The 1,153,433-nt window shown below is 38.3% G+C and overlaps 2 protein-coding genes and 4 long non-coding RNA genes across 7 annotated transcripts in view; 5 read left to right on the top strand and 1 right to left on the bottom strand.

Moving 5' to 3' along the window:
- Positions 1-239,239, top strand: part of USH2A (usherin) — a 785,755-nt gene extending 546,516 nt beyond the window's left edge. Inside the window, exons 46-72 of the mRNA XM_079900731.1 lie at positions 246-358; positions 18,596-18,794; positions 22,470-22,638; positions 31,473-31,694; positions 42,799-43,022; positions 47,627-47,831; positions 52,953-53,150; positions 53,885-54,039; positions 56,648-56,846; positions 67,973-68,080; positions 74,791-74,974; positions 76,332-76,489; positions 91,313-91,471; positions 93,159-93,321; positions 106,214-106,568; positions 152,464-152,691; positions 157,057-158,573; positions 161,926-162,247; positions 184,801-185,010; positions 187,037-187,275; positions 188,147-188,355; positions 194,651-194,827; positions 196,220-196,303; positions 198,046-198,290; positions 236,422-236,493; positions 237,220-237,441; positions 239,067-239,239. Coding sequence (XP_079756857.1) covers positions 246-358; positions 18,596-18,794; positions 22,470-22,638; positions 31,473-31,694; positions 42,799-43,022; positions 47,627-47,831; positions 52,953-53,150; positions 53,885-54,039; positions 56,648-56,846; positions 67,973-68,080; positions 74,791-74,974; positions 76,332-76,489; positions 91,313-91,471; positions 93,159-93,321; positions 106,214-106,568; positions 152,464-152,691; positions 157,057-158,573; positions 161,926-162,247; positions 184,801-185,010; positions 187,037-187,275; positions 188,147-188,355; positions 194,651-194,827; positions 196,220-196,303; positions 198,046-198,290; positions 236,422-236,493; positions 237,220-237,441; positions 239,067-239,156 — 6,426 coding nt within the window. The 3' untranslated portion in view covers positions 239,157-239,239. The remainder of the gene's footprint in view (positions 1-245; positions 359-18,595; positions 18,795-22,469; positions 22,639-31,472; positions 31,695-42,798; positions 43,023-47,626; positions 47,832-52,952; positions 53,151-53,884; positions 54,040-56,647; positions 56,847-67,972; positions 68,081-74,790; positions 74,975-76,331; positions 76,490-91,312; positions 91,472-93,158; positions 93,322-106,213; positions 106,569-152,463; positions 152,692-157,056; positions 158,574-161,925; positions 162,248-184,800; positions 185,011-187,036; positions 187,276-188,146; positions 188,356-194,650; positions 194,828-196,219; positions 196,304-198,045; positions 198,291-236,421; positions 236,494-237,219; positions 237,442-239,066) is intronic.
- Positions 239,240-245,591: 6,352 nt separating this feature from the next.
- Positions 245,592-316,688, bottom strand: KCTD3 (potassium channel tetramerization domain containing 3). Of its 2 annotated transcripts, none has more exons than XM_079945126.1 (18): positions 316,444-316,688; positions 312,538-312,591; positions 312,242-312,287; positions 310,550-310,623; positions 305,145-305,203; positions 304,793-304,873; positions 303,680-303,820; positions 303,131-303,221; positions 290,676-290,866; positions 280,482-280,597; positions 271,465-271,552; positions 271,213-271,329; positions 269,149-269,319; positions 265,068-265,223; positions 252,527-252,623; positions 249,024-249,208; positions 248,806-248,944; positions 245,592-248,069 (listed from the first exon to the last, which is right to left on the bottom strand). In XM_079945126.1, exons 1-18 carry the CDS (start codon positions 316,524-316,526, stop codon positions 247,508-247,510), a joined length of 2,451 nt encoding a protein of 816 aa, XP_079801252.1. In that variant the 5' UTR covers positions 316,527-316,688; the 3' UTR covers positions 245,592-247,507. The 2 variants fall into 2 exon arrangements, with proteins under 2 accessions (XP_079801252.1, XP_079801253.1); XM_079945127.1 differs by lacking the exon at positions 316,444-316,688 and adding an exon at positions 315,821-315,878.
- A 17,394-nt stretch (positions 316,689-334,082) lies between these two features.
- On the top strand, positions 334,083-863,582 carry LOC307198306. Its single transcript, XR_013831609.1, has 3 exons — positions 334,083-334,328; positions 791,320-791,379; positions 863,311-863,582. It is a non-coding gene; the product is annotated as an uncharacterized lncRNA (long non-coding RNA).
- A 704-nt stretch (positions 863,583-864,286) lies between these two features.
- On the top strand, positions 864,287-901,194 carry LOC307183096. Its single transcript, XR_013827357.1, has 3 exons — positions 864,287-864,330; positions 877,888-878,043; positions 901,048-901,194. It is a non-coding gene; the product is annotated as an uncharacterized lncRNA (long non-coding RNA).
- A 22,404-nt stretch (positions 901,195-923,598) lies between these two features.
- Positions 923,599-934,118, top strand: LOC307183091. Its single transcript, XR_013827356.1, has 5 exons — positions 923,599-923,635; positions 924,821-924,943; positions 926,170-926,257; positions 927,799-927,854; positions 934,012-934,118. It is a non-coding gene; the product is annotated as an uncharacterized lncRNA (long non-coding RNA).
- A 122,962-nt stretch (positions 934,119-1,057,080) lies between these two features.
- On the top strand, positions 1,057,081-1,064,694 carry LOC307191158. The gene is made up of 3 exons (XR_013829626.1): positions 1,057,081-1,057,201; positions 1,062,845-1,062,918; positions 1,064,577-1,064,694. It is a non-coding gene; the product is annotated as an uncharacterized lncRNA (long non-coding RNA).
- The last annotated feature ends 88,739 nt before the right edge of the window (positions 1,064,695-1,153,433 follow it).

Genomic DNA, 1,153,433 nt, shown 5'->3' with positions numbered 1-1,153,433 from the left:
TGGAACCAGAAACTAAACATCACCATTTGAATCACTAGATCAATTGTTCTGAGCTCATTTCTGTGCTTTGTTTTGACCTTTCCCACCAGACTCAATTAACGTAAAAAATTAAGATTGATTAAACCCTAAGATGCTGTAGAGAACTATGAGACTCCTGTGAAATGAGGGTGGGTGAGGTTCAGTCCATCAGCAATCTGTATTTTGAAAGTATTTGCAATAATTCGTTTCTAAACTAACATTTGCAGGTTGAAGTCTGCACAAAATATGCCTGTGTGAAAAGCAATGGAACCCAAATCACCACCATGGAAGATAGTCCAAGTGATATACCAGCTCCCACAATTCATGGCATCACTTCAAGGTACAAATTTTTTGTCAATTAATCTAAAGAACTGATCATAAACAATGAAAATAAAAATCAAAGGTATCATCCCAGCCATGATAATCTCATTTAGTAGATTACTATAAATATGTGTGTAAATCAAATGTTTGATATTATTAGGTATTGATCTCCAATAGACACGTCCCCTAACATTTAAACTTTGATATCCCTGATTGCCCAGCTTCACTTCCTTTTACTCAGTAATTGTGAACAAATGCTGAAGTGCATGGAAAAGTTGTCCTTCAGTAAATCCTTTCGTGAGGCAAATAATACAACTTTAACTAGAATGACTACCTTCTAACTTAATCTCTTTGAAAAAATTAGATTTAGAGATATCAGATTCCCCTAAAGCTAGAAACATCTGTAAAATAATTACGGGAGATAAATTATTGAATAACTGTTACCAATTTTACCAGATTCTTCATAGAATCCTTTTATTTTTCTGTATACTTTTGTTGCTGAGTGGTGATCAAAGTTTGAAAGTGAGCCTCTTTTCAATTCAAAATAGCAATAAGAAGAAAAAGATTTAACATCAAGTTTCCCAAGCCAAAAGTGATATTAAGTTTTCATCTCTCTGTATCAAGCCAAGGCTAGAGAAAGAAACCTGAGTATTCCCATATCATACTTTTGCCCCAACCAAATGAATCACCCTTCATCTACACACACATACACACACCCCATGTACACACATGCACACTGGCTAAAATAATCAACCTGTTATAAAATATTTCAATTCTGAAGGATTCAGAATTGAAATCCGTATTGAAATACGGATTATGACGTATTGAAATTTCTAGGTCTTTTTTTTTGTTAATCAGTTCAATAGTACCTGTACTGATTTGGGGAACTAGTGATTAAAATAATTAGAAAAACTCAAGTAATTGTATTCTTAGATGTTCAGAGCAAAAGTCATATCTTGTTTTCTTGAGTACATCTATAAAACACATGATGATATCTATCTAATGTAGGATATGTTCATTAATCGATAATTCCCTCAGCAGATTTTGCCCACCTTTCCACAGGATTGCCTACCTTGTAGGGGGAAAATGGTCAAGTTTAAGGGATACCAAAAAGCTTTATTTAATTTTTCAGCAAACACACTTGTGGGTATAATAATATAAGAAGTGAAAGTAATACAAAGAAATATAAGACATGGTTCTAAATGTTCACAGTTCCAGTCTACTGTGGCAGACACTTCCCTAAACAAATATTTATAGAACAGTGTGAGAAACACTACAACAGAAGCTTATAATGTGCAAGAAGTGCATAAAAAAAATACCAAGCTCTACCCATGATTATCAGTGAAGGCATCATGAAAGACGTGACATTTGAGTTCCTTCTTAAAGAACTCAAGGAAGAAGTATAGGTAGGTGGGTGGATGTTGTCACATTTCTTGCCTATTAGCATCCTTATGACTCAAGCTCAGGTGAATGGCATAAGGGAATATGTCTTAGATTACATATTTACATGTAGCTAAAAATAATACGCAGGCTTTTTTAGAAATAGAGCAAATACCCATATGTTTCTCTGCCTCTAAGATATTTTTTAAGAAGATGCTTGCAGATGATAACAGAGAAAAAATATTTTTTAGTTGTGGTTAAAGACTGCTTATCCCCAAATATAGTAAATTGGTGGCAAAAACATTAAAAAGGGTATACAACAAGAGCAAGGAAAATAGCAAAGCAGATGACAATAACAGAAGAGAGATTTTAATACAATTTTTGAAAGCAGTATTTGGCAGGGAGAGGCAAATGACTTTGTACGGTGGTGAAATTTACAACCAAAGTGTTGGTTGGCAGAGGGAGATAATGACATAAAACGAACTAATTTGCTCTGCCGGGAGAACCTCAATGGCTGAGCACTTAACAAGCTTTCAGAATTGTGAAGAAGAGGAAGATGGGGTAAAGTTCAAAGCTGATAGTTTACAAAAGAGTGGTTGGGACCTGTAATTAGTCAGGGTTCTCCAGAGAAACAAAACCAAAAGTGAAGACTCAGGAAAGCTGGGGGTGTAGTCCCAGTCCGGGTCCAAAGTTTTGAGAATTAGAGGTGCCAGTGGTATAAATCCCAGTCCAAGTCTGAGAGTGAGAGAAGACTGATTAGATCAGGTAGTCAGGCAGAGAGAGGAAATTCTCCCTTCCTTCACCTTTTCATTCTACTCAGACCCTCAACTGATTGGGTGATATGCCCACCTACATTATGGAGAGCAATCTGCTTTACTGTGTCCACAGATTCAAATGCTAATCTCATCAGAAACAACCTTGCAGATACACCCAGAAATTATGTTTGGCCAAATGTCTGGACACCCTGTGGCCCAGTCAAGTTAAAAATTACCCATTACATAAAATTAGCCATTACAGAATGAAAGGTTGCCTACCTCTGTATTATTCATCCATGTGTCTATTTCTCTTCCTCCATGTGGCATATTCCATCACAAGGAGATTAGAAGTTTTTTTTCTCAAGAAACTGAACAGAGGTATTTAGAAATTAGGGCTACTAGGCACAGTGGAAATCTGGGATGAGGGGCAAAGGTAAAAATCATGTTAAAGTGGTTAGACTACAATTAGAATGATGGCACCTCAGTGGCTTTCCCCAGCTCTGTTCTTAGAAACAAATATCTAGTCATAAATGTTTCCACACAGGAAGGGCATTCTTCTCTGGAAAAGTTTGAATGACTCCAAATAAAATACTTCCGGGAACTAGCAGATAGGGATCACCTAACAGAAAAGGTAGCTAACCATCTGGTCACACAGTAGTAAAGCACATCAGTCAAGAAGCCTCACTCATATACAATATAAAGCTTCTAGTCATCTTTTTTTAAAATCTCAAAGATGAAAAGAAAATTAAAACAGAGGAATAATTCAATAGACACAGGGACAATGCAGGATGAGGAAAATATCCATAACAATCTCAGAGGGATAAAAAGACATCCTCTATCTATAAAACAACACCAAAAAATCCTACTTGGAAGAAAGAATCAAAGTAAAGCAGGATGTGAGGGGGGGGGTACCTCATGGAAATTAAAAGTGTGAGAGCTGAATTGGAAATTTAAGGTAAAGTCTCTGAAAGTGCAATAAAAAGTAAATATGTTAATACAAATGAAATTTTTAAGAGAAAGTTTTAAAATCCAGGAAATCAAATATTTGGATAATAAGAGTTCCAGAAAGAGAGAACAGAGGAAAAAGAAGGGGGAAAATAATCAGAGAAAAATGACAAGAAAATATGCCCCCCCCACCAGAAAAAGGAAAAGACAATATCCCAGAACCAAAAATACCAGTATGTAGATTAAAAGCTACTATAGATACTAGCACAGTGATTGAAATAAGAGCCAATAAAGGGATATCATCAGGAAATTTCAAAATACCAGGTTAAAAAAAGCACATCCAAAAAACTTCTAGGAGGAAAAGACAGATGGTGTACATACTGCATTGGGAATTTGAATGGCATTATCAGACTATAAACAGTAACATTCATTGCTAAGAAAACAATGAAACAATGCCTTAAAATTCTGAATTAAAAAAAGAACCTTTTCGTCTTATAAATTCCATACTCAGTCAGCTATCAACTGATATTGTTTTGGATTAGCAGAGAGGCAATTTAAGACAGGTGAAGAGAAAAAAAATATAGATTCTGTAAAAACTGACAAGGGTGTGAAGAGAACTGCCTAATTTTAACAATGAATTAAACTTCCAAAAAGATTCTGGGTTTGCTAAATTTGTTTACTTTTTAATTATTCTCTTAATTTTTTTATTTTGTTTTTAATTTACATAGAGTAAAATACACTCTTTTTTGCTTCACAGTTTTATGAGTTTTGACAAGTACATATGAACTTGTCAAACATATGAACACCACTACAGTTAAGATATAACACTGTTCCATTATGTCAGAATATTTCTTCACACTGGCCCCTTTATAGCCACTTCCTTCCTCCTCCACCCTCCTCCAAACTGAGCAAACACTGCTCTGTTCTGTTCTCTATAATTTTTCCTGTTCCATGTTGTCATATAAGTGGAATTATACAGTATGTAGCCATTTAAGCCTGGCTCCTTTCACTCCGCATAATGCATTTAAGATTCATCCATGTTATTGCATATATTAATAGTTTGTTAATTTTTGTTACTGAATAGTATTCCATTGTATGAATATACCACAGTTTGCGTACCATTTGGGTAGTTTCCAGTTCTTGGTGACTATGAATAAAGTTGATATAAACATTATGTACATAATGTGAACGTAGATTCTCATTTCACATGGGTAAATAACTAAGAGTTGGATTGCGGAATCATAGCATAAGTTTACATTTTACTTACTTTATAAGAAACTGCGAGGAAAGGTGGGGAATGGGATGAATTGGGAGATTGGGATTGACATATATACACTACTGATCCTACGTATAAAATAGGTAACTAATGAGACCCTACTGTATAGCACAATGAGCTCTACTCAATGCTCAGTGGTGACCTAAATGGGAAGGAAATCCAAAGAAGAGGGGATATAGGTATACTTATAGCTGATTCACTTTGCTGTACAGTAGAAACTAACACAACATTGTAAAGCAATTATATTCCAATAAAAATTAATTAAAAAAAAAGAAACTGCCAAACCAATTTCCAAAGTGACTGTAACATCTTGCATTCCTACTAGCATTGTATGAGAATTCCAGTTGCTTCTCATCTTTGCTAGAACTTGATATTCTGCAAGAATTTTTCCTCTCTCTCTCTCTCTCTCTCTCTCTAGCTCTTTTAATAGATGTTTAGTGGTGTGTCATTATGGTTTTAATTTACATTTATTTCCATGATGATTAATGATATTGATCATCTTTGCAAATGCTTTTTTGGCATTTGTTTTCTCCTTTGATGAAGCTCTTTTTCAAATATTTTATTAATTTTTTACTTGGATTTGTTGCTTTCTTATTGTTGAGTTCATATTTTTGAAGTATATTTTGGATTTGAATTTTTGTCAGATATATGATTTGCAAATATTTTCCTCTCATTTATGGCTTGTCTTTTCATTCTCTTAATTGTTTTTATTTAGAGCAAAGTTTTAAATTTCAATAAAGTTCAGTTTATCACTTTTTTCATTCATGGACTGTGCATTTGGTGTTGTATCTAAGAAATCCTTACCTGAGTCAAGTCACAAAGATTTCCTCTTATTTTTTCTACTAGAAGTTTCATATGTTTACATTTTGAATTTATGTCTATGATTCATTTTATGTTAATTTTTCTATAAACTGAGATGTGGGTCAAGGTTAACATCTTTGCATAAGGATATCCAATTTTTCCAACACAATTTGTTGGAAAGACTATATCTTCTCCTTTGGACTGCTTTTAGACCTTTGTCAAAATCAATTTAACACATTTTATAGATCATTTTTGAACTCTCTATTCTGTTCAGTTTATCAATGTGCATATTCATTTACCAGTATCATACAATCTTAATTACTGTAGCTTTACAGTAAGTTGTAAAATCATGTATTATGAGTTCTTCAACTTTAAGCTTTTTAAAAATTTTTCTGATCTTTCTCATTACTTTGCTTTTCCATATAAATTTTAGAATCAGCTTGTCAATATCTATAAAATCCTTCTGTCATTTTGATTAGGACTGCATTTAATCTATAGTTCAATACAAGGAGAAGTGACACCTTAACAATACCACATCTTCCACTTCATAAACATAGCATATTGCTCGTTTATTTGCATCCTCTTTCATTTATTTCATCAGTGTTTTGTAGAATTCAGTGTTCAGATCCTACACATATTTCATAAGATTTATACCTACTATTTATTTTGGGGAGTACTACTCTTAATGGTTCTTTAAAAACATTGAAATCCAATTGTTTATCGCTAGGGTGTAGAAACACAATTAATTTTTGTATAATGACCTTGTATGCAGCAACCTTGCTAAACTCATTATGAGTTTTAGGATCTTCTAGGAGCTTTTTTGTAGATTCCCTGGGTCTGCATAGATCCTCTGCAAAAATAAACAATTTATTTCTTCCTTTGCAATCTGTGTGTCTTTTACTTCTTTTTCCTGCCTTATTGCCTTGGCTCATTCAGTAAGGCGGACACCCTTGACTTGTTCCTATTCTTTTACCATTACATGTGATGTTACCTATGAATTTTTTAGAGATACCTTTTATCGGGTTGAAGTCTTCTCTTTTATTTCTAGTTGCTGAGAGTTTTTATCATAAATGGATATTGAATTTTGTTAAATGCCTTTTTTGCATATAATTTGTTAATATGGTTAATTATATAGATTGATTTTCAAATAATTAACTAGTCTGTATTATCTGGATAAACCCCACTTGGTTGTGATGTATTTTCCTTTTTATACATGCAATTTGCTGTTATCTTATTGAGGATGTTTATGACTATCCTCATAAAATATATTGAACTGTTTTTATTTCTTGTAATGTCTTTGCCTGGTTTTGGTAACATGGTAATTCTGACCCCATAAAATAAGTTGGAAAATATTCCCTTCTCTGCTATTTTCTGGAAGAGATTGTGTGAAAAGGTATTTATTTCTTAAATGTGGTAGAATTCACCAGTGAAACTCACCTTTGCCTAGAGTTTTCCTTGTTGAAAGGTATTTTACTCAGAATTTAATTTCCTTAACAGTGTAGGATGATTCAAGGTATCTATTTCTTCTTGAGTGAGATCTGTAATCTTGTGTTTGCAAAGAATTGGTTAATTTCACCAAATTTATCAAATTTATGGGCAGAAAGTTGTAATGTTTGTAGAGTCTGGATTTATTTGCATTCTTTCATTTCTGATAACAGTAATAAGTGTCTTCTCTCTTAGTCAATCAGTCTAGAGTTTTATCAATTTTGTGGATCTTTTCAAAGAACCATCTTTTGGTTTTATTGCTTTTTCTCTATTGTTTTATGTTTTCCATTTCATTGATTTCTGCTCTTTATTGATTTTTTTCTTCTTCTTCCTTTGGATTTATCTTACTCTTCCAGTTTCTTAGAGAGGAAAGCTACATTATTGATTTGAGATCTTTCTTCTTTTTGACTAGAACCATGTAAAGTTATGAGCTTTCCTCTAAGCCCTGCTTCAGGTGAATCTCAGAAAGTTTGAAATGTTGCATTTTCTTTCATTTAGTTCAAAATACTTTTTAATTTTCTTAATACTTCTGCTTTGACTCATGAATTATTTTAGAAGTGGTTTGCTTAATTCCCAAATATTTTGAGGTTTTTCAGATAAGTTGTGAATGTGAATTTCTAGTACCATTCTGTTATAATCTGAAACATGGTTTTATAATTTCAGTTCTTTCACATTAGTTAAGGTTTATTTTATGGCCTATAATATGATCTGTCATGGTGAATATTCTATGTGTACTCAAGGAGAATGTGTGTTCTGCTGTTGTTAGAGCATTTTATAAATGTCAATTAGGTCAAGGTCAGTGATAGTGATGTTCAGGTCATCTATACACTTAATGATTTCCTGCCTGGTTGTTCTATCAATTATTGTGAGAGGCACGTTGAAATCTCCAAATAAAACTGTGGGCTTATCTATTTCTTTTTTAGAACTATCAGTTTTTGCCCCGTGTATTTTGTTGCTTTATTATGAGGTGCATATATATTTCAGATTGTTGTGTTTTGGTAAATTGATCCTTTTGTCATTGTGTAATATTCCTTTTTCTTCCTGATAATTTTCTTGTCATCATGTATACTGTGTCTAATACTAATACAGCCACTCCAGCTTTCTTTGGATTAGTGTAATTTTGAGTGATTTCGAATTGTGTCCTGAACATTTTACATATCAGGTTGTGATCTGAGTCCTGTTAAAATCCTCTGAAGAAGGTTGGAGTTTTTGTTTCAACAGGCAATCAACTGGTTAGCTTCAGACTGAAAATTCTGTCTTGGCTTATGTGGTCAATGGCTGTAATATCAGTTCATCTTTCAAAAGCTTTGCTGCGCTGCTTTATATCTGCCCCACGCATGCACCTCTCATTGGCTAATCTGGTATTTAGTTGGGGGATTATGTAATGGTTCAGATCTCAAAGTCTTTGCTACAGTGCTCAGATTTCCTTTGCCTGTGAGGCAATCATGCATGTGCAGCTTGGAGTTGAGTTAGAACTTGTATTGGTTCATGTATAGAATTAGTAGACTGCCTAGCTTTCTCTTCTCTGAGATTTCCCCCATGTTTTTCACATCACTTGGACTTCCTTTCCCAAATCTTTGGCTAGAAAGACATGGTTTCTCTTGTAATTTTAGCGTCCCAATATACCTCACAGTTTACGTAAATGGGGTTGTTTGGGGGACAGTGAGATTAGAGAGAAAATAGAGGAAAAAATAAACGAGATTTTGGACCACAGGGGTGCTTTCCCCGATTCCTCTGGTCAGACAGCTTGTTTTTTCTCAGGATTTTAGATTCTCATTTGGCCAGGACTGCCATCATGCAGCTCCTTGGCTGGAATCATCCTCAGAGCAGGAAAAAAGAGAGGAAAAGAGGAAATAAAATGAAACAGGAATACCCATCATACCCTTTGGCTTGCAAGGCCTTCTTGTACTCTGGCCAGAAAGATTGGGTTCCTCTCATAGATTGTGCTTGCCCAGTGCTTGGTTCCACACTGGGGCTGCTGTTGGGTTAAAGATGGGAGACAAAGGGGGGAAATGATGGTAAACGCATCCTGTAATGTTTGCTCTTTAAGTTTTGGCTCCCCTCCCGATCTGCCTCTATTGTTAACTTTTCAGAGTCCTGAGTGATTGCTTTTTGTAACTAGAGCAGACTTTTTAGCAGTAATCAGTGGGAGAGAGAGGCTATAACTGGCTTTCTCCATGTTGACCAGCACAGAAAGTACGAACCCCTCCATATTTTTCTTTATTCCCATGCCTTTGGCAACTTTATTTCCTTTTTTTTTCTTTTTGGTCAAAGATCTGGCAAAAAAACTGATGGAAATCATTCACGACCAAATATTGGCATGTACAGTCTTTCCTTTCTTAAATTGATCTATCGTAGCACGGCAACATTTTCCAAAGGCAAGACCCTAATGAGCAGATATAGGTGCCAAGCCATTAATCAAAATTACACCAACACCAAAGCAGTTAGCCTCCTGTGTGCATGTTATTGTTTGTGTAATTTCATTATACTTCTGGCAGTGTATACTTGTTAGTTATGTTTCTATTTTGGTTTAAGAAAATCTCTTTTATATTAGCAACATGCAAAATCACATGTGAAATCCTTCCAGACAAATGTCAGTAGACAGGGTTTGCTTCTATAGCATTTAGAATATCTTGGGTTCTAATAAGACACATATTTCTTAGAATCTTTGTTTATTTTTGGTAAAAAGCAGTCATCATCAAATTTTAACTTTTATGTATTTTCGTAACATATACCAATAGGCTACCAGCCTGTTTGATTATAAGCATGGAGCATGTCATTTTCGTCTTTGGCCTTAACTTACACCTTGCTTTTGACTACAACATCTTCAGTACAAGCACTTACACATGTTTTTTCCATTATATATAAACCAAAGATGCCATAGCACACAAAGTTATTTAGAAAGATCAGATGAAACCTTCTAGTTTTATAAGCTACTCCTCCAGAAACAAGCTCTGTTTCTACATCACATTTTCCATACTTGTCATATTATCATCAGCTGATTCTATATCCCCAAAGAATGCTAACGACTGATCGATAACCCAGACATGTCTGGCCGTGGCCTACACGTGCCCTGGGTAGTTCATTTATTTGCCTTGGTGGATTTGCTAGAGTAGAATTTAATCAATAGCTAATTCATTAATTCTGGTCCTCGAGAATGTAGAGACTGCACTGGCTGAAGATAGCTAGCTGGCTCTGGCTTTGATTGAAATATGACAAACACTGCAACTGACAGCTTTACTGGGCACTGTAAAGTTCGCTCCAATAAGTTCACTTATTTATTCTCCATAAATGGATAAGCTAAGAAAAGAACATAAACAAGGAAGAGTTTTTATTACATGACTGGACTGCTATTCCAAGATGCATGATTTCCAGGCATGAAGCTCAAGGGAAAGCAGAAAGAGAGAACACGGATCATGTCTCTCATTGCCTTTAATGGATCCATGGCAGTTTTTACAGTTCCAAAGCAGTTTGGGGCTGTATTATTGATGAGAAGGCTGAGGCATAATGACTTTGTAGCATTCACAAATAATTGTTTAAATGTTTGCTTCAAGCTCCTGAACGATATAAATAATATTTTTACACACCAGCTTCCTTATGATAGCAGCACGGGGTCTGTGTCTCTAAATGAAGGTTAAACCACTATCTTCATCTAGAAAGCCCCCTAGCTTTTCAAAGTACATAGCTGGCGGTTGAGGATGGCATGACAGGCCATAGCTTGTGGAAAAAGAACTTTCCCCTTTTTGCCTCACCAAATTTGGGTGAAACTTTGAGGCCTCTATATTTTTATACTATGACATTGGATATCAGGAAATCTCTTCTATCGTTATTTTCCCTCTCTGATTTTTTTCAGTGACTGATAGCTTGAATACTGAAGTAATAATTTTACAATTAAAAACAATTTTTTTGAGCCATGTTTTATTTTTTTAAATGGGGAGTGTGCTGGGCTGTAGATGTAGAATGTCAGATGACTTCTTCGTCCATATTCTCAACTCCTCTTCTCGCCGGTATGGTTAACTTGAGACAGCTTTTCATTTGGACTGGAACTGTCTACTTGAGTCTTCGAAGGATATGGGAAGACCTCTCAAAAGAGATCATTTAGAGTGTATTTAGAACTGATGTACATACCCAGTCAATAGTCTGATAATCATAATGGCTTTCAGGAAATAGTAGTTCTGATGGCCAATGAATTCTGATCATCAAACTCAGTGTTTGATTAGGAGACCTTACAGAATATTGAGCTTATTCTTAAGACTCTGCCAGCACTATTTCCATCTTCTCACTTTTATCTCTTTCCCAAACTCCTTTTAACTTCTTGACTTCTTTCAGTTCCCACAGAAGCAGCTCAATCACTAAGCATTTGAGAGGCCTTTGTATGCATCTCGACAAAATCCAGTTTTTCCCCCCAATTCACTTTGGCCTTTAACTGCCGCTCCATCCCTGGCTCCCTGATCACTCATTGGTTTCTTTTATTGGTTTCATTCTAATTCCATTCATTAATTGTGGGTGTCCTCAACAGAAAGACTCCCTCTGCTACTCAAATAGTTCAAATGTTCTCACAGTTTTCATCATACTGATGTCTCAAGATCTCTGTCCCAGTTTTCTCCCTAAACTCCAGTCCCATATATTCAATTGCCTATTGATGTTCTATAATGATAGGCACCCATCACTTCCATAACCTCAAGCCTTAATTCTCATCTAACCCAATTTTTCCAACATCCATTTCTGCAAAGGCACCACCACCTTGCATATGATCGCAGACATCTAGCTTTGATTTTTTTTTAATCCCCTGATTTCACTCAATATCAATTTTAGTCTATTTTCTTTTGGAGCATCTTCTCATGGCTGTTCCTCTTCTCCATTTCCACCACTGCAACCCTAGCTCATGCTTTATCATTTATGTTGATGTACTTGTCTTAATTCAGTGAGATACAAGGAGGAAACGCTTTACTTTTTGCCTACTACTTGCTGCCTAAACATAATATTTTGGATGTCCTTTCCTCAACTCTTGAAAAACCTTTCAGGAATACCTTATGGCCTTCACATTATTTTTTAGTTATGAGTCTCATTTTAGTCATTAAGATTCATGATCAAGTATTAAAAAGTCCATTCTGGGAATTCCCTGGTGATCCTGTGGTTAGGACTCCATGCTTCCACTGGAGGGGGCATCATAGGTTCGATCCCTGGTCAGGGAACTAAGATCCTGCATGCTGCACAGTGTGGCCAGAAAGAGTCTAGCAAAAATTTAAAAAAAAAAGTCCATTCCATCTCCAGCAAAATATTAAGCTCACATGTAGTTCAAATATTCTACCATTTCACAGGCTCAGACCTGATCCCAGTTTTCCCTTTCTCCCTCCTTGCTCTTTCTTGCCTATTCCCTTTCATTCAAATGTGCCTCTTCCCAATGTTACTATTTTACTTCCATCACTGGATAGCCATCCAAGCCCTCTCTGTGGAAGGTGGCACTTTTTTGAACAATTGTGTTTTCCTTGAGAGAACCCATGAGGATCTCCCCAAAGCCAACTTCTCTCACATGAGTGTTGCCCTCTGCAACTGATCTATGGTGCCAACAGAGCAGGACACACCAAACACTCTTCTTGCTGGAGCCCCCTCCCCCCAAAACCCACCGTCATGGTCAGTGTAACTTCAAGGGAGCTCAAGCCTAGCCATCTTGCAAGACATCCACTGGCTCATAGGAAATGCACTCACGTGCGCCATGCTAAAGATCGACGGTGTGGCAATCTTGTCTCACCCTATCATTAGAGCGGCTCCAGACAATACCTGGCCATTAGAATTCTCTAACTGAGAAGCAAGCACCTTTTCTTGTGGTCATCTAGGCTGCCAACCCCCATGTCAAGCTGCCCCAAACTCCTTTCTATACTTCCCTCCAGGGACAGCTGCAAATTGGGCTTAGATATTTCTGCATCTCAGGAAGTACCAACCAGGAGAAGCAAGTGCTTCCAGTTTCTCTGAGTGATGTGTTTAGAATTCCTTCCTCAGCCTTGAGAATGTTTAGGGGTGGACTGGGGGTGGATTTTAATGTCACTCTTCACTAAGTAAATCATTCCTCTTTCACTCCATGGCTCAAAAATCTACAGTGGTTTTCCAATGCACTCAAAAATGAATCCAAAGTTATTTCCATGTTCTATAAAACCCTACAGGATCTGCAGTCCCCAAACCCACACTCCCAACACTCACCTGATTCATTTTCCATCATTCTCTTGCTCAGTCCAGCTCTGTCCCACCAGATTCTTTGATTGTCCTTCAACAAGCCATGTGCACGGATGTCTCAAAACCCCTATACCTCCTGTTCCCTCCGCCTAGAAACTCCTGTTCACTTGCTTCATCCCCTCTTTCGGATTTCTGCACAGAAGAGCCAGGCCTTCTCAGACAACCAATGTAACATATTGTACACTTACGTGTTTGTTTACTGTCCCACCTTCCCCCAGCAAAATGTAAGTTTTATGAAAGAAGGAACTTTGTCTTGTTTATTTGTAAGTATAGAACAATGCTTTACATATAGGAGGTACTTAATAAATATTCATTAAAATTCAAAAACTCTCCTAGAGTTCTGTTTATTTTGGGTTGGTTTGGGTGATGGGTCAATGTTAAAAGGCAGCTTTATCCTCAGAACTCAGCAGAATCTTTTTATTTGGGGGGGGTGTTATTTTTTTAATTTTTTAAAAAATTTTATTGGAGTATAGTTGCTTTACAATGTTGTATTAGTTTCTACTGTATAGCAAAGTGAATCAGTTATATGTATACATAGATCCACTCTTTTTTAGATTTCCTTCCCATTTAGGTCACCACAGAGCACTGAGTCGAGTTCCCTGTGCTAAACAGTAGGTTCTCATTAGTTATCTATTTTATACATAGTAGTGTATATATGTCAATCCCAATCTCCCAATTCGTCCCCCCTCTTCCCCACCTTGGTAACCATGAGTTTGTTCTCTACATCTGTGACTCTATTTCTGCTTTGCCAATAAGTTCATCTGTATCATTTTTCCAGATTCCACACATAAACGATATTATACGATATTTGTTTTTCTGATACCAGTCAGAATGGCCATCATCAAAAAATCTACAAACAATAAATGCTGGAGAGGGCGTGAAGAAAAGGGAACCTTCCTACACTGTTGGTGGGAATGTACATTGGTACAGCCACTGTGGAGAACAGTATGGAGGTTCCTTAAAAAACTAAAAATAGAATTACCATACGACCCAGCAATCCCACTCCATATCCGGAGAAAACCATAATTTGAAAGGATGCATGCACCGCAATGTTCATTGCAGCAGAATCTTGCTGTTTGTTCCCTTTTAGAAGCAAGATACTTAACGGAGGAATTCGTCATCAGTCATCCTCAGTTTGGGGCTATAGTTTTAAGTTCCTAAATAAGAGAAAACCCCATTAAACCGTCTTTCATAGTTAAGTTACTGCAGAAGCTCACTGATATTTCTCCCTACCCCTAGTCTCTTCTACTCTAATCTGCCAGGGTATTACTTCTAAAAGGACTTTATATTCTGCTAGTGATACCACTGCACAATCACCCTATTTCACCATCAAATTCCTCAACATGGTATTTGAGGGACTTCATAACGTTCTTCTTAAGTTCAGACTGACCTTCCATTATTGCTGGATGTAAATCGTTCGGTCGTCAAGTTGGTCCCATTACTCTTCTCCATATGGCTAGGCAGCTTCTCCCTCTTATTTTTGCTTATATGAATCTTCCTTCTCAGAATTCTTCCCATCCTCTTATTCCAGTTCAAGTCCACATCCACTTTTCCCATGAAACCTTCGTTGTTCGTCTAGACACAGTGATCTTTGTTTATGTGTTTCTGTAATACCTGTAGCCTCAACTACACACTTAAACACTTGATTTTACACTGCTGTACAATATTTCACCTGCTTCAGGTATGCATGTTTCACATCTCCTCATACTCAAGGACACAGAGTTTTTACCTTTTGATATTTTACTGACTCCAAGTTATGCTAAATATTCTAGTGGATAATTAAACATTCAATTATTTGATTTGAGAGCAGAGAATTAATACTGTTATCATATTACATTTATTTAGTTTTATATTAAAAGTGTCCTGATCATTTTTGATAATCACAATCTGGAATAGTATTGAAGAACTTGAATGTTATATAAATGATTGACAAAAATGACAAAGCTGAATAGGAATTTTTTTTTTTTTTTTTTTTTTTTTTTTTGCGGTACACGGGACTCTCACTGTTGTGGCCTCTCCCGTTGCGGAGCACAGGCTTCGGACGCGCAGGCTCAGCGGCCATGGCTCACGGGCCCAGCCGCTCCGCGGCATGTGGGATCCTCCCGGACCGGGGCACGAACCCGTGTCCCCTGCATCGGCCGGCGGACTCTCAACCACTGCGCCACCAGGGAAGCCCTGAATAGGGATTTTTAAAAGGCCTCTGTAAACATGATCAGGGAATGTACAGCTATTTATAACAATTTAGATGGATGTCTTAAAGTAATGTGAAGATTTTTTCCTTTGGCCCAAACAAGAACATTTTGACAACATTGTGATAAAATGTTAGAATAAAATGTAGAGCACCAAGGGAACCGTAACTCTCCATAGAAGTTTTTTCTGAACTGTATCATTTTAATATTTACCAGTAAAGGTAAGTGATAAAGAAATGATTTTCCCATAATTATTTCTTTCTTCAGTGTTATTTTGTACTTCTTGAGCTGAATGTGATGATTATTGTGGTGACGGTGGCCACAGGGATATATAGCAGTAACAGAAGTAGAATAGTAAATCTACTAACAATATGACAGACTTAAAAAGAAATAGTCAATAGCTCTGACTAGACTTTCTAAACACCCAGTGAATCATGCTAAAATGTGTGTAAACATTGTGGCCTTTATTAGAAGCTCTATGAAGGTAGCTTAAATTTTATTCCTTAGTGCTCTGGAAACTAAGTGAACTCTAATTGTCACTTTATGAACAAATCTACCCCCAAAAAAGAAGATCTATTTGAGGATTCATGATCATGTTTCTGCATGAGCCTACCTTTACTGATGTATTAAAACAAACAAAAAGAAACCCTTCAGTTTGTTTCCCCAATATTTCACATTAATTCCTGTGGTTTAAGAATGTTCCATCTATTTCACTCTTAAACATCAAAACAATGAAACCATTAATCCAGTTAATAACGGTGTGCATTTCTCAGAGATGTCTTTCATTTTAAATCAACAGCCAAAAGATTTTTCAGTGTTACTCCCATGGGTTCTAATGAGAGGTGGACAGGTGTTAAACACCCTATTCTTCTTTGATCACGTACATTAGTGTACCTGACTCAGATCCTCAACATCAAAACTGTTCTTGCTATTATTAAAAATATAGGTGGTCTCACTTCACAGTTATTCTGTGCAACACAGAGAAGTTACGATGGCATGGTTCTACATGGTGTTTTCTAGACTTTACTAGTTTGCCAGCTTTTGTGGATAAGTCCGAGCTTTGAATGTCACTTAAATGTAGTCTTTCCTGTAGTTGGTTATGCAATGAATACAAAAGAGGTATCTGCAAAACGTGGAATTAATTTTGAGAGTTGGATAAAGACCTTGGAATAATAATGGTGACTATACAAGTCACCTGTGAAACTGTTCTCTCATAGGTGACATTAATTTCTTATCGATAGAGTCTTATTAGTGAAAGTGTTATGTTTGTACCTCCAAGAAAAGGAAATAATTTTCTTTTTTAGCAGTCTATTAAAATGTCAAGATTTATCTTGACTGCGGCTTTTGAATGTAAATGTTTGGGCCTAATTGAATTCCTAGCATGTGATGTCACCTAGAATTCTGATAGGGTCCAGTAAAATTTGGCCTGTAAAGACATACTTCTCCTGAAACTAAAAGGTGTAGCAAGAATATTATTTTACACAGTGGCAGAAAGATGGTCCACATAAGTTATTGTGATAATTTTATTTTAAGATCTTAAAGTATAGGGACTAAACTCATATGTGCTTACTCTTCTCCAGAGTATTTACTGGAAGGTTTTATATAAAAAGCTAACCTCTAACTATTTGTGAATGGTTGTTATAGTTGAAAATTCTAGAATTCAAACAATAAAAGTAATCTTGAGTATCAGAGTTCCATCCTCTTTTTTGAAAATAATAAGAAGAAAAATAATTATTTTACATTTACCTAGTGTTTTGCAAATAACAGACTTTCCTTGCTGTGCTGAAATGCGAAAATATGTCATGTCCAAATCTCTGGGGCTTTATTAAAACTTTAACTACTTTCTTCTTATAGACTTCTTAAAAATATACTAAAGATAGTACAGGTATGTCATCTGGACTGTGTCATTCTGACAAGTAGACCTAAGTGCAGAATTAAGGTTCTGCACATTAACCTGAGAGTCGATCATTTTATTCAGGATTCACTCTTCTGTGAACAGCTTTATGTTATGATCTCACTCAGTATAGTAGATGAAATGTTAATAGACCATTGAAAATGCAGTAAAGTTTTGGCGCCATGTTATGCCTTCACTGTATGCCAAACCACCCAAAACAGTATATTTATATGTTTAGAAAAAACCGTGGCTCAATTTTTAAAACTCAGACATCTTCAAGAACATAATATTATAAAGGAGTTTGTTATGGGAATCTCTAATTCCACTATTTCTGACCACAAAACATATTTGATCATGGTATATAAAGAACTATTGCAGAATTAACTCTGTTTCTATGAGTCAAAAAATTAAGATAAAGTATATTTGGAGGGAGCTTATCAATTTTATCAATTGTTAAAATTGATAAATGTTATGTATCAATAAATAAATTCATTGATAAATTTTATCAGTTGATAACTGATAAAAAGATTTTATCAATTTGATCATGTACTTTGGCTGTAGGTAACAAAACAACCAACAGTAGAAGCTCAAGTAAGTAGCTCTAGAGGTAGATTGTTGTTGGCATTGGTTCAGTTATAACATACCGCAGAGGCGTCTTTGTGATTCTTATGGTCTTTCCCAAATGGTTGCCAGAAGAATGAGATGATTGCCAAAGTTCCAGACATCATGTTTAGCAGAAAGAAAGAAAAAGGGAAAAGGCGACAGCCACATCAAGGAAGCCAAAATTTCCTAGGGACCTTTGTTAGAATCGCACCATCTTCTGGTTGCATCTGTTTGAGCAGCTATGGGTCACGTGACTAGTCCTAGCTGAGGGAAGGAAGGCAAAGGAGAAGGGGATTATAAGTAGGGATTAGGTCTGACACATATTCTAATTTCCACCCTATTTACTAAGTCAAATTATTTGTCTTGTTTTTACTTATCAACCAAAATTTCTGTTGATTTTCTGACTAGCCGCAAACAATGACAGTTGCTTTTTGCCTCTGAAATTTAAAGTGGGGACCACCGGACTCATGTCATGTGTTATTCTCCCAAAAGCTTAAATGGTTTTGATTGATTCTCAAAACATAGTCTATGGTAGTAGCATATATCAGAATATATATTAGGATATGTATTCTTTTGCTCCAGCTTTTTCATTAGGAAGTTGTTGATGAAATAGACCAAACTGGAAGGCAGATGAGACTGATAACAGCAATGTTAAATGTTGTCTTTTCAGAAATACTGATTATTCTGTCCATTGCAGATCCCTTCAGATTGATTGGATGTCTCCAGGGAAGCCAAATGGCATCATTCTGGGTTATGATCTCTTACGGAAGACATGGCGTTCATGCCTTAAAACCCAGAAGTCAGTGAAGGACCACAGTCATGAACTCTGCAGAGCAGTGAAGTGTCAAAAACCTGAAACTATCTGTGGACCCAGGTGCTACTCCCCTGAGGCTAAGGTATATCTTTTCAAACTAGTCAGTGACATATGTTTTTCTCAGTAAACTCCAAGTGAAATCACTTGCTTTTTTTTTTTTAACATATATAATTTTATTTCTCAAGTATACTTCAAGAAAGCTGGGGAAAAAAGAAATTACTATTCAACATAATAAATTAAAACTATGACTTAATTTTTTAAAGATTATCTGCTATGTCTATGATAAATGGTATTGCTATCAAGTGACCTCCAGAAAAGTGAGAGGATACTTTTAACATTTTACATTTGTGTCTGAGGAAATCACTTGCTTCTTAAACCATGATTTATCATGATCAAGATTTCCACCTATCAAGAAGACCCCATGGAAAAGGAAGGATGCTTATACAAATCCTATCTTCCTGATGAGCATTTTAGCCTTCTCATTTTTCATCACCTTCACAGGAAAATGAGTTTATTGAAATGATAAGGAACCTCCCGAATTTGTTTGATTGAGTGAGTTGAATTTTCTTTACAACAAATCCATTCAGCTACAAGTGGGTGTTTGTTTACATGACACTGATGAGTAACTGTGATTGGGACCTTTCATGGTTTGACTGAAATATTTTTAAATTATGGCCATTTGCCGATTAGTGTTCATATTTGTTGCAGTTTAAGAATCAGATCAATAATACAGCCAGACAGAGGGGTTTGTAAATGGTTTTTATTGATAAATGATGCAGAAAATCCTTAGTTTGAAGATAGGATTTCACATAATGAAATAATGTTCCTATTTGTCAACAACATCACACATGTAATGACTAAAGCTACGACTAAATTCAAAAGATTCACTGCAAAAGGACATAGTAATTATGAAAGTGAGTGGTTGAAGCAATATGGATCAAAATACAAATTATTATGGGGCTTCCCTGGTGGCGCAGTGGTTGAGAGTCCGCCTGCCGATGCAGGGGACACGGGTTCGTGCCCCGGTCCGGGAAGATCCCACATGAAAAAAAAAAAAAAGATTATCCCTCCAGAAAAATGAAAACAATATTTTAAAACAATTATTATGGCTGACACTGGCTAAGCAGTTGCTATCATCTAAGAAATGTCATAAAGCTAGTAGTTACTACCTGTACTTTTTTTTGACACCTAGGCTCCAGAATTGTTATTATGCCTAAGTTTTACGTCATTTTAAGGCATTAAATGTGTGCCATCTGACGAGCACACTTTCATAAAATGAAATGAAATTTAGGATTTCTGAGCGGAAAAAAATTGCTAGAATAAATTTTCCCATTGCAATTCTCCAGGAGAAAAAAAAAAAAAACTTTGATGCATTAAACAAAGTCATTTTGACTTTAAGGATTAAGGACACACACAGGTATTGTCAGCAAAAGATGAAGTCAATTAAAGTCTCAGGAGGAAAAAAGTTGTTTGTAAATTTTGTTTGGGGTTAACCATGAATATATATTTCCTGGGTGAGAGGCTGGAGAGAGGTAGAAAATAGACTTATTGTGAGTCTAAGAGTCTTTTGGCTAAATCACTACAGGAGCATCTGTAATAGTTATACAAGCTTCCCCGTGTGATTACAGCCATGGGTGTCAAACGCCAGTGAGTATCACACCTGGAGGGCTTGTTAAAACACACACAGCAGGTCCCACCCTCAGAAGAAGTCTGGGGTAGAGCAGGAGAATTTGCATTTCTAACATGTTGCTAGGTGATGCCTCTACATCTGGTCCCGGGACCACACTTTGAGAATCACTAGATTACAGAATTACTTTTGGAAAACAGAGAGCAAGGAACAGGCTGCCTATCTGAATATTAGCTACACACTTACCAGCTCAAGTTATTAAAATTGTTTTCTGAGACAACGAACTTGAAGACTGAATTCGAAGATTAAGAAATACTCTGTTGGGCTTCCCTGGTGGCACAGTGGTTGAGAGTCCGCCTGCCGATGCAGGGGACACGGGTTCGTGCCCCAGTCCGGGAAGATCCCACATGCCGCGGAGCGGCTGGGCACGTGAGCCATGGCCGCTGAGCCTGCACGTCCGGAGCCTGTGCTCCGCAACGGGAGAGGCCACACAGTGAGAGGCCTGCCGTACCGCAAAAAAAAGAAATACTCTGTTCAGGAGGAGACCTCTCAAGAGAAATAATCTCCTGAAAATGTCCCCTTTGGGGACCCATCGATGATCTAAACCAGAGTTGGTTAGAAGAAAGGCACAAGTTTCACGTGACTGAAAGAGCTTGAGAATGGCACTGACACTGAAAGTATGGAAGGGAACCAGTCCTAATGGCCCATCACTAAATAAATGCTTGAAAATTTAAAAGGATGATAAGTCCTAGCGAATCTTGCTGAAGGAAAAGCCTGGATGTTCTTCGATGTCCAGAAACTCACTATACGTGAATGGGACTTGAATAAATTCTTTAAGATTGTACAACAAAGGGCAAGATTTTAGGTCACTGTCATAAAACAAGAGGAAGGTGTGTATTGCTTTACCCTGAAAGCAAAAATGACCAGCATTCCTAAATCCCACATAAACACAAAGAGAAGAGTTTTTGCTTAACTCTTTTAAAATGGGGCATAATTTGAAATTTTACTTGTCACATAGAATCTGTCATCAAAGCAAGGAGTCATGCAATTTAACCTTGGAATTAGACTGATTGTGGACCCTCATTGCTAATAACCTGACACAGCAAAGCCAATTTATTGCAGTTCGTTTACCAGGGCTACCTGAGGAAACATAGAAGACTTCTGCCCAGTTTCTTTGCTCTTGGGTCACTTTTGAGAAATGAATGAAGTACTAAGCTAGTCTTCAGACTTAGAGATTCCATATTTTACTGCCCTTGTATTAAGCATGAATCAAATGTCGGTGCAGGCTGGAAGTAGCAATGAGCAAAAAAGTAGAAGAGAAGCACCTCTTAAACAGTGGTCGATTTTGTCTGCCACAGGAAGCATCTATCGAATTAATGCAACTTATGCCGAGTATATGTTCTGAGGCTACATCTCAGCACTGTTCCGTGTTTCATTTGTTCTAGATACAGAGTGTCAGTCTCTCAGACCTCAAGTGAGCATGCAAAATAATTATTTGATTGCTGAAGCACATAATTTCTTCCACAGCTCCTGGAGAAAACACTGTTAAAAGGGCTTTTCAAAATTAATTTCCATATAAATTTCCTTTTCTATACATACACACACACACACACACACACACACACACATAAAAATGTTGGACACTGTTGAGATTGCCTTGTCTGAAGATTGGGTTCATAAATAAGTGATCATATAAATTAGTATAAGGAAAATGCAATGTATTAAAAAAAAAGATCAATGAGAGACAGGTTTCCACAGATGCAATGTTTTTAAATTAAACAATCATTAAAATAAAAACATATATATGAAGGAAATCATTCATTTACAATTCTAAATCATCTTCTCATTGGAAGCACTGACATTCAAAAGATAATTCATATTTATAGAGTATTATAATAGAGCACAAAGCATGGTTGAAGGCTAAAAGAAGCTACATTGTATCAAATAGCACTGGTAGAATTTGAATGATACAGAGAAAATGTATTTTTTAAACCTTTAAATTTTTATCAGAAATATGCTACATTTGGTCTCAGATCAAGTCCTTATTAAATAATAACTGTATCACATAAGATATGGTGGTACAATACTCTTAATAAAACGATTTCTTTATACCTGATTCTCAAATTTCAGGTGTGTTGTAATGGAGTTCTCTACGACACCCAGCCTGGACACCGCTGTTGTGAAGAGAAGTACATCGCATTTGTTTTGAACTCAACTGGAGTTTGTTGTGGTGGCCGAATACAAGAGGGACAACCGAATCATCAGTGCTGCTCAGGGTATTACGTTAGGATTCTACCAGGTGAGGATCATTTCCAGTAGTACTCGGTAATCTTGGGAACCAGAAAAAACAAATATGTGACTTGTGTCAGTGAACTATTTGAAGCACCTCCCCACCAAAGATTAAACCACTAACACGTAGCCAATGGCCGGCTTTAGGTATCATTTCTTCTCTCCACTTTTTTGAAATATAAGCAAGACTAGGTACAAACTGGAGAGGGAATAGAGACTCATTATATGTATTACATAAAGAAATATATCTGGAGAGCTGGATAATTCCCTTTTTTGTGACTTTATTTTATCCACATGGCTGAGTATTCCACCATAAACTCTGTGAATTGCTTCGTGTTCCACTCCATGACGCTGTTCTCCATTTTCTCCATTTCTGTTCTGAAGGATGTACGCATTGTTCCTAGTGGGATCCTAACCACAGATTCCATTTATCTGAGGCCCCCTAGTTGCTCTAGGTCTGGCAGGGGAGGGAGGGATGTAGCAAAGAGTAGCAATCAGGAATTTTTCCCTCCTCACCTTCTTTTCTTTCTGTCTTATCAGCCAACCGAATAAGCCATTTTCCAAATTCAACTACACAAAACAATGTCCAGTGAATATAACTGAAAATAAAGATAACAACAATTGGCATTTATAAGACAACAAGTTTCTGGCACACTCTGTATTCAAGGCTTTACATATGATATGATACCTTATATTTTTTTCACAACTGTAGGAGACTGGTATTTTACCTTAAGTTTACAAATAAGGAAAGAGGTTCAGAGAGAATCAGTAACATGCCCAGATCTACATAGATGGGAGTAGAAGAGCTGAAATGCAAATCTGTGTGTCTTTCCAAAATCCATGCTCTTTGGAGCAGTCTACTTAATAGGTGTTAACATAATTATTAAACAACTATTCCAGACTTCTAAAAGCTTCATTACTGTTACTGTCAGTTACTATTTATTCTAGAAAAGCCATTGAGAATACAGATTTTTTTGTCCTAGTACCTAAGTTTAATGCCTATTTCTTCTTTAAAAGCACAGAAAATAGATATGGGAGAAAGAGAAGAAAGCTAAATGTTTGGATGCCCAATGCTTTGAGATATCTAGTTTAACATGAAATTTATGCCAAACGTGTAGTAAATTCAGGTATTGTTCAGTGTACCTTGTGTTTGGTACAAATATATCCATCCAAGATATCTGTGTCGAGAAATTGTCTCACCCAGTATATCCTTTACAAAACACTGGAGCAAACAGGGAAGGTGAAATGATTAAATACTATGCAGGTTTATTCAAGGCAGAGATCTTCTATTCTTCATAATTTGTCCTTAAAATTAATAGAAGACTCTGCCCTTGTAAAAGTACAGTTATTTCTGATTCTTATGCAAAAATACTTTCATAATTAACTCTTAATCAACTGGATTTTCCAAGTAAGAAAATACAACGGTGACAGAAACAAAGATTTTGCAGAAAAGCCTTAACTTCGTTATACTACAAATCATAGTGTTAGGCAATGAATTAAACACTGTCAAATGCTTTACTCTCTCAAAATAATTTACACTTTGCGAGTTTTCAACTATATTTCACATCTTCCCTCCTTGCAAAAAAATCTGCCTTGAAAATTCTAACTATAGAGGTGAGATGGAAATCTTCTGTTGTTCCGTCCTTCCCATTCTTCAGACCAATAGGTCATATTAGGCTTTTCTCTAAGTCTAGCATAGAACTAAACGATTACGTTTTCATCTCCAAGTCACATTAAAATTTTTGGTAAGTTATGATTTGCCATGAACTGTCCCAACTCTGAAAAATATCCACTATGCCTTAAAACTGATGAAAAACACTTGGTTGCATATGTCATGGCTGTGAACACCTAGGATCTTTACCTGTCACCTTTCTCAATCCTAGCACAAAGTGTCAGATCTCCAACGAAGAAATCAATCTACTCTTGTTCTATTTCCAGATGAAATTCAACTTTTTTTTCCCCCAAAACTGAAATAAGTCATGGAAGCTCAAAGGTCGTTTATTGATACTATGCAAAACTTTTTAATAAGTAATTTTTAAAACAAGAGTTTTTAAGACCTCCATGATCTGTATATTGACACATGCTCATTCAGACCTCAAGCATTTTATTTTTTTATTATATATTTTTTATTTAGTTAGTTATTTATTTACTTTTGCATCTTTATTGGAGTATAATTGGTTTACAATGGTGTGTTAGTTTCTGCTTTATAACAAAGTGAATCAGTTATACATATACCTATGTTCCCATATCTCTTCCCTCTTGCATCTCCCTCCCTCCCACCCTTCCTATCCCACCCCTCTAGGAGGTCACAAAGCACCGAGCTGATCTCCCTGTGCTATGCAGCTGCTTCCCACTAGCTATCTATTTTACATTTGGTAGTGTATATATGTCCATGCCACTCTCTCACTTCGTCCCAGCTTACCCTTCCCCCTCCCCATATCCTCAAGTCCATTCTCTAGTAGGTCTGTGTCTTTATTCCTGTCTTACCCCTAGGTTCTTCATGACATTTTTTTTTCTTAAATTTCATATATATGTGTTAGCATACAGTATTTGTCTTTCTCTTTCTGACTTACTTCACTCTGTATGACAGACTCTAGGTCCATCCACCTCATTACAAATAGCTCAATTTCGTTTCTTTTTATGACTGAGTAATATTCCATTGTATATATGTGCCACATCTTCTTTATCCATTCATCGGATGATGGACACTTAGGTTGTTTCCATCTCCAGGCTATTGTAAATAGAGCTGCAATGAACATTTTGGTACATGACTCTTTTTGAATTATGTTTTTCTCAGGATTGGGTCTTCGTTGCTGTGCACGTGCTTTCTCTAGTTGTGGAGAGCGGGGTCCACTCCTCATTGCGGTGGCTTCTCTTGTTGCAGAGCAGAGGCTCTAGGCACGCAGGCTTCAGTAGTTGTGGCTCACGGGCTTAGTTGCTCCATGGCAGGTGGGATCTTCCCGGACCAGGGATCGAACCCGTGTTCCCTGCATTGGCAGGCGGATTCTTAACCACTGCGCCACAAGGGAAGCCCTCAGACCTCAAGCATTTTAATATCTACCAATCTGTTGAGCATGGCCCACATTTGGGTCTTTTAAGTGGTTAATTTTTCACAGGATTAGAATGCCTACCTTGATGTCAAAAGGAGAAAATGCAATCTTACTGGATAATCAAAGAATCTCAATATATCAGTACCGAAAAGAAGAGATTATATTGGGACCTCTGTTTTCAGCCAATGGTCTTTATTAACTGGTTTAACACTGTTTACATTAAGAAAGAAAGCATATTGACCCCAAACCATCTTATATTTCAATGTAATTAAAATTCAGTCAGTAGTCTGCCAGTTCAAGGCTGAGACAGGTATAGGCATTTTGATATTTCTAGACAGGTCTGAAATATTGGTGAATAATATTTACTTCATTTTGTTGGATAATATTGACTTCATTTTTTCTCACAGCTTTCCTCCATAGAACCCCTATAACAAAGAACAGCAGAGGAAAGAATGCTCTTTCCAGTCCCCTTTTTTTTATAAATGTGCTAATGACCTCAAGCTAAATGTTAATGCGGGTCATTCTTTGATAAGAATAACAATTAACTGTTAAGACTGCATGGTAGCTTTTAGAGAGAAAACATTTTCAAGCCTGTCGTGAGATAGATTCATTTTGAGAGGTTAATGAGAAGGTGACTGATCCTTGTATCTTATGTCTAATAGCCCTTTTTTGAGCGGGGGGAAATCAGTTTTACTTCTCATTGATATAATCCACACCTCTTGTTATGAAGCCTTCTGTCAGTAACTGAATAACATTCTGAGGGATTCCAGAAAATATGACTAAAATATCCAATCGATATTTGTTATACTCAAAAGTGGAGGGTTTTTTCTTTAAAAAGGGTTGGTTTTCCCCAGTATAGGTGTGTACACTGTTCCTCTAAGCCCACCATTGTCCTAAGTGATGTTTAATTAACTGTTGCTGCCCCTGGACCTTGTGACACATTATGTTAAAGAAAGTTTGCCAACAAGGGACACTGAGCTCTTTAGCCGTAAAGATTTAAGAAATGGGAGCTACATTGCAGACCAGACAGGAGAAACCTCTCACCCAGAGAAATGTAACAAACACAGCAACTGCACTGTTCACAGTAAGATCATGTCTCCATTTCTCTAGGTACCTCATGTAAGTAGAATCATATAATATTGGTCCTTTTATGACTGGCTTATTTCACTTAACATAATGTTTCCAAGGCTCATACATGTTGTAGCATGTGTCAGAACTTCCTTCCTATTTCAGGTTGAATAATATTCCGTTTGTGTGTATATACAACGTTTTGTTTATCTGTTCATCTGTTGATGGATATTCGGGTTGTTTCCACCTTTTGGCTATTGTGAATAAGGCTGCTATGAGCATTGGTGTACAATTATCCGTTCGAGTCCTTGCTTTCAATTTTTTTGGCTATATACCCAGAAGTGGAATTCCTATATCATATGGTAATTCTATGTTTAATTTTTTGAGGAACCGCCATAGTGTTTTCCACAGCAGCTGCACCAACAGCAATGCACTGGGTTTGAATTTCTCCACTTTCTTGCTAACTCTTGTTATTTTTTGTTTTGTTTTTATAATAATCATAACTGGGTGTGAAGTGGTATCTCATTGTGGTTTTGATACACATTTCCCTAATAATTAATAATATTGAGCTTATTTGTGCTTATTGGTCATGTTCTTTAGAGAAATGTTTATATGTATGCTTTGCCCATTTTTTAATTGGATTGTGTTTGTGTTATTGAGTTGTAGAAGTTCTTTATATAGTCTGGATATTAATCCATTTTTAAATATGTGATTTGCAAATATTTTCTCCTGTGGGTCACAGCTTTAATCAGTTGATAGTGTCTTTAGATGCACAACACATTTTAATTTTGATAAAGTCCAAATCATCTATTTTTCTTATTGTTGCCTGTGCTTCTGGTGTCATATTCAAGAAATCATTGCCAAATTCAATGTCATTAAAATTTTCTCCTATGTTTTCTTCTAAAAAATTTATAGTTTCAGCTTTTATATTTAGGTCTTGGATCTATTTTTATTTAAATTTTGTATATGGTATAAGGTATGGGTTCAACTTCATTCTTTCCATTTGGATATCCAGTTTTTCCAAAAAATTTGGTCCTTTCCCTATTGAATGGTCTTGACATCCTTGTTGAAAATCATTTGATTATACACCAAAGGTTTTATTTCTGACTCTCTGTTCTATTCCATTGGTCTATATGTCTGTCTTCATACTAGGATCACACTGTTTTGATTCCTGTAGCTTTATAATAAGTTTTTCTTTTTTTAACCTCTTTATTGGAGTAGAATTTCTTTACAATGGTGTGTTAGTTTCTGCTTTATAACAAAGTGAATCAGCTATACATATACCTATATCCCCATATCTCCTCCCTCTTGCATCTCCCTCCCACCCTCCCTATCCCACCCCTCTAGGTGGTCACAAAGTGCTGAGCTGATCTCCCTGTGCTATGCAGCTGCTTCCCACTAGCTATCTATTTTACATTTGGTAGTATATATAAGTCCATATAATAAGTTTTGAAATTAGGAAGTGTGAGACCTCCAACTTTGTTCTTTTTTGAGATTGTTTTGCTAGTTGAGGTACCTGGAGATTCCATTTGAATACTAGGGTGGATTTTTCTGTTTCTGCAAGAAGTATTGTTGGAATTTTGATAGCAATTGCATTGAATCTCTATGAGGCAGGAGATAGATGGGCCCCAGGCTGAACAGTTTCCCGCCTGTGGACAGAAACTCCATAATAGCAGAAACTCCATAAAAGCAGGATGGAGAAGGCTGGGCCCCACCCAGAAAAGATATAAAAGACCACATATTCCTCATTCTTGAAGTCAAGGAGACCTCCCCAACTACACATGTGCAGAAAGGCTCCTTGGAGGTCAAAAGAAGGGGGAGCCACCCCATAGTAAGTGATGTCAACTACCCATAGGCCTCTTCACTAGAATCCATCTTGGCTAGGAGATGCTCACGCACACGTGAGAGGACCCCGAGATAAACCATATATGGACTCAGAACCAGGCAAAGCAAGATGAGTGGCCAAAGGAAGCCTGGAAGAAATGCCCCATAAAAGTGATTCCAACTACCATGAGGGTGAGACTCTCTCGCTCTCTCTGAGCCCTCCCATGTGTCTATCCACACATACTGTACTCTTTTTCCTCCTAATAAAGCCTTTACTTGCTTCACTACTTTCCGTCTCTATGTGGAAATTCATTTTGACACCGCTGACAGACCAGGGCTTTGTCACTGGCCACTGGTCTAGTGGCTAGGATTCAGTGCTCTCACTGCTGTTGACCAACCTCAGTCTCTGGCCAGGAACTGAAATCCTGCTTCAAGCTGCTGAGTAGTATTGACATCATAACAATATTAAGTCTTCTAATCCTTGAATACGGAATGCTCTTCTATTTATTTGACTCTTCTTTAATTTCTTTCAGCAGTTTGTAGTTTTAACTGTACATTTTCTTCACCTCCTTGATTAAGTTTATTCCTAAGTATTTTTACACTATTGTAAATGGAATTGATTTTTAAATTTCCTTTTCTGATTTTTCATTTTTGTTTTTTATAGTGTGTGAAAACACAAGTGATTTTTGTATGTTGATTTTGTATCCTGCAACTCTGCCAAATTCTCTTATTAGTTCAAATGGGGTTTTGGGTGTGGAATCTTTAGGGTTTTATACACATGAAGTTATATTGTCTGTGAACAGAGATAATTTTACTACTTCCTTTTCAATATGGATGCCTTTTATTCCTTTTTCTTGCCAAATTTCTCTGGTTATACTTTCAATATTATGTTGAGTAGAAGTGGTTAAAGTCAGCATCCTTGTCTTCTTCCTGATCTTAGAAAAAGAGCTTTCTTGAGTATAACATTGAGTATAATGTTAGTTGTGGGTTTTTCTCATATGCTCTTTATTATGTTGAGGTATTTTCTTCTACTTCCAGTTTGTTAAATGTTTTTATAATAGAAAAGTGTTGAATTTTGTCAAATGCTTTCTCTGCACCGGTTGAGACAACCATGTGTTTTCCTTCATTCATTCTGTTAATGTGGTGTATTACATTGATTGATTTTTGTATGTTGAATTATCCTTGTATTCCAGGAATAAATCCCACTTGGTTATGTTTCCCACTTGGTATCATTTTAATGTGCTAATGAATTGAATTCAGTTTGTTAGTATTTTGTTGAGAATTTTTGCATCAATATTTATAAGAGATATTGGTCTGTTGTTTGCTTTCCTTGATGTGTCTGGTTTTGTTATCAGGCTCATATATTTGTTATTCTGGCCTCATATATTGACTTAAGAAGTATTTCTTCCTCTTCAATTTTTTGAAAGAATTTGAGGATTGATGTTAACTTTTCTTTAAATGTTTGGTAGAATTCACCAGTGAAGCCGTCTGGTCCAGGACTTTTCTTTGCTAGGAGGTTTTGATTAGTGATTCAATTCTGTCACTAGTCATAGGTCTATTCAGATTTTCTATGTCTTCATGATTTAGTCTTGGTAGTTTATAGTAATTTGTCCATTTCACCTAGTGGGATGGGTTTTTGCCCAATGAATTTTGGATAAGACCTCAGGGATAACTGCTAAGAGTTCTTGCCCTACTTTTGTACTCTTTCTATATCTATCTGTAGTTAAATATTGTCCCATATTTTAAATATCATTTTGGTTAGCAGTTCATCTGGCTTTTACTAACCAAGTTTTGGCATATCCTGTCTTCACAAGAGGATGAGCTAATTGACAGAGATCAGGGAGTCCAGGACTATAAATCGCTGAGGCAATCCTAAATTCTTCAGGGAACTTGTGCCTTTTCCTAAGAAGGTTTGGCAAGTCATTAACTAGATTATGTAAATCTTATCTGGACAGTGGTTTAAAGCTATAAAACCTGCCAGATTGGCCATCATATTCACATACCTCATAAGATTTAATGAAGGGATAGTGTCCAGGGAGAAAGATATGTTTAAGAAGGGGCAGTGGGGGAAATAGAAGAGGGTCTCTTGAAGGTGTAAGAAGAAGAAGAGTAGTAAGGCAATGGGAGGAGGAGGTCAAGGTTCCAGGGGCAAGGAAGGCGTTGGTCATGAGATAGACAGGAAAGATGATGTTTGATTTTTACATCTTCCAAATTCTTATTAGTCCTTTCTAAGATATCCTTAATAAAAGCAATTAAAATTTTTTTTGTCTTTTAGAAGCCACTTCATACCAAAAAAAATGACTACTGATATTTAGAATATTTGAACCCTTTGATCCCAAGGCACTAGGCAAAAATTATTCTATTCTTGTCTCAAGTTTCTCAGAATATCATATAAAGGGGAAATGTGGGTGGAACTACATCAGTGAAATGCAGTGTCTGCCATAGCTCAGCAAAATACTAGTATGCAGATATGAATATAGTATTTTTACCTCCTTTCATTTAATTAACCTTTCCATTGGAAATCTTTCATTTGGTTAAAGAAATGTAGTTTGGTTAAAGAAATTATAATCAAAAGCAATACAAATTTATCAAGAATTGATTTCTGAGTCCATCCCACTTTCCAAAAATATATATATACATATATATATACTAAATAGATAGAAAAGTAATCGTAGACAAACTTTTTTTGTTGCCTCTAAGTTGGCATAGACCCATGTTTATACACGTGTTTATACAACTTCAATGCAAACATTTTGAAGCGGTATTGAGATTTTGCAACTCCAGTATGACGATACCCTGTCAACCAGTTGGCATCTGCAAGATCATTGTGATAAAATTTAGTCGTGAGTCAAAGCATATTTTTTTAACTCATACAATGATGGTTATTGTGCTAAATTGACAGGTGAAGTATGCTGTCCAGATGAACAGCACAATCGGGTTTCCACTGGCCTCGGCGACTCCTGCTGTGGCAGACTGCCATACTCCACCTCCGGAAACCAGATTTGCTGTGCTGGGAGGCTCCATGATGGCCATGGCCAGCAGTGCTGTGGTGGACAGATTGTGAGCAAAGATTTCGAGTGCTGTGGGGGAGAGGAACAGGGTGTGGTGTACAGTCGCCTTCCAGGTAAGGGAGCCTCATCTACCTTTCAGTAGAGGGAGAATCTCAGAAACAGAGACGTTGAGAAATTTGCCCTAGATATAAAACACATAAGTAATGAAAGCTCACGTTAATTACATCGAATGTGGCAAATAGCTACACATTGTCTAACAAAGAAAAATGTAACCTCACATTTTTTATGTGCATGTGATGCGTTTCATAAAAGCAGACCAAAACTCTTTCTTCTTGAAAAGTGTCATGTCCACCAAAAAGCAAACAAACAAACACATCAATGCATTGGTTCTGGACCAAGAGAATAATTCATAGCAATACTGAGAGTATACAAATTATTATTGATGATGTTGTACCATAATTCTTTCACTCCTTTATTTTTCTATAGCTATTAAATTAGCATTAATAGCAATCATTATCATTAAATGAGTACTTACTATCTAGGAGGTACTATGCCCAATGTTTTATACATTATTCCCTCAATTAATCTGTACAAAATAGGTACTATTATTATTCACATATTTAAAATGAGGAAGCTGAGGCACAGAGATTAGACACATGCTCAAGATCACACAGTCAGATCTAGATTTGGGGGTGCCAAAATTTATAAAATTTGGGAGATGCTTTTTAAGAAAATAAAACCAAATGATGAAGACAAGATAAAATATAAATATTTATTTATAAGGGGAAAAGAAATGACAAGAATTATACATGTAGAAGGATAAACCTGGCAGATTCCACTAACATAAAAATAGTATATTTGGATTATATAATTTCTGACATCCCTCTATATTTTTTTCCCTGACATGTTTAACTGACACCCTTGGTCACCTCTTCATACAGCCATGGCTTTGTACTATAATTATCTGTAGAGAGAATAGAAAGATAATTCATTCTTTCCTGTCACATAGTTAATCAAAAATTTGTTTAATTATTTAAAGTTTAGAAAAGCGACTTTACACTTCACAACTCATTATTGTAATATTATGGAAATATAGGTTATTTTCAATTTTAGAGAAATACCTACAAAGGGTTTTTTAAGATTTTAGGGCATTTTAAGTTTTCTTGTCTTAAGGTGATTTGCAGTGACTTGTCTTAAATATTTGTTGAATTGACAGCATCATTACCAGTTTTCATGGATATCCTTATTGTAGGACTGAATTTAAGTTGTATTTTATCATAGATGCCACTATTTTATCTACAAATCAGTAAGAAGTCTAGATTTTTCCAATATAAGTTACTTCTTTTCATAATTTATCAAAGTAATCATATTGCTTATGCATTGCTTCAATCCTAGATCCATCATTTTCTTTTAATAGTTTCCTACTTTGAGTATGATTTGAAATTTATTTTGTTACAATTCTCTTCTTGATGTCAGAATATTTCAGTTGATTTCATTTTCACAGCTTTTATTTCATATTAATTTTTCTAACTGATCTTTTTCTTTAAACCTTCCCTTTATATGCATACAAATTAAGAGTCTATAATTTCTCACATTCCTTATCTTTCCAAATTGCAGTGAAAATGACATATTTAAGCCTTAACAACTTTTTTATGAAAGTGGCTGAAATCATATAAATTTAGCTACTGAACCCAAACTAAATATTCCCCAGACTCAACTTCCCCTTAGTTTGAGTCCATAAATGTCCATGGTTACCCTAATCTCAATCAATATGAGGCCATGTATGACAGAGGACAAGTTAAAAGGGCAAGAGATAGTGGCCATAACAAATTGTAGTTAAATATTATACATTCACAAATTTTATAAAAATATATCTATGCTTGCCTTGGAAGGGGCTCATACAAGTGAAGGGCCTTGAAGATCAATTTTCCTGAACTTCAAGATAAACCTACCCCTGCAACTAGTATGCATTGGAATCCCAGTCCCTCCAAGTTAAAATTTCAGGACATCATAATATCTTTTTTTTTTTCATCATAATATCTTGATGGAGATAAACTATGAACTCTCTGCTGTCTTTCTTTAATTTCTTCTCAGAGTTATCCATAATACAAGTAACAATTATTTAAATTATTATAGTGTTATTGTTAAATACCATGTTCTTGTACACATTCTCTTCTGTGTAAAATTCTGATGGGGAATTCCCTGGAGGTCCAGTGGTTAGGACTCCGTGCTTTCACTGCCGAGGGCGCGGGTTCAATCCCTGGTCAGGGAACTAAGGTCCCGCAAGACACACAGCGTGGCCAAAAATAAAATAAAGTAAGTTCTGATGAGAACTATTAAGAAGAGCACTTCAATAATAAAACTAAATAATCAAAACATATTAAAAGTATCAATCCTGGATGTACCAGAATTTTGTGCCTTAATAAGGATACTAGACTCTCAGTATTTTGATAGCCCTTAAATAAGTAAGAAATGCCAAATTAAGTTATTCATAACTAAATTTCAATCCTCCCAGTGTGACAAAAATTCATCTCCTTCTTTGAGTCAAAAAAAAAAAACCTGATTTCTAGTTTCTTATTTTATCTTTGTACAACCATCAAGTGTATTTCCAAGGCATTTACTATTCTGTGAAGCTATAAATCACCTTTCTGGATCCGCACTGTATCCATCTTATGCCTTTTTTCATCCAACCCAGTAGGACATATTTAAAGGAAGATTTTAATGTATATATTGTCAAAGTGGTTGATAGTCCCATGTCATTATGTTGATCTCCATCAACTGTCCAGAAAATAGTAAGAGTGGCTAGTTGTCCTATAAACAACAGAATTAGATTTCAATTCTGACATTTTCATTGACTAAGGAATTTAAGGATTATCTCCAAGAAATGGCACAGGGCACCTGGATCTGTACTATAAGGTAACAAGAAAGTTGAGTTTGCCAGGTAAGACCAAAAAAACAAAAACAAACAGCAAAAACCAACCTCCCAAGATCTTCTTAAAAAATGAATGATGTATTAAATCATATAATACACAAGTGTCCGGTATAGACACAGAAGTCATTTCAGAAATATCCCCTATGGATTGTAGACGTAAAAGGTTAGCATTCTAAAGATAACTAAAGTCCAGTCCAGAAGTCCAGCTCAGTGTTTCCTGGACACTGCTTATTGGCTAGAAGATGTATACGAGCAGCAGGAGACAAATCACAACAACAACACGTAGGCAACATTCCATGTTCACTATTTGCCAAGCTGAGTTCTGTGTGCTTCACACACATTAACACATTTAAACCTCACCGCAACCCTAGGAGGTAGGTACTAGTATTATCTCCATTTTACAGATGAGGAAACAGAAGTACAGAAGTTAAAAACTTTTTCCAGATCACACATCTAGTAAGTGGCTGTTTTACTTCAGGTAACACTGTTACTGTAAGTGAACCTCAAAATATATAAAGGCTCAAAGATAATAGAGGCTCATTTCTTTCCCATATAATAGTATTGTGGTGTGAACATATCTTCAGGGTGAGATCTCTTTCCCACAGTCATTCTGGCTGTTGGAAGCACTGTCATTTTCAACGGGTAGCTTCTCGGGTCACCTGGGAGTTGTCTGCAGTCAGAAGAAGAAAAGAGTATGAAATAACAGGTGTGGGGTTTTTTTTTTTTTGGTTTTGTTGTTGTTGTTCTTGTTGTTTTTGGCCAGGCTAGAAATAGCAGATAGTTTTATTGACATTTCATTGACTGGAACTCAGCTATCTATCGATACCTAAATACAAGGGAGTCTGGGAGATCTGCCCATGAATTTCTTGCCACTGTGACTAAGAAGAGTTTCTAACTCCATTCATAGAGTCCATGCTCTTAACATTCCTGAGCATTCTGATACCTGAACAAGCCCTGGATACTCTCCAACCCAAACCATATCAATGTTTATCAAGTCTGATGAACAGGCCCAGTGTAACTACCAAGTTGCCAACATTTTCTGATGACCAGAAAAAAAATGAGACGTTGACTACACACCACAAGTGTGCCCAAGTTAGAAGAAAAGGTGCTGTGTATGTGCGCTAAGCTCTAAGGCAGTGACTTTTAAAGTATGTCTCGGGGATTTCTGAGGGTCTCTAAGACCTCAGGTGGTGTCTGTGACATCAAAACTATTTTCACAATAATACTAAACTATTATACGCCTTTTTCACTGTCATTCTCTCATAAGTATACAGTGGAGTTTTCCAGAGGTTACATGACATGTAATATTGCAACAGATTTTTTTTTAATCGACGTATAGTTGATGTACAATATTGTATAAGTTACAGGTGTACAATATCACGATTCACAGTTTTTACAGGTTGTATTCCATTATAGTTATTATAAAATGTTGGCTATATTACCTGTGCTGTAAAATCTATCCTTGTAGCTTATTTATTTTATATATAATAGTTTGTACCTCTTAATCCCCTACCCCTACCTCACTCCTCCTCCCTTCCCTTTCCCCTCTGGTAACCACTCATTTGTTCTCTATATCTGTGAGTCTGCTTCTTTCTTGTAATATATTCACAAGTTTGTTGTATTCTTTTAGATTCCGCATATAAATGATAACATACAATATTTGTCTTTCTCTGTCCGATTTATTTAGCTTAGCATAATGCCCTCCAAGTCCATCCGTGTTGCCACAAATGGCAAAATTTTCGTTCCTTTTTATGGCTGTGTAGTATTCCATTGTGTATCTGTACCACATTTTCTTTATCCATTCATCTGTTGATGGGCATTTAGGTTGCTTCCATGATATTGCAATAGTTGAATGCAGAAGCAGGTAGGAGAATCCAGTTACTTCTGTTAAGGTAGACATTAAAGAGGCTTGCAAAAATATAAACAATGTCATTCTTCTCACTAATTTTTCTCAGTTTGGAAATATGTTTATTTTTTCATAAATATTTATGTTAGCATGTTATATGTTTATCATTATTTTAAATGAATTAATGAATATCTATTTCAAACGTTTCAGTTTTAGCCTCTAACCCAGTAAATGTCAACAAATCTTACCCATATAAACAAAAGCTATTTGGGGTCCTCAATTATTTGTGAAAGTATAAAAGGGTCCTGGCACCAAACTTTGAGAACCACTGCTTTAAGGCTTAGTAATCAGGTCTGCTAGAAATTCATGGCCATTAGTTAGTTATCCTGTACTATGACTAACCAGTTGAGTACCTCTTTCTCCTTTAGATGTGTTAGCTAAAAACAGGTCCATTCAAGACAGAACCATGGGGCTTCCCTGGTGGCGCAGTGGTTGAGAGTCCGCCTGCCGATGCAGCGGACACGGGTTCGGGCCCCGGTCCGGGAGGATCCCACATGCCGCGGAGCGGGTGGGCCCGTGAGCCATGGCCGCTGAGCTTGCGCATCCGGGGCCTGCGCTCTGCGGCGGGAGAGGCCACAGCAGTGAGAGGCCCGCGTACCACAAAAAAAAAAAAAAAAGACAGAACCATGGTCATGGAGTAGTGGAGATGCAAAAGTGCTGCCCGCCCACCCCAACACCGTAATGAGTGAGAGTTTGAAAACAGCAGTAAGCTGTCTCATTTTAGCATTGTTGCTCATCTGTTGCTTTTTTTAAGTCAATTGCCATATTCCTTCATTCAATAAACATGTACCATGTAGTGACTATATTCAAAATATCATTCTTAGTGCTTTGTGAGTGTAAAAATGGCTAAGATTCCATTTTTACCCTTAAGGACTTGCAATCTAATCAAGGAGAAAAGTGCCTGTAAGATTAAACACAGGCATAAGAGAGGGATGAATACAAGCATAATCTTAAGACTGAGTGATCACTCCAGCCAAGATGATGAAGAAAGCTAAACCGCTGATCGGAACCGCAAACGACGAGTAGGATTTTGAGACACGTGGATGGAAGAAGGACGTTTCAGCTAAAGGGCATGGCTTGAGCTGAAGTGTGAAATTAGCAGCCTGCAAAGCATGTCTAGGTAGGAGTGAGCAGTTGGGTTGATTGGAGGAGGATGCCGTGTGTAAGGAAATAGAGGGAGATAAAGCCGAAAAGCCGAAAGGATTTGAACGTTATTTGGTACTCAGGGAAGAGTCAATGCGATGATGAGAACTGTGATTTATGGAGATAAATTAGATTTGGGTGGCAGAATGGATGTGAAGGAGAAGGAAAGATAAGTCAGTTAAAACTCTTGCCAAGGGCCTCCCTGGTGGCGCAGTGGTTGAGAGTCCGCCTGCCGATGCGGGGGACACAGGTTCGTGCCCCAGTCCGGGAAGTTCCCACATGCCGCGGAGCGGGTGGGCCCGTGAGCCATGGCCGCTGAGCCTGCGCGTCCGGAGCCTGTGCAAAACAAAACTCTTGCCAAAAGTGCCTTTTCTAAGAAATGGAATAGAGGTCACTGTCCACTAGGACAAAGACTCTTAATCTTTTGGAGGTCAGACACTCCTGGTAGAATCTTTTGAAAGTTACAAACCCTCACCTCAAATAATAATATGTAGGATACACACAAAAATTTTTTTGCCATTTCATACACCCTTGAAGTCCATCCATGGGCCCAAATTTCAGAATCACTGGTGTACTTCAATATGATATACATGCTAGCCAACTATTTCCTAAGCAAACTGCCATTCCTCAATTCCTGTGAATCAAAATTAGCTCCAGAGTTTCCCCTGACCTTCAACAGTTCCACCAACTCTGGTAATCATGGTGGACTGAAAGAATGAGCCTTTTAAAAAGGAAAAAAAAAAAATCTCTTTTTAGTCTCTTGACCTCCCTGCAGGTTTCACTGGAAACAGACACGTTCCACATGTCTTTTTCCTGTCTCTGTTGCCGCGCCCTCCTGTCGCCCCTAATGATCGTGACCTTAGTGACCTTCCAGAATATCCATATGGCCCTTTCTTTCCTCGGCCTAGCAATACCGTACCTGCTGCTTGAGGGTTTGGATCTCATAATATTGTTCCTAAGCCTGGCCTCTCTCCCTGCCTGGCATTGTGGGCCTGCCACGACACCGGGCTGGCTCGTAAAACATCTCTTTATGTACTTTATTACTTAAACTCTTTTATTTGCCTGCAGGAGCCCTTTAACAAAATCACATTGAATTGACTTTCTCACACCAAATCAAATCTCCCTGGTCCCAGTTCAGTTGTCTTTGTCAATATGTATTTTATAAATGGAGTGAATTAACAGATGCTGTTGGAACAGAAGTGCTGGAGTAGCGTTTATGTTTTTAGTGCTCTCTCTGGGCGGATGAGTTGTGTAGGAGTGTTACACAGGTACCTCGGGATGGAAGTCATGCTCGTCATTTCAGTGGCTATGTATTCTGAACCATTTTCTTTGAATATATTTTAAACCCCTTTATTACTCTTTTTATTTGTAGTGTTTGCCTATATGGTTTTATCATTTGTGCCATCAGTCTTAGATTGGACCTGATTATACCCCTTCATATTAAAAGATGAACCTTAAAGCCTCTCTATCAGGCAAAGAGGACAGGATTTTCTGTTAGCCATGAGGAACTAATCATGACATACCTTTGGAACATATTGCTTTATTTCTATTATCTGTGTTCTCCATGCAACCTTGGATATGAAACTCTGGGATGAAACTGTTCTAGAATAAAGTACTGACTTTCCGTGTCCTAGATTCTGACATCAGTCGAATGAATGACTACCCCTGTTACATAAGATGGAATGTGGGGACTTTTGCAGAGAGGGAAATACATCATAGAAATCCATTGTGTAAGATGTGTATTGAAAGATTTCCCAGGAAGATTTCCATATGATACAATGACCTTTTGAAACGTGTAAAGTATAAATGCTATAAAATACATTGCAATGATCTGGGGAACATTTTTACCCTACCCTGTCTCAGTTTTGTGGTGGTAGCCATAGAGCCAGCTGCTAGTGAAGACAAGTTGCATTTCTTTTCTTTCATGCTCTGCCATCAACTTTGTTTGTCCTGAGGATGACTAATCACAAACCTGTTTTTTTTTTTACATTCTTCTAGGCCTGAAATATAATTCCTTGGCTTAAAATGTGGTCCCCATGGTCAATCCCAGAGTTCCACAATGATTTGTCATATTCTAGACTCTGTTTTTTATGACTGTCCTATTTTTAACTCAAAAGCATGATAATCCTTGGATAATTTTTAGAAAAATGGCACACTTGTTGTACAGAATTAACAATTTAGAAATTCATCAGGACTGTATGTTTATAAATGCTCTCCTTTCAGCCATGGACATTTAGTAAGTGTTAGTAACATATTGGAAGTATTCATAATATTATGAGTCAAAAAATGCTTTCCTTCACTCTTTTCTCAGGTGTATCCAATGCAACGAAAGCTATCCATTGGATATATGCACTATTTGCAAAGACAATATAGGCTGTTTGATCTCAGAAATAAATATCTAATAGTTCAGTACCTACTCTACCCCTTTAATAACATCTGCATCTTGTTCAAAGAGAATCTCCACCTTTGTACAAATTTAATGAAGAGCCTCTGGAAGTGTAGATCAATCCATCAATAATACATGACCTGTGTTGTTTTTCTTTGGGCATATTTAAAACTGTGATTTCTGTGTGTCACAGGTCAAAAGTCAAGTGCTCCATGTGATAAATTAGGTAGGGTCAAAAGTTATTGCAATGCAGTTTCAGAAGATTGTCTGTCTCTGAATTTGCAGCTCATTCATGCTGAAGTGATGCACTATGGGAATTACTACCAAGCTCTGCTCGGCAACATCTGCTCTCCCTAAGTGAGTTAGTGCACGTCAGACATCTTTATGTCAGAATATTGCAGTGATGGATGCAGTCTTCAGAAAATGCTGCATAAAAATCTGGTGTGCCGTTCTGGCCATTAAGTGAAATTACTATTTAAATTAATGGCACTGTCACAGTTTATCTGTGCAAAGAATGAACGCTGATTAGGGTATTAAGTAATTAGCAATTTATCACGCTGGAACAAGGTTGATAATAATTAAAGAAGTAATGGTTTACCAAAGAAACTAGAAAGGGAGTCACTTCTTGTTATGTGAGTGAAATCTTGGCTTTAAATTTTAATTCAGTGAAACAAAGATGAAGCTCTTTGTGAAAGAAAGCATCCTTTTTTTCTAGTGTAAAAACAGTTCATTATCAAAATTTTAGTTGACCTGTCAAAAGTCCCTCAGAGCGATCAGATGACTGATTAGGAGTTTGGAATTAGGTCAATGTCTGCATTTTGATTTTATACTTAAAGCATGGTGAAACCATACAGTAATTTGGGAGTAGAGGTGGAGAATGTATTCTGCTCCCTAAAGGGCCAGTGTTCAGATTTTGATTGCTCTTTAAAATAGAAACATGAATTATTTTAAGAAAACTGCTGGAGAAAAAAAAAAATGACAGCAAAGAATCCAAGGTTGTATTTAAATGTCTGATCAGAAAGCAGCAGGAAAAAAAATGCCCAGACAGTATAAAACTTGAAGCTGTGGATTTTTCTTTTGTGTGTGTGTGTGTGTGAGAGAGAGAGAGAGAGAGAGTGTGTGTGTGTGAGTTTTACCCATCATAATCAAAAGTCAGACTACAATGATAGCCCTGCTGTGTGTATCTATTTGAAAGAACTTTCCCTGGCAATGTTAATACAACTAAAATTATTAATAAAGCACCAAAGAAAACAATTTACTTTTTTTTTTTTTTTTTTTTTTGCGGTATGCGGGCCTCTCACTGTTGTGGCCTCTCCCGTTGCGGAGCACAGGCCCCGGACGCGCAGGCTCAGCGGCCGTGGCTCACGGGCCCAGCCACTCCGTGGCATGTGGGATCTTCCCGGACCGGGGCACGAACCTGTGTCCCCTGCATCGGCAGGCGGACTCTCAACCACTGCGCCACCAGGGAAGCCCAACAGTTTACTTTTAAACCAATTACTTTGAACCATGATCACCTTTAAACATGATGTCAAAATGCAGTTATGATCAATGTATATCATTAATCATAAATAAAAAAATTTTAATATTGAGAGATATATTTTTAAAGTGGAAAGATCAGTGAGAGTGTTCTTTGGAGTCATGTGTGGATAAACATCTTTCTTAAGGCATGTGCCAAGTCAGTGTCTACTTTCAAGGATTTTTTTTATAAACTGGAAAGCACTTAAAACTCATTGGTCTATTATTAGGAGTGTCTTTCATAATGTAGGTGTTTGTACAGGACCAGATTGAGCAATTCGGGACCCCAGGGCCCTTTGAAGTTGAGGTTCTTTATGTTATCAGTCAGGACTAATAATAAATAGACAAAATTCTAATTAAAATAAATCATTCATCACATTGCGCTGCTATATAACTGGATATAAATTCTACTATGATAGCCCTGTGACGTGGGGTATAGGCATCTTAATTTCTAGCTTAATCTGACTCTAGTACATTGTTTATTTATTCAGCCTTTTATGTCTATATTTCTGCTGTGTCTCTTCTACGGCAAGATCTAAATGATGTGAACACAAGCAGTTAACACTGAATTGGGTGGGAGAAAGGAGGCTGTTTGGTATCTCAGGCACACCTGTCTTTCAGCGAGAAGTGGAGATCAACGATCTTCCCTGCAAGGTCTTTCGGCCACCACCCCAACCTCTTACCCACGTCCAGTGATGGGTCTAGTGCAGCTTGAAGAATGGTGGCCAAATGGTTCACCTGATCTGTGAGTGCACTCAACTGGTTCTGGATACAGATCTATCTCATGACCAAAGAATGGTTACAGTTGCTGCTGGATTCACAAGAATCAAATATCTGTATCTTAGACAAAGGCAGGCAGAAACTTACAAGATGCTTACGCAAAGTCTCCAGTTCTACCTCTCCACTGTCTAGCCTCTTATCCCAGAGTGCTTGGGTGACCTCTTCTCCCTTGTGAATTTCTAAAGATTTCTTCTGGGTTCCTGTGGTTTAACTACCCCTTCTGCAACAAGATGTTATCATCACAAAATGGGCAGGCAGTTCTCATGACAGAAATCATATCATTTTTTATGGCGCTTAGGAGAAATTTGGCCCCCTGCTGAATGATTTTAGAACACTTCCTCTTGTGTGTTCTTTACCTAATTAGTGTCTGGTGCTCTTGGTCAGAAGGACCCCTCCCTGTACATTTAAATCACCTTGGTAGGGAAATGCTACCTGAGCTCTCATACCCTTTCAGGAACTGCCTGAGTCTGACATTTTTATACCAAACTTTATAGCAGCCTCAGTCTTCTTCTCTTGTTTTATTTCATATTCATATATAACATTTTATTGTTGCAGGGATGTTCTGCTGTGGGCAGGATTATATGAATATGTCAGATACCACATGCTGCTCTGCTTCCAGTGGAGAATCTAAAGCACATGTTAAAAAGAATGACCCAGTGCCAGTAAAATGCTGTGAGACTGAACTTATTCCAAACAGCCAGAAATGCTGTAATGGAGTTGGATATAATCCTTTGAAATATGTTTGCTCTGACAAGATTTCAACTGGAATGATGATGAAGGTAATTGATAGAAAACCTCTCGGGCTGATTTGACAATGGAAAGAGAAATACATTGTTCATAACTATTTTTCTAAAATAGGAATATAAAAACTCCTGTGTGCATTATTCATTTTCACATTACATCCATATTAATACCAAATGAGTTCGCTATGATTGATGTTATTGCAATGAATTCTAAAGGAATTAATAATGATTAGCTGTTCTCAGGAAGCTTTACCAGCACTTCAGATTACTGCAGACAGAAAGTCTGAGCCGGCATGTTGCTGTGGTGGGAGATGAAGGGAAATTCAGCTTCTTTTCTCTAGCCCCCCAACCATAGGCCATTGCTTTCCTTTCATAGAGAACTTACATACAGCAGATTCACTTCACTGTGTTTCTATCATATTCCTTAAGACAGCGCAAGATCAGCAAAAGCCAGCCAACCACAAAAATGAATAGGCCTGTGGGTGCATCATTTATGTTTGTACGTTGAGATGCTCCACATACAGCCATTCCATGTTTGTTAGCATTAAACTTGACCCAGCACTCTAGAAACCTACCAGTTTAAGGAAAGGATTATGGGCGTTTCAAAAACAAACACCCTACTACGTTTGGTAGTAATTTGTCACTAAGAGGTGGCTAAAAATCGGTGCTTTGGTCACAGACAATAGAAGAGCTCTTGCTGAGTGAGGCAACTACACAATCATTGTGTGGACATCATGGTCTGTCGAATGGACCATAAGTCTTGAGATTTTTAAGGCCCCAGCAAGCACTTTGTGGCAAGGAATATTAAGATATGCATAACTGAATCACTTTGCTGTATACCTGAAACTAACACAACATTGTAAATCAACCATATCCAATAAAATTAAAATTAAAAAAAGAAAGGAAAAACAGATTACACATAAAATTGTGGAAGAGAGTAGGTACTTCATGAAGTGAATAACCATACAAAACACCCAATAAAAATAGTAAGGTTTTGTCTACAAAATTTTTTAAGAATCGATCTGATTTGAACACAACTTCAGTCAGTTCTATGAAAGAAATCTATCCGACACTATGTTCCAAAATTTATTCCAGGCCAGTGTTTTCAGAAGTTTTGACTAGGATATTTTTCTTAAATACTTAGGATTTTTTGGTCTTAAAGAGCTGGTGATGTTGCAAGAACGTGCCTTTAAAATAACGAGCTAGGAAGCATCTGTATGAAAAAACTCTCCTTAGAGGGGCACTCATATTTGAAGAATGAAGATAGAAAACCTGTTGGTTTCAGAAATGACACCATCACTCACAACTATCTGTTTCATTATTGCCCACCTCACATTGGATTCCCAGGCATCTCATTTTGGTCAAGAAGAGACAGCTTCCACTATTTAAGGAGGATGTTCAGGATATAACCATGATCTTTTAAGTTGGCTTGAATTGGCTCTATGAAGGCCAATTAACAGTTGTATTTAAAATTCATATTTAAATGATTATGATTAGAAGATTTTCTGAATGCTGAATCACACAGTGTGTTATAGGTAAATTTCAATCCATAGATTCCATTTTGTTTCCTGAAGACCTCTTTCCTGGAGTCTTCCAATTCCTGCTCCAATCTGGACTGGATCACTGTGGGATTTCTGCACAGCTGTCCCAGCCCTTCTTCCCTAAGCTGTCAGTTTGGGAATTCCTTTCACTCCTCCTCTGTGTTGGTCTTTCTGTGTTTGAACTCCAGTTGTCCCTTTTTGCCACCTTCTTTTGAAAAATTATCTCCCTTGATACAGGTGCATGAAAGGTAAATGTTTTGAGAGCTTGAAGTCTGAAATTATTGTAATTCTATTTCCCATTGGATTGATAGCTTAGCTAGGTATACAATTCAAGGTCAAAAAATATTTCTACACAGGATTTTGAAGGCATTTCTGCATTTTTAAATTTTCATTGCTATTCTGAGTCCTGTTTCTTTGTAGGTAACCATGTTGTTTTTCCCATGACAGTTTTTAAGACATTCTCTTTATTCTGCTTTTCTAAAGTTTCATGGCAATGTGCCTCTATATAGATGTTATTATCATCATTATTATTAATATTCATAATGATATACTTTTTGTGGACTTTTGCAGGGTGGGGTCTATGGCCTTCACTTCCAGGGACTGTTATTTTATTATGTCTTTGATAATTTGCCCCTTCTTTTGTCTGTTTTCACTGATCACTTTGGTGTTGGACTTCCTAAACTGATGTTTTAATTTTTTCTTCTTCTTTCTTGCCTATTGATTAACTCCTCATCTTTTTCAATGTGATGAGATATTGCCTTAACTATATCTTTCCACCCTTCTATTGATTTGTTGTGGGGGTGTTTTTAGCTATCATATGCTTTTTAGTTTTTAAGTGCGCTTTCTTGTTTGCTGATTATTACTTATATCATCCTACTCTTGTTTCATTCATGGAATGTCATTTTTTTAATCATTCTGGAAATATTAATTCCATTGTTGCTTTTTTGAATTGTTTGCTTTATTCTTTGAAATGTCTCATTTGTTTGGTACTATTTTTGCCTGTAAAATTTTAGTTTTTTTAATTTATTTTATTGAAGTATAGTTGATCTACAATGTTGCATTAATTTCTACTGTACAGCAAAGTGATCCAGTTTTATTTTTATATATATATATATATATATATATATATATATATTCTTTTACATATTCTTTTCCATTATGGCTTAAGATTGGTACTATTTTAATACTCAAAGAAGTATCCTTAATACTCCATCCTACATCGGGATGGCATACATGCCTGGCTGGCATATGGAGTATCCAGTAGCAAAGAGGGCTGGGGTTCTCACTATGCAATATGCAGAATTGCGTTTAGCTTTCCCACTCTGGCTCCTGGCTTATATCTTCCAGTGGACCCTCTCTTTTTTTTATTTTTTTAGTTTCACCAATTATTTTCTACGTTTTTCTCATTTTTCTAATCCTTGACCAAATGCAGCTCTAACAGCACACATACTGCTCACGTTCTAAGCTATGATGTCTTCCCCAGAGTGGTGAGCTCAGGAACACTTGGCTTGCTTTGACAGTTATCCCAGGGCAGAGTCTGCAGAATATTTAGCCATAGTACAACAGACCTCCCCAGCTTCCCAAAGCCCAGTACGTATTTCTTTGCCATGGCCTGCTTAACCCTAAGCCAATGCCACATACTTTAGGGTTTTGTTATTGTTGTTAAGACAACATCCAACTTCAAAGTACTAATTTGTGTTTTTGCCAGAATACACTGGACTGTGCTGAGGTGAAAACAGACATACTCATGTATGGAATGGGTCAACAGAATGAATTTTTTTAAACCTTTCTTGTGACAGTCCAGTGTGAGACTGGCAGATCTCCTCCATGCAACATCTCAGGAACCCAAGTCGCTTCCATCTTGTGGGGCTTCACAGTGGAAAAAGGGAGAGAGTGGATGATTGCACATGTATGCGTCTTCCCTGGATGCAGAAGGCATCTCTCCTGTACACAGTCACACAGACATTTCTAGTCACATGGCTCTTCTTATTGTAGCTGGACTTGAAAATCTAGCGTTCCAGGGGAGAAAAGGCAAAAATGGGTATTCCTGGGCACATAGTCTTGTCTCTGCCACATCCGTCCACTTCCCAGCTGCCAAAAACGTGTGTTACTTCCCTTCCTGTTTCGTTGGACTTTCCATATTCCTTTATTTTCATTTGGTTGGGCTTTAAGAGGAAATGACGATAAATGCACATGTTCGATCCACCATACTTAAATGGAAATCCAACTATATTTTTCTGAAGCAGCTTTACTTTGATCATCGTTGGGAAAATAATTTAACTTATTTTAGGTAAAGAGACAGATTGAATGTAGATCACTTATAAATAACAAAAATGATTTAAAATAAGTTATGCTACCTATATAAAGGGAAGATGAAGTAGAGCTTTGCCTTATAAGAATATTGCCTTATTTATATCTCCTGTAATTTGGGATGATGAAGTATTTCATTTTCTGAGATTAGAGCCTACTAGTATTTATCAATAGCTATAAAATGTCCAGAGATTCACCAGAGAAAAAGTTTATAAATATAAATAATAATGATTATAATGACAGTTCATGAAATATTTAAATTTTCTAAAACTTGGGTGCAGAATACTTCTTATTAGTCCAAATTTCCCAAGAGCACAAGTGCAGATTCTCAAATTTCACATTCTTTATTTTGTCTAAAACTCCATTAGGAAAGTGTCAAAGTAACAATAATAAAATAATGACTCTTGTTATTATTTATAGCATATCTACTAAGTGTAAGGCATTTACGTTATCTCATTTGAGTCATTCAAACAAACCCGCATAGTAAATTGAATTTCCATTCTTTCACGGAAGAAGCTGAGGCTTTGAGGGGATAAGAGACTCGTTCAAGGTCACAACACCAACAAGTTGCAAAACTGGATTTTGAATCCAGATCTGTGTCATTTCAAAGTAACTGCTCTTTCTAGTATACACACTGCCCTCATTTCCTTTTATGAATTTTGAGGTGTTCATTCATGAACTCAGCACAGGAAAATTTTATTTGAGAGTCGTAAAAACCTATGCCACACGTGTCTAAATGAGCGCTTTCAATTCCCTTCCCCCCCGCCCCACCTCTACCGCTTGACTTAGGAAACCAAAGTCTGCGGAACCGTCTGCCCGGCGTCTATGGAAGCCACAGCGCACTGCGGCAGGTGTGACTTCAACTTTACCAGTCACGTTTGTACTGTGATGAGAGGATCTCACAATTCCATCGGGAAGGAATCAGTCGAAGAAGTGTGCTCATCTGCTGAAGAGCCTGTTCATATGGGAAGTGTAAACACACTCTCCTTCACAGGTAACAGAAAGGGAGCCACCTGCCCGCGGCTTAGAAGGGGGAGTGAAAAGCTGCTGAAAACGCAGATTTATTTCACTCTGACCTCAACTCCCTCCTTCACCTCATATCAATTAATTCCATCATACTTATGAGCCAGAGAGTTACCAGACAGTTAGAGGCACAATCTGGATCTGGTCAAAGTTCGTAGTTTAAAGTTTTTCAGAGTCGAACTTTAAACAAGGATGTACTCTATTTTATTTATTTATTTTTTTTTTGTGGTACGCGGGCCTCTCACTGCTGTGGCCTCTCCCGTTGCGCAGGCTCAGCAGCCATGGCTCACGGGCCCAGCTGCTCTGTGGCATGTGGGATCTTCCCGGACCGGGGCACGAACCCGTGTCCCCTGCATCGGCAGGCGGACTCTCAACCACTGCGCCACCAGGGAAGCCAAGGATGTACTCTATTTTAAAGTGAGCCTGTAGAGAATGAAGAACAGAGAAATGAATTAGTTATGTGACCTTTAATGGTATATCCAGTTAATTTGCAATGAGCCTACTTTTCTTTCTCAAAAGTTGGAATGCAGGCTTTCAATAAGTGTCATGAATGAATGTTGTTATTCTTCCAAGCAGAAAAGAGGTAGAAACCTGTCTGGTCACTAAGACCTGGCGGCATCATTCCAAGGAGGAGACAGACTGCGCAGTGAAGTCAGTATCACTTTCCTGATCTTGGGTCTGGGGCCAGAGACTGTGCTCTCCTGCAGCCTGGTGTTTCCCCAAGATGGCCATCATCTTGGGAACAGGAACCTTCATGGTTATTGAAAATAGTCATTTCCAAGCCCCATCTTAGTCCCTACTGCATTAGTCCAAAATAGTGATTCTTAGGCTTGGCTAAGTCAGGTGAAAGACGCTGTAAATTTTAGGATCATCTCCAAAATAGTTCTGCCACCTATTACATTTTTATTATTCATCCACTTACTTAAGTCCCTGCTTAAGTGTCTGTGTTTTGAAAAATTAGACGTGTGTGTATAACTGTGTGTGTACACACACCTATTGTTTAGAGTCAAATGGAATACATTTAAGTGACATAATTCAAGCCAGCTGAGGTCAAATAAACAATAAAACCATTGTATTCCATCATGACTCATCACTCTGCCTTACCCAGCCAATGGGGGGTGATAATGACAAACCTTGAGAAGGAAAGCAGTAAAGCAGGATACTGGGATGAGAGGGAGTAGTTAGGAAGGGAAGGAAGGAATAGAGATAAAGTTTACTGAGTATTACTTAGTTCCAGTGCTGTGCTACACAGTTTTTTTTTTTTTAAGTACAGTTGATTTACAGTGTTGCGTTAATTTCTGCTTACAGAAAAGTGATTCAGTTATACATCCATACATTCATGTTTTACTATTCTTTTCCATTATGGTTTATCACAGGCGATTGGATATAGTTCCCTGTGCTATGCAGTAGGACCTTGTTGTTTATCCATCCTATATATAGTGGTTTCAATCTGCTAACCAAACTCCCAGTCCCTCCCTCTGCCACTCCCCCTTTGTGCTAAACATTTTTAAACCTTATCTTAAATTACCCATAAAGCAATCAGGTAAGTATGATCATTTCACAGATGAGGAAACTGAAGGTCAGATCTGTAAAAGTAACTTGTTGTGGTAATAGTCAGGTTCAAATCATGTCACCTTTAGGAGCTGCGGATGTAGTGGACTCCACATGGTATAGGGCTCCTTTCGGAGGGCTCCAAACCTCCCTCAAGCAGTTCCTTCCACCTGCAATGTTCTTCTTAACCATCACACTCAAGGCCAAGGTCAGAATTCACGTTCTCAGTTTAGGCTTCCTGAGTCCAGCCCCCTCTCTCCTCTGTGCTCCTGTGACACACGGCCATGCCATTCACCACTTCTACCACGTATGTGTCATAGGCATCTGGGCACTTGTCTCGTCTCTCCTACCAGATTGAAGTATCCACGTGAATAGAACATCCCTGTTTAATTTTACCTTATTTTTAGATTTAGCACACTGTAAGCAAACAAAAAAATATTTATTGGAATGCCTTTAGGCAGGAGAAGCCTCGGATAGAAAACAATTGGACCACTAATCTCTTCCCACTCCCAGTTATAGATTTAAGTCATGAACCCTCATTTAAAAATTACTTGGGGGCTTCCCTGGTGGCGCAGTGGTTGAGAGTCCACCTGCCGATGCAGGGGACATGGGTTCGTGCCCCAGTCCGGGAAGATCCCACATGCCGCGGAGTGGCTGGGCCCGTGAGCCATGGCCGCTGGGCCTTACGTCTGGAGCCTGTGCTCCGCAACGGGAGAGGCCACAACGGTGAGAGGCCCACGTACCGCAAAACAAAACAAAACAAAACAAAACAAAAATATTAAAAAAAACAACTCCCAAATTACTTGGTTTTCTTCTAAGACAGGTCTCTGCTTTTATCTGCCCTTGGTAATCAAGGTCCAGATTTTGAAGGGTTTTTAAGACATATTTGCAGTAGACGTCTCCAGAAGAGAATAGCTGTTTCCACCCACTGATATAATGTTGCAGGGGCTTTTAACATCCATATTTCAGATCGGTTTGCCTACCACAAAACACTATAAATTGAATATGAAAAATAACAAAATTTTACTTTTCATGAAAAAAAATTAAGCACTCAAATGATGCTCAAACAAATTCCACTGAGACCAATTTAGAAGAAAAGTCAACCATTTTTAAAATTGACAATTAAAAGCTACAACCACCAGTGCTGACCAAAATTCATTTGTTCTTACAATCATTTATTTATCAAAAATATTTATTAAATCCTTACTAATAACCAGTCAGTACATGAGGACCAATAACTTGAAAACTAGTAGGAAATTCCATCAGGATTTGAAGCTAATATGAAGAGATAGGGAAATTAATACATAATTACCTCTAATATGAGAAACGATGTGCAGGTAAGTTCTATGATAGAGGTAAGCATAGGATGCTTTGGAAGACTATTGCAAGGACACCTAACCCAGACTGGAAAGACTTCAAGAAGGATACTGTGCCCAAAGAAAGAACGGAAGGGCAAGTTAGAGCCTATCAGTTTAAAGGGAGGTCGGCCAGGCAGAGAGAGCAACACATGCAAATTGTGGAGCCTGTGCTCCGCAACGGGAGAGGCCACAACAGTGAGCCTGCGTACCACAAAAAACAAAAACAAGTAAATATTGAGCAAACATACCACCCCAAAACTCAACACCCTCATTTATCAGAATATTAGCCCCATGTAACATGTAAAATGATTTTGAGATAACAAGTTAAAAATAAAAGAAGAAGAATAGTTGGAAATTCTGGCAAAGAAAAAAAGAGCTCTGAGAAATGAGAGGGATGATTGAAGAAGGGTAAAATTTCAACAAGTGATTCCTTATGTTAAAGCAAAAAGAATGCTTTTATGGGCTGGGAACAACTTTGAAAGACCAGGCCTCACAGGAAAATAGAGAAGTAAAGCTAAGACTTGAGAGAGTCAAAAAGGAGAAGAATGAAATACAGTGGAGGAAAGGACAGGAATAAAATGTGGACAGTTGCCACAGCTGAAATTAGAAATGGCAACATGGGCTTGAAGGCTACACAATAACAGTTATTCGCAGTGAATAGTTTAATCTGCTATAGCAAGAGGTTCAAAAATATAGTTACCATCTGTGGGTGAGTGGACGGACGGTCTGGGCAGCTCAGCCTCACAAGGTCATTCAGGATCTGGTTTCCTCATCATGCTTCCAAGTGGTACAGCCTGAGTTGTCCCAACACCTTAGTTCCAGCCCATCAGAAGGGGTAAGAGTGCTAACAGAAGGCAAGTGATTTCCTCTTCAGAAAGTCATGCACAAATTACCCACGTCACTTCCACACTCCTTCCGTTGTTGAGACCAGTCGTGTGACTGCACCAGACTGCAAAGAAAACTGGGAAATGTAGACTCTGGCCAAGAGGTCTCTGACCAGGAAAGAAGGGGGATCTGGGGACCCACTGGTGGTCATCACAGATACAAAGCAGCAAATACCCTCTTACTGGAAAAAATGAAGACAGAAATACATTTGTATAGCAATTTACATTTTATGAAGTTCTGCAGCATAACTTATTGCATTTTATTTTCATACTAACTCTATAAAAGAGGCAGGGCAGGCTTTATTGTAAGGAGACGCATGTAAGGAGAATGTGGTCAAATAACCCGAGTGGATGGAATGAGAATTAATGCTGCATCCAATGGAGATAGAGCAGGTGGCCAGGAAGTCAAGGAGGACCTCTTCTGATCCCCCTGTCTGATTATCATCCAGAAACTGCCACACAAAAACACAGATGTAGATCTTCGAAATTCACAGAACTAAATAAGTGGAAAGCAGATTTAAATTATTAAACTTTCAAGGAATATTTTGGTAAATTTGTAGCATTTGTACTTCCGAAGTTATTAAAGCTCAAAACTGAACTAAGATGTTTGGGACACCGTTGAATTACGTGGATCATTATCTAATAAAAGTTTTGCCAGGCCAAAAATCTCAGCAGGTTGGTTTTGTTGTTTTAATTAGATTGGTTGTTTTGGGGTTTGGTTTCAGTTCTGGTTTGGTAGAAGATGAAGGAAGTGTATATAGTACACTATACATGGTACATATAGTAGAGTGTGAATTCATTTTTATTCATTAAAATTGTACTATGATAAGCTAAGTTACAAGTCCTGTATCTCATAACAACTACATTATAATTCATGTAATAATTTAATATTGACAATGTAATAATTGGTAAAATTTATAATAATAAAACTATAAAAGAATCTTGCCAAACCTGCCTCATACAGAAGTAAAGAGGTCATGAACTTGGGAAGCATTAACATCTAATGTACATTAGTCTAGCACTTTTACTTTTCAATCATTTCTTTAATGTATGCATATTTCTCTATTCAAATAGGTGAATTCTGTTCTGTGCAGTTTCATATCTCCGCAGCTAATAAGCACTTGTAATATTTTTTATGACTCAGAAAGTAAAGATTTTACAGCTTTATTTACATACAATAGGATTAGTGCATTGAGCATTTATTTTTAAATGTTTAAGGTTTTGATATTTATTTTCGATATGATGGTAAGAAAATAAAAATTTTTAAAAACCCCGCTGTCCGATTCTCTGTCTTTCCAGATGTGAACCTGGAGCCCTACATGACATACGAGTATAGGATTTCTGCGTGGAATAGCTATGGGCGAGGATTCAGCAAGGCTGTTAGGGCCACAACAAAAGAAGATGTGCCTGAGGGAGTGAGCCCCCCCAGGTGGACCAAAATGGATAATCTTGATGATGTAATAGTCCTCAACTGGAAGAAGCCTATACAATCAAATGGTATTAAGCTATTTTTAAAATTCAAATAACATAATCCCGTAAATCCATAAGGAAATTGAAATTAGTGTAGTCTACGTTTAATTGGCATGCATCTAACCACTAAAAAGTATTTGCTGGTAAAGGAAACTTCAGGTATGTGTCAACCAATCATTCATTTTGTGAAATAGCCCTCACAAATTTTTAGCCAAAAATTATTTTCCTTGAATCCCAGCATATGCCTGAGCTGCTTTCAAATAAGCAAAGCATATTATGGGAAGGCAGAATAGTTTTGAAAGTAAATGTTTGATAGGGGAAAGAAACAACTGACTGATTATTTATGTCAAGAATCCATCTCCTCCATAAGAGTGAGTGTAATTAAGAACTGCTTGAACATAGCAAAATAATAGCAATTTAAAATTAAATAATGCAGGCTTCTCTGGTGGCGCAGTGGTTGAGCATCTGCCTGCCGATGCAGGGGACACAGGTTTGTGCCCCGGTCCAGGAAGATCCCACATGCCGTGGAGCGGCTGGGCCCGTGAGCCATGGCCGCTGAGCTTGCGCGTCCGGAGCCTGTGCTCCGCAACGGGAGAGGCCACAACAGTGAGAGGCCTGTGTACCGCAAAAAAAAAAAAAAAAAAAAAAATTAAATAATGCTATATTATCCCATTTCTTCAGAACTCTAAGCCATCTGATTTGTTTGAAAACAGCTAAAAGAGTCTGACACTCAAATTCAGGCCTTCCTCTGCCTCTTTTAGGTCCTATTATTTACTACATTCTTCTCCGAGATGGAATTGAACGTTTTCGAGGAACATCGTTGAGCTTCTCTGATACAAAAGGAATTCAACCTTTTATGGAATATTCATACCAGCTGAAAGCTTGCACGGTTGCTGGCTGTGCCACCAGCAGCAAGGTAGGAGGAGTTTGTCTAAACTCTGGACAGAATCATCCAATGTTAAGACTATATGAAGGTCCAGGTTGTAATGCCAAAAAATGTAGGGCATCCATATGGTGTCTCAACTGAGTACCAGCACTTCCTCCTGAAAGGAGAGATCACCACAAGAAAAATTTATTCAAATATCAATGTTTCATTCATCAAAAGAAAAAACTTGAACCAGTATAATCCCCTTAATCCGCTTTTCCTCCACCAACTCTTTTTAGATGGTCTTCTATAAATCCATAATAGTTCCCAAGCCATTTCTCAGTTTAAAAGCTTAGAAATTCTATTTAAATATCATTTCAGCAAAAATTGCCTGCTCTTGAAGAACAGAGAAAAGGACAAAGGAGCCTGACGTAGAAAATAAAATAGTTCCAAGGCTTCTGCAACAGCCTTGACAAGAAATAATGAAGATCTGAATTCATGCAGCAGGGGTCAGATGAAGAGTATCTGAAAGATACAACAGATACCAGGGCACAAAAACTACAGGACTCAGTAGTCAGCTATATGTAGGGGAGTAAAAGGAAAGTATTATGGGTATTTTCAGCATATCTGGCTTGACCAGTTTGTCGGTCATGGTGGCATTCTGCAAGCAAATCAAAAAACAACAGAGGAATATATATATATATATATATATATATATATATATATATATATATATATATATATAATGGAATATTACTCAGCCATAAAAAAGAATTAAATAATGCCATTTGCAGCAACACAGATGGACCTAGAGATTATCATACTAAGTGAAGTAAGCCAGACAGAGAAAGACAAATATCATATGATATCACTTTCTGTGGAATCTAAAACAAAAAAGAATACAAAGGAACTTATTTACAAAACAGAAATGGGCTCACAGACATAGAAAACAAATTTATGGTTACCAAAGGGGAAAGTGGGGAGGAGGGATAAAATAGGAGTTTGGGATTAACATATACACATGACTATATAGTAAAATAGATAAACAACAAGAACCTACTGTATAGCACAGGGAACTGTGCTCAGTATCTTATAATAATCTATAAGGTAAAAGAATCTGGAAAATTATATATATATATGTATGTATAACTGAATCATATTGCTGTATGCCTGAAACTAACACAAGATTGTAGATCAACTATACTTCAATTTAAAAAAAAAAAGGAGGAAAAGTTAAAAGTAAAGAATAAGATTAACATTTTTAAAGCTTTTAAAAATATATTCAAGGGGCTTCCCTGGTGGTGCAGTGGTTGAGAGTCCGCCTGCCTATGCAGGGGACACGGGTTTGTGCCCCGGTCCAGGAAGATCCCACATGCCGCAAAAAAAAAAAGAAAAAAAGAAAAAAAGAAAAAAAATATATATATATATTCAAGAGGAGGAGCAGATAGCAGAATTGCGGAAGAAAATATTATTTGGCACTTTAAGTGAAAATGTCTAGTCAGAAGCTGGAATAAGAAGTGACTGAAATTTTCTGGAAAGATCTATGAGGGAAGTTGAAGCAGGGAGTTTGAGTGTGGTCATGTAAGGAGAATAGAGAGAGAGGCAAAAACCAAAGACCACAGATGACCAGCCCCCTTGGGGATGCTACTAAGCGAAAAATGGAAGAAACAATCAAACAAGTTAGGAGGAAAATAAGGAAAGAGCCATTTCACAGATGCCAAGCTAGTCAGAGGAGACCCAGTTTTCATATGGTTTAAACTTGAGAAGTGCAGCATCTTCACACACTGTGCAAAAAGCATCCAAGTAAAACGTTCAATCACACACATCAGCCGCAGCTCATGTGAGCTGCTTTTTATTCAACAGACCCCAGAAGCATCTCTGAGTGCCCCACCCACTAAACAGAAGGCAGCTGATTGGCCCAATCAAAAGTTAGGGTCCGAACGGTCCTAGAGCCATTCCGTGCTTTCTGCATAGCAGAATTCCTGCCTACCAGTTGCCAGAACAGTTGGTGAAAAAGTGAAATCAGACTTCATTCTGTGAGAAAACAAAGGCAGCCAATTTTCTCCCAAAAATATATTTTGACAATATTGAGTAAATCACTGGTTGATTCTTTTTTTCTTCTCACTTGGTTCTCTTTCTAGAACATTGGTGCAGACACTGTACAGTCATCCTGGGTGTCATAGGAAGAGTACAGAAAAGGCTGCCCGTTTATACTGTTCAAAGTGTATTATATGCAAGCAAGTTCAGATGTGGGTTTTGCTCCAAATTTACTGGTGCTTAAAATGTACAAAATCAGGCTGTTAAAATGCAAAGACACCGATGGGCCATATGGAAGTTATCAAGAGTTCTCTAGTAAGACAGTCTGCCAGCCAGCTTTTACTTGTTTAAACTGAGAGCTGCAGTCTGCCATCAAAATTGTTGTTGAACCCGTGGTGATAAATGGTAGTCAAAGACTTATAGGATATATTCAAGGTCAGATTTCATTGTTTGAATAGGATGCGAGAGAAAGAATTTTAAAAAAGAGGGAGTGCTTCACCAAGCCCTGCTAATGATATGCCAGGCCAGACAACAACATTTTAAAACAAAAGTGACATTCTCATTGATCAGAATACCTAGTGTACTATTCCAAGAAATTGCTGTTTAATTCCTGTGTTTTCAGGTCGTTGCAGCTACAACCCAAGGAGTTCCGCAGAGCATCCCTCCGCCAAGAATCGTGGCCCCCGGTGCGGAGACTCTGCATGTGAGCTGGGATGTCCCTCCTAAGCCAAACGGCGTCATTAAAGAGTACCAGCTCTGGCAGGTTGGGAAAGGTCTCATCTACACTGACACCACTGACAGGAGGCAGCATACGGTCACAGGTGAAAAAAAAAAAAAAGAGGAAAATGTACCGGAAGAGTCTGTCATTGTGGTTAGGGGGCCAAAGCCTCCCAGGGGTGTGCGTTTGATATATGAGGTCACTTCAAAAGGACGTGTTCTCTTGACATATGGTCAGGTCCCACTTATCCATGCTAATAGAAGAGCCCACACTGGCAGCAATAAGCCACAACAGCAGATAACTTCAGAAATAATTTATAGTTGGCTTTGATATGCATTATGTGTAGGGTTTTTGCATCAGTATTAAGTTCTTTTTCAGACAAACAGTAAGATGCATTTTCATTCCCCAAGGATATACTCATAGATAATGGTGCTAGGATAGCCAAGAATGTACTGGAAGGCAGTAGAAAAATCAGCCAGAGGCTAACAGTTGTCTGCTGCGTGGGTAATTAATACACAGAATAGTTGATAGTTGACTGGTTATGACAATTTGTTGTTATTATTAGTAACATTAATTAATAGTAATTGTATTAGTTTTGTTGCTTATTATAACATTAGGTATTATAATTAGCTTTAATACTATAATAATAGTACAGTATAATAGTATAGTGTCAGATAATTACTAGCGATGATTATAATAATAATTAACATGTTTTAGTCTGAATGTCATTTCTGAAGGGAAACATCTTCTGACTCACCAAGTCTAGATCAGCTTTCCTGATACACCATCACATCACCTTTCACTGCCTGATAGTGTTTGCTTTCTATTTGTCTCTTTATGTCCCCCTCCACTGGAACGTAAGCTCCAGAATCGCAGAGACCGTCTCTACCTCGTTCAATGCTGTATCTTTAGCACCTAGAACAATCCATGACATTTCAGTGAGTGCTAAATAAATGAGGAATAAGTGAATTTAATATGTATCAAATACTGTCCTAAGCCCTTGACATTTACGATCTAATTTGATCCACATCACAAACCTATGGGGCAGAGAGAATTATTACCCCCATTTTACAGAAAAGAATATTTCAAGAGATTTAGTAACTTAGCTCATTATTTAGATCTACTGAATCATTCCAAGCAGTGGTATAAGTTTAGATCCTGAGAACACAGAGAAGAGTTTACAAACTTTTACTTTTTCCCTATTGCCAGGAGCCTCTCTCCAAGGCCTCCTGAGTGAATGCCTTCCTTCCATTAGACCCTGTGCTTTGCAGGGAGCAGTGATACCAGAGATAACGAAACTCACATAGAAGTGCAGAAAGGCCTGGAAAAGCATGCCTGATTTTTCCTTAGAGGAGGCCCCGGCCTTGCTACACAGGTGGAAAAATAAATTCCACAGTTCCCTGACACACAAGCAAGTACTCATGGACAAATGTCCACTGTTTTCCAAAAGTGTCATGAGCCTACAGAAGGTGCTTAATAAATATTTGCGGACCAGCACATGGTGATCGTGATCTGAAGATCCCGAGCTAAGCCCAGGATAATGGGGATGGAGAAAGCCCTCATCCATTTACATGATCAGATTTGTTCCTTAGATCCTAGTTCACTAAAAATGAAAATCATCACAAGCCATTGAAATGATGTTATTTTCCATAAAAAAAACTTAGCATGTATACAGTGCTTTATAATTTTAACAAACCATTTGCATTTTGACTCCTGTGATTCTCATCACTTCCCTATAAAATGAGGGATGTTTTTAATATCCACATTTGAAAGATGAAGGTGATAACTGGCCTACTCGGGGTCCCCAAGGCATTCACTGCCTCCATCTATAAGGAAATCAGAATACCATTTAATTACAAAAAAAAAATATATGTAGCCTGCTTGCTATGTTCTAGATAGTATATTAAGTGCTCCAAAATAAGATTGTTGCTCTTAAGAAGCTCCCAGTACTACTGACAAGTTAAGGAATAGCTTGTGTAATGATACACCAACAGAACTCCGTACAGAATGGAGTGGGAGAAATCAAAAGAATGACTGAGGATGGCCATGGAATGTTAATTACAGAGTTTTGAAAGCCAAGTTAAGGCCCATTAAGACTTTGTAGCAGTAAAGGTTTCACAATAAACTGGGATACAAGGATAAAGAATTCTCTTCTTACAGAATCCGTCTACTCAACCAGCAAGGGCTTTGGACTATCGCCAGCTGTACTGGTTTGCATTTTTTAGAAAACCAGAATTTACGTGCCGACGTACCAAATTCAATTGTGAGGTTCAAACCAACAGGATTGATAGCCTCCTTAATTATAAAAGTATTGCAAATCTTTTTCTTTAAATACCTTCACTCTACCAGCTCTTCCTTTCATTATCATTTTTAATGGATATTTTCATGTCAGAGGATTTTATATGCATAACGTAATGGCAGAATTCCTCTTTTATTAGGATAAACATTTTAAAGTTTTTCTACCTAATTTTATTTTTTGTAAGATTATAAAGTGAAAAAATAATCTGTTAGAATTCATTTTAAACAGATTTAGAGAGTACTTCACTTGAGCACTGCAGCCCTAAAGAGCGATTTCTTTGTTAAATGAGGAAATAAACCTTCATTCAACAAAACCTTACCAAGTACAGTATCCTAATATGCAGTTCCTATGGGACAGGAATGGTGCCTGGCATTAGAGGATCTAAAACCCAAGCTCTGTGTAGTGTTCACACATTTTATCTGCCAGGGAAAGTTCAGTTCCATGGTTAGCTGACTGATCAAATTCAGTAGGGAAGTATTTTATGATGAGAATGACTATTTTATTGAGTTCATGGAATTAACTAAAATAATCAAATTTATTTCACATTCCATCTCAAACATTTGATCCAAGAGCTGCCTGAACCCTCTGGAGATAAAGGTTTTGCTTTTCTCATCATTTCCCAAACCTTGGCATTCCCTAAGTTACAGTCGAATACTGATGAAGCCGTAGCTCTAGTCATCCAGGAGCCTGAGAATCTAGGTCCTTACAAATGACAGAAGGGAGAGTGGGCACCTAGCATCAGCCGCATTGTCTCCATGCTTATTTTTAATTACCTCAAAGCTTTAGAAACATGATCCCGTAAATGCTTTGTGGGAATAGTGGCAAATGCACTCATCATGTGAAATCCATAAATTGCTTATAATCCTCTCAAGATGTTAAAAAAAAAAAAGCATTAAGTAATTGAAGACAGGAAGTCCTCAGTTAATTATTTAGAGGTGTTATCAATGCTCTAAGTAAACTGAAGCGTTTTCTGCTATCTCACGGAGCCCAATACCATGGGGACCAAGGGGTAGCAGCCATCATCTTCTCATATTCGCTAATGCAAACAGCGCGTGGCAGCTTGTCAATAAAAGACCTTTTCATATCATTTATTACTAAACATGCCCACGGTCCTGCACAGAGCAATCAGGATGTCAGTGACGGCATTGTTTTACTTGGGTTGCCACGTATGAAACGTGGGCCTCCTAATGTAGCCATCGGGATAGAGGAGAGGAGGAAAGGATTAATGAAATAATTGGGGCCACCGAGAACAAAATGAATTAATCATGTCGTCTTTAGCAGCAGACATGATAAGAGCTTATGTGTCTCTTAACTCTGGGGGAAATGTTTTCCAAATAATTCATTAAAAGTTGCTTATCGTTTCATTGCACTTAAAGGGGAAGAGTCACCAGCATTAAGTCAACAAGGAGAGAATACTTTGTCTTCCTTTCCCATCCTGTTAGAAGCTCATGAACACCTCCTGTGATAAAATAGCATAAATCCTAACAAGGCTAGTTGTAGCAGAAAACGTACTGTTATTGCACTAAAACAGATATACTACATACCACTTTTGAAAAAAATGAGGGCATAGTTTGACCATCAATATCCCAAAATGTGGACATTTTTACATGAGGATTTTACATTTAAATAACTCTACCATATGCTCCCATCATGTGCTACACTTGGCTCTCATGGTATTTATGATACTTTATTGAATATCCTTTCTCTTTGTCTCTGTTCCTCAACCAGGAGTTAAAGCTCTTTAAGGACAGAGGCAACAGCTTCCCGTTTGCCATTGTGTCACCTGTACTGTGATCTATCACAGAACCTAACATATATTAAGTTTTTGAAAATCTTTGTTGAATGAATAAATGTTGACTAGTAAACTAGTATCTGAGTGACTAGATTACACGTTGGTTGGATATAAAAATCACATTGTCAAACACAGCTAAATCTCAGCCAGGATGGGTGACAATTTGTGGGAACCAGTGCAAAATGAAAGCATGGGGTTCCTTGTTCAAAAATTATTAAGAATTTCAAGACGATAAGAATAGATTCAAGCACAGGACTCTTCTAAGCATGGGAGCTGGGGTGACTCAGCTTAGAGCATAGCTTGTGTGACCATGAAGCCAGCCCTGGTCTCTGGCAATCTGGATTTATTGGCAGTATAATTCTTTTTTTAATTTAATTTTTATTTTATATTAAAGTATAGTTGATTTACAATGCTGTGTTCATTTCAGGTGTACAGCAAAGTGATTCAGTTATACATATACATATATGCATTCTTTTTTCAGATTCTTTTCCCTTACAGGTTATTACAGAATACTGAGTAGAGTTCCCTGTGCTCTACAGTAGGTCCTTGTTGATTATTTATTTTATATATAGTAGTGTGTATCTTTAACTGAAACAGATGGGATGAAAACTGGGATGGCCCTCGTGTCCTCAGAACAGCTTTGGGAGCTTCTGTTGTCATGTGTGATGCTCTAGGCTGCATTTCCCCTACTACCACCTGACCACTGACCGCCAAGCATCAGACCTGTGAAAGTAGATGGGAGAATTCATTTTATTTTCATTTTTCAAATTCCGAGGAAAACCTTGAGCCTAAATACTTGCAAAAATAATAGCACAACATCAACCACTATTTCTCCCTTTCTTTTACCTTTCTTACATATATAATATTATAGGCAAAGAATAATAAGCAACAGCTGCCCAGACACCAATATTTAAAGGAAAAAAAAATTCCCCCGGAATCCCAGATATTTCAAGGTACTTTGCCTGGGCAATCACTACTTCTGTTTAGTCATGACAGTTCTAGCCAACTCCCTTCCTCAGAGATGTATGTTCTTGTTGTGGATCATTTGAGCATCAGACTTTGCTGCCACCTGATGCCACATTTGGTTTCTAGAGCAGAAAATTCTGCTTGAAAATGTAGGGTAAAAGAGGTTTCAGTCTAGTACGACACCAGACTCCAGGGAAGAAAAATATTTATCAAAATAGTGTTACAAAAATCAAAAGCACAAGGGTCTTTCCTTGGATTACCTTAATAATAGTCTTAATGTTAATATATTTGGAAAGAGAGTCTGCCAAAGAAGTAACTCGTTAAGGAAGTAATTCTTGGGATGAATCTGATCACTATTATATTGGGAAGAGGAACCAAATCTTTGGTCTAGAATTTCACACCAAATACAGAATTAAGAATGCAAATAAGCTTGTAGCAAGTAGTCAGAACTGGAAGCCGTGAAGTTGTTTCACTGGCATTTGCAAATGCAAGAGCCTCTTCGTTTTGATGTTTTGACATCCGATTCATATGAGACATCAACTGAACTCCTGTGTCAAAGCCTTGATACAAAAATGGACAGTGCTGATGGCTCCTCTCAAAGAGTCAAGAACTTGGCTTGACTAAGCAGGATGGGGAACTGCTGAGGTCATGCTGGATGATACTATCAAGAAAAGGGGACTCTAGCATGTGAGCTCCTGAAGTATTTTACAATCAAATTTTGTAACACAAATCATAATTTAAATCACCTTAGAGGTGATTTAATTTAAAATATTTAATTTAAATTATGATTTAAATTAAAATCATAATTTAAATCACCTTAAAGTGATTCCATGATGTCTTGGTGTACCAGTTTTGAACATTCCAGATTTTCACATGGAATGAGATTAATCTAAAATCGAACCCTGGTGTAGCTCTATCATCACAGACAAGGTTGCCGGTAGATGCTGGAAATTCCTGGGAATCTCCATGAGCAGAGATCACTCTGGGGGGAGTGAGATCCTGGGGGGAATCACTTAGTGAGATCCCAGGCAGGTGGGAGTGAAAGGGAGCTCTTTTCAGCAGCAAGACTAGATGTGTGGTTCAGGTGGGCCGGGGCAAACATCCAGTTTGGGTGAACTGATGCCAGGACAGGTAACCTGCCCACCGGGTGGACAATACTTGGTAACCACCTAACAAAACCTTTTTGAAGTAACTCAAGTCTCTCAGCACTTGACCTAATTATTAACCAGGTTGATTGAGGAACTTGTGAAATTACATATTCGTTGGGATTATTTGATAATCCTTCAGAAAATAACAGATGATACTTAGAATAACTGGATGAATGCTTTGAAGTAGCGCTAGCTATCTGAAATTGGAATGGACAAGAAAGCCTTTTCCTGACCAGCTGGAGATTAAAAATTAGAAACAAGCTGTTCTTTGTAGAGTACATCCAATGTAACTTACATAGGTATGGATTTTGTTTTCCAGATCATCTTTTTATGATCCATAGGCAGACTTTTTGAGGTCCCTTTTTAACACATATTTAGTCTTGAAAGGAATGTTACTTGAAAGTGTAATTGTAACGAGTTTGGTTATAGTATGCCTCTTTCCTTGATAAGAGAACACGATTTCCTTTAGGGAAGTTCAAGTAATTGGCAGCCACAGTAATCCCCACTCCACTGAAATGTTAAATACTTGACTTTTCTCCATGCATTTGTCTTTCTCAGTTCTACCCCCGCTATTCTTACTCTTTTAGTTCAATGCTGAGCAGTTGAATGATGTTTTCCTTTCTCCTTCTACTCTTTGACTTTAGGATTAAGTTACAGTCGGAACAGTTCCTTGGAGACATCTCTTTATTTCCCTCTTCTCATCCTGATCAATTCATGAGTAGTTTTCAATTGTTGTGCCCTTTCCATTGCCTGTTGCTAATATGTCATATGTATCTCATTTGAAGGACTACCAATAGGGGCTTCCTTAAAATGACAGCAAATTCCAGTTGAAATGTGTTGATTTTTTTGAGTTTTACAGAGTCATATATATGAAAGGTCATCCAGTTCATGTAAATCATCTATGCTTCCTGGCAGTCCATGCTTTCCTTACTGACTGAACCAAGCCTACTAGTAATCCAACCCTCTAACAATAGGAAAAACACAACACCCAAGAAAGAGAATATAGAAAATAATGGATTCATCTATTGCCTTCCCTCAAGTTAGGCTGTAGTCCAATTTAGCAGTCTATACTGCCATGCCTGCAGTTTACAGATATGGAAACTGAGGCACCTAGAGGTCAGAGAACTGGCCCATGGTAGTAGTTAATAGATAGGTAAGGATGAGACCCAAAGAGTCTAACCTCAGACTCTGTTCTCCTAACAGCTATGCTGTACTGCCTCAGTACATGAATTGTGGTCATATTCCAAATGAAAGTATTTAAATACCTAGTCCCACATGGATTTTTTACGTTACTGGAAGTGTCACTGGGCTTTGAGCTACCTATGTCATTTTCCTTATAAGCCTCAGAAGACTGACCCAACTGTTCTGGGTCACATTTCTCAGCCCAACTGCCCAGATCTGTATCCTGACCTCACCCTTTCTTATCTCTGTGATCATATTGAATATAGTTCCCTATGCTATACAGTAGGACCTTGTTGTTTATCTATTTTATATATAGTAGTGTGTATCTATTCATCTCAAACTCCTAATTTATCCCTCTCCCACCCTTTTCCCCTTTGGTAACCATAAATTTGTTGTCTATGTCTGTGAGTCTATTTCTGTCTTGTAAATAAGTTCAGTTGTACCCTTTTTTTAGATTCCCCATATAAGTGATATATGATACTTGTCTTTCTCTGTCTGACTCACTTCACTTAGTAGGATAATCTTCTGACTTCTTGACCAAGGCTTTCTACTCAACACTCAGTTCTACATCCTACCCACCACCCTTAATTCTAGTACTCCAATAGCTCCAAAAGATACATATTCCTCCACTAACTATGGCCCCATCCTCTGCTAGACCAACCCACCCCACCAATTTAAACACCTGTAACAAACTCCTTGGTACACCTTCCTTGGTCTACCAAAAATCCCTCAAGGGCTAGTTTCACACTGTTGTACCATTTCCAAACATCTGTCTTCTAGTGTTCTGGGCTATTTATAAAATGGATGGCACTCAACCCCCTCTGAAAAATTCTGTTTAAAAAAAGACAATCACTACTTTTTTTTAAAAAGTATTCATTTATTTATTTATTATTTATTTATGTATTTATTTTGGCTGTGCCAGGTCTTAGTTGCGGCACATGGGATCTTCGTTGCGGTATGCAGGATCTTTAGTTGTGGCATGTGGGATCTTTAGTTGTGGCATGTGGGACCTTTAGTTGTAGCACGTGGGTTTCTTAGTTGTGGCATGCATATGGGATCTAGTTCCTCGACCAGTAATCAAACCCGGGCCCCCTACATTGGGAGCACAGAGTCTTACCCACCGGACCACCAAGGAAGTCCCTCTACTTTTATGTACAGTATATTTTCTTTTTAGCTACTGTCCTCGCTGCAAATACCCTCAATCTTCTAATCAATCTTAGTACACCTCTGCAATGACATTTTCTTTTCCTTTCCTAAGACCCATCCTAAAATGTCCTGCAACAGTCTGAAACCAGACCAACAAGAACACAAAATGAGAAGCAGAATTAAGGCTTTTTTTTTTTGGTTAGAATATGCTGGAGAAAAAATCAAGTATCGCTTCACTTTTACTAGCCATACTTAAGTCTGACGTTCAGGAAAAAGATCTGGAAAATATTTATTGTTCATAAATTATATTAACTTTTTATATTATTTTAGTAATATTCTGCAACTAGAGAAGAATCTCCTACTCAGTGAAATAGATACTGTGGGCAGGAGTCCCTATGGAATTATGAGGAAGGCCCTGTTTGGTCAAATCACACTTGTGATGGATACATGGACATCATCGCATCATAGCCCTGCCATCCTTATTGGGTACTTTTATGCCTCGGTCTTCCTTAAACAATATTTAACAGACATTGAATACATCAAATAGGCACTATTGGGAAAAAATGATTTAAATAAGAAACACTCAGAGATACCATCCTTACTCTCAAAGGGCTTACATTCTAAGTGAGAAAGTAAGTTATTCAGATAAAACGGTGTGACAAGGGTCAAGACCCCTTTTTCACTAATGGAAGTAAAGAAAGGGACATCGTCAGACTACACCAGTCACTGCAGTTTCTGACCTTCATTCTTGAATATTTCCTTCCATTTTCTCTTGAGCTCTATATTCTATCATCTTTAGCCTTTTCCCATAAGCTTTTATCAAACACACAAGGCTTGGGTATGGCTTAGATCTTTCATCATATTCCTCATCCCTAAATCAGGTAAATATCACAATTATGTAAATCCTCCATAGCAACCTAATGGAAGATTATAATCAAATAAGTATCCACATCTTGTCATTAAATTGATAAGGAAACACAAAGGGCTTTGAAGCTGAATCCTGGAGCTGCACCAGCTACAGAACATTATGGCTTTAGCAGAGAACCCAGACTACTGCTTCAATTCTAAATGAACCAGTTAATTAATTTTTTCATTCACTTAACAAGCACCTCCTCTGTGCCTGTCACCATTCAAAGGATACGGTTGTTGCCAAAACAAAGTCCTTGCTCTTTTTGGGCTTACATCATGGAGGTGGAGACAAACAATAGATAAACAGACATATAATCAAACATCAGATAATGTCGAAGGCTATGAAAGAAGAAAGTAATTTGAGAGGATAAAAAGTGCTGGTTATGGTGTGTAGACAGAGCGGTCAAAATCTTTTAAAATGTAGCATTTGAGCAGATCTGTATAAAGTGACAGTGTGACTTTATAAATGTCTCTGGAGGAAGAGTCACCTCACCAAAAGAACAAAATATGTGAAAATGTAGTTCTAAATTCATGAAAAAATAAGTGTAGTAATTATTGGATCCATGTTATAACTTAGCCCAATATTTGACGTTAGAGATTAAGTCCTATTCTTTTTTTAAGAAAATATTTGTAAAGCATTGTTTGAGTTTTCCCAAGAATCAAGGCGAGAAATGTTAGCCTCTATGTATCCTTGTTGAATGCTGCTGAGTCTTAAGGTTGCGTCTGCTAAAATAAAGTACTTCTCTAAGTAATCCATCCCATCTGCTTAACAGCCTTAGAAGCTAGATGCAATGGTTCCCCACTTTACAGATCAGCAGATGAGAGCAAAGTGAAGCTAAGTAACTTGTCCAGGGTCACTGGCCACAGAGCATTGAAGTCTGACAATACGTAACTTCTATTGTAAATGGATTGCCATTCTCTTTTCCCCTGAGAATTTATTGAGCTATTATTGTGCTACACCCTACCTCATACATCTGAATACAAAAGAAGTAATAAGCAGTATCCCTTCATCAAAGTGTATTTAATCGACATGTAAAGACAAAAGCAACATATCCCAAAAAAAAAAAACTACAGAAGTAAGCGTAAGATGGTACAGTATGGGAACATATGGTGAAGAAATGCAAAGTTTAAAAAAAAAGAGTTAGTTGGTGTTAATATGAGCTGAATATGGCTTGGGGCTAAAAAATGTTGACTCTAACCTTCTTTTTACTTTTTTTTTCTGCCCCTGTTCATATAAGAAGCAATTGAAGAAACTGGGGTGGTTCGCCTAGAGAAGAGAAAAGTCAGGGGGGATTTGATAACTGTCTACAAATATTTGAAGAACTGTCATGTGGAAAAGAAATTAGATTTGTTCTATAAGTCCCTAGCGGGTGGAAGTGATAGAAAGAGTCCACCACAATATAAGGAAGGACTTTCAAACCAAATAGAGAACTGTAGAGCTCTCTAAAGATAGAGGGGGCTATTTGGGAGATGGACTACTTTGATCCTCTAGCCAGGGGAGCCCCTTCAATGACACCTTGTACAGGGGAATCGAGGGTAAAATGGGTGGATGGATGACATGAATTTTCAGATCTCTTCGAAGGCTGAGAATTTATTATTTTACCAGTGAGAAATGAAATTTCTATTAATACTGAGCTGCTTATGAAGTTCCTCTCTCCCTTAGAGAGTGTTTTCTGCTCTTAAAATTTTTGGATATCGTATCTACAGCTCTGCATGTGACTGCTCGTGCTTACCTGATAATAAATAATCCTCTCAAGAGGTACTTGATTTCTTTTTGCTCTTTCTAGGTCTGCAGCCATACACCAACTACAGCTTCACACTTAGAGCTTGTACATCTGCTGGATGCACTTCAAGTGAGCCTTTTCTAGGTCAGACTCTGCAGGCAGCCCCTCAAGGTAATTAAAAAATACCCATGACTGGGGAGAAGAAGTTTTCATTTGGTATTTTGATGTGAACTCTATAAACTCTTTCCTAACAAACAAGGAAGAAGGAATAAAGTCTGTAAGTGCAAAATTAAATAAAATTGTAAGTTCCTATTTCTCAAGTTTAGTTAAACTATAAGCTTCCCAAGGCAGTTTGCCTTCAATTCCTTAAACCTTTTAGATGTGGTTTTACATGGAAAAACACTATTATCTACTTGGATACGAAATGCCTCCCAAAATCAAGGATTAAATATTCCCAGAGCAGCTAAAATATAACAAGCACCATGCTCCCTATTGAAGCTGATTAAAATATCACTGCCCTCAAGAACTTACAGTCAAATAGAAGTGATAGGACAAGTACCCAAGTCTGTATGAAGAGAGAGAATCTTAAAGGTGATGTGAAGAAAGAATAAATGAACAGAACGCTCAGGTTAATCTATGAAGGGAGAAATTAGAACCCATCACAGGCATCAAGAAAGATTTTAGGGAGCAGATGCCTTCTGAGATGGACCACAAGGAACAAGGATTTTGACAAATGAATGGTAGGAGGAGAAATACACAGCTTGAGGGAATGTAAAGTGGGACCATCACCTTGGAGATCAAATTGGTGATGTCTATTAACCATAAAATGTTTCCCCATGACACAGCAGTTTCAATTTCATTATCTATGCCAGAAAATAACACTTCCACAACTGCACAAGGAGGCATGCACCAGGATGTTTATTGAAGCCTTTTTTGTCGTTTGGTTAATGGCAAAATACTGGAAGCAATTGAAATGTCTTTGAGTGGGGGCATTGCTAACTAAATTCAGGTATATTCACATTATGGAATTCCATGCATCAGTTTAAAGGAATGAGATGATCCATACATATAAAATAGAAGTTATAGAACTACATTCATGTATGGTGTCCTTATAAAACAACACATAGAAAACGATATTCATTTCTATAGATAAATAAATAAATGCATAGGAAAGATTCTGGCAGCATACGCACCCAAATAATAACAACGGTCTGTGCGTTAGGAAGTGGGATGGGTAGTATCATTTACTTGCAGGAGAAAAATGTGTGCAAAAGCTTGGGCTAGTGATCAACTAATTCTTTTGTTAATCTCTACTATCTGCCTGTTTTCCATGTGGGGAAACAGAGGCATAACTAAGTTTCTGAACAGAAATATAACGTTAATGATCATCAGACAGTCCTGAACTACTTGTCCATTACTCTTCTAATGAAGGGGTTGTTGTACCTCAGAATATTAGACCTGAACTTCCTACCAGTAAATGGGGAATAAAATGGAAAATTCCACATATGGGGCATATGGCTCCTCACCAGGAATTCACTAATGATGTTTTCTATATAAAGAATGTTTCATGTCAAAAAGCTTAGTGTTCCTATGAAAGGAAGAAACCAGCAGTGGATTTTTTGGAAAGGTAAACTGTCAAATGGATACTTTGATGATAATGGATAATTTCTAAAGAATCTATCAACCAGTTTTGGCTGAAACTCAGCCAGATGAAAGAGCAGGGTCTCTCCAGTTTACTCATCCAATCCATATATTTAAATTCTTAGAAAATATGCATCTCTATTCTCACTTTGTCCAAAAAAAAGAAGATTTCTTGAAAGAGCTCAGATTTCATGACTTAAACATTATAGCTTTCAACAGTGCTGGGGAGTATGAGATGAGAAATGTTTTACTTGATTTCTGTTTTTAACTTTATGCACCTTTACTTTAACACAAATAACTGTGCAAAGGAACAATAAACTAAATGAGCTTTCCTCTGCAGAACGGACATGGATTTAGAATCCACTTTCTGGCTGTGTAAGTGCCAATTGTGAATAACTTGTATGAGAAATAAATGTAGTCGGAGTGCTTAACTTGGAGGTTGTGAGGGAACTAATCAGCAGTAACATTAAGTTGTGTTGTTTTGCTAAAGTGGAAATAAACATATCATTTTAAATTAATAATCCCAATATAACTAATTTTAAAAGGTCTCGTTGAGTGAATCAGCCATAGTTTGAAGGTCTAACATTTGGGTGTCTAAGTGGATATGGAGAGAATTAAAAGAAGCATTTGTTCCTAGCTACCCTGAGAGCTCCTCATTTCTTTCATTTTCAATCTAAAAAAGAAAAAAAAAAAAAAAGCACATTATGACCCCATTGGTAAGTTGGACCTAATTCTCTCCGATTTTAACCTACTAGAAAAATGGCGTTTCCATAGTCAAATAGTGGGAAGAGCTTGAACTGGATTATTGCTCTCTTTTCAGGATTGCTGCCGTACCGGCAAGCTCTCGTTCATTTTTAGAGTTCAAGCATGCAAAATTGCAGGCATGCGTTCCTCTAGCATTGATAATATGAAAAAGCAAAAGGAAAAGAAGACCAGTCTTTTTCAGTTTCATTCCGGATTCCTCTTCCTCTGCCCTTCTTTTATGTGTTGATGCTCTCCCTTGGAATTCTCCAGTACTAGCTGGAATTCCTAATGAAGGTGGAGAGCTCCCAAATTCTAGAGCTTTCACAAAGCCTACACTTGCAGATTTAAGGCCCGTCTGTCTACCAGTCTACGAGATGTTTATATTTAAGTGTTTTACAAATATTTCAACCTCAGTATTTCAATGTTTAAAATCGCTCTCCCCACTAACTTTCTTTTCTTCCCTTTTCCCTCTCTCAAATACCACCATCTAATCATCTAAGCCCCCAAACTGACATTCTTAATGCTTCTCTTTTCCTTAAGTTATAGTAGACAATTCTTCATAGTTTTATTAATTTTAAATCTTAAGGATTTTTAAAATGTTGTTCTTCCTTTCCATCCCTTCTGTCGCTGCCTTAGTTCAGACACCTACAACTTCTCCAGAGCCTCCTAACTAGTCTCCCTGCCTCTGGCCATTTCTCCTCTTTCTCAAATCACCATCCCAATTCTTTTAACAGTTTTGCCAAAATAGGCATAACTCACATTAATTACCTCCATAAAAATCCCATTTCTTTCCAGGAGGAAAGAAATCCATATCTTCTTAGTAAATCAAATTAGACCCCTCAAGTTTTAACTTCTGCCAGTCTGGCAAGACTTTTGGTCTTTCCCACATGCAATTTAATATACCAGTCATGCCAATATACTTGAACTTGTACCATGCTTTCCCTATCTCTAGGACTTTGTGTGGGTTTCCCTCAGCCTCCAGATACCCTTCCCTACATCCTCACTCAGCTAACTCCCATTTTTTCAAAATTTGGCTCAGATGTCACCCATTCTGAAAATCTCCTCTGACCCCATCCCCTTCCCATCCATCCCCATTTCACTCCCAGCCTGTTTTAGGTACCATGGCTAAGTGCTCTAATAGCACACTGAGCTTCCTTTTCTTAAAGCACTTATCAAACTGGACTATAAATTGTTATTTACCCATTTTTATTCATCACGATACTATAGGTTCCTTGGAGGATAAAGACTATATATCTTTATCCCCACATTCACAGTGCCCAACATAGAAAATGACTAACTTGAGTAGAATGTTGAATCCACAAATGAACAAATAATAAATGGCCCAGAATTCAATGCACTTCTGACATCAGCCAATACAAAACTGGTTCCTTTGATTAACTTCCAAGGGAAAGCCAATCCACAAAAAGTGTTGGGATTTTTGACTTGGAATTTGTAGGGACATAAGGAATGGGTAATACTGCATGACACTCAAGACAAAGTTAAAACAAAGCCAGTGGACATGTTCCTTATTTAGTAGCTATTATGTCAAGAGACCAACCAAGGTGTCCTTCTGACCTTTCCCTCTTACACCTCTCAGCTAGTTTACCTGCTCCTCACCCCACTTCTAGATGATTTCCCTCATGACCATCCATTTCCTTCCCTCGAACAGCCTCAGTTCTGCCCTTCCATTACGTAGAATAGGTTTTCTGATGTCACTGAGACCCAGGCTCAGCGAGGGAGGTAGATTCTTCACCTGGGACTTACTAAGACCTCTCACCGAAGGCGGGTCTTATCCTATCAAAGATTTCTTGCAGCTGCCAAAGATAAGAGAGTCTCCATAACATGATGTAAGTGAAAACACAGGGCTTATTCGTTTTTTACACATTCCAATTTCATCTTATAAATCAAACCAACGGACACAGGGTTATTGCCAACATGAACAGAGCTTTCACCAGCTTATCTAAATATAAAACTCAACTTTTATTTAAAACACAAAGCAACACCAAAATGTGGCTTCATTTTATCTCATTAACTCCTGCATTTCCACAGACTGCATTGACTGATTCAAAGCAGAAACTAAGCAGTAGCCTTTCTCACACCTTGGTGATTTTTAATACATCCTTCAAGGTAAGGAAGACAGGACTGCAGGAAGCGGGTTATGAACTACAGCCTTATACTTTATCTTTTAAATCAACAAACTAATATCACGATTAAATCAGAGCTCTCATTAGCTGGGTGAGTCATCCAGCAGCTGTTGGCAGAGAGACCCAAACATAAATGTATATTATGATTTGTGGATTTGTTCAAGTACCTAACATAGGGGTGAGCTTTCAGAACAAAATGAACTACTCTCTTCTCAGGATTAAGCTGTTCTTTAGAAAATCAGTAAGTTTGAGCCATTTTTAAATCGATCTTGATTCTTTCAGAATGCTGCTAAGTAAATAGCATTTGAATGTCCTTTTCTTATAGAAGTGTTGAAATCTTACCCTTTCCTGAGTAACTTACACAGGAGGTACAATCAACCGAAAACTATTGATTATTGAGAACTTAATATTGAAATGAGTTTTTAAAAGCTGAAGAAGAGAGTTACAGAGTCTATTCAGAGCATGACCAGATGACAACATGAAAATCTTTCTCATCGCTAGGTTCTCCATCAATACATTTTTACACTGATAAGACTACTTAAATATTTGACCTTGAATTACAGTTGTTTGTGTACACATTTTATCTTTTATACAGAAGGTATAAACTCCTCATAAAAATGAGCCATATCTTAGTCGCATTTGTATTCCATAGAATACTTAACATAGTAATTTGTGGGACATAAATTTACAACAAAATTATTCAATATTTATGCGGCATTGTGCTATCCATAAAGATACACAGAGTAGACCCCTGCCCTCATGCAGCTAACTTTGTATTAAAAGCAGGAGAAAGAAATAGACCACACAGTCATAAAAACAAAAAATAATGATGATATCAAAGGAAGAAGATGATTATGATGTTATGAGCATTGAGAGGAAAATAGAAAAGGGCATATGATGGAGAGGAACAAGGTTGGGATCACTTTAGATAGGGTTAAAGTTATAGTTAGGGAATAGTGGTCAATAAGACCTCCCTGATAAGGTGATATTTACACGGGTCACTGAAATCTGAGAATAAAATGCACAGTTGTCATGGTGTCATGAACAAAAGTGTTCCAGTCAGAGGGAATGGAAGTGCAAAAGCTCAGAGGTGAGAAAGAACTTGAAACATTCTGAGGCTGGAAAGGAGTCTGGTGTGGCTGGAGCTTCGTGAATGATGAAGAGAATTGTGCCAGAAAAATGTAGGGCCGTACAGGTTATCGTAAGGAATTGGAATTATACTATATGAATAATTTCAAAAGGGCTGTATATTTTATGAATATTATACTAGGTTACATATATACTATATATGCTTTTATAAGTGATAGAGAGAACGACAAGATTTAAAACACAGACACTAGTTTACAGGCTATCACAGGAGTCCATGAGAGGGAGAAATGTAGTTTGGATCAGGAGAGGTAAAAATAGAAAGGACTATGCACATTCAGGGTAGAATCTGCAGGACTTGATGATAGATTATATTTAGGGGTGAGAAAAGTAAGAGCCTCAGGGATAATTTTTTTGTGTTTTGCCCGAGAAAATGAATAGTTGGATAAGATTTGGAGACAAACAGATTGTAAACCAGAAAACCAAGAGTTCTGTTTTAGATGTTTTAGGTTTTTGATATGTTATTAGTCATCTAAATGGAGGTAGGCAAGTAGAGAGTGGAACTCATGTGTCTGAAGCTCAGGAGAGAGTTTTAGTATAGCGATATGTATCAGGCAGTGTTCAACATAGAGATAATGTTTAAAACTGAGACTAAATGGAGATCAACTACAAAGACAGTGTTGCCAAACAAGAGGAGAGGAAAGGAGAAGAAGGGAGGGAAGGGTAGAGGAGAGAGCCTAGTTCTCCGAGGCACTACATCATTTTGAGGTCCAGGAAGGGAAGAGAAGCCAGTAAATGAGGCTGGAAGTAGCCAGAGAGAAAGGAAAAAACAAGCACAGCATGTAGTGTCAGAGAGGCACAGGCAAAGTATGTTTGCTCATCGAATTTCATAATTCAGGCAAATACTAGATTATGATTCCAAGTAAACAGGCATCAAATTTGAAAATTCCTGGATATTTTCTTAGGTCTTGATTACACTCAGAGTAACAGCCAAGATAGAGAAAGTCTCCATCACTAGTTGTCTGGCATTCCTTTTCTAAAGGCAATTCAAAACTAATAATAATTAAAGCATTAGAAAAGTATTTATATATTTATACCCAATTATATACTTTACCTCCAGAACAAATAAAATGTATTTTTGTTGCTCACCATGAGATTTTTTTATCAACAGATAAAAATATCATAGCATGTGGAGTGATGGTATGACTTTTGATATGGTGCTTACTGTATCCTAGCAATAAAACTTCCTTGTGTTATTTTTGCCAGGAGTTTGGGTGACACCTCGACACATTATCATCAATTCTACAACAGTGGAATTATATTGGAGTCTGCCAGAAAAGCCCAATGGCCTCATTTCTCAATATCAATTGAGTCGTAATGGAAGCTTGGTTTTCCTGGGGGGCAGTGAGGAGCAGAACTTCACTGATAAAAACCTAGAGCCCAACAGCAGGTAAACTAAAAGAAAACTTCACCAATCATACAGTGAGAATTACAGATTTCTCAGGGTTGAGAAAGAGGCCATCTCCAACTGAAACAATATTAAATGAATGGGTTAATTAATCTCATATATTAGCCATTCCATAGCTGATGAAATCTCTTAATCCATTTCAGATGATGAAGATCCAAACACTAGCTCATTACAGTAGTCTTCAGAGGACATGATATTCCTTAGAACTGTAAACAGCCCTTTATTTGACATGAGAATTTTTTAGTATATGAAATACACAAAGTATTCAATTTTAAGAATTATCAAATGATCTTCAAAATCATGCATCCCTAAACTAGCAAGAAAAGAGATTTAAAGAGGTGTGTTTTGCATCAACAACCTTTACTTCTGGGATAATGTTTTCTCTACTTGCTATACTATATATAGACAGGAGTCGTTTGAGGGGGAAAACTTCCACATATTTGCAATTCAGTCCCATTCATTTCTCAGCAGAGATCAAATATATCTTAGATCAACAGATGTTTTCTTACAGAGAGTAGAGATCAATTTAGTTTTATTGTAGAGAGTAGCAGATCAATTTAGAGACATCTTTCTCTAAACATATTTCCCTGAACTCTAACCCATTTAAAACTGGAGAACATTCATTTGAATCCTCCACAATCCACCAGCACACTCCAAGACTTTCCTGAAATCTTTAAGAAAAGCAATGAATTACTCGACGGTTAAAAATAAAATGGGGGGGGACTTCCCTGGTGGCGCAGTGGTTAAGAATCCACCTGCCAATGCAGGGGACACGGGTTCGAGCCCTGGTCCGGGAAGATCCCACATGCCACAGAACAACGAAGCCTGTGCGCCAGAACTACTGAGCCTGTGCTCTAGAGCCCTTGAGCTGCAACTACTGAGCCCACATGCCACAACTACTGAACCCCGTGTGCCTAGAGCCCATGCTCTGCAGCAAGAGAAGCCACTGCAGTGAGAAGCCCACGCACCACAACGAAGAGTAGCCCTGCTCACCACAACTAGAGAAAAGCCCACATACAGCAACAAAGACCCAACACAGCCAAAACTTAATTAAATAATTAAAATAATAATAATAAATTTACATTTTAAAATGCCCATATTTAAAAAAAATAAGAAAAAATAAAATAAAATGGGAAAGGGTCCGAAATAGTGATGTCCTGGAGAGAATGTTCCCTGTGCTAGAAAAATTATAAGGTCTATGGTAAAGTCTCTGGATGGGGAACAAAGAATTTGCAATTTGTCACAAATTTAGAACCAAGCAATAGATAGAAAAGCCAGCAATCACTGTCCAATTATCGTGTGCATTGCCTTATCACAATTCTTTCTTTTTTAAATATAGGTACATTTATAAGCTGGAAGCCACTACTGAAGGTGGCAGCAGTCCCAGTAATGAGTACATTATACAGACACCTATATTAACACCAGAAGAAATCCAGCCTCCATATAACATCACAGTAATTGGGCCTGATTCCATATATGTAGCTTGGACCCCACCAGGTAAGAAATAAAACCTGTGTGTGTGTGTACACGCATGCGCACGCACGCGCATGTGTACATAAAACATTTCAGAGGAAATTAATTGGAGATAGGACTGGAAATGTGAATTTAGTAAATCAGAAGGACATATTCTGTCTCCTGGATAAATATAAACAGAATAAACCAAACTACACTCACGGGTGAATACATGTGTAAGCATTTATGTACATACATATAGATAGATATAGGTGTAGGTGTATAGATAAAGATATATAGATACCTAGATATATACTTTTCTATCAAAGCAACGCTTTCTTTCAAGGACCAGAGCCTAAAAATCTCTTTTCTTATTCATACATATGCAAGGTAAGTCACATAGGTCTGAACTACCTTGAGCATCCATTTCTACAGGATTCCCTAGATTGAATCATTGGCATTATATTATAGTAGTGAATGGAGAATTCAGAAAGAAAATAGACCGCTCCACCCATGTATCTTGAGTTGTGACCAGTTATATAGTAGCTGAATTTTACCTCTCTAAGCTGCGTAGCCTCCAACAAACCATTGAGTCCCTAGTAGGTTGCTTTTGTGGTTTAGTGCAATATTATATTTGGAATATAATCACCATCCTCAGGTCAAACTCTGACTGCATTAACACTGTGGATTAAGGATTAGAGTGAAATCTGCTTGCTCTGTCTTTTAACATTAGGGATATTTGGAAGTTTTGTTTCAGTAAAATTTAAAACTGATTAAGGTGTTAAATGAACTTCAAAGATATGTGAGTTTATTTTTAATATCTAGCCTTAACATGAAATTGAAACATGAAATTAACACAAACCCCTGTTGTCCCCATCAGATTAAGTTTAGCCACATTTCAACATGGTACTGAAAATAATTGGTTAACAGTCATTTGGGCTATCAGCAGATCCATTCCATAAAATAATTAACAGACATATTTTGCATTGAACTGAACACATAACTCAGTCAAAACATGTAATTTAGGCATAAAGATAACATAAAGGCATAATATTGGATTGGCTAAAAAGTTTGTTCGGGGTTTTCTGTAAGATGGTATGGAAAAACCTGAACGAACTTTTTGGCCAACCCAGTATATAAAACTTAAATTCTCATGAACCAACATCCTTCTGATGTCATAATCTCAGATCAAAGAAAAAAAGGATCTTTTGGGGGACAAATTTGCAGGAGAAAATCTCTGAAGAGCTTTCTAAGCAAAGAAAAACTTAAGTTGCTCTAAGATATAAAGTATAAATGATTTCATCCACCTTTGTATTAAAATGAACATGCAACATATTAAACAAAACAAGAAAGAATAATCCATAGCGCCGGGATGTGTCATAAAGTACTATAATTCAGATCTCAGTATTAGAAGCATAGCTGTTCTTGAACTCTGCTCTTAATTTTAACAGGAATAAATACAAATCTCCTGCTGTGAAAAATATACAAACTTACATATCCTTTTATGGAATTGATTTCTACCTTCATGGAAGAGCATGGCCAACTTGCAGCCTTTTAGCGTATTTCTCCTTGGCATTCTTATAGTACCGTGGTATTTTTGCTCCACAAAGTAAAATGAGGCATCACAGAGCCAGCCTGAGACCAGATTCAGCCTATTGACTGGAGACTTCTCAGATTCAGTCCAGGGTCTTTTACCATACAAGTTTGCAAAGAGCAATAAAGAAAATCCAGGGTGATACGCAAAGTTGATGATTTTCTAGCCAAGTGACCAGGAAGTTCCATGGTTTATCACAGAGGTCCCCAGCCTTTTTGGCACCAGGGACCGGTTTCGTGGAAGACAATTTTTCCACGGATGGGGTGGGGGATGGTTCAGGCAGTAATGCGAGCGATGGGGAGCGATGGGGAGCGGCAGATGAAGCTTCACTGGCTTGCCCACCGCTCACCTCCTGCTGTGCAGCCTGGTTCCTAACAGGCCACAGACTGGTACCATCTGCAGCCTGGGGTTTGGGGACCCCTAGTTTATCAAATTACATATCATTTTCATATTATTACACACCTAAATTGTCATTGCTAATCCGAAGATTTCACACTTAGTAAGGATTTGAAAACATCTTTCTTTTTAAAAAAATTTTTTATTGGAGTATAGTTGATACAGTGTTATCAACTATAACAATGTTGTGTTAGTTTTAGGTGTACAGCAAAGTGAATCAGTTATACATATACATATATCCACTCTTTTTTGATTCTTTTCCCATGTAGGTCATACAGAGTATTGAGTAGAGTTCCCTGTGCTATGCAGTAGGTTCTTATTAGTTATCTATATAGTTATACTATATAGTTAAACTATATAGTTATACTATATAGTTTTATATATAGTAGTGTGTATGTCAATCCCAATCTCCCAATTTATCCCTCCCCCGCCCTTTCCCCATAAGTTTGTTTTCTATATAAGTTTGTTTTCTACATCTGTGACTCTGTTTCTGTTTTGTAAATAAGTTCATTTTTTTATATTCCACATATAAGCGATATCATATTTCTGTGCCAGCTATTAGCTGACTTTAAATAAGTCAGTTTCTTTGAGTCTCAGTTATCTCCATCTGTAAAATCAATCAGAGAAGAAATCAGAGAAGAAAAAGAAATAAAAGGAATCCAAATTGGAAAAGAAGAAATAAAGCTGTCACTGTTTGCAGATGACATGATATTATACACAGAGAATCCTAAAGATGCTACCAGAAAACTACTAGAGCTAATTAATGAATTTGGTAAAGTAGCAGGATACAAAATTAACACACAGAAATCTCTTGCATTCCTATACACTATTGATGGAAAATCTGAAAGAGAAATTAAGGAAACACTCCCATTTACCACTGCAACAGAAAGAATAAAATACCTAGGAATAAACCTACCTAAGGAGACAAAAGACCTGTATGCAGAAAACTATATGACACTGGTGAAAGAAATTAAAGATGATACAAACAGATGGAGAGATATATCATTTCTTGGATTGGAAGAATCAACATTGTGAAAATGACTCTACTACCCAAAGCAATCTACAGATTCAATGCAATCCCTATCAAACTACCAATGGCATTTTTCACAGAACAAGAGCAAAAAAATTCACAATTTATATGGAAACAAAAAAGACTATGAATAGCCAAAGCAATTCTGAGAAAGAAAAATGGAGCTGGAAGAATCAGGCTCCCTGACTTCAGACTGTACTACAAAGCTACAGTAATCAAGACAGTATGGTACTGGCACAAAAACCAGATATATAGATCAATGGTACAGGACAGAATGCCCAGAGATAAACCCATGCACATATGGGCACCTAATTTACGACAAAGGAGGCAAGAATATACAGTGGAGAAAAGACAGCCTCCTCAATAAGTGGTGCTCGGAAAACTTGACAGCTACATGTAAAAGAATGAAATTAGAACACTCCCTAACACCATACACAAAAATAATCTCAAAATGGACTAAAGACCTAAGTGTAAGGCCAGACACAATCAAACTCTAGAGGAAAACGTAGGCAGAACACTATGACATAAATCACAGCAAGATCCTTTTTGACCCACCTCCTAGAGAATGGAAATAAAAATAAACACATGGGACCTAATTAAACTTAAAAACTTTTGCACAGCAAAGGAAACCATAAATAAGACAAAAAGACAACCCTCAAAATGGGAGAAAATATTTGCAAATGAAGCAACTGACAAAGGATTAGTCTCCAAAATTTACAAGCAGCTCATGCAGCTCAATATCAAAAAAAAAAAAAAAACAACCCCATCCATAAATGGGCAGAAGACCTAAATACACTTTTCTCCAAAGAAGATATACAGACTGCCAACAAACACATGAAAGGATGCTCCACATCACTAATCATTAGAGAAATGCAAATCAAAACTACAATGAGGTATCACCCCACACCAGTTGGAATGGCCATTATCAAAAAATCTATAAACAATAAATGCTGGAGAGGGTGTGGAGAAAAGGGAACCCTCTTGCACTGTTGGTGGGAATGTAAATTGATACAGCCACTATGGAGAACAGTATGGAGGTTCCTTAAGAAACCAACAATAGAACTGCCATATGACCCAGCAATCCCATGGCATATACCCTGAGAAAACCATATTTCAAAGGTGTCATGTACCACAATGTTCATTGCAGCTCTATTTACAATAGCCAGGACATGGAAGCAACCTAAGTGTCCATCAACAGAAGAATGGATAAAGGAGATGTGGCACATATATACAATGGAATATTAGCCATAAAAAGAAATGAAACTGAGTTATTTGTAGTGAGGTGGATGGACCTAGAGACTGTCATACAGAGTGAAGTAAGTCAGAAAGAGAAAAACAAATACCGTATGCTAACACATATATATGGAATCTAAAAAAAAAAGAAAAAAAATGGTTCTGAAGAACCTAGGGGTAGGACAGGAATAAAGACGTAGATGTAGAGAATGGACTTGAGGATGCGGAGACAGGGAAGGGTAAGCTGGGATGAAGTGAGAGAGTGGCATGGACATATATACACTACCAAACATAAGGTAGATAGCTAGTGGGAAGCAGCCACATAGCACAGGGAGATCAGCTTGCTTCTTTGTGTCCACATATAGGGGTGGGATAGGGAGGGTGGGAGGGTGACGCAAGAGGGAGGAGATATGGGGATATATGCATATGTATAGCTGATTCACTTTGTTATAAAGCAGAAAGTAACACACATTGTAAAGCAATTATACTCCAATAAAGATGTTAAATAAATAAATATGTATTTGCCCCAAAATCTTCTAGGTCCCAAGGCCTCCACTTTCAAAATCATAAAACTGCATATTGCAAGATCGGGTTTGTAAATTTTTAAGATTTCTTTCAAATTTCCCAGAATTTTGTCATTTTTTTTCTTTGAGTTCAATATCATATTTTCATGTTTAAAGTATAATGTTTCTATTTAGAAAAGAATCATTGTGAAATAAGGCATAAGTTTTGCTTTTTTAATGTCACCTTAACTCTTGTCTACCTCAATTTTGTAGAAATTGTTCATTCCCGTCCAGCCTAAGGGATATTGTAGAAATGCTTTACACACTAGCTCTGACCATGTAACCAGCGGTTAATAAATCCATAATATCCAGGCCTGTCAATCTTTTAGTTTCAGATGCACAAACTCCATGACAGAAACCCTGTAATATATGGAAAGATTAAAGTCTTAAATTAAACTTTTTTCCTGGTGCCTAGAAGGATTTTGAACTTAGTAAACAGGGAGATGATTTTGACTTGTGTATAATCTACAGTTGATTTTATTGGAAAGTACCTCATGCTGTGTTTTGATTTGGATAATAAAAACATTTTCTGTTCCTGAATAGTCACAAATATATATTTTAAACAGGAAGAAAACAAACTTGTTATAACTTGAGGTTGTTTATTTGCTGACAGTCGAGAGCTTTCTAGGTATTCATCATACCCTCCTGCCATTGCAAAGTGATTACATCATACACAGAGCTGAAAAATGGACAAAACAGTCCATACCTGTAGTTCCCAAACCTGAGTGAACATTAGGATCACCTGGAAAGCTTGTGCAAAGACAGATTCTCAACCCCAAGTTTACTGAATAAGAATGTCCTGGGCTAGAGTTAAGTTCGGCAGATGACACTGATGTGCTCCAAGTTTAGTAACCATGGATCACCCACATCATGGGTGGTCAAAAGTGGTCAGTTACAATAAATCTCTGAAAATGCAGATCAAACCAGTTTCCCTTGAATGTCCAAAGCCAAAATAGTGGTTAACTGATTGTTTTTCACACGTATTTTGTTTCGTGGTCAGTAAGGACAGAGTGACCTTACACAGGTAAGTTGCTGGGAGAAAACTATCTCTGTGGTTGCCTGGCAACAGAAAATGACCCGTGCAATTATGTGGGCTTTCAGTTTACACATTGTTAATGATCAGTGTTATCTATAAATTGCCTTATTGTTTATAAATCCTGTTAGTAAAAGGGGTTCAGGCCAGAGAGTATATGAGAATATTCAGGGGAAGGGAAATTGTGATAAATATCATATATTCATTAACATTACTTGTGTATATTTGCCATTTTTTAAATTCCTAGTATGTGCTAAACAATTTGATAAGCACTTTCCCTGCCTTACTGCAGTTAATTCTCATGCAAACCATGGTAGACAAGTAATATCATTATCAAAATATTAAGATAAGAAACTTGAATCTTGAAGAAGTAATATAATTTACTCAAGGTCACACAGCCTGAATTCAAATTCATGTCTGCGCTCTTCTGCTGCCTTATAAGAGCAATTCCTTCCTGTCTTTGGCTTAACTCTTAAATCCAAATCATACTTTCCATTTATTGCCCAAAGTCTTTTAGATTTACGATAGAGCAACTAGGTTTTCTGAAATAGTAGCCTAGAGGGCCAAGAAGCAGAGCTAGGTGTTGGGGAAAACCAAACGATTTGGGGAGAAAATTTTTTGTGTGGGGCGTGTCATGACCAGAAGAATTAATGGTGGAAAATGATGAGCCCCTGAAGGGAAAATATCTACCTGGCAATAGTTATCTCCTGAGGCGTGAGGGAACTAGTAACCAGAAGCCATTACTGACCCATCTAGAAGTGCAGAAAGGGTAGACGTGACTTAGCAAAACTAGATTCCAGGTCCAGGAAGATTTTAATTAGGTGGGAAAGGAAAAGAGTCATTTCTCAAATAACTACAGAGAGATTATTCAAAGACTATTTTAAGCCCCTTGTAGACTGTCTTTTACCTCCCAAGTAAATCCTGGTTTACTTTCTCTCATTATTACTTGACAAAAGTTAGCGGTAAGATTATCAAAACTCTCCGAACTAAAAAAAAAACAAGATTTCCGCTCTTCTGTACATCATTTGTACTTTCAAATCAGATGATACACAAACAACATGTCCTTATAAAATGTTTGCTAAAGTATTAAGGAACAAAAATGTTGAGTAAGCTTCTAAACTTTATCATTCAGGCAAATATAAATAAATTTTGGATTTTCTGCTGTTTAAAATTATTCAAACACTTGATTTCCTATAGAAGCCCACATTCAGTGGGCACTGGGTATATGCTGGCTGTTCTTATTTGAATCTACAGACAACGTAAACCAGATTAGTTTATTCCTAAACATTTCTTCTCACCTTTTACAAGCTCTGAACCTTGGGTCAGAATTTACACATTCATATTAAAGAGAAAAAAGGATATATGCTACCTTAGTGGTTGAAAATGTATAGAAAAATGAAAAAGAAAATACTTCATGGGACGTAAGTGGTTTACTCAGAGTAAGAATGGAGATAGGCATCCCTGCCATTTCAGAATCCAAACATTCAAAATTATTTAAACTCTGAAGGTAATAATGGGACTTTCTAATTTATCAAGATGACGACTCTGTTTTGATCTATCCTAGCCCTTAATCATCTTCTAATTAACAATATCATTGGATTCAACACCCGCTTTTTCTCACTAAAGATGGTGAGTTATTTAGGCTTAATGCATAATATTGAAATAATGGTGCTTTTCCTGTCACATTTATCTCTTAGTCCATTAAAGAAAAGAATTGGCAACAATTCTTCTACTGAGAAATCATTTAAATTAATATTGCTTAGGAATATAAATGATTTTTATTAATCAAGTTTTGATTAAAGGGTAGCTAGCCACAATATGGCCTGCGGGTAGACATTAAGCATCTTGGTGTTCAGTGAACTCATCAACTGCAGTGTATTACATCAGATACTATCCATTTAAAGTCAAAATTGGCATTAAGCTTTTTAAAGAATTCATGTTGCATTAATTGGGATGATTCAACATTGGTAATTGTTTCGGGTTTCTTATAAGGGTAATAACCAAGTGACAAGTAGTGGTGAGTTTCAGAAGAAAATGTAAAACTCATTTCAATGATTTGTAGTTTATTTTGCATATTACATTACTTCACTTATCTTTTCACTTTTACTGAGGTATAATTGACAGATAGAATGGTGATATATTTAAAGTGTATAACATGATCACTTGATACACGTATATATTGTGAAGGGATTCCCACCATTGATTTAATTAACACATTCATCATCTCATATATTTCCTCTTTTTTCTTTTCTTTACTATAGTCACCGTGTTATACAATAGATCCTCAGACCTTATTCATCTTATAACTGAAAGTTTGCACCCTTTTACCAACCTCTCCCTATTTCCCCCATTCTCTCAGCCCCTGACAACCAGCATTTACTGTTTCTATGAGTTCAACTTTGTTTTTAATGATTCCATATATAAACGATACCATTAGGTATTTGTCTTTCTGTCTGTTTCACTTAACACAATGCCCTCTAGGTTCATCCATGTTGTAGCAAATGGCAGGATTTCCATCTTTTTTAAGGTTGAACAACAGTGCATTGTATATATATCACATTTTCTTTATCCAGTCATCCATTAATGGACATTTAGGACATTAGTTGTTTCTAATCCTTGACTATTGTGAATAATGCTGCAGTGAACATAGGCGTGCAGCTATCTCTTTGAGATAATGATTTCATTTCCTTTGGATACATACCCAGAAGTAGAATTGATGGATCATATTGTAGTTCTACTTTTAATTTTTTGAGGAACCTCCATACTGCTTTCCATAGTGCCTGTACCAGTTTACATTCCCAACAGTGATATACAAGGGTTCTTTTTTCTCACATTCTCATCAGCATTTATCTCGTCTTTTTGGTAATAGGGATCCTAACAGGTGTGAAATGATATCTCACTGTGGTTTTGATTTGCATTTACCTGATGATTATTGATAGTGAGCATCTTTTCATGTACCTGTTGGTTGTTTGTATATCTTCCTCGGAAAAATGTATTTTTAGGTCCTTTGTCCATTTTTCAATTGGATATTTTTTTTTTTTTTTTGCTATTGCGTTGTAGGGGTTCCTTGTATACTTTAGATATTTAATCCTTCATCAGATACGTGGTTTGCAAATATTTTCTCCCATTCCATACGTGGTCTTTTCATTCTATTGATTCTATTCATTCTTTGCTGTGCAGAAGCTCTTTAGTTTGACGTAGTCCCATCTGTGTATTTTTGCTTTTGTTGTCTTTGCTTTGGGTGTTTAATAAATTTATCTCACCTTATTGAGTTCTAATATGTGCTAGGCATTTTCCAAGAGATTAACACATATCTATTTAATGTTCATAACAACGTGTAGTACATCCAATGTTCTCCCTGTGTTGCTAATGAGAAAAGTCAATTTCGATGTTAAAAGCTTTTTTCTCTAGGTGATTCATCACATAGGTGTCAGAGCCAACCCACAATGAATCTGACTCCAAATTCTATGAGCAAACCCACTGTACTATATTTTTTCACTAAACAGTACATAAAGCAAATGATTTTTTTTTCTGCATTGTACTATGATCCAGTTCAAAACTTAAAAAAAGAAAAATGGCCATAGATACAGCAAACGTAAATGAGGACAAAGTAGTTCAAGGGCAGTTCATCCCATAACCCAGTAGAATCATTTTGTTTGCAGCTTAAAATTTCAAAGGATGTAATTCATTTACGTTTGAGTGGATCGATTCATCTGTTCATTTTAACAAACGTGAAAATGTTTACTGGGACCCTCTCAGGAGTGAGGCACGATGCGACATTTTGAGAGTTAAAAAGAATGAATGAGGCATCGTCCTTCTTGTCAAGAACCCTACCATCTAGTTGGGTAGAAGAGGCATAAAATGATAACTATTATACAAACTACGTAAAATTTCCATACAGTTGGTATGGATGTGTGTTCAAGAGGGTCTGGTTTCACTTCCATGGCCCCCAAAGGACATAACCAAGATACCCCTATCTCTACAAAGGAGACATTGGGCTAATTTGTTAAAAGCATAGCCTGTGAAGCACAGCCCGTGGTTTGAAGCAAGCGTGGCTATCAAACCGAATTAATAGTTTTCCTCTTAGAATCGTTCTTGTTCCAGCTCCTAAAAAAAGATTTTAGAAAAGCTTTATTTGATTGACTTGTCCCATTGTGAAGTATGCACCTGCTGTGAAATGAAGCCACAGAGGAAAAAAAAGTTGAATAATTTAACTTTTTTATTTGTAAAGATAATCAGGGTTTTTCTGATTACATCTTAACTTCATAAATGTTAAATAACCTATCAGCATCTAGTTGTTGTAAATTATGAAAAGGAGCCTCGCCAGGAATATTAACCAACGAAATCCTTGTTCTTTAGCGAACAGGAAAATGTGTTATGGCAGCTTGTCATCGTGCAACTGGTAACTTTGACACCAAATAACAAAACTGCCATTTGCACTTCGGGTAAATTGGTTCACGTGAGTTTCCACTGCTCGTCTTGCTCTGACATAAATTTATGAACTCAGGAACTCACCAAGTCGTGTGGCTTGCCAGCTGACTTTAACAAATATGCCCATTTCATTTCATTTAGTCATCAGAATACCAGGGGGCTAGGTCGTTTCAGACTCATTGCAGATGGTCTAGGGTTTGCAGGAACACAGGAGGCTTTCATGTCACTGTCCTATAAAGTATGACAGTGGAGGGGGCCCTCTTCCTAAATAAATGCGTGTCAGTGCTTGACATGTTCACAGCTTCAAGGAGCGTTTTCTGTTTCAACACCTCATAGGTGTATATAAAGGACATTTATTAACCAAGATGTGGAAAATTGCCTTTTCTGGGTTCATGCTTTGACCAGCCATGATCAAGATTATGTCTATATTTGAGATGTGGTGGAAGTACAGTTTTGTTTCCTGACCTCCTAGGAGTCCTGTCCTTTTAAGCAGAGAAGTTACTGGAAGCAGACCAGTAGGTACAGACTAAAGACATATAATGAGGTGCAACCTCAGACAAATCAAAGGGAAGACCACTCTAAATTACTTCTGAGAATAAAGACAAGGATATCGTTACAGGAAGACAAGTTGACCACATCCAAGTATATGTAAAAAATAAAACTAGCATAACAAGATAGTTATAAAGATATTTACTTGATTCAATATAGCATTGCTGTAATTGTAATTAGAATAGCAGCTTTATATAAAGATGGGTTCAGAAGTGTTAGAAGGCACATGAAAACAGTGTCATAACTGTGGGTTTTTGGGGGGTTTTTTGCATTTCGTTCCATTTCCTTTTGTGGAGATGTCTGTCATTTATTCAGTACTTTCTATTTGCAGTAATGACCTAAAATGCTTTACATAAATTTTTTAATTTAATCCTTTCAGCACTTTAAGATGTGGCTATTAGTGTCATCATTTTACAGCTGAAGAGACTGGCATCCGTAGAGGGTGGGTAATTTACCAGGGACAAATGAAGGCAGAAGAGGGATTTGATCTGACTCCATTCTGTGGTTTATCTAGTTCAAGACTCATGGCATGTTTTTCAAATGTGTGTTTGTCAAACTTTTCTACAAGTTCTACCCTAAGATCAGAGAAGACAGAATGAACATGCAGTCCCAGGTGGTTTGGAAAAAACCTGAAGCAATCACCATAACCTTGCAACTTTTTTAAGGTCTTGCTTTTTATCTTAAAAATTCATGCAAATTTGGCATTGAATTCCAATGTGTTTGTCTCCATCCCCCAATAATGTATTGTATAATTTATCATTCAGGGGTACATTTTCTATTAATCTCTTTAGTTAAAGCATGGTATGCTGTTCTATTTCAGGATATTAAGTCAATCTGAAGAAAGCCGACCCCACTGTCCAGGCAATTCTTCCTCTCTTCATTTCATCATATATATGTGTGTACAAACAGCAACCTTTTCTTCCCACTGCTTTATAGACTATGTCAGGGTAACGATAAGGAGAAATGCCCAAATCTGAGGTGGGATGCTGTGACATGCCAAGATACTCTGGATGGATATTCCCATAAGCATATCTTCCTGCTGTGAAAGGTCAAATTGCAAACCAAGAGGGTACTGATTCACTCTTCAATCTCTTTTACTACCTCAAGCAATTCTCCCCAAAGAACATCTTTAGTGGGGGGGAAAAAAAAACCTGATTATATTGCTCTTTATTTTACCTCTAATACAGTACTTAAGTTTTCCTCACCTATTAATAAATTCAGAGTCTCCAATGCTCTCTGTAATCAACCCCCTTCATACAACTCTCAAACTTCGTAATTATAGCAGTCTTGTTGGGAGCAGTAAAAAACATTCCCAGTTTTGTCTTGCAGTTGAGAATTAAGCCTTGAAGAATATCTTCTAAATGAGCTAATTACATGTACTCACTATACCATTAAAGAGAAAATGAATTTACTTAAATTTTCTACATATTAATCTTTGTTGTGATATCTGAAAAAAATAATATAGAATTGTCTATTACCTGACACTAAGCAGAAGCATCGTGGTCCTAGCCAACTTCTCATCCCATGTCTGAGGAAGATTACACATAACAAATTCATTTTAAAGCAATAGTAAGTGACAAAAATTAAATTGTGTTTTGACTGCACCACGAATAGTATCTGTACTTGTTCAACACACTGGTTATGTCTGCATAAACGTTTTCGGCTGGTGTACAGTTCACTCTGAAGTGACGATAGAGTTAAAAAAACTGAGTAGAGAAAGTTCCCATCACTCACTACACATAAAATTTCCTAGTCTTGTGCTTTTTAGGGAGAAAAATCCACACCCAAATTTTGTGAACAAGGGATAGCGGGATTCTGCTGGTTTTCCCTAGCTTGGGCAGGGGAGTTGTGTATTTCACAAATTTTACAAGTCAAATTGATTTTGGGAAAGAGGACATGTTTGTCCTTGTCTCCAAAAATACTTGGACAAAAGTCCACAAATGTCCAGGGCGTGTGTATCCTGGTTTGGGAAACCTGCTCTTCAGAACTTTAAATATTTACCTATAATTTCGTTCCATCAGTGGTCATTCTAATTCCTCCATCACTTTTTTCGCTGTATCTAATCAGTGTCCAAGACCTGTTCTGCCTGTCTATACGTGTTCTCTTAAAATTATCCTTTCACTTTTTCCCCCGATTGTCCTAATCCAAGTCTTTATTATCAAGAGACAGCATAAATATAGAGATAAGCTTTGGTATCAAATGGGCCTGAGTTCAAGTCTGGCCACCCCAATTAATCTGTGTGATATCTGCAACAGGTTTCTCCTCTGGCCCTTGGTTTTCTCATTTTAAAAAATGGTAGTGATATTTACCTTACAGTATTGTCATGTGGTTTCATTCATTCATTCAATCAACATTTGAGCTACCGCTCTGTACTAAAATCTAAGCACTGAAACTACCTTCAAGAGAAGAACAAAGTCCCCAGCTGTATGAAGTTGACATTTTAGTGATGTGAAATGAGATAATGTGTGTTGCCTGGCATAAGACAGGAATGCAGTAAAATGCTGTTCTTGTTTTGTTATTGCTACAACCATGCAACCGCTTTCCAACTGGTAACCCTACTTCCTGGCTCACATGTTTTCAATCCATTGTTCACTGATTATATATAAAACCCAAACTTCTTGAAGACACAAATGATAGAATATACTTGTCACTTGAGCTTGAGAGTGAAGAAGGTAGGGTCTACTCTAAGGGTCTTACTCCAAGGCCTCCAGCATAGGGAAATGGAGAGAGGAAACCAAAGAAGAATAACAGGTTTGGGAGTGGAAAATAGTGTAATTCTTTTTTGGACCTGTTAAGATTGAGGTCTCTGGGAAGGAGGCTGTTCAAAATACAAATCTGGAACACGAGGAAGGGTATAAAGCCAGAGAGAAGAATTTAGGAATCGATGATAGAATAACAGTAAGTTAAGCTGTAAGGACAAAAGCAACAGTTTCATTAGGATGCTCTAAATTTAAAATTAAAATTCTCAGCCTGGGTTGCCAAATTCAGCACCATCTAGCACCTTTCCAAAGGAAATGATTGATGAGTCCTTCTGGTGAAGATCCTTGTTTTCATCTATCCTACACAAAATACTGAACACCTCTGGTATTTGCTAGCTCTTCTGCCCCTCATACATTGGAGTTGTAGCTACAAAAAGCAAAACCACATTTCATTCTTTAGACCTCATTCTTTAGTCCTGTGCTACAGATTTCCTTGTTTCTGTAGCAAAGAAACTTACTTAAGCATTACAAAGGTAAGTAAGGAAGCCCACATGTTAGAAGCTGTCAGATCAATGAGAAACTTTAGTGGGCCTAAAGTTTCAATATATTCTTCATTCAAGGCTTATAATCTCTCCTTAAGAAAGTGTGCATCTTGTTCATGGCCAAATAAAACTTACAGGCACTTAATTCTATGAATAGATTGTAAAGAGGCTAAACTGACAGGACCTTCTTTCTTTAGGAGGCATTGTGAAAAATGACAGTTTTTGAACCCAAACTTCATATACATTTAGGTCCGTAAGTCTCACTGACAGAGTAGACTGTCCTGACTCAATAATTAATGCACTGGGAATTCTCTAGGTAGACTATGATTTGGATACTTTATGGGCTATTATGTCAAGGATCCGTGTCAGATGAGATGCATACACAATGCCTACAGAAAAATTACTGTCACAAGCAAAACTGGTGGGGTTTTTTATGTACTTTAAGAGTAAGTAAGCCTAGGAAAAATATATGACCATTTCTAATTGCCTTGTATTTATTTGCCTTGAAATATGCCTTCGTTTTTATTTGCCCGTAGAGTATATCTTTGAAGAGAATTATTGTATTTCATTTGTTTTCAAAAATGGGTGATAAACATTTCTTACTTTTGGAATAGGCATTCTAATATTTTCCAACTTAAGTTTCATGCAGTTATTAATCACTATATTAAGCAATAGTATACATTTAAGTTTAAAATTTGAAACATACATTTTTCTTAAAAGAGGAACATTTTTTAAAAAAAAGAGGAACATTTGTTGACCAAACAGACATACATGTTTTTATTCTCTCTCTCTTTAAAGGGATCCTCACCCCCAAAATACCTGTGGAGTACAATGTCTTACTCAACGCTGGAAGTGTAGCACCTCTGATCTTCTCTGCTGGTCATCATCAGTCCATCCTTCTGGAAAATTTGACTCCATCCACACAGTATGAGACAAGGATACAAGCATGTCAAAATGGTGAAAGTCTTTCAGCCACTCGTCCAGGGTTTTTTTTATTTAAAAGTATTTTATTTAAAAATAAATTCCTTAAAAAGGAAGAGATTCTCAATTCAAATACAAAGACTAACATTTCATTTCTTATTGGTACTGGACTGTTTACCCAGACAAATCAGAGCCTGGCATTGAGTGAAGCATTATGCATTTCTGCACATTAAATCATGAATATTTAAATATAGGAAAATGGTGGTTTTGCAAAGTCTTGTTTTTTGTTGTTGTTGTTGGTTTTTGCGGTACGCTGGCCTCTCACTGTTGTGGCCTCTCCCGTTGCGGAGCACAGGCTCCGGATGCGCAGGCTCAGCGGCCATGGCTCACGGGCCCAGCCGCTCTGCGGCATGCGGTATATTCCCAGACCAGGGCACGAACCCGCATCCCCTGCATTGGCAGGCGGACTCTCAACCACTGTGCCACCAGGGAAGCCCCAAAGTCTTGTTTTATAAGGCCCTTTAAAAGAAAAGCACCTAGAGCACATACAATAATCATTGGTAATATAAAACAAAATAGGCATTACAAAAATCTCATAGGAAATGTACTCACCTTGGTTCTATTTCAGTTTTATTTAGGGGTGGGAGAGTAGGAAGGGAGACATTATTTAGAAGTTGAGTTACATTCAAATGAATCAACATATTTTACAGTGCTTCCCTGATACCTGTCTCGTGTACCTAACCTGTCACCTTGAGTGTCATGGCTTAGGCTAGTGGTCAATGAAGTCGTCATCTATCTGTGTGGTCTTAAGGAAGAGCCTCTCTCACTTCCTAGATACCTCCAGGTGTTATATAATATGTAACACCCAACTGCTAAGAGAGAAGAAGTATAACTCAAAACAAGTTGCTTCACCTTAGATTAAAGAAATTTACCAACCTTATACTCAACATGAAACTCCTGTCCTTAGGAACTTCTGTTTCCAAATGAGTACTATTTCCCGTAGAGTTGGTTAGGACTAGGGGGTCTGCGATTTTCCTATGCTTCATCTCTGAAATTGAGTCAGTTTGCCCACTTGTCTCTACAAACCAGACTCAGACATTTTGTGTGAAGAGTATTGCTTTACCTGATCCACTCTTCAGCTAATCCACATGGAAATAGCTTTAAATTAAGGTTTTCTTGATTTAAATGCAAAAATCAACTTCTGCCTCTCTGTGTCCCTAAAGCTATGCTGTGAAGAAACAATATCCTTGAAATTCATTGTTTGACTTTTGTGTGTTGAGGGAACAATCATTATTTTTAAATATTAGCAAAAATAAGATACTATTAAGAGCATACATGATGTTCAGGTCACATATACAGTTACAAAATTGAAGCACATTTTCACTTTTTGGCTAGAATAACTGCAGTAAATTAGAGAAACCTCAGTTCAGACAAGCATAAGCTTTATTGTCTATGCCTGTGTAAAAAATGTGGTTAATTAATGGATTTCCCAAATCCATTTCCCAAATCCCAAATTAATGGATTTCCCAAAAGTGATTCCTTATTTAAATGTTCAAATCCTGAAGAGATTTAAATACTAGTCTAAAGTATGTTTACAAAATTTGTGTGTATACTAAATTTCAGATAAAATGATTGTCATGATATTCGTACCCTTCTATATGTACATGTAATTCTTTTCGCTGCTTGACAAGTTATTAAAGTCTTGGGTTTCTTTTTTTTCAAGGAGGTTGTGGAGTTAGCAGTAGGATATTTGTCAAAACAGCTGAAGGAGCCCCCATGGATCTAAATTCTCCTGTTCTTAAGGCACTGGGATCAGCTTGCATAATGGTTAAATGGACGCCACCTAAAAAACCAAATGGAGTCATCATCAACTACTTTATTCACAGGTAACATTGACTATTACTATTATTGTTGATTATTTAAGAATGTGTACTATTCCAGGACTGTAAAATCAAATACATTTTCTATTTCCATAAGAGAATTGATGGGAATTCATGTGTTTTGAAGCACCTACTAGAAACTAAAATTGGTATTGGAAACTTCTACACATTATCCAAGGAAAAAAGCCACAACTACCATGTAACATTTTTGTTTGAGCCCTCTTTGAAAGATGAGACCTCATAGCCCAAGAAGCCTTACCTTTGATAGAAGGGTACAGCTGTCCTCTGGAGGTTCATTGACCAAGAGACATACTCATTCCAGAGGAAGAACCAGGTCTAGGACAAAAATTCTAATTATATCTCACCACCTAGTATGTGGAGATTGGAAAGGCTTTTTCTCATCCTTAAAAGATGACACTTTTCACTTTGCAGTTCCCCTCTGTTTTGAGGTTTCCACTCACCTGGCTAGATGGTGTTAATGCAGCTTCTTTTCACCATGATACAGAGTTAATTAAGTATAACCACCTAAAAGGAAGAAAAGAGAGAAGGGAGGGGAAGAGAAGGAGAAAAAGTGAGGAGAGTGAGAGTGAGAATGAGAGGGGGAGAAAGAAAGAAAGAGAGAGAGAGAGAGATGGTGGTTCCATGGGCATTTTGGTTTGAAGGGTATTGTGCTACTTGATCCAGTTTTCATTTGATCAGCATGGACATAGTTTTAAATTAATGTTTTCTTCAAATATATAATGAGGAGAAAGAGGAAAGAGAGAAAGAGACAGACAGGGAGAGATGGAGGGAGAGGGAGGAAGAGAGAGAGCAAGAAAGGAGAAAGTAAAACAAAAACAGAGGAAAGGGACCAGAGAACCTCTCAACTGAGAGTTTGCTATTCAGGCTGTTATAACAGAAATACCATAAATTGTGTGGTTTATAAACAACAAACATTAATTTCTCACAGTTCTGGATTCTGAGAAGTCCAAGATCAAGGTGCTGGAAGATTTACTGTATGGTGAGGGCCCACTTCCTGGCTCACAGATGGCCATCTTCTCACTGTGTCCTCACATGGCAGAAGCAGCAGGGGCCGTGTGGGGTCTCTTTTATAAGGGCACTAATCCCATTCATGAGGGCCCCACCCTCATGACCTAATCACCTCCTAAAGGCCCCACCTCCTAATACCATCCCCTTGGAAGTTAGGATTTCATCATATGAATTTGGGGGAAACACAATCATTCAGATCATAGCACTGAGATGGAAAAGACACTTTCTAAGAAAGACACCGGCAGACAAAAAATTTGCAGCTGAAAACCCCATTCCAAAAGCCATCTATTTAAATCAGGCATACAAAGCCCAACACATTTTTTTCTCAGATCCTCATCCCACTTCAGCATCCTTTGTTAGTCTCTCCTGCAGCTTCATGTCTTCCCTTGTTTAGTCCTACACCCTGGACACATCGTGAAACTTAGTTTAGGCTCGTCTTACAACTTCAGATATTGAAACCCTTTCATTCAGACCAATCTTCAGCTATGGGAATGTAAGGAAAATTATGAAGGGAGAAAGTATTACTGCATTTCTGGTTTTGTAAATCACATTGCCATAAATGAGCAAGCCAAATGTTTTCTTCTCAGCAAACATTAATTTGAAGAATAATATTTCTGATTCAAATACACATGAACATGTAAAAATGGCTAATGTGAATTTACATTTTACATTAAACACATTAGTGCAGCCTTTACAATGCCCATCTTTGGAATAGTTTTCTTTCATCTACTCAATGCTAATTGTATGAGAAAAGCACATCAAATTCCTATTCTGAATAAAGGGAAATAAAGTATCTGTTATAGACCAGGAAGAGGCTTCTCTCTGTTGGTTTTGTAAATAATGCTCATGATTACAGTGACTATTCCATGGCAGCTATAGAGAGGGAAAACAAGAAATATAATGCAGAAAGCCCGCTTCAATGAAAAATACTGTAAATTGAATTTGACAGCATTTGATGGCATTTGATTATTCTAGTCACAGCCAAACAATGATATAAAGAGTAATATGAAACAGAATGTGTTACTGCCTAGCAGACTCAAAAGCAATAAACCTTCCTCCAGTGTGACACAATCATTTCACAATCATAATTGTAGCCTGTTTGATACCTCTGAGTACAGGAGAAGGGCACTGACTGACATAGATACATTTTGTTTTTTATTTAAAGTGAAATGAAAATGGTGCGCTGGGGCTCCAGATACAATCGTTATATTCACCTACATAGGCATGAATCACTTGGCAGTTATTTCAGCTGAAGTTTAAATGTGCTTAGACAACAACAATATCAAATTTTTCTTAGATAGCTGCAAAAAAAAAAAAATCAGGAATTTGTAAGGACAGAAATAGAATGTAGACACAGAGTTCTTTTTCATTCTGGGACTCCATAGAGCCCCGCGTATAGTTATAGACACAAGCCTACGGTATTTCTGGGGAGGTTAGGGCATGTAATTTCTGTTTCATCATTTGCCTCCTCTTTCTTCTATCGCCACCAAAGGAAATCCATTTAGCTCAAATCAAAGACGGGGTTTGACCTATGCAGATATTTTCATTAAATTGCGGGAAGCCAACTTGCCAATCCCATCTTGAAGATGTTCGTCTCTGCTCTCTCCAAGCCCCCAAATCATTTCCCCTCAGTAATTCCCATCTATTGTTTAAATGTTGCCTCTAGATAGCATCCTGTTAAAAAGGATCTGCCCTAATAAACAGGTAAGATGTTTATGACTTTAAAAAACAAAACAAAAAATAAGCTAGTAAGGACAAGACTATTCATGTGATTGCTTCTGGTTAGTTCACCTGTTAACATGATCTTATATTTAGGCTACTTTGTTGACCAATGTGAGTTACAAAAGAGATTTCCTACAATAGGGACAACCTTTATGTTGGCGTTTTGCAACCTGTTTACTGATAGGGCATACATAAGGCCATCTTGGGCATCTGCTTTCTTCTCATAGCAAGTTTGGCTTGTATAATAAAGATTCTTCAGTATTTCCCCTTTATTTTATATCTGTAATCTTGTAAATGGCAAAATCCACCCACAAAATCCAACTTCCATCTACAAAATCCACCAAACTCTTTTTCTTAAGACTTTACAAAATACGTAATAAAATGATCTCCCACTAGGAGATTCCATTTTAAGAGAGACAAAAATGCATGGGGTTTTATTTTCAAAAGCAGGCTCTAAATAAAGAAAAAGATTGGATCAATGTTCAGTAAAAGACAAAAATATATTAAAACACCTTCTAAATGCCGTAAAAGTAAAAATAAGTGATGAACCTTCCAAATATTCAAATAACTAAACATTCCGAAAAACTGAGTATGGTTTTGAAGGATAAAATCTGAGACAGTTTGAATGGATGGATGATATGGAAGAACATTCCAAGCAGGGTACCATAAATAATATTTTTTTAGAATGAATAATTAAGCTGATTGAGTAAACTAAGAAAAAAGGGCATTGATTCAAAGGTGAAGGAATTTTTATGCAATCAGTTTGTACTATGTGGAAAGACAGTATGGATGTGAAGATGGATAGATAGATAGATAGATAGGTACAGATAGATAGATGGATAATAGATGACAGATAATATTCATAACTACTGTAAGATCTGAGCCCTATTACCAAGGACTTTTACTATAGTAGGAGATGTAAGTCAAACTAAGCAAACAAAACAATGAGCAATATAATGTGAGAAATATAAATATTTACCAAAATATTTACAGGAGACAGGGACTCTTTCTGTCTGGAATATTTATGGAAGACTTCCATGGATGAAGTTGATGTCATTGAAACTTGGCCTTACAAAATAAAAATTTAATGACTGTTTAAATTAGAAATAATGTTTTTAAAAAAACTTTTTAACAGTACAGAATATTACAAAGGTTATGCATCCCTTTTTTATGACTTACCCATGTATATAGTTCCCATTGATAGACATAACTACTATTAATTTTAATATATGTAACATTGATGTTTTCTATTTATAGTTTCCCTTAAATAAGGAATTGTTCAAATTTTCTTTGACCATTTGGACACACACACACACATACACACACACCCCCCTCATTTCTTTTAATGACTCAACAATATTTTATTATATGGATGTGTATCATGTATTATTTAACCAGTCTCCTATTGTTGGCAAAATCAGTGATTTCTAAGTTTTCATTACAAAAGCAATTCTCCAAAAAAATCTTTACAATAAACATATGGAAAATTATTCTTAGTACTAGAAGTGCAGGATCCAATTTTGTGCATTTTAAATTTTGGAGATTGCTAAATTGTCTTCTAAAAATGGTATATGAGAATTTCTAATTCTGAAAACTCTAATCAATACTGGGACCAAACAATCTTTCAAATCTTTGCTAGTTCAGCATTTCATAAATTTATTTATTTGTTTGTTTATTTATTTATGGCTGCGTTGGGTCCTCGTTGCTGCTCACAGGCTTTCTCTGGTTGTGGCGAGCGGGGGCTGCTCTTCATTGCGGTGCATGGGCTTCTCACTGCGGTGGCTTCCCTTGTTGTGGAGCACGGGCTCTAGGCATGCGGGCTTCAGTAGTTGTGGCTTGCGGGCTCTAGAGTGCAGGCTTCAGTAGTTGTGGCACACGGGCTTAGTTGCTCCGCGGCATGTGGGATCTTCCCAGACCAGGGATTGAACCTGTGTTCCCTGCATTGGCAGGAGGATTCTTAACCACTGCGCCACCAGGGAAGCCCTAGTATTTTAAATGGCATATTATTGTTGTTTTAATTAAAATTTTGGTCATTATAAGTCAGGCTGTTCATTTATTTATTTCTAATATATATTTGTGTGTGTATAGTATATATCTTTAGACTATTTTCTTTTAGATTGTTTCTTGTTAATTTATCCTTTTTACATATTATGGAAATTCTTTTAGTGATCATATTAAACATAACACATCAATTATTTCTTCCAGCACTTTTCTGGCTCTACTCCTTATATCTAAATATAGATTGGATTTTGTTTTTTGTTTTCTTGAAGTATAATTAACACATTATTATTAGTTTCAAGTGTACAGCATAATGATTCAATATTTGTATACACTTCAAAATGATCACCACAATAAGTCTAGTTACCATCTGTCACCATATACAGTTACAAAATTTTTTCTTTATGATGACAACTATTTTTTTACTTTCTTAGCAACTTTCAAATTTGCAACATAATATTACTGGCCCTAGTCACCATGCTGTACATTACACACTTATTTCTTTTATATCTAGAAATTTGTACCTCTTTTCCCATTCTGCCCATCCCTCAAAGCCTTCCCCTCTTTTAGCCACCAGTCTATTCCATGTATCTGTGAGTCTGGTTTTGTTTTCTTTTTTTCATTTGTTTTGTTTTTTAGATTTCATATGTGAGTGAAATCCTATGGTATTTGTCTTTCTCTGACTTATTTCACTTATCATAATACCCTCAAGGTCCATTCATGTTGTCATAAATCGCAAATTTTTATTCTTTTTTATGGCTGAGTAGTACTCCTTATATATATACCACATCTTCTTTATCCATTCATCCATAGATGGACACTTAGGTTACTTCCATATCTTGGCTATTGTAAAAAATGCTACAATGAACATAGGGATACATATATCTTTTCAAATTAGTGTTTTCATATTTTTTTGTATAAATACCCAGAAGTGGAATTGCTGACGTTCTATTTTTAATTTTTTGAGGACCCTCCATACTGTTTTCCACTGTGTCTGTACCAATATATGTTTCTATCACCAGTGCACAAGGTTTCCCTTTTCTCCACATCCTCACCAACATTTGTTATTTCTTGTCCTTTTGATAATAGCCATTCTGACAGGTGTGAGATGATATATCATTGTGGTTTTGACTTGCATTTCACTGGTGATTAGTAATGTCGAGCATCTTTTCATGTGCCTGTTGGCCATCTGTATGTCTTCTTTGTAAAAAATGTGTATTCAGACCCTCTGCCATTTTTTAATTGGATTGTTTGTTTTTCTGTTGTTGAGCTGTATGAGTTCTTTATATATTTTGGATATTTACTCCTTATCAGATATATGACTTGAAAATATCTTCTCCCATTCAGTAGGTTGACTTTTTATTTTATTGATGGTTTCCTTCCTTTTTAGTTTAATTTAGTCCCATTTGTTTATTTTTGCTTTTGTTGCCATTGCTTTTGGAGTTAGATCCAAAAAGCTATTGCCAAGAGCAATGTCCAGGAGCTCACTGCCTAACGTTTCTTCCAGGAGTTTTATGGTTTCTGATCTTACATTAATAGACTGATTTTGTTTTAAGGAATGAGACAGGAAATCTAGACATTTGTGGGGTTTTTTCTCAGAAAAATTAACTTTTAATAATCGGAATTCAGATCTTAATTATACTTATATAAAATAACATGGAGAAAATTTACCTTCAATAGACTCATGCATTTACCTCAAATAGAATATCATTCAGTGAACTTCTAACAAGTGTATTTCAGGATGAAAGAGAGTAAGTTTAGAAGGAAGATCTGAGATGGAGGAAAGAATAGTGAACACTGAATCAATTTGTTCAATGAATATATAAATATTTAAAGCCTTTACAAAGTAATTTTTTAAAATAATGGCTAAGTTGCAAAGTTTTTAAAAAGCAGGAGTAAAAGTGTTGTACAAAAATAATTTGAAGACCCCATCTATCTGTAAGAGTGGTTAGGCAGAGCTAGAAACCTCCCAGGAAACCTTGCTTTTCCAACTGTGCAGGCTTAAGCTTCTCTGGCTGATGTGACAAGGACTCTACAGGTTGCAACCAAAAGCTCTCTTGATTGGTGAATGTACTTCCCAAACACTCTCACTTCATGTCTCTTTTTGTATCAATTAGGCATTCGTTATTTTTTTTTAAGCTATCTAGTTTGTCAACATTATTTTACAATTTACTGATTTGAAAGGCCACCTATACAAAATTCCCGTGTGTCGTCTCATCCATTGCAGGACTTTGTATTCTGTTTCCTTTGTGGTAGATAAAATATTAGTAAGCAAAGACTGATGGCAAAGACATCGCAGGTGAATAAAATGACTGGAATAAGCAAAATTCCCAACACCGAAGGCATAGGGTTCCGTGCTCAGGCTTGGCTGGAGACTTTGTTATTTGTAGGGAGAATTTAGAAGGTCGGCTTGACAGTAGATTTTGGAAGACTTTAAATACTAGGCTGAGGAGTTCAGGGTTTTGATTTGGAAACAATGAGAGCCATTAAAGATTTGGAGTAAAATAGAGAAGCAGTGTGACAGAATGGACAAAGCATGGCATTTGTAGTCAGAAGATATGGCTTCCAGGTCCTGGGTCTGCCACTTACAAGTTATGTGACCTTGGGCAAGTCACTGTGTTCCCTAAGCTTTCACTTCTATGTAAGTTAGGCTGATAAACATAGAAAATAATTAACCTCTAGAATTTCATAGGAATTAAATGAAATCATGTATGTGAAAGTACTGTGTTAAACATAAAGCACAATAAAAAATAGAAAGTTATCCAAGATGGACCATCCACAGCCATGCTTGGGGAAGACAAATCTGGCAGTTATATGTGTATATTTAAGGACAAGGAAAGAGGTTCACGATAATAAAAGAAGCAGATTGCACGACAGTACACCTAGTATGATTCTGTTTCTCTTTAAATACATGGAATTTTTTTTACATTTATATGTGCACGAAAAATGTCTGGAATGTTAAACACCAAAAGAAAGTTAACGGTGCTTATCTCAGAGATAGGTTACGGATGATTCTTGTGTTTTTGCTCATCTTTATTTTCTAATTACTTTTTACAATCAATATGTAATATGGTGTGATAAAGACAAAATGATAAATTCAGTGAGTCCAGATGCAAATCTATCATTACCCTCTTTACAATTTTCCTATTTCCCTCTTTCTGTGAACATCATCCTCATTTTCTGTAGCAATCAAGGTCTGCTAGGAAAGAGAAACCACACCAGTTATTTTATTTTATTTATTTATTTGTTTATTTTTTTTGCGGTACGCGGGCCTCTCACTGTTGTGGCCTCTCCCGTTGCGGAGCACAGGCTCCGGACGCGCAGGCTCAGTGGCCATGGCTCATGGGCCCAGACGCTCCGCGGCATGTGGGATCTACCCGGACCGGGGCACGAACCCGTGTCCCCTGCATCGGCAGGCGGACTCTCAACTACTGCACCACCAGGGAAGCCCCACACCAATTATTTTAATAGAAAGAATTTAATATAAATAATTACTACCTGATTGTAAATTTGTTAACTAGGTAACTGAAAGGATGAAAGAGAACTCGAGGATATCATAGAGGTGGCAACTGCAGGAAAGAGCTAATACCCTTAGGACTGAGGCAACAAAGAGAAACGGCTTGAATTATTAAAACTTAGAAACTTAGAGGGGAGCACCTATGATGCTGGAACCCAGACATCCAAGGAGGGGGCACCTGTCAGCTGGTGCAGGTGTCTGTAGGAGGAGGCATGAGATGAAGCTGGATTTCCAAGTGTTGGAAAAATGTCATATTTGAATCATCTGCTCCTAAGGGAGAAGGATCTACTGCTTACAAGGTGAAGAATCCTTGCTGCAGAGAAGCTCATGTAATCAGCAAGCAAACAGGAAGCAAATAGGAAGGAGCCCCTTCCCTTTTCCTTTCAGTTCTCTAATCACCCTCTGGCGCCCCCTATTGGCAGATCCCAATATAGAATCAGCTAGTAAAGCAGGAATGTAGAGGGCAGAGTCCCAGCCCCACTGTCATAAAGCCAAATATAGAAGGGTAGGTTTAGAGCTGAGAGACAATAACTTAATAATGAGAACATTTTTGTGGTTCTTGTTGGAACCAAAATCTTGGATTATTCTTGTCAACCAGTCAGTCATCCAGTCATTGCTTCAAAAATAAGATGCAGTCTGACTTCAGGGAACTTGTAGTATAGTAGGAGAGATATAAAAAAAAAAAAGTCTATTACAATACACTGTGACAAGTGAGTCCATAAAGAAAAGACTAAGCACATAGAAGGATATTGTAACCCTATTTGAGAGAGAAGCAAGGGAAAGACTTTCTATTGGATTTTGACCAGAATGTAAAATGGGAATAGAAATCTCAGAAGGTGAATCTGCAGTGGTCAGCACAGGCCAGTTCTATGGCGAATCACTGAAGAGTTTTAAATGCAATTAAGTCCTAAAATTTTTGAAGGGTATTTGAATCTCTTTCCTCAACACCAGAACAACCACCCACTCAGGAAAGCTGGATGATTCAACCTTCCCAAAGCATTTTTTAAATCACCCATGTTTCCATTTCCTCTACCATCGACCTAGTTCAGGATCCACATTTATTCTCATGTGGACTGTTGAGATGACCTTTTCACTGTGTGACTGCTGTCACTCCCTGTTCAATGCAGCCTTTACGCAACTGCTGGATTTGTCTTCCCAAATACAGGCTTTGGACATCGTTTCTTTTTTTTAGTTATAGTATAGTTGATTAATGATTTTATGTTAGTTTCCAGTGTACAGCAAAGCAATTCATTTATATATATATATATATATATATATATATATAAAAGTGTGTATCTGTTTATCCCAAACTCCTAATTTATCCCTCCCCCAACCTTTCCTCTTTGGTAACCATTAGTTTTCTGTGTCAGTGAGTCTGTTTCTGTTTGTAAATAAATTCATTTGTGTCATGTTTTAGATTCCACATATAAGTGATGTCACAGAGTATTTGTCTTTCTTTCTGACTTACTTCGCTTGGTATGATAATCTCTAGGTCCATCCATGTTGCTGCAAATAGCATCATTTCATTCTTGTTTATGGCTGAGTAATATTCCATTGCATATATGTACCACATCTTCTTTAACCATTCATCTGTCACTGGACATTTAGGTTGCTTCCCTGTCTTGGCTATTGTAAATAGGGCTGCAGTGAACATTGGAGTGCATGTATCTTTTCGAATTAGAGTTTTCATCTTTTCCAGATACATGCCCAGGAGTGGGATTGCTGGATCCTATGGTAGCTCTATTTTAGTTTTTTAAGGAACCTCCATACTGTCCTCCATAGTGGCTGTACCAATTTACATTCCAACCAACAGTGTAGGAGGGTTCCCTTTTCTCCACACCCTCTTACAGCTTTGGACATCATTTCTATGATAACTTCCTTTGTATTGTGTATTACATTTGACCCAGTAATTTTCACATGCATTACTTGATTTAATTCTTACCAAAATTCTAGACATTATACCCTATAAGATCATTGACTCCAGTTTACAAAGTGAAATGAACACTAGAGAACACAGGTGAGTTTGCCCAAGGTCATTTAATGATGTGTCAAGGCCAAGGCTTACAATCCATCTCCTCTGACTACAGGTGTTTCTGGCTATTTATTTAAATTAAGAATATTCTTAATATTCTTCATAAGGTAAGGTTGGCAGTTTCATAATGTTAAATTGTTATGGGAAATACACTGAATTATAGGATTTTGTTTTAATTACTTTTGAAGATAAGCACTGAGAACTTCTGGCATTCCAAGAGAGCAGGGAGTTCTTTAAAAGGTTATACCACATGAAAACAACAGAAGTATGAATGCCCTTTAAAATATATAGTTCCTAGTTTAATAATTATTTTTGTTTTCTTCTTAAGTGTTAAGCAACATTAAATTAACTCTAGTTGGAAAAGTGCATTATTGAAGTAGCTCCCCAATGAACTTAAGTATAGAAGAACTAATCATTTGACTCTTCAGAGAGAACTGAAAATGTGATTTCCCTAAACATAGACTGTTCAGGAGGAAGCACTTCCAGTTAAACACAGTTGAAGCCTACATCTTAAATAAATTAGGAGTAATTGTCATCTACTCAACATCTTCTGTTCAAAGTTCATTTAGACATAAAAATGTTCTTTTTTGTTGTTGTTGTTGTTAATACCACAAATGGACTGTTTACCTCACTGTAATATTAATTAAATATTCAGTCGTGATAAGAAATACTTAACCCAGCTGCATCCTTTAACTGTTTTGGTGGATAAACTTGGGGCTAACATAATACTTAATCTCTTACATAGTATAGATTTTTAAAATTCACACTCTGAGGCAATTTTTTAAAGAATTGTCAGTTGTGTGTGTGTATGTGTGTTTTTATGTTTTTTTCTTCTTGTTTTGTTTTTTTTTCTTTTTCTTTTTTTAATAGAACGTCAGTTTTAAGACAACCATGGCTACACCTCGATGTGGGAATTCATGAGAATTTAATAAAGTTCATTGACTTGTCATAGAAAGTTTGAAGCCAGACAAAATAGAAAGTTTTATTTACCCATAGAAGTTCATATGTTTGCCTGCTATATTATGTTCCCAGCAAACACCTTTTAAAAAACTGACTGAGAGGAATACTTGGCTGTGAGCCCTGTGGTCCTCATTAGAATGGATCCCTCCCAGTGACACATCTGGTACCTGGTATCTGCAGCAGGTACAAAGGCCAAACCCTGCAAACCTACACGGAGTGCAGAGTCTGGCCCAGGCATGGTAGCAAGGAATAATGTGGTGGGTGGACTAACCATAATTGCAAGTCACGGGGAGTATCTGTGAAGCCTCCACAGCCTCCAGCAGGTAGACTGTCATTGCTCATACCTGGGTCATAGTGACTTATCAACTTGAGGATCATCAAATTCCCAAAGCCAAAGATTTTAAATAGCCTGACTTTTCGTGAAAGGTACTGTCATTGACTTTGTCTTAATAACCCTTTCCGTTTTGATGGTTAATCTGATGTGGCAGCATGTGAATATGCCAGCATCTGAAGAGTGTGTTAATTAAATACTCCTAACAGCCTGGAAAATACTGATTTATTCATCACTCTCTTCTCAACTAGAGATGAAGCTGAAAGAGGAAAGGGTCATCCCTTGGGTACATTCTTCCCCAACCTAGAATACTTACCCTTGTAGAAAAGTAGAGTTGATAGAGACGAGGCAAAGATGCAGAAAAGCCATGGAATTATATGCCTTTTGGCCATTCACTCAAAAAAAAATTTTGACTGGAATTTTGATGTTAGTAGATGCAAACTATTATATATAGAATAGATAAGCAACAAGGTCCTACTGTATGACACAGGGAACTATATTCAATACCCTCAGATAAACCATAATAGAAATGAATATACAAAAGAATGTATCTACATGTATAACTGAATCACTTTGCTGTACACCAGAGGCTCATACAACATTGTAAATCAACTATACTTCAATTAAAAGAAAAACTATTAAACCTACTGGGCTTAGATGTTGAGAACACAGAAAGAGACCAACCAGGATTCCTCAGGAACTTCCAATTCTGGTCAGGTCTGCATCATGATTTTACACCCAGATGAGCAAATATCTGTTCCAAATGAAATATTAGCTATCTGGGGTCATTCCAGCAACTGACAATTCCATTTGTCTTACTTAGATGTTTAATGCTCTATATGTTAAGTGCCAAAAGAGTTTGCATGGGACTTGGGGGGGAGGTTTGCGGGGGGGAAGGGGAGGAGTGAAGTATAGTTGATTTACAATATTGTGTTAGTGTCAAGTATACAGCAAAATGATTCAGTTACTTTCTCTGTGTGACTTACTTCATGGGCCCTAGTTTTAACATCAATAAAATCTAAAGATGGACCTAAACAATCACCTTCTCAGGTAGTTGAAAGAATTTTTTGAGCATACTCTGCGTTTTACTAGGTTTTGGAGAAGCCATAGGAAATAAATTTGACTTTTACCCTTTAAAGAGCTCTAAAGCAAATTCCTGTTATTAGACTTAACATGTTCATTTCATTAATGGGACTGTTGAAAAATTGAGTTTGTAAAAATTTCTTCTAAAAAGCAATTCCTTACTCTGTCTACAAACCTTCTTTTGAAGTGTGCCGTGTCACTGATTGTTTTGCTGGTTTCCTTCCAGACGTCCTGCTGGCCTTGAAGAGGAATCCCTTTTGTTTGTCTGGTCAGAAGGAGCCCTTGAATTTATTGACAATGCAGATACTTTGAGGCCTTTCACGCTCTATGAATATCGGGTCAGAGCCCGTAACTCCAGGGGCACTGTGGAGAGTCTGTGGTCATCAGCACGGACTCTAGAAGCCCCACCTCAAGATTTGCCAGCGCCCTGGGCTCAAGCCACTGGTGCTCATTCAGTTCTACTGAACTGGACGAAGCCAGAATCTCCCAATGGCATTATCTCCCAGTACCGTGTGGTCTACCAAGAGAGAACCGATGACCCGACGTTGAACTTCTCTGTTGTGCACGCTTTCACCGTGACGGTAAGAACTTCAGAAAAAAAGTATAACAGATACTTAGATTATCTGGTTAATATGTTGACATTGATTTTCTTATCTGCCTTGTCATTTTTCTTCACTTGGGGCTTAAACATATATATGAAAATGGTTAAGTGCAAAAAGTGCAACGTAGCCATGGACTAAGTATAAGAGATATTGGAGACCAGTTTTCAAACCACGGTTAATTTGTGTTACCTCCAGCAAATACGTGAATCTCTCTTTGCGTGATTTCCAAATCCATTAAATGGGAATATTAAATGTGTCCCTCTACACCTCATGAGGATGAGGCTCAGATGAAATTAGACATGTCACATATGTCGATGTGATACTATTGGCTCTTTGAGGAAAAAGAAAATTAAATTTCTAGGTAGACCTGTCTAGGTACGCAGAGTTATACATATACATCACATGCACTATAACTTAGTGGTAATTTTTCAGGGTTGGCCTCCTCTGGCCCATAACACAACTTAATTCAGTCTACCTTGTGTCTCCTGAGAGCTTTCTTTACCCCTGGCATAGCCTGACATTCTATGGGAGATACAAAAATAGGATGATCCTTATCTTGGGGAGCTTTCTCTGTTATAATACTGCAGAGATGAGAACTGAACATAAAAAGGTAAGAGTAGTAGTGGGTTACAGCCCATAATATCCACCACACTGGGATTCAGGTCCCAAACCCTACCACCTACCAGCTGCAAACCACAATACAAGTGAGAATATCATACACCAAAAGTGTTAGGCAAGAAATGCTCTGGAAAGTGTGTAAATGTGACATAATTTGTGTAAAACATTCTGGAATATTGTAAATAGAGAGAGGAGACATACTGGGACAAGGGAATACTCTGCAACTTACCCATAAAGCAACGTGTAGGGAGAGGGGGTACCTTTACTTTTTACTTCATATGATTCTTTAGTTTTGACTTTTTCCAGTGACGGTTTATTCCATTATTTTATTTAAAAATATTTTTTAAAAATCTTAGTGAAGATCTGTGAAACACAAAATTAACCAAGTTATGTCTGAGAGATATTACTTGGCTGCCCTGACTCTCCCCAGCATTGAGAAAAATGACTGGCAGATAGCACATATTAACAGAAAAAGAAAAGAGAAGAAAAGAAAGAAATGCTCTGGGAGATCAGCAGGAAACCCTCAGATTTCCTTCACAGAGATGAAACATTGTGGTCTTGGGAGTCAAATACATAGGGTTTTCAAAACGTGCCAAGACCTTGCTAAGTGTGAAACCCCTCATAAGTAAGAAAGAACAGACATCGTAAAGCACCATTGTCAAAGACCAGACCATTTTCTATGCTTCCAGTTTTGGCAGCCCACTTTATATGAAGGTTATCTTATAGAGTATAACATCTATCAAAATGTTTAAATAAGATGAGGCAAACATATTTTCATGAAACTCCAGAAGAATCTTCGTAAATGAATGAAGTACAATATTTTCTCACCGTCCTATGTTCAAATTTCTCATAGAATTAAGAAATAAGCAGTGTGTAAATTAAAGAAATCTTCAATTTTTTAAATTTAATCTTTATTTTATATTGGGAGTATAGTTGATTTACAATGTTGTATTAGTTTCACAGGTACGGCAAAGTGATTCAGTTGTACACATACGCATATCCACTCTTTTTCAGATTCTTTTCCCATATTGGTCATTACAGAATATTGAGTAGAGTTCCCTGTCCTATACAGTAGGTCCTTGTTGATTATCTATTTTATATATAATAGTGTGTATATGTTAATCCCAAACTCCTAATTTATCCCTGCCCCCCACCTTTCCCCTTTGGTAACCATAAGTTTGTTTGTGAAGTCTGTGAATCTGTTTCTGTTTTGTAAATAAGTTCATTTGTATCATTTTTTTAGATTCCACATATAACTGATATCATGTGATATTTGTCTTTCTCTGTCTGACTTACTTCACTTAGTATGATAATCTCTAGGTCCATTCATGTTGCTGCAAATGGCATTACTTCATTTTTTAAGGCTGAGTAATATTCCATTATATGTATGTACCACATCTTCTTTATCAATTCATCTGTCACTGGACATTTAGGTTCCGTGTCTTGGCTATTGTAAATAGGGCTGCAGTGAACATTGGGGTGCATGTATCTTTTCGAATTATGGTTTTCTCTGGATAAATGTCCAGGAGTGGGACTGCTGGACCATATGGTAGTTCTAGTTTTAGTTTTTTAAGTAACCTCCATACTGTTCTCCATAGTGCTGTACCAATTTACGTTCCCACCAACTGTGTAGGAGGGTTCCCTTTTCTCCACATCCTCTCCAGCATTTATTGGTCATAGAATTTTTAATGATGGCCATTCTGACCAGTGTGATGTGATACCTCATTGTAGTTTTGATTTTCATTTCTCTAATAATTAGTGACATTGAGCATCTTTTCATATGCTTTTTGACCATCTATATGTCTTCGAAATGTCTATTTAGATCTTCTGCCCTTTTTTTTTTTTTTTTTTTGAGGTATGTGAGCCTCTCACTGTTGTGGCCTCTCCCATTGTGGAGCACAGGCTCTGGACGCACAAGCTCAATGGCCATGGCTCACGGGCCCAGCCGCTCCGCAGCACGTGGGATCCTTCCAGACCGGGGCACGAACCCGTGTCCCCTGCATCAGCAGGCGGACTCTCAACCTCTGCGCCACCAGGGAAGCCCCCTGCCCATTTTTTGATTGGGTTGTTGGTTTTTTTTTTTTTTTTTTTGATATAGAGCTGTGTGAGCTGTGTGTATATTTTGGAGATTAATCCCTTGTCGGTCACTTCACTTGCAAATATTTTCTCCCATTCTGTGGGTTGTCTTTTCATCCTGTTTATGGTTTCCTTTGCTGTGCAAAAGCTTTTAAGTTTCATTAGGTCCCGCTTGTTTATTTTTGGTTTTATTTTCATTACTCTAGGAGGTGGGTCCAAAAAGCTTGCTGCAATTTATATCAGAAAGAAATCTTCATTTTATTTAGAATTCAGAATTGGTACTTTATTTTTTTATTTGACATTTAATTATCTTTATATATCAGGGTCTTTCATATTACATATTCTAGTGCCCTCATTATAAGCATCAGAAGCAGTGTTCTTAAGTGCAGAAATTCTTTTTTAGTTGATATGTGATCCATGGGGAAATCTATTACTTCTCACTATATTCCTGGAATTCATGTTCTTAACTTCCACCCTGAAAGAAAAATATTGAAAAATCCTTGACAAGATCTTTCTGAATGAGGCAACTTAATTTAAATATATTTTTATTGAAGGCATCAATGTTGCAATGCTTAAACCTCTGATCTTTCAAAATATGGCTTTCAGAGGTTTCAGCCTAAACGTTTAATCTACCAAAAAGTTCTATGAGAACTCCCTTTTGATATATCCTCTAAGTCATCCCTTCATAGCCAGTTTCATTTTACAACCCAAGACTCAAAGTATCCAGTGAACTCTGTTCTTTATTTAATCTGCTTGGTTCTATTTTTATCACACTAAAAAAAGTTCCTGAAAAAGTGGAAGGCCTATGGCCTCAAGCTTTAAGCTTTACGTGGCCCTTTGTATATAGCCCTCCCCAACATAATTTCCATTTGCCAGCCAAGTATTGCTGTCTTCCTCCATTCTTCTAAAGATTAATCCTTGCACAGCTAAAGAGAAGACCCATAATAATCAAGAAACAATATTTCTGCATTCCATTTTTGAATGTGTATGTGTGTTCAAAGTAGCTCCCCAAAATCCGGATCTTTGGCCCTAGGGTCCCAAGAGAAGATTTCATTAGGTTGATCAGGAAAAGTCCCATTTGAACTTATTGTTAGCAGTCGAGGACATATTCCACAGAGCAATCGGGCCAGTGTTATGTCGTTCTGGTCACTAGGCCAAGTTTCCAGAGCAGGAGGCCACTATGACTCTTTATAGACTGACATCTTTGAAAGAAATAATCAGGAAAATAAGCTGTTGTCTTTGAGTTTCATCCATTCCTACATTCCCAAGAGAATGTATTCAACCGTTTTTTAAAGATACCTAAAGAAGGAGGTTCGGGAGTTTCTTAATTCCAATTCCTCACCATCAGAGAAGAATGTTCCTTTTATCCTAGCCAAATCCCTCCTCCTGTGATTTAGGTCCATCTCTTCCTGTTCAGAACAGCATGATTTCTCTATACTAGCATACTGGGCCCTCAGGGTCAAGAACAGGTTATCAACAATTCAATCCAATTTGGCCAATAGTCATTGAGTACTCTATTCAACATGTCAGTACTCAATACTGCTCTTATCTGTGTTATCAGTGTCTCCCATGCAGCTGGTCTATTGGGCAGAGACTCTGGGGGAAGATGAGTAGTCAAGTCTGAGGCACAGATTTTTACTACTAGGCATTTCAGGTTTTTAAGTTTCTTTGCTTCCGAGTTTCTACTGCTCATGTGTTGATGATTCCCTTTTAAATCTCTTGGAGTGCCTTCCTGGCTATACTTACTATTTCTTCAATTCCTATACCCACTAAACATCTTCACTGTCTCTTTCCATTTCTGTGCCTGCCCTAGGAAATTTTTCCAACTTTTTATCTCATTGACCACTTTGGCTGAAATTTACCAGAGCAAAGGAATTACATTTTTCAGTTAGCGAGATACAGAATCCATTCCCACAATCCAGGATTACAATTCAATCCGCAGACTTGCAAGAAGTGTCACTGATGCCCCTCCTTTAGGCTCTTGTTTATCTTGGGATCCCATCCCTGCATGAGAAGCCACCAATAAATTGCCTGTAGTGTACTGCCATCCCTAGCTTGTCCCAAAGTCCCCCCGGAGCTGTTTACAGACAGGTGGATGTGGCTGGGAGAGCCACATAAAACAGGTGCAATGAATGCATGAGTCCTCCTGATGGTGGCAGTGGATGGAGAACTGGCAGTGGGGGCCCTCCATGGGGGTGGAGAGCATATGTGTTGGCAAGAGCTGCAGCATTAGCAACAGAGGCAGCAGGAGAGAAGAAATGGAAAGAGCTGTATCACCAGCTTTTCTCCCAACCTCATGAAAAGTTTCATCTCCTTTTTGGACCTACGGAGATCCTTCTAAGGGGAAGAGATATATCTAGTTCCTTAGGGTCTCTTCAGACCAATTCCCTCCACTACTGAAAACCAGCTTTAGGTTGAAGTCCTTAAACCCCCTTCCCAATTAGTTCTGCGATGAATTGTGCGGTGTCAGGAGAGAAACTGCATTTATCCTTGCTTGGCACACGAGAGTTCCATGGTGGTATTTACAGGGAACACTCCTGGCAAGGTTGGCGGTACTGTTGCCACCATTAGGATTTGTTTGCTTTTTCTCCCTGGCACCTGCCATCACACTGGCAAAAATAACTTGGGATGGAAAGGAAAAAGTGGTTTACCTGTTAGTCTGTGCTCTCAGTATATCCCTGCTTACCCCACAGGGTTATAAAACATCAAGCCCAGATCAGACACTTGCCCAGTCCCCAGAAAGATAGATGGTCCCTCACTCTGTATGTAGAATCAAACATACGGTGTTGAGGGGTAAGCAAATTATATGGGTCACTAAAAGTTGGCTTCTAATCTGGAAATAAAATCCAGAATTACAAACTCTAGTTTCTAGATTCTAGTTGCCAAACTCCCTTGCCCAGTGTCAAGGAGGAGGTATTCAAAATGTCCCCATGTGGTTGTCGCAGATCTCTTTACCATTAGGTAGATATGTAAAAGGAAAAAATGAGATATTTTATAATTGCCATATCATGGAGAGTCTGTGAGTACATCGATGAATTTATTTTTAATCCCATTTTCATTTTGGCTTAGTATGATGTAAAACATTATTGCTCTTTACATATGATCTTGAATTAGTTGTAGCTCTTACAGTTTGATGGTTCTTGGCATTTTCCCCCAGATCCACTGATAAGTCAAAAGAAATGCTTTAGGAAATCTAGCTATCTAAAACAACTCCTTTGGTAACTGTTGTTCTAAAATCAAGAAAAAATAGTAATAAAAACAATAACTCTACTTTCTGTATCAATTCTATTAGCTGGGATTTTCAGTTTAGAATATGAGTACCTGCATCATTCATTCTTTTATATAAAAGATACAAAATATGGGTGAGTAGATGTGACACAAAACAATGAATACTTGTTGGAACATCCCATTTTTTATTGTAATGTTGTATTTTATTTGACCTCAACTTTTCATTTATTAGCCTTACCTTATCTTTAGCCTTGTTTTCTAATAATGCTCTACCAAACACAAATATATAGTGGGGATCTGCTTTTTGCTCGGTTTTATTGGGGATGAAATACCATGTAAGTCTTCTTGAACTTTGTATAACTACTTCCTTGAAAGGGCTTTATTTTTCTCCAACCACTTCATTCCAGCAAGCTTCATCAGGACTCCCTTCCTTGCTCATCAGTAATCTCTAGAGCAGGTCCCATGGTTTTCCAGTCACTTTCAGTGACAAGGACCAGCCCGGTTTTGGTAAATGGGACTCATTTCAGGTGTTAAAAAAAATCCAGTCTAAAGCCTGACTTGTGTTAAGGGATCTACAGTGGGGAAGAGAAGGCATGTCCATTTTTCTTCCTTTTCTTCAGTTCCCTTCTCTTCTCTTGTTGACTTCCTCAGGGTCATGGAAGAAAAGATAAAATTAAACAAAAAGTAGCAGAGTCTAACTCCTTAATATTGTTCTAATGCATCTACTGTTGCCTTCTTATTTGTAGGTGTCTCATGGGATTTTTTTGTGTGGATTCCATAGAGGTCTCCCATGGGAGATTCCATGCTTCACAGTTCCTGATGCAGGCGACACACGCTTTGGCAAATTTCTTGCACCCCTATCCATTACTGCCTCAAAAATCCACCCACAACCTTCTACTTCCGTGTTCCCGTTCCCGAGCAGTCAGCCAATATCAGGTCCTATCATGTTGACAAAACTCCTTGCTTTCTTGGCATCCACTAGGCTTGCAGAAAACTTGTTCTATCAAAAGAGGAAAGTACAACTAGTCCAGCACTATCTTCTCTACTTGCCTCACCACTGGGTAAGACGCAGCCAGCCTCAGAACTTCAGAATTTGTTGAACGAGCTGCAGGTATCAGCTTCTGCATTAGGCCATGATCCCCAAATCCTGAGATCATATAAGAATCTCGGAAGATCCTTCTTCACCCTAGTGGCTGCATCAGAATTACCCTATAAGTCTTGTCACCTCCATAGCAAGCCTCTTGAAAGGAGTGGAATGTCCATCTCACCTTTCTTGCAGACACCCTCAATTTCTTCATGCTGTTCTCTAAGATATCCTTCATATGCTTTGAGAGAGGAGTATGGAGTATCCCCATCCTCCCTCAAGTGGTAAGGAGATAACCTGGAGAAATTTCTCTACTGAATTCCCCTCTTGAACTTGCTTTTCATGAATCTTCTTATATAGGAAGGGTCTTCTCTTATATAAGTTGTCTTTTACAGATCTTCAGAGGAAGATGGGCTTGAAGGTGTAAGGCTGATTCTTTGTGTAAGTCCTGCAGACATATGTCTAACAGTGCCAGTGGAGTTACTTATCACCTATTTTTCTAAGCTCTACTCATCATTCTCCAGTACATCCTGCTACATAGCTGAATGGCTCCATCATCTTTCTAGCTGCTCAAGCCAGATCATCCTTGAGTCCTCCCTTACCTTACTTCTATATCAAATCCTTCACTAAGTCCCATTGAATCTAATTCTAAAGTATATGTTGAATCCTTTTGCTTGAAGGCCCAATGTTGTTCCCTTCTCAAATGATCACATTCGTACACTTCAAATGGATCCGCCTTCCTACTTAATTGTCAAGTTTGAACTAAAATATTACTTATCTCACAAGGCTGTTGTAAGGGCTAGATAAATTAATGCATATGCAAAGTACTTTAAGACTGTAAATAGCAATATAAATAGGCTGTAGAACTTCAGATATCCTACTATTTATTTGGAATAACAGAGGCTGAAAGAAATGAGCAAATGTAGAAAAAAATTGGGGTTTGGATAAAGCAACTGTATGAATTTGGTCATGATTGGGAAAATGTAGATTGTGTTTATTTTAAGCAGGCCTTGCAACAAAATTCTGAGCTTGCAAATTTAGACATTTTCTAATACCATACTGTGCATTTCCAGGTAGTTTCTCAGATATTGGATTAGGCTCTATTTCCTTTCTAAATCACCCTGAGTGAGAATGCGCTTTCTGTCTCCCTGAGGTTTAGTTCTGACCCGTCTCCCCTCATGACCATAAACATCTCATGCGGACCACCCTAAGAGTCCTCCTCAGGCCATTTCCACTCTACGTGCAGCTCAGTTTACCCACCATGACACTCACAGGACCCTGCCTGTTCACTTAGATCTGAGATCATGTAAGCAAAACATGCAGTCTTTTGGCAATACACACACACACACACACACACACACACACACACACACACTCTCTCTCTCTCACTCTCTCTCTCTCTCTCTCTCTCTCTCTCTCTCTCTCTCTCCCCCAAAACCACACAGATGCTGCTAAATTGGCATCCACCCACTTCACCTTTACCAAAGAGCAGTCTATCAGTTTACGGGAGAAGTGGGTGGGAAGACTGTTTGCCTTTTGACACAGGCATGTTGTTATTTTCTGGCCTTTAACTGAATTATAAGGAAACCCTTGTTAGACACCCAAGAATCCCACGGAGCCTTGTTAAAAAAATATATGAAAGTAAAAGGAACTAGTCCACACTGTAACAGGCCCAGGCCATAAATTCAGAATATGTGCCATTTAGCAGAGACAGCAAGCTGTAAGTGGCAGTGAAGGGCAGAAGTTAATTGAACTACTGGGCTCTTGTCACCAGTGGAAAGTAGCCACTACCTGAGGCAAGATGGCTGCCCCCGAGTCCCCGGTTGCAGCCAAGAGATCACATCCTGAGCTCCGCAAGGGCTTCTGGGTGAGGGGGAAATCATACACAGACGACCAATTCTTTTATGGTTCACAGCCGATCAAAGTGAAATTCAGCAGCTGTTCAGGACAAGTGACCACTGTAACGGCTGTAATATAACCTACTAAATAGAGAGGGAATTGCATTAGAGCAAGAGGTTAGCCGTGATTATCGGCAGGTGAGTGCTTTATTGAAGTTGAAAGACCATTAACATTGATAGAGTAATTATTTCAACTTGAAAGTAATTACCTTGATGGGTGATAACTTCTCCAGCGTTCCCAGATTTGATTGGGCCAAACAATGGTGAGCTCCTGAAGCCTAGAAAAATATTACAACAATACTGTGATTTTTAAATTACTGAAACCACTGTTGGAGTATTTTAATTATGCCAAACAGTGAAAAGATTTTTGTCTTATACCAGCCAGTGACCTCTCATGTAGAGAGAGACATTTGCTTTTTAATCCAAATGCAATGACCCACACCCGCCACCTGTGAATACATATGTGATGGGTTTGCAAATGAATCTTTTTATCTCGTTAGAATGTTTAAGGTGAAACACCTTGTTAGTGCTGTAGCTGGATGTTACTAAGTTCCAATGGCTGGCCTTAGGGATCATATCTATGAACTGGGATGCCCTAAAAGAGTATTTTCTCTTTGTCACAGAGGGTTTAAATTTGTATATATTAAATATCTTGATAATGCCATCCTCAAAATTGAAAATTCTGGATGCCCTATATCGTGGATCCCAAATCTCAGATTTTAGTCCTAGAACTCATTCGTTGAGACAGCTTTCTTGCTTGATGTGACGCAAGTCCACTAAAAACATGCCGTGGTCAGGGTGTTTCTGTTCATCCATACTGAACATCAGTTAAACAAAATGAAATTGGAAAACCTGAGCTTCTCTGAAAACTAACGCATGTACGAAAATTGCGAGTCATTTGCAATTGAGGACCAAGACACACAAAATCTAACGTGGTTGATCAAGACCAAGAAATACTATGGGACTCTTCCAGTCATCAGTTGTTCACCTTAAATCTCCTTTGATACTCTATCATGCCCAGAAGCTACGACAGAGACAAAGAAAGAAGAAATAGTCTCTTCCCTCTGGGACCCATGGTGGTCTTGGAGCACATGAGGAAAGAGACGAATTACAATATGATAAGCAATTCTTTGGTCATGCGTGGGCATTGACTGTACTTATAAATTCTCCAAAGAACTTGGGGGAGCCCTTACTCATACCCCTGCTTCCAAACCCAGCACTCGCCCTACAGAACCGCAAAGCATTGACTGAACAAACACAGCATCGTGAGTCTTAGTTCTGCTGTCAGAAGAGATGGACGTGGCATCACCTTCAAGTTCCCGGATGGTTCCTTAGACCTTTCTATCATCTTGGCAGGATTTGATCAGATGCTCAGCCAATGAAGGACTGTCTTTATGGCAGTACTTCCCGGGATTTGTCTCCTAATGAAAATCTTAGACTCTCCTAAGGGCAAAACAGGTTTCCACCTGTTGTCTGCGAGCCACTAAGGACTGCTTTACCAAGGAAGCCATAAATTCAGAATGTGTGCTGTGGGTTGCCACCGTCTCCCCATCTCTGCTCTGAATTCCTCTCCATAGACAAGGTCATTGGGTCTGTCTTTCAGAGGGAATCAGAGTACAGAAATCCCTGCCTGCCAAGCCAAAAGAGATTTGCTAACTGAAAAGTGAAGAACTCTGACCCACGTGATGTCACATCAGAGTTCTCACCACAGCAGGTTTGCCGTGTGTCATACAGGTTGGGCTAAAGATCATCTTAAGGAGCCCCTCAGGTACTCTGAATTTAAAATAAGTGTAATAGGGCTTCCCTGGTGGTGCAGTGGTTGAGAGTCCGCCTGCCGATGCAGGGGACGCGGGTTCGTGCCCCGGTCTGGGAGGATCCCACATGCCACAGAGTGGCTGGGCCTGTGAGCCGTGGCCGCTGAGCCTGCGTGTCCAGAGCCTGTGCTCTGCAACGGGAGAGGCCACAATAGTGAGAGGCCCACGTACTGCAAAAACAAAATAAAATAAGTGTAATAACTCATTTTTAAACATTTCCTATGATACTTGGATTATTAAATGTTCACATTACAAAATCAGAGAGTTTTCATCCATTCCAAAAGATGCATTGTCTACTTCTGAAAGATAATGACCATGTCTAGCTAGTAAAATTACGGTATATTTTTAACGCATGTAAATGTTACTTTTTGACAAGACACAAGTAATGAGTTTTCTCATATAAGTTCCTATTGGGTGATTATGATACAGGGTTTTATTTTTGCTAAAGCAATTACTAGTGTCATGGCTGGATACCTGTGCCCATTAGTGGTTGGTTCTGTGTTTTTTTTTTAGGATGGTTATTGATCTCTTGCTGAGCTGACATTCAGGTTTTATGCCAGATAGCTTGATTAATGGGTTGGTTTCAATAAGTGGACTGAATGGGGATAGAAAGCAGGGGCAGCCTTCTCTGCCAACCCCAAATCCGTCAAGACGCATCGCTCATTATGAAACAGTTATCAAGGGTACGTGAAAAATTAACGGGGCTCAGTTTGATCCTGAAAAGAGTCGGCTTTCTACTTGGCAGAGCACCCCCCACTCTTTCCAGATGTTGTGCACGGGCCCCTGGAGAAACAGCAAAGGGAGATGTATTAATACATTGTATTGATTAGATCAAGACCCCTGACAGCTATTTGTAGAGATACCATCTGGCCGCTGTTCGAATTCCTTCACCAAAAACAGGACGTGACATGTTATTAATCTCAACTCTCTAAGTATAGACAGTTGCCTTTTCTCCTAAACCACATTTTACCATTCCGTAGGAGATAGAGGCAGACCTGAAGGGTGCAGAAATTAAGGTTATTACACAAATTGAGCCATATGGTCCAAATATTTCAGCAAGAAAATTGCCAGACAATAAAAATTGCTCCTGCCTTCCTAATGGTGTAAATTACAGTTTAACCATGCCTCTGATGATGTCCTTCTGCCGCACTTAACTACTGTTACATGAAGGACATTGTTTTAAAAATATAAAAAACAAGTAAATGCCAGCAGCGTGTTTTACAATCTGTTAGTGTGTCATTAAGAACACTGTCAGAATTGCATAAACATAATGGCAGGCAAGCCAGCATACAAAGGAACTCGTATGGAAATAGAAAGGGTCTTGAAAACTCTCATCTTTAGCTCTGTATTGTCAAGAGCATGGTCCCCTCTGGAAGTTTTCCAGAGAGAAAAACCCTGTCCAGTGCTTTACTCTCATTCTCTCCTGTGCCCCGACGGCAGTGTTTTTCCAAACAAGGCTCGCCAGAACTTGCGAACCTCTGTACACATCCTGCCCCAAGTGAGGAGAGAGCTAACCAACTCTGAATGGATTGACAGAAGTTGGCCTTTTTAAGTATTTCTGCTGGTGGAGGAAAGTGTTCAGACCCCACCATCTTCCTAAACGGCGACAAATAGTATTTAAAACACAAATTATGCTTTTTTTTTTTCCCAAAGAAAGTAATCTCGTTCTTTGGGGCACAATATTAAGGGGATACTTACCCAAGATAATCATACAGTAAAGACCCTTCATAGCTGAGGAAGACTTGAACCCATACAATGTTTTTGTACCTTTTATACCAAAGCACCTGGCATTTAAAATATATATATATATATACAGGTCATAAGAATATTGATGTTTTACTCTAAATTGCGCACTCTGCCAACCTTTTGGACTTCTAAGATGTTCAAAACCCAGTTTAGGGTAAAAGTCAGGAGAGACATTTATCATAATTAGATTATCCAAAATTTGAAGGAAAACTACTTTTAAGTCCTAGTGGAGATTTTTCTTTCAGCACTTTTTTCTCCTCCGTCTCCCTGAAGGGAGAAGGCCTACGGTATATTTTTCCCTTTAAACTAAAAGATTAAAAAAACAGGAGAAAAACAGCAAAGATATAGATATACGTATACACATATATCTCTCCTATTTTGTAAGCATGCATTAAAATTAATGAGGACCAGTTATTATTTCCTCATGGCTCGAAGGGCGGGGGTAGCGATCTGTTGACTGGAGCATTTTCCGCCTGGAAAGCTCCTCCCCAGGTATCCCCATGGCTGACTTCCTTACTTCCTTCTGGTCTTGATTAAAGTGTCACCTTCTATCATTCTCAGGGAGAACTTACCTGACCTACCTAGCTATCATTTCACCCCCTCCTCCACCACACACAGACTTTCTATCCCTCTTCCCTGCTTTATTTTTCTCCTTAATATTTAACATTATATAGCAGTATATATTTTTGCTTATTTATCTTGTTTACTGTCTGTCTCTCCAACCAGAATATAAGCCCCATGAGGGCAGAGGTTTTTTTGCTTACTCAGTTCCCTTATTCCCAGAACCTAGAATAATGCCACACTTAGACAAATATTTGTGTAATGCGTGAAAGGATTCATGAATTGATAAACTCTGTAATGAGCATGAGGCAACTTGCATGTTTTTTCTTGTTTCTATTCAAACTGTAATCATATTCTAGAGTCTCTTGCAATTTCTTGGTAATGCTATAGAGGAGAGCTTAAGAGGAGATCTACATGTTCACAGATAAATCCAACTGAGGTGGAATCATTTATATCTTCCAATTTTAATCAATAAGCAGTTATTGGCTGATAACTTTCAACATAAAACACGTTGTGGGCACATTACACATGTTATCTTATTTCATCTTAATAACCATTTTGTGGAGTGAGCATTATTATCTGCAATTTATTAGTGAAGAAACAGAAACTCAGAGACATGCCCACAGTTACACTGTGATTCAATTTCAGGTCTCTCTGCTTCTGAAGTTTGTTCTTTCTACTACCCAGTGCTACTTCTTGAGTTACCAGCCCAGAGGAAATGAGATATTATTTATGAAAAGCTAAATATCAATGAAAGCCACAAATTATAGTTCAGTGCAACACAAGTGAGAAGTGCCAAATAGCTTGATATGATTGTCTAAAAGAAATACAGAAAACCATTTATAAAAGATTCAAAGAATTAGAGGCCAATCCCCTGCCCTCCAAGGCCCCCACTTTGCCCCCCAGCCGCATTGGTCCTGGGGGCATAAGAGGAAGGCCGGGGAGATGAGGAGAGGCAGGCAGGAGGAACCCTCCCAGACCCCAGACCAGAGGAGCAGGAGAGGAGAGGAGGGCGTTTGTCCCACCCACTCGAGCCCAGGAAATTTGCTGGGCTCCCAGGTGAGGTTCCCTGTCCTCTGAGACCGGGGGTGGGGGGCACGCCTGGGCCCCTTCTGTTCCTTGAGCCTAAGCCCCACCCCCCACAGCCCACAGGGCCTTTTCCAGCCCTGTGGGTCCTGAGCTTTGGCCCCGCTCACTGCCCAAACCTTGCCCTTGCTTAGGCCCCTCCCTCCACAGCCAAGGCCTTCCCCCTCTCCCTTTTTTTTTTTTCCTTTCCCCAGCTCCTCTTTTTTACTATTGTGGTACTGATGTACCTTCCAGTTGTTGATTCATCATCTACATTTTTATTTTTACATTCTTTCTAACATATCTGTTAGTTTCCTAGTATAATTTTATTTTTTACTTTGTTATTGTTCTTTTTTATTTATTCATATATATTTTTTGCCACCCCACATGGCTTGTGGGATCCTGGGTTGTGAGCCCAGGGTTGGGCAGAGGCTCCCATGGTGAGAACTCCAAGTCCAAACCATCGGACTAACAGAGAACCACAGACCCCAGGGAATATTCATCGGAGTGAGGTCTCACAGAGTTCCTCATCTCAGCACCAAGACCCAGCTCTACCCAATGGCCTACAAACTCCAGTGTTGGAAGCCTCAGGCCAAACAACCAATAAAACAGGAAGACAATCCCACTCATAAAAAGAAAAAAAAAATGAGATGGAAAAAAAATATGTCAGGGATGAAGGAGCAAGGTAAGAACCTACAAGACCAAATAAATGAAGAGGAAATAGGCAATCTACCTAAAAAAGAATTCAGAGTAATGATAGTAAAGATGATCCAGAATCTCAAAAATAGAATGGAAGCATCATGAGAGAATACAAGAAATGTTTAACAAAGATCTAGAAGAACTAGAACAAACAGATGAACAACACAACAACTGAAATGAAAAATACACTAGAAGGAATCAATAACAGAATAACTGAGGCAGAAGAATGAATAAGTGAGCTGGAAGACAAAATGATGGAAATAACTGACAAGGAGCAGAATAAAGAAAAAAGAATGAAAAGAATTGAAGACTATCTCAGAGACCTCTGGGACAACACTAAATGCACCAACATACAAATTATAGGGGTCCCAGAAGAAAGAGAGAAAAAGAAAGGGTCTGAGAAAATATTTGAAGAGATTATAGTGGAAAACTTCCCTAACATGGGAAAGGAAATACTCACCCAAGTCCAGGAAGCACAGAGAGTCCCATACAGGATAAAGCCTGGGAAAAACACAACAAGACACATTTAATCAAACTAACAAAAATTAAATTCAGAGAAACAATATTAAAAGTAGCAAGGGAAAAACAAAAAATAACATACAAAGGAATCCCCATAAGGTTATCAGCTTATTTTTCAGTGGAAACTCTGCAAGCCAGAAGGGAGTGGCAGGATATACTTAAAGTGATGAAAGAGAAAAACCTACAACCAAGATTACTCTACCCAGCAAGGATCTCATTCAGATTCAATGGAGAAGTCAAAAGCTTTACAGACAAGCAAAAGCTAAGAGAATTCAGAACCACCAAACCAGCTTTACAACAAATGCTAAAGAAACTTCTCTAAGTGGGAAACACAAAAGTAGAAAAAGACCCACAAAAACAAACCCAAAACAATTAAGAAAATGGTAATAGGAACATACATATTGATGATAACCTTGAATGTAAATGGATTAAATGCCCCAACCAAAAGACACAGACTGGCTGAATGGATACAAAAACAAGACCCACATATATGCTGTCTACAAGAGACCCACTTCAGACCTAGGGACACATACAGACTGAAAGTGAAGGGATGGAAAAAGATATTCCATGAAAATGGAAATCAAAAGAAAGCTGGAGTAGCAATACTCGTATCACATAAAATAGGCTTTAAAATAAAAACTGTTACAAGAGATAAGGAAGGACACTACATAACGATCAAAGGATCAATCCAAGAAGAAGATATAACAATTATAAATTGCACCCAACATAGGAGCACCTCAATACATAAGGCAAATGCTAACAACCATGAAAGGAGAAATCGACAGTAACACAATAATAGTAGGGGACTTTAACACCCCACTTACACCAATGGACAAATCATCAAAACAGAAAATAAATAAGAAAACAGAAGCTTTAAATGATACAATAGACCAGATAGTCTAATTGATATTTATAGAACATTCCACCCAAAAGTGGCAGAATATGCTTTCTTCTCAAGTGCACATGGAACATTCTCCAGGATAGATCACATCTTGGGTCACAAATCAAGCCTCAGAAAATTTAAGAAAATTGAAATCCTTTCAAGCATCTTTTCTGACCACAACGCTATGAGATTGGAAATCAATTACAGGAAAAAAAATGTAAAAAACACAAATACATGGAGGCTAAACAGCACGCTACTAAATAACCAAGAGATCACTGAAGAAATCAAAGAAGAAATAACAAAATACATAGAAACAAATGACAATGAAAACACGATGACCCAAAACCTATGGGATGCAGCAAAAGCAGTTCTAAGAGGGAAGTTTATAGCAATTCAATCTCACCTCAAGAAACAAGAAAAATCTCAAATAAACAATCTAACCCTACACTTAAAACAACTAGAGAGGGGCTTCCCTGATGGGGCAGTGGTTAAGAATCCGCCTGCCAACTTAGGGGACACGGGTTCGAGCCCTGGTCCAGGAAGATCCCACATGCCATGGAGCAACTAAGCCTGTGCACCACAACTACTGAGCCTGCACTCTAGAGCCCGCGAGCCACAACTACTGAAACCCGTGAGCCACAACTACTGAAGCCCGCGAGCCTAGAGCCTGTGCTGTGCAACAAGAAAAGCCACTGCAATGAGAAGCTCATGCACCACAATGAAGAGTAGCCGCTGCTTACCGCAACTAGAGAAAGCCAGCACTCAAAAACAAAGACCCAATACAGCCAAAAATAAATTAAAAATTAAAAAAAAAACAACTAGAGAAAGAAGAACAAAGAAAACCCAAGTCAGTAGAAAGAAAGAAATCATAAATATCAGAGCAGAAATAAATGAAATAGAAACAAAGAAAACAATAGCAAAGATCAATAAAACTAAAAGCTGTTTCTTTCAGAAGATGAACCAAATTGATAAACCCTTAGCCAGATTCACCAAGATAAAAAGGGAGAGGACTCAAATCAATAAAATTGGAAATGAAAAAGGAGAAATCACAACTGACACTGCAGGACCACAAAGGATTATAAGAGACTACTACAAACAACTATATGCCAATAAAATGGACAACCGTGAAGAAATGGACAAATTCTTGGAAAGGTACAACTTTCCAAGACTGAACCAGGAAGAATTAGAAAATATAAACAGACCTGTCACAAGTAATGAATTTGAAACCATAATTAAAAACCTTCCAATAAACAAAAGTCCAGGACCAGATTGCTTCACAGGCAAATTCTACCAGACATTTAGAGAAGAGCTAACACCCATCCTTTTCAAAGTCTTCCAAAATATTTCAGAGGGAGAAACACTCCCAAATTCATTCTACGAAGTCACCATCACCCTGATACCAAAACCAGAAAAAGATGTCACAAAAAAAGAAAATTATAAAACTATATCACTGATGAACATAGATGCAAAAATCCTGAATAAAATACTAGCAAACAGAATCCAACAGCACATTAAAAGGATCACACACCATGAGGAAGTGGGATTTATCCCAGGTATGCAAGGATTCTTCAATATACACAAATCAGTCAATGTGATACACCACATTAACAAATTAAGGAATAAAATCCATATGATCATCTCAATAGGTGCAGAAAAACTTTTGACAAAATTCAACACCAATTTATGTTAAAAACTCTCCAGAAAATGGGCATAGAGGGAATCTACCTCAATATAATAAAGGCCATATATGACAAACCCACAGCAAGCATCATTCTCGATGGTGAAAAACTAAAAGCATTTGCACTAGGGTCAGGAACAAGACAGGGATGTCCACTCTCACCACTCTTATTCAACATAGTTTTGGAAGTCCTAGCCACAGCAATCAGAGAAGAAAAAGAAATAAAAAGAATACAAATTGGAAAAGAAGAAGTAAAACTGCCACTATTAGCCAATTATGTAATACTATACATAGAAAATCCTGAAGATGCCACCAGAAAACTACTAGAACTAATCAATGAATTTAGTAAGGTTGCAGGATACAAAATTAATGCACAGAAATCTCTGGCATTCCTATACACCACCAACAAAAAATCAGAAAGGGAAATTAAGGAAACACTCCCATTTACCACTGCAGCAGAAGGAATAAAATACCTAGGAATAAACCTACCTAGGGAGGTGAAAGACTTGTACTCAGAAAACTATAAAACACTGATGAAATAAATTAAAGATGACATAAACAGATGGAGAAATATACCATGTTCTTAGATTGGAAGAATCAATATTGTGAAAATGACTATACTACCCAAAGCAATCTACAGATTCAATGTAATCCCTATCAAACTACCAATGGCATTCTTCACAGAATTAGAACAAAAAATTTTACAGTTCATATGGGAACACGAAAGACCCCTAATAGCCAAAGCAATCTTGAGAAAGAAAAACGGAGTTGGAGGAATCAGGCTCCCCAACTTTAAACTATACCACAAAGCTACAGTAATCAAGACAGTATGGTACTGGCACAAAAACAGAAATATAGATCAATGGTACAGGACAGAATGCCCAGAGATAAACCCATGCACCTATGCGCACCTAATTTATGACAAAGGAGGCAAGAACATACAATGGAGAAAAGACAGCCTCTTCAATAAGTGGTGCTGGGAAAACTTGACAGCTACATGTAAAAGAATGAAATTAGAACACTACCTAACACCATACACAAAAATAAACTCCAAATGGATTAAAGACTTAAATGTAAGACCAGACAGTATAAAACTTTTAGAGGAAAACATAGGAAAAACACTCTTTGACGTAATCCACAGCAAGATCTTTTTTGACCCACCTCCTAGAGTAACAGGAATAAAAATAAAAATAAACAAATGGGACTTAATTAAACTTAAATGCTTTTGCACAGCAAAGGAAACCATAAAGAGGACAAAAAGACAACCCTCAGAATGGGAGAAAATATTTGCAAATGAAACAACAGACAAAGGATTAACCTCCAAAACATACAAACAGTTCATGGAGCTCAATATTTAAAAAACAAACAATCCAGTTAAAAAATGGGCAAAAGACCTAAATAGACATTTCACCAAGGAAGACATACAGATGGCCAAGAGGCACATGAAAAGATGCTCAACATCACTAATTATTAGAGAAATGCAAATCAAAACTACAGTGAGGTATCACCTCACACTGGTCAGAAAGGCCATTATCTAAAAAGCTAGAAAAAATAAATGCTGGAAAGAGTGTGGTGAAAAAGGAACCCTCCTATACTGTTAGTGGGAATGTAAATTGTTACAACCACTATGGAAAACAGTATGGAGGTTCCTTAAAAAACTAAAAACAGACCTACCATAAGACCCAGCAATCCCACTGCTGGGCACATACCCTGAGAAAACCATAATTCAAAAAGAGTCATGTACCCAAATATTCACTGCAGCTCTATTTACAATAGCCAGGACATGGAAGCAACCTAAGTGTCCATCAACAGGTGAATGGATAAAGAAGATGTGGCACATATATACAATGGAATATTACTTAGCCATAAAAAGAAAAGAAATTGAGTTATTTGTAGTGAGGTGGTATGCTAACACATATATATGGAATCTAAAAAAACAAAATTGGTTCTGAAGAATCTAGAGGCAGGACAGGAATGAAGACGTAGATGTAGAGAATGGACTTGAGGACATGGGTAGGGGGAGGGGGAAACTGGGGCAAAGTGAGATTAACATCGACATATATACACTACCGAATGTAAAATAGACAGCTAGTGGGAAGCAACCGCATAGCACAGGGAGATCAGGTCGGTGCTTTGCGATGACCTAGAGATGTGGCATAGGGAGGGCAGGAGGAATGCTCAAGAGGGAGGGGATATGGGGACATGCATATGCGTATGGCTGATTCGTTTTGTTGTGCAACAGAAACTAAGATGGTATTGTGAAGCGGTTATAATCAACAACCCATGAAGATCTATTAAAAAAAAACATTCAAAGAATTAAAGGATCCGTTGGACTGAGAAGTTTAGACTTTGGGGAGAGGTCTGTGTCTTAAACAATGGGTTGGATTCAAACAGAAGGAGAGGAGAGAAACTGACATTTCCTTATTCAGGCAAAGAAGCAGGAGGCTGGTTTATAAACATCCAATGGCACGTGTCTGCTTCAGGAGGCTGAGAGGGAAATATTTTTCCAATCTGTCCCCATTTGCTGGGCTGATACTCATTCAAAATGCTCCCAGCAAATGCCTAGCAAAGCTGTCGAGTGAGGGGGTCAGTGGCTTGGGTCTAGGGGTCCAGGCATGTGTGGATTAGTGACTGTCTTGGCGTTTTGCGGAGGTTATGTGTGGTGATGTCTCCCTCAGAGGGGCAGCTCCCCATAGGGTAGCAGGAACAGAGTAGATAACCCAGTGAATGGTGGTTGTTATGACCTGAAGTAGATTGATGGAGAGAAAAATCAGTACACGAAGATGTCATTGTGCTCATGTATTGAGAGGGTACTGTCTGGACTCAACCAGAATATTTTTAAAGGGAAAAAAAGAAAAGCTTTTCTCTCTTTATTCCCCCTTCCTTCCCTAACAACTCTTTCCCAGAAGCATGTACCACTTAACAAATCACATTAGTAACAGAATGGTCTTGTGGCAGTTGACCCAAGAGTCCAGGTGACAGCAGTGGGGAAGGAAAAGGCAGGCTACTGGTTGGGAAAATTAGAATAGGCTTTGTCTCCAAAGCTGACTTGCGATACTAAACTCACTTAACATATCACGTAAAGTTCACAGCATTCAGGTGATGCCTCACTGTGCCAAGGACAGTGCTGGGTCCCAACCCAAACCTCATCAGGTAAGCCTGTGAGGTCTTCACTGGCTTTGGGGAACTGCCTGGGGCCACCTCCCCAGCATTCACATCTAGAGCACTGACCACAGTCAAGTGGGTGAGGACACAGCCCCGAGGCCTGCCCTTGAGATGCCACAGAGCCGCTTGAAGAACGAGGGGAAGGAAGAGCCAATCACTCTTCTGAGGTTGTCTTCTAGGCTTTCTCTGTGTAGGACCTGTGCCACCATCTTTTCTTACCTTATCCTGTGTCATTTCTGATTTACAAAAAATCTTAATGTATACCTAAAATTAGCTTCCTAAATATTGCTGTGTACATTAAACTGTGATAATGTTCTTCCTTTGTGACCGACCATATTCTAGAAATACAATAATAACACGTTTAGGTTGAGCATAGTCAGGGCCTCAGGAGGGCCCACCAATTTGTCCTTTCTGTCCAGAAGTACCTGGTCATCGTACCTCATGCCTTGGCCTTGGCATCCTTTTCTTAACAGAGTGATAATTATGTATTAGTGGAATATATGCTTATTATATCCAGAAATTAAAGTTGTGAGAGGCATTGTGCATCCAGGTCCCTGTGGCTGGATGGTCACATCTGTTAGAAATAAATCACTTTAAAAAATTATATTAGCCTCACAGACGGTCAAGAAATGGAGGGAGGTGAGGGAGGGGCGACTGGGGCGAGGACGCTTGATTTTAAATCTTGTGAAATAGAGTGTGGTCAGTCTGCTGTCAGCATATTACAGCATTCAGACACCAACTCTGTATTTCTGCTCTTTGAACCCCAGGTGGCCAATTAATGGTATGTGCTATTTATTCATTACAAAATAGGCAGGATAAATTGAATGGTTAGATTGGCTGATAAGAATTCTTAGCAAGGAGTGGAATAAAAGATGATAGATGACGAGAGACACCCCCCCCAAAAAATAATAAAATTCTTTGGGAAATTCCAGAAAAAATCTGGAGTCATTTTCCTCTTAAATGTACCTGGAGTTTCAACTGGAAACAAGGAAATTTAAATGGAAAGATTCTCTGGTAAATGTTCTTCCTAAAATGTATTCTCTTTAATTCTCTCATTTGTGTTTCCTTAGAGTTTCTTTCCTTCCTAAGGCAGAAAGACAGTCTTAAATTCTTCCCAATTATTAGTTTCATTAGGGTGTTTTGGTGCCTCTTTTTACGATAAGCAATGCCATCTTGCAGACTCTCTATTCATCAAGCTGCAAGTCAGCAAATGAGGAGCCTGTGAGTTTACCTGATGTTGTGAACACCCATTTTTGCAAATATGAATGAACTAAGGCAGGGATTATAAAACAATCTGTCTACATAATTAAAATTCCGTTTAAATATATGTATTAAACATATTAACTTACAAATATTCATTTTGTGGCCAAAGAGTAACGCTTCTACTAGCTGACATTTATTCCTATAAATAATGTTCTCGCTCTCTCTCTCTCTCTTATTTCAAAAGGTACATCAGAAGAATAAACTAGAAGAGAGTGAATTTTCGAGGGTTTTCTTTTAACTGATGCAGTAGTGGCATACCATGCAGTGTTACTAGATTGTATGCCTTGGGATCTGTAGAAGCTTGTAGAGGTTCCCAGAAATAAGAAATCCTTACCTCATCTTCAAAGATGCAAAAAGATAGTATGAATGCTCTTTGTTTCCTAACTTTTAAATAACTTAGTAATTCTAATAGTTCAGAAAGATAAAGTTTCCATCTGACAGCATCTAGAAGAAACGATTCAATTGGGTACACCGTTGAAAGCCAAATATATCATTTTAGAAGTCAGCATTTGTTTCAGCAGTGACTGTTTCTGACTATTTTAGGGTGTGTGGTCTACTGAGTATTTTCATTTTTGAGCCCTCCTGCCGGGTACTCCGTGGAAAATGGTCTGACCCTTTTCTTTCCATGAGGAGAGTGCCCTCTGCTGGTTATGTGTACATGCCACGTGCCACTGCTAAGACAAGAAACCACCTGTGCATCAAACGGGTGAGCAGTTAAGATGCATCTGAGCATCTTAGGAAGGTTTTTGGAAAATCCTTGCCTCTTCTTGTACTAGAATGATTGCAAGTGTGAAAGTGGCCATAGTTCACATAGTTTTCTTTTTACTGCTGTATTATTGCACCCTGTTGGGGGATACATCTAGGCATTTCATGTGTCCTGCTTTTAAAATGCCCAGATGGTGACTACGTGCTCTGGTTTGAATTGAGCAGGCCTCATCTTTCATGCGCTGTAGTCCGCCTGGTTATCAGAGAGACACGAGACAAGGAAAATTCTTCCATTTTTCAGCTCCTCTTCATCTGTTTCGAGTCACCCGCAGTGAATGATGCACTTGCACAATTGTTAAGATGACAGTCACCGTGATAACTGAACATCGCTTCCCTGGGATGGGAAATGCCCTGTGTACCCGGAGCTCCCTGCTTCCCTCCCAGCCCAGTACCTTTTGTGGTGTAACTGATTACTTGCAATCTTGTAAGTAACACGGGAGTGAGAGGCGGTGTAAATATTTTATACCTTGCCGAAACCACTTACATTTGCACTGGTCTTCTTCACTCTAGACTTTAAGCTTAACAGAGAATTTAAATCAAATCATTCAACCTGAGAAATAGTCAAAAGAACGAATAAAATACATGTAACAGTGTAACTGGTTAAAATAGCCCAAGTGCATAATAGAGGTTTAGGATGAGTTTGTGACATGCCCATTTTACAGGGCTTTCGTCTCCAACTATATTCTTCAAAGTGCCATCTGGGCAATGACCATCGGTATCATTTTTATCAGTAATAGTCAGCACTTCCCACTGGGAAATTAGTCAAGGGGATGAGATTTTTTTTACAAATCATCCTTAAGCATTTATCTTCCAAAAAGCGTTGTAGGACTTTGTCCATTACAAGGCCGGGACCTAAATGAGTTCCTTGTTCTTATTTTAGAACTTTATTCATGATAAGCTAGTGATTGGATTGCATTTGATTTTTCAGAGAAGGAAATGATATTGCTTTGTTTTCCTTCTTAGTAATAGCTTTTCTGAAGGCAGAATGTTAATATAGTCCAGTTGTCTCCAAACTTTTTAGAATGTGCACTCCTATAAATAACAATTTTGGGAGTACACATTTCCATTATATGTATGTTTACTTACTTATAAATTATAAAATATGTACTAGTGAACAAATATTATTTACACTATGAAAGTAGAAATTTTTTTTCTTATAATTTTATTTTATTTTATTTTTTAACATCTTTATTGGAGTATAATTGCTTTACAATGGTGTGTTAGTTTCTGCTTCATAACAAAGTGAAATCAGTTATACGTATACATATATCCCCATATCTCTTCTCTCTTGCATCTCCCTCCCTCCCACCCTCCCTATCCCATCCCTCTAGGTGGTCACAAAACACCGAGCTGATCTCCCTGTGCTCTGCGGCTGCTTCCCACTAGCTAGCTATTTTACATTTGGTAGTATATATATGTCCATGCCACTCTCTCACTTTGTCCCAGCTTACCCTTCCCCCTCCCCGTATCCTCAAGTCCATTCTCTAGTAGGTCTGCATCTTTATTCTCTTCTTGCCCCTAGGTTCTTCATGACCATTTTTTTGTTTTGTTTTTTAGATTCCATATATATGTGTTAGCATACAGTATTTGTTTTTCTCTTTCTGACTCACTTCACTCTGTATGACAGACTCTAGGTCCATCTACCTCACTACAAATAACTCAATTTCATTTCTTTCTATGGCTGAGTAATATTCCATTGTATATATGTGCCACATCTCTTTTATCCATTCATCTGTTGATGGACACTTAGGTTGCTTCCATGTCCTGGCTATTGTAAATAGAGCTGCAATGAACATTGTGATACATGACTCCCTTTGAATTATGGTTTTCTCAGGGTATATGCCCAGTAGTGGGATTGCGGGGTCGTATGGTAGTTCTATTTTTAGTTTTTTAAGGAACCTCCATACTGTTCTCCATAGTGGCTCTACCAATTTACATTCCCACCAACAGTGCAAGCAGGTTCCCTTTTCTCCACACCCTCTCCAGAATTTATTGTTTGTAGATTTTTTGTTGATGGCTATTCTGACCGGTGTGAGAAGATATCTCATTGTAGTTTTGATTTGAATTTCTCTAATGATTAGTGATGTTGAGCATTCTTTCATGTGTTTGTTGGCAATCTGTATATCTTCTTTGGAGAAATCTGTATATCTTCTTTGGAGAAATGTCTATTTAAGTCTTCTGCCCATTTTTGGGTTGGGTTGTTTGTTTTTCTGATATTGAGCTGCATGAGCTGCTTGTAAATTTTGGAGATTAATCCTTTGTCAGTTGCTTCATTTGCAAATATTTTCTCCCATTCTGAGGGTTGTCTTTTCGTTTTGTTTATGGTTTCCTTTGCTGTGCAAAAGCTTTGAAGTTTCATTAGGTCCCATTTGTTTATTTTTGTTTTTATTTCCATTTCTCTAGGAGGTGGGTCCAAAGGATCTTGCTGTGATTTATGTCATAGAGTGTTCTGCCTATGTTTTCCTCAAAGAGTTTGATAGTGTCTGGCCTTACATTTAGGTCTTTAATCCATTTTGAGTTTATTTTTGTGTGTGGTGTTAAGGAGTGTTCTAATATCATTCTTTTACATGTAGCTGTCCAGTTTTCCCAGCACCACTTATTGAAGAGGCTGTCCTTTCTCCACTGTATATTCTTGCCTCCTTTATCAAAGATAAGGTGACCGTACGTGCGTGGGTTTATCTCTGGGCTTTCTATCCTGTTCCATTGATCTATATTTCTGTTTTTGTGCCGGTACCATACTATCTTGATTACTGTAGCTTTGTAGTATAGTCTGAAGTCAGGGAGCCTGATTCCTCCAGCTCCCTTTTTCTTTCTCAAGATTGCTTTGGCTATTTGGGGTCTTTTGTGTTTCCATACAAATTGTGAAATTTTTTGTTCTAGTTCTGTGAAAAATGGCAGTGGTAGTTTGATAGGGATTGCACTCTATCTGTAGATTGCTTTGGGTAGTAGCGTCATTTTCACAGTGTTGATTCTTCCAATCCAAGAACATGGTATATCTCTCCATCTATTTGTATCACCTTTAATTTCTTTCATCAGTGTCTTATAGTTTTCTGCATACAGGTCTTTTGTCTCCTTAGGTAGGTTTATTCCTAGATATTTTATTCTTTTTCTTGCAATGGTAAGAGGGAGTGTTTTCTTAATTTTACTTTCAGATTTTTCATTGAAAGTAGAAATTTTAAAAGCAGTAGACATAGATAAAATCATCAGAATATTAGAATATTTGCTTAATCAGGAAATACCATCATTAGCTAGTACCTCAGGGCACAATATACACTTATTAAAAGATTCATTGTTAAATACTGGATGTCAATCCATTTTCCATGTGGTCTCCTTGACAATATCAAATTTTTTTGTAAATCTCTGGTCAACTATGATTGGACTATCAGTGCTTATATCTCATACTATGGCTGGTAAAGAGCTTGTCTCTTAAGTAAGAAATATCAAACCGGACTTTTACTTATTCTTTATTAATTATGAATTTAAGTATTATATCTGAACCATGTTTTTTCCTTCTTTCGGGAATCTTGAAAGTCACCCATGTTTCCAAATGTAGTATAGTTAAAACCAGATAATATAATTCATGAACCCACTTAGCATGGAACCATAAACTGTGCTGAAAAAAAAGCATAAAGCATGATGTGCTAAAAGCAAATAAATGAGATAAATATTTCCAGCTCCTCCACATTGTAAAACTCCCATTCTTCCCTTTCTAGGGACTGATCCAGAACTTCAGTTATTCATTCACTTATCCAATCAATATGCCACCTGGGTATGCAGCAGTGAATACACTGGACAAAAATTCTTTCTTCTTGAGGCTTTTATTCTAGTGGGGAAAGACAATAAACAGGATAAGTAAGCAATTTATATATATATATATATATATGTGTGTGTGTGTGTGTGTGTGTGTATATATATATATATGTATATATTGATATGGTATGATAAGGGCAATGGAAAAAAATAAATCATAGATGAGGGATCAGAGGTTCTGCCCTGGCCTAGTAGGGGAGTGTTATATTGGCCAAGCATGGGACTGGGAAGAGTGTTGGCCTGTTGGGATAGGGAGGGTGGTATTTAACGTAAGGAGTCCAGGGAAAGCCTCACAAGAAGGTAACATTAGAGCAGAGATTTGAAGGAGAAAACCATGCATTTAACTGGAAGAAGAATCTTAGTTCTGGAATGGGGATGCATATTCATATTCTGGGCTTCAGAAGTCTGGGTTTGGTCCCTGGGTGTTCCTTTAATTCCCAGAATCCATCGTATGTGCATTGACCTTCAGCCTAGGATTCCTAAAGTTCACGTTCAACCACTGACATCCCTTTGATGGGTAAATACTTCGTTGCTTGGGGACTTAAGGCTAAACTACCAGATGAGTTGTGTAATGTAGACATTTTCCCAGTTTCCAAATCTGCTCTTTGGGTCCATAACATTCACATACTGGTAATGAAGTCTTCCTTGAATGCCAGTCCATCCTCTGGCTATCTAACAACCTTCATTTCTTGCCATACACTCTTTCAAAATGTCCTCATATTCCAGGTAAACCAGAATAAGACACATTCGTTGCAAAATAGAGAGAAGTTCTTTCCAATCACTATATCCAGCTTCAAGCCCAGGAACTCTTAACAATGTTCCATATCTTTCTCTAGTGTTTTTCCTAATCCCATTTTAATAATCTATAGCCCCCAAAATAAATGGTAAGTGTAACTACCCCAAAACATCATATATACGATATTGGACTAAAAGAAGAGAATGCATATTTATATGCATGACACAACAACAAAAAAGAAAACAGTACAGTCCATAGACTTTATTTCTGTAACAGGTCATGAGGCCAGTAGTGATATTTATGATTTCCGTTTCTTATCTCCCTAATGAATTGGGGTTATTTGGCTGATGAGCTCAATCAACCAAGCTCATTTCTGAAGGATCTGAGTTCTTGGTGGTCTTGCATCCATAAGCTTGCAGTGATCTTCCATTAGCCTGGCGAGGTGGTCAAAAAAAGAGAGGGAGGTCTCTGTTTTATCCTATCAATCACCCCAGCCACTGCATTTTTTTTTTTTTTTTTTTTTTTGCCTCCTTGCCTAGTGGCAGAAGGTAATCCAAATGATGAGACAACAGTTTTCTAACTTCAGTTCAGTGAAACCATTATAGAAGCATTTCTCTTCCAAATTAGCAGATTCCAGAGTCTCAGTTACAGTAAATAAAACTTTTGCAAATTGATCTTTAGTCTTATTATATTTGAAAGGATGCCTCCCCTCCCTGCCTTTCTACCCTCAGTCTTCTGGGATTTCTGCATCATATATGAAGGTCAAATGGTTAACTGTAAATTCTCTTCTGACTCCAAGACTCTAGGAATTTTAAATTTGTTTTAATTTGCTTAAATCTTGCGTTGAATGATACTGTGCTACTCTTCTATCTAATATACGTAGTACACTTCCTACCTATTGCTATTTAAAGCCCATCCTGTCTGTGGAGTTTTTTGTGACTGCTTAATTTAAGCCCATGATGACTTCTTACATGTATACCTTTAGTGCTAGTTTTCATGTGTTTTTACAGTGCTTTCACAAATGTGAGTCTTGCATTCCTAACGGCTTGCAGTTCCAGAAATCCAAGATTTGCATGCTTTGTACTTCTTTTCCACTCCCTTTAGTGCCTAGCACCATGCTAGAAAAGAATAGTTGTTAAATCAATATTCGACTGTGGATTTGACTCTCAGACCATAAACCAATCTCAGCATTTTTCTTTGCTGAGATTTTTTTAAACAAAGCATAAAATCAAATTTATAAATAAATCAACTATACTTCAATTATAAATAAATAAACAAGTGCCCTTTGAAATCCCCATACCCCCTCCCCTCCATTGCCTTAGCTGCTTCTATTAGCAAGGGTCTGATTCAGAGCACTTTTATTGAGTGCCACTATGTACCAGGCACTTTCAGAAAGGTCATCTCGTTTAATCCTCACAAAAGTCCATGAGAAATAGATTAACTGTTAGAAACCAAGACTCAGAAAAAGTAGGTAATTTGCCAAAGGTCCCTCTAGTATGAGTGACGGAGCTGTAACTTGAACTCCGGTCTTCTACGCTGACTGCTTTTTTTATTAAAGCACTTCGACTCTCAGAGTTTACCTCATTCCCCAGACATTAGTCACAGGGCTTCTCAGAGAATTTCCTCCTGCACTAAAGACATCATTTCTGGCTTTTTGCTAAGACAAGACAAGCAAAATGATAGATTATAGAATAATTTTAATAATGCATTCAAAATACCGAACTCACAGCACACTGTCTATCCTCAGTGAGAAAATTTTTTTTCTGTTTTGTCCAAGGGTCTAATAAAAATGATTATGCAAAATTAAAAACAATCTTTGATTTGCCTAAATGAAAATAAGAACCACAACTTCTAGCTCTCAGAACCAATAAAAGTTGTTTTCATTTTTAATTAAGTATGCTTAGCTTAAGTACATTTTCTCTTAAGGTGTAATGACTAAACCGTGATCATTTCCTTTTGTTTATTCATTTAAAGTGCAAATAAAAGCAGATAATCAATAGATCATAATCTAAAACTAGAGGATTTACAAGTTAATAAGCTTGAGTCAATAGATATTCCATGCCGAAACCCTCAGTGCTGAACCTGACATAATTTGCTTTGCACTAAGCTGGTTGACTTAATGCTTTAATTTAATTCCAGTATTACCTGAAAAATCCAAAGAAAAGGGGAAATTTTAAATCCTATTAAAATGTTTTCAAAACAACAACACAACTGCTTCAGCGTGCCACCAGCTTCTGCAGAAAACACCTGGGCTCTGATTGTTGATAACAGTTAACCCCTTTGGAGCCTGGCACAAATGAATTGTGGAAGACGGTCTACCTTTACAATATCTTTTCTTAGCCTCAAGTGTTATCAGTTTTTAGTCTTATAACATCTGCTTTTCCTGACTTGCAGGCAAACTATTGGCGTTGTGTTTATTTGGAAGCAAGTTTTCTATTCCCCTTGATTCCTCTTGAGATTATCATTCAGTCTGACATCCCATAAACCAGAACATTAAACAGGTCAGAGAGCAGAGGATGCCTTTCCTGGGTCCCTGGAAAGAAGAAATGAGACCCTCTCCATATGAAGAAGTAGCATAGGCTGGCTTCCACCTTCCAAAGTCTGGTGGGACTAATGGGGGTACATTCAAGGTTATAAGCCCAGACTCTATAGTCAGAAGGCCTCAACTCAAATCCTGGTTCTGTCCCTTATAATTATATGACCATGGACAATTTGCTTCAACTGTCTTTACATCTATTTCCTTATCTGAAAATGAGGATAAGAGCAGTGTCTATCTCATGAGGTTGTTTTAAGGATTAAACAATGTAATATACATTAGGCACTTGGAAAATGCCTGCTGTATAGCAAGCACTCAGTGTGATTAACCCTTGAGAAACTCTTTAGGAAAAGGATGAAAAAGTACACAGAACATATGCTAAGAATAACTTTGAAAGCAGCAGCAGCGCTGAATGTAGTGGTCAGATGTGTCTTTCGGCACTGTTTTGTGTGCACAGCCGAAGTCCTAATGTATTCCATTTGTTACCATCCTCACAACATCATCTGTGAGTTCTCAGTCTGGTTTTCATTTTGTGTTATCACTGGTCCCATTGTAGCCAGAGTGGCGGTATGTTTCGGCTGCCCTTTAACTAGACCAGCTTCAGCTTTCTCGTCCCATCGTTGTCGCCAAGAACAAGTCAGTTCACTTTGCTAAAATAAATGGGCTAGAAGTTGTGCACTGGCTTTTGACCATAGAGTACACTTTTCTATTCAGGAAGGATACTCAGAAAACAGAGAACAGAAAACTCCTTGATTTTTATGGTGAACATTTGTTCACATTTCTCCATCTCTCTCTGAAATCACATGCATCTAAGTCTTACCATCAACGTAGGTGACAGTTGTTACATACTTGTTTCCTGTGCCTGCACGGACTTGATCAATGCCATTCACACTCCTGTCACTTCAGTTGAGCTATGTATGCTGTCGGTACTACACACGTTGAGTTTAATTGCCACTTAAAATGTCTTCAAAAAGATTACACCATGATTTCGCATTAAAATGAAAAGTTATTGTATAAACAGAAAGGCACAGAAGCAGCAGCTTAATATATAATTTAAAAAAAAAAACCTATACCCATGCAAGTCTAAAGGTGTCTTTCCACAAATATAAAACAAAAACTCCAAGTGTTAAAAAAGCATTGTATGTTCATTCAATTGGAAGTATTTTTTCCTTTCTTAGGTATACATAAAATAACAGTGTGTCTTGGATTCCTTCAAATTCAAGCATTCAAAGAAATGAGGTATATTCCATGACGAATTTATTTTACTAAAGTACAGTTGATTCACAATGTTGTGTTAATTTCTGCTGTACAGCAAAGTGATTCAGTTATACATACATATATATATATATATATATATATATATACACACATTCTTTTTCATATTCTTTTCCATTGGTTTATCACAGGATATTAAATATAGTTCCCTGTGCTATACAGTAGGATGTTGTTGTTTATCCTTTCTATATATAATAGTTTGCACCTGCTAATCCCAAACTCCCAGTCCATCCATCCCCCACCCCCTCACCCTTGGCAACCACAAGTCTGTTCTCTATGTCTGTGAGTCTATTTCTATTTTGTAGATAAGTTCATTTGTGTTATATTTTAGATTCCACATATAAGTGATATTATATGACATTTGTGTTTCTCTTTCTGACTTACTTCACTTAGTATGATAATCTCTAGGTCTATCCATGTTGCTGCAATGGCATTATTTCATTCTTTTTTATGGCTCAGTAATATTCCATTGTGTATATATACCACATCTTCTTTATCAATTTATCTGTCAGTGGATACTTAGGTTGCCTCCATGTCTTGGCTGTTGTAAACAGTGCTGCTATGAACACTGGGGTACATTATCTTTTTGAATTATAGTATTCTCCAGATAAATGCCCAGAAGTGGGATTGCTAGAGCATACGGCAACTCATTTTTTAAGGAACCTCCATACTGTTTTCCATAGTGGTTACACCAATTTATATTCCCATCAACGGTGTAGGAGGATTCCCTTTTCTCCACACCCTCTCCAGCATTTGTTATTTGTAGATCTTTTAGTGATGGTTATTCTGACCGGTGTGAGGTGTTACCTCGTTGTCATTTTGATTTGCACTTCTCTAATAATTAGCACTTCTCTGATGACCATTCTTTCATGTGCCTGTTGGCCATCTGTATGCCTTCTTTGGAGAAATGTTTGTTTAGTTATTCTGCCCATTTTTCTATTGGGTTGTTTTTTGTTGTTGTTGTTATTGAGTTGTATGAGCTGTTTATATATTTTGGAAATTAAGCCCTTACTGGTCATATCGTTTGCAAACATTTTCTCCCATTCTGTGGGTTGTCTTTTCATTTTGGTTATGGTTTCCTTTGCTGTGCAAAAGATTATAAGTTTGATTAGGTCCTGTTTGTTTATTTTTGCTTTTATTTCTATTGCCTTGGGAAACTGGCCTGAGAAAAGCTTGGTATGATTTATGTCAGAGAATCGGGTTTTTTTTTTGGTGTGGCATTGCCTAGATTATCAGTACAATAATGAATAGAGGGAATTCTGGCTTACCTGATTGTTATATTAATGGGAAGGTTTCTAAGGCTTTTATGTTAAATATGGGTTGGCCAAAAAGCTCGTTTGGGTTTTTTCATAAACCGTTATGGGAAAACTCAAACGAACTTTTTGGCCAGCCCAATATAATTTACTGTATGGTTTTAGTAAATGTTTTTGATCAGACTAAGGATAATTTCTTCCATTTTCACCTGGCAAAGAGGTTTTATCATGAACGGGTGTTGAATTTTGTTAATTCTATTAAGATGGTCATATGGGAATCAACTTTTCTAAGGGCTAAATCTTATACAGTCATGATATCTCTTTTAAATATATTGTTGGACTCTATTTGCTAATATTATGACTTTTTCATCTCATCTCAAGTGATTTTGGTCAACAGAAACACATTTTTCTTGTTATGTTCTTGTCCAATTTTGATATTTTCTTGATGACATGTCATGAGTTTGGTATGTGGCCCAGTTTACCTCTTTTCTGGAACCCTTTGTCTATACATAATATTATCTGTTACTTGCAGATTTAGTTAAAAGCAATAACAAAAAACTTCACTGGTAAAACTCTCTGGACCTGGGCCTTTTTGAAGTAAGGGGCTGATTTAGGGCTTTATTTATTTTTATTTTAAGACTGATTAATATATTTGAGTACATTTGTTTAAGTTCTCCTATTTTTCTCGAATTGCCCACTTTATGTACACTTTCACATTTACTATCATAAACTGGTTCACATTTTCCTATTTCCAAGGATAACCTGGCCCGTGAGGACTAAATGAGTATCTGCCATCCTAATACCCAAGACCCTCTGAAAAGTATCATTTTGAGTTTATTAGCACCAACCTCCCTTTGTAAATGTCCCATACTACCTAATAGTATGATTTATTCTTCATTGGAGAAAGACATTGTCTTTTTCAGCTCAGCCCCCAAAGTCAGGGTAAGAACACAAAAACGGTATCATATTCCATGCCCTATAGGTAAAAGCGAAAAATCATGCTCATTATTATATGATCCAGTTTTTATATATATATATATATATACACACACATATATGTATATACATATATATGTAAATACATTTCTAAAGACCAAATAGCTGACGTCAATAACAAGGAAGAATTTACTCAATTAGCCAATGCATATTTATCCAGTACCTACTAGGTCTTCACAGCAAACATTTACAAAGGTAGTGTTTATGGATTTAACCTAAAAGATCTACTTACATTCATAAGATGCTACGCCATTTTTCAAAATCATTCTCCATATATTCTCCATATAAGCCAGGGTACTATGCACTAAAAATACCTTGTGAGTTATTCAGTACTTTAGACTCAACCTTTTATTTATGCATAGCTTCCAGAATATCTATTGAATATCTTATGCATAGAAGCATCTCTTAGATGCTTAGGATAATAATAAAACCTAGCACTTATTAAATTCCTACTGCATAACAGAAACTATTCTACAAGTTAACTCACTAAAACTTACAAACTGAAAAAGATAGGTACTATTACTATTCCTTTTTTACATATGAAGAAACCAGAGTAAAGCAAGGTTAAGAAACAGTCCTGACGCGAAGCGTTTCGTTCACTTTGCAGTGGGAAGACAAACAAGTGAACAGACAGATATAATACAGTAGAAGATCCATTAATAAAGGAAGTAGATCTGTGAATAAATTCAAACCCATTCTCTGTCACACGGAGCAATGCTTTTGACGAAGAAATTTGGGACAACTTGTTTCAAACAAATAATTTGAATTGAAAAGAGTGTGTACATATGAGTTGGGAATCTCAAGTTCAGTTGCAAATCTAGTGTTGATGGATTGTAGGACCTTGTACAGGTAATTTAGGCCGTTTGGATTTTAGTTTCAACTACAAAATTAGCCTGTTGGAGTAGAATCCAGTTATAATTTTTTGACTCTTTACCCTTAATTAAAAGTTTTACTAATAGGACTTATGTATACATGGATATTTCATATTGAATCACAAGTACTATGAGTGTGTCTATCAAAAGTTGGAAATATAAGACTCCTCCCTTCACTGCATAAAAGTTCAAACAAATCTTTGATTAATCTTTAATTGGAACTGTCAGTTAAAGCCAAGTATAATGCAGTTAAGTGGTACAGTATAGTTCGTGAACCCCTTAGAGTCCCAGAAACGTTTTCAGGGATCTGCCAGGTCAAAAATATTTTCATAATAATATGAAGACATTATGTGTCTTTTTCACTCTCATCCCCTCACAGGTGTACAGTGGAGTTTTCCAGAGCCTACATTATGTGTGATGATGCTTCTTCTCTGCTGGCTAACAGAATATGTGCTTCTGTGTTCTTTTCCTTTAATACTTTCTCAATTTTAACTTTTTATATAGCAAATATTGGTAGATATAAATCACAGAAACAAAAGCTTTTGGGAATCCTCTATTATTTTTAAGAAGTAGGGGTCCTGAGATCAAAACATTAGGACCACTGATGCAGTTGACAAGAACATTTGAAGTCAATATAGTACAGGAGTAAAAGCATAACCCTGCCACTTACTAGAACTGTGACTCTGGGCAAGTTACTTATCTAAGCCTCAGTTTCCTTATCTGTAATGTTACCACCCTCAGAACTTTGTTGTGAAGATGAAATGAGATTATGCATGTAAAGTCCTTTTTACACCAGGTCTGACGCAGTAAAAGCAAAAACTTTTATCAAAAATAATGATCCTGTCTTAGAAAGGATACACAAGAAAATGGTAAACTGATAACTTTTGTTACCATTGGGCAGGGAACTTGTCATTGTATCCTATTCACATGGAAGTCGCAATTTATCAAAAGTAACGATTTAATGAAAACTCTAAAAATTTTTTTTAATTACCTTGTTCCTAATAGATAAAGGCCTTGTTCATTTCTGATGAAATTTTATCTCTGAAAAGAGCATTGACCATCAATGATGGTAGCTCTTAGTATATGCATTGTTTTGCTGTGGAGACTACAGCCAACTGCAAGTTAATTGGCTGATACCCAAGCATACCTGTATCACTTTGCCGCACACAGAATTTTAGCTAACCTAGTTTCCACATGCAAAGTGAAAAGGAAGTCCTGATTTCTAAAAAATAGTATACCTCTCCTACATCATCAGTCTCTCTCTTGTTATTAGAGAATTCCCAACAGTATACACACATGCTCTAGCATCTCCCTTGTTTTTTAAATGTGATCCCACAGGCCCCTCCAGCTACCATCCTATTTCCCTGATCTCCTTCACAGCCACACTTCTCAGAAGACTTATGTTACTATTCTGTTCCTACTTCTATACATCTGGTTGTCCCTTCCTCCCACTCCAACGGATTTCTGCTGGCTCTACTTCCAAAGTATAAGTCCACTCAGTTAGTTTCATCTCTGACATTATCACACTACTCCAAGCCACTATCAGCCCTCCCTGGACTTCTGCAAAAGCCACTCCCTCTTGACCCCCATTATCTACTGAATTGTGTTCCCCCCAAATTCATATGTTGGTCCCCTAACCCCCAATGTGACTTTATTTAGAAATAGGACTATAGGGAAGTAATTAAGGTTAAATGAGGTTGTAAGAGTGGGGCCCTAATCTGATAGGACTGGTGTCCTTATAAGAAGAGGAAGAGACACAAGAGATCTCTCCCTCTCTCCATGTGCACAGAGAGCAAAGCCACGTGAGGACACAGCGAGAAGGCAGCAGTCTACAACCAGGAAGAGAGCCCTCACCAGAAACCCTGATGGCACTGTGATCTGGGTGTTCTAGCCTCCAGACTGCAAGAATATAAATTTCTGTTTTTAAGCCAGTCTGGTATTTTTGTTATGGCAGCCTGAGTAGACTAATACAACCCCCTACATATATTTTTCACACAGCAGCCATAGTGATCTTCTTTAATTTATTTATTTTTATTGAAGTACACTTGATTTACAATGTTGTGTTAGTTTCAGGTGTACAGCAGAGTGATTCAGATATATAGATATATAGATATATAGATGATGTGCTTTTTCAGATTCTTTTCCACTGTAGGTTATTACAAGATATTGAATATAGTTCCCATGCTATACAGTATATCCTTGCTGATTATCAATTTTATATATAGTAGTGTGTATATTTTAATCCCAAACTCCTAATTTATCCCTCCTCACTACCTTTACCCTTTGGTAACCATAAGTTTGTTTTCTATGTCTGTGAGTCTGTTTCTGTTTTGTAAATAAGTTTAGTTGTACCATTTTTTAGATTCCACATATGTGATATCATATAATATTTGTCTTTGTCTGACTTACTTCACTTAATATAATAATCTCTAGGTCCATCCATGTTGCTGCAAATGGCATTATTTCATTCTTTTTATGGCTGAGTAATATTCCATTTTATATATATATATATATATATATATATATATATATATATATATATTCCACATCTTCTTTATCCATTCATCTATCCATGGACATTTAGGTTGTTTCTGTGTCTTGGCTATTGTAAATAGTGCTGCTATGAACACTGGGGTGCCTGTAGCTTTTTGAATTAGAGTTTTCTCCAGATATATGTGCAGGAGTGGGATTGCTGGATCATATGGTAACTCTGTTTTTAGTTTTTGAAGGAAGAATGATCTCTTTAAAACCTAAATCAAATTGTGTCACTCCCTTGCTTAAAGGCCTTCAATAATTTTCCATTGAAATTAGCATCAGACTCTAACTCTTATCTTGGCCTGAAAGCTATCCACCATCTGGCACCTGCCCATCACTTTGACCATACCTCAGGTCATCCTCCCTCACAGGCCTCACTCACACTAACTTCTCTCTGCCAGCAAAAATCTCAAGCTCATCCTTCTGCCTAAAAGTTCCCCCTGGGGCTTCCCTGGTGGCGCAGTGGTTGAGAGTCCTCCTGCCGATGCAGGGGGTGCGGGTTCGTGCCCTGGTCCGGGAAGATCCCACATGCCGCGGAGCGGCTGGGCCTGTGAGCCATGGCCGTTGAGCCTGCGAGTCCGGAGCCTGTGCTCCGCAATGGGAGAGGCCACAGCGGTGAGAGGCCCGCATACCGCAAAAAAAAAAAAAAAAAAAGTTCCCCCCTGGTTTTTCACATGGTTTCTTCTGTAGTCTTGCCTACATGGAACTTCCTCAAGGATCTTCACCCACCTTTCTTAAACCAAGACTCAGTCTTCCCTACCACCTAAAAAACACTAGTTCATCACTCTAATTATTTCCTTCATAATTTATCACAGCTTCTAATTCGCTGTCTCTGTCTCTCTCTCTCTCTCTGACCCACACACTCCCTCTCTCTCCATTTTCTTGTATAAATGTAGGACTCCTTACTTTTTCCCTCCTTACAATGTAAGACTCAGGAGGGTATGTCCTTGTCTCCCGTGCTTTCTGCTGTGTCCTCAGAGCTTAGGAGGGTGCCTAGTACACAGGAAACCTTCAATAAATATGTGTTTAATCAAGGGCTGAATAAACATAAGACTGGCTGGAATTAATGAAATTCTGTTCAATGCAGTTTAGTACAGTTTTACTGGTATTGCCATAAAATAGATTGCCAGAGTGGAATTGCTGGGTCACAGAGTATACACATTTTTAATTTTGATAGATCAGAAGGACTGCTTTTTAATATTTAGTGTGACTGATTTGCCACTTTAAAATTTAATTATCACAAATTTAATTTTTTTTCCTCTTCTCCTTTGAAAAATGAGCCATTTCAAAACCTTTCTTTTTTCTCCCCCAGTTTTTATGGTAACTGAGGCTTCATCGTCCATTTGCAAGAACCCTAGCTTTTGTTTTATATGGATAGATTAAATTGATAGAGCCCATTTATCTATAAATGCGTTATCTATAAATGAGTTGAATCTTCTTGTTGCACTGACCCCCCCATTACAAAATGAATGATGTACTTCAATGAGAGAAGAAAATACCCCCTTTTTCACATGTCATTCTTCTTCTCTGAATGTAGATATTTGTGGAAGACACGAAAGTACACACAGCACTAACACATGAAAACTCTAAGCTGAACATTTTAAATTTGAAATTTACAGTTGTTACAACAGATGACCCCCGACTAATCAGTTATGTAACAATACATATCACAATTACTTGACGGGAGGATATGCATTTATACTTTCTTGAAATCTTTCCAATTGAGCCCTCTGACATCAGTTAGAACCCAGAGCTAGGAATGCTTTCACACTTGTTTGAACTTTTGAATTAGCTTCATTCTATTTTGTTGTCATCAACAGTATCCCTAAACTTTTCCAGCTGCCTTCTAGTTGTTTGATGTGTATAAAGTATAAGGGTATGGATGGTTCCACACAAACATGTCCCCACTACCAGCAAAAACCATAAACCAGGTACATGTGATTCAGGACAGAGGACAGTATAATTGTCTTCAATTCAGTCCAGCTGTTATAATCCCCACCTTGAGTTCAATCAAAAGACAAACACTGCAAAGAATAATTTCAAATTTTGAAATGGATCAAATATTCAATAAAATTTTTTTAAATCTTATTCCTTTTTTTAAATGTTATCATGTTTTAATTTATAGGAGAAGAAATTTTGTCTCTGAAGATTATGAGCTGAACAGGCACACATTTGGCCTAATTATATACAGTTGAGGAATAATGGCTTCCACCTCTTTGTACAACTGCCGTAGTCACTCATGTATAATATCTCTGACCATGGGCATTTTTTTTTTTTTTTTTTTTTTTTTTTTGCGGTACACGGGCCTCTCACTGTTGTGGCCTCTCCCGTTGCGGAGCACAGGCTCCGGACGCGCAGGCTCAGCAGCCATGGCTCACGGGCCCAGCGGCTCCGCGGCATGTGGGATCTTCCCGGACCGGGGCACGAACCCGTGTCCCCTGCATCGGCAGGCGGACTCTCAACTACTGCGCCACCAGGGAAGCCCCATGGGCATTTTTATGTTAACATTATTTACAATGTTCCAATTGTAAGTTTACAATGTATAGCATATCTATTTTTTCTCTTTTTTTTAATTGAAGTATAGTTGATATATAATGTTGTGTTAGTTTAAGATATGCAGCAAAGTGATTCAGATATATATACATGTATTCTTATACATATATATGTATTCTTTTCAGATTCTTTTCCCTTATAGGTTATTTAAAAATATTGAGTAGATTTCCCTGTGCTATACAGTAGGTCCTTGCTGGTTATCTATTTTATATACAGTAGTGTGTATATTTTAATCCCAAACTCCTAATTTACCCTTGTTGTTCATCTATTTTATATTTAGTAATTTATATCTGCTAATCCCAAACTCCTAATTTATCCTTCCCTGCCTCCCTTTCCCCTTTGGTAACTATAAGTTTGTTTCCTCTGTCTGCGAGTTTATTTATGATTTAAGTTCATTTATATCTTTTTTTTTTTAAGATTCCACATATAAGTGATACCGTATGATATTTGTCTTTCTCTGTCTGGTGTACTTCACTTAGTATAATAATCTCTAGGTCCCTCCATGTTGCTGCAAAATCGTATTCCTAAGAAAATACTCTCCTATTACTTTTAAATATGACAGTCTGTACTTTATTGGCTGAATAATAATTAAATGAATGAATGAATTCATCTTAACAGATTTATTATTTTATCAGTCACTAACCATGACCAAAATTTAAACGTTCTTCCATTATTCCTTCAAATTGCATGGCAGAGTTCTGTTGTTCATTGTTTCCTAACAAATGTAGTCCAGAACCTTTAGGGTGACATTCACAGCCCTGTCCAATCTTACCACCAGTCTCTTCCCTTCCTTAATCCCCACTATTGCCCTGTATCCACAACCCTTCAGCTACGTTCAACTCTTAGCTCTTTTCCAAATGTATCCTGCATTTTTTCCTTCTGTTCTTTCTTCCAATCCCTCACACATTTTCATCTACTCAAACTCTACATCTTTCCTGTCCTACATCAGATGCCAGCGAAGTTTTCCCCCGCCCCTCACCTTCTTTCCCAATTAGAAGTATGTATCTCTTCAGTATTTCCCTGATTTCCCTGGCGCTCAGTATAGCATCTACTACACTCTGAATTGTGTGCATCTGTATATATTGTTGATCTGCTCTATTAGATTAAAAGTTCCTAAGCATCAAAAGCCTGTGCTCGGGTTTCCCTGGTGGCGCAGTGGTTGGGAGTCCGCCTGCCGATGCAGGGGACGCGGGTTCGTGCCCCGGTCCGGGAGGATCCCACATGCCGCGGAGCGGCTGGGCCCGTGAGCCATGGCCGCTGAGCCTGCGCGTCCGGAGCCTGTGCTCCGCAACGGGAGAGGCCACAACAGTGAGAGGCCCGCGTACCGCGAGAAAAAAAAAAAAGCCTGTGCTCTCCATCTCGTATCCCCACACCAACTTTACTGAATCTTGTACATATCAGATGCTCAAAAGGGTTTAAAGAATTGAATGGAGCTGCTGGCCGACAATACTAAATGTTTCCCCTGACCATTTTGGCAACTCTGTCTTGCCACTTAGCAACGCCACCTAACATAGACACACTGTTCACACACATGGCAATAGATCATGAACCCAAAGGGTGTTTTCTTCTTCCTTTCTTGTACTGTCAGTCGATCTTTCATTCTGGAGCAACTCTACGTGTATGTGTGTGTCATGAAAAAATGTCTTCTTTGTCCCACCAGCCAGGAGCTCTGTAGACAGAGATGGCATTTTATACTGACCCATAAAGTCAGTATACACGTGAAATCAGTGGAAATTTTCTGACTGTGTTAACATTTTGCAGGCTTGGAAGTCCATGCTTAGATAACCATGGATAAGCACTTAAGGTTGATATTTGGGGATGGGTAACAAAGAGCATTTCTGTATTAAGACTGATTGGATTTTTACAAAATAAGTACTAGATAGAAATATGTTGATGAACTTTTGGAGAACTCAAAAATTAACTTTATGAATGGGAAGGAATATAGATTGACAATGCCTCAAATTATTTGGCTTTCAGAAATCTAGAAAAATATTTTGTGTTGATTTTTTAGGCACTAAAATATGTAAAAGTCATCCAATTGACTGGATGTACGCGGCTCAAAGCCATGAATTTCAGGTGATGCTAAATGGGAACTTTTCTCATTTCTCGTGTTTCAGTGGTAACTAAACCAGAAGCTTGTCAATAACCAGTCCTTTATTTTATCATTATGACAAGATAAACTGTAACTTACGATAAAACGGAGACGCAGCATCCAAGTGGTTCAACTGAAGAAAACAAAAGTAAATATATTTAAATCTAGATTTCCCTGAAGTTCTCTGTGCAAAATAAGCAAACTTTCAATATGAGGTATTCTCTGGGTCTTGGCATTCGTGAGAATTAAGGAGGCAAAGGAATCCTACAACTGGGTTAGGATTTATAAGCCAAGAGTCACCCATTTTTAAATACGGAGCCCAAGATAAGGGGTGAAGCCAGAAGAAACCCCATTGGCTGGAAATGAAGTTGATGGTGACCAGGAAGATTAACCCCTTCCAAATGCAATAAGCACACATAAGACTCTGTTGATGAACACAGCAGTGCCGAGACATCACTGTTTTAGTTCATTACCAGGAGCAGGGTAAAAAGAGTCCTTAGGGCCAAGGTAAATGGGTTCAGTGAAAATGCACCTTAAAGACCAGAGGGAAGGCTCTGGAAACTGCTGGATCATCAGATCAATGGACTCAAAGATGACTAAGTTAGGTTGCTTTATGCAGTTTAAACATTTGTGCAGGGAGTCTCCCCATGCAGCCTTTTATTGACAGCTACAGATCAATGGTAATTTTTGATCATTTTCAACCTACATAAACCTATTGACCCCATGGCCACCTTTGGGGCACTTCAAGTAATCAAAAATAATCAGAGGAGATGGTGTAAAATTGTCTGACTGCCAAAGACTCCAAGTAGTTTCACGTGCCCCCAGGAGCAGAGTTGAGAGGTTAAAGTGTAGTTCACATTGCCAGCAGAACCTCAACTGGCGGAGTGTTCCAGAGAGTCTTGTCTTTATGTCTCATTAAAGGACTCACTGATCTGTATGTATTAGATTGCAGAGAACGAATTATTCCTGTTTTCCTTTGTTGAGTCATTCTTTTCTTCGGCTGCCTAACAGAAGTGGTTAATATACTTTTAGAATTAAAAAAAAATTAGCAATATTATGTGGTTGTAGACATGGACAGGACAAAGACAAAAGGGAAGAAGGTATAAGTTAGGTAGCCCAAAGGTCAGGGATAACAAATATATATATATATATATATCTCAAAAGAATCAGTAGGACAGAAAAGGGAAATAACAAACAAAACAATGACAATGAAAAGAAATCTTATTGAATTAAGATAATCTCCAGAGGGAAGGAAGAAAAGGGGCAGCAGCGGAGCGAAAAGAAGGAAGTTTTTAATGAGGACTTTCCCAGTCAGTGGGACAGAATGCTCCGTCCCCAAAGGAAGGAATGGAATCCAAATCACGTAAGGTCAACAGGGCTCAAGCAAATATTCTGAATTTAAGGAAAATCACAAGTAACTGAGTAAACAAACAAGACTCAACCTAATCCATAGAGTGAACTGTGCCCAGATTTTACAGTTGGTTTCTAAAATAGTGACCTCTGGGGTTAGATATCCATTCAGGGAAGAATAATATAAAGGATTTCCTAAAATGTCAAAGAATAAATCGGTTAGGGATTGTCTTGCCATTTTGAAGTTTTCTTTATTTTTTATGTGGACTTAACTAAATATTGACAAAAAGTATGGCTATCACTGAGGTTTATTTAAAGCATGTGTGTGTGTGTTGTAGTTTTGCAGAAATAACAAGTTGACATAATATGGGAACTTGTCTCAGTATAAATTTATGATAGAAAAATTCTCCTTCACGTTTCCTGTACATTTATGATATGTGATTATTTCTATATTTTAAGAAGATATATAGACCAAATTAAGCAAAACAACTGTTGTAATCACCTTTTGTAGGAGTCTACATGTAAACATTTCTGTGTCAGGCAGGCGTGAACTTCAACTTGAGACCTGCGGGTCATATTTCCACATTCGTTGGTGGAGGTTTTGAAGCCAGAACATTTTCAGTACTTCTGCTTTCAAGGATCTGGCTATAAATGTTTATTAAAAGAATCTATAATGAAATCAGTTTTGTTATTTTTTAAATGGCGGCCTGGAGTGTGTTGGATAACTGAATGTCAGTTAATCATTGAGCACTCATGCCACCGAAAGTGCTTGGTAGTATTGCCATCTAGGGGCTGAATGGAATTCTCAGCTCTGAAATAAACTGTAATGGAGCAGGTGCTGCTATGGACAATATACGTATGTTTTTGCTTTACGGCCCACATGCTTTTCGTGTTTCTTATGACAAAAGCTATCTCTAAATGTCGCCCAGCAGCCTACCTTTTTTCATATATAATCTGTTAGAGGTGATCACTGTTTGCTTTGGAGCTGATGCTTTTTTGGCATCTACTACTGAATATTCTGAACAAAGAATGGTTCTTTTTTGCATTATTAATCTTGCCCGTGTTTGCCCTATTTCCACAGAAAAGGAATCATTTATCAGAAAAGAATGTTTGTCATCGGGACTTGTAGCATATTCAACTTTAATATTCACTATGGTCATTCTATTTCTGTGCTGTATTTATCTAAAAGACCAATCCAATGTTGTTGGAGAAATAAGTTTTAAATATTTATGATCTAACTTTTAATATTTTAAAAAAGAGAAATTAGTATTTCTGTATACTTTTTTTCAGAGCCTGGTCGCTTAGCAAATGTTTAAATATTAAAAGATTTCAAGAGTTCAGCCTGTAATATCATAATAGGACCTTACTGAAACAGGAAAATTGACTTTACAAGTTTTTGATAAGTAAAGGAAATTATATTTCCCCTGCTTGTGTTTAACACATAATAAGAAACATTAACTAATAGAAACTTATAAAACTTACAACCAAGAATGTGGGGGAATGGTGTCAAAAATTATTTCTATGGTGTGTTTTGGTTTCGTCTAAGCAGTTTTTTTGGAAAGTGGTTCAGTTGGATTTTGCCACCTGGGTTTAGATTTTATTCAAAATGAGATTTGGATTCCCTCAAATTAAAAAGAATTTCCATACACATAACTTTGTCTGGTGCTTTCGGGTACTGCTCTCAGAAATAACTTTCTCTTCTTCATCTCATCTTCCTCTTCCTGTGCCCACCAAGAAAAGGACAATTGAAGATGATCTGTCACATTTAAGTGTCAAATAAACCAAAGCTGACCTCACATACCATTAAGTGTATATATCCTATTAAACCAGTAAAAACTTCTTCATGATTATTCACGTCCAATGGATATGGTACACAACAGAAAGTGTCTGTGTGTGTGTGTGTTTACCTATACACACATTACTGGTCCACTTGCAGACATAATTCCTATGTGTAAACAGACACTTCCATCCAGCCCAGATGTACAAAGAGCACCCTGGGCTCTTTCAAAACATTAGGATTCTTAGGTCCAGTTTAATTATGCAAAATATGGTTAGTGCTGCTGTCCAAGCAGGAAAAAAACGAATTATGCTATCATTTTTTTTTCTTTTAAATTAACAAAGACCAAATACTCAAAGCCTAGCTAACAATTACTTTTGGTAAATTTCAGAGTTTTAGTTAGGGTGTTTTTAACAAATGAGAATATTTTCACGTTGATATTATTAGTAGACTGCCCTCAGGGTGCTTGTGCATCTATAGTTTGGTTGACTTATTGTTGTTTCCTTGTGTTTGTTTTATTGTCTTTGTAAAATGTAAATACACACCAAGAGAATGAGAGAGGGGGGAATTGGGGAGAGTCTTATGTAAAAAATAGTGTCAGGGTTTAATGAGAGAGAATTAGCGTTGCTCAGTTTCAATTTCCAAATCCTTAAGATTATTCCATTCTCTGCCACTCAACTTGGTACCACTGATTTCCATCATGAAATCATGCTACACTGACCTGAGACATCATAGATTTTTTTTATTGCTTTTGTAATATATTGCATCCCTTGGGTCGCAAGCTCTGAAAGGGCAAGGATCCTATCTGATCCAAGCTGTGTGTGTGTGTGTGTGTCTGAAATCACACAACATTAGGTAATATATTTAGCATGTGAAGAACAAGAAAAAACCATATTGTTTTCTTAATAATTCAAATCTCTGTTGTGATATTTGTGCTGTCATTGGTGAGGCGTCTTGGCCAAAGAATGACCTTCCAGCAATTGGTAGCTGTTTCCAAAAGGAAACTAAACTGTTCATTTTCTTCCAGGGGACGAGCCATCAAGCCCACCTGTTCGGCTTAGAACCCTTCACCGCATATCACATTAGCGTTGTGGCCACAAACCGGGCGGGAGAAGTTTCAAGCCCCTGGACTCTAGTTCGAACCCTAGAATCTTCCCCCAGTGGACTGAGCTACTTTACGGTGGAGCAGAAGGAGAACGGCCGGGCATTGCTACTGCGGTGGTCAGAGCCTGTAAGAACCAATGGTGTGATTAAGGTAATGTCTACCCTGAATATGCGATCATGTTTGGTATTCTACAGATAAATAGATGAGCCCTGACATGCCATCAGGTCACTGTGGGAAAACTCCCTTCACAGTCTGGTTAATTCTTCCTGATAGTTCCTCCAGGCGCTTAATCATAGATCAGAGAAAACTAGCTCACACGTGTTAAGCTTCCTATGAACCCAACGCTGTCTAAGTGCTCTCTATGGATTATCTCATTTAATCCGCACATCAGCCCTACTCTGTAGGTACCACTAAACCTCACTGGGCACGTAAAGGCTAAACCACTGTCTGAGGCTAAACAACATTGCGACAACCGAACTGGGATTTGAAGCCAGGTAGTCACACCAAAACGGAACTCTAAATGACCATGTTCCTAGTGCCTCCCGAATTGTCCTTCCCAGCTCTTTGCTTAAGCTTTGCCTAATTTGCACTTTGAGCAGAGCTCACTCATCAGGAAACAGGAAGCCCCGCATGTCTGCTAAGTCCACGATGTCCCTATGTAGCCATGAGAAGCAGTCTTACTAATGTCACATCTAACCCCAGCTTCACCAGTCTGTGAGCGCCCAAATAAGGTTTCCATTATCATCCACATTTTGATGCTTTGAACCATCACCCACATAAGAGGCAGCATCATCACCCTTCTGATGTTCTTCTCCAAGGCTGCTGGCGACTCAGCTGTCCATCTATTACTGCCTCTGCCTCTAGTCTCCTCTGGCCCTGGACCACCACTCAGGCCCTCATCCATCACCTCGTGCAGGCTGGGACTGCCACCCCCTGCAGATGCTGTAGACACTCTGCCTCTCCTTTACCACTCCCTCTCAAGGTGGCAAAGACTCCCCCACTAATTCCACATAGAACTTCTAAGACTAAGCTGTGACTTTTGATAAACCTTCCCTGAAAACCCCATAGTGGGATGCTGGCAGGAAATTACCTACAGCAGTGCCTTAGATCTGTAACTAGAGCTCACAGACCCAGGCCCATCCTCATGGGCCTCCCTGTAGGCTGCCTCACTGCCTGGTACGGCGGCCACCTCTCTGCCCACCTCCAGGTATGCTACAAGCTGCTTTCTACTAGCCCCTGGCATGTGACTGAGCCGGACTTTGGCTACTCTAGGACAGGAGGCCTGAGCCCTAGGAACCATGGCCTTAAAATCCAAGCCTCAGCCCTAAGGTCCCCATCAGAGCAAAGAGTATCTCTCTCACACCCATCAAAGCACCCCTCCTTGTGAGTGTTTATTTCCCATCCCAGTGTCTGCCTCTTCCTGGAATGATTGACAATAGAAATATCTACTCCTTTTACGTGCGTTTGTGGTTCCCCAAATATTTATTGAGGCTTCTACTAAGTTCCAGGCAATTATTCAGGAGTGAACAAGACAGGCAAGGTCCCTGCTGTCATAGACCTTGTGTGTGTGTGAGAATACATGAACAGTGGGGCTGAGGCAAACAAAAAGCTAGTACACAAACCAGAGAATTTCAGAGAGTGGTGAATGCTATAAAGAAAATTAAACAGAATAATGTAATTATGCCTGCTCGGGCTGTTTTAGCATGGATGATCATTTGAATTGAGTTGACGTTTGAGCTGAGCCCTGAATGACAAGACAGAGTCAGTCATGTGAAGATACGAGAGCAAAATGTTCAGACAAAGTGAACAGCAAATGCAAGGCCTGAAGCCAGGGATGAACTTGGTTTCTTCACATCAAGGGAAGAAAGCCAGTGTGGTTGAAGTTTGGGAGGGTTGGGGAGGGAAGATGATACTAGATGAGATTCAAGGGATTGGTGAAAGGTGGACTGTGTGCTCAACCTTGTGGGCTGTGATCAGGAGCTTGGGATTTATTCTGAGTGTGATGAAAAACTACGGAAGGGTTTAGGCAAAGGGATAGCACAATCAAATTTATGTTTTTCCAAATCACTCTGGCTCCTATGTAGGAAATGGGCTATAAGGAGACCAGTGCAGTTTGGAATCTGTGAAAGAAGTCAGGGTAGAATTGACTGTGGCTTGAATTAGAGGGGGAGTTGAGAAGGTCAAGAAATGTGAGTGGATTGGGGATGTATCCAGAGGTAGAGATGACAAGGTCTGTTAATGGACTGAATGTGATACATGAAGGAAAAGTAGTACTTCAGAATGACATCTGGACTTTGGCCTTGAGTCATTGACTGGGAAGGGAAGGCTGGAAGATGTACAGATTTGAGGGGATAAGTAGGTTGTTGGAAGTACAAGTCTAGAACACTCGAGAGAGTTCTTCATGAAGATATATGTATTTGGAATTCATTAGCAGGTGAGTAGTATTCAAACCCATGGGCCTGGAGGACATCACCTATGGAGAGGATCTAACTCGAGATGAAGAGAGCCTGGGATCAAGCCCTGGGGAATACAAAAATTTAGAGGTCACGAGTATGGCGAGGAGCTGTCAAGACACATGAGGTAGAAGGAAAAGTAGATGAGAGGGATGTCCCAGAAGGGAACAGAAAATGTGCCAATGGTGTTGAGAGATCCAGTAACATGAGGGCAGAGATGTGACCCTGTATTTGGAAACCAGGAGGTCACTGTGATCTTCACAAGAAAATCAAATGTTGAAATGGGAAACCTGGTCGGGATGGTTTGAGGGAATAGGATAGCAACTCTTCAAAGAAGTATAGATGGAAAGAAAAAAACAGAGAAATGGGGCAGGAGCCAGGGGACTATGGTGTCAAGAAGTTTTATTCAAAAATCAGTGAAAGATCCTAGAGTGCATTTAAATGTTAATGGAAATAACCCAGTAGAGGGAGATAAATCAGTGAAGCAAGAGATGATGAGAATAATTGCAAGAGTGAAATCTGTAGGAAGGAGGAGAGGACAGGATCCAGAGCTCAGGTGGACTTCAGTGGGGGCAGAGGTACTTCATCCATAGGAAAAGGAACAGAGGCAAATAGGGTACATCTAGATTCACATGCCTATGGCAGTGATAATCTATAACATGAGAACATTCCTGTCTGACTGCCTCTACTTTCCTCAGTCAAATATATGGTTATGTCAACAACCACCTGTGAGGGAGAGAAGGGGGTATTGGCTGTTAGTGGGGAAAGGAGAAGATATTTCTTACTTTGAAAAATGAGAGAGCAAACATATGGTTTTATAGTTGGTAATCATCTATTTAAAAGTTATGGTAAGAAATTTAAAGTGAGACCAGTCAATATATTTGAGAGTTTTTCTCCAAACCCAGTTAGAAGCTAAGGTCCAGAGGGAGAGCTGAATTTAACACTAGTTAGAGATTTGCCAGGTGAATATGGGGGAGGGGACAGAGAGTCAGAGAGACTTTCAAATTGATTGTGGAATCTAAGCTGTCTTCAGAAAATACTCTATTCCCCTTCCCTCAGGGGTATGATCTTGCCCTGAGACCCCCAACAAGAAAATCACACCAAAATACAATAGTCCAACATAAATAGATTTCCAGATCTAGGCTATTTAATCTTAAATAACATTAAAGTATATCAACAATCCAGGAACAACCTGTGGGAAGATTTGCCTCTCAAGGGACTCTGGTATTTGTCCATCTCATCTTAAGAGACATAATCACAGGGTCACGACCATGGACAGGAAGGTCTCCTGTCTCTCAGGTACACTGAAGCATGAAAAGATGGGGAACCATCATTCAAAAACATCTACATTCAAGCTAAGTTACCTCTCATCTTCCCCAAAGAACAATGAATAATATGGGTTGGAAACTTGCTCTACGTTTGTATCATGAGCATTCAGATGGTTTTCCCTGGAACAAAACAATACTTTGCTCCAAAGAAACCATCTATTCTTCTATAACTGGTAAGAGGAAACAGGGTGGGTTTTCCATTTTCTGGTCATCAGTTTGTACCTATGTTTTTGTATATGTGTATAACATGTATATGTACCTATGTACACGTGTGCATGTGTGCCCACACCAGACACTCACACATTTTCCGCCCTGGCACCCTGGTACAAATGATTAAGCATTATAATTCCATTTCCCAGTAAATGCTGTGGCAATAGACAATGTGGATAGGCCCAATTTAGCCTACTCAGGGTGAAATTAGAAGCTCTTAATTTTTATAAAATAGGGAATGTGAATACTATTCCCCACTTCTAAAAGATAAAAATGGGAAGAAACCCCGTGAGCGCTCTTTAAGTCAACGAATTAATTTCAGTGACTCTTAGCTTTTAGATATATGCTTACATGATATCCAACCTTAAAAAGAGAAAAGGCAAAGATCACATTCCCAAAATTCATATCAGAATGCTTCTTCTGGGTTAGGATCATCAAGGTGAGGAACAGGGGGCAGAAGGGGTTAAAAGGGACGAAGTAGTGACACCAAGAAATCATATGCTTTGTTCCCCATCTTCCTGCAGACGTACAATGTCTTCAGTGATGGTGTCTTGGAGTACGCCGGCCTGAATCGTCAATTTCTCTTCCGACGCCTGGACCCCTTCACGCTCTACACGCTGACGCTGGAGGCCTGCACCAGGGCGGGCTGTGCACACTCGGCACCCCAGCCTCTGTGGACAGAAGAAGCCGCACCCCAGTCTCAGCTGGCTCCCACCATCCAGTCTGTGGGGTCCACCAGCGTTGAGCTGAGCTGGTCAGAGCCCGTTAACCCAAACGGAAAGATAATTCGCTATGAAGTGATTCGCAGATGCTTCGAGGGAAAAGCTGGGGGGAATCAGACAATCCAGGACGATGAGAAAATTGTTTTCACAGAATATGATACTGAAAGGAATACATTTGTGTATAATGACACAGGTCTGCGGCCATGGATGCAGTGTGAATATAAAATCCACACTTGGAATTCAGCAGGCCGTACCTGCAGCTCTTGGAGTGTGGTAAGGACCAGGCAGGCACTTCCAGAAGGCCTCTCTCCACCTGAGATAGCCCAGGTATCTGTGAATCCCCCCAAACTGATGATTTCCTGGATCCCACCAGCACAGCCTAATGGCATTATCCAGTCCTATAGGCTTCAAAGGAACGGGGTGCTCTATCCTTTCAGCTTCGATGCCGAGACTTTCAATTATACTGATGAAGCGCTGCTTCCTTTTTCCACGTACAGGTATGTAGTCACAGCCTGCACCAGTGAGGGCTGTTCCACTAGCACGCCTACCAGCATCACAACCCTTGAGGCTGCCCCTGCAGGGGTCCGCCCTCCAGCTCTTTGGACCATCAGTGCCACTCAAATAAATGCATCTTGGTCACCGCCATCAATTCAAAATGGAGAGATCACTCAGTATTTACTCAGACTGGATGGTAAGGAGTACCTTGCTGGGCAGAAGCTGTCCCTGTTGGTTTCCCACCTGCAGCCTTCCACACAGTATAATCTCTCCCTAGTGGCCTGCACCAGTGGAGGTTGCACAGCTAGTGTGGCAGAGTCTGCCTGGACGATGGAGGCCCCGCCCCAAAACATGGACCCTCCAAAACTACAAGTCACGGGCTCAGAATCCATAGAAATCACCTGGAAACCGCCAGGAACCCCAAATGGCCAGATCAGAAGCTATGAACTTAGGAGGGACGGAACCATTGTCTATACCGGCCTGGAAACTCGCTATCATGATTTTACTCTCGCCCCAGGTGTGGAGTATGGCTACACAGTGATGGCCAACAACAGCCAAGGGGGTGTTCTGAGTCCACTTGTCAAAGATCGAACCAGCCCCTCAGCGCCTTCAGGGATGGAGCCTCCAAAATTGCTGGCCAAGGGCCCTCAGGACATCTTAGTGAGCTGGGACCCTCCAGTAAGGACAAACGGTCATATCGTCAACTACACCCTCTTCATCCGTGAGCTGTTTGAAAGAGAAACAAAAATCGTACACGTAAACACAACTCATAATTCTTTTGGTACACGGTCATTCATAGTAAACCAGCTGAAGCCATTTCACAGGTAGGTAACTGACCCTGGCTTTCCTGAGAACAAGCCACTGCCCCTTTCTATGGCGTGAGCCCTCGGTCAGTCCCAGTGGAGACTCTAACAGCAAGATGTGTGACGTGCCCAAGCCCCATCCGTTTAACCATCCAAGTAGACTAACTACGTCCTTATCCAGCCCAAACCTGCTTGATTACTTCTGGAGAGCAAAATTCTTGCAGGTGACATTTTGAGAGTCAGTTTTTTTAGAAATGTTTGCACTTCATCGCGATGTCTGGAACCAAGGAGTGGAGAGGTAGGGCCACTTCCCTGAGTCTGGTCCCTCCTGGAAACATGCCAGCCCCCGGTCAGTTCTGAGAACCCCAATGCGGTTCTCTGAACTAGACTGTGAGGCAAAGGAGGAGTATTTTAAAGAATGAAAAAAGGGGCCGTCATTGAGAGCTATTGCCAGCCAGAGTTGGACTGATCCGAAATTTGCTCTGGGGCCAGCCCTCCTTATTGAATCCAGCACGTCTTCCAGGAATAGTGAGGCTCCTCTGACTATTTCCCCAGCCCTTCAGTCAGCTCTGATCTCGTGGTTTCTTGGGACGGTGCCACTCTGCCAGCTCCTGTTTTCTTAGTGGTCCCCTCTGAGCTCTCTGATGAGCAAGGGTGTGTGTTGCTTTCCACACAAAGGAATCTGACCACCAGCCCTCTTCCCATACTTTAAAGAATTGCTTGGCTTTTTTCCCCATCACATTTTAACTAACATACATCCCCAGAGAGAAGAGTAACAAAGGACATTGTATTCTTAAAATTTAGTAAAATGAACAGAACCACTTTAAAAGAATTAAAGGCTGGGTGTTGATTACCAACCACCATTGATAAAATTCATCTATTATTGTAATGTACTGATGTGTAGATTAGATCTCTCCTATAATTATCTCTGATATATAGTGCTGTTGAAATGAAACATTCGCAGTCTTATGCATATCCTAATGACAATTATCTAGGGTTGCATTAAATATTAAACAGTGATTAAAACTTCTGCAAGTATCTTCCATAGCTAATCCACATGCTCTGTGAGCTGGCTTTTATCTTACTCTGATGCAGGGCATAAAAAAGGCCCATGTTAGCTGCAGAGCTGTACATTTCATCCCGGCTTCCTCTTTACCTGACTGGTACTTGCACGTTTTAAAGATCGTATCAGCTTGCTCCCCTCCGAAACTCTTATTCAAAAAGATTTCTAGGGAAAAAAAAAGTCTCTGGATGTGAGAGGGGCATTTTTCCCAGGCTGAAAAAAGAAAGTCTGATTTTTGTGAGAAACTTAGCCATGGGATTTAAGGCAATGAGAGATGCCCCTTCACCGTCCACTCTCATCGAAGATGTAAGTGACATTAACGACTTAGAATATCAACGGAATATTACTCAGCCATAAATAAGAATGAAAATTTTGTCATTTGCAACAATATGAGTAGACCTGGAGGGTATAATGCTTAGTGAAATAAGTCAGACAGAGAAAGACAAATACTGCATGTATTCACTTATATGTGGAATTTGAAAAATAAAACTAATGAATGGATGTAACAAAAGGGAAACCGACAGATACAGAGAATAAACTAGTGTTACCAGTGAGGAGACGAGGAGGGAAGGGCAAGATAGGTGAGGGGGGTTAAGACATACAAACTACTGGGTGTAAAATAAATAAGGTATGTGGACGTAATGTACAGCACAGGGAATATAGCCAATATTTTATAATAACTTTATATAGAGTATAAACAATAAAAACATCAAATCACACACACAAAAATAAAACCAGGGCTTCCCTGGTGGCGCAGTGGTTGAGAGTCCGCCTGCCGATGCAGGAGACACGGGTTCGTGCCCCGGTCCGGGAAGATCCCACATGCCGCGGAGCGGCTGGGCCCATGAGCCATGGCCGCTGGGCCTGCGCGTCCAGAGCCTGTGCTCCACAACGGGAGAGGCCACAGCAGTGAGAGGCCCGCATACCGCAAGAAAAATAAGTAAATAAAAATAAAACCAGAATATGACTTCTATATGAAGTTGGGATTCATGTCATTTGGGGTTTTTCCAGCAGCTTAATGTTTACTGAGTACTGCAAATTAGTGTGTCCTCCTTGAGGTACCCCCGAGATGGTCAGTAGGAAGAAGGATCCTGAGAATACCCTAAGAAGCAGGAGGAATCTGACCCAGAATTTTAAAACCACCAGAGATAATCCAGAAAACAAATAATCCAGACGTGGAAAATCAAAACTGAGTTCTCAGAATCGCTTAGAAGGCAGATCTGCCATTCACAGCTGTAGATCTGTTCACCAATGAACTGGCAGCCCATCATGGTGAAAATGGGCGTGAGAGGAGAGGGAGGGAAGGGGAAGCAGAAAAGGGAACTGGGAGACTCCCCAAAGGGAGAGAGAAGTGTAATTAAGAAGAGGGCAAGGGGAACAGAAAGAAAGCGAGGAAGTGAGCACAAGGCGGTGATTATCTGGAAGAGCGAAAGCAGAAAGTAGAAGACGGAAAAGCCTGGAAGCAAAAGAAATAAAGGGAGAAAGGGAGGTGGCTGGGGCTTGAGGGGAAATTAGGGGTGTCATAATATCATAAAAATTAGGGGCATGGAAAAGAGGGGGAAGCACTTATTTGCAGCCATAGGCACTTAAGACTAACAAAAGCCCCTTTTGTTGGAAGGGAAAAGTCCCTGTTATGTAAATAGACCTTTCCCAGTGGCAGGAGACCCGCTATGAAGCAAAACATAATTGATTGGTTGAGTTTAACTGGGTGGTGATAAGGTGTCTCCATGATTGATAATCTGGTGTGTAGCTGGGTTAACTTTGGCCCCGGAAGTTCCCCATGTGGTGTAAGGGAGCCTGTTTTAAGATGTCAGGTATCAGGTGAGGGGGTTTATTAGCACAGAGACCTTGATTCCATGACGTTCCTTCCTGACCTGGAAACGTTCCTGGGGAATCATTTAGCTCCAGCTGCAGAGAGAGGAGCTCAGGGCTGCTGAAAACTCGTTCAAACTCCCAAGATCTGTATTCTCCCTCACTGTGTTAAGGAACTCTACAGCGTACCAGAATTTTCCTGCTGGAGAGTATCTTGAAAGTGTATTCATTCTATACATTCCTGTTTAGGGAAGAATCGTGCCCACCCTTTCCAGACAGGTGAGCATCTTCCTTTAGTTTGGAAAGCCAGGAGGTTTGAAAATGTTCTAAAATTTCCGTGGAAACATGACTTTGTTGTCCTTGAAAAGGGTTCGTTGTAGGTAAGAATAGATATAAACGTGTCTGTCTTTTTTTCAGAAAACACTTGGCCTTTTAAAGATTCTTCCCACGAAAATCGATTTTGCCAATAATGGGTTATTTCTGCCTTGTGTCCTGAAGGTATGAAGTTCGAATTCAAGCCTGCACCAGGCTGGGATGTGCATCAGGTGACTGGACATCCATACAGACCCCTGAGGTTGCACCTCGGATGCAACCGCCTCCACATCTAGAGGTCCAGACGGCTCCAGGGGGATTCCAGCCCATGGTTTCCCTTCTGTGGACAGGACCACTGCAGCCAAATGGACAGGTTTTATATTATGAATTGTACAGAAGACAAATAGCAGCTGAGCCTGGAAAATCAAACCCAGTGCTAACCTATAATGGAAGCTCAAGCTCTTTTATGGACATGGAACTACTGCCTTTCACAGAGTATGAATACCAGGTAAGGAATGTGTGTTACCAACAACTCGCACTGGGATGGGTGTGGGTACACGTCAGCGCCTGTCTGGAAAAAAATTGCTTGCAATCTAAAAAGCCACTTAAAGAAACATGGGACTTATGTCGTTTAATAATATTCTTTAAAAAAAATTTAAGCAGTAAATGAGGGAAGAAAGGCCATATTCATTTGCCTTCTTCATTTTCTCAGTTCTTGGTCCGTGTGATATAGGCTTGTTATTCCTATGCAGATTTCTGGTGAAGTATTTTCATTTCTTATTAATGAAGTGGTTTCTACCATTAAGCTTCTCTCTGTCAGTGTTGCCTTGGCTGGAAATACTCCTTGTGAAAAGATCACTTTGAAAATAACTCAGGAATTGTACCTAGAGAAAATAAAATCGAATGGGCGAGCATCTCTAGCCCCTGTGCTCAAGACAGACATAGACTGCTGAGAAAAGTCTAGAGGAAAACAACTAACCTGTGCATGGAGATGAATTAAGTTTTGTAGGAGGACAGCCTAGAAAAGAGGACTTCGCATATCTCTGAAAAGTCAGGAATTAAGAACACTATTCTGAAGGTATTTTGAAATCAATAGAAGACTTCCGTTAGGTTTGTTTTGTTTTGCCGTCTGGGTGCATTTGCAGTTTTCTTGTAAGAAGCAGCTCCAGTTCCTGTGGGGGGATGATTCCTCCACCCCGTGCTCAGCCTTGGTGGGAGTGTCAATCAATGTGTCAGGCTGTCACCTAGCCAAGTGTTGGGCACCCAAGCGCTGCTCTGCCCCTCAGACTTGCCTGGGGCCTGATCTCCAGCAAAGTGACTCAGGATTTTAAAAGGTGGAGCTAAGTCCTGATAAAATATCTCTAACATCAATCCAAAAGCTTTTCTTATCCTCACCATTTCCAAGCCTGGTTCTTCAACTGTTCTTTTAATTACATATATAGTTGTCCCTCGGTATCCAAGGGGGGTTGTTTCCAGGACCCCTGCAGACACCAAACTCCTCAGATGCTCGAGTATCTTGTATAGAATGGTATAGTATTTGCATATAACCTACGCACATCCTCCCCTATACTTCAATTCATCTCTAGATTATTTATAATACCTAATGCAATGTAAGTGCCACGTAAATAGCTGTAAATACAATGTAAACGCTATGTCAGTAGTTGCAGGCAGGCAGCAAATTCAAGTTTTGCTTTTTGGAACTCTCTGGAATCCTCTTTTCAAATATTTTGGATCCACAGTTGGTTGAATCCACGGATACAGAAGTCATGGAGAAGGAGGGCTGACTGTACCCCCAATAAATTCCCTGTTGCTTAAGTCTCTTGCTTGCAGTTTCAAAGGAAACTTCCTGAATGATGCAAGCACCACGTGCCAAGCACAAGACCAAGTGCAATTTTCTAGAAGAGGAAACGGAACCTTGAACAGCTTACCATAACCAGAAATAATAAGATCACGAAGTCACCAGGAATATGGCGAGGAAATCAGTGAGGGCAGTGATTAGAGGTAACAGTTTAGACGTGAAAGGAATGTGTTTTAGGCCAGTAATGTACAGGACAAATTTCCCAATGAAGTTAGTAAGAATTGAAAATATAAATTGATTCTTGAATGGTGTGGAGAAATACATAGATATAAACCCATAATCCCTTGTTTGCAATTCCAAATCTAAAAATCTCTTTAAAAGAAGTTGTTGGGTTTTCTATCTCTCTTTTTGTTTTTGGCCAAGCTGCGTGGCTTGCGGGATCTTAGTTCCCCGTCCATGGATCGAACCCAAGCCCACGGCAGTGAAAGCGCCGCATCCTAACCACTGGACTGCCAGGGAATTCCCCAAAACAAGTTTTTATCTAGGTTTGGTACAACTCATTCAGCAGCAAAACCCAGTTTAAACAAACCACACTATTTACAGCATTTATTTATCTCATTTAATATGAATAGTTATATATTTTGCTACAGAAGTATTGTATTCTATTACAAGGGCATTCTGCAGATATTACAAAATATACAGTATATGCATTTTATTAACTTTCCCAAATCTGAAAAAATTAAAAATTATTTAAAAGCACTTCAGGTCCCAAGGGTTTAGGGTAAGGATTGTGGCTTATGTCATGAAGGAACAAAATATCTATTGATGTCACAGTTGGAGAAAGAATACTGTTAGAAACAGCCAGAACCTATGTGGCCACTTTTTTGTTCTTTATCATTATCTTTACAGAAAAGTATCAAGTTATCAAAGACCTTTCTATTCTCAATTGTCTAGTCCCCTTTATGAATAAAAGTGCACCGTTGTAAGAGAGCTGAATGGAATCAGCATGAAATATTTGACCTCTAACTAGACAAAACTAAGTGACCTGTGGATACTGAAAGCAAACCAGTGATTGTAGCTTCTTTGGCATCATACTGTGTCATTGGGTTAAACAATTGGCCATATCATCTGTAAAGTCTTCCCTGAGTTTTCTAAGGAATGGTAAACTCCAAGCATGTATCTTAGCTCTGTCAGTTTTCTTACTGTTGGAGGATGGAGAGAATGAAAAGTGCCCACCAGACTGAGAAGGTATCTTGAGACCAAAAATTGAGACAAGCAGCTCCGTATAATCGATGGATCAGTTTATTACACTTACGCACAGGGTGGGATTGAGCGGACAATAATCCTGAAACACTGGCAGCTGCACTCTGCACCGTCAAGGGACCAATGGGACAGTTTTATAGTTAACCTAGGGTAGGGGGTACGTGCTTGGAAACAGGACGTGCATTCCTAAGTCAAGATTTATGAATCGGTAACTAGTTTTGTGGGCCCTGGGAACATGTCAGCGAAGGTCTTCATCGTTGTTTGGGGACTAACAGATCATAGAGGCCGCCTGGTCCTAGTGATTATGAAAGAATATCTACTAACTACAAAGCCCTTGAGGCAGAGAACTGATTCACTGCACAGACTGCACAGTTCAGTCCTGGGTAGGGGCAATGGAAGGCCAGGAGGAAAGGTACGAACCCAATATGGCAACAGTGATGCTAACAGCCATACACTCACCAGAAGCTAAGGACAACCAGTTACCAAGGGACCCACATTTCAGAGGGGAGACAAGTTAAGGACCTCAGGCTATGCTCTTTTTTTTTTTTGCAGTACACGGGCCTCTCACTGCTGTGGCCTCTCCCGTTGCGGAGCACAGGCTCCGGACGCACAGGCTCAGCGGCCATGGCTCACGGGCCCAGCCGCTGTGCGGCATGTGGGATCTTCCCGGACCGGGGCACGAACCCGTGTCCCCGGCATCGGCAGGCGGGCTCTCAACCACTGCGCCACCAGGGAAGCCCCTATGCTGTCTCTTTTGTAACTGTTACTATCAGCCCTGTGTCAGGCTCCTCCTCCATACTCACATCACCCAAATGAAATTACTTAATTTGGTTTTCACAGCAGACTGACCTCAAATTTGCATTTACTAGCTAATCCCATGTTGTTACAACATAAGAAGGATAGAGAGCAGGAAAAAAAAAAAATCTAGTCTATCAGCCCCAAAACCAAGATTTTACAGGAAATATTTTGAAAAATATAGATTAAATGCTGAAATAAATGAACTAAACTATTGGATTTATTTAGCCTGTGCAAATGCTAAGTCTTTATAGATCCTGAGTTATCTTCCCGAAGTCATTTAGGAAGTAATGTACTATAAGAATTGATTTCCCTTTAACAAAAGAACATTTTGTCTTTGAGATGAATTTGAATTGCTCTCAAACCTGTCTGAGGGTTACTTTATCCACAGGCTGCTTTTCAGAAAACACCTTTATTGTCCTAGAGTCATTGGTTCGCCCACCATATCTGTGATTTGACCCTCCTACAGAGGATTGTGTTTTTGAGACAATCCATATATTCGTAGGGGATGAAAACAAAGAACCGAGAAACTGCCCAGAGATGGAAACCTATTCATCACAAGGATGGTGAGGACCCATGGTCGGGTAGGTGGCCGTCCACCTGGTGTGCCTGGAGGGTGTCCAATGTCCCTCCCCACACCCCACTACCTGGCCCTACGTCATTGTATTCATTTCTGGTTTTGAGTTAAATCATTGAAGATAGCTCCCAAGCATTCCCTATGTTATCGAATGGGGGAGGGTGTCCTGCTGCTCCAGGCTAACAAAATCAATTACATACAAATGTAAATAAAACGGAAAGGTGCCTTTCCTCAGAATGCTGGCCATCTGGGGATGGTGGACTTAGTGTCCCCAAAAACCACCTCCAAAGATTCCGCTTGGCCATGAAAGCTTTTCAAGGGAAACAGAGAAGTAATCTCAGTTAATCATTGACATAAGGGGTCAGAGTCTTCGCCATCCCCCACTGCATGCAGGCGTGTGATCTTCCTCTAGATCTCATCTTGGTCACACAGTTTGTTTGGGAGATTACTGAAGGGGAAGGTAGGGAAGAGATCTGGTCATCTGTTAGTTACTTATTCTTCATTTCTACTTCTTTGATCTATGGAAAACAAGTTAGGCCAGGTGTTGTGTGATTAAAAGATTTGAAAGGTGTGCTTGGACGGGAGATGAGTAGAGCACGGGGCCGCCTGGTATAAAAGTTAGTTACAATATAGCTTTGCTAAAGTGACAAGAAAAGGGGCTCCTTGCTGAGGGCGGTTTCCTGCAAAGAGCAGCTTACAACCCCCACTTGTCAGACATCATTCCATTTCTATGGGATTAGGGGCAGAGGTCTATCTTCCGTAACTTTTTCATGCTGACATAGGCACCATATTCTTTTTTTTTCCTTAATTAATTTTTATTGGAATATAGTTGCTTTACAATGTTGTGTTAGCTTCTGCTGTATAACAAAGTGAACCAGCTATATGTATACATATATCCCCTCTTTTTCAGATTTCCTTCCCATTTAGTTCACCACAGAGCATTGAGTAGAGTTCCTTGTGCTATACAGTAGGTTCTCATTAGTCATCTATTTTATACATAGTATCAATAGTGTATATATGTCAAGCCCAATCTCCCAAATCATCGCCCCCCTTCCCCCCTTGGTGTCCATACATTTAGGCACCGTATTCTCAGAGTGGAAGATGTCAACATGGGTCTCTTTGCTGACAAATTTAGTTGTAGCATCTCTTTGCTGACAATTTTAGTTGTCTGCTTACATATACGGGCAGAGCAAGCTACAATTATTTTGATGCACGCAAAGATATAGATTATTATGAGCAATAACGTTAATCCCATTGTCTTGAGGCCAGTTCTTGGAATTGTGCTAGCCATAGATTCAGTACTACTCAAGATGGAGCAGTTATGTCATGGCTACACTCTGGTCATCATGCAGTTAGCTTTTTTCCTCTGGTGGCAGTTACAGTATCTATAGAACAACTCAGGAATGTGCATCAGACACCGAGTCTATGACTCTCTTGCCCTCACCATTAACTGCTCGGTTTTGTAGTTGGAGGGTGAGGAGGCCCTGCAGGATTCTGCTCGGTTCCACCTAGTCTAAATTAATTCATCAATCTGATGACCAATGATAGAGCTCTGGGGAAAAGAATACAGCACGGATAAATTCTGCTGAACGGGAGGGTCAAGAAATACCTGGAGAAAGAGATTCTCACTGAGAGAGGGGAGAATCATTTGCTACAGAAGATCTTGGAGGCAAGGACCAGCAGATGTCACCTCACAGTGACTCACACATCAGTATGGGAACTGGCATGTTTGGTGGGCAGAAGCTGTGCGATTTTACAAGCACCTTCTAAGTTTTCAGTGATACCTCAAAATTGAACGCCCTAAGGCGTTAGTAGCTCTCGGTGTTTATAGTACAAACGGATTGCCCAAAGAGCGCATTCAAAATGCAGATGCAGAGGGGTGGGATGGCAATTCCCAGAAATCTGCATTTTTAACCAGCAGCTTCGGTGGTCCACAACCTACTTTTTTGAGAAATACTGTCCCGGAGGATACAGCCATGTCACTATGCTACTTGAGCCTGATTTTCTGGTGCGGCTTTCCTAAATCAGTGTTCTCAGCCCTGACTGCACATTAGAATCACCTGGGGAACTTTAACAACATTCTGGATGCCAAGGCCCCATCCGCCTGTAGTTCTGCTTATGGGGTGGGTCCAGGCATCAATGCATTTCAAAAGGTCCCTAGGTGATTCTAATGTACAGTCAGGGCTGAGAATCACAGTCCTAAACCATCGTAAACTGATTGCCTAAGTAAGTGAAGCCAACTCCCCTCAAGTGCCTAATTTACATGATGATAATTGATGACCAACCTATTTACCTTGGTCTGTCCATGGCTTTCCTGAATCAGAGTCGTATTTATTGTTTTGGATGAAGCTGGAAAGGTAGACAGAATATATTACCTGCTAAGCTCATGTCTTCGATTCATCAAATAACTTCTTTCACTCTTCCTCCTGGATTTTATTTGGTTTTGGTTGTCATTGTTTCATTTTGTTTTGTGTCTCACTTGGGAGGCCTGGATTTTGGTTGGAAGAGTAACATTCACCATCGTTTAAAACAGGAACTTTCTAGTTTTGATCCATTTCAACACAGCTTCTACAATTCTGGGATTCTGAAGGATCAAACTCTGAATGATCAGCTTTCATAAAACGAGTAAAGATCTGAAATTGAAATCACAGAAATTTGGAATTTTTAAAAAACTATTTCACAAGGATGAAAGGGCTGGCTTTGCAGAGTGACGCAGTGCAGGGTCTCATCAGAGAACAAACATTTGTGAATTTCAGATATAATTTTATTTACCAAAATCCTACTTTCAAACTACTCTATAAATGTGTGATTCATACATCAATGAGGTGCCTCTTTACCAAATGAAATTCTTCCCATGCACAGACCTTTTCGTTCAATGCAGATTACAGGCTAGCTGTGCAGAATACACACGCAGCAGAGTGTTTTTTTCACAGACAGTACTCATTTCTATCATCAACCCTCTCAAAATTGGAATATATACTAATATATACGATATAAAGCTCCGAATTCTATGTGGGGAAGTTTCTAATTGTTCAGCAAGAAGATTCAGACAGTGGTCCCTGCAGGTTTCAGAGACGGACCTGGGTGTGAGTCTGCTTTTATAAGAAGCTTCCGTTTTGACCTGCGGGGAGAGAGCTGAGACCGCTGAGCAGTTCTCAGTAATTGCGCATTCACATTCATACTCTCGCTGAAGGCGATGACTCACCGCGGATTTGCTCGGGCCGCCATGGCCCCCCTTTCATTGAATCCTGCTGTCAGTGACTTAATTCGTTTTCCTGAAACTTCCCCACTCTGACAGATTTTTTTCGATAAGCACCCACGCACACCCAGAGTCTCCAAAGGCTTCTGGGGTCCCGGGGCTGGACCACTGAGACCCGACAAGTCCGCCTGGGAGGAAACCCCGTGTATGACGCACTCGAGTGTGGGTCTGATCTTGGAGCTGCTGCTATGGAAAGTTCCCCAGGACGGCAGCCTGCTACTTACTAACAGACCAACGCTGGCCCCGAACAATTCAGTCTGAAGGTTTACGCGGGAGAGGATGGAGGAATGGTTGGAGGGCAGACAGTCAAGTGGGTCCTCACTGTTCCTGCCAAAAGGAGCTGTGTGGCGACTCCAGCAGGGGACAGCGGAGACGTTCTCTGTGCCAGCCCCACGAAAGGCTGCAACAGCGTGGACGACAAGCTAGAAAGGAGAAGCAGAAAAGACAGCAGCTTTTAGTCCTTTGCCCCTATTTCTGGATCCTTGAGTAAATTAACCTCCTTCAGCCTTTCCTCACCTGGGAATGGTTCACTCCAGGGCTAGATTCTGGGGGCGTAAGTGAGGGTCGCCTACAACCATATGCTTTTAAAAATTCTCATCAAACACTGGTTTCTCTTGATTGGCCTTGGTCATCTATGATTTGTAAAACCTCACAGAATATTTTCTGACCCTAAGCGATTTGATTTTCTAACAGTTTTTAGCTTTACGTTGGATCAAAGCAAGTGACTATATAAACAACAGAGTCCTACTGTGTAGCACAGGGAACTATGTTCAATGTCATATGATAAACCATAATGGAAAAGACTATGAAAAAGAACACATATATGTATAACCGAATCACTTGGCGGTACAGCAGAAATGAACACAACATTGGAAATCAACTGTACTTCGATAAAATTTTTTTTAAAAAAAGCAAGTGAGGGTATGAGACCAGCTTCATACACTGATAGTCGTGTCATTATCCACCACCAAAATAGATATATGGAAGGATCAGTAGCGGTGTTTCTGAAACCTAATTTATTTATGTACTAATAAATTTATTGAATGAATTAGAAGTATATTATAAAATATAAATGTAAATAAATAATAAAACTAATTTTTTTAGTTTACTAAATAAGAGTCCCACTTAGACCCTCGAGAAAACCTACATCATCAGTAAGGTGTCAGGACTATTTCTCTCCAAGTGAAAGCCAACTTTCCCTTAAATGGAAGAGAATTGTTTCTGCTCACCTGTCTGGGAAAGGGACTAAAGAAGTTCCTTGAAACCAAGGAAAAGGTGCAAACACTTTTTTCTCTCTCAAGAATCCCTCTGGGAGCCTGAGATGCAGGATTTGACACTGTTGGATTCATTCCTTCTCTCCTTCCTTCACCTCAGGTTGCCGTGTTTTGGCTTCATTTTTTTTGTTTTTACATCTTTATTGGAGTATAATTGCTTTACAGTGTTGTGTTAGTTTCTGCTGTACAACAAAGTGAATCAGCTCTATGTATACATATATCCCCATATCCCCTCCTTCTTGAGCCTCCCTCCCACCCTCCCTATCCCACCCCTCTAGGTGGACACAAAGCACCGAGCTGATCTCCCTGTGCTATGCAGCTGCTTCCCACTAGCTATCTATTTTACATTTGGTAGTGGATATATGTCCATGCCACTCTCTCACTTCGTCCCAGCGTACCCTTCCCCCTCCCTGTGTCCTCAAGTCCATTCTCTTCATCTGCGTCTCTATTCCTGCTCTGCCACTAGGTTCATCAGTACCATTTTTCTAGATTTCATATATATGTGTTATATTACGGTATTTATTTTTCTCTTTCTGACTTACTTCACTCTGTGTGACAGACTCTAGGTCCATCCACATCACTACAAATGACTCAGTTTCGTTCCTTTCTATGGCTGAGTAATATTCCATTGTATATATGCGCCACATCTTCTTTATCCACTCATCTGTCGATAGACATTTTGGTTGCTTCCATGTCCTGGCTATTGTAAATAGTGCTGCCTCATTCTATACCAGACTCTCTCCAGGCATCAGAGAAAATCAGTACCCCAGCACTGCGTGATTCCACCCTTCTCTGTGCTTTGGTTTCCTTGTCTTTAAAATGTCGATAGGAGCACCATTGTACTCCTGGGCTTGCTTTGGGATGAAATGTGTTGATATGTGAATATGCTTAGGACAGCAACTCATATATAGAAGCTATTCAACTAGCATAATAATAACAGGTGTTATTATTATTACCCTCCCACCTCAGAGTGGAAAGAGGACTTCTGTCATCCAATATCCGTAAACCAACCAAGGGCAGGGTTCTTACTAACATCCTAGCACCATGTACTTTCCTGTGAGCAAGAGAATAAATGACCATGATTGAATAGGCCTGGGCGTGGGGCCCCCTCCTTCAGTCAGGGTTTCATGGGTATGTGGGAAACACTTTCAGCCAGAAACCAGAGCTGCCCCCACAACTGCACACAGCAGCCATGCTACCGTGAAATCGTTAGAATCCTGGTGCTCTTTCCCATTTGATGCTCACAGCCATTCTGTTTTCCAGATGAAAGAACTGAATGAAAATCATACAGTTTGGGCAAGATACTTTACTTCTTATAGGCTCACTTGCTCATTCAAAAATGGGTATATTGGGGACTTCGCTGGCTGTTCAGTGGTTAAGACTTCGATTTCCCAGGCTTACCCTGGTGGCACAGTGGTTGAGAGTCCGCCTGCCGATGCAGGGGACACGGGTTCATGCCTCAGTCCGGGAAGATCCCACATGCCGCGGAGCGGCTGGGCCCATGAGCCATGGCCACTGAGCCTGCGCATCCGGAGGCTGTGCTCCGCAACGGGAGAGGTCACAACAGTGAGAGGCCCGCGTACCGCAAAAAAAACGACTTTGTCTTCCAATTCGGGGAGTGCAGTTTCGATCCCTGGTCGGGGAGCTAAGATTCCACATGCTTCGTGGCCAAAAATCCAAAATATAAAACAGAAGCAATATTGTAACAAATTCAATAAAGGCTTTAAAAATGGTCCACATCAAAAAAAATCTTTAAAAAAAAGGGTGTATTATGAGAACTAAGAAATTTTGTGTGTCCAGCAGGATGCCTGCTACACAGTAGGGCCGCCTCCCCACTCTACCCTCAGCCTCCCACTAAATAAAAGAAGGAGGTGCTTTCTTCCAAGAGGGAAGAGAGCCAGGTTAACAAAATTCTTATGTCACTAACAGTCATTAAGCCGGTGTTAGAATGTAAACATCTCTAACCAAGAGCACAATTGGCTCTGAAGGTGTGATGCCCCTTTGATGAGACAGTTCAACCTTCCTGGTCCTTGCTACTCTCTTCCCAGGAAAAGAATGACTTGCCCATGTTCCCACGGATAAGATTCTCTCGAACTCTGATAGTCTGATTCTACATTTCTGTGACTGGTAACTTGCTTCAGATTCCTTGTTTTCTCTTGCCATCACCCTTAACTCATTCCTCTCTTAAGAGATTTTTGGTATCGTATTTAGAGAAAATTCATTGAGCATGTTTTCTGTTTGGCTTACGGCTTGCATTTAATCAGGTATGAATCCCCCTAATGTATTTCTGACTGGCGTGGAGGCTGTTGTCTGGTTAGTTTCTCCTACGGGATCTAAGCTGCTCCCCCGCCACGACTCCCACAGCTCAAGGTTTTAAATGATTTATTGCTATTGGCTGACTCAAGCCGTGCATGCGTTCTGACACCTTAGAGCCTGAGTGCCACAGCTTAGACTGAAGACCATCAGGACATTTCGTGAATGGAAATCTGAATTCTGGCACTCGGGCCAGGGACCGTGTTCTTTTTGGCCATCAGGTCTTTTGTTGCAACAGGAGGTTATCTCTACCTGTGAGGGCGCACAGGAGCACGTCTGTTCTTTTTCTGTCCCTCATGGCACCCCCTAGGGCTCTACTCCTAAGCCTTTTGTCAGCGATCTCTACGTTGCCTTTGAGACAAGTTACTCGTCTGAAGATGGGTTGCTTCTCACCTTCCTGTTGACCCAACTCACTTAAGCCATGATTGATCCTCCTGTCTCTGTGTTGGAAGCTTGTTGGCTGGGCGTAAAACGTTCAATGCAACCAAGTTTTCTCCGAGTGAATGTAGGTAATGTAGAATTCCAACCTGCCCTCATGGCTTTTCACAAACGGTTCCTGCTCAGCGAGGTAGCCATAAAAATGAAGGTTCTCCAAAGTCACCTGAAACTTAGGAAAGGGTGAGACATGTTTTCCTTCTTTCCCTTTATCCTCTAAGTTGAGGATTTACTAACTTGTAGTTATTAAGCAGCCGCCAAGTTCAGAGTGTATGTCTAGTTGCTAGGATTGGTGCAGGAGGCTAAAAACCATGGACTCTGCCGCTCAGGGACTTAAAGTTGAGTTGATAAGACAAAGAAACAGACAACTCCTCATCTTCAGGGACAGCCCAGTCCCACACCAAACTCTCCTGGACACTCTCATTCCACTCTCTGGCCAGATGGTCTTGAGGAGCACGCGTGGTTCCTTGACATTAAAGACAAGAAGCATTCCACAGAGACATGAGGAGGGACTATTTCTCTATTTCTGCAGTCTCACAAAAGATGCTCTTTCCAAATGTCTCCATCCTTATGAGCAAATGCATCTCTCAGCCTGTACACTGTTATTGGTACCTTGGAAGGGTTCAAAATGTTCTCCCCTCCAGCAGTCAGAATCTCAGCAGGAAGCAGTTAAATGTCAAAAGGACATTTAAAGAGAATGTAATGAAAAGACTTTATGGAGGTATGGGCAGGATTAAGAGAATCAATAAGGGATATTAACATATTCTGGGACTAGCCATAGCCAGAAGCCATTACCTCTAGACCTAAAAGGACAAGAGGAAGAAGCTGTTTCTGGAACCCAGTAAATGCTATAGCCAGTGGGGTGGGGCTGCCATTCAGAAGCTGTGCCCATAGAGAAGGAACGCAGCCTGTTGCCAAACCAGGATGCCAAAGAGAGAGAGAAAGGAGAAAACAAAACCTTTCCTCTTCTTTTGTAAAGCAGTTTGCAGAACCAGCTTCACGGGCTACAGAGAGGAGCAGGGAAGGGCAGAGAATGGATCTGGGGACAAACAGAGAATACCCAGCACATCCCCTGTACCCCAGATTGGCACTGCTTCTCACCCATGTTGTGGCAATACCTTCTCCAGTAGAATTCTTTTTGGGCTAGAGGATCACCTGGCAAGCTTTGGCTTGCCACTCTGCGATTATTGATAAAACACTAAGTAACTCTGAAGGCTTTAGGAGGATTGCACTTAAGTACTTGGGCTAATGGTGTATTTCCATTAAGTTCCAAATAAATGTCTCTGTCTCTAGGAAGCAATCAAATCTACAGATGGTGACAAACACGTTAACATATTGAAGTAAATCAGATGCCGTCGATGAAAATCTTGAAGAAGATGGTCGAGGTTTTCTCTTGTAAATTGATTTATCTATCTGTTGGTGAATCTGATCATTACTAAGATGCCTATAAGTGTCTAGGAAACTGTACAGTTCTCTCCCAAAGGCATATTTTCAATGGAAATTGGAAACAAAATTCTTCACTTCGAAGAATCCATTGAATTGCTTCACCATTTTCTTTTTACATACTTTGGGGTGCTTTTGAGAAATGTTAATTCATAATAATGTTAAATGGAGGATGCCACCCAATCAACAGATTTTGACGCAGCAGCAGTATTTCTGAAAAGCCAGGCTTTTATTTATTCTAACCCTCAGAGTTCTAGAGTGGAGAAGTACCCAGAGACAGAGACACAGAGAGACGAGGGCTGACCTCAGAATGTAGTGAGGGTTTTCAGATCTATTGTTGATCCATAACAGCCAAATGGACCCAGAAGTGAGTTACAGAATTGCTGTTTAGTCTCACTTTCTCTTCCAAGGGGTCATATCCTGACTTTTCACACAAATAATATAATAATAACCATCGTTATGTATTTAGTGCTTGCTTTGTGCTAAAGACTATGTTAAAAATTTTGCGTACATTAACTCATAATAATCATTTGAGACAAGGATTATTCTGAACAATTACCCTTAGAAATCCGAGGCACTGCGAGGTTAGTTAACATACCCAAGGATGCAGCCGGTGAGCAGGAGAACTCGAATTTGAACATAGAAATTCAAGTTCTACAGACTGTGTTCTTAAATTCACCCTCCGGTTACTCCAGATTGTGTTTGTGTACACCTCTGGGGCTTTCAAAATCTTAATAAAATATTTACAAATGTACTTATCCACCACTGCATTCCTCAAAGTTTATAGCAACTTTATTGCATGTAAATCTCAGAATAGTCCTGTGAGGTAGAGATTATTTTTTCCATATAATCAGGAAACTGAATGACCCAGTGAGGTGCCCAGTCAGAAGATGTTAGAGTCAGAACTTGAGTCCAGGTGTTCTGATCCCAAATCCCATCCTCATTCTGCTGAAGCACAGTGTCCTCAAGTCACACCCATCAGGAGCATGAACTCCTGACTCTGCAAAGATAAACTGACTCGAGTTGTCATCTAGGCTGCATGACTTACTGGTTCTGTGTTCTCAGCCAGTAATTTATTCTCTAAGCCTCAGTTTCCTTACCTGTAAAATTGGGAATGAAAAAGCCTACCTTAGTAGTTTTACTGACCAGGGTTCTTAGCCTCCTTAGTCAATATAAATTGATCAGAGGCCAGACAAGAAATTCAGGCAAGGCTTTACTGGGGCCCCTGCTGCAGCAGGAGGGGAGCGAGAACAAGCAACAGGTCTCCTTGCTTGCTCGCCAAGACAGCGGGGAGCTGGTTCCTTACATGGGGTGAGGGTAGGGATGTGTCCGTGGATCGGGTCAGAGGGTGGCTTAGGTGATCTGTCCACGCCTTTGGTGATGTTGAGTGCAGGGGGCATGTGCAGTCCCCCACTTTTGCTCCTGGCTCTTCAGAAGTGGCAGTTGGCTTTTTTTGGTCTTCTTGTATCTTTTTGTCCGTAATTTTGCCCCAGACTTGCATGCACATAGTTATTTTTAGTCCCTTATAGTTTCTTTGTATTTTGTAGCTCAAGGAGACGTTTGTCCAGATGCAAGAACTGCAGCAAAGGGTCCCAGGTCCCAGCCTGTTTCAGTAGGATTGCTGTGAGTTTTAAATAAGTTAATTTAAAGGCCAGGACAGTGTCACTCACATATAAAAGTAAAATTTAAGATATAAATATATAGGAATTAGTCAATATCCAGTTATCCCTCTACAATGTAAGTCAGATAGTCGCTCCTTTACAGGGAACCCTCCCTTGGCCTCCCATGAAATGCAGACTCCTCTCTGGCTCAGTGAGGTCTCTCATGGTCTGACTTTTGTCCACATCTGTCATCATCCTGTCACTCTCTGGCCCTTACTCTCCAAGTCCAGCTGCACCAAACTTTTTTGAGACTCCAGCCTCATGGTCTTTTGCGCTTGCCCTCCCTTTGCCTAGAATGTTCTCCCCCCAGGTCTTCATATGGTGGCCTCCTTCTTGTCCTTAGTATCCCAGCTTATCACCTCCTGAGAGCACCTCCTGGACGACTCACCCATTCTCTACTCCATTGCTGCAGGCTGTAAGTTGTTTCCTTTCTAGCACGTATCATCACCTTTTTGTCTTGTGTTTATTGGCTGGCTCTCCCTAACAGGGTGTTAACTCCAGCCTTGTTCCCTGTTGTCTCCCCAACTCATAGAATAGTGCCTGGAACATAGAATGGCTCAGTGAGTACGGATGATAAATAATCTTACCTAGTTAACTATACTGTCACTTCTTGAGAAGTTAATCATGATGGGTGATTGTGAGCTTAGCTTACTCTAGCAACTAATTCTGGAGAAAGGATATGTTTCCAGTGTTACGTTAGTAGGGTATAGTTATGATCTCAGTTAACACAGCGGAATTTTTACACATGTTTGGAACAGTAGGGAAAGTATTTGAGTAGCATTTGCCTCTGTATAACATGCAATGTTGTTTAAAGCATGACACGTGGCAGCAGGTATGGATGCTGTGATGTTTGCGGTCATTGTCACCACCTCACTTTGGGGCTGTTCTCTGCAGAAACAGCCAGCCCGTGCAGGGGTCAATGACAGCTCTAGGGCAGGATCTCAAACACTTACAAGATGTGTCCAGACCCTCCTTCAATAGAAAAAAGTAGAGAGTTCAGGCTTTTACATCCCATACCTGTATTAGAAGGCTGGCCCTGCCACATACCAAGGTGCATAAACTTCTCCGTACCTCTGTTTCCCTGTGTGTAAACTGGTGATGATGCTAATACCAGCCTCATAGGATTGCTGAGAGGATGAAATAAACGAGTACATGTAATACCCTTATAAAAGTATACGCGCTCAATAAACCCATGACCTACTTTTACGTATCCTCCATGAGAGCTGGATGGGACTGGATTCCTATTTTCTCTCAGGGAGAGCAGACACAAGCAATAAAAAGGAGTATGATAAATTCCAAATTTTCATTATCATTACGAACATCACATGGAAGCTAGTTTCAGTATTCCCCACTAATGCTGAAGCCAATTTTCCCCTCCTTATATTTTAGAAGAGAGCCATTAATATTTGTTGAGCACCCACAAAGGGCAAGGCTGTGTGCTCAGCAGTAGTGACAGAAGACACCCATTTCTAGCAAGGAAAACGTCTTATAATCTCTTTACTAGCTTCACATCTCTGAATTTCAAAAGCACCGGTAGAAAGGAACACAATGTTCTGCTGTACCCTTCGTCCCCTGGGTCCCAGAATTCAATTAAAATTGTGTTCCATCTTGCCCGATCCAAAGTGTTTTAGATTAAAGAAGCCCGGAAGGCAAGGACCCTATCTGTAAAAGCATAACTATTAATGGACCCAGCAAGGCACCATGCAAACAGAGATGCTGAGAAAAGTCCACCTGATGAGGAAAGAAAATCAGATAGGTAGATGGTTAAACAGATAGCTACACAGAGCTTTTCAGCAAGTTATTCCTTTACGACTGCAGCCTACAGGACTGTTCATGAAATTTTTTAAAAAAATCTTGTTATCGTTTCAGATTTATTGCCTTCCCTTTTTAGCCACGAGGCTCTCTTAACCACGTGTCCGTTTTGGCACGTTGCTCTTCGCACATATTCAAAACCCACGGCAAGCTACCCTTTAAAAGACATTAGCGTGAGTGCCATGGGAAAATATACTCCAAGGTTGTAGATGAATTGATATGATTTCCTTGATTGTATCTTTTTATTTATGAGGCATAATTTATGAGTGCTGGAGAGCAAACTGCAGTGAGTGATGACTAACTACAGCCCAAGTCATAAATCAGGAGCAGTGAAAAAAGAGGTGATTTTGATCGAATCTATTGAATTAGCTGTTGGCCTCAGCCAATACAGGTATCGGAAAGACCTTTTTAATATCTATTTGTCTCTCTTCTGGGAGTGTGATAACAATCTCATTACATGCCCCTAAGAAACAAATAATTTAATTGTTTGCCTGTTAACATGCAACCTATTTACTCTTCTTATTAATTACTGGCATGGCTGTTCATGTTAGATTTTTGTTTACTTCTGATGTGAATCGTCACAAAAATATATTCACATTCTCCAGTTTTTATAATGATGTTGCCTCTCTAACGCTGCTTGATATGAAACAGTATTGTTGAAATGTCTCTGTTTCATCAAAAATTATCATTATTCCACAAGGAAGTGTGTTTTAGAATATCACAGAAGTTGCAGAGAACTGAAAAATCCCTCCATGTATTAATCCTCTGAGAGTAGCAGTTATACTGCAACTCATAACAAACAGCCTGGAAGAAAAAGCAAACTCTCAAATTGCTTCAAGGACAAGGATAGCCACTGTCACTTACATTAGGAGTCAGCAGATTAGAGGGTTTTTGTGAAAGATCACTGGCTGAATTTGGTTATTCCTGTTATCCATTTTTATATGGAATATGATAGCAAATACAAGACCAAGTAGACATCAGCTGGATGCTAACAGTATAGAACACATCACTAGGTATGGCCTCTTGGTCTCATCAAGACTTGTAGCACTTCCCTAGCCAAAAGAATCATAAGGTATTTTTACCATTAAGGACTTTTTTATTCCATGATAAAGGAAAAACACATCAAGAAACCCTGGAAATGTGGAAATGTACATTAAGAGTTTCTCTTTGCAGTGAGGCTACACTTGGAAAGTATCAGTCCTGGGGAATGTTATTTTAGAAAGCTATGAGCCATTGAGTGAGACAACGCATTGAAATGAAAACTGCTTTACAGTTAAGTGTGGAAATTGTGCTATAAGCGTAACTAGGTCAGTAACATAAGCACCCAACGGGCCACCACTCTAAGAGGATTTCTGAAGCATCTCCCCTTCTCCCATCCTCGGCAGAGTCATGGGTCCTTCTCTTTCTCTTTCACAAAATTTATTACAAGTGCTTCCATTCACAAATCTTGCTTTCCTTCTGGAATAAAATTAGAAGGAGAAATGTTGTAGGAGAGGAATTAGGAGCATTTTAGAATAGTTAATACTATTCATCTGGGCTGTAAAGAAAAAATAGACCCAACAAGTTCCAGAAAGATCAGTGTTTCAAGAAATTTGCACCTGGAGTGAAAACTAGGCAGCAAATGGTTGTTCTCCAAAGCTAGTGAACTCTGGTTCTGCTTGGAACTGTGGCCACAGTTCCAATAACTCAGTGGTGATCATTGCAGTTGTAACATACGCAGCCAGATACATGCTGTGTGCTTATTTGAATGGCTGAAGGTAATGACAAAAGTAATGCAAAGTACAACTCTAAATAGACAACCCACGAACAGAAATTGAAAAAATGTATGGTGCCTAGATTTGTGTACCTGGTTCTATAGAGAAGAGCTCTCTATGTTTCTCAAATAAGACTGGGCACAAGAATCACTTGGAAATCTGTTAAAAAGGCAGGTTCCGAGATCTTTTCACTATAAATTATCTTACAAGAACGCAAGATGATTTTGATGATTGTAGCCAAGGAACACATTTTGACAAAGACTCCTCTGAAGGAAGATTTCTAAGAGGCAGTTTTCAACAGAGGACACACAACGGAGCCCATTGTTTCCACAGCAATGAGATCTGGGCAGCGTGGTGACAGATGCTGACATCTCATGTAATTAAAACTTTATAAAGCAAACTACAGTGATTAGACCTGGGGGATGGGAGGGGAGCAGAGTAAATAAAAGAACAGTTTTATTTTTTAATGGAAAACAGCATAAAGATGGTGATAGTCACTAGTTAGATATCAAAAATTAGATTGAGAACAAATAGATCTATTCTTTCACTAGTCAGTTATAGAATTTATGGTTAGATCACTTTAGTTATTTTTAATGTATTCAAATAGTTAACCTGTGTTTTCCATGACATCTTCTTACATTGTAACTCCTTTCGCTGTTTCACCCAAAACGTTAGAGAGGAAAACACCCCAACTTGGCCAGTCCTGACTTGTTCTCATTTTTAACAGCTCTGCATTGGGAAGTTCCTAACTCTTATGTGTGTGTGTGTGTGTGTGTGTGTGTGTGTACACACACATGTGCAAGTGTTCATTAAACCCAAATAATAAGTTACTTTAGTGGAAATTTTAATCATCTAATTTTTTTATTATAAAAAAATATGTTCAATTCCACTAATGCTGTGGGTTTAAGGATATTCTGAATAAAAGAAAGATAAAAGTATCCTTACATTTTTTTCTCTTGGCCATGGAATTCATAAGCTGTACTTCTGTTTCCAGCTCTTAAAATGTCCCTTCTTTTTTGTGAGTAGCTCACACACTGTTTATATACTCAGTGATGATGTGAGGGAACCTTGGGATACAAACCAGGTGGATTGGCTTATCAGTTAGGTAACAAGTAGATAGATAGGCGATAGATGATAGATAGGTAGATAGATAGATAGGATAGATTGAGATAGACAAAGTAGGCAACTCTACGTCTGTTCTCAAGATATTTAATTTCTTGATTGGTTAAAAATAAAAGATCAGGGCATATTGCCCAAATTTTCCCACTCAAGATCTCTGCTTTTTCTTTCTCTACCATATAAAGATGGACCCAAATCTTGGGGCCATTATTTCTCAGTAGAAGTAAATCATAAGCATAATCTGTTAGTATTTTTATCCTGAACCTTGAACTATACTTTAGTTCCTTTATCTTTTTTTAATAAATTTATTTATTTTATTTTATTGTTTTACTCTATTCTTTTTGGCTGCGTTGGGTCTTCGTTGCTGCGCGTGGCTTTCTCTAGTTGCGGCAAGCGGGGGCTGCTCTTCGTTGTGGCACGCGGGCTTCTCATTGCTGTGGCTTCTGTTGTTGCGGAGCACGGGCTCTCGGCGCGCGGGCTTCAGTAGTTGTGGCTCGTGGGCTATAGAGCGTAGTCTCAGTAGTTGTGGCGCACGGGCTTAGTTGCTCCACGGCATGTGGGATCTTCCCGGACCAGGGCTTGAACCCGAGTCCCCAGAATTGGCAGGCGGATTCTTAACCACTGAGCCACCAGGAAAGCCCTAGTTCCTTTATCTCTTGCTTAGTTGGGCATAGACAAAAATCTACAGCGATTTTTGGATAAAGGACTTTTTACCTCGAGAGAGAGAGACAGAGAGAGAAAGAAAGAATATCACTGACAGTTTCTTTTTGACTTTTCTTCTGGTGGTTTGGTATAAGATACGATGCCTTGTTGGTGCAAGATCTGTGAAATCCATAATGCTTCATTAGCACAGCTTTCTCTTCATTGTAACAGCTTTCATTTCCAGAGGAGCTCATGTAAATAGGCTGCTCCTGCTTTGCATAAGCATGTTGATTTATATGAATGCTATTTTGATCTGAAATTGATTGAATACTAAAAAGAAAGACTAGGAAAAAAGCACTGTATTATGAAGGTCTCCTGTCAAAGACAAAAGACACTAGATCCTACATACATTTCCACTTACTGATGGGGAATTCTGTATTGCCTAGGTTTTAGAAGAGAATATTTCTAAAGATCCGTAGCAAAATACCACACTATTGAGATGCAAGTATTTGAAAATACCATGGATTAAATTACGTTTTGGAACTAGGACTCCTCCACCCCCGTTTGCCCATGTAACGCAGAAAGGCATGAGGTCTAGTCCTATCTGCCAACAGCAGCATTAAAAAGCCTTAATAGATGGAATGCTCAGTAATTAATTGGCAACTTGCTGAATTTTTGTCAAGCCCAGTTGCACTTTCCTCCTTGCGTTCTCTATCCTTTGTGGTCCCCACTAAAATTCTGTATACCCTTAAATCACCAACCAACCAAAGCCCTTCTCTTGGCAAAGAATTTGATATCAATATGTGCACCTTATTTTGCATCCCTTTCTCAAGAATATTTTCCTTTCAGTCTTTGTTACTCGTCGTGTAATCAAAAATCCTCCACCGCAAGACATCAGCAGTAACAGAGGTTGGTCTGGAGCAGACTGGGGAGTCCACGACTCCTTCTCATCAGCCCTGAAATCTGACCTCCTCACCAATTACCTCCTATAGCGACCCTCCCTGTTGGAAGACTGACCATGGCCATTCCAGAGCGGATGCTAAGAGCAGCTACAGTTGTGTTCTGCCCTGTACTCTAGTTTCCATGGAGCCTAGCTTTCCCATTGCTAAGACAGTTTTCTGGGCCTATCAAAACAAACCTCTATCATTCGAGACAACCTGGGCATGTCTGTTTACCCTTGCAAGCTAAGAGACTTTACCCAATCCAGAATTGCAGGTAGGTAATTGTCTATAGAAAAGTCATTTCATATTCATGATCCTGAGTATCTTATTTATGTGTATGGATGACAACAGATCAAAAGCACAGTTTACTGGGAAGAGCAATAAAGTTTATTGGCGAGTAGAATTCTAGTTTCAGCTCTAGTGACTTCTGTCACCTTGAACGAGAGTCACATTTCAGAGCCTTGATTTCCTCATCTGTAAAAGGGGCTAATAATACATTCTCCAGCCACCTTACGAGGTTGTGTTGTGAGGACCAAGTCAGCGAACGTTTGTTAAAGTGCTTTGTAAAGTATAGAATTTATACAGATGTTAGTGGTTATTATGCAAACTATGAGAGAAATGGATCAGATCTCTGAAAAGGACAGGTTCTGCTTTGTAAGTAGGTTAGTTACCTCTTTTTAAAATGTGGCATGTATGTCAACTATTTCTCAATAAAACCGGGGGGAAAAACGGGGTTTCTGGCAATCCTATCAGCAAGAGGAGATTTGCATTTGACAGCAATCCAAGAGCAATTCAACATCAGAAATTTTACTTTTACGAAGAAATCTGCAAAAAAAAAAAAAAAAAGTACAGAAACACTGATAGAAGTTAGCCTAAGTACTGAAAATCTCTCCAATATTTATTTATTCTCTTAAAATTATTATTGATGCGAAAGCAAAATAAACAAAAATGAAACTAAACTCTCACTGCAAAGTGTTCTCCTACAGTGTTTTCTAAATATCTCGTATTTTGAACATTCTGCATGCTCTTTTAACACCGCACACCTAGAACGTGTGTACTAGAGAATCAAACAAGTTTTCCAGACTTGTCTTTAAAAGCTCAGAACAAATTTATACATATATATATATACACACACCTATATAATTATATAAAACATGTATATATCATATAATGGTATATATTGTAATTATTATCTATAGCGTATATATTGTATATATTGTAATATTTGTGTGTGTGTCTTTACATATATAAATACACAGAGACACCAAATGAGGGAACAATTTCCTGAGGTCAGACCTGCACAACACGAAAGCTTACTAAGAAAGACTCCTAGACGTGCAGACAGTCTGCTCGGATTGCCGTTTAGATCTATCATCCTGATTGATCACTGTGTGGTTGGCTATTATTGGGCCTAATTTAACCCTATCCACTCACACATCCATCTCCTCTGTCTATTGTACCTGACATTCTACAAATCACTTACTCATGCAAATGATGACCTAAGGCAACCTCTTAGGATATTCGTGTTTAATTATACAAATGGTGCTTGATAAATAAGATTACACCTCCTTCCATATGTTTATTCCCTCCTTGATGAAAGGAAAATTCAATTTTCATGCAGATTGGGTGGGGCCGGGGTTTAAGAATTGCTGAGTTTTATGGAGTCTGCAGATCCATCCAGTCTGCAGAAGCTGACAAAATCACTCCACACCCCGCACAGAGATGAGCAGTTTTTCATTAGGCTTAAATCAGCCATCAGCCAGCTTGCGTTCAGAAATCGGGACTCTAATAGGACCCCCTCTGTGTTCACAGGGTCAAAGGCTAAACACAGGAAGGACCCGCCCTCCTTTGCAATTACGAAGTTGCAAGATGCAAGTTTATCTCATTCTGTTGTTTTCAGTTGCTCTGCGTTGCCAACTTCTCTGCAGCCTGAAGTTTTCTGGCTTTTGACTGGTCTTACTGATTTCTTTTTGAGGTCTGGGCCGTGAATTCAGCAGGAAAAGCCTCCAGTAGCTGGACGCGGTGTAGAACTGGGCCCGCCCCCCCGGAAGGTCTCAGGGCCCCCAAGTTCCATGCCGTCTCTGCCACCCAAGCAGTGGTCAACATCAGTGCCCCGCAGAAGCCCAACGGGATTGTCAGTCTCTACAGATTGTTCTCCAACGATACCAGCGGGGCCCAGACGGTGGTGAGCAGCAGCATTCTGATCGGTTTATTTAAAACAAATCATAGGGGCTTCCCCGGTGGCGCAGTGGTTGAGAGTCCGCCTGCCGATGCAGGCGACGCGGTTTCGTGCCCCGGTCCGGGAAGATCCCACATGCCACGGAGCGGCTGGGCCCGTGAGCCGTGGCCGCTGAACCTGTGCGTCCGCAGCCTGTGCTCCACAACGGAAAAATCATAAACCATGGTGTCCTTGCTTTTTCTTATCCATCTGTTCTCAATTGCCCTGTGGTGACCTTAGTGGCCCAAAGATCCCTCTGCAAAGAAATAGCGTTAGGAAACGTACAGAATATATGTAAATGCTCTGGGAGAGGAGGGCTACATGTGGTATTAAAGACTCCACAGATCTTTTAAGGAACCTAAGACTTTAGAGAGAACCAAATTAGTTGAATTAATTGAATTAGAAAACACATGTCAAGCACTCAGCGTAGTAGTGGCTTATAGTAAGGGGCCAACAAAGGGTCTCTGTAGGTGGTGTAAATCTTAATATGAAAAAGGAAAACGTAGAGCAAAGGATATCCTCGGAATCCCCATTTTGGCACGAGCAAATCTCTAATAGCACACTGAAATCTCAGACTTTGTTTTGGTGACTTCTAGAAAGTTCTAGGTCTTTGGAAGAAACAACAGAACAGCTCAGCTCAGCCCTACTCCGCTGTTCGTGTATTAACACATTTGGGGCACATCGAGGAGACAGGATGGTCTGTGGAGGGAAATCATCTTTCACACTGTGTTTTAGCCCAGCCGTTCACTGAAAGGGACACTAAATAATCAACTAGACCAGTTCCTGCATTATTTAAATGAAGAGACTACCTGCCAGGGGATGAAGTCTCTTCTCTCTGCAGGACAGCTGGTGTCACTCTCACATTTCTCATAAATAAGTATAGATTAGAATACTTTGTTCACACAAACCTCATAGAGAAATTGCACAGATCCTGGTATGACATGATACATTATTTAGACCAATCGAGGGAACAATTTTGGCAAGTGTGGAGAAATCCTCTGAGGCCAGCGTAGCAGGTAGTGAAACACAATTTCAAAAGATAACTCACATGCAAGGAAGGCTTGTATGGAATGTTAAAGAAATATTAGCATATTTTCTACAAGGCTTCCGATTCAATAAATATAGATGATGTAAATACAATCAACCCTTGATTATCCATGCTTATAAAATGATAATATTAATAAACTCAAATAATTTCTATTTGGAGTGCCTTGTATGCATTTTTTTAAACAACAGGTAGCTCTTCTTAATTAAATGTTGCTTATGTCAATGTGAAAATGAGTTTCTAGTTTCTGAGCTCTTCTATTCCAAAGAGCACTTAGGAAAAGCACAATAAGGTAAAAATATTTGCTCCAGAGAAACCAAAAAGTTTATAATGCAACAAAGATAATTGAGAAAAAACTATATTTCATACAGATCCATACCCTTAGAGGAAGACATGGACTTTCAAACTCTTAACTATGTAAATATACAAATAGATAATATATATTTCAAGCTCTTAAATACTCAACTCTAAGATTTGAGGGGAGTTTTGACCCCAAAATTACATGCAAGTAACAATGGCAGAATATGGACCTTAGTGAATGTTGACTTAGAAATATAATATAATAAATATAATTCAAATATAGATTTTGTTTTTCGAAAAGGCATCATTCTGAGGGTCACAGAACTCGGTCAGTATTTTGTGATTTTTGAGTCATTTTCTAATACCTCTTTATGGTAATAGACAACATTGTTCCCTGTGATTTCTACCCTGTTGCCTCAAACTTCTATCAAACTGTTATCTCATTGCATGTTTTTGCATGTTTAAGCCATGCCTCTCCAGCTGGATTGGTCATTCCTCAGGGTAAATATTGTGATAGATGCCAGGGTGCATCTCCCAGAGTAACTAGCACGGCACTCTATTCATAGAACGCATGGTACACGGTAAAAGTGAACCAACTGTCTGTGACTTGCCACTGGGCCTCATCTAGTCTTCTCTCTCCTCCTGCAGCTGGCTGAAGGCCTGGCCACCCAGCAGACGCTTCATGGCCTGCAGCCCTTCACGACCTACTCCATTGGGGTGGAGGCCTGTACTTGCTTCAATTGTTGCAGCCGAGGGCCAACAGCAGAGCTGAGAACTCCTTCTGCTCCGCCATCAGGACTGTCCTGTCCCCAGATCCAGACACTGGCCTCGAGGACAGCCTCCTTCCAGTGGAGTCCCCCACTGTTCCCCAACGGCGTCATTCAGAGGTAGCGTGGGAGAGCCAAAAGGACAAAGAAACCGAAATAAGGCATGAACACAGACATGCAGCTACCCAGCCCTCCCCAAGGAAGACTTGCTGATTGAACAGACACCTATAGCAACTTAGACAAATCAATTGATTTGAGTGGTCACATTCCCCACAAAGTGTTTCAATCATAAATCAGCTAAGGATAGAAAGGTGAACAACAAAATTTTCTTTAAATAAGAAAGGCGAGGCAAGGACTTCCCTGGCGGTCCAGTGGCTAAGACTCAGCACTTCCACTGCAGGGGGCACGGGATCGATCCCTGGTCCCTCATGCCACGCAGTGCATCCAAAAAATAAAAAAGGACAAGGCAGTGTGTTCCCATTCATTGAAAGGATGTGCTCTTCCTCATAGTTCCCTGGAATGTTTCATTCTACAGGGCTCAGCTAGAACATAAGGAACTTCTGTGACTAAATCAGAATTTCCTTGATCTAATTTAAAATGTCGTAATGAACCACTGTTTGAAAGACCACAGAAGTTATTTCACTCAAGATAATCTGGAGGAAAAAAAGATATTCTTTATTTTCAACAGAGAAGAACAGTTTTATCACTCTCTTCTAAAAAGAGAGAAATATCTTATCTCTACCAACAAGGATTCCTGGCTGCTGGGTGGACAGCAACATGTGTATACATGTGACTTCTCTTATCATTTCTCTGGTTCCATCTGCTGCCCATTTCCAACAGCATTAAATAAAGTGTTTCTGAGAACAGTCTCCCACCAATGGGAATTTGAAAGAGCTGGCAGTTCAGTGAGAACAAAAGATCAACAGGTTTAAAAGAGAGTGAGACTGATTCCTTTGCCCGTTTTCTCTTTACGTGTCCATTCTCATTCCAGCTATGAGCTCCAGCTCTACATGGCCTGCCCCCCGGATTCAGCCACCCCCTGTACTCCTAGCCAAACCGAGACAAAGTACGCTGGGCCAGGGCTGAGAGCCAGCCTCGGGGGTCTCCAGCCCTACACCACCTACAAGCTGAGGGTGGTGGCCCACAATGATCTGGGCAGCACGGCCTCTGACTGGATCAGCTTCATCACCCAAAAAGAATGTGAGTAGAAGTGGCTGCCGCCATAAGCCAAAAAGCTAGGAGGGCAGCCGCAGGGGAAGCTTGTCCTGAAAGGTAGGGGGAAAACAGTTTGCTAAAAGGGCTGAGTGTTCAGTTCCTTCGAATGCTACTGAGACATCAGTGAACATGACTATGGGGGAAAAATGCCCATTGGATTCAATAATAAGGAGATCAAGAGTGCATTTAGGAAGATGTTTCATGTAGCAATGGGATGAAAACCAATTAAGAGAAAGCTATTACATGGGTAAGATGACTTCTTTTCTTTCTTTATTTTGAGCTAACTTTTTAGAGAAGTTTGCCATTCCTTTTCTTTTCAAATGACGTGGCGTCATAGCTCGCATTTCTGGAAAGCTTTGATATACGGCGCTGCCAGGAAAAGCAAAAGGGCTACTGAGTGCAGAAAAGGGCAATTAGCTAATCCGTTGGGGCCTCCTGACATTTCTATAAAATAAGTCCTTTTCAGATTTTATAAGGTTTATATGTCTACTGTTTAAAAATGGCAAATACAAAAGGTATTAAGAATAAAATAAGTACTTGTAATTAGAGCCAGCTACGTCATTTGTGGGTTCCACTGGAAAATGAAAATATGGGGCCCCTTGTTCAAAAATCGTTAACAATTTCAAGATAATGACAGCAGAGCATCAAACTAAGTCCATAATTCTTCTACATGAGGGATCCTGGCATCTGCACAGGTCACACAACCATGAAGCCAGTCCTGCTTATAATCCCACCACACCCAGAGGCAACCACCATTAATATTTTGGCGTAATTCATTCCTTTAATCCCTTTTCTATGCAGAGTTGTTATTACATGGCTGAGATCATACTCTAATGAAAATTTCATAGTCTGCTTTTTATACTTGACATTATTTTATTTGCATTTCCCATGGCATTAAAAACTCTTTAGCCACCAAGGTTAATGGCTATATAACATTCCATCCTGTGAATAAATTGGGCATTTCAGTTGTTTCTAATATTTTCCTTTTATAAATGTGGTGAGAAAGTTTGTGAACAAATCTTTGTGTGAATGTCTGGTTATCTTCTTAAATGGCAACAAATGGAATTTACTACATCAGGAATTTTAAGGCTTTGCACACTTATTGCAAATTTGCTTTCCAGAAACATTATATCAGATTATGACCTCATCTTCGGTATTTGGCACTGACATTTTTAGAAGTAAGAGTTATGCATTCGTGAAAGTTCACTGCCTCATACGAAGACTTTAATGTACCCGAGCAGTAACATGGCAGGATGTTCGCAAGAGGTCATTTTTAGAGAGCACTTGCTCGTTCCTGGCACTGTTCAAGCGTTTTACAAATAATCCTTACCACAAACCTATGAAGTTAAGTACTATTATTAACCAAATTTATAGGTGAGAAAACTGAGGCAGGGCTGTGGACTGTGCACTACAATTCCAGGATGCCATTCACATTGATTAGAATCTGAAGTGAGGCTCCTGGAGCTATATGATGAGCTAAAGCCAGAGCTTAAGTCCCTCCAGTTTCCACACCTAGAAGGTAGAAGTGTTACTCTAAGTTCAGTTACTCTAAGTTACTCTAAGTTACTCCTAGCTCAGCAGCACCCTCAGTACTGCTGTGTTAACCTGGTCAACTCACTACCTACTTTCTGTAATAGAGATTTCAGACCTTCTCCACCCTCCTCAAACCTTCCACTTCTTCTCATCCCTTTCCCGCAAGCCTATACAATCCTCACCCACCTCTCCCTAGAGTCTTGGCAGAACTCCTTGCCTTGTAATTCACCAGGAAAGGAAATGTCATCAGTCAGTAATTTGCTCCCTTCCCACCCTAGACAGCCACGTGTCCTGCATCTGCATCATTCCCGCCAGGGACACGGCAGGAAGGGGTGGTCCTTCATCTGAAATAAACCTGCCTCTTGTGCTTTGAGTACCACTTCCTTCACTACTATTCATCATTTTTCTATCCTTAATCTTCAGTGTATCACTGTTGCTTCTGCCTTTCTAATGTTAAAGCGAACAGACTCCATTTCCCCTCTGGTTCCTGCCCCAGCTCCTCCCCACAGAGACAACTCTTCTAAAGAATGGTCTTCAAGTGCTTTCCCATTTTCTTTCTTCCCACATGTTCTTTAACTTCCTCCACACTGATTTCCACCTCATCCCTGCATGAAAATCTCTTCCTAAATTTGCCCTTGACCTCCACACTGATAATCCAGTGGGCTTTTTTGGGAACATTGGGGAACGTTGGGAACATTCAACGTGATTGAAGCCTCCATCCTTGGTAGAAAGTGGCTCCCCTTCGTTTTCATGACAAGTCTCTCCTGGGAAACCTGCGTCTTTGGATGTTCAGTGTTAGTCAACTTTGTTGCTTGATCTTCCACCAGCCAAGGTTTTTAAGCCTCAACCCTAAACTTTCTCTGCTCACACTTTCCCTTTTATCCCCTTCCTTCTTTTTTCCTCTCCTTCCCGCCTCACCTCTTCCCTCTTCAGCTGAGTTCATCTCCTCCAGGGCTTCAGTTCCGAAGGCTGACTCCCAAATGGCCACCTCCTCCCGAGCTCCCTGCTTGAAATCCAGACGCTCACACCCAGCTTCCTTGCCTCCCTTTGAACTTCTCATAACCAGCTTGAGTTGGGCAGACCCCCGACAGAGGGCGCATCTTTCCCCTTGAATGTGCGCTTCCTTTGGCTCTCATTCTCTCCATTTTATCTCCAGCACTGGGCAGAGTCAGTCTTAGATACCCAAAATGTGTTGTTTAGTGAGTGAGTGAACGCATCCAGAACGTCTCACGTTTACCATTGGCACCACGCAATCAGTGTCCTTTGTCACCCAAGCTATAATCAAAGCAAAGTGTAATCGTTCTTCATAACGTCTACTGCCTAATTGTGTAACCTCCTTTTACCTTTTTGCCTATTCCTCTCGCTATCCTCCCTTCACAAACCCATAAAGAACTGTGAGAAACACTTATTCCTGAAATGAAAGTGTAGTCAAATGAATTCTGACTTAATAAAAAACGCTACTCCATACAAGGAATGGGACAAAACACCACCACCAGCTTTGAGAAGCAATTACCGTTTACAGTACAGACTGTCCCTTATGTACAATGGTTTGACTTCACGATGGTGCCAAAGTGATACACATTCAGTAGAAACTATACTTCAAACTTTGAATATTGATCTTTGTCAGGCTAGCGATCTGTAGTATGATTCTCTCTCATGATGCTGAGGGCAGCTCCCTGTCAGCCACGCCATCAAAAGGGTAAACCACCAATACACTTACAAACATTCCATACCCGACACCCATTCTGTTTTTCACTTGCAGTACAGTTTGCAATAAATTATAGGAGATACTCAACCGTTCAGTGTAAAATAGACTTTGCGTTAAATGCTTTCTGCCCAGTAGGCTAATGTGAGTGTTCTGAGCACGTTTAAGGTGGGCTAGGCTAAGCGATGATGTTTGGTAGCTTCTGTGTATTAAATGCATTTTCAACGTAGGATATTTTCAATTTATGATGGGCTTATCGGGCGTAACCCCATCCTAAGTCAAGGGAGATCTGTATATTTATAAGCCAATTTTTCTACTTGTTCCAGGTTTTGTGTGTGTATCGCCAGAAGGCCAGGCCAAAACAGCTATGTGAGCTTTGCAGGTTGTCACCAATTCTCTTTTTCAACATGAAACTTAGTCTTTGCCAGACATTTTCCCCTTATGCTGGAAGAACACAATGAACAGATTTAAGATGTCCTGCCTTTCTATTCTTCCTTGACATGGAAGAAGTGGCTGAAGGTTGCAGTAGCACTGAAGGAGAAAGCGTTCTCTTAATCTGTTTACTGGATCCACAGACATGGGAAAACACAATAGTTCACTGGCTGTTGTATGGGGTTTAAATACCATTTATGTTCCTTTTAACTCATTATACAAACTAGCAGAGAGAAAATGTGGATCGAAGAATACAAACCAGAAGATGCTTTGAAAACAGTATTTGCAATTTTATATAAACGTGATCAGAAAAGGGTCTAGAGAAGCATTAGCAACATATTCCGCCCCCTCTGCCTGAATTACACCTGCAGTGGAAGAGCAGAGGTGAGGTGTAAATGTTTAACAACTGGCCTCCATGAAAGAAAAATGTCCTGACTTGAAGCGCTCACCAATTTCCATGGTGTAAAGTACTCCCGCTTGGGTGATTTCAAGTTTCCAACGTGACAGCACTGAACACAGAGTTGGGAAAAGATTGTGTACCATTATGTAATATTTCCACCATCCCGATACAATAGATTTAAACAGCATGAGAGCATAGATAATAAAAGGTAGTGAAATAATTAAGAAGTTACAAAGTTTTAATATTTATTATCTTTGTTTTAATATAATTTATTTAGGTTTATATGATTTAATTTTTAATAGTGGCTGGGTTTAATAACCAACTCACAAAATTCCTGAATATTTAACCATCAGGATGAACCCACTCACCACTGAAGAGCACCCATAAAGTGAATTAGTAAAGCATGCTCCTTTAAATACATGTGTACTGATTTTAACAAAAAAGCACGGGCTTTGGCGTTAAGCAGGCCTGGGTTCAGATCCTTTGTCCCCTACCAGCTACTGACATTAAGCAGATTATTTGATCTCTCTAAACTTCAGTCTCCTCACATGGAAAATTAGGAACTAATTCTTACAAGATTGTTTTGAGGATTAAATAAAACAAAGTACATCAAGTACTTTATTGTACTTGCATTGTACTGCTTTATTGGCATAGTAGCTGTTATCATTCTCTCAGTCTTCAAATCCGTTATTCCTGATTATTTTGATAGTTTGATCACTCTTTTTCCTCAGGAAGATCTCCAAATCCTGCAAGGCAAATAAAGCCCCTTCCTTTTCTATTTTTGTACTGTTTATAAGCCTTCTCTTTGTCTGTACTGTTATGATGTAGGGGAGAAGTGGAAATCTACTGAAATTAAGTGACAGAAGGAAGCCACAGACAAATACAATAGTATGTTCCATTGTGATATTAGGCACAATTTGTGTTAAAATATATATATTTAAAGAGGGCTTGATAGCTCTTGTTTCAGTATTTGCAGAAAAATTTTCCTATAACTTTATGAAAATATTTTAAAAGATGAGAATCAAATTTGTCTTCATGGTTGAATCTTATGATCACAAAAGCGTAATTATTCCTTATTTTGTTATATTTCCTCACATCAGCAACAGATGGATTTAATTTTTAAAGGATATCCAATTTATTTCTACTGCTCACTTTTTTTTTCTTTTCTTAAAAGCCAATTTCATATATAGCTGGATCTTAATGCTCTTACAAATGTATTGATTATTTTGGAGAAAATGAGATCTCATGAAATAAATCTCTTCTGACTTGACAAGATGATATGGTATCCCTTCATTTGTTCCTACAGAAATGATTCATTTAAAAGATGAGCCTCAGTTAAGGATTATTCTTCCTTTATTGTAGTAAGGAGTTGAAAAACGAAAAGTTCTCATGCCTGTTAAATGCACACAACGTTGCTTCTCTATCTGATACAATACTTAGGAGACCTGGGCTTGATTATATACTAATGTACTGTGCTATTGATTGATTAGTCAGGGCAATGAATTATTATACTCGAATTGCTATTTGCAAGGCTTTTTAACTATCTTAGAAAACAAACGAACGGCTCAAGAAAAAGCTTTAAAAATAAATGGGTGCCAAAAGAACATAATTCACCATCTAAGCAGTTTAGTTAGGAGAAAATAAAATATTAACTTCATCTAGTCCTTGGGGCTTTGTAGCAATAAATATTGATTTGATATGAAAAATAGCTATCCACTGTAGTTAATAGTGTTAAGGATACTTTACCTGTTAAAAGAAGGAAAATGCAACAAAATATAAGCTCCGGGGCTATGCTGATGAGCAGAACCATTGTATGTTAATAGTTGTATTTCATAAAACACCACTCTCCATTGATTTTTGTTTGGAAAGCAGGTGCGACATTGCTGAGAAAGCATTTCACATGCGTTCCCATGGTTTTCTTTTCACCCCCAAAGCCAGTTTTTTCCTTTAAGCAGTAAGGGAAATAGGAAGGGTTCCAGCAAGGACAAAAAAAAAAATGTGTGCTCGTATTTTAAAATAAAAAGCACACTATTTTTAGGACTTACAACCTTCTCCCACATATTTTTAGAACTTACAACCTTCTCCCACTTATTTTTAGAACTTAGAGACTTCTTCCACCTCTTTTTAGAACTTGCAACCTTCTCTCAACTATTTTTAGAACTTGAACCTTCGTCCAACTATTTTTAGAACTTACATCCTTCTCCCAACAGTGCCCCAGTACCGTGCCCCTTTCTCGGTGGACAGCAATCTATCCGTGGTATGTGTGGACTGGAGTGGCTCCTTCCTGCTGAACGGGCGGCTGAAGGAGTTCGTCTTGACCGATGGAGGGCAGCGCGTGTACAGCGGCCTCGACACCACCCTCTACATCCCAAAGACGGCGGACAGAAGTGAGTTTCCCACTCCCATTTCTCAGGGCACAAGAAGCTGGGTTTCCCAGCTTTCCGAGATGCTCAATCTGACGATCTGAAAGGTGACCTCCGATGGTCATCGTTAACATGTCCTGGGTTAAGTGGTCACTTCTCGTGGGAAAGCGACTGCTCGGTATCAATCAGGTTTTCCTGATGACGCTTCTGATGTGGTCCTCTGAGCACTGCCTCTGCTGACGTGAGGGTCCCCAGGAACAAGACCAGAGGGCAGGTTATGTGCCCTAGAGAGATAAAACCCACAGGCAAAGAGTATCCCAAAATAACACACTTTTAGGGACTTCGGAGACTCTCTCGATGCATCCACAGCCTCCAAAGAGAGCATAATCAGGCCATGACCATCCCCAAGTCTTAGACCCTGAGTAAGGGCTTTCCTTAACCAACATCGGTATCTGTTCTTGAAACAACAACGCTCTTCCCTCTAAAACTGAATACTTTCTCCCTACTTAATTACATGTCCTTCTTCTGTTTGTCTTGTTTTTAAATTGAAATGAGAAAAAGCTTTTCAAGGTACTAAGTATCTTCTAATGATAAACATGGCCACAGGACCAATAGATGTGAGGCCCTTTTGGGCAATCTGGTCTTATACAGTGAATTCATTAGTGGTTGATTTTTTTTAGTTTCCTTGAAACTATGTACTATTTCTTTTGGCTAAAAGGGGCAGGTAAACAATGAGCTCCAGCATTGCATTTACAGCATTTGAAACTTATCAGTAACATCTTTACAACAATTCAGCTCCACATTTTCATGGTCACAGTTCTTGGTCACCTGGGCAGTTTGTTGGGATGGGGAGATGGCCTGAAAGTTGGGAAATACGGGTTCTACCCCTGGCCAGACCTCTAATCATCTGTGTGACTTACAAGACTCACTTCCCTCAGGCTCCTGGCTACTGTAAGAGGTATTTAGACCATTTGATTTCCCAGATCCCTGTTGAGCCTTCCTGCTTAGTAGAAAACTCTGGGTTGCCTAGTGAAAGGAACACCTGTAAGTTTAAAGGAACAGGTTCAGATTATATGCATAACAAGATACATTCTGTGAATTAGCCTTTATTCTTCAGATAATTCTTTTCCTTTGCTATATAATCTCTAAACTTCTTTAGCTCTGTTACATATATATATGTTATTATATAGGTAACATATATGTAATAACATATATGTTATATACATTATTACACTAATGATAGCTGTTTTTCTTGATAGTTTTTAAGTTAGAAATAAGTTTGCATAATAGGTAAAACCTCATAACTTGATGTGGAATCCTGTTTTCAGACTTCTTCATGCTATAATACATTGCTTTTCTGGAACTGTGCCCACTGTTTGTAGATGTTGAATAACTGACTCATTTACCTTTGTCTAGCTTTCTTTTTCCAGGTCATCTGCACTACAGATGAAGGAAGTGTTAAGACACCTTTGATTCAATATGATACCAGCACTGGATTTGGTAAACATTTAACTCAAATCCTATTTAGTGTAGTATCTACTCATTTTCCTAAAGAAACATGCATGTTTGTTTATACGTATTTGTGTTTCTTTATGCATACATGTTTGTTTATACATATGTATCTATACATCTTCCATACACCATATGGAAGAAATTGTGTTAAGTGTTGTAAGAATTTTTTTAAGTCCTCTTGAAACTTACATTAGGCAAGGAGTTAGGGTAAACTCTTAAAATGCCAAATCATTGAATTGTAGATGCAGAGAGATATGACTAAAGTTCTCTCCTAACCACAGATTCTGTCAATAAAGAGCTATATGAATTTGTGCACACAAAAAAAGTGAATTTATAGAGAAAGCCAGAGGAAAGAGAAAATACCCTAATGCCAATTTGTGTTGATAATAACGATAATATTCCAGATTCAGAGTTAGGGTTAGCAAAGTGTAGCCCCCCTCTCATGGAGTTCAATTTTTAATTTTAGTCACCTTCTCTCCCTCCCTTAAACATCCTCACCCCAGTGCTAAATGCTTCCCCTTTAATCAACTTGCCCTGACAATGTGGGTGTGAAGGCCAAGCAGACCCATCCAGTCCTTGAGGGGCTGCAAAGGGGGAAGGCTGTCAAAAGAGTAGGCATTTACAGCTGTGTCTGTCCTTCTTCCTCTTGGCCACGAGCATTGGCTTTAGAAGAGCAGCTCCCTGGCCTCTGCTGCATGCCAGCCTGCATGGCGGCTGCGTGGATCCAGAGGCTTCTGAGCTGGTGCTAGCAAAGGGCTGGGATGGAGATGATCTCTGAGACTTTCTCCCACTCAGATTGCCAGGCCGACGGCGATTCCACAGCTTAACGCTGTTCTGCAGTGATCCCATAAGCCTTTCCGAGTCTGCCCCGCTCATTCCAGCTTTCCCACAACCACAGACTTGACAGTCCTGCTACTCCCCATCCTTCGATCCTGCATCCGTGGAAAGCCCTTACTTAGCACAGGGACTGGCACAGGGTAAATGCTCATTAAATGTGAGCTACGTCTATCAGCCTCATGTGCAGAGAATCACATCAACTGAACTCTTAACACCTGAATAGAAATGAAAGGTAAGTGGTCCCTTTGCTAAAGGATTTCCATCCCTAGGAAGCTCTCCCAGGGCATTTGAGTGATGACTTGCAGAGCTTTTGTTACTTAACAGAGAGGCCAGAGTACAAGAAGTACTATAAAGACCACATGTTAGTGAGCACAAGCTGTTAACATCCCAATGGAAAATGGTATCTCACGTCTCAAAATCCAGTTTGCAAGAAACGTCGCAGGAACAGGGCTGTTGCATGAAGTGAGGGAACCCTGGATCCACACAGCATTGACTGTGTATGTAATGGGGTTTCTGTAGCAATATTAGTCTGGGACCCAACCCTCACATGAGCCCAGAAAGGACTGCTCCCCAGGCACACAGCTGTGAAGTAGGCTTTTCCCAAGGTTACTTTAGTAACCCTCTTAAAAAATCCCCTCATCCCCCCTCCAACTGTACTTCCCGGGAGCGTGCCAAGGCAGCTGCAGTTTCCAACCTGAGAGGTGTCAGCAAGGTCTCCCAAGGGCTGTAAACGTCTCCTTACACCCACCGACCCACTGCACCATTTCCCCAGCCTGAACACAAGTGCAACAAAGCACTATACATGCCTTTCTAATTTATTAAACAACAGAGCAAGAAATCACAAAATTGCCTTCTGAAATAGCATTTCCTTTTTCTGTCCCTGGGTTTTGCAGGCCTGGTGCTGACAACTCCTGGAGAAAAGAAAGGATCAGGGAACAAAAGCACGGAGTTCTACAGCGAGTTATGGTTCATAGTGTTAATGGCAATTCTGGGCTTGATCTTGTTGGCCATTTTTCTGTCCCTGATACTACAGAGAAAAATCCTCAAAGAACCATATATAAGAGAGAGGCCTCCTTTAGTGCCTCTTCCAAAGCGGATGTCTCCATTGAATGTATACCCACCGGGGGAAACCCATATGGTATGTCTCTAAAGGCGGCCTCATTTCTCTATCACTGGACTAAAATATTTGTTTGTATTTAGAAGGAAATATTTTCAGAGCCATAGTAGCAAGGGACTAGATGACACTTATGTTTGGCTAAATGTGGAGACCAAGGGAGACTAACCCTAGAAGAGCATTCTCAACTTTGGCTGCACGTTAGAATCACCTAGTGCTACAGACTGAATATTTGTGTCCCCCCAAAATTCATGTGTTGAAACCCTAATCCCAAGTGTGATGGTATATGGGGGAAGGGCCTTTGGGAGGTAGTTAGGTCATGAGGGTGGAGCCCTCATGAATGGGATTAGTGCCCTTATAAAGAGACCCCAGAGAGCTCCCTTGTCCTTTCCACCATGTGAGGACGAGGAAGTGGGCCCACACCAGACACTCAATCTGCTGGCACCTTGATCTTGGACTTCCCAGCCTCCAGAATTTAAGAAATAAATTTCTGTTGCCTCTAGGTCATCCAGTCCATGGTATTCTGTTATAGCAGCCCTAACGGGCTAAGACATCTGGGAAAGTTTTTAAAATGCTGATACCTGGACCTTATCCCAGAAATTCTGATTTCATTGGCCTTGGATGGGGCCTGGGGATTGGTATTCTTTTTTTAACTCCGAAAGTGATTCTAATGTGCACCAGGGGTGAGTATTTCTGCTTTGTAGTTGTAAGTCAGGAGATGGTGGAGGAGAGTTGTATATTGAAATCACCTGGAGAATTTATAGGTTATATTACTGTGTAACTTGGGGAATTAGAAATAAAAGGGGAGATAGGGAAGGACTTAAGTGCCAGCAGTCCTGGGTCTGTTCTTGACCCTGACACCCTGCGCCAGTGCAGATGGATGACTCCTTGTGGCTCCAGACCACGGACCACCTACTGCCAAGATGGAGGTCAGGCAAAGATCTGGGGGGTGAAGGTCACACGGAGGGTGACACAAGGCATCGCTGCACCAACCACTCATTGAAGAGGTAAAAGATGACTGAATCCCATGGTGCAGTCTGGCCTGGGGCTGTGTCTACCTGGGCAAGGAAAGGCTGTAATTTATAAATCCCCCAGGTACCAGTCTGCTCCCCAAACTGTGTGCCAAAATGCATCTGCCCAAGGGGACCCCTTTTCCCCAGTTTGCACAAAGGTTCTATATGAGCTAGTGGCCACCCTGTGCAGCTGAAATTCTGATCACCAATTCCAATGTGTGGGGAGGCTTTCCACACCAACAGGCAATTCTCTGACACCAGCTGGGTGTCCTGCAGTTCAACTAAATTCTGACACTGTCTACCCAGAGATAGCATCAGATTCCACAGGGGAAGGGCTCAGTCCTACAAGACTCTTGTCCCCTCTGTGTCCCCTTCCCCGCCAACCTCAGATGCCAATCACAAGTCCAGATTGTCACCTGTGCTTCTGACCTACTGGCTACAGATTGGGGGTTCCAGTGACCAAACCCTTGGGTCTCTTATTTCGTTAACGAATTTAATGAACAGTAACGAATTTTAAATTTGTTAACATTTTCAAGATCACAAAGCATAAATTGAGTCCAGCTAAGTTTAAGTGCAGATTCTACTTGTACAGTCAGCCCTATATATCTACAGATTCCACACCCACAGACACAGAGCGCTGACCATGAGAATTGAGCATCCTCGGATTTTAGTACCCATGGGAGGGAGTCCTGGAGCCAAATCCCCTTGGATACCGAGGGACAGTTGTAATTACTGGCTTGCAAATCCTTTCATTCTCTGCAATACTAAACAAATAATGCAGTATCACCTCAACACTTAGCAATTAATTTCTACTCACTGAGTGATTTAAATTGCCGAACTCTTATATTATGAAAATGCATCTCCAGATAGTATTAATGTGTGGGTATGATTATACTGTCCTTGGAGAAACATAAAGAATTTGGGTTTTGTTTTTTTTTTTTTAATTTTACTGAAGTATAGTTGATTTACAATGTTGTGTTAATTTCTGCTATAGAGCAAAGTGATTCACTTATACATATATATATTCTTTTTCACATTTTTTCGATTGTGGTTTATCAAAAGATATTGAATAGAGTTCTCCTGCTGTACAGTAGGCACTTGTTGTTTATCCATCCTGTATACAATAGTTTGAATCTGCTAATCGCAAACTTCCAATCCTTACCTCCCTCATCGCCCTGCCCCTTGACAACCACAAGTCTGTTCTCTGTGTCCTTGAGTCTGTTTCTGTTTCATAGATAAGTTCATTTGTGTCATATTTTAGATTCCATCATAAGTGATACCATATGATATTTGTCTTTCTCTTTCTGACTTACTTTACTTAGGAGGTTAATCTCTAGGTCCATCCATATTGCTGCAAATGGCATTAGTTCATTCTTGTTTATGGCTGAGTAATATCCTCTTATATAAATATAGCACTCTTCTTTATCCATGCATCTGTCAATGGACATGTAGGTTGTTTCCATGTTTTGGGTATTGTAAATAGTGCTTTTATGAACATTGGCGTGCATGTATCTTTTAGAATTAGAGTTTTGTCCTGATACATGCCCAGGAGTGGGATTGCTAGACCATATGGCAACTCTATTTTTAGTTTTTGAGGACCATCCATACTATTTTTTATAGTGGCTGCACTGAGTTACATTCCCACCAACAGTGTAGGAGGGTTCCCTTTTCTATACTCGCCCTCCAGAACTTGTTATTTTTAGACTTTTTAATGATGACTAGTCTGTCCAGTGTGAGGTGGTACCTCACTGTAGTTTTGATTTGCATTTCTCAAATAATTAGCAATGTTGAGCATCTTTTCATGTGCCTGTTGGACATATGTATGTCTTCTTTGGAGAAATGTCTACTGAGGTCTTCAGCCCACTTCTCAGTTAGGTTGTCTGTTTTTTTTATTATTAAGTTGTATGACCTGTTTGTATATTTTGTAAATTAAGCCCTTATCATTTGCATCATTTGCAAATATTTTCTCCCAGTCCATAGCTTGTCTTTTCACTTTATTTATGGTTTCCTTTGCTATGCAAAAGCTTATAAGTTTGATTAGGCCTCAATTAGTGACTTTTTCCTTTTATTTTTTTAACATCTTTATTAGAGTATAATTGCTTTACAATGTTGTGTTAGTTTCTGCTGTATAACAAAGTGAATCAGCTATATGTATGCATATATCCCCATATCCCCTCCCTCTCAAGTCTCCCTCCCACCCACCCTATCACACCTCTCTAAGTGGTCACAAAGCACCGAGCTGATCTCCCCATGTTATGCAGCTGCTTCCCACTAGCTATCTATTTTACATTTGGTAGTGTACATATGTCCATGCCACTCTCTCACTTCGTCCCAGCTTACGCTTCCCCCTCCCCATGTCCTCAAGTCCATTCTCTATGTCTGTGTCTTTATTCCTGTCCTGTACCTAGGTTCATCAGAACCATATTTTTCTTTCTAGATTCCATATATATGTGTTAGCATACAGTATTTGTTTTTCTGACTTACTTCACTCTGTATGACAGACTCTAGGTCCATTCCCCTCACTACAAATAACTCAATTTCATTTCTTTTTTTGGCTGAGTAATATCCCATGTATATACATGCCACGTCTTCTTTATCCATTCATCTCTTGATGGACACTTAGGTTGCTTTCATGTCCTGGCTATTGTAAATAGTGCTGAAATGAACATTGTGGTACATGACTCTTTTTGAATTATGGTTTTCTCGGGGTATAGGCCCAGTAGTGGGATTGCTGGGTCATCTGGTAGTTCTATTTTTAGTTTTTTAAGGAACCTCCATACTGTTCTCCATAGTGGCTGTACCAATTTACATTCCCACCAACAGTGTAGGAGGGTTCCCTTTTCTCCACACCCTCTCCAGCATTTATTGTTTGTAGACTTTTTGATGATGGCCATTCTGACTGGTGTAAGGTGATATCTTATTGTAGTTTTAATAATTAGTGATGTTGAGCATCTGTTCATGTGCCTCTTGGCCATCTGTATGTCTTCTTTGGAGAAATGTCTCTTTAGGTCTTCTGCCCATTTTGGATTGGGTTGTTTGTTTTTTTGATATTGAGCTGCATGAGCTGTCTTCTGTATTTTAGAGATTAATCCTTTGTCAGTTGACTCGTTTGCAAATATTTTCTCCCATTCTGAGGGTTGTCCCATTCTGAGGCCAGAAACTATAAAACTCTTAGAGGAAAGCATAGGAAGAACACTCTTTGAAATAAATCACAGCAAGATGCATTTTGTTTTAATTTTATTGCCCTGGGAGACTGACCTAAGAAAACATTAGTACAATTTATGTAACAGTATGTTTGGCTTATGTTCTCTTCTAGGAGTCTTATAGTGTCATGTCTTATATTTAGTCTTTAAGCCATTTTGAGTTTATTTTTGTGTATGGTGTGAGGGTGTGTTCTAACTTCATTGATTTTTATGCAGTTGTCCAACTTTCCCAACTGGACTTACTGAAGAGACTCTTTTTCCCATTATATATTCTTGCTTCCTTTGTCACAGATTAATTGACCATAGGTGTGTGGGTTAATTTCTGGCCTCTCTATTCAGTTCCATTGATACCTATGTCTTTTTGTGCCAATACCATGCTATTTGATTACTGTAGCTTTGTAGTATTGTTCCAACAACCTACTCCTTGGGTTCAATTAATTTGCTAGAATAAGTCACAGAACCCAGAGAAACATCTTACTTGCTGGATCACCAGTTTCTTCTAAAAGGATATAAATCAGAAACAGCTGTTAGAAGAGATGCACAGTACTACAGATGGGGGAGGACGCAGAGCTTCCATGCCCTCTCTGATCACTCCACTTTCCCAAAATCTCCAGGTGTTCGCCAACCTGGAAGCTCTCTGAATGTCATTTTGGGGGGTTTTCTGGAGGCTTCATTACACAGACATGATTGATTAAATTATTGGCCACTGGTCATTGATTCAACCCCCATTCCTTCTCCCCTCCCTGGAGATCAGGGGGTTGGACTGAAATTTCCAACCCTCTAATCAGGGGGTTGGTTTCCCAGGCAACCAGTAGTCAACCTTTGGTGCAAACAAAAGTCACTTCATTAACATAACAAACGACACCTGTGTCAGTCTAATCATTTAGGAAATCCTAAGGGTTGTAGAAGCCCTGTACCAGAAACGGGAGGAAGACCTAATATATATATTTCTCACTATAAATCAGTTATCACAGCAGCACCCAGATAGAGCACAGAAACCTGGTCAAACTGCTTAAGTTTCGATCCTTCAGAAAACAGAGATGAGGGAACGCTAGCATTGTCCACCTTCCATATCTCTTCAGTCTTCAAGGACACAGCAATGACAGAGGTCAATGCCCTGATGAAGCTGTATTGTGGCCAAGTAGCAGAATAGGGAGGGCATGAGAGGGCAGCTGGTCCTCATAGACCCGTGGACTGTGGTGGATGCAGAGGCAGCTGGGGGAAAGTGACGTGGTGGCGGGGAAGCAAGGAAGATGGCACCCATGCCCCTTAGCCTGGGCTCCCTCGCCATCCACATCTCCCCCGTCCACTCTCCTGGCTCCGTCCTCCGAACCTCCTTCCTCTCTGAGCACATCAGGCTCTGCCTGCGGGGCAGCTGCTGAATGCAGGGCTGTTGAGTGGGCTGTTCAAGTGCTGGGGCCGTGTGCTTCTATTCAGGGGAGAGCCCTGAGGAGGCTCTCACTGAGGGGCTGACTCTGCAGAACTTTCCCTTGTTGCAGAGTAACGTTCTCTCTCCGACGAGGCTGTGCTCTTAGACAGAGGATGCACCACTGCTGGAGGGAAGGGCATGGAAGAGCCAGGCAGGCCGGAGAGGTCTCTTAGGTGATCTGGGAAATGAGTTAAATCAACCCTGGGGTGCATCGAGTGTGTGGAGAAGGTGGATGGGATCACCCGGGTTTATCGACACTGTAACATGACGTCCAGTTACAGGAAACTTACCCACGGACCAGTAGCATCCAGGACTGGGTTCAGTGATCAGTTCTGTCCCTCCACCCATCCCTACAGCCCAGCCCCTCTGCCTCCCAGACCTTCCTGAGGAGGAATCCAGTTTTGCCCATTTGGTTAGGTTAGTGATCAAGAAACGAGCAGCTCATCCCTGTGGGCAAGTTACACTGGATGGTTCCGTTGCTTGGAGTTATCCTGAGTCTTGTTAAGCTCTGTTTTGTCAAAGTGAGACCCCTGAATATTGGTATCAGCATCACATGGGAGGCTGACCTGCGTCTCAGAGGAAGAAACCTGAGAGTCTGCCGTTTCCACCAACCTTGGAAAGGCTGATGCTCAGTGAAGTTTGAGAACAGCCCTGAATGAATGAAAAGATAACACAGTTGCTGTGAGCAGTGTGTACAGTCCGATGACCAATAAGACCCAGTTGGGGGTGGTGACTGCGTGATTCCACTTAGATGAGGTTTTTCAATAGTCAAACTCAGGGAAGCAAAGACTAGAATGGTGGTTGCCAGGGGCTGTGGGAGGGGGAAATGGGGAGTTGATAATGAACAGGTGGAAAGCTTCAGTAATGCAAGATGACGTTCTAGAACTCTGCTGTACCACATGGTCCTACAGAGAACAGTGCTGTATTGGTGAGAGGGTAGATCTCTTACTGCAAGACAATAAAATTAAATTAAAAAACACGTGAGACTGCTGATGAGTCCTTGCAGTCCTGACAAGATCCAGGCCCAGCCCCTTGTGGGCGGGGACATAGGCTTCAGCTGAGAGGAACAGGCAGAGGAATTCAAACTCCCTCCTCCTCTCCTCCCCTGACCACCCCAGCAAAGCAGAGTGGCACCCACCTGATTGACCTCTGCCGAGGGGCCAGGACACAGTGAGGAAGGGAAGGGGAGGGGGCTGGCTGGCTATGGGGGCTCTGGGCCCAGAGAAGGGGCTGGTCATCAGAAGGGAGGGTGCTACTTGCAGGCCCTGGAGCATTCCCAGGAGTGAAATCTGGGGTCTACCGGGGTGCCAGGCAGTGTTCCCCAACCCACTGAATCAGTTTAGCTCTACCCAGTGGACGAAAGTTCCGTACAAGCTTGCTTTTGTAAAACCTCTTTGAAACTAAACTATTCTCACAGTGTTGGAGAACTGGATGATTATTAGCAAAGGTTAGTCAAACTGAAGAGAAGACACTTTGCATTAATAGAACAAAAGCAAGAGCTGATGCGGATGTCCGTGCGCTCTGGAACCTGCAGGTATGAATCTGAATAAGAGCAAGCTGCATTCACCTGCTCTGTTTCCCAGGCTGACTTGCTTTTCCCTTGAATAGGTCAATGCTAGCTACCCCTACAGCGCACGCGTGCGCACACACACACACCCTCATCTGATAAGCCCTAGTTTCAGGGCTGCTGCAAACCTGTCCCAGGCACTCCTGTCCTCTGAACAGGTAAGATACTCTTTAATATCAGAGTCAAATTGGTAGAAGGCTTTTCAGCTCAACCTTGAACAGAGAAATGGGGCAGAGGTGCCCGAGAAAGGGAGAACTTTTTCTATTGTTTAACTCTAAATGTGTTAACATTTTCAAGATCACTCAGCGTAAATTGAGTCCAGCTAAGTTTAAGTGTAGGTTTTTGGGTTTTTTTTTTTTTGCGGTACACGGGCCTCTCACTGTTGTGGCCTCTCCCGTTGCGGAGCACAGGCTCTGGACGTGCAGGCTCAGCGGCCATGGCTCAAGGGCCCAGCCGCTCCGTGGCATGTGGGATCTTCCCGGACCGGGACACAAACCCGCGTCCCCTACATTGGCAGGCGGACTCTCAACCACTGCACCACCAGGGAAGCCCCATGTAGACTTTTTAATGATGGCCATTCTGAGCAGTGTTAGGTGGTACTTCATTGTAGTTTTGCTTACCATTTCTCTAATAACTAATGAATATGAGCATCTTTTCATGTGACTCTTGGCCAGCCGTATGTCTTCTTTGGGGATATGTCTATTTAGGTCTTCTGCCCATCTTTCAATTGGGTTGTTTTATTTTATTTTTATTATTATTATTTTGTGTGTGTGTGTGTGTGTGTGTGTGTGTGTGTGTGCTGCTTTGTGTGGCTTGCAGGATTTTAGTTCCCTGACCAAGGATTGAAATTGGGCCACGGCAGTGAAAGCACCAATCCTAACCCCTGGACCACCAGGGAACTTCTGGGGTTGTTTTTTCTCACTGAGTTGTTTGTACATTTTAGATATTAAACCCCTATCAGTTGCATCATTTGCAAATATTTTCTCCCAGACTGTAGGTTGTCTTTCTGTTTGGTTTATGGTTTCGTTTCCTGTGCAAAAGCTTATACGTTTGATTAGTTCCCATTTGTTTATTTTTGCTTTTATTTCTATTGCCTTGGGAGACTAACCTAAAAAAAATCAGTATGATTTATGATTTTAGGTCAGAAAATGCTTTGCCTATGTTCCCTTCTAGGATTCCACTTAGATGAGGTTTTTAAATAGTCAAACTCAGGGAAGCAAAGACTAGAATGGTGGTTGCCAGGGGCTGTGGGAGGGGGAAATGGGGAGTTGATAATGAACAGGTGGAAAGCTTCAGTAATGCAAGATGAAGTTCTAGAACTCTGCTGTACCACATGGTCCTACAGAGAACAGCGCTTTATTGGCGAGAGGGTAGATCTCTTACTGCAAGACAATAAAATTAAATTAAAAAACAAACAGGTGAGACTGCTGATGAGTCCTTGCAGTCTTGACAGGGTCCAGGCCCAGCCCTCTGTGGGCGGGGACATAGGCTTCAGCTGAGAGGAACAGGCAGAGGAATTCAAAGTCCCTCTTCCTCTCCTCCCCTGACCACCCCGGCAAAGCAGAGTGGCACCCACCTGATTGACCTCTGCCGAGGGGCCAGGACACAGTGAGGAGGGGAAGGGGAGGGGGCCGGCTGGCTATGGGGGCTCTGGGCCCAGAGAAGGGGCTGGTCAGAAGGGAGGGTGCTACTTGCAGGCCCTGGAGCATTCCCAGAAGTGAAATCTGGGGTCTGCCGGGGTGCCAGGCAGTGTTCCCCAACCCATTGAATCAGTTTAACTCTACCCAGTGGACGAAAGCTCCTTACAAGCTTGCTTTTGTAAAACCTCTTTGAAACTAAACTGTTGTCACAGTGTTGGAGAACTGGATGATTATTAGCAAAGGTTAGTCAAACTAAAGAGAAGACACTTTGCATTAATACAACAAAAGCAAGAGCTGATGCGGATGTCTGTGGGCTCTGGAACCTGCAGGTATGAATCTGAATAAGAGCAAGCTGCATTCATCTGCTCTGTTTCCCAGGCTGACTTGCTTTTCCTTTGAATAGGTCAATGCTAGCTACCCCTACAGCGCACGCGCACACACACCCCCTCATCTGATAAGCCCTGGTTTCAGGGCTGCTGCAAACCTGTCCCAGGCACTCCTGTCCTCTGAACGGGTAAGATACTCTTTAACATCAGAGTCAAATTGGTAGAAGGCTTTTCAGCTCAACCTTCAACAGAGAAAAGTGGGGCAGAGGTGCCCGAGAAAGGGAGAACTTTTTCTATTGTTTAATTCTAAATGTGGTAACATTTTCAAGATCACTCAGCGTAAATTGAGTCCAGCTAAGTTTAAGTGTAGGTTTTTGGGGTTTTTTTTTGCGTTACGCGGGCCTCTCACTGTTGTGGCCTCTCCCATTGCGGAGCACAGGCTCTGGACGCGCAGGCTCGGCGGCCATGGCTCACGGGCCCAGCCGTTCCGCGGCATGTGGGATCTTCCCGGACCGGGACACGAACCCGAGTTCCCTGCATCGGCAGACGGACTCTCAACCACTGCGCCATCACGGAAGCCCCATGTAGACTTTTTAATGATGGCCATTCTGAGCAGTGTTAGGTGGAACTTCATTGTAGTTTTGATTACCATTTCTCTAATAACTAGTGAATATGAGCATCTTTTCATGTGCCTCTTGGCCAGCCGTATGTCTTCTTTGGGGATATGTCTATTTAGGTCTTCTGCCCATCTTTCAATTGGGTTGTTTCATTTATTTAATTATTATTATTGTGTGTGTGTGTGTGTGTGTGTGTGTGTGCGCGCTGCATTGTGTGGCTTGCAGGATTTTAGTTCCCTGACCAGGGATTGAAACTGGGCCATGGCAGTGAAAGCCCCAGTCCTAACCCCTGGACCACCAGGGAAGTTCTGGGGTTGTTTGTTTTTTCTCACTGACTTGTTTGTACATTTTAGAAATTAAACCCTTATCGGTCGCATCATTTGCAAATATTTTCTCCCAGACTGTAGGTTGTCTTTCTGTTTGGTTTATGGTTTCATTTGCTGTGCAAAAGCTTATAAGTTTGATTAGGTCCCATTTGTTTACTTTTGCTTTTATTTCTATTGCCTTGGGAGACTGACCTAAAAAAAAATCACTAGTATTTATGATTTTAGGTCAGAAAATGCTTTGCCTTTGTGCCCTTCTAGGAGTTTTTTGGTGTCGCGTCTTATATTTAAGTCTTTAAGCCATTTTGAGTTTATTTTTGTGTATGGTGTGAGGGTGTGTTCTAACTTCATTGATTTTTATGCAGTTGTCCAACTTTCCAAACAGGACTTACTGAAGAGACGCTTTTTCCCATTATATATTCTTGCTTCCTTTGTCAGAGGTTAATTGACCATAGGTGTGTGGGTTTATTTCTGGCCTCTCTATTCAGTTCCATTGATACCTATGTCTTTTTGTGCCAATACCATGGTATTTGATTACTGTAGCTTTGTAGTATTGTTCCAACAACCTACTCCTTGGGTTCAATTAATTTGCTAGTACAAGTCACAGAACCCAGAGAAACATTTTACTTGCTGGATCACCAGTTTCTTCTAAAAGGATATAAATCAGAAACAGCTGTTAGAAGACATGCACAGAACTACAGATGGGGGAAGGACGCAGAGCTTCCATGCCCTCTCTGATCACTCCACTCTGCCAAAATCTCCAGGTGTTGGGCAACCTGGAAGGTCTCTGAACGCCATTTTGGGGGGTTTTCCGGAGGCTTCATTACATAGACGTGATTGACTAAATTAATGGCCACTGGTCATTGATTCAACCCCCATTCCTTCTCCCCTCCCTGGAGATCAGGGGGTTGGACTGAAATTTCCAACCCTCTAATCAGGGGGTTGGTTTCCCAGGCAACCAGTAGTCAACCTTTGGTGCAAACAAAAGTCACTTCATTAACATAACAAACGACACCTGTGTCAGTCTAATCATTTAGGAAATCCTAAGGATTGTAGAAGCCCTGTACCAGAAACGGGATGAAGACCTAATATATATATTTCTCACTATAAATCAGTTATCACAGCAGCACCCAAATAGAGCACAGAAACCTGGTCAAACTGCTTAAGTTTCGATCCTTCAGAAAACAGAGATGAGGGAACGCTAGCATTGTCCACCTTCCATATCTCTTCAGTCTTCAAGGACACAGCAATGACAGAGGTCAATGCCCTGATGAAGCTGCATTGTGGCCAAGTAGCAAAATAGGGGGGGTATGAGAGGGCAGCCGGTCCTCATAGACCCGTGGACTGTGGTGGATGCAGAGGCAGCTGGGGGAAAGTGACGTGCTGGCGGGGAAGCAAGGAAGATGGCACCCACGCCCCTTAGCCTGGGCTCCCTCGCCATCCACATCTCCCCCCTCCACTCTCCTGGCTCCGTCCTCCAAACCTCCTTCCTCTCTGAGCACATCAGGCTCTGCCTGCGGGGCAGCTGCTGAATGCAGGGCTGTTGAGTGGGCGGTTCAGGCGCTGGGGCCGTGTGCTTCTGTTCAGGGGAGAGCCCTGAGGAGGCTCTCACTGAGGGGCTGACTCTGCAGAACTTTCCCTTGTTGCAGAGTAACGTTCTCTCTCTGACGAGGCCGTGCTCTTAGACAGAGGATGCACCACTGCTGGAGGGAAAGGCATGGAAGAGCCAGGCAGGCCGGAGAGGTCTGGTAGGTGATCTGGGAAATGAGTTAAATCAACCCTGGGGTGCATCGAGTGTGTGGAGAAGGTGGATGGGATCACCCGGGTTTATCGACACTGTAACATGATGTCCAGTTACAGGAAACTTACCCACGGACCAGTAGCATCCAGGACTGGGTTCAGTGATCAGTTCTGTCCCTCCACCCATCCCTACAGCCCAGCCCCTCTGCCTCCCAGACCTTCCTGAGGAGGAATCCAGTTTTGCCCATTTGGTTAGGTTAGTGATCAAGAAACGAGCAGCTCATCCCTGTGAGCAAGTTACACTCGATGGTTCCGTTGCTTGGAGTTATCCTGAGTCTTGTTAAGCTCTGTTATGTCAAAGTGAGATCCCTGAATATCGGTATCAGCATCACATGGAAGGCTGACCTGCGTCTCAGAGGAAGAAACCTGAGAGTCTGCCGTTTCCAGCAACCTTGGAAAGGCTGATGCTCAGTGAAGTTTGAGAACAGCCCAGAATGAATGAAAAGATGACACAGTTGCTGTGAGCAGTGTGTACAGTCCGATGACCAATAAGACCCAGTTGGGGGTGGTGACTGCGTGATTCCACTTAGATGAGATTTTTAAATAGTCAAACTCACGAAGCAAAGACTAGAATGGTGGTTGCCAGGGGCTGTGGGAGGGGAATTGGGGAGTTGATAATGAACAGGTGGAAAGCTTCAGTAATGCAAGATGACGTTCTAGAACTCTGCTGTACCACATGGTCCTACAGAGAACAGTGCTGTATTGGTGAGAGGGTAGATCTCTTACTGCAAGACAATAAAATTAAATTAAAAAACACGTGAGACTGCTGATGAGTCCTTGCAGTCCTGACAAGATCCAGGCCCAGCCCCTTGTGGGCGGGGACATAGGCTTCAGCTGAGAGGAACAGGCAGAGGAATTCAAACTCCCTCCTCCTCTCCTCCCCTGACCACCCCGGCAAAGCAGAGTGGCACCCACCTGATTGACCTCTGCCGAGGGGCCAGGACACAGTGAGGAGGGGAAGGGGAGGGAGCTGGCTGGCTATGGGGGCTCTGGGCCCAGAGAAGGGGCTGGTCATCAGAAGGGAGGGTGCTACTTGCAGGCCCTGGAGCATTCCCAGGAGTGAAATCTGGGGTACACCGGGGTGCCAGGCAGTGTTCCCCAACCCATTGAATCAGTTTAACTCTACCCAGTGGACGAAAGTTCCGTACAAGCTTGCTTTTGTAATACCTCTTTGAAACTAAACTGTTGTCACAGTGTTGGAGAACTGGATGATTATTAGCAAAGGTTAGTCAAACGGAAGAGAAGACACTTTGCATTAATAGAACAAAAGCAAGAGCTGATGCGGATGTCCGTGCGCTCTGGAACCTGCAGGTGTGAATCTGAATAAGAGCAAGCTTCATTCACCTGCTCTGTTTCCCAGGCTGACTTGCTTTCCCCTTGAGTAGCGCAGTGCTGGCTACTCTTACAGCGCGCGTGCGCGCGCGCACACACACACACAGCGTCATCTGACAAGCCCTGGTTTCAGGGCTGCTGTAAACCTGTCCCAGGCACTCCTGTCCTCTGAACAGGCAAGATACTCTTTAATATCAGAGACAAATTGGTAGAAGGCTTTTCAACTCAACTTTGAACAGAGAGAAATGGGGCAGAGGTGCCCGAGAAAGGGAGAACTTTTTCTATTGTTTATTTCTAAATGTGTTAACATTTTCAAGATCACTCAGCGTAAATTGAGTCCAGCTAAGTTTAAGTGTAGGATTGCTTTTTTTTTTTAATTTTCTTGAAGTAGAGTTGATTCATTGTGTTGTGTTCATTTCTGCTGTACAGCAAAGTGACTCAGTTTTATACACACACACACGTTATTTTATATTCATTTCCATACTGGCTTATCTGAGGATATTGAATATAGTTCCCTGTGCTATAGAGTAGGGCCTTGTTGTTTATTCATCACATATAAAATAGTTTGCATCTGCTAATCCCAAACTCCCCATCAATCCCTCCCCCACGCCCCTTCCCATTGGCAACCACAAGTCTGTTCTCTGTCTGTGAGCCTGTTTCTGTTTTGTATATAGATGCATTTGTTTTGTATTTTAGATTCCATCGTAAGTGATATTTGTCTTCCACTCTTTGACTTACTTCACTTAGTATGATAATCTCTCCACCCATCCATGTTGCTGCAAATGGCATTATTTTATTCTTTATTATGGCTGAGTAATATTCCATTGTATAAATATACCACATCTTCCTTATCCACACATCTGTCCAGGGGCATTTAGGTTGTTTCCATGTCTTGGATATTGTACATAGTGCTGCTGTGAACATTGTGGTGCATGTATCTTTTCGAATTAGAGTTTTGTCTGGATATATGCCCTGGAGCGGGATTGCTGGATCATATAGCAACTCTTTTCAGTTTTTTGAGGAACCTCCATAGTGTTTTCCATAGTGGCTGCACCAACTGACATTCCCACCAAGAATGTAGGAGGGTTCCCTTTTCTCCACACCCCCTCCAGCAGTTGTTATTTGTAGACTTTTTTTTTTTTTTTTTTTTTGTGATACGCCGGCCTCCCACTGTTGTGGCCTCTCCTGTTGCGGAGCACAGGTTCTGGACGCACAGACTCAGCGGCCATGGCTCATGGGCCCAGCCGCTCTGAGGCATGTGAGATCTTCCTGGACCGGGGCACAAACCCGCGTCCTCTGCATCGGCAGGCGAACTCTCAACCACTGCGCCACCAGGGAAGCCCCATGTAGACTTTTTAATGATGGCCATTCTGAGCAGTGTTAGGTGGAACTTCATTGTAGTTTTGATTACCATTTCTCTAATAACTAGTGAATATGAGCATGTTTTCATGTGACTCTTGGCCAGCCGTATGTCTTCTTTGGGGGTATGTCTTTTTAGGTCTTCTGCCCATCTTTCAATTGGATTGTCTTACTTTTATTTAATTATTATTATTATTATTGTGTGTGCGCTGCATTGTGCGGCTTGCAGGATTTTAGTTCCCTGACCAAGGATTGAAATTGGGGCACGGCAGTGAAAGCACCAATCCTAATCCCTGGACCACCAGGGAAGTTCTGGGGTTGTTTGTTTTTTCTCACTGAGTTGTATGAGCTGTTTGTACATTTTAGAAATTAAGCCCCTTGGGCTTCCGTGGTGGCACAGTGGTTGAGAGTCCGCCTGCCGATGCAGGTGACGTGGGTTCATGCCCCGGTCCGGGAAGATCCCACATGCCGTGGAGCGGCTAGGCCCGTGAGTCATGGCTGCTGAGCCTGTGCGTCCGGAGCCTGTGCTCCGCAACGGGAGAGGCCACAACAGTGAGATCTGTTGTGTACCAGAAAAAACAAAAAAGAAATTAAGCCCTTATTGGTCCCATAATTTGCAAATATTTTTCTCCCAGACTGTAGGTGTCTTTCTGTTTGGTTTATGGTTTCGTTTGCTGTGCAAAAGCTTATAAGTTTGATTAGGTCCCATTTGTTTATTTTTGCTTTTATTTCTATTGCCTTATGAGACTGACCTAAAAAAAATCAGTATGATTTATGATTTTATGTCAGAAAATGCTTTGCCTTTGTTCCCTTCTAGGAGTTTTTGGTGTTGTGTCTTATATTTAAGTCTTTAAGCCATTTTGAGTTTATTTTTGTGTATCGTGTGAGGGTGTGTTCTAACTTCATTGATTTTCATGCAGCTGTCCAACTTTTCCAACACCACTAGCTGAAGAGACTGTCTTTTCCCCATTGTATATTCTTGCCTCGTTTGTCAAAGGTGAATTGACCATAGGTGTGTGAGTTTATTTCTGGGCTCTCTATTTCTGTTCCATTGATCCATATGTCTTTTTGTGCCAATACCACACTGTTTTGATTACTGTAGCTTTGTAGTATTGTCTGAAGTCTTGGAGGGTTATGCCTCCTGCTGTTTTCTTTTTCCTCAAGATTGTTTTGGCAAGTCTGGGTGTTTTATGGTTCCATATAAATTTTAGTATTATTTGATCTAGTTCAGTGAAAAATGTCATGGATAATTTGATAGGCATCGCATTAAATCTGTAATCTGTAGATTGCTTTGGATAGCATGGCCATTTTAACAATATTCTTCCAATCCAAAGACATGTAATGTCTTTCCAGTTCTTTGAATCATCTTGAATTTACTTTATTAATGTTTTGTGTTTCTCAGCATGTAAATCTTTAATCTCCTTGGTGAGGTTTATTCCTAAGTATTTTTTTTGGGATGCAACTTTAAAGGGTATTGTTTGTCTGCATTCCCTTTCTGATATTTCATTGTTAGTGTAAAGAATTGCAACCAATTTCTGTATATTAATTTTGTATCCAGCTATCATGCTGAATTTGTTTTCAGTTCTAGTAGTTTTTTTGTGGCATATTTTGGGTATTCTAGATATAATATCTTGTCATCTGTTTATAATGATAATTTTACCTCCTCCCTACCAATTTGAACACGTTTTATTTTTCTTGTCTAATTGCTGTGGCTAGGACTGGCAATTCTATTTTGAATAGAAGTGGTGAGAGTAGACATGCTTGTCTTTTTCCAGATTTTAACAGGAAGGCTTTCAGCTTTTCACCATTGAATATTATACTGGTTGTGGGTTTGTCATAAATAGCTTTTATTATGTTGAGATATGTTCCCTCTATACCCACTTTCATAAGGGGTTTTATCATGAATGGATATTGAATTTTATCAAATGCTTTTTCTGCATCTATTGAGATGATCATGTGGTTTTGTCTTTTCTTTTGCTGATGAGGTGTATCACATTGATTTGCATATGTTGAACCATCCTTTTGACTCTGGGATGAACCCAAATTGGTTGTGGTGTATGATCTTTTTTATGTGTTGTTGGATTCAGTTTGCTAGTATTTTATTGAGAATTTTTACACCTATATTCATCAAAGATATTGGCCTGAAATTTTCTTTTTTGGTAGTGCCTTTGTCTGATTTTGGTATCAGGGTGGCAGTGTCTTCATAGAATGTCTTTTGAAGTGTTCCTTCCTCTTCAATCTTTTGGAAGAGTTTGAGAAGGATCAGTATGCATTCTTCTTTGTATGTTTGTTAGAATCCACATATGAAGACATCTGGTTCTGGAGTTTTGTTTGTAAGGAGTTTTTTGAAATTACAGATTCTGTGATCTTCTGTGATCTTCTAGGGATCAGTCTGTTCAAGTTATCTATTTCTTCTTGATTCAGTTTTGGTGCATTGTATGTTTCTAGAAACTTGTCCATTTCTTCTAGTTTGTCCAATTTGTTGAGATAAATTGTTCACAGTATTCTCTTATTTCCCTCCCCCATGGTATCAGTTGTGATTTCTGCTCTTTCCTTTCTTATTTGTTTCTTTGTGTCTCCTCTCATTTCTTCTTGGTGAGCTTGGCCAGAGGTTTGTCTATTTTGTTTACTATCTCAAAGAACCAGCTCTTGGTTTTATTGATTTTTTTTCTATTGTCTTTTAATCTCTATTTATTTCCTCTCTGATCTTTGTTATCTCCTTCCTTCTGCTGACTTTAGGTTTTCTTTGTTCCTTTTCTCATTCTTTTAGGTGGTGGGTTTAGGTTTTTCCTAAAGAAGACCTCTATCACTATGAATTTCCATGTAAGAAATGCTTTTGCTGCATCCCATAGATTTTGTATGGCTGTGTTTTCATTGTCTCATTGCTTCAAGTATTTTTTAATTTCTTCTTCTTTTTTTTGGTTTTCAGGGAAAAGTTTTTATTTTACTTATTTATTTTTTTATTTATTATTTTATGTTGGAGTATAGTTGATATACAATGTTGTTTCAGGTGTATAGCAAAGTGATTTAGTTATACATATACATATATTTATGCTGTTTCAGATTCTTTTCCCATGTAGGTTCTTACAGAGTATTGAGTAGAGTTCCTTGCACTATACTGTAGGTCCTTCTTGATTATCTATTTTATATATAGTGGTGTGTATATGTTAATCCCAACCTCCTAATTTATCCCTTGCCCCACCCCCACCTTTCCCCATTGGTAACCATAACTTTCTTTTCTATGTCTGTGAGTCTGTTTAATAATTAGCAGTTCTTTAATAATTAGCAATACAGAGCATCTTTTCATGTGCTTTTTGCCCATCTGTATGTCTTCTGTGGAGAAATGTTGATTTATGTCTTCTGCCCACTTTTTTTTTATTGTGTTGATTTTTTTTTTAATATTGAGCTGCATGAGCTGTTTTTATATTTTGAAGATTAATCCCTTTGTGGTCACATCATTTGCAAATATTTTTTCTCATTCGGTGGGTTATCTTTTCGTTTTGTCAGTGGTTTCCTTTGTGGTGCAAAAGCTTTTTTAAATTTTTATTGGAGTAGAGTTGATTTACAATGTGTTAGTTTCACATGCACAGCAAAGTAAATCAGACTAATTATATATATTTTTTAATTTTTATTGGAGTAGAGTTGATTTACAATGTTATGTTAGTTTCACATGCACAGCAAAGTAAATCACACTAATTATATATATGTGTGTGTATATATATAATATATATGCATATTATATATATATTTTATATATATATAAAATGTTCATTCTTTTTCAGATTCTTTTTCCATATAGGTTATTACAGAATATTGAGTACAGTTGCCTGTGCTATACAGTAGGTCCTTATTCGTTATTAATTTTATACATAGTAGTTGGTATATGTTAATCCAAATCTCCTAATTTATCACTTACCCCAACACTTCCCCTTTGGTAACCTTAAGTTTGATTTCGAGATCTGTGAGTCTGTTTCTGTTTTGTAACTCAGTTCATTTGTATCATGTTTTAACTAGATTCCACATATAAGTGATATCATATGATATTTGTCTTTATCTGACTTAATTCACTTAGTATGATAATTTCTAGGTCCATTCATGTTGCTGCAACTGGCATTATTTCATTCTTTTTTAAAATTTTTATTTTATATTGCAGTGTAGTTGATTTACAATGATGTGTTAGTTTCAGCTGTACAGCAAAGTGATTTAGTAATACATATACATATATCTGTTCTTTTTCAGATTTTTTTCCAATATAGATTGTTACATGGTACCGAGTAGAGTTCCCTGTGCTATACATTAGGTCCCTGTTGATTATCTATTTTATATATAGTAGTTTGTATATGTTAATCCCAACCTCCTAATTTATTCCTCCCCCCACCTTTCCCCTTTTTGTAACCATAAGCTTGTTTTCTAAGGCTGTGAGTTTGTTTCTGTTTTGTAAATAAGTTCATTTGTATCATTTTTAGATTCCACCTATAAGTGATATCATATATTTGTATTTTTCTGTCTGACTTACTTCACTTAGTGTGATAAACTCTAGGTCCTTCCATATTGCTGCAAATGGCATTATTTCATTATTGTTTATGGCTGAGTAATATTCCATTATATATATGTACCACATCTTCTTTATCTACTCATCTGTTGATGGACATTCACATTGCTTCCATGTCTTGGCTATTATACATAGTACTGCTGTGAACATTGGGGTGTGTGTATCTTTCTGAATTAGAGTTTTCCTCTTTTCTGGCTATATGTCCTGGAGTGGAATTACTGGATCATATGGTAGTTCTATTTTTAGTTTTCTGAGGAACCTCCATACTGTTTTCCACAGTGGCTGCACCAACTTACAATCCCACCAACAGTGGAGGAGGGTTTCCTTTTCTCCACACCCTCTCCAGCTTTTGTTATCTGTAGACTTTTTAATGATGGCCATTCTGACAGGTGTGCAGTGGTACCTTGTTGTACTTTTGATTTGCATTTCTCTAATATTCACAATGTTGAGCATCTTTTCATGTGCTTTTTGCCCACCTGTATGTCTTTGGAGAAATGTCTATTTACATCTTCTGCCCATTTCTTGATTGGGATCTTTGTTTTTTTGATATAGAGCTGCATGAGCTATTTGTAAATTTTGGAGATCTATCCCTTTCAGTCGCTTCATTTGCAGATATTTTCTCCCATTCTGTGGGTTGTCTTTTCATTTTGTTTATGGTTTCCTTTGCTGTGCAAAGCTTTTAAGTTTAATTAGGTCCTATTTGTTTATTTTTGGTTTTATTTTCATTACTCTAGGGGTTGGATCCAATAAGATGCTGCAATTTAAGTCAAAGAGTGTTCTGCCTATATTTTCCTCTAAAAGTTTTACAGTGTCCGGTCTTACATTTATGTATTTAATCCATTTTGAGTTTAGCTTTGTGTACAGTGTTAGAGAATGTTCTAATTTCATTCTTTTACATTTAGCTATCCAATTTTCCCAGAACAACTTCTTGAAGAGACTCTCTTCTCTTCATTGTATATTGTTGCCTCCTTTGTCATAGATTAATTGATCATAGTTGCCTGGGTTTATTTCTGGGCCTTCTATCATATTCCCTTGATCTCTATTTCTGTTTTTGTGCCAGTACCATACCGTTTTGATTACTGTAGCTTTGTAGTATAGTCTGAAGTCAGGAAGCCTGATCCCTACAGCTCTGTTTTTCTTTCTCAACATTGTTTTGGCTATTCAGGGTCTTTTGTGTTTCCATACACATTTTAAGATTTTTTGTTCTAGGTCTGCAAAAATACCAGTGGTAATATGATAGGGATAGCTTGAATCTGTAGACTGCCTTGGGTAGTATATTCATTTTGACCATATTGATTCTTCCAATCCAAGAACATGGTATATCTTCCCATCTGTTTGAGTCATCGCCGATTTCTTTCATCAGTGTCTTATAGTTTTCAGAGTACAGGTCTTTTGCCTCCTTAGGTAGGTGTAGTCCTAGGTATTTTATTCTTTTTGATGTGATGGTAAATGGGATTGTTTCCTTAATTTTTCTTTCTGATCTTTCGTTGTTAGCATATAGAAATGCAACAGATTTCTGTGTATTAATTTTGTATCCTGCAACATTACCAAATTCATTGATGAGCTGTAGTTATCATCTGGTAACATCTTTAGGATTTTCTATGTATAGTATCATGTCATCTGCAAACATTGACCATTTTATTTCTTCTTTTCCAATTTGGATTCCTTTTATTTCCTTTTCTTCTCTGACTGCCATGGCTAGGACTTCCAAAACTTCCAAAGCTAGGACTATTCAAACTATGTTGAATGAAAGTAGTGAGAATAGACCTCCTTGTCTTGTTCCTGACCTTAGAGGGAATGCTTTCAGCTTCTCACCTGAGAATGATGTTAGCTGTGGGTTTGTCATATATGGCCTTTATTATATTGAGGTATGTTCCCTTAATTCCCAGTTTCTGGAGAGTTTTTATCATAAATTGGTGTTGAATTTTGTCAAAAGCTTTTTCTGCATCTATTGAGATGATCATATGGTTTTATTCTTCAATTTGTTAATGTGGTGTATCACACTGGTTGATTTGTGGTATTGAAAAATCCTTGCATCCCTGGAATAAATCCCACTTGATCCTGGTGTATGATCCATCTAATGTATTGTTGGATTGGGTTTGCTAATATTTTGTTGAGGATTTTTGTGTCTGTGTTCGTCAGTGACATAGTCCTGTAATTTTCTTTTTTTGTGATATCTTTGTCTGATTTTGGTATCAGGGTGATGGTGGCCTCATAAAATGAGTTTGGGAGTGTTCCTACCTCTGCAATATTTTGGAAGAGTTTCAGAAGGATAGGTGTTAACTCTTGTCTAAATGTTTGATAGAATTCGCCTGTGAAGCCATCTGGTCCTGGACTTTTGTTTCTTGGGAATATTTTAATCATTGTTTCAATTTCAGTGCTTGTGATTGGTCTGTTCATATTTTATATTTCTTCCTAGTTCAGTTTTGGGAGATTGCAGCTTTCTAAGCATTTGTCCATTTCTTCTAGGTGGTCCATTGTATTGGCATAGAGTTGTTTGTAGTAGTCTCTTATGATCATTTATATTTCTGTGGTGTCAGCTGTAACTTTTCCTTTTTCATTTCTAACTTTCTTGATTTGAAAGTTCATTTCTAACTTTCTATCTTTTTTCCTTGATTGAGTCTGCATACGTTTTATCAATTTTGTTTATCCTTTCAAAGAAACAGCTTTTAGTTTCATTGATCTTTTCTATTGTTTTCTTCTTCTCTATTTCGCTTTTTTCTGCTCTGATCTTTATGATTTCTTTCCTTCTACTAATTTTGGGTTTTGTTTATTCTTCTCTAGTTGCTTTAGGTGTATGGTTAGGTTGTTTATTGGGGATTTTTCTTGTTTCTTGAGGTAAGAATGTATTGCTATATAATATTCCCTAATAAAACTGCTTTTGCTGAATCCCAGAGGTTCTGGATCATCGCATTCTCGTTTTCATTTATCTCTAGGTATTTTTTTATTTCCTTCTTGATTTCTTCAATGATCCATTGGTTGTTTAGTAGAATATTGTTTAGCTTCCACGTGTTTCTGTGTTTTACAGGTTTTTTCTTGTAGTTGGTTTCTAACGTGATAGTGTTGTGGTCAGAAAAGATACTTGATATGATTTCAGTTTTCTTAAATTTACCAAGGCTTGCTTTGTGGCCCAGCTTGTGATCTATTCTGGAGAATGTTCCATGAGCACTTGAAAATAATGTATATTCTGCTGCTTTCTGATGGAATGCCCTATAAATTTCAATTAAGTCTATCTGGTCTAACATAACATTAGAGGCCTGTGTTTTCTTATTGATTTTCTATCTGCATGATCTGTCCATTGATGTAAGTGGAGTGTTAAAATCCCCCATATTATTGTGCTACTGTCAATTTCTGCTTTTATGACTATTAGCATTTGCCTTATATATCGAGATGCTCATATATAGGGTGAATATATATTTAAAATTGTTATATCTTCTTCTTGGATTGATCCTGTGATGATTCTGCAGTGTAATTTTTTTATCTCTTGTAACCGTCTTTATTTTAAAGTCTATTTTGTCTGATACGAGTATTGCTACCCCAAATTTCCTTTGATTTCCTTGTACATGGAATAACTTTTTCCATCCTCTCACTTTCAGTCTGTGTTTCCCTAGATCTGAAGTGGTTCTCTTGTAGAGAGCATGTATATGGGTTTTGTTTTTGTATCCATTCAAGCAGTCTATGTCTTTGGTTGGAGCATTTAAACCACTTATATTTATGGTAATTACCAGTATGTATTTATTGCCATTTTGTTGATTATTTTGGAGCTGTTTTTGTTGGTCTTTTTGCTCCCCTTCCTCTTATGTTCTCTTCTTTAGTGATTCAGTGACTATCTTTAGTGTTGTGTTTGGATTCCTTTTTCTTTTTTGAGGGTATATCTATTGTAGATTTTTGATTTGCGATTACCATGAGGTTTTGATATAGCAGTCTATGTATATACAAGACTGTTTTAAGTTGCTAGTCTCTTAATTTCAAATGCATTTCCAATATCCTGCATTTGTACTCTCCTCTTCTCATGATTGCTGGTTTTGACAGCATATTTATGTGTGAGTGATTTCCTACCTTTACTATATGTTTACATTTACCAGTGAGCTTTCCCATTTCATGATTTTCTTGTTTCCAGTTGTAGTTTTTTTTCCATCTAGAAACGTTCCTTTAGCATTTGTTTCAAACCAGATGTTGCATTTAATGTTTAAGAGATATCTTAAACTGTCCTCATTTCTTTTTTTTAATTAATTAATTTATTTTTAATTTATTTTTGGCTGTGTTGGGTCTTTTTTTTAAGACTGCACTTTTCCCCTTTTTATTTATATAAACTTAAAAAAAATTTTTCACATCTTTATTGGAGTATAATTGCTTTCCAATGGTGTGTTAGTTTCTGCTTTGTAACGAAGTGAATCAGTTATACATATACATATGTACCCATATCGCTTCCCTCTTGCATCTCCCTCCCTCCCACCCTCCCTATCCCACCCTGCTAGGTGGTCACAAAGCACCTAGCTGATCTCCCTGTACTATGCGGCTGCTTCCCACTAGCTATCTATTTTATGTTTCATAGTGTATATATGTCCATGACACTGTCACACTTTGTCCCAGCTTAATATCCCCCTCCCTGTATCCTCAACTCCATTCTCCAGTAGGGCTGCATCTTTATTCCCATCTTGCCCCTAGGTTCTTCTGAGCATTTTGTTTTCTTTTTTCTTTTTTCAATTACATATATATGTGTTAGCATATGGTATTTGTTTTTCTCTTTCTGACTTACTTCACTATGTATGACAGACTCTAGGTCCATCCACCTCACTACAAATAACTCAGTTTGGTTCCTTTTTATGGCTGAGTAATATTCCATTGTATGTATGTGCCACATCTGCTTATCCATTCATCTGTTGATGGACACTTAGGATGCTTCCATGTCCTGGCTATTGTAAATAGAGCTGTAATGAACATTTTGGTATATGACTCTTTTTGAATTATGGTTTTCTCAGGGTATATGCTCAGTAGTGGGATTGCTGGGTCGTATGGTAGTTCTACTTGCAGTATTTTAAGGAACCTCCATACTGTTCTCCCTAGTGGCTGTATCTATTTACATTCCCACCAACAGTGCAAGAGTGTTCCCTTTTCTCCACACCCTCTCCAGCATTTATTGTTTCTAGATTTTTTGATGATGGCCATTCTGACTGGTGTGAGGTGATACCTCATTGTAGTTTTGATTTGTATTTCTCTAATGATTAATGATGTTGAGCATTCTTTCTTGTGTTTGTTGGCAATCTGTATATCTTCTTTGGAGAAATGTCTATTTAGATCTGCCAATTTTTGGATTGGGTTGTTTGTTTTTTTGATATTGAGCTTCATGAGTTGCTTGTATATTTTGGAGATTAATCCTTTGTCAGTTGCTTCATTTGCAAATATTTTCTCCCATTCTGAGGGTTGTCTGTTCACCTTGTTTATGTTTTTTTTTTTTTTTTTTTTGCTGTGCAAAAGCTTTTAAGTTTCATTAGGTCCCATTTGTTTATTTTTGTTTTTATTTCCATTTCTCTAGGAGGTGGGTCCAAAAGGATCTTGCTGTGATTTATGTCATAGAGTGTTCTGCCTATGTTTTCCTCAAAGAGTTTGATAGTGTCTGGCCTTACATTTAGGTCTTTAATCCATTTTGAGTTTATTTTTGTGTATGATGGTAGGGAGTGTTCTAATTTCATTCTTTTACATGTAGCTGTCCACGTTTCCCAGCACCACTTATTGAAGAGGCTGTCTTTTCTCCACTGTATATTCTTGCCTCCTTTATCAAAGGTAAGGTGACCATATGTGCATGGGTTTATCTCTGGGCTTTCTATCCTGTTCCACTGATATATATTTCTGTTTTTGTACCATACTGTCTTGATTACTGTAGCTTTGTAATATATTCTGAAGTCAGGGAACCTGATACCTCCAGCTCCATTTTTCTTTCTCAAGGTTGCTTTGTCTGTTCGGGGTCTTATGTGTTTCCATACAAATTGTGAGATTTTTTGTTCTAGTTCTGTGAAAATTGCCAGTGGTAGCTTGATAGGGATTGTATTGAATCTGTAGATTGCTTCAGGTAGTAGAGTCATTTTCACAATGTTGATTCTTCCAATCCAAGAACACGGTATATCTCTCCATCTGTTTGTATCATCCTTAATTACTTTAATCAGTGTCTTATAATTTTCTGCATACAGGTCTTTTGTCTCCTTAGGTAGGTTTATTCCTAGATATGTTATTCTTTTTCTTGCAATGGTAAATGGGAGCGTTTTCTTCCCCCCCCCCCCCCCCAGTATGTGGGCCTCTCACTGTTGTGGCCTCTCCCATTGTGGAGCACAGGCTCTGGAAGTGCAGGCTCAGCGGCCATGGCTCACGGGCCCAGCCGCTTTGCAGCATGTGAGATCTTCCTGGACCAGGGCACAAACCCATGTCCCCTGCATCAGCAGGCGGACTCTCAACCACTGCACCACCAGGGAAGCCCGGGAGCGTTTTCTTAATTTCACTTTCAGATTTTTCATCATTAGTGTATAGGAATGCAAGTGTTTTCTGTGCATTAATTTTGTACCCTGCTACTTTACCAAATTCATTGATTAGCTCTAGTAGTTTTCTGGTAGCATCTTTAGGATTCTCTATGTATAGTATCATGTCATCTGCAAACACTGACAGCTTTACGTCTTCTTTTCCGATTTGGATTCCTTTTGTTTCTTTTTCTTCTCTGATTGCTGTCGCTAAAACTTCCAAAACTATGTTGAATAATAGTGGTGAGAGTGGGCAACCTTGTCTTCTTCCTGATCTTAGTGGAAATGGTTTCATTTTTTCAACGTTGAGGACGATGTTGGCTGTGGGTTTGTCATATATGGCCTTTATTATGTTGAGGAAAGTTCCCTCTATGCCTACTTTCTGCAGGGTTTTTTATCATAAATGGGTGTTGAATTTTGTCGAAAGATTTCTCTGCATCTATTGAGATGATCATATGGTTTTTCTCCTTCAATTTGTTAATATGGTGTATCACATTGATTGATTTGCGTATATTGAAGAATCCTTGCATTCCTGGGATAAACCCCACTTGAGCATAGCATATGATCCTTTTAATGTGCTGTTGGATTCTGTTTGCTAGTATTTTGTTGAGGATTTTTGCATCTATGTTCGTCAGTGATATTGGCCTGTAGTTTTCTTGCCTTGTGACATCTTTGTCTGGTGTTGGTATCAGAATGATGGTGGCCTCATATAGTGAGTTTGAGAGTGTTCCTCCCTCTGCTATATTTTAGAAGGGTTTGAGAAGGATAGGTGTCAGTTCTTCTCTAAATGTTTGATAGAATTCGCCTGTGAAGCCATGTGGTCTTGGGCTTCTGTTTGTTGGAAGATATTTAATCACACTTTCAATCTCAGTGCTTGTGATTGGTCTCATCATATTTTCTATTTTTCCTGGTTCAGTCTCGGAAAGTTGTGCCTTTCTAAGAATTTGTCCATTTCTTCCAGGTTTCCATTTTATTGGCATATAGTAGCTTGTAGTAATCTCTCATGATCCTTTGTATTTCTGCAGTGTCAGTTATTACTTCTCCTTTTTCATTTCTAATTCTATTGATTTGAGCCTTATCCCTTTTTTTCTTGATGAGTCTGGTTAGTGGTTTATCAATTTTGTTTATCTTCTCAAAGAACGAGCTTTTAGTTTTACTGATCTTTGCTATCGTTTCCTTCATTTCTTTTTCATTTATTACTGATCTTTGCTATCGTTTCCTTCATTTCTTTTTCATTTATTTCTAATCTGATCTTTATGATTTCTTTCCTTCCTCTAACTTTGGGTTTTCTTTGTTCTTCTTTCTCTAATTTCTTTAGATGTAAAGTTAGGTTGTTTATTTGAGATGTTTCTTGTTTCTTAAGATAGGCTTGTATAGCTATAAACTTCCCTCTTAGAACTGCTTTTGCTGCATCTCATAGGTTTTGGGTCATTGTGTTTTCATTGTCATTTGTTTCTAGGTATTTTTTGATTTCATCTTTGATTTCTTCAGTGATCTCTTGGTTATTAATTAGTGTGTTGGTTAGCCTCCGTGTGTTTGTATTTCTTACAGATTTTTTCTTGTAATTGATATCTAGTCTCAGAGCGTTGTAGTTGGAATAGATACTTGATATGATTTCAATTTTCTTAAATTTACCAAGGCTTGATTTGTGAGCCAAGATATCTATCCTAGAGAATGTTCCATAAGCACTTGAGAAGAAAGTGTATTCTGTTGTTTTTAGACAGAATGTCCTATAAATATCAATTAAGTCCATCTTGTTTAATGTATCATTTAAAGCTTGTGTTTCCTTATTTATTTTCACTTTGGATGATCTGTCCATTGGTGAAAGTGGGGTGTTAAAGTCCCCTACTATGATTGTGTTACTGTCAGTTTCACCTTTTATGGCTGTTAATATTTTCCTTATCTATTGAGGTGCTCCTATGTTGGGTGCATAAATGTTTACAATTGTTGTATCTTCTTCTTGGATTGATCCCTTGATCATTATGTAGTGTCCTTCTTTGTCTCTTGTAATAGTCTTTGTTTTAAAGTCTATTTTGTCTGATATGAGAATTGCTACTCCAGCTTTCTTTTGATTTCCATTTGCATGGAATAACTTTTTCCATCCCCTCACTTTCAGTCTGTTTGCGTCCCTTGGTCTGAAATGAGTCTCTTGTAGACAGCATATATACAGGTCTTGTTTTTGTATCCATTCAGCCAGTCTAAGTCTTTTTTGGTTGGAGCATTTAATCCTTTTACTTTTAAGTTAATTATCGATATGTATGTTCCTATTACCATTTTCTTAATTCTTTTGCTTTTATTATTGTAGGTCTTTTCCTTCTCTTGTGTTTCCTGCCTAGAGAAGTTCCTTTAGCATTTGTTGTAAAGCTGGTTTGGTGGTGCTGAATTATCTTAGCTTTTGCTTGCCTGTAAAGCTTGTAATTTCTCCATCAAATCTGAATGAGATCCTTGCTGGGTAGAGTAATCTTGGTTGTAGGTTTTTCTCTTTCATCTCTTTAAATATGTCCTGCCATCCCTTCTGGCTTGCAGAGTTTCTGCTGAGTGATCAGCTGTTTACCTTATGGAGATTCCCTTGTGTGTTATTTGTTGTTTTTCCATTGCTGCTTTTAATTTTTTTTTTTTTGTATTTAATTTTTGAAAGTTTGATTAATATGTGTCTTGGCGTGTTTCTCCTTTGATTTATCCTGTATGGGACTCTCTGTGCTTCTTGGACTTGATTAACTATTTCCTTTCCCATATTAGGGAAGTTTTCAACTATAATCTCTTGAAATATTTTCTCAGTCCCTTTCTTTTTCTCTTCTTCTTCTGGGACCCCTATAATTCGAATGGTGGTACATTTCATGGTGTCCCAGAGGTCTCTGAAACTGTCCTCAATTCTTTTCATTCTTTTTTCTTTATTCTGCTCTGCAGTAGTTATTTCCACTATTTTATCTTCCAGGCACTTATCCGTTCTTCTGCCTCAGTTATTCTGCTATTGATCCCTTCTAGAGAATTTTTAATTTCATTTATTGTGTTGTTAATCTCTGTTTGTTTGCTCTTTACTTCTTCTAGGTCCTTGTTAAATGTTTCTTGTATTTTCTCCATTCTATTTCCAAGATTTTCGATCATCTTTACTATCATTATTCTTTATTCTTTTCAGGTAGACTGTCTATTTCCTCTTCATTTGTTAACTCTGATGGGTTTTTATCTTGCTCCTTCATCTGTGGTGTGTTTTTCTGTCTTCTCATTTTGCTTAACTTACTGTGTTTGGGGTCTCCTTTTTGCAGGCTGCGGGTTTGTTGTTTCCATTGTTTTTGGTGTCTGTGCCCAGTGGCAAAGGTTGGTTCAGTGGGTTGTGTAGGCTTCCTGGTGGAGGGGACCAGTTCCTGTGTTCTGGTGGATGAGGCTGTATCTTGTCTTTCTAGTCAGCAGGTCCATGTCTGGTGGTGTGTTTTGGGCTGTCTGTGTACTTGTTATGATTTTAGGCAGCCTCTGTGCTAATGGGTGGGTCTGTATTCCTGTCTTGCTAGTTGTTTGGCATAGGGTGTCTAGCACTGTAGCTTGCTGGTCATTGAGTGGAGCTGGGTCTTGACGTTGAGATGGAGATCTCTGGGAGATTTTCGCCGTTTGATATTACATGGAGCTGGGAGGTCTCTTGTGGACCAGTGTCCTGCACTTGGCTCTCCCACCTCAGAGGCACAGCCCTGACACCTGGCTGGAGCACCAAGAGCCTGTCATCCACAAGGCTCAGAATAAGAGGGAGAAAAAATAAGAGAGAAAGAAAGAAAGAAAAGAAAGAAAGAAAGAAAGAATAAAATAAAATAGTTATTAAAATACAAAATAAATAATTATTAAGAAAAAAATGTTTTTAAGTAATAAAAACAATAAATGGACAGACAGAACCCTAGGACAAATGGTAAAAGCAAAGCTGTACAGACAAAAGCACACATAGAAGCATACACATAGACACTCACAAAAAGAGAAAAAGGGAAAAAATATGTATCGTTGCTCCCAAAGACCACATCCTCAATTTGGGTTGATTTGTTGTGTATTCAGATATTCCACAGATGCAGGGTACATCAAGTTAATTGTGGAGATTTAATCCGCTGCTCCTGAGGCTGCTGGGAGAAATTTCTCTTTCTCTTTTTTTTGCACGGCTCCCGGGGTTCAGCTTTCTATTTGGACCTGCCTCTGCATGTAGGTCACCTGAGGGCATCACTTCTTCACTCAGACAGGACAGGGTTAAAGGATCAGTTTGTTCAGAGGCTCTGGCTCACTCAGGCTGGGGGGAGGGTGGGGTACAGATGAGGGGCGAGCCTGTGGCGGCAGAGGCCGGTGTGTCGTTGCACCAGCCTGAGGCGTGCTGTGCGTTCTCCCAGAAAGTTGTCCCGGGATCCTGGGACCCTGGCAGTGGCGGGCTGCACAGGCTCCCGGGAGGGGAGGTGTGGATAGTGACCTGTGTTCACACACAGGCTTCTTGGCGGCGGCAGCAGCAGGCTTGGTGTGTCACGTCCGTCTGTGGTGTCCGCACTGATAGCCACAGCTTGCGCCTGTCTCTGGAGCTCCTTTAAGCAGTGCTCTTAATCCCCTCTCCTTGCGCACCAGGAAACAAAGAGGCAAGAAAAAGTCTCTTGCCTCTTCGGCAGCTCCAAACTTTTTCCCGGACTCCCTCCCGGCTAGCTGTGGCGCACTAGCCCCCTTCAGGCTGTGTTCATGCAGCCAACCCTAGTCCTCTCCCTGGGATCCGACCTCCTAAGCGCAAGTCTCAGCTCCCAGCCCCCTCCCGCCCCAGCGGGTGAGCAGACAAGCCTCTCAGGCTGGTGAGTCCTGGTTGGCACCGATCCTCTGTGCAAGAATCTCTCCGCTTTGCCCTCCGCAGCCCTGTGGCTGTGCTCTCCTCCGTGGCTCCAAAGCTCCCCCCTCTGCCACCCACAGTCTCCGCCCGCGAAGGGGCTTCTAGTGTGTGGAAACTTTCCCTCCTTCACGGCTCCCTCCCAGAGCTGCAGATCCTGTCCCTATTCTTTTGTCTCTGTTTTTTCTTTTTTCTTTTACCCTACCCAGGTACGTGGGGAGTTTCTTGCCTTTTGGGATGTCTCAGGTCTTCTGCCAGCGTTTAGTATGTGTTATGTAGGAGTTGTTCCACATGTAGATGTATTTCTGTTGTATTTGTAGGGAGGAAGTTGATTTCCACGTCTTACGCTTCCGCCATCTTGAAGCTCCTCCCTGCTGTGTTGGGTCTTCGGTGCTGCAAGTGGGCTTTCTCTAGTTGCGGTGAGCAGGGACTACTTGTCGTTGCAGTGCATGGGCTGCTCATTTCGGTGTCTTCTATTGTTGTAGAGCATGGTCTCTGTGTGTGCGGGCTTCAGGAGTTGTGGCACATGGGCTCAGTAGTTGTGGCTTGCGGGCTGTAGAGTGCAGGCTCAGTAGTTGTGGCGCACGGGCTTAGTTGGTTCGCCACATGTGGGATCTTCTGGGACCAGGGCTTTAACCCACGTCCCCTGCATTGGCAGGCAGATGCTTAACCACTGCACCACCAGGGAAGTCCCTTAAACTGTCCTCATTTCTTTTCATTCGTTTTTCTTTATTCTGTTCTACAGCAGTGATTTCCACTATTCTGCCTTTGAGCTCATGTATCCAATCTTCTGCCTCATTCATTCTGCTATTGATTCTTTCTAGTGTATTTTTCATTTCAGTTATTGTATGTTCAACTTTGTTCTTTAGATCTTCTAGTTCTTTGTTAAGCATTTCTTGTAACTTCTCTGTCTGTTCCTCCATTTTTTTCTGAGATCTTGGATCATCTTTACTGTCATTACTCTGAAGTCTTTTTTCGGATAGATTGACTAGCTCCACTTCACTTAATTGTTCTTCTGGGGTTTTATTTTGTTCCTTCGTCTGGAACATATTCCTCTGCCATCCTATTTTGTCTAACTTTCTGTGTTTGCAGTCCCACAAGCTGCAGGATTGTAGTTTCTCTTGCTTCTGGTGTCTGTCCCCTGGTGAGTGAGGCTGGTCTAAGAGGCTTGGGCAGGCTTCCTGGTGGGAGAGACTGGTGCCAGCCTACTGGTGGTTGGAGCTGGGTCTTGTCCCTCTGTTGGGCAGGGCCATATCAACAGGTGTGTTTAGAGGTGGCTGTGGACTGAGGAAGACTTTAAACAGCTTGTGTGCTGATGGGTGAGGCTGTGTTCCTGCCCTGTTGGTTGTTTGGCCTGAGGCGACCCAGCCCTGGAACATGCAGGCTGTTGGGTGTGGCCAGTTCTTGGCATCAAAATGGAGACCTGCAGACAGCTCATACCAGTAAGTGCTCCCCAGTACCTTGACACCAGTATCCTTGTCCCTGCAGTGAGACACAGTTACCCCCCTACCTCTCCAGGAGACCCTCCCAGACCAACAGGTAGGTCTGACCCAGGTTTCTGTGAAGTCACCGCTTTTTCCCTGGGTCCCAGGGTGCACAAGACCTTGTGTGTGCCCTCCAAGAGTGGAGCTTATGGTTTCTCCAGTCCTATGGAGTTCCTGCGATCAAGTCCCATTGGCCTTCAAAATCAAGTGCTCTGGGGGCTGCCCCTCCTGAGGCCAAACCCCCAGACTGGGCAGCATGACATAGGCTCAGAGCTCTCACTCCTGTAGGAGACCCTCTGTGATATAATTATTTTCCAGTTGTGTGTTGCCCACCTGGCAGGTATGTATGGGATTTGATTGTATCGTGAATGCACCCCTCCTACCATCTCATTGTGCCTTCTTCTTTGTCTTTGTACGTAGAATATCTCTTTTGTTAGGTTCCGGTCTTTTTTGTCGATGGTTGTTCAGCAGTTAGTTGTGATTTTGGTGTTTTCTTGAGAAGAAGTGAACTCAGGTCCTTCTACTCTGCCATCTTGTCCTCCAGCCAGGCATCTATTTCATTCTTTTCTATGGCTCAGTAATATTCCATTGTATAAATACACCACATCTCCCTTATCCATAAATCTATCAATCTGTCAGTGGATGTTTAGGTTGTTTCCATGTCTTGGTTATTGTGAATAGTGCTATGAACATAGGGGTGCATGTATCTTTTTGAATTATAATTTTGTCTGGATCTATGTCCAGGAGTGAGATTGCTGGATCATATAGCAACTCTATTTTTAGTTTTTTGAGGAACCTCCATACTGTTTTCCGTATTGGCTGCACCAATTGACATTTCCCACCAACAGTGTAGGAGGGTTCCCTTTTCTCCACAACCCCCTCCAGCATTTGTTATTTGTAGAATTTTTAATGATGCCCATTCTGATTCGTGTGAGGTGGTACCTCGTTGTAGTTTTGATTTGATTTCTCTAATAATTAGCAATGATGAGCATCTTTTCATGTGCCTATTGACCATCTGTATGTCTTCTTTGGAGAAATGTATATTTAGGTATTTTGCCCATTTTTTAATTGTTTGTTTTGTTGTTATTGAGTTGTATGAGCTGTTTGTATATTTCAAAAATTAAGCCCTTTATTGGTCACATCATTTGCAAATATTTTCTTGCAGTCTGTAGGTTCTCTTCATTTGGTTTATGGTTTCCTTTGCTGTCAAAAGCTGATAAGTTTGATTACGTCCCACTTGTTTATTTTTGTTTTTATTTTTATTGCCTTGGGAGACTGACCTACGAAAATGGTATGATTTATATCAAAGACTGTTTTGCCTATGTTCTTTTCTAAGAGTTTTATGATGTCATGTCTTATATTTGTCTTTAAGTCATTTTGAGTTTATTTTTGTGCATGGTGTGAAGGTATGTTCTAACTTCATTGATTTGCATGTGGCTGTCCAACTCTCCCAACACCACTTACTGAAGAGACTTTCTTTTCCCCATTGTATGTTCTTTCCTCGTTTGTTGATAATTAATTGTCCATAAGTGTGTGAGTTTATTTCAGAGCTCTTCTATTCCATTGATCCATGTGTCTTTTTTCTGCCAATACCACACTGTTTTGATAACTGTAGCTTTGCAATATTGTCTGAAGTCTTGGAGGGTTATGCCTCCTGCTTTGTTCTTTTTCCTGAGAATTGCTTTGGCAATTCTGGGTCTTTTTAGGTTCCATATAAATTTTAGTGTAATTTGTTCTAGTTCTGTGAAAAATGTCATGGATAATTTGATAGGGGTCACATTAAATCTATAGATTGCTTTGGATAGTGTGGCCATTTTAACACTGTTAATTCTTCCAAGCCAAGAGCATGGGATATCTTTCCATTTCTTTTTATCATCTTCAGTTTCCTTTATTGATGTTTTGTAGTTCTCAGCATATAAGTATTTTCACCTTGTTGGTGAGTTTCATTCCTAAGTATTTTATTTTATTTTTTGATGCAACTTTAAAGGGTATTGTTTGTCTACATTCCCTTTCTGATATTTCATTGTTTGTATAAAGAAATGCAACCGATTTCTGTATGTTAATCTTGTATCCTGCTACTTTGCTGAATTTATCAGTTCCAGTAGTTTTTGTGTGGAGTCTTTAGGGTTTTCTCTATGTAGTATTATGTCATCTGCATATAATGACAATTTTACCTCTTCCCTACCAATCTGAACACATTTTATTTCCTTTTCTTGTCAATTATTGTGGCTAGGACTTCCAATACTATGCTGAATAGAAGTGTTGACCATGGGCATCCTTGTCTTGTTCCAGATTTTAGCAGGAACGCTTTCAGCTTTTCACCATTGAGTATTATATTGGCTATGGGTTTGCCATAAATAGCTTTTATTATGTTGAGATATATTCCCTCTCTATCCACTTTTGTAAGGGTTCTTATCATGAATCGATGGTGAATTTTATCAAATGCTTTTTCTGCATCTACTGAGATGATCATGTGGTGTTTGTCTTATTTTTTGATGTGGTGCATTACATTGATTGATTTACATATGTCAAACCATCATTGTGACCCTGGGATGAATCCAAGTTGGTTGTGGTGTATGATCTTTTTTATGTATTGTTCTATTTGGTTTGCTAATATTTTGTTGAGAATTTTTGCGTCTATAGTCATCAAAGATATTGGCTTGTAATTTTCTTTTTTGGTGGCGTCTTTATCTCGTTTTGGTATCAGGGTGATGGTGACTTCATGGAATGTCTTTGGGAGCGTTCCCTCCTCTTCAGTCTTTTGGAAGAGTTTGAGAAGGATTGGTGTAAGTTCTTTGTATGTTTGGTAGAATTTGCCTGTGAAGCCATTTGGTCCTAGACTTTTGTTTGTAGGGAGTATTTTTATTACAAATTCTATTTCATTTCTAGTGACTGGTCTTTTCAAGTTATCTATTTCTTCTTCATTCATTTTTGGTGGACTGTATGTTTCTAGAAACTTGTCCATTTCTACTAGGTTGCCGAATTTGTTGGCATATAATTGTTCATAGTATTCTCTTACGGTTTTTTGTATCTCTGCAGTATCAGTTGTGCTTTCTCCTCTTTCCTTTCTTATTTTATTTGAGTCTTCTCTCTTTTCTTCTTGGTGAGCCTAGCCAGAGGTTTGTCAATTATGTTTACCCTTTCAAAGAACCAGCTCTTGGTTTTATTGATTTTTTTCTATTGTTCTTTTTTAAATCTCTATTTTATTTATTTCCTCACTGATCTTTATTGCTTCCTTCTTTCTGCTGACTTTAGGTTTTGTTTATCCTTTTTTTCTTTTCTAATTCTTTCAGGTGATGGGTTAGGCTTTTTGCAACTTTTCTTGTTTTATGAGGAAGGCCTGTATCACTATGAACTTCTCTCTAAGAACTTCATTTGATGCATCCCATAGATTTTGCATGGTCGTGTTTTCATTGTCATTTGCCTCAAGGTATTTTTAAATTTTTTCTTTGTTTTCATTGTTGGCCCATTGGCTTTTTAATAGCATGTTGTTTAGTCTTCATGTAATTGTTTTTCTTTTTTCCTCATTTCTTTTTCTGTGGTTGATTTCTAGTTTCATGCCATTGTGGTCAGAAAAGATGCTTGAAATAATTTCTATACTCTTAAATTTGTTGACTGTTTTGTTCCCTTGTATGTGGTCAATCCTAGGCAGTGTTCCATGTGCACTTGAAAAGAATGTGTATTCTACTTTTTTAAGATGTAATGTCCTGAAAATATCAATTAAGTCTAACTGTTCTATTGTATCATTTCAGAGCTCTGTTGCCTTATTGATCTTCTGTCTAAAAAAAATCTTTCCATTGATGTGAGTGAGGTGTTAAAAGTCTCCTACTATTATTGTATTCCCATCAGTTTCTCTCTTTATGTCTGTTAGTATTTGTTTTATGTATTTGGGTCCTCCTACACTGGGTGCATATATGTTGACAAGTGTAATATCCTCTTATATTGATCCCTTTACCATTATACAGTGTCCTTCTTTATCTTTCTTTTTAGACTTTGTTTTAATGTCTATTTTGTCTGATATGAGTATTGCGACCCCCACTTTCTTGTCATTTCTGTTTGCGTGAAATATCTTTTTGCACTCCCTCACTTTCCACCTGTGCGTGTCCTTTGCCCGAAAGTGGGTCTCTTGTAGGCAGCATATTGTAGGCTCTTGTTTTATATCCAATCTGCTACTCTATGTCTTTTGATTGGAGCATTTTTTCCATTGACATTTAACATAATTATTGATATTTTATTGCCATTTTAAACCTTGTTTTCCCATTGATATCATATTTCTCTTTGTCTCTTTCTTTTTCTTTTGTTTTTCCTTTTGTGGTTTGATGATTTTCTTTTGTATTATTCTTGTGTTCTTTTTGGTTTTTGTGAATTCATTGTATGTTTTTTATTTCTAGTTACCTTGTTTTTCAAGTATATTAGCCTCTTCCTATATCTACTGATTTTAGACTGGTAGTCATATAGTCTCAAACACATTCTGGAAAAAAAAATCTTCATTTTCATACTCTCCTCTCCCACATTTTATGATTTTGATGCCTTCTTTTACACCTTCATGTTCATCCTTTTTTCATCCTTTTGGTTATCATTGCTTTCACAGAAATTTTTTCTTTTAATATGTGTACTGGCTTATTTAAGTGATTTAGTTTCAAACAGATTTTCTGTTTCCTATATATTCTTCTTTTCTATTTAGAGAAGACGTTTTGATATTTCCTTTAGGATAGGCTTAGTATTGCTGTATTTTTTTATTTTTTGCTTGTTTGAGAAATTGTTTATCTCTACTTCTATTCCAAATGATAAGCTTGCAGGCTAGAGTATCCTAGGTTACGTATTTTTCCCTTTCAGGACTTTCAATATATCTTGCCACTCCCTTCTGGTCTGCAGCATTTCTGTAGAGAAAGCAGCTGATAGCCTTATGGAGGTTTGCTTGTAATTAACTCTTTGTTTTTCTCTTGCGCCTTTAGATATTTAGCAGGCCTCCTCTTTGCTCTGTGGTTGTCACTGCCCTGTCAGGGGCAGAGTCTGCTCCTGAGTTGTTGGAGTAGAAGCCCTCAGAACGGTTTCTGAGCTTCAGTGTGAGGTAGACAGGAGTGGAGTGTTCCCGCTGGGAGAGGGGCCACTGAGTCTTCCTTTGCGGGAGCTGTCTACCAGGGAGTGTGCTCTGTGGTGTCACCTGTGCAGGCTCGCAAAGTACACTGTGGTTGGCACTGCCCTCGGCACCACCTCCACTGTGGGAATTCAGGCAGTTGTCCCTCAGGCACTGTTTTCACAAAGCCACCAGCACAGATCCTTAGGTGCCGATCCACTGAAGTTGGGTACCAGGACCGCAGTAGTCACACACCTGGACCTGCCATGGGAGCTGTGGAAGCATCCCAGACCCCAGCCCCGCCTCCAAGCACATTGACCGCAAAGCTCACAGCTGCTGAGGCCGGACTTGTCTGAACCATGGGAGCACCCACTGTCCTGCTGCCAGAACTCGTAGAGGCAGCCGGGAGAAGGAGGCTGTTATGGCAGGCTTCACCCCTCCCTTCACACGCCCTTTAGCAATGGCACTCTGCCTCTATGGCAGGCCCAGGCTTCTTCTGTGTACACCCCAGTTGTGGCCCATACCACACTCCAGCCCCTTCAGGCTGTCTCCATGCTGCCAACCCCAGTCCTCTCCCTGGGTCTGTCCTCTGAAGCCTGAGTTTCAGCACCCAGCCCTGCACATACCAGTAGGCATGCATCTTGGGCTGGGGATTGCCCCAAGGTAGCACCGATCCTCTGTGCCCATCTCTCTCTGTTCTGCCTGCTGCCAACCAGTTGTTGTACTCTCTTCCAAGCCTCTGAAGCTCCCTTTCTGTCCCAGCTGATCTCCCCACCAGTGAAGGTGCTTCCTAGGATGTAGGAACGTTTCCTCTTTCACAGCTGCCTCCTAGAGGCGCAGGTCCATCCCAATTTCTTTTTTTTCTTTTGCCCTACGCAGTTTTGTGGAGTTCTTTCTTGCACTTCTGGGTGTCTGATATCGATTGCCCTAGTTCAGTAAGGTATTACATGAGCATTATTCTACATGTAGATGTATTTTTGATGTATTTGTGGGAGGAGGTGAGCTCCACGTCCTTCTATTCTGCCATCTTGATTCCTCCCTCCAAAGAATTTGTTTAAAAACGTTCCAAACGCTGATACCCCACTTTTGTTTTCAGTTTGACTCCGTGGCTGATGTATCTGATGTGTCAAGCAATGTTACCCTAAAAAGTTACACCATGCACTTTGAGGTACCTCTGTGTGCTGCATGAATGCACGATCTTTGCATGGTGTGTCGGTGGCACGGTGAAAAGCAGAACACTTCACTGATTGGTTAAATCAGCTAAATCAGAACCCTCAGATGTTTAGAGCAGCTACACTTCCTAATGGAACATTCTAGATCCTAATCAAAGAGTGCCTTTGTCTTTCTGATGTCTTTGTGTGTCCTCCTTATTTTGGAGGCTGGAATCCTATAACAAGGGGAACAATGTGGAATGAGAAAAGAGGGAGGGAGGAGTCAGGTTCCCTACATAAATCCAGGAATTTTAAAGTGAAATACAATTGTGCTCACTTAGTGACTGACCATGAGAGAACATTGCTAATTTTGCTCTGGGGAAGAGCTGTTCTCAAGAAGGAGGCTCTGTGCTGACACCCATGAAGAGACTACCTTGCTAACCCGACCCCTCACCCTACTGCTTTGTGATGCAGCAGCCCTAGTCCACAGGGAATAATAGCCAAAGCACCAGTATGTGAACTCTTGGGGCACTAAGAATGCTGGCCATCTAACGTGGCCATCAGCTTATTATCTCACCTTTACCAAGAATCCAGGGGCCACAGGATTCCAAATGAGCTAAGTTCCATAGGAGGAGATGGGGACAGCGCTCCCTTCATTGGTGACACATGACACATGATTTTCTATCCTACTTCAAGACTATTTTCTTTAGACCTTAGTCACCAACAGTAACTTTTTTTTTCAGGGCTTAGCTGATACCAAAATCCCCCGGTCTGGGACACCTGTGAGTATTAGGAGCAACCGGAGCCTGTCTGTACTGCGCATCCCAAGTCAGAGCCAAGTCAGCCAGACCTATTCCCAAGGCGCTCTCCACCGCAGTGTCAGTCAGCTCATAGACATTCAAGACAAGAAGGTCTTGATTGACGACTCGCTGTGGGAAACCATCATGGGCCATGATAGCGGACTGGTGAGTCAATTTCCTCGTCCAGAGCCTTTGCTAAACATTCCAGAAGTATACTGATAAAGAGGTGGCATGGAGCTTCCTGTACCTCATTGAAGGATGGCCGCACGGCACTCAGCGCATCCCTCTGACCATTTACCCAATTATTTTGCAACAACTTGTTTACCTGCTTGATGAGCAGGGTAGAAACTTTGTCTTGTTCTGGCACACAATAGATGCTCAAAAAATAAACTCATGCATAAGTGAATAGACAAACAGGCTCTACTTCCTTATCTTGGGCAGAACATGACTGAAAACATTGGAACTGGCCTAAAAGAGGCATAAAGTACAAGCACCTGTTTTACTAAAGGGAAAAAAAAAAAGAAAAAAGAAAAGGAAGTGTGTTTTCCTTCTGGTTTATGGTTAGAGGAGAAAAAGAGTCTCTCAATAGGATCAATAGTTTCTTTCCAAGAAACTCAGAAAATTATGATAAATAAGGGCATTACTATTTATGAACTTTGTTTTTCATAATTTCAGTCCAGGGGGTACAAAAGAGTTAATGTCATCATTATGTAATATTTATTTTGAGCCCCTAGTGGCTGAAATGAATAAAGTCCTAGAGTTTTTAGCAACCATCACACTTCATTGTGCCAACTACCTACATGTCTGAGGGAGTACCATTCCTTTGGAATAGTTGGATAATAAATAGATGGTCAACTAAGACCTTAGCCCCTCTGCTTACTCCTCTGAGCCAGAAGTCGTCACCTCCATTTCTTTCACTGTCTGCTTCTGCATTTGGACTCTCATCGCTCTCTCTCTCACTTCTCACTTTTCCTTCACTGAAAAGTTGATGACTTCCATGAAACCTTTCTTAACTAATGGCAAAGAATAAAGCAAGTTTCCTGGCTCCAGTTTCCAATCACAACAAAAACTAAAATTTAGTCTTTCTGGTTTGCTTAGAATGATGATAAATAATAAGCATTTAAAAATCATGGGGCTGTTTGAAGTTGTTACAACTATTGAATTCCATGATTCCATTTTGGATCTAAAGTTTCTAAATATCAGGAATAATTATATTGGGTTGAAACGTAAATAATTAATTGATCATATTTGACATGCAAAATGGCAGTTTCATATAGTTCAACATAATACATTGAGGGCTTAGATGAATGTGTGCCCTTACCCAAGAACACACAGCTAGTAATTTTTTTGTGGAATTGGGATCTTAGAAACATTGTCTGATTACACTGCCCCCATTCTTCACTATTATACTATATTGCCATTTTGCTGACTTTTGACCATACTGGTAATAGGCAGTCTGCAAAGTGATTCAGTGAAAGCTTTTCAAGATGCCCATACTCAGCAAATTATCTGTTCATTATAACATTATAATCAATATTACTAGCCCTATTCAATAAATATAAAATACAGTAAGAGAGTGAGACACAATGGAGCATAACAGCTTGCATTCTGGCTCTTCTGTTTAATTTTGAACGAAATCATATAAAACGTCCCCACTTTACAGATGAGGAAACTGAGGCTTGAAAGGTTAAGATATGGTACAATGTAACGCTCAAATGATATATTAATACATTTTGCATAAGACTATTGCCAGCAACATCCTAACCAGTGATGATTGGTGTCTTTTTCAGTATGTGGATGAAGAGGACCTGATGAATGCCATCAAGGGTTTCAGCTCTATGACTAAGGAACACACCACATTCACCGACACCCACCTGTAAAGGATGGAAACCTGTAAGATATAAAGCTGGATGAGGGCTCCACACCCCATCCCCACTGGGTTATCACACATCATAAATGCTAAAAAGCCATTGCTTATTATCCTATAATCCTTGAAAGAAATGAGGAGTGTTTTTGAAATTGTTCCTAATAGAGGTCTAAGAACTATTATTTTTCTGGCTGTCTGAAATGTGGGGTTTCTGAAATTTTATGTCCGTATGAAAATACTTATTTTGCTCTCCTTATTTTGTGGATGCTAGATAAGCATATAACTTTTACTTGGCTCATCTGGCAGTGACGCCATTGTTTAAATGAATAATCAGTGGCAATTTCGAGTTGGCCCACAGTTGCTACTGGTAAATGAAGTTACTAATTTAAAAACTAAGGATTCTTCTGAGGGGATGTCATTGCTGCTTCTCTGAGCAGCACAGCACTGTTTCTGCTTTCATTCCCCTATTTCCATGAAAGTTGACATGATCCTGTGAGGAACAGTTCTAATAATAGCTGCAAAATCAAGTCCCAATTTCAGATCAAGCTGAAACACATAAGAGAAGAACAAACTCTGCATTGAGGCTACACGTTTGGCTGTAGGTTCTAGTTGATTACAATGTTTAGGGATAAATATTTACCAAACCACATAAACTTGTAAATCAATGTCCGTTCTTACATTTATGAATCTTCTAAAAAACTAAGGAATTAAACAGCTGATTTATAGATTTCAAGGAGAAAAATGAAGGGTTTTGATAGATATTTTACATAGTTTTGAAACTCCAATCAGTACTTTACATAAAATTCTCTCAATTCACTGAATACCCAGGAATATTGATATCTTCAACTTGGCACATTTCACATGGAAACTACTGTTTTATTTGCATTTTTTAACTAGCCTACGGGAAATTAAAAAAGGAAAAATTTTGTGTTCCTTCCAGCCTTGAAATTATAAAATTAACATTTATATGTAAATGAAGGATTACATATATGAATATATATATCTGTACTATATCCCTTCATTTCAGAGAACTGCTAGAATCACTAAGCGCAGATATTTAACAGTACCAATTTCCATGGGTCAAAAGTTTTTGCTGTTTACTCTATTTGGATTATAAAGCTGTTGGTGAGTCCTACATCAAGAAGCATTTTTTTCCCCAAGTCAACATAAAATGAAACGTATTTAAGTTTGTGCTTTGCGGAAAACGATGGACAAAAACCCCTTCTTCATTCCTAAAGGTCTTAATGACTCCAGGAAGTTATTTTGAATATGTATGTCTAAAACACAACTGTCGGACATACTTTGTGAATTACATTCAGAAATAGGTGGATTTCCCCAAAGCTGAGATGGCAAAAACTTGTAAAACAAGGAATAACCTTACTTAGTCTGCCTGAAAATGATGAATTACCCTAAATGTCCAACAGTCAAAGATCATGAACTTTGGGGGTACTGAGACTATCCACATCTGCAGAAGAGCAGCTCCTCAGAATGACCAACTCCTGGACAAGCCTTGCCAACCTCAAGTGTCAACAGCACAGACCAGTATTAAGCAGAAGTTCTGCCCCCTTGTTAGAAATGCGACAAGCAAACGAATCTGAAATAATTGTGCACATTTGGCAGTGGATGTTCAAATTATATTTTTTCCTCGCCAAAAGTTTTATACTTTCTGAAATGGAAACAGGATTGGCTAATTTCGTTTACAGGTTTTAATTCCCACTTGCTGATTCAGTCTTAGCTATTTAGAGCTGGCACAGATGAGCCTTGACCAACCAAGGCTGAGTTTCTGATGCATGTGAGCTACTTAAGGTATATACAGAAAAGTGTTCCTTCCCAGTCCTGTGCTTGCATCCTTATCCTTGGTCTACTCCTCTGCAAATATGATTGGCTAGTCATGGGTGGATTCAGGAGAATGAGCACATCCTCACTGTTGAAAAATTAACTAGACACTATTATCACATTCTAAAGCTTCAAACGAACATAAAAAGAAAATTGCAGGGGGTTTTATCTTAAGTTTTTCTCTACTTAATCACCTGTTTAGACATCTGGTTATTACATGAATTCGTTTAGCTGAATCATTTACATTTTGATCCCATGGCTCAGAGTGGACAGAAGCCTGCACAGCTTCCACCCACAACACCACCGTTGTAACACTCTGAACTCTACTTGTATTTACTTCAGAGAAGCCCAAGATATTGTCTTGCTACTTTAAGTGGTAATGTGTGCCAAGCCCCTGTTCAACAGTTGGACTCACCCCTGGAGATTCTGATTCAATTGGTCTCGGGTGGTGCTGAGGCATCAGTACCTTTAAAAGCTTCCAGATATTCCTAATGTTGAGAACCAGTTATGTAAAGAACCTGGAAAAATACATGCTGTGCACAGGGACTCCAGTACTGGCCCACTTCTCCTTTACAGAGACTACAACAGGTGGCTCTCTCTAAATCTGACTCATGTCCCCTCACTTGAAGAGGCCACATACTCAGCTTAAATTTTAAGAACTGCTTTGTTATGCCTGATATTAACTGTTTGATAAGAGTACACACCTATGCTTTTATAAGCTCTACCAAGAATTGTATTTATAGATGACCTATTGCCATTTCTACTAAATGGAAAACCTAAATATGAATCTGTTATGGTACCTTATGCTGATCTAAAAACCATGTTGGCATCAATATAATTCAATCTGAACAACCTGTAAATAAAACATAGGCCAGGTGGAATAATTCAGTGAGAAGGAATTAATTATGTCACACATGAATAGTTTATTTCCAATGCACAAATATCATGTAAATTAATCTAAAGATGGTTTGCTTAATAAATATTTAAATGTGAGCCGTCTGATTTAATATATTTATGAAAAAATACTAACAGCTCTGAATTGTATTTACAGTTTACACATAAATGATAAAGGTGAGCCCATTTAAGAAAAAAGGATGTTCTGAATAATCTCTCAACCACTGATGAATTAGATGAACGTCAGAATCAACTCTTAACACTTTTTTTCAAAACATGAGTCCCGACCACCAGAGATTCAAATTTAGCAGGTAACCTCAGGTGACTCTGATACAGAAGCCTGGATGAGAAAGCCAGGAAAAGACCATAGGCTACTGAAACAGATGTGGGTTCACAAGATGGCTCAGGAGCTAAGGAGCCTTATGGTGAAATTATTTATCCTCAGTGGGTCTTGGTGATCTCATTTTGAATGAGGATAACAATACTTATCCTAGTGATATGAAAATACTTGAGTGTTGTTTTGAAGTAATTTCAGAATTCCTGGAAAAACTTTTCATCATGAGAATTATAATTCTGTTGTTTTTCATCAATCACATGAAGTATATACATATTTCATTTTTTTTCTCAATGTATTTGTTTTTTGAAGTTTTTCCTTGTAGTTGATTTCTAATCTCATAGTGTTGTGGTCAGAAAAGATACTTATGATTTCAATTTTCTTAAATTTACCGAGGCTTGCTTTGTGGCCCAGCATGTGATCTATCCTGGAGAATGTTCCATGTGCACTTGAGAAGAATGTGTACTCTGCTGTTTTTGGATGGAATGCTCTATAAATATCAATTAAGTCCATCTGGTCTAATGCATCATTTAAGGCCTGTGTTTCTTATTGCTTTTCTGTCTGGATGATTTGTCCATTTAGGTAAGTGGGGTGTTCAATTCCCCCTGTATTATTGTGTTACTGTCGATTTCTCCTTTTATGTTTGTTAACATTTGCCCCATATATTGAAGGGCTCCTGTGTTGGGTGCACATATATTTACAATTGTTGTATCTTCTTGGAATCATCTCTTGATCATCATGTAGTGTCCTTCGTTGTCTCTTTTAACAGTCTTTATTTTAAAGTCTATTTTTCTGATATGACTATTGCTACTCCTGCTTTCTTTTGATTTCCATTTGCATGGAATACCTTTTTCCAACCCCTCACTTTCAGTCTGTGTGTCTCTAGATCTGAAGTGGGTCTCTTGTAGACAGCATATATACAGGTCTTGTGTTTGCATCCATTCAGCCAGTCTATGTCTTTTGGTTGGAGCATCTACTCCATTTATATTTAAGGTAATTTTCTATATGTATATTCTTATTGCCATTTTGTTAATTGTTTTGGACTTGTTTTTGTAGATCTTTTTTCTTCCTTTCCTCTTTTGTCTTCTTGTGATTTAATGACTATCTTTAGTGTTGTGTTTGGATTTCTTTTTCTTGTGTATATTATAGATTTTTCTTTGGTGGTTACCATGAGGTTTTGATATAGCAGTCTATATATATGTACATGATTGTTTTAAGCTGCTGATCTCTTAATTTCAAATGCATTGCCAGTATCCTGCACTTGTACTCTCCTTCTCTCACGATTACTGGTTTTGATGTTATATCTGTGTGTGAGTGATTTCCTACCTTTACTATATTTTTGCCTTTACCGGTGAGCTTTCCCACTTCATAATGTTCTTGTTTCTAGTTGTGGCCTTTTCTTTTCCACTTACAGAAGTTCCTTTAGCATTTGTTGTAAAGCTGGTTTGGTGGTGCTGAATTCTTTTAGCTTTTGCTTGTCTGTAAAGCTTTTAATTTCTCTGTCAAATATGAAGAAGAGCATTGCTGGGTAGAGTATTCTTGGTTGTAGGTTTTCCCCTTTCATCACTTTAAATATATTGTACCTTCTGGCCTGCAGACTTTCCACTGAAAAATCAGTTGATGGTCTCATGGGGATTCCCTTGTATGTTATTTGCTGCTTTTCCTTTGTATTTTTTTTGTCTTTGTTTTATCAGTTCCTATGTGTCTCGGCATATGTTCCTCCTTGGGTTTATCCTTTATGGCACCCTCTGTGCTGGGTAACTGTTTCCTTTCCCATGTTATGGAAGTTTTCAGCTATTAGCTCTTCAAATATTTTCTCAGGCCCTTTCCCTCTTCTCCTTCTGGGACCCCTATAATGCAAATATTGGTGCATTTAATGTTGTCCCAGAGGTCCCTTAGACTGTCCTCTTTTCATTCTGTTATTCTGTTCCACGGCAGTGATTTCCACCATTCTGCCTTCCAGCTCACTTATCCGTTCTTCTGTCTCATTTATTCTATTGATTCCTTCTAGTCCATCTGTTTATTCTTTAGATTTTTCTAGCTCTTTGTTAACCATTTCTTGTGTCTTCTCAGTCTGTGCCTCCATTCTTTTCCTGAGTTCTTGGATCATCGTTACAATCATTACTCTGAACTCTTTCTCAGGTAGATTGCCTATCTCCACTCAGTTGTTCTTCAGGGATTTTATCTTGTTCCTTCGTCTGGTACATATTCCTTTGCTGTCTCATTTTGTTTAAATTTCTATTTGTATTTTTACATATGTAGTAGCTTAGTTACGTTTCTCTATCTTGGAGAAGCGGCCCCCTGTAGGGGATGTCCTACGTGTCCCAGCAGTACACTCTCCTCTTGTTACCCAAGGGCCAACGGCTAGCTGGTCCCAGGGTAGGTTCTCATCTGTGCTGTGGACTCAGTTCTACAGGCTGCAAGACTGTAGTTTCCTTGCTTCTGGTGTCTGCTCCCTAGTGGGTGAGAATGGTAGAGAGGTTTGTGCAGGCTTCCTGGTGGGAAGGGCTGATGCCTCCCCACTGGTGGGTGGAGCTGGGTCTTGGCCCTCTGGTGGGCTGAACCCTGTCAAGCGGTGTGTCTAGAGGTGGCTGTGAGTCCAGAAGTCTTTAGGCAACCCGTCTGCTGATAGGTGGGGCTGTTTCCCACCCTGTTGGTTGTTTGGCCTGAGGCCTCCCAGCACTGGAGCTTACAGGCTGTTGGGTGGGGCAGGGTCTTGGTGCCAAGGACTTGAAATGTCTGACTCCATCCAGAGTTTACACAGGTCCCCACATCAGCCACCAGCTTTTATGACCCCTGAGAGCCACAGCTGCCCCTGCCTCCCCAGGAGATGCTCCAAGACTAGCAGGTAGGTCTGGCCCAGGTTCCTACGGAGTTACGGCTTTTGCCCTGGGACTGGTGAGTGTGGGACCTTGTGTGCACCCTCCAAGAGTGGAGTGACTATTTGCCCCAGTCCTGTGGAGCTCCTGCAATCAAGCCCCACAGGCCTTCAAAGGCAAATGCTCTAGAGGTTCCTCCTCCCAATGACTGACCCCTAGGCTGGGGAGCCTGGCGTGGGGCTCAGAGCTCTCATTCCTGCAGGAGAAGTTCTGTGATATAATTATTCTCCAGTTTGTGGGTTGTCCACCTGGGTGGTATGGGATTTGATTATACTGTGAGTGCACCCCTCCTACTGTCTCATGGTTTCTTCTTTACGTCTGGATGTAGAATTTTGGTTGGGGTTGGGGGGAGATTCTAGTCTTTTTTACTGATGTTTTTTCAGCAGTTAATTAGTTGTGATTTTGGTGTGCCCAGGAGGTGAGGGTGAGCTAAAGGTCCTCCAACTCCACCATCTTGTCTGAAATTCTCTGTTCACGGTTCTGGAGGCTGTAAGTCTGAAATCGAGGTGCTGTCAGGGTTGGTTTCTGGTGAGAGTGCTCTTGTAGGTGGCCATCTTCTGAGTCCTCACATGGCCTTTCTTCTAAAATCTGCCTCTTCTTCCTTACAATGATGGACAGTGTTAAAGATGTTCCTGTTCTCGAAGTTCACAGCACAGATGAGGAAGAGAGGAGGTTGTGGCGTGCAGGTGGCTGTGGAGGTTTTTTTCCCCTTTCAGTCTCAAAAACTCTAATAAGGTAATTATCCCTGCTATGCCTAAGTTTTTTCATTATAATCTGCTCAAGGTTACAAGTTAAGTGCCAGAGTAGACTCAAGTTCCTGCTATAACATCAAGGTTCAAGCTCTTGTTAAGTGAGAGATAAGATTTGTAGTATAATGCAAATATAGTACGGAATAATGGTATAGTGAACTGCCTTTTTATAAGATTTTACTACATAATTCTTTAAAAGAAACTTCCAGTGGCCTTTTACTCTTGGAAAAGGTTGGGTAAAAACAATCAATTTGTAACGTTTTCTTACTTGCCCACCTAACTTTAACATGAGTATCATAATGAGAAAGAAGTCTGTAAGAGATAATTACAATCCTTAGTAATAATGAAATTATGCTTTACCTAACAATATTTCCCCTCATTGGTAATACAAGTTAGTTTGTTTTCATACATATAAATTGCTCCCTCTTCCCTTCCCTTTTATTATGGGAAAAAGCAAAGACATGAACAAACTCACGGTAGGTGCACTTTAAACAGGATAACTGTTCCTTGAATAACTTGAAAACACAGTCTTAATCACTTTTGACTTAATTGACAAATAAATACAAGAGAATGGCTGTGAAACCACTGGCAATATAGGAAACTTTATTTATTTTGACTTGATCCACTTATATTTCTCAGAATGGGAATATATACATTATTCACCAATAAATGCTTAATGCTTTAAATTTACAATTACCTTATTTGCAGAAACTTGGAAATCATTCCAGTTAAATGGAAAAAAATACAAAAATTTTTTGTTCTTATAATTCAAAATATATTTAAAATATTTCTACAGCAGCCAAAACCTTTAACCAAAAAATTCAGAACTGCAGTCTCAAGCTTAACAAAATGGCCACATTCTAATTTAATTATCTTGATTATTAACACAGGAAAAAAATATGGTGGCTCCTAAAACAAGGCAGACTAGCAACTGGTACAGTTTTCCTCTGTGGTCACTCAAAGCTGTCTTTATTATTTTTACTTCATCTGTTCAAACACAGACAATTGCTCCAACTTTAAAGAAAGTTTAAACTTTTGACCTATTTAATATTGGTGATGCTTGCTAAGATTTAAGAACTCCAACAATGAGAATCAGAAAATGACCACACTTAAAGTAAAATTATCCTAAAGGACTTCCTACTACACAGAGTAATCTGGTATTCAATAGTGTTTTTGAATTACATATTTTTTCACAAACATAGCACCTCATTAAATACCTGGTAAACCACTTTGCAATCACAATAAGGGTTGGGAGACTAAGCTCCAAAGAGAATTATATAGTTCGCTTAATATAACATTGCAAGACAAATCTCAGGCATGATCAACATTAGGAATGTTGGTTCCCACACTCTAAGGGGACGCTCATCTATATGGGCACCATCTTATTAAGACATGGTACTATGGTTCCAAAATCCACAGAGTAAACACTGAAGTAGACTCCTGCTTTACAAATGATCTATTAAATGTGCCTGTAAAACTAAAAAAAATTTCCAACAGATCTGAAGAGATGATATGGTTATTTTATCTCCTCACCCCAGGTAATTCTGTCAAAAAGATACTGAATGAAGTCCAATCTTAATTTGTAAAGTTTTGGTGTAAAAGCTAGTGTGTTGAACTCCAGTAAAGTTTAACTCTCCTCTAAATTAATGAAACTACTCATTTTGCTGAGTTTTCACAAGCTGTATTCTTGACCTGAAGAATCACTTTTTTTGTGCCGAGGAGATGGAGTAGTCTTCGTAGGAGATGGGGATGCAGTACCAGGTGAGTCAGTTCCTCCATCAGAGGTACTTGGTGAGGATGCCAGGTGGGGGACTTTCTTTCTTCCAAGGAATCCTCCTCCTTCAAATCCTCCTTTCTTCCGTAACTCCACTTTATTTTCATTTTCATCTTCTGATGACCTTTTCTTGGATTCTAGAAAACCTTCAGCTATTTTATGCACCTCCACTCCACTATCTGATTCTCTCAAACTTTTAACTTCGGTTCCAGGAGACTTTCTCTCATACACATTACATTCCCCTGTTGCCCGCTTCACTTCAGCTTGTACTGGACCCAAGTTACCATCTTCAGGGACAGCTCTTTCTACATTTCTGTTCAAGTTCACAGTCTGGAAGTCCCTGTAACTGTGAAAGCTCTCAGTCCTCCTTGCTCTTGCTAACAAGGGACTTTCTCTGTAAGGCCTCATGGAACCGTAAGTAGCTGCTTCATGGATGGTTTCATGGTGCTGGAGCTGAAGACTGAAATATAGTTAATAATTACAGCTCACATTTCTTTCTGGGATTTTTCAGGGGCACATCTCATTCATTAAACTACCAGTTAAAACATATAGATTTTATAATGAATGCTATAGCCTTATTTACATATATAAAAATGTATTTTAAGCACGCTATATACTGTATGTGTGTGTATAAAATTAACAATGCAAACAATACACCATACATATATATTCGCAATGAAGCTAGATTTTGGAATAGCTGAAAAAAAGCTGGGGAAAACACCTTTAAAACCAATGTGGAACCAACAGTTTCAGTATTTGGCCCTTAATTCAGATTTTGGAATTTTTAAAAAATATGGTTAACTAAAACAATATACTAAGGCATTATGTACTTTTAATACAATGACAAAGTAAGATTAGACCAGATAATGTAATCATTTTTATTAATATGTCCCTAGGCAATAGGAACACCAGTTCCACATACCATCTAAGGGGACATGTGATTTTTCTAATTTCCTTTGAATGAATTCTTGATCACATAATAATTCAAATTGGCAGCAATTCACAAAATAAAAGGGCCAAAAATGGTTTTTTTATGAAAAGAAAGAAACATGCATATAGATGAGAAATTTAGTAAAAAAAATTAAAAAGCAACATAAAGTATGAATTTAAAATGTACTTTGAAAAATTTGGCTTTAAAGAACTATGTGGTTACAATAGCTCAGCCAATTTTCCCAAAGCAATCAATTCAGACCTACCTAGAATTTGATTCACGAAGACGGCTGTGCTGAACCACAGAAGTTGCTGGACTGATATTAGGAGTAGCGCAGCGAGATGTGCTCAGATCACACTGATCCAGTAATTTGAGTAGCTCCTCTTCAGTCGGACCACCTACATCTTAGGAGAACATACATCACTATAATCACTTATGTCAAAAGCCTACCCTGTGCCAAACACCTTTCCATATGGAACCTACCCTTATCCTCACTCTTGTTAACCATATCCATGGCAGTGGTCAGATCCCACATCTGAATGCTGCCATTTGTGTGGCCCGTGAACAAGTAGCGCCTTGGCCTTGAGCCCATCCTACTGGAGCCCTCACATTCTCTCACTGTAAATGAGGATATTGTAGTACAGTCAACAGCTTGGATCTCACAGATTCTGCAAAAGATATTGTACAGTTGTAAACCATGAGGAACAAATTACATTTTATAATTCAGATTTTTAAATTAATTGTCTCTTTGCAAAGTTACAGTTGACTCTTCCACACATATAAAACAGATTTAAAGGAGTCAAAGAGAGTCAACGGGAATAAAATTCAAGCCTTGTATCTCCAATATATTAATACTCAACTTTTTCAAAGCATTTTTATAGCTATCTTCATTGATTTTTTTCATAAAAGATAAAAGAACCTGACAAAGAGCAATTATCCACATTTGACAAATGAGGAGACCAAGCAATAATGTCAGTAAATGATGTCCCAAAGCCATAGAAGGGTTAACAGAATTGTACTTGATTGAAACATTTATCCCAGCCTACTTCAAATCAAAACAAAGTTGAGGAGGCTTATTTAAAAAAAAAAAAAGAAGATTATTAACAATTAGTGCCAGGCAAATGCAAGGTCCGGAAATAAAGGAGGAAGAGGAAAAACAACTCATATTAATGTGAAAAACATAGGAACAGAATATGAAGCTTAGCTGAGCTTCCTAGCAGGCAGGGAAAAGGATGGTGGAGGGTAAGGGGGGAGTTCATTCCTGCAATGCCCACATATAGCGAGTGACAGAGCCCATCCCAGTCTCATTCCCAATCTCAAGGCAAAAGCTAGTATTTCACCATTGAGTATGAGGTTTGCTACAATTACTTTTGCAGATATTATTTATCAGATTAATAAATTTGCCCTTTATTAAGTGCTAGGATTCTTCTTTAAAAATCATAAATGGTTGCTGAACTGTCAAATGTTTTTTCTGTGTTTATCAAGATGATCACTTTTCTATTTTTGTTAATGTAGTTATTTTTCAATAATATCTGAATTGACAAAATATTTTTAAAAATCTAGATTCCTGTTTCTGTTTAAAACTACAGTCAGCCCTCCATAATGTGGAACCCACAGACACAGAGGGCTGACTGTACTACACCAGTTTATATAAGGGACTTAAGTATCAAGGGATTGTGGTATCCACCTGCAGGGGGAAGTCCTGGATAAAGATGTCCCCCTGTAAATAATAATTAAGAAAACAGTTGCGACAGCCTCATGCAAATCAATGACGGTAAAACATGCCCTCACATCATACACAAAAATAAACTCAAAATGGCTTAAAGACCTTAAAAATAAGACATGATACCATCACATTCCTAGAAGAGAACACAGGCTAATAAGCATTCTCTAGCATAATTCGTACCAATGTTTTCTGAAGTCAGTCTCCCAAGGCAAATAGAAATAAAAGCAAAAATAAATAAATGGGATCTAATCAAACTTACAAGCTTTAGTACAGTAAAGGAAACCATAAACAAAATGAAAACACAACCTACAGACTGGGAGAAAACATTTGCAAATGATGCGACCAACAAGGGCTTAGTTTCCAAAATATACAAACAGCTCATACAACTTAATACAAAAAAACAACCCAATCAAAAAATGGGCAGAAGACCAAAAAGGGAACCCTCCTACACTGATGGCAGGAATGTAAGTTGGTACAGCCACTATGGAGAACAGTATGGAGGTTCCTTAAACTAAAAACAGAGTTGCCATATGATCCAGCAATCCTACTCCTGGGCGTATATCCAGACAAAACTCTAAAAGATACATGCACCTCTATTTCACAGCATCACTATTCACAATAGCCAAGACATGGAAACAACCTAAATGTCCATCGACAGTTGAATGGATAAAGAAGATACCTGTATACAATGGAATTCTAACTCAGCCATAAAAAAAAGAATGAAATAATGCCATTTGTACCAACATGGATGGACACAGAGATTATCATACTAAGTGAAGTCAAAGACAAATCTCACGTATCACTTTTATGTGGAATCTAAAATATGACACATGAACTTATTTATGAACTAGAAACAGGCATAGAGAACAGACTTGTGGTTGCCAAGGGAGAGGAGGGATGGATTGGGAGTTTGGGATTAGCAGATGCAAACTATTATATATAGGGTGGATAAACAAGGTCCCACTGTATAGCACAGGGAACTATAGTCAGGATCCTGTGACAAACCATAGTGGAAAAGAATATGAAAAAGAATATAAGGGCCTGGACTTTAAATGAGAGAAAAAAACATTTCCAACCTGGCTCCTTGGCTTATACTATCTTTACAACTATAGCTTTCCCTCTGGAATCATAAACTTAAAAACTATATAAAACTTGTTTTATCATGCAGAAATTGTAGTTGATTACAACACTCTGCTATTGTTGGAAGTGACAGAACCATACTTAGGGACAGAACAACACTGGAGAGGACATGAGCACTGAAGAAGACTGAAAGACTACATTGTTAGAGAACGCTGTTGTAACAGCAGCTTCAAACCACTGGGCAGCTTCTTCACCCAACACGTACACCAACACTAAAGTGCAGGGACGCATTTCTCCAGATACAAATTTGGCCTGTAACTACACTGTAGCTTCCTAATAACATTTTCTTAAAAAAAAAAAAAAGTTTAGAACACAAAAATCATTTTCTGGAATCAATTCATTTAACAATCACTGATGACTACATGCAATGAACTTTGATGGAAAGAAAATTTATCTCAAAGACTTTATCATTAAAATATTAAGAAATCAGTGATCACATCCTGAAGATAATAGAGAAATTATTTAAAATGTCACTAGCATTAGTAACATTGATATAAAAATTTGTAACCTACTTAGTAACTACTAATAGGAATTTTACTTTTTTCACTTCCTTGACATACAAAAAATTTTGTTCTTAAAGAGGAGAAATGTTACAGCACAATATGTTTGAGGCTGTAAATAATAATTTTAAGTGAAGTAAGATTTTAGTCAAATGAAAAAGAGGAAACTAACTCCTATTGAGCATCAATTATAGTCAGGGACTATGCAAGGTGTTTTTGCATGTTTTTCACTCAGTGAAATCTTGGCAAGGTAGTTAAACTTTAAAAGAAACTGAGGCTCACAGAAACAAAGTAAGTTAAGTTGAATTTACATAGCTAGTAAGAGGAAGTGCCAGAATTAGAATTTCACTTGTCTACCATCCAATTCACTGTGTATCTGTTCTACTATATCACTAGTCCTTCCTAAAAGTCCACAGCAGTGAAAATCATAAGTAGATTGTAGAGAATAAGCACTAAGTATACTGTATTAACTTTAAGTTAAAATGACCACAAGATAAAGAATAGACGTCTCTCTCAAAGATCTGTTTCTGATACCACTATTTATAAGTGTCAAATGACGTAACGTGTTTTGCAAGACAAATGTGACTTCTGAATATAATATCTTTACAGTAAAGTGTTACCTCTTCCCAGTAGATGAGAGTCTTACAAACAGTTTGTTAGTGATGGGAACAACTTTCTGGATAAACACCTGTTGATCATCTCGCTCTCCAAAAGGCCCTTGGGTCAGAAAACAAAATGGCAAAAGTTAATTAAAACTTAACAGGTTTCATTTAAAAAAGGAACATTAATTTTGAAAAAAAAAATTCTTCATGCCTGTCATTGTGGCATTGCATTCCACGTCAAAATCAGACACAAAATGCAACACTACAAGTAGTTCACCTTGCATCAGAAATTTTTAAAAAAAATAACTCAAAATGGATCAGAGACCTAAATGTAAGACTGGACACTATAAAACTCTTACAGGAAAACATAGGAAGAACACACTTTGACATAAATCACAGCAAGATCTTTTTTGATCCACCTCCTAGAGTGATGGAAATAAAAAATAAATAAATAAACAAGTGGGATCTAATGAAACAAAAGCTTTTGCACAGCAAAGGAAACTACAAACATGGACGAAAAGACAATCCTCAGAATGGGAGAAAACATTTGCAAACAAATCAACGGACAAAGGATTAATCTCCAAAATATATAAACAGCTCATGCAGTTCAATATTAAAAAAAAAAAACCAATCCAAAAGTTGACTGAACACCTAAATAGACATTTCTCCAAAGAAGACATACAGATGGCCAGGAAGCACATGAAATCTGCTCAACATCACTAATTATTAGAGAAATGCAAATCAAAACTACAGTGAGGTATCACCTCACACCAGCTAGGATGGGCATCATCAGAAAATCTACAAACAACAAATGCTGGAAAGGGTGAGCATAAAAGGGAACCCTCTTGCACTGTTGGTGGGAATGTAAACTGATACAGCCACTATGGAGAACAGTATGGAGGTTCCTTAAAAAACAACGAATAGAACTACCATACGACCCAGCAATCCTGCTACTGGGCATATACCCAGAAAAAACCATAATTCAAAAAGACACATGCACCCCATTGTTCATTGCAGCACTATTTACAATAGCCAGGTCATGGAAGAAACCTAAATGTCCATCAACAGACGAATGGATAAAGAAGATGCAGTACATATATACAATGGTATATTACTCAGCCATTAAAAGGAAGGAAATTGGGTCATTTGTAGAGATGTGGATGGACCCAGAGACTGTCATACAGAGTGAAGTAAGTCAGAAGAGAAAAACAAGTATCATATATTAATGCATTTATGTGGAACCTAGAAAAATGGTACAGATGAACCTGTTTGCAGGGCAGAAATTGATACACAGATGTGGAAAACAAACATATGGACACCAAGGGGGGAAAGAGGCGAGGGGGTGATGGTGTGATGAATTGAGAGATTGGGATTGACATATATACACTAATAAGTATAAAATGGATAATAACCTGCTGGGGGTTCATTCAAGATGGCAGAGGAGTAAGATGTGGAGATCACCCTCCTCCCCAAAAATACATGAGGAATACATCTACATGTGGAACAATCCCTACAGAACAACTACTGAACGCTAGCAGAAGACCTCAGACTTCCCAAAAGGCAAGAAACTCCCCACGTACCTGGGTATGGCAAAAGAAAAAAGAAAAAACAGAGACAAAAGAATAGGGACGGGACCTGCACCAGTGGGAGGGAGCTGTGAAGGAGGAAAGGTTTCCACACACTAGAAGCCCCTTCACGGGCGGAGACTGCGCATGGCAGAGGGGGGAAGCTTTGGAGCCACAAAGGAGAGCACAGCAACAGGGGTGCAGAGGGCAAAGCGGAGAGATTCCTGCACAGAGGATCGGTGCCGACCAGCACTCACCAGCCCGAGAGGCTTGTCTACTCACCCGCCGGGGCGGGCAGGGGCTGAAAGCTGAGGCTCGGGCTTCGGTCAGATCCCAGGGAGAGGAATGGGGTTGACGGCGTGAACACAGCCTGCAGGGGGTTAGTGCACCACGGCTAGCCAGGAGGGAGTCCGGGAAAAAGTCTGGAGCTGCCAAAGAGGCAAGAGGCTTTTTCTTGCCTCTTTGTTTCCTGGTGCGCAAGGAGGGGGGATTAACAGCACCGCCTAAATGAGCTCCAGAAATGGGTGTGAGCCATGGCTATCAGTGTGGAAACCAGAGACGGGCATGAAATGCTAAGGCTGCTGCTGCAGCCACCAAGAAGCCTGTATGCAAGCACAGGTCACTATACACGCCTCCCCTAATGGGAGCCTGTGCAGCCCGCCACTGCCAGGGTCCCGTGATCCAGGGACAACTCCCCCGGGAGAACACACGGCACGCCTCAGGCTGGTGCAACGTCATGGTGGCCTCTGCCGCCGCAGGCTTGCCCCACACTCCATACCCCTCCCTCCCCCCGGCCTGAGTGAGCCAGAGCCTCCGAATCAGCGGCTCCTTTAACCCCGTCCTGTCTGAGCGAAGAACAGACGCCCTCAGGCGACCTACATGCAGAGGCAGGGCCAAATCCAAAGCTGAGCCCTGGGAACTCTGCGAACAAAGAAGAGAAAGGGAAATCTCCCCCAGCAGCCTCAGGAGCAGCGGATTAAATCTTCACAATCAACGTGATGTACCTGCATCTGTGGGATACCCGAATAGACAACGAATCATCACAAAATGAGGGGGTGGACTTTGGGAGCAACGATATATATTTTTTCCCTTTTTCTCTTTTTCTGAGTGTGTATGTGTATGCTTCTGTATGTGATTTTGTCTGTATAGCTTTGCTTTTACCATTTGTGCTAAGGTTCTGTCTGTCCTTTTACTTATTTATTTTTTTAGTATCGTTTTTAGCGCTTCTTATCATTGGTGGATTTCTGTTTTGGTTTGGCTCTCTTCTTTCTGTTTTTTTAAATTACTTTTTAATTTTTTTAATTTTTAATCATTTTTTTAAATAACTTTATTTTGTTTATTTATTTTCTTTCCTTTTTTTCTCCCTTTTATTCTGAGCCATGTAGATGACAGGGTCTTGGTGCTCTGGTCAGCTGTCAGGCCTGTGCCTATGACATGGGAGAGCCGAGTTCCAGACACTGGTCCACCAGAGACCTCCCGGCTCCATGTACTATCTAATGGCGAACATCTCCCATAGATCTCCGTCTCAACGCCAAGACCCAGCTCCACTCAACGACCTACAAGCTACAGTGCAGGACATGCTATGCCAAACAACTAGCAAGACAGGAACACAACCCCACCCACTAGCAGAAAGGCTGCCTAAAATCAAAATAAGGTCACAGACACCACAAAACACACCACCGGATGCGGACCTGCCCACCAGAAAGACAAGATCCAGCCTCACCCACCAGAACACAGGCACTAGTCCCCTCCACCAGGAAGCCTACACAACCCACTGAAACAACCTTTGCCACTGGGGACAGACACCAAAAACAGGAACTACGAACCTACAGCCTGCGAAAAGGAGACCCGAAACACAGTGAGTTAAGCAAAATGAGAAGACAGAGAAACACACAGCAGATGAAGAAGGTAAAAACCCACCAGACCAAACAAATGAAGAGGAAATAGGCAGTCTACCTGAAGAAGAATTCAGAATAATGATAGTAAAGATGATCCAAAATCTTGTAAACAGAAGAACTAAAGAGCAAACAAACAATGATGAACAACACAATAAATGAAATTAAAAATTCTCTAGAAGGAAACAATAGCAGAATAACTGAGGTAGATATTCCAGATAAGTTACCTGAAAGATAAAACTGTGGAAATAACTACTGCAGAGCAGAATAAAGAAAAAAGAATGAAAAGAATTAGGGGCAGTCTCACAGACCTCTGGGACAACATTAAATGCACCAACATTCAAATTATAGAGGTCCTAGAAGAATAAGAGGAAAAGAAAGGGACTGAGAAAATATTTGAAGAGATTATAGTTGAAAACTTCCCTAATATGGGAAAGGAAATAGTTAATCAAGTCCAGGAAGCACAGAGACTCCCATACAGGATAAATCCAAGGAGAAACATACAAAGACACATATTAATCAAACTATCAAAAATTAAATACAAAGAAAAAATATTAAAAGCAGCAAGGGGAAAACAACAAATAACATACAAGGCAATCCCCATAAGGTTAACAGCTGATCTTTCAGCAGAAACTCTGCAAGCCAGAAGGGACTGGCAGGACATATTTAAAGTGATGAAAGGGAAAAACCTACAATGAAGATCACTCTACCCAGCAAGGATCTCATTCAGATTCAATGGAAAATTAAAACCTTTACAGACAAGCAAAAGCTAAGAGAATTCAGCACCACCAAACCAGCTTTTCAACAAATGCTAAAGGAACTTCTCTAGGCAGGAAACAGAAGAGAAGGAAAAGATCTACAATAACACACCCAAAACAATTAAGAAAATGGTAATATGAACATACATATCGATAATTAACTTAAACGTAAATGGATTAAATGCTCCAACCAAAAGACTTAGACTGGCTGAATGGATACAAAAACAAGACCCGTATATGTGCTGTCTACAAGAGACCCACTACAGACCTAAGGACGCACACAGACTGAAAGTGAGGGTTTGGAAAAAGACATTCCATGCAAATGGAAATCAAAAGAAAGCTGGAGTAGCAATTCTCGTATCAGACAAAATAGACTTTAAAACAAAGATTATTACAAGAGACAAAGAAGGACACTACATAATGATAAAGGGATCGATCCAAGAAGAAGATATAACAATGGTCAATATTTATGCACCCAACATAGGAGCACCTCAATACATAAGGCAAATACTAACAGCCATAAAAGGGGAAATTGACAGTAACACAATCATAGTAGGGGACTTTAGCACCCCACTTTCACCAATGGACAGATCATCAACATGAAAATAAATAAGGAAACACAAGCTTTAAATGATACATGAAATAAGATGGACTTAACTGATATATATAGGACATTCCATCCAAAAACAACAGAATACACTTTCTTCTCAAGTGCTCATGGAACATTCTCAAGGATAGATCATACCTTGGCTCACAAATCAAGCCTTGGTAAATTTAAGAAAATTGAAATTGTATCAAGTATCTTTTCCGACCACAACGCTATGAGACTAGATATCAATTACAGGAAAAAATCTGAAAGAAATACAAACACATGGAGGCTAAATAACACACTACTTAATAACCAAGAGATCACTGAAGAAATCAAAGAGGAAATCAAAAACTACCAGGAAACAAATGACAATGAAAACACGGCGACCCAAAACATACTGGATGCAGCAAAAGCAGTTCTAAGAGGAAAGTTTATAGCAATACAATCCTACCTTAAGAAACAAGAAACATCTCAAATAAACAACCTAACCTTACACCTAAAACAATTATAGAAAGAAGAACAAAAAAACCCCTAAGTTAGCAGAAGGAAAGAAATCATAAATATCAGATCAGAAATAAGTGAAAAAGAAATGAAGGAAACAATAGCAAAGATCAAAAAAACTAAAACCTGGTTCTTTGAGAAGATGAACAAAATTGATAAACCATCAGCCAGACTCATGAAGCAAAAAAGGGAGAAGCCTCAAATCAGTACAATTAGAAATGAAAAAGAAGTAACAACTGGCACTGCAGAAATACAAAGGATCATGAGAGATTACTACAGGCAACTATATGCCAATAAAATGGACAACCTGGAAGAATTGGACAAATTCTTAGAAAAGCACAACCAGGAAGAAACAGAAAATATAAACAGATGAATCACAAGCACTGAAATTGAAACTGTGATTAAAAACTATCCAACAAACAAAAGCCCAGGACCAGATGGCTTCACAGGCAAATTCTATCAAACATTTAGAGACAAGCTAACATCTACCCTTCTCAAACTCTTCCAAAATATAGCAGAGGGAGGAACACTCCCAAACTCATTCTACAAGGCCACCATCAACCAGATACCAAAAACAGACAAAGATGTCACAAAGAAAACTACAGGCCAATATCACGGATGAACATAGATACAGAAATGCTCAACAAAATACTAGCAAACAGAATCCAACAGCACATTAAAAGGATCATACACCATGATCGAGTGGGGTTTATCACAGGAATGCAAGGATTCTTCAATATAACAGACCAATTAATGTGATACACCACATTAACAAACTGAAGAATAAAAACCACATGGTATCTCAATAGATGCAGAGAAAGCTTTCGACAAAATTCAACACCCATTTATGATAAAAACCCTCCAGAAAGTAGGCATAGAGGGAACTTACCTCAATATAATAAAAGCCGTATATGACAAACCCACAGCTAACATCGTCCTCAATGGTGAAAAACAGAAACCATTTCCACTAAGATCAGGAACAAGACAAGGTTGCCCACTCTCACCACTATTATTCAACATTGTTTTGGAAGTTTTAGCCACAGCAATCAGAGAATAAAAAGAAATAAAAGGATTCCAAATCGGAAAGGAAGAAGTAAAGCTGTCACTTTTTACAGATGACATGCTACTATACATAGAGAATCCTAAAGATGCTACCAGAAAACTACTAGAGCTAATCAATGAATTTGGTAAAGTAGCAGGATACAAAATTAATGCACAGAAATCTCTTGAATTCCTATACACTAATGATGAAAAATCTGAAAGAAAATTAAGGGAACACTCCCATTTACCATTGCAACAAAAAGAATAAATTATCTAGGAATAAACCTACCTAAGGAGACAAAAGACCTGATATAAACAGATGGAGAGATAGACCATGTTCTTGGATTGGAAGAATCAACATTGTGAAAATGACTATACTACCCAAAGCAATCTAGGGATTCAATGCAATACCTATCAAACTACCACTGGCATTTTTCACAGAAGTAGAACAAAAAACTTCACAATTTGTAATGAAAACACAGAAGACCACGAATAGCCAAAGCAATCTTGAGAAAGAAAAACGGAGCTGGAGGAATCAGGCTCCCTGACTTCAGACTATATTACAAAGCTACAGTAATGAAGACAATATGGTACTGGCACAAAAAAAGAAATATAAATCAATGGAACAGGATAGAAAGCCCAGAGATAAACCCATGCACATATGGTCACCTTATTTTTGATAAAGGAGGCAGGAATGTACAGTGGAGAAAGGATAGCCTCTTCAATAAGTGGTGCTGGGAAAACTTGACAGGTGCATGTAAAAGAATGAAACTAGAACACTCCCTAACACCATACACAAAGATAAACTCAAAATGGATTAAAAACCTAAGTGTAAGGCCAGACACTATAAAACTCGTAGAGGAAAACATAGGCAGAACACTCTATGACATAAATCACAGCAAGATCCTTTTGGACTCACCTCCTCGAGAAATGGAAATAAAAACAAAAAGAAAGAAATGGGACCTAATGAAACTTAAAAGCTTTTGCACAGCAAAGGAAACCATAAACAAGACGAAAAGACAACCCTCAGGGCTTCCCTGGTGGCGTGGTGGTTGAGAGTCCACCTGCCAGTGCAGGGGACACGGGTTCATGCCCTGATCCGGGAAGATCCCACATGCCGCGGAGCGGGTAGGCCTGTGAGCCACGGCCACTGACTCTGCGCATCCGGAGCCTGTGCTCCGCAATGGGAGAGGCCACAACAGTGAGAGGCCTGCGTACCGCAAAAAAAAAAAAAAAAAAAAAAAAAGACAACCCTCAGAATGGGAGAAAATATTTGCAAATGAAGCAACTGACAAAGGATTAATCTCCAAAATTTACAAGCAGCTCATGCAGCTCAATATCAAAAAAACAAACAACCCAATCCAAAAATGGGCAGAAGACCTAAATAGACATTTCTCCAAAGAAGATGTACAGATTGCCAACAAACACACGAAAGAACGGTCAACGTCATTAATCGTTAGAGAAATGCAAATCAAAACCACAATGAGTTATCACCTCACACCAGTCAGAATGGCCATCATGAAAATCTACAAATAAATGCTGGAGAGGGTGTGGAGAAAAGGGAACCCTCTTGCACTGTTGGTGGGAATGTAAATTGGTACAGCCACTATGGAGAACAGCATGTAGGTTCCTTAAAAAACCAAAAACAGAACTACCATATGACCCAGCAATCCCACTACTGGGCATATACCCTGAGAAAACCATAATTCAAAAAGAGTCATGTACCACAATGTTCACTGCAGCTCTATTTACAATAACCAGGACATGGAAGGAACCTAAGTGTCCATCAACAGATGAATGGATAAAGAAGATGTGGCACATATACACAATGGAATATTACTCAGCCATAAAAAGAAACGAAATTGAGTTATTTGTAGTGAGGTGGATGGACCTAGAGTCTGTCATACAGAGTGAAGTAAGTCAGACAAACAAAACTGGTTATGAAGAACCTAGGGGCAGGACAGGAATAAAGACGCAGACCTACTACAGAATGTACTTAAGGATATGGGAAGGGAGAAGGGTAAGCTGGGACAAAGTGAGAGAGTGGCATGGACGTATATACACTACCAAATGTAAAATTGATAGCTAGTGGGAAGCAGCAGCATAGCACAGGGAGATCAGTTTGGTGCATTTGGACCACCTAGAGGGGTGGGATAGGGAAGGTGGGAGGGAGGGAGACCCAAGAGGGAAGAGATTTGGAGATATATGTATATGTATAGCTGATTCACTTTGTTATAAAGCAAAAACTAACATACCACTGTAAAGCAATTATACTCCAATAAAGATGTTAAAAAAACCTGCTGTATAAAAAAATAATTCAAAAACTCATAAAAATTTTTATATAACTTTTCAAAATTATATTTTATGCACTAAGACTGTAAAAACTGAAGGCAATAATTTGCTTGAGACTATACATTAAGAGTACTAGAAGGAGACCTGTTAAAATAGAAGCTCTACATTTACTATCTTTCAGAATGTGCTCAGTTTCTTATCACTTCAAGAAAGGGATGTATAAATGAAGTTACTTTATGTATTGATGTTACTTTTTTTGAAAACTTAACATGCAAAATCTTAAAAAATAAAGTACAACTTCATTAAGTAGAATTTCATTTATCAGAGCCTGTTGTACCCTTCAAGGATTTCAATCTAAAAGGTAAATTCAATTATTTTTACTTTATTGTACTTGGCAAGGTAGGAAAATGGCTCATATGTTTTAGAAAGAATGTGAACAATATAAAGTGTTTTTATGCAAAACTTACACATAAAATTTTAATAATTCTTTCCCAATACTCATTAGCTAAATATCAACTCATCATTCACAAAAAGTATGTGATGTACAACACATTTTTTAAAGATAGTATATCCCGTTATCTTATGTGAATCATACCTAATTAATAAACAGAATAACACTCTTATTAGTTAGCAAATACTTATGCTTACTATGTACCACACTACATGCTTTACAAATCACTCATTTGAATCATCGTAACAACCACATAAAGGATGCACTATTATCATCTCCATTTTACAAACGAGAAGAGTAAGGCACCAACAGGTTAGTTAACCAAAGATCTCTTAAGTTCTACTTGATGGAACTGGAATCCAAACCCAAGCTGTCTGGCTTTTCACTAAGCTATGCAGTTGCCCAATTCCTGCACAACTCTCTGAAGTCTAATTCTATTGAAATGAAAAGACAGTCCTCACTCAATAACCCATAAACAAAGTCAAAATATTGACGACGGGTGAAATAACTAGGAAAGAGGATTACGGGACTATATCTTCCCTCCCCCTCAAATTTTATTACTGATGTGAGATTCTCACATAACTTCATACCTTAAGTAATTATCCATACCTCCCCTCTTATAGTTTCCCCAACACTTTTGCCCTAATTAGCACCTTTCCTTCAGAGAACACAAAAAAATATCCTTACATCTCTGTTATCTTCAACGGGGAAGAAGAGGACTCAAAAATATGACCTTTGAATGTACTCACCTTCTAACTAGCTCCATTTCTTTCTGGCACAGCTGTTTCCAGTATCTGTTACTCCATTCCCCTTTACCATCTACACTCCACCCCAACCACCCCCACTGACACTGGACTTTCTATTCTGTTCCACTAGTCTACATGTCTACCTCTTAGGATATTTTTTTTAAATGAAACTATGAACAGAAAAGAAAAAACATCTCCCTGGCCCTTTTAAACATTTTACATATGACTGTCTTAAGTAATTTACAGGGCTGCTTCTAAATATCTTTTATTCACATTACACATGTGCTCCCTGATCTGACGCCTGCCTATCTACCTAGTCTCATGTCCTACTATTCTCAGCTACATACCAACAATTAATGACGTTCTTGACATTTGCCAAACCTGCCAGGTTCTATTGGCCTCTATCCTTTTAACATGCTGCTTTCCCTTCCAGGAATGTCCCTGTCCTAGAACTTACACCTTCACATCTCAGTTCAAACTCCTAGCATCACCCCCTGCCGCCTCTCTCAGTTCCAACATTAAGACCTCTGTGAAGTGCTCTGCCTGAACATTGGTTTCTGTCAAAGTTAAGTGGGGATAAGATCTACCCCATAAAATTGTCCAAAAGATTAAATGTGAGTGTATGCTACAACACCCAGCACACAGACTAGCACTCTCTCCTGGGGGCTTTCCGCCCTATGCACTTGAGCAGTGTGCAAAATACAATCGTTTGCTTTTTATTCCCACCGCTCACTATAGTGTAAGTCGATGTTCACTGCAATTTTTTAGATTTCTAATGCCTGGAGCAAAAGTACACAATATCTGTTGATGCTACACCTTTACCTTACACTATGTTATATGTCAATTATATCTCAATAAAGCTGGAAAAAAAATGTTCAAATAAAACTTTCAGTGCCTATCATCACACTGGGAACTGGAATCGCACAGCAACTGATAAAAGTGACAACACTGAGCAGTTCTCTTTCTAAAAATACTAAGACTGTGGTACTACAATTCTCTTCAGAAGCTTACATTTCTTAAAGATAACTATTTTTGAAATCTTTACTGTGGGAGCAAATATCCTGATGGACATACATTTAATAGTTTCATGCATAACAATTCTGATCCACTCCTCGTTTTCCATCAGTGCTATAATTTCTGCTTATACAAGATGATCTACAAGGTGCATTAGTTCCTTCAAACAGATCCTTGAGGAAAATGATCTACCTCCATGAAGACTGTTTGTGTGTATGTATGGTGTAGGGAGAAATTGATTTGTTATAACTAACTTTATATACCCTTTGCTGAAATCAGTAGAGACATCCTACACTGTTTACTAATGGATGCCATCAAAACCACTCTCAGTATGTAAGAACACCAGCCCTTTTCCAGCTTCAAATCTATTTTCAGGTTAATTATTAGCAACGAAGGAAAAAAGTATTTCAAGTTTCAAATGTGTACAGCCATTATGGCTTTTAATTATAAACAAAAGTGGTTAGCATTTGGAGATAATATCACTTAAATCAGGAAATGCTAGTAAGATAAAAAATGTGCTCTCAACTTTTATTTATTTTGGGCTGCATTGGGTCTTCATTGTTGCACGTGGGCTTCCTCTAGTTGCGGCGAGCGGGGGCTACTCTTCGTTGCGGTGCACAGGTTTCTCACTGCGGTGGCTTCTGTTGTGGCAGAGCACAGGCTCTAGGCCTGTGGGCTTCAGTAGTTGTGGTGCACGGGCTTAGTTGCTCCACGGCATGTGGGTTCTTCCCGGACCAGGGCTCGAACCCATGTCCCCTGCATTGGCAGGCGGATTCTTAACCACCGCGCTACCACGAAAGTCCTCAACTTTTTAAACAATGAAAAATGATGCTATAATACAGATTTTCCTCAACTTATGATGGGGTTATGTCCCGATAAATTACTCCTAAATTGAAAATATCCTAAGTCAAAAATGCATTTAGGGGGGCTTCCCTGGTGGCGCAGTGGTTGAGAGTCCGCCTGCCGATGCAGGGGACACGGGTTCGTGTCCCGGTCCGGGAAGATCCCACATGCCGCGGAGTGGCTGGGCCCGTGAGCCATGGCCGCTGAGCCTGCGCGTCTGGAGCCTGTGCTCCTGAACGGGAGAGGCCGCAACAGTGAGAGGCCCGCGTACCGCAAAAAAAAAAAAAAAAAATGCATTTAGTACACCTAAGCTACCAAACATCATAGCTTACCCTAGCCTACCTTAAGTGTGCTCAGAACACTCACATTAGCCTACAGTTGGGCAAAATCATCTAATACGGAGTCCATTTTATAGTAAAGTATTGAATATCTCATGTAATGTACTGAATACTGAAAGTGAAAAAGAGAATGGCTATGTGGGTACAGACTGATTCTAAGCACATCACTTGTTTACCTTTGTGGTCACGTGGCTGCCTGGGAACTTTGGCCTGCTGCTGCCGCCTGTCACCACGAGAGAATATGGTACCACATATCCCTAGCCCGGGAAAAGTTCAAAATTCAAAGTACTGTTTCTATTAAATGTGTATCATTTTTGTACCTTCATAAAGTCAAAAAAAATGTATATTTTGTGACTTCATAGAACTTAATCAGAAAAAGATTAAACTTCTGTTTTAAATGAGTTTCAAAGTGAAAATGAAAAACCTATATTTAAAACTCCTTTTTAGGTTTCTACTACAGATAATATACTTCTTCAGCATTGCCTACACAGTACTTGAAAATGTCCCCCCAAAAGATCTAGCTCACCTATGTCGTTTCCAGAGGAATAGCTTCCATGGCTTTCTGTCTCCTCCAGGGACAGTATCTTGAACGATGCTAGAGGAGTAGAACCTGGCTGAGTAGAGATCATTCCTCTGAATCGTGTTACCGTCCATGTCCGGACATGATTATTATCTGCACAGACTAGGAGAGAAAGAGAGCACACAACAGTTGTTAATAAATATAGATTATGAGAGCACCAACAAAATCACCTTTATAAACATATTTTAACTTTTTTCACTATAATTTACAGAAAACAGATCGTAGCACATTTTGAGTGGCAAACAGCTTACTTATCTTAAAATTACACTTAATTTGTACCTAGCCAACAAAAATGAGATAACTGAATATGGTTTACCTTGCTGCAAATATAAGGTATATAAGTAAAATCTATGGATCCTTATAAAAGTAGCCTGTAGGGTATGAATTTAGAGAAGGTTAAAAAAAATGTGTATGTAAGAGAGAAGATGCTGAATATTTTTCTGTTCTGTGGCTAAACTCCATTGTAAACAAGTTGCCTAGTTTATTTTTTCCAACCATATAAATTGTTTCTGCTTATGTTACTCCAATATTAAACAACCAAGATCAGGAGCTACTGAGAATTTACTGGCACAAATAACATTTGTCAAAAAGCTTATAGGAACCAGTTATTTATTGCTCATTCACAGTTGCATCAAGAAAAATTAAGATTTCAATACTAAAGCTGAGAATTATTTTTATATGAGAGTCTGCATTTAAAAAACATATTCCAATTAGCTTTATTTTTTCACGGTAATATTAAGTGGGTATATATTGAGATATCTCCTAACAAGTAATCTATTTCTGCTGTTTTTTCTGTCTGAATAGATACTCTGCTAAAAACTGTAAACCAAAAAAATGATATCATTAATGTAAGAACTATACTTTTGCGGCGTGCCTTAATAAAAAATGTATTAATTTGCCATTTATTATGAACTCATCAGTATCTACTAGGAAAGTATCCAAAACTTCTTATATGCACACAACATTTCCTACTGGATAAAATGTCACAGTTGCATATTTTAAACAAAACTTCAGAAATTTAATTTTGGCAGACAGCAATAAGAATAAAAAGTGTACATATGTTACTTATACAACAAAATTCTCAGTTCTCAGGATGCCAGTTTTCTGGTGAAAAAGAAGACATTTACTTCTAGGCTACTGAATCAGCTTCATGGGAAATAATTTCCTAATTTCATTATTAAGCTTACTAGGATTCAGAAAAATAACAAATACTTCTAGCTGACTCAAAAATGCAACTATGGGATTGACATATATACACTAATATGTATAAAGTAGATAATAAGAACCTGCTGTATAAAAAATAAAATTCAAAAAATAATGCAATTATGCAATTTTGTTAGTATTAATCATTATCTAACATTTCAAACCTACATGAAATACTTGTTGTTAAAATGCAAATTTAACTACGTAGCTCTTTGACATCACATCCAACAATAACATCATTACCATCAAAGTAATATCAACTGCTACTGAGTATGGCATTGTCATTTAAACATCAAAACAATCTTGCAAAGAAATAGTCTATTTTCTCACGGGACCAAATTACCTCATTTTATACAACATTTATTCGTAAGGACTATGCTAAGTGCTGAGAATAGGGTGGAGAACAAAAGCTTCTGCTGCTGTAGAAACTTACTATATTCTAGAAGAGGGAAAGAGATGATAAATAAGAAACAAAGCGATAAGTCTGTGAAGAAAACAAATCAACATACTGATAGCAGAAAGTGCCTGTTAGACAGAGGGCTGGCTAGTTTAGACAGGGTGGCCAAGGAGGCCTCACTGAGGAGGTATTTGAAATGGGACCTGAATGTCAAGGAGAGACAGCGAAACAACCATCTAAGAAAGAAGATGTCAAATGAAAAGAACAAGTGCAAAGTTTCTAAGGCAATTTTAAGAAATAGAAAAGCCAATGAGTTAGGTATCATGAGCAGTAAGAAAAGTGACATGGGAGGCGTGGTGAGCAGGTGAGCAGGATCCGGAACAGGAAGAGCCGTATTAATCTGTTCATTCTGTTCATTCTATAAACAGAAAGAAGCCATCGGAAATCAGATCTGCTTTGCATTTCTTTTTCTTTTTTTTAAAATAAATTTTATTTATTTATTTATTTATTTTTGGCTGTATTGGGTCTTCGTTGCTCTGTGTGGACTTTCTCTAGTTGCAGTGAGCAGGGGCTACTCTTCGTTGCGGTGCACGGGCTTCTCATTGCGGTGGCTTCTCTTGTCGCAGAGCACGGGCTCTAGGTACACAGGCTCAGTAGTTGTGGCTCGCGGGTTCTAGAGCACAGGCTCAGTAGCTGTGGCACACACGGGCTTAGTTGCTCCACGGCATGTGGGATTTTTCTGGACCAGGGCTCGAATCCGTGCCCCCTGCATTGGCAGGCGGATTCTTAACCACTGCGCCACCAGGGAAGTCCTGCTTTGCATTTCTAAAGATATTTCTGGCTGCTGTGTGGAACATGTACCATAGAGAGCCAAGACAGAAACAGGGAAAGAATGGAGTAACCTAGGGGAGAAATGCTGATTTGAGCTAAGGGGCTGGCAGCAATGGACACAAAGTGAAGTAATCAGACTTGTGATGTATGTTGAAGCAGAGAAACGGGACCTACTGATGTATTACACGTTATGTGGAGGGCAGGGGGAGGCGGGTGCAGTGAGAAAAAGGGAAGAATCAAGTGTGATTCCTAGATTTTCAGCTTGGGTAAATGAGTAGTGATATTGTATACTAAGATGGCTTTTGAGACAGAAATCAAAAGTACTATTTTATCTAGGTTAATTTAGAGATGCCTATTAAACATACAACCAAATACTAAGCACAAGCACTGGATATACAATTTGGAACTCTGTGGATGGTCACAGGTGAAGGGCAAGTCTGGGAGTCACTGGCATGTAGATAATAATATTCAAATCACCAGGGAAAGTACAGACAAAGAATGGAAAATCTAGAAAGAGATCTGAGGCAATCCAACACTTAGTAACTGGGCAAAAGAGGAGGAACCAGCCATACAGAGTGAGAAAAACTCCTCAGCGAGGCAGATATTAGATGAGTACTGCTCTATGAAAGATTAAAAAAGAGACTGTTTCAGAAAGGCATAATTACATCCAAAACAATGAGACATTCAATAAAAGCATATTCATCCATCCATCCATCCGTTCATATATGGACAAGGTATTTCAGCTCCATTTGGTGTTTAATTAGTGAAAGATGCAGCATCTTTTTATATTAGGTAGTCTTCATATAAACAAAGCTGATGCATGAAAAGGATGTTTATAAAAATTTAAGTTAGGCAGGAGCTGATCTACAAAAGATTTAATGCAAGATTGTTTTAAAAAAGCAAACTACTGATAAACCTGACTCAATTCAATTTTCATCAACGCTTTCAGAAATCATCTATCATAGACATTGAATCTCATGATGGAATTTTACTTTGTGATCATTTTATTTTGTGTCAGGCTAATTTTGCTTGAAAATCTGTAACTAATTTTTTAAGTATCAAATTAGTATCTAAATGTTAGAAACGTATATGACTATGAAGAACAACAAACCCACAAATGTTATTTTCTTCACATCTCTTTACACATTTTACTAATTTTTAACAGTAGTTGATGTTAGACTACTAACATTCTACTAACTTTAGCATTAAACCTTAAGACAACACAACCAAATTTATATTATATTCATACTTGAAAAATTTCTCTAATAAAACATTCTTCAACAGGATTATGATAAATATTCTGAAGTAAAATATGCCATAAGAACCAAATATTAAAATAGAGAGTAAATAAAAGATATGATGCCTTCTAAATTTATGTATACTACAACCAGACAATATCAAAGAAACCTCAGAAGACAATCATAGTATTTCTTCAGTTATTAAACTTTTCTACCACTTTTTCTGGTGTGTTTTTCTTACATAAAACACTGCTTTTATATTCTTTTAATTTGTAGGAGTCTAAAAAATAACACCCAAGGCAAGGTTTTACATGACATGAGGTAGACCTCCTTACCAGTACTAATAAAATCACTTTACCTGATACAAGATGCTTCTCTGAGAGCATGATTTTTGTGACGGGACTTCGGTGAACTGTGAAGGTCTGAAAAAGCTGAGGGCCTGACCCAACCGTCTCTGGGTGCTGCACAATTACTCGTACTGCTCCAGAGCTCGTACCATAGGCAATCTCAATCCAGTTACCACTGACACCTAACCAAAATCAAAAATTGAAAGGTGATATAACAGAAGACAATAAAAAGAAAGCTGCCCTTGCAAAGTGTTCCCTGTGATAGAAGAGGCAGAGCTGGATTCAGCACTTGTTATCAGCCCCAAATCCAGCTCAGCAAAGAAATCTTAAGACTTCTCTGACCATCTTAAATTCATTCTTTCCTTTACAAATCCTTTCCTAACACTCACTCCAATATAGAATTGTTCACTCTCTCCCTTGTACTATGTATTAGGTTCTGTCAGAGCAACTGTAACACCCCAATTCTCTATTTCCATGTCTATCTACCTCTACTCTTTATTGATAAGAGACTGAATCATAATCATTTTTTAATCTATATCACCTTACAGAGTGCCTGAGACATAGTAGGTACTCATTAAATGTTTAAGGAATAAATCTGACCTGCTAAGAACACCACTGACACAACACAGTATTCCTAAAGCAATACTCCATATTATTTCTAGCCTCGAATGACCATCTGTTTTACTTCTGCCACAATATTGAATCTTCTCTTTGAATAATCAAGTAATCCATGTACTATTCAACAGTTTCAAAACTGTTATAACTATGGGAAAATATATCCATTCCATTGCTTACATCACATTTACGTATGTTGTTCTCTTCTAATTATATACAACTAGCTCATGACGTCAGGTTCATCTGTGGCTTTTTTTTCAAACAAGTGCCCAGATTCCATCATATATTTAAGACAGAATGGAGTTCAGTGACCTACATTCCTTAAAAGCGTCACAGAGAACCTCTTAGCTTTGATAGCTGTTCTTTCTGATTCACGTGAAAATACTGGAATCGAAGGAAAAGGGCATGCTATGGAAAACACTTCTCAAAACTTAAAAGGCAACTCCATTCTTGTGTCTTAAAAGAAGACACTGCCACCACAAAAGAAGTTTTATTCTCCCTTTTTAATTAGACTGGGGCCGGGGAGGGGAGCATATCTCATTCTAGAGCAGGGGTCAGCAAACTTTCTATAAAAAGCAAATAGTTTAAACTTTGCATGCCACACTGTCTCTGTACAGCCACTCGACTCTGTCACAGTTGCAGAAAAGCAGCCAAAGACAATACATAAAACTATTAATAAAAAGAGCATGGTTTGCTGACCTCTGTTCTGGAGCAACATAGTTTAAATCCTACAATTTCAATCAAAATCATCTGTGCACACCAGAATCTTTCTTTCTTTCATACCGAAGATAATGATTTATTACAATGCATTCAATGAAATGATTACACAAGTAACGTATTCAAACTATTAATATTACTAGCCACATGTAAGTATTTCCTAGAATTCCTTTCATTACAGATAAATTTTGAATTTCCCATTTATGTTTATCTTTCACTCTAGAATATAAAAATTCTTAATAATTTACAGAGCTAGTTTGTTAATTTCATTGCAATGGCCTTTGAAAAAGCAATAAGTTATGGATACTGAGGTTTTCCAAAACTTAAATTTAAAATTTCCCAGAGAAATTTTCAATAGAGATTAAAAGTCTAAAAGCTTTCGTTGTTGTTATTGTTGTGAAAAAAAAAATAAAGCTCTTAATTCCAAAATGAAATCAGCTGTCATAGGAAGGTAAATGTGCAGATAAGTTTAACAAATAATTTTAGTTATTATTATAATAGTAGGGCTTAACAATACAATTCACAAGAGGGAAAGTTCTAACTTCCCACCTCAGATTATGTTTACTGGTCATGTCTGACTTCAGTATAAAACCAAACATAAACATTAGACTCTAAGAGATGAAATCCTCAGCACTGCAGTTCACCAAAACAAAGGGCCAGATTAGTGTTACAATAAACCAACGAATAAACATACATTATCAAAAGAACTCCAACAATTTATAATAATTTTTCTATGCACTAACTTGTTTTGGGTGTGAGGTAAACACTCAGAGCAGTAATAGCATCATTTGAAGGATCATGATAAAGTTCAGTTACAAGAAGATCGTTATCCTTCATTCGCAAAGGGAACTTCTGCATATCTAAAAAGTAAAAAAAAAATTAAATAGCATTAAAATAAATAGTGAATCTATTTAAAACTAAAAAAGGTAATATTTTCTTGTTCTCATTTTAAAAATCATACTAAATAGGACCATACTAAGTGTCTGACCACTTACCTATATAATATATTGATCCATTGTTACATCCCAGGAGAAGGAACGACCCAGCAGTGTCATAACTAGTTATAGGAACAACGTCTTGAACCTGATGTAGTGAGAATATTGTTAGATGTCAGTTATTAATTACAATCTATATTTTCTGCTCAATTTCCTCAAAATTTTTGAGTCTTTTAATAAAAAGGATACTAATATCCGATTTAAGTAGGGCTTAGAAAATACTTTCTTTACACACACACACACACACACACACACACACACACGCACGCACGCACACCTCCAAGGGGAACTCTGACCTTTTAAAGCTTTTCTAAAAAATTTTTTATTTCCAACAGCAGCACTTTCCTTTCAGAATTTACTCATTTCCTTTTTCTGCACATGACTGTGAGGTCACAGCACACTTTAGGACTGGAAAACCAAGTCTGACCAGGCCCCTTTCTCCCTTGTCTCTCTCATAGAAGAGATGAAATGACCTGCCCAGAATCAGAACTAGAAAACAGATCAACCGATTTCTAGATAGCACTTGCTCCCTTGGTAGTTCATTACCATTTCTTCGAAAAGGCAGTCTTCTCTACTTTCATATTCCCCACTAAATACTTCACGTCTATTTCCTAGGAAATGGCCAAACAAGTTCTCAAATGCTTTTATTTTTTCAAGTACTAGAATTAAAAAAAATCAGTTTTCCAAGCAAATCAGTCTAGTTACAAATTAATGAATGCCTATGTGTGTGCCAAGAGAAAAGCAAAGGGCATGATTTTTACTATAAAACAAAACGAAAAACAAACAAAAAGTGTTATTGTACTGGCGATGAGATCAAACTGAATCATCCCAATGTACAGCCAGGCCAGACATGCATGTGAAAGTTTACACACAACATTTAAATGAAACACTTTTTATGTACCAGATATTATCCAGGTGAACAAGTACTGGAATGGATAAGGGATGTGAAATATCACTTTTGCTCTGTAGAAGCTTAGAAACTTGTGGGCAAGAAAGAAAAATAAAGACAATTATAATGTGATAAGCACATTAATGCCTATCACAGTATACATTATACATTATTTAATGTATAAACAGGGTGTGCAATACAATCATAGAAGAGGGAGAAAGGATTCCCATCTCAACCCCAGTCCAGGGAGAAGCACAAAGATCAAGGAAAAGTTCAAAAAGAAAGTAAAGCTTGAAAACTAAAAAACTAACTAGGAGTTAGGTAGAGAAAGGGAAAAGCACACTTCTGACAGAACAGCAAATACAGCAAAAGAGTCTAACTAAAAACACAAATTTAAAAACAGCTAAAACTTGGAAATAATGATTCCTAGAAGCCGTTCATGTCCATGACCCTAATTTCTGTGTGTGCCTTCTGGTGTCCTGCATGGTTGTAAGTTACACTAGAAATCTCTCTGCAAAGACTCAATGATCACCCCCAACCCCAGGTCAGGTTTCTGTCTCATCAGAGCCAACACGTTTCGTAGCAGGTAAACACCGACAACTTCTCAGTGATATGAGTAAAGATGTCTGAAAAATGGAGGGAAGGCTGCTTCACTGACCAATTTTCTTACACCAAGTGCATCATTTTAGCTCCAGCACTCCAAGAAGAGCTTCAATTCTACCCAGAATCTTCACAGTCAGAGGCTGGGCATAGGTAAGGCCATGAGATTCCTCTCCCTCTGGATCCATTTTTCAGTGAAAGAGCAGCAGCGGCCTGGAGCTTTCCCAGGCACGTCCAAGACAGATATCTGACCTTTCAGTTCCCTGGGAGGATGGGCTCCAGGACTAGAGCCTTCCTACCTCTTTTCCTGCAACCCCTGAGCACGTCCTGCTTTTCTGCTCATGTCTACCCCTCAGTACAAGGAGAACAGGGAAAGCAGAGGATAAGTAAAGTTAGGTTACAGAGGAGTTGGTACTAAGTTCTTCTCTCCCAGCATAAGCAAGGAGCCAGCCTTTCATGGCCTCCTCTTCTTTACCCCAACAGCTTCACGTCAGGAACCTGAGACACCATACTGATTAGTATATTTGGTTCAGTCACGGTGGTCACAAACCTAAGGTGGAAGTGGGTTTTCTCTCCTAACGTTGCATGCAGTGATTATCATTAACTCCTATGTAAAAATTTAAATGATTTACATTTTGAAAATCACTATCTTCCCAAGCAACACAAGGCCCCTAGAATCCTTTAACCACAATCTCTACCTGCATGATGACCACTGTTTTTAACATCAGTATGTTTTAACCCTCACCCATTACTTTTTAGACTTATTTAGAGTCACCAACACATCTACAAATTCTTTGGCTAGTCATGTTTATTGTATTCCACTACTTCCTCTTCTAAGTATAAATAACCTTATCAAAGGGCATTTCTATAGAGGTCCTTCCACTGAAGGTTATAAGTGACAAACTTTGTCTGTATTATCTGAAAACATCTCTCATTCATGTTTGAATGATAGTTTTGCTGGATATGAAATCCTAAGTTGAAAGTTATTTCCCCAACTAACTTGAGAATAGCCTATTGTCTTCTGGATTCTACTGCTGGTGATGAAGAGTCTGTTTTAAGTCTAACTACAGTGTACCTCTCATAACTCTGTGGACACCTTTATGATACTTTTATCTTCTATTATTGGTTGGCCAAAAGGTTCGTTCAGGTTTTCCCGTAAGATCCTATGGAAAAACCCTAATGAACTTTTTTGCCAACCCAACACATCACCATGTGTGTCAGTGTGACTCTCATTTTATTTGGCCTTGATGTATTTCTTTAATCAGTAGAGTCATGTCTTTCTTCAACTCTCCAAAATTGTTAGCAATTATCTTTTCTAAATTGCCCCACCTCCACTGTTCCTTTCTGAAAGTGATTTTCTCATTTTTTTCTTTTCATATTTTCTCACTCTTTCTGCTTCAGCGTGAATGATTTTTTTCAAATGTGTCTGTCAATTCATTGTCCTTCTATTCAACACATTAAGTCAGAATTTTGTTTTTAATTTTCAGTGACCTTTAAATTTCTACTCTTTCATTTTGCTTCTTTTCTGACTGGTCCTATTCCTTCGTTATAGTCTAGTCCTTCTTCTATCTCATTAAATAACTTCAGAAATTTATTCTACATTAGTTGTCTAATTGTTCAATTATTTTCAGCTTTGGGGTACATCTGTACTCTAACTGCTAACATTTGATGACTCTGCTAACATTTGATGACTTTCCCTCATTTGCTTTCATGTTTCATGTGTAGTTTACAAATTTGGGGAGGTTATGGGCTCACTTTCAGCAGAAAATATTTCTTCTGCAGAGTCCTGTGCACCATATTTGTGAAAGTTCAGTTTCATGTCCACATTTGGAAATGCAAATGGCCCTAGACCAGCTTTTTACATTAATTTCTCAAATTGGAGTTCCCATACTTACCTTTGTGTTTTCAATTTGCACATTTGTACTCCTAATTTGATTATTTTGGTCTCAATTTCTCATTGATGGTTTTCCCCTGCACCACCTCTCCCCAGTCCAAGACACTAAACACAGGTCAAGCTTTCTTGTTCCAAAATTGTTGAGCAAAATTTTCCCATTCTTCTTCTCAGGGACTGAGGCAGACCTTTAAAGCGTCAGCTTTTTGCAGGAGGCTGGTTTACACTGTCCCATGAAGCCATGCCTCCTATGCCTGGTAGAACCCCAGACCCCAGAGCCTTTACTCTGATACGTGACATGCAAATATGTATAAACAAACAAATAAATGTAATTCAATACTTGATATAGATACAATATATGCTGTTTTAATATTTTTACCCAATATTTCTATATGTCAGCTGATTTAGCTATGTTACTGTAAATCCTAAGTAAGCAAATATAACATACTCAGGGTAGTGGTCAGTACATAATAGACACCAAAATATCAAGTCTTCTTACCAATAATTGATCTAATTCAGCTACATTACTGTAAATCCCAAGTAAGAAATACAACGTACTTGGGATAGTGTTCAGGACATAATAAGACACCCAAATGTCAGTCCTCTCCAATGAATTCTGGGCCTAAGATTCCAATGCCCACCTTATTCTTGTTCCTAACTTGCAGGGGTTCATAAACCTATTATAAAAACAAAAAAGTAAATCCCACCAAACCCTACTTGTGACATCAGTGCTACAAGTGCATTAGAGCACAAAAGAAGAGAAGCTACATCAAATAAGCCTCCCTAGTTCTTGTCCGGCACAGCCCATAAGAGCACAGAAGTTCACTCTGACTCCTTGTTCCCACAGCCAGTATTTCCTCCTCAAGCTCGTCCTCCACTGTTCATTTAGAGGCCGGCTGTGACTCAGATGGTGACTCTGGCTGAAGATCTCTCGTCTTTCAGAATGAACACAGACAGAGCTCTCTGATCCTTTAGCAATCACGATACACAATGACTTTCCAGGACTAACTTCCAACACTGTCTCTCTGCTTTGATATGAGAATGAAACATGTATAATCTATGTTTCCAATATACATCTAAATTTAAACTTGCACAACTTGGGAAATAATGCCTAAAGTTACTATTCTGCCACGTAACTCAGCCTAGGCCATGTATCTGAAACACTAATTCCTTATTATTAATCTTCTGAAGTCTAATGAAGAGGAATTAAACAAAAAAAAGAAGAAAACACTGAAACTTTCCTTCTAAAAATATTTTTCTTTTTTCTTACCCAAATCAGATACAATACTCTTACAAAATTTTCATTAACATTTTATTGAAGCTGTCCTAATAAGAAACTGCTACACCAAAATATCACAACCGCTTTTAGGCTCAAAAACGCTTGCTCTCTCGCTCTCAGGCTCGTTTGTCTGACTCAAATACCTCAAATCAATCTTGACTGTACAGTGAGAGTCACAAACTACACTAGTTGTCCTGTGTACCTTCTGTGTCACTCATGGGCAGAACTGTTGCTAAAGGCCAGATCAGAACCCGCTCATCCAGTGCCACAGCAGCCAGCCTCAGGTCAGAACTGTCCGTTGAGGTTTGCAGATCAGACACTGAGATTTCATTACATCCTAGCTCTGCACTGCACCACCAAAAAAATAAATCATCTATCTGGGCTAAAAGTTGTAAGGCTTGTTTGCTGCATGAATGCTCGACTTACCCCAGGTCTTCCTGAAATGTAATAACAAACCTACTTTGTCAGCTATGGTTTTCAACTCATGCATACACCAAACAAGAAGCAACAGGTTATACATACAGGACTAAACGCTTAAGGTGAAGTATCCACTTTGAGGATGCTAGTATAGTTTTTGGGATCTCAAAATATGAAAACTTTTATATGCAGTTGTGACATTAGTAAAAAACAAAGAAGGTAATAAAGAAACATGTTCCTGGGCTTCCCTGGTGGCGCAGTGGTTGAGAGTCCGCCTGCCGATGCAGGGGACACGGGTTCGTGCCCCGGTCCGGGAAGATCCCACATGCCGCGGAGCGGGCTGGGCCCGTGAGCCACGGCCGCTGAGCCTGCGCGTCCGGAGCCTGTGCTCCGCAACGGGAGAGGCCACAACAGTGAGAGGCCCGCGTACCACAAAAATAAAAAAAAAAAAGAAGGAAACATGTTTCTTTAGAAACCTAAATGCACCTTGGGAGTTCTACGGCACAGATAGCACAGCTTCTCAGAGCCACTAAAAGCTCGCTGGACATAATGAGCCACGCAACTTACCTGAGAGCAGATCTTCCATAAACCATTAAAATCCACATTCCTCTTTACAGAAATATCACCAGCTGAAGAATCCCTCTGATCGACTTCCCTCCACCTCAACTTTAGATTAACCTCGATCAGTCCTTCCCCACATTCCTTGGCCCATCACTTTCATGGTAACAACCTTTATAATGCCTTTTCTGTGCCTATATGGAAGGTCCACTCTTGGCTAATAGATTTTTTCTACAAACATGACTTCCATGTCTCCATCTAGAATGAAATTTAACTTTCTCCGATTGCCATCTCTCTCATCGGAAGTCATTCATTCTCTCACCATTTCCCCAGCATCTCAGGCGCGGCCGTACGCCCTTAAGAATGTCCCTCCACAAGCTCAGCCCAATCACGACATTCAATTACCCTACCTCTGCCCAGACTGCAGCTTCCAGATCAACACACCACTTCTGCTGAGGAGCTGGGCACCTGGATCAGTTAGCTTTTTGTCCCATTCTCCATTACTGTTCTGGCACCTAAATGTTCACCCTGATGACCCTTACAGTTCTCTGACCACTATTTTAACTACTTTCATCTTTAAGTCAGTTCAACACATGATTTAAATGGCTACGTCAATGAGAACTGCTCCAACTCCAAAACCTTAACTCCAGTCTTTGACCACAACAATTCCCACTCCTTGTAAGTCACCAACCTGCTTTCACGTCCCTCTAGTCCCTTGAATCCCTGCATCCCCCTCTGCTGACCTGGCACTCCTTCATTTCTTGATCTTACAGTTTCAATTACTTTGCCACTTCATGTTTTCTCATCCCTTTGTGTGTCATACCCATTTTATTACATCTCCAATCCTGAATCAGGCCGACACTGTTTTCTCTTGCTTCTGTTCCCAGTACTGAGGATTAAGGAAGAAACTCACATAGCTATACCAGCCAGGTCCATTATAAAGATTTATAATCTCTGCAATCCTTGAAACACACTTCCAATGTCTTTCTCCTCCACAGTACGCCTTCCTCACTCTTCCATCGCAGAGAAAGAAGTCTCTCTACTCTGTTGGGGCAACCCCTCCAGCTGTGTTCTAGACCCCATTTGCTTCTAGGGCACTAGCAACCATCTTCATTCTTTCAACCTTCAAATGCTTTCTCTGTCAACTCCCCTCTCTGACTAACAAGCATGCTCAACTTCTCCCGTCCTAGAGAAAAAGTAAAATAAAGCACTGAATATCTTTTCCTCCATCCAGTCTTGATCCTTAAACTATCACTTTGTTTCTCTGCTCTCCTTCACCACCAAATTTTTTGAAAGACACTCTGAATTTGCTAACTCTAATCTCTGATCTTTTAATTCCTTAGTTCCTGCAATCTGCCCCCCCAATCAAAACCTAATTAACTTATTAATACATCTGCAAATGATATCCTACTGACAAAACCAATGTCATTTCTCAATCGTATCATATGTGTCACTTTGGCTCTCGGTTTCCTATCTTGTTCCCTTAAGAGCTAATGTTCCTCAGGATTTTAACTTTGGCTTTTCTTTCGCTGCAGATATCCTCTCAATGGAAAATCTCACCAATTCCCATTTTTAAATTACCAAGTATTATGGTTTCCAAATACTTTTTTCTAGCCCTTTTCTTCTTCCCTAAATTCCAGAGGGGTGCTTCCAACTATATATTGAGCTCCTGTATATGGATACCCACAGGAATCTCAAAGTAAACATATTTAGTCATTCTAATTATTCCTCACACTATCTACCAGCATATATGATTCTCCTCCTCCGTTCCCTATCAATGTAAAATATTACCAGCCACTCAACTGTCAGAACTAGAAATCCATCTCTCTCTCCTTTAATTTTTCTCCATCGAATCAGATACCAATCCTTTTAGGAAGGCTTATGAAATGGTTTTCAGCTAGTCTCATCTTTGCCATCTACTCATTTTAGTTGAAGCTCTGCCTCTTTTGCTGCATTACTTCCCTGATCTCCAGTCCACTTTTCATATTAGCTAGCACTGTTCTCTTTCTAAAACATGGATCTGGCCAAGTCACTCTCTGCTTAAAGTCCTTCCATTTTTCCCCTCTCCTTCAGAATCAGGCAATAACCTTTTTTTTAGTCTTAGCTCCTTCCTGTTCCTCTCAAGTACTTGAAACCGTTTAGCTTGCTATCTTTTCCTTGAACAGGCTATGTATTTTCACACAGAAGTGTGCTCCCACTCAGGAGATGAAGTTTGCCTGGACTACTATTCCCAAGGCATGAAACTTAAAACATTTCAAGGAAATAAAGAAATGTCAAACCAGTTTAAAAACTCACTCATTTTCCAAAGTGACTTAAAATTCTTGAAAATGTAGTCAAACTTGTATCCAGAAGCAAACTTAGCAGTAAATATATTCAATATTTTATACAGTAAGTCCCCTACATGCGAACCTTCAACTTGCAAACTTTCGAGGAAGCAAATGTGCGTTCGAATGTCCAATCACGTAAGTTAGTTCACATGTCTGGCGTGCACTGTCACGTGCATACATCCTCTACAAGTGGTTGTGCTTTTGTGTACTTTACTGTACAGTACTGTACAGAGTACAGTAGTACAGTATCTTTATTTCGAGCCCAGGATATCTGGAAGCAAGCGTAAAGGCAGCGGTGATGTAGCTGGTACTGCTAAGAAGAGATTCATGACACAGGAAATGGCAAGGGGATTCTCTTTATCTGAGGAGGCACTGTTAAGTTTCTGAGGCACAGGACCCAAAAGTAGAACAGCACACCAAAGTTGCAGCAGACGTTCAGAATGCATCCAGTGCTACCGTGTCATCTATGAGGAGAAAAAAAGAGCTACTACCTAGACATCACTGGATCGCTTTTTCAAGAGGGTAGACAGAATTGAATCCAGCAAGGAACCAGACCCTGTGCCATCCACGTCAGGCGTGAGTGAAACTGCAGCTTGCCCTCCATCTCCTATTGCTGAGGATCCTTCAGCTCTACCATCTCCCACCTCCAATCCCTCCTCTAGTCAGTAACTCTTCCTGCCTGTTCACTCGATGCCAGCCCCTGGATGCCAGCTGTTGTAGTCCTACTGTACTTTTCAAGGTACTGTACTGTAAGATTAAAAATGTTTTCTTTATTTTTTGTTTGCTTTTATGTATTATTTGTGTGAAAAGTATTATAAACCTATTACAGTACAGTATTATATAGCAGATTGTGTTAGTTGGGTACCTAGGCTAACTTTATTGGACTCACAAATTGGACTTACAAACACACTCTTGGAACTGAACTTGTTCGTATGCAGGGGACTTACTGTATAATCAAAACAGAAACAATATGAATTCCACAATAAAGCAGATGCATAATGAGCGTGAGTTTCAGAAATAATTTCATTTCTGCAATATGCATTAGTTAAAACCAACCTGCCAGTGCTGGGTGACAGCATTCCACACTCCCACTTTCCCTGTATGACTCGTGGCCACCAACTGGTTACCGATGAAGAAGAGAGCATCTACAGGAACACCAAGGCTGAACACTCCTTAAATGATAATGAAGAATAGAGGTTAATCAGTCACCATCTTTCGAATTAATCAAAACCCAGATTAAAAACATCTTTTAAAGGCATCTCATTTCTACAAATTATGTTCCAGACACTTTGGGAACCAGAAATAAGAAACCTGTAAGCTCTTAAGCGGCAGATAGAAGTCTACCCCAAGTAATCCCACTCTGACTGAACAGCTTGTTGCCTGAAGCTGTGGCTCCCAAACCTAGCTGATCATCAAAACAACCACGTAGATTTAAAGTGAACAAAATAAAACAGAAAGAATCCTGGGATTCCTGGATTCATGCCAGACTCGCTAACTCAGAAAACCCACTGCATTTCTATAAAATCCACAGGAGATTTAGCTGCAGCCTGCTCATGGACCGACACAGACTTGGCAACCTCAACTATCCAGAATGTATCTAGAAATCTGGAAATAGGCAAAAAAGAGAAAAGAACAAAACAAAACAGCAAGAAGTCACACTGTATTCAAAACAAACATTCAGGCCTTTATCAGAGCTTATTTTAAACCTCTTGTTTCCCAACACTGCAGATCTCAATTTAATTCACTCCAAAGACACTAACTATACTAGGCCATGGGATTAAAAAATATGAGAAGATAAAAAACAGGGATTTAGTGTATAGCATGGGGAATTATATTCAATATCTTGTAACCACCTATAATGGAAAAGAATGAAAAACAAGTATATATACATATATACATATATATATATATATATATATATATATACGAATCACTCTGCTGTATGCCTGAAACTAACACAATACTGTAAATCAACTAAACTTCAATTAAAAAAAAACAAATAAACGTAAGAAGACTGGATATTACTAGGAACTTAAGATTTAAGGGAAAAAAATACAAACAACCAATTTTAATGCAATAACAACAGAAGGATGCACAGAGTACAGTAATAACCAGAGGAGTAAAAGAGGGCAGGAAAAGGAGCTTGAGAATATTTCTAAGAAGCCATCTGAGTTGGGTTTTTTAAAAAGGTGAAAAGGAATTCGTCAAATTGGGGGATCAGGAATGGGTAAGCCTAGGGAACCTGAGAAACAAGGGAAGCGGGGTTGCAGGTGAGGGACCTTGTAAGGATAGCCCACATTAACAGCAAAAGAGTCAAGAATGTCTCGGCTCACCTTGGTACAGCATGTATGGCCCTACACAGCTGTCTCTCTTTAGCTGAGTGCTACACCAGCAGGGAGGAGATCCTGGGTCAGAATCCTGGCTCTGACAGTACCTTTCTTTGCCACCTTCAGGTTCCTACTTCGCCACCTTCAGGTTCTTACTTACCTGATCTATAAAATTGGGTCCAAGCTAAATGTCTCAAGGCTCACTTTCACCTTAAAAATGTTATAATCCAATTTTGACATTTAAATAGTGTTCTATTACTTGAAAAGCACCTTATGAGAAATACCTTTTTACCTAATTATTCTAGAAAATAAGCCTCACTATAAAATATTGTTTTATGTGTATCTTTAGCTGTTTCAAGTATGTTTTTTTATTTTTAAAAAAGTACCCCCCAAAAATAAAAGTACCTAATGTGTGACAACACGAACAATTTTCTCAGCATCTAACTGAGAAAAACAAGGATTCACAAGGCTTTGAAGATCTCACGGGGAGAAACAAACCAATTAAATGCGACTGTAATATGTTAAAAAGCATAAGCCAGAAAAGATAACTGATTTCTTTCGAATCTTACATGAATGAGGGATATTTCTTTATGTTCAGAAGTGTACTATATACAAGACCAGTGGCAATAAACAACACCTTGAAAATTCTTAACCAATCTTGAAAAAGCCAGGCATCTAGCAAAAAGAAAAATGATATACGCTGGACAAAAATGAAAAACAAACAAATCTGGAAAATATTGCTAAGAATGTCTTCCACATGTACATTTTAACTTTTATGTACTCATAAATACATATTTATACACATGAATAGATCATCTCAGCCCAACCTGTCAACCAAAAAAACCAGAGCAAAATAAAACACAACACACATACAAAAGCTAATAAGCTCTCTGATCAGAACTGGCTGAGAAATTAACTTCCCACTTCAAAGCAGAGAGTAATCATTTCACACGCAACTTCAGGGACTCTCATGTATTAGTACTTTAATCTTGATGCTAGACAATTTTTCAGAACATGTTAAGATAACTATATTCAGTACTATGGGCTATCTGAATGGTAGAAATAAAAACAGGAAAACCAACAAACACTGATTACTCGAGAGAAGAATGAGATTCTGGGAAATCAAGGAAGACATTCTGAATGATCTCAAGAAATTTCAAGTGTCACCCCTGCTTAGACTCAACAATGCTGACCCCTATGCACAGGGAGGACACCAGTATAAGTAATGACGAGCTCCTGTCTTAAGGGGCCCTGCTTATGGCGGCAATCCAGCAGCAATGTCTTATGTAAGTTACAACAAAGGCGCTCAGCCTCTGGGGAAGCTCTATCATGGATACACCAGTCCTAACAATCTTCTTCGGATGGTGCCGTCAGGTCCTAAAGGATATTTGTAACAACAAATAATCTCTTTTACATGAACAAATTACCATCTACCATCTCATAAGGTAGCTACTGACCACACCCTTTGTTTTTGGGGGGGAAAGAAAGCAAGGCATAAAATCTCCTTCACTAATTGGTATGTTACAAGTGGCAATTTGAAAAAAACAAACAAAAAAACCCCACAACTGATTTCTTTTCTGTATACTTACCAGTATATTATAATTTCAAAATTTTTAAAGTATTTTTTTTTTCCCTAAAGTTTTAGGGGGGACTTTCACTGCCAGTCATGATGGAATAAATGGCATCAGACTATTCCTCACCATACAAAAAACCTGGCCAAAATACATGAGGCAACTGTTTTTAGGCACCAGACAACAGGGAGCAGAAGACCTGAAACAGTAAATACATAAGATAAGCCCCATGGTCACACTGGCTTTCTGTATAAGCTCTCCCGACCACAGCGAGGTGAAACCCAAGGGAGAATCAAGTGAGGGTTTCTCTCAACTGAGAAAGCTGAGATCAGAGTCTAGAGCTGTTGAGGCAGCTAGAATTTATGAACAAGGTATAAGAAAGAAAGAAGCGTGGGAGTGGAGATGGCGCAGAATTTGTATAGGGGTTTTCCTATGCCTTGGCTGAGACCAGGCTGCACCTGGGCTGGGCGAGAATCCCCGAGGAATAAAAGAGAGAGGCTGCTGTAGGCCTGGGAGCTAAGTGGAAATAGCAGAGGTCATTTGTGGGTGGATTCAATAGTTCCAGCACAGGAAGACTCACTCTTCAGGCATTCAGTTAAGACTCCAAAAAGATAACACCACACCCTGAGTAGGAGTCATGCCCTAAAATAAAAAATAAAGGTGAAAAAGGCTACCTATCCTTAACAACGCAAAAAAAACAAGCCTAGCAGGATAAAGATCCTCTGGTAATTTAACTGCCTGCCAGAATAAAACTCACATCTTTTAAAAGAAGACAGCATTGTTACTCCCTACATAATAATAATAATAATTCATACTCCCTACATAATGTATCATGCACAAGCCCAACATATAATTACAACTTCCCAGACATGTGAAGAAGCAGGAAAATGTAACTCAAAATAAATGAGGTGGTGCAGACAGTGGAATTAGCAGACAAAAACTAATAAAACAGCTATAATGAATATGTTGCATTTAGCAAAAAATAAGGCATGAGTGAATAGACAAGAAATCTCAGCTGAGAAACAAACTAAAACAGAATCAAAAAAGGTAATTTTAGAGTTGAAAAGTCCAGCATCTCAAATAAAAAACTTACTAGATGGGCTTAACTGCAGATTAAATGAATACCGCAGCAAAAGGGCAAAAGACAGTAAAGATATTGATCTAAACTGAAGAAGGGGGAGAAAAGAAATTGGAAAAAAAAATAGCGCTTCAGTGCCATCTAAGGCCAATATGAAGTAGCCTAAAATGTAACTGAATTTCAAAAAGAGGAAGAGAGAAGAGGGAATGAGGGAGGGATGTTAGGGAGAGGGAAAGGGAGTGAGGTGGGGGGAGTTGGAGAGAAAGAGAGAAGAGTCCTCCCTCAATGGTGTCAACCAAAAATGTCTCCAGACATTTCCACAGGTCCCCTGGAGGACGACATTATCCCTCGTTGCAAACCACTAATCTATGTACAGACCTATTACAAATCAATAATAGGATGACAATCTCATAAAAAGAGGGCAATGATTTTAGGACACTTCTCAAAAACACAGTACAAATGGTCAATAAGGACATGAAAAGATGCTCAATATCATTAGTAGTTAGGGAAATGCAATTAAAACCAACATTAAAATCACTGCACATCCACTAGAATGGCTCAAATTAAGACTGACAATAAAAAAGTGTTGGTAAGGGTGCAGAGCAACCAGAACTCTCACACATTGCTGGCAGAAATGTAAAATGGTAAGAACCACTTGGAAGACAGTGGCGCATTTTCTCATAACATAAACCATACGCTTTTCACAGGTCCCAGAAATTCCACTCCTAGATATTTAATTTAAAAAACGTCCAAAGACGCAGATGTAGAGAATGGACTTGAGGACACGGGGAGGGGGAAGGGTAAGCTGGGATGAAGTGAGAGAGTGGCATGGACTTATATATACTACCAAATGTAAAATAGATAGCTAGTGGGAAGCAGCCGCATAGCACAGGGAGATCAGCTCGGTACTTTGTGACCACCTAGAGGGGTGGGATAGGGAGGGAGGGAGGGAGGGAGGGAGACGCAAGAGCGAAGAGGTATAGGGATATATGTATATGTATAACTGATTCACTTTGTTATAAAGCAGAAACTAACACATCATTGTAAAGCAATTATACTCCAATAAAGATGTTTAAAAAAAAAATGTCCAAAGAAAGATTGCTACCTTCATAGCAGCTTTATTCCTAATATCTCCAATCCGGAAATAAACCAAATGTCTACCAACAGATGAATGGAGAAACAAATTCTGGAATATTACTTCAATGGAATACCACTCAACAATAAAAAGGGATGAACCACTGATACACTCAACAACATGGATGAATCTCAAAAGCATTCTGTAGAATGAAAGAAGCCAGAGACAGAAGAACACACACTAACTACATAACTCCACTCATGAAATTCTAGACAAAAGAAATCTAATCTATGCTGACAAAAAGCCTAAACTGCTGTGTAAGCAATGTCCTCTATCCTGAACATATGCTTCCTTTTGGGAATCTGGAATCTTGGTACAGGCTAGGCAGAGGGTACTTAAGTGACTAGCCTCTAGTAATAACCTTGGGTACCAAGTCTCCAGTGAGCTTCTTCCCTGGCAGACATCTCACAAGTTTGTCACAATTCACTGCTGGAGGATTAAGCATGTCCTATGAGATACCACTGGAAGGGAACTCTTGAAAGCTTGTACCTGGTTTCCACTGAACTTCACCCCATGTGTCTTTTCCCTTGCCAATTTTGCTTTGCATGCTTTCACTGTAATAAACCATAGCTCTAAGTACCTCTAGGTGCTGAGTCCTCTAAGTCCTCCTAGCAAATCACTGAACCTGGGAATGATCTTGAGGACCAGACACAGATATAGAGGAATGAAGTCCAAGGACTGAGCCCTGGGGCATGCCAAGATTTTGAAATTAGGCAAATAAGGAAGAATTATCAAAAGGAACTGAGAAGAAACAAAGAGCTATAATAAAAATCAAGGGGCTTCCCTGGTGGCACAGTAGTTGAGAGTCCACCTGCCGATGCAGGGGACACAGGTTCGTGCCCCGGTCCAGGAGGACGCCACATGCCGCGGAGCGGCTGGGCCCGTGAGCCATGGCCACTGAGCCTGCACGTCCGGAGCCTGTGCTCCACAACGGGAGAGGCCACAGCAGTGAGAGGCCCGCGTAACACAAAAAAAAAAAAAAAAAAAAAAAAATAAAGACAATAAGGTGTCCTAGAAGCCAAAGAAAGAAAGTCTTCAAATGGAAAAGAGTAATCAACTATATCAAATATTATCAAATGACAGTTCTAACCAGATGAAGACTATAAATTGATCCTAGGATATAGCAGAGTACAGATCATGGGTCACACTAACAAGAACAGTTTTATAGAGTGGTTGGGGGCATAATTAGAGCAACTTCTAAAGAGAAGAGGAGGATATAGAAACAAGATCAGATAACTACTCTCTCTTGCTTTAAGAGGAACAGAAAAATGAAGTAAAAACTGGAAGAGAACATAGGGTAGTTTTTGCTGTTGATTTTAAGGCAGAATTAAAGCACAGCTGTATGATGATGGAAATGATCCAACAGAGTGGAATAACTTCTAGAGCAATGTCTCCAGTAGGTAGAAGGAAATAGGACATAGTACACAGCTGGATATAAGGAGCTGGCCTTAGGTAAGATCAGAGACAATTTAATCACAGTAATAAATGTGATAATAGATTATATGAGCACAGATACACGTAGATGGGCAGATATGATTGAAGGAATTTAGGAAAAGTCTCTCCTGGTTTTCTCTATTCTCTCAATGAGAATGACAAGATGTTGGAAGTTTAAGGAAAAAGAAAAAGGTATGAAACAGTCATCTAGGAGAGTGGCAGAACTGACAGGGGTAATGTAGTAGGATTTCTGGGTAGCCTTTAAAGGCCCACTTGAGAGTAGAGGCCACGGACTGAGAATATTGTTTTGTGTGCATATGCATTTCTTTTTCCTCACCGCCTTTAATATTCAGGGGGAAAGGTCGATTTGGCCAGGGATGTGGTTTCTCCAGGTAGGTAAGGCAAAGGGAAAGATACAAGAAAACTGAGGCTCTATGCTAGAGTGATTATAATGATGGAATCCAAGCCTATAAAAAGGGAAGTAGTGAGTGAAGATCCCAGTGGAGTTAAAGAATTTTTGAGTTGGAAAATCAGAGTTAGTAATTTCAAAGGCATGAAGGATAGTAACCTAGAGGGCAGCTGAGGACTACATCAAGCGTAAATGCAGATGGTATGAGATTCGAAATGTGGGCAGGCGCGGGGACTGGGGGAGTAGCTGGGAGAGAAGGGAAGGAAAATGGCCTAGAACAATGATTCTCTTTAAGTATAATCTAGGAATCCTTGGTCTCCGAGAACCCTCTGGAAGTCTGAAGTCAAGACTATTTTCATGGTGATATTAAAGCACTACTTGCCTTTTTTTTAACAAATTCTCATTATCTCAAGAATGTACAGAGGAGTTTTCCAGAGGCTACATGACATGTGATGAGGTCACCATTTAGACAATGGCATCTGCATATGTGTTCTTATATTCTCTAGAATGGTTTATGATGGTAGACTGGGGTATAACTAAGTTTCCCAAGACTAACTTAGTCTCGCCTAAATACTTCCACTATGCTTTTATTAGTCATCTTCAGTTACATCTGCTATAATTATTTTAAAATACAAGTTTTCCTTGTGCCTACAAAGAAACACAAGAAGTACACTTTGTTGTTTTGCAATATTAGTTTTTAAAATGTTCTGAAAACCTTTCTTAATTTTTAAATTTTACCTAAAACTGTTTAAAATATTTTATTCTAAAATAAATTATTTTTAATGTATTTTTCTTATACTTAACTTGCCTTTCAATCCATAGCTGCACCATCTAAATCTAACAGTGCTGGCAAAGATACATATGACATAGTACAGTTCTTTGATTCAAGGAAAGGAGGACTCTAAAACAAACTGAGCAAAACTGTATATAAAAATTTTAAATAACAAAAGTAATCTTTCCTTCAACTATATAGATATTAATAACTTGCCTTATTGTGCCTATGCAACAGAACAATTTTGAACAGTATTATAAAGCCAGCTGTGGGTTCCTTGAGACCAAATACTCAGAGTTTAAAGAAATATTTTAAATGAAGATGGAAAAAGTGTTTTAAAAGCCACAAATTGTTACAGATTTTCAAACTAGATATGAAAAAGCCACTGAATCATCCTACAGGGTAAGTTATGGCATTGCACTGGCTAGAGGAGGGCACACAATCACTGGGAGACTAAGAAAGCTAGGACAGATGGCGATGGTGAAAGCCTGCCAGATGAAATGTCAGTAAAAGAAACCACAACACTGGCACTTTTCAATGACACAGTAAGTCCTCGAATTAAAGACTGGTGCAGACAGTAGGCTGTCTGCAAAACTGCATTTTTGTCTTACAAAAACGAATACACAGATGTGGCTGGACCTGGTGTTTTGTTTCTGTGCATCCAGTATCAGTACCAGCCAGTCATCAGAGATCTTCTACCTGAGTATCGGCCACAAACACACATGGTGTTGAAATATTCAGAGTGTTGAAAACGTATGACTATCACACTTTATCCTAGAACATTCCTGTTGATCTTTGCACTAATGGTGCAAAGCAATGTTGGGTAAAAAGAGCGAGCACCTTAGCATGAATCAAAGCAGTGGCAGTAAACTGTACTGGTAGTGATTCAATTCCTCTCTGCCGCACACTTTCAATGGAAGAAAACAAGGCCAGCTGAACTTAAGAATTTCCTGGATGAAGCAATCTGTGTAAGAGTATGTACTGACTAAGTCTCAATTTTGAGTGTGTGTCTTCTGAATATTCCGTGTGACTAAGTACCATGACTGTGTCGAGGAGAAGCATCTTCCCAATTGCTGGAGCTGAGAGGAAACCAGCTGCTCTTCTCTTAGCGTACCATTTTCATGTGAAAGCATGACTAACAAACTATGGTAATTCAGATTTGGTTATTTGGTAAACTTTCCTAAAAAGGGAGAAAAGTGGACCTGTTACTTTAATGATACAAACTCAGTGTTTCAAGTGAATATCAGAATTCTGGAAAGCGTTTATCTGCCACAGCGAGCATGACAACTTCCTAACACAACAGAGTTCAGAGGTGTGATCAGTGGTTATAGTAAAAAAATGTGATTTTTTTTTGTTTGTTTGTTTTTACTCTATTGTACAATGAAAGGTATCAACACTTGGAAGATTTACATGACTCAGAATAAACCAACACTTTCCAAATGACCAATGCATCATGTTATAAAATTATGTAAGGACAAAAGATCCATTCAAAGTACAAAACAGATTGATGGATTTTAATTTAACAGAGTATGATCTGTATGAACAGAGTTCATCGATATCATTTCAAAATTTGGGGACAGAAGCAAACACTATCCACAATTATCTGAAAAGACTATATAAAAATATGTTTTTTTTCAACTGTGTATCTGTGTGAAGCCAAATTCTCTTCATGTAGTTCAACCAGAGTAACAAAACGTAGCAGACTGAAAGCAGAAATAAGTATCAGAATTCAATAAAACATTAAAGAGGTTTACAAAATTGTAAACCATTGCCACTCTTCCCACAAAAGTTTTTGGAAATATAGTTATTCTTCATTAAAAATGTTATTCGGGGGCTTCCCTGGTGGCGCAGTGGTTGAGAGTCCACCTGCCGATGCAGGGGACACGGGTTCGTGCCCCAGTCCGGGAGGATCCCACATGCCGCGGAGCGGCTGGGCCCGTGAGCCATGGCCACTGAGCCTGCGCATCCAGAACCTGTGCTCCGCAACAGGATAGGCCACAACAGTGAGAGGCCCGCGTACCGCAAAAAAAAAAAGTGTCATTCATGTTACCATGCAATGGGCTTATTTATGTTATATTTTTAATTAATAAGCAGTTATTAAAATTTCAGTTTTAATTCCTATTATGGTAAATATCATTAGATAAAACCTATACAAACAAAAACTCTTAATGGTCCTGAACTAGAATGTCAAGTGAAATTTAGAAGAGATTTAAAAGCTTGAGAAAGTTATTCACCCAATCTTCAGGCCCAGTGGTATGAAAGAGGTGGAGAGAAAGCAGCCACCACTAAACAGGATTCAGGAAAAGCACATCCTTATAGAGCAGTCAGGTTTCAGTTTTCTTCCCTCCTTACCAGATCATTCCTCTCACATTGAGCAGCCCTGTATATTACTGGACCCTGAAAATAAGATGCAGCAGCTCTAGCTAACTAATATCTAGTCCAATAACCAGTTCTAATATTTATGGGCAATCCCTCTTAAACTTCAGAATATTACGTGTCACAGCGTACACAAGATTTTTCCTACCAATTTCACTTCCACTTCCTCCATCTTGGACACTCCATAAGATGATGCTACTCTCTGAGGCAACGGCGACCATTTTGTCTTTGTCTCCATGTGGACCTCCAACCACTTTTGCATTTAGAGCGACTCGTTCAATAGTCCAATCCAAATATGGGCTTGTAAACACTTGTTGCCATCCTGAAGATTCTTTGATTCTGTTAAACAAGAACAGACACATAAGTGAGACTCAGCAGCACTTAAGCAAAAAAACACAAATCAATGTCCCAAAATAACTTGAGTCACAGCTATTTATCTACCTTTATATTTATTAAATATAAAATTTTGTCGATCTATATCCTCTACAAAGCCAGATTACTCCTGAGGTACCTTATATTTACATACATAGAACATATAAACCACTTAAAAGGAGCCTAGAGTTCTATACTTCTCCAAAGAATAATTTAGCCAAGTCCTTCAAATTGTAAAATCTTTAGTAATTTTAAGAAAAAAAAGGTAGTACCTTTCACTTTTCTACACAAAAATTTGGTACTGTGATTATCTATGGATAGAAATAGTCAACAAAAATCAGAGTTTCAGGCTAATTATTATTCCTTTCAGTTACTGATCAGTTATTGTTACTCTTATTAACTGAAACTCAACCAATCGTTTTTTTTTGAAACTTCAGATGACAGTCTATTCATGGAAACTAAGATAATGGAGTGATCTGGTATACGATGTAGACTCCAACACCTTGGCACAATCAAGTGAATAAAATGTGGGGCTTTGGAAACCATTCTCTGAGGACTGGATTTTAAAGGTTTTATTCTAAATGAAAAAAGTCTCATGAGCCTATTCATTCCCCATATGTAAAGACTTATTATCATGATGCAGATTTGCAGTTGACTGAATAAAAATGCTTTAATATTTAACTTCTGATAAACACACCTGTAAATTTTTAATAATTTTTTCTGTTCTAACTGAATTTAAGTCTTTCAGACATGTATTCTCTGTGATTATACAGTAAGTCTTCATACACTTAAAACCTACAGTTAAGCAATCATGACAATAAATGACCTGAACTTTAACTATGGAGTATCTAGTTTTTTAAGTTATACCAAACAAGTGATACAAACAAAATTGTAAAGATTCTCTTTGCCTTACCTAAAGAGAACAAATAAATGTGAAGAAAATAAGTGCTCCTTTATATACTACATGACATATTCACCACAAAAATCAAACTTTAGTATTCATAAATGATGATCACCTAACCTAAAATCACTTTAGCTTCATTTTTGTTTAAAAATGCACAATAAATACAACTATAATTCACAAAAATATGCAATTCAACCTTCTTATTAATTTCAAGAACTAATGATTTGCTTAAACTTAAAAGCAATACACAGAAATATGTATTATTTTTTCCTAGGCAATGGATGGTCTGTAATTACCCACTTCAGCCACCAGATGGGATTCATGTGTTGAAACACACAAATGGAAATAATTATCTAATAAACTCTAAATACTGACAAACATTGAGAAATGAAATAGAGATGGCTCTTAGGAACTGTCAGACTGGACAAGCAAGAATTGCCAGCACTTCAAGAATAATGATAATATGCTGCTATGTGGATGCAGACATATACTAGGCTCATACACTGTTCAAGAAAGAGATGCTGTATCTATTTAATGAGGTGAATGATGTAATCTTGTGATCATTAATTGAGGAATATAAATAATAAAGCTAAATACGATCTAATCTTTTTAAAAATAATAAAACTAAATACGATCTAATCTTTTTAAAAATACTATCTAATCTTTTACAAAGAGTGTACTTCTAAATAATTTTTCTCTAGAAAAATTAGGGGATTATAAAATAAAGAGATGCCAAAAAAGAGTAAAACAATCAGGACAACATATTTGAGAGGGATTATAACAATTACATAATTTAACTCAATAAGATATGTGAATTTACTTCTATTTTTAAGTTAAAATTAAGTACAAAGAAAAAGCAATATTTGCTCTATAATTTTCCATACATGTAATACAAAATTTCACGTAAGTAAAACAAGACAGAACAAGCTCAATTGATATTATAGCACTCCATCTCCTTACTGCTGCCTAGTAAACCAGTGCTCTGAAGTCGGAAAAGCTATGCAAAGAATATGGTTATCTTCCACATTACAATCTCAAAGAAAGAGAGTGGAGGGGACATGCCTTACAAGATTTTGAAATTTACTATAAGCATGCTGAACCGCAAATTGTATGACAATAGATATATATGTCAAAGAACCTAAGTGTCTAAAATGGCAATAAGAACATACATACCAACAATTACCTTAGATGTAAATGGATTAAATGCTCCAAACAAAAACACAGACTGGCTGAATGGATACAAAACAAGACCCATATATATCCTGTCAACAAGAGACCCACTTCAGATCTAGGAACACATTCAGACTGAAACTGAGGGGATAAAAAAGGTATTCCATGCAAATGGACATCAAAAGAAACCTGGAGTAGTAATACTAGTATCACACAAAATAGACTTTAAAATGAAGACTGTTACAAGAGTTAAAGAAGGACACTGCAAAATGATCAAGGGATCAATCCAAGAAGATATAACAATTGTAAATACATATGCACACAACATAGGAGTACCTCAATATATAAGGCAGATGTTAACACCATGAAAGGAGAAATTGACAGTAACATAATAATAGTGGGGACTTTAACACCCCACTTACATCAACGGACAGATCATCCAGACAGAAAATAAATAAGGAAACACAGGCCTTAAATGACACATTAGAACACATGGACTTAATTGATATTTATGGAACATGCCATCCGAAAGCAGCAGAATACACATTCTTCTCAAGTACACATGGAACATTCTCCAGGACAGATCACATGCTTGGTGACAAAGCAAGCCTCAGTAAATTTAAGAAAACTGAAATCATATCAAGTATCTTTTTCTGACCACGCTATAAGGTTAGAAATCAATTAACAAAGAACAAAACTGTAAAAAAACCCGCAAACATGTGGAGGCTAAACAATATGCTACTAAACAACCAATGGATCACTGGAGATATCAAGGAGGAAATCAAAAAAATACCTAGAGACAAATGACAATGAAAAGATGACAATCCAAAACCGATGGGACACAGCAAAAGCAGCTCTAAGAAGGAAGTTTATAGCAATACATCTTACCTCAGGAAACAAGAAAAATCTCAAATAAATAACTTAACCTTACACCTAAAGTAGTACGAGAAAGAAGAACAAACAAAACCCAAAGTTAATAGAAGGAAAGAAATCATAAAGATCAGAGCAGAAATAAATGAAATAGAGACAAAGAAAACAACAGCAAAGATCAATGAAACTAAAAGGTAGTTCTATGAAAAGATAAACAAAACTGATAAACCTTTAGCCAGACTCATCAAGAAAAAAAAGAGGGCTCAAATCAATACAATTAGAAATGAAAAAGAAGTTACAACTTACACCACAGAAATACAAAGGATCACAAGAGACTACTACAAGCAACTATATGCCAATAAAATGGACAACCTAGAAGAAATGGACAAATTCTTAGAAAGGTACAACATACAACCTTCCAAGACTGAGCCAGGAAGAAACAAAAAATAAGAACAGACCAATCACAAATACTGAAATTGGAACTGTGATTAAAAAACTTCCAACGAAAATCCAGAACCAGACGGCTTCACAGGCGAATTCTATCAAAATTTAGAGAAGAGTTAACACCTAGCCTTCTGAAACTCCTCCAAAAAATTGCAGAGGAAGGAACACTCCCAAACTCATTCTACGAGGCCACCATCACCTTGATACCAAAACCAGACAAAGATAAAACAAATAAAGAACATTACAGGCCAGTATCACTGATGAACACAGACACAAAAATCCTCAACACAATACTAGCAAACCAAATCCAACAATACATTAAAAGGATCATACACCATAAGTTAAGTGGGATTTATCACAGGGATGCAAGGATTCTCCAATATCTGCAAATCAATCAGTATAATATACCACATTAACAAACTGAAGACTAAAAACCATATGATCACCTCAACAGATGCAGAAAAAGCTTTTGACAAAATTCAACACCCATTTATGATAAAAACTCTCCAGAAAGTGGGCACAGAGAGAACATACTTCAACATGATAAAGGCCCTATATGACAAACCCACAGTTAACATCAGTCTCAACAGTGAGAAGCTGAAAGCATTCCCTCTAAGATCAGGAACAAGACAAGGTTGTCCGCTTTCACCACTTTTATTCAACATAGTTTTGGAAGTCCTAGCCACCACAATCAGAGAAGAAAAAGAAATAAAAGGAACAGAAATTGGAAAAAAAGTAAAACTATCACTGTTTGTAGATGACACAATACTATACATAGAAAATCCTAAAGATGCTACCAGAAAGCTACTAGAGCTCATCAATGAATTCAGTAAATTAGCAGGATACAAGATTAATGCACAGAAATCTCATGCATTACTACATACTAACAACGAAAGATCAGAAAGAGAAATTAAGGAAACAATCCCATTTGTCATTGCAACAAAAGGAATAAACCTACCTAAGCAGGCAAAAGACCAGTACTCAGAAAACTATAAAACACTGATGAAAGAAATCAAAGACAATACAAACAGATGGAGAGATATACCATGTTCTTGGATTGGAAGAATCAATATTGTGAAAATGACTATACTACCCAAAGCAATCTACAGATTCAATGCAATCCCTATCAAATTACCAGACATTTTTCATAGAATTAGAATAAAAATTTTACAATTTGCATGGAAACATGAAAGATCCCAAAAAGCCAAAGCAACCCTGAGAAAGAAAAAATGGAGCTGGAGGAATCAGACTTCCTGACTTCAGACTATACTACAAAGCTGCAGTAATCAAAACCTTATGGTACTGGCACAAAAACAGAAATACACATCAATGGAACAGGATAGAAAGTCCAGAGATAAACCCATACACCTATGGTCACCTAATCTATGACAAAGGAGGCAAGAATACACAATGGAGAAAAGACAGTCTCTTCAATAAGTGGTGCTGGGAAAACTGGATAGTTACATGTAAAAGAATGAAATTAGAACATTCTCTGACACCATACACAAAAACAAACTCAAAATGGATTAAAGACCTAAATTGTAAGGCCAGATACTATAAAAGTCTTAGAAGAAAACATAGGCACAACACTCTAGATATAAATCATAGCAGTATCTTTTTGGATCCATCTCCTAGAGTAATGGAAACAAAAACAAAAATAAATGGGACCTAATTAAACTTAAAAGCTTTTGAACAGCAAAGGAAACGATAATCAAAATGAAAAGACAACCCACAGAATGGGAGAAAATATTTGCAAACAAAGTGACCGACAAGGGATTAATCTCCACAATTTACAAACAGAGCATGCAGCTCTATATAAAAAAAACAAACAACCCAATCAAAAAATCGGCAGAAGATCTAAATAGACATTTCTCCAAAGACATACAGATGGCCAAAAAGCACATGAAAAGATGTTCAACATCACTAATTATCAGAGAAATGCAAATCAAAACTACAGTGAGTTATCCCCTCACACCAATTAGAATGGCCATCATCAATAAATGCTGGAGAGGGTGTGGAGAAAAGGGAACCCTCCTACACCCCTGGTGGGAATGTAAATTGGTACAGCCACTATGGAGAACAGTATGGAGGTTCCTTAAAAAACTGAAAATAGAACTACCATATTGATTCAGCAATCCCACTCTTGGGCATATATCTGGAGAAAACCATAATTTGAAAAGATACATGCACCACAGCGTTCACTGCAGCACTATTTACAATAGCCAAGACATGGAAGCAACCTAAATGTCCACTGACAGAGGAATGGATAAAGATGTGATACTTATATACAAGGGAATATTACTCAGCCATAAAAAAGAATGAAATAATGCCATTTGTAGCAATATGGATATACCTACAAATTATTAGACTAAGTGAAGTCAGAGAAACTATCATACAATATCACCTATGTGTGGAATCTAAAAAAAAAATAGTAATAATACAAATGAACTTATTTACAAAACAGAAAGAGACTCACAAACTTTGAAAACAAACATGGTTACCAAAGTGGAAACACAGCAGGGGACGGATAAATTAGGAGTTTAGGATTAACATATACACAATACTATATATAAAATAGATAATCAACAAGGACCTACTGTAAAGCATAGGGAACTCTACTCAGTATTCTGTGATGACCTAAATGGGAAAAGAATCTGAAAAAGAATGGATATATGTATGTGTATGACTGAATCAACTCTGCTATATACCTGAAACTAACAGAACATTGTAATCAACTATATTCCAAAATAAAAAAAAAAAAAGACCTGTCTCAGTAGGTGTCTTGTACAAGCTAATTAAAATCCAAACTAGAAGAGTAATATTCACCTCCAAGTTGATGTCTGTCCTATCCATCTGAACTATGGCACTCCTCACCAAATGTGGTAAGCAGAATAATGGCTCCCCAAACATGTCCTCATCCAAACTGCTGAAGCCGGTGAATATGTTACCTTATATGGCAAAGGGGCTTCGCAGCTGTGATTAAATTAAAGAGATGGAGGGATTATCCAGTTGCAACCAATGTAATCATAAAGGTCCTTATAAGCAGAGGTAGGAGAGTGGGAGTTAGGGAAGAGATCTGAAGATGCCATGCTGCTGGTTTTAAAGACAGAAAAAGGAACTGTGATCCAAGGAACACAGACGGCCTCTAGAAGCCGGAAAGGGCAAAGAAACAGATTCTCTGCTGGAGCCTCCAAAAGGAACCCAGCCCTGCCAATACCTTGATTTTAGCCCAGCAAGATCTAGTTTGAACTCTTCTGAACTCCAGAACTGAGTGATGATAACTGTGTTGTTTTAAGAAACTAAACGTGTGGTAATTTGTTAGAACAGCAGTAAGAAACTAATACAAGTCACGTATGTTATTTTCTTTTCTTAAGTCTCTGCAGCTGAAACTTTGTTGTTCAGTTGATTTGTTTGTTAGATGTTTCCACCCCAGTCCACTCCCTTAGGAATAGAAACCATAGGTGAGGAGGGGTAGCCCTCAGACTGAGCCCACTGCCTGTCCCACCGAGTCAAAGAATTACTAATAATGTTGTCAAAATTGTTTGACGTTACTAACACCAGAGACCAGGAACACAGCATTTATTCTGATGCATTCTTAGGTATCTTCTGTGTGCCAGGGACATGGGAAGCATTGGGATGGAGAGAGGTATTAACAGCTCCTGACACCCAGATCTCAATACAATCACATGGAGCAACAAGGTAATACTGATTGTAAGATGTTTTTGAGCAATTAAAATGCAAATGGAATAGCAATGTTTGGAAGGCTGTAATTTAAAAGAAAGGCATGGTGGGCACAGTGGTGAAGAGCAGTGGCTTTAGACTCAGGATTTAGTTGAGAATCCTGTCACTTCTTTCCTCAGGATGACCTGGGGTACTTTTTTCTCCAAACTGATTTCCTCACTAGTAAAATGGGGACGATGAGATCCATGCCACAGGTTGTTGGAATAATTAAATGAGAAAATGTATACAAGCGCCTTTAGTGTAATGCCTGGCATAAAATAATACCCCAATAAATCATAACTTAAAAGTCCAATTCATTTCTCAATATTTAGAAGCCATTTTTATGGAACTAGATGGTTTCCCAACCTTTTCTCATCCGGAGCCTCTAGAGCTGAGTTATTATTTGTTTTTTAATTGGAGTAAAATTGCTTTACAATGTTGTGTTAGTTTCTGCTGTACAATGAAGTGAATCAGCTATATGTATACATATATACCCTCCCTTTTGGACCTCCCTCCCATGCCCTCCCACCCCACCCATCTAGGTCATCACAGAGCACCAAGCTGAGCACCCTGTGCTATATACAGCAGGTTCCCACTAGCTATCTATTTTACACATGGTAGTGTATTTATGTAAAACCAAATCTCCCAATTCATCCCACCCTCCCCTTCCCCCTGTGTACACATGTCCGTTCTCTACGTCTACGTCTCTATTCCTGGCCTACAAATAGGTTCATCTGTACCATTTTTCTAGATTCCACATATATGCATTAATATACAGTACTTGTTGTTCTCTTTCTGGCTTACTTCACTCTGTGTGACAGACTCTAGGTCAATTCACATCTCTACAAATGACCTAATTTCGTTCCTTTTTATGGCTGAGTAATATTCCATTGTATATATGTACCGCATCTTCTTTATCCATTCATCTGTCGATGGACATTTAGGTTGTTTCCATGTCCTGGCTATTGTAAACAGTGCTGCAATGAACATTGGGGTACATGTGTCCTTTTGAATTATGGTTTTCTCAGGGTATATGCCTAGTGTTGGGATTACTGGGTCATACGGTAGTTCTATTTTTAGTCTCTTAGGGAACCTCCATACTGTTTTCCACAGTGGCTGCATCAATTTACATTCCCACCAACAGTGTAAGAGGGTTCCCTTTTCTCCACACCCTCTCCAGCATTTACTGTTTGTAGATTTTTTGATGATGGGCATTCTGACCAGTGTGAGGGGATACCTCATAACTCTAGAGCTGAGTTATCTTATTTTGAAGAGCTCTCCCTCCTTCCCACATCTCCCCACTCCTTTCCCCACTCCCAAATCCATAATTTCTGCTCAGTGCTGAAATGATTTGTCACACCAGATTCTGTCAATTAGGGTTTCCCTTTGCCTATTTTCCTTCAAGAGATGGACCCCAGCCAGAGAGAGGGATTTGGAGGTTAGTTAGGAGACCCTCCAACTAAAAACACAACTGTGGTTTGGAGAGGGTACCATACGAAGGCAGAAATATAAGGACACAATGATTCTTTCTTCGTGGTCAAGATGGATGAGCTACGTTTATTAGAGCAATTTTGTTTGCCTATGTTGTTGTTCTTTTTTTTGTAAAAACCACACTGTATATCAGCATAAAATCCCTCACTGTTTATTTTCTACTGGACCTTTCTCAATATAACTTTCACTGTTTCTTTCCAACACCTCCCTGCCAAGTTGATTAGAAAGGCAGTTGATTCTACCTCTCAAAGGTTAAGCTGTGAAGTTAAACATATATGCAAGTCTTTCTCTTTAACACATAAAAATGCTTTATCTTGTTTCTCTTCCATCTAACCCAACACACAAAAATACTCAATCTCCTATTCTGAATTCTCAGCAGATAATGAAGGGAATAATAGGAACAAATAGGCCTATGAAACAGAATCAAGAGCCCAGAAATAAACCCAAGCATACGCAGTCATCTAGTATTTGACAAGGGAGCCAAGAATAGTGTCTGGAGAAAAGGCATTTTCTCTTCAATTAATGGTGTGAGGAAAATTGGATATTCACATGTAAAAGAATGAAATTTGACCTGTACCTTACAACACTCACAAAAATAAACTCAAAATGGATTAAAGACTTAAATCTAAGACCTAAAACCATGAAACTCCTAGAAGAAAACATAGGAAAAATGCTCCTTGGTAATAATTTTTTTTTTGAAAATGACACCTAAAGCACAAGCAACAAAATAAAAAATAAGTGGGACTACATCAAACGAAAAAAGCATCTGCACAGAAAAAGAAACTATCAACAAAGTGAAAAAATAACCTATGGAATAGGAAAAAATATTTGCAAACCATATATCTGATAAGGGGGTCAATATCCAAAAAATATAAAGAACTCATACAACTCAATAGCAAAAAACCAAATAATCCAATTAGAAAATGGTACAAAGGACTTGAATAGACATTTTTCCAAATATATACAAACGGCCAACAGGTACATGAAAAGATGCTCAGCATCACTTGTCATCAGGGAGATGCAAATTAAAACCACAGTAAGATATCACTTCACACTTGTCAGAATGGCCATCATCAAAAAGACACGAGATAACAAATGCTGGTGTGGATGGGGAGAAAAGGGAACCCTTGTGCACTGTTGGTGGGACTGTAAACTGGTACAGCCACTATGGAAAACAGTGTAGAGTTTCCTCAAAAATATTAAGTATAGCTCTACCCTATGATCCAGCAATTCCAGTTCTGGGAATATATTCAAAGGAAATGAAAACACAAGTTTGAAAAGATATTTGCACCCCCGTGTTCATAGCAGCATTGTTTACAATAACCAAGACAGGGAAACAATCTAAATGTCCATCAATGGAAAAAAAAAGTCTAAAATTAGATTCAAGTATATAAAAATAAATATAAAGCAAGATAAAGGGGGCTTTCATATTCAATGAGAAAGGATGATTTATGTAATAATCAGAACATAATTAGCCACCCACTTGGAAGAAAATAAAACAGATTGCTAAATCTAACACCATATACAAAAAGTAAATTCCACATGGATTAAAGATCTAAAGTGTAATATAACCTCCAAAAGGGAAACAATCTACACAAATACTCTTCATTAATACAAGTGACAGGTTGTAAACTGAGCAAGAAAAAAGAAATATAGAAGTAAAACCTAACAAGGTAGAAAATTAATGAATATAGGTGAAAAATATTTCACTGTGCTACTCTTTCCTTTTTTAAGGTTTTAAATTTATTGATATAAAAAGCTGTGGAAAAACAATTTATTAAAATGATTACACTTAAAATAATTTGAATATTTTCCTTTCTTCTGAAATCTTTTTATTGGCATTGTGTTGAATGATTTAACTGTACATGAGAAAATCGAATATGTCCTTAATTCTTTCCCTTTGTCACTTTGCATGGGCATATTGCTCTGAAATCAACACTCAGTGAAAGCAAAGAAAAGTCATGGTCAAAAGCAAAAACAAAGAATGGAATATGTAACAGCATCATCTCTCTTACATTAGTCACTCAATGAGTGAAATTTTGTGCAATACTATGTGTCCCTGTCTGGCAAGTCACAATCTTTAGCACTGCTGTGCAGTAACATAAATTATGCTGTTACACCTGGATAACTTGGTATAATCATTATACAACTAACTCCTTTGGAATCCCCTATCAAAAAAATGTACATAATATTTAAACAAACAAAGCAAAATCTAAAATCATTTCTCAATTTAGGTCCATAAGCTGGTAAGTTCAAAACAACACTCTTAAAAAAAAGTTCGGGCTTTCCCTGGTGGCGCAGTGGTTGAGAGTCCGCCTGCCGATGCAGGGGACACGGGATCGTGAGCCGGTGAGGGAAGATCCCACGTGCCGCAGAGTGGGCTGGGCCCATGAGCCATGGCCGCTGAGCCTGCGCGTCCGGAGCCTGTGCTCCGCAACAGGAGAGGCCGCAACGGGAGAGGCCACAACAGTGAGAGGCCTGTGTACCGCAAAAAAAAAAAAAAAAAAAAAGAAAGAAAATCCCTTTTTCAAATCAGTCTTGCTTCATATAAAATCATCCCTGAAAGAAATCATCCAAAAAATATTTTTCATACTACTCAATAAATAATATTAAAAATACATATCAATAGAACGTTCTCAAAATGAAAAGTGTGCACCAAATCTCTACTGCAATGAAAATATAAAGTGCAGATTACTGATATGAGGTCTTTTTTTTTCCTTTAACACATATGGCAAATCTCTCATAAACTGAGGGGGTTTTTTCTTTTATTCAATACATCTGGGATCCTTTAAATGTATCTGTAAACTTTAGAAGACATTTTAAATATTTTTAATCTATTGTGGCTACTTTTTCTTAACTAAATTCAATAGTGACAAAATATTTATATGTTTTTTGATATTTTGGCAATTAAATTCAATAGGATCATAGTCTAAGTTAGTATATCCTAACCATTTTTGTTCTTCTACGCCATTTCCTGTCATCAACATTCCTCATTGCATAGTGATTTTGAACTAATAATCCTACCTTTTTTCCAATTGAAAAAGAGAAATCACTGGTGTACACTTTTCCTTGTTCCCTGTTAGTTACTGAGAATGCAAGAATTAGTAAAACCAAACTACCTCTGTGTAAAGATCACACATTATAGATGTTAAACTACATCACTTCTGCCTACAACTGTCCTGCTTCACCTCGTTCCCAACCATATGGCAGTCATGACCAATGTAGGGTCCTATTCTCCCCTACCGTAGAGTACAGAAGACTCAATCATTATAGACAAAAAACACAGGGCTCACATTAACAATCCTGCCTCATCATTTAATACAATAGTTAAAAGATTCAGAAGCTGGATATACTAAGCAAGAAGATGTAACTTCAAGATATCTCAGTTATATCACAGTTCACATTGTATATGCAATATTTAAGACATACTAAGGCTATCAATAATATTTACCAAATTAGTTGTGAGAATAAAAGCAAACTAAATCTAATCAGGAGATACAGAAGTGGGCAAAATATGAAGGAAAAATATTTGATGACTAAAATAAATAGCTCTTAAATCTATAAAAATAAAATCACAATATTAAAAAATACCCCCCAAAATAAAAAGCAAACCATTATTAATTATACAATACCTGTAACACACAGCAAAATGGGCATATGCAGCTACAATCCAGTTGTGATGGCCAGCTACTATTAGTACCTTTCGTGGATCCACAGGAAATCCTGTTGATATTAGCAAAAGAAATCTTTTACGTTCTAAAGAAGGAGTTGGCAAAACTATGACTAACAGGCCAATTCCAGTCCGCTACCTCTTTTGATAAAGAAAGCTTTGCTGGAACACAGCCATTCACATCTGTGCATACATCCTCATCGCTGCTTTCATGCCACAATGAAAGCTGAGCAGTTCCAACAGAGACCCTTCAGCTCATGAAGCCCAACAGGTTCGCTGTCTGGCCCTTTCCAGAAAAAGTCTGCCAACCTCTGTTCTAAAGATTTAGAGCTAACAGAAGATCATGAACTTTCTAAATAAAAATTATGTTAAGTGAGATTCTTCAAGATATAAATGGTAGATCTAGATTAAAAAGAGATAAAGCAAAAATCACATCTTTAAAAATAATTACTCAATATCATCTAGAACTAAAAACATACGTACTTTTAAAATTTATATACTCTTTGCTTACCTAGCCTAACAGTCTCTTCCCCAGCTCCAGAGATAACAGGCTGTGTACCATTTCCTCGAGCTTCACCTTCTGTAAAATTTAGCCCATTTCTAGAATCAGCAGAGGATCTAGTAGTGTTGTTTATTTTACGACTAGGAATACCTATAAAAGGAAAGAAAAAGCTAAGTTTATTTCTAAGTTCACGTACCAAAAATTTAAAATTTCACATTATGGCTAAGAAACAAACAAATGTGAATTTCATTATAGCCAAAATTTATCTTCCAATATACCAATTTACTGCAAATAATTAACTACCATAGAAAACAAGATGAGATTTTTTTAAAAATAAAATTCATTCAACAGATTTGATACTTATGTTATATATATAAAAAGTAAGACTAAGACTTATCATATTATACTCTGTATCTACCTAGCTCTAGGTTACCAAATCAATCAATCACTAACTCATTCATTCTGTCACTAGTCTTCACATTTATGGAACAGTTACTATGCGTTAGGTACTATTTACTAATTTAAACCGCTCTACAGCTGAATTGCCTTATACTTTCAAACATCTCTTATTTGGCAGGAGAGCCTTTTTCAAAATGAAATCTTGTTCAAAAGCCTGCTACAACACAGGTGAAGACCGAACTCTTCTAACTCACTGAAGAGGGGCAGAGATGACATGCACCTCACACTCCTCTGCCTGTACACTGCTAAATCTCTAAAAACTCCTGGGGTTCCACAAAGGAGATCGACAACCAATTCTCAAACACGGGAGTCAGCAAATCTGGCCATGGTCAAGTCCAGCCTGATGGCTCTTTACGTAAATAAAGCTGTTATTAGACACAGTCTCACCCATGCATTTCTGTAGCGTTTATGGCAGAGCTGAAGAGTTGCCACAGAGACCTTTTAGCTCACAAACCCATCTGGCCCTTTACAGAAAAAGTCTGGCAAATCCCTACCCTAATACACAGTATGACTTAACTTCTGTTAATATTAAAGTTCTCACTTTTTCTAGATTTACAAAGGAAACTCAATAATCAAGAAACAGATTTTCCTACTCACACATCTGTACTTACTTAATGATAAAAAGACTTAAAAAAAAGAACTAAATAAATAAAGCAGAAGTACCTGGTGGAGGCAAGTAACCATGAAAAAGGACACTGCCACAAGATGAACGCTCCAGTTCTTCACATAAGAGAAGCCTTCTTACTAAAAACATTTCAAAGCAAACTTGTCAAGAGTACATGCAAACACAAAAATAGTACTCCACTTTTATTTTCTCTAGTTAAAGAGGATAAGGAAAGAAAAGGAAAATGTTTAAGTTAAATCAGCTGACAACACCTTTTTACTATGAAAATCCACAAAAAGCAAGCACTGAGTAGTCCATCAAAAATTAGAACCTGATATAAAACAGATTTCATTTGGGCAAGTTTAGTGCTCAAAGGGTCAAATCATAAATATAAAATACTAGAATACATACCTAATGGAGTGATTCCATAAAATTCTGCTTCATGCCTGAGAACATTAATACTCACTCCCCTACAAAGAAACCAATGAATGATGTAAGTCCTCTAACACTGGCAACTCGGATTATCATCTGAAGCAAAAAGAAAAAGTACTAGGTTCTTAATGAACAAAGTCATAGGGCTTTAAAACTTACTTTTTTCCTAAGATCCTTAATTATTTGAAGAAGTATAGATAAAAAAACTGCACACCACCAAGAACGTTTTCTTACTAAAAGAACCATTTACATATAGATGAATTGGATGACTAAATGAGAGATTAGGGCTTTATAGGGTTAATACAAGTAATTATCAGAAGTATCTAATAAGGCAAACAAGAGTGGAAATCATTCCTATGGTATTAATTGCTTTTAACCATAATTTCCATACATATTTTAACCTCCCCAATTATCCTATAAGCTCCCTGCAAGCATGTTCTCCTCTGATCCATGTTTGTATGCCTCATGCAGGGCCTACCACAGTGCTTGTATGTAATTGTTATGCAATCCATATTTATTGAACAAATAAATTCAGATAAATGACTCTTCTCAACAGAAACCAAAAACAAAAGCAAAACAGAAGGCGGAGGAAAACAAAGATCAGCCTTAAGAAGGGCTGTTACCCAGACAAAGATGTTACAAGAAAGTAATATGAAAATAAGAAGTAAAAAAAAAAAAAAATAGAAGCTTAAGAGTTTAAAATGATTCATTTTAGGTTTCAGTTATAATCTGTTCTTACTTTAAAAATATTGCCTGGGCAGAAAAAAGAGGGGACATCACTGCAAATTCCATGAAAATTAAAAGAATAAAGGAATACTATGAACAACTCTATGCCTACAAACTTGATAGCCTAGGTGAAATGGACAATTGCTTGAAAGACACCATCTGCCAGAGCTCACACAAGAAAGACGATCCATCTCAATCGGTCTACATGTATTAAAGAAACTGAATCAACAATAACCTTCCAACACAGAAAGCACCGTGCCCAGGATTCACTGGTGAATGCCACCAGACACTGAAGGAAGAAATTAGACCAATCCTCTACACTCTCTTTCAGAGAAAGAAGCAGAGAGAACACTTCCTAACTCATTTTATAAGGCCCTCACTACTTTAATACCAAAACCAGACAAAGACATTACAACTACAGACCAATATCTCTCATGAACACAGATGCAAAAATTCTCAACAAAATATTAGCAAACCGAATCCAACAATGTCTAAAAAGAAATATACACTACAACCAAGTGGGTTTTATCTCAGGTACGCAAGGCTGGTTCAATATTCTAAAATCAATTAATGTAATCTATCACATCAACAGACTCACATGATCATATCAATAGGTGCAAAAAAAGCGTGTGACAAAATCCAACACCCATTCATAGTAAAAAGTCTCAGTAAACTAGGAACAGAGGGGAACTTTCTCAACTTGATAAGACTATTTAAAAAAAAAATCCTATAGCTAGCATCATATTTAATGGTAAGAAATTTGAAACTTCCCACTAACATCTGGTTACAAGACAAGGATAGTCCCTCTCACCACTCCTTTTCAACTTCATACTGGAAATCCTTATTTACACAAGTCAAGAAAAGAAAAGAAAAGGCATACAGATTGGGAAGAAATATATAAAACTGATGATCACAGATGACATGATTGTCTATATAGAAAATCCAAAGGAATGGACAAAAAACTCCTGGAACTAATAAGCAATTATAGCAAGGTTGCAGAATACAAGGTTAATGTACAAAAGTCGATTGCTTTTCAATATACCAACGGTGAACAAGAGAAACTTGAAATTAAAAACACAATACCATTTACATTAATACCCCCCAAAAAGAAATACTTAGGTATAAATCTAACAAAATATATACAAAATCTATATGAAGAAAACTACAAAACTCTGACGACTGAAATCAAAGAACTGAAAAAATGGACAGATATTCCTAGTTCATGGACAGGAAGACGTAGTATTGTTAAGACATTAGTTCTTCCCAATTTGATCTGATTCAATGTAATCCTATTCAAAAGTCTAGCTAGTTATTTTATGGATATCAACAAATTGATTATAAAGTTTACATGGAAAGGCAAAAGATCCAGAATAGCCAACACAATACTGAAGGAGAAGAACAAAGTTAGAGCACTACCACTACCCAACTTCAAGCTTTATTATAAAGCTAGAAAAATCAAGATAGCACAGTACTGGTGAAAAGAATCAACAACAGATCAATGGAATAGAACAGAAAGCCCAGAAATAGATCCCATACACATAGTCAACTGATCTATGACAAAGGAGCAAAGGCAAAACAATGGAGTAACAAATGGTGCTGAAACAACTGGACATCTGCATGCAAAAAAAAAGAGAGAGAAATTAGTCTAAACACAGACCTTACACCCTTCACAAAAATTAACTCAAAGGGCTTCCCTGGTGGCGCAGTGGTTGAGAGTCCGCCTGCCGGTGCAGGGGACACAGGTTCGTGCCCCGGTCTGGGAAGATCCCACATGCCGCGGAGCGGCTGGGCCCGTGAGCCATGGCCGCTGAGCCTGCGCGTCCGGAGCCTGTGCTCCGCAACGGGAGAGGCCACAACAGTGAGAGGCCCGCGTACCGCAAAAAAAAAAAAAAAAAAAAAAAAAAAAAATTAACTCAAAATGATTCACAGACCTAAAGGTAAAATGCAAAACTAAAAAGCTCAAAGAAGATAACAGTTAGGAGAAAACCTCAGTGACAGTGGGTATGGTGAAACCTTTTTAGATACAACCAAAAGACATAATCCATGAGAGGAATAAGGATAAGCTAGATTTCATGAAAATTAAAAACTTCTGCTCTACGAAAGACAATGTCAAGGAAATAAGACAAGCCACAGAATGAGAGAAAATATTTGCAGAAGACAAATTTGATAAGGGACTGTTATCCAAAATATACAAAGAACTCTTAAAACTCAACAATAAGGAAACAAATTCAATTAAAAAATGGGCCAAAGACCTTAACCGAGGAAGATACAGAGGTAGCAAATAAGCCTATGAAAAGATGCTCCACATCATATGTCATTAAGCAAATGCAAATTAAAACAATGAGTTTCTACTACACATTAGTTAACATGGCCAAAATCCAGAATCCTAACACCAAATGCTGGCAAGGATGTGAAGCAGTAAGAACTGTCATACATTGCTGGTGGGAAAGCAAAATGCTACAGCCACTCTGAAAGACAGTCTGAGGGCCCTATAAAACTCTTACCATACGATCCAGCAACTGCACTCCTTGGTATTTACCCAAAGGAGTTGAAAACTTACGACCACACGAAAACCTGCACATGGATGGTTTTATAGCAGCTTTATTCCTAACAGCCAAAACTTGGAAGCAACCAAAATGTCCTCTTTAGTAGGTGAGTGGAAAAATAAACTGGTATATTCAGCTAATGAAATATTATCAGCATTAAAAAGAAATAACATGAATAGACATGGAGGAAACTTAATTGCATAATATTAAGTGAAAGAAGCCAATCAGAAAAGGCTACATACTGTGTGATTCCAAATATGACATTCTGGAGAAGGCCAAATTATGGAAATAATACTTTGTACAGTATTATAAAGATGAACACGTGTCATTATACATTTGTGCTAACTCATAAAATGTACAACACCAAGTGAACCAAAGGTAAACTATGGACTTTGGGTGACTATGATGTCAATGTAGGTTCACATCAATCGTAAAAAAAAAAAAAAATGTATCATTCTGGTAAATGATGTTAACAGTGGAGGAGGTTGATAATGAAGGCAGGGGGCACATGGGAAATCTCTGTACCTCCCTCTCAATTTTGTTGTAAACCTGAAACTGCTATTAAAAAAAGAAGTCTTAAAAAACAACAGACAAAAAAAATTCCGTAGGCCTAATGAACACGTGTAATTGCGATATTAAATTGCTTTTATTTGTGAAATTGGTTGTAACTAGTATAATAAGAACAGTTAAAACTTTCTTATTCTATTTCAAAACTACTTGTGTTAACAGTACAGTAGCACTGGCTAATTATTTGTCTGGGGAAGACAGACAAATATGATAATGATAATACAGTGTGATAAGTGCAATACAAGAATTTTATGCAAAAAACAGAAGTAGAACATAGTATTCTTTTTTCAATTCCTTCCCACCTCCTTTTAGAAGGTACTACTCAGAGAACTTAAGTTTGCTAGGCTTCCCTAAATGAAATAAAGAAGTAAGTTGAAAGAAAAGCAGTGAATACAAATATTTAAACTATTATATTTCTGCCTTTCATGGGTGATTTAGTCGTGGATTAGTCACAAGGACACTGACTAGGAGTAAATTTAGGCTTTAATCAAATGCTAAAAATAATTTTACCCCAAAAGTAAGTAGTTAGTAATATACTTCCCACTTCCACCCCAGGCCAAAAAATAGACAAACAAAAAGCCCCAACAAACTCTTTTATTCATTCAATAAATATCTATTGAGCAGCTGCTATACGTGCCATTTTAACAACACTGGGAATACAGCAAGGAACAAACCAAACAAAAAAATCTTTGCTTTCAAGGAGCGCATATTCTAGTAAATAGAAGCCCCAAATTATACAATATTATAAAGAAGCAGCTTAAAGAAACAATTAGAATTCTAAAAGGTGTTATCTCAAAAAGTATTAATAAGTCCTTAAGTGAAAGTTCATTAGGAATATATGAAATAAAACAATAAAATACAAATTAGATTGTAGCTTCCATTGTAGATTGTAGACTATGGCAAAGTTAAAGAAATAGTTTAAATGGTCATTCATTTACCCACCGAAGAAAAGTATCCCTATGCGTCAAGCACAATGCTCGATCCTACAGGTATACAGTAAACAACTTGTCCTTTTAGAATTTAAAGTCTAATGGAAGATAGACGACTGGGGTAGTGGCAGTACAGGAAACTCTGAACACCTGCATCAGGCAGACACAGCAGGGATCATTGAAATGATCAGAATCAAGCTGAGAGCAGAAAGAGTTGAAAGTGTTGAAGCAACAGAAATGAAGCAGGAGCTAGATTAGAGAGAGCCTTAAGAAACAACAGGAAGTCCAAAATCCTTAGCCATTAATCCAGTAACACGTAAGAGTTGTAAGCAGAGGAATAACCAGATTAGATTTACATTTTCAGAAGTTAATTGTGGCTACAGTGTGAAAAATGAATTGAAGGGATATAAGAATGAAGACATGCAAATTGGTAAGAAAGCTATCAGAGTAACCCAGAGGAAGGGATGATGGTGGCCTGTATCTATGACAGTTTAATTCTGATGAAACTTTTAAACAAAAATAATCTTGGGGCAGGGAAAAAAACTTTTCTTCATAAAATATACCCAAAACCATACCTTTGAATAAAAAATTTACTTTAAAAAAATACATTTCTTACCTTAAGTCTAGTTCTTTTGTCCGAAGAAAATTTAAAATGGGTGCAAACGCTGCTGGATCTCTATCAATAAATATCTGTAAATAAAGAATTACAAATTTTACTTTCAAATTATAAATTAAACTTCTAACTTTAATATCTGTAACACTAACTTAGGGAACAAAAACTGAATTATTTAAATACTATATTTCCTTGACTCCACTCTTATTAAATTTTAATGTTTCTAAAATTGAAACGTAGTTATAACCGTGTGCATTTATGTGGTAGTAGTGGTGTCTTTTCTCCACCTGAAAAGCTGTTGTTAGATTGATTATATTTTAAGGTGCAGGAAAAATGGTATCAAGTAAGTCCACTTTCTCATTTCTATTTAATTGATATATTTGGTGAAAGGGACACCAAAGGGAAAATTTTTATCTGAAATAGTCTAGAATTCAATAAATACTCTGAAAACATTATGCATGAATAATACTTTCTTACGTCATCTGATCACTAATTATTGGTGACAGTGATTGTGATTTACATAATTTGTGATTCATAAGTGAATAATTAAAACAACAATGTACTTTTATAATACACACCAGGCAATCAAGAAAAGTAAAACTGCATACTGCTGTCTAAACTGGAAAACAGTAACACTTTTACATACGACTATCTCAATTTCCTCAAGGGCTGGGTGTAGGGTGAAGGGGAGGGTGACAACAACAACAAAATTTTTTAAAATAAAAAACACAGCACCACAGAATACATATGGGGAAAATAAAATGCTTAAAAAATATGAAATACATAATTGATAACTTTTTACAGGAGTGTATGCCAACACTATTCTGAACCAATTACAAAAGCTCTGAACACCTTTTAAAGCTTATGTAAGTCAATTACACAGCAGAATGGTAGCAAATAATAAACCTTTTTATATTATAATCAGTTACTATAGACAGTGAATGAAGTTCTTATGGCTTCATAAATTCTTGCTTTTGTTTTTATTAGAATCAATCAGAAGTTGAAGAAAACACCACAGATTTGTAGAGATCTAATTACTGATGTCCTTTTTCTAATCTCACATGGACATATCTACTTGTGCTGCTTTATTCCATCTGCAAATCTCATCACAGCAAATAAACACCTCTGGTCACTTTGTTGCCTCCCAAATGAAAGTCTTACTTGCTTTTGTGAGCCCTAGACATTTACTTTACATGCTATTATTCATATTACAACTGCTTTTTAAATTTACAAACCAATTTTTTTTAACTGAAATTTAATAGTTCTTTACTACCCTCACTCCACCATTGCTGCACAAGTTCATAAGGTTATTCTCCAAAATAAAAAATTGTAGAACTTTTTGCAACATCTTACCAATATTGAAATATTTTAGTATTTACATTCATCTATTTACTGTTCGAGTTTCAATTACTGATTAAAAGAAATATTTCCTCTCTTGACAATGTAAGCTCAGATCCTACAATCTCTCTAATCATGATTACTTAAATTGCTATATGCAGTATTCCCAGTTTCAAGTTCTCTTCTATAATTACAGAAACACTATTCATGACAAGAAATCAAAATCTTTAAGTACATATACTTTCATTTAGTAGTTATTAAAAGAGTAGTTTCCCTGTCTTCTTAGAGTATAAGGATCAAACATTATAAGCATTTTTTCATCTAATTTAGAACATACATCAACATTGTTATACTCACAGCACCAGTTTCATCTCGAAGTGTTGAAATTCTTCCACTCAGCAAACTAGAAGTCATTAACATTAAGACAGAGTTAGTTTTTAAAATCTGAGTATGAATAAAATGCTCTAAGTCTTTCAAACATCAAAGACCAACACAAATGAATCATCCTATCTCCAAGGTAAAATAACAATTTAAAAATTATATTTTAAGAGTTAAGCTTTTGTATTTGATACATAAAAATATTTATTTTTTACTGTTTTAATAAATAATCAACTGTATTTTAAAAAAAGGTACTAAAGAATTATATGAAATACCTGGAAAAAAAGGAATCTGGAATCCACATAAGTGTTTGTCTTGAGGTACTAAACCTGCAATTAAAAAGTAGCTGGTATTATAAGAGAGGACATGATTTGAAATTTCCATGTTAGTTAACTTGCTTTAATACACTGGCTAATGATTTACAAGTTGCTGCATAGCTACAGCTGTATCAATTATATTCATTACTTTTAATATCTTTAAATTTTGCTACTTTCAATTCAGAGTTAAGTTTATTCCAAGAGCTGTCAACAAAATCAAATAATTAATTTGCTTACATATAAAGCTTCCTAAAACACTACTTTCTAGCATGCCAATCTACTGAAGAATCAATAATTAGCGCACCACACCAAGTCTAAAATTCTCAACATAACATACTATCTTCAGGTCACGTTTCATCTCTCCAACACAAACTGGTTTCCCCTCTAATAAGACAGTACTTCTTAATATCCCCAAACAATCCATGCTTACACCACTTCAGAATCTCCATCCCAGCTGCATCAACCTCATGTTCAATTATCTAAGTTCCACCCATCTTTTTTTTCATAAATTTATGTTTTTATTTTTTAATTTATTTTTGGCTGCGTTGGGTCTTCGTTGCTGTGCGGGGCCTCTCTCTAGTTACAGCGAGCGGAGGCTACTCTTCGTTGTGGTGCACGGGCTTCTCATTGCGGTGGCTTCTCTTGTTGCGCAGCATGGGCTCTAGGCGCACGTGCTCATTAGTTGTGGCTCGCAGGCTCCAGAGCGCAGGCTCAGTAGTTACGGCTCACGGGCTTAGCTGCTCCGCGGCATGTGGGATCTTCCCGGACCATGGCTCAAACTCGTGTCACCTGCACTGCCAGGCGGATTCTTAACCACTGAGTCACGAGGGAAGCCCCGCCCATCTTTCTTGATACCATCCAGGTTCTACCTTCTCTTTAATGGCTTTCCAAATATACTACCCTATACTATCTTTCTGAGCTCACATTAATCCCACTGCACATAATGCATTTAACATTTCCTTTATAGTCTTGGGCTATTCACAACTGTTGCATTCACTCATTCAAAAATCACTCAGTAAACACTGTTTTGAGGTTAACTGCCATTTGATCAAGTCTGCTTATTACCACCAATTTGAGGGGAACTTTATCAAAGCCACGTGTAACAGACCGAGGCAAAACAATCAGTAACAGATGTGAACTGGCATGACAAAGAATTCGATATAGGGCTCATCCAGTCCAGCACTTGATGTCTGAATATTTTCATTTTAAGACTCATCACACTGCACTATGTATTTCTGACTCGCTGCCCCATCACCACGTGTCCTCACACAGAAGAGAGCCCAACAGACCCTTTACTTTCCCTCCACATTCATTTTCTAGCATTACATGACTGTTTTAAAGTAGCTCCTGTGCCCATTAATCAGGCTAAGAAAGGAGCCAGTTTACTCAAGAAAATATGGCAAATTTTCCCAAGCACATTTCTTACCAGAATCTTAAGAAAAAAATGAGAAGTAGATTACAACTAGTTAGAGGAAACTGACTTGGTCAAATCAATAGAAGCAAACCCAGTAAATACGGTAAACTGAAATATCTAAGGATCCACTGCAAAAATGAGTCACTGTGTTTTGGAGGCAATCAAATTAATTCCAAATAAGGATCACTTCTAACTTGTGACCTTTCACATTCACTGCTTATTCAGCAAATTGTTTGCCAAATAACTCAAATTTTGTGTTACTTAGAAAATTACCCAGGTCTGCTTAAAGTCATATTAGCAATTTCAATTAAAATCAGCAGTTCGGGGTGGGTTTAGTAATCTGGAATTTCTGGGCAAAGGGATTAGACTCTCATCCCCACCAATTTTTTTTTTTCTCCAAACAAGTGGAAGATAGGGGGAGAAAATCCCAGAGCTCTAAAACTGGTTCCAAATATGACTTCATGAAAACTACAACATTTAAAATTACATATGACAAGCATAATTCTCTGAAACGTATATATATGAAAAGCCGTTTCTATGTTTTTATCTCATATCTACAGTATGCCAAGAAAAAGATCACGTGCTATCTGGCCTCAGCAAAACATATCCACATTTATACTCCATGCTACTTGCCTCCTAAATTTACTTGTAAACAATCTAGTTAAAATTATTTATTCCGCAGTTACTGTTGATAGATAATGCCACTAACCTTGTATTTCCCATTTATTGCTTCAAATTTTTTTATCAACCCTGGAAGGTTGTACTATTATTGTCATTACACATTTTAGGAAACTAAGCACTAAAAAATAATTTGCCTAAGGTTGCTAAGCTTGTCTCCCACTGGCTGGTCCCAGACTTCTCTCCTGAGGCCTCAAATCATACTCATTCATAACAGAATTAATCACGAATGGAGCCACATTGGTTTTCTTTCACTTCATTAAGGTTCTTCTGGTAAATAATAACATTAACAATTCTAAATGAAACCTCATCTTCTCTACTTTCTGAATCATCCATTAAGTGTTAAATAAATGATAAAAATTGGTCATTTTTTTGATTAGACCCTACGTATACCATGTGCTTCTCTGCTCATAAGAAACTCTCGTTTGAGTGTCACACTATCACTTCACAGCTGAGTTCAATTCTATGCCACAGGTGGTTCTCCCAGTGGCAATTACTCAACTTCAAGGAAATTAGAAACTAGGGCAGGGATTTTAAATGACTATAGTGCTACTCTTCTGAAGGCCAGCTCTTGCAGGGTATTCCAGTTTTGCATTCATAAGTTACCAAAGCGGCAAAATTTTCACGTGATTTTAGGAAAATATCCATGTCTTGCATTAGGAGACACCAATCTTCCCCTCCATAAAACCAGAATCTATATAGCAGCAATAACGTTGTAAACTAATTAAGTTTTTCTTGGGGGATGAGAGGGGGAAAAAAAGAGTGAGCGGAGAAAGCATTACTGTTTCCTGTGTTGAATTCTCCAGCACACTTAGAAAACCATTCAAACACTATACATTTTTACCACTATGGTTCACAGTGCTGCCGTTCTGTATTTTTAAAAATACTAGTAAAAAGTCCTAGGTGTTGAGCATAGCAAAATACACTACCTCCCAGGGTGCTTCATCGTTTATCTCCCACCTAGCCTAAAACTCAACTACCCCTTCCTTGAAACAGCTGGCAAACTCCCATTTCCGAGAGGAGTGACTCATAAACCATAGCAAATCCACAGAAGTATGATTCCCCCCCCCCCCAACAAGCTTATTAAAAGATACAGTAAGGGAGTGGAAGGCCAAAGAGAGATCAGAGAAGAGCTTTCGGTCTGCTTACTAGGAGAGCGCAACAGGGTGTCACTACCCAAAGCTTCCCAGAACCAACTCTTCAAACTGCAGTTTCTGGACTCGCTGCCCTACAAGTTGAACAGATCCTTCAGAGCCACGCATCAAGAAACTCTGAAAATAAATAACAAGGTACCGCGCATCTACGGCACTCCCTCCACCGAAATTCTTGGAGATTTCAAACAGCCCTTACTGAGGCATTATCGCCCGAGCAAATCGATTTACCTTGTTGACCAAAGAGAAAGGGAGGCAGATGCACCTGCAACAGTCAAACCACAAGGCCCGGCTTCTACAAAATAAATTCCTCAAGTACGCGCCAGGGTTAGGTAAGGAAGGCTATAGAATGTTCCTCTCGGCCTGATCCCCTAGAAAGGGGGAGGGACGTAGCTGATATTCTAGTAAGGCAGCAGCGCGGCCAGATAAACCCTGGTCTCGGTGATTCCCAAGGCCGCCTGCCCCTCGAGATCCGCGGACCTGCACCCGCCCGGAGGGCCCTGCACTCCCCGCCGACTCGGCGCCCATGCTCGCCCGCTATCCCGCCCCCCGGGGCCCGGCCTCCCCCGGAGGTCGCCCGCCCGCTATCCCCCCACCCCGAGCCCCTTCTCCCCGACTCACCTGGTTCCTCCCACGTTCAGCTGCACGATCTCGCCGCTGCCGGCCGCCGCCGCGGCGAAGCTGCCGCAGTGCCCTCCCGACATGTCTGGCGGCTCCGGCGGCACCCGCCGCCCTCCCTCCCCGGCCGGGGCCGTGGAGCCCGCGGCGGGAGCCCGAGGCGGAGGCAGCGGCAGCGGCGGCGGCGGCGGCGGCGGCGGCGGCGGCGGCTGCAGGGCCAGCAGGGCTGCGGACGCCGGGGGGCGGGCGGCGCGCGGAGCCTCCCCCACGTTCTCGGCGACCGGGCGGGGCTGGCGGGCGTCCGCCTCCTCCCCTCCGCTCCCGTGCCGCGGGAAGGCGGCCGGGCCTCCACCTCCCGTGGCCTCCAGGCCGCCCAGCCGTGGCCTGCCGTCAGCTCTCCGCTGCCTCCCTCGCAGCCGCTGCAGCCGCAGCGCCGGCGGGAGGAGGGGTCGCCGCGTGGGACAAAATACCGCGGCGTTCTGCCCTTCGCCCGCCACGGCCACCGAGCTTGAGGCGGAGGAAGGAAACGGGGAGGAGGAGCTTCCCAGCCCAGCGGCCGGCGCGGAGTGGGGGGTGGGGGAATGCGCTCCTGGACCAAAGCCGGGTCCCGTGGGATCCTGTTTCTTCCATCCTACCCACGCAATCCCAGCACGTTTCTCTTTTACATTTCAGATTTTCCAGCCCCGGGACTCAGATTTCCCAGGTTGAGGGCAAGTCTGGGCAAGTTTTCCTAAGCATCCTTATTGTCTCCCTTCTCCACGTGGATTTGGGAGATGAAAGGAAAATTTCTTAGAGGAAGTTATGCTTAAATGTTTACGTTGCTATTTATGGTGGAAATGCAGTGAAAATTGGGGGATTTTAAAACTTTATAGCGCTTATCTCAGCAAACTCGTTACCTTACCCTCTTCCATCTCATCCCTACTCTCCCAAGCAGTTCGATTTTGTTAAGAAGGGGAGAAAACAAAAGACAAAAACAAGGAAAAAAAAAAATACCCCTAGGCAGTGTAGGGCCACACGTTTCCGGACTATAGTAAGTACTCAGCTAATGTTACACACACAAATACCATTTTTTAAAGTTTATTTATTTTTGCTTTAAACAGTATATATTGGAACTGGAAACCTTAATGGCTACTAAAATATATTTTTAAAATGGTAACACTATAATACCTGGTGAAGTAAAATTCATATTTTATGGCAAGAGGGGAAATATTTAAACATAAAATTTTTCTTGGCTTCCTTCGTCCCTTTGGGGCGGAATGAGCATCTGCATTCCCCGGACCTCCTTAGGAGGTAACGTTCCTTCTTAATCTCATCAAGGGTCACAATTCTTTAGGAGATAATCTTCCTTCTTAATCTTGGGGCCGCTCACTTTGTACTCGTAGATCTGGATTGTGTAACTGTCAGTAATACATCATTTAATGTACAACCCTCTGTCTCAAAAACTTGTATAGCTATGCTTTGACCTCATAGGCAGAACAAACCTCGAAGCTTTCCGAAAGGCTGTTCCTGGGTTATAATTTTCAATTTGGCTCAGATAAAGTTTTTCATTTCTTTCTTTTTTGTCTTTGGAGATTTTCTAAATTCTTTTTTATTTAATGTTTTTACTGTAGTATAGTTGATGTATCCATTTCTTTCTTTTATCGACTAATTTATTTTGTTAACCTGATGGCTCCACGAGCTAACAAAGACAGTATATTATGTTTCAGAAGTCGTTTGTGGTACTAAAGCCTTTGCATGAATCCTGTTTTGCTATAATTTTACCATAAAAATTCAAAATGAAGATCTACATGATAGTATATTTTTAATTTTCATTGTCATATAATTTTTTTAATCCTCTGCTGGCAAATATGCCAGTGATATGATATCCAAATTTGACTTAAAAGAGGATAGCAGTACTTACAGATATAAGATAAATATTATTTACCCCAGTTAATGATGATGATAATAATAATAGCTAATCTGTATTTATTAAGGATTTATCATATCTAGGTGGTTTAGATATTTTCTGTCATTTTTTTCTTCACAACTATTGTTTCACTATTTTAAAAATAGAAACATGGGACTTAAAATGATCAGAAAACTTGCTCAAAATTATGTAGGTGGCATATAGCATAGCAAGAATTTGAAGACAAGCAGTTTGAAATCAGTGCACTATAACTCGCTATATCTCATATATTCACTTGATACTCAGAAGATCAGATTAAAGGAGAAGCGAACTAATAATTTTTCACACTTTAAACAGTATTAGCTGTCTTTGTTCTAACCCTTAATATCTATTTCTATAAGGATTGGAAATTTTGCTTTCAAATTTGCAGGATAGAATTAGATGATAAAAAAGGCCATTTAATTATCCCTGGGCGTTTAATTTTCCATTGGAAGAATGTAAAAGAGCACTTATTAACAGATTTTTGCCTTTAATGAATTCAAAAGGCAGCATAGAGTTATTTGTGACAAGGCTTCTTATCCTTCCTGAAATAAATAAATGAAACCACATTCATCTCAATGTGTAGTAATTATTAACTCTCAGCAAGACATCTCATCAGGAGAAGAGAGGACTCACTATTTTATAAACCAAATGGTCAGAGCTTCTTGATGTATCCAGATCAATGTGAGTCTGAAGGGATTTGTTACTCATAAAACTTAAAGTTAGGATATTATTTACTTCTTAAGAATAAATTGAAACATTATTATCAAAGACAGCAGAAAGGGAAAAAATATTTACAATATCTATCAGACAAATGATTAAAAATCCACAGCACTTGGTTGTATGTGTATCACTTTACAAATCAACTGAGGAGACAAAAAGGGAAAAATATGGAAAGTATATCAACAGGCAAGTGATGGGATGATAACTAACGAAAACACTGAAATGCTTGCTCAAACAACAGAAAAGGATGTAATTTTCACTCACGAGGTTGGCAAAAATTAAGAGATTTGGTAAAAATCCAGTGTTGAAATGGTCACACTCATGCATTGTTGATTGGCATTTAAAGGGTATGGAGTTTTTGAAGACAGCCTGAGAGTATCAACTTTTGAAATGTATATACCCTTGACTCAGCTCTTGTCTTCTAGGAATAGATCCTACAGACATATCGTAGAGATGCACGATGTGCAAATCAAGAAGTGCATATTCATTGTAGCAGTGTTTAGAACCAACTAGACTGTTCAACAATAGGAGGATGATTTTTAGAAGTGTTGCATATTATGATTATTATGGGGCAAATCTGTATGAACTGACCAGAAAAGGTCTCCAAGTATATTAGTGGGAAAAAAATCGGGTCACAGAATAATGCATTATGAGTGCAACCTCATTTATTAAAAAAAAAAAAAGCAAAACTAAAATTGTCTGTGTCTACTAATTTCTATCTAAAAGCACATGTATTAAACTGGGAAGAAACCTTAACTCTAGAACAGTCATTAGAATCAGAAAGGGGAAGTCAGCAGTGATAAACAGAGGTAGAACCTTTCATCTCTGTGGACTTTCACATTGCTTAAAGTGTTTACAGTGGGTTTTCATTCATGTATTACTTGTATGTATGTATATGTGTATGTATGTATGTGTAGAGTAGATTCAAGGTTGTCTGCATGACAGTTTTTTAAATTTATTTATATTATTTAAAGACTTATGCATGTAAAAATATAAATTAAATGTTCTTTAAATACCATTACTTTTTTTAGTAGATGTGTTGAATTTGAGATGTCTACTAAACCAGTACTTCTCAAACTGTCTTAGGTGAAGGACAAGTTTACTTCATTTCCAATTCATGGAGATCAATGTTTTTTCCTACTGCACATGATTGGAGCTCACCTCACACCACATGCAACTTATCAAGCAAATTTGACAACATATGAACTGGTCTACACCCTGTGCAATGAGATAAGACCACTGCTCGCATCAAATTGCTATAAATGTTGTTAAACTCTTTCTCTCATTTTTATACTTAGTTTGTTGCAGACTGATGACAAATGATTTGTGGATGGACCACACTTAAGGCGGCACTGTATTCAATATTGAAGCGAGATGTTGAGTAGGCAGTTATATATAGGAGTCAGAAGTTTGGGAGGGAGACCCAAACTGAAACTACTGTTATCTTTACTAAAATAAAATTTTGGAAATTAGCAATATATAGATCGTTTTTAGAGCCATGAGGCTACCTGAGATTGTAAGGGGGTGAGTGTAATATAAAGAGACAAGAATAAGAATTAGGAGGGAGCCCTTGACTATACAATATTAGGATATTGGGAGGAGAAGGAGATACAGCCAAGGAGACAGAAAGGAGTACCAACAAGAGGAGGAAAACCAAAGGAGTATGGGGTCCTGTGAGATAAGAAGTCTAGTAAAATAAAGACTGAGAATTAACAATTGGTTTTAGCAACATGAAGGAAATTGGTGACCTTGTAAGTAAGGGTAATTCTAGTGCAGTGATGGGAGAAACAGCATGATTGGTGGGATTTTGCTGTAAAGAACAGTAAGGAGATGGATGGTAGCAAACAGACGAAAGTAAGGTCAAGAGAAGGCTTCGTAAGATGATAAAAAAATAATAGTAATAACCACAAGCCAATGGAAACCATTCAATAGAGAGCAAAAAAAACAGGTAATTCAAGAGAGGCAGAAGATAATTTTTGGACTTATGTCTTTGAGTAGATGAAAGGAGACAACTTCTAGTTAACAAAATAAAGAAACTGAGCCAGAAGGAGAATGGGTAATTTGCCCAGTGTTTGCAGTTGCCATTATTATTATTATCTCCTAACCCACTCTAAGTGTAGACACACCCCTTATTTGGGGTATGACCCTAATGATATACTCTATATATCAGATTTTAAAACAACATCTTTTAGATTACAAACAACGATAGGGGAAACTTCCTCAAACAGATCTGTCAATATCCAAAAACATGCCTTAAGAAAGGGGTAAAGGACTTGAAGTTTCACTGGGTCTCATCGATCAAAGCTAGAAAAATACACATTCCTAGCCTGATGGTATACTCACCAAAGATGTTCGTTTAAGGGAAATGAAGGACAATAATTTGGAGGCAGTAGCGAAGGGCCAGGATAACATCTACCCTCCAGCCCCATGGTATGAGGATTACAGGGAAGAAACTAGCCTACATTTGAGTGAACAGCAAGGGAATCAGCATCCCCAAGGCAGCCTCCTTTCAGTCTGTAAAGAAAAATTTTTTCCTTGTGATGAGAACTTTTAGGATTTACTCTCAACAATTTTCATGCATAATATACATGATTTCATATATAGTCAATAATCTACATGATTTGTTTGTTTTTGAAATATAGTTGACCTACAACACTACGTTAGTTCCACATGCACAACATAGTGATTTGATATTTCTATACATTACAAAATGATCACCACTGAATAGCTTTATTTCTGTAAAAGAGTTTGAATTTGTAGTTTCAGATCTTCCCACAAAGAAAACTCCAGGCACAGTTGGCTTCACTGGTGAATTCTTCTAATATTTAAGAAATAAATAATATTAATTCTATATAACTCATCTACAAATCATAAGGATAGAGAATTTCCAACTCATTCGCTGAGGCCAGAATTACCCTGATACCAGAATCAAAAAAAAGACATTACAAGTAAACTACAGACCAGTATTCTTCATGTACATAGATGCATAAATGTTTAAAAAAATATTAGCACACCGAATCCAACAAAATGCAAAAAGAATAATGTTTTCTACGATGAAGTGGGATTTATCCTGGGAGGGCAAGGTTAGCTTAACATTTGAAAATCAGTCAATGTAATTCACCATGTTAAGAAATTAAAAATTAAAACCACTGTTTATGGGACTTCCCTGGTTGTGCAGTGGTTAGGAATCTGCCTGCTAATTCAGGGGACACGGGTTCAATCCCTGGTCCGGGAAGATCCCACATGCCGCGGAGCAACTAAGCCCGTGCACTACAGCTACTGAGCCTGCGCTCTAGAGCCCACGAGCCACAACTACTGAAGTCCAGGAGCCTAGAGCCCGTGCTCAGCAACAAGAGAAGCCACAGCAATGAGAAGCCTCCACACCGCAACGAAGAGTAGTCCCTGCTCACCACAACTAGAGGAAGCAAAGCAATGAAGACCCAACACAGCCAAAAGATTAATTAATTAAAAAAAAAAACCACTGTTTATGACACAGAAAAAACATTTGGAAAAAATCCAATATCGATTCCTGATTTTTAAAAAAAACCTCTCAGCAAACTATTAATAGGATACACCCTTGAAGGACATCTGTGAAAACCCAGCTATTATCATACTAGTGGTTAAAGAGTGACTGAATGCTTTTCTCCTAAGACCAGGGACAAGATGAGTATTATCTTTCCGCACCAACTGTCCTCAACATTGAACTAGAGATTTTAGTCAGTGCAATAATGCAAGAAAAACACACAAAAGACTCCAGATTGGAGAGAAAGAAACAAATTATCCTTACTTAAAAATGACACAATCATCTATAGAGAAAATCCAAAGGAATCTATTTTTTTTTAAGCTACTAGAAAGTGCAAGTGAGTATAACAGGTTGGAAGGATACAAGATCAGTATACAAAATTCAATGAACTTTTTATATACTAATAATAGAAAAAAATTTTGAGGCTCTACTATTTTCTTTTTTCTTTTTTTTTTTTTGCAATACGCGGGCCTCTCACTGCTGTGGCCTCTCCCGTTGCGGAGCACAGGCTTCAGACGCGCAGGCTCAGTGGCCATGGCTCACGGGCCCAGCCGCTCCGCAGCATGTGGGATCCTCCCGGACCGGGGCACGAACCCGTGTCCCCTGCATCGGCAGGTGGACTTTCAACCACTGAGCCACCAGGGAAGCCCAAGGCATTACTGTTTATAATAGCATGAAACAATACTTAGAAATACATTTGGAAAAAGATGTCAAAGACTTGTACACTGGCCATCACAAAACACTGTTGAAAGGACTTGAAGAGGACCAAAAAAATGGACAGATGTACTAATCTGTCTCAATATATCAATTATCCAGAAATTCATCAATAGATTCAATGCATCAAAATTCCAAAAAAAAAATTCCAGCGCACTTTTTAAGTAAAAATTGACAAGCTGATTCTAAAATTCATATTGATATACAAAGTCCTAGAATAGCTAAAATTACTTTTAAAAAGTAGAACAAAGTTCTACTACCTGACTTTAGGACTGATTTAAAACCTATAGAAATCAAGATCATGTGGTGTTGGTGTAAAGATAGACAATTGATTCAAAGGAACAGAATAGAGGCCAAAAATAGAACCACAGATTTCAATAATGGTGCAAGGGTAATTCAGTTAAAAAAAATCAGTTTTTCAACACATTTTACTAAGCAATTTGATACTTGAAAAAAGATGTTTGATCCAGAATTCACAGTTCATACAAAAAAATAACTGAAAATTCACTACACCTAAATATAACTAAAAATATAAAACTTTTAGAAGAAAACATAGGAGAAAATTTTGTGACCTCCATTTAGGCAAAGATTCCTAAATACAACACCAAAAGCACTATCCATAAGGTACAAGTTGATAAACTTCATCAAAATTAAAAACTTCTGGGGCTTCCCTGGTGGCGCAGTGGTTGAGAGTCCGCCTGCCAATGCAGGGGACGCGGGTTCGTGCCCCGGTCTGGGAGGATCCCACATGCCGCGGAGCGGCTGGGCCCGGGAGCCATGGCCGCTGAGCCTGCGCGCCTGGAGCCTGTGCTCCGCAACGGGAGAGGCCACAACGGTGAGAGGCCCGTGTACCGCAAAAAAAAAAAAAAAAAATTAAAAACTTCTGAAATTTGAAATACACTTTTAAGACAATGAAAAGACAAACTATAGATTGGGAGAACCCATTGCAAGTCATAGAGCTGATAAAGGACTTTTAATCAGAATATATAAAGAACCCCAAAATCAATAATAAGAAAACAAATAATCAACAAAATATGTGCAAAAAATTTAATAACATACTTTAATGAAGAAAATATACAGTAGGCAAAATAAGCAAAGGAAAAGATGCTTCGCAACATTAATCATTAAAAAATGGAAATTAAAACCTCAATTAGTTTTCTCTATACCCATAATAGACTGGCTGAAATTTTAAAAACTGACCATTCTACCTGTCGGCAAAAATGTGGAACAGCTAGAACTCTCACACAATGCTGATGAAAGTGTAAAATGGTACCACTTTGTAAAAAACAGTTGGGCAATTGCTTGGATAGTTAAGCATACACCTACCATATGATCCATTCATTTCACTCCTAGGTGTTTACCCCAAAGTAATGAAAGCATATTATATTAACCTTCTATATATAGAAGGCTGCTATAACAAACTACCACAAGAGTGGTGACTTCACAGAAATTTATTTTTACAGTTTGGAGACTAGCAGTCCACGATCAAGGTGTCAACAAAATTGCTTCTGAGGGCTGTAAGAAAGAATCTGTTCCATGCCTCTCTCCTAGCAGCTGGTGGCTGCAATAATTCTTGGCATTCCCTGGCTTGTAGATGCATTACTTCAATCTTGGACTCTGCCTTCACATGGCCTTTGCTTCTGTGTCTTTGTGTGTCAAAGACACTCCTTCCTCTTATAAGAACATCAGTCATTGGATTTATGTCCCATAAATCCTAAATACAAGATGATCTCATCTCAAAATCCTTAATTACATCTCCAAAAAATTCTATATCCAAACAAGATCACATTCACAGGTTTCAGGGATTAGGTCTTGCACATATCTTTTGGTGACCACCATTCAACTCACTCTTCATATGTCCCTACAAAAGCTTTCACACAAATATTCAGAGCAGGATTATTTGTAATAGCCAAAACCCAGAAACAATCCAACTGTTCATCATCAGGTGAATGGATAAACAATTCCACCCCTTATAAAGGAAAACTTCTCAGCAATAAAAATGAATGAACTATCTCTATACACAAGAACCTGCATGAGTGTCAAAATAATTACACTCAGTATAAAAAGCCAAATGAATAAGAGTATGTACTATGTGATTCCATTTATATAAAATTCTAGAAAATGTAAACCAGTCTTTAGTCTTAGAAAGCAGATAGATCAGTGGTTTTCTGGGGGAGAGAGATGGAAGGAGAAGGGGATTACAAAAGCGCACAAGGATAATGAATATGTTCGGTATCTTGATGGTGGTGTTGGTTTTCTGAATGTACATGTGTGTCAAAACTTACCAAAGCATACACTTTAAGCACAGCTTATTGCATTTTAATTATACCTCAATAAACTGTTAAAAATAAGGCTTCCTCTTTATCTTGCAGTGCTCTAGTCCTCTGCGGTGATTCCTGGAAATAATACTGAGCTACTCTCATACTCTTCAACTTACTTTCTGCCTTTTCTTTCTTCCTGTGTGCCATGAGAAACTGATCTTAGGGACTGCATCACCTGGGTTCCCTGGCCCTTCGCTTCCAATTGGTGTCAGCCAATGGGAGGAACCAGCGAGAGATCCAGGTCACAGAGAGACAGCAGTCAGGGCGTTTCCTGTTCCCGTTTCTCCCTAATTCTGGAAGTGCCTGTGTTGTTCAATGGTCACACACCATGTAAGGTACCCCTCTTTCAGAGTTCTAGGTCCGATTAGGCTCCTGCAGACCAGGTCTTCCCCTAGTAAAGGGAAAATGGCTTTCTGTCATTCCTAGTCCATGTATACATTAACATCTCCTTAAAATCCCTCAAATCTGACCACACTTCTCTCAACTGTGCCTTTATTCAACTCCCTTACTTGGTATCTTTACCCCCACGTTTCTCTCTCTCTCTCTCTCTCTCTCTCTCTGACACACACACACACACACACACACACACACACACACACACACTCCTCCTAAGGTAAAACAAAAAATTCTCAGCGATAATACTCATAATAATGACACTATAATCTCCTAAAAGTTCCTGGATCCACGGTGGAGATAAACTTTACATGGAGGAACTGTTTCAATTCTCCTTTCTTTACCTTCTTATTTCTAGACCAGTCATCGGTAAGCTATGGCCCACAGGCCAAATCTGACCCGCCACCCGTCTTTGTAAATAAAGTTTACGGACACATAAAGTTTTATTGGGACACAGCCACACCTGTTTGTTTCTGGCTGCTTTTGCACTACAATGGCAGGGATAAGTAGTCACGACAGAGACCATATGGTTTGAGAAACTTAAATTACTTGCTATCTAGCCTCTTATAGGATAAGTTTGTCAACTAGGCCATGGCCAGTGCCTACCAATGCTTAAGAGATCAGTCCTATTTTTGTAACTTTCCAAGGGATAGTTATATCATCACCCCTAGACAAACAATTGGATGAAGTTTTGAAATAAAATTTTCTTTAGCTTCAATCAAATTCTTAGGCAGGACTTTTCTTCCCACATTGTCACCATAGGTAGAAAGGAAGCAATATAATGATTTCACATTGTCCAGAGGGAATTCCCATGGTTGGGGTTGTTCTTCACATTTACCCCTGATGTTGTGCAACATATTTAATTTAAATTTCTGATTTACAGAAATGTGGGTTAGTTATTGAAATAGGACACAGTAGATTGGGATATCCCATAAAGTTTGAAATTTTAAATACAACCAGATATAAATACATGGTTCCTTCTTATACAAAACTGAATACCAATAGTGCCTTTAAATGTAGCAAGAACTAAAACCTAGACTATGTTGGTGATAATAATACGTCTATTTTGGAGCAATGTCTCTGATGATGCTATTGATTAATATATTCAGTTGAGTACTTTTAAAAAATCTTATTAATGAGTAAAAGTCTCTTATAACCATTAGTCAATATATATTGAATTTTCACTAAAGGTTAATAAATCATTATATAAAAGTGTTTGAAAATTATGAATCCAAATCCCATTCCATTATCACAAGGTTTGGGGAAAAAAGGAAAGGAACCAAAACCATTCTTCAAGTGTTTAAATTGTAACATTATGCCCCATGATCTGGTTTGTCCCTATAAAAGCACAAAATATAGAAGCATTTCTCCTATAACTGATACTATTTTCTTTATGTCATTTAAGAGAGCATTAGTTCTGCCTCACGTTCTTGGAAGAAATATTCATGAATTTCGTTATTTCAGAGGTACCACATTTTCTTTATAGCTTTGCTAAAAGTCCAAGAATCTAAGTGTAGTGGATATCTTAATAAAAAGAATAACTTGGGGGACTTCATTTCAGTAAGATTTTTAACTAAAGTTGGTTTCTGTGATGAGGATTACTTAAAAAAAAGTACCACCATCTTATACTTAATTTAGTAGAAAATATGTGGATAAAGAAATCTGTACCATTATACATGAAATTTTGAGAAAGCACTTCTTAACTCTATGTTTTAAAGGAGAAATAATATCACTGTAGTTTGAAACTGTGATCGCCTTTATCTAAATCAGAAATAGTCTTTCTTCAAGTCTCAGATTGAGTTCACATGATGAAGAGAAAAAGTTAGTAAAAGAAGATTTTGTTAACATATCAGCCAAAGTATTAGACTACTTAAATGAATAAATATATCAATGCTAAATATAATTTGAATATTAAACATTCCCAAAGAATCTGAAAGGTTGGTCTAGGAAAAATTTCATCCTATTTTATAACCGTTATTTTGAGAACAATTAGGTAGAGAGAAGAGTATTACTCCAAACTTTTCTCCATTCAGCACATCCTAATTATTCTTTTCTGGTTGACCAATAGCTCAGGCTTAATATCATTGTATAATAAGTTATTATAATTTTGTGGTTTCTAAAAGCCATTAAACAGCCATTTTGCAGAGAACAGGTAAAGAAACTTTTCTCAAATTTTTCTATAACTGTTAGTAAGTGGTAGATTTTAATCTGAATAATATATTCTTTTCATGGTGGTCACTGTTTACATAAGTCTGATATTCATTTAATTCTACCAGTGAAATAAAAGTTCTTTGTCCACCATACAGCTGTGGCAGAGATTAAAATGATAAATGATACATCAAGCATATCATAGTTTAAATTACACTATGAGTCTCCATTCCTTCTCAACAGAAAAGATCTTTTTCTTATACCACACATCCTTATTGACTGGGTTGTAACTAGAGACAGCCATGGTTCAGTGAATTCTGTATCACATCCGGTTTGTGGACAGACCATATTCCAGATATTGGAGTAAAGGTTTTATACACATCACATTCCAGGTTTCATTATATAATACTATCTGTCTACTTCCATAGGGGTGTCGTATTGTTTCTTTATCTGTCCAATTCTAATACCTTGCACCTCCCTTGCACAAGGGACGATAATCCTCTTGTTATCTATTATAGTTGGTTCATTAGGGAATATTACTGAAGGCCTCACCATCCAGTCATATGTTCTGCTACATTTAGTCTTCATCATAGTTTACACACAAACTCATTTATTTACCTTGATTTCTACCAAACCTGGTAACTGACCTTTAAAGACAGAAGATCCACTAGTGACTAGAATGTCCAATAGTCTTTCCTGGGTGAGGGGGTAATGAGCTCACTGTCAGCATTATTGAAGGGGATAGTGCTCCATTAGAGTCATTATTCAGTTAACTATTCAATTAGAGATTTTCTGTCTTCCCAAGCTGATTTCCAGACACATACAACCTCTGGGCAGAAGTTGGCCACTTTCTACGGTCACAATCTGCTTTCCATCATACCCAGATAGCTGTTTTAACAACATATCATCTTGACTTATGGTCACATAGAGTGCAAACCTCTGCTGTTCAGCACCCACAACTTCTGTCCAACTCTGCTACAAATCTGAGGTTTCCATAACCCCATCCTCGGGTTTGATTAATTTGCTAGATTGGCTCACAGAACTCAGGGAAACACTTACTTGTACTTACCAGTTTATTACAGAATGTGGTAAAGGACACAGATAAACAGCCAGATGAAGAGATACATAGGATGAGGGCCAGGCGGTTCCCGAGACAGGAACATCTGTCCCTGTGAAGTTGGGGTGCACACCTTCCAGGTACATGAATGTGTTCACCTACCTGCAAGCTGTCCGAACCCCATACTACTGAGATTTTTATGGAGGCTTCATCACGGAGGCATGGTCAACCAATTCCATTTCCGACCCTTCTCCCTTTTTGAGAAAATGGGGGGCAGGGCTGAAAATTTCAAGCTTCTAATCATAGCTTGGTCTTCCTGAGTGACCACCCCTCATGCAGGAGCCATTCAAGGGCCCATGAAAGTCACCTCATTAGAACAAAAGACACTCCTATTACTCAGGAAATTACAAGGGTTTCAGGAGTTCAATGCCAGGAACTGGGAGCAGAGACTACTATGTATATGTTTTCTATTATTACACACATGGTGATTGTCTTGGGTTGGGTGGCGCTGGGGGTAAGAACTAAGGGAAAAGATGGGTATGGTAAAAAGGAAAAATAGAGAAATAGGATGCACATTATAAAGGGCCTTGTATGCCATGCTGGTGAGTTGTGACTTAGTGTTATATTTTATAGGGAAGAAAAGGAATTTGTTCCAAATTAGAACTGCTAAGAGCTTTGTGGCTACCACATTCCAGACTAAACTTTTTGAATTTTCTTTGCTCTTAGAAAATTTTCTTAGTTGAGAGAATAAAAACCCAAAATGGATCTTAAAAGCAGTTTGAAATTGGAACAGCTTTTACTAAATGATGTTTTGATGAATTAAGATTAAGCAAATCAGAAATACATGTCTTAAATTTTCCTTGGAATGTACATAAGTACCACAACAGCACAGTTTATTATAAATCTGGAACTTTTTTGACTTAAACACAATAAGCGGCTAATCACAATAAGCAATGTATCTTCATGCATACATCACACGCAAATTCACACACGCATTTACACATACACACACATGCATCCACACACACATATCTACACACAGAAACCATCTCTTAGTTCTATAGTGCAATATTGTATCATTACCACCTTCAGCTAAAATATATTTGTAAGAAACCCCCTCTGATACTAGGATTGTGTCACCATATTGAATCAACACCTTGAAAAATTAATGAATTGAACATTTTGAGAAGCTTCAATAATAAAAAATAGGATATTGGACTTTATAAACTTGTTATTCTCCAAGATATATGTACAGACTTCAGAAACTGTGCCCTTGTATCAGTGTCTGTCTTTTTAAAATAAATTTATTTATTATTGAATTTTGGCTGCGTTGGGTCTCCGCTGCTGCGTGTGGGCTTTCTCTAGTTGCAGTGAGAGGGGGCTACTCTTCGTTGCAGTGCATGGGCTTCTCATTGCGGTGGCTTCTCTTGTTGCTGCGCACGGGCTCCAGGCACATGTGCTTCAGTAGTTGTGGCTCACGGGCTCCAGAGCTCAGGCTCAGTAGTTGTGGCCCATGGGCTTAGTTGCTCTGTGGCATGTGGGATCTTCCTGGACCAGGGCTCAAACCCGTGTCCCCTGCATTGACAGGTGGATTCTTAACCACTGCGCCACCAGGGAAGTCCCTATCAGTGTCTGTCTTGAAACTACATACCATGAATTTGTTCACATCAGCTCTGTCAGCAATGTATAGTGACTGAATAAAAGACTAAGGGTAATTTTTTATGTTCTCACATATGTTCAAACAATACCTTTCTTTAAAGAAATATATTGCTTTGCCAGTACTACTTCATTAAAATTAGAATCATCACTACAGGAAAATAATTCACATTGTCCCACCAAAGAAAAAGGACTAAAGTTCACCAAACAAGTTTCCTGGGACTTACTGTGAGTTCTGATTTTGACGCTGCTGTTTTATTAACTCTGTAACTTCGTGCACGTTTCTTTCACTTTCTGAGTCTCAGCTTTTTTTTTTTTTTGCGGTACGCGGGCCTCTCACTGTGGTACGCGGGCCTCTCAAAGAGAAGTATAAGATGCTCTATTATCAATATTACTCTGAATTTTCATTCCACTGATCAATTTTTCCACTGTTGTTTTCCATCAAAATCCTTGTCACATTGCTTCCTGTGCCTGCATTCCATTGAAAACAAACAGGTTAATCCTGTAACTTTTTCATACAGCACTCTCTCTATCAACTTGCTCTAACGGAAGCCTGGCTCTGTCCTCTCCACTCACCCCACCCACATTATACCACTTGTCTTATAGTTCTCATGAGTAGAGGCTACCCTATTGGGTCAGACGGCATTTTTCTTACTCACCCTCACCCCCCAGCCTGGCCCAACCATGTTCTGCTTCTACTCCAAAGCTTTTGCAACTTCAATCTATAATTCTACCTTTAGAACTTACATTAAGTGTTTGGAAAGAGCATTGTATAATCAGGGAACTGAGAGAAAGCCAACGTGGCTGGAGTATTGAGTGAGGGAAGCTGTTTTTATGAAATGAGGCTGCGGAGACAGGCAGACCTCAGACCATGTGGGCCCTGCGGGCCATGCTGAGGTGTTAACCTTTAACATACGAAAACCAGGTGTGTAGAGTTCAGCTGAGTTGGAGAGAGCTGAGCCGTCAGGTGTCCTCCAACTCCAAAAGTGAGCCAAAATGAAAGCAGCAGCCAAGCTTTTAATCACGGACTCTGATAGTATAAGCAAAGGGCTAAAGCAGAGAAAAAAACTGACTCCCAGTTTCCATTCCCCCCACTGAAATGGAGCCCGCACAAGGTGCCTGGATTGGCACGGCTGTGTAGGGGTGGTCTCACTTCTGAGGGAGCCCCCAACAAAAGGCTCCTGCGGTTTTATGAAACCTGGGGCAAGAGGAGGGGAGCCATCACCCTGAAGACACATAGCTTGGGAACTCTGAAACCTTGCATGGTGGAACCAAAGCATCCTGGATGAGAGACACCTTGAAACCTGGTTCTTGGAGAGGCCTGGGACTCATGAAGCAGCAAAAATCCAATGGGATTGACTGTCACCACCTCTGCAGCCAAAGCTTCATATAATGTGGCCAGGGTGGTCCCCTCCAGCCAGGAGGATATCCGCACAGGGGGGCCTGGCCATGGTCCCACAGGACTGTGTGTGTGGGAGGCCCAGCTGCCCAAGGCCTGGAGAGAGGGTCATACTCTGCATGCTAGTGAAGCCAGGGTTCTGGGACGGGTCACCAGTCAGCAGAGGCCAGGGCAACTGAGCAGGGTATTGGGGAACAAGGCATCTGCCTGATGCAAAGTCCTAAGCTGCTCCAGTGCTGGCAGGAACTAGCCTACCTTGCCAGAGTGGGTCGGGCTCAGGCTGGCTGGGGTATCTCAAACTTAACCGCAAGGTCTAAGCTACCACATAAAGAATATTCCTCCTGAAGGCGAAACAAAAGGGCACTAATATGCCTTGCCAGGGTGGGGCTTAGCGGGCTGGTCAATATTTTCTCCAATAAGAGACACTCGGAGCCCTCTTTGTTGGAAAGCCTGGGACCCTATCAGGCAGCAAACGGAAACGGGGACTGACGGTCGCCAATTTGCACCTGCCCCCTCAAGACTGATTCTGCAGGGTGGGTGCGCTCCAGAGTGGATGCTCTACGGGTGTTCGGGGCCTGGAAAGCTACAACGGCCGGGGGAGGAGGTCCCGACGGCCCAAGGAGTGCTGAAAGGATGCGTAATGCGCATGCGCCCGCAGCACAGTCGTGGGTAGCCAGGGCCCCTGCAATTGGGCAGAAGTCGGCAGAAGCCCGGTCACGGTAGCCGGCGTCAGGGGTTCAAGAGGTAAGCCTAATCGTAGGCCTAAACTAACCAATGGGGAATATTACCCCTAAAGGTAAAACGCAAGGTTACTTGACGGTCTTGGCTGACTAGAATATTCTCCAATAAGAAACACCTGGGAGCCTTATTTACTAGAGAAGCTCGGGATCCGATCCGAAGCAAGTCCAGATGGGGGCTAGGGGTAATCTGACACTGCCATCTCAGAGTGATATTCGAGGGGGTGGGCTCGCTCATCCTGGAGGTTATGCAGGCATTTGGAGCTTGGAGTTCGCTCCAAAGGCTTGGAGCGCGGGTCACCAAAAAGGCAGGCTGAAGTGGTGCGTACTGCGCAAGCGCGTCCAGCGCGGTTCAGCTTCGCCAGGGAACTGGAGACGTCAGGTCACAGGGCCCGGCTCTTGAAGCACAAGGAGCATGTGTAATCGCAAACCCAGACCTCTCAACCCATTCCCCCTGAAGACAAAATGCAATGGGAAGCCCAGGACCACATCAGGCGGCAAGTCCAAATGGAGACTGACCGTGGCCAGTTTGCCACTGCCGCGTCAGAGTGATTTTGAGTGGTGGGTGCCCTCCACTTGGTAGCTATGCAGGAGGTTGGAGGCCGGGCTCTGGCTCCACGGTCCCGGAGGGCCACAGCTGCCGAGGCCGGCTCAAAAGGTGCACGCTGCCCATCCCAGGGTAGCCGGGGACCTGGAACAGGGCCGGGGACTGGATGAGGCCGGCGCACAGGAGCGGAGTATTGAGGGAAACAAGGCTTCTGCCTAATTCCAAACCCTCATCTACACGAGTGAACGTGATCATCCTTAAGGCAGAGCAGGTGGGCACTGTACTGCCTTGACGGAAAACACCTGGCCAGGTATCCCAGCGACTGCGGGGAGGGAGCCCTGGTTGCTGGGAAGCCCAGAGCCCAATCAGGCGGGGAGTTCAAAGGGGAACTGAGGGTCGCCAATTTGCATCTGACGCTTCACAGTGATTTTCACTTACCCAACGGAGAGTATTTCCCCTCCGGCAAAACGCGAGCGTACTCGACTTCCGTTTCAGGGAGGGGCCGCGCAGGCTCGCCAGGGTTTGCCCCATAAGAGACTCCTTGGAGCCGTGATTTCGCGAGAAGTCCCAGCGCTGATCCGGCAGCAGGTCTAAATGAGGCCTGTCGGTTGTCGGTTTGCAGCTGCAGCCTCAGAATGATTTTCGGCGTGTTGGCGGCCTCCACCGTGGAGGCTCTGCCGGTGTTTGGAGCCTCAACCTGGCTCCACAGGCCTGGAGAGCTCCGCTGCCCGAGGACCGCTAACCAGGTAAGTCCTGCGGATGCGCGTGCAGGACAGGGTAGCTAGGGACCTTTTAGAAGGTAAAAGTCAAGGGAAAAGGGGTCACAGGAACAGGCTCTTGGGGGACAAGAGGAGAGATGGTCGCCATTTTTTCTCTGCCGCTTCAGAGAGATTTTCCTTGGGTGGACTCCCTCCACTCTGGAGTCTGTGCTGGAGTTTGGGCCGCGACCTGACTTCAGAAGCTGGAGGGCTCGGGGTGCCCTTGGCCTGCCGAAGGGGTGCTACTGCCCCTGAGCGTGCAGAGCAGGTTAGGGCGCCAGAACCTGGAACAGGGCAAACGTAGGGAGACGCTGGCTCCCAGGAGCGGGCTCTCGGGAACAAGGTGCACGTGTAGCCACAAGCGCTAACCTACCCAGTGGGGCCTATTCCTCTGAAAGGCAAAACGCAAGGGAACTCGACTTCTTTGCCAGGGCAGAGTCGGCCTTCGCTCCACCTGCTTGAAGGGCCCGGGTGCCAAAGGCCTCCAGGAGGGGTGTGTACTGCGCATGCGTTTGCAGCTCATTTCGGGGTACCCAGGGACTTGGAACAGAACAAGTGTCAGGAGCTGCGTCAGTAGTGGGCATTTGCTGGAAAAGAGGTGTAACCCTAATCGAAAAGCCTAACCTACCCAATGGGGAATGCTTCCCCGGAAGCAATAACGCAAGGTTCCTCCACTGCCCTGAAAGGGCTGGGGCGGGCGTGCTGGCCCGCACCTGGGAGCCATTCAGGCAGCAAGTCCAAGTGGGGACTTAGGGCTGCTAATTTGCATCTGCCGCCTCAGCGAGCGCTCCCTCCACCCTGCAGGCTGTGCAGGTGTGGGCCGGGACCTGGCTCTGCAGGCCTAGTTCAGGGCTACATCATCCAGGGACTGCTGAAGGGGCGTGTACTGTGCGTGAGCATGCAGTGCGGTTGTGGGAAACCCGGGACTTGCAAAGGCAGGGAGATGCCAGGTCACCGAAGCAATCCCTTGGGGGACAAGGCATATGCCTAATCACAAGACCTAATTTACCCGTGGGGACTATTCCCCCTGAAGGAGAAAGGGAAGATTGCTTTACTGCCTTTGCAGTGGCGGGCTGGCGGGCGGGCCGTGATATTCCATTAGATGCTCCTGGTTGCTGGAGAAGCTTGGGACCTGCTCAGGCAGCAAGTCCAAGTAGGGATGACGGTGGGCAATTTGTTACTTGTGCTTCCGAGTGATTTTCGCGGTCTGGGCTCTCTTACCGTAGAGGGTGTGTAAATTTGGGGGCCGGGCCCTCTTTCTACAGGCCTGGAGGGCCCCGGCTGCCTAAAAGCTGCTGAAGGGGGTGCGTACAGCATATGTGCGTGCAGCGCAGTTCAGGGTGGCCAGCGACCTGGAACAGGTCTCCAGTTTGCAGCTGCCGACTCAAAGTGATTTTTGTAGGGTGGGTGCCCTCCATCTTGGATGCTCTGCAGGTGTTTGGAGCCTGGACTTAGCTGCCCAGGGCCCTCAGTTCGCATGAGTGGCGGTCAGGGAAGCCAGGCATCTAGAACAAGGCGAGGACTGACTGTAGCCCGTTTGCGGATGCCACTTTGCAACCATTGGAGGGAGTTGGCTCCCTTCTCTCTTGAGGCTGTGCAAGAGGTTGGAGCCTGGTTGCCCAGTGTGTGCTGTGTCTGCCTGTGCCAGACAGTTCAGGGCAGCCAGGGACCTGGAACAGGGCAAAGGTCAGGAGTGCTCAGGTCAGAGGAGCACGATCTGGGGGAACAAGGTGGCTCTCTAATTCTGAGCCCTAACCTATGCAAATGGGCATGTTGACCTCGAAGGCAGAGCTTAGGGATTCTGTACTGCCTTGCCAGGTTTCGTGGGGCAGATTGGGTTGGTTATTTCCCATAAGAGAAATGTGGGAGTCCTGGTTGCTGGACAGTCTGGTTGCCTGCACCTTGATGTTGGGGGTCTAACTGCTCTGGTGGCCTAGTGAAGCTCTCCATGTAAGGGTAAGAGGATCCGACCCTGATACCTATACAGGGCCAGGGCCCATTCAGGTGTGGTGAGTTTTTTTTAACTTGTTCATTTCCTGTGAGATATGCTGTTTGTGTTTTCCAGTATCCATTTCGTCATGTTTAAGTAGCAAGAACCCAACTTCCAAACATATCTCACACATATACCCCAAATTGCCCTGACAGCCTTTAGATGCTGTATGTTGCCAGCTTCCAAGTCAGTAGGTCATTACTGGAAATAGCACATGTGCTACTCTGCAGTTTTAATTTTCTCACAAAATTCAACACAATCAAAGCCTAATTCTTAAAAATGAGTTATTGGCAACACAGTGCATGTTATCTTTGTGTGAATTATAGCAGCTTTTGTTAATTGCCTAAAATCTGCAAACCTGTGGGAAACATTTTCAATAAACTGATTTTTCCAGATGTTACCTCAGTAATAAGGTAGTCAGTGGTGATTAACAAGTGCCCCTTCTTTTGATTTTGTTCCCTTGTATTAAAAAAACCTGAAGACAATCAAGAGAAATCTCAAAACTACATCCATCAAAATATCACAGTAAGAATACCAACCAGGGCTGAGGTCTGAACTTGTTCTTACCTTAACTTCCACTGTTGAGACTCTTTCATTTGCGAATGACAGGAACAGAATTTATATAAAGTAAGCAAATAAATCTTAGGGCTGTGCAACTGGGATTTTTAAAGGAGATTTTGTTTAATTGGAGTATAGTTGGTTTACAGTGTTAATTCCTGCTATACAACAAAGTGATTCATTTATATATATTCTTTTTATATTCTTTTCCATTATGGTTTATTACAGGATATTGAATATAGTTCCCTGTGCTATACAATAGGACCTTGTTTATCCATTCTATATATAATAGTTGGCACCTGCTAACCCCAAACTCCCACTCCATCCCTCCCCACCTCCCCTCCCCCTTGGCAACCACCCACAAGTCTGTTCTCTGTGTCTGAGTCTGTTTCGTAGTTTCATTTGTGTCATATTTTAGATTCCACATATAAGTGATATCATATGGTGTTGGTTTTTCTCTTTCTGACTTCATTTAATATGATAATGTCTAGTTCCATCTATGTTGCTGCAAATGGCATTATTTCATTCTTTTTTATGGCTGAGTAGTATTCCATTGTATATATGTACCACATCTTCTTTATCCATTCATCTGTTGATGGACATTTAGGTTGTTTCCATGTCTTGGCTATTGTGAACAGCACTACTATGAACATAGGGGTGCATGTATCTTTTTGAATTAGTTTTCTCTGGATATATGCCCAGGAGTGGGATTGCTGGATCATATGGTAATTCTGTTTTTAACAAATGGGAATTAATACAGTTTCAGGTTTGGTTGGATCAGAGATGTGAAGGAAGTCAGAATATGTCACCCCAAAGTATTCCTCTTTGACATAAAACTATTTTGAACAGCAAACCCAGGAAAAGCTCCCCCTTTTCTGCAGGAAATAAATTCTCCTTTTACTGGGGACACATTTATCAGCCCAGAGACCTTCCGGCGGAATCAGCAAACAAACCTTCCTTTAGTAGTTGCTCCCATGTATTTATCTCCCTTCAGTATGCCACCCTTGGAAGCCTGAAACTGCTGTGCTTTGTCCTGTCATTTCTCTATAAAGTGTTGTTCTGTGTTAAGGATGTTATGTGAGCTGGAATCTAAGCAGCACTTTGAGTTACTTTTCCTTTAGTTTTCTTCCACGTGATAGGCACAGCTGCGTGTTGATACACTGCTTGCTCTTCTCTTGTTAATGTCTTTTTGTTAAGTTCCAGCTGAACACTGAAGCAGGGTAAAATTTTGTCTCCCCTACATACCTTTCTCCCCCTTGGTCTCTTGGTTCTTATCTTTCCTTGGAATCTTTCTCATGTTTTCCTTTTAGTTGGCAAAGAGCTAGCCTCAGACTAGCCCTGCCCACATCATTCCTATAACTCGTGGACCTAGACAAGGAACGATTATCTTTCTCCTTGATTCCACATATCAACTTTCAGGGCTGAACCCTGAAGTCCAAGTTGTATATGCCCACTTAGGATGTGGGCCAAGGTGGGGTTAGTGTTCCTGAGCATCTGAAATATGCCAGGTATTGCCCCAGGTACCGGCAATGTGATGTGAACAAGAGAAATGCAGCCCCTACTCTCCTGAGGTTTACGTCCTGGTGGGGGTGATGGGACATAAACTAAACAACCAGCCAACCAATTTCCAAGAACAATAATAATTTTATATCATAAATGTGCTTTGAAGGAAATTAAAGCAAGTAAAAGGGCTGAAAGATCATGTGGTATTTCGGTGGTGGTATCGGTGCCTAATTTTAGATCGTGGGGTCAGGAGAGAACTTGGTGAAGAGGTGACATCTGAGTAGCAACAGAGCACGGCTTCACATACTGTGGTGTGACTTTTTGTTTACTCTGGGTGAAAAGCCAGGAGGGAGACATTTGTCCCCTGGGCTCTCGAGAATATACATTGTAAGAAATCTCCCAGACATGTAGGGTTGGGTGTATAAAAAGACAGAGGAACTTCCCTGGGACTTCCCTGGACTTCCCAGTGGTTAAGAATCCTCCTGCCAGCGCAGGGGACACGGGTTCGAGCCCTGGTCCGGGAAGATCCTACATGCCACGAAGCAACTAAGCCCGTGCGCCACAACCACTGAAGCCAGCGTGCCACACCTACTGAGGCTGTGCTCTAGAGCCCGTGCTCGGCAACAAGAGAAGCTACGGCAACAAGAAGCCCATGCACCACAAGGAAGAGTAGCCCACCACTCGCCGCAACTAGAGAAAGCCCTCATGCAGCAATGAAGACCCAACATAGCCAAAAATAAATAAAATATAAATAAATTTATAAAGACAGAGTCTTTATAAACTCTGTTTAAAAAAAAAGACAGAGTCAGATGTAGGAAGGACTATTTCTTCTTCTTGGAGATGTAGCACCTTACTCAAGACACGTGGCTTCTCTAGATGGAAGGGTGTATGAGTCCCAAGGTCTTTTTCAGCTCTAAATTCAATGATTCTGAAGTCATTCTACAAGTAATTCATTTTCATATTTTCCTTTAACATTCAATAATGTTGGAATGAATGATGCAAGCAGGACAAAATTGAATTGTAGAATCATCATTTAAATTCGCCAGTTTTTAGAAGGACATTATAAATAACCTTACCTAAAAAAAGATAAAGTTCTATTCATTAATGACTTTGTGTCAATATTTGTAAATTCTATTAAATAACTTTAAAAATGCCTAGCTACTTTCTAGCTTCCAAGCAACTGTGATTAGCTTAACATCTTTTTGATCAGTAAACAGCCTCTAAGTATAGTTGCTATAACCTTGGCAGCCAGTAGAACAAATATGTAAAGAAAAACAGTTGTAAGTATTATATTTTGTGCCTATACCTATTAGTACTACATGATTTAATGAGACTAAAAGAACTCCCCAGAGAAATGTTACCTATAAGAAATGCTTCCTTTTTTACTTTTTAATATTTTATTGATTTACAGTGTTTCACATTTACAGCAAAGTGATTCAGTTACATATATGTGTGTGTGTATATACATATATGTTTTTTCAGATTCTTTTCCATTATAGGTTATTACAAGATACTGAATATAGTTCCCTGTGCTATACACTAGGTCCTTGTTTATTTTATATGTAGTAGTGTGCATCTGTTAATCCCCAATTCCCAATTTATCCCTGCCCCCCTTTCCCTTTTGGTAACCATAAATTTGGTTTCTTTGTCTGTGAATCTATTTCTTTTGTAAATAAGTCCATTTGTATCATATTTTAGATTGTACATGTGATATGCTATGATGTTTGTCTTTCTCTGACTTACCTCACTTAGTATGATAATCTCTAGGTCCATCCATGTTGCTGCAAATGGCATTATTTCATTCTTTCTTATGGCTGAGTAATATTCCATCGTATACATTGTACCATATCTTTATCCACTCATCTGTCGATGGACATTTAGGTTGCTTCCATGTCTTGGCCCTTGTAAATAGTGCTGCAGTGAACATTGGGGTGCATGAGAAGCTCTTCCTTTTATTGACCAATCATGCTTACAAAATAATGATAATAATCTCTAAATAATTATTGTGTTAAGTAATAACAACAACAATAGTAGTAGCTAACACTATATGTCAGGCACTTTTCTAGAAGCTTTACATGTTTAGTTTACTCTCAGCAACCCTATGAAATGCTGCTATTAACCTACTTTTCAGATGAGGGAATTGAAAGGTGGAGGGGCACTTGCCCTAGTTCACACCTGGTTGATAGCAGAGCAGGGTTTCAAATCCAGGTGTTCGCGATCTTCATTTAAGTTCTTAACCACATATGATACTTTAGATATGTTTTAAAACTGAATGGGAAATGTTATTTTGTCTGGGGTGGCAAATTATATTCAGAGACTGAGATTGTCTTTGCCATAGGTTGTCTGTGCCGTAGGTTGACATAGCATAGGCTCGGTCATTCCTAGTAGAATCAGGAATTCTACTAATTTCACAAGCCAGTAGCATGCAGGATAATATCTCTTACTAAGCCAATAAAGAAATAACATACTCTTATACTAATCAAACAGGGAAATGATGGTTCTAGGACAATGTGAATGTTTTAAAGTAACAATGTAAACGTAACACAAGTAACAAATATGGAGACACGGGGGCAGGTGGAAAGGGTGCGACACATTAGGGGTGAATGTTTTCATGCTTCATAGAGGGGCCTTCAATACAAGATTGAAATTTTAAGGCTTCATGTTAAAATGGTATCTTTGGAATGATTCTATTTTGATAAAACTTTTTAATCCTTCTATCTGTGTTTATATTCTGCATGTATGCTTAGAAGTATATTTGGAATGACATTAACCCAATGTTCATGATGGTTATTTCTGGGTGTTAGGATTTCAGCTGATTTGTTTTTATACTTGATTTTTGCCCTATTTTCATTATCTGACATACAAATATACATACACACATACATGAATATGTGTGTGTGCATTATAAAAACAATGCCATACTTTAAAAAAAAGACTGAAAGTAAATATGGAAAGTTGTCTTAAAAAAAAAAAAGTACTCCACACCAATACTAGATTAATCACACTATTGTTCCACGTCAGGGGAAGAGGAAAATAATTAAAGTCCAGATTTAATTGAGATGTATCTTTGGCGAGCTGATGTCCAGCTGCTAGCACAAAAGTGCAAGTCCTTTGTTGCTAGGGAATGAAGATGCCAGTGTTGGCAGGCAAGATGCTCTCCTTGGGCTGCTGCATGGCTTTTACCACTACCTGGCAAAGAGTCGTCTTGCCCAGGCAGGAGCTAATGCCCCAAGGTCTTTGGATCAGCAAACCCGGATGGAACACTTTTGGGTTGCTGGTGAAACCTCTTGGCATTTGGAGCTTAATGTCCCCCAGCCATAGTTGCACCCCTACGTGTTCTTGTCCATACGTGCCCATCAGTGCTGACCTGCTCAGTACTTGACCACAGGTGTAGGCGGTAACAGCCTGACACAGCTTCCTCAATGTAAACAACTTCACTCAGAACAAAACGACTTCATTCTTAGATTAAAAAAAAATCAACCCCCCAAACAAGTAGATTTGAAATAATATAAACCAATATTCAACAGTGTTTAAATCTAGTTTAGGAAAAATTGGGCCATAAGTGACATTTACATACTGCCATTTTCTCTTTTCATCTCTACTCAGTTGCCCACTGCCCATTTCCCTCCTGTAACTCCCAGGGCTCTTTTGCTGTGTTCTGTCACCCTTAAAATGTGTGAACCCACAAAGAAGCTAGTATTAGTTGATTGTAATTTAGTATCACTTTAAGTAAATGGTTTGCATCTTTCAGGGGGACTTAAAATTTATACTATATCTTATGTAAGAACAAAAGGCTTTTTTTCTGCTAAAGGGATTTCAAATTGAAGCCAGGGCATGGGAGAGAGATTTGGAGGGTCAGATTGCTTCTGCAGTATGGTTTCAGAGCTTGGAAGTCCATCTTCTACCCTACCTACGTAAATTGTTTCCCAGTATTTGACACTGTAGGAAAGGGTATTTAAGCTAATTATATTAAATATGCAAAAGTATGGACGGGCAAAGGCTGGCACCATTACTTCGACATCGTTCCCCAGGACGATTTTAGACTGCAATGCATATCGAAAGGTCTTTGAAAAGAATTGGAAGAAAATGAAATAAAATTCTAATAGTTCAGTGGCCTTCTATTGTGATGAGACATAAAACCTTTTGCTCACGAAACAAGAGGGCTAAACACCTCGCCTCCTAGATAAGTGTTTCTGGTTAAATTGATTGTTGGTCAGTCAAATTTCCTTTCCCTGAGCAATTGTGTAGGTGCCTCGGATCTCCCCAGCTCCTATCCCACCTGAAGGGCAGGAGGGGCGATGTTGAGTTTAGACCACCCCTCAGACAGTTAAGAACCCCTCAGTCATTGCTTTTTTTTTTTTTTTTTTTGCTGTGCGCGGGCCTCTCACAGCTGTGGCCCCTCCCGCTGCGGAGCACAGGCTTAGCGGCCATGGCTCACGGGCCCAGGCGCTCCGCGGCATGTGGGATCCTCACGGACCGGGGCACGGACTCTCAATCAGTGCGCCACCAGGGAAGCCCTGCCTGTGTATTTTCTATGTATTTTGCTTCCTTTATCTTTCGAACGCCATGTGCCTATCCAGGTGACCGTGTTTTCTAGTGGGGAGCCGTTGCCTCAGATGCTGAACTTTGGGGGAAATCAGAGGCAAGCAGAATTGGCAGAGCTTCCACCCTCTCTCTTTTCCCAGTCCTTTTTTTCCTTTTATGATTCTTCTTTCAGTCCTTCTCTCCCGTCTTCCTTCCCTTTGACCTCCCTCTCTTCCTAACTAGTGCTCTGGAGCCCAGCTGCCTCCCTTTGAATTCTGGCTCTTATGCCTTCTTGTTGGGTGCCCTCGGGCAAGTTCCTGAACTTTCTCAGTATTTACCTCACAGGGTAGGTGAAAATATTAAAAGAATTTAAAAAGCGTAAAGCGCGTCAGATAACGCCTGACGCATAGTAAGTAGTCAAGTGTTAATCATTCTCATCAACATCACGATTACTGTTCCCTTCCATAAACATTTACTGAGTCTTACCTATGTTTTAAATGCTGTGCTAAATGAGCAAATGAACAAAATATTTCAGTTGAGAGCTCTTGGACTCAATGCCGAGTCCCCCAAGTCACACTGTCTATTTCCTTAGAGCATCTTTACTCTTTTCCATGTCAAATCATACCTGTTCTGTTTTCTCATTCCTTAGAGAATCTCATTGCCAAGTGGCAGTAGGTGGTAAAAATGTTAGTTTGAATCCAGTAAATATGGGTATGTTTCCAGAAGGCTTTCAAAGAACCAACCTTGGGCTTCCCTGGTGGCGCAGTGGTTGAGAGTCCGCCTGCCGATGCAGGGGGCGCGGGTTCGTGCTCCGGTCCGGGAGGATCCCACATGCCGCGGAGTGGCTGGGCCCGTGAGCCATGGCCGCTGAGCCTGCGCGTCCGGAGCCTGTGCTCCGCAGTGGGAGAGGCCACAACGGTGAGAGGCCCGCGTACGCAAAAAAACCAAAAAAACCAAAAACAAAGAACCAACCTTGTGGTCGTAGTTTCAGATGTCACAGCTACTGTACTTTTAGGACTTAATTTTATTCATGTTGGCCACTCAGTGACACTCAAGTCACATCCTAGTCTATTAATTATTTTGCTTGCACATTTGGACAGCTCTTGCTGCTAACTTACTTTTTCTTTGGCCGTGCTCTGCGGCATGTGGGATCTTAGTTCCCTGACCAGGGATCAAACCTGTAGCCCCTGCAGTGGAAGCACAGAGTCTTAACCACTGGATCGCCAGGGAAGTCCCCCTGCTAACTTTCTTTTGTAATTGACATAAAGCAGATAATATTGAGGAAGAAGGAGATGTTCTCTACTTGCTTTTCATGGTCTTTTCAACTCTCCGAGGTTCCCAACATTGTTTTTTGATACATTTTTTTTTGTTTAGAATTTGAGGGTTCATTTTAATTCCTACTAAATAATAGGTCTTGCCACCATGCTTCAAACCCTTTTTATCAGATTAATGAAAAAGAAAGTTTGTAATCCTAGGGCCATTTTCTGTGTCCTTTGTTAGGTTATTTATAATTCCCATGGTAAAAATGATCACAATTACTGGTCTTCAGAAAACTACGTATATCTATACTTTACTAGTTCACTTTGGTTGAAGCACTCCCTAAAGGGAAAGTACATATTTTCAATTTTTTCTGTTATTGATTGGTTCATGGATATGCAGTGAGGGTCTGAATGTCCAGTCCACGTTGCAAGATACATGAGACACTCATTGGGTTCATCCCTAGTGATGGCATTTATGCTGGAGGGTTTTCCCCTAACTCTCCTTTTCTTGTCAAACAACAGAATATCCAATTCTGGTCCCTGTTTTACTCAATTCACTAGAAGCAGCATTTAGGGAGGATGACTAATCTGGAAGCCAAAAGAAGCTTGTTCTACTAAACAGAAGCAGCCTCTGATACAAAGTGTAGGGCGAAGTAAGAGGAAGATGACAAAGCCTGCTCTACACTCGTACTCTTGGTTTGAAGGCTGACACTTAGGTGATCTTCCCAGCTTTGGGGCTTCTGCCTGTAAAAATTTTAAACAATTAAAAAAAAACATTACCCTGAAAGTGGGTTATGCAGGCAAGTGGATCTACGTAACACACACACTCTCAGCTGCTCAGTTTAGACGGTGATTTCAGACGCTTCCTGAAATTGTATTACATCCCGTTTCACTGATTTTTTTTTTCCTTCGATTAACAATTCAGTTTTGTGTAACCTGCCAATGAGTCAGAAGTTTCAGCAAGAGAAGGGGCCTGCCAAGATGATGACAAATTACGAGCTATATGCCGATAGGGTCATTGTGGGGATTAAAATGCATAATCCGTAAAAACATTTACAACTGTGTTTGGCATAATTTTAAGCGCTCACTGCTCGTTAGCTCCTAATAGTATTACTACTATTAGGAATTTCTCTGGGCTCATTTTACCCTGTGGCACTGCCTTGCAATTAAAGGGACAAAAACCGATACAAACACAAAGTAAGAGCCTGATTAAAAAATGATGATTTTAATATGGACTTACATTGCTCCCTGGGATATTTAGCAAGTTCTATCAGTAGCATTGGAAAAGTCAATTTTAAATCATTTTGAATTCAATTATACCAGTTTATTATGGTGACTGTGTCAGGCAATCAGGTACGCGTTCTACCTATAATTAACCCCTTTTATAGCTGAGACAACCAAAGCTCAAAGAGCCTTTAACTAAACTTCCCAAGTCACACAGCTAGAGAGTGGGTATTACATTACCACCCTAGTTTACAAAATGTTTTGAAATTAACTCTTTATTGTATTTTGAGTTTCACATTGTCTATTAATTTTCCTCTAGCTACTTCTGTGTGTGGTTTTAACTATTGATGATTTCCTTTAAGTACCTCGTGAATTCACATTGTTTCCCAGGAGTCCAGATTGCCTGTTACTCTTGCTGTTGCGTATTGACAGTTACCTCAGCGGGAGGGGTAACAGTGGTCCCTCACAGGTGTCCACATCTCATCCCTGCAACCTATAACCATGTTACCTGCCAAGGCAAAAGAGATTTTACAGATGTGAAAATTGAAAGAGGGAGGCAGGAGAATCAGATATGAGGACGGATGCAGAGGTCAGAGTGCTGCAGTTGATAGCTTTGAAGAACCGTGAGTCAAGGAATGGAAACCATCTTTAGAAGCTGCAAAAGGCAAGGAAACCAGTTCTCTCCTAGGGCTTCAAGAAGAAACACAGCCCTGCGGACACCTTGGTTTTAGCCCTGTGAGACCCATTCTAGACTTCTGATCTCCAGATCAAGTTTATGTTGTTTGTAGCCGCTCAGTTTATTACAGTGGCAATAGGAACCTTATGTACTCTCTTTGCAGTGTTTACAAAGTATCCCACCTTTTATTTTAATGCTTCTATAAGTTAGGGCAGTTAGCTTTTTATTATTTAGATCAGGTTTCTGACCAAGTTGTTTGCAGTGATACACCTGTATCAACCCTTTTTTATCATTTTTTTTTTTTAATCAGTAAAGACCTTTGGGGTGGGTTGATTCAGTATGTGAGTCTGGGAGAAGGAAGGAAGGGAGATGGCAGCTTGACACACTAGAGATTGTACGGGATCTTGAAGGGAGGAAATGGCTTCAATTTGAGAGTTTCTCAGGAAATCCTGATTAGGCCTGATGAGGGCCTTGTCTCACCCAGTTGAAAATCATTGACCCAATGGGACTAGAGACAATTGAGCAATTCTGTGCTAATTGCAGTTCTAAGAGCTTCATATATTGACTTATTTTTTCCTTATACTGTAACAGCCCTGTGAGGTAGATACTATTGATAATATCTCCTTTTACAAATAAGGAAAGTGACATATAGGGACATAAGTTTTACTTAATTAGACATTTTGCTTATAATAGAATTAATACTGAACTGGTTGCCAAATTGTAAAATACAAAAAAAAATAATCACAGAATTATTATGTTCACATTTTAAGCCTTTAAGCATTTTTTCCCTACCGCTTTGTAATTAACTAGCTGTTGGGTTACTGGTTTGCCATTTAGCAAATAACTGTTAAAGGTAGGTTTAAAAACAGCTGTATTTAAGCACCTTGTCCATCAAGGCATTAAGCAAGAAGCTGCCTTTGCATAAAATGTCCACTGGGTGGCAGTTTTTCATAAAAAGTACACGGCCTTAGATTTCACATCATAGTTTCCCCAGATTTATAAAGACCAAATGAATCATTTATTTTGGGTTGTTAAATAGCTAATTTTGGGGCTTCTTAAAGGGGGGTGCCCTTGTACTGTATTTAATACCCTTTCAAAATAGAAACAGAGCCTTAGCAGCTCCACACATTTGAGATATATATCCCTTTAAGTAAGAACTTACTTTGAAATGCATTTTACACACAAACTAATTATGACATACTTCAGCACTTGAGCCCACGGGCAAACTTGTAAAACTGTTCTTGATTTTTTTTAAATGAAACTATAATGATAAAAAGCCTATATATGGTCTTACATCTAGTAACTTTATACTAGAAAACATAATTTTTTAGGAAAGACTAGCAAAAGATTATACACTATGCGCTTATTTACATTTAACTGCATGAATTTCTTTCCTGCGTGCTTAAAGTTTTCACATTAAGGACAAATTTCCTCCCACTAAGAATTTTCAGGGTTACAATTTGAGGCCAGATCAAAAGTTATTAGCTTGTTTAGTGATGTAATTCAGGAAAAAAAGGTACTTTGAAAACTACTTAGTGTACCTTTAAATACTATTTCTATAAACGTGTGCTTGGTGCCATTGTCAGCAGACGCCCCCTGCCTGCCCCCCATCCGCCACTGTACGGAAGAAGGTGGCCACCAGGGGGCGCTGTACCTGACACCAAGGAGTGCCCACTTCCACCTTCACCTACGCACAGCTTATTAACAAGTAGCTTTGTCCTCCTCCTCTCCTGCTGCTGCTGCTGCTTTAATCGGTTTTCTTTTGGACTGCGTATCAGGTTGTTAGCACAGTAGTCTAGGTGTTTCCAAGACATCACAGACTCTTCTGTCTTTGGTAGATGCTATAAGCTCTGGCTCACTAGCTTTTAACATGTAAATATGCCAATTTGTGAATTTTAACCTCCTTTACAGTGATCAGTTCAGTAGTTTGCCTAATCATGAAAAAGAAAAAAATTCTGCCACTAATTGCCAAAATGCCAAAAATGCCCTAATTTAAATGTCAGTGCCTACACATTTAATGGCTCTTATCTATTGAACTGAATTTGTGAACCTAAATTTTGAGGTACAAATATTCAAATACAGTTGAACTTTGAGCCTATCATAGCACATGTGACACCCAACACAAGTAACATGAAGCCAACCAGAGTATTCTCGACATCCGTTAGCTCTGCCACACAGCTAAAAGGTGAATTCCCCTGTGACAGTTTACTCATATCGGTTTGGACAGTTCTCAAATCTGAAGCTTAAATGTAAACATCAGCACTTTATCTTACTTTATACTGGTACTAAATTTAAGCAGTGTTTTAAGTTGAAATGTCATGATTTCCTTATCAGAAAAAATAAAGGAAATGAAAAAATCAATTACTGATCCCAGTTGACAGAAAACATCATAATCAATTAGGGGGAATATTGAGTATCCATTCAATGTGGAAAATACAGAAGATACTCAACTAATACTCCTCTGCTGGTTGATTGATGGTGCTTCTTTCTGTCCACTAGCCTGAGGCATTTGTGTTTTTTTTTTTTTAAAGTCACTGCAAGGGAAAATGTAAGCAAACAGTGGTAATCGACTCTTCATTTTAAACTTTTAATTTTATATTGGAGTATAGTTGATTAACAATGTTGTGTTAGTTTCAGGTGTACAGCTAAGTGATTCAGTTATACATATGCATGTATCTATTTTTCAAATTCTTTTCCCAATTAGGTTGTTACAGAATACTGAGCAGAGTTCTCTGTGCTATACAGTAGGTCCTTGTTGGTTATCTATCTAATATATAGTAGTGTGTATATTTTAATCCCAAACTCCTAATTTACCCTTGTTTATCTATTTTATATATAGTAGTTTGTATCTCCTAATCCCAAACTCCTAATTTATCCCCCCCGCCCTCCTTTCCCCTTTGGTAACTACACATTTGTTTTCTATGTCTGTGAGTCTATTTCTGTTTTGTATATAGATTCATTTGTATCATTTTTTTTAAGATTCTACATGTAAGCGATATCAGACAATATTTGTCTTTCTCTGTCTGACTCACTTCACTCAGTATGACAATCTCTAGGTCCCTCTGTGTTGCTGCAAATGACATTATTTCATTCTTTTTAATGACTGAGTAGTATTCCATTGTATACATGCACCACATCTTCTTTATCCATTCATCTGTCGATGGACATTTAGGTTGCTTCTATGTCCTGGCTATTGTAAACAGTGCTGCAATGAACATTGGGGTTCATGTATCCTTTCGGACCATGTTTTTCTCCAGATACATGCCCAGGAGTGGGATTGCAGGATAATATGGTAGCTCTATGTTTCCTCAAATTGGCTATCATCAAAAAATCCACAAACAATAAATGCTGGAGAGGGTGTGGAGCGAGGGGAACCCTCCTACACTGTTGGTGGGAAGTACATTGGTACAGCTGCTGTGGAGAACAGTATGGAGGTTCCTTAAAAAAACTAAAAACAGAGTAATCGACTTTTGTTTTTAGCCAACTATGTTGTCTCATTGTCTGGAATCCTAGAAAGTATAGGTTAGCGTTAACTTTAAACACAACTGTGGGAAAACATTTAGTAGAGTCCTTTATGCATTGGGCAGTTGTTGAGTTTTTTGCTATGCTAAGTCTGAGTTGTGCTTTTGCTTTTTTTTTTTAAATTACATGGCTCATTGAATACCATCAAATAACTCACAATTTTTGGCAAAACGACATACACGAACTGGACATCTGGCTAATGAAAGAGGACAAAGTGTAACTGTTAAAATGTATAATGTCCTAAAACTCACAGCAACAAGCATCACAATGCAAAGCAAATATCCAGGTAGACCACTTCGCTCTACAGAATATCTAGGTCTAATTTTCTTTAAATAAAACACTTATGTGTTGTCACTTTTCAAACTCTAAATGAATGCAAGTTCTAAATGTAATTTTATTGCCTAAGTCTTTTCTACTCATGATTTTGAAGTACAGAATAATTAGCATTTTTCATTTTTTATAGCTCCTTGGAGAAGTTAGCACATCATATAATACATGGAAAATACATTTCAGAGAAATCCTCATCAAACTTACTAATACTTAGACTTAATTTTACCCTGCAGACTGGCTATAATAATAATAAAAGTCAGCACCTAAGGCCATATTTTATTTGGTCTAATTATTTTTTTTGCATTCTGTAACTCTCTTCCCTAGTTTTATTGGGTGCTTTGAGCTTTTCTTACCCGTTTGGTGGCTGCGTTGTAGGCCGAGGACTGGGGAGGCCTGGCAGGAGGCAGAGATGGGCTGTCCTTACCCATCTCCTCGGGCAGTGCTTGCTCCCACTCTCCAGACGTGGCAGGAACATTACACAGAAACGACTGTCAGAGGCAGGATTCTGTTTCTTCCCTCAGGATTTAATGGAGAAGGTTAGTACGTATTCTGTAGTTCCACAGCTCCAGGATGGAAAGCAAATGACAGAACCCCCAGTATTGTCTGTTGGTCCACTCTGATGTTCCAGCGCAGGATCAAAAGCATGAAATCAGATGTCCCCCGCCAAGTAATGAAGAATTAATGAAACTTACTACATTTGAATTATTTTTATTTATTTATGTATTTTTTGCGGTACGCGGGCCTCTCACTGTCGTGGCCTCTCCCGTTGCAGAGCACAGGCTCCGGACGCGCAGGCTCAGCGGCCGTGGTTCCCATGGCTCACGGGCCCAGCCGCTCCGTGGCACGTGGGATCCTCCCGGACCGGGGCACAAACCCGTGTCCCCTGCATCGGCAGGCGGACTCTCAACCACTGCGCCCCCAGGGAAGCCCCCCATTTGAATTTTTTTAACTTGTGTTTAGAATCACCATGCAGTGTGACTGTTGCTCCAAACCCACAACATTTTATCTTCAAATGTGTGTATAAAATGCCACATAACACTAGAAAATAACTGATTATTCCATTTTCGTAAGAGCTCAGTTGAGGGCCAACCCTCCTGAGGCAAAATCAATATGCAAAGCACAAACTTGGTTCACACGTTTTATTTATACAGTCTTTGTTAACCTCATTCTCGTTTATGCATCTAGCTGTCTGGATACTACAGAGGTAGAATATCTTTGGATGTTGTACTGGAAAAAAGCAAAAATGTTGGAGAAAGGCCAACCGTGGTTAAATCCTGCCTCTTTCACCTGTTTAACTATGTGATCTTGGGCAAGTTGCTTGAATTCTTTTAACTTTTTTCCTAATCTGTAAAATGGGCTCAACAAAACCTACCTTATGAAATTGTTGTGAGAATTAAGTAAGAGTAGATATTAAGTTCCTATATGGTATATACTCAACAAGGTAGTTTTTTCTTTTATATAGTTAACTCCACTCATTAAAAATAGTGATACACATACAATTATACATTAAGCAGAGAATCTCAGAATGGAAGTAAGCCTTTAATATTTTCTAATCAACTTCCATCTCAGTTTTCGCTGTAACATTATTGGAAATTTGTGTGCAGACATCAGGGGGTCCCTGGATAGCATATTGTCAATGGTATTTTCATCTGGAAGACTCAAACTGGTTTAAACAAAAAGAAATAGCACATTATGAAAAGTTCATTGGTCAGGCAGTTTGGTTAATTTAACAGCTCAGGACCCAGACTTTTCCCCATCTCCACTTTGACTTCCTTGGCCTGTGGATTTTACTCTGACCCATGATCTCAAGATAGTTCAGCTGTGCTCAGCATCACAGGCAAACAGTGACTACAGCTGGAAGAAAAAGACCTTTTCTCAATGTCTGTTAACTTACTAATTTAAGAATGAGGAATTCATTCCTGGAAACCCCCCTCGTCTAGATTCCCTCTCATTCTGACTGGCTGAAATATCCATTTCCAAATCAATTACTTGCAAAACAAACAAACAAAAAATCAAATGAGTTTACTGTGACTATTGAGAATAATCATGTGGAGAGAAAGACTGATGATGAGTCAAACTTATTATTTCGCTGCTTTTCAAAGCAGCTCCCTGTCAAAGAGTTTGCTAGTTGTCACCAACTTGTCCTCCTTTGTTCCAGTTAAGACAAGCAAAAGGTCCTTTAGAAAGGCAAGGTCAGCTTTGAATGATTGTTGTAAAGGTTCTGTAATGAAGCAGCACACAGGTGTCATGGTGCGCAGCCCAGACATCCTAATAAAGGGTGGTTCGCGTCGGTGCTGACCTTGTGATTTACTCTTAATTTCTTAAGTTTCATCAGTGAGCTCCCTCAACTTTAATTCAGAGAAAAATTCAGAAAGTTGCTAGAGTGAATTTTGGGTCTTATCTTTCCATTGAACCTTAACACATTATCTTCAAAATTATCTTTGGATCTTCTAATCATTTTTTGTGATGCGTAGGGGAAAGGGTAGTAAGTGAGAATTTAGGTATTAAAGAGGCAGCTTTATTTTTCGGGTAGACAGTGGTGGGCAGCAGGGTGTGCTTACTGTTCCTTTTCTGCTGGGGTGTGGTACAGCCCAATCCTGTTCTGTTTCCTGGCAAAGGCAGCCCTTAACCGAAAAAAGACATCATCACTTACACTTTCTTTTTAAAATTGAAGTTTAGTTGATTTACAGTGGTGTTAATTACTGCTGTACAGCAAGATGACTCATTTATATATATATAAATAATAATATAGTATTTTTCATATTTTTTTCCATTGTTGTTTATCACAGGGTATTGACTATAGTTCCCTGTGCTATACAGCAGGACCTTGTTGTTTATCCGTTCTACATATACCAGTTTGCATCTGCTAATCCCAAACTCCCACTCCATCCCTCCCCCACCCCCCTCCCCCTTGGCAACCGCCAATCTATTCTCTATGTCTGTGAGTCTGTTTCTGTCTCATAGGTAGTTTCATTTGTGTCATATTTTAGATTCCACATATAAGTGATATCATATGGTATTTCCCTTTCTTTTTCTGACTTCACTTAGTATGATCTCTAGGTCCATCCATGTTGCTGCAAATGGCATTGTTTCATTCTTTTTTATGGCTGAGTAATATTCCATTGTATATATGTACCACATCTTCTTTATCCATTCATGTGTTGATGGACATTTCGGTTGTTCCTATGTCTTGGCTGTTGTGGCTGCTATGAACATAGGGGTGCATGTATCTTTTTGAATTAGAGTTTTGTGTGGATATATGCCCAGGAGTGGGATTGCAGGAACATATGGTAGTTCTATTTTTAGTTTTCTGAGGAACCTCCTTACTGTCTTCCACAGTGGCTGCACCAACTTACATTCCCACCAACAGTGCAGGGAGGCTTCCGTTTTCTCCACACCCTCTCCAGCGTTTGTTAATTGTAGACTTTTTAATGATGGCCATTCTGACTGGCAGTGTGGCATCGCTTACGCTTGAATGAAAGAATTACTGCACTCTGATGTGAGTCTGTACTCGGGCTGTGAAATAGATGGAGGAATGAAGAGGCGGATTCTGCTGTTTGCTGTTTCTAAACAGAAAAAAAAAAAAAAAAACAGGAAGAAAATATTACTTGAAGGACAATTATATGTGGACTGTTTTCCCTGTAAAGTTATTTTAAAATGGTAGTGATAATACTGGTTATTATAATATCAGGAAATAGAAGGCTTCCATTCATAATTGCATAAATTCCTGAAAGAAGGGCCCACTTAAAATATTCACCTATATTTATATATTGTTTCCAAATACTAGTGTCCTGATTGTCTTTAAAGCAAAAGGTACCCCAAACACTGTACTTCCTTCATCAGAATGGCCCGTTGACGGCAGATATGCGTATTTTGCTCAGTTAGTCAGTGGAGTGCGTGCTGGTGGGGTTTTCATCCCCCAGTTTTCTTGCTTTACAACAATATGAAGTGACCCAGATTCCTGGTTAAATCAAGTGCCTGAACTTTCTCTCCAAGTCTTTTCTACCCACATTGTTGATTGAGTGAAGGAAAGACCTAACGAGGAGATAAGAGAGGTTAGGCAGTGCTTATTAGACAAATACATGGCAGTAGCATTTATTTAACAAATGCTTCCCCGACAATATAAAGTTTGCACACAAAGTGAGACCATGGATATCTTCACTAATTACATGCCACTATTTAAAAAAACCCGCATAATTTAAAATGATGTGAAATAAGACCTTCTGTGTTAAGTGCCTGCATTCACGCTGGGTGTCAAGAATTGCGAAGGGGTTGAAATGTCACCCTCCTTACAGTAAACAAGTAGCCTACCACTGTTTCCTAGGCGTGGGATGAATACACGAGACTGCTGGGGGAGAGACGAAGGATGTTATTACTCAGGGCACAGCCTGAGCATCACCTATCCTTGGGTTCCCCCTGACCTCCGATTCCATGCGGTGGTGATGGTGATACTTGGCAGACTCAGGGGGACGCTGTGCCGTCCGTCTGTGCCACCCTGAAGAGAACCAAGCTTAGGAAATTCCCAGCGTTATAAGGGGCCACTCACCAACCCACCGATCCTTTGCCCTGAAGGGAGGCTACATTTTTACTCTGGTCATCAGGAGACACGTGTCCTCCATCCCAGAGGGAAATACTCTATTTTTTCAAGGCTGTTTGCTCTACAGACATTCTTCAAAAGATAGTCTGGAATAAAAGCTGTCACAGGGTGTGTGAAAATGGACAGACCCATGGAGAATTGTCGCCTAACACTGTATTACACGTCTGTATGTGGTATGTATGGTGTGTGTGTGATACATATGTATACCATTTAAGTCTCTCAATAATTCTGTAAAGACAGCTCATAATTCTTGTTTTAGATGTAAAGAGGCACTACCAGCTAAGCACCATGCCTGATGTCACAGAGATTGTAAGGGACAAATGTGGATATTCAATCCTTTGTTCTGCTCAACAGCCCATAATCTTTCTGATCAACCAATACACCAACTGCCGTGAAAAACACAGATGTACATATGTCTTCTGTGACACCGAGTTCTAGAAAGAAGTCCCTTTGGCTTTTTATATTACTTCTAGTAGAATTAAAGAAATACCCATGGTGCTGCTGTCCTCATAATTGGACTTATTATAAATTGTATCCTGTGCAGTACCATTCAAACAGGTATGTAAAATGGTGGTCAGTGAAACAGTATGTTTTTTTTCCCCCTTCAATCAAACCAGTTGCTCAATGTAATTATTATCTTGGAAGGTATAGTTAAAGAGATGTTGAATTAAATTGAGCTTTTGAAAATTGCTCACCTCATGATTCCTTCTGATTACATTGTGGCATAATTCCACCAAATTTCAATATGTAATTTAGGGATAATGTATAATTGGTACTGGAATCATTGCAGCTTCTCCACATTTAAATGAGAGGCCACTTTTATTAGTAATAACTATAATAACTCTGCTAAATAGGTTCTGTGACTTAGTCACTCATTAGGAAATTATTTCTCAGCAGGAACATGTTACCTTTATATATTTAATACAGATTTTAAGTAGGAAATTTATTAGCAATGGAAGTGTTTGCGGGGAGATAGTTTTTACAAATACTATATTTGGGTGCTAATCAATTATTTCCTGTGGTGTTAAACTCAACAGTTTATTTTTCATTAAGTTTTATTTTTAAAAAACTTTATATTCACTTGAGACATTTAAAAAATAAGCAATGATGTTTAGACCCTGCTATCAAAATGCCAGAGAGGTGACAAGACGCCCTCCAATTTTATCACACAGTGTTTGGTTGATACCTTTTATTGGGGAAAAACATTTTTGTATTAAAAAAAATTACAGGGACTTCCCTGGTGGTCCAGTGGTTCAGACTCCCCACTGCAGGGGGTGTGAGTTTGATCCCTGGTTGGGGAACTAAGATCCCACATGCCACATGGTGTGGCCAAGAAAAATTTTAAAAATTTTAACAAAAATTACTACAAAATATGTAGCTAGACACTGGAATCCATCATATACTAAGCTAAATGATGAGTACTCTAAAAGGAGTCTCTCCAGTGAAATGAATTTGGAGAAAAGCTGGTTAAGTTTTTACAGGAATTATACTGCATATTAAACAATGGCGCTGAGAGGTCCTGCTCAGAAATTTGTTTTCTCATCATCTTTGAAATGTGTTTCATCACAGAGCCCTTTCACTTTGTAAGCCTCTCGGTATTTGAGGAAGTCCTGAACACTCTTTAATGATCTTTTTATCCCACTAGAATGACAGGGATCATAACCTTAGTTGTTTTGGGGTTCTCACGTTATTGGATAAAACTTTCTTCAGTCAAAAAAATTCAATGAGTTTCTATCCGTTCCCAGGCCTCATGTGGACTTGAGGAGGGATGTGAAAAGATCATTATAGCAGGTGGAAGAGGTGACCTAGGACCCTGACAGATTCAGAAAGTGCTAGATTGATGCCAGGGAATGAACGATGGGGATTTCTTGGTCATTGCCTCTAAGCTGTGTCTTGATTTCCTTATCTTTAAAATAAGAATAATGCCTTCTTGGTGTGTTTACTATAGATATTTGTAAAAGCATCTACTTTGGAATATTCGATAAATGGCAGCTATTATAATTACTCATTATTTCAGCTCTTAAAAAGTGACTCTGGAAGTTACATAACATGGAAACATGGAGTAATTTTTTTCCCCTAAAGGTTACCTTCTTCTTAGGATTTCGTAATACTTGTATGAAGCAGTGTACATAACTCATCTAGCACTGTATCTAGCATGCAGTACGATACACGTGTACTTGACTTTCCTTGGAAATTAGCACTGAATTGCGTTACATTTTGCTCAGTAAATTCAGCAATGTTTTTGAGCTACCATGGGGCAGACACTTCTCTAGTCGCTACAGATACATCAGTAAATAGAAAGCAACAAAGTCCCTACTTTCATACAGCTTATGTTTTCAATTGTAAGCTAGTTCTTACACTTGTAGTAAAAGCAAAGAAAATTACAGAAAATTAGAAAAGCATCTTGACAATAGCATGTGAGAAAGGCTTACATTCAATTGCCCTAGGAATAAGCAAGCCTTCCTGTTAAAAGCAGCTTGATTAATTTCTTGACAGAGACAGTGTGCTTTGGTGTGGCAGATTATCCGCAAGAATGCTCTCACGGCTCTGAGCTGCTGACTTTAAGATGGAATGTTTTTATATTTGTAAATGACTAGCTACTTATTTTTCCACCTAACTCTGCAGACATATTTTTATTTGATCTTTAAATCTCTTCTTAGATGATAGACTATGTAAGGCTCATTCCGCTTTGCAGATTTGAACCGCTCGGCTTAGAGAGGGGCTCCCTGAGTTCACCGAGACAAGCAGCTCTGTAGAGCAGAGGGAGAACAGAAACCAGATCTGACTCCTGATGGAAGGGAAAGTGATAATCTTGCCCCTGACAGACAGTTACAGCAGAGGATGACTGAGGCTGCCTTTCAGCATGCATACGGTCTAAACATTCTTCAGAAATCATTTTTCCCTGAAAAGAGATAATTACATGTAAAGTGAAACCTTGAGGATGAGAAACAGGTTAAGGTTGTATCGCCTTTGGTTTTATGTTACTAATTATTCTAAATATAGTTTGCAACTTTACATGTTTTGAGTGAACTCTAACAATTTGTTAATTTTTTCCTATACCATGAAGGAGGGCTACTAGATACATCACAAATATGGGTAAGCCCTGGGTTTGGAATGGCATTCACACAGGAAAGGAATTACTCAGCTACAATGCTGGTTAGGAAAATCAACTTGGTAACGTTTCTCATTTGTATAATGTGACCCCTCTTTGTGAAGTATAGTGGTTACAGCGCCTGTGGGTGGACTCAGGACTGGGCTCAAGTCCTGCCTCTACTAATGGACATTATTTCACATCCTTAAGCCTCATTATTCTCGGTGTATAGTAGACATACAGTGATGTCTACTTCATGGCATAATTTTAAGGTTTAAATGAGATAATGTATTTACCTGATAATTAGTGGTCACTCAGTCAAATATTAACTGTTAATATACCGCTTTGAGGTTAATTGTTCAACTTATGTTCAACAAAATTACCAATCTGTTAGACATCCCATTCTAAGTTACTCTGCTCAGAAATTTACCTTGAAGGCGTTTAGTGCTTATGGAAATCTCAAATACTGATAATTTTAAGAAACTGAAAAAGAATTGTGTAAGACAGATAAAGAGGTGACACGCAGCCAGGAAAGGATAAGTCCATTGTGAACATGACTTCTTATATTTGTCTCATATTTATAAGTTTGATTTTATACTCATATGAGTAAGTTCTCGAAGTTTGTTTTTCATAGGTCCTCTTAAGAAGAATTTATGCCATCAATGAGAATGACAGTTAAGCAGAACATTCCATTTCCGATTTGTCTTAACAGTCTTAATTTAATTCCTAAGGAGGTAGAAGTAGGAAGAAAAGAGAATCTGTAGAATGCTCCATGACTGTTTTTAGGCCTGAGCATGAAGGAAAGATACGTGTTATCCTGAGGATGCTACAGTGGCAAAGTATGGGATCCTAGTTGACAGCTTTGGTGAGGAAATTACCCTGATGACTCCTTGTCAAAAGATAAGGCATTGACTCAGCAATCCCACTCCTGGGCATATACCCTGAGAAAACCATAATTCAAAAAGAGCCATGGACCACAGTGTTCACTGCAGCACTATTTACAGTAGCCAGGACATGGAAGCAGCCTAAGTGTCCATTGACAGATGAATGGATAAAGAAGATGTGGCACATATATACAATGGAATATTACTCAGCCATAAAAAGAAACGAAGTTGAGTTATTTGTAGTGAGGTGGATGGACCTAGAGTCTGTCATACAGGGTGAAGTAAGTCAGAAAGAGGAAACCAAATACTGTATGCTAACACATATACGTGGAATCTAAAAAAAAAAAAAAGGTTCTGACGAACCTAGGGGCAGGACAGGAATAAAGACGCAGATGTAGAGAATGGACTTGAGGACACGGGGAGGGGGAAGGGTAAGCTGGGACGAAGTGAGAGAGTGGCGTGGACATATATACACCATCTAATGTAAAATAGATAGCTAGTGGGAAGCAGCCGCATAGTAAGGGAGATCAGCTCGGTGCTTTGTGACCACCTGGAGAGGTGGGATAGGGAGGGTGGGAGGGAGGGAGATGCAAGAGGGAAGAGATATGGGGACATATGTGTATGTATAACTGATTTACTTTGTTATAAAGCAGAAACTAACACACCATTGTAAAGCAATTATACTCCAATAAAAACGTTAAAAAAAAAAGTTCAGGTGGGACCCTCCTCCCTGACAAACTAGCAAATTGAAATTCAAAGAAATCCAGTGACTTGCCCAAGTTACATAGTTATTAAATGAGAGGGTTGATTCTCTAATGAAATGTCCAGTCGCATAGACTTTCTCCTTTAACGTCCTCTTTATCAGGTCATGCCTGCACCGTCATCACAAGTGATGATTTTACCACCGGATAGATACTTGACAGAGTTAACAGATGAATGACATAAACAGCAAAAGCTGAGGTTTCAAGGGAAGGTCGGGTAGAATAGCTAGACTGGAGAGCTGTGGAAAGACATCAGGGAATGAACTGCTAGAATTGGGTCTTGATAAAATCTTGGAAGGCATAAGAAACACACTGCAACATGGCTGGTACATGAATGCAGGCTGAAAATAAAGTATCAGCTAAAATCGTAAAATATTTTAACATGTAATTAAAAAAAGAAATAATAAATGCTACAGTATATTATATAATGATTAGTTTCCACATATCCAGAAACATCTAATTCTCTATTTTGTTCTTAGCTTTGTAAGTTTGAGAAGGAATCAGCCTTTATTCTAATATGTAAGTTACCCCATCACTCAGTATAAATTGCATGCCTTCAACAATTATGGAAGATATTAGGCACAGCAAGACAGGGAGAAAATTAAGTCAGTTCTGCAAAAGGAAATATTGCCTTTTCAGTAGCTTTTTACTAATGTCACTTGGAAAAATCTTGAATATCTGTTTTCCTGTTCAATTATTAAAAACAATATGCTCGTGAGACTTCATCCATTAGTTTCGAATTTTGTTTCATGCTGTTTTGTATAGTGAGACGCTACTCTAATTATCCTGGGCAAAAACTTAGCCCTTCAGTATTTTTCTTTTGACTTGTTACATGCTGCCAATGATTTATAAATATTCAAGTATAATTACTGAAATCTTTTCTTTTTGTATGTTTAAGAATAATTGAAAAGGGTGAAGCAATATCTGGAAAATCTGTGATTTAAACATAAAAGCTTTGTGTCCCAATTAAAATTTCTGCATATACCTAAAACTACAGGCATACAAACCTCTGGAAAAGGAGATGCAGTTTTTAAACAAAGAATAAAATACTTGGCAACATGCATAATGCCATTTTGGAAATATTAAAATGGATCTAATAAAATAAAATTTAGTGAAATTTTGGTCCAATTAAATTTTACTTAGTGATAATATTATTACTATGCAAGCAATGTTACTTAAAATTTATTTTTTAGCGTAAAACTTCTAAGAAAACGTAAAAGTCAAAGCCTTTTCTTTTTTATCTCTAAAATAAAATTAGCATCTCAAAAAAATTGTGATACTTTCATTACATACTATATTTTTGCCACCAGGTATCAGCTACCACAATGTCAGATGTAACATCTCAGGAAGATAAATTCAATGTTAAAGAGAATCATTTCTAAGTATATTTAGATTATAAATCCTTTTGAGACCCTGATGGGAGCTACGGCACCTCTTTCCAAAAAAATGCACATAATGCGCTGTGCGTTTTAGGTTTACAGGTGAAATAACTTTTGCCAAAGGAAATTTGCCTTGTGATTTAACTGATTTGAGTCAATACATATTTTTAGTGTACTGGGTCTGGAAAATATGGAAGAGAGAAGGTTTACAGCTTTTCTTGGCTAGTGTGGCAGGACAGATAACAGCCTCTGAGGTCATGGAAAAGAATTAAAAGAAGGGAATATTTAGAGATATAGGGAGGGTTTAAGAAACTAATAAAGGATGGTAGAGTTTATTTTCTTAAAGAAAAAGTCCTGTAATTTGTCTTGGTATCTATTTGGTAAGAGAAGATATTGCATCCATTAAGTAGGACCTGGATGCCATCCAAATGAACAATCAGATTAAGAGAGCTCTTCCAAATTAAACTGCTAGTTAATATTTTTAAAACCATGAATAAAACTGAGCAAGAAAAAACTGAGTAAATCTCCTCAAATTAGAAAAACGTACAAAAATGAAAGACAATTAAGAAAACATTAGAGGACCAATCCAAGAGATATACTATCGAAGGCTCAAGACAGTGGGAAATACTGTCAGAATGCCAGGAGAAAGTAATATACAATCTATAATTGCATACCAGGCAAAGTAGACACCAAGTATGGGGGTGGCATAAGGTTATTTTTATTACGCGAAGCTTAAACGTTTCTTCCATGTAGTATACCCTTTTTTAAGGAAGTTGCTGGAGAATGTGAGCCATCAAATGAAGAAAACAGCAAAGACTTGGAGTTAAAAAGAAAAAAAAAAAAAGGAATGACCATGGGTAAAGGTGAAGGTTTTGTCCAAAATGACAGCTCTTTAGAGGCTAGAAGGAAGCAGGAAGTTTAGACTAGAGCAGAGTTCCACAGATCTGATTGTGTGGAAAAACCATATTGAGGGGAGTGCTACAGAACTATGGCAGGATAGGCAAGGACTTAGCCAGAAGTACAAAGACAGAACAGATTCTAAAAATGAGGCATATTGACTCTAGAAAAAGTGAAAAAAAATTCTATAAGAAAGGAAATGTAGTCATTGTACTTGACTCAGCTATGATCAATAATGACATAGTTATAAAAAATGAAACCACTAAAAACTGATTTAACCAAAAATTGAGATGTAACTATATTGGAGGTTGGGGGAACCATGAACTTGAGTAATAAGTTAATATACTTACCATTCAGTATCTGTTTACTAGTGCTCTTTGGATGTGTCTGAGTTTTGAATTTATTGTTTTGATATTAATTCTCTGATACCAACTGGGCTTCTGTAATTCCTAAAGTTAGCATAGACCACATAAGTTAAAAGCAAATTCTTCCACAAGACTGCCCCCACTTCAGACACCAATGGCAAGTCTCAAATCCCACCCACATTTCTGACTGACAGGCTATAAATTCTGGAGTCCCATGACCCCCTCACTTTCCCTCTTAGGTTCAGTAATTTGCTAAATGACTAACATAACTCACTAAAAGCCCTGCACTTTCGATTATAGTTCTACTATAAAGGATAGAACTCAAGAACAGCCAGATGGAAGAGATGCTTAGGGTAAGGTCTGGGGAGTAGAAGGGAAACACAAAACGTTTATGCTCTCTCCTACTGGAATTAAGATGCATAACCGTCCAAGCACATTAATGTGTTGACCAACTAGGAAGCCTTTGAGTCTTGGTGTCCAGGTATTTTCCTGGTGTTTTCACTATGTAGCTGTGATTGATTAATTCATTGGCTGCATGATCAAATTTGATCTCTGACCTCCCTGAGCCCTCCTCCAATCTCTCCCTGGAGATCTGGCTGGCCCAAAGTTCCAATCCTCTGATCACTGGTGGTTGTTGGTCTTTCTGCTGAGCAGCCCCTACTCTGAGCTATCTAGGGACCCACCAAGGATCACTTCATTAACATAGCAAAGACACTTCTGTCACTCAGGAAATTCCAAGGGTTTATGAAGCTCTGTGCTAGGAACCTGGGATGATATATTCTTTATTATATCACAAAAGTTAACCAGTTAAGCTCAGTAGATTCGGTTTCTAGAAATGCAAAACAGATGATAGAATTCCGGGCTGTACAAACAGTAAAACCACACCCACAGGTCCACCTCCTATAGTGCATATTACTTTCTTCTGACACATATCTACAGTTTGAGAAGGAATGTTTTAAAAAGGCAATCCTGGATTCTGTCCCCCTTTGTAATGGAAAAAACAGTTAATTACCCTGAGAAAAAGTTGAAGCTGTTTGTCACTCTTTAGGATGAAGGGAGGAAGAAAAGCCTCAGGAAATCTCTATCTCCTGGGTACCAGTCAGCCAGCTCTTCTAATCTGGGTAGGTCCTCAGCCTCCCTTGTCTTGATAGGGATTTGATATGGTTGTCCACTCCTGTCCTCCTCTGAGCATCTCAGATTTGTGGGGACAAACTTGTGGTCCCTTAAGGACTATACAAATCATTTATCATTCTGATTCCAGGAACAAAGTGTTCATGTGTTCTTCTAAATGATATTTTACACAACACTTCATCTAGAAAATTATAACACAGAGGTTAAGAGCTTGACCTTTGGAAGCACACAGACCTATCTTCAAACCACAGTTCCACTACCTATTTTCTGTGGGACCAGGAATATTCAAATGATGATAAAGTAGAAAAAATATTATTTATAAGGTGACCAACTTGATATCATGCTGTTTACTTTTTGTCATGCAGGCAGACCTCAGAGATATTGCAGGTCTGGTTCCAGACCACTGCAATAAAGCAAGTATCACGATAAAGTGAGTCACCATTTTTTTTTTGGTTTTCCAGTGCATATAAAAGTTACATTTACACTAGACTAGTCTATTAAGTATGCAATAACATATCTAAAAAATGTACATACCTTAAATAAAAAAATTATTGCTAAAGAATGCTAACTATCACCTGAGGCTTTAGCGGGTTCTAATCTTTTTGCTGATGGAGGGTCTTGCCTCAGTGTTGATGGCTGCTCAAGGTTGGGGTGACTGTGACAGTTTCTTAAAATAAGACCACGGTGGAGTTAGCTGCATCAGTTGACTTTGTCTTTCACGAACAATTTCTCTGAGTGTGCAATGCTATTTTGGTACCATTTTACCCACAGTAGAACTTCTTTCAAAATCAGAGTCAAACCTCTCAAATTCTGCTGCTGTTTTATCAGCTAAGTTTATATAATATTATTTAAAAAAAAATTTTTTTTTTTTTTGCGGTATGCGGGCCTCTCACTGTTGTGGCCTCTCCCGTTGCAGAGCACAGGCTCTGGACGCGCAGACTCAGTGGCCATGGCTCACGGGCCCAGCCGCTCCGCGGCATGTGGGATCTTCCCAGACCGGGGCACAAACCCACGTCCCCTGCATCGGCAGGCGGACTCTCAACCACTGCGCCACCAGGGAAGCCCTATATAATATTCTAAATCCTTTGTTGTCATTTCAACAGTCTTCAAAGCATCTATACCAGGAGTGGATCCCACCTCAAGAAACCCCGTTTTGCTCATCCATAAGCAGCAACCCCTCATCTGTTAAGCTTGTATCATGAAATTGCTGCAATTCAGTCACATCTTCAGGCTCTGCTTCTAATTCTCTTGCTATTTCTACCAAATCTGCAGTTACTTCCTCCACTGAAGTCTTGAACCCCTCAGTCATCCGCGGGTTGGAATCAACTTCTTGCAGACCCCTGTTGATGTTGGTATTTTGGCCTTTTCCCATGAATCACAAATGTTCTTGATGGCATCTAGAATGGTGAATTCTTTCTGGAAGGTTTTCAATTTACTCTGCCCAGATCCATAAGAGTAATCACAATCTATGCAGCTGTGTAGCCTTACAAAATATATTTCTTAAATAATGAGACTTGAAAGTTGAAATTACTCCTTGAAACGTGGGCTGCGGAACAGACATTGTGTTAGCAGGCGTGAAAACAACATAAATCTCATTGTACCTCTCCATCAGAGCTCTTGGGTGACCAGGTGCATTGTCACGGAGCAGTAATATTTTGAAAGTAATCTTTTTTTCTGAGCAGTAGGTGTCAACAGTGGGCTTAAAATATTCAGTTAACCATGTTGTAAATAAATGTGGGCTTCGTTGTTCCATTTAGAGAGCAGAGGCAGAGCAGATATAGGGTAATTCTTAAGGACCCTGGGCTTTTCAGGTGGTCAATGAGCAGTGGCTTCAACTTAAAGTCACCAGCTACCCTAACCCCTGATGAGAGAGTCAACCTGTCCTTTGAAGCTTTCAAGCCAGGCGTTGAATTCTCTTGAGCTATGAGATTCTTAGATGGCAATTTTTCCCAATGTAAGGCTGTTTAATCTACATTGAGAATCTGTTGTTTAGTGTAGTGACTTTCATTAATTATCTCATTGAGATCTTCTGGATAACTTGCTGCAGCTTCTCCATCAGCACTTGCTGCTTCGCCTTACACTTTGGTGTTATGTAGCAGTTTCTTTCCTTAAATGTCATGAACCAACCTCTGCTAGCCTCACACTTTCCTTCTGCAGCTTCCTCACCTCTCTCAGGTCATAGAATTGAGAGCTGGGCTTTGCTCTGGATTGGGCTTTGCTTTAAGGGAGTGTTGTGGCTGGTTTGGTCTTCCCTTCAGACCGATAAAACTTTCTCCGTGTCAGCAATAAACCTGTTTTGCTTTCTTATCATTTGTGTTTTTACCGGAATGGCACTTTTAATTTCCTTCAAGAACTTTTGCTTTGTTTTCACAACGGGGCTAACTGTTCGGTCCAAGAGGCTTAGCTTCCAGCCTATCTGTTTTCGACATGCCTTCTTCACTAAGCTTAAGCATTTCTAGCTTTTGTTTTAAAGTGAGAGATGTGCGACTCTTCCTTTCCCTTGAACACGCAGGGATAAGTGTAGGGTTCTTAACTGGCCAAATTTCAATGCTGTTGTGTCTCAGGGAATAGGGAGGCCCAAGGAGAGGGAGAGAGATGGGGGATGACGGGTTCGTGGAGCAGGCAGAACACATTTGTCCAGAACGATTGCAATAGTAACATCAAAGGTCACTGATCACAGGTCACCATGACAAAAATAACAGGAATGAAAAAGGTTTGAAATATTGTAAGAATTACCAAAATGTGACACAAAGACATGAAGTTAAGCAAATGCTGTTGGAAAAATGGTGCCGAAAGACTTGCGTGATGCAGGGTGGCCATAAACTTTCAATTTGTTAAAAAAAACAAAACAAAACCCCACAATACTACAAAGCACGACAAAGCAAAGCGCACTAGAACAAGGTAAGCCTGTATATATGTTCACATTTTGTTGAACAGTTTCTCTGTTCCTGTACTAGGGATAGAGGAAAGACAAAGATAAATCAAGAGGACAGTGAAAATCAGTAGATCCATGTACACACAGGCACGGACACAGGAAAGGTCAAAGTTAGCAGCCACGTTCTCAGATGCCTGTTAGAATAAGAACATCTTCAGAATCAAAATATCCTCAGGGTCAAAATGCTGAAGCAACCCACCTGCTTCAGGAGTCCTAAATGTATGTGTCATTACACAGATCAATAAGGCTGTGTGTACACGAAAAGCAGAGCACGAGTAGCAAGTTGGCTTGAGAGGATGTGTTAGTCTATATCTTTGAGTGCCTAACATGACACTCTGCATACTTGGAAATCACGAGTTGATACACCCGGAGATACAGTTCACCTTGGGAAGCCAAAGTTAAACATTTCAGGCTTGCCTCAAAGAGTCCTACGGAGAATACAGGAAATACCTTTGCCAAGAAAATTCTGCCTGTGATAGCAGATTGCGGGGCTGTCAGAAAAACAGGTTTCCCCTGATTGCTTACAAATGAGAAGACCAAGCAAATTACAGGACAGCTTGAAATGACTTTTAATATATACTTTAAGAGAACCATTTAGCTGTGAATGAAACAAAACAATCAGCTTTTGCTATATAGTTCGATACCTGGTGCAGAGCTTTTAAAATCTTGTCACTTTTCAGCTGTGCAGCATCTGAAGGAGAAGCAATTTGGCTATTAGCTTGCCAAGTTTGGGTTCATTTCAGTCTGACTGAAGGATTTTCTGCTTTCAACACATTAAAAATTGTTATGGATGTTTGGATCTCAGATATACAAAGGTCATTGTTCCTTTTAAGCTTCAAAATGTCTTTACTGTAAACCCTTGAAAATGTGTCGGTTTTCAATATTTTATATGTGTACTCTAAGAGGGAAGCTTTGAACAGTCTCTAAAGTTTGAGATCAATTACAGAATGAATGGAATATTGGGAGTGGGGATACGTTTGACTCTTGAATGCTTTATTGAGCCCATCTTCTGCTTATTTGAGTATGAAAATGTTTATAATAAAAGGAATGATAACACGAAAAAAGAGCAACAATGAAAGAATCAATGATGCCTTTCCTCTTGGGTTCTAGATTGAGAGCTCAATTTGACTATTAAAGGTTCAAGTGGCAATCTCACGCACAATTCACTCGAACCTAAGTTCCATTGCAGAGAGATTTTGACCTCTTCTCCTATAATATAACAAGCTGTAGGAGAGGTAAATATGGTTAGCTGTCATAAGATCGATTGCAGAAGTTTTGCAGACAACTATGAGGCATTTGACAATTTCCCCTATGATGATACCTGCAACTTTCCTTCTCTTGCGTATATTGTTTGGATCCGTCAGAAATTCCTACAGTTGGAAAGAGTCAAGGTGCTATCCATCTAATCTCACCATCCACACCCATAAAACCTGTCAGAGTCCCAAGCCTGACTCCCATTTTAGGGGAGACAGAGATAGTCTTCACAGTAACTCATCTTTATTTATTTAGTTTTTGGTGAGCCTCAAGAGATATTTTGCAAACATGTTTCTGCATTTACAATTTTTTGTGTGTCCTTTAAAACAAAACAAAAAGAAGAAAAAAAAAGACATCACAGAAGCTTTACAGTTCTGTGGTGCTGTAATAGAAAGTTATTATTTGTGGGAAGCGTGTGATTCAGTTATGTAACAAAATTGAGTATGGATTATAGGGGAAAAACGAAGCTCTAGTCTTTTAGTCTTGCCTCTGGCATGAATTCATGATGTAACCTCAGGACATCCCTCCTTGGTTTCAGCTTTTCAACTCCATAAAGTGAAAGGATTGGATGCAATAATTTCTAAAGTCTATTTTAGTCAACTTAATTAAACAGTTCTAGTTATGCTGCTGTTTCTAGGCAAAGCAGTCATGAGCTTGGTAGCTATCGGTTCAACTGATGTGTATTTAATGTATCCTTTAGGAAACTGGGAGAGGAAAGCTAAACTGAACACTTGAGTGGCAGGGCCATTTCCTTGCAACCTGCAGTGACGTGGCCGTAGCTCCTGGGTGCCACTATTCACTGTTTTCCTCCTGGTCCCAGTTCCAGGATAAATCTGTGAAGGACGGGGATATTCCTCACAATCTCCTTCCCAAGCCTCAGTTAATTACAGCTGATTAAAAGAGCCAATAGATTCCAAGTGGTAGGCATTTTTTCAAATACATTTACCCTAGGCCTCTTATATTATAGTACCAGGTCTTTGTCTCTCAGGATGATAGAAAATAGAAAAGGGAAAAGAGTAACTTCAAGCTTACTATCTCAGGTGTGATGGGAATTGCTGACACGTTGGTTGTGCTGGAAAACTAGAGCAGAAGAACACATGGCAGCAGCGGGGAACTTCTCCAACTATCTTGACAACTTGGTACTTTGACAGTTTCTGCGAGAGTCCCAGCTGTGACCAAGTAAGTGGGCTGGTGTCACTTTGACACTGCAGCTGCCCTGTTGGCAAATAGAGTTCTGTGGGATCCTTAGGAGGACAAAATATGTAACATTTCAAAGAGGGACCACTTTATTACTATAGCAATCCCTACAAGTCTTTAGTGACTTGACTGATGAAAACAAAGTCTTAATTCATTGTTTGAAAGGGCTGGGCTCCCCAGGTGGCTATGAACTCCTCAGTTTTACCAGAAGCAAGGAGACTAAAACCGAAAGACAGATGTTGGGCCAATTAGGTATGTCAGACTACTTCCTTCACTTTATGCCTTATGTGAGTTCATAGTTTTCCAAATCCATTCAAAGTTAATGGACAAAGAAGGTGATTGACACTCAACTATTGAAAGGCATTAGATCATAGCTGAGCGGTTACTTTAGGCCAGTTTGGAGAGCATAATAATCTATAATTATTTGCAGCCTATAAATATTGAGGCAGGAGAGGAGACATTTAATAGGGCATTTAAAAAGAGTAGAATAATGAGAAGTGAAGTAATGCCTGGAGCCAGCGATAACTACATGACATTTAAAGCTCCTAAGAAAGGGGATATTCTCATAAAGAAGGCTGCCGTAATCCCACTCTTGCCAAGTTTGCCACTGAATTGGGGGAATGGAACAAATAAAGGACTAATACAAGAAAAGCAGATTTGTGGGTGGCGTCATAAACAGCACATTCATAATTTGCCTATAGACTTTACAATCGGTGTCTACTCTGGACAAATATTTGACTCCCCTGCTCGTTAAGAGACACTCTGTCTCCTAGGACCATAACAGCAGGTAGCCTCCTCTGCCAGGCTGTCCCCATGATTGCTACGTGTAGAGCACTGATTCTCTGAAAGGGAGCTGCAGACGCTGCCTGGTGAGCAGTAATTAGGGTCTTCTTGGCAACCTTCATAGGTGAGCAGTTCTGCACATCGTTCCCTGTAAGGACTCAGATCAAAATCAACAAGGATCTACTGTAGAGCACAGGGAACTCTGCTCGATATTAGGTAACCACCTAAATGGGAGAAGAATTTGTAAAAGAATAGATACGTGTATATGTATAACTGAATCACTGTTGTACACCTTGAAACTAACACAATGTTGTTAATCAACTATGCTCCAATATGAAATAAAAAGTGAAACAAAATCTAGACTTTTCTGCTCTCCCTTCAGTTTACTGGATGTGTTGATAAAGCTAAGCTTAGTGTTAATCATAGGATTCCCCTATTGAGAGAAAGAAATATTAGGGCAGTACATATCAGTCTTACGCTAGGGATGGGTCGTTTTTATTGTTTGCGAGTTTCCCACCTTACACACTCTGTGGTGATGGCTGTTGAGGGACAGAGTCCCACTTCTTCCCTCTATTCTTCTTCCCCTCTCTTAATTCTGAATTTAATATTCTGAAGTAGAGTTTATATTAGAAGATACCAAGTTGCAGGAGTGAAATTCTCAAGAGGTGTGGAAAGAACTCCGGCTAAAATTATTGGATTTCTCATGTTATTATGGGGGAAACAATCATACCATCTTACTTTTACGTTAGACTTCTGTGTCAAAATTTATATAAACTAAAATTCATCATGCAATTTTTAGACAAACGGCTAAGTTAATGATGACCCAATTTAAAGCCTAGTTCTGAAGTGACATAGATGAGATTATCCCAAGTTCCCCATTTGTTCTGCTAAAAATGGAAAAACTAAAGCAGTTCATAATCGCAGGGACGGATATTTCAGTGTCTCTGTCCCGACAGCTATGGGCTTGACAATTACCTGCTCATTTTGAGTAGAGGTTGGCTGATGGCCGGATGAGATGAAGTTCACTGAAGGAAGTTGATAACGGTAGCTCATGCATTTGAAGTTGTCGAAGAATAAGCTGGCATGTTAAAGGAGTTATAAAGAGATACCTTCTTTTTGGATTTAAAGAGTCATCAAGAAAAATATGCACAAATTGTTTTAGGGCAAATAGTAATAGAAGAGTGAACATTATGAACAATGACAAAAAAGCTAAGTATAATAATAGCAATAGGTAAAGGATACGAACTTAGGAAAATACAAGAGGCTTTTAGGATTCATCAAAACGTAATACAACTTTGGAATTCGCTGCAATAGAGAAGTTCTGTACAAAACCAAGGTTCAGTTATTCCCAGGGAAATTGATTACAAGTATTCTAGAATTCAAGTTGAACTTTTAGCGTCTGTTTTACATAATTAAATCTGTTACCTGAAGAGTACCAGTCAATTTTGAAAAGCCGTCCTAAGGTTTTATTGGCATACGAGAGTAGAAAGTTGAATGAGAATTGCTCAAGAATGTGCACCCTTGGAGAAAGCTGCTGTGGGCTTGAGTTTGGAGTGTAAAGTGGTTTAGTAAGTCTCATCGAAGGGAGAGAATGTGTACTTAAATGATCCTTCTGGGAAAGAGAAGAAAGAGAACAACATTTCACTTATAAGACTCCTTGCTATGACCTTGGAGTTCCAGAGGAAGCAAGTGTGCCTCTCAGTGAGGATATTTGCCCCTTTCTTGGAATTGGTTGATCAGGACCAAAAAATGTACAACTTCTGTCATATCAATTCATGCCTTTTTTTTTTTTTTTTTTTTTTTGCATGTTAGACATCTATAAAAGATCTAAGCTTTAGAAAGAGTATTTTCTTTTTCTTAGGCCTTCTATTAGCTTGCTTGGGCTGTTATATGAAAGTAGGGGCATACCTTGCTTTACTGTGCTTCGCAGATACTGCACTTTTTACAAGTCAAAGGTTTGTGGCAACCCTGTGTCAAGCAAGTCTCTTGGCACCATTTTCCCAACATGTGCTTACTTTGTGTCTCCGTCACATTTTGGTAATTTTTGCAATATTTCCAACTTTTTCATTATTATTAAACAGGATTTGTTCTGGTGATCTGTGATCAGTAGTCTTCGATGTTACTACCATGACTCACTGAAGACTCAGAGGATTGCTGGCATTTTTTAGCAATAAAGTATTTTTTAATTAAGGTATGTTCATTGTTTCTTTAGACATGATGCTATTGCACACTCAATAGACTACAGTCTAGGGTAAATATGACTTTTACATGCACTGGGACACCAAAAAACTGGTGACTCACTTTGTTGTGATATTCGCTTCACTGTAGTGGTCTGGAACCAGGCTCACAATATCTCCGAGGTGCACCTGAGCCACAGACAGCGTGGCTTAAACAGTAATTTGTTTTCTCACAGTTCTGGAGGCTAGAAGTCCAAGATCAACGCTTTGGCAGGTTAGGTTTTCCCGGAGGCTGCTGTCTGCTTGGCTTACAGATGAATGTCTTTTTGCTGTGTCCTCACGTGGCCTTTGTGAGTGTGTGTGCCTGGTGTCTCTTGTGTGCCCTAATCTCCTCTGCTTAAAAAGACACCAGTCAGATTGGGTTAGAGCCAACTGTAATGACCTTTTGTAAAAAACATAATTACCTCTTAAAGGCTCTGTCTCCAAATTGACAGTCACGTTCTGTGGTACTAGGAGTTCAACATACGAATTTTGGGGACATAGTTCATTCTATAACAGGCGCTTTGCCTAGTAACAGGGAAAAAGAAACATGACTTTAGGTGCAGGTCAGTGGAGATTGGTCTCTGATATGTGTCATATTCAGAAATATATTTGTTAAGAACTTCCGTCAACCTATTAGGAAAAAATTAGCTGTTTCATTTTTCTTTCCCACATTAGACTGATTATGCCTCTCCTAAATTTCCTTGAGGGGATAAAAATATTTTCCCTTAGGGAATATTTGAATAGTAAACTGTCCCAGACCTAGAGAAACCTAGAAACTTTAATGATTCTCATAGTGGTGTTAATGTAGCATTATAATCAGTTAGAAAAGGCACGTGAGATAATCATTTTGTTTATTTGAGAAATACAAATAGGAGGCTAAGAGCTAAGGAGAGAAGAGTGACAGAGGGAAATGAAGAACCAGGCATTCAGGTGCTTATCCTAGGGAGGGGGATGGAGGCCGCCCTACGTGCAGGGTTGGGGTAACAGACCTAGAAAAAGACCATCTTGGGGCACATGACAATGCATGTTCTCACCAATGTGGTGAATATCTGCAAAGGCAGAGTACGGGGTAGGTATTATTTACGGTGACAGGAATTAGCACGCAGATCTATGGTTCCTGTCTGTCCTATTCCCACGTCAATAAAACACTCCCCAAGGAAGTAGTTGGGGGAATTGGACACTGTGAGTGTATAGGCCTCCTCCCCATGGAGGTGTGGGCAAACACTCAGGCTGCACCCAGAGTGCTTGTGTGTCATCAGGTGAGTTGTAACCTGGGAAGGGGGTGGGGTGAGGGAGAAAAGTGGAGAAAGGAAACTTAGCGCGACATCGAGCTGTGGTGTGTGATTAAGGAAGAGAGCTCCTCAGCGATGCGGCCAGGGTGTCTCCACAGGCATTGGAATTTAGTGTGGAACTAGAGGAAGTAAGAGTGTGGTAGCATGTTGTACCACTTAGTACAGTATCTGGGGCAAAAATCAGTGACTGTTAGTCTTTGTTCTTGGGAAGATTCCACGTTGGCTGTTGTTATTTGAGGAAGGAGAGGACCTTAGAATTAAGCGTGTGTGTGTGTGTGTGTGTGTGTGTGTGTGTGTGTGTGAGAGAGAGAGAGAGAGAGAGAGAGAGAGAGAGAGAGAGAGAGAGAGAGGGTCTTCCATCTCTCACCATCTTCCCAATAATACTTTTGCAAATAGAGTTCAGAGTCCGATGACTTTGAAACACTCCAACAGTCAACTCGTGACTCTCGGTGGGAAGTCTGTTTCTGAAACAGAATCTACTTCCTGGCATTTCACTTTGGCATCATAAAACTGAGGGAGGTTTGTTATGAGCCAAGCTTCAGTGCTGGCTAGAGGGATTCCTCGAACTTATTATCTCGGTAATAAATAGGTTCCCCGATGACTTACCTTTCTTGCTAATCCCAAATTGGAAACGGAAAAGCAGTCATGAAATGCAGGCAGATTCAGTGACATCGGTTTTGGGGATGTTTGGATGATTCTAAAAGCATGGGGAGTGGTAGCTCCATTATTTCTTTTGCTCTGGGGGAAATGTCCCCACGTGTTTAACCCTTTGATTAAATATTTCTACTTGGGGGTGAACTTTAGAGAGGATAAGAGGAAGTTATGGGTTGCTCAATTCCACTAGCTAAAGTAATTCCTAAAGCTAGCAGCTCCAGAATCCACCCCCTTCATTCTGTACTAGGTGAGTGGTAGCTGGAATGCTTTGCACTGGAATATTCCCAGAATATTGACTTCATTTTTCCTACCAGTGACTTTGATAAGGAAAATTATCCCAGGTGACTTCAAAATAGTCAGGACCTGCCAAAGCGGAGAGCGAAGGTAGTTCTGAGCACAAGTGGAGAGCTGTTACCCTATTTCAAAAGGTAAAGAGAAGGGGTAGAGAGAAGAGGCTGGGATGGGGTGAGACACACAGTGGGGACATATCCGGAGGAGGATGTACATGTGGCTTAAACAGTTCGAGGGGCACCGGGAATGTCTGTGTGACTGTCACTCCCTAAGGCACAACTCCATGAAATGATCCATTTGAATGGTATTCCTGGATGTGTCCATTAGACTGGCCCGGGAATCTGAGGCCCTGAGGAGAAAGGGATTTTTTTTTCCCACAACGAAATGTGTACATTGCTGGAGAAATGCGTATATGTCCCATCAGTGTATATTAGATGTATAGAGATTCATCCCACGGAGTCTGCACAGCCGGGTCTGTAGCATTCAGCTAGTTCTCTTCCTGTTGTCAGTTATTAAAAAACAAAACAAAACATCATATTGGAAAAGTAACGTCCAGGGGATTCCTTTCTGGAAATTATCAAATGTTTCAGTAAGAGGGAGTGGTCTCTGGTAGTGAACCATGGCGGGACCCTCCTCCTCTCGAGGACCACAACTATCCTTATGTTCTGTTGCTTTGCTCCTGAAACACAGACAGAGAGCAATAAAAATTTATTGAAAGAGATCTTTGTGTTAAAGGTTCACTCAATCAATAAGCAAATATTTATTGTCTATATGAAACTCAGTAGGGTAACTTGTTTTTCAAGGTGCTTCTGAAATACAGACTTTTTATTTGATGGCTACACCAGAAGGAACCTGGTTAAAGCAACAAGTATTGACCATGAAGAGGTATAGTAGTAGAGAGATGGGTATGTCTCAGATATCCCAGCAGAAGCAAGTAGGTCTTCCATAGAACTGTGCTGAAAAAAGTCATAAGCATAAACCATGTTCGGTGTCTAGTGGGGCTAATATCTCCATTCTCATTTTCTCTCTCTCTCTTTCTCACACACGCACACACCCCCCAAGATTGTATGTAGGAGGGAAAGTTAGATGCGAGTGTTGGATGCTTGTGTTGTCGGGAAATCAAGAAAAGAATTGAAATCCCACTTACAAGCCTGGGATGGATTGAGCCCAGGTAGGATAGTGAGGTGCTCCAGCAACCTCCTTCTGCAACCACTGCAAGAATTAGTTGGCTTAAAACAACCATGTCGTTTTATCTTACGAACATGTCGGGAGTTCAGGCAGGCTCAGTTGGCTCTTCTTTTATTCTATGTGCATCAGTTCATGGAGATCACTCATGAGTATTCCCCTGGCATATGGGCTAGACTGGAGGGCCCAGTGTGGCTTGAGTCACATGGCTGACACCTTGGTAGGGAGGCTAGAAAGCAGGGCTCATTTGGGGTGGTTTTCCCGAGCGTCTTCTTGTGGACTCACCAGCATAATGGTCTCATGGGGGTCTAACTGATTACATGGTGGCTGAGGGCTTTCAGAGGCAGTGTTCCTACAAAGCTCAGAGGAAACAGAAAGACTGTTGATTATACCTTAGCCTCAGAAATCTCATTTTCTCACTGCCACTGCACTTTATTGGTCAAGCTAGTCACTAAGGTCAAGCTAAGATTAAAGGACAGGAGATTGAGAATCTACTTCTCTAGGAAAGAGACGGCAAATCGTTTACTGTTGTCTTTAATCTGCCACATCAGGCTGTCCATAAACAAAAAGAATTCAGTGGGAGTGGGAGGTTGAAGCCCAAGATGTCTTTAAAAATATTCACCACTCTTTCCCCATCATTTATTTTCAGAAATCTTATTTCCATAGCTCATGGGAGAGGGTTTTGATCAATCTGACCATTTTATCTACATTCTTTTTCTTAAAATGTATTATCAAAAAATTTGGTTCACGCTTCAGTATTTCTAAGATACATAGATCTCAGGGTTGAATAAGGCTTCAGTTACTGGCTTTGATTACTGTCTCAATTAGAGCTAACTGCAGGTATCCGCTTTAAGTAAAGCAAAAGAAAGCCAGCACCTGTGATTTTTACCCATTTTTGTCTGTGCTCATTAAATGGTGTTGCACAAGGGCATGACCCCAAAACCACCACCACTGGGGACAGGTCTTCCTGTCCCCAGGAAATAGACTTCAGCCATAGATCTTCAGATAGCTTGGGGATGGAGGCTGTGATCTGGAGTTGAAGAGGCAGACTTCTGCAAAGCTTAGTTGTGATACATTTGAGACTCAGTAGGGGTGCTAAAGTCCCCTGCAGTCACTAAAAGGTTAGTCAAATTTTTGAAAGCGGATGGCGGAACTGATGATACAACTATGTGGAAGTTTATATGGTGAGTAATGAGACAAAGTTGTTAATGAAGACTAAAATAGAAAACACTGATGTTTAAATACAGGGTAATTGGTGACTTGGAATGAGGCAGGAAAAAGCCAGGGGAAGACAAATGCAGACAGAAAACTGTTCATATAGGCTATTGCCGCCACCTCAAATTCTCTTTGGAATGAGATGAGGTATAAGTCAATTGATGAGTAAAAAGTTGTATAACTCAGAAAGACACAGACCCAGAGAAATGCAGACAAAGACGAACAAAGGCATATTCATTAGGGAGACACAAATGGACAGATACTCCTCTCCCCTCATACATACATCCCTAGAAACCATAGGCATGAATGCAGAAGGACTTACTTTAGGCAGTTTTTGGAATGAAATGGGCTATCAATGTATGAATTAATAACTAAAAGTATTCCATGAAGAGAGACATTCCAAGGCTGATGGGGACTGAGAAACTTAGATAAAAATACATTGACACACACCTCACAGACAGACATACCCTCGCCGCTCTTTCTTGTAATGAGATCCCTACCCTGGAGTCTTTTAGGATTTTGCCATTAAAGTCATTTAAAGCTATGCTTCTTTTTAGCATCATGTGACTCTTGGCATTTGCCAAATAAACTGTGTTAAACTCATCAGAGTGAATTTTGGCCCAGGAATGGGAGAGTCCTTACTTCTGGCTTACTTTCAGTAATAAGATAATGTTTATTACCGTTAGCTCACAATTACTGGAGTAGCTTAATACACCTTAAAATGACAAGAGTAGTTATTAAGGTCCTGTTAATAAACTATTAATGATTAATCATTAATAAGCTATTAATGATTCTGTAAGCAATAAGGCAGTCACATGGTGTAATTGCTTACATATATTTTTCAGAGCACAGCAAATATTAGTGTGTGATTTGAGAAATCATTCAATAATTATAAATTTTACCTTCTTGAAATTATACATTACTACGGACTGATTTTAAACATCACCATTTTTTTCTTTAAAAGTAAATATTAGGGCTTCCCTGGTGGCGCAGTGGTTGAGAGTCCGCCTGCCGATGCAGGGGATGCGGGTTCGTGCCCCGGTCCGGGAGGATCCCACGTGCCGCGGAGCGGCTGGGCCCGTGAGCCACGGCCGCTGAGCCTGCGCGTCCGGAGCCTGTGCTCCGAAATGGGAGAGGCCACAGCAGTGAGAGGCCCGCGTACCGCAAAAAAAAAAAAAAAAAAAAAAAAAAAAATTTTAAACTGCAATATTGTTTTTCTAGTCAAAAATTTAAAAATCTTAACATTCTTTGTCACCTAAAAAAAATGCTAATACATATTTTGCTTCATTACTGAAGTTCATGACAATCTCAGACATGAGAATTGATCGATCCCTAGCATGCAGGCGATATGCTGATGTAGATCACATGTCATGATCAGTGAGAAAAATGATCTTACTTACTGTGGGTAGAAAATATTGCATATCTTGTCAGAGGAGGAAAACTGTTTTTTAATGCTTTTAAAACAAAAATAAAATTTCTCAACTTAAAATTCTCAGATCACTGAAAAAAAAAAAAAAAGATGGACTTTTAAGGTAAATGCCAAAAATGTCAAATGAGATCAATGCAGGTTTTGTTAAAGCAGCATAAGTCATTGAAACTATGTATTTTTAAAGCTCTATTTTCTTAACTTGTTACTAGATGACGCATTGTCAAATAATGAAATATCAAGTGATGGTAAGACATGAACTATCGTGTTATCTGTGTTAAAAACTTAACTGAATTGTAGAGGACTGCCAAAGACCTAAAGTTTATGATTTATTTTGAGCTAAAATGGGAGGATTTTAGCTCATTTTAGATCCCTGTGGTGGGCAGTCTCCAGGATGGCCCCCAATGGATTCTTGCTCCTTGGTATTTGTGCACTTGTGTGTTCCCTCACACAGTGGGTAGAAATGTCTTGCATAACTAACAGGATATTGCAGATGCTATGGAGTATGGCTTCCAAACGTCTTTCATAAAATAGAACAAAATGGGATCTATAAACTCTTAGAACACAAGCTCTAGGGTAAGCAGGCTGCCAAGTCATGAGGATACTAGAATAGCCCAATGAAAAACCCCTGTGACAAGGAACTGAAACCTTCCGGCAGCTCCCCTGTGAGGGAGCCATCTTGGAGGCAGGTCCTCCAGCCCTGGTCAGGCCTGCAGATGGCTCTAGACCCGATGAGCATCTTGATTGCAACCCCATGAAACGCAGTGAATCAGAAGGGAAGAAGCTGTGCTGTTCCTGAATTCATGATGCAAGGAAGCTGTATGACATGTATGAGATTATGAGTGTGTGTGGCTTTTTAAAAAATAAGGTTGCTAAGTTTCTAATTTCTTATGCTGCACTTGATAATGAATATAGAACACATTGATGCTATAGGACTCAATCTAACACTAAATGGCTGGATGGTATTGTGAAAAATCACTTGATTAATTCTGTCTCAGATTTATTATATATGAAATGAAAAAGTATAATTAGGTGATATCTAGGATCCCTTTTAGATACAATAAGTATGAATCTTTCTAAGTCTTTCAGACTGAGTGTTGAGTTAATCAAGTCCGATGATCTGGCTGGAATATTGCAAGAAAATTTTGTTTAATCCTAACAAGCTATTTTCATTTGATGTTTAAAATTACTCAAAAGATAATAGAATATTTTATTTTATTTTTTTCAGTCTATAAAAAGATTTTTTCCTTACGAACATCTTTATTTCAAGTGTTCTTTTTTTAATAATGATTCCTCCCTCCCTCCCTCTCTCCCTCCCTCCCTCCCTCCCTCCCTCTCTCCCTCTCTCCCTCTCTCCCTCTCTCCCTCTCTCCCTCCCTTCCTTCCTTCCTTCCTTCCTTCCTCCCTCCCTTCCTTCCTGCCTCCCTTGCTTCCTCCCTTTCTTCCTTCCTGCCTCCCTCCCTCCCTCCCTCTCTTTCTCCTTCGGTTGGGTCTTCATTGCTGTGCGCAGGCTTTCTCTAGTTGTGGTGAGCAGGGCTACTCTTCATTGCAATGCACGGGCTTCTCACTGCGGTGGCTTCTCTTGTTGCGGAGCATGGGCTCTAGGTAGGCGGGCTTCAGTAGTTGTGGTGCACAGGCTTAGTTGCTCCGTGGCCTGTGGGATCTTCCCAGACCAGGGATCAGCCCTGTGTGCCCTGCATTGGCAGGTGTATTCTTAACCACTGTGCCACCAGGGAAGTCCACAAGTGTTCTTAAACACTTCTGTACATGCATTACAGAAAGGCTGTCACAACCATTCATGGATACAGTACTGATTGTTCTTAACATGACAAGCAAGTACCACTCTTAGAAGCATCTTTTTTATGTGTTCTTAAATGCTTCTCTGCATGCTTTCTTTTTACAGCTTTTTTATTAAACATCTTTATTGGAGTATAATTGCTTTAGTGTTGTATTAGTTTCTGCTGTATAACAAAGTGAATCAGGCATATGTATACATATATCCCTATATCCCCTCCCTCTTGCGATCCCTCCCACCCTCCCTATCCCACCCGTCTAGGTGGTCACAAAGCACCGAGCTGATCTCCCTGTGCTATGCGGCTGCTTCCCACTAGCTATCTGTTTTACATTTGGTAGTGTATATATGTCCATGCCACTCTCTCACTTCGTCCCAGCTTATCCTTCCCCCTCCCTGTGTCCTCAAGTCCATTCTCTACGTCTGCGTCTCTATTCCTGTCCTGGCCCTAGGTTCTTCAGAACCATTTTTTTTTTAGATTCCATATATATGTGTTAGCATACAGTATTTGTTTTTCTCTTTCTTACTTCACTCTGTATGACAGACTCTAGGTCCATCCACCTCACTACAAATAACCCAGTTTCATTTCTTTTTATGGCTGAGTAATATTCCATTGTATATATGTGCCACATCTTCTTTATCCATTCATCTGCTGATGGACACTTAGGTTCCTTCCATGTCCTGGCTATTGTAAATAGAGCTGCAATGAACATTGTGGTACATGACTTTTGAATTATGGTTTTCTCAGGGTATATGCCCAGTAGTGGGATTGCTGGGTCATATGGTAGTTCTGTTTTTAGCTTTTTAAGCAACCTCCATACTGTTCTCCATAGTGGCTGTACCAATTCATATTACCACCAACAGTGCAAGAGGGTTCCCTTTTCTCCACACCCTCTCCAGCATTTATTGTTTATAGACTTTTTGATGATGGCCATTCTGATGGGTGTGAGGTGATACCTCACTGTAGTTTTGATTTGCATTTCTCTAATGATTAGTGATGTTGAGCATCCTTTCGTGTGTTTCTTGGCAATTTGTATATCTGCTTTGGAGAAATGTCTATTTAGTGTTCTGCCCATTTTGGGATTGGGTTGTTTGTTTTTCTAATATTGAGCTGCATGACCTGCTTGTATATTTTGGAGATTAATCCTTTGTTAGTTGCTTTGTTTGCAAATATTTTCTCCCATTCTGAGGGTTGTCTTTTGGTCTTGTTTATGGTTTCCTATGCTGTGCAAAAGCTTTTAAGTTTCATTAGGTCCCATTTGTTTATTTTTGTTTTTATTTCCATTTCTCTAGGAGGTGGGTCAAAAAAGGATCTTGCTGTAATTTATGTCAGAGTGTTCTTCCTATGTTTTCCTCTAAGAGTTTTATAGTGTCCAGTCTTACATTTAGGTCTTAAACTCAAAATGTTTTAATTTTTGTGTGTGGTGTTAGGAAGTGTTCTAATTTCATTCCTTTACATGTAGTTGTCCAGTTTTCCCAGAACCATTTATTGAAGAGGCTGTCTCTTCTCCATTTTGTATTCTTGCCTCCTTTATCAAAAATAAGGTGACCATAGGTGTGTGGGTTTATCTCTGGGCTTTCTATCCTGTTCCATTGCTCTACATTTCTGTTTTTGTTCCAGTACCATACTGTCTTGATTACTGTAGCTTTGTAATATAGTCTGAAGTCAGGGAGCCTGATTCCTCCAGCTCCCTTTTTCTTTCTCAAGATTGCTTTGGCTATTTGGGGTCTTTTGTGTTTCCATACAAATTGTGCAATTTTTTTTCCACTTCTGTGAAAAATGCCATTGATAGTTTGATAGGGATTGCATTGAATCTGTAAATTGCTTTGGGTAGTAGAGTCATTTTCACCATGTTGATTCTTCCAATCCAAGAACATGGTATATCTCTCCATCTGTTTGTATCATCTTTATATTCTTTCATCAGTGTCTTATACTTTTTTGCATACAGGTCTTTTGTCTCCTTAGGTAGGTTTATACCTAGGTATTTTATTCTTTTTGTTGCAGTGGTAAATGGGAGTGATTCCTTAATTTCTCATTCAGATTTTTCATCATTAGTGTACAGGAATGCAAGAGATTTCTGTGCATTAATTTTGTATCCTGCTACTTTACCAAATTCATTGATTAGCTCTAGTAGTTTTCTGATAGAGTCTTTAGGATTCTCTGTGTACAGTATCATGTCATCTGCAAAGAGTGACTGCTTTACTTTTCTGTTTTGGATAACTTTTATTTCTTTTTCTTCTCTGATTGCTGTGGTTAGGACTTCCAAAACTATGAGTAAAAGTGGTGAGAGTGGACAACCTTGTCTTGTTCCTGATATTGGAGGGAATGCTTTCAGCTTCTCACTGTGAGAATGATGTTAGCTGTGGGTTTGTCATATAGTGACTTTATTATGTTGAGTTATGTTCCCTCTGTGCCCACTTTCTGGAGAGTTTTATAATAAATGGATATTGAATTTTGTAGAAAGCTTTTTCTGCATCTATTGAGAGTATCATATGTTTTTTATCCTTCAGTTTGTTAATATGGTTTATCACATTGATTGATTTGCTTATATTGAAGAATCCTTGCATTCCTGGGATAAACCCCACTTGATCGTGGTGTATGATCCTTTTAATGTGTTGTTGGATTCTTTTTGCTGGTTTTTGTTGAGGATTTTTGCATCTATGTTCATCAGTGATCATTGGCCTGTAGCTTTCTTTTTTTGTGACATCTTTGTCTGGTGTTGGTATCAGGGTGATGGTGGCCTCGTAGAATGAGTTTGGGAGTGTTTCCTCCCTCTGCTGTATTTTGGAAGAGTTTGAGAAGGGTAGGTGTTAGCTCTTCTGTAAATGTTTGATAGAATTTGCCTGTGAAGCCGTTTGTTCCTGGGCTTTTGTTTGTTGGAAGATTTTTAATCACAGTTTCAATTTCAGTGCTTGTGATTGTTCTGTTTATATTTTCTACTTCTTCGTGGTTCGGTCTTGGAAAATTGTTCTTTTCTAAGAATTTGTCCATTCCTTCCAGGTTGTCCATTTTATTGGCATATAGTTCCTTTTAATAATCTCTCATGATCCTTTGTATTTCTGCAGTGCCAGTTGTTACTTCTCCTTTTTCATTTCTAATTCTGTTGATTTGAGTCTTCTCCCTTTTTTGCTTGATGAGTCTGGCTAGTGGTTTATCAATTTTTGTTTATCTTCTCAAAGAACCAGCTTTTATTTGTATTGATCTTTGCTATTTTTTCTTTCATTTCTTTTTCATTTGTTTCTGATCTGGTCTTTATGATTTCTTTCCTTCTGCTAACTTCTGGGGTTTTTTTGTTCATCTTTCTCTAATTCCTTTAGGTGTAATGTTAGGTTGTTATCTGAGATTTTTCTTGTTTCTTGAGGTAGTGTTGTATTGCTATAAACGTCCCTCTTAGAACTGCTTTTTGCTGCATCCAGTATGTTTGGGTTGTCATGTTTTCATAGTCATTTGTTTCTAGGTATGTTTTGATTTCTTCTTTGATTTCTTCAGTGATCTCTTGGTTATTTACTAGCATATTGTTTAGCCTCCATGTGTTTGTATTTTTTACAGTTTTTTTCCTGTAATTGATATCTAGTCTCATAGCATTGTGGTCGGAAAAGATACTTCATGTGATTTCAATTTTCTTAAATTTACCAAGCTTTATTTGTGACCCAAGATATGACCTATCCTTGAGAATGTTCCATGAGCACTTGAGAAGAAAGTGCATTCTGTTGTTATTGGTTAGAATGTACTACAAATATCAATTAAGTCCATCTTGTTGAATGTGTCATTTAAAGCTTGTGTTTCCTTATTTATTTTCATTTTCGATGATCTGTCCATTGGTGAAAGTGGGGTGTTAAAGTCCTGTACTATTATTGTGTTACTGTCGATTTCCCCTTTTATGGCTGTTAGTGTTTGCCTTCTGTTTTGAGGTGCTCCTATATTGGGTGCAGAAATATTTACAATTGTTATATCTTCTTCTTGGGTTGATCCCTTGATCATTATGTAGTGTCCTTCTTTGTCTCTTGTAATAGTCTTTAGGAGAATTGTCTGATAGGAGAATTGCTAGACCAGCTTTATTTTGACTTCCATTTGCATGGAATATCTTTTTCCATCCCCTCACTTTCAGTCTGTATGTGTCCCTGGGTCTGAAGTGGGTCTCTTGTAGACAGCATAAATATAGGTTTTTGTATCCATTCAGCCAAGTCTATGTCTTTTGGTTCGAGCATTTAATCCATTTACATTTAAGGTCTTTTTCGATATGTATGTTGCTATTACCATTTTCTTAATTGTTTTGGGTTTGTTATAGTAGGTCTTTTCCTTCTCTTGTGTTTCCTGCCTAGAGAAGTTCCTTTAGCATTTGTTGTAAATCTGGTTTGGTGGTGCTGAATTCTCTTAGCCTTTGCTTGTAAAGGTTTTAATTTCTCTGTCGAATCTGAATGAGATCCTTGCTGGGTAGAGGAATCTTAGTTGTAGGTTTTTCCGTTTCATCTCTTTAAATATGTCCTGCCACTCTCTTTTGGCTTGCAGAATTTCTGCTGAAAGATCAGCTGTTAACCTTATTGGGCTTCCCTTGTATGTTATTTGTTGCTTTTCCTTTGCTGCTTTTAACATTTTTTCTTTGTTTTTAAGTTTTGATAGTTTGATTAATATGTGTCTTGGTGTGTGTCTCCTTGCATTTATACTGTATGGGACTCTCCATGCTTCCTGGACCTGATTCACTATTTCCTTTCCCATGTTAGGGAAATTTTCACCTATAATCTCTTCAGATATTTACTCAGCCCCTTTCTTTTTCTCTTCTGCTTCGGGGACCCCTATAATTTGAATGTTGGTACATTTAATGTTGTCTCAGAGGTCTCTGAGACTGTCCTCAGTTCTTTTCATTTTTTTTTCTTTATTATGCTCTGTGGTAGGTAGTTCCACTATTTTATCTTCCAGGTCACTTATCCGTTTTTTGCCTCAGTTTTCTGCTATTGTTTCCTTGTAGAGAATTTTTAATTTCATTTATTGTGTTGTTCATCATTGTTTGTTTGCTCTTTAGTTCTTCTAGGTCCTTGTTAAACGTTTCTTTTATTTTCTCCATTCTATTTTGAAGCTTTTGGATCATCTTTACTATCATTATTCTGAATTCTTTTTCAGGTAGACTGCCTATTTCCTCTTCATTTGTTTGGTCTGGTGGGTTTTTACCTTGCTCCTTCATCTGCTGCGAATTTCTCTGTCTTCTCATTTTACATAACTTTCTGTGTTTGGTTACTCCTTTTCACAGGCTGAAGGTTCTTATTTCCCGTTGTTTTTGGTGTCTGCCCCCAGTGGGTAAGGTTGGTTCAATGGCTTGTGTAGGATTCCTGGTGGAGGAGATTGGTGCCTATCTTTATGGTGGGCAGGGCCACGTCCGGTGGTGTGTTTTGGTGTGTCTGTGAACTTAGTATGATTTTAGGCAGCTTCTCTGCTAGTGGCTGAGGTTGTGTTCATGTCTTGCTAGTTGTTCGGCATGGGGCATTAAACACTGGAGCTTGCTGGCCATTGGGTGGAGCTGGGTCTTAGTGTTGATACAGAGATCTCTGGGAAAGCTCTCGCTGATTGATATTACATGGCGCCGGGAGGTCTCTGGTGATCCAGTTTCCTGAACTCGGCTCTCCCACCTCAGAGGGCCAGGCCTGACACCAGGCCAGAGCACCAATACTCTGTCAGCCGCACAGCTTAGGAGAAAAGGGAGAAAAAAGAAAAGAAAGAAAAAAAGATAGTTAAAAAGAAAGGAATACAAAATAAAATAATTAAAATAAAAAAGTAGAAAAAAAATTATTAAAATAAAAATAGAGGTAACAAAAAAAAGAGAGCGAGCAAACCAGTAAATAAATCCACCAATGATAAGAAGTGCTAAAAGCTATACTAAGATAAACATAAAAATCAGAAACAATGCAGTCTCAGACAACAAACCCCATGTCTACATTTGCTCCCAAGGTCCACCGCTTCAATTTTGGGTTGATTCGTTGTCTATTCAGGTATTCCACAGATGCAGGGTACATCAAGTTAATTGTGGAGATTTAATCCGCTGCTCCTGAGGCTGCTGGGAGAGATTTCCCTTTCTCTTCTTTGTTCTCACAGCTCCTGGGGCTCAGCTTTGGTTTTGGCCCCACCTCTGCATGTAGGTTGCCCTCAGGCTTCTCTTCCTGCCCAGACAGGATGGGGTTAAAGCAGCAGCTGATTAGGGGACTCTGGCTCACTCATCCTGGGGGGAGGGAGGGGTACAGTGGTTATAATTGGAATGCGGGGCGAGCCTGTGGCGGCAGAGGCCAGCATAACGTTGCAACAGCCTGAGGCACGCTGTGCGTTCTCCCGGAGGACTTGTCCCTGGATCACGGGACCCTGGCAGTGGTGGGCTGCACAGGCTCCCGGGAGGGGAGGTGTGGATAGTGACCTGTGCTCGCACACAGGCTTCTTGGTGGTTGCAGCAGCAGCCTTAGTGTTTCATGCTGTCTCTGGTGTCCCTTCTGATAGCCACGGCTCGCGCCCATCTCTGGAGCTCGTTTAGGTGGTGTTCTGAATCCCATCTCCTCGCGCATCCTGAAACAATGGTCCCTTGCCTCTTTGGTAGGTTCAGACTTTTTCCTGGACTCCCTCCTGGCTAGCTGTGGCACACTAGCCCCCTTCAGGCTGTGTTCACGCAGCCAACCCCAGTCCTCTCCCTGGGATCTGACCTCCAAAGCCCGAGCCTCAGCTCCCAGCCCCCACCTGCCTCAGCAGGTGAGCAGACAAGCCTCTCGGGGCTGGTGAATGCTGGTCGGCACTGATCCTCTGTGCGGGAATCTCTCCGCTTTGCCCTCCGCACCCCTGTTGCTGCACTCTCCTCCGTGGCTCTGAAGCTTCCCCCCTCCGCCCACCCACCGTCTCTGCCCACGAAGGGGCTTCCTAGTGTGTGGAATCTTTTCCTCCCTCCTTCACAGCTCCCTCACAGAGGTGCAGGTCCCGTCCCTATTCTTTTGTCTCGTTTTTTTTTTTTTCTTTTGCCCTACCCAGGTACGTGGGGAGTTTCTTGCCTTTTGGGAGGTCTGAGGTCTTCTGCTAGCGTTCAGTAGGTGTTCTGTAGGAGTCATTCCACATATAGATGTATTTCTGATGTATTTGTGGGGAGGAAGGTGATCTCCATGTCTTACTCCTCTGCCATCTTGAAGGTCCCTAGAATATATTAAAAGGTTTAGTTAGCAAGCTAACTCATGCTGGAGTCACTTTATAATTGACAGAGCTGTTGTGGAAGACGAATTGTATGATATACCTGGGCTTTTGATAAAGGGTAAGGGTGAGATGAGTAAACAAAAGATACTGATTCTTAACCTCGGATGGACATTTGAACTAAATGGAGAACTTTTTTTTTTTAAGCATACTGATGGTGGGGTTTCACTGTCAATCAATTAAATCAGAATTTCTGGTAAGGGAATGAAGCAATCAGGAAATTTCTTTATATATTCTGTAGTGTATGTAGCCAGAATTGAGAACTACTAAGACACTCATGGGAAGTAGTTAGTTACCAGATTGAAGAGAGATTAGAGGGGGTCTCTTGTGGGTAGAGAGCAAGGATGCTGAGAAGCTCTGCTGGAGACCTCTCGTGGGAGAAGCCCGTGGTCCTGGTCACCCAGCTCATTAACTGGAGGCCGTTCAGCTTCTATATGTGGATAAATCAAGTTGCTAATTAAGAACCTCTCAGCAAGAGTGGAAAAGAAAGCCTGAGGGGTTAGTGTTCACCTGGTGTCTATAATTATAAGTTGAGGATTATAAATTAGACTGAGAAAATGCCAGAAGTTGAGTGTATAAAAGGATGTCACCTGGGTTGGTAGGTGATAAAACATTGCCTGAGCTTTGGGATAGATATTATTAAAATAAAGTATTTCGTTCCCTTTTATGGACTAATTCAGAAAATATTCTTCTTGTTCTTTTAAGTGACTTTATTTTCTAATCACAGCAATAAAGGTATAGGTCTGCCTTTCAGATCTGACGGTCCTCACTGTCTCTAAAGACAACAGGGCCATCTGGCCGTAACCCTTCATGTGTAGGGAGAAAATCTTTGTAACTTTCCAAATAGCATTAGAAGTAAGCACTTTGCGTAGTAGAAACAAAGCACAACACCATTTACAAATTAAAAAGACTAATGAGAAGTTGGAATAATTCCCCAGCATGAAAAGTAAAGAGCTCATAAATCAAAAGAAAAATAGATCATACCTATAGAAACATGGGCAAATAACGTGAGTTGACAATTGAGAAAAGAAAAATACAGATGGTCAATAAATACAAGAGATGGTCAACCCCATATGTCAATGAAAATTTGTCATCTGTAGAATCAGCAATTAAAAAAAATGTATTAATGATACAGCAATTAAAAAAATGTATTAATGATAACACATAATGTCACTTTTGTTCACTTAGGGAGTTAAGTGTTTCAACTGAAGAGCAGTTTAGCATTCTGTATGCCAATTCAATATGTACAAATGTATTTAACTGTGAAATGCTACTCTGGAAATTTATATTTAACGTAAGTGGATAAATATAACTATCTCCAAGGAAACTTCATCATTGTTAAAATACAATTTGAAATGGTTCAAATGGCATTAAAAAGAGGATTAGTATTATAGCATGTCTATAAGATAGGTGCGAGAATATAGCATATCAGTAAAATGAAATCATGTTCAGCCATTAAAAATAACGTTATCGGGCTTCCCTGGTGGCACAGTGGTTGGGAGCCCGCCTGCCGATGCAGGGGACATGGGCTCGTGCCCCGGTCCGGGAAGATCCCACATGCCGCGGAGCGGCTGGGCCCGTGAGCCATGGCCCCTGAGCCTGCGCGTCCGGAGCCTGTGCTCCGCAATGGGAGAGGCCACAGCAGTGAGAGGCCCGTGTACCGCAAAAAAAAAAAAAAAAAAAAAAATGTTATCAGTGAGTTTTCTTTGAACCTAGTATTAGAAAAATCCAAGTTATATCCAAATCATGGATCGTGAGGACCTGAATATACGATAGCCAGGCCATGTGTGACAATAGAATTCTGACCTTCAAACTCTGTAGCTAAGGGATCTTCAACCAGCTCGGGAAGGCAAACCAGAACTTCTGCAGCGCATAGCTCAGAACAGAGAGGGCTTGGTTCGCAACTTCCAGGTTCCTTTTTCTTTACCCCTGCTTCTAACTGAACTATGCAGAGAAAGCCAAGTCTGTTCTCCTCAGCAGTCACATAATAGGCCCTGCTTCTAATAGTTAGCCTGCCTGGAGCTTCCCCAGGCCAGTCACCTCAAGTCAGCATGCCTGAAAGTTGCTTTTTCCCGCTCTCAGGCGGTCCACATCCCTGCCTGCCTCTGAGTCTCTGCCAGATGCAAGCGGCGGTGGCTGAATCCCTTGCTAGAGCAGACTCCAAATAAATAACCTATGTGCATTCTTCTTTAAGTAGTCTTTGGCTGTTTCCAGAATAACATACATACTAGTATGTACATTTTTTTGGTGTTTGTGTGACCCACATCTATTTCTGAGTGTATGCGTGGGGAAATATCTGAAAGCTAGTCACGAAGATATTAAGTTTGCTTTTCTCTGGAAGGTAGGATGGAGGCTATTTTTAGTTTATAATATTTTGCATTTGAATTTTTTCAGTGAGTGCACACCATTTATATAAACGGAAATAAAGCTATTGTGGTTTACAAAGCAGTTTATTATAATGTTTAGAATTATTAAAATAGAGTTCCATATATATAAAGCATAAATATTTATCTATGTATAATATATGGGATGATGCTCAGTTAATTGGACTTACCCAATATGAGGAGTTATTTTTTTTATCTTTATTTTTTTTGCGGTACGCGGGACTCTCACTCTTGTGGCCTCTCCCATTGCGGAGCATGGGCTCCGGACGCGCAGGCTCAGCGGCCATGGCTCACGGGCCCAGCCGCTCCGCGGCATGTGGGATCTTCCCGGACCGGGGCACAAACCCGTGTCCCTTGCATCGGCAGGCGGGCTCTCAACCACTGTGCCACCAGGGAAGCCCTGGAGTTATTTTTTAAAAAATAATTGAGAAAAGCATATCTAGAAAGTTTTATTCTGATAAATATTTTTTGCATATGAAAAATAGACCGAGTTGGGATATTTATTTTTAATTATAAAAGTGATTAATGAGCGTTAACCGTAGGGGACTCCCTGGTTCCATAGTCTCCATTATCCAGCCACAACTCAAATAACTTATCATTCCAGGGCTAGAAAGAAATCCCCCTAGATTAATAAATATAAATCTTTTTTTTTTTTTTTTCCTGTGGTACGCGGGGCTCTCACTGTTGTGGCCTCTCCCGTTGCGGAGCACAGGCTCCGGACGTGCAGGCTCAGCGGCCATGGCTCACGGCCCAGCCGCTCCGCGGCATGTGGGATCTTCCCGGACCGGGGCACGAACCCGTGTCCCCTGTATCGGCAGGCGGACTCTCAACCACTGCGCCACCAGGGAAGCCCAATAAATACAAATCTTTATGGTCATCAGTTTTCCTTGAAGTTTCTTTAACAAAGGCCAGAAAGATTAAATTTTTGAATGGAGCAGTGCTTCATTTCCATCAACATCTGGTTATTTATCCTTCTATATTAAACAAAACCCTGGATTTGACAGAGACGAAACTTTGAATGTGTCTGCAAACCTAACTTATCCAGCCAATGGGGAAAAGGAAGTGTAGATATATGGCCAATTTCTCTCAGCCGAGCACATTGCTGTTCTTAATTAATGATGGTGCTACTAGGCCACTCACAGGAGGAGACAGGCTTAATCCATCTTAAGGCAACAAGTTTCTGCTCCTTTGTCTCTCCTTCCTCATTTCCTGTTGTGGCTTTTGACCTTTCACCCATAGCAAGTGAGACAGCTCTCCGGGCCGGGCTGGTCACCCGGGAAGGACAGACAGTCCTCAGGCATACCAGACCTTGCTTTTTCTTTTGTCTGTGCTGTGTTTTTTTTTTCATGTCATAGTATTGTTGTGAGGATTAAGCAAATACATATATATGCTTATATAGCGTATATATGGTTATATAGCATATGTATATTGTTAGAGATACAGATAGAGGGAAATATCTTTTTTTAAAGCTAAGGTCGTTATCTTTTTTTTTTTTTTTAATTTGAGGAACACTCTTTAAAGACTTTGGGATACCAGGATGGACATAAAGTATATGAAATGGTTTAAAAAATTACCATTATTCAGCCTCTGAGATGATACAGTATCTTGTCATTTTTCTCAGTAAATAAAAAGAAAAATGCCTAAAATTTTCTCTAGTAAAATATTTTGGAAGGGTCTCGTCCAGTACTTCCGAAGTGTTAAGATGTATTGCGTTAACCCTGGCAGAGGGATCCCTGAGACTCTTTACAACCTTTCTTAGCCCAGTTTGTGACTTTTGTCACAATAGCTCAAGTATTGCTGTTGACCTGTTTTTGTTTGTTTGTTTTAGGTGACTCACTGCTCAAACATTCCACAGGCCAAATCAGTTCCCTCGATCTATTCCCAGATAGATGCAGTAAACAGCTGTATTATATCAAAATGACAGTATATCTCTCCTGGGCTGTATCTTGCTGATATAGATATTTTTCTGTTTTAGAAGCTAATATAAGCTCTTCTCTGGGAAACCCAAGATTCGTATGTGAATTAAACATGCATTTGGGGTTAGCGTCTTTGAATTATTAGTGGAAGGATAGTTAAAAAAAAATTTAAAACATTTTCCTTTGGAAAGCCATTTCCTGAGTAGTGTGAAAAATTAATTAGGAGAAAATCAGCAACAAATCAAAGTAAAGATAGCAGGAAGATTTTATAACATAACATCTAAAAGTAAATCACAGAGTAATTGAAAATTGTTGTAAAAATATTATTTATTCTTATATGAGTCAACAGCCATGTAGGAAAAAGCAAGCAACTTCTCAAATGAGAATTTTCTCATCAAAGTAATAACTAACTTATTCCCTCACTAAGAAAAACAGATCTCCTATATCTGAAAATAACGCACTCTAAAGGTACCTATTTTGAGATGAATTAAGATACATTATACTCATTATACCCATATTTAAGACAATTTTTTGTTTAAATATTAGAAATTTATGTAACAGTTTGGCATTGTATATTTCGTTTAATGAAAAATGACATTTAAATGTTTTTTTGAAAACAATGCTGGTGATGAATCTGGCAAGTCAGTGTTACAAAAGAAGGGCAAAAATAATAGACTCTTCTGCCCTGGATTCACTTACTCCAGCATAAAAGCACGTTTCCCCTGTGACTCTCCTTTCCTCATCGATGTAGCAGCTTAGCGTATAAACCTAAATGTACAAAAAATTATTTTTCCGTAACAATTTAATTCCTGTTTAGACCTTCCACTCCACCAGGAGTAATAGTATCTTACTATCAATAAACCTCTCTCCCCTAACATATATGTATACTTTATCCTGAGTTGCATCTAATCTCAGGGCTTTATGTATCCGTAAGGGTTCTCCAGAGAAACAGACCAATAGAACAGTAGGAGGTGTATGTGTATCTTCTATCTCAGTCTCTAATCTCGAGAGAGATTTATTTTTAGGAACTGGTTCGTGTGTTTGTGGAGGTTCAAGTTCAAAATCTGCAGAGTAGGCTGACAGGCTGGAGACCCAGGGAGCAGTTGCAGTTCAGGCCTGAAGACAGTCTGCTGTGAGAATTCTCTCTCCTGGGAACTGCCATCTTTTTCTATGAAGGCCTTTAACTGATTGCATGAAGCCTACACACGTTATGGAGGGTGATCTGCTTTACTCAGCTTACTAATTTAAATGTTAATTTCATCTCAAAAATACCTTCACAGAAACCTCTAGGATAACTGACCAAATACCTGGGTACTGTGACCTAGCCAAGCTGACACACATAAAATGAACCATCACCGTTTATTTAGCATCATTGAGGTGGAGAGGTAAGACGGGGGGACCGTCTCATCTTTGACGCCATCGGTCCATGTTGACATCCACTGAGATAGCCAAGGCCACTGTCCGCTTGGTCCTGCTTCCCTGACCTATCAGGTGTGTGGTCTCCTGTGGTCCTATGAGTGCAGGACCTTAACTGTGCTGTTTCCTTAACTGCTGGTGCAAAAGAATATCTGCAAAACTCTCTGTGGCATCATTTGCTGAGACGTGAGGGGGGTCATTCCCTGATGGAGTCCCTCTCCTTGGAAACGGCCACAGCGTGGAACAGCTGAACCTGATGAGCTCATCAACTTCCTCTCTCTCTTCCACTCTCTCTGCAGTTCTCAGAAACCTCCTGCTGCCTGCCCACCCACCCAAGAAACTTTCCCTGTCTTAATCTGGATCATCCTTTCACACCTGCATCTAAATCCTCTTGTGGATTAGTCACAAGTGTTTAGACTTTTTGAATCTCAAAGCTAGATATTAGATTTCTTTATTGTCATGGTTGTTGCCATTTTGTTCTTTTGTTTTTCCAAAGTTGCCCCTTCTTTGGCAATGATGAAAAGAGTAAAGACGAAGAAAAGAATAAAATGTGCTTTTCGTTTATTGATTGCATAAATTAAACATACTATGTTAAGAAGTAGTGAGCTACTAGGGAGGTGTCTGCAGCCTATTCAAAAAATATTTCTTTGGTTGGTTTCTAGATCCTTGGAAATTCTCTTGATTATTATGAAAACTTACTTTATAATCCTCTTTGCTTCCTTGATCCCCCCCATACCTTGGTAAGAACCAAGTCTCTGTAATGTTGTTTATCCTGCACTGGCTATGTGATGCTTGAAGACTCATGTGGTCCTAGAACGTTCAGTTACTCTAAGCAAAGGCAGACATTTTTTAAGGTGTCCACCAGGTGTCACTGTTGGCCAGAGAAACGTGACTAACTTGCTTCAGCTTTGAAACGAAAAAGTGTTAACCCTGACTTAATACCAAAAAATTGAAGGGGGAAAATGTCAGAAATAGGAACAAGTGGATCCATCCTGATCTTAGGCAGGAAGTAACAACCCTTCACTTCAAGCCAAGGAATGACAGTCCTTTAGGTACTTTTACATTTTGCTTGCACGTTACCCTAAACATCCTGTTAGGCCGACAGGGCAGGGGCTTCTTGTTAAGTCTATTCAATAGCTAGACCACTGGAAGAGCAGGACCTGGGTTCTACCGGAGGCTTTGTGACCAGAGCATCAGCATGCCTGGGCAAGTTCCGTTTTCAATGTCTTTATCGATAAAATAAGAATTTGAATTTGGTAATCGCTCGTGGTTTGAAAATATAATCCTTGCTTCACAGATAAATTTCAGAGAAATGCCTTTTTCCAGGTCACTGTTTCTTAGTTTATGAGTTTGCACTAGAACTTGGGTCCTACTTCACTCCTTAAGACAGGCCAGGGTCCACTGAGACGTGAAGTTTTCCTGATCTGCTCCTTCTGCAGAAGCAGAAAAGATACCCACTCACTGAGCAAACCACCTTCCGTAGCCATTTTTCCTTTTGTATTCTTACTGACATTGATAATAATACAAAAAAATGGAACCAGGTAGTTTTTATTGAAATACTTCTCTTTTAGCTTTCAGGTTCTTTTAAGTGTGGGAAAAATGCCTTGGCTTTTTAAAAAATGAGTTTCTAATGAATCAACATAGAATATGTGCAATATATACGAGTAATAAAACGAACACACATTTACTGACCATCAAGCAGTAGAACTTCTTTCCTACCTTATTCTACAAAGAAATTCAATCCTTTCTTATCCACATAAAAATCATATGGAGCTCTAATTTGACTGCAGAAAGAAGAATGGCCTAACAAAGGCCATTTCTTTCAGGATTTTACCCTTGCATTTACTCTTAGCTCATTCATAAGCTTCAGAATATAGAGGCAATGGTATGTTCCCTTAGTCTTCGTTCCACTGTTTTCATCTCTCTTCTGAGAAAAATCAAGTTAATATTTAAATTGTACTTTGTTCCTGCCTGTAGTCTTTATTTTTTTTACATTTTTGTTGGAGTATAATTGCTTTGCATTGTTAGTTGCTGCCATATAACAAAGTGAATTGCCTATACGCATACATATATCCCCATATCACCTCCCTCTTGCATCTCCCTCCTACCCTCCCAATCCCACCCCTCTAGGTGGTCACAAAGCACCAGGCTGATCTCCCTGTGCTATGCAGCTGCTTCCCACCAGCTATCGGTTTTACATTTGGTAGCGTATATCTGTACATGCCATTCTCCCACGTTGTCCCAGCTTCTACTTCCCCTTCCCCGTGTCCTCAAGTCCATTCTCTAGTAAGTCTGCATCTTTATTCCTGTCCTGCCCCTAGGTTCTTCATGACCTTTTTTTTTTTTTTAGATTCCATATATATGTGTTAGCATATGGTATTTGTTTTATTCTTTCTGACTTACTTCACTCTGTATGACAGACTCTAGGTCCATCCACCTCACTACAAATAAGTCAATTTTGTTTCTTTTTATGGCTGAGTAATATTCCATTGTATATATGTGCCACATCTTCTTATCCATTCATCTGTTGATGGACACTTAGGCTGCTTCCATGTCCTGGCTATTGTAAATAGAGCTGCAGTGAACACTGTGGTACGACTCCTTTTGAATTATGGTTTTCTCAGGGTATATGCCCAGTAGTGGGATTGCTGGGTCATATGGTAGTCCTATTTTTAGTTTTTTAAGGAACCTCCATACTGTTCTCCATAGTGGCTGTACCAATTCATATTCCCACCAGCAGTGCAAGAGTGTTCCCTTTTCTCCACACCCTCTCCAGCATTTATTGTTTCTAGATTTTTTGATGATGGCCATTCTGACTGGTGTGAGATGATATCTCATTGTAGTTTTGATTTGCATTTCTCTAATGATTAATGATGTTGAGCATTCTTTCATGTGTTTGTTGACAGTCTGTATATCTTCTTTGGAGAAATGTCTATTTAGGTCTTCTGCCCATTTTTGGATTGGGTTGTTTGTTTTTTTGTTATTGAGCTGCATGAGCTGCTTGTAAATTTTGGAAATTAATCCTTTGTCTTTTGCTTCATTTGCAAATATTTTCTCCCATTCTGAGGGTTGTCTTTTGGTCTTGTTTATGGTTTCCTTTGCTGTGCAAAAGCTTTGAAGTTCCCATTTGTTTATTTTTGTTTTTATTTCCATTTCTCTAGGAGGTGGGTCAAAAAGGATCTTGCTGTGATTTATGTCATAGAGTGCTCTGCCTATGTTTTCCTCTAAGAGTTTGATAGTTTCTGGCCTTACATTTAGGTCTTTAATCCATTTTGAGTTTATTTTTGTGTATGGTGTTAGGGAGCGATCTAATCTCATACTTTTATATGTACCTGTCCAGTTTTCCCAGCACCACTTATTGAAGAGGCTGTCCTTTCTCCACTGTACATTCCTGCCTCCTTTATCAAAGATAACGTGACCATAAAGGTTTTAATTTCTTCATCAAATCTGAATGAGATCCTTGCTGGGTAGAGGAATCTTGGTTGTAGTTTTTTACCTTTCAGCACTTTAAATATGTCCTGCCACTCCCTTCTGGCTTGCAGAGTTTCTGCTGAAAGATCAGCTGTTAACCTTATGTGGATTCCCTTGTATGTTATTTGTTGCTTTTCCCTTGTGCTTTTAATATTTTTTCTTTGTTTTTGATAGTTTGATTAATATGTGTCTTGGCGTGTTTCTCCTTGGACTTACCCTGTATGGCACTCTTTGTGCTTCCTGTATGTGCTTATTTTCTTTCCCATGTTAGGGAAGTTTTCAACTGTAATCTCTTCAAATATTTTCTCAGTCCCTTTCTTTTCCTCTTCTTCTATGACCCCTATAATTCGAATGTTGGTGCGTTTAATGTTGTCCCAGAGGTCTCTGAGAGTGTGCTCAATTCTTTTCATTCTTTTTTCGTTATTTTGCTCTGTGGTAGTTATTTCCACTATTTTATCTTCCAGGTCACTTATCCATTCCTCTGCCTCAGTTATTCTGCTATTGATTCCTTCTAGAGAACTTTTAATTTCATTTATAGTGTTGTTCATCATTGTTTGTTTGCTCTTTAGGTCTTCTAGGTCCTTGTTAAACATTTCTTGTGTTTTCTCCATTTCTCCTTCCAAGATTTTGGATCATCTTTACTATCATTATTCTGAATTCTTTTTGAGGTAGACTGCCTATTTCCTCCTCAGTTGCCTGGTCTGGTGGGTTTTTACCTTGCTCCTTCATCTGCTGTGATTTTCTCTGTCTTCTTATTTTGTGTAACTTTCTGTATTTTGGGTCTCCTTTTTGCAGGCTGCAGGTTCTTAGTCCCCGTTTTTTTTTTTTGGTTTCTGCCCCCAGTGGGTGAGGTTGGTTCAGTGGCTTGTGTAGGGTTCCTGGTGGATGGTACTGGTGACTGTGTTCTGGTGGATGCGGCTAGATCTTGTCTTTGTGGTGGGCAGGACTGAGTAAGGTCATGTGTTTTAGCATGTCTGTGAATTTATTATTATTTTAGGCAGCCTCTTTGCTAATGGATGGTGCGGTTGTGTTCCTTTCTTGCTAGTTGTTTGGCAGGGGGTGTCCAGCACTGGAGCTTGCTGGCCATTGAGTGGAGCCAGGTCTTAGCATTCAGACAGAGATCTCTGGGAAAGCTCTCACCGATTGATATTACGTGGGGCCAGGAGGTGTCTTGTGGTCCAAAGTCCTGGACTCAGCTCTCCCACCTCAGAGGCTCAGGCCTGACACCTGGCTGGAGCACCAAGACCCAGTCGCCACATGGCTTAGAAGAAAAGGGGAATAAAAAGCATGATATAAAAAAATTTAGTAAAATCAACAATTTAAGAAGTTATTAAAATAAAAATATAAAAGAATAAAAAAAAAGAGAGCAACCAAACCAATACACAGATCCACCAATGATGACACACGTTAAAAACTATACTAAGGTGAACATATAAATCAGAAACTAGTCAGTTGCATGCAGCAAAGCCCAAGTCTACAGTTGCTCCCAAAGTCCACTGCCTCAATTTTGGGATGATTCGTTGTCTATTCAGGTATCCCACACATGTAAGGTACATTAAGTTGATTGTGGAGCTTTAATCCGCTGCTTCTGAGGCTGCTGGGAGAGATTTCCCTTTCTCTTCTTTGTTCTCACAGCTCCCAGGGGCTCAGCTTTGGATTTGGCCCCGCCTCTGCGTGTAGGTCGCCCTCAGGTGTCTGTTCTTCGCCCAGACAGGAGGGGGTTAAAGGAGCGGCTGATTCGGGGGCTGTGGCTCACTCAGGCCGGGGGGAGGGAGGGGTACAGAGTGCGGGGCGAGCCTGCGGCGGCAGAGGCTGGCGTGACGTTGCACCGGCCTGAGGCACGCCGTGCGTTCTCCCGGGGAAGTTGTCCCTGGCTCCCGGGACCCTGGCAGTGGCGGGCTGCACAGGCTTCCGGGAGGGGAGGTGTGGATAGTGACCTGTGCTCGCCCACAGGCTTCTTGGTGGTGGCAGCAGCCTTAGTGTCTCATGCCCATCTCTGGGGTCCGCGCTTATAGCCGCGGCTCGTGCCCATCTCTGGAGCTCGTTTAGGCGGTGCTCTGAATCTGCTCTCCTCGCGTACCCCAGAACAATGGTCTCTCGCCTCTTGGGCGGGTCCAGAATTTTTCCTGGTCTCCCTCCCGGCTAGCTGTGGCACACTACCCCCCTTGAGGGTGTGTTCACCCCGCCAACCGCAGTCCTCTCCCTGCGCTCCGACCGAAGCCCGAGCCTCAGCTCCCAGACCCCACCCGCCCCGGCGGGTGAGCAGACAAGCCTCGGGCTGGTGAGTGCCGGTCAGCACTGATCCTCTGTGCGGGAATCTCTCCACTTTGCCCCCCGCACCCCTGTTGCTGTGCTCTCCTCCACGGCTCCGAAGCTTTCCCCCTGCGCCACCCACAGTCTCCACCCGCGAAGGGGCTTCTTAGTGTGTGGAAACCTTTCCTCCTTCACAGCTCCCTCCCAGTGGTACAGATCCTGTCCCTATTCTTTTGCCTCTGTTTTTTCTTTTTTCTTTTGCCTTACCCAGGTACGTGGGGAGTTTCTTACCTTCTGCGAAGTCTGAGGTCTTCTGCCAGTGTCAGTAGGTGTTCTGTAGGAGTTGTTCCACATGAGATATATTTTTGATGTATTTTTTGGGAGAAAGGTGATCTCCATGTCCTGCTCCTCCGCCATCTTGAAGGTCCTCTCGTAGTCTTTATTTTCAATTATAAAAGATTGTAATTCTCGTAATGCTAAAATATAAATGTGTCAACTGAAAACAATGCACAGCCTCCAAATTATGTTTTATTTGGTGGAATTTCTGACGACTTCAAGGCCAGGAGACAGCCTCTCAGATTGCTCTGAGGGACTGATCCAGAGCGGTAAGGGATACTCCTGTGAGTTTTGTTACAAAAACCAGGTAGTCCGAATATCAAAAGATTATTATTATAGAAAACCAGACATCTCAAGTTAATGAATGTAGCACTTTTCTATGTATGGGAAGATGCAAAAGTCTGGGCTCACTAAAGTCATTTCTTATATATGTACCTCGGCTATCTGGGGCCAGTATCCTGTGTTTTCCCCTCCTGTGTCGACCCAGGGTGCCCCGATGAAGGGTAGCTACAGTGGCTTTTAGGTTGACGGCTGGCATTCTGTTTCCATCCTGAGTTCCCTCAGGGCTGACCATCGGGGGAGCTGCAATGTGATGGCTTGATGGCTGTAACATCCTTTGTTTACTGGTATGGCAGGAAATATTTTTCATTCACGAATTGTTTATTTCTGGGAGAAGCTTGGAGAAGAAAGAAGAGCAAGGGTTCATAGTGGCCCAGAGAGGAGAAAGAGCCCATGAGAAGTTTCTAAGGAGGTGGACATTTTCAGGGAAATTTTTAAGCTGGAATGTCTACATATAACATCTAAATTTATCTGCCTTGAAGTAGCTTAATTCTTTGATTACGCATGAGCTGTCAGTTGAGGGCCACGTTGTGTGGAGGTTGTCCTTTGTCGGGGGTGAAGGAACCAGGGCAGTATTGGAGCAAAAGGTACAGAACAAAGAGAATTCATACAAAGACAGGAAATTGAATACAGAGGATGAAGAAAAATGTAACTTCTGCAGATTTCAGTATACTTAGGGTGGTTTTATTAACCATTTGAATTTAAATATTACAGAAAGGTTATCTTCGTTATGTTGAAAGATTCTCAATAACTAGAGAGCAGGTACCTGAGTTCCATATATGCAGAAATGTAATGTGCATTTATTGGAAATATCAGAGTGTCTTCACGTTAACACACACATGCATGATAAAGTTCACCAATGAAAACCTTTCGTTCTCTAGGACATTCATATTCTTTGAGCTTCTTTGTGATTTACTTACATTTCTCCCTATTAAATTTCTTGGCAATACTGGAAGGTCAGGGAACTTCTGTGATTGATTTAAGCCTGAAAAAATTAAAAACTGTGCACTTTCTTAGCTGCTGGCCATTTTGGCAGCCTCCAAACCAAACATCTCCACCACTATCCCAAAGGGTTATGAGAAAGCCTGTGCTAGATGTTGAGCAGCAACTATGTCCTTACTGGGAAAATTGCCAGCCATTCCTGGTCTCTGACCCTCTCTACAAGGTGCCCAGCTCCTCTGCCTTTGAAATTTGTACCTTAACCAGATTTCACATTTGACAGCGTTTTGCAGTTTTCAAAACATTTAAATACATCCTTTCCCTTGAATATTATCCCCAGTGCAGACCTAGATTGCTAGGGCAGATATTATCAACTGTCTTTTGCACATGAGGGTCTAGGATAAAAAAGGTAAAACTTCTTGCTTAAGGTCACTCGAAGCTCAGAGAAAACCCATATTTCCTTTCTCAAAGGCTAATGAGTGTCCAAATGCAGGAAGCGCTTTCTGTCTCTAAACATAACCTTCTTCATTGTTGATGATCTAAGTCACCAAAGCCAGGATACCTTTAAGTCTCAGATCAGAGCTATCACTGTTTTCCCCTCTGTATCTTCTCTTGCTCTGTCCTTTTTCTTTCTGCCCTGGGAAATAAACTCCAGGGAAGTTAGAATCAAAAGATGAATTAGTTGTTTTTGCAAAATGAGTAGTGAAATTTGTGATGGGACTTTGAGCCCAACTTCCAAGTTTCCTCTTTAAATTGAAGCCTCAGGATCATTATTCAGAGTTGCACAAAGTATCACAGATTCGGGTTCATGTGAAATGATAATGTGGCATTTCCCCAAGTGTGATATTAGTATTTTATTTTAAAATAGCTTCCAAGTTCAAATTAGCCGAAGCCCTTTGTTACAGGACCTGTCCCGACATCTCATATTTGTGTTACCCCTTTGCTTATGAACAGGGAGATTGAGAAGTGCATTTCCCTAGTTTACTTTCCCACAGAAATTTTTACAGAGCTGGGTTTTTGTTGTTATAGTTGTGGTTTTTGTTTTTTCCCCAGATCATTCTGTGTGGAAAGCTATGTCAGAGAAAAGAGTTTTGTGAGGTGTCCGACACTTTTTCTTAGCATCACTCTTTCTAAAAGTTATCCCAGTTGTATATATTTCAGAATAGTATTAAATCAAATGATAGTTGAATAAAATCTTCAGGTAAATTTGGATAAATTTAAAATGGAAAATATGCCAAGGTTTACTTTTTGTGATTTATTAAAGAAAATAAAGCAAGGGGATTTAATTTGTACTACGTATCTATGCAAATCACAAATGCCCCACATTATAAAAGCTAAACATGGCAGGGTTTTAGTACTCACTTTGGGTGAGGAATGTGATTAAAAAAAAAAAGGCAAGTTCACCAAAAAATGTAATTTCCTCAGCTGTCCTCCGTGGAGGGCTGCATCTGAACAATCAGGAATCCTGATGGGCCTGTTTATTCCTCCAGCTTTTGTCTCTGGTTGAGATTGAATTTCCTCGTTCATCCAAGAGGCTGGCTGGGAGCTTATGTTTCTCTCCACAGCTTTCCTTTCACTGATTCCGGGAGCAAATTAACGGTGTTCCTTCCCAGGTAAAGCATGTTAGGTTGGATTGCAAGCTTGGTTTTCTCTTTGAAGGGCAACGCTTTAACTCCCACTCCTTCAGGGCCCTCATGACTGGTGCAGTCTGGAAGGAAACAGAATCACAGTGGCTTCCGTGACACTGCATTTGGTGGTCGCTCATCATAATGATTCCAGACATTGTTCTAGAACCTTAAAGTTTTTCATAACACGTTCACTTTGAACTGTCTTTTCCTCTTCACAAGAGGTTGTGTGCAAGACAGGGGTGATGATCTCATTATACAAGAGACCAAATAACTTGTGCAAGAGAATGTGGATGGTGATTGGATCTCTGACCTCTGTCCTTCCATTCAGTGTTCTGTTTGTTTTCATTACACATATGAGCCCACTTCTTGGAGTAAGGCACCATTTCTAAGATAACATCATAATAAAATGTTTTGGTTGTCAGGTTTGCCAGCCACTGTGCTAAACTCTATTATGTATCTAGAACTGTGTTAAGAACTTTATATAACGATCAATGAAATATGTACCATTTTCCTTTATATATTATACCTATATTACTTTTTAACTTCAGGTATTATCTGTAATATAATAACCTTAGGTATTTGGTTTGTTGCGTTTTGACTATTGCATATATCCATGCAACCATCACCTCAAACAATATGTAAAATATGTCCATTATTCCAGAAAGTTGCCCTTTGCAGTCAATTTGCACCCCTCTCAACGTCAGAGGAGCTATTTTCTAATCCCTTAGCTAATTTCTATTACCTTAGATGTTCTCAGACTTAGTATAATTATAACCACGTGTTGTGTGCTCTTTTGCGTCAGGCTTCTTTCACTCAACATAATATTTTTTTGGACATTTTTCTATGTTGTACTATGTGTCTGTGGTTTGTTCCTTTTAATTGATGAAGAGTATTGTATTACTATACCATACATTATCCAGTCTCCTGTTGATAAATATTTGGGTTGTTTCCATTTCCGGCTAGTATGAATAAAGCTCTTTTGAACATTCTTGTACAAATATTTCCGTGGATATATGTTTTCATGTCTTTTCAGTAAGTAACCAGGATTGGAATTTCTGAATCATAGGGGAGGTGTATGTTCAACTTTATAAGAAGATGATGTTTTTCCATTTTCCATTTCTACCAGGAACAATATGTGAGTGTTCTGGTTGCTCCAAAGTTGATAATGTGATTTGATTTTAGCCATTCTGTAGGGTGTGATGTGGTACCTTCTTGAGGTTTTACTTTTCATTTCTGTGATGATTAATGATGTTGAACATCTTTTCAGGATCTAGTGGCCATTTATCTTCTTTTGCAAAGTTGAGTGTTTAAGAATTTCGCCTGTTTTTTTTCCACTTTTTAAAAAAATATTGTTGATTCCAAAAAATTCTTTAGGTGTTTTATGTTTGTATCCTTTGTCAGCTTTGTGTCGTAAATGTTTTTTCCTAAACTGTGGCTTGCCTGCTTATTTTTTCAGTGGTATCTTTTCATGGACAGAAATTTAACATTTTGATAAAGTCCAGTTTATCATTTTTTTCTTCTATGGTTAGTGCTTCTACAGTCTTGTTTAAAGTACTCTTTGTCAACTCCAAGGTTGTGAAGATACTGTCCAAAGTGTTTTTTGGAAGGTTTATGGATTTTTTATTTAGGTTCATTGTCTGTGTTAAATTGCTTTTTGTGTGTTGAATAAGGGACGGTCAGGTTTCATTTTTTTTTTAGTATTAGGATATTTATTTCAGTGCATTTGTTAAGAAGATATTCCTTGCCCTATTGAATTGTTTTTCTGCCTTTCTGAAATACCAACTGAGGTTAAATGTGAAGATCTCTTTATGAGCTGTGTATTTTGTTCCATTGATTTCTATTTGTCCATCCTTAGGACAATCCCAGACTGTCTTGATTACTGTAGTATCATAGCAGCTCTTGAACTCAGGTGATAAAGTTCTCCAACTCTGCTCTTCTTTTGCACAACGAGATCTAGATACCTTGAATTTCCATATAAATCTTAGAATCAACTTGTCATTTTCTAAAAAAGTGTGCTGACATTTTGATCGTGTTAAATCTTTAGAGAACTTTGGAAAAGAATGGGCATCTTAACGGCATAGTGGTCTTCAGTACATGAGCAGTGAATACATATGTCTATTTATTTGTTTATCTTATTCAGTTTTTCTCAGTATTTCCTAGTTTTCAGTTTTAAAAATGTTCTTGTAAATTATATATATTATTAGATTTTATTTTCTAATTATTGGTTACTAGCATATTGAAATACAATTATGTTGCATGTTGATAATAAGTCTTGTATATTGACTGCTCAGTATATCTATATAGACTGCTAATTATAATGTTACCTATAGATTTTCATAGATGTCCTTTAACAGAGTGAAGTTCCCTTCTATTCTTATTTTTCTGAGAGGTTTTTAAAAATCTTGAATGGATACTATTAATACTTTTTTATGCATACCTTGAGATATTTATATGGTTTATCTCCTTTATTCTGTTAACATCATAGCATATTATGTTAATGTCATGATACATATTAACATACGTGATGTACTTGGACCCTTTTCATGTGATGAAACAACTTTTGCACTCCTGAGATACATTCCATCTGGAGTCTATCCTTTTTACAAATTGCTGTACTTAATTAGCTAATTTTCTTTTTTTTTAATTGGAGTATAGTTGCTTTACAATGTGGTGTTAGCTTCTGCTGTACAGCAAAGTGAATCAATTATGTGTATACATATATCCACTCTTGTTTAGATTCTTCTTCCATATAGGTCATTAGAGAGTATTGAGTAGAGTTCCCTGTGCTATGCAGTAGGTCCTTATTAGTTATCTATTTTATATACCGTAATGAATATATGTCAATCCCAATCTCCCAACTTATCCCTCCCCCCTTTCCCCCCACCCCCCGGTAACCATAAGATTGTTTCCTACGTCTGTAACTCTATTTCTATTTTGTAAATAAGTTCACTTGTACCATTTTTTTTAGATTCCACACGTAAGCGACATCATACAATATTTGTCCTTCTCTTTCTGACTTACTTCACTTTGCTCCTTTTCTGAAAGGTTTTACGTCTATGTTCACGAGGGTCATTCAATGATGACTTCATTTCTTCGTATTATCACTGCCAGTTTTTGTCCTGCACTTGACAGTCGTCCTGGTCCTGAGTTTGGGGGGGTCTCTTTCAGCTCTCATGCCCCCTCTCAGCCTTTAGCACACTCACTCCTACACTTTGTGAAAGCCTGCAGGAAAGGGTTGGCAGGGGGTTGAAGACTTTCTCTGTGATTGGGGAGCCTTGGGAATGTAACCTGACCGGGAAGCCCAGGTGTAGCGATGAAACGTTGTTAGAAATGTGACTGTGTAAGGTGGTGTCTTTTAGCCACTGTGTGTGGGATGAAAGCACACAGGTCTCTCTTCTCCTCAGAAAGGCTCATCACTTTCTTGACTTCAGTTCACTTAGGTTTCTTTGTATCCTCAGCTCTTGAATGTTTCTAAAAACTATAGCATTTTAGTGTATCCAGCTGATTCTAACTATTAGGGTGGGAGTGATGGTGTCATTGATTTTTCTGCTTTCTGTTCCAGAGGCCAATTCAGAATGCACTTCTGTTATCTCTATATTATGACTGGAGAAACAGCTTCAAGGTCTCACAGCTTGGAACTGTTAAACTTGCACCTGGAATTTAGTTCTTTTCTGATCCCATTACTCATGTCTTAACAAATTTACAGAGTCTGTATTCACCACTTTCCATTTAGAAAAGTAAAAAGAATTACATTTGTTTTTTGGCAAACCTCACACTCTCTACTTTTACCCTTTGCTGAAGCATAACTTCCATGCCACGCAGGGATTTTCTAAATTAGATCTACTTTGATCTTCACTCATCTACCAAAAATTTGAAGGAATATTTGAAGGAGTCACTGCTTACTCTCTGCAGGATACAGGTGTGGAGAAGAGTCAGCAGGTACTCTATTTGCACCTCTGATTAAATTGAGCTTTTGCTCAAAAGGAAATAATGGGTCTCTAACCTGTGAATTTTGGAGGGAAGAACGTCTCTTCCTATATGTGTTCATTGCTAGGAAGTTGCAGTGTCCAGGACATCAGTTTGTGGATTCATGCAACTGGAGAATTTTTGTTCAAATATAATCAAAACAAAACACAACTCTAGAGTCTTTTAAGTGAACAAAATAATTAACATAAAAGGCATCGTGTTGTTGTAAATAGAGGGAAGGTTGGCCTGTTTTTGCTTTGCTCTGTGGCCTCTGGGAAGAGACAGGAGAGGGGTGGTGGTTTTCTTCTCATTATAAAGGACCCCTAAGTACTTTGGCCGGATCACTGGAGCCAGCGCCCCCTGTCCTGGTAGCCCAGTCACCAACTGTCCTCCGTAGCCCAGGAAACAGTGTTTGTGCACCCTGTCTCCTGTGTGTGAAGTCTAAGGTCATTGGGTTTTCTGAGTTTCAGGGAAGAGCTGAGTCTAGAAAGTGAGACTTTTTTCCTGGGATGGCTGGGTTGGAAGCTGGACAAATTTAGAGAATTCTAGGCAGCCGGGGGAACACAAAATTGACTTTGATAGAAAAGAGCTGAAGAGATTTTAATTCAAAGGGAATAAAACCTATAAAGCTTACCTTCTTTACAATTTGTCCTGTGACCAGCCTGCAGTTGTGACTAGAATAGGGATTCAGTGTATTTTTAATAGCCACAATGTAGGAATTCCTTTAACTCTGAGTAATGAAGTGAGATTAAAAAATGATTCTTCTTCACTTTGCTGTACACCTGAAACTAATGTAACATTGTAAGTTAACTACACTTCAATTTAAAAAATGGGTAAAAGAAGAATTCTTCTATGTGTTCATCCAGCAGCCAGCCATTACTTACTATAAGCCAGACCTCTCCACCCTCGGCCTCAAAATCCATCTTCTTTTGTGAGTGAAAAACCCACTGAAACATAAAACACAAAGTGAAACCACATAGATTACATGCTGTAGGAGAGGAAAAAGTAAATGTTATCTTTTCAGAGGAGGAGATTGGAAAATCATTCAAAGAAGTGAAAGTTGATTGGCATTTGAAACTACTGCATAAGCACTTTATAAGGACATGACAGGCAGAGGGAGCTTCCAGGTAAGGGGGAAGGACCTCCTCACTGTGATGCCTAAGTAAAGGGACAGCTGGGCAACGGTCTTGGTGCACACAGAGGAACAGAGGTGGTTCAGCGCAGCCAAGTATGATGGCCTTGAGGCTGGAGTGCGGTGAAGAAGGTAGGTAGTGAAGGGATTCCTGGGGGTTGCACTGTGTTCTGTAGACAGCAGAGGTAACTGGAGGAATGAATGTGAGCTACTACTAGAGAAACTGAGATTCCCTAGATATCCTAAAATAGAAAAGAATGTACGTATAAACAGAATGTCTCGGTTAGAGCAACAAGTGTGGCTGTCCTGGATCCCAGCCTGGTGAGTCGGAGAGAAACAGTGGGGTAAGGTTTGGGGACCCCTTTTCTTTTTTTTAACTCAAATATGTTTATATTTAAGAGGTACATAACATTGTTTATATTTAAGAGGTACGACATGTTGGTTTGATACATTTATACTGTAATGTGATTGCCATCGTAGCCATAGTACTTCTATTGTGTCACATAATTACAATTTTTTTTGTGTGGTCAGAATAATTAAGATCTAGTCTCTTAGCAAGTTTAATGATGATAGTACAATATCGTTGCCGGTATTCACTGTACTGTCCATTAGATCGCTTTCTAAAACCGGCACTGTCAGCGCCTGTACTATCTTTGTATCTTCTATCTCCATCTTCTTTCTCTCCCTCCCTGACTCTCCCCGTCTGTCTCTGTCCCTCTCTTCATCAAGAGAAGGAGCCTTTGAAGGCGGGCCCAGCGTTTTAGGCGTGACGTCAGGCACCGAACCCTTCTTAGCAGAAGTCCTGACTGGTGAAATTGGAATTGTGATCATTCACATTTGGAGTCTTTCTTCAGTACAACTTACATAAAAAACAAAAGCTGCAGATGCTAACAGAGCAGAGGATTTGGATGCAGACCGTAAGAGGTGTCGACTGAAAGGAAACAACGCACAACCTAAAAGCGGAGAATTATGTTTTATTTGGTGGATATACTGAGGACTTAATCCTGGGAAGCAACCTCTCAGATGGCTCTGAGGGGCGGTTTCCAAGAGGTAAGGGAGGAGCCAGGAAATATAGGAGTTTTTGAAGGAAAAAAACACAAAAAGACAGGTAGTCAGCACAACAAAAATGACTGTTAATTAAAGAAAAACAGACATCTCAAGTTCACGAATGTAGCGCTTATCTGTGTATGGGAAGATGCAAGAGTCTGGGCTCATTAAAATCATTCCTTTGATAAGCATCTTAACTAAAAGCAGTAGCCTGCTTTTCCCCATCCTGCATCCCCTCAACGTGCACAGTCATAGGTGGCTACAGTGGCTGATGGCTGCAACACCCTGTTTACTGATATGGCAGGTGACAATCTTCGTCCACAGAGTCAGTGAAGAAAGGGCACACTAGCCCATCTCTGGCTGGCAGACACTTTAGAGGCTCAGTTAACCTGTTAGCGTAATTGTTTTGATTTACTGACATGTAAAAAAAAGAAAAAGAAAAAGAAAGAAGCCATTTCATTTGTGGTTAGTTTTAGGTGACATGTAAGGCAAACAAAGGTGTTGGGATTATGTCCTAGCTGGAAAAAATAAAATAACTTCATTCTTTGACATTGACAACAAACTACAGAGAGGGAACACCTGCTGCAGGCATTTGTGTTACCCACTGGGAACATCCCCAGAACCCTAAGGGGAAGTGTGCACATATATTTACCTCCTCCACAGAAGTCATTCTTTTCTCTCTCAGGACTCATCTTAATCTCTTCTGTCTTCATTGTAGGTGCAGATCCTTTATGTAAACTTTTCCTTTCCTCCGGCAGCTAATGAACAACTTTCCACATAGATAAATATTAAAACCTATTTTAGTAAATTTCAAGACCTTAAGAAAACCTAGACAAACACCAGCAAGGTTCTGAATGTGAACTGTGCTGTCAGTGCAGTATGAACTAGATCAGGATTTTACATCACAGGTAGGTGGGACCAAAGTGTTATTTTCTGCTGGGTTTTGATTTGTTTCTATATCTTTCTACTCTTTTATTTTACATTTTGCTGCTTCTGAAACTGATTTTGGTTATATATTCTGAGATAACCTGGGTCCTTTCAGGCCCTTTAGGGACAGACCAGTCGGGCATGGCATGGTATTAGACACTCCTTTAGTGCTGGAAAACTCTGATGCTTTGGAAACTCACGTGTAAAACTGAGACAGCAACTGATTTCCTGAAACTGGCTGACAAATTCTTGGAAAAAGAAGCTCAGGAAACAGTATATGCCCTAATGCACACTTTAAAAAATCCCTATCCTTCTTTATTCACATCTCCCTTTTTCATACTCCCCTTTTCCTCTCCTTGCCCTCAGTGGTAGGTCTGATTATGTATCGGAGACATGTCACTTAGTGCGAACATTATTTGGCTTGGTTGGCAGAATATTTGACAAGGCATCACGGCATATGAATTTTTTATTTTAAATGTCAGAGTCAATGTATAAATTAGGAATCAAAATATGATGTAGGGGTTTCTCACAGATTATGTGCTATTATTTTAAGTGGGCCATTACCTAAATTGGTCTGTTTTATTTTTTCACACAGATGACATTTTATATTATTTAATGTTACCTTTTTTATACAATGAGATTTGAAAAGAGTAGACTTAATGGTAAGACTAGAGAAGAGCACAAGATGGGACAAAACAGCAGACATAGTAAAATAAAGGGAAAAACAGAATATAGTATTTTATGGGGGAAAGTCTATTTCCGGATGCAGAAAACACCAAGGGGTGCATAAAATTAAGTGTGTATGTCCTGAATAATAGACAAAAACCCTGGCAACAATATTGTACGGTTGCATATAGTGACGTTCCTTTCATAGGGCTCCAGAGATATTTCGCGTGGACCACTAAACTTAGTGCAGCCTTTTCAGTATCAGAAAAATGGAAATGAATTAGAAAAAGGCTCATGGGCAGAGAGACAGGTAAGGGCCTTTGGAGTTTACCCATTAGGAAACATAAGTGAGTGAAAAATATGGTTTGACTCGCCACTGATATAAGATAGAGCCTCTAAGAATGGGATGAATGTGAGTAGCCCAGGCCCCTGGATTTGAGTGAGTATTTTAGGAGCCCTATGGGGTGAAAGCGTTTTTCCATCTCAGGGACAGGGGTAGTCCTAACTAGACAGCACTGCTGGATGTATATTGGCCTTTAGGCGTCTGTGAAAGTGACCGGAGACTTTAAGGCTAGATTCTTAGCCTTAGAGGAGAGGTGGTCCCTTGAGGAATCCTGGCACCTAGTTAATGGACACTCCTGGAGACGCTCGGGTGTATCCAAGAGTCTTTATCTGAATGGATCCACCCTGGATGTGGACACGGAATCTCTCCAAGAGTGTCACGTTCCCCAACGTGGGGACTTGTAAACCCGAGGTTATGTGGTGGTGACCAGGGAGCAGCAGTAACTCCTGTCATCTTTTTAATATTCTCCTGCAAATCAGTGTCTCAAGCAAGGCCTTTGCTTTCCAACCAGGCTGTAATTCACCCTGGGCATCATGATGAGGGTAGCAGAGACTTTCAAACCCCTGGTAAGATCAGAGGGCCATGGTGTCAGCAGTCGCCGTGGCAGACGTGGCGGGGGTGTGAGTTACAACCAATGTGGAGGAGGATGGAAGGCAGAAGCACGAGGGGGGTGACATTGGGGAGCGGTGTACTGGTTGTGACACAGGGCATCTCAGTAGTGTGTAGTCCCTGACTATTCTAGAGCGCTGGGGAATTTGGGAGCAAATTGGGCATCAGTGGTACAAACTGCTCTTCCCCTAGAAGGTGTTGAATGAGACCCATGGGTCATGGGTGGCCCTGGAAGCTACTGCCCTTTTGGATATTAGAAAGAGTGACACAGAAACTTTCAGAGAGCTGATTTAGTAGGTCAGAGATGACGTTGTCTGACCTTGGGGACCCTGTACAAAAACTTGCCTTGGTGCTGCTTATGTCAAAATGTGCTGGAACCAGGCCTTTGGACAGAACTGTCTCCTGGAAGACAATCTAGGGATTATAAGGATCAATGACAAAAGCCTCCTTTACCAGATAATGCAGTTTGGTGAGCAGGAGGTGATCACAGAAGCAGGTGCTGGTCTGTAATGGGCTGCATTGTAGCACATTCGGAATAGATCTGTGTTTCCTATCTATAGATATTTTTAACTTTAATCTCATTTCATTTTCTCAAATGCATTAGTCATATTCTTGTGTAACAGACTACATAGGAATATTGATTGTTTTTATAATTCTACCTCTTAATGTGTGTGTGTATGTTTGTATAATGTCATACATGTGGAAGTGTTTGACACATTTTACTATACACAGCGGGAGTTATCACAGTCTTTATTTTCACGTATAGCTCCAAATTGTACTGTTTGTTTGTATATGTGGATATGTGATTATTATAAGTAGTGATGATCTTTACACAGGCTGAATAATGATGTGACTAATTGAAATATAGGTTTTATTTAAAAAATAAAGGCAAGGGCTTCCCTGGTGGCGCAGTGGTTGAGAGTCTGCCTGCCGATGCAGGGGACACGGGTTCGTGCCCCGGTCCGGGAAGATCCCACATGCTGCGGAGCGGCTGGGCCCGTGAGCCATGGCCGCTGAGCCTGCGCATCCGGAGCCTGTGATTTTTTGCCCGTGTACTGCAAAAAAAGGGCAAATATTGATGTTTTCCAGTTTTAGATACACTGATGTTTGTCTCTCCACAACCAGGCAGCCCAACTATGTAGAAATCCTCCTGGATCCAGGGATCTCGTTTATGCTATTAAGTCTGCACCGCTACTATTCCCTACACACCAACGAGGAGAAAATATGCTATTCTCGCAAGTGAAGCAGCAGCTAGACACTCGTATAGTCAGGAGGAAAGCTTTAGAAGCTAATAGCAGGGGAATATGGAGGGAACAGGGTATTTGGTACATTCTTTTAGAAACAGAAAATGGAGGAGGGGCTGGAAGCATGAAGGTTATGTGCTTTACACACCTTTTCCTCAAAGCAGAACATACTACAGGGGATGAAAAGATGAAACTTGGCTCTTCACAGATGTGCCAATTTCAGCTGACAGGAGTAAAGGATTTTGTTGACTGATGCGCGGCTTAAAGAACACTTACTGGTTCTTGTGCTTTTCTGTAGAGAAGTTCTCTGGAACCTATTTTGAAATCTAGAAAACATTTTATGAGAAAAACAAGGAAAAATGTCAAGTTCTTCAGCAGTGTGGCTCCAGAGATACTGGTTTATAAATAATATTTCAGATGGAGTATTTGTGAGGTTGAAAATAGATTATTATTAAGTTATCCTAATGGATAACAGGAGAAATTGGAACCGTTATAAATCAGTATATTTAAAGACGATTCAGGTTTTTAGCTGACCTAAGCAAGGCAGTTGCAAACAGTTTCAGAGATACTCTTCCTACATGTTTCTTGGGGAGGGAGGTGAGTTCTGAGGGAAGATTTATCTTTGGCTGAAAAAGGATTCACTCTTGGCAGTGAACCAGCATCTTAAATCAAAGGAAACGAGATCATGCTGGGGAAAAAGAGTTGTGTTCCCTAGAGGGCACTGCAACTTTATCTTCATTGTTTCATTGATTTCACCTTGAAAGACAGATAAAGAAAACATGTTACCAGTAGTCAACCTGGGGTGATGGAAATCTGGACATTTCTTGTAGTATTTTCTGTACTTTTCTATAGTTTCAAATTTTAAAAAACGATGTATAGTTGATCAAACCAGAATCATGATATAAGAATCTCTTATATTTTACATCTACACTGGGTGCATGTGAGTGTAAAAAAAAAAAAAAAAAAGACAGAATTTGCAAATGAAAGCCATAAATAAGGACTTAATGTCCCATGTTTTATCATGTTTTCTACCACCTGAAATGATCACTACACATTCACAGGTTCTGTTTTTCCTGTGTGACCCTTATACTTAGTCGAGCCCTTGATGATGAAATGGAAGCAGAGCCAGTGAGTGTCCTTGGACCATGTCCTGTGTACTGTGTTGTGTGTGTCACTTGGGCTGAGACAGGTAGGCATATGGCCTGGTGGGTCCAAGTCGGGGTCTGGAGCCAGCCTGCCTGCCTGCCTGTGAAGCCTGTCTCGGCTCCCAGCTGGCTGTGTGTGTTGAGAAGTTTACTTCATGTTCTACACCTTAATTCCTCATCTGTGCAGTGTGGAGTCAGCTCTTAAATTCTGAAGCTTAAATCACTGTTAAGAGGAAATGTGTTAATACACATTTAGTACAAAGGGAAAGGGGTCTGGCTTATAAGAAGCATTCAGTAAATGTTCCTATTATCATTATGGAACAGAGACTCCTGTTCTCAAGGGGAGGCATCTAGCATCTCCTATGTTTCACAATCCTTTTTACGTAGAAATCATTTTACCTAGAAAAAACCCTACATTCTTTAAATAAACTAAAATCTCAGGGGGAAAGCTCTCCTAGATCAGCTCCTTTGAGAGGCTCTGAGAGCATCTCTGTTAAAAATGAAAATGGAAAAAAAAATTTTTTAAAAGAGCCCAAGATCATAAAGAAATTAATGACATTAAAGAGCATTAAGAAACATACTAATCTGATACATGCCAGAAAGTATTAGCATCATGGCTAGGAAAAGGACTAAGCTAATGGAATGAATATTAATTAAACTTTTTTTTTGCGGTACGCAGGCCTCTTACTGTTGTGGCCTCTCCTGTTGCGGAGCACAGGCTCCGGACGCGCAGGCTCAGCGGCCATGGCTCACGGGCCCAGCCGCTCTGCGGCATGTGGGATCTTCCCGGACCGGGGCACGAACCCGTGTTCCCTGCATCGGCAGGCAGACTCCCAACCACTGTGCCTCCAGGGAAGCCCTAATTAAACATTTAAAAGAGCTTTCTACTCTTCAGAACAGGTGTCCATGTTTTTTATGTTGTTTGGAAGAAGGGAAGGGAAAAATGTATTTGCATGGAGAGGAAAGAAATAAAACATTCAAGCTGGTTTTGATTTAAGGGGGAAAACTGAAAAAAAAGTTCTTTAAATCAGCAGCCACTCCCGTCCCTACACACAACACTCACGGTGGTGAAGCCCTCCCATTCCTCTTGGATGTGGCCTAGCCTGGTATAAATTACTGAACGAACACATTCCCCCCCCCCCCCTTTTTTTTAACTTACACAGACAGTAGAGTCTTGAAATACAGTCTCACTCACTCCATTCATCAGGCTTCTAACGTCGTCTTGTGGACAGCAGACTCCAGTCCCTCGGAAAGGTGGAGAGAAGAGGAGCAATTAGAGGTGGGCACAGCGTGAAGGCGCCACGCGCCTGGTGATGCCTGGGGGAAGCACATCCACTGTCAAAGGGGACACAGCCACTTCTGGCCAGGATTCAGGCTAGATGTTCTAGAAACTGGGATTTTTTATTTGACATCTTGTGATTTTATTTTATTATTAAAAAAGAAATGTTTTGGGGTATAGTTGATTTACAATGTTGTGTTAGTTTCTGCTGTACAGCAAAGTGAATCAGTTATCCATATACATATATCCACTCCTTTTTAGATTCTTTTCCCATATAGGTCATTAAAGAGTACCGAGTAGAGTTCCTTGTACTATACAGTAGGTCCTTATTAGTAATCTATTTTATATATAGTAGTGTGTATATGTCAATCCCAAATGTTCTAGAAATTGGGATTTTTATTTGAAATCTCATGATTTTAAAGCCTTACTTAAAAGAATGAGTTAAACACCATTTTGCCTGATTTTTTGTTTTGTTTTTAAACAACTGCCCCAATATAACATGACTCCATGCCTTTGGTTTTCCAGTTATGACCTGGGACATCACAAAGACTGTCCATATGTATCAGTTTGCAGACAAACTAGGTGGCTTGCTGTTTCCTAACTATGCCCAGTCCTGTCCTGTATCTGATGCTTTTCTCATAATACCAAAGGTTTTCCTACATTCATTCTCTGATAGTCTAAATTCCAGCTTGCACAAATGCCAGGGTCGCCTGAAACTTGATGAAGTTACTCTCAATTGGTAGCAACGTTTCCACCTCTAAATCCTCAGCATTTTATCTATGTCTCTTAAGATATTCTATAAACTTCTAAGTTGTGCTGTAGGAAATTGCAGATTGGCTTTAGGGTCATATTCTAGCCAATCTTGTATGAGCAAAAATAATGCTTACATAGTGCATGCTACAAAACTTTAACCACTGTTTTCTTTTTTGGTATATTTTCTTCTATTCTTCAAGAAAATATGGCAGAATAATTGATTAGGCTGTAAGGTGGTTAACCAAGTTAGCCCTGAACCAGCAGAGTGAGAAGATGCTGATTCAACCATCCCCATTCCTTTAACAGCATTAAGTATTTTCATTGTTGTTTAATCCTTGCTTTTTCGATAGGGAAAACAGTATGTTGATATTTTGAAATTATTGAAAGAAAAAATGTCCTATCTATTCAGATTTAATCTATATCCAGGTAATAGGCTGAGGGCATATTTATAATAGATCATATGATAATAATAGAGTAACATCAAATATGTGTGTTTCAGTTGTTATCCTAAGTACTCTATAAAAGTTAATTCTTAGGAAAGTCTGTGATATATAGACTATTATCATTGTAATATTACGGAAGATGAAACTGAGATACCAAAATGTTAGATAGCTTATCTGCAGTCACAGAGCCACTAAGAGGCACAGACAGGATGAAAACCCTCCCCTGACTTCAGTTTTGAACAGCATCTCCCAAAACAACACTTTCAAAATCTGTACTGTTTTTTGTGGATACAACTTTTCAAGCAGTGGCTTCTTAGCACATTTAGGACACAGGTAGGACTTTAAAAAGCTTAGAAGATCAGTGGCAGTTCCTCTCCAGCTTAGGAAGTTGAGTTTATTTAAAATTTCCTTCGAACAATTTTACCAGACAGACATCTGATATTTTTGCAGATTAATAAAATAATTTAAAAAATAATTTGGGTTTGGAATTTTGAGGGTTTGAAGGTACCCTGGAACCATAGTCAGTGTGGTATTTCACTGATTTTCTCGTTCTCCCTTCACAGTAGATCTGAGCCCAAAAAACCTTCTGAGAACAGAGTTCTAAGGATGAATTTTACCTGCAGTGAACATTAGATGCATAGCATGGGTGAAGAAGTAAACAGCTCAACAATATCTTAAAGCCAGGATGGTAGGAGGTTTCTAATACCATTTATTGGGAAATTATTTTGTTTGTATATTCCTAAACTTACTTGGAGACTTTCATATTTCTGGCTTTGTTTATTGCTCCTTGGAGTAAAAATTATCCTGCTATTCTTTTTTTTTTTTTTTTTTTTTCGGTACGCGGGCCTTTCACCGTTGTGGCGTCTCCCATTGCGGAGCACAGGCTCCGGACGCGCAGGCTCAGCGGCCATGGCTCACGGGCCCAGCTGCTCCGCGGCATGTGGGATCCTCCCAGACTGGGGCACGAACTTGTGTCCCCTGCATCGGCAGGTGGACTCCCAACCACTGCGCCACCAGGGAAGCCCCTATTCTGCTATTCTTAACAGATTTGGAAAACACATTCTGTTGAATTATTAAATGCATTCAGTAAAAACAAGGGGAATACTGGGGAGACTGGAAGATCTCAGGAGGCTTCCTTATAATTCTTTTGCCCCACCCACCAACATGAAAGGAAAAAAGAAGCCTGGTAAGCTGACTCAGAAGAGCTATTGACAAGGCAACATCTGTCTTGGTAATAGTAAAACATTCCATATTTTACCTACTAACTTCTCTGATAAGTCATCTCTTCCCTCACAGCATCTTAAGTGTGTCATCTTTTATGACATGTGGGTCAGTCATACTCCTTTGTATTCTAGTGTTTCGTCTTTTATTACCATATGCTCCAGCAGTGCACCCCTCTCTACCCCACCCGGACATCTTCCCTGTCGACGTGCCTAGCGTGTGACAGTCTTTCCCTTTAACGTGTTCAGGGAGGGACATCTCTTTTCAGCATGTATTCAATTTGTGACACTTTTATGTCCTTGGGGCATCCCCATTGAAACTCTTTTTCCCCAGAACGGAGTACGTTTACTGTGAATGTTGTTTTTAAGTTTTACTTGGCAAAACAAAAGTTCGCATGTTATTTTACGGTCGTGAGATTGATCAGCGGCCTTTCATTTCACTTTGGCACGCTGAATGTTGCGTTGGGTCGGTAGATACAAATTCCCCTTTGCATTTGGAGGTGGTGCTGAAGAATATGGGTGGGGGAGATGGGGTATCTCCTTTTCACATTAGGTAGAGATTTAATGTTCCTTCCCAGGCGAAAGAAACTTTCCCTCATTGCCTTTTGAGTCTTGACTTCATTGTCATTCTCTGGAACACTCCTGTTTACTATGCGTAATCTTGTGACAGAAAGGGAAGAAAGTGTGTGTGTGTGTGTGTGTGTGTGTGTTCAGTGAGGATTAGAAGAAGGGGAGAAGGAGAAAAGACCTGGTTATGCCCACTATAGATAAACACGCTAATATGTGCTTTCATATGTCAATTCTCATTTCATTGATCCTCTGTGTAGCATAATAGATAAAAGCACAGACTCTGAAGCAGAAATGTTTTAGTGTCCCAGCGTCACTTTTTACCAGCTGTATTATAATCCTGGGGACTTCTCTTAAGCTCTCCAGGATCCAATTTCTTTATTTGTAAGAATGTAAACATTCTCATTTGTGAAGAGTGTTGTTGTGGAGTTTAAACAAGTTAAATTCAAACCAATCTACTCAATTTTGGTCCACTTAGCATAGTATCTGACATTTGCTCTGGAATCTTAAGCTATTATTGCTCCTTGGAGTGAAATAATAATTGCATCCACTTTTAAAGCGGAAATAGTTCAGTGGGAGAGTATAAAGAATTTCTTGCTATTAGGTTCTAAGGTGGTTAACCAAGTTAGCCCTGAACCAGCAGAGTGAGAAGATGCTGATTCAACCATCCCCATTCCTTTAACAGCATGAAATAATAATTGCATCCACTTTTAAAGCTGAAATAGTTCAGTGGGAGAGTGTAAAGAATTTCTTGCTATTATCAATAAAACCCTATAAGTGACAGTGATGGAATTAGGATCAAAGTTTGTGTTTTAGTTAAGATATAAGTTTTAGGCACAACATTGTAAATCAACTATACTTCAATTAAAAAAAATTATAGGTTTGGCTGCTGTGAAATAGACCGGAAATAGTACGCTAGAAAATAACAGCCTTTTGATCTTCTATAAAAGTCTAAGCTGGTAGATTTCAGGCACCCACAATTCTTCTTACTTCTTTTTTTTTTTTTTTTTTTTTTTTTTGCGGTACGCGGGCCTCTCACTGTTTTGGCCTCTCCCGTTGCGGAGCACAGGCTCCGGACGCGCAGGCTCAGCGGCCATGGCTCACGGGCCCAGCCGCTCCGCGGCATGTGAGATCCTCCTGGACCGGGGCACGAACCCGTGTCCCCTGCATCGGCAGGCGGACTCTCAACCACTGCGCTACCAGGGAAGTCCAATTCTTCTTACTTCTTGCTCCACCATTTTTGAGGTTTGTCCTTGTTTGCACAGTCCAAGAGGGCAAAGGTCAAGAGGGAGGGCTGCCCCTGCCTTTAAGACAGTAAGTTCTCAAGTTCAGGTTTGCACATTAGAATCACTGGGGGGAGTATTTACGAAATATTGATCCCCAGTCCCCTCCTCCTCAGAGATTCTGACTCAGTTGATCTAAGGTTTCTGTTTCTTCTTTTTAATTTGTTTTTAGGCAGATGTTTTAACTGCTTCCTATTCACCCTATTAATGAGGGAGGAATTCTTGCTCTAGGGTTATGGGGAGGGTCAAACACAGACACCTGACCCTGCACAGGTGAGCCTGCCTGCAGTTCACAGGAGCTCAGAGCCTGGTGCAGGAGGATATGCACGGTGTGCAGGGCTGCATGGGGGTTGCACCTGGGAACTGAGTGAACAGCCAGGGGCTGTGGGAGACAGGCTCTGTAGACTCATGAGGATAGGGTGTCTCCTGGTTCCAGTGGGAAGATGTGGTTGCCTTATTTGAATGATTTCGTGGACCGGCAGGAACTGAAACCCGCTCCTTGGGGGTCAGCAGGAACTGTGCCTGGTCCTTCGAGGAGGGTCGTCTGGCTGGGGCACCCTCAGTGCAGGAGCAGAGTGGGAGGGGAACCTACAGCAAGGCCGGCCCAGACCCTCCCCATCTGACAGATGTCAAAGCAGCGCAAAATATTGAGCCTTACCTTTAGGCCTTCCACCGTGACGGTCCAGGAGGGATTTTTCAGGTTTCCTCCATATGGTGACCCAGGCATTCAGGCTCCATCTGTCCTGTGGCTCCTCCGTCCCCTGTAGAGCAGGCACATCCATTTTCTAGAAGCCTTGAGCCAGAAGAATCAAACGTTGCTCAGTTCTCATGGCCACACCTACCAGCAAGGAGATTGGGGAAGACAGTCTTGACTTTGCAGTTTTCCCCAGTGGACCTCGATTACTGTTGAAGGGGGAGAGGGGTTTGAATCCACTATCCGCCATTACCTTAACATCTCACCTACAGTCTAGGGAAGTATTTATTTATTAATTTTTTCTCTTAATATTACTCAGAGTTTAACCCTTTATCTGTTTGTGCTTTATTTTCATTGTTTCTGTCTTTAGAATCCATAACCCTTGCTGGTTTTTTTCCACCCATAGGATGAACTGCTGCTTTCCTTCCAGGTTCAGCTAACTGGACTTTCTTAAATCTTTCTAGGCTACTCCAGAAATTTTGCTCTAAATCCTTCTATACTACTCTTCTTTTGAATTATTTGATAATAATGATCACAAGAAATTGTCATATTTCTAACATTGCTTTATTATACAAGTCATTTAATTCCTTTGTTAGTAACCCATTTTTCACATCCACTTTGACCGCTCAATTAGGTCAAAAATGCCTAAAAGTTACACACAGTATCTTGGGCTTAGTTTTGTCTTCTCTGGCACTTAGGTTTTGGCCATTTTACAGAGGAGGTGGGCAGGTTCATTTGACATACATATACAAATACGTATCCATGAACACTCACACCAATAATGAATAGATTTAACTGGTATGTTTAATGTACGCAACTTGGGGGATATAATTAAAATGCAATGTTATTTTGGTCTCTCACTCTCCATTTAAATTGTATTCAGCAGGAAGATTTTTTCCCTGCCATTAAATAAAAACTGGGCAGACCTCATGGCTTTTATGATCAATCCTAAATCATAGAAAAACTTAGTTCTTTTTATTCACAGAACACTCTCAAATTTTAAAAAATAGAGTTGCTCATTCAGTATATTAATCTTCTTTTATCTGCATTCAAGGATGTCATTTTTTTTTCTTGTCTCCCACTGAGTGCTTTCAAGAGGCTGGCCACCCGCATGGGGAGAGGTGAAGGCCTAGTGTCTTTCTCTTCCTCTGGGTGCTGTGCTTTTGTCCATCATCATTGCTTCTCATTTCCCATCTCGGCTAAAGAAACCTGATTTTGAGAACTCTCACACTTAGGTAAGACTGTAGATCACTCTCTATAGGCATTAGTTATTTCCTATTTTACTCTATTAAATTTCATCATAATTTTCCCCTTTATACTCTTTTGTTACTGAATTTACTTATATTTTCATCTCCCCTACCTGCTCTCAGAACTCTCCTTTAAAAGTTTTACTCCTTTTCTCAGAAAAGCATTGAGTATCCTGAGCATAAAAAGTTTCTTTCCACCTTCCCAGTGGACAGTCTAGAAGAGCGATGTTTTCCTTCTCATTTTTATACGTCTGGTGCATCCGGTTTCCTCACACGTTTATCAATGGATTTCTCACATAGTGCCTAAAGATCAAAGCATTTCCTTTTATGCATCTGGTGTTCTCTTTGTTCTGCATGCTATCAATATATACCTTGCCTTCTTTGAAACTGTTTTTTATCAACTGCCTGTGTTCTTGTTTTTGAATGAGGCTGGAACGTCTCTGCTCTGCTCCTCTGTCTAGTGTCCCTTCTTTCGTTGTAGGAGGCCGGCTCTTTCTTCCTGGCAATCCTTCCTTTGGCTCCCGAAGCAGCACCCTTCCCTCCATGAGGCTCTTCTATTGTATCCCCAGTACTAGTGTTACAGCCCCACCGGCAAATTCTTCCCTTTATCTTTCAGCCTGGGATCCTCTATTGAACTCTCTTCAAGCTCACAAAAGTCTCTTCTCTTCTCAGTATATGAAACCATCACTCTTTCTTCCTCTTGTCCCAAGTTACATGTTTTTTTTCTCCCCCTTGCTCAACAGATGGATTACCATTTCTCTTCTCAGGCTGAATAAAATTTATCATCGCTTCTAGTATTCATCAATTTCAGATTTCATATGACGTCTACGGTTTGGGACTCTTTCTTACAATTTGAGGCTACCGTATGTACCCTCGTGTGGTGAAGAGTTTCAAAGCATCTCATGTCTTGGGCTGCCTTATAAAACTTCTTTTTTTATTTGACACATCTGTCAGAATGCATTATACTCTCCCATTTACACAGCAATCACTTTGCTACTCTCTTGGCAGTACATCACTGTTTCTTTTTCCCTAACACAGAGGTATATTTTACTGAAGGTAAATCTATATAGCTATCATTTTCTCACACAGTCTTCATGATTTTTGTGCATAAATTTTAGATATTTTTTGCCTATACTTAAACAAATGGATTACTGTTTTGACACAGTGCTCCAATTTAATAGGTAATTATTGCATTTTGCTATTTTGACCTCAGGACACTAACTTCTATAATTTAATTTTTCTTTTAACGTCTGCTCTATTGTTTTTCTTCCTTTGTATTTTTAGTGCATCCCCGTTTCCCCCGGGTGATTTTTATCCAATTAATCTGTGCTGCACAGATGCAAAAGCAAATATCGTAAGCTGACTATACCTTACATTTTACAAAACGTTTGAGATTAGAAAACTATGTAAGAATAGTCTCCGCTCTCAAGAAAATCGCAATAAAGAAGGGAAGGCATATGCTTAAACAAATAATTAAATTCCAGTGTGATATGCACAGAGGCAAAAGCTTATAAACAGACGGGGAGACAATTACTGACACTGGAGAAATGAGGGAATGCTTCCCAGAGGCATTGAGGCCCTGAGTAGCACTGCTAAAGCAAATGGTAGGTCACTGGAGAGACAGAAAACCCATACATGTATATGTGTGGCCGAGTCGCTTTGTTGCGCACCTGAAACTGTTAACAACATTGTTAATCGGCTATATTCGAATATAAAATAAAAAGTTAAAAAACCCTAAAACCTTAACAAGGCATTCCCCAGCAGAATGATGGTTTACATAAGCTAATAAACCCTGAGACAAATATTCAAAAAAAAAAAAGAATAAGAAGAAAGGGACTGCTGATGGATGGAATGGTCTGGGTACCGAGGTCTGTGCTGGCTGACAAGGAATTCGCTCTTGCTGGAGCATTAACTGGGTAGGCAGGTGTGGGTGAGCCGTGAGAGGTGGGGATGGAAAGGCATATGGCTGGAGGAGGTCAAGAAATCTCTTGCCTATCATTCTGGGTAGGAGTGTAGACTTCATTCTGTATGTGAGAAGAAGCCATTAAAGGCAGATAGGCGGGGGAATGATTTTGTCAGATAGGATGAGATCTGATCACTGCGTAGGATGCCGGGAGGGCAGCAGTCGCAACGCAGAGGTCAGCCAGGTGAGTTATGAAACTGTTGCCTAGAAGAGAAACTTGGAGGGTCGGGGCAATAGTAGTGGCAGTGGTGATGGAAAGGAAAAGGCTTGTTCCTGACTGGACATGAACCCAAGCAGAAGATAGTGTAGGACACAGGCAGATTTCTGGCTCCTGGAAGGAGCTACCAATCGAGGCAGGTGACCCTGGAGAAAGAGTGGCACGTCCTGAATGTCAGTCTTTTTCCTTCTTTGTACTGTACCTGCAGAGTTGTATTCTATCAGAATGTCTGACCTCTTAAATTTCCCACCTTCTCAGGCCATTCACTTTCTGTTTCGTAGCTCAACACAGTATTTTCTGTTTAAGCAACACAGGCTCACACTCCACAGAGGCAGCTGGGGACAATTCCAGGGCAACAGTAAGTGATGGATCCTGGAATTGCAGTAGCTGTATTTCATGGCTACAGCTCATGAAATGACTTACATGTGTAGTCACTCTATCCAAGGATTCACCCACAGAATCAAATTTTTGGTGATAGGTGGGGAGAGCATGACTTGTTATATTTGTACCCTCAAAGCTGAATCAATGCTATTTCATATTAAGCAGTTTTGTTAACATTCTAGGGAAGTGGTTGTGTCTGTGTTTCAGACATGCCTAAGTGTGCTGTCAGGGTGAGTGCTATGTCATCCCAGCAGTATTCCATAAATTGCCATAATTGTGTGATGAAACTCGTACATGAATGCTTTGACAGTCTTATATTTTTCCCATTCAAAATCCGTAAATCTTAAAAAAAGTGGAATCTGGGTTACTGTGTTCAAGAAGAGACAAACGGCATTCATATTTATTTGGGATATACCATCTGTTCACTCTCATAGCTCATGTTTTTGTTTTTTTCCTCAGTAAATCCCATGGGTATTGTTTTTTTCTACCTAGACACTGGAAGTACTTTTAGTTATCTGTCAAAGTTCTGCAGAAGTTTTAAACCATCTGCTAGTGCTTTCCAGAGTTTTCTTCTTTCCTCTTTGGTAGACTTTTTTTTTTTTCTAATCATGTTTCCCATGGTTATATTTTTCATCTTTCCTTCTGTGGGCTTGAAACACTCAGCTGGAATGGAGTCCCTGTTACACACCCGTCACCAATGCACAACCTATGTCAGCTTCCCTTTGCTTTATAATTAGCATTTCCATTCTCGACATATTCCTCAAGGCTTCATTTGTATCCACGCTTCCCTAACAGTGTTTGCATCTGTCAGCGAGCACAAAATCCCTCATGTGCCCCTAGTGAGACTCAGGAATATTTACTTTTCCCTCAATGTTCCCGTGAGTACCGTCCTTGCTGGAAGCACTTATCAGCTTCACTCCTTCCCCCACCTTTGTGGACTCCAGATGCACCCCCCCCCCGATATGTTTCATCTGTTCCCAGTGTGATCCAGATGCTGTGTATTTCCTTCCCAGGAAATGCGAGATCTTTATAAGCCGTCCCCCAAGAGCCATCTTTCTGCCTCTGTGCCCAAGCCTGTTTTATTTTCCCCACATGCCAGAGGTGCACATGGCTCCACTCCTTCCCAGTACAGACGTGCCAGACCTCCACCTTCTGTTCTCTTAGCACTGCAGTTCTCCGCACCCCTGGTACACCTTTTTACCTTGCACAATGCCCGGCTGGGTTATCTTTTCTCATCGCAAGCATCTATTAATGTTTCTTGCATTAAGGATAGAGCAGGTCGCTTCTCTTGCTGTAGGAGGTTAGGGATATACGACTTGATTCGAACACATAGCCTGTGGATTTTACTCTTTGGTACTGCATGTGTTTCTTGTAATCTCTACCATCCCAGTAGGAATATGTAGTATCGTACCATTCTTTGGAAACTCTGAGGTCATTATTTGCCTTTTCATTTATATTCATTATAGCATGAAGTAAACACTTGTTCAGAGTAGGCTAAGAGCAAGGCCTAGTGCCAAATCCTGTGCTCATCAAAATGAAGAAGACATAGTTAATGTGCTGACTGTTGTGTACAATATAATCTCACCCCTGAGCTTTTGGAGACATGGGTGAATTTCTCAGACAATGGTTTTGTGTCTATCAGAACACATGAAACAGAGCTCTGTATGTCTATAATTTGCATAAATTATATGGCTATTACTCATAAACTAGTTATTCTGAATTTGTTCTTTTGAAGTGCCTCGATTTGGTGGAGCTGGGTTGTTTTCTGTCCCTTGTTCCACAATGACCTGGCCCTTCAATTTCCTTAATTCAGTTTGCTCATCCATCAGTGTAAGGGAGCAATGCTTTAGTGATGTCGGCTCTCCCCCATCTTCAGCATATTTAATTAGTTTTCTCAGAGTCTTGCTTAGAATTTTTCCTTAGATAATCAGAATTTGTACTTTTCGTTCTCTGTGGGGTGCCTTATGCATCATTGTTTCCATAAGATTTATAAAATGTAAACTGTGTTCATTAACTTTTCTGTCTTATGTCAGTATGCTTCAGTTCATGACAGTTCTACCTGGGAACATTGCAACTTTTCTCCCCGTGCAGAAAATATTTCTAAACAGTTGTCATCATCTCCTTTAGTGCTATAGGGGGGATTGTTTTTCTTCTTAAATATTAAGTCTGTATGGAACCTTGTTCTTACATCAGCTTTTATCCGTTTGTTTGGTTTTCAGCTAAGTAAATCAACTACACAAATTAACCATATATTATTCTTAGGGCATGGAACCTTCAGTCTTTTTCTATTTGAAGACTAAACTGGTACATTGTTTATATTTTTAATATCCATCCATTCTGCAAGTATTTATAGAGCACATACGTGTTCCAAGCAGTCTTCTAGTCTAGATAATACAGAAGTGAGCAAAAATTCCTGCCTTCGTAAATCTTACATCTTAGGTAGGGAGACAGAAAATGACTGAATTACTAAGCAAAATCCAGTTAATAGTGTTGGGAAAAAAATCATAACAAGGAATAGTGATAAGAAATGTGTATGTGTGTACTGGTGTGTGTGTGTGTAATTTTGATGTGTCCAGGAACATCTCAGTTGAGGGGTGGGGGGGTGAGGAGGGGTAAGTCATGTTGACATCCGAACGAAGACTGTTCCAGGTGACAGGGACAGCATTTCACATGCCACAGCCTGGGAGGATGACGTGCCGTGCTTGGGAAACCAGAGGAAGGTCGTGGAGTTGGAGTGTGGTTGGTGACGAGGGGGAGGGGTAGGAGGTCAGTTTAGGGAGATGGTGAAACTCAGGTGGGATAAGGCCTTGCAAGGCGCCTGAAGTTTCATGAAGTGTGTATTGTGAGACCTTTCCCCAAGTGCACACTTTTCTTTTTTTTAACATCTTTATTGGAGTATAGTTGCTTGACAATGGTGTGCTAGTTTCTGCTTTATAACAAAGTGAATCGGCTATACATATACACATATCCCCATATCCCCTCCCTCTTGCGTCTCCCTCCCACCCTCCCTATCCCACCCCTCCAAGCGGTCACAAAGCACCGAGCTGATCTCCCTGTGCCATGCGGCTGCTTCCCACTAGCTATCTATTTTACGTTTGGTAGTGTATATATGTCCATGCCACTCTCGACTTTGTCCCAGCTTACCCTTCCCCCTCCCCGTATCCTCAAGTCCATTCTCTAGTAGGTCTGTGGCTTTATTCCCATCTTGCCCCTAGGTTCTTCATGACCATTTTTTGTTGTTGTTTTTTAGATTCCATATATATGTGTTAGCATACGGTATTTGTTTTTCTCTTTCTAACTTACTTCACTCTGTATGACACACTCTAGGTCCATCCACCTCTCTACAAATAACTCAATTTCATTTCTTTTTATGGCTGAGTAATATTCCCTTGTATATATGTGCCACATCTTCTTTATCCATTCATCTGTTGATGGACACTTAGGTTGCTTCCATGTCCTGGTTATAGTAAATAGAGCTGCAGTGTACATTGTGGTACGTGACTCTTTTTGAATTATGGTTTTCTCAGGGTATATGCCCAGCAGTGGGATTGCTGGGTCGTCTGGTAGTTCTATTTTTAGTTTTTTAAGGAACCTCCATACTGTTCTCCATACTGGCTGTATCAGTTTACATTCCCACCAACAGTGCAAGAGGGTTCCTTTTCTCCACACCCTCTCCAGCATTTATTGTTTGTAGATTTTTGGATGATGGCCATTCTGACTGGTGTGAGATGATATCTCATTGTAGTTTTGATTTGCATTTCTCTAATGATTAATGATGTTGAGCATTCTTTCATGTGTTTGTTGGCAATCTGTATATCTTCTTTGAAGAAATGTCTATTTAAGTCTTCTGCCCATTTTTGGATTGGGTTGTTTGGTTTTTTGTTATTGAGCTGCATGAGCTGCTTATACATTTTGGAGATTAATCCTTTGTCAGTTGCTTCATTTGCAAATATTTTCTCCCATTCTGAGGGTTGTCTTTTGATCTTGTATATGATTTCCTTTGCTGTGCAAAAGCTTTGAAGTTTCATTAGGTCCCATTTGTTTGTTTTTATTTCCATTTCTCTAGGAGGTGGGTCAAAAAGGATCTTGCTGCGATTTATGTCATAGAGTGCTCTGCCTATGTTTTCCTCTAAGAGTTTGATAGTTTCTGGCCTTACATTTAGGTCTTTAATCCATTTTGAGGTTATTTTTGTGTATGGTGTAAGGAAGCATTCTAATTTCATTATTTTACATGTAGCTGTCCAGTTTTCCCAGCACCACTTATTGAAGAGGCTGTCTTTTCTCCACTGTATATTCTTGCCTCCTTTATCAAAGATAAGGTGACCGTATGTGTGTGGGTTTATCTCTGGGCTTTCTATCCTGTTCCATTGATCTATATTTCTGTTTTTGTGCCAGTACCATACTCTCTTGATTACTGTAGCTTTGTAGTATAGTCTGCAGTCTGGGAGCCTGATTCCTCCAGCTCCATTTTTCTTTCTCAAGATTGCTTTGGCTATTCGGGGTCTTTTGTGTTTCCATACAAATTGTGAAAATTTTTGTTCTAGTTCTGTGAAAAATGTCATTGGTAGTTTGATAGCGATTGCATTGAATCTGTAGATTGCTTTGGGTAGTATAGTCATTTTCACCATGTTGATTCTTCCATTCCAAGAACATGGTATAACTCTCCATCTGTTTGTATAATCTTTAATTTCTTTCATCAGTGTCTTATAGTTTTCTGCATACAGGTCTTTTGTCTCCTTAGGTAGGTTTCTTCCTAGATATTTTATTCTTTTTGTTGCAGTGGTAAATGGGAGTCTTTCCTTAATTTCACTTTCAGATTTTTCATCATTAGTGTACAGGAATGCAAGAGATTTCTGTGCATTTTGTATCCTGCTACTTTACCAAATTCATTGATTAGCTCTAGTAGTTTTCTGCTACCATCTTTAGGATTCTCTATGTATAGTAACATGTCATCTACACACAGTGACAGCTTTACTTCTTCTTTTCCGATTTGGACTCCTTTTATTTCTTTTTCTTTGACTGCTGTGGCTAAAACTTCCAAAACTATGTTGAATAATAGTGGTGAGAGTGGGCAACCTTGTCTTGTTCCTGATCTTAATGGAAATGGTTTCAGTTTTTCACCATTGAGAACGGTGTTGGCTGTGGGTTTGTCATATATGGCCTTTATTATGTTGAGGTAAATTCCCTCTATGCCTAAACTTTCTGGAGGGTTTATATCATAAATGGGTGTTGAATGTTGTCAAAAGCTTTCTCTGCATCTGTTGAGATGATCATATGGTTTTTCTCCTTCAGTTTGTTAATATGGTGTATCACATTGACTGATTTGCGTATATTGAACAATCCTTGCATTCTTGGGATAAACCCCACTTGATCATGCTGTATGATCCTTTTAATGTGCTGTTGGATTCTGTTTGCTAGTGTTTGGTGGAGGATTTTCACATCTATGTTCATCAGTGATATTGGCCTGTAGTTTTCTTTCTTTGTGACATTTTTGTCTGGTTTTGATCTCAGGGTGATGGTGACCTCATAGAATGAGTTTGGGAGTGTTCCTTCCTCTGCTATGTTTTGGAAGTGTTTGAGAAGTATAGGTGTTAGCTCTTCTCTAAATTTTTGATAGAATTTGCCTGTGAAGCCATCTGGTCCTGGGCTTATGTTTGTTGGAAGATTTTTAATCACAGTTTCAATTTCAGTGCTTGTGATGGGTCTGTTTATATTTTCTGTTTCTTCCTGGTTCAGCCTCGGAAGGTGGTACTTTTCTAAGAATGTGTCCATTTCTTCCAGGTTGTCCATTTTATTGACGTATAGTTCCTGGTAGTAATCTCTCATTGTCCTTTGTATTTCTGCAGTGTCAGTTGTTATTCTCCTTTTTCATTTCTAATTCTATTGATTTGAGTCTTGTCCCTTTTTTTCTTGATGAGTCTGGCTAATGGTTTATCAATTTTGTTTTATCTTCTCAAAGAACCAGCTTTTAGCTTTATTGATCTTTGCTATCGTTTCCTTCATTGCTTTTTCATTTATTTCTAATCTGATCTTTTTGATTTCTTTCCTTCTGCTAACTTTAGAGTTTTTTTGTTCTTCTTTCTCTAATTGCTTTAGGTGTAAAGTTAGATTTGAGATGTTTCTTGTTTCTTCAGGTAAGATTGTCTTGCTATAAACTTCCATCTTAGAACTGCTTTTGATGCATGCCGTAGATTTTGGGTTGTCTTGTTTTCATTGTCAGTTGTTTCTAGGTATTTTTTGATTTCCTCTTTGCTTTCTAAAGTGATCTCTTGGTTATTTTTTTTTTTTTTTTTTTTTTTTTTTTGTGGTACGCGGGCCTCTCACTGTTGTGGCCTCTCCCGTTGCGGAGCACAGGCTCCGGACGCGCAGGCTCAGCGGCCATGGCTCACGAGCTCAGCCGCTCCGCGGCATGTGGGATCTTCCCGGACCGGGGCACGAACCCGTGTGCCCTGCATCGGCAGGCGGACTCTCAACCGCTGCGCCACCAGGGAAGCCCGATCTCTTGGTTATTAAGTAGTGTATTGTTTAGCCTCCATGTGTGTGTATTTTTTTTCAGACTTTTTCCTGTACTTGATATCTAGTCTCATAGCATTGTGGTAGAAAAAGACACTTGAAACGATTTCAATTTTCTTAAATTTACCAAGGCTTGATTTGTGACCCAAGATATGATCTATCCTGGAGAATGTTCCATGAGCACTTGAGAAGAAAGTGTATTCTGTTGTTTTTGGCTGGAATGTCCTATAAATATCAATTAAGTCCATCTTGTTTAATGTGTCATTTAAAGCTTGTGTTTCCTTATTTACATTTTGGATGTTCTGTCTGTTGGTGAAAGTGGGGTGTTAAAGTCCCCTACAATGATTGTGTTACTGTCGATTTCCCCTTTTATGGCTGTTAGTATTTGCGTTATGTATTGAGGTGCTCCTATGTTGGGTGCATAAATATTTACAATTGTTATATCTTCTTCTTGGATTGATCCCCTGATCATTATGTAGTGTCCTTCTTTGTCTCTTGTAATAGTCTTCGTTTTAAAATCTATTTTGTCTGATAGAGAATTGCTACTCCAGCTTTCTTTTGATTTCCATTTGCATGGAATATCATTTTTAATACCCTCACTTTGAGTGTGTATGTGTCCCTAGGTCTGAAGTGGGTCTCTTGTAGACAGCATATATATGGGTCTTGTTTGTATCCATTCAGCCAGTCTGTGTCTTTTGGTTGGGAGCATTTAATCCATTTACATTTAAGGTAGTTATTGATATGTATGTTCCTCTTACCATTTTCTTGATTGTTTGGGGTTTGTTATAGTAGGTCTTTTCCTTCTCTTGTGTTTCCTGTCTAGAGAAGTTCCTTTAGCATTTGTTGTATATCTGATTCGGTGGTGCTGAATTCTCTTAGCTTTTGCTTGTCTGTAAAGGTTTTAGTTTCTCTGTCAAATCTGAAGGAGATCCTTGCTGGGTAGACTAATCTTGGTTGTAGGTTTTCCCCCTTCATCACTTTAAATATGTCCTCTCACTCCCTTCTGGCTTGCAGAGTTTCTGCTGAAAGATCAGCTGTTAACCTTATGGGGATTCCTTTGAGTGTTATTTTGTTGTTTTTCACTTGCTGCTTTTAATATTTTTTCTTTGTATTTAATTTTGATAGTTTGCTTAATATGTGTCTTGGTGTGTTTCTCCTTGGACTTATCCTGTATGGGACTGTCTGTGCTTCCTGGGCTTGATTAACTATTTTCTTTTCCCATGTTAGGGAAGTTTTCAACTATAATCTCTTCAAATATTTTCTCAGTCCCTTTCTTTTTCTCTTCTTCTCAGACCCCTATAATTCGAATGTTGGTGCGTTTAATGTTGTCCCAGAGTTCTCTGAGACTGTCCTCAATTCTTTTTTCTTTATTCTGCCCTACAGTAGTTATTTCCACTATTTTATCTTCCAGGTCACTTATCCGTTTTTCTGCCTCAGTTATTCTGCTATTGATTCCTTCTAGAGAATTGTTAATTTTATTTATTGTGTTGTTCATCATTGTTTGTTTGCTCTTTACTTCTAGGTACTTGTTAAACGTTTCTTGTATTTTCTCCATTCTATTTCCAAGATTTGGGATCTTTACTATCATTACTCTGAATTCTGTTTCAGGTAGACTGCCTATTTCCTCTTCATTTTTTAGGTCTGGTGGGGTTTTATATTGCTCCTTCATCTGCTGCGTGCTTCTCTGTCTTCTCATTTTGCTTAACTTACTGTGTTTGGGGTCTCCTTTTCGCAGGCTGCAGGTTTGTAGTTCCCATTGTTTTTGGTGTCTGCCCCCAGTGGCTAAGGTTGTTTCAGTGCATTGTGTAGGCTTCCTGGTGGAGGGGACCTAGTGTTTGTGTTCTGGTGGATGAGGTTGGATCTTGTCTTTCTGGGGTGCTGATCCACGTCTGGTGGTGTGCTTTGGGGTGTCTGTGGCCTTATTATGATTTTAGGCAGCCTCTCTGCTAATGCGTGGAATTGTGTTCCTGTCTTGCTAGTTGTTTGCCATAGGGTGTCCAGCACTGTAGATTGCTGGTCATTGAGTGGAGCTGGGTCTTGGTGTTGAGATGGAGATCTCTGGGAGATTTTTGACATTTCACATTATGTGGAGCTGGGAGGTCTCTTGTGGACCAGTGTCCTGAAGTTGGCTCTCCCATCTCAGAGGCACAGCCCTGATGCCTGGCTGGAGCACCAAGAGCTTGTCATCCACATGGCTCAGAATAAAAGAGAGAAAAAAAAATGAAAGAAAGAAGAAGATAAAATAAGAAAAAGTTATTAAAATAAAAAATAAGTATTACAAAATTTTAAAATAATAAAAAAAAGAAAGAATGAAGAGAGCAACCAAACCAAATAACAAATCCACCAATGATAACAAGTGCTAAAAACAATTAAAAAAAAAAAAAAAAAGAAAAACAAAGAAAAAAACCGGACAGACAGAACCCTAGGACAAATGGTAAAAGCAAAGCTCTAAAGGCAAAATCACACACAGAAGGATACATATGCACCCTCAGAAAAAGAGAAAAAGAGGAAAAAAAAATATATATATACATATCGTTGCTCCCAAAGTCCACCTCCTCAATTTGGGATAACTCGTTGTCTGTTCATGTATTCCACAGATGCAGGGTACATCAAGTCGATTGTGGAGATTTAATCAGCTGTTCCTGAGGCTGCTGGGAGAGATTTCCCTTTCTCTTCTGTGTTTGCACAGCTCCTGGGGTTCAGCTTTGGATTTGGCCCCGCCTCTGCGTGTAGGTCCTCTGAGCGCGTCTGTTCTTTGCCCAGACAGCAGGGGGTTGAAGGAGCCGCTGATTCGGGGGATCTGGCTCACTCAGGCCGGGGGGAGGGAGGGGCACGGATGCGGGGTGAGCCTTCCGCGCCAGAGGCCGGCATGATGTTGCACCAGCCTGAGGTGCGCCGTGCGTTCTCCCGGGGAAGTTGTCCCTGGATCCCGGGACCCTGGCAGCGGCGGGCTGCACAGGCTCCTGGGAGGGGAGGTGTGGATAGTGACCTGTGCTCGCACACAGGCTTCTTGGTGGCGGCAGCAGCAGCCTTAGCGTCTCATGCTCGTCTCTGGGGTCTGCGCTGATAGCCACAGCTCGCACCCATCTCTGGAGCTCCGTTAAGCGGTGCTCTGAATCCCCTCTCCTCGTGCACCCCGAAACAATGTTTTATTGCCTCTCTGACAGCTCCAGGTGTTTTCCCGGACTCCCTCCTGGCCAGCCGTGGTGCACTAGCCCCCTTCAGGCTGTGTTCACACAGCCAACCCCTGTCATCTCCCTGGGATCTGACCTCCGAAGCCTGAGCCTCAGCTCCCAGCCCCGCCCGCCCCGGCGTGTGAGCAGACAAGCCTCTCGGGGCTGGTGAGTGCCGGTCGGCACCGATCCTCTGTGCGGGGATCTCCCCGCTTTGTCCCCCGCACCCCTGTTGCTGTGCTGTCCTCTGTGGCTTCGAAGATTCCCCCCTCCGCCACCTGCAGTCTCCGACCCTGAAGGGGCTTCCTAGTGTGTGGAAACCTTTCCTCCTTCACAGCTCCCTCCCGAGGTGCAGGTCCCGTCCCTATCCTTATGTCTCCTTTTATTCTTTTTTCTTTTGCCCTACCCAGGTACGTGGGGAGTTCCTTGCCTTTTGGGAGGTCTGAGGTCTTCTGCCAGCGTTCAGTAGGTGTTCTGTAGGAGTTGTTCCACATGTAGACGTATTTCTGATGTATCTGTGGGGAGGAAGGTGATCTCTGTGTCTTAGTCGTCCGCCATCTTGAAGCTCCTCCCCACATGCACACTTTATTTCTCATGGCCCTAGAAGCATGACTAATCATTTCTTTTTCTAAGGGCTGCTGGCTTCCTCCCAGTGGGCTGTGTCTCCCTCCCTCCTTCCCTCCCTTTTCCTTCTTTCCTTCTTTTTCTCCTTTCTTTTTGCCCCATGTTATTCCTATTTCTTCTTTCACAGTTTATCCCAGCACAGTCTCTCATCTTCATTTACAAACCCTTTCTTTCTGCCCATGATGACCCTGGCATATCATTTTTCTGAAGACATTGTATTTCTTACTCATTCTCAGGTCATATGAGAACTCGGGCATTCAGTAAATACTTGGCGGCAGGAATGACAAGAATGGGGCTTTTCTCTTTCTATATTTCAGGCCCAGTCTCTGATTTCCAGCTGCTTCCCTTCGTCCTTGGCTCCTTTAGTGCTTTCGATGCACGACAGAAATCAGACTCTCACCTTGTGGACTGTAGGTCCCTCTTCTGCACTTTTTTTTTTTTTCACTTGGCTTCTGCATGCCAAGAAGCACACCTTTGTCCTCACCCTTCTCAGTTACCTCTGGGACTGTCAGAGGCACCCTGTCTTTGCTCGCTCACCACCTTCACTTTGTCTTTGCTTCCCTTTTGCATCTCTGTGTCGGTCTAATTTTGTGTACCTCCTTGGTGGTTTTTTGGTTAGCTCTCTAGTGGAGTACAGGGTGGTTATAGAACGCTGGATTTATGGAGCTAGAAGTGATTCTGTGTAGTCCAGCATCACCTAATACATGAACAGATAGTGCTTTCCTCATTACCCCACATATATGAAGGCAGAGGGCCTGGGGTTGTAGCTGTGTTGTCATTTTTCTCATGTGCATTTGCTTTAGGTGCTGTTTCTTCTCTATGGCAAAGGAATAGTGATGTGATCTTCAGGTCACCCTAGGTGCCTTGTCACATTGCTTTCCCCATTTTTTACTCTACAGGTGATATTCAGAATCCTGTTTTCTCTGGGAAAAACTTTCTGGATAACCCCAGCCCTTCACTCTTGCACCTTGCTCTCAGCTACTTAATCCTTCGTGGTTGATACTACTTACTTGATATTAACCCAGTATTGCCTAATACATATTTGTTTATGCATTTATATTTGCATTCATTTATATTTCTTGTTTCTTCGGTTAGATTGATAGATGCTAAGGGCAGAGTATCTCTCTCTCTCTTTCTCAAAATCTTTCTGTTATACCCACCATGACACTTAATGATTTTTTTTAAGTAAGTGCTCAATAGTATATTTTAAAAATGATCTTGGAACATGATCTTTTTACTCAGCTTTAAAATTCTTCTGTTTACTGCCCCCCTCCAGTTGGAACTCTTGGTGTGTCATCTTTAAGCCTAGTTCAAGCATGGATTCCTGTCCCCTACTTTTGTGGGGAAGGCTATTCATCATTATTGACTCAGCAAAATCAACTTTGATCTCTCATTTCATTTCCTCTATGTTTACTTTTCTTGAAATATTCCCCAGGATATTGTTTGTCTCCATAACCACATTAAACCAACTTGTTCTTCATGATTTTTCCGTTCTCTGGGTTACCTTTCTTTTTCATACCATTATTCACACACAAAGAAAGCTTTTGCAGCTTGTGTGCCTTGATTTTCTGCAAATATCAATTTAATAACTGTTGTACCTTAACAAAAAGTGATTCTTATTCAGTAATATTTTTCAAATCTGATACAAAAGTGATATCTACTTCTTGTGAACAATTTGGAAAACTCACCCATTGAAGTAGCCTGGAATATAATACAGCTTCCCAGAGTTAACTAGGCTGTGTTGGGGTGTGTGTGTGTGTGTGTGTGTGTGTGTGTGTGTGTGTGTGTGTGTATGTGTATGTGTGTGTAGTCTGTTTTTCTTCATAAATATATATCCTGTCTTCTAACTCATTTTTTTCTATGATAAGTTGTTTCTGCCAATAACTTTTTACGTTGTTTGTCATATTACTAAAACTATGCTTATTTATTGGATTAAATATTATATTCAGGAAATATGTAAATAAGAAAAAAATAAAAATTGCTTATAACCAAGTACTCAGGATGACCACTATTTAAATTTTCATCCATGTAGCATATTGTGAACTACATTACATGTCATTATATTTCCCACTACATCATTTTTAACATATTAGGCCAATATGCTAGGACAGTATTTTATCCTATGTTATATTGGGTGATTTGTTTGGTCAAATTAGATGATTAAATATTAGTTTCCAATATTTTTCCTTAGAATTCTGTAGTTAGCGTTGCTGGAGAAATGTTTTAATCACATTCCTGTTTTTTTTACTCTAGGTAAATTAGTGTCTTGAATTGAATTGCTAGACTATGATATGTGTTGCTATTTGTCTTCCAGTTAGCTTACATTAGTTTACATGTGACTCGGGTATATGGAAATGCCTGTTTACGTGAGATCTTAATAGTACAGAGTTTTACCTCATTTTTTTTTTTTTTTTGCTTTTCCAAATTGTATGCATAACAAGATATCATATTATTTTATAACTTTATACTTCCTGAAATAACAATGAAATTAAACTTTTAAAAAGGGTTCTAGGTTATTTACTTCCCTTCTTTTGTGAATTGCTTGTTCTCATTGATTAGGGTATTTTTTTTCTTATGTATTTTAAAGAGATCCCTCTATATTAAAATTGGTAACTCTTTGTTGTATAGGTTGTAAATGGTTTTCCTAGTTTGCTATAAACTTACCTTTTTTATTTCTTCATGATGATTCTTGACATGCAAACACTTTTTTAGTTAGTTTATGGATTTGACATATGTGCTCAGGAAGAGTGTTCTATACCTGAGACCAGATGAACATTCACTATATTTTATATTAATTGTATTTTATTTTTTTATATTTAAATGTCTGCCATATTTGACAGTGAATTGGGTATACAGTGAGAGGTATGGAGTGTTTTGTTTTTTTTCAAAATGGTCCAAACTGCATTTTTTTTCCCTGTAATCTATTGTACTTCACAGAGTTGAAGTTTATTTTGTATAATATGTGTACAAAATACTTTTACAGGTTTACATAGTCTCACCCCCTTTTCCCCTTTATTTACTTTGGTTATTTAATTTAATGCAACTTTCTTCATTTGATTCTTAGCCAGGTTTATTTTTCCCTATCCAAGATGTTGGCCCATTATGCCTTTGGCATTTGTATAATAGGAGAATTCTTCTTTTTCCTGTCCCCTTGCCCCACCCTTGCCATCCCATCCTTAAATTACAGAGGGCCATTCGCTGTCCCTGTTTGAAATTTGAAGACATCTTGACTTTCTACCATGGTAATCTAATGAAGACTTTTGCATTTGGTGCGACTTTGTTATTTCAACTAAAAGCTCTTCTTTTCCCCCCTAAAATGTCCTAAGACAATTTTTCTTAAATTCATTTTGTACCAACTGCACCCCTTCCATTTTTCCCTTTTAACCCTGAAACCTTCCTTTGGCTCCTTGTCAGTCTCAGATTGTGTTTTGCTTTTCTGTGTTTCAGTTATTACCTCGGCCCCCTTTTCTCTTCTTTGTCTACGCCGTGTGTGTCATCTTCACTGTCTTTGAGTCCAGTGCATTGTTACCTCTCAGTGCCTCTTATGCAGGCTCAGCTTCCTGTCTTGTCCACGTTACACATCCTGTGATCGCTTCTAACTCCGTATGCGTTATATAGCCTTAAATGTGGGCTTCGTAGTAACCAACCTTTCTCCTTTTGTGTGGTACAAGTGCTGTATTTTTCTCTGCAGACAACTGATTCTCTTTGTGTCTCATCTATTTTTAAGTCTTTCAATTTACCCCCAGGTTATCTTTAATCTCCTCTCCGTATCTTGGCTACTTCACTTGATCTCAGTGTCTACCCTGTCTGTCAATAATATTCTGTTCCTTTGTCCCAGGTAGTTCACCAGATTTAAGACACTTAGTGTTTGTCTCTCTTCAGGTAAGTCTTCTTTTATTTTTTGACACTCGTGAGAAATGTGGATGTTTTTCTTCTTTATACAGTTGTCCTTATTTTCTGTGTCACCCTTCAATACATGATTTATTTTCGCCTTTACTGTTTTTTTTTTCCCATTTACTTTCTCTCTGTATTGTGAACTCTCTTGTATTTCCCATCTCAATTTCTTTTTATTCCATGTCTCCTGTCACCTTAGTATCTGAGGAGCATTACGTTGGTCCTTAATCCTTCACATATTGTTGCAGCCAAGTTAAATCATCTTTGCTTTTGACAGATTGTCCACTTTTCCTTTTAAAAATCACAGTAAATAGTCTTTTTTCCTACTCATTTTTTAAAGTGATGGTGCGTCTGATCTTCCTTTTGTACCTCATATCCTTTTATTTTGCTTCAGTTTTAGTGTCAGGCATCTGTCACCCTTTGCACTTCTTAGTGATTTATGGATTCTGTGTTTCTCTCTTTTAAATGTTTGAAACATATCGGTCTTTAATAGATTCAGAGTGTATTATTTTCTTACTCCTTAAATACTAAATGGCCTTAGTGATTAAAAAATAATCTGTTCAATACATACTTAGAGAAACTTATTAGCATGCCAGGGACTATGAGGGATACATAAGAATGGTTTAGGGGAAGCTCAGTCCGGACCAGATCAGCTAGGGAAGCCTTTAGCGGGGTAAGAATTGGAGCAAGTCTAAAAGAATTAGTAGGTTTCAGATAAGTTAAGAGGAAGAGCGAATGCCAGGCACCACAACCTTTCTTTTATGCTTTAGAACAATTCACAGTTTTGGAGAAAGACTAAACCACAGTGATTCAAAGATAGTCAGACACTAACAATCATCAGCATCTCAAGTCCTTTTTTTTTTTTTTCTTCAGTGAAGAGATTGAGGGAAAAAACAGAGTGAATTGAAAAAATGACCTCATTTGACGACGCAAAGATTCAAAGCTTTGCAGTGATTTGTCCCAAATGGTTAGAGAGCTACACCCTCCCTTCAGTTATCACTATTTTTTCTTAATTTATAAATTGTTATTGTCAGGTTTCCACTTTTAATCTATTGATACTATGTTAAATTCATCATCCACCAATCTATAAATCAATGAATATTGCTTGATAAAATGTGATCTATAGTAGCAGATATGAAAAGGACTGCTTTCGGGGAGTTTTTAGTCTCTTGGGCAAGCAAGTAATTGAAATTTTAATTTTGAGTGGGTGAAGAATATACAGTGAAATGTTACACTGTACAGAAAAGCTCTCAGGCTGTTTGAAGTCAGAAAATACAAAAATTAGTGATGGTGGAATTAGTCACAGTCATTATGCAGGTACAAAAATACAGTTGGGCCTTGAGGGGACTGGATAAGTAGAAGAGAGGAAGAGAACATTCTAAGGAAATCTCTCTAAGGATCAATATGTGAAGATAATTACATGTCTTGGCACATAAAGTCGGTGGGGTTTTTTTTAAGATTTTTTTGATGTGGACCATTTTAATTAATTAATTAATTTTTGGCTGCATTGGGTCTTCGTTGCTGCGCGTGGGCTTTCTCTAGTTGTGACGAGTGGGGGCTACTCTTTGTTGCTGTGCGGGCTTCTCATTGCAGTGGTTTCTCTTGTTGCAGAGCATGGGCTCTAGGTGCACGGGCTTCAGTAGTTGTGGCACATGGGCTCAGTAGTTGTGGCACATGGGCTCAGTATTTGTGGCTCATGGGCTCTAGAGCACAGGCTCAGTAGTTGTGGCATATGGACTTAGTTGCTCTGAGGCATGTGGGATCTTAGTGGATCAGGGCTCGAATCCTTGTCCCCTGCATTGGCAGGTGGATTCTTAACCACTGTGCCACCAGGGAAGCCCCCATGATGTGGACCATTTTTAAAGTGTTTATTGAATTTGTTACAATAGTGTTTCTGTTTTATGTTTTGGTTTTATGGCGGCAAGGCACGTGGGATCTTAGCTCCCCGACCAGGGATCGAACCCGCACCTCCTGAATTGGAAGGTGGAGTCTTAACCACTGGACTGCCAGGGAAGTCCCAAAATCAGTGGTTTGTATGATGTGTTTATCCATCCATTTGTTCATTTATTTAACCATCCAATACTGAGCATGTATCACATGTCAGGTATTCTTTTAGGCTCTGAGATGCAGTGGTGAACAAGACAGACTAAATCTTTGGACAAATGGGGTTTAGATGCTTGGGGACAGACACTCAATGAAAAATCAAGTAAGGAAAGGGGCTGATAATGGGGACTATAGTTACTAATACTTTATTGCATATTTGAAAGTTGCTAAGAGAGCATATCTTAAAAGCTCTCATCACAAGAATTTGTAACTGTATGCAGATGGATGTTAAGATCATTTTGCAATATATACATATAGTGAATCAGTATGTTGTACACCTGAAACTAATATGTTATGTCAGTCATACCTCAATTAAATAAAATTTTCACATTGCAAAGCCAAAAAAAAAGAGAAGGAGGCTGATATTAAACAGCAGAAGTACTACGAAGAAATTAAATCATGTGATGATGTGACACAAAGAGAGAGAGAGAGAGAGAGAGAGACTGGGGAAGAATCGAGTTAGTGTGGGTAATTGATCCAGAGCTGCCTCTAAATCATGAGGAGTCAGTCTCATGGAGATGTGGGGCAGCAGATTCCAAACAAAGGCAGAAGCTTCTAGGCAGGGCTTAGGGCAGAAATGGGTTTGGATTTGTTGCAAGAATGGAAAGAAGGATCGTGGTTGGGATGGAGAGTAGTAGGAAATCAGCTATGAGATGGTGACTTGGGCAAACCATGGGAGCCTTGCTGGCCATGGTAAAATGCCTATTGGCCACTGGGTGTACAACTCTGGGAAGAGTTTGTTTAATATTTTTGCCCATTTAAAAAAAAAAGTATGGTTTTCCTATTATTGTCCTGATTGAGGTTCATGTAACTTCTTAAATCTGAGACTAGATGTCTTTCATCAGTTTTATAAAAATTTTCAGGCAATGTCTCTTAATATTGCTTCTGTCTAATCCTTTTCTCTCCTTCTGGAACTCCCATTACATGTACGTTATACCTATTCACCCTGACTCATGTGTTTCTTAAATTCTTTTCTGTATTTTATACCCTCTAATCTCTTTGAGCTTAGGTCTATTTCTGTCAAATTTTTCATCCAGTTTACTAACCCTGTATCCTTTCTGCTGTTTTTTTTAATTTAATTTTTTCAGTTCTGTGATTTCTACTTGATGATTTTTCTTATCGATTCTGGTTCTCTAGTGAACAGGTCCAATTTTTTCATCAGTTTTTCTGGCACATATTAAATAGTTATTTTAGTCTATTTGCTTAAACACATTATATAGTTAAAGTCCATGTCTCGTAACTTCAGTAACTGTACTCCCTCTGAGTCGGTGTGTATTTACTGTTTATTTTTCTAATTGTGATCACTTAGTCTACTTCTAGGTGTGCTTGATAAGTTTTGATCGAATGGTGGGCATAGTGTGCTGACAGTTTTAAAATCTTCAGGTAATACTTCCTTCTTCTGGAGAGGATTTGATTTTTTTCTCAGGCAAAAAGAAGACAGTCTGATCACCTTTAGTCAAGTCCTTTTTGAGTCTGCCTTATTCTTAGGGTTTAGCCCTTTACGGGTCTTTACTGAGTGGCTGGGGTGTCTGTCATAACCCTTCTTCATCAGGTGATCTTGAACTCCACGTCCAATCCTGGGAAGTTGCTAGTATTTCCGTTTGGCCCTTCGCCCTTTTTTTTTTTTTTTTTTTTTTTTTGCGGGCCTCTCACTGTTGTGGCCTCTCCCGTTGCGGAGCACAGGCTCCGGACACGCAGGCTCAGCGGCCATGGCTCACGGGCCCAGTTGCTCCGCGGCATGTGGGATCTTCCCGGACCGGGGCACGAACCCGTGTCCCCTGGATCGGCAGGCGGACTCTCAACCACTGCGCCACCAGGGAAGCCCTCTTTGCCCTCTTAAAGTTACTTTCTGTTGGCTTTTGGCAGCTGTCCTTGTACGTGTGAAATTAGGAGTTGGCCAATGCTTCTAGGAGCAATTTCATTTAGATTTTGGTTTCACATATTTTTAGTTCTCTTTTTCTCCAGCATCTTGAATTCTCAAATTCTGTCTGCCTTATAGTCCTTAATTCATTCTCCCCCCGCACCCTCCCAGTCTAGTGAGATACTTCCAAACTGTAGGCTACTTCTTTCTGGTACATCCCTATGACTAAAACTTCAAATGAACTCATACCTCTGCAGACAAAAGCCCTGGCACATGTATGACTTATTTCTGTGAATTTCCCTTTTCCCTGGAATTTTGGTCACTCAAGCTGTCTTTTGCTACTTTCTAATTTCTTCTAGTAGCTGGGTTTTTTTGTTCATTCTGTTTTGTTTCATTCTGGTGGATAGATTAGTCAGGTAGCAGCTGCTCCATCATACCTAGAAGCAGAAGACCCCCCTCCCCATCATCTTTTAAATAATATTACTTAGGGCTTCCCTGGTAGTAACGGGAGAGGCCACAGCAGTGAGAGGCCCGCGTACTGCAAAAAAAAAAAAAAAGGATTGTTGTTTTTTCTAATTGGGAGAGATTTTTGCCTGCTTGTGTGTGAGAAGGTACTGGTGAAAAAGAGGAAAAGATGGAGTGCAGGAGCAGGCAGTTGTCAGTAAAGAAGGAAGGCCAGGGAAAGAGTTCAGTGCATTCCTGGGGAGATAGGAGAGCCACCTCCTCCATTGTTGCAGGAGGATTATGTCGCTGTGCTGGAGTTGAAGCACTTCCTAGCTGATGGCGTCTCTCTGATCTGTGAGGTGGGAAGGGGAGATGGTCTGCTGAGTTAAAAATGCAGCGGACTGAAGAAAGTGGCCTGTATTTTGAGATCTGAGAAGCTCTCTGTGAAGGACCGGTGAGAGAGTCCTCAAAGAGATTAATGTGAGTTTCACTGCTGAAATGGACAAGCTGGGCCACTGGGTTTATCAAGGTCAAGATTTGCCAGGGGGAGAATAGGGGAAATAAGGGTATTGAAAAAAAGTGTGGTTGATGTCATGGGCCGTGACCTCTAAGCTGGACAGGAAACGAAGTGAAGGCAGTGGGACGCTGGTACATAAGGAGGAAGCACAGGGGTGGCTGATGGACTTCAAATCCTGATAAGGTAAACTCTGTGTGGTGAAGTAATTGAGCGCGCAAGGTGGAATAAATAGGAGGTGGGGCTCCCGTTTTTTTTTTTTTTTTTTACAGTGAAGTTATGTCTCATTTGCCATCAAAACCATAACCTCTGCCTCTTGACATCATGTCAAGAATCTTACGATCATACTCGGGAGAGCTTGGGAATGAAGCCCCTGAATCTTTCTTTTTCACTGAACAGATGTTGACAGTGGGCAGTGGCTACTGCAGGCACAGATAAAGTACTTTGTGAGGTTGCCAGGAAGAAGAATGCAGCCAGGATGGAGCACCTGAATTATAGGAAGCTCTCTGTTAGAGGGAATGAGGTTTCCAAGGCAAGGAAAATGTGTGTTCTCAGAGAGTACTAAAATACTAGTGTTGGCTAACTGTGGAGCACACCGGGGCTCTTTCCACGGCTTGGCTATCACGAATACAGCTGCAGTGAGCCTGGGGGTGCAGAGGTCTCTTCAGGATCTGATTTCATTTCCTTCAAATCTATGCTCAGAGTGAAATTGCTGGGTCATACGGTAGTTCTGTTTTTAACCTTTTGAGAAATGTAAACCTCCATCCTGTTCTCCACAGCGGCTGCACCAATTTACATCCCCCTCAGTAGTGCGCGAGGGTTGCTCTTTCTCCACATCCTTGCCAGTACTCGTCATCTCTTGTTTTTTGGATACTAGCCATCCTGACGGGTGTGAGGCAATAACTCATGGGTGAATGTGGTCAGAGGGTATAGTTTTCCACTTAGAAGATGAATGAGTCCTGAGGATGTAATGTACAGCATGGTGACTATAGTTAACCACACTGTTCTGGATATTGGAAAGCAGCTAAGAGAGTAGATCTTAAAAGTTCTCACCACACACACACGCACACACACACACACACACACACGACACATATACATTGTGACTATGAGACGTAGTGGTTGGGTTAACTAACCTCATTGTGGTAATTATTTTGCAATATGTACGTCAAATCATTACGTCTCGTACTCCTTAAACTTACACACTTTTATATGTCAATTATACCTCAGTGAAGCTGGGAAAAAAGTGAAGCCTGCCTGTTCTCAGGATCGGCATTAGATACAATTATTGACGTGAGTAAAGTTTTGATGTAAGTGGGGTTTGTTTCCATTTGCCCCTTAACCCCCTCTTCTGTGCTTCTTTCCAGTTTTTGGTAACCTTTCTCTTGATTAGATACCTAGAGCACCCTCACCCCAACCTCAGGGCTGTATTGTTTTTTAGCTATAACTCAACTCAGGGATACTTTCCAGGCTTTACCTGTTGCATATGATTATATGGTGAAAACTTTCTCTTGAAATTTGCTCTTTCCTTGTAAATTCTTTTTTTCTGTTGTTGTTGTCTTAGTACACTCTTCAATGATAAAGATGATGGTAAAATTAATTTAAAAACTTACTTTTATTGGAGTATAGTTGATTTACCATGTCGTGTTAGTTTCAGGTATACAGCCAAGTGATTCAGTTATACAAATATCCATTCTTCAGCTTCTTTTCTCATATAGGTCATCACAGAATATTGAGTAGAGTTCCCTGTGCTATACAGTAGGTCCTTGTTGGTTATCTATCTTATATATAGTAGTGTGTGTCTGTTCATCCCAAGCTCCTGATTTATCCCTCCCCCCACTTTTCCCCTTTGGTAACCATAAGTTTGTTTTTGATATATGCAAGTCTGTTTCTGTTTTATAAATAAGTTCATTTGTACATATGAGTGATGTCATATGATATTTGTCTTTCTCTGTTTGACTTCACTTAGTATAATGATCTCTAGGTCCATCCATGTTGCTGCAAATGGCACTATTTCATTCTTTTTTTATGGCTGAGTAATATTCCATTGTATGTATGTGCCACATCTTCTTTATCCATTCCTCTGTCGATGGACATTTAGGTTGCTTCCATGTCTTGGCTATTGTAAATAGTGTTGCTATGAACATAGGGGTGTATGTATCTTTCTGGATTATGGTTTTCTCCAGATATATGCCCAGGAGTGGGATTGCAGGATCATATGGTAGTTCTATTTTTAGGTCTTTAAGGAACCTCCATACTGTTCTCCATAGTGGCTGTACCAATTTACATTCCCAGCAACAGTGTAGGATGGTTCCCTTTTCTCCACACCCTCTCCAGCATTTATTGTCGACTTTTTGATGCTGGCCATTCTGACTGGTGTGAGGTGATAGCTCATCGTAGTTTTGATTTGCCTTTCTCTGATAATTAGAGATGTTGAGCATATTTTCTTGTGCTTTTTGGCCATCTGTATGGCCATTTCTTTGAAGAAATGTCTATTTATATCTGCCCTTTTTTTAAAAAAAAGGTCTTTATTGGAGTATAATTGCTTTACAATGGTGTGTTAGTTTCTGCTCTATAACAAAGTGAATCAGTTATACATATACATTTGTCCCCATATCTCTTTTCCTCTTGCATCTCCCACCCTCCCTGTCCCACCCCTCTAGGTGGTCACAAAGCACCGAGCTGATCTCCCTGTGCTGTGCGGCTGCTTCCCACTAGCTATCTATTTTACGTTTGTTAGTGTATATATGTCCAAGCCACTCTCTCACTTCGTCCCAGCTTACCCTGAGAACAGTATGGAGGTTCCTTAAAAAACTAAAAATAGGACTACCATATGACCCAGCAATCCCACTCCTGGGCATATACCCAGAGAAAACCATGATTCAAAAAGAGTCATGTACCACAATGTTCATTGCAGCTCTGTTTACAATAGCCAGGACATGGAAGCAACCTAAGTGTCCATCAACAGATGAATGGAAAAAGATGTGGCACATATATAAAATGGAATATTACTCTGCCCAGTTTTTGTTTGGGTTGTTTTGGGTTTTTTGACATAGAGCTGCATGAGCTGTTCGTATATTTTGGAATTTTAATTTGTTTCACTTGCTGTTGCTCTGCATTTCACATGGTACTTTTTCAGTCCCCTTAATGGGCTTCTCTTTCTCCATTCCTCTTAAGTACTGATGAGCCCCAAGTCTTGATCACTGCTCACCATTATAGAAGACATTGCTGGTTGCTTACCCAGATCTATTGCATTTCCTGTGTGCTGGTCGCATTTCCATTTTTCCTTTCCTTAGCAGCATAACCTGTTTTTAACTGAGTTTGTTGTTCAATGGATTGAAAACTACTTGTTTCAGCCTCTCTTGCCATGCGATATGATCATGTGATTAAGGTAACCAACCATCCTGACTTCCCTGAGACTGAGGGGTTTTCTGGGTTGTGAGACTTTCGGTAATAAGCCTGAGAAAATCCCAGGCAAACCTGGATGAATTGGTAACCTTACATCTGACTTACTTCCAGCTAATGGTAAGTGAAGGAAATGTCACGTGGGATGTAGCTTTTTCTTTAAAAGAGTATGGGCATGGTCTCTTTCTCTTTGTGCCCAATGAGAGATTATTGGAGCTCCAACAGCCATCTTGGAACTTGAGTTGACCTTGAGGAAACAGAGCAAAAAACTACGTGCTTGAGTCCCTGATGATGGTGTGGTCTTCCCAGTATTACACTATTGCCATTCTTCTGGAATTTTCTCTTTTCTTTTTGTAGCTGAACCTAGTCCCAGGGATTATGGCTTCCTTGCCTTGCTCTGCCTCTGCCCTTGCCCTTCCCGCTTCCAAAGTGAAAGGGTAACATCTTCCACTCGAATGATGTAAAATATCGCTTGTTTGGTCTTACGTGGAGCTCCAGATCAGTGTGTAGCTCTGTTAGACAGCTCTACTTAAATACTCCATGTGCCAAAGCAAAGTTGAGTGTCTTTGTGTGAAAGTATGTTCCTCTACTGCATTCCTTTTCTTGTTGCATAGACTGATCTTTGAGGTATACAAGACAAAAGTCTGGTAGTCATTCTTGAATTTCTCTCTTCTTTGTAACTCATATCCAGTTGATGGCTGGTCTTTCTTCATTATATATCTAAAGTCTGACCTTCTTACTCTACCTAAATGTGTCTTGGTTTAGCTCTTTGTTATGTCTCTCCTGGGTCATTAAATCATCTCGAATATTTATAAAGTACTAAACTGTTATTAACAGTAATGCCAGAATTATCTTTTTAGAATGCATCTCTGACCATGTCCCTCCCCTGTATTAAAATCCTTTCTATTGCCTTCAGGGAATAATATCAAATTAATAGGTCTATAATGTCCTTCAGAGCTGGCCCAGCCTGTCTCTGCCAGATCGTCTTGTGCCAGTCCACATGGATAGTAGTGTCTTCTTGCACTGAACAGACACATTGATCTAAATATCAATGAGATAATCCCTCACAGCAGAGCTGTTGCACATGTAGCTTCTTCGACTGTAACATCCTTTTCCCAACTGTGATTGAATGTTAATCAAAGGTTCCCAAACTTCCTTGGTTCATGATACCTTTAGTGACTCAGTAATTTTTTTACAGTGCCCACAGGCGTTAATACATATTTATGTCCTGACAACTCAGAAGCCATTTAAAAAAGTAATATGCTTACACTGACAGAAAAAGATTTTCCATTTCTTTGTTCACCACGATTACTTATTAATGGGATGTGTGCATCTGTTGGGTATATACCTTCTCAAACCTTATGATTAGATTAGATCTGGCCACCGTCCTTTCTCATTCCACACTGATTTTTGCATGTTAGTAGCATTTTAACCCCAGAAATCACAGCTCTACAAAGATACATCATCAAGAGGAGGATACCTTTCTTAAACCTAATGTTAAAACTGAACAACCTTGAGGTAGTATTTCACATTCTGACATTACTGTGATTCCTTAAAAAATTTATTTTTAAAAGCACTCTTTAATTTATATTTATTTATTTATTTTTGGCTGCGTTGGGTCTTCATTGCTGCATGCGGGCTTTCTCTAGTTGCAGCGAGCGGGGGCTACTCTTCGTTGTGGTGCACGGGCTTCTCATTGCAGTGGCTTCTCTTGTTGCGGAGCATGGGCTCTAGGCACGTGGGCTTCAGTAGTTGTGGCGCATGGGCTCAGTAGTTGTGGCTTGTGGGCTTCTAGAGCGCAGGCTCAGTAGTTGTGGCACACGGGCTTAGTTGCTCCGTGGCATGTGGGATCTTCTCGGACCAGGGCTCGAACCCGCGTCCCCTGCATTGGCGGGCAGATTCTTAATCACTGCACCACCAGGGAAGCCTGATTCCTTGGAATTTTAAAAGTATCTCATGATTCTCCGGTGAGTTTGAGGCAGTGCCTGGAGTGCCGTGGCACATAGTTCGGAAACCGTGATACTAAGACTGGCATTGGATACAGTGCCACAATAATTTATTCTTTGATTAAAAAATGTAACGATTGTTCTGTTCAAGACATGGTAACTGGTAAATCACTCTGAGCTAAGAGTCTGTAAGTCTTAACATTCTAATCTTAGAATTCACTGTAAGTCTAAGAATTTCTATAAAAAGTGGTATTTGAGTTTAAAGGTATATCAAATTAGTGAGGAAGGCTAAAATTAAGGCCGACAATATAAACAACAGGAAACTCTTCCTGATCTTCGCATTGGGATGCAGTGGATGTTGAAGGGCATCCCCAGGTTGCCCCCCAGGTGAGAAGCATTCATTCGCCAGCTGCTGCGAGTACTGACCGCTGATAGATCCTGGGACTTGCACTTGGTCTGAATGAGCTGCCTTGCACAAGGTTATATCCTCTCCCTGGGGGTAGCCCACATTCAGTAGCTACTCAGTGTAGCCAGACAAGGACCTAGGTCCCCTGGCTAAATTTGGGGCAACGCTGAGGAGCCATCGCTGCTCCTAAGCTCCCCAAGGGATTGGCTTGGACCTTTGTTGACTGCATCACAGTTCAGCGTCTCCCTCTGCCTAATCCCCCTTCCTCCATCCGCTAGAGGTTTTGGTACCAGATGTGTTCCTCAGTAAACTTGCCGCACATAACTCTCCATATTAGGGTGGAGCCGGAGACTGTGACCTAAGATATGTTGTTAAGATGATCACATAAAATGTCTTTGAATCAAAATATTATTTTTACTTGTGAATGTACCCTTTGGAAGTAGTATGAATTTCTTTCTTCTTTGAATTTGTACTGTTCTATTAATATCATCACACTATATTACATGCAGACTCTTAGGAATAATAGATTGAGCTATGTGTTATTTCCCTAATAAGTTTTCAATTTTTTTCTTCATTTAATGAAGAGAGAGAGAGGTTTAGTGTCTCACATGCTTCCCTTTCCATTAAACATCAACACATACATTCCAAGATTTGGGAAAATTTTGTACCACTGGAAATTATGGTCCACACATTTAGTATTATAATATTTTAGCATTAAAGATAAACGTAAAGTTCTTGTTTCCAGTGAACAAATAATCTTCAGTATATTTCATCACATGCAAACACAGGTATAAATAAGAGTATAACATAAATAGAGGTTTTTTTCCCTCATTTTATTGTCTCTCCAGACATGAAACACAATGATCTTACTACATTTGTGCAACTCAGAGTCCTCTTAGAAGTTGAATAAATATACATTTAGGTGTTTTTGCTTTCTGTATTGATTTTTAAAATATTAAATAGTTGGGGGTCTAGTAAGAGCAAGGGCTTTCATAGTGTCACAGTAGAAGTGTCCCAGTAGTAGCAGTGGCAGTGAAGCAGTTGGCATTGGCAAGTACCGTGGAGAAAGGTAGAGGGCTGGAATCCACGTAGCCTTAGAACGGAGTTATTCTGGGCCGAGTAGCATCAGTGGTTAGTGGATCGTCCTCTGGGGACACTGGCAGGATATAGGGTAATTCTGCAATAAGATCTGGGCACGCATGACAGAGCAATCAGGGAGTTAATGCTCTTATGTGAATCTGGCATTTTTGGATGGATATATATTGTGAGCAGAAAGGTACAAGCGTTCTGGATCCACAAAATATATTATTAAACTATATCCCTGCTATTTATTGTTCAAGTTATTGTGGGAGGAATGAAAGAAGTTGCTTGGTTCATTCCTTCAAAGCTAAAGTCACTTGGAAAAAAAATTGACGATGTACCTGTTTCAATGTCATCTGCATCTGAGTCAGTTTTAGTATGACCACCTACAAGATAGGAGTTGAAAGAAAGCCGTTAGGAAAAAAAATTAAGTTCATGATTCATGTTTGCCAAAAGATGGTGCTCTTGTATCTGTTAAGATCATTTAGGCAGCAAGGAAGAGGAAAAACAACATCCTTTCAAAGAATCCGAAGGCATGATTCCTAAGGCTGTGGAATAATGAGAATATACTTGCATTTTGCCATGTTGCGTTTGAAATATAAACAACTTAATTTAAGAGCTAGGCTTTCCTGAAAATGTACTATTAAACAGCAGCCTCCCACAAGACAGTAAACATACCAAATTAAAGCACTTATCAAAGATGCAGGATCCTGCAGTCATTTTACTGTCTTCCTTTCCAAGAACAAAGCTGGAATGAAAGTGCAAGAATGTCAAAAAAAAAAAAAAAAAGGAGATAGTAAAATAATATATCAAAGGCATACATGCTAGTTTGAAACCCAGAATTTCATTGTTTTGCTATGTAAAGATGAAGACTGGGTTTTCTGTGTTTTGCATTAAATGTGTAATTTAGCATCTCCAATACAATCATTGTGCATCTTCTGTACACCTGGCATGCATTCAGGATTTCACTTCATTCTCAAAACAGCTTTAAGAAGTAGGTATTACTCCTATCAAATCTATCTTAGCGAGGGGGAAGTGGAACTAGTTAAGAGACAGCAAACATTTGGAGCCAATAATTGAACCCATTCCAGCTGATTTCAAAGCTCACTGTCTTAACCACTAGGCTCTAACAGCTCTGTAAAGATTTTACTTAAAATTTGAATCCCAGGTTAATAGAATATATTATTTAAACTTTCCCAGTTTACTGTTACTCTTGTGTGTAGTCAATTATTTTTCATAAACGTTTGAAAGTAGTTGGCATATCTTCTAGAGTCCTACATCTTTGGACAAAATGCCACTGATGCCAGACATGAGTGCTGTCATCTAAGACAGGTTTCTCTATCTGGAAAGTAACTGCAGTAGTGCTTACTTTAAGGACTGTTGTAAGAAATAGAAGTAATTCACATATAGTGCTTACATTCAGTATACACTCAGGTTATGAGAGAATTCTTTTCAAAAAATATCTAACAAAATGTGATTTCATTCTACATGCAAACTCTAAATCATCAGCAAGAAAAATTCTTATGAATAAAATGACCAAGGCAAACATTCTATCCTTTGAGCAAAATTAGAACATATATTTCTAGCATAGGTCTGTTCAACTCTAAAACATTTGTTAAGTGTGTAGCTTCAGAATTATCCATGTGGGGATTATCTTTTAAGTTGCAACATCATCCTTTACTAAGAGATTCATAAAATGATACATTTTGAAGTTGTAGTTTGTTTTAATGCATAAATAATGTGATAAAATTGACTTGTTTTGTAAAGTGCGATGAAAGTTAAAATGATTATTCTAAATCATCAAATTCTGGTACTTTCATTACTGAATCAAGATTATGTAAAATATTATTTTGCCTATTTCTTTTACCCATAAAGTTCTAGATTCGTTTATTTCCTGGGGAAAAACCCTGTGGTGAATCGTAACTGAATCAAAATTTTACTGAATTTAAATAATTATCTTGGAAGTAATGAGTGTACCACAAACTTAAGTGAGGGCTATGTATACAATTAAGGTATTCAGGTTTGTTTGTGTATTTTGTGTTTTGACTAATATTTGACTTAATTTAAACCCACATATGTATTTCCAAATACCTCATAACAGCTATTTTTATTGTGATTTTCTTCCACTATAATTCCCTAGTGTAATTTAAAGTTGAGAGTTGCCCAAAGCCATATCATAAACGTATGTTTAAGAAATCCTCAGTCCCTTGGTGAATTTAACACATCACCTCCTGCATTTCATTACGTGGATTAGTCTCTAAAAATGGAAAACAGCTGGCCTTTGCCTGCTGTGTAACCTCCTCCCATACTCTTCTCCAGGTTACATAACCCCAATTCCCTTAGCCTCTCGTCCTAATTCCTATTTTCTAACGTTTAAATCACTCTGCTGATCAACCTGGCCCTCTTCAAATTTACTCACCTCTTCGTTATGCTAAGCCGTCATAATTCACTAACCAGTTCTCAATCAGTAAGAAAGCAGCTGCCACTCACCATGTCCCCCGCTGGGTAAGAAGTGGCCCGTACAGAAGAACAGCCACTGACACATAAAATGGAGTTGTTTCCAGCTACTCTTTGGACCGATGCATTTGTTTATATTCATATCTATCAAATTACAGATTTATGTCGTATGCCCTGGGTGTCAGGCCTGTTGCTCTCAGTCAACAGACTTGTTCTGGTATCTGCAGGGTCCCTGGCTGTGCTGGTGATACAGGGTGAGCAATACAGGCTTGTCCACCTGGTGCTCATATTCTCATGGGGGAGTCAAATAATCACTGAAATAAACTGTAGTTACTATGAAAAAATTAAGTATTAGTGCTGAGAGGAAAATAAGGCACTTATAAAATAGAAGGATGCTGAGGCACAGGGCACAAAAAGCAGGAAGTATGGTTATTTCTTCACTTTATTGCCTGAGAGATAAAAGCTTGAATCTCTAATAATATAATAATAATGATGCTGATAGAAGCTAACGTTCGTTGAGTGCTGGTGGGTAATCATGCATTATATTGACTGGTGTATATGAATTATTTCACTGACTCATCGTTACCGAGTCCAAGCTTGTACTGCTCACTGCACAACAGGACAGTAAGTTGACAGGTGAGTTGTTGGGGCAGGGAATGGAGGCTTTATTTGGAAAGCCAGCAGACCGAGAAGAAGGTGGACTAGTGTCCCAAAGAACCGTCTTGCCTGGGTTAGAATTCAGTCTTCTTTTATGGTAAAAGGGGAGGGAGTAAAGGCAAACACTTCCTAGTTCTGGTCAGCCTCCAGAGGAGATGTATTAGTTTCTAACTCCCTGCAGTCATTCACAGGTGGGCCTGATCAGGATGTTTTCTGTGAGCCAAGCAAAGGTATTTTCGCTTAATGCTCATTACCTGGGAGGAAGGGTTCCCAGAGATGGGTCCTTAGGTATAATTTAAGCTTATAGGGAACATCCCTTTAGTGATTAACTTGTAATAGAACACAAAAGTTTCTTCCCTATTACATCATCACAAAAATTTTACAAAGCAGATACTATTACTAGTCCCATTTCCTAATGATAAAAACTGGGGCTGAGTAACTTTGAAGTTATGCAGCCGCTAAGTAGCATGGCCTGGAAACAAAGTCAGGTCTTTTTGAGTCTAGAGCTTAATCTTTGAATGGTGCTGTGGAGATAAGGGTGGGAAAGGAAATTCTCTGCTTTGTCTGTAGCTTTGTCCTCCTAAGACAAGACGCACTCTTCCCAGAAGGCTATTTCATGACTATCTTTTATTCTCAAGTATTCCCTTGCGGCGGGGTGCGGGGGGCAGTCTCACACCATCACCCTACTCCAAGTAGTTCTATAAAATATTCCTTCTAACTCTGACACTATTCTCCCTGAGATTATTAAAGAAGATTTTCTTCTTAGGGAGTTAAATCAGCTCAGTACATGCCATTTTTTTTTCTTTCACAGTAGCAGTTGATATGGGCAACTTCACTGGATGGTCTGCCCCTTAAGCGGGCTGCTACAGGGGCAACAGGATCAGTAACATAAGGCTTAAGATCTTGAGTGTTGTTAAGGTCTTCTGTCTACTTGGGGCATATGAATCCCATGAAACAGACTCCACTTTTCTGGAGAATTTGTGTCTGGGTTGTCCGGACTCCTAGCTAGACCACGCACATACACTAATAATGAAATTCTTCACAAGTGGGAATTTTAAGTTAGGAGACTGTAGTCTTAATCATATGATCTAGTTAATTTCCCTATAATACTTGTATTTGAACAAAGCTTGTGTGAGGAAATAGAGTACTGTAAGGTAGTTTATCTTCTTGGCCATTGATGATTGCATTTAAATCACAGATAATGCCAAGATCAACGTCCAAGTCAGGACTTCCTGTAGTCCCCTGCTCCCTGGTTCCCCATGGAAGGTATGATGTCATTCAGTTTCCACTCTTACCTCTTCTCTGTTTGCTGTATTTACTGAAGGACACACCCTTCCTGCATCCTTGGTCCTGCGGTCTTCACTCTCCCATCCATTCCTGTTTCTTCCCACCACAGACCTCCACATCCACACTCTTCCCTGCATTCACTGCAACACATGAGCTTCCTGGGAAAGGAAAGCCGATACTTCTTTTTACATGGATGCCCTTCAGTGAAAACTCTTCCCTCTGGCTCTGCCCCTAGTCCTGCTCTTGTTCTCACTGGCTATGCCTCTCTTTGGGCATTTTGCCTTTATAAATTGGGCTTGGCTAGTTTCAGATCAGTGATCCTTTTCTGGCTAAGTTTATGATATTCTGCTTTCTTTCTATAGGAGACAGAGTCAGGCTCATCATGTTGAATTAATGGTTGCTGCTTAAGAGTTCTCCTGTAGAACGTGGAGCTCTTCAGAGGAAAGAAAACTGTATAAATCCAATAAAAAAATAAATACATAAATAGTAAGAGGCTGGCCAGTGCTGAATACAGTGAGATTTTTTTTTTTTTGGTTACTGTGTAAGAGACACTATAAATTACAATTTTTCACAAGTGTGGCAGTCTTACTAAAAGGAGTAAGATTATCAGGAATTTTCCCTTTCTCCCGAGGATAAAGAGAGAATATAAATGGGCTTAAATTGTAGTAGAAGGAATTTGGGTTCGACACAGTTTGTTTCTACAGGGCTATTCTATTTAAGTAGATCTGATCAGTATGTGAAGGTCATTAAAAATAAACTGATGAAAAATGGACCTGCACGTGATGCTAATCCTCCTTTCCCCAAGCTGATTGCCATGCTCTGGGGACATTCTTCATATGCTGGGTGACTGTGTGCGTGAAGGAAAGACAAGTGTAGCACATTGAGTTTCGTTTCTGACTCGTAAGTTGAGGTGGCATTGTGTTACAGGCATAAGCTTGGAGATCAGAAAAACCAGTATATTCCAAAACCAGTTTAATTTTGTGAGCTCGGGAGACTTACTTATCCTTCCAGAAGCTTGCTTTTCTCAACTTGAACTTGGAGATGCTATCTCCTACCTATTAGGATTATTAAGTGATTTACAAGAGGATATATGTGAAGTGCATGGCATAGTGATTGGCACACATCAAAACTCCAATAACTGTAGGTTAAATCAAACCTGCAGTCTCATTGTTCACATGTCTCTAGATCTTAAATAAGTTACTGAGAACAAGTATCCCCTTTCCCTCCTCACTCTTTCCTCTTTCTCCTCCTACCTACCTCCTTTTCTCTGCCCAAAATTAACTGGCCTTCCACTAGGTATCATATTCTATACTAGGTACTCCGAACAAAACTGAGGACTCCACATTCTAGTAAGAGGTTGGGGCAAACATCTAAAGGAATATCTTCAGTCAATGGTTCATGAAATCATATTGCCATTTTCAGACTGAAGAACGACCAGCCAAGGGCATAGTAAACACATGTGCTGATATTATTAGAACTACAGCTCCTTAACATCTTTTCCTGTGGCTTAAATTCAGGTGAAATATCAACAGGGTTTCTCAAGACAACTTGCTCTCTTCTTCAGTGTTTTGATGTTATCTTGTGGCCTCTAGGTTGACGTTCTTTATCAATCATCCCTAGTCGAATTTAGAATCCATAGGTGGGAGATTTATGATTAAGCATTTAGATTTCATGTAAAACCTTTCAAAAATTAGAAAGGACAAAAGGACACGACTACACAAGAGAACAGGGTGGCAAAGAGATCAGGTGATGCAAGGAGTCAACCTTCTAGAAACTGGAAAGCAGATGATACGTGATGATTCAGTCAACACACAAGAGAAATCTATTCTGTGTTGTAGGGGGGTGGGGTGACCCAAGAAACAAGCAAATTTCCTCTGCTGAAGTACAAAATTCCAGGGAGACTCTGAAATTTGAATGATCAGAAGCAAGAGTACAACTTGGGGCTGGAACTGGGACTCATGGTATGTTTTTAAACTTTCCAGCTCCCCTCCCCAACTTCCCACAGTCAGCTGATTCCATCTTTCCCATGGGCAGAAGACTGGAATTTTACTTTTCAAAAAAAAATTATTGAAGTATAGTTGATTTACAATATTGTGTTAATTTCTGCTGTACGGCAAAGTGATTCAGGTATACATATATATATATACCTTTCTTTTTTAATATTCTTTTCCATTATGGTTTATCACAGGATATTGATTACAGTTCCCTGTGCTATACAGTAGGATCTTGTTGTCTATCCATCCTATATATAATAGTTTGCATCTACTAATCCCCAAACTCCCAATCCATCCCTCCCCCACCCTCACCTCCCCCTTGGCAACCACAAGTCTGTTCTCTATGTCTGTGAGTCTGTTTTGTAGAGAAGTTCCTTTGTGTCATATTTTAGATTCTGAATATAAGTGAGATCATATGGTAATTGTCTTTCTGACTTTCTTCACTTAGCTTGATAATTTCTAGGTCCATCCATGTTGCTGCAAATGGCATTCTTTCATTCTTTTTTATGGGTGAGTAGTATTCCATTGTATATAGGTAACCACATTTTCTTTATTCATCTGTCGATGGACAGTTAGGTTGTGTCCATGTCTTGGCTGTTGTGAATAGTACTGCTGTGAACATGGGTACATTATCTTTTTGAATTATCATTTTGTCTGGATATATGCCCAGGAGTGGGACTGATGGGTCATATGGCATGGAATTTTACTTTCTAGAGATGTGAACTTAGAAGTGCACTTGGGGCACTAAACACACTCTAGGGTGGAGGTGGGACTTGCTATTAAAAGTAGAGATTTAATAAGTTTACTCACATAATGATAAGACCCTGTCTCACTGCTTTCCCCTCTTCGTTGCTTGGATGTGGACAGTTTATCTTATTGATATCCTCGTCCTCTGCCTCACCTGATTCCCCAATCCAAGGGGACAGAAAAAATTCCTCCCCTGAATAAAATAACTAGCCCAAGATAATACCAAGAGTCCCTCCAAGATCAGTTGTTTTCAAAGTTACACGTTAGGATCTTCTGGGGGAGATTTTAAATATTCCGATGCCTGTGTCTCACCTCAAATACCAGTACTTAAGGCACCCAGCAGCCAAGTTTGGGAAGTACACCCTGGAGGGAGACCCGTCAGTCAACAATCGTGCCCTTATCCCTAGAGCTGCCACTTTGCCGTTAGCGTTCCCCTTATTATCACTAAGCATTTGAAGAAAGCTTTAGTGTGAAAGAGACAAAAGAAAAAAGAAAAAAGTTAGAATATGAGATTCAGAGAAACAATGTACAAAGGAGGCAGGCACTCCAAAATCTGTAAGTGTAAAAATAAATATATGGCACATATGAGAAAAGAACAAGTCATACACCGAAGACAAAATGAAAGAACCAGAGAGAACCCTTTGAAATTAGTACAATTTTATAGCAGTAAAAAATCATTTGAAGATTTGTAAAGCCAGTTGAAGCAATTTCTCCCCAAAGAGGAAAAATGATTAAGACGCTAGCTTGCTACTTACTAGCTGAGTGACTTTATGCTAATTATCTGTCATCTATCCTCAGTTTCCTTATCTGTACAATGAGGTAATAGTAAATGTTCGTTATAGGATTGTGAGAATTAAAGGAGTTAATAAATGTAACTTAGAACCCTGTACTATTATTAGTAATAAGAATAAGAGGAGAGAAAGTATAAGAACATGAGATTATTCCTTGTTGTCTAATATGCAACTGAAAGGACTTCCAGAGAGTAAGAACAGAGATCATAGAGGAGCCAAAACTATTAAGGAAATAACATGAACGCATTCTCCAGAATTAAAGTTTTCAGATTGAAAGGGCTCACTGAATACTGACATAGGAAACAAAAATAAAACAAAAGCAATAGAGCGCATCATTGTGAAATTCCTCCAGAATGTAAGGAAAAAAGAGATTGTAAAGCTTTTTAGAAGAGAAAAACAGATCTACAAGGCTTTTTAGACTTCTCAGTTTTAATCCTGGCCGCTGGAACATGGGAAAATTATTCCCGGCCTAGAATTCTATACCCAGCTAAATTAATATACTTGTGAAAGTAAAATAAAGACATTTGAAACATGTAAGGAATCGAAATAATTATTCTGACTATCCTAAGGGTATACTGGAGGTTTTGCCACAACTAGGGGAGAGAATTTAAAAATGAAGAAACAGAAGGATCCAGAAAGCAAGGAACTGAACATACGGCAAACAAAGTCATCATTCAATGGTGCAATGAAGATTCTTGGAACACATATTTGAGTATAACTGTAGAATAATTTTCTTAGAAGTAGAGTTACTGGGTCAAAGGATATATGAATTTTAAATATTGACAGACTTTGTCAAATTGGCCACCAGTAAGGTCATGTCTTTCTGACTTACACGATCTGACAGGCCGAAAGGGTACTCCACTTTTAGTGTGTTCCTATTTCTCTTAATATGAATGAAGTTATGCATATTTTTCATATATCCATGGTCATTTATGTTTCCTTTTCTGAAAAAAAAATCTTCAAATATGTTGAACATTTAGTATTTTTACTAAATGTCCAACCAACACATCCTATAATATACCAAGTATTAAGCTAGTCACGGAAACCATTTACTTTGTAGGCAGGGGTGAGATGAGAGCGGCAAATAATGAAACCGCTCGGTGACAGGTGATATGACGTCTATACATAATGTGCTGTATGGAACCATATTTTAGCCTTTTCATCTCTGATAGTATTTTCTAATTTTGATGGCTCCTAAGTTATATTACTTTATTTGGAACAGTATTTTATCTATTTTCCAGAGCAAAAGCCTTCAGTTCATATCGATTTTGAAACGTTTAAAGTTTACATTATTTAATATGCTGTGAATAGAGCCCCACCCCCATGTCCCCAGCCTCATCATTCTAACCATCCCACCCCCTTCCCGGAACTGTGGTTCTCAGCTCCATTCGTGCTGAATGCTGGGCTCCTCCCCTCCCCAGGCCCACGTGCCAGACTCTGTGCTACCGTGGAGTTTGCCTTCACGCCGTCCCATTTGCTGGAATGCCCCATCCCCGCCTTAGTAGCCCTCTCCTCATCTTGGAGACGGGGCACAGATTTCACCTTTTCCAGCATGTTTCTACCCTCTTCCCAGGTCGTAATAAGGTAAAACTTCTGCATAATAACTTCCCAATAAAAATGTATGCCTCTCCTATGACTGACTTATACCGTAGAGGTTGAAAGCACGTTTATGGAATCAGACAGATCTTGGGCCTCTGCCATTTAACTATATCTGAATACTGTGTATTCTTGACCAAACAAGTGATGTCATTTTTGTGAGCATCATTCTTTCTAAATGAGGCAATTATTACTAATGCCTACATTATAGTGTTGTAGTGAGTATGAAATGCAGTATGTACCCACTGCCTGGTACATAGTAAGCACGTTGTTCAGTCCCCCTAGGAAGCGAGTTATGGGGCTTTTCCATGCCCACTTAAAAAAAGTTAATTATATTTATTTTTGGCTGCATTGGGTCTTAGTTGGGGCATGCGGGACCTTCGTTGAGGCATGAGGGATCTTTCCTTGCGGCGCGTGGGCTTCTCTCTAGTTGTGGCGTGCGTGCTCCAGAGCGCATGGGCTCTGTAGTTTGTGGCCCACAGGCTCTCTAGTTGAGGCATGAGCTCAGGAGTTATGGCGCGTGGGCTTAGTTGCCCCCATGACATGTGGGATCTTAGTTTCCTAACCAGGGATGCAACCCACGTCCCCTGCATTGTAAGGCAGATTCTTTACCACTGGACCACCAGGCAGGTCCCTCCATGCCCACTTTGATGGTCCACTGCCCTGGGTGTTAAACTGATCCATCCTCTTTTTTTTTTTTTTTTGAAAAAATTCATTTGTTTTGGTGCTGGTGTAGTGATGTTGAGCCGTTAAAAAGGAAAATGTCAGCATATGGCTCAGACAAACTTAGGGTCATTTACAGGTAGCTGTTGATGGAGGTGTTCTCAGCCAGCAGTCACTGGAGGACCAGCGCCTCAGCTGTTGTGCAGGTTTTGGCTTCCGCTCAGCTGCCAGGAGTTGGATGCGAGTGGTGTTCCGAGATTCTTGGGCGGGCCCTCCTCCTTTCCTTGCCGTCCGCCTGTCCAGACCTCTTAACTCTGTCTCCCTGAGATTACACACCCACCTCCTTACTCCTTCCCACCTGGAGGGAGAAGGACTCTTAGAGGTACTCTTACCCTCTCTCTTTGCCATTTGGTCTGCTGAGGTCACTGCTGTGATCTGCTCCTCTCCACACCTTTCATTTTCCCTCCTCTGCAGCCTAGTTGGAAGATCAAACAACAGTGACAATAGCAACAATCTTTTTTTTTTTCTACTGTTTCTTGGCCATCTTGATATAATAGTCTAAATAGACCCTGACAAGAGGTGGATGGAAATGTTGGAGAAATGGGTAATATTTCAGAATAATGTATCTCACTATATACACTCCAACTGGTTATGATGGTACTTTTAAAATTATAACATTGCTTATTGGTCCGTATCTCCCATCAGAACATAATCTTACTGAGGGCAGTGACGGTAGCTTTGACATTTTTGCTGTCCTGGTCCTTTATCACAGTCACAGGCCCTGAATTTTGATGTCCCACTAGGCTTAACACTGTTTTGTTCACTTATGTATTATTTATTGCAGAAAACATTTAAGGGATGTAAGTTTGCCAACATCAACATAACTTTTTAAGTTAACACAATAATTGCGATACAGTTCTTTTCTTTCACTTTAAAAATTCGGTTGCAGCAGTTCCCAGGTTCACATTACAAATTCCAATAATATGCTCACGCAGTTATTGCTCTAGGGTAGTGGTTCTTCAGTCTCCTTTCAAGTCACCAGGGGATCTTGTTAAAGAACAGATTCTGATCCAGGGGGCCTGACGTTTTGTGTCCCTAAGAAGGGTTCATGTTATGCTAATCCTTCTAGTTCATGGATTATACTTTGAAGCGCAAGGCTCTGGATTAAAAAAAAAAAAAAGCCTCATGCAATACAGAAACAAGGCAAATGGATTGCAAATTCTATTATATGATGTCAGTATGCCATCAAAGCATAAAGAAAAAAACCCATAACGGCAAATAAATAACATCATAAAGTGTTCAGTAACAATTAGTGAAATTATATGCAAATAATATTCAAAACATAAGCAATAATTCTCTCTCTTAATAACTGGTAGCTGCACGGTAACTATTTATGGGTGATTGTTGAAATGCCTGCTGATTGTTTTCGAATTTCTTCAGGTGTTATGGTAAAATTTAGACAACTAGTTTTTTGCTAATATAGTTGACAAAATGTGTATTTGATTTTCAAAGAAATTCTACTTTATTACAAATGGCAATTATAAAATTACAGGGATGAAACAAGTCCTGAATAATCTGATACTTGCTTAGATTATGAATCATTTACAATTAAACCACCACAAGCAGATTTATTCTTAATTGTACTAATGAGAAACAGCAGTGTCTGTCGTTGGCAAAACAGGATTTAATTATAGTTCTAGAGAAAATCTCAACATTGATTAGTTCCTATTAAAACATCCAATATATGCAAAATCAGGCAAAAAAAATTCTTAGTGAATGTTTTAAAAGTACTCTGCAGGGCTTCCCTGGTGGCGCAGTGGTTGAGAGTCCGCCTGCCGATGCAGGGGACCGCCGGTTCGTGACCTGGTCCGGGAAGATCCCACGTGCCGCGGAGCGGCTGGGCCCGTGAGCCATGGCCGCTGATCCTGCGCGTCTGGAGCCTGTGCTCCGCAACGGGAGAGGCCACAACAGTGAGAGGCCCGCGTACCGAAAAAAAAAAAAAAAAAAGTACTCTGCAAATAATAAATAATTTTTATCATGCTGTCATGATTTTTATGTGTACTATGCAGTGGTGAAAATTAGAATGTTTGCCAGATGATAAAGTGGCATTTTGTTTGGTATTGGAAAACATCTATGGAAAAACATTTGAGCATTTTGCTGCTTGAAAGTTGAATTAATTTCATAGGAATTAAGAAAACTTAATAAGCTTAAATGTCTCATAGAAGTTGTTCAACAGATCACGAAACAAATGTCTCGTCTGATGTAAAGAGGTAATTTCCAATAATGTTTAATGAATTGAAGAAAAATTGTACTGCTTCCTCTAGCAAGGATGCTGCTGAATTTCTAGGCATACATGCTTGCTCTTTGCCCTCCGTATTTCCCACATCTGTTCCTTTCCACTAATTCCCATCTCAGTAAAGCAGCAGCAGGTTTGCTTGATTACACATGTGTACTTCCCACTTGAGGGCATGTGTGTGTGCACACATACCCGCACAGCACTGAAACGTTACTATTTTAGGTGCAAATTGAATAAATTTTGGGTCAAAGGATGCAATTCTTTAAGAGAATTATATCTATTACTAAAATTTCCAAGAATTAACATTTTTTCTAAACAGTTCTATCAGTGGGAATTTTGAGAGCTAGTTTTTAGTGTTTACTTGTCTATTTATTATAATTTTATTTTGTTTACTAACAGCATTCAGGTCCCCAACGTCCATTTGCAGGCTTCGTTTGTCCGAAGCACTTAACTCATCCAGAGGAGACTTGAGGTTGAGGAATAATTATTTTTTTCTTTTTGAAGTTTTAGAACAGCAAAAATGCAAGTCTTTTTTTTTTTTTTTTTTGCGGTACGCGGGCCTCTCACTGTCGCGGCCTCTCCCGTTGCGGAGCACAGGCTCCGGACGCGCAGGCTCAGCGGCCATGGCTCACGGGCCTAGCCGCTCCGCGGCATGTGGGATTTTCCCGGACCGGGTCCCGAACCCGCATACCCTGCATCGGCAGGCGGACTCTCAACCGCTGCGCCACCAGGGAAGCCCGCAAGTCTTAATGTCATGTCATTTACTTGTGAGAAAGTCCCCTTAGCTCTCACTCCAAAGTCTATTTATTTAGGTGTACCCCCAGTGGCTTTAGTTTTCTGGATTCATAAGCTGAGGTAGAACAGAAGCAGCACATTTGAAGAAACTTGGGGATGAGCGATGTCCTAAAAACAGGTATGCTGACAACAGGAAGAGAAAGATATAACTCATGGCAAAGCGTAAGAGACGTAAGTCTAAAAATGATTATACAACATGCAAGCAAGCGTGATCCCACACTTCAGTAGACTTCAAAAACACGTCTGTAGCAACAGTTCTAAATAACGATCATGAGTCAAAAAGGTAAAATTAATTTCACTATACTCTGACTAAGAAGACAGGATGGTCATAATATGGAAATGAAAACATGCTTCTAATTATTTCAGGTATCAAGGATATATTCTTATCTGGAACAAAGCCTCCCCCAGCAAAGCCAGACCAGTGCCATGGCCCTGTGCTAGTAGGACTATGGCATGGGAAAACCTACAGTTACATAAGCTGCAGTCCTTAGCTGCCCACAGTCTAGTGGGACTTGTCAAAAATAATAGTGTGGTAACTGCAACTAAAATTGTATACAAATATGGTTTGATCATAGAGGAGGGAAGGATCAAATCAGTTGGGATTCAGGAGGTCTTTATAGAGATTACTAAACTAGGTCTTAAAGGAGTAATAGACAGTCACCAGGGAAGAAAGGTACATAAAACATGGAGGTTTTAATAAAAGTATATATACATTTCTTCCATTAATTTCCTCTTTGCATTTAGTCAATTATTTGTTACCCTAGGGATAATTAGGACTATTACAGCAGGAGGAAATGGAATAGATATTATCCCATAAATGGTAGCTCATGCATGCCGACCACCGATCCAAACACCCATCCATCCATCCATTTATCATTATGTACTTACTTTCAGAGAAAGATTACCACCCCCAGGTAGATTTGGTGTTGTGTTGCTCAGGTGGATGGTTGGGAGAAAAAGCTGATAAGGTGCATTGCTGGAGAAGGCTGGCACCTGCCCAAGGCAATGGGTCAGGATCTGTAGGTAACAGGTGAAGGGGCGTGTACTCAATACAAAGAAACTGTCCTCTGTCATCCCATCCCACATGCTGTGGCCTGAATGTTTGTGTACTCCCCCCACCAAAAATTCATAAGTTGGAACCTAATGTCCATTGTGATAGTGTTAGGAGGTGGGGTCTTCAGGGTCGTGAGGGTGAAGCCCGCATGAGTAGGATTAGAGCTTTTATAAAAGAGACCCCACAGAGATCCTTTTCCTCACTGAGGGCACAGTGAGTTGGCAGCCTGCAGGTGGAAGAAGCTCTTACCAAGATCTGACCAGGCTGGTACCTTGACCTTGTGCTACCAGCCACCAGAACTGTGAGAAACACATTTCCATCTGTGATGTTTTGTTATAGCAGCTCACACAGACTAAGACAGCACACCATTGTCCTTCTCCACCCAGTAGCCAAATTAGTACCTGCAGATAATCAGTAATGAGAGCTGATAATCTTGGATGACTTTATTTTACCCTCATGAAAGGTGAGGAATGCACCCATGGATCATTTCTCAGAATTTTTCTTCCGCTGTATAATGAGGCTTTGCCGAATCCCACTGAGAAACCCTCTTTTAAGAGGTCCAGACTATTCACTAATCCCACTAAACTGGAAAATGGTACTTCCATCTACCTAGAAGTGAGGATGGCAGTCTGAATAGGAAAGCACCCAGCATCTGTATTTGAACCAACTCAAGATTTCTCCTCAGCAGGGAGCACAGCAATCACAACTCCATTTAATCAATAGCTTCTAGTTATTCCTTAAAATTTAACAAAAATAGCAAGTTTTCAGTGCCTCCCATCATCTCCTTTAGTGGATGCTCCACTGGGCTCACATAATAATTTTTTTTTTTTTTTTGCGGTACGCGGGCCCCTCACTGTTGTGGCCTCTCCCGTTGCGGAGCACAGGCTCCGGACGCGCAGGCTCAGCGGCCATGGCTCATGGGCCCAGCCGCTCCGTGGCATGTGGGATCCTCCCGGACCGGGGCACGAACCCGCGTCCCCTGCATCGGCAGGTGGACTCTTAACCACTGTGCCACCAGGGAAGCCCTCACATAATAATTTTTAAATGCCTTTATTAAAAATGTATCACTTTGCATGATACCTATTGATTTATGTGCTTGAATTTTCACAAATTACGAAGTCTTTGCAGAAAATCACATCGTATCTGACTTTGGATCCTCAGCACCTCACATAGTACTGGGCATAAAATAAGCTTGAAATACATGATCTTATTTTTTAAATTAATCTGCATTGGAGTATAGTTAATTTACAATGTTGTGTTCGTCTCTGCTGTACAGCAAAGTGAATCAGTTATACATATTTCCACTCTTTTTTAGATTCTTTTCCCATATAGGCCATTACAGAGTATTGAGAAGAGTTCCCTGTGCTATACAGTAGGTCCTTATTAGTTATCTGTTTTATATAAAGTAGTGTGTATATGTCAATCCCAATCTCTTAATTTATCCCTCCCCACCTTTCCACCTTGGTAACCATAAGTTTGTTTTCTACATCTGTGACTCTATTTCTGTTTTGTAAATAAGTTCATTTGTACCCTTTTTTTAGATTCCACATATAATTGATATCATATATTTGTCCTTCTGTGTCTGACTTCACTCAGTATGACAATCTCTGGGTCCATCCATGTCGCTGCAAATGGCATTATTTCATTCTTTTTTATGGCTGAGTAATATTCCATTGGGCTACATGATCTTGAATAACTAAGGCATGTAGTGAGGATAACACGTGTGCAAAGGCAGGAATGGAGAGAACCAGCCTGGCACAATGACAGAGCTGCAGGGCGGGCATTCACTTGAAAGGAGATTACAGGTAGGACAAATAATATGGGAAATAATATGAGAGAAGAAAAATCAGAAGCCAAGGCATAAAAGGCCTTTTGTACCACAGTGAGGAATTTGGACTTCATTTGGCAAAGGAGTCATGAAGTGTTTTTAACCTGCAAGTGTCATGAGTGTGTTTGCACTTTTGAAAGATAACAGGCTTCAGTGCAGATGACGTGTTACAGTGGGATGCGGCTTGAAGCATAAGGGGTGATCAGAACCTGAACTGAAGCAGTGGCAGTGGACATGGATATGAGCTGTGACATTGTGTCAACACTGTCACAGCTCTTTAAAAGGTAGAGTCACTAACATTGATGTGGGGAATGGGTCATGGGCCACTATGTGGAGGTAAAACCTCAATAGATCTGGTGATTCAGTAGGAAAAATAGCACAGAAGTATGTGCCTGGGATGCAGGGCACAGTTATTTGTATGGTAATACGGGGAATTCTTTTTTTTTTTTTTTTTTTTTGCGGTACGCAGGCCTCTCACTGTTGTGGCCTCTTCCATTGCGGAGCGCAGGCTCAGCAGCCATGGCTCACGGGCCCAGCCGCTCCGTGGCATGTGGGATCTTCCCGGACCGGGGCACGAACCTGCGTCCCCTGCATCGGCAGGCGGACTCAACCACTGCGCCACCAGGGAAGCCCAGGGGAATTCTTGAGTGCTGTCACGACCCCTCCAGTAGCCAAAGACTACAGAATACCCACAACCCCCAAATCTGGGCTTCTCTAATTGGTAGATTTTTTTATTCCACGTGACTAGCATTGACCATCACTCTTCTGGTACATCTCTGGGAGGAATTAAGGAGGCCATTGGGCAGTCAAGTCCAGTTACTTGGGTCCAAGTTTACTTGTGTATCACCTTGGCACTTTTTACTGTTTGTTTAACAGATAAAGTGAAATGAAAGTAAATTTAAATTAAGTCTTTGTGGACTGGCTGGCTGAGCTCACTGATGAGTCATTATGTGGAGATGGTGAGGAAGACAGAAGACTTGGTAACAACTCCCAGGTCCTGTATTAGAATGAAGCTCCATTAATTAGAATGAAGTGGAAATGTGGGAAAAGGAACAGATGACTGAAGGATGGTCACAGCGAGCTCCACTTTTGCTCTGTTGAACTTGAACTCTGGGAGCTCCAGAAGGAGACATCCGCTCTAAATTTCTCATCAGTGGAGCCACAGTGAACATTCCATTCTGGATAGTTTTTTTTGTTTGAGGGGCTCATTTGAGCATAAACGTTATTTAAAAGCCTTCCTCCTTCTCAAAGTGCTTTCTATCTTGCTATTTCCCTGCTCCATTTTCAACTGGAAATTCCAACTGAGCTGGTGACACACCAGCATTACCATGGTGAAAAGCCCCCAAATTTGCTGACTGAAACCTTCTCCCAGGAGGCTTGAGGTATGGTAAATGGTCACCACTGGGAACATGGTACTTGAAGAAACAAGTGAAGGAAAAGTTGAGGTAATGATTGTGGTCCAACTATGACTGTATTAGCTTTGAAGACTGTTTCCACCAGGTCATGGCTAATGATGTGTGGGATGAAGAATTTCAAACAGAAGTCTGCATAAGCATCTTTTGCTCTAGATCTAAAGAAAAGCTGCAGTTCCTACCTGAAGTCTGCTTTTGTGGGTTTGTTGCTGAGGAAGGTGTTTTCAAGTCTTTAAGTGCTGGAATCAGTAAAGCCATGTGATTGTCTTTCTTTTTTGTTTAGACCTCGGCGCTCATGCCTTATCAAAAGATAATGGGAAACTAATGCCGCTGAAGAGGGATGATTTTCATCAAAGGCCAGTCAGAACCCATGGTAGTAATAGAGCTGTTTAAAATCACCTGAAGCAGAGACTAAAGAAAGCTACGCACAGGCGGAGAACCAGAGTTTCTGATGCTTGGCTGCGACTGCAGTGGGCAATTGGTTTCCATAGTGCAAAATTCTCTCTCTGGAGGTGATTTAACTCTTTAATGCTTATAACAAAAATAACTCTCTTTCTGTCTGAAACAAATGGATGCAGTCAATTAGAGGTCTGTGATTGCATCTGAAGTGAGAGAAATTAGACCCTTTGGTTGGATACTAGGAAAAACAGAAAATGGCTGGTCTCATCCATCTCCCAAAAAGCATGAAGGGTAAGAGTTACATATTCAGTGGGAAAATTATTTTTTTCCCTGTTCTGATGGGCAGATGTCCTGGAAAAAGACCCAGGCAGAATTTAAACTGGCGCTACGGAGCCATTTAGAGACTGTTAAGTTCTGCCCATACTTTAAAATATATTATATGTGTTACTAGCATCCAGAATCATGTCTGACAAATAATATATGCTCAGTAAGTCCTCAAACGCCAAAGTAAATTTACCGTATCTTTTAATATGCTGTTTCCCTAATTAGACTCTGATCTTTTTTTCCCCTTTTTAAGCTAGTTCCAAAATGCTTACAGAGACACTGTAGTTAAGTATTTGTTGAACTTAACTGATATGCTGGAGACAAAGAAATAAAAATCAGTTCCCTCTTGGGAAATCTGCATTTGCCAATGAAGAGATTTCTTGGATATCCAAAGAAGGAGCTCTGTAGTACCTATTTTTTTATTCCTAGCATTTATCACAATGTCTGACATGTAGTAACTGGGGTGACCAACATGTTCTGGTCTGCCAGGACTTTGAAAATTTTAACACAGAAGGTCCCACATCTTAAGAGCCCGCCTCAGTTCTGAGCAAACTGGGATGGTTAGCCACCCAACATCAGGATGTGTATCGAATGAAAGAATAAATATAATAATTAGCTTTATTCATCTCGCGAATCCAGTTCCTCAGATTCCACATGGTAAGTTCGTTCTCTCACTGCATGTATTACATAGGAAGTCGAATCTGAATTTTAAGCCCCACTCTGTGTGATCATTTTTACCATGTGAGCAGATGTCTGGGGGGGTCAAAGGTTGGCTGGTAAAAGTGGGAGCTGACAAGGGTCAGTAGAAGAATTTAACGTTAGTGACATTAAGCTAAGGTAGCCTGAGCCAGCTTGCGCACCACATCCCCTGGGGGGCTGGGCATCCTTTGCAAAGGCTCCTCGCAGAAGGCAGGGGACACTGATCAATCCTGTGTCAATGATTCTTCATGCCTTCATGTTGCTGCTTGCTACCCCCCTTCTTTCTGATACATTCTCTCTTAATATTTGTGAATTTATTAAATTTGGGCTTGGTCTGGAAACTACACTGTGTAACTGTAGGAACTTTGCATATCTGTTCCTTTATAAATCTTCCCCCTGTGACCCGCTCATTCCTTTATTTATTCATTCGATAAATAATTCTAGAGTTTCCACCTTGTGTAAGGCACTGCCTTGGTGTATATATATATAGGTGTATATACCACAGTGAACAACATAGACAAACTTATCTGTTCTGAAGGATCTTTCTAACAGGGAGAAACAGATAATAATGAAATACATAAAATATATAGTCAGGTAGATGGTAAGAGCTATGGAGACGAATAAAGCAAGAAGATGAATGGGTGGTGGGGAGAAGAGGTCGAGGGTGTGTTAGTGATATTTAAAATAGGGTTATTAGGGAAGCCTGTCCTAAGAAGAGGGCATTTGAATCAAGATCTAAAGAAAGTGAGGGAGCATGGCAAGAATCTAATTGACGTAAAGTGCTCCAGGCACGGGGAATGGCAACGCCTCTGTTTCTGAGACAGGACGTGGCCTTCTGAGTTCCACGAATAGCAAGAGGGTCAGTGTGGCCGGAGCAGAGTGAGAAAGAGGATGGGTAGCAGAAGTAGCAGAAGGGAGTTGGTAACGGGGGCGTAAGCAGGGTTTGGAGGGTGCGAGATCCCACTGGGTCATTTAGGTCATTCTGAGGACATTGACATCTCCTCTGGGTGACGTGGGATGCTTTGAGGTTAATTTCTGGAAGAAACGCAAATTTTCACAGGTTTCTCACTTCACATAATAGGAAACTTTGCTTACTACTAACTTCAGTTGTGTGTGGTACCCTGTAATATTAGACATATATTTCTTTCAAGTAAGCCCAGCTGACAGAATATTTATTTTTCCAGTTCAGCAATCAATCATTTCACACTGGCTTTTTTATTTTATGTTTCCAAGCACATCCTCAGGATTGTCTTTGTGATTTGTTGATTGTGTGAAACTTCACTTGTAAAAATAATGTGGAGAAAGTTAGCAAAAACAAAACACAAAAAACCCGAAACCAAATAATCCCTCTACAGTCCATGTTAGAATGTATTCAAAGCATGTTAGAATGTATTCAAAGGTAATGAGAAAATTTTCTCATTACCTGTAAATTTGACAGCGTAATTACCTTTAAGGAGAGTTTAGGTGTGTAGTTTTATTTTGCCCTCATAATTACCCACATGAAGTAACACATTGGATAAATGCCATGACAAATAGCTCACTGAAGAGGTACTAACCATCAGAAAGATAATTACATGACTAATGCACTATAGAACTTTCTGTAATAGGAATAGTTCACCCCGATGATGGTAGTGCAACTTATTTAGGTTTGTTTTAACTCTTAAAAGACCAGACAGATCGCTTTTATGTTAGATTGTTGACCTTGGTGAAGCCTTCTAGGGCTTCAAAACTTACGCAATAAGGCTGAATCTTTTCTGTTCTAAAACATGAGAAAGAATCTCCATTAGGTTTCTTGTAAATGGAAGTCATTGCCTGTAATGGAAGATAACCGTAAATCCCCACTCTTCAGAAGATGAAGTAGAACGATGCATTTTTAAAGGTGTGAAAGCATGTATTGCGGCCTGAGAGAAACCAAACCACAGATTCTGTCTTGCTTAAAATAGTGGCCTAATATTTCTTAGGTTGGAATTTTAAGTAGCAACAAAATAAAAGATGAAAGACCCATTAACTGGGAAACACAGGGCACAGAATTGTGAACCCCATTCACATAACACAGACTTATGCAAGGAAACTTCCTTATAACCTGTGTAAATACACATAATTAATTTTACGTACTTAACATGTTTGACTGCTACCAGTATCTGAAAAGTATCAGTTAATCTATTTTAGGGTCTCTTCAGCGGACAGTTCAGATACTCAGATTATTTACAGTGTCCAGTTGGGACCCTGGAACTAGATGGCACTTTATTTACTTGTTTGTTGGTTTGGTTTGTTTTCAGTGTGTCACAAACCGAATTCAGTTATGGGCCCCAGATCGTTAAAGTAGGTACTCTGTCTGTATTAGTCATTAATGATACGTATCTGTTGATGCCAACACAACAGACTGAAAAGTGCAATCAGTTGCTACTTCGCTGCTTCTTTGACTTGGTATGCCTTCTTGTTTTAGCATCAAGGAGGCACCTTAAATGCCAAGGGTCTGGCATTCACCAATAGAATCTGTGTTCTCTCTAGCCTCTAGAACATGTCTTCTTAACCTTTTATGTGTCTTAGGTCTTTTTGGCAGTCTGATAGAGGCTATATGGACTCCTCAGAATAGTGTTTTTAAATATATAGGATAAAATACATAAAAATACAACAGAAACAAAACACATTGAGATTCAGCCCTATCCACAGACCCTTTGGGAACCCATATTGAAATCATCTGTTGCCTTAGCCTGTTCAGGCTTCTGTAACAGAATGCCATAGACTGAGTGACTTATAAACAACAGAAGTTTATTTCTCACAGTTCTGGAGGCTGGAAAGTCCAAGATAAGGATGCCAGTAGATTTGGTGTCTGGTGACAACCCGCTTCCTTGTTCATAGACGCAACTTTCATACAGCAACTTCACATGGTGAAAGGAACAAGGGAACTCTTGGGGGCCTTTTCTATAAACGCACTGTAATTGAAATTCAGCCTCTGCACCTTGGTACAAAATTGAATCTCGGGAGACAGAGTTTGGGGTGAAGTAGAAAAGAATAGCTTTATTGCTTTGCCAGGCAGAGGGGGCCACCGCAGGCTAATGCCCTCAAAACTGTTTGTCCCGACCTGGAGGGAGTAGTGAGTTCTACAGTAATAGTTCAAAGAGGAGGGCGTGATCAGCTCGTGGACCTTCTTCTGATGGGTTGGTGGTGAGGTAAGTGGCAGTCAGCACCATCAACCTTCTGGTTCCAAATTGTCTGGGGTCTCCGTGCTTGTGGGCAGCATACAGTTAACTTCTCCCACTAGATGGGGGTTTCAGTATCTGCAAAACAGCTCAAAGATATTGTCATGTGTATTCCTCAAGGGGGAACCAGGACCCTGCCCCAGGGCTGCACTATTGTTTCTTGACTGTTCCTCCCTTGTCTCCGCCTCCCCTCCCTTCCCTGATTAGCAACTGTTTGAACCTGGCCTTTGGAACTCTGGGAAAGTCTTGGAGGCTGAATGAAGCCTATTTCCTGCAAACACAGAATGGGGGACACAGAAAGGCTTTTGTGCCCAGGAGCCCCACAGGGTCCTGCTTGATTTCAGCACTAATTCATACGTGAGGGCTCCACCCTCATGACCGTATCACCTCCCAAAGGCCTCACCTCCTCATATCATCACGTTGGGGATTAGTGTTTCAACATATCAATTTTGGGAGGACACTTTCAGTCCATAACATCTGATTTAGCACAGTATACAGAAGACATTAGAGTCTGTCATTAAATTTGAGGGTAAGAGGTCAGTAGAGCAAAAGCCTTTATTTCTGTTTCCAGTTTATCTTTCTTACTGAGAATAACCAATCCTTATAAAGTCTTGTGTTGAAAATCAAAGGGGAAAAATTTAGTATTTCAGCACATATTTAAGGATGGGACATGATGGAGAATTTTAACAAGGACACAATTTTTCTTTGTGGAATGATCATTTTTGACTCATGAAGGTAAAACGTGTTGCCTCCTGAATCCTTGTTAATTTGTTTCCACCCCCTCTCTCACAGTTTAATGCTATATGAATTGGCCTTAATGGTACTAAAACTGGGAAAAACGAGTGGATGTTTCATCTTTCTACTCTGTGTACTCAACATTTAGTTTATTCTGTAGATTGCATCAAGCTAATGGGACAAATGCTGAAAGGAGAATTTTTCCCCAGATTATTCAGTTATTAAGTCAGTGTTATCAGTGTCTGAAACAGCATTGTTTCTGGAATTTTATAAGGTTTGGACATAGTCAATTGATATCTACCTGCCTGGGAGTGCTAATGTCAGATTATTTAACATTGTGCATTTAAGGTACCAAAATGGGAATATATTTTGTAAAAATTCGTCTAGGTTACTCTAAGCTTGTTATCCCCCAGCTCTGAAATGAGACCCTGAATTCACCTTTTGGTCTCTAATCTGGTTCTGTCCTTGGATTTTAGTTTCTTGACTTTCTCCACCACCTTTTCACCTTCATATGACCTTTCACCTTCTATATGTGAACTCCCTGTGCCAACATAGTTCTTTCAGACTCTACTCATTCTCCTATTAAACTGGCTATCCCTAGATATTATCCTTAGCTGTCCCTGGTCACAATTTCTAATGAATAACAGATTATAAAAAAAAAAAAAATTCTTGTGTACTACAATCTAGGACTTGAAAACAGAAGTTGTAAAGCTGGTTATGTGATATGAACCTCACCAAAGTGAAAAATCCAAGCAAATTTTTATTGCTTACAATTTTTACTTTTGGAAGCCAACCATTAGGAAAATACTTAGAAAAAAAAGAAAAAAGAAAACTAAGTAACAGTTCTCAATGACTTGCGATTTTTAAGAAACATTTTACGGGGAAAAGTAAGTTTGGTTGTATGTCCTGAAGGCTAGATCCCTTGTTCAGACCTTTGTTGTCTTCCGTTTCTAGTTCATCTTGGCATATCACAATGCAAATGGCCAAAATAATGATGACAGATGGGCAGGAGGAGAATCACGCCAAGATTCTAGGCTGTGTACTACATTTGAATAGCTAATAAGGAATTTTTGCTCAGAAACATGCATGTGGCAATGTTGGGCAGTAGTCCGTATGTTTGAGTTGACCTAAGCCAGCGGACTCAAAAAGGACCTGAAATTTGCAAAATCCGGACATGCATATATAATAAATATAAATTTGTCAGACAAATCATAGCTTCAGGATAATCTCAAATAATTGAAGGAGAGACATTTAACTGATGCCGTGAATACAAACATTTATTAACCTCTTCTTTGCAAGTTGTCTCTAAATGAGTCTAGAGTCCAGATTTATGTTTTGTCAAGCAGATCAAAGAGAAGTAGATGCAAAGCTGAATCCCACTGTGAGAAACAATGAAGCAGACCCTATTTTATTATTTGTTTTCCTCTGGGATATCTGTCGAAAGTCAAAAGAAATTTTTGTAATACACACATTCATGGATCATGGCTGGCGGTTTTCATATCGTTCATATAACATATGCAATTATGGAAGTTGTATTTCTCATTTTTTAAGTGAACTTGCTATTCCAGTATAATTACTTTGACAGACAAGATCTCAATAGTCAGAAAATAGAACATAAATGAAGGTAGCTGAAAAAACATTGCTCTGGTTAAAAAAAAATCAATCAAAAGAAGCATAAAGAAATTAACTTGCAAAAAATGTATGCCACAACCGTGGATAAGTTAGCTGTAGGTAAAATGATTATTGTTTTGCTGAAGATCGAGGATTGTAACATTTGCTGTTCTTTTAAACCATAAGTGAATTTTTCTGCCTGTCTGACTTTGTAATCAGAATCGGCTAGAATGCTATTTACATGTACCATCATTTGCAAAAGCAGAAACACATTCAGGGCATCAACGTTGATAATACATAAAGTCAGGGCACTTGCTGCTTTACTGAAACTTTGTTATTTAAGTGAAATACTGACTAAGATGAATTGTACTACTTGAAATTTAGGTTAGTCCGTGCACAATTGGGCAACTTTCAATTACAAAGCTTCCCTTGAATAGGATTGTCCTCACACTGAGATAAAACTACATTTTTAGTCTTAAAGTACTCACGGTGTATAAAGCACCACTGCTGCTAGAGCTTTTCTAGTTTCTACAGCTCAGGCTCTCTTTGTCAGCACCATGAGGAATTTAGCCTTTGTGAATGCTCAGTTTATTGCATTAGGAGAATGTAGAAGAAATGCTGCATGGGTAGTGCATAATTAATTTAGTCCCCATCATTATTGTACCCTTGCTTCCAAAATGCAAACTTTTATTAGGATAAAATGTGCTATTATTTTTTTTGTCCAAAAGAACTCATTTCTTCCTAGGAGGAGGAGAAAAAAATGTCTAAATGATCATCATGGAGATTTAGGGCAGCAATTGAAAGTAGAACTAGTTTTGAACTGCTTCTCTGACTCAAAATTTGATCATCTATCAGTTCAATAATAAGAATTCATTAGGGTTACTGAGAGTTAAAATGTGATATAAAATTACTGTTGCTCAAGGGAGTAACATCTGTTTGTTTTCATTTGGTCAAAAATAAAGGGAAGTAGATAATTTGCCTGTCATGCAGAACAAAGCTCTACCCAAAGTAAACAAGAAGTTCTTTTAGGTTTTTGCTGCTTTCTTGGTTCTAATCTCAAGAAGATGTTCTGTTAAAGCTTTAGAAATGAAGGTGTTTGTAAACCCAGAGGACTCGAGGAGTAGTCATTATACGCCTGGGTCTTTAATGTGAACATCAGGTTGAACATTAGAAGGATAGTAGGATCCAGTGTTCTTTTTCTCTTTAATTAGAATGTGATTCACAGAAAGGTGAAATAAGGGGAAAACGCCTCAGTTGGAAATGTACAGACATACGTACTACAAGGAGTCACACTGCCCTAAAATTAACCTAGGCCTTTTACAGTGAGGAAGGCTTGAAAAAAAAATTTTTTTTTTGAAATCAAGTGCAGTTTAGAAATCAGAAATCACTGAACATGGATGAATCCAGAGGAGTAGGGGCTGGGGAGTAGGAACTTCCCCATTAGCAATCCTTAGCAATCCCATGCTCTATGACAGGGGAGTATGTGCTGATTTTAGACTGTGGATCCTAGTACTCTTGTATTCAGTTTTATAATCTTTCAAATTCCCGTGTGCAGATTTCTTGACAGTTCAAAGAAATAAGGAAGGCTTCCGATAACTTTTAGGTCACTAGCCCAATGAAAATATTAAATAAATGGGGAAGATTATCATGCTAAAGAAGCAAAGGACAGTAAGTGACTATTTTATCCCAAGAAGTTACACTGTTATACTCTTTGGAAGAAAGGAAATTTATTAGACTGTGTTTGCTTCATGAAGATCTCCCTTCAGACCACACTTTTTCTCTGATTCTAATGCACATAAAGCTTCTGATTTTTATTTATTTTCTTCAGGTGGCTTCACACTAGGAAACAAAACAGCAAAGGAAAAATCACCACCTTCCTGAGTCGAGTATATTTTTCATTAAAAATGGAAAAAGTTGTCATTTTTGCTATATAAATAAGTCTTTGTGGAATTTGATGAGAAACATAAACTGAGTCACTTAGGCTACAATAACCCACCAAAATAACATTTAACATCACTATCATTATCTAGTGTGGAGGTAAAGATATGTTTTGGAATACACTCGATAGATGCTAAGTTTAAAATATGGAACTAAGCACCCCTTACCACAGTATAGAAGAAGGATAAAGTTGTTGTTTGTTTCACACAGTTTTACACCCATTGGCCTAACATAACAACAGGGATCATCTTACGGGAGAGACTAATCAAACTAATATAATTTTCTCAGAGAAGATCCAAGGCTAGTGATATTTTTATACTGCATGTATTGATTTGAAAAAATACACAATATCTATACTAGTCTGTATCTATTTATATATTTTGAAATTTATGGATTATTTCCCCTTTCATCTTCTTTCTGATGTTAAGCACACCAGTGAAGTTTTTATCTCAGAGATTGCAATTTTCAGTTCTGGAATTTCCATCTGGTTCCTTTTTATATTTTCTACTTCTCTGCTGAGATTTCCCATCCCTTTATTCATTAGGACCATAACTTTATTTGTATCATTGAGTTTAGTAATAAAAAGCTGCTTTAAATTCTTGTCTGCTAATTCTAACATCTGGATCACCTTAGTGTTGAGCTCCATTTATTGTATTTTCTTTGGAGAATAAGTAACATTTTCCTGGATTATATCGTGAACATGGTTACTGTGATGTTGTAGAGGCCCAGAATCCTGTTGATTTTTGTTTTAGTGAGCAGTTAATGTAGTTGGATTAAATTGCAAACTCAGTTTCTTGGGTGGCAGCTCAGAATAAAAGTTGAGGTCTGTTATCCTTAACTGGCTGCTTTGAATTTAGAACATGCATAGTTGCATGGTCAGCCAAATAATTTAGTAAGTTTTAGTCACAGAATTTTGGACTCCCCCTCTTGCTTTCTCTTTTCTGAGATTTCTCTTACTTTCCAGTGACGGTAATTGGCATGAACTCTTGTCCTCTGACTCTTAAGACTGAGGGTTTACTTGCATGGTGCCAACTGCAACTGCTCCCTCAGACTGTAATTCTAACTTTCATAAACCAGAATCTTTATTGACAAGTGCATATAGAGCCTATCAACCATAGCTAATGAGTTAGTTTTATTTTATTTTTTAAAATTGGGGTATAGTTGCTTTACAATGTTGTGTTAACTTTCTGCTGTACTACGAAGTGAATCACCTATATGCATACATATATCCCCTCCCTCTTGGACCTCCCTCCCACCCCCGCATCCTATCACATCTCGTCCCATCCCATCCATTTAGGTCACCACAGAGCACTGAGCTGAGCTCCCTGCTCTATACGGCAGGTTTCCACTAGGTATCTGTTTTACACAAGGCAGTGCATATATATCAATCCCAGTCTCCCAATTCATCCCCCCACCGTGTCCACATGTCCGTTCCCTACATTTGCGTCTCTATTCCGGCCCTGCAAATAGGTTCATCTGTACTGTTTTTCTAGGTTCCACATGTATGCATTAATGTATTTGTCTTTCTCTTTCTGACTTACTTAACTCTGTATGACAGAATCTAGGTCCATCCACGTCTCTACAAATGACCCAATTTCATTCCTTTTTATGGCTGAGTAAAATTCCGTTGTATATATATATATTACATCTTCTTTATTTATTCATCTATTGTTGGACATTTAGGTTGTTTCCATGTCCTGGCTATTGTAAATAGTGCTGCAGTGAACATTGGGGTACATGTGTCTTTTTGAATTATGGTTTTCTCAGGATATTTGCCCAGTAGTGGGATTGCTGGGTCATATGGTAGTTCTATTTTTAGTTTTTAAGGAATTTCCATACTGTTCCCCATAGTGGCTGAATCAATTTACATTCCCACCAACAATGTAGGAGGGTTCCCTTTTCTCCACACCCTCTCTAGCATTTATTATTTGTAGATTTTTTTGATGATGGCCATTCTGACGGGTGTGAGGTTATACCTCATTGCAGTTTTGATCTGCGTTTCTCTAGTAATTAGTGATATTGAGCGTCTTCTCGTGTGCCTGTTGGCCATCTGTATGTCTTCTTTGGAGAAATGTCTATTTAGGTCTTACACCCATTTTTTGATTGGGTTGTTTGTTTTTTTGATATCATAAAAACCAGAGAAGAAATAAATGAAATAGAAATGAAGAAAACAGTGGCAAAAATCAATGAAACTAAAAACTGGTTCTTTGAGAAGATAAACAAAATTGATAAAACTTCAGCCAGACTCATGAGAAAAAGGGAGAGGATTCAAATCAATAAAATTAGAAATGAAAAAGGAGAAATTACAACTGACACTGCAGAGATACAAAGGATCATAAAAGACTACTATAAGCAACTGTATGCCAATAAAATGGACAAGCATGAAGAAATGGACAGATTCTTGGAAAGGTACAACATTCCAAGACTGAACCAGGAAGAAATAGAAAATGTAAATAGACCGATCACAAGTAATGGAATCGAAAGTGCAATTAAAAATCTTCCAACAAATAAAAATCCAGGACCAGATGGCTTCACAGGCGAATTTTATCAAACATTTAGAGAAGAGCTAACACCTGTCCTTCTCAAACTCTTCCAAAATATAGCAGAGGGAGGAACACTCCCAAACTCATTCTACGAGGCCACCATCACCCTGATACCAACACCAGACAAAGATATCACAGAAAAAGAAAATTACAGACCAACATCACTGATGAACATAGACATAAAAATCCTCAACAAAATACTAGAAAAGAGAATCCAACAACACGTTAAAATGATCATACACCATGGTCAAGTGGGATTTATCCCAGGTATGCAAGGATTCTTCAGTATACACAAATCAATCAATGTGATACACCATATTAACAAATTAAAGAATAAAAACTATATGGTGATCTCAATAGATGCAGAAAAAGCTTTTGACAAAATTCAACACCCATTTATGATAAAAACTCTCCGGAAAGAGGGCCTAGAGAGAACCTACCTCAACATAATAAAGGCCACATATGACATACCCATAGTAAACATCATTCTCAATGGTGAAAAACTGAAAGCATTTCCTTTAAGATCAGGAACAAAACAAGGATGTCCACTCTCGCCACTTTATTCACCATAGTTTTGGAAATCCTAGCCATGGCAATCAGAGAAGAAAAAGAAAAAGGAATACAAATTAGAAAAGAAGAAGTAAAACTGTCACTGTTTTCAGACGACATGATACTATACGTAGAAAATCCTAAAGATGCCACCGTAAAACTACTAGAGCTAATCAATGAATTTGGTAAAGTTTCAGGATACAAAATTAATGCACAGAAATCTCTTGCATTCCTATACACTAACAATGAAAGATCAGAAAGAGAAATTAAGGAAACAATTCCATTTACCGTTGCAACAAAAAGAAAAACCTACCTAAGCAGACAAATGAGTCAGTTTTAAATATTGAATTTGTAAGGACCATATTTCCAAAGTGACAGTAGTTTATGTAAAAATGCAACTACAAATCTTACAGCTAGTTCTCTAAACTCATAAGAATTCTAAGATAAGTTGGTTTAATTTGTATGGTTAATTTTTAAAAAATGGCCCATTGAACCAGTTGCTAGTAGTTAAATCTTGGCCTGTGTTCAGTGATCTATCCTTAACTGCTCTATTTTTAAAAGATGATTAAAACAGAGGAGAGGGATGGATAAATACAGGAATGATTTCTCCTAACTCTCAATTCTGAAAGCAGGTTTGTTAACCTCAATTTGGGTAGATATTTCCCCTTGAGGCACAGCTATTTGCCATCATTGTACTTGAAAGAGCTTAGCAACAACACTGATCTTGATTTGAATTCCAGATGTTGAACAAGTTAGGGAGCCTCTCTGACCCTCAGTTTTCTCACGTGGAAAGTGGAGTCCTAACCCTTACCTGGCAGCATTTTTCAGTGATTGGAAATAACATACAGTGACTGTTAAAATGCTAGGCCCACATGAGCTGCTCTATTTTCTTATTTGTCCACATAGCTTATTGCTTACTGGGTAGAAATTAATGACAGTGAATAGTTTAGGTACTCAATAATTATTTGCTGAATAAATGAATGATTGGTGTTCAAACTGCATGTTATGCTCCATATTCCATGTCTTCAGAACTGGCAAAAAAAATTTGCTAAAAGCAGAATTTCTTGGTCATAAATCATAATTTTTGACTTATGTCCACACATTTCTGTTTTTAGTGTTTTTTGTCTTAACTCCATGTTGCAGCTCTAACTATTCTGCTTCCTCTTTTAGATCCCATGATGTATGTGTCTTATGAATTAGCATCTCAGGTTAATAGAAGTTTATACTGAATTTAGTTATTTATTTATAATTCCAAAGATAAAGAGAAATTTAAAAATTAAATTAAAAATTTTATTTTACTGAAGTATAGTTGATTTTACAATGTGTTAATTTCTGCTGTACAGCAAAGTGATTCAGGTATACATATGTATAACTTCTCTTTCATATTCTTTTCCATTATGGTTTATCACAGGATATTGAATATAGTTCCTTGCGCTATACAGTAGGACCTTGTTGTTTATCCATTCTGTATATAATAGTTTGCATCTGCTAACCCCAAACTCCCACTCCATCCCTCCCCACCCCCTCCCCCTTGGCAGTGAAAGGCTGTTTTCTCTCTCTGTGAGTCTGTTTTGTAGATAAGTTCATTTGTGTTGTATTTTAGATTCCACATATAAATGATAACATGTGGTATTTCTTTCTCTTTCTGACCACTTCATTTAGTATGATAATCTCTAGGTCCATCCATATTGCTGCAGATGGCATTATTTCATTCTCTTTTTTTTTCTTTTTGAGAAACACTTTTTAAGAACAGCAACAGATTTCCCCAAATAGGATAAGTTCCCTCAACTATGTATTATTTTCTGATGTAACATTTTGTTTTTCTGTAAGTATGAGAGAGTGATTGGGTCTTTTCACCAATATACCAGTACCAAAAATTGATGTCATAATGATATTTAATTTTATGGTTGATTTTATAAAGACAAATGTCAAATCAGGCCACTTTAATAGATAATTTTGATTAACTGCTGTATTCCTTACTGCTTACCAAAATACTTTCTTAATATACTCATTATTTTCCTTTATGTGAAGAGACATCCCATGGAAACCAGTGGGATGTTTTCCCACTGCTAAACCTGCATAGTGCTATGTATGTAATTAGCTCAAAGGCAGACATTTTATAAATATGCTTAATTGAGCCCCTTCTACTTGAACTTTTTCTTTTATATGCTGTTACACTTGCTGGAATGAGCAGTTTCTAAAACACAAACCTGGGATCGATGATGAAAAAGTTGGACATCTTGCCTCCTTTTGCTAAAATTTCAAGAAACTGATCCATTTGATTTTAAAGTACATAGCCATGAAACTTAAAATATCTCTGGACACTGGATTTCTTTTTTTTTCTGTGAAAATGTGTGGTTTGTATGAGAAGACATGCACTGTCTCATCAGTCAGCATTATTTTAGACAGGGTCTTTGCTTCTCCCTGGGTGACATATATGTCACTTATCCAGAGGAATTCAATTCTGTTCCAGCTGCTTCTAGGTCTTATTTATAGGCTCGATTATCTGACAGAGCATTCCCAAATAAGTAGCTAGTAGTCTCGAAATGTCATTCTCCCCTCTCCAAGACAAACAATTTTGATAAACACTGCATCTAAAGCTTCGGAAATAATCCAAAGGAGCATAAATGGCCTTGATATTTTAAAAAATTATATTTTTGATAAATACTTTTGAAACATAAACACTCCCATAAGAATAGTAGTAATAGAAACCAGTTTATGGCCCTAAAATTGTACATTGTGTTCATCTTTGAAAATGCTCATATCCTGTAGTAATAACTATCAGCGCTCGGAATAGATCTTTTATCTTAGATCGTCAAACTGCAATCGTCAGTCTAAATGGTGAGGTAGATGAGTATGATATTCACTTCTTAAGTGTTTATACTAAAGCAACTACAAAATCTCAAGACAACCAGTTGGAAAGATAAGAGGATTTGGTCAAAATGGTTGCCCATTGGCCTCAGCAAATTTAGATGATTTTACTTCCTTAATCTGGTTTCACAGATTTGACGTAACTGATTTTAGGTTTGAAGTTCAGGTTTTAATCTGTGACCATATACATGTAATAATGTGGTTCTGAGAACTGTGCTAACGTCTCTTAATACCAATAACTATATAATAAAGACCTACATGGAGTTAGGGCAAACTGGTCATTGTGGTCACTCTGCCATTATCAGTACAAGATTGGTAATTTGGCTCAATGTAGGATCAGAATATCCTTAGAATGTTTCTACTATTGTTTGTATAGACATGATTTTGATATTTAAATGATTTTAGAATATTGTAGCAGATCATTTCAATAGATTAATAGTGAGGAAGACTTGCTTTTCGTTTTCTTTTTTAAAATGTTGCCAATTTTATATAGTATTTATCTAAGTCTGTACCATGCACTATTTGTGAAACACTTTGCAAAAATTAACTTTAATTCTGACAAATAACAAAGTAAATAGATGCTATTATTTTCCATTTTACAGATGAGGAAACTGAGGCACAGAGTGGATAAGTAATTTGCCTCAAATTGAAACCTCTGTTAACTGCTAAAACCATGATTCTAACCTAGACAGTTTGACTCCAGGTTTCCTAAGGATGGTTTTGATAATGAAGCTTTAATAAACAAACATGCCTTCCATTATGCTGAGTGAAATTAGCCAGTCACAAAAGGACAAATACTGCCTGATTGCATTTAGATAAAGTATCTGAATAGTCAAACCATAGCAACAGAGCAGAACACTGGTTACCAGGGGCGGAGGAGGAAATGAGGAGTTGCTCTTCAAAGGGTATGAAGTTTCAGTTATACAAGGTGAATAAGTTCTAGAGATCTGCTGTACGGCAGTGCGCCGATTGTCGACAACACTGTATTTTGAACTTAAAAATTTGTTAAGAGGGTAGCTCTCGAGTCGTCTTACAGTAATAATAATAATAGTAATAAAAATAATAGTAAAAGAATCTAATAAAGCCCATTGTTATCTTTCAAAAAATGCTCTAAATTTGTTCTTAGATTCATGTATATGGGTAGAAAAGAGTTACATAAAATGTATTATTTGACTATTACCTTTCTTAAAAGTAATCCATTTGAATAAACATGAATATTTTAGTTTTACTTATTTAGAAATTATTCTACATCTATTTCTAAAAGTTAGATCCCCCAAAATGTCATTTTGGATAAAAAATGAATAAAACCATGTGAGATGTTACATGTTATCTGAAAAGAGACATCTGGTTTAGCTCTAAGTATTAAAATAGTTAAGGAGAAGAAAGAAATGATTTAGTCAGAAGAATTAATGGCAAAGGTGGGGAACTAGCGCATCTATTTTTTTTTTTATTAATTAATATATTTGGCCGTGCCTTGCAGCTTCCGGGATCCCAGTTCCCCGACCAGGTATCAAACCCAGGCCCTTGGCAGTGAGAGTGCAGAGTCCCAACCCCTGGACCACCAGAGAATTCTGTAGCATACCTTGTTATATTGTATTTGTCAAGTTCTTTGAGTATACTTTCTGATTAAATTTTCAATAAAATCCTTTCAGGAAAGGATATCATCCCCAGTTTACAAAATAGCAGGATAAGCCTCAAGGAGATTAAGTGTATCATCCAAATTCACAGGACTAGGAAGTGACAAAGCCAGGATTTGCATCTGCTCGACAAAGCCCACAATTGTTCCATCCTACGGCACCTCCAGTGTAAAGACAACATGTGTGTAACTTCATTACTAAACATAAACTTTTCAAAAACTAAATTTACCATGAGATTTGTCCCATGAATCCTTATGTAAGTTGTGATGGATATAAAAGTGGACGCCTTTGGCTGATCTGTTGTAAAACCTATTATGTGACAGTTGAAATAGATGATTCTTGTATCTAACCCCTATAAATGCAGTTACATTAAATTGTTAAGTCAAGATACGTCTGTCGGAGGGTTGAGTGTAGAAGAAACAAACACGAGGGAACCATAAAGAATACAATTCATATGGGATGACCAAAGAAACATTGACGATAAGGTACAATTTGTCTGGCTGGTCAAGGATGGGTGAGACAAAATGACCAGATAACTAGAGAAAAGCATTCAAAGCATAAGAAAGGGAATAAACAGATCTCCAGGGCTAAGATGTGCCAGTACAATACAGAAACATCAGTGACTATCACCACTTTCAAACATACTTTATGGTTCAGTTACTTATCATATATGATCTCTAATGTTTACAACTTCCTGAATGATAGGTATGATTATCACCATGGTAGAGAAGAGGGAACTGAGGCTCGGGAAAAGTAGTGAATGAATCCAGGAGAGAAGTAATGAATTACGAGAACACAGAAGTACATAGCAACGGAATGCTAGCACAAACCTCTTGAAATTGTATAAAATTTTTGTGCAGATTGGTTTACATGCACTTTCTGGGGAAAGGTTAGGTCGCTGGTATCGGCTTCTCAAAGGAGTTCATGATGTAAAAAGAAGTTAAGAAAACAGAAAAGAAATTTCTGTATTCCTAATTTAAAAAAAGAAGTAAGAACCACTGTGTCGCTTCAAGGAGGGCATTGTTGGGAACTCCCTGGCGGTCCAGTGGTTAGGACCCTGCCCTTCTATTGCAGGGGGCTCGAGTTCAATCCCTGGACAGGGAACTAAGATCCCACAAACTGAGCAGCGTGGCCAAAAAAAAAAAAAAAAAGAAAAAGGAAGGCATTGGTGCAGAAAGGCATAATAGTCTGGCAGGGGTGCAGTCCACAGAGGGAAGATTCTGTGTGACACGGCTACCTGGTAGAGTCTGGAGACTGTCTACGTAGAGGAACATTGAACAAATAAGTAAATTCCTGTAGATGTTTGGAGGCAGGCTTCTCACCATTGGAGAAGCGGGGGCGGGTACAAATACGAAAGGGTTGAAACTAGGATGAACCCTACTGTGTTGGAGTGGAATTCATGGCATGGCTGTAAACTCATGTTGTCAATATGGAGAGATAGGTATAGAAATAAATACAGATACATGTGTGTATAAATACATATATATTTTTAGCTCTCCCCACCCTAGTAGCAATGAACATACTAATTGGCAAAGACTAAGAAACTTGTCTAGATTTCCAGCCAGTGTAGGACAAAACCAGGGTTTGAACCTAGGCAGTTGGGTTCTGTGTATTTACAAATAAGTATTTGTATATGTGAATCTAATGGTAGAAATTAAGTCATTGCTAAATTTGTAGAAAATAAACAACAACAACAAAAAAATCCAGACAGTCTGGTAACTCCTTTACATACATTTTCTCAATTGCACGACAGCAGCCTGAATTTAGGTCTTTTAGCATCACTATTTTATTAATAATGAATCTCAAAGAGTGGTTAAATAACTTGTTTCAGTAATTTCTCTCAGAGGACGCTGTATTTTGCAAGTAATTATTGTGGACTCACATGCATTCATCTGTGATATGTGCTACTATGACTCAAACTTCCTGGGTATCTACAAGAAGAGATGAAGCTGAAAAAAATATCACTTTGTCAAAAACAAAGCCTTTTGTAGAAAGTGACTGCCTGACCCCCTCTGTAGTCTGTTTCACCCTGGACAGAGGGAATTTTGTGATATTATAGGAAACTGTTTGGGGGAATCTAAGGATAGTTCAACATGAAAGCACATATTGACTTTTGTTACCAGACTTTTTTTTAGACATTGTATCACACCGTCCCCCAAAGAGGTACTTTATCATGCAGAGCTAGGCCTGGAGCTAATGTACCCCACACATCTGTCACTGACGCAGGGACTGGTCAATTGGCAGAAATGTTAGTGAACTTAAAACAAGGCTTAGAAGGGCTTTCAGGAGTTCAGCACTGAACTCACTGAGGAAGGTGTACAGGTGTAAGCGCTAAATGACTCCACTGAAATCCCAGTAGAGATTTGAACCAACTGCAGTTAGAAATACAAAGTACAACCAGTGGAAAACAGCAGAGATGAAAAGCAAATGGTACCCTAAAGCAAACAGAGTCAAATTGGAAATCAAAACTGTATCATCCAGTTGCCAGTGCAAGGAAAAATAGTGTCTGAAGTTTGATCTCATAGGGCATAGAGTAGGGCACATAACCCTGAATAGATATAAGTGGCGCAGCCACGTGAGACTGTAGGTTTTTCATAACACGTCTACTTTATTTAAATGATTATTTTCCATTTTATTGGAGCGTTGATGAGGATAGGTGGGTGGAACTGTTGAAAGCCTATCTGTGGGTATAAAATAAGAGAAGTTTGTGAATCCACATCATCAAAACAGAGCTGTGCCAGGGAGGCTCTGGGTTAAAAAGCAGAATAGTCCAGAATTGATTAAGATTTAGAAAAGTACCATTAAAACACCTTGCAGTTTTCATAGCTAGGGATGACTGTAGACAAAGATATGTACCTTTTAAAATTGACTTTCTACCTTCCCTACTTCGCAAGGCTTTGTTCCGCTAGGTTTTCCAAGCACAGGACTCTGATTCTCTCTGAGCTCATCATTATGGCTTCTGGCCCATATTATGCTGAAAACTGTTGCTTCCTGCTTCCTCCACTTCTCCTGTAGAAAGACTTATGCTTCAAAATCAACCAGATCTGATTAGACACCCATGTTATGCTACTGACTTAGCCTTACGGTTTGAGCAGGTAACATAAGCGCTCTGGGCTACCATTTTTTTCTCTGAGAGAGAAAGTAATCATTCCTACCTTTGAAGTTTACTTTGAGAATTGATTAGACACAAATCAAAAGCTTAGCACAATATATGGAACATATCAGGGTGTCAGTTAATATTAGACAATGATAATAATAAAATTTGCCTATAATTTTGCTGCTCTTATGTTAACTGAACTGTTCATGTTTCATTTCCATGGGTATTTGTGCTTAAAAAGATAAAAATGTTTAATCCGATGAAGTCACTGATATATCAAATAATTTTCAAAACATTTAGGAGAAGTGTTTTAATGTTCTGGACAAAACTCATGTAAGTCTGTGTAGGTTTCGACTACTTTTAATACAGATAAATTATAGGCATCCTCAGTATATATAGTGGTAAATTTAGCTCTGAGTAGAGTTCTTTCTTTTTCTCTGTCAGAAATTAAGTGTAAAAGACTGTTGAAAAATATTTTAAAATCAAATATGTAGATACACTAAATTCATGTATATGGAAACTCTAGTTAATAAACCCTCTTCATATATTCACATCCTTGAAAACATAAACCTGTAAGGCAAAATGATGTAATATGCTCTCCACAAAAGTGTTAAAAGATGCCTTTACGCTGCACTCAGTCAGGTTGATATAAATTTCTGTAGCAGAACTAAAATATAACAGGGTAGAATTTCTAAGAGGCTGGAAAGGTGTTGGGTCCATGGTAAAGTGGGGTATATATAGACGGGAAACTACAGGGGGTGATCAAGAATCTATTTGTAAATAATACATAGTGAATGGATATATATTACTAAACAGGAAGGAATGAATGATAATATTCACGTTGCCATTCTTCTTCTTTTTCCTTCCTTCCTTCTTTCCTTCCTTTTTCTCTTTATTTCTTCTTTGTTGTTGTTATTTTGTTTTTGATATGTATCATACTGTATACATGTAGTTTGCAAATTAATAGTAGTAAAGTGGTAATACACTCAACATCTTTCCTACTTTAGATAAGCAATTGATCATTGCAGTATCTCAGGAGCACCCATGTGCCCTTGTCCAAAATTTTCCCATCTTTTTTATTCTTTCCTTGGTTGTGTTTCTGCCCATGTACATAAACTTACATAAAATAATATATTTAATTTTGAAAAATATGTGGCAAAGACAAACCTAGTTGCAAAAGGGAGTAACAACAGCACCACTGTTAGAAGAAGGATCCAGAAGAAGAGAAGCTTCTGCATCATAGTCTGACTTCAGCTTCCTTAAGAGTTTAATAGAACTCTTAACTCTCGGGCTTCCCTGGTGGCACAGTGGTTGAGAGTCCGCCTGCTGATGCAGGGGACGCGGTTTCGTGCCCCGGTCTGGGAAGATGCCACATGCCACGGAGCGGCTGGGCCCGTGAGCCGTGGCTGCTGAGCCTGCGCGTGTGCTCTGCAACGGGAGAGGCCACAACAGTGAGAGGCCCGCATACCGCAAAAAAAACAAACAAGCAAAACTCTTAACTCTCAGTCAGTGGGGAAGTCAATGGATAGAGACCTGAAACAGTCTTAAGAAACATAAGTCTTAGTAAAACTGGGTCATCTGACAGATCTAGAATACAGGCCAGGTACTGAAGTCCAGAAGTGATATGGAGTCTCCTGCTTCTGAGTTCCCATGGTCTACCTTTTGTTCTTATATACAGTTCAATGATGACTACTTACTTTGAGAGAGAGAGAGAAATGAGCATTATCAACAGATCCAGGCAGCAGGACATAAAAAAGAGAGGAGGAACTTCAACGCTAGGTCAAGTTAAGTGCAGATATGCATCTGAGTGAGATTCATCAAGGCATTTTGTTTTGAGGTTATAAAGATGGTACATACAGTGGCAATGGGGATCTTGGTGACAACCCTCATCCCATCTGTTTCTTGAGTCACAGTGTTCTAATCTGGACCCGTCACCCTATTTATCATTGATGTGTATCTGTCAGTTTTGGGCTCTCCCTTCTCCATTTTCCCGGGAATTCCATTGACGTTTCCTTTTTACAGCCTCTCTCCTCTTTCTGTAGCCCAGGTCTTCCTCTGTCTTGGTTTGTGTTCTATTGGGTTGGCCAAAAAGTGCCTTCGGTTTTTTAAGTGAAGATAAAAGACACATTTTTCATTTTCACCAAGAACTTTATTGAAAAATGTATTCACCTTTTTGTTCCACTGCCTTCTGCCATTTTCCAGGCAATCTCATAATTCCATCTTCCCAAAACTTTTTATGTTTTTGAGCAAAGAATTGTTCCAGGTGCCTTTTACAGTCTTCCAGGGAATTGAAATTTTTTACATTAAGAGAATTTTGTAAAGACCGAAATAAATGGAAATCCAAAGGGGTAATGTCTGATGAATATCGCAGATGAATCAGAACTTCCCAGCCAGGCTGTAACAGTTTTTGTCTGGTCATCAAAGAAACACACTGTCTTGCATTATCCTGATGGAAGATTATGTGTTTTCTGTTGACTAATTCTGGACGATTTTCATCGAGTTCCACTTTCAGTTGCTTTTTTTTAAGTAGCTTACTTTAAAAAATAATACTCAGGATTATCATTTTGATCATTTATAGTACGGTGATTTATTTATTTATCACTGCGTTGGGTCTTCATTGCTGCATGTGGGCTTTCTCTAGTTGCGGCGAGCAGGGGCTACTCTTCGTTGTGGTGTGTGGGCTTCTCATTGCAGTGGCTTCTCTTGTTGTGGAGCACGGGCTCTAGGTATGTGGGCTTCAGTAGTTGTGGCTCGTGGGCTTAGTTCCTCCACGATGTGGGATGTTCCCGGACCAGGGCTCAAACCCGTGTCCCCTGCATTGGCAGGCGGATTCTTAACCACTGTGCCTCCAGGGAAGTCCCTCAGTCATTCTAATTGGGAGCAGTACTTGTTGGAATTAATCGTCTGGTTTTCCGGAAGGAGCTCATAATAGAGGACTCCCTTCCAATCCCACCATATACACAACATCACCTTCTTTGGATGAAGACCGGCCTTTGGTGTGGTTGGTGGTGTTCATTTCGCTTGCCTCTTGATCTCTTCTCTTCCACATTGTTGTACAGTATCCACTTTTCATTGCCTGTCACAATTTGTTTTAAAAACGGAACGTTTTCATTACGTTTCAGTAGAGAATCGCATGTGGAAACATGGTCAAGAAGGTTTTTCTCGCGTAACTTATGTGGAACCCAAACATCAAAGCGATTCACATAACTAAGCTGGTGCAAATGATTTTCAATACTTTGGATATTTTGAATATGTCGGCTATCTCTTGCGTGGTAAAACATTGATTGTTCTCAATTAATGTCTCGATTTGATCGCTATCAACTTCAACTGGTCTACCCAGCAATGTCCAGCGAGAAATCTCCAACCCGAAACTTCGAAAACCACTTTTGTCACGTTCGATCAGTCACAGCACCTTCTCCATATACTGCACAAATCCTTCTGTGTGTTCCAGTTGTGTTTTTACCTTTCTTGAAATAGTAAGTATAATTTACCGAAAACATTGCTTTTTTTCTTCTATCTTCAAAATTAAAATGGCTACACAAAAATTCACCAATTTAGATATCTTTTTTTAAACGCACGCTGATACGACAGATGTCACAATCTAACAAAATTGTTTTGAATGAAGTTAAAGACAGCTAAGTGCTACTAGAGCCATCTTATGGAAAAAACTGAATGAAACTATTGGCCCACCCAATAGTCCCAGTGGAATACCTCCTCAGTGGCATTTTAAGAAAAGGTACATGGGAGATAAATTTTTCAAGATTGTGCATGTTTGAATGCATTATTTGACTATTGACTATTTGTTGGGTTTAGAATTTTCTTTATAACTTGAAGCTCCATTATCTTCTCGATTCTCGTGCTACAGTTAGAGTCATTCTGATTCTTGATACTTTATATATGATCTGAGTGGTTTTTTCCCTCTCTCTCCATAACTTATAAAATCTTTTTTACCCTCAGCATTTACAAAACTCACAATGTATAGGTCTGTTTCCATCCATTGTGCTAGGCATTCAGTCTGGCAACTAATGTTTGTCACTTCTGCAGAAATTTCCCAAACTATTTCTCTGATAAATTCCTCCCCTTGATTTTCTCTGTTTTTCTAAAACTCCTTGTACTTTTCTATTATTCTTTTTCTTCTACCTCTTTGATGGTTTGCTTTTCTTTCTGGGAGATTTCCTCAATTTTATCTTCCTAATCTCCTATTAGAATTTTAAACTCTACTGTGATGTTTTTAAATTGCAAAAGCTTTTTCTTTTTCTCTGAATGTTTTGTTCTTTATTCCTGTACCAATCCTGCACCATGGATAAATGATCATCTTTCCTGTCATTGATAGTGTTAATAATAATGTTCTTACTTTTGAAGGTAATTCCTTTTTCCTCTAAGATGGATTACGTGTTTTTTTTTTTACTTGTCTGGAATTGTCTGTAATTTACATGTTACAAGCTTTCTTAGGATGTTTGATCATGCTTTTTGTCTTCTCCTATTTAAGAGTGTGGAAAAGCTGACTGGAAGTCACGAATATGTGTGTGTGTGGTGGGGGAGTGTTTTCAATATGATCTTATAGAGTATTCTGAATAGGCTTGTTTTGTGTATGTGGTAACAACCCCTTGGATGTTCAGTATATTTGTCGCTCAGTATATTTACTGGCCGGTCAGTATATTTAGGTCTTTAATCTTGGTCTGGTTATAGTCCCCAAGAAAGTGTTTTTCAGTTTCTGCCTGGATGCTTCTGCATCCGGGATTCTGACAACATAACAGGGGAAAAGGGCTGGAGTTCATTCGGTATTCGGTATGTACGTGATCGCTTGATTCCTTTGTTCCTCCTTCAGTCCCGATGGCCCGTGCATGCCTCGCAGTACCTAGTTCTAAGCACTCTACTTTACCCTGTATGTGCGTTTGGGGCTAATGTAACTTGTGACCTATTTTTCTCTCTCTTAGAAGGGTCAAGACCCAACTGGTCATCTTTCTCCCCGCCCCCCACCCCCATCCTTGGCTCTTGCTGGTTCTGTGGACCCTGTGAGGTTGGATTGGGATCTTGGGTGGGAACTGCTTTACCCTTGTGATGGTGACCCTCCTGGAGCCAGTGGCCCAGCCAGTACCTTGGCTCATTTCCGGGCCTCCTCCTTTCAGTGTCTGCGGCCCTCCAGGTGCTGTCCATGTCTAGCCCCAAGAGCGCCCCCCGGGAGCAAGCTAACCCAGCTCCTCCCTGAGATAGCCACGCTGTCCTGCCGAGATCACTGTCAAGTAGCATCCTGCAGACTCATACTGGTGTAGGAGCCACCCCTGAGGCAAGTCCCCAGGGTCTTAAGTGGGAGGCATCTCCCTTAACACACCTCCCTTCTCCAGGAATCAGGCCCAGAAAATGGAGAGATGTAGACATGAACGTATTTGACCAACACTACAGAGCATTTCCTGTGTATCAGGCAGAGTTGAAGTGTGTTGTTTTTCATTGCTTTAGCATTTAATCTTGACAACCATCTTATGAGAAAATGACTTTAAAAGGTAGCCATTATCATTAGGTAATAATAGGGCTGATAATGAGGAAACTGAGTCTCAGAGTAATTTGCCTAAGGCCATGGGCCTAATAACTATTGGGTAGGATTAGCTCCTCATTTAAACCGCTATGCACTGCTCTCTAGGTTTATGTCCCCTTTGTCTTCATTCCTTTCACAATGCCCCCCTTCCTCTTTTTGCTGAGGCCCATCTGCCTACCTTATATCAATGATCTAGTCATTAGGCTGAGTACATGTTATCTTAAACAGGAACTAATGCACTAAGAAATCTGTTTTTCTCTCTTGACAAAGCCAGGTTCTCATGACTGCCATCTTGCTAAGGAAGTCCAGAAAGCTTGCTTGCTACCCTAAAGTGAACCCCAAGCTGACCAAGGAGTTGTTTTGGTGGCAAGATTTGCCCTCATCCTCTTTTCGAGAAAACCTTGGGAAAGGAGGACTTAAAAAAAAAAAGTACGGTAGTTACACATTTGCAAATCATTTTTCTTGTTATATTAAAGTGATTAGAAAATGACCCTGAGTGACGTAGCATCATCAGCACCATAAAAAGTCATTTGAGATGGAGAGAGTGATTAAGCTTTAGCGGAGGTTAGGGAGAAAGTGGATCGATATAACTCCCTTCTGTGTGGTAAGAGGTGACCTTGAAGAAGTTCATTGCCAGGTGATGAGAACAAAGGCTGTAGTTGGGGGTGAGGTAGTAGGGGAAAGAGAAGGTAGGCATGCCTGGCACATACAAGGTGTTTAACTATGGAAGAGAAGATAAACTCACACTTAAAGAAAAATCAGGTGCCAGACATTGGCTTTATAAATTCAATGTGCACTTCTGACAAAGAAATTAAAAAAAAGAGGAACACAATTACTGAGGAAATAAAATAAAGTTTGGTTGTAAATGCTCAGCAGCTGCAAACCTAATTGTTCCACTTCAGCGGTTCTCTAATTATTTCTCTCAAGTTTTCTTTATGTCCTTTTGCTTTAAACACTGCTGTGTTTAAAAAGTCCATGTCAGGTCATGTCAGGACTGGTAGGGGAGAAAGGTCAGGAATGTCTATTGATTTTTTCATTGCATTGTTAGTTTGCCCAGGTTTTCCATGCTGTTTAATAAAGTACCAGTTTAGGAGGCTAGCGAGAACATTTATAATTTGTGCTTGACATTACTATGCTAAACTTGACTGTTTAATTACCAAATTAATTTTACGGTTATAACCATAGTATTGCACAGTGTTTATGGTGTAAACATTTGGGGACTTTTAAATATAAAAATACTTAATGTCACTAAACTGTCCCAGCGTGTAAGTAGTTATCAAATTTAAAAGGTCTAAAAAACATGCCGACAGCTATAAAATAAATATATGCCCTTGATACAGAATTACAATTTGTATAGCACATTTGCCTTTCTAATATCATTTGCCCTTGGATCTCAGTTGTGTTGTATGTAGTATTTGATGTACTTGAAAACTCAGTATTGTCTTAACAACAGCTGGCTTGGACATGAGGTGATAATAGTAGCATTTTATGACAGTTATGGTGAGGATAGCTTTTTTTTTTTAGGATAGCTTTAATGAAAGGTTGTTTCCTGAAGTTAGTAAACCCTCTCCAAAGACTTGTTAACAGTCAGAATTTTTAACTATACTATTATTAAAGCAAAAAAAAAAAAAAAGCCAAAAGGAAACAAAAAACCCCAAAAAGCAACAACAAAAATCTACTTTGCTGAGTATTCAGAGGACAAGTCTACATAATTATGTCAAGCCAATTATGAAGACAATGATTTTCTCTTCTTGATTAAAAAAAAAAAAAGCAGAAATTATTTTTTTTAAATGGCCTGAATTGTATGCATCAACTTTCCATTATTTTTTGTCGGGAAGGTCATGGTACCAAGTACCATTTAGTTGCCCTACCCATAGGGATATAAACAAGTGTGAAAGCAACTGTGGATGACATGTCATCCCATAGGTTTTGGATCGTGGTGTTTTCACTGTCATTTGTCTCTAGGCATTTTTTGATTTCCTCTTTGATTTCTTCAGTGATCTATTGGTTGTTTAGTAACATATTGTTTAGCTTCCATGTGTTTGTGTTTTTTAGTTTTTTTTTTCCTGTAATTGATTTCTAATCTCATAGTGTTGTGGTTGGAAAAGATGCTTGATATGATTTCAGTTTTCTTAAATTTACCGAGGCTTGCTTTGTGGCCCAGCGTGTGGTCATATCCTGGAGAATGTTCCATGTGCACTTGAAAAGAAAGTGTAGTCTGCTGCTTTCAGGTGGAATGCTCTGTGAATATCAATTAAGGCTATCTGGTCTAGTGTGTCATTTAAGGCGTGTGTTTCCTTATTAATTTTCTGTTTGCATGATCTCTCCATTGGTGTAAGTGGGGTGTTAAAGTCCCCCATTATTATTGTGTTACTGTTGATTTCCCCTTTTATGGCTGTTAGCATTTGCCATATATATTGAGGTGCTCCTGTGTTGGGTGCATATATATCTATAATTGTTATATCTTCTTCTTGGATTGACCCCTTGATCACTGTGTAGAGTTCTTCCTTGTCTTTTGTAACAGTCTTTATTTTAAAGTCTATTTTGCCTAATTACGAGTACTGCTACTCCACCTTTCTTTTGATTTCCATGGAATTCCTTTTTCCATCCCCTCACTTTCAGTCTGTATGTGTCCCTAGGTCTGAAGTGGGTCTCTAGTAGACAGCATATATATGTTTTTTTTTTTGGTATGTCATTCAGTGTATGCTGTGTCTTCATAAACCATATATGTTTTCTGTGGAGACCCCAAAACCAATAAAGAGAATAGGAAACAGTGAAAGGTGTGGGCTGCCACTGTTGCCATGAGATTGAGAGCATAACGTTTCTTAGGAAGCCCTGTTCTGGCCCAACCCTGTTCTTCCTTGGGTCATGAAATCTTTATCGTAGGGCCTCACAGCAAGTTGATGGCAGAGCTGTGCTTTTAGGAATGTTATTATTGCCATTTGAAGTTTGGTTCTTTATGTTCTGTACTTGTGCTATCCAATATGGTAGCCACTAGTCACATGTGTTTATTTCAATTTAAATTAATTAACATTAAATAAAATGAAAAGTTTAGCTCCTCAGTTGCGTTAGTTACATTTCAGGAAATAAATAGCCATGTATGATTGAGGACTGCCATATCACAGATATAGACCATTTCTATCATCTTAGAAACTTCTCTTGGGCAGTGCTGCTCTAAATGCTAAAATGATGCACACATTTCAGATTAACACAGTAGTCTTATTTACTATAGCCTATGAAAGTGAAGTTTCAGTATTACACAAAGCCTCTCTGCTAAAGGTCCATGGAAATGTAGTAAAAAATGAGAAAAATAAACACTAAAAAAATGGTTGGAAAAAGTAGATAAAAATAACATTGCCTGAATAAAAGTTTGAGTTATACTGAAGTGATTCTTTGGGGGAATTGAAATCTCAGATGTAGGAAGCCACAAAGGAGAAAGCAAATCTATTTTTCTGCCTTTGTGTGATTTTCTTTCATTAAAAAAAATCCCTTTCCAAAGGTCTCTAAGCTCAGCTACAAATGTTGAATAACACAGGACAGTTTTGAGCTAATCAAAATTAAAATACGTTTCATAAAAAAATCTAAGTATTAATCACATTTGGATTCTGTATTTGCCTGAGGAAATGGCAAGAAATAAAAGGTAAAGTCATTTATAGCAGATGAGTGGGAAAGAAAGCCTTTGTTTGTTGATTTTTTTATTACCTGTTTAGCTTCAGGGACTCAGGAGTAATAAAAACAGTAAATAGTACCTTGGTGGCCTGAATAAGTAAGTGATCCTTCCAAAGGTACAAACTCTCAATGAGTGATTAGTTTAAGCCTAGCAAGACCCTAGCTCACCAAATGTAATTTATAGTAATTATCCCAGTTCTTCCCTATAGGTCTTTCCAGATGATTTGTAATAAAGTCCAACTAGATACTGTTTAAACACATACTATCTGGAATAAGTGGTTTATAGTATAATACACTAAAAAATAAACATGTTACTTTCCTTTAACTATTATATAATAGAGTTTTTAAATAACACATGTAGTGTGTAGGAGAGTTATGCGTAATTTTTAGTGGATGAAGAAACGGCATTTTTAAAAAGTGTTTTTCAATAATAGGCTAGGCTTATAGGAGGAGGGCAAGTCAGGTGAGCACAAGCTGGGTTCAGAGAAAGTGCGTATATGTCGGAGAGGAAATGGCAACATTATTCTGAACATGTTTGGGCACCTCTCCTTCAGATAAGCCCATAAGCCAGTTACCATCGTCTCGTGTCCTACGGGAGACATAGATGACTTTTAGGAGGTGGTTACAGTAGGACAGTAAGTGAAAGTCGAATGAAACTTGTTTGGCTAAAATGCTGATTGGATATGTGTGGCACCAGGTCATTCACTAGTGCTAACATCAGTTAAGCAAGAGGTTGTACAAGGATCTATAGAGACGGTACCCTTTGTCCTTGGTCCAGTCGTTATCATTTCCAGCACCTGGATCCCAGGACAGCAGGAATCAGCAGCCTTAGCACACACGTCTGCATGTGCCCTCAGTGTTCATGACCTAGGCAAGCGTCAGCGGCCCCTTGCCACTTACAGCCTGAGCAGGACTAGAAAGCAGCTTCATGGCAATTCAGAGAACAAAGAGCAGACACTTCCAGTAGCTAAGGGGCCTGAGAACTCCTGGAATCATTTGTGGTGGATTCTGAAATTTTTATCATGGAAAATTTCAAACAAAGGGAAACAGAGAAAATTATGATGAACCCGTGGTACCCACTTTCAACAATTACTAATTCATGGCCAAATTTGTTTTCACTTTTCCTTCATCTACTCTTTTCCACCTTCTGGTTTGTTTCTAAGTAAATTTTAGAACATTTCAAGGAAGCATGCTTTTCTGTACAGTGAATTGGCACAGGTAAATAATATTCTTTGACTGCTGTCATGACCATATTTATACCTTAAGGACATCGGGAGTTACCAGGGAAACAATAAAGTACGTTAAATGGATTCACAGAGGTAAGGACAGGGGACTGCAGGATTGGACGATGCCATGGCGGGCAGGAGACTGAGGAAAAAATCCTAAGAACGTGACATCGAGACTGAATCACGGCTGGCAAATAGGTGTCAGTCAACAGAAGAAGGGAAGAAGGGAATTCCAGATAGAGGAAACATTAAATAATTACCTACTTAATGAGCGCATTTACAGAAGTTTTGTTTTCTGCAGTGTCTTATGTACTGGCTTAAAAAGGCGGGGAGGCCCTAATCCCTCAAGGATCAGTAGAGTGAATGTGTGTAAGGCACGTGTGAATCTGTATTGAAAAGATGGTCCATCAGGATACTGTGTGCCTTCAGAAATATTAGAGAGTAAGGTATATGGAGGTGGTGGCAGTGGTAGCAGTTGTAGTCATGGCCCAGCCAGACAGTGGTTCTGTAGCGGCAGCAGCTGGAGGAGAGTGAGACGTGTGATGACAGTGGTGGTGTCCACAAGAGGAATTATCTAGAATGTAGTGTTCCCACACCATGAAATATTTTAAAATCTACCTTCCAATATGATTGTGATCTTTGGAAGATTTTAGTGGATACTTTTTATTATGATAACTGATGTTTCTATGAGAATAAACTGTGATCCTTTCTTTAGAGGAAATAAACTCATTATTGTAGACTTGCAAGATCAGGTCAGAGAAAAATTTTCAGAAGTCCTAATTTATTAATAGGTTCTAAATGTTTTAATGTATTCTCCAAAGAATAATAAAAATAATATAAAAATTCTTTATCAATTAGCTATCAGTGTAAGAAGACGTAAACCACTCTAGATTTTTCAAGCAGAAGGGAATTTAATAAAGGGAACTGGTACTTATGCACATTTATTGGAAGGTTTGAAGATAAAGAAGTTGGCGGAAAGTAGGTGGGCACAAGTAGGTTTTCAGGTCCGATGGAAGCTGCAATCAGAGCTGAGGGGTTTGTTGGTGGTACCAACATCACAGCTACCCTGTAGTCCCAAATCCAGTGGAGAGTCAGGGAATGCAGAGGTCACCAGACTGCTGAAAAGTTTGAAGCACAGGCTGCTAAAGCCTGTGCTTCAACTGCTGCAAGAGAAGGAAGGGCCCCCAACCCAGTCCAGTCCATTTCCTTGGAAACACCATCATTATCTTCACAGTTCTGGCGCCAAGGGTATTTGGAAATGCATTTCCCAAGGTTCCTGTCCTGGCAATACAAAGAGAGAATACACGTAAGAGAGAAACGAATTCTGATCACCACCAGACAGTAACCAACATGCTATTTAAATCTGAATCTAACTATTCCAAAGAATTTCATATTATCATCCAATCTTCATGCTAAAATGTATAGTACTGTCAGGTTTACTTGTGGACCCTTAGGATAATTTTCTTGGCCCAGCTAGTTTTCCAAGGAGTCTTTTTTTTTTTTTTTCAGAGTGGAATGGTATTTAGAATGGGACCTACATATGCTCATTGCTGTTATGTGACACTGCTTGTAGCAAACGGAGCTTGGAGATTATTATTATTTTTGTCATCATTATTATTATTGATCATGATCCTTTGCTAATATTTCCAATTCAAATTCAACAGTACAGGTTTCTTCCTCACCTATCCCATTCCATATTCGTGTCTGTCTTCTTTTACAGGAGAAAGCTGCTTGAAAACACACACACACACACACACACACACACACACACACACATATGTGTATATATATATTGATTTGCTTTATCCTAGTATGCTTATACAGTAATTTCGGATTATTATACAAACACCACCACTGCCAAAACTACTAAGTTCAAGACATTTTCTTTTTTGCAGTTCTGTGTGTCCTTAGTATGCTTCAGAGTATTGGTGCTTGGTTTAAACTATTTCTTTCTGTTCTTATACTCTTATTTTGGTGTGCAGTTGGTTTTATTTCTTTCTCTCTGTAATAAGTTTTATATTTTTTTCTTTTCTGTTCAATTTTAAAGAATGTAAAACATACATGGTTCATAAATTTTAAAAGCTATAAAAACATGCTCAGAGAAGTTTCACTTTCATCTGTGGCATCCACCGTATTCCTTGTCAACCCCACATCTTTTTCTTTTTTAATAAATTTATTTATTTAATTTATTTTTGGCTGCATTGGGTCTTCATTGCGGTGCATGGGCTTCTCATTGCAGTGGCTTCTCTTGTTGCGGAACACGGGCCCTTAGGCGCGTGGGCTTCAGTAGTTGCGGCCAGTAGGCTCTAGACCGCAGGCTCAGTAGTTGTGGCACATGGGCTTAGTTGCTTCGCAGCATGTGGGATCTTCCCGGACCAGGGCTCAAACCCGTGTCCCCTGCATTGGCAGGCGGATTCTTAACCACTGCACCACCAGGGAAGTCCCAGCCCCACCTCTTTTTTCTTAGTTTCTGGTTTATCCTGACTGTGCTTCCAGTGGGACTGTTGTCCCAGTATCTGACTTTTTCTCCAGGTCCAGAATGTTTAGTGGGAAAAGATTTACTCTCTAGCAAAATACATTGTTTCCCTTATCCATTGAGTGAGGAACTATTATAACATGAATTGCTAAGTGGATACTCCTGGAACTGTCTCTGCTCCTGCCAAAAGAAATATCACAACTCAGAGGGGAATTGACGAGATTATGCAGGACTGGTGTTTCCAATCACACATCCGTTAATTTTACCTTTTTGCCCTGAGCATAAACCGTGAGCCATGGAGAGTGATTGTATCTTTTTTTTTTTTAACATCTTTATTGGAGTATAATTGCTCTACAATGGTGTGTTAGTTTCTGCTTTATAACAAAGTGACTCAGTTATGCATATACATATGTTCCCATATCTCTTCCCTCTTGCTTCTCCCTCCCACCCCTCCAGGCGGTCACAAAGCACTGAGCTGATGACTTAATCAGGTGGTAATGCCAGTATTTGTGGTTCTAGATGTGATATCTTTACTGGGGCTGATCAGCATCCATCCTGACAGCTGGTGTATGAATCCCCAGATGCTTTGACCTTACCTCGTACCTATTGTGAAAGAAAAGCAGAAGCCTTTTGCCTTTATATGGCAGACACAAGTCTTCCTTTATGGTGTTGCCTCAAGACTATGTCAGATCACTGGCTTTCTTTCTTAATATAGTTGAGTGCTATCTTGATCATCTTGATATCCAACAGAACATCACACTGGTTCATTACGTTTATGATATTATGCCAAAGGGAACTGATGAGCAGTAGAGAGCAAACCTCCTAGAAGCTTTGGTAAGGTATGTGTGTGAGAGGTTGAGATATAACCTCAGTGAAAATTGAGGGCCATGCCACAGTTGTGACATTTCTGAAGGGCCAGTGGTCTATGGCAATTTGAGATGCCCTTCAAAAATGAGAAAGAATTTGATGTGCTTGGAATCACCAACCGCAGGAAAAAGAGGTATAACACTTGCTGGGCTTCTTTGAATTCTTTTTTTTCAGTTTTTTTTTAATTTTTAATTTTTTAAATTGAATATAGTTGATTTACAGTGTGTTAATTTCTGCTGTACAGCAAAGTGATTCAGTTATACATATATTTACATTCTTTTTTATAGTCTTTTCCATTATGGTTTATCACAGGATATTGAATATAGTTGCCTGTGCTGTACAGTAGGACCTTGGTGTTTATCCATCCTGCATGTAACAGCTTCTATCTTCTACCCCCAACCTCCCACTCCATCCCTCCCCTCACATCTCATTTGTCATTTGACTCTAGCCTACTTTCTGGACATCCCAAAGGCTGCTAGTTCTTATGTCTTAGAGCAAGAAAATGGGTCTGCATGAAACAGATGCTGCAATTCAAGCTCCTCTGACACTTGGCCATATGAGTCAGAAGTCCCCAGTGTCTGTGGTAGATGCTGTACAGCAATTGCAATACTAGCTTAAGAGCCAGACTCCTTGGGGTTTTCAGAAAGGGCATCTGTCTCCTCTTCTGGTAACAAATTTTGTTCATGGAAAATCAGCTTGGTTTGCTACTGTAACAAAGTGACTGTGCACCCCCAGTTGCCCACTATGAACTGAGTATTACCTCGTCTACCCAGCCTAACATTGGATGTGCACAGCAGCATTCACCTGAAAATGGAAATGGCCTGTAAAGGCTGGGACTAAGCGGGGTCAGAAGGAATGAGTAAACAGCACTGGCCGGTAGCTTAGACTTCCATCATACCTGCTCTGTGCTGTGGATCCTTCCTTGCCGGATAGGCTTCACCATATGAAGAGTTCCCTATGACTAACTAACAGAAGAAGAAGCTCAGGCCTGATCTATGGATGCACCTGCATGATACACTGGCATGAACTCAGAGTGGATGGCCACTCCCTACAACCCCACTCAGGAGAAGCCCTGGAGAGCAGCGGTGCAGGGACTCCTCCCAGTGGGTGGAACTTCCTGTGGTTTACCCAGTACCATACAGAATAATTTTTCTTGTCCTAAAATACCTACTATTCTTCACCTATTCAGCCATTTCCTCTCCACCCAATCTCCTGGAAACAGATTATTTTTTAATCATCTCTATAGATGTTATTTTTCCAAAATGTCAAATATTGGGATCACAGTGTATATAGTTGACTTCTTTTACAGAGCAATATGTATTTAAGATTTACCCATGCTTTCTCATGACTTCATAACTCATTTTGCTTTTAAAAAAATTGTAAGATATACATAACACAAAATTTATCATTTTGACCACGTTTAAGTGTACAGTTTGGTAGCCTTAAGGGCATTTGTACTGTTGTGCAACCATCGCCGTAATCCATCTCCAGAACTCTTTTCATCTTGGAAAACTGAAACTCTGCATCTGTTAAATGACAGTTCCCCACTATCCCCTTCTCCCAGCCCCTGGCCACCACCCTTCTACTCTCTGTCACTGTGAATTTGGTTACTCGTACCTCAAGTGTGTGGAATCTTATAGTATTATACTGTATTTATAGTTTTCTGACTGGCTTAATTCACTTAGCATAATGTCCTTAAAGTTTGTCCGTGTTGTAGCATATGTCACAATTTCCTTTTTAAGACTGAACAATAGTCCATTGCATGTATATACCATGTTTTATTTATCCATCCATCAATGGACACTTTGGTTGCTTCCACCCTTTGGCTATCAACAGTAATGCTATTAGAACATGGGTGTATAAATATCTGTTCGAGTTCCAAAATATATAGGCATATATTTTGGGTATATGCCTATATATATATATATATATATATGTATATATATATATATATAAGCATATATATGTCCCAGTATCTGACTTTGGGATATATGGTAGTACTAGTTTTATTTCTTTTAGAGGAACCACAATACAGTACTGTTTTCCTAGAAGCTGCACTGTTTTACATTTCTACCAGTAATGCACAGGATTCCAGTTTCTCTGTATCCTTGCTAAAACTTATTTTCTGGTTTTGTTGTTTTGTTTTTGTTAATAACAGCCCTTCTGATGGGTATAAGGTGATATCTCATTGTGGTTTTCATTTGCATTTCTCTAACGGTTAGTGATACTGGTAATCTTTTCATCTGCTTTTGGACATTTGTATATCTTCTTTAGAGAAATAACTATTCAAGTCCTTTGCCCATCTAAAAATTGTTTTTATTTTAAAGGTAATATGCATTTAAGATTCATCCATTTTTTTATTGTCATTTTGAGTTGTAGTCATTCTTTATATATTCTGGATAGAAACCTCTTAGCAGATATGTGATTTTGTTGTTTTTGATTTGTAGGGTTTTTTTAATATATTCTGGGTAGTAACCTCTCATCAGATATATGATTTGCAATTTTTAAAAATTCCATGGGATATCTTTTTATTAACTGTGTCATTTGACAAACAGAAAGTTAATTTTGATGTAGTCCAATTTACCTAGTTTTCTTTTGTTATCTGTGCTTTTGGTGTTATATCCGAGAAAGCATTGTCAAATCCAGTGTCATGAAGATTTCCTTTATGCTTTCTTCTATGTATAGGTCTGTTCAGATTTCCTATTTCTTTATGATTTAATCTTGGTATGTTGAATGCTTCTAGGAATTTGTCCTGAAATTTTCATCCAGGTTATCCTATTTGTGTGTACAATTGCTCTTAGTACTCTGTTATAATCCTTTTTATTTCTCTATAATCAGTAGTTATGGCCCTGCTTTCATTTCGATTTTAATTATTTTGGTCTTTTCTCTTTCTCTGTTTAGCTAATCAAGGTGTAAATGTTTATTAATTTGTGGACGTTTTTAAAGAACAAACTCTTCATTAATTTTCTCTCTTGTTTTTCTAGTCTCTAATTTAATTGTCTTTGTCCAAATGTTTATTTTTTTCCTTCCTTCTATTAGCTTTGGATTTAGTGTATTCTTTATCTAATACTTAAGGTGCAAATTTAGGTTGTTAATTTTAGATCTTTTTTTAATAATGTAAGCATGTATAACTATAAATTTCCCTCTTATAACTGCTTTTGTTGCATTCCGTAAGCCTTGGTATTCTGTATTTTATTTTCCTTTGTCTCAAAATATTTTCTAATTTCCCTTGTGATTTAACTTTGACCCATTGGTTTCTCAAGAGTGTGTTAAGTTCCACATATTTGTGGATTTCCCAGTTTTTCTTCTGCTATTGATTTCTAGTTTCATTTCATTGTGATCAGAAAAAATTGTATTATTTCAAATTAATAAGGTGTTTTTGATGACATAACATATAACATATCCTAGAGAATGTTCTGCATATCCTAGAGAATGTTCTAAGTGCACCTGAGAAAAACATGTTTTGCTTCTGTTGGGTGGAGTGTTCTGTATATACTTGTTAGGTCCAATTGGTCTATAATCTTCTCTTTCCTTATTAATCTTCTCTCTGGTTGTTCTACCCACTATTAAAAGTGGGCTATTGAAGTCTACTACTTTTACTGTAGAGCCATCTATTTGTCCCTCTTGTTCTGTCAATGTTTGCTTCATATATTTAGGGGTTCTGATGCTTGGCACCTATATGTCTAAAATTGTTACGTCTTGGGACTTCCCTGGTGGTCCAGTGGTTAAGACTCTGTGCTCCCGATGCAGGAGGCCTGGGTTTGATCCCTGGTCAGAGAACAAGATTCTGCATGCCCCAACTAAAATTCCTGCATGCTGCAGACAAATAAATAAATATTGAAAAAGATTGTTATGTCTTCTTGGTAAGTTGATCCTTTTATCATTATATACTGTCCTTCTTTGTCCCTTGTAACACTTTTTTTTTTGCGGTACGCGGGCCTCTCACTGCTGTGGCCTCTCCCATTGCGGAAAACAGGCTCCAGATGCGCAGGCTCAGCGGCCATGCCTCACGGGTCCAGCCGCTCTGCAGCATGTGGGATCTTCCCAGACTGGGGCACGAACCTGTGTCCCCTGCATCGGCAGGTGGACTCTCAACCACTGCGCCACCAGGGAAGCCGCCTTGTAACACTTTTGACTTAAAGACTCCTTTGTCTGATGTTAGAATAGCCACTGCTGTTCTATTTTGGTTACTATTGAATGGAATAACTTTTTTCCCCATACTTTCTCTTGCAATTTATGTGTGTCCTTAGATCTAAAATGAGTCTCTTATAGACAGTATATAATTAGATCCTGGGGAGTTTAATCTATTTACATTTAGGTTAATTACTGTTTGGGAAGAATCTACTGTTGCCATTTTAGTGTTTGTTTCCTGTATGTTTTATATCTTTTTTTTTAATCCCTTATTTCCTTTTACTGCCTTCCTTTGTGTCTATTTGATTTTTGTAGTAACACATGTTGATTTCATTTACTTTTGTTTATATTCTATAGATATTTTCTTTCTGGTTATCATAGGGATTATATACAACACCCTAAATTAATAACAATCTGTTTTAAACTGGGAACAACTCAACTTGAATCACATACAAAAACTACTCCTGTTGAGCCTCCCTCCCCAATTTGTTATTTGTGTTACAAGTTACATCTTTATATATTGTGTATCCATTAGCATAGATTTATGATTACTTTTTCTGCTTTGTTCTTTTAAATCCTGTAAAATAATCGAGTGGAGTTATGAACCAAAATTATGATAATACTGGTCTTTATACTTGTCTTTGTGTTTATCTTAAATAGAGAACTTTATATTTTCACGTGGCTTTGAGATAATGTAGTGTCTCTTTGTTTCAACTTGAAATATTCCTTTATCATTTTTTTGTAGGGATGTCTAGTGATAATAAATCCCTTTAGCCTTTGTTTACCTGGGAATGTCTTAACTTTTACCTTATGACTTTGCTGTGGAGGCAATAGCTCTGACTTCACACTGGTGGCTTTAGTCCCAATTTCATGGCAGCAAGCTCTAGTTATTGCTCAAGCTTTGAGTGTTCTTCTTGCTTTTAGCTTGCCTAGCAATTTCTGGTCATAACTTGGACCATACTTGGAATTAGCATATTTCTTTCTTTCTGTGTGTGTGTGAGTCATTGGGATGTGTCTTTATTGCAATTTTCAGATACACTTGTATAAAGCTTATGATTTAGTACAGGGGATTTCAATATTTGCTTAGTCTTATCTTGATCCCCTAAGTATCTTGTACTCTTTGACTGCATGATCATAAAGATATGTCATTATTGAAAAGCCTTTGGAACACACATTCACATGATAGTTAGAAGCTATAAGACACAGAGTCTGTTATGTCTTGGAACATTTCTTTTCGAATTTCATTTGTGTTCTGTTTTTCTTCTCTGGATCATTATTTTACCGATGTTTGTTCTTTATTTTCTAACTTACTAGGATCTTCTCTATAATCATTTTTATATCTTTGCCCTTTTACATTTCATTTTGTGTGGCTTCTCAAATCTAGCTATTTTCTGTCTTTATAATATTTATTTTATACACGTTACTCTAGTTATGACTTTTATTGCTATACTATTTTTTATTGTCTTCAACTTCATGCTGAGCTCTGACAGCTCATTTTTAATTTTCTCTTTTTGTTTTAGAGCTATTGTATCTCTATTTTGAGCTCCTTCTCACTTCATAGAAATGCTGTCTTTATTTTTCATGACTAAGCTTAAACAGTTTTTGTAGTATCCTTGAGCAAGTTATTTTTTCTGCTGTAACATTTGTTCAAGTTATTTTGCTTAAGCTTGCTTCTTTAATTTCAAAAATTTATCATGCTCTTTTTTTTCCTTATTATTTCTTATATTTGAGTAAGGTTGGCTGTTTGCTCAAGAATAATGTGTGTGTGTATTAGGGAAGGAAGATATAATGCTAACAGTTCATTTCAAAGGTTGTTTGTGGCAACAAATCTCAGTGGGGTCATAAGATCTTTTATATACATTTTTTTTTTCCTTGGGATAAGTCTTATCTTGGCTTTGGTGTTCAGGGGGTGTCCATGGCTAATAACAGGGCTTGAAAACTCTGTTTTGTAAACTCACAATTGTCTTCAGTTCTTCAACCTTCATCCCTGATGGTCTGCTTCTCCCAGAAATTTCATGTCAGTAAGTTTTTTCCTTCAGCTTTTCTTTCTGTATCATTCTATTGCATTGAATTTAGTTTTTTTTCAAGGACATTTTCTTTCTCTCATTGATCATCTTCCTGTTTTTCGTTTTTTTCTTTAATCAAAATAGATAGGACTTTTAAAAATATAACGCTTTTAGGCACCTTTTTTTTTTTTTTTTCATGTTTTGGCACTTAGAATGTATAACCAGCTCTTAGAACCCAGATTTCCAAGAACTTACTGGAGTTCCTGTTTGAGGTTCTGCTTCTTTTGCTTCACTGAAGATTAAATTTTTTCTATTTTTCAACTTTTATATCCGTTTAAGTGCGTTTCAAGAAAAGAAGGGCAAAGTAAAAATATCTTACATGACATTTTTAACTGAGAGCCCTGATTCAAGTGTTTAAAAATATGTTCTCAATTCTTTTATCATAACCTCTTCTGATAAATAGGTAAGACGTGCATTGTTTTACAAGTAATAAAAGCCACAGTTCATTTGCTAAAGCTGAGATTATTAACATATAACATGGAATCAAAGTCTTAGACTCTATATTTTCATGTTTGCTTTATACAAAGTTCCATTCAATATGTTAGTAAACAATTTTCAAATACATGGATGAGATGTGATAAAATGCTCAAAAATGCTTTGCAACGTTTTTACTGCAGCTTTGGCTTCTCCTGCCTGTCAGGTATTGTTTGTGTCCCTAGTGCTTCTGCAAAGAAAACTCCATTATCAGGAAGTTAAAAGCCACTGGTTCCTCATAGCCTTCTTAGAGTTGATGAAGTAGAGTCTTTCCAGGCACCAGGAGTTCCTTAGAGCCTAACGGTTAGGTTTCCTTCTGAAACCAATTTGATCACAGTACTGCTTGTGGATGTCACTCGGGCTTGGCATAGATTTCCCCAAGTGTATTGCAAAAGCTTATAAAATTGAATTCCAAACTCTTAAATGTGGTGATGGACAGAGGATCTTCATTCAAGAGGGTGGCTGGATGATGCCTAACTCTTAACCTCTATGTTTCTCTTTCAGAGAAAGAGATCTCTCACCAGTTTATTTAGTTACCCATGGCATAGTCGATCCCTGTTCTTAGAATATCTACCTACTGTTTTACTAAGCCTAGGGAATAAAGAAAAAAATAGCACAGAGAGGAATAGAGAGGTAAGTAATCTGGTTTATAATTAAAATAATTAGTTGATCCACTTTCTGTTCCCTCCCTGGTTTTCTGATTTCCTACATGTGGCAGAGGATGTCTTTAGCCATTGTCCCTCAGAAGTGTCCTAGGGAGGCTCCAAAGACCAGATCCAAAGGGGAGAGACTCGAAAGGAGATAGAGATTTCCTTTCCCGCTTAGGGAAAAGTAACGTTGACAGTTCCACATTCCTCTCTAAAATCCTTATTTTCTTATTATTGATGTAAGGACATACTTCCTTTATGAGCAACAAAGAAATGTTACTTATCCTGTTGACTCAAAAAGCTAACCATATCAGAGTATATTGCAATAAATGAAACATGTATATAAGGGATATGTAGTAAAGTGAAAATATTATTTCAACACTCTAAGACTTTTAGGGGGAAGTAACGACATCACCACCAAGCACTGACATTTACTGAGCATTCCTCTGTGTAAGATGCGTTATCTCATTTGATGCTCAGAACAATGACATATGAGGTGGCTATTAGTATTGCCTCTGTTTGGCAGGGTGGAAACTAAAGCTTAACGAGGATATATAAGTTGCTGAAGGTGACACAGCTTTTAATAGTGAAGTCAAAACTGTACCAGTTTGTTGGGCTTGGCTATCCAAGTTCTTGCAGTCCATCCCTAATTTACGTTTTAGGACTGGATGTGTCTCTAACTTTCTAATTTTTTCAGTGTTTCCGCTGGGACTGGGCAGGACATGGGTAAGCAGCTATAGAATAGTGTTATGGATGACCAGGAAAATACTCCTTTTCCATGAGCGAGGGTGCCAAAGCCTGCATTATATGGGAGACTCTAGTCAATTTAGTGTGTGGCTTAGCAGGCCAGTATCACCAGCCTTTTCACTGGTGTGGAACTCTGAAAGGAGTGGTCCTCAGGGCCTAGGTGGCAGAAAATTAATGTACCACTCCAAATAACCAAATTTCTTGCCTTACAGTAACATAATCTACATTCTTTAATCAAATTTTAATTATATTAAATAATAATTATCAGGATGACGGATATTTATGTGTACCTAATAGAAAATCTAGGTCGATAATGGGTGTTTACATTGAGCTGTGCTTTTTCATTTTATTAATATTTAATGATGAATTCTTTTTTAAAAAAATTATTTATTTTATTTTTGGCTGTGTTGGGTCTTTGTTGCTGTGCACGGATTTTCTCTAGTTGTGGCGAGCGGGGGCTACTCTTCGTTGCGGTGCGTGGGCTTCTCATTGCAGTGGCTTCTCTTATTGTGGAGCACAGGCTCTAGGCACGCAGGCTTCAGTAGTTGTGGCTCGTGGGCTCTAGAGTGCAGGCTCAGTAGTTGTGGCACACGGGCTTATAGCTCCGCTGCATGTGGGATCTTCCTGGACCAGGGCTCAAACCCGTGTCCCTGCATTGGCAGGCCGACTCCCAACCACTTCGCCACCAGGGAAGTTCCTAATGATGAATTCTTTATGCTTGCCTTTTTTGATGTAACAAGTTATTCTAAGTGGGGTAAAAAAGCTAAACAATATTGATTAGATGATGAAATTAAGATGCTTACAAAAAAGAATGCATAGGCTGTGTTCACAAATAATATTTATATTTTTAACTGATTAGATACATAAACCCAGGAAACACTCAAATTGGTTTTTTGTATTGTTATTTTTCATCATTAGGAAAAAGTGGAAGTGTTTTAAAGAGGACATGCCAGTTTTTAACAAAGATTTTCTGAAAAACATCTTTGAAATCATCACCAATCCTTGCAGGTTTGGGTTCAGATAGAGTCGGCTGTGATGGAAATAAATTGATACATGGTAAAAAGGAGTAGCAGGAAATTTATATTCAGCAGAAGCTCAAATACTAATTCAGAGAGAAGATTTCAAGATGAAATGTAGCCTGGAGTTAAAAAAAAATCGAATTATCCTGACTACTGCATTTCTTAGCAAACCAAATTTTACTTTTGTATCTGTGCTATGAAGGCAGGGTCTAGTACGATTTAATGGAGTTCGTTTTTCATTAAAATCTATAGATTTTGCTTATTTTTGAGAATAAAAAATAAAATTTTCAGAAAAGCTGATGCAGAGTAGTAATTTTTCATGAGTATATCTGTCTCCAAAACCAGATTCTTAACTCATCTTTTCTTCAGTCATTACATTTACTTCAAGTTTTACGAGGAGAAAAAATTTAAAATCATACACTCTGAATAGCAAGAAATAAAAAATACTTTGTCTATTTTTATTATATTTTTTACTATATGCTAGTGATATACAGTTTTAGGTCTCATCTTCATGGAGTTTCGTAATCCCATTGTTTGTGCATTTTGCTAATCCTTCAGTTTACAGTGTATTTTAGATGCCCTTCCCTGATGAAAGCACCTGAACAAATTGCAGCCAAGAGAAAACACATGTCACCATTGCAGATTTTTAACTCTCATAATCTTCCACTTTCTTCTCAAGGAATTCTTGTCTTCCTTTTGTGCAAATATTTAATTGCTCAGGATAATCCGATTTATGTTGTCAGGAGGAAGGAAAATATAGTGCATTCTGAATATGACCTTCTTTATTAAATATTCTGCTAGCAACACTCACGGTTGCTGAATTGTACAAGCTACTGAAATGAATCTGGGAGCCAGCAAAAACCCTGATTACAAATAACGAGCCATGTTTTATTACTCTTCCAAATAGCTACAGAAATGTTCTTTTTTCCCCAACTTCTTGGAAGAAGAACAGCACAGTGGGTAGATCAACGGAGTTAACAACAAAGAAAAGGACGCCCTCCTTTGATTTTTAAAGTTACAGTCCATTCTTCTTACTTTAATCTTCTTAGCTTCAAAGCAACTTAATACTCTTTCTGCCTTCTTATGCTGTTGCCTTTCTTGAGATTAAAAGGTGAATACTAAAAGATGTACACCTGTAGGACAAACGATTTTATATTTAAATATATCTGTACAGTGTTTTCATTAAGTTTATTATATTTCAAGAGAAATGTCAGAGCCTAATAAATGATAGCAACAACAAAGGAATGATTCTGCAGGCAGAAGTCAAAGTATACGTGTTAAAATCCAAATGCAAGCAAATGCTTAAAGTGCAGATAGGAAGTCATTATGTCAGAATCATATAAGACACAATACCTAGAGAGCACTCAAAAGCGAAATTGGCATCTAATTTAAGAGTCAGCAAAGTTTTCAGCCTTGAACTTAATCAGTAGAATGGCATAATGAATAAGGAGCCCTCCACCAAGCCAGAAACACAGGAGGGCAAGAAGTAAGAACAGCAGAAAAGATACAAACTTAGAGGAGTCAAATTAAAATGAGTATTAAGGAAGGAAGGATGAAAGGGGAGGAGTAGAGATAACGTATACAGTGACCTGATAAAATGCATGCATTTTCAGGTATTAATAATATAAAGTATATGTATTGACTTTGCATTTTGAACCAGTGTCTCTTTAGGGTAACCAAAAGAGATATGGTTACATCTGTTTTATGTTTTTTTTAAAATATGTAATTAAACATTAACATCAACTTTAATTAATTGCACCCCCCTTGTGTTAGATATTATTATGTGTTATCCTTTTAATTGTTACTGTATATGTGTCCCTAATAAGATATCCCTTTTATTGAGCATGTATATCCAATTAACATATATGCAGATGTTAATTAATTTTGTATGCCTTTAGTGGATAGGAATATGATGGTAAAGTGACACAGATTGTTCCAGAAATCAGGAGACTTAGATTCTAGTCCCGCCCATTATTTACTGATCTTAGTTCTGTCCATTATTTACTATGTGTGAAGCGCTGGGTATCTTTCTCTGTTATAAAATGGAAATCATAATACCAGCTACACCTACATGGGAGAGTTAAGTATGTAAGTCTGTTACTGGCCGTCTGAGTCCTCCTTCACAAAGCTGCCCTCTGCTCATATTCTCACCTCCCACAAAGCATATGGGAGAATGTTGATATTCTTTACTAGCTTATGATCCTGTATCTTGTTACCCTATTTCATAGATTCTGAGATGCAGTTTTTAAAACAATTTAATTTCTTTGAAATTGGGATGTGTTTTATCATGTGTGGGAGCTCATGCTCACTGCTGGCTGGTCAGCAGTCATGGGTTAGCTGTCTCCATACGTGTGAATTTGTTTTTCCTGATTAGACAATGACGCACCCCCAGCGTTTCAGTCCGCAGACCATTTTAGAACCACTCGAGGAAAGATTACGTGTCTCACATTGACACCTTCTGGGATGAGTAAGAAAGTGACAGCATCAAAACCTGGAAAGCTTGGAACACAGTTCCATCACCTACTTATGTAACGATATTGTATGAAAAACACAGACATAAGTTGCTCTGAGTTGCAGAGTTATTCAAAAGAGTTGGACTTGGAAAGTAATGTTGGAAACATTCTAACCAGTTCATTTTGCTCCTGTTTATATATGCACAAGAGTGCTATCTAATATATGTAAAGACGTCCACTGTAGCTTTTACAATGAGGAAAAAAATACAGATTCCAAGTTATAGGTAGCATTGTGTTGTAGTTTAATTGGCAGCATTTAAAATTTTGTAGTGGTAACCAAAGTAATGGTGCATCTAACAGATGATAATTGCTAGGGCTTTATGTGATACATAGGTGTCTTAAATGGGTTTACTAAACCAGGTCTCATGCTTCAGAAGTTTCTTTTCTACTCTATCCATTAAAGAACACAGTTTTTCCTAGGCTCTGTTTTTCCTGGGCCTTCCTCTATGTAGATTAGGCAAATTAGACATCAGTAGCAGCCTTAGAGCTTCATAGGAGTAATAGTCATGTGCTGATAGACCAACATAATGTATTTGCATTTTATCAATAATTTTTGGAGCCCAAAAGCCCAAGAGAATGACTCTCATGATCGGTATCCCAGGTACCATGTTTACACCAACAATTGCTTGTCAATAATAGCTGTTCTCGGGGTCTTCCCGTGTGCCCTCATCTGGGATCAGTGAGGGACGATCTCTTTATTATTATTTGAAAATTAAAATGTAGCTGTATGTTTATATAATAAAACCAGGTATATTTCAGAAAATGTGGAAACTATAGAAATGTCGAAGAAATGGCAGAATATTCATCTTACAGAGAAGGCATCTATAGTTTACATTTTCTTACATATCTTTCACGTCATTTTGTCTTTATATAATTGTGATCAATATGTACATAATAGCGTTTCCTCCTCTTTTAACCTAACACCAACAGTTTATCTTGCTATGAAACTCATTACACCTTATTTAAATATCTGTATGTTATTCAGTCAAATACATAGATTTCATTTCCCTATAGTTACAAATTGGTGTTATTTTTAATTTATATCCTTTAGTAAAGATCTTGAACAGGAACCTTTTTTTTTTCCTTGCATAATTTCAGGTCATTTCTTTAGGATAAATATATGAACTCTCAAAATCCATTGTTAAAGTGGATAATTTTCTTCAAGGTTTTATGATTTTATCACCAAATTCCCTTCTGAGAGCTTTAAAATAATGTATAGTCCTAACAGGAATGAAGAAGTGGACATGGGCATGTTTTTCATCAAAGATGAAAAAAATCATTTGCCTAACATTTTCTTTTCAAAATTCTTTGACTTTTCTATCAATATTAATGAGTCCTGATATAATCACGGGATAGCCTGACCCAGACAAGCTGTGGCCAAACAAAACAAAGCCAACAAGCAAACAAAACAAAGGAGGACACACAGCACAGGATGGAAAATAGAATTTGGACAGTGTAAAAGTAAGAGAACTTCAGAGGGGACCAGGCCTGGGATTATATTCTTGAGCAGTTTTGGCTAAGAACTTTGCAATCCTGAAGTGTGAAGGGAGTTGAAAATTTGGAAAATTAATGAGAACTTTCCTATATAATATCTGGGTTCTGTGTTTATATTTCTGCTCAAATTGTATAGTATGGTGCTGAAGGAACTATCCATAGTTTGGCTGAGATGGCACTCTGTACTGTCAGAACTCCTTACTTATGAAGAGTCTGTCCCTCCCTAGATGTGCAATTTTTTTGTTTGTTTGTTTTTTTTGTTTTTTTTGCAGTACGTGGGCCTCTCACTGCTGTGGCCTCTCCCGTTGCAGAGCACAGGCTCCAGACGCGCAGGCTCAGCGGCCATGGCTCGCGGGCCCAGCCGCTCCGCGGCACGTGGGATCCTCCCGGACCGGGGCACGAACCCGTGTCCCCTGCATCGGCAGGCAGACTCTCAACCACTGCGCCACCAGGGAAGCCCTAGATGTGCAATTTTTAAAGTTCACTTTGAGAACCGAATCTTCCCGTGGACTTTTTCCATTTCAATACGGTTGGCAAAGGTTTGCCACTAATCATTTATAATGATGGGGATGTTTCATTGCCCATTTATAGAGCCCTGTTACCTGAAGCCTTTTCTATTCTGAATATTTTGTGTTCTGCATGCTGTGACTATGGGATGTATTGAATATTACTGCTTTAGTTGGGAGGGTGATTTTTGAGATTTTGAGATTGAGGCACAAGCATGGACACTGTAACTCTTTCTCTAAGTGATGAAATGTCCTCACTAGCTTATGGAGTTCAGCATTTTCATGCTTTATCACTCAAATTCCCATTCCACGTCACTTCCATTTATCAAAATCCTAACCTAGCTTGTGATCCGTAAGGAAAATGCGTCAGTTAGTCTCCTCAAAAGAGGTTATTATCATTTCAGTTGAATATTCCATAAATCTGTGTATTGTTTCCCCAAATCTTTCCATTGTCGCAATCATACCTTTGACGTTTTGACATACTTATAGAGAATTTCAAATATATACTTTTAATCCATATCAAAGTTTTTTTCAATCCACATAACTGAAAATTTTAAATTTTGCAACAATAGTATTTTGAATCTCTTCTTTTCCACCCACTACTTCCCTTCTGCCTACAAAACATGGCAACATCTTCCCTTGATTCTGGTACATTTACTAACTATCCCATTGCAACAATTTGTAGTATATATTTATAAGAAAACAAGCAAATAGATATTGATATGTGACTTCTGAGTATCACTGATATTACATATCACATGTAGTCTGGCCTGTGTACTCACCATTCTTCTCAAATTATTCTTTCCAGCCTCACTATTGATTCTCTAGTTGGAGAAAGGATTTATCTGTCTTCATTTAAATTGCTAATAAGCGCCAACTCATTCTTAAAACTTCTTTCTTCCTTGATCTCAGTGACATTGCACTTTTTGATTATAATTATACCGTTCCCTAATCTCCTTTAAGACCACACATAAATCTTCAAACTGTAAAGCACTCTACCTCTTCCCTATAAAAATCTTAGGCAAAAAGCACCAATCTTCAGATCTGGAGTTCTCTCCCTATTGCAAAAACTTATTTGCAAAACAGAAATGGAGACACAGATGTGGAGAACAAATGTATGGATACCAAGTGGGGAGCGGTGGGATGAATTGGGAGATTGGGATTGACATATATACACTATTGATACTATGCATAACAGAGACAAGTTATGGGAACTGACTGTATGGCACGGAGAACTCTACTCAGTGCTCTGTTGCGACCTAATTGGGAACGAAGTCCAGAAAAGAGGGGAAATATGTATACATATAGCTGATTCGCTTTGCTGTACAGCAAAAACTAATACAGCATTGTAAAACAACTGTACTCCAATAAAAAATAAAATCAGTTCCCTTACTTGTTTTCTGTTTTTGACAGTGTCTCAGAATACTCTCTTCTAATTCATTTCCTATTTTGTGCGATCAGTCTGATTTTGTACTCTCCATCTAATGGACTCTAGTGTTACTCTGTCTGGTTCCTCTTTTTAAATTACAGCATTACCTGAGTAATCAAATCCTTTCCAAATTCTTAACTTCCACCATGTATCTCTCTTTGAAATTCCATTTATATGCTTCCAACTACCTACTGAATATTTCTAGGTAAACATGAATCTGTTCTTTAAATTCAACATATACCAAACCAAGCTTATCATTTCCCCCTCCCCACTCCATCCTGATCTTCCTTTTATATTTTCATTATTGATAACTGGAATTACTGTCTCTTCAAGTTCCCAAAGCAGGAAACTGAATATATCTCTCTTTCCTTACATCCAATATCCAATCAATCACTAAGTCTCCTTTTTATTTCCCCTCTTTGATGATTTCATTTAGACCATCATCATCTCTCACTTAAAAGGCTGCATAAATTCATACCCAATTCCCTGCCTTCCTTCATAATCTCCCTACAAATCATTCTCAACAGTGTTACTAAAATTGTCTTCAAGAATGCAAAAAGGATCATGTCTCCCAGTTATAAAAAGAAAATATCAAATTCTTTAACTTGGCACTGAAGATTCCTTGGGATTTGGACCCAGACAATCTCTCCAAATTCAGATCCTCCAAACTCAATCTCTGTTCCAGAAATAAAAGTCAAGACGTCAGACTACCTGCTCTGCCTTCTCAATCACTCATGTCCATGCTCTAACACTGGCTGGGGTACTCATCCCCTTCTTATTGGCCTGATTTCTTTAAAACTCTATCCAAATATTTCTTCACAGAGATATTTCATGTAGATCTCTTTCTTTATCTTGAGTTATGTCTTCCTCCTAGATTCTCTTATAGCATTCGTATCACGCCACATTATAATTATTCATTTGTTTCACCCACGCAAGCACTCTATAGGACTATAGAAACGAATAGGTCCACTCTATTCATTTCTATATTCCTATAAACTTGTACAGTCCATTGCAATTTCCATTATGGCTCCTGGGGGGCTGTTTGTTGAGGCCTCTTCCCCACCACTTGCAACACTGCAGGGACGCTGATGTTGAAGTTACTTAGCACCCTCCCAGGTCACGTAGATTTATGATCCTCTTCATGGGGATGTTGGAAATCAAACTGCAATCCCAACCGCCTATTCCTTTAATGAGAGAAGCCATTTGCTGTGGTCTGAATGTTTGTGTCCCCCCAAAGTTGATATATTGTTGAAATCCTGACCCTCAAGGTGATGATATCAGGAGGTGAGACCTTTGGGAGATGATTAGATCATGAGGCTGGAGCTCTCGTTAGTGGGACTAGTGCGCTTAAAAAAGAGGCACAAGAAGACTCCCTTGCACCTTCAGCCATGCGATGTTACAGTGAGAAAACAGCCATCTATGAGGACGCGGGCTCTCACCAGACACCAGAGCTGCTGGTGCCTTAATCTTGGACTTCTCAACCTTCAGAACTGTGAGAAATACATTTTTGTTGTTTATAAGCTATCCAGTCTATGATATTTTGTTAAAGCAACTTGAACAGATTAAGACAGCATTCTTTTTTTTTTTTTTTTTTTTTTTTTGCGGTACGCGGGCCTGTCACTGTTGCGGCCTCTCCCGTTGCGGAGCGCAGGCTCAGCGGCCATGGCTCACGGACCCAGCTGCTCTGCGGCATGTGGGATCTTACCGGACCGGGGCACGAACCCGCGTTCCCTGCATCGGCAGATGGACTCCCAACCACTGCGCCACCAGGGAAGCCCCCAAGAGAGCATTCTTTTTAACAAAAACAAATGAAAAAACTTACGCTGAGATAAAGACCCTACATATGAATAAAGAGGTGGTCTCAGCTTTTGTACTCTGGGAAAAGTCACACAGCTCAGTTTTGAGAATAAATAATCATCCAATGAAAAAAAAAGTTTTTAAAAAAAACCCACTGTTTTCCATATAAGCCCCTATGTTTCTCTAGGCCAAGAACTAGGGCCATTTAAACATTTTTATATAAAAGACACCTTACTAGGGAAAGATCAGGATGGATGGTCTATACCAGACAAGTATTGAGTAATTCCAAACCATCTTCCAGAGATTTTCTCTTATTGCCCTGAATCTGAGTCCTAGAATTTTATCTAACACATCTCTAGTTGTATTTAAATCACTTACAGTTTCTCAGACCCTTATTCCATCAGTTTTATTACTATTTATCTTCAGTGAAAAAAAATAAACATCAACTGCTTTTCCTTTACCTCCTTCCAAATTTCAAGTACAAAGTTCTGTTCTTCATAGGCAGCATGCAGAATTGGAAAATGATCTTTTTATTCGGGTAACTCTATTGTTCTCTTTAAAAGCATCCTTTTCAGAGGCAGTGAAACTAGTTGAGGATCTTCAGTCTGACAAACCTAGTTTCAATTCTACTCTTCATGTAGGATCCTCTCAGACTTATGCCAACTTAATAAACCCATCCAACCCTAGTTTTCTCATTTATAAAATGGGAATAAGCATATTGACCCAGTAACAGACCCTGATGCTTCTTGCTTACTATCCCTCCCCAGCTCCTTCTTTCTAAAAAGACTCTTGACGTTATTCAGATATTTAGCCTTCATTTATGTAGTCTCTTATCTCGAGTAAAGCCGACCCTCAAATATATGTCTAATTGTAATCTCACTTCCCTTTCCAGTGATTGTTTTAAGAATAGACATATGTACGTATGTCTCAATTCCTAACCCTCTCTGGACCCTGATGAAACTTTATTCAACACTGTGTTGAAATGTGTAATTGTCCCAAAGCTGTACATTCTCTGGGCGGGTAAGGTGATGAAAAACATTTGCTAAACCGTCACACCACCCAGCCTCATTCTTCCATCTCTTCCAATTAATTATTGGCTCTTACAAATGCTAAAAACTGAAGCTCCCTTTGAATGTCATTGATTTCGGCTTAGGTTACGGGGTCGCCATAAAGTGGAGGAAGTTTGTCTGATTCCAGCTCCTGCTGGCTCTGCTGACGTGGAGGTGGGGGGAGGGTGTGAGTGGAATGGGTGTTGGTAAGAATGGAGGGTTTGGCCAGTGACTACAGGTGTTTTTGTGTTTTCATAGATTTGTTTAAAGATTTAAAAAATAACTGCACAAGAATGATATTGTTTTGATGCCTCCTTTATCAAATCGTGTGTATGTATACACGCACACACATTGTTTGGACCCCATATCCTGCAGAATAATAACTCTATAAACGTTTTCCATGAGGGGCACATTCATCTCCCTGTGTTCTCATCAGGGCCCCCTCACACGGAAACACAGTGGTTGAAGCAATGGACCAGTCAGCTGTCTCTAACCCCTAAGGTTAGAGACATGGGCTATGATAGCAAGAAATTCAGTTTGTTCCGTTATATTTTAGTCATCACATTCTGTTGTCTATGTTGCTCTTTGACATTCTCTCTAAACATATACCTAAACAAATGTTCTAGGCCAACTTAGGTTATCATTATCTTCCAAATATATTATTTGGCCTTTCTTAACCTGAGTTCCCCTTCCACTCCCCCAGACCATCTCTGAGTGTTATTTTTGCTTCCCCACGTTTCTGAGTGTTCTTTGCAAAGCTGGTCCCTGAAGAGGATATCAGTAAAATCTTAGAAGTAACAATCTTGCCCTAAGCCCTGCCCCCTGAGAGTTGAAGTTATATAGAGTTGTCAGAGTGGGATAGGCCCAATGAGGGTCCTTAGCAGAGTCAAGCAAAGAATTCACCGAAATAGTAAATTATCTCGTACCTAGGAAAGGGGCTGTCTTGGCTGGAAACCAGAGCTCAGAACATGGGTGTAAGAGTTCACAGAAGTAGGGCATTTTCTGGGAGAGAGAACGGCTAAAGCTGAAAGGAGAGAAATGGAGGTGGGGGGAGAGGGAGAGAGAGAGAAACCCACCTTTAGGAAAGAGGGAACCAGTGTCAGTGCTGTGCTTTGGGAAAGATACCTGAGCAGTAGTGTTAGGAACTTGAGACCCAGTGATTGGGCTTCTCTGCAGCCTGCGTAGGGACTTGAAACAGTAAGAGTCATCTCAGACAGACGGACTTCAAGATCAAGCTTCAGTTTCAATACCTTAGGACAAGAAGAAGCAGTGGAAGTGGAGGACTAATCAAACTTGAAATTTTAAGCTACTTGGCATTTAGAAACAAACACACTTCATTTGTGTCTGATAAGAATCTGGGGGTAATTTAAGGTAGACTCAAATCTTCCAGTTATGGACTGTGGGTGCTTGGATGATTTCATCAGAAACTAAAGTAAAGCTAGCTATGACCCAATAGGATTGTAGAAAATAAATAAGGGGATGTCAAACTATCTGTAGCTAAAATATATTTTGAGATCAAATTCATTTTCCACTTTAAGCAGAAAAAAGAAAAGGCAATTATAAAACCGTTGCAGTAGGTCCTCCAGCCAGTGAAAGAAATTGCTTGCCTATGAGAGGTACAACTTTAGGAAAGGTTCAAAGCTGGTTAACATGGTGTGAAGGTATGTATAAGACATATGTCACACTGTAAGGAAATGTGTTTTTAAAAATATTTCATAGAAGTATAGTTGATTTACAATGTTGTGCTAATTTCTGCTGTAGAGTAAATGATTCAGTTATACATATATATATTCTTTTCCATTATTGTTTATCACAGGATATTGAATATAGTTCCCTATGCTATACAGTAGGGCCTTGTTTATCCATTCTGGGTGTACTAGTTTGCATCTTCTAATCCCAAACTCCCAGTCATTAAGGAAATGTGATTTTGAGGGAAAGAAGCCTGTAGAAATATTTCTGTGAAGTAGTCAGCAGTGAAGCCTCCATTATGCCAACACAACTGACCCTTACTGTCAGAATGCTAGGTTCGAGAAATTTTAAAAGTAATGTTTTTTTTTTTTTGTATAATATGAACTTAGAAGGGTCTGCATCTGATAACTGTGCTATTGCAGAAGCAGTTTCTCTTGAGAATGTGAAGCAAAACTCATAGTGGTGAAATATTATAGGTCAGAGCAAGTGGTCAACACAGAGGAAACTGCCTTGGACTAGAAGAAAATGCCTAGAAAATGTGTATTCAAGGAGGAGAAGGAGGCCATTGAAAACAGCCCAACTTTGTGAAAATACAGCTGGCATTTTGATTCCTTTTGGCTCTTCCAATCCTATTATATTAAAAATGAAGACAAAACCTCTTTCACAATCTAGCGAAAATGCATTTTATTGTGGCATCACTCTTTCTTCCTTGTTCGTAACATTTTTGTGCGGGAAGGAGAAAAAGTATCACGCTTCATACAACCTTCAGGTTAAGATTATGCGTACAATAGATTTTTCTACATCTGTGTGAGAAAAATTGTGTGTTTTAGTGGTCCTCAGAAATCTGGGGATTAACAAATTCCTCAAGATATATTTTTCATGACAGTCAATGATCTTTTTTTTTTTTGGAAAAAAGGAAACACCTAATTACTGATAAAGTAAATTTGCCTAAAGTGAAAATGAATGGTACCATTCAGTACTACCACAGCTTTGGTAAGAGGCTGCATTTCTGAATGATGATAAGGGGTCCATCTGAGTGTCTTAGTAGATTTTGTTGTGCTCTAATATGGACATTTTCTGAGCAAACCAATAGCTTTATGATTCTCTGCTATGTAGGAAGTTGAGTATCTATATATATGAAGAAGTGTTTCTCCTTACTTGAGCTTTGATAAGGTCATCCACAGATATCAATTAAACTGTTTTATGTGAAGCAATTCTAGGGACCACCAACTTCTTAAAGGAATGGCCCTAGAACTATGAACATGATCCAGTCAGGGTACTAATCAATGTGGACTCACCACTGAAATATACTCAGGCATTTTAATTAGACACATTACATAAAAAGAGCTTATTTCAGTGTTACATAAAATTACTAATAAATGTGAACTGTAGATATCCACGGAAGCCAAATGGTCAGAGGCTGTCAGTTACTTTTAGGACGTTCCCCCCCCAAAAAATAAATAAATAAATGAAAAGAAAGATGAAGAGAGAAAAGAAAAGAGAAAGAAATTGGACCCACTGATATGAGTCTACTAACCTAGAATTGGATTAGTTATGTGATAAATGTCTTCAAGGTCATTTATGTGGTCATATTATGTGGTATTCATTACCACATAATGCCCTGAATATCTTAAATACTTTTTGCCATTAAATCATTTGCCTAACAAACACACAAAGGTAAGCAGCACCCCTGCACTTCTCAAATTATCTGTTTTTTTCCCCCAAGAGAACAAGTCTTTAAAAATAAATAAAAATGAATACACAGAAAATAAAAATGACATTCTTGGACGTCTTGGAAGTACCATATTGTAATAAAAAGTTCCTATGCACTTAGTCTCAAATAATTTATTGATCTTGTCATGAACTGTATTACTTTTTAGACTTCCACTGGCCTGCAGATCAGACTGTAAGAAGCATTGCTTTAGATAATTTTTTTTTTTTGCTAAGACCTCCTGTGTGGAGTACTTGCATAATTACAGAGTGAATGCTAGAGAAAAAAAGGTCTCACATCTTATAGCACATAATTATTCAGATTTTATATTAAGGAATGAATTTTCAATCACTTTTTTGGCATATCCAAAGAGTATGGATCTGACATTTTTAGGAGTGGAATGCTATTTAGATAATGGTGTTATGTGACAAAAACCAAATACCTTCTTTTATAGCTTAATTTTATAAACTGATTTGTATGATAGTACATTGTGCCTTACAGTTTGGAAAGACCAAATTTTAATTATAACCAGAAGGAAAAAAATCTGATTAAGAAAGGGTGATCTTGTTATCCAGACCCTTGTTAGTAGGATAATAAGTTTTTCATCCCATCAGCATTAATAGACATGGTCCATAACCACACAGCACTTCATCCGACAGCTTATAATGACTCTGTAAGGTTCTCACCCTGGCTAAAAGCTTGTCGTGGTTTTATATTATCTCAAACTTGCTGCATTTCTACCCAAGTAATTCTATAATTGCTGCATAAATTTACATTTTAAGCTTAACATCAACTTAAACAGCTTTGAAACACCATTGATATTCAGGATGGTATCTAGCTCATAAGACAACAAAATATTTTTTGAGGCTCAGAAAATTATCCATCCATTTCTTCTATAAATTTATCTCAAACAATTATTGAGTCAGAATTATTTAATCTTTGCTTTTTTTTCCTTGAACTTCTTCACTCCTGCACTAGATAAAAGTTATTAAGGGTCTGTCCTCTTAAAAAATAGTAGATTTGGGATAACTAATTCATATATATATATATATATATATGTTCAAAATACTCAATATTTTAACATTTTGTCTAAAGGAGACTAATATTGTACTTAACTAAATGATAATTCACTATTTATGAAAAATATGCACATGGACTTACCTTTGGGCAAGTTTAAGTTGTAGGACAAACCACCTTTAAGAGAAATACTGAATAACCTTGAGCACACATTTTCGTCATCATAAATTAAGATATTAATGCATTCTGAAACTGTAGAGAAATTTGATTCTGGGATGGAATATATTTCACTATATTGTTGTCATTCTCCTCAGTACCAATATAGTTATAATATGTATGTATATGCATGTGCCTATATGTGTGTATATAGGCAATTTCATCATACTACGTGAACAAGCCTTTTAACCTCATATATTTGCCGTACTTCTGATGGAATCTATATAAAGTTTTAGCGGAATAATTCATGTAAAAATTCCAATGAAGTCACTTACACTGATCTTCATTTTAATTGTGTACATTTTTCTCCGAACGTTTAAGGCACTGAATGTGTGATCTTGTTGCATACATTTATGTCTATTGATGCAATGAAAGGGTGAAATGGAAGAAATTCTGACAATCAATTCAGACTGTTTTCATTATTTAGTTATTATTCGTTGTATGGAAAACGTCTTACCTTTTACACCAAAGCTTCTTAAAGGTAGTTGTTACCTCCTGGTTAATCCTGAACCTACTGCCTTATCCCTTCAGGAGATCCCAATAAAACTTCTCTCAGGGAAGTCATCACTGATTGCAGTTTCTAAACTCAGGGGTCGCTTTTCAGTTCTCAATTCATTTGAATAGTTTGTATTTAATTCTGTTTCTCCCTTGAAAGTCCCCCTTTTTTTGCGTGTATGGCACTTCTCGCTTTTACTTAAAAGTAAGTTTTCTTTCAACTGCTCCTACTTAGTGACATTTGAAGACATTTATTGATCGGTCCTTCAAGTGATGGTGTTCCATCCACAGGCTCTGTTCTTAGAATACTTTACTTCTTAGACACTCCTAAGAAATCTTATCTGCTTTCATGACTTTAATTCCCACACCTAAGAGGATGATAGAAAATTTCTTTATTGATAAGGAGAGACTAGGCTTTTCTATAGTAATAAGCTAGGCCCCAATATCTCAGTGTGTTAACTCAATAAAGTTTAAATAAACTTATCAGCTGGAAGTCAGCACTCTTTATGTCCACACAAAGGAAATGGTAAATTACACATTCTCTTAAAACATCTTTGCAGATGAGACATACATCAATGCTTATCACATTTTGTTGACATGGCCTTGCTTTCCAACAAGGGGACAGGGATGTGTAATGCTACGTGAAAAGAGCTGGAATATCTGTGAATAGTTCTAATAGTATCATGGCCTCCAACCTCAATCTCCAGTTCAGATCTTTTTTTTTTTTTTTTTTTGATGCTAACCCTATCTTGTTATTAACTTTGTAATCAAAATTTAATGTTTTTGTTTTTATATTTAATCATTTTACTACTAATAATCGTAACGATAATTCAATCAGAAAGTAATTTTCACACTTAGAACTTTATGGAAATTTTTACAGAGAAGTCTTATCTACCAATGGTTACAAGACGTAACAAATTTACACTTAAAAATATACGCAAACTTTTTTTTGCCAGAGAAATATTTTAGTAGGCGACCTTAAAATTTTTTCAAGTACAACAGTACATAATATTAAATATATTTTACAAAATAAGTAGAATAGAAATATTAGCTGAATAGAAAAAGTGTAAAATTCCTGACTCTCAAAGAAGCACTTGATCAGGTTTATTTTTTTATTGTCACAAAAGTAACGGTCGTTGTCTTTATTTATTTAAAAAAATTTTTTTAACATCTTTATTGTAGTATAATTGCTTTACAATGGTGTGTTAGTTTCTGCTTTGTAACAAAGTGAATCACTTATACATATACATATGTTCCCATATCTCTTCCCTCTTGCTTCTCCCTCCCTCCCACTCTCCCTATCCCACCCCTCTAGGTGGTCAAAAAGCACCCAGCTGATCTTCCTGTGCTATGCGGCTGTTTCCCACTAGCTATCTATTTTACGTTTGGTAGTGTATATATGTGCATGCCACTCTCTCACTTTGTCACAGCTTACCCTTCCCCCTCCCCATATCCTCAAGCCCATTCTCTAGGAGGTCTGTGTCTTTATTCCCGTATTGCCCCTAGGTTCTTCATGACCTTTTTTTTTTCCCTTAGATTCCATATATATGTGTTAGCATACAGTATCTGCTTTTCTTTTTCTGACTTACTTCACTCTGTATGACAGACTCTAGGTCCATCCACCTCACTACAAATAACTCAATTTCGTTTCTTTTTATGGCTGAGTAATATTCCATTGTATATATGTGCCACATCTTCTTTATCCATTCATCTGTTGATGGACACTTAGGTTGTTTCCATGTCCTGGCTGTTGTAAACAGAGCTGCAATGAACATTTTGGTATATGACTTTTTTTTTTTTTTTGCGGTACACGGGCCTCTCACTGTTGTGGCCTCTCCCGTTGAGGAGCACAGGCTCCGGATGTGCAGGCTCAGTGTCCATGGCTCACGAACCCAGCCACTGTGAGGGATGTGGGATCTTCCTGGACCAGGGCATGAACCCACTTCCCCTGCATTGGCAGGTGGACTCTCAACCACTGCACCACCAGGGAAGCCCCATGACTCTTTTTTGAATTATGGTTTTCTCAGAGTATATGCCCAGTAGTGGGGTTGCTGGGTCATATGGTAGTTCTATTTTTAGTTTTTTAAGGAACCTCCATACTGTTCTCCATAGTGGCTGTATCAATTGACATTCCCACCAGCAGTGCAAGAGTGTTCCCTTTTCTCTACACCCTCTCCAGCATTTATTGTTTCTAGATTTTTTGATGATGGCCATTCTCACCAGTGTGAGATGATATCTCATTGTAGTTTTGATTTTCATTTCTCTGATGATTAATGATATTGACCATTCTTTCATGTGTTTGTTGGCAATCTATATATCTTCTTTGGAGAAATGTCTATTTAAGTCTTCTGCCCATTTTTGGATTAGGTTGTTTGTTTTTTTGATATTGAGCTGCATGAGCTGCTTGTAAATTTTGGAGATTAATCCTTTGTCAGTTACTTCATTTGCAAATACTTTCTCCCATTCTGAAGGTTATCTTTTTCTCTTGTTTATGGTTTCCTTTGCTGTGCAAAAGCTTTTAAATTTCATTAGGTCCCATTTGTTTTTATTTCCATTTCTCTAGGAGGTGGGTCCAAAAGGATCTTGCTGTGATTTATGTCATAGAGTGTTCTGCCTATGTTTTCCTCTAAGAGTTTGATAGTGTCTGGCCTTACATTTAGGTCTTTAATCCATTTTGAGTTTATTTTTGTGTATGGTGTTAGGGAGTGTTCTAATTTCATACTTTTACATGTAGCTGTCCAGTTTTCCCAGCAGCACTTATTGAAGAGGCTGTCTTTTCTCCATTGTATATTCTTGCCTCCTTTATCAAAGATAAGGTGACCATATGTGCGTGGGCTTATCTCTAGGCTTTCTATCCCATTCCATTGATCTCTATTTCTGTTATTGTGCCAGTACCAAACTGTCTTGATTACTGTAGCTTTGTAGTATAGTCTGAAGTCCGGGAGCCTGATTCCTCCAGCTCCGTTTTTCTTTTTCAAGATTGCTTTGGCTATTCAAGGTCTTTCGTGTTTCCATATAAATTGTGAAATTTTTTGTTCTAGTTCTGTGAAAAATGCCATTGGTAGTTTGATAGGGATTGCATTGAATCTGTAGATTGCTTTGGATAGTAGAGTCATTTTCACAATGTTGATTCTTCCAGTCCAAGAACATGGTATTTCTCTCCATCTATTTGTATCATCTTTAATTTCTTTCATCAGTGTCTTATAGTTTTCTGAATACAGGTCTTTTGTCTCCTTAGGTAGGTTTATTCCTAGATATTTTATTCTTTTTGTTGCAGTGGTAAATGGGAGTGTTTTCTTAATTTAACTTTCAGATTTTTCATCATTACTGTATAGGAATGCCAGAGATTTCTGTGCATTAATTTTGTATCTTGCTACTTTACCAAATTCACTGATTAGCTCTAGTAGTTTTCTGGTAGCATCTTTAGGATTCTTTATGTATAGTATCATGTCATCTGCAAACAGTGACAGCTTTACTTCTTCTTTTCCAATTTGGATTCCTTTTATTTATTTTTCTTCTCTGATTGCTGTGGGTAAAACTTCCAAAACTATGTTGAATAATAGTGATGAGAGTGGGCAACCTTGTCTTGTTCCTGATCTTAGTGGAAATGGTTTCAGTTTTTCACCATTGAGGACGATGTTGGCTGTGGGTTTGTCATATACGGCCTTTATTATGTTGAGGAAAGTTCCCTCTATGCCTACTTTCTGTCATAAATGGGTGTTGAATTTTGTCGAAAGTTTTCTCTGCATCTATTGAGATGAATGTATGGTTTTTCTCCGTCAATTTGTTAATATGGTGTATCACATTGATTGATTTGTGTATATTGAAGAATCCTTGCATTTCTGGGATGAAACCCACTTGATCATGGTGTACGATCCTTTTAATGTGCTATTGGATTCTGTTTGCTAGAATTTGGTGGAGGATTTTCACATCTATGTTCATCAGTGATATTGGCCTGTAGTTTCTTTCTTTGTGACATCTTTGTCTGGTTTTGGTATCAGGGTGATGGTGGCCTCGTAGAATGAGTTTGGGAGTGTTCCTCCCTCTGCTATATTTTGGAAGAGTTTGAGAAGGATAGGTGTTAGCTCTTCTCTAAATGTTTGATAGAATTCACCTGTGAAGCCATCTGGTCCTGGGCTTTTGTTTGTTGGAAGTTTTTTAATCACAGTTTCAATTTCAGTGCCTGTGATTGGTCTGTTTATATTTTGTGTTTCTTCCTGGTTCAGTCTCAGAAGGTTGTGCATTTCTAACAATTTGTCCATTTCTTCCAGGTTGTCCGTTTTACTGGCATAGAGTTGCTTGTAGTAATCTCTCACGATCCTTTGTCTTTCTGCAGTGTCAGTTGTTACTTCTCCTTTTTCATTTCTAATTCTATTGATTTGAGTCTTGTCCCTTTTTTTCTTGATGAGTCTGGCTAATGGTTTATCAATTTTGTTTATCTTTTCAAATAACCAGCTTTTAGTTTTATTGATCTTGCTATCATTTCCTTCATTTCTTTTTCATTTATTTCTGATCTGATCTTTAGATTTCTTTCTTTCTGCTAACTTTGGGGTTTTTTTGTTCTTCTTTCTCTAATTGCTTTAGGTGCAAGGTTAGGTTGTTTATTTGAGATGTTTCCTGTTTCTTAACATAGGATTGTATTGCTATAAACTTCCCTCTTACAACTGCTTTTGCTGTATCCCATAGGGTTTGGGTTGCCGTGTCTCCACTGTCATTTGTTTCTAGGTATTTTTTGATTTCCTCTTTGATTTCTTCAGTGATCACTTGGTTATTAAGTAGTGTATTGTTTAGCCTCCATGTGTTTGTATGTTTTTACAGATCTTTTCCTGTAATTGATATCTAGTCTCATATCATTGTGGTTGGAAAAGATACTTGATACGATTTCAATTTTGTTAAATTTCCTAAGGGTTGACTTGTGACCCAAGATGTGATCTATCCTGGAGAATGTTCCATGAGCACTTGAGAAGAATATGTATTCTGTTGTTTTTGGATGGAATGTCCTGTAAATATCAATTAAATCCATCTTGTTTAATGTTTCATTTAAAGCTTGTGTTTCCTTATTTATTTTCATTTTGGATGATCTGTGCATTGGTGAAAATGAGATGTTAAAGTCCCCTACTATGATTGTGTTACTTTTGATTTCCCCTTTTATGGCTGTTAGTATTTGCCTTATGTATTGAGGTGCTCCTATGTTGGGTGCATAAATATTTACAATTGTTATATCTTCTTCTTGGATCGATCCCTTGATCATTATGTAGTGTCCTTTTTTGTCTCTTCTAATAGTCTTTATTTTAAAGTCTATTTTGTCTGATATGAGAATTGCTATTCCAGCTTTCTTTTGATTTCCATTTGCATGGATTATCTTTTTCTACCCCCTCACTTTCAGTCTGTATGTGTCCCTAGGTCTGAAGTGGGTCTCTTGTAGACAGCATATATACGGGTCTTGTTTTTGTATCCATTCAGTGAGTCTGTGTCTTTTGGTGGGAGTATTTAATCCATTTACATTTAAGGTAATTATCGATATGTATGTTCCTATTCCCATTTTCTTAATTGTTTTGGGTTTGTTATTGTAGGTCTTTTCCTTCTCTTGTGTTTCCTGCCTAGAGAAGTTCCTTTAGCATTTGTTGTAAAGCTGCTTTGGTGGTGCTGAACTCTCTCAGCCCTTGCTTGTCTGTAAAGGTTTTAATTTCTCCATCAAATCTGAATGAGATCCTTGCTGGGTAGAGTAATCTTGGTTGCAGGTTTTTCTCCTTCATCATTTTAAATATGTCCTGCCACTCCCTTCTGGCTTTCAGCAGAGTTTCTGCTGAAAGATCAGCTGTTAACCTTGTGGGGATTCCCTTGTGTGTTATTTGTTGTTTTTCCCTTGCTGCTCTTAATTTGTTTTCTTTGTATTTAATTTTTGATAGTTTGGTTAATATGTGTGTTGGCGTGTTTCTCCTTGGAATTATCCTGTATGAGACTCTCTGTGCTTCCTGGACTTGATTAACTATTTCCTTTTACATATTAGGGAAGTTTTCAACTGTAATCTCTTCAAATATTTTCTCAGTCCCTTTCTTTTTCTCTTCTTCTTCTGGGACCCCTATAATTCAAATGTTGTTGTGTTCAATGTTGTCACAGAGGTCTCTGAGACCGTCCTCAGTTCTTTTCATTCCTTTTTCTTTATTCTGCTCTGCAGTACTTATTTCCACTATTTTATCTTCCAGATCACTTATCTGTTCTTCTGCCTCAGTTATTCTGCTATTGATCCCTTCTAGAGAATTTTTAATTTCATTTATTGTGTTGTTCATCATTGTTTGGTTCCTCTTTAGTTCTTCTAGGTCCTTTTTAAACGTTTCTTGTATTTTCTCTATTTCCAAGATTTTGGATTATCTTTACTATCATTATTCTGAATTCTTTTTCAGGTAGACTATTTCCTCTTCATTTATTAGGTCTAGTGGGTTTTTACCTTGCTCCTTCATCTGCTGTGTGTTTTTCTGTTTTCTCATTTTGCTTAACTTACTGTGTTTGGAGTCTCCTTTCCGCAGGCTGCAGGTTTGTAGTTCCCGTTGTTTTTGGTGTCTGTCCCCAGTGGCTACGGTTGATTCAGTGGGTTGTGTAGGCTTCCTGGTGGAGGGGACTAGTGCCTGTGTTCTGGTGGATGAGGCTGGATCTTGTCTTTCTGGTGGGCAGATCCACATCTGGTGGTGTGTTTTGGGGTGTCTGTGGCCTTAGTATGATTTTAGGCAGCCGCTCTGCTAATGGATGGGGCTCTGTTCCTGTCTTGCTAGTTGTTTGGCATAGGGTGTCCAGCACTATAGCTTGCTGGTCGTTGAGTGGATCTGGTTCTTGGTGTTGAGATGGAGATCTCTGGGAGATTTTTGACATTTCACATTATGTGGAGCTGGGAGGTCTCTTGTGGACCAGTGTCCTGAAGTTGGCTCTCCCACCTCAGAGGCACAGCCCTGTCACCTGGCTGGAGCACCAAGAGCCTGTCATTCACACGGCTCAGAATAAAAGGGAGAAAAAAGAGAAATAAATAAAATAAAATAAAGTAAAATAAAATAAAGTTACTAAAATAAAAAAATAATTATTAAGAAATAAATTAAAAAAGTAAACACAAATAAAAAAACGCACAGACAGAACCCTAGGACAAATGGTGAAAGCAAAGCTATACAGACAAAATCACACACAGAAGCATACACGTACAAACTCACAAAAAGAGAAGAAGGGGAAAAATAATATATCTTTGCTCCCAAAGTCCACCTCCTCAATTTGGGATGACTTGTTGTCTCTTCAGGTATTGCACAGATGCAGGTACATCAAGTTGATGGTGGAGATTTAATTCACTGCTCCGGAGGCTGCTGGGAGAGATTTCCCTTTCTCTTGTTTGTTCGCACAGCTCCCGGGGCTCAGCTTTGGATTTGGCCCCGCCTCTGCGTGTAGGTCGCATAAGGGCATCTGTGCTTTGCTCAGACAGGACGGGGTTAAAGGAGCAGCTGCTTTGGGGGCTCTGGCTCACTCAGGCCGGGGGGAGGGAGGGGTGCGGAGGCGGGGCGAGCCTGCGGCGGCAGAGGCCGGCGTGACGTTGCACCAGCCTGAGGTGCGCCGTGCGTTCTCCCGGGGACGTTGTCCCTGGATCCCGGGACCCTGGCAGTGGCGGGCTGGGGTGGGGAGGTGTGGAGAGTGACCTGTGCTCGCAGACAGGCTTCTTGGTGGTGGCAGCAGCAGCCTTAGCGTCTTATGCCCGTCTCTGTGGTCCGCACTGTTAGCCGCGGCTCGCGCCTGTCTCTGGAGCTCCTTTAAGCAGCGCTCTTAATCCCCTCTCGCGCACCAGGAAACAAAGAGGGAAGAAAAAGTCTCTTGCCTCTTCGGCAGCTCCAGACTTTTCCCCGGACTCCCTCCCGGCTAGCCATGGTGCATTCACCCCCTTCAGGCTGTGTTCATGATGCCAGTCCTCTCCCTGCGCTCCGACCGACCGAAGCCGGAGCCTCAGCTCGCAGCCCCGCCCGCCCCGGCGGGTGAGCAGACAAGCCTCTCAGGCTGGTGAGTACTGGTTGGCACCAATCCTCTGTGCGGGAATCTCTCCGCTTTGCCCTCCGCACCCCTGTGGCTGCGCTCTCCTCCGCGGTTCCGAAGCTTCCCCCCTCTGCCACCCGCAGTCTCCACCCGCGAAGGGGCTTCCTAGTGTGTGGAAATCTTTCCTCCTTCACAGCTCCCTCCCACTGGTGCAGGTCCTGTAGCTATCCTTTTGTCTCTGTTTATTCTTTTTTCTTTTGCCCTACCTAGGTACATGGGGAGTTTCTTGCCTTTTGGGAGGTCTGAGGTCTTCTGCCAGCATTCAGTAGGTGTTCTGTAGGAGTTGTTCCATATGTAGACGTATTTCTGATGTATCTGTGGGGAGGAAGGTGAACTTCGTGTCTTAGTCTTCCGCCATCTTGAAGCTCCCCCAAATCTTTAGGCTTGTGTATTTCTTTGTCTTTTGGAAACATATATATATATATATATATATATATATATATATATATACACACTCCTTTATGAATTTGAAACACATGTCTAAAATAGAACTCTTATGTTTTCACTTTTTTTTCACTCACATTAGAGCATCCTCTTTTTATTTCCTGTCTCAGTGAATGGCATTGATTACCTATCTGGTTGTTTAAGCTGGAAACCTAGGAAACCATCCTAGACATTGCCGTCAGAGTGACCTATCTAAAATTAACTTCCTCACACAAAGTCCTTTACTTTGACACACTTTATAAATAAAATACAAATTAAGTCATTACCATGCAAACAAGGGCTTGCATTACCTTTGCTTGAATTATCTGAGAAAACTTAAGACCTACCAGTATACAATTCGCAATTTATGCTCTTGCCAAATTTAGCTATGGATTCTCTCTTGTTACTGAAAATTTGTCGTGTTATGTTTTTGCCTTTGGCATGAAGGTCTAGACGATCTGTCGCACAACTGTCTTGAACTGACTAATTCCCGCTGGCCTTTCCAGGCTCAGTACATGTTATTTTCTATGGTGAACCTTCTCTGACCTCAGATCTCCCTTCCAATCTAGTGCCACCTCTGCATGCTCAACTCACCTCCTTTCTCTAATTTTACACACTTAGATAGTCATTTGTTAATCACAGATGTTTATTGAATACCTACCATAGAAATGGTCCCTTTTCCTCATAGAAAAATAGGCAGAATGACTTAGGGGTAAGTAAGAGAATACTCAATAAATAGTTAAAGAGAAAAGATGATTACATGCCAGGGTACAAATTTTAAGGAAATAAAGAGTTATGTGATAAAGAGTATCTGGTGGTATTTGGGAGTATTTAGTGATCAAGAAGCAGGTTCTCTGAGCAGACAATAGTTGAACTACCCATAACAGAATGAACCAGCTTCATAAAAATTAACACAACCAGAGGTTATAAGGCATGAAAGACCTTGTTGCATTCAAGGAACAAGTTGGAGACTGTGTGGCTTCCTGGGTGAGCAAGAAAGAGAGTGGCTTGAGATAACTGCAAACTGATAAGCAGAGTAGTATTCGGTGGGGACTTGGTGGTCGAAGTGGGCTTTAATTAAGAGTAATGAAGGCCCTTTGAAGGCATGAAATTGCAAGAGGTGTTGGTGAAATAATCTGATTAATAGTTTTGAAAACTTTACTCTTGCTTTTTTGTAGTGAGGAGAGAGACCACTTGGAAGTTGATTGTGTTGATCTAGGGGATAAAAAGGTCACGTACTTAGCATGTATCATCATATGTGCTATGGCCAGGATGGAGCACATCATAATGTTCTAAAATTTTCTATTACATCTATGCCTGTGAACTTCATGTGGGCAGAGTGTTGGCATCCCAGAGGTATAGCATAGTGACCCATGGATAAAAATCTCTTAATATTTGTTACACGAGTTAGTATATTAAAGAGAAGGAAAAGACCAAAGAGGAGTGAAAAAAATTGTTGATACGTCTGAAGTGTGTTTTTATAATATGACATTGTTTTTCTTATAAAATTGTACATGAACTATAAATTAAAAAATAATTTTGAAGAGCTGTTGGTTTACTTTTCAGAGAGAATTTCAAGAAACCCTTAAAATTTGCCTATGAAGTGGTCATTGACTAGCTTTGGAAAGTTTACCTTTTTGTTCTGGGAGGGATTGTGAATAAGACAGAGCAGAGGGGCAGGTGTAAGGCTTGCATATATGAAAAGCTTACAATAGACTCACATGCCCCAAATAGTTGCTTTTTGTACATATAACAACTCATGGGTTTGTAAGCAGCTCTTTAAAAAAAATTAAACTATTATTGATTTACAAAAACATAGTCATTCAAGGTTTTTATAGACTTTATACCATTTAAAGCTATTATAAATATTGGCTATATTTCCCTGTGCTGTGCAGCATATCTTTGTATTTGATTTTGTAAATAAGTAGTTTGTACCTTTTAGTCCCCGCTCCTGTCTTGCCCCTCTCCCATTCCTCTCCCCATGGTTACCACTAGTTTGTTCTCTATATTTGTGAATTTGTTTCCATTTTGTTATATTCATTGGTTTTATTTTTTTAGATTCCACATATAAGTGATAACATACAGTATTTGTCTTTATCTGACTTACTTCACTAAGCATGATACCCTCCAGGTCCATCCATATTGTTGCAAATGGCAGATCTTCAACCAGCATTTTTTCTGTTTTTCTTTCTTCTTATTCCTTTTTTTTTTTTTTTTTTGCGGTACGCGGGCCTCTCACTGCTGTGGCCTCTCCCGTTGCAGAGCACAGGCTCCGGACGCGCAGGCTCAGAGGCTATGGCTCACGGGCCCAGCTGCTCTGCGGCATGTGGGATCTTCCCGGACCGGGGCGCGAACCCGTGTCCCCTGCATAGGCAGGCAGACTCTCAACCACTGCGCCAGCAGGGAAGCCCTCTTCTTATTCCTTTTAAAGTTGATCCACTACTAGGCATTTCTATCAAAATGATTTAATTGGTCATTTGTATGAAATTAGAACTGGATAGGTTGTTAGACTGAGACAAGGTCATAAGATTGGAATCAAACGAAATGTACTCTTTAAGGATAAGTGTGGACTTGAAATGAAGAGGTTCATAGAACAAGTCAGATTAATAAGGAAAGCACATCAGAATGTTTAGTGATGTGGAGGCATTGAATGCAGAAAATCCCACACCTACATGCAAGAAAATTGTATGCTTCTTGAAGAAATTGATTGTATCTGTGGATTATTGCATCTTTGACAATTTCTGGTTTATTCACAAGCACTAAAAAATATTTGTTGAATTAAATTTGGAGATGAGAAGGACCTATGAGGATGCTTGGCCTTATTTGATCTTAATTTTAGGAAAATGGCAGTAATTTCAGAAGTAAAAAGAGGCTATAGTTATAGTCTGATGTTTGAGAGGAAATGTAATACAGAGTAAAGCAATGGGCACAAAATAACTTAGTGAGTTTTTGCACCGCTGCTAAAAATTAGAAAAGTGAATTAGGAAACAGTTTGAGGATAAGAGGAAAGATTTAATGAAGTGGAATAGATAGTAAAGGAAATAAATAAAAGGTAAAGGAATTTTCAAGGCGATGAACATAGATTATGGACAGTCAAGGGTAAATATTGATACGTGAAGAGGAAAGAAACAGTCAGTTGTTGCAAAAATTTAGAATGTTTTTAAAAATATAAATTACTCCTCTAAATCTGATCAACATTATTAAATATTCTGCATTCTTAGAAAAAGAAAGAGACATGGGTTTTTGATATATCAATATAGTTATGAACATTTTGGAGATACAGTCATAACCTTTTTATTGCACTTTGCTTTATTGTGCTTCGTGGACTGCATTTTTTTTTTTTTAAAGATAGAAGGTTTGTGGTCACCCTGCAGCCGTCAAGTCTATTAGCGCCATTTTCCCAGTAGCATTTGCTCAATTTGTATCTCTGTGTCACGTATAGCAATTCTTGCAGTATTTTAAGCTTTTTCATTATTATAATATTTGTTTTGGTGATCTGTGATCATGATCTTTGATATTACTGTTGTAATCGTTTTGGGGCACCACGAACTGTGTCCACACAAGTCTGCGAACTTAGTTGATAAATGTTGTGTGTGTTCTGACTGCTCCCCTGACTGGCCATTCCCCCCATCTCTCTCCCTCTCCTTGGGCCTCCCTATTCCCTGAGATACAAAATTAGGCCAATTAATAACCCTACAATGTCCTCTGAGTGTTCAGGTTAAAGGAAGAGTCTTATGTCTCTCACTTTAAAAAGCTAGAAACGATTAAGCTTGGTGAGGAAGGTATGTCGAAAACCGAGATAGGCCAGAAGCTAGTCCTCTTGTGCAAACAGTTACCCATGTTATTAATGCAAAGGAAAAGTTCTTGAAGGAAAGTAAAAGTGCTACTCCAGTGAACACTCAAATGATAAGAAAGCAAAACAGCCTCACTGCTGATACGGAGGAAAGTTTTATCTGTCTGAAATGAAGATCAAACCAGCCACAACATTCCCTTAAGCCAAAGCCCAATCCAGAGCAAGGCCCTAACTCTTCAATTCTATGAAGGCTAAGAGAGGTGGGGAAGCTGCAGAGGAAAAGTTTGAAACTAGTAGAGGTTGGTTCATGAGGTTTAAGGACAGAAGCCGTTTCTGTAACATCAAAGTGCAAGGGGAAGCAGCAAGTGCTGATGATGGAGGAGCTGCAGCAAGTTGTCGAGAAGATCTAGCTCAGATCGTTCGTGATGGTGGCTACGCTAAACAACACCTTTTCAGTGTACACGAAACAGCCTTATATTGGAAGAAGATGTCATCTAGGACTTCCATAAGCTAAAGAGAAGTCAGTGCCTGGCTTGAAAGCTTCAAAGGACAGGCTGACTCTTTTATTAGGGGCTGATGCAACTGGTGACTTTAAGTTGAAGCCAATGCTCATTTACCATTCTGAAAATCATAATGTTCTTAAGGATTATGCTAAATCTCCTCTGCCTGAGCTCCATCAAGGAACAACAAAGCCTGGGTAATAGCACATCTGTTTACAACATGGTTTACTGAATATTTCAAGCACGCTGTTGAAACCTACTGCTCAGAAAAGATTCCTTTCAAAATACTGCTGCTAATTGACAACATACCTGGCCACACAATGAACAAGATTCTTGCTTGTTTTCATGCCTGCTAACACAACATCCAATCTGCAGCCCATAGATCAAGGAGTCATTTTAACTCTCAAGCCTTGCTATTTAAGAAATACATAATGTAAGCCTACAGCTTGCAGAGATAGTGATTCCTTTGATTAATCTGGGCAAAGTAAATTGAAAACCCTCTGCAGGGGAAGGTTTTCTAGCTGCCATTAAGAATATTTGTGATTCATGGGAAGAGGTCAAAATATCATTAACTCAGTTTGGAACAAGTTGATTCCAACCCTCATGGATGACTTTGATGGGTTCAGGAGTTCAGGTGAGGAAGTAACTACAGATGTGGTGGAAATAGCAAGAGACCTAGAATTAGAAGTTGATTCCAACCCTCATGGATGACTTTGATGGGTTCAGGAGTTCAGGTGAGGAAGTAACTACAGATGTGGCGGAAATAGCAAGAAAACTAGAATTAGAAGTGGAGCCTGAAGATGTGACTGAATTGCTGCAATCTCATGATAAACCCTTAACAGATGAGGAGTTGCTTCTTATGGATGAGGAAAGAGAGTGGTTTCTTTAGATGGAATCTACTCCTGGTGTAGACACTGAAGATTATAAAAATGAAAACACAGGGTTTAGAACATGACATAAACTTATTTCATAAAGTAGCAGTAGGGTTTGAGAGGACTGACTCCAATTTTGAAAGAAGTTCTACCATGGGTAAAATGCTGTCAAACAGCATGGCGTGCTACAGAGAAATCGTTCGTGAAAGGCAGTCAATGGATGTGACAGACTTCATTGTGGTCTTATTTTAAGAAATGGTCACAGCCACCCCAGCCTTCCGCAGCCACTACTCTGATCAGTCAGCAGCATCAATATCAAGACAAGACTCTCCACCAGCAAAAAGATTATGACTCGCTGAAGGTTCAGGTGGTTGACATTTTTTCGCAATGACCTATTTTTTAATTAAGGTATTTACATGGGCTTTTTTTAGACATAATGCCATTGCACAATTAATAAACTACAGCATAGTGTAAATATAACATTTATATGCACTGGGCAACCAAACAATTCATGTTTTTACTTTATTGTGATATTCACTTTATTTCAGTGGTCTGTAAGCCAACCCACAATATCTCCAAGATCTGTCTGTAGTTTAAAACTGTCAAGAGCCAAATGATACAATCTCTCATTCAGGGATATTCAGAGAAATCATTTGGCTTCATGTCTCGAAGTTTTATAAGATGAAATTAAATTATTTTAAGTTTATGAGAATCTTTGTAGTCAGATACGTTTATTACTGTAGTACTGTATTTAGTGAAAAAAAATCCACATATGAGTGGACCTGTGTAGTTCAAACCCGTGTTGTTCAAGGATCCACTGTACTTTTGGTTTTTTATTATTTTTTTAGGTAGTTTTAAAAAAGATTTATTTATTATTTAATTTAATTTATTTTTGGCTGCGTCAGGTCTTAGTTGCAGCACGCGGGATCTTCACTGAGGCATGTGGGATCTTCGTTGTGACGTTATGATAACATTAACTTGTATTAAAAAAAAGAGGTCAGTCTTTAGGAAAACCAGTTCAATTCATTACACAGAGCTTATACATATAGTTCAATTCAATAAAATTTCTCTAAATTTTAAAAATATATGCTTATTTAGTGAAAAAAAGAGGTCAGTTTTTAGGAAAACCAGTTCAATTCATTACACAGAGCTTATACATATAATTCGAATCACATACCTTTCCAGCATAAGAATTATCCACTGTGGGCTTTCTTTTTTAATTAAAGAAAAACAATACAATTCAAGAAGTTATCATCATTTCTTAATATTTGTTTAAAGAACAAGTCACTTAAGGATCTAATTTATTGGGAGAGACCACTCTGTGGTGTGTTTGTGTAAATGTGCACAGAAAATAAAGATACTTAGAGTAATAACTCTCCCTCTCGCATTCATTTTCTGGCTTTTTCTCTATAAAATAAACACTTCAGTAATTTGACTATTAGCTTAAAATTTCTGATAATTTGCTTAGGAACTGAACATTATCTTATATTACATATGAATGAATGTAATTTGGATATCATATTTTAAAATTTCTCTAAATATTAAAAATATATGCTTATTTAGTGAATACAAAAGAGTGTGAACAGATTACCTTTGTTCCCACCATCCACAGGCAACTGTTCTTGACATTTGCATAATTTTCCTTCTAAATATTCATCTGTGTATTTACAAATAAATGTGATTACTATTGATTAAACAATCTTGTATCTGCTTTTTCACTTAGTAGTTCCTCACGTGGACAATGGCTATTTAACAGTCTTTGAAAACATAGTTTTAAGGCTGCAGTGCAGTTCGGTCATGACCTACTGAACTATGCTTTCACTGTTGAATGTTTCATTTTTAATTTTTCATTGTATAAATAGTCCTAATCAAATAGCTTTATATACTTAGCCCTTGATCTTCTCTGTTGGACAAGACTCACTCTTTTATTTGTAAATGCCATAGACATTAAAACCAGAAGCAAAAATAGTGTGTTGGAAGGACATTTTGACAGTTTGTTGGGTCACAGAGTCCAGTTGTCCATAGTGGAAGGGGTGGCATGAGGACTCCAAAACATTTGGAGCTTCTGACTCAAAAAAACCCAACAAAACGAAACATTAATCCTCTGAATTTCTTGTTCTTCATAAGGTTGTGTATTAACTTTCCTCTTCTTTCCTTCCTCTGCTTCTCTTGGGTACATGGAATACAGATGCTGCAGTTGCTGTCCTCTTAATATTTTTAATCACTGGTAAGAAGGTCACACGAATTTCTCTCACTCTGTCTCCAGACACAGAAATTCAGGGAGGGTGCTCTGAGTCAGCTTGGGTCTCATGCTCATGGCTGAAGCGCCCACACTTGCTAGGAGGGCAGCAGGGTGCTGTGAATAACCGAGCTTGAGCCAGGTGTCCACCAGTGGATAGCGTTTATATCCATATTATAGCATCTTTGCTTTTTCTTAAGCTAAGTGTATATAGGAGACATAAACCATTCGGAAGGACCCTGTGACAGGCAAGTCATACTGCAAGAGAAATCCCCATCATTCTGCTACTAGAAACCAGATCCTTCCTATGAGGGCAGGGCCTGGCTGTGAAAGCTTGCATATTATGACTTTTAAAGTGGTATGGTACAAATTAATTGTTTGGGGAAAGAGGAATGTGGGTGAGATCTTCTGATGGTTAAAATTAGACCTTCTGATGAGCTCAGTTGTGAAGTTTAAGACTTAATATATTACCAGAGAAGTCAGGAACACGGTGTCTTGAGCACAATTGAAAACATACCTGCATTAAGCTGTTAAAATGATGGCAGTTGAGTGGTAAGGATGGAGACCTTCACCTGATCTAGTTCTGGAAGATGCAGCATGTACAGAATGACATCTGGAGCTTCATGCATGGTTTCTCCATATCTCCTGGGATGTGGCCTTTAACTTTAATGCAACCAAATGTTTTCCAAACCAGGGGCTCCTCCCTGCTGACTAGGTTTTAGTAACATAGTACATGCAACAAATTTTCTTCTTTGCACTCAACCAACCAACTAAAATCTATATGTAACAACACGTCTGGAATAAGCAGATATACCTACCCTGCTAATGAAGTTAGGGATACATTCTTTATGCCAGGCCTGTGCCCCCCACCCCCATCTTCAGATGTACCCTATACTCTGAACCTAGTACATCTTAATAAACAGTAACTTTTTCATAAACTTTATGATATTGGATGTGGCTACATTTCTCAACTTGCATGGGCCCCAAGACACCAACCAGAAAGAATTTGAGCTCTGTTTTCCCATTGATATTAAGTATGCCCAGACATGTATTATAAACTACAGGACCAAAGGGAAAACCAGAGTGTGGGGAGAAGCGATAGACTGGTTAAGAGAAAATAGCCCGGATGAAGGAAGAGTCTGGCAGGTAAAGTGGGATGAGTGTCAGGTCATGGAGGTTTAGATCATTGCTCTTCGATAACTCCTGCCTCGTGCCACGCCCCCCAGTGCTTTGGGGATTTAGTGCTTTGTTCTGGCCAAATATGTGATTAGTTGAAACTCCAAGTGCTCTGTAGTGAGAACAGTCCTCTGAAACTCTGGGTAGAACCATCAAATGTTTTTGGTAGAGACGGTGACCCAGGGATCTTAGAGCTTCCTAGGATAGAGTAGCAGACACCACTGAAAAGAGACTACAGATGCACAGGGTCTTATGAGGTGTGAGACCACTCTCTGTTTTCCCACCAGGTATAAGCCAGGAATGTGAGCCTAACTAAGACCCACAATACAGTCCTGTGGATGTCCTAGGATTCTTGGCAATGTCTGGGAAAGGAGAATCTCTGGATGACGTAAGACTTCCTGAAAGACAAATAGATGAGGCTAGGATCAAAGATTCAGGATATAATTGTAAATGTGACACATTGTGTACACTTCTTGATGAAACTCAAGACATGAAGAGAGAAGTATTTATTAAATCTGTGTTTGAGAAGAATTTTCTAAGTTTAAAAGCAGTGGAAGATTTAGTGAAAGCCTAAGCACATGCATTTGATTACCTAAGAAGGAAAAAGCATTCTTGCATCATAAAAATCCACCCCAAATGAAAAAGTAGTGAACAAACAGAAAGCAAACTGCTGCAAACACATGTAACAAAAGTTACTCTTCTTTATGTACTGAGAATTAGTTCAAATCATTAAGAAAGCATTTAATGAGAAAAACATGAATAGTGTAAATACTATAGGGTGAATACTTACCGACTTCAGAGAAAAAACTATTTTCAAACCAAGTTTGTGTATGATTTTCATACCCACTCTCCACACATGCATATATATGTGTGTGTATATATATTGATACATAGCAGTATATTTCCATGAATATGGGTGATCCTCATTTCTTACGTGTTTTCTCTGCTTTTGGCAATTATAATGTTTATTCTTTTTTTTCAGTACATCTCCTTATTTTTATTTTATTTATTTTTTATTGAAATATAGTGGATTTACAATGTTGTATTAGTTTCAAGTGTAGAGCACAGTGATTCAGTTATATATATAACCTTTTCCAGATTCTTTTCCCTTACATGTTATTACTAAATAGTGAGTATAGTTCCCTGTGCTATAAAGTAGGTCCTTGTTGGCAAAAATGTTTATTCTTTTTTTTTTTTTTTTTGCGGTACGCGGGCCTCTCACTGTTGTGGCCTCTCCCGTTGCGGAGCACAGGCTCTGGATGCGCAGGCTCAGCGGCCATGGCTCACGGGCCCAGCCCGCTCCGCGGCATGTGGGATCTTCCCGGACTGGGGCACGAACCTGTGTCCCCTGCATCGGCAGGTGGACTCTCAACCACTGAGCCACCAGGGAAGCCCCAAAACGTTTATCCTTAAGAAATAAATATGGTTTTATTTTAATGAATATTTTGAAATTATATCTCCTTAAACATATTCTCAGGTTACTGTTTTTCCCTAATCCTCATGTGTCAAGCCACATTTATACCTGGTTGAAGCATAGACTCCTTATCATCTGGATTAGCTGATGTGTAGAGACGGTAAATTACACTTCCTATTTCATGATTTCCAGGGCTTTATCTGGGAGTGAACAGTTCAGTAATAAAGGCAAAAAGCTCACATACTTCAGGAGTATATTTGCATTATGATGCCCTAAGAGGGCTGTATGATTCTGGGACTCAATTCTACAAGGCCAGTAAGGACTATTATCTGTAAATGTGGATACCTATTAGCTTTGCACTGATAGTAGGGGTTCATTCCTCATGAATCTGTTTATGCAATAAATAGGTATCTGGTTCTTCTCTATGTCAGACATTGCACTAGGGTGCACAGATGAATAAGAGTGTTTTCTAATTGCCTATGATGAGGAAAGATTAAAATATATGAGTTTCTTTTGAGGTTAAGTCAGTATTTTGTCATCATCTTGAAGGTTATCATTCTCTTGAGGCTTGTAGTCATTATGCTTTCTACTTACCTTTTCTTGTACATTAATACTAGGTTCATTACCCCAAAAGGTATATGGAAGTTCCAGACTAGTTCACAAAATATAATGTTATGTATTTTTTGCTCTTTCCTAAATTTTATGATGGAGAAATGTTGGATGCATGCAGTTTTCTTTTTGAATTTTATTTTTTATACAGCAGTTTCTTATTAGTTATATATTGTATACATGTTAGTGGATATATGTCAATCCCAGTCTCCCAATTCATTCCCCCACTGCTTTCCCCCCTTGGTGTCCATATGTTTGTTCTCTACATCTGTGTCTCTATTGCTGCCTTGCAAACCGGTTCATCTGTACCATTTTTCTAGATTCCACATATATGCGTTAATATATGATATTTGTTTTTCTGTTTCTGACTTCACTCTGTAGGACAGTTTCTAGGTTCTTCCACATCTCTACAAATGACCCAATTTTGTTCTTTTTTATGGCTGAGTAATATTCCATTGTATATATGTACCATATCTTCTTTATCCATTAGTCTGTTGATGGGCATTTAAGTTGCTTCCATCACCTGGCTCTTGTAAATAGTGCTGCAATGAACACTGGGGTGCATGTGTGTATTTTGAATTATGGTTTTCTCAGGGTATATGCCCAGTAGTGGGATTGCTGGGTCATATGGTAATTCTAGTTTTAGTTTTTTAAGGAACCTCCATACTGTTCTCCATAGTGCCTGTATCAATTTACATTCGCACCAACAGTGCAAGAGGGTTCTCTTTTCTCCACACCCTCTCCAGCATTTGTTGTTTGTAGATTTTCTGATGATGCCCATTCTAACTGGTGTGAGGTGATACCTCATTGTAGTTTCGATTTGCATTTCTCTAATAATTAGTGATGTTGAGCAGCTTTTCGTGTGCCCCTTGGCCATCTGTATGTCTTGTTTGGAGAAATGTCTATTTAGGTCTTCTGCCCATTTTTGGATTGGGGTGTTTGTTTTTTAATATCGAGCTGCATGAGTTGTTTATATATTTTGGAGATTATTCCTTTGATTCATTTGCAAATATTTTCTCCAATTCTGAGAGTTGGCTTTTTGTCTTGTTTATGGTTTCCTTTGCTGTGCAAAAGGTTTTAAGCTTCATTAGGTCCCATTTGTTTATTTTTGTTTTTATTTCCATTACTCTAGGAGGTGGGTCAAAAAAGATCTTGCTGTGATTTATGTCAACGAGTGTTTGTTCTTCCTATGTTTTCTTCTAAGAGTTTTATAGTGTCTGGCCTTACATTTAGGTCTTTAATCCATTTTGAGTTTATTTTTGTATATGGTGTTAGGGAGTGTTCTAATTTCATTCTTTTATATGTAGCTGTCCAGTTTTCCCAGCACCACTTATTGAAGAGGCTGTCTTTTCTTCATTGTATATCCTTGCCTCCTTTGTCATAGGTTAGTTGACCATTGGTGCATGGGTTTATCTCTGGGCTTTCTGTCCCGTTCCATTGATCTATATTTCTGTTTTTATGCCAGTACCATATTGTCTTGATTACTGTAGCTTTGTAGTATATTCTGAAGTCAGGGAGTCTGATTCGTCCTGCTCTGTTTATTTATTTATTTTTTTTGGTACACGGACCTCTCACTGCTGTGGCCTCCCCTGTTGCGGAGCACAGGCTCCGGATGTGCAGGCTCAGTGGCCATGGCCAACGGGCCCAGCCGCTCCGCAGCACGCGGGATCCTCCTGGACCAGGGCACGAACCCACGTCCCCTGCATCGGCAGGCGGGCTCCCAGCCACTGCGCCACCAGGAAAGCCCTCCTGCTCTGATTTTTTCCCTCAAGATTTCTTTGGCTATTCGGGGTCTTTTGTGTCTCCATACAAATTTTAAGATTTTTTTGTTCTAGTTCTGTAAAAAATGCAATTGGTAATTTGATAGGGTTTGTATTGAATCTGTAGATTCCTTTGGGTAGTATAGTCATTTTCACACTATTGATTCTTCCAATCCAGGAACATGGCATATATCTCCATCTGTTTGTGTCATCTTTGATTTTTTTCATCAGTGTCTTATACTTTTCAGAGTACAGGACTTTTATCTCCTTAGGTAGGTCTATTCCTAGGTATTTTATTCTTTTTTTGCAGTGGTGAATGGGCTTGTTTCCTTAATTTCTCTTTCTGGTCTTTCTTTGGTGGTGTATAGGAACGCAAGAGATTTCTGTGCATTAATTTTGTATCCTGCAACTTTACCACATTCATTGATTAGCTCTAGTAGTTTTCTGGTGGCATCTTTAGGGTTTTCTATGTATAGTATCATGTCATCTGCAGGCAGTGACAGTTTTACTTCTTCTTTTCCAATTTGTATTGCTTTTATTTCTTTTCCTTCTCTGTTTGCCATGGTCAGGACTTCCAAAACTATGTTGAATAATAGTGGCAAGAGTGGACATGCTTGTCTTGTTTCTGATCTTAGAGGAAATGCTTTCAGGTTTTCACCATTGAGAATGATTTTTGCTGTGGGTTTGTCGTACATGGCCTTTATTATGTTGATAATAAAGGTAGGTTCCCTGTATGCCCACTTTCTGGAGAGATTTTATCATAAATGGGTGTTGAATTTTGTCCATGCTTTTTCTACATGTATTGAGATGATCATATGGTTTTTATTCTTCAATTTTTTAATATGGTAATCGCATTGATTGATTTGCATGTATTGAAGAATCCTTGCATCCCTGGGATAAATCCCACTTGATCATGGTGTATGATCCTTTTAATGTGTTGTTCGATTCTGTTTGCTATTATTTTGTTGAGGATTTTTGCATCTTTATTCATCAGTGATATTGGCCTGTAATTTTCTTTTTTTGTAGTATCTTTGTCTGGTTTTGGTATCTGGGTGATGGTGGACTTGTAGAATGAGTTTGGGAGTGTTTCTTCCTCTGCAATTTTTTGGAAGATTTTGAGAAGGATAGGTGTTAGCTTTTGTCTAAATGTTTGATAGAATTCACCTGTGAAGCCATCTGCTCCTGGACTTCTGTTTGTTGGAAGATTTTTAATCACAGTTTCAATTTCATTACTTGTGATTGGCCTGTTCATATTTTCTATTTCTTCCTGGTTCAGTCTTAGAAGCTTATACCTTTCTAAGAGTTTGTCCATTTCTTCCAGGTTGTCCATTTTATTGCATAGGGTTGTTTGTAGTAGTCTCTTTGGATGCTTTGTATTTCTGCAGTGTCCATTGTAACTTCTTCTTTTTCACTTCTAATTTTATTGATTTGAGTCCTCTCCCTTTTTTTTCTTGATGAGTCTGGCTAAAGGTATATCAATTTTGTTTATCTTCTCAAAGAACAAGCTTTTAGTTTTACTGATTTTTTGCTATTGTTTTCTTTGTTTCTGTTTCATTTATTTCTGCTCTGATCTTTGTTATTTCTTTCCTTCTACTAAGTTTGGGCTTTGTTTGTTCTTCTTTCTCTAGTTCCTTTAGGTGTAATGTTAGATTGTTTATTTAAGATTTTTCTTGTTTCTTGAGGTAGGGTTGTATTGCTATAAACTTCCCTCTTAAAACTGCTTTTGCTGCATCCCATAGGTTTGGATCATCATATTTTTGTTTTCATTTGTCTCTAGGTAATTTTTGATTTCCTCTTTGATTTCTCCAGTGATCTCTTGTTTATTTCGTAGCATATTGTTTAGCCTCCATGTGTTTGTGTTTTTAAAATTTGTTCCCTGTAATGGATTTCTAATCTCATAGCATTGTGGTCAGAAAAGATGCTTGATATGATTTCAGTTTTCTTAAACTTACCAAGGCTTGATTTGTGACCCAAGATGTGATCTGTCCTGAAGAATGTTCCGTGTGCACTTGAGAAGAAACTGTAATCTGTTCTTTTTGGTTGGAATGTCCTATAAATATCAGTTAAATCTATCTGGTCTGTTGTGTCATTTAAATCTTGTGTTTCCTTATTAATTTTCTGTCTGGATGATCTGTTCATTGGTGTAAATAAAGTGTTAAAGTCCCCTACTATTAATGTGTTACTGTTGATTTCCTCTTTTATAGCTGTTAGCAGTTGCCTTATGTATTGAATTGCTCCTATGTTGGGTGCATATATATTTATAATTGTTATATCTTCTTGGATTGATCCCTTGATCATTATGTATTGTCCTTCCTTGTCTGTTGTAACATTCTCTATTTTAAAGTCTATTTTATCTGATATGAGTATTGCTACTCCAGGTTTCTTTTGATTTCCATTTGCATGGAATAACATTTTTCCATCCCCTCACCTTCAGTCTGTATGTGTCCCTAGGTTTGAAGTAGCTCTCTTGTACACAGCATATAGATGGACCTTGTTTTTGCATCCATTCAGCGAGCCTGTGTCTTTTGGTTGGAGCATTTAATCCATTCACATTTAAGGTAATTATCGATATGTATGTTCCTATTACTATTTTCTTAATTGTTTTGGGTTTGTTTTTGTAGGTCGTTTTCTTTGCTTGTGTTTCCCACTTAGAGAAGTTCCTTTAGCATTTATTGTAGAGTTGGTTTGGTGGTGCTGAATTCTCTTAGCTTTTGCTTGTCTGTAAAGCTTTTGATTTCTCCCTTGAATCTGAATGAGATCATTGCTGGGTAGAGTAATCTTGATTGTAGTTTCTTTCCTTTCATCACTTTACGTATACTGTGCCAGTCCCTTGTGACTTGTAGAGTTTCTGCTGAGAAATCAGCTGTTAACCTTATGGGAGTTCCCTTTTATGTTATTTTTTGTTTTTACCTTGTTGCTTTTAATGATTTTTCTTTGTCTTTAATTTTCGTCAGTTTGATTACTATGTGTCTCGGCATGTTTTTCCTTGGGTTTATCCTGCCTGGGACTCCCTGCACTTCCTGGACTTGAGTGGCTATTTCCTTTCCCATGTTAGGGAAGTTTTCAACTATAATCTCTTCAAATATTTTCTCAGGTACTTTCTCTCTCTCTTCTCCTTCTGGGACCCCTATAATGTGAACGTTGGTGCATTTAATGTTGTCCCAGAGGTCTCTTAGCTGTCTTCAGTTCTTTTCATTCTTTTTTCTTTTTTCTGTTCTGCAGTTCTGCAGTAGTGAATTCTACCATTCCCTCTTCCAGGTCACTTTTCTGTTCTTCTGCCTCAGTTACTCTGCTATGGATTCCTTCTAGTGTATTTTTCATTTCAGTTATTGTATTGTTCATCTCTGTTTGTTTGTTCTTTAATTCTTCTAGGTGTTTGTTCCTTAATTCTTCTAGGTCTTCATTTCTTGCATCTTCTCGATCTTTGCCTCCATTTTTTCCCCAAGGTCCTGGATCATCTTCACTATCATTATTCAGAATTCTTTTTCTGGAAGGTTGCCTATCTCCACTTCATTTAGTTGTTTTTCTGGGGTTTTATCTTGTTCCTTCATGTGGGACAGAGACAAAATGAAAAGGAAGAGGAGAGTCTTTCTGTGAATGTCGTTTTCGTTCCGCAGGCTGCAGGACTGTAGTTCTTCTTGCCTCTGCTGTCTGCGCTCCGGTAGATGAGGCTATCTAAGAGGCTTGTGCAAGCTTCCTGATAGGAGGGACTGGTGGTCAGTAGAGTGGGGTGTTGCTGTGGTGGGCAGAGCTCAGTAAAACTTTAATCTGCTTGTCTGCTGATGGGTGGGGCTGATTTCCCTCCCTGTTGGCTGTTTGGCCTGAGGCGACCCAGCAGTAGAGGGTACACACTCTTTGGTGGGGCTAATGGCAGACTCCAGGAAGGCTCACACCAAGGAGTACTTCCCAGAACTTCTGCTGCCACTGTCCTTGTCCCCACAGTGAGCCACGGCTACTCTCCACCTATGCAGGAGACCCTCTAACACTGGCAGGTAGGTCTGGTTCAGTCTCCTGTGGGTTCACTGCTCCTTCCCCCTGGGTCCTGATGTGCACACTACTTTGTGTGTGCCCTCCAAGAGTGGAGTCTCTGTCTCCCTCAGTCCTGTCGAAGTCCTGCAATCAAATCCTGTTAGCCTTCAAAGTCTGATTCTCTGGGAATTTCTCCTCCCCAGGTTGGGAAGCTTGATGTGGGGCTCAGAACCTTCACTCCAGTGGGTGGCCTTCTGTGGTATAATTGTTCTCTAGTTTGTGAGTCACCTACCCAGTAGTTATGGGGTTTGATTTTATTGTGATTGCGTCCCTACTGCCATTCCATTGCGGCTTCTCTTGTGTCTTTGGATGTGGGGTGTCTTTTTCGGTGAGTTCCAGTGTCTTCCTGTCAATGATTGTTCAGCAGTTAGTTGTGCTTCTGGTGCTCTCCCTAAACCTGAGGACACATCTTGCTACTGGGTGAACAAAATAAATTGAGATAAAGCACAGATATTCACAGACACAGTTCGTAGCTATGGCAACTTGTTGCTGAGTGTATTTCCCAGGGAAGGAGCTTGGTGGTGCCACTCTTGATGTTCAGGGAGCATGCTACCTCTATAATGGCTCCCTTCTTGAGCGCTGAGGCACCTTCCAGTCAGCGTTTGGACCTCGCGCAGTTGACCCAGTGGTCTTTCCGGCCACTTCCGGCCTTCTCTGCGGTTTTTAATAAACATAATTATGAAGAATGTGAAGAATGCAGTGTTGCTTAATAATCATCATAATAATATCAATAACTGGCATTGTGCTGTGCTTTCACTGTGTTCCAGGCACTGTTCTGTGTGCTCTAACACGTGTATCTCTTTGTATTTTTGCAACAGTCCTGAGATAGGTATTCATATCTGTTATCATAGTTCTGATAGCCAAGAACCTTTGTTAAGGACTGAATGTGTCTTTTTAAAATTCATATGTTGAAATGCTACCCTCACAGTGTGATGGTATTAGGAAGTGGGACCTTTGAGGGGTAACTAGGATTAGATGAGGTCATGAGGGTTGAGTCTTCATGAATGGAATTAGTGCCCTTATAAGACTCAGAGAGAGCTTGCTTCCTCTCTTTGTTCTGTCATGTGAAGATACAAAGAGAGGTCAGCTATTTGCAACCCAGTAGCAGACTCTCGCCATAGCCCTAACACATTGGCACACTGATCTCAGACATACAGACTACAGATGTGTGAGAAATAAATTTCTGTTGTTTATAAACCAGTTAATCTGTGGTACTCTTTTATAGCAGTCTAAACTGACTAATACAACTTCTGATAACCGAAAGCTGTTTTCATTCATTTTATGTCAAAGTATATTTGGTGTTAAAATTCTGAGCTGAATTGATCTGAGGTTAATATTAGTCTTTAACCAAACCTACTCTGTGTGAATATTTATATGTTTAACTGAAAAAAAAATTTGTCTTTTTTTATGGGTACCGCTGTAGTTGTTATATAATACATGGAATATAGAGTGAATTACCCGAGTATAATACGGCTGACGTTGAGAAATACATCTGGCCATAGGGTTTTAGAAAAGGAATTGTGGAATTGTTTCTAATCCCCGCTTACTAAGGAAACTGAGGCTCAAAGTGCTCGAGAAATCTGACCAGAGTCACACAGTCTGTGTATAGTACTAGTATTGAAACCCAGTCTTAGAAGGCTAAAAGTCATTTTCCTGTCTAGAGTTCATAAGTGACTAATCGAGTTCATGTATGAATGAACTCGATGATTGTATGCAAGTAATGTATGAATAGAGATTAATGAATAAATGCTGTCGAAACATTGTAATTAAGAGGAAAGAGTTTTGCTTGGGTATCTTAAAAAAAAAAAAAAAAAACAACTTCTAACCAAAGTTCTATTACTAACTGGCTACGTGACCTTGAGCAAGTCTCTTAAATTATCTCTGTCCTAAATTCTTGATCCTGTGTTGAGGATCATTATACCTGCCTTACAAAAATCTTGTAAAGCTACAATGCTGTAATTGTGGTGAGAGCACTTTGAAACTAATTAGTGCTGTACTTATATAAGATGTTATTATAACAGTTTCATAATATAGAGATATTTTTACTCCTTTAAATTGAAAAGAACATTAGAAATGTTTCAAACTTAAAATACTCAAGAGAAGCATTTTCCAAAGTGTGTTTCACAGGACACTAATCTGCAAAATGCTCCAGGACTAAAAGACTATTGTGATCCAATACAGTTGGAAAAAGATAACTTATTATATCTCCCTCTTGAAGATTCACAAGGCTAATGCAGATACTAAAGGCTTTTAGAGGCTTGCTTAAAGAGAGCTTTTTTTGTCATTTTCTCTTTTTTTTTTTTTTTTTTGCTGTATTTAACCCAGGATTTTATTAAGCTGCCTTCCAGTAGCACCTTTAAACATCTTGTGGAACCATGTGGCTGAATATGTTATAGGAAATTTTATCTCCACATGGAAAATTATTTAGCTTTTTTATGAATACCATCAGTTCTATTTATATTTAGAAAAGTATACAGTTTTTCCCCTCATGTGTTTTTCACCAAGACTTCTTCAATAATGATACAGTGGTATAGTAACTCATTAGAATTCATTAACATTGTTGTAGGCATGCAACATACAAATCTCATCAACTTTTAAAGGGTTCTCATTTATCCAGTTTTTTCTTACTTTATTTATGGTAAAACACTGTATCCACCATTCTTTGGAATATTCTTCTTGGAGTAACTCTGATGGTTAATTTTGTGTGTCAACTTGACTGGGATACAGGGTATCCAGGTATTCGGTCAACCATTATTCTGGATGTTTCTATGAGAGTGTTTGTGAATTTAACATTTAAGTCAATAGACTGAGTAAAGCAGATTGCTGTCCCTAATGTGGGTGAGGCTTGACAATCAGTTGAAGGCATGAATAGATCAAAAGGCTGACACACACACACACACACACACACACACCCCCAACCTGACTAAGAGGAAGTTCCTTCTACCTAACTGCCTTCAACTTGTGACAGAGGTTTTCATACTGCCTTTCAATATACTGCCAAAGTGAAACTTTGACTCTTTCTGGATACTGATCCTACCAGCCTTTGGAATGGAACTATACCATAAGCTTTCATGGTTCTCAGGCCTTCAGACTTTGACTGGAACTATCCTTTGGCTCCCCTTGGTCTCCCTTTCTCTCTATCTCTCTGTCTGGAGAACCTAAGACATATTTTGGTGCTGAGACTGGTTTTAGAGGATCAGAATTTTACGATGAATTTTATGAATTGGTTCTGGTGCCTCTGGAATTGACTATTTATATGGTTAGATGTAAAGATGCTAATGACCCTATTTCCAGTAGTAAAGAGAGCACTGATAGTCTGTGGCATGATTTGGCCATAGAGATATGCAGAATATCTCCATAGGATTTTCCTAATTGACCCCTTAGAAGAAGCAAGAATCTGGATGTCTGTGTACATGATACTTTTGAACATTTTTCTCAGACAAACAGATATAACAAGACTGGCTGGTTTCTCCTAATATGGATGGAAAAGTTGGGAAAGAAAAGGATGAGCTCAGGGATGTGAATTCCCATTTCAAGCACTGCATAAATGACCTAAAGCTTTTGTGTGTGCCCTAAAGGAGACCCTTATCTCTTGTAGTCTTAAGCCTGAGATTGCTAAAAAAGTCAAACAAAAAAAAATCTCATCCTTTCAGTGGCTAAATGCAATTTGAACTGCAACCTCACAGGGTATCTATTGCTAAGTGAGGGCATTAATTGGGGCAGAATGGGGTTCTGAATGGCAACATGTAGGAAGACTCTGATGAAACTGGGGAGATTAAGCCCCTAAATTCTGATGAATCTTCTTTCCAATGGAAGAGTCCTCTCTGTTCCCAGTGGAAGTGATCTCTCCACCCCGATCTGAAGGGATAAACCCTGCATTGCCTGAGGAAATGGTGTTGGTCTCTCCTGAGGCAGTTGCCATGCAAGATAATACTGATTCTTCTCAGGACCCACACCGATCACCTGTCTTTGCTTCTATACCTATAATTAGACTCAAGTCCTAGCAGGTCTGTACAGGTGAGGGATAGAATGTGACCCATAGGAGATGTGCTACATTCCAAAAGAACTACTTGAGTCTTCTAATTTATACAGATGGAAGTCTAGGGAACCTGTGAGGGGGTAGATATCAAAAGTGTTGGATAATGGTGGAAGGAACGTAAAGCTGGGTCAGGTTGAATTTACTGATTCACTGAGGGCTCACTGAGCAAGGATTCTGTGTTTAGCGGGTCAGCTGAGCTGTCAAACCGAGGGCTATGACAGTTCGGTTGGTTGACTGACTAAAGCAGGGATCAGAGGGTGGTCCACAGTGAACATGGTGAAAGTGCCTGCCCTACCTTGCTTTAGTGGAGAGGAAGGGATGCAAAGACTTAGGGAGACGGGAATGTTAGAGTGTATTTGTCATATAAGACTTACCCACACGGAGAGCATCCAGAAGACATGGCTTTCACCACGACTGTGAGAAATCAAGTTGTGACGAAAGCCCCAGCATCTTTGAAGAGCTCCATGATTGTTGTCCTCTGCAGCCAAACCTCACCGCGGTCATTGAATTGGTAAACGTAAATGCCACTGGCATAATTGGATCCTGGGTAGCAGGGGCCAGTTGGTGGCAGGCAAGGTGGGTGTGGATACGGTCATGGACAGCAGAATCAAAGCAGCAGTCAGACTAGCCTGACTCGTGCAGACCATGGCCGTGGCTAGTTCATCATGGTGCCCCTAGAAGTGAAATAGCTAGGAAGCCCGTTCCATTCTCACTTAATCTGTAGAACCAGACATATTTTAGGCCAAGTGAACAAAAGTCTGACGTAAGTCATAAAAACAGAGTCATGGCCTCTCAGTCAGTCTCAGACTTGAGCCAGTTTACAGACTCCACACCCCTTGAATGATGGGGAGGTGGGGTCCCCTTAAAGAAGAACCCCTGTTGCCAAAAATGTATACTGTTAATCTTTCTCTCCGCTTTCCCCAAAGGGATCCATGGCGTTTTACCAGGATCCACTGGGAAAAAGGAAGTAATTGGGCCTTTGGGGGAATATTGGACACTTATTCCAGAGATCCAAAATACCACTGTGGCCCTCCAGTCAGGCTTATGGAGGTCAGCCGAGCAATGGAGTTGTAGATCAGGTCCCTCTCAGTGTTGGCCCAGTATGTCCCTGAACCCAGTCTGTAACTATTTCCTCAGTTCTGGAGTGCCTAGGCGGGGCAGACATCCTTAGCAGCTGGCAGAATCTCCATATTGGGGATTCTGACCAGTGGAGCGAGGGCCATTATGGTGGGAAAAGCCAAGTGGAAGCCACCACAACTGCCTCTACCTAAGAAAATACTAAACTAAAGCCATACTGGATTCCTGGAGGGATCGCAGAGATTAGTGCCACCATTAGGGATTTGAAAGATGCAGGGGTGGCGTCTTCTAATTTATCCCCATTCAACTCACCTATTCAGCCTGGTGCAGAAGACGGATGCATCCTGGAGAATGACGGCGGATAATTGTAGGCTTAACTAGGCTGTAAATTCAATTGCAGGTGCTGTGCCAGATGTGGTTTCATTGTTTGGGCAAATTAAGACATCCCCTGTACCTGGTTTGGAGCTATTGATCTGACAAATGCTTTTTTTCCTCTATCCCTGTTAAGAAAGACCACCAGAAGCTGGTTACTTTCAGCTGGCAAGGTCAGAAAAATACCTACATTGTCCCACCTTAGGGGTATATCAGCTCTCCAGCCCTATGTCATAATTTAGTTTGCGGGGACCTTGCTTGCCTTTCCCCTCCATAAGATATTACACTGGTCCATTATTACACTGATGACTTTATGTTAATTTTTTTTTTTTTTTTTTGGCCATGCTAAGTGGCTTGTGGGATCTTAGTTCCCTGACCAGGGATCGAACTCATGCCCTCTGAAGTGGAAGCACAGAGTCCTAACCACTGGACTGCTGGGGAATTTCCCCCCCCACCTTTTTTTTTTTTTTTTTTTTACTTTACGCTATTGAACTTAGTAAGCAGGAAGTAACAATTACTCTAGACTTATGAGTAAGACATTTGCATGTAAGAGGATGATAATAAAACTGACCAAAAATGCTCAGGGGTCTTCTGCCTTTCTAGGGGTCCAGTGGTGTGTGTGGGGCATGTTTAGATATCCCTTCAAAGACGAAGGATAAATAGTTGCATGTGGCCCTTTCTGGTTGCAAAAGGCACAATGCTTAGTGGCCCCCTTTGTATTCTGGAGGTAATATAGTCCTCACTTAGACCTATCACTCTGACCCATTTACTGAATAACCCAAAAAGCTGCTAGTTTTGAGTGATGCCCAGCACAAGAGAAGGCTCTGTATTGGGTCCAGGTTGCCATGGAAGCTGCTTTGCAATTTAGGCCTTATGATCCGAAAGATCCAATGGTGCTTGGAGTGTCAGTGGCAGCTAAGGATGCTGTTCGGAGCCTTGGTGGGCCTCTATAAATGAATCATAATGCAGGCCCTTAAGATTTTGGAGCAAAACCCCTACCATCCTCTGTGGGCAATGACTCTCCTTTCAAGAAATAGCTCCTGGCCTGTGACTGGGCCTTAGTAATGACTAAATTCTTTACCTTGGACCACGAAGTTACCATGTGAGCTGAGCAACTGCCCAACATGAGCGGGGTGTCATGTGATGCATCAGGCTATAATGTTGGGCATGCATAGCAGCACTTCATCATCACATGGAAGTGGGATGTACACAGTTGGTCCCAAGCAGGCCCTGAAGGTACAGGTGAGTTAGATGAAGTGGTCTAAATGCCCATGGACACCACTCCTTTTATACTGCCTTCTCTTTCCCAACCTGCACCTATGGCTTCATGGGGAGTTCCCTACAATCAGCTGGCAGAGGACGAGGAGACTGGAGCCTGGTTTACAGAGGGTTCTGCATGACTTGTAAGCACCACCTGAAGGTAGACAGCTGCAGCAGCCCAGCATCTCTCTGCGACATCCCTAAAGGACAGTGGTGAAGGGAAGTCCTCCCAGTGGGCAGAGCTTTGAGCAGTGCACCTGCTTGTTCACTTTGCTTGGCAGGATAAGTGGCCAGATGTATGATTCATACCCATTTATGGCCAATGGTTTGGCTGGACGGTTAGGGTTTTGGAAAGAACATGATTGGGAAATTGATGACAAGGAAATCTGGGAAGGAAGTCTATGGATAGACTTCTCTTTTTTTTTTTTTTAAATAAGACTTTTTTTTTTTTTTTTTTTAGATGTTGGTAGGCGTTTATTAATTAATTTATTTTTGCTGTGTTGGGTCTTCGTTTCTGTGCGAGGGCATTCTCCAGTTGTGGCAAGTGGGGGCCACTCTTCATCGCGGTACGCGGGCCTCTCACTATCGCGGCCTCTCGTTGTATAGCACAGGCTCCAGATGCACAGGCTCAGTAGTTGTGGCTCACGGGCCCAGTAGCTCCGCGGCACGTGGGATCCTCCCAGACCAGGGCTCGAACCCGTGTCCCTTGCATCAGCAGGCAGACTCCCAACCACTGCGCCACCAGGGAAGCCCTAGACTTCTTTTAATGGGCAAAAAAACATGAAGATACATTAAGTCCCCTACATACAAATGAGGTCTGTTCTGAGAGCGGGTTAGTAAGTCCAATTTGTTCATAAGTCCAACAAGGTTAGCCTAGCTCCTCAACTAACACAATTGGCTATATAGTACTGTACTGTAATAAGTTTATAATACTTTTGCACAAATAATACATAAAAAACAAACACAAAAAATAAAACATTTTTAATCTTACAGTACCTTGAAGAGTACAGTAGTACAGTACAACAGCTGGCATACAGAGGCTGCATCTAGTGAACAGGCAAGAAGAGTTACTGACTGGAGGAGGGTTTGCAGGTGGGAGATGGTAGAGCTGAAGGATCCTCAGCAATAGGAGATGGAGGGCAAGCTGCGATTTCACTGACGCCTGACGTGGATGGCACAGGGTCTGGTTCCTTGCTGGAACCAGATGCATGTTCGTATCTTTGAAAGTTTGCAGCTGAAAGGTTTATATGTAGGGAACTTAACTGTATGTGATTGCTCATTAAAGGGTAACCTCAGCAGAGGAGGATTTTAATAAGCAAGTGGTAGGATGACCCTTTCTCTGGATACCAGTCAGCCTCTTTCCCCAGCTGTCCCTGTGATCTTCCAGTGGGCTCATGGACAAGTGGCCATGATGGCAGGGATGGGAGTCATGCCTGGGCTCAGCAACATGGACACCTACTCAACCAAGGCCAACTTGGCTGTGGCCACTGCTGAGTGGCCAGTCTGCTAGCAAATGAGACCAACACTGAGCCGTCCCCAGAGGAGGTCAGCCTGGTCTGATCTACTTTCATTACGGAAGGGCAGCATTTTGTTCTTACTGAAATGGGCACTGTCTTCCCTGCATGCAATACTTCTGTCCAAACTACCATCTATGGACTTACAGAATGTCGTATCTTCTGTCATGGTATTCCACAGAGCGTTACCTCTGATCAAAGAACTCACTTCATAACAAAAGAAGGGTGGCAGTGGGCCCATGCTCATGGGATTCACTGGTCTTATCACGTTCTCCACTATAGTAAGGCCCCTACATACGAACCTTCAAGTTGCAAACTTTCAAAGGTGTGAATGTGCGTTCACATGTCCAGTCATGTAAGTTAGTTCATGTGTCTGGCATACATTGTCATGTGCATGCATCCTCTACAAGTGGTTGTGCTTTTTTGTACTTTACTGTACAGTATTGTATAGAGTACAGTAGTACTGCATCTTTACAGACATCAAGCCCAGGATGTCCGGAGGCAAGCGTAAAAGCAGCGGTGATGTAGCTGGTACTGCTAAGAAGCACCAGCTGTTGTACTATACTACTGTACTTCTCAAGGTACTTACTGTGCTGTAAGATTAAAAATGTTTTCTTTATTTTTTGTGTTTGTTTTTTATGTATTATTTATGTGAAAAATATCATAAACCTATTATAGTACAGTACAATATGGCCAATTGTGTTAGTTGGGTACCTACGCTAACTTTGTTGGACTTACGAACAAATTGGACTTATGAACGTGCTCTCGGAACAGAACTTGTGTGTATGTAGGGGACTTACTGTATCCTGAAGCAGCTGGCTTGATAGATAGAATGGGGGAATAGGCTTTTGAAGAATCAGTTGTAGCACCGCCTAGAGAGCAATACCTTTCACGGCTAGGGAAAGGTTTCCCTAAGGATGTAGATGCTCTGAATTAGTGTCCAAGATATGGTGCTGTTTCTCCCATAGGCGGGATTCCCAGGTCCAGGAGTCAAGGTATGGAAGTGGGAGTGGCACCGTCTCTCTAGGTTTGTATTAAACCTAGAGACACACTAGCACAAGTTTTGCTTCTGTTCTTATGCCTCTATGCTCTGCCTGCCTAGAAGTCTTAGTTCCCGTGGGAGGAATGCTTTCACCATGAGACACAACAAGAATTCCATTGAACTTGAAGTTGTGACAGTTACCAGGCCACTTTGGACTCTTCATGCCCCTGAATCAACAGGCAAAGAAGGGAGTTACTATGCTGCCTGATGTGATTGGTCCTGACTACCACGGGAAAATGGGACCGCTGTTCCTCAATGGACGTCAGGAGAGTATGTCTGGAATACAGGAGATCTATTAGGGCATCTCTTAGTATTACCATGCCCTGAGATTAAAGTCAGTGAAAAAGTACAGCAACCCAATACAGGCAGGGCTACCAATGACCCAGACCCTTCAGGATGAAAATTTGTTTCACCCCACCAGGTAAAGGGCCATAACCAGCTGAGGTGCTCACTGAAGGCAAAAGGATTACAGATTGGGTAGTGGCAAAACACAGTTATAAATACCAGTTATGACTATGCGAGCAGTTACAGAAACGAGGACTGTAATTGTCATGAGTATTTCCTCCTTATTTTGTTATGAATATGTTTGTGTGTCTATATTATGTGTAATATATATTATATATTACATGTGATAAAATGTATATACAAACACAAATGTCTTTGTTTTCTTCTCTCTTTTATTCTCTGTTCATGTAACATAAGATTATTGAATTTATGTTGTAGTACTTAAGTACTGTTAACTTTACATCATAGTATTTAAGTTACAGAATATCAAGGAGAATAGTAAACATTACTGAAAGAATTTACCTCCTCTTCTAGAGAAAGGGCTAGTATGTTTTTGTATGTAGGGGAGTGGTGTCATGTAAAGTGGAACTATGATCTGTTGTTATCTTCATTGGGAGATTAAGTATTGTTTGAAAAGATGCACATGGGTGCCAAGTTGACAAGGGGTAGACTGCTGATTTTTATTTTGTGTCAACCTGAGTGGGCCATGGGATGCCCACGTATGTGGTCGAACATTATTCTAGGTGTTTCTGTGAGGGTGACTTTGGATGAGTTTAACATTTGTATCCATGAACTGAGCAAAGCAGATTGGCCTCCCTAATGTGAGTGGGGTCTCATCTAGTCATTGATGGTCTGACTATATCAAAATACTGACGCACCCTGAGTAAGAAGGAATTCTTCCAATATAGCAGCCTTTGGGTTGGAACACTGATCTTTCTTCCTGCCTTTGGACTTGAACTGAAACATCAGCTCTTCCTGGGTCTAAGTTTTGGACTTGAACTGAAACATCAGCTCTTCCTGGGTCTAAGTTTTGGACTTGAACTGAAACATCAGCTCTTCCTGGGTCTGAGTTTACTTGCCCTCACCTGGAATTACAGCAGCAGCTCTCTCGTGGGTCTTCAGCTTGCTGACTGCAGGTCTGGGGACTTGTCAGCCTCCATAACTCCATGAGCCAGTGCATTAACATAAATCTCTCTCCGTCTCTCTCCACACATACAAACACACGCAGATCCTATTGGTCCTGTTTGTCTGGAGAACTGTGAGTAATACAGATCCTTAGAAATAAAAAACTTACATCTTCATTAAAAAAAGGGCGTCTCTAAATAACTTCTTAATAGTTGATGTTTATGTACCTTTCCAGACTATGCTATCATACGTCAAACGATTATTCTACAGCTTCATGATTCCCAACCCATACATTCCCTTCGAGGTAGAGGGTCAGGTTTCTCCCTTACATTTTCTTATTAACGTATGGTACATGTGTAAATATAAGACTATAGTAGATTATTTGGTCACTTATTTATTTCTCCACTCACAACTAATCTGCAGAAGAGGGACCAATTTATTTATGTTTGTTGGACTATCCAGTACACATCTCAATGCCTGACAATTAATTGGTAGCAAATACAGGTTGACTTCTTAAAAGGAAGGTGTAGTATATGTCTAGGTAAGGTCTTTAAAATCCGAGTCCTTAAAATCTTGCCTTTTCACCCCTTTAAAATAGCATTTCACAGGATACAAATGTCTTAGTGTACTAGATATTTTGTAGCATAAATAATGTTTCTGGCCAGTGACATTTTATGGTGTTGTAGAAATAAAGACTGCTGGGGCTTCCCTGGTGGCGCAGTGGTTGAGAGTCCTCCTGCCGATGCAGGGCACACGGGTTCGTGCCCCGGTCCGGGAAGATCCCACATACCGCGGAGCGGCTGGGTCCGTGAGCCATGGCCGCTGAGCCTGTGCGTCCGGAGCCTGTGCTCTGCAGCGGGAGAGGCCACAACAGTGGGAGGCCCGCGTACCGCAAAAAAAAAAAAAAAAAAAGAAAAAAAAAGAAATAAAGACTGCTAAAATGAGAACAAAGGGAGGCTATTTACTCAGCGCCAGCCACCATCACTAGCATTTGGCAGTGACTCAAAGACACGCATTGTAGTGGGAAAGCTTTGCAGAGCGTAAAAAGGAAGGCTTCAAGTGGGCTCTTATTGGAGGTTGTTGGCAAGGGAAAGCTGGAGTCAGGCTAACTGGAAGGGGGGACTCTTATGTGATTGATTTGGGGGGCCTGTTTGGCTTCCTGTAGTTGGTCCAGAGACAGAAGCAGAGGCATAAATGAAGGAAGCTGGCAGCCATTGACCAAGTCCTGACTATTGTCACCCGACTGCTGTAGACCTTGTGTTTTGGCTTTTTGGACTGGGGGCTGCAGAAGTTTTGGATCATAGGTCTGTTGCCCTATATTGTCTGTCCATTTGTATACTTATTCTCTCAGAATGAATTATTATAATATCATAGTTAAATAACTTAAAAAACAAACATGTGAAGTTGCACATCATTTACATTAAAAAGGGGAAGGTATTTTTGCACATACATAGTGATGATTAACTGTCTGTCAAAGGTACCTCATTGATGATTGAGAATATGAACGCACAGGTTAAATATCTTGACAGCGGTAGAGATGCCCTCACGGGAAATTCCTGAAAATGCAAACTATGGTTTTGAGTAATAAACGAAGGGAACGCACAACCTCCCTTTTCTGTAAAAAGATGCAGTATCTCTTCTGGTGCACGTTGTTATAATATACCTTATTCTGATCGAACTTTAATTATGGCTGCATCAGCAAATTCCACACTGCCTCTCCAATTTAGAAGATTTTTCTGGCTGCCTTGAGCCAGTTTATCCCAGCAGTTGGTCTACTAATTCCCATTAGCCCTGTGGAAGAGAAAATTGTGCTTAAGTGGAAGAGCGATGTGTTCAAATGATAAATTTTCACATACTAAATCCTTCAATTCAGGAATATGAAAACATGAGAAGCAGCAGAAACATCAATTACCCATTTTTTTCTTCGAGTTATCATTTTCATCAATCATTTTCAGAACATAAATGGACACTGTTCTCACTCAACTGTATCTCCCATATATTATCTAAGAAGAATATGCATGTCATGATTGTAAGAAAATGATGTATATGTGAAGTAGAGCATTTTTTTCAAAAGTAACAGAGGAAAGAAATATTTCTCCCCTAGCAATAAGGTTTTTTTTTTTTTTTTCCTAAAACGAAGGTGTTGGATGCTTTAGAGTCTTTTACAAGCACTGACTAATACAACTATATACAGAATGTGTTTGTTACAAATAAAATACTTAAAGTTTTTGTCTTTCATTTTTGTACTTGCTTTAAATAAAAGATTATCGTTTATGTCTTCAATTCCTCTGGCAAGTCTTTGAGAGTTTCAGCTCTGTAAACCTTAAAGTTGCAAAACAATACAGCTCCTGCCTTACAAACTGAAATGCCCTCACTAATAGAGAGTGACAGAGAGAGTATTTAAGTCCCCAGGTGCCAAGGGGGGCTACTTATGGAACTAGTAACATTTTAAGGGTTCTCTAGAGGTTCAAGGCTAGGTATTATCTATTTCTTAGAGTTCAAGTTGTTTGTGTCTTTACATGGCTGACTTAAGGGTCTCTGATCAGCAATTTTAGGGAAATGACCAGGAAAGTCTTTTTCCGTGAAGGAAGAGGCCTGATAATGTTACTTATTTCACCACTGATGCTGTAGATTTCACGTTCAAAATGAACTACTAGTTTAAACAACCCAAACGTGTCTTCATCTCTCAAATTTAATTTTCACTGTAACGATCTTGTTTCCTTGTGTGACTCAAAGGTCTCTGATGTAGGGAAACATTAAAATAAATGATAAACAAAAATATTTAGCTTTATTTTTCATTGTTGATTGAGACTGTTCCTCTTTGGAAAACTATTCATTAAATAAACTGCCATCTGACCCTTTTCACTAAACTTGTATCTGACGTTTTATTACTCAGATGTTACAGGTATTTGATTTTCCATATTTCCTTTTATCTTTTGACATGCAATCTTTTGTTTCAGTGTGAAGAAAGTAATGAATTAACTGGGTATTTAAAAACTCATAAAAAGCCAAATATATCCCTTTTTATTGTCCAGTATTGTTTTCCAGTTACTATAAATTGGCCTAAAAAGCTGAAACTTCAAATTAGTCTTTTTTAATGTAATTCATCATTTTTATAATCTTAGTTGATGAGAGGAAAAAAAATGTGGGGTGAAAGAATATAAATAAATGATAAAACGGCTCATGGTGCATTTGGCTACTGTACAGGCAACTATGGCCCCATTTTTGCCTGTTGGTACTGTTGATACTGAAAAGAATTACCTTATGTATCTTCTGAAATCTATTCACTAGTTGTGTTAGCATCAATATTTTGTAAATAATTGCATTTTTTTTTACAAACATCATCACTTTAAGGGATTAAGTTTAGATTGCTAAAATTGCTGAATATTGTTTCCCTAGCTTTCAATCATCTTCTCTGAGATGAAGATTCCCATTAACTGCAGGCTCCCAGCAGTTAATTGTATCATCTCTGTACAGTGGGCCCTGCTATGGACTGAACTGTGTCCAGCCCTAACCCCCCAGGTGACTGTATTAGAGAGAGGAATTTTAAGAAGATGATTAAGGATAAATGAGATTAAATGAGATCATGAATATGGAGCCCTGATTTCACAGAAGTGGTGTCCTTATAAAAGAGGAAGAAATACCAGACCCTTCTCTGTCTCTCTCCGTCACACACACACGCACCCAAAATGCAGCCATCTGTAAGCGAGTAAGAGAGCGCTCACCAGAAAATGAGGCCTGCTGGAACCTTGGTCTTGTACTTTCCAAGCTCCAGCACTGTGAGAAAATAACTTTCTGTTGTTGATGCTTCCCAGTCGATGGTATTTGTGTTATGGCAGCTTGAGTAAACTACGGCAGATCTTTTTAGTTTCTATCAACAAGGGCATCTTTTGTAGCTTGGTGGCCTGTTGTTTTTCTTTCTTTTTTTGGGGTACCTTTGTTTATTTGCTGGTTTCTTTTATTCATTCTTCTTTCCTTTTTTTAGACTATTTTTTGTATCAGTTTTAGGTTCAGGGCAAAATAAGCAGGAGACGCAGGGGTTTCCCATATTCTCTGTGCCCCCCACTCATTCATGCACAGCCTCTCCCATTATCAACATCCCTCACCAGATGGTACATTTGTTGCACTTGATGAACCTGCATTGACACATTATCATCCAAAGCTCACAGTTTATGTTAAGGTTCACTATTTCTGGTGTACTTTCTATGGATTTAGACAAATGAATGATGTCTGTATCCACCATTATACTATCATGCATTGTAGTTTCACTGCCCTAAGGATTCTCAGTGTTCTACCTGTTCATATACCCTCCCTCTCAAGCCCTGGCAGTCACTAAGCATTTTACTATCTCAGTAATTTTGCTTTTTCCAAAATGTATTTAGTTGGAATTATACAGTATGTATCTTTTTTAGATTGGCTTTGTTTTTTTAGTAATATGATTTAAGGTTGCTCTGTATCTTTTCATGACTTAATAGCTGATTTCTATTTAGAGCTGAATAATATTCTATTGTCTGGATGTACCACAGTTTATTTTTCTGTTACTCACTGAAGTACATAGTGGTTGCTTCCAGGTTTTGCCAATTATGAGTAAAGCTATTGTAAACATCCACACACACAATTTTTTGTGGGCATAATTTTCATCTCTTTTGGTTAAATACCAAGGAGCACAATTACTGGATCATACGGTAAGAGTATGTTTTGTTTTGTGAGAAACTGCCGAAGTGTCTTGCAAAGTTGCTGTAACTTTGTATTCCCTCTGGCAATAACTGAGAGTTCCTGCTACTCCACGTTCTATTCAATGTTTCGGTTTTGTCACTGTTCTGGATTTTAGCCATTCTAATCTGTATATAGTGGTATCTTGTTTTTACTTGCATTTCCTGATGACATATGATGTGGAACATCTTTTTATATGCTTACTTGCCATCTGTGTACCTTTGGTGAAGTGTCTGTTTAGGTCTTTGGCCCATTTTTTAATTGAGTTGTTTGTTATTGTTCAGTTTTAAGTGTTCTTTGTATATTTAGATGACAATGCTTTATCAGATACGTCCTTTGAAAATATTTTCTCCCAGTCTGTGGCTAGTCTTTTCATTCCCTTTACAGTATCTTTCACAAATCAGAAGCCTTTAATTTTAATGAAGTCCAGCTTATTATTTTTTTCATGGTTAGTGCCCCTGGCATTGTATCTAAAAAGATACTGTCATACCTCAGATCATCTGGGTTTTCTCCTACATTATCTTCTAGGAGATATATACTTTCACATTTTGTATTTAGGTCTGTGATCCGTTTTGAGTTAATTTTTCTGAAGGTTGTAAGGACAGTGTCCAGATTCTTTTTTTTTTTTTACACTTGTTTTTTCAGTTGTTCAAGCATCATAGAAAAGACTATCTTTTCTCCATTATATTGCTTTTGCTTCTTTGTCAAAAATCAGTTGACTATATATTTAAGAGGGTCTGTCTCTGGACTCTGTGTTTTGTTTCATTGATCTTTTTGTCTGTGCTTTCACCAATAACACACTCTCTTGATTACAGTAGCTTTATAGTAAGTCTTGAAGTTGCATTATGTCAGTCCTCCAACTTTGTTCTTCTTCAACACTGTGTTGGCTATTCTGGGTCTTTTGCTTCTCCATATAAACTTTAGAATCAGTTTGTTAATATCCACAAAATATCTTACTGGAATTTTGTTTGCGATTGCATCAAGTTTATAAATAAAGTTAGAAAGAACCTGACAGTTTGACAATATTGAGTCTTCCTATCCATGAACATGGGATATCTCTTGACTTAGTTCTTTTATATCTTTCATTCAAGTTTTATAGTTTTCTGCATATGGATCTTGCACATATCTTGTTAGATTTATAACTATTTCATTTTTTGAACGCTAGTATAATTGTTTTGTGTTCTTCAAATTCCACTTGTTCATTGCTGGTATGTGGGAAAGCAACTGAGTTTATTAACCTTCTATCCTCCAACTTTGCTGTAATTGCTTATTAGTTCTAGGAATTTTTTTGTTGATTTTTTTTTTCAGATTTTCTACATAGGCAATCATTTATCTGCAAACAAAGACAGTTTTATGTCTTTCTTGCCAATCTGTATATCTTTACTTTCTTTCTTATTGCATTTGCTAAGACTTCCAGTGTGATGTTGAAAGCACTGGTGAGAGGGGAAATCCTCTATTGTTCTTTACCTTAGTGGTAAAGTGTCATGCTTCTCACCATTTAGTATAATGTAAGCTATAGGTTTTTTGTTGGTGTTTTTCATGAAGTTGAGGAAGTTCCCCTCCATTCTTAAGTTTATTGAAAATTTTTATCATAAATGGGTGTTAGATTTTGTCAAATGCTTTTTCTCCTCTATTGATATAATCATGTAATTTTTCTTCAGCTTATGGATATGATGGATTACATTAATTAATTTTCAAATGTTGAACCAGCCTTGTTTACCTGGGATAAAACTCACTTTGTTGTGATATATAATTTTTTCTGTACATTGTTGGGACTTAATTTGCTAATATTTTGTTGAAGATTTTTGCATATGTGTTCATAAGAGATATTGATCTGTAGTTTTCTTTTATTGCAATGCTTTTGGTTTTGGTATTAGAGTAATGAATGCTAACCTGATAGAAAGAGTTAGGGGATATTCCCTGTGCTTCTATCCTCTGAAAGAAGTTGTGGAAAATTGGCATAACTTCTTCCTTAAATGTTTTGGGGAATTCACCAGCAAATCCATCTGGACCTGGGGCTTTCTGTTTTGGAAGGATGTTAATTGTTGATTCAATTTCTTTAACAGATATAGACCTATTCATATTGTCTCCTCTTGTGTGAGTTTTGGCAGATTGTCAAAGGAGCAGATTTGGCAGATTTCAAGGAGCTGGTCCATTTCATGCAGGTTATCTATTGTGGGCGTAGAGTTGTTCGTAGGATTCCCTTATTATCCTTGGGATGTGTAGTGATATACCCTCTTTTATTTCTGTACTCTATTTATTTCAGTAATTTCTGTCCTCTTTTTTTTTTCTTTAGTTTCACTGGCCACAGGCTCATTACTTTTATTGATCTTAAAAAAAAAATGGCTTTTGGTTTCATTGATTTTCTGTGTTCAATTTCATATGTTTCTGTTCCAATTCTTATTACTTTTTTCTTCTTTTCACTTTGTATTTAATATGCTCTTCTTTTTCTTGTTTCCTAAAGTGCAAGCTTAGACTACTGATTTTAATCTTTTTTCTTTTCTAATATATGCATTCAATGCTATAAATTTCCCTCTGCCCACAAATTTCAGTAAGTTGTGTTTTCCTTTTCATTTAGTTCAAAATATTTTGAAATTTCTCTTGGAATTTTTTCTTTGACTCATGTGTTGTTTAGAAATATGTTGTTTAAAATCCAAATAGTTGGAGATTTTTCAGATATTTCTATTATTTCTAGTTTAATTCCATCGTGGCTTGAAAGCAGACATTGTGTGATTTCTGTTCTATTAAATTTGCTGAGGTGTGTTTCATGGCCCAGAATATGCTCTCTCGGTGAATGTTCCATGAATTCCGTGGCCGCAGCTAATTAGACTAACAAGGGTCACTTGTTCCAAGAACAACTAACATGTAGCTTGTACAGTAAACCAATGACCTAATTAACCTGATGAGGTAGAGTAATCACATTTTCTCTGCTAGGAGGATAACGAAAAACATGTAGGAATTTGACAGTTTTAGGAGCTACAACTGCTAGTTTATGGGAGCTAGTTGAGCCTAAAAGATGTATGATGCTTCATGCATAAGTTGAAGTTGCTCAGGAATGGGAGCTAAGAGGAGAAAGTTACTTTTAGTGGGAAAGAAAGGAAACAATCGGAATGCAGTTTAATCAACTTAATGGTATAAAATGAGAATGATACCCACACTTTTCTTCTTTGCTAAGACTATTGCAGCACCCCTCAATCCACACTCCCCCTCCCACTCCTGTCTTCCTGAGAATGGCTGCATTAGGACTGCTGGCTTTGCAATTTCAGGGTGGGGGGTCTCAGCTCCCTTATTGCCCTATGGTTATGCTTGTTACCAACTCCACCATCTTAACTAGTCATTTCTTTCTTTTTCTTTTTGCAACAGAAGTAGCCTCATAAGACCTGTTGAATACCGTCCTTTTGAAGAGCAAAATTTATGCAAAGGCATGTCTAGTGGTGTTCTAACATTATGGAGTTTTTGTATTAGGTACCTCATTAAAATTCTCCAATTACTCCATTAAATTTGTCCATACATATTTCCCTATATTGTACCTATATGCTGAATCATATGGCATAGACTATCGAATAACATAACACGAAATTTCAGTTTACACAAGGCAGAATTTAATTAGAAAAAACAGTTTATTTTGTGAGAATAGAGGAGATTAACCTATATAAGAGTAGATTTCAAACATGACGTTAAATAAAAACAAAAAGTTACTGTGTATGTACTTCTTCCAACCTCAAAGCTCTAACCTTCTGATCTTTTTTTTAAAAAAAAAAACCTCAGAGTATTTAGTGATATGTCAGGTTATTCTCTACAAAATATTTTCTTCTTAAGATCAATATTACTTTAGAGTTGAGCAAGTTGGGAGTAACCAGAGACATAGATGAATAATTTTTACATCTCCTTTTAGTTATCACAATTTTAGATTGCATTTTGAATATAATCCCCATCATCAGACATTTTCTTTAAGCAAAAGTGTTGTGAGATATCTTTTCCTGCCTAGAGGGAGGAAGAGCACCCATGAGAATCTTTATGAGTTACGGGAACAGACGCCAGCCTAGAATCTCACGAAGAGAAATATCTGGCAGCCCTCGTGCCATAGAAAATTCTGTTCTCTGGAATCACCAACTGTTTGGCGTCCGGGTTATGAATGATATTAACTTGTCTGGAAGTGGCAATCTAAATGGGTCAAGTCCAGTTGCTGCTGACTGTACCTGTCCTAACACCGGGATATCTAGGGAATAGTGCCATTGAGAGAAATGGAAAAGCAAAACTGAAGTATAAAATGACTTTGTGTTCGCTCTCTGCTTTATTCACACTGGCAATTTAAAAGCCCCACATTTTGATCTTTTCTGGCACAATACCCCTTAAATGCATTCTTCCTCGGTGTCTTCAGGGTGGGGGTGATGGGTGGCGATGCATTATTTTAAGTGTCTGTTGCTGTGACCTGCAGAGGCTTAAGACAAAACCCTTTTGAAAAGGACCAAGAGACAAAGCAGATTAGTCCTCCCTGTGAATGCCTAGATATGCAGTCTAAAGAATGTGTTTGGCCCACCGTTGGCAGACTATTTAGTTCCTGCCAGCAATGAATTCTCTAGCGTGACAGTAGGATTTGTCAGTGACTGCTGCTTGACGAGATCGCAGCAGTGAGGTGCAAGAAGATGGAATGAAATCACCCTGGAGCACAGCCTCCAAAGGTTCAGTACGGTCCCGGGATGCAGGACACCGTGGCAGCCGAGCCTGCAGCTAGACTTTTTCTTTCTTTTTTTTTTTTTTTTTTTTCCCAGACTGGAGGTAGACGTTGCAGGCGACTCTTCTCAGCCAAGATAGTGTACCATTTGTCAGAGGAAGAGGCTTCACAACTAAAGCTAAATTTTGAAATGGCTTATCTTAGAACTCAGAGCTGTAAGGGCACTCTGAGGTCTAGTACAGTCAATATCATGGGAAATTTAAATGACAAAAATTCAGGAGTTCAAATTTGGAGGTGGGGAGAAGGAAAGAGTGAGCATGGAAAACATGCCTTTCTGAAGTATGGGTGATTTGATGAGTATATACCCTGGAGTGAACGTGATGTGGGAATGGGGGATGCAGCTGTGACCCTAGGCCTCTCTGGTGGGGAGGTCATCCCCATCTTCAGGCAGCCACTATGATCTCAACATGCAAAGAAACACAGTGAGTCCCGTACATATGAACCTTCAAGTTGCGAACTTTCAAAGATGCAAACGCGGGTGTTCACATAGCCAATCATGTAAGTTAGTTCACGTGTCTGGCGTACGTTGTCACGTTTGTGCGTCCTCTACAAGTGGTTGTGCTTTTGTGTACTTTACAGTACTGTATAGAGTACAGTAGTACAGTACCTTGATTCCTTGCCTGTTCACTCGATGCCAGCCCCTGTATGCCAGCTGTTGTACTGTACTACTGTACTTCCCAAGGTACCGTAGTATAATATTAAACATCTTTTCTTTATTTTTTATGTTTGTCTTTTTTGTAGTATTTGTGTGAAAAGTATTATAAACCTATTACAGTACAGTACTATATAGCCAATTGTGTTAGTTGGGTACCTAGGCTAACTCTGTTGGACTTACCAACCAATTGGACTTACGAACATGCTCTCGGAGCAGAACTTGTTCTTATGTAGGGGACTTACTGTACACGTTTACAGCAACTTTCCTAAAAACAGGCCAACTCCTGTAAATCATTTCACCTTATTGTGACTAACAAGGTATACCATTCTCGAACCACTTTATAATCTATTTGTAAGGGACATTTTGTTCAGATATAATTTTCATCTTATGCACTGACTTTAGAATATCACCTTTAGGTAACGTGAGCACCATTTGGTAAGGCTACATATTTCACGGGACAAGGGAAAGAGGACTTTTAAAACTTGCCACCATTTGTGAGTGACACTCAAGCAAACAGTGCCACCCTTCCTAAGAAGAGCACTGTGCACATCAGTTTGTGCATTTTGGTAGTATCGTGTGAAATGCTTACACACCTTTACATTACTATTGCATATGTGGTAAAATTGCCACCAAAGATTATTCCTTCACACAATAATGTCAAAATAATAACTCTTATTATCTCACATACTTAGAATGTAGCTGGACCTCTGGGTGAGTGCTAGATGGCCCATTGGAGTAGGGAAAGAAAACATTAGAATGTGTATTTTTTTAATATAAAAAAAGAAGAAATTGATCTTGATTTACTTTAAACATAAGTGGACAGTTATACCGTCAGTTTTTATGTCCAACAAAAGTGTCTTGTGTACAACACATGAGTGCACTGGGGAATATTGGGAATTCCATAGGAATCAAAATATACAAATGCTTGATATTATTGTTATTATTTATTTTAAATTATAAATCTTAAGCCTGAGGTACAATAAATGTTTTCCATTGTTTAAGGATCCGATCTGGACAACAAATATTTCACGGCTGGTGTTTTAACAACTAAATATTGATTTTAATGATCTAAATATCTGATTAATTAGCACTGTCAGGACAAAAAAAATTATTTAACTACTGTGATAACCTACCTTCCTTTCTATAGTTCAGTTGCTATTTATTTCCTCCTTTTAGGACTGTCTGATTGTCTGGAATCTTCTACATGTGTTTAGGTAGAAATGTTTATCTTTTGCAGTGTGATAATTTAGTGGCTTTCAATTTTCAGAAGTTTTTTGGGAGGGTGCACAAATTTCACTGCTGTTGAACACAAAAGTGGCTGTCTTTTTTTTTTTTTTTTAATATGGTCATTGATTTGCTAAGGGAAGTGCAATGCCCTTGTTTCTTTTTACATTGAGGTAGTACCCCTGTTATTAAAGTGAGGGCACATGTTCTTATAAAAACTTAGAGAGCACGTTTAAGAGAACCTTTCACTAATCTGTTCAAGTGCGATTTAAATAGAAGAGCTAAATATACTTGTCTTTTGTTCTCAGTGGAAAACGATGTAACTTCCCGAAAAAGACAATCTGTTTCCACATGTCATAGTGTTAGGCTGATAAGTTAACAACCAAAAGAATATTGAATTTAACATTATAATAAATATTCATATCCGTAACATAGGAGTGTGACTAACTCTAGACTGACCTTAACACTTGCCCCAGCTGGTCCCTTTAAAAAAAAAACTCTTTTCATTTATTATCTTCCTATCCACACCCCTGCCACCCATAGGCTTTGATTGCTACTGGAAGACATGACTATCTGACCTTTCGCTCCTGGCCTAGGAACCCATCTTTTTAGCTCCAGGAGTTTCAGAGATATAAAGTTATATTTTATATCCAAAGTTACATTTTATATCCAAGGAATCAGTCATAATTAGAATTTCATGCCAGTTTTGGGGAGAGAGGGTTTCAAGGCAGGTCAGTGCAGGGAAGCCTTCAAATCGTAGCTGATTGGACACTGCTTACTCTCCTGAGGCCTAACTCAGAAGAAGAGGCTCAATCTAAATATCAAGGTAAAGTTGAGAAACATTTTTATAACAGAACTTTTTAAGACGTGAAGGGCCTTGTGAATTACCTAATCCAATCTCTTCCTCATGTTAAAAAGAAAAGTAATTGAAAGAAGAAAGATTAAAACATTATCATTGTAATATTTATATAAGGAAGGCTGTAAAATTCTAAATATGTTTATGGCATACAGTTTTATATGTGAGTAAAAGCATTATCCAAAGAAGAGCTGTGATGGAAATTTCCAAGGTGGAAAAACAAAACAAAACAAAACACCCCAAATTTCTCCAGAAATGGAATATGTATGTAAAATTTGCAAATAGATTTTTTTTTTTTTTTTTTTTTTTTTGCGGTACGTGGGCCTCTCACTGTTGTGGTCTCTCCCGTTGCGGAGCACAGGCTCCGGACGCGCAGGCTCAGCGGCCATGGCTCAGCGGCCATGGCTCACGGGCCCAGCCGCTCCGCGGCATGTGGGATCTTCCCGGACCGGGGCACGAACCCGTGTCCCCTGCACCGGCAGGCGGACTCTCAACCGCTGTGCCACCAGGGAAGCCCTAGATTTTAATCTCAGACCATAAAACCCTTAAAAAACATCACCAGTGAGTAACCATGACAGGAGAATAAAAAGGAGTCCAAGCATACATTATACGAGAATAAGAATGAACAAAATCAAATTTGGGTCCAAAGTAAGGACAGTACAGAAATAAAGTAATTGGAGTTGTGCACAGAAAAAGTTACCCTAGAGATAGAAACAGATCTAAATGAGGATAAAAATCAACTACACAGATCTTAATAACTCTTACTGTCAATGAAAGTAGAATCCCAAAAGAGAGACTGGGAAGTTGAACAATTCATTGGCTGGCAATAGAAGAAAATAAAATGTGAAAACAGCTAGATAGGGACTTAGATGTTATTTTAAAGTTAATGTACTGTGAAAAGGAGCAGGGAAATGCACAGACCCAGCATCGCTCTAATAACTAAAGTTTAGAAAATTCAAAAAGTTGGTGAGAAAATTCAATGCTTCTTTTTCATATTCTATACACAGAGGAAACAGTCGAGAGAAATCTTTATAGTAGCTTTGACACAGAAGACTTAAAAAAATCTGATGAACTGGAAAACATCATTAGCAAAAAAAAAAAAGAAAAAAATATAATTGTGTAGCAGACACATCCTTTTAAGTGGGAGGCAAAAAAAAATGACGGGAAACTCAGTGGGCCCTTTGTAAATGCTGCTGGGGGCATGGGCAATGCCTTTTTGGGGGAAGCATTGTGTTTCTCTTTGTATAAATTTTTTTTATATTTCAAGGGGACAAGCTTTGATCAGCTCCCTCCTCCACTCCTTCAGTAGGCTTTCTTGACGTTGGCTTCCCCCATTTCCCAAACATTAGCTGCATCGACTTGCCCAGTCCCATGCTTTCCAAAGTCATTTTATTTCTCTGACCTACCTTGTTGAGAACATTGAGAGCCCCAGACTTGAATTCTCTCAAATACCTGCCCCGCCACTATCCACCCCACACTATCCATCCACTTACTTTAATCTACCCCAGCCTTACTTCCAAAACTCCAGGTTCACCTGATGGGGGATGCTCTCTGGTTTTAATTTCAGCTGCTCCATCAACACCCTTGATCTCATTCATTTCCATCTTCTACCAGGACTCTGTCTTTAGATTGACCAAGATGGCCTTAATGTTCCCCTCCCCAAAGGCTCCTTCCTGACTTTAGGCCACTGACCTCCATTTTCTTAGAGGATGTACTTTATGAAACTCATCATTGTAAACACTTTGCCCCTCCACAATGGAAATCCTTTTAAAGCATCTTGCCGGTTTTACAACCTGGGAATATCTTTCTCAAGGAGTTGAGAGCCATCCCTTTGAAAGGTGGTTGTCACGGAAACCTGGCCCATCTCCCAGTTTCTGTGGGAGGGTAGGATACTAGCTCCAAGTTGTACACCTACCTCCTGAGATGAAATATGAGAAAGTTTACTTTTCTCTGGAGTAAATCCCGTGATTAGATGGCCTATGATCCCCTTTCCCCAGATCTTCAAAGTTTTCCAGTCCTTTGTTTCAGTGGAGTTGAGCTCAGACTGAGTTCCGGTCTCTCCCCTACTGTAGCAGCCTTGAAGAAAGCTTTTCCTGCCTGTTTAACTTTGTCCAGCATGATATTTAGTGTGACAAGTTATCTCAACTTTTTCTAACCTTTTAAAACTCTTTTTTGCCTATTGGGTCACCTTATCAGCTGTAATAATGCTTAGCTATCCCGTACTCCGTAAATAATCCTCTAGTCCTCTAGTTACCAACTTTTTTTTTTCTCTACCTTCCATGTCTTTTCAGTGATTAGTGGCCACTCTCTTGTTCCATGTAATTTTCTCAACTACCATTTACTCTTCTAATTACCATCATCATTCCACTTTAGCTTTTCTTGCTGTTATCACCCATAAACTACAAACTGCCCAATCTGATAAACACTTATTTCTTGCTCAGATGCTTTTGCTGTGTTGTTGTTGTGGATTTCTCCCTTCCCCTTGATATCCTTCCTTCTCCTGGCTTCTCTGACAACATGGTTACTTACCTGGCTCTACTCCTTCCTCCTTACCCATTGCTTCCCGACCTCCTTTGTTGGATTTTATTTTTCTAGCCATCACTTTAACATTTTTAATCGTTTTCTTTTTCTCATATTCTAGTCACACTCTTAGAGCTTATCTATACCCAATAACGCTGATAGCACAAGCACCCGTTCTGACTTCCACATTCAGATATCTAACCACTGAGTGGACATCTCCACTGGATTTTTAAACAGACTCCTCAGACATCATATGTCCATCATCTGAACTCACTTTCTCTCCAAAGGTGCGTTTCTTCCTTTGTATCGTATCTCTGAAGCTGGTACAAAGATTCATGTCGCCTTCCGAAGTCCAAATTCTGTGAATCTTCTCCACACCCTCTTGTCTTTTAAGTCTTTTTTTTTTAGTCTTTAAAAACTTTCTTTATTTAAATTGAAGTAGAGTTGCTGTACAGTATTATATAAGTTACAGATGTACAGTATAGTAGTTCACAATTTTTAAAGGTTATACTCCACTTACAGCGATTATAAAATATTGGCTACATTCCCCGTGTTATACAATATGTAATTGTAGCTTATTTTATACCTAATAGTTTGTATTGCTTTTTCCCTACCTCTACATTGCCCCTCCCCTATTCCCTCTCCCCACGGGTAACCACTAGTTTGTTCTCTAGATCTATCTGCTTCTTTTTTGTTATATTCACAAGTTTGTTGTATTTTTTAGATTCCATGTATAAGTGATATTATACAGAATTTGTCTTTTCTCCATCTGACTTATTTCACTTAGCGTAATGTCCTCCAAGTCCACCCATGTTGCCACAAATGGTAACATTTTGTTCTTTTTTATGACTGAGTAGTATTCTATTGTATGTAGTATGTATACGTGTGTGTGTATCTCACATCTTCTTTATCCATTCATCTGCTGATGGACACTTAGGTTGCTTCCATATCTTGGCAATTGTAAATAGTGCTGCTATGACCATTGGGGTGCATGCATCTTTTTGAATTAGTGGTTTTTTTTTTTTTTTTTTTTGGATCTATACCCAGGAGTGGAATTGCTGGGTCATATGGTAGTTCTGTTTTTAGCTTTTTGAGAAACCTGTTTTCCGCAGTGGCTGCACCAATTTGCATTCCCACCAACAGTGCATCAAGTCTTGCCTCTACAAACCTTCTCCCCAACAGTCCCCTTCTTTCCATCCTTAGTGCCACATCTTCAGTTAAGATGCTCATCTTTTACATCATCTGTTGCTACTAGGAACTATTATCTGTTCATATGGTCTTCCCCCACCCCCTCTCTATCCTCCACTCTTGTAACAAAGTGATCTCTCTCTAAGGCATATATCTGACCTTCACTCTTACTCCAGTTCAATTTCATTGTTACGATGACTCCCTGTCTCTTACTGAGTAAAGAGTAAGTTCTTTGGCAGACATATAAGGCACATGTAACCTGGATCATGTTAATCACTTAAATTATCTCAACTACTCTTCTTTTCCTTGCAGTTCAGTAATATTGAACTATTTGCTCTTTATTAACACGCCAGTTCATTGCCTTACACATTGTCTCAAAATTCGTCCCATTATTTAAGACTCAGATATTGTCTCCACTGAGAAGTTTATGCCAAGCTACACACCTCCCATACTCAATGACCATTTAGTTAGTGTCTGGCATAAGTAGGGCATCAGTAAGTTTAAATTAAAATTAATAGAACTATTAAATAGGATAATGGAATCCTCCTGGAAAAAAAAAATCTACACTTACAGTTCTTTTAAAGTACTGAAATACTAAGTAGGATAGTGTGAGAAGAAAAAATGAGAAATGAAATTTTAGGATGGTTATTATACTGATGCTTTGTAAGTTGGGAAGATATATAACATAGAAGGGTATGGTAAGGACTCCTGAAACCCTTCCTGTGCTGAAAAATATTTGTGGAATAAGGACACATCAAAATTCTGTCAGAAAGCACACTGTACCTTATTATTTACTCAGTATTTTAAAATATTGACACAATTTCTTCAATTCCAACTACAGCTAATTTAGTGAGAAAATATAGATGCCTCTCTTTCTCTCTTGCTGAAGGGCAGATCAAGAAAGTTCTAATACGTTTTTTTTTTACAGTATGCATTTTAGTTTTTGCAATAAAACTTTTCCAGATTTCCTCACCTTGTAAATTGTAGCTTACCTTTTGAGATCACTGAGCTTTTTCTTGGGAAGAGAATAGATAATGGCAAGATAGTGAATTTATACTAATTAGATCATATTATGGGTCGACAGATGCTAATTAATTGAACTGAAGGCTGTGGTTACAGTGATTTATATACAATTCTGTAATGGTGCATGAAAATATACCCTTTAATAACATTTACTGACTATTTACCATGCGCCAGGTCTTCTTCTAAGCACTTTGCATGAATTAATGTACCTAATCCTCTCAACATTCCTTTTAGATGGGTATTATTATTCCATTTTTGCAACCAAGGAAACAGAAAAACAGAGTTTTAGTATCTTGGTCAAGGTCACACAAGTAGAAAATGGCAAGTGGTTTATCTCCAAGCTCATGTTACTGGATTTTAAAACTCATGCTAAATAAATACAATGTTCTGATACCTTTTTAATTATATGTCCCTTTATACTATTCAAATATTAATATACTTGCTATTAAAAATTCTGTTAAGTTCTGGGGACTCAAATGATCTATCTTTGTATCATGTGTTTTCTTCCAGAATACGTATAGTTCCATCTTTTGTTTCTGTTACCCGTCTCTATTGCTTTTGCTACAATACTTCTCAAATGCTGACTTGTATTCATTTTATAATTTGTTTAATTTTATGATATGTATTATCTGCACCCATTCTTTTAAGACCTTTGAAAGTATCAACTAAATAAGTTAATAACTTAAATAAACTGTGTAACACATCTATTGATATATTTTTGATACACCCATTTCACAGATGAGAAAATAGAGGCAGAGAAAGGTTAAGGAGTATTTCTAAGGTCACAGAGCTGGCAAATGATGAAGTAGGGATTTCAATTAGGCTTCAGAGCCTATGCTCCTTATTAGAGTATGTTCCCTATGCTTATCAGTATTTAAAATCAGTCTTTTACATTGCAAATAATCTCCTTGAGCAGAATGAAGTCTCTTGTTTATATTTTTGATCTATTATCACATAGAAGATATTTTAAAAAGACTTGTAGGATTTAATTAAATTATTATCTTTGTATACCTGGAAAACTTAAGCTATAGGTGCAAATGAAAGGAAGCAAAGATTTATGCATTTCTATTCTCTGCTTAATTTCTCTTGATACTTCAACAGTTGCAAAGTTCTTTCCAAAAATTCAGGATGTCCTTAAACTTTCCATATGACAACTCTTTAGAAGCACTTTGTAAAGAAATAGGTAATCTGTTAATGGTCCCTGGGGGCAATGCCAATTTAGACACTTAGAAGACCTGCCAGATTTTACAGTATAAACTCATCACTGAGCGGAGATTAGAATGGGCCGTTGACATAATTGCTAATCCTGTCCTGACAATCTATGTATGTTGTGGCCTTACCTGGTGCTACACACTGGGTAAACTCCTTGGTGTTTGCCAAAGAATAATCCCGGCAACTGTAGGATGGTCACTGATTTTAATTCCATTGTATACATCTAGAAACAAGAACTTGGAGAAATTAAATGACGTTAGTTTCACGAGCTGTTACGTTTTGCCAGCTGATCAGTGAAGGAGGGTGGATTTTAATACCTTAGGTTTGTCTCTGGAGCCAACTTAGACATTGCCAAAAATCAACTTTTATTTTTATTGTTAAAATTTTACATTGCCTTGGGCTTCCCTGGTGGCGCAGTGGTTGAGAGTCCGCCTGCCGATGCAGGGGACACGGGTTCGTGCCCCGGTCCGGGAAGATCCCACATGCCGCGGAGCGGCTGGGCCCATGAGCCATGGCCGCTGAGCCTGCGCGTCCGGAGCCTGTGCTCCGCAATGGGAGAGCCCACAACACTGAGAGGCCCGCGTACCGCAAAAAAAAAAAAAAAAAAAAAAAAAAATTTTACATTGCCTTTTCAGAATGAAAACCATGAATCCATAAAAGAATCAATGTTGGAAGGGCATGCAAAGAGCAGTAAAAGAAAATGCTTTGATATTTGCTGAGCCTACATTTTATAATATTTGTCCATGGAAGCTTAGGTTGCCGTATCTTAATATTTACCTCAGCATGTATGAAAACTGTTACTCGGGTAAAGGGAAGTCTTATGTTCTACAACATTCTAAATTGTAGTTTTTAGTTGTAGAAGAAACAGTATAGCCAGTGATTAGAAATCTTTTTTTTTTTTTTTTTTTGGTCTGATAACATGCTTTAAGATAGGAGAAGAAAATGAAGGAAATTAAAGTAACAAGGTCAGGGATAGCAGATGTATCCTTGTTGCTGTCCTGCGGGGAGAAAGACAAGTGAGTAGCTGGCAGGAAGCCCAGAATCCCGAGGTTGGCACTCCCAGCATTATTTAATACAAGCCTCGAATGCTGACGTGAACCAGAAGCCTCGGATGGGTAAACAGAGCATGCAGGCTACGCAGTGACACAGGCCGATAGTGTTTCTGCTCCTCTGTTTTAGCAGGAAATGAATATGAAAGGGTGACAAGAAAGGACAGAAGGAAAATCAAAAGTTTCCATTTGCTGCATTGAGGTTTAGGGCCATCATTCTTTTCTCCTTTTAATTTTATTATTAAAAATTTTCCCCCTAAACCTTCTTTGTCTCTCTAGGATAGTATTCCTCACTCTCCGTTCATAACTTCAAAACTTCCATTGCTTTCTCTGCAGTCAAGGTTAGATACTCTCTTGAAATCTATGACATTTATTTTCATAGCTCCCCCGTTCAACTTTTTCATATTTAGCCTTCACTGTGATACCCACCACTTTGTTTTTCCCCTGGGGCAATAGCTTATGCTTGGGTAAGCTATATCGTCTAAACTTAGCTATTTCAAGGCCCATTTCGTTAAACTCAAGCAAGCTCTCTGTTATTTGAGAATTGATGTTAATGAGTTGATATATTATGCCTTGTGGGCAACCCATTTGCATTTTAACTGGTGCTTTTTGAACGCCTGATTCCACAGAAGAAACTTGTAACACTAATATTGTAAGGAAAGAGACTTTTGGGGAACACTTTTTCCTCAAACCATATTATTCTGGTAGTGTTTATTCAACTGTCTTCCCCCAAAGTAGCCCCTGCCTCTATTACTTAATCTTGTCCTTTTAGGGGCCAATTTATTGATGTTTCAAGTATTGATTTAGCAAATATATATTCCCTACCCAGTACCTGTCAGGTACTGAGCTTGGCATCAGTGTAGCAAAGATGAAAAAGATAATGCCTATACTCAAGGAGGTCAAGGCTAATGGGGCAACTGCCACATAATTATAAAGGCCACCAAAATATGATAGCAGAGATATGCATAGGAGATTTCAGGGGCTTTAAAAAGAGTACCCAACACAGGTGGCCGTGGGATAAGAAGCAGAAGAACAATGAGGAGGAATTCTGGGTGACCTGATATCTGAATTGTACAAGTATCAATTTGCACTGATAGCTTCAAGTACAAGTTAACACAAAAATAAGTAAGAGAAAGAGGAAGGCCGTAGGAAAGGGGAAGGGAATGTGAGTTAAAGAGAAGGAATGGCATCAACCAGTAAAGTCAAGGTGTGTAGAGAGCTACGAGCAACTGCATGTAATAGAGCATTCAGTCTGAATATGAGAAGGGGTAAAAGATAAAGCCGGAACTATGGCCTGTCAGATCAGACTTCTTAAAGGAAAACTTTTCCTTTATTTTTTCCTAAATTAAAAAATTCCTAAATTGAAAGACACACTTTGACGTAGGATAATGGATCTTCAAGGTAGATATTCACCCGTTCTTTATGTATTCATGGCCATGGCATAATGGCTTTTTTACATAAATTACTTTCTTTCCTCTCTGTCTTTGAGTTTCTCCACTGTATTTAATCTCCTTCATTTATTTACTCCCAGAAATGATGCCCTTCAGGAAGGAATAGTGTCTCAGAAGTTCAGAATTTAAACATTGAGTTGAAGGTTTATTTTTTTCCTTCCATCTTAGTCAGGACTATACCTAGATATATGAGCCCTGCTTTAAAAATTGCATATGCCTGGGAGGGACAAATTAGGAGTTTGGGATTCACATATATACACTGCTGTATATAAAATAGATAAACAACAGGGACCTACTGTATAGCACAGGGAACTATGCTCAATACCTTATAATAATCTAAAGGGAGAAGAATCTGAAAACAGTATATATAGAGAGAACCGAATCACTTTGCTGTACACCTTAAAGTAACACAACATTGTAAATCAACTATACTTCAGTAAAAAAGAATGAAAACAAACATAATTGCATATGCCTATGAATTTGCGTATACCATATTTAGAGAGCATGAAAAATATTATCTTAACCCAATTTCCTTCTTTCCAAAGATGCCAGTGAATAGGACACCAGACTAAGTGAAAGGAATCAGTTTCTCTAGTCACCAGCCTTTTATTCACTCATATTGGGTGTTGGATGGGACACCTGTCTTCAGGGATCTTTTATAGGCATATACGCCATGAAACTAACAGCAATACAGTCTTGAACAAGACAGTTAAATTTTAGAGACTTCAGGGTCTTCCTTAATAAAGTAAAGTAAATGTAAGTGTATCTGAAATAGTGCACTACCCTGTCCAAAACGTCTAGGAGTCTATTCAAGAAAGAACTGGTGGATTTTTTTTCCAAATTGAAAATATCTCTGCAAGGCATGTATTTGAAAATGTTTAATTTATATTTTTAACATATGTATATGCACGTTTTATGTTATAATTCTAGTTTACCTATATAAGCTTAAAATACACTATTACAGTTATGTATTTTCTTTGTAATAAACTGTATTTTAAAACACTATAATATTAGTTTAACTGGATTTTCAATATTAATTTAATTGTGGCAGAGGAATACTTAATCATGTTATTTTTTATCAATTTTTAAAAATCACAGTACTTTAGAAATGCTGAATTAACACTGAAGAGAAAAATGAATTGAAATCTTTCTTTGATTTGACCTAAGAAGACTCTGAAAGATTTGCCTTAACATATACCAGAAAAACATCTCATATTTTTCATAAAAAAACTAATGAGGAAAAAATTAAGGTACATGGCATATTACATGAATTTTGAAAATGCTGAAAAATTGAATTTTACTTTTAAACTGAAATGCTCTTATAAAAAAATAATTTCCATTCTTTGTTTATCTTTTACATAAAATAATAATTGCAGACATTTTCCTGGTCTTCCCTGTTCATTTTGGCCAAGAACGAAATTTAAGTTCATCCCCATAAATTTCCTCTGGGGCCTAACATATAATTACTGTCAAGATAGTTTGATTGATGGCACTTTGGAAAGATTTAGTGATTCATCTAACAGGACATGATGAAGTCCCTACACATAGCTGAGAATGGAATTCAGACCACTGGGGTAATCATAAAGAAATCATCTCTTTCATTTTACAATAGATTTTAGTTTTTCCACATTATTTGTTGTTGGCCATTTGTTGAATATGTGTTGTTCAGTTGATACTTGAATCTGCATCCCAGACTTTTCTAATAGAATGTAAGCTTTCATTCTCTTTCTTCAGTCTTTTAGAACACACTAACTTTAATTACAGTGTTTTCTGAAATATACATTATAGACATTCATTGCTGACCAGATATTATCTATAAGCTACGTGCTATCTATGTCCTAAGACGTGATTTCAGGCCTCTCTTCCATGCACCCTCTACTTCCGTCCCTCTTACCAAATCCTAATAAAACACACTGTTAGTAGAATTAACTATTCCCAAGACTTTAGCCCTCGGAGGCTCAGGATGGGGTCCTGCTCACCACTGTGTCATCAGACCCTGCTTAGTGCTGAACATATGCTAAGTACCAAATAAATATGCAGAAAAACGAAGAAAGCAGTTAACTAAGTGTATTGCTAAGAGATAACAAAATTTAACCTTTTGGTTAATTTTCAACACTTTGTTTAAGATTTTTAATTCTAATCCATGAATATATGCATTTTGTTATCAAGCCATAGTGCGTATTTTGCTTTCTTTTCATATATGGCTATAGAAACATAGAGGAAGATACAACCAGATTCCAACTAAAATGTTTCAGCTCTTCCAATTAAAAATTCACAATTTATTATAAACAATTATTTATCTTTATACAGTTTAAGTGTTAATGGTTGCACTGATTTAGTTGAATAGGGTTTATTTAAGCAATTTAATATTGTTTAAATTGTTTTTTCCAAATATTTGATATTATAAACAAAACTGTGATGACCATGTGAATGAATTGTCTTTCTCTGGCCAGTTGGCACACAGTTGGTAGTTAGTGAATTTGTTGAATGCATTGATGAATGATCAAAAGTCCTAATTAATACTTTCCGTGTTTTGGAAGACAGTTAACAGAAATTATACTGGAACCATTTAATAAATATGTCTGAAAGGCTCCTGAAAAGATTTAATTAGATTTTCATGGTAAGGTATTTGTTAAAGCCCTCAGGAACCAAGACAACAATAAAAAAGATTGTTTGATCACAATTTCTTTGATCATATATTCACATTTTATCAAAAAGTAAAAAACAGACTATATATTTTAGAGATAGTTAGATTTCTAGCAAGTCCCTAGGTTAGTTGTAATGATCTAGCAGAAGAATAGTTAAAGGTTTATGGTACCTTTTCTATTGGTAGCTATGAAGATAAGTGATTTTTTCTCTCTGAACTGGGTCAGTTACTAGCTGGTAGAAAAACATTCTCAACATCAATAATGCTAACCTCTATTTTGAGAACAGGGACCTTTCTTGACCAATTTAATGTGTCAGATTAGTGTTTAAAGCATGTAATTGTTTAATTATTCAAATGAAATTTTATTTATTAAACATGTAATGAATAGGTGTTGTGCGTGCCTGGAACTGTTCATTTCCGCATTCAGACATATTTAAGGAATACTTACAATGTGTCAGGCCCTCAGCTCTGCCTGATGATTCCATAACTATCCCCTGAAAAATCTAGGGTGTAATATCAATGCTGTGTTTTATTTTATTGAAGTATAGTTAATTTACAATGTTTTGTTGGTTTCAAGTGTACAGCAGAGTGATTCAGTTATACATATATCTGTGTATATATATATTCTTTTTCAGATTCTTTTCCATTAGAGGTTATTACAAGATACTGAGTATAGTTCCCTGTGTGCAGTAGGTCCTTGTTTACCTGTTTTATATATAGTAGTGTGTATATGTTCATCCCAAACTCCTAATTAACTGCCTCCCTCCCGCCCCGCTATCCCCTTTGGTAACCATGTTTGTTTTCTGTGTTTCAATGCTATATTCTCACTGGGGACAAGGGACGTAATTAGTACACTTGATAGTAATTTTACATGAAACTGAAATTAATATTACAGCGCACAGTAATCCTATCAGTGTCACATCCACCATAAGTGGAGCCTCTTGGGTTTTCAAGGTGAATTTTCGTTTAGGTATTCATAAAGTACCAGCAGGAATTGTTGCCAGTAGTGGAGCGGCAGAGTGGTCAGCGTCCCATGGAGACAAGGTGATTCTTTTAGGATGAGAAGAACGTTCACTCGAGCAGGTGGCACTACTGCCGCTTGGCTTGTTCTGCTTCAGCTCTGTCAGCTGCCTATCCAATATTCAAAAAACAAAGCAAAACAGAAAACATGAAAAATAGATACTTTGGGTCTTTCTGGACATGTTATTACTTGGGGCTTTTTTAATGCTTTTGTCTCAAAAGGAATTTTCATAGAGTTTAGTAGTTTTCCAGTAAACGATCACATATTTAAAAGATATTGGACATCTCAATAGAGTTGCAGTTGAAATGGGATTGACTGGTTTCCATATAATGACACACACACACACAAAAAAAAAAAAAGGAAAAAAGAACTCTAACCTCAGCAGATAAAAGTGGAGAGGGGAGATGATTGAAGTCTGAAAACATTTTGAAGGATGTGCATATAGTAACTTCAGATCTCTTTATTTCATCTCGGATTACCAGAATAAGGGTTGCCTTTCACAATTGGAAGGGATTATAAACATATGAAACTCTTTTCTCAGAAAGGTGATGTTGTTAAAAGAGAGATTCAGGAATAGTTTAGATAACTTAATTGATGGTGGATGCATGTCAGGCTGTGTCAAAGGAAGATCTTCAGTGTAACATTTTGAGACAACACTTACTGGAATGCTTAAATGATTGAGCTGCCCCAGGGTAACATTTTTCTCATATTTTTTACACTTTTACTGGTAATGGAGACATTTAATGTTTCTTGTCAATTTGTTCCAATAATAGTGTGGCTGCAAATGAGTTGGCCCATTGCCAGAAAGTCGTAATCCTATTTTTTTCCTCCTAAATCCTAAGGCAACCCTTAAAGGAGAGCAAAGACCCTGCATCTTGCAGCTGCAAGGGCCCTTCTTGGAGTTAAGGAGGAGGTGGCCTCTGCCCTGTGTCATTAGGTTTTTGGGGAGCTGCTTTAGGCAAAGAGCACGAAGCAGGTTTTCTCACAGAAGATGCCCCGAGCACGGACCCATCATCCCTCATTCTGGATGCTTTTCTGTTTTCTCTCCAACTTTAACCTTTACTCAGTTCTTTTACTTTTGTATTTCAAGATGCTCATAGATACCGGATTTGTACTTTATACCGCGTCATTTTGTTGGTATGGCAGTTCTACTCTCGGTGGTAACATTCTTAATATATGTATATATGTATGCATTTATCACTATAGTAACATTCTGTAATGGAGAATATTACTACATTATATTATAATATAGTATTATATATATAATATATTATAACTAACTAAATGAGTTTAGTTAGTTATTATATTATAACTAACTAAATGAGTTTACCTGTGTGTGTCTTTTCTTTCCATCTATGCTGCAAATTCCGCTATGGAGGAACATCTCTTGCAGGTCCAACACTGTCTTCCCTGAGTAGTTTTGGAAGGCATGCTGAATGCATCAGGAAACTGAAATCTGGATTCGGTTATGTCTCACTTCTGTGACTTTGATCGGATCGTTCATGATTTCAGTGTTTTAGCTTCAGGATCTTTAAAATTACAATTTTAAGTTCCACGGTCTCCAAAATCCCCTTTACCTCTAAAATTTGATGACTCTGTTATCTTCAGGAAATTCTAATCAGAAAGGATAATTCTGGGAGAGGGGAAGTTGTTGGGTCAAGAGGGAGGTGGATTAATTTAGAATGAAAATGTGTCATGGCATAACAGAAAATCAGGGCCCCTTTACAAGACTTCCATGCTCAGACTGCTACCCAAGGAGGAGGAATTGGAAAATTGGGGGAACAGGATTCTGAAAACTCTGATAATAAGAATATAAAAACCTCTGTCTCACAAGAGCCAGAAACTCAGGGTGGAAGTGCCTTCTTCATTATCATTTTGCTGTTAGTTTTAACTGTATTAATTAATTAGATACTGAGTATGTATTTATGGATTAATTTAATATATAGATGATTGTGGGGTCTGTTTTTTCACTTGATGTCTCTCACAGATGACGTCAACTGATACTAAAAGCCAAAATGTAAACGTTTACCACGTGACAAGTGTAGACTGACTCAGGAGGGGAGACTGTGGCACATGGTGCCGAGAAGATCTGGGTCACGCCAGGCCCTATGGGATGACAGCTGCATTGTCGAAGGAAAGTTAAGGAGCCACCTGGGTCTCCATCTCCTTGTCTGATAAATGGTGATAAAGATATCTACTTCCTATTGTTATTCTGAGAAGTAGATGCTACGTCAGAAGAGCTTAGCCAAGTGCTTTTCACGTGGCAAATACACAGTACCCAGCAGTTTAAAAACAAAATGAGAAAGGAATCCAGTTTTTCTTTACACAGCTAATATTTAAAAGCAAGGTTTTCATTCAGTGATGGTTGGATTTTTTTTTTTTTCCCGGTACGCGGGCCTCTCACTGTTGTGGCCTCTCCGGTTGCGGAGCACAGGCTCCGGACGCGCAGGCTCAGCGGCCATGGCTCACGGGCCCAGCCGCTCCGTAGCATGTGGGATCTTCCCGGACCGGGGCACGAACCCGTGTCCGCTGCATCGGCAGGCGGACTCTCAACCACTGCGCCACCAGGGAAGCCTCAGATGGTTGGATTTTTGTGTTGACTTTTTCTTGTGTTTGTGTAGGCCCCATCATGGTGGCATCTTTCTTCTGATAAAATGATGGACGAATGCAGTCAGAAGGAACATTCAGTGATGCTAGCCATGTTTCTGTGAACTGGAGGAAAGCTTTTGAACTTAGATTCAATCTGGAAGTTCTATTTTTTGTCTAAACGTGCAGGAGAAAATAACCCTCTCCCATCAACTTGGTGGAAAAATAAGATAGATTAATGACTAACAACTAAAATTTTTGAGAACTTATCATATACCAGGCACCATGCCAAGAACTTTATATGCATTATCTTATCAAATCCTCACAATAATTTTATGAGTTAAGAACGATCATTATGCCTGTTACAATGATGAAAGCACTGAAGCTTAGGGAGATTAAATAATTACAGTAGTTCACAAATCTAGCAAAGGATTGGAGCCAGGACTTGAATGCAGACAGTTTGACACCAGAATCTATGTACTTACTACTTTTCTATATTGACGTTCCAGAAACTAGCCCCTCGACATCACTGATAAAATTTTATTTTGCCTCTGCTGGCTCTAATCTACAAAAACTTGGACAAGTTAAATGACTGCACAGAGCCTGAATTTCCTAATCTATAAGGAGCAAATAATTACATCTGTTTCATGGGGTTTTGTAATAAGAAAGAACAAAAATGTAAAATGCTTAGTGATATATCTGATGTCTACACTGTATAATAATTAAGACTGTCACCTGAGAACCTGGACGGTGTCATATGCCTTTCAAAAGGGATAGAAATAGGGAAATACAAATGGAGGATGAAGACAGGAACATAAATGGCTGTCACCAGGCATTGACCACAGCAGTGGGGCAAATACTTAACAAATGTAGCTGATTGGTATAATGTGTCTATTTAAATATAATGTCTCTCTATATATGTGTATATTGTCTATATATATGTCTCTCTCTCTCTCTCTCTATATATATATATATATAATGTCTCTATTTAAAAGCTGAACTTTGAGAATAGAGGAAAGAGATGCTGATAGTATGTAGCAGTGATTTAGATACTTGATACAAGGGAATTTCTAAAGTACCTAGAAGGGCATGGAGCATTTTGAGACCTATATAGGAAAGGTAGTCAAACCTGAGAAGTGGGAGAAGAGAAATCTGCTCTGGGCTAAGGTAAAGACATTTTCATTGCCACCGGTTTCTACCAAATCACCAAATATAATATAAAAATTCAGATCATAACTCCTGTCTGGTACCTGTAGTTCTAAAATACAGTGCTGTATAAACTAACAGGCAGTATGCTTTTTGACTAGTTTCACTGTGCTCGTGCACAACTCATTCAGGTATTGCTGTAAATTGATACACAGCTGTGCGGTAGCCTACAAGCGCATTGAGATTCTGGTATCCTGAATGGGCAAAACTTGATAAATGAAATCCCTAAAGAATATTGTTTGACTAGAAATCATGTGTGTGCTTCAAGTTACATTTGCACCAAATGATTACCGAAGGAAAAGAAATTCATTTTGAAATCTGAAGTCACCTGATTCCTCAGAATGTCCTTGGCATTATATAGATGTAGATGATTTACCGTGTTCACTTTCTGTATCACTTCTCAATACTGTGAATACACCTTTAATCTACAATAATCAATGATCTTCATTATTTAAAAACCCAGGTATGACAAGATTCCATATCTTGAGGGTGATTCAAAGGTTTCATAGCCTGTCAAACTCAAAAACTGAGCTGCAACAAGACAATAACAAATATCTTTAAAAAGCCTTAATCTCTTTCTTTGGCTACCAAAAGCAGTGAATAACACTTAGAGCCCATTGAGGGTCATCGGTTAAAATTAGTGGGCTTTTCAGCTTAAATGTTTTGTTGCATGTCTCAGAAATACAAATAGTATGAGACATTTTCATAAATAATATTAAAAATTAGTGATATTTTTCCTCGTTAAAATGTAATCTGTGGGTAACATGTTTGAAACATTGATAAGCTCTTGAGATGACAGAGAAAAGTAAATTATAATGTGTTTTTATGAATTAAGTTTCAGAAAACGGGGGTAGAAATCCAGGTTCCCCTTCGAAGAGTAAAGGATTTGTTACATAACGAAAGACCAGAAGAACGTGGGTCTCTACATATTGTAATATATAGACCACTGAATATGTACAGACTTAAGTGAAGAAAGTTGTTAACTTTTAGAAGTGACATGAGGAATGAGATTAGGGGTGAATTTTGAAACCAAGAGAAAAGGAATTTAACATTTAACGTGTTCTTCCCCTAGAGTAAATATGTAGAAGAATCAAATACACATCTATTCCAGAGAACATCTTTCTTTATAATGGTGCACATCATTAATTAGGGAGATACTGTCTTCAGGATAGAAGTTAATTAACTGTGAGATCAAAACCTAATGCCGATTTTCCTTTTTACATCACTCCAACAGCACCAAACCAATAAAAGCAGTTATGTTTTTGAGTAAAAGTTATCTGGCCAGAACCTCAAAATGAGTAGTTCCTGAGGCTGTCATCAAAAAGGAAAAGATCGGGCTTCCCTGGTGGCGCAGTGGTTGAGAATCCTCCTGCCAACGCAGGGGACGTGGGTTCTATCCCTGCTCCGGGAAGATCCCACATGCTGCGGAGCAACTAAGCCCGTGCACCACAACTACTGAGCCTGCACTCTAGAGCCCGTGAGCCACAAACGCTGAGCCCGCGTGCCTAGAGCCCGTGCTCTGCAGCAAGAGAAGCCACCACAATGAGAAGCCCGCGCACTGCAAAGAAGAGTAGTAGCCCCCGCTCACCAAAACTAGAGAGCCCGCATAAAGCAACGAAGACCCAACGCAGCCAAAAATAAATAAATTAAGAAAATAATAATTGATTAAAAAACAAAGGAAAAGATCATGAGTTAGTAAAATTTTGGGCATTCACTAACAGAAAAGGAAAGCTAAGATTATATGGTAAGTTATTTGAGTAATATACATATTATATCCCTGAAAAATGTGTCACAAATAAGTTTAGTCATTATTTCATCATAGTTTTTATATATGGATAGACTTTCAATCAGATTTATTCTGTTCATAGTATTGTCAGGATTCCTTTTCAAAAGTGTATAGATTACATCTTCCTCTCAAGGATTCTCACATTTAAAGAGAGCACTTCAAGGTCCTTGAGGAGATTCTCATTTTCTGCTGGAAAAAGATTTTGATTCAACCTTCGTCTGCATCAGAGAGAGTTGGCGTATCCTTTGTTCAATGCTTTTTAACCCACTTGGCAGAAATTTTAGTTATGGGAGCTTTATTCTAAAGACAGAGGTATAAGAGAAGTGTCTGTTTATTGTCATCATCCAATACCTGAGTCCAAAGTGTCTATTAAAGAATATTACTGTTAGAAGCCAAACATTAACCATCTTGAAACCTCACATGTAACTGAAGTGCAGAATGTACTTAAAATCATTCACTTGGCCTATTTCTCTTTCTCTCTGAACCAAGGTCTTGCCATTCTTCCCCCAAGGCACAGTATCTGTGTTTTCGTAATGACTTTTCTTTGTTCCAAGCTAATTGGTTTAGAATGCTCTGTTACATTTTGTATTTTGATGGCCCTCTTGATATAGACCTGACTTAATACATGGAAGGGACTTAAAGACTGTCCCATGGTAAGCATTTAATACATGTGTACTACTATATAACAATAATGGCTATTGTTTTGAAAAGTTTTTCACTGACTAATTTGTAAGACTTCATGCAACATAGGATATATGGAGAGCTGGACATTGGAAGTGCACACCAAAATTTAAACACCTATAGGGAATCTGAGAAGATGGTGAGTGCAGCAAGGTTTAAATCTTCCAGAATCCTTCCCTAAAAATAGAGCACAAAGATATCAAAACCAATCACTCACAGTCATCATGTAAAACAAAACTAGTTTGCCAAAGCATTTGGAGAGATATCCACATGAAGACTGGGTGATTATTAAATAATAAATATATATTTACCTGTAGAGCTAAGATTTGGTGGTGTTTCAGTGGAAATAGTGCGGTATGTAAAGGCTACATTCTCTAACAAACTAACATGAATCGGGACAGGAAGTAAGAGGTGTTCATAAAAAGCAGAATAAGCTTGCTCATTGCCTTATGAATATATTCTGGTTACTAAACAAAGACAAATGATAAAATGTGATCTATTTTCACAAAGAGTTTTGAATTAATGGATGTAGGAAAGAAATACTCTTAAAAACCAAAATTCAACTGAGTAAACTTTAAAGATCTTACTGGCTTTATTCAAAGATTGATTCATCAACTGGGAAGCATCCCATCCAGCATTTAGAAAGGAGCCCCAGGAGCTGTACCAAATGGAAGACTTTTATGGGCGGGAGAAGGTGGGGACAAGGAAAGACTGGATTACCTCATCTTTCTTTGGGGGATGGAAAGGGTCTATGGGACTGATTACCTCACTAGTGCTGATCAGGAAATTTTAGAAAATCGGTTATGATTACATTTCTGGGGAAGGTTGAAACTGCAATTAGGTTAAGTGTTATCTCAGTTTGATGATGTGGGATTAGCCCAAGTGACTCCATTTTAGGTCTGTCGTCTCTCTCTTTTTTTAAGAGGACCATGGCTGATCACCTCACAAAAATAGAGTCAAACCGACATCACAAACCTTTTGAGGAAAGAACACATACAACCTCACCGTGAAGTAGGAATATTGAAGTAGGTGAGGTTGTATGTGTTCTTTCGTCAAAAGGTTTGTGTAGCTCCTTCAATCATTAGTTCAATAAATAATTATGAAGCTCCAATACAACAGTAAGAAATCAACAGTACAACAATAAGAAATCACCTTGTTCTGATACCCATGGAATGTGCAGGGAAATAGAAAATAGGGTCATTAATCCAATAATCCTGCAACTAAATGTCTTATTACCTCGGTGATAAATGGAGAGGTGTATTGTGCTCTGGGAATAAATAATAGGAGGGCTACACCTAGTCAAAAGTGATACCTGAACTAAAGTGTGAATGATGAATAGCTTTAAGGAAACATTAGCCTGGAGGAGGGGGGGATGGGCAGAGAAAGTGCTTCAGAGCACAGGGCAGCCTGTGAACAGGCCCTGACTTAGGAAGGAGGGTGCTATATTCTAGCGCCCGGAAGAAATCCAGTCCGTCTGATGGGTGCAGAGTAAAGAGGGTGGGACAGGAGAAAAGACAGAACAGGAAGGGGTAACTAGTATTGTCCAAGCTGGATCACTTTTGAGACTAAAAGGGCGATACCACCAATGATGACCCCAGCACAACAGGTGGCCATGGGACTCTGACTCACCCTCATTGCTAGCTATGCTGAGAAGAGGTTTTTGTGCAGAGGGTGATGGAATGGTTTGGAAGGGTTCTAAGCAGAGGTTTACTTTTGGCTGCTGCAGTGTGGGGAGTGGATTATGATGAGGCGGACTTGCGTGTGGAGGACTACATATTAGCGCGCGCATTTCCCAGAGACAGGCTGAAAGGCAGCTTCTGTTGCTGTTATTTTTGTCTGTTAGGTTGTTGTATTCCTTCTTGTTGCGAGCAGAGAACCTGGCGTAAAATCAGCTTAGGAGTTTCTTTTCAATGGCTGGAGAAGCGCTTGCTACTTTCCGTGCACACTGCTGAAGTATCTAGAGGTAAAGTTAGAGCTCACAGAAGATGCTTATGTTTAGAATTACTAAAGCATAATCAATCTGTTTATTCTCTCTCTCCGTCTCTGTCTGTATATACACATATACATGTACACACACATATACGCATATAGGTATGTACATATACATAGATATATATATATATTCATGTGTTATATTATTACCAAACTACTAACTATCATTAAAGGTCCTACTCAATGAGCTAACCTTCTTGTGGAGAAGAGTCGGCTACTCTGTGTCCTAATCTTCAGAAATACTGGTGCGTCTGATTTCTTTCTTCAAAAGAAATTTTCATTGTTTAAGTTTGAATAGTAAAACATATTACTTAAAGAAATAAATGGGAATACAGAAAAGTTTTTTTAAAAGGCAGACAACACTGAGAACATCAAATGCTGCATTTTTTCACACCTAGCTGAAATGTATCTGTATATAAAGTTGTGTCCTGCTTTTTTTCAACTCAATATTATATCATAAGGCAGGTTACCAGATTTAGCAAATAAAAGTACAGGATGCTCTGTTAAATTTGAATTCCAGAGGAACAGCCTATACATAGACACACACACACACACACACACACACACACACACACACCTCAAATATTACATGGAACATACTTTTACTTAAAAATTATTGCTTATCTGGAATTCAGATTTAACTGGATACAATATTTTATCTGGCAATCTTAGTTAAAAACATTTTCCTTGTAATCTTTATAAACAATTATAGATAACACTGGGATGAACACGTTAATTCAGGAACAATATTCTTTTTTATAGTATATATCCTTGGATAGATTCCCAGAAGTAAACTTCGTAGCTTAGATTAAATATATATCTCTCTCCAAGTTTATTTTATAGAAATATTATAGGCCCCAGTTACCTTTCCTTTTTTGTTTATTTGTTTATTTATTTAGCTAGTTCAAGAGCTGAGTTTGTGTCAGCATTGTTTAGCTCACCATTTTTTTCCCTTTAAAGTATCATGATTGAGATTATCCTTGGAGAATTTATCCTCATTGGGTGGTAATCCAGTTCTTTCTCAAGTCTTACTTGAAATCTTAGATATTTCAGTGATGGGATTTCTGGATGTGTTAGATACACATTTCTGTAGCTTCCCTGAATTCTATTACTGTGCTCAGTTTATCAGCAAACAATCTGTGATATATCGTCTCAGCCTCCCTTTCCTTTTGTCTTCCCCTTTATGGTCTCCAAGTTTTGCCCTTGTATTTTAGCTTCTGCATTTACAAAGTACCTGTACGATAAATGCCTATTCAGTTGGTGTCTTTGAGATTTTCACTTTACCTGCTGGGTGACCTTAGTCAAGTTACCTACCGTCTCTGAGCTTTGGTTTCTCTGTCTCTAATAATTATATGGCAGGGTTTTTGTCATGACAGAATGAGAACTGTTTGGGGAAAACACTTAACATGGCAGACACACAGTAAGTGCTACAGTCCCGAGAACACTGATGCAGACAAGGATGAACTGACTTGAGCAAAGGTCTGGAAGAGGGATCCCTTACCTGGCCTGGGCATGCAGGCCTTGATCATAATCATCATCTGGGTTCCAGGATTCAGGTTCTTCCTAGACACTGGACATTGGAAAGATGAACTGATAATGACTAGACTTTGACTTTGGAAATGACAGTAGCTCCACTCAGCACGCACGCTGGGGCAGTGAATGAAAGCCTGTTTAGATGGATGACGTATGGGTCATGGTTGGGTACATGCCCCCTGTACTGAAATGGATAGGGATGGGTAACAAGGTCCATATTACTGATCACAGCTAAATCTCATTTTCTCCACTTCACTGTATTTCTCAAGAACACTGCATTTTTGTAAACGCCTACCATTCGTTACATAATGTCCAGGAGGGGCTGCTCTGGCTTTGGTTTTTGCTCTTCGATGCTGTCCACGTTGTCTCTTGCTAACGCTCTTTGTGCACACTCTGGAGTATTCTACCAAGACCACGGTGCTTAGAAGAGTTTTTTTTTTTTTTAAAGAAGATGTTGGGGGTAGGAGTTTATTAATTAATTTATTTATTTTTGGCTGTGTTGGGTCTTCGTTTCTGTGCGAGGGCTTTCTCTAGTTGTGGCAAGCGGGGGCCACTCTTCATCGCGGCGCGCGGGCCTCTCACTATGGTGGCCTCTCTTGTTGCGGAGCACAGGCTCCAGACGCGCAGGCTCAGTAGTTGTGGCTCACAGACCCAGTTGCTCCGCGGCATGTGGGATCCTCCCAGACCAGGGCTCGAACCCGTGTCCCCTGCATTAGCAGGCAGATTCTCAACCACTGCGCCACCAGGGAAGCCCCTTAGAAGAGTTTTGTAAGCCTCTGGCCTTTTGGCTGAAAGAATAACTAGCTGATTGTCCCTGAGCAGAAAACAACCCTCTCACTAGAGGACAGTTAAATTCTTCCCTGATTACAGCAGTAGCGGAGGATTTCACTGTCTGATCACTTGACATCACTGTCATATAGGCCTCATTTTCAGTGATCCACTCACACTTCTATCCGTTAATTATTACTCAATATATATTTAATTCCTCCCAGAGTTTAGTGCCAAAGAGCATTAATGAATCTTTTGATCAGAAAATGAGATGTGTTACTTCATGTGCTCCCTGCAGCCACAGAAGTAGGTGAAGGACTGCAGTGTGGTTGTTCATTCGTACCTGGAATATCTATTTGTCAGCACTTAAACATTTTTTTTTTGTTAATGTTGAAAGTATTAAAATGTTTACCTCTTAAAATTACTTTGGATCAGCGGTCTAGGTATAGAATCCAAGTAAACCAATGAAATAAATCAGATACTCCTTGAAAATGTATAACCCGCCCTGATGATTCACTTTCTTAGTGAAGGAAAAATGCAGCTCAACCTCAGGCACTGCTCGCTCTCCGGAGCCGCCTTCCTTGTATGCTTAGTGCGATTTGCTCTCATCTGCCCAGACTTTTGATTAATGCATTGCTGTTCAAAGGCTTTATCACTGGGTGGCACCCTGCCACCTTATTTGGATTTTCTTTCCTTCCTTTCCTCTCTCTTCTGCAGTGTAACCGTATGGTGGTCAAAAGTCGGGGTCTGCACCCAGACACTCACGTTTAGGATCCAGGCTTTGAAATTTATTAGGCTCTGTGACTGTGGAGAACCTAGATAATGTGTCTTCATCAAAATGATGATAACAGTGGCAAATATTTTATAGGATTCTTGTGAGAATTAAAAAAAAAATGGAAGCACTTAGAAGAGTGCCTGGCAATTAATAATCATCCAATAAAATGTATCTTCTATTTTTTCATTACCATTTCAGGATGGTACCATAGGACTGGGGAATACAAATATATGGGTAAGTCGCAGAAGTTACGAAACAGACAAAAAACAAATAACACCAAAAAAACCTGTGATGATGGTGACAGAGGTTAGAACCAGCACGATGGGGACAAGAGAGTGAAGTATTTATAGCAGACTTGGGGCTGTGGTCCAGTAATAACTAGTTCCCAACCATTTATTGAGAGCCTGTAAGTATAAGTGTCTGGGCCTATTCTTTACAATATTTCCTCAGGTGTCTTTCACAACTTCTGTATGAAGTAAATATTTTAGGCCCATTTTCTAGATAAGGAAACTGAGCCTAATAGAAGTTAGGTGATTTGTGTAAGGTCATTTACCCTGTAAGTGGAAGACCCCAGATTTAAATCCAGGTTGGTTTTATTCCAAAGTTCTTTCTACAGTGTGTTTTCTGCTCTGCCTGTATTTTTTTTTATTCTCCGCTGTTACTGGTTACAATTTTAATACCTACTTCTCAATATAGTTCCTATATTCTGGAAGGGATTGGGTTGCCTGTGACACCTAATAAGAAAATCATAAATATGTCTGCAGACTGAGACTCTTAGATTCTGAGGTAAACGCTGAGCTGCCAGAGCTGCCCGTTCTTCACTTCGCTTCTTAAAATTTCTATGACATCCCCATTCCCTCTGTTGGCTGTGTCAGCATTTCCACTGCTGCTTGTGCTGATAAAGGCCCCTGAACACACACACCACACAGAAATCACTTGGTGACATGTTCACTAGGGCACCCGGAAGAGGAGGGAGGTCTAGATGGGAAGGACAGTGTCCTGAAGCTTGCTCTGCTACCCAGCAGGTCAAGGGGACAATTCAGAAATGGCTTCAGACATGAGGCCAGTTTTCCCTCTGAAATGCGTGGGGCAAGTTAGGATTCCCAAGAACTTGGGAAATCAGTAGATTTCAGTAGAACTTCAGTAGAAAGAAGTGAGTTTACAGTCTTTGTTTTGTTTGTTTCTTAGTGTTCTTTTCCATCATGGTCCATAATAGGATATTAACTATAATTCCCCGTGCTATACGGTCGGACCTTGTTTTTTATCCATCTATAAATGCTTACATCTGCTAAGCCCAACCTCCCAGTCCATTCCTCTGCCAACCGCCTCCCCCTTGGCAACCACTGGTCCATTTTCTATGTCCATCATTCTGTTTCTGTTTCATAGATAGGTTCATTTGTGTCATATTTTAGGTTCCACTTGTAAGTTTTATCACATGGTATTTGTCTTTTGCTTTCTGACTTACTTCACTTAGTATGATAATCTCTAGGTCCATCCATGTTGCTGCAATTGGCAATATTTCATTCTTTTTATGACTTAGTAATATTCCATGGTATATATGTAGCACATCTTTATCCATTCATCTGTCAATGGACATTTAGGTTGCTTCCATGTCTTGACTATTATGAATAGTGCTGCTATGAGCTGAAAGAACTGAGTTTACGTTTCAATGAAAATACTAGATAACAAAGCTATTGTTGTGTTTTACATAAGATATAGACCGATGACATAAAATAAAGAAACCAGGGAGTGTAATAAGTGGAAAAGAAATTGCAGGGAAATTTGAACATCATACCCTTCGAGAATTATAAGCATTTACTTATAAGCATCACCTTTTAATATCTTCACTAACGTGGAACATTCCTCAAATATTTTCTTTACTGTTTTTCAGGACAGATAGGAAAACTTAGGTGGCTTAGAATACGAAAGCAGTGGCTCTACGTGGCGTGATTCTAAGTGTCCAGAAGCCCTCCCTCCCTGTCAGAGTACGTTAGACACACGCCGACACACACGCAACCCCCCACACGGCACACCTCCAACCACACACATGCACAACCAAACACAGACACACCACACCTTCACGTATTCCAAACACAGACAGGAGCACTTGCCCCTCCCACCAGCGAGGGGATGAGCGGAGAGGGATTGTGGACCTGGGAGAGTGAGGGTGAAATTTGCTGAAAACTGAAGTTCCGTGTAGAGATTTCAGGACAGACCTGGTGTTTTTGATTTTGACGTATTTAGATTCAGAGTGACTTGAAATACCTCACATTCGAAACTGCTATTTGTCAAATATTCTTCCATATGAATGTGCTTCTGATCATTTCTAGAGAGCTAGTTTTTTGTTTTTGTTTGTGGTACGCGGGCCTCTCACTGCTGTGGCCTCTCCCGTTGCGGAGCACAGGCTCCGGACGCGCAGGCTCAGCGGCCATGGCTCACGGGCCCAGCCGCTCCGCGGCATGTGGGATCTTCCCGGACCGGGGCACGAACCCGTGTCCCCTGCATCGGCAGGCGGACTCTCAACCACTGCACCACCAGGGAAGCCCTAGAGAGCTAGTTTTGATGGACAGACTGCGTGTGCTGGGGACCTGGAGCTAACGGGGAAATAATAAGAGCAGAGAGAGAGGCTGCCAAGGTGTCCAAACAGACTCAACTAACACAGTGATTTGTCCTGGGGTCAGTGCTGAGTGAAGGCCTGTGGACACCACTGAGAGCTGTCCATGGAGTGAATGCGGGGTTATACAGAGAATACTGCTGCTAAGGAGGATTTTCTCCTACTTACATCAATGTGATGCTTGAAAGGTCGCTTTGGTCTGTGTAAATCCAGAGCTCATTGGCTACAAGTAAATTACAAGAGACATTTCAGGCTCCGAATTCAGGCAACTATAAATCCCCAATCCTAAATTCTTCACACCAATCCAAGGCTTAATATTTTTTATCTTTAAAAATAGTAAGTTTGTCTTAGTTTGTCTTTTAACTTTTATATTTTGGTAAATGGAGTAATATTTGGGTAGAGAGAGTTAATGAAAACATGTTTGGGGAAATTGAAAACAAAAGGCAATGATGATTAATGTAGACAGACTGACCTGTTTCAGAATTTAGTGGGGATTAGGAGGGTGCTTTATCACAATGTCTTATGACGGGTGGTTCGATCTGGATATGTATGAAGATTTTAATTCATGAGCTCCACTTTAGGTAACACTATCTCCACTTACTTCCTTTCTCTGGTTACATAGGCCACAGCCTGAGTTGTAGTCTGCCATTCTCCCTAATGTGTTAGATGTTTTTCCTAAGAGGCAGTGGAAGAGAAGATACTGCTTTGAAGATCCATTAGCTTTAAACTTACTTCCCCTTACCCAATTGATAAAGCCAACATCTGTTGACCTAGAGAGCATTCCTGGAAGGGCTGTTTCTTCACTCGTACTTCTGGCTGTGGAAATGACTTACCAGACAGGTGGCGACCAAGTTTGGTTTCAAAGTGCATCATGTTGGGTTATATCAACTGCATTCAGTGTGAATCAGTGTAAGGTTGTATTTGAGTTTATGTTTAAGAATTTTTACCATAGCAGAAGGAAAAAAAAAATGAATATACCAAACCTGAAATCTATGAAATTTTGTTGGTTTTGCAAAATTGGGAATTTCCTTATCCAATATTCTGTCAAAAATATTTAGTGGAAAATCAGTACAGAAAAACATGATGATGAGTAATTATACGCTAAATATGGTCAATGTGGATATATTTTTTTGATGTTTCAGATAAAACTCTGCCTTCATTCTTTGTGATTGTAACATTACTCTCTTCACACCCCAGCTGTCCGGGTAATTCATGTTTTTATCTAACTGTTTACAGTATATGTGATGGCAATTCAAGAGAAAAATACAGAGAAGGGACATCTTGCTTCAAATGACATTGAACTAATGGTTCCTAAATTATCTGATTTATTGATTCATTAATTCATTTATTTATTCAGTAAGCAAATATTTATTGGGGACTTACTCCATGCCAGGTTCTGTTCTAGGGTTTGGAGATGGTCTTAAAAACAAGACAGACAAGAATTTTCTCCTCAGTGGGTCTTCTACTTTAGCAGGAGTGACAGACAATAAACAAACGAGTATTTAGCTCCCAGATTCCCATTAAAATATCATGAAACCAGAGAAGGAGAACAATAAAAATCTCATAACATAGAACATGATGACTGCAGGGAAGTCAGTTTCAGAAGAAATTTTATTAACTTTAAGTTTGATAGAAAGAGAAAAAGCTTGTTAATTTCAATGCTTTACCTCAGGAAACAGCAAGCTTGACTGCTTATAGGCAGAAGACAGTTTCCTGCCTCTGGAAAGATGTTCAACATCACTAAGCATCAGGGAAATGCAAATAAAAACCACAATGAGACATCGCCTCACACCTGTCAGAATGACTGTCATCAAAAGAACACAAATAACAAATGTTGGCAAGGACATGGAGAAATGGGAACACTTGTGTGCTATTGGTGGGAATGTAAATTGGTGCAGCCACTGTGGAAAACAGAATGGATGTTTCTTAAAAAGGTAAAAATAGAACTACCATATGACCCAGCAATTCCACTCCTGGGTATATATCTGGAAAAAACTAAAACACTAATTCAAAAACATACATGCACCCCAATGTTCATAGCAGCATTATTTATAATTGCCAAGGTATGGAAGCAACCTAAGTGTCCATTAACAGGTGACTGGATAAAGAAGACATGTGTATATATATATATGTATTACACACACACACACACACACACACAATGGAATACTACTCTAGCCATAAGAAAGAATGAAATTTTGCCATTTGCAACATCATGGATGGACTTGGAGGTCATTATGCTAAGTGAAGTAAGTCACACAGAGAAAGACAAATACTGTATGTTATCACTTATATGTGGAATCTAAAATATTCAGCAACCTAATAAATAGAACAAAAAAAGAAGCAGACTCACAGATACAGAGAACAAACTAGTAGTTACCAGAGGGGGGAGGGAAAGAAGGAGGGGCAATACAGGGGTAGGGGAGTAAGAGGTACAAACTATTAGGTATAAAATAAGCTACAAGGATATATTGTACAGCACAAGGAATATAGCCAATAGTTTATAGTAACATAAATGGGGTATAACCTTTAAAAATTGTGAATCATTGGGGCTTCCCTGGTGGCGCAGTGGTTGAGAGTCCGCCTGCCGATGCAGGGGACACGGGTTCGTGCCCCGGTCAGGGAAGATCCCACATGCCGCGCAGCGGCTGGGCCCGTGAGCCATGGCCGCCGAGCCTGTGCGTCCGGAGCCTGTGCTCCACAACGGGAGAGGCCACAACAGTGAGAGGCCTGCGTACCACAAAAAAAAAAAAAAAAAAATTGTGACTCATTATATTGTATACCTGTAACATATAATATTGTACAGTAACTATACTTCAATTAAAATAAGACATTTCCTGCCTCTCCCATACTGTTCATCCCTTGGCCTAAAGACTCTCTGATCTACCAACCAGTGACCTGTGCAGGCATCTTCTCACCACCTAGATGATGTGTCCACAAAATTCAACTTTCATTCAGTAACTGCTACCAGTTACTGGAGTAATTTACCTTGTGGAATGAAGGTGCTGAATGTATTTTATCAGTAACTTGGAAAACTGTAGAGTGAAAAAAAATAGAAAAAAAATGTAGAGCACAAAACTCTATGTTAGCATATTAATTGTGTATGACAGGAGGAAAACAAAAATCTATAAATACTCTGATCTTTCCTCCTCCCCCATCTTCTAATGAGGAAGAATCCTTTGTTCCCTTGTTTTTAGACCTTGTTTGTGTGTGGTGGTTTGGAAAATGAGTGATGATAAAAACGTGGAGAAGACCAAAGTATTAGATTATAGGTTACTATGTTGTAAGCAAGAGAAAGTGGCTTAAAGGGTATTTCTGTCTCATATCACAGTTCAGCGGTTAAGCGCCACAAGCCAGTAGGTGCCTTGCCGTGCTCAACGTAAGACTTCTGTCTCAGCATCTCAGGTGGCTGTGCTTTGCACACCAGCCTTCAGTCAGCAGGAAGGAAAAGGGGCCAGAAGCCTATGCACACATGTGGTTTTAGAGGTATAATCAGGAAGTGGCATCTCATCTTTACTTTTGCTTCTACCCGAAGGGTTAGAACTTTGTCACATGTCCACACAAAGCTGCAAGGGCATCTGGAAGGGCCAAACTCGATGTGGTTATGAACTCAGCTAAAACTTAGGAGTCGCATTATTAAAGTAGGGATGGATACCTATCAGGGGACAACTTGCAGTCTATACCTTAATCCACTCCTGTGGCCACCCTAACATCCATCTGTATCCTACGTGCCATTCAGAGAATCCACACAGTCACCTCCATGGATGACAAAGCCACATCCGGTTACTAAATACATACATACAAACATTTATTCATTTGTTTGTTTATTTATATCTTTGATACAGCTCTTTTATTTGTTATTTTTTTAAAAATTAAAACATTTTAATTTTATATTGGAGTATAGGTGATTTACAATGTTGTGTTAGTTTCAGGTGTACAGCAAAGTGATTCTGTTATACATATTAAAGTGCCGGATCTCTGAATGGTGATGGGTTCTCTTCATTGTCAAAGTGTGGTTCCTGGTGTTTTGATGACTTATATACTAGTGGATAAATTAGCTGCTCCCTTCCTATACACATTAAACTGTAATGGAGAAAGTACAGGATAACTTCAATTAAAAATCTCACCCAGAAAAGAGAGTAAAGGGAAACACAGAGCAGTCACTTGCCCATAACAAGTGATCAGATCCTGCTGGGCAAGTATTGGCATTGTAAAATGTGCTTGCTTAGCTCTTGTTCTGCTCTCTAGAGGAACCCCCTTGGTCACTTGTATTTCTGGTCCCTTTGTCCATTTCCTTCTATAACCTCATTGAAGTGCACATTGGAAAATGTGCTCCCCTTGAGGGTTCACAGCTTGTACTGTTTGGGGGCAGAGGAGTTTTAGGAGTCAAACAATTACAGGTATTTCAAGCCAGGCTGTGCTTTCCCTGGCAATGAAAAGCCCTCCATAAGTTAGCAGATGCCTTTCAATTGCTTTCCAGTCAGTTACATGTGAAAAGTCATTAGTGCACGTTGTATCTAGATACAGTTTGTGTGTGTGTGTTAATATTTTTAAAAATTTTATTGGAGTATAGTTGCTTTACAATGTTGTGTCAGTTTCTGCTGTACAGCAAAGTGAATCAGTTATACATATATCCACTCTTTTATTTTTTATTTATTTATTTATTTTTTTTGCGGTACGCAGGCCTCTCACTGTTGTGGCCTCTCCCATTGCAGAGCACAGGCTCTGGACGCGCAGGCTCAGCGGCCATGGCTCACGGGCCCAGCCGCTCCGTGGCATGTGGGATCTTCCCTGACCGGGGCACGAACCCACGTCCCCTGCATCGGCAGGCGGACTCTCAACCACTGCGCCACCAGGGAAGCCCTAGCCACTCTTTTTTATATTCTTTTCCTATATAAGTCATTACAGAGTATTGAGAAGAGTTCCCTGTGCTATTCAGTAGGTCCTTATTAGTTATCTGTGTTTTATATAGTAGCATGTATATGTCAGTCCCAATCTCCCAAGTTATCCCTCCCCCGTGTTAATTTTGTAATGCTATGATTGTCATTAGATAATGTATAGTTGAGTTGTTAGACTTGTGATATGTTATTGAATTATATTTTTACTCTGTTTGGAAAAGTGGACTTATATGGGTCATGTGTTAGCCTTGACGAACAGGATCCTTGTTCTTTTTTTTCCAGCTTTATTGAGATATAATTGACACATTACATTGTGTAAGTTGAAGCTGTACACACGTTGATTTGATACAATTATATATTGTGAAATGATTATCACAGTCCTGTTAGCTCACACCTGTATCACCTCTTTAATCATCATTTCTTTTGTGTGGTGAGAACATTTAAGATCTACTCTCCTAGCAACTTTCAGGTATATAATACAACGTTGTTAAATATAATCACCATGTTGTACATTACATCCCCAGATCTTGTTCATCTTATAACTAGAAGTTTGTACCCCTTAACCAATATCTCCCTGTTTGCCCCTTGATACAGTTCTTAAACCTGAAGTCTCTCATTTATTGCTCTCTGTGCTCAGGTTCACCCTTTCTCCCACACCTTAGTATGGTTTCCTTTGGTCCATATGAGACTAGGCTTGGTCTGGTCTTACTGTTTGGTGGTAGACAGTTGGCTTCCTCACATTATCAACACCGACTTCCAACTCATAATAACCTGTGTCTCCTCATCTACTGCTAAGTGAGGAGATTTTAGGGTTTTGTGAGAGCAGCACTTCTAGTACAAATTTCTAGATCAGATCGAATACAGTCTAGTTTTTTTGTAATATAGAGACCTTAAATATAACAACTTAAGATAGATTTTTTTCCTTTCTTAAATAAATAGTCCAGAAGTAGGTATTTCAGAGCTCTTACAGCATTTTTTTCCATCTTCCACATTGTTTTTGAGGATCGGTGTGTTTGAACCCATTCTCAGTGACTCTTAGACTGGGGGGCCGGAGTGGGGGAGAGGGTAAGGCTAGGGAAAGAGCATGTACTCATTCTTTTTTGGGGATGTGACCGCGAAGAAGCACTTCTGACCGGTGTCTCTCTGTGCTGCTCTGTTAAAAGCAATCATACAGATGCACTGATGGCTCTTAAGAGGAGTGCTCAACTCACCATTAGCTGAGGGCCCACTGTGTGCAAGGAACCTGTGCTAGGTATTAGAAGCAAGAAGGAATAAAATGCCACAGTGCAGGAAAACAAAAAAAGGAACTTCTGCTCCCATCTCATTGGTCAGTCACATGACCCCACAGAGCTGTACAGAGCATGTGAAATGAATCTTTAGGCAGGTAGTCATGTGACTAGCTAACATATGGAAATTTTATTACTAAAGAAAGTGGAGGTGAAGTTGGTGGAAATCTGGACCACAGCCAGATTGAGTTAGTGTGAATAGAAATCACATCACACTATTAATAGCTCTTCTCTCTGTTGGGGGAATCCTGTATGCTTTTCATTTTATTTTCTATGATTTATTTAGACTTTATCCGCTTATTTATTTTATTATTTCTCTATTTCTTAGATGTTTTACCATGATCATCTTTCTGCAAAATCTGTGACTATTTTAAAAATTCAATAAACTGAATCCCACAACTATGCGTTGTGAGAGATGCTATAATAAGTTGTCTGAAGATTTAGTGCATAAGATAAGGTTTCAGAGGATTCTGGAAGAGAAATTCTGGCAGAGGAATGACAGAACTGTAGACGTGATAAAAGAAGAAGAAAGATCTTGTTTGCCAGTGATGAAGTTACTTTCTGGGTCTTGAGAAATGGGACACATTAAAGAAGAGTTGAACTAAGAAAGAGGAGAGAGAGAGAGAGAGAGAGAGAGATTGAACTTCAGTTAAGCTTAGTGATCTGGAGAAAGGATATTGCTTGCTTCCCATATTAATAATTTAAATAATACTATTTCATGTTAAGTAAATATATTGCTGTTACTATAGTAAGACGTATTTTAATTATTTCCCAAAATCATGCTAAAAGGGGATGATTCCAGCTCAGCCATGCTCCATGAAAATAACTACATCAGGAAATCTGTGTAAAATAATAATGGTTTAGGTGCTTGATTTGAAGTTGTCAGAAAAGAGTCAAATTGTAATGACAAAAAGAAAAACCCAAACGGTCCACAGGAAAATATGTTTTGGATTTAAATGCCTGAAAAAACTCTTTATATGTGTACTATAGAGTGTTATTAGAACAAACATTGAGATGATGCCAAGAGATCTTACAAAATGGTACTTGGGCATTCTGAAGTTTATTTCTCCTTACAGATATGTTTTAGCAATATTAACCATCTAAAGAAAAACAAATAGTGGTTTAAAAAGAAATATTTTTATCCTTGCTGTTTAAAATGTGACTGTTCTTTTTGGTGACTAGCAATGAGAATTTATTCTCACTCTGTTAAACAATTTGAGTAAAAATCAATGTGGAATGGCTGCTGAGAGTTAGGCCATAAAATGTAGGGAAGACTGAGTGGTCCAGCTGTATACAGAGCAGGTAGGAGGGTAGCCCTGTGGGTCTCAGGATTAGGGATGTATGGATGCAGCTTCTCTTATGCTGCCTTTAATGTGCCTGAGACCCTATTTCCATCAGTCTTTTTTCTTTTTCAAGGTTCAGATATCCAAGAAAAAGAACATGATTGTCCTGACTTGGACCAGACATCTACTCCTGGATGAATCAGCTATGCTATGAGCAGAGGGGCAGGGCCACTGGTACAAACAGGCCTTGTGTATCAAGGGCTCCCCAGAGAAGGGTGGGGAATAATTGGGAGAGAAACACTCAGTGGAGTGTTAGTTCTACCATATAATGAAAAGGAGGCTAATGCTACTCATTCTGTGAGTTAAATTTCCTTTCCATAATATTTGCAAAATAGTTAGGAACAATTGCTAAATACTCTAAATGAAAGCATGTACATTTCTAGCAAATCATTACCAGAACTTTCTTCTCTGATGTTTTTCTTATAGTGTATGCTCAAGTTTCTCACGTGAGCCTCATCCAATTAATTTAATGTTTGTTACATTGTTCTGATGGTTGAGAATAAGGGACAGTAAAGAAAGATAGATGAATATTTATAATTTAGATATTTTCATATTTAATCAAGAGAGGACTTTTTTTTTTTTTTTTTCCGGTACGAGGCCCTCTCACTGTTGTGGCCTCTCCCATTGCGGAGCACGGGCTCCGGACGCGCAGGCTCAGCGGCCATGGCTCACGGGCCCAGCCGCTCTGCAGCACGTGGGATCTTCCCGGACCAGGGCACGAACCCGTGTCCCCTGCATTCACAGGCGGACTCTCAACCACTGCGCCAGCAGGGAAGCCCAAGAGAGGACTTTTTTAAATGAATAGACAGAACCACCAAAATTAGAGGTTTTGTTACAGCGTAATTCCTTGCATATTTCTTGAGTAAGAATGAAAATAGTTCTCGTCTGGTATCTGTATAAGCCAGTTATAGCATTTTAGAATGTCGCTTATGAAATGGAAAATTTCCATTTATATAAAAATTTTATATCCTGCATAGAAACTTGAAAATGTCAGCTTCATGCAGTACATCTGGAGAAAATCTGTCTAGGGCATAACACCTTAACTGTTACATAGCGATTATAACTTATCTGTGTAAATAGTGACTTAAAACTTTGTGGAGCTGCATTGTCTGTTAGGACAGTAGGTGCTTAGGCATATGGTTATAGAGTCCCTGGATTGTAGGTCCACTTGGGTGGATGAATTCCCGTGGTAGATGTTGACTGAAGGGTCAGTGGAATTATATTTTTAGTAACAAGATTTTTAGAAGACATTAACATGATGTGGCATGTTCAAACATCATTTGCATGAACTGTTCCTTCTACAGAATACTTTGGTCACAGGATAGTAGAGTGCATTAAACATACCAACCTCAGTAAATATTTGCAACAGGAATTGTGAACAGAAGACAATGGAAAAGGAAAAATTTAGAAGGGACAGTTATCAGGTAATATTCTATCTCACAAGTGAAACTGTAGTGCTACAGTGACATCAGGAAGATAGGGAGGGTGAGGTGGGTGCAGTGAGAATAGATCCTTTAGTCATTTTGTACAATATATACGTGTCATGCAAATTAAAAAAAAACTTACGGGTTGGGTATTGTATCAAGAGGCAGGTAACTTCATCTGCAAAGATTTTGTTTGTTTGTTTTTGTCATAAACAGAAGAATTAAGACCTGAGTGGTAGCACAATTTAGCTTCAATGATAACAGCCTGCCTCTTGCATGGATTTAATTGGGGATGCTTCCAAATATGGTAGTTATCTGGCTAAATAAGAAAGAAGTGTTACATTCATGTTTTTTCATTGTGTGTACATATAGGGATGTGCATATGCAAAACATTTCTTAGGATTGACATGAAAGTAAATATCATAAGATATCATGTCAGTATCATAAGCATCCCAAAAAGTCTGGCAAGCTCTAGCATTATATTTATAAATGTGTTAATAGATGTATCAGTTTTAATCTTGACTGTACATATATATATGTTTTCTTACGTAAATAGAGAACTGAATGCTCTCTGCTCTGTGTTCAGCTCTTTGGGAGAATCATGAATGATATAAGGGAAAATAGTGTCTTTGTTAAAACATATCTGAAAATAAATTAATAAAGTTTCAGGATAATAAAATTGTTATTGGACTCCAGAGAAGAGATTTATTTAGCCTTTAAGAAAAGAAGCAAGTAGAGATTAAGTGGCTTCCCCATCACTCCAAAATAGCAAACAGTAGATTAAGCCTTTGACCTGAGGTCTCTCTGGCTCTAAAACCCACCATCGGACACCTCCACTGAAGTGAAAGATTCATAAGAACAAGGGCAGTGCCTGTTACGTTCAGCATTCTGTACCCCAGCACCTGTCACAGTGTCTGGTCCTTCATCAGTACTCATGAAATAAAGAATGGCAGAATAAATAACCTAAATGCTAATTTTATTTTAAAAAATCTGACTGAAACAAACTGACAGAGTATCCAAAAGGCAGTTTAGAAATAACCATGCTTTGAAGTTCGGCTGGTTGATGCAGGAAAAATTGGGGTAGCCTTTAGAGGAGAGAGAGAAAAAAGCTTGTTTTCTGAATAATGTAAAAAATAGTGAGAATGGACCATCTGTCATCCTTTCCCCGGTGAGACTCTCTACCTGCAGGATTCCTCTGCACCAAGATTCTAGAATCATCACAGATTTGAAGAATAGAAGACTTCACCAGGTTCTGTTCTACATTTAGAAACACAGGGTCCAGTTAGTCTTCTTTTGATGTTCACAGATGGAGGGTACCTAGTAATAGATGCCGCTCATATACCCACATATTTATGTATATTTATATATTTACTTCTACTGATTACTTAATATGTGCTTGGTGCTTTCATAGGCCCTGGTGATACAAAGATGATTGAGAGTACTCAAGGCATTTACAGTCTAGAACTGATTGGATTGTCATGTCAATATCAGTTGTATATATTCTCATTTCACAAATGGCTTGCTTTATCAATACCTGATTTATAAACAGCTGTCAACTACTGCTTTTATATATAAACACTAGAGGTTTGGGTTAGGCAGAAAGGTAGGTTGGGGGTTAAACTGTGAAGTTTTTAGGATGATGACTTTAGATTTTACCCTTTCGAAAACGAGGTAATGAACACTTTAAAGATAGGAGGAACTTGCTTAAAATTGACTTTTAAATAACACTGGCTCTGACAGAAATTAGGAGGCTGGGGTAGAACCAGGTGGGAAGGGTACAAGAGCAGAGGCTCTTATAATCCAGATCTAAAGGAGAATCAGTAGAACTTGGTTAGTTATAAAATTGTGGGATAAAGAAAAAATGAATCAAGGGTATCTCTAGTTATTTTATTGTCTAGTTATGTGGAAAATAATAACTAACCTAGAAAGGGAATTTAAAGACAACAGTTTATGTTCTTTCAAAAAGCTCAGGTTTGACTATTATATTTTTGTGGCACTATAGAATATACCATTCATCCTTCTCTAGACGTATGTATGTGTACGTGTATCAGGAATAGAAAAAAAGACTTCGCCTTGTAGAGCAAAGCTACTGGTGGTGGCTCTCCAGAGGAGCGCGTGTAGAAGAATTATGAGGCTGGATCCAGGATCCATGGGGAAGAACACGTGACTAGCAGTGTCTACCATGTGAGAAGGTGGGATGACAGCATTCTTGTCATTTTTTTTCGACCCTTGTAGAGATGGAGGTTCAATCATGAGAGTAAATGATATGTAATATAGCCATTCCCATGTGACGCGTTTCTTTCACATTGACCCTTTTCCCAAGTTCTTGAACTGATTATTTTCTTGTCCGGGTTGCTCATCCAGATAGGCTTCAGCTCTTTTACAAATTCCCTTTCTTGAATTTCTACTTAAGCCGTCTAGTACCACAGTTCCTTACATACATTAATTTTTTCTATCCCTTTCCTGAGGGCTCTAGTCCTTTCCTTAAAAAACGATCCAACAATAGATGCCTGGCCACCAGCACTTGTACCCCCAAAGTACCACCTGTCTGCTAGCATCCATTGTGAGCATCTTGACTATATGTTGTATTTACCCCATTACGACGCTTTGCTATTTTACCTTGTTCTACCCCATTTTCAACTACTTGAATAAAATTGGTGTTGGCTGTATTTTGAGGTACTGTGTAAAACATTCATTGTTGGCATTTGCAGCTGGGGCATCTCACTCATTGCCTTTCCTAGTCACAATGATGGTGTCAAATGCCTCCCTTCCCATAATTTCTCTTGTAGTAAATTGGCTACGTCCTGTGAAATCTGAGATCCAGCAATAACTTTATGTGGAAAACAAGTATTAACAGCTATTGAAAAACTCCTGCCCTAATGTTTAACCAAATAAGATGTTTTATTAGGAGCTGTATCTTTATAGCTTCTTTTTTAACAGCTGTAATAAACTTCTTTCAGAGCAATATGCTACAAGAGATCAAAGAGCTATGCTCAATTAGAGTCATTCCTTATTAACCATAGTCAGAAAAGGAAGAGGAAATAAATCAAAGTGTGTCCGATATCTCCTTTAGCAGACTGAGAGAGTATTGTGTCACTGTGATACGCAGCTTTCAACCAAATTAAAAGTCCTGCAAAGCACAGAAGCTCCCTGAGCAATGACAGTGGACCCGCTATGGAGATCACGCCTTGGTTTCTGATATCAGTGCCCCCTCTGAGCTCTTCAGAAGCATCCAGGGGTCAAAGGCAAAAAGCACGTCAACAAAGTCCTAGGATGCAGCCTGTTTCCCATCAGTGAAGAGACGTGCAGTGTAAGTTGACTGTACCAATTTCAGCTTGAGCAAAAGAACAGCAGGTTTCTAAGCAGCTGTCGTATATTAGATGAAGTGAGGTTATCAAATGCAGTAAGGGCAGAAAATGATTTAAACTGGGATTCACTGAAAAACAACCTCGCATCATGTGGCCTGGTGTGAAACCATAGCAGCAGAGCAGTGCAATACACGGCCTTAATGGGTCGAGTTAATCCCTTTAAAAGGGCTCAGAAAGCTACCTTAATTGTGCCACCATTTTCTATCCTTCCGGGTTCAAATGTCCAGTCATCTTTGACTGTTTGAACTCTTTCATGAGGTACATCCAGGCCGCACATCTATTGATCGTTTCCCCTTAGATGTCCTGTGTATCTGTCTACTTCTCATTATGTCTGTGCACCTGTTCTTCTCTCTTTCTCAGTACAGCTCTGTGAATTCCTTTTATCATGATTTATGGTGAAAGAACTGAGTGTTAGGTCAAGTAAGTAACTTTCTCAAGGAGAAGCTGTAGTAAGCAGGGCTGATCGGGTTTCTTTTCCTGTGTGAAGCATTTCTTAACGGCTCTGCTCCACACTCTGATAAACAAAGGTGATGATTTTTTATTTTGAACCACGTCTCTGACTTCATTTTTTTTTACCACCCCCCTCTCCCATATTCCCATAGATATGACCACCTTGGGCTTTGATGTGAGGAAGACGAAGGTCACTTTCACTTGTGGATTCCTAGGAGGGTTTCTCTTCCACGAAATGTCAACTGTTAGCAAGAGAGTAAAATGGAAATGTCTCAGTCTCACTTTAACAATGTAAGAATTTCTAGAAGTCTGTGTAGCCTCGGTCCTTTTCCATATTATAACATTGCTTCCACTTTCCTCTTAATTCACCCCTTCCACTTCCGTAATAAGCAAAGAGAGCTTTTATCAAGAGAGAGTGGAAACACTTTTGCTCTGTTTCAGTATTCTTATCTCCATTTTGTGAACTCTTCTGATTTTGTACTATCCATCAATTTGCTCTACAAAAGCTTCCCAGATGGATCTGTCTGCTTTTGATATTTTAATATCACAGAGACCACTTAAATTACTTTCCAGAATGCATCAGAATGACACGGGCCTAACATTTGCATAAATCTCATATGACAAACAAAGGCATGATGAAGCATTCAAATGATAGTATTTTACATTAATCAAGAAAGGAAGTTATAAACTATTTTAATACTAAAAGGATTACAGAATGCCTTCCTATAATCCTTTTCATAGATGTCACTCATGAAACAAGAATGGCTCTACCTAGCGCATCTGAAAAGGAGTGATATGCAAAGCAAAACAGGGAGGCTAGTGTAGGTTGTCTAAGGGAGATGAACAATGTCAGAGTAAATGTGCCTGAGCTGGAAAATAAAGGCAGAAAGAATGTATGCCAGGGCAGGGGTCAGATATCAGTGGATTAAACCGGTGTTTAGTGTGTATGAATCCAACAAATATTTATTAAATTGATTGAGTGCACATATATCTCCCTTTAAAGATGATGTAACACAAGGACAAAAATAACGTTTTTATTAAAAATAGTTTTAGAACCTAGCATATTCCCTTAAAAGCAGAGTAAACACTTGAAACACATTTGTTACTACCTGTTTCTTACCTTAGCTTCCATGTGCCTTAAACCAAACCAGCTTCATTCCAACCAGGTCCCTTCTTTCCCAGCCTCTGTGTTTTGGTCTCACTATTACCAGCTTCACAAACCTCATCTTCCCACTCTACCTAACCAAATGTTTCCTTTCCTTTTTTTTTTTTTCAACTGTAGAACAGAAGTGGGCAGCCTTTTCTGTAAAGGGCAGTAACTATTTGGGGCTTTCCCACCACATGGTCTCCATCACAAATGCTTAGCTTTACTCTTGTCACGTGAAAATAGCCATAAATGGGAACAAATGAGCACGTCTGTGTTCCGAGAACATTTTATTTGTGGACACACGGTTGAATTTTAGGTAATTTTCTTGTGTCTAGAAATCTTTTTATTTTTTTTTCTTTTTAGTCACTTAAAAATGTAAAATATCATTCTCATTTCACAGGCCATACAAAACCAGGCAGCTAAAGTTTAATCCACTGGCCATAGTTTGCTGATAACTGTTATAGCGTCAAGTTTCTGTTTCTTTTGCTTCCCTCTGTCCCAGTTGAACACCTCTGGATTTTATTGACCCACCTCTAAATACTTGGATTTAAGATACTTATTTTCTGAATTACTCATTTTGACTCATTTATTTATATCCACATGTTCTTGCTTAACGGTTTAATTAGGAGTTTTTGCAGCAAAAACCAGGTAGTGGAACATCAAAAGATTACTGTTAATTAAAGGAAACCAGAAATCTCAAGTGAAGGAATTTAGTCCTTTTCTGTGTATGGGAAGATCTTAGAGTCTGGGCTCATTGAAATCATCCCTTTGATATGCATCTCAGCTATCTGGGGCCGGGATCCTGTTTTTCTCCATCCTGAATCCCCTCAGGGTGCACAGTCAGGGTGTGTGGCTGCTGGCTGCTGGCCTCAGCATCCTTTGTTTACTGACATGGCAGGTGGTCTTCTCAGTCCACATCACAGTGGGCAGGTGTAAAGGAGCTGTGTATAAATGCTAGTTGTGTGAGACAGGAACAGTTTTTTTTTTTTTAACCTAACAACATAATTTGTAATTGACAAAAGCAAAAATTGTTTGTCTTTAATAATAGTAAGCATAGTTTTATCAATTTTTATCAAATTGATGATTTTTTTAACATCTTTATTGGAGTATAATTGCTTTACAGTGGTGTGTTAGCTTCTGCTTTATAACAAAGTGAATCAGCTATCGACAGATGAATGGATAAAGAAGATGTGGCACATATATACAATGGAATATTACTCAGCCATAAAAAGAAATGAAATTGAGTTATTTGTAGTGAGGTGGTTGGACCTAGAGTCTGTCATACAGAGTGAAGTAAGTCAGAGAGAGAAAAACAAATACCGTATGCTAACACATATATATGGAAACTAAAAAACAAACAAACAAAACTGGTTATGAAGAACCTAGGGGCAGGACAGGAATAAAGACGCAGACCTACTAGAGAAAGGAACAGTTTTAAGCAGCCCTTCGAGGTAGCAGCAGCAGAGTCCAGTCCACGGCTGTGTCTCACAGGCGTCTCTGTAGAAAGGAGCGCTAGTGCCCCATTTATTGTTTCATCAAAACAATAATAATCTGAATCAATCTCATAGGCGGCCTCTGTGGTATGATCTGGATGTCTGTAGGGGAAGAAATTGCTCTCAGTGGCACTCCAGATACCATCACTGGTACTGCATTGGTTCTCTTAAACACTGTCCTTTCCTTAGTCCTTTGATCCTCAAAAAGAGGGATTGCACAAACTCTGGGAGGGACTGATATTTATATATTGATCAAAAATTGGGACATCTTTTAACAACAAATACAAGAAAAGGCATGGACATCATGACTCTGAGCTAGTGGTGCATAACCTTCATTGCATGTTAGAGTCATCTGGGGAGTGTTTAAAAAAACATCCCAGCATTTAGGCTACACCTGTGACAATGAAATCCAAGTTTCTGTGAGTGGCGCCCTCTTAGCAGTAATTTTTCTTGCTCCACGGGTGATTCTATTGTGTAGTCCAGTTTGAGAACCCCTGCCCTACACCTGCTTGTTAAATGCAGTCCTTACTCAGGAGAGGTAACAAATTAAATTACTCTTATTTTAATCTAATGGATTAAAAGAGGGGAAGGATTGAAAAATAAATTACATATCTCGAGGCTAGTGGTCATTAAAATATGGATGAAATAGAGATATGGCTGAGAGGGAAGTGGGGGAATCTTCCTCCTATATATTTTGTTGAGTTAGTCATTCAGGACTTCTTTGAAAATCAGGAACAAATAATAATTGCATAACTGAATAGCCCTCCCATATTGCATTGGTTATATTTTCCATTTTTGTAAATGAGTGCTTTAACATCTACCAAATGGCCAGTAGCCGTAGCCAAGTAAATCCTGGCTCACCCCAAAACATCTGGAGGCTTTAGATGGCCCCATACCGTATGCTTTAACAGTAATTATGAACGTGAACTTTCCAGGGTATCACTTTCAAACATAGCTAGCTGATCCTAAACCTACCTAGCCTGCCTCGCCAGTGGCTTCTAGAAACCACAATAAAGGCGGTCCCCACAAGTAAACTCTCATTACAGATCCTAGGGCTTCCCTTGACTGCCCCCATGTGGCTGCTGTGTTCTCCCCAGGGAACTGTGAAAATAGCAAAACTGTACAACTGCTTTCTCTCCCTTGACCTGCCTCTGGTCTCATCACCTCACTCAAGGTAATATGGTTAAAACACATGGAAATAGGGGGGTTTGAAAAAAATAGTGCCCATTCAGACATAAATCCCTGTCCTCCAGAAAATCTTTCAGATTTATGAGAGTCTCTCTCTTCAAAGGGTGCAGCTTCTGGATAACTATGTCCTTGTATTAATACAAGCCTTTTCTTCTTAGAGTCATTAAAAAAGTTGTTTTGCTCTTTAAACAATTGTGTTCCCTTGGAATTCCCGGGTGGTGCAGTGGTTAAGAATCTGCCCACCAATGCAGGGGACGTGGGTTTGATCCCTGGTCTGGGAAGATCCCACATGCCTCGGAGCAACTAAGCCCATGCGCCACAACCACTGAGCCTGCACTTTAGAGCCTGTGAGCTGCAACTACTGAGCCTGCGTGCCGCAGATACTGAAGCCCGCGTGCTTAGAGCCCACACACTGCAACAAAGAGTAGCCCCTGCTCAGCGCAACCAGAGAAAGCCCGTGCACAGCAATGAAGACCCAGCGCAGCCAAAAAAAAAAAAAAAATTGTGTTCCCAGACAGTTACCATCTGCTTGATGAATCCAGATATTAAGGTGAAGTTTTACATTTCACTTCTTACAGGTGAAAACTTTATGTCAGAAAGTAGATGCGGTAACAGCTCTAGTTTTCCTTAATGGGAACTGACATGCCATTGATTAGAGTTTGTTCATATTTTACTTTGATAAATGCTTGAGGGGCTATTTCTTTGTTGTTTCATTTTGAATACGTTTTCTTTCTGGTTTATTGTGACTATTTTCTTCCTGGTAATTTGGATGTTATATATGAGGGCAAAACTTGATCAACCCGTCAGTTTTTGAGAGAGGGTACATACAAACACAACAGTTGCCCAAAACTGTTCTTAACAGTTATCTTACAAATGGATCTGAATTGTATATAGAAATCTAGGGAATTAGAATGACGATGAACTTGAATATGCCATCTCTTATTTTTGGGGGGAAAAAACAACTTTTTACAATATAATAAAAGATAATATACTGCTACAAGTTGTACCTTTTTAGATATTGTGGGATTTTTATTACAGCAAAGTGTATGGTAAGGTGGGGGCAATAATAATAATAACATTTATTGAATATTTACTGTTTTTGCTTGGAGTGGATTTAGGGTCTTTGCATGGTTTAAATACATGGAATCTAAATGTTATATTTTAAAGTGGGTAAAACTGAAACACAAGAGTTTAAAGTAACTTTCCAACATCAACACCAAATTAGAATTTCAGAAATCATAGCCAGTGAGACTCCAAGAGCTCAAAGTCTTAAGAGCCACAAAATACTGCCTCCTAGAATCATTAGCAGTAATTATAATCCCAGATTCTGATTTGATAAAACAGGCAAAAATCCTTCAAAAAAGAGGAAAAATGTTTTAAGTATTTCTGGCTCGTCTTATCCAGATTGCAGGATAATTGCTGAGATTTCCAGTGTGCTGGTGTAGACACAAGCAGCATTAAGCATATAACACACTGCTTTTTGAACATGCCGAAGACTTGAATTATTTTGTATGTTAATCAGACAGAGAGGCCACAGTAAGTTACGGGGAGGTTTGTAAATTACCTTATGAATTCAGAAAAAGACACCTTGACTTATCTAGGTAATTGTTAATTCTCTGTTTCTCTTGACTTGGTTAAAAAAGTCTCAGCAAACACTTTTTTGGTTTAGGCAAGAGGCAGACTAAAGAAGTTATCTTTGGAAATACAGAACTTGGAATCTCCTACTGGGAAGTTTTACAGTGTCAGTGCAGAATGTGGAATTACAAACTGATAGTATGAGAAAGTGCTCTTGTCAGGTTATAAGGTAACCTTGTAATACACAAATATTAGAAAACTGAGGTCCATCAGAGTTAACAGAGACAGGGACAAGGTTAAGAAAAGAGTAATGGGGATGGGAATGCTACTGAGGACTGAAATATTTGAATTATGATGCAGGCCTTCTTCCTGTACATCAATAATAACATACAATCAAAAATAAATTCAAACGGAAGAAATAGTGAAATATGTTAGGAATAATCACACTGTATTGCAAGGAACATGAAGACAACCGCAAGATTTTGTGAGGTTGTTTGTCTTGTGAGGTTGTTTGTTTTGAAAGCAATGATCAATTTTGAAAGGCTCATCAGCTCCAGGAAATACTAGAAAATCCTCTGCTTTGACACAGAATGGCTCTTAAATTTGTGTAACTACAATTGGGAAGCTTCTTGTGCGAGATTACTTACTATGTTAATATAATGAAATAGTTTGGTTCGTTTGATACTCTTTGTAAATTTTCTTTCATTGTTTGATAAGGAGGATTCATTGTCAGTATCCACTTGAAACCATAACGATATTTCTTTTCTTGCAGTGTTTGAGCAGATCCAGTTACTGTGTCATAAACATTTTATTGAACTGAGGCATGACAGATCTTTTTTTTTTTTTATGGGCTGCTAACATTCTTGTCATACTTAATGTTTCACCTGGGAGCTGGCTTTTAGTCAGAGTTCACTCTTATGTGTGTCTACCTTTCAACCTTGATGCAAAACTAATAGCTTATTATCTCAGTCATAAATGAATCTTCAAAAGACATCAGGGACTTTCTGTAATCCTGTTAAGGAGGGTTTTTTGAGGTAGCTATTAACTGTGCAGGTTGTTCTATTGAGTTTAATGACTTAAACCATTATGTTAATAATATGTGCCCTTTTGCTAAACATATCAGAATTCCTCTTTAATAGCCTTTCAATACTATTCAAACTATGATCACGTATATAATTGAAGCATCTTGATTCGTGGGTTAATTTGTGGGCTTCAAGGAAACATTCTGAAAGATTCTTATTGCTCTCGGAGCCATAAACGTCCATGGAGGAATCCCTGCTCAGTGAGAAGTACTTTATGATATATATCGTTTTTTTTTTCTTTCATAGCATGCTTTAAAACTTTAAATAGACATTATTGGTTTATCCTGTGTTTAACTACAGGAGTTATGTTTTCCCCAAGATCCCTGTTGTTATGAAGTTGTGTAGGTAAATTAGAAAACTTGCATGGGAATGACATATACCAGCTTTATTTTTTTGAAAATCTTCCAAAACAAATATGGCAAAATATCAACATCTGTTAAATCTAACTGGATACCTGGTGGGAAGATGAAAGATAATATAAAATTAAATGAAGATACAGATTTTAACTTAAATTTCTTCGTTCACATTGATTTTTTTCTGCTTTTCTTAGTACTTATGTTTTCCATACCTTTTATCACTCTTTTCTAATTATTTCTTGTTAATCATTTCACTCATCTTCCTAAAAGACAATGTATTTATTATCCTTCTCATATATCTCATAATGATTCTTATAATTTGGGAGTAATTCAATATTTTTAAAAATTTTATTCTATTATTTTTTTAACATCTTTTTTTTTTTTTTTTTTTTTTTTGCGGTATGCGGGCCTCTCACCTCTGTGGCCTCTCCCGTTGCGAAGCATGGGCTCCGGACGCGCAGGCCCCGCGGCCATGGCTCACGGGCCCAGCCGCTCCGCGGCATGTGGGATCTTCCCGGACCAGGGCACGAACCCGTGTCCCCTGCATCGGCAGGCGGACTCTCAACCACTGTGCCACCAGGGGAGCCCTATTTTTTTAACATCTTTATTGGAGTATGATTGCTTTACAGTGGTGTGTTAGTTTCTGCTGTATAACAAAGTGAATCAGCTATACATATATTCCCATATCTCCTCCCTCTTGCATCTCCTTCCCACCCTCTCTATCCCATCCCTAAAAATTTTATTTTAATGTAGCTGGTTACATATCCAAATCTCAAACAGTATTTGAATATTTTATTTCTCCACTTAAGATTCTACCTGGAGTCAAATTTTTACATTGCACATCTCTTTGAATCTTAAATTACCTACCATACTTGAGACTACTATTTCTTCTTCTTCATAGTTGTCATCACCTATAACTTATTTTAGTTCACAGATGTACACATAAGCAGGCCTGACTACTGGCAAAGGGTAGAGAGGTGTAGGGGTTTATCTTCATGTTCCTCCATATCTTTACAGAATTCTCTCTTAAGGGCAGTTGCTCAATGCCTCATGCCAACTGGCTTGCCTTTCATTGTCAATCCTGACCTGCTTTCATCTGGCTCAGATTTTGTATGGGATCTGTGAAATATCTCAACAACAAAAGGATGTGTTTGTGTACAAACTACATGCCTGGCATTATTCTAGGTGCTGGAATTATAACTGAGATGAAGGTAGGTCCCTGGCCTTCAGAATCTTTCAGTTCTTTGCGTTTATATTTGTAGCAAGGGTATCTGCTGTCCTCGCTACTCCACATCCAGGCCCCACTCCAGACTCTCCCTTCAGGTAAGTTGGTTTGTGCTCCTACCCAGTTAGGTGGCTAGAGAACGGGCAGAGCTTGTGAGAGTCCTTGGTGATTTGGTGAGGGGTATTCTCATTCTTGGGAAGAGTCGGTTTTGCACAGGCATGTTTACGATCCTAGTTACACTGTGGATGGAAATTTAATGGTTAATTGAGATCTGAAAGCACCAGCCAGTTGTACTCACACCAGCCAGGGGAATTCTGCCCTAATAATTATCCATGTGACCTTATGTTGAGATTGTACCTCTAGTCCAGTTACTGATCCTTGATGTCCGTTCATTGGAAGGCCTTCCCTGCATTGTTTCCTGGTCCCTGAGTCAGGCTCTTCTTCAGTTTCAGAGCTGCTCTCTGACTAGCATCAAAAGGGGTTAGGAGGGCTTCCCTGGTGGCACGGTGGTTGAGAGTCCGTCTGCCGATGCAGGGGGCACGGGTTCGTTCCCCGGTCTGGGAAGATCCCACGTGCCGCGGAGCAGCTGGGCCCGTGAGCCATGGCCGCTGAGCCTGCGCGTCCAGAGCCTGTGCTCCACAACGGGAGAGGCCACAGCAGTGAGAGGCCCGCGTACCGCAAAAAAAAAAAAAAGGGGGGGGGGGGTTAGGGTTTCCAGTCTCCAGGAAGTAGTACCTCTTGTCCTAATCTCTCTACCCCACATTTTTCTTTAAATCCAGTTTCCATTACTCTTATCTTAGCTAAACATAAATGTTCCAGTGAAGTTTTTTTTTTTAATTTTTTTTTTTTTTAATTTTTTTTTTTTTTTTTTAATTAATTTATTATTATGGCTGTGTTGGGTCTCCATTTCTGTGCGAGGGCTTTCTCCAGTTGTGGCAAGCGGGGGCCACTCTTCATCGCGGTGCGCGGGCCTCTCACTATCGCGGCCTCTCTTGTTGCTCAGCACGGGCTCCAGACGCGCAGGCTCAGTAGTTGTGGCTCACGGGCCCAGTTGCTCCGTGGCATGTGGGATCTTCCCAGACCAGGGTTAGAACCCGTGTCCCGTGCATTGGCAGGCAGATTCTCAACCACTGCGCCACCAGAGAAGCCCTCCAGTGAAGTTTTTGTATCAGGTATCAACTTTTCAGAAACCGACTCTACATATTCCAATACTAACTTACACTTGTAAGAAGTTACGCTTGTAAGAAGTTACGTAGGATTGTCATTGGTTAAATACATCACTCCGATAAGAAGTCTTTCAACTTTAGGAAGATTAGTTCCTTGAAGGTATTTTCGTAGCAGTTTTTCAAGCCTCAGTGATAGGCCTATGAGAGTGATTTGTTCACTTAGGCCTTTTGGTATTTCCTAAGATATATCACAAAGACATTCTGTAACTTACAGGAAAGGTCAGTTGTGCCTCTAGATCTGATACTGAGCACCTACTATGTGCAAAGCACTTTGGGAGGCCCTGGGATGCAGAAGCAAACGGAGTAGTTGTGGTTCTTGCCCTCAGTATACCTATGTTCAGATGAACTCCACTATGCACTAGTTGTGAGACCCTGGGAAACATTACTTAACATATCTGAGTCTCATCTGTTAAAAATGAAAAACAGTAATCCTAATACTTGCTCTGTTAAACTCACAGGTTGTTTTGTGAATCATACCTAACGTATCTGAAGTTACTTCAACTATAATGTGCTCAACTATAAGTATTCACATTTTCTTTAAAATTGCAGTAAAACACATTCTCAGAAAACACTAAGAAATCTACTAAGAACGAAAATTTAAAACTTAACTGCTTAAGACATAGAGAACAGACTTGTGGTTGCCAAGGGGGAGGCGGGGTGGGGGAGGGAAGGATTGGGAGTTTGGGGTCAGCAGGTGCAAACTAGTATACACAGAATGGATAAACAGCAAGGTCCTATTGTAGAGCACAGGGAACTATATTCAATATCCCGTGATAAATCATAATGGAAAAGAATATGAAAAAGAATGTATATATATATGTATAACTGAGTCACTTTGCTGTACAGCAGATATTAACACAAGACTGTAAATCAACTATACTTCAATCAAATTAAAAAAAAAGTAAAAGCAAAACTCAGCTGCTTAAAATTGAAACAGGATAAGTAATGAAGAGCCCTTCCTGCTTTTATCTCGCTATTTCTAAAATACAGCTCAGACATCACTCTTATAAAATACTTACCATTATTGTATATAAATTCTATTCCTACCCTAATAATCATGTACAATCAATAAGAATGTACATCCAGAACTCAATGGATTAAGTCCCAAGGCAGAATTCACAACTCATGGAGGCAAAATTAGTGAAATGCTAAAATCATGAACAGATGTAAGAATTCAGATTTCTTAAAAGAAACTTTATAAAATGGACTAAAGGAATTTAACAACATTTATGTACCAAGTATTTCAAGATTTATGTAGAATGCATGCTTATCCTGGTTTCCATCATAAAAAATGACAAGCTTTTATTGCCCTACCCCCTTTGTCCAAGGGATGGCTTAACATTTATGACACAGTTTGTCACTGAGAGTTATTAATGACACAGGAAGGTGACTAGATAAACACTAAACACAGTTGATGAAGATAAATTTAATTACTTCACTAGGGGGGTTTGAACTAGTTAATTGTGGAGTTTTTTTTCTAAGTAAACCTTACATGTCAAGATACCTCATTGATGTCAAAGGAATTTAAAAATAACTTGTAAGAAAGGCACAAACAGTGGTAATTTGGGGACGGAAATCAAATTGCAAAAACAGATAGGTTTCCTAAATCTGAGAGTATTTTTGGACTCTTTTGTTTTCTTCTTTTTATAAATAACCTGCCGTTGGGATCCAAGGGCATTACTGTTCACCTTTGTGTGGGTGGCATAATTACACGGAATACTTAAAGTAAAAATATCTTTATATAAATGTTAGATTACAATCAGAACTTGATGTCACCTATATAGTCGGAGTCTGATAAATATACTTGTATGAAATGTCAAAAACAGGATATAATGTTCTATTTCTAAAGATAGCTCCTAATGAGGTGAAATAATTAAGCTTCTGATTAAGAGCACAGATACTCCTCATTCTTTGTCTTCTTACTGGGTAACTAATTCTGGTGATACTTTTAAAAGCCTTGAAAAATAAAGTTTTGAAGGTTGTCCCCTCTCTCCCATTGGGGATCAGAAGATAAATTGGTGCTGTCTACATAGAATATTTAGAAAAAATAATGTCTTTCTTCAGCCTTCAGTATCGTCTTTAATACCCGTTAGATTTCACATTATCTTCACTTCTCTGTAGTTGAAAACATACTCCCGATTCTGTAGAAATGCCTTATTTTTTAATCTCTCCAAACTAAAATGTTAAATTTCCTTTAAGTCTCTGATCAAGTAAGTCATCAATATTTGCTGTATTTGCATTTTATTGCCTGATACTATGGTAGGCACCATAAAAGACACAGAAATGATAGGACAGTTTTTGCCCTCAGAAAGTTCTGTGAGGAAAGGAATCCCATCTTGCACTTGTCTGAGCTAGTGTCTAGCAAATATATGTTGATTTGACTTGACATGGAAATGAGATGTAGGAATATATCAAATCTGATGCTAAGCTTTATGATGAATGTGTTAGAGATTATATTATGTATTAGAAATTATGTTGAGATTATATCTACATTTTCATATTTTTCTAATACAGAAGTAACACATATTCTTTTGAGAAACTTAAAATTAAACAAGAGTATAAAAACTGGAAAAAATTCCAGTTTTAGTATATAATTATAATTGTTGATAACATTTTGGTATATTTTCTCCTATTTTTCTGTGCATGGGTTAAAGATTTTATTGTGATCAGGTTATGTGCAATTTTGCTTTTATATAATATTGCTTTTTCAGTTAACATGCTATGTAAATATTTTTCACATTATTGCCTCTTTTAGTCACTAAACACTTGGTCCTCACTGATTTGGGGGAATTTACTAGGTGCCAGACTCTAGACCTAGTCCTTGTCCTAAAGGAGATTATAGACATAGCTAGGAGACAGACAAGTAAGTAAATAATTTCAGTTCAGAAGGATAGGTTATGAGGAAAATACTCAACATTTACTTTATAGACACACAAACTGACTTTTTTCCCCAACCATTTAAACTTTTTGTTCTATATTGGAGTATAGCCGATTAACAATGTTGTGATAGTTTCAGGTGCACAGCAAAGCAACTCCGCCATACATATACATGTATGCATTCTCCCCCAACACTCCCCTCCCATCCAGGCTGCCACATAACATTGAGCAGAGTTCCCTGTGCTATACAGTAGGTCCGTGTTGGTTATCCATTTTAAATACAGCAGTGTGTACATGTCAATCCCAAACTCTCTAACTATCCCTTCCCTTCTCCCTTAGCCCCGTAACCATAAGTTCGTTCTCTAAGTCTGTGGGACCTAGAGTTTGTCACAGTGTGTGAAGTAAGTCACGGAGAGAGAGAGAGAGAGAAAGAAATACTGTATATCACCTATATGCGGAATCTAAAGAAAAAATACAAATGAACTTATTTACAAAACAGAAACAAACTTTGTTTTGTTTTGTTTATAGTATATCTTTATTCCAGATTTAAGGATGACTTTTGCATAGCTTGATAGACTTTTTTTAAAAATTTATTTATTTTTGGCTGTGTTGGGTCTTCGTTGCTGCGCATGGGCTTTCTCTAGTTGCAGCGAGCAGTGGCTACTCTTCGTTGCGGTGCGCGGGCTTCTCACTGCGGTGGCTTCTTTTGTTGCGGAGCGTGGGCTGTAGGCGCGAGGGCTTCAGTAGTTGTGGCACGCGGGCTTCAGTAGTTGTGGCTCGCGGGCTCTAGAGTGCAGGCTCAGTAGTTGTGGCGCATGGGCTTAGTTGCTCTGCAGCATGTGGGATCTTCCCGGACTAGGGCTTGAACCCGTGTCCCCTGCATTGGCAAGCAGATTCTTAACCACTGCGCCACCAGGGAAGCCCCAGACTGACTCCTGAATGTCACAAAATATCTGTACTTGCCCGCCATTTTCTATGACATTCGTCATACCTAGTACTTTTGGTGGCCCATTAGCTACTCTTACATAATGACTTTTACTAACTAATGGCCTCACTTTGGAAGTACCTCCTCTCTACCCTTACCTTTTTGTCTTCTGTTTTATAGGGTTTGGCTTAGGTAACTATTTTCTTAGAAATGTTTTGAACTGATCAGATCATTCTTGATATTTACAAACTCTTCAGATTGAAGGAGATTTAAGTCCTAAGCACATTAGTGGCCAGCACTTGGTGTAACTGACGTTTCATAGAATTTCTCTGTCAATATGTCATGAGTTTTATCAACTATTCCTATGTAGGATATTTGGTAGCCTGTGGACATGAAGTTGCTATGGAACCTATCCTTAATGTTTGTCCCATCATGAGAGAAGATGAGTCCCTAACATGTGGCAGTTATGTAAAAGACGTTTTTGTACATTTCCTACTCAATTCCTATGAAAACCCTAATCTGTTAGGGATTTATCTTTTTATCAGTGAGGAAACTGAGAGTCCAAAAGTATGAGTAACTTGCAGGAGATCACAGAACTACTCAGTGGAAATAAATATTCTGTCTCATTCTTCGAATCTGTAGTTGGTATTGATATATTTCATACATCCTAGAATTCTTACCCATTATCTCTTGAAATATTGCCTCAGGCTAATTTTCTCCTTTTTTTTTTTTTTTTTTCTTTCTGAAATCCAGTTTAAACATACGTTAGGACTTCACACCATGTACTCCATGTCTCTTCCCCTCTGTTGAATAGTTCTACTATTTTTTATTTTCTTATAACATATCCTGGTTTATTTCTACTAATGTAGTTTCTAGTTCACTTCTATTTTTTTTCCATTTGCTGCCATCTATGTTCAATATGTTTAATACTGGTTGTTGTACATTTTATTTCTAGAAATTTTTTGTTTCTTCTTCACATTGGCTGTCATTTAGAGTTTCCTGTTACCTATCGATAATTCCAGTCGTGTCATTTATTTGAAGAGAATGATTGTTTTCTAATGTTTGATAATTCTAATACCTAAGGTTTGTGTGAGTCTGTTTCTAAGGTATATTGTTGTATTTATTCTTCCTCATGGTGCCTCGGGCGCATGGTTCCCTTTGGTGAGCTAATATTTGCCTTGGGGAAATGTTTGTGGGGATTCTTCAAAGTGTAAGGGGGTGCTCCAAGACAGAAACTGCCTTAAGGCAAGTTCAGGGCTTGTGCTTCCCTGGCTTACTTAGCCTTGGGTATCTTGGCTGCATGTTCTTCTATAGTACACTCTAGTGGCACAGTTTATCAAGCAAAGTTTTTATTTGTTTTGTTTCCTTTGGTTTTCCATACTATTTTCATACTATTTTCAGAGCCAATCAAATGTCTGCCTGCCCTGCACCAGAACTGTGGTAGTAGTGAGGGGGGATACCAGTTCTGGTTCACTTTCTTCCTATGGTGTAGATTTAGAGGAATTCCCACGTATTGTCAGGCAATGTCCTCTCTATGGCTTTTCACTTAGAGTGGCCCAATGAGGCTGCAGACCAAAGCCCTAGTTCGCCATTGGACAGGCTGATACCCTCAAGATGAAAGCAGTTTTAGCACACTGATGTATCACTCCCTGCTCTGGATTTAGGTTATATTCCTCAGAATTTGGCCAAGCAGTTTTCCACTGTATTTTCAGCTCAACTATGCTTCAATATTCATGAAAAATATATATTTATCTAGTATATTAGTTGTTTTTACCTAGCCTACCTCTTTTTTTATAGTATGTATATGTATTTATTTTTTTTACATCTTTATTGGAGTATAATTGCTTTACAATGTTGTGTTAGTTTCTGCTGTACAAAAAAAATGAATCAGCTATATGTCCCCATATGCCCTCCTTCTTGCGTCTCCTTCCCACTCTTCCTATCCCACCTCTCTGATATCACTAAGCACTGAGCTGATATCCCTGTGCTATGCAGCTGCTTCCCATTAGCTATTTTACATTTGGTAGTGTACGTATGTCAGTGCTACTCTCTCACTTCGTCCCAGCTTACCCTTCCCCCTCCCCGTGTCCTCAAGTCCATTCTCTATGTCTGCGTCTTTATTCCTGTCCTGCCCCTAGGTTCTTCAGAACCATTTTTTTTTTTTTAGATTCTATATATATGTGTTAGCATACAGTATTTCTTTTTCTCTTTCTGACTTACTTCACTCTGTATGACACACTCTCGGTCCATCCACCTCACTACAAATAACTCAATCTGGTTTCTTTTTATGGCTGAGTAATATTCCATTGTATATATGTGCCACATCTTCTTTATCCATTCATCTGTGGATGGACACTTAGGTTGCTTCCACGTCCTGGCTATTGTAAATAGAGCTGCAATGAACATTGTGGTATATGTCTCTTTTTGAACTATGGTTTTCTCAGGGTATATGCCCAGTAGTGGGATTGCTGGATCATACGGTAGTTCTATTTTTAGTTTCTTAAGGAACCTGCATACTGTTCTCCATAGTGGCTGTATTAACTTACATTCCCAGGAACAGTGCAAGAGCGTTCCCTTTTCTCCACATCCTCTCCAGCATTTACTGTTTGTAGATTTTTTGATGATGGCCATTCTGACAGGCGTGAGGAGATACCTCATTGTAGTTTTGATTTGCATTTCTCTAATGATTAGTGATGTTGAGCATATTTCATGTGTTTGTTGGCAATCTGTATATCTTCTTTGGAGAAATGTCTATTAAGTTCTTCTGCCCAGTTCTGGATTGGGTTGTTTGTTTTTGTGATACTGAGCTGCATGAGCTGCTTGTATATTTTGGAGATTAATTCTTTGTCAGTTGCTTCATTGACAAATATTTTCTCCCATCCTGAGGGTTGTCTTTTCGTCTTGTTTATGGTTTCCTTTGCTGTGCAAAAGTATTTAAATTTCATTAGGTTCCATTTGTTTATTTCTGTTTTTATTGCCATTTCTCTAGGAGGTGGGACAAAAAGGATCTTGCTGTGATTTATGTCATAGAGTATTCGGCCTATGATTTCCTCTAAGAGGCTTATAGTGTCTGGCCTTACATTTAGGTCTTTAATCCATTTTGAGGTTATTTTTGTGTATGGTGTTAGGAATTGTTGTAATTTCATTCTTTTATATGTAGCTGTCCAGTTTTCCCAGCACCACTTATTGAAGAGGCTGTCTTTTCTCCATTGTATATACTTGCCTCCTTTATCAAAGATAAGGTGACCATATGTGTGTGGGTTTACCTCTGGGCTTTCTACCCTGTACCATTGATATTTATTCCTGTTTTTGTGCCAGTACCATACTGTCTTGATTATTGTAGCTTTGTAATATAGTCTGAAATCAGGGAGCCAAATTACTCCAGCTTCATTTTTCTTTCTCAAGATTGCTTTGGCTCTTCGGGGTCTGTTGTGTTTCCATACAAATTGTGAAATTTTTTGTTCTAGTTCTGTGAAAAATGCTATTCATAGTTTGATAGGGATTGCATTGAATCTGTAGATTGCTTTGTGTAGTATAGTCATTTTCACACTGCTGTTTTCTCCAGCCCAACATGTTATGTCTTTCCATCTGTTTGTATCATGTTAAATTTCTTTCATCAGTGTATTATACTTTTCTGCATACAGGACTTTTATCTCCTTAGGTAGGTTTATTCCTAGGTATTTTATTCTTTTTGTTGCAATGGTGAATGGGAGTGTTTCCTTAATTTCTCTTTCAGATTTTTCATCGTTAGTGTATAGGAATGCAAGAGTTTTCTGTGCATTACTTTTGTATCCTGCTACTTTACCAAATTCATTGATTAGCTCTAGTAGTTTTATGGTAGCATCTTTAGGATTCTCTATGTATAGTATCATGTCATCTGCAGACAGTGACAGTTTTACTTCTTTTCTGATTTGGATTCCTTTTATTTCTTTTTCTTCTTTGATTGCCATGGCTAGAACTTCCAAAATTATGTTGGTGGTGAAAGTGGGAAACCTTGTCTTGATCCTGATCTTAGTGGAAATGGTTTCAGTTTTTCACCATTGAGAACGATGTTGGCTGTGGGTTTGTCATATATGGCCTTTATTATGTTGAAGTAGGTTCCCTCTGTGCCTACTTTCTGGAGAGTTTTTATCATAAATGGGTGTTGAATTTTGTCAAAAGCTTTTTCTGCATTTACTGAAATTATCGTATGGTTTCTGTCCTTCAGTTTGTTAATATGGTGTATCACATTGATTGATTTTCACATTTTAAAGAATCCTTGCATTTCTGGGATAAACCCCACTTGGTCATTGTGTGTGATCCTTTTAATGTGCTGCTGAATTGTGTTTGCTAATTTTTTGTTGAGGATTTTTGCATCTGTGTTCATCAGTGATACTGACCTGTAGTTTTCTTTTTTTGTGACATCTTTGTCTGGTTTTGGTATCAGGGTGATGGTGGCCTCGTAGAATGAGTTTGGGAGTGTTCCTCCCTCTGCTGTATTTTGTAAGAGTTTGAGGAGGATAGGTGTTAGCTCTTCTCTAAATGTTTGATAAAACTCATCTGTGAAGGGCTTCCCTGGTGGTGCAGTGGTTGGGAGTCCACCTGCTGATGCAGGGGATGCGGGTTCGTGCCCCGGTCTGGGAAGATCCCACGTGCTGCAGCATGGCTAGGTCCGTGAGCCATGGCCACTGAGCACGCATGTCCAGAGCCTGTGTTCCGCAACGGAAGAGACCACAACAGTGAGAGGCCTGCGTACTGCAAAAAAAAAAAAAAAAAGGGCGGGAAAAAGAAATTCATCTGTGAAGCAAACTAGTCCTGGGCTTTTGTTTGTTGGACGATGTTTAACCACAATATCAATTTCAGTGCTTGTGATTGGTCTCTTTATATTTTCTATTTCTTCCTGGTTCAGTCTCAGAAGGTTGTGCTTTTCTAATAATTTGTTCGTTTCCTCCAGGTTGTCCATTTTATTGGCATAGAGTTGCTTGTAGTAATCTCTTATGATTGTTTGTATTTCTTCAGTGTCAGTTGTTAATTCTCCTTTTTCACTTCTAATTGTTGATTTGAGTCTTCTCCCTTTTTTCTTGATGAATCCTACTAATGGTTTATCAATTTTGTTTATCTTCTCAAAGAACCAACTTTTAGTTTTATTGATTTTTGCTATCGTTTCTTTCATTTCCTTTTCATTTATTTCTGATCTAATCTTTATGATTTCTTTCCTTCTGCTCACTTTGAGTTTTTCTTGTTCTCCTCTAATTGCTTTACCTGTAAATTTAGGTTGTTTATTTGAGATGTTTCTTGTTTCTTGTGGTAGGATTGTATTGCTATAAACTTCCCTGTTAGAACTGCTTGTGCTGCATCCTATAGGTTTTGGGTTGTCGTATTTTTATTGTTATTTGTTTCTAGGTTTTTTTTGATTCCCTCTTTGATTTCTTCAGTGATCTCTTGGTTTTTTAGTAGCATATTGTTTAGCCTCCATGTGTTTGAAATTTTTACAGGTTTTTTCCTGTAATTGATATCTAGTCTCATAGTGGTGTGGTCAGAAAAGATACTTTATAAGATTTCAGTTTTCTTAAATTTACCAGTGCTTGATTTGTGACCCAGGGTATGGTCTATTCTGGAGAATGTTCCATGAGCACTTGAGAAGAAAGTGTTTTCTTTTGTTTTTGGATGGAATGTCCTATAAATATCAGTTAAGTCCATCTTGTTTAATGTGTCATTTAAAGCTTGTGTTTCCTTATTTATTTTCATTTTGGATGATCTGTCCATTGATGAAAGTGGCATGTAAAGTCCCGTACTGTTATTGTGCTACTGTTGATTTCCCCTTTTATGGCTGTTAGCATTTGCCTTATGTATTGAGGTGCTCCTATGTTGTGTGCATAAATATTTACAATTGTTATATCTTCTTCTTGGATTGATCCCTTGATCATTATGTAGTGTCCTTCTTTGTCTCTTGTAATAGTCTTAATTTTAAAGTCTGATATGAGAATTGCTACTCTAGCTTTCTTTGATTTCCGTTTGCATGGAATATCTTTTTCCGTGCCCTCACTTTCAGTCTGTATGTGTCTCTAGGTCTGAAGTGAGTCTCTTGTAGATGGCATATATATGGGTCTTGTTTTTGTATCCATTCAGCCAGTCTGTATCTTTAGGTTGGAGCATTTAATCCATTTACATTTAAGGTAATTATCGATAAGCATGTTCCTATTACCATTTTCTTAATTGTTTTGGGTTTGTTATTGTAGGTCTTTTCCTTCTCTTGTGTTTCCTGCTTAGGGAAGTTCCTTTAGCATTTGTTGTAAAGCTGGTTTGGTGGTGCTGAGTTCTCTTAACTTCTGCTTGTCTGTAAAGATTTTGATTTCTCCGTCAAATCTGAATGAAATCCTTGCTGGGTAGAGTAATGTTGGTTGTAGTTTCTTCCCTTTCATCACTTTAAATATGTCCTGCCACTGCCACTGGCTTGCAGAGTTTCTACTGAAAGATCAGTTGTTAACCTTATGGGGATTCCCTTGTATGCTATTTCTTGCTTTTCCCTTGCTGCTTTTAATATTTTTTCTTTGAATTTAATTTTTGATAGTTTGATTAATATGTGTCTTGGCATGTTTCTCCTTGGATTTATCCTGGGGACTCTCTGCACTTCGTGGGCTTGATTGACTATTTCCTTTCCTGGTTTAGGGAATTTTTCAACTATAATCTCTTCAAATATTTTCTCAGACCATCTCTTTTTCTTTTCTTCTTCTGTGACTCCTATAATTTGAATGTTGGTGTGTTTAATGTTGTCCCAGAGGTCTCTGAGACTGTCGTCAATTCTTTTCATTCTTTTTCTGTATTCTTCTGTGCAGCAGTTATTTCCACTATTTTATCTTCCAGGTCACTTATCTGTTCTTCTACTTCAGTTATTGTGCTATTGATTCCTTCTAGATAATTTTTAATTTTATTTATTGTGTTGTTCATCATTGTTTGTTTGCTCTTTAGTTCTTCTAGGTCCTTGTTAAATGTTTCTTATATTTTCTCCATTCTATTGCCAAGCTTTTGGATCATCTTTACTATCAGTATTCTGAATTCTTTTTGAGGTAGACTGCCTATTTCTTCTTCATTTGTTTGGTCTGTTGGGTTTTTACCTTCTCCTTCATCTGCTGTGTGTTTCTCTGTCTTCTCATTTTGCTTAACTTACTGTGTTTGGGGTCTCCTTTTCACAGGCTGCAGGTTCCTATTCCCCTTTGTTTTTGGTGTCTGCCCGCATTTGATGAGGTTGTTTCAGTGGGTTGTGTAGGCTTCCTGGTGGAGGGGGGCTGGTGCCTGTATTCTTGTGGGTGGGGCTGGATCTTGTCTTTCTGTTGGGCAACGCCACATCCAGTGGTGTGTTTTGGGGTGTCTGTGAACTTAGTATGATTTTAGGCAGCCTCTCTGCTAATGGGTCAGGTTGTGTTCCTTCTTGCTGGTTGTTTGGCCTCCAACGCTGGAGCTTGGTGGTCTTTGGGTGGAGATGGGTCTTAATGTTGAGACAGAGATCTCTTTGAAAGCTCTCGCCGATTGATATTACATGGGGCCGTGAGGTCTCTGGTGGTCCAGTGTCCTGGACTTGGCTCTCCCACCTCGGAGGCTCAGGCCTGACACCTGGCTGGAGCACTAAAACCTTGTCAGCTACACAGCTCAGAAGAAAAGTAGGAACAAATTGGAAGGAAAAAAATTAAATTAAATTAAATTTAAAAAACTTAAAAATAGAGAGCAACCAAACCAATAAACAAATCTACCAATGATAACAAGCACTAAAAACTAGACTAAGATAAACATAAAAATCGGAAACAAATCAGCCATAGACAGGAAACTCCAAGTCTACAGTTGCTCCCAGTGTCCACCGCCTCAACTTTGGGAACAGTCCTTGTTTGTTCAGGTATTCCACAGATCAGCGTTCATCAAGTTGTTTGCGGGGATTTAATCCACTGCTCCTGAGGCTGCATGCAGACATTTTCCTTTCTCTTGTTTGTTCACACAGCTTCTGGGGTTCAGCTTTGGTTTGGGCCCCGCCTCTGTGTGTCGGTTGCCCTCAGGTGTCTCTTCCCCACCCAGATAGGAGGGGGTTAAAGCGGCGGCTGATGATGGCTCTCTTGCGCTCTCAGGCCAGGGAGAGGGAAGGGTACGGTTGTCATAATTGGAATGCGGGGCGAGACTGTGGTGACATAGGCTGGCCTGACATTGCAAGAGCCTGAGGCACACCGTGTGTTCTCCTGGGGAAGTTGTCCCTGGATCTCGGGACCCTGGCAGTGGCGGGCTGCACAGGCTCCTGGGAGGTGTGGATAGTGACCTGTGCTCGCACACAGGCTTGGTGGCAGCGGCAGCAGCCTTAGCGTTTCATGGCCATCTCTGGGGTCCGAGCTGATAGCCGAAGCTCATGCCCATCTCTGGAGCTCGCTTAGTTGGTGCTCTAACTTCTGTGGGCACACAGGGAGGGAATCCCCTCTCCTATCACACCCCAAAACAGTGGTCTCTTGCGTCTTTGGCAGCTCCAGACTCTTTCCCAGACTCCCTTCTGGCTAGCTGTGGCGCACCAGCCCCCTTCAGGCTGTGTTCACGCAGCCAACCCCAGTCCTCTCCCTGGGATCCGACTGAAGCCTGAGCCTCACTTCCCAGCCCCCGCCCGCCCCGGCAGGTGAGCAGACAAGCCTCTTGGGCTGGTCAGTGCTGGTCGGCACCGATCTTCTGTGTGGGAATCTCTCCGCTTTGCCCTCCACACCCCTGTTGCTGTGCTCTCTTCCGCGGCTCCGAAGCTTACCCCCTCTGCCACCCGCAGTCTCTGCCCGCGAAGGGGCTCCTAGTGTGTGGAAATCTTTCCTCCTTCACAGCTCCCTCCCACTGGTGCAGGTCCTGTAGCTATCCTTTTGTCTCTGTTTATTCTTTTTTCTTTTGCCCTACCCAGGTACGTGGGGAGTTTCTTGCCTTTTGGGAGGTCTGAGGTCTTCTGCCAGCGTTTAGTAGGTGTTCTGTAGGAGTTGTTCCACATGTAGATGTATTTCTGATGTATTTGTGGGGAGGAAGGTGATCTCCACGTCTTACTCCTCCCCCATCTTGAAGGTACCCGTAACCCAGCTCTTCATACCAGAAAAGAAACTGTCCTACCCAACTTCAAAGCTGGAATTCATAGCTGATCTGCCTCTAGGTTCCAGTGAATGTTCTATTATTTTCCTTTAATGCTGCATTCCACCCACCATAATTGTTTGACAGTTTTTACTGATAAATCCATATGTCCTTCCTGTAAGGGTCAATTAAAACCAAAAATCTACAAGAAGTTATCATGAATAGTGTTTCCTCAAGCACACCTAGTTAAAACTTAATGTTCATACTCTTCACAAGTTGTAGAGATACAGAGTTTCCCACTTGAAATTTGAGACTGTGATGTGTTTTCACCTTTCGTGGCCTTGCATTCCTTTTAAATCACAAGATGCAGGAATTTATTAGAGTTTGATGTGCAAGTGATGGCATGATTAATATGTTATATGAGTGTGGTATCCTGTAATGCTCCCTGGACCAACATAAAAACAAAAAGTTGCATCTCATTGGAGACGTTGAAACACAAAAAATTTTAGTAAATAAGAATTATGGTACAATAAAATTCATCATTCTGTGAGGAATTGGTATAGCACTAAATGTCTTTGGAAACTCATATCATTCTTTTGCTCTTCTTGTTTCTATTCCATTCTACCACTGTAATGAATTCTTTAGGTATTTCTTAGGGGGATTTTAAAATCCCAACTACCCTCAAATCCCCTTTTCTCTAAAATGACTCCAGGATTGAATTTTAAGATTATTTTGCTCTTTCACAGTAGGACACCTACACATTCTATGTAGACTTCACACTGTAGAGAAATTTACAAATGCTCTTCTGGTTCTGATTTTACTCCTTTCTTTGTGTACTCTGTAGTGGTTGCTGCCAGTGCCCTGTCCATAGCTCCTTGGCAGTTAGCATTTTCATGCACGCTGGTGCTATTTCCAGCTGCTAGTGTCTGTGACTCTGTCTGAGGATACTCTTGGCCATGTGAGCCTCTTCTTTCCTGATACAGGCTGGAAGTACCAAGGAATTTCTAAGAATTTAGCCAATGACCATTGGATACTGGTGGATAAATGCTCCTGCTTCCCTACTCCTTAGACGGGATAGCTGAGGTGTGTGTTTTCCACTGGCTCCCAGATTTCACCAGTGGGATTAAGCTGTGCTTGTCCATGGTGGTAACTTCCTTGATAATGGACTTATTATTGGCTTTCTTGTCTCCCTTTTTTCACTTTTCTACTCCCCCGCTGAAGTTTCCTGGGATCACTTCCAAATAAATGATACATACCTAAATCCTTGGAGTAAGGTCCAGTTCTGGGGGAACCAAATAAAGAGTCACCCCTTGCTCTTCCCTCAAACCACATTACCATGGAAAAGGCGCTGATTGAAAAACTGCAATTTAATGCTGGATTTGTCTTTAGCTTTCCTGAATCATTAGAGAGTTCACAAATATTCAAAGTTACATATTTTTATAAGAAATCTTAATGGAAAATAAGTTTACTAAATGCTTGTCTAACTTTTTTAAATTTATAGAATAGACTGGCAGTAGCAGCTGTTACTAAAAAGATAAGAAATAATGCTATGGAATTCTTACAAAATATATATTTCATATATATTATACCTCACAATATCCCTATTTGAATGGAGCTATTATTATAAACATTTTCCAGTGAAGAAATAGGGAACCAGTAGTTAATGACTTGTCTGCACTTGAGGTCTGTCCCTGTTAGAGATGGGTGCCAAGCAGACCCACCCCAGAGGCTGCAGTCCTACACTCTGTGCTGTGGATTATTAAAGCACAGTTTTATTTACAAGCAGGGGCTGAAGGTAAACCATACATGCTTTAGAAGTTTCTATAAACATTCTTTAAATCTGTGATCAAATACAAGTGAGTCTGAGAACACATTACTGTTTTCATAGGCAATCCGGAGGAAAAGTAAATCATATTAATGGTGAATCAGACTGTACTCTTGTCTGTTTACAAAGGTATAAGTTGCTAGGAAACTGAAGTTGGTGTGAGGATTCTTAGACTCTTGCTCTACTAGTCTCTTTCTTTTTTTTTCTTTTTTTGGGGGGACCATCTGTTCGTGTGGCATGCAAGATCTTCGTTCCCTGACCAGGGATCAAACCCGTGCCCCCTGCAGTGGAAGCACGGAGTCTTAACCACTGGACCGCCACGGAAGTCCCCCAGTAGTCTCTTTCTTGAGACTTGGAAATATTCCCTCCAAGCCTTTAATTTGATTTGATCAATCAGTACATCCAGGGTCATTAATCATCTAAAACATGCATATACAAGTGTTGCCCCATTTCTTATCCAAAATGGAAATGACCCTCAGGCATTCATGTTGCCTCCAGTTCAATAGCATCAATAATATAACTTGGTATGTTCTTCTTTTGGGTCTGGTGGATATTGGAATCCTATTTATTCATGACATTTTAACTTCAAGATCACAGATTTTAAAAGCAAACATATGCATTCCCCTAAGCTTTATGTATTAAACTTTTTATGGATATGTGATTCTCCTTCTATGTGGTGGAATATCATTTATGAGAAACATTTTTTAAAAATTTCTTTCATTTTTATCTTCATCTTTTAGGTTTTATCTTTTTAATTTTATTCAAGTATAGTTGATTTACAGTGTTACGTTTGTGCTGTACAGCAAAGTGATTCAGTTATACATTTATATATACATACATTTTCATATTCTCTTCCATTATGGTTTATCACAGGATATTGAATATAGTTCCCGGTGCTATACAGTAGGACCTTATTGTTTATCCATTCTCTGTATAATAGTTTGCATCTGCTAATCCCAAATTCCCACTCCATCCCTCCCCAATGCCCCTCCCCCTTGGCAACCACAAGTCTATGTCAGTGAGTCTGGAGAAATGTATCTTTATAAACATGACTAATTCATTAAATATAGGCTGCTAGCTATTACACATGTAAAGCCCCCAAATTAAGAGAAGATCTGACAAAACAGAATTGAAGCCACTACTTTAAATTATGTATAAAATGCCAAAGAACAGAAAACAACATTAAAATGGAAGTTAGAATCCATGCGTTTTTGCTTGGCTAGAATTAAAAAAAAAAACCCTTCTAGTAGAAGTTAGAATCCATAGAATTCATGAGGTTTTGCTTGGAGATATTGCAAAGGAGTGAAATGTTATACTTTGATAGGGTCTTGAGGGTCATAGTAAGAACTTAGCAGTTTCTTTGGGCAAGATGGGGACCGCTGAAGGAAAATGAGCGAAAGTATGACATGAGCTTACTTGCTTTTTAACAGAATGACTCTGGGTGTTAGTTTGGGGTGTAGACTACAGGCAAGACCAAGTCGGAAGGCCATTTGGGAGACTGTACAGTAAGCCACATGAGGTATAAGGGGGCTTGGATCAGGGTAGCAGCAGTAGGGGTGGTGAGAGGAGTAGATTTCTGGTCATATTTTGTACTTAGATCTAGCAGGACTTGCTGACAGTGGAGCTATAGGGTGTGGAAGAAAGAGGCATCAAGGGTAACACCAAGGTTTGGGGCCTGAGCAAGCTGGGAAGTGGAGCTGCCACGAACAGAGATAAAGGCTCCAAGAAAGAGTTAACTTAGGGGCGGCAAGAGAGAGAGAAACTCGGGTTTTGATTATGTTGAATTTGAGATGCTTGCCATAGAGCGCTGAGAAATTCTAGGAAATTGTTCTGAAAAACACCCACGAACTGGCTCTTACAGACTATATGACCCTGGTGCCAGTGTTTTTTGGTTTGTTTGCACATTTGTTTTTTTTAAGCTAAACCCTTTTCTCTTGTGTTGCGTCGAAGAGTTTTGAGTGAAAAGTCCAACGTTGTCCAACAGACTATTTTCTGAGTTGTTCTTCATGTTGTTTTTGGTGAAGATGAGTCAAATGAAATATGAAAATCCCTCCACTCCCTCCGTGAGATAATCGAATGCATTTTTCCATCCGCCTCTCTAACACCACCAGCAACAGCAAAGTTATGTTTATTTGAATCTCCTTGGCCAGCATTTATTCTACAACCATCACTTGATCTAAAAAAAATCGATGTTCATGTCTCTAGTCACCTGCTCAGAGATGCTATGCTATTCATTAATTTTTAACAGGTGAAATCTAACTTGTTCTCATTACCAATGGATGAGGGTGGGCTTACATCGCTGTTCCATTTTTTACCCCCTTTCTCTTGTAGAGAGCTGTCCTGGCATGTTTAAGAAAAAAACAGGCCAAGTGAAACTTAGGCTTCTCATTTCTGGCATGCTTAAAGCCCAGCATGTAAATGTGGCTCCTGAGAGAAGCCAAGACAAGTTTATAAACAGATGTTTTCACAGGTAAACCATTGATTTTTAACCTTGAGGAGATAATAAAGCTATGTCTGTATCTATTTATCAGTGTGAGAGGGAAGTCGTCTATCACCCCCAGGGGCTTACGATGCTCATAAATAATAGTGGTGCAATGTCAGTGTGACACTTCTGATACTGTAAAGCCTTAGATCTCTTTGAGGTTGGGATCTTATACTGAGAGACCCAAGTAGAAGCAGTGTATTTATTGAGTGTTCCTGCATCTTCTACAGCTGATCATAGATCTGTGTGCGTTTCCTCACACCATCTTCCAGACTGACATCAGCCAGGGTAACCCTTCTAGCTTTCAAATCACAGTGCCTGTTTCAAACTTTTCCAAAAGTACTTAAAATGCACACGTTTTAAAACAAATATTTTCCCTGTGAAAATATTTTCTTTAAAAATTATCAGGAAATACGAATAAACAAACAAAAACCAATAATAAAGTGAAAGCACCTCTAATTCCCCACCCAGAAGAAAGTATTATCCATTATTTGTGAACATTCCTCTCGGCTGAGATCCTGGTATGTGTTCGTGCCTTTACAAAATACTCAGTTGTCATGTCCTCTTTAACCTCCTTCATTTAAGATTATGTTATTTGCGTCTTTCCATACAAATAAATATTCTTTTATAAGCTCATTCTGCGGTTGCATAGGAGTCCGCTGTGTGGGTAAATTATAATTTGTTTAACCAAGTCTCTTGTTGGACAGTTAGATTTATTCTGATTTTTATCTATTTTATATGATGCTATGGTGAATATATCCTTGAATTTATGCATATATATGTTAATTATTGTGGAGATTTATTGATTTTTTTCTAAATTTTATTAAAGGAGAAATACAACTTAGACACAGAAAATTATACATGACTGTAAGTGTACAGCTCAAGAGATTTCCACCAGTGAAGCCAGCTGTGCGTGCAGCGCACAGCAAGAAAGAAGGAACTAGCCCAACCCCAGGAGCTCTGGACCCTTACCAGTGGCTCCTCACCCTCCAAGGGAAATAGTAGCCTAACTTCTGACATCATAGATGCTTTTGAACTTTTTTGAAAGGAGTCATACTTTATATTCTCTTTTTTTTTAACATCTTTATTGGAGTATCATTGCTTTACAATGGTGTGTTAGTTTCTGCTTTATAACAAAGTGAATCAGTTATACATGTACATATGTTCCCATATCTCTTCCCTCTTGCGTCTCCCTGCCTCCCACCCTCCCTATCCCACCCCTCCAGGCGGTCACAAAGCACCGAGCTGATCTCCCTATGCTATGCGGCTGCTTCCCACTAGCTATCTACCTTACGTTTGGTAGTGTATATATGTCCATGCCTCTCTCTCACTTTGTCACTATATTCTCTCTTATGTCTGGCACCTTCCTCCCAACAATATGTCTTAGGTTATTCGTCCACGCTGTTTTGTGTAGTTGTTGCTGTTTATTCTCACTGATATATAACAGGGGCCAATAGATATTTTCTTTAAAGGAGCAGATAGAAAATATTTTAGGCTTTGCAGGACATGTGTAGAACTGTGGCATGTTCTTCTGTGTGTGTGTTACCAATCCTTTAAAAATATAGAAACTCGTCTTAGTTTGCAAGCCACACAAAAATAGGCCTCACACTACAGTTAGCTCATAGACTATAGTGGGCCAATCCTTGCTGTACAGTATTTGATGATATGAATATATCACCCTTCATTGATCCATTCTGCTCTGGATAGATAGTTGCTTCTGGTTTTCGCTTTTTAAGAATAGTGTAAATATGAACATTCTCATACGTGTCTTTGATATTCATATCTGTGGGGAAGATACATGAGTAGAATTTCTAGTCATAAGGTACGTGTATATTCTACTTAGTGGATTCTGCCAAATGTTTTCTAAAGTAATTATACCAAGTTATACTTTTACATGCAGTGCTTGGTAATTCCAGTTACTCCACATTCCTGCTAGCAGTTGAGAATGTGCATCATTTTCCTTCTAAATTTTAACCAATCTAGTATGTGTGCAGTGGTATTTTATGTGGTTTTAGTGTTTATTCCATAATGACTTACAAAGTTGAGTGCTTTTTCTTATATCAATTGTCCATTTTGGCTTGTTTCGTTACGAAGGTCCTGTATAAGACTTTTGCCAATTATTTTTTGGTTTCTGTGACATTTTAATATTGACTCATAGGAGTTATTTATATGTCATAGGTTTATTGGACATATATATCAACCATTTTCCCTCATTCTGTGGCTTGCCTTTTCTCTTAATGGTGTCTGTTTTTTTTTTGGCTGCATCAGGTCTTAGTTATGGCATGTGGGCTGTTTGTTACGGCACATGGGCTCCTCTTTGCAGTGCGCGGGCTTCTCTCTAGTTGTGGTGTAGGTTTTCTCCCTCTAGTTGTGGCCTGCGGGCTCCAGGGCATGTAGGCTCTGTAGTTTGCAGCACACAGGCTCTCTCATTGAGGCGCACAAGCTCAGAAGTTGTGGAGCATGGGTATAGTTGCCCCGTGGCATGTGAGATCTTAGTTCCGCGACCAGGGATCGAACCCGCATCTCCTGCATTGGAAGGCGGATTCTTTACCACTGGACCACCAGGGAAGTCCCTTAGTGGTGTCTTTGGATGAACAGAATTTTTACAATTTTCATGCAGTCTTTTAATCAATACTTTTATTTGCATTTAGCACTTTTTGTTTCTTGCTTAAGAAATCTTTGCCCTTTTGCTCACCTCCCCCAAAAGCTTTGTTGTTTTACCATTCACATGTATCTATGATACATTTAGAATTGTTTTTTGTATATGGTGCAAGGTATAGGAATCAAGGTACCTTTTTCTCCTGTATGGCTGGCCTATCAACCCAGGTCTATTAAGTGAAAAGACCGTCTTCTTCCCTGCTGTACTTCAGTATCACCTTGGTTGTAAATTAGCTAACCACATATAACTAGGTCACTTGATGGATTCTCTATTCCATTGGTCTATTTGTCTGGGATAATTTTTTTTTTAATCTGAATTTTATTTATTTATTTTTATACAGCAGATTCTTACTAGTTATCTATTTTATACATATTAGTGTATCTATGTCAATTCCAATCTGCCTTGTCTGGGATAATTTTAAAGATCTTTTTTAAAAGCTCAAAATCCATTGAAGAAATAAAAACTTCCAGTTTCATCTTGTTCACCTTTAAGATGGCCAGTTAATAGATTTTCTTAACTTCATATAGCCTGGCATTGTATAAAAGTGCTCATATACAGGAGAGGATATTTCTGGACTGATACCAATTCAAAGAATGTGCAAGTTTTGTTTGTATTCTTAATCAACAGGGAGAAAACTAGCTGCTGTAGAGATAGTAAGAATGATAGAAGAGAAAATGATAAAGATATGAATGGGGCATACTTACTTGAGAAGGGCATCAAGTTAATTTTCTAGCCAAGTTGAGCTCTACTTCTTCAATGCTACCTCTCCAGAAAGGTTTTCCGTGATTCAGTCAATTGCTGTTGTATCACCCTAATTTATCTGATTACGATTTGTCAGTACTAGTATTTTTCATATTGATTTATTAAGTTTTCTGTCTCTGTACTCTAGAACGTAAATCCCCTGAGAGCAGAAATTCTTTATAACTTCAATACATTTTCCCCAGTGCTTAAACAGATACCTCCTTGTTGTAAGTGCTCAGTAAGTATTTATGGAATGAGTGGACCTGAGACCAACAAAGAACAGTTTTGCAACAATTAGCAAAATTAAATAACTGAAATCAACCATTCCAGGGCTGTGTTGTAGAGACAAGATGTCTTGTCAAAACAGCCTTTGAAGACAATTAAAAATAAAAAAAATTTAATAAGTCAAGATCTCACCTTTGTGTCTCATGGCTCATGTGAGACTTTATTACATGATTCAGTGATTTTTTTCAGAATGAGCTTATATAATGCAAGATTTAACGTTTTCCTCTGCTGAAAAGAATACACTTCTTTCATGACACACCATCATCACTGTTTAGTCAGTCGTTAAATTCGGTTCCTCTTTATGCATTAGTGGGAATTTGCTTCTTAGCTGTGGCATAACACAGTGATTCTCAAAAAGGACAGGAAACATGGTTATAGGGCAGTTTGAGTGTTCATGGAAGTGACTTTAGAGGTAGAAAAGGAGAGTCTAGCTGAAGATACATAGCATAGATATGGCAGTTTGAATCGTATACAGAGATCATTAGCAATCAGTTACAGGGCATTGTAGAAATTTTATTTTAAAGAATTTAACATATATTAACATAAACCAAACGCTCCCAACCTCAACAGGCTGTCCAAATTTCACTAGCTCAGGGACCACAAATGCTGACACAGAAGGAAGTGGAGGGATGAGATATTTTCAAATTGATGGAAGTGTTATGCTGATAAGTTAAAGAACTGCCGAGCTGGTACACTCTGTCCTGGTGTGCCTGGGACACTCTAAACTTACATCTAGTGTCCTGATGTAATTGTTAATCAGCCCTCTTTCATTCTCAGAAGTGTCCAGGACGATAAGTTCCATTTTATCCCAGTCTCAGACTGTGTGGACAGCCCTCCTGGCCATGGTGAGGCCCCTTTTGGCAGAAGTCGCAGTGAGAGTCAAACCCCCAGGAAGAGTTTAAACCACAAAAAAAGGCTGTTCAGTGGTTGCTGCTGCTGTTGTTTTCCCCCTTGGCATTTAGCAAAAGATGCAGGATTTTTACGTGTTACAGGCAAAGGCTGTAAGGCAGGTCAATATTAGAGTTCACCAAACCCCATAGGATAGTTGGTATTTGGAGAAATCCTCTCTGGGTTGCTTTCTCAGCTCTGGTGGGAGCTTAACAACTGCCAGTGTTATTTTGGCAGCCAGCTCAATCGAGCTGCTGCTCACGGGCCAATATTTAAAAGCTCCAGGAAAAAAAAAAGTCCATTTCCTCTCTCTGCCGCATACCACACTTCTGGGAGTCTGAACTATCTTACTGAGCACTTTATTCAATCTAAATTTGAGCAGAACTTTTCCCCACTTCCCAAGAGAGGAACAACAGTGAACTAGAGGAGAATGAGAGGAACTGGAAGAGGTAATGCTCCATATCATTTGGTTAATCTATCTTGTTTATTAATTTATTACATGGAACAGTAAGTTTAATGGCTTTAACTTTGAAGTGGAAAAGAAGCCCCTGAAGTATACTTTCAAAAACTGCAATAATGACTTTAGAAAGATCTAGGACAAGGAATGCATTTAATGTTTTCAGTTATTTTCCAAGAACTGCTTTAACCCTAGCCTTCAGATTTATCATTTTACATCAGCCCAAATATTACCGCCATAAGAAACCGTGTATTATTAAAAATCAGAACAGTTTCCTATATTTATTAGTTTTAGTCATAAAATTGCTATTAGAAATAGCATACAGATGAGTTTGATATCCATAAAATCACTGACACATACCATGATATTTACTACCTGTGGTACATAACTATACTCACAGGCTCTTAGATGCATTTATTTCTGTCACAGAATAATTATTTTCAGCAAGTTGTGCTGCCCTTGCAGAAGTTGAATTTTAATTTCCTCATTCCTTTTCTACTTCCAAATTTGAAAAGGTGTCATTTCAAGAAAGATTCTTCATGGAGAGATGTCTTCTTAGAGTACACATCATTTTTTATTATTTTTGACTTTTCAGTAATTTTACTTATTTTTCGGTTTATGCTGTGAAATTGACCAAACTGTACAACAGGGATTAATTATAGATGAGTTGACCTATTGATATATTTGCTATTGTACCCTAACTTTTAAAATAAATGTTATAAACCTTAAAGTCACATGTGTTGAAAACAAATGTTTAAAAATAGTACTTTTATGATTTGTGTCTGTCTTTTGCATTCTTTTTATTTTATTTATTTATTTATTTAGTGGTAGCGGGCCTCTCACTGTCGTGGCCTCTCCCGTTGCGGGGCACGGGCTCCGGACGCGCAGGCTCAGCGGCCATGGCTCACGGGCCCAGCCGCTCCGCGGCATGTGGGATCTTCCCGGACCGGGGCACGAACCCGTGTCCCCTGCATCGGCAGGCGGACTCTCAACCACTGCGCCACCAGGGAAGCCCTTGCATTATTTTTTAAAATGTATTTATTTTATTTATTTATTTTTTGGTGGCATTGGGTCTTCGTTGCTGCGCACGGGCCTTCTCCAATTGTGGCGAGCGGGGGCTTCTCTTCGTTGCGGTGCGCGGGCTTCTCATTGCGGTGGCTTCTCTTTGTTGCAGAGCATGGGCTCTAGGTGTGCAGGCTTCAGTAGTTGTGGCTCGCTGGCTCTAGAGTGCAGGCTCAGTAGTTGTGGTGCACGGGCTTAGTTGCTCCGTGCATGTGGGACCTTCCTGGACTAGGGATCAAACCCATGTCCCTTGCATTGGCAGGTGGATTCTTAACCACTGTGCCACCAGGGAAGTCCCTACATTATTTTTAATTTTGTCTCCTCACTCACCATTTAGACATGATACATCCTTTTTTTAACTAATTTTTATTGGAGTATATAGTTGGTTTACAGTGTTAGTTTCAGGTGTACAGCAAAGTGAATCAGTTACAGCCTACATATATCCACTGTTTTTTAGATTCTTTTCCCATATAGTCCATTGCAGAGTATGGAGTAGAGTTCCCTGTGCCATACAGTAGGTCCTTATTAGTTATCTATTTTATATATAGTAGTGTGTATATGTCAACCCATTAACAGTTTCAAGTCTCTTACATGCACAGGGTAAATACTTAGATGTCAGTTTGCTGAACTATAGTTTTGAATAGCGCTTTGAGGGTGGTGTAAGTGGGTGAACCTGTAAGCTAGTGTGAGAGCCTCGCCAGCTACTCAGTGCCCACATCAGATGCGGCTTTGTGACTCTCCCCTTCTCATCCACTATATATTTTAATGGGAAAATTATATACTACAATTTGGAAATTCAAGAAATTCTTAAAAGTCTCCACCCATGAAAAGTTCATTGTGTTTTATAACATTCATATAAATGTTTTATAAATGTTTTATAAATATAAATGTTTTATAACATTTATAACATTGTGTTTTATAACATTGTGGTTGAGGACCTCAAGTAGAAGGATGTAGACTTAATACAAGAAAACATTTATAAATGAACATCCAAGTCAGAGTAGCCTTCTCCTGGGTAATTTGTGTTGTGGAATATTGCTTTCTAGGCAAAAACTTCTCCATCTATGAAAGGCTAGAGAATATTTGAATGTGGAACATGTCTTACTAAAGTCTGCGCCTCACAATTATCAGACACAAATTTATTTGAAGGAAAATGACGTGTAGCAAATAGTCAGAAAAAGGACCTATAGGAATAAAAAAATCCCTGGGGGGGCTTCCCTGGTGGCGCAGTGGTTGAGAGTCCGCCTGCCGATGCAGGGGACACGGGTTCGTGCCCCGGTCCGGGAAGATCCCACATGCTGCGGAGCGGCTGGGCCCGTGAGCCATGGCCGCTGAGCCTGCGCGTCCGGAGCCTGTGCTCCGCAACGGGAGAGGCCACAACAGTGAGAGGCCTGCATACCGCAAAAAAAAAAGAAAAAAAAAATTCCCCGGGAGAAATTCTAGTTTCTTAGGTGCCCTCCACATGTATAACAGCAGTTGCAGTGGAAGGGAATCTTTCTGGGTAGACGTTCTCACTGTCTCCATTTCATGCCCTCCAGAGCATCTTCTCATGTTCTCCAGTTTTTTGGTAACATTTTTTATTTGAATTATGACAGAATGTTTTGAAGTATTAAGTGGTGTGCAGATTTAAGTTTTACCCTGTAAAACTGATGAGGGTGGCAAAGGCTGGGGAAAGAGAAGGAGAGTCCCACAGGGACAGGAGGATGAAAGGGGGAAAGTACAGTTCCAGGGTCCTTTTACAGGGCCAGCTAGAGACCCACACAGCCTTCCTCCTGCCATCCGGTGAGGTAAACTGCCCAAACATTTTCCAGGAGGAGTGATGCTTGATTTGTCTAAAATTTTATCCACCCCTCACCCCTTACCTCCTTTTCTTGAATGGCCTTGGATATACCTTTGACTCTATAGGGACAGAAAGCCCTAAATACTAATAAGGTTCTGGTAGAATGAAGGGGAAGTTGCTACACCAGATCAATGTGGGACTAAATTAAATCAACTCAAAGCTCAAACTCCACCAAGATAAGACAGGGGTGGGGCGTGGGGTGCCGAGTATTGACTGTTGTTTTCATACCGAACCACACTCTACACATAAATATTATTTAAGGCCAAGCCAGCTGATGTCAGCCTTCTTGTGAAGATCATTTCACTTTGTTTGTTATGTAGTAGCATATTCCCTGTCCCTTTTTGCCAATATTGACTTTCAAACATTGGACACTTCTCTTATTTGCCACTGAATGATCACCTTTCTGAATCATCGGGAAGAACTGCCTCAGTGATAACATTTTCAGAATCCCATCTGCATAGATGACACAATCTAGTCTTTAAAATGTATGATATAATTTAAGAATTTCTCTGTATCAAAAGAGTAAGCACACAGCACTAAAATTCAAACACATCTTGAGTGAAAAGTAAAAATCAAGTGCTTTGGACATATTTTCAGGAAAAACTGCAGAGATTGTATAGCTTTCATATTTAATGAACTCATAAGTCAATAAGAAACATACTAAAATTATAATAGGTAATCACTGAACAGGGTTGTCCAGAGAAATGGAACAAATAGCATATAGATATGGATATATGTACATATGTGTATGTGTGTGTGTGTATATATATATATATATATATATACACACACATATATATATATGGAGAGAGTTATTTTAAGGAATTGGCTTATGCAATTATGGAAGCCAGGAAATCCCATGATCTGCTGTCTTCAAGCTGGAGACCCAGGAAAGCCAGTGGTGTAATTCAGTCTGAGTCCAAAGGCCTGAGAACTAGGAATGTTGATGTCCCAAGACAGAGTAGATGTCCCAGTTCCAGCAAAGAGCAAATTTGCTCTTCCCTCACCTTTTTTTTTTTTTTTTTTTATGGTACGGCGGCCTCTCCCGTTGCGGAGCACAGGCTCCGGACGCGCAGGCTCAGCGGCCATGGCTCACGGGCCCAGCTGCTCCGCGGCATGTGGGATCTTCCCGGACCAGGGCACGAACCCGTGTCCCCTGCATCGGCAGGCGGACTCCCAACCGCTGCGCCACCAGGGAAGCCCTTCCCTCACCTTTTTGTTCTATTCAGGACCTCGACAGATTGGGTGATGCCCGTCTGCATTGATGAGAGTCGTCGTCTTTATTCCGTCTACAGGTTCAAATGCTAATCTCCTTTGGAAGTACCCTCACAAACATACCCAGATAGGATGTTTCACCAGCTATCTGGGCACCCCTTACCCCAGCCAAGATGATACATAAAATTAACCATGACTAACACTTATTAGGTCTTAAATTATTATTTATATATCATTATACATTTATAATTTATTATATTATAAATATGTTGTTTAAAACTATGAGCTACCTTTATAAAACTATATATACCGTTTTAAACTATGAACTACATATACACATATAATATAAACAATAATATAGTTTAAAACAATATTGTTTATTTAGCAAACAATTATAAAGATGATAAAAATACAGCTATTTTTATAGCATAGACAGGGTTATATTAATATAGTATTATATCACACGCTACTGTTTTAAATAATGAGCTACTTGTTTTACTATGTATTACTGTAAAAACAAATGATGTGATCACCTTTATAATGATTTTGATTCTTGCTCTCGTATCTGCAAGCACCTTTTTACTCTAACATTTAACTTCCAACTTCTCCTCTAGAATACAGGAATTGATGTGCTTCTTTATTTGCAGAAAGTGAATATTTCTCTCTAGCTATTCACCCTTGTTTCTCACACTTACCTCTGTATGAAGGAAAACTTTATGTATTTTGTAAAGTGTGATGATGAAATTTGAGAAGCTGAATCTAGCAGTGCAGGTATAAATTGTGCCATCAGAAGATTAGAATGAAAAGTGAGATGTCCTGAAATTGTGAGTGGCATCAGTAATAGAGGTAAATGCAAGTGAAGACCTGTTTGAACTGTCCCATTCCATTCATTTTATTATGTTCTCCCTGAGTCATAAAAAAAGGGTTCCCATTTTTCTTAAGCTGATGGGAATAAAGATTATAGTAGGTATTTTGAAGATTTTTCAGGGAGTGTATGTGCCTGTTTGTATGTCTTTCCTTGATCTTTGACTGGTATATTAAATGTATAATTTTCTCTGATTTTCTCTTAAGAAAATCCTTTTCTTACAGCTCAGATTAAAACAATTAGTCTAATGACTTAAGGGAACTTAAAAGATGTCCTTGTGCTCTACCCAAGTTAAAGCTCAAAGTATACCTTACTGCACTTGAACAGCAACAGAATATACATCCAAATGAAATGCTGGATATGATTTCTAAATGACTTGCCCTTATTGAAAGCACCTTCATCCAGTATAAAAGTATTGCTTCAGTCTGTCAGGATTTGGGGATGAGTTAAAGCTATAACAATGGCCCTTTGTAGCCTTGGGAATCTTAGCTCTGCTACGTGTAGTCATTAATTAGAAGGAGGGCAAAATTCTGGCTTAGACTCTGCCTGAGAAGAGCTTGAAATCTGATGGCTGATGAAGTGAAATTTATCAGTACACCTCCACCAGGCACAACAAGGATTTACTGAATGCTTACTGTGTGATAGACACTGCGCTTCTGTCATGCGTAAAAGCTGGTTTTCACCTGGAGAAGCATAGGCAGATAATTTTAGCTGAGATTTTCTAATATAGAAGCTTATTCAGCAAGCCTGGAGAGCAAGCCCTGCCTGACAAAAAAAGAGCCCCAGAGACAACCCTGGCACTTTGACACGAAGGCAGTAGGGAGGGACCTTCACCTAAAGGGTGAGTCATATAGATATGTCCTCTGCCTACTATGACCTAATTCCAAAACTGATTGAAATACCTTTCTTCCTGTTGTGCGCCTTCCTGATTAAAGGCTTTATTTTGAGTGATATGATATGACACAACCAGAGTTTCTTATCCTCTTTAGAGACTCTTTATCTTTTACTGGAATTAAGTGAGAGTTGTCATGTAACTGTCACTGTAAGTGTCTGAGGGATTTCAAAATTCTTATGTGAAAGTGGAAGTGGTCATCCAGAATATATACAAGGAGGCCAAGAAAAGCTCTCTCTCCCTCATTATACAGAGGAGGTAGAGATGATCTCCAGGTCTCTAACTGTTATTGAGACAATGTAAAGACGGTTCTCACTTCAGATTATATAGTTTTCTAACCTTTCAGATGGTCGTAACACCTCATTGTTCCCGATGGAGTTGGAGATTTCTAATTAACTTTTGCTACCACCTTGACAATTTAAAGTCAGTCCTGAAAATGGTGTTTACCACAATGATCTGTTGCTCCATGCCATTTAGAAATATGAACCAGCTAAGTCCTTTTATTTTTAATCAATTGGAATTTTACTCTGCAGAAGGGAGAAATTTTTCAGTGTACACAAAGCATGTGCAGCAAAACAAAAATGCTTTCAGACGAGGCTCCAAGGATTATTTCTCATTATTTTTGGCATCCCTCTTTCCATTGAAACAAGTCACAGGCGTATCTGCAGTTGATCAGTTGACAGATCAGCAATTCTATTAAGATGAAAACTAACCTTGGAAATGTTTAGAAGGAAAAGGGTATCCTTTGATTTATTATGCCATTTCATGCCTGTGCTATTATTTCCCTTTCAGCTATTCAGGCTGTGTTAAGTAGAAACGTCCACCATTTTTAATAAAGTGCTTCCTTCCAACCAAATATTAACCAGCAGCATTTTAGAAGAGCCTTCTGATTAAAGTAAATGAAATAAAGATCGTCCGGTTCTGTTTAATCATAGTGAGGCATAATGAACAGAATACAGCCACATTCTTGTGATGACAAACTGTGCTGTCATTTCTTTTCAGTGCCAGCTGAGGTCCGGGTGTTTTCCTCAGGAATTATAGGGACATTTGCCTTTTAGTAGGTGGCAATGCATTCTCGTTATCTTGCATCTTGATACAAGTTATTATGAGTGATGTGTGGTTGATTTGTATATTTAGGTAAAGTTATTTTGGAAGTGATCATTTGTTTTTGCCCAAAGTCAGGGCTGAGAGCTATCTTATATAATTGAAACTTTGAAGTTTAGTCAGAAGTTAAACATTCAGATTTCCTTGAATTTCAAAATCTCCTCGTTAGTTTCTCTCTTTATTGCATCTCTGCGGTCTTGTTATCCACTTTCCTCACTGTATTCGTTTATAGCATCTAAATAACTATTCCTAAATTCTTTTGGAACTTATATTTTGCTAAAGAAAGATGTAAGATTTTTGAAAAGGGGTTTCTCAGGCAGGAAGAAATAGAAGTTGAAAGGAAAAACTGAGAATATGCATCCACTTTAGCAGAGAATAATCTTAAAATTCCAACAGTTCTCCATTAAATTTTAATTTTGGATGTTCTGTTGACTAACTCAAAACTAAATCAAAAAGCATTTAGATTATTCTGTAAACCTTGGCATTTTCATTAAAGTTCAACTTTTCATTATTTTGCACCCTACAAATAGGAAAAAGAAAGACAAATTCTAAAATATTCAAATTTTCAATAAATGAAAAGACAATATCACAAAGATTACTAGGATAGATTGCTCAAGAAATATCCATTAGTGTGATTGAAGGTGGTAAAAAATATTGCAATACTGACGACTATAAACTTATATCAGCTTTTTTTCACCCATAGATGAATATTTTTATTTCTGTGTTCTGTAGAACATAAAACAGGAGAAGTATTCTGTGAATTTTGTAATTGAAATTAACTTTTGTTTAAAATAAAAGAGAAAAGGTAATTGATAAGATAAAATGAGCATCTCTTTGGGGAGCGGGGAGGGACGGATTGGGAGTTTGGGATTAGCAGATGTAAACTATTATAAATAGAATGGATAAACAATAAGGTCCTACTGTATAGCACAGGGAACTACATTCAACATCCTTTGATAAACTATAGTGGAAAAGAATATGAAGAAGAATGTATATATGTATATAACTGAAGCTCTTTGCTGTACAGTAGAAATTAACACATTGTAAATCAACTATATGTCAATAAAATAAATTTTAAAAAACTATTACACTTCTCTGTAAGTCTATATTACCTACCTATATCATCTAAATCTATATAGCTAGCTAGTCAGCCAGTTATCTACCTATCTACGTTAAAAATCTATATCCATATCTATATTGTAAATAAAATACTTTTCCAAGAAACTATGTGTGTATGCACACATTATTTTTGATGTATTATAGCCTTTATATTTTTGCCTAATTCACTCTTATTTTCATAGCAGACATGAAACAAAATATCTCATTTTCACATAACTATAATTAGCAATAAACTTTTCCACTTGCATTTATTTTTCAGTATTAGCATCTCTTAACATCCGTAAAATAATGCAGCTTATTTTCAGAAGGCAGTGCCAGATTAAGAATGGAAAAATCTAGAGCCAAATGAAAGGTGCCAAGAAAACAGGTTCATTGCAATTTAAAATGTCGGAGACTATTGATAAATTTTCCTAATGCTATAGTACAGAATGCTAAATATAAAAAACTCATTTATTCCACACATGTCATCAAATACAAAATTCAGAAACAATTGAAAAGTTACCTCCTATCAGGCAAATCCTTAAATACACCTCTGAATGGAATTTGGAAAAATTTAAACACCAATTCCTCACCTACGTAATAGTTTATAGTCTCCTAAAGTTCTCATTATTTGGTTTTTAAAGTTACGCTTCTTTCTTTTTTAAATACAACTCAATGTGGATTTTTTCTTCTGAAAGAAAAATCATTTGGCACAAGCAGAATTGTCAAGGACTGTCGAATATTGAGAAACGCGGTGAGAAATGGGAAAGGGCTGAGTCACTTAGAAAGTACACTTATGTGCAGACAGCCCAGCGTAACAAGTACTAAATTGAAGAAGAGAGTGGTTGGTGGAAATAGGTCAAAACAGCCCAATGAAGCATAGTCATTACATGGCAAAATGACCTGTAGATGAATTCACATTTTTGGTAGGTGATCTGTTTATTATCAAAGTCTTGATATTGATGGTCCTCAAATTAGGTACCTTAACTTTGTCAGATGCTTTGGTTTTGTGATACTTACTTCTGCTTAATTTCATCTGAAAGGCAGGGAATATTCTGATAACTCTTAAAGCTTAGACCAGGACTGCCTTTCCTTCTAAGCCCTGTGAAACAATCTGGGCTTGACATTTTCTTTGTTGAAAGGTATTTTACTATGAATTAAATTTCTTTAAAAGGCTTTGGACTATTCAGGTTATCTATTCTTGAGTGTGATTTGGTTGTTTGTATCTTTCATGGGATTTGTCCATTTCATCTAAAATTTTGAGTTAGTGGGCATAGGATAAATAACATTCCTTTCTTAATTTTTTAATGCCTGTGTGTCTGTAGTGATGCTCCCTCTTCCCTTCCTCTTGATATTGGTACTTTATGTCTTCTCTCTCACTCGCTTTCTGTCACTGATTGACCAGCCAAAATAGAGGTATATTAATTATATTGTCCTTTCCAAACACCAGCTTTACACTTCATTGATGTTCTTTACACATTTTCTTTTTATAAATTTATTTATTATTAAAAAAATTTTTTTTGGTTGCATTGGGTCTTCGTTGCTGCGTGCAGACTTCTCTCTAGTTGCGGTGAGCAGGGGCTACTCTTCACTGCGGTGTGTGGGCTTCTCATTGTGGTGGCTTCTCGTGTTGCAGAGCATGGGCTCTAGGTGCATGGGCTTCAATAGTTGTGGCATGTGGGCTCAGTAGTTGTGGCGCATGGGCTTAGTTGCTCCATGGCATTTGGGATCTTCCCAGACCAGGGCTCGAACCCATGTCCCCTGCATTGGCAGGCAGATTCTTAACCACTGTGTCACCAGGGTATTCCCTCTCTACACATTTTCTATTTTTAATTTCATCAATTTCTGCTCTTTCTTATTTCTTTCTTTCTGCTTGAGTTGGCTTCATTTTACTCTTCTTTTCCTACTTTTTTAAAGGAGAAGCTTAAGTTTCTTATTGATACCTTTATTTATTTTCAATATAATCATTAATGGTATAAAGTTTCCTCTCAGTGCTTCTTTAGCTCCATCCCTCAACTTTGATATATTACATTTTCAGTTCCATTTAGTTCAAAATATATTAAACTTCCACTGAAACTTACTTTCTGACTGACTTCCTTGACTAAATATTTGAATATTTTCCAGATATCTTTCTATTGTTGATTTCTGGTTTAATTTTGTTACTGTCATAAACATTGTATGACTATGTGAACATAACATTGTATGGTCATAAACACTGTATGGTCAAAACACATTGTATGAGATCATTTACATTTAATATTTTAATGTACAAAATATGGTATATCTTAATGAGTACTCCATTTGCACTTGAAAATTGTGCATTCTTGTTACTGTTGAGTGAAGGGTTCTCTAAACATCAGTTAGGTCATATTGGTTGACAGTGTCATTCAGGTCTTCTATATCCTTATTGATTATGTCTACCTGTGCTACCAATTTCTGACAGAGGAGTGATGACGTCTCCTACTGTAAATATGAATTTGTCTGTTTCTTCTTGCAGTCCTCTAAGTTTTTGGTTCAGATATTTTGAAGCTCTGTTGTTAGGTGAATATACATTTAGAGTTGTTATTATTTCTTGAAAAATTGGGCCTTTTATCATTATCCAAATCTCCTTTTTTAATACTCCTCATTTTAAAATCTACATTGTCAAATAGAAATATAACTACTTATAGCTTTATTTTGGATAGTCTTTGTACTGTATACCTTTTTCTATCCTTTTAACCTATCTATGTCTTTATATTTAAATGGATACCTTATTGACATTATATAGTTAGTCTTTGAGTTTTTTAAAATAAATCTGGCAATCTGTCTTTTAGTTGATTTCTCTATGTCACATGTCTTTTTTTCTCTAGCTGTTTTCAAGTTTTTCTTTCTGTTTTTGATCTTATGCAGTTTGAATATGATATACCTAGCTATTTTTGTTTTTTTTGTTATTGTTGACCCTGATTAGTATCCTCTGGGCTTCTTTGATCTCTGGTTTATTGTTAGTAATTTTGGAAAATTCTCAGCCATTGTTTTTTCAGATATTTATTCTGTTCTTTTTAGTTCTCTTCTTCCCTTTCATAATTGGGGTTCCAATTATGCATGACTTAGACCATTTGATATTATCCCACATTTCTTGTTTATGTATTTTTTCACTTTTTTTCTTTTTGTGTTTCAGTTTCGTTAATTTGTATTGACCTATTTTGAGTTCACTGCTTCTTACCTTGGCTGTGTTGAACCTACTAATGAGCCAGTCCAAGACTTTTTGTTGTTTCTCATTTTTAGAATTTTCACTCAAGTCTTTCTTATAGTTTCCATCTCTGTTGAAATTTCCCATCTGCTCTTGCATGTTTTCTACTTTTTCTATTATAGTCTTTAACATATTAATCAGAGTTATTTTTAAATCCTTGTTTTAGACTTCAAACATCTATCATATGTAAGTCTGGTTCTATCATTTGCTTTGCTCTATACAGTTTATTGCTTTTCTTTACTTTTGAAATAACTTTTAAATTTTGTTGTTGTTGAAAGCCATAAGTTTTTCATGAGATTTTCTGTAAGACAGATGGAGCTATAGCTTTTATGCCTGGAAGTGGGCATGCAGTTCCCTCTGCTAGGCCTTTGGTGTGAGGGTGTGGGTCAGCCTAGAAAATCTAGACAGGTATGAACTAGGCTTAAGATTGTTGTTGCTCTGGTTATCCTTTGTGAATCATAGGCTAAAACTGCCTCTTGTGTTACCTTGTGTTAAGGTTGAGACTGGTTTGCCATATGGTTTTGCTAAGTATTTACTTCACCTTCAGTTTTAGATCAGTCACTTGCACTGCTCTTTTGGGAGGGTCTCTTTCCACACTCTTATCCCTTTTCTAACACTATTCCAACATTACTTAGCACTCAACATGTTGGCCTGATGGTGAGATCGGGAGGGAGCAGATATTCCTTGCTTTTCTCATTATGCCTCAGTCCTAGGCAGACACTGTGTCCCTGGATCTTAGAGCCATGGCATCCTCAGAATCCCTGCTTCTCACCAGTTCCAGTCCTAGGACCAGCATGTATTCCTGCCCTGTCCCTGGACAGAGAATATTTTTCTGTTTTCTTCCAACTGAAATATGTTTTCACCAATGACCTAAAAGTGGCAGTATTTGTTGCCTTTTTCCCAGGAGTTGGAGGCTTTCCTTCCCTAGAGAGGGATGAAGGATCAATTTGAGGTTTCATGTCTTCCCCGTGGTTGGCATTTGTGTTCCATGGGCCCTTACCAAGAACTACCATTCCTCAGGACCTTTACAGTCTTATTTGTGAGTATCTTTGAGGTCTTGGAGAAGATCCTGCAAGTGGGTCAATTTCCCCTTTTATCAACAGCCCCTCCCCTACAAGTTCCATTTTCTCTTGGTAGCCCACGTTTAGTCTTTGTCAAGTTTTAACCATTTTACCTGAATTCTTTTGGATGTGTTCAGCAGAATCAGTCTCAGTTAAACTGCTGGCTTGCTATCTCTCTCCACAGGTTGCCTGTTTTTCCTTCAATCCAGGATTAGGTAGTTGATCTCTCATGGATTCGAAAAACGTTGTGCATTTTCAGATTTTCTGGTGTTTTCTTATTGTAAGTGTAAATGCTCTTTCCAACTTTGTACATCCTAAGTCGAAGCCTGAAGTAAATCAGTTCCCTTCTGAGTGTTTACCCACAAACAGGGTTTTAAAATCCTTCTATAAGGGTAAGAATTAATAAACAATTCATTCACTCAGCAAATGTTTACTGAGCACTTCTATGCAGGAGGTACTTCTTAGGAGGCAGTAGGGAATAAAACAATATCATTAGCATCTTGGAGCTCATATTCTCAATGGGGAGGGGAGAACAGAAAATAAACAATAAACATAATATGGATGTAAATTTTATAATATTTTATAAGTTGTTAAATGCTATGGGAAAAAAAAGAGACAAAATGGAGGCAAGTAAGAGATCAGAAGTACCATTAGGGCTTGCCTTCCATTTTTGTTTTTGTTTGTTTTTCTTGCGGTACGCGGGCCTCTCACTGTTGTGGCCTCTCCCGCCGCGGAGCAACAGGCTCCGGATGCGCAGGCTCAGCGGCCATGGCTTACGGGCCCAGCCGCCCCGCTTGCCTTCCATTTTTAATAAAGTAGTCAGGAGGTGTCTCACTGAGAAGTTATAATTAGGTTAGAGACTTGAAGGAGAAGTAGTTCACCCAGTGGATATTTGGGAGGGAGAAACAGCATTTCCAGGAGGTAAAAATAGCCAGTGTAGAAAGCCCTGAAGCAGGTGCAAGCTTGGCATATGTGCAGGTTCAAGGAGGTCAGTGTGTCTGCAGCAGAGCCGGCAGGGGAAGAGGAAGAGGGTGTGGTATCAGAGACGTGGGTGATGGGGAACAGATCATGTATGTTCCAGGAGGCTCTGGACCAGACTTGGATTTTATTCAGAGGGATATGAGGAGGCACAGTAGGGTGTTGAGTAGAGGAGTAATATGATAAGACTTTCATTTTTAAAAAGCATCTCTCCATCCACTGTGTTGGGAATAGACTGGGGTGTTGAGTATGAATGGCATAATCAAATTGTCATGCTATTTAATAAGGGTGACCTTAAAGAAGATTGCTCCTTTGAGTCCAATTCAGAGTTCTTTCTCCCTTCCAGTAAAATTATATTTAATTGTCAAAAATGAATCATGTCTTCATTCTACAATTAATGGGACTTAATGCTAAACTGCAAATCATAATGGCTTAAACTATACACCAGTAAAATTTGAAAACTATTCTGATATATTCATATAATCAACTTCTTTGTGATGTCCCTGCTTTGTCATTAATAACATACATTTGGAATGTCCTGAAAGCAATAGATAGTAAATTTATAACATTTTTCATCCTTTTAAAATTTCTTTAACTTATATTTGCTATATTTCTCACAATCAGATTGTAGAATAGTTAAGGTTAGTATTCTGTAGTTTGAAGAAAAAAAGCCACAGAAATGACTTTTTAAACATTCTGCTGCCCATTTTCCCACCTCAGCCCTCAAAGTAGACTCATTGCGTATAAAATTTACTATAACTCATATTTTCCATCACCCTTATTTGCATAATTTTTCCACATGGTGGCACAATTAGCAGAAGGCTAGCCTCACTGTGCTTGTTGCAGGGATAGACTGAAAGATACAGCTACTGAAATTTTGAAAATAATACTGATAAACAGTATGTATATGTTCCTATTATTATATTTTAACGTGTTCAGTGATACTGTTTTTTAAAGAAAATCCCATCTCAGTAACTAATAACACATTTTTTGAAATAGTCAAACATCAAATTTAATTCTGGTTGAATCCTTGTGAATGTTTTTATTTTTTAGGGTTTTTTTTTTTTCTGACTGCCAATCACTCCTATCCCCAAATAAAACCCCAAATGCAGGTATATTGACCACCTTGTTCACTTCTCAATCCTGAATTGCAAAATAGTGCCTAGAATAACAGGCTCTCAGTTTTGTTATTGTTGAATGAAGTGTGATAACACAGTGTTTGAAACATTCTCGTCTGATCTCCTGTATTACAACCGTTTGCTGTTTCTTTGAATTCTCTACCTAGATTATTTACACATACCTCATATTCAATGTCTATAACTGAACACTTTTCTCCCAATTTCAAATTCAGTCTCTCTTTAGTGCTTTAGTGCACTCACCATCCTTTAGGCTCTTCAAGCCAGAAATCTGGGCATTGTCTTTGACTCATTCTTTTCCTTTACTCCCTACATGCAATCATTCACCAAACGGCATAACTTCTACCTCTTGATTATCTTTCAAATCTTTTAAATTTTTTGCATCTCCACCATGGCCAACACAGTTGAAACCTCCTACTCTCTCTCTCCTAGATGAGTGTTGGGTCTTTGTTGCTGCGCGTGGTCTTTCTTTAGTTGTAGTGAGCAGGGGCTACTCTTCAATGCATTGTGCAGGCTTCTCCATGCAGTTGCTTCTCTTGTTGCAGAGCACGGGCTCTAGGCATGCAGGCTTCAGTAGTTGCAGCACGCAGGCTCAGTAGTTGCGGCACACGGGTCCTAGAGCGTGCAGGCTTCAGTAGTTGTGTGACACGGGCTCAGTAGTTGTGGCTCATGGGCTCTAGAGCACAGGCTCAGTAGTTGTGGCTCACGGGCTTAGTTGCTCCATGGCATGTGGGATCTTCCCAGACCAGGGATCGAACCTGTGTCCCCTACATTGGCAGGCAGATTCTTAACCACTGTGCCACCAGGGAAGTCCCTGCATTAACCTTTTGAAACCCTTCCTCTGACTGCAATCTCCATCCTCCACAGTCTGAAAGATCACTCCTAAATTCAGATCTGTCCTCTCACTTCCTTGGTTAAAACATTTTGGTACTTGTCCATTGCTCTTAAGATAAGGGCAAAATTTCACATGCTGGCCTGTGAAGTTGTACCTGATCTGACCTCACACCGAATCCTCTCATGCTGTATTTGGTTTCAGTTTTATCTTCCAACCATGTTCCTTCTTCCAGTGCCTGGAATGGATCATGAATTTTCCCCCGTTCGGGGCCTTTTACAGTTCCTAGAGTGACCCCACATTCCTCTTATTCCACCCTCCACCCCACTTTACTCTCATCCCTCCCGCAACTCTCTTTTTGAGCTGAGTTATATTTGCTTTTCAGATCTTAGCTTAAACAGCTTTTTGTTTGTTCGTGTGGGGTTTTTTTTTCTTATTTTTGTTTTACTTTACAAAACAGATTTATTTTTACCTATCCTCACTTTCAGAGTCCTGTGTATTCTCTTTTGCCTTTTTCTTTGTGTTTTACTTCTGAGTATTTTATTTTTAGTATATGTTTCCCTCCTACTACATTGTAAGCATCCAGAGGTTATTGACATTGTCTGTCCTGTGTAATGATTTAGCCCCACTTTCAGTACACTGTTTTGGACACAGTGTATAATCAGTAGTGAGGTGGATGGACCTAGAGTCTGTCATACAGAGCGAAGTAAGTCAGAAAGAGAAAAACAAATACCGTATGCTAACGCATATATATGGAATCTAAAAAAAAAAGGTTCTGAAGAACCTGGGGCAGGACAGCAATAAAGACACAGATGTAGAGAATGGACTTGAGGACACGGGGAGGGGGAAGGGTAAGCTGGGACGAAGTGAGGGAGTGGCATGGACATATATACACTACCAAATGTAAAATAGATAGCTAGTGGGAAGCAACCACATAGCACAGGGAGATCAGCTCGGTGCTTTGTGACCACCTAGAGGGGTGGGATTCGGAGGATGGGAGGGAGACGCAAGAGGGAGGGGATATGGGGATATATGTATACGTATAGCTGATTCACTTTGTTATACAGCAGAAACTAACACACCATAGTAAAGCAATTATACTCCAATAAAGATGTTAAAAAAATGTGTTAGTATGAATGAACAAAGATAAATTCCAAATGAACTTTTTGAATAGAATGTAATTTTTATCATGTAAACTGTGAATATTATAAACCCTACTCATTCTATAAAGATGATTCAAATTACTTCTAAATATCGTAGTTTTCTGATGATACATTTTCATAGTGAATTTGACTGTGTTTTCAAAGAATTGGTTTTAATATTTTACATAAAATTCCTAACCAGAATTAACATTACAATAGTGTAATTACGTTCTGTTTAAAAGAGATTTGAATTACTCTCTAAGTAGATACCTTTTGTTTTTAGAGAAAAAGTGTATCATCCTTGTGAAATATTCAATTTGTACTTAGATAATAGGACTCTTCAAATATAAGAATATTTCTAAGGATCTTTTACCGATGTTTCGGGGTTTACATTGTTTTAAAGTGTCTTTTTTCAACATTTAATATTTAAGCGTTATTTAGGTCTTGGTATTGAAAATTCTGGCGCACGTATGTATTTAGATTTCTAATTATAACTTAAGGCACTAAGGCAGAAGTACATTGGTAGTGGCAGAGAAAAACTGTAAAAAATTGAAGAAAATAATGGCAAATAAACATACTTAAGTAATTAAAAATATTTAATAGCTATCCCCAAGGCAAAACATCGTATTTAAATGTTTGTATCATAAACAGGGTTTATAGTGTGCATTTATATTCTTTTCTTTTCGTTAAGATGCCACCGGTGTTTATAATGTGGAATAGATACCTAAGTTCCAATATCATTAATATATGCCAAGTACTACTCCTTTATCTGACACTATTCATCACATTCTAATTAATCATCAAGGAAGAACCCAACTATTCTTTTTCAGATATGGACCAATAACTCTTGGGAAAATTAAATCATCTTTCAGAAACATTTCATTCCTTGGTGCTAATAATTCAGTGCAAATGAATTTCCAGAATAACAGTCAGATCGTATTATATAATTTTCTTTAAGATTCTCCATCTTCTGTTTAAAGCTTTCATTCTGCATTTGAAATCTGCTTTTTCTCAAAAGTCATTTGCAGTATTGTGATAAGTAGCAAAAGGCTATTCACAAAGTATCATACGAGCTTCATTTGCAGCTAGAAAATGTTAAAGAGTACTTTTTGTTTGTGAAGACAAATCTGAGTGGTTGGGTCACTGTGAACAAGAGGGAAAATGTGGGGTATTCTCATCCTTTTAGTAATATTTAATCTCATTTTAGTCTTTGTCTTTTCACTATTGTTCTTGATAGCGTAGCAATGACCCAGTTTTCTGGGGTAATTTGCAATTCAATCCTGTGCTCGTCACAGTACATAAACAGAAAAATATAAAGAAAAATGTCCTTCAGGGACTTCCCTGGTGGCGCAGTGGTTAAGAATCCACCTGCCAATGCAGGGGACACGGGTTTGAGCCCTGGTCCGGGAAGATCCCACATGCCGCGGAGCAACTAAGCCCAGGCACCACAACTCCTGAGCCTGTGCGCCTAGAGCCCATGCTCTGCAGCAAGAGAAGCCACCGCAATGAGAAGCCCGCGCACAGCAACGAAGACCCAATGCAGCCATAAATAAATAAATGAATGAATGAATGAATAAAATTAAAAGTCCTTCAGCCTCCATTTACATGTATTATTTTTTTGCATCCATGGTCTCCCTTTGATGAGAGTTGCTATAGGTAGATGAGAATTTCTGCATCCATTTAGTGACCTTCTTTGCCATATTTAAAACCTGAATCATCAAGGCAATTAGCCATAGATTTCATGTGGTTCTCATTCCCTTAATACCCAACAACCGTTGCCATGCTCCTGGATATCCCAGTTTATATCCTTGAACTGTGGGATGGTACAGAAAGAATGAAGGCACTACTTTAATGATTCTGCCTCTTACCACAGCAATTCGGGGGCCCCTACTTCATTTTATATTTGCAACAGAGACGGTAATCTTTGTTGTTGCTGTTGGTATTATTTCAGAAATCATTGGTGACGTTTTTGAGTGCTTCACTCCAATTATAGATAATGGGGCTTTCCTGCATATAAGTACAAATAAGATAACATTAATATACCAACTAATTCTTAATGCTTTAAGAAAGATAGGCCTGCTGCAAAGATCGACTTCAGATTCTCCAACCCTACCCTCTTTAGCAGTTCTCCTCTGTCTTCATTACTAGTACATTATAAAATAAAATAATAATTCTTCAGATACGTTTCCCTGTTTATATGATCTGTGTCATATAATGATATCTTTTTACTTTCTGAAATTTTAATGGTTAATGTTAGTATGTGCCAAGTGTTAGTGGAGCTTTAACTAGTCACTGTCATTTCAGGGATTCAGAATGTTTTATATCAGTACAGTAGAAGAAAACAATCCTCTTTCATAAAAATAACAGAAGTATTAAAAAATTTTGTATAATTTGGGTATATGAAGAATGGGAAAATCAATTATATAAATTTTATGCTAGCCTGATTATGTGCATTAAAGATGTTCTGTGTGTCAAAGTTCTTTCTGGGGAAAGAATAAAGACACACTGGAGACAGAATCTTCATCAAGTGAATAATGATAGAAGAATTGGCTAATGGCTGTTATCTTCAGGCACTGCCATAAAGAATCAGTACATTCCTTATACATATTTAGTTTTAGTTTCTGGCGGGACCGGTGTTGAAGCACTAGGTGCCCCAGGTGAAACAGAGCCCATACCTCAAAGGCATGGGTGTCTTCTGACCTATCAGTAGACCCAACTCTCAAGATGGATGCTACTTCACAACTGAGAGGTACCAAATGAGATCTAAGCCTGGCCTAGAGGCTTTCTTGAGATAGAAGTTGAGATTTGGCAATGCCCAACACGTGGGATCAATCCGGATAAGAGTGCCCACCTCTGCCTCCACTGTTTTTGCATTAATGGATTTACAAGCCCTAGATAGCATCACATGAACATTATCCTTTTCTTGGACTGAGTTGCTTCATTTGTTTCACTTACCAACCTATCCTCAAATGAAATGACTCTTATTTTAAGAAACTTAGTGTTATAAGGACTTAATTTAAAAGATTCAAATGGTCAGTAATGAAGACTAGAATAAACTTGGGCCTGTTCATCTCTTTCAAGATGAAGATTAAGCCTGCAGTTTATCCCTGGGTGAAGGCGATCCAAGGAACTGCTACTAAAAGGCTGACACTATAGGGAAGGCCACACTTCAAAGAAACCAAAATTAGTACATAAAACTTAGGTCATAGGTGGATGTTATACACAAAGACTTTGACATCATTTTTGAGAAGGGATCTCTAAAACCATCGTTCTTGATTTGATTTAAAAGACAATATGCACAAGACATGGGGAAGAATGCCCCAACCTATTTATAGTCACTGATTCACAAAATTTGCAATTTCTTAGAATGATTTGCATTTGGAAATGTCCACATCCTTTAGAGAAGAACCAACATCCACGAGTGTCACTCCTACACTGATCGTAGTGGGTGACATCAGAAAACAATAATATCTCAACATTGGTGTGTTTTCCAAAGTCGAGGTATTTCATGCTTGGATACCATCATTGTGACAGATTGCCTTGTTGACTTCACTGTAGGTACAGTGTCCTCATCTCTTCACTTTATGTTTGGCCATCTGGCTTGCTTGACCAATGATGTGTGGGCAGAAGTGACAGTATGCCAGTTCAGAGCCGAAATGTAAGCAGTTTGTCCCCTTGCACCTTTGCAGTTGCCGGGGGAAAACTGTGGTCAGCTAGCCCACCTGTCCAAGGAGAGTGAGTGGCATGTGAGCTAACATTGCTCTAAGTGATTGATAGACCTGCAGTGAGAAGTAGCAGTGTCCCAGCTGCTTCTTCCTGAAGCAGAGACCTCCAGAGGATCCCAGCCACACTTAGCCAACTTCCAGCTCGTCTGCTGATTTGTGAACCTTAATAAATTAGTGTTGCTGGAAGCCACCGGATTTTGGCTTGATGTGCAACTCGACAATAGATTATGGATACAATCATCAATAACAGCCCAGTACAGAATGAGCTTTACCTGGACCACTGTTGATGTCCCTCTCCCACAGTGTCACATGAAGGTCAGGTCCACAAATCCTTCTTCAAGCTGTTTTGTCTCAGCTTTGCCTCTCCTGCAAATAACTACTGAAAAAAGAAGACAGTATCCGAAAATAAGGAAAAAAATGCAACACAGAACCATCAAACTCCATATTTAGAACAAGAAGCATAAATCTTAAAAGCCCCAATTTCTGCAGAGGCAAATATCTCATGAAAACACAACAAATAAAATGTATTCCACGTAGAACATTTGACTTCTGTCTCTAAAATATTTGCATTCAAGTGAATGGTTTCTTCTCAGTTTTTCCTTCTAACTAAGGAGTATATACTTGCTTCTTATGTGAGTAATTGAAGGGCTGGTTAAAGACGTTTCCTGAGATAGAAGGAAAATTAAGCAAAGGGTAATTTAAGTCCTCACCATAGAAAAATAAATTTTTTGTATTTTAAAATGTTTTTTAGAGCTTCAATTCAGATAATATAGCACATCAAAAAAATAAGAAATAATGAAATGAGAGGAGCCTATTTTATATACAGTTATATATTTCACTTTTCCCACTTAATGTTTTATGAGTATTTCTTCTTTTTTAAATTTTAATTTTTTTTAAATTTTTGGCTGTATTGGGCCTTCGTTGCTGCACACGGGCTTTCTCTAGTTGTGGCGAGCGGGGGCTACTCTCTGTTGCAGTGCACGGGCTTCTCATTGCAGTGGCTTCCCTTGTTGCAGAGCACGGGCTCTAGGTGCATGGGCTTCAGTAGTTGTGGCTTGTGGGCTCTAGAGTGCAGGCTCAGTAGTTGTGGCGCACGGGCTTAGTTGCTCCACGGCATGTGGGATCTTCCCGGACCAGCCCTCGAACCCGTGTCCCCTGCATTGGCAGGCGGACTCTTAACCACTGTGCCACCAGGGAAGCCCCTATGAGCATTTCTTCTTGACATTCGAATTTTGTAAAACCCAAGATCAATTGCTGCATAATATATCATCAAGTCAATATACTGCAATATATTTAACCAGGCCTCTATTTCCTTACATTAAAGTTTCCCAGTTTTTCCCGTTATAAATAAAGCTGCACAGAAACATTCATATGCATAATTGTTTATTGTTTCTTTGATTACTTCTTCATGTTAATCTTAGAATTTGAATTACTTGGTCAAATCATTAGAATGGTTTTAAAGTTTCTGATTTACTTTTTTCAACAAAAGCTTTTCCTTAAATAATATTCTTGGAAATACATTAACTGATTCTAAATATCTAGTTATTAATTTTCAATAGTTGTGACCTCCACTAAATGCCATATAATTTTAATACATAATACATACAATATGTATAGAGACAAAGAACTATTATTGTTTAGCGTAAATGCCTCTATTAAAATATAACCTCCATGAGAACAAGGACTATTTCCTCACCACTGTATCCCAGCACCTAGGATAATATCTAGAAAAAAAATAATGCTGTAGCACAGGGAGGTCAGCTCGGTGCTTTGTGACCACTTGGAGGGGTGGGATAGGGAGGGTGGGAGGGAGGGAGACACAAGAGGGAAGAGATATGGGAACATATGTATATGTATAACTGTTTCACTTTGTTATAAAGCAGAAACTGACACACCATTGTAAAGCAATTATACTCCAATAAAGATGTAAAAAAAATGCTGTATTAATATTTGTTTAATGAGTGAACAAAACTCAAATTTAGATTTCCAGCAACTTCCAAGACTAAGGTTTATTTTCCACTTTGTATGGTACTTAAATAATTCTGAGTCATTTTGATTTCTGCCTTTGTGAATTAATTGTTCATGTCCTTTGCCTTCTTCTGAGGGTTTTGACCAACTTTGAAAATCTCCCTGGGGTGTTGTTCAGTACAATTCAAAGGGATATCAAGTCTCTTTGGGGTCCACTAGACCTAACACCAGTCCAAAAAGGTAACTTAAAAATGATAAAAAATCCTAGACTCAATCTTAAAATGAATATCTAGAGTGAACTTCAGTGGATCAACAAAACAACCAGATTGTGAGCATATGTGTGTAATACCCCCAACTACAGGGAACATTCAGTAATGTTGATGATGTAATGTGTGAAAGGAGCTAGCAGCTCACTCTCAACTAGATTTTTCTGAGAGTTTTCTTTGATTAGCCCAATATAAATACTTCAAGTCTACTTTGAGATGATTTAATATACACTGTGAAAGGATTCCTCCTGTCTGGTGAATCAACACATCCATCACCTCACATATTTTTATTTTTTTTAAACATCTTTATTGGAGTATAATTGTTTCACAATACTGTGTTAGTTTCTGTTCCACAACAAAGCACATCAGGCATATGCATACACATGCCCCCATATCACCTCCTCTTGAGCCTCCCTTCAAACCTCCCTATCCCACCCCTCTAGGTCATCGCAAAGCACCGAGCCAATCTCCCTGTGTTTTGCTGCTGCTTCGCACCAGCCAGCTGTTTTACATTCCGTAGTATATGTATGTCGATGCTACTCTCACTTCGCCCCAGCTCTGCCCTCCCACCCTATGTCCTCAAGTCCATTCTGTATGTCCACCTCTTTATTCCTACCCTGCAACTAGGTTCATCGGTACCATTTTTTTCTTTAGATTCCACATATATGTGTTAGCATACGGTATTTGTTTTTCTCTTTCTGACTTACTTCACTCTGTATGACAGACTCTAGGTCCATCCACCTCACTAACTCAATTTCGGGTTTTTTATGGCTGAGTAATATTCCATTGTATATATGTGCCACATCTTCTTTATCCATTCATCTGTCAATAGACATTTAGGTTGATTCCATGACCTGGCTATTGTAAGTAGTGCTGCAGTGAACATTATGGTACATGTCTCTTCTTGATTATGGTTTTCTCAGGGTAAGTGCCCAGCATTGGGATTGCTAGGTCATATGATAGTTCTATTTTTAGTTTTTTAAGGAACCTCCATACTGTTTTCGTTAGTGGTTGTATCAATTAACATTCTCACCAGTAGTGCAGGAGGGTTCCCTTTTCACCACACCCTTTCCAGCATTTATTGTTTCTAGATTTTTTGATAATGACCATTCTAACTGGTGTGAGGTGATATCTCATTGTAGTTTTGATTTGCATTTCTCTAATAATTAGTGATGTTGAGCATCTTTTCATGTGCCACTTTTCCATCTGTATGTCTTCTTTGGTGAAATGTATATTTAGGTCTTCTGCCCATTTTTTAACTGGGTTGTTTGTTTTTTTGCTATTGAGCTCCATGAGCTGTTTGTATATTTTGGAGATTAATCCTTTGTTGTTTCATTTGCAAATATTTTCTCCCATTCTGAGGGTTGTCTTTTTGTCTTCCTTATGGTTTCCTTTGCTGTGCAAAAACTTTTAAGTTTAATTAAGTCCCATTTGTTTATTCTTGTTTTTATTTCCATTACTTTAGGAGGTGGATCAAAAAAGATCTTGCTGTGGTTTATGTCAAAGAGTGTTTTTCCTATGTTTTCCTCTAAGAGTTTTATAGTTTCTGGTCTTACATTTAAGTCTTTAATCCATTTGGAGTTTATTTTTATGTATGGGGTTAGGGAATGTTCTAATTTCATTCTTTTACGTGTAGCTGTCCAGTTTTCCAAGCACCACTTACTGAAGAGGCTGTCTTTTCTCCATTGTATGTTCTTGCCTTCTTTGTCAGAAATAAGTACCTATGTGTGTGTGGGTTTATCTCTGGGCATTCTATTCTGTACCATTGATCTATATTTCTGGTTTTGTGCCAGTACCATACTGTCTTGATTACTGTAGCTTTGTGGTATAGTCTGAAGTCAGGAAGCCTGATTTCTCCAGCTCCATTTTTCTTTCTCAAGATTGCTTTGGCTATTTGGGGTCTTTTCTGTTTCCATATGAACTGTAAAATTTTTTGTTCTAATTCTGTGAAGAATGGCATTGGCTGTTTGATAGGCATTGCAATGAATCTGTATATTGCTTTGGGTAGTACAGTCATTTTCGCAATATTGATTCTTCCAATCAAGAACATGGTATATTTGTCCATCTGTTTATGTCATCTTTGATTTCTTTCATCAGTGTTTTATTGTTTTCTTAGTACAAGTCTTTCTCCTCCTTATGCAGGTTTATTCCTAGTTATTTTATTCTTTTTTTTTTTTTTTTTTTTGGCAGTGGTAAGTGGTAGTTTTTCCTTAATTTCTCTTTCTGATTTTTCATTGTTGGTGTATAGGAATGCCAGAGACTTCTGTGCGTTAATTTTGTATCCTGCAACCTTATCAAATTCATTGATTAATTCTAGTAGTTTTCCGGTGGAAACTTTAGGATTTTCTATGTATAGTATCATGTCATTGGCAGTGACAGTTTTACTTCTTCTTTTCCAATTTGTATTCCTTTTATTTCTTTTTCTTCTCTGACTGCTGTGGCTAGGACCTCCAAGACTATGTTGAATAAGAGTGGCAAGTGTGGACATCCTTTTCTTGTTCCTGATCTTAGTTGAAATGCTTTCAGTTTTTCACCAATGTGCATGATGCTTACTGTGGGTTTGTCATATATGGCCTTTATTATGTTGAGGTAGGTTCCCTTTATACCCATTTTCTGGAGAGGTTTTTTTTTTTTATCATAAATGGGTGTTAAATTTTGTCAAAAGCTTTTTCTGGGCTTCCCTGGTAGCGCAGTGGTTGAGAGTCCGCCTGCCGATGCAGGGTACACGGGTTCGTGCCCCGGTCCGGGAAGATCCCACATGCTGTGGAGCGGCTAGGCCCGTGAGCCATGGCCGCTGAGCCTGTGCGTCCGGAGCCTGTGCTCCACAATGGGAGAGGCCACAGCAGTGAGAGGCCCACGTACCGCAAAAAATTTAAAAAAAAGCTTTTTCCACATCTACTGAGATGATCATTTATTTTTTATTCCATAATTTGTTAATGTGGTGTATCACATTGATTGATTTGCATATATTGAAGAATCCTTGCATTCCTGGGATAAATCCCACTTGATCATGGTGTATGATCCTTTTAATGTGCTGTTGGATTCTGTTTGCTAGTATTTTGTTCAGGATTTTTGCATCTATGTTCATCAGTGATATTGGTCTATAATTTTCTTTTTTTCTATATCTTTTTCTGGTTTTGGTATCAGGGTGATGGTGGCTTCATAGAAAGAAGTTGGGAATGTTTCTCCCTCTGCAATTTTTTGGAAGAATTTGAGAAGGATGGGTGTCAGCTCTTCTATAAATGTTTGATCGAATTCATTTGTGAAGCCATCTGGTCCTAGACTTTTGCTTGTTGGAAGATTTTAAATTATGGTTTCAATTTCGTTAATTGTGATAGGTCTGTGTGTATTTTCTAATTCTTCCTGGTTCAGTCTTGGAAAATTGTACCTTTCCAAGAATTTGTCCATTTCCTCCAGGTTGTCTATTTTATTGGCATATAGTTGCTTGTAGTAACCTCTCATGATCCTTTGTATTTCTGCAGTGTCAATTGTTACTTCTCCTTTTTCATTTCTAACTCTATTGATTTGAATCTTCTCCCTTTTTTTCTTGATGAGTCTGGCTAAGGGTTTATCAGTTTTGTTTATCTTCTCAAAGAACCAGCTTTTAGTTTTATTGATCTTTGCTATTGTTTTCTTCATTTTTATTTCTTTTATTTCTGCTCTGAGCTTTATGATTTCTTTCCTTCTACTGACTTTGGGTTTTCTTTGTTCTTCTTTCTCTAGTTGTTTTAAGTGTAGGGTTAGATTGTCTATTTGAGGTTTTTCTTGTTTCTTTGGGTGAGATTGAACTGCTGTAAACTTCCTTCTTAGAACTACTTTTGCTGTGTCCCATAGGTTTTGGGTCATCGTGTTTTTGTTGTCATTTGTTTCTATGTATTTTTAAAATTTTTTATTTGATTTCTTCAGTGATCTCTTGGTTATTTAGTAGCCCACTGTTTAGCCTCCATGTATTTGTGTTTTTTACAGTTTTTTTTCCTGTAATTGATTTACAATCTCATAGCGTTGTGGTCAGAAAATATGCTTCGTACGATTTCAGTTTTCTTAAATGTACCAAGGCTTGATTTGTGACCCAAGATGTGATCTATCCTAGAGAATTTTCTGTGTGCACTTGAGAAGAAAGTGTATTTTGACACTTTTGGTTGGAGCATTTAATCCATTTACATATAAGTTGATTCTCAATATGTATGTTCCTATTACCATTTTCTTAATTGTTTTGAGTTTGTTATTGTAGGTCTTTTCCTTCTCTTGTGTTTCCTGCCTAGAGAGGTTTCTTTAGCATTTGTTGTAGAGCTGGTTTGGTGGTGCTGAATTCTCTTAGCTTTTTCTTGCCTGAAATGCTTTTGAATTCTCTGTCAAATCTGAATTAGATCTTTGCTGTGTAGAGTAATCTTGGTTGTAGGTTTTTCTCTTTCATCACTTTACGTATATACTGCCACTCCCTTCTGGCCTGCAGAGTTTCTGCTGAGAAATCAGCTGATAACCTTATTGGGGTTCCTTTGTATGTTATTTTTTTTCCCTTGCTGCTTTTAATATTTTTTCTTTGAATTTAATTTTTGTCAGTTTGATTACTATGTGTCTTTGTATGTTTTTCCTAGGGTGTATCCCATATCGGATCTCTGTGCTTCCTGGACTTGGGTGACTATTTCCTTTCCCATGTTAGGGAAGTTTTCCACTATAATCTCTTCAGATATCTTCTTAGATCCTTTGTTTTTCTGTTCTTCTTCTGGGACCCTTATAATTTGAATGTTGGTGCATTTAGTGTTGTCCCAGAGATCTCTGAGATTGTCTTCAATTCTTTTCATTCCTTTTTTTTATTCTGCTCCTCCGCCGTTATTTCCACCATTTTGTATTCCAGCTCACTTATTCGTTCTTCTGCCTCAGTTATTCTGTTATTGATTCCTTCTAGTGTATTTTTCATTTCAGTTATTGGTTGTTCATCTCTGTTTGTTTGTTCTTTAGTTCTTCTAGATCTTTTTAAAGAATTTCTTGTGTTTTCTCAATCTGTGCCTCCATTCTATTTCCAAGATTCTGGATCATCTTTACTATCATTAGTCTGAATTCTTTTTCAGGTAGATTGCCTATTTCCTCTTCACTTATTTGGTCTTGTAGGTTTTTACCTTGCTCCTTCATCTGTGACGTATTTTTTTGCTGTCTCTTTTTTTTTTTTTTTTTTTTTTTAATGAACAGGACTGTGTTCCTGTCTTACTGGTTGTTTGGTCTGAGGCTTCCCACACTGGAGTTTGTAGGCTATTGGGTAGAGCTGGGTCTTGGTGCTGAGATGAGGAACTCCGTGAAACCTCACTCTGATGAATATTTCCTGGAGTCTGAGGTTCTCTGTTAGTCCAGTGGTGTGGCCTCGGAGCTCCCACTGCAGGAACTTTGGCCTGACCCTGGGCTTGTGAACCAAGATCCCACAAGCCACATGGGGTTGCAAAAAGAAAAAGAAAAAAAGGAAAAAAGAACAATAATATAGTAAAAAATAAAATTAGACTAGGAAACTAACAGATATGTTAGAAAGAATATAAAAATAAAAATATAGATGAATCAACAACCGGAATGTACATCAGTACCACAATAGTAAAAAAGAGGAGGAGGGAAAAGAAAGAAAAAAAAAAAATCCAAAGGGGAGGGAAAGACTTTGGTTGTGGAGGGTGGGGCCTAAGCAAGGGTGAGGTTTGGGTGGTGGGTGGTGCCTATGCTCAGGACCCACAGGGCTGGAAAAGCCCTGGGGGCTGTGGGGGGTGGGGCTTAGGCTCAAGGAATAGAAGGGACCCAGGAATGCCCCCCACCCCTGGTCTCAGAGGACAGAGGACCTCACCTGGGAGCCCAGCAGGCTTCGTGGGCTCAAGTGGGCAGAACAAAAACCCTCCTATCCTCTCCTGCTCCTCCCAGATGGCTCCTCCCACCTGCCTCTCCTGATATCCCCAGCCTCCCTTGCACCCTGGATGGAGCTTTGGAGGGGAGGGAATTGGCCTGCCAATTGGAGCTCAGCCGGCTCCCTGTGCCCAAGTGGGCAGGGCAGTCACCCTCCGCTCCTCTCCTGCTCCTCCCAGGTGGTTCCTCCTGCTTTTGTCTCCTGATCTCCATGGCCTCCCTCCTATGCCCTCAAGGACCCACATGGCCTGGAGGGGGCCTTGGAGGGCAGGGGACTGGCTTGGGAGCTCAGCAGGCTCCCTGTGCCTGAGTGGTTCCTCTCCCGCTCCTTCCAGAGGGCCCCTCCCACCCGCCTCTCCTGTTCTCGCCTTGGGCTTCTTCCTATGCCCCCAGGACCCACGTGGCCTGGAGGGGGCTTTGGAGAGGGTGTACCGGCTTGGGAGCTCAGCAGGCTTCCTGGCCTGAGTGGGCCACGCGATCACCCTCTGCTCCTCTCAGCTCTTCTGGGAGGGTCCCTCCTGCCTGCCTCTCCTGATCTCCCCAGCCTCAAGGGCGCTGATCCTGTCTGGCCTCCACTTCTCCTCCCCACTCAGTCCCCGTACATCCTATCGGTTCACTTTGGGGTTCCTCCCGTTTCCTTGGATATCAGAGTCCCCCACCATCAGCCGGCAGGTGCCCTAGTTGTGGGGAGACACTAACTCCACATCTTTCCACACCGCCATCTTCATCTCACATATTTTTATATGAATACATATATTTGGTGAGAACATTAAGTTCTGTATTACATGTTTTTATCTTGTCTTTCCAGAAGATTCTACGGTCAGGAAGTATATCACCTAAGTCGCCTTTGGCTGGTATAACTACCTAGTCTAGAGCTAGATAGTTATAGGGATATTAGAATTTAAAAATAATCATTGGTTTTATAAATTAAAGTTGATTTTAGAACAAATGTTTTGTATGCTATTTACAAACATTTAGTCTAGCAAGTTAAATGAAGTCCTTGCTTAAAGTAAAAAGAAAGTAGTAACTAGAACCATGAGTATCTAATAATGGTTTTGCTTACAATAATAGAGTACGGAGTTAGCTCGAACGTATAACTGAATACCTGACTGCTTATTGTAGATATAAAAGGAGTTGAAAATATTTGTAGCACATGCTTTGTTCAAACAAAACTCGCTAATAGAAGAACCACTATACAGTCTAAACAAATGTCAGTTTTCAAAATGTGGTGAAAACTTTGGATCCTAGAAGATTAGAAAAACTGGCTGCAAGAGAAAATTTGCCAAAGGGCATGGTATGTTTAAAATATCCCAGAGAGACTGTGTTTTGAAAAATATTTCATATAGAAATAAAGCCACAAGCAACCCACAAATATCTGATTTAATTTTGGTTAATCTGATATTCAGTTAGATGAAAAGCAAGACTTGCTCTCTGAGAATACCTGAGTATATAGTGTATACATGCATAGGAAAAAGACCCATATATAAGCTATCTATTGCCACAATAATACTGCTTAACAACCAGAAAACCTTAGTGGTATGTAATTAAGCATTTGTCAAGGTTATAAAATCAGCTGATCTTGGCTGGACTCATCAGGTTCAGTTTGTCTCTTCAACAGAGGGTCTCATTCTGTTCTGAAAACAGTGGGCTAGTGGGCTAGTGCTTTCTCTTGGTGATGGCAACATTACAAGTCAAAATTCAAAAACATGCAGAAGCACATATAGTTTCTTGCAACCTAGGATCAGAACTGACAAACCATAACTTCTGCATTTGATGAAATCAGTTTAAATGATTGAGTTCAGATTGAAGGAGTGGAGAATAGACCCTCTGTCTTTCTTTAATAGGTTAGTTGCAACATCCAATGGCAAAGAATGCGGAAGGAAGGGTGACACATTGGGCCTAATAACACAGTCTACCACAGCCAATATCTTTCTTAAACTTTGGCTCTCCAGGTTTACAACCACTGACCCAGAGTACCAGGCATCTGTATGCCAAATACTATGATATATATGAGAGTTAATTATATGATCTTAGAATAACTGTTCTTTTAACTTGCATTTCCCTGATGATATATAATGTGGAACATCTTTTCATATGCTTATTTGCTATTGGTATATCTTCTTTGAAGAGGTGTCTTTTAAGGACTTTGGCCTGTTTTAAAATTGAGTTATTTGTTTTCTTATTGTTGAATTCTAAGTGTTCTTTGTATAATATATTTTTGTGTAATAATCCTTCAATAGGTATGTCCTTTGCAAATATTTCCTCCCAGTCTGTGGCTAGTCTTTTCATTCTCTTTACTGTGTTTTCTGTAGATCAGAAGTTTTTAATTTTAATGTTGTGTTTATTAATCGTTCTTTCATGGATAGTGCCTCTGGTGTTACATCTAAATAAAAAACATTGCCAAACCCAAGGTCATCGAGATTTTTCTACTATATTATGTTCTAGGAGTTTTATAGTTTTGTGTTTTACATTTGGACCTGTGAACCATCTTGAGTTAATTTTTCTGAAGAGTGTAAGGTCTGTGTCTAGATTCTTTTTTTTGCTTGTGGGTGTCCAGTTGTGCCAACACCATTTGTTGAAAAGAATATGTTTCTCCATTGAATTGCCTTTTCTCCTTTGTCTGAAATCATTTCACAGTATTTATGTAGATCTATTTCTGGGTTCTCTAATCTGTTCTATTGATCTGTTTGTCTATTCTTTAACCAATATGACAGTGTCTTGATTATTGTTATTTTATAGTTTTATACTAAGCCTTGAAATCAGGTAGTGTCAGTCCTCCATCTTTCCATGTCTTTGGATATTGGGTTGGTTATTCTGGATCTTTTGCTTCTCCGTATAAGCTTTAGAATCAGTTTGTCAGTATCCATAAAATAAGTTACTGGGGATTGACAGGGATTGCATTGAATCTATAGATCAAGTTAAGGAGAACAGACATCTTTATAATATTGAGTCTTCCTATCCATGAACATGACATATTTCTCCATTTGTTTAGTTCTTCTTTGAATTCTTTAATCAGAATTTTGTAATTTTTCTTGATAGCTTCTGTACATATTTTGTTAGATTTTTACGTAAGAATTTTATTTTTTAGGGTGTTGATGTAAATGGTATTTTTAAAAATTTTAAATTCCGCCTGTTCATTGTTCGTATATAGGAAGGCAATTTATTTTAGTATGTTAACCTTGTATATTCCACTTTTGCTATCATTACTTACCTGTTCCAGGAGCGTTTTTGTTGATATTTTCAAATTTACTACATATATGATCATGTCATCTGTTAACAAAGATACTTTTGTTTTTATTCCCAATCTGTATACCTCTTGTTTCCTTTTCCTGTATTACTGCATTAGCTAGGACTTCCAGTATGATGTTAAAAGCAATGGTGAGTGGAGATATAATTGCTTTATCCCTGATCTTAGTGGGAAAGCTTTGATTTTTTACAATTAAATATAATCTTAGCTGTAGGTTTTTAAAAAAATAATCCTATTAAGTTGAGGAGGTTCCTTTCTCTTCCTAGTTTTCTGAGAGCTTTTATCACAGATGCATTTTAGATTTGGCAAATGCTTTGCCTGTAATCTACTGATATGATCATTTTTCTCCTTTAGTTTGTTGATATGATGAATTACATTAATTGATTTTCAAATGTTGAACCCGACTTGCATACCTGAGATAAATCCCACCTGGTCATGGTGAAAATTATTTTTTTGTACATTCAATTTGCTAATGTTTTGTTGAGTATTTTTGCATCTATGTTCATGACAGATATTGCTCTTTTTTTTTTTTCTTCCAATGTCTTTGTCTGCTTTTGGTATTATGGTAATACTGGCCTCATAGATGAGTTAAGAAGTATTCTCTACTTCTGTCTTCTGAAATAGATTGTAGATAATTAGTATAATTTCTTCCTTAAATGTTTGGTAGAGTTCACTAGTGAACCCGTCTGGGCCTGGTGATTTCTGTTTTAGAAGATTATTAATTATTAATTCAATTTCTTTGTAGATGTAGGCCTATTCAGATTGTCTGTTTCTTCTTGTGTGAATTTTGGCAGCTGTGTCTTTCAAGGAATTTGTTCATTTCACCTAGGTTATCAAATTTGTGGCTATAGAGTTGTTCATAGTATTCCTTTATTATCCTTTTAATGTGTATGGGATCTGAATTGATGTCCCTTCTTTTGTTTCTAATGTTAATAATTTGTGTCCTTTCTTTTTTCTTCTTAGTCTGGTTAGAGGCTTATTGATATCATTGATTATTTCAAAGAATGAGCTTTTGGTTTTGTTGATTTTCTATGTCAGTTTTCTGTTTTCAGTTTTATTGATTTGTGCTCTATTTTTTATTATTTCTTTTCTTCTGCTCACGTTGGACTTAATTTGCTCTTCTCTGTCTAGTTTCCTAAGGAAGAAGCTTAGATAATTGATTTTAGATCCTTCTTCTTTTCTTATATATGCATTCAGTACTGTAAATTTCTTTGTAAACCCTGCTTTATCTGCATTTCCACAAATTTTAGTTAGTTTTTCTTCATTTTCATTTTACTCTAAATATCTTAAATTTCAGATCTCTTCTTTAACCCATGTGTAATTTAGAAATATACTGTTTAATCTCTGAATAATTTGGGATATTCCAGCTACCTTTATGTTATTAATTTCTAATTAATTACCTCATGGTCTGAGAGCAGATATTGTGTGGTTTCCATTCTATTAAAATTGTTAATTGGACTTTGTGGTCCACAGTGTGGTCTATCCTGGTGAATATTCTATGTGAGCTTGTGAAGAATGTGTATTCTACTGTTGTTGGATGAAATAGTCCATAGATGCCCATTATATCCACTTGATTAATGACATTGTTGAATTCAACTACTACTGATTTTCTGTCTGCTGGATCTCTCCATTTCCGACAAATAGGCGTTGAATGCTCCAATGATTTTAGTAGATTCATCTATTTCTTCTTGCTGTTCTATTAATTTCTGCTTCATATATTTTGGCAACCTGTTATTTGGCACATTTATGATAAGAATTGGTATGTCTTCTTATAGAATTGACCCCTTTATTATTATGTAGTGCCCCTGTTTATTCCTGATAACTTTCCTTGCTCTGAAGTCTTCTCTGTTTCAAATTAATACAGTGACTCCTACTTCCTTTTTTTAGTGTTAGCATAGTATATCTTTTCTGTATCCATTTACTTGTGTTTTTGTTTTTTTTGTTTTTTTGTTTTGTTTTTACACGGGCCTCTCACTGTTGTGGCCTCTCCCGTTGCGGAGCACAGACACGCAGGTTCAGCGGCCATGGCTCACAGGGCCAGCTGCTCCGCGGCATGTGGGATCTTCCCGGACTGGGGCACGAACCTGTGTCCCCAGCATCAGCAGGCAGACTCTCAACCACTGCGCCACGAGGGAAGCCCTCCGTTTGCTTTTAATATTTATGTGCCTTTATATTTAAAATGCATTTTTCATAGATGATATATAGTCGGTCTGTTTTTTGGGGATCCGCTCTGCCAATCACTCTTTTAATTGGTGCATTTAGACCATTGATTTTCAGTGTGATTCTTGATATTGTTGGTTTAATATCTACCATATTTGTTACCATTTTCTATTTGATGCCCTGTTCTTTGTTCCCACTATTTTTGTCCTCCACACTTTTTCTGCCTTTTGTGGTTTTAGTTGAGCATTTTATATGATTTGATTTTCTCTCTTTTCTTAACACATCAGTTATACTTCTTTTTTCCTTTTTTTCATGGTACCATAGAGTTTTTAATATACACTTATGACTAACCTAAGTCCACTTTCAAATACTGCTGTATCACTTCATGGGTAGTGCACATACCTTATAACAAAATAATTCATAAATCCTCCCTCCCTCCCATCCGTTGAATTAATATCATTGCTGTCATTAATTTCACTTATACATAAGCATTCATAAAGACATGCACCCTCTTTCTCTGTCACACACACACACACACACACACACACACACACACACACACACAAGCATACAGTCAGCCCTCCATGTCTGCAGGTTTTGCATCCACAGATAGAGAGGACTGACTATACTATGGCATTTTATATAAGGTACTTGAGCACCCACATATTTTGATATGTGTATCATACTGGGAATACTGGAACCAATGCCATGAGGATACCGAGGGACAACTGTATAATTGAAGTACACAGTTGTTATTAATTTGAATAATCTGTTAAGTCAATTAAGAATAAGAAAAATCACAGTTTTTATTTTACCTTCAGTTATATCTTCTCTGGTTCTCTTCCTTTCTTTATGTAGGTCTGAGCTTCTGAGCTGTATCATTTTCCTTTTTTTCTAAAGAATTTTTTTCCACATTTCTTGTGAGGTAGGTCTACTGACAGATTCCCTCAATTTTTGTTTTTCTGAGGAAGTTTTTATTTCCTCTTCATTTTTGAAAGATTATTTCCCAGGGTAGAGAATTCTAGGTTGGAGATATTTTTGTTTCAACACTTTCAATATTTCACTTCACTCTCTTCTTGCTCACATGGTTTCTGAGATGTCTGATTTATTCCTCTATAGATAAGGGTGGTTCCATCACCTCTACTCCCAGCTTCTTGCAGAATTTTTTCTTTAGTTTCTCTAGCTTGAAAATGATATGCCTAGGTGTAGTGGGTTTTTTGTTTTGTTATATTTTGTTTTTTGTTTTTTTGCATTTATCTTGTTAGTATTCTCTCTGAACTTCCTGGATCTGTGGTTTGGTGTCTGACATTAATTTGGGGAAATTCTCAGTCATTATTTTTTCAACTATTTTATCTGTTCCTTTCTCTCTTTTTCTTCTGGTATTCACATTATGCCTATGTTATACCTTTTATCGTTGTCCCACAGTCCTTGGATATTCTGTTCTTTCTTTCTTTTTCCAATTTTTTTTCTCTTGCTTTTCAGTTTTGGCACTTTCTATTGAGATATTCTCAAGGTCAGAGATTCTTTTACAGTAGTGTCCAGTATTAATAAGCCTATCAAATGAATGCTTAATTTCTGATATAGTATTTTTTTATCTGTAGCATATCTTTTTATCTTTCTTAGAATTTCCTTCTCTCTGCTTTCATTACATATCTATTTTTGCATGCCATTTACTTTACCCATTAGAATCCTTAGCATATTAACCATAGTTATTTTGAACTTCCAGTGTGATAATTCCAATATCCCCGCAAGTCTGACTCTGATGCTTGCTCTGAATCTTCAAACTGTTTTTTGTTTTTGTTTTTTTTTTGCTTTTCAGTATGTTTTGTAACTTGATAGGGAGACATGACATGCTCAATAAAAGGAACTGCTGTGAATAGATCTTTAATAATACGGCAGTGAGATGTGGGGTGAGAGGAAGTGTTCTTTAGCCTTATGATTAGGCCTGTCTTTTAGTGAGCCTGTGCCCCTGGACTGTGAACTTCACATGTGATTCCCAGTATTTTTTCTCCCTCACCTGAGATAGAACAGGGTGGCTAGAAGAGGCTGCCTTGGGGTGTTTTCCTATACCCAATTCAGTCACTTAGGCTCTGATAAAACCCCAATAGGTTAAGCTCTGTTTAAAGAGTTTCTCCTGAAGGCAGACATTGTTAGAAGAACAGAAGGCTTTGGCTTATTTCAAAGTGTTTCTTTTCTCCCTCCTGCTGTGGGAAGCATAAGGAGATTTTTCTCCAGAATTTGCTTTGAGCACCTGGTCGAGCTCCTGGAGGTAAACCTCACAAAAGTGTGCAGGCTCCCTAATGACTACTGTTTCCCTTAGAGATTTTAACCTCTCAGACTAGTCCCCTTTGAGCCTCCAGCAGCCCATCGATTACAGTTCAGGTTTCCCTGCTCTGGCACTAGTTCCTGGAGGTTTCTGCTCTGGTAAACTGTGATTCTTTGTATTATCCTGTAGGTATGTCTAATTTAGGGGGCAGCCACTTGCCCTGTGACCTCACTTCTCTTATGGATTTAGGAAAAGTTGTTAATGTTTCAGTTTGGTCAGCTTTTTAAAAAAATTTATTTATTTTATTTATTTTTGGCTGTGTTGGGTCTTCGTTGCTGCGTGTGGGCTTTCACTAGTTGCAGCACGTGGGGGCTGCTCTTCGTTGTGGTGTGCGGACTTCTCACTGCAGTGGCTTCTCTTGTTGTGGAGCATAGGCTCTAGGCACACGGGCTTCAGGAGTTCCGGCACGTGAGCTCAGTAGTTGTGGCTCGTGGGCTCTAGGGTACAGGCTTAGTAGTTGTGGCACGTGGGCTCAGTAGTTGTGGCTCAGCTCTGGAGTGCAGGCTCGGTAGTTGTTGTGCACGGGCTTAGTTGCTCCATGGCATGTGGGATCTTCCCGGACCAGGACTGGAACCCATGTTCCCTGCATTGGCAGGTGGATTCTTAACCACTGTGCCACCAGGGAAGCCCAGCTTTTAATTTTTTTATGATGGCGGGGTGACTTTCAAGCTTACATGCTGGGCTGGAAACTGGTATCTCAGTGTTCAGGTTTTTAAATAATTAAATAAAAATATTCAAGATGACGACTAGAATAGTTGTCATGGATTAGTTTTACAATGCAAATTGTATAATTCAGTCAACAAATGAAAATGTAAAAATAAATGTGTTTACATAGAAAACTATACATTGTTTAGAAAAGTGTTCTGGGTTACCTAGTTATAGTCATGTCTATTTTATACCTTATGGGACTCATGATTTTAACTTTCTTTAAAAATTATTCTTTAATAGTACTATTTTTGAATAGTACTATTAGTACAATACAATTAGTATTGTATTGTACAATACAATATTGTACAACTATTGTACAATACAAAATTGTACAATATTGCACAATATTGTACAAAATTGTACAATATTGTACAATACAATATTGTACAACTATTGTACAATTGTACTATTGTACAATACAAAATTGTATTGTACAACTATTAATACAATACTATTAGTACAATACAATTAGTACAATTAGTAATAGTACAATATCAGTTTCCTGATATTGAGTCCTGTGATTACTATTCTTAAGTAGCACTTAGATACTGCAGGAACCAACACTGAGTATCAGCCCTAGCATAATTCTTTTCATAAAGAACACTATTTTCATAGAGTCTTTTTAAGGGTTACTGATGGAATATAGAAAAGAAATTGTGCTCTACAAGAGTATTTTTGACTTCAGGCTAGATGATAAAGTGGTTTTGTGTTTGCTTGAACAGTGATCTTCCTGTATTTTATTCTAGTCAAATCTGACTTTTTATACTCTAACTACTGGTGTCTGAAATAATCTAAAGGTTGCTGATATTTAAAAATTATTATTAGAGATAAAATCAAAAGAAAATAGAAATTATAAAACATCTGCTGTTTTAGTGTCTTCTGTGTTCTAAGTTTCTCTCCCTGGATGTCAGTCAATGAATATTTCCTGATTACCCCTTTTTCAACATTACATAATTTCATTTATTTGTTGTATGACTCTTTTGAACTTTTTTCCCTTCTATGTTTATGCCAATTCCTTTCGTATTTACAAAATGCCCTAGCCACATATCTATTTTTATATGGGGTTTTAGAATTCTGGGGTTTTAGGATTCTGTAGAGTTTAAATTTAATAACTGGGTCCCTAAAGCTAAATTACGTTTCTCCATGTTAGCATTAGAAAAGTATTTTCTGATGATGGGCAAGTAGTAATAAAACAGAGAAATAAGTACAGATTTATGATGGATCCTGAAAAATTTTTGATTAATTGGGATTTTCTGAGTGTTACAGAAAAAGTATCATATTATCTACAAAAACCCTATAGCTAAAATCATATTAAATGGTGATTAAACTGGATACTTTCTACCTGAAGTAAGGAACAATGCAAAGAAGTCCTCTCTCACCACTGCTATTCAACATTGTACTGGAAGTCATAGCTCATTGAATAAGAAAAGAAAAGAAAAGGAAATTAAAGATATAGATTGGAATGGAAGCACTAAAACTGCCTTCACTCATAGGTGACTTGATTGTCCATGCAGAAAATTGAAAAGAATCAACAAAAAACTCCAGAAACTCAAAGTTGAGTCTAGCAAGGACACAGGAATAATAGAAGACTTTTTTAAAAAATCCATATAACAGTAATAAACAATTGGAATTTGAAATTTTTAAAATACTGCCATTTAAAAAAAATCACCAAAAAGTACTTAGCTATAACACTAACAAAATATTATTTTTAGGAAGTATAAGCAATATACTCTAAAACTTTGATGAAACAAATCAGTTTTAAATAAATGGAGAAATGTTCCATGTTCATGGTTAGGAACACTCAGTATTGTTAAGATTTCAATTCTTCCAAATTTGATAAACAGATTCAACACAATTCCATTCAAGATTCCAATAAACTACTTTGTAGATATTAACAGACAAGTTCTAAAGTTTATGTGAAAAACTACAAGGCCTAGGATTGCCAATCCACTACTGAAGAAGAAAAAAATTGGAGGATTCACACTACACAATTTCAAGAGTTAAAGTAAAGCCACAGGAATCAAGATAGTGTTGTATTAGCAAAAGAATAGACACATGGATCAGAGGAACAGAACGGACAACTAGATAGGACCGTATATATATAGTCAGTGCATCTTTGACAATGGTAAGATAGCAGTACAATGGAAAAGTATAGCCTTTTTAACAGTGGTGGTGGAACATATGTCCATAGGCAAAACAACAACAGCAACCACCATCACCACCACCACCTAAGACTAGCTTAACATAGGCATTATATCTTTCACAGAAATTAATTTTAAAAGGATCATAAAACTAAATGTAAAATGCAATAAAATTTCTACAGGAAATCATCTGACCCAAATTATCTTGGATTTGGTTATGAGTTTTTAGATGGAACACCAAAAGCACAATCAAAGAAAGGAAAAATTCACAAGCTGAACTTACTAAAATTAAGAAAACACAAGTCAGAGACTGGGAGGAAATATTTACAAAACAATATCTGATAAAGGATTTCTATCCAAAACCTACAAAGAACGCTTAATATTCCACAATAAGAAAACAACCCCGTTGTAAGTAGGCAAAAACCTCCTAACAAACAAAAGCCCAAGACCAGGTGGCTTCACTGATGAATTCCACCAAACATTTAAAGAAGAACTATAATAATAACAACCCTTCTCAGTCTCTTACAAATAATATAATAGAAGAGAAGGAAAGATGTCTTAATTAATTTTATGAGGCCAAAACCAGACAAGGGTAATAAAATAAATAAAATAGCATTGTATTGTAGTAACAGTGGATTATAAGTCAAAGTATGAAATAAATAGCCATGAGTCTGTACTAACAGACATAAATGACTGAATAAATAAATAAATAGATGTGGGAGAATAAATCTCATACATAAGAATTCCAGATAATTTACATAGATTTATACTCCACCCTCAAGGAGATGAAGCACACTGTACACTATTAAGTGTTGACGGCGCATAGAAACACCTTCCTGAGAGTACTTATGGTAAGGGGGGAAGAAGAACTTGGAGTAAAGAAACTTGACAAACACTGCCAGATCAAGGTTAATATCAACAGTCATGTCTTGTTAATAGTATGTACCCTAGATACAGTGTGATGAGAAATGTACTTTACCTCCTTCAAACCCAGTCTAATCATGAGAAAAATATCAGACAAATCCCAAATGAGAGCCACTTTACAAAGTACTAATACATACTCCTCCAAACTATCAAGTTCATCAGAAACAAGTCCGAGAAACTGTCACAACCAAACGGAGCTTAAGGAGACATGATAATGGAATGTAATATGGGATATCCTGGATGGGGTCATGAACTAGAAACAGGTCATTAGGTAAAAGTTAAAAGAATCCGAATAGAATATGAACTGTAGTTAATAATACTGTATTGATACTGGTTCACTGATTATGACAAATGTACTATATTAATATAAGAAGTTAATAATAGAGGAAACAAGATGGAGTATGTAGAGTGTAGAGTATCCTAGCAATGTTTCTGTGAATTTAAAACTGTTGTAAATTAATTTTTTTTAAATGTACTTTGACTCTATAGTCATATAACCACAAAAATTGTGGATTTCTTTTTAGCTGAAAACTACCCCAAGGCCAATAGCAGAAGCATTAATGTGCGTAGACATAGCCTAGTGTTTCTAAGTCTTCAAAACATTTTCCTCATAGGTGCCTTTGATATTTTTCTCTCAAGCATTTCTAGGGGCAATGTTTTTAAAAATTTAAAGTTCTTACTGTATCCCACTAATTTTGATTCCAATAGCTCCTGTAGTAAATTCTTTTAAAGCATTTAAAAAATATGGCATAACACATGATAATTTTCGTCTGTAGAGAAAAGAAAGCCCAAGCTTTTTCAGTTGTCTGTATGGAATCAGTTTTGACATCATGTTTACACAGCAAACAATAGGGCAAAACACTTATGACTCTTTTCTGAATGGTCTAAGCCAAGATGTAATTTAATCCATATGTTTTTCACAAATGGTTCATCAATTATTGATTAGGCTTAATGAGTAGGCTAATAAGCAGAACTCAAGTGGCTTCTTTAGCCCTTCTGTGCTTTCCAGGTCCTCATAAATTTTTGAAATGGTGGCTGCTAGAAATAGACTGTGGATTGGTGCCAAGAAGCCATAATGCAGCCCACATGTGGTGTTCAAGGGCTGATGATTGTCCTTTCAGGATAGTATCAGAAATGTACTTTACACGACATTTGTTCTCAATGTAAATTAATTTATAAAGTTTCCCCTGTATGCTTGCTATACATACTGCCTCATGTTCACAGGAGATATTAAAATACAGATTTTGCTTATTTTAAAGTTTAAGTTGTGAAGGTTCACCTTCAAGTCATGGTGTCTGTAGAGATATGGTAGTGAAAGCCTAGATATCAAACTGAAACTTCTAGACTTGGCTTCACTGGTAGAGGTCTTACTATTATCAAAATCCTAGAAAATTAGAAAATGATTTTCTAAACCTGACTCACTTATTTCCATTCTCTGAATGACATTGCGCTTAATGATCTATCCTTTTAAACATGTTAATGAATTCTGATTATTATTTCATCAGAAAGAGAGAGTTAAAGTGTAATTGCTTTCTTGCTCTAGTAAAGAGTAACATGAAATATGTTTAGAACATAATTGAAGTATAATTTTTGCTTGAGCCAACAAGCTCCTAACTGTTGTATTTACATATAACCAACCTTGGATAACATGATCTGGAAATAATATGAACGAAAAGCCATTACGATAGTTTACTTGAAACAGTTACTTGAATTTTGGTTCAGATATTTAAAATTAACATTGTAGTTACTTATCTCTGAATGGCTATTATAATAATGGTTTATTAAAATTATTGCAAATATCTTGAAAAACTCTCATTCAACACTGTAGATGCTATTGTTGTATTACAAAAGATATAGAATACTTCCTTTTATAACTTCACTTCTTTCTTAAAACTTTGTTGCTCAAAAATATCCAGGGAACTAAGTGAGATGTATAATGACACAATGATATTGTTCATCAGAATATTGCATTCTTGGTTTTAGGTATTCAGAGTAGGCAGCATTGCATAAATATCACTGTTAACTGTAACCCGAACAACCTACGTAAAGAAAACAATGCAGTAAAATATGGTGTTGCCGAGTGCTGAAATAAACACAATTGTTTTTGTTTTGCTGCTTTGCTTTTTTTCTCCTGTGATTGTAATCCATTACAAGAAATAGAAAATATTATTTCTTCTAAATAACTTTAATTCAGGTAACACCTTTTATGCTTTCATTTGGAATTTAGTAAATGATAAAATGCCTAATTATTTATTTATCTTGTTTCATAAAGTTCAGATTGTCAATCTTGACGTAAGTATCATATCTAAGCTGTGATAAAAGAATAAAACCATCAGAATCAAATTAAAGAATAGAAACACTTAAAAGAAACTAACGGTGGTGACCTAAGAACAGTAGTTTAGAATGACGAGTGAAATGTGGGTCAATTACTTTGGTATTTCCTAATAAAAGGATAAAAATTTATACAAACCACTGAAACAAAGTGTTTATCCAGATATTTTGTTCCTTTGGCAATGCAGCTTAAACTAGATAGTCTTTACTAACTTATACTACTGTTATTCCTTTTACTACCTTCTTTTGTTGAATAAACTGAAAAATCATTAAACCAGTATTCCGACTCTCTTCAAAAAATTACAGCCACCAGAATATCATTTTTCTCAAAATTGTATTCAATGTAGTTACTTAATATAGCAGATATGGCTCCTAAAGAAAGAGATTTAATGATTAAATTATGACATGATTAAAATCGTGACTGAGAGCTAGCATGTGTTTTTTAACTTCAAATGCTGTTTGTGATGATATGGCACTCCCTTCAAGTCAACTGATTTCTGGAAGTTATCAATTTTAGTTTAAAGATATTTTACTTTCAAAAACATTAATTCCTTCACCCTCAGAAAAATAAAACTTTACCAGAAAACCGTAAATAATCATAGAAATATATAACAGGATCCTAATTTACATTTAACCTTTGTTTTAAATGATTAATGGATACTATTTATGTAAACTATTTCTACAGTGCAGCATGAAATTAAATTTAAATTGCAGATTTTACAGTGGTATATTTTAGTTAGTGACCCTATCCCTATGAAGAAAAATAAAAGAAAACCAATTACATTTGTAATAAAGATGCTAATGCATTTCTTGTTTTTTAAAGTTGTGATTGTGTAAGAAAGTTTTATTTCTAATGAACTAGGAAATGATGCTCTTCTTTGTGGAACTGTATAAGGGAAAAATGACTTGGTTTCTGCTCTGCTATCAAGTGCAACAAATTTTCCTCTCTGGACCAGCTACTGCTGGGGTCAGCAAGTAGATCAGTACGAATCAGGCCTGGGATATTCTGTGCATCCAAACTGAGGGGGAAGTATGGGATTTCTCTTGGGTGAATCAGTCCGTGGAGAGGCTGGACACGTGGTCAGCTTCCTGTAATGTGGGGATGAGAACATAGGGCACTCAGGGAAGATCTCAGTTCACAGAGATCTGTAGACCTTTCAGTAGGAAGGTTGACATCAGCCCCTTTGAAAGTACCTGGTCCCTCTGGTCCCAAGCATCCAGGAGGAGCTAAAAAGGTGAGCTGTTTTCTCTACTTTCAAAATTTAGAGACTGGGCAAACAGCCTACCTCTGCTGGTATGGGAGAATGAATGCTGGTCAGCTACTTTAAGCCACGCACACTGCAGAGAATGCTTTTCCTAATATCACTCACAGATCTATTAGAACTTACCACTTACACCTAGACCCTGACCTCAAACAACAGACAAAGAAATAATAGAACACCTGAAGTGAGACACGAAGAAAAATAGAATAAAAGAGAATTCAACCCAACAGAGCCAATGGAGGAGACAGAGCTACCTAAACATAAAAAAAAAAAAAAAAGATACAATAAGAGCAGTTTAATAAAATGAGACAAAATGCAAGACAGGACAGTCACTGCAAAGTTGGTAGTTTGGGAAAATGAGAAAAAACTTTATCCAAACAAACAAAACTATGAAAATCAGGAGAGCCTTAGGGTAGATCCTATTGAATGATAGGAGTTCCAGAAGAAGAAAAAAATTAGATGGTAGAGAGGAAACAATAAATAATAGAAGAAGGATATTTATTTGAGTTGAGGAAAGACTAAATCGGTACCTGTTTTATATTTACCCCAGATGTCATTCATTGCTATAGATAACTGAAAGATATTTATGAATATGGCAGGAGTGAGCTAGAATATCACTCTATATCTTATCTGAGGAAAGTACTGACGTAAAGACTCAAACCAAATAATCACTCAGTCAATCAGAAAAAGACCACAGAATGAGAAAAAATTAGGTTGAGAAGCAAGTAAAAATATACATGTGTGTATATAGGAAAATGATAAAATGACAAAATAAATGAGACAAATATTCAATTGCATAAAATCAGAATTTGCATTACTGTTACATTAATGAAAAACAATATTTTTCAGTCAGTCTGCTAGTTTTGTAAGCAAAAATGTGCAACTAGAAAATGGGATAAATATAAATCTGCTAAGGGACTTCAATAAATCTCAGATTTGGAGAAAATCAATAGAAAAGATAAGGGCAGCACATTTAATTAGATATAGATATATTTCAAAATGAGGTATACATTACTTTATGATAATGAAGTTTCTACCAAAATCAATTATATACTTGACCACAAAGATAATTAAACCAATTCAAAAAGTCAAGATATTGAAAGCCCGCAGCCCATGATCATAATCCAATAAAGATCAGAAAAATAAAATTGGAAAGTTAGCCAAAAATTAAATTTTATTTGGAAATTAAAAAGAAAATCCCTGGGCAATATTGCATCAAAGAAAAAACCTAGAGTCGAATTGTATAATCTCTAAATAAAGTGTGTATATAAAATCTGTGAGACACAGAAGAACCAAGAGACGCTAAAGCTACATATCTTCATTATTAAGAAAGAAAATTCTTTAGTGCGCCTCTCAAGAAATGTAACCTGATGTTCATTTTAGGATGGAGAATTTAAAAAGTAGCCAAAAGAATGTAGGAAAAGGAAGTTAATAAACATAGAAGCTGAAATAAATAAAGCAGAAAATTAAGAAATGGTAGGAAGAAGGCATATATCCAAAATAGTTTCTTTAAAAATTCCAAATTAATAGTTAAATAATTTTTTGGTCTGCCACTAAAGGAGAGTCCAGGTATAAAGATTAGTCATAACAATATGTATAGTCACAGATATAAAAGAAATTAAACAAATATTAGGTATGACTCTATGACAATTAAAGTTGAAGACCTTGAAGGGCTAATAAGATTTCCCCCGAACAGTAACTTCAGCCCCTTCTCACCACAAGTGTCCTGTTTCATCGTGGGAGATGGTGTTGCAGTTCAGTTTGGATAGGTTTACCTTTCAAAGTCTGGGGGTGAAGAGGCGGGTAAGGAGATGGGAGGAAGTCTCCAGGTTACTGTCCTCATGGTGGGAGGTGACAGGACAATCATTTTCAGATATTATAACTTCTTTCGGAGGAAGGGATGCTCCAAAAGATGTTCTTTTATGTTTGTAAACATAACAATAAAATTAGCTACCAGAGGTATATGCCCCTTTTACCCCATACCAATGTTTATGTGTTGTCACTATGGTCCTAGCTTTTCTTTTCTTTTGTTTTAAATTTTTATTGTAGTGTAGTTGCTTTACAATGTTGTGTTAGTTTCTACTGTACAGGAAAGTGACTCAGCTATGTGTATACATTTATCCCCTCTTTTTTGGATTTCTTTCCCATTTAGGTTACCACAGAGCACTGAGTAGAGTTCTCTGTGCTTTACAGTAGGTTCTCATTAGTTACCTATTTTATATATAGCCTCAATAGTGTATATATGTCAACCCCAATCTCCCAATTCATCCCACCACCCCCTTTCCCCCTTGGTATCCATACATATGTTCTCTACATCTGTGTCTCTATTTCTGCTTTGTAAATAAGATCGTCTATACCAATTTTTTCAGATTCCACATATATGCGTTAGTATACGATACTTGTTTTTCTCTTTCTGACTTACTTCACTCCGTATAACAGTCTCTAGGTACATCCACGTCTCTACAAGTGACCTAGTTTCATTCCTTTTTATACGTACCATAACTTCTTTATTCGTTCCTCAATTGATGGACTTTTAGGTTGTTTCCATGTCCTGGCTATTGTAAATAGTGCTGCAGTGAACATTGGGGTGCATGTGTCTTTTTGAATTATGGGTTTCTCTGCGTATATGCCTAATAGTGGGATTGCTGGGTCATATGGTAATTCTACTTTTAGTGTTTTAAAGAACCTCCATATTGTTCTCGATAGTGGCTGTATCAGTTTGCATTCCCACCAATAGTGCAAGAGGGTTCCCTTTTCTCCACACCCTCTCCAGCATTTGTAGTTTGTAGATTTTCTGATGATGTCTATTCTAACTGGTGTGAGGTGATACCTCATTGTAGTTTTGATTTACATTTCTCTGATACTTAGTGATGCTGAGCAGCTTTTTCATGTGCCTCTTCGCCATCTGTATGTCTTCTTTGGAGAAATGTCTATTTAGGTCTTCTGCCCATTTTTGGATTGGGTTTATTTTTTTTTTAACATTGAGCTTCATGAACTGTTTGTATATTTTGGAGATTAATCCTTTGTCAGTTGCTTCATTTTCAAATACTTTCTCCCATTTCGAGTTTTGTCTTTTCATCTTTTTTATGGTTTCCTTTGCTATGCAAAAGCTTTTAAGTTTAATTAGGTCCCATTTGTTTATTTTTATTCTCATTACTCTATGAGGTGGGTCAAAAAAGATCTTGCTGTGATTTATGTCAAAGAGTGTGTTCTGCCTATGTTTTCCTCTAAGAGTTTTATAGTGTCTGGCCTTACATTTAGGCCTTTAATCCATTTTGAGTTTATTATTGTGTATGGTGTTAGGGAGTGTTCTAATTTCATTCTTTTACATGTCGCTGTCCAGTTTTCCCAGCACCACTTATTGAAGAGGCTGTCGTTTCTCCACTGTATAGTCTTGTCTCCTTTGTCATAGATTAGGTGACCATATGTGCACGGGTTTATCTCTGGGCTTTCTATCCCATTCCACTGATCTATATTTCTGTTTTTGTGCCTATACCATACCGTCTTGATTACTGTAGCTTTGTAGTATAGTCTGAAGTCCGGGAGCCTGATTGCTCCAGCTCCGTTTTTCTTTTTCAAGATTGCTCTGGCTATTCGGGCTCTTTGTGTCCCCACACAAATTTTGAGTTTTTTTGTTCTAGTTCTGTGAAAAATGCCATTGGTAATTTGATAGGGATTGCATTGAATCTGTAGACTGCTTTGGGTAGTATAATCATTTTCACAATATTGATTCTTCCAATCCAAGAACATGGTATATCTCTCCATCTGTTTGTGTCATCTTTGATTTCTTTCATCAGTATCTTATGGTTTTCTGAGTACAGTTCTTTTACCTCCATAGGTAGATTTATTCCTAGGTATTTTATTCTTTTTGTTGCAATGGTGAATGGGATTGTTTGCATAATTGCTCTTCCTAATCTTTCATTGTTAGTGTATAGGAATGCAAGAGATTTCTGTGCATTTATTTTGCATCCTGCAACTTTACCATATACATTGATTAGCTCTAGTAGTTTTCTGGTGGCATCTTTAGGCTTTTCTATGTAGAGTATCATGTCATCTTCAAACAGTGACAGTTTTACTTCTTCTTTGCCAGTTTGGATTACTTTTATTTCTTTTTCTTCTCTGATTGCTGTGGCTAGGACTTTCAAAACTGCATTGAATAGCGGCGAGTATGATCACCCTTGTGTTGCTCCTGATTTTAGAGGAAATTCTTTCAGTTTTTCACCATTGAGAATAATATTTTCTGTAGGTTTGTTATATATGACCTTTATTATGTTGAGGTAAGTTCCCTCTATGCTCACTTTCTGGAGAGTTTTTATTGTAACTGGGTGTTGAATTTGGTCAAAAGCTTTTTCTGCATCTACTGAGATGATCATATGGTTATTATTCTTCAGTTTGTTAATATGGTGTATCATATTGATTGATTTGCATATACTGAAGAATCCTGGCATCCCTGGGATAAATCCCACTTGACCATGGTGCATGATCCATGGTACTGTTGGATTGGGTTTGCTAGTATTTTTTTGAGGATTTTGGGGTCTATGTTCATCATTGATATTGGCCTGTAATTTTCTTTTCTTGTGTTTGATATCTTCATCTGGTTTTGCTATCAGGGTGATGGTGGCCTCATAGAGTAAGTTTGAGAGTGTTGCTTCCTCTGCAATTTTTCGGAAGAGTTTGAGATGGATAGGCGTTAAGCTCTTCTCTAAATGTTTGATATAATTCACCTGTAAAGCCATCTGGTCCTGGGCTTTTGTTTGTTGGAAGACTTTTAATCACAGTTTCAATTTCATTACTTGTGATTGGTCTGTTCATATTTTCTGCTTCTTCCTGTTTCAGTCTTGGAAGGTTGTACCTTTCTAAGAATTTGTCCATTTCGTCCAGGTTGTCCATTTTATTGGCACAGAGTTGCTTGTAGTAGTCTCTTATGATCCTTTGTATATCTGCAGTATCATTTATCACTTCTCCTTTTCCATTTCTAATTTTATTGATTTGAGTCCTCTCCCTTTTTTCTTGATGAGTCTGGCTAAATTTTTATCAATTTTGTTTATCTTCTCAAAGAACCAGCTTTTAGTTTCATTGATCTTTGCTATTGTTTCCTTTGTTTCTATTTCATTTATTTCTGCTCTGATCTTTATGATTTCTTTCCCTCTACTAACTTTGGGGTTTTTTTCTTCTTCTTTCGCTAGTTCCTTTAGGTATAAGTTTAGATTGTTTATTTGGGATTTTTCTTGTTTCTCGAGGTATGCTTGTATTTCTATAAACTTCTCTCTTAGAACTGATTTTGCTGCATCTCATAGGTTTTGGGTTGTTGTGTTTTTATTGTCAGTTGTCTCTAGGTATTTTTTGATTTCTTCAATGATCTCTTGTTTATTTAGTAATGTATTGTTTAGCCTCCATGTGTTTGTGGTTTTTACATTTTTTCTCCTGTAATTGATTTCTAATCTCATAGCATTGTGGTCAGAAAATATGCTTGTTGTGATTTCAGTTTTCTTAAATTTTCTGAGGCTTGATTTGTGAACCAGGGTGTGAGCTATCCTGGAGAATTTTTCATTTGCACTTGAGAAGAAAGTTTATTCTGCAGTTTTTGGATGGAATGTCCTGTAAATATCAATTTAGTCTACCTCGTCTAGTGTGTCATTCAAGTCTTTTGTTTCCTTATTAATTTCCTATCTGGATGATCTATCCATTGGTGTAAGTGGAGTGTTAAAGTCCCCCACTATTATTGTGTTACTGTCAATTTCCCCTTTTATAGCTGTTGGCATTTGCCTTATGTATTGAGGTGCCCCTTTGTTGGGTGCAGAAGTATTTACAGTTGTTAGATCTTCTTGGATTGATCCCTTGATCATTATGTAGTGTTCTTCCTTGTCTCTTGTGACAGTCATTATTTTAAAAACTATTTTGTCTGATATGAGGATTGCTACTCCAGCTTTCTTTCTACTTCCATTTGTGTGGGATATATTTTTCTATCCCCTCACTTTCAGTCTGTATGTGTCTCTAGGTCTGAAGTGGGTCTCTTGTAGACCACATATATACGGGTCTTGTTTTTTCTTCCATTTAGCCAGTCTGTGTCTTTTGGTTGGAGCATTTAGTCCATTTATGTTTAAGGTAATTATTGATATGTATGTTCCTATTACTATTTTCTGGTTCTAGCTTATTTTTAACCCTTCCCATTTCTACTATTTCATTCTTACTTTTCCTTTACTAAATCTGAATCCTGATGGGTATCAGCCAATCATATTTCAACTCCCACTGTGTGTCACATGCTACACTTAGTGAAAGTAGTCTTTACTGTAAATCTGATATTTGCATCTGTTATCTGTGATGTTATTTGTTAACACACATTGATAACGAAGATAATATGTTTAAATGACAAGCATGCCCCAGTGATAGCATAAGCTAAACTTCAAGATTTTATATATATAAGTAAAGTTTTTGTATATATGTTATATATGTATAATCATATCACTGTGGTTGGATATATATAATTGTACACACATAATATATATTTACATAGTATATATATGTACATAGTGTCTATTAAGTATGTGCTATATATATTGCCAATCTGAATTATAACAATTAGAGTGCTCCTGGGAGAATAATATATCACAAAGTTGTTTAGCAAGTTTAGCACTTTGTGGAAAGCCAATAGTTATATATTAAAATTAGTAAACTACCAACATCTATACATAAATATTTTTATTTAAAAATTATATTTACAATGTGAAATTGGAAACATATTCTTATAAACATTTTGTTTGGTATGATCATATACCACTAATAGTTCACTGAGGCTTGTATTAAATAGTGAATAAGGTCAGTTTACATTTCTCCGGCAACTACCACATTTTCTCAGTCCTTAGCAAGTTATCTGGTATAGAACAAGCATGAAATAAATCCTCACTACCTGCCATTTTCTGACTGACAACTTTGTGTCCCCCTGGACCCATTTTCACCCTTCCTGTGTTCCCTGCTGATGCTTCTGTTATATCACTAAATCACAGGTAACTTAAATTATCTTTTTCATATTCATATCTCTAGCAATTACACAAGTGTATGAGGTAAAAACAAGGACTTTCAGTGGGTGTGTGGTGAGTAAAGCAGTACTACTTGTAAGTGTCATCATATTAAGTGCACTCAGTGAATAATTCATCTAACAATCAATTTAACTTAAAAAAAATGGTGTGTGTCTTATTAACTGATGATATTTTACATTGAATTTTTCTAGAGGTGTTGTTCAAAAATTTCATTCAGTTTTACAGTCAAACTTTTGCAGCTGAAATAGAATGGAAGAAGAGAGTCATAGTATTATAGTTCCCTGCCCAGCAAAGCAAGGACCCTGATTTTACAGAAGGAAAGTGGGAATAAACTTTAATAAAGAATCAGATTGGACACAGATTAGCATTATGCCTTTTGTGAGCAGATGCAGAGTTTGATGAAACAGGGTCCAAACTGGATTTCTGACTTGTTCCTCAAGTTACAATTGGATTTTATGTAACAGGAGCCTTAAGTTGAGAAATTTATTATACTATAAATAAGGCAATAGTTCTTAAATATTATAACTTCCTGGGAAGAAGAGAAGTTGCAAAATGTGTTCTTTTATATTAGTAAACATAACAATAAAATTAGTTATGAAAGTACGTACCAGATGATACATGCGCTCCTTTAATATCAGTGTTTATTTATTGTCACTGTTGTCCTAAGCTCATTTCAACTCTCCCATTTCTACTAAATTCACTCTTAATTTTCTTTTACCAAGCCAGGAAACCCTGGTTATCAGTCCTTTATGTCCAACACACACGCACGCACACACACACATATTCACACACCCTTCACACACTTTACTCTCTGTTGGTGAAATGAACATTTATATATTTTCAAAATCTGTACATATTTCTAGGATGGTGATAATAAATAAGCTAGTAAAATTATTATAGGCAAATACATTTTGTTTTCATACCCACACTGGCACAAAATTTGAGAAATGGGACATTGTTTTGTCTACATTAAAGACTTCTTTTTTTTTTTTAAACATCTTTATTGGGGTATAATTGCTTTAGAGTGGTGTGTTAGTTCCTGCTTTATAACAAAGTGAATCAGTTATACATATACATATGTTCCCATATCTCTTCCCTCTTGTGTCTCCCTCCCTCCCACCCTCCCTATCCCACCCCTCTAGGCAGTCACAAAGCACCGAGCTGATCTCTCTGTGCTATGCGGCTACTTTCCACTAGCTATCTACCTTACATTTGGTAGTGTATATATGTCCATGCCTCTCTCTCGCTTTGTCACAGCTCACCCTTCCCTCTCCCCATATCCTCAAGTCTGTTCTCTAGTAGGTCTGTGTCTTTATTCCTGTCTAACCCCTAGCTTCTTCATGACATTTTTTTCCTTAAATTCCATATATATGTGTTAGCATACGGTATTTGTCTTTCTCTTTCTGACTTACTTCACTATGTATGACAGACTCTAGGTCTATTCACCTCATTACAAAGAGTTCAATTTCGTTTCTTTTTATGGCTGACTAATATTCAATTGTATATATGTGCCACGTCTTCTTTATCCATTCATCCGATGATGGACACTTAGGTTGTTTCCATCTCCGGGCTATTGTAAATAGAGCTGCAATGAATATTTTGGTACATGACTCTTTTTCAATTATGGTTTTCTCAAGGTATATGCCCAGTAGTGGGATTGCTGGGTCATATGGTAGTTCTATTTGTAGTTTTTTAAGGAACCACCATACTGTTCTCCAATTGGCTGTACCAATTCACGTTCCCACCAGCAGTGCAGGAGTGTTCCCTTTTCTCCACACCCTCTCCAGCATTTATTGTTTCTAGATTTTTTGATAATGGCCATTCTGACTGGTGTGAGATGATATCTCATTGTAGTTTTGATTTGCATTTCTCTAATGATTAATGATGTTGAGCAATCTTTCATGTGTTTGTTGGCAGTTTGTATATCTTCTATGGAGAAATGTCTATTTAGGTCTTCTGCCCATTTTGGGATTGGGTTCTTTGATTTTTGTTATTGAGCTGCATGAGCTGCTTGTAAATTTTGGAAATTAATCCTTTGTCAGTCGCTTCATTTGCAAATATTTTCTCCCATTCTGAGGGTTGTCTTTTGGTCTTGTGTATAGTTTCCTTTGCTGTGCAAAAGCTTTGAAGTTTCATTAGGTCCCACTTGTTTATTTTTGTTTTTATTTCCATTTCTCTAGGAGGTGGGTCAAAAAGGATCTTGCTGTGATTTATGTCATAGAGTGTTCTGCCTGTTTTCCTCCAAGAGTTTGATAGTTTCTGGCCTTACATTTAGGTCTTTAATCCATTTTGAGCTTATTTTTGTGTATGGTGTTAGGGAGTGATCTAATCCAATTCTTTTACATGTACCTGTCCAGTTTTCCCAGCACCACTTATTGAAGAGGCTGCCCTTTCTCCACTGTACATTCCTGCCTCCTTTATCAAAGATAAGGTGACCATATGTCCGTGGGTTTATCTCTGGGCTTTCTATACTGTTCCATTGATCTATCTTTCTGTTTTTGTGCCAGTACCATAATGTCTTGATTACTGTAGCTTTGTAGTATAGTCTGAAGTCAGGGAGACTGATTCCTCCAGCTCCGTTTTGCGTTCTCAAGATTGCTTTGGCTATTTGGGGTCTTTCGTGTTTCCATACAAATTGTGAAATTTTTTGTTCTAGTTCTGTGAAAAATACCACTGGTAGTTTGATACGGATTGCATTGAATTTGTAGATTGCTATGGGTAGTAGAGTCATTTTCACAATGTTGATTCTTCCAATCCAAGAACATGGTATATCTCTCCATCTATTTGTATCATCTTTAATTTCTTTCATCAGTGTCTTATAGTTTTCTGCATACAGGTCTTTCATCTCTTTAGGTAGGTTTATTCCTAGATATTTTATTCTTTTTGTCGCAATGCTAAATGGGAGTGTTTTCTTGATTTCACTTTCAGATATTTCATCATTAGTGTATAGGAATGCCAGAGATTTCTGTGCATTAATTTTGTATCCTGCTACTTTACCAAATTCATTGACTAGCTCTAGTTGTTTTCTAGTAGCATCTTTAGGATTCTCTATGTATAGTATCATGTCATCTGCAAACAGTGACAGCTTTACTTCTTCTTTTCCGATTTGGATTCCTTTTATTTCCTTTTCTTCTCTGATTGCTGTGGCTGAAACTTCCAAAACTATGTTGAATAAGAATGGTGAGAGTGGGCGACCTTGTTTTGTTCCTGATCTTAGTGGAAATTATTTCAGTTTTTCACCATTGAGGATGATGTTGGCTGTGGGTTTGTCATATATGGCCTTTATTATGTAGAGGAAAGTTCCCTCTATCCCCACTTACTGCAGGGTTTTTATCATAAATGGGTGTTGAATTTTGTCGAAAGCTTTCTCTGCATCTATTGAGATGATCATATGGTTTTTCTCCTTCAATTTGTTAATATGGTGTATCACATTGATTGCTTTGCGTATATTGAAGAATCCTTGCATTCCTGGAATAAACCCCACGTGATCATGGTGTATGATCCTTTTAATGTGCTGTTAGATTCTGTTTGCTAGTATTTTGTTGAGGATTTTTGCATCTGTGTTCATCAGTGATATTGGCCTGTAGTTTTCTTTCTTTGTGACATCCTTGTCTGGTTTTGGTATCAAGGTGATGGTGGCCTCGTAGAATGAATTTGGGAGTGTTCCTCCCTCTGCTATATTTTGGAAGAGTTTGAGAAGGATAGGTGTTAGCTTTTGTCTAAATGTTTGATAGAATTCACCTGTGAAGCCATCTGGCCCTGGGCTTTTGTTTGTTGGAAGACTTTTAGTCACAGTTTCAATTTCAGTGCTTGTGATTGGTCTGTTCATATTTTCTATTTCTTCCTGATTCAGTCTTGGCAGGTTGTGCATTTCTAAGAATTTGTCCATTTCTTCCAGGTTGTCCATATTATTGGCATAGAGTTGCTTGTAGTAATCTCTCATGATCTTTTGTATTTCTGCAGTGTCAGTTGTTACTTCTCCTTTTTCATTTCTAACTCTATTGATTTGAGTCTTCTCCCTTTTTTTCTTGATGAGTCTGGCTAATGGTTTATCTATTTTGTTTATCTTCTCAAAGAACCAGCTTTTAGTTTCATTGATCTTTGCTATCGTTTTCTTCATTTCTCTTTCATTTATTTCTGATCTGATATTTATGATTTTTTTCCTTCTGCTAACTTTGGGGTTATTTTGTTCTTCTTTCTCTAATTGCTTTAGGTGCAAGGTTAGGTTGTTTATTCGAGATGTTTCCTGTTTCTTAAGGTGGGCTTGTATTGCTATAAGCGTCCTTCTTAGAACTGCTTTTGCTGCATCCCATAGGTTTTGGGTCATCGTGTCTCCATTGTCATTTGTTTCTAGGTAGTTTTTTTTCCTCTTTGATTTCTTCAGTGATCACTTCGTTATTAAGTAGTGTATTGTTTAGCTTCCATGTGTTTGTATTTTTTACAGATCTTTTCCTGTAATTGATATCTAGTCTCATGGCATTGTGGTTGGAAAAGATACTTGATACAATTTCAATTTTCTTAAATTTACCAAGGCTTGATTTGTGACCCAAGATATGATCTATCCTGGAGAATGTTCCATGAGCACTTGAGAAAAATGGGTATTCTGTTATTTTGGGGTGGAGTGTCCTATAAATATCAGTTAAGTCCATCTTGTTTAATGTATCATATAAAGCTTGTATTTCCTTATTTATTTTCATTTTGGATGATCTGTCCATTGGTGAAAGTGGGGTGTTAAAGTCCCCTACTGTGAATGTGTTACTGTCGATTTCCCCTTTTATGGCTGTTAGTATTTGCCTTATTTATTGAGGTCTCCTATGTTGGGTGCATAAATATTTACAATTGTTATATCTTCTTCTTGGATCGATCCCTTGATCATTATGTAGTGTCCTTCTTTGTCTTTTTTAATAGTCCTTATTTTAAAGTCTATTTTGTCTGATATGAGAATTGCTACTCCAGCTTTCTTTTGGTTTCCATTTGCATGGAATATCTTTTTCCATCCCCTTACTTTCAGTCTGTATGTGTCTCTAGGTCTGAAGTGGGTCTCTTGTAGACAGCATATATATGGATCTTGTTTTTGTATCCATTCTGCCAATCTGTGTCTTTTGTTGGGAGCATTTAGTCCATGTACATTTAAGGTAATTATTGATATGTATGTTCCTATTCCCATTTTCTTAATTGTTTTGGGTTTGTTATTGTAGGTCTTTTCCTTCTCTTGTGTTTCTTGCCTAGAGAAGTTCCTTTAGCATTTGTTGTAAAGCTGGTTTGGTGGTGCTGAACTCTCTCATCTTTTGCTTCTCTGTAAAGGTTTTAATTTCTCCACCAAATCTGAATGAGATCCTTGCTGGGTAGAGTAATCTTGGTTGCAGGTTTTTCTGCTTCATCACTTTAAATATGTCCTGCCACTCCCTTCTGGCCTGCAGAGTTTCTGCTGAAAAATCAGCTGCTAACCTTATGGGGATTCCCTTCTGTGTTATTTGTTGTTTTTCCCTTGCTGCTTTTAATATGCTTTCTTTGTATTTAGTTTTTGACAGTTTGATTAATATGTGTCTTGGTGTATTTTCCTTGGATTTATCCTGTATGGGACTCTCTGTGCTTCCTGGACTTGATTAACTATTTCCTTTCCCATATTAGGTAAGTTTTCAACTATAATCTCTTCAATTATTTTCTCAGTCCCTTTCTTTTTCTTTTCTTCTCCTGAAACCCCTATAATTCGAATGTTGGTGCATTTAATGTTGTCCCAGAGGTCTCTGAGACTGTCCTCAGTTCTTTTCATTCTTTTTCTTTATTCTGCTCTGCAATAGTTATTTCCACTATTTTTATCTTCCAGGTCACTTATTCGTTCTTCTGCCTCAGTTATTCTGCTATTGATCCCATCTAGAGTATTTTTAATTTCATTTATTGTGTTGTTCATCATTGTTTGTTTCATCTTTAGAGCTTCTAGGTCTTTGTTAAATGTTTCTTGTATTTTGTCTATTCTATTTCCAAGATTTTGGATCATGTTTACTATCATTATTCTGAATTCTTTTTCAGCTAGACTGCCTATTTCCTCCTTATTTGTTAGGTCTGGCGGGTTTTTATCTTGCTCCTTCATCTGCGCTGTGTTTTTCTGTCTTCTCATTTTGCTTATCTTACTGTGTTTGGGGTCTCCTTTTTGCAGGCTGCAGGTTCGTAGTTCCCGTTGTTTTTGGTGTCTGTCCCCAGTGGCTAAGTTTGTTTCAGTGGGTTGTGTAGGCTTCCAGGTGGAGGGGACTAGTGCCTGTGTTCTAGTGGATGAGGCTGGATCTTGTCTCTCTGGTGGGCAGGTCCACGTCTGGTGGTGTTTTTTGGGGTGTCTGTGGACTTATTATGATTTTAGGCAGCCTGTTTGCTAATGGGTGCGGTTGTGTTCCTGTCTTGCTAGTTGTTTGGCATAGGGTGTCCAGCACTGTAGCTTGCTGGTCGTTGAGTGAAGCTGGGTGCTGGTGTTGAGATGGAGATCTCTGGGAGATTTTTGCCATTTGATATTATGTGGAGCTGGGAGGTCTCTTGTGGACCAGTGTCCTGAAGTTGGCTCTCCCACCTCAGAGGCACAGCACTGACTCCTGGCTGCAGCACCAAGAGCCTTTCATCCACACGGCTCAGCGTAAAAGGGAGAAAAAGTAGAAGGAAAGAATTAGTAGAAGTAGGAAGAAGAAGGAAGGAAAGAAAGAAAGAAAAGAAAGAAAGAAAGAAGGAAGGAAAGAAAGAAGGAAAGAAAGAAAGATGAAAGAAGGGAGGGAGGGAGGGATGGTGGGAGGATGGAAGGAAGGAGGGAAGGAAGGAAAAAAGAATGAAAGAAAGAAGATAAAGTAAAATAAAATAAAGTAAAATATAATAAAGTTATTAAATTAAAAAATAATTATTAAGAAAAAAATTTAAAAAAAAAAACAGACGGATAGAACCCTAGGACAAATGGTGGAAGCAAAGCTATACAGACAAAATCTCATACAGAAGCATACACATACACACTCACAAAAAGAGGAAAAGGGGAAAAAATCATAAATCTTGCTCTCCAAGTCCACCTCCTTAATTTGGGATGATTCCTTGTGTATTCAGGTATTCCACAGATGCAGGTACATCAAGTTGATTGTGGAGCTTTAATCCGCTGCTCCTGAGGCTGCTGGGAGAGATTTCCTTTTCTCTTCTTTGTTCTCACAGCTCCCAGGGGCTCAGCTTTGGATTTGGCCCCGCCTCTGCGTGTAGGTTGCAGGAGGGCGTCTGTTTTTCGCTCAGACAGGGAGGGGTTAAAGGAGCCGCTGATTCGGGGGCTCTGGCTCACTCAGGCAGGGGGTGGGGGGAGGGAGGGACGCGGAGTGCGGGGCGGGCCTGCGGCGGCAGACGCCGGCGTGACGTTGCACCAGCCTGAGGAGCGCTGTGCGTTCGGACCTGGCAGTGGCGGGCTGCACAGGCTACCCGGAAGGGAGGTGTGGAGAGTGACTTGTGCACTCAAACAGGCTTCTTGGTGGCGGCAGCAGCAGCCTTAGCGTCTCATGCCCGTCTCTGGGGTCCGCGCTTTTAGCCGCGGCTCGAGTCCATCTCTGGAGCTCCTTTAAGCAGAGCTCTTAATCCCCTCTCCTTGCTCACCAGGAAACAAAGAGGGAAGAAAAAGTCTCTTGCCTCTTCGACAGGTCCAGACTTTTCCCAGGACTTCCTCCTAGCCAGCCGCGGCGCACCAACCCCCTTCAGGCTGGGTTCACGCCGCCAACCCCAGTCCTCTCCCGGCGCTCCAACCGAAGCCTGAGCCTCAGCTCCCAGCCCTGCCCGGCCTGGCAGGTGAGCAGACAAGCCTCTTGGGCTGGTGAGTGCCGGTCGGCACCGAACCTCTGTGCGGGAATCTCTCCGCTTTGCCCTCCGCACCCCTGTGGCTGCGCTCTCCTCCGAGGCTCTGAAGCTTTCCCCCTCCGCCACTGGCAGTCTCCGCCTGCGAAGGGGCTTCCTAGTGTGTGGAAACTTTTCCTCCTTCATAGCTCCCTCCCACTGGTGCAGGTCCCGTCCCTATCCTTTTGTCTCTGTTTATTCTTTTTTCTTTTGCCCTACCCAGGTACGTGGGGATTTTCTTGCCTTTGGGAGGTCTGAGGTCTTCTGCCGGCGTTCAGTAGGTGTTCTGTAGGAGTTGTTCCACGTGTAGATGTATTTCTGGTATATCTGTTGGGAGGAAGGTGATCTCTGCGTCTTACTCTTCCTCCATCTTCCCCTCGTCCTCTAAAGACTTCTGAAAGTTGGTTCTAAGGAGACTCAAGAAAGTTTGTAAGTTTATATTTAGAATTATAGGCAATAAGTATTCATTGATTAAATTGCCATTTGTTCTCATTTCCACAATTTGATAAGGGTGAGGGAAATTTTCTACAACTATAAAAGAAGTGATTTCAAACAGAGAAGAGTGATTTTATATATATATGTCACAATTGATGTGTCTGGAGAGAAGAGGAAAAAAAGAAAGAAAATATTCCAAAGTATATAGGATCAAGATGACTTATGAGGGGCTTCCCTGGTGGTGCAGTGGTTGAGAGTCCGCCTGCCGATGCAGGGGACACCGGTTCATGCCCCGGTCTGGGAAGATCCCACATGCCGTGGAGCGGCTGGGCCCGTGAACCATGGCCGCTGAGCCTGCGCTCCGGAGCCTGTACTCCGCAACGGGAGAGGCCACAGCAGTGAGAGGCCCACACAACACACACACACAAAAAGATTACTTATGAGTATGTAATAAATGTTTCCCTTTTATAAAATCTAGAATTGCTGGATAAATTACCACTATATTTTAAAATAAAAATCTATTTGTATTTACAAAATGAAAAGGAAATTCATGGGTGCAAAAAAAAAAAAGAGAATGACAGCGAGAGGAAAGAAAGGAAGGAAGGAGAAAGAAAGGAAGGAAGGAAGAAGAAAGAAAGAAAGAGAGAAAGAATAAAGGAAAGAAGGACAGAAGGCAAGAATAAAAGAGAAGGAGGGCGGGCAGGAGGGAGAGAGGGAGAAAAGAAGAAAATTTAAGTTTGCTAAAACTGAACCTGTAAATGCTGTAAAATGCATAAATGACCTAGAGTATTGTGCAAATACCAGATTTTAACATCCATATACAGAATAGGAGATCCAGCCTTGGGCCTAAGTAAGGCAGCTCTTGGAGCTGAGATTTATCCCCCCACAGACACAGTGTCAAGACCTTCAGCGAGCTATAACATCAATGAAAGAGTGGGTTAGCAAATACCTTCTCCTATAGTAAAAATGCCAACAAGGAAAATGATGTATTGTGTATGTGTGGAAATTGGAAAAGAAGTTTCCTTCTCAGTCATTTTTAACCAAATTTGGGGAACTCCAAATAGAAACATTCAGAAAAGCCTGGAGCCAGTTTGATGGTGCCTAGTTCTCCAGGACACTTAGGAAAAGCTTATACAAATCATTTTCTGGAGAGTCACATTTGCAAACCAGGTCATTCATGGTCTCTACTGTTTAAAATCAGCCAGTTATAAGCTCACAATCTCAATTTAACTTAAAAAACAAAGAAAATGAGCTACCATGAGAACCAGAAGTAGCAACAAGAGGAGAATCAGATCTCCAAAGATTTCATAAAAATTAATTTTAAAATGAATTTGCTTATAAAGGGGAAAGAGGCAGCTGCCTTTTCTTTCTCTCTTGAGTCTTCTTGAAAACATAACCTTTTCAGAATGTAACTTGTTTTCTCTGGGTACTATGTAATAATCACAGTCTCCCATTTTTAATGATCATGGATCTCATAACCCCAGGAAATGTAAACACATACTTCCAGAGTCAACATAGAGGCCTATCTGCAATGTGATCATTTGTCTCTTGAGAAGATAAGAGTAATTTTGTTCATCTTTCTTCTTCTTTGGGGTATAAATAATGTGAAATGTCACTGTGACTCATAGACTCTTGAGGCTACCAACATGCATGTATTCTGTCGTGCTTAATCATAAAAGTGGGTGGGGAAAAGCATGTAGAATCAGAAAATGAGGATGTAGGTGGTGATTACTCATATACTAGATATTACTTGGCCCAATCTCCCCTGATATGGCTGACAAACTGGACACCAAGTCCCTCAGAAACACAGAAATCCCCACAACCCTCCTGAAGCTGCCAGCCAGCTACAAGACCCAGTCATTTTTAAGCTAGGGTAGAAAATAACAGTAGACAATAGTAGACAAGATACTTATAAAAGGCCAGGTTGAAGCTGGACTTTTAAAAAAATCACCCCAGTATGGCCAGGTCTTTTCCACAGGCTGGTCTCTTCACGGGTATAGATATTTGGCCTCCTTGTCCCAACTCTGGCAACTCTGAAGCCCAAGCCCAGCCTCAGAGCTCCCCTTGGGGTTGGCTGTCATCTTGCTGTGACTGCATTGCAGTCCAGCTTTTCCCTTTGTCTGATCCTATTTTCTTTCCTTCCCCCCACAGGTGTTAATCCTGAGAGCACTCCCAATTAAATGTAGATACTGCCTGAGAAATATTTAAAAAACAAATTTTAAACATTTGAAAAGTACTGCATGAAATAAGAAATTATGAATTCACATATATATGTATAAAATATAGTTAGACTCTTCCTTAGATAAAGTTTTAAAATTGAGAATGCATTAAAAGTGATGGTAGAGGGAACTCTTCTGTAACGACTTATATGGGAAAAGAATATGAAAAAGAATGCATATAATTATATGTAAAACTGAATCACTTTGCTGTACACCTGAAACTAACACAACATTGTAAATCACCTCTGTAATAAAATTTTTTTTAAAAAGTGATGGTACAGGTTGACACAATGCAAAACAACAAAATTGTTATCTATTGCTGTGATAACAAATTACCATAAACGGAGTGGCTTAAAACAACCCAAATTTCCTATCTTAACAGTTTTTAAGATCAAAAATACAACACATACAGGTCTCACTGGACTAAAATCAGGGTGTTGGCAAGCTGCATTCCTTTCTGGAGGCTCTAGAAAGGAGGGAACCTGTTTCTAATAGAAGAGAATTCATTTTCTGCTCTTTTTGGTTATTGGCAGAATTCAGTCCCTTTATTTGTAGAATCAAGGTCCCTATTTTCTTGCTTGCTGCAAGATGAGGGCTATTCCACCTTCCAGTGGCCACCATTTCTCAGCTCATGGCCCCCTTCTTCCATCTTCAAAGCCAGCAATGCAGAGGGTCCTATGACATTGCGCCTCTATGACCCACCTTTCTGCCTGCCTTTTCCACTTGTAAGGATGTATGTGATTAGATTGAGCCAACGTAGATGATCCATGTACTCATCTTAATGTTCTTAAAAATATCTGCAAATTTAATTTGCATCATGATGTAATATACTCATTAATTCCAGGGATTAGGGAATGGCCATTTCAGGGTGAGGGGGTCATTATTCTTCCTACCACGTCATCATACATAAAATGGAACACTTCCATAAACTCCCATACTCTTTGGAAAAAAATACTGCATTTTTTTTCATTTCTTATTGCTATTGAGAAATCTGATGTCTGTATGAGTCCTACTTACATGCAGATGATCTTTCTTCGCTTTCTGAAAAAAATTAACTGTTGTTTTCTCTTTAACATCTTTAAATTTTACCATGGTGTGTGTATGTATATATGTGTCTTGGTGTGTTTTCCTTTGTTGTCTTTGTGGTCATATTAAGTACACTTTCAATCCAGAATTTTATATCTTCTGTAATTCTAGTTGATTATGGTAATTTAAAAAGCATGTTCTTTCCTCAGTATATTCTTTTCTGTCCTTCTGGATTTATTCCTAGACCAGCATTGATATTTCTGTTTCTATCCTACAAGTCGCCTAAATTTTCTCTTAATCTTTAGTTGTCTTTATTCCTATTTTATATCCGGTTCTAGAATTCAACATTTCAAATCTCCTGTTTACAAATGAGTCTATTTTTCTGCTATTCAAACCTAACAAATACTACTTCAACATTTATATATTTTACATCAAATATTGGTAGTTGTTCTTTCTATTACTACGTATTTCCGATTCATGTTTCAAATACACTTCCTCAGGACTTTGAGAATTTTTATTTTGCTTTATTTAAATTCTTATTCTGAGATCCCACTTCTAAGATATAAAAAGCTAGAAATATAATTTTATCTGTCCTAAGAAAGAGAGAAAACCAGATAAATTACAAGATACTAACTTTTCTCAAATCCATTAGAGAGCTTAGATTGCTGGGCAAACCATTAGCCAGAAACATAAGAAGGGACCCCCTTCTCCCAGAGGCAAGACAAGTAGAATTTCTCACCTGTAAGTGGTAATAGGAAGGATGTGTCTAACATACAAAGGTCAGGAATAGTCTTCCAACATCTTAAATAATTGTTCAAGTCAGTTGTGGGTTAGCATAATAGCATAGAAGCCCTGGGAGACACAGACACAGTGAAATGTGTGCCTTTTAGCAAATTCTCTTCTACAAACTTCTATTAGGGTCCCCATGAGAAGGATGGGAGGCAGAAAGGAGGCTGAAGAGAGCTTCCCTCACTGTTGCAGGCATGGAAAAGTCAAAAGAGAAATTAGAAAATATTTTGAATTGAATGAAAATAAAAATACAACCTACTAGAACGTGTGGGATGCAGTGCTTAGAAAGAATTGACAGCATTCAATGCTTATGTTAGAAAAATAGGACTTAAATTGACGATCCATGATTACATCTTAAGAAAAAAATAATAAAATTAAGCTAATTAAATTTTAAAATTAAACTAATTAAACCCAAAGATATTGAAGGAAAGAAATAATAAAAACGAAAATAGGAACCAGTCAAATTGAAAACAGAAAAATGATTGGGTAAATTCATGATACCAAAAGCAGTTTCTTTGTAAAAAGCAATAAAATGGACAAATCTCTAATAAGACTGATCTAGATAAAAAGAGAAAAGATACAACCAGTATCAAGAATGGGAAAAGTTGTATAATTCAAATAAACACCATGAAAATCCCTCATGAAATTTTATCTTTTTATCTTTAAAAATAAACAGAACAGCATATAAATCATGAATTCGAGTAATGGCAAGGTAGGTCAAAAAAGGCAATACGAAGAGGACACTACAGGTCACCCTCTCTTCTTCTCCCAACCACCACTCCTTCTCATATCTCTAAATCTAACCACTAACATGATTAGTTTTGCCAGTGTTTCGAATTTGTGTAGATGAAATGATACAGAATGCACCCTTTTGTGTCTGGTTTCTTTCAGTCAGTATTACGCCCATATGACTTATTCAGGTTAACACATGAAGCAGTAGTTCATTTATTTTCACTTCTGCTTGGTATTCCATCGTGTGATTACCCAGAACCTATTTATTGAATATCCAGCTGGTGGACATTTGAGTTGTTCCCAAGTTGATAATATTATATATAACACAGTTGTGTACATTCTTTTTCTCCTTTTGTTTGGTATGTATATTTAGGAGTGGATTTACTGGATAATGCAGGGTTTATGTGTGTTTTCAACTTTAGCAGATACCATAAACTTTTTCAAAGTGATTGTACAAATTTATCTTCGCAACAGGAATGTGTAACATCTAAATTTTTATTTTCGTTTATTCTTGGCAATAATTGCTGTCAGCCCTTCTGACTTAGTCATTTTGTGTATTTGCTATATTATTTCATTGTTATAATAATTTGACTTTTTCTCCTGATATCTTATGTGATTGAACCCCTTTTCATATGTTTACTGGCCATCTGAATATCATCCATTTTAAGTGCCTGCCCATTTTAAGTTTGCCCATTTGTATCTCTTTCCGTTGTTAGTTTTTTTTTTTGATGAGTGTTCTTTATATATATTCTGATTATTAAGCCTTTTGCAATAACATGTGCTGCAAATACCTTCTCAAACTGTGCAGTTTGTTCATTCTTTTTAAGAACTTTTGATTAACAGAAATCATTAATTTAATATGGACTGATTTATCCATCTTTTCTTTTTTTGGTTAGTGATTCCTATTTCCTGTTTAATAAATTTTCCTCAGAAAAAGGTAACAAATATTTTCATAAAGTATCGTGTACTGCAGAGGTTGCTGAACACATTCTGTAGAGATCCAGATAGTAAATGTTTTTGCTTTGCAGTCTACGTGGTCTCTCTAGCACCTCCCCTACATTACTGTTGTACCAAAAAAGCAGCCATAAAAAATACTTAAATTAACGAGTCGGGATATGTTCCAAAAAGTCATTACTTACAGAAACTGGAAATTTGAATTTAGTTTAATTTTCACATATCATAAAATGCTATTCATTTTTTAACGTCTTTATTGGAGTATAATTGCTTAACAATGATGTGTTACTTAATGCTTTATAACGAAGTGAATCAGCTATACATATACATAAATCCCCACATCTCCTCTCTCTTGCATCACCCTCCCACCCTCCATATCCCACCCCTCTAGGTGGTCACAAAGCAACGAGCTGATCTCCCTGTGCTATGTGGCTGCTTCCCACTAGCTATCTATTTTACATTTCTTAATGTATATATGTGCATGCCACTCTATCACTTCGTCCTAGCTTACCTTTCCCCCTCCCCATGTCCTCAAGTCCACTCTCTACTAGGTCTGTGTCTTCATTCCTGTCCTGCCCCTAGGTTCTTCAGAGCCATGTTTTTTTTTAGATTCCATATATATGTGTTAGCATACCATATTTGATTTTCTCTTTCTGACTTACTTCACTCTTCATAGCAGACTCCATCCACCTCACTACAAATAACTCAATTTTGTTTCTTTTTGGGGCTGAGTAATATTACATTGTATATATGTGCCACATCTTCTTTCTCCATTCATCTGTCAATGGACACTTAGGTTGCTTCCACGTCCTGGCTATTGTAAATAGAGCTGCAGTGAACATTGTGGTTCATGACTCTTTTTGAATTATGGTTTTCTCAGGGTATATGCCAAGTAGTGGGATTGCTGGGTCATATGGTAGTTCTATTTTTAATTTTTTGGGAAACCTCCATACTGTTCTCCATAGTGGCTGTATCAATTTACATTCCCACCCACAGTGCAAGAAGGTTCCCTTTTCTCCACACCATCTCCAGCATTTACTGTTTCCAGATTTTTTGATGATGGCCATTCTGACAGGTGTGAGGTGATAACCTCACTGTAGTTTTGATTTGCATTTATCTAATGATTAATGATGTTGAGCAATCTTTCATGTGTTTGTTGGCAGTCTGTATATCTTCTTTGGAGAAATGTCTATTTAGGTCTTCTGCCCATTTTTGGATTGGGTTGTTTGTTTTCTTGTTATTGAGCTGCATGAGCTGCTTGTAAATTTTGGAGATTAATCCTTTGTCGGTTGCTTCATTTGCAAATATTTTCTCCCATTCTGAGGGTTGTCTTTTGGTCTTGTTTATGGTTTCCTTTGCTGTGCAAAAGCCTTTAAGTTTCATTAGGTCCCATTTGTTTATTTTTGTTCTTATTTCCATTTCTCTAGGAGGTGGGTATAAAGGACCTTGCTGTGAATTACATCATAGAGTGTTCTGCCTATGTTTTCCTCTAAGAGTTTGATAGTTTCTGGCCTTACATTTAGGTCTTTAATCCATTTTGAGCTTATTTTTGTGTATGCTATTAGGGAGTGTTCTAATTTCATTCTTTTACATGTAGCTGTCCAGTTTTCCCAGCACCACTTATTGAAGAGGCTGTCTTTTCTCCACTGTATATCCCTTCCTCCTTTTTCAAAGATAAGGTGACCGTATGTGTGTGGGTTTATCTCTGGGCTTTATATCCTTTTCCATTGATCTATATTTCTGTTTTTGTGCCAGTATCATACTGTCTTGATTACTGTAGATTTGTAGTGTAGTCTGAATTCCAGGAGCCTGATTCTTCCAGCTCTGTTTTTCTTTCTCAAGATTGCTTTGGATATTCGGGGTCTTTTGTGTTTCCATACAAATTGTGATTTTTTTGTTCTAGTTCTGTGAAAAATGCCATTGTTAGTTCGATAGGGATTGTATTGAATTTGTAGATTGCTTTAGGTAGTATAGTCATTTTCACAATGTTGATTCTTCCAATCGAAGAACATGGTATATCTCTCCATCTGTTTGTATCATCTTTAATGTCTTTCATCAGTGTCTTATAGTTTTCTGAATACAGGTCTTTTGTCTCCTTAGGTAGGTTTATTCCTAAGTATTTTATTCTTTTAATTGCAATGGTAAATGGGAGTGTTTCCTTAATTTCTTTTTCAGATTTTTCATCATTAGTGTATAGGAATGTAAGAGATTTCTGTGCATTAATTTTGTATCCTGCTACTTTACCAAATTCATTGATTAGCTCTAGTAGTTTTCTGGTGGCATCTTTAGGATTCTCTATGTATAGTACCATTTCGTCTGCAAACAGTGACAGCTTTACTTCTTCTTTTCCGATTTAGATTACTTTTATTTTTCTTCTCTGATTGCTGTGGCTCTAACTTCCAAAACTATGTTTAATAATAGTGATGAGAGTGGGCAACCTTGTCATGTTCCTGATCTTAGAGGAAATGGTTTCAGTTTTTCACCATTGAGAACAATGTTGGCTGTCAATTTGTCGTATATGGCCTTTATCATGTTGAAATAAGTTCCCTCTATGCCTACTTTCTGGAAGGTTTTTATCATAAATAGGTGTTGAATTTTGTCAAAATCTTTTTCTGCATTTATTGAGATGATAATATGGTGTTTATTCTTCAATTTGTTAATATGGTGTATCACACTGATTGATTTGCCTATATTGAAGAATCCTTGCATTCCTTGGATAAACCCAACTTGATCATGGTGTGTGATCCTTTTAATGTGCCGCTGGATTCTGTTTGCTAGTATTTTGTTGAGGATTTTTGCATCTGTGTTCATCAGGGATATTGGCCTGTAGTTTTCATTTTTTGCAACATCTTTGGTTTTAGTATCAGGGTGATGGTGGCCTCGTAGAATGAGTTTGGGAGTGCTCCTCCCTCTGCTATATTTTGGAAGAGTTTGAGAAGGATAGGTGTTAGCTCTTCTCTAAATGTTTGATAGAATTGGCCTGTGAAGTCATCTGGTCCTAGGCTTTTGTTTGTTGTAAGATTTTTAATCAGTCTCAATGTCAGTGCTTGTGGTTGGTCTGTTTATGTTTTCTATTTCTTCCTGGTTCAGTCTCAGAAGGCTGTGCTTTTCTAAGAATTTGTTCATTTCTTCCAGGTTGTCCATATAATTGGCATACAGTTGCTTGTAGTAATCTCTCATGATCCTTTGTATTTCTGCAGTGTCAGTTGTTACTTCTCCTTTTTGATTTCTAATTCTATTGATTTGAGTCTTCTCCCTTTTTCTCTTGATGAGTCTGGCTAATGGTTTATAAATTTTGTTTTTCTTCTCAAAGAACCAGCTTTTATTTTTATTGATCTTTGCTATCGTTTTCTTTATTTCTCTTTCATTTATTTCTGATCTGATATTTATGATTTCTTTCCTTCTGCTAACTTTGGGTTTTTTTTGTTCTTCTTTCTCTAATTGCTTTATGTGTAAGTTTAGGTTGTTTTTTTGAGATGTTTCTTGTTTCTTGAGGTAGGATCGTGTTGCTATAAACTTCCCGCTTAGACCTGCTGTTGCTGCATCCCATGGGTTTTGGGTCATTGTGTTTTCATTGTCATTTGTTTCTAGGTATTTTTTGATTTCCTCTTTGATTTTTTTCACTTATCTCTTGGTTTTTATGTAGTGTATTGTTTAGTCTCCATGTGTTTATATTTTTTACAGATTTTTTTGTGTAATTGATATCTAGTCTCATAGCTTTCAGGTCGGAAAATATACTTGATACGATTCCAGTTTTCTTAAATTTACCCAAGATATGATCTATCCTGGAGAATGTTCCATGAGCACTTGAAAACAAAGTGTATTCCACTCTTTGGTATGTAATATCCTATAAATATCAGTTAAGTCCATTCTGTTTAATGTATCATTTAAAGCTTGTGTTTCCTTATTTATTTTCATTTTGGATGATCTGTCCATTGGTGAAAGTGGGGTCTTAAATTCCCCTACTGTGATTGTGTTACTGTCTATTTCCCCTTTTATGGCTTAGCATTTGTGTTATGTATTGAGGTGCTCCTATGTTGGGTGCATATATATTTACAATTGTTATATCTTCTTCTTGGATTGATCCCTTGATCATTATGCGGTGTCCTTGTTTGTCTCTTGTAATAGTCTTTGTTTTAAAGTCTGTTTTGTCTAATATGACAATTGCTACTCCAGCTTTCTTTTGATTTCCATTGGCATGGAATATCTTTTTCCATCCCCTCACTTTCAGTCTGTATGTGTCCCTATGTCTGAAGTGGGTCTCCTGTAGACAGCATATATATGGGTCTTGTTTTTGCATCCATTTAGCCAGTCTGTGTCCTTTGGTGGGAGCATTTAATCCATTTACAGTTAAGGTAATTATCGATATGTATGTTCCTATTACCAATTTCTTAATTTTGGGGGGTTTGTTATTGTAGGGCTTTTCCTTCTCTTGTGTTTCCTGCCTGAAGAAGTTCCTTTGGCATTTTTTGTGAAGGTGGTTTGGTGGTACTGAATTCTCTTAGCTTTTGCTTGTCTGTAAAGTTTTGAATTTCTCCGTTGAATCTGAATGAGATCCTTGCTGGGTAGAGTAATCTTGGTTGTAGGTTTTTCCCTTTCGTCACTTTAAATATGTCCTGATACTCCCTTCTGGCTTGCAGAGTTTCTACTGAAAGATCAGCTGTTAACCTTATGGGGATTCCCTTATATGTTATTCATTGTTTTTCCCTTGCTGCTTTTAATATTTTTTCTTTGTATTTAATTTTTGATAGCTTGATTAATATGTGTCTTGGCATGTTCCTCCTTGGATTATCCTGTATGGAACTCTCTGTGCTTCCTGGACTTGATTGACTCTTTCCTTTCCTATATTAGGGAAGTTTTCAACTGTAATCTCTTCAAATATTTTTTCAGTCCCTCTCTTTTTCTCTTGTTCTTCTAGGACCCCTATAATTTAAATGTTGTTGCATTTAATGTTTTTCCGAAGTCTTTGAGACTGTCCTCAACTCTTTCAATTCTTTTTTCTTTATTCTGCTCTGCAGTAGTTATTTCCACCATTTTATCTTCCAGGTCACTTATTCATTCTTCTGCCTCAGTTATTCCGCTATTGATTCCTTCTAGAGAATTTTTAATTTCATTTATTGTGTTGTTCATCATTGTTTGGTTCCTCTTTAGTTCTTCTAGGTCCTTTTTAAACGTTTCTTGTATTTTCTCTATTTCCAAGATTTTGGATTATCTTTACTATCATTATTCTGAATTCTTTTTCAGGTAGACTATTTCCTCTTCATTTATTAGGTCTAGTGGGTTTTTACCTTGCTCCTTCATCTGCTGTGTGTTTTTCTGTTTTCTCATTTTGCTTAACTTACTGTGTTTGGGGTCTCCTTTTCTCAGGCTGCTGGTTTGTAGTTCCCGCTGTTTTTTGGGGTCTGCCCCCAGTGGCTAAGGTTGGTTCAGTTGGTTGTGTAGGCTTCCTGGTGGAGGGGAGTAGTGCCTGTGTTCTGGTGGATGAGGCTGGATCTTGTCTTTCTGATGGGCAGGTCCACGTCTGGTGGTGTGCTTTGGGGTGTCTGTGGACTTATTATGATTTTAGGCAGCCTCTCTGCTAATGGGTGGGGTTGTGTTCCTGTCTTGCCAGTTGTTTGGCATGGGGTGTCCAGCACTGTAGCTTGCTGGTCGTTGAGTGAAGCTGGGTGTTGGTGTTGAGATGGAGATCTCTGAGATTTTCACTGTTTGATATTACGTGGAGCTGGGAGGTCTCTTGTGGACCAGTGTCCTGAAGTTGGCTTTCCCACCTCAGAGGCACAGCACTGACTCCTGGTTGCAGCACCAAGAGCCTTTCATCCACATGGCTCAGAATAAAAGGGAGAAAAAGTAGAAGGAAAGAAGGAAAGAAAGAGGATAAAAGAAAATTAAGGTAAAATAAAGTTATTAAAGTTATTATTAAGGAAAAAAAATTTTTTTATGTTAAAAACAATCAAAAAACAGGTAGAACCCCCTAGGACGAATGGTGAAAGCAAAACTATACAGACAAAATCTCACACAGAAGCATACACATACACACTCACAAAAAGAGGAAAAGGGGAAAAAATCATAAATCTTGTTCTCCTCAATTTGGGATGATTCGTTGTGTATTCAGGTATTCCACAGATGCAGGTACATCAAGTTGATTGTGGAGCTTTAATCCGCTGCTCCTGAGGCTGCTGGGAGAGATTTCCCTTTCTCTTCTTTGTTCTCACAGCTCCTGGTGTTCAGCTTTGGATCTGGCCCCACCTCTGCGTGTAGGTCGACTGAGGGCGTCGCTGCTTCTCTCAGACAGGACGGGGTTAAAGGAGCAGCTGTTTCAGGGGCTCTGGCTCGCTCAGGCCAGGGGGAGAGAGGGGTACAGATACAGGGCGTGCCCACGGTGAGAGGCCAGCATTACGTTGCACCAGCCTGAGGCGTGCGTTCTCTCGGAGAAGTTGTCCCTGGATCATGGGACCCTGGCAGTGGCGGGCTGCACAAGCTCCTGGGAGAGGAGGTGTGGACAGTGACCTGTGCTTGCACACAGGCTCCTTGGTGGCGGCAGCAGCAGCCTTAGCATCTCATGCCCGTCTCTGGGGTCTGTGCTGATGGCGCGGCTTGCGCCCATCTCTGGACCCCTTTAGGCGGTGCTCTGAATCCCCTCTCCTCACGCACCACGAAACAATGGTCTCTTGCCTCTTCGGCAGCTCCAGGCGTTTTCCCGGACTCCCTCCCGGCTAGCAGTGGCGCACTAGCCCCCTTCAGGCTGTGTTCACACAGCCAACCCCAGTCCTCTCGCTGGGATCCGACCTCCGAAGCCCGAGCCTCAGCTCCCAGCCCCCGCCCGCCCAGGCGGGTGAGCAGACAAGCCTCTCGGGCTGGTGAGCGCTGGTCGGCCCCGATCCTCTGTGCGGGAATCTCTCCGCTTTGCCCTCCGCACCCCTGTTGCTGCGCTCTCCTCCGTGGCCCCGAAGCTCCCCTCCTCCGCCACCCGCAGTCTCTGCCTGTGAAGGGGCTTCTAGTGTGTTGAAACCTTTCTTCATTCACGGCTCCCTCCCACTGGTGCAGGTCCCGTCCCTATTCTTTTGTCTCTGTTATTTCTTTTTTCTTTTGCCCTACCCAGGTACGTGGGGGGTTTCTTGCCTTTTGGGAGGTCTGAGGTCTTCTGCCAGCGTTCAGTAGGCGTCCTGTAGGAGTTGTTCCACGTGTAGATGCATTTCTGATGTATTTGTGCGGAGGAAGGTGATCTCCGCATCTTACTCTTCTGCCATTTTGAAGGACTCCAAATGCTATTGTTTTATGTTTTGTTTTGTTTTCATTAAAAAACATAAAATCCATTCTTTGCTCACAGGCCATACAAAAACAAGTTGTGAGCTGGTTTTGGCCTGCAGGTCATAGCTTGGCCACCTTTGATGTAATGGCTTAAGTGACTTTCCTTTCACATTTATATTTACAATCTACTTGCAGTTGAGTTTTGTATGTTGTTTGAAGTAGTGGAGTCACATAAGAGTTGGAGAGGACATTTACATCCAGCAATCCTAGCTACACATAATCAATTTTCCACTGCTCTACTGGATCACCCTTATTCAAAATCAGTTGTCAGGGTATGTGTGGTTCTCTCCTTGATCCATTTTTCTGTGTGTCCATGCTTGCAATCAAACCACATCTTCTAAGTCTAAGCCTTAGCATCCAGTAATTTCTCCCTCCTTTTCCTTCTTCAAAGTTATCTTGGCTATTCCAAGCCTTTACCTTACCAGATACACTGTAGGAATTCAAAATTATCTTGGCTATTCCAAGCCTTTACCTTACCAGATACACTCTAGGAATTATCTGTTTCTGAAAATGTGTTCTGAGTTGATTGTTGGAATTATATTAACTCTAAAGCTCCATTTGGGGACTGAGCTTTCAAACCTACAAACGTAATACATACCTCCATCTATTTACGTTCTCTTCAGTTCCATTAATTATATTTATTATTTTTAGTATCAAGAGTTTATATAAGTTGTAAGATTTGGCCTTAGACATTTGATGTTTTAATGGTGTTATAAATTATATATTCAATATTCACTTTAGAAATGGTCCTGGTATATGAAATATTCATCTACCTACCTGTCTATTGAGTTTGATTTAATTATAAATCATGTCAGTTGTTTATTTTAGACTTGTTTATATACACAATTATGTCATCTACAAATGACAATTTTATTTCTTTCTTTCTAATACTTGAATCTTTTATTAAGTTTCTTGCCCTTTTACACTGACTACGATCTCTACTATAATGCTGCATTAGAAGCATGATAATAGACATCCTTGATCTCTTGGTAAAACATTAACCATTTTACAGTCATGTGCAGGGCTTGGTGGATACCCTTAATCAGATTAAGAAACTATGCTTCTACTCTTATTTTCCTTAAAAAATTTTATCCTAAGAAATTTGTGTTAAATTGTATCAACTGTCTTTTTACATGTATTGTGATGATTGCTTTATTTTTCTCCTTGCTCCTATTAATATGATGAATCACAACTGATCTTTGAATGATAACTAAGGTTTAATTCCTGGAATAAACCCAACTTGATTTCAGTGTCTTTTTTTTTTTTACTAATCTCACTAGATTCATTTTACTGATATTTTGTTTAGGATTTTGGCATCCATGTTCATGAAACACATTGGTTTGAAATTTTTCTTTGTTGAAATATCCTTGTCAAGTTTTGGTAGCAAGGTTGTGCCAATTTCATAAAAAGAGTTGTAAAGTGAGCCTAATGTTTAATTATCTGGATGAATATTTGCAACATTAGTGTTATTTGTTCCTTAAAAGTCTAGAATCATTTACCACTAAAGCCATCTAGGCCTGGTGCTTTCTTTGTAGGATGAGTTTAAATAACGACTTCACTTTTTGAAGTATACGTTGATATAGGATATTCTTTGATATGACATTCTTCACACTTTGTTTCTTCATGTTTTAGTTTTAGTAACTTGAGTCTTTGTAGATATTTGTCTCTTTCATATAAGATTTCAAATTCATAGACAATATTTATTTCACCATATCCTCTTGTAACCTTATGTCTGTTTTATACTGGTGTCCTCTTTTTCGTTCCTGATTTTGGAAATTTTTGTCTTTTTCCTATTTTCTTTATGGATATTGCCAGTGAATTATCAAGCTTATCAGAGTTTTCAAATCATCATCTTTGGCTTAGTTCATTTTCTTTATTTGTATTTTCTATTTTAATGTATTTATTTTTAGAATTGTTTTCTCTCCACTTTATTTCATTTTAATTTTCTATTATTTTGAAATGAATTCCTGGATTCCTGATTTTGAGCCTTTCTGTTTTTTTAATATATACTTTTAACACTGTAAAATACCCTCTAAGCTTGGTACACCTTCAACCAACAAAGCTTGTTATGTATATTAATCTTCCTTTTGTATTGTGCATCTTTATTTTTCCTCTGGTCACTCTAATATGTATGTTTTGTCTCTTTTCTTTTTTAAAATAATATTATTGACAATATATCCTTGTGACTTGTTTTTTATAACTGGAATTTTGTACCTCTTAATTCCTTTCACCTATTTCACCCATTCCTCCACCCCCCTCCTCTTTGGCAAACCACTAGTTTGTGCTCTGTATTTGTGAGTCTATTTCTGTTTTGTAATGTTTGTTTATTTTGTTTTTTAGATTCCACATATAAGTGGAAAAAATACAGTATTTGTCTTTCTCTATTTGACTTATTTCACCAAGCATAATGCCTTCCAGATCTGTCCATGTTCTTGTAAATGGCAAGGTTTCATTCTTTGTAATGGCTGAGTAATATTCTGTGTTTTATATATAAATATAAATATAAATGTATGTATGTCACATCTTCTTTATCCATTCACCCATCAGTGGGCACTTAGGTTGCTTCCATATCTTGGCTACTGTGAATAATGGTGCTGTGAACATTGGGGTGCATATATCTTTTTGAATTAATGTTTTTGTTTTCTTTGGATAAATACCCAGGAGTGAAATTGCCAGATCATATGGTTGTTCTATTTTTAATTTTTTGAGGAGCATCCATACTGTTTTCCACAGTGGCTGTGCCAATTTATATACCTACCAACAGTGTGAGAAGGTTTCCTTTTTTCCACATACTCGCCAACACTTATTATTTGTTGTCTTTTTGATAATAGTCATTCTGACAGGTGTGAGATAATATCTCATGTCGTTTGGTTTGCATTTCTGTGAGGATTAGTGATGTTGAGCATGTTTTCATGTGACCATTGGCCATGTGTATGTCTTCTTTGAAAAAAAAAATTCTGTTCAGTTTCTCTGCCCATTTTTTGCTATTGAATTGTATGAATTCTTTATATATTTTGAATATTAACCCCTTGTCAGACATATCACTTGCAAGTGTCTTATCTCATTCAGTAGGTTGCCTTTTTATTTTGTTGATGGTTTTCTTTACTGTGCAAAAGCTTTTCAGCTTGATGTGGTCCCATTTGTTTATTTTTAATTTCATTGCCCTTGCCTGATGAGGCAGATCCAAAAAATATTGCTATGATTGATGTCAAAGAGTGGACTGCCTATGTTTCCTTCCAGGTGTTTTATGGTTTCAGGTCTTGCATTTAAGTCTTTAATCCATTTGGAGTTGAGTTTTGTATATTGTGTGAGAAAATGGTCTAGGTCCGTTCTTTTATGTATAGCTGTCAAGTATTCCCAACACCATTTATTGAGGAAGCTGTCTTTTTTCCATTGCATGTTCTTGCCTCCTTTGCCATAGAGTAATTGACCATGTGTGCATGGGTTTATTTCTAGGCTCTCTATTCTGTTCCATTGATCTGTGTTTATGTGCCAGTAATACTCTTTTGATTACTATAGCTTTGTAGCATAGTTTGAAGTCAGTGAGTGTGATACCTCTGGCTTTGTTCTTCTGTCTCAAGATTGCCCTAGATATTTGGGATCTTTTGTGCTTCCATACATGTTTTAGGATTATTGTTCTATTTCTGTGGAAAATGCCATGGGTATTTTGATAGAGATTGCATTGAATTTGTAGGTTGCTTTGGGTGGTATGGACAATTTGACAATATTAATTCTTCTACCCATGAACACAGAATACCTTTGCATTTATTTGTGTCATCTTCGGTTTATTTTTATGAATGTCTTATAGTTTTCAGAGTACAGTTTTTTTCACTTCTTTGGCTAAAATTTATTCCTAGGTATTTTATTCTTTTTGATGCAGTTGTAAATGGGATTGTTCTCTTTATTTCTTTTTTTGATAGTTCATTATTTGTGTAAAAATGCAACAGAGTTCTGTAGATTAATTTTGTATCCTGCAACTTCACTTAATTCATTTACTAATTCTAATAATTGTTTGGTGGAGTCTATAGAATTGTGTGTATATAGGATCATGTCATTTGCAAATAATGACAGCTTTACTTCTTTCCTTCCAGTTTGGGTGTATTTTATTTTACTTTTTCTTGTATGATTGTTGTGGCTAGGATTTCCAATACTGTGTTGAAAAAAATTGATGAGACTGGGCATTCTTCCTTGTCTCTGATCTTAGAGAAAAAGCTTTCCTCTTTTCACCATTGAGTATGAGGTTAGCTGTGGTTTGTCATAAATGGCCTTCATTATGTTGAGGCATTGTTCCCTCTATAACAACTTAGCTGAGAGTTTTTATCAAGAACAGATGTTGAATTTTGTGAAATGTTTTTCCTGCATCTATTGAGATAGTCATGAGATTTTTATCCTTTGTTTTGTTAATGTTATATATCATGTTGATTGATTTGTGGATATTGAATCATCTTTGCATCCCTGGGGTAAAGCCCATTTGATAAAAAAGCCCATTTTGTGTTTTTTCTATTTTTCTTCCTATAATTGATCTCTAGTTTCATACAATTGTGGTTGGAAAAGATGCTTGTTATAATTTCAATTTTCTTAAATTTATTGAGTGTTTTTTTGCAGCCTAGCATGTGATCTATCCTGGAGAATGTTCCATGTGTATTTGAAAAGAATGTATATTCTACTGGTTGTGGTTGGAATGTTCTGTAGGTATTTATCTAGTTCATCGGGTCTAATGTGTCATTTAAGGCCAATGTTTTCTTATTGATTTTCTGTCTATCCATGATCTATCCATTGATGTAAGTAGACAATTTGTATATTTTTTTATTGGCCTGTTTTGCATGTTACTAATCCCTGTTACAGCCAATAATATGTAGTGGTAAGACTTTCTAGCAAAATAGATGATATGCCTGATTAAAATATGTGGATTTTCAAGCCCTTAAATTAATTAAATGTACTTTTTATGAGACTGCTATAATGTCATAGATTTATATTAATACCTTCCTCGGAATTAGACTTGTGTTTTACTGTTGACATGTTCAAAATAAAAGTACCAAACTATAAAACTTTAACATTTTATGCAAATGTATGTTGCAGTGCTCAAACTACATAACCAATATGAGGAGAAAATGTCATAAAATTTCATAATGGGTTTACTTTTAGTGGAAAATAAAATGAAATATGCAAGCAAGTATGATGGGGTACTTCAGAGCAAACTCAGAATACTTCTGCAAATTGTTTTCCCATTATAATTCTGACAGATATATATTTTTTCTAAGTGTAGTACTGCAGTTGCCAATATGATTATGCACACATTGACTTAACTGAGTACTTAGTATGATGGGTAAAATCCATTTCAAATGCAGGTGCAATTTATGACTCAGATTTAAATAAAGCCTGCATAAGATTTTACAGAATAGGATTTGATTTTATAATCTTTGCACACAGGATTCTTTCATTATAATCAAAAGTGGTTTTGTGTATGAACAGGATACATGCTTAGTGAAGTTTTTAAAGCAGTATAATGACTTTTCTGGGTTTGTTGAAATCATAGCTTTGGCTTTCTCTATTTCTCAACCAGAAATATGCACGGAGGGTGGTTTCCAGTGTATATAAATTTGTTTGGATCCCTGTAATTTGCTTTTAGATCTTCTAGTGAAACAAATTTTAACCTGTCTAGATTATCTGTGTATTATATTTACATGACATATATTTAGAACAGCAAAAAGTCAGGCTGTTTGAGAAGATAAAAATTTATCCACAGATAATTCACACATATAAGAGAAATAAAACACATTGAACCAAGGGATCACACAATTTTTTAGTATTTTTCCTTTACCAAACAAAGATGAATGAAATACTGAAAAATTGATGTTAATAATATTTGAAAATCTAATGTTTTCCTATCATTACCATGTCACTTTCAAAATTCACATGAAGAAATATAATGCCATACATGACACAGAATTCTATATAATCCTTCAATTACCTGCGTTTGGCATTTTTGCCCTGTAATTTTGATTTTCATTCCACTTTTCTAAATCAGGTTTTTAAAAAATATGTTTACATAGTGTATAGGAGTCATTGTATGAGATGTATTTCATTAATCATGCTTGTTATACTTGTTAAATTCATTTCTACCATGGGGTGGAAGAATCCATCCAGATTCTGGTTTGGTTTTGCTCTTGTATTTTGGTTTGTTTGTTTTATTTTGTTTTTGTTTTCCTTTGTTTCCCTGCAAAAAAATTTTTTTACTTGAGAATTAGGATACAATTGAGTACATGTTGAAAAGTCGACACTCACTATATAGAAGTATGGCTCAATTCATAAACAGTTTTGCTATTTCCATGTGGCCAGTACCAGGTGGTTATGTAGAAGAATACTGCATGAAATCAAGACAGAGTGGATGAGTTTGGCTACTTAGGCTGTCAGTGTAAGTCAGAATACCTGCCAGGTTAGGGGAGGGGCTAGCTTGGATGGGCCTAGAAAGCTTACAACATCTTAACTATGAATAAAACCTAAAGCCTGATTCATACTATTTTCTATGTCAGGAAGGGGTTTCCCTGTATTTGCACTTTCAAGAAGATATATATTAAATCAAATGTAGAATAATATTTAAGCACCAGCATGTACTTTATTGTGGGACAGAGATGGTTCATAAGATCTCATCATAATATGGATAATAATTACAGTAACAATTAGTATTTCTTATACTCTTTATAAGGCCTAGAATTTTTCCTGGCCCTTTACACTTAATTGGATTAGTTACCAGCAAGTCAATGATATGGTTACCATTAATATCCTCATTTAATAGATGAACAATATGGGATATATAGCAATTGAATAACTTGCCCCAGGTAAGTTATTACTTGCTCAGCTAGTAAAACCAGGGTGACATGTCCCTCAAGACTGTAGATCTCCTTTGCCTGGCAGACCAAGAGCAGTACAGAAGCAGAATGTAGGATCTTATTTCCTCCCTACCCTCTTCCTCTCATCTCTCTCCTCATGACTACAAATGCCTTAGAAAAAAAATCTAGACTCACCCCACCCACACATTTCCATGGCTTTGAATCTCTAGTCTTAGTTTCCCTGATGTCTTCTGTCCTAGTGCTTCCTACCTGCTTGCTTCCTCTCAGCCTAGACCTTTCTGCTTGATGTTTTGTTAGATGGTCTTGTAGCCTTATGCTTTAGATTCCACCACAGGCCTCGACTGTCAGTATCTTACCTTCACAAACTGCCTCCCTGTTGTCCAGGATAGATAGAGAATGAAAATAAGCCAAAAATGGGATAGAAAAAGAAATACTTTTTTCAACTAAATACCTTGCTAAAATTTAAGAAGGAGAAGGAGAAAGGAGGGAAGGAAAGGGGAAGAGGAAGAGGGGGGAGGGAGAAGAAAAAGAAGGGGAAGGAGATGGGGAGGAGGAGGAGAAATGGGGGTGAATAAATTGGAAGTGTAGGAGAAAGCATTGAGATATTCACATTTTTGAAAATTTTTTTGGATGATTGTATTTTATTTTATTTTTAACACCTTTATTGTAGTATAACTGCAATACAATGGTGTGTTTCTGCTTTATAACAAAGTGGATCAGGTATATATATACATATGTCCCAATATCTCCTCCCTCTTGTGTCTCCCTCCCATCCTCCCCATCCCACCCTTCTACGTGGTCACAAAGATTCGAGCTGATCTCCCTCTGCTATGTGGCTGCTTCCCTCTAGCGATCTATTTTATATTTGGTAGTGTATATATCTCGATGTATATATCTCGATGCCACTCTCCCACTTCGTCCCAGCTTACCCTTCCCCCTCCCCGTGTCCTTAAGTCAATTCTCTACATCTCCGTCTTTGTTCCTGTCCTGCCCCTAGGTTCTCCAGAACCTGTTTTTGTTTGTTTGTTTTTTAGATTCCATATATATGTGTTAGCATACGGTATTTGTTTTCCTCTTTCTGACTGACTTCACTCTGTATGACACACTCTAGGTGCATCCACCTCACTACAAATCACTCAATTTCGTTTCTTTTTATGGCTCCGTAATATACATTGTGTATATGTGCCACATCTTCTTTATCCATTCATCTGTCGCTGGACACTTAGGTTGCTTCCATGTCATGGCTAATGTAAATAGAGCTGCAATGAACATTGTGGTTCATGACTCTTTTTGAATTATGGTTTTCTCAGGGTATATGCCCAGTAGTGGGATTGCTGGGTCATATGGTAGTTCTATTTTTCATTTTTTGGGAAACGTCCATACTGTTCTCCATAGTGGCTGTATCAATTTACATTCTCACCAACAGTGCAAGAGGGTTCCCTTTTCTTCACACCCTCTCCAGCATTTAGGGTTTGAAGATTTTTTGATGATGGCCATTCTCACTGGTGTGAGGTGATACTTCATTGTAGTTTTGATTTGCATTTCTCTATTGATTAGTGATGTTGAGCATCCTTTCATGTGTTTGTTGGCAGTCTGTATATCTTCTTTGGAGAAATGTCTATTTAGGTGTACTGCCCATTTTTGGATTGGGTTGTTTGTTTTTTTGATACTGAGCTGCACGAGCTGCTTGTAAATTTTGGAGATTAATCCTTTGTCAGTTGCTTCATTTGCAAATATCTTCTCCCATTCTGAGGGTTGTCTTTTCATCTTGTTTCTGGTTTCCTTTGCTGTGCAAAAGCTTTTAAGTTTCATTAGGTCCCATTTGTTTTTATTTCCATTTCTGTAGGAGGTGGGTCAAAGAGGATCTTGCTGTGATTTATGTCATAGAGTGTTCTGCCTATGTTTTCCTCTAAGAGTTTTATAGTGTCTGACTTTACATTTAGGTCTTTAATCCATTTTGAGTTTATCTTTGTGTATGCTGTTAGGGAGCGTTCTAATTTCATTCTTTTACGTGTAGCTGTCCAGTTTTCCCAGCACCACTTATTGAAGAGGCTGTCTTTTCTCCATTGTATATTCTTGCCTCCTTTATCAAAAATAAGGTGACCATATATGCATGAGTTTATCTCTGCACTTTATATCCTTTTCCATTGATCTATATTTCTATTTTTTGTGCCAGTATCATGCTGTCTTGATTACTGTAGCTTTGTAGTATAGTCTGAAGTCTGGGAGCCTGATTTCTCCAGCTCCGTTTTTCTTTCTCAAGATTGCTTTTGATATTCGAGGTCTTTTGTGTTTCCATACAAATTGTGAATTTTTTGTTCTAGTTCTGTGAAAAATGCCATTGGTAGTTTGATAGGTATTGCATTGAATCTGTAGATTGCTTTGGGCAGTATAGTCATTTTCATGATGTTGATTCTTCCAATTCAAGTTCTAGTTCTGTGAAAAATGCCATTGGTAGTTTGATAGGTATTGCATTGAATCTGTAGATTGCTTTGGGCAGTATAGTCATTTTCATGATGTTGATTCTTCCAATTCAAGAACATTCTTCCAATTTTCTTTCTCAAGATTGCTTTTGATATTCGAGGTCTTTTGTGTTTCCATACAAATTGTGAATTTTTAGTTCTAGTTCTGTGAAAAATGCCATTGGTAGTTTGATAGGTATTGCATTGAATCTGTAGATTGCTTTGGGCAGTATAGTCATTTTCATGATGTTGATTCTTCCAATTCAAGAACATTCTTCCAATTTTCTTTCTCAAGATTGCTTTCGATATACGAGGTCTTTTGTGTTTCCATACAAATTGTGAATTTTTAGTTCTAGTTCTGTGAAAAATGCCATTGGTAGTTTGATAGGTATTGCATTGAATCTGTAGATTGCTTTGGGCAGTATAGTCATTTTCATGATGTTGATTCTTCCAGTTCAAGAACATGGTATATCTTTCCATCTGTTTGTGTCATCTTTAATTTCTCTCATCAGTGTCTTATAGTTTTCTGAATACAGGTCTTTTGTCTCCTTAGAAAGTTTTATTCCTAAGTGTTTTATTCTTTTTGTTGCAGTGGTAAATGGGAGTGTTTCCTTAATTTCTCTTTCAGATTTTTCATCATTAGCGTATAAGAATGTAAGAGATTTCTGTGCATTAATTTTGTATCCTGCTACTTTACCAAATTCATTGATTAGCTCTAGTAGTTTTCTGGTAGCATCTTTAGGATTCTCTATGTATAGTATGACATCATCTGCAGACAGTGACAGGTTTACTTCTTTTCCGATTTGGATTCCTTTTATTTCTCTTACTTCTCTGGTTGCTGTGGCTAAAACTTCCGAAACTATGTTGAATAATAGTGTTGAGAGTGGACAACCTTGTCTTATTCCTGATCTTAGAGGAAATGGTTTCAGTTTTTCACCATTGATAATGATGTTGGCTGTGGGTTTGTCATATATGGCCTTTATTATGTTGAGGTAAGTTCCCTCTATGCCAATTTCTGGAGGGTTTTTAATCATAAATGGGTGTTGAATTTTGTTGAAAGCTTTTTCTGCATCTACTGAAATGATCATATGGTTTTTCTCCTTCAGTCTCTTAATGTGGTGTATCACATTGATTGATTTGCATATATTGAAGAATCCTTACATTCCTGGGATAAACCCCACTTGATCATGGTGTATGATCCTTTTAATGTACTTCTGGTTTCTGTTTGCTAGTATTTGCTTGAGGATGTTCACATCTGTGTTCATCAGTGATATTGGCCTGTAGTTTTCTTTTTTTGTGACATATTTGTCTGGTTTTGGTATCAGGGTGATGGTGGCCTCCTAGAATGTGTTTGGGAGTTTTCCTCCCTCTGCTATTTTGGAAGAGTTTGAGAAGGATAGGTGTTAGCTCTTCTCTAAATGATTGATAGAATTTGACTGTGAAACCATCTGGTCCTGGGCTTTTCTTTCTTGGAAGAATTTTAATCACAGTCTCATTTTCGGTGCTTCCGATTGTTCTGTTTATATTTTCTATTTCTTCCTGGTTCAGTTGTGGAAGGTTGTGCTTTTCTAAGAATTTGTTGATTTCTTCCAGGCTGTCCACTTTATTACCATATATTACCTTGTAGTAATCTCTCATGATCATTTGTATTTCTGCAGTGTCATTTGTTACTTCTCCTTTTTCATTTCTAATTCTGCTGATTTGAGTCTTCTCCCTTTTTTTCTTGATGAGTCTGGCTAATGGTTTATCAATTTTGTTTATCTTCTCAAAGAACCAGCTTTTAGCTTTATTGATCTTTACTGTTGTTTCCTTAATTTCATTTTCATTTATTTCTGATCAGTTCTTTATGATTTCTTTCCTTCTGCTAACTTTGGGGTTTTTTGGTTCTTCTTTCTCTAACTGATTTAGGTATAAGGTTAGGTTGTTTATTTGAGATGTTTCTTGTTTCTTGAGGTAGGATTGTATTGCTATAAACTTCCCTCTTAGAACTGCTTTTGCTGCATCCCGTAGGTTTTGGGTCATCATGTTTTCATTGTCTTTATTTTCTAGGTATTTTTTGATTTCCTCAGTGACCTTTTGTTTATTTAGTAGTGTATTTTTTAGCCTCCATGTGTTTGTATTTTTTACAGTTTTTTTTTTCCTGTAATTGATATCTAGTTTCATAACGTTGTGGTCAGAAAAGATACTTGATATGATTTCAGTTTTCTTAAATTTACTAAGGCTTGATTTGTGACCCCAGATATGATGTATCCTGGAGAATGTTCCATGAGCACTTGAGAAAAATGTGTCTTCTATTGTTTTTGGATGGAATGTCCTATAAATATCAATTAAGTCCATCTTGTTTAATGTATCATTTAAAGCTTGTGTGTTTCCTTATTTATTTTCATTTTGCATGATCTGTCCATTGGTGAAAGTGCAGTGTTAATGCCCCCTACAATGATTGTGTTACTGTTGATTTCCCCTTTTATGGCTGTTAGCAGTTGCCTTATGTATTGAGGTGCTCCAATGTTGGGTGCATAAATATTTACAACTGTTATATGTTCTTCTTGGATTGATCCCTTGATCATTATGTGGTGTCCTTCTTTGTCTCTTGTAATAGTCTTTATTTTAAAGTCTATTTGTCTGATATGAGAATTGCTACTCCAGCTTTCTTTTAATTTACATTTGCATGGAATATCTTTTTCCATCCCCTCACTTTTCCATCCCCTCACTTTTAGTCTGTATGTGTTCCTAGGTCTAAGTGATAATTGCTTTAACAGTTGGGTAGAAGTTGAGCTATTAACTATAGTGAAAAAAAACAAAGAACTAGTTTGATATACACCCAGAATTCTCACAATACTCAGGAATTGGCAGCTATAGTTGACCCTGGAAGACATGGATTAAAATAGGGAAGGTTGCTTTAAAACTCATTGGAAGTAGTCAGACTCTATTCCCTACTAATATGGGAATTCTCTGCCAGAAGATTAGCTGCATCGCGATGTAGTTAATTTAAGTGATGCAAAAACAGCCTCAAAACTTCCGATGACCTTTTTTCTATTAAACATTAGCAGACAATGAAAATTACCAGTTATTGGAGGAAAATCTCTAATGAGGAAAAGAGAGAACAAAATAAATGAGAAAGTCAGTAAACCCAGCTTTGAGAAAACAGTTCTGTTTTGTAGGAGAAAACTTCAAAAAATATTTGTATAATAGCTTCAGATAAATACGTGAAGATACTGCATTATTTTAAAAAGTGCAGAATGAAGCACAAAAATACATATTCAGAGAACAAAAGGGAACTCATGGAAATTGCAACAGAGAAAGTAGAAATAAAAAACTCAGAATATTTGGAAGGTAAATTTGAGGGAAACTCACAGAAAGGAAAGCAAATCAATAAAGAGAGGAAAACTAGAAACAATAATTAGAAACTGGAAGTCAATAGCCAAACATATGAGTGTTCTAATGATTTTAAAGGGAAAACAGTTGAGAAAATCGTCAATGAAATATTTTAAGAAAATCAGGTAGAACTGAAGATATGAGTGGCCAGGCTAAGAAAGCATGATAAATGGATGAAAATAGAACCCACCAAGTGAAATCTTTGTGAGAATCATGTGGAGGAGACTCTACAGGCTTCTATTTTTAAAAAAATTTTAATATATTTTATTGAGATATAATGCACATACAAACTTACACATTGTGTAAGCTTAAGGTGTATGATGTATTGATACATTTATATATGCAGTATGATTGCCATCATATTAGTGTTTTATAGCATCTCTGTCATATCACATAATTATCATTTATTTTCTGTGGTGTGAACAGTTAAGATCTAGTGTCTGAGCAATTTTGAAGTATATAATATGGTATCATTGACTATAATAACTACGCTGTGTATTAGGTCTCCAGAACTTATTCATTTTATAACTGAAAGTTTGTACCCTTTAACAACATCTCCTCAATTTCTCTACCACCCAGTCCCTGATAACTACTATCCTACTCTCGTTTGTATAAGTTCAGCTTTTTTAGATCCCACACGTAAGTGATATTATATAGTATTTGTCTTCTTTTTTTGTCCGGCTTACCTCACTAGCATGTTGCCCTCACGGTTCATCCATATTGTTACAAATGGGAGAATTCCCTTCTTTTTCATTCATTGAATAATATTCCACTCTGTGTGTGTGTGTGTGTGTGTGTGTGTGTGTGTGTGTCTGTATGAAGATGTGATACTTTATTTATTAATCTGTATACAGATGCTTAGGTTGTTTCCATATCTTAGCTATTGTGTATAATGCTGCAGTAAACATGGGAGTGCAGATGTCTTTTCAATATCCTATTTTCATTTTCTTTGGATATATTCCCAGAGGTGGGATTGCTGGCTCACATGGTAGCTCTAGTTTTAATTTTTTGAGGAGCCTCCATACTGTTTTCCACAGTGGCTGAACCAATTTACATTCACACTAACAGTGCACAAGAGTTTCCTTTTCTCCACATTTTCTCCAACACTTTTTAATCTCTTGTCTTCGTAATGATAGCTGTTCTCATGGGTGAGAGGTGATATATCTCATTGCGGTTTTGATTTGTATTACCTTGATGATTAGTGATGTTGAGTATCTTTTCATGTATCTGTTGGCCATTGGATGTCTTCTTCAGACAAATGTCTGTTCAGTTCCTCTGCCCATTTTAAAATCAGATTGTTTGATTTTTTGATTGTTGTCATCGACGTATATGAATTCTTTATATACTTTGGATATTGACCCTTTATCTGATACATGTCTGGAAATATTTTCTGCCATTTTGTAAGTTGTTTTCTCATTTTGTTGACTGTTTTTTTAGATGTGCAGAAGCTTTTTAGTTTGATGTAATCCTCCACAAGCTTTTAGAAAAGAAAACAGTCACATGTGAAGGCTTCAGTGTTTTCAACAACTACAGTGGAAGATAGAAAAGAATGGGGCAAAACTGTTCAAGATGCTGAAAGCAAAAAGCTTTCAGTCTAATAATGCATGCCTAGGGTGAAGGTATGGGAAAAAAAAAACTTTCACATATTCCAAGAGTCAAACAATTTCCCTCCCAGGCACCATTTCTTAGGTAATGGTGAAAGGCCTCACATAGAAGAAGAGAGGCTCAGGGAACCTCTGGAGCTATGGGGCAAGAGTATCCTATGTTGACAACTGGCACTATGCTTGGTGGGCAATCAGACCACAGTTGAGCAGTGAGATTCATGAGGCAGAGATTGCTACAGTGTTCAGCTGTGAAGAATATTTTTATAGAATAGTAATATAAACATGAACTGTGTAATTAAAATTCTAACATAATTGTATTGGAAAGATAGGGAAGGTGAAGCAGAGGAGATGGTGAGATAAAAGAAATCTCTTTTATTGTAATAGGGACTCAATAGGTACAGTCTAAAAGAGTTGAAATGTACGATAGCAATATATACATATGATTTAGAAATATGGAGTGTGAAAATGCTATAAGAAATGGTTAAAATAGTTTGGTGTGATTCCCTCTGAGGATGAGGATTGTGGAGGAGCAGAGAGGGATAAGTCAGGAAAGGTTTTTTTGTTGTTTTTGTTAGATGCTTTCAGAAATATTTGAATTTTAAGTTCTATGAATGTACTGTTTTTGGTAAAGTAAAATTTACCTTAAAGCGATTAGTGTTTCCAAATCAGTATAGAACATAAAATTAAAACCAACCAAACCAAACAAACAAAAGCAAACACACTATGGAACCATGAAAAGAAAATAAAAAGCTAAAAAGGAAGATTTTAGAAAGAACATTAGCTATAAATATCACTGGAGATGGGGTAGAGATATTTTAAATTCCCCACCAACTTGAAAGCCTTCCTGATATGTTTTTGATATCTGTATTTATTTATTTTAGCCGGAGCACACAGGTTTCTGGATTTAAGATCAGACTGATTTTTTTTGTTATAGCAGTAACAACACCCCTTCCTAATCCCTATTTCCTGCTTGGCAAGATGTAAGGAAGGCAGATGTCACCGTGCACATACAGTGAGGTCTGGACCAGAGAAGAGGAAACCTGAAATTATGGAATTGGGAGCTTTTTAGGAACTGCTGAACAACTGCCCCCTCCGTTCTGGAGAGAGGAAGAGAAATCTTACTTTTCTCATGTGAACAAATCCTCGCTGGAAAGGGCTAGGGAAAGGGGAGGGTCTCTGAACTGATCCAGTCTTTTGAAATTTAAAGAATGTCTCCAGGGTTTGTGGGTTTTTTTTTTTTACTCCTTTTGAAATGTAAACGAGTGGCAAAGGGCTCCCAAAGAGATAAACTTGTAAATCTGGAGTAATTCAGTGTCTCTACCAGGAGTCAGTATCTCTTAATCCAGATTCAATTATCTTTTCATCCAGATTGCCAGAGATTTTTGCTCAGTAAACCCTAACCCTGTGGAAACGTGAAAATATTAGTTGTTTCCCAACACTTCTTTCCCATACTCCCTTGTTTCAGTCCACGGAACCACTGTTCCAGTTGCCCAGTCTTGATCTTTGTTTATCATATATCCTATCAATTATCAAATCCTGTCAGCTTTCCTTTTGATTTCAACCACTTCTCACCATCTTGTCTGCTAACCCATTGGTCCAGTTTATCATCCATCTCACCTAGGTTAATGTAAGTAGCTTCTTTTTTTTTTTTTTTTTTTTTTTTTTTTGCGTTATGTGGGCCTCTCACTGTCGTGGCCTCTCTCGTTGCGGAGCACAGGCTCCGGACATGCTGGCTCAGCGGCCATGGCTTATGGGCCTAGCCGCTCTGCGGCATGTGGGATCTTCCTGGACCAGGGCACGAACCCGTGTCCCCTGCATTGGCAGGTGGACTCTCAACCACTGCGCCACCAGGGAAGCCCTGTAAGTAGCTTCTTAAACTACCTTGCTGTTTCTCCTTCCCACTCCCACCCCATGTGAGTGCAGGTCACCTTCAGTATGTCAGTGTATTCCATTCCTCTGCCTTGGAGCTTTTGTTTTACCCCAAGGAAGTTCTCAAGTTCTTTCTCTGCGTGAACCCCACAAATTCTCTGAGCTCTCCTACTGCTCTTCTCCTCACATGCTCTGTCCTCCCCATTCTGGCCTCTTTGGTTGTGCAACCCAGGAAGCATGTGACCACCTCTGTATTCTCTGAAACCTCAGCTTGGACAGCTCTTTCAGCAGATACTCAGAAGGCTCCTCCCTTACTTCCTGTGAGGCTGTGTTCCAATGGTATTGTGTCTGAAACGCAAACCTTTTCTCCACCCTATTTATGTTTCTTCGTAGCATTTATTGATACCCAAAATATTGTTGATACCAAAATAATCCCCAAATATTGTTTGTTTATTGTCAGCTTCTTCCCTCTAGAACATAAGGGACTTTTTTTTTATTCACAGATGTATCCCCAGCTATTAAAGCAGTGGTTGGCACAGAAAGAGTATTCTTTTTGTTAAGTGAATGAATATTAAAAGTCAAAATTTGAAGTCCAGATTAAGAATTAATTCAATTATAAACAGCATAAAGTCAAATTACACAAAAAAATGCAAGTCATGTGGGGGAAAACCTTAAGATGAAATGCATTCTTAAAGGAAGGAGGCTGTTGTACCAGCGTTACAAAACATACAGTTTTAAATAGATATGATAAATAGATAAAGAGTGTAATATAGAAGCTCAGTTCTCAATTATGACATATTATCATGAAACATCATGACTATTTTGTACTAAATGTGATCTTGATTCAAATATATATACAGTTACAGCTGTAAGAAGTTGAATGAAAACTAAATTTTCCACAAGAAATCTTGAGGAGCGTCATGGTTTTTCCACCATCAATTTCTCTCTCTTCTGTTTCTTAGCAACTGATTTTCTCATATATATATATATATATATATATATATATATATATATATATATAACGTTAAGTGAAGATTTTCTCAGGCAGAATGATTTAGAGAAGACCCTCCTTGGAATTGTAGAAAATTCATAGCTCTTGTGTCATATCACCCAACAGTATCCCTGTTGTCGCTAATAATAAATTTTGTGTTTGGAGTTAGGGAAAGATTACTTACCTGAGAAACATGATTTCTGCCTCTTCCTCTTCTCCCTCTGGCCTGCCACTTTCTACATCTTATTCATAATATATGTGCATTTTGCTAGGTGCAGTACAGGTTTAATTTAAATACAATAATAAATTCCATCATTCTTCTTTTATTTTTATTCTTCTGAAATGATACAGGAATAAAATTACATTCAGAATTACCTTTCTTGTATCTTACAGTGAGTAAAGCACTGGACCATCATTTGATTTTTGTAGCTCACTTGTGTGTTTTTCTTTATCAACTCATTATTTCATCCTCTTTTCCCCAGTTCTCACATGTAAGTGATAAGCCATCATCGGGGACCAAGTGGCTGGGATATTGTCTTCTTTTCCTCAAGGCTAATTTATAATCATGTTTTCTTTCTAGAAACTGTCTTTCTTTTTAATCATCTGCAACTAGTCCTTACACTTTTGCTATGTAATTTGATAGTGTTTGATATATTGCTGTAGTTATTTTAATAATAAAACCAAATTATTGTATGGCTAGTATCTCAGAAATATCCCTATGAGATGAAACTGAGCTAAAGTCTGTGTTATAATTAAGGACTTCAGGGCAAAAGGCTTAGATATGCAATTAACAGGTTTAAATGTGTAAAGAAAACCTCTCTAGTTTGAAAAGGGAGATTTGGGAGATTTGATTTTGACTTTCCTTCTGATCATGTTAAAAGTGACCTTGAGATGTACGTTTTTCGTAACAAATTTCAGGTTTATGTTCTTGTTGCAGGTGTTGTCACAACACCTTTGAGTTAAAAGTTCCTTGAAGATTTGAAGTGTTCTTAAAATGTAATTCCTGATATTTGTATGTGAAACAAAAAGCAAGCCTGAGCCAAATAATTACTTAGATAATGATCTGTGACCTGTCACACTATGAAGGGAGCAGACCATTACAGAAATCAAGCACATCATAATTTGATAAATTTAGCAATTCTTAATTTCCAGTCTAATGCAAAAACACTGATTTTCCTTAAGCCAACACTAGCTAATACCTAGGAGGGCAAGGATACGCTTTAAACCATTACCCAGATGCTTTCCTCCCATCTCTATTAATTTCCTACTTTCTATATTATTTCAGCATCTCAGCTTGGTTCTCTGAACATTTGTCCCTCTGCAACTTTCCTAATACAATAATCCATATTTACAATCTGTCAGACCTTTTTATTGTGTTATTTTATCCTTTTTCACAAACTATGAATGGCAGTGAGGTTTTATTTTGTGGGCAGATTGCCTTTGACAGACAAATTGTCCACACCACTCACTAAGCAGGGAAAGATTCCAGGGTTTGTCTGGGCTTAGTATGAAGGAAAACCATGATCAATTAGTGAAGGGTGCTTCAGGCGAAGGAATGGAACAAAACAACATGCGTAACAGGGAATCCTCACTCTATGCTTCTATCTCCCCCACACGTTAGGATAAATGAGCATTGCCACATGCTGAAAATGACTCTATCCTGGTCTCTTATACGTCTTCATTCTGAAATGGCTTTAGGCATTTCTCTAGCTGGCATAAACTTCCTGGTTGATCACTCCCCGCCTCCCCAGTACAGCCATTATTCTAGTAATATCTCCCACTTTGCCTACTACATTAGCTCAAGAATTCCTACCCATGTCTGTCATCAAAAAGACAACAAGTAAGTGTTGGCAGGGTTGTGGAGAAAGAGGAATCCTAGTGCACTGTTGGTGGGGCATGTGAAGTGGTGTGGTCACTATGGAAAACAGTATGAAGATTCCTCAAAAAAATTAAAAATAGAACTACTGTATAACCTAGCAATTCCACTACTGGGTATGTGTCCAAAGAAAATGAAAACACCAATTCAAAAAGATATATACGTCCCTGTGTTCACTGCAACATTATTTATAATACCCAAGATATGGTAGCAAACTAAATGTCCATCAGTGGATGAATGGATAAAGAAGATGTGGTGTATACATTTACAATGGAATACTACTCAGCCATAAAAAAGAATGAAAGCTTGCCATTTGCAACAGCATGGAGGATTTGGCGGGTACTGTGGTAAGTGAAATAAGTCAGACAGAAAAAGGCAAATACCATGTGATCTCACCTATATGTGGAATCTAAAAAACAAATCAAACGAAAAAACATAAAATGGAAACAGACTCGTAGATACAGAGAACAAACTGGTGATTGCCAAAGGGGAGGGGTGGGGGAAATTGACGTAACAGTTGAAGGTAATTGAGAGGTGCAGACTTCCGGTCATAAGATAAATCATGGGGATGCAATGTACAGCATAGGGAATATAGTCAACAATATTGTAATAACTTCATATGGTGACAGATGGTTACTAGACTTATCAGGGGGATCATTTCATAATGTTGACCCACTATGCAGTACACTTGTAACCAATATTGTATGTCAGCTATACTTCAAGGAAAAAAAAAAAGAACTCTTACCCAGCTTGTTCCCTATAGTTTGCAACTATGTTGCCACCACTATTCTTAGTACTGCAAACCTCCTATAAACATTCTGGCATATACCCACCATACCAGCTCTGCACTTCCTTTATGTCTCTATTGCTGATGCTATAGAACTTATTGCGCACTCTGGAATATAGATGCTCAGTCCTACTGAGCTTGACCTCTGTATGTTGGCCTGGAAGCTACTTCCTCATTCTCCTATTTATTATTCATTTTCAGAATGATATTCTAGCTGTGAAAGCTTGGTCTTCCTCCTTCTGACATCCTCTCTTGGCATTTTCTCTCTCAGAGAGTTTATCCATTCTTATGTCTTCAGTAATGACCTCTGTAGATTTGACTGCCAATTCTATAAAGTTTGTCTCTCATAACAAATAAGAATTCCCTAGTGTAGTACTTGCATTCCTTGCGATCAGGCCCTAACCTGCATAGGTAATATTTTTTTCCATATTTTACAACTACACATCCCTCAGCCATTGTAACACACACACATTCATATTCATTTGAATGTGAATATTTGCATTATAAACTCTAGCCCTAAATAGGCGATTTTCACTCACAGTCTTAGATGTAAGTTTATTCCTTTTATTCTGACCACAGACATCCCTTAAAACTATCTTTATCTAACTTGACCTCTGCGACATTTGATGTTCTTGACCATTTACACTCCTTCTTCCTAAAATTCCTCTGTCTTTTCACATTTCTTTATTTCTCTAGTTGCTCCTTGTCATAGGCTTTTACATATTACAGATCTCTAGATTTTGGTCCTCAGCCTCTAGTTCTTCTTCTCAGTTTCTTTGACCTCCTTCGTGGTCAGAACCAAAAGGGATCATGAGAGGGAATGAGCCCGGGGGCAGGGTTTTGAGGAGAAGATGAAAGGCCCTGTTAACTAACCTGCCATTGACCCTGCCCACCTGCTCCCAGCTGTCCCGCCTACTGGGAACCTCTGACATACTCAGTTCCCTTTATTTAACTCATGTTCTGCTTTACTCACCTATGCACAATTTCTGTAGTTTGCTTCTGATATAAAGATTTGATTATGATTCCCATCTTACGAAAAAGAAGATTGAGTTTAAGAGAGTTCAAAGAACTGGAATGCAACTCACACAGTTTGATTTTAGAGTTCAAACTCTTAAACACATAACCTATCTTACTCTCTTTCAGAGAAATATAAATACAGTTAGTTGGAAAGTCTCTTACTTCCTGAATTATTTTTATTCTATTAATTTTTCTGTTAGTAATGCAGGTGCACTTTGTGTAAGCACACACAATTTGCACTCAATCTTCGATCCTCACTTCTATCCAGAGGAAGTAATGCTTTCCTCTTCACCAGCACCAACAAATGAGTTCTGGTTTCTACACTCCTGTTCTGCAGTTACTTCATTCTGGCAATCAGCTGCTTCTCCTTTGACTTCTTTTTCTTTTTTCTTATCTATTTTCATTCATTTATTTGCTTATTGATTTATTTACTCAACTGTAGTTGATTTACAATGCGATAGTTTCAGGTGTACAGCAAAGTGTACTCAGTTATACATATATACACATATATATATATATACACATATATATATATATATATATATATATATACACCTTTTTCAGATTCTTTTCCATTATAGGTTATTACAAGATATTGAGTATAGTTCCCTGTGCTATTCAGTAGGTCCTTGTTGGTTTTCTATTTTATATATAGTAGTGTGTATATTTTAATCCCAAACTCCTAATTTATCCCTCCCCCACCACTTCTCCCTTCAGTAACCGTAAGTTTGTTTTCTATGTCTGTGAGTCTGTTTCTGTTTTATAAATAAATTCATCTGTATCATTTTTTTAGATTCCACACATAAGCGATATCATATACTTGTCTTTTTCTGACTCACTTCACTTAGTATGATAATCTCTGTGTCCATCTATGTTGCTGCAAATGGTATTATTTCATTCTTTCTTATGGCTGAGTAATATTCCATTGTATGTATGTATATATATATATATACACACATCTTCTTTATCCATTAATCTGTCGATGGACGCTTAAGTTGCTTCCATGTCTTGGCTGTTGTAAATAGTGCTGCAGTGAACATTGGGGTGCATGTATCTTTTTGAATGGGAGTTTTCTCCAGATATATGCCCAAGAATGGGATTGCTGGATCATATGGTAGCTCTATTTTTAGTATTTTAAGGAATGTCCATACTGTTTTTCATAGTGGCTGCACCAATTTACATTCCCACCAACGGTGTAGGGAGTTCCCTTTTCTCCATACCTTCTTGACTTCTTTCTCTTTATACATAAATTCTCCTGTAACAAAAAACTTCCTCCAGTCTTCCCATTGCTGTGAGATGTTTCAGTACCTTCACTGACAAGAATTTGTTAATGTGATCTCTTCTCCATTTGTCATGTTAAATCCCTCAATTCCTAACCACTCACTAAGCCATAGAAATCTGGCTTGCTCAATATAAGTTGGTACAGAAACATTCCTTATGACTGCATGTGGACAGATTTTAGGGGCACATGTAATTGTTTATTTACTGACCTTTTCTGAAACATTAGACATTTTGGGGCCTTCCTTGAAACTTTCCTCCCTTTTGTTTTATGAAACCCGTCTTTTTCCCTAAATTTCTTCTAATACCTTAAATTGATATTTGTGGTCTTTCATCCTCTTCTTAAAATTTATATTTCCTCAGATACAGTCCTGATTTCTCATGTTATTCTCTACACGTGATTCTCAGATTTTAATGTGCATTCCGGTCACTGGTAGATCTTCTTAAACCACAGTTGTAATCCAGGAGGTCAGGTTTTTCTGTCAAGTTCCCAGGTGATATGAATGCTACTGGACAAAGGACCACATGTTAAGTAGTGAGAAGGTGATCATAGAGAGGCAGCAGTGAGCGGTGGCTTGAAGCAAGATCTTAGTTCCCTGCCCAGGAATTGAACCTGGGTAGCCTGGATGAAAACCAGGAATCCTAGCCACCAGACCAGCAAGGGCAAATTTTCCCTGCTCTTGTCCCCATTGAAAAATGCATTTCTCAAGGAGGCAAAAAACTATAAAATCAGGTACAAAGTTTATTATTAGAGACGTAGCACTACAACAAGTGGGAGAGCACATGGAGAAACATTTTGTTTAGTTTAGACAGAAGCAAGGCAGAGATGCACACCCCGGGAGGAAGGGAGTGGGCACCCTCCTTAAAGAGGAGGAGCTCAGTAAAGAGGAGGTTAAGTTGTTTACATAGGGAGTTCTTCCTGGTCTTTGTTTACCTTTGGCCAATTATCTGGGTTTTTTTTCCACACCTGACCTGGCCTAGGACCCTCCCCAACATGCGTGCGTAACTTTTTTCCAAGATGGATTCTAGCCCAGAGGCCTGTGGTGTGGGGGCCTTGACATCACATATTATGGGGTGGTGCCCCCTCCTTTTTGATCCCCAGTGAGCCTTTCTGCTCATGTGTAGTGTCTCCCTTGCCCCAAGGATGGGAAATATGTGACCTCTTGATCTTTTATTCAAACACGGCTTAGCCCCTCTCTGTTCCTGCCTTGACGACTGTTATCTTAAAATGTCCTCAGGAGACAAAGCCTGGCTATTTACCCTGTTTCTGTTGCTATTTCTATTTCAAAGTGCAAACAGGAGGCTGGCTGTAAATATCTAACCTTGGGCCCGTCTATCTCCTGCCTCAAAGGGAGACATTTTACCTCTGTATTCATTCTCATCTCTGATAACTACCAGGTCTATCTGTATCTTGGGTTGTTTCCCAAGTACCATACCTCTGCCTACCTGACTTCTCTAATCAGGTATTTTTCAGTATTTCAGATTCAAAATGGAAGTCACCATCCTCACAGCCAAGCAGGCTTCCCTGTTGTAGTAAATATACGTGTGAGTGATAATAATAGCGTCTAGAATTATCCAGGCTTCAACCCAAATTCTCATGTTACGCTTTGCTTACTTTTCCTTCTGGTAATTGGATCTGTAAATTATAGAAAGAAAGGAAGAATAAAATAATGCTGGGTCAGACAAACATTGGAGTAGGTGCCTTTACATCTAATCTCTTTGATTATATTTTCTTTAGATGTTCCTCCCATTGTCCTGTAAAGTTAGTAGCTGTATTTGTATATTTTTCAACTTTGTAGTTATATATTGCTGACTTATTTTTTAATTTTAAAGTTTCCTTATCCAAACTACCCTGTCATTTTCACTTCTATATTAATTATACTTATTATTTTTTCTATATCATATTTTTCATGTTGGATTTCAAACATCCCATTTGTCTAACTTGATGTTCTAGAGTTGTTCCACATGCTTTTATTGATTAACATATATACTGAGTTTTTATAAGCCATATAATTTATTCTTAAATTTAAAAAATCATCTATATCTAATAAAAATATTTCACTCAAAAACTTTAGTGTTTATCCATATGTGAAATAATTTAAATTTTAACCATTATAATATACATAATTACTCTCCATGTTTCGCATGTTTTTTCATAAATATTGTCACACATTTTAAAATAATTTTCACAGTGATTATTTATGGGCAGAATATGATTTAATGTTTTTATATTTACATAAGCCTATGTTTTTATTCAAATTAAATAAAACTTCAAACAATTTTATACCATTCTGACAATAATGAAACTAACAGTATAATTCCAATAAATATTAATTTAAATTTTTATCAAATAATTTTGGGTACAACTGAATATATTAGTCTAAAACAAATCTTTAGTTTCCAAAGTTTGAGTACAACTTTTTTTTTTTTGGTCACTTGAATATTGCATTGTATTAATAGAGATTTTTGTCAGCGATCTAAAAATATATTCCTGAGAAAATTGCTTAGAGATGCATACCAAATATAAATATATTAAGACACAAACTACATTGAAGTGGGTGTTTTAGGTTTTATAAATGAGATCTGTGAAGAGGTTTATTAGAATGACATGTTGTTTACACTTTTCTCTAGGCATCTGATACTTATTTTAGCCTCTTTACTTAGGCTAAGATGAGGATAAATGAAGCAAGAAGGCCACAGTTATTGATGGTCCATTGAGTACACATGTTTACAGAGAATTTCCCTTTTCCAAGCCTCCTCATAAATCAATATCGAAGTTTATTTTATCATCCCTAAGTAAACTTTATTTTAGTGAACTGATAATCATTCATTGCTGAGCTCTTTTAACTGGTCATGTTGACACAAAATATACCCTGCTCTTTTGTTCAACATTAATCGATGCACAGCCTTCTTCTTTGTATAAAAAAGAACTATGGATATTTACATGCGTTACCATGGTTCAAAGACCCATTCTTTGATGTTTCTCCAAAAATAGAGCTAAGTTTAGAGATTCTCAGCTGTTCACCAGAAAAGTATCCCAAATGACTGGTTTCAGCTACTTTATTGAAATCTCTGGTTTCTCTTGTCCTTTCAGGCTTTATTTGCATGGACAGCATAATGACTTGAGTCAGATTCCCCCAGTTTCAGCTACCAAAAAGGTATAATTTATCCAAAGTTATAGTAACCCCTTCCCCATAAAAATACTTAAAAGAGTCTATGTAATAATGTTATATATCACAAAAAATAAGAGAAGATTAGAGAGAAGAAATGATTGAATGATAAGCAGGGTTGGAATGCTGAATCAATATGACTGATATTTGCTTTCTGTAATATATTTGGTCCAACTCTACATTTGGTCTCTCAGTTTCTTTTCTTCTTTTAAATATATCAGTGCTTCTTTACATTGACCAGTTCTTCTCCTTGAATGAATAACGTCTTGTAACTCTTTGCCATGCTCATTCATTTATTTCTTTATTTCACAAATATTATTATATGCCTGCTATGTGTTAGAGGCTATTTAGATGCCCCAAAAGAGAAAAGTCTCTGATTTCATTATTGCATTCTACCCAGGGAAGGTGGGTATTTAACAAATAAGCAAAGAAAATTATTAATTTTGATTAATAAAAGTTGCTCTAAAGAGTATAAAACATAATAATCAAAGCATGGCAGTGGTATGTCAACTTCAGTGGCCAAATAGTTCTGGGAGATGATATCTGTAGTGACTCCATCATTTGAAGATCAGGGGAAATGATATTTCAGGCAGAAGGAACACAAGTGCAAAGGCTCTGAGACTGAACCTAAGCTCACATGTTTAATGGATCTCTGGAGCCTTGTAAACAAGAGGAGAAGGTGCACGACATGAGTTGAGATAATTAGGAGGAAGGATGTTGGACTTTGTTAGCCAGGGTAAGGGATAAGATTTTTTTCTGAAAACGATGAGATGTCTCTTCTTTTTTTTTTTAATTAATTTTTATTGGAGTGTAATTGATTTACAATGTTGTGTTAGTTTCTACTGTACAGCAAAGTGAATCAGATATATGTATACATATATATGCTCTTTTTTGGATTCCTTCCCATTTAGGTCACCACAGAGCACTGAGTAGAGTTCCCCATGCTATACAGTATGTTCTCATTAGTTATCTATTTTATACATAGTACCAATAGTGTATATATGTCGATCCCTATATCCCAGTTCATCCCACCCACCCCACCCTCCTACCCCCTTGGTATCCATATGTTTGTTCTCTACGTCTGTCTCTATTTCTGCTTTGCAAATAAGAACATCTGTACCATTTTTCTAGATTCCACATATATGTGTTACTATACGATATTTGTTTTTCTCTTTCTGACTTAATTCGCTCTGTCTGACAGTCTCTAGGTCCATCCAAAAAAAAAAGAGACACCAGAGAGCTCACCCTCTCTCTCTCCCTCTGTGTGTACTCACTAAGGAGAAGCCATCCCTGTGAGGACACAATGAGAAGGTGGTTGTCTACAAGCCAGGAAGGGAGTTTTCGTCAGAAACTGACCATGTTGACACTCTGATCTCCTATTTCCAGCCTCTAGAACAATGAGAAAATAAATTTCTGTTGTTTAAAAATAAATAAATAAAAATGAAAACGATGAGAAAACATTAAACGATTTTAGACTGAAGATGATGTAATCTGATTCATATTTGGAAGCCTTCTCTCTGACTATCAGCTTGGATGCTATTGCCCCAGTCTGGGTGAAGAATGAGTGTGCTTCATGCCAGAGTTGTCACAATGGTGACATTGAGGAATTGTTAGATGAAGGATATGTGTTCTTGGTAAAGCTGATGTGACTTGCAGACTTACTGAATGTAGAGTATAAGGGAGAAAGGGATGAATATGCCTACTTGGCTGGGCAGCTGTGTGGTACTGTTGCCATTAACTGAGGTGGAGAAGACAAGGAAGAAAGAGAGAGTAGAAGAAAAGCTTGAAAACCCATGGGTCTGTTTGAGACCTGTTGTTTTGATCTGTAAAAGATGGATATAGTGATAACCGTGTGTGATCTTATCCATGATAAGTCACATTTTAAATCAAATAATCATTTATTTTAATTGTAACAGTTTACCCCCTTGAAAGTGCCCACTTCTCACTCAGTTTTTACAGATTGAACTGTAACAGAATTGAAAGTTTATTCTGTGTACAGCGGACGTGAGGATTTTCTTTAAGGAAAGCGTCAACTTTCTCAAGAAAGTGGCTTAATAAGCTTGGTTAACAAGATGAGATGAGATGAGATTTGTGGAGCACGATGGTTGATTGATGTCAAACCTGGATAGTTCTGCATAGGACAGAAAGAGGTAGTTTTCCCAGAAGAAATAAGAGAGGAGTGGGAGAGGAAGAAAAATGCTGGGTTGACTGAAAGATACAGTGGAAGACCACTTGCTCTACCATGTCACCCTGTCTTTTTCTCCTATATCTCAGGTAAAGCAATAAAACCAACAAAACCTTAGTTTATTGGTTGTGTGTGTATGTGTAAATGATTAAGAGGCAGGTAAGGTTGTAGAAGCATAAAGTCTCAGGTAAGCTAGAAATTAAGGAGTAAAGTCTTCTAAACATGGGATGGACTTTGGGTTATCAGAACTCATAGAGTTAGGATTTTAGTCAAATATAATCAAATCTCTATAAGACCAGAGATTTCCAGCTAATGAAATTTTATATATAAATATATATATAATACACATATATATGTAAATATATACATAAATTCTCTTGAAAAGTTATAATTCTCTTGCTAAGGAGAAAGAAGATATGAATTAGTACATAAATACATAACAAATAAATCCCAGCGTTCTCACTTCATGTGGCTACTTTGTGTGTATGTTTTACATGCATTGTAGAAACTAGAATTTTCTTTTGTCCCTCAGGCTCTAGTGCCTGATATAGTACTAGGCATATAGGAGGTGCTAAGTAAATATTTACTGATAAATTTTAAAATATTTTAATGAATAATGTATACATAAAGAAACAGTTTATATCTGTTAAATATTATTTAAAAAGTAGTCTGAAAGTCATTAAAATAACCTATTAAATCAATTTATTTGGAATTCCTTTTTTAATAAAAGAAAACAAGGATCTCATGCAAGGAGCAATTACTAATTCTCCTAGATAAACCTTAAGCAAAGAGAAGACTAAAAATCTATAAAGTACTACCTCAATGAACCTATTTAAGATAGAATTTTTAGGAAAAATAAAATTTAAAATTATACATAAGAATACTTTGAAAGTTACAGTGATGTTTTTCACTGAAATAAAAAAAAATCCTAGGGGCTTCCCTGGTGGCACAGTGGTTGAGAGTCCGCCTGCTGATGCAGGGGACACGGGTTCGTGCCCCGGTCCAGGAAGATCCCACATGCTGCGGAGCAGCTGGGCCCGTGAGCCATGGCCGCTGAGCCTGGGCATCCGGAGCCTGTGCTCCGCAATGGGAGAGGCCACAACAGTGAGAGACCCATGTACCACAAAAAAAAAAAAAAAAAAAAAAATCCTAAAATTCATATGGAATCACAAAAGACCTCAAATAGTCAAAGCAATCTTGAGAAAGAATAAAAATGCTGGAGGCATTACACTTCCTGATTTCAAACTAGATTACAAAGCTGTAGTATTCAAAACAGTATGATAGTGGCATAAAAATGGACATATAGACCAATGGAGCAGAATGGAGAGTGCAGAAATAAATCCATTCATATACAGTCAGCTAATCTTTGACAAGGGCACCAAAAACAGACAATGGGGAAAAAAATAGTCTCTTCAATAAATGGTGTTGAGAAAACTGGATATCCACATGCAAAAGAATGAACCTGGACAGCTATCTTACAGCACTCTCAAAAAATTAACTCAAAATGGATTAAAGACTTAAATGTAAGACTGAAACCGTAAAACTCTGAGGTGAAAATATAGGGAAAAATCTCCTTGCCAATAATTTTTTTGTATATGACACCAAATTCACAGAAAACTAAAGTAAAAATCAACATGTGGGACTACATCAAACTAAAAAGCTTCTGCATAGCAAAGGAAACAATCAACAAAATTTTAAAAATCTGTGGAATAGGAGAAAATACCTACATACCATATATCTGATAAGGGATTGATATGCAAAATGTATAAGGAACTAATACGACTCAACAAGAATAACAATAACAATTCTGATTTAAAAAATAGAGGGCTCAAATAGATATTTTTCCAGAGAAAATGTACAGATGGCCAACAGGTACGTGAAAAGGTGTTCTATCATTGATCATCAGGGAAATGAAAATCAAAACCACAATAGGATATCACTTCTCACCAACTAATGAAAGGATCATGCATATATGGTGTAGTAAAGGTATATTATTCAGTCATGAAAAAACTTTAAAAGCTCTCTTCTGGTTGTCCTCAGATGTCCAAGAAAATTGTTATGGACCAAATTGTGTCCCCCCCACCAAATTCAGATGTTGAAACCCTGACCCCAGTATCTCATAATGTGACTGCCTTTGGAGATAAGGCCTTTTAAAGAGCTAGTTAAGTTAAAATGAGACAATTAGGATGGACCTTAATCCAATCTGACTAGTGTCCTTATGAGAAGAGGAGATTAGGACAAAAAAAGAGACACCAGGATGCATGCACACAGAGAAAAGGCCATGTAGGGACACAGCAAGAAGATGGTCATCTGCAAGCCAAGGAGAGAGACCTCAGGAGAAATCAAGCTGCCAACACCTTGATTTTAGACTTCCAGTCTCCAGAAATGTGGGAAATAAATTTCTACATTTAAGCCATCCAGTCTGTGGTATTTTGTTATGGCAGCCCTAGAAAACTAACATAGTAAGAATGTGAAAATGCCACAGTGGAATTTGCTTCCCTTGTTTTGCAAGAACAGTGGGACCGAGAGTGGTGGAGACCAAGTAGCAACGTAAGGTGGCACAAGGTAACAACAAGGTGGCTGCATTTACCACAATAAACCATAATAAAACAGAGTGGTAATCAGAGGATTCTTGCCCACAGCATCTGTGATGGTGGCAAATTGATCATGCTGTTTTTAGAAATAAAACAGGTGGCACGTTAAGGTACTGCTTGATCTACCTAAGTTGTAAAATTCTAGGTCAGCTAATCAGAAATTGACTCAAGTAACTGTACTAGGGATTTACTGCCTCTTACCCAGGTCTCAGAGCCCCTTGATTGACAGGGAGTCCAGATCCTTTTAAGAAATCTCCCTGAAAGCATAGCCACAAGTAAATCTTCTAAGACTTTAGTGGAGGGAATTGAAACAGCTTACCAGGAGAACTGTGCATGAGAGAAATGAAAATGTTCAGAAGTTTGGGGATTTATTAAACACCAGCACGGAACTGACTAAAATGCCACTGGAGTGCACAGGTCAAAGTGGGGCCTATGAAAGTCAGGTGATGGTAAAGGAGTCTGGGCTTACATCAGTCTCACAGTGGGTCCAGGAGGACTGTAGATCCATTCTGTGACTATTTCCCAGGTCCGGAATTTATAGCAGGACTATTCTTTATGGTTGTGTATATTTTTTTAGAAGGGTTTTTTTTTCTTTTCTTTTGGCTGCGTTGGGTCTTCGTTGCTGCGCACAGGCTTTCTCTAGATGCGGCGAGCAGAGGTTACTCTTCGTTGTGGTGCACGGGCTTCTCATTGCAGTGGCTTCTCTTATTGTGGAGCACGGGCTCTAGGCGCACAGGCTTCAGTAGCTGTGGCACGCGGGCTCAGTAGTTGTGGCACGTGGGCTCTAGAGCGCAGGCTCAGTAGTTGTGACGCACGGGCTTAGTTGCTCCGCGGCATGTTGGATCTTCCCGTACCAGGGCTGGAACCCATGTCCCCGTCATTGGCAGGTGGATTCTTAACCACTGCGCCACCAGGGAAGTCCCTATGGCTGTGTCTTTTAAAATTTATCCATATACTTCTGTCTTTTTTTATTATATAACATAATTTGAAACTATGTTGCTAAGTGCATTCATGTTTATTTGATAAGAGCTGTTAATTAGGAAGGGCCAAATAAAAGAAACCTTTGGAATGTCCTCTCCCCTATGCCCCAACCAAAACTGTACCTGCAAAGCAAACCACATCTTTGGGAGAATTGCAGAGGTTAGTGCCACTGTCAAAGGGCTGAAAGTTAAAGGGTATTGACTCCTCTCCCATCTGAATTCACCTGCCTGTTTGAGTAAACACTGCTGCAGTCTGGGAATCAAACAGTTCTGTTGTCAATTGCTTAATAACCAGACCAAGGGGAGGGGAGCCAGCCTCGCTTTCTTTTCTAATCACCCAGACATGGACCTAGGCCCTCACTGCTCTTTATAAGGTTTCATGTGCACTTTGAAGATGCCCAGAACAGCGCCATCTTCTTTGAAGCTTGCTTGTGTGCACATTTTAGGCTCTGCTTCTCTCTTTGTCAATCAGATCCTGTTTGCTTTCCTTCTTTAAGTTTCCTCAAAGGTTATATTTTACTGTTACTTTCTCTTAATTTTTATTGCAATTATGGATTTATTAATTCATTGGTCAGTTCTAGGTATTTGCAATAGAAAGGTAAGGTGGAAACGAAAGCTCTGTCTGCCTCTGATTAGGAAATTTCTCCCTAATTTTTTCCTTAGCTAGTGTATATGTTTACTAACTTAGGCCACATATGCATTGAATTATGAGTATTTTCTTCATAACATTGATTTTCAGTGATAGAATAGCAAATGTTTAAATAGACATATCGGGCTTCCCTGGTGGCACAGTGGTTGAGAGTCCGCCTGCCGATGCAGGGGACACGGGTTCGTGCCCTGGTCCGGGAAGATCCCACATGCCGCGGAGCGGCTGCGCCCGTGAGCCATGGCCGCTGAGCCTGCGCGTCCGGAGCCTGTGCTCCACAACGGGAGAGGCCACAACAGTGAGAGGCTCGTGTACCGCAAAATAAATAAATAAAAATAGACATACCAATGCATTTAATCATAATGTTGTCATTGGAAATTTAGATGGTTTTTAAATCATTACTATTTTAATGGTTCTAAAATGAACATTTTTCTTTAAAACGATTTCTCACATTTATGATTATTTCTTTAGGAGAGATTCTTAAAAGAGAAATCGTTTTAACAAACTGTCTGAATCTTTTAAGACTCTTGTTGCATATTGCCACATTGATTTCCAGAAAGTGTGAACCCAGATTTCTGATTAACTAGCTGTATATACAAATATCCATCTACATTTCTTGCTAGCATTTGAGATTATGCTAGAATTTTTAAAACATGAACCAGATGGAGTTTTAAAAATACATTCTTTATTTTTTAACAGTTCTATACTGAGCAACTATTATGAACCAGACCGTGTTCTAGGTGTTGGGGTTACAGTGAGGAACAAGGTAGACAATGTCTGTGCCCTTAGGCTCTCATGGAGTTTACTTTCTCGGTGCTAAAGGGCACGGGGGAGGAATATAGACAATGAAAAGAATAAGTAAGTTAATAATATAACTTAGAAGTGATCCCATAGTATGGAGAAAAATAAAGGGAAAAAGGGAATGGCAGTGCAGTTGTAATTATTGCTACTTATCAAATACTTTTAAACCTCTAACTAATTCTAGAAACCTATGGTTAACTGGAGCCATTTGAACAGTTCTGCTCAATAAGTTTTGAATCAAAGTGACCTGTGTCATTTTTGAGCTAGAGTATTCAATAGTCAGTGAGAACCACAGAAAAGCCCTCTTTTTCTGGCAAAGTCATTGTACCACCTTAGGTCTGGTCTGAAGGTACTGAGAGTCGTGAGCAGAGCCCTCACCCGACCTATGGTTGACATACAGCAAGAATAAGAAATTAATCACCATGATTTTAAGCTTCTGGAATTTTAGAGTTGTTTTAACATAAAGGCAGTATAATATATTTTGTTGCTTTGTAATCATTGCATTTATTGTTTATTACTGACAATGAACAGTAGTTTTTGTTAGTTATCAACCTGTGTTTCCTCTTCTAGGAATTGTCCATATCCTTTGCTCATTAATTTTTTTCTCATGAGCATTGGTGTTTTTCTTGTAGCTATAAGAGCAATTTATGGATCAAAGATTTCAACTCTGTAACATGCGTTAAACATCATTTTCAAGTTTATTACCTTTCTGTTAATTTTGTTTAATTGAAATACTTTTATAATTGGGACTTTATAGTTCTGAAAATATTTCTTAGCAATCCTCAGTTAACTTTTGACTATATATGTTGACATGTATAACACATATAGATAGATTTGAAATCTAAAGTAGGACATCTACAAAGGGACTAAAGTAACCGGAGGACTTGTGAAAAGAAAACATGGCATGAAGGGCTCAGTCTCTCATAAGAAAAGAGAAAAACCCTCATTTACTGAAATGGACTCACTGGCAATCACTCAGCATGAACCCAGAGCCTTACAGAATTCTCTGTCAGTGCTAAGAGCCAAGATATCATCTGTTTCCAAATGCCCCTGAGATAAACCTGCTTACCATCAGCAGCTCGGCTAAATACAGTTTTGTTATGTGGCTGTGCCTTGATTTACATAATCTTTAGGGGATAACTTTGCTCCATCTCCAGCCATTTCTAGATTTTGAGGGAGGAAAAGTAATGGGCTTGAGTATTTTTGTTGCATGGTGTCAAATTTTGTCTATAAAAAGAGAAAAAGGGGGCTTCCCTGGTGGCGCAGGGAGTCCGCCTGCCGATGCAGGGGACACGGGTTCGTGCCCCGGTCCAGGAAGATCCCACATGCCGCGAAGCGGCTGGGCCCGTGAGCCATGGCCGCTGAGCCTGTCCGTCCGGAGCCTGTGCTCCGCAACGGGAGAGGCCACAACAGTGAGAGGCCCTTGTACCGCAAAAAAAAAAAAGAGAGAGAAAAAGGAAATGAAATGTATTCATTGAGATCACCATGTATCCTAAATCAATATTTAACTTGTCTGTGGGAAAATAAACCAAAGTAATAACTAAAAACTTTAATACATCCACACTACAATTACAAGCAAGGGACCTTACAATGAAGTAGTCATGGGTAGGTAATATTGAGGTGCAATATCCTTTTTGTTTGTATTTTAACTTTTGGTTTTGCTTATTTATTTCTGTTTTCACAAAGTGGTCTATCAAGCACTGAGTCAATTTTCTAGTGTTTGGCAACTGCTTAAAATACCTAGGCATCTTACATCATTGTTCTTGGGCCTTTGACAGGATTACTCACTACTGCTTCATACTATGTTATTCTTATTTATTTATTTATTTTTGGTTGCATTGGGTCTTCATTGCTGTGCGTGGGCTTCTCTCTAGTTGTGGTGAGCAAGGGCTACTCTTTGTTGCAGTGTGTGTGCTTCTTATTGTGGTGGCTTCTCGTTGTGGGGCACGGGCTCTAGGCAGGCAGGCTTCAGTAGGTGTGGCTCACGGGCTCAGTAGTTGTGGCTCGCAGGCGCTAGAGCGCAGGCTCAGTAGTGGTGGTGCACGTGCTTAGTTGCTCTGTGGCATGTGGAATCTTCCCGGAGCCAGGATCGAACCTGTGTCCCCTGCATTGGTAGGCAGATTCTTAACCACTGTGCCACCAGGGAAGTCTCTATGTTATTCTTAGTTTGTATTCAGAAAAGAAAATGGAGCCCCCAAGCACATCATCTACTCCAGAGCAGCAGGGACTTTATCTGTCATCCTTTATCTGTGTGGGCGCATGTGTTTCCTTATCATAATCTATCAAGTATAAGTGCTTCACCCATAATAGGGGCTCGATACACATTTATTAAATTAATAAGAAAACCATTTAAGGTGGAAATTTTAATTTTGAGAATTTTTACTAAGGATAAGAATGTCTCCAAGGTATTTTGTTTTTGAATCACTAACCTCTGCCCTGAATAAACATAGAAATGGAGATGAAATCAGTGGAACAAACTTAATTCACTGATAGTTCTTGAAAAGCCTCTGTGAACACGAAACTATTCTGTGTAGAGAATGGCAACAGGCACACATACACCCCAGACACACTGTATCCCTGTTCACGAAGAGATTAGGAAATCTTTGAGTGTAATGACAGTGTTACTTTCAGAACTGTCTCCCCAGCTCCTACATCCTTACTCTGTTGTAGGTGCTGGCCTATTGTTGATGAGGAAAGAAAACAATGAGTGCATGTGGAAATCAGAGTAATGAATTAATCCTACCCAGAACCATGCATTGTGTGTGTGTGTGTGTGTGTGTGTGTGTGTGTGTGTGTGTGTCTGTGTGTATGTGTATGAGAGAGACAGAGAGAGAGAGAGAGAGACAGAAAATGAATGAGATACTCGTACTATAAGGGGTGCAGTTTCCTCTAATGACATACGAATTATACTTTCCTGACGAAATAACAAAAGCCTGACTTTCCCCTTTATAAAAGGAAGGAGAGAAACTTAGACATAACATTTCTTTCCTTGTATTCTTTCTTGAATTTATTCATTGGGTTAGGTGAGGGGGATGTTCATAAAAGAACACTTTGAATCTTGATAGCCCGCAGTAGGTGTTCAAATAACATTGCCACAAAAAGAAGGTAATCCTTTTTGAGAAAGCATATTTGCAAATTCTCCCTCCAGTTTCACATTTCATGCACTTTGGGGTTAATAAAGGTTCATACCATTCACTTTCAATAACAAGGTGTATGTGAAAAATATATATGAGTTAAAAAGTCTGTACTGTCAGTTCTTTTCTTCGTATAGTCTCCTTTATCTTACTTTTTCCTCTCTGTCTGCTCCTGGTAATTCTGAAATTTGTTTGTCTATCTCTCTTATTTGCTGAGAAAGAAAAAATAAGCATGGATTTATGAACTCTTCCAAAAATATGCGTAAATTTTATATTTTGCCTAAACTAATACCTACAACTTAAAAAAAATCATAATGGCTTCAAGAGCATTGTCAGAAACTAAATTTAAAAGTAATTTTAGGTTTTTCACCTGATGCCTGCTAAACTAATCCAGTCTGTTTATTTATTGTCTACAAAACTCCTTGAAGGGAGAAAAACTCAATTCCGCTTGAAGAGATGTATGCATCTCTTAGTTGTGTGATAAAATCCAGTGGGAGGTACTCAAAGAGCTTCTCAAGAAAGTTCCTTTAAATGTTAAAAACTCCCGTGTTCTCACTTTCCATATGATGTCTTTAAAGCTAAACCCTTTATTCCTGAAAATGAACAATGGGGTTTAACTTCGAAGTCTCTGTTCACATTGCTCAATTAATGAAGCCATTGCTTACATTTACATTTTAAAACTTGTGACTTTACTGCACATCTTCTCTGCAAGAGTAGAAGAGTGGGCTTTGGTTTCCTCTCTTCTATTGTGTGCTACAGCCAGTGGTTTTTCTACATTCAGAGTAAGGTGCTTACCGTCTTATTAGTTTGACTTAGATATATTTTTTGAGGTCAATTCAATTAAAAACAAATGACAGCAAATCAAAAACGAAAGGAAAGGGGTAATAGAAGAAAGGGAAGAGAAGGAGGAAGAGGAAAAAGAAGAAATCCTTAGAAATGTGTTCTTAAGTGTGTTTTCTTGTCTTCATAATTTCTGTCATCTATAAAGGTTTGATATAAGTGCTCTCTAAAAAATTTACTCCCTTTCAAACTGCACCCCCAAAGAAGCAGGCATTCTAAGATATCCACATGGGATGGGATATTCTAAATATTTTATTAAAACTCTTTTAGACTAGAAACCAACAAAAATAAAAAATAAAATAAAATAAAAAACTTTTAGACTGCAAATGATGACAAGGAACACTAGATGTTACTTTTCTGGAATTGGTGAAATTTTATAGGAAAAGAGTTAAATTTAAATCTTTACAATTAATCAGAAAAATAGCAAGTATATGACCGCTCTGAGATTAGATTTCTACTATTTTTTTAGAAAGAAAACTATGAAAAGTATTTCAGTATTCCTTCGGTCTTACTTTGCCCACTGACACATTTCCAAAATATCTGCTGTCTTGATTGATACATGTGACCTCAGCTGTTTAAGTAGCCAATTAGATGGGGCACTTCTGCTATTGCTGTTAGAATTCTATGCACTCTACGCTAAATGGCATTTGGTTGCCCATTAAATGGCATTTGGCTTTAAAAGCCAGAAAATGTTTCCAGTAAATCTCTCTTAAGTTTCTCTATAGGCAACTTTCTAAGCTGGATTTTTTGGCCCAGACTAGAGAGAAAATTCTTTAGTTGTTTCTAACCTTTCTGACTGCTTGTCAATCAGGATATAATATTCCTAAGTTTAGAACACAAAATCCATATTTTTGATTTGTGAAAAGCGTGGTTAATCATATTTCAAAGAACATAATACAAATTAAATAGTGGGAAAAGAAAGAATCAATTTAACTGCAGGACTATGGCTTCTTAAAAACATAAATAGGAGTTATTGGAAATTTCAAGTATCTCTATTCTATCATTCAGATGTGGCTAATGAGATAGCTTACAGTAGCTGTGTATTAAATAGTTTAAGATATTAAAAGTGTCATGCCTGGGGCAAATGGAAAAAAAATGCCCCCCTGTATTCACTTATCCAAATATCCTCTTATATTTTGAACCAAAGGGTAAAAATTAATAAAGACTTACAATAAAAATAAAACTATATATAAACCCTATGGTTGTGTAATTTGTTAGCATGTCATTGTCAGCCTCATAAATCCCCCTGGAGGGGAACCTGGAGAGACAAGGAAGATGTAGGGGCTCTGGGCCCAGGAAAGAACTGCTCTCACTGCATAGTAGGGTCTAAGCAACAACAACACACTACATTTAAAATTTCGATATTTGGTTCCTTGTGGAATTTTGTTGCATTATTTTTGATTTTTTGAAATATCATGTTAGGTATTATATATCTTGACTATTGGGTTTTCTAGCATTCCCTTAATTTTGTTCCTGAGATAAATGCCTCATTCACTTCACCCTGAAGAATGCTAAAGGTCAAGCAAAAATTGTATCCTTAGGAGAGCCTTAAAGAATTAGAATAAATAGAGGAGATTTCAGACAACAAGAGAAACTATTTGGGGCCAACATCCATCGCTGTTGTGTGTACAACAGGGCCATCCTCTCACTGGTGATTTAATCAGGAGAGTTTCTAAAATGCTTGAGCAGGTCAAGGACTGACATTAACTTGTCAGTCAATCCCCCAAGTCCTGAATTCCTACATTTAGTTTTCTGCCGCTAAAGGAAACTTGGCTATAAAGGAACTTTGCTCTACCATGAGATCCTACACTGAAGTATTTTCTAAAGTTAACTGACTGATGAGAATTCTTAATCTCATCCTCTACGGATCCCCATGATAAAGGATTCAATTTAATCTTGCCTTAAGGATAGAGGCTGTTTAACTCTCTTTTCTCAAGTGGGAGAAATTAAAGCTTTAATGTCAATGCAGAACCAAATTAGCAGGAATGTATCCCCAAATTCTGTCACTTATTCAGTCTGATAGCTCCCTGAGCACACAGCCACTTGTCCTCTGTGTCATCTAACTGCTCCCCTCTTGTACTGTGTATTCAAACAAACCTGCAAAGGGACTAGAGGGATGCTGGTATCTTTTCCTCTGATAATGGATAATTGAGCTCAATATCATTTTATCACCAGCTCCTGTGATTTCCAAATAGCCTTAACAGGTTGCACTGTATAAAATCGAGCTGGGAATGATTCTTTTGAAAATTAGCATGTTCAATCAAAATCCAGCCGGCTTTCCTTTTTCAAAGCATCTGTTGTCATTTCAAATTCATGAACCACTTTAACACTGTCTGTGACATCAACTGGCTTTTGAGCTATCAGTTCCTAGTATAACGCAATATGTGTTCTACTGAATGTTAGTAAAAGGCAATATCTTTGATGGCTTATCAAAGTGTTTTGATTAAGCTATTTTTCAGAATCATTTTTGTGGTAAGCTTTGGGTTTCAGCCTAGGAAGATCCATTCATCTGAAAGAAATGGGGAAATATAGTTAGGCAGATGCAAGCCTTACAGCTTTTGTTCTACCCTTCAGTAAACAAGACTTATCCTTATGAGTTAAGGATACAATAGACTAAAGATCCAGTGTCTCGGTCAGTTGTATTTGTATACCCTCCTCAGCAGATCCAAGTTCTGCAGTTAAAATTCATGAACAGAAATTCTTCATATGCAAGTAGTCACTTAAGAAATTAAAAATGAAGAATTTAAATGATGTAAACAGTATCTTTTTTGCTCACTTAATTTATGAAAAATTTTACCTAGAAAAGGGGACCCCCTATAACATAGATGAGTGCTTCTCAAACTTTAGCGTATTTAACAAACACCAGATCTGCTTGTTAAAAATACAGATTTCCCAGCTTCATCACACAGAGATTCTGATTCTTTTTCAGTAGACTTAGACTCAGCCTTGGAACATACATGTCAGCTGACTATGATCCAATTAGTCCGAGGATCTCAATTTGAAGATAAATTATACACATTTTGATAATGACACTTGGCACATAGAAGAACTCAACAACATAGGTCCTTTTCTGCCCTTTTTTTAATTTCAGTTTTCAGTTATGCTACCTTGAAGGCAACATGCTAAAATTGATAACCCCAAAATTCTAATTTCCAATTATACATTGAAGTTATTCTTTTTTTCAGGAAAAAAACTTTTTTTTTTTTTTTTTACAAAGACTAAGCTTGATTTGAATTTTTCTTGTGGAAATATTTTGCTATACAGTCCTCAAGTTTCAAATGAATGTCAAGGGGAAAATAAAATGCAAGTATGACAAAAAATTATTTCCGGCAACTCTCTTTCTAGAATGTGTCTATTCCCTAGAGTGAACAACACCTATAGTAGAAAATCAATTTCTATTCTTACAAAGATAAGTCTAAATTGGTAAATGCTCATAAAACCTTAGCCTGAAATAAACTAAGCCTAAAGAAACTGAGTTATAGTCAAAGAAGAATTCAGTTAATTTTTTAAAAACCATGCGTAAACAATACACTACTTCTGCATTTTCTCCAATCATACTCTATGCAACTAATGTAGACCTCCTTTGTGATAGCTGAAAATGAGAATTTCTGATTAAAATGAAAACAAGATTTAATAAATAAAACGAGATTAAAATAAAAAAAAGATTTAATATGAATCCATATGCATTTATCTTGGCCTCAAATGTCAGGAAAGGGCTTCCCTGGTGGCGCAGTGGTTGAGAGTCCTCCTGCCGATGCAGGGGACGCAGGTTCGTGCCCCGGTCTGGGAAGATCCCACATGCCGCGGAGCGGCTGGGCCCGTGAGCCATGGCTGCTGAGCCTGTGCGTCTGGAGCCTGTGCTCCGCAACGGGAGAGGCCACAACAGTGAAAGGAAGGTCCGCATACCACAAAAAAAAAAAAAAAAAAAAGTTAGGAAAGAGCACACATTGCTAAAGTATATACTGTTTTGATTTGCATTTCTCTAATAATTAGTGATGTTGAGCATCTTTTCATGTGCCTCTTGGCCATCTGTATGTCTTCTTTGGTGAAGTGCCTATTTAGGTCTTCTTCCCATTTGTAATTGTGTTTTTTTTGATACTGAGCTCTATGAGTTGTTTATATATTTTGGAGATTAATCCTTTGTCCGTTGTTTTATTTGCAAATATTTTCTCCCATTCTGAGGATTGTCTTTTTGTCTTGTTTATGGTTTCCTTTGCTATGCAAAAGCTTTTAAGTTTCATTAGGTCCCATTTGTTTATTTTTGTTTTTATTTTCATTACTCTAGGAGGTGGGTCAAAAAAGATCTTGCTGTGGTTTTTGTCAAAGAGTGTTTTTCCTATGTTTTCCTCTAAGAGTTTTATAGTGTCCAGCCTTACATTTAGGTCTTTAATCCATTTGGAGTTTATTTTTGTGTATGGTGTTAGGTAGTATTCTAATTTCATTCTTTTACATGTAGCTGTCCAGTTTTCCCAGCACCACTTACTGAAGAGGCTGTCTTTTCTCTGTTGTATGTTCTTGCCTCCTTTGTCATAAATTAGGTGACCATATGTGCATGGGTGTGTCTCTGGGCTTTGTATCCTGTGCCATTGATCTATATTTCTGTTTTTGTGGCAGTACCATACTGTCTTGATTACTATGGCTTTGAAGTATAGTTTGAAGTCAGGGAGCCTGATTCCTCCAGCTCTGTTTTTCTTTCTCAAGATTGCTTTCACAGCCACTATGGAGAACAGTATTAAGTTTCCTTAAAAAAAACTAAAAATAAAACTACCATATGACCCAGCAACCCCACTGCTGGGCATATACCCTGAGAAAAACATAATTCAAAAAGAGACATGTGCCACAATGTTCATTGCAGCACTATTTACAATAGCCAGGACATGGAAGCAACCTAAATGTCCATCGACAGATGAATGGATAAAGAAGATGTGGCACATATATACAATGGAATATTACTCAGAAATAAAAATAAACGAAATTGAGTTATTTGTAGTGTAGTGAGGTGGATGGACCTAGAGTCTGTCATACAGGGTGAAGTACATCAGAAAGAGAAAAACAAATACCGTATGCTAACGCATATATATTGAATCTTAAAAAATGGTACTGAGGAACCTAGTGGCAGGGCAGGAATAAAGGCGCAGACATAGAGAACGGATTTGAGGACATGGTCGGGGGGAGGGGAAGCTGGGGCAAAGTGACAGTAGCATTGATATATATATACACTACCAAATGTAAAATAGATAGCTAGTGGGAAGCAGCAGCATAGCACAGGGAGATCAGCTCAGTGCTTTGAGACGACCTAGATGGGTGGGCTAGGGAGGGTAGGAGGAAGGTGCAAGAGGGATGGGATATCGGGATATATGTATGCATATGGCTGATTCACTCTGTTTTACAACAGAAACTAGCACAGCATTGTGAAGCAATTATATGCCAATAATGATGCATTAAAAAAAAGTATATAGTGTTGATATATCTTCCAGCCTTTTACAGGAAGTAAAGAACCTGTCTGTGTGTTAGGAAAAATGATGTTTTTATATAAATGGATGTAAAGTATTTCCATATGATCTGTGAATCTGTATATGTTATATGGTCCAATCAAGAGATCGTCTCTGCCTGGAATTGACCCTTGTTATATTTATTGCCAGCACAATGGCCCCTTGTACCTGCCTTGTGGATGATTTCTGTTGACTCTGAAATATCCTTAGAATGCCTTGCTGACCAAGTCAATACGTGATGTATTTTAAATATGTCTACATGTGTTCAGTGCTGCTTAAGATCTACAACTTTGGAATCCTGGGCCTAACACAGCAGCCCATATTATGTGTGCAGTTTGGGTAGATATACTTTAAAAACAGAGATGGTCACCTAGAATTGTGAGATTTCAGAGTCACAGGGATGTGACTACGCAAATAAGGGATCCACCGCCATTGGATTTCTGAAATCTCATCAGTATATATTCATTCCTTTTGGACACTCCCTTTCTTTTTTTGTTTTTATTTTAAGGACAAAATACAAATACCACTAGGAAAACACATTTTTCACGTTATAAATGACAGTCTGAGTTAAGTATTTAGAGTTTTCTTTTTTCCCGAGAGCAATTTCCCATAGGTGAGTTGAAAAAGCCTTTGCAATTGACATCTCTCGTGAGATGTGTGTATACACGTGTATGTGTCTGTAAGTGCATGAGTGGGGAAGTGTGGATTTGGGAAGGATCTCCCCGAAAGAATGGGTAGTCTGGAGGATATTAGAATCATGCTACATTTTATTACTTAATAACTTAGTGTGGGGTTTGCACTGGAAATTATGTGCACTTTTAGTTATTATGAGACTGACATTTAGAAGCATTCTATCTAAAAAACCTAATAATGTTTGCCAACTGACTTGGTTAATGCCCTGTCACTGACTTTTACTGCAGAGAAATGATTTTAATAAAATGCTTTTACAGGCAGAGAAGCACACTGTGTCTGTCCAGTGAGGGGTAGTGGTGTTTCGCTGGGTTCACCTGCGAAGTGTGTTTGTCTCCAGTCAGCATGCAGTGTCACCAAATCATTAATTGGGTGGGCTCACTAGTCACAAGCTGTTTCTGTCATCACTTGGGAATTTAAATGCCTGGTGTATAACTTAAAATTAACTTTTGGTACAGCTAACCATTTCCTATTTCTTTATTTCATTTCAGCACAATTGCCAAATACAATACAGATTTTCTTTCATTCTTCCAATAAAGTATATACACAGAAAAATAAAAATAACATTTTTAGATTTTATTTATGTGTTAGATTTTAATTTAAAACAATTCTGAAACATTTTGCAATAAGAAAGAAGCGTGATTGTTCACAAAGATGGGCAATGACATTGAAGGATGAGAAGAGAGAGGTAAAAGGTTACTAAAGTGGGGGAGAGTAGCATAAAATAAATGATCTCTCGGTTTTCCTCTTTATCTGTCTCTTTTTAATTTTCTTTTTGTTTTGAGTACCATGCCTGCAGTGAAAATGTTTGGCTGTTTAAAAGGTTCTTTTTTTTTTTTTTTTTTTTTTTTGGGCTGTGTGTTGAGTCTTTGTTGCTGTGTGAGGGCTTTCCCTAGCTGCGGTGATGGGGGGGCTACTCTTTGTTGCAGTGCGCGGGCTTCTCACTGCGGTGGCTTCTCTTGTTGCGGAGCATGGGCTCTAGGCACACACGCTTTGGTAGTTGCTCAGTAGCTGTGGCTCGTGGGCTCTAGAGCACAGGCTCAGTAGTTGTGGCGCAGGGGCTTAGTTGCTCCACGGCCTGTGGGATCTTCCTGGACCAGGGATCGAACCCATGTCCCCTGCATTGGCAGGCAGATTCTTAATCACTACACGACCAGGGAAGTCCCTAAAAGGCTCTTTTAAATGTTCAGGATTTCTTTTCATCTATTTTTATTTAGATTTTTCACAAGGTGGTGAAATAAAAATATTCAGGCGTCAAATGACAGGTGCAGACCCTATGCACAGGGCAGGGCGAGGACTAAGAGAATGGCCGATGGTGCCTTCAGGAAAGCTTCCTACCCAGCCCTCTCAGACACAACAGATGCTTGTCAACTTGAACTCCCCTCTGCTTTCCTGTGACAGACTTCCCTTGGCCTGTTTGCCTGGTGAGGCCATTGCTTTGTTTTGTTTACATATCAATTACTCTTGGAAAAAAAGTGCTGTGTGGGTGTCTCTGTCTCTCAAGAGACTTACCTTTTCCCCTAAATCTGGGATTGTCACCCACTTTGCTATTATATTGCTATTTTACTGAGAGATTCATTTATTCTAAAATGATTTTTACATTAACCCATCCAAATATGCCTATGATGTGCTTAAACCATAAAAAAGGAGGTTTAAGGTAAGGGAAAAAGCATTCCTTTGAATGATTGGCAGATGACATTTTCTAGGTCATTAGCATCTACAGCTATGTATCGGGGTTCCGTGGACTACTGGAAAATGCATTTAATTCAAATGAGGAATGTTTTGTGGTGTTTAAGAATGGAGACTCTGAAGCCGGAATACTAAATTCAAATCCCTTAGGATCAAATCTTTGTGATTTTGGCAAGTTACTTGACTTCTCCATGTGTACACCTTTGTTTTTTTCTAACCCTTACAAAGAAAGAATAATAATAATACTTGTTATGAGATTGTTTTAAAAACTGAATGAATAGATACACGTGTATGTATAAGAATCACTTTGCTGTACACCTAAAACTAACACATTGTAAATCAATTATACTGCAATATAAAATAAAAATTAAAAAAAACAAAACTAAATGATGCGATACCTGTAAAATATTTAGAAGAGTGCTTATATATTAGATTCCTACTACTGCTGTAACACATTACCACTAACTTAGTGACTTTAAACAACACAAATTTATTATCTTAGAGTTCTGTAGTTCAGAAGTTGGAAATGTGTCTTACTACACTAAAATCAGATGACCAGAGACTCTGGGAAGAGTCTGTTTCCTTGCCCTATTACGGCTTCTAGAGGCTGCTGGCATCCCTGGCTCCTGGCCCCTTCCATCTTCAAAGCTGGCAATGGCTGGTCTTGCCTCTCTCATATCATGTCACCGACTTCTGCCTCCCTCTTTCAGAGTTAAAAGGCCCTTGTGGTTACAGTGGGCCCAACCAGATAATGCAGGATAACCTCCTAATTTTAAAGTCAGCTGATTAGCAATCCTAATGCCGTCTTCAACCTTAATTCCCAGTTGCTACATAACCTAACATTCACAAATGCCAAGGATTAGGACATGGCATCTTTGGAGGGGCCATTATTCTGCCTAACACAGCCTGATACATACTAGGTATTTTAATATGTCAACTATTATTGTAACATTTTTGAGAATAAATATATGTGGATTTTTCTGTTAAGGGGGGTAGCTTCAATAAACACCTACAATTCAAAAATGGATAAAGAAATCATTATTTGTAGAAGTGAAGTACATGAGTTGGAAAATAATGTATTTGCATTGAGATGAATACTGAAGAGCGAATGATCAGAATAAATCTTCATGTATTATATATGACTTTACTAGATATGAAGTGATTTTTTTTCTCTAGGAGAAGTACTTTTATAATTGGAAAAAAATTAAATGCATTTGTTTTCAGTCCAATTCTAAACATGCCGTTGTATACACAATGAATGAGAAGTTGATAAAAATTATTGAGCTCTGTGGAGAAGTACATCCATATCTGCTTTGTTAAATTCCAGAACAAAAAAGTCACTCATAGTAAATGAGAAAGAGGAACTCACCCAAGGGTCTACACTGTTCCAGACATGGTGCCAGGTGCTCTCTTTGCTGCTTCGTTTTCAGAAAAATTCACATGTGGTTCAGGAGTGGTTGTCCCATTTTACAGATAAGAAATCTGAGATTTAGAATGGCGAATACCTTGTTGAAAGTTACACAGCTAGTAAGATATGAAGCTAGCGTACTGACCACATTTTCCTAACTTAAAGGTCTTGCGTTTCTCTCCACATTCTACTTCTCTAAACTGCAGTTTATGTTGATTTCCTATCTGTACCTTTAAATTTCTCATAAGACATTTTCTAGTCTCCATGATAATGGGCAGTACAGCATTTGTAACATAGCTACACAACCTGTAACACAATATTTTAAATGATCGTGACATTATTTCCTAATGCCCTATTAAGTGAGCAGAAATGACTATTTTAGGACAAATAATGTTTTCCATTTAGTAGTTAGCATATTTATAATTTTCCGTCAATACATGTTTTCAATTTCACACCATGTGATTCTTAACTAACAATTTTAAGCCAGGGATATTTGTCTTTGTCTCTTTCTTAATGAACTGAATATTTCTAAAAATGTTAATAATGTAATTGTGCTACTAAGATAAAATTGTTTTCTCTACCGAAAATAGTCTTCCTATCCTAAAAGACTGTAATTATTAGGGGTGACCCACAAGAGTAATTAATTTCAGTTTGGTCAAACTTGGCAACTGGTTCTCCTCAAGCATAAAAATTCTACTTAAGATTCTTTTTCCTTCTATTTCCTGTACCTTACACTTATTCATATTGTGTCTGTAATAATCATTCTCTAACAAGTCTATGAGTTTTGAAGTAGATTGTGAGCTCCTTGAAGGCCAAGTTTATAATTTTGTTTTATCTAACATAGGAATATAGTAGTATTCTATTCTTCAGGTAAGCAGTTAGCAGGTGCATTTTAAAGGACTTGAGAAGGGCTATTTACTTGATTCCCTCTCCTCATAAAAACAATGTGATAGATTGAACGTTTTGTCCCTCTCAAATTAATATGTTAAAAACCTAATCCCAGAAAATAATTCTGTAGTAGTTTCCACACTACCCAGTGGATGGTATTTTTGTTATAGCAGCGCGAATGGACTGAGACAAGCAAATACCTTAATACAGTTATAACAAAGCATGAAAGCAGCTGCAGTATCCAAAGCATCCTTCAGCTCACTGCCTTTGAGCCTCTTCTCCATGCATCCCCAGCTCCCTTTCAGAAGAGCCAAGGCAGACAAAGTAGCTTGAAATGTAAATTACTCCTCTAGAGCTTGGAGTTATGGTAAGAAAAAAATTTATTGGGGAAAGCTTCAAGTTATTGTATAAATAATTTGTAGGCAAATCAACAAAAATTATAAATGGTTCAGTGAACAAAATTGGTACATTTAAGGATAGATTTTGAAAAAATGGGAATGTGTCTTATCTTTGTTGGCAGTGATATTTCCTAATTAGAAAGTGGCTTTATGGGACCACAGGAGACAGAAATCTATGACTTGTGCATAGTTCCACCAGAATACATTTTGGAATTAGTATGTAATTGACTTAAACTGTAAAGACAAGAGATAATTTGCTCTATTCCATGGGCTTTGGGGGGAATGATTCCTTATTGAGTTCATGATGTAGGAGGGTGTGGTTTTATATATTCTTTTCAGAGAAAAACAGAATACTATCCTCCAGCACGAGAGGATTTTTTAACAGTAATGACCCTGCAGAAATTCTCTCTAAATGAGGATTCTTATAGAGAAAGGAAAGAAATGCAAATGAAATGTTAAAGTGTTAAATGTTGTTAAAGTTCTGCGATCAGAATTGGAGTGTATTTAAGGTTCATCAATTAAGCATTGGAATTCTGGAATCAAAAGAGTTGTTTTTAATAATTTGCCTTTACTGTTATCCCAGACTACTATATCTTCTGCTTATTTATTAGACAGAAACAGAGCTGCACTTATTTACTCTTTCATCATTTCATCTTTTCCTTGTTAGCTAACTGAATCTCCGTAATTTGGGGTACTTGACAAAACATCGATGCTAACTCGAGGGGTGACTCAGGTGACAGACTAATGAAGTCCAGGTAATCTGGGATTTATAAGGAGGGAACTGAGTAAAGGGGAATGTCAGTGGAAAGGTAGAAGGAGATTTTCTCTGGTATATATGTCTTAGTCTCTGTGTTCATTTTAGAGTTCGGATGGAGGCATCGCTGCTTAGTTCCCAGGTTGTAAGGCACGGTATCACAGTATCACTCACATCTCCTTAGCTTCTGCAAGACACACCAGACATCCCCAAAGTGATTTCCTGACCTTTGCCTTGAGAGAGGCTATCCTGTAGTGAAAGAGGAGCTGAAGAATTTGTTCTCTCCCCACCATTTATTAACACTTATTATCTTCTCAAAAAAGACATCCTACTCTTTTTCTGTTTATTTTCTTAGTTCATAAATAGCTTTAAAAAGATTGCCGTTAAACTTAAGTTTTTGAATGTGCCAGAGCTTATTTTAAACTTACTTTGTTCTCTTGACATTGTGGCTCTTTCTTATAATCATACCTGATCTTATAGCTCTCTTTCAACATTTGTATAGATCATTAAAAATTCTGAGTTCATCATAAAGCTCCTTGTCATTTGCATTAATTTAAGTGCCTTCCTTTTTATTCCTCACTGGAACAATGTATGATTATATTAGCATAACTTTTCTAGTCTTCATGTCTTCTTGAGTTATCAGTATTCTTAAGACTCTTAGAACATGGGATCATAAAGTATTTTCCTGGAATGTTTTAATGGTTTATTATTTAAAATTATGTATTAGCTATTATTAGCTGTGTTACACATGTTTTATGAATTTATGAATGCAAGTCAAGTAAACGTATATGGACTTTTGGTAAGTGTTTAACCAACATAGTTCTCTGGGGGTTGTGTGTGTTGCGGGGGGGGTGGAAACAAAGATGTATAGTAGTTCCTGAATTCCGCGGTGGAACTATTCACTCAGTGGCCAATTTCCAGTTACCAGCATTAAGCTACTGCACAGGGAGTAGGGAAGAGATGAGGACAACTAGCTCCAGGGAAACTGGTACAAGATGGCGCTAGGGTACCTCTGATTATATTCACGGTGGTTTCATACCTACCCCACGCCCCTGCCCATTCCCCTGAGTCCTCTAACCAGAGGTGACAAATTCGGGCTCTTTTAATTCTCTAGCACTGCCATTTTGTTTTCCTTCCCCCTTCCTTTCAGTATTGTTGAGTAACAATTTTTGTCTAAGTCAATATTAAGTTTTACTTTACTATGTTTATGAACATAGAATTCACATATTGTTGTATACTATTATTACTTTTCATTTCTTGTGTTGCTAATTTCTTCCACCTCTTTAAATAGCTTCTCAGCTCTTTTCAAAAGATTAATTATATCATGTAATCTAATAATTCTAAAGTTTTCTTGGAATCATTTCTCCTAGAGACTTCTTTTTCTGTCTGGACTCTCTACTCTCTAGTCTTACTGAATAACTCCTGTTCTGGGGCTTTCTTTGCTGCTTCTGTCCTAAGAACTCTCTGCTTTTCTCCTAGTTGGCTTATGTGCTTACTTATTTAATGGATCTCATTTGTCTTTCTAAGTATTCTCTCTCTTTCACTTGTAGCTTCATAGAAATAAAAAGGCAGCAAAATGGCAACAAACACAGTGTCGGTAACCTCAGTATATTTACCTTGCGTCTTACTGCTTCCCTCTAGGCTGTCTGCTAACCATTCCCCACTTCTGGACGTTTGTAGCACACATGAAGCTACACCACTGCTCTGAAATATCAAAACAACTTGCTTTAATGTAGTTTGGCTTTCTTTCATTACGCTAGGATCTCAATGGAATCTTTCAGTCTGGCAACCTCTCAAGATCAGGTAAATTTTCCTGAATTATGTCTTTTACATTTTTTTCCTCCTTTTCTCTTTTTACAGCGCTCCTACTTTTTGCATACTGAGTTTTCCTAACTGCTTTTCTAATTTTCTTATCTTTTTTTCTCCTGTTTTTCTCTTTACTTTCTGGAAGATTTCCTCAATTTTATTCTCTAACTCTTGTATTTAATTTTCAATTTATCTTCTCATGTTTTTATTTCCAGGAGATTTTTTTTCTCCAAATGATCCTTTAATACATCAACTTCTTTCTTAGACAAAATATCTTTATTTCTCTGAGGTTATTAATGACATATTTTTGAGTATGTCAAAAATATGTTGACTTTTTTTTTCTTCCTCCTTCTGTTTCTTTTCAGATTCTTCATCTTTTCATTTCTTTGGGTTTCTGTATCACATGTTGAGACACTTTGCTCAGATGTCTAGTAATCCTTGATTGTCTCCTCCTGTTAAAGGGTGAGGTACTGTAAAGCCAGTTGGTAACTTTAAGCCTGTGGGTGGTGCTTGTAACTACAGAAGTCGCTGGGGGTCATTTGTTGAAATGCATGGACCATTTGTAGGAGATCCTTAAGGTACATATGATTCAATATTTCTTCTTGAACTTGTTAGCTTCTCACAGAAAAGAATCTTCTAATCTCTTGCTTGCAGGGTAACACCCGGCCAAAGTTGTTGGAGGCCAGTAGGGGAAAAGGCAAGTGGGGGTGGGAGTGGAAGCAATCTGATCATTCAGCATCCATCTGCATACTTGTACTTTCTTTTTCTGCTTTGGAGTGATGTTCCCACCCTCAGTCCTGGGGGGCTGTTACAGTCTGTAGAAACTCAGTTTTAATAGCTCCAAAGAATGAAGCTTCTGTGTCAGCTGAGATATGGGCAAATGGTCAGACAGGTGATGGAAAGGATTCCAAGAGTCTAGGTTCTTAAATAGCTTTCAACGAATCCTCAGTAGTTTAACTCTTCCTCCCAGGTGTCCTATGAGTCCCAGTTTCTGAGCCACCTGAAGATTTTGTGTACAGATTGGTTGTCTCTCTGCTTTTCCCACTGCTGATTTAGGGTTTGGCTTTTTAGTTTGGCTTTGCTTTGGTTTGTTTTTCCTTCCAGGTCAGTTAGAATTTGTACATCTCCCTTTCAGCTTCTAGAAGTTTACTGCTGTTGTCTCCTCCCTACTCCCTCCATCCTTGTGGGTTTATGTCTTGTTAAAAAAAAATACATTTACTGCAGCTTTAGTGGGGTTTGTAGAGGGAACAGATCAGATGCACAGTTAAACCCACCACCTGTATTCAGAAGCTCTTTCTTAGAACTTTTTGAAATCTCCTTTTCTAAAGTACAGAGCACATTTCTGGTGAGATCCAGGTCTCCCATCTGATGATCACAGACTCTTCGAGTGCATGTTCATCACATCCCTGAGTTCCTGTCATTTCCACTTCAGGGAATCAGTTCCCTATGTTTGCTTGTCATTGTATCCATGGTTACGGTTCCCCTCGTTACTTCCTCAAACTTCAGAGAGAAAATAAAAAAGAAGTTCGAGCATGTTTGTGCAGAATATGCTTCCTTCTCTGGACAAAGGCCTGCTTCAGAAGGGGAGACGGTAGTGATTCGGTGGGAGATAAGAAAGGATGGAAGAGTGTAATTGATGCTAATTACGGAAAGTGTCAGGAATCTCCCACAGCCACCAACAACTTTGCTGGTGATTGCTGGCTAATGATTTTCTTGGAGGCTTAATCTCAAACGATGTTTCTCACTGTCTAGAACTGAGTAGTGCATATTTGGATAATTATAAAGATATATGGGTCCACTTGCGTTCAGATTTTACTTGAAGTGGAACAGAAATCCTTCCGTAAGCCTGAAGACTTTAGGAAGTATACAGAACAGTATTTCCTTGTGCCTTACAAAGGAAGACAATCTTCAAAGATTAAAAATAAATAACATTTTCCTACTATAATACTTCGGTAACCCACCCCTTCCCACTGGTGTGGGCCATGAGGTCCAGGGAAACTTGCACCCAGCCTTGAACAAGGCAGCTGCCTCCTTCCTGTTGAGTCAACATCAAGAACACATCCTGGTCAACCCTCAAGGGCGTCTTAATATTTCTCCTTAATGTGTCCATTCCTCCTAATGAAAATAAACACTGTTGTACCCTGCATCGGTATTTGTAAAAAGTCTCCTTTACTTTCTTTGTAGGAAATAAGAGAGTAAAAGCTATTATCTCCACATGTGGTCATGTCTGTATATTAACTGCACTCTGATAGAACAGTAACTTTAGATTTTAATGACCGATTTTCTCTGTCCTTTCACCTGTGTCTACTCAAAGTCAGTTGGTCCTTTGCAGGCATCTAAATCGTGAGTATGCCCAGGGTGCCATCTTAGACCCTGTTATCACTGCGTTCACCCTCCGCCCCGTCACTGTCGCCACCCAGGTAAATTCACGTCTGTCACTGTCTTCCACCACACACGCCCTCTTGTCTCAAGACCCTTCAGCTTCTGCAGATAAGGATCCACTAGCATTCCAGAGCCCTTGCCCTAGAAGATGATAAGGACATTTCTTAGCCCACAAAGAAGGAATCAGGCCCATGGATGCAGTGGGAAAATGATTGGCTTTGAAGTCAAGGTTTTAACTCTGTTCAGAAAAAGGAAGCGTATCTCGTAAATGTCCTTGAACAAGTCATTTCCTACCCTTGAAACTCAGTTTCTCAGTCTGTAAAAGGGGAATGATACTTCTCTTGGCGGAAGTTTTGAGATTTAGTAATAATATTTGTAAAACACAGAGCTCTTCAACTAGTAAACATGGCTGGGTAATTAGGAGTAGTTAAGAATAGCATTTATAAATGCTAAAATAAATTGAGAATTAATTATAACAAAATATTAAAAAAGTAAATTGTCTCCAAATTACTTCACTAGATGAAATAGTCAAAGGCTACTTTTATTGTGTCTCTGTAGCTTAAACTGGCAGCCCACACAGTATATTTCAGTCTCTGTGACCAATGTGTGGAATTGCTTGGCTTGTGAAATTTGAGCATGGTTTTGAAAGTTACATGTGTCCAAGATCACATTCATTACTGCTAATGAAGTTCAAACTAAGGATCTTTTTAATGGTCAGGCCTGAAGCCTTTCCATTAAAAGATTTACTGTCTCATCAGTTGTAGAGTGAATAGCTGTGCATTGTTTTGGAATAACTAATAATGATAAACATCTTAGAGAAAAATTTAGTCAACCTAACATGCCCAATAATGAGAAAAGATAATATTAGTGTTTAACTTTAAAATGATGTTTTATTCTGTCACTAGCAGTTCATCACAGTTAAAATTTAATTCATTTCTTACTTGGCCATGATGAGAATGTAATGTAAAGACCTATAAAATGGAAAGCCACAGTGGGGGAGTAGGAAGGAAAAAAAGCCGGGGAACATGTATGTTCCCTAGAATATGATATTGAAAATTTCCTTATGTTGTTTTCCAGGAGTTTTGTAATTGAGAATGTTGAGTAATCTAGGGAAAGAAAGCACTGCATAGATTCAGTACATATTATATCTCATTCATGAGGATAAAAGGCAGAGTAAGACTCAGACCTTATGCTCAAGAACTTACTTTTTGGTGAAACACATGACTGCAATGCAGGGTGATAGGTGCACTGATACAGGTAAGTTCCAGGTACTTTGGGGGAATGAAAAAGGGAGCAGCCCAGGCAGAGCATCCAGGGGAAGTTTCATAATGATTCTAGGAGAACAACATTGAAGGAAGCAATTGAATAAACTAATCTGGTAAAAAGCTATGTCAAAAATGTAAGTGGTGGTGAAATACATGTTTTAAGAATGATAATTTTGAATTGCTTTGAAACCGTTAAGCAAACCACACCGCGGAAAAGGATTCAGGGATGACTGTGTACACATTTGTCGATTTCCATTTGACTGTTTCTTGCCCGAGGTAATGTCAGACAGCAATTTAGTTTCTATTTGGATTCATTATCCTATGGATGGCTGCTTAGTGCTGCAAAGCAGAGCTAATGACTGAGTATCACTGAGAAAGCCACGCACTGTGAAAGCAGCCAGACCAAAAGCTTTGCTCTTAGAGCACTTCCTTTTCTCCAAGACTGCCTTTCCTTCATGAATCAAATACTTGTGTAGCCCCTCTGTTTCTCTGTAGGTTTCTAGCCCTATTTTTTTTCACTGTCCCTTTCTTGCTACACTTCTATCTCTTGGTATCTGCTTTCTACCTGTTTCTTGCCTGCAGGAGGGACACGATGATGTCCCTCTGTTATACTCAGCTAGATCTCCAACTCTACTAGTGTGCCCTGATTTAGGCTAAGAACACTGAAAGAACAATGAATACCACATATAAGGATCAGATTGTGGAAGGTGGGGAGGAGAGAGGCAGTCACCCCAGAATTCTGCCCCCCCCCCAGACCGTATATTCAACTCAACTCCCTCCTTGCATGTTTTTCTTTTCCTCCCTTTTAGAATCACTGTAAAATATGCCTTTAAAGAAAATCAAAGTAAGATGATAGACTTCTCACATACCGCTCCACTTTGGCAGGTCCCCTAACATTAAAGCAAGTGTCAGTATCAATCTCTTCTTCTTGAATCATTGATTTTTTTAATCCCATAGTCTTCTACCTACAGCTACTAATTGCAGCTGTCTGTCACTCTGGCATGGACCGGAAAACAAAGGCTGGTGTTTCAGTGAGTGGGTGTGATGGTAGGTAAAACTGCAAAGAGGTACCACCATGGAGCTCTGCATCCAGCCAGTTTTTCCAGAGATCAAATATTAGCCCTACCTATAGCTGCAGGCCAGCCAGCTTAGCACAAAAGATATGCCCAAGACAGCCACACTCTTGTTCTAGGTCTCTTCTTTTTTCCTCTATTTGTCTTGGTCTCTGGTGTCCTCTGTCTCTCTCCATTATTTTCATCACTTTAACTCTCTAGTTGTTTTAGCCTGTGTTTTACTCAGAAGACACAAAATAAGTCTTTTAAGCATCATAACTATTACATAAACAAAGCTGCATTGAAGGTATTTTGTATACATGTTTTTCATTTACTGACGACAGGGGGCGCTGTATGCAAAGAAATCAGCGGCAGTAACTAGGTAGCATCTCCAAAGACAGATACCTGCAGACATTTATAGAGGCACGTTATGGAATTGCTTTAAAATGTATCATTTCTCTCAGATGCTGCCAAATGTACAATGATGCATGTCCTCGCTGAGATATACAGACAGCAAATGTCACACACATATTCTTCTCATCGAAGAAGTAATGTGTTGTAACTAATAATGATTTCTCCAAATCACAGATTAATTGGTGTGCACTTAATTTGGCATATCCTAAACGCAGCAGAGTCTCCACCTGAGTTCATCTAAAATAATAAAACATTTTTGTAGATAATATTGCCAGAATGCCCCAATGACACCCTTCTCAATAACAACTCGTCTTCCATGGACCAGATAAATGAGAAGTTAGAGAATATTGACAGAAAAGAATAAGAACTAAACATCTTTTTTTTCTTCCCAAATAACTGACGTATTTTGAGTTTTTTTCTCATGGTTAAAATGTTACAGTATCTCACTATATAACTTGGAAACAGATAAAAGGAAAAATAAAGTGCAATGGACATGATTCACATGAATTACAAGTACAAAAGGTAAAATGTAGTACAGAGTATTACATAATTGCAAAAGCTTCCTAAAACAGAACTACAAACCTTGAAAGGTCAGTGAATATTGAAGTGTTTTGACATGCTGTACAGATAAAGAGCCTCAAGGACAGGTAATTTGACTTGTTCAAAAAGAGGTATTATTTCTCTAAAACATTCACTTTTGATATTTTCCCATATTACAGTTATCTGCAGACTAAATTGTACAGGATAGACACGGAAGACACTTCAAAAACTTCTTTTCAGCAAGCAAAGCCGATATCCAAAATGAATTATCCAAGATGAAGCATTCTTTTTTTTTTTTTTTTTTTTTTCGGTACGCGGGCCTCTCACTGTTGTGGCCTCTCCCGTTGCGGAGCGCAGGCTCAGTGGCCATGGCTCACAGGCCCAGCCGCTCTGCAGCATGTGGGATCTTCCCGGACCAGGTCACGAACCCGTGTCCCCTGCATCGGCAGGCGGACTCTCAACCACTGCGCCACCAGGGAAGCCCGAAGCATTCATTTTTAAGTGTTGAAGTTTTTTCAGATATTCAGAAGATGCCAAAGGATATTTGAATGTTTGGTGCAGGAACAGAAGGCAAGTCAGATCAGTAAGAGTGAATCTCCAGGGTCACTTTATAGAGACCCAAGGCTCAACAATCTAAAAGTGATGTGATTTTTTTTTAAGTTCAAAAATGTCACAAAAAAAAAGATAATTAAAGCCACCAATTATTAGGAATGACCCAATCAACTAATGTTGAGTCACTGATGAACAGTCATTCGTGTTTACAGAATGCTCTTTGTATTTGGAAATTTCTCAGTTTGGCGAATTTGTTAAAACTCCTATTACATTCAATATAAAACTGAGCCTACTTTAATACTTATAATACATTAGTTGAATTGTTTACTTGTCAAGGAACTAGCCACCCACCTGCTAAATCAATCCTCTGGAAAACTGAAAAAAATAATAACAGGCTAAAACAGCAAGAGCAGAAAAAATTGATACATTTCATTTGTGATGACTACAGCCCAAGACACAAGAAATGGATACCATGATTGCTATTGATTTTCATTCCTAGGAGCTGCAGAACAGAATTCTTATCAAGACAAATCAAGAAATATACCATTTTGGGCTTCCCTGGTGGCACAGTGGTTGAGAGTCCGCCTGCCGATGCAGGGGACACGGGTTTGTGCCCCAGTCCGGGAAGATCCCACATGCCGCGGAGCGGCTGGGCCCGTGAGCCATGGCCGCTGAGCCTGTCCGTTCGGAGCCTGTGCTCCGCAACGGGAGAGGCCACAACAGTGAGAGGCCCGCGTACCACCAAAAAAAAAAAAAAATATATATATATATATATATATATATATATATATACCAACTTATATTTTAAAAGTATTTACCTGTATGCTATAAGGTACATTTGTTTGGGGGCAGGGAATAATTGCATGTGTTTACTTCATGAAACTTTGTGTTCCCTTTTTGGGTATAGTAAAAAGAAAAGGAAAGATACAAAGACATTTCATATCCTCAAAAGTGTTTGATGAAAGAAGCCAAGAGTCAACCAAATAATATAATTGCATGACGGAGGAAAAGACAAAGACGACTGTTGAATGTGAACTGATTAGAACTATTGTAAAGTGGTCGGAAAAAAGCAGAGACTGAAATCAGAAATTTCGAGGTTTAACTATTGGCTTAGCTTCTTAGGAGCTCTGTGATCTCTGGGCTTGTTCTAATCCCTCGGAGTCACTTATCTCATCAATACAACAGAGAGAAAAGTACCTTTCATTTTGTCATTATGAGGATTAACATTGAAAAGAAAATGTATGTAAAAGCACTTGACTCATAGTGAACACACAAAACTGGGACTCCTCTCAAAATCTGTGCTGCCCTGACGCCAGACTCCAGTGTCATGATAAACTGCTAAACCTGCTTCTGGGCTCAGAGACAACAAAGCAGACTCTGATTGGTTGCCTTTCCTCCTCAGTCCTTCTCGGCCTCTTTCTCTTGGTTTAAAGGCAGAAGTCCATTACATGGATGCGTGGGAGAGAGAGGTTTTAGTGGCTAGAGGAGGTTGATAAGAACAAGATGCTGCTTAACTCCTAGCTTGTCAGGGCTGTCAGTTTCGGGAATACGATAGGCACCTGGTAGCCAGAATGGCATAAAGGGAGCTCAGTTATAAGAAACGGGATGCAAGGCTTAAGAGTCAAACCAAGTAACCTAATGCTGAATTTCCAGCTGAAGGAAGGCTCAGTTTATTTCTCCCCAGATTTAATATAAGAAGTCCATGACTGAGCCTGCGAAAGTGGGCAAGTGGTCCCGGTTGTGTGGAAAGAGTGTTTATCGCCGCTGGGAACAAGAGACGTCCTGGCTCTGAGGGAAGGGAAGACATTCACACACACTCATTCATATAACCAATATTTATGAACCACTTTACTGTCCTAGGTGCTGGGGTGTAACTCACAGTAAACAAAATAGAACTGTGCATATGAAACTTCTAAGGGAGGGACGGTCAAGAATCAAGGCAGCAAGTATGCTAGATTGTAATAAAGGATGAGGAATAAAATACATAGGGAAAGGGGAACAGGCATGTCATAGGGATGTAAAATCTTTGGTAGGCTGGGCATGGGAGGTCCCAGTGACAGGTGACATTTGAGTCAAAATATAAAGGAGTTGAGGGCAAGCCTTGTACATATAGCTGGGGGAGGAGAATTTTAAGCAGAGAGAGTAACAAATGCAGAGCCCTGAGGTAGGAGCAGTCTTGGTTCCTGTTTGAGGGGAAGCAAGGACACCAGTGTTGATAGAGTGAAGCAAGTGACAGAGGCATAAACAGGAGGTGAGGTTAAAGAGGTAGCGGGCAGGACAAGACCTCGTAAGGTGTTAGATGCCATCTCACTATGGGTTCCACAGGGAACAGGCACTGGTGGGTTTATCCGTCAGCTAGTGTGGTAGTAACTCAGTGTAATAAATCGTTCCTCAGCCTAACAGCTTAAAGCAACAATCGTGTCTTCTCACTCACGTATCACTGGGTGGCTGGTTGTCAGCTGATCTAAGCTAGTCTCTCAGATGAGCTTCTTTGCAAGATCGAGATCAGGTCTAGGCCTGCTCTGTGTGTCTCTTATGCAACTTGGACCCACGGGATACCCAGGCATGTTCTTTTCATAGTGAGGCTAGAGGTACATGATGGCAGGTTCAAAGGCATAAAGATAGTTCAAGCTTCCGCTTGTGTTACATCCACGAATATTTCATTAACCAGAGCAAAAGTCACATAGCTGAGTCCCAGGTCAAGAGGCAGGAACATGCAGCCCACCTCTAGTGGAAGAAGTGTGCATGGCAAAGGCTATGGATACAGGGGCTGACTTGACTATCGTGGCCCAGAGTTCCATCGATCACAGAGATTCCAGCAGAAGAATCACATGACTAACTTTTAATGGTCTATCGGCTGTTGAGCATAGACTGAAAGGAGGAAAGAAGACTTGGACGAAGGTAATCTAAGAGTGGGGATGGAGGCTCAGACTGGTGTATAGTGCAGATGGCAGGGAATGTTTGCATTCAGGATATATTTTGAAATGATAGCATGACACGTCTCAAAGAAAAATTGCACTGGGCAAATTAGAGAGGCAAAGGATATGTTATTCAAGACTATTGCAGTAGGGGAAAGAGATTGAACTCAGTTTTTCTGAAAAAGGAAAAATGGTACGAGAATTTTTAAGCACTGGGATAAGCTAGTGGAAGGGAAGTTGATCAGTGTGATTAGGCCATCTGTGTTTTGTTTGTTTGGTTTTTGGTATTTTGGCCACACCGCACACTTGTGAGATCTTAGTTCCCTGACCAGGGATTGAATTCTGGTCCTGGCAGTGAGAGCGCTGAGTCCTAACCACTGGACGGCCAAGGAGTTCCCAGACCATCTGTGTTTGTTAATTGTCACTTCTCGAAGTTAGGCTTCTATTCCTTAGAGACTGGGAGATAAGGCACTATTTTCTTCCATGATTACATTTCAAAGGACAGCTCCCAGCTCCCTGAGAAAGAAAATATTCCTGGCTTGCAAAGCTGGCAAGAGGCTGTGAGAAAACTTATCTACATTTCAAAGGGACAGAGAAAGAATTTGCAATTACATTTTTTTACAATTTACAACGTAAATGCTTTAAGAAAAGGGAGGTTAGGGGCCTCAAGTCTAGAAGAAATCAGCCTAAAGTTCAGTGAAGTTGAAGGGAAGGTTATGGCCATCTTGGTCACAGTTAAGAGCATGGACTCTGGCATGAGAATGTCTAGATTGAACTCTGGCTCCTGTGCCTCCTAACTGGTGACCTTAGAGCAGTTTCTTAACATCTTTGTGCCTTAGTTTACTTCTCTGTCAAATGGGGATGATAAAGTGCCAAACCCATAGGGTTATGCACAATTAAAGTAGTGAATATGTATGTACAGAATTCAGAACAGTTGCTGGCACATAGTAAGTGTTAACTATTATTATTATTATTATGGTCAAGGCATCAGATTCTCCAAAGGAGTCAGAGATCAGGCATGAAACCAAGAGAGGACTTGAAGCTAACTTCAAAGTTTTGAGTCTGAGTTACTACAAAAATGGGGTTACCATTTACTGAGACAGAGAAGGCAGTAGGTAGAGGATTTATAATGTAAGAAGTGGTAAGTCCAATAAAAGAGTTTAGGTTTATGAGTGATCAGAGGAAGGACTGAATTAGGTAAAGTAATTTCCCTTTCTTTCTTACTAAAATATATATATTAGACTGCATTTTAAAAGTTCTGAGTGGGATGTTAGGAGACCTTTGTTTTCATTCTTTCCTCTATGTCCCAAATTAGACACTGGTGATTATAAGAAAAGAGATATTAAGCAAAGATATTCATTATTGTAAACCTTAATTTAAAAGAACAAAATGCTATGGGTAACAATTAGAAAAAATTTGGTTGTTAACCTTAACGTGTATTTATTTGTTCCATTAAAGAATCACCCTTAATTCAGAAAGCAAAGTATTAACTTGGACAAATGTTCTACCTACAAAAGCTATGCCTCGTTTTGCACAGTATTCCCAGTTCCCAGAACAATCCCTGTCACACAGATGTGCTAGATAAATATTTGTGGAATGAATGCAACCACAGGCTGACATTTTACGTTTAGAGTAGTTTTATACACGTGATTATTGCTCTGTAATACTGTGAAGTATTCGACTTGCAGCATGTGCAATTCTGCTAACCTGCAATTTGCCAACTGATAGATCAATATATTAAAATTCCGAACTTGAGGTTTGCATTAGCATTTTTAGATAAAGAACATGGCCAGCAGGGTAATTTTTATCCAGATCCTTGATAGAATTACAACATAGTAATTGTACTAGCAATGAACATGTTAAAATCAATTACAGGGCTTCCCTGGTGGCGCAGTGGTTGGGAGTCCGCCTGCCGACGTAGGGGACACGGATTCGTGCCCCGGTCCGGGAAGATCCCACGTGCCGCGGAGCGGCTGGGCCCGTGAGCCATGGCCGCTGAGCCTGCGCGTCCGGAGCCTGTGCTCCTCAACGGGAGAGGCCACAGCGTACCACAAAAAAAAAAAAAAAAAATACAAAACAACAATTGAGATTTTACTTCATGTAGGTCAAACAGTTTACATAATGTACTGGCTTGGTTTTTCTTTTGGCTAAGGATTAAATACTATGCTTTTGCTTAAGACTGTCTTTCCTAGTACAGTTGTCCCACAGTATCTGTTGGGAATTGGTCCCAGGACCTGCCATGGATACCAAAATCCACAGATTCTCAAGTCCCATGACTATGGGCATTGGTATCCGGGGTTCCACATCCACGGATTCAACCAACCAGGGGTGATAAACATAGTACATGATCTAAGTTTGGTTAAATCCACTGATGCTGAGCCTGTGGAAGGCCAACTGTACAAAAGTTGGTTATCAGATTCATCTTTTGTATCCCTCCCATCCTTCCTTCCTCCTTCCCTCCTTCCCTCCCTTCCCACTTCCTTCCTTCCTTCCTCCATTCCTCTATCTTCCTTTTCCCAAGAGAGAAATTTTGATCTCTGAAACAGGAACCAAATATAGAGTTGGAAATAGAAAAAAGTTTTTTTAATATTCAAAAAGTTTTGCTGTGAATGATATTATTTCCTTATTTCATTATTGTCCTGATTCATAAATTCTTGGAAGAAACATAGTTAAACATTTTCTCAAAGAAAGAAAAGGATATTCATAGGACTCTATTACAAATGTATTATTATCTGAAGTACTGAGTAACTGGATTATGGTGGAATGTTTAATCATTTGGGGCTTTGGGTGATCGTCATTCCATACTCCATTTAAGAGAAGAAATACTTTGGAAGAGAAAAACAAAACAAACAAAATGGAAGCACTAAAAACAAGTACAGTTCGTATAGCACCTGCTTGCTTAACAGATATTTAAAGTATTAAAGTCCTTTAAAATACCTATGTATTTTATATCATGATTGGTAGAAGAGAGATATTTTTAAAGAAACAAAAGTCAGATTTAATATTTCCCTTGTAATACCAGTATAACTTTGTGTTTGCTTCTCAAAAAATTCTGCATAAACTGAAATTTTGCTTCCCGAGTTGTTTTTTTGATGCCAATATCAGGTCTGTTTCGCGTTCATTCCTGATTGTCCTTCAGTGGTAATACATATTCAGTGTTAAATCCTACAGTCCTTCAGCCTCTTTGTTAAGTGGTCAATGATTTGTGAACAAACATTTAAAAGCTAATTAAGGAAGCCTAAAATCCTTGTGAAAAGTTATTCCCTAGTTTGATCCAATTTTTGTACATTGAATCTGGGTAGGATGCTAGGATGGATGATATTTTATTTTACAAACATCTGCACATGGTCTTCCAAGAGCCTACGAAGAAAACATCTTGAAAAATTGGATTCTGACTGGTTTTTGTGGGCTTAACAGAATCCATTCTAAGTCATAATCTCTGATACAATTCTATTTGTTAGTTTGTGTTCAAAGTATAAATTTGAATTGAAGTCTGATACTGGTTGCTTAAGAAAAAATTAGGATGATTATATATTTTTTCCTTTATATGGTAATAAAATATTACTAAACTTTATATATATGTAAGAGGTTTGATAATAAAATATTTGTGGTGAACAAAAAAATAATTTATTTTTGTAACTCCTTAAAGTTATGAAAGATATATTAGAAAACACAAAACTTCAGTTTATGCAGAATTTTTTGAGAAGCAAAGACAAAGTAAGCTATATCAAATGTACATAGCAATTTTTTTCAATCCCCTGTTATATTCCATTAATTGCTTATTTGTCTACCAAACTGTATGCATTATTAGGGCATTAGGAAATAATTCATTTTTCCCAGTTTGCAGTTTATTTATTTCAATTCTCTAGTTAATCTCTTTGACATCTCATTGTAATGCAGGCATGGATTAAAATATTTCAATTTTTTATTTCTATTTTTCATAGATGCATTTATATTAACATCACTCCTTCCTTACCAATTATTTATTGCATATTCTCTGATATGAATGCAATTACAGGATTTCGTTAGACTTTACTTGCTGTAACCTGTAACAGTGCACTGTTCAGTCTCGTGAGTTGGTTGAGAATTCTCATGAATTACGAAGTTGTTGCAACGGTATCACACAGTACTTCAACACCTATGAGTCAATGAACTGTCATATTGTAGTAAACACTCCATTTTCCCCTTTCTTCTAATTTATTCCATGAGGATATTTGGTGGGAGTTGGGTGGTATAGGATTGGTAAATCGATAACATTAAGTTTAATTATCCTTTTTCAAAGTTATATTAAGTTGGTTTAAAAAATACAGATAACCTAATCTTTTTAAAATCAGATTTGAAAAATGAGAAATGATCCTTCTCTGTGTATAACTGTATCTAGATGTTTAGCAAATGAATACATTAAGATACCTTTCAGAGTAAAGAACTGCACTAATACTGCAGGTGTGTTTTAGAGAACAAAGCAAGATGAAGATGTCTTGCCACACAAATTTAGTTGTTTACATCTAGTGTAGTGTGTTAAGTAAGACAGAAATAATGCAGTGACTTCCATGGGTCTTTAGGCAGCAGGGAGAGCTTGAGCAAATATATTATGTTATCATTAAAACATGAGCTAGCCACAGAGGAAAAGTATTTCTCTTCAGAGGAAGATCAAATGGTAGTATTTAGATTGGTTGTTAGCCCAGGGGAAGTGTATGTACACAAATAATCAAATCTTACACATGTCATTTTATTTCACATATTTCAGTAGCATTGATTCTGAAGAATAAGGTGGATTATATTAAAATGTAGAAGTCTGTTATTATGTTTTCATCAAATAGTTTTCTTTTTTAATTCAACCTAGTCCTTCTTTAATTTACTGGCTGAGGGGATGGGATTGCATTAATTAGCATACCTGTTATGTAACTCTTGAAATTTGCACTGTTTATAATATAAGCTTTTCTCAGTATTATCTGATTAATATGTGAGAAATCTGAAAATGGATGCTTCTTAATCGTGAGATTCCTAGAGCAGGGATTTGGATCAACCAACTGACCAATGAAACAAAATATTTAAATTTTTAAAAATTTTTTTAAGTATTTTTCTTTTTAATTACTGATTCTAATTTGGTTTATGGGAACCAGTTGAAGTAGAGGCAATATAAGGTTGGTAAATTTGTATGATAGATAATTTTTTTATTGGACTATAATTGCTTTACAGTGTTGCATTAATTTCTACTGTACAGCAAAGTGAATCAGCTATATGTATACACATATCCCCTCTCTTTTGGATTTCTTCCCATTTAGGCCACTGCAGAGCATTGAGTAGAGATCCCTGGGTTATACAGTAGGTTCTCATCAGTTATTTATTTTATACATAGTATCAATAGTATATATATGTTAATCCCCATCTCTCAATTCATCCCACCCCCTTTCTTCCCGCTTGGTATCCATACGTTTGTTCTCTACATCTGTGCCACTATTTCTGCTTTGCAAGTAAGATCATCTATACCATTTTTCTAGATTCCACATATATGCATTAACATATGATATTTGTTTTTCTCTTTGACTTACTTCACTCTGTATGACAGTCTCTACATCCATCCACGTCTCTGCAAATGGCACAATTTCATTCCTTTTTTATGGCTGAGTAATATTCCATTGTATATATGTGCCACATCTTCTTTATCCATTCCTCTGTTGATGGACATTTAGGTTGCTTCCATGACCTGGCTATTGTAAATAGTGCTGCAGTGAACATTGGGGTGCATGTGTCTTTTTGAATTATGGTTTTCTCTGGGTATATGCCCAGTAGTGGGATTGCTGCATCATATGGTAGTTCTATTTTTAGTTTTTTAAGGAAACTCCATACTGTTCTCTATAGTGGTTGGATCAATTTGCATTCCCACCAACAGTGCAAGAGAGTTCCCTTTTGTCCACACCCTCTCCAGCATTCATTGTTTGTAGATTTTTTGATGATGGACATTCTGACAGGTGTGAGGTGATACCTCATTGTAGTTTTGATTTGCGTTTCTCTAATAAGTAGTGATGTTGAGCATCTTTCCGTGTGTTTATTGACCAGCTTTATGTCTTCTTTGGAGAAATGTCTGTTTAGGTCTTCCATCCATTTTTTGGTTGGGTTGTTTGTTTTCTTGATATTGAGCTGCATGAACTGTTTGTATATTTTGGAGATTGATCCTTTGTCAGTTGTTTCATTTGCAAATACTTTCTCCCATTCTGAGTGTGTACGGCCCCGGGCGTCCCCGGGAGTCCCGACCAGCAGGACAAATCCTTGTGAGTCCGAGGAGGAACCTGTGGGGGTTGAAAAAAGGGGGAAGGGCAGGAGACGCGAAAGAATGGAGGCAAGACAGAATCCTGATCAAGCCTCAAACTTTTATTGCTGCGGTAGCTGTATTTATACACTGCAGAGAAAGGGGGGCGGGATTCAGAATGAGGGAAGTACTTGGCTAATCATCAGTGGTGCTGCGTGCGCGGGCTTTCATTTTAGGCGCGAACTTCTATCTCATAAATCAGGAAGAGAAGCAGGGTGTCGGCCATCTTCTAATGGCGAAAACTTCTTGGCTCCCAACATCTGAGGGTTGTCTTTTCCTCTTGCTTATGGTTTCTTTTGCTGTGCAAAAAGCTTTTAAGTTTAATTAGGTCCCATTTATTTATTTTTGTTTTTATTGTATGATCGATAACTTAAACCTCATACCATTCATGCTTTTTTCTGTGGCTCAGATCCTTTAGACACTATCTTGTCTGACTGTTTTAGCTTTTATTTGACATGTGGAGTTGTAGTGCTCTTAATAAAACTCTCAATTTAACTGGAATATTTAGGGGTATACAGAATAGACCTTTCATATCACTGGTAATTTACCACATGACACATGTTATTACTACAAAGTTTATATTTCTTCATATTTAAGATTTCAGAGGAGGAAAATATAAATAAAATAACATCAGGTGTGTGGGCAAGCATCTTAAAAATACATAACAGAACAATTATTCTAAAACAATTGATTACTTTTAGGTAAATAGAATGGTTACTCTTACTCTCATTAGACACAAGAAATGAACAAAAGCAATTTTTAAAAAAAAATAACATTTTAGAGGAGTGGAAATTAAAGGTATGATTCTGAAGAGAAAGTTATTTCAAACTGTTTCTAAAATACTATAAAGAAAAGAAAATTATCATTTAAAACATCAGCGTGGACGAAACTTTTTCTTTGAAGGAGTACAATAGTAATAGCAATATGGCTTTGAGGAACTTGCTATAAGTCCTGGAGACCCAGTGTTCCAGTGTTGGCAGTATGAATGCAATATGCTATGAAGCTTTCCGTATTTTATATATAAGGGTAAAGGGAAGAGTAAGTGTGCAAACCATTCAAATGCATAAAATAACTGAAGAGAATCTTAGGCTCATTCTATTTCTTTTTTTTAATTTCAGAAGTAAAGTAAAAAATATGTAAAGATTGTCATATACATCAGTGGCTAAAAACTACCTAAAATTAGTAATTCAATAAAAACCTTTATTAAAGTTATTTTTTGCTTTTATATTCCAGTATTGATAAAAATAATTTGTTAGTTAACCACTGAAAAGTGTACATGCAAACATATATACATACAATATGTTCATGATGGCATCGGTTCAATGCTGGATTTTGTTAAGGAATCTTTTATTATTGGATCATTTATTTTCATACCTATTTTTCCTTAAGGATGCTATTTTTATTTGAAGACTTTTAGTTTATAAAGATATTGTTGTTAAATTGAGTTCATTTTAAGTTGCATAAGTCTTGGATAAAAGTGATTATATCTACTTATATATACACACCGATATATCTGTATATATGTTTCATGAAATATATTTTGAAATCAGATGTAGAACTGGAGGTCATCTTGAAAACCAAACTGAAAAGGATACAGAGAGAAGTATAGTGGCTTTATTAAAAGCTCTTTAGTGTCCATTCTTATAGGGAAGGTCTGTTTTTTGGCAAATTCAGTCTTCAAAATACCTGATAATTTATGTGATGTAAATGAGCACATAAATAAATAAGATCATAATTACGTGTATTTATATTGTAACTTTAAGTTTGGTTTTCCATTACGGATTGTTTTGTGTCTTATTCAAGGTTAATTTGAACATGGAAAACAATCTATCACCATTTATTCTTGGAATTAATACTTTTTGAATAAAATAACAGATGTTTAGGATTTAGGTAATTCCCTTGGTATAGTGGTTTAGTTGACAACCATCAGGAAATTAATGCAGACTTCTATGGCAAAGAAATAAATTATTAGAAGTCCCAGGACTCCATTCCTAGGAAGGCTTACCCCAGATCTCCAAATCTTTCTCCATAGCTTAGAGTCTTTACTTTGCAATTATAGGATGAACAGAGCTGTAAGAATCCTGACTCACCTAACTTGAGGGGATAAAATGAATGATGTAATATAAAGTGTCAACAACTCTATCTCAAAAGATACATTTTCTTAAGGTTAATAGTTTGTGCAGGAGTCAGTATTGAAGATAAGACTCATACATTTCTATCTATCGCTCTTGGAATGCCAACTACGTTTCATCAGTTGCTTCCAGAATGAGCATTCCTTTCATGTCAGTGTGCTGTCTGACCATAGTTTAAAAGGCCAAGGTGACAACTACATTGTATTCCTGTTGACAGTGCTTCTATTTAATACATGGTTTGGGAATAGTGTTGAACTATAGGAAGTTTCTGCAATGTGAAGCCCTAATTTGAATTGCAGTGTACCATTTTGAGGACTAGAATTGGTTTTAATTTTCTACAGTTTCCAAAAACTAAACTGTCCTTGCTTAAGAAACACCATGTCTAGTCAATTGGAATTTTTCTCTAGCACAAGATTTAACTTACATTATTTATTGACTAGTATAATTTTAAGTAATAATGTCAGGCTGGGTATCTTAAATAGAGAATTAAACCTGAATTTCCTAGCAACTAGGAATTTGTTAATTTGAAAGTCATTTTACAGTAGGTTAAGGTTATCTATATATTCCTAAATCAGAAATTGGGGGGTCCAGTTAGAACATCAATGAAATGAGTTAAACCCTAGCGTCCTACCTACTCAGAGTTTATGTAAACACAGAACAAATATAAGAACTAGCCCTACCCAATGATCTGGTACTATTTAAGAAAAGACTCTTCCTTGTTCCTAGGCCTTAGGAGGGATGATCTGAAATGATACTCTTTGCCCCAGAGACATTGGATAAGAAGAGCAGTGCAGGCAAGATTCTCCTCCCTTGACTTCAGAAAACTTTAGGAATCAACCATGTGTAAGCATCTTGTTGATTGAAAATATTGCACTAGTTATATCATGTCTTTTTGTTATTTTTTTGCCATCAGTCAATTATACTAGTTTTATGCTTTGTGCTTTATATCATAAAAGAATTTCATGCTAAAATAGATAGAACAAATGGCAATTGTCATTGAATTTGATTCCCCTTTTAGTCATTTCCCTAGAAAATTTGCCTTATTATTTTATCAGAAATAAAATACACCATTGATTTTAAAAAAAAACTAGTCATGATTAGAAATTCAAAATTTGTTATAATTTAGTTATTAAATGTGAAATACCCTATATTTTATTGTTATGTTTATGTGTAGGTGTGAGCATGTATGTGGCAGACAGCAAATGAGAAGGGTTTCTTTGATTGTTCTGAAGAGAATTTAAACTCCTGGAAAAAAACATATTAACTTCTTTGAAAATAAGTATGGTAGGCAGACTGACCCCCTAAAAGTCCACACCTGTGAATATATTTCATTACACGGCAAAAGCAAGTTGGAAGGTATGATTAAGGGTAAGGCCCTTCAGATGGGAGAGTAGCCCAAATTGTCCAGGTGGAGCCATTCCAATCATGTGACTCCTTAAAAGCAGAGCAACTCCCCCAACTTAGGTCCCAGAGAAAGACATGAAAATGGAGAAGGTTCAGGGAACTGCAGACTTGCTGGTTTTCAAGATGGAAGAAGGGACCACAAACCAACGAATGTGGGTGGCCTCTGAAGGATGGAAGAGGCAGGGAAACAGATTTTCACTTACAGCCTCCAGTAGGTAACCAGCCCCACCAGCACCTTGATTTTAGCCCCATGATATTTTCCTTCTTCCTTTTTTTCTCTTTCTATAATTGCATCTACTATTCCCTTAGGCAGAAACATTTTAAAAAAACAAAATCGGAGCTGCCCGTGTCCAGGACCCACTGCTCCAAAGCAAAACAGGAAGTAGCAGGGTAGATGTGTTTCAATGACTCAAGTTGTGTTTATTTTTTTGCTTTTATTTTTTTAACATCTTTATTGGAGTATAATTGCTTTACGATGTTGTGTTAGTTTCTGCTGTATAATAAAAAGAATCAGCTATACATATACGTATATCCCCATATCTCCTCGCTCTTGTGTCTCCCTCCCACCCTCTTTATCCCACCCCTCTAGGTGGTCACAAAGCACTGACTGATCTCCTGTGCTATGCACTACTTCCCACTAGCTATCTATTTTACATTTGGTAGTGTATATTTGTCCATGCCACTCTCTCACTTCATCTCAGCTTATGCTTCCCCCTCCCCATGTCTTCAGGTCCATTCTCTACATCTCCATCTTTATTCCTGTCCTGCCCCGATGTTCTTCAAAATCCTTTTTTTTTCTTGGTTCCATATATATTTGTGTTAGCATACGTTATTTGTTTTTCTCTTTCTGACTGACTTCACTCTGTATGACAGACTCTAGGTCCATCCACCTCACTACAAATAACTCAGTTTTGTTCCTTTTTATGGCTGAGTAACATTCCATTGTATATATATGTCACATCTTCTTTTTCCATTCATCTGTAGATGGACACTTAGGTTGCTTCCATATCCTGGCTATTGTAAATAGTGCTGCAATGAACATTGTGGTACATGTCTCTTTTTGAATTATGGTTTTCTTAGAGTATATGCCCAGAGGTGGGATTGCTGGGTCGTATGGTAGTTCTATTTTTAGTTTTTTAAGGAACCTCTATACTGTTCTCCATAGTGGCTGTATCAATTTACATTCCCAAAAACAGTGCAAGAGGGTTCCCTTTTCTCCACACCCTCTCCAGCATTTATTCTTTGTAGATTTTTGATGATGGCCATTCTGACTGGTGTAAGTTGACACCTCACTGTGGTTTTGATTTGCATTTCTCAAGTGATTAGTGATGTTGAGCATCCTTTCATGTGTTTATTGGCAATCTGTATACCTTCTATGGAGAAATGTCTATTTAGGTCTTCTGCCCATTTTTGGATTGGGTTGTCTGTTTTCTGATATTGAGCTGCATGAACTGCTTGTATATTTTGGAGATAAATCCTTTGTCAGTTGTTTCGTGGCAAATATTTTCTCCCATTCTGAGGGTTGTCTTCTCGTATTGTTTATGGTTTCCTTTGCTGTGCAAAAGCTTTTAAGTTTCATTAGGTCCCATTTGCTTAGTTTTGGTTTTATGTCCATTTCTCTAGGAGGTGGGTCAAAAGGGATCTTGCTGTGATTTATGTCATAGAGTGTTCTGCCTATGTTTTCCTCTAAGAGTTTTATAGTGTCTGGCCTTACACTTAGGTTTTTAATCCATTTTGAGTTTATTTTTCTGTGTGGTGTTAGGGAGTGTTCTAAGTTCATTCTTTTACATGTACCTGTCCAGTTTTCCCAGCACCACTTATTGAATAGACTGTCTCTCCTCGATTGTGTATTCTTGCCTCCTTTATCAAAAATAAGGTGACCATATGTGCGTGGGTTTATATCTGGGCTTTCTGTCCTGTTCCATTGATCTATCTTTCTGTTTTTGTGCCAGTACCATACTGCCTTGATTACTGTAGCTTTCTAGTATAGTCTGAAGTTAGGGAGCATTATTCCTCCAGCTCCATTTTTCTTTCTCATGATTACTTTGGCTCTTTGGCGTCTTTTCTGTTTCCATACAAATTCTGAAATTTTTTGTTCTATTTCTGTGAAAAATGTCATTGGTAGTTTGATAGGGATTGCATTGAATAGGTAGATTGCTTTGGGTAGTGTAGTCATTTTCACAATATTGATTCTTCCAATCCAAGAACATGGTATATCTCTCCATCTGTTTGTATCACCTTTAATTTCTTTAATCAGTGTCTTATAATTTCCTGCATACAGGTCTTTTGTCTCCTTAGGTACGTTTATTCCTAGGTATTTTATTCTTTTTGTTGCAGTGGTGAATGGGAGTGTTTCCTTAATTTCTCTTTCAGATTTTTCATCGATAGTGTATGGGAATACAAGTGATTTCTGTGCATTAATTCTGTATCCTGCTACTTTACCAAATTCATTGATTAGCTCTAGTAGTTTTCTGGTAGGATCTTTAGGATTCTCGATGTATAGTATCATGTCATGTTCAAACAGTGACAGCTTTACTTCTTCTTTTCCGATTTGAATTCCTTTTATTTCTTTTTCTTCTCTGATTGCTTTGGCTAAAACTTCCAGAACTATGTTGAATAATAGCAGTGAGAATGGGCAACCTTGTCTTGTTCCTGATCTCAGAAGAAATGGTTTCAGTTTTTCACCATTGAGAATGATGTTGACTGGGGTTTGTCATATACAGCCTTTATTATGTTGAGGTAAGTTCCCCTGTGCCTACTTTCTGCTGGATTTTTATCATAAATGAGTGTTGAATTTTGTCAGAAGCTTTTTCTGCATCTATTGAGATTACCATGTGGTTTTTATCCTTCAGTTTGTTAATATGGTGTATCACATTGATTGATTTGTGTATATTGAAGAATCCTTGCATTCCTGGGATAAACCCTACTTGATCATTGTGTATGATCCTTTTAATGTGCTGTTGGATTCTGTTTGTTAGTATTTTGGTGAGGATTTTTGCATCTGTGTTCATCAGTGATATTGGCCTGTAATTTTCTTTTTTTGTAACATCTTTGTCTAGTTTCAGTATGAGGGTGATGGTGGCCTTGTAGAATGAGTTTGGGAGTGTTCCTCCCTCTGCTATATTTTGGAAGAGTTTGAGAAGGGTAGATGTTAGCTCTTCTCTAAATATTTGGTAGAATTTGCCTGTGAAGCCATCTGGTCCTGGGCTTTTGTCTGCTGGAAAATTTTAATCACAGTTTCAATTTCAGTGCTTCTGATTGGTATGTTTTTATTTTCTATTTCTTCCTGGTTCAGCCATGGAAGCTTGTGCTTTTCTGAGAATTTGTCTATTTCTTCCAGGTTGTCCATTTTATTGGCATTTAGTTGCTTGTAGTAATCTCTCATGATTGTTTGTATTTCTTCAGTGTCAGTTGTTACTTCTTTTTCAATTCTAATTCTGTTGATATGAGTTTTCTCCCTTTTTTTCTTGATGAGTCTGGCTAATGCTTTATCAATTTTATTTGTCTTCTCTAAGAACCAGCTTTTAGTTTTATTGATCTTTCCTATTGTTTTCTTGATTTCTTTTTCATTTATTTCTCCTCTGATCTTTATGATTTCTTTCCTTCTGCTAACTTTGGGGGTTTTTTTTTGTTCTTCTTTCTCTAATTGCTTTAGGTGTAGGGTTAGGTTGTTTGAGATTTTTCTTCTTTCTTTAGCTAGGATTGTATTGCTATAAACTTCCCTCTTAGAACTGCTTTTGCTGCATTCTATCAGTTTGGGATCATTGTGTTTTCGTTGTCATTTGTCTCTAGGTATTTTTTGATTTCTTCAGTGATCTCTTGGTTATTTAGTAGCATATTCTTTATCCTCCATGTGTTTGTATTTTTTACAGTTCTTTTCCTGTAATTGGTATCTGGTCTCATACTGTTGTGGTCAGAAAAGATACTTGATATGATTTCAGTTTTCTTAAATTTACCAAGGCTTGATTTGTGACCCAAGATATGATCTGTCTTGGAGAATGTTCCATTAGCACTTGAGAAGAAAATGTATTCTGTTGTATTTGGGTGGAATGTCCTATAAATATCAACTAAGTCCATCTTGTTTAATGTGTCACTTAAAGCTTGTGTTTCCTTATTTTCATTTTGGATGATCTGTCCATTGGTGAAAGTGAGGTGTTAAAGTCCCCTACTATTATTGTGTTACTGTCGATTTCCCCTTTTATGGCTGTAAGCATTTGCCTTATGTATTGAGGTGTTCCTGTGTTGGGTGCATAAATATTTACAATTGTTACATCTTCTTCTTGGATCGATCCCTTAATCATTATGTAGTGTCTTTCTTTGTCTCTTGTAATAGTCTTTATTTTAAAGTCTGTTTTGTCTGATATGAGAATTGCTACTCCAGCTTTCTTTTGATATCCATTTGCATGGAATATCTTTTTCCATGCCTTCACTTTCAGTCTGCATGTGTCCCTAGGTCTGAAATGGGTCTCTTGTAGGTAGCATATATATGGGGCTTGTTTTTGTATCATTTAGCCAGTCTACGTCTTTTGGTTGGAGCATTTAATCCATTTATATTTAAGGTAATTATCGACATGTATGTTCCTGTTACCATTTTCTTAATTGTCTTGGGTTTGTTATCGTAGGTCTTTTCCTTCTCTTTTGTTTCCTGCCTAGAGAAGTTCCTTTACCATTTGTTGTAAAGCTGTTCTGGTAGTGCTGAATTCTGTTAACTTTTGCTCATTTGTTAAGGTTTTAATTTCTTTGTAAAGGTTTTAATTTCTCCATCGAATCTGAGTGAGATCCTTGCTGGGTAGAGTAATGTTGGTTGTAGGTTTTTCCCTTTCATTGCTTTAAATATGTCCTGCCACTCCCTTCTGGCTTGCAGAGTTCTGCTGAAAGATCAGCTGTTAACCTTATCTGGATTCCCTTGTGTGTTATTTGATGCTTTTCCCTTGCTGCTTTTAATATTTTTTCTTTGGATTTACTTTTTTAAATAGATCTTTATTGGAGTATAATTACTTCACAATACTGTGTTAGTTTCTGTTGCACAACAAAGCAAATCAGTCATATGCATACACATGTCCCTGTATCCCCTCCCTCTTGAGCCTCCCTTCCATCCTCCCTATCCCTTCCCTCTAGGTCATTGTAAAGCACTGAGCTGATCTCCCTGTGCTATGCAGCTGCTTCCCACTAGCGAAGTATTTTACATTCGGTAGTTTATGTATGCTGATGCTACTCTCCCTTCGGCCCAGCTTCACCCTCCCACCCCATGTCCTCAAGTCCATTTTCTATATCTATCTCTTTATTCCTGCCCTGCATCTAGGCTCATCAGTACCAGTTTTTTTTTTAGATTCCATATATATGTGTTAGCATCTTTGTATTTAATATTTGATAATTTAATTAATGTATGTCTTGGCATATTTCTCCTTGGATTTATCCTGTATGGGACTCTCTGTGCTTCCTGGACCTGACTGACTGTTTCCTTTCCCATGTTAAGGAAATTTTCAGCTATCATTTCTTCAAATATTTTCTCAGACCTTTTCTTTTTCTCTTCTTCTTTTGGGACCCCTATAATTCGAATGTTGGTGCGTTTAATGTTGTTGCAGTGGTCTCTGAGACTGTCTTCAATTCTTTTCATTCTTTTTTCTTTATTCTGCTCTACAGTAGTTATTTCCACTCTTTTATCTTCCAGGTCACTTATCTGTTCTTCTGCCTCAGTTATTCTGCTATTGATTCCTTCTAGAGAATTTTTAGTTTCATTTATTGTGTTGTTCATCATTGTTTGCTCTTCATTTCCTCCAGGTTCTTGTTAAACATGTCTTGTATTTTCTCCATTCTATTTCCAAGATTTTGGATCATCTTTACTATCATTACTCTGAATCCTTTTTCAGGTAGACTGCCTATTTCCTCTTCATTTGTTTGGTCTGGTGAGTTTTTACCTTGCTCCTTCATCTGCTATGTATTTCTGTCCTCTCATTTTGCTTAACTTACTGTGTTTGAGGTCTCCTTTTCGCAGACTTCAGGTTCGTAGTTCCTGTTGTGTTTGGTGAATGCCCCCAGTGGGTAAGGTTGGTTCAGTGGCTTGTGTAGGCTTCCTGGTGGAGGGGACTGGTGCCTGTGTTCTGTTGGGTGGGGCTCGATCTTGTCTTTCTCGTGGGCAAGGCTGCGTTTGGTGGTGTGTTTTGGGGTATCTGTGAACTTAGTATGATTTTAGGCAGCGTCTCTGCTAATGGGTGGGGTTGTGTTCCTGTCTTGCTAGTTGTTTGGCATGGGACATCCAGCCCTGGAGCTTGCTGACCATTGGGTGTATCTGGGTCTTAGCATTGAGACAGAGATCTCTGGTAGAGCTCTCGCTGATTGATATTACGTGGGGCCAGGAGGTGTCTGGTGGTCCAGTGTCCTGAACTCGGCTCTCCCACCTCAGAGACTCAGGCCTGACACCAGGCCGGAACACCAAGAGCCTGTCAGCCACACAGATCAGAAGAAAAGGGAGAAAAAAAGAAAGAATATAAATAAAAACATTAAAAAATAATAATAAAATTATTAAAATAAAAATTGAAAAATTATTAAAATTTAAAAATTTTAGAGTAATAAAAGAAAGGAGAGAGCAACCAAACCAATAAAATAATCCACCAGTGATAAGAAGCCCTAAAAACTATACTAAGATAAACATAAAAATCAGAAACGAGTCAGTTGGCAACAGCAAACCCCAAGTCTACAGTTGCTCCCAAAGTCTACTGCCTCAATTTGGGGATGATTCCTTGTCTATTCAGGTATTCCACAGATGCAGGGTACATCAAGTTGATTTTGGAGATTTAATCTGCTGCCCCTGAGGCTGCTGGGAGAGATTTCCCTTTCTCTTCTTTGTTCGCACAGCTCCCAGGGTTCAGCTTTGGTTTTGGCCCCACCTCTGCATGTAGGTTGCCCTCAGGCTTCTGTTCCCATCCAGACAGGATGGGGTTAAAACAGCGGCTGATTAGGGGGCTCTGGCTCTCTCATACCAAGGGCAGGGAGGCATATGGTAGTTATAATTGGAATGTGGGGAGAGCCTGTGGCGGCAGGGACCGACATGACGTTACAACAGCCTGAGGCACACTGTGTGTTTTCCGGGAACTTGGCCCTGGGTCATGGGACCCTGGAAGTGATGGGCTGCACAGGTTCCTCGGGGGGAGGTGTGGATAGTGACCTGTGCTCGCACACAGGATTCTTGGTGGCTGCAGCAGCAGCGTTAGCGTTTCATGCCCGTCTCTGGGATCTGAGCTGATAGCCGTGGCTCGTGCCCATCTCTGGAGCTCATTTAGGCAGTGCTCTGCTTTCTCTGGGCAGACAGGGAAGGAATCCCCCCTCCTCTTGCACCCTGAATCAATGGTCTCTTGCCTTTTAGGCAGGTCCAGAGTTTTTCCCGCACTCCCTCCCGGTTAGCTGTGGCACACTAGCCCAAGTTGTGTTTAGAAACTCTCTGAGTCACCATTGTCAGTTCCACCTGGATCAGAGAGGATGACAGACGGTTCACTCCACCTCCAAGTGCAGACAGGATTTCCTAAATGCCTAGAAATCCTTTTCTTGCCTACTCAACACTAGTTCACCGAAGTCATTTAACTTGTTTCATTTTATATCAAAGACAAAACAGGAAAAATAATGTGATTTTTGTCTGCTATCAGTTCCATCCAATAGAAAAACACATTCATTTTTATGTGACTCGTATCATGGGATTCAAGCCTGTAACCATGGACCTACTGTGTAGGGATACGCTTTTTTAGAAATGAATGTTAGACTTTTGGCATATGATTTTTCTAGATAATGACAACAATATGTTCTTTAGAAAATACACTTTATCTTCTAGTTCTGAAATGACTATCTATGGACATAAATTTAAGATGCCACCATTTTAGGTTTCAACCACAGTTCAAATATTTGGTCTAATAGTAATTATGTAATTGATAAAAATCAATGCATGCCAAAAATTATGTCTGAATTCTTTTAAGTATGTTGTAAAATGTCATTACCAAAGCCGTAAAAGCTCTACTATGGAAAACAAAATTAACTTAAAAGTATCATGAGCTATTAAATTCGTGCACCTGGGAATGTGCACACACACACATGACACACACACAGGTTTGGAGGGAAGTGTTTAAATCTTTGCACAAACTAAACGTTGTGTTGACAATGTGTCAAATGACCGTCATCTGTAATTAGTATATTTTAAGCAATAGGATAGGTGTTACATCAGGTAGAGGATTGTGCTAAAGAAATTCATGGCAGTTTCTATTGTGAGCAGAGATGAACACTGAATACAGAAAGCCCATTTTACAATCTTTTGCCAAAGCATTACCTTAATTTTTCCTTTTCCCAGAATGTGTGTGTTTTACCGGGAAAATGGTCCATACTTTTCATTTTAGGGGCATGCTGTGTTGGTGGAATGCCACATGATTGAGCATTTATCACTGTGCTCATTGCTGCAGCTCTTTAGGTGATGCACAGAAGGAGCCAGCTTGCTTCCAAAATCCACTGCTTACTTACTTAGTTTCTTGACATGGCGCTTCTGTTGCCAAATGCAAAACATCTTGTATTGCGTAGTGAACGTTTTCTTTTCCTTTGTTCATAAGGTCACTCACATGTAGCATTTAAGAATTGTAAATTCTGCTTAATATCTTAACGAATGGCTAAAGGCAGAGAAATCAAAAAGTTGTCCTTCATATTACTCTAACTTTAAAAATTTTTTTTTCTTGTTTTACTGTCATTGCTTATTTAACCAGGAAAACATTTCTATATTTTTTTTCCTGGTTTTCTCATTTTAAAGCACTATTTTAAAAGTAATGATAATATTACAACTGTTTCTGATAATAATAATCATAGTTCACACTTACATGGTACTTTTTATGACCCAGAAGCTGTTCTAAGTACTTCCCATATTATTTATTTTTGCGGTACGCGGGCCTCTCACTGTTGTGGCCTCTCCCGTTGCGGAGCACCGGCTCTGGACGCACAGGCTCTGCGGCCATGGCTCACGGGCCCAGCCGCTCCGCGGCATGTGGGATCTTACCGAACTGGGGCACAAACCCGTGTCCCCTGCATCGGCAGGCGGACTCTCAACCACTGCGCCACCAGGGAAGCCCGCACTTCCCATATTTAACTCAACTTTATAAGAGTCCTTTGAGATCATTACTATTGTTATCACCATTTCATAGGTGAGACTAAGGTATGGAAAAAAAATTTGCACAGCTGCTGGGGGGTGGAGCTTGGATTTGAACCCCAGGACTCTGGCCCCAGGGTCCATGCTTTTAACCCCTATAGTAAACCCATTAACAAAATTCATTTGAACAAGATGGACAGAATATTTCTAGGTCATAAAACATTCATGACAGTTTCTTGTTCATGTTTTTTTTTTGAAAAAAATTCCTTAATAAATAGTAAGTGCATTTTATGTGAAATTTTGTGGAAATTTTTTTTAAGTCTCTAAATAGAATCACCCAGTCTCCTTTTATTCTATACATATTTTTACAGTCCTCCAGTACTATTGATTTGGTGGGTGATACTTCATCCTAGGACTCCATATTGTTTTGTGAGGTAGGGTATATTTGCTGAAATGTTAAATGATCTTAAATTATATTGACATTCATATCAGATTTCCAGTGAAGTGGAATTCATTTGTCCTCTGGAGTCCCAGTGTTGGATAGGAGTCATACCTACATTAAAGCTCTGAATTCAACGTCACCTAGGTTAGGTGATTCATTTCACAGAGCTTATTTTCACTCTAGGGAAAAATTTAAATGGGTAGAAATAAATTGGGAAAACTGTCATAGTGGACAGGTTTAGCTCCTTAACTCTCTTGTTGGTTTAATTTAATAAATTCTGCAGTGGGTGCTTGTATGCAAGTGCCTTTTGGAACATGTTGGGATATCAGCTGTGGAACAAGAAGAAAACTAGGACCACATGGTGACCTCAGTGGGGCACGGGGCAGCTGCCGGGGTCAAACAACAGAACTGCACGAGCTGGTCCCACCAAACTCAGCAAGGCAGTACTAATATTCGTGAGTTTAAGCGTGATTCAGGTTCTTAACAAGGCCAAGAGGGCTAACCTAGTGGGGGGAGCCCAGTGACAGACAATCTGAGTAAAGATAATAAATATCCCCAAATATAACAGGTGGTCATTATAGGCTTGTGACTATAGTATAGGCCTGTGATTTGGAAGGTGTTGAAAGACCATACAAAAACCTGAGCATGATATTAGTGACCCAGTTAAACTTCCTGCTGTTCGGGATGAGAGTATGGACTGAAATACCCCATAACATGATTAATCAGAAATTAGCAGTTGGCTGAGCAGACAGGCACCCTGATGAAGAGAAGGACAGAAAGAGTTTATGTCTTGTTCAGGTATCTATTTATTCTGACCACCCAAATACCAAATCTTTACTCACAGCATCGTCATCCTACTAAGTTCTAATCAGCCCTGATATTGCACTAAGGCGAACAGAATCGTAGAATCAAGGGAGGTACTTCAAAAATCACTTCTAAAGCAACAAACATATTTAGACTATTAATAAGGGTCACATAAGGATTAGGAATAATAAGGAAGCATAAGGATTATGCTTCCACTCAAGCCTTGGTTAAAAGATTAATTTAACCCTCTGCTTAGGAAAAAAAAAAGTATTGCTCAAATATTTGATGATTATTTTTTATTATAATTTTAAAAATAGATTAAACAATTGAATTAAGATTAGATGTAGAATTAAGAGAAATGCTACGACATTGTTATGAATATAATATCTTTTTCCCCCTAAAATAGATTCCAGAGTATTGATTCATTTCTGGTGGGGCACATCTTGCTGAAGAATACAGAAAAAAGGTCAGTTTTCTGCAAAATTACTTTCATTATGTTGTTCCTGAAGGTACAAGTTAATTTAAAATTGCAATTACATCTTCACACCAAGTATATCTGGATTAAAAATAACAAGGAAGGTTTTTTTTTCTAGTTAAAATTTTAAGCAAGTGAAATTAACTTAAATATCATTAAGGCTGTCTTTTAAGTAAATATTCAACAGGTACTTGGTTATATGAAGTGAAAATGTAATACTTTTGAGATAGCTGTAAATTTAAATAACTGATTTTAATGAAAATTAGAAAGTCAGGGAGAATGCTTTTTAAGCTTTATTGAGTATCATTGATCTATAATTTTTAAATTGTACATGTTTAAGGTATGCTTTTTGTTGAGTTTGGACATATGTACACACCTGTGATATTGTTACCATGATCAAGGTACTACACATGTCATCACCTTCAAGAATTTCCTTGTGTCCTTTTGTGGTTTTTGTTGTTGTTTGGTTTTGTTTTTGTGACAAGAACACTTAACACGAGCTCTATACTCTTAACATATTTTTAAGTGCACGATGGCGTGTTATTAACTATAGATAATGTGTTATACAGCAGATTTCTAGAACTTATTTCTCCTGCATAACTGAAACTTTGTACCCACTGAGCAACAATTCCCCATTTATTGCAAATTAATTTTATAAAACATAATGCTGTTTTTTAAATAGGCAGATAGTTACATTTACAGTGGAAACAATACTCTTGTTGATTACTCAGTAGAACTCTCTATCTCATTTTAATATATCTTTTGTCATTAAATAGGTTCTTCTATTATATCATGTTTTAGGGAATTTTCTCCATAGTAGATTTAGGAGAAAAATATTTGTTGGGTTCTATTGTATGCTAATGTCTTACATATATTTTCTCAGTTATCAAAATGGAAACAGAAGCTCAGAAATTAAATAGTTAACCCAAATCACAAATGTACTAAAGGGATTTCTAGAGAAGATTTATATTTAGGTTTGTCAGACTCCACCTGTGTGCTCTGAGCCCCAACCTGAGACAACATTTTCTCCTGGGTCACTCCTACTGGCCAGGGTCACCAAGGCCACCTGTGTGCTGGCCTCACTGCTGTCTGTCCAGGCTTCTGAGCCTGTCACAGAGGAGCTCCAACCCGGCTGCCATGCAGCACAGCTTCTGAAGCTAGAAAGGACTAGAGTCTCTTTAGTTAACAGCACAATTACTTGCGCACAGTTCCATGCAGTAGTTCACAATCTGAGAACCAAGATTATCTCCAAACTCAATCCGGACACTGAGGACAGAAAATACGCCTTTCTATGTATGAGGACGTGGCTTTGCCATGTTGCTGTCTTTAGTATCACTTTGCTTTTCAGGGACCCTTCTGCCCAGACAAATACTTTGATTGTTCCTTATATTTGCTTCTCAAAATACTCATCTACTGCTCAGTGGAAAGTGTTAATAGACATCAAAGCATCAAAGGTCACTTTTCTGCAAGATTACTTCCATTTTGTTGTCCCTGAAGATAAAAGACAGGCTACTTTAAAACTGCAATTTGAGTTTGAGCCCTAAGTTCTTTGACTGCCTTCACCAATCCTGAACTCTTGTATCTTGATTCTTATCTAATTCTAATCAAACCCCCTCTTTGAAAGAACTGCCTTAAATCAAATTTCCAATTCCCAATAATTCCTGACCTTGCCGTCTCCCCTCTGGTACACTGCCAATGCTTTGCTCTCCTTTACCGCAGTGAGCAGTAACCCAGATTTGTTTTTTCAACAAGTTGTTGGTGATATTTGGGAAGCCAGCTTTTGACAGTTTCAGTCCACAACCTTTTCTCACAGTTACCTGTATTGCCATCTGAGAATAGTTCCTTTCTCCCCAATCTACTGCTCCCAGACGCAAATACAGTTGCTGGTCTCAAATGCAGACCCATTATCTGGGAGGTGCCTGTTCCCTAGCCACATACAGGAAGCCATCACCTGGACTGCTATATCAATAGCTGTGTGACATTCCTTGGAGAAAGGCCTTTTAAGGGGAGAAAAATCCATAAGGAAAAAAACAGATTCTGTATGAGCAGGTATGAAATGAGAGGTAGTAAAATTTTGAGTAATTATGTTAAAGATTGAACATGTGAGGTCAGAGGCTCCTAGAACTGAGACATTTGATTTTGTACTGGACCACACTAAGCTTGTTTAATGACAAAGATTCATTCCTTGACCGAAATTTGGTTAGGCTCCGCTGAGCTCTCTTTTGGGCTAGGCCTGACCTTGGGCTCCTGTGTCCTTCCTTGTAGAGCCCAGTTTTAGCGAGAATCCTGCTAAGTCAGTTTAGCCACGATCCCCCCCCCCTTACCCTGGTGTTTCCTCTTGGTAATTTTTCATCGCCCAACTACTTCATCTTGTTTCTTGGCTATAATTCCCACTTTTCCTTGTTGTATTCAGAATTGAGGCTGATCTCTCCCAGCTCCTGCAAAACCCCACTGCAGTGGTCCCTCTGCCTATCGTGATAATTCCCTTGAATACAGTCAGCCTTTCCAGCTTTAGTAGGTGAATTGATACTTTGTTCTTTAGCAGTTAGTATAGTTGCATAACAATGAACTGTGGAATTCTGTACTCTGATATGACCTCTGACTCTTAATTCTTGTTGTCTGTCACATATATTAAAATCTGTGTTTATGAAGCAATATCCAGGTCCTTCCTCTTCCTATCCCAGCTCAACAACATGTCCTAAACCTGTTAATGGGACACATATATGCTGAATGATGTCGATAGACATTCAGAAAAGTAATGCAACATCATGGCCTTCTTTGGAAATTCACATTTCATTAAAAGAATCTGAGCTGGCCTGAAGTTTAAAAAAAAATACTTATGAACTTTGTTCAATTTGATGTTTCCTAGAAATATTTGCAGTTTTTGAAAATGCTTTTCTTATACCTTCTGACCCTTTTTGTCTCAAGAGAAAGTGGCCCCCTGGTTATAAAGTGGGACACAGATACCCCTTGTTTCTTATATTTCTTTCCAAGTTGTAATCTAATAATATTCTCCTAAATTGAAATACCTCTTCAAACTTCTGCCAAAAAACCAAATCAAACCAAAACAGAAACCAGAAACAAAATCAGTTGCAGGCCTCTGTCCCTGATTCTTCCTTTAATTCTTAGATTTTTTTCTTAATCCACCTCTTGGAAAATTCTTGTTACCTTCATGAGGCCACGTTCCCAATGTCAATAACTATTCCTTCATAGTTTCCCCTGTGACCGCTAGTTTATGTTTAAATTTTGCCCCAAAGATCTGAAATGTGTAAAAACAGTACAGTAATTGAAATTCAGTATTCAAGTCCAGAAATGTACCTCCTATTCTATTTCCTATCAGTAGCTATGTCTAAACATATTGCCCAGTACAGCCTATCAAATTCTGCAAAGGGATCAAATGACAATATTAAGATTCACCAATAAGAAGTTATCATAAACACATCCCAAATTTGAACATAAATCATCTCCCATTATCAAAATCCCTAAAAAATATAAACCTAAAAATTCTACTCTGCCAATTTTAAAGTCTCTCGGCATCAAAATCTAAGGTAAAGTTTAAAAGTTAAATTATTTTTCCCTTTGTGAGCCCAGTGAAATAAAACATTTTGAATGTCTCATTTGCAGTACGCTAAAGGTGTTATGGTTACCTAGGTGGAGCTGTGGAGTCACAGCAACTACACATGGGCTGTCTTCATGGACATAGCCACAATTCTTTCAGGACCTCATCGTGAAGATCAGTGTGAAATCTCGTATGTGTTTCATTTCTAAGAGCATCCAAAGAGTTAGAAAGACATACAAAATGATCAAATACTAACCTACCCACCCCTCATCAGGCAACAAACTGAGGAAACAAAATGATCTCCAGTCACTGAAGAAAATTCCCAATCAAAATGACATTCCTATAACCTAGTACTTAGTTTTTCCAGTGGCCGTAGCGGAGATGGAGTGGTGGTGAAGGGAGGGAGGGACTAAGATCTTCTACGGCTTCCCTGGTGGTGCAGTGGTTGAGAGTCCGCCTGCTGATGCAGGGGACACGGGTTCGTGCCCCGGTCCAGGAGGATCCCACATGCCATGAAAAAAAAAAGATCTTCTAGGTATCAGCTTCATCAAATGTTTGTGAGCTCAGATACTGAGAAGTCACAATAAGAGAATACGATACTAGCAGAAACCTCCTATAAACCCATTAAATTTGAATCTGCCTGGGGAAAATTGATCATATATGGGGGTTAGTGGTGATAAGCAAACAACATATATCGTCACCCTGTCAGAGAGTGGCATTGAAATACTGCTGTCTTCTTGCAAAGCTTAGGTATTCAGTGGTAGCTATTATTGTCACTAGATACATTTCTTTACCACCCGCTATGGTAAAGGCCGGGGAGAGAGCCCTGAGGAAGGCCATTGCCATCATGGAAGTGCTCATGGCAAAGACCATCCATATATTTCTGAGATCAAACAGGAAATTGAAAGCCACTGAAACTATGCTGACATTTTAGTTTTTATTTAAATCCCAGTGCAGAAACCTTTGAGGATTTGACTATTTCAAATCATACATGGCATGCCCACATTTCTGTAAACTCATTGGAATGAAAACATGACTTGCACCTAACCTTATACGTGGCTTACTTGGACGTTGGTCTTAATCTTTAAACTTAATATCAAATTAATTTTTGAATGCTTTTTTCCCCTAAGAGATAATGGCATGGTTTCATATATTATAATATACTTTGGACAGATTGCATTTAAAAATGCAGTTATTTTTCCCTTCATGCCTACTGTAATGTTCTAAACAAACATGAATGATGAAAGAGAATTTTTTAAAAAGATAATAGTAAAAAAAAAAAACAACTCTGGAATTTCCCTTTTTTTGTCATCTCTTTCATTTAGCATAATGCTTTTGAGGTTTATCTATATTTTTGCATGTATCATTAGTTCATTCCTTTTTATTCTTGAGTAGGATTCCATCATATGAACATACCACATTTAGTTTATCCATTTACAAGTTGATGGACATTTGGATTGTGTCCAGTTTTAAGCTGGACATATAAGTAACACTGCTCTGAATTTTTAAGTACAAATCTTTGCATGGATGTGTTTTCCTAATCCACCAGAGTAGAATTCTCGGGTCTTTCTTTTTAAGAAATTAAAGAACTCTTTTTCCAAAGTAGCTGTAACATTTTACATTCTTACCAGCCATTATAAAGAGTCCAGTTTCCCTACATCCTCATGAATACCTGGGGTTGAAAGTCATTTCTTTTTTAGTGTTGTAATACGTATGTGAAGGTATCACACTGTGGTTTGAGCTGTCAATTCTATTATGAATAGTGTTGAACTCAACAGTGTTGAAGTTCTCTTCACCTACATACTTACCATTTGTGTATCTTCTTAGGTGAGTGTCTATTCAAATATTTTTGTACATTTTTATTGGATTGTCTGTCATCCAATGGTGATGGTTAAATTGTAGCGTTTATTATACATTCTGGACACAAGTCTTTTATCATAAATATGCTTTGCAAATACTTTGCTTTTATGTGGACTATCTTTGTTTTCTTAATGATGTCTTTTGAAGAGCAAGATATATAAATCTTTATGGTCTGGTTTATCTTTTTATTCTTTCAGTGACTGTGCTTTTCCCAAAGTCACAAAGGTTGTCTTCCTGAAGTTTTATAGTTTTGCACTTAAATGTAGGTCTGTCACACATAGCAAGTTATTTGTGTGTGTGTGTTGTAAGGTAAAGGTTGTTTCCTTTCCCTATCACGTGGATTTCCCGTTGCTCTAGAACCATTGTTTGAAAAGACTGTTCTTTCTCCATTGAATTACCTTAGTACTTCTATTGAAAAATCAATTAATCTGATATGGGTGGATTTATTTCTGGATTCTTTATTCTGCTCTATTGATCTGTCCACCTTTATATCAATTCTGTACTGTCTTAATTACTACACCATTCAAGTAAATTGTGAAATCAGTTAGTGTGTCTTCAACTTTGTTCTTTTTAAAAAATGTCTATTCTAGACTCTTTACATTTCCAGCTTGTTAATTTATATATATTATAAATTTAAAAATATATGTAATTAAAAGTGTTGTATATAAATTATAAACACAGAAACCTGCATGTGGATGTTTGTAGCAGCTTTATTTATAATTGCCAAAACTTAGAAGCAACCACGATGTTCTTCAGTAAGTGAATCAACAAATAAACTGTGGTACATTCAGACAGTGGAATATTATTTAGTGCTAAAAATAAATGAGCTTCCAAGCCATGAAAAGACATGGAGAAACTTAAATACATATCACTTTTGAATTTTTATGGCGCTTTATTACCTAGGTATGATTAAGTTGCCTCATTAACATAATAAAAGACACCTTTGTCTCTCATCATTTAGGAAATTCCAAGGGTTTTAATAGCTCTATGGCAGAAACTGAGACAGAGATGAACTATATATTTCTTATTATAAATCACAATATCACATTGTCCCAATGAAGGTCAAGGTCAAACTAAATCAGCTCTAAATGTAAGGCCTGTGTTTTTGCTGAAGCATCATGCTCAACTCAGATGATCCCAGACTTTGTAGAGGACTGCAGGTGTTTTCTGAGGTTCATACTCATAGCTGAAGGATGGGCTAGATATATACAAGGACTAGTAGACTTGGGAACATGTGATCTTCTGTTAGAGCTGGTTATTCAATTAAGGCACAGCTGTTAAACTCATAACCATAAAAATACAGCCACATGGCAGAGATACAGGCCTCTGCAAACTTCACTTATACTCTGAGTTAATACAATGTCTCCACCACTTTAAGCCTTTTGATCAAGGCTCTGCCAGATGCCCTAGTCTCATTATTTTGCTCCCTAAATATCCATCTTCTAATTTCCATTTTCAGTGCACCAAATCTTTTTATGTTTTTATTTTTATAACTATTTTTTATTGAAGTATAGTTAATTTACAATGTTGTGTTAGTTTCAGGTGTATAGCAAAGTGATTCAGTTATACATACATATATTGGGTTGGCCAAAAAGTGACTTCAGTTTTTTAAGTAAAAGACACATTTTTCATTCTCACCAAGAACTTTATTGAACAACGTATTCACCCTTTTGTTTCATTTTTCAGGCAACTTCATAATTTCAAATTCCCAAAACTTTTTATCTTTTTGATAAAAAACTGTTCCAGGTGCCTTTTACAGTTTTCCAGGGAATTGAATTTTTTTCCATTAAGAGAATTTTGTAAAGGCTGAAATAAATGGAAATCCGAAGGTGCAATGTCTGGTGAATACGGGTGGAGGAATCAGAACTTCCCAGCCAGGCTGTAACAGTTTTTGCCTGGTCATCAAAGAAACACGCTGTCTTGCATTACCCTGATGGAAGAGTACGCGTTTTCTGTTGACACCTTTCGACAAGTGCTGCTTTCATTTGGTCTAATTGGGAGCAGTGCTTGTTGGATTTAGTCGTCTTATTTTCCAGAAGGAGCTCATAATAGAGGGCTCCCTTCCAATCCCATCATACACACAGCATCACTTCTTTGGATGAAGACCAGGCTTTGGTGTGGTTGGTGATGTTTCATTTCACTTGCTCCACGATCTCTTCCATTCCACATTGTTGTACAGTATCCACTTTTTATCACCTGTCACAATTTGTTTTAAAAACGGAATGTTTTCATTACGTTTAGATAGAGAATTGCATGCGGAAAACGGTCAAGAAGGTTTTTTTCGCTTAAGTTATGTGGAACCCAAACATCAAAGCGATGAGCATAACCATGCTCATGCAAACGATTTTCAGCGCTTGATTTGGATATTTTTGAGTATGTTGTCCATCTCCCACATGGTATAATGTTGATTGTTCTCAATGAATGTCTCAATTTGATCGTTATCAACTTCAACTGGTCTACCTGACCGTGGAGCCTCATCCAGCAAGAAATCTCTAGCACGAAACTTTGCAAACCACTTTTGACATGTTCAATCAGTCGCAGCACCTTCTCCATACACTGTGCAAATCTATTTTTGCATTTCAGTTGCGTTTTTACCTTTCTTGAAATAATAAAGCATAAAATGCTGCATATGTTGTTTTTTTCTTCCATCTTCAATATTAAAATGTCTACACAAAAATTCACCAATTTTGATAATTTTTTTAAATGCATGCTGCTTTGACAGCTGTCACAATACAATCTAGCAAAATTGTTTTGAGTGAAGTTATAGACAACTAAGTGCTCCTAGAGCCATCTTACGGAAACAAATGAACGAACATTTTAGCCAAACTAATATATACTTTTTTGGATTATTTTTCATTATAGGTTATTACAAGATATTGAATATAGTTCCCTGTGATATATAATAGGTCCTTGTTGTTTATCTATTTTATATATAGTAGTATGTATCTATGGATCGCAAACTCCTAACTTATCTCCCCTCCCATCTCCTTTGGTAACCATGTTTCTTTTCTGCGTCTGTGAGTCTATTTTTGTTTTGTAAATAAGTTCATTTACATCATTGTTTTAGATTCCACATATGAGTGATATCATATAGTATTTGTCTTTCTCTGATTTACTTAGTGTGGTAATGTCTAGGTTCATCCATGTTGCTGCAAATGGCATTATTTCATTCTTATTTATGGCTGAGTAGTATTCCATTGTATATGTGTACCACATCTTCTTTATCCACTCATCTGTTGATGGACATTTAGTTTGTTTCTATGTCTTGGCTATTGTAAATAATGATGCTATGAACATTGGGGTGCATGTATCCTTTCAAATTAGAGTTTTCTCCAGATATATACCCAGGACTGGGATTGTTGGATCATATGGTAACTCTATTTTTAGTTTTTTAAAGAACCTTCATACTGTTCTCCAGAGTGGCTGCATCAAGTTATGTTCCCAGAAACAGTGAAGGAGGGTTGCTGTTTCTCCACACCTTCTCCAGCATATTTGTAGACGTTTTAATGATGGCCATTCTGACTGGTGTGAGGTGATACCTCATTATGGTTTTGATATCTTTTCATGTGCCTATTGGCCATCTGTATGTCTTCTTTGGAGAAATGTCTATTTGGGTCTTCTGCCCATTTTTTGTTTCGGTTGTTTGTTTTTCTGATATTAAGCTGCTCGTTTATTTTGGAAATTAACCTATTGTTGGTTGCATTGTCTGCAGATACTTTCTCCCAATCTGTAAGTTGTCTTTTTGTTTATGGTTTCCTTTGCTGTTCAAAAGCTTTTAAGTTTAATTAGGTTCCATTTGTTTATTTTTGTTCTTATTTCTATTACTCTAGAAGGCAGATTCAAAAAAATATTGCTGTGATTTACGTCAAAGCATGTTCTGCCTATGTTTTTCTCTAGGAGTTTTATAATATCTGCTCTTACATTTAGGTCTTTAATTTGTTTTGAGTTTATTTTTGTATGTGATTTTAGAAAATGTTCTAATTTCATTATTTTACATGTAGCTGTCCAATTTTCTCAGGACCACTTATTGAAGAGACTTCTATTCTCCATTGTGTATTCTTGCCTCCTTTATCATATATTAATTGACCATAAGTATGTGGTTTACTTCTGGGATTTCTATCCTGTTCCATTGATCTATGTGTCTGTTTTTGTGTAAGTACCATACTTTTTTGAGTACTGTAGCTTTGTAGTCTGAAGTCACGGTGCCTGAATCCTCCAGCTCCATTCTTCTTTCTCGAGATTGTTTTGTCTATTCGGGGTCTTTTGTGTTTCCATACAAACTTTAAGATTTTTGGTTCCAGTTCTGTGAAAAATGCCATTGGTAATTTGATAAGGGATGGCATTGAATCTGTATATTGCTTTGGGTCATATGGTCATTTTAGCACTATTGATTCTTCCAATTCAAGAACATGGTATATCTTTCCATCTGTTTGTGTTGTCTTCAGTTTCTTCATCAGTGTCTTATAGTTTTCAGAGTACAGATCTTTTGCCTCCTTAAGTAGGTTTATTTCTAGGTATTTTATTCTTTTTGATGTGATGGTAAATGGGATTGTTTTCTTAATTTCTCTTTCTGATATTTTTTCTTAGTTATAGAAATGCAACAGATTTCTGTACATTAATTTTGTATCCAGCAATGTTACTGAATTCATTGATGAGCTCTAGTAGTTTTCTGATGGCATCTTTAGGATTTTCTATGTATAGCATCATGTCATCTGCAAACAGTGACAGTTTTACTTCTTTTCCAATGTGGATTCCTTTTATTTCTTTTTCTTCTCTTATTGCTGTGGCTAGGACTTCCAAAACTATGTTGAATAGAAGCCGTGAGAGTGGGCATCTTTTTCTTGTTCCTGATCTTAGAGGAAATGCTTTCAGCTTTTCACCATTGAGTATGATGTTCGCTGTGGGTTTGTCATATATGGCCTTTATTATATTGAGGTATGCTCCTTCTATGCCCACTTATGAAAAGTTTTTATCACACATGAATGTTGAAATTTATCAAAAGATTTTTCTGCATATATTGAGATGATCATAATGGTTTTTATTATTCAATTTCTTAATGTGGTGTATCACATTGTTTAATTTGAGGATATTGAAAAATTCTTGCATCCTTGGGATAAATGCCACTTGATCATGGTGTATGATCCTTTTAATATATTGTTGTATTTGGTTTGCTAGTATTTTGTTGAGGACTTTTGCATCTATATTCATCAGTGGTATTGCAGTGCACCAAATCTTAACACTTTCTTGAACTGACACTGCTATTCTCACAAACTTCAGAACCTCCCTTTCTTCCCTCCTCCACTTTTCCAGAGGGGAAATCATGCCTTAGTAAGTCTCATGGCATGCAAGATCCAGGGAGAAAGCAAGCACTCCATAGAGGCAGATAATCTTGTCCCCAAATAAAGAAAGAGAAAGGATCTGGAAGAGAATTATACTAATTTATTCCTCTCTCTATGAGGAGAAGCTGTTGAACAGAGGAAGGCTAGGAATGTTTTGCTAATGAAACTCTATGTAGAAGGAGGCATTAGGATTGGGAAAGAAGCATTTCTTCCTAACAGAATTCATGGTTACATAAATTCCCACAAATAATTGTACTTTTACTTCCCTTTGTGAAATTGTTACCAAACTCAGGTTCAGCTCATCACTGCTCAAAAGACAATAATTTGAGGGGCAAGTGTCAGTAGAAAGGAAAGATGCTTTAATCAGAAAAGCCAGCAATCTGGGGAGATGGGGGACTCGTGTCCAGAGACCAACTCTGAAGATTCTGCTCAGCCATGACAGTTTTTCAAGGAGAAAATGGGGGGAAGAATTTCAGTGAATCATCAAGGAAGGAGGTTGGGTTCTGCATCATTTGCCACTGCATGCAGACTGGCTGACTCTCTCCAGATTTTACCTTGCCCACGTGATCTTCTGCAGGATTGCTAAGACTGCTGTTGGGAGTAGAGAGCTCATATTTCTATAACTACTTATTTCTTCATTCTTACTTCTTTTTATCTAGGAAAAGAATCAGCAGTTTAGGCAAGGCATGGTGTGCATTTAGGAAATCCTAAGTCAGGAGTTAGTTTCAATTGCTTGGTGATCTCATTCCTATAATTAGGTTTTTAAGGTTAGAGGGGGACAGAAATGGGTAAACAGAGAAGGGGCAAGAGAGCTGCTTTCAAAATGTTGCCAATATTCAATTCTGCATAGATCCCACTGTCAACGTTTTTGGTTTTCATTTTCAGGCAAAATTTGCTGGGAAAAAAAGACGTCATGAATATACTGATTCATTACTATATGTGTTTGCTGTGATAATGCTGCCTTCTCTGAAAGATGTCAAAGCTGGGATTATTGTTCATTGTGGGGTGCCCTCAAATGTGTTCTTTCTTCTCTTGGCTGGTTTCTTCAGTGTGCTCAGCCCTCACCTTCCTCCAGCAGTCATTGGAAGCGTGTCCCAGGTCCTCACATAGCCAGTTATTGACATGTTTACCTCAGATGGCTTTTCATTTCCTCAAAGGTTTTTACTCTGGCCCTTTTCATCGTCTGTCAGAGAAGGAGGTGTTCCTCCTCTTTGCAAAGTCAACTCCTCCGTGTATAGCTTGGTCTACAAAAGACAACCATTCTCATTTGCTCAATTTGTATCTCTATGCTATTGTACATTTTTGACCTAAATTCTGTTTTATTACATAATCTCACTTTATTCTTTCCCTGTCAGTGGTGCTTGCTGTCGCTGATGTTTCTGTCTAAATATCCTAAAAAATCCACAGAAGACGGAACACTGAGATGTGCCCTAGAGATTTTTCTTTTTCTTTTTTTTAAAATATGAACATCTTGTAGACTATGTTAAGTTTTAAAATGTTTAAAACCTTGTCATAAAATAAGAATAGTGTCAGAATTCTTAACAGTTCACAAAAAGCTTTGGTTGTTAATCACTTAAGATGTAAAAGTACCCACAGGTTATATTTCTTTTCTTCCTTTCTGTATCACTGTGGTCCCATGATTCTCAGCCATGTAAAAAAGCTCAGTGCTTTTGATAATCACTTTCAACCATCTCTCCCTACCGCAGTGGTTCATTAAAAACATGCTTCTGGCAATCTGTAAGCCTAAATACAATGCAAAGTTTTCATTATTCTTCAACAAGAGAGACAGAAAATGATGCCAACACAAAGGAAAGGAGAGCTAAGTTGTAGGGAGAGAATGAGAGTGGGAGTAAGGGCATAGCTGGAGGGGATGTGTGGGCTCCTGGTTAATGTCATCAGTTGGGCCTAAAGCCAGATCCCTTTCTTTATCTTTCCAGTTATGTGAATTAATAAATTCACTATATTCGCTAAGACAAGTTTGAGTTGGTTTTCTGACACTTGCAAATACAGCATGCTTAAAAACAGAAAAATTGGTAGAGAGAGGAAAATTTTTCAATTGAAAGACCCCCAAATGTGGACTCAGTTGAGTCAAGGCAGAATGGATGGCAGGCGGAGTGTCTTTCAAACTGGAAAGTTAACAGTCTTTTCTATGAGGAGCAAAGCCACTTATTAGACTGATACCTATTGCATCTCTGGATCTAGATATTTGGTTGAATAACATTAGGAAGTAGGAATCTGTTGTCTAATGCTTGCAGCCTGCAATAAAGTATTGGAGGAAAAGAGGTCTAACCTTTGGTCTGGATTGACCTGACTAAAAAAAGAGAGGGAAGAGAATGGTACAGTTTTGATGACCAGCAATCCATGATGACTGAGTGTTGGATAATCATGCGTAGTAGGAGGTTGCACTAGCTGGTTCTTCTGCCCATGGCTAAGTGGGGAGCAGGAAACACATTCGAATGCTATTAGAAAATGGAGGAAACTAGATCCCCTAGTCTTCTGTGAAAACTTCCCACGCTCTGTTCTCTTTCTGACCAAATTAATTTCCACTCACTTTGCATATAGTCTCCACTAGGATTTAGCCTTGTGGCAAAGAACAGAATACACTTGGCTGATATGTTAGCCATTAATTTGGAGGCACTTGGCTGATATCTTAGCCGTTAATTTATTAGAATAAAGACCAAGGGAGAGCACCAGGTTAATGAACTCTGACTTTACCAAGATCTCTAGCTTTAGTTACTTGACTGGGGAGTAGAACGGATGCAAATTTGCCAGCATCCTACTCTGGTTTTAAGAGAGATTTTGTTATCAAGAAAACTGCACACCGACTGACAAAATAGTTCATATGACTGTTTACTCCTAGGGTTTGAAACCAACCGTGCGGGAAGTAGGATGCTGAAGCAAAAGAGCTGCCTGGTTTCCTTCTACGTGTGAATAGGAAGGGCGGTAGAGGAGTGAATATTCCAGTGAGGAGAATCAGGGTCATTGAGATTGCTTGACCAAGGAATTCATTTCATTGCCTTAGCAGGGAGACCTTGTAATCCATGTCCTGGAAGTATGAGAGATGCCTTGTATGTTGTCTCTCTTTCTTTCCTTTTCTAAATTGGAGATTTTTAAATGGTTATTCTATTTTAGCTCCATCAGTGTATACTCAGCGTATTGTGGTGGGTGAATATATTATTTAGGCGTGGACTGCTAGACCACGAAGCCATTTCTGGACTTTACTGGAAAGACTACACACCACCCAGAAAGCCTGGACTTAGAAAATGATGCACTAGCTGGTTAAGACTTAGTCACCCTCTGGAGGAAAGGATGTGAGAGTTGCTTATGAATGGGATACTTGGATCTCATCATCCTGGGGATTTTTGAAATTGTATGAATGGCAGCAAAAGTTGTTTGTGGCTGCCAGGAAGTCAAAGGATGAAATTATAGAAGGCATTCACTACTACTACTTTTTTCTTTCTGATCTCCACCATTTCTTTTCAGAAATAACATTTCCTCCATTTCATGTGATTCTGATGGTTTGGTATTTAAGATAGTTTGGTATTTCCAAAATCAGTATAGGGATATGACCTGTTCTGACTAGTCACTTCTTTTACAGGGGGCTGTAATATACCTTGGGAGAAAGCAGTTCTCTTGTATTCTGAGATTGTGATCACAATGAGTGGTGAGAGTGTGCAGCCAGAGGGGCCACCTCTGCTGCTATTAATCAGTGAATAAATGCTATTATAGACAGAGGGGAACATAAGCAAAGAATATCACAGCATAAATGACTGTGGTGCTTTTTGCGTAATTGTCTCTACCCACATCTCCCTCTCAGAAATTCCTGCCTGGAGTCTCTTCTGAGTGGTCAGTCGATTCCTTTAGTCAACAGATGATTTAGCCAACAATGGCTGTATGTAGGGATATAAAACATAAATAACGTGGTTTGAAAAGTGGAGCTGAGCCCATTTACAACTTCTGTTTAGTAACCAAATCCAAGAGATGTAGCAGAAATCTAGATAGGAGGAGATCCTTGATCTGAAGCATCTAGCGGCTGTTGACACATGACAAGTGTGATCGAGACAAAGGTAACCTCAAGATTTATCTTTTAGAAAATTTCCATAACATGACTCACACTGTCAGAACAAGATATTTACCAGGGTGTTTATGAAGTATTTAGCACCCCCTTTAACTATGCTGCCCTTGGGCAGTGCACAACCTTATCAACTAAACATTCTGGCATTGGTTATGACAATATGAAGCCACATGGACATGAAAATTGGAAATCAGCCTTGACTGAAGCATAGTGTTTAGGGACACTAAATAGTTTGGCACTATAGAGTTAAGCTATATGAAAAGGCTTATAACATCCTCTTTTCCAGATAACTGAGATTGCAGTATTAAAGACCTTGTTGACAGAAGTTTAGACTTTACATTGTAAGCAGTAGCTACCTGGTAGGTATTTTAAGATGGGAAGTCAGATTAATGAGAGCTGTGATTCACAGACTCGGGCACTGGGGACAGTGTTGAAATACCCACTGGTTTTGGTGGTGTTGTTAATATCACAAGTACTACTTTCCTAACATCCGTCTTGCCCAGTGTTTTAATCCTTGGCTCTGTATCAGAACCGGTGTTTTTTAGAGGACTTTTTGGCGAAATATATGTTGGTTTCAGATTATGTAACCTACAGCATTTATTTATTTAAATTTTAAGGTTATTTTAAAAGTTTATAAAAATTTGTAAAAAGACACACATGAACATAATTTAGTTACATATACTTAGAAAAATATGAGAAAAACTATATATGAATGTTAGTGATGTGGGCTATTGTAGTAGACAATTTGGAAGGAAAAGAAAAAACAGTTATACTAGAGTTGTCAAGTCTGAGATCTGATTCAGTATCAGACTTTACTAAATGATGTCAAGATTACAGGCAGCTGAAAAGCACACATGAAGCAGAGGGAGGTCTGCAAAGTCATGGACACCTTACCAGGTCCTGTTCTCTCACACTAGACGTGTCTTTTGGGCCCAGAGCAGATGAGGTCTTAGATGCAATTTCTGGCATTCCTGTTACTGTAGGGAGCCTTTCAGCTCTACTACTTTATGGCCTAGAGTTGTATAGCTTAGGTGACATTCTCCAGGGAGCCTTGCATCATTGGTCCAGGGTTTTATTTACTCTAGATAATCCTTAGCCAGAGCCATCTTTCTAAGGACATTTACAAGATAATGAATCTTTTTCCTAGCAAATCTCATTAGTTTTCTAGCTTGAGAAAGTCCAGTTGACAAGGAAATTATGTCATCTTCCTTTCCCTTTCCCAGTATCATTCCCGTCTTCCACAGGGGAGGGAATGGATCACTGGCCTGTTGCTTATACTCTTTTCTCCCAATAATATTTTAGAACCATTCTGAATTATTAATGAAATAAAACAAGTTTTATGATCAGGAAATTCCCTAGAGTTAGAGCAGCCTGATTTAAGTCATGGAAAAAATTGGGAAGAACCAGCTGATCTGGCAAATAAGATGGTACCCTTGGGTGGGAGTGAAGTGGAAAGTTTTTTAAACCCGAGAGAACTGATTGAAGGAATGTAAGGAAGTCAGCTCTTCACTTACTCTTTAGCATCTTGACTACAGCTTGATTGACTGTGCTTTAGGTATTAGACAGTTTTAGAATCATTATATAAATCACTATGTCTCACATTTAAAAATGTTTTCTTTCTAATTGATGAATGCTTGCTTGTCTTCCTTTTTAAGAAAAAAATTAAATGTCTGTATTCTGGGCAAACATATGGTATGCTTTAAAACTGCTAGCAAATAACCCACATAATTGGACAACCCATTATCTTGATTATTACTTACCACAGATACAGCATTTGACTAAAACGGTATTCACTCAAAGTAACTGACAAGCATTAATTACTTAATATGTTCATGTTCTTTATGGATAAGTTAAATATACTTGAATACATATGTGAGTCTGTACACACACACACACACACACTCACACACTTCCAGGATTAATACGGAACAAGAGGAAATATTTGTTGCCACTGAATGTCTATATACTAATGTCTATAAAGTTCCTCCAAAATGATATCGGTCTTTTCAGAAATAATACTCTAAATAATAACATTTATAATCACGGTTAGACACATTTTTAGCATAAAAATTATTTTAGTCAGGAAGCTCTTTGCAGGTAAACTTCTGTGATTATTTTTTCCAGCTTTATTGAGGTATAATTGACAAATAAGAATTTTATATATTTGAGTTGTAAAATATGATTTTTTTACAGACTTAATTTTTTTAGAGAAGTTTTAGGTTCACAGCAAAACGAATGGGGAAGGTTTAGACATTTACTGTATACCCCTCCCCCCAGACATGCATGGCCTCCGCCATTATCAACAGAGTGGCACATTTGTTACAATTGACGAATCTACATTGATACGTCATTATCACCCAAAGTCCAGAGTTTCCATTACAGTCCGTTCTTGGTGTTGTACTTTCTATGGGTTTGGACAAGGGTGTAGTGACACATACCCATCATTATGGCATCACACAGAGTATTTTCACTGCCCTGAAAATCCTCTGTGCTCTGCCATCCCGACCCCCAGGCAACCACTGATCTTTATACTGTCTTCATAGTTTTGCCTTTTCCAGCATGTCACATAGTAGGAATCATACATAGGTCGCCTTTTCAGATTGGCTTCTTTCACTTTGTCTTTTTATTTTTTTTTAACATCTTTATTGGAGTATAATTGCTTTACAGTGGTTTGTTAGTTTCTGTTGTATAAAAAAGTGAGTCAGCTATATGTATACATATATCCCCATATCCCCTCCCTCTTGTGTCTCCCTCCCCCCCTCCCTATCCCACCCCTCTAAGTGGTCACAAAGCACCGAGCTGATCTCCCTGTGCTATGTGGCTGCTTCCCACTAGCTAGCTATTTTACATTTGGTAGTGTATATATATGTCAGTGCTACTCTCTCAGTTCGTCCCAGCTTACCCTTCCCCCTCCCCACGTCCTCAAGTCCATTCCCTACATCTGTGTCTTTATTCCTGTCTTGCCCCTAGGTTCTTCAGAACCTGTTTTTTTTTTTTTAGATTCCATATATATGCGTTAGCACACGGTATTTGTTTTTCTCTTTCTGACTTTGTCTTATGCATTTAATGCACCTCCATGTCTTCTCATGGCTTGATAGTACATTTCTTTTTAGTGTTGAACAATGTTGCATTGTCTGGATGTACCGGTTTGTTAATCCATTCACCTACTGAATCACATCTTGGTTGCTTCCAAGGTTACGCAATTATGAATAAAGCTATTATAAACATTTGTGTACAGGTTTTTGGGATGGACATAAATTTTCAATTTCTTTGGGTAAATACCAAGAAGTGTGATTGTTAGATCATATAGTAAGAGTATATTCAGTTTTGTAAGAAACCAACAAATTGTCTTCCAGACTGGCTTTGCATTCTCACCAGAAATGAATGAGAGTTCCTGTCATTCTACACCCTCACCAGTATTTGGTATTGTCAAGTGTTCTAAATTTTTGCGATTTTAATAGGTGTGTAGGGTTGTTTTAATTTGCATTTCCCTGATGACATAGGATGTGGCTCATTGTTTAGTATGCTCACTTGTCATCTGTATATCTTCTTTGCTGAGGTGTCTGTTAAGGTCATTACCAATTTTTAATTGAGTTGTATGTTTCTCATTGTTAAATTTAAGAGTTTTTTGTATATTTTAGATAATAGTCATTTATCAGATGTATCTTGCAACTATTTTCTCCCTGTCTGTGGCTTGTCTCTCGTTCTCTTGACTTTTGTAATAATTTTAATCCATTTCTTCTTGTGGAAAATAACACAGTATCCTTTATTTTGTCTTCCATAAAAGACACCCTAAGACATCCCCATACGGGTATCCTTGGATTTAGCGCAAATGAATTGAAAATGGGAAGAAGACACATACCCTCTTCCCCTGTCTGAATGTACATTCATAATAGACTAGAAGGTGGGTGTTACCAGTTAGTCTTTTATTTCCTTCAATGGACTGGAATGTTCTCTAGAATTATGTACCTTAACAAAGACAGCTCCCCCTCCTGGGTTAGTTACAGTCTTTAGTCAAATAATATCTCAGGCATCCTTTCGTCTCACATGTGAGAGTCCACAGGTATGCCTGAATTTAGTTGTTCTTCCCTGTGTTTGTCATACTTTCTCTAACTCAGGTGGGAGGTTGATATTCCGGGTCACTGAAGGATCCTCTAGGGTATAAAGAGTGAAAATAATGTTTGTGGTTAATCATTCCTTGCTCATTAAAATCTCTAGAGAGAAGTGAGATCAAAAGTCCCTCTTCAATTTCAAACAAATAACCTAAGCATCATACATCTTAGCCACTTCAGACTGAGCATGCCACGTAGGGCATTCTGTGTCACATATATATTCATGACGTTTGGATTTATTAATTAATTAATTTTAATTAATTTTATCTTTCAATTGATCAACATTATAGTTTATAAAAAATAATAGAAAATATGGAACTTTTCCTCCTGAGTCTCCTCTGTTACACAAACCAGAGCTAGGTAGGCAATAAATAGCATAGGCTTACCAGAATGGTGGGAAGCAAAATTATGGAAGAGGAAATAAATCAGGGTGGAATGGCCAGTCCTTCGGGACAGCCTTCCATAATATGGAAAGATAAGGTTTAATCAGGAATTAAGCTGTTGGATAGTCTTTTCCAATATACACTCTATTTTATTCTTCTGTTCTTTTAAGTCACTTTTGCTTTAGAGTAAATCTCTTCTACTTAAACCTTCGTTGTAATGTGAAAAGCAGCCAGGCTTATCCTTTTCTCTGAAAATCTTGTGAGAGACATGGATATGGTGCCCAGAAAACACAGATATACACATAAGCACATAATAATTTTAGGGGTTTACATATAATGTCCATCCAAAGACCTTATGAATGGTCCATGAAAGGAGTTAAAATTCCCTCTATTTTATAAAATGTAAGGAAAAGAAGCTTACTATGTCATCTAATAATGATAACTAGACTAGAAAATATAGAATGAAATCAATTGTTCTTTTATGATTTAGCTTATACAATACCTCTCATTTCATTGTTTTAAAGATCTAAAACTTCAGTTCATGTCTATTCTGTAGTTTTTAAGTTATATGATATTATTTATATATCTGCTTATTAAAAATCCTAGTAATTTTGAATTAGCAATCTTCCTGAGTTCTTAAACATAGTCTAATAATTTGTACCAACATAGCCATCTTCATATCTCATTTTTAAATTTTCTCCCATTCTGAAAGTATTATTGGGATCTTTCGTTTTTTAAATACATGATTGAGGGCTTTCAACATCTCCAACTGTAATCTGCTCATGTGAGTCTACAAGTGCAAGAATATCAGCCCTGTTCAGGCCATATATGTGTAGCTTTGAACTTCTTACTTTACAGAACCTGGGGTTGTTTGGATTTCTTGAATTCCTCATTTAAAAGAACTACTTCATAAATGGCTGTTAGTTCTTTCTCTGAGCTATGTGATTATAAAAAGATATACCTACTGAAAAATCTGAATGAAAATGCAAGATTTTTAAAAGGTATATAATTATACATTCACCAATAATAGTGTGGAGGTATGAGAATGGAAAAAAGTAGTCATTCAAGTTACCCACTGCTATACAACAAGCCACCCCAAATCAACTGGCTTAAAACAACCATGTGTTAGCGCTCATGGTTCTGTGGCTTGAATGCTTTCAACTAGACTGTTCTCACTCGGAGTCTCTCCAGGAGCAGCAGGTTGATGGCAGCTGGGACTGAACTCATATGAAGGACGGACTGGCCTGACCATTGATGCTCCCTGTGGGCTAGTTGCTCAGCTGGAGTTCCCCATTCAGCACCTACACGTCACCTTTTCCTGTGGTAAGGGACTCCTCACAACGTGGGTAGTTGAAATCCTTACATCGAGTCTCAGGGCTCAAAGAGAGAAGGTGGAAACTTCCAGGGCCCTTCTAAAGGCTAAGTCCAGAACTGAAACAGTGTCATTTTGCTGTAGATCATGCAAGTCATTAAGGCCAATGCGGAGTCCAAGGGAAGGGAATAAGACTCCACTCTTCATGGAATAGCAAAAAAATGTACTTGCATCTCTCACAGTATCCATTGAGATAATTACCAGAGATGAACAGGGTTAACACCTACAAGAACAGGGATGTCTAATACTATACTTTAGGTTGCTAACACTGCTATGACATTATAGCAGTGTTACCTGTATGTCCCCCCAGTTTTTATTAGTCTGCCACACACATGTATAAAGGTTGTGGAAAATTGCGGGTGAGAGTATTAAAAGGAAGCATAGCTTGTCCTGTATTCACCACTCTGTTCATAAAAAAAGAGCATCATCCTATCTAAAAGCTCATGTCTAGGGCATTCAGATAATGAGAAGCAGTCAAATGAACAGTGGTACATGATCAAGATAGAAGTTCATCTAAATCTTTGAGAGGTCCTGAAGTGAAGATGCCGCATTGATCTTATTCATACCAGTAGTTTCCAGACTTATGGTCTGTCTCTCTCTCTTCCATTCTCCCTAACAACTATTAATATCTAACAGAATTGGTGTTTACTACACACATTTTGGAAAATGCTCCCTACCAAAATGCTTCATGCCAAAATATAAGAGAGATTGTGTTGAGTCCATAGAAAGGATAATATCTTTGGGTTACAGGTTTTAGGATAGATTTAATGACAGAGCTAGGAATCTAGAATCATTAATAAAACTTGTTTTAGAAGACAGGGGAGGAAATTCTGTTAGAAGAGATATTAAAGATCATCCAGGCCAAGAGTTTTCATAATATTTTCAAGGAATCGGTTTTGGGGGAGGTGTTTCAGAGAAGACCAGGAAGGGTCTCTACCTCTTCTCTGGGAGGAGTCAAATATTAGATTTCACTTGAAATAGTAATGCTGATTAAAAGATGAAGAAGAACAAGGAGAGGCAGAGAGGGTTCATTCTAAGAGAGAGAGAATCAGAAATAGAACGGAGATCCTCTGACTTTTAGACCAGGATATTTGCAGTCTTGTACCATCAGCCCTGAGGAGGGGAAATTTGAGATTAATGGAAGTTAGGTTGTTTTCACACTGTGAACAATCTTAAACTCAGGATAAGGATTTTGTCATTATTCTTGTAGATTTTGAAAATTCCACAAATATTTATTAGCAGAAAATAGGATTGCACTTTTAGGAAGATGGGTAGAGTGCTAGATAAAACTGAGGAGATAAACACTGCAATTGAGAAGGAAAACATTTGAAAAAATGGACTAGCTGTTTATTTAAATAATCCTGGCAAGAGGTAGTGAATTATAAGGGCTCGACTTATTCCATGCCAGTGGAAAGGTAAGCAGGAAAGGCAATACATCATCTGCATTGAAGTTCTTAAGAAACTTCCTTACTTGGATGAATTTGATACTTAATTCTGTATGCGGAATTTCTAACAAATTAAGTCGTGATTGTAGCAATATGAGTCAGTTGCTGATAGAAATATTTAATGCTTATACATATATTACTCAGATGGGAGGATATATCTTTCATTAAAAACAGTTGATGTTAAGATAAATTTCTGCATCTTAAATACTTTTGAGGTGAAATCAGCCAGTGTTACGGGATAGTTTACTGAAAAAGGAAATTAATGATGGCTTAGTACATTCAATTGTGTAGACAAAGAATCTTCCTACAAGACACTGTCTGAAACACACCACTTAACTCTTCAACGCCAGTTTTTGTAATTAAGCTAATTCTTTAAGCCCCACTAGGACAGACATGTTTGTCTGTTTTGCTATCATTTTCCCGGTGTCTGTCACCAGTAGACACTCAAACAGTAGACACAGAATGAATACTATCTGTCACCAGTAGATACTCAAAGTGATTTGTAGAATGAATACATGCTAATCCATGAAGCTACTTATTATCATGTGGTTAAACATTTTGCATAATACACTATTACATTTTGAAAGTTTGTAAAAAACTTACCCATCACTAATAATTTCTGTGAGAAAATATGATTGGATAACATAAAAACCTAACATTTTATGTAGAATTGAACATGTCATAATTGAAAATTACTTAGAAACTCTTCAAAGAAACTATGTATGTATATATCATACTGTACAAGGTCATCCCTCCTTTCTGAGAGGATGTTCTTTTCAGCCTAAATCAGTTCATCCAATCAGACGACTGATGAAGCAGTTTTTGCCACACTTGAATTTTCTGCACAACTCTAATGAGGGAATGACACATAATTAGAAAGCCTGGAAGAAAATTTTCAAAGCCCCATCTGTTTTTCTTTCATGTTTTTCATTTATTCTTCCTTGCCTCAGCTGAAAAAAATATTTTGATGTTGAATTTATGAATTTAGTGCTTCAAATAAAATAATAATTTATTGTAAGGTAGGACTTTCAGTCTCCCCAATTAATTTCTCAAAATTGAGTGGCTTTTGAACTTTTTGGAATAAAGACACATTTTCTGATATTAGACTGTTACAATCAGTGCAGTGGTTTTTGGTGAGAAGACCCTGTATCAGGGACTAAGGTAATTTCTTGTAATTTGGGCTGTATAGGGTCTGATTGCAGATAGCCTATGAGAAATTCTGAGTAGCAGTTGTAGATGTGTTTGATTAAAAGTGATAAAGTCATCACTAGTTGATAAAGGCAGTTGGTGTCATAGAAAAATTCTCTTCCAAAGCCATGGCTCATGGGAGTGGGCAGGGGTCTGTGTCCCTTGGGTGGCAAAAATATCGGGGCCCAATGAACTCAATTTGGTTATAGGAATTAGCAGCTCTTTGATAGGGAGTGGTCTGCAGTAATTAATTTGCTTTTCCTTCAAGGTCTTAAAATATCCAGCTTGATCTTTGTCGACCTGATTAACCAGTTAATTAAATTTTTATGTAAGTCTTCCGACCTAGTTAATTTGCCAGGGACATCCATTAATGGGGAGTAACAGATGAGGTTCTTCCTGATCCCTCGGTACAAATCGCTGCTTCTCATCTAATTCTAGTGGAAGGAGCCCCTGCTTTCACTAACATCTGTGCCATCGTGGAAACCAACAAGCAAAGGGCAAACACTGAAACTGGGAGGACTTTTGAGTCTGTAAGTTTCTACAGTAGAAGTTAAAACACTGAAAGGAGAAGGGAAATGTTGGTAAAACTGACATCACACAGAGCCTTTCAAGGGGAGAAGCAGTTCAATGTTTATTTAATAGACAAAAAAGGGAATAAAGGTATAAATGGCTAATGGGCTGTGCGAGCTCACTCTTTCAGTATCTTCCTCTGTCCAAAAACTCTGCCTTAACATTTTTTTTTCTTAAAATTGCAGTGCTTTTCATAAGCCACAGATTTTACGACGATAACAGGCCTTGTCTTTTAGAGTTGTGTGATCTGTGTGGTTTAGGAAGCTAAACGTGGCAGTGGCTGCAGGACAGTGCTGTTGAGCGCACATGAGTTACTCGGATGCTTGCAAAAATGGGCAAAGGGGTCAGAGAAGAGGCAGAGAATAGAAATACAAGGAGTTTAAAATGTTTCTTAGGGTTAGGCCAATATTGAGGAACTGGCAGTGGATTTCTCCTCCATCCCGTTCTCCATCTCATCTCTCTTCTTCCTCTTACCTCCCTTTTCTTTCTCCTCTTTCTCCTTTCTAAACTTTGAGATCCTTATTTCCCAGACCCAAACTCAGGCTACAATTATTTATTCTGTCCTTAAAATACGCTCGAGTTAAATACAGTCCAAGGACTTCAGACCCCGATCATCATCATTTCCTTGGGAAATGTTGCTTCGTGACAAACTTTGTTGTTTTATAACACAACAACACAATTTCCTAGGTTGGGGGTCTGCTTATATTTCACAGATCTATGGGCTATCTCTCTGCTTTCCTTTTTCCCCTCATTAAAATAAAAATCAAGATGTCCTAGTAAATTCCTTTCACTGATTACCCCGTTGATGGTTGTATTCCTAAATACCTGGGAAGAAAATGAATGAGCCTTTGCAGAGTTCTAAAACTGTGTGTATCCTTGGAAACTAATGTTGTATTTAACTTCAGCCGTGATGGATTGATCTGGTGTACTGTTATACTTGCGGTTTCAGAGAAGTGATTTATAAGAAGAGAAACAGGTGTCATTTTGTTTATGATTTATGAGCTTTGATTGTTAATCCTGAATTTTTATATCATTAGTCCTGAGAAAGGGATAATATAAGACAGGTGCAATGAGATTTCAAATATTTTCATACATATAAATCAAATTATTATCCATACTTTGGTCATGGGTTTTATAATAGAGCACATAATCATGATGGAGCACACAATCGTTAACCCGAGCATAATTTCTCAAATACATATATTTGCCAAATTGCATAACCATATGTATATCCTCATAGGTATAGCTATATATGTATGTGTGTGTGGAAAATCAGTTTAAGCATAGGTGAAGATTGCAATAGAGAAATAGTTTATTCAAAGGAATTTAATGTTGGAATACAAATAATTAATGTAGAAAATAAATTCCTTTTAAGTATGTGAGGTCACCTACATTTTATAAAATGAAAAGATTTTCAAGGATTTATTGAGCTAAGTTCAAGAGAATTGCCTTTCTCCTTGCCAGGCCCTAAATAAATGAAGAGGTTAGTTTTTATAAATGAGTGAGCAAAAGGTCAGAACTCTATAGAGACATCAGTCAGGAAGATTTTTCAAAAAAGTTCCCTTTTTTTTCTGACTCAACATAACGTTGAAAAATGATTATACCTTACCCAGCCCATTTTTTTCAGTCTTCTCTGAGTGTTTTTTCTCCTTGAAGAGTTTCAAAGGTTCAAGCTAAGCTTACAGCTCCATGATGGGAGGCAGACTGGGGCTTGTCTCCCTGGAAACCACCTGGTCACTGCTGCCTTTCCTTGAGGTGCCTGCCTGGCCTCCTGCTCTACAGGCATCACAGTGGAGAACTGTCAGAGGTTCAACTAGAGAAGCAGTGCCAGGACGAGAGATACGCATTAAAAGAATTATTGCAAGGAACTGGCTTGAGCGTTGAGCGTTGGTGGGAGTTGGCCAGGCAAGTTCAAAATCCATAGGAGAGGCCGGAATTCTTGGGCATGAGTGGAAACTGTCATCCACAGGTGAGATTTCTTCTTTATCAGGGAAGCCTAGGCAAGGATTCTAGAGGCCTTTCACCTGATTGAATCAGGGCCACCCAGATTATCTAAGGTCATTACTCTCTCATGTTTGGCTTTTATATATCATAAACAGGTAAGAGATGGTAATCTCTCTTACTTAGAGTCAGCTGGCTATGAATTTTAATCACAGTTTAAAATTACCTTCATAGCAACACCTGGATTAGTATTTGATTGAAACTGCTGACTGTAGCTTAGCCAAATTCACACAGCCAAAGACCATCACATCACAATGATGATATACTGTTACAGCTTTTCTTTTCTCTTTGGGGCACCCAAAGGCAAATGCTCTTATGAGTTGGTGCAGGACCAAGATACTAAGGACATTTTCATGCTTCGTGGTGTTTTTTTTTTTTACCCCTATTGCTATAGCTGAGCTTTGTCTTCCTGTGTATCCATAGTAACAATTCTACCAATTCCATTTATTCACAAATGGAAGAAACATTGCCAGGAATTTTTGCCACTGGCACAGAAGAGTTCTTATGGAAAATTTTGCTTTATAAGTTAGTTGATAATTTTGTCATATTGCTTAAAATATAGTTTCATGGTTTAGAATATTTTATGTAATAATTGTTAAAAAGATGGAATATTATAGGTAACTATGAAACATCTTTAAATCATAAAAGTCTGTACTCTTTTGTGGGATATTTATATTATTATAACACTGTTACATGGATAGAGTAGAAGTTAAAGTAACTAATGTTTTCACCTAATATACTATACTATTATATCATAATATTCTTTAATTTTGAGTATAAGAATATAGTCTATCTACAAAGAAAATAAACATTTTTGTTGACATGTTCAATTGAAGACACTTTGGGGAGAGAAATTAGTATAAAAATCCTATTGTGGGGGGAACATTCATCACAGGCTTGAGTCTTATGTCTTCAAAGGCTTCTTATCATGTCGCTTGAAACAAAAGTTTGAAGGCTAAGTTTGAATTAGCCTCTAGTCAAGATATGAAACTAAATTAGGAAAAAGTCTAATCATTTCAGTCAGAGCAAAAAAAGAAACAAAATAAAGGATTTCTTCAGAAACTGAGGTTTTCTTAAGAATTGGAGACTACATGTTTATTCTGTTTTTCCCCCTCTGTCCAATCCCTTTTATTTGTTGTATGGCCACTGCATTAATTAGCAATTTTGTTTGTGAATATCTCTGAAGTACCTGAAGTAAATTGTAAGGCAATTATTTTTTCTAAGAGCACTGTTTGTCTATGCCCAAGCTAAATAATTCAAGAATTTTCATTAGTTTTCTAAGATTAATTGGGTCTCATTGTCTTTTCTTTCCTATATCATTTTATAGCTGAGTGGGAGCATGCACATACCTAAGAGCTGTTTTGTAAATATTTGTTGATTGATGACAGAGGCTGGTTAAAAGAGTTTTAATGAATCATTAGTACATTAAATTAATAAATCATGACAACAGTATTAATGTTGGCTTAGCTATTTCTAGACTCTGCTTCATATACACAAATAGTCCATTAGTGGCTTTGAGTTCATTGCTTTACATATTTAATTAAATATAGTCTAAATTAATTATAAACAACAAAACTTCCTCAATAAATATTTTATTTATTAATAAATAAATATCTCTGTATGTCTCTATATGTCTTCCTGTATATGTCTTCCTGTATACTCATCAAAATCTCTATATGTCTTCCTGTATACTCTCTATATGTCTTCCTGTATACTCATCAAAATATTACATAGGTTCAGGAAAAAATAGAATGTTGCCTTAGTTCACTCGCCCACGATACATGCACACTTGAATCTAATTAATTTTTTACCTTGTGAGCATCGTTTTCCTATAACCAAGGCAAACAATTTATCACAACAAAGGGAGGTGTCAAAAGAGGTGTTTTTCTCTTGGGGGAACTGATTTTCCTAACTGACTAGCAACTTTGCTTCTCCAGCATTTCCCAATCATAGCCAGGCTTCCCTTCCCTGCTTATGATGTATAAAAGACAAACATGAGAAAGCAAGTTTTTCTCAGAAACCATCTTTTTAGTACTTTTGTTATATTGTTTTCATTCTGTTTAGAGAGAGATTTGTTCCATCTTTTACAGAACCAAGAATATAGCCATGATGATTTAATTGCACTACACTAATTGCTGATGGTGGTAACAGAAAAAGGAGGAGGACCTTACAGATGCTACCAGTAGGACAATATAAACTTAGAGCCCCAGATCATTAGATTTTTAAATAATATTTTTAAATTACACTTTGATCTAAATTGATTGTCAGATTCAGATCTTGAGTTCTCAATGTTTTTCTAGATTCTACTATAAATTGACAATATTATTTGGCTTCAGTATATAATTTGACATAATTTCACTATGCACAGAGTAAGGATGTAGATTATACTATTTTTAAGTATATAGTCAAAATCTAGTTTAATGATTTAGTGTAATTTTCATCAAGTTTTTTTTTCCCCTGTGAGATCTGTTAAATCTGAAAATGTATTTGAAAAAAGATTCTGAAGTTGGACTTCCGGTGGCTTTTGTCACTTTGCTGAGAATGGTAAAATATACACTGCTGAGGAATCACAGACCTGCCTTACTTTCCTTGTGGGTGCTTTCTCCAAGTATAGGCAACTGCACATGAGGGCGATTGGGCAGGTCCACAGAGTAAGAGAAGCAAAAACCATCAATTACTGATTAATCATATTTCATGTGTTGCCTTATCATGGGGCTAAGAAAGAGATGGTCCTTTGGAAATTACAAACTTGTGAAATAGGCAGATGTTAAACAAGTAACTGTAAAAAGGCAGCGCTTGAGAGCAATGAGACAGCATTAGACATGGAAGAATGGAAAGTGAAAAGCTGAGAATCTAGGACTGAATCCTGAGAAGCTCCAATGTTTGGAGTAAGAGGAATCTGCAAAGGAGACAGAGAAAACAGAAATGAAATTGCAGGAAAATATGGAAAAACTGTCATGGGGAAAAAAAAAAGAGGAAAGATTCTCTTTTGATAAGGAAAATGTGGACAACTGAGCTAAATAGTATTGAAAGATCGAAGAAAAGAAAGACTGGGCCGCCATGTTATTTCCTAAACCATTGCTTCCCAATCTTTCTCAGCGCTGTGGGCTGCCCTTGACTAAACTCTGAGGTTTGTTGCTCCTGCATTGATGTCACGCCATTAATCTCCAACAAGCTGGCAGTGATAAGAGCCACACCAGTAGAGTGATTTGACTTGAGCCCAGATTGAGCCGATTGAGGGGCCAACAGCAGAATCTCCCCCCAAGGGCGTGTTATGAGTTGTTCTGCTTTTTGTGCTAGTGTTTCCTCCCATGCTGCCAGGGCCCAGCCTGCTGCCAAGTGACACACAGGGCTCTGAGTTCAGAGGAGTCCCTCCCCTGCCTCGGGAGATCCCTTAACTTCTGGGATATGGGAGCTGCTGGGTGAATGTTCCAGCACGCCCTTCTTCAGACACACAGTTCTGAAAGGTGTTCCCTTTACTTCTTAGAAGGTCCCTCATGGTGGACAATTTTCCTGCCTGTCCACTCACTGCAGCTTCCTGAAATCACTCCTCAAGCCAACTTTCTGTACTTGTTTCAGTCTCCAAATTCCGGGGAACCCAAATGAACACTGACTGGCCACTGAAGGGGGATTTAGATCAGGGAAGGGTTTTGTTCATTTATTTGATGAAGATGGGAGAATCACAAGTAAATATAAAATTTAACCAGAAAGATCCAGGAGTGAAAGAGTAAATGAATACAAATGACAGAAAGGTGTAATCAATGGAGCAAGTTACCGCAGGAATTAGAAAGTGATGGAATTCCCTGTACTGAGTGATTACCTTAAGTGAGAAGAGGGACAGACACTTACATTCACACACAAGGGAAAAAAAAATAGGGGTGGTACAATGTTTTGTACATTTTATGATGAGAGATGCATGGAGTTCCTCCTGATGGCTTCTGTATTTTCCATGAAATCCATGTATTCATTTGACATATACTTACTGAATGCCTGCTACAAGCCAGAAACTCTGCAAAGCACATTATCCAGAGAGCAAGAGAGTGACTACTCTCAGGACACCTCACCGTCCTCAGGGAAGACACTTTTAATAAATTTAAAAAAAAATTTACTTAAAAATTTTTATTTACACTTTTAAGAAGAAAGAACCTGAACAGAAATCTGCTTATTATCTCTCTTAGTTTTATTTACTATATATGTAACAAAGTGGAATTCATTTTGGGAGTTTACATTATGGAAACTATATATCATATTCAAGAACATTAGAAAAATACAGAATGCAGGAAAATTCTACCTGTGATTCCACTAGACAATCATTCTTTACATGTTTACTCACGAGCCACCTGTTTTCATGCATACATTAAAAAATATAGTTATAATTGTATTTGCACATACATATGTGGCTTATGTCATTCACTTAACATTGTAACGTAACTATTTTTCTGTGTCACTTCACAGTATTCACAAAATAACTTTTCTTATTATAATATTTCGAAAATGAATACACTGCTGTATACTTAACCACTTTCCTCTACACAACATGTAGAGTTTCTCCATACTGTTTTAATATTATTTGAATGTAATTTTTGACTATATTCACATGACTCAAAATCCAAAAGATTCATAAGGGTAAACCTTGAAAAGGCTCTCCCCCTCTTGGATACCAGTAGAGACCTACACAGTATGTAAATTAGTCTCTAGCCTCTGAGTCCTCACCTGTGAACAGGAGAATCGGCAACTTCCCTCCCTCTCATTCAGCCTCCTATAACACAGCCTGGGCTTTCCTGCCTCAGGGCTCTAGAGGGTTTGCCTTCAGGAGCCACTAGGGTGATCTGCAAATGTATTGTGTTCTAAACTCCTAACACTCCTGCTGCCGCTCTTATTTCTGTAGGTAGCACTGGTAAGGGTAACCTTGAGGAGACCTTGGTTGCAGTGGTTACACCAGCATCACACCTCCTGCCATGGACATTTCAGGGGCTGTTGCTGCTGCTCTAGCTAGGAACGACCATCTAACGTCATCTAAAATGGCCCATCTTTGAGCCAAAGTGGATGCTGTTAATAATTACACAAGGACAGCAGATAGAAACTGCTTGAGCAAAATGGCACCTGTGGTCGCCTTATTATAGCAGGGGCTCTCTGCTCACTGGTAGTAGATTTATTTCCTTGATTGTTTACAGCCTGCTTTCTTAAAGACCTCAGAAAAAGTCCACCTGAATGAAAAGAACATATTAAGGTACTGTGGAGTGCCAAGTCCACCCAGATCATCCTTTGCTACCGACAAGACCTGGACAGTTGGGTGGGTGAGAATTAGTGCCTGCTTCCCTTTTGCCAGAGTCTTAATTCTGATGCTGTGGTGTTTGTTGTAGGCTGTCAATAGTTCTAGAACTCCTTTTCCCTTTAGTGCTAAGAAGTCCACCAAGACTGTACAAATGGAAGCTGAAGGCAACAAAGGACAGCCCATGGGTGGGCAGGAGTGATTGCCAAGGGCCTAAGATTACAACTTGTGGTTTTCCATTGAATGTCAAAAAATCTAACATGTAAGGAAAAGTGTGGTGACAGATGCTTTGGCTGTAATTGTCATTGTGTTTTTGTTGTTTATGACTTGTAGATCGTAGATAAAGGAAATTTGGTTTGGTTTATAACATTCGGTTTATAACATGTTATAATATACGAAGGGTAACAAAAATTAAATGAGCAAAATGAATTAAAAACAACTTCTGCAGACATTTTGAGACCAGTATATTTAAAACTAAGTTTTTACTTAATTATTTTTATTTTGATTGTATATTCATGCAGAATTCAGAGAAGACACTAGAAATAATATCTTTGTGGCTCTGCCTGACTTGATCTAGACATCAGCAAGCAATTGTTAGAAAGACATTGATCCACTAAATTCATATATTTTAAGTATCTGAAAAGTTAAATTGGAAACTGAAAAGCCAGGCTCGTGATGCTTCACAAAGATGCCCAAACACTGGGTTCTGTACTGGGAATTATTTCACGTAGCTCTCTTGAGCTCTCAGCATTAGGCCATCTACCACAACTAAATGTTATAATCATTTCATAGATGAACTCCTAAAGTAAACGAATGTTCCCAAATTCCATAAAGATTGATGATGCCCGTGAAAGGATGGCATATATTTTGTGACAGAGCAAGATTTTTTATCTGTCCTGGGAGCCATTGACTGAAGACACATGGCTATTCAAGCACTGGTAGTTAATGATTTAATCTTTATTAATAGGAGAAAAGATTCCATTTGTTTAATATGCAGGTTATTTTTGATGCTAAATGCAACGTAACTGATGTACTTTAAAAATTCCGGGGATAATGTCATGATTAATTCGTCTGTAAACAATCTGGCATCTTCCATTTTATTGAGGCAGGCACATTTTTTTAACTAGCTGAAATGTGGGTAAGAACATCTATGACAACAATTATCATTTAAAAATATGATGCAGTATGAAAGATGAATATCCTGTAGGGCATTTTGCATTTGCTCTAAGGTCTTAAGAGCTGTAATTCGGCATGATTCATTGTCTCTGTATGAAAGAAACAGGAGGACAGAATAACTAGCCTTGTGTCTTTGGGCTGAATGAGGTTTTAGAATTTCATGAGAGAGGTTACTGAGCGTATTTCAAGGGTCAATTTCCTCAGAGTTTTGCTGCCCCTATGCAACTATTCATTCATTGTATCATTTATTCACCCATTCAACAAATATCATGAAGTGCCTTTTAAAGGACAAGTTTAAAAAGACCTCTTTCTGTAGATTGTGGAGAGTCATGGGAACTCTATTATTTTAAGTAGATAACCTTGGAGATTTGAAAGGTATCACACTAGAGGCACAGAGAAAGTGAATGGGATTCTGTTGATATCATCTGGGGAAGAGATGGGCTATGGCTGAAACTTGAGAGTGAATGGGACAATTCAGCATACATTTGCTGTATCAGAAGCATACAGATCAAAGGCACAGGGGAATTTTAGCATATCATGAAATGAGGGTTATGTAAGGGGCACAGAGAGAAGGGCCCATAAAGATGATAAAAAAAGAAATGGTGAGAGAAACACTTGGATCATTAAAGGGGTGTTGTCACAAAGTCCATGGAACGAGTGACCAACAGAAAGTTCTAAGGATGTGGCAGGAATAAGAAAGATGGCTTTAACCATGAAGTCATCATCTGTGACTTTGTAAGAGCAGTGTCAGTGGACTCCTACTAGTAAAACACAGATGTCAGTGGGTAGAGTAGTGGATGGAGTTGGGAGTTGAGAAATGGAGGTGGTGTGTTGATAGTTATGTCTTGCAGAGAATATAGCCTGGATACTGAATGCCCTGGATCCTCAGCTTGCCATCGACCATGACCAAAGTTGTAGTTGGATATGTACACAAAGGACAAAAGGTAGTCCAATGATTGTTTATTATTGGCTAAAGCTTTTACTCCAAACTCCAATGTATTTTTCTATGGAAGTAGGCTGAGTTAATGAGGCAAACTCTTCAAATACAGGTCTGCTTGTAAAACCAGTTGGGGCAGTGAATCGGGGGGCGGGGATAAACTTTAGGGGTTTCACTTGTGAAGAAAGATTAAACATGGAATAGAGTCACATATCCACAGAACAGGTTCAAGCAGGTGGACTTTTGAGAGGGTGGGGGAGTTAGGGGATGTTTGTTTTATATAATAAACATAACACTTTCTAAGTTCTTTACAAATGTTAACTATTTAAATGGTTTTATTTTTAAATTCCATGAGGTAAAAATTGTTATAGATAAATAAACAGAGTCACAGCAAGAGTAAGTACATTGCCTAAGGTCACACTGCTGTGAATAGAAGAGCCAGGATTTGAACTTAGGCATTCTGGCTGCAGAGTCCCTGCTCTTAACATGCTGTATTGTATAATTTGGGGGGTTACCATAAGGACATAGTGATTGAAAGTTATCATTTGGGATCTCCTGGATTCAATCTTGCTTAATAATAACTAAAGAGGTCCTTCAGTTTAGAACTGTAGAAATACAACAAGTTTAATTATTTTTTTTTTTGCGGTACGCGGGCCTCTCACTGTTGTGGCCTCTCCCGTTGCGGAGCACAGGCTCCGGACGCGCAGGCTCAGCGGCCATGGCTCACGGGCCCAGCCACTCTGCGGCATGTGGAATCTTCCTAGACTGGGGCACGAACCCGTGTCCCGTGCATCAGCAGGCGGACTCAACAATAGTTTAATTTTGAAACACTGACTCACATCATGTAATGAGTTTCTTCACCAATTTATATGTAATGTTAAAAATAATATCCAGCTGCAATTATGCTGATTCATTGTTAGCCTTGAGTTTCTAAAATGGATCACCTTCAAGAATGAGAAATTCAGGACTAGAAGAGAATATAAACGTTTTAGAACGGGCATGAAGAAAAATGGGATAATGAGATGGGGATTCAACTGCTAATAGTAAAAGGCATGTTAATCAGCTATGAAGCCTGTCTGAATCTGAATAGCAAACACTGGCGGTAGACCAACTGGTCTAGCTTTCAGGAGCAACAGTCAATAAAGAGGAACCTATGTGCGTGTGTATCTGTGTGTCTGTGTATCAGGGGTTGGAGAAACAAATGATCCTGTCTTTTCAGGGTTACTGAAGGGAAATGCAGTGAGGCAGATGGAAAAGAGAGCAGTTGGAATTTTAGGAATACATATTTACATAGTTTTGTACAGTTCAGTAATAATCCAGATAAATTGCCTGGGCCAGATGGTTAGTTTATCCAGCCATGCTGTGTGCCTTTTTGTATGCAAATGAGATGTCTGCATATCAGGAGAGGCTTAGGAAGAGTCCACAAGGAAGCGGCCAATTTAACCTAACCTGAAAGGTGATAAATTTAGGGCCCAGAGAGGAGAATATTGGAGGTTGAAAACATTGTTTCCTAATATGTCCTAGTGATTTAATGTTAATAAATGAATGTGAACTCACTGATCACCTAACTGTTCTCTAGTAGATGTATTATGGAGTGGTCTTTTGCATAAGTAGGTGGCAGAAGAGGCCAATAAAACTACAGTTTTCCTTCAATTTTTGGTTTATCCAAACCGTTTCAACTTTAATTTCCCCAAAACTAATCATTGGGAGGAAATTAAGAAGCCCCTAAGTGGTTAAGAAATTGGAAATTCTCACACTAGCCTCATGGAAATGCCTGTCGGATCAAAGTTAGCTATATCAAAAGTATAGCTGACCAGAATGGGAAGGAGGCCTGATATCCTGATGAAACTAATGAGATCTATGTCACCCAAAGGCTCTGCCACCCTCAATAACTGTGTTCTTCTTTTTTTTTTTTTTTTTTGTGGTACGTGGGCCTCTCACTGTTGTGGCCTCTCCCGTTGCAGAGCACAGGCTCTGGACATGCAGGCTTAGTGGCCATGGCTCACGGGCCCAGCCGCTCTGCGGCATGTGGGATCTTCCCAGACCAGGGCACGAACCCGTGTCCCCTGCATCGGCAGGCGGACTCTCAACCACTGCGCCACCAGGGAAGCCCAGTAACTGTGTTCTTTATCAAGCTATTCTCTCTCCTTGAACCCGGTTGGGTGTGAGGGATGTGACTCTCATAGTTTGGCCAGTGCCTACCTTAAAAAGAACTGAAAATCAAATGTTACTGCTATTGATAATTTAGGACCGAGGAAGTATGTTACTGAGTCATCTAGGATTAGGGATAAAGCAAAATGTGAAAGAGAGAAATGTTCAAATAGAATAAATTATGGGTAAGCAAAGGATTTCTCTGGGAAAAAAGAGGCGTCTAGCGCAGAAATTTCATGAGTGGGAGTCCAAGCAGCCCTTGAGATTGATTGATAGACAGAAACTAGTTATCTTGGTGGAATGGGTTAAGTGGTCTAATCATCTTGGTAAATTTTTCTTTCCCCTGGCCCCCTTCTCTTAATTCACTCTGAACCCCGGCCACAGAAGTAAGCACATGACCTAAGCCTAGCCAATGATGTAACTCCATCTGCCTGGCAACGGTGATTGGTCCAAAGAGTAGGCACGTGACCCAAGCAGGGCCAATCAGATTTTTCTTGTGATTGTTATTTGGGCATTGACGAGAAGAAATTCTTTTCCCCCTGGGAGTTGCTAATGCAGCTGCTGGTGGTAGGTACTCTTCCCTGGTCTCTGTGGAGTTAGGCTACTGGTAGTAGGAGAGAAAGAGCTGTTGATACCTCTCAAAGAGAAACAAATGGAGAAAGGTTCTCCATTTCTGTGTCTAGCCTGTCTTGAGTTGGTTACTGGCATCTTTCAGGTCCCACTTTTAAGTCCTATTCTGGTCTATGCAAAAGTAGCCCCCTAAAAATAACCATTCTTCCCCCACCCCACCCCAGCTATCCAAGTGTGTGATTTTTGAAAGAAAAGCATCGGTAAGTAAAACGGTGGTTTAAAAAATTCAAATCATGGAAGGCTGTGGTCAAAAGGAGAGATTTTAAAATTCAAAGACTTGAAAACATATCAGTTCAGAGAGATGGTGAGGTCTAACGGAAGGAATGACTGGTAAAATCTTAAGTCAGATTCTACTCATGTCAATATATTCTTCCTAACGGCCATGAAAATGATGGGTCCAAAGCATCGGTGGAGAGTACCTTGCTGTTTCGTTTAGAGAATCATCCAGAGGGGTCACCTGAACCAAGATGGCAGAGTAGAAGGACATGCTCTCACTACCTCTTGCAAGAACACCAGAATCACAACTAGCTGCTGGACAATCATTGACAGGAAGACACTGGAACTCACGAAAAAAGATACTCCACATCCAAAGACAAAGGAGAAGCCACAATGAGATGGTAGGAGGGGCACAATCACAATAAAATCAAATCCCCTAACTGCTGGGTGGGTGACTCAGAGACTGCAGAACACTTATACCACAGAAGTCCACCCACTGGAGTGAAGGTTCTGAGCCCCACGTCAGGCTTCCCAACCTGGGGGTCCGGCAATGGGAGGAGGAATTCCTAGAGAATCAGACTTTGAAGGCTAGTGGGATTTGACGGCATGACTTTGACAGGACTGGGGGAAACAGAGACTCCACTCTTGGAGGGCACACACAAAGTAGTGTGCGCATCGGGACCCAGGGGAAGGAGCAGTGACCCCAGGGGAGACTGAACCAGACCTACCTGCTAGTGTTGGAGGGTCTCCTGCAGAGGCAGGTGGTGGCTGTGGCTCACCATGGGGACAAGGACACTGGCAGCATAAGTTCTGGGAAGTGCTCCTTGGCATGAGCCCTCCCAGAGTCTACCATTAGCCCCACCAAAGAGCCCAGGTAGGCTCCAGTGTTGGGTTGCCTCAGGCCAAACAACCAACAGGGAGGGAACACACAGCCCCACCCATCAGCAGTCAAGTGGATTAAAGTTCTACTGAGCTCTGCCCAGGAGAGCAACAGTCACCTCTACCCACCATCAGTCCCTCCCATCAGGAAACTTGCACAAGCCTCTTAGATAGCCTCATCCACCAGAGGGCAGACAACAGAAGCAAGAACTACAAACCTGCAGCCTGTGGAACAAAAACCACATTCACAGAAAGATAGAGAAGAAGAAAAGGCAGACGGCTATGTACCAGATGAAGGAACAAGATAAAACCCCAGAAAAACAACAAAATGAAGTGGAGATAGGCAACCTTCCAGAAAAGGAATTCAGAATAATGATAGTGAAGATGATCCAACACCTCGGAAAAATAATGGAGGCAAAGATTGAGAAGATGCAAGACACGTTTAACAAAGACCTAGAAGAATTAAAGAACAAACAGAGATGAATGATACAATAACTGAAATGAAAACTACACTAGAAAGAATCAATAGCAGAATAACTGAGGCAGAAGAACGGATAAGTGACCTGGAAGACAGAATGGTGGCATTCACTGCTGCGGAACAGAGTAAAGAAAAAAGAATGAAAAGAAATGAAGACAGCTTACTCTGGGACAACATTAAACGCAACAACATTCACATTATAGGGGTCCCAGAAGGAGAAGAGAGAGAGAAAGGACCCGAGAAAATATTTGAAGAGATTATAGTCGAAAACTTCCCTAACATGGGGAAGGAAATAGCCACCCACGTCCAGGAAGCACAGCGAGTCCCATACAGGATAAACCCAAGGAGAAACACACCAAGACACATAGTAATCAAATTGGCAAAAATTAAAGACAAAGAAAAATTATTGAAAGCAGCAAGGGAAAAACGACAAATAACATAGAAGGGAACTCCCATAGGTTAACAGCTGATTTCTTAGCAGAAACTCTACAAGCCAGAAGGGAGTGTCATGATATACTTAAAGTGATGAAAGGGAAGAAACTACAACCAAGATTACCCGACAAGGATCTCATTCAGATTCGATGGAGAAATCAAAAGCTTTAAAACAAGCAAAAGCTAAGAGAATTCAGCACCACCAAACCAGCTCTACAACAAATGCTAAAGGAACTTTTCTAAGTGCAAAACACAAGAGAAGAAAAGGACCTACAGAAACAATTAAGAAAATGGTCATAGGAACATACATGTCGATAATTACCTTAAACATGAATGGATTAAATGCTCCAACCAAAAGACACAGGCTTGCTGAATGGATACAAAAACAAAACCCATATATATGCTGTACACAGAGACCCACTTCAGACCTAGGGACACATATAGACTGAAAGTGAGAGGATGGGAAAAGATATTCCATGCAAATGGAAATCAAAAGAAAGCTGGAGTAGCAATACTCATATCAGATAAAATAGACTTTAAAATAAAAAATGTTACAAGAGACAAGGAAGGACACTACATAATGATCAAGGGAACAATCCAAGAAGAAAATATAACAATTATAAATATATATGCACCCAACATAGGAGCACCTCAATACATAAGGCAACTGCTAACAGCTATAAAAGAGGAAATTGACAGTAACACAATAATAGTGGGGGACTTTAACACCTCACTTACACCAATGAACATATCATCCAAAATGAAAATAAATAAGGAAACAGAAGCTTTAAATGACACAATAGACCAGATTTAATTGTTATTTATAGGACATTCCATCCAAAACCAGCAGATTACACTTTCTTCTCAAGTGCGCATGGAACATTCTCCAGGATAGATCACATCTTGGGTCACAAATCAAACCTCAGTAAATTTAAGAAAATTGAAATTGTATCAAGCATCTTTTTGGACCACAACGCTATGAGATTAGAAATGAATTACAGGGGAAAAACATAAAAAACACAAACACATGGAGGCTAAACAATACATTACTTAATAACCAAGAGATCACTGAAGAAATCAAAGAGTAAATCAAAAATACCTAGAGACAAATGACAATGAAAACACGATGATCCAAAACCTATGGGATGCAGCAAAAGCAGTACTAAGAGGGAAGTTTATAGCTATACAAGCCTACCTCAAGAAACAAGAAAAATCTCAAACAATCTAACCTTACACCTAAAAGAACTAGAGAAAGAAGAACAAACAAAACCCAAAGTTAGCAGAAGGAAAGAAATCATAAAGATCAGAGCAGAAATACATGAAATAGAAACAAAGAAAACAATAGCAAAGATCAATAAAACTAAAAGCTGGTTCTTTGAGAAGATAAACAAAATTGATAAAGCATTAGCCAGACTCATCAAGAAAAACAGGGAGAGAACTCAAATCAATAAAATTAGAAATGAAAAAGAAGTTACAACAGACACTGCAGAAATACAAAGCATCCTAAGAGACTACTACAAGCAACTTTATGCCAATAAAATGGACAACCGGCAAGAAATGGACAAATTCTTAGAAAGGTATAACCTTCCAAGACTGAACCAGGAAGAAATAGAAAATATGAACAGACCAATCACAAGTAATGAAATTGAAACTGTGATTAAAAATCTTCCAACAAACAAAAGTCTAGGACCAGATGACTTCACAGGTGACTTCTATCAAACATTTAGAGAAGAGCTAACACCCATCCTTCTCAACTCTTCCAAAAAATTTCAGAGGAAGGAACACTCCCAAACTTATTCTATGAGGCCACCATCATGCTGATACCAAAACCAGGCAAAGATACTACAAAAAAAGAAAATTACAGACCAATATCACTTATGAATATAGATGCAAAAATCCTCAGCAAAATACTAGCAAACAGAATCCAACAACATATTAAAAAGATCATACACCTTGACCAAGTGGGATTTATCCCAGGGATGCAAAGATTCTTCAATATATGCAAATCAGTGTGATACACCATATTAACAAATTGAATAAGAAAAACCATATGATTATCTCAATAGACGCAGAAAAAGCTTTTGACAAAATTCAACACCCATTTATGATAAAACCTCTCCAGAAAGTGGGCATAGAGCAAACCTACCTCAACATAATAAAGGCCATATATGACAAACCCACAGCAAACATCATTCTCAGTGGTGAACAACTGAAAGCATTTCCTCTAAGATCAGGAACAAGACAAGGATGTCCACTCTCACCACGATTATTCAACATAGTTTTGGAAGTCCTAGCCACGGCATTCATAGAAGAAAAAGAAATAAAAGGAGTACAAATTGGAAAAGAAGAAGTAAATCTGTCACTGTTTGCAGATGACATGATAATTTACATAGAGAATCCTAAAGATGCCACCAGGAAACTACTATAGCTAGTCAATGAATTTGGTAAAGTTGCAGAATACAAAATTAATGCACAGAAATCTCTTGCATTCCTATACACTAATGATGAAAAATCTGAAAGAGAAATTAAGGAAACACTCCCATTTACCATTGCAACAAAAAGAATAAAATACCTAGGAATAAACCTACCTAGGGAGACAAAAGACCTGTATGCAGAAAACTATAAGACACTGATGAAAGAAATTAAAGATGATACAAACAGTTGGAGAGATATACCATGTTCTTGGATTGGAAGGATCAATATTGTGAAAATGACTATACTACCCAAAGCAATCTACAGATTCAGTGCAATCCCTATCAAATTACCAACGGCATTTTTTATGGAACTAGAACAAAACATCTTAAAATTTGTATGGAGACACAGAAGACCCCAAATAGCCAAAGCAGTCTTGAGGAAAAAAAAAATGGAGCTGGAGGAATCAGACTCCCTGACTTCAGACTATACTACAAAGCTTCAGTAATCAAGACAATATGGTACTGGCACAAAAACAGAAACGTAGATCAGTGGAACAAGATAGAAAGCCCAGAGGTAAACCCACGCACCTATGGTCAACTAATCTATGACAAAGGAGGCAAGGCTATACAATGGAGAAAAGACAGTCTCTTCAATAAGTGGTACTGGGAAAACTGGACAGCTACATGTAAAAAAATGAAATTAGAACACTCCCTAACACCATACACAAAAATAAGCTCAAAATGGATTAGAGACCTAAATGTAATACTGGACACTATAAAACTCTTAGAGGAAAACATAGGAAGAACACTCTTTGACATAAATCACAGCAAGATCTTTTTTGATCCACCTCTTAGAGTAATGGAAATAAAAACAAAAATAAACAAATGGGACCTAATGAAACTTCAAAGGTTTTGCACAGCAAATGAAACCATAAAGAAGACAACCCTCAGAACTGGAGAAAATATTTGCTAATGAATCAACGGACAAGCGATTAATTTCCAAAATATATAAACGGCTCATGCAGCTCAATATTAAAAAAACAACCCATTCCAAAAATGGGCAGAAAACCTAAATAGACATTTCTCCAAAGAAGGCATACAGATGGCCAAGAAGCACATGAAAAGCTGCCCAGTATCACTAATTATTAGAGAAATGTGAATCAAAACTACAGTGAGGTATCACCTCACACCGGTTAGAATGGGCATCATCAGAAAATCTACAAACAACAAATGCTGGAGAGGGTATGGAGAAAAGGGAACCCTCTTGCATTGTTGGTGGGAATGTAAATTGACACAGCCACTATGGGGAACAGTATGGAGGTTCCTTAAAAAACTGAAAATAGAATTACCATATGATCCAGCAATCCCAGTACTGGGCATATACCCAGAGAAAACCATAATTCAAAAAGACACATGCACCCCAATGTTCATTGCAGCACTGTTTACAATAGCCAGGTCATGGAAGCAACCTAAATGCCCATCGACAGAGTAATGGATAAAGAAGATGTGGTACGTATATACAATGGAGTATTACTCAGGCATTAAAAGGAACGAAATTCGGTCATTTTTTGAGACGTGGATGGATCTAGAGACTGTCATACAGAATGAACTATGTCAGAAAGAAAAAAACAAATGTCGTATATTAACGCATATATGTGGAACCTAGAAAAATGGTACAGATGAACTGGTTTGCAGGGCAGCAATTGAGACACAGATATAGAGAACAAATGTATGGACACCAAGGGGGAAAAGCCGTGGGGGGGGGCGGTGGTGGTGGGATGAATAGGGAGATTGGGATTGACATGTATACACTGATTTGTATAAAATGGATGACTAAATAAGAACCTGCTGTATTAAAATAAAATAAAATTGAAAAATTAAGATTATATATATATATATATCCATCCCCAAAATCTAGTCTTAGAGGAATCAGATGACTGTGTATTTGTGCAAGAAATAATTTTTGAAACCTACAAAAGTAATTTCATCTAAATCATTAAACAGTTTTTTTCTGAAACGAAAAAAAAGAATCCATTTATCAAAATAGGCAATCAGAATTCCAGGTTCTGGAAGGAATTTCATTAGAAAATTACCTAGTATTATAATTCAGTGGATCTTCGTATTTTTTTCCCTCTTATTTAGAACCTGGGTTACTAGACTGTTGTTCTCTTTCGGCAGGTGGTTTTCAAACTTGAGTGTGTATCAAAAACACCTGGAGGGTTTGTTAAACACAGATTGCTGGGTCCCATCCCAGCCTTTCTGATTCTGTAGGTCTAGGATGGCGCCAAGTATTTGCATTTCTGGGTGATGCTGAGGCTGCTGATTAAGGGCTCACACTTGGAGATTCACTACTCAAGGACGCAAGAAGTCACAACAATTAGATAAGTTTGGGTGACAATCGCTCCTGTTTGTGGATCCCTATGGGGTTTATTATTTAGTTGCAGATCTTCACTTTTACCCAACACTTAGGCGTCCTTAAAGCACTCTAAGAATGGGGGGCTAATGCTCTTTCAGAAAACTTTCAGTGTGACTTGTGACAGCATCACTTTGCTTAAAAGTAGCAACACCAGTGTGCCAGATGAGGCAGAACCTGCCTAACCACAGTGGGCTACCAGAAAAAGAGTTATTGCTGTAATTGATCTTAGCTCTCAGAATGTTTGAGTTGTTAAATTCAATAGCGCTTCGCTTCATTCCATAGGAATCTGGACTTTAATGCTGCACTCCTTAGTAATGTTCTCTGGCTTGTTAGGAAAGGACAATGGGAAACATCACTTATTGGGTGACCGCTCACTGGGGCTACTGCAAGATCACACCCACTAGACATATATGTCATTGTCAACGTCCTTAGGAGCTATAATTTGTGTAATGCATGAAACGCCTCTACCTGTTTTAGTTGTAGTGCATGTAGACAAGGTCTGGGGTTATGGCTCAGATTTATTCATGTATGTTCTTGAGCCAGTTTTTTCTTATTTTCTCTGACTGGGCCTCATTTTCCTCCTCTGTTAAGGGGATAATAATGCCTACCCTTAATTAGGGTTGCTCTGAAGATTAAATGGTATAGCTTGTAAAATGACTGGCAAGTCATAATAATTTAATTCTTCCCTTTTCATCATTTGCCTAATAAATTTTTTTTAATGAAAAAAAAAAAAAATCCAGAGGGAAAGGACATTGGAGGTTGATAGAGCCCAGCAGTGAGGACTTTGAGACTTGGTGTAAGAAGAGAATGTGCAATCAGAAGAGAAAGTCTGCTGAGCCATGATGGAAGATAAAGTACTGGAGGAAGCAGTGATAATGTAATGAGACCTACCAAATACATCAAGTGTCAGGTTACAGGCAGAGCAGACTGTTTTCGATTTTATGGTTCAAATGGAAGGTTTTTTGTTTGTTTGTTTGTTGTTATTGTTGTCTATTTTGGGTAACAAAGAGAACACTTATAAACAAGATCAGAAGAGACTTCATCGAAATACAATTTATGTCCAGGGAGAATGTGGCTTGTGAGGTCTTTCTACTTTGAATTTCCACAGGGACGTGGAGATATTCCAAGGTCAGTAGATTCTCCCAATTAATAATAATGTCCACTAGGTGTCAGCATATTGTGATAAAATTTAATCCTAGTCTTTACGTATATTTGCAGTATATTTAATTACCTCTGAAATCTTAAGAATTTGATATACAAATTGGTATTTTCAGCATGTGGGTATATTAGAGAATCATTTCCTGCAGTTTCTTTCTTTCATAGATGAGTCTGTGCCCAGGGCCACCAGATGTTGCAGCCTTTCCCAAAGCTCTTGATTAATCTGTGCTTTGGTTTGGGGCTATGGAAATAAAGGACACCTTTTAAAACTGATCTTTTGAAAAAGAACATATTTATGAAATTTTCTCCAAGGTGCTTATAGGCTAATGGCTGACTAACATCTCTCACCTTTAGGCAGAATTAAAATGCTAGATATTTATTTTCCAGGCCACTGTTCTTAAGTATCATACTGGTATACTTCTGCACAGTCACTTGGTATCTGATTGGTAGCTTGCTCCTATATAACCATACATCATGTGGTGGCAGGAACCATGTGTTTTATTCCAGTTATATAAACTATGGATTAGAATAGGCCCTGGCAAATAGTAGTTGCTATAGGAATGTCTTTGAGTAACTGTATGGTCACAAAATATTTTATGTGATTACATATTCAATCATACCTACAGAACTAAAATATCCTCTGTCACTGGGCTTTGGGAAAACTTCAGTGAATATTTACCAGAAAGAAAAAAACAGGAAAAAGAAAGAAAGAGGTAACCAAGTTAAAATCTTAGACATACCTAAAATGAGTGATAATAGAGAATTTAGGTAGTGAGAAACTGTGCTAATTGGTTTCCAAACAAGGTAAAGAATATCACACTAGAAAAGCCCTGTATCTCAGAAGGTAAAACAATAACATCAAACCTCTCTCCTCTGCATTACAAATTCCACCTGCATTTCAATGATACCATACTCCAAAGAATATGTTCTGTCTACTAAGTTTGTTAGATAAGCCACATGTGCTGTGTTTCAAATCACAGAGTAATAAAAGTGATCTAGTTCTTTGATAGATTTGCATAATTCCCTAACTGGACTAGCACTGATTCCCCTTGAGAAATGTAGAGAGAGACTCTATGAAAAATAGAGTTTCTAAACTCCAGTTTCCTGTGTGGATTGTGTTATTACTTTAAAGGAAAATAATCTCTAGCTGGTTTCTTCTTGTTGCCAGGATTTTCCAATTCCTTTATGTATCTACCCTAGAATGTTCAAGTTTCTCAGGCTCCTTAAAAATCATTCATGCCTTTCTATTCATTTTCACTTGTTAATCTTGACCCAGTTTTCTCTTGGTCTCATATTTTACCTTCTTACCTTTATTCCATCTCTCCCCTTCTTAAACCCCCTAAATAAATTGTATTTCCAGGTTATCATACCTCTATCTGTTTTTCCCACCCAACAACTTTTCCGCAAAAGCTCAAGATGGACATGATTGAAGAGTGGCAGGCATTATATTTTTCCTAGGACACAAAGTTTGTAACAAAGATTCATTCTTCTTATACGAAATAACTAATTTGTTATACTTTTGGTAGCATTTTAAGTTAGAGCAGAGGTTATGATTGTAATCCCTGAAATGTACCAATTCTCAGCTTAAATTTATATATTCATTCATTTTCTGAGTACACCACAGAGGTTACGTATCTCTTTTATATCATATTGCTGCTAGTTTTCTTCCTAGTGGACCTGGGGCATCCATCTCTCCAGCAGTGTGGTCAGGAGACTAGGACTGTTACAAAAGAAATGCAAAGAGAAAGAATTAGTATTCTAAGTAGAATTTTGCAGTAAGTAAAATGTTAAAGATTTTACTAATGAATGTCAAGAGTCAAACCCAGAAATCTCAGATGAAGGTGTTTCTTCTTTAATGTAGAGATTTGACCCCTCCCATCAATGAGGGCTAGGCCTTAGGGTAGATTTACTGTTCTAAGGAAAGAGGAGGATGGATTAGAGGAAAAGAAAGTCTGAAACTCTCCTAATAAAGCTGGGGGATTTTGAAAAGAATGAGAAAGGAGATAGGAGAAGCAGAAGATCAGACAAACGGGTCCTTATGTCTTTTCTCCAAGTCAAATAAGTCAGAGAGTCAATCTAGAAATGCCAAAGATGCGGGCTCTTGACTGAAATGGGGATTGGGACTCTGGGAGGGGTGTGTCACAGCAGATTGCCCTGGGACAGCGTGAGGGTGGCACAAAAGGGCAAGCACAGTGGCCACCGGTGGTTACAGAGGTGGCTGACATTTAGCACGCTGAGTCGCTCTTGCTTTCTGTGTAGCCTTATGTTCTAAGGGAGGACATAGATGCTAACTGAAGGAAGAGTGGGTAAGTCTGGGCTGCCTAGCCCAGGGGCTCCATGAAGGATGTTACAGAGATGGAGAGAGGTCTGCAGTCAAAGTAGGAGTCAAGATGAGGTCAACTCAGCCAGTGATCACTACTAGACCCTGACCAAGTCAGAGGAGGCTACCCTGTGTGTTCAACCCTCCTTCAATTTAAGGCACCTCCTGACACGTTGGGGACGATCCAGAGGACAAGAGCACTGAGTGAAAACCAAAGGAGTGAGAAGATGCTATATGGATTCCAGAATGACTCCAGTCTGTGGGCATCAGGACATGCTAACCCAAGGTACCATGTGCGTATGAGAAAGAAGATTGAAGAAACCTGAAAGTCTAACCAACTCTTAAGGAAACCAGGAAAGACCTAATTGTTCAAACTAAGTTTTAAACCATACGAGTCAATTTTACATTCTTTCCCAAAATGGAGTTTAATTTGCGGGAGGGGGTAGAGGATCCTTGAAGATGATTTGATCAGTTATACAAAAAGAGAAGTCAGGTTCCTTTTGCACATCTAAGTAGCTGTGTGAGAAACTCTGCTACCGGTATTATTTGTGTCACAGTGGACAAGTCATTTCAAAACTGTTAGTGTTAATTCACATTTTCATTTGGAAAAATAAATGAGTTCGACTACATAATTCTTAAGGTCTTTTCCAGTTGTGAGAGTCTATGTGTTATGTGTAGTCTGTCCTTTTCATATAGAGGACACCAATGTCCCATTATTTTCATTTTTTTTATGTGATAGAATTAAACTGATGTATTGAGCTGGCCTCTTTCAGCCATGCTTGTGACCAGACTCATCAATTTTGAAGACAGCTAACCAAATCAAGGAATGTTAGGTTACAGCTGTAAATTAGAACAGAGGTGTCTACTCTGTAGAAACTGAACCTGTCACTTTGTGTTGATTAGTAAAATGCTCCAGCCAACTGTAAACAAATATTTTTCAGGGGCAGATTCCTGATCCCCTCATTTCCTTACCATGCCAGCCATGCCCAGCACAGCTGGACCACAGAAAATTTTGTTCCTGAAACATGTCATTTCCCTATTGAAATCTATAACTTTCTTCATGCTGTTTCCATTTTTTTACTTTTTAAACATTTCCTTCCTGACCACGCTACCTTCTTGGCTAACATTTGAAAATATGGTAAATTCCTAATTTTCTTTCTAAGTTTACCATAAAAGCTACATTCCTTGTGATATCTGCTAAAACCCTGTTGGCCTAACTGTCTCCATAGCCAAGACTTCGGTCCTTCCCGACTCCTGGGATCTGCCTCTATTGCAGCATGTCTGCATTCCACAGTGTTAAGGGTCCATCCACTCTTCGGGATGCTGGGGAACTTAACCCATATTGCATACTAACATATTATCAGAAAATATCTGACGCCAGCTCTGACCACAGACAGAAATACTGCTCCATGAGCTCCTTGAAGGTCAGAAATGGTACCATAGGCAGACTTATCCCTGCTACAGTGCCTGGCCTCTTAAGGTGCAAGAGTAAACATTGCACAGATAAACGGATAACTCCCATTTAATACCCAGACCTCCTCCTCCATGTCTTGTTCTATTTGGTTCTCCTCATTCATGGCCCTTTTGTGTTTTCTTTTATTTACCTAGGCATCCCTTTAATTCCAGTTGCTCACTTTTAAACCAGTCCTTTCCATTGGTTAAAAACAGTTTGGGCCAGTTTGTAGATATGGCCAGTAATATGGGTTAACCGTTTATGTGTATGTTAGGAAGTTACATTTTAAATTACTTTTTAAACAAGCTTTTTTTTTTGCCCTAGGATAGTTATGCACAGATGAATATTACTTTCTTATTCAAAATACCAAAACTTTATTATTTCATCATGTTCACGATTATGATATGCTGTCATTTTAAATTTAATTATAAAAAGGGAGCAAGATACACAAAACTTGAATGTATAGAACTTTCCTTCCATAACTGAACCAGGGGTAGAACATAAGTGAGTTTTATTCCTCACCTGAGAAAGATAATATAACTTCCTCTATATCCACTCTTGTTATATGCAGTAGAATAAATAATAAGATAGTAAATCTATTTGTAAAGGAGATGGTTCAGAAAACCTTGAATAGAAATTTCAAATAACATGGTAGTTATAAGCTGAGTGACTTGTTTGTCATGGAATCAATAAAGCTATATGTGAGAGGTGATGGCAGAAAACTAGACAAAAGATTGTATAACACAGCAATAGAAATATACCTAGAAATGTTACGAAACGAATTTGAAACCTATTTCATTGCTTGAATGGAGTCTGTGTTCTGAATGATAAGAGAAAGCATTGTGTATTTTCTATCTGAGTGATCTTTTGTAATTTAAACCGCAAGAATATCATGTGACACTGCCCAGTGGGGATTATGCTGTGCACTCTGTGTGTTCTGAAACAGTCCCTGGGCTTGGAATTAGTGAAGTAATTGACAAATGTAAAGCTTCAGTGTGACACATAATTTAATTTGCAAATGTTGAAACAGAAACTCGGCATCTCAGAGGTGCACTGCTATCTTAGCTGGCATTTCTTCTTGCATCACAGTGCAATTGAGATGTGGTTCTTTTCTTTCAAATTAAGTAACTTCCCAATGCTGTTTTCTGAAAGATGCTGTTTTCTGACAAAGTCATTTTGTGCATGGCCACTCTAGAAATGAGGATTGTGGTGGGGCCTCAGATCCTCCCGACAGTTGATTTACTTCCCAATTTATTTGGAGCAATAATTTTGTTTTTAACCCCTGGGGTGAAATTTAGATTTCCACATGTGGAGAAGATCCAACAAGTTTGTAATGAGTAAAGGCACTTGAAAATTTTAAGAAGTCAGAGAGGGACAAAGGTTACTCCTTCATATTATAACTTTCCCAACGAACTCTTTAGTTTGTCAGATGCAACAAGGAAAACCTGTTTCCGTATCCGAATTGCCGTTTATGTTGTTTAAGGAATAAGAAATCTGACAACATTCTCTACTCTCTGTCAGGGAAGAGACTTAAAGGAAGATGCAAGCAGTGTAATTAACAATTGCATAATCTCAATATATAGTCATATACATATACGTGTATGTATGTGTACATGTGTGTACACACACACAATTCTCAGGATACTCCAATCTTCAGCGTCAAATGATTTTTGAGAGTTGGGAAAACAGCTATAGCAGTCAAAATTAGTACTTTAGAGAGAAAGAAAGCACAACTATAACATTAAAAGAGATTGTTCTATATTTTATTCCTTCTGCAGCACATTAGAAATAAGTTTTGCTAATTCAGTGTATAATAACACATCTGGATATATATATATGTATATATAGAGAGACAGGCAAATATACATATATATGTATATATCTTTATAAATTTCATTACATGTTTGATAATTTTCAATATGGTAATGAAATGTGGTTTTGTAAGTAATTTTTTTCATATGAAATTAGTGACAATCAGGAAAATAAATGTCTATAATATGAGAAGGGAACATTACATTACAGGTATCATCATTAAAGATGCTTAGCTTAAATGATGGCTCTGACAACGAATGTGTGACAAATTAAAGTTAACCATGAGTATGTGGGGTTATTCTGGTAATACTAAGTATAATTCAATATTAGTACCTTTATTAATGCAGTTAATCACATCGCCAAGACAAAGATGAAAATCCGTAATATCCCCTCCAAATTGGAAAGGGATTTGGTAAATTTCAACATCTATATCTTATAGTTTTTGTAGTTGGTTAAGTAGGAATAGAAAGACATTTCTTTAATTTGACAAGCCAGTAGTTGGCTCTTTTCCATACTGGGACCTCCTTCTTCCCTATACGCTATTAGTTGTACATCCTACCGGTACTAACTCCTGAAAACCTCTCAAACCTGCATACCCCTCCAGTTCCACGCTAATGCTCAGCTTTGTCTTTTATTATCTGTCATGTAGACTGTTAGAGTCACATTCTAATTCTTCTTTCTGCTGTTTTGCTCACTCCCCTTCCATGTTGCTGTCAGAGTGATCTTTCCAAAGTGCAAACCTTATTTTATTTCCCTATTTACAAAAAAATAATGGTTACTCAGCACCTGTTGAAGAAATTTCTAATTTCTGAACAGAACATACTAGACCTGGCATGTTTGGGTATCTGACCAACCTCCCAACTTTTACCTTCTATCTGTGTCACATTACAGTGAAAGTTCCTACTAGCTATTGAGAATTTAATTTTTTGAGTGTCACCTCTCTTATAGCTGGTGACACTTTCCAGATGTCATCACTGTGGCTTAGAATGCTTTTCCTACTCTGTTCTTTCTCGAAGAGTCAAGATTTAATGCAAGAAGCAACTCCTTTGAGAAATGTATGCAGACCCTCAGAAGTGAGAGAATTCTCTATGATTTCACAGTATCCTCATTTGGTCAGTAATACAGCAATTTCCATTATATGAGCCATGGTGGTTTACATCTCCTCGAGAGAGGGATTGTATTTCATTCAGTTTTGTATCCTTAGTACCAGCACTGTGTCTGGAAAATAACAGACACTGCTAAGCATATGTAGAAAGAATTGACTAATATTTCTCCTTGAATCATATTCGTCATAAGGCTCCATGGAAATAAGAGCATCGTTCAAGAATACAGTAGTTGGGGGCTTCCCTGGTGGCGCAGTGGTTGAGAGTCCGCCTGCCGATGCAGGGGACACGGGTTCGTGCCCCGGTCCGGGAAGATCCCACATGCTGCGGAGCGGCTGGGCCGTGAGCCGTGGCCGCTGAGCCTGCGCGTCCGGAGCCTGTGCTCCTCAACGGGAAAGGCCACAGCAGTGAGAGGCCCGCATACCTCACAAAAAAAAAAAGAATACAGTAGTCGGCCCTCGGTGTCTGCTGGTTCCTCATGTAGAGCTGAGGACCAGCTGTACTTTACCAGTTTATGTAAGGGACTTGAACATCCACAGATTTTGGTATCTGCACAGGTCCTAGAACCAATCCCCCTTGGATACCAAGGGACAACTGTGTGCTGTTTGGAGCTTCAAAGTTCAGATAAATTTTCTTTCTTTCCATTTCTTTTTCTTCCCTCCCTCCCTCCCTCCCTCCCTCCCTCCCTTCCTTCCTTCCTTCCTTCCTTCCTTCCTTCCTTCTTTCTTTCATAAATCAGTTTATTTAAACTAAAAAACAACAGAAACAGGGGGACTTCCCTGGTGGTCCAGGGGTTAAGACTCCGCACTTGCACTGCAGTGGGTGTGGTTCCATCCCTGGTCAGGGGAGTGAGATTCCTCCATGCCGTATGGTGCGGTGCGGCCATAAAAAAAGAACCCAAACAGAAACAGTTCATCCATGTCCCCAGTCCCACCACCAGTCTGCTTTCTGTATGTATCTTCAGAATTTTGCCCAAATGGAATCACAAGCATTACAAAGTTTTTTTCTTAAATATAAAAAACAGGGTAAGGAGCAGGTTGGGAAGGACCAACCTAGTAGTGGTGGTATTTGGTAATAAATTAACAAAAACATTTAGTATTACCATTTATTTGTGACAGATGCTAAGTTTTACTTTCCATGGGGAGAAAAAATTCCAGTGTAAACCATGAATCGAAGCAGTACTTAACTTGCAAGGCTATGAGCTTATGTATGTATTTCTTTATATTCCACATATATATAAGATCTTATGGCATTTGTGTTTCTCTATGTGACTTATTTCACTTTGCATAATGCCCTGGAGGTCCATGTGGGGCAAGATTTCATTCTTTTTTTTTATGGCTGAATAATCTTCATATATAATATCTTCTTTATTCATTCATCTGTCGAATAATGCTTAGGTTGTTTCCATATCTTAGCTATTGTAAATAATACTGCAATGATCATGGAGGTGTATATATCTTTTTGAGTTAATATTTTTATTTTCTTTGTTAAATACCTAGAAGTGGGATTGCTGGATCATATGGTAATTGTATTTTTCATTTTTTGAGGCACCTCCATACTGTTTTCAATAATATCTGCATCAGTTTACATTCCCACCAACAGTGCATGAGGATTCCCTTTTCTCCACATCTTTGTCAACATTTGTTATTTGTTGCCTTTTTAATAAATTGACAGGTATGAGGTGATATCTCATTGTGGTTTTGATTTGCATTTCCCTGATAATTAATGATGTAGCGCACCTTTCCATGTACCTGTTGGCCATCTTTATGTCTTCTTTGGAAAAATGTCTATTTAGATCTACCCATTTGGGGATCAGATTATTTGTTTTTTAGCTGTTGCATTGTATGAGTTATTCATGTGTTTTGGATATTAGCCCCTTAATAGATATATGACTTGAAAATATTTATCCCATTCAGTAGGTTGCCTTTTCACTCTCTTAGTGGTTTCCTTTGCTGAGCAGAAAGAAGCCTTTTAATTTGATGTAGTCCCACATGTTGATTTTTGCTTTTGTTGCTTTTGCTTTTGGTATCAGGTTCAAAAAATCATTGCCAAGACCTATGTCAAGGAGCTTACTGCCTATGTTTCCTTTTAAGAGTTTTATGGTGTCAGGTCTTATGTTCTAGTTGTTAATCCATTTTGGGTGGGTTTTTGTGTATGGTGTAAGATAGTGGTCCAGTTTCATCCTTTTGCAAGTGGCAGTTCAATTTTCCCAACACCATTTATTGAAGAGACCTTCCTTTCCACATTGTATATTCTTGGCTCATTTGTTCTATATTAATTGGCCATATACATGTGGGTTTATTTCTGGGCTCTCTATTCTGCTCCATTGATCTATGGGTCTGTGTCTATGCAAATACCATACTGCTTTAATTACTATAGTTTTGTAATATAGTTTGAAATCAAGGTAGCATGATGTCTCAGCTTTGTTCTTCTTTCTCAAAATTGTTTTGACTATTTGAGGTCTTCTATGATTCCTTAAAGATTTTAGGATTGTTCTATTTCTGTGAAAAATGCCATTGGAATTCTGATAGGAATTAGACTGAATCTGTAGATTGCTTTGGGCACTGTGGACATTTTAACAATATTAATTCTTCCAATCCATGGGCACAGAATGTCTTTCTATTTATTTGTGTCTTCTTCAATTTCTTTTATCAGTGTTTTATAGTTTTCATTGTACAGGTCTTTCACCTTCTTGGTTAAATTTATTCCTAAGTATTTTATTCTTTTTGATGCAATTGTAAATGGGATTGTTTTCTTAATTTCTCTTTCTGATAGTTCATTGTTAGTTTATAGAAATGCAGCAGATTTTTGTGTATTTACTTTGATCCTGCAACTTTACCAGATTTGTTTATTAGTTCTAACAATTGTTGATGGAGTCTTTAGGGTTTTCTCTATATAATATCATGGCATCTACAAAAAGTGACAGTTTTACTTCTTTCTTTCCAATTTCGATGTAGTTTATTTTTCTTGCCTCATTGCTCTGGCTAGGACTTTCACTATTGTGTTGAATAAAAATGGCAATATTTGGCATTTGTCTTGTTTCTGAAACAACACAAAGATGTATTATTTTTGTACTGAAATCTATCTGGAATTCAGAATATTACCCTTTTGGATTCCCTAAAAGTATACTTTGAGCCTATCTAGGGAAATTTCTTACTGTTACTTTGTTCACTGATTTATTTCAACCAAGACGTGCCTTCAAGACCATCTGCCTGCCATGTTCATAATCTCCACACAGACGGCACCCCAAAAAAGAGAAAGAGAACACCAGTGCCACTTATCTCTTCTATCCACATCCTCCTCAAACTTTACACTTTACTTGACTTTAATATCTTATCCTTCCCTGTAAAATACTCTTCCCTCTTCACCTCTATATCACTCTGCTCTCTGTTTTTCTTCTATTTCCTTGGTTTATCCTACTTTACATCCTAATTTGCCCGTGCTTTGATGTCTTTTTTTCAACATTTTTTTAGCCATTATTTCTCTATAATCTCTATTTAAGAATACTTTTAGCTATTTATATGGTTTCAGCTTTTATTTCTGTGCTATATTTTTTACCCAATATATATTTTTAGATGTGACATCCCTCTTGTTTTCCAGAACAATCTACTTAGTTGATATTATTTTCAAAAATATCCTAATAGCACCCCACACTAAACATGTACAAAAAAATTTGTCTTCTCCACAAATATGTTCCTATTTGTGTGTTTCCTAGTGTTGTTGGAGCATGATCCTCCAAATAACCATGGAAGAAAATTTCAGTGTTCTTCATAATTTCTTATATTTCTCATCCATGTAATCAGAAAATAAATTACCATATTGTAAAGAACTCTGAAAGGTCTGAGATTGTTATCTTATTTATAAGCTAACAAGTTAGCCTGCCATTTCACGGATGCTGGCAGAAGACATAGGACTCGAGGGTTAGAGAAAAATGACTTTGTTACTCATGGGACAGCAGGCAGTATGATTTTTGTGTTCACATCCTTTCCCTTTGAGGACTCAGTCCAATGGGTGTGGTGCAGAGGAAACCCATGGATGCTGCACAAACAGTGGGTTTATTTCACAGCTGAGGAACACTGACCTTATGGAGAACAAATCTTTTATAAGGGGTTTGCAAGCAAAACTACCGCCTCTTTGGCCTGGTGAGAGACACCTTCTCTGTCTTCCAAGAAGGTGGAAGTAAAATCCTCTTGAAAGATAGTCACAGACAAAAAGAGTAAGTGTCTCTGAGCTCAAAATATGCAGAAATACAAACCCATAAAGAATTGTCTCCTGGGCTTCCCTGGTGGCGCAGTGGTTGAGAGTCCGCCTGCCGATGCAGGGGATGAGGGTTCGTGCCCCGGTCCAGGAAGATCCCACATGCCGTGGAGCGGCTGGGCCTGTAAGCCATGGCCGCTGAGCCTGTGCTTCCGGAGCCTGTGCTCCGCAACGGGAGAGGCCACAACAGTGAGAGGCCCGTGTACTGCAAAAAAAAAAAAAAAAAAAAAAAAGAATTGTCTCCCTATATGTATATGACCTCTCCTGTCTTCTGTCCTTCATTCATTATTAGCTGCGTGAACTTAAACAAGTTACTTATTTGTACCACAGTTTTCTCATGGTGTCAATGGGAATAATAATGGTACATAACTATAGTGTTATTGCAAAGAAATTGCATTGAGTTAATACATATAAAGTTCCTGTAGCAGAGTCCAGCACATTAAAAGTGCTCTTTAAGTTTAGTAATTTGTATTATCATTATTGTTATCATTATTATATTTACTGCTACCTTTCTATTTCCATTGTCATTGGTTCTTAGCTTTTCCCCTTAGTCTACTATAGTATAATCTTATGATGCTTCTGCCTCGAGGCTCTTACCTCTCCTGTTTACTCTTTTCTCTATTTCCAAAGCTTATTTCTTAAATTATATGGGAGTGGTACTCATTCCATTCTTTCAGAAATTTGTGATGGTCCCAGGCTGTGTACGGAATTTGTCCTTCAGTATAGGATTTTGGGTCCCTTCTAAGGACGTGATGCTAACTCTCTAGCTTTTTTCTTTATTTCCAGTACTTTTTATGTTGTGGACTGGTTATGCACATTTAGGCCTCTACACCTTTGATCCCGCTATTCCCTCAGCCTGAAATCCTTTAACTTTTTGTCTTTACCTGTGGAAATCCTTGTGATATTACAAAGGTTCGTTCATGCCACTGCTTCCCGAAAACTCCCTTGCAAGCACACACCGCCTTGCTCATTTTCAGTGCTTCTTTTGTTGTAAAGTCATTTCTAGCTATGTGATCCGTGTACTTATAATCCATCCTTGTCTTTATAGTCTTCCACTTTAACTTTCTACTCATCTAGTTACCTTGTTTCTGCTTGTCAGTATATTCCAATAATTCTTTTTAACCATAAGAATTGATGTAGCAGGCTCACTTCCCGCAGCCTGGTAACTTCCTTTTGGGTATTTGATTTGGACGGATTCAGCAATAGACTTTGCCCTACATTATTTTCCCTGAGCATTGCTGAGTCCTAGCTCTAGGACTGTGGCCCTACAAATCTAGAAGGAAATCATCAATGCATCACAACTCTACCCTCCACTGTTTTTAACCTGACACACATTTTTGTGTAGGTAGCTTGTCATCTTGATGATCAAATGAAAGGATAACCATAAAAAAAAAAAATCACTGGTAGTCAACACTACAGATACTAAGGCAATGTTTTGATGAGCATAAAGAAGACATGTAACTCTCAATGTAGCCTGTGTCAATTCAGAATGTAGGAGGAGATTTTTTGCAATTAAATCATTTAATATATTATATATAATTATAGTTAATTAAGTAAAAATGTAATAGAATTCAAGAGAAAAGACCAAAGGAAAAATCAGGGTGAAATTTAAAAATATGTCCTATGTGCTGATCTGAACTTTTAATGGAAATTAGATTACAGCTCTAGGTTTATTTCTTTTCTCAATTGCACGACTCTTCATTGTTTTTATGGAATGTGTTTAATCTCAGGGTGCAAGATTTCTTGAAAACCATAAGATGTATATTTATTTGCATATTTTATAAAACCAAACTTACAGGGACTTCCCTCGTGGCACAGTGGTTAAGAATCTGCCTGCCAATGCAGGGAACACGGGTTCGATCCCTGGCCCAGGAAGATCCCACATGCCGTGGAGCAACTAAGCCCATGCACCACAACTACTGAGCCTGCGCTCTAGAGCCCGCGAGCCACAACTACTGAAAGCTGCGCACCTAGAGCCCATGCTCCGCAACAAGAGAAGCTCACGCACCACAACGAAGAGTAGCCCCCGCTCGCCACAGCTAGAGAAAGCTGCGCGCAGCAACAAAGACCCAATACAGCTAAAAATAAATAAATAAATAAATTTATTTAAAAAAAAAACTTATAGAAGGCAGTCAATGAATGACCTTTGCTATAGTGAAACAAAATAAATCAAAAAACAAAAAAAATCAAAATCTGTCAACTTAAAATGCTACTGTTCATTAATACACACACATCTAAATTTATAAAGGCAGTCAATGATTGAAAGATTAGGTAAGATAAAATGTAAATTATTCTGTATATTAAAAAACACTTGAAGCAAAATTTCATGTCAATCAACAAAATGAAAATAACGTAAATGAGGACTAACATTAAGATAGAGGTTGTTAAAAATCAGAGCTGGGCTTCCCTGGTGGCGCAGTGGTTGAGAGTCCGCCTGCTGATGCAGGGGACATGGGTACGTGCCCCGGTCCGGGAAGATACCACATGCCGCGGAGCGGCTAGGCCCATGAGCCATGGCCGCTGGGCCTGCGCGTCCGGAGCCTGTGCTCCGCAACGGGAGAGGCCACAACAGTGAGAGGCCCACGTACAGCAAAAAAAAAAAAAAAAAAAACAGAGCTAAGATGCATATAATCAAAGAATATTTGCTATAGAAAGAAAACGGGTAGAACATGAAAGAAAGAGTAAAGATAGTAAACATGTGAATGTTGAAGGTCACAAAGTATCTTTCTAAAATTTGCCTCATACATATTTAGTACAACGAAAGGAAAGTATAGCACATGCCTTTTGAATATACAAGATGGCATGCCCGTCATGACCTGGGCCTTTGTAACCAGAGCATTTGTCCTAGTTCCTACCAGAGTACTGGAGTGGGATCTCAGCACAGGATACAGAGAGGTGATAGGCTTCCCCTGGCTAGTCTGGCACTTGGATTAGCTATGTTACTACTTCTCGTGAAGCATGAGATGTCAAACAAGCTTCTAATGGCTGTAGAGTATCTCAGATTTTCCTGCTAGTCAATAGCTCATCTCATTTGCCAATGGACTGAAGTAGGTTCATATGTTTGGATGATCAATAATTAAGTGTCCAGGGAGGTCTTCTCTTCTAAACTCCTCTCTCCCAGATGCCACCAACTGTCCCCACCCTCCAGCACAGTTCTCCACAAATTATCACATTGGTCTACCCAGAGGAGCTGTTTGGAATAACTGGAATCACAAAAGAGATCTACTGAGGACCTGGCTCCCATTGTCTCTTCGAGGCTATGTTCACTTCAAGTAGTCTGTTGCTACTCCAGTCAAAGTTGTCTCTCTTTCCTCCCCAAAGCCTTCCCCATAATAATTCATTTCTTTAAAAATCCAGATGAGTGGTCCACTAGATTTCTTTAAAATTGCAGACCCTGGAGTTTTCGTAGCCCTGTGAAGCCCAGGCAGGAAATAGGCACATTTGTTCAAAGAAAATGACATGTTCAAATTTTGATGAGAAAGAAAGCAGTGCTTCAATTTACGAACAAAATGCTAGACTTTTCCCCCTGAATATTATTACTTTATTGATGTTTATTTGTAATGACCTTATGTAAGCTTTACAGTAAGACAAACACAGAGTGAGAAAATTTAATATTCCTACCCTATTGTCATTGGATAGAGATAATTGACTTTATTTCTAAATCAAGATAATCAGATCTCAGAATAACAATGCGTAACTTAGCCTAAAAATATTCACTTAAAGAAGGTCTTTAATGAAAAGCCATTTTAGTCCTTTATTTATTCTTTTTTTTTTTTTTTTTTTTTTTGGTACGCGGGCCTCTAACTGTTGTGGCCTCTCCCGTTGCGGAGCATAGGCTCCAGACACACAGGCTCAGCGGCCATGGCTCACGGGTCCAGCCGCTCCGCGGCATGTGGGATCTTCGCGGACCGGGGCACGAACCTGTGTCCCCTGCATCGGCAGGCGGACTCTCAACCACTGCGCCACCAGGGAAGCCCTATTTATTCTTATTTGTAGAACTTGATTATGTACATTTAATTGGATATTTTTGATATTTTCCTGAGATTAATGCATGCCTGTGGGAAATTTTTCCTCTACTTAAGCTTTATTTATTCATTATATTGATTATCTTTTAGAATCATTTTCATGCTTGATTTTGAAAACTATCAATTTTCTCTGGTTGGAATATTCCATTTCTATATGCTACATCAAACTGCTGGTGTAATTGAATTACTGTCCACGTAGTAACAGACCTTTAATAAATGGATAGATGAATTGAATAAATTGAAACAAACTAAACTTAACTCTATTCATGAATCTTTTCCCAAACCATTCTTCACATTATTTGGAATAAAATTTAGATAGGTTACTCAATGACTCTATAGATAGATGGATAGACAAATACCTAGGTCTCCGTGCATTGTTCCAGCAAAAACTGTCCTATGCCACTAATTAAATATTCAATTTAGAAACAAAAGGTATATGAAGAGGTAACATTATTCTTGTCATTATGGAAGAAATTATGACAATATTCTTTGTTTTAATTACTGAAGTTTGATATAGCAGTTTGATAAAAATATTGAATTCTCTAGAAAATATAGCAATATTTTAGATTACAATGTGTCATCATTTTATTGCTGATCCGAATGGCTACATGGACCTCTCCAGGAAAGAGGTCCTCTTTTTCACAGTATGATTTTCCTTATTGGAAGCCTTGATTTCAAATCATGGGTAGTGGTAAGGCAGAGTTCCTAAATGTTATAGCCAATCCATAGTTTTTCTAAGCAGAAGGTTCGGAGAGGAAAACAAACAACCAAACTTGAAAGTTGTCCTTTGCCAGGCGATCGTTTCAGACAACCACTGTTAAGTGTCTACTATGTTAAAAGTTCCGTAAGAAGAGAGAAGACATGGCTTTAAGGAGTGTATGTTCAATGCTGGTAGACTGAACATCCCATGTCCAAGTCCTGTACTTGACTCTAGGAATACAGAAATAAGTAAGCCAGACAATTTCTATGATCTCATGAAGCCCACAATGCAGAGGAGGAGGTGGATCCTAAACAAATAATTATACAAAGTGTTATTTAATGGTGATCGTGGTAAGCATAGCATGTTGTGAGAAGGTAATATATGGACTGCACTCTAGTCTACAGGTATTGAACTCTTTACTGATGAAACGACAGTTTACTTGAGTTGGAACTGAAGGGCGTGGAACTGACCAGGCAAGGCAGTGACCAAATTAGCCAGTATTACATTTAAAGTGATTTTTATAGTATAGGTCATGTGTATTTTTTTTTTTTTTTTTTTTTTTTTTTTTTTGCGGTACGTGGGCCTCTCACTGTTGTGGCCTCTCCCGCTGCGGAGCACAGGCTCCGGACGCGCAGGCTCAGCGGCCATGGCTCACGGGCCCAGCCGCTCCACGGCACGTGGGATCTTCCCGGACCGGGGCACGAACCCGTGTCCCCGGCTTCGGCAGGTGGACGCTCAACCACTGCGCCACCAGGGAAGCCCCGGTCATGTGTATTTTTAAAGAAAGCTTTACAAATTAGCTACCTCCAATCATTTGAAAATGTAGAATGGCATGACTACATATGAACAAAGACTAGATGGCAAAGCAATCGAGTGGTGAACATTGGAATAATCAGGAAGGGAAGAACTCGAGCTGACACTAAAGGTTGAGGAGTTTTGAGGTAGGCGAAAGAAGGGGAACAGCCTATCGCATTCCACTTGCTCAATATCCCCCCAGTGTTTGTGTAGAACCTAGTAAGTTCCAGCGACTGTGTTGAGTGCTGAGAGTACAAAACACAATAAGCATCAATTCCCTGCTTTGAGGATCTCACAATATAGGAGGGTAGATGGATATATTTCAGAACATTTCAATAGAATGTAAGTAACCTTGACAGAGACAGGGTCACTGCCCTGAGAAGAGAGTAAATAAACTCTACAAAGAAATTGGAGAACCGTTTACAGAGGGGATGATGATAATAGTAACTAATTATTAGGCTAAGTGCTTACTATGTACCAGTAATTGCGCCAACTCAAAAATTAACTCTTTTCAACTTCATATCAACATTATGGGTAGAGATTACTAGTAGGCCCCATTAACAAATGAGAAAACGGAGGCACAAGGTTATACAGTCTGTAAATGGTGAAGACAGGATTTAGTTACAGGGAGTCTTTGACTCCAAAGTCCACCTTTTAACCACTACTCCCGGACAGTTAAAATCATCATTTTTGCACTGGGAGTGAAATAGGACACTACTGCATGTGTGAAAGCAGCTGGCATCCACCAAACCCCAGTATGGTGTGAACATCTTTGAGATAAACAAGTTCCAGGATCTGTTTCTTAGCTTTTTAGACTTGGGAATTCGACGTTATTTGTCCATACCAAGGTAATTTGGCGTCCGGACTAAAAAATGCTGATCAGTCATGCTAAAATAATTAGCCTGGAGCAGCCATTGAAGAACAGAGTTTGAAGTCAGACACAATGGTGGTTGAATCTTGGCTTCACCGTGTAGTAACTGCTTGCTCTTGACCAAAATATTTCATATCTCAGGGACTCAGTTTCCTCATCTGTAAAATGAAAATCATACTAACCTACTGGATTCTTGTGATGTGTTTGTGTGTGTGTACGGTTTAAAACTATTGCTCCAGTGCCTAGAGAAACCTGTAATCAGGATGGTAATGGTAGTGATTGTAGCTGTTGTAATTGAAATATACCTGACATAAGTGTTGATCAGGATATAGTTTCTTCTGGATACTATAGTCAGAACACTGCCACTGTTACCCTCTGTTTTTCCAGTTTCTATGGGACAGATACTGTTGTTAGGCTTCATTTTCCAGATGGGAAAACTGTGGAATAGAAAAGTCAAGACACTTCTATCTCTTTCTTGATCAGTGCCACTCCTTTCTGAGTGACTCACTGTTTCTCAAAATACGTAAATACATATATCCAGTGACAGTCTGCTGAAACCGGGAGCTGGTCTGGCTCATTTATGTGACTTTGCAGATATCTGCTTTGACCCATTTTAGGTTTGTTTGATAGTTCAGTGTTCATGGTTACTGACTACATGTGGAGTGAAGAAGAAAGGGGGGAATTGAGAATATTACTAAGTTTTTTTATTTTTAGAAGCTGGTTCTATGGTGATGCCGGTAACCTAGAAAACATAGGGTGGTGAGTGATTTGGTAAATTAAGTTTTAGATATACTGACTTGTTAATTAAAGCTAACCTAATTGTTCCTACCTTAGGCATCTGAATATGTAAAATGTCATAATTGTCTTTTGCAATTGTAATTGTAAAAAACATCTTAAAAAGTAATTCAGTTCAAAATAATCAATATATAAAGCAAGATGTGTTCCACCTTCTCTTTCCACATCCATTCTCCTCCTTAGAGGTAAACACTGTTAAAAGTTGGGTGACCATGTTACCCCCAACATACATGTTAATGTATCGGAAAGATCTTGTGTGCCATTATGGTCCCCTCAGCCTCATTTTCCCCTGGGTCATTGGCCACTGGTTTCCTGACTGAGACTTTGAGGAAACAGCTGGTTCTGTGTAGATGACCACCAACTCATGATGACATAACCCAGCAGTGCTAGCCTCCTGCCCACTGCAACCCTCTCACCTTCTACCTCGGGGCTTCCTTGTTAATGCCTCCATGGAAGCAGGTCTCTCTAAGTGCCCACACGTATATTTAAGGAAGGCAGAGGGATTGATGCCTGTGAGGCAAAACTTGGGCATGGGGAAGGTGAGCGTTCATGAATAAAACCTGCCTTTCTCCCCAGGATCTTGTTCTGAGAGATCCTATTCTGAGTTCTTTCTCTGGGAATAATGTCCCTAGAGACCCAGCCACTTTAACACCAAATGGCATCCTGCATCCTGGGATTGGCCTTTCCTCCTTCCCACTCACTCCTGGTCCCTGGAATTGCACTCTTTAGTTTCATAGTAGCACATAATCCTTAGCTTCAGGAATTATTTTCCATGGATATCATGGTTAGACAATTTAATTCTATATATGGGAATTATACTATCTATACATCCTTATGTGGAAAGATTTCTCCCTCCCTCTCTCTGTCTCTCTGTCTCTCTGTCTCTCTCGCTCTCGCTCTCTCGCTCTCCCTCTCTCCCTCCCTCCCTCCCTCCCTCTAACTGGCTATGTATCATCATTTTTGTAGCTATCTTTCTTTTTGATCAACTTTCTTTGATGAACTTTTAGATTTTCTTCTACCTTATTGAAATCACAAGGGATAGATTTCCTTGTAGGCTTATTTTTTAGCATTTTATATGTCATGTTATAAGTAGACTTCTTTTCCCAGTATATTTTCTAATTGTAATACCTAATATTTCCATAAAAATGTCATTGTAGATACATGTACTATTGCTTTAAGGTAGATTCTGGAGGTGAAATTCTGAGTTCAAATGGTGTCCAAGTTTTAGTTTTCACACTCTATTATGCTCCTATAAGAGCATGACTCATAAACTATATAAAACTAATACTATCAATATTTGTAAACAAATATTAATTCATGTCAGTCAGCAGAAGGTGGATGCTAAATATGCTCCTCTGGTTTTAATTAGATTTCCCTGATAAGTGGTGAGACAAAGCATCCTTTTGGATGTTCATTGACCATTTCCACTGGGTTTTTTCCTTATTGCTGCTGTTTCCTTTCAGTTGAATTGTCCACTCACATCCTTTGTACTTTATTCTACTGGTTTCCTGTTTGGTTTTATTTTTCATGGTGATTTGTAGAAAGTCTTTATATTAATATGAAATGTATCCTTATATGTACTTCATAGATATTTGTCACTTATATTTTAACCTTGTTCATGGTAGCTTCATGATCCAAATTCTACATTTGCTTATGCAAATGTTTTCCTTTATTCTTTTGAATTTCATTCCTTTCTTCAAAAGACTTTTCCCACTCATATTAAAAATAAAAATATTTTATTAATTTAAGTGGCTTTGCTAACATTCTGACCGTCGTGGCCTCTCCCGTTGCGGAGCACAGGCTCCGGACGTGCAGGCCCAGCGGCCATGGCTCACGGGCCCAGCCACTCCGCGGCATGTGGGATCCTCCCAGACCGGGGCACAAACCCGTGTCCCCTGCATCGGCAGGCGGACTCTCAACCACTGCACCACCAGGGAAGCCTGGCTTTGCTAACATTCTAATCCATATCTAATGTTTTTATATATGGTGTGAGGTAGGGATTAACCTTGCTTTTCCCTCTCAAATTGATAGTTGATAAACATTATTTATTAACTATTCCATTATTTTCTCATTGACTTGAAATTCCATATTTATCCTAAGCTTGCTTGACAGTCTGCTCTCTTTCTCTCTCTCTCCTCTCTTCTCAACCCGACCCTTTATTTTGAATTGACTTGTATTGGCATCGTCATGTCAATATCACAGTCCTAGATTAGTAAAGAATTATTGTATGTTTTTAAAACTAGCACAGAATATTCTATTCTTCTTTTAAAAAAATGCTGGCTATTTGGTTGTATTTATCTTCCAATATAAAACTTCAGACTCATTTTGTTATAGTTTAAAAATTCAATTAAACTTTTAATTGTGGTTTCATTTAATTTATAGCTTAATTTAAGAAGGGATGACATAGTCACTATACTGAGTATTTCAATCCACAAGTACAACGTGTTTCTTTAATTGTAGAAGATCTTTTTTAGTAGGTTCTAGTCTTTTATCGATGGTTGTTCAGCAGTTAGTTGTGATTTTGGTGTTCACGAGAGGAGGTGAGCTCAAGTTCCTTCTACTCTGCCACCTTGGCCTTCCTCCCATAAATACAAAGTATTTCTAAAATTGAGAACTAATATTGGCATAAGAATTTCCATCTTTTAGGAATGTTCTTCACCATTTCATTATTTTTGCTATTTTGACTGAAAATTTCCAATACTTTTTTGGGATATGACAGTTGATAATATTTGTATGTTGCTCTTGAATTTGGTAATTTGCTGACTTCTCTTGTTTCCTCTAGGTTTTCAATTGACACTTTCAGTTTCATTCCTTCACACTCAAATTGTGCATTTTTTCTTTTTCTTTTGGAATGTTTAGGATCTGTTAGGGACATTTAAAATGAACAATAATGGTATATACTCTTGGGACTTCCCTGGTGGCACAGTGGTTGGGAATCCACCTGCCAGTGCAGGGGACACAGGTTTGAGCCCTGGTCCAGGAGGATCCCACATGCTGCGGAGCAACTAAGCCCGTGTGCCACAACTACTGAGCCTGTGCTCTAGAGCCCACAAACCACAACTACTGAGCCCATGTGCCACAACCACTGAAGCCTGCATGCCTAAATCCTGTGCTCCACAACAAGAGAAGCCACCCCAATGAAAAGCCTGCACACTGCAACGAAGAGTAGCCCCCACTCTCCACAACTAGAGAAAGCCCGTGGGCAGCAGCGAAGACCCAACACAGCCAAAAATAAATAAATAGATAGATAGATAGATAAATAAATTTATATTTAAAAAATTAACAATAATGGTATTTACTCTTGTTTTCTTTCCCTTGTGTTAATGGAAATATTCTGTTTCTCCATTAAGTTTGCTATGTTTATAGGATTGAATTTTATACAGAAGAAATTTCCTTATATTTATACTTTGATAAGAGTTATATTTGTTTTCTAAAAAATCAAGAATCATATGTTCCCTTTAAGGTGACTACAACATTCCAAGTGGTACTGTTAAATAACAGTTGTAAATACATATTTATCGGTTAAGTGTGCCGAGAGGAAGACAAAAACATTAGTAAGCCTCGTAAAATAAATGAATATTGAAGATGTGAAAGTGAATGTTAACATGAAGAGGAACTAGATATCATAAAGGAAACAGAAATTGATTCTTCCTTGCTTCCATGACCATTGTACATACTGCCTTTATAGCACTTACACCATTGTATTTTAATAACTTTATAGTAGATTTTCACTTATGCTCTGAAACAGTTGGGACCATTCGTCAGTCTATTTTCCTTTGGTGTCTAGTACAATGATGGACAGAGTAGCCATTTAATAAATCTTTTTAGAATGAATGGAAAGAGAAGGAACAGCCAAAGCTATCCAGGAAATCCAGGAGGAAATTCTGGCTGAATGGTGGTATTATAAAGATTAAGCTGAAAACCAAAGAGTGGCCCTTGGATTTAAAAATCAGAGAACTTTTGTGACTTTAGCAAGATCAATTTCAGTGAAGTGATAAATACAGAAACTAGAGGTAATAGGATGAGAAATGAATGAGAAGAGAGGAATCAAAGTTAGATAGGAGAGAGTACTATTTGGAAAAATTTGAGAGATACACCAGAAAGAAAGGAAGGATGTTTAGCTTTTGAGAGAGCCTGTTTTAACACAACTCATTTCAAGAATAAGAGAAATGTTAAATTTGGGGTTATAGAGAAAGACTCTTGAAGGAATTTAAACTTAATGGCATCTATCTTCTGTTTGAAGTGAAGATAATTGAGTTTCACATAAGATATCTGTTCTGGTTTTTTTTAAGTCTCTAATAGCACTTTCAATGGATCCATTAGTTTACTTTTCTCATTTATAGAGCAAAAGTATTTTGCCATCTTATTTTAGGGTGGTCAGAGAAATATAGACGTAGTATAATAATTAATAAGTACCCTTGTAGACTTGATTTCTTGAAAAGAGAAACCTAGGAAAGTAATGAAAAGTCATTTTCCATTTACTGATCATAGCAGATTTCAGGGATGGGTCATCCCAAACAATTTGCTACATCTGGGAAAGAACATTCAGTCTCCTGCTGCATAATGTTTGAAGTAAGCTTTTGTACATGATGAAATGTGAGTCTGTACAAAAGTTTTTATTATTCAAAACTGCCTTCCTTGCAGAATATGTCATCTGGATGTCTACATAAAGATTCAAAATTTGTATTTTATTTTCTTCATTTTGGGTTCAGCATAAGCTGATGAAAGAACAACCAGGTCAGCAGTTTTGTCACCAAAGAGCTGCAGAAAAGAGTGTTTAAATTGTACTTAGCCCCCTCCTTGATTGTATTTGAGAGTTGTGAAGAAGACGCTTTTCACTTAAAAATTTGATGCAATTAGGCAGCTTTGAATTTGCTCGCATCAGCAAATCTTATATTTGCATGATCTAAATGATTGCTGACACAAACTCCCAACTGAGAATGAAGAGCTTATCTTAGTGGATAAAAGGTACATATGATTGCTGTTTCAATCCCAGAGACTAACTTATAAGTTACAACAGCTCCCAGTAAATTATTAAGTTGGTTGTCTGTCTCTATGAAAGAGCTGGAAACTTAAGATAATCAAATCAGAGAGGAAGACTAGTGAAACAGTTTCCTTCAATCTTCCAGAATTGTTTTAGTTCCCTGAAAATGTGTATCATTGCCTTTGCTACCTACAGTTTGCCTGTGTAACACATAGTTTCACTCATTCCATTTTCAATTTAACAGGAGAAATTCACTCCCTTTGAGATGGTTGCATTCCTACTTCTGCATGTATCATCGTGGCTATAGCTTGTCTGTTCACACAGGGGCCTGAGAGAAACAGAATCCACGCTGGGGTTGGGTGAACGTGGATATAAACACCCACTGCACCAGTTACTTGCAGTATGTCCTTGATCTAGTTGCTGATTTTTCTGAGCCTCAATTTCTTTACCAGTGCCATAGAAACAAGGCTAACCACCTTGTGGCATTGCTGAATTGAATAAAGCATGTGTATTTAACCACATGTGGTGATAATTAGTGCTCACAATCCTAGGGGGTTTGCACCTGGAAGGGCTTTACTTGTCCAGTTCGCAGTGTGGCGGGATCTCTCCTGGTCAGGTGAAGAAGTGACATATTTAGGGATCTTAGATTACCTTATTTCTCTCAACGTTATACTTGACTTCTTCATGCTTTCACTGTATTTCCGAATTTTTCTTTAAAAAACTCTTTTCCATATCTGTAAATTACATGTTAGAGAAACTGAATAGGGTCTGAGAAGAAACACATCCTTCCTGATTTCATCCTAACAGATCAGTTTACTTATTCATGGATGCAGGCAATGAGTCATTTCTGATTTATACACTGAATACTTTCATTCATATAATATGCTTTATTGTATGCTTGATGTGTTGCGCTCACTTGGGGGAAACAACAGGAAACAAGGCAGTCATGATCTCTGCTCTCATGTAGCTTGCATTCTAGTGGGAAGACACATAAGGATTCATAAGCAGACAATTACAGACAATTGCAATAAATGGGTAGGAGACCAGAAGAAGAAGGACTAGAAATAATTAAAAAGATTGCAAAGAAGCAGAGTCCAAAAGGGATTAGACACAACAAATTAGTTTTCTCCATAGTGGCTAGTTCCTAGGTGGTTTTTTTTTTTTTTTGACACAATTTTAAACAAGATTTTTTTACTTTCTCTTTCTGATATTTCATTGTTAGTGTAAAGAAATGCAGCAGATTTCTGCATATTCATCTGGTATCCTGCTACCTTGCCAAATTCATTTATTAGTGTGAATAGTTTTTGTGTGGAGTCTTTAGGGTTCTCTGTATATGAGTATCATACCATCTGCAAATAGTGACAGTTTTCTTACCTTCCAATTTGCTTGTTTTTTAAATGTATTAAATATGAGCTTTCTACTATATAAAGGACTTGACAGTGACCCCCATCAGTCACTCAAAAAATTCCGTTTAAAAATATTCCTTGATCAGCAAATGGTGCTGAAACAACTGGACAAGCACATACAGAAAAGGAAAAAAAAAAAAAGGAGTCTAGACAAACCTTATACACTTCACAAAATTAACTCAAAGTAAATAACAAACCTAAATGTAAAGTGCAAAACTATAAAGCTCCTAGAATATAACATAGGAGGAGCTCAAGATGACTGTGGGTGTGGTGATGACTTTTTACATGAAAGAAATCATTGATAAGCTAGACTTCATTAAACTTAAAAAAATTCTGCTCTGTGAAAGGCAATGTCAAGAAAATGATGACAAGGCACAGAATGAGAAAAAATATTTGCTAAGAACACAGCTGATAAAGGACTGTCATCTGAAATATACAAAGAATGATTAAAACTCAACAATAAGAAAACAAATGATCCAACTGAAAAATAATATCTGCCTCACAAAAAATATATACAGACGGCAAACAAACATATGAGAAGATGCTCCACATCATATGTCATCAGGGAAATGAAAATTAGACCAACAGTGAGATACCGCTACACATCTATTAGAATAGCCAAAATCCATTCCAATGAATGAGTGACAATACCAAATGCTGGTAAGGAGTTGGAGCAACAGGAAGCTTCATTCCTGGCTGGTGGGTTTGCAAAACGGTACAAACAGTTTAGAAGACAGTTTGGTAGTTTCTTAGGAAACAAAATATACCCTTTCCATATGATCCAGAAACCATACTCCTCCTTGGTATTCACCCAAAAGACGCGAGAGCTTATGTTCACGTAAAAACACGCACACGGATGTGTATAGAAGCTTTATTCATAGTTGCCAACACTTGAAAGCAACAAAGATGCTCTTTAGTAGGTGAATGGATTAATAAAATGTGGTACATCCAGACAATGAGTTATTATTCAGTGCAAAAAAGAAATGAGCTCTCAAGCCATGAAAGGCTTGAGAGGAAACTCAAATGCATGTTACAAAGGGAAGGAAGACAGTCTGAAAAGTATGCATCCTGTATGATTCCAACTATATGACATTCTAGAAAACGCAAAACCATGACAACAGTAAAAATATGAGGTATTGTCAGGGGTTGGGCTGTGCAGGAGATATGAATAGGTGGAGCACAGGATTTTTAGGGCAGTGAAACTACTCTGTATGATACTTTAATGGTGGATACCTGTCATTATACATTATTCCTCAACCCACAGCATGTACAACACCAAGAGTAAACTAGAGTGTAAATTGTGAACCTTGGGCGATTATGATATGTCAATGGAGGTTCACTGATTGGAACAAATGTACCATCTGGTGAGGGATGTTGATAATGGGGGAGGCTGTGCATGAGTGGAGACGTATGTATGGAAATCTCTGTACCTTCACCGCAATTTGCTATGAACCTAAAACTGCTCTTTAAAAAATAGTCATGATTAAAAAAAATCTTCCTTGAGAATAACTAATAGCATAGAAATCTCCCTCTTTGTAGCCAATTATACTGAAACACATCATTATGCTTCACATATTATAACAAGTACTGTTTATTAACTTTTCCTCATATGCCAAATGAGGTGCTGGCCACTTTATAAGTTATCTCTTCCTCCTTACAACAACCTTGTGAGTTCAGTATCAAGCTCCCCCTTTCCCATATGAGGAAACAGGCTCAGAGAAGTAACAAGCACAAGATGAAGCATCTTATAAATGGGAGAGTTGGCAGCCAGCCTCAGACTTGTCTTGCTCTGAAGCCCATGCCCTGTCCACTACCCCGCATTGCCTTCCAATTTAGAAGGTAAGGTTCTGAAGACAAGAGGAGAGGGCTTGGTCGAAAATAGATTTTAGGTTTAACAAGCATGGCTTGCCCTACAAACTTGGGATTCAAATATACTTAGATCTCTTTTTTGTTTTCCCTCCAAGTAATCACTTGAGCATATACATCCTATATTGATAGAGGCCTCATATGTCTGTCTGAGAGCTGCTTCTCTTGTATGTGCTGTTGTGCTAGAATCCTAGAACATGGATCTGACTTCCAGATTTCAGTGGAAAGAGTATGAATTCTGATGAATCCGTGAAGCTCTGCTCCACGCTGCTCCCAGTTGAAAAGTTGTCCTATGGAGGCCACAGACAGTACCAGTTCCTTGATATTTCATGTCCTTTTCTAGTCCCTTGGTTCTTCAAGGGAGAATGATTCCACACTCTTGAGAGTTGGGGGAGAGACCTGGCATAGGATGCCTGGGTGTGGGAAAAAGAGATTGTCTCTTTCTTTGAATCTTTCTGAAAAAGAAGGAACTTCTTTCTCAGAAGCCTCCCAGTAGACACACTTAACATTTCAGTGGCCAGAACTGCATCCTATACCAAACCGAAATCAATCATTGGCAATGGAGGCAAGACCTTTAATAATTCGCTGAGGTCAATCAGAACACCAATGTTGGGGCTATAATTGGGGCCAGTCTACCCTATATGTCGTCATGCAGAAAATGGCAGAACCTGAATGAAACAGGGATTTCTTAGTAAGAAGAAAATGGGGGAAATAGTTTGGGTGGGCAAACGAAAGTATCTACTATCAACTTTAGAGCTGATCTGGTTAGGGTGAAGGAAGAAACAAGATGGCAGCAGAGGTAAACCGTATAGGTTTTCTGAAATATCATCCCAGTAGTAATTATTCTACTTATTATTTCCAATACATTTTAATATTTAATTAGTAGACGTAGCAGTTTGGCTTGGGGAAAGCGTACTTCAAGATTGAAAATTCTATTCTGCCAAAATATAAGACATATTACTCCTATTATTTTTATTATTTTTTATTAGGACATAATGGCTTTTACTATGAGAGTAACTACTTTTATATTATTATGACAAAACCTCTGGAACATTTGAATGTGGCCTAAAGAAATTACAATATACAGACTGATTTGGGTACAACATTTTGTTGTTTCTATATTCAATATCCTTCTTGCAGAAAGATGCCTCAGCATAACAGAGAAGAAAAACAATTGACTAATCATTTAATGCTAAAGTCATTGTTAAACCACTGTCTAATCATTCAGTGTTACTCATTGAAAATGAATAAAATACTTGTGAAATAAGTCATTCTTTATTCTCATAGGTGATTATAATTAAGTCTCACAGCCTAGAAATTATTTAACTCAGATTTCTTATTTGGAAAATTACATTTATTGTTAATTAGTAAAAAAAATCACTTAATTTTCTCACTGGTAAGATCAGAAATTTCTATGATTAAGTACACATTGCCTAATTTTGAATTTCTTGCATATTTCTATCCTTGTATAGCAGATACATGGATCACTTGTGTAAGTGTGTCATTAAGACTAACTAGAGAGGAGACCTTCAAGATGGCGGAAGAGTAAGACGTGGAGATCACCTTCCTGCCCGCAAATACATTAGAAATACATCTACATGTGGAACAACTCCTACAGAACACCTACTGAACGCTGGCAGAAGACCTCAGATGTCCCAAAAGGCAAGAAACTCCCCATGTACCTGGGTAGGGAAAAAGAAAAAAGAATAAACAGAGACAAAAGAATAGGGACGGGACCCGCACCAGTGGGAGGGAGCTGTGAAGGAGGAAAGGTTTCCACACACGAGGAAGCCCCTTCGCGGGCGGAGACTGCGGGTGGTGGAGCGGGGAAGCTTCGGAGCCGAGGAGGAGAGCACAGCAACAGGGGTGAGGACGGCAAAGCAGGGAGATTCCCGCACAGAGGATCGGTGCTGACCGGCACTCACCAGCCCGAGAGACTTGTCTGCTCCCCCGCCGCCGGGGCGGGCGGGGGGCTGGGAGCTGAGGCTCGGGCTTCGGAGGTCGGATCCCAGGGAGAGGAACGGGGTTGGCGGCGTGAACACAGCCTGAAGGGGGTTAGTGCGCCACGGCTGGCCGGCCGGGAGGGAGTCCGGGAAAAAGTCTAGAACTGCCTAGGAGGCAGTGGCAGAATGCCACTGTATTATCTAAGGCCTCATATTGATTCATTGATTTTATTCATTTAAGCAATTTTGAGCGCTATAATTATTACTATTTTCTCACCCTCAGTACTCCTAGGAACAAATACAAAGCATAAATAGTCAGAAGTCCAAGTAGGATAGATGAAAACGTTTTTCTAAATGTGTCTCTGTTGTTGTACTTTTACATGTACAGGATTTAGAAATAACCCAAGGGCACTAAGGGTTGAAAACATAAAAGCATATGGAACTCCTATACAGCGTTTTAATCCTCTTGTTTAACCATCTTAATTCTTTTTAAACATTTTCTGGTAGGTTTATTGACTGACTGATGGGTGGCTAGCTCCACTAATCATGGTAAATGATTTTTATTTTTAATTTTTTTTAATTTATATGCCTTATCTTCCTCATCTCTCCTTTTGAGTCTTCATTAGAGGATTATAGCCTTCAAATAATTCTACTGGTGTGTGACCTTCCAGGTGAAACAAAATGTGGTGTATAGTAGTATGTTAAACAATTATAGTCTAATGCACTTTTCCATCGTTGATTTTCTTTGCTCATTAATCTAAAATGTGTTAATTTTTAAAGGCCATAATGATCTACATGTTGCTAGCCCACAGCTGTTAATATATTGCATTTAGATTCAGGAAACATTCATTGAGTACTTAAATCTACACCTGCTACCCAAACTGTAATGAGCAGCTCCCCTGGAGGTTTGTTACAATGCAGGTTCTTTTTTTTTATTTTGACATTTATTTTTTGTTGAAGAGTAGTTGAATTACAATGTTGGGTTAATTACTGCTGTACAGCAAAGTGACTCAGTTATACATATATATATACATTCTTTTTCATATTCTTTTCCATTATCGTTTATCACAGGATATTGAATATAGTTCCCTGTGTATACAGTAGGACCTTGTTGTTTATCCTTTCTACATATACCAGTTTGCATCTGCTAATCCCAAACTCCCACTCCTACCCTCTCCCACACCCCTCTCCCTTGGCGACCAACAGTCTAGTCTTTATGTCCATGATTCTGTTTCTGTTTCATAGATAGGTTCATTTGTGTCATATTTTAGATTCCACATGTAAGTGATATCATACGGTATTTGTCTTTGTCTTTCTGACTTACTTCACTTAGTATGATAGTCTCTAGTTGCATCCATGTTGCTGCAAATGGCTAGAATGCAGATTCTGATTCAGTATCTCTGGGGTTGAGCTGTGAGTCTGCATTTCTAAACAGTTCCCATGTGATGCTGATGTTACTGGCCCTTGGACCACAACTGGAGTAGCAAGTCTCTATGATTCTATTAAAGTCCTTGTATTAGGTGCTTTCCTGTTTATATCATTTTATTAATTTAACAGAATATGTAATACATGACTGTTACTCAATACTGCTAAGTACTGTTCTATGTCTTGGGGATATAGCAGTGAATGCAACAGATAAATCGTGCTCATAGAGCTTTCACTTTAGTAAGGTAAAATATAGACAATAAATAAATGCATTATGTTTGATGATGGTAAGTTATACAGAGATAAATATGTCATGGAATGGGGGTAAATCACCAACTTAGGAGCGCCAGGGGAGTTGGGTATTGCAATTTTAAGTAGGGTGGCCAATGAAGGCCTTAAAGAAGGCAACATTTAAGAAATTACCCGGTGGTTAAAAAAAAATTACCTGGTGGGAACACCAGCCATGAAGATGTCCGAAGAAGAATACAGGCAGAGAGAAACAAAAGTGAAGAAATGTTTCAAGCTAAGACTCATTCTTTATCTATTCATTATAATGTAAATTACAACTGTATTATAAATTCGTTTTCATGTAAAACTCAGATGTCCAGTAGAATTGTGTAACTTTTACATTTGAAAAGAGAAAAAAATAAATGCACAAATGTGGCAAAATCTGGTGCTGTCTGACAGAAACCTTCAAAGGTAGATTTTTTTAAAAAACAGAGTGCTATGTTATTAGCCCAGCTTCCTCGCACAAGAGTCCCAGGAGTTCCTTCCTACAGCCTGACGTCCGGATGAGTATTAACAACAACACAAGGATGAGACGTGTCTTGGGTCTTTTGGCCGCAGAATCCCAAGTATGCACACAGACAAAAACTACACGTGCAGGAAAACTTACAGCTGCCTCCAGTAACACACAGCTGTGGTGTGTCCTCTTCAATGTGTTTGAGTCAAGTTTGTACCAACTCATTACTGAAAGCATCTGGGCTGTCAAAAATGCACTGTCCATTCAAGACCTTGGCCTTCTGTTCCTCTACAAGAGCCTGGGCTTCGGATGACCAGTTTCCAACATGGCAGATTTCCTGCTGGCAATTCTGATCTAAGGCACTAAGTTCTGATCAGAGTGGCAGGTAATGAGGGTCCTCATCTCCCACTGATGTGCCCTCACAGCTGTCTCCACTAGCTTTGGACACCTCCAGCTCCAGATTTAACTCTGGCATCCCCACTTTCCCTCTCTAATCTAGCCAGCCCTGACTGCATTCAAATGTGGAGTGCATCTGAATTTCTCAACTATGTATTAAAAAGAAAAAGGCTCCAAGAAATGAGGCACTTGCTCAAAGGAAAACAGGTGATGAATTTAAATTGTGATATACTGACTCAAAGTCCAGCATTCTAAATACAACACTACTGCTAAAGCCATGTCTAATTTACACTGACATTATAAGGTGTAAATCTTCCTTGCCAGATATGTCTGTCTGTTCAGCTCTGCAGACTTGCGTTCTGGTCTTCTCTGCAATTCCCCATACATGGCAATGGTAGCACCCAGTTGTACTAAGCTCATTGTTTTGGAGGAAATAGACCGAAATAAGGAAGTTAATATAAAATCTACATTTTAAAGCTAAGCAGAGGGGCTTCCCTGGTGGCGCAGTGGTTGAGAGTCTGCCTGTCAATGCAGGGGACACCGGTTCGTGCCCCGGTCTGGGAAGATCCCACATGCCGCGGAGCGGCTAGGCCTGTGAGACATGGCCGCTGAGCCCGCGCGTCTGGAGCCTGTGCTCTGCAACGGGAGAGGCCACAACAGTGAGAGGCCCGCATACCGCAAAAAAACAAAAGAATAAAAAATAAAAATAAAGCTAATTAGAAATAATTATAGTCTGAACAGTCAATCCTATTATATGGCAATCCAATTATACAGTAGTAGTAGTAGTAGTAATTTTTAAAGATCTGAATCTCAAACACAGCCAACAATGTACTTCAAATCCCAGTCAAATTTCTATAAAATTTACTTACCAACATCATTTAATAAATGACTTAAAAAACATACTTATCAGGACAAATTAGCATATCAAAGACCTGCAGTTGCCAATAATATTGAAAAGTGTCTTTAAAAAAACTGAAATCCAGAAAACATATAAAACACTCTAGGAGAAAAATAGGTCAAGGAGCAGCGTTCCTGGTGAAAAGAATTTGAGAATGCACTAAAGGGGAGTGATCAATATAAACATATTATTGAACCAAAGGATCTTTGGAAAATTCACAAATTTGATACAAAAAGAATATTAACAGATATTTACCTACCAGGCACTTTACAGTTTGTTAGAACAAGCCCTTATTTTATTTTATTTTTAAAATTCTCCCTCTTTGTGTATTTAAGATGCATCTGAGGGGAGAGAAGCAATATTTAATGCTCTGGAGATCTTGTGTAGGATATAAGATGAGTAAAACAAGGTGTCCTCTATAAAATGCTATGGTAGTTCCATGAGACTAACAGTGTCAATAAACTAAGTAAATAGAAGACAGTCAGTTGGCTGTGCTGCCTTTCTCTTTACTGGTAAGATTGTGTGTCAACACCCTAATGGCCTTGAAGGATTTGTTTCTTTCTAGAGTTCAAATTACAACTCTAAATAGAGATGACGAAATTCACTTCCCAGTGAAGAAGGAACTTGAATTAGACAATAAAATTACAGATAACAGAAGTGTGTTCTAAATATATAGTTTTATTTTACCAGAGTAAATCGTTGACAGCATTCAAAGGGCCTTAGGCAATGAAACTTAGATTTGGAAAAGTAATATACATCATAGGTACAAATAAATAAACAATAAAATGAATTAAAACCCCTCAGTTAAGTATTTTATTCATTCTCTGCAGAATTGGTGAAGATATATTATTTAATTTCAGTGTGAACACATCTGCGTTCTAACTTTTGAAAGTTATTCATGGGGGAAAGTAGATAAGGATTATTGAAACTAAAATTCATTGTGAAAAAAATTTTTCCGACCCGAGTAATGAGTATAAAAGCAAATTTTTCTTTCAATTCCCAGTGATAAATTTAAATGATGGATGGTAACATAGTGACGGCATCCAAGACCAAGGCTGTAAATATCATCTAGAATGCTGAAGATTCCCAATTTTATCTCTTCAACCTAGATCTGTTTCTCTCCTGAACTCCAGACTTAAATATCATGTTGCCTACTTTAAAATGTCCATGGAATATCTGATAAAAATCTCAAATTTAAAACAGAATTCCCAATCATCTCTCCCTAAAACCTGTCCCTCTCATGGTCTTCCCCATCTCAGCAGATGGCAACTCCTTTCCTCCAACTGCTGAGGCCCAAACCTTGGAGTCATCTTGATTTTTCTCTTTGATTCACATTCTACAGAATTTGACCACTTTTCAACATCTCCATTGCTACTACCATGTTCTGAACCACCATCGCTTCTCAATCAGACTGTTAGAATAGCGGCCTAATGGATTCCACCTGGTTTCCTTCTAGCTTTGCTGCTCACCTCCATAGAGTCTCTCCTCAACACAGTATCCAGAGTGATTCTTTTATTACCTAAGTCAGAACATAACACTCACCTGCTCAAAATCTCCAATCTTGGGCTTCCCTGGTGGCGCAGTGGTTGAGAGTCCGCCTGCTGATGCAGGGTACACGGGTTCGTGCCCCGGTCTGGGAGAATCCCACATGATGCGGAGCCGCTGGGCCCATGAGCCAGGCCGCTGAGCCTGCGCGTCCAGAGCCTGTGCTCCGCAACGGGAGAGTCCATGGTGGTGAGAGGCCTGCGTACCACAAAAAAAAAACAAAAACAAACAGAAAAACCCCTCCACTCTCTCTCTCTCTCTCTCTCTCTCCACACACACACACACACATACACACACACACACACACACACACACACAGTGAAAGACAAAGGCTGTACAATGACATATACAAGGCCCCAGATGCCCTGGCTTCTTCGTTTTTTCTCTGACCTCATCTCCTACTATCCACTCCTTTGCATACTCCACTCAGGCTATCCTGGTTTCTTTACCTTTTTCTTAAAAAGTCAAGAAAGCTCCACCATGGGACATTTGCAGTTGCTGTTCACATTTCTTGGGATGCTCTCTCCCAGATAACCTCATGACTAATTCTCTTTCTTTAAACTTTGCTCAAATATCATCTAAACGATGACATGTATCATGACCACTCTATTTAAAATTCATTTTCTGTGCCTGGAGCATCATTAACAAATCAGAAGAAATAAGGGACGATGACACTTAGAAACTTAGTAGATAGATGATATAATAATAAATTAAATAAATATTGTTTAGAAGATGTTAAGTATTACGGGGATAAAAAAGAACATTCAGGACAAAGCCCTAGCAATATTGTCCTTAACCTGCATTTAACCATAGGGTCCCCCAGTTCCATTCTCCCCCCACCAAGATTGCTGTCACTCAGTTTCCAGATTTATCATTCCCTTGATTTCTTTTATATAATGATATCACATCGATACAACTATAGTTATTTTAGTTGTATTTGACTTTATACAAAGACTATCACAGTGCATGTAATTTTGAATGTATCTTATCACAATATTATATGGCTAAAATATTGTCTGTCACTATCATTTATTCAATAATGTTTAATTTTGTTTATATTCCACAATTTAGACATCCATCCCCCTGATGTCTATTTGAGGTGATGAGAATTTGAGCTGTTTCACCCTTTTGTTATTATGAAGGTTACCATTCTTGTTTGTCTCCCTATATGTATGCTCTCTCTGCACAAAATTCCAACACTTTGTAATCTCCCGCAAAGTTCTAAAATCAGCCCGAAGTTTGATGCATTGAGCCATGTCAAGATAACTGCCAAAGATCTCTCACCTTCTGTGTTGGGCAGCTGACTCTCAGGAGGCTGCCTGCTCCCAGCGGGCTCATCCCGAAGAGTGTCTCCACTGAGCTGCCAGAGAAGTTCTCATAACAGTAGTTGACCACTCTCCAACTCTCTCAGAGCCCCAGCCTTCCCTCCCAGAATCTGCCCCACCAGTCACCGCATCCTGCTTTGGAGTGTAGCTCCCTGAGACTTTGCTTTGGAGCTGAAGGTAGCAGGGGCAGAGAAGAAATGTTTGCTCCCTCTGGATTGGGTGAGAGGAAGCACGTTCGTAGATAGTGAGGATGGATTCCAGACTTCTCTATGTGGAAATTGGAAGCCATGCATTTCTACTCAAATTGTATAAACCACGTTCTAACTGGTTTTTAGTTCCTACGTATTGTCAGCACTATAAATCAGGTATATTATTCCTTGGAAAAATGAATTCTGAGTCCAAAATAACCTATTTACAAGTGACCTTTTGGAACATAACCTGTTTACAAGTTAGAGACTCTTGAAAATGCATTGCAGAGTTAGATGCAAATCGTTTTTCATTATCTGATGTTATGGATCATCTGCTTCACTGCTCTTCTTCATTAGCACAGATAATAGAGACCTAACTGAATTACTGCTTTCAAGCGTATCCATTACTTTTGTTCTGTACTACACAAGTTCCCTTGGGTCCTCAACAGCATCTCCAGCTTGACATTTTAGTTCTCTGTTTTTGAACAGAAAACCCTCTAATATAACTAGTGACCTCCATAAAATGCCAGTGAACAGACAAACTGAATAAGCTTTGTCTCCTTTATTGAACAGGCATTTACTAAGAACCAGTTCAGGGTGTAAATGTGGTGTCAGGAACAGTAGGAGACAAAACTGGAGCATGCTTTCCATACGTTTATCAAATACTTATTGAAAACCTGTTATATACAGGACACACGTGTAGGTGTTAGGAATGTATACCTACAAAGCAGTAGACTTGGCCCATGCACTAATGGAGCTTCCATTCAAGTGGGGGAAGATGACAAACATTTTAAAGAGTAATACATACAGTGTAATATATAAAACTGGTCAAGTGATAATGAGATCGTGTAGTCAATGAGGAGAGATTCTTTTTGACCTTACAGAGAAGTTCTCTGTGAGAAGTGATATTTAAAATGAGATCTGAATCATGAGGTGGCTTCAACCATGGGAAGAGTGGGGTAAAAGTGCTCTAGACAGAGAAGATCAAGTGTGAAGGCCCTGATTAGAAACAGGTTTGGTGTGCTCCAAGGACAAAAAAAATTCAACCAAGGTCCAAATTATAGGAATTCCATTTTTTTAAAAAAACTCTATATTTTAGCAGTTGGTAAAGTCATTAATACACTATTAACAAAGAAATCTGTATATGAAAAATGAAGAGGTGATGGACAAGATGTAAGACCTAGATAACAGCAAGTGATGTGTACATATAGAGAGGAACAGACTGTGTGGATGAGGAGCTGCATCACAGACTTAAAGATAACACATATTATTTTTATTGCTGAGAAAAGAGCTGATGTTTATTGATATCTTACTATGTGCCAACTGCTCTTCAAAGCGCACAAGAAGTACCTTACTTAATTCTTATGCTTCCCTATGGGAAGATCCTGAAAAAGTGTGTCTGTTAATATATGAGGGAATTTTGGCACAGATAGGTCAAGGAGCTTGTCCAGGGTCAGATAGAAAGTACTCGATGACACTGGGATTCAAATCCATGCAATCTGATTCACCACTATCGTCAATAAACTAGAACTTGAATTGTGGTCAGTTGCAACAATGGCACTAATTTTTTTGCATCTTCCTGTAAACACTTTTTGCAATGTGACTTGGAGCTACTCCCATCTAGAGATGGAGTCTATTTCTCCATCCTAGGAATCTGGCTTTGACCATGGGACTGGCTTTGACCAATGAGATATTACCACACTTGACCCAGGAAGAGGCTGGAATAGTGCTTATATGTTGGCAATTGCCCCCGCTTGCTGCACTTGAGCACCCTATGGCCACCCCATGTGAACAAGCCTGGAATAGATGACTAGCTGATGAGTGGGAGATGCCCACTTACCTGCATCATTCCTACTGACAGCCACCCCCCCACCAGGTATGCAGGTGAGACTTTTCTATGCCCAGTTGACTACAAATGTGAGAGTGAGCCCAGCCAACACCACCTGGAACATAATTGAGCCATCTCAGTTGAGCTGAATTCAAATTGCTGAACCATGGAATTGTAAGCAAATAAATAGTTGTCATAGCAAACCACTAAGTTTTGGAATAGTTTGTTACACAGCAGAAATAAGCTATTGTACAGGTCAAAGTAAAATGATGGCTTTGGGGTATTTGAAGACATTAAACAGCCATTCTGTTTTCTGTTATGTGTGAAGATGCTGTTATTCTGTCCTCAACAAAATAAGTAGAGGGGACTAATCAAAATGTGCTATGTTCATGATTGTTTGTGGGGTCAATAACAGTCTTAACAAACTGTTATGTCCTAAAGACCATGACACTTGATAAAGCATAAAGTTAGTAGAGATATACTTCTAGCCAACCTCGTCTGCCATATTTCCTGGTATTTAACTTCAATGCATAATCAAATAGCACCATGAGAATATTGATGGTGAGCAGCACGATTAGTGGCAACATTAAAGCTTGGATGATTTCATAAATGCTGTTTTAGAGTATTTGTATGTTAAAATTCATCCTGGACATCGTTTGCCCAGAGAAAATATGATGTTAATAAAGTCCAAGAAAAGACAATAGCCAGTAGAAATATGTCAGCCACCTCTGACAGAAAAATAAGATGAGAAATATCTAGTATGTTGTTATAGCATTAAGTAAGCAAGTTCTTTCCAATAGGGTCAGCAGAATCAGATAGTGCTTTGTCCAGAAGATTTGCTCATCTGTTCAAATCTACCAACCCCTATTTGGCCTGCCAGGTTAATACCAGCATTCACCTCACAGATTTAAGGATGCAGAGTTAACACCAATGAAAATTGTTATCAGTCAATATTTATTAGAATGAAGTTCAAATTTATTACCATGGCCCATTTTCTGATTCCAAAATACTCACATGACTGTTTGTATGTGGCATGTTGCTAGGATTCAGAGAAAGATCATAGTTACTGTGGTATTACCCACCCAGCAGGAGTCATGAATAGCAATGAGGACAAGTTAGGGTGAGTGGGCTTTAAGAGACAATTTCACTGCTATATTTAAAATGGGGACTTCCCTGCTGGGGCAGTGGTTAAGACTCCACTCTCCCAACTCAGGGGTCCTGGGTTCGATCCCTGGTCTGGGAACTAGATCCCACATGCATGCTGCAACTAAGAGTTCCCATGCCACAACTAAGGAGCCCGCCTGCCACAACTAAGGATCCTGCCTGCCACAACTAAGACGTGACGCAACCAAATAAATATTTTTTAAATAAATAAAATAAGATAAAATGGATAACCAACAAGGACCTATGGTATAGCACAGGGAACTCTTCTCAATATTCTATAACAACCTAACTGGGAAAAGAATTTGAAAAAGAATAGATACATGTATATGTATAACTGAATCACTTTGTTGAACACCTGAAACTAACACAACATTGTTAATCGACTATACTCCAATATAAAATAAAAAGTTAGAGACAATTTCACAAATGTGAGGAGATGTTGAAGTTAACATGACATCTCTAATGTCCCAAAAAGCGCAGGAGTAAAGAAAATGAACATGTATACAGTTGGAGTGGAACTGAAAGATATCATCCTCTCAAGGTAGACACTTCCTAACCACTCCCCAACAACTCCTTGTTGAGGGTAAGAAATTCAGTCTGCGCCATTTACCAATGGGGTTGGGCAGAGAAGAGGAACCAAGCACATAATATTTTCATTACTATGAAAAACATTAGTGTACATTGGCATTAATAATCATCATACATGCCTGTGCCTTAATATTTTTTAGAAGATTCCCTTATGCTCAAGTCGAATGCTTATGCTACATTTTATCCAGTCACGAAATCCTGAGTTGATACTGTTTCAATTTGTGCTGTGAATGTACATCGGGTCTCCTTCACTAAATATGTTTTTAGGCATGGCATAATGGCAGCAGAAAAAAATTTCAAAACGGAACTCTTTCTCATCTGCAGAAATAAGCTTTCAGGGCAATATTAATGATAAGAGCCACTACTTTTCCTTTTCACCTCATTATTAGAATAACATGACTGCATAAAATATTTAGCAGATTTCCCATATTTTCTTTGAGGAAACAGAGTAAGATTTTGTACATACGGTTTTAGCCAGCATACCATTTCACTTTCAAACCATCTGTCCCTGCATAATTGCTTTTAGTATTTTTGGTCATTCTCAAGGTACCCTGAGACAAACATATGCACGAGTAATTCATGGGGCAACGATACCCTCTGCCTCTGCAGGACAAGTCTTATAAAATCTGTATCAGATGTGGGAAGTGGCACTGGTCCAGCTAACATTTTCTTTCCATGCTACATTCTAAGGACTCTATCGAGTCACAAACGGAAGGAAGCATTTTTGTTTGAAACGTTTTATTTTCTTTTTTAAATAGTTGAAGTATAGTTGATTTACAATGTTGTGTTAGTTTCAGGTGTACAGCAAAATGATTCAGTTATACATACTTATTGCTCACAACATTTTAAATGCAGTAATAAAAAGAATAAAAATACTGAAACAGTTTTACAACCTGCTTTCATTAAATTTTTTGACTTGCTTGTCTTGATAACCTTCCCTCCTCCACCTTCGAACACTAGTTTATTGATAAGGAGACTGAGGATACACAGAGAACACTATATTTTTGAATGGTAGGGAGAGGACAAGAACTTGTTTTCAATCTCTAGAACAGACGTAGTTTTCAGCTCTTAGTTTCATGAAGAGAGAGAGGTTGAGTGCATGAAAGTCTGCACTTGCATCATTTAAAAATCTTCATTTTTATATGTTTTATATATTAAGGTTTTGTATAACTATTTTCCACTGAAAAACTATATAAAGGTGACACCGTCATTCTAAACTGCAATATAGGGTACACCGACTACATTGCTATTTATTTTTTATTAATAATAATTAGGAACTTGTTAATGAGGTGTAGTTGAGACATAAGAAAAAGAAATGAATGGTTATTATGCTTAAAGTAGGTCAGACTGAAATAAATCCCAATATGGTAAAATTATTCTTACAGTCCTTGTATTTTATCTGGTGTGCCAAATAATTTCTTTGCCAATAGAAGATCTATATTAACTTCATTGCTTGCCGGGCATTTTATGGAAAATTGACACTGATTGCACAATTCAAAAACCTCTTAAAGAAATTGAAAATAGAGGGAAAAAACTAAATTTTAGTTTTGATTGCTATTCAAATGTAAACATTTTCCATCAATAGCTAATTTTCTATGTGGGTGTATATAGTATCTCTGCCCTGTTTTGATATTATATTCTTACTACAGTAAAATAATTATGTACACATGCAATAAAAATTCAAGATACGAGGATCTAATGTTCATTTTACTCTGCAAAATTTCAAGATAGTTAATGACCGTTTTCCCTTCAGAGGCTCTCCGGTTATTTTCTATTTCTAGCCCTGGTCTTGTCCACCAAAACAGGGCTGACTGGTTTGCTTTACATCTCTCTTGACCGCCTGCAGACTGAAAGTCGGACACCTAGGCATCTTGGTCTGGCCACATAAGCCAAAATATCAACTCTGGAGCTGCTAACGTGTAATGTTATCAACATACGGGCAATTCCTCTTTCCTCTCAGCCACCCCTTGTGTACACTCTGTTCTGTCAATCAGATGCATATGTTTTCACAGGAGGCCAATCAAAGCAGCAACCATTTACCATATGTGATGATGCCATATGTGACTCTATCCTTTTTGCCATTTCTTTCTTGAAAAACGAGTACACCAGAGGCATTTTACCCACACATTTTCTTTCACATCTAAAATTAGCCATTTCTAGGCTATCCAGAGTTTTAATCATCACCAGGGCTTTGAGATTCTTGAGGAGATGCTAACAAATTGTCAACAAAATTCCAACGGGTCATAGTTCTACCACTCAGGAGTCACACTGTTGTTATCTTCATCTTAATGAGGTGTCAGGTTGGCAGCAACCAATCTGCATCTACTTTCAATGTAAACTTCTAAGGGGATGATAAAAAGAGGAAGTAAACTCCTCCAACTCTTGGAACAGTTTCTGAAATCCAGCCGCTGATGATCATTTAGTATAACTGAATCTTGGGTGGGGGATATGCTTAGCTCACTGTCTTTGCTGACCCATGTATAAATTAGTGCTTGAAGTAGGAAAAAGAAGAATGTTGATGCAATTTGAGGTCATTGGCTAGCTGACCAAAGAATGCCCGTAACCTCTCGTGCCAATGCCCCAACTTTCCAAGTTTGTTAAGGGAACTGTAACAAATAAGGAATAAGGTGTTGTTCTGTTATTTTCTGGGGTTTTGTTAATACCTTTCAATCAAACTTCTAGTAACTATTGGATGGAGAATACAATTTTGACTTGTTGTCTAAGTGATGATAATATATGATCTCAAACCCTGGTCTTGGAAGCTTGCCGTTACTTGGCTCAGTGAATAGGCACACATCCAAAGTGATGAGCACACTAGGACGCACATGAAGAAAGGGACTATATACAACACAACACACACACACACTTTTAATGCAGAGGCCACTTAAATAAGTGCCCTAGAATTTGAATATTTATCCAAATCAGCTTAACTACAGTTGTACTTTGAAATCCATTAATATGCTTGTACACCTAAGATTTCTGATCATGTTATTAGTTTGCTCTTAAAGATTGTTCAGTTCATAGACTTCTTCTTGATCTTTACAAAGACTTTTCTTGATTATTGATATAATCCGTTGCCTATTCTTAATTTACGAACCATCTAATATTTTTTCAAAGTAAATTATTATTGCTGTTACTAGTTATATACAAGTTACCAAGTTCAGTATTTGGAACTTTAGAAAGTGCAGTTCTCAATAGTTGCTGAGTACGTGCCAGATACGGCCCTTTTGGCCCTTTACTATGTTCAAATCAAATGCATTTCTCTTTCACTCTGTTCCATTGTAATATTTCTTTGCAATTCCTCTAATATCTATTGAGTATTACTATTTTTTCTATCATTCTAAATTTATATAGAGTTTAAATTATCTTGCTGGTTGATAATTTTTTATCTCATAGATCAAATATGAACAAGTAACAAATCTGTTTTGATTTATATAAGAAACATCACAAAACATTTCTGAAGAGATTGAAACATTGTGCTATACGAAATTTTTCCATGTTTATTGGCATCTCAGAAATAATATTTTTATTTTATTAAGACATTGTTTTTTCTTAACAAACTATAAAAATTCCTTTAGTCCTTGCCAATAAATAATTGAATCTTTCATCAAGCTTCCTCTCGCTTTGAACTACATAGATGCAAAGACTGCTCTATAAATCCCACTTGTTGAAGTATAATAATAGTGAAATCAATGTCTTAGGGAAAAAACACATCTATCCAGTGTCTCTTTAATAACCACTGAATAACAAAACCTACAGGGAAATATTTCCCCTGTTCTCCACGGGATATACTGAATCAAAGTATTTTCATTAAAACTAATATGAAATGACAGAAAGTAGAGAAAAAGAGAATGCCACTTGTTTATTACACCTATTTTTGCCACATGTCAGGTATTGATAAAGCAATTTTAAGAGATGTATGCAGGATATAATACAGTGAAATAGACTTTTGTTTTTCATAACCACATGAGCATTTTTACATCTGCAGCAATATTCTCTTTGAATAGCTACCTACAGTTAATTTCAAGTTCCCACTGATCTTCGGGTGGCCTAGACAAGTTAAAGTGATGATAAAGAAGACAACCTGAATTATCAGCATACCAAATAGGATATGAAGACTTGGTCATGCACCACGTTTCAGAGATGCACTCATCTCTGATAAGGTATTTAAATTTAAAATATTAAATATATATTAATTATATTAAATATATATTATTTATTTATTATTATTAAATATATATTAAATTTTAAAATATATTGCGTGTTTTTCAAGCCAGAACAGATCACAATGTGAAAAAATACTGTTTGTTTTCCTTCTTTGTTGAGGTTGAGCCACATAAACATTTATTGAAAATAACGACAATCAGGGAAGCCATGAAAAAGGACACAAATCATCCTCCATCTTTAAGTGTAGCCAAGAAAAATAATTAGGAGATCTAAAATAAAATTGGCTACACCTTAAACTTACATATACACTGCTAAAAATATTTTTCGAGGCTCACCACACTGAGTGGGCATGGAGAGGGAAAATATGTATAATTCAATGTGAATCCAAGATGGTAAATGCTACAGGGAATTTCTGAAAGAGATTTAGGCAGGGAAGCAGATGGATCAAACTGGGTCATGTTAGACAGGATAAATATTATGGCTATTCTTCTGCCACAGAAAATAGGAAAATCATAGAGCTACATTGCTGGTGCTTTTTGAAAATGGGCAGCTACTTTTAGGTAGAAAAGATTTGGAAGTATTTCACTTTGTTTTTTAAGGTTTTGAAATGGGTTTTTTGTCAATATCTTCTGTGATCATTCTAACTAAACACTAACTAGAATCAATCTTAGGCTTCAATCCCATATCTTTCCTCGGCGTGGACTGGTTTACAGAGCTCTTATTGACAAACAGTAAAGTGCCAATTTATAACTCTCTATGGCTAAATGGAAATAAAACTAAGAAAAGCTACTGCATGAGGAAAAGCAATTTTAAAGTGAAAAGATGGTCCAAGTGAAAAGAAAAACCCCTAAATTGTGGCAAGTCAGCAACATGCTAGAAATTAGGAGAGAAAAAGTAATTTAAGCAAAGAATAGTAAGATACTCTTCATCTGTTTCACAGTTACAAGGTCAGATAAAGTATTTAAGCATTTCCTTGTGAAAACTTAAATTGTTTCCCACAATCCTTTATTATTTATTTCATACTCTTTTGTGGGGTTTTGGCAGTGTTGTTGCTTGTCAATATCTTCTCTCTCCTTAAGAACTGTCACTCTTCCAAGGGTGTGCTAGGGCCAGACTTTGTACCAGCTCTCCAGAATTGACTGCACATTGCTCCTAAACTTGGCATTTAATGAATATCAAGTTGATAGCTTGAAATCAATCATACTGGAAGTATTTATACCATAGAAAACTGAAAATCCTTCAAAGGAAGTTTTCTCTTCTCCCAGAAAGCCAATTGGTAAACATCTGTCTAGAAACCACTGCCCTACTGCAGACTAGAAAAGCATAATGCTTAGTAGAGATTCAATTTATTTAAAAATTGTATCTTGCGGGCTTCCCTGGTGGCGCAGTGGTTGAGAGTCCACCTGCCGATGCAGGGGACACGGGTTCGTGCCCCGGTCCGGGAAGATCCCACATGCCGTGGAGCGGCTGAGCCCGTGAGCCATGGCCGCTGAGCCTGCGCGTCCAGAGCCTGTGCTCCGCAGCGGGAGAGGCCACAATAGTGAGAGGCCCGCGTACTGCAAAAAAAAAAAAAGTATCTTTTTATTGAAGAATAGTTAATTTACAATGTTGTATTAGTTTCAGGTGTACAGCAAAGTGTTTCAGTTTTATATATATATATTTTTTTTCAGATTCTTTTTCCTTATAGGTTATTACGAAGTATTGAGTATAGTTCCCTGTGCTGTACAGTAGGTCCTTGTTCATTATCTATTTTATATATGGTAGTGTGTATATATTAATCCCCAAATCCTAATTTATCCCTCCCCCCTTACCCTTTGATAACCATAAGTTTGTTTTCTATGTCTGTGGATCTATTTTTGTTTTGTATATAAGTTCATTTGTATCATTTTTTTTCAATTCCACATAGAAGTGATATCATGTGATATACGTCTTTCTCTGTCTGACTTCACTTAGTATGATAATCTCTAGGTCCATCCATGTTGTTGCAAATGGCATTATTTCATTCTTTTATTACGGCTGAGTAATACTGCATCGTATATAGGTACCACATCTTCTGTATCCATTTATATATCGTTGGACATTTAGGTTGTTTCCATGTCTTGGCTATTGTAAATAGTGCTGCAGTGAACTTTGGGGTGCATATATCTTTTCAAATTATGGTTTTCTCTGAATATATACCCAGGAGTAGGAGTGTGGGATCATATGGTAACTCTATTTTTTGTTATTTAAGGCACCTCCATACTGCTCTCCATAGTGGTTGTACCAAAACTAGCTATGGGCATTTAAATTCTCTTGGCTCTGATGGGGGAGAAGACTATAGAGTTATTTCCCTAAATAGAGGAGATAGTAAAGAGGCCAAAATTGTTTTCCTTTGTAGTTAACACGGGCACTCAGAACACTTCTGTACTCTGGTGTGGGTGATTTTCCCACAGTAAGCACTTATCTTATTTCCTAATGTGTGGGTGATTTTCCCACAGTAAGCAATTATCTTATTTCCTAATGTGTGGGTGATTTTCCCACAGTAAGCAATTATCTTATTTCCTGGACACCAGCTGACTGTCCTAATGTGTGGGTGATTTTCCCACAGTAAGCAATTATCTTATTTCCTGGACACCAGCTGACTGTCCTAATGTGTGGGTGATTTTCCCACAGTAAGCAAGTATCTTATTTCCTGGACACCAGCTGACTGTCCTACAATTTGATTCAGTTCTGACAGTATATACCTGGAGATACCACCAGATCCCGCAGGTTAAAGGTTCATTCCCATAAGACAGCACGTCCCCCCCCACCCCCCCATCTACCCCACATACACACTTCAGATGCCAATCTCAAGTCCAGGTGCTTCTGAGCACCAGCTATAAATTGAAGATTCCCACACCTCCCTGCTGGGGTTTGATTATTTTGCTAGAACGGCTTACAGAACTCAAGAAAACAGTTTGCTTACTCTATCACCATCTTATTATAAAACAATGTAACTCAGAAACAGCCAGATCAGCTCGGTGAATAGAGCAAGTTATGGGGGAGAGGCACAGAGCTTCCATGCCTTTGCAGGTATACTAGCTACCCTCCCCCAGCAGCTCCACATGTTCACGAAGCCAGGAGCTCCACAAACCCCGTTATTTTAGGCTTTTATGGAGGCTTCATTACACAGGCACAGATGATTAAATCATGGTCCGTGGGTGATTAAAATCGATGTCCATCCCTTCTCCCTTCCCTGGAGGTCTGGGGAGTGGAGCTGTAAAATCCAACTCTGATCACAAGGTTGGTGTCTTTGTCAACTAGCCGCCAACATTTGGGGCTTTCCAAAAGTCTCCTCATTAATATAACCTGAGGTGTGATTAAGAGGGGCTTATTATGAATAACAAAAGATACCCATTTCACATTTTTTGGCTCTGGAGCTATTTCAAGAACTGGGAAAAAAATTAAATACTCCTGTGGTTCTTGTATAAGAAATTACAAGGGTTTTACGAGCTATGCGACAGGAACCATGAAGACGAAATATTTACTTCTTATAAATCACTGTATCACAGATAATATTCAAAACGAAGAAATCCTATTTTTTTTTAATTTATTTTTTGTTTATCTTCTGCTTTTTATTGTCTGCAAGAGACCAATTTTTTTTAACATCTTTATTGGAGTATAATTGCTTTACAATGATGTGTTAGTTTCTGCTTTATAACAAAGTGAATCAGTTATACATATACATATATCCCCATATCCCCTCCCTCTTGCTTCTCCCTCCCACCCTCTCTATCCCACCCCTCTCGGTGGTCACAAGGCACTGAGCTGATCTCCCTGTGCTATGCAGCTGCTTCCCACTAGCTATCTATTTTACATTTGGTTATGTATATATGTCCATGCCACTCTCTCACTTCGTCCCAGCTTACCCTTCACCTCCCCGTGTCCTCAAGTCCATTCTCTACATCTGCATCTTTATTCCTGTCCTGCCCCTAGGTTCTTCAGAACCTTTTTTTTTTCTTTTTTTAGATTCTATATATATGTCTTAGCATATGGTATTTGTTTTTCTCTTTCTGATTTACTTCACTCTGTATGACAGACTCTGTGTCCATCCACCACACTACATATAACTCAATTTTGTTTCCTCTTATGGCTGAGTAATATTCCATTTTATATATGTGCCACATCTTTATCCATTCATCTGTCGATGGACACTCAGGTTGTTTCCATGTCCTGGCTATTGTAATAGAGCTGCAATGAACATTGTGGTACATGACTGTTTTTGAATTATGTTTTTCTCAGGGTATATGCCCAGTAGTGGGATTGCTAGGTCATATGGTAGCTCTGTTTTTAGTTTTTTAAGGAACCTCCATACTGTTCTCCAAAGTGGCTGTATCAGTTTACATTGCCACCAACAGTGCAAGAGGGTTCCCTTTTCTCCACACCTTCTCCAACATTTATTGTTTGTAGATTTTTTAATGATGGCCATGCTGAGCAGTGTAAGGTGATACCTCATTGTAGTTTTTTTTTTTTTTCTCATTGTAGTTTTGATTTGCACTTCTCTAATTATTGGTGATGTTGAGCATTCTTTCATGTGTTTGTTGGCCATCTGTATATCTTCCTTGGAGAAATGTCTTTTTAGGTCTTCTGCCCATATTTGGATTGGGTTTTTTCTTTTTTTTTTTTTTTTTTTTGATATTGAGCTGCATGAGCTGCTTGTATACTTTGGAGATTAATCCTTTGTCAGTTGATTTGTTTTCAAATATTTTTCCCCATTCTGGGGGTTTTCTTTTCGTCTTGGTTATAGTTTCCTTTGCTGTACAAAAGCTTTTAAGTTTCATTAGGTCCCATATGTTTATTTTCATTTTTATTTCCGTTTCTCGAGGAGGTGGATCAAAAAGGATCTTGCTGTGATTTATGACATAGAGTAATCTGCCTATTTTTTCTTCTAAGAGTTTTATAGTCTCTGGCATTACATTTAGGTCCTTAATCCATTTTGAGTTTACTTTGTATAAGGCTTGTGTTTCCTTATTTATTTTCATTTTGGATGATCTGTCCATTGGTGAAAGTGGGGTGTTAAAGTCCCCTACTATTATTGTCTTACTGTTGATTTCCCCTTTTACGGCTGTTAGCATTTGACTTATGTATTGAGGTGCTCCTATGTTGGGTGCATAAATATTTATAGTTGTTATATCTTCTTGGATTGATCCTTTGATCATTATGTTTTGTCCTTGTCTCTTGTAATAGTCTTTATTTTAAAATCTATTTTGTCTGCTATGAGAATAGCTACTCCAGCTTTTGTTGATTTCCATTTGCATGGAATATCTTTTTCCATCCCCTCACTTTCAGTCTGTATGTGTCCCTAGGTCTGAAGTGGGTCTCTTGTAGACAACATATATATGGGTCTTGTTTTTATATCCAGTCAGCCAGTCTATGTCTTTTGGCTGGAGCATTTAATCCATATACATTTAAGGTAGTTATTGATATGTATGTTCCTATTACCATTCTCTTAATTCTTTTGGGTTTGTTATTGTAGGTCTTTTCCTTTTCTTGTGTTTCCTGCCTAGAGAAGTTCCTTAAGCATTTGTTGTAAAGCTGGTTTGGTGGTGCTGAATTCTCTTAGCTTTTGCTTGTATGTAAAGGTGTTAATTTCTCCATTGAATCTGAATGAGATCCTTTCTGGGTAGAGTAATCTTGGTTGTTGGTTTTTCCCTTTCATCACTTTAAATATGTCCTGCCACTCCCTTCTGACTTGCAGAGTTTCTGCTGAAAGATCAGCTGTTAACCATATGGGGATTCCCTTGTATGTTATTTGTTGCTTTTTCCTTGCTGCTTTTAATTTTTTTTCTTTGTATTTAATTTTTGATAGTTTGATTAATATGTGTCTTGGCGTGTTTCTCCTTGTATTTATCCTGTATGGAGCTCTCTGTGCTTCCTGGACTTGATTGACTCTTTCCTTTCCCATATGAGGGAAGTTTTCTACTATAATCTCTTCAAATATTTTCTCAGTCCATTTTTTTTCCTCTTCCTCGGGGACTCCTATAATTCGAATGTTGGTGTGTTTAATGTTGTCCCAGAAGTCTCTGAAACTGTCCTCAGTTCTTTTCATTCTTTTTTCTTTATTCTGCTCTGCAGTAGTTATTTCCACTATTTTGTCTTCCAGGGCACTTATCTGTTCCTCTGCCTCCGTTATTCTGCTATTGATTCCTTCTAGAGAATTTTTAATTTCATTTATTGTGTTGTTCATCATTGTTTGTTTGCTCTTTAGTTCTTTGAGGTCCTTGTTAAATGTTTCTTGTATTTTCTCCATTCTATTTCCAAGATTTTGGGTCATCTTTACTATCATTATTCTGAATTCTTTTTCAGGTAGACTGCCTATTTCCTCTTTTTGTTTGGTCTGGTGGGTTTTTACTTTGTTCCTTCATCTGCTGCATATTTCTCTGTCTTGTCATTTGCTTAATGTACTGTGGTTGGTGTCTCCTTTTCGCAGGCTGCAGGCTCATAGTTCCCGTTGTTTTGGTGTCTGCCCCCAGTGGGTAAGGCTGGTTCAGTGGGTTGTGTAGGCTTCCTGGTGTAGGGGACTGGTGCGCTTCTTCTGGTGGATGAGGCTGGATCTTATCTTTCTTGTGGGCAGGACCACGTCTGGTGGTGTGTTTTGGGGTGTCTGTGAAGTTATGATTTTAGGCAACCTCTCTGCTATCGGGTGGGGTTGTGTTCCTGTCCTGCTAGTTGTTTGGCATAGGACATCCAGCACCGGAGTTTGCTGGTCGTTGAGTGGAGCTCGGTCTTAGTATTGAGACGGACATCTCTGGGAGCGCTCTGGCCGATTGATATTACATGGGGCTGGGTGGTCTCTGGTGTCCAGTGTCCTGAACTCAGCTGTCCCACCTCAGAGACACAGGCCTGATACCCAGCCAGAGCACCATGACCCGGTCAGCCACACGGCTGTTTTTGTTGGAGGGGCTCCTGCAGAGGCGGGGATGGCTATGGCTCACCGTGGGGACAAGGACGCTGTCAGCCAGGAAATCCTAGTTTAAGAATTTGGTTTTAGTGGGAGGAAAGTAAGAGATATTACATATTAATAAAATATTTGTCCAAAGCAAAAGCGTTTCTTAATTTTTCTTATATATTTTTTAACTGACTATGAAAAACAATACAATGAGTGTCGTTCATTTAGGGATTTGTGTACGATCACAAATTTGTAAGCATGCTCTTGATAGAGTATTGGAAGGCTATCTGGTCTTCTAGATATTACTCTTTTTAAATTAATTAAACAAGGAGGCCGTGAGACTGACGTGGTTCTAATGCCTTGACATCCTATTAAGCAAACCACAATTTACAAAGTGTATAAACACCTCAAAGTTCAGAAATCAAAACCTAGGGACAACCAATCATAAACAGCCAACTGGGCTTTCCCAAGTGAGGTAACTGCTTAAGCTATAGCCAATTGAATAATTTTCTTGCTTTGCTTTCATGTCTTCTCTATAAAGGTATTGCCCCTTACCTCCTGTCATGGAACTCTACTAACCATTTCTGGTCTGTTGCCACCTAATTGGAATCAATTTTGGCTCGAACTCTTAAAATTCTTACTATGCCTCAGTTTATCTTTTATAACTCTGAGGATGAATGTAGGGGAACAATTTCTTCATGATCCTATTGGCCTAGCATTATGAACTGTAAGACGGCCGCCTTTTCCCCCCCCCCAGTTTTATTGGGATATCATTGACACACAACATTGTGTAAGTTTAGTGTGCATAGTATAATGATTTCACTTACATATATTGTGAAATGATTACCGCAAAAAGTTTAGTTAGCATCCATCATCTCATATACTACAAATATACGTATGTGTGTGTGTATGTGTGTGTGTGTATATGTGTGTGTGTGTGTGTGTGTGTGTGTGTGTGTGTGTGTGTGTGTGTCTTCCTCCTTGTGAAGACAACCCCTAGGATTTACTTTCATAACAGGTAGTTGTCTTTATCCTTTGTGTCGTATCCAGCTCTGTCTATAACAGCTGGACCTGGGCCTGCCCCATAGAAAATGCCCAATAAGTTTTTGTTGAATAAATGTCAATTGAAAAAACTATCCATTACATACTTTGTGTGCCTAATCATTTTATGGATTATTCGTCAAGCATGTTTTATTACCTTTAACCCCTTTGCAACTCGAACTATTCTTTCTCCTACAGACCTCAAGTCATCCTATCATTTTCAATACTTTGTTTATTATCCCCTAACTTTTTTTATGTTACTGAAGGAAACCAGAATATGTCACCCAAATATGCCTCTTCGACATAAAAATTCTTATAAGCTGAAAGCAATTAATAATCAGCAGACTCAGGAAAGCTCCCCCTTTTCTGCTTAAAGGCAGGATATAAATTCTCCTTTTACTGGAGACAGACTCTTACCAGCTCAGAGGTGGCACCAGAGGAAAGTAAAAACAAAACTTCCTCCATTAGTTCTCTCCCATATATTTACCTTCCCATGGTTTCCCACTCTTGGAAGCCTAAAACTACTTTTCTCTGTCTTGTCATTTTTCTACCAATTTACTGTTCTTTGTTGATGATGCTCTATAAATTGTAGTTGTAAGCGGCTATTTCGAGTTACTTTTGGTTTAAATTTCTCCTGTGTGAGGTGCACGGCATGAGTTAATAAACTGATGTTGTGTTGTTAATCTGTCTTTTTGTTAGAGTCCTAGCTGAACATCTAAGACAGGCAGAGGTAAAGTTTCCCTTCCCTACCTTACCACATTAATATTATTCCATTATGAGGTAGGTTGTCAATATAAAGAAGTTGCTGCAAAGTCATACTTTTCTCCCTGTCATGTCTGAAGATAATGTATTTCACATATTTGCTGCTTCCTGGCTAGTTCCCTCCTCTTCAGTTTTTTGGGATAGTTTGAAAAGGATAGGTATTAGCTCTTCTTTTTCTGTTTGGTGGAATCCCCCTGTGAAGCCTTTGGCCCTGAACATTTATTTTCTGGGAGTTCATTTAAATTATAAATTCAATTTCACTACTAGTGATCAGTCTGCTTAGATTGTCTGAGTCTTCCTGGTTCAGTCTTGGAAAGTTGTATGTTTCTAGAAATTATCCTTTTCTTCTAGGTTGCCCGTTTCGTTGGCATATAATTGTTTGTAGTATTCTCTTATGATTTTATTGTATTTCTGTGACAACAGTTGTTATTTCTTCTCTTTCATTTCTTATTTTGTGTATCTCTTTTTTTCTTCATAAGCCTGGCTAACAGCTTATCAATATTGTTTATCTTTTTTAAAAAACAGCTGTTGGTTACATTGACCTTTTCTATTGCTTTTGGATCTCTATTTTATTTATTCTCTCTCTGATCTTTATTATTTTCTCCCTTTTGCTCACTTTGGGTTTTGTTTGTTCTTCTTTTTCTAATTCCTTTAGATGATAGGTTAGGTTGTTTATATGAGATTTTTCTTATTTTTTGAGATAGGCTTGTACCAGTATAACCTTCCCTCTTAGAACTGCTGCTGTATTTCATAGATTTTGGAAAGTTGTGTTTTTATTTTTATTGGTCTTGATGTATTTTCTGATTTCCTCTTTGATTTCTTCATTGACCCATTGATTTTTTGTAGCATGTTGTTTAGTTTCCACGTGTTTGTGTTTTCCCATTTTCTTTGTGTTTTCTACCATTTTCTTTTCTAGTTTCATACCTTTGTGGTTGGAAAAAAAGCCTGATGTAATTTCCCTCTTCTTAAATTTGTTTAGGTTTGTTTTGTGGCCTAGCATGTGATCTATCCTGGAAAAAGTTCCATGTGCACTTGAAAAGAATATGTATTCTGCTGTGTTTTGATTGAATGTCCTGTAGGTATCTATTAAGCCCAACTGGTCTAACATGTCATCTAAGACTACTGTTTCCTTATTGATTTTCTGTCTGGGTTATCTGTCCACTGATGTAAGTGGGGCATTAGTGTCCCCTACTATTATTGTATTATTGTCAATTTCTCTCTTTATGTCTGTTAATATTTGCTTTATATATTTAGGTGCGCCTATATTAGGTGCATATATATTATTGAGTATTATATCCTCTTCTTGTATTGCTGCTATTATCATTATATAATGCCCTTCTTTGTCTTTCATTATAGACATTGTTTTAAAGTCTGTTTTTTCTGATATGAATATTGCTACCTTAGTTTTTTTGTTTCCATTTTCATGAAATATCTTTTCCCATCCTCTCACTTTCAATCTGTGTGTGTCTTTTGTTCTGAAGTGAGTCTCTTGTAAGTAGCATATAGATGGGTCTTGTTTTTAATACAATCAGCCACCCTGTGTCTTTTGATTAAAATTTAGTGCATTGACATTTAAAGTGATTATTATAGGTATATACTTATTGCCATTTTGTTACTTGTTTTCTGGTTGTTTCTGTAGTTCTTCTCTGTTATTTTCTTCTTCTTTCCATTTCTTAACTTTTGGTTTGATGATTTTCTTTCATGGTGTGCTTATGTTCCTTTTTCTCTTGTTTTGTCTATCTGTTGTAGGTTTTTGATTTGTGGTTACCCTGGGGTTCATATATGTTGACCTATAACTATATCTACTTATTTTAAACTGGTAGTCATTTAAGTTCAAACATATTCTAAAAGATCTATATTTTCTACCCCCCTGCCCCATGTTTTGTGCTTTTGATGTCATATTTTATATCTTCATGTTATCCCTTAACTATTTATTGTAGTTATTGTTGGTCTTACAGTTCTTTTTTGTCTTTTAATCTTCATACTAGCTTTTTTAAATGGTTGATCTCTAGCCTTTACCATATATTTGCCTTTACTAGTGGGATTTTGCCTTTCCTGTAGATTCTTACTTCTTATTGCCCTTTTCTTTTACTGTTAGAGAAGACCCTTTAACATTTCTTTTAGCGTAGGTTTGGTATTGGTGAACTCTGTTAGTTTTTGCTTGTCTGAGGACAGGGTAGATTCTTATGATTTTTGTTAGTGGTCTGCTAGCCTGAGTCAGTGAGATATTTTGTGCCTGCCTTCCATAAAACAGGATATAAGAGCACATGGTGATGTAGATTTCTACTGTTATATGATTGAATAACATTTATTTGCAAGAGAAAAAGTAGACTGGCTTTTCCATTTGCCTAATGAATGAAACTTAGAAGATATTGCTAGATATAAATACCTTAAGAAAGAGTTTGCCATGTTTTATCTTACAGTTATGGATTACCTTTGCTTTAAACTATGTCTAGGGAACAAACTGAAACATTTGTTATGTTCATTATCTATTTTATAGCCCTTAAGATGGAAAATAAGCTGTCTCTGAAGAGGCCCAAGTGGGGTGCTTCCAGGCATTTCTTGTAACTTGTAATACCCCACTGCCTGTAATGACAGTGATATATTCTTTACTTAACTTTACAAACTTGCAGGTTTTATTATTAAAGAACACAAAAGCACTGAATAACACAGACTTGCAATGGAATAATGTTGCCCTGGATAATGTGAAAGCAATCATTTTGTAATGTGTAATCCATTTCTTTCTTGTTTCTCGTCTGAATTGTTCTGAATTTTCACTCCAGCTGGAATCATCATTGTTCTCATGCAGACGGTATAGCCAGTCACATGTGGAAGAACAACAGATAGCTCGATTAATCTAGTAATTACTTTACATCCAAGATTTCCTGACTGACTTTTGTTTCCTTTCTTCTAAAACTTTCTTTGTGTTAGTTTCTCTTCTAGGCAATAAAGGTTATCCCAAATATCCTATGAAGAGATCTAAATAAGGCAACATATCTTATCCTAGCATAGGACTGGCAATTCAGTACTGTTGTGAACAGCGTCTGAATGAGGCATAAGGTAACAGGACAGAGGATATCTTTCCTCATCCTGATTTGTCTTGACTGTTATTTGATTTGATCTTTATGCAGTCCTCTATTATTCTCTCAGTGTTGGCATCTCTTGAGCGCCAATCAATCCTGCATCTAGAATGAAGGCTTCTGGCACATGGCTCAGGTTTCATATATACTCAAATCTCTCATGAACTATTCATTTTCCATTGGAAAACAGCCAGGTGCCTGTTGCCACTGTTTCTTAATTTTGACTTCTCCAAATCATTAACTGAACAAATTTTTATTTACCACAAGCATGTGCCCTCTACTAGTATAGACACTTGGGATAGATTTGTGAACAAAACAAAGAGTCCTGTTTCCTAGACTCTACACACTACTGAGAGGCAGCAGATGGTAAGTGGTACCTTAATAATTAGTTAATTATATATGTTAGGGATAAAAAATGCCATGAAGACAATTGGTGGATGAGATAGTTTGAAGAATAAGCATGGCCACAAAGCCTGATTTGGACAAAGACTTGAAAGAACTGAAGGAGTTTGCCAGATAGAGTGTGGTAAGTTTATCGCAGGAAAGAAAATCGTCAGTTTGAAGGTAGAAAGTGTGCCCACTGAGGTGGGGGTGGAGTAACAAACCTGAAGAAAATTAAGTAAAGGAGAAGCGTAATAGAAGGTGAGGTCAGAGGGCTATTGTAAGCCTTTCACCCAAAGTGAAATAGAGATACATGCAGGGCTTTGAACAGAGGAGTGATGTGAATTTACAATTTTAAAAGGATTACTCTGAGTTATAGGCTGAGGATAGACTCTTGGGAGGCTAGGTGGAAAGAGAAAGACCAATTTTTCCAGGGCAGAGATGGTGGTGGTGAGAAGTGGTTGGAGTCTAGGTGTATTTTGAAGGAAGAGGGAACAGGATTCCTGACAATTTTCTTGGGGCTATAATGGAAACAGAGGAGTCAAGGAGGACTCCAAGCTTGCCTTGAACAACTGGAAGGATAGAGTTATCTTTACGTGACTTGGAGTTCATTAACTTCTGGGTAATCCTGACTCACCTTTTAGATCCTGAACTCCAATTTTTTTTTTGAACACCTGTTCTGGCTTTTATAATTCCTTTATCTCCCTATATCTCACTGTTGGAAGTACACTGTGTCTTGACTTCTTTTTTCCTTTTTATACTTAGATTTACTATTACTTCTGTCCTTGCTTCATTTCCTTTCCTATTGTATCAACTACTTTAACATCACTGTGCTTAACTCCACACCCATGACCTTCCACTCAGTCATCCTGAAAATCACACTGTAGAGGTGGCCCAATTATTCCTCCTCAGAATCTTTTGCATGAACTTCTGTGGATTACCAAATAAAAGGAACAGTGATGCAGACTGGTGGGACCACAAATTCATATTTTTCTACTTGATTGGGACCATTGCCAAATTGTTTTTTCCTGCCACTTGAGGAAACTCATATTCCCCTCAACTTTTACATTGTCATTTTATGCCTTTTACCCACTGCGTGAAGATGATAGAGGCCATCAGAAATTAATGATCTCATCTGCATTCACATCCACATCTACACAACTACATCTGCAGTCATGAAAACAGTTGATTTGCCTATTCAAGGCTAATGTTTGCACCCATACTTCAGATCCTATTCCCTCGGAACTTTGCTCTGTCAGTTACCTGTACTTTTTCCATCTCCCAGATCTCCCTTTACAGTGATTTTTTTCATCTCAGTCTATAAAAGAGGTCCACGTCTTCCTCTGAAAAAAAAAAAAGTAACCTTCCCCTCTAGATGTTACCCTAGTGCTCTCTTTGTCTTCAAAACCAACTTTATGTGTAGGACAGTTCATATTTGCTTTCACTCCTTTCTAACCTTCAAGTCCCATCTAAATCACAGCCACTTGAGTCTGGCCCCACCACTTGGCCGAACGTGCTTACTAATGTCATCTGTAGTCTCCTAAGATATCATCTCTTTCTAGAATGCTAGAATCTGGCACTACTGACCCTCTCTTCTTACTGACACCCCTGGTTTAAATGGTTTCCTTGATATATGACTGTATTAACCATGTCTTCTGCTTTGTATACTCTGACGCTTTGACCTCTGGGCCTTGTTGACCCAGGAGAGACTGTCCCTCCCAGGGTAACCAGTTCCTAGAGAATCATCCCATTCAAATGCAAAACCAAGCAATCCAGAGCCCACATCCTCTGTCTTTCTCTCATACTCCTGGCCACTGTCCATCTGCCCTAATTACCCCAGGGCCAGGGACCAGACAACTAGGGACAGCCCCTATGCCCTAGAACCTGTTGACATTATTCAAACTAGCCAATCCTAAACCCACTTACCCTGCTTCATCTGTTCCTTCCCACTGAAACCACAGTGAAAATTCTTCCTCACATTTTCCCCTCTCCCTCTGCCTCCTGATGGACCCCCTCCCCCCCAGTACTTCCTCATGTGTCCTTCCACCACAGTGTGACATGTTCCTCCTCTTGGAACCTGTGATTATAACAAACTATCTTTTCAATGGCAGTTCTCTCCTGACCTGCTGGCCTTGTCCTACCTAAAAAAAATAACAAAACTCTGACTTTCTTGGTTCTCCTCCCTTATGACCATTTTCCTTAACTTTCTTTGAACTCCTCTTCTGAGTATAAATAATTCATAGGTGAGTGATTCCAAAATCCCTATCCACAGGTACTCCTGTTTTTCATTGTTTTGTGACAAAGGATATGCAAAATTTTAGTCTATTGTGCCTACTACAGTATAGCTGACCCCTATGCCTGGCAACTAGTCATTACTCAACATGCTTTGGTTCCTTGCTAGTATTTAATACTCCCTCTCTTCTTAGAATTCCCTGTGTGAATATTCTAAAGCAGAATTTGTTGTTTTTGTACTCCTGTTTCATGTAGTTCATGATAGTCATTACATAAGTGATTGTTAAATTTTTTTTAAAAGTGAAATTTCTCCATGTTAGTTAGATGCATTATTATACAATGTATCACCGCTCTATGAAGCTAATGATCATGATTGATTTCTTCTCCTCTTTGGTCCTACCCAACATATCCCAGTCATTATAATGTTCTGCTTGACTCTTTGATAGCTTCCTAAGTACTCCCTTCTTCTCCACTTCTTCATCCCCAAATCTGTTCTGTAAACTGCGATGCTAAGTTGGACTTTCTAAAAGTAACTCTGGTTATGAAATATTAACACACATGAAAGACTTCTTATTTTCAGGGTAAGGTCTGGACTCCTAGACATTATATGATCTAGCCAACAATTCTCAAACTGATCTAAATTACAGAATCACCTGTGCAGGGTTTTATTTTTACATAGAAGTCTAAGGCAAAAGAGGGCTGTGAAACTATTTTTAAAACAATTTGTAACCCAAGTCAGATGATCATTCAGGTTTGAAAATAATAGCCTTCCATTCTTTTCAACTCATTTTTTTCAATATTCTCCACCCTTGGGCTCCAGATTATTGACATACTTGAAGTTCTCTGAGAGATTCTCTGTCTCCAAAGATGGTGCAAAACCCATCTTTCCCCTCTATTTCTCGGGTCCTCTTCTCTCATTGCCTTGAGATATGACATCATTGTACCTTCTATAAAAAAGAGCTGACTGCTATTCCACATTACCTATCTGTTATTAGCTATATGTTATTTTCTGCTCTGAACACAGAGCTCTTTATAATTAATTCCATTTGAATTCTAAACACATTAAGTTAAAAAATTATTGCCTTTTTCATTGTGGTAAAATATACATAAGATAAAAGCTAACATTTTAACCATTTTTAAGTGTTACATATTTCACAATGTTGTGCAACCAACCCCCAGAATTATTTTTATCTTGCAAGACTGAAATTATGTACCTATTCAATAATAACTCCCCATTCCTCTCACCCACTTCCACCCCATGGCCCTGGCATTTATCATTCTACTTTTTAATCTCTATAAATTTGACTGCTCTGGGTACTTTACATAAGTGGAATCATATGGCATTTGTACTTTTATGTCTAGCTCATTTCACTTAGAATAATGTCTCAAGGTTCATCCATGTGTAGCATGTGTCAGAATACCCTTCCTTTTTTTTTTTTAACATCTTTATTGGAGTATAATTGCTTTACAGGGTTGTGTTAGTTACTGCCGTATAACAAAGTGAATCAGCTATATGCATATGTATATCCCTATATGCCCTCCCTCTGCATCTCCCTCCCACCCTCCCTATCCCACCCATCTAGGTGGTCACAAAGCATCGAGCTAATTTCCCTGTGCCATGCAGCTGCTTCCCACTAGCTATGTGTTTTACATTAGGTAGTTTATATATTTCAATACTACTCTCTCACTTCATCCCAGCTTACCCTTGCCCCTCCCCATGTCCTCAAGTCCATTCTCTACGTTTGTGTCTTTATTCCTGTCCTGCCCTTGGTTCATCATAACCATGTTTTTGTTTCTAGATTCCATATATGTGTTAGAATACCATATTTGTTTTTCTCTTTCTGACTTACTTCACTTAGTATGACAGACTCTAGGTCCATCCACCTCACTACAAATAACTCAATTTCGTTTCTTTTTATGGCTGAGTAATATTCCATTGTATATATGTGCCACATCTTCTTTATCCATTCATCTGTCAATGGACACTTAGGTTGCTTCCATGTCCTGGCTATTGTAAATAGAGCTGCAACGAACATTGTGGTGCATGACTCTTTTTGAATTATGGTTTTATCAGGGTATATACCCAGTAGTGGGATTGCAGGGTCATATGGTAGTTCTATTTTTAGCTTTTTAAGGAAACTTCATACTGTTCTCCATAGTGGTTGTATTAATTTACATTCCCACCAACAGTGCAAGAGGGTTCCCTTTTCTCTACACCCTCTCCAGCATTTATTGTTTGTAGATTTTTTGATGATGGCCATTCTGACTTGTGTGAGGTGATACCTCACTGTAGTTTCGATTTGCATTTCTCTAATGATTAGTGATGTTGAGCATTCTTTCATGTGTTTGTTGGCAATCTGTATATCTTCTTTGGAGAAATGTCTGTTTAGGTCTTCTGCCCATTTTTTGGATTGAGTTGTTTGTTTTTTTGATATTGAGCTTCATGAGCTGCTTATAAATTTTAGAGATTAGTCCTTTGTCAGTTGCTTCATTTGCAAGTATTTTCCCCCATTCTGAGGGTTGTCTTTTTGTCTTGTTTATGGTCTCCTTTGCTGTGCAAAAGCTTTTAAGTTTCATTAGGTCCCATTTGTTTATTTTTGTTTTTCCATTTCTCTAGGAGGTGGGTCAAAAAAGATCTTGCGGCATTTTATGTCATAGGGTGTTCTTCCTATGTTTTCCTCTAAGAGTTTTATAGTGTCTGGCCTTACATTTAGATCTTTAATCCATTTTGAGTTTATTTTTGTGTATGGGGTTAGGAAGGGTGCTAATTTCATTCTTTTACATGTAGCTGTCCAGTTTTCCCAGCACCACTTATTGAAGAGGCTCTCTTTTCTCCACTATATGTTCTTGGCTCCTTTATCAAAGATAAATTGACCTTATGTGTGTGAGTTTATCTCTGGGCTTTCTATCCTGTTCCATTGATCTATATTTCTATTTTTGTCCCAGTACCATACTGTCTTGATTATTGTAGTTTTGTAGTATAGTCTGAAGTCCAGGAGGCTGATTCCTCCAGTTCCGTTTTTTTTCTCAAAATTGCTTTGACTATTCAGTGACTTCTGTGTTTCCATACAAATTGTGAAATTTTTTGTTACAGTTCTATGAAAAATGCCATTGGTAGTTTGATAGAGATTCCAATGAATCTGTAGATTACTTTGGGTAGTATACTCATGTTCACAATATTGATTCTACCAATCCAAAAACATGGTATATCTCTCCATCTGTTTGTATCATCTTTAATATCTTTCATCGGTGTCTTATAGCTTTCTGCATACAGGTCTTTTGTATCCTTAGGTAGGTTTATTCCTAGGTATTTTATTCTTTTTGTTACAATGGTAAATGGGAGTGTTTCCTTAATTCCTCTTTTGGATTTTTCATCATTAATGTATAGGAATGCAAGAGATTTCTGTGCATTAATTTTGTATCCTGCTACTTTACCAAATTCATTGATTAGCTGTAGTAGTTTTCTGGTAGCATCTTTAGGATTCTCTATGTATAGTATCATGTTATCTGCAAACAGTGACAGCTTTACTTCTTTTCCAATTTGGATTCCTTTATTTCTTTTTCTTCTCTGATTGCTGTGGCTAAAACTTCCAAAACTATGTTGAATAATATTGGTGAGAGTGGGCAAGCTTGTCTTGTTCCTGATCTTAGAGGAAATGGTTTAAATTTTTCACCATAGACACTGATGTTGGCTGTAGGTTTGTCATATATGGCCTTTATTATGTTGAGGTAGGTTCCCTCTATGCCTACTTTCTGGAGACTTTTTACCATAAATGGGTGTTGAGTTTTGTCAGAAGCTTTCTCTGCATCTATTGAGATTATCATATGGTTTTTATCCTTCAGTTTGTTAATATGGTGTATCACATTGATTGATTTGCGTATACTGAAGAATCCTTGCATTCCTGAGATACACCCCACTTGATCATGGTATATGATCCTTTCAGTGTTCTGTTGGATTCTGTTTGCTAGTATTTTGTTAAGGATTTTTACGTCAATGTTCATCAGTGATATTGGCCCGTAGTTTTCTTTTTTTGTAACGTCTTTTTCTGATTTTGGTATCAGGGTGATGGTGGCCTTGTAGAATGAGTTTGGGAGTGTTCCTCCGTCTGCTATATTTTGGAAGAGTTTGAGAAGCATAGGTGTTAGCTCTTCTCTAAATGTTTGATAGAATTCGCCTGTGAAGCCAACTCGTCCAGGGCTTTTGTTTGTTGGAAAATTTTTAATCACAGTTTCAATATCAGTGCTGCAGATTGGTCTGTTTATATTTTCTATTTCTTCCTGGTTCAGTCTCAGAAGATTGTGCTTTTCTAAGAATTTGTCCATTTCTTGCAGGTTGTCCATTTTATTGGCATATAGTTGCTTGTAGAAATCTCTCATGATCCTTTGTATTTCTTCAGTGGCAGTTGTTACTTCTTTTTCATTTCTAATTCTGTTGATTTGTGTTTTCTCCCTTTTTTTCTCGATGAGTCTGGCTAATGGTATATCAATTTTGTTTATCTTCTCAAAGAACCTGCTTTTAGTTTTATTGGTCTTTGCTATTGTTTCCTTCATTTCTTTTTCATTTATTTCTGATCTGATCTTTATGATTTCTTTCCTTCTGCTAACTTTGGGTTTTTTTTGTTCTTCTTTTTCTAAATGCTTTAGGTGTAAGGGTGGGTTGTTTATTTGAGATTTTTCTTGTTTCTTGAGGTTGGATTGTATTGATGTAAACTTCCCTCTTAACCTGTTTTTGCTGCATCCCATAGATTTTGGGTCATGATGTTTTCATTGTCATTTGTTTCTAGGTATTTTTTGATTTCCTCTTTGATTTCTTCAGTGATCTCTTGGTTATTTAGTAGTGTACTGTTTAGTCTCCAGGTGTTTTTATTTTTTACAGTTTTTTTCCTGTAATTGATATCTAGTCTCATAACGTTGTGGTTGGAAAAGATACTTATTATGATTTCAGTTTTCTTAAATTTACCAAGGCTTGATTTGTGACCCAAGATATGATCTATCCTGGAGAATGTTCCATGAGTACTTGAGAAGAAAGTGTTTTCTGTTGTTTTTGGATGGAATGTCCTATAAATATGAACTAAGTCCATCTTTTTAATGTGTCATTTAAAGCTTGTGTTTCCTTACTTATTCTCATTTTGGATGATCTGTCCATTGGTGAAAGTGGGGTGTTCAAGTCCCCTACTATTATTGTGTTACTGTTGATTTCCCCTTTTATGGCTGTTAGCATTTGCCTTATGTATTGAGGTGCTCCTATGTTGGGTGCATAAATATTTACAGTTGTTATATCTTCTTCCTGGATTGATCCCTTGATCATTATATAGTGTCCTTCTTTGTCTCTTGTAATAGTCTTTATTTTAAAGTCTATTTTGTCTGATAGGAGAATTGCTACTCCAGGTTTCTTTTGATTTCCATTTGCATGGAATATCTTTTTCCACCCCTTCACTTTCAGTCTGTATGTGTCTCTAGATCTGAAGTGTGTCTCTTGTAGACAGCATATATATGGGTCTTGTTTATGTATCCCTTCAGCCAGTTTATGTCTTTTGTTTGAAGTGTTTAATACATTTACATTAAGGTAATTATCAATATCTATGTTCCTGTTACAATTTTCTTAATTGTTTTGGGTTTGTTTTTGTAGGTCTTTTCCTTCTCTTGTGCTTCCTGCCTAGAAAAGTTCCTTTACCATTTGTTGTAGAGCTGGTTTTGTGGTGCTGAATTCTCTTAACTTTTGCTTATCCATAAAGTTTTCAGTTTCTCCACCGAATCTGAATAAGATCCTTGCTGGGTAGAGTAGGCTTTATTGTATTTTTTTTCCCTTTCATCACTTTAATTATGTCCTGCCCCTCCGTTCTGGCTTGTAGAGTTTCTGCTGAAAAATATGCTGTTAACCTTATGGGGATTCCCTTGTATGTTATTTGTTGCTTTTCCCTTGCTGCTTTTAATATTTTTTCTTTGTATTTAATTTTTGATTGTTTGATTAATACATGTCTTCGTGTGTTTCTCTTAGGTTTATTCTGTGTGATATTCTCTGTGCTTCCTGGACTTGATTGACTATTTCCTTTCCTATGTTAGGGAAGTTTTCATCTATAATCTCTTCAAATATTTTCTCAGACACTTCTTTTTCTCTTCTTCTGGGACCCTTGTAATTAGAATGTTAGTGTGTTTAATGTCCCAGAGGTCTCTGAGACTGTCCTCAAATCTTTTCATTCTGTTTTCTTTTTTCTGCTCCCTGGCAGTTATTTCCACCATTTTATCTTCCAGCTCTCTTATCCGTTCTTCTGCCTCAATTATTCTGTTATTGATTCCTTGTAGAGTATTTTTAGTTTCAGTAATTGTGTTGGTCATCACTGTTGTTTGCTCTTTAGTTCTTCTAGATCCTTGTTAAATGTTTCTTGTATTTTCTCCATTCTGTTTTCGAGATTTGGGATCATCTTTACTATCATTACTCTGAATTCTTTTTCACATAGGTTGCCTTTTTCTTCTTCATTTATTTGGTCTTGTAGGTTTTTACCTTGCTCCTTCATCTGTAACATATTTTCATTTCCTTTTTTTTTTTTTTTTTTTTTGATGGGTGGTGCTCTATTCCTGTCTTACTGGTTGTTTGGCCTGAGACGTCCATCAGTGGAGTTTGCAGGCAGTTGTATAGAGCTGCATCTTGGTGCTGAGATGAGAACCTCCGGGAGGTCTCACTCTGATTGATATTCCCTGGGGTCTGAGGTTCTCTGTTAGTCCAAAGGTTTGGACTCAGAGCTCCCAACACAGGAGTCGAGCCCAACCTCCTGCATGGGAACCAAGATCCCACAAGCTTTGCTACACAGTAAAAAAATGAATAAAGAAAGAAAAAAAAGGAGCAGTACAATATCAAAGAATAAAAAAACAAATAAAATTAGAAAGGTAAAAAATATATTAGGAAAAATAAACCTATAATTGAAACAACTGCAACAGGGTAAAATAAAACCACAAAAGGAAAAAAGGGGGGTGGCTAGGGGACAAGCTAAAAGGAGAGATTACTAAGAAATTATAAAGAGTAAAATAATATTAGAAAAATCAGAGATTTATTAGGAAAAATAAAAATATAAAAGAATCAACAACAATGAATCAACAAGGTAAGACAGAACCCCAATCTAAAAGAGGAAGAAATAAAAGGAAAAAAAAAAAAAAACCTTTGCTCTAGGGGCAGAGTTTAGGCAAGGGGATGGAACTTAGGGGTGGCGTTTAGGGTGTGGTGGGACCTAGGCGGGTTGGGGAGTGACGTTTGAGTGTGGGGTGTTGCCTAGGCTCAGGACACACACAGACAGAAAAGGCCTTGGGGGTGGGGCCTAGGTGGGCCTCTGCTTAGGACCTGTGGGGAAGGGGAGAGGCAGCAAGTGGAAAGGAGGGCGTCTGGAGTGTGGAGTTCCGGAGTTTGGAGGTAGGGCCCTGGGTGAGGGTGTGTGGCTGGAGGTTAGGCCCAGCGTGGTTGGAGGGGGTCTCAGAGGGGGTCTCCAAGTGTAGAGGTAGAGCCCTGGGTGGGGGTGTAGGGCTGGGGCTTGGGCTCTGCATGGCAGGAGGGAGGCACTGAGAGCAGAAGATTAGGCCTAAATGGACAGGGAAAGCACTGGCTGCATTCCCTTCTGTTCCTTCACACCCCTCCCCAACTGTCTCCCCCAGGGTCTCCCCTGTCGCCGCTGGACCCCTAACAGTGGGTGGGTCCTGCTGGGTGTAGGAACTCCTCCCCTCCCCCAGCCACCACTCAGGGGTGCCAGTCCTGGCGGTCCGGCCTTTAAGGGGAGACTTTTGCTCCCCCTTCCCTCCCTCCCACTCCCTCAGGACCCATGAGGCCAGAGGGGGCCTAGGTAGGCAGAGGATCAGGCCTGGGATCTCAACAGCTTCCTGGAGGCCCAAGTGGGCAGGGGAAGCCTGGCCACACTCTCTTTTGATCCTCTGCCCTCCCACTTGTTCCTGTTTCCCTCTTCAGGCGTGGAATCCCTTCCCCTCCTCCAGCAACCCCCCAGGGGAGCCAGTCCCATCCTGCCTCCACTTCTCCTTCACTCCCTTCACTTCCTCCACGTCCCACGTCCCATGTCCTACCCAGTCACTGGGGGTTCCTCCCATCCCCTTAGGTGTCCATGGTCCCCCACTGGTGCCTGGTAGGTGCCGTAGTTGTGAGGAGATGCAAATTCCACATCCTCCTAGTATGCCATCTTCTCCCTTCCTTTTTAAGGCTGGGTAATATTCCACTGTACATGCATATACCACATTTTGTTTATCCATTTTATTCACTGAAGGACATTTGCTTTCACCTTTTGGTTATGTGAATAATACTGCTCTGAACACGGGGGAGCAAATACCTGTTTGAGTTACTGCCTTTACTTCTTTTGTGTATACACCCAGAAGTGGAATTGCTGAATCATGTGACAATTCTGTGTTAAACTTTTTGAGGAATTGCTGTACTGTTTTCCACAGTGGCTGCACCATTTTACATTCCCCCCAGCAATGCACAAGGGTTTTAATTTCTTTACCTTATTAGGCTTTTAGGTAGGGTTCTCCTGAGAAACAGAACTGATAGAATGTGTACACATATATCTAAATGTATATTTTTTTCTTTATTTTTTGTTTATTTTAAGGAAATGTCCCATGTAATTGTGGAGGTCGCAAGTCCAAAATCTACAAGATAGGCCAGCAGACTGGAGACCCAGGGAAGAGTTGGTGCTGCAGTTTGAGTCCAAAGGCAACTCTGGAGGAATTCACTCTTCCTTGAGGGAGGTCAGTCTTTTTTCCATCAAGGTCTTCAACTGATTAGATGATGTCCACCCACATTAGGGAGGGTAATCTGCTTTAAGTCTACTGATTTAAATGTTAATCTCATCTAAAAACATACCTTCAGTGAAACGTCTAGAATAATGTCTTACCAAATATCTGGGTACCATGGCCTAGCCAAATTGACACATAAAATTAACCACCATATTTGCTAACATTTGTTATGTTCTGATTGAAGTTGTTTTTGTTTCTGATAATAGCCATCCTTATGGGTGTGAAGTGGTATTATTGTGGTTACACTGCTCCCTTTTAGTAGAGTTTACAGCCAACAGACAAGAATAGACCAAAACTAAGTTTATGACTCTTTCCCCATCATTTTCACACTAATATTTATGTCAGTAACATTTATTTCTATTATAATAATTCCGGAGATATAGCTCTGCTCATTTTTAAATTGAGTTTTGTTGCTGCTGCTGTTGTTGTTTTTGTTACACTGTAGGAGTTATTTATATATTATAGAAATTAACCCCTAGTCAGATATATGATTTGCAAATATTCACTCCCATTCTATGGTTTGCCTTTTAAATTTGTGAACAGTGTCTTTTTTTTAAATAAATAAATTTATTTATTTATTTATTTATTGTTTTTTGGCTGTGTTGGTTCTTCATTGCTGCATGCAGGCTTTCTCTAGTTGTGGCGAATGGAGCCTACTCTTCGTTGTGGTGCACGGGCTTCTCATTGCAGTGGCTTCTCTTGTTGCGGAGGATGGGCTCTAGGCACGTGGGCTTCAGTAGTTGTGGCACACAGGCTTAGTTGCTCCGTGGCATGTGGGATCTTCCCAGACCAGAGCTCGAACCCATGCCCCTGCATTGGCAGGCAGATTCTTTTTTTTTTTTCTATTATTTATTTTTTGGCTGCATTGGGTCTTTGTTGCTGCATGCAGTTTTCTCTAGCTGTGGTGAGTGAGGGCTACTCTTTGTTGCGGTGCGTGGGCTTCTCATTGTGGTGGCCTCTCTTGTTGTGGAGCTCGACTTCTAGGCGTGTAGGCTTCAGTAGTCGTGCCTCGTGGGCTCTAGAGTGCAGGCTCAGTAGTTGTGGTGCATGGGCTTAGTTGCTCCACGGCATGTGGGATCCTCCCGGACCAGAGCTCAAACCCATGTCCCCTGCACTGGCAGGCGGATTCTTAATCACTGCACCACCAGGGAAGTCCCGTGAACAGTGTCCTTTGATGCACAAAAGTTTTAAATGTTGCTGTAGGCCTATTTACCTTTGTGCTTTTGGTGTCATATCCAAGAAATCACTGCCAAATGCAACGTCATCAACTTTCACTCTATGTTTTCTTCTAAGAGTTTTATAGTTTTAACCCTTCCATTTAGATATTTGATCCAGATATATCTATTTTAATTATTTATGTATAAATCTGTTTTCCACACCACACTCTTAGTGATGGCAGCCAAGTGGGATGCTCTTTATTTTTATATTCCCCAAGCTTGAAATGCTATGCCTGATATTTTATAAGTTCTTAATAAATGTTTGAGGACTTCAAAATAAAGTAATGATTAATAATAGAAATGAAAATAACAACTTCTTCCTGTATCAGGTACAGTTCTCAGCAATTTACATGTATTCAATTTATTTAATCCTCACAAAACACCTATTACTGAAGAAACTGAAGCACCGAGATGGTAAACTACTTGGCCAAGATTACATCAGTACTGGGTGACAAACCTTGGAATTCATGAGCATGTATTTTAAATGTTGAAGCAATTCAGAGCAGTATGATCTAGATGGCAGAGTGTAGCCTAGGTTCATAAATTTGACGTAGCAGCAAAATTACTTGAAAGAGCTTTAAGAAAAACAGATTCTTGGACTACACCCAAGACCTACTGAGATACTGAGAACTAATGTTTTAAAAATCATCTTGGGGAGTTTTCATGCAGTCAGCCTGACATCTGCCTAAGCAAAATGCTTTGTGAATCACTGAACACTGAACTTTCCCGTTTGGGCTGATACGTGAAATGAGCAGAAAGCACTTGGAAATATATCCTTGCTGCTATTACCAGCTATTCAGACTGTCTTTTTCCTGAGAATTGATGTTATTTGACTAAATAAGAAATACTTTGGGAATTTGTAGGGCTCGGTTTGCTGGACTGGGGAGCATTATTGCCATTAGGAGATGAAAATGGGTATGAAAGCAATGTAGAACCTAAGCTTGTATAGTAAGACCTATAGTAGGTGAGTGTGTAAATTTATCTATGCAAATCATATAGAAAGGAAATGTAAAGAAGAGCATCTGCCGATGTTCTACTCCAAGTCACTCATCTATAAATAAACAACCTTCAGATAGCAGGCAAACTTTTTTTGAATGAGCAAAGGAAAAATTTGAGTGAATCAGTTAATGACTAAATAAAGAACAAACAAATTAACCCTACATCTGTAAATATGACACATGTAACGTCTCAACAAGCAATGCAGTGACTCCAAATTAAACTCTCAAGTATCTTTTCTTACCAAGGATTATTCTGCCTATAAAGCCCAGAAAACTTTTCAAAATGTTGGGGAATACCAACCTTTAATTTCAGTTAGTGCAGAGAATCCATGTGTGTAACTACAACAGAAAAAACCTCCTCTCTCTAGAACTTGAACATGAAGTGGGCCCCTAAGAACTGGACTTGTATTATTATAGATAATTGCACATTTAGCCAAAGTAATAGCCATCTATTTCCCAGCAATGTGCCTCATTCTTATCTCTGATAGACTCTAAAGTGCCTCATTTGAAAGCCAAGAATAGAAGAATCAAACTGACAATACTTACATAATAATAATATATCTATTGTTTTGAGTCTTTGGAGTATGAGATAGTTAGAAAGCCATTTCCTTACTTCCTCACGTGGGTTTGGATTGCACTGCTTCTGAAAATTAATATTTTTCACTGAGCAGTTATGTGTAAGAGAGAGAGAAAAACTCAACAATTCCAATCTGGGTAACTAATGTGTGTGTGTGTGTGACTGCAAATTAGTAGAGAGACAGACTCAAAGATCAAAAATTCCACTCAGGGAAATCAGGAGAATGTAAAGATGAAGATGCTTGAAACCACAGCAGAGGAATGCTCTGAAAGAAGGAATGCAGAACAGTATAGTGCAGGACTTAGAGTGCCATGAGGGATGGTTAATGGTCCTGCTATAACATACTCTCCTTTCCCAGCTGTTGGATTTAAGGAATATATTCTAGGAGGAGAACACATGATATGGGTGTGAGATGGGGGACTTACAAAAAATTTTTTTTTATAAAAGGTGAGTAAAGCTTTGAGTATTAGAAGAAAAATTCACATTGGAGAGCAGATAAGATCTGAGGATAAAAAGTCAGATTCAAACAGAAGTGAACTCACAAAGGACCCACTTGTGAAAAATTTTAAGATTTTTTGTACTTGTCTCTGAGTATGGGGAAGGCCATATTCTTGTGCATCTTTAAGTTTCCTGCCTCTGGTATTGTGATCTATTTTATTTGATCTGTATGTCTTGTATAAAGACGGTATGTAATTCAATGAAATGTTTTGACTGGGTCATCTGAGCAACTTTAGTTCACAAACAAGATAAAACTTTTAATATATTTTAAGTTCTGACCTCAAACCCCACCAAAGATATGTAGGCAAATCTCTGAAATTGTGTCTTCTAATGTTCCATATAATATGTTATCATATTAAAATTACTATGTTTACCAGAAAAAATGTATATTTTTATAGCAATAAAAAATGTATAAAGGTGGTATTGATGCATTACATAGACCATTGATTCCTATTTATTTTTATAATAGCAAGATATTTTTTCATCCTCAAATATCGATGCAGGGATGTTAAGTATACAGAGGGTCTCCTTATCCACTGAACAATTCTATGATTGCATTACATTTGACTTATATAAAAGAACCTGTACACTGATAAGAGTCTATAATCTACTCACTATCCTATTTCTCTTACAATTCACCTTTAAATTTTATCATTTTAGTCTTTCTGAAAAGATATAGATGTAATCTCTGCATTAAAAATAGACATTGATGAGGGAATAATCCACCCAAACTGATTTGCTTCGGCATATTTCTTCTGTCTTGGAACCTAATATGTATCTGTTGTCACTTCCGTGAAAATGCTCCTGATTACTAATCAACCGTTTTTATTAATAATAAGTTCATACCTCTCCTAATGATTTTACATTTTAATGAAAGTGTAAATGCTAGATGTAATGCTAGACATATGAATTTGTGAGCCGATTGCAGAAGGCTCACTGAGTTTGCTGAAGTGAACTATTGAGAATGGTAAAACTTCAGACACAATATTATTTTTTTCTGGTTTTCTTAAGGAAAATAGTCCAGTTGACCCTTGAATAACACAGGTTTAAACTGCACAGGTCCTCTTACATATGGATGTTTTTCAATAAATATATTAGGAATTTTTTGGAGATTTGAAAAACTTGCAAAATGAACCGCAAAGCCTAGAAATATTGAAAAATTAATATGAAGTTAGTTATGTCATGAATGCATAAAATAGATGTATATATATGTATGTGTATATATAACATACAGAATGTGTATTAATCGACTGTTTATGTTATCAGTAAGGCTTCTGATTAACAGTATGCTATTAGTAGTTAAGCTCTGGGGGAGTAAAAAGTTATATGCCAATTTTCGACTGTGGAGGTTCAGCACCCCTAACCCCTCCTCATTGTTCAGGGGTCAATGGCAATCCTGTGTATCTGTTTAACTCTGCATTTTTAGTTCCAAGTGGTGCATTACATTTGACTGGTAATAGACTTTCCCCACAAGTAGGATGAAATGTTTCCTTAGAGTGGGATCAGAAGTCAAAGAAGAGGTTTCAGTCCTCATCATATAAAGGCTCAGAACACTCTCTGACACTATGAGCCATGCTCTTCTATTTGAAACACTCACTTCACTAGTTTTTACTTCTAACTCTCTGGCCGCCCTTCATTCACCATATGGACCCATCCTTCTCTACCATTAATTAGCCATTAAAGCTAGGTTTCTGTGAGACTCAATTCTAGGTATCTTCTTATGTTCTCCTCTATTAGGTCATTCTATTCAAGCCCTCAAAATACCAATAATTACCCAATTTGTGTCTTGGCGAAACCTTTTTTTTTTTTTTTTGAGCTTATATATATCAACATTTCCATTTGGATTTCTCAAAAATTCCTTAATCTCAACTTGTTCTAAACTGTTCTCATAATATCCACCTCCTCCTCTCTTACCCCAAACCTGTTCATTTTCCAGTGATCCATATATCAGAGAATGGAATCACCAAACTTCTAGCCACACAAGACAGAGACCTTGTTGTTTTCCATTTCCTTAAATCTTACACAGTAACTCAGTGCCAAATCTTTTCCTTATTGTTATCTTAATATCTCTTGAATTCCAACAATAATCTATCATCACATCCCATGTCCAAATTACCATCTTTGGAATAGCCACCTAATCATTTTGCCTCTACCCAATACACTCTTTCCTCAATGCCATTCTCTATATCATATCCACAGTAATCTGTTCAAAATGAACATCTTACCATGAAATTCAATGCCCACCTCCCCAACTACCTGTCCAAACTTTTCCAATTTAAAAACTTCAATGATTCTATTGCAATATTCTATTGCTTTTTTGTTTATAAACACTTTACTGTTTTAGAGCAGTTTTAGGTGTGCAGCAAAATTGAGGGGAAAACACAGAGAGTCCCCATATGCTCCTTGTTCCCATATATAAATAGTCTCCCACATTATCAACATCTCCCACCAGAGTGGTACATTTCTTACAATTGATGGACCTAAATTGACACATAATGATTGCTCAAAGTCCATAGTTTACATTAAGGTTCACTCCTGGTATTATACATTCTGTGGATTTGGACAGATGAATAATGGCATGTATCCATCATTGTGCTAGGGGAGATGAACAGGTAGAACACATGGGATTTTCACTGCCCTAAAAATCCCATATGCTCTACCTGTCCATCCCCCCTTCCCCACCCCCTGTCAATCACTGTTCTTTTTTACTATGTCAGTAGATTTGCTTTTCCAGAATGTCATAGAGTTGTCACACCATATGTAGCCTTTTTAGGTTGGCTTCTTTCACTTCATAACATGCATTTAAGTTTCCTCCACTTCTTTTTATGATTTAATAGGTGATTTCTTTTTAGCACTGAATAATATTACATTATCTGGATGTACCACAGTTTATGTACCCATTCACCTGCTGCAGCACACCTTGGTTGCTTCCGAGATTTGACAATTATGAATAAAGATCCTATAAACATGCATGTGCATGTTTTTGTGTGGACCTAAGTATGGAGCTTGTTTGGATAAATGCCAAGGAGTGCTATTACTGGATTGTATAGTAAGAATGTGTTTAGTTTTTTAAGAAACTGCCACACGGTCTTCCAAAGTGGCTGAACCATTTTGCATTCCCACCCGCAATGAATGAGAATTCCTATTACTCCACATCCTTTCTAGAATTCGATGTTGTCATTGTTCTGAATTTTGGCCATTCTAATAGGTGTATAGTGGTATCTTGTTGCTTTGCATTTCCCTGATGACATATAATATGAAGCATCTTTTTATATGCTGTTTGTCATCTTTTCTGGTGAGGTGTCTGTTAAAATCTTTGGCCCAGAAGTGGAGTCAAGATGGCAGTGTGGGAAGATGCAGAGTTAGCGTCTCCCCACAACTAGGGCACCTGCCAGCCACTGGTAGGGGACTCTGACACACAAGGAGACAGGAGGAACCCTAAAGTGAACCAATAGGATGTAGTGGGACTGAGCGGGGAGAAGAAGTGTAGGCCAGACAGGATCGGCACCCCTGAAGCTGGGGAAATCAGGAGAGGCAGGCAGGAGGGACATTCCAGGAAGAGCGGGAGAGGAGCAGAGGGCGATCGCCTGGTCCACTCGGGCCAGAGGGCCTGCTGAGCTCCCAGGCTGGTCCCCTGCCCTCCAAACACCCCTCCAGGACACATGGGTCCTTGGGGGCATAGGAGGGAGGCCAGGGAAATCAGGAGAGGCAGGTGGGAGGGGCCCTCCCAGACTGGAGGAGCAAGAGAGGAGAGAAGAGCGGTTGCCCCACCCACCTGAGCCCAGGAAGCCTGCTGGGATCCCAGGTGAGGTCCCCTGCCCTCTGAGACCAGGGGTGGGGGGGCAGGCCTGGGCACCTTCTGTTCCTTGAGCCTAAGCCCCACCCACAACGGCCCACCAGGCCTTTTCCAGCCCTGTGGGTCCAGAGCATTGGCCCCACCCACCATCCAAACCTCACCCATGCTTAGACCCCACGCTCCACAGCCAAGGCTTCCCCCCGCCCTTTTTTTCTTTTCTTTTCCCTCCTCCTCTTTTTTACTCTTGTGGTACTGATGTACCTTCCAGTTGTTGATTCATCTAAATTTTTATATTCTTCCTAACATACCTAATAGTTTCCTAGTCTAATTTTATTTTTTATTTTGTTATTGTTCTTTTTTTTTTTGCTGCCCCATGTGGCTTGTGGGATCTTGGTTCACAAGCCCAGGGGCAGGCTGAAGTTCCTGCAGTGGGAGCTCAGAGTCTGAACCACTGGACTAACAAAGAACCTCAGACCCCAGGGAATATTCATCAGAGTGAGGTTTCAGGGAGTGCCTCATCGCTGCATCAAGACCCAGTTCTACCAAATAACCTCCAGTGTAGGAAGCCTCAGGCCAAACAACCAGTAAGACAGGAACACAATCCACATTAAAAAAAAAAAAAAAAAAGAAGATGGCAAAAAAAAAAAAATTGTCACAGATTAAGGACCAAGGTAAAACCTACAAGACCAAATAAATGAAGAGGAACTAAGAAATCTACCTGGAAAAGAATTCAGAGTAATGATAGTAAAGATGATCCAGAATCTCAGAAATAGAATGGAGGCACGGATTAAGAAAATACAAGAAATGTTTAACAAAGATCTAGAAGAAATAAAGAATGAACAAACAGAGATGAACAACACAATAACTGAAATGAACAATACACTAGAAGGAATTAATAACAGAATAACTGAGGCAGAAGAACGAATAAGTGAGCTGGAAGACAAAATGGTGGAAAAAACTGCCAAGGAGCTGAATAAAGAAAGAGGAATGAAAATAATTGAAGACAATCTCAGAGACCTCTGGGACAACACTAAGTACACTGACATTTGAATTATAAGGGTCCCAGAAGAAGAGAAAGTCTGAGAAAATATTGGAAGAGATTATAGTGGAAAACTTCACTAACATGGGAAAGGAAGTATTCACCGAAGTCCAGGAAGCACAGAGAGTTCCATACATGATCAACTCTAGGAAAAACACACCAAGACATATATTAATCAAACTAACAGAAATTAAATTCAAAGAAAAACGACTAAAAGCAGCAAGGGAAAAACAAACAAACAGAAAATACAAAAGAATCCCCATAGTTATCAGCTGATTTTTCAGTGGAAAATCTGCAGGCCAGATGGGAGTGGCAGGATATACTTAAAGTGATGAAAGAGAAAAACCTACAACCAAGATTACTCTACCCAGCAAGGATCTCATTCACATTCGATGGAGAAGTCAAAAGCTTTTCAGACAAGCAAAAGCTAAGAGAATTCAGCATCACCAAACCAGCTTTACAACAAATGCTAAAGAAACTTCTCTAGGCAGGAAACACAAGAGAAGAAAAAGACTCACAAAAACAAACCCAAAACAATTAAGAAAATGGTAACAGGAACATACATATCAATAATAACCTTGAATGTAAATGGATTAAGTGCCCCAACCAAAAGACACAGACTGGCTGAATGGATACAAAAACAAGACCCATATATATGCTGTCTATAAGAGACCGACTTCAAACCTAGGGATGCATACAGACTGAAAGTGAAGGGATGGAAAAAGATATTCCAAACAAATGGAAATCAAAAGAAAGCTGGAGTAGGAATACTCCTATCAGATAAAATAGACTTTAAAATAAAGACTGTTACAAGAGATAAAGAGGGACACTGCCTAATGATCAAGGGATCAATCCAAGAAGAAGATATAATAATTATAAATGTTTATGCACCCAACATAGGAGCACTCAATACATAGGGAAATGCTAACAACCATGAAAGGAGAAATCAACAGTAACACAATATTAGTAGGGGACTTTAACACCCCACTTACTCCAATGGACAGATCATTCAAACAGAAAATAAATAAGGAAACACAAGCTTTAAATGACACAATAGACCAGATAGATCTAACTGATATTTATAGAACATTCCGCCCAAAAGTGGCAGAATACACTTTCTTCTCAAGTGCACATGGAACATTCTCCAGGATAGATCAAATCTTGGGTCACAAATCAAGCCTCAGAAAATTTAAGAAAATTGAAATTGTATGAAGCATCTTTTTGGACCACAACGCTATGAGATTGGAAATCAGTTACGGGGAAAAAACTGTAAAAAACACACATACATGGAGGCTAAACAGTGCTCTACTAAATAACCAAGACATCACTGAAGAAATCAAATAAGAAATAAAAAAATACGTAGAAACAAATGACAATGAAAACATGATGATCCAAAACCTATGGGACACAGCAGCAAAAGCAGTTCTAAGAGGGAGGTTTATAGCAATACAATCTCACCTCAAGAAACTAGAAACATCTCAAATAAACAATCTAACCCTACACTTAAAACAACTAGAGATAGAAGATCAAAGAAATCCAAAAGTCAGTAGAAGGGAAAGAAATCATAAATATCAGAGCAAAAATAAATGAAATAGAAATGAAGAAAACAGTAACAAGGATCAATAAAACTAAAAGTTGGTTCTTTGAGAAGATAAACAAAATTTATAAACTCTTAGCCAGACTCAAAAAGAAAAAAAGGAAGAGGACACTAATCAATAAAATTAGAAATGAAAAAGGAGGAACCATAACTGACACTGCAGAAATACAAAGGATTATAAGAGACTACTACAAACAACTATATGCCAATAAAATGGACAACCATGAATAAATGGACAAATTCTTGGAAAGGTACAATTTTCCAAGTCTGAACCAGGAAGAATAAGAAAATATGAACAGATCTATCACAAGTAATGGAATTGAAGCCATAATTTAAAATCTTCCAACAAACAAAAGTCCAGGAACAGATGGCTTCACAGGCGAATTCTATCAAACATTTAGAGAAGAGCTAACACCCATCCTTATCAAACTCTTCCAAAAAAATGCAGATGGAGAAACACTCCCAAATTAATTCTACAAAGCCACCATCACCTGAATACCAAAACCACAAAAAGATATCACAAAACAAGAATATTATAGACCAATATCACTGATGAACATAGATGCAAAAATCCTGAACAAGATACTAGCAAACAGAATCTGACAGCACATTGAAAGGATTAAACACCATGATCAAGTGGGATTTATCCCAGGGATGCCAGGATTCTTCAAAATATGCAAATCAATCAATGTGATACACCACATTAACAAATTAAGGAATAAAAACCATATGATCATCTCAATAGATGCAGAAAATGCTTTTGACGAAATTCAACACCCATTTCTGATAAAAACTCTCCAGAAAATGGGCATATAGGGAACCTACCTCAACATAATAAAGGGCATATATGACAAACCCACAGCAAGCATCATACTCAATGGTGAAAAACTGAAAGCATTTCACTAAATTCAGGAAAAAGACAAGGATGTCCACTCTCCCCACTCTTATTCAACATAGTTTTGGAAGTCCTAGCCACGGCAATGAGAGAAGAAAAAGCAATAAAAGGAATCCAAATTGGAAAAGAAGTAAAACTGTCAAAGAAAATCCTAAGGATGCCACCAGAAAACTACTAGAACTAATGAATGAATTTGGTAAGGTAACAGGATACAAAATTAATGCACAGTAATCTCTGGCATTCCTATACACCAACAACAAAAAATCAGAAAGAGAAATTAAGGAAACACTCCCATTTACCACTGCAACAAAAAGAATAAAATATCTAGGAATAAACCTGCTTAAGGAGGCAAAAGACTTGTACTCAGAAAACTATAAAACACTGATAAAAGAAATCAAAGATAACATAAGAAGATGGAGAAATATACCATGTTCTTGGATTGGAAGAATCAACATTGTGAAAATGACTATACTACCCAAATCAATCTACATATTCAATGCAATCCCTATCACACTACCAGTGGCATTCTTCACAGAATTAGAACAAAAAAATTTACAATTCGTATGGAAACACAAAAGGCCCCGAATAGCCAAAACAATCTTGAGAAAGTAAAATGGAGTTGGAGGAATCAGGCATCCTGACTTCAAACTATACCACAAAGCTATAGTAATCAAGACAGTATGGTACTGGCACAAAAACAGAAATATAGATCAGTGGTACAGGATAGAAAGCCCAGAGATAAACCCATGCACATGTGGGCACCAAACTTATGACAAAGGAGGTGAGAATATACAATGGAGAAAAGACAGCCTCTTCAATAAATGGTTTTGGGAAAACTGGACAGCTACATGTAAAAGACTGAAATTAGAATAATTCCTAACACCATACACAAAAATAAACTCCAAATAGATTAAAGACTTAAATATAAGGCCAGACACTATAAAACTCTTAGAGGAAAACATAGGAAAACCCCTCTTTGACATAAACCACAGCAAGATCTTTTTTGACCCACCTCCTAGAGTAACAGAAATAAAAACAAAAATAAACAAATGGGACTTAATGAAACTTAAAAGCTTTTGCACAGCAAAGGAAACCATAAATAAGACAAAAGGACAACGCTCAGAATGGGAGAAAATATTTGCAAATGAAACAACAGACAAAGGATTAAGCTCCAAAGTATACAAACAGCTCATGATGCTCAATATCAAAAAAACAAATAGGTGGAAGACGTAAGTAGACATTTCACCAAGGAAGACATACAGATGGCCAAGAGGCACATGAAAAGATGCTCAACATCACTAATTATTAGAGGAATGCAAATCAAAACTACAGTGAGGTATCACCTCACACCGGTCAGAATGGCCATTATCAAAAAATCTAGCAACAGTAAATGCCGAAAGGGTGTGGTGAAAAGGGAACCCTCTTGCACTGTTGGTGGGAATGTAAATTGATACAACCACTATGGGAAACAGTATGGAGGTTCCTTAGAAAACTAAACATAGAACTACCATATGACCCAGCAATTCCACTCCTGGTCTTATACCCTGAGAAAACCATAATTCAGAAAGAGACATGTACCACAATATTCATGCATCATTATTTACAATAGCTAGGACATGAAACCAACCTAAATGTCCATCGACAGATGAATGGATAAAGAAGATGTGGCACATATATACAATGGAATATTACTCAGCCAACTCCTCAATTTTAAGAAACAAATTTGAGTTATTTGTAGTGAGGTGGATGGACCTAGAGTCTGTCATACAGAGTGAAGTAAGTCAGAAAAAGAAAAACAAATACCGTATGCTAACGCATACATATGGAATCTAAAAAAAAAAAAAAATTGTTTCTGATGAACCTAGTTGCAGTGCAGAAATAAAGAGGTAGACATAGAGAATGAACTTGAGGACATGAGGTGGGAGGGCAAAGCTGGGGCAACGTGACCATAATATCGACATATGTAAACTACCAAATAAAAAGTAGTTGGCTGTTTGGAAGCAGCAGCATAGCACAGGGAGATCAGCTCGGTGCTTTGCGATGACCTAGAGGGGTGCGATAGGGAGGGTGGGAGGGAGGCTCAAGAGGGAGGGGATATGGGGACATGTGTATGCATATGGCTGATTCGCTTTGTTGTGCAACAGAAACTAATACAGTATTGTGAAGCAATTATACTCCAATAAAGATCTACTAAAAAAAAATAATCTTTGGCCCATTTTTCAAATGGGTTGGTGGTTTTCTTATTTTTTACTTTAATACTTCTTTGTATATCTTATACAACAGTTTTTTATCAGATGAGTCTTTGACAGATATTTTCTCCCAGTCAGTGGCTTGTCTTCTCAAACACTTAACATTGTGTTTTTCAGAGCAGATGTTTTAAATTTTAATGAAGTCCAGCTTCTCAATTATTTATTTCATGGATTGTGCCTTTGGTGTTGTATCTAAAATGTCCTTGTCATACCCATAGTAATCTAGATTTTCTCTATGTTGTCATGAGAGTTTTATTGTTTTACATTGTACATTTAGGCTTATGATCCATTTTAAGTTAACTTTTGTGAAGACTCTAAGGTCTGTATCTATACTTTGGTTTTTGTTTTTTGTGTTTTTTTTTTTTTTGAATGTAGGTGTTCAGTTGTTCCAGCACCATTTGTTGTAAAGACCATTATGCTGTATTTAATTGCCTTTACTCCTTTGATCATGATTAATTAACTATATTGAGGGAGATCTATTTCTGGGCATTCTGTTGTATTGATCTATTCTTTCACCAGTATCATGCTTCTTTAACTGCTATAGCTTTATAGTAGGTCTCAAAATCGGGTAGTTCAGTCCTCCAACTTTGTTCTTATCTTCAATATTGTATTGGCCAATCTTGGTCGTTTCCATCTTCACATCAACTGTAGAATCAGTTTGTTAATATCCATGAAATAACTTGCTGGGATTTTGATTGGGATAGCTGAATCTATAGATCAAGTTGGGAAGAACTGACATCTTGATGATATTTCTATTTATGAACATGAAGTACCTCTTCATTTATATAGCTCTTTTCTGGATTTTCTTTATCAGAGGATTATAGTTTTCTTCATATAGATCATGTACATATCTTGTTAGATTTATACCTATGCATTAACTTTTAGGGATGCTAATATAAATAGAATTGTGTTTTTAACTTCAAATTTCACTTTTCTTTGCTGTATACTGGAAAGCAATTGACTTTTGATTATTAACTTTGTATCCTGCAACCTTGCTCTAACTGCTTATTAGTTCCAGGACTCATTTTTTTTCAGATTTTCTACATATATGATCATATCATTTGCACACAAAGACAAAATTATTTATTTCTTCCCAATCTGTAATCTTTTATAGCCTTTTCTTGTCTTACTGCATTAGCCAGTGCTAGCAGTACAATGTTGAAAAGTGGCAAGAAGGGACATCCTTGTCTGTTTTGGATCTTAGTGGGAAAGTTTCAAGCTTCTCACCATTAAGTAAGATGTTAGCTGTGGGTTTTTTGTAGATTTTTTAATCAAATTGAGGAAATTTCTCTATATTCCTCATTGAGAATTTTTATCATGAAAGGGTGTTGGATATTGTCAAAAGCTTTTTCTCCATCTATTGAAAATATTCTAGGTTGGTGTGTTGTTGTTGTTTTTCTCACAACACTTTATTTTACACAATTCTGTTCTTGCTTGCATGTTTTTCTGAGAAACAGAAAGAACACTAGTATGGCTTGAGCAGAGGGTACCAGTGAAGAGCAGTAGGAAGTATATTTAAAGAGGTTGCCCAGGGTCACACCATGTAGAGAACACCAAATTCAAATTTTATTTTTATTATTATGAGAAATTATCAAAAAATAATGACCAGGGTGATGACACACTTTGTAGGTATGTATTTTGAAGAGATGACATGAGTTGTTGTATAAACTGTAGGTGAAGAGAGAAAGCAGAATAAGACCAGGAAGCTTTGCAGTGGTCTTTAGGGAGACCAATTTGGCTTGGATTATGGAAGAAGGAAAAGAGACGGCGGATGTTCCTCACAGCAGAGATGGGATGAGAAAACCCTCAGGGCTGCCTCCCATCACCTCAGCACCAGAAGTCCCAAGATAGGCAGCTGAACATCCTGGTCTATAAGCGGAGAGGGTAACTGTCATCATTGACTGTGTTTCCCTTCAACAGACTGCCTTTCCTCCAGCATTAGTGTAATGGGATCTGGGAACTGTGAGGGGAAAATGGCAGAAAAACAGGCTGATCGATGTGAGGTCTAGGCTGTACCTATCATAATGTTTGTATGTCATAGCCTCATTCATTAGGAATCTGCAGTGTGCTTTGGAAACAAAAATTTACCAGTAATACATTACCCTGTCTTCATTTATCTGCTATGGTTGTTTGTGCATACATGAACCCCAAGGAACTATTTATGGGGTCGTGGTTGATGAATGGCAGATACTTGGGTGCCACTATGTGCTCTGGTCAAAGAACATCTTAATGTTATTCCTTTAACATAAAATATCCTTTTACATAATTTTTGGCCACAAAATTTATACTATAACCTTCATATATGAATGCTGCTAATGTTTGGAAGAAGAAACTCCCAAGGTGATTGAATTATCAATCAATTGTTGAGTAACTAATGCTCTCTCCATATAAAGTATGAAATATAAAAAGATGTCTCACTTCAGGAAAAGGAAACAGAAGAAGTAAGTCAGTAAAGAAGTTCAAGAAGTACCATTTTTTTGGAATGTAAATTGACACAACCACTATGGAGAACAGTATGGAGGTTCCTTAAAAAACTAAAAATAGAACTACCATATGACCCAGCAATCCCACTCCTGGGCATATGCCCTGAGAAAACCATAATTCAGAAAGAGACATGTACCACAATGTTCATTGCAGCACTATTTACAATAGCCCGGACATGGAAGCAACCTAAGTGTCCATCGACAGATGAATGGAGAAAGAAGGTGTGCCACATATATACAATGGAATATTACTCAGCCATAAAAAGAAACAAAATTGAGATATTTGTAGTGAGGTGGATGGACATAGAGTCTGTCATACAGAGTGAAGTAAGTCAGAAAGAGAAAAACAAATACTGTATGCTAACCCATATATATGGAATCTTAAAAAATAAAAGTTGTGAAGAACCTAGGGCCAGGACAGGAATAAAGATGCAGACATAGAGAATGGACTTGAGGACAAGAGGAGGGGGAAGGGTAAGCTGGGACGAAGTGAGAAAGTGGCATTGACACATATACACTACCAAATGTAAAACAGGTAACTAGTGGGAAGCAGCCTCATAGCACAGGGAGATCAGCTTCGTGCTTTGTGTCCACCTAAAGGAGTGGGATAGAGAGGGTGGGAGGGAGACACAAGAGGTAGGAGATATGGGGATATACGTATACGTATAGTTGATTCACTTTGTTATACAACAGAAACTAACACAGCATTGTAAAGCAATTATACTCCAATAAAGGTGTTAAAAAAAAATTTTGGTCACAGAAGTGTACCTGGAAACTTGGGAGAACACTAGGTATTTCTATGCCTTAAGCCTGAATATTCTTCTACTAATTGTAGCAAAAGATTTTAAAAGTTCCTAATATACAGCTTTACTTAGTAACCACCAGTATGAAATATAATTCTTAATATGTGATTGACAGCCAATTTTCAAACCCTGAGAACAGTTATTGAGTTTAATAAATATCGTAGAAAGTCACAAGACATAATCTAGATTTCTTACCTTCCTTTGGTCTTCATTGCTCATAGCATTAATATTATAAACTACCTTTATTCGCCAAAGAATTATCTCTTTCAAGACGTTCATCACTACCTCTGCCACATTACTTATGCATATTTTATTACTTAACAAAAAAAGAAATTAAATATCCAAAATGAAATTTGTATCATTTTAAGGATTAAATCTTTAAAACAAGGACATTCAGATCAAGGTCTGAGTTTATAGTTCCTATTTTCTAGTCTATCTAGGCACTGTCCAGAATTTCAATCATGAAATACACGATATTCTAGCTATCATACTTTAGTTTTTGACACCAAGTTACATAATTAATTATATGTAGAAAGCTTTAGAGATAACCACAGGGGGATTTTTTATTAATTTAATTAATATAATATTAAATTTTAACTGATAAAAGTTTCAAGTATTGTAAAAATTATATGTTTATGTATGAAAATTATTTGCAAAAGTATGCTGACTTCGTGAATATTTGAAAAATTATGCTGCTTGATTATGTCTTCCTAATCTTTACAGGAAAATAATCATGAAAATACAGAAACTTGCAACAATGTATGATCCTAGTAAAGTTGTGATCATGTGATGTAGTATCAGGGAGGTGTTCCCATAAAAATGTTAATTCTTTACTTGTATCACGCAACAACCATGATGGGACAGAGTCTGTAGTGACTCTACTGCCCTTCATCTCCCATGACTCCCACAGTGCAACTCTTCCCATGTCCCTTTCCTAGACGCCCAGGGCTTTTCCTCTTTGGTTCTGTACTATAAACTTGTAAGACCCTTCTCCTTCTACCCTTCCCACTTTTACCACAATTTTGCTTTTCAAAACCACAGAAGAATGTGTACAGGTAGAGAAAAATAGGTCAATAACCATGTTAGGGGTAGTTGCAATAATGATTATTGCCTAATTCTAAACTGGGAATATTGGTAGAGTATTTTTTTATTCTCTGAAGGAAATTCTGTTACCAAAGCATTTTAAAAAAAAGAAAAAAACCCCAAAAAACAAAGCTTGAGATTGAATAGCAGGGCCAGATACTGAGAAACAGGGGGAGTCCAGAGATTTTATTCATTCTCCCTCTATACCCCTACCACATTATATGGGGGTAGACAGTGCAGGTTGGGGATTGAGAACCCACTCCTACAATTTACAACATATCCTGTATAAGGTGGCCATCACCATTGGATTCTCAGTGTAACATGTTATTAACCCAGATGCTAGAAATACATATGGTCTACAATTTCCAATAATATAGCATATTTGGAGTAGAAATGTACTAGCTAAATTACAGTATAGCCCATGGCTTGAAGCTGGTAATATGAAAGGGTTTACAAGAAGGGGTGTGGGACCAAGAGGCTCTGAGAGTTAATATTGCTGAGTGAGAAGCATTATAACTGCTTATAATGATCTAAGATTAAATTATCTGCACAGACAGAGCACCAACTAGTAAAACAAGAGTATCTTTTCTCAATCCAACAGTGGTGACACTAGCTAAATAAAAGATAACAATATCAATCATTGGACTAGGGTCTGCAATTCAGCTTGCCCTGCAACTGAACATCTAAGAGGAAGAAAACTCTCTTAGGGTTTGTCTCAACCAAGTAGACAGTGGGATATCTTCAAAAAATATGGAACTTTTTTTTTTTTTTTGGTACAGCATATTATCTCCTTATTCTTTAAGACTAAATAAGCTGGAAAAGAATAGGACTTAGAAAAGATGCCTCAACCTAAGCTATAAAAAAATTCTACTCCAGATTTACCAGAAAACCCCATTTACAAAATATAGGAAAAAACAAATTTTAGAAAGTGTATTTTATTTTTAGCAAAATTCAATAACATCTGGACACTGTTAACTACATGAACAAAATTTATATTATGAAGACTAATATGCAAAAAAAATACAAGTTTGGATGCATTAAATGGGCAGTTAGTATAGATTGGAGGAGGTGACTACTTCAGATGCAAAGGTGGCAAGTCAAAATTCCAAGGAACAGGACAAATCAGGGAAATATGATACCACCAAAAGGATCACAATAATCTTCCAGTAAATGAACCCATAGACATGGAGATCTCTGATTTACCATAAGAACTCAAATAGTTGCTTTAAGAAAACTCAATGAGCTATAAAAAAAAAAAAAATCAACAAAATCAGGAAAACAATACACAAACAAAATGAGATGTCTAATAAAGAGAAATCATTAAAAAAATGAACCAGATAGAAATTCTGGAGCTGAAAAGTACAATGAATGAAATGAAAAATGCAATAGAGAGCAACAGCAGACTTAATCAGGCAAAAGAAAGAACCAGTGATATTGAAGACAGGAACTTTGAAATTATCCAATCAGAGGAGAACACAAAAAATAATTTTTAAAGAAGTACAGAGTCACCTATAGTGTGATCTATAGGATAACATAAAAAGGACCAATCTGTGAATCATTGGGGTTTCAGAAGGAAAGGAGAAGGAGAAGGGAGCAAAAAGTTTTCTTAAAGAAATAATGGCTGAGAACTTCCCAAATCTGGGGAGAGGTTTCTATAGCCAAGTTCATGGATCTCATAGGTCACCACATAGAATCAAGAGAGTCTCTCTAAGAGACTCTAGGACACATTATCCTAAAACTAGCAAAATTCAGAGACAAAAAAAAGAATCTTAAAAGCAGCAAGAGAGGGCTTCCCTGGTGGCCCAGTGGTTGAGAGTCCACCTGCCGATGCAGGGGACACGGGTTCGTGCCCCGGTCCGGGAAGATCCCACATGCCGCAGAGTGGCTAGGCCCGTGAGCCATGGCCTCTGAGCCTACATGTCCAGAGCCTATGCTCCGCAACGGGAGAGGCCACAACAGTGAGACGCCTGAATACCGCAAAAAAAAAAAAAAAAAAAAAAAAAGGCAGCAAGAGAATAAAAGCTTATAAGTTACAAGGAATTCCCATAAGGCTATTAGCAGATTTCTTAGCAGAAACCTTATAGGCCAGGGGAGAGTAGGACAATATATTCAAAGTGCTAACGGAGAAACTGTCAGCCAAGAGAACTTTACCATACAAAGCACCCTTCAGAAATGAATGGGAGAGACCCTTTCCCAGACAAACTGAGGAAATTCATCACCACTACACCTGCCTTATAAGAAATGATGAAAGGAGTTCTTCGAGCTGAAATGGAAGGATGCTAATTAGTAACACGAAACCATACAACACACTGGTAAAGGTACATGTGTACTCATATCTGAATCCTCTGCTGTAATATGGTGGAGAGTTAACCACTTAACTCGAGTATAAAGGACATAGGGCAATAACATTAAAAATAATTACAGCTACAATAAGTATTTGGTGTCCTTGGAAAATGATGCCTGATGGAAGGAATAGTAAGATCCCAGGCTACACAGGATAGATGGAATCAGATCATGGAGAACTTTGGTTATTAGTTTTAGGAGCTTGGTGATTGAATACCACTAAAGACCATAGTTGTGGGTAAAAGATCCATTTGGAGGACATGTGTATAGTGTATTTGATGGATTAGCTTGTGATGATTTCTTCACCACAAGCCAAGTTTTTGACAGTTAATCTCAAATGAAGAGGAAGCTACCCAGCCCTGGTGTTTAATATCAGGAAGTACTTGTTGCCCTTATTCCGACTTGGGTGACGGCCAAGAAACTTTGGCAGCCCAGTAGCTGGCTATGAATATCTAATGTTTAAATCTCAGTTTCGTGAAGGGCATCTCCTGAAAATGTTCTTTACCAATAAGAGAGCTGTGGAAAAGTCATTTGAATAAATGCAGTCTATTTTATAGGCTGACTTTTCATTCCTTCCTGAGACTATGGAATGCTTTTTCATTCCCTCCTATTTCCTTTTTGCCTAGTTTCGCCTAAGACTTTCAGTTCGCAAACAGTTGTCAAACAGGAGATAAACTTGGGCAAAGAGGAGTTACAGGCAAAAAAAAAAAAAATGCACTTCCTTATCTCAAAGATAGCACCAAAACAAGTAGATGCCATTTAATATTCAGGCTTGTGCAAACTCTCTGTGGACAAGGGAGCAGATTTTGTTAGAGGGTCTTTCTTTTTTCATGAAAATAGTTTTATTCTAATTCTGAATGCATATCATGTATTGTTCACTGAATTTGATTTTTTGTTTAGTTCAATTAATCTTACGCTTAAATAAAAATTCTCTGCAAGTTCTGGTTGTGGTTTTCCCGCCACGTTAACATATATTTCAACTGAAAATTGTGGAAGATTAGACCAAGGACTGTGAAGCAAACTACATCTACATGGAATATCCTATTTTTATTTGATAAAAGATGCTAATAAATTGTATGACTGGCAAATATTCAACTCTGAAGAAATAATCAGGAAGATAATTTTCAGTATGATATTATTATTTATTCTTTTTTTATGTAAATATTCAGAAATGATAGAATATTTTCAGTCTGTTTTCCTGAGAGGCCATGTATTTTAGAGATACATAATAAAGACTGTATTGTGAGATATGGAGCCAATTAAAAAAAGACAAACTTCTCTTCCCTGCTTTTATGCTCTTGCAATGTAACGTGCTTTATTAAATGTGATACAGGCAGACGCTTGAAAAGTACTTGCGCACTGGGGCTTGCTGCTCTTGGAACCCTTTATTTGCTGTATAAATACATCCAAGCTAGCCTTCTGGAAGAGGGTGCCATGTGGAGAAGAAGTGATATACCCAGCTGACAGCCAGTGGTCAAATGTAACACGTGAGATGTAAGTGAGACCCATCTAGGTCATCCACCCTCCAGCTGACCTACTGGGCAACCTGACAGCTGACTACACATGATTAAAAGAGCCCAGCATAGGTCAGGCCATGCTGGCCAAGGCCAGAAAAATTAGATATACTAAGAGGAACAGATGTACTCACTCATAACTAAAATGATTTTTCTGTACATAAATTATAACATTTTAATTGAATATATGCATATAAATGAGTTATAATTCTGCCCATGCCTTTGTTACTAGTGGAAATTCTCGTGAACTGACATCTAAGATATCAATTTGAACCAACTCTATTATGACCTTTATTTATATACTTTTTTAAGTTTAGCGATTTTAGTAAAATATCAGATACTGTGTGAGGATGCAAGCATTAATTTCAAAACAATTTTAAATCTTTGCTACACGCGGTAAAATTCTATCAATACTTACTACCTCTGTGTCACAAATACTGATGGCAGTGTCTACTAAGTGAAACCTCAAGTTTGGAAGACATACTTAGACATGATTGTCAAAATAGTTTGTTCCCACATTGTAAATCATAATTAGCTTGTGTCATTTATTGGAAGGGTTACACTCAATGAAGAATTCTGGCAGTCTAGTGAATTTAATAAATGGAAATGATCATATTAGTGTTTGCATCAAATAACTGATATTGAATTCCCTGACTTTCTTATACATGTGATCCTTTGGTTATTCTTCTTCCTCACTTTTCAAAATTTCCCAAACTATGAAAGGAATGCACCCAATTTAAAATCATTCAGGCTAGGGACTTCCCTGGTGGTGCACTGGTTAAGAATCCGCCTGCCAATGCAGGGGACACGGGTTCAATCCCTGGTCCAAGAAGATCCCACATGCCGTGGAGCAACTAAGCCCATGCGCCACAACTACTGAGCCTGCGCTCTAGAGCCCGCAAGTCACAACTACTGAATCCGCGAGCCACAACTACTGAAGTCCGTGTGCCTAGAGCCCGTGCTCCACAACAAGAGAAGCCACCACAATGAGAAGCCCACGGATCACAACAAAGAGTAGCCCCTGCTTGCCGCAACTAGGGAAAGCCTGCATGCAGTGACGAAGACCCAATGCGGCCAAAAAAAAATAAATACATCAATTAATTAATTAAATAAAAAACTAAGATGAGAAAATCATTGGGAATAAATCTGAAAAAAAATCATTCAGGGTATATTTATACCATGCTATTGATAATTTAATCAAGTTTTTAAGTTTTTAAAGTCCATTACATTCTACACTATATAAGTATAAAATGAAATTTGATTGCTTTCTCAGGTTATCTGTCATGAATACCTAATGGAAACTTGCCAGGTAAGCTTCACCACCAGACTATCTATACATCAAACCAAATGTACTCACCAATGTTTTATGATACTTCAGTAATCACAGTTATCATTCTAGGTCCCACAGTATGAGTTTGTCCTATTGAAGAAAATGAAGCATTATCAAATATTGAACCTCTCATATTTCTTGATAACACTCAGAGGAACTACTCAGTTCTTATCCATCATTTCTACATCTTAAAATTCTGTACATTACCCACAAAGTGATATCTAGGGTTCTGGCAAGCAGAATCTTAATGCTCTAGATATTTAGTGTGAATGTCAAAGTCTGTGATTTCCCCCATAATAAATTTCAATTGACTGGTGTCACTTACTGGAAAGGTTACATGTGATTGAATTTATGACCATTTGCTACTGAACTCAGCTTATAAATTGCTAATGATTCTGGCAGATGATTCAGTTTCTTATGCCAGTGAAATATTTGAGGTTAATTAAATAGTCTCCATTACCTCTTTTCACCAAAATGCCAATGAGCTGCTGAGAAGTTAAATAAATGTACTCCTTGGTACCCAGTGATGCCAAAAATCTACCTAAGTATGTACTTTACTGAGACTATTATAATGATCTTCTAAAACAGACATGAAGGGTTGGATCCTTAAACATTGCTAAATGGAGAAATTATTTGAAATGTAAATGTTTTTTCCAGCACCATTAGACAGAATCCCATCATATCAAAATAAGAGTAAAATAAATTTAATAATATAGTTATTAGAAAAATGAGTTTTAGATATACAATGATGAACAAACATAAAATCATAAATAAAATTGTTTGCAGACGCAAAACATAATTTTTCAGTTCCCTTAGATGTTTTAAAATAACTTGATTATTAAACAAGTAAATAATTCATTGTTTAAAATAGTTCACATTTAACTTCAAAATTATGCTAAATTATAGTAATTCAGGTAACAAATTTTAAAAATAAAACACAATGGATTTCCTTAATGAAAGCAATATCTTTCATCTCTTATTATCTCAGGAAATATTCCTATTTTGCCACAGGTATAGTGTTATATATATAAATACTCCTAAAGTGGCATCATTCAAAATCATTAGGATTTATGTGCACGAAATTTTTTCCCATCCTATAAGTATATCTATTCTTCCTTTCTTAGTTTTTATTAGAACTCTAGTTTGTTTGTTTATTTTTTTAAGGTGACAAAATTCCTAGCTAGAGGATTACATTTGCCAGTATTCCTTATAGTCAGGAGTCAACATTGAAATGCAAGAAGTTATTGGGTAGTTTCAAGTAAAGCTCCTTATGACTTTATCTGAGAGGTAAGTCTATTCGCTCTCCTTTCTGTTCTTTTCCTTTTAGGAATTCTCAAGTTCTGGCATCCAACCTAGATCATAGGTGACCTTGAAGATAGTGAATCAGAGGGTGCCTAGTGACCTTGAAGATGCCTCCAGACTTATTTTATACAAGAAAGAAGAAAGAAAGTGCTAGATTATTTAGGTCCCTTATTTGGACACTTAGTAACTGCACTTTATCCTAACTTATATAGCTATCAAATAGGTAACGCATTAGGTGGTACACCAAAATGTTTTAATAAGAATATTAGCCATTTGTTAATTGAGCAATAATTTGAAAGATACATGATCAATAATTTTTCTGTAAATTTTTGAGCTTTTCTAAATAACAGTTTACACATATTTACTTATCAGGATAAAAATAGAATGAGTTTTTTTTAATTAAATGTTTATTGGTATACATATAATTTTAACCTTATCAGATCTTGCCTACTCTGATCAAAGAATGGAGGTAAAGTGATCCTCAGCCCCTGTATTCATTTGACATTGCATATCTCAAACAAGATCATCCAATTGTAATATTTTAGGTTTTGTAAGGATGGGTCTAAAGGTCTAACGTCATAATCTCCAGGCTTGACTTTTTCATAGAGCTCCAAAATAATTTGAGTCCCCCTGTGGGTCTGGTGCTGTATGTGAACAAAACAGATTTAGCACCTGCATTCACAAGAGTTACGAGCTTAATATACATGATAGACAAACAAGAAAATTAGAAATCAGTATATATTTGTATATTTTGTAAAATGCTGGGAATAGCAGTTCAGGATTGTGAAATAGTGACAAAATGGAAAACAATTATATTTGTTATTCAGAGAAAAGGTAATCGCGAAGAGTCTAGAAGGGAGGTGGGGAGGCATCTAGGAAAAGAAGAGGGAAACAACATGTGAAAAGTCCCTAAAGACCTGGTAAAGAAGTCTTTACCAAAAGGATGATACATAAAAGATAGTCAGTTGGAAATCCTTGAAGTTCTTAAAGCAGGTAAATGAGGAAGCATGACTTACTCTATTGAAAAGATCACTCATGCTGCTCTGTTGAGAAAAGATACTAGATTAAGTTGGAATTAGCTCAGTAAGTTTATGAAACTAAGCCAATAGAAAAGTAATAAACATGGATATTTATATGAAAGCCACTGTAATCAACCGATTGAAAAAAAATTTAAAATGTTTAAACGAGGAATCTTTATTGTCTTACTACAGAGAATTGCTATTCATGATGGCAAAACGCCCTTAAGAATGAAAATATATATCATGGGATGACACATATGACAGTGTTTACGCAGTGTTGGTAAGCACATGACTTTTTTTTGAGTATTCCTGTGTTGTGTTTTACTCTATAAAATCAAGTGGTAGTATTGAACTATTATTAAGGTACGGGAAAGACATGATCTGCTATCTAAACATTATTTTAAAACATTTCTTAATTATCAATTTAATTTTATTGCATGGATATATATACATGTTTAGCATAGAAAAGAGACTCAAATTTGGTCATAAAAGTCCAAGAATGAACTGTAATTATTTGATAGAAGTTCACTTGTTGCAACTATTATGGAAAATGTGTGCTGAGAGATTTCTATAGTTCAATAGATAGACATGATGAAATGATAGGGCTAGCAAAGGAAAAAAGGGAAATCAAATGATTTAAGAGTTAAGATTACAGTGTCTTAATATCTCCAGGATAATAGCCAGTCAAAGAATAGTAAAATGAATGTATAGCTAACAACCTAAATGATAGGGAAAATGGAATGATAAAAATTCTTGACTAATTAAAAAGAAACCAAGTAATGAGAGAGAAGGGAAATAATAGTAGTTGGAAGAAAAAACCCCGCAAAGCAAAATGTAGATGTAAACCCAAATAGATCAGTGATTACATTACATGTTGATAGAAAAATAATCTAGTTAATGTTGGATATATTAAACGTGAAAATATGCTGCTTACAAGAAAAATCACTTTAAATATGGGGATACATAAAGATTTAAATTAAAAGGATAGAAAAATATGTTACGCAAAACCCACAAAAGCAAAAAAGCTAATGTACATCAGGTGAAGTAGACTTTTTGTAAAAGCATTCTTTCTAGTAATAGGTAAAGGGGAATGTTCCTACCAGAAGATATAATAATTGTAAATTCATATGTAGTTACTAATATAGTTTCAGTATATGTAAAGCAAAAACAGAAGGTAAAGGGAAAATAGACAAACCAATGATCAATATGACATGTTTAAGCCACCTCTCTCAGTAACTGATAGAACCACCAGAGAAAAATTAAAATATAAGACAGTCTGAACTATATGATTAACACACCCGACTGAATTGACATAAATAGAGCACCATACCCAACAATGACAGAATAAGCATTCTTTTTAAGTGTTCATGGAATGTTTACTAAAATTGAACATTTGCTGGACCTTAAAACAAGACTTAGGAAAGTTCAAATGATTGAAAGCATTCAGTGTACTCTCTGACTACAGAAGAATTAAATTAGACATTGATTCTGCAAAGATAACCAGAAAATACATGGAAAGAACCACAATCAGATGAGGTACTTACTAATGGCAAAGGGGACACGGTATGGGCATTGGAAGAAGCTTGTTGTAAATATTGGCTATGACCACAGGACCAGCTACAAAAACAAGGACTATAAATTGGCAGGAGTCTTTCTTCCTTATTTTATTATAAATGTGTTTGTGTCTGTGTGCATGTGTGCATTAAGCAAACATCTTTTTCTTTCCACTCTTATCCCCTTATTATATAACGTAAGGTGTATTGACTTTGTATCATTGTATTTAAGTACTGTTAACTTTACATCATACTATTTAAATTACAGAATATCAAGAACAGTGAACATTACCCAAGGCCCTTGCATTCACTTCTGGGGAAAAGGTTAGTATGTTTTGTTTAAATGCAGAATAGTTGTATCATGTTAGGCAGAAGTATGACCTTTTATTGTCTTTATTTGAAGATTAAGTATAGTTTAAGGAGATGTGTAATGGTTAGGACATGCAACACCACTACTAAGTTATCGTTAGGATGGCAGTCCTGCTTATCTCAACCAACTTGAATGGGAAGGCTTTAGGAGCACATAATTGTTAAATGCTTGGATGTTGGTTTGAGATACATTTCTTTACCATGTTAAGGAGGTAGTCTTCTATTCCTAGTAGAAGGAGTTATCCAGTATGAATGTCGTATTTTAACCATTATCAGATTTTTTACTTTGGTCTATTAATATAGGTTTCCAATTATTGAATAATTGCAGCATTTCCAGAACAAAACACATTATCTTGGATTATATTTTTAAAGGTACTGCTGAACTGTTCTTATTTATATTTGATTTAGGATTTGCAAAAGTGAGATTGACTAGTTGATTACAACCTTTGACATATTAAAAATATCAGTGTTTGTGGTTTACTCTATACCAAGGAAAACAAATAGATTGCATAGTCCTTTTCTGAATTGCCTGATCTCCTAAATAAACTGGATGAACTGATTCATCGTTTTGTTCATGTGAATGCATGACTCTGGAGTTGTTCGCAACCTTTGACATTGTTGTAATTTACCTTGACATTTCATTAATGTGATTCAGATTAATGCACGGATAATCACAATGTAAACAGACACATCCAATTTAGAAAACTGGCAGTATTTTTTAGAGTTGAACACTTGTGTACCTTTTGAACCTACAATTCCATGCGTAGGGGTATAACCAATAGAAATCCTAAATTACACACCTCAGAAGTGATATACAGCGATATTCATAGCACCACTATTTATCAGAGACAAAGGTTAGAAATATTCCACATGTCCATCAGGTGTAGAATGCATAAATAATTTGTGGTATAATTATACAGTATAGTATTCAGTAATATTCAAATTTAGATATTAAAGCTACACAAAACATGGATAAATCTCACCAGCATAATGCTAAGAGAAAGTAGCAACATGCAGAATAGGTCATTCTGCATGGTTCCATTTATATAAATTTCAAAATCAGATAAAACTAATTAATGATATATATGTAAAATTAATGTTTATCTTTGGAAGGGGACTAGAAGTATATATGATGAAGCTTCCTGTCTGCTGATATATGCTATTTTTCAAAATTTCTTGCTTTGTGAATTTTACCTCATGAAAATTCACGGTGTTGAACACTTCATATTTGGTCACTTTTTTATCTTTATGCTATTGATATTTGTCAGTAAGCTTTACTTGAATACTAGTATTTTATTCTAAAAAAGAGAGAATAGAGAAATCTTTAGTGAATGTGACTATAATATGTAATATTTTATTTGCCCTTTTTCTGTGAGATGTAATTCATTTAAACAAAATTACAGATAAGATAAAATAAAAGAAAGAATCTAATGAAATATTTTAATTTCTTCTGAACAGAAAAAAGGCATATTCCATGTGCCTAAGAGGCTAGAACTAATTAAGATAAAATTCAGGCACACAAAAAGAGAAATATTTGTAATTGTATTTTATATTAGTCAAACATCAATGTTCTCTTTCATTCTATTAAGCAACAAGACATTAATGTGGAAATTTATTTCAGTGCTAGAACTCATTTTATCTTGTGCTTAATCTTCTATAAAACATATGATAATATATGTTTGAAACAATAAGATTTTTTTGGCCAAGGAGAAATTTACATAGGCATAAATGATTGTGTTACATATACTTTTTTACTATTGTACTTAATAATTTTTAAGGCATTTATAAACAGAATTACAGCCACAGACTAAAGATTACATATACAAAGATATATTTAGTTTTATGTTTCCAAAACTAAGATTTTCCTCTGCTTCCCCAGTTTGTTTTAGATTTTGGTGTGCTTATATTGAACAAACTTCATAAAACAGATAAATAAGTAAATACATAAATCTGTCATTATAAATTGTGATAAGTAAAATGTATGCAACAAACATAATTTCTGTGATACAGAAGCCAGAACATAACAGGGAATGGGCATGCTTTTGAGAGGAGCTGATGGGTGCGTGACCTCTTTGAGAAGGCGATGTGTAAGCTACTACCCTAAGGATGGAAAGGAGCGGCTGGGAGAGAAGCCGGAGGGATGACTGGGGTCACGTCCTTGAGAGGAAGGGCTAGGCTTGTTAACATTTCAAAAGGCAATGCCCATGTGAATGGATCTCAGTCACCGGGAAAATTAGTGTAAGAAGTAAAAAGAAGGTGGACTGAGCTGATCTCCCTGTGCTGTGTGGCTGCTTCCTACTAGCTATCTATTTTGCAGTTGGTGGTGTGTATGGGTCCATGCCACTCTCTCACGTTGTCCCATCTTACCCATAAAAGGAAGGTATTTTAATCCTATTGATTGATGTTACTGTTAAAACTTTGTTTCCAATGCAATTTTGATAGTTGATCATTTAATAAAAATTAACAAAAAGCTTAAAAAAAAAAAGAAGGAAAACTAGAGCCATATCTTGCAGAACACTGTAGGCTTTTAAGGAAGTTTGGAATTCATTCAAAGTGTATTAGGATGATAACAAAGATTTTTAAGCAAGTAACAGGTTGCAATTTAGTTTTGTTGTATTGTATATTCTTTAAAAGATTGTTCTAAATTTTATTTATTCATGAAATACATATAGGTGGTCAAGGGTAAAATCTTGGAGGCCAGTAAGGGTGATATTGCACTAGTCCAAGTAAGAGCTGATAGTGATTTGGATTAATGAGTGTGGAGATGCAGAAATGTGAACATATTAGAGAAACATTTAGAAGTAGAATCAAAGTGACTTCATGATATACTAAATATGGAAAGAAGTGAGGAAGACGAGGGAATAAAATTTAGTGTTGTCTATTGGAAGAATCACATTTTTAGAGTAATGAATGGGATTGAAGTTGTATTTTGGACTTCTTACATTTGATATAAGTATGAGACATTCAATTGGAGATTTTAAAAAGATGGTAGTTGGGCATAGTACAGGTAAAGGGCAAGGGAAGAAGTGAGATTGTGAGATAAAAAATTGGGAGTCATAAGCATATTGATGTTTCAACCAATGGGAATGAATGGAAAAAAACTTTAATAAGAGGCAACCACTCAGCTGAGACCTCTTCATTCGCCCCACATAAGCATTAGAAATAAATTAATGGAGAGTAATTTAAATGTATTTTTAAATCAAAATGCTCTAAACATCAACTTCAACAGAAAAGTATTCCTTTATTTTTTTAACTTGAAATTTTGCATGTGTCTGCTTAATGCATCTGGCTTCTCTGCATAGAGAAATCTGAAGGTATATGCAAATGGCCACCAGAAAATCAATTCTATTAAGAAAACTCCATTTCAAATGAGCAGGGTCAGATACTTCAGGTGGCCTAGATTTAATAAATTGTATTCTACCTTCTTGAGTGTACTGACCTAATCACAGCCCTGTGCTGATGTTCACACTCAATCTGAAAGCAAAAGCATAGAATTTCACATTTTTATTAGAGATTATGATGTAATTCTGTCTGTATTGCTGAATATTATATTCTTAGACCCAAACTGCTTTACGTAATCTCTTTTCTCCATAAAGGGAACCCCTGCAAATTTTGTACTTCAAACTTATGCTAACTGAGAATTATAAATGGGAAACTTTCAAAATAACACATTTTGATTGAACTGACATAAAAACAATAATCTGAAGTCTGTATCTCTGTCTCATTACCTCTTTTTGCTCTTTACCAGGACTATTTGACCATCGATTTATTTACTGTCTACAGTTTATACCTTTCCCACTGTATCGAACTCCTAATATAATTTTTTTGGTTGTTTTTGTTTTCTTAAACTCTGTGGGAAGTTGAAAACATTTAAATGACTTAGAAATATTAAAATACTCCCTCCCCTGCATTTTATTGCTTTAAGAAGTGGCATCTTTTGAACATAAAAACAGTAGCATTAATCTGCATCACATTAATGAAATGTCAAGGAAAATACAACAATGTCAAAGGTTACTAACAACTCCAGACTCATGCATTCATATGAGCAAAATGATAGATCAGTTCATCCAGTTTATTTAGGAGATCAGGCAATTCAGAAAAAGATTACGTAATGTCTTTGCTTTCCGTTGTATACAGGAAATCACAAGCACTGATATTTTTAATATGTCAGAGGTTGTCGTGAACTAGTCAATCTCAATTTTGCATAAATCCTAAATCAAATAAAAATAAGAACAGTTCCGCAGTACATTTAAAAACATAATGCAAGGTAATGTGTGTTTGTTCTGGAAATGCTGCAATTATTTAATATTTGGAAACGTGCTAATACATTGATAGACCAAAGCAAAAAATCTGATAATTGTTACAATACAGCATTCATCCTGGATAACTCTTTCTATTATAAATAAAAGACTACTTCCTTAACACAATAAAGAGATTTATCTCAAACCAACATTTAACAATTATGTGCTCCTGAAGTCTTCCCATTCAAGTGGGGCGAGCTAAGCAGGACTGCTATCCTCAGTAGCACATAGTGGTGGTGTTGCATGTTCTAACCATTACAATAGGAGAAGAAATAGAAATAAAAAGAGGAAAATAGCAAATAAAATTATCAATTATTACGATCGTCCTCAAGAAGCTAGAAAACCCAAGTAAATCAACAGACTAATACTATATTAAGAGTAACAGAGGGTTACATCTTCATTGTTTGTGTTTCCCACAATGGAATGGGTTCAGAGATAGTTTTCACATTATATAAAGAATAACGCATTTCTACTACAAAATAGACAAAACGTTGAAATACATGTTAGAAAGAAAATATTATCAGATATCTCAGTGAATTTGTGCTGTACTTGTAACATACCTGTAAGCCTATGTAAGAATGTGAATGATTTAGCAGAAGTGGGTTACTGTCACATATTTGCTCAAAATATATGAAACAGAATTCACTATGTGTTTCTCCCATTAGAACAAAAGCTCCATGATGGTAGATACTGTGTTTGTTTTATTCATGTCTGATTCCCAGAGAAATACTTGGCACATGGAAAGCATTCAATAAATGTTTTTGAATAGAGGCGTGAATGGATTAAAATTAGGTAGGAAAAAGATCCATCTTTATATCTTAGTCAAAACAATGTTGAGTAATGGCCATGAAAAGATTATTATTTTGGGGTATTAGTATTTTAATTGAAATGCATCTGTTAAAACAATATTAAAAGATTTTAAGGAACTCAGAAAATTGGCTATTATTAACCTATTAAGAAGCAGTCAGACTTGTTCTTCCATTAACAGATCAAAGCTTTAAAAAGGCTTTAAAAAGAAAAAAGGTGAAAGAAATAGGAACTAAGGTTAAGGTAATAAATTAATGCCAAAGAACCTTGTGAATACTGATTAAGTTCCTGACATTCCAACTACTCTATTATTTATTATAATTCTAAACTAAGATTTACTTAGCCCTTTCTAAAAGATGAATGACTTCAAAATTATGTCCCAAGACTTATTTCTCTTATTACCTAGCAGTTTTCTCCCTTTGTCTCACTTTGGAAAAAAGAATATCATATATTCATATATATATATATATATATATTTACATATATATATTTACATACAGTTTACATATCTACATATCTATCAATTTAATGGCTGAGTTTAGTTATCAAGGTTCGGTCATCTTAAAAATACATTTTTTAAGCTGTAACTCCATAGTTAAAGCATAGCTTAATTTCTTTTCTCAACAAATAAGTTGCCCTCGGAAGTTCAAGGAGCAGAAAAAGAACATTTAACACTCGAAATTATGTCCTTCTTTAAATCACAGATTTAGAGACACTCAGGGATGGAAAGAACTTAAAAGATCTTTTTTTGCCCAATCACTGAAAATAAATTTACTCAACATAAAGAATCACCTGTTCCAAATTGTAATTCAGATACTATTTAAATATCTTTGGTGATGAAAGTTCCATGAGGGAATTCTTTTCTCAATGCTGTGTCCTCAAAACCTAGAAAAGGGTTTGCACAAAGTGAGGATTCAGTAAACATTTCTTGAATGACTGGAAGGATGAATGAATGAATGAATAATTACCTTCTGAGGCAAACCCAATTTTTGTTTTTTTTAAAGCTTCAATAGTGATTTTGTAAAAACAAAAAAAAGGAAGAAAAGAAGGTACAATGCCTACACTAGGGGAAAAATACGAATGAAAAAGCAAATACTACTACAAGAACAGTAAGTCATGGATATCTTTTCTCGTCAATAAATATAGCTCAATTACATCATGTTTAATAGATACAAGGAATTCTTTGAATGTACATATCATAATTTATCTTACCAATTCTCTTTTGATGAATATTTACATTATATCACATTTTTGTTGTTGCTAATAATATTGTGATAAATATCCTGTCCTTCAATATCCTGTCCTTCTTGTCTATGTGATTTTAAAAAAAGGCTTGATATAAACTGTTAAAGTGTACTCTAAAAAGCTCAGATCAATTTATCAATGTAGTCCTGCTGAAAGTGCATTAGAATGCCAACTCTGAGCATTATCTGTGTGTTTTAATCTTTGTATAGCCGATAGGTGAAAAATGGCATTTCATTGTTTGTACTTATACATGTGATGTAACACAACTGGTCAACAGCATGGGCTTTGGAGTCGGGCTGCCTCGGCTGGAATTCACCATGCAATAGATATGGAGCCTTAGTTAACCCCTCTGAGTCTCAGCTTTTTCACCCATAAAATAGGGATGAAAATAATACATGCTGTATAGGGATCTTGTGAGATTCAAGGTGTAAACTCTTTTGCTTATAGCTTGGAACAGTGCCTGACACGTAGTTGAGTGCTTTTTTCAGGTTGTTTGGTTGTGTTTATTCTATTATTACCATCATTGAATATAGATTCTTCTCTTAGGAATAGTATCCTTAGCTAATATTGTGTATTTCAGTTTTTATTTTATGTATATGTATATGTCTCTGTCTATCCATCTATCTAGCTATCTGTCATCCATCCATCTATCTATCTATCTACCTACCTGCCTGCCTACTGATCTATCTACCTAAAATATTAGGAAGATTACAGCATACTGATATCTTTTCCTTTGGTCATTGAACTAATTTGCTAAAGCTGCCATAGCAAAATACCACAGACTGGGTGACTTAAACGATAGAAATTTATTTTCTCACCGTTCTGGAGGCTGCAAGTCCAAGGTGAAGGTATTGGCAGGTTTGATTTCTCCTGAGGCCTTCTTCCTTGGTTCCCTCAGCTTCTCGCTGTATCTTCGCATGGCCTTTCCTCTGTGCACACGCATCTGTGATATCTCTGCCTCTTTTTTTAAGGACAACAGTCAGATTGGATTAGCACCCCACCCTTATATCCCATTTGACCTTAATTACCTCTTTAAAAGCCTCATCTTCAAATGGAGTCCCAGGGTTAGAGCTTCAACATATGAATTGGTGTTGGGGCAAGATTCAGTACATAACCGTAATTTCTACTAACTATCGTATTCCCTGTAATAGTTTTGCGTTAAGGAAGTTTGTTTTAAACCTTTGAATGGAAGTTTAATACACATAAATAAGAGTTCACGAATCATAAGTGTGCAGTTCAATAAATTATCAGAAATTGAATGTACCTGAGTTAACGATACTCAGGTCAGGGAATAGATTATGAGCCGCAACACAGAAGCTCCCACCCCCTTATCCGTCTTCCTGAACACAGTGCCTCCATTTGCCCTTGTTTTGAACTTCTCATAAATGAATCATATAGTATGCACTTATTTGTGCCTGATATCTTTTGGTCAATAATCATATTTATGAAATCTCTCCATGCTGTTGCATGAAGTTATCTTTCATTCATTTCCATTGCTGTGTACTCTTTGTTTGAAACTTATAAAACATTTATACATATTGCTATTAATGAACTTTTATATTTCTAGTTTGGAGCTATTAAAAATAACACTGCTATAATAATTCTTATGCATGTGTTTTGGTACACTCTTGCACACCTCACTGTTGCGTATATACTTCAAATGAAATTGTTGGGTCAAAGGATATGTATTTGGTCAAATATATAAGACCACATCAAAGAGTTTTCCAAAGTAGCTTCATGAACCTACATTCTCACTGGCAATGTCTGAGAGTTCTAATGTGTCTCCATCTGAACCGTTATCGTTGGGCCTTTTTACTTGGGCCATTATGGTGAGGGTGCAGTGGTGTCTAATTTTGGCTTTAAGTTAATTTTTTCTCTGATTAATAATGAGTTTGAGTGATTTTTTACAATATATTTGGCCATTTGAAAAATAAATAAATTTTAAATGTTTATGTAGTTAAATGCATTTATGATTCCTAGTTTTAAAAAACATCTATAAAATTCTCCCACTCTAAAGATTTCTTCTTTAAATTCACCTGTACTATCCTCTAGCATTTTTCTATCTTAATACTTTGTGTTTAAATATTTGATCTTCTTCGGATTAATTCTCTTCTAAGTTTACAGGTAAGAATCAGATTTTTGTTAGTCCATATATTTTATTGGTTGGGCTCTTCTTGGTTGGGTTAATCTTTATCTTCTCATCTACTGACTGAGATTCTGACTTTCATTGGTGCCAGTTCTTCTTTCTGTGAGCAAATTATGAAGCATTTGCAGAAGGTTGCCATGTCCGTGGGATACATGCAAAGAACTTCTCTTCTACTCCTGGAAGTATTTTTCTTGTTAAATAGGGACCATATTTTCTGCATTGTAAGGTCATGAGTCTTTTCAAGCTAATTCAACCTTGCAGTTTATTTGATCCGTGACTTTATTTTTTCAGAGAGAATCACAGGACGAGCAGGGTGTTCTGGAAACGAACTTCTCTAATGCCTGCCTATCATATATTAGACATACAGCTGTATCTGCAGCTCTTAAAAATTAGCTGTATTATTTTCTGGTAACACATTTTTTATCTTTCTCACTTCTAGGATCTACCTACTATTTTCTGTCTAACCTAAGTCTCCTATGTTAAAAGTAAGAAAACCAGGGCACTAGATTTCAAATGTCTTTATGTACAATATTCTGTAATTAGTTTTATAAATTTATATAATATTCTAGTTTCCATAATCTTAGAGAATGAAATACTTATTTAATAGTCTTACCTAGGAAAAATATATATCTTTAATTACTTAGTCCTCATAATGTATAATTATGATTCTGAGGTAATGATGGGGAAAACATAGTAGGGATCAGTACATATTTTGGAATGAATGAATGGACTCAGCTTGTACTGGGAAACATACTCATGATCCTTATCAAGAAAGCCATTAGGGCTTCCCTGGTGGCTCAGTGGTTGAGCGTCCGCCTGCCGATGCAGGGGACACGGGTTCATGCCCGAGTCCGGGAAGATCCCACATGCCGCGGAGCTGCTGGGCCCGTGAGCCATGGCCGCTGAGCCTGCGCGTCCGGAGCCTGAGCTCCGAACGGGAGAGGCCACAGCAGTGAGAGGCCCGCGTACCGCAAAAAAAAAAAAAAAAAGAAAGCCATTAATCTAGTTCATAAATATTCATAAGTTTGGTGTATTGCAGGGATTTGGACCATGAAGATAAAAAAAGAAGGAACAGTGCCAAAAACACAGAGCAAAAGCCAAGATTGCAATTAGGTTCTTTGGAATGGAATCAACAGTTTAAATATATACTCTTAGACTAGAACAGGTAGTTAACAATGTATGAACCAAAAAAAAAAAAAAAAATCAATATTATATAAAAATCTTATTTATAGATACTTCAACAGATTCCTTTTGACACTCATTCCTGTGATCTATCTTTTGAAAGACAAAGTATTCGTCTCAGCTCTGATAAGATTTCCTTTTATATCTTCTTCCTAATTCCTTTTCCCTCTCAAGCTGAGTCAGAGGTCCTTTCTCTCCTCCCCCAAACCATCTTGTGCCTGTCTCTACAGTTAAAATTACCATAATGTTTTCAATACTGAGTATATGCTTTTGTGTCTGCTTTCCACAGAAATCTATGAGGGCAGGGACCACAATACTCTTCTTTGTGTTCTCAGCTCTTTGCATAATACTTGACACATTGTAAATCCACTATACATTATTGTTTAACAGAACGAACTTTGGAATTGAAAGGCAGAGCAAAGTGACTCCAGTGTAAGTAGACTTGAGTAAAAGACTTTCCCCTTTATTCACATATGGCTCACCTATGTTCTGGTGTCCTAAAGATAATTGATAATAGCTAATATTTATTGATCACTTATTATGCCAGGCCACATATGAGATGGGGGATTAGTTTCCTTGGGCTCCCATAGCAAACTACCACACACTCAGTGGCTTACAACAACACAAATTTATCCTGTCACAGTTCTGGAAGCCAGAAGTCCAAAAACAAAGTGTCAGCAGATGTTTTGGCCACATTCTATGCCTGTGCTAAAGCCTAGAAATGAAATTTTTTTAAAGTTCTCCAGATTATTCTCAATCACAGAAAGGATGGGCAATCGCTATACCATGGAACCGTTTTCCATTAAAGAATGCGCTTGGCTCTTGAATTTTAGAGCCAAGATTCGAAGACTTTTAACTTGAGAACCCTCACCTACATTACTTAAACCATGTCTCAGCTTCTTCAAGTTTAAGATCAAGACTTTCACCTTAATTGTTTATAATGAGGAATAAATGTGAAAACATAAAACATAGATAGTGATAATACCTACCATTTGCCGAATTCTCACCATGTGTTCAGCATTGTATTCAAGTCTTTGCATGCATTATTGTGTATCCCTCTGGTATTACACAAGCTTTATAATTGGTTCTTATTTTCTGTGCAGCCTGTATTCCAAACTATTGTGCAGTATAACTTGAATAAAACAAGACACTTTTCTTCCTAAAGTCTTTATGGAGGCATTGTCAGTAACTCAGACTGCTTTCTGAAAGGGGGAAGGAGCTGGTCAGCATATTAAGACTACAATAAAATTTAGATACCATAGTTATTCAAAGCAGCCAAAGCCAAGGGGAGAGTAGGAAGGTGCAGGCACCTCCCTGCAAAGCCTGGCTTTGTCACTAATGTGTAATGACTTAACTGCAGTCAAAATTTTTTCTCTACCATATGGGAGATGTTATTAAGGGGATAATGATGCTTGCCCAACATTCTTTAAAAAGTGTAAACTATATAAAAGTTCTTTAAGAAATCAAAAGTACTATAAAATGCTATTAGGAACAACAAAAAAAAGCACCATTCAATGGTTAAAAAGAGAGCTAGGCTAGGGAAAGAGGAGATCTTTTTGTCAGGGTCGGGGTTCGGGGTGGTATTTTAGCATCAGTGAACAAAGTCAGAGTTGCGCTGCCCTGTATGCTTTCATTTGGGTGGTAGTTGTTCATGATGTTGCTGTTTATCTTGTGTCTAAACTCTTCCCTGCTCAGTCTTCTAAGTTTTCCATATCCAGGGTGGAAGGAAATTTAAAATTTTCATTTAGAGTGCTTTTGTGCATTTGGGTGGGAGTGAGTGAAGAAATTATTCAAAATAGCGTCTCCTACCAAATACTTTTAATATGTTGTTAAAAATAGTGTTACTTATCTAACAATATTCTTACACACAGAGAAACTAATAGCATCAAAAATAATGATGCTGCCAGTAACTTTTTATACAGAGAGGTTTGTCATTTAGAGATCAGAATAACTTAAATCCAGTAATAATGTGATTTCAAACAAATGTATATCAAATGTCAATTAGAATGTATTCAAAAGATTTGGCATAGAATATATTTTAAGATTTTATTATCACTTAAATTTCATTCAAGCATTTTATTGGAATTATTAACTAATTAATTAATTATTAATAAAAATTATTTAAATAATAATTAAATAGGCAACTTTGTACATTTATTGCCATATTGTTTGTTTTTGATCAGGTGGCTCAATAAGAGAGAAATACATGTGCTAAAGTCGGTTTCAACCTTTTCTACAAATTTTGTCTTCAGTCAAACCTTTTAGAAGTTCAAAAAAGTTAAAGCAAAGTTCCATTTTCACTACTTTTTTTTTATTGTTGATCCCTCAGTGCTTTCAGATAATAAAACGGGAGCAAAAAATGTTGAAATATTGTCAACCAGGTTTTCTCATTGAATTTCCAATCTAAACAAAAATCTTGTAAAGAAACTACTTTCACAGTATCTCAAAGAAGTGTGGGGAGTTTAAATAGAAGTTCAATGTTCGGATTATTATTTAAAACAATCCCCAAAGGGCCTGAGCTTATCTATAATGTCATTTAGTCCTTTTTTATGTTGCAAAAGAGACTGAATATAAACCATTTCCATAACTGTATGTAGTTAGTAAAACACTGATTTTGAAAACCACATTGGTAGAACTAGTAAAGGTATTAATAAAACTTAATTGAATTGGAATTTAGTGAAAAATGTCACAATTCTCGAAGTTCTTTATTGTTTACTAACACTAGTTAGTTCCATATTCTTTAAGTTTGAGATTTCTTGTTTTTTAAGAGCTCATGCTGCATTTTAGTTTCTTAATCTAATATCTTCATTTTTTACACAGGGACATGTATATTTTTTGCCCCATAAACATTGCATACAAGAAAAAGAGGTTTTGAATTATTCTAGCATATCTTGTTCTTGGAAATTGACCTTGAAAATGGCTTATTAAAGACTGAGAAATCCTGCAGTTATGTAGCCTCCTAAATTTATTCCACACAACATTTCACAATTTGATTTTAGCATAAAACTCTTTCCTTGCAAAAGAGTTTCTCTCCCCAAATATTAATATCATTCTTCATTAAAAAGGAATAGTTCAAGATGGAATGTTCCTTTTTCTCTCCCCTAAAACCCTGTTGAAATGTCATTGAAAAGTGCAAAAGGGTTTAAAGGCACAAGAGCAAAGAGAAGGAGGTGCGGTGTCATCAGTTTGTCAAAGGTGTAACCAGGTTTGTGGAAAATGGAAAGTGGATGGAAGGGTGTTGACATATAATTAGAACTGAGGAGGAAATGGCCCAGAAGATGCTCCTATGAGAGACACAATGGACGAGGCTTTGTTTTATTTTCAGAGCCCTGGAGAGCCAGCACAGCCAGGATCCTTGGACAGGGATTGCACAAGTACAGGGCAGACGAGATAAAAGCTGATTAATCAAAGAACCCACAGAAAGCCTCGCTGGCTAACAGCGCTTCCTGTCTCTGAGGGCTGAGTAACTCACACGCCAGCCATTTTCCCAGAGAAACTCCGGAAGCCTGTATACATTTTATTACATTTGAGCTTTTGGTGTGATCATTGTCCCCGAGCTAACCCAGCACATTCTAGCATTTGACATGACTGTGTTGTCCTGTCTGCTCTCTAGCCATGCACTATAGAGCAGAGATCAGCAATTGAAGTGCTTGTCTGTGCTTGTCTGCCGTAGCCAATTCTCTCATAGATGGAGGGTGAGGACTCCAGGAGAAGAAAGCTTACAAACACGGCAACGGAAAAACACCAAACTATCTGCTAATGGGGGGCAGTTTAGTCTTCATTTTCAAGTAAGCGTGGACATGCAGAGTTACAACAGATATTTGAAAACATCAGAACAAAAATGGAAGGATCTAAATGAATAAAGAACGTGACTACGTTGCGAAGAAGCAGTAATCCAGAGTAGAAGAATTTCAAAAAATTTACTTAGTATTCTTTTAGAGATATAAAAATATAATACAGTGAAAACATAGAAATCTATCGTTAAAAAAAGAGAAAAGGAGAGAGTTATTTAAAATTAAAATGTGATTTCTTTAAAAAAAATTAAAGGTCCACTGAAAACATGAAGATAAAAAAATCAAGCTATTTTCCAAAACATTCAGCATAAAGGCAATGAGTCAGAAAATATGAAAGAGGAATAGAACTGTAAAAGAAAAGATGACAAATATGATCAATTTAAGAGGCCCAGTATTCAAGAAGCTGGAATTAAAGAGACAACAGAGAACAAGAAATAAAAATAATTTGAAGAGCATTTTCAAGAGTTAAAGATATATCTTCAAATGATGGGGTCTTTAATTGCCAAATACAAAAAATGAAAAATGACTCACACAGACTTCATAAACCTTCAGAAATACAAAAATAAAGACAGTATCCTGAAGGCCTCACTATATAATTTATAACCTAATCCTGGACAATTTTATAGTTAAGGGGGTACTACTAAAATTACACTAGGACAATAAGGGTGACCCAAGACAATCCTGGACACAATGTGACTTCTGGTAACTGTAACTGTAAAGGAACGAAATTGAAATTGGCATCCAAATTCCCATCAGCAACACTAGATATTAGAAGATAAGACACAAACATATTTTAAGTGTACTTAGAGAAAATGATTATAGGCATAGAATCTTATAGGAAGTCAGTGTAATGTCAAATATAAGGGCAATATAAATCTTCATATCTATATAGTCTCAAAATGTACTTTTATAAACTCTCTGAAAAAAAAGGTTTGTATGATAATTAGATGAAAACAGTAATCAGAAAAGAGGAATGGTTAAGATAAAAGAACCAATAGAAATAAGGAAAAGAAATCCTAGGTTAACAGCTAACTATGCAGTCAGTCCCTAGAGCAAATGTTTCTTGTTTTAGCAGAAAAGAGTAGGCCTCAAGCAAGGATATCCTTTGGAAGAATGTTGACTCCATGTAATAAATAGTTTAATTAAAAGAAATACCTATGTTAAGGATATAATAATAGTGGGTTCTTAGGGAAAAGCCAAGGTATGATAACCTCCAAGAAAAATGTGAAAATGCTCTCCAAGAATATTTTGGTCAAATTATGAAGCCCTTAAAAATGTGGCATAACTTTGTTCTATCTAGTTGCTCTTAGAATGTTCTCCTTTAAATAACACAAGCTTAGTGTCATAGGGTGATAGGGTGATATTTCTTTCTTTGTATGTCCATCCTATCAAATTGCTTGGTTGTAAATTCAATTTTATTCATATAATCATAATATATTAAATGCCATTTATTGATTTTTTTTCAAATTTTAAAATCAGCCTATAGTCATAAAAAGTTACTTACAGTTTTAGAATAAAATGTAAATATTGTAAACATTGTCAATATAAAAATAATTTCAGAATTGGCAGAGATTTGGATATAAATAAGGGAATAGGAAGAAAGGTGTCTAGTTTAAGTTGGCAATTTTTGTTTTACACATTGGGGAATTTGAGAATACTGTCTAAAATTGACTGGTCAAGAATCAAGAGCTTAAGTCCATAATTAAAAATGTTCAGATATTTGATATGAGGTGAAACAATTACATAACTTTTATTAATTTAGAGGAAGAAATAATGCAATTTAAGGGAAATGTAAATAAGCTAATTCTTTTAAAGTAGAGATTCAATAATTATTGTCTAAACTTAATTAACCAAGAAAAAATTTATAAACATATTAGTTAGAATTTATAAATAATAACTGTAGGTAAATGCTTGGCTTTTGGGGGGGGGGAAATTTAGAGTTAGGTGATGTGACTGAGAACTTTCATGTTAAGTTCTTCTAAATTGTTTGCCTTTTTTTTTTCTTTTAACCATATGTAACCTCATGTTTTGTAACTATAATTTTTTTAACCCAGAAATATAATTGTCCAAACTATACATAGTTGCATCTTAGCATTAATAGAATCACACTACATATACTGTTTTGCAGTTTGTTTTTTAATTGAATAACACATTTTGGTTAGTTTTCCATGTCCACAAAAATAGTTCTAACTTCCATTTTAAAAGCAGAATGATTTGACTGTATCGTATTTCATCAAATATTTTCCTTTCTCCTGAGAACATGGATAGTTCCCATGGATTTGGTATTATAAACTACGTGTAGTATATCTCTGCATTTATTATTACACACTTTGCAAATGTCAATATAGAGTACATTTAAGGAGAAAAAGAATTATCAGGTAAACTGGTATGAACATATATATTGCTACACAAACTTCCAAAATATATAAACAAATAAAAACACCCCAAAAGGCACATGGTAGTGCCTGTGCCATGTCCATACCAACACTAAAGCTTTAACCTGCATCAGACTACATTGGATAACTTATTAAAATACAGTTGGTTGGTCCCTTGGTAGGTGTAAGTTAACACTCAGGATTTGCATGTTTAGCAAGTTCCCAGCTGATGCTGATGTTGCAGGTCAAGGCACCCCACTTTGTGAACCACTGTATTATGGGTTAGAAAAATGCATTCTTTTTTCTTTTTCTCAAATATCACATTTATTTAGCACTGTGCAACTTACCGTGAGCTTTACACACTATAACAAGTAATGGATTATGTTTAGCTGTTAGTACAGAGACTTGACTACAGTTGCTTATATAAACTACAGTGTTGTTGTTTTTTTATCTTTATATAAAAAAAAGTCTCAAGATAGCCCAGGGACATCCACAAATCCATCAGCGACTTCCTCCTTTCTACTCCATGAACTTTGGCATGTAGCTTGCTTCCTTAAGTTTGCCTCACGGTCCAAGATGGCTGCCCGAGTCCTTGCAATCTTGTTTGTGTTCCAGGTAGAAGGAAGGAAGGAAGAAGTAGCAAGAACCGAAAATGCATTCTTAACTGAGAACGTTCTATTTCGAATGACCATTAAACCACTTCATTTATGAATTAAGAACTTCACAACAGCATATAATTCCATTGTCCCTCCCATTCTCTGTGCTCTTGTCATTTATTTTATTTCTCTACATAGTAAAATTCACAATATATTGTTATTTTTGCTTCTGATAACTTTATGAAGAAATTTAGAGGGAAAGAGACTTTTTACATTTACCCACATTTCATGCTGGCCAGTGCATTTCATTCCCTGGTGGATCAGCCTACTCCCTGGAATTATTTCTCATTAGCTCAAAGAATCTCCCTTAGCATTCCTTGTAATGAGAGTCTCCTGGCGAGTAATTCTCTTAGTTTTTGTGTATTTTAAAACATCTTTATTTCATCTTAATTCTTGAATGATATTTTCATGGGGTATAGAAGTCTAAGTCGACAGTTTTGACATTTAAAATTTTCATCTTTTCATAACTGAAAAACTTAAAATCCCTGTATCTGGAAGCTAGGGCTTATCTCTGTTGTCTTCATTCTAACTCTGCCATGACAGCACCTCCTTCTCCCCATCATACACAGTTGACTTTGGCCACAGTGATTTGTTTTCTAGTTTCTCATATACAGCCAGTGATTTCTAAACTCATTTAATTGTTCATTTTATTTAAATAATAGTCCTTCGCCTCTTCCAGCCAATATCTATGATTAATAACCAAATCCAGTCCAAATGTATACTTCATACTTTATGTATGAAACATTTCATTTACAATGAACTCTGAACTCTCTTAACTCCCAACACACTTTGTCTGACCCTACCGACTGGTGTTCATCATTACGGAATACTTATTTATATCACCATCTTCTCTCCTCTAAACTGTCAGAGTTGGTGGTAAACTGTTAGAAAGAGTTATGTTACTAGCCTATTCATCTTTCTCTTTCCTTAGTTTCTAATATGCTTGTTCCATAAATAACATGAATGATTTTGTATTCAAAAGTATTCCGCAGAAAATGTAATTAGCGTAACAGGTGTATTGTTGACTACAATAACTTGGCTTATGCTGCTTTGTGAATTTTAAATGACTAACATAATTGCCTCTTACCTTTTTCATTTTGAATCTAAATGGAGACAGTTGGCATGATTGATTCCTGGCCTAGGGCAGGCCCATCTGCAGTGGACACTGTGCTGCCCCGTCCTCTTTCAAGAATGAAGGACATGTTCTCCAGTTTCTGGGAGACCCTATAGCAGGCAGCCCTCAGCTGTCAATCCCTTTCAGGTTCTCTGCAGAGAACCTCTGTGCTCAAGACCAGACTCTTGGGCAATCCTTAGCGTAACAACTGGTCAAGAGGTTAAAAAGCTCAGCTCCTCCCCAACACAAGAGAGAACCCCAGGGAAGGTTAACAGAGACTTTACTGGGATTGTATCACAGCTTGACTTCTCCTCCTGCCCAGTTCTGTTCTTCCCTCCCACACATGTTGATTCTTGGTGCCCTGCGTAGTACACCTCCTTCCTTCTAGTCTTCATTGCGGAGACTGTTTCCTGGGGAACCCATGCTGCAGTGCAAGATTGTGATCCAAAGCAGATACTAAATATTAAGTGACGTTTCTCTTTTTTTTCATTAAAAAATTTTTTTTCATTAAAAAAAAATTTATTTTATATTGGAGTATAGTTGATTTACAATGTTGTGTTAGTTTCAGGTATACAGCAAAATGATTCAGTTATACAGCTACAGATACAGATACTTTTTCAGATTCTTTTCCCTTATAGTTTATTACAGAATATTGAGTATAGTTCCCTGTGCTATACAGTAGGTCCCTGCTGATTAGATATTTTATATGTAATAGTGTGTATATGTTAATCCCAAACTCCTAACTTAGAACTCCCCCCCACCTTTCCCCTTTGATAGCCATAAGTTTGTTTTCTATGTCTGTGAGTCTGTTTCTGTTTTGTAAATAAGTTCATTTGTATCATTTTTTTTTTTTAGATTCCACACATAACTGATATCATATGATATTTGTCTTTTTCTGTCTGGCTTACTTCACTTAGTGTGATAATCTCTAGGTCTATCCATGTTGCTGCAAATGGCATTACCTTTCTCCTGCTAGACAATATACTTTAAAGTTCTTCCCTTCCTTCCCACACCCCTGATCAATTAGTATGTACAATAAAGATGCAAACAAAAGGCTCTATTAGTCTAATAATAACTAAAAAATTCATTTATTCTAAAAGTTACAATGAATGCTAAAGTCATATTTGTCTCATGTTATCTATATCCCACTTACTTCTCATTAGCTCATATAGTCCAGGGCATAGTAAAGAGAACATGTGTAACTCAGGTTCATTTGTGAACATCAGGGTAATAAACCCGCACAAACAGTTAATGTAGGTGCATATGCATAGATCCAGAAATTGGCCTGAACCGGCATTTGCCAGGCAGTCTGACATTACACACTGTAAAGGAAGATAAACTATAGGTATTTATAGAACTGGTCATAAAGTCATTTTGTAAAAACTGTTCCCTTTTTCACCTGCTGACTGAGGCAGTATTTGATTATTGTAGTACAGAGGAGAGATCGATCATACCTTTTTACTAGGATAAGAATAAAAACAAATTCAAGAGAGAAGGGGAAAAGCTTTTCTGTTCCCTTTAATACTTAATCAAACTGCCTAGATCCTGGGTTTTAAATTGAACTTGAGCATTTTCAGATTTCTGTTCCTTTCACGGGTGAGGGAAAAACCATTCTCAGGTTCAATAAAGAAAACAAAAAGTAGATACACCAGTTTAGTGTACACTAGCTTTTTAGTATATTGAGAAAATTGGTTTCTCTTGACTCATATAAATTTTCTTTTCTGCTGTGCAAGACTCAGTTTTACTACAAATGAGTGCTATAAAAAAGAAAAAAAAGTATCTAACAAAATTCAGAGAATAGAGACAAAATGGGAACATACAAAAATCCTAAGGAATCAAACTGTAGTTAAGCCAGGGTTGGATTAATGAGAACAAAAACCAGTGTCTTCATTGTGAACTCCTAGATATGGGAATATAGAAAGGACCAGAATGAGCCGCAGTAAAAGCATTCTCCAGAATGTGAGTGAATTTTTTTTTTTTTTTTTTTTTTTTTTTTTTTTTTTTGCGGTACGCGGGCCTCTCACTGTTGTGGCCTCTCCCGCTGCGGAGCAGAGGCTCCGGATGCGCAGGCTCAGCGGCCATGGCTCACGGGCCCAGCCGCTCTGCGGCATGTGGGATCTTCCCGGACCGGGGCACAAACCCGCATCCCCTGCATCGGCAGGCGGACTCTCAACTATTGCGCCACCAGGGAAGCCCCTGTGAGTGAATTTTGATTCAAAAGAGTGTGGAGGTGGGTGGTCCCAGTCACCAGGAAACAGAAGGGAAGCAGAAGATGTAACACTGGCAGTAGAAAAAGAGCTCCCCTGTCCACTGAATTCCCACAATGGGACAGGCCCTCCATATCATTTTTGTGGAGCCCTTGTGAGGAACACAATATATCACTTCCTGAACTTGTGTATGTATAGGTAAATTATATACATGTATAAGTAAATACTACTCATAAAAATTTCATTTCAGTTTTAAACTTTCTTCAAACCTTCATCTGTTCCTCTATATTGAAGAAACTATTTCTTGGATCATTTACTTTTGCTAAAGGGCCATTCTGACTAATTAGGTAAACATGACAAAAATATTTCCTCAAAAATTCAATTTGCATGATGAAACTAAAGTGGTTCTGGTCATATTAATGAGTATTTAGTATTGATGAGATAAAGGCAAAGTTTTAGGTAGACAAGTTCATTCTGAAAAACTAAGCCATAGACAACATCTTCCTTTGGGGAAGGAATTTCAATGGAATTGAAAAAAAAATAAGAGGGAAGAGAGAGGACAGAGGACTGAGATTCATTTATTCATTCATTGGATACTTTTTTTTTTTTAAAGAAGGAGGCATATTTTATACTGCTTGTTGTTTCTGTGCTTGTCTTAGTCTGTTCAGGCTGCTATAAAAAACAAGCATACCTGGTTGGCTTATAAACAACAGAAACTTATTTCCCAAGTTGTACAGGTTAGAAGTCCAGGATCAGGATACCAGTGTGGGAAGACCAGGTGGGGACTGCCATCTGCTGGCTGTGTATCAAGTGGCAGAAGGGGCAAGGGAGCTCTCTGGGATCTCTTTTATAAGGGCACTAATCCTCTTCATGAGGGATCCACCCTCATGACCTGATCACCCCCCAAAGGCCCCACCTCTAAATACTATCACATTAGGGAGTAAGTTCCAACATAAACTTTTGGGGAGGACAGAGGTGTTCAATCTCTATCGGCGCTCAAAGATTTCTGAATCAGGAAACACAGCCACAGAAACAGTTAAGATGATTTGGGTTCAGTGCAGACCAAATTTAAAAACAACAACCCAGATTCAAAAGTGCACCCAAGTCTTCCCAGAGCATCAGGAAAAGCTTCAGAGAGAAGGAAGAGTTGGAGTTAGGAGTTTGTCTTGGACGGAGTCTGAGGAGATCCCGAGGGACCGTTTGGCCTATGCCTCATATTTAAGACAGACCCTTGATGTAAACTTTGTCCTTATCTTCAAATAAGGCAAATATATCAGAAACCCGTATGTAAGTTTGTATGTGTATGTTTTCCAAATGTGTTATTTTGTTAAGCATAAGTATTTTAAATATACCACATTTTAAATCCTGTTGATAGCTTGTTGACCTTTTTAATAGTAGTATAGTAGTTCAGAAAATGGAAGAGATCCAGACTTTCACAGCTCCCTAAGGCACTTGCTAGGATTTATTCATCTTAAAGACATAGGTATGAACATAAAACCAATATCACTTTTCCCTATCTCACAGACTGGGAGAAGGTTGTAATAGTTCACTATAGAGCAGGTACCATTCCTATGTATATGCACTTGTCATGCATATACTGACACCATCCTGTTCTACTTATACCTTATCATTCCACTCCTGAACCTCGACTCCCATGACATTCGTCTTCTTAAAAAGTATATTCCATATAAGAAATTGTTCAGCCTAAGAAAGAGTGTATGCATCCACTCATGAGCTGAATTTTATATTAAAAATCTCTGGTATTCTTTCAACAATATTTGAATAATACTATGGGCCAGGCAATATTCTAGGACATGTGATAAACAGTGAACAAGACAGGAAAAAAATCACTATCCTCGTGGAGCTTATAATTTAGAGTATAATTTTTAACCTATTATTTGTATAGTTTTATATGCATACAGACTTGGTCATTAGATGGTTCTCTGGTAATATATTTCATAAAGAAAAAAAAGAAGAAGAAGGAGCAGTGACCTTCCTGACAGCCTTCAAACAGCAAAGTTTAGAATAAGCATATGGAAATGGCTTGCGTGACAAGGTTAAGAACCTCAGAAGCAGAAAAACGGTTAGGAGAGATTTGTTTTCTTAAGTCAACTATCAAATTTCTTTGCAAAATTATTCCCTCCAGGAGGAAAATCTCTGTGAGTAATAGTGAAAAATAACATAGAGTCGAACACAGTATTTCCATAGTTTTCATTTTTTGGAAATTCACTTGCAAAATATGTAACTTTTCTCCCCAGGTGGAGTTCTGCTTTCCCAAAGAGGTACTTAGACAGACTGTTGGCTTGGGTACAGGAACACTAAACAGTCAGGCTGGCTCTGGATGCTCGCGCTGCCCACCAACACATTTGTTTTCTCAGAGTCTATTTAGCCCAGCAGGAGACTTTATGATACCACTGAGAGCCAAGCTGCTACCCACCAAGGCAGGAGGTTTACCACTCCTTCCTTAATTACCTAAGTTGTGCATACGGCTGAGCATTTACTGCGTGTGAAGAACCTATGATGTACGGATCATTCTATGGGAGAACCTACATTTTAATCCTTTTGTTATGAGTAAAGGAACTAGATGAAGACATGGTAGATGAGAAAAAGTGAGTAGTAGATTCACTTCAAAAAAAAAAACACTTCACTCATTAAAAGGCAAAATGGATGTGTGTACGTCTACATATAATGATACATAGACATTATGTAATTATTTAGCAGTGCTTCTTAGCGGCATGCAGCAAAGTACTGTCTCCCGGTGGAATCCCACCATCATCCCCCATTCCCACTCCCCCTTCTTGTTCTTGAAAGGCACATGAAAACTGGCTAGAGGGTATATTTCTCAACGTTCCTTGTACCTGAAACTGGCTGTATGACTAGGTTCTGGTCAATGGGATGCAAATGGAACTGGTCTGTGCAACTTGTAGGTTTCATCCTTGTAAAGGAAGCTACTTGTCCTCACGTTCTCTTTCCCATTCCCATGATCTGCAACATGGTGAGAATAAGGGTAAGATAGCTTTTTCCATGTGGAATAATGAAGGACAATAACTCAGGAATGGTAGAGCAAAAAGAGAGATTTGTGTATTATTACATCTGGTATATCTATATACATGTATACAACAGGATATTAATAATTCTGTTACATGAAAAATCACTGCATTAATTATGCCCTGCACCAAATCAAAATTTTTGTTGTTAAAAGACTAAATTATCCTGTGACCATGTAACAGATGTTTCTTTTTATAAATATTCTATTAACTTCTTGATTTTGTAAGACAACAAAAATTTCCTATTAATCATTGTTTCTTGATTTTCAAAATATTGTCTGTAATAATTTACTAATGCCTTATGTTTACATCTTGTCTCCTTTGGCAAATTCGGAATTCGTCTTTTCCTAAACTAGTTAAGGTCTCCTTTTTATCCCTAACCTATCTTTAAGATTTCTAGAATGGCTATAAGTAAAACAAAGATTTGCTTCTTCATCTTATTTTTTAAAGGTTAAGTGGGTGCGAGTGGAGGGAAAGCAAAAGTAATCAGGTGTTTTTGGTGTTCTGTAAATTTTAATGATTTAGAAACTATTCAGAGAATTCTTTTGCAACGGTATTTGCAGGTTAATATATATGCTTTTCAAGTTAAAAGAAACTTTCTCATATTTAAGAATAGCTACTGGTACGACAATTGTCTACAAAGTATTTGTTTCTAGATATCCAGGTTTAAACACTGTTGTCAGTCAGAGGTTATCATAATATATTTCATGAGATAAGTTAAAGGCTCTAGAGATATGTTAATATCCTCATGATTCCTTTTCCCTTCACATATCACTATCTAGCACTATAGCAACCTGAAACTAGCAGTCTCCTTCCCTTGTGTGAGGAATGAAAACTCCTCTATTTTTAAACCTCTTAAAAATTTATGTGCACCTTATACAGAACTTTAAGAAACTCCATGAGATAATCCTGATTTAATTTTGTTAATTAATAGGTCATATTTTAAAACCAAGACTGGACATTTTCCAGCAGCCAATATTATCACAGATTCAAATTCATTTTTGGATTATTAGCTCCCAGGAGCTAAATCCATTCAGATGGCTGAGTTAATTAACTTTGATGGGGCCTGCCAGGTAGCAAAACAAAAAGAACAATTATTTATACAAGCATTACATATGCTGTAGAATGCTCTGGTCATTTTTTGCTTATTTTCAGTTTGGGTACTGGATTTTCTTTGCTGGTAAACTACATTTTACTAGGAAATTTATTTTAAAATTTTGTAAGGCCTTTAACCGAAAAAAAAAAAGTAGTCCTGTTATTAACCTGAATCTTCAGGAAAAAGTAGAAGTGCAGATGGGATTCTAAAACCAATCCTGGCAAAGCTCTAAGAACTCTAGAACTGCATTCTCCAATATGATAACCACTAACCACATGTGGATATTTAAATTTAAATTTGAATTAATGAAAGTTCAGTAAAATAAAAATCCAATTCTTCGGTTGCACTAGCCACATTTCAAGCGTTCAATATCTATGGTTGTCTAATAATTACCATATTAGTCTGCACATCTTTATAAAAAGTCCTATTGGCGATCACTACTCCAGAACTTCCATGGTTTTCTATGGAACACTTGATGATAGAGGATCTCCCCTTTTAAGTTTAGAAAAGTCTACCCCATGCACCGATGGAAACTCATTTTTTTTTTTTTTTTTGGAAACTCATTTTTGAACAGAGACAGTATCCTATAGAAAACTAATATGAATACAAACCTTTCTTATCTTGTACCAACAAAGTCTTATCATTAAGCCAGAAGAAGCAGCCTTTCCAAGATCATCACATAACTGCTCCTGCGAGACCTGAAAGAGTGTGTGTGTGTGTGTGTGTGTGTGTGTGTGTGTGAGAGAGAGAGAGAGAGAGAGAGAGAGAAAGAGAGAGAGAGAAAGAGAAAGAGGTATCCACAGTTCCACCTCCGTGGAAAGGAATTTATCACATTATTAACTATTATCACCAAGAATGATCGACCCTTGAATTTTGGATTTGTGTTTTCCAATTAAAAAGATGTAGTCATCATCTCTTGTTCACTGGATTACCATGCCATTAAGCAGCCTTCAGAATCCTCCAGATGTGGATAATCTTGGGAGACAGTAACCAAAATCCTTATCCCCTCAGCTTGACTACATTTTAGGCAGACTTCTTCCTTGACTCTAGACCTCTTACTTTTCTTTTCTGAAAGCATTTACTTTAGAAAACTTGTAGTAATTACAAAACCTTTCTGCCCCTTTGAGATGTAAATCTTTTTAAAAGCCTCCTTCCAGTTTTACAACCCAGAAATGTCTTTCACCAGGACGTGGGAGCCATCCCTTTCAAATATAGTCATTGAAGGAGATACAGCTCCTATCTTGCAGTCTCTGTGTTAGGGTAAGTGCCTAACTTAGGTGAGCCCATTGCTCCAATTTGTAACACTACCTCTTACCACGAAGATACAAGGAAGTTTACTTTTCCTTGGGGTAAAGCCAATTAATAAACACACATGACCTAAGGTCCCTCAAACCAGCTCTTAAAAACTCTCCAGGCCTTTGTCTTCGCAGAGTTGAGTATCCAGACGTGACCTGTGCTCCTTCCTATTACTGGAAATAGTATCAGAATGAAATCAGTGACTCTTTGCTTGTCTTGTCTGGTGCAGTTTTCTTTAACTGTAGATAGCTTATTACTCCAAGACTCTTGGTTTAAGTGATAAAGAATACATGTATTTCAGTTAAAAACCACCACTAAAAACAAAAACCCAAAGTATACAATTTGCAACCAAAAGACTGAAATAATACTACTTTTTCAATACTTCTGCACTTTTCCTCTTTCCTGTAATACTAGTCTTATCTGTTATCGTAATCCCATGCTCTCTGTGATCCATTAAAGGGTACTCAAATGCTCCCCTCCAACTTTATCTTTCTACCTCTACACCCTAGTTTTTTAACTGCCGCTTAAGGAAAGAGAAAACTTCCTTGTGAGGTTTCTTTTTTTTTTATTGACCATAACTACTGATCTGTACCTAAGCATTGCTGAATGTCAGCTGTCACCCCTGATCCTGCTGATAAAAATTCAACCACTGTTCTTTCAGTTCTTCAGAAGGTTAATTTCCTTCTTCACATTTTTTACTTAGGCAAGTACTTACATTTTTATTTCACTATTAATTCCAACTTCCAATCTCATGAAAAGTAGACCTTGACCCCATGTCAACAAGACGTTTCTACTGGAATCAGTGTAGTCCTCTCATCAAAACATAGCTTGAGAAGAGTGGAAACGAATAGTAGGACTATCCTTTGATGTCACACTCTGTTGCTTTGCAGGGCCTATTTAACTTCACTCAGAAAATCTGCTCTCCTGAAGGTATCAAAGATTGTCACTCCTGCTGCCATCCATGATTCTTACGTTCCTGATACATTTTGTGGTCCCACAGTATTATTCCTTCTATGGGCATAAATTTTTCTCTGGAAATCCAACAAACAGGTTAACAGTGATTAACCAGCACTGTTATGGACAATCACATTAACCCTTGATTTCCTTTTGGCTTGCTGAGAAAGCAAGTGTGCTATAGCAAACGCTTCTTGGTGTTTCTATATGGAACAGTCCACAGTCAGGCCAATTAAAAAAAAATAAAGGACACTTAGCTCTCTGAAAAAATCCATCTGAACTTTGGGATATGTGGTATGTAGTCAGAGTTTGGTCACCTAGGCTCCTGCCTTCCATCTGTTATAAGGACTAATAGTCTTTTTTTTTTTTTTTTTCCTGGTAAATGCCTATATTGAAGTTGGGTGATGAATCCTCTCCAGAGTCCTAAAAGTTACTGTGTAGCCATTATCAAATTGGATGATAACTTATCCTATAACAGAAAAGACTAGCTAGTTAATTAGAGAAACAGTGCCTACACAGCTTTCTGATCAGTAAACTCAACAATGTCCTGCCGCCTGCCTTTATCAGCCCTTGGCCAAAAGAAGTACTGAGGAAGGAAAGACGCCCCCCCCCAAAAAAAAACCCACAAAAAACAGAAGCAGCCTGAAGAACTGTCAACTATTAGCTGACTCAGTTGCTACTAACTGATGAACATGATCAATTTCATACAATCTTGGCATCTGACCAGGAAGCTCCATGACCATCCCACTCTCATGTCTGAAAAAAGATAAAAACAGACTACGTACTACAAACACCAAACGGCACCCATTTTTTTGGTAGCAGAACAGACTCCTGCTTCCTTTGACTTCCTCCCAAATGAAGTCCTGGAATAATAAGCCTCTTCTAAGGTAGGGGCAAAGCCAGGATTCGAACACAGGGAGTCTGGCCCAAGAGTCCACGCTGTCAAATTCATGTTATGCTCAAATGATGTGAGGTGAGCAGAAGCTATGCCAGCCCAGCTCTATTCAAACTGCCACTACTGAAAACATGAAGCAAAATAGTTTGACACATTTACCTCAAAAAGCTCTACAAAATAGATAATCCTGTAGCTCCTATGTACCTTAGTTCAAAAGAATCCAGCAATTTCTTTAAACATTTATTATTATATAATTCATGAAATTACAACTCATTCTATTGCCTGGGGTCTAAATAAAAATTGTAAATGTAAAGGAAATCAGTTGCACAAAAATATGAATATGCTCTATCTTTCTAATCCTTTCCTCATTTATCGACATAGGAATATGTTACTTATAGAAGAAGTTATATGCTAACTTAGAAATAAGAGAGGAGAAAAGGTGGAAAAGGAAATAAGAGATTCGTAAAAATGAATCTGAGTGGTGCCAAGTCAATTATTTTAGGCTCCACAGAATTATTGTGGGCTCAGGAGAAATAAGCAAAACAACTGACAAGAAGTATATAATCTTCGTTTTTATTATGAATTTCTTATTCTGTTTCATTGCCTTATATTCTATGAATTTTATTTCCTGTAACTTCTTATGATACGAAATGATTATATGATAGAACAAATAGCTTTCATCCATAGAAAACACAAAAAGTAGCGCAATCCTTAGGGTCAAGCAATTGATTAAAATGAAAGGTAATGGTGGCTATGCTATAAAATGCATACTTGCTTTTAAACGTTTTTTCTTTGAGCAAATTATAGCTCTTTTGCTATAGTTTCTGGGCCCATTGACAGGGCAATCAGTAATCTGAACTGTCAAATCCGTTTGGAGATAATGGAGCTTATCAGTTCTTGTGTTATAATTGCTTTTCCGAGGCCCCTCCCTCTGCCTGCCTTTTCCCCCATCACTTCCCCAATATACTTAATCCTGTTTAAATAGCAACACGTCAAACACTTCTGCTAATCAACTGGCTGGCATCCCCATGGAGATTTCTGCAGTTTTAAGCACTGCATTTCACTGTGTAAGGATTTTTCCCAAATGTTGACTTTTAGTTTTCAAGGTTACTGATGATGTGCTCTGGCAAATTAATCATTCTAACCACCTTAACAAAGAAGCTCATTAAAAAGACAAATACATTTATCAAGCAAATCATCAAGCAGATTATATACTTTCCACCCATAATAGATTATAGCTGAATAAATGACTTGGGTATTTTATAATTAAATATGCAGAACACTTAATATTGTAATACTCAGAACCTTCATTGAGGAATGGGGTGGACTGGGTTTTATAGCATATAATTAATAATAGCACAATTTAGTTGCAATTATGTGAGTTAAAATTAGACATAGTACTTTGAAGATACAAATTAAATAATATTTTGATATCGTGATAAAGCATCAAATACAAAGACATCTGAAGTTCAAATGATTGGAAGTTTAATTTCTATAGAATAACACTGTAGTTTGTATTTCCAGTATCTAACAAATACATCATTTCTACCTTAGAAATAAGGCTTTAGGTTGGGAAGACACAGGTGTCTAGTCCTTTGCCCTCAGGCTGAACTGTGACTGGAGTGACTATGTCTCTTGTCAGCCAAATAATGCTTTAAAATCTTGGAAAAGGCCTAAAGGGCCAGTTTTCTCCTAGGTTGCAATCTTATCTAATCTTATCTGCTAAGTCTCCCACCAGCCTACCTCACACAAATCTAAGTTTTATCTGGAGAAGTTTGCTTTTCTATCTCTGGGTCTCCAAGTTAATGGACCATAGATAACCCTGAAATGCAGCCCTCAGGCAGAAAGGATCTCTCTTAACAAATCCATATTTCCTTATTTCTCTGTTTTTAGTTTCAAAGTAAGTATATTGCTTTCTAGTAGAACCTTACAAAAATATGTACAAAATAGCTAACAGGATTTTAATAATCCTAAGAACATTGTTATCAAATCTCAATGAATGCCAAAGGATAATAGGGTACAGTTTCATTAAAATTTATGTGACCATTTAACAAGCCTTTGCTAACTTAAGTGACTGGTGTCAAAAAAATTGCACCAAGGTTAAGAAGATGAGAAAGACATTATTCAATGCTGTTGCAATAGTGGAGAGAGCAGAAGTAAGTCTGAGCTCAACCTGGTCAAAACAAAGGGAAGTAGAGTTTTTAAGGGCTTGTGAAGAAGGGAGAGTGTCATAGGCCATCTGTGTTTGCTAATTGGCTTTACCCAAAGGAAAAGTAAACTTTCTTGTGTCTTCATGATAAAAGGTAATGCTCTAACTTGGAGCAAGGGGCCCATCAAAGTTAAGCTTCAACCCTAACGCAGAGTTTGGGAGAGAGGGGCCTCTAAGTCCTTCAATGACTACATTTGAAAGGGACGGCTCCCAGGTCCTTGAGAAAGACATTCCTGGGTTGTAAAACTGGAAAGAGTCTTTCAAAAAGATGTACATCTCAGAGGGGCAGAGCAAGAATTTATAATTACAAGTTTTCTAAAGTAAATGTTCTTGGGGGCTTAGAGTAAGGAAGAAGCCTCTCTAAAAGCAGAGGGGAATATTAGGGCCCTTTTGGTCTCTGGGTAAGTTGGTATTTATTGCCTCTACCCTACTGCTCCACCTAGCTCCATTTTAGGGTCTGCTTCTTATGAATACATTTATTGTATCAAATTCTGTCTCAAAATTCTTTATGGCAATTAAGAAACCTCAACCTAGGTTGGTTTAAACAATGAATTGATTGGGGGGAATTAAAGACTCAATCAACTAAAACTTCCAAAGATAGGCAGCTTCAGGCTTACCGAATCTGCCCTCTTCTACGTGCTAAGCTGCATTCTGCGGCCCACGTCCTGCATGATAGAAAGAGTGTTTTAACGGCAACAGCACTATGTGTTCACATTCAAGGAAATAGTGAGAGGTCTTTTTCACAACTGTCAAATAAAAATCTTGAGCTTTACACTGACTAGACCACCCTTGAATCAGAGCTTGTGGCCAGAGTACCCTATGTACTAGCATTTCCCTGTTCAGTCACTGTGGTAATGAAGGTGGAATTTTTATGACAAAGTAGGGGAGGGGCAGAGTTAATCCCTCCAAGCCTCTTGTTTGATACACAGTGGAGAAGAGAAGTGAATTCTTGAGGAGCAGGGCTGGGGGAGAATTATCAAGTCTGCTGCACTGTAGCTCCCAATATCCTTCTTAAATCTTGAACAGTCCTACAACCCACCAACAAATAAGATTTTTTCTATGTGATAATATGTTTCTACCCTAAATATGACTCATCCCAAACTGAACTCATTCTCCCCCTACTCATTGCCCTTCCTAAGTGTCCCACTTTGCTTTAGGGTCACTCTGAGGTATAATTTAAATCTAAGATCTATGTATTACTACTTGTGGGATTCACAGTAATTTACTAAACTCAATTGTTCTGCTATAAAATAGGAATTAAACTTTCTCCCTGATAAGATGTCATGGGAATTCAAAGAATCATCATTTGTAATGTGTCTTACTCCCTGCCTGGCTCCAGGAAGAAGTTCATTTAAAGTCAGTTCTTGTCCCTCCCTTCCCATTGTCCACCACAACAGGTTAAGCCTTTCTGTCTGGATTTTCAGTTGCTTCATCGTCTCTATTAACCTATTCACTTATCACTTTATTTAGTGGAATCAAAATGATTTTTTACCTGCTCTTAGTAAATGTCATGTTCTCTCTTAAGCTTTTGCTCACTCTTCCTAAACCATCTGGGAAGCCCTCTCTCCATCTCCATCCACTCATATCTCTCTGATATGCCAAAGCACTGATGACAAGCCCTAGCTTCTCTCTGTCTGCTCTTAGAAGACTACGTGCTCTTAAAGGACCAAGCTATTGTCTCTGATTCCAATTCAGTTCCAATGAGGAAGAAAATGCAGCCATCAGTGGTGGGCCTAGGGTCAGACAGGCCTGAACTGGGCTTGAACTGTTTCTTTCACTTATAATGTGTATGATTAATGCAACTCCATGTTTCTAAGTTTTGGTTTAAGCTGCTGAAAGGAAAGAAATGAGTACCTATCTCATGGGTTGTCAAAACTAAAGATACACTCTAGGGCTTAGACTACTACTAATACCAAAAAGTGCTGTAATTACCATTACTATTCCAGACATTGTATACCTAGGGCTCTGGGAGCAAGTCCTCTCACTGCATCTATATGGACAATCAACTAAAATTGTTTAAGCACTCTTACTTTTTAAATCACTTCATTATTAACGTATATGAAAATTCCCTGAGAATATTTTAACATTATAAAGAAGAATTGTAAAGCTTTGATGAATTCTTCTTACATATTTTTTTCCTAAGTTAGTTGGGAATAGATAAGAAATCTCTCTTTCATCACCTTTCAGATATGACCAAATAACACATTCAGAAGAACAAATTTAAGAAATCATTTCAGCTGGCTTCTCAGAATAAAGAAACTCCATAAAATCACATCATTCTGATTAGAAATTCATTCTTGCTGTCCAAAAATTTGAGAGTCACAGAGGACCACCTCTCAAAAGAAAAAAACCCTTTTCCTTGTCCTGTTTCTGAACAATTTGAGAAACAAAAGAGCAATTGATGGGAAACCAATACATTATTTTTATTACTCCAAATTGGAGGACATGATTTAAGACAATTTTAGTGAAATGAGCAAGCTTATATTGAGCCTTCAATTTAGACAGACTTAATCCACTTCCTCCTGAGAGTAAATCCAGGCAACACTGAAGACTTCTCCCTAAGAGTGAAAACTAGCCCCCAGGGTAGCAAAATAGCATAGTTATTCCTCTGATGCTAATGGCCCCTCTGAGAAAGAGCCACCACAGAAGAGCAGGCAACCCTTCCAACGGGGCAGAAATCCCTAAGGCCAAGCCTGCTCCCAGGAGGAAAGAGGGAGAAACAGCACTGCACATGCCCAGTTCTTTCTAACAAGCTCGCAGCTAGGTAAGGTTCTTCACCTTCCTTATGGTGGAGGAAGAGGTAAGGCAGAGAGTCTGGAGCCTGTTTATGGAAAACCTCCCTTCATGTAAACCAGAGGAATGGGGCAGTGATGTGCCTCTTTACTGCAATTGTACCCAAGGAGACGGTCAGATATTTTACCCTTTCCGAAAGAATACACAAATGAGATCCCATTCTCAGATCTGGTTAACACATACACAGATAGTTTTATTGTTGATAAAATACTTCTTCTTGGCCTCAAATTAAGTGACATCAAGACAGTTTGTCTTAGTTTTTATTTTCTTATTTAAGATTTTATGATCCATGCTTACCTTTTGGTTGAATACTTTTGTTTCCATTTTATTTCTTTTTACAGTTTGTATTTAGGAGAATTTTTGCTTGTTTCCCATTTGTTTTAGTGTTAGAAAATTTTCCTTTTATTAAAAAATAAAATTATGAGTTAATTTACTTTATCAAATGAACTATGGTACGGGCTATATATACACACAGTAAAAAGTGTGAAGTCAGGAACTGGAAAACTAAAATTTCAGAAATATTGGTCTCAAGGACCAATGGTTATAATCCTCCCCCTAGATATAAACTAGTAGAGTCAAAACCAGGTCCATGATAGCTGAAACGATGATCGCTGATGTTCTTCTCTGAAAGCACTTGTTACTAATGGGCACACGCATGACAAATAAACAAGGCACCAATTTTGAAGGGCTTGCATATATAGCCACAGGTATCTCTGTTATCAGAGTCTTCTTTTCGTCCTGCCTTTTGCTGTGAAAGTGCTTTAAAATTGATGAGCATTCTCGGGAAACATCCACTGTCAGGTTGTGGCAGATGTTTCAGCAGCTGCTCTCACATCGTAAAGTGCCTTCTACAGAACACGACCCAACGCATGAAAAGCAGCATTCAGAGTTGACAGGGCAGCAGCTGTGGCTGCAGCAGACCTTCCAGTGATGGAGCCCGTGGAGGAGTCGACATGGTTCCAAAAGACCACGAAGCTGGGCTGATGGAAACCTAATCACCATCCTCTATCTACGGTCATGCCATGAACAGGGAGAAGGAGATGGGCCAGATGCTACCCTTGGGGTTAGGAAGCCTTTCATTCTGCAATGAATATCCTTGGGTGTTTTCTTTCCCCAAAATCTCATCAGCTTGTTGTCCCTGCTCCTCCATAGTTCTAAGATCAATATTTATTCACTTAACGAATACTTATTGAGCTTCTGATGTGACAGGCACTGTGAGATCCTAGGAATTCAATAAAAAACAAGAGAACATTTTTCCTCTCAAGGAGCCTAAGACTTATGGGGAAAGTAATACATACGTTAAAAATCTACATTCCATAACGAAGGGCTATGTTATTGGCAAACGATGGGCGTTCAGAAGAGAGATTCCTAACCAAGAGGTTGTATAGGACAGAGCCTGGTAAAGCATCTGCAAAGAGAAAGTGGATTTTATTCTAAGGACAAAGGGAAACAAAGGTTTGAAACGGGAGGAGAAGATCAACTCTGTCTTTAAAACAAAAAAGTCATTGGAAGGAGGCACCTCTACTAGCTTTTTCCTGAGGCAACTCATCCCAATATGTCCAGCATTTACAGGCACTTTATTTAAAACATACAAGGGAGCCAAACCCGATCCCATGGAGGCTTAAGCAGCCCTGGAACCAGGAGCCAGGAGCAGGTCGCCTGAAAAAAGATAATGGTGAGGAAATAATTACTGGTTCCGGCTGGCAGCCTCCAGCTCTGGAGCTCCCAGGGGCTGCTGGTGGTCATGCTGAGGCAGATGGCCTTTCTAGGCCCAACTGTACACTCAGGCCTACCCTGTGATTCATCCCTTAATTTCTAGTCTGTCTGTGACTGAGAAGGTCAGAGTTTATTGCTGTTTTTAGGGGATCAGATAGAATAGTGACATCATTCTAGTCTTAAGATGCAACTCAAATATAGAAAAGACTGAATTTCAAGGACAGCCTTCTCTCACCCTTTCTCCTCCCCCACCTACCCGCTCTTTGTTTCAAGTCCTCCCACAACTATCACTTAGATTCCGGGCATGCTCATGGGCATAAGAACAGAGCAGTAGCCCAGGGCAGATGCTCAGAAATGTGTCTCACACTTGGGTTTGAAGCTGCCTTGAAATCTTAATAACTTGATCTCTGAATTTGTGTTTTTTAAGTTAAGTCAAATAGGACCCCTGATCAGGCAACCATGGACTTGGAGTCTCACCTTAAGTGCTGTCTCCCCTTCCACTGTCACCTTGTGTCCTCAGGATGGGCTCTCGGCTGGCCACTTTCCTGGCCTTGCCCACCGACGGTTCTGTTCAGCGATCAGGGCCTGAGGCACAGAGAAGGTCAGGTTCAGACACACACCAAAGAGCAAGTCTCTGTACAGGGCCTCAGGCAACTGAGGTTCAGCTCAAACCCTGCTAATAAATATTTCTTTGTCTCAAGGAGTACAGCACTAAATTGCAATTAAAAGCACCATAAAAACACCAGTCAGGAGAGAAATCATAGAAAAAAAAGGAAAATGCTTCTTTTCTGCTTTTTGAATAGGACACTACATTTTCATTTTGCTCTGGTACCCACAGCCTATGTAGATGTAGATGGTCCTACTTAGAGCTAAGTAGCAAGTGTGCTCCTGGGATGCGCCAGGAGATCTCAGATTTAATAGGATCCTGCTGTCATGCACCATGTCCTAAACCCTGAGAACGGTGTTAGCAGGATTGCTTTTGCTCCTTTCTGTTGGCTCACTTTCTGATAGTTTATGGTTTGATTTTAGGAACTTTATAGTATGGGCCTGCCAGACATATTTTCTGGAAGAGCTGTAGTCTGAGGGAAATAATAAATACCAACTGGAAGGCAGGCCTTGGTGGGGAAATCCATCAGAGAGAAAGCATGGGGTAAGGCTCTGAGTATTGACCAAGAAAACTGCACATAGGTCCCTACTTTTCTAAACTGAACATTCGAAATTAAGGTGTACATAATGATTAAGATCTTTCTTAAGACCAACCTCATGCCTCTCGGACTTATAGCAGCAGTGTTATTTTGCCCTGTGTGACCAAATAATTCTACGTTTTTACCCTGCAATTAACACACTTGAATTCGAAGAAACTAATTTTGAAATACAATTTGCACATTCTGATTAACTTTTAAAGGACTAGTGGTTTTTCAAGTCACACTTTGTGTGTATAATATGTTTGTGGAAATATTTGAGAGAGGAAATTAAAAGGATTTCTCACAAAGAGGGAGACACAATTGGGAACAAAGCTATAAATAAAGATTAAATGCCATTTTTACAAGTGGGCTGGTTGCCAGAATTACAAAGTGTTTTATCAGTTGCTTGATTTTGTGTGAAGGAAATCACTATTGAGGTGATGTAATGAGGTGTCTTCAGATGTGAAACTCAGAAATTGTGATGGGTTCTATCCTGTACACTGAATCAATTGAATCATTAAAAAGATTGTGATGATAATGTTGGGGTCTATACATACTGATAAGGGAAAAATCTGAGCTTAATTTGAAAGCAGTGCCTTATATAAATTACTCTTATATAATCAACTCTTCACAGGATGACTTAAATTATTTCAGTCTTTCATAAGAGAAAAAATAGACCTTATGTTTTAAATAAGTAAATTAAAACACCTTTATATTGAATCAAAATTCAACCAGTTTCTTTTGACTTGTAAAAAATTACATTTTAAGCTTAATTTGCTTGGAATATGTATAGATGATTGTTTCTGACCTTTTGCACAAAAATGTCATATTTACATTTTATAAGTAATGAACTTAGGCAAGTTCCATCTGTGGCCATAAAAATCAGAAACTCAGAGTTTCTTCATTTTAGTGTCAGTCCCTTAAGGAAAGAGTGCTGTGTGCAGCTCTTTCTGGATCCCAGAAGGGTTCACGGATGTCCTGACCGCTGGGCAAGGCTTTAATAAAGTCACAACATAGTATGTTGTCCTCAGGGCAGGTGTTCTCTGCTCCTGGGACCAGCACAGATGGAAAACAGCAGAATAAGCACTCTATTTACTTCCAGATTTAAATCCCCAGTGAGCACATCACCAAGGTGAATTTGGTGTTCAATTCTGTGGCCCATCTCAGAAGGATATATTTTCTCCCTTCTGCATTACGTTATGATCTCCCTGAACTGTCTTGTAATTCAACGATATGCATTGCCTAAACTATTATATGAATAAAGTAATTTTGTAACTTATAATTGTAATTTTAAGAACCATTGTTAAGTGCCTATCAGATGCCAGGCCATGCGTGGCACTGGAGCTACAGGGTAGATACTGTCATTGCCCTTTGGACAGGAACAAGGGGATGGCACAGTATAAAAAAGAAACTCCAAGCATTAGTGAAAAAGCAAGGAAGCTGGCATAATACTGGGAAACCAGAAAGCAGTGGGAGACAATCGCTCTGTATGGTAAAGCAGAGGTTTCAATACAAAACTATTTTAAAAGAAAAAAAAAGCCAATATGATTAATAATATAAAAGTCCAGATTTGCTGAAAGTACTTTAACAAAGAAGTTTACCCTTGCCTTGTAAGAGAAATGAGTATTAGATTGTAATAAAGCTGTAGAAGTATATAAGCAAGGTATATATATAAGATATACACAAATATACAAGATAGGTAAAATTTCAAATCATGTTTTGGTAAATATACTGCAGAATTCTAACTTAAACTCTATGCTTTCAAGATCCAATTGAAGTCAGTCCCACACATACTTACACATGCATATTGAGTGCCTACCATGTTTCATGCACTGTGGTTGGCACTGAAGAGAAGAATAAAGGAAACACATATGATTATACTATAATGGTAAGATGCGCTGAAATGTCACTGCAATGTTGGGTGTTAAGACAAAGGACAGATTATTTTGATCTCTGAGTATTTGGAGATTTTCTTCCTAATCTTGCTTGTTTAAACTAAAATAATTTATAACAAAAAATACTACTTTTGTTGGTTTATAAAAGATTGATAATTTACAAATATCCTTTCTTTCACTAACAATGTTGTAGACTTGGCTAAGTAACTCTATTTGGTGGATGAAGTGATTAATTTTGTAGAGTGGGACACTTTTTTACTCAAAAAAAAATCTCAAACTAAAGCACATCATTATCTCCCCTCCCCAGCATTAACTAACTGCACAAAATGATCATAACTGGCTTATTTTAACAATTGGCTGATTGTAAACAAAAGTTAATTCTGATTTTCATTGTATTTTATAACTAAATCTTATTTTATTAAAATTTCCTCAGGCCTTTCCTACTTGTAATGAATAAACTACAAATCATATTTTCCATTTGGAGTAGTTCTTATCCCCTAGGAAAAAATCAATGCATCAAAATTTCAAAACTGCATTAACAACATCTTTGAAGTCAGGTATACTAATAGTCTCTGAGTGGAAACCAGATATGGAGTTATTATATGTGGACAATATAATTATTTTTACCACCTTTTACTTTATAAGATACAACAAAAAAGGAACTAAATCTAGTGTAAGGATTCAGTTAGAAAATGGAAGTCTGTTTATATCATCTTAATATCACTGAATTTAATGATTTCATGTGAGCATTAGTTTTAACTTGTAGAATTTGAATTGAAGGGTGGATATTAAAAAGCTTTAGCAAAATAGCAAAACTAAAGAAAATATAAATTATTGGATTTAAGCAATTGCCCTCTAGAACAGTACACTAACTCCTTAAAGACTTGAAAGTATTATTTAATAGGATAGGAGAGCTGGAAGAAATTTTAGAAATCGATGAATCCAATCACATTCCTTTTGAAGAAAATGAGACCCATAACAGTGAAATGTTAGATATGAGTCTCAATTTCATCTCATAAGAAGTATTCTCATATAACCTCCTTTTTCTCCATCTACTTTCCCTCATGTATTGCTCTCAGTATTTGGGGCCTAACTTCTTGGGAGATGTTATCACTTGTGATGCTGCCTAGTTATGGTCATCATACCCCCTGCTCCATGAGGGCAGGCATTTGTGTCTGTTCTGTTCTGATGTGTCCCTTGGTACATCCTTCTTTGTGTAGCTAACGGAGTCTCAAAGCAGGTAGATGGATTTGGAGAATTGGGAACACATAGTGGACTCATTGTCAGGGCCTAAAAACTGTCTGGCATCACTGTGTAAGATAAGCTATCATGATTTTGACCAGCCATTTAGTTCTTTGAAGATTGTACTGTCCTTAATTCTTTGAAGACTATATTATTTTTCCTTAATATGATGTGGCAGAGACTGCTAATTGAATTCCTCATGTCCATTTTCCCTTCTTCATTCAATCACAACATCCCCCCCCCCCATTTGCCAGGGAACATGATTGCTTAGTTAGAGATTGCATTTGCCCCTCTACCTGGAGCTAGATGTGCCCATGTAATGAAGCCAGTAGGATCGGGGTGTGGAGCAGTTTGCATAGTCTGTCCCCAAAGCTTAAAAGGAAGCAACCTATGTGCCACCTCCTCTTTCTCTCTTCTCACTGGCTGAAATGTGGACACAGTGAAAGTGAATTGGCCCTAATTGTAAAGAGAAAGACCGTACTCAGTGATGGGGGGAATTCGAAAAACAAAAAACAGGTGGAATCGGGGTTCCTGGGTAGCCTCCTGGTGTCCAGTTTCCCTTTCCTCCGACCTGCCTCCTAGCTTTAACTAAAAGTCAAATAAACTTTCAGTCTGGTTTAAGCCACTGTTTATTGTTTTCTGATAGATACCTTCAAACTTGAGGGCCTATAACCTACAAAATAGATAAGAATAAATGTATGTATCCTTGGGAAAGGTTATAGGTAAAACAAACATCTGTTGATTGGTTTGCTCTCTTGAATATGTAGAAGGAAACAAATTTAATTTATTTGAGAGAGAATTTTCATTTAAGAAATTTGTAGGTTGAGTTGGGACTTTTATTGTCATTTATGATAATTACATCACAAGGTAGTCGGAGAATATATGCGACCTCTTCTGAGGGCATTATTCCTTTTCTTTCAAATACTGTGAACCTGAACACAATAGGGAACCTGATATGTGAGCTTGAACAGTTCATAGCTCCCTCACAGGGTTAGGGTAACAATTACATTACATAATATCAGGGAAGCTTGCTAAAACATTTGTTACACTAGACACACTTTAGTTTTTTCTCTTTCTCTAGTTTCAGTTTTCGTCACCAACTAATAAAAGTAAAAATTGTAAAATTTATTCCTCTGAAACTTAGTGTAAGCCAATGAGTTAAGTCTATATGGGAACGACCTACTCTTATTCACATTAGTAAAATAACTATATTACTAATGTGGATAATAATAGATGACATTTAATGGAAACTTTTATGAACCAGTCATGGTATAGGCATCATCACAGAATAATATTATTGCAGAGCTCCGATTATGATCCTGATTTTACAATGAAGAAATTGAAGATTATAGACACTCAGGAATGTGCCCAAGATCACACAGCTAATAGTCTGTCTATATGAATCCAGAGCCTATGTTATTAACACTACAATATACTTTCCTATAGTGTTTATCCACTTGGTAATTCTGAAAATCTGTATTTTCCTGAAATGTTTGAATTGAAGATGGTGAAAGTTTCAAGTTACTGTACAATGGCAGAGTTTTCACTTTGTTTTGCTAGGAGGCAACAGCAAGCATTTGTTGCTCTTTTCTTCCACCTCTGAACACAAGCAAGTTAGATTTTTAGAAAAGACCATGACAAATAACTGAATATGGTCTGGATCAATAAAGCAGCTGCTGTAAAACAGCCTTGGGCCCCAGAATTTCTGCTAAACTATCAACTTCTAATGTCAGAGTGTTCTTTGAAGGATAGAAGTAAGACTGATATCTTGAAAGTAATTTTCTTTTTGTGTGTCAGTGATTGAATTTGGGTCAGTTTTCTAAACTGTTTAATAAGACAACACAAATGCACATATCTCCTGCAAACAAAGCAATGATGATTCACAGAATTCTAAAAATGTCTTAAGGGGGAAAAACATCTTGGTCAACTAATAATTACATATTTACATAGTATGTAAATTTCACTTAAAACAAAGGGGGGTAAGATACTTTTTAGGATTTGTTGTATCTAATCATTTAATCATGTTTTTTTACATATATATATATATATGTAGGTGTCTTTGTGTATATATATATGTACACATATATATTTATATTATATGTATTTATATTTTGTGTATATAAAACCTTTTAGAAAATAACATTAAACTATGAAAAGAACATTATGGTTGTTAAAAATACCTGAAAAAATATTAAGCCCGCTGGAGGACCTTCAAGATGGCAGAAGAGTAAGACGTGGAGATCACCTTCCTCCCTACATATACATCAAAAATACATCTACACGTGGAACAACTCCTATAGAACACCTACTGAACGCTGACAGAAGACCTCAAATGTCCCAAAAGGCAAGAAACTCCCCACGTACCTGGGTGGGGCCAAAGAAGAAAGGAAAAACAGAGACAAAAGAATAGGGATGGGACCTGCACCAGTGGGAGGGAGCTGTGAAGTAGGAAAAGTTTCCACACACTAGGAAGCCCCTTCACTGGTAGGGACAGGGGGTGGGCGGGAGGGAAGCTTTGGAGCCATGGAGGAGAGCGCAGCAACAGGTGTGTGGAGGGCAAAGTGGAGATTCCCACACAGAGGATCGGTGCTGACCAGCACTCACTAGCCTGAGATGCTTCTCTGTTCACCCGCCCGGGCAGGTGGGGGCTGGGATCTGATTCTCAAGCTTAAGAGGTCAGATCCCAGGGAGAGGACTGGGGTTGTCTACGTGAACACAGCCAGAAGGGGGCTAGTGTGCCACAGCTATACAGGAGAGAGTCCGGGAAAAAGTCTGGACCTGCCTAAGAGACAAGAGACCATTGTTTTGAGGTGCGCGGGGAGAGGGGATTCAGAGCACCACCTACACGAGCTCCAGAGATGGGTGTGAGCTGTGGCTATCAGTGTGGAGAACAGAGACAGGCATGAGGTGCTAAGGCTGCTGCAGCCACCAAGAAGCCTGTGTGCGAGCACAGGTCAGTATCCACACCTTCCCTCCTGGGAACCTGTGCAGTCTGCCACTGCCAGGGTCCCGTGATCCAGGGACAACTTCTCCAGGAGAACACATGGTGCTCCTCAGGCTGTTGCAGTATCACGTTGGCCTCTGCCGCTGCAGGCTCACTCCGCATCCGTACCCCTCCCTCCCCGCGGCCTGAGTGAGCCAGAGCCCCCTAATCAGCCGCTCCTTTAACCCTGCCCTGTCTGGGTGAAGAACAGACACCAGAGGGCGACCTACATGCAGAGGTGGGGCCAAAACCAAAGATGAGCCCCGGGAGCTGTGGGAACAAAGAAGACAAAGGGAAATTTCGCCTTGCACCCTCAGGAGCAGCGGATTCAATCTCCACAGTCAACTTGATGTACCCTTCACCTGTAGAACACTTCAATAGATAACGAATCATCCCAAAATTGAGGCGGTGGACTTTAGGAGCAACTGTAGACTTGCGGTTTGCTGTATACGACTGACTAGTTTCTGATTTTTATGTTTATCTTAGTTTAGTGTTTAGCCTTTGTTATCACTGGTGGATTAGTTTATTGGTTTGATTGCTCACCTCTTTTTTTAAATTACTTTTAAATTTTTTTATTTTAATAATTTATTTTATTTTATTTTATTTTTTTCTCCCTCTTCTTCTGAGCCATGTAGCTGACAGGGTCTTGGTGCTCTGGCTGGGTGTCAGGCCTGAGCCTCTGAGGTGGGAGAGCCGAGTTCAGGACATTGGACCACCAGAGACCTCTCAGCCCCACATAATATCAATCAGCGAGAGCACGCCCAGAGATCTCCGTCTGAATGCTAAGACCCATCTCCACTCAACGACCAGCAAGCTACAGTGCTGGACACCCCATGCCAAACAACTGGCAAGACAGGAACACAACCCCACCCATTAGCAGAGAGGCTGCCTAAAATCATAATAAGTTCTCAGACACCCGAAAATACACCACTGAACGTGGTCCTGCCCACCAGAAACACAATATCTGGCCTCATCCACCAGAACACAGGCACCAGTTCCCTCCACCAGGAAGCCTACACAACCCACTGAACCAAAATTACCCACTGGGGCATTCACCAAAAACAACAGGAAATATGAACTTGCAGCCTGCAAAAAGGAGACCCCAAACACAGTAAGTTAAGCAAAACGACAATACAGAGGAATATGCAGCAGATGAAGAAGCAAAATAAAAAGCCACCAGACCAAGTCAATGAAGAGGAAATAGTCTACCTGAAAAAGAATTCAGAGTAATGATATTAAAGATGATCCCAAATCTTGGAAATAGTATGGAGAAAATACAAGACACACTTAACAAGGACCTAGAAGAGCTAAAGAGCTAACAAACAATGATGAACAACACAATAAATGAAATTAAAAATTCTCTAGAAGGAATCAATAGCAGAATAACTGAGGTAGGAGAATGGATAAGTAACCTGGAACATAAGATAGTGGAAATAGCTACCGCAGAGCAGAATAAAGAATGAAAAGATTTGAGGACAGTCTCAGAGACCTCTGGGACAACATTAAATGCACCAACATTCGAATTATAGGGGTTCCAGAAAAAGAAGAGGAAAAGAAAGGGACTGAGAAATATTTGAAGAGATTATAGTTGGAAACTTCCCTAATATGGGAAAGGAAATAGTCGAGTCCAGGAAGAACAGAGCATCCCATACAGGACAAATCCAAGGAGAAACATACCAAGACACATATTAATCAAACTATCAAAAATTAAATACAAAGAAAAAATATTAAAAGCAGCAAGGGAAAAGCAAGAAATAGCATACAAGGGAATCCCCATAAGGTTAACAACTGATCTTTCAGCAGAATCTCTGCAAGTCAGAAGGGAGTGGCAGTACATATTTAAAGTGATGAAAGGAAAACTTAAAACCAAGATTACTCTACCCAGCAAGGATCTCATTGAGATTTGATGGAGAAATTAAAACCTTTACAGATGAGCAAAAGCTAAGAGAATTCATCGCCACCAAACCAGCTTTACAACAAATGCATAAGGAACTTCTCTAGGCAGGAAACACAAGAGAAGGAAAAGACCTACAAAAACAAACCCCAAACAATTAAGAGAATGGTCATAGGAACATACATATTGATAATTACCTTAAATGTAAATGGAATAAATGCTCCAACCAAAAGACATAGACTAGCTGAAGGGATACAAAAACAAGACGGGTATATATACTGTCTACAAGAGACCCACTTCAGACCTAGAGGCACATAACAGGCTGAAAGTGAGGGGGTGAACAAAGATATTCCATGCAAATGGAAATCAAAAGAAAGCTGGAGTGGCAATTGTCCTATCAGAAAAAATAGACTTTAAAATACAGACTATTACAAGAGACAAGGAAAGACACTACATAATGATCAAGGGATCAATCCAAGAAGAAGATATAACAATTGTAAATATTTATGCAGCCAACATAGGAGCACCTCAATACATAAGGCAAATACTAAGAGCCATGAAAGAGGAAATTGACAGTAACACAATAATAGTACAGGACCTTAACACCCCATTTTCACCTATGGACAGATCATCCAAAATGAAAATAAATAAGGAAACACAAGCTTTAAATTATACATTAAACAAGGTGGACTTAGTTGATATTTTAGGACATTCCATCCCAAAACAACAGAATACACTTTCTTCTCAAGTGCTCATGGACTATTCTCAAGGATAGATCATATCTTGGGTCACAAATCAAGCCTTGGTAAATTTAAGAAAGTCGAAATCGTATCAAGTATCTTTTTGACCGCAATGCTATGAGACTAGAAATAAACTACAGGAAAAAACTGTAAAAAAATACAAACACCTGGAGGCTAAACAATACTCTACTAAATAAGCAAGAGACCACTGAAGAAATCAGAGGAAATCAAAAAATATCTAGAAAGAAATGACAATGAAAACACGATGACCCAAAACCTATGGCATGCAGCAAAAGCAGTTCTAAGAGGGAAGTTTATAACAATACAATGCTACCTCAAGAAACAAGAAACATCTCAAATAAACAACCTAACCTTACACCTAAAGCAATTAGAGAAAGAAGAGCAAAAAAACCCCAAAGTTAGCAGAAGGAAAGAAATCATAAAGATCAGATCAGAAATAAATGGAAAAAAAATGAAGGAAATAATAGCAAAGAAGAAGATAAACAAAGAAGAAGATAAATCTTTTTGAGAAGATAAACAAGATTGATAAACCATTAGCCAGACTCAACAAGAAAAAAAAGGGGAGAAGACTCAAATCAATAGATTTAGAAATGAAAAAGGAGAAGTGACAACTGACACTGCAGAAATACAAAAGATCATGAGAGATTATTACAAGTAACTATATGCCAATAAGATGGACAACCTGGAAGAAATGCACAAATTCTTAGGAAAGCACAACTTTCGGACTGAACCAGGAGGAAATTGAAAATATAAACAGACCAATCACAAGCACTGAAATTGAAACTGTAACTAAAAATCTTCCAACAAACAAATCCCAGGACCAGATGGATTCACAGGTGAATTCTATCAAACATTTAGAGAAGAGGTAACACCTATCCTTCTCAAACTCTTCCAAAATGTAGCAGAGGTAGGAACACTCCCCAACTCATTGTATGTGGCCACCATCACCCTGATACCAAAACCAGACAAAGATTTTACAAAAAAAGAAACTACAGGCCAATATCACTGACGAACATCGATTCAAAACCCCCAACAAAATACTAGCAAACAGAATCCAACAGCACATTAAAAGGATCATATACCATGATCAAGTGGGGTTTATCCCAGGAATACAAGGATTCTTCAGTATATGCAAATCAATCAGTGTGATACACCATATAGACAAACTGAAGGGTAAAAGCCATGTGATAATCTCAGTAGATGTAGAAAAAGCTTTTGACAAAATTCAACACCATTTATGATAAAAAAATTAGACATAGAAGGAACTTACCTCAACATAATAAAGGGCATATATGAGAAACACACAGCCGACATCATTCTCAATGGTGAAAAACTGAAACCATTTCCACTAAGATCAGGAACAAGACAAGGTTACCCACTCTCACCACCATTATTCAACATAGTTTTGGAAGTTTTAGCCACAGCAATTAGAGAAGAAACAAATAAAATGAATCCAAATAAGAAGAAGTAAAACTGTCATTGTTTGCAGATGACATGATACCATACATAGAGAATCCTAATGATGCTACCAGAAAACTAGAGCCTATCAATGAATTTGGTAAAATAGCAGGATACAAAATTAAAGCACAGAAATCTCTTGCATTCCTATAAACTAATGATGAAAAATCTGAAAGAGAAATTAAGGAAAGACTCCCATTTACCATTGCAACAAAAATCCTAGGAATAAACCTACCTAAGGAGACAAAAGACCTGTATGCAGAAAACTATAAGACACTGATGAAAGAAATTAAAGATGGTACAAACAGATGGAGAGAGATACCATGTTCTTGGATTGGAAGAATCAACATTGTGAAAATGACTCTACTACCCAAAGCAATCTACAGATTCAGTGCAATCCCTATCAAACTACCACTGGCATTTTTCACAGAACTAGAACAAAAAAATTCATAATTTGTATGAAAACGCAAAAGACGCTGAATAGCCAAAGTAATCTTGAGAACGAAAAACGGAGCTGGAGGAATCAGGCTCCCTGACTTCAGACTCTACTACAAAGCTACAGTAATTAAGATAGTATGGTACTGGGACAAAAACAGAGATATAAATCAAAGGAACAGGAAAGAAAGCCCAGAGATAAAGCCACACACATATGATTACCTTATCTTTGATAAAGGAGGCAAGAATATGCAATGGAGAAAAGACAGCCTCTTCAATAAGTGGTGCTGGGAAACTGGCCAGCTCCATGTAAAAGAATGAAGTTAGAACCCTCCCTAACACCATATAAAACAGTAAACTAAAAGTGGATTAAAGACCTAAATGTAAGGCCAGACACTATAAAACTCTTAGAGGAAAACATAGGTAGAACACTCTATGTCATAAATCACAGCTAGATCCTTTTTGACCCATCTCCTAGAAAATGGAAATAAAAGCAAAGATAAACTAATGTGACCTAATGAAACTTAAAAGCTTGTGCACATAAAAGGAAACCATAAACAAGATGAAAAGACCCTTCGAATGAGAGGAAATATTTTCAAATGAAGCAACTGACAAAGGATTAATCTCAAAAATATACAATCAGCAGATGCAGCTCAATATAAAAAAATAAAAAAATAACCCAATGGAAAAACGGGCAGAAGCCCTAAATAGACATTCTCCAAAGAAGATATACAGATTGCCAACAAACACATGAAAGAATGCTCAACACCACTAATCATTAGAGAAATGCAAATCAAAACTACAATGAGGTATCACCTCACACCGGTGAGCATGGCCATCATTAAAAAATCTACAAACAATAAATGCTGAAGAGGTTGTGGAGAAAAGGGAACCCTCTTAACTGTTGATGTGAATGTAAATTGATATAGCCACTTTGAAGAACAGTGTGGAGGTTCCTTAAAAAGCTAAAAATAGGTATACCGTATGACCCAGCAATCCCACTACTGGGCATATACCCTGAGAAAACCATAATTCAAAAAGAGTCATGTACCACAATGTTCATTGCAGCTCTATTTACAATAGCCAGGACATGGAAGCAACCTAAGTATCCATCCACAGATGAATGGATAAGGAAGATATGGCACATATATACAATGGAATATTAGTCATAAAAAGAAACGCAATTGAGCTATTTGTAGTGAGGTGGATGGGCCTAGAGTCTGTCATACCGAGTGAAGTAAGTCAGAAAGAGAAAAAACAAATACCGTATGCTAACACATATATATGGAATCTAAAAAAAAAAAAATTGTTCTGAAGAACCTAGGTACAGGACAGGAATAAAGATGCAGACATGGAGAATGGACTTGAGGACACAGGGAGGGGGAAGGGTGAGCTGGGCGAAGTGAGAGCGTGGCATTGACATATAAATGCAAACGAACATAAAATAGATAGCTAGTGTGAAGCAGCCACGTAGCACAGGGAGATTATCTCAGTGTTGTGACCACCTAGAAGGGTGGGATAGGGACCTTGGGAGGGAGATGCAAGAGGGCGGGGATATAGGGTTATATATTTGTAAGTATAGCTGTTTCACTTCGTTATACAGCAGAAACTAACACGACATTGTAAAGCAGTTGTACTTCCATAAAGATATTAGAAAAAAATATTAAGGCCGATTGTCTTGTGGTAGTATTATGGGAGATATAAAGAATTGAAAGGACATAGTGATTATTTCCTTACTAGAGATCAATGCACAGTAGTGGAAACCCGGGAGTGAATTCTCCACTTGGCTGTATCTCTGTGTTTGTGATTATGGCACGTCATTTGGCCAATAGATTGCTCTTACATAAAAAAAGTTTCCCTAGATATTTCTTAAGATCTTCTCAAGTTCTAAACTTTCTGGGACTTCCTTTAGCAATTTTTAAATTTTGGTCCACTTGGAATAACAAAAGGAATGCTTTATATGTTGTTCTTCCTGTCGATTAATTATAGAAACTTTGTTATTCTTTGTAAAGAATACAGATTCCAGATCAGAATCATATGGTGTTCCTCCCACCATAACTGCTGCTGCCCAGGAAGACAGTAGGAACAGGAGGCCACTCCTGCTATGTTCCAAAGTTAACCATTTTGCATTTGAATTTTGCTTTTTTGACCTCTCTCTTTGCATGCCTTTTCTTATGTGTGATACTACTGTAAATCTGTGATCTTTCCTTAATGAATATATTAGCTGAATTTTTAACTCTTAGGTGATGTGACCTTAATAATGCACTTCTACATTATATACTGTACTTAAAGAGTGTACCTCTACTGTTGATGTCTAAAGCGATAATAGTGAAAAATACTCAGAAAAATGTCACTAGATGACAAAAAGTGTTCTGAATTGAGAATGATAAAATAAAAGGCACAAACAGTTCTTGCTTCTGTAACACTCTTAACGAGTGCGTTGGAATAGCCCAAAGAATATCAGTGTGCCTCTGAGCAAATATGTATAAACCTCCATAAGTTCATGATGATTATCAAAGAAATGAGAGAAAACCAAATGACACACAAGTAAATAAATCATTGAAAGTATTGAAAGTAACTAAGGCACCTACAACTTATTCTGTCCCTTTCGTTCTACCTGTATTTCAGGGTATGCAAATAATTTCAGCCAAGAAGAAAAATTATTTTCTTCATAGATAAACAGGCTAAATTGTTCAAGGCACGGTAAAATTAGAAAATAACCAATTTTCTGTGCCTAATTAAATAATTGTTTCAAGCAGTCATCATCATTCAGTGAAACCATTTGGTAAAGGATGGATGGGAAACTTGCAATGGAAGGATCAGGTATTGCAACCTAAAACCACAAGTCAACAGCTAAACGTGGGACCACAGACACGACCTGCCTCCTGATGTGATACCCACAATACTACTCATGATGTGATGCCTACAGCACTACTCATGAAGTATTCTTTCCCCAAACGTGGAATCTGCATCTAGATCTAATCTAGAGTTACAGGAAATGTGGATAAGGATGTTAGAGATTAAATTAAATCAAGTTAAATGATACCAGAAGAAAACAAATGGAAAAATCAGAATATGAAATTTTCTACAGGACAACTGACTCAGTCTTTACAACAAAGAGAAAAAATAAATTAAGCGCAAGGGGAGGGCTTGAATGCTTTGCTCTAGGTCGAAGGACTTAAGAGACACAATCCAATACAATGTATCGGCCTTATTTCAGATCCTTACTTGAACCTACAATAAATTGTAAAAACACCCTTCTGAAGCAAACATGAAAATTTCATTATGGACTGATCTAAGATGATAGTGGAATTATTTTACTTTAGTTAGATACAATGACAACATTATAGTTACATTTTTTTAAATCCACATTTTTAGAGATAATGTGAAATATGTAGAGATGAAGTGACATGACACTTGGAATTTGCTTTAAAATAGTTCATTAAATATAGATGGATAAATAGACTTATAAATAAAGGAAATGTGACACATTCAGATAATTGGATGATATCTTTATTAGGGCTCATTTAGCTAATTAACAGTTTAACTGTTCTCCCTACTTTTGTGGTGTCTGTTTGTTTATAATAAAATTAATCAATGATACGTTGCATTGACTTAGGAATCACATGAACCTAAAAAGTTTAATTGCTTTATGATTATCACCTCTCAGCTCAGACCTGCACATTCTTGATCTTGTATCTCTTTAAAAAAACAGGATTAAGTTCAAAATGTAACATTCTATGTCACAAGTAGTTGGTACAATGAACCATATACAGCCAGACGGCTAAAGATACTGAATATCACTGAATTTCATGCCTGTCTTAGACGATTAAAGCAGAAAACTGCAAACTTAGAGAAATCTGTCTGCAGCACATCATTTCCCCTATAGTGTGGTATTTTTATAAGCACCAGTAACTCTTAGGATTATGAGTTCTTTTGACTATATTATAACTTCTTACAGAATTTCCCATTTCCTCTATGGATTAATTTTCTAGTTTTGGGTTTTTTTTTGTTTTTTTTTTTTTTTGCCATAAACACAGTACCACAGGCTGGGAGGCTTGAACAGCAGAAATTTATTTCCTCACAATTCTGCAGTCTAGAATTCCAAGATCAAGGGGTTGATTTCTTCTGAGGGCCTCCCTCTTTGGCTTATAGGTGGTGGGCTTCTTCCTGTGTCTCCATATGGTCTTCCCTCTGTGTCTGTCTGTGTCCTGATCTCCTCTTCTTAAAAGGACACCAGTCCTTGGATAAGGGCCCACCCTAATGATCTCACTGTAGCTGAATTACCTCTTTAAAGATTCTATCTCCAAATAGAACCACATTCTGAGATACTGGGGGTTAGGACATCAACATAGGAATGGGGGGGATGTAATTCAGCCCATAACACCCCATTATGGCCAGAAATGTAAATTAAGCAAGACTTAAGAGAACTAAGATTTCCAGAATGATAACTGAAGTTGGCAGAAGGAAAAACAGGTCTTAGCAAAGAAGATTATTACCTAAGCATGGAGGTGGCCTTTGAACCCAACCTTGGATCTTAGTGTTCTAAATCTGTATAAATAAATGAAAATCATCAGGCTGGATATGTAATATCTATTTCATATGAGAAACATCACTTAAAACTTGGAAGACAATTATTATTTCACATTTAAATGCCAAGTAATCATCTCATGATATAAATTTAACTCTTCCTCTTTTATAGTTCATCCATATCCTATTGTGCCCTATCAGTACTTGCTCATGGCATTGTAGACTTTTAAATTTTCTTGTGCTCTCATTGAAGAATTCGTTTCGTCACCTCTCAGGATGTTGGACTATTAGTCCTCTAGCATGTCACCACTAGCTGGTCCTCACTACACTGAGACACTTTCTTCAGCTCTAGTTTTACTGGGAGATGAAAGGGAATGTTGCAGTAGTGGGTATGTTTTGTACTGTGAACAAATTATTTCTTAGAAGTGGGTGAAGTATAAATGATAAGTCTATCGATGAACTATAGAGCTTGCTGGATTAAACTGAATTGACATGAACAATGATTCTGATTCAGGAATGAATTTGGTTAAGCATCACTTTATTCTAGAATTGCCAGTGCCTGCGTTTGATGAGACAGATGTTTGACGGGCTTGCTAATTTGACACTGAAGATTAATCGGGTACTTTGTGAAAGACTAATAGAGACGTAAAAAAGAAAATAAGAAGTTAACTCTGAAAGCAAGGACTCCACCATTTTAGTAGGATAAATCTGTCTTCATCATTAGCAACCACTGAGATTCATATTAATTATAATCAATATACAAAAGGCGGATTACTTCTGTCCATTTCTTTAGCTCGTTCTTTTATTCAAATAATATCATGGGTCTGAAAAGAGAAAACTACTCCTTGTGAGGAAACTGCTCATCCATGTTAGGTAAATTAACTCTTCCAGGTCACTAAGGTATAATTTAGGAAATGATGTCTTTCTGTGCATGAAATGTTACCCCCATGTCCTTTAGTTACTTACTCATCTCCATACTATTAAGTATGTGCAATTAGGTCTGTCTTCACTTGTTTTCCTTAACTGAACCTCAGTTTTTTAAAAATATATCTGAAATAATTGTGTTTGACTTATTTAATAGTTAAAAATAAATTTCCCTAAAATATCCATATTTTTTATATATATATATATATATATATATTTTTTTTTTTTTTTTTTTTTTTTTTTTGCGGTATGTGGGCCTCTCACTGTTGTGGCCTCTCCCGTTGTGGAGCACAGGCTCCGGACGCGCAGGCTCAGTGGCCATGGCTCACGGGCCCAGCCGCTCCGTGGCATGTGGGATCTTCCCGGACCGGGGTACGAACCCACGTCCCCTGCATCGGCAGGCGGACTCTCAACCACTGCGCCACCAGGTAAGCCGCATATTATATTTTTTAACATTCAAAAATTAACAGGACTTCCCTGGTAGTGCAGTGGTTAAGAATCCACCTTCCGATGCAGGGGACATGGGTTCGAGCCCCGCTCCAGGAAGATCCCACATGCCACAGAGCAGCTAAGCCCGTGTGCCACAACTACTGAGCCTGCACACTAGAGCCCGCGAGCCACAGTTACTGAGCCCACGTGCCGCAACTATTGAAGCCTGTGCTCCTAGAGCCCGTGCTCCACAACAAGAGAAGCCACCGCAGTGAGAAGCCTGTGTACTGCAATGAAGAGTAGCCCCTGCTCGCCGCAACTAGAGAAAGCCCACGCACAGCAACAAAGTCCCAACACAGCCAAAAATAAATAAATTAATTAATTTTAAAAAATTAACAGTTAAATATTTGTAAATATCTAACTAAAAATAAAAAGCTGAGTTTGTTTTTTTTTTAAATAGAAGTAATAAAGCCAATTCTATGAATTACAGATAAATGACCCACATATTGTGAGTCTGATACCGGGAATGTTTTTACTAAGGAGACTTGTGATAAGGTATGATTGATATAAAAGTACTTTGCGGAAGTCTGGATTGATGTATTATAGTTGATCATAATGTCACATAGGCTTTGTCTCTGTGCCATATCTAGGTCTTTTACAAAAGCAATAGCCCTTGACTGGCTATATGGTTAAAACCATTTCCTGGATCCCTAATTTCTCTTAGGATCAATCAAAAATTTTAACATTTCTTACTAGGCCCTCTGCTTAACTTTGTAAGAGTTTAACATCTCTTCACACCAACTCCTTACTGAGATAACATACAAAATCATGTTTATACAACAACTCTTTTAGTTAACAGCTCGTGTGATGGACACTGTGATTCCATGGTTAAAAAGAAAGTTGTTGATGCCAGGGAACTTAGAGTTTAGCTACTGCTTTGTAATATAGATTCTGAATTCCTTTTAGTTCATCAAACCTGGGGTGTTCTTGTCTCGCTTTCACTCCCTTTTCATCTTTGGGGCTTCACAATTGCTGTTCCCTTTGCCTGGAACAGGTTTGCTCTGTCCCCCTCCTCCAACCCTTCAATCTTTTTCATTGGATGAGTACCATTTAGCCTGCAGCAGTCAATATGAATTTTGTATCTTCAGAAAAAATACTTCCCACCTCCACCTCTACAAATGTTCTGCATTCTGTGCACTTATTTTGTGCTTCAGTTACAACAAATACTCTACTTTTGTTTAGTACTTATCATATTGGAGATTACCACTAGCAGAAGAGAATCTCCATAAGGCCAAGGACATTGTTTATCTTGTTTTTTTTTTATTTTAGCCCTACCATCTAGCAAACTACCTGGAACATATAGCTGTTGGATAAATATTTGTTGAATTAAATATTTAATATATATTTGGTATACTCTGTGACAAATGAGGCATGTATTATATATAACTAGACACATTTTTATAGGGTAAAACTGGATGACAGGTTCTTCTTTCAATAGGTCTAAAAGATAATATCTATGTGATAGAGACAGAAGGTAAGTTCAGTATCACCTGTGCTATCATTATTAGAATAATTTCACTCCTCTAGAATATCTAGCTTCTCCTTGAACATTTCCAGTGATTAGAGAGACCATTATTATTATTATTTTTTTGCGGTACGCGGACCTCTCACCGTTGTGGCCTCTCCCGTTGCGGAGCACAGGCTCGGACGCGCAGGCCCAGCGGCCATGGCTCACGGGCCCAGCCGCTCCGCGGCATGTGGGATCTTCCCGGACCAGGGCACGAACCCGTGTCCCCTGCATCGGCAGGCGGACTCTCAACCACTGCGCCACCAGGGAAGCCCGAGACCGTTATGTTTTGAAACAAACCCTTCTACTGCAAAACAACCTTGATTGTCACATAGTCCTTCTCAGTAATGGGCAACCAGCTAACTCCCCATAATTTTCACCGCTTTGTCCTGGCTCTGCCATCAGAAGCTAACCAGAATTCTAATCCTTTTCCTGAATGAAAGTTGGTCATGTATCTAAAACCACTGATCATTCTCCTCCTCCCCTTCCTCCCAAGTCCTTTCTTTTTAAGATAAGGCACTTTTGGGTTTCTAGTGGAGTCCTTATATAATACGGCTTCAGACTTTTCATCATTTTAGTTCTTCCCCTTTGAAGGTCCTATCATTTTTCATTGTCCTGTTCATATTGAATAAAATATTTCTTCTCAACTGGACAATACTTTCTTTTGACTGTCTTATTTCAATACCTTTCAGCAATTGCTTTATATTGATGGCTTATCCTGATCTTAAGGAAAACTAAAAGCTCTAGGTCATCTTCATTCAATAACCATCTGGATAAGATTCTTAGATTTCTCCCTATTTTCTTAAAGACTTCATTGAAATCACTTCTATGGTTATCAAGACCACATTATGGTGTGCAGAAAAAAGTTCCTAAAGAAAACTACATTTTGTAGTGTCCAAGGAATGGCCAATAGCAGAGAGACCTGGACAGTATCATTCTGACCGTAGGGTATAAAAAGGACCACGAAACAATAGGGTGTAGTTGACATCTAGACTGAAAGGTAAGTCTGCCTAAGGCAAATGTGGTTGCTGACCTCTTAGTCTAGCAAATGTTCCAAATAGACATGAGGTCTTTCTTTAAAACAGCATGTCTTCTATTTTAGCTTCAAGCCCTCTGCTTACACTTTCAGACTCTCAGGAAATTCATGTTATTTCTTATGGAAAGAATGTGGAAAACAGTGTTCTGATACCATTTTACAGCTTTTCTGTTAAGTGCATTTTAAAATTAAAAGGAGGGCTTCCCTGGTGGCGCAGTGGTTGAGAGTCTGCCTGCCGATGCAGGGGACACGGGTTCGTGCCCCGGTCCGGGAAGATCCCACATGCCACAGAGCAGCTGGACCCATGAGCCATGGCCGCTGAGCCTGCGCGTCCGGAGCCTGTGCTCCGCAACGGGAGAGGCCACAACAGTGAGAGGCCCGCATACTGCAAAAATAAATAAATAAATAAAATTAAATTAAAAGGAAATCTTCAGGACTCCAGTTGAGTTTTCGCAATGACTCTAGAGTCCATTATATTTTAAGCCCTCAGACTTTCTTTTTTGAACTTTGATAATATGGGATACAATAAATTATATGTATTAGATTTCTGGCAAAATGCAGTTTAGGACACTGCACGTGTCCTAAAGTGCAAAAACAAAAAATGCAAAGGGAAAAAAAAAATCTTTTCTGCTGTCATAAAGCTTACTGAAAGCTGCTATTATGCCATTAAAATTAATGTAATCACTTTTCTCTTTCTCCCTAAGTCTCATTGCCCTTTTGCCCAACCCTTTCAGGTCATCTCCCTTTGAAGACAATGGGGCCTTTCTGGTTATTCCACTTGAATTAAATGCTGAAACGAATGCTGTGAAATGTTGCTTTTCTAATTCATATTTTACACAAAAAGATTGCTGAATTTCCATTTGGATATTTCCCATATTCTGCACCATTTAAAATCTACTGCTATAGAAATGTAGAGGAAGATGGGCTTCCTTTTTGAAATATGCTTGAAAAAGGCATCAAAACTGAAATAATTTACTGCAACTTTTTGATTTAAGACAAAACCTTTGGGGTTTTATTCGGCTCTAGCATAAGGCTTAGAGTTATCTACAGTATATTAATATTTAAATATGAAGAATTATATATCCTGTGTAATACAGATCTTTAGATACAGTTACAATGCATTTGGTATTAATTTAAGCATTTGCTTAAGAAAATTTAGCCTCCTTTATAATGTTCTAAAATTAAATTTATGCCAAATGTTCCTTTTTTTTTTTTTTTGATATCTAACCAGCTTGTGGGTTAACTTCACTGACTATTTTTTTTCTTCCATTTTTTGGCCACACTGCGTGGCATGTAGTATCTTAGTTCCCTAACCAGGGATCGAACCCGTGCCCCCTGCAGTGGAAGCACAGAGTCTTAACCACTGGACTGCCAGGGAAGTCCCCCTCACTGACCCTTTAACACAGAGAAGAAAGTTGGGGGCCACTCACCTCTCTAGGGAGGTTTGGGTGTGTGACAGCTGCTGAATGAGGCTCTTTGAACAATGAGACAGTTGGATACCCAAGCTTCAGGTCCTTGAACTGGCTTTATAGGGGGCACCTGGGTTCTTCTTTATACTTCTTTCCTCTACCCTCCACTCTGGTAAAATATTCATCAGCTACTCTCAAATTTGTCCCAGGTCCCTGCCCAATCTAAGCAACATGTCTTGACAAACTGATTAGTCCTTGATTCTTAAATACTCAGAATTTGAAGCAAATTGTTTTTATGGACATGTATGCTAGGATTAAAATGAACTTATTCTAATGTGACACTTCATAACCTACAAAATTCACCAATTAATTTATATTAAGTTTTGCTTACACATTTTCCCCCCATCAGGTACACACATGTACTCTCGCATCTTATTTGGTGAAGAAAACCTAGGATATATTTTCCTGCTTGATTGTCTGGTATGTCCCTGTTTATTTTCTTGCTACTCTTAAACAGAAACTGATTTTACTTTTGTCTAAAGAGAGTACTCTTGCTACTCGCCAAAGGGAACAAGTGTGAAAATAAAGTTTTGCTGGACACCATGGACACTGGAAGGAGAGAGTAATAGGAATCCCTTTTTTTTTTTTTTTTTTTTTTTTGCGGTATGTGGGCCTCTCACTGTTGTGGCCTCTCCCGTTGCAGAGCACAGGCTCCGGATGTGCAGGCTCAGCGGCCATGACTCACGGGCCCAGCCACTCTGCGGCATGTGGGATCTTCCCGGACTGGGACGCGAACCCGTGTCCCCTGCAATGGCAGGCGGACTCCCAACCACTGCGCCACCAGGGAAGCCCGATGGTTAACATTTTTTAATCAATAAAGTATTTTTAAATTGATATGTACAATTTTTAGACATAATGCTATTGCACATTTAATAAACTACAGAATAGTGTAAACATAACTTTTATATGCACTTGGGAAACCAAAAATTCATGTGAACCACACTTTTTGTGATATTTGCTTTTTATTGAAGTGGTCTGGAACCAAATTTGCAATATGTCCAAGGTCTGCCTGTATGCATACAACATGAGCTCCTCCCTCAAAGCCGAGCATAGGAGCATTAAGTTCATTCTAACCAGACCACATGGTTCATGATGAAGAGGGTGGAGAGTTAAAACTAGAGAGACGGTGCTGGCCAGATGACGTAGTGAAGGCATTTGTGTGCAACGGACTCCCCAAAGGTCTGTGATGCAGGTAACTGACATATCCAGAGGAGGCTAAGTCTGACAACCCTGTGAAAGTGGCCCCTAGTTGGGGAGGTGATAAAGCAGCCTCTTGGAGCAATCAAGAAGAGAGATGATGAAGGGGTAAAGGGTTTGCAGAAGGAACGAAGGGAAAAGATCAGGTATAACATACATGTCATATATTCTTTAAGGTTCAGTGTCACCTTAGGTATGGGTGGTAAGGGAAATTTTGTTGACATTTAACAAATAATATATTTATACAATTTCAATTGTGCCTTCTAGCCATGTAATTAGGGACTAAAACATTTGCCTTTAGTAAGTACCATAGGCTTTTAGGAGAAAAGGAAATTGATGTAAAATTCAATAAATGTATATGATTTTATATTTTATAAAATGCAAAAATAAGCTTAAAATATGATGCCAAACTTCAGTTAAAGTAATTATTGTAGACTGCGTGTCCTGATAAACATACTCTATATAAAACACCAAAAATACTAGATAAAGTATATTTTTAAATACATATAAATTCATAGACCAAAAGATAAATTACCGAGGGGAAAGGTGGAGGAAAATGAAAGAAAAAAGGAAATAAAAAAAGGGAGAAAGGGCTTCCCTGGTGGCACAGTGGTTGAGAGTCCGCCTGTCAATGCAGGGGACACGGGTTCGTGCCCCGGTCCGGGAAGATCCCACATGCCGCAGAGCGGCTGGGCCTGTGAGCCATGGCCACTGAGCCTGCGCGTCCGGAGCCTGTGCTCCACAATGGGAGAGGCCACAACGGTGAGAGGCCTGTGTGCCACAAAAAGAAAAAAAAATGTATTTTCTCATAGATCTGGAGGATGGAAGTGCAAGATTAAAGTGTCAGCAGGTTTTGTTTCATCTGAGGCTTCTTTCCTTGGCTTGCAGGTGGCCACCTTCTCACTGTGTCCTTACAGGTTCTTTCCTCTGTACTGTGCACCCCTGGTGTCTCTCTGTGCTTCCAAGTTTCCTCTTCTTGTAAGGATACCAGTCATATTAGATTAGGGCCCAACCTAACAGCCTCATTTTAACTTAATCTCTTCTTTAAAGGCCCTGTCTCCAAAGACAGTCCCATTCTAAGGTACTGAGGGTTAGGGCTTCAACATATGAATTGGGTGGGGGGAAAGATGAAATTGGTAGTGGTGGTGGGGGAGATGTAACAGTACTCATGACCCCTAACGCCAGTGAAAGTTCATTCCCAGGACTTTTGAGCTCAAGCTGGAGTTCAGAGCTTTAAACCTCACTGTTCCAAATCTGGGAGGATGTCATTTTGTAAGTGACTTAAACTTCACCCTCCTCCACCTAGAGAAAACTGTGGTCTATTTACTGAAGGGAATAAAGAAGGCCTGTAGAGAGAGGCAGCGAGAGAGAATGAGTTCTGTAACTTTCAAATCTGTTTTCAGTCAGCTTTGTGCTTCTTGCAGTTTGGCTGTGTGAACTGATCCATGTCCCTTTATCACATAAGTTGATCAATCTCTACTTTTCTCATTTGCGATCAAAGAATAATGAATATGCTTTTTTGGGGGGTAAGTGGGCAGAGTCCAAATTATAAATTAAGTTTGAAAACCTTGGATTACGTTTGGAACTAAAAATGCCCTTGTTTCTCTTATGTATAAGATCTGGAAAATAGTTTCATGTGATTTTATTTCACTTCAGTTATTTATAAAATATGGTGTTGATGAAATTCTTCTTGCCAATGATCCAATTTTACCATTCTAGGCATATTTTTGATGATTATCCTGCCTAAAACATGGAATAACTACTCAGGTACTATAAATATTAGGTGTAGAGATAGCTGCAGCATTAAAGCTTCTCTTCTGAATTCTGTGACTGTATCTGATAGGATTCACATAATGTCCATAAGGATAAGAAATGAAGTTACTCATTACTGTCACATATGCTTAACAGCAACTATGTTAAAACTGACAAAATCTGACAATCTCAATTCATATGCTTTCTTAGTACTTAACAGCACAGCTAGATTGACATTGGGAATGAACAAATCTTATGGAAAACAAAAAAAATCAATTATGAGCATTCTTACAAATTTCTAATTCTTAGAAATTATTTTTTTAAATTTGTCAGTTCATAATACCTTAAACTAGAATTGATTTCATTGTAAATGTATAGAATAAGGTCTTTCTGCTATCTTTGCCACCATTGGGTAAAGGTTTTTCTATTTGATTGGCAACAGATGAAAAGTGATCTGTGTATGTTGTTGTGTATAGCAAGGACCCTAAGGAACCAGTTGTTTGGACTGTATCATATTGTAGACTTTTCATGTTGATTACTTTGAGGAAAGTTTTCTTGGAATATTTCTATGAAATGTTTCACCATTACAACAGCATTTGTATTCCATTCTCCTTACCCTGTGTCTAGTTAACTTTGAAACTTCTATGAGACTTATGTGGAGCATAGTCATCTATTTATATGCAATGTATGTAATGTTAATACAGTAAGAAACCTTAGAAAATATATAGTACCAGATCATATTTATTGAATTGATGTCCAAATTCCTACAGAAAACGAATATATACTTCTTTCTAAACATAACAGACTGGACACATATATTTATCTCTATTGCCTAATGAAATTCCCATAAAATGGCAGTAAACTAATTTAAAAAGTATAAGCCACCCTCCCAAAAAATTAATGAAAATAGAAGAAGAACCACAACAGACATGCCAACAGAATTTGGGTAGCTGGAAATTAGATATATGATGGTAGCAGATTTAGCAGATTAGAGAAAAAATTTTTTAAAGCCAAGGTGGTTCATGTCATAGAACCTAAATAAGTCTTAGGATCTGGAGACACAAGAGTCCCTCTAGGTTGGTCAACAGGAGGACTGATTGGAAGTCTGTATAAGGAGTATTACTGTGCCCAGATATCTCTTGGTTAGCAGACTACATAATTAATCCTCTGCCAACTCAGCAGAAAACAAGAAACTGGTCCTTAGCAACTTGAATGAAAGATGATCTGAATGAGTGGAAACTAGGACGAACTGAGGCTGGGATAGGTGCCATAATAAAAACAGAATGAGGAGACTCAAGTTTGCACACTTAAAAATGAATTTTCTCCAACCCCTCACCCTTGGTTCCCAGAACAATGGCAGGCAGGCTTATAGACTCTTGGAAGGAGCCTAGAAAAGTCCCTTTGTAGAGGAACTGAGTAGCTCTACAAATATAGTTTATGTGATTAGTATATTAATAAATAACAAAGAGAAAGTTAAAGATTAACAAAAAGAACAAACCTGAGCTTCACGGTAAATCAAAAGGTTTATTGATGAGAGGATCCAGAAGAAAGTTGGTCCTTCAGGATACATGGCAGAGAGCTGCAGTCATCTTCCAAATGCCTCACAAAATGTACAGAGTCCAATAATAATGTCTGAGTGAGTGAGGTTCATCTCAGAACTCCAAGGAGCACATACATCTCTCTCTGAACTCCATCATTGTAGCACATAGGCAGAGACCATCTCATCTGGATGAATATACCTCATAACTGTTTGAAACAAGTGCTATATAATATGATGGTAAGGTACTGTGTACTCAGAACAAAAACCATTTCCCCCCATCACCCTCTGACTTTCCCCCAGCTATATTCTTTTCTGTACAACGAAACCAAAGTTTTCTCAGAAATCTTGAGAATCATACTAACTTGTACCATTAGGATTTCATCCTTCATGAGATTCTGTAAGACTTAAAAAAAAAAGGAAAAAAAGGCCCAATTCCTTCCAGAGAAACCCATCAGCAATACACTGCAGGGTGCACAGAACTTCTTATTACCATTTTAGTTCCTTAGTAGCAAATGTGAATGGTGAACCAAGGTCCCCAGAGATTTGAGGAAAGCCTGAAATATGAAAAGCCAAAAACAAAATAAGCAAACAGAAAAATGGAAATCAGAAGTCTCCATGCTAAGAGAAAAGAAGAAACTGTCAAGTAAACTTTAACATCTTGAAGATAAAGTTGAAACTGCCACAAAAAAAGTAACGTAATGCTTGTTTCAAAGGAGTTTTAAAGAACAAGAAGGAATTTACCTAAATTAAAAATAAAATAGTAGATCATATGTACATGTATAGCTGATTCACTTTGCCGTACAGCAGAAAGTAACACAACATTGTAATGCAACTCTACTCCAATAAAAATTAATTGAAAAAGAAACCACTAAATAAATAAATAAATAGAATAGTAGAATTTTCAAAATCCAATAGGAAATTTGGAAGATGACATTAAAGAAGCTCACAAAAAATAAAGCACAACAAAACAAAACAGGAACAAAAGAAAAAAAATACATGAGCATTCCATCTCTCACCAGGTGGTTACAGGTAAGGATGGTACCACTAGCAACAGGGAAGCCAAGGAAGACAGGGCTGGGGAGCCCATCACCATGCCCTAACCAGCTCCTGCAGGGGCCGCTTAGCCTACAGAGGCGGCCCAGTTGCAGACCCTGTAGGGGGCTACATCCCTGCCTCCAACTCTGCGTGCAAGCAGGCCAGGCTTCTCTGCTGTCCTCCAGGTGGCCCAGGTAGGCAAATCCCTTCTCTGGAGGGAAGGCCATTGGAGCTGTGTAGCTAGAGATTAGACCTGGGAAATACTGTTCTGTGATCCCAGCGACTCGCACACCCCACCTCGACGCACTTGGTGGCTCAGGGAAGGACCTTCCATCACTCAGGGAAACCAAAGGAATCCCTCCTTTTGGGGTTTGGGGAGGAGGCAAAGAACCGCTCACCTCTCTGTGGGGCTGGCATTTCCACCACAACAGGCCCTAAGCCCTCGGAAAGTATACTCCCTCCACCCTACCAGAGACATCAGCGGAAATCCGGCTGGGAGTCCAGCGGGACCAGAATAGCACTGAAAAGTCTCTGAAAATGAAATTGTAGGTAGACTTATCCCTTGTTTACAGCTGAGAGAATTAAAATCAGAGAGGCTTAAGGATTTGCCTGGGACAGTTATGCAATATTATTTACAGGCTTTAGTCCACTTTTGGCTACCTCTAATAACTGTCCTTTCCATTAAAGCTTAATATTTTTTAATAAAAAATTGAAGAGACACTCAATGAAGCTTCTGATAAATACACAAGGGACTGTTACTAGATAACAAATGTCTACAATGATTTTCAGTTACTCAACCAAGGACAAAATAGATAGAGAAAAAAATCTGTTTAAAAGGTCTGCGAAAAATTTAAGGGGCAAATACTATGTAAAGATAAATAGATTTACCATGAGGACACAGATGCAACTAGAGTATTTACAGCATTGCTGAATCTACTAAAATATGAAGCAGCATGGTTTACATATCTTCTTCTACTTTTGTCACAGTTTAAGACTATACTGAAAATTATAAATGGCTACCTTTTCACTCACTAGTGAATATAATGATCAGAAATTAAAATTTATTCATAGGTTACTTATACCTTAAATAATTAGAAAAAATCCATAATTTGTCTTACATATAAATTAAAAAAAAAATGTTTTTTCACTGTGTCTATTTCTGTAAGCTGAAAGACCCATCCAAGTCAATCTTACTAATGTTATGCTGATAGAGTTTCTGTGCAGACATTAATAGTCAAGGGCATTCTACTTGTAAGAAATATTTCCATTCTTCAATTATATAAAATGTTTAGCATACTTTACAACATTCATTCTTGTACTGATTAAACCCTTTGGTCCTATATAAGTGCAAATTTAACACTTCCTTTTGGAAGGAACTATGAAATTATAATGCCTTTGTCTTCTCCTGTGTAAAAGAAATTTACAAAAATGCACAGGCATAAATCAGACAAAAAAAGGTATGTCAAACAATTCTCGTAAGTAAGTAACATGAAGGGTAGCTATTGTTGGGTGAAATAATCTGCCCATTTTCCCATAAAATATTTACAGTTGTTTGTATGTTAGCACCAGTACTCACTGAATGAATTCTCCAGATTGTTTGCCATCTACAAATTAAGACATTGTTTTATTGCTGCTCCCCAGGCAGTGAACTCTCAGTCCTATATTTTTATAACAGCATTAGAAACATTTCCCATTACCTATAAAATTTCTTAATTAAAGATGATAATATCACAAACTCCAATATCCCGTTTTTGAAAGTTATACATCTTTAGCAGCACATTGATAACAATGTTAGCTTCAATAACTAAATATCAAATATCAATCTTTTTTATTTCTAACTCAAAAACGTCCAAATTAGAGTCACCTGGAGAGTTTTAGATCCTCATCTCCAGGTCACACCCTGGGCAAAATAAATGGGAATCTCTAGTGATAAAACCAAGATATTAGAATTTTTTTAATCTCCAGGAAGTTAAAATGATATGCAGCCAATTCTGAGAACTAGTAAGGGCACATGTTTGTGAGCAAGTTCAGTAAATAGCAATGTACCTGAATTCTTCTCAAGCTCTGGTCTCCACAGTTCTGTGAAGTGGCAGCTGAGGAGATGCCAACACTTACCATGGCTGATTCAAAACAAAACAAAACCATAAATCAGAAACAAAAGGAAGAAGTCAAGGCTGACACAAATATTACATTAACCTGAAGGTGGAGGTGCAGGACATTTCTGTGATACAGAAGAAGCCTATACCACTTGGAACCAAATGAAATCTGTTGTGACCTTGCCCATGAGATAGATCACATTCTGAATTGAATGGGAGCCAACTGATGAAGCAGGCTCACCTGCATAAACACACGTGTCACGTTCCAGCAATAGGCAGAAAGGGGGCACCTGCTAAAAGGAGCCTGCTGCTTTCCTACAGTGTGGGTCCCATCGATTTCCAAAATTCTCCACCGGAAAAATGCCACTTTGGTTTCTCCACATTCTGACTGCTACAGTATGGTTTTCTCTTTTATCTTCACACTCCAAAATCCTCTGTTGTACGTAAAGTAACTGGCAAATGTGCATGAGTTATTAGCCAATGCAATTTTTAATTGACAGCAAATGGAAAAGAGCAGGGGGAAAGAATGCATAAAAGTATTTTTCCAATTAAGCATGCTCATATGTCCTTTATTTTTAAATTCAAGTAAATTACTTTATACCCATATTGCAAAATGAAAACCTTATGTCATTTAACACACTCTCAGCCACAATCAAATAATTACCTCAAACTTGTAACAGAGTGACTTTGAAAAATATTGCTCTAATAGCTATCTTTTTCAGATCTATAGTTTTACTACCTATAGGTTATGAACTTTTAATGAAAAATTAATTTTTACATCCTATGGATATCTATGATTTCTTTTAAAGTTAGGCTTTTTCCCACAGTTTATTGAGTGCATTTTTTCCTTCTACTCAGCATTTCTCTTTAGATTGTTTGATTATATTCATGAGTAAAAGGAGAAAAGGAAAAGACAGGAGCTAGGCAAAATTATGAGAGCGAGTCTAATAAAAAAAGTTTACTTAGCACAAAAATTACTCAACACAGTAATGAGAAGGATCTACTGAAAATTAAAATGCTGTTTCATTTTACAAATAAGTTAAAACAAAGATTTAAGTTCAGTGCTTAAAAAGAATGTTGCTGTTTTTTTTCACATAACACCTTTATTATACATGCTTTTTCTCTCTAGAATTGTTGATACTTCTAAGACAAACTAGGGTGTTTGAATGGATCATAAAGCACTGTGATTTATTTATTTACTCCTTCAACAATTGTTTCTTAAGCATTTAGTATGTGCCAAACATTGTGTGGGCTCTGGGAGTCCATGGCAAAACAAGCTAAAAAATAACAACCAAAGCATGTTGATGCCCTCAAAGCATTTATAATCCAGTGAGAAAGAGAGAGAGGAATCAAATAAAATTAACAAAAAATAAATAATATATAAAAATAAATAATATAAAATTGTGCTAGGTGAGGAATATCATGCTATGGGGGCATGACTTAGGGGGATTGAAAAGCTGCCTAGAAAAGGGAAATTGAGGGAAGGTCTGAAGGTGGAATCATTTTGAAGAAAGGAAGTGGAAGGGTTAGAAATGTGGAAAATCGAGGAACTTGGGAAACATTCTAGTGAGAAAATACATAGAACTTCGGCATGAGAGAACAGGAAAATGAAAGTGAGGAAACAAGCCAACTGAGGCTGTGTGAAGAGTGCCTAATGTATTCTGGAAAACAGAAGTCAGTGACAAGGGATTGATGTAGTCACACTAGTGTTTTGAAAAGTTCGCTTTGTTCATATTCATATTCTCATATTACAATATATTCAATATCTAGCCAAACTAGGTGTAATGGAGCAAGACTGAATACACTGCAAAAAGTTAAGAGACCCATGTAGTAATGCAAGTGACATAAGTTAGTAGTAGTTTGATGTTAATATTTTATCAACTAATTTACATAACTTAGAGCCATCACAGTTTGGAAGTATAAACTTTTTAGTTATGGACTAATGCTATTTTACTGGCCATTAAATAAAATGGATTCCTTATTAAATTTGTATTAAAATGAAAATCTTTATGCCAGCATTCATTAAAATAGCTAAAGAAAAAAACAATTTGCAAGATTACAGGTATAAAAATAGAAATAGAGACTGTGAGAACAAAAGTTGATTGACTCCAATATTACTCAGTGTGACATGAATTTTTGCTTAAATTATTCATTTCACTTCCTAAACTTTGACATCTATAGGAGACTGTATAATCATCATTTTAATGCTGATATTTTAATAAGTCCCTAATCAATTTTAATTTCTCTTGTATGATAAATTTTTAACCTGAAAATGGGAAATCCAGGTGGTACTCTAATATGCATTATATGGAAATATAGGAATTGTAATCCTTAAGGAAAAAAAGAAGGGGATGTGGGATGACATGTTTCTCCAGAGAAACAGAACCAAGAAGATTGATTGATTAATTGATTGATTGATTTGTTATAAGAAATTAGCTCACACACTTATAGAGGCTGGCAAGTCCAAAATCTGCAGAGCCGAGTTCAAAGGCTGGAAGCTGCTGTAGAACCAGGGAGAGTCAATATCTCAGTTCAAAGGCCACCTGGCAGGAGAAATTTCTGTTGGGTAGTGAAGGGTCAGCTTTTTGTTCTATTTAGGCCTCAACTCATTGGATGAGGACCAATCAGAACATGCAGAGCCATCTGCTTTACTTAGTTTATTTCATCTGAATACATCCTCATGGAAACATCCAGAAGAATGTAGGACCAAATATCTGGGCACCCAATGGACCGGTCAAGTTGAAATATAAAATTAACCATCATAGATAGGTTTATGAAGGATGCAACAAAAAAGAAAGAAAACGATACCTAAGTTTAAAAAGTGAAATCTAGTATCTTATTTTTATTTCTTAGCTAATTGTCTATTTTTTTCCTCACAAGATGACAGTTCTTTGTGGGAGAGAAAAATTGAAGTCAACCTTAAATATTTATATTGTATGAAATGCCGTATCTATTTAAATTATTTTTAAAAAATTAGATACAAGGAGATTTTTGTTTTGTTTTAGCTAACTAATTACATAGCCTCTAACTTTAGATATTAATGCTAACAATTAGGTGAGATCAATATAAGAGAAGAAAATGATGACATATGCTTGCAAAAATTCAAGTCTTTTACTTTTGTACTATTCAGAAAAGATAATTTTTCTGAATAAGAACACCTTTTTTTCCCTATGTAACATATGGAAGTCAGAATACTGAAATATTTTACATATATTTAAAATTTCAGTGTACCACTGTGTAAATTAGCTGTCATAAACTGTTTTCCAATTGAATGTATACTGAAAATTATAATTTTTGAAAGCAATGCAGATAAAAAAAAATATCAGTGCATTTTAAATAACTGATAGATATTATTTAAATTTAAAGCTATTGGGGCAAGAATATTATGACTTTTCAAGCAAAAGAATAAAAAATGTAACAAGTCAGGTGCTTTGGACTGAATTGTCTCCCCTCAAAATTCATGTGTTAAAGACCTAAACCCCAATATGACTACACTGAATATGAGGACTTTAGGTGTTAATTAGGGTTCAATAAAGTCATAGGATTGGGCTCTAGAACAATAAGATTAGTGTCCTTATAAGAAGAAATATCAGAGAGCTCACTCTCTCTCTCCATGTTTACATACCAAGAAAGGGCCATGTGAGGACCTAGCAAGAAAATTGCAAGCCAAGAAGAGTGCCCTCACCATAACCTGAAATTTTGATCTTAAATTTCTAACCTCTAGAACTATGAAAAAAGTAACTTCTGTTGTTCAAGCCCCCTGGTGTATGGAATTTTGTTACAGCAGCCCAAGCTGACTAATATATCAGGAAATCTAAACCAGGCTGAGACAATTTTTGGTAGGTGATCCTACATGCAGACTATCTTGCTGGTAGGCATATGTGGAACATAGTTCCTGAAGAGTTGAATGTGTTAATTTTAATAATGTGAATCATAATTCTCTTTAGCTGTACTGTTAGTGCTTCATGGGACATTCACTAAGGTTACCCCTCAGATTTGGTGTGAGTTTAGACCTCAGTTTCATTTGGTCATGGGCTTTGGGATCAGAGAGAGATGCTTCCATTAGATAAGATTACTTATAAATCAGTGATCAAACTGTCTGGCCCATAGTAAGCCAAGACCAGTCTTTCAGTTCTGCCCCAAACTTATTTCTCTCAAAATTTTCTCCGTCTTCATAAGTGGCATCACTCTCCACATGGTTGTGCAAGTCAAAAAACTCAACTACTTCTTCTGGTTTTGCATCTTTGTTAAATGTAGCTTCCTAAAAGACTTCCCAGTTACTGAATAGAAAGTAGCAAATCTGCTCCTCTCTATCACAATTTGCTGCGTATTATTTGACATGTGTTGATATATTTATTTGTTAAAATTATTCATTTATTTGAATATAGTCTGTCTCTCCCATTAGAATGTAAACTCCATGATCAGGAGCCCTTACTTCTGTCATTCACTTCTTTATTCCTGTTATTGGACCTGTGCCAGCCACGTAGAAAGTGCTCAATAATGATTTTTTTAAAGAAAACTTTATTAAATGAATAATACTCAGTGAAGCCCTGAGAGGTAAGCATTATTTGCTTAATTTTACAAGAACAGAGATGTTAACTCACTACTAAAAACCTATTTGACTTTTGTGAGCCTTAGCTTTCTTTACTCTAAAATGGAAATAAGACCTAACAAGATTGTTTCAGGTTTTTGATCAGATGTGCATCTGGCATGCAATAGAGTATCTGTACATATTTTCTCATGATTTTTCTTGAGATGGTCAAAACAGGAACTTTAGAACTGAATTTCATGATTTTTTTTCTGGTAACACGTTAAGATCTGTTCAAATTCAAATACCTAGTCATCTATGTAAAAATGAAAAAAGAAAATAAACAATCTCCTAATACATTGACAAGGGAAAACTTTTAAAATAAATTTACAGGGCTTCCCTGGTGGCGCAATGGTTAAGAATCCACCTGCCAATGCAGGAGACAAGGGTTTGAGCCGTGGTATGGGAAGATCCTACATGCCGCGGAGCAACTAAGCCCGTGCGCCACAACTACTGAGCCTGCGCTCTAGAGCCCGCAAGTCACAACTACTGAAGCCTGCGTGCCTAGAGCCCATGCTCCACAACAAGAGAAGCCACTGCAATGAAAAGCCTATGCACTGCAACGAAGAGTAACCCCCGCACACTGCAACTAGAGAAAGCCCATGCACAGCAATGAAGACGCAACACAGCCAAAAGTAAATAAATAAGTTTATTAAAAAAATAAAAATAGGGCTTCCCTGGTGGCACAGTGGTTGAGAGTCCGCTTGCCGATGCAGGGGACACGGGTTCGTGCCCCAGTCTGGGAAGATCCCACATGCTGCAGAGCGGCTGGGCCCGTGAGCCGTGGCCGCTGAGCCTGCGCTTCCGGAGCCTGTGCTCCGCAACGGGAGAGGCCACAACAGTGAGAGGCCCGCGTACTGCAAAAAAACCACAAAGAAACCAAAAAAAATAAAAAAATAAAAATAAATTTACATACTGTAAAATTCAGTCATTTTAGTGATCAATTTTGTAATATTTGACAAATATGTACAGTTTCAAATCACCACCATTATCAAGATATAGAATATTTCTATTTTCCCCCAAATTTCTCCAATGCATCTTTGCTGTCAAGCATCTCCAGAACCAACCCGAGCCCCCTTGAGATTACTGATCTGTTTTCCTTCCTAATAGTTTGGCCTTTATCAGACATGTGTTTCACAACTATTGATATTTTCTCCCAGTATGTGATTTGTCTTTTTATTGTTGAAACAATGTCTTTCAAAGGACAGATGTGTTTCATTTTTATAAAGTCCAATTTACCAAGTTTTTCTATTATGGATTATGTTTTATGTCATAAGTTTAAAAAAGTTCACCTATCCGAAGGTCACAAAATATTTTTCCCAAGAATGCTTCTAGGAATTTTATAGTTTTAGATGTGAAAGTCAGGTATAAAATCCATTTTGAATTATATTTATAAGTTGTAGTATATGGACCAAGATTTTGTGTGTGTGTGTGTATTGGACTTCAAATATTCCAATACCACGTATTGAAAAGACTATATTTTCTTCATTAAATTGCTTTGTACCTTTGTAGAAAATAAATTGAACATATATTTATAGAACTATTTCTGGACTCTATATCACCTCATTGATCTTTATGCCTATAATTTTTCCAATATGATATTGTCTTTATTAGTTTAGCTTTATGATAATTACTTAACAAGTAGTATGGATCCTTCAACTTTGTTATTCTTTTTCAAAATTGTTTGTGATATTCTAGATACTTTGACTTTCTATATACATTTTGGAATGTACTTGTCCATTTCTACAAAAAAAATTAGGACTGCATTGAATCTTTACAACATGGAGTCTACTGGTCCATGAATATAGTATCTATTTTAATTTATTTCAGATTCCTTTTATTTCTTTCACTAGTGTTTTATAATCTTTAGCCTATGGAACTTTAACATATTTTGTTAAATTTATACCTAAATATTTCATGGATTCTTTTGGTGCTATTTTAAATGGTACTGAATTTTTCCCACCAACCATTTGTATATTCTGTGACATTGCTAAACTCATGTGAGATACAATAGCAATTTGTAGATTCTTCTAAGATACAACCAACATGCCATCTGAGTATAGGAATAGTTGCATTTCTTCCCTTCTAATTTTATATTTTTGTTTCTTTTTATGTCTTATCACCCAATCTAGGGCATCAGCACCATCAATGTTGAAGGAAAGGTGAAAGCAGACCTTTCCTTGTTCCAGTCTTAGGAAGAAAGCATTCAGTCACTCACCTTTAAGTGTAATGATAGTTATAAGTTTTCGTAAATGCCTTTTATCAAGTTGAGAATTTTTCTTATATTCTTAGTTTGCTGGGAGTATTTTATTATAAAGGATATTAAATTTAGCCAAATGTCTTTTTTGATCTATTTAGATGGTCACATGCATGCTCTTCTTTAGCACTGATACTTCAATGCTGTCAAACTTTCATTCCTGCATAAACCACACTTGGACATGATATATTAACTGCCATCTATCTATCTGTCATCTGTATCTATCATCTGTCTATTATCTATCTATCATCTATCTTGCTGGAATGAATTTGATAATGTTTTTTTGAAAATTTCTGCATTTTTCTTTTTATGATGGATATTGGTATATAGTTTTCTTATAATGTGTTTATCTGATTTTGGAATCACAGAAATGATGGCATCATAAAATTAGTTGTGAAGTATTCCTTCATCTTCTATTTTCTGGAAGAGTTTATGCAGAATTTGCTAGCAAAATTATCATGTACTGGAATTTTCTTTGCAGAAAGGACTTTGCCTATAAATTCATTTTCATTAATAAACATGGCAATTCTAATTATTGGTTTCTTCTTTCATGGGCTTTGATAGTTTGTGTTCTTTGGCTCATTTTATGTTAAGTTGTCAAATTTATAGGCATAAATAATTCTGAATTTTTTCTTATTGTGAATTTAATGATCATAGAATCTGTAGTGATCTGTAGTAGTGGCATCTCCTCTTTAATTTCTAATATTGGTAATTTCTCTTCTCTTCCTTTTCCTCCCTCTCTCTTTATCTACTTGGTCAGTTTGATTAAAGTTTTATAAACTTTATTTAAACTTTTCAAAGGATCAGCTGTTGATGACATTGGTACACTCTATTTTTTCTGTTTTCCATTTCATTAACTGTTACATTTATGGTATTAATTTGTCAAACTGACACTTGTTGTAGCTAAATTAAGATAGACTTCAAAGTAAAGAAATAAAGAGTGATATTTTATAATGACAAAAGCATCAATTTATTTCTAAATGCTATATACCCCATAACAGAGTATAGGGTGCTGGATGGTGACCCACAGTTCAACAATAGATCACACAAGGAATTTAAAGAGTAAATTTTACTACTCACAGGTCCTGGAGGGAGTATCCAGCACACCTCAAAGGGCCACTCAGCGCGGTCAAGGCAGACTGCAGACAGAAAGAAGCAGGACCTGGTCCACACTCCTTTATTAGAATCTGTGGGTGAGTACTTTTTGTGTTCCCTGGCTAAGCCTGGATAGGACAATTCAAACCGAAAAAATAGGTAAGTCACACAGGTGTCTTATTTATGGGACACATAAGGGGAAGGAGCTGGGAGGCAGGGAAGATTGTTGATCACAAGAGCTACTGGGAAAGTCATATCAGGAATACATATGTGCTATGACTAGGCAGGCTGCTGTCTAGGCCATGAACTTGCATGAGGGGGCTAGTGTCAGTCTAAGGTCACTGCATGTGGCTTGGCCAAAAAAAATGTATGCCAAGGCAGCAGTACTGTGAAGTAGTTTAGCTAAACTCTTGACAATTTGTTTTTATCATTGCTTTCCTTCTTATTTAATTTTGGGCTTAATTTTTTGTCTTTTTCTAGTTTCTTAAGATAGTAAAAAAATCATTGATTATTTGAAATCTTTAAATTTTCCGATATAAGACTTTAATGCTATAGATGTCCTTGTAAGCACTTCTTTAGCTTTATACCAAGATTTTTGTGTTTTGTTTTTATTTTTATTTGGTTCAAACTGTTTTCTAATTTTGCTGATGAATCCTTTTAGCTGTATCAAGTTTTACTTCATGCATTTTTCAGCTCCATTTCCAGATGTATTCAAATTCAGGATTTTTATGTCTTGGTAAATAGACATCTTTATCATTGTATAATGACTCATTTTAAGTCTGATAATATTTCATGTAATGATATCTAGTTTTATATTAATATAGCTACCTCAGCATTCTTTTGCATAGTGTTTGCATCGTATTTTTTTTATTCTTTTGCTTTCAACTTATCTATGTCTTTATAGTTGAAGAAGTTTTCTATAGACAGCATATACCTATGTCCTGATTAATCCATTCTGAGTGGCTGACATTTATCAACTGCTGTGTTTAGACCATTTACATTTATTGTAATATCAGTATGGTTAGATTAGAATTTACCATCTTCCTACTTCTTTACTCTTTGTTTCATTTTTTCTTTGTTCCTTTTATTGTTACCTGATTTCTAATTAGTTGAGTATTTTAAATAATTCTGTTTATCTCTACTAATGACATCTTACTTATTTTATTATTATTCATTTGTGTTATTTTTAGTACACTAAAAAGATTTTATTTATACTTAGTATTATTTTTATTCATTTTAGTATTACTTTTATGGTTGCTCTAAGGTTTAAAATATACATCTTTGATTAATCATAGTCTATCTTCAAATAATAATATATGACTTTATGTGTAGTGTAAAATCTTTACAATATGCTTCTAAATCTTCCTTCTCATCCTTTTTGCTATCATTATCACAAATGTATTCTGGAATACACTGCTACTATATTTGCTTTAGACAGTCATTATCTTTTAAATCAGCTAAAGAATGTACTTTATATTTCCCTTTATTTCTACCATTTCCAGAGTTTTAAATTTCCTTATGTATGCACAGTGATTTATCCTGGTATATTCCTTCTGCCTCAAGAATTTCTTTTGGTAGACAGTGGCAGGCAGCAAGGTGTGCTTGCTGATACTTTAATACCTTGCTCCAGGATAGCCCAATCCTGTTCTATTTCATGCCAAAGGCAGCCCTTAATCGAAAAAAGAGAGGTATAACTTACATTTTAATGAAATAATTACTGCACTCTGATGTGAATCTCTACTCCTGGCTATGAAACAGATGAAGGTTCTTCAGTCCCCTGAAGGAATGAAGAAGGGGCTTCTGCTATTTGTTGTTTTTAAACAGAAAAGAAAAAAAGGGAAGGAAAAGGAGCATTATGTGAAGGAGAATTATGTGTGGATTTTTTTCTTTAAATTTATTTTAAAATGATAGTGGTAAGATTACTTATTGTAATATGGTCATGAAATAAAGGATTCTATTCACAATTGCAAAAATTACTGAAAGAAGGACCTAGTTAAAATATTTCACCTACTATTAATATGTTGTTTACAAATGACAATTATTGTCCAGATTCGCCTTAAAGAGAAAGTTATCAAAACACTCTATTTCCTTCATCAAAATGGCTAATTGAAACTAGATTTGCATATTTTGCAAGTTTAGCCAGTGGAGTGAGTAGTGACAAGGTTTTCACCCCTCCAGTTTTCTTGCTTTACAAAAATATTTAGTGACCCAGATTCCTGGTTAAGTCAAGTGCCTATTTTTTTTAATTAATTTATTTTATTTTTTGTTGTGTTGGGTCTTCGTTGCTGCACCCAGGCTTTCTCTGTTTGCGGTGAGCAGAGGCTACTCTTCATTGTGGTGCATGGGCTTCTCATTGCGGTGGCTTCTCTTGTTGTGGAGCATGGATTCTAGCTGCATGGGCTTCAGTAGTTGCGGCACATGGGCTCAGTAGTTGTGGCTCACGGGTTCCAAAGAGCAGGCTCAGTAGCTGTGGCGCACAGGCTTACCTGCTCCGTGGCATGTGGGATCTTCCCAGATCGGGGCTCGAACTTGTGTCTCCTGCATTAGCAGGTGAATTCTTAACCACTGTGCCACCAGGGAAGCCCAAGTGCCTGAGTTTTTTCTCTATTTTTTTTCTATCCACACTGTTAATTAAAGTGAAGGAAAGGAAACTCATAAGGAGCAGATAACAGAGATTGGGCAAAGCTTATTAGATAAATAGATGGTAGTAGATTTTATTTAACAAACTTCTTTGACAATTTTAAAAAAGAATCTCTTTTAATGTATTATTTGTTTTGTTTTTATATACACATTCTATTTACACATGATTTTTTGAAAGGTATTTTCAGTGAACATAGAATTATGAATTGACCTTTTTTTCTTGCAATACTTTAAAGATTTCTTGAAAGTCACTGAGTTTATACATTTTCAGATAGGGAGTTTGCTGTAATTTTTATCTTTGTTCCTCCCTATGTAATATGTCCTTATTCTCTTGCTACCTTCAAGCTTTTCCTGTTTATCTTTTTTTTTTGGCAATTTGAATATGATGTGTTAGGAAATTTATTTGTCATTATCTCTTTCAATGTTTTCTCTGTCCCATTTGTTTTCTCTTGTTCCTCATGCTAGACAGTTTATTTTCCACATTCTTCATTGCTCCATTCTGTTTCTGCCCCCACACTTTTCTTTCTTTGTTTTCTAAATTTGAATAATTTATATTACTCTATTTTGACTGATTATTTTCTCAGCTGTGACAAGTCTACTGATGAACCTGTAAAGAAATGATTTAATACCTTTTCACCTGGGGAAAGAGCATTCTTTACAGTGTTAGGAGCAATTGCAAATGACTTTAGGTGGGAACGTACCTGATATTTTCACAAAATAATGGGAAGCCAGTGTGGCTACAGCAGAGTGAACGGGCATGGGTGGGAATGGGGTAATTAGAGCTAAGGGGTATGGTAAGAGGCGTAATCGAAAGTCAAAACAATGAGGACATTTTATGTAATAGTGAAGTCTTTCAATTTCACTCTGAGCAAAATGGGGAGACATTAGAGAATTTTGCACAGAGGAGTGTCATAATCTGTCTTGAAAAAAAAAGGATTGCTATGGCTTCTGTGTTAAGAAGAGACTAAACAAGGCTAAGAGCAGGAACAAGTAGCCCAGTTAGGAGATTATTATAATGACCCAAGCAAGTGATGATAGTGCTTGAGAGATGTGATGACCTTTTTGAGGAGTCAGTTAGACTCAGTTACAGTTCTCAGTTATCTAATTGATAATTAGTCTAGGCGCTCCTGTGAAGGGATTTTAGATGTAATTAAAGTCCCTAATTAGTTGACTTTAAGTAAGGGAAGTTCTCCTGGATAATCTGGATGGCCCTGACTTAATCAGTTGGAAAGCATTAAAAGTAAGGCTGAATTTTCTTTGTAGATGCAGAAAAAATTCTGCTCCTGGACAGCAGCTTTGGTCATACACATGAATTCCAGCCTGCTTGTCACCTTCCTTTCTAGATATCCTGTACTACAGATTTCAGATTTGCTTAGCCCGTCCCCAATCATGGAAGACACTTCTTTGAAATCTCTCTATATATACATGCATGCAGACACACACACACACACACACACACACGCACTGACTATATATAAGTATATGTATGTATGTATATATATATATATATATATATATATATATATATACACACACACACACACACACACACACACACAAATATATAGTAATAACTAGTACGGGAGGTAAAAAGTGGTAAGACTGTGAATATAAGTCTCTACTTGAAGATCTGTATCTATACCATATATCTGTACATCCACATACCAAATAAATTCATATATTTGATTTAAATGTTCTGTGATATGTCATAAAAATTGACTATTCAATAAATAAAGATTTATACCATCATTTTGATAACTATGTTTCCTTTTACTACATGGAAACCATTATTATTCAATTGATTTGGCTTACTTCCTGATTCAAAAATATGAATAATTTTTATTTGAACCCCTGTGTATATAGATCTGTGGGTGTTTGTCACATTTAAACATAATTTTTAACTAATTACACTGATATCCCATTACACAGCACTTAAAAAGTAGAGTATTTCAGAGATTAAAACTTTTACAGTTAAATGTAATATAAAGTGATTATCTTCTAATACATTTGTTTGGTAAAATTGTGTCTTTAAAAGTCCCATGTTCAGAGGACCTTCAAGATGGCAGAAGAGTAAGACGTGGAGATCACCTTCCTCCCCACAAATACATCAAAAATACATCTACATGTGGAACAACTCCTACAGAACACCTACTGAATGCTGGCAGAAGACCTCAGACCTCCCAAAAGGCAAGAAACTCCCCCACGTACCTGGGAACGGCAAAAGAAAAACAGAGACAAAAGAATAGGGACAGGACCTGCACCTCTGTGAGGGAGTTGTGAAGGAGGAAAAGTTTCCACACACTAGGAAGGCCCTTTCATTGGCAGAGATGGGGGTTGGGCAGGGGAAGCTTCAGAGCCACGGAGGAGAGCACAGCAACCGGGGTGCGGAGGGCAAAGTGGAGAGATTCCCACACAGAGGGTCGGTGCTGACCAGCACTCACCTGCTTGAGAAGCTTGTCTGCTCACCCGCCGGGGCGGGCGGGGCTGGGAGCTGAGGCTTCAGTCGGAGCGCAGGGAGAGGACTGGGGTTGGCTGCATAAACACAGCCTGAAGGGGGCTAGTGCGCCACTGCTAGCCGGGAGGGAGTCCGGGAAAAAGTCTGGAGCTGCCGAAGAGGCAAGAGACCATTGTTTTGGGGTGCATGAGGAGAGGAGATTCAAATCACCACCTACACGAGCTTCAGAGATGGGCACTAGCCACAGCTATCAGCGTGGACACCAGAGACGAGCATGAAATGCTAATGCTGCTGCTGCAGCCACCAAGAAGCCTGTGTGTGAGCACAGGTCACTATCCACACCTCCCCTCCAAGGAGCCTATGAAGCCCGCCACTTCCAGGGTCCCATGATCCAGGGACAACTTCCATGGAAGAACACATGGAATGCCTCAGGATGTTGCAATGTCAAGCTGGCCTCTACCGCCACAGGCTCGCCCCGCATTCCATACCCCTCCTCCCCCCAGGCCTGAGTGAGCCAGAGCCCCCTAATCAGCTACTCCTTTAACCCCATCCTGTCTGGGAAAAGAACAGACACCAAAGGGTGGCCTACATGCAGAGGGGGAACCAAATCCAAAGCTGATCCCCAGGAGCTGTGTGAACAAAGATGAGAAAGGGAAATCTCTCCCAGCAGCCTCAGGAGCAGTGGATTAAATCTCCATAGTCAACTTGATGTATCCTGCATCTGTGGAATACCTGAATAGACAGCGAATCATCCCCAAATTGAGGCAGTGGACTTTGTGAGCAGCTGTAGATTTGGAATTTGCTGTATACGACTGACTAGTTTCGACTTACATGTTTATCTTAGTTTAGTTTTTAGTGCTTGCTATCCTTAGTGGAGTTGTTTACTGTACTGTTTACTCTCTTCTCTTTTTTATTACTTTTAAAATTTTTTATTTTAATAACATATTTTCTTAATTTTTTATATTAACAACTTTATTTTATTTTATTTTTCTTTCTGCTTTTTCTCCTTTTTCTTCTGAGCCATGTGGCTGACAGGGTATGGCTGCTCCAGCCGGGTCTCAGGCCTGAGACTCTGAGGTGGGAGAGTCAAGTTCAGGACATTGGACCACCGGAGACCTGCCGTCCCCATGTAATATCAATCAGTGGGAGCTCTCCCAGAGATCTCTGTCTCAATGCTAAGACACACCTACACTCAACGACCAGCAAGCTCCAGTGCTGAACACCCCATGCTAAACAACTAGCAAGACAGGAAAACAACCCCACCCATTAGCAAAGAGGCTGCCTAAAATCATAATAAGTTCTCAGACACCCCACTGCACACCTCCAGACATGGTCCTGCCTACCAGAAAGACAAGATCCAGCCTCATCCACCAGAAAAAGTGCACCAGTCCCCTCCACCAGGAAGCCTACACAACCCACTGAACCAAAATTACCCACTGGGGCACTCACCAAAAATAACAGGGACTATGAACTTGCAGCCTGTGAAAAGGAGACCCCAAACACAGTAAGTTAAGCAAAATGAGAAGACAGAGAAATACACAGCAGATGAAGGAGTAAGGTAAAAACCTGCCAGACCAAACAAGTGAAGAGGAAACAGGCAGTCTACCTGAAAAAGAATTCAGAGTAATGATAGAAGGATGATTCAAAATCTTGGAAACAGATTGGAGAAAATACAAGATACGTTTAACAAGGACCTAGAAGAACTACAGAGCAAACAAACAATGATAAACAACACAATAAATGAAATTTAAAATTCTCTAGAAGGAATCAATAGCAGAATAACTGAAGCAGAAGAACAGATAAGTGACCTGGAAGATAACATAGTGAAAATAACTATTGTAGAGTAGAATAAATAAAAAAGAATGAAAAGAATTGAGACCAGTTCAGAGACCTCTGGGACAACATTAAACACACCAACATTCGAATTATAGGGGTGCCCGAAGAAGAAGAGGAAAATAAAGGGACTGAGAAAATATTTGAAGAGACTATAGTTGAAAACTTCCCTAATATGAAAAGGAAATAGTTAATCAAGTCCAGGAAGCATAGAGTCCCATACAGGATAAATCCAATACAGGAGAAATCCAAGGAGAAATATTAAAAGCAGCAAGGGAAAAGCAAGAAATAACATACAAGGGAATCCCCGTAAGGTTAAGAACTGATCTTTCAGCAGAAACTCTGCAAGCCAGAAGGGAGTGGCAGGACATATTTAAAGTGATGAAAGGGAAAAACCTACAACCAAGATTACTCTACCCAGCAAGGATCTCATTCAGATTTGATGGAGAAATTAAAAGCTTTACAGATAAGCAAAAGTTAAGAGAATTCATCACCACCAAACCAGCTTTACAACAAATGCTGAAGGAACTTATCTAGGCAGGAAGCACAAGAGGAGGAAAAGACCTACTATAACAAACCCAAAACAAATTTAAAAATGGTAATAGGAGCATACATATTGATAATGACTGTAAATATAAATGGATTAAATGCTCCAATGAAAAGACATAGACTGGCTGAATGGATACAAAAATAAGATCCATATATATGCTGTCTACAAGAGACCCACTTTAGACCTAGGGACACATACAGACTGAAAGTGAGGGGATGGAAAAAGATATTCCATGCAAATGGGCATCAAAATAAAGCTGGAGTAGCAATTCTCCTATCAGACAAAATACACTGAAAATAAAGATTATTAAAAGAGACAAAGAAGGATACTACATAAGAATCAAGGGATCAATCCAAGAAGAAGATATAATAATTGTAAATATTTATGCACTCAACATAGGAGCGCTTCAATACATAAGGCAAATGCTAATGGCCATGAAAGGGGTAATTAACAGTAACACAATAATAGTAGGGGATTTTAACATCCCACTTTCGTCAATGGACAGATCATCCAAAATGAAAATAAATAAGGAAACACAAGCTTTAAATGCCACATTAAACAAGATGGGCTTAATTGATATTTATAGGACATTCCATCCAAATACTACAGAATACACTTTCTTCTCAAGTGCTGATGGAACATTCTCCAGGATAGATCATATCTTGGGTCACAAATCAAGCCTTGGTAAATTTAAGAAAATTGAAATTGTAATAAGTATCTTTTCTGACCACAACACTCTGAGGCTAGATATCAATTACAGGAAAAAAATTATAAAATATACAGACACATGCAGGGTAAACAATATGCTAATAAATAACCAAGAGATCACTGAAGCAATCAAAAAATACCCAGAAACAAATTACAGTGAAAACATGACACCCCAAAACCTATGGGATGCAGCAAAAGAAGTTCTAAGAAGGAAGTTTATAGCAATACAATCCTACTTCAAGGAACAGGAAATATCTCAGATAACCTAACCTTACACCTAAAGCAATTAGAAAAAGAAGAACAAAAAAAATCCACAGTTAGCAGAGGGAAAGAAATCATAAAGATCAGATCAGAAATAAATGAAAAAGAAATGAAGGAAACAATAACAAAGATCAATAAAACTAAAAGGTGGTTCTTTGAGAAGATAAACAAAATTGATAAACCGTTAGCCAGACTCATCAAGAAAACTAGGGAGAAGACGCAAATCAACAGAATTAGAAATGAAAAAGGAGAAGTAACAACTGACACTGCAGAAATACAAAGGATCGTGAGAGATTACTCCAAGCAACTATATGCCAATAAAATGGACAACCTGGAAGAAATGCACAAATTCTTAGAAAAGCACAACTTTCGAGACTGAACCAGGAAGAGATAGAAAATGTAAACAGACCAATTACAAGCAATGAAATTGAAACTGTGATTAAAAATCTTTCAACAAACAAAAGCCCAGGACCAGATAGATTCACAGGTGAATTCTATCAAACATTTAGAGAAGAGCTAACACCTATCCTTCTCAAACTCTTACAAAATATAGCAGAAAGGAACACTCCAAAACTCATCCTACGAGGCTACCATCACCCCGATACCAAAACTAGAAAAAGGCGTCACAAGAAAAGAAAACTACAGGCCAATATCACTGATGAACACAGATGTGAAAATCCTCAACCAAATACTAGCAAACAGAATCCAGCAGCACATTAAAGGGATCATACACCATGATGAAGTGCAGTTTATCCCAGAGACGCAAGAATTCTGCAATATACGCAAATCAATCAATGTGATATACCATATTAACAAACTGAAGGATAAAACAATCTGATAATCTCAATAGATGCAGAAAAAGCTTTGGACAAAATTCAACATAAATTTATGATAAAAACTCTCCAGAAAGTAGGGATAGAGGGAACTTACCTCAACATAATAAGGGCCATATATGACAAACCCACAACCAACATCATTTTCAATGTTGAAAAACTGAAACCATTTCCACTAAGATCAGGAAGAAGACAAGGTTGCCCACTCTCACCACTATTATTCAACATAGTTTTGGAAGTTTTAGCCACAGCAATCAGAGATGGAAAAGAAAGAAAAGGGATCCAAACTGGAAAAGAAGAAGTAAAACTGTCACTGTTTGCAGATGACATGATACTATACATAGAGAATCCTTAAGAGACTACCAGAAAACTACTAGAGCTAATCAATGAATTTGGTAAAGTAGCAGGATACAAAATTAATGCACAGAAATCTCTTGCATTCCTCTATACTAATGATGAATACTCTGAAAGAGAAATTAAGGAAGCACTCCCATTTACCACTGCAACAAAAAGAATAAAATACCTCGGAATAAACCTACCTAAGGAGACAAAAGGCCTGTATGCAGAAAATTATAAGACACTGATGAAAGAAATTAAAGATGATACAAACAGATGGAGAGATGTACCATATTCTTGGTTTGGAAGAATCAATATTGTGAAAATGACTCTACTCCCCAAAGCAATCTACAGATTTATTGCAATCCCTATCAAACTACCACTGGCATTTTTCACAGAACTAGAAGAAAAAATTTCACAATTTGTATGGAAACACAAGAGACCCCGAATAGCCAAAGCAATCTTGAGAAAGAAAAAGGGAACTGGAGGAATCAGACTCCCTAACTTCAGACTATACCACAAAGCTGCAGTAATCAAGACAGTATGGAACTGTCACAGAAACAGAAATATAGATCAATGGAACAGGATAGAAAGCCCAGAGATAAGCCCACACACATATGTTTACCTTATCTTTGATAAAGCAAGCAAGAATATACAATGGAGAAAAGACAGCCTCTTCAATAAGTGGTGCTGGGAAAACTGGACAGCTGCATGTAAAAGAATGACATTAGAACACTCCCTAACACTATACACAAAGATAAACTCAAAATGCATGAAAGATCTGAACATAGGCCAGAGACTATAAAACTCTTAGAGGAAAACATAGGCAGAATACTCTATGACATAAATCACAGCAAGATCCTTTTTGACCCACCTCCTAGAGTAATGGAAATAAAAACAAAAATCAACCAATGGGACCTAATGAAACTTAAAATCTTTTCCACAGCAAAGGAAACCGTAAACAAGACTAAAAGACAACCCTTAAAATGGGAGAAAATATTGGCCACCGAAACAACTGACAAAGGATTAATCTCTAAAATATACAAGCAGCTCAATATCAAAAAACAAACAACCCATTCCAAAAATGGGCAGAAAACCTAAGTAGACATTTCTTCAAAGAAGATATACAGATTGCCAACAAACACATGAAAGGATGCTCTACAACACTAATCATTAGAGAATTGCAAATCAAAACTACAATGAGTTATCACCTCACACTGGTCAGAATGGATATCATCAAAAAATCTACAAACAGTAAATGCTGGAGTGGGTGTGGAGAAAAGGGAACCCTCTTGCACTGTTGGTGGAAATGTAAATTGATACATCCACTATGGAGAACAGTATGGAGATTCCTTAGAAAACCAACAATAGAACTGCCATATGACCCAGCAATCCCACTACTGGGCATATACCCTGAGAAAACCATAATTCAAAAAGTGTCATGTACCAGAATGTTCATTACAGCACTGTTTACAATAGCCAGGACATTGAAGCAACCTAAGTGTCCATCGACAGATGAATGGATAAAGAAGATGTGGCATATATATACAATAGAATATTACTCAGCCATAAAAAGAAACGAAATTGAGTTATTTGTAGTGAGGTGGATGGACCTAGAGTCTGTCATACAGAGTGAAGTAAGTCAGAAAGAGAAAAACAAATACCATATGCTAATACATATATATGGAATCTGCAAAAAACAAATGGTTCTCAAGAACCTAGGGGCAGGACGGGAATAAAGACACAGACATAGAGAATGGACTTTTGGACAGAGAGACGGGGAAGGGTAAGCTGGGATGCAGTGAGAGAGTGGCATGGACATATATACACTCCCAAATGTAAAATAGATTGCTAGTGGGAAGCAGCTGCATAACACAGGGAGATCAGCTCAGTGCTTTGTGACCACCTAGAGATGTGGGATAGGGAGGGTGGGAGGGAGACACAAGAGGGAAGGGATATGGGGATATATGTATACGTATAGATGATTCACTTTGTTATACCGCAGAAACTAACACAACAATGTAAAGCAATTATACTCTGATAAAGATGTTAAAAAAATGTTCCATGTTCTTATAGTATATGTTGTTGATTTTGTTAAATTTATTTAATTACATTTTAAATATAAATGCATGCAGGTTATAAAATTGCACTATGGGTTCTTTGTAAAATCATAAATAGAAAGACTCTGAACACTACATGGCAAAATAATGAATTTTGCTCCCCAAAGAACTTTCTAAGATTAATCCAGAGTCCATTCCTTTTTAAAGAAAATTAAGTGACCCATTTTTCTCTCTTCATTCATTATTTATGCAATAAACCCCATATGATTTAATGGTTTGTTTCAAAGTGAACTGTGCAAAGTCCTCTGCAAATGAAAATATTGCAAACTAAAAACTGGCTAGCTAGTGGGCTTTTGAAAATGTAAATGGACTTGTACCAGCACCGTGTACTCCACGTCTCATTCTTAACTTACTGCCCTTTCAGGGGGCAGGGCCAGTTTATGAATTCAGTCGTGTTTATGGTTAGATAAATCATCCTATATATGTTAAAGATTTCTGCAAGTTGACATTTCAGAAAAGGACAGATAACAAAGGAGGACAGGGGTGGGGTGTTGTTCCTTGTTCTCACAGCTGTGAGGACTGTTATTAGTGAAAGACACTAAGAATATATTTCGTTTTTGACAAGCAATCTCTGTCAAATGATGGCATGTCAGCATTTGATGATAGTTTGAAAAGAATGTCAGGTGCAGTAGAGGAAAGAATCACTGCTTTAGTGGCTGGTTAAAACAATGCATTACATTTGATTTCATCAAAACTAAAAGCTTCATTTCTTCTCATTCTTGAACAATGTTTTCTCTATTTTGGGGGTGGGGAGAAGAAAAAATAGTTTGATATGAATCTATATTTGTTTCTTCCCTGCATCTATTTGCAATTACAAGTACAGCAGAAATATTTTAAACTCTCAGTTGCTATTACCGATCTAAACCCTGCATTTAGGACTCCCTTCAGTCTGACATATGTAGGATGGTAGTTTTTTAGCTGTTCAGTGTACGTAAAATCCTGTATGTTTAAAACTTTCCTAATATGAACTGTATTTTCTTTCTGGCTGAGGAAAGCAGCTATACTTTTAACCTGATCTAAAACAAACCACTAAATGTAGGAGAAGAGGAATTCTCACCTTGCCATTTACTAGCTATACAGCAGTCCCTCCCCTCTTATCTGTGGTTTTGCTTTCCAGTTTTAGTTACCTGTGGTCAACCGTGGTTCAAAAATATTAAATGGAAGTTTCCAGAAATAAACAATTCATAACTTTAAAATTTTGCTGCGTACTGAGTAGGGTGATGAAATCTCACACCCTCCCACTCTGTCCTGCCTGGGATCCCCAGTGATGGACATAATTGTTCCTGCCATCCAGCCATCGACATGGTCATGGCTTGATGACCCAGGATCATCTAAAGCAGATAATCCTTCTTCTGACATCTTATCAGAAGGTCAGTAGTAGCCTAACGTTACATCGCAATATGCAGTCGTTCACCTCACTCCATCTCATTGCCTAGGCACTTTATCATTTCACATCATCACAAGAAGAAGGATGAGTACCGTACAATAAGATATTTTGAGAGAAAGAGGGAGGGAGACCACACTCACATAACTTTTATTACAGTATATTGTAACAATTGTTCCATTTTATTATTAGTTATTGTTGTTAATCTCTTACTATGCCTCATTTATAAATTAAGCTCTGTCATAAGTATGTATATATAGGAAAAAACACAGTCTATAGAGGGTTTGGTACTCTCCACAGGCGTCCATTAGGGATCTTGGAAGTCCCGTGGATAAGGGGGAACTACTGTATAAATTAGATAACTTGGACAAGTTACTGAGTGTGGGTGTGTGTGTGCATGTTTACGCATATGTGTTTTTCAGTCTTCAATGGAGGTACTAATAGGACCTACCTCACTGATGTGCATTCAGTGCGTTAATGTGAAGCACTTACAATATTGCCTGGCAGATAGTAAGTGTAGAGTAAATACAGGCTTCTGTTACTCATTATGTGCCAGTTAGAGTACTATATGCAGCGTTCCATCTAAAGATGGCACTGCAGGCTCTCGTTATTGAAACTGATTTGACAAATCACTAGTAGCCAGTAGTACAAAATGAATCCCTTAAGCACAGAGTCTGCAATTTAAAAATGCAGTTGGTCTAAAAGAGAATTGTTTCATAAGAAAACTCATTTCAGTAGAAGGTTCCAGTGCCAGCTTTTATCTCCAGGTGGCTATGCAACCATGGGCAAGTCACTTCGATTTATAACATCCCAGGCATTGGAAACTAGTATTTGAAGCTAGTAAATTTGAACTAATTATAATTAGAGAAATTGAAGTCAGAAAGCACATAGCTAATTGGTGGCAAATTTTGAACTCTCTGTGCAGTGTTATTCAATTTTACTGCGTTTATGCAGTCAACAGATATTTATTAGCAACAATGTCAAGCCAGTCCATCAATGTCAACATCTATAAAGTGAGATTGGGTAGACACATTATACGATGCACTTTCAGACTCTAAAATCCTCTTTCTCTGTGAAACAAAATTAGGAATCATTCTAACCAGTTAATTGATTCATTAAGTGTTTCAGAAGTGTGGATTAAACTTTGAGACAATTTACTTAAGGCATGGAGAATTCAGAAGCCCTGGTATCTACCCAACTTGGGGAAATAAGGCAATTTCTCTGAGCTTCAGTGTTTTCAGCTGAAGAGTTGGAATAATACATTGGAGGGCCATGATACATAAAAGAGCCAACGTGACTTGGCTCTACAAATTCTAGCTTTTCACTGTTCCTGCACCTAGAAGTTGGGGGTGTATAGAAATATTAACACCAAGTTTTATCCCATGTCTCCTCATTGCTCCAGTGTTTGTGAGGTTGGGTTTGTGAGGTAGTTGCTCTTTAGATATCAAAAGTTTCTTTCTATAAACTACATCGTAACATTATCGTTACTTTTCCTTCTTTACAATTACAAAATGTGAGTGCTATATGAGGACCGATCACTCAATTTTTGGTTGAGGAAGTTGAGAGATGGAAGTCTTAACAGCTAGCTGTTTGCAGCATAGGAGGTATATCCTAGTTCTTCTGAATTCTTATTTTCTGATTTGGTGTGAGTGATACTGAGTACCCACTTTCTCATACATTGTTAGGTGCTTTAACACAGGTCATCTTGAAACAAATATCACTATACTGTTTTATATCTTTGAGGTTATGTGATATCTTTGGATGCAATATTGTTATGTCTTTCTTGAGAATTGATACCTTTATCATTAAGAAATGTCCACATTAATCTCTAGTAACAACTCTTGACTTAACTTGGCTTTGTTTGATATTAGTATAACAATAGAAGTTGAGATTTACATGGTATAACTTCACACTTTCACTGTTAGTCTTTCCGTTTCCTAATGTTTTAGGGGATTCTTCTAAATAATATATATGGTAAGGTTGTAAAACGATCTATTGGTACAATTCTAGATTTTTACTTTTAAAAATTAGTCTAATTATATCTAATGTGATTATCAATAAACTGGATTCATAACTGCCATTATACTATTTGCTTTCTATGAGACCCTCATGTTTTAAGTTCTTTTGTCTCTTCTTTCTTACATCCTTTTGGAATATGTACCATTTCCAACATTCCATTTTCCTCTTTATTAACTTGCTTTTTATACCTACAGATACTATTGTGCACTATTGAATGTGTTAGTTTACCCTAAATATCACTACCTGCACGCAAGGCTTATTTTAGTCTAATGCAAATTATAACTGGTACAAATTTCCTGACTGTGTCAGGACCTGAGAAAACTTTAATTCTATTTAACTATTCTTGCCCTTTGTTATTACTGTTATGAATTTTAGTTCTTGTTTTGTCTTATATGCCACAAGACATTTTTATTACTGTTTTGAACAGACAATAGTCTGTCTGAGGTAGCAATTAAAGTATTTTCCCCAGGGCTTCCCTAGTGGCGCAGTGGTTGAGAGTCCGCCTGCCGATGCAGGGGACACGGGTTCGTGCCCCGGTCCGGGGGGATCCCGCATGCCGTAGAGCGGCTGGGCCCGTGAGCCATGGCCGCTGAGCCTGCGCGTCCGGAGCCTGTGCTCCGCAACGGGAGAGGCCACAGCAGTGAGAGGCCCACGTACCGCAAAAAAAAAAAAAAAAAGTATTTTCCCCATAAAAGCATCCTCTAGTCTTGGCACTCTACATTTGATTTGTTCTTCTTATTCTAACTTCTTAAAGTAAAAAGCTTAGATCATTGATTTTATAGATCTCTTCCTCTCTAACCTTTCAACTTTAGCTACAGCTCCCAAATGTTTTATGATAAATTTTAATTATTCTTTTAACATATTTATATTTTTCCTTTTGACTTTTCTTAGACTAATGGGTTCTTTTGAGGTGTTTTTACTTATTTTTTTCTGCTAGATATCTTAATGTCATACTTCTAATATCATGTTGCCAGTGAACATGTTCCATGTGATTTCAGTCCTCTGAAATACACTGAGACATATGTTACCACATGGCATATAATCTATCTTAGGGAACATCTCTGTGCAGTAGGAAAAAAAGTGTATTTTTTGATTGGTGGATGTAGTTTTCTATAAATGTCAATCAGGTCAAGTTAATTGACTGTGGTTTTCAAATGTCCTGTATATTTGTTGTTGGTTTTTCCTTAATTTGTTCTATCAGTCACTGAGAGGAGTATTAAAATCTTCAACCTTGTTTATTGATTTGTCTCTTCCTGAATTCTGTCAGCTTTTACTTAATGCACTTAAAGCTGTGTTCTGAGAGGAAATAAGCATTTTGAATTGTATCTTCTTGAGAGATTGATGCTTTTGTCATTGTAAAATGTCCCTCTTTATTTCTTTACTTTGAAGTCTACCTTAATATAGCCAAATCATTTTCTTGTTCTTGGCATTTGTATCCTTTATCTTCTGAAACCCTTCTATTTTGAACTCGGTAGTGTCTTTAAAGTGTTTCTAATGAACAATATATAGTTGAATTTTCCTTTTAAAAAATGTCCACTTTGATAATCCCTCTTTTCATTGTAGTATTTAGTCCATTGACGGAAAACTGCGGTGCCTCTAAATTTACTGTAATCCTTTCAAAATCCAACTATCTAAGGTAAACTGAGAGACAGGTATTTACTTAGGGGAAAGGAAGGTCTCCCAAAGACAGGCAAGCACCTATGACAGGGCCAACAGATAGGCAAATAGCCCAGCTTCCCTTTTGCAAGCAGAGGCAGGAGGGACAACCTTCTCACAAGATGTTCATGTATTGACAAATAATATCTACCCCTGTAGAAACCCACACCAGTTGCTGCTAAGGAAGCCTAGTCAACTAAATTACTAATGCACCAGTGTTGAGAATGGTTCTTAAAGCTCCTGCCACAAAACTTGAGCAGGGCTTAGGAATAAAAAGGTATATGACTGTCACCCCAGGACTTAGTTATACCTCTGTTACCAGTTAAAACAGATTAACAGAGTATGGCTACACAACAGGGATCTCAACTTCCCTGTTCCCAGCCGCTAGTGTCAAGATCCAAGTAGAATACAATCACTGCTATACTTTTTGAAATTCTGTATAAACTATAATATTCTGTCAATGTTAATGGCACTTGAAATGCCCTGTCAAAACAATTGCAGCTATGTTATGTGTAAAACATATTAAATAAGCTATGCAAACTTGTATTTTTCATTAAGTTTATATTCATTTTTTTCTTTTTTCTTTCCTATGGATGACCTTAAAAATAATTTTGTTTCTTAATTAAGATGCTATGCATAAACTCCTGAATAACTTAAGACAATTGTTCTTTTAAATAGTTGTTGATTACACCCTCCTGGCACAGTTATTGTATTATTACTGCACTTAGGAAAAATATGCTGTGCTATTTGGACTCAAAAATATTTCTGACATTTTAAGGAACACACCACTTAGTTAGATTTTATGGAGTTTTTCAGTGAACCACAAAGGATTAAAAAATGTCATTCAAGGGTTGTAGATAATTAAACTGACTGAATATAAGATGCTTCATATGAAAATGAAAATTATGTATGAATTTTGTTGAGCTGGAAATGTGTTTTACTAAATGACTTTAGAGTTGTTAATTTTAACTACAAGACAAAGAGAATCAAGGGGATACCTTGTTCTCATCTCAATTTGTGCCATTTGCATAAGCTATTTTATCGTTCAATACCTCCTATGAGTTTTCATTTTGGCCCTTGAATAAATTAAGTATCATGGTAAATAAATAAATGTCAACTTTGAGATACTATTAAATATATGTATTATAATACACCTGATGGGAAATTGGTGCAAATGAGTCTCAAAAGAGCTCATTTTTCATAGAAATAAGTTTTAGATAGATATAGTTTTCAGAGAAGAAAAGGTAAGACTTCTCATCAGTTGCAAAATAATGATTTTACCTGCTTATCTACAGTACTATAGTCTTTTAAGTACCTCTGCTATAATTGTAACTTCCTGTATCTACAAATTTGATTATTGTTTTATTTCCGTGGATCATTAAGTTTTCCTATTCCAGCAGATATCCCTGTCGTCAAGTTCCTGAGGGACCTCAGCTTGTTATTTTCTGTGTCAGTCGTGTGCATTTTATATTTACTATTAAATATTTGAATAACGACACATTTCTCCAGGTGGCTGTAGGTTTGATTGTGATAAACCTCTCTGGAGAATTCTCTGAGCTTTCACATCTGGTGGAATACTCTGATGAGAACATCTCTAATGAGGAATTCCTGGAACAAGAAATTACAGATTATCTGTTTTTCAGAAGGCATGACAAGCTAGTGAATGCCTTTTTTTTTTTTCAGATCAAAAGTCAAATTCTCAATTCAATAAGTGAAGATTTCTGAACCAATTATTGTTTTTTTCTAAGTTCATTGATCATATATTTCCATTATATTAGCTATTTCTGTCTCTGAAATATCTTGACATAGAAATTGTTTCAAAACATATATTACTAACGGTGATCATGTATGCCTTTATTTAAAGCATGCCATTTATTTCATAATCTCATAATTCAAATATTTTAACACATTTCATCAAACTTATAATGCTTTCTATACCCGAGAAAATAAAATTCTTAAAATTTATGAAATTTTATCAAAGTAGTTGCTTAAAGAGAAAATACTATTTTATAATATAGTTCCATAAAAATGACATTTTCTAGCTATTGCTTTTGGTAAGAGGTTAATAGCCTAAATTTGTGGAAAGAAAAAAAAGACAATGACAAGCATGTGTTTTGCAGTCATAACTAAAATGTGTTTATAAAGAATTGTACACTCTTGCACAGAAATTATGCACTTCCATTCTTAAAAAGTAATTATTTCTCATCTCAGATTGTGCTAATTTTCAAGTTGGGCTAATACAGTGTTTTCTTCTGAATCCGAATATCTTCCCAGGTAAAGTTACTAAGAAATCATAAGTTCAAATTTTTACCAGTTCTTGATTGAACACTAAGACTCTCAGAAACTTAGGAGCAAGGAAGAAACATCCTTCATTTGTCATAAATAGACTAGGAAATGCTCCAGTAAACACCACAATATGTCAGTGGTTTAACGTAACACAAATTTATTCTCTCTCACCATACAGGTCCCACCTGCATCAGCAGGACCCACACACAGGCTGATCCAGACTCCATGTAGCAACAGCACATTGTGCCACAGACAGTCTTTGTCACTGCTTCAGAAAAGGGGAGCCCCTGTGGAATAAACCTTGGAAAGTTTACCTCCTCAGGCAAGAATTGGTACATGTCACTTCTGTTCATATTTCATTGGCCAGAACTAGGAACATGCGCCTGCTTAACTGAAAGCGTGCCAGGAAATGTGTGTGTGGGGTTGGAGAGGAGAAATATTTGGCAAACATCACTGACCCTGCCACATGGCTGGCTGCCATCCTTGGCAACCTGGCTGTCACAATATATAGGCACAAATCCAAGTCCCCTGAGGGAAAGTCATACATTATAAAATAATAACTGAAAGCTTGGAAACAAATAATTTTCCTCCTATAGAAGACCTAACTCTTGTTTTCTATAAATAAGACCTAACTCTTGTTTCCTATAAATAACCTAAAAATTTAAGAAAATAGAAAAAAATCACTTTATTTCTAGAAATGACATATCAATTTATTGTTTCTTGTCTTTGTTTCTAATGTGGGTGACAACTTCTTGATAAGATATGCTCTTCATTTTTCTTTCCCCCTCTCTCCTTTCTTTCTTTCTTTCTTTCTTTCTTTCTTTCTTTCTTTCTTTCCTTTTTTTCTTTCTTTCTTTCTTTCTTTCCTTTTTTTCCTTTCTTTCTTCTTTCTTTTCTTTCTTTCTCCATGATGTGGATTTAACAGAGTCCAGAGCTGGATTTGAAATAGAGACTGCTTGAAACTAAAATAAAACTTACATGAATATGTGTGGAAGGTTGAAGAGCCAATTAAATACAAATGACAGGCAAAGGGAAAAGAGAAATACAAGAAAGGCAGATTTTGTCTCATGTGTGTTAGATTTTTGTAGCTGCTGTAACAAAATACCACAATCCTGGTGGCGTAGAACAGAAACTTACTCTCTCACAGCTCTGGAGACTAGACAGCCAAAGTCAGTACCATTGGGTCAAAATCAAGATGTTGGCAGGGCTGTGCTTCCTTTGGAGGTGCTAGGAGAGAATCCTGCCCTGTCTGTTCCAGCCTCTGGTGGCTGCTGGCATTCCTTGACTTGTGGACCTATCACTCAGTCTTTAAGTCCAGCACCTTCAAATCTTTGTATGCTCCATCTTTATATCACCTTCTCATTTGTATATGTGTCAAATCTCCCTCTGCCTCGCTCTTATAAGCACACCTGCGATAGCATTTAGGGTCCACCCGGATAATCCAAGATAATCTTCCCATCTCAAGATTGAGAACTTAATCACATCTGAAATGATACTTTTTTTTTTTAACATCTTTATTGGAGTATAACTGCTTTACAATGGTGAGTTAGTTTCTGCTTTATAACAAAGTGAATCAGCTGTACATACACATATATCCCCATATCTCTTCCCTCTTGCGTCTCCCTCCCTCCCACCCTCCCTATCCCACCCTTCTAGGCGGTCACAAAGCACTGAGCTGATCTCCCTGTGCTGTGTGGCTGCTTCCCAGTAGCTAGCGATTTTACTTGAAATGATACTTTTTAAAGTAAGGTAACATCCTCGAGTTCCAGGTATTAGGACCTGATAGCTTTGGGAATCATTATTCAGCCTACTACAATACATCATGGGAAAGCTTTCTTTAATTTGTGCCCTAAGCCTAAAGAAATTTGGATAAACAGAGGGAGATCCAAAGAGAGAATGTCTTTAAATAAAATAATCTAGGAAGAATTCAGGCAGAGCTGGCTTTGTGCCTGGGGACTCTACAGTTTTCTTTGCAGCATCAGTTAAGGGGCATTGAGAAATCTATCTGACAGAAGGTGTTAACTCCTACCTAAGCTTGTTACTTTCCTCAGAGTCACTCTAGGCAGAAAGGAAGCACAACGAGAGTACCAGTAAATTTAAAACACTGAAAACAGTGTTACTTGATTCTTTATTTTTTCTGTGATGAGTGGTTTGAGTTCATCTGACTTTCAGACAAAAAAGAAAGAGAGGTGTGGAAGTCATGGCGGAACTAAAGCATCATGGACTTTTAGTAAAAACTTTTAAAGGGGGAACATGTATTATTATTAATGTACCAAACACACAAAGGAATGCTTTGTTTATGTTCATATTTAAACAAGGAACCAGCAAGGCCTGGCCTTGTTAAACCCAGAGTATCAGACATATCCACTGTTACTCTTGGGTATTTGCTTATGGGGAGAGAGATTTCCAGGACTTACTTTACTTCTCACCCCTGCTTCTCTCTTACTTCAGATTATCTTCTGTTCTATGAGAAGAACACAGAGCTGTTATGTCTCATGGACTTAGAAGTTCAAACCACTGGTCAGGAAATGCTCAGCACGTATTGGCTTGAGAAATCCCAGGAAAGCCTTCAGTCTGTCTGTTTGGGTGAAATGCTGCTCTTGGAGCTGCCAACACTGGCTACAGGGCAGAGTCATCACATGGGAGAAACACCCTTTCTACTGGCTTACCTTCTGTACGAGGTCCTTCCCAGAGGGTGCGGGAATCTTCGTAGAAAGAGAATCCCCCATTTTATATCTACCTACATTTTTATTATTAACCACGATAAAACTGCCTTGTAAAAAGCTGATCATATCAGACACTTCCCTGCCACTCACACTTTGCAGGGTGTCAACCTTCCTCGTTTCCCATGGCCCCAAACAGGCCTTACTCTGCATTTGAATTTGTGTTCTCTCTGCCTGGAATGGTCACTCTCCTTCAGGCCCCCTTAACAGGGAAAACTTTGACTTAAACCTCAGGTCTCGGCTTCACTGTCCTTTCTTCGAGAAGTCATTCCTGTTGTCCACTCCTACACAAGCGCACAAGAAATAAATTTCAGCCAAAATTTCTGGAGGGGGAAAACTGAAGCAGTCAGAGAGCTTTTCATGGAGACCATACAATGGGCTTGAGTCTTAAGATGGAATGATGGGAAGAATGATAACGCCACCAACGTTAGGAAAAGAAAATACAGAAGGGAGATGTTTCACTTCCTGGTAGGAAGAGCTGACTGCATATCCCGGGCAAAGACATTTATTCCTCTGTGATTTATTATTTGACCCTTTCTTTTTCTTCTGCCTCTCACTTGCAGGCTTTCAGGGAGCACTTTGTTCTACTTATAATTCTCACTGCAAGATACTGTCACCCAGCCTTTTTGTGAGAGCCTGTAACTGCACTCAGCTCAGGAAAATCAGTGAATCTAATCAAATAAGTAAACCTCCATGATTAAGTATTCTATCTCAAATAAAGAAATCAAGCTTATAACACACTAAATGGATCAGTGGAAAAAATGGAGAGTATTAAAGAATTTTTATTCAGATTATTTTCCATAAATACTTCCAGTACAGAAAAGTCATTATGTTAATTTATTTTCTACCTCCCCAAATACTTTCCTCATTTGCATACTCATTTATTTACAGAGGAAATATTTATTGAATGCATCTTACGTGCAGGGCACCAGGCGAGGCACTAGTCTCATTTATATTAACTCTGGATCCCAATTCAGGCTATAATTATGTGGCAACCAGATCAGTTCCATAGCATAGAAGATTGCAGGAAGGCTAATTTGCCCTTCAACAAACCTACAGCTGACTTCTCCTATTTGCTACATTACTGAAATGGCCGCATCATTCAGTTCAGACAGCATTGCAAGAGTATGAATCCGATACCACAGTAAATTCAACAACAAGCTTAAATAATACTGCCGAAGGGGAGAAAATGAGCTAGGTAAAAGAACCCTGTACATCTGATACACAGACTTTTCAGATAGCTCGATTCTGACATTTCTGGTGCAACAAGACAAAAGATTGATATGGTTTTCCTCTGTGAAATGGTAGTGCACAAGAAATACATTTTCATGGCTCATATTCATATTTGAACAAAATTTTCCTCATCCCCTCAAACTGTTATTCACTGTACTACAGGCTATAAAGGGATTTTCATCTGCTTTATCTTCTTGGCTTTTCCTGCTGTTTTTTAATTAAAGTTTAAAGAATTAAGAACCAGGGATGCTGGGGTTACACTAGAATGAGAAAAGATCAAGCCACCAAATCCACTGAGGTGTAATGGGTCACAGGCTGATTCTGGAATTATCATTCACGATGCCTTTTTTTTTTTTTTCCAGTCTAAAGATTAAGCATTAATGTCTTTAAAAACTAGACAGATTGGGCTTCCCTGGTGGCGCAGTGGTTGAGAGTCCGCCTGCCGATGCTAGGGGACATGGGTTCGTGCCCCGGTCCAGGAATATCCCATATGCCGCGGAGCGGCTGGGCCCGTGAGCCATGGACGCTGAGCCTGCGCGTCTGGAGCCTGTGCTCCACAACGGGAGAGGCCACAACAGTGAGAGGCCCGCGTACCGCAAAAAAAAAAAAAACTAGACAGATTATAGAGATTAGAGTTCCAGGTCAGTTTCACAGAGTAATACTATCTGGAAAAAGACATACTTTTAGAAGTATTTTGAGTCTATTTTATGCATCATCCCTGTCAATTTTGGTTATTGATGAGTAATAAAATTTTCAGTTTCTCACATAGTTTAAGAATATTTGATTCCACTTCAAATGGCAGTTTGGGAAATTTAAACAGATATTCATATTTATAAAACTAAAATCTATGAAAACACAATGTAGTGCTGAATCTGGTTTTGGTATTTTGAACATTCAGTTCAGTAAAACTACAGTTCAAATAGCTGGTGGACAGTGCTTACTGCAGGTGGGAGCCGGTCAGATGGGGGCACAGGCGGGGCTGCCCTCGTGGGGACAACTGTGGCAGGCAGGGGTGCCATGGGGCCCCGACCGCCCAGGCCCCCGTGCCTAGGACCTGCGGGCCATTGCTTCTGCTTTGTTCCCCCTACTTTTTTAAAAATTGAAGTATAGTTGCTGTACAATATTATATAAGTTACAGGTGATTCACACTTTTTAAAGGTTATACTCCATTTATAGTTACTATCCAATATTGGCTATATTCCCCATGTTGTTCAATATATCCCTGTAGCTTATTTTATACCTAATAGTTTGTACCTCTAATGCCCTTCCCCTATATTGCCCCTCCCCCTTTTCCTCTGCCCACTGGTAACCACTAGCTTGTTCTCTATTGTGAGTCTGCTTCGTTTTTGTTATCTTCACCATTTTGTTGTATTTTTTTAGATTCCACATATAAGCGATATCATACAGTATTTGTCTTTCTCTGACTTATTTCACTTAGCATAATGCTCTCCAAGTCCATCCATGTTGCTGCAAATGGTGCTTTGTCCCCTTTTGGACCTGCGTCCACAGGCTGCCTCTGCCTGTGGCCAGACCAAGATGGGGTGGTGGGGAGAAGTCCCTGGAGATGGACTCCAGGCTGCTGCAGAAACACAAGTGCAAGGGCAAAAGTATGTCCTCACCAGCCACAGGCTGTGCATTATGTCCGCCTTCCGTCCTGTGCCTGGGTGGTGACTCCATTGAGCGAGGCTGGGACGGGTGTGAGGTCTGCCTGGGGCAGCAGGTGGTTAGAAGGGCCTGGCGGACGTGGGGGGAGAATGGGAGCAAGAAGCGAGGTGGCAGGGGCTGGTCAAGGGCAACATTGCCACTGGCTTTTATTCCTCCCTCCCTCCTCAAAGCTAGTCCTAGGCTGTTCCCAGGTCCAGCAGCACCCACATGACCACTCGCTGGTCCTCAGAGGATAGGGACAGGCCTCCACTGGTTGGCCCTTCTGCCATTTTCAGCCTCAAAAGACAAGTCCCTTCTCTCTGGGCCTCAGGCTCCCTGGAGGCAAAGGAAGTGGCTGGACTCCTCAATCCTGGCATCCAGTTCAGCTGTGGCTGTAACCCTCTCCTCCTCTGCCTATTCTCTTTGGCTGCTTGTGCGACACCCTGTTCCAACCATTCTTATTTCCATATTTCCCACAGAAAGTTTCTGTGGGAAAACAGAACCGTATCTGAAGTTTCCAGATACGCTGCTCCAGGTTCTTCTGAGCCCTTCAGCCTCAACCTTCACCGTGTTATGCAGCTCCCACCCTGACTCCTACAGCTGGTGCAGTTTGGAGACATGAGGAATGAAATCTCTAGCAAACCTCCATGTCTTGAAGACACGATTCTTTGCTAGGAAAGCTGCCCCTCTGTCCTCCCCTGAAGATCCATGGCACCTTGTGTACTCACCTGCATCTCAGTTAGGCTTACAGTGGATGGAGACTACTGACATCCAAGACCTCCGACTTCTCTGCCAGAGGGGTCTTTCCCTGAGGGCAGGCCTGGGTCTCCTCCTCTCTGTGCCCTGGCTCAGAGCAAGAAGTGATGGGGAAATGGGTGCTCCTGTAGACCCGGTTCTGCTCTGAACAATTTCTCCAATGATAATGGTTCCTGTAAGTCTGGAGAGGCCATTTCTTGCTCAGTGCCCCAAATGAAGGAGTGTCTGAGCAGAAACTGAGAATCCTTCAACCTACTGTGAGATTCTGGGCTTGAAGAAACAATGTTAAAAAAATAAGCATTATTAGTGAAGTCCAAAGCCACTAGGGAAAGAATCCCTTCCCTCCATTCATTCTTATTATGTATTTAGAGATGTGTTACTAAATATCTATGGAGCAACTATGCATAAATACAAATATGTAAATGTGTTAGGGATGTATTACTGTAGGACTGTCTTAGTCTGTTCCAGCTGCTATAACAAAATACCATACACTGGCTAGTTTATAAACGGCAGAAATTTATTTCCCACAGTTCTGGAGGCTGCAAGTCTGAGATCAGGGTGCCAGAACATTCTGGTTCTGGTCTGGGCCCTTTTCCAGGCTGCGGACTCCTGACTTCTTACATCCTCACAGGGCAGAGAACAGAACCATTGAAGCAAGCTTTCTCCTGATTCTTGGAAGAGCACTAATGCCATCCGTGAGTGTTGACCCTTATAACCTCCTCTAATTCTAATGACCTCCCAAAGGCCCCACCTCCTAATACCATCCCATTAAGGGTTAGGCTTTCAGCATATGAATTTGGGGGAACACAGTCAGTCGTGGCAAGGACCATGGAGATACATTTCTTATATTAGTGTGTGTACCGATTTTATCTCCTAGTTTATCTTATAGTAAAAAAATAACTGCTGGCCCTTTGATTTTCTCTATCTCCTACATTCCCCTGTATTTACAAAAGTGAAAAGACACAATAAACTAAAGTTTTTAAAAGTTACAGCTCTACAAGCTGACTGCAACTATTTTCATTTTAGGCTCATTGTTTTCTGTACTTGGGTATGCCTTTCATGCTGCAATGGTCATGCACAGACTATTATTGTATTCTGAAGTTCACGTAATAGATTTTCTTGAAACGAGAGGAAAACACATCATAATCAGTTTTAATGTTTGTATAATATGTCGTTTGGTAATTTCAGGGACAGTTTATGAAATGTTAGAATCTATCGTTATTCAGTGAACACTCTTCAGTTGAGCAGGAATTTTATGGAGCAGGCACTGATTTTACCACAAAATATATATTCAATTTAATTAACATTTAAATCAGGTGTGTGTTCATAGGTTTCAGGGCTTCTTGCTTGCTGTTTTTGGCATTGTAGTGTCAAAACATTTTCATTTTTTAGGAATCAGAATAATCTCCTGTTTGTGTAGTGATTTATATAGACGATTTCTGCTTATGTTTCATCAATTAAAAGAAAAATAATCTGAGTTAGGGAGGAAATTTATTATTGTTCCCATTCTTTTTTTTTTTTTTTTTTCCTTTGGCTATGCTGGGTGGCATGAAGACTCTTAGTTCCCTGACCAGAGCTCGAACCCGGGGCCCCTGCAGTGGAAGTGTGGAGTCCTAACCACTGGACCGCCAGGGAAGTCCCCCCCATTCTTTTTTTTTTTTTTTTTTTTTTTTTTTTGCGGTACGTGGGCCTCTCACTGTTGTGGCCTCTCCCGTTGCAGAGCGCAGGCTCAGCGGCCATTGGCTCACGGGCCCAGCCGCTCTGCAGCACGTGGGATCTTCCCGGACCGGGGCACGAACCCGTGTCCCCTGCATTGGCAGGCAGACTCTCAACCACTGCGCCACCAGGGAAGCCCGCCCCGCACCCCCTGGTTCTTGACATGAGGAAACTGAGGATCAATTAACCATGCCAATTGTTAGCTTGCACACATTTGCCCTCAGCTTTGGCCTCCAGCAATTCCAGAACAGCAGGCAAAGTTCTGTGTGACATCCGATTACAATGGCATAGAAAATATCTAGACCCTTATACACCAAGCTGTCATCAATGGTTATATCTGGGAAGTTATTTTGTAGATGGGATGGAAAGAAGAGTGACATTTCTATTTTTATTGGATCCATACTGTACTGTCTGCATCTTTTGCACAGACATGTGCTCTTTATATGAAAGAAAAATTAATTAATGTTCCTCTAGAGTCCCCCTACATGGCAGAGATCACACTGTACGCTATCATCATAAATCTTGCTTTTCTGTATTTTCTTAGTCATTGATGATGCTCTGAAACCTATACCATTGTGCTCTACATAGCACATTTTTACTAGGATGCTAATGAATCAGCTACTAAACAATCATTTACTGCACACCAGCAAAGTACACAGTAATGCACTAAGTACCAGTGCACTGAGTACCATCAGAGCAAGCACATATATTTTTAATGGCACTCAAAACTTCCCATAGAAAAATATGAAGATTTTAACACTTCTTTATGACATGACTGACCAAATAAATGTGCACTGACGCCTTAGCTCTATCGCATTGATTTCCTGAGCACGGCTGCATAAGGAATTAGATCCCTACCAGGTTCAAACATTATCTTAATACAACTATTTTATCTTGGGAAAAGAAAAATGAAACTAAGATCATGAACATTTATGGACATTGTTATCACGTAATACCTATTGGACTTTAAAAGAATAAAGTGTATTCACATTCCCTTGTAACTACATATTTCTGTAATATAAATACTCATGTATAATATTTTGAAACATTAAAATTCATGCAGCTCCTTTAATCAAAATCACGTGTATGTGTTATGATAGGTGCAAGTGGAATGAATCGGGTGTAAGTTTTGTTTTTTTCCTCTCATTGTTTCCGTCCTCTTCTCCACCCCATGTGCCCACTTATTGAATTATAGAATCTTAAATCCAGAAGGGCTCTTAGAGGCCTAATTTTCTCATTTTACCCATGAGGAAACTGAGGGGTAGAGAGGTGACTGCTGCCATAGATGATAAGGGGCAATTTCAACACTAATCTCTGTAACCTTCTTTCTCTCTCTTCGCCGAGAACTGAAGATAGTCCCATTGGTGTTGACAAGGAAAGTTAGAGTTGAAACTGTCACATACTTTCCAAATAAGGCAACCTAAACACAAATCATGTTTTGAGCAAGCTGCATTCACTGTTCACACATATTCAGCTTTTAATTTACTAAAATGTTTCCGTTTCCTTATATGTGCTGCTTTTAAACTAAGTAATCTCTATTTCTCCTGGGTATCTATGTGTGCATAAGTTTGTATGTGCAAGTGAGCACATACACATGTTTGTGTCTTAAACCTGGTTTCAGTGAGTTCATCAAATCCTTATAAGAAGTGACGTGCTAATATCAAGGCTACAAAGAGGAAAAGAGGAATAGGGCACAACCGACGCTTTTCATCTGGGTATGTAGAGGCAGACCTCATTTTATTGCACTTTGCTTTATTGAGTTTCACAATATTGTTGTGGATTTTACAAATTCAAAGTTTGTGGCAACCCTGCACTGTCAGATTATGGTTAACAGTTTTTTAAATTTTTATTGGAGTATAGATGATTTACAATGTTGTATTAGTTTCAGGTGTACAGCAAGGTGAATCAGTTATACATATACATATATCCACTCTTTTTCAGATTCTTTCTCATATGGGCCATTACAGAGTATTGAGTAGAGTTCCCTGTGCCAGGCAGTAGGTCCTTATTAGTTATCTACTTTATATATAGTAGTGTGTAAATGTCAATCTCAATCTCCCAATTTATCCCTCTCCCCTTTTTCCCCCGGTAGATGGTTAGCACTTTTTGGTAATAAATAATTTTTAAATTAAGGTGTGCATATCTTTTTAGACAAAGTGCTATAACACAATAGACTGCCGTATAGTGTAAACATAACTTTTATAAGTACTGGGAAACAAAGAATTCATGTGACTCAGTTTTTTGGGGCTATTTGCTTTATTGCAGTGGCCTGGAAACACACCTGCAATATTTCCGAGGTAAGCCTGTACAGCTTGGTGGTGGACACATATATGAAATAATTTAATATACATGTTTAATACTGTGATAGAGGTATGTTTAGATTGCAGTGAGAGTACCCAACCCCGTCTGAAGCATTCTTTGATGGTGGTCAGTTTACAACCTGTTAAAGAAATAATGTGATACATACGTGGGCTCTTGATGGAGGAGTCCAGGGCTGAAGAAAAGAAATGAAAAAAGAAATCATGTGAGTACAACGTGCACACTTTGGTGTTTGTGGAGAGCTACATGGAATCCTATATTTGTGGAGTGTGGTGGCAGGGTAATAAAGAATAAGGCAGTAAGGAGGACATGAAGGACCAGAGACACTGGGCATTATTTTTCAAGCTGTGGCAGCACCTGAAGTATTTTAAGCCAGTAAAGACAGTCAGTGTTTCATTTTCCATCCTTCAGACAGAGGTTTGGAGAATGGGTTTAAGGGTTCATGATTAGCTGACAGGGAATCAATGAAGGTTTTGCCTCATTCCAAGAAACAGGCAGTAGGCAAGTGAATTGTACTTATTTTAGTAGGAATGGTTGGAGGGAAAGATTGATAGATATTGAAATCAACAGGATCTGCTGATTAGTGAGAGAGTGGGGAGTGTCAAGACTAACCATCAGGTTTCTTTTTCTTTTTTTTTAAACTGAGTTAGAGTTGATTTACAGTTTTGTGTTAGTTTCAGATATACAGCAAAGTAATTCAGTTATGTGTGTGTATATATATGTATACACACATACATATATATCTTTTTCAGATTCTTTTCCATTATAGGTTGTTATAATATAGTTCCCTGTGCTGTACAGTAAATCCTTGTTGTTTATTTTATATAGAGAGTGTATATCTGTTAATCCCAAACTCCTAATTTATCCCTCCCCCCTTCTTTCCCCTTTGGTAACCATAAATTTGTTTTCTATGTCTGTGAATATGTTTCCATTTTATAAATAAGTTCATTTGTATCTTTTTTTAGATACCACATATAAGTGATATGATATTTGTCTTTGTCTGATTTATTTCACTAGGTCTGATCATCTCTAGGTCCATCCATGCTGCTGCAAATGGCAGTATTTCATTCTTTTTTTATGGGTGAGTAATATACCACTGTGTACATATACATCTTCTTTATCCATTCATCTGTTGATGGACACTTAGGTTGCTTCCACTTCTTGGCTATTGTGAGTATTGCTGCTATGAACATAGCATATGAACATACATGTAGATTTTTAAATTATAGTTTTGTCTGGATATATGCCCAGGAGGGGGATTGCAGGATCATATGTTGCTGGAAGCTTTCTTTTTCTTTAACTCTTCTGTTTTTCTCACATTCATTCTTTGATTCTGGGGGTTCCTTGAGTGGTGAAATTGTTTTGCAAATCTCTTGATAATAATTATTCTGTTCCATCTGGCTGAGACATGTGTTCATGGTTCTTCTGTTTCTTTAGAGCATGTAAAATCTGTGGGAAGACTCGATCCCTCCACTGGTTCTTCTGTCTCTAACTTGTACCATAACCTACTGCTTCACCTACCAGTACGTGACCTGAGTCAATGTATTGTAATGTCAAGTAGATAGATAAAACAACATTGGCTAGTGACCAGCTTTACAGTGAGAATACATTTTCTTATTATTTTAATCAGGTTTAAACCCACACCGAAAACAAAGTATAATTGTTTTAAATTGAAATCTCATTCTTAACTAGTATAAATTAATGTATGTTTAATAGATGATATTGTAGTGGCTAGTAAGGAACTGCTAATTCTTTGGTTTGATATGGCTTTTTTCTTAAGTAATTATTTTATAATTAGTACTAATTTATAGTAAAGAAATGTCTTACTAATGAAAAAATACTGAATAATATATTGACTAAAAGCATAATTAGTCAATGAATTAATGATTTAGCACAATTTGAGAGTAATAATAATTAAATTCATGTTATTTTGACTCTGACATGGAAATACATCATGTACAAAAAATTTTGGAGTACACGGTATTTTTTACAGAAAAATTATGCATTTATATTTCAAAAGCAGAGACAGAAATATTCCAAGTATATTATGGAAAAGCTCTATTTTCTGCTGATTTACTATGCATTTGGGACATATGAATCTAATTAGGTAAACATGTCAACCATTCAGTCCAGTTAATGTCATTAAACATTATACAACTTAAAAATATATTCCTTGTTTGAAAAGTTAACCATTAATGATAATCATCATCATCATCCTGATTCAATAATCACAAGTCAGGGCATGAATATAAGGCTGCCAAGAATATTCGACCCTAGATTTATTTTAGTTTTGGTGACAAAAATAGGTTTCCTTTACCAGATTCTATTATTTCAATATATGGATTTAAGAATTTCATATTTTCATAGATACATAATACATAATAAGGTTAGAAGAGAATTAAAATATAACAATTTAAAATAGAGAACAAGAACAATCTGTATTAAATTAGAGAATATTATAGTACATGTATAATCATGACCTAATTGTAATCAGTACACAAAAGGCATTTAGGTAAGGGATGGATCACTATGGACGGACTTCTGAAGTCAGCTCCAATGAATGCAGGCTTTGAGCTGGGCCTCCAGTGGTTACATAAGATTCACAGAGAAAATGAAGCTGCTTCAGATTTTGTGAAAAGCACAGGCAGAGGGGGAAATGAGCACAGGCTAGATAGAGTAGCACTGTCTACTAGAAATAATAATGTCAGCTGTAAATGCAAACCACATAGGTAATTTTCTTTTTTTTTTCAGGATATTGAATATTACAGGATATTGAATACAGTTGCCCATGCTGTACAATAGGACCTTGTTGTTTATCCATTCTATATGTAATAGTTTGCATCTGCTAATTCCAAATTACCAATCCATCCTTCCTCCACCCCTCCTCCTTGGCAGCCACAAATCTGTTCTCTATATCTGTGAGTCTGTTTCTGTTTCGTAGATAAGTTCATTTGTGTCATATTTTAGATTCCACATATAAGTGATATCATAAGGTATTTGTCTTTCTCTGTCTGGCTTACTTACTTAGTATGATAATCTCTAAGTCTATCCATGTTGCTGCAAATGGCATTATTTCATTCTTTTTATGCCTGAGTAATATTCCATTTTATAAATATACCACATCTTCTTTATCCATTCATCTGTCAATGGACATTTAGGTTATTTCCATGTACTGGCTATTGTAAACAGTACTGCTATGAACATTGGGGTGCAAGCTATCTTTTCAAATTATAGTTTTGTCCAAATATATGCCCAGGAGTGGGATTGCTGCGTCATATGGTAGCGGCATACAGTAGCTCTATTTTTAGTTTTTTGAGGAACCTCCATATTGTTTTCCATAGTGGATGCATCAGATTACATTCCCACTGACAGTGTAGGAGGGTTCCTTTTTCTCCACACCCTCTCCAGCATTTGTTATTTGTAGACTTTTTATTCTGATCTGTGTGAGGTGATACTTCATTGTAGTTTTGATTTGCATTTCTCTAATAATTAGCCTCATAATTTTCCATTTTATAGTGGTCACATTAATAAAAGTTAAAGCAAATGAATGAAATTTAACTTAATATACTTTGTATAGCTCAGTATATTCGAAATACTGTGGTTTGAACATGTGATCAACATGAAAATTATCAATGAGATATTTTACATTTTTATACTAATGCTCTGAAATCCAGTAAATATTTTACACGTATAGCACATCTCAATTTGGACTAACAATATTCCAGGTGTTTAATATCCACATGTGGCTGGTGGGTACTGAAAGTTCAGCCTTAGATGGTTTCCTCAGGCCTGGCTGGCTATTCGTTCTCATCCACGTTTTTGAGTGAAGAATTTCTTAGTGGAGTCATATAATGGGTTTATGAGAAAATAAGAAAAGCAGGAAATATCCTGATAATTTAGAACAATGTATAAATATTATAAAAGCCTAACCCAAAGGGCTCTTTTGGGGCCCTATCTTATTGGACCTTTCTGCTGCATCTGCCACCATAAATTACTTCTTCCTTCTTAAAACTACACACTGATGGTTCTCTCCTATTTCATCTGTTACACATTTTGTGTCTTAGTTGGGTCCTCTTTCTCTGCTCTTCAATGTTGATGTTTTACAGGGTTCTCTTTTTTGATCCCCACTTTGTCCTCACCCCACAAACTCTCCCAGAAGTAGCTCAAGCTCTTATATATGCTGATGTCTCTCAAATCTTATCTCTAGGCCTCACCTCTTTTGTTAACTTTTATTTCCAGATGCCTGTTGGATATGTCTAACTGGCTGTTTTACAAGCATATGAACCCATCATCCTTCCTTCAACACACATATATTCCTCTAGTCCATAGTTCACGTTGTGCCACCACCATCTACTCAATTAGAAACATGATGGTAGACTTCATCAAAAGTCTACAAATAATAAATGCTGGAGAGGGTGTGAAGAAAAGGGAACTCTCCTACACTGTTGGTGGGAATGGTTGAGAATGTAAACTGGTGCAGCCACTGTGGAGAACAGTATGGAGGTTCCAGTCCAAGCGAATTTCCATCAGTACTTTTCTTCAAATATCCAGAGATGACCCAGACTACTGTGGATGGGTCCCACCTGAAGGCCAAAGTGGTGGTTGCAGGACCCATGTTTACGACAATATGGTGGTTGATTGCCTCAGAATCCTAAAGGAAGACCTTGTGGACCTAGTGGCATGGGGTATTGGGATACTGTGTATCAAGGTGAATGGCCAGAGAAGGAGTTCATCATTTGTAAAATGTGGTGACTGATGTTTTCTTCCATGCTTTTGGCTTCTAAATTTATCTACCTATTTTAGTCTCTTGAATTTCACACTTATGTTTAAAAGTGTTAAAAAGATATAGATAGAGAGAGAGAGAAAGAGAGAATTACTAAAATGAGAGTATTGACTATGAATGAGAAAGCAAAAAATGTTAATCGTTATGAGCAGGAGAAAAATATTGGATTGACCAAAAAGTTCGTTTGTGTTTTTCTGTAACCTGAACGAACTTTTTGGCCAACCCAATAGTTTGCTATGCTGTGTTTACAGTTTTGTTCCTCAAGGTTATTGTTTCTCCTAATTTAAAAAGTTTTATAAGACAGAAGTTAATATAGGATATTTCATTTCCTTATTTCAAGTACCTTATCCTTTAGAAAGGAGCAGATTTAGAGATTGCATTTAAAAAATTTTTCTAAATTCTTTATTATTAGATATTCTGAATATTTGATTTAAAAGGCTATCTCCAATAAAAGTCATCAATTACAATGCTTATGAAAGATTAGTTTCAGAATTTGGGTTGTGAAAGATATCTCCTATATATTTTGAATGAATATTGTTTTCCTTTAAAGAAAAAGGAATATATTACCTGTGGGCAAGAAAACCATTTTATGCACTGAGGAGAAAAAATTCAGGAGGTCAAGAAGTTTGGGTATATAATGTTGCATTGAACATATCTTAACACATATTTAACAGTTACCTTGCCTTCAAAGTAGTTTAAAAATTCTGATGTTTCATGTTTCACAAGATAGCGTTTTGACAGGACATTATCAAGTTGTTATTACCTGCTGACAAGATTTTGAAAACTACTAAGGGAGAAATGAGAAATGGAGCCGAGAAAATTAAGATGACTGAGTAACAGAGTTATACTCACCTCAATCAGATCGGAATGAACTGGAAATTTAACAAGCACTGGTAAATTCAGTTTAAGTAATTTAATTCCAAAATATTAATTCTTGATCTTATTTAACTGGAAAATAAATTAGTATTATACATGAAAAATTCAACTTGGCATCACCAGCTGGTTGTACCTAGGCTGAGTTCTACCTACGTATGTATTTTCTTTGGCTAGAGCAGCGTTTTATTTATTTTGTTTTAAATTTGAATGTGTTTAAATGAAGCATATAGTACCTGCTTCAGCATGTTTCAAAATTTGAAAGCTGCTCACAATATAAGACACATATTTCACATTGTTACACATACTCCTCTTTCTCTCTCTCTCCCTCCCCCCTGGCACACACATGTACACATGCATGTGCACACACATAAATACAAAACGGTACTTATCCTTACTACATCCATGGAATATATTCTGATATTTCTATTCTATTCTATCCTATCCTATCCTACTCTATTCTATTCTTTCATTTAAAAGGGCTGGTTGTGGCCAACTGAATTCAAACTGAAGTCTGAAAAATATGACCTATTCTCTTATCCTTGGCAAATGTCAACATTTTCATTACTTTCCTTGCCCTCAAAGATATTTCCTTTTTTTTTTTTTTTTTTTTTTTCTTTTTTTGTGGTACGCGAGCCTCTCACTGCTGTGGCCCCTCCCGTTGCGGAGCACAGGCTCCGGATGCGCAGGCTCAGCGGCCATGGCTCACGGGGCCCAGCCGCTCCGCGGCATGTGGGATCTTCCCGGACCAGGGCACAAACCCGTATCCCCTGCATCGGCAGATGGACTCTCAACCCCTGCGCCACCAGGGAAGCCCTATATTTGCAGTTTTGAATCTCTAAGTAAAGTACAAAAAAATTGTCCTAATATCTGGAGAAAATATTCTCAGAAACTGGCCATGTGGCCAGAGTGACACTAATAATGGTGTAGGGAGAGCATAATCTTAGATCCAGGAAGGGAAGATAAATAATGTAAATATTACTATTTACAATTAAGCACCAGGATAGCCAATAAAACTTCTACTCTTACTTTTGGCTGCAAGAATAGAAACCCCCAACACAAACTGCCTTAAACAGTAAGGGTATATACTAAAAACAAACTGGATTAAGCAATAAAGATATTTTTTATCTCCTGTGTCTAGAAGTCCAGAGGTTGGGTGACTTTCTTCATGATGGTTCCATGATGTAACCAAGCAGCCATCTCTTTTCCTGTCTTAGCATTTTACTGTATTGAATATTTGATTAATCCCAAGGCTTGTTCTTATGGCTACCAGGTAACTGCCAGAGATAATGGTTTGCTTTCTTGGTCACAGTAGAACAGAAAAATATATCCTCCAGGCATGGAACACAAGTCCTTATTGTAAACTAACTGGGCCTATTTAGATCATTTGCTCATCTTTGGACTGATAACAACCTTCAGGGGATTGCCATCAATTGACTGACTTCAACTAATTCATATCTACTCCTAGAAATGAGAGTGAGATCACCTTCCCCTGAGTCCCACAGTGGAGTAGTAGACGGCATCAAATCCAGGATTCTGTTGAATTCTGTTGAGATTCATCTCTGTTTTACTACCAAGTCCTTCCAATATTTTATTTTTTATTCCCTCATATTTCAGTATGTATGATGAAAATCAGCCTAATTTCTTATTATATTTAGGACTGTAGTCTTGTCTTGTCCAAGTCAATCTCCTTACCTAGGGGTTTGAGTCTCCCCTGATACCAAATTTTGTACATAAGACCATGTTTTCTGCTGAAAGACATCTCCCTGCCTAGTTGGATCTCTGAATATTTCCTGGCCTTTATTTTCCAGTTGCCATGGTTATGGGTACATTGTTGATTTCTGCTGAAATTATTTAATAATAACTGCTTTTCTTTGAATTCTCTTGTTGCATCTTGCCACAATTTCTAAGAACTACTATCTGATCAACTGGAATTCTTTTTACAGTCTGTTTCAGATTTTCTCCAAACTTTATTGGTGCTTTACATATTTTTTAATTGAAGTATAGTTAATTTACAATGTTGTGTTAATTTCTGCTGTACAGCAAAGTGATTCAGTTATACATATATATACACACATTCTTTTTTGTATTCTTTTCCATTCTGGTTTATCACAGGATACTGAATATATTTCCCCATGCTATACAGTAAGACCTTGTTGTTTATCCATTCTATATATAATAGTTTGCATCTGCTAACACCAAACTCCCACTCCATCCCTCCCCCACCCCTCCTCCCCCTTGGCAACTACAAGTCTGTTCTCTGTGTTTGCGAGTCTGTTTCTGTTTCATATATAAATTCATTTGTGTCATATTTTAGATTCCACATATAAGTGATATCATATGGTATTTGTCTTTCTCTCTTTGATTTACTTCACTTAATATGATAATCTCTAGGCCCATCCGTGTTGCTGCAAATAGCATTATTTAATTTTTTTATGGCTGAGTAGTATTCCACTGTGTGTGTGTGTGTGTGTGTGTGTGTGTGTGTGTGGTGTGTGTACACACACACACACACATACCACATCATCTTTATCCATTCATCTGTTGATGGACATTTAGGTTGTTTCCGTGTCTTGGCTATTGTGAATAGTGCTGCTATGAACATAGTGGTGCATGTGTCTTTTCCAATTAGAGTTTTCAGTTTTTCCAGATATGCCCAAGAGTGGGATTGCGGGATCATATGGCAACTCTATTTTTAGTTTTTGGAGGAACCTCCATACTGTTTCCATAGTGATGCCTTACATTTTTAACACATTTAGTACAAGATCTGAACCCCTTCCACGCTTACCCATCCAACTGCACTTCATCCTCCAATGCCTGGTATGGTGCATCAGGTAGATCTCCTTTGCCCTTTCTGAGATGTCTGGACTAAGTGTGTCATTTGGACCTGTAACGTACCATTTTAGAAACCATAAAATAAATCCTAAAATTCTACTTTCTGATTTTTGTACAAATTACTTAGCGGTATTTAAGAAATGTGAGACTGGGATTATAGTTCATTAATTTTTTTACCCCACTCCCTGCCACAGAGTTTATCCTTGAACCTGAAAAGACATTCAGTCAATATATATGCAATAAATGAATGAAGCAATAAATCTTTTGAGCCATTAACCTTCATTGAGTTCTGCAAATATCTTCCAGTACCTATAGGTCTGTTCCAGCTATTCCTAACGTCCTGCACGAACTCTAGACAGCTCTACTCTTTAGAGTCCTAGGTGGTGAAAAAACGGATGCATTTTACTCCTGGAGGCACCAGTGCAATATTTAAATGGTGCTGATGCACCCAACCCCACTACTCTTCATTGAAGAATATCCAACCCCCAAGCCATGGCCCTGGCATAAATGAAAAAGTAGGACTGGCACTTTCTAAATAAAGTACATGAAAATATTACTTGCGAGATCAGTTCTAGTTAGTGCAACATCGAGTAACCTCCTTAAAGGAAATGGATTGAGGAACTTCCTTCAAGGCTAAGTGACATACTAACACGATCTAAAGATTGAAACAGTCAAAAGGGCATGACAGGATTATTGATGTTTCCTGAACTCAACCTCAAATCATTTGTTCCAGGTTAGATCACAGAAACATTGAATACATCTTCAGCACATATCTAAAATACAGAGAGCTGAAGCGAGAAAAAATTACAAACTTATGACCATTTTTAGGAATAGTATGTGAACTAAAAGCCTTGATATTGTAAATTCTTCTTCATGCAAGGATTAAAGTCTCTATGTGGATGTCCAGGAAAGAGCTCAGGAAGATTTTGTTTACTTGTGGAAATATTCAGAGCACACTTTGGCGTTTTCATTCAATAGGGTATGTAAGGGGAATCTCGTTTCTATATAACTTTCTTGCTTGTTTTCCTATGATTTCTAACAGAAAGATAATTCCATGATAGCAGACCTTTGTGGGAGGCACAGAATAGGAGAATGAATTACAAGATTGACAGAGAGATCCTCATTTGAATAGGCAGTGGCACAAGCTGGAAAACTGCTGAAACCAAAAAAAAAAAAGTTTGTTTAGGATTAATGCTTTTTATGGTCACATTTAACTGATAGTACCAAGATTGAAGAAAACACTAGTTTAAAAAAGCATTTTACTTCTCAAAACCTTACTAGTTTGAGAGATTTAAATGCCCCTTTCTCCATCTCAAGTGAAAGACCAGAACATAAGTAATCTTTTTATTAAACCTTGGTAGATAATCAAATGCAACTTGATTTAGCAACTAAATATTCTAAACATGAGAGTCCTCATTTTAAGTATATTTATACCTATCAATTCATATTTCCTGATTTGTATTATCAAAACACATTCACTCTGCCGGAGATAACAATACTCACAAAAGGATGGACTTTATTTTTATAACCATGATCTTGCTTTGGAACCTTCCTATTTAAAACAAAATTTTCTTCTTTCTCCTTCAACTACATTTCTCCACTAAGAGTTAAGACGTATTGCTAACAGTTGTTATAATCAGAAATGCCAAAGTTCTAATTTTAAGGCAGTTCCAAACTGAATTTCATGATAGACTGTCAAGTATTAAAGAAGTGATATATCGTGGCATTTCCATTAAACACATTCATAATTGTATGTTTTGCTTTTTGTGGGTTCCAGCTTCAGAGAGAAAACTTTCATAACCTAAGCCAATGAATTTTCCAAGAAACAACAGTCTGCATTGTAACAACGTAACTTTTGGGGAATGAAAAACTCAACCTGAGCAAATTTTTCATAAAATAAGAAATGATCAAAAATACTGCTTTCCTTGCTAAATATTATGTTTTAAAATCAAATTAATTTGTACATGTAACTAGAGGTGACATTTCATTTTACAGTTACTTGTTCATGCAGTAAAAAATTATATGCATATTAGAAATTAATATTGTTAGGAAAAAAGAAAAAAATGCCCAAATTTTGTTAATTTTATACTTTTAACCAAATCAAAAGAGGAAGTATAGAATTAGGAAAGAAGTATAAGTAGTTTAGGTTAGCGAGTCGATTCTGAATGCATTCAGACCTGCTTCCCAATACTGGCTGTGTCACTATGAACTGTCAGGATGTTAGAAACATCTTGTAAGCAGGTTGTGAGGATAAAAAGAATTATTGTATCTAAAGTTTTTAGGGCATTGAAAGTATAAATATAGTTGTTATTATTACCTACTCTGCAGTTATGGCACCTATAAGATAGGAGTACAGAAGTAAGCATCAGAAGTGTGGTGGCCATGGTTCCCTCCCCGTGGAGAAAGTCATGGTACAGTGAGAATGATGAAAGCAACATAAAAATAAGCAGAGATAAGAGACTAGAAGATTCAAGTTCATTATTTCAGTGTTCCTTATAGCTACTTGGATCCCAGAATCTCTTGCAATTTGATTAACTTTTTCTCATGACCAAGTTTAACTGGCTTATATTTCTACCATTTGCAGCCTAACAAGTTCACGTGAAGACATACTGAATGAGTTTAAGTATAAGAAATTGAAAAGTGCTACATAAACACAGTTGGTAGAGCCTGACAGGAACCAAAATTAGCATCTTTTTCTACTTCCATGAGTTTAGAACAAATTGAGAAAGAAGCACATGTTTTTGAAAGACAGAGATACAGACATTACTTATATTACCAAAAAAAATCAAAATTGATTGGATATGCATGGACTTCCTAATTCTGAACCCAAGAACTAAATTTTCCATTGGTCACAGTCAGAGCTGAGAAACCACATGGTCTCTGAACAGATGGCTCCTGAAACTTAAGATGTGAAGTGGCAAAAAAAAATGTATATTCTATAGTAGCATGGCTGATTCAAAAAGAAAACATAGAGGGAAGCCTCTATCTCCACCCAGGGGGGAAGATGGAGTGAAATATTCAAAGAAAAGCCAACATTATTATTTCAACTGAATTCCTACATGAGGCCATGACATATAGTTGTTATTCCCTAAAATAAAATTATATCCTTGAAACTGGAGCATATAATGGGAAGACTTTGGAATTGGATAGAATTTGAATCTTCCTCCTTCACTTCTTAGATGAACCATTTAACTTTTTGAGTATCAATCAATGAATCTTGAAAATGGAGAATAATATTGTCTATAGTCATGCAATTGTTGTGAAGCTTATATGAAATGAGTGTGAAATATTAGATCTTCTATTACATAAAAGTTTTGGTATGCATAATTAAACTTTTAATTCAATAGCAATTATCAAAATATTACTTGACATGTTAGATACACTTTATACAGGAAGTCATAAATATTATGACTAATATTTATTTTTCTTAAATCACATTGTATCAGACTCCAAGCCATTATATTTTCTAACTGGTGAAATTCAATTTGTCATTATTGGGACTCCTTTTTAACCCCCAAGGTTATGTGAAGATCTTCTATGCTGACATACTTATTACTCAAGACTGCTTACTTGACATTGGAAGATCTGTCACTTGCTTATAGTTCATGATCTTTGCTGAGTCTGGGGATCCCCATACCTTAGGGTTCAGCCAGCCTAGGCGCTTCATACAAGCTTCTCCCCACCAGAAAGAACTGTCACCAACCTGGGGAAGCATAAAGGAAAGGAATCTACAGAACCGCATCTCTAGAAAAATTATGGGATCTCTCACTTCCTGAATGCCTTAGCCTCTCCCCCCTTTATTCCAGCGTGCTTTTGCAAAGATACAGGAAAGCTGCAATGCAAAAGCTGGGTTGAAATGTTGTCTATCGGTAACTGTGTTTTGGCATACAATGAAAAGCTTTGCTGCAAAGGAGTTCCGTGTGTTTAACTGAACTCTTGGAAAAGGAAAAAGGATATATGATTGAAAAGTAAAAAAAAAAAAAAAAAAAAAAAGTAGAAATTAGTATGTCCATGAATTATCCTGGCATGGTAATATTTCATTTATTTTTCCTATAGACCTTAAAAATGTAATGCTCACATGTCATCTGTCTTATAGAAAATGAAAGTTAGTACTGTATTCCTTTTTCTCTACTATGTTCCTCTTTGGGTAGAAACCCCATTAAGGGAAAATCACATTTTAAATATTTTTGTTTTGCAATTGTTTTAAAGTATGTAGTAAGAAAATATATACTTATCAAAATACATCAAAATTTAAAAATTTAATCCTGATGTTTAGAATGACTTCAATATAGTGTATTCCAGATCACTATGAAATGGAAATCACTTTTAGTGATGTGACAAAAACTCATAATATCTAGCTTCTAAAATTGTTTCTAAACCAGTTGTTTTTCCTTTAAGGGGATGCTGAAATGTCCTGGGTTAAAAAAGAAACTCTACACTTTTAAAAATATGTTTTAATCCTTGACTATTTGAGCCATCCTGAGAGAACAAGAGAAATTTTAAACTAGCCAAAAGAGAAAAACAAAACAACCACCACAGCTAAAACTTTTTCTAATATCGGCTGAAGCAGAAGGTTCTAATTCATTGGAACTTATTTATTATATGCTTGAGAGAGTCTTTGAGCTGCAGGAATCTGGGTATTAATACATGGGCGAGCACAAGACAGGCGGGGCAGATGTTGCATTAACCAAAACTCCCTGGAATTCGAGAGCAGCTGTGAAATTTGAGTTGGTCATTCTGGCACGTAATTCATGCAAGCACCAAAATAGATGCTACTCTATGTTAAAAAAAAAAAAAAAATATATATATATATATATATATATATATATATGAAAGAATATATATAAAAAGAAAGAAACTTAATGAGAGAAAAACTATTGTAAATTGCATTGTAAAATTGCTAAAACTAAATTAGATCTCCCTAACAATGGAGTAGTCAATCATACTTTATGAGAATTAGGGTTTTCCCCAGGCAATAAACCCTAAAGTCCCAGAGTCAATTGAAATGTAAATCACCTAGCCATCATTTTAAAATCTAATATATCTTCATTAATCTAAATGTATAGCTAGCCAGTGCAGAGTCCATCTCAATCATAATTAAGAATTGTGCTATTACTTCACAAATGACTTCTAAATTCTCATCTGTCAAGAAAATTAAGACCCTGGCATCTCTAACATTCTGTATGGTAGGCTGCATGCTACAATGGAAAGAATCTGACAGAACCGGATTCTCTCGACATCATTAGTTAATAGGAAAGTTTTGGGGGGTAAATTTTTTCTAAATGTCCTGATCCTCAATCCTCAACTCTAAAATTGGAATATCTATACTCGTTATGTCCTCTGTCTCCCTCCCTTCTTTTTTGACCCACACTGATCAGTCTTTCATTTCTATCACTCCATTGAGAGAACTCTTGCCCAAGTCACAGATAACCTCTGTAATACTAAATCTGATGATCAGGGCTCCATCCATATTTCACTTCATTGCCCGCAACATTTCACAACTCATTTAGCTTGACTTCCTAGGGTGTGACTCTCTTTTGGTGAAACTCTTATTTCACTGGCTATTCTTTCTCAGTCTCCTTTTCAAATTATCTTCTTCATTTTAAAACAAACAATACAAAGAATCTAAAATACATGTTGCTTTATATTTCGAAAACATGCAAAGCATCTGAGAGTTTTATTGTTTACAATTTAACTATTAGCTTGCCAGTTTTACATATATATTGGCAGGAGACATGTGAGTCCAGGGTCAGAGACAAAAGACAGTTTATTACTCACAACAACAGCAATAGCCAGAGAAGCAGTTACCCCAGCCCCTAATCCCCCAAGGGTGATGTGATGGGAGCTGGCTGCTCTCTTTACGCACGGTAGACTCTGTCACAGGAGAGGAATGCTGATACTAGGAAGCCCCAATCTTATACAGGAAGCTGCTAGCAAATCTGCCCATCCTTCTGTCCAGAGAAGAACATTATGTTTATTACTCTGTAATGTAAGCATATATGCAAGCCTTGAGGGAAATACTGTTTCTATCATCCTGGAATGGAAGAAAATCTATTGGGGGCAGGAAAAAGAGAGAGAGAGAGAGAGAGATGGAGGAAGGGATGGAGGGAGGAGAGACAGAGAGAAAACTCTTTGGGGTTGGAGACATTTCTGTCTCCCCTGATGGCTTGCTTATACAAACATACTTGAAAATGCCATTTGGAGCAAATTGGGCGTTAATGCCTACATACGTGAAACCAGTGGACGTTGTCTCCCAATACATAAACATTTCCTTTTTAAGTGATGAAACTGTATTATCTGCTTACTCTGATTTGGCTTTGCCATTAAAATTAATATCACTTTTGATGAGTTTCTGATTTCATGTTGGACAATTCCACAATAATATCCACATTTTTCTCTTCGAAATATTTTCTTTTAAAGTAGTTACAGAGAATTAAAGGCTATAGTAAATATTCAAATACTGGAAAACACCAGTGGACATTATTAGGTAGATTTTTGAGTAATGTAACATTTGGATTGCCTAGAAAGTTTAATAACATTATACAAAATTACTTGCTGAAATTACCAGTTTGAAGACATATTATTCTCACCAAATATATTAATTCTTGGAACACCACTTATAGGGTTTTCAAAAAGCACATGATGCACTTAAACTTATTAAAATTTATTTTACTTGCAACAATGAATTCTTGTTAGCAGCAGATAGAACCACAAACTCACACATGTAACATGGCAGCTGCTATCAGCGTGTGAGAAGCACTCACCATGCTTATAGCAGTTGCCATAGTGACTGCTTCTCACATGCTTTTGATCTAGTTTACACAAATGGTGACTTTAAACCTCATGCCCATGTGTTAGTGTCTTCCATTTTATCTCTCAATTTGATATTAGTGGATTTATTCGTTTTATCATTATGTTGATTGGAAAAATTTAATACTTTCAGGGTTATGATACTTTTTTCACATTTTTCCAATCTCTCAACTGATTTTTCTTAATTTTTGAATTTGGAGAAAAAGCCATATACTAAGGATTTCTGAGAAAGAATTCCTGTATAGAAATGCTACCTGACGCCAAGGCTGAAAAGTTTTCTCTTATGTTTTCTTCTAGAAGTTATATAGTATTATCATCTGCATTTAGGCTTATAATCTATTTTTTAAAAGCAACAAATGTATTATTGTACAGTTTTGGAAGTCAAAGTACAAAATGGGTCTTACTGGGCTAAAATTTAAGCATTATTAGGGTTTCATCCTTTTGTGGAGGCAGTAGAGGAGAATCCATTTTCTTACCTTTTCTGGCTTCTGGAGGCTGTCCACCTTTCTTGGTTCATGGGTTACTTCCATGTTTCAAAGCCATCAGTGGCTGGTGGAGTCTTTCTCATATGGCATCATTCTGATGCTAACACGTCTGCTTCCGTCTTCCACATGTAAAGGCCCTTGTAATTACACTAGGCTGACCCAGATAATCCAAGATAATCTCCTATTTTAAGGTCAGCAGATAATTAACTTTAAGTTAATAATTGAGTTAATTTTGTGTATAGCATGAGGGAAGGACTGATGTTCATTTCTTTCTATACAAAGCATTTCAGTACCATCTATATGTATAAAGTAAAACCTGTACAAATCTTAAAGTCTTTTATATTCCCACTGAATTACTGTGGTACCTTTGTTGAAAATAAGTAGTCAATATATATGTGGATTAATTTTTGGATTATTTCTTATTCCACTAACCTATATGTTCATCATTTCACTAATTCCATACTCTCTTGCTTACTACAGCTTTAAAGGAAGTTTTGAAATCAGACAGTTGAAGTCCCTCAATTCTTGTTTTTCTTTTAAAACTGTTTTGGTATTCTAAATTGAACTTTTATATAAATATTAGAATCAATTTGTTAATTTTACAAAAAATATTCAAGTTTTTATTGGTGTTGAATTTTATCAATAGATCAGTTTGTGGAGAATTGATAACTTAATATATTGAGGCTTGCAATTGATGAACATGGCCTATCTCTTTATTTAGGTCTTCTTCAGTTTCTCTCAGCAGAGTTCTCTACTGTTCAGTGAAAAGGTTTTTTACACCATTGTTAAATATATTTCTAAGATTTTATGCTCTTGAAACCAATGTAAAACAGATGGCTTAAGATTTTATTTTATAATCATTAGATTCTTCTATATAAAAGCAATTAATTTTTATATATTAAACATATCGTGTGATTTGCTAAATTCACATATTAGTTCTGGTAAGTTGTTTTCTTAGTATAGATTTCTTAAGATTGTCTTTCTAAGTGGTTATGTCATCTGCCAATAGACAAGATTTTACTTCCTACTTTCTAGCTGTTATAGCTTTTATTTCTTTTTCTTGCTTTATTACAGTGACTAGAACCTCTAGTATGACATTGAATAGAATGGGTGATATCAGACATCCTTGCCTTGTTCAAAATCTTTGGGGGAAGGAGAGTGTTTACTAGTTGTCATTATATATTTTATAAATGTCCTTTTTCAGATTGTAGAAGTTCCCTTCTTTTCTTTGTTTGCTTAGAATTTTAATAATGAATAGATGTGAAATTTTTCAAAAATTTTTTCTTCATTCTCTGATTTCTGGCTTCCATGTTTTCTGATAAAAACTCTATACTTGTTTGCTCCAGTGTTCTCTTTATGTAATGTGAAATTTTTTTCCTGTTACTTTATAATTTTTATCTTTATAATTGGCTTTCAGTAGTGTGACTAAGGGGTACCTAGACCTGGTTTTTTTTTGCATTTATTCTGATTGGGGTTAACTAAGCTTTCTGAATCTGTAAATTTACTCCCTTATTTTTTCAAATATTTATTTATGGCACATTTTGCCTTTCATTTCCTTCTGGGTCTCCAAATACTCATAGGTTAGACCTTTAGGCTATTGTTTCACAGGTTCCTGAGGATTTGTTCAATTTTAAAATATTTTTGTTCTCTCTTTTTCTAGTTGTATTATTTCTGTTGATTTATCTTCAAAGTCACTAGTTTTTTCTTCTGTCATACCCATTTTATTTTTATTCAGAGCATCAAATTAATTTTTCTTCAGGTATTGTTTTCAATTTCAAAATTTCAATTTTCCAACATTTTGATATAGTTTATTTTCATATTTAGATGCATGTTTTTCTAATAAGAATTTCTGTATTTTTATTTATTATCAGTACATTTGCTCTTCCATCATTGAGCATAGTTATAAGTTCTGCTTTAAAGTCCTTGTTTGATAATTTCAACATCTGGATCATCTTTAGGTTGGGATCTGTTTGTCTTTTTCCTTGAGGATGGATTGCTTTCTCCTGGATAGTCACAATTTTATTTTATTTTTTTTGTATCCTAGACATTGTAAATGCATGTAGTAGAGACTGTGGATTCATTTATATGCCTCTAAAGCTAACATTTTTCTTTTGGCAGTTGATTAACTTGTTAGATTTTAATAGCATACTCTGCCATGCCTGTGGTGGGCAGTAGCTGAGATTTCAATTTGGTTTTTAGTTTTCCCCCAAAAATGAATAGTTCAGTATTTTGCCATGGATGTGGTGGGCATAGATGACATGAACTTATATGTAAGAAACTCTAAAGCCTCAAAATAATGATTAGAACTAAGTTTTCAGGAATGTTTCATAATCCAAAATCAATACACAAAGATTAGTTGTGTTTCCAGCAATCAGACAAGAAAAAGAAATAAAAGCCATCCAAACTGGAGGGGAAGAGTAAAACTGTCACTATTTGCAGATGATATGACATTACTTGACATATAGGAAACCCTAAGATCTCCACCAAAACACTATTAGAACTAATAAATGAATTCAACAAAGTTGCAGGATATAATATTAATATACAAAAATCTTTTGCTTTTCTATACACTAATAATGAATTCTCAGAAAGAGAAATTAAGGAAACAATCCCATTTACAATCACTTCAAAAAGAATAAAATACTTAGGAATAAACTTATCCAAGGAGGTAAAAGACCTTTACCCTGAAATCTATAAAACATTAATGAGGGAATTTGAAAATGGTACAAAGAAATGGAAAGATATCCTGTGTTCTTGGACTGGAATAATTAATATTGTTAAAATGTCGATACTACCCAAAGCAATCTACAGATTCAATGCAATGCCTATCAAAATACCTGTGACATTTTTCACAAAGCTAGAACAAATAATCCTAAATTTATATGGAACCACAGAGAACTTCAAATTGCCATAGCAATCTTGAGAAGAAACAACAAAACTGGAGTCTCATGCTCCCTGACTTCAGACTATACTACAAAGCTACAGTCATCAAAACAGTCTGTTCATGTCACTTCTCTGTCCAAAATAACTCTAGTTATTACCATGTAAAAGTCAAAGTCCTTACAATGACCAAGAACTGTATATGATTTGTACTCAACCCTAAATACCTGTCGCTCTGACTTCATCACCCACAATTTTATCCCTGTTCTTTCTACTCCAGCCACTCTGGCCTCCCTGCTGTATCTGAAACACATCAAAGACACTCCTGACTCTTGACTTTGCCCTTGTTCCTCTCCCCATCATGGTCTCTTTTAGAGAATCCCAAAACATGCTCTCTCACTCCTTTCAGAACTCTGCTCAAATATCCCCTTAGCCGTGCTGTAGCCCCAATTACCTTGTATAAAATAGCAAACCCCAGCACTCCCTATTTCCTCACTTACCACTAATTGAAATATACTATTTATTATACTGTTTATTATCTGTCCCTTCCCAAGTAGAAGACAGTGACTTTATATTTATTTTTTTTTTAAAGTTCTGTTTCCAGGTCCTAGAAGATTAATGAGGATATAAGAACTAATATATATATATATATATATATATATATATATATATATTTGTAAATTAATATAAAAATGAATAAAGGAGGCTTGGTTATCTTGAGCTCTCATTGAAATGTTTAACTAAAATATTGTTAGCCTTTAATAAAATAACAAAAACATTCTCAATGGCAATACAAGTTTGTTAGTAGAGAAGATTTTTCTACTTTAGATATAAATGTCTGAGGTACTTAGTATTTCAGAGTAATATTTTTTTAAGGATCTTTAAGTTTTACTTTTTAAGTCACACATCAGTCATCTCCTTCATCTACCAAGGTTTTGATTTTTTAAAAAGGAAAGAAAAGAAAAATAAAGAAACATGAGGAGAAAATACTCAAACTTCCTTGAATGTTTTATTGCTAAATATTTTATATCCAGGAAAAGTGTTTGAGGCATCTATGAAGGCTAGAACAACTCATCATTCCTTTTCCACCAAAAAACTTTTCATTGTGCTAGATAGTATCCATACAGAGTGTTCTAACACTAACTGGCTAAGTATAGTATGGAGTAGAACGAAGATTTAAAAAACACATTTTCTGTTTTAGAATAAATTAAATATGAATAGAATTTTTAAAAGCATGAAATTCCATATCAACACATCTGAGTGAATTTTATATGGGTTTTGTCGATCTGTGAAGAGGAAGCAAAGTAGAGAGAGGAGCAGTTACTTCTGGGTGCTTTATTTCACATGCATGTCCCACAGTGTTTGAAAGGGCGCCCAGTTCGTACTAGGAGCTCCATGAATATTTGCAGAATATAAAAATGAATGTATAAAGAGAGACACAAGAAATTTCCTTTCTACCCCCCTTCCTTTCTCTTCCCCCTCCTCTTTTCACTACTGTTCACAGCATAAACTGTATGTTTTACATGAAGTTCTTTCAGTATGAAAGTCATAGTCTAGTGCTTTCTCCTTAAATTTTACCAATAAGAGTTTTCCCCTAGTTTGCCAACTATGTTATAATGTCTTATTGTCAACCTGGTAAAGGGTGAATGCTGCAGTGAAATGAGAGAGATAATTATCTTTTTAATTCCCCAAGCACATGTCTTTTATACCATATAATTGTCCTCCCCAGGGATTATAAAATGGTGAGTTTAAGATAGTTCTCCAAATGTTTACTACGTATTAACACTGATCAAGGAAGTTATAATACAGTATAGTATAATATATATTTATTTATATATCCATATCAAGGAAATACATTTAGGTATATACATACATACATATGAATTAGTGTGTGTATATAGATATAGTTATATATACTGTGTGTATGTGTATATATCTATATCTATATCTGTATGTACCTACCTACTTATCTAATCATATTTTTCACAGTGGGCATTGATTGTTCCTAATATAGTAGTTCCTTTTGATCACAGGTTGCCTGTTTTTGCTTTCAATTACTATAAACCTTTAGAACCTTCCCCTTTCCTCCAACTAAAGCAATTATTTTCTTTCTGAAACAGAATAAGTGTCATTTACTGTTGCCTTTTTAAAAACCACATCTTTAAAATTGTTTTCATTTGTTGCTGTTGCATACACATTTCTTCTTGGAAAAAGGAAAATGCATCAGGACTAAACTGTCTTAAATGGAGAAAAAGCGAGAGAGCGAGAGCAAGAGAGAGAGAGAGAGAGAGAGAGAGAAAGTGGATTTAAGATGTTCTAATCTTTTGGTTCACATAACCCTTATGAAAAATGAAAACTGTTCATTCTTCTCTGACTTGCTGTATTACGCATCAAGTGCAGCACCTAGAACCCATCTCAAGAGACAATTTGTCACCGGGTATAATTGCTATGCAGCATAGCAGAATCAAACAATTCATTATGTTGGTTTTCAGAAACAAACAAACAAAAAATAGTCAAAGATTTCCTTCTATTTCCACCTTTGTAAGGAAATCAGTGGTCTCTCTTCATTCAAGCTGGAGAGGAGTTGGCTCTCACTGGACACAAACGAGGATGTATATACCTGTCCTTGTTTGATGGCCTTCTGACTACTCATTCCCCTGTGGCTGTAGAGTCTTACTCATTGAAGGATGACAACCTGGACAGTAAGAAATCATCAACATCAATTTTAAAAAGTATCTTTAATGTACAGAGTTTATATGACACTCCAAGTTTGATTGCATAGCCTCCATGAACTTTTAAAGCAGCATTGTTCTAATTATAATCTAATTATAAAAGCAGTTTTGTAATCTTTATAAAGAGTCTAAAATATATAAATGTAAAGTAAACAAGTAAACATCCTCTGTAATTCACTATCAGTGAGAGCAGCAGTGGGCAAGAGTGCCTGCAGAGGGTACCCAGTGCCAGATCTGGGCAGTGAGGGTCGAGTCCCAGTGAAGACAGGGAAATGCCACAAATGAAGCCTGAAGACACAAAGTCCAGACTGCAGAAAGCCATGGGGGGTTATGGAGTCTGGGCTGACAGATGGTGGAACGGGAGGTTTTGGTAACTGGGCCCTAGGAGCCCTGAACTCTGCCCTCCACACATCCTACAGAGCACCTCTGAGTATTTCTCCCCAGAGCCAGGACCTGCATCCTTATTTCCACCATCAGCACTTCTTCAGAGCACTACTGAATCACAAGCGCTGAGTATGAGTTGAGTTGACCAAATTGTTTGTCCTGCCAGAAGCAGAAAAACAAAGAGTTAACCCTATTGTCAAACTTACAATTCTTCCTAGCAATTTTGTACTACGGTAATTTGTCACATAATTTTTCATGACTATTAACAATTTTATTTTGTAATGTAATATAATAATACAAATTTACATGAAATGATTTGTTAAGTGTCTTATTCAAGGATACTTATTTTCGGTTTTTGATATAAAAGAATACTAAAATCAATATTTTGAACACAGACATTTGTCTGAATTGCTATTAAATCAGGATAGATTAGTACCAGTTAAATTACTAGGTTAATTTTTTAAAATGTCTTGATATATATTGCCAGATTTATACTCACACCCTGCAGATATTAACGACTTGATCTACTGTACCCTAAACAATATTAACATCATTTGACAATAGCTTCTAATTGTTAAGTGAAAATAAATTCTTATCATTGCGCTAATTGACTACCTTTACTTATTAATGAGGATAAACATTTTTCCTGTTTTTAACAATTATTTTTACTATTTATGTATATTGTCTGTTCATTGCTGTTTTGCAGATGGCAGTTTCAGTGTTTTCCTTGTTGATTGATAAGATCTTTACATATTAAGAGTATTAATCATTTATTTTATTGTTGTGAATAATTTTTACACAGTAGGTTTTGTTTGTTCCTCTTATTTAATTTTTGATAATTCTTGATGTGCAGAAATTTTGCCTTTCATACTTGCATTTCTATTGACTTTTTTTTCCTATTGTTTAATGCTTAAAAGGCTATCCAATTTAGATTACAACATCCTTATTTTCTTCTAGTTCCATTTTATGTGTATTAGACTCTTTAAACTGCCTCTAATTGACTTTATTTATTTTTCCTATCACAAATAATTAATTTTTCTTGCATTGTGTACTGGCTGTAGTAGTAAAGTAGTAGTAGAAATAATAGTGGTAGTTAATGTGAATTTACTATGTGCAAAACATAATTCTTAGCGAATTACTTGTGTTATGTCATTGAATCCAACAATCCAATGGAAAGTTTATTATTACTATTTTACAAATGAACAAATCGTGCTTACAATAGTTAGAACCATATGCTACAAGGAGTAAGAATGAAAACTCAAATTCTAGTCTCTCATTCTCCTAATGGCACTGTCTTTTAAAATTTTTTTTCTTTTTTCTTTTTTTGGCACTGTTTTATATGAGACATTTTGAACACACACACACACACATATCAGTGAATAAATACTTATTAACCACTAAATGAGTATTTTTAGGGCATAGGCTTCTTAAATTAGTACCAGTCAAACAACTGCAAGTGGCATATATGCAGATGGATCACAGCAGCCTGTCACCAGCCATGCATATCAGTCACTTAAGCAAGTTTGACAGATGGTGAAAAAGACTATTATAAATATATATTCTGGATTTTTTAAGCTGCCATAATACTCTCTGTTTTGTCAGTGCAACAATTGGCATATCTTGCCTGTCATTCATTTGACTTTAAAAACTACATAGAGATATTATATACAATCCTACCTTAATTTTACGGTCACTCTTCAAGGGGGTTCAAAGCCTCTCTATGTAAAAGATAACTGTCTTAGTAATTTATATCTATTCTGACAACCTCACCATCAACCTAGCTAGGCTATGCAGTACTAGAGGAATTGATGGATTCTATTCTGCCTCTAAAACGAGAGATGGAAGTGTTATGCATTAAAAGAGCATGAGTTTTGTGTCAAGAAACTTAAAATCATATTGTAGCTCTGCCACTACCTAGGGGTGGAAATATAAGCAAATTACTTAAATTCTCTGCACCTTCACTTCCTTATAAATTCAAAATAAATAATAATATCTGTAGTATTGATGACTGTGAAAATATTAATTATGTCACTAATGTGATAATAATAAAATAGTGAACACATTCTATATATACACATACATATAATATATATATATAATTATGGCCAGCAGTGTGCTGATAGCTAGATTCTGTGCTAAGTGTTTCAAATATACTATCTTCCATAATATTCCCAACAATTCTTCAAGGTGAATACTCTTAATATCCTCATTTTACTGATGAAGAAACTGTAGTTCATAATGTGCTAAAATCAGTCAAGATTATGTTGGTGTTTAGCTGAGAAACCGGAATTCAAACCCCAGTCTGAAGAAGAGAAAGCTAAATTCCTCACCTTTCCATCCTTTATTTTTTTGCTACGTACGCAACCTGATTTATTCCTGTTCGGTAACTGCGACAGTTCCTTATGTTGTTTGGCATTTTTTTTTTCCCTTAACATTTGATTCAAAATTTCTAACAGAACCAGTGATGTACCAGAAGCCCAAGAAGATGAGTAAAAGGTACTTTTCATTGCATAGGTTTTTATTATATTTCTTCTTGAGAAACAAAAGATTTTTAAAAAAGAAGGAACATACATAGTGTGATTTTAAGGTTTCTGGAACCTTAGGTAGGTCTTCCTATAATGCTACATAAAGTCTCCATATTTGTATCACAAACAAGTCCAATTTGGGATTCCAATGGCTCCACAACGTCCTTGAAAAAAATGCCAACATTTACCGAAAAGAAATAACCATCTTGATTACATATTAACTGGAAGCAGTATTGACAGAGATTAAATTTCAGAAAAAGAAATTCACATAGAAAATTGTGCAATGGAGAAAATAGCTTTATGGGATGAATTAAAATATGATGTACAACGATGTGTAGATAAATAGGTATTTTTTTCAGGACATTTAATTTATGTCTTGGACTGTAGGATTACCTTGGCAAAATCTGCAGCACTATGTACACAGGATTTTGCTCCAGAAGCTGGCAGTTGCTGGGAGTATGAGTCCTTAAAAATCTCTCATTTGAAAAATTAGACTTCAGGGATACAGCAAACTTTTACAATGATGTCTGTCCAGGAACAAATATGAAGTTTTCTAGGTTATGGATTATCCAGTACATGAAAACATGATGAATCCCGTATTTGAATGTGGACATTTTATGCTTGTGTATGTTAAGGGGGATGTCCTAACAATACTAGTTGCAGTTTCTCATGTTTTCAGGTGTCATGAGCCCATAGTTTTAAACTTTACCCTGCTCTATCAACCGCAACCTAATTGCAGAACCATAAAATTTATGAACTGAGTATTCCATTCCTCATTAGAAGTTACTCCTTTTAAAGTTTTATGGTTCATATTATAGTTTTATGGTGTCAAGTTTCCATACATGTTCTGACAGAACCTGAATTTTTGCTCTATGGCCATTATCCTCTAAATTTTCTATAACTTTCACACATGGAAATACCTTTGTCAAATCTCCAGGACTTTTTTTTTTTCATTAAAAACAGGCAGATAAAGGTTATATTAGTGAGTCCTCAAAAATGTCCCCTGTCTGTGAGTGAACGAAAAATGTCATTATTGTATGGGGTATATCTGTTCACAAATTCATGGTTATAATTTGCTATATATTATTCTTAGTACAAATTTTAAGGTTGCTGCCCATATCACTGGAGATACTAATTTGGCACAGTGTGAAATTATGAACTGCTGTATTTTGTTAATGTTGGGTCAGCAATTTGCATAATTGTGATTTCTTCTAGGTTCAAACTTTAGCATCCATACCTGTACTTGATCTAGTTGGACACTAAAATTAATTTGTTTACTAATAACTTTTTCTAATAATGAATATAATATGTATTATATTAGGATATACTTATCTATCTGTGTATATATATATATATATATATATATATATATACTGATTATTTCTAGTCTTTCATAAAAGGTATTTTCTATCCACTCTCAGTGCCCCTATTTGGGCAAATATCTAGTTTTTTCATACTTAATCCAGCAACCTCTACTCTAGCTATTATATATTAGGTATCTAATGCTATGTAATAAATTACCTATAAATCTTAGCAAATTAGAACAACACAATTTTATTATTTCACAGTTTCATGGGTCAGGAAGCCGCAGAACTGAGTGCCTTTGGCATATGTTGTCTTGTAAGGTTGTAGTAAAGCTGTCGCCAGGGCTGTTGTCTCATCTGAAGGCTCAACTGGTGGAAGATTCCCTTTTAACCTCACTCACATGGTGGTTTTCAGTTCGCACTACTTTCCTGGCTAATTTTGAGTGACTTCAGTTCCTCACACATGGGGCTCCCCAAAGGCTGCTTGTCATGACATGGCAGCTGGCTTTCCCGGAGTAAGTGATTCAGTAAAAAGTGAGTGAACCCCAAATTGAAGCTGCAATGTTTGTATATGCTAATCACCTCAGGAGTGACGTACCATCTCTTCTGCTGTATTCTATTCATTAGAAATGACCACACTCAAGAGGAGAAAATTTATTCTCCATCTCTTGAAGGGAGGCATAAAAATGTGTTTGTGGGCACATTTTTAAAACCACCAGACCCATTCCATGTGTTACAGTCACAGTGATCATCCGTCAAGGCTACTAGGTTGAACATTCTATGGTATCTTGTTTTTCTAGTATATCAAATCTTACCTGTATTCAGCCTATGCCTGGCAAAGCTGTATATCATCCAAGCTAGAGAAGGAAAGTAACTTTAATCTTGTATTTCTGATGTAGTTAGATGTGTGTGTATAGAATAATCAACCGCCACATTATTCAAATACAGTATCATAGCAGGAAATCTAGGAAGGCATACACGTCTTCGGGGGAGTTTGCATTCTTACACTACGTAGTGATGACAGCTTATATTTATTTTCTTCTTATTGTCTGCTGGTCATTGTTCTTAACACTTTAGGTGCTTTATTTCACTTAATTCTCAGATCAGCCCTAAGTAGGTGCTATCATATTCCTTATTTTATGTATAAGGAAAGATAGGTTTAAAAGAGTTAAGTAAATTACCCTCAGTCTTAGCTAATAAGGAGATATACAAAGATTAAAATACTGTCTTATCTCCTAATCAACAAACTCTTCCTTCTTGAATGTTACCAAAGGGATGTGTCCATGGTTTGACATGTCTCCATACATCAGTTAGAAGAGCTTTCTTCTACCACCACAAGACTTGTGTAACTCTTGACTAACTTGTGTAACTCATAGATAACCTCCATAAATTTTCCTAGTCCCCTCACATAAGTCCCCTGAGTTAAGCACTCTCTTAAAACCACAATGTTAAAAAAAAAAACACAATGTTAAAAAAGTTAATAAAGGTGTCTGTTGTGTTTGAGGAATAAAAAGAAAGCATAGAAATGATTAACTAGCCCTGACAACAAGGAAAGAGAATGAGACAGGTAATAGGAAAGCCAGAAAGAAGAAAACTTTTTCAAGGTGGTGACCGTGTGAAGATAAGAGTGCTAATTCTATGGGATCTCTTTCTCAACCTGACACTGGAAGTTTGGCCACCTTTGCATACAAATTTAGGATGTAAACATCAAATGAATGTGAAAAAAAATATAAATGGGAGAATCTTATTTGAGTCCTTCCTTATTTACATGAGTGTACCTTTCGTATCAGGTGTAAACTCTTTGATCTTGGAAATACTTGTTCATATCTTGTAAGCTGAGTCTGAGACATACTATGCAGCTAGATTCAGAAATAAAACTCCATGTTTGTCTAACTTCAAAGTCGATATTGTTTCACTGTAACAAACTGTCTTTCTAAAAATAAGATAAAAGGATGGTTATATTCTCTCAGAAGAAGCAGGATAGACCCTGCTTGGACCCCACATTCGATCTGGTTGTCAAGACTAATGATACCACACAGGCACCAAAAGGAAATGAAAAGTCTTATTACTTACGTGATGAGGCTTTCATGGGAGGTCAGGACTGGCCTCCAAAGCTAGTCCGAACATGGCTTGACAGAGCAGGGAAAAAAGATTGGCTTGGAGTTTTGATGGTGTTTAGGGAGTGAGAATGCAGTGAGAGTTCCCACACTGGCATGGGCTGGTGTGAGTTTAAACTTCCACAGGCAGTAAAGGAGGGAGTACCCAAGATTTCTTATCAACCTGACAAGATGTTCAGCCACAGAGGAAAAGGGAAGTAGGAAGCTTCAAACGTGACAGCACTCAAACATCAAAAAACGGATTCAGACTCTTCATTCACTCCTGATGTTTGACTGATGACTAATATGTACTATATTTTAGTTCACTGAATAGGAACTTGTTTAAGTATGTCATTATTGTGCTTTTGAGGCCTAAAGCCAGAGGCCAGTAACGGAGGTAAAAGTTCTGTTGAATGTCTGTTCAAGAGCCCCGCACTGTGGATTCTGGGAAGCGAAGTGAGTCACTATTGATAATGCATGGAACTCCAAAGAGAGTAAAGAGTGTCTTGATGAGAACTTGTTTTGTGACTTTAATATGTACAGAGATATATGTAATTTTGATGTATATGTCAAGGATCTGTAATGCAAAAAATTCCCAGAATTCTTCACCCCAAAGTGGGCAACCTTGGACAAGGAATTGTATTGATGATACTGGCCAGACCAGACAGCGAGATTATTGGCAATAACCCAAGAGTCAGTAATAGTGTACAGATGAGGCTGACTTTTAGCCAGGGGATCAGTGCTAAGATGATTACCTGAAATTTGGCCAATTGTGCTAACCTTTGTGTTTGTCTTTTATCAGGGTCGTCGTGTGATGAGGAATATAAAGCAGCAGCTTTCCAGTGAGCGTGGTGTTGATACCGTCAGTCAACTGCATGAATTCTCATTGCTGCTCACCCAGTTTATCCCAAGGGACTACCCAGGTACACAAGGGGCTAAGGAGAGCGGTGGCTTCCTCTGGAACCATATGGGGACCTTAATGGGTGGGGCGACAGCGTTACAATTTTAGTTATCCACTCTGAGTCACTATTCTTTCCAAGTTAAACAACAATCTAAACTGGGCTGTTAAATGGAGAATTAGTGGGGATAATCACCCCTTTTCTCACTAGGTCTTGTATAATGGGTTTCAATTTTTGAAAATAGTATTTTACTTTACTTTCGATTGTGTTAACTACTTTAATGGAGGACAAGGAGGTAGGTATGTCCGTGGAGTCTGATTGTGTCTAGTCAGTTTGTAAGTTGCCAAAAACTTAATTTGATTTTAATTTATTACTCATTGCATCATGTTGTCCACATCCACTATGCAATATTTTAGGGCTATGGATGTTATGATCTTGGGAATTTAGGCAAGACAATAGTTCCAGTGGTTAAGGTGAGACATACTTGTTTATCCTTTATTTTACACTTGGGAACTCCCCCTAGACTACAGGTAGTACCTTGTTTAAATTTAGTGGAATCTCGGTATAACTGTAATTTGTGCCTCAGTAATGATTAAGGCCATGAAGTTTTTCCAATTGGTGCCTTTCAGCAGATTTAACATCTTAATTCAGGATCTGTTTTGTAGATGTGCCCAAGCCAATCATTGCCCTTCCATTTTTTGTTGTAGAAATTATGTTAGTAAATTTTGGATTTCTGACTCAGTCAATTTGTGGACCTCTGTTTCAATTTTTTTTTCTAATTTCCTCATTTGCCTATGCAGGTTTCTGTTTTTCTTTTCTCTCTCTTGCTCTCTTTCTCTCTCTTCTTTTTTTTCTTTCTTTGGTGGTTACTGGATGAACTTTCAGGAGACTCCTTTTACCCTCCTATTATTTGTAAATCCCTCCAGAGAGTCTCACATCAGCATCATCAGGTTTAAGGGTATCCTCCATGGAAACGTTTAACCCATTGGTTGTGCCCCAGAGTTGCCATAGGTGTCTGTCTCTCCATATAACCTTGAGGATAAGGATGTTTTCTGGAATTAGAGGTATAGGCAGCAGTAGCAGCAAAGGCATTGTGTAGAATCATATTGAGATATCAGCCTTTGGGACCGCAGGCCTCAGTAAGTCAAGCCTTCACATGATTACTTCTCAAATAGTGCTTTCATCCTCCACATTGGACAACTGTCCAATGTATTGGACAGAGCACTCTGTGAAACAGGGGCCAACCTGTGAGATGCATAACCAGCTGGTCCCAGAAGAAGGGTCTTTCCTTAGGGTCTAGTAACAGTCTCAATTTATGGGAAATCAAGACACATGATTCAATCCAAGACACAGAAAAGTCTGGGAATAGACACGTGATCCAGAGCCACAATAAAGAGAATCCAATCCCATACTCCTGCCCCTAAATGTTAGTAATTAAAAATGCTAGCTTAGGTGAGTTAAATTTGTCACAGAGGCTTGGTAGAACTCAGCAAGTGCAGCACAAAGCAGCACAGCTCAAAGTGCTTGGTCGTCAGCAGGCAGCAGAGCCAGTTAGCAGGCCATACCAGGAGAGAAAGACCACTGGTGGGGATTGCCATAGTCTAGACCGTCCTGCTCATAATGCCGTAGTTGTCATGGCCACTGTTAAGACAGAGCATGGGCCTCCACTCAAAATCTGGTTCAGCTGTCAAAACTTATGGAACCCCCCCTTCACCTCACCCCCACCCAACAAATGCACGTGCACCACGGGAATACAAAAGCGTTCGCTACTTATATAAGGAAGATTTATTGACACGGCAGGGCAGTCTTCCAAAGCTGGTCCAAAATGACTTGAGAAAGTAGAGAAAGGTGACTGGCTTGAGATGTTTATGGTGTTTAGGGGATGGGGCCAGGGTTGAAATTTCCTGTGTCAGTAGAGATTTGTGTGGTTTAAATTCCTATTGGCACCCAAGGAGAGAGCACCTAGGTTTTCTTGCCAGATGTGGGAGAGAGGAAAAAGGGGAAGGGGTGAGACTTAAATACTGATGACAGTCAAATGCCAAAAACTGGAGTCAGACTTCGTATTACAAAGATAAAGGCGTTTCATCATTTTATTAAGAGTTTAGAGTATGGTGGTCAGTACTGACCTATATGCACAGATTCATGTGATCTTACAGGAGCAGGGAACAATCTAAGCTTTATAAAAGAATTGACCAGAACTTGTCAATTTGGGTAATACTGCTAAATGACCAGCAAAGTCTTTGTGGCAGACCCTTTGTGAAGGTGACAATAACTTCTCTGCCAAGCATGCCTGTTTCCAATGTGATTTTGTTGCCTCCTTACTTCGTAAAAAGATGGAGTCTACTTCCTCTCCCCTTGAATCTGTGCTGACTTGATTTGACCAATAGAACGTAGAAGTGACCAAGAGTTACTGCCCAGGCTAGATATTTTCCCTCTCTTGGAACTCAAAACTGTCATGCTGTGTAGAAGTCTAGTCTAGTCTATTGTAGGATAAGTGGGCCTGTGAAGGAAAACAAGGACACTCAAGATGACAGTCGGCAACAACTACTTGACATGCAAGTGAGGCTTCCAGCCATAGCCTAGCCATCAGATTGCAGTCACATGAGTGATGATAAGCAAGGCCAGATAAAGAAACTCCCAGATGGACAGCTCACGGAGTTATGAGAAGTTAATAAATTGTGCTTGCTTTAAGCCACTAAGTTTGGATGGGCTTAGATGCATAACAGTAGCTCACAAAGGCATTCTTAAAAACAATTCCGTCAGCGTGGACTTTGAAATAAACGGATGTAAACCTATGTACCAACAAAGAGAGTCCCATGCAGCAGACACTACCTACCTTCAATAATCTGCATGTGTAAATGTTCAGGAATTTGGGATAGACCTATGCTTAAAACTGTGTCCCTATTAAGAATGCAGGAATTCTTTATAATTATATTATATATCTTAATCCAATTCAGTTTATCAAGCTCTCAGATTATACTAAGCTTATGTTAGTAGATATAAAATAAATCCATGTCATTAAGAAACAGATTCATTTTCTTTTAAATAATCTAGAGCTCACTAAAGAGGAAATTTTAGAAAAAGAAGTGGAAGACAGACTACATATTTTCTGCCACCTGGCCCTAGGGGAACCAATTGCTGAGAAGAAATCCTACATGGATTGAAGGAAGTCTGTGAGGTGTAATCTTTATTGTCAGCTTCCTTCTCCCCCCTTTCCTCTTCCTTCCTCCTTCATCCATCTTCTTTCTCTGCACTGTTCTGTGCTCCATTGTCCAGGTAGGTTCTGCTTAAGGGAAGGTAGAGTGAGAGGAAGTCCAGGGATTTTATTCACTCCCGGCTTCTGCCTCAGCCCGGGGTTCTGGCTAAGCTTTGAGGTTAGAACGGAAGAAAGAACTGCCCTGAAGCTTTCTTGGGGCGCCTCTAACACCTTTGCCTCCTCTGCCGGCCTAAGGTTGCTAATGGCTTCCCACTGTTGATATTCCCTGGGCGAGTGAACCATTAAGCTTCCCTCAAGCCTCTCCAGGCTTCTGTAAATGTTCCTTTCGCAACACACAGCTCCTCAGTTAAACCCTTTGGGTCTGCCATGTTTTTCTTGCTGACACCTTGGTTGTTAAAATGGCCAAGAAATATCTGTAAGTGAAAAAGTTTGTGGAAAAGCAGTGTAATGAAAACAAACAAAAAAAAGTTACTTAGAATTAACCACCTTTGACCCTTCAACCCTTCTAGGCATTTTGAAGAGAATCCACAGAAAATCTTCTATTTATGAGATAAGCCATGAGAGAGGTAAATTGCTCTAAGGAAGGAAAGAAACGGCAGGCAATGGGGATACTTGTGAATGAGGGAGTGGGTAGCTAAAGCCTGGGGCCTGCAGAAGCTGGAGGCGGGAGACAAAGCAAGAGAGACACGGCAGTTGGAGTGAGCGGTATTTTGGGGATACCTTCATTTCCCCAAGAAATCTCCAGCAATATTTTGCGCTATTTTTCAGTGTTTCTCAAATCTAATCTAATTCTTAGATGTGAAAACATGCCGGAATAGGTACCAAACTGAGTGGAATTCAGATTGGGGAGTCACAGTTAAGAGCTGGCTCACAAGAGGATGCATAGAATAATCTCATCTGTGTAAAAATAACAAAATCTATGGCAGCAGATGTACAGAAAAGAAAAGTGAAGAGAACAATGTGCATTGTACCTTGATAGTGGATGTCTTTTTAGGAGGACAAGAGGGTGGAACTGTGAGGAAATGAGCATCTGTATCTATCGATCTATTTTTATTTCTGCAGAGTCTGGATTTTGTAAATTCAACGTGAGTTAAGTTTCCAATCAGAAAAATAAAACAGCAAAGATGGTACATGATAAATATTTGACACATCTTCTTGGTTGTGTAGGGAAGGACTGCAACGTCCTTAGGGAATTAAGGGAGACTCCTGGCTGGAGTGTTGAGAGAGATGGTATCTAGTCTGATAGGTAAAATGTCCTGAACATTGTGTCCAGCACAGGTATTGTGACATCGGATTTAATCCTGAAGGCACATCTACCCAGAAGGTATTATTATCTCCCTGTTAAGAATGAGGAACATGACACTGGGGAGGCTGAACTACTTGCTGAAGTGCACATAACCTGGAAGTGTCAGAAGTGGGATTTGAACCTGTTTCTGATTTTTTCCAGAGTCTGACATTAAATAGCTTCACTCTATGCTTCCCCTTGAAATTCATGAATGTTTCATGGATGAGTGCAGATATAATATAAAAGAAAAATTAATGATTGTAGATTAATTTTAGTTGAGCAGAGATCAATGTTAAAAGAGTAAATACGTGTGCTATAACCTTAATTGACCATGTTAATTTACAGAGTTGCTTGTTCTACTTAAAACGTCTTGAAATAATATGAGTTACTTCATCAATTTACATATATATTATTTCCCTCTTTTCCCTCTTCCATTAGAGGGTAACTAACAAAGTAAGTTTGGGTACATCACACTATGTAATAATTAAATTGATGTGTTTGTAATTTTCTGATAATTTTTTTGCAAGAGTATGTTAAAAAGAATGCAACTGAATATTGTCAGATAATTCTCTAATGCATCATTTCTTTTTTATGCATCAACTCATCTGCACGCAATGCTTTCTCTTAACGTCTAGGTGGCAGCAGAGGTACAATTATAAATATTTAGCACACTCGACAATTTGCTCATGAAAAACAGAAAACTTTAAAAATCTTGAAGTCTGATGAAGAAATTACATAAGGTTAAAATCGATAAGTGATTTGTGTATTAGAGTATGTTTGGTAATCATTTCATATTATTTATGGTATAAAAATGTTCACACTTTTAATTTCAAGGGACTACACCTCAATATAGATAACAGTTAATGATATTTAATATACAATAAATTCATTGAACTAAATTTTTCACTTTTTTCAATTCCTAGATTTGTGAACACCTTTAAACTCTTGTAGGAAAATGCTAAATAGGGTGAGGTTGAGTGAGAAAAAGTTTTGAGACCATATGAGTTAAGAAATGCTAACATTGATTCTGCCTCTTAGATGCCTCAGAGCAACCTGCAATTCTGTTTAGGAGATTAAAAGCATCAACTCTAGCAGATGACATCTTTAAAAGGTATTGTAAGATAGCCCCTCACTAATTACTCATCGGTCGCACCATCTATTTCAGGTACTGTTGGATTGAATATAAAGGAAAAGGAAAAACGAGACAGTGTATTAACATAAAGTACATATTCCAACCAGGTAACGTTGACTCTTTGATTTGGTCTTGCTAAGAATAGACTGTTTCCTTCACATCCACTAAACTGCTTCCTCTGTGTCCTGGCAGAGGCAGCAGGCAGGCTCAAAACGGGGAGCTGAGGATGGCTAAGAAGAGGGTGATGTATGAAGGTGTGGGCATGGTATAGGACAGTACCACAAGTTGGGGAGTAACAGACAGGAGTCTTATGAGCCTTAGATTTGAAGGGTCAGTGGAGTGAGGTTAGGGACCCTGAGCCAGTAGCTGACACTGTGATTGAGGGCTGCTGGACAGGAGCTGAGGTTTTTAAGGATATCTAAAGACATGCAGCCAGAAGAAGCCAGGAGAATAATGACCATATTTCACTCTCCTTCTGGCTGCAGATCCTCTGCTAAGGCTTCCCTTTCATTGAAACCGACTTGATGTCATTGTATAGGGGGAACCACTGATCAGAGTTTATAAATATCAGCTTCCATAATGCAGGAGGAGGGTAAATAGAAAATATCCTGTATAATCACTGCATTAGTGTGCTAGGCCTGCCGTAACAGAAAACCACAGACTGAGTAACTTAAAAGACAGAAACTTCTTGTCTCACAGTTCTAGAGGCTGGAAGTCCAAAATCAAGGTGTCAGCAGGTTTGGTTTCTACTGAAGCCTCTCTCCTTGGCTTGTAGATAGCTGCCTTCTCCCTGTGTCCTCATGTTGGTCACCTCTCTGTGTCCTAATTACCTCTTTATTGGATTAGGGCTGACCCTAATGACCTCATTTAACTTTAATTAATTATTTGAAGATCTTATATTCAAATGCAGTCTCATTCTATGGTACTGGGGGTTAGAACTTCAACATAGAATTTGGTGGGGCACAATTCACTGCCTAACAACCACCAACTATGTGATCACGTGAAAACAAAGGAGACTTTGTGGTAGCTATGGTACTGAGGAGACAATAATGGTAATAGTCATAAAAACTGAGAAACCAGTATTATAATAGTTGTGACTTACCATCATAATTTTAAAACTCCTTGAATTTAACTTGAAAAATTGTATAATGTACTTATTATCCATCTATTCCATAAATATTATATAACAATGTTAATAATCAGAAAGGTGACTAACACAAATACTGATAAACCACATAGAGAAAATCACTGAATTCTTTGATTTCAATAAACAAATGATCTGTTCAAATGTGCTTCTAAATATCCATTGTCCCAGGTAGAATCAGAATGCTCTGTACCTTGATGTAAAATATAGTCTTCTGACCACAATATGCTCAAGAATGTGCCTCAACAAAACTGTGCACTAGGCCAAGGTTAATTTTCCACCAACACTGAGGTCCTCATGTTTGAAATCTGTTAAGAAAATATTTGACAAATAGATTTTATACTTAGTAAAATGGTAAAGTTTAATGTGCTATCTCATTTGCATTCAACAGGGGCCAACGCCTTAAACAAGAATTTCCCAAATTCTGATTTCAGAATACCAGTATTCTAAGAGATATTAATCTACATATCCTTTAAAAAAGGATTCTCTGTAGATAAAATACAGTTAAAATAATGAACTACAGAAATTTGAACAAAATTCATATTTTTAGAGCTTTTTAAAGTGTGTTTTCATATTTAAGGTTCTAATAATACAAAAATTTTTCTTATCCTTGCCTTAAAGCAAATAATCAAATAAAACAGAGGAACATCAGCCATCACTAGGCAAGATATGAAGGAAACAAGGGCTTTTCCAGGCCCTGATATTGTTCTAGAACCTTCTATCAAGTCCTTGTAATCCCAGGCAAAGTGCTAATGGTTGGCAAACATGCACCCAGTCAGGTGAGTAAAGACCCTTTATGCTGTGCTAAAGAGCACAGGGAAAGAGTGTACTTGACATCAGGGAACACCTCCATGCTGAGAATTCAACAACAACAAAAAACCTTTTACAAAAGATCAACTTCTGGCTCAGATGACAATTAAAGAGGATCTTTGTTGAATTCAGGAATGTGACTTGATAATAAAACCCATTCTTTCTGGAAATGCATTTAAAATCTCCCTGACTGGAAAGTTTTTTAGGTCTCTTTCTGTCTTGGCAACCTAGCAGACATTTAGAACATTCTATTGCACTTAATATTGTCAATTTAATGCACCAAATTCAAATTTCAGTAATAAAATCACATAATAATAAATGTAGAATACACTAGAAAGTCAGCTCTGAAACAGTGGCCTCAGTTTTCTCTTTAATTTAACTGTCTCAGTCTGATCTTACAGGGCAATAATATGACTGCCATGTTAAAGGGTAGATGTAGAAGAAAGGGAAGGTAGTGTAACGTGTTCTAGGTCCATCCACATCTCTACAAATGACCCAATTTCATTCCATTTTATGGCTGAGTAATATTCCATTGTATATATGTGCCACATCTTCTTTATCCATTCATCTGTCAGTGGGCATTTAGGTTGTTTCAATGACCTGGCTATTGTCAATAGTGCTGCAATGAACATTGGGGTGCATGTGTATTTTTGATTTATGGTTTTCTCTGGGTATATGCCAGAGTATATGCCAGTATATAGTGGGATTGCTGGGTCATATGGTAGTTTTATTTTTAATTTTTTAAGGAACCTCCATACTGTTCTCCACAGTGGCTGTATCAATTTACATTCCCACCAACAGTGCAAGAGGGTTCCCTTTTCTCCACACTGTCTCCAGCGTTTATTGTTTGTAGATTTTTTGATGATGGTCATTCTGACCGGTATGAGTTGATACCTCATTGTAGTTTTTTGTTTGTTTGTTTGTTTGTTTTTTTTGCGGTACGGGGCCTCTCACTGTTGTAGCCTCTCCCGTTGCGAAGCACAGGCTCCAGATGCGCAGGCTCAGCGGCCATGGCTCACGGGCCCAGCCGCTCCGCGGCATGTGGGATCCTCCCGGACCGGGGCACGAACCCGTGTCCCCTGCATCGGAAGGCAGACTCTCAACCACTGCACCACCAGGGAAGCCCCCTCATTGTAGTTTTGATCTGCATTTCTCTAATAGTTAGTGATGTTGAGCATCTTTTCATGTGCCTCTTGGCCATCTGTATGTCTTCTTTGGTGAAGTGTCTATTTGGGTCTTCCGCCCATCTTTTGATTAGGTTGTTTGTTTTTTTTGATATTGAGCTGCCTGAGCTGTTTGTATATTTTGGAGTTTAATCCCTTGTCAGTTGCATCATTTGCAAATATTTTCTCCCATTCTGAGGGAATGGATTAAAGACCTAAATGTAAGACCGGACACTATAAAACTCTTAGAGGAAAACATAGGAAGAACACTCTTTGACATAAATCACTGCAAGGTCTTTTTTTTACCCACCTCCTAGAATAATGAAAATAAAAACAAACAAATGGGACCTAATTAAAGTTAAACGGTTTTGCACAGCAAAGGAAACCATAAGTGTGAAGAAAAGGCAACCCCCATGTGTGTTATATTTTTATGTTACAAGAGAGAAGAATCTGAACGCACTATGAGCATTTGGAAGCATTAGGCCCATGAATGGGAATCTGACCAAACATCTCCTGGAATGAACTCATTTTTAATAAATAGTATATATATATATATATATATATATATATATATATATATATATATATATATATATATGCCAGTGAATATAATCTTGAACTAATACTTATTCTCTATAATTATTATATCTAGAGATGCTACCTGGATACAGCTGAAAGTACCACCAACGCAAATATATATTACCCCACATTTTGGTAAGGAAATGAAAATAAAAAAAGCCTTAAAATTCATGTTCATAATGCTTATGCTCCAAGCAAACATAAGATATAATCCAGCGTGTAGAAAGGACTTCCACTTCCTCTAGGGGGTCTTTCCTCAGAGGGGCCACAGGAGGAGGCAGCTCCACTGAGGTTCTGAGGTGATGATTAGGAAGTTCTGCCTGTCAGGTGACACGTGGAAGCATTTCACAGGCCAAATACAGGTGTGCTGAGACACACAAAAAGGAAAAGAATATATCTGAACTGTACATGGCAGAAAAACTATACACATGGTAAGTGTGCATTTGAGCATTTCTATGTGTACGTGTATATTAAAGATAGACAATACACAGTCCAGCTTTAATTTTTAAATTTTATACATATATATGATTCCTTATTTTCTTTCCATGCCCAGGTCTTCTGTTCAGAAAATGATGAACGCCTCAAGAAGGAAAATTCTTTATATATATTTTTTATAGTAGATGTTTCTCAACACACACTCTCTGCTGTGTGTCTAGTACCCCCTAATCCACAGGCCATTTGTTTCTTAGAGGCTTTCATCCATCAGGCTAGAGCTAGCATCGGATCGCTCCGACAGAGAAAGCACGTTATGTGCATAATTTGAACAAGCCAATGCATTCTACACCAGGTGTGTAGTGGAATATTGCAATGCTGTCTTCATAGATGTTACTCATGTAAGCACTGGATATTGTGAGGTGCTGAACCCAAATGGTCCCCATTTAGCCCTGGACACCTGAAGAGCTTTTTCATGCCATGTGTAGGCAATACAGATTAGAACTACGTGATGCCTGGCCTGTAGTAGCTTTGGGAGGCTTGATAGGAATCTGTTATTAATCTCATTATCTAGCATCAAAGAGTTCTAGACTACTGGAGTTGACTAATTAATATGCTGCTGAGAAAGTAATTGCAATGTAGCAAGCACAACTACAGGATAACATTCATCTTTCCTGCTCACAAGGAGAATCTGCAAAATCATCTTTTTCTGTACAAGAAGATTTATTATTTTTTACTTTCTGGATGGATCTCTAAAAGGCAATAAGTATGTTTTAAACAAAAGTGAACACCTGTGCTCTCTGAAGTTGTAGAGTCAAAATATTGAAACTTGAAAAGAATCAGAGATCATGTATTTTGAATTTGTTAGTAATTTTTTTATCTCTTCCTAAAATGGAAGAATTTGGAGGGGGAGAAGAGAGGGCCAAGTAGTCTGGGCTTCTGCCTCATCCACCCCAGTACCCCATCTCCTACTGAAGCATCTCAGCATTGACTTGTTTTATGTATTAGGATTCCACTTGAGCTGACGTTTGGATAAGACTTTCGCTGCTAGAGAAATCTGATAGGCAGTAGCATCTTGGATAAGAGCAATGACTCTTGCGTCTCCCTCCCTCCCACCCTCCCTATCCCACGCCTCCAGGCGGTCACAGAGCACCGAGCTGATCTCCCTGTGCTATGCGGCTGCTTCCCACTAGCTATCTACCTTATGTTTGGTAGTGTATATATGAGACGCAAGAGGGAAGAGATATGGGAACATATGTATATGTATAACTGATTCACTTTGTTATAAAGCAGAAACTAACACACCATTGTAAAGCAATTATACCCCAATAAACATGTTTAAAAAAAAAAAGAGCAATGACTCTGAGGAAGCATTGCCTGCATGCAAGTCTCTGTCACTTTAGAGCTGTCAGATAACCACTTTCTCCATGAATTTCCTCAGCTGTAAAATTGGAATAATAAAAGTGGCCCTTTCCTAGGGATTTCAAGGGGATTCAATCTGTTACTATAAACTGCTAAGAACAGTGTCACATGGTAACTGCTGTATGTTAATTCTCATCTAGACATTACATAGACCAACAGAGCTTATAAACTGAGAACTACAAAGCTGGATGAGAATTTACAGATCATCTCCCGAGATCTAAGAACACGAAATATGGTGTTTCTGTTCACATGGCTAAGCAGTAACTGAGACAATGTCAGGACCTAGTAATTTTTATAGTAATGTATGTTAATAAAAGTACTCCTAGTTACCAAGAAGAGGTTAAACATATTTAGTCTACCTATGGGGTTGCTGACAGTGCATGTTTAAAAAATTCTACCTCAGGGGCTTCCCTGGTGGCGCAGTGGTTGAGAGTCCACCTGCCGATGCAGGGAACACAGGTTCGCGCCCCGGTCCGGGAAGATCCCACATGCCGCGGAGCGGCTGGGCCCGTGAGCCATGGCCGCTGAGCCTGCACGTCCGGAGCCTGTGCTCCGCAACGGGAGAGGCCACAACAGTGAGAGGCCCGCGTACTGCAAAAAAAGAAAAAAAAAAAAAATTCTACCTCAAATTTGTAAGTTGAAATGTTTTCATTCTTTAAAAGATAAGCTTTCACTTTTTTCTAGAAATGCATTTATATGTGGAAGTGTATGTAGATTTCCTGATGGCGCTAGATGGATGGGGCATTACTCTACCACAAGCTAGTCTGTCTGATCACCTGCCCTTTTCAGCTTCAGTCTGACCCATGCTATTATCTTTGAAGTGGGGCTTTGAGTAATGTCTGGATTATAGTCAAACACAATGCCTGGAACAGGTCAGGTTTTCCATATGTATTTATGAATAAACAAAGGACAGAAGAATGAAGCTCTTCTTTCTGTTGATCCCATTTATAGGCCACTTTTAGGAATGGTGCCTGAGGCAGGAACACCGCACTGTCCATAGCAGGTTAGTTGGTGAGCACTGCACAAAGACACCAGGGCAAGAAGCCTTGTGGCCTCTGGAATCATCCTTGACCAACTGCTGTGGAGATGCGTCCACGCTAGGGAGGGGCTTTTTCTTTCTGCTTTGCATAAAGGTGCCACTCCCATTACACATCCATGGAATTGTGTCTGCGGAGCACAGGCTCATTTTGCCGTGTCCCACAAAGATGCCTTTCAGGCAAGTAGCTTCCAGTATTTTCTTCAATAAGAGACACCAGGAGCCCTCTTTGTTGGAAAAGCCCGGGACCATATCAGGCAGCAAATCCAAATGGGGACTGATGGTTGCCAATTTGCACCTGCCGCCTCAAGAGTGATTATGGAGGGTGGGTGCGCTCCAGTGTTGAGCCTCTGCAGGTGTTTGAGGTCTCGATAGCTCCACCGGTCTGGGGGGCCCAAGGAGGGCTGAAAGGATGCATAATGCGCATGCGGCCCCAGGCAGCAGTGGGTAGCCAGGGCCCTGGAATTGCGCAGAAGTCAGCAGAAGCCCGGTCACAGTACCAGGCATTAGGGGTTCAAGGGGTTAGCCTAATCTAACCAATGGGGAATATTCCCCCTATAGGCAAAAGGCAAGGTTACTTGACGGTCTTGGCTGACTAGAATATTCTCCAATAAGAAACACCTGGGAGCCTTATTTACTAGAGAAGCTCGGGATCCGATCCGAAGCAAGTCCAGATGGGGGCTGGGGGTAATCTGACACTGCCATCTCAGAGTGATATTCGAGGGGGTGGGCTCGCTCATCCTGGAGGTTATGCAGGCGTTTGGAGCTTGGAGTTCGCTCCAAAGGCTTGGAGCGCGGGTCGCCAAAAGGCAGGCAGAAGTGGTGCGTACTGCGCAAGCGCGTCCAGCGCGGTGCAGCCTCGCCAGGGAACTGGAGACGTCAGGTCACAGGGCCCGGCTCTTGAAGCACAAGGAGCATGTGTAATCGCAAACCCAGACCTCTCAACCCATTCCCCCTGAAGACAAAATGCAATGGGAAGCCCAGGACCACATCAGGCGGCAAGTCCAAATGGGGACTGACAGTGGCCAGTTTGCCACTGCCGCGTCAGAGTGATTTTGAGTGGTGGGTGCCCTCCACTTGGTAGCTATGCAGGAGGTTGGGGGCCGGGCTCTGGCTCCACGGTCCCGGAGCGCCACAGCTGCCGAGGCCGGCTCAAAAGGTGCACGCTGCCCATCCCAGGGTAGCCGGGGACTTGCAACAGGGCCGGGGACTGGATGAGGCCGGCGCACAGGAGCGGAGTATTGAGGGAAACAAGGCTTCTGCCTAATTCCAAACCCTCATCTACACAAGTGCACGTGATCATCCTTAAGGCAGAGCAGGTGGGCACTGTACTGCCTTGACGGAAAACACCTGGCCAGGTAACCAAGCGACTGCGGGGAGGGAGCCCTGGTTGCTGGGAAGCCCAGAGCCCAGTCAGGCGGGGAGTTCAAAGGGGAACTGAAGGTCGCCAATTTGCATCTGACGCTTCACAGTGATTTTCACTTACCCAGTGGAGAGTATTTCCCCTCCGGCAAAACGCGAGCGTACTCGACTTCCGTTTCAGGGAGGGGCCGCGCAGGCTCGCCAGGGTTTGCCCCATAAGAGACTCCTTGGAGCCGTGATTTCGCGAGAAGTCCCAGCCCTGATCCGGCAGGAGGTTTAAATGAGGCTTGTCGGTTGTCAGTTTGCAGCTGTAGCGTCAGAATGATTTTCGGCGTGTTGGCGGCGTCCACCGTGGAGGCTCTGCCGGTGTTTGGAGCCTGAACCTGGCTCCACAGGCCTGGAGGGCCCCGCTGCCCGAGGACCTTTAACCAGGTAAGTCCTGCGGATGCGCGTGCAGGACAGGGTAGCTAGGGACCTTTTAGAAGGTAAAAGTCAAGGGAAAAGGGGTCACAGGAACAGGCTCTTGGGGGACAAGAGGAGAGATGGTCGCCATTTTTTCTCTGCCGCTTCAGAGAGATTTTCCTTGGGTGGACTCCCTCCACTCTGGAGTCTGTGCTGGAGTTTGGGCCGCGACCTGACTTCAGAAGCTGGAGGGCTCGGGGTGCCCTTGGCCTGCCGAAGGGGTGCTACTGCCCCTGAGCGTGCAGAGCAGGTCAGGGCGCCAGAACCTGGAACAGGGCAAACGTAGGAAGACGCTGGCTCCCAGGAGCGGGCTCTCGGGAATAGGGTGCACGTGTAGCCACAAGCGCTAACCTACCCAGTGGGGCCTATTCCTATTAAAGGCAAAACGCAAGGGAACTTGACTTCTTTGCCAGGGAAGAGTCGGGCCTTCGCTCCACAGGCCTGAAGGGCCCAGGTGCCGAAGATCTCCGGGAGAGGTGCGTACTGCGCATGCGTTTGCAGCTCTTTTTTTTTTTTTTTTTTTTTGGGGGGGGGCGTTCCCAGGGGCTTGGAACAGAGCAAGTGTCGGGAGAAGCTGGTGAAAAGCGCGCATTTGCTGAAAAAAGGAATAAGCCCAGTCGTAAAGCCTAACCTACCTAGTGGGGAATGTTCTCCCGGAAGCAGTAACGCAAGGCTACTCCACTGCCCTGAAAGGACTGGGGCTCGTGTGCTGGCCTTGCTCTAGTAAGAGATACCTGGGAGCCATTCAGGGAGCACGTCCAAATGGGGACTTACGGCTGCTAATTTGCATCTGCCGCCCCGGCGTGGTTTTTGGGGTGAGGGCGCCCTCCACCCTGCAGGCTGTGTAGGTGTGGGCAGGGACATAGCCCTGAAGGCCTAGATTCGGAGCCCTGTCCGCAGAGGACTGCTAAAGGGGCTCGTACTGCGCATGAGCGGGCTGTGCAGTTGCGGGAAGGCTGGGACCTGCAACTCTGCAAAGGCAGGGAGATGCCGGGTCACCGGAGCAATCCCTTGAGGGACAGGCATATGCCTAAACACAAGACCTAATTTACCTATGGGGACTGTACCCCCCGAAGGCAAAACGGAAGGTTGCTCCACTGCCTTTGTCGGGCGGGGTCTGGCGGGCGGGGCGTGATGTTCTGTTATATGCTCCTGGTTGCTGGAGAAGCCTAGGACCTGCTCAGGCCGCAAGTCCAAGTCGGTATGACTATGGGCAATTGAAGCTTCTGCTTCAGAGTGATTTTCAGGGTGTGCGATCCATTACCCTATTTTAGTATCTTGACCTGTCCTCAGCCCATTGGTAGCCCACAATTTAATCCGCCTTAACTGCATCTTAACTAGCTGCCGAACCCCTCCAGCTCACGTGTCTACTCTGTTCCCTTATCAAATTTGTTCATAAGATGCCTTGAGTCCCACCTGTACTGCCTCAGACAGTCTCATCCTGCTTTTCTACTCAAGTTCACATCTCCTTCTCTTTTACCTTTTGGGCTGCCATTCCCAGATGCTGATACCTCAAGGAACACTGTCATGTGCTTCTTCTCAACTGCATCCCTACATCTCCTCGTGACCCTCCAGCTATCAGAATTTCTGGAAATAAATATGGCCTTCCAGTCTAGCCATCCCGTAACAAACTAAATTCCGATTCTAATACCTGGCTTGTATCTACACAGTTTCGTTTATACTATGGGGAAAATAATTTTTAATATAGTTCTGTTCACTAAAATCTTTTAAAAAACACAAGCATATAAAGTAATGTTTTTCCATACCACCATTTTTTTTTTTTTACAGAGGTTTCAATTACTTTTTTTAAAAACAATTTTGGGTCCAGTTAGTAATTTAATTACTGAGAAGGTGTCAACCGTACCTACTGCCGATGTTCACTGTCTTTGTCTTAAGAATTTAAGTAGGGTTCTAAGTTTCTCTACGGGGCAGAAAAATATCTATCTTAAATATTCAATGAATTTTGTCTTACTGTTCTGACACTGAATGCATGTGCAAAGTATGAAAATATAAAAGGAACAGGCTATATGTATATTGTTGTATGAATTTTCTCATCAGTGTGATCACCATGAATCTTGAGTCTTTTATAGTGTCAGGCAGCCTGTCAAAGACCATTAGACAAATCAGTATTCTTAGACTATTTTTTAAAGCAAATGTTTATTTTCCTTCTTTTTATTTCTAGAACACAGATATTCAGTGTTCACTGTTAACTTTTGTTTAGCAGCATTTTCTTCACTAAAGAATCATAATTAATGAAAACCATTTAAAAAACTTCACAGGCTCTTAAAGGTTCTGAGCAATTAGGCTAGGTAATTAGAAACATGATAAAAGAGAAACTTGGGAAAAGGATTGAAACCCCTATGGAACATTTATATCAATAATGAATAAGGAACAGGGAAAACTAGAAGTGTAGTTTACATCTGGTGGGCAAAGGATAAAGCCAGTTATTCTGGAACATGCTTGTTTATCTAGATTTAGTTATTCATCATATGTAGAAAAATCAGATGTGCCGCAAGGAAAAAAACAGTTGTTCCTTTTCATCTTGCAGGCAATAAAATATGCCTACGCGGGGAAAGGATTGTCTACCTTGCAATATTTTTGCTTTTCAGTTCTTCAAACTGTAAAGTAAAGGGAAATTCAGTATATTTCTGAATTAACTAGATAACATTATCTACTCTTCAAATCAGAAGATAAATTTTAAGAAGAGGGCAATAGCACTCCACGCAGAGACTAAAGCGCTCCATGCAGAGACTAATCTGGAGCGGACGGTTACTGGCACTGCCAAAGAAAACCACCCACGTTTCCTCGATTGAACAGGATGTTTCAGTTGTGCGTTGTTTGGCATAGTGGATGTTCACAGACTTGGGATGAGCAAGAAAAAAGACATCTAGAAAGATTAGTAAATGTAAAGATCACCTTGGAGGCACTATCTGTAAGCTCAAATGAAGAAAACAAAAACCTTGTTACTAAGAGGAGGGAGATATTTTTCTGCTTAATTTTTTTTTTTTTAAAGAATCTGAAAGACCTATAATGTTTAGATTTCTAAGATAGTGAAATGCTGTATGTACCAGAAACAGCTTATGTTGTAGGGGGTTATTGTTTTTGTTTTAGCACTTTGCAGTTTCTGAGCCATAATTCTCCCTTTAAAAACTGTAATGGTATACTTAACATAAAATAGATCATTCTGGCCATTTTTAAGGGTACAGCTCAACTGCATTAAGTACATTCACGTGGTTGTGCAACCATCACCACGATCCAACTGCAGAATTTTTCCATCTTCCCCAACTAGAAACTCTGTGTCCACTAAACAGTAACTTCCTTTCCCATTCCTCCACACCCTGCTCCCGGGGTAACCCCCATTCCACTTTCTGTCTCTATCACTTGAGCTACTCTAGGAACATTATAAAAAGTTCTTAAATGACTGGCTTATTTCACTTAGCATAATGTTCTCAAGGTTCATCCATATTGTAGCATCTATTCAAATATCTTTCTTTTTAAAAGGTGAATAATATTCCATGGTGTGTGTGTGTGTGTGTGTGTATCTATCTATCTCACATTTATTCATTTATTTGTCAGTGGACACTTGGGTTGCTTCTGCTGTTTGGCCATTGTGAATAATGCTGCTATAAACATGAGTGTACAAATATCTGCTTGAGTCCCAGAACTGAAATTACTTGATCATTTGGTAATTCTATGTTTATTTATTTTTTGCTGAGCCAGCATACTGTTTTCCACAGTTGCTGCACTATTTTGCATTCCCCTCAGCAATGCACAGGGTTCCAATTTCTCTGCATCTTTACCAACACTTGTTATTTTGTTTCATTTTGTTTTGTTTTAATAACAGCCATCCTAGTGAGTGTGAAGTAATATCTTGTGGTTATAATTATCTTTTTTTAGTAGAATTTACACCCAACAGCCACAAATTAGCAAGAATAGACCAAAACCAAGGTTATGACACTTTCTCCATCCTTTCTCATCCTAAATTTTATGTTTGCAGACATTTATTCCTAGAGTTGGAATTCCAGAGATCTATATATGGTCATAAATAGGGATGGAGATTCCACTCGATAGTGAATAAAGCAAACTGTTAGTGGCAATTAAACACAGCTGACGTGTAGCTCTGATTGCAAAGGTATTATGCTATGATCTATCATGGCATTGTGGAAATTCATTTTGAAAATACACAAATTTCTAACCTAAGATTCTTCTTCAATAGGGGTCCATTAAAATATCATAATTTTGACAGTTAATTATGAATCAGAAAGTATGTAGATTGAAGCGACTTTGGACATCAGGAAAGCATTTGTTGTACTTTATCTGAAAGGAGTCCTGCATGAGTCCGTCTGTTTCATGAACAAATTAGTCAAAAGATGAATGACTTAATTTTGCTCCTTCCTTGCCTCAGGCTTATTTTAAATATCTCAGGTGGTCTAATGGAATTGGGCAATAACATGACATTTAAAAGAATTTTATTTGCCTGGTAACCACTCTTATTGACATATAATTTAAAAGTACAGAGTAAGAATTTTTCCCAATTGTGTCAAAGATCACATTGACTTTTTTGGTTTCTTCACTAAGTCCATAATCATCATAATCTCCATTTGATAATTTCAGGTTAAATTGATGAATTTGTTAATGTTGATTACTTAGCAAGCAGTCAGATGGTGTTTTCTGTCTGTATTTTGAATCTTCGAAATAATCATTTTTAAAAACGTATTTGCTAAGAATAGTTTATACCAATACCTTATTTAAGCAATTTAATTTCACTGTTTTTGCTCCCTGAAGTTACATAATTTTAGAATATTTGGACTAGAAGGAAGCAAATTAACCAGCTCAACCCTGTGTACTAATTCTGGAGAAGATAGCATTGATCCCTAGAAAAAGTAAACTTTGTTAGGATGGGTTCTCTGGTAAATCCATACAGGCTTGGATTAAACTTCCTAGCGGTCGGTAGTAATTGGTCGGTTACTCGGTAGTAATTGGTCGGTTACTCGCCTAATTACATGGACAGCCATGCCACAGCCCCAATGCAAGAAAGACTACATGTGGTAGGCAAGTAGGTAAGTCGTATTCAAGTATCAGTTTATTTATTAATATGTAACCATTTTTGTTGGAAATGTTTCTCAAATGTATTCAGTATTCTTGTCCTCCTTAATTGACTGCAAAGAACAGGTAGTTTTATTCACTTGTGTACATTTGTTCTCACTCCAGAAGAGAAGGAAGATGGTAGCAGTAAGCTAAAACAAAACAAAAAAAACATAACGTTATTTGCAAGATGGCGATTCAGAAGTAATCCACACCTTGCAGATTTTTCTGTCCCTGAACTTTACCGTTTCATTTCCACAAACCTTTCTGTAGAACTCGTAGTATGGGGACATAGTCTTGAAACATATGGACACAGATGGTTCTGAAAGTGCTGCCTCACAACAGGATGCCTGACCTCAGCGGCAGGCTTTCCATTTGCTTCCTCTGAAGGATGCAGCTCTTCCTGGTCTCCGAGCACCTGAGGCGGTTCAGATGCTCTGATATCAGAGTTGTGCGGGTCCCCTTCCTCCAGCAGTGGCGGTGTTTTATTGGACTGTGCGATAGATACTTCGTTAGATCACACATCAAATTCACAGCCTCTCAGGCCCACCTGAGTCAACATTCAAGTACGTTGCTCTGGGGAAACAGAATTGTAAAACACCAGAAACAATATTTGTTCTATTTATTTCTCTTTTTAAAAAAATTTTTTTGGGTATAGTTGCTTTACAGTGTTGTGTTAGTTTCTGCTGTACAGCAAAGTGAATCAGCTATACATATACATTTATCCCCTCTTTTTTGGATTTCCTTCCCATTTAGGTCACCACAGAGCACTGAGTAGAGTTCCTTGTGCTATACACTAGGCTCTCATTAGTTATCTATTTTATCCGTAGTATCAATAGTGTATATATGTCAATCCCAGTGTCCCAGTTCATCCCCCCCCCATTCTATTTATTTCTTTAAAAACTTGATGATTCCAAACCTAGTGTAAGATATTATAAGTACTAGCATTCTGCAAGGGAGGCTTTGTGGCTTATGTCATGTGTAATTGTGAAGAGTGATAAGCCGGAGTACTCAAAGTAGCCAGATGGATAGTAATGAATCCTAATTCTATGAAAATCACCCACTTAATATTCCATTCTGACCAAGACTCTGGAGCCTACTGTCTTAATCTTCATTGTGGTGGTAATAATAACTGAGAATTCAGAAAAACCTCGGGGAAATAAATGATCCTCCAAATGAAAACTATTTAAATCCTCCTAGTACTACATTTTAAAGTGAGAGAGACAACTACAATATATTTTTTATTTGCAGTCTAATACCACATTTCTCTCAAATTTCAAAATAGCCACATCAACTGATTCAGATTTTTACAAGCACACCAAATGCTAAACTAGTTATAGAATTTAAATTTATAAAGAACTTCATTTTAATATCCAATATAGTGTATTAGTTTTATGTTGCTGTGTGACTTCGGGCAAGGAGGTGAATCATTCCTAACCTCAGTTTACTTATGTGCAAAATGGACTAATTATACTCGTACATGAATTAGGATGTTATCAACTGCAGGTAAAGACCAAAGTAAAATAAAAAGAATAATATCCAATAAGTCAATGACATGTTTATGTTGAATATTTCTTTTACTTCATATTAAAAATTACCCATCTTAGGATTTTTTAAATAAATATAAACTATATCATCATTTCCATCAGAGTAGAGATAGTATTTTATTTCATTCATAAATGCACACAATAAGACTAAACTGTGAAGGACTGGCCCTGGGTAATAGGCATATTCAATTCTCGTCAAGCCTGGCCAGTGGAAACAGTATTTTTGGGGGGGGGGCTTAGGGGTGGAGGGGCACCTGGCACAATGAAACATATTCAAAAAGATTCTTGTGGCAGGATTTTTGAGGGACTCCTCTGGCTAAACATGCTAAAAGCATATTGTTTAATTTATACATTTATTCATGATGTATCGACCCCTGAATCCATCCTCAGAGGTCCATGAAGATCCACATCAATTAAGAACTCGTGTTCTAAATTTATTCAGTGAATCAAGCCAGTCCATGATAGTGATGAATATTTGGGCCATGTTGTTTTAACTCCTCTTAGAATTGCTTTTATTTGCTTTTAATTTTTTTTCTCGCATCCGTCAAATTGATAGGCATTAGAAGTCATACCTAATCAAAACCTTGTTGTGCATATTTTAAGGATGTTTTTCTTTCATTCATTCATGTATTTAAAAAGCATTTATTGAGCACCTATTCTGGAGTAGGCACTGGTCAAAGCCTTAGTGATATAGTGAGGAAAAACGATACAAAAAATTCTGCTCTTACAAAGCATACTTTCTAGTTGTTGTACGGTACAGACAATAAATGGTAACAAAAATAAGTAAAGGGCATATAGTACAGGGTAATAAATGTTTTGGAGAAAGTAAAGCAGGAATGTATGAGAATAAGAACCTTCGCAATTTTAGAGTAGCCAGAGAAAGTCCCCGTGGCAAGGTGACCTTTAATCAAAAATATAAAGGAAGGGAAGGAGTACACCATCTGGATATTCAGTAGCAGAGTACCTGAAGAAGAAGAGCCAGCAAGTGCAAAGGTCCCGAGACAGTGGAGTGCTTCGTGCGCTAAAGGACCAGTCAGAAGGTCAGAGTTGCTGAGAGTGATGGAGGGGAGAGATTGGAGAGCATACTCTGTCACAAGTAGAAATCAGGAGGAAAAAGTGTTTGAGTTTCAGGACTACTACTCACTGGCTATGAGATTTTAAGTAGGTCACTTAACATTCCTACACTTTAAGTTTCTGTTATCTACACTCCCTATAAATGTGGCCCCTTGATCCCTGATGTAACGTAGAAGGCAGAAATAATTTGGTAGGTTTAATTGGTTCCTGAAATGTGTCACAAGAGGCTAAGTTTCATCCCAAGCCAAAGCTCAGAGAGTGTTTTTAGGGAGAACCAGATTTTATAAGCTTCAAAGCACCAATAACTTCCCAAGTCACTTCTAAGCTTTTTTTCTACAAATACAAGAGACACTCATTGCCAAATTGCCCTACCTCTCTCCCCTCCTTCACTGACCAACTTATAGAGGGTTTGGGGGTTTGCTTTTCTTTTTAACAAGCCGCTCTGTGCGGCTTGTGGGATCTTAGTTACCCCACCAGGGATTGAACCCAGGCCCTCAGCAGTGAAAACGCAGAGTCCTAACCACTGGACCACCAGGGAATTCCCACTTATAGAGGGTTTATATCCTTGCCGTCTGCATGTCCGGCAAGCCCACCCACTCTAATAAGACTCTTCCTACCAAGGTCATCATTGACTTCTCTGTGGCTAGATCTTATTTTACTTAATTTTTCAACAGCATTACAACAGACTGAGGCTTTCTCATTGCAAGTTCTCTGCTATAGACCGAAAGATACCCCCCCCCCCAATTCCTATGTTTAAGGCCTAATTCCCCAAAGTGATGGTATTTGGCAGTGGGGCCTTTGGAAGGTAATTAGGGGAAGATAGGGTCATGACAGTAAGGCCCTTGTGATGAGATTTGTGGCTTTGTAAGGACAGGAAGAGAAAGAATCACTCTGTCTCCACCATGTGAGCCTATAGCAAGAAGGCTGCTAAATGCAGTCGAGGCAGAGGGCCCAGAAACCAATCATGCTGGCATCTGGCCTCGGACTTCAGCCTCCCGCACCATGAAAAATAAAGCTCTGCTGTTTACGCCATAATATCTTGTTACGGCAGCCTGAGCTGACTAAGACATGCTCTCTTCCCTCATCTTCAGCTGGGCTTCTAATTCTAGCCTGGATGTTCCGTTTCAACGCTGACTATTCCTGCTTTGCTTCTTTTTAGGCCTGACCATTACGAGACTGAATTTCCTCAAAGCTCAGATACAGTCCTTTGGTTCTTCTCACTGTCTACTCCTCCACAAATATGACCCATGATCATGGCTTTAATGGGCGTCTTGCTGATGGATTCATGCGTATCTCTAATTTATGGTTCTTCTTTGATATCCAGAGCCATATACCCAACCACCTGCTTTGATTTCTACTTGGAGTTCTTGAAGAGATCTCCAAATTAATGTGTCCAGCCCTGAACTCATGATCTTAGTGAATGATACAATTATTCTGGATAGAAATCTAGTGGCCCTCTGAAAGACTCCTCTACCTTTAACCGCTTACCGTCAAATCTACCCCTAAATCCTCTAAATTTTACTTTCTGTAGATCCTTCTAATGTATTATCCTTCCCACCTTCATTGCCCACTACTAGTCCAATCATTTCTTCTAGTTTGTAGTAACTTGCTAATTGGTCAGTCTGAAACTACTCTGCCTCTTCTCTGCAGTGCACTCACAGTGATCTGTTCGACCTGGAGACTCAAGCAGGTTTTTATTCTTTTGCCCTAAAAGCATTTCTTGTGGCTTGCCTACAAGGTCTTCTATGGACTGGTCCCTGCTTATATGTCCTGCCTTCTTGTGTTCTCCCTTGCGGTCTGATTTCTAGCCATACTGGCTTTATTTCTCTTCTTGATCTATGACCTGCCATTATTTTATCACAGTGCTTTTTAAATATTATTCTCTTTTCCTAGGACTTTCACTCCCTCCTTCACCAGATTAACCTTGCTATCGAATATCAGCTCATTTTCTTAAAGGCTCTTGCTGACTACAAACGCTTTCTACAATTCACTCGATTTCTCCCCAGTCACCTTGTCTTCATGTCACTTAATACAGTTGCTATTTTCTACTTATTATGTATTCATGTGGGTCTTTGATCAGTATTTGCATCTTCAAGTCGACTGTTAACTTCATGAGTGTAGGGGATACGTCTGCATTTTTGTTTTGTTTTGTTTGGCTTTTGCTCGCTAGTATCTGCTCAGAAGCTAAGTCAGTGCCTGTTATATGATAAATGCTCCATAAATACTACTTGAGTTTTGCATGAAAGAAACCTAAAACACCATTTGGGGTATGGCGGATAAGTACTTGTCAAAGCAAAGAACAGTTAAAACTTTGAACTATCTTACTCTTCCCATAACCAATAGGAACATTTGAGTTTTCAAATCTCAAGTTGTCTTATGTATACACATAAGTAGGTTGTCTAAGCAGAGGTAATAAAATCTATAATTTATAGATTTATAAATTATAATTAGTTATAATTATTATAAATAATAATAATAATTAGTTATAATTATTTCAGAGGTAATAAAATCTATAATCAAAAAGTTATGGGAAGGGCTTCCCTGGTGGTGCAGTGGTTGAGAGTCCGCCTGCCAGTGTAGGGGACACGGGTTCGTGCCCCGGTCCGGGAAGATCCCACATGTCGCAGAGCAACTGGGCCCGTGAGCCATGGCCGCTGAGCCTGTGCGTCTGGAGTCTGTGCTCCGCAACGGGAGAGGCCACAACAGTGAGAGGCCCGCGTACCACAAAGAAAAAAAAAAGTTATGGGAAGAAGTAGTGATAGTTTTTAATTAATTGACTTAAAAACAATAGACATGCAGTTATCTGGACATCCACGCACTTTTGCCTTTAGACAAATTCAGATAAAATGAGATGGAGTAAAATTATTTGAGTTTCAGATAATTTTTAAGATTAACCTTTGGGTTCAGTATCATTTCTGATCTTATTGCTTGGCTCTTCTTATTTAGCTGCAAGGTCATGATCACATGAGATACATTTACAAGTGATGTCAAAACATTCTTTAATTTCCTGAAGAGTTGGAGTAATATCTGGGTAGTAGTGATGATCTTGATTGGTGAGAAGGTTAGGGGTAGTACCTTATGGTTATATATGCATATTAAACTAGGAGTTCCTTAAGGGCAAATAACATATCTTAGGCAGCTCATTTTTTCAACACCAATCCGTAGCGTATGCTAGGCATTTTATTAATATTTATTCTGATACAACTGTTTCTTTATGAATTGTAAAGTCAAGCTTGATATTAACAGTACCATAATGCAATGTCATTATGTGTTGTACTAATAAACTTAAGTGCATGTGAGAGATATTCCACATGCTTCCAATTTAAGTAACATTTGGGAAACTGGTTCATTTCTTTCTGGTACATGTGCTCTTGATAACTGTAAAAGTTAACCTGTGAAAAATTTCATGGATCTCCTCAGGCAGTCGGTTTCATAGAAAATTGCCTAGTGGAAAACTCTCCTTTCTGGCATGCTTGATACAATCCAAATTAAGCACTTTCAGAACCAAGTTACAAGTGCCAGGCCTTGGAAATTGGAATATGGCAGAAAACTCTCTGTCTGATTTGCTTCATCAAAGGTTCTAACTTTGGAAAGTACATGGAGTGCTGCCGTGCTCACTGACCACCCCTCCTGTTCTCTCTTTCCACGTGTACTTTATGACCTAGTTGTCACCAAACAAAAAACTTGTGAGGCACCCTCTGAAAAATTACAAAAAGATGTATTTGTTAATAATTCTTTATCTGTGCTACTACTCCCATTCATCTTGCCTGCAATTAATTTTCTCTTGCTGTGGCTGTTATATGTGATATTCTAAGTATCTCGTGCAAAAGGAACTATTCCTCTGGGGAATGTATAAGATTAAAATGTTATAGTCTATCTTAATAAGAAAATTTAATTTCTTTATCAAAAATATTTTTCCATTTTTCACATTAAAGTATAATTGTATTTTAATTTAATCTTATTTAAGTTGATTGCTAAAATGTAGTAAAAAATAGTTTGTGATTTAAGGTCACGGAATAGTATCCAGGTATCCCCTATGGAACTTAGCACAGACTGATCTCATGGGAGAGAGATGGAAGATGATTTGATTTAGATAAAGTACTATTTCCAGTTTGCTCTTTTTCAAGTGATTAAAATATAAAATAAGATTACTGTTAATCATAGAGAAAGCACTAGATACAAATTATGGAAGGCAGAAAAGAAGACACAATCTTAATTAAGGCATCTATAAAATACTTATTTTTATAAGCAAGAATGGTTGAAGGCAATGCCTTTTCATTTATTTCTTCAACAAATCTTCATTGAGTTCCATAATGTGCCAAGATCTGACAGTTCTAGCTTTTGGAAATATTTTTAAGGAAGGAGAGCTGGTCCTTGGCCTCTGCAAGCTAATATTCCAGTTGGAGAAGAAGGAAACAAATAAGTAAATATTTAATAGGACCTGAGAGCATGGTGAGTGCTAAGAGGAGAAACGAGGCAGAGGAAGGAGGTAGAAAGTGATGCGGTGACGGGCGGGGCTGCCCTTTCAGAAAGTGGACGTCAAGAGCACCTAACCTGACCTTCGAGGAGAGAATTGGGTGCAGTGAGAGGGTGACAGGGGTTTTCATTCTTTTTTCTTTAAGATTTTTTTGATGTGGACTATTTTTAAAGTCTTTATTGAATTTGTTACAATACTGCTTCTGTTTTATGTTTTGGGTTTTTGGCTTCGAGGCATGTGGGATCTTAGCTCCCTGACCAGGGATCGAACCTGCACCCCCTGCGCTGGAAGGCGAAGTCTTAACCAGTGGACCACCAGGGAAGTCCTCGGGGTTGGCATTCTGAGGAAGGAGAATCCCTGTCAGAGGTAGCAGCAAGTGAACATCCCCTGAAGAAGCAGCACTGAGTTTGGTATTTTGAGGAATAGCAAGAAAACCAGTCGTGGCCCAGTGGTAGTGAGCTAGACAGAGCGCGGCAGGAGATTAAGCTCTATAGGGAAGGGGCCAGGCTAGGGAAGGCTTTATCGATTGTGGGAAAGCATTGGACTTGGTGCTGAGAGACATGTGAAGCCACAGGAAAGCTTTGAGCGGGTGAGGAACATGATCCAGCTTATATTTAGAAAGCATCTCCTTGGCTACTGTGTGTGTGGGATGATTATCAAGGGACAAGCATGGAAGGCAAACGACACTTTGGAAGTTATTGCCTTATTCTTAGGGCGTGATGGTACTTAAACTAGGTTTGCAGCAGTGGTGTCAGTAAGAATTGGGTGGATTAAGAATGTATTTGAGGGGTTTCCCTGGTGGCGCAGTGGTTGAGAGTCCGCCTGCCGATGCAGGGGGCACGGGTTCGTGCCCCGGTCCGGGAGGATCCCACATGCCGCGGAGCGGCTGAGCCTGCGCGTCCGGAGCCTGTGCTCCGCAACGGGAGAGGCCATAACAGTGAGAGGCCCGCGTACCGCAAAAAAAAAAAAAAAAAAAAAAAAAGAATGTATTTGAAAGGCAGAGCTTATAGCGCTTAACGATGTTTTAGCTGTGGAGTATAAGAGAAATAACAAGTCAGGAATGACTCCTGGATTTAAGATTTGGGGAAGATGATGATGCCATTTACTGGGATGAAGAAGCTGGAAAAGGAGCAGATTTGGGGGGAAAAATCTGAAATCCTGTTTTAGATGTGTTAAGTTTGAGACGTCTGTAGACCTGCTCATTTGGAAATAAGTTCTGTTTGTCTAGAGCACAGGTGAGAGTTGAAGATTGAGACAGAAATGAGGAAAACGTAAGGGTACTGATGGGATTTAAACGGGGGGTGGGGCTCAGGATAGGAACACCAATATGCTATGTATAAACGAATGTTTCTCATACTCAGTATTACTACCCTTTTGAGCCCATTGACTCTTTGTTGTGGGGACTCTCCTGTGCACTCGAAGGATGTAGAGCAGGACCCCTGGCTTCTACCCACTGAAATCCAGGGGCATCTCTTCCCGTCTGGTGGGGACAACCAGAAGGGTTTTCAGACATTTTCAAATATCCCCTGGTAGGAAAAACCACCTGCCAGTTGACCATCACCAGTGCAAATAGCAGCGAGAAGAGGACCAGCACAGGGATGAGACTAAGCCCTGGGCCCCTCCAACATGTAGAGCTTGAGAAGAGGGAGAGTAGCAAAGGAAACCTAAAAGTCGCCGCGAATGAGGTAGTAGAACACGGTGGAGAGACTTCTAAGTTCAAAGGTAAAACAGCTGAGTTTGTCCTTTATAATGAGATGACAGCTGTCCTGATAAAGTATATATTGCTGATGGCACACGTACTAGTAATAATATTTCTAGACTAGTAAGTATCGTGATTCTTTTATTTTATTTTATTTATTTATTTTTTTGAGGTATGCGGGCCTCTCACTGCTGTGGCCTCTCCTGTTGCGGAGCACAGGCTCCGGATGCGCAGGCTCAGCGGCCATGGCTCACGGGCCCAGCCGCTCCGCGGCATGTGGGATCCTCCCGGACCGGGGCACAAACCCGTGTCCCCTGCAAAGGCAGGCGGCCTCTCAACCACTGCGCCACCAGGGAAGCCCTCGTGATTCTTTTAAAATGAAAATCGTTTTGCTGCCCTGTTTCAATGTTTCCCAGTTCTTTTGAAGGAAAAGCCCAAATCCTTACACTGGCCCCAAAGTTCCTCTGTGACTTGAGCCCCTCCGCCGTACTCTTCCCTGGGTCTTTATCCTCCAAGGACCCCTGGCTCACTCAGCTCAGCCATGGCTCACGTTCTGCTTTTGTGCCCGGTGCCCACGCCCCACGTTCAGGGCCTTTGCCCTCGCTGTTCATTCTGGCGGGATCGTTCCTCCCAGGTATTCATCCCCAGGGCTCCCCTTCAGCTTTTCCAGTTTCGCTCAAATGTCTTCTCCACTGACCTCACTTTTTCATAAAGCCACTCTCCTCAGGGGGGAACTTCTAAGCCACTTCCTATTCGACGTTGCTCCCTTGCCCTTGTCACCATTGAACAGACCGCATATTTTTACTTATTTTCTGTCTCTCTTAAACGGCATGTTCTGTGAGGGAGTTTTTTGGCTGTGCTGTCCATCGTTCTATTCTTAGCACCTGTAGCAGTGCTTCATACATAACTAATATGTATTGAATCAATGAAAAAAAATAAATGAACTAACATTTATTGTGTGCTTACTGTGTGCCAGGCACCATTCTAAAAGCATCATAGTGTTAATCAAATTAATTGAAAGGTGTGTCATTTAATTTTGTTATCAATATTTTTGTTTCTCCTTTAATCAACCAGTGTATTGCCCGTCATTGTTCAACAAACACATTTAATGGTTATTATAGGTCAGTTACTGTGCTAGGATGTGGGAATAAAGCAGCAGCTACACTTAGGAGCAAGATTAGGCAATCCACATTTCTAACAGGTGCTGGGATGGAGATCTGCCCAGGAAGCTGTCAAAGCTCAGTGGTGGGACACATACATTAGCCTCAGGGGTTAGGGAAAGCTTCCTGGAAGACATGATCATTGAACTGTGTTGCAAAAAGAGAAGAATTAAACTAGAACAAAATGGGCAGATGGAATCTAAAAAAATGATGCAAGGGAACAAAGCAGAAATAGACTCACAGACATAGGAAACAAATTTGAGCTTACCAAAGGGGAGAACGGGAGGTGGGGGGGAAGGTTAAGTTAGGAGTTTGGGATTAATAGATACACACTGCTATATATACCAATACAATAGAGAAACAGCAGGGACCTACTGTATTGCACAAGGAACTCTTCAATATCTTATAATAACTTCTAATGGAAAAGAATCTGAAAAAGAATATATATATTATATATTTATAAATATAACTGAATCACTTTGCTGTACACCTGAAACTAACACAGCATTTTAAATCAGCTATACTTCAATGAAAACAAAATGGACATTCCGGAAGGAAAAACCGCATGTGGGTTAGCGTAAAACAGTATGGGCCATTTAAAAATCTTCAAAGATGGTTCATTATATATTTACTGGCACGACTAGAAATGAAACTTACATGCTTGTCAAAAGAGTTTTCGTATTCTGGGACCTATACAAGGGAGGAACTGAGAGATTTTGAAGGTAGAAAATGACAAGATCACATGATCACATTTTAGCAATGTCAGTTTGGCATACGTTGACGGTTTGCTGTCAAGGAACCACACAGGCAAGCTGGAGGGTGTCAGTGGAGTCGTGGCGTTTTTCCAGTAGAGTGCAGACCATGGGCTGAACAAAGTGGCACTGAGATGAATAAGGAGGGTGTTATAGAAGCCTTCCTGTGTTAAATTACAATTGGCTAACAATTATTTTTATTTTCTTAAGGCACATACTATGATAGGAAGCCAATATTCAGTGCCATTTGTTCTTTGTGTCTAGTGTCTTCTTTGAAAGACTCTATCCTATGGATAATTTGTGTGACTGTATATGGAATGAAAAGTGATTGAGCTTTTAAATATAACTTACGTCTAACATTATAGGATAGGCATTTTTAAGGCTTTTTTTTTTTTAACATCTTTATTGGGGTATAATGGCTTTACAATGGTGTGTTAGTTTCTGCTTTATAACAAAGTGAATCAGTTATACATATACATATGTCCCCATATGTCTTCCCTCTTGCGTCTCCCTCCCTCCCACCCTCCCTAGCTAGGCATTTTTTTAATCTCAGTTTTATTCAAATTTATTAGACAGCCCCTGAGAGCATAGGGTGTATATCACAAAAGTTAAATATTCAGGACACTAAGACACATAGCCTATGTTCCCAAAGATAATTCAATGAAAGAGAGAAATCGAAATACATATAAGGTATATATCTGCTTTGGTTTATAAATGAACAGAATATGGATTTGGATTTTTATGGAAAAGTGCATTAATTATCAAGAAAACTGACAGCTCTATTATCTTTTTAGTGGGATCCCTCAAGCCCTTATTTAATAAAAGCTTTTTTGTTGGTTCATCTAAATGTTGCCCTTTGATGAGCTTTAGAGTCTGTCAGTTTAGGAGTGCAGCCCTCTGATTAATGGGCGGGCTGGGAACCAGATGTCTGTTGTCAGGTCTGAAAACCCAATTAAAATAGAGGTCGTGAGGGTGGAAGGAAGCGAAGGGGTCAGCTGGAGCCTCTTGGAGCAGGGCACAGGCTGGGAGAAATCAGAGAATGTGTGCTACCTTGGCAGATCTGTTAAGGAAAGTAATACATAGATAATTTTATCAAATGCTTTGAACCTCCTGAACCAGATAGGACTCAGGGAGATATTAATCTTCACGAAATTTTCAGGAAGAGTTTGCTCTGAGTGTTGATCTCAAAAGTAAAACGCAATTTTGAAAAATCCATTAAAACTTATGTGTTAGTACAGGTATCAAAAGTCTCAGTAACGATTTTCAAATCATATCTGAAGTATCTTTCTGCCTGAATATATTAATATTTGAATAACCCACCTATTTATTTATCTCTACCTACTCAATAAACTAGTGCAAAACTTTCTTACTGCTTCCTATTCCTTTAGCCTCTCTGCCTGTCATGCTATCTTGTAGAGCACTCTAGGTAAATCTTCCTAAAGCAGTGCTCTAATATGTCAACATTTTAAAAAATCTATGAGAACTACCAACTGGTTACTAAATAAAGTCCAAATTTCTTTCTCCCCAAAGTGAGAATTTGTACAGTTTGATCCCATCTTTCTTGCATGCATTTATTCATTTGATAAATATTTATTATGTACTCACTCTATGACAGACATGCATCTCGGTTCTAAAGATACAACTGCAAATAAACAAAGCCCTCACCCTCATGGAATTCATATTCTAGTGGGAGGAATACAAAAGTAAAGGAAAATAACATAATAACACACATACACAGAGGATAAAGAATACTCTGGAGAAAAACAAAGCAGTGTAAAAATAGGTAGAGATTGTTATAGTATTGTGTGTGAGGGTTTTTTTTTTTTTTTTGGTAAAAGGTATTTTAAAAAGGCTTTATTGAGAGGTTAGCTTTTGAGTGGAGGCTTAGAGAGGTGCGAAATGAATTTTGAAGTATTTGTGAAAAGACCACTCCAGGCAAAGGGAATAGCAAACAATAATCCTGAAGAAATATCACGGCTGGTGAATAACTACGCAAAGGCCATGGGCCTGGGGCAGAGTGAGCAAAGAGGCACATAGTAGGTGACATGGTCAGAGAGGTAATAGGGAGGCCAGATCAGGTAGGATATTATAGGGTATCAAGATGGTGGGAAGTTTAAGAACTTTTAAGAGAGGAGAGACATGATATGGCTTATATTTAAAAGGAACACTCTGGTTCGTGTGTTTGAAAAGACTATGGGGGTAAATATATGGGGATCATGAATGTATTTATAGCCGTTGAACTTGTGGGTCCACCAAGGGAGTAGGTATAACTATAAAGGGGACAGGGTCTGGGAAAGGAATAACCTTTGGATATTCTAATATACTCAGGCAGATGAGGGAGACAGCAGCAGAGCCTTGGAAGGAATGGCCATTAAGCAGGAGGAAAACCAAGAAAAGGGTTATCTCATATAAAGAACGTGATCAAGAAGGCTCAGGGGATCAGCTGTGTTAAATGCCTACAATAAGTCAGATGAGGGCTGAGAATCACCCCTAAACTTAACAAAACAGAGGTTATAGGTGATCATGAACTAGTGAATCAGTGGACTAGTAAGGAAAGAATAAGCACAGACAATTCTTAAGGAGTTTTGTCATTAAAAAATAAACAAAACATAGATAAGAATGATAGATGAAGGGTGACGTAAGGTTTACAAAAAGTGTTTCTTATTAGAAAAATTTCAGCATATTTGCATGTTGATAAGACAGTTGGTAAAAAGTAAAAAATAACAATGCATGTACAGAGAGCTCTTGAGAGAGAGTCAGGGAGAGTGCATGAGATGAGAGTTTGGCTTCAGATGGGAATGGGGGCAGTTTATAGGAATTAGAAACACAAGTGTAGAGATAGATTGGAAGGTGTCCTGGGAGTGTGGAGGTTTCCTTCTGATAGTTTTTAATTTTCAGGGAAATATGAAAAGGGTCTTCATCTGAAAATGAAGATGGATAAGAGATAGGTTCACGGAAAGAGAAGGTATAAAGTATTATCGAAGACAGTGAGAAGTTAATAAATCAGGCAGATGTAGGGCTAAGGAATTATTGGAATCAAGGTAGTGGAGAATGAGGATGTATGCTGGAAAGTTAGGAGATAGAGAGTGGAATGCATGAAGTTGACTTTAATGAGGAGGATCCTTTATTTTTTTTAATTGAAGTATAGGGGACTTCTCTGGTGGCGCAGTGGGTAAGACTCCATGCTCCCAATGCAGGGGGCCTGGGTTTGATGCCTGGTCAGGGAACTAGATCCCACGTGCATGCTGCAACTAAGAGCCTGCATGCCACAGGGAAGATCCCATGTGCTGCAACTAAGCCCCGGAGCAGCCTAAATAAATAAATAAATGTTTTGAAGTATAGTTAATTTACAGTGTTGTGTTAGTTTCAGGTGTACAGCAAAGTGATTCTGTTTATATATATATCTCAATATTATATATATATTTCTTCCTTTTCAGATATTTTTTCCCTTATGGGTTATTACAAGATATTGAAAATAGTTCCCTGTGCTATACAGTAAGTCCTTGTTGGTTATCTATTTTATATACAGTATTATGTATATGTTAATCCCAAACTCCTAATTTATCCCTTCCCCCCTTTTCCCCGTTAATAACCATAAGTTTGTTTTCTATGTCTGTGAGTCTATTTCTGTTTTGTAAATAAGCTCATTTGTATCATTTTTTTAGATTCCATATGTAAGTAATATCTTATGATATTTGCCTTTCTGTCTGGCTTAGTGTGATAATCTCTAGGTCCATACATACTGCTGCAAATGGCATTATTGCATTCTTTTTAATGGATGTGTAATATTCCACTGTGTATGTATGTGTATATGTATATATGTGTCTGTGTATATACATATATACCACGTCTTTATCCATTCATCTGTTGATGGACATTTAGGTTGCTTCCATGTCTTGGCTATTGTAAATAGTGCTGCAGTGAACATTGGGGTGCATGTATCTTTTCAAATTATGGTTTTCTCCAGATACAGGCCCAGGATTGGGATTGCTGGGCCATATGGTAGTTCTACTTTGAGTTTTTAAAGGAACCTCCACTCTGTTCTCTATAGTGGTTGTAGCAATTTACATTCCCACCAACAGTGTAGGAGGGTTCCTTTTCCTGCACACTCTCTCCAGCATTTATTATACGTAGACTTTTTTTTTTTTACACAGATTGCTTTATTTTTTATTGGTTGATTTACAATGTTAATTTCTGCTGTAAGAAAAGTGATTCAGTTATACATATATATATATATATTCATTTTTAAAATATTCTTTCCCATTATGGTTTATCATAGATTATTGATTATAGTTCTCTGTGCTATATAGTAGGACCTTGTTGTTTATTCATTTATAAAAGCTTACATCTGCTAACGCCAACCTCCCACTCCATCCCTCTCCCAACCCCCTCCCCCTTGGCAACCAATAGTCTGTTCTCTATGTCCGTGATTCTGTTGGTTTCATAGATAGGTTCATTTGTGTCATATTTTAGATTCCACATATGTGAAATCATATGGTATTTGTCTTTCTCTTTCTGACTTACTTCACTTAGTATGATAATCTCTAGGTCCATCCATGTTGCTGCAAATGGCATTTCTTTGTTCTTTTTTATGGCTGAGTAATATTCCATTGTGTATATGAACCATGTCTTCTTTATCCATTCATCTGTCAATAGACACTTAGGTTGTTTCCATGTCTTGGCTATTATGAATTGTGCTGCTATGAACATAGAGGTGCATGAATCTTTTTTTTAAAATAGATCTTTATTGGAGTAATTGCTTCACAATACTGTGTAAGTTTCTGTTGCACAACAAAGTGAATCAGACATATACATACACATGTCCCCGTATCCACTCACTCTTGAGCCTCCCTCCCATCCTCCCTATCCCACCCCTCTAGGTCATCGCAAAGCACCGAGCTGATCTCCCTGTGCTCTGCGGCTGCATCCCACCAGCTAACTATTTTACATTCAGTAGTGTATATATGTTGATGCTACTCTCACTTCGCCCCAGCCTCGCCCTCCCACCCCATGTCCTCAAATCCATTCTCTATGTCTACCTCTTTATTCCTGCCCTGCAACTAGGTTCATCAGTACCTTTTTTTGTTCTTAGTTTCCATATATATGCATTAGCATACAGTATTTGTTTTTCTCTTTCTGACTTGCTTCACTCTGTATGACAGACTCTAGGTCCATCCACCTCACTACAAATAACTCAGTTTTGTTTCCTTTTATGGCTGAGTAATATTCCATTGTATATATGTGCCACGTCTTCTTTATCCATTAATCTGTCAGTGGACACTTTGGTTGCTTCCATGTCCTGCCTGCTGTAAATAGTGCTGCAGTGAACATTGTGGTACATGTCTCATTTTGAATTATGGTTTTCTCAGAATTCTTGCATCCCTGGGAGAAATCCCACTTGATAATGGTGTATGATCCTTTTAATGTATCGTTAGATTCTGTTTGCTAGTGTTCAGGATTTTTGCATCTATGTTCATCAGTGATATTGGTATATAATTTTCTTTCTTTTTTTTTTTTTTTGTGGTATGCGGGCCTCTCACTGTTGTGGCCTCTCCCGTTGCGGAGCACAGGCTCTGGACATGCAGGCTCAGCGGCCATGGCTCACGGGCCCAGCCGCTCCGCGGCATGTGGGATCTTCCCAGAACAGGGCACGAAGCCGTGTCCCCTGCATCAGCAGGCGGACTCTCAACCACTGTGCCACCAGGGAAGCCCCTATAATTTTCTTTTTTTGTGTGATATCTTTTTCTAGTTTTGGTATCAGGGTCATGGTGGCTTCGTAGAATGAATTTGGGAGTGTTTCTCTCTCTGAAATTTTTTGGAAGAGTTTGAGAAGGATGGGTGTTAGCTCTTCTCTAAATGTTTGATAGAATTTACCTGTGAAGCCCTCTGTTCCTGGACTTTTGTTTGTTGGAAGATTTTTAATTACAGTTTCAATTTCATTACTTGTAATAGGTCTGTTTATATTTTCTAATTCTTCCTGGTTCAGTCTTGGAAAATTGTACCTTTCTGAGAATTTGTCCATTTCTTCGTGGCTGTCCATTTTACCGGAATATAGTTGTTTGTAGTAGTCTCTTATAATCCTTTGTATTTCTGCAGTGTCAGTTGTGAGTTCTCCTTTTTTTCATTTCTAATTTTATTGATGTGCATCCTCTCCCTTTTTTTCTTGATGAGTTTGGCTAAGGGTTTATCAATTTTGTTTATCTTCCCAAAGAACCAGCTTTTAGTTTTATTGATCTTTGTTATTGTTTCCTTCATTTCTTTTTCATTTATTTCTGATCTGATCTTTATGATTTCTTTCCTTCTACTGACTTTGAGTTTTCTTTGTTCTTCTTTCTCTGATTGTTTTAAGTGTAGGGTTAGATTGTTTATTTGAGATTTTCCTTGTTTCTTGAGGTGAAATTGAATTGCTATAAAATTCCCTCTTAGAACTGCTTTTGCTGCGTCCCATAGGTTTTGGGTCATCAGGTTTTCATTGTCATTTGTTTCTATGTATTTTTAATTTCTTCTTTGATTCTTCAGTGATCTCTTGGTTATTTAGTAGCACACTGTTTAGTTTATATGTATTTGTGTTTTTTACATTTTTTTTTCCCTGTAATTGATTTCCAATCTCATAGTGTTGTGGTCAGAAAAGATGCTTGATATGATTGTAATATTCTTAAATTTTCCAAGCCTTGATTTGTGACCCAAGATGTGATCTATCCTGGAGAATGTTCCATGTGCACTTGAGAAGAAAGTGTATTCTGCCACTTTTGGGTGGAATGTTCTATAAATATCAATTAGATCTATCTGGTCTATAGTGTCATTTAAAGCTTGTGTTTCCTTATTTATTTTCTGTTTGGATGATATGTCCATTGCTGTAAGTGGGGTGTTAAAGTACCCTACTATTTATGTGTTACTGTGGATTTCTCCTTTCATGGTTGTTAGCATTTGCCTTATGAATTGAGGTGCTCCTATGTTGGGTGCATATACATTTATAATTGTTATATCTTCTTCTTGGATTGATCCTTTGATCATTATGTAGTGTCCCTCCTTATGTAAAACTGTTACTGTTTGCTGATGACATGATACTGTACATAGAAAATCCTAAAGATGGCACCAGAAAATTACTAGAACTAATTGATGAATTTGGTAAAGTTGCAGGATACAGTATTAATGCACAGAAATATCTAGCGTTCCTATACACCAACAATGAAAAATCAGAAAGAGAAATTAAGGAAACACTCCCATTTACCATTGCAACAAAAAGAATAAAATACCTAGGAATAAACCTGCCTAAGTTGGGAGAGTGGGATTGACATATATACACTAATATGTATAAAATAGATAGCTAATAACATGCTGTATAAAAAATAAATAAAATAAAATTCAAAAATTCAATAAAAAAGAAAACCTGCCTAAGGAGGTGAAAGACTTGTACTCAGAAAACTATAAAACACTGATGAAAGAAATCAAAGATGACATAAACAGATGGAGAAATATACCATGGTGTTGAATTGGAAGAATCAATATTGTGAAAATGACTACTACTGAAAGCAATCTACAGATTCAATGCAATCCCTATCAAATTACTAATGGCATTCTTCACAGAATTAGAACAAAAATTTTACAGTTTGTATGGAAACACAAAAGACCCCGAATAGCCAAAGCAATCTTTTTTTTTTTTTGCGGTACATGGGCCTCTCGCTGTTGTGGCCTCTCCCGTTGTGGAGCACAGACTCCGGACATGCAGGCTTAGCGGCCATGGCTCACAGGCCCAGCCACTCCCGCGGCATGAGGGATCTTCCCGGACTGGGGCACGAACCCGTGTCCCCTGCATTGGCAGGCAGACTCTCAACCACTGCGCCACCAGGGAAGCCCTACCAAAGCAATCTTGAGAAAGAAAAACAGAGCTGGAGGAATCAGGTGTCCTGACTTCAAACTATACCACACAGATACAGTCATCAAGACAGTATGGTACTGACACAAAAACAGAAATATAGATCAATGGTATAGGATAGAATGCTCAGAGATAAACCCATGCACATATGGGCACCTAATTTACAACAAAGGAGGCAAGAACATACAATGGAGAAAAGACAGTCTCTTCAATAAGTGGTGCTGGGAAAACTGGACAGCTACACGTAAAAGAATGAAATTAGAACACTACCTAACACCATACACAAAAATAAACTCCAGATGGATTAAAGACTTAAATGTAAGACTGGACACTATAAAACTCTTAGAGGAAAACATAGGAAAAACAGTCTTTGACATAAACCACAGCAAGATCTTTTTTGACCCACCTCCTAGAGTAACGGAAATAAAAACAAAAATAAAGAAATGGGACTTAATGAAACTTAAAAGCTTTTGCACAGCAAAGGAGACCATAAATAAGACAAAAGGACAACCCTCAGAATGGGAGAAAATATTTGCAAATGAAACAACAGACAAAGAATCTCCAAAATATACAAACAGCTCATGGAGCTCAATACCAAAAAAACAAACAACCCACTCCAAAAATGGGCAGAAAACCTAAATAGACATTTCATCAAGGAAGACATACACGTGGCCAAGAGGCATATGAAAAGATGCTCAACATCACTAATTATTAGAGAAATGCAAATCAAAACTACAGTGAGGTGTCACCTCACACCGGTCAGAATGAGCATTATCAAAAAATGTAGAAACAGTAAGTGCTAGAAAGGGTGTGCTGAAAAGGGAACCCTCCTGCACTGTTGGTGGGAATGTAAGTTGATACAACCACTATAGAGAATGGTATGGAAGTTCCTTAAAATCTAAAAATAGGGCTTCCCTGGTTGCACAGTGGTTAAGAATCTGCCTGCCAATGCAGGGGACACGGGTTAAAGCCCGGGGTCGGGAAGATCCCACATGCTGTGCAGCAAGTAAGCTGTGTGCCACAACTACTGAGCCTGCACTCTAGAGCCCACGAGCCACAACTGCTGAAGCCCGTGTCCCACAGCTACTGAAGCCTGCGCACCTAGAGCCTGTGCTCTGCAACAAGAGAAGCCACCACAGTGTGAAGCCTGCGCACTGCAATGAAGAGTAGCCCCCGCTGACCGCAACTAGAGAAAGCATGCACGCAGCAATGAAGACCCAACGCAGCCAAAAAAAAAAACCTAAAAATAGAACTACCACATATATCTTTTTGAATTATAGTTTTGTCTGGATATGTGCCCAGGAGTGGGATTGCTGGATCTTATGGTTATTCTGTTTTTAGTTTTCTGAAGAATCTCCATACTGTTTTCCACAGTGGCTGCACCAACTTACATTCCCACCAACAGTGTAGGGGGGTTCCCTTTTCTCTGTACCCTCTCCAGCATTTGTTACTTGTAGACTTTTTAATGATGGCCGTTCTGACTGGTGTGAAGTGGTACCTAATTGTAGTTTTGAGGCGATACCTCATTGTAGTTTTGATTTGCATTTCTCTCATAATTAGCAGTGTTGAGCATCTTTTCATGTACCTATTGGCCGTATTTCTTCTTTGGAGAAATATATATTTAGGTCTTCTGCCCATTTTTCTATAGGGTTGTTTGTTTTTTGTTGTTGTTGAGTTGTATGAACTGCTTATATATTTTGGAAATTAAGCCCTTGTTAGTCACATCATTTGCAAATATTTTCTCCCATTCTGTAGCTTGTCTTTGTTTTGTTTATGGTTTCCTTTGCGATACAAAAGCTTGTAAGTTTCATTAGGTCCCATTTGTTTATTTTTGTTTTTATTTCTATTGCCTTGGGAGACTGACCTAAGTAAACAATGCTATGATTTATGTCCGAGAATGTTTTGCCTATGATCTCTTCTAGGAGTTTTATGGTGTCATGTCTTACATTTAAGTCTTCAAGCCATTATGAGTTTATTTTTGTGTATTATGAGAGGGTGTGTTCTAACCTCACTGACTTACATGTGGCTGTCCAGCTTTCTCAACACCACTTGCTGAAGAGACTGTCTTTTTCCCATTGTATATTCTTGCCTCCTTTGTCGAAGACTAATTGACTGTGGGTGTGTGGGTTTATTTTTAGACTCTATTCTGTTCTGTTGATCCATACATCTGTTTTGGTGCCAGTATCATATTGTTTTGACTACTGTAGCTTTGTGGTATTTCCTGAAGTCTAGGAGGATTTGTTCCTGCTTTGTTCTTTTTCCTCAGGATTGGTTTGGTAATTCTGGGTCTTTTATGGTTCCATATAAATTTTAGGATTATTTGTTCTAGTTTTGTTTAGAATGTCATGAGTAATTTGATAGGGATAGCATTGAATCTGTAGACTGCTTTGGGTAGTGTGGCCATTTTAACAATATTAATTCTTCCAGTCCAAGAGCAGGGGATATCTTTCTATTTCTTGAGTTGTCTTCAATTTCTATTATTAATGTTTTACAGTTCTCAGCATATAAATCTTTCACGTCCTTGGTCAGGTTTAGTCCTAAGTATTTTATTTTGGGGGGTGCAATTTTAAAAGATAATGTTTTTTTACATTTCCTTTCTGATATTTCATTGCTGGTGTAAAGAAATGCAACCGATTTCTGTATGTTAATCTCGTATCCGGCTACCTTGCTGAATTCATTTATCAGTTCTAGTAGTTTTTGTGTAGAGTCATCAGGGCTTTCTATATATAGTATCATATCATCTGCATATAATGACAATTTTAACTCTTCCTTTCCAATTTGGATATCTTTTATTTCTTTTTCTTTTCTTTTTGCTGTAGCTGGGACTTCTAATAATATGTTGAATAGAAGAGGTGAGTGTGGGCATCCTTGTCTTCTTCCAGAGTTTAGTGGGAAGGCTTTCAGCTTTTTACCATTTAGTATTATATTGGCTATGGGTTTGTCATAAATAGCTTTTATTATATTGGGATATGTTCCCTCTATACCCACTTAGGTAAGAGTTTTTTTGATCATGAATGGATGTTGAATTTTGTCAAACGCTTTTTCTGCATCTTTTGAGAAGATCCTGTGGTTTTTGTCTTTTCTTTTGTTTATGTGGTGTATCACTTTGATTTGCCTATGTTGACTCATCCTTGTGAACTTGGGATGAATCCTACTTGGTCTGGTGTATGATCTTTTTTATGTATATTCATCAAAGATATTGGCTGCAATTTTTATTTTTTGGTGGTGTCTTTGGTTTTTGGTATCAGGGTGATGGTGGCTTCATAGAATGTCTTTAGGTTGTTCCCTCCTCTTCACTTTTTTGAAAGAGTTTGAGAAGAATCAGTATAAGTTCTTCTTTGTATGTTTTATAGAATTTGCCTGTGGAGCCATCTGGTCCTGGACTTTTGTTTGTAGGGAGTTTTTAAATTATAGATTCTATTTCACTTCTAGTGATTGGTCTGTTCAAATTATCTATTTCTTCTTGATTCAGTTTTGGTGGGCTGTATGTTTCTAGAAACTTGTCCATTTCTTCTAGGTTGTCCAATTTTTTAGCACATAATTGTTCATAATTCCCTTATGGGTTTTTTTGTGTTTCTGCAGTATCAGTTATGTATCTTTGTTTATTTGCGTTCTCTGTCTTTTCTTCTTGGTGTATTTGTAGACTCTTTGATAATGGCCATTCTGACCAGTGTGAGGTGAGGCTAGAGTATAACCATGAGTGTGATGGGTAGAGATACTGTGAATAATAAGGTAATCATTGGAGTGGAGGTCAAAGTATTCAGAGACAGGGGTTCTGGAAAAACTATCTATATGATGATTGAAAACTTACCAAAGTTATGAGAGTGATTGTGGAGATTAAATTAGAAGCTACAGTCTTGAAGGAACAAAGGGAGTGAACTGAAGTCTGCAGAGGACTGCAACAAGGAAGGATAGTGGGTGAGATAATCTAATGGTTAGAGCTTCAAACCTCCAGTTTTTAAAGGGAAAACCACCTCCAGGCCTAGTAGGATAAGGGGTGTAGAAGAGAAAACAGCCTCTGATTGAGAGAGCTGCAAGGGAAGCCCTGTCTTCAGGGAAGAGCCAGGTATTAGGAGAAGTGAATACTCACAGAAGCAATAGAAGATCTGGGAGATTTTTCTAATAATGAACTGTAAGATCCAGAGTGCATAGTGAAAGGGTTTGGGGGTCAGGAGATAAAAATCTGATAAGAGATGAGGGTTACTGGGGACAATTGTATTTCTGGTGACGACTGATACAGTCAGGAATTGATTTGCGTGTGTGATGCAATCAGTGTTCAGAGTCTTTAAGGGAGGTTGCATGGAAGAGGCTGTGAATATTGATGGGGTAAACAGGAAAGGGGGGAATGGGGGTGCGGACTGCACAAAGGCACGGATGTGAAGACATGGGGATCTTTGGAAACCATTTCAGAGGCTCTGTACCCCAGCTACAACCACAGTGCATAGCTCATTTCAAGATCATTGTTCTTTCCATTACCCTGTGCTGAATTGTAATGGTTAACATTGGGAGCCTTGACACTTCTCAGAAGCCAATGCAGGTATGGAAGTTGGAAGAAGAGCAGTGTTAGCAGGGGCACTTGAGCTTTGGGGGTCTCCTCTTCTCTCCTGCTTTTGAAGGCATGGAAGTTTAGAGAGCGGATGGGGCAATGATACTAAGACAAGTGAAGTCCCGGAGCCATTTCTGTTCATTATTTTCCCAGCTGTTCCCTATTGTACACATTATCTTCATCCTCTCTTCTGCTTCCGTTGTATCACTTCCTTTTTAGTTTTTACTTACATTATTTTCTCTATCTGTAATGATATCTATCCACTTCTGAAAACCTGCCTTTCTGTGTCACACTTTTCTTCATGTCCTGTCAGTGTCAGTTTCTCTCTTCTGCCTTTCTACAGTATTGTATGGCATTACCACCCTCCCAGAGATCACCAGGAAGCGTGGTTTATTTGAAAGGAAAGGAAACAAGTAGGTAGAAGAGAATTAGAAATTCCAGTGATGTTAGGGATTTCCCTTATGAGACTCATTTCTCTTATCAGTATTTAATTACAGTTTTGCTGAGCATCTTAGTAGATGTTGCACACATAGGACCCAGCTGAGGTTTATCCACTAGCAAGCACATAGGCATTCTTATCTGTTGTCTTGTGAGCTTTTCCCCTCTGACCCAGGCACTCTGCATTATCAGTACATAAGAGTTTCTCACTTTGCAGCTGCACACCTGCATTATGGCTATGCTCTTATCCTGAGATGAGCTATCAGAATAGGCATCACTGTGTGTCACTGCATATAGTATTTTATTTACACCTCTGTGAGCTCCATGAAGGTGGGGATACAAATCTTCTTCATGCACTCTGTATAATTACACCCAATACATTCCCCATGCATTTGATAAATATTCATGAATGAATGAATCAATGAATGAATGCTGATTTTTAAAAGATTGGTAAAATTGTTACATAAAAGAGTGAACATATCTTAAGAACAAAGTAGGTAACTGAAATATTTTTATATTGGTGAAATTTCTGAACTCCAGAGATAAAGTTGAAATTCTAAATGAGTCCAGAAAGAAAAACAGCAATAACTGTTACGTAACATAGTATAAAAATCAGAGGCATCAGATTTCCCATTACTAAAATGGGTTCTTACAAACTCATTAAAAGACTTTAAAAATTATTAAAAATATTTTAAAGCTAGAGTTCTATATCCTGCCAGTGCTGTTTGTAGTGATTTCCTGTCAACTGAGTATAAAAGTATAAATAAAGAAATGGAAGGAAAAGAATATGTCCAGGCTAATCACAAACAAATATATTGGACTATTCTTCAAATAAAAGGAAAGATTCTCAAACTATTAGACAAAGTAACAATCAAATATCATTTTGTACCATTTGAGATAAGATACAGAGTTTTCTCAAACATTGATAGAGAAAATGTACATGGTTCTTAATTTTTTTTTTTTGGAAAGCAAGATGAAAATATCTAAAAATGTTTAAAATACATAAACCCTTCAAGGATTAAGAATATACATACAAGGATATAAATTGAAAGATTCTTGATAGGAACATAAAATGGGAAAAAATAGTGGCTGAATAAATGATCGTATACCTATACTGTTGTAGAATCATTAAAAAATGAATCAAATTTTTATACTAGTAGACTTGGAGGGATTTTCATGAGGTGTATTAAATAAGAAATGCAAGATGAAAAAGTTTATAATATAATGGATTTTTATAAGGGGGAAAGTAAAACATGCACTTGTATGTGTACATATGCATATGAATAAGATGTACCTTTCTATATATTGATACATACAAGTAGTGGCTTGTAGTTGCTTTTGTATTTGTGTATAAACTTTGAAAGACTATAGGGGAATAAACACCATTTTGTTACACTTAATGAATAAATTGATTAATAGATTTAGGCAAGGGACATCAGTGGTTACTAAAATTATTAGATGGAAGACTAATGGTAAACTGGATATTTTCAGGGCACTGAAGCATCACTCCACAAATAGCTGCCTGTCCTTAAGGGGGAAAAATATAACATTATAGAGGAAAGTTAAGGCCGTCACAGCTCTAGTGTGATCATTTTAGAAATGCTGTTAGGATAACCAAGCATTAGGTACATAATGATATGATGCTATAGATTAGAAGAATATGTGATATTCTTTTTTTAAAAAAAAATTAATTTTAAATTGCACATTTTAAAATTAAAAGTTCACAGCTTGATTAATATGAACTTGATTAATGTTCCCAAAGTTGAACAGTCATGTATAACAAACATCTAGAAAGAAAATAGACCACTGTCTGCCCCACAGAATCTGCCCCCTCTCTCCAGTGTTGCCAATTCCGTAGTTCCTCCTCCCCTAAATTATCACCCTTCTGGCTTCCACCACCAACTATAAAGTCAGATTTCCATATGTGTTTAACCTGAATCTTATTTATCTTATAGGTCTAAATTCCCTTCTAAAGAGAACTTCTCTAAGTTCTTCTAAAAAATAGAAGAACATGCTAAATGACAACATGAGTTAACAATCTAACAACTCCAGAAAGCGGTACCTTCTAAAGGACAACTTGCCATATCTCTGCAGTCACAGCTGGAAGTGGAGAAAAGGAAACAATTGTTAAAAATTTAAAAAGACATAAAAATGACAGTACATTGAATTCATGGTCTTGATTGGATCCCAACTAAAACCAGCTGTAAAATACTATTAAGACAATGGGGGAAATTTGAATTTGGATTGGGTATTTATGATAGTAAGGAACTATTTTTAACTTTTTTGGTTGTGAAAATTACAGTTTGGCCATGTAGAGTAATTTTTTTGTTACACATTGAAATAGGGATGAAATGTTATGATATCTATAATATGTTTTAAAATATTTAAGAAAATATAGAGGAATAAGTATAACAAACTGTAACCATTGCCCAATCTAGACTAGATTGTAGGTATATGAGTCTTTACCATATTATTCTCTCTTCTTTATTATGTGATTGAAAATTTCTATACTGTAACATTTAGAAAAGACACATCAGGGACACCCATATATCACATAGATAATATCTACTGTAAAATGAGAAGGTATAATTTAAGTAGTGACTCCAGATTTGCCTGCATTATATATTTAAAACAGTGTATGTGTTAATCAGAGACATTTTCTTCTTCACCTGACTTTATATGTCTATTTTATTGATGTTGTTAACAGTCTAAACTTTCTAGAGTTTAATCCAAATTTCCTTACAAAGGATTTCACACTGATAGATATATTTGAACTTGTTTCAATTTCAGTATTACTGGAACCACTTAATAGGTTTTTCCTTCAAACTTCCATTTTCTTGTGCTCTGTAGAAAACCAATATGAAGTTAAGAAGGGCTTGTTAGGTAAAATTATAAGGGTTAAATCTTCCTTTTTTTTTTATAGTGATGCTAAGTAGACTTCTTACTCTTTAATTTCAAAATGGAAGTTCTTGAAAAGATTGCTTTATATCTGAATCTTTTTTGCGGTACACGGGCCTCTCACTGTTGTGGCCTCTCCCGTTGTGGAGCACAGGCTCCGGATGTGCAGGCTCAGCGGCCATGGCCCAGCCGCTCCGCGGCATGTGGGATCCTCCCGGACCGGGGCACGAACCCGTGTTCCCTGCATCGGCAGGTGGACTCTCAACCACTGCACCACCAGGGAAGCCCTGAATCTTTCTTTTATTACACAGGTTCTTTTTCATGTTTAAAATGGCATTTTAACAGAAAAATATCTCCTTTAACAAGAATGTCTAACAAAAAATATGATTAAATACCAAATATAATTACAAACAATAAAGCCAAAAACTGGTGAAGGCCAGAAGCACTGTCAGCTTAATTTATGCTGTACTTTCAAATGTCTAGGATATTATTGAACTAGATCTGAGATTACTGTAAAATCTGTACTTTGATAGTGTAGGTCATCTGTGGACTGTAGATGGTATAAATGTTATTTAGTTGTTTCCTTATAGTAAAATCCTTAAAGTGAAAGCACATTTAGGGCTTTATTATGATGATTTTCATAATCTGTTGGGCCTCCAGTCTAAGTTAAACTAAATATTCTTGATAGTTCACTAGTTAATACAGTATATATACTGAGCTTTCTGTTATAAAAATATTACAAAGATTTTATATAGATCTGTAGCTTAGTTTGAACTAGAGAAATGAAATGATTTAAAAGATATAGTTAAGCAATTTGGTATCTTAGATCATTTCAGCTCAGTTAGAACCAATTCATACTTACAGAATAAGTACCATTTATTGATTTGTTTATTTAAAGATACACATAGTTCCCTTGAAATTTCCATGATCTTAATTGCACCCAGTGACTTTTATTTGGTTGCCTGTTACGGAGAGGTCTCATTGACCTGGTGCTTGTTCTTTTCAGCAAGTGGTGAATTTCAATTAACTCTTTCTCTGCAAAAAAGGAGGAAATTGGTTTCTCTGCACTTCTATATCTGGGATCAAAAAAGAAGTCCTGGCACTTACAAAGCCTACACAAAGCCCACTGACAAAATTATGTTTTAATTTTCTCTCAATGTTTCATTCAGAATCTGTATTCATGGATTTATTTAAATATAAGAATCAATTTATTTATGTGATAATGTGACAAATTATTGATGATAAAAATGCATATATTATGAAACATTTCATCCCAGGTAATAGAATCAAATGTAGTCCTGCGATGGCGGTAATAGAACATTGCTATGAATCATTTTCCTAGACCTTGGTTTGCACAGTTTCCTACAAAGATTTCATTAACAATGAATGTGTTCTCCATGTAGAATCATAAGTTATGTGCAACCAAGTATTTTCTTTGTTTTGTTTGGATTTAGAAAAATGCAATTTAGAAAAGATCATAGAACCTCTTCTTCCATGCATAAAAGCAATAGATGATTTTGGTGAAAGAATTCATTCCATTCTACATTTTGTTGATACTACTAGGTAGTAAGAGTTTCTGTTTAGTGCTATAGTGCATAATGTAATGAAATGATATTCCTGCCTACAAGAAACTACAGTCTAATACAGAAATATTAGAATTAGTCTGAAAATAACAAGAAGCCATGCTAAGACGAGAACAAGATCAGTGCCCTAAGACATATAAAAAGAAATAGTTTCAGACTTAAAAGAGAACAAAAGTATAAACTGTTCCTTCTTGATGAGGATACATGTAGCTGTAGAAAACCTGTAGTTTTAAATGGAAGCCGCTACAGAGGCCAAGACTGTACTAAAAGTACTCTGAGAAATTTATACCTAAAATAGCTCAGAATTTTAAACTAAGTTTGGCACCTGAGAATGAAAAATAAGATATATAAGAAAAATGTAGTTCTTTATAGCCCTAGACCTTTGACAGTGCAAAAAGAATAGTCTTGCGGTAAGGCATTAACCCTAATTAATACTAATTAATTGCTTAACATATCTAAAAAGAGAGGGGTGGGATAACCTGCCAAAATCCTTAAACAGTCAAAGAGCTAGAGTTCAAAGCTACTTCCAGCCTTTGTCTTGCCAAATGGCAAGGGAGGAAAATAATGGTCAATAAATAAGTATGCTTTCCTTTTGGAGTCAAGGGAAACTAGCTCTTCTTTTTTTCTGTCGTGGCAAACTATTCCAATCCTACCTAAACTCCAATATTTTGGCTTCCTTTTTACAGTAGTACAGTATAAATGTATATTTAGTTAAATGGACATGATCAGCATTGAGTGAAATACAACTAGTTGACATTATGACTTACGGATATATCTTTTGAAATTAATTATTTCAAATAGGTTTCTAAGAGCTAGATATAATCTGGAATCATTGAAAAAAAGAAGTGTTGGGATTTCTAATCTTGAGTACCAGCCTCCACACTTGGTTCTTAAAGTAGTTCTTTTAAAAAATTTTTATTTTATATTGGAGCATAGTTGATTAACAATGTTGTGTTAGTTTCAGCAAATCAATCAGTTACACATATACATGGACCTGTTATTTTTCAAATTCTCTTCCCATTTAGGTTATTACAGAATATTGAGCAGAGTTCCCTGTGCTATACTGTAGGTCCTTGTTGGTTATCTATTTTAAATACAGTGGTGTGTATATGTCAGTTACAAACTCTGAATTTATCCCTCCCCACCACCTTTCCCCTTTGGTGACCATAAGTTTGTTTTCTAAGTCTCTGAGTCTGTTTTGTAAATAAGGTCATTTGTTATTTTTTTAAGATTCCGTATATAAGCAATATCATATTTGTCTTCTCTAACTTACTTCACTTAGTATGAAAATCTCCAGGTCCATTCATGTTGCTGCCATTGACATTATTTCATTCTTTTTAATGCCTGAGTAATAACCCATTGTATATATGGACCACATATTTTTAAATTTTTATTGGAGTATAGTTGATTTACAATCTTGTGTTACTTTCTGCTGTCAGCAAAGTGAATCAGTTATACATATACATATATCCAGTCTTTTTTAGATTATTTTCCCATATAGGTCATTACAGTGTATTGAGCTCCCTGTGCTATATAGTAGGTCCTTATTAGTTGTTTGTTTTATATATAGTAGTGTGTATATGTCAATCCCAATCTCCCAATTTATCCCTCTCCCCCTTCCCCCCCTGGTAACGATAAGATTGTTTTCTACATATGTAACTCCATTTCTGTTTTGTAAATAAGTTCACTTGTCTCATTTTTTTTAGATTCCACATATAAGCGATATCATATATTTGTCTTTGTCTGACTTCACTCAGTATTACAATCTCTAGGTCTATCCATGTTGCTGCAAATGGCATTATTTTGTTCTTTTTTATGGCTGAATAATATTCCACTGTATATATGTACCACATCTTCTTTATTCATACCTATGTCGATGGACATTTAGGTTACTTCCAAGTCCTGGCTGTTGTAAATAGTGCTGCAGTGAACATTGGAGTGCATGTGTCTTTTTGAATTATGTTTTTCTCCAGATATAAGCCCAGGAGTGGGATTGCTTGATCATATAGTAGTTCTGTTTTTACATTTTTAAGGAACCTCCATAGTGTTCTCTCTAGTGGCTGTATCAATTTACATTCCCACCAACAGTGTAGGAGGGTTCCCTTTTCTCTACACCCTCCCCAGCATTTATTGTTTGTAGACTTTTTGATGATGGCCATTCTGACTGGTGTAAGGTGATATCTTATTGTAGTTTTAATAATTTGTGATGTTGAGCATCTGTTCATGTGTCTCTTGGCCATCTGTATGTCTTCTTTGGAGAAATGTCTATTTAGATCTTCTGCCCATTTTTTGATTGGGTTGTTTGAGTTTTTGATACTGAGCTGCATGAGCTGTTTGTAATTTTTAGAGATTAATTCCTTGTCTGTTACATCATTTATAAATACTTTCTCCCATTCTGTGAATTGTCTTTTCATTTTGTTTATGGTTTCCTTTGCTGTGCAAAAGCTTTTGAGTTTCATTAGGTCCCATTTGTTTATTTTTGTTTTTATTTTCATTACTCTAGGAGGTGGATTGAAAAAGGTCTTGCTGCAATTTATGTCAGAGAGTGTTCTGCCTGTGTTTTCCTCTAAGGGTTTTATAATATAAGGCCTTACATTTAGGCCTTTAATCCATTTTGAATTTATTTTTGTGTATGGCGTTAAAGAATGTTCTAATTTCATTCTTTTATATGTATCTGTCCATTTTTCCCAGCACCATTTATTGAAGAGACTGTCTTTTCTCCATAGTATTGTCTTTCCTCCTTTGTCATAGATTTATTGACCAATCCAGATGCATGGGTTTATTTCTGGGCTTTCTATCCTGTTCTATTGATCTATATTTCTGTTTTTGTTTGCCAGTATCATACTGTTTTGATGACTGTAGTGTTGTAGTACAATCTGAAGTCAGGGAGGCTGATTCCTTCAGCTCCATTTGTCTTCCTCAAGATTGCTTTAGTTATTCGAGGTCTTTTGTGTCTCCATACAAATTAAAAATTTTTTTCTTCTAGTTTGTGAAAAATGCCATTGGTAATTGGATAGGGATTGCATTGAATCTATAGATTGCCTTGGGTAGTATAATCATTTTAATAATACTGATTCTTCCAATCCACGAACATGGTGTATCTTTCCATCTGTTTGTGTCATCTTCAGTTTCTTTCATCAGCGTCTTATAGTTTTGTGTGTACAAGTCTTTTGCCTCCTTAGGTAGGTTTATTCCTAGGAATTTTATTCTTTTTGATGTAATGGTAAATGGGATTGTTTCTTTAATTTCTCTTTCTGATCTTCTGTTGTTAATGTATGCTAGAGATTTCTCTGCATTAATTTTGTATCCTGCAACTTTGCCAGATTCATTAATGAGCTCTAGTAGTTTTCTGGTGGCATCTTTAGGATTTTCTATGTATAGTGTCATGTCACCTGCAAACAGTGACCATTCTTAAAGTATTTCTTTAAGGGCCTGAACCAACCGTTAATTGTCCTGAGAAGGACATTGAGATCTGTCTTGACCTTGTAAAGTCAGGAAACATAATATGTGCCAAATCTGGAGATTCTGTTCTCTTATATTGCCCAGATTATTTATATATATATATATATATATATATATATATATATATATATATATTTTTTTTTTTTTTTAATTTTTTTTATTTTTTTTTATTTTTTATTTTTTTTTTTTTTGCGGTACGCGGGCCTCTCACTGTTGTGGCCTCTCCCGTTGCGGAGCACAGGCTCCGGACGTGCAGGCTCAGTGGCCATGGCTCATGGGCCCAGCCACTCCACAGCATGTGGGATCTTCCTGGACCGGAGTACAAACCCGTGTCCCCTGCATTGGCAGGCGGACTTTCAACCACTGCGCCACCAGGGAAGCCCCCAGATAATATTTTTGGCCTTGATTTGTTAACTTGTGGTATAAAATACTCAAGAAATCTGTACCTAGGAAGATTTGCTCAACTAAAAATTCCCTCTACCTTAGAGAAAAATGAAAGTATATTTGATTTAGTTGTTTGTTCCTCAGCTCTGTAGAAGATAACATCTGTTATATAAATAAAATTTGTGAAGACATTACTGTGGATGGTTAGGATTTTTCTAATATGTTTAAACTGAAACTAGAACCTTTTCAAGCAGTTCAAGATGAAAATTTGTGCATTTATGATGCAATCAGTGAGATCTTTTCAGCTCAACTCATGCCAGGAGATATTTCTTCATACTTGGTGGACAAGTTTTGCTTTGCCATGATTAATTTTTTAGCTCGTGTTTATGTTTAAAATTAGTTAATTATAAAGGAAATGCATGTGATGCACAAGTAACTGAGGCCCATTCTGGGAGATAAAAGATGAATTCATTCATTCACTTATTCATTCATTCATTCATTTTGGATTTTTTCCATATATTCAGTAATATGTGAATAATCATATATGAATTCTTAATAAGTTTCAGGCACTTTCCTAAGTTCTGGTCTTACAATATTGAATAAAAAGAAAGTGGTCTCAGATCTCATGGATTTAGAAGCTTTGATAAATGAATAAAGTTGAATGAATTAATGATATAAATTCATATTATTTTTTCTATATGAAAATATTAGGGACCAACAGTATTAAATAGAATATGGTGAATGGTTGAGAATTTCATCTGTTGCATTTTAAAACTAACATTGTTTTCTAAAAGTGAAAGAATGTTACATAACCAAAGCATAGTGAGTCTTTTTGTTAGTTAACACAGCTTGTCATGGACTAACCCAGTTAGAAGCCCAAGAGTACTGTTAAATTTAAGAACTAAGATTCCAGCTGCCAATACTCTGTCAAGAATCCAGATGGTGGTGCTTTTGGAAGAACACATTTTCAGTAACTTGGCATCATTTAATTCCATCATTAGTGAAGCAAGATCTTCATAAATTGAGTGGATTGTGTTCTACCAAGAGTTTTAATATATTTATTTTTACCACACTGAAACTATACAAAATAGGAATATGTATACTTAAGATGAAATAACTTTCTAAGAAAAGTTAATATGTGTTCGTCTTGAAACTACTTCCTTTGAAACTCATTGAAATGTCGTGAAGGCAGACGTTTCATCATATTGATCATTGTGTCCCAAATTTTGAGCTTCTTTTTTAGCTGTTTAACATAGCCAAATACTCTTTCAGGTGGGTGATCCAGTCCTAGGAATATGGAAACACTGATTGTATCAGTACAATTTGGGGTGAGGTTAGCATAGTCCTGTTGTGATCCTATCCAAGCATCACACATTGATCTCCCTCTTCTATTCTCTTTGAAATGCCTGAAGCTCTGATGTAATTCCAGCTGAAATGTTTACTCCTCTCAAGCTGCCTTGATGTTCACAATGTTCTTCAGAATGTCAAAGGGCTCCCACATATCCCTAGCTGCCCGTTTTTCTTTACTCACTGTTTATTCAATGATTTTATTGAAGGATTCCAGACTCTATAAACTTAATTTTCACATTCACTGTGATACTTTTTTTCTTCCTGTGGGTCCGTGTTACTAGTTGAACAACTTTTACCATCCATTATGGAGCTAAACAGTTCTCTAAAAAGTATGTAAATACATGGCTTGAAAGAAGTCATAACCAAACCACGGTGTACTCAAGCAATGCCAGAGAGCACAGTAGGGCACTAAGAAGTAAAGATTACTGGCAGAATGTGTTATAACACTGTTGTAGTTTCCACAGGGAGCCGACTCTGAGACGGAGATTAGTCTGCAGGTGTTTTATTAGGGAACATTTCTGGGATCAACACCAAGGGAAAGAAGGGAAGGAAGCAGGAGTGGGCTAAGGGAAAAATTGTCATGAACTCTTGATGCAGGCTTCAGCCGGCTCCGCAAAGAGCTTGTGAAACGGGAAGCACCTTTTAGAATTGTACCCAGTTGGGGCAAGGGCCCCAGGGGTTCACATCCCCATGTCTGACCAGTCATTTGATGTGACCTGACTGTTCTCAGATGGCTTACAGCTGAAGCCTTTCTTTCAGCAGCACTCCCCACAGTCCTCAGTCCTAAGGGAAGATCTGTGATGCCTGGAGGTATCTGTTCCAAATACTCCTTGGCCAATATTATCCAGTGAAATATTCCACGCTACCACTCACTGACTGAGAGCCTGCAATAGTGCTCAGAGAATGAGGAGAAATAAGTATCAGTGTTCTTTCACGGATTTGTTTCATACACACAGATACCTACATGCATATAAATATATATTTGTATATTTGTATATAAAAATCATTTTAGCATATTGTTTAACTGTCACTTTTAGTTGTGAATTATATATTCAAATGAACTTATAACTTCATAATTTTGGATGAACAGCACATATTTAAATGGCTGCAAGCACTTCATTACTAGTCTTGTGAAACTTTAAAATATTTCTGCCTCTTTGTCACGCATTTTTCTTTTTCAAAAAAAATTTTTTTTAATTTTCTAAAATGATGTTGAAATTACCAAGCAGAAATTCTGTGACATTTCTGTGGTATCAGACCTTAAAAGTGACATGTAACCCACCATGCCAATTTAACAGTGGACCCCAGCAATCTTTCAGTCTGATACTTAGACCACCACTGGTCTCAATTAGTTCCAATTTAATGGCAGTCATTCTTTTTTAACATGATATGATTTAGTGAGGAATGAGCTGGACTAAGTACCAATTCACCTAAGATTGGCCAACAAATAGTAAACAGATGGTAACAGCTTTGACTGGATTTAGATTTAAATATGGGCTAGAAATCAAATAATGACTGTACCATAGAAATTTCTATGCTTTTATTGAATTCACTTAATATCTGTTGCTTCCTAGGTACGTGTTCAAGATATATTTCTTAGGTTTGGAAAATTATTAATGAAACTCTTATTAAAATGTCACCATTTTGTTTATACGTAGATACATATATATACATGAAGTTATATCATAAATATATACATACATAAATTGCTGAAAATAGTTTTAATTTAGATAAACTAAAAATAATTTTAGAATATGAAACATATATTTGAAATTTTGCTTAGTCATCTTTTAAATTAGTAGTCGATATACATAATGTCGTTTTGGTATGGATGAAATTAATGATGTTAGCTCATTTGGGCTCAGGATTCACTGAGTCTAAATAGAAACGATTTAACGTGGACACTAGAATGTTTCTCCATATGGGCAAGGACATTATCTTCCTGTCCATTGCTGTGCATTCAGCACCTAGCCCAGTGCTTGTTTAATTTTAAGCTCAAAAAATATTTGTCAAATAAGTGAAGAGATGTATATTTAAGTGACATTTATTAAATCTGTCAATATACACTTTATATTTGTGTACATTCTTTTTAATAGTACAAAATTTGCTGCATAATATTTAGCTCTAGGGTGTGGACAGAGGTGAGTGTATTAGGAGTATATATTCTCTTCCAGAACTTATTTATTGCTGGTCAAACTATAAAGCTATCTTTTTGAAATGAATTTATGTAAGTTATGGCACAAATAAGTGCACTCATTTCCTGGGTTTAAATTCATTTTGAAAATAAGTAGACATCTTTGCATCATTTAAAGGTACCATATTTCTTTAATATTTTAAATACTGTGTTACGTGTTAAAGGACTCAACATAATGTCATTGGAGATGTTCTTCATAATTCTTTTAAAACATACTAAATGATATTCTGTCTGCATCATTAGGTTACCGTACAACACTGTCCTTTGAGAATATGGTTTTGCTATCATTTCTAGTTGTAATTACTTCTCACAAAAACTGTACAGGCTTACTGAAATGACTTGATGTGTGAAGGTTGAGAAGACAGTGCCTACGATCACCGTAAATATCTGCAGCTTGATCGCACGGCGTGCTTATTTCACATAGGCTCACCCTTACAAGGTGCCATATTTCTGGGTATGATTTTTTTAATCCTCTCCAGCATTTATAGTTTCTCTATAAAAGTCTGAAGTTTGATATTTCTTGTAACTCAAAGTTTCTCAGCCTCGACACGTTTGGCATTTTGGACCAGATAATTATTTGCTTTATGGGGGTACGCTGCATTGTAGGATGTTTAGAAACACCTATTTTCTCCATTAACTGGATGCCAATAGCAACTTCCACCTCAGTTGTGAAAATCAAGTGTCTCCAGATATTGCCAAATGTCATGTGAAGGCAAAAATCACCCCTGGTTGAAAACTACTGCGTGACTTTCTCTTCAGTGCATGCGTGAGTGTGTGTACAGTAGGATTTTCAGGGGAATGTTAGTGTTTCCAAATTTTGCCAGGCTAAAAATTAAGAATGAAATGTCAAATGCCGCTCAGTCTAAAGAGAGGTGCCCTGGAGCTACCCAAGATGGGGACCAGGCACCTTGCCCGAGGGCTTTCTTAGAGGCAGAACTAGCTCTGCTTTCCCACATGTCACCCTAGTCATCCTCTCCCCATATACTGGTCGATAGGAAAAGAGAATAATCAGATGGGTGATTCCTGCACAGATGGGAATGCAGAGCTTCTGAAAAGCTTGCTCACTCAGGAAACTGCTGGGGGGACTCCGTGAGAGCTTCTGAAGCATCTACCTGTGCACTGGGAGGGAGTTATATTAGAAGGTAGGATAAATAGTCAAGTGGCTTGACCAGTCACTTACTGATTCTGATGTCTGACTTAACACATAAGAGTTATTTGAAGGTTCTTATCTCGTGTTTTTCTTTGCTAGTTTGTTTTTGGGTGTGTTTGTGTGTATTTTCATTTCTTTTGTGCAAATACCAGAGAGTAAACTTTCTAGATCAAGGAGTGACAGGTGTACATTTAACTTTAGAAGAAACCGCCAGAGCTTTTTCCAGCAGGCAGCAAAGCCTTCTCTTCATAAGACAGTTAACATCACCACGTTAGGCTTTGGTTTCTTTCTCCTCTCTGCCTTCAAACATGGGAGCAACTCGAGCCAGAATGATGGTAGAAGAATATCTGCATATTTAGAATCAGGTATAAGATTGGAAGTTTTAAATAGATCGGACCAAGTTTAATTGACAAAATGACTAGAAATTAGTAAAATCTGTCACAAATAATACTATATACAGGAGATGAAGATATGACAAACCACAGTATTGGGTAAAAATAAAATTCTTCTATATTTATGCCTCAAAGAGTTAGTTAAGACTATGGAATAAACTTGTTTCACACAGTACACACACACACACACACACACACACACACACACACACACACACACATATGCTAGTGTATATGTGACAAAGCTCAAATATACAGTCAAAATTCAGAAGTGGAGCATTAAAATCTTTTTTTTTTTTAAACAGATCTTAGCTTTGGAGCTGCTATTTCTTCTCATGGAGTAAAAAACCAGAAACAAAACTCTACCTGATAAGCATGACTCTTTAAATTTAAAGCTCTGTCACTTTGGGGTTAAAATTATTTTTAGGTAAAATTAACTCAAATTTAATATTCAAACCCAACCAACTTAAGACTAATTTTTTCTCTCTTCTTACTTCTTCTCTACCCAGAGTGAGGCAAATGAAGTGTTCAGGGCATCTGCATAGCCCTGATATCAGTGAAGGGGCATCGGGTCCATGGAGGCCATGGTCTGTGGTCATGCTTAGTTGTACAATCATGCTTAAAATTTTAGCGTCATCCTGCAGCCTCAGTCTATGTGCTGCTCAAGTCTCCACAGCTGATACATTGCAGGTAAATGAGCTCTCAGGGAGCCCAGAACTGTTCCCTAATAGCCTCAACCAGTGCTTCGTAGTGTCACTGGTAGCTGAACTCAGCTCTGTCCTTCCCCTAGTTCCCTAACTTTAAGCTATTTATGCAGAACTTCTTATATATAGTCCAGCTTTGGGCAAAGTTTTAGTTTTTAACAATTTTAACTCAGGCCTTCATAGGCATGCTTTAAATTAGTTTGTTTAACAAATACCAGGTGACATTTTTCTTTTAGAGTTATTGCTAATGCTGATGGCAATTTTTCTCATATTGGATTGGCCAAAAAGCTTGTTTGGGTTTTTCCATAACATCTTTGAAAAACCCGAACGACCTTTTTGGCCAACCCAGTATTTGAGCTCCACTTGATAAATCCCTTATATATACAACTTCTTTACAAGTTTAACCATGTAGTCAAACAGACATTTTCAGGATCTGTTTATCATTAAAGTACCATTCCACCATTATTTGAAGTCCCCCACCAAGTTTTGTTATATCTGTTTTCCACTCAGCACCTGATTTTGCAATGCAACAGCATTTAGAAGATGGATTTTACAAAACTCGAGGTAAATGATACACATAAGTAAATACACTAAAGTAAGAAATTTATAACATTTATACATGAAAATTACAACACTATTAAAAGCAAAGCAATGTGTCCTTTATCATGCTGTTTGCCCTGAAAAAAAAAAAGATTTCTTAAAGAAATGAAAGATTAGATATAGGAAGAGAGATCAGAAGGACATGATGACTGTAACTGTTTTATATTCTTAAAGCATTTATGACAATAAGGTATTCAGTATATCGTCAGCATTCCCAATGTTAATTATTCATAAAAACAACTTTGGCATTCATCCAACTGTAAATGTAATTAATTTGCTTCTGTCCTTCAAATACAAAATAAAATCCATGTTGTAATTTTTTCCTCAAGAAAAAAAAAAATTGAATTTTAATTTTTTCAAAGAATCAATTCTAATTTTTTCTACTAAGGTATTTGTCAAATATAACCCATAAATATTAAGAATATTTTTTGTTAATTTTTCAATCATTGACTAATAATATCTTATCCTTGTGCTTGCTTCAGCAGCACATATACTAAAATTGGAACAATGCCGAGAAGATTAGCATGGCCTTGTGCAAGAAATAGTCTATCCTTTTAAGGAAAAAACTTCATGGAAATTAAAATTGGATAAGATGTGTTAGAAAATACTGGATTATTTAAAAATTATAAGTACATATTTCAGTTAGCTCTGTTGCCTAATTTTTTTTGCTTCTTATAGTACAGAGGCATACCTCAAAGATATTGTGGGCTTAGTTCCAGACCATTGTAATAAAGTGAATATTGCAATAAAGTCAGTCATATATATTTTTTGGTTCCCAGTGCATATAAAAGTTATTTTTACACTATGCTGTTGTCTGTTGTATGCAATAGCATTATATCTAAAAAAACAATGTACGTACCTTAATTAAAAAACATTTATTGCTAAAAAAATGCTAACCATCTGAGCCTTCAGTGGTTCCTCATAGTACATCAAAGATCACTAATCACAGATCACCATAACAAATAGAATAATAATGAAAGGGTGAAATATTGAGAGAATTACCAAATGTGACACAGAGACAGTAAGTAAATACTGTTGGGTAAATGGCACCGATAGACTGAATCAACACAGGGTTGCCGCAAACCTTCAATTTGTAAACTGCAATATCTGTGAAGCACGGTAAAGCAAAGTGCAATAAAACGAGGTATGCCTGTAATGTTCTGCTCCATAATTTTGGTTATTCATAAGCACTGATGAGAGCATTGCTGTCTTATTTATATTGGTGTTTGCTATACAATTGTTTTGACTTTTGTATTTGCTTAAAATTTTTTACACAAAAATATTTGAAAACTATTTTGTTCACATTGTGGAAATATTCTGGATCTCATTTTTGCTGTGTAATGATATTACCATTAACTTAGCTTGAAACAGCACAAGTTTATTTTCCCAATGTCAGTGGTCAAGAATCTAGGTATGATTTAGTTGAGTTTTCTGTTTTAAGGTCTTACAAGTCTGTTATCAAGGACATGCTGGTTAGGGCAGTGGTGTCATCTGAGGTTCAGTTGAGGAAGGATGCACTTCCAAGTTCATATGGCTGTTGGCAAGATTCAGTTCCTTAAGGTCTGTCATCCTGAGATCTTTAGTCACCTGCTTGCTGTTGGCTGGAAGCCACATTCAGTTCCTTATCACTTGGACCTTTCCATAGAGCAGCTGAAATGCCAGCAAGGGTGAGAGTTAGCAGAGACAGTTTTCTAATAAGACAGAAGTTGTGAGTTATGATCTTAATCTATATTTCTCTTTGTGCACCATTTCTGTACTGTTTTGATTAGTGTAGCTTTGTGTTATAAAGTCAGGGAGGCTGATTCCTCCAGCTCCGTTTTTCTTTCTCAGAATTGCTTTGGCTATTCGGGGTCTTTAGTGTTTCCATACAAATTTTAAAATTTTATGTTCTAGTTCTGTGAAAAATGCCATTGGTAATTTGATAGGGGTTTCATTGAATCTGTAGATTGCCTTGGGTAGTATAGTCATTTTGACAGTATTGATTCTTCCAATCCAAGAACATGGTATATCTCTCTATCTGTGACATCTCAGCACCTTTGCTGTATTCTCTGATTAGAAGCAAGTCATGGGTCCCACCCACACTTAAAGACAGGAGATTGCACAGGGCTTGAATACTAGGAGATGAGGAAAATGGGAAGCCATTTTACAGTCTGTCTTTCAAGCCAATTAACAATTTTCATTGATTTTAGAGAACAGACTTACTGCATAACCGTTTGAAGTAATTTCATAACAGTTACGTTTATGTGCAACTTCAGCTCCCAGAGTACATATGGTATGTAGTCCTTGAATATTCACTGGTATGGTCTGTGGGTAAGTTCACCTGTAGGAAATGCATTATTTCATCTATTTTCTGGTTAAAGGGGATGAGACATAACTTGGTTTGACTAATGATTATGTGTCATGTATTGGCATAGGGATCTTAATTAGGTCTTATTTAATCAGTATGGATATTGCAAAATTTATTTTACATCTGGCTAGAAGGAATCAAATTCATGCATATGTACATGCATAGGTAAACAAAATATAAATAGCTGCCCTCCTTTGGCAATAAAAATGTTGGGTAGGATGAAAGAAAAAAAGAGAAGGGACTAAAAACAGACATATAAACAACAACAAAGAAAAACATAAAACTTGTAAACAAGTGAGACATTTGAGGGCTCAAGGCCTTTTAAGACTAAGGATTCTAATCTCCCATCATTTTGTGAAGTCTCATACATATGTTTTATATGGTGATCATGATTAAATTACAAAAGACTTCATAAGTTTACCTTTAAATTTATTGGAGATGTTCAGCAAATGAAATTTGTGGGAAATGAGAAAAGGCGGAATGACTTTAAAATCTGGCAAGAAGAAGAAGAGAGAGTAACTTGTGTATGGCAAGATTCCAGGAACTTTGAGGCAGAAGTAATAAAGGCTGCCCAAAATTCTTGGAAATCACAAGAAAGCCTTGGGCATTTCACAGAGGGCATCCAAAAGATGAAGGGTAACTTTGATGACTCAAGCTCAAATTTACAATGATTCTATAGGGGGGAATATTTGAATCTCTCTCTTATAATGAAACATAATCTCAAGGAAGATAATGATTTACCTAAGATGCCCCCGTTAGTGATTACAGGAGTAGGACTCATACTTGGGTGAGTTTAACTACATCAGCTGTACCTTCCACTGCAATCTGGATGGATGCCACAGGTGGAGGGAACTGGAAACAGCTGTAACAATTCAAGGACGGTTGTATTGTAATCTCGTATCATTGTGTGTGTGTGTGTACGTGGTGTGTGACTCAAACAATGAAAATATAAATGGTAGTCAGTAATCAAACAGTAAATATTTTTGAGGACCAAGCCTTACAGGGCAGTGAAGTTACAATAACTTAGTAGGTACATCCATTTAAAAATAATTACTATAAAACCTAAGTGTGAAAAAGTGACAAAACTCAAACAGTTCAAACAAAGGCTGCTTTTGGCATATGATGTAAGGCTATAATATTAGAATGGAGGCTTTACAAATAATTGTATTCAAATATTTAATTAAAATAGAATTAAATTTAAGACTAAAGGATGTAATTCTTATTACATAGGCAAATCATGACTGTTATATACATTTTTCATCCAGGACAAACTGTAAAATACTATAATGCATTTCTCTTTAGCTCTGTTAAAATTTTTTGGCAAATGATACGTAGCTATTAATAAAGAAGAATTTTAGTAGCTATTAATAAAGAAGAATTTTATAGAAATCTGACTTCCCAAAATAAATGTGTGCTTGTAAAAATCAGAACTCTGAACACCATTTGAGCAATTAAAGGAAATGACTTATTAATTCAGAAGAAAAACTTGCATAAATGTGAACTGGTGTGTGGAGAATAATTAAATGGTAATTCCAAAAGGTTAATGTAGTGATTTACTTGTCCTGATTTTTTAATTTAGGTAATAGTGCAGATTTTTGCAATATGGCCAACTAATGCATGATTTATGTTTCAGTACATATGGGAATTGTACATCTGTGCTAAGGTGTTTTGTATGTTACTCTACAATTATTTGATATCAGTATTTTTACATACTGCATGCCAAATTGTATTAGCATTTAGGTTTCAAAAGTTTTAAACTATTCTGAGTGCAACAATACAATCAATTTATATATAAAGGTGACTGATGAATGTCCTTGTAAAGGAGCAAGCAGTGAATTTATTGTGCTCTATAGTGTTGTAACAGATATTTAATTTTCCTTATTTACCACTCAAAGTCCCACTTTATTTTGGGCACAATTTCTCAGGCAAATTTTGTTCATTTCTTTTATTTTACATTTTCTTCTTTTTCCAGATTGACAATAGTATTAATCAGGTTCCTAGAAAAAAAACTTTATTTACCATATTAAACTATAAAATTTCACAACTAAAATTTATAATGTGTTGCTATATTATAATTACAGTATATATTTGAATTCCTCTTATGCTATTGTTATTACCCTACAGTTGAGACTGGTAAGTACCTTTTAGTTTATACACTGTACTTCTAAAAGGTAGACATGCATAGTGTTTAAATTTGTATACTGGTATATGTTGTATAAGTACAATGTGATTTGGAAATCAATTTGCATTTGAAGACCTTTTGCTAAAAAACAGTATTTGAGAACCAGTTTTATTACTTTCATAAGGAATGCATTTTTAAGTGTTCTTAAATCATTTATCTGATAAAATGCACTAGATAATATTCTTTTTGAAAATTCTAGAATGTTATTGGAGAGTATCTTAAATCATGTTAACTGTATTGACCAATATATTTGGCAATTTAATAGCTTAAATTTTTTTTTAACATCTTTATTGGGGTATAATTGCTTTACATGGTGTGTTAGTTTCTGCTTTATAACAAAGTGAGTCATACATAAACATATGTTCCCATATGTCTTCCCTCTTGCGTTTCCCTCCCTCCCACCCTCCCTATCCCACCCCTCCAGGCTGTCACAAAGCACCGAGCCAATATCCCTGTGCCATGCGGCTGCTTCCCACTAGCTATCTACCTTACTACGTTTGTTAGTGTATATATGTCCATGACTCTCTCTCGCCCTGTCACCGCTCACCCTTCCCCCTCCCCATAACCTCAAGTCCGTTCTCTAGGAGGTCTGCGTCTTTATTCCTGCCTTACCCCTAGGTTCTTCATGACTTTTTTTTTTTCTTAAATTCCATATATATGTGTTAGCATACAGTATTTGTCTTTTTCTTTCTGACTTACTTCACTCTGTATGACAGACTCTAGATCCATCCACCTCATTACATCCACCTCATTACAAATAGCTCAATTTCGTTTCTTTTTATGGCTGAGTAATATTCCATTGTATATATGTGCCACATCTTCTTTATCCATTCATCCGATGATGGGCACTTAGGTTGTTTCCATCTCCGGGCTATTGTAAATAGAGCTGCAATGAACATTTTGGTACATGACTCTTTTTGAATTTTGGTTTTCTCAGGGTATATGCCCAGAGGTGGGATTGCTGGGTCATATGGTAGTTCTATTTGTAGTATTTTAAGGAACCTCCATACTGTTCTCCATAGTGGCTGAACCAATTCACATTCCCACCAGCAGTGAAAGAGTGTTCCCTTTTCTCCACACCCTCTCCAGCATTTATTGTTTCTAGATTTTTTGATGATGGCCATTCTGACTGGTGTGAGATGATATCTCATTGTAGTTTTGATTTGCATTTCTCTAATGATTAATGATGTTGAGCATTCTTTCATGTGTTTGTTGGCAGTCTGTATATCTTCTTTGGAGAAATGTCTATTTAGGTCTTCTGCCCATTTTTGGATTGGGTTGTTTGTTTTTTTGTTACTGAGCTGCATGAGCTGCTTGTAAATTTGGAGATTAATCCTTTGTCAGTTGCTTCATTTGCAAATATTTTCTCCCATTCTGAGGGTTGTCTTTTGGTCTTGTTTATGGTTTCCTTTGCTGTGCAAAAGCTTTGAAGTTTCATTAGGTCCCATTTGTTTATTTTTGTTTTTATTTCCATTACTCTAGGAGGTGGGTCAGAAAGGATCTTGCTGTGATTTATGTCATAGAGTGTTCTGCCTATGTTTTCCTCTAAGAGTTTGATAGTTTCTGGCCTTACATTTAGGTCTTTAATCCATTTTGACATTATTTTTGTGTATGGTGTTAGGGAGTGATCTAATCTCATACTTTTACATGTACCTGTCCAGTTTTCCCAGCACCACTTATTGAAGAGGCTGTCCTTTCTCCACTGTACATTCCTGCCACCTTTATCAAAGATAAGGTGTCCATATGTGCATGGGTTTATCTCTGGGCTTTCTATCCTGTTCCATTGATCTATCTTTCTGTTTTTGTGCCAGTACCATACCATCTTGATAACTGTAGCTTTGTAGTAAAGTCTGAAGTCAGGGAGCCTGATTCCTCCAGTTCCTTTTTTCGTTCTCAAGATTGCTTTGGCTATTCGGGGTCTTTTGTGTTTCCATACAAATTGTGAAATTTTTTGTTCTAGTTCTGTGAAAAATGCCAGTGGTAGTTTGATAGGGATTGCATTGAATCTATAGATTGCTTTGGGTAGTAGAGTCATTTTCACAATGTTGATTCTTCCAATCCAAGAACATGGTATATCTCTCCATCTATTTGTATCATCTTTAATTTCTTTCATCAGTGTCATATAATTTTCTGCATACAGGTCTTTTGTCTCCTTAGGTAGGTTTATTCCTAGATATTTTATTCTTTTTGTTGCAATGGTAAATGGGAGTGTTTTCTTGATTTCACTTTCAGATTTTTCATCATTAGTATATAGGAATGCCAGAGATTTCTGTGCATTAATTTTGTATCCTGCCACTTTACCAAATTCATTGATTAGCTCTAGTAGTTTTTTGGTAGCATCTTTAGGGTTCTCTATGTATAGGATCATGTCATCTGCAAACAGTGACAGCTTTACTTCTTCTTTTCTGATTTGGATTCCTTTTATTTCCTTTTCTTCTCTGATTGCTGTGGCTAAAACTTCCAAAACTATGTTGAATAAGAGTGGTGAGAGTGGGCAACCTTGTCTTGTTCCTGATCTTAGTGGAAATGCTTTCAGTTTTTCACCATTGAGGATGATGTTTGCTGTGGGCTTGTCATATATGGCCTTTATTATGTTGAGGAAAGTTCCCTCTATGCCTACTTTCTGCAGGGTTTTTATCATAAATGGGTGTTGAATTTTGTCAAAAGCTTTCTCTGCATCTATTGAGATGATCATATGGTTTTTCTCCTTCAATTTGTTAATATGGTTTATCACATTGATTTGCATATATTGAAGAATCCTTGCATTCCTGGAATAAACCCCACTTGATCATGGTGTATGATCCTTTTAATGTGCTGTTGGATTCTGTTTGCTAGTATTTTGTTGAGGATTTTTGCATCTATGTTCATCAGTGATATTGGCCTGTAGTTTTCTTTCTTTGTTACATCCTTGTCTGGTTTTGGTATCAAGGTGATGGTGGCCTCGTAGAAGGAATTTGGGAGTGTTCCTCCCTCTGCTATATTTTGGAAGAGTTTGAGAAGGATAGGTGTTAGCTCTTCTCTAAATGTTTAATAAAATTCGCCTGTGAAGCCATCTGGTCCTGGGCTTTTCTTTGTTGGAAGATTTTTAATCACAGTTTCAATTTCAGTGCCTGTGATTGGTCTGTTCATATTTTCTATTTCTTCCTGATTCAGTCTTGGCAGGTTGTGCATTTCTAAGAATTTGTCCATTTCTTCCAGATTGTCCATTTTATTGGCATAGAGTTGCTTGTAGTAATCTCTCATGATCTCTTTTATTTCTGCAGTGTCAGTTGTTACCTCTCCTTTTTCATTTCTAATTCTATTGATTTGAGTCTTCTCCCTTTTTTTCTTGATGAGTCTGGCTAATGGTTTATCAATTTTGTTTATCTTCTCAAAGAACCAGCTTTTAGTTTTATTGATCTTTGCTATTGTTTCCTTCATTTCTTTTTCATTTATTTCTGATCTGATTTTTATGATTTCTTTCCTTCTGCTAGCTTTGGGGTTTTTTTGTTCTTCTTTCTCTAATTGCTTGAGGTGCAAGGTTAGGTTGTTTATTCTAGATGTTTCCTGCTTCTTAAGGTGGGCTTGTATTGCTATAAACTTCCCCCTTAGAACTGCTTTTGCTGCATCCCACAGGTTTTGGGTCATTGTGTCTCCATTGTCATTTGTTTCTAGGTATTTTTTGATTTCCTCTTTGATTTCTTCAGTGATCACTTCATTATTAAGTAGTGTATTGTTTAGCCTCCATGTGTTTGTATTTTTTACAGATCTTTTCCTGTAATTGATATCTAGTCTCATGGCGTTGTGGTCAGAAAAGATACTTGATACAATTTCAATTTTCTTAAATTTACCAAGGCTTGATTTGTGACCCAAGATATGATCTATCCTGGAGAATGTTCCATGAGCACTTGAGAAAAATGTGTATTCTGTTGTTTTTGGATGGAGTGTCCTATAAATATCAATTAAGTCCATCTTGTTTAATGTATCATTTAAAGCTTGTGTTTCCTTATTTATTTTCATTTTGGATGATCTGTCCATGGGTGAAAGTGGGGTGTTTAAGTCCCCTACTATGACTGTGTTACTGTCGATTTCCCCTTTTATGGCTGTTAGTATTTGCCTTATGTATTGAGGTGCTCCTATGTTGGGTGCATAAATATTTACAATTGTTATATCTTCTTCTTGGATCGATCCCTTGATCATTATGTAGTGTCCTTCTTTGTCTCTTTTAATAGTCCTTATTTTAAAGTCATTTTGTCTGATATGAGAATTGCTACTCCAGCTTTCTTTTGGTTTCCATTTGCATGGAATATCTTTTTCCATCCCCTTACTTTCAGTCTGTATGTGTCTCTAGGTCTGAAGTGGGTCTCTTGTAGACAGCATATATAAGGGTCTTGTTTTTGTATCCATTCAGCTAATCTGTGTCTTTTGGTTGGAGCATTTAGTCCATTTACATTTAAGGTAATTATCGATATGTATGTTCCTATGCCCATTTTCTAAATTGTTTTGGGTTCATTATTATAGGTCTTTTCCTTCTCTTGTGTTTGTTTCTTGCCTAGAGAAGTTCCTTTAGCATTTGTTGTAGAGCTGGTTTGGTGGTGCTGAACTCTCTCAGCTTTTGCTTGTCTGTATAGGTTTTAATTTCTCCATCAAATCTGAATGAGATCCTTGCTGGGTAGAGTAATCTTGGTTGCAAGTTTTTCTCCTTCATCACTTTAAATATGTCCTGCCAGTCCCTTCTGGCTTGTAGGGTTTCTGCTGAAAGATCAGCTGTTAACCTTATGGGGATTCCCTTATGTGTTGTTGTTTTTCCCTTGCTGCTTTTAATATGTTTTCTTTGTATTTAATTTTTGACAGTTTGATTAATATGTGTCTTGGCGTATTTCTCCTTGTATTTATCCTGTATGGGACTCTCTGTGCTTCCTGGACTTGATTAACTATTTCCTTTCCCATATTAGGGAAGTTTTCAACTATAATCTCTTCAACTATTTTCTCAGTCCCTTTCTTTTTCTCTTCTTCTTCTGGAACCCCTATAATTCGAATGTTGGTGCGTTTAATATTGTCCCAGAGGTCTCTGAGACTGTCCTCAGTTCTTTTCATTCTTTTTTCTTTATTATTTCCACTATTTTATCTTCCAGGTCACTTATCCGTTCTTCTGCCTCAGTTATTCTGCTATTGATCCCATCTAGAGTACTTTTAATTTCATTTATTGTGTTGTTCATCGTTGCTTGTTTCATCTTTATTTCTTCTAGGTCCTTGTTAACTGTTTCTTGCATTTTGTCCATTCTATTTCCAAGATTTTGGATCATCTTTATGATCATTATTCTGAATTCTTTTTCAGATAGACTGCCTATTTCCTCTTCATTTGTTAGGTCTGGTGGGTTTTTATCTTGCTCCTTCATCTGCTGTGTGTTTTTCTGTCTTCTCATTTTGCTTATCTTACTGTGTTTGGGGTCTCCTTTTTGCAGGCTGCAGGTTCGTAGTTCCTGTTGTTTTTGCTGTCTGTCTCCAGTGGCTAAGGTTGGTTCAGTGGGTTGTGTAGGCTTCCTGGTGGAGGGGACTAGTGCCTGTGTTGTGGTGGATGAGGCTGGATCTTGTCTCTCTAGTGGGCAGGTTCACGTCTGGTGGTGTGGTGTGTTTTGGGGTGTCAGTGGCCTTATTATGATTTTAGGCAGCCTCTCTGCTAATGGGTGGGGTTGTGTTCCTGTTTTGCTAGTTGTTTGGCATAGGTTGTCCAGCACTGTGGCTTGCTGGTCGTTGAGTGAAGCTGGGTGCTGGTGTTCAGATGGAGGTCTCTGGGAGATTTTCGCCGTTTGATATTAGGTGGAGCTGGGAGGTCTCTTGTTGACCAGTGTCCTGAAGCTGGCTCTCCTACCTCAGAGGCAGAGCCCTGACTGGAGCACCAAGAGCCTTTCATCCACATGGCTCAGAATAAAAGGGAGAAAAAGTAGAGGGAATTAGTAGAAGTATGAGGAAAGAAAGAAGGAAAGGAGGGAGGGAAGGAAGGAAGAAAGAATCAAAGAAGGAAAGAAGGCAAGAAGGAAAGAAAGGAGGGAGGAAGGAAGGAGGGAAAGAAGGAAAAAAGACAGAAGATACAGTAAAAATAAAAGTATAATAAAGTTATTGAATTAAAAAATTCTTATTTAGGAAAAAAAAGGAACGGATAGAACCTTAGGACAAATGTTGGAAGCAAAGCTATACAGACAAAATCTTACACAGAAGCATACACATACACCCTCACTAAAAGAGGTAAAGGGGGAAAAATCATAAATCTTGCTGTCAGAGACCACCTCCTCAATTTGGGATGATTCGTTGTCTAAAGGAGGGAAGGAAGGAAAGAAAGAACGAAGGTAAAGTATAATAACGTTATTAAAATTAAAATTGATTATTAAGAAAAAAAATTAAAAAAAAAACCATGGACGGATAGAACCCTAGGACAAATGGTGGAAGCAAGACTATACAGACAAGGTGTCACACAGAAGCATACACATACACATACACACTCACAAAAAGAGGAATAGGGAAAAAAAATCATAGATCTTGCTCCTAAAGTCCACTTCCTTAATTTGGGATGATTGGTTGTCTATTCAGGTATTCCACAGATGCAGGGTATATCAAGTTGATTGTGGAGCTTTAATCCGCTGCTTCTGAGGCTGCTGGGAGAGATTTCCCTTTCTCTTCTTTGTTCTCACAGCTCACAGGGGCTCAGCTTTGGATTTGGCCCTGCCTCTGCGTGTAGGTCGCTGGAGGGCGTCTGTTTTTTGCTCAGACAGGACGGGGTTAAAGGAGCCGCTGATTCGGGGGCTTTGGCTCACTCAGGCCGGCGAGGAGGGGGGGGCACGGAGTGCGGGGCGGGCCTGCGGCGGCAAAGTCCGGCGGCGTGACGTTGCACCAGCCTGAGGCGCGCCGTGCATTCTCCCGGGGAAGTTGTCCCTGGATCCCGGGAACCTGGCAGTGGCGGGCTGCACAGGCTCCGCGGAAGAGGGGTGTGGAGAGTGACCTGTGCTCGCACACAGGCTTCTTGGTGGCGGCAGCAGCAGCCTTAGCGTCTCCCGCCTGTCTCTGGAGCTCCTTTAAGCAGCATTCTTAAACCCCTCTCCTCGCGCACCAGGAAACAAAGAGGGAAGAAAAAGTCTCTTGTCTCTAAGGCAGCTCCAGACTTTTCCCCGGACTCCCTTCCGGCTAGCCGTGGTGCACTAACCCCTTCAGGCTGTGTTCAAGCCGCCAACCCCAGTCCTCTCCCTGCGCTCCGTCCGAAACCGAAACCCGAGCCTCAGCTCGCAGCCCCGCCCGCCCCGGCGGGTGAGCAGACAAGCCTCATGGGCTGGTGAGTGCCGGTCGGCACCGATCCTCTGTGCGGGAATCTCCCCGCTTTGTCCTCCACACCCGTTGCTGTGCACTCCTCCGCGGCTTCGAAGCTCCCCCCTCCGCCTCCCGCAGTCTCCGCCCGCGAAGGGGCTTCCTAGTGTGTGGAAACTTTTCCTCCCTCACAGCTCCCTCCCACTGGTGCAGGTGCCATCCCTATTCTTTTGTCTCTGTTTTTTCTTTTTTTTTCTTTTGCCCTACCCAGGTACGTGGGGAGTTTCTTGCCTTTTGGGAGGTCTGAGGTCTTCTGCCAGCCTTCAGTAGGTGTTCTGTAGGAGTTGTTCCACGTGTAGATGTATTTCTGGTGTATCTGTGGGGAGGAAGGTGATCTCCGCGTCTTACTCTTCCGCCATCTTCAAGGTCCCCCTCAATAGCTTAAATTTTTAATGTAATGTTTAATGATGGTTGTGTTACTGACCAGGGTTCTTGGCAGCCTTAATAGAAACAGATAAGAGGCCAGATGAGAAACTCAGGCAGGGCTCTACTGGGATTCGTGCTGCAGCATGAGGGAGGAAAAACAACAGGTTCCCTTGCTCTCTCCCTGGTGCGGAGGGGAAGGGGACCAGCTGGTTCCTTATATGGGTAGGGGGTGGGTCCAGAGGTCAAGCTGGAGGAGTGGCTTAGGTGGTCTGCCCTCCCCCTTGGTGGTGCTGTGTGCAGGGGGCATGCGCAGTACCCTGCTTTTGCTCCCAGCTCCTCAGAAGTGGCAGTTGCATGCATGCAGTTATTTTTAGTCCCTTATAGTGTCTGTATTTTGTTGCTGGAGATGTTTGTTCAGGTGCAGGCACTTCAGCAAAGGGTCCCAGGTCCCAGCCTGTCTCATTCCCCCTTGAGGGATTCTACACACCTTTTTCTTAAGGGGCCAAAGGTCTCTTCTGAAATTTCTTCATGCTGGACATGGGCTGCAGACCCTAGCCTACCCTAGAGGTGTAGACGTCCCTTACTGACTGTTCCAAGGAACTGTAGCTACCTGGGCCACCTCCTCTGGAATGGGTTGAATTCTTTGAACCATGAGTCCTATTTGAAACTGTTGGAGCCTAGAAGACACAAACTTAACCAGAAGATTAAACAAACAAGGGCCCAAAAGGAGAAGAACAATACCACTAAAGGGCCTAGAAAGGGAAGCAACCAGGTTAACTTAGGGCTTCCTTTACTGCTGACCCGACAGTGGAAGCAGTATCACCCCTGCTAAAATTGTGAAGCCATTCTGCTTGAGTGTGTATTTCCTTAATATTAACTTCTACCTGTCCTGTCTCATTGATCCAGGTGCAGCAGAAAGTATTAGTTATCACACAAACTCCACCTTGTTCTTCCAGAAGGTAATCAAGAGCTAGATGATTGTCAAGAACTACATTAGCCAAAGGAAAAAGAGAGGTCTTAGGTCTTAAGTCATGTTAAGGCTTGTCCTGTTTCATCATATAACCAAGCTGTCTGGTGAGATTTCTCGCTGTTTCTTTATGAGAGGTAAAGCCTCCCCAGAGCTGCTAGTCCCATGGCCAGCCCTGCCCCTGTTAGGATCATTTCTTGTGCTCCTCTCTGGGTTCAGTGGTTTGCTGGAATGGTCCTGTTATAGATAAAAACACCTCTTATCCCTATAGTGCACCCTCCTATGAAATGGACAATGCATGTACAGGCTATATAGCTTGGCTGGAAAAGGACAGGACCTGGCCATAATTCCATAACATATGATGGTTTGGGTGTCTGAAGAGGAAAATAAACCCTTCAGGGGTGCAGACCTGAATGTCTGTCTCATGGTTGTTAAAAGTGGACACTTCTTGAAGGATATAACTGTTGTTAGTACTACAATTAGGGAACAGCAGACCATTAAGCTGATAATTAAGTGTGTAAAGCTCTACAACATTTTTAACAAGATGCTCATGTATGGTCCTGCTGACACCATCAGAGGGTCACACTCCATAGGCCAGATCACTGTTTGCCTGGAATTCCACAGGTGGGTTGAACTGGATTGACTAGGTGGATGGGACATTTCCTTCCCACCACTCACATTCCCCTTCCATGTTGTTTAGGGAGACTGGGCCATAGTTTGAAACAGGGCGCCAGTGGATAAGGTTGTAGGTATAGTTTATCCCTATATAAGAGACAGGATATCTGGTGTCATTGTATCTTGGGGGGTTCTCAGGGCATGTGAAATAAATGCTATTTGTGCAATTTAACAGTGTGCCCCACACCTCGGGTCCAGTTGTATGGGGGTAGTCGCGTTAAAGCACTGGAATCGCACCCTGGAAAGTTCAAGTGTGACTAGCAGAGGTCGAGGGGGTGGCAGTTGTCCCTGATTTAGATCATTAATTACCGCTGGACCCAGCCGGTTCAGGAGAAATGCAAGAGGACCAGTAGCCAGCCGGGGGTGTTGATGGCATATCCAGCATTCTTTTAAATGTTCCCCTTTAGATACAATTCTGGAAATACTGGTAAGTGTATTTTCTTGCCACTGTCCCCTAGTTACAGGGACTAGTAAGGTGGATAAAGTCAATGGGAGGAGCATTTCTGTGGGACAGTGTTTCCCTTAAACCCAGCATGGACAAAGGAGCTCCTTCCCTGGTGGCAGTGGCTGAGCAAACTGGTGGAATGCAAGAGTACAATAGCAAGAATGGCAAAAGTCCAACCCACCACATCATTTTCCTTACCTGTCGATGGTACCTGTATTCTGAATAGGTATCTCAGATTCTTCTACTGGCTCACGGGTGTATTGTTCTTCTCTTGTGACCTGCAGGGTCTTTGGAGGTAAAAGCTTTTAATCTGGTTAAATGTATCCAACTAGACATATCCCTTGCAATTTGACACCAAGGGGGTGGGGTGGCTAAAATTACTTTACAGGGGCCCTTCCATTTTGGCAATAATTCACCTTTGGGGGACCCCTCTTTCCAGGTTTTAAGAATAACTTGATCCCCAGGGTTTACATGGGAAAGATAAGCTTCAGAAACAATCTTAGAGTGTCATTTTATTCACTCAAAGTTATACAGGAAGGGGCTATCTGGGGAGTGAGTCTTAGTAAATACAAAACTCAACAGTATTTGATATCCACTGAAACAATCGTTTTCGCTCTAAAATACCCTATTTACCAAATATATCCAAATTAAGATTAATTTGTTTGCAAATTAAGCCTGATTTCAATAAACTTGGCTTGCTTACTTATGTAAGTGTAATTTATCACATAGGTCCTTTAAATTGGCTGTGTTAGAAATTTTTATAAGGAATCTCAGACTGAAGTCTTAAAAGGCTGCTCAGGGCCAGGAAAGCAATGCCAAGGGCTTATCTAATTCTGCTTTACAGATTTGGATGAATTCCTCTCTTTTTGAGGTGTCTGAAAAACACCTTGAGATTCCTGCAGTCGTTAGGAGGTGGCCTTATTTACCCAATAAAGCTGCTGGGAATATGAGTTTCCAATTTCTGGAGGGATCAAGTAGAGGGAAAAAATAAATGTTTCAATTCTACTTAGGGATGTAAGTTTATGAACCTGCTCTAAATTATAATTAGCTTGAAAGGGTTTCCTTATATCTGGAAATGCAGATTAAAAGGCAGTAATATTTTAGAAGACCTACCTAAATAGACATTTCTCCAAAGAAGACCTATAGATGGCCAAGAAGCACATGAAAAGCTGCTCAACATCACTAATTATTAGAGAAATACAAATCAAAACTACAATGAGGTACCAACTCACACCAATTAGAATGGGCGTCGACAGAAAATCTTCAAACAACCACTGCTGAAGAGGGTGTGGAGAAAAGGGAACCCTCTTGCACTGTTGGTGGGAATGTAAATTGATATAGCCACTGTGGAGAACAGTATGGAGGTTCCTTAAAAAACTAAAAATTGAATTACCATATGACCCAGCAATCCTACTACTGGGGATATACCCAGAGAAAATCATAATTCAAAAAGACACATGCACCTCAATGTTCATTGCAGCACTATTTACAATAGCCAGGTCATGGAAGCAACCTAAATGCCCATTGACAGACAAATGGATAAAGAAAATGTGGTACATATATACAATGGAATATTAGCCATAAAAAGGAACGAAATTGGGTCATTTGTTGAGACGTGGATGGATCTAGAGGCTGTCATACAGAGTGAAGTTAAGTCAGAAAGTGCAAAACAAGTATCGTATATTAACGCATATATGTGGAACCTAGAAAAATGGTACAGATGAACTGGTTTGCAGGGCAGAAATTGACACAGATGTAGAGAACAAACATGGACACCAAGGGGGGAAAGCGGCAGGGGGTGGGGGTGGGATGAATTGGGTGATTGGGATTGACATGTATATATTGATGTGTATAAAATTGATGACTAATAAGAACCTGCTGTATAAAAAAAAATTCAAAAAGCAGTAATATTTTAGACAAAAGTGAAAAATTATAACCATATCCACCACTTTAATAAACTCATGTAATTAACAGCTTTAGAAAGCCATCAGGTTTACCCAGTTCAGTGGTGTGATATGAAAGTTACCCAAAACCTGTACTTGTCAAAAAACCCTTTCTATGAATCTTCCTGGAGATGAAGCATTTTTACAAAGCATCAGCTTATCTCTCTATGAATGACAAAAGACTAAAAGGGCACAGTTAAACACCTGATCACAAAGCAATTGACAAAGAAACTTGATTATAATAACTAGAATCATGACTGGTAACATTTTATCAGGACACACCAGATTTTAAGGAAATCCATAAAATATTTAAAATATCTATATTAATAACATTCACCCATATGATACAACCTAAGAAGATTTAGTACTCATTTGACAATGATTCCTATGTAATTTAACATACCACATGAACCCAGTTAGTTTAGGATTTCTCTTCGGGATGGTCCAGGGTCTCTCTGAAGCACCCCAAAGTTAGCAGAAGGTCAAAATTTTAATTAGAATTTGACATTTGGGAAGTCTGTCAAAAATATCAAAAAAATGTAAAACACCTGATCAGATAGGATCATATGTCTCTGTGAAACAATTCTGATTCATTTAACCAAAGTGACAATAAAAGATTTCAAGGGCAAATAGGGACAGTTTATTTAAAGGCAAAGAAATTTGCATCATCTGCTGTCAGAAGCAGCATTCCAAGGAAACTCTGTTCTCTTAAGAGAGAGAAACCAGCTCACAGCACTTCAGCCTCAGATTCCAGGTGCAGTCATCTTAAATTGAGGTGTTGCGAGCAGCTTTTCTGCACAGTGTCCACCAAAGTGTGGTGTCAACGCAGTTCTATGCTAGGAACTCTAATCTGACATGTTAGGTGCAAGACCACTGCACCCTAAGTGTACTATACACAAGGGCAAGTGAGTCCACTACATTACAGAAAGAACAATCTGGAGCCCAGAGGGTGGAGACAGGATGGCAGAGTATAAGGACTTGAGCTCACCTCCTCTCATGAAAACATCAAAACCACAACTAAGTGCTGAACAAACATCAACAAAAAAGTCCGGAACCTATGAAAAAAGATATTCTACATCCAAAGACAAAGAAAAAGCCACAGTGAGATGGTAGGAGGGGCACATTCATGATACAATTAAATCCCATACCTGCTGGGTGGGTGACCCACAAACTGGAAGGTAACTATATCACAGACGTTCTCCCAAAGGAGTGAGGGTTCTGAGCCCCACATCAGGCTTCCTAGTCGGGGGGTCTGGCATCGGAAGGAGGAGCTCCCCAGAGTATTTGGCTTTGAAGGCCAGTGGGGCTTGACTGCAGGAACTCCACTCTTGGAGGGCACACACAAGGTCTCGTGCACCAGGACCCAGGGGAATAAACAGTGACTTCATAGGAGCCTGGGCCAGACCTACCTGGTGGTCTTGGAGGTCCCTGTAGAGGTGGGGTTGGGGGGTGTGGCTCACTGGGGACAAGGAGACTGGTGGTGGAGGTAATGGGGAGTACTCATTGGTATGCACTCTCCTGGAGGTGGCCATTTTGACACCAAGACCAGGGCCTACCCAAGAGCCTGTAGTCTCCAGTTCTGGGATGTGTCAGGCCAAACAACCAACAGGGCAGGAATATAGTCCCATCCATGCCTGCCTAATGTTTTCCTTAGCCTAGAGCCGACTCTAAACACACCCCTTGAGATGGCCCTGCCCACCAGAGGAAAAAGACCCAGCTCCACCCACCAGTGGGCAGACACCAGTCCCTCCAACCATAACTCACCATAATAAAGGCCATACATGACAGACTCACAACTAACATCATACTCAATGGTGAAAAGCTGAAAGCATTCCTTCTAAGATCAGGAACAAGACAAGGATGTCCACTCCCACCACTTTTACTCAACATAGTTTTAGAAGCCCTAGCCATGGCAATCAGAGAAGAAACAGAAATAAAATGAATCCAAATTGGAAAAGAAGGAGTAAAACCATCACTGTTTGTAGATGGCATGGTACTATATATACAAAATACTAAGGATGCTACCAGGAAACTACTAGTGCTTATCAGTGAATTTGGTAGAGTTGCAGGATACAAAATTAATACACAGAAATCTCTTACGTTCCTGTACACTAACAATGAAAGACCAGAAAGAGAAATTCAGGAAACAATCCCTTTTACCATCGCATCAAAAAGAATAAAATACCTAGGACTAGTCCTACCTAAAGAGGCAAAACACTTGTACTGCAAAAACTATCAGACACTGATGGAGGAAATTGAAGATGACACAAATGGATGGAAAGATAGACCATGTTCTTGGATCAGAAGTGTCAATACTGTCAAAATGACTAGACTACTCAAGGCCATGTACAGATTCAGTGCAATCCCTATCAAATTACTGATGGAATTTTTCACAGAACTAAAACAAAAAAATTTTTAATTTGTATGAAAACACAAAAGACACTGAATAGCCAAAACAATCCTGAGAAAGAAAAACAGAGCTGGAGGAATCAGGCTCCCTGACTTCAGACTACACTACAAAGCTACAGTAATCAAAACAGTATGAAACTGGTGCAAAAAGAGAAATATTGAACAATGGAAAAGGATAGACAGCCTCAAAATAAAGCCATGCCCCCTGGGGTCAATTAATCTATGACAAAGGAGGCAAGAATATACAATGGAGGAAAGACAGTCTCTTCAACAAGTGGGGCTTGGCAAACTGGACAGCTACATGTAAAAGAATGAATTTAGAACATTCTCTAACACCATACACAAAAATAAACACAAAATGGATCAAAGACCTACATGTAAGGCCGGACACTATAAACCTCTTAGAGGAAAACGTAGGCAGATCACTCTCTGACATAAATTGCAGTGATATCTTTTTGGAACCACCTCCTACAGTAATGAAATAAAAACAAACATGGGACCTAATTAACCTTAAGAGCTTCTGCACAGCAAAGGAAACCATAAACAAAACAAAAAGACAACCCACAGAATGGGAGAAAATATTTGCAAACAAAGCAACAGACAAGGGATTAATCTCCAAAATTATACAAATAGCTCATGCAGCTCTATATCAAACAAACCAATCAAAAAAAAATGGGCAGAAGATCTAAATAGACACTTCCCCAAAGAAGACATACAGATGGACAAGAAGCACATGAAAAAATGTTCAACATAACTAATTCTCAGAGAAACGCAAACCAAAACTACAGTGAGGTACCACCTCACACCAGTCAGAACGGCCATCATCAAAAAGTCTACAAACAATAAATGCTGGAGAGGGTGTGGAGAAAAGGGAACCCTCCTACACTGTTGGTGGGAATGTAAATTGATACAACCACTATGGAGAACAGAATGGAGCTTCCTTACAAAAGTAAAAATAGAACGACTATATGACCCAGGAATCCCACTCCTGGGCATATATCCAAAGAAAAACATAATTTGAAAAGACACCTGCACCCCATTTTCACTGCAGCACTACTTACAATAGCCAAGACATGGAAGCAACCTAAATGTCCATCGACAGATGAAAGGATAAAGAAGAAATGGTACATATATACAATGGAATATTACTCAGCCATACAAAGAATGAATTAATGCCAATTGCAGCAACGTGGATGGACCTGGAGATTATCATACTAAGTGAAGTAAGTGAGACAGAGAAAGACAAATATCATTTGATATCACTCATATGTATAATCTAATTTTTTTTAAAAAAATGATACAAATGAACATTTACAAAAACAGAAACAGACTTACACATATCTCAAAAACAGACTTATGGTTACCAAAGGGGAAACTTGGGGTGTTGGGAGGGATAAATGAGATCTTGGGATTAACATACATACACGACTATATAAAAGATAGATAACCAGCAAGGACCTACTGTATAGCACAGGGAACTCTACTCAATATTCTGTGATAATCTATATGAGAAAAGAATCTGAAAAAGAATGAGTATGTGTATATGTATAACTGAATCACTTTGCTGTACACCAGAAACCAACACAACATCATAAATCAACTCCAAAAAAATTTAGAAAAAAACAGCACTTGTAAGAAGAGGAGAGTACAAAGACAGGATATTGGAAATGCATTTAAAATTAAGAGATCAGCAACTAAAACAATCTTGTAAACATGTATATAGACTGCTATATCAAAACTTCATGGTAACTGCAAACCAAAAATCTGTAATATATAAACACAAAAACAGATAAAGGAATCCAAGCTATTCCTTTCTAAAGATACTATACTAAAGATAGTCATCCAATCACAGTAGAACAAAGGAGGACGAGAAGAAAAAGCTACAAAACAAGTACAAAACAACAAGTACAAAACAATCAACAAAACTGCAATAAGAACATACATATTGGTAATTACCTTAAATGTGAATGGATGAAATACTTCAACCAAAAGACACAGACTGGCTGAATGGATACAAAAACAAGACCCACACAGATGCTGTCTACAAGAGACCCACTTCAGATCGAGGGACACATGCAGACTGAAAGTGAGGGGATGAAAAAATTTATTCCATGCTATTTGAAATCAAAAGAAAGCTGGAATAGCAGTACTCATATCAGGCAAAACAGAGGTTAAAATAAAGATTGTTACAAGAGGCAAAGCCACTACACATAATTATCAAGGGACAATCTAAGAAGAAGATATATCAATTGTAAATATATATGCACTCAACATCGTAGTATTTGCCTTATATATTGAGGTGCTAACAGCCATTAAAGGAGAAATCAACAGTAACACAATAATAGTGGGGGACTTTAACACCCCACTTACACCAATAGACAGATTATCCAGAGAGAAAAGCAGTAAGGAAACACAGGCCTCAAATAACACATTAGAAAAGATGGACTAAATTGCTATTTATAGAACATTCCATCCGAAAGCAGCAGAATACATTCTTTTCAAGTGCACATGGAACATTCTCCAGGATACACCTGATACTGGGCCATAAAGCAAGCCTTGGTAAGTTTAAGAAAATTGAAATCATATCAAGCACCTTTTCAGACCAGAACACTATGAGATTAGAAATCAACTACAGAAAAAAAAAAATGTAAAAGTCACAAACACATGGATGCTAAGCAATATGCTACTAAACAACAATTAGATAATCAACAAGGACTTACTGTATAGCACAGGGAACTCTACTCGGTACTCTGTAATAACTTATATGTGAAAAGAATCTGGAAAAGAATAGATATATGTAAATGTTTAACTGAATCACTTTGATGTACACTTGAAACTAAGACAACATTATAAGTCAACTATACTCCAATATAAAATAAAATTTAAAACAAGAGAATCCAAATTTCTTCTTCCATCAACCTTCTTTAAATCATTTACGTAATTAAATTTAATCCAACCTTAGAGAATCCTATCCATGTACAAATTTATTTTCTCAGTGTTCCATTTCCATAAACCTCTCCTACAACTTTTGGTATCCAAATTATTTTGTCCGGTTTTTTTGTTTTGTTTTGTGTTTGTTTTTCATTTAGAAGCAACCAGGTCTAGGACAAAACTGCCTTTTGTTTTCCTTTCACAAAATACATTTCAATTCCTGATACTTTTTAATTTTTTTAACTGAAAATATGTTTTCCATTTTCCTTGCATACTGAAATGTTTCCCTTATAATTTTTAACCTTAAAGGCTTAATATCTAATAAAAAACAAGAAGCAAGTCCTTGTAAACTGTCACATCAGCATTCATTTTTTGGACTATCTCATAACCTCTAGAAACATACATCTTCTTAATGCATAATTTATTTCCTCAATGTGGCACATGCCATGTGTCCAATAAACCCAAATATCTTTACTTTTCCTCTGATAAGAAGACAAAAGTAGGTAGAATCATATCTGCTTAGCAATTAATGTCCCAGTATTTTATCTTACTTGAAATAACCTGGATATTCCATGAATTCCTATCATTTAAGTTATTTTCAAGTTACCAAAATTTGGAGAGACTGTTTTAGATGGACATTTCGAAAACATAATTATTCCTAGAGTTTACCAAAAAGCTCTTATCTCAGTTACATTTACTTAAAAGTTTAATATTATTTTCCTTGTTGACAATTTTTATAATAGAAACAATATGCACTTACTGACTTGCAGTAACCCTAGGTACAATAAAAGTTTTATAGTTAATGTTGAGGGCTCTAAATACAGGTCTGTATTAATTAAATGCACAAGCTTAAGCTAGCTCTAATACCAGATATTAATTCAATACTGAATATTTCCCAGGTCACGTGAACCTGAAATGTATTCTGACAAGTTTCTTTTATATTTCTGGAATGGGCTCAATTTCCTTTAAGCCAATTAATTACAGTTCATTTACATAAAGACAGCTGCCAGAACCAGAGATCTCACAGTTTTCCTGCCTGAGTTTAAAAAGGCCTTTTTTTTTTTTCCCCAGTCTTGGGGACTACAGATGGTTCAGATAGTTCCTGACAGCCAGGGCAGAACAGTTACATTGGAAATGCAAGCTCCTCTTTTGTTGTTGTTGCTCTTCTTTAAAGTCCTACTAAGTAACCCAAGGCTGGAGTCTCGGGCAATGTGGGCTGTTTGCATTTCAAGGCTGAAGTGCTCCGTTGTGCCCACAGTATCAGCAGAGACTTGCAGGAGCAGTTGGACAGACAAAACTACCCACAGAATGGGAGAAAATATTTGCAAATGAAGCAACTGACAAAGGATTAATCTCCAAAATTTATAAGCAGCTCATGCAGCTCAATAACAGAAGAACAACCCAATCCAAAAATGGGCAGAAGACCTAAATAGACATTTTTCCAAAGAAGATATACAGACTGCCAACAAACACATGAAAGAATGCTCAACATCGTTAATCATTAGAGAAATGCAAATCAAAACTACAATGAGATATCATCTCACACCAGTCAGAATGGCCATCATCAAAAAATCTAGAAACAATAAATGCTGGAGAGGGTGTGGAGAAAAGGGAACCCTCTTGCACTGCTGGTGGGAATGTGAATTGGTACAGCCGCTATGGAGAACAGTATGGAGGTTCCTTAAAATACTACGAATAGAACTACCATATGACCCAGCAATCCCACTACTGGGCATATACCCTGAGAAAATCATTAATTCAAAAAGAGTCATGTACCAAAATGTTCACTACAGCTCTATTTACAATAGCCCGGAGATGGAAACAACCTAAGTGTCCATCATCGGATGAATGGATAAAGAAGATGTGGCACATATATACAATGGAATATTACTTAGCCATAAAAAGAAACGAAATTGAGCTACTTGTAATGAGGTGGATGGATCTAGAGTCTGTCATACAGAGTGAAGTAAGTCAGAAAGAGAAAGACAAATCCCGTATGCTAACACATATATATGGAATTTAAGGAAAAAAAATGTCATGAAGAACCTAGGGGTAAGGCAGGAATAAAGACACAGACCTACTAGAGAATGGACTTGAGGATATGGGGAGTGGGAAGGGTAAGCTGTGACAAAGCGAGAGAGTGGCATGGACATATACACACTACCAAACGTAAAATAGATAGCTAGTGGGAAGCAGCCGCATAGCACAGGGAGATCAGCTCAGTGCTTTGTGACCACCTAGAGGGGTGGGATAGGGAGGGTGGGAGGGAGGGAGATGCAAGAGGGAGGAGATATGGGAACATATGTATATGTATAACTGATTCACTTTGTTATAAAGCAGAAACTAACACACTATTGTAAGGCAATTATACTCCAATAAAATGTAAAAACAAACAAAAAAAACCCTATGAAACAAAGATCCTTTTAAATTCACTGTCTCAACATGTACCAAGGACAGAAACTTAAAGACACCAACAAGGAGTCCTCAGAGTGAAAGAGAGAGGAGTATAGGGGTGAGGACCAAGGGAGAGGTAAAGGGAGTGGGGACAGAAAAGATTGAAAAAGAGAAAGACACAATGAGAGAGATTGCCATTTCAATCCATCCCCTGCAGGTGTCTATTCAGGCACGAAACCCGCATGCTTCCAGAAAGGGCCAGTGAAGGAGGGCGCACCCTGTCTACTGCCCACCGGGGTGATCAAGCCTGGAAACCAGCCAGTTGTATGTCGTCTGTGGGATTCTAACCCACAGTTGGGACTCTCACCCATGCTTACACCAGTGTATAGAAATATGCCACTTCAGCTCACTCCCAGGGGGACTTCCGTTGGCAGCAGGAAAATAAAGTTGAGTATATTGGTATGATTGGACTTCCAGTCAGTACACAATATGAGGTTTGAACCTCTATCACTCTCAGAAATCTCCCATCAGGGAGAGCCCACTGGACCGAGATCTACACGTGGTATGAGGCAAGCCTTTCCCACCTCTGTCTATCACCTGTCAAGGTGAGCCATTGCCGGCCAGAGGGAGCAGGTCTCACAAGGTGAGAGGAGTGATGCTATAGCTGCCTGACGTTCACTCTCTTGGAAGGATAGGACAGAAGTAGGAGAGGACAGAGAGAGGAGAAGTAAAGAGATATAAGGAGAGGGAAAGTGTTGCCTGAATGAAGGTACTGAGTCCCTTAGGGGCCAGGAGGGCAGACTTATCAAATATGGTGATGCTGAAACAAGAGGTTCAGGTAGCCACTTGTCACCCATGGAGAAGCTGCATTCAGTGGTCACAGAGGTGCCCAGGTCCTCTCCCGGGAAGGGATCAATGTCCCTTCATGGTTGCTACAAAGTATATAACCAACCAGGGTTCTTGGCCTCCTTAATCAATAGAAATTGACAAGAAGCCAGACAAGAAATTCAGGCAAGGCTTTACTGGGGCCCCTGCTGCAGCATGAAGGAGCAAAAACAAGTAACACGTTCTCTTGCTTGCTCCTGGAGGGGGGGGCGAGCTGGTCCCTTATATGGGGTGAGGATAGGTGTGGGTCCAAGGGTCAAGCTCGAGGGGTGGCTTAGGTGTTCTGCCTACCACCTTGGTGGTGCTGTGTTCAGGGTGCATGTGTAGTACCCTGCTTTTGCTTCCAGCTCCTCAGAAGTGGCAGCTGGGTTTTTGGTCTTTTTGTATCTTGTTCATAATTTGCCCCCAACTGCACATTCAGGCAGTTATTTTTAGTCCCTTATAGTTTCCTTGTATTTTGTTGCTGGGGGAGAGATCTGTCCATGTGCAAGCACTGCAGCAAAGGGTCTCAGGTCCCAGCCTGCCTCAGTTCTGAGAAAGAGAACAAACATTAAAAAAAAGGCAGAAGCAAGTTTATGTTCACTTCAAAACTGTATGTTTTAAAACAAAATACTGCAGTGTGTTTTCACCAGGGAGCACTTGTGTTCCCTATTTCATTTAAGTAATGAAGAGAAGAGTTGCCATCTGGCCATTTCAAATGTATGGAGTTTGTGCTTCTATATATAAATGACAGCATATGGAAAAGGAGGCTTGCAATTTAGTACATATTCCTAGAAAAACTTAATTTATTCTTTTCAAAATGTGTACTATCTGCCTCAACTAACACATTACCTCTAACTTCTAAAAAAATTAAGGGGAATATGAAGTCATTTTCCCCTCAATAGTTCGGGAATATACTTTTCAAAATTTACCTTATTAGATAGTTTCTTTTTAAAATAATGAAATATGTATGTATTTGTAACCTCTCCTGCCCAAGACCTACTGATATTAAATTACAATTTTGAAAAGTATTATTATAGGAGTATAAAGAGAATAGTAGAAGCAAGTTGTCAACAGATTTTTAAAAGCAGAGACAGAGGTGGGGAAAATGATTTAATAGGGCAAAAGAAGCAACAACTAAAATACAGGAAGAGAGAATGTTGAGAGTACAGACCATTCCCCCTGCAGAAACCTAAAAAACAAACAAAAAACCTTGACCTTAGAACTGATAGGCAGGATAAGGCAAAAAACTGGAGAATACATTGAAATGTATGGAACAGCCATTTCCCCTTTCAACTCCACACACAGGTCCCTATACACAGGCCAAATAATAGGGATTTATTCTTTAGAGGAATCAGATTGGAGGGAGAAAGTTTGAAAACCTGAAGAGTCAGATCTTCCTTCTCACCCCAGATGTAGAACACTTATATCCTTCTTAGTCTGCCAAGCAAACTCCACACCTCAATAAGCAAATTTGAAAAAAAAAAAAAAACAGGTATAACGTAACAAACAATGGAAAAAATGTTAAGCCCTCAATGTAACACAAAATTACATTCATTAAAAAAGCAATGGCAAAATATTGTACCAAAGGGCCTATAACTGTAAAAGAAATAAACTCCTTTAAATTATAAGCATGGTAGCTAATTTCTAGAACATAAAAACTAGGTTAGAAAATGCACAGGGAACTATACTCAACATTTTGTAATAACTTATAAGGGAAAGGAATCTAAAAAGAGTATGTATATGTATTCTTATATATATTCAGTTATATAAATATATATGTAAATATATATATAACTGAATCACTTTGCTGTACACCTGAAACTAACACATTATAAATCAACTATACTTCAGTTTAAAAAAAAGAAAACAGAATAAAATCACATTATTATTAATAATAATATTAATATTATATTTATATTATAATATGTATATTTAATATAATATTTATAATATATAATATATATAATATTTATATTTAAATAAATATATAAATATAATATTAATATTTTATTAATAATAAAATCACATTATTAATATTTTATTAATAATAAAATCACATCACAATAATAAAATTACTGAAAAAGTAAAAGAAATTGAAATTAGGAAAAATATTCAAAACATTAATCTGGAGGATCCAACATTTCTAGCAATTTCAGATAGAGGAAGTGCTGGGGAAACCTTTTTAAACAAAATAATACAAGATTTTAGATTATTCCTGAATGATAGTGTTTCCAGATTAAAAGTATTTATCAAATGCCCAGGAGAGTGAATTAAAGGAGACCTACTTAGGTAAGGACACACTATTCCATAATTCAGAATGTGATAGATAATAGTCAAGAGGGAGAAAGAAACAATAATTACAAATATATATCAGTGAAGATCAAAATGATATTAGCCTTTTTCTCAACAATACTGAAAAGTAAAAACAATTAGAAAAATATCATTAAAGAAATGCATTTCAATCTAGAATTCCATTTCTATCCAGACTACCAATCCAGTGTGAGGAGAAAATGATACAAAACGACTAGAACAATTATTCCCTTATACTTCATCTCCAGGGAAACTACTGGAGAATGTCAGACCAACACTGAACTAGGGCTTTATTCAGGGTAACACCACTTCCTGCTCTCTGAAAAGCTTTAATTTGATGCTTTTTCTCTGTCCAACTGTTTCTCATCCTGCACCAATACTTATTGTAAAATGCCTTGACTCCATAGACAAATTTGATTCAGAGACTGTGTCCCCAGGATTGTTCAGTAAAGAAAGTGCTTGGATCAACCATCTGGTGAAATTATTTACTCTTGGTGGGTGTCAGAGTCATATATTCACAGTGGACATGCATCAAATTAAAAAGAAAAAGTGCCACTTACATAATCCAAGTACCCTTACCCTGATTCCATGATCACTGGAAAGTCTTCTGACAAAAATGTAGCTTTGTCTATGACTTGCAGAAACGTGGATATTGCAGTCAGATTTATAATAATATATTTCTTAATAAGTTAATAAAGTTGAAGTACTTGTCTGTAAAAATATACGTGAATAAAGATATACTGTCATGAACCAGTGATAATTTATTCCAACTATTATTTTATTTTCTCAATTTTTACTTAAAATTTTTTCAAATAAATGGTTTAAACTCATTGGATTTACATTTTTATCATCCACTATTCACTAACTCCATAGGGTGTATCAATACATAATACATTAGTTTGAGTAGGTTTCTTTTAAAGATCTAAATTAGCTTGTGGAGTCAAATATACCCATTCCTTTTTTAAAGTAAGTTTCAGGGGTACAGCATTAAAAGTCAACATCTGTATACACTACAAAGTAATCACCATCACAAGTCTAGTTACCATCTACCATCATACATTTTACCCCCTTCACCCATTTTGCTCAGTCCCAACCCTCTTTTCTCTGGTGATCACTAATTGGTTTTCTGTATCTATGAATTTGTTTTGTTTTTGTTTTTTTAATTTCACATGAGTGAAATCATATGGTGTTTTTCTTTCTCTGACTTATTTCATTTGCATATAGCCACAAGATCCATCCATGTTGTTCAAAATAGCAGAATTTTACTCTTGTTATGGCTGACTAGTATTCCACTGTATATCTTAACCACATTTTCTTTAACCATTCATCCATAGGTGGATGCTTAGGTTTTTTCCGTATCTTGGCTATTCTAAATAATGCTGCAATGGACATAAGGGTGCATATATCTTTTCAAATTAGTGGGTTTTTTTGTATTTTTCAGATAAATACCCAGAAGTGAAATAGCTGGGTCATATAGTAGACCTGAATGTAAGACCTGAAGTCATAAAATTCCTAGAAGAAAACATAGGCGTTACCTCATTAACATTGGTCTTAGCAATGTTTTGTGGATCTGATTCCAAAGGCAAGGGAAACAAAAGCAAAAATAAGTACATAGGACTATATCAAACTAAAAAGCTTCTGTACAGCAAAGGAAACCAGTATCAAAATGAAAAGTCAACCTACTGAATGGGAGAAGATATTTCCAAATCATATATTCGATAAAGGGTTAATATCCAAAGTATATAGAGAACTCAAAGTCAACAACAACAACAAAACAACCCACTTAAAACATGGGCAGATGATCTGAATAGACATTTTTTCCAAAGAAAATATACAGATGATCAACAGGCACGTGAAAATATTTTCAATATCACTAATTATTAGGGAAATGCAAATCAAAACCACAGTGAGATATCACCTCACACCTGTTAGAATGGTTATCATCAAAAAAAAGAAATAACAAATGTTGGTGAGGATGTGAGGAAAAGGGAATGCTGGTACACTGTTGGTGGGAATGTAAATTGGTACAGCCACTATGGAAAACAGTATGGAGTTTCCTCAAAAAATTAAGAATAGAACTACTGGGAGGTGAATCAAGATGGAAGAGTAGTAGGATGTGAAACTCACCTCCGTGCACAAATATATCAAAAATACATCTACATGTGGAATGATTCTTACAGAATATCTACTGAACACTGGCAGAAGATCTCAGACTTCTGAAAGGGCAAGAAAATCTCCATGTAACTGAGTAGAACAAAAGAAAAAAGAGAGAAAGAAATTGGGACAGGACTGGTGCCCTTGGGAAAGAGCTGTGAAAGGAAAGGTTCCCTCAAAGTCCCCTTACCAGCACGGAGGTCAGCCAAGATAAGGGGGAGCTTCAGAGCCTCAGAGGAGAGTGCAGCAACCAGTTTGTGGCAGCCAGAACAGAGAGAAACCTGCAGAGATGGTCAGTGCCACCACCCTGTGCTCCCCAGCCTGAGACATGTGTCCACTGGAACAGGTGGGGTCTGGGTGCTGAAGCTCGGGCTTTGGAGATCAGACCCAGGGAGAGGACTGGGGTTGCTGGGGAAAACAGCCTGAAGGAGGTAGAGTCTAGTGCAACCACAACGCAGGGTGTATGGGGAGGAAGCCTGGCTGGCCTCAGAGGCCAGGCACCATTGTTTGGAGGGTGGGGAGGGGCAGGACCTGCCACCACAGCCGTTTTTCCTCTGCGTACTCTCAGGCAACAGGACACCACCCACACGAGCTTCTGGAGCAGGTGCCAGCTGCCGCTGTGAACTCCAGGAGCAGTTGCAAGCCACTGCTGCTGCTCTTCTGAGATCCAGGCTCCAGGAGCGGTCGAGAGCCACCCCTGCAGGCTCCAGGAGTGGTTGTGAGCTGCCTCCACTGCTATCGCAGGCTCCAGGGGTGCACACGAGCTGCCACTGCCACAGAGAGCCCTGGGAGAGGGCACCAGCTGCCACAGCTGCACACCCTCTCTCTACCAAGGGGATAATGGCCAGTGCACACTGAGGAAAGAGGCAGCAGGCATCCATACTAAAAACAGCAGTTGCAACAAAAATATTAAACCCACACATGCTACACAAGGATGCTGCCACATATAGCCCTCAAAAACCACAGTAGATAATTGTTTCTCCTAAACTCACAGAGTAAGGGAAATATAAGTAAAATGAAAAAGCAAGGGAACCACTCCCAGTTAAAAGACCAGGAGAATTCCCCTGAAAGAACAAACAATGAAACAGACCTCTTCAGTCTAACAGGCACTAATTTCAAAAAGAAGACAATGAAAATACTGAAGGAGTTAAGAAAGGCTATCAGCAGAAATGCAGAGTACTGTAAAAAGGAACTAGAAATTATTAAGAGGAGACAAGACAAATTAGAAAATCCATTTGCCAAGATGAAAGCTGAGCTAAACGCAATGAATAGCAGAATGAATAATGCAGAAGAATGAATAAGTGATCTGGAAGATAGAATAATGGAAATCACCCAATCAGAACAGCAGACAGAAAGTCAAATGAAAAAAAATATGAAAGCAATATAAGAGATTTGTGGGATAACATAAAGCATGCCAATCTACACAACAAAAGGATCGCAGAAGGGGAAGAAAGAGAAAAGGGGATCAAAAATGTATTTGAAGAAATTATGGCTGAAAACTTCCCAAAACTGAAGAAGGAAACAGAAATCCAGGTACAGGAAGCACAGAAGGTACCAAATAAGGTGAACCCCAAACAGACCTACACCAAAACATATTATAATTAAAATGGCAAAAGTTAAAGAGGATTCTGAAGGCAGCAAGAAAGAGCTAATTACAAGGGAACCTCCATAAGAATATCAGCTGATTTCTCTACAGAAACATTACAGGCCAGAAGAGAATGGCAAGATATATTCAGATTCTAAAAGGGGAAAACATGCAACCTAGAATATTCTACACAGCAAGATTATCATTTAGAATAGAAGGAGAGAGAAAGAATTTCCCAGACAAGCAAAAACTAAAAAATTAGAGCAATACTAAAACTATCCTAAAAGAAATATTGAAAGATCTCTAAACAGAAATGAACCAAGAATCTATAGGAAAGAGAAAATCATAATTGGAAAGTAAATCACTTAAATAAGCCAGTACACAGATTTTTTCAAAAAACCAAAACATTTTTGTGAAAATGATGATAACCACGATGAACAACAAAATAATAAACATTAAGATGTGAAAGAAGACATCAAAATCATAAAATGTGGGGGAGGAGAGCAAGCAGACATAGATTATTATTATTATTATTATTTAGAATGTGTTTAACCCTGTATGACTATCAGTCTAAAGCAAGTAGATATAGGAAGGGGTTAACATACTTGATAAACAGGGTAACCACAAATCAAAAACATAAGATTCACAAAAAACAAAAAGAAAACACAAGCATAAAATAAAAGGAAATCATCAAACCATAAAATGAAAAACAGGTATAAAGAAGAAACACAGAATCAACTGGAAAATAAGGTTTAAAATGGCAATAAATACATGTCTATCAATAATTACCTTAAATGTCAATAGACTAAATGCTCCAATCAAAAGACACAGAGTGGCGGACTGGATAAAAAAAATACAAGAGCCTATAATATGCTACCTACAGAGACCCACTTTAGGGCAGAAGACACATATAGATTGAAAGTGAGGGGATGTAAAAAGATATTTCATGCAAATGGAAATGACAAGAAAGCAGGGGATCGCAATACTCAGACAAAATAGACTTTAAAACAAAAGCCATAAAGAAAAGAACACTATATAATGATAAAAGGATCAATACAAGAAGATGATTTTACACTTGTCAATATATATGCACCTAATATAGGAGCACGCAAATACATAAAACAAATGCTAATAGACAAAAAGGGAGAAATTGACAGGAATACAGTAATAGTAGGGGAGCTTAACACCCCACTCACATCAATGGAGAGAATTTCTAGACAGAAAATCAATAAGGCAATAGAGATTCTAAATGATAAAATAGAACAGTTAGACTTAATTGATATTTTCAGGATGTTACATCCAAAAAACCAGAATATACATTCAAGTCCACGTGGAACATTCTCTAAGATTGACCACATACCAGGGCACAAAGCAAGACTCAAATTTAAGAGTATAGAAGTTGTCTCAGCAGAGTCAAGATGGCAGCATGGAAAGATGCAGAGTTTGCGTCTCCTCACAACTAGGCCATCTACCAGATGCTGGAGGGGGACCTTGATGCCCAGTAGACGGGAGGAACCCCCAAGCAACCGGGTAGGAAATGGGGGGACTGAGGGGGGAGGAGAAGTGGAGGATGGACATGACCAGCACCACTGAGGGGTGGCTGGGAGGCAGGTAGGGGTTCCTCTGCCCAATCGGCCCAGGAAGCCAGGCTGGGTCCTACACTCTCAGATGCCCCCTCCGGGCCACGTTGGTCCTAGGCTTGTAGGAGGCAGGGAGGAGGGGGGAAGGAGAGTAGAGGTGGATGGTGGGAGGGGAACCCACTAGGACCCCATGATTGGGGAAGGTGCGGAGGGCTTTGCTCCTCCACCTCGGGCCTGGGAAGCCTACTGGGCTGCCAGGTCAGGTCCCCCACCCTCCAAAGCCCCCTCTGGGCCCCATGGATCCTGGGGGTGTAGGTGGGAAGCTGGGGAAGAACAGGAGAGGCAGGTGGGAGGGGCCCACTAGGAGAGGAGGAGCTGGAGAGGATCAGAGGGCATTTGCCCCTGCCCTCTGAGACCAGAGGCATGCCTGGGCCCCTTCGGTTCCATTGAACCTAAGCCCCACCCCCCACCCCCTCAGGGCCTTTTCCAGTCCCGTGGGTCCTAAGCATAGGCCCCACCCGCCACCTAAACCCCACCCCTGCTTAAGCCCTGACCCCCACAGCCAAGGCCTTTTCCACCTTTTTTTCCTCCTCTTTTTTACTATTGTGGTTCTATCTTCCAGTTGTTGTTTCATGTATATTTTTCCTTTTATATCTTTTCTAACATATGTGTTAGTTTAAAAGTCTGATTTTATTTTTTACTCTTTGTTATTCTGCTTTTTGTCTTTTTTTCTTTCTTTTTTGCCACCTCGTGTGGCTTGTGGGATCTTCGTTCATGAGCTGGGGGTTGGGCCGAAGCTCCTGCAGTGGGAGTTCTGAGTCAGAACCACTGGATTAACAGAGAACCTCAGAACTCAGGGAATATTCATCATAGTGAGGTCTCCCAGAGGTCCTCATCTAGGCACCAAGACCCTGCCCTACCCAACAGCCTACAGACTCCAGTGATGGAAGCCTCAAGCCAAACACCCAGTAAGACAAGAACAAAATCCTACCCATCAAAAATAAGGAAAAAAAAAAGACAACAAAAAAATATGTCACAGATGAAGGAGCAAGGTAAAAACCTGCAAGACCAAATAAATGAAGAGGAAATAAGCAATCTACCTGAAAAAGAAATCAGAGTAATGATAGTAAAGATGATCCATAATCTCGGAAGTAGAATGGAGGCACAGAATGAGAAAATACAAGAAATGTTTAACAAAGATCTAGAAGAACTAAAGAACAAACAAACAGAGATGAACAACACAATAACTGAAATTTAATATACTCTAGAAGGAATCAAAAACAGAATAACTGAGGCAGAAGAATGAATAAGTGAGCTGGAAGACAAAATGGTGGAAATAACTGATGAGGAGCAGAATAAAGAAAAAAGAATAAAAAGAATTGAAGTCAATCTCAGAGACCTCTGGGACAACACTAAACGCACCAACATTTGAATTATACGGGTCCCAGAAGAATAGGAGAAAAAGAAAGGGTCTGAGAAACTATTTCAAGAGATTACAGTGGAAAAGTTCCCTAATACGGTAAAGGAAATAGTCACCCAAGTCCAGGAAGTGAAGAGAATCCCATACAGGATAAACCACAGGGGAAACACACCAAGACACATATTAATCAAACTAACAACGATTAAGTTCAAAGAAAAATATCAAAGCAGCAAGGGAAAAGCAAACAATAACACACAAAGGAATCACCATAAGGTTATCAGTTGATTTTTCAGCAGAAACTCTGCAGGCCAGAAGGGAATGGCAGGATTTACTTAAAGTGATGAAAGAGAAAAACCTACAACCAAGATTACTTTACAAGCAAGGATCTCATTCAGATTCAATGGAGAAATCAAAAGCCTTTCAAACAAGCATAAGCTAAGAGAATTCAATACTACTTAACCAGCTTTACAACAAATGCTAAAGGAACTTCTCTAGGTTGGAAACACAAGAGAAGAAAAAGACCCACAAAAACAAACCCCAAACAATTAAGCAAATGTTAATAGGAACACACACATCAATAATTACTTTGAATGTCAATGGATTAAATGCCCCAACCAAAAGACACAGACTGGCTGAATGGATACAAAAACAAGACCCATATATATGCTGTCTACAAGAGACCCACTTCAGACCTAGGGACACACCCAGACTGAAAGTGATGGGATGGAAAAAAGCATTCCATGCAAAATGAAATCAAAAGAATGCTGGAGTAGCAATACTTGTATCAGATAAAATAGACTTTAAAATAAAGAAGGTTACAAGAGAAAGGAAGGACACTACATAATGATGAAGGGATCAATCCAAGAAGAAGATATAACAATCATAAATGTTTATCCACCCAACATAGGAGCACCTCAATATATAAGGCAAATACTAACAACCATGAAAGGGGAAATTGACAGTAACACAATAATACTAGGGCACTTTAACACCCCACTTACACCAATGGACAGATCATTGAAACAGAAAGTAAATAAGGAAACATAAGCTTTAAATGATACAAAAGACCAGAGAGATTTGATATTTATAGGACATTCCATCCGTAAACAGCACATTACACTTTCTTCTCAAGTGTACATGGAACATTCTCCAGGATAGATCATATCTTGGGTCACAAATCAAGCCTCGGGAAATTTAAGAAAATTAAGATCATACCAAGCATCTTTTCTGACCACAATGCTATGAGATTAGAAATCAATTACAGGAAGAAAAAAAAAAACTGTAAAAAACACAAATACATGGAGGCTAAACAGTGCACTACTAAATAACCAAGAGATCACTGAAGAAATCAAAGAAAAAATTAAAAAAAATACATAGAAACAAATGACAATGAAAACACAACAACCCAAAATCTATGGGATGAAGCAAAAGCAGTTCTAAGAAGAAAATTTATAGCAATTCAATCTCATCTCAAGAAACAAAAATCTCAAATAAACAACCTAACACTACATGTAAAGCAACTAGAGAAAGAAGAACAAAGAAAACCAACAGTAGAAGGAAAAAAATCAGAAAGATCAGAGCATAAATAAATGAAATAGAAACAAAGAAAACAATAGCAAAGATCAATAAAACTAAGTTGGTTTCTTCAGAAGATAAACAAAATTGATAAACCCTAGGCCAAACTAATCAAGAAAAAAAGGGAGAGGACGCAAATCAATAAAATTAGAAATGAAAAAGGAGAAATCACAACTGACACTGCATAAGTGCAATGGGTTATAAGAGACTACTACAAACAACTATATGCCAATAAAATGGACAACCATGAAGAAATAGACAAAATCTCGGAAAGGTAAAATTTTCCAAGACTGAACCAGGAAGAATTAGAAAATATAAACAGACCTATCACAAGTAATGAAATTGAAACTGTAAAAATCGTCCAGCAAACAGGAGTCCAGGACCACATGGCTTCACAGGTGAATTCTATCAAAATTTAGAGAAGAGTTAACACCAATCCTTCTCAAACTCTTGCAAAAAATTGCAGAGGGAGGAACACTCCCAAATTCGTTCTACAAAGCCACCATCACTCTGATACCAAAACCAGAAAAAGATATCACAAAAAAGAAAATTATAGACCAATATCACTGATGAACATGGATTCAAAAATCCTGAACAAATACTAGCAAACAGAATCCAACAACATATTAAAAGGATCATATCACCATGATCAAGTGGGATTTATCCCAGGGATTCAAGGATTCTCCAGTATATGCAAATCAATCAATGTGATATACGATATTAACAAATTAAGGAATAAAAACCGTATGATCATCTCAATAGATGCAGAAAAAGCGTTTGACAAAATTCAACATCCATTTATGGTAAAAAACTCTCCAGAAAATGGGCATAGAGGGAACCTACGTCAACATAATAAAGGCCATACATGACAAACCCAAAGCAAACATCATACACAATGGTGAAAAACGGAAAGCTAATCTTTCCACTAAGATTAGGAATAAGACAAGGATGTCCACTCTTGCCACTCTTATTCAACATAGTTTTGGAAGTCCTAGCCATGGTAATCAGAGAAGAAAAAGAGATAAAAGGAAGCCAAATTGGCAAAGAAGAAGTAAACTGTCAGTGTTTGCAGATGACATGATACTATAACACAGAAAATCCTAAAGATGCAACCAGGAAACTACTAGAATTAATCAATGAATATGGTAAGGTTGCAGTATACAAAATAAATGCACAGAAATCTCTGGCATTCCCACACTTTTCGTTTTCCCATGCTGACAATGAAAAATCAGAAAGAGAAATTAAGCAAACAATCCCATTTACCATCACAACAAAAAGAATAAAATACTTATGAATAAACCTACCTAAGGAGGCGAAAGACTTCTACTCGGAAAACTATAAAACACTGATGAAAGAAATCAAAGATGATGTAAACAGATGGAGAGAAATATACCATGTTCTTGGATTGGAAGACTCAATATTGTGAAAATCACAATACTACCCAAAGCAATCTACAGATTGCATGCAATCACTATCAAACTACCAGTGGCATTATTCACAGAATTAGAACAAAAAATTTTACAATTCATATGAAAACACAAAAGACCCCAAATAGCCAAAGCCATGTTGAAAAAGAAAAATGGAGCTGGAGGAATCAGGCTCCCCTGACTTCAGACTATACTACAAAGCTACAGTAATCAAGACAGTATGGTACTGGCACCAAAAGAGAAATATAGATCAATGGAACAGGATAGAAATCCCAGAGATAAACCCATGCACATATGGTCACCTTATCTTTGACAAAGGAGGCAAGAATATACAATGGAGAAAAGACAGCCTCTTCAATAAGTGGTGCTGTGAAAAATGGACAGATACATGTAAAAGAATGAAATTAGGACACACCCTAACACCATGCACAAAAACAAACTCAAAATGGAGTTAAGACCTAAATGTAAGACCAGACACTATAAAACTCTTAGAGGAAAACATAGGGAAAACACTGTTTGACATAAACCACAGCAAGATCCTTTTTGACCCACCTCCTAGAGAAATGGAAATAAAAACAAAAATAAACAAATGTGATCTAATGAAACTTAAAAGCTTTTGCACAGCAAAGAAAACCGTAAGCAAGATGGAAAAAACAACACTCAGAATGGGAGAAAATATTTTCAAATGAAGCAACGGACAATGGATTAATCTCCAAAATATACAAACAGCTCATGGAGCTCAATGTCAAAAGCACAAACAACCCAATTAAAAAGAGTGTAAGACCTAAGTAGACATTTCACCAAAGAAGACATACAGATGGCCATGAGGCACAGGAAAAGATGATCAATATCACTAATTATTAGAAAAATGCAAATCAAAACTACAATGAGGTATCACCTCACAATGATCAGAATGGCCATTATCAAAAATATCAACAAACAGTAAATGCCGGAGAGGGTTTGATGCAAAGGGAACCCTCCTACACTGTTGGTGGGAATGTAAATTGATACAGCCACTATGGAGAACAGTATGGAGGTTCCTTAAAAAACTAAAAATAGAACTACCATATGACGCAGCAGTCCAACTACTGGGCATATACCCTGAGAAAACCATAATTCAAAAGGAGACATGTATCACAATGTTCGTTTCAGCCCTATTTACAATAGCTAGGACATGGAAGAAACCTTAATGTCCATCAACAGATGAATGGATAAAGAAGATGCGGCACGTATATACAATGGAATATTACCCAGCCATAAAAAGAAACAATATTGAGTTATTTGTAGTGAGGTGGATGGACACCTAGAGTCTGTCATACAGTGAAGTAAGTCAGAAAGAGAAAAATAAATACCGTATTATAACACATACATATGGAATCTAAAAAAAATGGTACTGATGAACTAGTGGCAGCACAGGAATAAACATACAGACAGAGAGAATGGATTTGAGGACGTGGGGTTGGGGAGGGGAAGCTGGGGCAATATGAGAGTAGCATTGACATCCATACACTATCAAATATAAAATAGATAGATAGTGGGAAGCAGTAGCATAGCACAGAGATATCAGCTCAGTGCTTTGTGAAGACTGAAGGGTGGGATATGGAGGGTGGGAGGGAGGCTCAAGAGGGAGGGGATATGGGGATATATGTATGCATAAGGCTGATTCACTCTGTTGTACAACAGAAACTAACATAGCATTGTGAAGCAATTATACTCCAATAAAAATGTATTAAAAAAATTGTCTCCAGCATCTTTTCTGAACACAATGGCATGAAACTAGAAACCAACCACAGAAAAAGAAATGAGGAAAAAAAAATTACATAGAAACTAAACAACATGCTACTAAAAAAACCAATGGGTTAACATTGAAATCAAAGAGGAAATTTAAACATACCTCGAGACAAATGACAATGAAAACACAACCATATA

The sequence above is a fragment of the Stenella coeruleoalba genome, assembly GCF_951394435.1.
Source record: "Stenella coeruleoalba genome assembly, chromosome: 1".
Classification (NCBI taxonomy): Eukaryota; Metazoa; Chordata; class Mammalia; order Artiodactyla; family Delphinidae; genus Stenella; species Stenella coeruleoalba.
The sequence above is the reverse complement of the archived record's forward strand: the minus strand, read 5'-3'. Positions and strand labels throughout refer to the sequence as shown.

Excerpts from the sequence above, each read along its gene's own strand:
- KCTD3 (XM_079945126.1), bottom strand. The coding sequence starts at position 316,526 with ATGTCGGGAGGGCACTGCGGCAGCTTCGCCGCGGCGGCGGCCGGCAGC. Across the intron at positions 271,330-271,464 it reads TGGATCAATATATTATATAG|ATATGCAGAAGTTCCCTTTG; the intron begins GTAAGTGGTCAG and ends TTTACTTTTTAG. Across the intron at positions 248,945-249,023 it reads TAACAAGAGTGAGGATAAGG|ATGTAGGTGGTCCGACTGAA; the intron begins GTAGGTTCCATA and ends TGTTCTCCTAAG.